The sequence below is a fragment of the Achroia grisella genome, unplaced genomic scaffold (assembly GCF_030625045.1).
Source record: "Achroia grisella isolate CSIRO2021 unplaced genomic scaffold, CSIRO_AGI_Agris_v1 utg853, whole genome shotgun sequence".
In the NCBI taxonomy this organism is placed as follows: Eukaryota; Metazoa; Arthropoda; class Insecta; order Lepidoptera; family Pyralidae; genus Achroia; species Achroia grisella.
This window is the reverse complement of record NW_026713043.1, coordinates 1,800,001-2,830,195: the sequence shown is the minus strand read 5'-3', so window position 1 is coordinate 2,830,195 and position 1,030,195 is coordinate 1,800,001. Positions and strand designations below refer to the sequence as shown.

At 34.4% G+C, this 1,030,195-nt stretch overlaps 18 protein-coding genes and 1 pseudogene across 20 annotated transcripts; 7 read left to right on the top strand and 12 right to left on the bottom strand.

Annotated features, from left to right (window-relative positions):
- The first annotated feature begins 85,580 nt into the window (after positions 1-85,580).
- On the top strand, positions 85,581-87,053 carry LOC131852479 (uncharacterized protein K02A2.6-like). Its single transcript, XM_059203144.1, has one exon. It carries the CDS (start codon positions 85,581-85,583, stop codon positions 87,051-87,053), a length of 1,473 nt encoding a protein of 490 aa, XP_059059127.1.
- A 14-nt stretch (positions 87,054-87,067) lies between these two features.
- LOC131852478 (uncharacterized protein K02A2.6-like) lies at positions 87,068-89,707 on the top strand. Its single transcript, XM_059203143.1, has one exon. It carries the CDS (start codon positions 87,068-87,070, stop codon positions 89,705-89,707), a length of 2,640 nt encoding a protein of 879 aa, XP_059059126.1.
- A 33,288-nt stretch (positions 89,708-122,995) lies between these two features.
- Positions 122,996-148,032, bottom strand: LOC131852534 (uncharacterized). Its single transcript, XM_059203211.1, has 7 exons — positions 147,992-148,032; positions 135,379-135,583; positions 134,138-134,289; positions 130,281-130,326; positions 124,324-124,401; positions 123,790-123,893; positions 122,996-123,503 (listed from the first exon to the last, which is right to left on the bottom strand). Exons 2-7 carry the CDS (start codon positions 135,577-135,579, stop codon positions 122,996-122,998), a joined length of 1,089 nt encoding a protein of 362 aa, XP_059059194.1. The 5' UTR covers positions 135,580-135,583; positions 147,992-148,032.
- A 41,974-nt stretch (positions 148,033-190,006) lies between these two features.
- LOC131852485 (forkhead box protein K1) lies at positions 190,007-272,627 on the bottom strand. Its single transcript, XM_059203149.1, has 11 exons — positions 271,763-272,627; positions 203,911-204,068; positions 200,614-200,753; positions 199,562-199,836; positions 198,836-198,991; positions 196,938-197,049; positions 195,567-195,660; positions 194,442-194,537; positions 193,510-193,612; positions 192,385-192,481; positions 190,007-191,732 (listed from the first exon to the last, which is right to left on the bottom strand). The coding sequence occupies exons 1-11, from the start codon at positions 272,125-272,127 to the stop codon at positions 191,700-191,702; spliced, it is 1,629 nt and encodes a 542-aa protein (XP_059059132.1). The 5' UTR covers positions 272,128-272,627; the 3' UTR covers positions 190,007-191,699.
- An 859-nt stretch (positions 272,628-273,486) lies between these two features.
- Positions 273,487-279,748, top strand: LOC131852524 (GSK3-beta interaction protein-like). 2 transcript variants are annotated; one of them, XM_059203197.1, is made up of 2 exons: positions 273,487-273,569; positions 278,841-279,748. In XM_059203197.1, the coding sequence occupies exon 2, from the start codon at positions 278,848-278,850 to the stop codon at positions 279,202-279,204; it is 357 nt and encodes a 118-aa protein (XP_059059180.1). In that variant the 5' UTR covers positions 273,487-273,569; positions 278,841-278,847; the 3' UTR covers positions 279,205-279,748. The 2 variants fall into 2 exon arrangements, with proteins under 2 accessions (XP_059059180.1, XP_059059181.1); XM_059203198.1 differs by lacking the exon at positions 273,487-273,569 and adding an exon at positions 276,033-276,050.
- Positions 274,165-347,203, bottom strand: LOC131852477 (dynein axonemal heavy chain 3). Its single transcript, XM_059203142.1, has 71 exons — positions 347,029-347,203; positions 345,951-346,064; positions 344,625-344,822; positions 343,825-343,966; positions 342,604-342,742; positions 340,614-340,789; positions 339,550-339,753; positions 338,775-339,011; positions 337,827-337,914; positions 336,852-337,059; positions 335,736-335,950; positions 334,328-334,518; positions 333,535-333,719; positions 332,875-333,137; positions 331,334-331,491; positions 330,339-330,531; positions 329,550-329,776; positions 328,765-328,942; positions 328,085-328,347; positions 327,433-327,634; positions 326,825-326,995; positions 324,653-324,800; positions 323,950-324,148; positions 323,079-323,247; positions 322,489-322,682; positions 321,731-321,859; positions 320,802-321,003; positions 319,927-320,079; positions 318,809-319,032; positions 317,610-317,778; positions 316,349-316,454; positions 314,912-315,081; positions 312,995-313,109; positions 311,456-311,670; positions 310,770-310,976; positions 310,191-310,262; positions 309,435-309,578; positions 308,812-308,997; positions 308,324-308,550; positions 307,374-307,554; positions 305,992-306,139; positions 304,292-304,380; positions 304,024-304,137; positions 302,648-302,773; positions 301,407-301,567; positions 300,744-300,887; positions 299,673-299,792; positions 298,369-298,534; positions 296,964-297,216; positions 296,188-296,314; positions 295,500-295,611; positions 294,773-294,886; positions 294,251-294,428; positions 293,169-293,273; positions 292,347-292,508; positions 291,800-291,986; positions 291,203-291,323; positions 289,983-290,150; positions 289,087-289,322; positions 288,556-288,740; positions 287,758-287,893; positions 287,499-287,636; positions 286,855-287,092; positions 286,036-286,243; positions 284,908-285,158; positions 283,366-283,523; positions 282,333-282,492; positions 281,862-282,056; positions 281,193-281,401; positions 277,846-278,056; positions 274,165-274,679 (listed from the first exon to the last, which is right to left on the bottom strand). The coding sequence occupies exons 1-71, from the start codon at positions 347,201-347,203 to the stop codon at positions 274,383-274,385; spliced, it is 12,354 nt and encodes a 4,117-aa protein (XP_059059125.1). The 3' UTR covers positions 274,165-274,382.
- Positions 347,204-352,762: 5,559 nt separating this feature from the next.
- Positions 352,763-377,319, bottom strand: LOC131852521 (transmembrane channel-like protein 3). The gene is made up of 15 exons (XM_059203194.1): positions 377,026-377,319; positions 375,150-375,285; positions 370,235-370,397; positions 368,086-368,233; positions 367,234-367,476; positions 364,536-364,684; positions 363,351-363,501; positions 362,022-362,260; positions 360,661-360,775; positions 360,042-360,151; positions 358,482-358,674; positions 357,222-357,316; positions 355,833-355,991; positions 354,793-354,926; positions 352,763-353,232 (listed from the first exon to the last, which is right to left on the bottom strand). The coding sequence occupies exons 2-15, from the start codon at positions 375,283-375,285 to the stop codon at positions 352,931-352,933; spliced, it is 2,337 nt and encodes a 778-aa protein (XP_059059177.1). The 5' UTR covers positions 377,026-377,319; the 3' UTR covers positions 352,763-352,930.
- A 196-nt stretch (positions 377,320-377,515) lies between these two features.
- Positions 377,516-385,926, top strand: LOC131852525 (protein C10). 2 transcript variants are annotated; one of them, XM_059203200.1, is made up of 4 exons: positions 377,516-377,890; positions 379,809-380,054; positions 381,549-381,685; positions 385,846-385,926. In XM_059203200.1, exons 2-3 carry the CDS (start codon positions 379,838-379,840, stop codon positions 381,677-381,679), a joined length of 348 nt encoding a protein of 115 aa, XP_059059183.1. In that variant the 5' UTR covers positions 377,516-377,890; positions 379,809-379,837; the 3' UTR covers positions 381,680-381,685; positions 385,846-385,926. The 2 variants fall into 2 exon arrangements, with proteins under 2 accessions (XP_059059183.1, XP_059059182.1); XM_059203199.1 differs by lacking the exon at positions 385,846-385,926 and adding an exon at positions 382,368-382,553 and having other exon boundaries at positions 377,517-377,890.
- Positions 385,858-386,935, top strand: LOC131852523 (beta-1,3-galactosyltransferase brn). Its single transcript, XM_059203196.1, has one exon. It carries the CDS (start codon positions 385,858-385,860, stop codon positions 386,929-386,931), a length of 1,074 nt encoding a protein of 357 aa, XP_059059179.1. The 3' UTR covers positions 386,932-386,935.
- A 5,282-nt stretch (positions 386,936-392,217) lies between these two features.
- LOC131852522 (uncharacterized) lies at positions 392,218-401,199 on the bottom strand. The gene is made up of 7 exons (XM_059203195.1): positions 400,840-401,199; positions 399,549-399,623; positions 395,583-395,749; positions 394,587-394,807; positions 393,705-393,841; positions 393,084-393,232; positions 392,218-392,556 (listed from the first exon to the last, which is right to left on the bottom strand). The coding sequence occupies exons 1-7, from the start codon at positions 401,042-401,044 to the stop codon at positions 392,386-392,388; spliced, it is 1,125 nt and encodes a 374-aa protein (XP_059059178.1). The 5' UTR covers positions 401,045-401,199; the 3' UTR covers positions 392,218-392,385.
- A 1,516-nt stretch (positions 401,200-402,715) lies between these two features.
- LOC131852535 (myosin heavy chain, non-muscle) lies at positions 402,716-512,923 on the top strand. Its single transcript, XM_059203213.1, has 29 exons — positions 402,716-403,531; positions 472,832-472,988; positions 476,562-476,683; positions 484,748-484,771; positions 488,516-488,608; positions 488,688-489,117; positions 489,192-490,531; positions 491,662-491,832; positions 492,250-492,417; positions 492,769-492,915; positions 493,823-493,951; positions 494,626-494,746; positions 495,662-495,895; positions 496,401-496,571; positions 499,926-500,088; positions 500,954-501,092; positions 501,487-501,618; positions 502,341-502,506; positions 502,974-503,077; positions 503,304-503,432; positions 504,250-504,498; positions 504,970-505,140; positions 505,790-505,924; positions 506,654-506,773; positions 508,123-508,242; positions 508,571-508,720; positions 509,329-509,511; positions 510,047-510,210; positions 512,755-512,923. Exons 1-29 carry the CDS (start codon positions 403,187-403,189, stop codon positions 512,888-512,890), a joined length of 5,913 nt encoding a protein of 1,970 aa, XP_059059196.1. The 5' UTR covers positions 402,716-403,186; the 3' UTR covers positions 512,891-512,923.
- Positions 512,924-516,874: 3,951 nt separating this feature from the next.
- Positions 516,875-518,012, top strand: LOC131852507 (inositol monophosphatase 1). The gene has a single exon (XM_059203176.1). It carries the CDS (start codon positions 517,027-517,029, stop codon positions 517,846-517,848), a length of 822 nt encoding a protein of 273 aa, XP_059059159.1. The 5' UTR covers positions 516,875-517,026; the 3' UTR covers positions 517,849-518,012.
- Positions 518,013-525,705: 7,693 nt separating this feature from the next.
- LOC131852476 (uncharacterized) lies at positions 525,706-590,376 on the bottom strand. Its single transcript, XM_059203140.1, has 13 exons — positions 590,336-590,376; positions 588,384-589,393; positions 587,963-588,095; positions 536,783-536,911; positions 535,396-535,735; positions 534,247-534,466; positions 532,876-533,053; positions 532,365-532,492; positions 530,340-530,522; positions 529,003-529,330; positions 528,416-528,547; positions 526,442-528,112; positions 525,706-526,340 (listed from the first exon to the last, which is right to left on the bottom strand). Exons 1-13 carry the CDS (start codon positions 590,374-590,376, stop codon positions 526,187-526,189), a joined length of 4,647 nt encoding a protein of 1,548 aa, XP_059059123.1. The 3' UTR covers positions 525,706-526,186.
- Positions 590,377-600,087: 9,711 nt separating this feature from the next.
- Positions 600,088-655,424, bottom strand: LOC131852538 (uncharacterized). The gene is made up of 4 exons (XM_059203216.1): positions 655,175-655,424; positions 609,218-609,361; positions 601,076-601,187; positions 600,088-600,411 (listed from the first exon to the last, which is right to left on the bottom strand). The coding sequence occupies exons 2-3, from the start codon at positions 609,350-609,352 to the stop codon at positions 601,092-601,094; spliced, it is 231 nt and encodes a 76-aa protein (XP_059059199.1). The 5' UTR covers positions 609,353-609,361; positions 655,175-655,424; the 3' UTR covers positions 600,088-600,411; positions 601,076-601,091.
- Positions 655,425-663,578: 8,154 nt separating this feature from the next.
- LOC131852537 (uncharacterized) lies at positions 663,579-675,606 on the bottom strand. The gene is made up of 5 exons (XM_059203215.1): positions 675,535-675,606; positions 674,796-674,978; positions 672,962-673,081; positions 664,439-664,585; positions 663,579-664,001 (listed from the first exon to the last, which is right to left on the bottom strand). The coding sequence occupies exons 1-5, from the start codon at positions 675,580-675,582 to the stop codon at positions 663,579-663,581; spliced, it is 921 nt and encodes a 306-aa protein (XP_059059198.1). The 5' UTR covers positions 675,583-675,606.
- Positions 675,607-692,242: 16,636 nt separating this feature from the next.
- On the bottom strand, positions 692,243-692,363 carry LOC131852554 (U2 spliceosomal RNA; annotated as a pseudogene).
- A 42,450-nt stretch (positions 692,364-734,813) lies between these two features.
- Positions 734,814-753,660, bottom strand: LOC131852475 (ionotropic receptor 75a-like). Its single transcript, XM_059203139.1, has 15 exons — positions 753,519-753,660; positions 752,736-752,908; positions 751,019-751,175; positions 747,805-747,903; positions 745,661-745,746; positions 744,831-744,958; positions 743,705-743,762; positions 742,959-743,071; positions 741,721-741,929; positions 741,121-741,165; positions 740,347-740,531; positions 739,679-739,814; positions 739,436-739,598; positions 737,233-737,409; positions 734,814-734,886 (listed from the first exon to the last, which is right to left on the bottom strand). The coding sequence occupies exons 1-15, from the start codon at positions 753,658-753,660 to the stop codon at positions 734,814-734,816; spliced, it is 1,944 nt and encodes a 647-aa protein (XP_059059122.1).
- A 147,463-nt stretch (positions 753,661-901,123) lies between these two features.
- LOC131852460 (guanine nucleotide-binding protein subunit gamma-e) lies at positions 901,124-955,529 on the bottom strand. Its single transcript, XM_059203123.1, has 4 exons — positions 955,018-955,529; positions 950,027-950,105; positions 939,673-939,795; positions 901,124-904,139 (listed from the first exon to the last, which is right to left on the bottom strand). The coding sequence occupies exons 3-4, from the start codon at positions 939,783-939,785 to the stop codon at positions 904,034-904,036; spliced, it is 219 nt and encodes a 72-aa protein (XP_059059106.1). The 5' UTR covers positions 939,786-939,795; positions 950,027-950,105; positions 955,018-955,529; the 3' UTR covers positions 901,124-904,033.
- Positions 955,530-970,351: 14,822 nt separating this feature from the next.
- On the bottom strand, positions 970,352-999,862 carry LOC131852473 (androglobin-like). The gene is made up of 28 exons (XM_059203138.1): positions 999,749-999,862; positions 998,905-999,090; positions 997,836-997,964; positions 996,133-996,262; positions 995,474-995,679; positions 992,333-992,465; positions 991,749-991,885; positions 989,830-989,974; positions 988,934-989,091; positions 985,258-985,302; positions 984,565-984,669; positions 983,773-984,158; positions 982,901-983,113; positions 982,413-982,707; positions 981,897-982,148; positions 980,975-981,321; positions 979,378-979,651; positions 978,895-979,062; positions 978,453-978,542; positions 977,935-977,975; positions 977,369-977,489; positions 975,843-976,063; positions 975,061-975,130; positions 974,524-974,563; positions 973,690-973,743; positions 972,935-973,061; positions 971,592-971,752; positions 970,352-970,489 (listed from the first exon to the last, which is right to left on the bottom strand). The coding sequence occupies exons 1-28, from the start codon at positions 999,860-999,862 to the stop codon at positions 970,368-970,370; spliced, it is 4,470 nt and encodes a 1,489-aa protein (XP_059059121.1). The 3' UTR covers positions 970,352-970,367.
- Positions 999,863-1,030,195: the final 30,333 nt, after the last annotated feature.

Genomic DNA, 1,030,195 nt, shown 5'->3' with positions numbered 1-1,030,195 from the left:
GAAAAAAAATTCAAAATATTTTCTTTGTAAAAAAGCTTCTTATAAAATTTAAGAATTTATAAATGATAATAATGTTTTTGTAGAAAATATATCACTTAAAATTCATAGCGCTGACAATGTTATCTGATTGAACAGAGATTAAGTGCGTAGCAGTTTCTATGTTGATTGTCGCATGCCTAATCCTTTTTATTAATTAAATATAAGTAAATCAATATTTATTTAAAAGAGCAACACACAAGTTTCTTGCTTATTCTTCTTGTGATGTCTGCATTCTGAATAAGCGGTAGAATCAAAAACTTGACTATTCAAAAGTGCTTATATTAAGTTTATTTGAATAAAGATTATTTCTATTTCTATATAAACAATACATATACAAGAAGAACGAGCAAAAAACTTGCGTGTTGCGCTTTTAAATAATCGTTGTTACTTTACATTTTTAAGTTAAAATATATGTGAATACAAACTACCAAAAAGCACGAATACATTACTCAAAATATTAAATATGCAGGAATAAAGGAATTGTTATTCCATGTAATTTATTAACAGACCGACATTATAAAGCATTGAAATTTCTTTTATTAGCCCGTAATAACCGCCTTTTGTAATTTTAGAGATGACAGCAATATAATGAAGAAAAGTTGGCCAGTCCTAAAAGCAAGACAATCGTACTTTGCAGATGTAAATCGTGAATAAAGAAAATAGAAAATGATCTTTGTTCACATAAACTTAATATAAGCACTTTTGAATAGTCATATTTTTTTATTCTACCACTCATTCGGAACGTAGACTCATAGCAAGAAGAATCTTATATATAAAATTCTCGTGTCACAGTTTTCGTTCCCATACTCCTCCGAAACGGCTTGACCGATTCTCATGAAATTTTGTGAGCGTATTGAGTAGGTCTGAGAATCGGTCAACATCTATTTTTCATCCCCCTAAATGTTAGGAATAATCCACCCCTAAATTTTTTTTTATTTTTTAGACAAAATTTTTAGTTTCTATTGTTTTATGATACAACATACAAAAATACATACAATCCTAAATTTTCACCCTTCTATCATCAACCCCTATTTTTTATAGCGTTATTAATTTATATGGCAAAACAACGTTTGCCGGGACAGCTAGTAATATATATTTTTAATCAAACACATGGGTACATCCTTGGTACATTTTTTTATATCACGAAGGTCAAAGGTATGTTATCCAATACAAACGGAGATAGAAATTATAACGGCCTGAGCTAAGTCAGGCAAGAGTTGTCCCTTAGCCTTCTGCGGCTTTTGAGTGCCATCTGCAGTCCCGCCCTATCATTCTATATTCGAAAAGAAGGTGGCCATCAAACATATATCCCATCTGATGGTAAATGGTCACCATAGCATATGAACGCCTAAAAAACCAGCGTTGTCACGCGCGTGTTGCGGATCTAAATTATACATTATCTGATTAATCACGAACGTAGTTCTATCTGAAAATCTGCCAAGAAACTCAGGTCTTAATCATTTAAAAAGAGATTGTACATCATTATAATAATAAATATTATGTTTATTTTTTCTTTATTGGAGGTTTGGACTATTTTCAGCGACCCACGGTGATCTATTGTACCCGCCTATTTTAAAATACGCTACTTAGTCTCGCACTTAGGATAAAATTTAAAGATATTCTTAGAAGCTATTATTTTATCTCCTTTTGCTAATATTAAACTTAGGTTTAAAGGGAGATTATAAACTGGTTTTATCCCCTTTTGCATAATGGTTTGCAAATTATATGAAAGTACATATTCGTTTTAGTCAAATATTCCTTTTGTACAATACAATTCCTATTTCCTCTTGTACAATATTATTTCTTGTAACATAAAAATAAATCGTTTTAAAATATAATAATATTAAACTTAGGTTTAAAGAGAGATTATAAGCTGGCAAATTATTGCTGCTAAACAGTAATACTTAAATTATTAGGATATAGTCAGAAAGATTGTGTTCGTACAAAGGAGACGTCAATCAAACAACTTATTGTATGTACATTATACATGTAATACCCTAATTATATGTATAGATATATTTACAAACCTTGTGCTTTGAATTATTTAAACAACTAAGAACATAAAATTTAAAAGCTTAATAAATATAATGTAATAAATAAAATATATTGTTAAAAAGGGGTCCCTTTAGGCAAAGTTCCGAAGATACTGGCAGCGTTCCCTCTTTGAATAGCTAGACTAATTCTTTGTCCAAGGTAGCTGTCAGCTCTTCGGTCTTCTGTGATGTGATCAAACAACTGTGCTGAGCTAGGACTGCTTTATTTCTAATATCATTCTAATTAAGTAATTAAAATAACCCTGGATATCTATGAAGTAGCAATATTCGTCAAATCTAATATAAACTTGTTCAAAAATCTATCCTCGGTCAGAAGTAGAAAATATTTACTAAAAGTAATAATAATAATATTTATTAGAACAAAAGATACATATATATTTTCGTACACTATTTGTTGAACAAAAACTATAAAAAAAAACCTCTTAAACCACGCATAAAATAGCAACAGTTCCCACACTGCGTATTCTGGGCAAAAGGTGCTAACTCAGCTGATGCTGTGAGCGTAACGTTTACACGTACGCTGTATAGAGCTGATTTTCAGTCAGTGTATATTTGTATGCCCCTTGTAATATATACAAAATGTTTATTCTAACACCTTTGTTACCTGTACTTCACAAATAAAAAAAATCAACTTAAATTTGAATATGACAAATTATACAGCGCCATCTAGTCCTAAGCTAAGCTGAGCTTGTGTTATGGGTACTAGACAACTGATATAAATACTTAAATACACTTTTGTAAACATATAATATTACATAGAAACATCGAAATCGACAGAAACAATCATACTCATGAATAGAAATGTTTGCACAGTGCGAGGAATCGCACGTCAGGAATCAAACCAAGAACCTAACGAGGTAACTAACCGTCAAGTCAGTACTGCTTATGATTACCATGATCACAGTTAAGGAAAGCTTCAGAATTGCGACTAACAGCGTACACCTACCAAAATCCCCTAAAATCCCTCGGCAAATAGAAAACTTTATCAAACTATACCTTTTTCCTTTATTTCCCCATTTATATCAGGGGCAAAAGGACAATTGTCAGAATCCCAAAGAGTTTGCTTTGTCCAATAAAAGTCGTTAGCAGAAATGCTATTTCGTACCCGTCCTAATAGAAATAATAGTGTTAGAAAGTTTATAGAACTTACGGTTTTTTCCTAAATCGATTATAAGTTTACAACATTTACGATTTTATGTAATTTATCTATACGTATAAATACAATTGGAGTGTCTGTTTGTAATATTGAAATAACAGTTTTTTACTACATGTATATGAATATAAATACGGTACATACGCCAAAATATCATTTTTTGTCTGTCTGTCTATTTTTCTATTTGTTCCGGCTAATCTATGAAATGGCTGGGCTGATTTTATCGGTACTTTTATTGACAAGTAACTAATGTAATAAGGAGTAACTTAGGCTACTTATATTTTAGAATACTTGCCAAAAAAAGTCCCGTCAAATTAGGTCCAGTCATTTCAAAGATTATCCAGAACAAACAGACAGACAAATTTTGTAAAAAATATTATTTTGGTGTGTAAAAAAAACGATTATTTCAATATTACAAACAGACACTCCAATTTTATTTATATATGTATAGATAAATATATACACTCATATGTACATCTGTATTGTATTTCTGCGTCAGCCAATTAACCTACCAAGAATCGCTCTGTAACATGTGTTTTGGTTGACATCTACATTTCTTTGTGCGGACAAACTATGCTTTTGTATCCTAACAGATTGACAATCAAACAGATTGTGTTTTAATTAAAACATCAAAACAAAATCAATCAACATCAAAGTGAAATAAACAAAGTATCTTATACTAATTGCATTTGTGAGCGATAATGAAAGATTAAAGGAGAATAGAAAACGGTTTTGAACGTGCAACCCTGAACAAGGTAATCTAAATATATTTTTTCTAAACGGTGAATAATTTGACCCTTCTGATCCCCTCCGATCGATCCCCAGTCTAATTCAAACGGGGATCGAAATTACGACCTGAGCCGAGGTTCGAACCTCTAGCGGTGGCATCAGACTAAAGTCATATACATCAGGCGTAAGTTGGCCTTCAGGCAATTCATACATCCTTCCGTGGGTTTGGAGTGCCATCTGCACTCGCCCACTATCGTCCGATGAAGCGGTAAAGGCCAGCTGCGGCCTACAGCATTAGAGCACGAAAAAACCTCTGATAATAAGTGAGAACTGTCACCAAGATATGTTGTCTCATGTACTGTACGTGGTTTCTATTGTAGAATGATATATGATACTTACAAATCACGGTACGGACGTTTTAAAATGAACCATATTCCCGTTGAAATAAGCACATATTGCCATATCAAAAACCCAGTAGATTCTGTCCATCCTTTTTTTCCCTTACTTATGACAGTATGGACTATCCATTCACATACGTACCCTGGTTTAATTAAAATATGAAATGTAAAATGAGTGACGGAACGTGAAAACATCACCTGAACACTGGTACGTGATTAGGAGCTCAGGAAATCTGAAAACATGCAGGTACTTGACTGACCTTTCTTACAACATGCTTCCACATATAGTATTTTTCCTATTTTTTATTGGGGGGTTGGGCTATTGTCAGGTGCTTGGACCTGTAGCACTCCAACTCGCATAGGTCTATTGTACACGCCCTTTTCCAGAGTTCGCAACCTAGACCCGTCGAGGACAAAAATTGAAGGATATTCTTAGGAGTGATGCTTTTTATCTCCTCAGGATGTAGTGTAAACTTTCTAAAGGAGATATTTCGTATATGCATGAGATTATGTAGTGGCATTTCCTTTTATGCTTGGCGATATCTGCAGATTGTTATCCTTACCTCTTGCTTCCACATACAGTATTTTCCCTAACACAAGGCATAATTTTATAGCCCTCTGGAATGGCAACAGTGGAGTCATATGATTTTACTAGCTGTGTCCGCAGTTTCTTCGCATGGAATTTTTAGTCTATGTGTTATTTTGATATATCAGCTACTATATATTATTGTAAAGTTTCCTCAAAATGCATTTCGTACTTTTTACATGAAAGAGTGAAAAAGTTTTTACAGAAACATTTGCCACGTTATGGAAACACCTTCCAGCAATGCTATTTCTGAACCGATATTATATTGAAACCTTCAAGAAAAGACCTTATTCCTTTTTAAAAGGCCGGTAACGCTCTTGCAATTTCCCTGGTGTAGCGGATGCTCTTGGGCGGCGGTGATCACTTACCATCAGGTGAGAGGTAAGTTAGTTTGTCACCTGCGCTAATAAAAACAAAAAAAAAGTGTTTTTTTATAAAATCACACTTATTCCCTAAAGGACAAGACTTAGATCTGAAGAGTTCATGTCAGCTTGTTTGTAATTCCAGTAATAAATCTCTCTGAATTTCAGTACAGGTGGATACAACGAAGATTCCACTATTGCAACAAAGGCTGTCATTTACTAAATCACGTCACTGTCATCCGATCTCTTATCTTCCAGTACCGCATTCCTTTGATGTCAGTATCCTACGGGCATTCTGAGTATCTACACATTTCCGAAAAATTCTACTGCTCGGATTGGCGTATTGGTTGTTATACCCCGCCCTCTTTGTAGAGAGGCCAATCAAAAAGCGTCAACCGTACGGGCATTCCCTTGACCCTGATAATGTGAGCCCGGATTAATTTCCATATATAGAAATAGAAATAAACTTTACTGAGTAAATTTAATATAAGCATTTTTCATTTTTTTTGTTCTACTACTCATTTGGAACGCAGACTCATCACTAGAAGAATTAACAACTAGCTTGCGATTGCCCTTTTAAATAAATGTTCAGTATTTGCTAAAAATTACCATTTGCCTCCAGATTGACAATAGTGGAGCTCTATGATTTTACTAGCTACCCACCCCGGCTTCACACGAGCGTACATGTATTATACATATAAACCTACCTCTTGAATTACTATATCTACTGCAAAAAACTTCAATAAAATCCGTTGCGTAGTTTAAAAGATCTAAGTAAACAGACAGCAAAAGCGCTCTCATTTTATGCTATGTAAAGATTTTTATGTTTTATTGTGATCTTTAGTTGTATGTGTTAAAATAAATTATTTTATATATTTATATACTCTACAGTACACCAGATCATATTAGAGAAATCAAAATTAACAAAGTAATAGGGTATAAAAGGCACCCTTAGCATAACATAGCCCTTATGAAATGTCTTCCAAACAACCCTTAGGTAGATATTAATATACAACACTAGCTTTTGCCCGCGGTTTCGCTCGCGTTAATTTATCTCCTTAGGGGTGGAATTTATCAAAATCCTTTCTTAGGGAATGCCTACGTTATAGTTTAGTTATAGCTTTATGCATGCAAAATCTCAGCCCGATCGGTTTAAAATTGACAAAGTTTCATCCCCTATTTTATACCCTTGGGGGTAGAATAAATAAAACTCCTACGTCATAACATCTACCTGCATGCCAAATTTTAGCCCGATCCGTCCAGTGGTTTGGGCTGTGCGTTGATAGATCACTATATCAGTCAATCACCTTTGAATTATATATATTTAGAATTATTTGAAAACATATCATAAGAGTCTGTAATAGACCTACATGAATAAAGATATTTTGAATTTGAATTTAGAATTAATTATCTATCTAAAGTGTAATATTAAAAAAAAATACTAATTCTACTTATAGGTGTGTAATTGTTTATAATTTGTAATAACTAACTCGTCAACTCAAGTCAACCCACACAAGTTTCTTGCTCATTCTCTTGTGATGAATCTGCATTCCTAATGAGTGGTAGAATCAAAATATAACTATTCAAAAGTGCTTGTAATGAGTTTATTTGAATAAAGATTATTTCTATTTCTAACTTTCTATTTACTGTCCTTCTATTAGTAAAATCATTAGCAAATTATTAGCAAATTATTCATAAGTAAAACTAATTTACTGTTTATACAAAACTGCATGCTGTATACTATGAATATTAATAAATTCGTCGTGATCAAACAAGCCCAATTAATTCGTAAACAAAAATGACTTGTTTACACGTCATAAGTGCTCGTATGACGTCACGTTCGGACGCCATGTTTATCGTAACGAGTAGGGTAGCCAAACGTCTGCCTCAACTTTAGGACACAAAATCAAGGGACAGATCCGGCCGCATATGGAATACTGTTCTCATTTCATAGCGGGAGCACTACAATATTAGATACTTCCATTTGACTGCATACAGAACTGAGCAGCCAGAATTATTGGCAATCAACGTCGGACAGACTCGAATTTGGCTTTGTGGTGAGACATTGCATCTCTGTACTTTTATACCGCATATATTACAAGAGTGTTTTAAACAATTGTTCAGATTAATATCTGCATAATTCCACTATAGCACTATCTGCCAGGATTTGACCGTATATATAAATTAGGAGCCACATTTATTGATAATCAACGTCTTTGTGACAGACAGACAGGCTTTGCAGACAGACATTACATTTCTGTGCATTTTCTACCGCATATACCATGGGAACGATCTTAATTATTCGGATTATAATTTGGAACTTTTTAGTTCCAAATTATAATCCGAATAATTAAGATCGTTCCTGATCATTTAGAAGAATGGCGGTCCTTCGTGCGCTTTTCCAGAAACTTTTTGCCGCATAACCATATTACGGAATCATCTATCCAGCAATTGTATATCTGAACCAATACGATATAGTAACCTTCAAGAAAAACCTAGGCCGGCAACACACTTGCGATTCCTCGAGTGTAGCACATGGACAGTGGTTATCTCTAACTATCAAGTGAGCCGTAAACTCGTCTAGAGTGAGCATAGGAAATGCTATAATAAAAACATGTCCCAGTGGGACATTGATATAAGAAATACGAGACGTCCTATAAAACACGGTACGCCTGGTAACACTAGCAGCGTCCAGTGAACGACGCGGATTATTCTGGGAGTCACAAAACTGAAATGGTTACAATAATATTAGCATTCCTTTCGTTTAGTGTAATCGATTTAGTTCATATCTGTTTTGATTCACTGTGAAAGTGACCGTGAATTTTGCAAATTATTATAACAATAGAATAGAATACAAATAGAAAATACTTTATTCAAATAAACCTAATTTAAGAACTTTTGAATAGTCATCACAAATTATTTAATCTACCGCTCATTTTTTTATTATGTACTATAGGTACGATGGGATTGTCATATTCACATTTAGTGTATAAAAATCCAAAACAAAAATAAAGAATAAAAAAATAAAGTAGGACTTTTTAGTCGTTTATACTTCTTCTTCTTCTTCTTCATGTGCTGTCTCCTACTGGAGGTTGGCGATCATCCTGGCGATCTTAATGTTATCCACCGCTGTTCTGAACAAGGATCTGGTGCTAATCCTGAATTACTGTCTTAAATTCTTTAGCCATAAGTGTGGCGCCTGCCCGGTCTTCGGTCTTCGGGGGCCTTGCATTTCTCTTCTTCGATCTTTAGCAGCCCTGGATTTCTATGAATTATTGATTGTAAAAGGCCATATTTATAATATGCGGGAAGGGATTTGTTACTAATGTGGTGTATCATGTCAGGTTGGTTTTCCCTGGAAACCATCATGATTAATTTATTTGTCACAATAAGCTGACTGACCTGATCATGCTCATCTTATCCTCCACTGATGCCCCACCAGCGTAAACCGTTAGCGCAGCCGGGTGCACCATTCCATTATCAACCATAAAAAAATAATATTTATAATATTAAATTTTGAATAATAATATTTATAAAAAATGGACTATCAAACAATATTATTATTATATTATATATCTAAATATATAAAATAATCACAACTTATCTCAGTATTGAGATATTTAATTTCCTTCATACATTTGTTAAATTCCACTCGCCCGCCTCTACTAAAGCGATGTAAATCGTACTTTAAATACGTGAGATACACACACAATATCCGTTAGCAACAAAGTTAGATTAATTTCGTAATTTGCATGCCTGTAACTTTAGTAATGTAAACAAACGGAAGCAGCAAACACCGGCCGCGAGCAAAACATCTCCGGTGCATTTAACTTGAAACTTGTTCACAAAACAAAATTCAGACAACTACGTAAAGATGGTGAGTGGTAAAGATTTTATTAAATTTATAAAAGAGAGATTGTAAGATTTCGCTACTTAATGGATTTATATATATATATTTTTTATTTATTTAGATCAACAAACAGTTACACATTATACATATGGCTATTTACTAATAAATTTTAACAAATGTGTCACCCAAAGTTAACTACTGATTACTATAATTATACAATACTGCCTAAGGCATATCACAGAGATTATGTTACTTATTAATTAACTACCACTACCAACTCTAACAAAACTATTTTATATAAACAATACAAAGAAAACTAAAAATTTTATGATGAATACACTGTAGACTACAATATTACAAATAATTATTATGTTAGTTACGAAATATGATATTTATGCCTCAGTTCATTAGTTATTTAGTTTTTGAAAGAAGAGAATAAATCTATTTCATTTATATTATTTTGTTTAATTCCGCTACAATTAGCATGTGTGACACCACATATATTCAGTGTGGTAACCTGACTACCGTTACGACCTTCTCTATTTAGAATAGAATAGAAAATCATTTATTCAAATAAACTTAATTTAAACACTTTTGAATAGTCATAACAATGTTTTTTTTAATCTACCGCTCATTCGGAAAGCTTTCTCATAACAAGAAGAACGAGCAAGAAACTTGTGTGTTGCTCTTTTAAACAATCCTTGTAAGTTCACATTATATAATTCGAAACGTGTGAATACAAATACCAACCAGCACTAATTTATTAGGCTTAAATATAAATACACAATACGATTAAATCAGTCGTAGTGATAAGAGCAGACCAGTCCCTATAAGCAGCACTCGTTCACGAATATGACGGATGAGCCAGCCACTGCGCTCGACCATATTTTAGGGAGTTCAATAATCCGATCAAATATTTATTTATTTATTTATTTATTTATTAAAACTTTAATGCACATAATTGAAAGTACATATGGCGGACTTAACACCATGCGGCATTATCTACCAGTCAACCATGGGTGGTGCAGAGAATAATTGTTGGCGGTGCAAATATAAAAAATATATTAAACGATACACATAAAAATATATATGAATAAATAACTACATATATATATATATATATATACATATATACATTCATAAACCATACATAAATACATATTTAATAATCTGACAATGAAATATCATGTACTGCCACAATAATGGAAATAAATAAAAAAAAAACGTATACGTAAAAATAAAAAACAATAACACGTAAAAATATTGTTGACCAAACCCATATTGCGACACGTGTCTCACCTCTGAACGAGGTATCATTGGACACTGCATATAGTTCGGATGTAACTTGGAAGCCTAGTCTTGACTGGAAGCGGTTTGGTCGCCCTACACTAGGCGATGGCCATAGTTTCAATATCTATTCTCACCTTAAAATGAATTTGATTTTAAAAAGCAAGTGAAATAGGTGTGAATATTTTGACGGGCTCGGTGGTCTAGCGGTCTAGCACACCGCTTTACGTCCGATGGTCGCGGGTTCGATTCCTCGCACGGCACAAACATTTGTATTCATGAGTATGATTGTTTGTGTCGGTCTGTGTGTTTTCTATGTATAATATGTATGTATTTACGAAAAAAAAATATCTATATATTTGTATCAGTTGTCTAGTACCCATAACACAAGCTTTAGTTAGCTTAACTTGGGTCTAGATGGCGCTGTGTGAATTGTCCTGAGATTATTATTATTATTTAATTTTCATTCCAAAAATTCTCTTATTATTATTATTATTATTATTGTTATTCTCTTATTATTATTATGTGTGTGTACTTATTGTGTGCCTGGTGTGACTGGTGTATTATTATTATTATTATTATTATTGTTGGCCGCAGCTTACCTTTACAATTTCACCAGACGGTAGGGAGCGAATGCCGATGGCACTCCAAAGCCCCGGAAGTACTTATGGAGCGAGGACTTTAGACCGAGGGCATTGCAAGGGTTCAATTCCGGCCGTCATTATTTCAATACCCTAACGGGCAATTGAACGGGAGATCTATCGGAGGTAAATACTGTATAAGAGGCATGACATCTTAGTTCTTAGGCAACGCATAAGTATATGAGTATAGGCAATATTCACCTCTTCAGCCGGAAAGCCGTTAGCTTGTCTGCCATTCCAAATACATCAAGAAATGAGACAGTTCGAAGCTTACTTTTAGGTTAATAAAGTTATTAGTACCTTCTTTTCATGAAGATTTATCAGCCTTACACAGCCTTACAAAGTATATGAATAGTTTATTAAAAAACTTCATTATCACAGAGCATGAATAAAGTCGAGAGTGGACACTACTAAGTAATATAAATGAATATTTATGTGCGAGTTTAAAATATTATTTCTTAAGCAAAACAAATAGCGCAAAAACTCGGCGAAATGAATTTAAAATACATTAAGTTGTTATTTATGATCGTTGAAGAGTTTTTAACGAGGCTATGAAATATAAGAAATACCTTTTTCATTTTTCTATTAAATATTCATAACATTGTTTTCTGTTAAGGTAGAAAATAATTTAATTATAACAAATATAATATTATTAATTGTTTCATTAAATAAACACATTTTGGGAGATCGAAAAATGTGTGTATAATACATAACCAAATGTGTATTAAATGTAAAATCACAGACTGTCAGAGTAATCTGTGGTAAAACACTTAAAACTAAAACTATTCCCATACGTACACTTACGAGCCCGATCGGTTTAAAATGGAGAAAGTTTCATATAAACTTTCTTCCCCTATTTTAACCCCTTGGGGTTAGAATTAATCAAAATCCTTTCTTAGCGTATGCCTATGTCATAACATCTACCTGCATGCCAAATTTCACCCCGATCCGTCCTGTGGTTTAGGCTGTGCGTTGATAGATCACTATGTCAGTCACCTTTGAATTATATATATTTAGATACATGTAATTATACATCCTTGCAAAGCCAGGGCGTATAGCTAATATTGATATAAAACAACTTGATTCAAAATATATTTATTTCTTTTGGGTAGTATTCCGTCTTGATCTTTCTCTTGCTCTTGGTTAACGTAATATTTCAGACTAGAACATACGTGGGCGAAATGTACAATATCTGATAGATTTATTATTATTGATTAGGAAGTATTGGAGAAATTGAGATCTGATTCACAACGTTATACGTGTTTATAAGTTTATGAAGCGATGGATTTATTTGCGATATTGGATTAGTTTTTTTATGACGATGGTAGAAAATATATGGTGTTTTCCTAACTATATCAGATTATAATTTAAATATATCCTCACGGCTGGAATGTAAGAGATGGTACATAGAGACACATAACCGATACGATATTGAAACCTTCAAGAAAAGAGCTTATTCCTTTTTAAAAGGCCGACAACGTACTTGCAATTCCCCTGGTATTGCGGGTGCTCATGGGCGACAGTAATCACTTACCATCAGGTGAACCTCATATTATATTCGTATTTACAAAAAATAATATTTGAGTATATATATTATGTATAGCTTGAGACTAGATGGCGCTTTTTTAATTACTGTTAAATGAATGGTGCATCGGCCTGGACTAGCTGTTTATGCTAGCGGGGCTCTAGTGGAGCTTCATAATAGAATAGAATAGAATAGAAAATCATTTATTCAAATAAACTTAATTTAAGCACTTTTGAATAGTCATAACAATTTGTTTTTTATCTACCACTCGTTCGGAAAGCTGTCTCATCACAAGAAGAACGAGCAAGAAACTTGTGTGTTGCTCTTTTAAATAATCCTTGCAAGTTTACATTTACAAGTCGAAACGTGTGAATACAAACTACCAACAAGCACTAATTTTTGGGTCAAATATAATCATGCAATAAGATTAAATCAGTCGTAGTGATAAGAGCAGACCAGTCCCTACAAGCAGCACTCGTTCACGAGTATGACGGATGAGCCAGCCATCACTGCGCTCGACCATATTTTAGGGAGCCCATTGACCCGGCCCACCACGCCGCCACATGTCTGGACATTTTAGTGAGCATGACTACTCATTCCACACGACCACGTCACAGCTACAAAAATTACTATATGGATACATAAGATAAACATGTGCCCAATGTGATAATTTCACCAGGAATTTATCACGATTATCTACGGGTATCTTCGCTTTTACTGAGATAAGACCCTAACTATGGAACGTTTAAAGGTCACATTACAAGTGGCAATAAACGAACACCCATAAACATAATGAACGAGCCTTGAATGCTTTGAACTCCGATATTTTCAGTCCAAAGTCTAAAGCCACTAATTTGATTGAAATATTCTAATTTTACTTATCCGTAAAATATTATAATTTCGGATAAAATCGTCACGATTCATACGGTCTCGGTGGTCTAGCGGTTTAAGACACCAGATCTAACACTTTACTTCTGATAGTCTCGGGTTCGATTCCTCTCACAGTATAAATAATTGTATTCATGAGTATGATTATTTGTGAATGCCTAGATTATGGTTGTTAATAGAATTATACATCCGCCTGCGCTAACGGTTGGCGCTGTCAGGGCAACAGTGGAGGATGACAAGAGTAGCATGAAGTCAAGTCAGTTAACCCATTTTGACAAATGGCAATTTACCACAATGATTTTTCTGTCTAAGACGTTAGGTGTTGTTACTTATAAATGTATGCAACCTCATTTTGCTACATTATAAAAAAAAGTTTGATTTTTTAAAAAAAAGACAACAGAACATTCTATTTTTAAATTTGATATTCTGAGCTAAATCATTGGAGGGAAAATACAAAATCCTTTACATTAGTACAAAATATTTGTTTTATTTTCACAAGAACTAAAGGCTAGTAAATTTCCAAAAGGAACCGCATGGAGGTCAACCTAAGATGGTACATTGCTAGCAATAGGGTTGTTAGTCCACATCACTAACAATCCCACTCTCCCCTATCGATGTATATTATGTATGCATTTAAATATACGAACAAGAATGGAATAGAAACGAATAGAAAATCATTTATTAAAATAAACTTACATTGAAGCACTTTTAAATAGTCATAACATTTATCTACCGCTCATTCGGAATGCTGTCTCATCACAAGAAGAACAAGCAAGAAACTTGCGTGTTGCTCTTTTAAATAATTTATTCTTACTTACAATTTAAGTTTAAGTGTGTGAATACAAACCACCGATTAGCACTAATTCAATGAAGTAATAAAATAAAAAAACATTCAATACACAACAACTGGTTAAACAATTAATAAGAGAAAATAAGTCATCTGAACGTCCCTGATTATTTATATCAATCGTCTAGTACCCATAACACTAGCTCTGCTTAGCTTGGAACCAGATGACGCTGTTCAAGAGTATGATTGTTTGTATTGGTCTGGGTGTTTTCCATATCTTCTTCATCCTCGCCTCTTCCCGTTACTCGGATCGGCTTTTCTAATCCTGGGGCGGCATACATTTCGCTGGTAAGCATCTTCATTTGACAGGCCCAACTCCTTCATGTCCCTATGGACATTTATCAACCAGGTAGTTGGTGGCCTGCCTCGTCCTCTTTTTGTTGTAGCCATGGAAACTGCACTTTCTCAAAGTGGATGGGTGTTTTTTATGTGTTTAAAAAAAAGTATATATATGCATATGTATTTATAACAGTTGTCTAGTACCCATAACATATACTCTGCTTAGGTTGCTACTAGATGGCGCTGTGTGAATCGCCCTGTGATATTCTTATACATCCAAAAGGTCATGAGTTTCAGTCAAACAACTGTATAAAAGTTACCTCTTCAAAACACGAAGACGCCATCTTTTAACGTTATGCAAACCAGTCTATAGGAGCTGATATTTTAATTAAATATTATTTAAATACTTGCCAGATTAATTAAGATACACAAAAGACAGGCCGGATATGTAGGAATGTCTTAAACGTTTGTCACTAGCACGCTTTTCGAGTTATATTTATATTATACCAACGACTCGTTCCAGCTTCGCACGGGTGTACATATATTATATATATAAACCTTCCTCTTGAATTACTCTATCTATTAAAAAACAGCTTCAAAATCAGTTGCGTAATTTTAAAGATTTAAGCATACATAGGGACGGACAGACAGCAACAGCGACTTTGTTTTATACAACGTAAAGATTATACTAACTACTCGCCCTGGCTTCGCATGGGTGTACATGTATTATATATATTTATAATCCTTCCTCTTGAATTACTCTATCTATTAAAAAACAGCTTCAAAATCAGTTGCGTAATTTTAAAGATTTAAGCATACATAGGGACGGACAGACAGCAACAGCGACTTTGTTTTATACAACGTAAAGATTATACTAGCTACTCGCCCCGGCTTCGCATGGGTGTACATGTATTATATATATATATATAATCCTTCCTCTTGATTCACTCTATCTATTAAAAAAAACGCCTCAAAATCCGTTGCGCAGTTTTAAAGAGCTTTATATAAATTTGCTAAACAAAAAGCGGTCTCATCGCTTAACTCAATCTCTTACAGGTAATCTTTATGGTCAAAAGTTGACTCGCATAACACGCGCTGTTGTCCATTCAATTTATATCCGTGTCTATGGAAAATACCATAACGTACGGCGTCGAATGGCCACATCATTGTAATTGGTCCCGTAGGGTCAATATAGACCACTTTGGGAATCACTATGCTAAACAAAAGTCCGCCTTATAACCTAAAAAAAATCTCTTATAGACAATCTTTATGGTCAAAAGTTGACTCGCAACGCACGCGCTGTTGTCCATCGATTATTATTATTGCCCTGAGATTATTATAAAGGCATTGTTATATTGAACGCGAAGAGCATTGTAGGTTTTTTGAGTATATTTGACCTAAAAAAAATTTTCTCTTACAGACAATCTTTATGGTCAAAAGTTGACTCGCAACGCACGCGCTGTTGTTCATTCAATTTATATCCGTGTCTATGGAAAATACCGTACGGCGACGAATGGCCACATCATTGTAATTGGTTCCGTATACTATTATATACTGATTGACTGATGTTGTGGGCTTTCTTTATGTGATTGCTTTTCGTACACCTATACTAACAAAAGGGACTGTTTGAACGCTTTAGTAAGTAGTTTAAGTCTTTGTAAGTCGGATTGATCAAATCTTTTCTCACTCGATAGCAAAATCTTAAGTAAGATTATTGGGTATTTTTTTTATTTCTAGTTATATATTTTTGTATTGAATATTTATGTGTATAAATATATATATTATTAGTATATAAATATATCTTATATATAAAATTCTCGTGTCACAGTTTTCGTTCCCATACTCCTCCGAAACGGCTTGAGCGATTCTCATGAAATTTTGTGAGCGTATTGAATAGGCCAACATCTATTTTTCATCCCCCTAAATGATAGGGGTAGTCCACCCCTATTTTTTATTTTTATTTTAATGCAAAACAACGTTTGTTGGTTTAGCTAGTAATTTATAATTTAAAATTAATATCTTAAGCACTATTAAAAATATATATTAACAGAAACAATTATACAATACTAGCTCGCCCCGGCTTCGCACGAGTGTACATGTATTATATATATAAACATTCCTCTTGAATTACTCTATCTATTAAAAAAACTGCTTCAAAATCCGTTGCGTAGTTTTAAAGATTTAAGCATATATAGGGACAGACAGCGACAGCATCTTTGTACTATGTAATGATAATTTTAATATTCCCTGATGATTCTAGGTAGCGAACTGTAAAAAAGGGCAAGCACAATAGATCTATGAAGGTCGCAGTGCTGCAGGTGTTACAGGCACTTGACAATAACCCAATAAAAAAAATAAAAAATCATTCCAATCGTTATGTCGGTGAACGGTCTTATCCCAACCAGTCTGGAGCAACATCTCAGACGGTTGGGATTCCGAGGTGGCTCACTCAAAGATGCAGAAAGCGGTGCTCTTAGATTCTGCCCGCATTGTACGCCGGTTTCTCTCCCTGGGGCCCTGAACCCCGGCCGACTGTGCTTCTGCCGGGGGTAAGTTGCCATCTCCTCTCCTTAAGAGGGGAGGTGAGATTTTTTTTTGAAGTTTAAGAAATAATAATTAAAAAAATGATAACATTAGTAAAGTAAAATTTCTATGGTATTTTCCATTAGCGGCACAGAAACGTCAATCAGAAACGCTAATTTCTTTCCGACGTTATCTTGTCGGGCTGTGATTTGTCACTTTGTACATTAGGGTTTATCAAATTCGTGATCAATCATTGTGTATATCAAGTGTCATTCGAAATAAAAGCCTATTGAATTATAAAGGGTGTTATATAAAGGCGCGTCCTCATATGTGACACCCTTTATACAATGAAATGAGATTATCTACACATATTAATAAAATTGGAGTGTCTGTTTGTAATATTGTACTAACCGTTTTTTATTACATGCATATGAATATAAATACGGTACATACACCAAATTATTATTTTTACAATTTTTGTCTGTCTGTCTGTCTGTTCCGGCTAATCTCTGAAATGGCTGGACCGATTTTAATGGGACTTTTATTGGTAGGTCGCTGGTGTAATAAGGAGTAACTTAGGCTACTTTTATTTCAGAAAAATAAAGTTAAATTCCACGCGGAGGAAGTCGCGGGAACCACTAGTTCGAAATACAAGCCTATTGAATTATAGAGGGTGTTATATAAAAGCGCGTCCTCATATGTGACATCCTTTACACAATGAAATATGATTATCTACACATATTAATAAAATTGGAGTGTCTGTTTGTGATATATTAAGGTTTCTTAAGGGTCGACAACGCGCAAGTGACACCCCTGGTGCTTCAGACGTCCATAGGCTACGGTAACCGTTTACCATCAGACGGGCCGTATGCTTGTTTGCCATTACAGTAGTATAATTTTTTTTTATTGAAATAACCGTTTTTTACAACATGCATATGTATATATAAAATGGTACATACACCAAATTACTATTTTTTACAATTTTTGTTTATCTGTTCCGGCTAATCTCTGAAATGGCTGGACCGACTTTAACGGGACTTTTTTTGGCAAGTATCTAATGTAATAGGGAGTAACTTAGGCTACTTTTATTTTAGAAAATATATGTTATTAAAAAAATAAAGTTAAATTCCACGCAGACGAAATCGTGGGGACATCTAGTATTGATAATAAGATTGTATAATGAATCGAGGATGAACATACACTCTACCACTTACCATCAATGGCAGTCAGCTTGTTTGCCATACGAATTAAAAAAATATGCAAACATAATCGAGATACAAAACAATCGATTTACATTTACCTTTACAATCGATTTCGTTTAATCGAATAGCTTCACTTTATTAGGCAAACGCATGCGAGATTCCATTCGATTTGACGACAGATCGATTACATCTAGTCACGAACTTACAACGAATGTAAATGTACAGACAATATTAATATTAATAACATAACCAGTGGTTCTCAAACCGCGGTCAGGGTAACAAAAGTTTTAGCTAAATTAATAACATCTTAAGTTAATTCACACAGCGCCATCTAGGCGCAAAGTAAGCAGAAATCGTGTTATTGCTACCTAATAACAGATGTAAATATGTATTTAATTATTTAATTCAAATATATGGATAATATATATAGAAAACAAATCAAACTGGTCATACACATGAATATAAATGTTTGTGCCGAGGAATCGAACCCGCGACCATCGGGACTACGAGTAAAGCGTCAATTTCCATAAGATCCATTTAACCGTTTAGTTGTGAAAAGGACATACAGACCGGACAGATAGACATACTTTTATTACTTTTCGTTGTGGTATAGTAGTTTAGCATACCGCTTTACTTCCGATGGTCGCAGGTTCGATTACTCGCACAGTATTTGTATTCATGAGTATGATTGTTTGTATCAAATTGTTTTCTATGTATATTAAATACTAGCTGAGTCACTGGCTTCATCCGCATGAAATTTATACCCTATGTGTTATTCAGATGTATGAGCTATATTATTGTGAAGTTTCATAAAAATCCGTTTAGTAGTTTTTGCGTGAAAGACTAACAAACATCCATCCACAAATACTCATAAACTTTCGCGTTTATAGTATTACTAAGACGTATTGAATGAATACAAATGTTTGTACCGTGCGAGGAATCGAATCCACGACCATCTAAATATATATAACTCAAAGGTGACTGAAATAGAGATCTATCAACGCACAGCCCAAACCACTGGACGGATCGGGCTGAAATTTGGCATGCAGGTAGATGTTATGACGTAGACATCCGCTAAGAAACGATTTTGATTAATTCTATCTCCAAGGGGATAAAATAGGGGATGAAAGTTTATATGACACTTTGTCAATTTTAAACCGATCGGGCTGAAACTTTGCATGCATAAAGTTACTATGAGGCATCCCCTAAGAAAGGATTTTGATAAATTCCACCCCTAAGTGGATAAAGTAACGCGAGCGAAGCCGCGGGCAAAAGCTAGTCGGGAATAAGACGGTGTATTAGATCACCAAGACCGTCAAATCTGTGAGATGAAATCGCAGACAGTGTCGGGAGATGTAGCTAGTATCCTCATAAGTATGCAGTAATGACTCGACAGTAGAGTGGTAGCTTTTATAGGTGACGTATGGTTAAACATATTACAAAGAGCTCCGTAACGACTTTTGTCATTACTGACTTGCTCGATCGTAAAAAGAGAAGTACGGGAAATCGATTTTTTCGTACTAAAAGTTTAGAACGTAGTCAAAGTAACTCATTTATTTGTTTGACCGCCTCGGTGGTATAGTGGTTTAGCACACTGCTTTACTTCCGATGGTCGGGGGTTCGATTCCTCGCACGGTACCTACATTATTAGTACACATTACTAAGAACCTATTTCCCATTGGAGAGGTGGATTCGGGTGAAATGAAGTGGTTTAGCACACTGCTTTACTTCCGATGGTCGGGGGTTCAATTCCTCTCACGGTACCTACATTATTAGTCCACATAACTAAGAACTCACTTCCCATTAGAGAGGTGGATTCGGGTGAAATGGAGTGGTTTAGCACACTGCTTTACTTCCGATGGTCGGGGGTTCGATTCCTCTCATGGTACCTACATTATTAGTCCACATAACTAAGAACCCACTTCCCATTAGAGAGCTGGATTCGGGTGAAATGGATATGCAAAGGCAGAAAGGTAAACAGTTCCTTCTGTTCTCTTCTCCAGCACACCCCGTGCTGCAGGACAGAAAGAAGATAAAGGAAGGAATAAGTCATACAAGACGTATGACTTATACCTTCCTTTATTAGTAAATGTGAAAGTTCTTCTATGTGTCCCACACAGGTAAGAACAACCTCCACATGAACATGATAACACGAACTATGTGAAAAAATTGAGATTCATAAATTAGCTAATTTTACCTAAATGCCGTCTGCACAAAATTAGTAATTCATTCTATGGTAATTGCGTAAGATTTTATAATAAACTGCCAGAATCTGCATTAAATCTGACAGAGAGGCAATTCAAATCTTATATTAAACAATTTTTATGTAAAAAAGCCTATTACAGGATAGACGAATTCATAGATGACAACATATCAAGTAAATAATTAGTTTATTAGCATACAACGTTATAATTTAATTTTCTCATTGCTTTCTTGATTTAATTGATTTATTTTAGAAATATGAAAGCGTAGCGGTTTTTGTATTGATTGCCGCATGCATTCTTATGTAAAATGTGAATACTATAACTATCAGATGGCAATTGTAAGTAGCTTTGACGTAGTCTAGTGTTTTGAGTAGTCATGCTCACTAAAATGTCCAGACTTGTGGCGGCGTGGTGGGCCGGGTCATTGGGCTCCCTAAAATATGGTCGAGCGCAGTGATGGCTGGCTCATCCGTCATACTCGTGAACGGGTGCTGCTTGTAGGGACTGGTCTGCTCTAATCACTACGACTGATTTCCTCTTATTAATTGTTTAAGCAGTGGGTTATATATTCAATATTTTTTTTTCTATTTGAGTATTTAATAGAATTAGTGCTAATTGGTGGTTTGTATTCACACACTTAAACTTAAAAATGTAAAGTAATAATAAAATTATTTAAAAGAGCAACACGCAAGTTTCTTGCTCGTTCTTCTTGTGATGAGACAGCTTTCCGATCGAGCGGTAGATTAAAAAATGTAATGACTATTCAAAAGTGTAATTCAATGTAAGTTTATTTGAATAAATGATTTTCTATTCTATTCTATTCTAACAAATTTGATATGAAAATATTTACTGTCTCATCACAAGAAGAACGAGCAAGAAACTTGTGGGTTGCTCTTCTAAATAATCCGAAGCCGGGGTGAGTAGATAGTTAATGATAAGGTTAATATTAAGCCAAAATAGACCTTTTAGTAACCTCAATCGGTTTAATATTCCACTTGTATACATCATCAAAGCAATCAGATAATCGTATTAAAACAAATTACAGATCCGCACAAGTTATTACATCCGTAATTATTAGTCAAATTCACAAAGAGACCCTGTATATAACTACTAACTTTGTAATGTACCCGCTAATCCAAAAGAGAACAAACAGACAAAATTATTAATACTTTGTTACTAGTCGGTTCGATTCCTCGCACGGTACAAATATTTGTATTCATGAGTATGATTGTTTGTATCGGTCTGGGTGTTTTCTTGTATGTATGTAAAAAAATCTAAGTATATATATATAGCAGTTGTCGAGTACTTATAACACAAGTTATGGTTATAGCCCTAAGTGTTAGGGTTGTCAACACCTAACATTTATTTTTATTATTTGGACATTTTTTTTTTATATTTTTATAATGTGGCATTAAAAAATACATACAACCCTAAATATTCACCCTTCACACACCCTTATCACGACATGCCTAAACGGGTTTTTTTCGGACTACTCTAATGCTGTTGGCCGCAGCTGGACTTTACAGCTTCACCGGACGATAGGCGAGTGCAGATGGCACTCCAAACCCGCGGGAGGATCTATAGAACGGCTGAAATCGGAGGGCACCGGTAGGGGTTCGAACCTCGGCTCAGGCCGTTGTAATTTCGATCCCCGTTTGAACCGTAATACGCCGTCAATAAAATAAATAAATATACAACCCTGGACAATTAACACAGCGCCATCTAGTCTCACGGTAAGCAGAGCTTGTGTTATAGGTACTAGACCACTAATATAAATACTTAGATACTTTTTTTAGTAAATACATAGATATGGAAACATAAAAATGAAAATGTTTGCTCTGTGCGAGGAATCGAACCCGCAACCATCGTAAATCAATGTGTTAAACCGCTAGATCACCGAAACCCTCATTATTACGCTATAGTTACTGTTCATTGTAGACTGAATAATCACATTCCAAATGTTTCAACCATCAACTGCATCTGGTACGAGTCATGCAATCCATTCAGTTGGTTATATCATAAAATTTTATAGAGATAAAGCACGATGTATCTGCTATTTGTATTCACAGCGTTTCGCGAAGTTGGTAACACTGGTGAGTGTTGCCAGATGACACTCACGATTTCTCCTAAATTGTGTACGAAATCTGCCCAAAAATGTTGCTTTAAAAGAAAAAATACACGGAGTTATGAAGTCTGTAAGTACATTATCTGTTGTATACCAAAATTTCTTTTAAAAGAGAAAATACACGCAGTTAAGAGTACATTATCTGCTTTGTCTTATTGTTCGGGTTTTCTTTTGTACATTGCTGGGTATGACATATTTTTAAGACTGTATTGTCTACAACAGTCATTATTTTTTGTACCTTTCTGTTGGTATGAACATATTCAAGACCACAAAATATACTATAATATATTTTCTTTTTGTACTTCGATGCGAGTCTGATATTTTTTTATTATTTTTAAAGTTTTACGGCTCTGGATACAATGACTTTCTAGGTATATACATTAACCTGCCATAAAACTCCCACATTTGTTTTGTAGAGAAATTCTATAAAAATTATCTATGTATTTAAACCTATAATGTTTCCAGCCAAAATAGTTGTGTATCATTTTTAATAACCGTTTTTTTTTTTGGTATATATGAAGATCTATATTTTTATATTGAAATTTATGCCAAATCATATATAGCATTTCTTATTTCTTGTTTCCAGTTTATTTTCTTTACCAGATATTTTATTTTAATACATGTTTTAAGTAGTGTGCTCATTTTTTTCTTTAACACAGGGGACAAACGAGCATGCGGCTCACCTAATGGTAAGTGATTACCGCCGCCCGCAACACCAGGGGAATTGCAAGTACGTTGTCGGCCATTTAAAAAGGAATAAGCTCTTTTCTTGAAGGTTTTTTGTTCTGGTACCACTGTAAACCAGCGGCATGTTCACATAGGAAGTGGAGCCATTTTTTATATGTAAAAATTATGATTTTCTTATTTATTTTCAATATATATATTTAGGTATATATATTTTTTGTTCGTATTTATTGTTATAAGCAATAAATAGATATTTTTTCTTCCTTTCTCCAAATTTCATCCCATCATCCTTAAAGTACCCTTAAATTCAGGAGAAACCCCCAATCTGGCATCCCTGTTAGACGCATTCAAACTACTTCAAACATTACTAGAGCTTGTTGGAATAGCGGAATCTCTTTAATGTGATATTTTCTAGCGTGTGTTATTTTTACGACTAGTGTCTTTTAACTACTTCAAAAAAGGAGGAGGTTCTATGTACAAATGTATTTTTACACTGACAATTAACACACACGTGACCTATAATTAATTAATTGTACAGAGAAAGTCGTGGTCCAGTTATTTACAAACGAATTTCACATCAATTGTTTTATTATTGCAGTCACACTAACGTTATTTGTAATTATAAATCTGCCTGAAAAGGATTTAAATGTCAAATAAAACAGTTCCTTTGCAAAAAAGCTTACTATAAAATTTAAGAATTCGTTAACGATAATAATGTTTTTATAGAAAAACTTAAAATCCATAGCACTGACAATATTATCTGATTACACTAATAATGAGTGCGTAGCGATTTCTATGTTGATTATCGCATGCCTCTTATTTTTTATACTGTAATTATTTATATAAAAAAACATCTATTCAAAAGAGCAACACACAAGTTTCTTGCTCATTCTTCTTATGATGAATCTGCATTCCGAATGAGTGGTAGAATCAAATATGACTATTCAAAAGTGCTTGTAGTTTATTTGAATAAAGATTATTTCTATTTCGAACCGCGACCGTCCAACGTAACGCCATGTGCTAAACCGCAAAGCCACCAAAGCCGTCAAATATACTAGTCTTATCAAATATAGCATATATATAATATATAACACTATTATATTACTGTATCTATGTCTATCTAAATATATATAACTATACTAAAAGGTGACTGACATAGTGATCTATCAACGCACAGCCCAAACTACTGGACGGATCGGGCTGAAATTTGGCATGCAGGTAGATGTTATGACGTAGGTATCCACTAAGAAAGGATGTAAATTCATTCTACCCCCAAGGGGATAAAATAGGGGATGAAAGTTTGTATGAAACTTTCTCCATTTTAAACCGATCGGGCTCGTAAGTGTACGTATGAGAATAGTTTTAGTTTTAAGTGTCTTACCAGATTACTGTATGAAACTTAACTTTGTCAATTTTAAACCGATCGGGCTGAGACTTTGCATACATAAAGCTACTATAACTTAGGCATCCGCTAAGAAAGGATTTTAATTAATTCTACCCCCTAGGGGATAAAATAGGGGATGACAGTTTGTATGAAACTTAACTTTATCAATTTTAAACCGATCGGGCTGAGACTTTGCATACATAAAGCTACTATGACTTAGGCATCCAATAAGAAAGGATTTTGATAAATGGGTGGTATTTATCAAAATCCTAAGAGCATAAAATAGGCGATGAAAGTAGTGTAAAGCCGCAAAAACTATACCTAATAATAATACTTCTTAACGCGAGCAAAGCCGCGCGCAAAAGCTAGTCAGAAACATATGTCAAGAATGAAAGTGGATCCCATTAGTCAATCTTATCTCGCTGGTCGAATGTATTCAGTTTGAAACAATACATATATCAAAATACCACACGTATTACTCAGAATACTGACATTTATAGCCTAGTATTCATGACCCGGGTCGACGGGAGACTGTGACCAACAATTATATTGTACAAAACCCTATCTTATTAATATTATTAGCTACTCGCCCCGGCTTCGCACGGGTGTACATGTATTATACATATAAACCTTCCTCTTGAATCACTCTATCTATTAAAATCCGTTGCGTAGTTTTAAAGATTTAAGCATACATAGGGACAGACAGCGACAGCGACTTTGTTTTATACTATTAAATGATGATGATCAATGAGAAAGTTAGTATGGATAGGTGTTTGTTACTTTCGAGCAAAAACTACTGAACGGATTTTGATGAAACTTTACAGTAATATAGCTTACGCATCATGTTTAAACAAGCCATTATATGGCACTTTATTGTTTTTATTGTTGCTTAGTTACCGTTGCTAGGCAACCGTTGTTGATTTAGTGTCGTGAAAATGCAACCAAATATTGTACATTTCAATTGAAATAAAATTATTTTTTTAATATGAATAGTGTTTAATCACATCAGAAACATAGGCTATACTTTTTATTGGAATTTAACGGAAGCGGGTGAAACCGCAGGAAGGTGTAGTAAATATATAAAAAAAATCACACGGATTTTTTGTTAAGCATTTCTAAAAACACCATTGTTATTCTTTGCTGCGAACTATGGGATGGGGTGGACTAGAAACGGAATTATATTACCATAAGCAAGCACTCCAATACATTAGCATAATACATCATAACGAGGTTTCCATGGTGGTTTAATATTGAAGAGATTTTGTTTTCCTGCCGTATGATAATTCTAACTAAGTCTAACTAAAGCCTGGACTTACACAAATATTTTTGTATTAACTAAGTAAAGATATACATAAAATATATGTACATCATATTTGACGACCTCGGAGTTCTAGCGGTCTAGCACACCGCTTTACGACCGATGATCGCGGGTTCGATTCCTGGCACGGCACAAACATTTGTATTCATGAGTATGATTGTTTGTATCGGTCTGGGTGTTTTCTATGTATAATATATAAGTATTTATAAAAGAATAATATCTATGTATATATATTAGTTATCTAGTACCCATAACACAAGCTTTAGCTAGCTTAACTTGGGTCTAGATGGCGCTATGTGAATTGTCCTCAAATTATTATTATTTTTATGTATCTCTTCTGTTCTATTTTTTTATCTACTTTAATAAACTACATGAAGTATACATAACAATATATATCTAATATATAAATTTTTCGTGACAGTGTTTGTTACCATACGCCAAAATGGCTTAACCGATTTTGATAAAATTCTATATGTATTCTCGGTATGTCTTTGGCCAAGCAGCTTTCAAAATTACAGGATCAGAAGAGTTACATTTTCATCCTCTGTTCTCTAGTTATTATATCACTATTTGTATTAGTTAGTTTTTTTTATATAAATCAAATATACTATTAAAAAATAGGGATTTGTGATAGGAGGGTAAAAATTTTGCGTTGTATGTATATTTTAATGCCACATTATAAAAAATATTGTTCAAAAAAATATGTTAAGGAAGAACTACCCTTATCACTTAGGGGTATGAAAAATAGATAGTCTGATTCTCAGATCTACGGAACATGCTTATAAAATTTCATAAAAATCGGTCATACCGTTTCGGAGGAGTATGGTAACTGACATTGTGACACGAGAATTTTATATGTAAGGTGTATTTTTAAAAATATATTTTAGAATCTATACATATCATCAGCAGGACCGATCGTCGTGGAGATCTTTGGGGGAGGCCTATGTCCAGCAGTGGACGTCTTCCCGGCTGCAACGATGATGATGTTCATACATCAGTTATTTAGTACTCATACTTTTTTCCGGACTACTCTAATGCTGTTGGCCGCAGCTGGCCTTTACAGCTTCACCGGACGTTATGGGGCGAGTGCAGATGGCACTCCAAACCCGCGGAAGGACTTATGGAGCGGCTGAAGGCCAACTCCTGCCCGACGGATACGACTTTAGTCTGAGGGCACCACTAGGGGTTCGAACCTCGGCTCAGGCCGTCGTAATTTCGATCGCCGTTTGAATTGGACGGGGGATCGATCAGAGGGGAGTACTCATAGTATGAGCTCAGGCTGGTTTAGGATAAAATGGTGCTGTGGGTGAATCTGGATTATTATAAAACAACACTATTAGAGAAAAAGAGCATTTACCTAGAATAATGCCATAGTAATATATTCTTGTTTATGTATTGTCTTACCATATAAAGGGCATAAAGCTTTTAGCTGATGAGATTCCATCCCAGAATGTAGAGAAGTCAAGTGGGAGCACTTAGTAACAATAAAAGTGAAGCCTCACCAAGATTTTACGACTAAAATCATGACCATACAGTTTCTATTTAAAATTAACGATTGTTTACATTTATTTAAATTAAAATCTCAAATTAAAAATTAGTAGTTTTTTTTCGGACTACTCTAATGCTGACTGCAGCTGGCCTTTACAGTTTCACCGGACGATACCGGGTGAATGCAGATGGCACTTCAAACCAAAGGAAGGACTTAGGGATGGTTGAAGGCGAACTCCCACCTGACAGATACGACTTTAGTCTGTGGGCGCCGCTAGGGATTCGAACCTCGGTTCAGGCAGTCGCAATTTCGATCCCCTTTTGAATTGGACGGGAGATCGATCCGAGGAGCGAGCAGGGCACCGGTGTGGAGTGCACGAGCGCGCGCAGGCCTGGTTGATTGCGCGGTATGGTGTGTTTGAGGTCGTCGTCTTCGGCAGTGAGGACGGTGTCGTGTGTGTGAGTAAAAATGAGGTCGGGACGGAACGGGTGGATTCTTAGGGAGGTTTTCTATCGTTATGGGATCGTCGGGATAATTGGGGTCGGCATGATATGTTTTTCTCTTCCATTCAACCCTGTTCGCAGTCATATCGGTATTTACTCCCTTTCTTCTCATCTTTCACACAGTCCATCCATCTCTTTTTCGGCCTTCCTCTGCCCTTATAACCATCCACATTCATATGTAACGCCTTCCTTAAAATATTATCTTCATTCCTACGTATTACATGCCCATCCATGATTTAAACATGACAGTATTTCCATACAAACTTTAATCTCCTCTTTCAACCTCTTAATACCCTTTTTCGCAATGAAATGAAATTGAGTAAATTAATTAAAGAAATTTATAACAAAAAAGTATAAATATACAACAAAATATTAACAGTATAAGATATACAAAACAAATAAAAACAGGAAACAAAAATAAGAAAATATCCTATTAATGTTTGACTTCCTTTCAATTTGTACAAAACTCCAATATCAAATTCAACAGTTAAATTCTTCGGAGTATTGTTTCGGGATTAACCGATATCGCTGGAAGGCGAAAATTTAACTTAATGGACAATTTGTTGTTAAACTTTTCTAGAAAGGACAACACCAGAGCAGGCTGGAGGCAGTTGCGATAACGGATTCACGATCCAATTGTACTTGAAACTCAGCTAATGTGTTTAGAAGATGAAATTAAAACAGACAAGGAAATTTCAACGGTTGAAGACTTCTGAAAATACAAGCGATTTCCAATTCTACAATATAGATTTCTCATATACATAACACTAGCTGTTCCCGCGACTTCGTCTGCGTGGAATTTAACATTATTTTTCTGAAATAAAAGTAGCCTAAGTTACTCCTTATTACATTAGTCAAAATCGGGTCAGCCATTTAAATGATTAGCCGGAACAGACAGACAGACAGACAAAAATTGTAATAACATTAAATCATTCGTAGTGATTAGAGTAGACCAGTCCCAACAAGCAGCACGCGTGGGCGGCCTTATTGCTAAAAAGTGATTTCTTCCAGTTTTTAGTGAGTACTCATCCATTGGGAGAAGGGGACAGTTAGTAATGTGGACTGTTGACCCCATTGCTAGTGACCTCCACGCGGTCCCCACTGGAAATCATCATGATAAATTCTTGATGAATTTTCACGATGAGCTAACACTAACCTGACCTCATGCTCATCTTATCATCCTCCACTGGTGCTCCGTCAGCGTCTTTTTTATACCGCGTAAGTGGCAAACAAGCATACGGCCCATCTGATGGTAAACGGTTACCGAAGCCTATGGACGCCTGAAACACCAGGAGTGTCTTCTCTTCGTCTTAAGACCCTTCTTGAAAAACCCCATGCTGTAGTCTCTCGAGAAAACCTCAGCAGGTAGTGCATTCCACAATCTAAGTGTACGCGGGAGAAAGCTCCTCTGAAACCGCACTGTCCGAGACCACTTGAGTTCCAGCGTGTGGGGATCAATTCCCTTTCGATGGCGAGCAGTGAGATGGTAAACCGTTAGCGCAGGCACCATTCCTTTATCATCCTATAAAAAAGTACTCGTCCGTTCAACGACTGTGATGAACAGATCGTCGTCGTCGTCAGAACGGACGAGTACTTTTTTTATAGGATGATAAAGGAATGGTGCATGAGGGATTTTCCCAACGACATAAAGGGTCATATCAAACATGTATATATTTACAAAATAAAATTGCTTAGTTAGGGACTAAACTGAGCTTGTACGAGAGTGACATAAGCACATTATATTGTACCAATATTTACAAGTGTCCTTTTGGGATCTAAGTCGGAGTAACACAGCCCTAGGCGACGCTCCACTAATTAATTATATATATATATAAGAATAATCGGCAGTATTGTAACTAACATTTTGACACGAGAATTATATGTGTACATACGAATAATCGGATTCATATTATATTGTAGTACAATAACAGTTAATTAATATGTTGTTTCTTAAAGTCATATATATGTATCATTTGTTCAGTTATAATTGAAATAATTGTTAGACAATATTAGTCTCTATTGTATTGGCTCGAGAATTAATTACACAAATGAATATTGTGCTTAGCAAACAAAGCTTTTCTATTTTATATCCTGTGTCTGACACTTTACAGTCTATTATAATAATTTGTGACAATTAAGCGAAATAGTTCTCTTCATATGACGCAATTTATAGCTAACAAGCTGTTAGCCGCGACGTTGTTTGTATTTTTACATAAAACATAGAATACGCTATCATACTATATCCGTTATCTGATTGCATTAGGAATGAGTGCGTAGCGGTTTCTATGTTGATTATCGCATGCCTCTTACTTATTGTTTTTTTTTTTTTATACTACTATGGTGGCAAACAAGCACACGGCCCATCTGATGGTAAATGGTTACCGTAGCCTATAGACGCCTGAAGCACCAGGGGTTTCACGTGCGCGTTGCCGACCCTTAAGAAACCTTAATATACCCTTCTTGAAAAACCCCATGCTGTAGTCTCGTGAGAAAACCTCGGCAGGTAGTTCATTCCACAATCTAAGTGTACGCGGGAGGAAGCTCCTCTGAAACCGCACTGTCCGAGACCACTTAGGTTCCAGCGTGTGGGAATGAATTCCCTGTTATGTTATTATATACTGATTTAAATTTGATACCGTCATATTTGTATATATAATTAGTAAAAATGTTATGTCTGCCCATAAAAAGTATTTATTTACCATCTGCTGCTCTTCAGTTTACCCGAGATCATGACGGTTGAAACACTGCAAAAATATCGGGAACCCAATAAAAACAAAACGTGGGAGGATCCCGTGATTTTTACTAATTATTGTGTAATTATTTATTTAAAATAACATTTATTGAAAGAGCAACACACGAGTTTATTGCTCATTCTTCTTGTGATGAGTCTGCGTTCCAAATGAGCGGTAGAATAAAGAAATATGACTATCCAAAGTGCTTGAGTATTGATTTTATTTGAAGAAAGAATATTTCTATTTCTTTTTTCTTGATATTTTTTTATTTTAATATACATTCAGACATTTAGAAGAAATAGACTGTACAGAGTCGTCTGCGTGTGTACCTCAGTCCCAGATACAGATAATTATACTCATGAATGTAAAATGAACTGATGCTGAGCGGAGACCTATTTGGTAGCACCGGCCAGTGGCGTAGTTGGGTTACAAAGGGCCCTGGGGCAAATCCAAAAATGTTTTATTAAAACGCACATATCGCTATCCGTCAAATTGACAACACTGCCAACACACAGAAAGAACTTAGAGGAATACCAAAGTTATAACTTTCGGATTTCTCTCAACTGAGTTGCCATGATTAAAGTCGGTTTCAACTTGTATTTATTTTGAAAATGGGAGAAATTTTCAAAACTTCAGCTTGATGGAGATTTTCTGGTAAGGGTTCGAGGGTTCCCTGAGCTTGAGGGCCCCGAGGCACTGCCCCGCCTAGCCCCTAGATAGCTACGTCACTGACTACATAGCTGATCCAATTGTGTTTAATAATCATTTTTGTTGTTCTGTGTATCGAACAAATGTACTTCCCTTCTTTCTTTCTATATTAATAGTATACCAGATGGATTACTGTGTTGTTCCTGAGTCAAAACAAGCAACATTGCCTGTACAAATATTTATTATAATATTGTCCATTTATAAATGAAATAATTGTCTGACGGTTTTAGTCTTTCTTCTATTAGCTGAGATATTATTAATATAAATGAACATTGTACTTCATAACAAAAGATTTTCTATTTTATGCGCTGTGTCTGACACTTTTCAATCTAGCAAATTAATTTGTGACTAAATTTTCGGCTAATCTACACTCGTACTGAAGTCTACTCTGTGCAAGTGACGTAGACAGGTTGGTTTAATTGACTGTTAGACAGATAGTTGTTAAAATACAATTATTAGAGTTTGTTATTAAAAAAACAAACAAAAACACAAGAAAACAGTCCCCAAATATGTTTATATATACGGTTTTATGATTTTATTATATTAAAAGCATTCTATGGTAATAAAATCTTGAAATACAAGAAGCTTTATAACATAATTCTCTATTAATGCAAATTATTATTGTATAGTGTCATTTTGTGTGTGTAAAAATTAAGTTATGCATGCTGTATCTATATCTAGTAGGATGTATTACTTAAATAGTTTGTTTTATATATATTAAGTTATGTACTATGTAAGACATCCAGTTTTGTAGACAAAGTAAATAACAAAAAGGTAAGTGAATTTTGAGTTAATGCGTTTAAAACAAAAATTTAATTTGAGGTTCTTATCGGTTTAACGGTTTAGCTTAACTCTTTACTTCCGGTGATATCAGCATCCAGTATCCATAACACAAGCTCTGCTTAGCTTGGGACTAGATGGCGCTGTGCGAATTGTAAAACAAAATTAGAAAATCTTATTTCTCACATAGGGACTGACATTTTTTTTATTTAAAATTTCCGGTCAAATGCGAATACAGGACTATATATACACTACTTGTTCCCGCGGTTTTACACGCATAAAATTTATAGCCTACATTATTCTGATGTATATACTATAAGGCTTCATCAAAATCCGTTCAGTAATTTTTGCCTGAAAGATTAACAAACATCCATACTTACAAATTTTCGCATTTATAAGATTAATTTCTAAAAAAATCAGTTTAAAATGTTTTTTAATTTAATACTGTAATATATATAATTAGATTCTTGCTTCTTTATTCAGCACTTCAGACCTTTTGGGACATATTGTCAGGTCCGGGTTTAGGGTTAAGGCCTAACGGGTGACAGTCACTTTAAATCGTAGTTAACTTATATGGGACGGGTTTTAACGACAAAATAAATTGTCTTGTATCCTGCCATTTATAATAGTCTACTGACTATATAATGCCTTGGGAGACTTAAATAGTATATTTGCGTAATAAAATACCCAATTTGTCGGGTCAATTTGTAGGGTTGAAACAGTGTCTTCTATCACATAATTGTATAAAACATTTTGTATTTTATCACGTTTTTAATTATTAAATTTGTAATCATCATTTGCTTCTTCTTTATCCCATTTATTTGGATTGGCGTAATATGCTTTTCTCTTCCATTCATCCCGGTTCGCAGTCATCTCGTTATTTACTCCCTTTCTTACCATATCGCCTGGGGGAATTGGATTGTTAGTAATGTGAATTGATGGCCCCATTGCTAGCAATGTACCATGTCAGGTCGACCTCCACGCGGTTCCCCCTGGAAACAATCGTGTTAAATTCCTGATGAATTTGCACGATGAGCTGACTGAACTCACCGCATGCTCATCTTGTCATCCTCCACTGGTGCCCCGCCAGCGTAAACCGTTAGCGCAGGCGGGTGCACCATTCCATTATCAACCCTCAAAAAAACCATGTCGTCTTTCACACAGTCCATCCATCTCTTTTTTGGTCTTCCTCTGCCCTTATAACCATCCACATTTATATGTATTACCTTCCTAAAAATATTATATATTAAATAATATTTTTTTACTGGGAAAAATTAATTAAGATAATCCTGGTTTGTATAAACTTAAACTTATTTATTCTCATACAACCTTTCGGCCTCTTGTCATGTCATATTTTTTATTATTATCCTTACTGTTCGACTATATACTTAAATTGAGAAGAACTCACAAGAAATTCAATAAATATGTACATTTTAAGCGACAAACTACATATATATGACTGTACCCGCGAATTCGTCCAGTTGGAACAGTGATCTTGAACCAATAAAGAAAGAATGTTTAATCCAAAATTCCAAAGAAAAATGATGAATCTTTTAAAGATCCATTGACTTTTTCTAAATTTAATAATCTAATCCAAACTTCTAAAAAAGGATGAAACTTTAAAAGATCCATTGACTTTTTCTAAATTTAATAATCTAATCCAAAATTCTAAAAAAGGATGAAACTTTAAAAGATCCATTGACTTTCCTAAATTTAATAATCTAATCCAAAATTTTAAAGAAAAAGGATGAAACTTAGAAGATCCATTGACTTTTCTAAATTTAATAATCTAATCCAAAATTTTAAAGAAAAAGGATGAAACTTAGAAGATCCATTGACTTTTCTAAATTTAATAATCTAATCCAAAATTTTAAAGAAAAAGGATGAAACTTTAAAAGATCCATTGACTTTTTCTAAACTTACTAATCTAATCCAAAATTCTAAAGAAAAAGGATAAAACTTTAAATGATCCATTGACTTTTTCTAAATTTAATAAACTAATCCAAAATTCTAAAGAAAAAGGATGAAACTTTAAAAGATCACTTGTCTTTTTCTAAATTTAATAATCTAATCCAAAATTCTAAAGAAAAAGGATAAAACTTTGAAAGATCACTTGTCTTTTTCTAAATTTTATAATCTAATCCAAAATTCTAAAGAAAAAGTATGAAACTTTAAAAGATCCATTGACTTTTTCTAAACTATACTTAGTAACAGCAAGTTTGTCTTTAAATCTAGTATTACTGTTACGAATATGGTTGGTTGAAAATAAGTGACGATTTTTGCGTACATATAGAATGTTTGAGCATATATATATGTGGGAATAAGGATTCGCAAATAATAGGTTGATGATTTTAACGAGACTCCTTTTATTTAATTAAGAAAATCGAACACACAATAATATATAAGAACTCACACACATATATTTTTACACACATATCCACATATACAAACTCAACAACTGTATATTTTGTATACTAAGATTTATATCCTTTCAACAAGTTTTGTAATAATTACTTATTTGTTTAGTTTAAGTTTCGGCACTGTTTGGTCTTTTCTATCGACATATTGTTATATTATATTACTTGTATATGTATTGACTGCTATGTGCCAAAATAAAATAAAAAAAAAAGTAAATTTACTACAAAGATGAAATGACCTAATTATATGGCAGTGTACGAAGAAGAGAGCGATTCCCATTCCTGTTTCTCAATCATTCCTTTCTTCATCCAATCTTTCGTTTCTATCCATTCACTCTTCCATTCCCATTCATTCATACCGCCAAGTTTAAAATCCTATATATATTTGGAGGCACTGGTAAGAATAGAATAGAAGGAATTGAAAATCATTTATTCAAATAAACTTAATTTAAGCACTTTTGAATAGTCAACAATTTTTTTTTAATCTACCGCTTATTCGGAAAGCTGTTTCATCACAAGAAGAATAAGCATGAAACTTATGTGTTGCTCTTTTAAACAATCCTTGTAAGTTCACATGTTACATGTCGAAACGTGTGAATACAATCTACCAATCAGCACAAATTTATTTAGGCTGAAATATAAAAACATAGTAAGATTAAATCAGTCGTAGTGATAAGAGCAGCCCAGTCCCTACAAGCAGCGCTCGTTCACGAGTAAGACGGATGAGCCAGCCATCACTGCGCTCGACTATATTTTAGGAAGCCCAATGACCCGGACTGAAGCGAATATTTGTAGTCACGATTTCACGTACAGTAATATATTATATTACCTACCTATTATTTTTATTAAAGCCGCAAATGCTACAATGTCCCGCAGTACTATTCGTATGCAAGCCTCCTCACCGAATTAATGTTTACTAGCTTCCCACATATAACCATAACAACCACCTTTCTCGCACGTACTAGTTTAATTGCACGATCTCTTATTTTCATCCCTCATACACATAAAATCATAAACATCTAAATGAACATTAAAAAAGTAAAGTCTAACTTTATTACCCATTTTTGGATTTGCATTCTAAATCCAAATATGTAATAGTCACTTTAAATAAGACCACTCAAAAAGTAAAATGTGTACCACCAGTGTTCATTGCCTATTCTTGGTTGGATGCATTCTTAATCCAAATATCTCAGAGTCACTTTAAATAAGAATCCAAAATTCGAGCACATCACGAGATCCCGAAACCGAGCTGCCTTCATGGGGCGACTACACTTCTCAGATTTGTGACTTTCTTCTTTCTTCTAGAAATTTGTAGTACACATCTCATTGTCTAATAAAGGTCTGCTGATCTAAAAAATATTGAATATTATACAAAATAGACGAAGAAAAATGTTAGGACACTTGATACGGCCATGTTGAATTCATGAAAATTGAAGAAAAAATAGAAGGAAAGAGGCGGAGAAGAAGACCAAGGCATAGCTACATCAAGCAAATTAAAGACAGAATTGGAGTCGTGTCGTATCGACATTTAAAGAGCATGATGGAAAATTGTGGAAAGTTACGAGAGCTCCACCGACAAGAGTGTGTCTATATTATGAAATGAGTATGATAAATGATTATTTCTCTTTCCCAACTGGTCTATTTCATCTATTTTTCAAAGTCGTATCGTATCAACATTTTTTATTATAGCCCTTTATTCAGACTTTTTTATTGAAGTTTTTTTTTCTTGCTTTTTATACTATTATATATCTTGTTCTTGGACGTCTGCTCGCTTCCAAGCAAAGGCCTCCTCTAATCTTTTGCACTCTGTTCTGTCTTGTGTGATCCTGGTCCATAGCTTCCCTGCTGTTCTATTTCATCCTTCCATCTTCTATTATATCCCATATCAACATTAAAAAAACAATGAAACATCGTGGAAAGTGGCAAGAGCTCCACCGACAAGAGTGTGTCTCTTAAATGACGAAATGAATATGATAAATGATAATTTCTCTTTCACAACTGGTCCATTTCAATAATTCTATTAATTGAATCCTGAAATAATTGTTGTAATACTAACTAATAATAAAAACAATAAGCACGTCCATCTTTCGATCTTTTTATCCAATAACGAAATACTTTTCGTAATCAATACTCGTTTATATAAATCTTATCAGGGAGTTCCTAAGCTCCGAAGTTGAATAAATCACTGATTGGAATTGGAAATGAGCGGAGAAATAGAAAACGGAACGGAATCAATGTTATTTTGAATATTTACAGCGAAAGTAGAAAGTCGGGTGTGTTCTGGTAACTTTTTTTTAGTGTCATAGCAAAGAATATGTTTTAAACAGCCTACATGGTGTAAAAGAAACTTTTTTTTTTAGTGTCATGGCAAAGAACCTTATTGAAATGGCCTATTGTGCAAAGTGGTAGCTTGTAACGGCAAACAGACATTTTTTAACAGCCTACATGGTAGAAATTGGTAGCTATCGCATTTCAGGTGTCCATAGACTGCAGTAACCGTCTACCATTAAATGGTACCTGGTATATGGCTGTTTGCACCATCGTAGCATAAAAAAAAAGTGCATGAACAGAGGCGCATATATCTAATATATAACATATTTAAAAAAATTGGAAAATCCACTCTAAAATATTAACATTAAATTCTGATATTAAAAATGTTTTTTTTTTTCGGCTACGGTGGTCTAGCGGTATAGCATAAGGCTTTACTTAAGATTGCGAGGAATCGATCCTTACAAACATTTATATTCATGTATATGAGTGTTTGTTTGGTCTGAGTGTTTTCTATGTATATTATGTATGTTTTTACAAACAGAAATCTATGTATTTACATATATCAGTTGTCTAGTATCCATAAAATAAGTTCTGCTTACCGTGGCTCTATATTATATTATTTTCCAAGTATTGCACTGGGTTCTATATGACTGTGTGTATGTTTTTATGTTTGTTACTTCATAACTCTGTCATTTGAATTTATATTTTTTTATTTTTAGATTATGACGTTGATCTTTTTTTCTAAAATTATTATGATAAAAAGTATCTTACGGCCGTTCTCGTAATAATATCTATCTTCACATCAAATTTCATCAAAATCCGTTAGGCCATTTAGATGTTTTTGTAATATTGGTATAAATTCAAACTTTCAAATTAAATAAAATCGTATGTGAATATTTCCTACTAGTATAATAAATGCGAAAGTATGTCTGTATATCTGTTCATTTCTCTATTTGTTACCTTTGTTACGAGGACAGACATAGGCAATATTTTATAACAAAAAAAGCAGGCGAGGTCGCAGGTAAGAGTTAGTAAATCAATAATCTTGAACATTGTATACCTACAACGCCATCTACTGTTATTAGTATTAAACAATTTATATTTTTTAAATACATGTTTTTGAAAATATATACACTAGATATGTACATATAAATCATTTAGATTAAATGCAATCAGTCATAATCACGAATTCAAAATATTTGTAATATATGGGAATCGAACTCGCGACCATCAGAGTGTGTCACAGCGCTACGCGATCAAAGTTATACAAATAATATATTTTTTAAATACGTCCAATTACATATAACCTTAAATGCTCTTGCCACTTCATTTTATACCCACGCTAAAAGCATTGACTAAAGAAAAAGTAAATAGGTTTTGACAAGCAGCAATTTACTCACATTACAACGATGTCAAGTTGCCGCCATTAACTCCTCCAATGGGCAGCCATCTCGCAAAATAAAAAAAAAGATACTTTTTTGTCTTACAAAGTCAATAAAAGTCACAACACCGTTATTACACTTCCCAAGTAGTCCATATATTTCGATTTTTAAAAACAAAATTAAACAGACCGTTCGATTTTTAAAAAATCGGAACACAAAATTTATAAATCACTCAAACCGAATTTTTAAAAAAATATATTTTAATAACAACGATGTTTTAATGATAACGATATTTTTAAATTTCGAATGTACCGATACTTGGCAATAGTTCCGAGTCGTTGACGGTTCAATGCCAGTAAAGTTAGGAGCAGTGTCGGACGCGAGCGCTCTTCTTGAAATCCCGGCAATAACTGAAATTCAGCTTCGCTCCTTCCATACAGTTCGCTGGAGAAAACCGGCGCGGCGCGCCGGGAGACGAACGAAATCATGGACACTGGCGACAAATATTTGAGGCAGTGTATCGCTAATGAAATATTGTTTACCGGTCAGGAAAAACGATAAAATACCAAAACCGGTGTCGAATGACAACGGAATTCACTGAGTCGATTATTGCACGGATTTTTACAGAAATCCGGTCTTTATTTGACGACCTCGGTGGTCTAGCGTTGGTGGTAGTCGCGGGTTCGATTCCTCGCACGGCACAAACATCTGTATTCATGAGTATTCATGTTTGTATCGGTCTGGGTGATTTCTATGTATAATATGTATGTATTTACGAAAAAAAATTATCTATGTATTTGTATCAGTTATCTAGTACCCGTAACAGAAGCTAAAACTTAACAGATAGCTTAACTTGGGACTAGATGGCGCTGTGTGAATTGTCCTGAGATTATTGTTATTAGTATCATTAAACACTAGCTGTATCCGCGACTTCGCCCGCGTGGAATAGTTAGAATATATAATACCTTAACTAAATAAAGAAAAAATATTTAATTATCTAACCCAAATAACCGAAAGAAAAAAGTTTAATAAATCTAGCTTAAATAATGACGAATTTCCATACAAACTTTAATCCCCTATTTTATTTTACCTCCTTTATATATAACATTTGTTACAAAGTTTGAATGTCATATTTATTTGTATTTAATTAACAACCAACTAATGCAGCAGTGGATGTCTTCCGGGCTCCGATGATGATGGTGATGATGAATCAACAACCTAAAAAATAAGTTTCAAGCTTCTAGATTTAAATATAGTTCCGTACAACCTTTAATCTCCTATTTCAACCCCTTAAAACCCTTTTTTGCACAAAAAAGTAGCTTATTCCTTCTCAGGGTCTATACCAGTGATTCCCAAAGTAGCCTATATCGACCCAAAGGGGTCTACAAACTGCAAGGGGTCATCTCGTTGTTTTACTTTATATTTTTAACACTAAACTTTACTACAGTTAGAAATTTACAAAAAACAATACCAGGTAAGAATGGGGGGTCTACCCAAAACCGAAAAATGGCAAGGGGTCTACGATAAAAAAGTTTGGGAACCTCTATTCTAGACTATCTGTGTAGCATTACATTTAGATATTATAGATTCAGTAGGTTTGGCGTTAAAGGGTTCTATAATTCTGGCGTCAGAGTGCGACAGACAGACAGTTACTTTTGTATTTATAATATTAGTGTTACTGGAGCGGGAACACAACTAATATTTTAATAAAATCCAAATACTAGTAAAAATGTGTATTATTCCCAAAAGGGCTCACAGCGAGAAGTAACAAAACAATATAGAATTAGTCAAAAGTGACGTATAAAAAATATAAAATTTATAAAAAGAATGGTAGACAAGTTGCCAGTAACAATTAGTAAGGTTTATGTTTTTTTTATCTTTGTTTTTTTTTATTTATAACACAGGGGACAAACGAGCATGCGGCTCACCAGATGGAGCACCCGCAACACCAGGAGAATTGCAAGTACGTTGTCGGCCTTTTAAAAAGGAATGAGCTCTTTTCTTGAAGGTTTCAATATCGTGTCGGTTATATGGCGCATGGTAGGAGATTTTGTTAATGATTTGCGGCTGGTTTATATGGAATCCATTTACGTTGAGGCTTTGTTAATTTGATAGATTGTTCACGTACAAGACGGACTGAAAGACCGATGGTTTTATTTATGTAACGTGGGTAGTTGTAATTCTTTATTATATACTAGCTGTGCCCGCGGTTTTACGCGCGTTAAATTTTAATCATCGTTACATAGTATAATACAAAGTCGCTGTCGCTGTCTGTCCGTACCTATGTATGCTTATCTTTAAAACTACGCAACGGATTTTGAAGCGGTTTTTTTAATATATAGAGTGATTCAAGAGGGAAGTTTATATATATAATATATGTAAACCCGTGCGAATCCAGGGCGTGTAGCTAGTTACATAGAATAAAATAAAGTCACTATCGCTGTCTGTCCGTCCCTATACATATATGCTTAAATCTTTAAAACTACGCAACGGATTTTGAAGCGGCTTTTTTTAGGGACGGACAGCGATAGTGACTTTATTTTATACTATATAATGAAGATCTATATACTGAACGGTCGGAAAATAATTATAATATAAAAAAATTGAATTTTGAATTTGAAGATTATTATTAGAAAATATGTTAGAGTATGAAAATTTGAAAATTTTATTTACTTTATTTTATTTTCATATGTTAGAGTAACAATCAAACATTGCAGGTCTACGTCACCTGCCTTAAAAATAGTGTAACCATTTCCAGCTGTCCATTCACGTAACAGTTTCTGTTTGAACATTGAACACGTTGAACTGATTCAACTGAACGTGTCCGAACGTGTTTGTTTGGACTCAAACTTTGAATTGAAAAATAAACGGTATACCTACCGTCATTTTTCCAAACAAAAATTCACAACTACCGGTAGCCTGGTTTCCGTACTGATTTTTGGTCTCGTACATGCTAATGTTGGCACATGAAACAAAATGTAAATCCATTAAGTATAAGAGAATCAATTCCAGGTACTGATAGATGTATTTTATTTATTTACACTTTAATGCACCAGAAAGACAAACAATTAAACAAAGAACAAACAAGTAATAAGTAATAAGGTACAAAAGGCGGTCTTATCGCTTAAGCAATCTCTTCCAGACAACCTTTGGGTAGAGGAGAGAAGACAGAAAGTGGTAGATGGCGCAAGAATGGATGTATGTATGTTCAAAATCTACCCTGTAACATCGTAAGCACAGATTATTATATTAGAGTCCGTTAGTTTGTGTTCCCGCGGTTTCCTTCCCCTCCATTACCTAGTAACAAACGGACCGTACAGCGGGCTTGACGCGCGCGCGCATGTGTTGTGAATTAAAATAAATTAGAACTGTGAAACCTACTGTGAAACTGGAAAGCTAGCGAAGATACCTTCGAGACCCTGAAGCCCAAGAAATCCGCAGAACCATACAGGTACGTGACTGACGTTTCCCTAACATTTTGGTAGCAGAGTAGTTTCCCAAACAATGTATATTATCACTTATCAATTCTATTACAATTCAGATTGATCAATCATCAATTATTTTTAAAACACAACCGGCAGGTTCCGCGTTCATTAACCGAATGCCGTGGCTTACAAAAACTCCCTCCCTTCACACAGTCTACACACTAGTTTGAAGATATCAAGTAATAATGAAACTACCTTCTATAAGAATCACTAATTAAGTTAACAACTTAGGCTTTGAAGCTGGCTACCGGACGAGAAACCCCAAATAGCGCCCGTGACTTGTGATACGGGTGTAGGTTTAAAAGGCCCTCTTAGAATGCGTTAACACTCACCTTCACTACTTGCAGCTTCCCCCCAGACCCAACTAAGACCGGGATAAACCCGTCTCTAATACAATTCACTTTAATATATCCGAAATACAACCGACACGCTCTGCGCTCGTCGACTGAATGCCGCGGCTCACCCAACGAAAGAGGATTATTCAACTACCGACCTCCGTATTTATAGACTGAAGTCAGTGTAGTAGGGAGAGAAGGGGGGGGTAACGGTTATCTTATGACAAACAACTTAGTTCGGTCTATAAATACTATATAGATGGCGCTATTTACAATATTTGTAATAATACACAGACTACCTTCTTTTAATATTTTTAAAATAAAAATAGAATTTTCTACAATATTGATGTGAACCCTAACACTTCTTTCAATATTTTTAATTATCGGATTTTTCTCAGCATCGATGTGAACCCCAATTTTTAAAATATCGGATTTTTCTCCAACTTCGATGTGTACCCTAACATAAGTATCTAAATTTGTTTTGTTACGAGGTCTGATTCCCTCTATAGAGTTACCAATTGTTCTGTTTCCTAGAACATGTCCTAGTTTTTGTAGGACATGTTATATTTGGTTCTGAATAGGCTTTTAGCGGTATTCTGGGTCTTTTAATTTAAAGATTTACGCGCCTATTTTACTACTCTTTTACTCGTAAAAAATTATGTTTATTTTAATTATTTAGATTTCATTTCACTATTGCAACTCTATTACTGCGTTCTGTTTTTAGACTGAATTGTCCTGGTTTTACCAACCTCAAATTTGACACCAACTTTATACACTTAACTTCATGCCACCAAATTTGATAACCAAGGGTTTATCAAATTTGGTGCTGGGATCCCTACTTTATGGTCTTTATAAACTGACCTCGAGAGGTGTTTATTGTTGAAATTGTCATGAATGAACCTACAATATGCCAGTTATTACCAATTGCTATGAGAGACATCTGAGATGATGACGAATACCTTTGTCCTGTGAATGGACATGTACGGACATGGGTCTTGATCAAAATAACACTATGTAAATTCTTTACAACTGTTCCCATATTGACGACTGGTGGTGTAGCGGTTTAGTCTTAATCTTAATAATATAAACGCGTAAGTTTAATAAAAATCAATTGAGGGCCTCTGTGGTCCAGCGGTTTAGCCCACCGCTTTACTTCCGATAGTCGCGGGTTCGATTCCTCGCACGACACAAACATTTGTATTCACGATTACGATTGTTTATGGGCCTTTTCTATGTATATTATGTATTTACAAAAAAATCTGAGTATTTATATCAGTTGTCTAGTACCCATAATACAAGCTCTGCTTACCTTGGTACTAGATGGCGCTATGTCAATTGTTCAGGGTTATTTATTTATTTAAACATTTGTACCACGCGAGGTATCAAACCCGCGACCCTTTACCACAAACCATGTTTTTGTATTTTTAATGGAAGATAATGAGATAATGCACCTGCCCATCCTACCGGTAACAATATGATCACTGGCTTCCATTGCTAACAACACTCGCCCCCCAAACCTATATATATTGATGATCAATATAAGACAATACGAACGTGTCTCAAAAATACAGATAGAGACAAGAAACGAATGCGACAGAAAGAACCAATCAATCACACGGGTAATACAAATAAGACCGGCATATTGCGAGACGAACATACACCGTGGGTTCCGGATAAAATTATATCCATACCTAAGTATACTTTACCTACGAAAAACTCAATATGACACAACTCAACATAATCAGCTCTCTCAATCTCAGGATAATTCACACAGCGACACAAATTTTCCTGGTATGCACTATTACACACACGCGCACGACACGTCCGTTCCGTTCACGAGCTGCTCGCAGGATGACCTTTTGTCCGAGTCACTGTTCATAGGCCGCCATATTGTGCTGCTAAAAAATCGGAAGTGATAACAACACCAGCTGAAACCAAATACTAATTAAGCAACAGAAATATTGTACAAGAAATAATTTATGTCGTAAAGAAAATTGACCGTTAGCCATTTCTTTAATTCCAATTCACTAATGTTATAAACGCGAAAGTTTATGGATATGGATGCATAGATTGATGTATGGATGTTTGTTACTCTTTCACGCAAAAACTGCTGAATGGATTTTAATGAAATTTTACAATAACATATATCCGGTATATCTTTTCGTCCAAATTTCCGCAGTGTCTCAAGACGAAGGTTTACGACCAATGTGTGTTGCCAGTGATGACTTACGGCACAGAGACGTGGTCGCTAACTATGGGCCTCATGAACAAGCTCAGATTCACTCAGAGAGCAAAGGAGAGGGCTGTGCTCGGAGTTACTCTACGCGATCGAATCAGAAATGAGGAGATCCGCATAGCCCGAAAACATGAGTGACCGACATAGCCCGAAGAATTGCGACTCTGAAGTGGCAATGGGCAGGGCACATAACTCGTACAACAGATGGCCATTGGGGCAGTAAAGTCGTCGAGTGGCGACCACGGACCGGAAGACGCAGCGTGGGAAGGCCTCCAGCAAGATGGGCCGAAGATCTAGTCAAGATCGCTGGAAGGCTTTGGATGCGAGCAGCGCAGGACCGATCGTCGTGGAGATCTTTGGATCAAGGCCTATGTCCAGCAGTGGACGTCTTCCGGGCTGCGATGATGATATTGATTACAATAATATAGGAAATACATGAGAATAAGACATAGGCTATAAATTTAAAGCTGCTAAAACCACGGCTAGTATCAATTTAAAATTATCGAACGGTAAGTCTGGTATCATTTTTAATATTGCCAGTTAAAAATAGGGCACAGAACAATGAAATCGTAGTCCTCCGAAATGGCAACACTACAGACGTCTCGCTTGCCACATAGGACTCGTTAAAATCAAAAGGATTCTAAATCCCACTTTACCTGGAAACATTACTGGCAACACTCGGTATGAATTATAGGGCAGACAGACACAGAAGAATGAAATCATAGTCCTCCGAAATGGCGATACTACAGACGTCTAGCTTGCCACATACGATTCGTTAAAATCAAAAGGATTCTAAATCCCACTTTACCAGGAAACATTACTGGCAACACTCGGTATGAATTATAGGGCAGACAGACACAGAAGAATGAAATCATAGTCCTCCGAAATGGCGATACTACAGACGTCTAGCTTGCCACATACGACTCGTTAAAATCAAAAGGATTCTAAATCCCACTTTACCAGGAAACATTACTGGCAACACTCGGTATGAATTATAGGGCAGACAGACAGAAGCATGATATTATGATTACGCTATTTGCATTTGCAATAGCATACGCTGGTGGTCACTATTCTCCTAAATTTGAATTTAAAAATGAATCTGTTTTATTGTAAACATGTACAACAATTATTTGAAAAGAATACGAGCTGAGTTTCTTATCAGTTCTTCTCATCTCGAAATCAGGAAAAGGAATCTCGAAAAAGATTCTAAATCTCACTTTACCTGAAAAAAATATTGGCAACACTTTATAATAACCTGTCAATGGTACATCAGGTAGTCTTTTAACTAACTTGCTTCCAGTTTCATAAAAGAAAATAGTTAATTGTTATAATTAGGTGTATAATGTTAATCTTGAATAGATACAATAAATAAATTGGAGTGTTGAAATAACCGTATTTTACTACATGCATACCAAAATATGTACCGTACATACACCAAATTTTTTTTTTTAATTTTTGTCTGTCTGTTTCTTCCGGTTAATCTCTGGAATATCTTGACCAATTCTGACGGTCTTTTTTGGCAGATAGCTGATATAATAAGGAGCAACTTTTATTTTAGTTACTTTAAATATAGTTAACCACGCGGACGAAGTCGCGGGTACAGAGCTAGTAAATAGTCATAAAAAAAATATATAAAAACCATTTTACCTTTTCGACTCGGAACCCTATACCGCATAAACTCTAACACCTACACAATACTGGAACAGGGGATCATGTGTTACAGACGGCTCAAACAAGATTGATCGTTGATGGATTTTGAGAGGAAATGGGACGAGCAAAGATAAGCCTCCTCAGGACTGCAGTACTTATAGATCTGCGGATTTGCACTGTGATGGGTGACAAGCTGTTGAAACTATACTAATATTACAGATAACATAATATGTCACAGATAACTTAATATATGTCACAGGTAAATTAATATATGTCACAGATAACTTAATATGTGTCACAGATAACATAATATATGTCACAGATAACTTAATATATGTCACAGATAACCTATTATATGTCACAGATAACTTAATATATGTCACAGATAACATATTACATACTAATATTATAAACGCAAAAGTTTATAATGTATAGACAGATTTTTTGTTTATTTTCTGGACAAATAACACAGCGCCATCTAGACCCACTGTAAGAATAAGCAGAGTTTGTGTTATAGGTACTGGACAACTGATATAGATACTTAGATTTTTTTGTAAATACATACATAATATACATAGAAAATACCCAGACTGATACAAACAATCATACTCATGAATACAAATATTTGTACCGTGCGAGGAATCGAACCCGCGACCATCAGAAGTAAAGCGGTATGCGAGATCACCAATGCCGTCAAAGATGAATCGATGGATGTTTATGAAAAAGTAACACTTTCACGCAAAAACTACTGAACAGATTTTGATGAAACTGTAAAATAATATTGCTTATACATTAGAATAGGACGTAGGCTATAAATTTCATGCGGGTGAAACAATATTTAATAGTCCTATTAATACACTCTAGCACTAAGCAAAATTTATTACATAAGGAAGTCAACGATAAATGTGTTCAAAAAATATTAAAAAAGATGGCTGATAGAAAAATGTTTTTATATATTCTTTTTAAGTATGTTTTAATTCATTAAGTAAGCCAAGTAATTCGACCAGGAATTTTATAATAAAGAAAATGCAAATGAAGCTGAGCAATATATATTCTATTATAACATAAACAAGGGAACAATATTAATTTTTCATGTCAGATTCTAGTGAAAAGTGTGATTTCTCTGTATTTATATTATATATAATTATATTCATACTACTGAAATGAATAAAATAAACTGAAAGGATATTTATTCAGTAGAAGAAAAAACTAAAACACACATTAAACAAAAGGAAACAAATTACATAACACTCATTAAGCAAATAAAAAAAACATTAAAAACAATTACAAACATTACATTACATAATATTACATTACATTAAACAAACATTAAACAAATAAAAAAAAGAAACAGTGCGACAATTACAAAATAAAAAGTACACAAATTACGTGTGTGAGCGTGTGAGTATGTGTATGTTCGTCGAAGCATCTACTGAATAGGTCCGTGCTCAGCATAATGCTGCAGCGGCTGGAGCGCTGCAACGCTGTTTTTCAGCACAAGACCTGGGGTGGTGTATTGCCGTGTTGTACAAGATTTATGATATGATATACTACATATATAATATATTAATATACATAAATATAATATTAAATAACTGATATTATGTCCTATCGATCCCCCGTCAAATTCAAACGGGGATCGAAATTACAACGACCTGAGCCGAGGTTCGAACCCTTAACGATGCACTCAGACTATAGTCGTAACCGTCAGGCGGGAGTTGGCCTTCAACCGCTCCATACGTCCTTCCGCGGGTTAGGAGTGCCATCTGCACTCGCTCCCTATCGTCCGGTGAAGCTGTAATCAACCGCTCCATACGTCCTTCCGCGGGTTAGGAGTGCCATCTGCACTCGCTCCCTATCGTCCGGTGAAGCTGTAATCAACCGCTCCATACGTCCTTCCGCGGGTTTGGAGTGCCATCTGCACTCGCTCCCTATCGTCCGGTGAAGCTGTAATCAACTGCTCCATACGTCCTTCCGCGGGTTAGGAGTGTCATCTGCACTCGCTCCCTATCGTCCGGTGAAGCTGTAATCAACCGCTCCATACGTCCTTCCGCGGGTTAGGAGTGTCATCTGCACTCGCTCCCTATCGTCCGGTGAAGCTGTAATCAACCGCTCCATACGTCCTTCCGCGGGTTAGGAGTGTCATCTGCACTCGCTCCCTATCGTCCGGTGAAACTGTAATCAACCGCTCCATACGTCCTTCCGCGGGTTAGGAGTGTCATCTGCACTCGCTCCCTATCGTCCGGTGAAGCTGTAATCAACCGCTCCATACGTCCTTCCGCGGGATAAGATTGCCATCTGCACTCGCTCCCTATCGTCCGGTAAAGCTGTAATCAACCGCTCCATACGTCCTTCCGCGGGATAAGATTGCCATCTGCACTCGCTCCCTATCGTCCGGTGAAGCTGTAATCAACCGCTCCATACGTACTTCCGCGGGTTACGAGTGCCATCTGCACTCGCTCCCTATCGTCCGGTGAAGCTGTAAAGGCCAGCTATGGCCGGCCGGCTAGTCCGAAAAAAAGCTAACATAAACGCGAAAATTTGTGAGTGCGGCTGGACAAATATTTGTTACATTTTCTCTTGAAGTAAATAGTATTTTATTTCTCCTGATGTAAAGTCTATTTTTGAACCTATGGAGTACGTATATCATTCTTCATTATGCGAAAGAATCACTCAGGGCCGACTATACCCGGGTATTCAAGGGGTGCAGCCAAGTGATAGAAATCAGGTTTTATTAACCTCTAAACTGAATCAATGTTAACGTGATTGCATCGTCATAATAGTATAATCTCGCTCTCGCTGTCTGTCCGTCCCTATGTATGCCTAAATCATTAAAACTACGCAACGGATTTTGAAGCGGTTTTTTTAAATAGGTAGAGTGATTCAAGAGGAAGTTTTATATATATAATACATGTACACCGTGCGAAGCCGGGGCGAGTAGCTAGTTAAATACTTTGTTACGTTTTTCATGCATTTAGCATGAAAAAAAATTCAAGTAGATACCTATTAAATAATAATATAAAAAATTTATATATATATATATACATATATATATATATATATATATATATATATATATATAGAGAGAGAGAGAAAAAAAATCTTTCATATATATGTACGTGAAAGATTTTTTTCTTTTAATAACGGCGCCGAATTCTTATTAATATTATAAATGCGAAAGTAACTCTGTCTATCTGTCTGTCCCGCTTTCACGCCAAAACTTCCGAACTAATTCAAATGAAATTTGGTGCACAGATAGTCCAGATCCTGAATAAGGACATAGGCTCTTTAATGTGAAAAAGGGTTCTAAAGGATTTAAAGAGAAGATGAAAGGTTATATGGAAGTATCATCATTTTTAATGCAAGAGTAATTAATTTTTGGACTGTTGATTTAATATTAAAGTAAAAAGGGTCGTAGAGAATTGAAAAGGGAGTTTAGAGTGTACGGAAGTATATATTGTTATTTTTAAAGGTTTTTAGCACGAAACTTACTTTTTACGCTGTTAATTTATTAATACGTATGAAATTAAAAGTTTGGAGAAATGTTACCTATAATGGGGTTCAATGAAATTAGGGGATGAAAGTTTTAATGGAAATTAGACATTTTTGAAGCTAGAAGGATGAAACGTTTTACTTTGTAATAGTTAATTTTAAACTTTCGTGTTTAATATACATTATTTAAATTATTAACCGGGTCTTAACACGAATAATTTTATGGCAAATAAAGATATTTACCTCTCTCGACGTTTCGACTAGGTTGCACTAGCCGTGGTCACGAGCTGACTGGAGTAACAGCGATGTCAATGTAGATATGTGACAGCAGTTTTTTCATCTACCGTCACTAGATAAGTTATATTTTTGAACCTACAGAGTACATCTTTTTTTATTATACGAAACAAACGCTTTTTAATATACTAGCTGCACCCGCGACCTCGTCCGCGTGAAACTTTATCTTCCTAAAATAAAAGTAGCCTAAGTTACTCCTTGTTACATCAGCTACTTGCCAAAAAAAGTCCCATCAAAATCGGTCCAGCCATTTCAGAAATTAGCCGGAACAAACAGACAGACAGACGAAAAATGTTATTTTGGTGTTTGTACCGTATTTATATGCATGTAGTAAAAAACGGTTATTTCATTATTACAAACAGACACTCCAATTTTATATATATGTATATATTGAGGGCTATTAATACTCGAACATTCCTCGAATGTTATTACAATTCTTTTAATATATACATTATCAAGAGAACAGGAAATTGCTACATCTTTTTGTCGATACTTTATTGAAACAGCCAGTCGTAATATACAAATGGTATTATGTAATTTAATACTGTTTTTTTTATTCCAACATATTGACATTCGTCTGTCCTTACTAATATTATAAAAGCGAAAGTAACTTTGTCTGTCTGTCTCGCTTTCACGCCAAAACTACTGAAATTTCATTTAATTCGATTCAGTTCGGTTTCAGTTCAGTTCGATTCAGTTTCAGACTATCTAGTCTAGAACCTGAGAAAGGACATAAGCTACTTTTTAATCCGAAAAAGGGTTGTAACGGGTTGAAAGGAGACATGAAAGGTTATATGGAAGTATCGACAATTTACGCGGACGAAGTCGTACACCTGCCTGCGCTAACAGTTTACACTGGCAGGGCACTAGTGAAGGATGATAAGATAAAATACCAGTCTGTTATAAATCTGCCAGAAAAATGATTTAAATGTCAAATAAAATAGTTCCTTTGCAAAAAAGCTTACTATAAAATTGAAGAATTCGTTAACGATAATAATATTTTTATAGAAAAACTTTAAATCCATAGCACTGACAATATTATCTGATTACACTAATAATGAGTGCGTAGCGATTTCTATGTTGATTATCGGATGCCTCTTACTTGTTATACTGTAATTATTTATATAAAAAAACATATATTAAAAAGAGCAACACACAAGTTTCTTGCTCATTCTTCGTGTGATAAATCTGCATTCCGAATGAGTGGTAGAATCAAAATATGACTATTCAAAAGTGCTTGTAATGAGTTTATTTGAATAAAGATTATTTCTATTTCTATTACTATAAGATGAGCATGAAGTTAGGTCAGTTAGCACGTCGTGATAAATTCAGCTGTAATTTATCCCGGTAACCGTGTAACATAAACAGTCAGCTAAAACTCGAGAACGGCTGGATCAATTTGGATAAATTTGCTTTTAAAATATTTCTAGAATTCCAAGAAAGGTTTAAGTAGTGAAAATATATGAATAAATTGTATGGAAAATAGTGAAATCTACAATTTTATTTTCCCCTACAAACTGTTCAAGTACGTACAGTTTGTATTACAGTACAGTCAAACAGCGTGTGTTCAAAAATTTGTTGCGTAACTAAACTTCAAAAAAACCTTTGACATATTATCTAATTCTGAGGTAGAATGGAGTTTGTGGGGTCAGCTAGTATATAATAATTCAAATTTAATATATAATAATCATGTACTACACATATATCCGAGTATGACGGTCACGTGACGGTCACACAATTCTTTTTCCGCATCCTGAAAGTAGACAACGTGACTAAAAAAGTTTTTACTTCCCAAATATATGACTGGGTCGTATTTTTAGAAAAACTATATAACAAATATATTAGGGGAGGCTTTTGGGGGAGGCTTTTGTTCAGCAGTGGACATCTTTCAGGCTGAGATGATGATGATGTAACGAATTGGCAAACAAACATATTTATATGGAAATCTTATTAATATTATAAACACGAAAGTTTGTGAGTATGGATGTTTTTTACTCTTTCGTGCAAAAACTGCTGAATGGATTTTGATGAAACTTTATAGTAATATAGCTTATACATCAGAATAACACATACGCTATATTTTATATTAAAATTTATACCACGAAAACGCGAAAGTTTATGAGTAAGGATGTTTTTTACTCTTTCGCGCAAAAATTGCTGAACGGATTTTGATGAAACTTTACAGTAATATAGCTTATACATCAGAATAACACATACGCTATATTTTATATTAAAATTTATACCACGAACACAGCTAGTGAATATTATAAACACGATAGTTTGTGAGTATACATGGATATTTGTTACTCTTTTGATGAAACTTTACAATAATATAGCTTATGTATTAGACTAATACAAAGGCTATATTTTATATTGAAGTTTAACGCGTGTGAAACCGAGGGTACAGCTAGTATATAAAAAGTAATAATTTTATTTTTCATCAAATCCAATATTCACAATTTTAAATTGTTCCCTGGTACCCAAAACTAAGCAGAATCCTGTATTTTAGGTACCAGTTCCCTCCTCATACAATTTACAATTATTGTAATTACAATTGGCCGAAAACATAACAATAAGAAAATCAAAATGTAGTTTCTATCAACCTAGGTAACCGACAACATAAAAAGAATCGCGCAGCTAAAGTGGCGTTGGGCTGGTATGTATGCCGAAGCAAAGACAACAGATGGACATACAGATCCTTAATCTGGCGACCTAGGATGGGAAGCAGAAGCATAGGCAGACCAACTGCCAGATGGTCCGATGATATCAGGCAGTACCGACCTGGACAATACACGCCACAGACTGGAGTGGAAAATTATACAAGAGGCATATGTCCAGCATTGGACAAATATATGCTGAAAGAAGAAGAAGAAAACATCAAAATGTAGTTTCTATCAACCCTATACAGGTTTTCAGTCGTGAATATAACAATCCCTGCAAAAGATAATGTTTGGTCTGACAACATGCTTGAACCTGCAATATTAATGTGGAATTATGTTAATCCATATCTATTAATTACTAGACTAGCAAGTTTACGAGTTACAACGTACATGTACGCAAAACATTGACTGGAGTAGGTAGTTTATGTACATGTCCATTGTGAATAGGAGACAGCGAGAACGGCTTTTTTTTAATCATTACATAGTATAAAATAAAGTCGCTGTCGCTGTCTGTCCGTCCCTATGTATGCTTAAATCTTTAAAACTTCGCAACGGATTTTGAAGCGTTTTTTTTATAGATAGAGTGATTAAAGAGAAAGGTAAAGTCGGGGTGGGTAGCTAGTCTATACTAGTATTACAATGCTGAAGAGTTTGTTTGTTTGTTTGAACTCACTAATGGAACTACTGGTTTGAATTGAATTTTTGTATTGGATAGTCCATTTGTTGAGGAAGGCTTTAAGGTATATCATTACGCTACGACCTATAGGAGCGTAGCTGCAACGAAAAATATTGCAAAACGTGGGGAAATGAAACGCAGACGAAGTTGCGCGGGTCAGCTAGTGTAATGAAGGTTGGACTCCATTTTCCGCAATTGGCCTCTCATCTGGACCGTTGTGCGTGTAGAGCCAGGCAACTAAAGTAGTCAGCCAAACTTCTCCCAGAAGCACAGAAGTCTCCTGGTATCTTCGCAGGCTTCACGGAGCGACCTCACCGTTCCGAGGATTTGATTACGTTGTTGGGTCAGCTAGTGTATGATAATGGATTAATTTACCCGCCAGCACGGTTTACGCTGACGGGGAACTAGTGGAGATTGATAGGATGAGCAGGTCAGGTCAGTTAGCCGATCGTGGTAAGTTCACCAGGCATTTATCATGTTGGTTTCCAGGGGTTACGTAGGTACACTCCAGAATTACGTGAGCGGCCGTTTCTTCGGCTTCAAAGCAGCCCCGGCAAAAGAGACTGTCTGTAGCACCTATTGTGTACAAGTGTTTTGTAAGATATTATCTGTCTATTAGTTTAAAGTAAATTTAGCAATAGGTGATGTAGATCTCTCCATTTATAGTACCAAATTTACTTTAGTTTATTATGAAATTAATAGGAACAAAATGAAACGCAATGAATCGAAATGAAACTAAATGAAACGAAGTGAAACAAAATGAAAAGAAATGAAACGGAACGAAACAAAATGAAACGAAATAAAATGAAATGGTATTTATTCGGTAGATATTTAAACACATGACATTCATAATTACAATAAACTTAATATTATCAAAGTACTTGATTAAATGATAAAAAAATATATTAGTAACCATATCCGCTATCTGTTTATTACTGTAGTCGGACCCATTATGCGTAGGTAGATAATGTTTGTTGTATGGATAACTCATCAATATTTAGTATTGAATATATTTTGATCAAGCAAAATCGGTTATATATAGTTTTGAGGCATAAGATATTGGGATTCAGGTGAGCGACCTCCTTTCGTACAGAAAGAAAGAAAAATATTTTATTCAGTGCAATGTAAAAAATACAATATAAACAACAAACGAAAAAAAAAGAGCAAATAAAATGTACATATAATTAAACTTAATTTACCATAATTACACTACACGTAAACTACACTTTATTAATAGTACTTTTTTTAAATACTTGTGTGTTAGGTACACACAAGTATTTCTTCTGAATTAAATATAATAATATAATGACCAGACAGCTTTCCGAATTAGCACTAATTAAAAAAAAATTGTTATTATTGTTCAAAAGTGCTTAAATTCAATTTATTTGAATAAGTAGGATATTTTAGCCGCTTATGAACGTCAAATTTTTTACATTATAATTTTAATTTCTTCCCTACCGTCCGATCAGTATAAAGATCCAATTGAGAAGAACTGGCAAGAAACTCAATTGAATTACTTTTTTTTAAAAGCTAGTTTATTTACAACGTATATTTATATAGATGTCTATGTCTAACATTAAATGAAAATCCCGTGCATGAACAACTATTGCCATGCACGCTCGTCATTCAGGTAATCGTTTAGTGAGTAATAGGCTTTGTTCAGTAAATATGATTTAACAGATGTTTTGAATTTATTTAAGGGTAATTCCAATATATCATTTGTTATCTTATTGTATCTTTTGGTATCTCATCGTATAACTCTTCTGATTGGAACTTAAGTAGCTGTATTTATAAAAATTAAACTAGAATATTGTAAGCAAAAACCTTATGAAATATGGTTTCATGAAGTTGTGAAGCCTATAGTGGAAATCAGATTTCGACCCGTGTCGTCTGGAGTGTGACTCGCATAACAAGGAAGAATCGGCCCCGGCTCTCTCAGGGGAACATCCGTCGATCTGGCTATACGTAAGTAGTGCTTGGTATCTTTTTGCAAAGACTGACGTGTGTAATCGTTCTATGTAGGCTAGATCTTTCAGACTGTGATCAATTCTCCCAAAGTGACGGCCTTGGATCTTCTTTTTTTGAGGCGGGTAATAATCTTAAAATACCAAATTCAAATTTAAAATATCTTTATTCATTCAGGTCTATAACAGACTCTTATGATATGTCAAATCTACAGTCAGTACAATGATTTCGAGATGAGAAGAACTGACAAGAAACTCAGCTCATATTCTTTTCAAGTTAATATTATACATGTTTACAATAATACAGATTAAGTTTTAAACTCAAACTTGGGAGAATAGAGTGACCAAAATACCTTCAGTGGCATAGCGGTATAGCACAGCGCTTTTCCGTTGTTCGCGGGTTCGATTCCTCGCACGGTACAAACATTTGTAATCATGAGTATGATTGTTTATATTGGTCTGTGTTTTTTATATGTATTACACTTCCAAAAATATGTGTATAAGTTATTATATCGGTTGTATAGTACCAATAATATATTATTTTTTATATATAGCATTATTATTTTTTTTTTTTTCCAAATATTCTCTTTTCCCCTCTTAAGGAGAGGAGATGGCAACATACCCCCGGTAGAAGCACAGTCGGCCGGGGTTCAGGGCCCCAGGGAGAGAAACCGTATTATTATTATTATTATTATTATTCAGTGACGTAATTTTGGTTGTACGTGAGCTTCCAGTCAAAAGAAGCGTGGGGTAAACTATACATAAGAGAATATAGAGATAAAATCAAATCAAATCAAATTTCTTATTACTCAGTTTTGTTTGACGAAAGTTAGTAATTCGTTTTATGGAAATTGCGTAAGGTCTTACAACAAACTGCCAGAGTCTGTACTCAATTTGCCAGAAAAAATGTGTTACAAAATATTTTCTTTGTAAAAATTTATTTATGTTTTATAAAATTGAAGAATTTATGTTTTTGTAACTTAAAATTCATAGCGCTGGCAATGTTATCTGATAGAACAGAGATTAAGTGCGTAGCGGTTTCTATGTTGAGTGTCGCATGCCTAATCCTTGTTAATGTAAATATAATTAAATCAATATTTATTTAAAAGAGCAACACACAAGTTTCTTACTCATTCTTCTTGTGATGAGTCTGCATTCCGAATAAGCGGTAGAATCAAAAAACTTGACTATTCAAAAGTGCTTATATTAAGTTTATTTGAATAAAGATTATTTCTATTTCTATTTGAAACAAAGACTTTCAAAGCAAACTGAATCATATAGAATCCACTTATGTTATCTTTTTAAATATTAATAAGCAATATATATAAACTAACTCTGCCCCGCAGTTTCTATTGAATGAGTTTAATTTAAATGAAAGGGCGGCCTCCTTCGTTTTCCGTCCCACCACATAGCATATCACTCGACTGCTATTTCCTTCAGCATTTCTTCATTATCTTAAAGCTGTTTTCCCAAAGATTATACCGTGAAATTAAATAACATATACTTTTATTAGAATAGAATAGAATAGAAAATCATTTATTCAAATAAACTTAATTTAAGCACTTTTGAATAGTCATAACAATTTGTTTACTACCACTCGTTCGGAAAGCTGTCTCATCACAAGAAGAACGAGCAAGAAACTTGTGTGTTGCTCTTTTAAATAATCCTTGTAAGTTTACATTTACAAGTCGAAACGTGTGAATACAAACTACCAACAAGCACTAATTTTTGGGTCAAATATAAATATGCAATAAGATTAAATCAGTCGTAGTGATAAGAGCAGACCAGTTTTCAATTATGAATTTAAAAGTGTGTATGATTGTCTGTTCGTTACCTTCACACATTAGCTTTTCAACACGGTTAGAGCAATCTAGTCGAAACGTCGAGAGAGATTATCTTTACATAGTACAAAACAAAGTCGCTGTCGCTGTCTGTCCGTCCCTATGTATGCTTAAATCTTTAAAACCTCGCTACGGATTTTGAAGCGGTTTTTTTAAATAGATAGAGTGATTCAAGAGGAAGGTTTATATGTATAATACATATACACCCGTGCGAAGCCGGGGTGAGTAGCTAGTTTATTATAAACTGATTCGTATTAAAACCGATTACGTAGCTTTTCACGATTAAACGGCTGAACCGATCTTGACATAATTTGACGTTAAGATTGTTTTAGAATGTCAGACATAAGCTATATTTTATCTATATCCTATTGTAAAGAGGTAAAGTTTATAAGATTGTAGTTATCTCTGGATCCCCTGAACCAAATTTGAAAATCATTTTAGTGTTGGATAGCCCAGATTAACGAAGACATTTAAAGTTTTATAACATCACGCTACAACCAATAGGACCGGAGCAGTAACGAAAAATGTTACAAAAACAGGGAAAATGTGACGCAAACGAAAATCCGCGAAACACTTAGTCTCGAAATAAACAGACAAAGCCACGGTTAACTCGTAGTATATCTACAAAATGTAAAAGGAATTTTAAAAAACCGGCTAATGCTTTTAGAGATTAACGCGTTCAAACAAACAAACCGTTCGGCATTATATATTAATACATAGATATTTTCTTTTTAATAACAAATATTGTATCTCGTTTTGCAACGAAATTATATTTATAAATCCTTCAGAGCCTCGAGCTTATGTATTTATTTCACAACAAAAAAAAACGTAAAGACACAATCAAGGTTTTATCCAACTGGTATCTTTCATTAATATATTTCATCTATACATATAAATAAAATTGGAGTGTCTATTTGTAATATTGAAATAAACGTTTTTTACTACATGCATATGGTACACCAATGTAACATTTTAAAAAATTTTTGTCTGTCTGTCTGTTTATTCCGGCTAATCTCTAAAATGGCTGGACCGATCTTGACGAGACTTTTATTGGCATATAGCTGAAGTAATATGGAGTAAATTAGGCTATTTAAATTTTTAGGAAAAAAAAAATTTGAAAAATAAAGTCAAATTCCATACGGACGAAATCGCGGCTGCAGGTAGTTATTAATATTAATAAAAATAATACTTAGATAGAATAAAAAGATGACAATTAAAATTAACATATATTTATTACCGTGCAAAGTCCCATTTGCAACACAGCTTCATCTGCTCAGGAACACAGATACCGGGCACAGAAGAGAAACAACTAAGCACTTTATTACTCTGTAATCTACCGAACTACGTTCTCATTATCTCACTCCAACTATACAATAGTTTCGAAACACAGTTACTGACTAATTTCTGGACTATTACAAACTACAACCGAACTTCAACTACCTTCATTACGTTACACGAGAACAAGTCATGTAAGTTCTAAAAGAAACCCCATTAGTGAGAACCCCGTTTCCCTTCAGGGTTACATGTAAAAACTCATACAAGGAGATAAGAAAATAGTTGTTTTTAACCTTATATTGACCAAACAAAGCGATCAATAGCTGAAAGGGTCAAAGAGCAAATCGCAGCTGTTAAAAATCGACAACCACACAAATCAGTGATTGCCGATCATCTACTGAACGCTGGAACAACTACATGCGCCTAAGGTTCTCTCTACTGATATCCATGAATGGTCCGGGAGGCGATTGAAATTAAAAAACATCCCAATTTCAACAGAGAGGATGGCTAAAAATTATCATCTGCGTGGAATCCAGTCATAAATAAATTCAAGCAAAGTTCAGTAGCATAAATAGTCAATAAGTGTACGGATACCGTGAGTGCTGTGTGTCGCGAACTTTCGTTGAACAATCTAGTGACGGTAGATGAAAAAACTGCTGTCACCTATCTACATTGACATCGCTGTTACTTCAGTCAGCTCGTGACCACGGCTAGTGCAACCTAGTCGAAACGTCAAGAGGTAAATACCTTTATTTGCCATAAAATTAGTTCGTGTTAAGACCCGGTTAATAATATAAATAAGATAAGAAAATGTTTCATTTGAATGTCAGTACATTTTTTTTATAATAACGCTTACTTACTTGATACTAAGTTTTTTTTCGGACTACTCTAATGCTGTTGGCCGCAGCTGGCCTTTACAGCTTCACCAGACGATAGGGGAGAGTACAGGCACTTCAAATCCGCGGAAGGACTTATAAGCTGAAAGGTTCTCACCTGACGGATACGACTTTAGTGTGAGGACACCGCTAGGGGTTCGAACCTCGGCTCAGGTCGTTGTAATTTCGATCCCCGTTTGAATTGGACGGGGGATCGATCGGAGGGGATTTGACGGTAAGTGGCAACCGTCGCTAATATAAGCAAATTAAATCAAAACAAAAATCATTTGACATACATAAGCGGGTAAAGTGTCTTACATGAATATAATATTTTACCCTGTTATTTCAATTTTTTGTAATAATTTTTCACCCCCTTTTAGTTCAGTATATAGATTCAAATGAGAACTAACTAGAATTTCAAAAGATTTTTTTTTTTAAAAGCCTATTTGATTATATTATTTATTGGTATTTATTTGTTTTCTATATATACTATATATGTATTTACAAAAAAAGTATCTATGTATTTATATCAGTTATCTAGTACCCATAACACAAGCTCTGCTTAACTTAGAACTAGATGGCACTGTGTGAATTGTCCGAAGATATTATTATCTATATATATATATAACTCAAAGGACTGGCATAGTGATCTATCAACACACAGCCCAAACCACTAGACGGATCGGGCTGAAATTTTGCATGCAGGTAGATGTTATGACATAGGCATCCGCTAAGAAAGGATTTTGTATAATTCTACCCCCAAGGGGATAAAATAGGGGATGAAAGTTTGTATGAAACTTTGTAAATTTTAAACCAATCGGTCTGAGACTTTGCATGCATAAAGCTACTATGACGTAGGCTAAAAGAGGATTTTGATAAATTCCACCCCTAAAGGGATAAATTAGCGTGAGCGAAGCCGCGAGCAAAAGCTAGTCATTGATAAAATAATACTGAACTAAAAGACTATTAGAGTAATATATACATAAGTAAATAAATAAGAGAATCAAACGCAAAACTTTATTTGGGAATTTTCCACAATACTTGATAGATGGGAAGCTTACTAAACAAATCACTGAGCCTCAAAACATGAAGACCAAATAGGTTTCGGTTTCAGGGAAATATGAAAGCTGAATGTTGATAACTGAACGGACCCAAAAGTTCGAGAATTAATTTTACATCAAACATAACCCTATGTTTGTTACAACTTTGCCTGCGTTACTTTTTTTTTAGAAAAGCTTATAAAAAATCCATGAAAAACATTTGGCTATTATATATACTCGTACATGTTTCTTTTATTGGTTTACTAGCTGACTCCCGCAACTTTGTCTGCATGCATCACATTTTTTTATAAATATGCCTTAGAGGCGTGGCCCCAGCCATCACCCCTCTAGGGAGATGCAGAAGACCAGTGTCAGTCAGGCACATAAATACATGTTAAACTTACAACACCCCTCTTTTTGCACCGGGGCAAAGGGCCTCGCCTTGGAGCCGTGGCCCCAGCCTTCACCCCTCTAGGGAGATGCAGAAGACCAGTGTCAGTCAAGCACATAAATACATGTTAAACTTACAACACCCCTCTTTTTGCATCGGACTTTAATTATACAAGATCGGCAAATAATTACAGAGAGACACACAACTTCATAAGAAACCGCTTCAATATTCGTTTTGGTTTTACAATGCAACAGAGAGACACACAAATATACAAACACTTTATACACTTATAAACACTCTATTACCTTTTTATTTATACACAGTATTATCTTTTTGCACCGGGGCAAAGGGCCTCGCCTTGGAGCCGTGGCCCCAGCCTTCACCCCCCTAGGGAGATGCAGAAGACCAGTGTCAGTCAGGCACATAAATACCCAGACATATTAAACTTACAACACCCCTCTTTTTGCATCGGACTTTAATTATACAAGATCGGCAAATAATTACAAGGTTCTATAAGCAGATTTACAAATATTCAATATTCAACTTGAATTGAAACTCGTCAAAATTTCAATTTCACAAATAGATAATTAAATTATACGTACTCCAATTTAAGTTTACAAATTGGAGTGATTTATTTGTTTATTTATAAGTTTGTAGGTCCCTCAATTATGAGGGCTCAATTATAGAACGCAATCTATATCGTTAAATAGTATAAAACAAAGTCGCTGTCGCTGTCTGTCCCTATGTATACATCTTTAAAATTATGCAACGGATTTGAAACAGTTTATTTTAATAGATAGAATGATTCTAGAGGAAGGTTTATATGTATACTAATACATGTACACCCGTATGAAACCGGGGCGAGTAGCTAGTCATTACATAGTATAAAATAAAGTCGCTGTCGCTGTCTATCCGTCCCTATGTATGTTTAAATCTTTAAAACTACGCAACGGATTTTGAAGCGGTTTTTTAAATAGATAGAGTAGTCACTCTATCTATTTAAAAAACCGCTAGAGTAGAGGAAGGTTTAAATATATAATACATGTACACCCGTGCGAACCCGGGGCGATTAGCTAGTCAATATATAAAACTGAAGAATAGAATAGAATAGAATAGAAAATCATTTATTCAAACAAACTTAATTTAAGCACTTTTGAATAGTCAAATTTTTTTTAAATCTACCGCTTATTTGGAAAACTGTCTCATCACAAGAAGAATAAGCAAGAAACTTGTGTGTTGCTCTTTTAAACAATCCTTGTAATTTTACATTTTACAAGTCGAAACGTGTGAATACAAACTACCAACCAGCACTAATTTATTTAGGCTCAAATATAAGAACACAATAAGATTAAATCAGTCGTAGTGATAAGAGCAGACCAGTCTCTACAAGCAGCACTCGTTCACGAGTATGACGGATGAGCCAGCCATCACTGCGCTCGACCACATTTTGGGGAGCCCAATGAGCATGACTACTCATTCCACTCGACCACGTCACAGCTACAACAGCTACTGAAGGGTTTGTTTGAACGTTTTTATCTTTAAAATTAATAGTTTCATTTTTATATTTCTATATTTTATAGCTCAGTGAGTTTACAGATTCTACAGCCTATACTGTAAATACTATAAATGACGTAGTGGAGGAACTTGAAACAGTCATGCTAGTTAAAAAGTTCAAACTTGTGGCGGCGTGGTGGGCCGAGTCGATGTGGTCCCTCTAACATGGTTGAATGTAATGATGGCTGGCTCATCCGTCATACTCATGAACGGCTACTTGTAGGGACTGGTATGTTTGTACCGTCCGGGGAATCGAAGCCGCAACCGGAAGTAATGTGATGTCGGCTAAGTGGGCAAATTGTGAAACAAATGGCTGCCATTTCTTTTAAATTAAACTACGAGCGAAACCACGATACACGACTACCTTATATTTGTTACAAAAGCGAAGTTTTTGACGTTGAAAAATATGTCAATTTCATTTATAGAGCGCTGTTGTTTTCGGAAGTTAAGCTTCGAAATGAATGACAGGATTTTCACCAATAAATGTCGCTCAAGGCGGTTGATTAGAGAAAATCTATATCGTAAATTGGACTTTAAACCAATTTTCATCTGTTAATTTTTATTGAAATGGCAAACAATCTAACGGGTAACTAAATGTGATAAAGATATCACGGTATCATGTGACCCCCCGTGATACCTCCTATGCTATCCTATAATTTCAGTCTCATCTCACGCTTAAACCAAAACTAAATTGATGGTAACTGGTAAAGATATCACGTTATCATATGACCCTGTGATACCTCCTATGCTATCGTGTAATTTCACTGCCTTATCACACCCTTAAACCGAAACTTGATTGATGGTAAGTTGTAAAGATATCACGTTATGATATGACCCCCGTGATACCTCCTATGCTGTCCTGTAATTTCACTGCCTTATATCACCCTTAAACCGAATCTTAATTGATGGTAAGTGATAAAGATATCACGTTATCATGTGACCCCGTGATACCTCCTATGCTATCGTGTAATTTCACTGCCTTATCACACCCTTAAACCGAAACTAAATTAATGGCAAGTAATAAAGATATCACGTTATCATGTGACCCCCGTGATACTTCCTATGCTATCCTGCAATTTCACTGCCTTATCACACCCTTAAACCGAAACTTAATTGATGGTAAGTGGTAAAGATATCACGTTATCATGTGACCCCGTGATACCTCCTATGCTATCCTGCAATTTCACTGCCTTATCTCACCCTTAAACCGAAACTTAATTGATGGTAAGTTATAAAGATATCACGTTATCATGTGACCCCGTGATACCTCCTATGCTATCCTGTAATTTCACTGCCTCATCTCACCCTTAAACCAAAACTTAATTGATGGTAAGTGGTAAAGATATCACGTTATCATATGACCCCCGTGATACCTCCTATGCTATCCTGTAATTTCACTGCCTTATCTCACCCTTAAACCGAAACTTGATTGATGGTAAGTGGTAAAGATATCACGTTATCATGTGACCCGGTGATACCTCATATGCTATCATGCAATTTCACTGCCTTATCACACCCTTAAACCAAAACTAAATTGATGGTAAGTGGTAAAGATATCACGTTATCATATGACCCCCGTGATACCTCCTATGCTATCCTGTAATTTCACTGCCTCATCTCACCCTTAAACCAAAACTTAATTGATGGTAAGTGGTAAAGATATCACGTTATCATATGACCCCCGCAATACCTCCTATGCTATCCTGTAAATTCACTTCCTCATCTCACCCTTAAACCAAAACTTAATTGATGGTAAGTGGTAAAGATATCACGTTATCATATGACCCCCGTGATACTTCCTATGCTATCCTGTAATTTCAGTCTCATCTCACGCTTAAACCAAAACTAAATTGATGGTAAGTGATAAAGATATCACGTTATCATATGACCCCCGTGATACCTCCTATGCTATTCTGCAATTTCACTGCCTTATCTCACCCTTAAACCGAAACTTAATTGATGATAAGTGATAAAGATATCACGTCATCATGTGACCCCGTGATACCTCCTATGCTATCCTGTAATTTCACATTCTTATATCATCCTTAACCCGAAACTTGATTGATGGTAAGTGGTAAAGATATCACGTTATCATGTGACCCCGTGATACCTTCTCTCCTATCACAAAAATTCAAACAAAGTTCAGTAGCATCAACAGCTAATAAGTATACGGATACCGTGAGTGCTGTGTGTCGCGAACTTTCGTTAAACAATCTAGTGACGGTAGATGAAGAAAAAACTGCTGTCACCTATCTACATTGACATCGCTGTTACTTCAGTCAGCTCGTGACCACGGCTAGTGCAATGTAGTTGAAACGCCGAGAGAGGTAAATACCTTTATCTAAACATCTATACATATAAATAAAATTGGAGTGTCTGCTTCTAATATTGAAATAACCGTTCTTTTACTACTTGCATATGAATAAAAATATGGTAGTTAATTTTAAACTTTCGTGTTTAATATACATTATTTAAATTATTAACCGGGACTTAACACGAATAATTTTATGGCAAATATCTATAAGAGGTAAATACCTTTATTTGGACCCGGTTAATAATTTAAATAAAAAATATGGTACATGCACCAAAGTAACATTTTTTACAATTTTTATCTGTCTATCTGTCTGTTTGTTCCGGCTAATCTCCGAAATGGCTAGACCGATTTTGACGGGTTATTTTTGCCAGGTAATTATTTATATTAAGACCCGGTTAATAATATAAATAATGTTGGTGTTAATTTCTTACATTAAGTATAAAATCTCGTGCACGAACTATTATTGCCATGCGCGCTCGTCATCCAAGTAATGCTTTAGTGAGTAATGCAGCTTTTTATAAAACTAGCTTTTGCCCGCGGCTTCGCTCGCGTTAATTTATCCCCTTATGGGTGGTATTTATCAAAATCCTTTCTTAGCGGATGCCTACGTCATAACATCTACCTGCATGCCAAATGTCTGCCCGATCCGTCCAGTGGTTTGGGTTGTGCGTTGATAGATCACTATGTTAGTTACTTTTGAGTTATATATATTTAGATATAAATAGTCTAAAATATGTAATAAATAGTCTTTGCTCAATAAATATGATTTAACAGATGTTTTGAATTTATTTAAATGTAATTGCAATGTATCTTTCGGTATCTTTTTATATCCATAATTATAGTAGACCCATTGACTTTTCTAAACGATACTTTCTTTTAAAAGAACGAAAAGGTTTGCTTTCAAGAGGCAATGTCGCTGAGCATCTATTGCGCCCGTAGTGAGCACAGTGATGAACAAAAAGACAAATCTATAGTGAGTACAGATTCGTGACGAACAAAAAGACAAATTTTATTGAGCACTTTTAACGTAAAAGTGCATTTCAATTAGAATACGATGGAGTCGATTTTATTGAAATCTACATTGATATTGCTTTACTCCATTTGACGGCCTCGGTGACCTAGTGGTGTTGCATACCGCTTTACAATGGTCGCTGGTTTGATTCCTCGCACTTTCCAAAATATTTGCATTTAAGATTATACTAATAATAATAATATTAAACTCTTTATTGTGCACATAGAATACTTAAAGAAAACAGTAAATAAAAAAAAATAACAAAAGGCGATCTTATCGCTATAGGCAATTTCTTACAGACAACCTGCTAACAAGCAATAGGACTAACATACATAGAAGAGGTAGATGGCACCACAAGACACCATGATTATGATTGTTTATATCTGCGTATTTACTATGTACAAAAAAAATGTACCTAAGTATTATATATCTATATATATATACATAGAAAATACCGAGACCTATACAAACAATCTCACTCATGTTTGTACCGTGCGAGGAATCGAACCCGCTACCTTCGGAAGTAACGCGGTGTGCTAATGTCTATTTTTCTTTTTGTATATGTAATTGGTTTGTATTTTTAGTTGTAATTTTGTTTAAAATATTTTCATTAATATTTTAAATATTGCCCTCTCTCTCTCCCCTTTTTTTTATATATTTTTTTTTGGTGCTACTGAAAACCAGCTGTATGCTCACATAGGACATACAATAAAACTGACTGGAACCATTTCATTACCTATATGTGTATTTAAAAAATTATTATTTTATGTTTATTTTTAATTATCTACATGTTAAATTAAGTTTAATTATATAGACATTATATTTTTTTTTTCGTTTGGTTTTTTATACTGTGACATTGTTGAAAAGCACTGAATAAATATTATTTCTTTCTTTCTTTCTTTCTTTCTTTCTTTCTTTCTTTCTTTCTTTCTTTCTTTCTTTCTTTCTTTCTTTCTTTCTTTCTTTCTTTCTTTCTTTCTTTCTTTTCTTTCTTTCTTTCTTTCTTTCTTTCTAAACCACTACACCCGAGGCCGTCACTCGAGTAGTATGTTGTGTGCCACAACTCTCTCAGCACATACTTTAATATATAACATTATATTTATTTTAAAAACAGCAAAGTATGGACTGGTTTTCTTCATAATTTCTCTAGCGTCATAAAAGATAGCGTCATAAATGCATTTCCGTCGCTTCCTCTGATATTATATTTGTCCTTTGAGAGCCCACTCGACATTCTCATATAAGTTTCTTATTTATTACGCTCTGATATTTGTATTTATAAACAACTTGATAAGTAGAACTACATGATAGGTACTTTTTAGATGCTATTTTATATTTCAACTAACTACTCGCCCCGACTTCGCACGGGTGTACACGTATTATACATATAAACCTTCCTCTTGAATTACTCTATCTTAAAAAAACCGCTTGAAAATCCGTTGCGTAGTTTTAAAGATTTAAGCATACATAGGGACAGACAGCGACAGCGACTTTGTTTTATACTATTCAAATTCTAATTGCGAAATGAAACGTAGGTAGTTCCGAAATCATTCCAAACTTACGGTATATTTGACATATCATAAGAATCTGTAATTGACCTACATGAATAAAGATATTTTGAATTTGAGGTTCATGTAACAATTTCTATAATGTGTACAATAAATAAATAAACATTAACAATTATATAACACACATTTCACTTAAATTTCAAAATCATGCATAAGTCGAAATAATGACGTTGATTAAATATAAACCTGTCATTTTTCTAAATTAGAAGCTCTAATTGCCTTCTTTTATATAAGTCAATTAAATTAACCACGCCGTCTTAATCATTATCTAAATATATATATATAACTCAAAGGTGACTGACATAGTGATCTATCAACACACAGCCCAAACTACTGGACGGATCGGGCTGAAATTTGGCATGCAGGTAGATGTTATGACGTAGGCATCCGCTAAGAAAGGATTTTGATTTATTCTACCTCCAAAGGTATAAAATTGGGGATGAAAGTTTATATGAAACTTTGTAAATTTTGAACCGATCGGGCTGAGACTTTGCATGCATAAAGCTACTATGACGTAGGCATCTCCTAAGAAAGGATTTTGATAAATTCCAGTCCCTAAGGGGATAAATTAAAACGAGCGAAGCCGCGAGTAGAAGCTAGTCATTGATAAAATAATACTGAACTAAAAGTTTCTGTGTAAATTTAAAACTTTAATTTAAATAAATTATAAAAAAACTTTAAATGTTTGCCTTGTTAAAAAATGTACCATTTTTCTATTTAACCGAATATGGACCCTGAGTCCCATAAAAAACCCACTGACTTTTTATAATTTAATTTAAGTTACGAATATGACTGTCTTTTTTGGAAATAAATTTTTTGAGAATATATATGTATATAGAATATAATCTATACATATGAATAAAATTGGAGTGTCTGTTTGTAATATTAAAATAACCGTTTTTTACTACATGCATACGAATATAAATACGGTACATACACCAAAATAACATTTTTTTATAATTTTGTCTGTCTGTTTGTTCCGGCTAATCTCTGAAAGGGCTGGACCGATTTTGACGGAACTTTTTTGGCAGGTAGCTGATGTAATAAGGAGTAAATTAGGCTACGTTTATTTTAGAAAAATAAAGTTAAATTCCAAGCGGACGAAGTCGCGGGTACAGCTAGTAATAAATAAATAAATAACCCTGGACAATTACCACACCGCCAACTAGTCCCACGGTAAGTAGAGCTAGTGTTATGAGTTAGTACCCATAACTTGTCTAGTAGTATAAATACTTAGATATATATAATTATATATATATACATACATAATATACATAGAAAACACCTAGACCGATACAAAAAATCATACTCATGAATACAAATATTTGCGCCGTGCGAGGAATCGAACCTGCGACCATCGAAAGTAAAGCGCTTTGCTAAACCACTATACCAACAAGGTCGTCAAATATGTTGAGAAGCAACTGTGAGAATATTTGTCTCTTTGAATTTCTTTCTTAATGAATCACGATTCCCTATTGAAAATCGCTCGAATGTCACGTTTTTGTAATGTGAATATATTTTTAATTTTAAAAGTAAAGACAGCTATTATCTAGCACCGCGGTTTCACTCGCATGAACTTTATAACCTACTAGCGTTTTACACGCGGCTTCGCTCGCATTGAATTATACATAATTGATTTATAACTTCATTACTGGCTTCTAGATGGCGCTGAAGCAGCAAAATGTTGATGTTTTGTTTTTGTTTTTTTATAATAAACAGACAGACAAACCCAAAAATTGTAAAAAATGTTGTTTTGATGTATTTATATTCATATGCATGTAGTAAAAAACGGTTACATCAAACTTACAAACAGACATTCCAATTTTATTTAGTTAATCTATATATATATAATTTTATTTATATATATAGATTAACTAGCTACTCACCCCGGCGCGGGTGTACATGTATTCTATAAACCTTCCTCTTGAATCACTCTATCTATTAAAAAAACCGCTTCAAAATCCGTTGCGTAGTTTTAAAGATTTAAGCATACATAGGGACGGACAGACAGAAACAGCGACCATATTTTATACTATGTAATGATATATAAACGTCATTAATGAATTTCAACCCTCATCTGTTAGTCGAATAAAAAGATAAGGGTTGATATTTGTTGTACGCATCCCTCACTATCATATATAGAGCCTAAAATATCGTACACAGGGGCGTATCTACAGCCGTATCTGGCATATCTATTATAGGGGGCCCGGTCCACGGGGCCCCAACGTGCGTAAGCAAAAATGAACTTACCAATTATTTTTTTTATTTCACAGATGACAAAAATAAAAAAAACGATTTCTTTTTCACCCGCATGAGCAATAATTGATTTAATAAATCTGTTTTCCGAAAAAAAGGCAAGGAGAGTGTTGAGGGCGCCGCTATATCTACTATATATTAATTACAAATATAATATCTGTATAATTAAATATTACTTTTAGTATAAAAATAAAATAGGTTATATATTCCACAATGATTGTCCGTAAAATGCAAATGTTGTTTAAGTAATTAAGTTCCTAAATGATGACTAGATGGCGATGTTAGATTTCTAAAACTCGATATTGTTTCGTTTTCATCGATTGGTATATATGATTGTAAAATTGCAGTCGTCCGGTGAAGCTGTAAATGACACTTGCGCCGAACAGGATTAGAGTAGTCCGAAAAAAAAAGAGTATTATTCACTCCTTCCGTTCGATCCCCCGTCCAATTCAACGAGGATCGATGTTACGACGGCCTGAGCCGAGGTTCGAACCCCTAGTGGTGCCCTCAGACTAAAGTCGTATCCGTCAGGTGGGATTTGACCTTCAGCCGCTCCATAAGTCCTTCCGTAGATTTGGAGTACAATCAGCACTCGCCCCCTATCGTCCAGTGATGCTGTAACGGCCAGCTGTGGCCAACAGCATTAGAGTAGTCCGAAAAAAAATGTATTATTCACCCCCTCCGTTCGATCCCCCGTCCAATTCAACGAGGATCGATGTTACGACGGCCTGAGCCCGAGGTCCGAACCCCTAGCGGTGCCCTCGGACTAATGTCGTAACCGTCAGGTGGGATTTGACCTTCAGCCGCTCCATAAGACCTTCCGCAGATTAGGAGTGCCGTCTTCACTCGCCCTCTGTCGTCCGGTGAAGCTGTAAAGGCCACTTGCGGCCAACAGGATTAGAGTAGTCCGAAAAAAAAAGAGTATTATTCACTCCTTCCGTTCGATCCCCCGTCCAATTCAACGAGGATCGATGTTACGACGGCCTGAGCCGAGGTTCGAACCCCTAGTGGTGCCCTCAGACTAAAGTCGTATCCGTCAGGTGGGATTTGACCTTCAGCCGCTCCATAAGTCCTTCCGTAGATTTGGAGTACAATCAGCACTCGCCCCCCACCGTCCAGTGATGCTGTAACGGCCAGCTGTGGCCAACAGCATTAGAGTAGTCCGAAAAAAAATGTATTATTCACCCCCTCCGTTCGATCCCCCGTCCAATTCAACGAGGATCGATGTTACGACGGCCTGAGCCGAGGTTCGAACCCCTAGTGGTGCCCTCAGACTAAAGTCGTATCCGTCTGGTGGGATTTGACCTTCAGCCGCTCCATAAGTCCTTCCGTAGATTTGGAGTACAATCAGCACTCGCCCCACATCGTCCAGTGATGCTGTAACGGCCAGCTGTGGCCAACAGCATTAGAGTAGTCCGAAAAAAAATGTATTATTCACCCCCTCCGTTCGATCCCCCGTCCAATTCAACGAGGATCGATGTTACGACGGCCTGAGCCCGAGGTCCGAACCCCTAGCGGTGCCCTCGGACTAATGTCGTAACCGTCAGGTGGGATTTGACCTTCAGCCGCTCCATAAGTCCTTCCGCAGATTTGGAGTGTCGTCTGCACTCGCCTTCTGTCGTCCGGTGAAGCTGTAAAGGCCAGCTGCGGCCAACAGCATCAGATTAGATTAGATAGATAGTCCGAAAAAAAAAGTAGTATTTTGTAACACGATTTCTTTATATCATTATACTCATTCTCTCTTACTCTTACTCATTCTCTCTTATGCGGTGTTTCATTTCCAGGTTTTTGAGCTGTCAGCGACTGTCTGAATATCGCGGGGCGGATGTCTCCAAGTCGTGTATATTTAATTTGATTTGTTTGTAAAACTTTGGAAAATTGACAGATTTTTTTTTATACCACTTAGGTGGCAGACAAGCATACGGCCCATCTGATGGTAAACGATTACCGTAGCCTATAGACGCCTGAAACACCAGGGGTGTCACATGCGCGTTGCCGACCCTTAAGAAACCTTAATATACCCTAATAACAGATAGATAATTATGATGAATAAATGAATATTATTATATTCATTTTTTTTCTTTTGTGAGAAATCTTTACCTTCAATAAGGGCCACCAAACAAATTTTTATACGGGGCCCCGCGAAGGCACGCTCCGCTTCTGATCGTACCCACAAAATATTCATGCTGCTGGCAACCCTAACACTACCTATAACTGTTAAACAAGTGGCCTGGGATATGAATTCCCTAGTTACAAAATTAACACGTGAACAGTGAAACGTAGGTAACGTAGGGTTACTTGTATTATTGTAACATAATTTGTGATACTCACATCGGGGTTATGTTAATAGATACAAATTAACCCGCGCTTATAAATTCTAATTTACAGGAAATTTATGGAATACACTTAAATGCGTATATATTGCCAACCGTCCTGTTTTCCCAGGACATGTCCTAGTTTTTGAAGCGTCCTGGAAAGTCCTGCATAGTTATTTGTCAGCGTCCTGAGTTTTTATCTTTTTTTTTGTCAATTCACACAGCGCCATCTAGACCTAAGTTAAGCTAACTAAAGCTTGTGTTATGGGTACTAGATAACTGATACAAAACATAGTGTTAGATATATCAACTCTATGTACTAGTAAAAGTATGTATTATAATAAAATAACAACTACATAACATTAATTTAACTATGTCTCTAACACAATTTACTTTAGCAATTAAAATACAACCAGCACATTCTGTGCACAAAGACCGAATGCCGCGGCCTTTTATTTTTTTTTTGGACTACTCTAATGCTGTTGGCCGTAGCTGGCCTTTACAGCTTCACCGGACGTCCTACAAAAACCCTCCCTTTTATACAGAGAAGATATGAGTGGGTGTTATATGCAACTAGTTTAACGATACCGAGTAATAATGAAACTACCTTCTTTTAATATAAAATATCAGATTATTCGACAATATCGATGTGAACCCTAACAGTAGATAATTTTTTTTTTCGTAAATGCATACATATTGTACATAGAAAACACCCAGACCGATGCAAACAATCATATTCATGAATACATGCGAGGAATCGAACCTGCGCCCGTCGGTCGTAAACGTCAATGTGCGCACCTCTTAACTACTGATTTTCAACAGTATAATTTTATCAAATACTTTTTATAAAATACCTGTATATATTAATCACTTGAATTTTACTATACATTAATATACCTATTGCAACACTATTACTGTGTTCTGTTTTTAAACTGGATAGTCCTGGTTATTTGAACTTTAAATCCTAGTTTTTTTAATTTAGGCTTGGCAACCCTAGTATACCATATCTAAATGTAGTAGAAACTAGCTATGCCTGTAAACGTTGTTTCGCCATATAAATTAATATTCCAATAAAAAATAGGGGTTAATGTTAGAAGGGTGGAAATTTGAAGTTGTATGTATTTTCAATGCTAAATTATAATAAAATAAAAATGTATATGTCAAATAATTTAAAAAAAAATTGTGACAACCTTTATCATTAAGAGATATGTAAAATATATAGTAGCCGATTCTCAGACCTACTGAACATGCATATAAAATTTCATAAAAGTCGGTCAAGCCGTTTCGAAGGACGATAATGGTAACAAAAATTAATTTATATTATTGTAAACATGTATAATATTAATTTACAAAGAATACGAGCTGAATTTCTTGTCAGTTCTTCTCATCTCGATATCATTCCGAACTGACGGTAGACTTGCTATATCATAAGAGTCTGTAATAGACCTACATGAATAAAGATATTTTGAATTTGAATTGCGACTCGAGAATTTATGTGATTACTGTTTATTAATATTATTGTGACTGGCTGCTGGCTGCTGAATTTTGTATTTTTTTTAAGATTATAAAATTAATTTATTATGCTAATAGAACTATGATATTGATATTTTAAATTATTGAAAAGAAAGTAGGCTACGTGACGTCGAATCGGATTGTCGAATCGGACTGACTCCACGGTCACCCATCTTCACACACCCACCACACACTTCCTTTATAAAACAGCTTACTATAAAATTTAAGAATTCATTAACGACAATAATGGTTTTATAGAAAAACTTAGAATCCATAGCAATGACAATATTATCTGATTACATTAATAATGAGTGCGTAGCGATTTCTATGTTGATTATCGCAAGACATTCTGACTGTCTAAATGGCTGGACCGATTTTGATGGGACTCTCTTTGGCAGGTAGCAGACGTAATAGAATAGAATAGAATAGAAAATCATGTATTCAAATAAACTTAATTTAAGCACTTTTGAATAGTCAACATTTTTTTTAAATCTACCGCTTATTCGGAAAGCTGTCTCATCACGAGAAGAATAAGCAAGAAACTAGTGTGTAGCTCTTTTAAACAATCCTTGTAAGTTCACATTTTACAAGTCGAAACGTGTGAATACAAACTACCAACCAGCACCAATTTATTTAGGCTCAAATATAAAAACACAATCAGATTAAATCAGTCGTAGTGATAAGAGCAGATCAGTCCCTAAATAAAAAGTAACTTAGACTCCTTTTATTTTATATACAATACATATAGGTAGGCACGTGGAATCAAACGCGGCAGAACAATTTACAGGAGATTCAATTTTGCATGGAGTTGCGACTGTGGATTAATTACATAGAATAATTAATTACTGTAACAGTCGTGTCACTGATGGTAATTAAGACAAGCTTGCTCCGTTTCGCAGTTGAACTTACTGTGGAACAGTTACCTACTTAGTAGATGAATGTATGTATATATGTAACAAATTATCTCCATTCTATCTCTAGCTGCAGATCGTAGTGTAATCTATAACTTGTGACAGCCTTGGTGGTTTAGTGGTTTAGCATAGCGCTTTACTATACGATGGTCGCGGGTTCGATTCCTCGCACAGTACAAACATTTATGAGTATTATTTGTATCGCTCTGGCTGTTTTCTATGTATAATATGTAGTTATTTACAAAAAAATGTACCCATAACACAAGCTCTGCTTAGCTTGGGACTAGATGATGTTGTGTGAATTGTCTTGTTATATAAAAAAGAAAAAAAAGCACTTGAAAATAGTCTACAAGCACTTGGCTAAGTCCCGTGTACCCACACGGGACTTACCTTTTTTAAACTGATAAAAGAAGAGACAAGAAAGGATAAAAATAATAATAATAATGGTCTATTACTAGAAAGAAAATATCGGACTACTCTAATGCTGTTGGTCGTAGCTGACTTTTGCAGCATCACCGGACGATAGGGGGCGAGAGCAGATGGTACTCCAAACCAAAGGAAATACTTATGAAGATAGAGGGCGGATAGCAGATAGCACTCACTAGAAGGACTTATGAAGGAGCTGAAGATCAACTCCTGCCTGACGGATACGACTTTACTGCAATGGAGACGTTAGAAACTGTTTTGGAATATATAGCAATTACTGGTAACGACTGGATTGGATTTGCAAAGTTATTTTTAGCTTTATACAGCCCAAATTGGGTTTAATTTTAAATAACAAGCAACGGAATTGGATGGTCGAGTGTTTAAATTTACGTATATTGGAATGCCTTTTTAATTAAAATGTACAAATTGATTTATTTTAAGAGAAATATGTACAATAAAATTATGACTAAGCCAAAGATTGATCCTTGGTGTAAACTGAGCTTTCCAATTACGTGTAATTCTATAATTAACTTATTTAAGGAAAATTCGACTAGTGTGAAACGTAGATATTAGTTTTTTATGGATGATAATGGAATGGTGCACCCGCCTGCGCTGACGCTTTACGCTGGCGGGACTCCAGTGGAGGATGACAAGACGAGCATGAGGTCAAGTCAGTTAGGCGATCGTGATAAATTCACCGGGAATAAATCACGATGGTTTCCAGGGAGAACCGCGTGAAGGCAACCTGACATGGTACATTGTTAGCAATGGGATCATCAGTCCACATCCCCTTACCTTTCGCCAACCCCAAATTAAGGAAAAAGCAGATGTTGATAATCATTTCCTAAATGATGTCGAGTGTAAACTTTAGTTTATCCAGTATAAGGAACCGGGCTAGTAAACTAAACTGGGTACTAAGGAATTGATAGATTTTTTTTCTTAAATACATCTTTATCTCTACATATAACGAAGTTGTAAAATAATATCGAAGGGAAATCTGAGAATGAAGGTCAACTTGATATCATTCCGTACATTGCTAACAATAAGATCATCAGTCCATAGTACTAACGATTCCCTTTCCTCCCGTATCTACGGGAGAAATATCTATAAGTTGCTCTTCTATGGAGAGAATTTCATTGTGTTTAATGAGTTAGTGTAAAAAAATCTCATAGTAAAACGTTATATATGGAGGCGAGTAAGGGACGCGCAGTCTTAAAATTGTTAAAATTAAGTTTTTACATTTCTAAGAGCAAATTGTATTCTTCTGGGATGAAACTACATTAGGAAATGATGTTTGATTTGAGTTAACATATATGTTTGTAAGAGATTTATAGAAGTAAAGATACGTTATTGATTTCTCTTTCTATCTTTTTGTATTAATGATACTGCTTGCATTCTAAGATAAAATATGAGTACCATACAGCTTCTCTTCTTACGGCTTTCTTAAAATATGAAAGCGTAACGGTTTTTGTATGATTACCTAATGAATTCTTGTGTAAAGTGAGAATATTACAGTAGAGGAATAGAATAGAATAGAATATAAAATCATTTATTCAAATAAACTTAATTTAAGCACTTTTGAATAGTCATAACAATTTTTTTTTCTACCGCTCGTTCGGAAAGCTGTCTCATCACAAGAAGAACGAGCAAGAAACTTGTGTGTTGCTCTTTCAAATGATCCTTGTAAGTTTACATTTACAAATCGAAACGTGTGAATACAAACACAAATTTTTTGGGTCAAATATATATATATATATATATATATATATATACAATAAGATTAAATCAGTCGTAGTGATAAGAGCAGACCAGTCCCTACAAGCAGCACTCGTTCACGAGTATGACGGATGAGGAAAGCATACACTCTTTCCTGAGGAGATAAATCACTCCGAAGAATATCCTTCAATTCGTATGCCTCATGGGTCTAGGTAGAGAACTTTGAACGTTGAAACAGCCCCTAACAATAGCTCTAAACCCCCAATAAAAAAAACAACATGGTAATTTCTAGATCACCGAAAATTATTATTTTCTATATTACTTTCACATCCCTCTCTTTTTTAAATAACTGTCGTCACAAAGTAACAAATATGAAAAAACCTGAAGCAAATAATTATATAATGTAACTTCAAAGGTAGTCTGTAGGGACTAACAATCATGAAACATTACTGAGGCTGACATATCCTTTCGTTGTTATACGTCCAATATATGAGAAGTCCACGCTTCCGTCCACCGTCCCGGTAATTTGCCTTTCAAATCGTAAAACGGTCGAGCATCGATTTAGTGATGTTATCCTGTCGATGATTAATTGTCGATAATACTTTATTTTATATTAGCTGTACCCGAAACTTCGTTCGTGTGGAATTTAACTTTATTTTCTAAAATAAAAGTAGCCTAAGTTATTATTACATCAGTTACCTGCCAAAAAAACTCCCGTCAAAATCGGCCCAGCTATTTCAGAGATTAGCCGGAACAAACAGACGTGCAGACAAAAATGATAAAAAATGTTATTTCGGTGTATGTACCGTATTTATATTCATATGCATATAGTAAAAAACGGTTATTTCAATATTACAAACACACACACCAATTTTATTTATATGTATTGATAATAATTAGCAGACCCGGCCACGCGTTGCTGTGGTTAAGGTTTTTGAATAAAATAATAATAATATGCTATAAATTGAGATGCAAGCTATCCTATCTTTCAATTGGATCAAATTGCACACAATGTGCAAATCGAATTTGCAATCGGTTTAGTAGTTTAGGAGTCCATAGCGGACAAACAACGTGACAAGTAATTTTTATATATAAAGATATGTAAATCAAATTTAGTTAATGCAAGCTACTAATAGCCATTATTATAAATACCTTATAGACTAACATACATATGAAATAGTAAAAAAATATAAAGTCTCTGTTGTCACGGCACTGACGACGGCAATCTACCACTGTAGCGCAGATACATCACTCTCTTCGGCCAGAAGTCCTCCTTCACGAAGGTGGACAGCATTTTAGTGGATATATTTTTTTGTGAATACATACATAATATACATAGAACACACCCAGACTGATACAAACAATCATACTCATAAATACAAATTTTTGCACTGTCGAGGAATCGAACCCGGGACCATCAGAAGTAAAGCGGTGTGCTAAATCGCTAAACCACCGAACCGAAGAAACCTAAGTAACAACTTCATTGTAAAATTGTTGTAGATTAAATGTTTATTCATATCTACTGATACAAGAAAATTTATTTTCTTGTTATGTTTGTTATAACAAAATTTGTTATAACTATCCCATGAATGAGATAGTTAGAAACGTGGTCGCTAACTACCTCATAAATGAGTTCAGAGTCACTTAGAGGGCAATGGAGAGGGCTATGCTCGGAGTTTCTCTGAGGAGATCCGCAGAAGAACCAGAGTGACCGACATAGCCCGAAGAATTGCGTAATTGAAGTGGCAATGGGCAGGACACATAACTTGTAGGACAGATGGCCATTAGGGCTGTAATGTCCTCGAGTAGATAATAGTAAGCAGTAAGCCATGAAGCGTGGTAAGACCTCCAGCAAGGCTGGCCGCCGATCTGCTCAAGATCGCTGAAAGGCGTTGGATGCGTGCAGCGCAGGACTTTTCTTCTTTGAGGAAGGCCTTTGTTCAGCAGTACACGTCTTCCAGACTGAAATGATGATGATGATGATCCCATGAATTATAAGACATACGTCAATTATGTGCACACAGAGATACGATGTTATAAAAAGGAAATAGTATTTCTATATTTGTCTACAAATAACTATTAGTGCACTCCAAAAATACTTGACGAATTATAAAAATAAGGTAGAGTATTCGAGCTACCAAAACACTTCAAACTTTATATTTTGTTGCCACTTCTCCGGGTTCAGTATACGAAGAATACAATAAACGTTTTTTTTCGTTCATTCGTTTCACGCTTCAATCGATTTACTGACTGATTTATGATACGCAACGAATAGAAAATAGTTATTTTTTTAGGCCAGATATGATAGATTTATTGTTGTTAGTGCAGAATCTGTATTCATGGAAAATGCACATAGAGCTATTCTGTAAGCTTCACTTAACGAATTCGAAAGCGGAATCAAACGGTGAGATTGTACATTGCTCGATAGCGACTGCAGCGCTACAGGCTCGAGAGCGGGATGAGGTAAAACAGGTACTAGTGATTATTTTAGAAATATAAGCAAGCTTGATAGCTCAATACTAAAATATAAAGTTATATATTTTTTAATGGATGATTATGGTATAGTGCACCCTCCTATGCTAATGGTTTACGCTAGAGGCGCACCAGTGGAGGATGATAAAATGAACATGAGGTCAGATCAGTTAGCCCAGGAATTTATCCCGATGGTTTTCATGGGAACCACGTGGAGGTTAACCTGACACGATACATTGATGGCAATGAGGTCGTCAGTCCACATTAATAACAATCGATCCCCTTTGAACTTTATATTTGACAAGTGTGTATGAGTGCCTTGAGTGAAGTGATGAGTGAAATGGGTTGTTAAAACACGCTTCTTACAGTTCTTACAGAATACCAGTACAGATATTAATAAAAAGATAGACAAATCAAATTTTATTTTTGTTCATCTAAACTAATATTATAGAGAGAAGAGATTTTAATTATTTGATTGAAATAAACTTTCAGTATGTTAAATTAAATTGTGAATAAATTTACTTTAAATATCATATATATTTATGTAACTGGTGGATTCTTTTAAAGAATAGATCAATGCAGGCATTTAACAAAAAATAAAAAATAATATATTATAACAAAATGGCGTCCATTGAAATTAATTGTTTTTCGTCTATTTTGATTGAATAACCAGGAATCAACTACGATGATTTCCAGCGGGTATCGCATGGAGATCGACCTAATGTCTACATTAGGTTAGCAATACAGATATTAAACTCCATTTCCAACAATCCTCTTTCCCTCAATTAGTAATATTACGATGAATATTCTGCATATATTGTTTCAAATAATCAATACATACAAATTACTACCTCCACACCAAATACAGTTAAATCGCTTTGATGTAACACAGTGTAATAATTATATTGACTATTATTAATGGATTACTTCATTTTTATGCATTATTTATGTAATAGCCGAAGTTTTTCGATTGTAACATCATTTGTAACTGACTTGTTTAATATTAATGATATTCAGGTACAGAATAAGGCCATATTTCAGACTTCTATACTCTTATCCATGAAAACGCCTAATTTTTTTCATGTACTTGGAATGGCAAATAATTTGGGTACACGAATAGCACTACGGACATTACATTGTGATGTGATACCCATAGTGCCATTCATGTATTGCTAATCCTCCAGATTTAGATGCCTCCGTAATTATTCACTGCCGTATCTCACCCTTCAGCGAAACAGCTTACAAAGCATGCTGCAGCTCGAATAGGCGAGCTTCTGAAGGCCAACTCTCACCTGACGGATGCGACTTTAGTCTGAGGGCACCGCTAGGGTTCAAACCTTGGCTCCGACCGTCGTAATTTCGATCTCCGTTTGAATTAGACGGGAGAGCGATCAGAGGGGTGGAATGAAAGGGAGAACATCGGAAGAGACGCGGTGTCTGAAGCGTTAGAACACCGAGACAGTCAAAGTTATCGATATCGATAGTCTACCGAGAACATCCCTAAGAACACTTATCAAATCAATTTGCGACAATCGGAAGTGACGCGGTATATGAGGTGTTAGTCCACCGATGCTGTTAAATTTATCGATATCGATAGTCGACCGAGAACATCCCTAAGAACACTTATCAAATGAAACCGCGGCCATCGGAAGTAATGCGGTATCTAAAGCGTTATTCCACCGAGGCAGTCAAATTTATCGATATCGATAGTCGACCGAGAACGTCCCTAAGAACACTTTCCGTTTAGAGTTGCTCCACATAAAACGTACATGGACACATCTCACACTCTATTAATGTCGATACAATTTCCTTGTTTCACCAAGTCCCACTTACATTGAATTCCCATTACCTATATAACATGAATCTTTCATATTATGTTGGCATTACAGAATAGAATAGAAAATCATTTATTCAAATAATCTTACATTGAAGCACTTTTGAACAGTCATAACATTTTTTTTTAGTCTACCGCTCATTCGGAATGCTGTCTCATCACAAGAAGAGCATGCAAGAAACTTGTGTGTTGCTATTTTAAATAATTTATTCTTACTTACAATTTAAGTTTAAGTGTGTGAATACAAACCACCGATTAGCACTAATTCAATGAAATAATAAAATAGAAAAAATATTCAATATCAGATATACAAGATACTAGCTCTGCCCGCGATTTCGTCCGCGTGGAATATAATAATAATAATAACGATTATTATTGGGATTCCGAGGCGGCTCACTCCGGGAAAGATGCAGAAAGCGGTGCTCTTAGATTCTGCCCGCATTGTACGCCGGTTTCTCTCCCTGGGGCCGTGAACCCCGGCCGACTGTGCTTCTGCCGGGAGTAATGCCATCTTCTCTCCTTAAGAGGGGAGATGAGAATTTTTGTAAAATAATTATAATAATCATTTATTCAGCATCACAGTACAGAGTAAAAATATAGAAATCTTAAAAACTAATATTTCGCTATGTGCTGGAAGGGCTTCCAGTCAGCTGGTGCCGCAGCGTGTCACTACAGCGCTGATTTTCAGTGTAGCCACTTGAAAAAAAAAGTAATAGCATTATTGATGACTTTTAAATGTATAAAATAAAAAGAGAGTTAAATGGATGAATTATAAGTATGTGTAATGAATGGAAGAAAAATATATAAGGATAAAATCTCGTTGAAAGACTTTCTTGTGTAATATAGCTTGAATACAAGTAACATATTTATTCAATATATATGTATACTAGCTGACCCCGCGTCTTCGTCCGCGTATTATAGTGACCTTGACCAAATATAGAAAAAATATGTAATAATCTAACACAAAAAAGCAAGAAAAAAGATTGCTCGTTATAGTTTAAAAATAGACGATTTTTTATACAAACTTTCATCCCCTATTTTTACCCCCTTAAGGGTAACAATTTTCAAACTTAGTCATATTTAATTATAGTATTTAATGAACAGCCTAAAAGTAAGTTTCAAAATTCTAGTTTTATAAAATGACGATACTTCCATACTACCCTTCATCTCTCTTTTCAACCCCTTACAACCCTTTATTCGCGTTAAAAACTAGCCTATGTCTTTTCTCAGCGTTTAGACTATCTGTGTACTAAATTTCATTTAAATCGGTTCATTAGTTTTGGCGTCAAAGCGAGAGAGACAGACAGATAGAGTTACTTTCGCATAAATAATATTAGTTAGGATTAGGATATAAGGATATGATTACTGTATTTATCTGCCACATATAAGATATTGGGACGTGAATAGTGACGTGGCACAAATAAAAAAAAATTCAGCGTTGTAGCTTCAAAATAAGGTATTTCCACACAAACTTTCATCCCCTATTTTATTTTACCCTCTTACGGTGTTTTCTTTAAACTTTATATGTCATATTTAGTTATAATTAATTAACATCTTAAAAAATAAGTTTCAAGCTTCTAGCTTTAAAAATAACGATTCTTCCATAGAACCTTGCAACCCCATAATCTTTTTCCCCATTTTCGCATTAACCTATGTGTTTAGACTATTTGTGTACCAAATTTTATTAAAATGGGTTGAGTAGTGAAAGCGAGACAGACAGAGGTACTTTTGCATTTATAATATTAGTAAGATTTTTGTCTCGATGTATTCATGGCCAACATGACTATGAATAAATCGAGAAAAAATATCTATATTGCATTGACGACCGCGTTAATTTAACGGTTTAGCACATCGCTTCACTTCTACGGTCACGGGATCGATTCAAACACGGAAACATTTGTATTAATGAGTATGAATGTTTACATTATTATTACATTACATTATCCCAAATTTCTTTAATAGTATTCAACCAAACTTCTATTGAGATATGATGATGATATGAATATTTATTATATGTAGTTTAAATTTATATTTTATTTATATGTAATCCATAAACTTATATATTTTATATTGGTATATTAGTATTTTTATATATTTGCATCTGTATATATGTACTATTTTTTTAAATAAATCCGCAGATTTATCATTAAAAATGATTTCGCTCCATTCAACATGGCCTAAATAAACCTGCAGATTTATCATTAAAAATGATTTCGCTCCATTCAACATGGCCTAAATAAACCCGCGGATTTATCATTAAAAATGATTTCGCTCCATTCAACATGGTCTAAATATACCTGTGGATTTATCATTAAAAGCGATTTCTCTCCATTCAACATGGCCTAAATAAACCTGCAGATTTATCATTGAAAATAATTCGCTCCATTCAACATGGTCCAAATAAACCCGCAGATTTATTATTAAAGCGATTTCGCTCCATTCAACATGTCCTAAATAAAACAGTGACATTTTCGTTCAACAATAGCTACCACAATTTTTATTATTCAACATTTAGATAATACACCTCCTTCTCAAGTATCCCGTAGACCCGACGCTGTACCACGAACAATTCTTGACCCAGCATACATAATTATCAATAGCCCGGACGCTTTTAATTCTACGGTAACAACAGGAAATCTATACATATAAATAAAACTGGAGTGTCTGTTTGTAATATTGAAATAACCGATTTTTACTACATGCATATAAATACGGTACATATACCAAGAACCGATTTTTACTACATGCATATGAGTATAAATACGGTACATATACTAAAATAACATTTTTCAACAGGAGTAATATGCCTATGTTACTTCTTATTACATCAGCTACCTTCCAATAAAAGTCCCGTCAAAATAGGTCCAACCATTTCAGAGATTAGCCGGAACAAACAGACAAGCAGACAGACAGAAAAATATTGTAAATTACAAAATACTTTTATTTCAGATAAGTAAAGTTAAATTCCACGCGGACGAAGTCGCGTGTCCAGCTAGTCATGAATTATATGAATTCGCATTTACATCCCATTTTTAAATGTACTTTTGAAATATGATTGAATTTACACAGGACAGGAAAATCTGCGAAACCTTTACGAATTTATATACATTAAAATTGGGATAATTCATAATTTTCCTCAAATGGAAAAATCTTTTGTTTTTAATATTAATGTAGGCCAAGGTATTGAGTATTTTAAAGAATGGTTAATTGCAATAATTGTTTATTTAGGGTCACGTGGACCCTAAATAAACATTATCGATAATAAAATATTACCAATAAGAGTCGCACGATCCGTGCTGACAAACTGTTCGATTGGCGCATTGGTTACTGTATAGTAACCAATGCGCCAAAACAGGTAACGTATAGTGGCACGTACCGTCCGGAATAAAACTAAGTGAATCCAGATTTATTAGTCACATTACTAAACGTATTCATATTATATTACCGCAGCATACAATTGCAAATATACTCCTATTGTATTATTGGACATTGGTTTAATTGTAGTTGAAGATACAAATAAAAATCTTATGCAACATTTTTTTGTTTTAACCAGGACAATCACACATTGCTATCTAGTCCCAAGCTAAGCTGTGCTTGTGTTATGGGTACTTGACAACTGTTATTAATAGATAGACAAGTTAGCCCATCGTGGAAAAAAATTTTATCAACACAATCCCCATTCCCCTCTAATAATTCCATTCCTAACAATGTACCATCACAGGTTGACGGCCATGCGGTTCTATTATACACATTGATTTAGAAAGAAAAAGTATAATCTATCACATTTAAAATAAGTATTGTTGCTAAGTAACAGTTTATATGTAACGTGCAACTGTGATCGGAACGAAAGTAAATTACATTTACTGCTATATATGTAATCCACTCAATATCTCCATTATGTTGGCGACCGGACTCGGCAACCTCTTTTGATACTTTTATTATTTTTAAATCTATATTTTTAGAACAGTTCTTTTTATACGTCATGTTTTTTGATACATTTCAATTATTCTATTATTGTCTTTCGTATAATTCGCAAGTATATTCTAATATATATTATTATCATACAAAGTACGTGTTTTCATCATTTAGACACCCATACAGTCCACCGATCCATTACATTTTGATCCTTTCGTCGCCGTTATATTAAAATTTCATAATTTTGTGGAGATAGGTTAACAACAGTTAGGCCAACATTTTAACAGATTTAATTTTGGATATGTTTTTTGCTACTATTGTTCTGTTGTTTACTCTTCTGTATATTGTTTTATATTATATATTTTATTTAAATGTAGAGATGTAGAGTGTCTTAAATGTAATGGATTAACCGTATTAGGCACATTGATTTAAAAAGGAAAAGTGTAATCCATCACATTTAAAATAAGTATTGTTGCTAAGTAACAGTTTGTATGTAACGTGCAACTGTGATCGGAACAAAAGTAAATTATATTTACTGCTATATATGTAATCCACTCAATATCTCCATCAGGTTCCCCCTGGAAACTATCGTGATAAATTCTTAGAGAATTTGTCACGATGGGCTAACTGACCTGACCTCATGCTCATCTTATCATCCTCCACTGGTGCCCTTTTATTATCATCCATAAAAAATGGGATCATTAGTCCACATTACTGACAGTTCCTTTTCCCTACATTCTCCTATTGTAGCAGGTGCAAATATAATAATAAAACCAATTGTAAACACTATATTTTGTTCTATTATGATCGATAGATCAGTCTGTGGAAGGATAAATTCATAAATCACATCTGTCAACTGCCGTTTGCGATGGAAAGTTCCTACGTCTGTTTATTGTTTGTCTTGTTAATCTATATCCTAAATAAACATAATATTGAGACTGACTATAACATCCGTTCTTTGTATAACTAAATTTCCGTAGATTGTTTTAGAATCTACTGGCAGAAGTATTATTTCTTTTAATGTTAGAAATAAAATATCTTGTGGTATAATAGATACTTTTTATAGACCAACGTCATATTTATAATTTATCTAGCTGTTGATTGACATTGTAGAAAAAACACGAAACTATGTCACTATATTCGTAACATATTAAATATATTCCTCAATTACTATATTTTAATACAACATAAATTTGGCGACGAGATGTCGTTGGAACGTTTTAATTTTAATATATTTGACAACAATACAGAAGACTGGGATTACTATATACAAAGATTTGAGATCGAGTTACAACTTCATGGGCTTGACGGAACAACATCAGATAGTAATAATAAGAGAAAACAATTACTTCTCTCCCGAATCGGTCCAACATCATTCAAGGTACTTGTGGATTATTTTCGACCGACTCCCGTGACATCGAAAACTTACGAGGAACTTATTAAAGTACTACATGAATATTATGGCAAGAAGACCTACGTTCTCTCCGAACGGTTATCTTTTGCTACAAGATATAGAAACGAAAATGAGACAATTTCACAATTTATACTACAACTTCGTTCACTCGCTGGATACTGTGAATTCGGAAATACACTAGAAGAACGAATTCGAGATCAACTAGTAATCGGCATTAATAACATTACATGGCAACAGGAACTCATCAAAGAACATCCAACGAATGATTCGAAACTTGCTGATATTATCGCTACACTGAACAAACTGGAACAAGCAGAAATACAGAGTCAACGTTTAACAAACAACAATTATACTACTATGGAAACTACTAATGAATCACCGCAAGCTGTAAACAAACTTAACATCAACAACAATAGAAAACCCGGAAAGAAAACAAACATTCCCTCAAAAAAATGTATATTTTGTGGAGGAAAATACCACCAAAATTTGAACGACTGTCCTGCAAAGGGGAAAAGATGCAATGCTTGCAATAAAATGAACCATTTCTCGAGCGTTTGTATAGGTAGTGGTCATTTAAAAATAAACAAGTATAATACAAGACAAGTTTCAATAAAGAAACATCGTACTGATAGCGAAAATGAAGATTCTGATGCTGAGAGCACACACACTCGTGCGGTTGGTTTTCGTAATCCTGCCAGCAAAATTATGATATCGACGAAACTTAACAGTATAGAAGTTGATATGTTATATGACCCTGGGGCAGTACACTCAGTTATTGGCAAATTGTTATGGAAAGCAATTGGTCGACCAACACTAAAAAAATGTAAGAATCTTGTTGCCTACACAGACGTCAAGATCGAGACTCTGGGAATCTGCGACATAACCGTAATGGCCTTTAATAGTGTGAAGATATTATCAGCCTATGTAACAAAACATAATGACTTACCTTTATTTGGATTAAATTGGTGTTTACAATTCAACCTACCTATGCCACCGGGGGCTCGGCTCTGTAACATAAAAGAACCCATAACAAAAACAATTCCCCCTATAACAGGACAACATAATAAGGATGAGGTTGAATGTTTACTAAAGGACTTTAAAACACTATTTGATGGGAAATTAGGTACAATTAACTGTCATACTGCCAAGATCCATATTCCTAACAATGTACGTCCTAAGGCTTTCAGACCACGACCAGTTCCATTGGCCCTACAGGACCAAGTCAACGACGAATTACAGCGTTTAGTAAGAGAGGGGTTCTAGAACATATTGATACAATGGTAACGCCGATTGAGTGGGCATCACCTATAGTCATTGCAATTAAATCTAATGGAAACGTACGTATTTGTGCTGATTTCAAAGTAACGATCAACCAGCATGTACAAGTTGATGACTACCCCTTACCAAGGTTTGAGGAAATTACATCCAAATTAGCTGGAGGTCAATTGTTTACAAAAATAGACCTTAAAGACGCCTACCTTCAATTATTGGTACACCCGGACTCCAGGAAGTACTTAACGATCTCAACACACAAGGGTTACTTCCAGTATAAAAGATTACCCTTTGGTATATCTTTTGCACCAGCAGTTTTTCAAAGAACCATGCATCAAATCCTAAGTGGGCTGGATGGTGTTGTATGTTACCTCGATGACATTTTGATAACGGCGGAAAACCGACATGAGCACATAAAACGAGTCAGAACAGTCTTACAAAGGCTACAAGAAGCAGGTATTAAAAGTCAGATAACTAAATGTTTCTGGTTACAGGAGAGTGTAACTTTCCTTGGTCATAAGATTGATAAAAACGGTTTACACCCAACATCGGAACGAGTTGAAGCTATCAAAAAAATGCCAACTCCAATGAACGTGGCCGAATTACGATCCTTTTTGGGTTCCATTACATACTATGGTAGATTTATAGACAATTTACATGTTAGATGTGCACCGTTGTATCGTCATTTGAAGAAGAACCAAAAATGGGATTGGACCAGCGAGGATACCCAAATAACAAACGATCTGAAAAACATTTTAACATCGAACGAAACACTTGTCCACTATGATGAGAAACAGCCTATCTACGTTAGTAGCGATGCCTCTGATAAAGGAATTGGAGCAGTGTTATTTCATAAAATGAATAACATCATGCGTCCAGTCGCATTCGCCTCCAGAACTCTTTCCGAAACAGAACGTCGATACTCAACAATCGACAAAGAGGCATTAGGGATTGTTTATTCAGTAACAAAGTTCCATCAATACCTTTATGGACGAAAATTTACTTTGCTAACAGATCATAAGCCTCTTGAACGTATTTTTAGTCAAGAAAGAGAAACACCCAAAGTCGCAAGCAACCGATTACTTAGATGGGCCATGATCTTAAACAGTTACGAGTACACCATAAATTACCACACGGCTAAGGAGAATACTCCAGCAGATGCACTTTCAAGATTACCGCTGCCAAACTCTGATTTAACTATAGAAGAACGAACAGGGTTACCCCAATTTGCCCATCTCTTACATCTTAGACTGAGTAATATACCCGTAACAAAACAAAAACTTAGAAAAGAGACACTTAACGATATAAACCTTAACAAAATCAAAAACTTCATAACAAATTATTGGCCGGAAAAAAAAGAACTACCGATAGAAATGCATACTTACTTCGAGAAACGAGAACAATTGTCATTTGAAGATGGAATTATCCTGTGGAACGGAAGACTATGTATACCAAAAAAATTACAATCAGCCATACTAGAAATGTTACATGACGGACATAATGGGGTAAATGCTATGCAGTCACTGGCAAGATTGCATGTGTACTGGTCAAACATAGACAAAGATATTCAAAATTTTTCGAAACATTGCAAATTATGCCAATCTTCAAAAACCAACACTAACTCTGCACCGGTGTATCCTTGGGGAGTACCGCCGGAACCATGGCATAGATTACATATAGATTTTGCGGGACCATTTCTCGGGTACATGTGGCTTATAGCAATAGATGCTTATACAAAATGGCTGGAAGTTATACCAATGAAATCAACAACATCAAGAGCAACAATAAGTCGTCTAGACAACATATTCGCCACATTCGGTATTCCGAAATATATAGTTACAGATAATGGCCCTCAATTCATATCAAGCGAATTTAGAAGCTACTGTCAGAGTATTGGCACAACACACATAAAAACAACACCATATCACCCTAGAACTAATGGGTTAGCTGAACGTGCTGTCCGAACATTCAAAGAACGTATGCTTGCCTCGGATAAGAATATTGACATACATGGACGCCTTAACAGAATTCTTCAGGCATACCGGAACACAACCCGACGTTCAACGAACAGAACCCCTTACGAAGCGATGTTTGGAAGAATAATGCGTACTACCTTCGATTTATTGAAACCTAACATCCGAGACGATCTAGAAAGAACGCGATTATATAAGGAGTTGAGACCAACAAACAAAGAAGTTGTCCCACCAACATATAAACTTGGAGATAAGGTTTGGGTAAATAAGCCCTTGACAAAGGGATCAGATCCTGCAATAATAACGAAATGTAATGGACCATACTCTTACGAGGTGGAGTTTTCAAATGGAGTTCGTAGCCGTAAGCATTCCGATCAATTACGTCCAAGATTGAGCGGCAGTCAGGATGATGACCCTACAAGTGCTTACACCCACTACTATAAACGTATAGACACAGAGGATCAATTACAACATGGTGATTATAGAAACCAGTTATCACCGATACCCTCTACGAGCGCGCAACATCCTGAGGGTCCAATAGTGTTTCAAGATGAGGATGCAACTTTTCCGTCGACATCACGTGGCGCCACTGCCACTACCACAACACCGCAGCTGCAAGTGCCACGTCGTTCGCAACGCCAGCGGAAACTACCAGCACGATTAGGTTTATAGAGACTAGAAGCTTTGTTTTCCATTGGGAGGGAGTAATGTGGTATAATAGATACTTTTTATAGACCAACGTCATATTTATAATTTATCTAGCTGTTGATTGACATTGTAGAAAAAACACGAAACTATGTCACTATATTCGTAACATATTAAATATATTCCTCAATTACTATATTTTAATACAACATATCTTTATTGAAACAAACTTCAAATAATCACTTTTGAAGAGTCATATTTTTTTATTCTATTACTCATTCGGAATCTCATAACAAGTGTAATGACAAAGAAATGCGTTTTGCTCCTTTAAATGAATGTTGTTCGAAGTAAATACATATTAACAAGTAGAAGATAAGGCAATCAAAATAGAAACCGCTTAACACAATTTTTTTATGTAATCACATATTATTAATAATAATCTATGAATTAATGAAAACTTATTACTGTCAACCACATATAACCTGTACAGGTTTTTTTAAATCGATGATAATAGAATGGTGGACCTATCAGCACTAACGTTACACGCTGGCGGGGCACCAGTGGAGAATGATAAGATAAACATGACGTCAGGTCAGTTAGCATAGCAAATTCACCAGGAATTTATCACGATGATTTCCAGGGGGAACCGCATGGAGTTCAACCTGATGTTACATTGCTAATAATCGTCGATAAACCTTACTAACAATCTCCATCCCCCCAAACCACGTCTCCAATTCCGAAAGTGAGACGTGTGCAGAGAATCAATCATTCAACCAATGTATTGAAGTTGATGATGAAAACAGTTGTAATAATACAAGTAACCTTTGGTTATTCACGTTTTTTAAAAATCTACCACAATAGGTAGATTTTTTCTTATTTCATTTATGAAGTTTGCCGTACCGTCTGTAATCAGTATTGCCATAGGACTTTCTGGAATTCTCCAAAATATTCTGAATCTCCCCAAAATTCAGGTTTCTTTTATTATATATTTTTTAAATCAGCCCATAAAGAAGCACTCCTTTGCAACCCCTTAGGGCCCCTTTTTGTGTCCCTTGTTCCATAGTTTTTGTTCATTTTATTCAATATTAAAAATATTTTCTTATTTATTTTCTACCTACATGAACATTCCGTCCATTTTTTCTATTCCCTTGGCTTCAATATTTTTCGCTCCAAAATTTTGTTTCTTCAAAGTTACTCGCGTCCTGTTCCGTTTTTTTTTTTTGGGAGAGAAAACTCCTATTGAAATTAGCTATATCGTCTGTTTTGCCAGAGGCCTGCTTGGTTGCCCCCCAAATGTTGTCCAGAATACAGGTTGTTAAGAAAACTCGTCCAATAAAAAAGCAGTTCATTCACAACTCTTACTGATCCACAGTTCTTATTTATTTGAGCCCTTAAAATATTCTTAATTATTTTTTACCTACATGAACATCCTACAAAGCAAGTTTTATTTTTTTTCATCCATCACCTTCAACATCTTTATCTCTCCACAATTTTGTTCTTAAAAATTACTCGCCTCGACATAACTTCCGTCTTTTTTGGGAGAGAAATTCCTAAACTAGTATCCCTGTCGGTAATGAAATTCGTATGGGACATGGCCAGTTTCCGGCTCATTTGCATAGAATAAAATTGAGATCTTCAAATTGTGACTACTGTACAGCAGAAAATGCGGATCTACAACATATTATAATGGAATGTCCAGCATTTGGTTTGCAGAGACTTATTTTGATAGATGGCTTAATAAGTTTATATAATAAAAAAGAAAGTTACAAAATACAGAAAGTTATCCATTTTTATACGACTTCATACACAATACTATAAGAACGCTATAGATGTAATTAATAGTTGATTTATATTTGTAGAATGTAATTGTTTGGCTGAAAGGAGATTTCCAGGGCCGTAAAATACTTAATTAAAAAAAATATATGAACTTTACCCCAGACAGTGTCAACTATAGGCCTGCACATTTCCGTGGCTGGTGTACCTGATAACAGCTGAGATGATCGGCTTAACGTGCCTCGAGACGCGCGGGCTGGCTCACGTTGAATGTTTGCAAATTAATAGGAGTATTTACCTATTTTCTTATGCCAGATAACGTTTAGTTAGATAATAGATACTGGAAAGAATATAATAAACGTACTTTCCGAATTACTTAAATATTGCTTAAATCTCAATAGATTATTGATTAAAAAATGCTATTATACAATATAGAATATAAAAATGACCTATTGAATTAAATATTAAACAATTTTAATAATTAAATATATACAGTTTCAATTTATTAATTATTATTATTATTATTCTTTTATTCCTTTTTTTTCTCTTCTTTTATAGATTTACATGGGCCTTAGCCAAGTGTAGGAGAGGTTGTGCTGGGTGAAGATGAGGAGGTTAAGAATTTTCAGGTTATGCGACAGGTGTTTAATATTGTGGCTTTCTGTAAGAGATATGTTTTGGATGGATGCATATTTAATGTTTGCAGACTATTTTGAAGTGTTTTGGGTACAATACTCGTAGAAGAAAGTACAATAGGTACAGTATGTACAGTATCAGCTCGCCATTGTGTTCTTACCTCTATTGCAAGATCCTGATATTTTGAAACTTTATCTGAAATGGTAGTTTGTATATTGTCTATCTTGTTATTATTATTTTTTTTTTTTTTAAATTCTCATCTCCCCTCTTAAGGAGAGGAGATGGCAACATACCCCCGGCAGAAGCACAGTCGGCCGGGGTTCAGGGCCCGGAAAGAATATAATAGAAGTATTTACCGATTTTCTTATGATAGATTGTAGTTAAATATTTTGTTAGATAGTGAGTAATGAATAGAATTGACTTCGTAAATAGTAATATATACATATGTACAAATCATATTTAAGTGTATGTTTGTAAACAAATTAAAAGCTTTTCACTTATCAAAAATAATTTGAAAATAATGTTTTCTGCCTGTTTGTTTTTGCTAATCTCTGATACGTCTACACCGATTTTGACGGGACTCTCATTCCCAGATAGCTAATGTTTTTTTTTATGGATCATAATGGAATAGTGCACTCGCCTGCGCTAACGGTTTACACTGGCGGGGCACCAGTAGAGGTTGATTAGATGAGCATGAGGTCAGGTCAGTTAGCCCATCGTGACAAATTCACTAGGAATTTATCACGATGGTTTTCGGGGGGAACCGCGTGGAGGTCAACCTGACATGGTACATTGCTAGTGGAATCATGACCCCATTGGTCATGATTCCACATTACTGACAATCCCCTTATGTTAGAAGGAGTAATTTAAAAAAAATGGGATAAGGAAAAAGCAGATGATCATTTCTTTCTGGTTCTGGTTTATTGTTTTTTGTTATTGTTTTATTTTACTAAATAACGTTTGTGGAGTCAGCTAGTATTTATATATATATATTAAATACTGCTTTATTAAATAGTACTTCAATTATTATTTTTTATTAAAGGATTGTCTATTCTATTCTATTGTTACCCTAGTATTTATTATATTAATCATGTCATGCAATTCCCGTAGCGCCATAGTCAGAGGACATTGTCCCTTTTTATTGATACTCTTCTTTTATTGTCCAATAAATTTGATGGGATCTAAGATTATTATGGATGCTGTATTCCTTAATCTTGGGATGGGGTATAATGATATGTCTGTCATATAAGAAGAGGTATTTAAGATGTAACGAGGATAAGATTTCATATATAGTAAACTAGGTATGCACGTGGTTTTGCACGAGGTTCAACTAAATTATTTAAAAGAGCAACACACAAGTTTCTTGCTTGTTCTTCTTGTGATGAGACAGCATTCCAAATGAGCGGTAGATTAAAAAAAAAATGTTATGACTATTCAAAAGTGCTTCAATGTAAGTTTATTTGAATAAATGATTTTCTATTCTATTCTATTCTATTCTACATACAATGGACTGACACAGTTTGTGTAATAAAGCGGCCTGCAAACGATCAATATGTAGTCTGTAAAGTTTGGCTGCGAAACTCTTTCATCAAACGTGATTCCATTTTTTGAAAACGATTTAGAAAAACATTTTTCGACTACGACACTTGCTACGTCAGTTTTTAAAAACGTTTTTGGTAATCTTTCTTTTCTTTATTCATTTGGGGAGTCTCGTCCATTTTACTACGTCAGTTTTTAAACTTTAAATTAATTTAGGGATGTTTTTTTATCGTTTTTACTACGTCAGTTTTTAAAACGTTTTTGATAATCTTGTTTTTCTTTATCATTTTACGTTTGAGACTTAATTAATTTAGGATTTTCTCAGGAGTATTTATTTCTTAGGAGTCTCAGACGAGAGTTTCGCTATCTCGAAGCGAGCGAAACTCTCTCTCTCTCTCTCTCTCGCTGCCATCAGGTAGGCTGATGCCCCACCTGATGGCATACTTGCAGTTTATATAGAGGAGTGCAGAATACTTACAAATATTTTTTAAAATTAATTATGCATAAAAAATACAACTCACAATAACATACATATTTTTTTCGGTCCAGCCATTTCAGAGATTAGCCGGAACAAACAGACCGACAGACAGGCAAAAACTGTAAAAAATGTTATTTTGGTGTATATACCGTATTTATATTCATATGCATGTAGTAAAAAACGGTTATTTCAATACTACAAACAGATACTCCAATTTTATTTATATGCATAGATGAGGTGAAATAAATAAATAAAAATATTTTTCTGTTATAAGATTTTACTTCATTAACAATATATAATTTATATTTATATAAAATTTAAACATTTTAAAAATCGAACGTCGAGCATACAAAGGCTGCATTTATTTATTTCTTTTTTTTTTTAATTATACACTTTCTTCTCGTACATTCCACAGATTCACCAATAACAACTTAAAGTACTATAATTTTTTTTTATTACAATTAAAACATACAATATTTCCTCACTTATCAGTATGTAATACTTAATAATTAACAATATAGTCTATTAATTGGCACTTATTTATAATATTATTGTCATTTTGTCGATTCCGTACAAGTGGAAAACATCAAGCGTTATATATTTTGCTTTATAAAATACCCGAATTTAAAAAACATAGATAACAGATTTATATTTTTTAATAATGTATTTAATTAGTAAGGCAAAGGTATCTTATTTCTAGAAATAGTATTTTAAATAGGCAAACGTGCTTAAAACTTCGAAGTCAGTATGAATATACAGTTTTATTATTTAATATTAACAAGAAACCAGCAAGTATAAATTTCTATACTGAGCAATTTAATTTTCAGTACTTTTTATGGATTAATTACTTATAATAAGTAAATAGATTTAGAGCTTATGTAATCATCATCATCGCAGCCCGGAAGACGTCCACTGCTGGACATAGACCTAGCCCAAAGATCTCCACGACGATCGATCCTGTGCTGCTCTCATCCATCGCCTTCCAGCGATCTTGAACAGATCGTCGGTCCACCTTGCTGGAGGCCTTCCCACGCTGCGACTTCCATATAATATAATATTTAACATAAATTATTTCTATTCAGCCTATAAGTAACGCACTTAGTTCCATCTAAAAAGGTGTACAGATGTTACAATTTGTCTCCCAATCGGTCGGTTAGAATGGTGGAGTGGATCTAATCTGAATCTGAAGTGGCCAAATTTCATTATCAGCTTATGTTCAAGAATGTCTGACGCCTGAAACAGCAGGGGAAGAAACCTTAATATAATCTTCTCGAAACACCCCATGCTGTAGTCTCGTGAGAAAACGTCAGCAGGTAGTACATTCCACAATCTCAGTGTACGTGGAAACTACTCTAAAACAGCACTGTCTGAGACCACTTAGGTTCCAGTTGAATTCCCTATCGATGGTGAAGATTTTCTCCAAGTAAAAAAAGAGTAAACCAATTGGCCAATTGCCAAGTTGTACACCGACAGATTGTCTCTACGTATCGTACCGACTGATCGGTTATCAATTTTTGTCATTCGTGGCTTATCTCCTACTCAAAAAAGACTAAACCAATTGACCAATTGCCGAGTCATGATTCAACAGATTGTCTCTACATATCGTACCGACTGATCGGTTATCAACTTTTGTCATTCGTGGCTCATCTCCAACTCAAAAAAGACTAAACCAATTAGCCTTTTGCCATGTTGTAATCCGACAGATTGTCTCTACATATCGTACCAACTGATCAGGCGTGTCATTCAATGTCTCCATGAGAATTTTCTCCAAATAAAAAAACCATTTGACCAATTGCTATGTCTTCCTCCGACAAATTGTCTCTACAGATCGTACAACTGATCGGGGACCAACATATGTCATTCGTAAAAAAAGACTATACCATTTGACCAATTGGCAAGTTGTGGTCCGACAGATTGTCTACAGATTGTCAATTGCCGAGTCATGGTTCGATAGATTGTCTCTACATATCGTACCGACTGATCGGCGGAGAAATGCCGCGAATGACATAAATTGCTACCCGCAACTTATGTCATTGGCGGCAATTCTCCATGAGGATTTTCTCCAAGAAAAAAAACACTAAACCTATTGACCAATTGCCTAGTTGTGATCCGACAGATTGTCTCTACACATAGTACCGACTGATTGGGTACCAACTTATGTCATTCGCGGCATTTGTCCATAAGGATTTTCTCCAAGAAAAAAAACACTAAACCAATTGACCAATTGCCGAGTCATGATCCGACAGATTGTCTCTACATATCGTACCGACTGATCGGTTATCAACTTTTATCATTCGTGGCTCATCTCCAACTCAAATAAGACTAAACCAATTAGCCTTTTGCCATGTTGTAATCCGACAGATTGTCTCTACATATCGTACCGACTGATCGGGTAAAAACTTATGTCTTTCGGGGCATTTCTACAAGAGGATTTTCTCCGAGTCAATAAAAGGTTGAACTAATTGACCAATTGCCAAGTTGTGATCTGACACATTGTCTCTACAGATCGTACCGACTGATCAGGTACCTACTAATGTCATTCGTGGCTCATCTCCAACTCAAAAAAGACTAAACCAATAGACCAATTGCCATGTCATACTCCGACAGATTGTCTCTACATATCGTACCGACTGATCGGTTAGCAACTTATGTCATTCACGACATTTCTCCATGAGGATTTGCTCCAAGTCAAAAAAGACTAAACCATTTGACCAATTGCCATGTCTTACTCCGACAAATTGCCGAGTCATGATCCGACAGATTGTCTCTACATATTGTACCGACTAATCGGGTACCGGCTTATGTCTTTTGTGGAATTTCTCCATGAGGATTCTCTCCAAGTAAAAAAAAAGTTTAAACCAATTGATCAATTGAGTCATGATCCGACATATTGTCTCTACATATCGTACCGACTTAGGTCATTCGCGGCATTTCTCCATGAGGATTTTCTCCAAATTAAAAAAAAGACTAAATCGTTTGGTCAATTGCCATGTCATACACCGACAGATTGTCTCTACGTATCGTAATGATTGATCGGGTGTGTCATTCGTGGAATGTCTCCATGAGGATTTTCTCCAAGTAAAAAAAGTTTAAACCATTGGTCAATTGCTATGTTGTAATCCGACAGATTGTCTCTACAGATCGTACCGACTGATCGGGTAGCAACTTATGTTATTCACGACATTTCTCCATGAGGATCTTCTCCAAGTAAAAAAAAAAGACTGATAGATTTGGCCAATTGCCATGTCATACTCCGACAAATTGTTTCTACAGATCGGGTGTGTCATTCGTGGCATGTCTCCATGAGGATTTGCTCCAAGTCAATAAAAGGCTGAACTAATTGCCCCATTTCCAAGTCATGATCCGACAGATTGTCTCTACATATCATACCGACTGATCGGGTATCGGCTTATGTCATTTGTGGAATTTCTCCATGAGGATTTTCTCCAAGTAAAAAAAGACTAAACCAATTGGCCAATTGCTAAGTCATGATCCGACAGATTGTCTCTACAGATAATACCGACTGATCGTGTAACAACTTATGTCATTCGCGGCATTTCTCCATCAGGATTTTCTCCAAATAAAAAAAGACTAAACCAATTGGTCAATTGCCATGTCTTGCTCCGACAAATTGTCTCTACATATCGTACCGACTGATCGGGTGCGTCAACTTGTCATTCGTGGCTTACCTCCAAGTCAAAAAAGGCTAAACCATTTGACCAATTGCCATGTCATACTCCGACAAATTGCCTCTACAGATTGTACCTTCTAATCGGGTACAAATTCAACTCATTCGTGTCGTTTAATATTTAGAAATCATTATTACAACACGTTCTTCTCATGGGCGTGTCCTCTCTCACCTCCGTGGAAGTAGAAATTTCTGGGTTGTTCTTCTTGTAATAGCATATTAGAACCATTGCGCAGATCATGCATAGTAGTATGAAGAAAATCAGCATGAAGATCAGATATAGCTGAAAAATTTAATAAATTATTGTTAGAAAAAAAATTTCACCCAAAAATTTTCATTCATTCCTTATTTTAGGAAGTCTTTATTAAAATAATTTCCTATGTTTCAAACAGGCTACTGAAACAGGAGAAATCCTATACCGAATCGGTGTATGACATGGCTATTTCTAACCGTGACACCTGTAAGTGGCCGTTCTGATTTAATTATGTTTATAACTAAGTGTGTAAATAGCCTTGGTTTTCCGAAAATAAATAATTTCCTAAAATAAGTATTTCTACTATTTCAGTACGTATTCTCATTAAAAAAAAAATCAGTCCATATTACTCGTTGATAATGCAAATAATATCTCAGGACAATTCACATAGCGCCATCTAATCTCAAGCTATAATTGTTAGAAAAAAAAATATAGGCCTCGGTATAGGATTTCTCCTGTTTCAGTAGATTGTTTGAAGTAAATAGATAAGTCTGTATATTGTAAATACTTCCAATCTGTATCTCGGGCCTTATTTATCGACTTGTAGATTATATGTAGATGTACAAATAACCTTATTTCCTAAAATAAATATTTCTACTATTTCAGTACGGTCGGATTCTCATTAAAAAAAAATCAGTCCATTTTACTCGTTGATAATGCAAATAATATCTCAGGACAATTCACTTAGCGCCATCTAGTCCTAAGCTATAATTGTTAGAAAAAAAAATATAGGCCTCGGTATAGGATTTCCCCTGTTTCAGTAGGATCGGATTCTCATTAAAAAAAAATCAGTCTATATTACTCGTTGATAATGCAAATAATATCTCAGGACAATTCACTTAGCGCCATCTAGTCCTAAGCTATAATTGTTAGAAAAAAAAATATAGGCCTCTGTATAGGATTTCCCCTGTTTCAGTAGGGTTGGGTTCTCATTAAAAAAAATCAGTCCATGTTACTCGTTGATAATGCAATTAATATCCCTGGACAATTACCACAGCGCCATCTAGTCCCAAGCAAGCAGAGCTCGTCTTATGGGTACTAGTCAACTCATAGATATACTTAGATACATTTTTTTGTAAATACACAAATAAGAAACACCCAGGCCGATATAAACAATTGTAATCATGAATACATATGTTTGTGTCGTGCGAGGAATCGAACCCGCGACCATCGGAAATAGAGCGGTGCGCTAAAACGCTAAGCTATGAGGCCGTCAAAAATGTAGGTATTTATAAATTAAAATGTTTTCTCTATAAATATATGAATCATAATGAAAATGTTTTGTCTTGTATTATGTATACATGTAACCGTGTGAAGCCAGGGCTTGTAGCTAGTATAAAAAATCCTAAATTTCAAACAACTTTCTAGAATATACACAAATAATAGTCTAATCTGTGCGTTGATTGCAAATCAGTCTACATGAGAAATATAAAAAACTGGCTGTCCCCGCGGTTTCACCCGTATGTATAAGCTACATTAATGTAAAGATTCATCAAAATCCATTCAGTAGTTTTTGCGTGAAAGAGTAACAAACATTCATACTCACAAACATTTGCGTTCATAAGATTACTAGCTGACCTGCACAACTTCGTCTGATCACACTTGCTTATCATTATATATTGCCCAATTTACATAATATCTTAATAAATTATAGCCTATATTATAGCTATAATTTTGAAAAATTTCATCAAAATCCGTTAAGTAGTTTTTGCGTGAAAGAGTAACAAACATCCATTCATCTCTTCATCCATACAAAATTTCGCGTTTATAATGTTAGTAAGATGCACAGAGATCTGGAAACGTGCACTAATTAAAAGAAGGGACAGAACAAGAAAAGCACGTACTCGACAGTCAGACCAAACAACCACTGACCTACTTTATCTGTAACTAAACATCTATGGAAAAACATGACGTCACGGCGGGAAAAAAATAACGTAACTGCGCATGCGTTTTGTTAAACAAATTCGAAATAATCGAACAGCACGTAAAAAACTAAATATTATTGTCTATAATTATAAGAAAAAAATTCAAAAATGGAACGTTACTGACAATTATAATCTGTAGTTTAGAAAAAAAGATATTTCAAAAAAAGAACGTCACTTACTCCGAAGTAAGCCAAGCCAGTCGTGTAAGGAGACATGGTGCTCATGTTGTCTCCAATGGGATACTGGCGGGTGGGTGGCAAAGGAAACGCGGCATTCTGCCAACTATTTTGTTCTTACGTAAATATTAATCTAATCAAACTTACGAATAACAGCTAGAGTTATCCATAAAGGGAAATAAGAATGTGTTAACAATGTTAATTTGTAATATACTAGCTGTTGTGTTATTCTGATGTACAAGCTACTGTACAGTTTCATCACAATCCGTTTAGTACCTTTTGCGTGAAAGAGTAACAAACATCCATCCGTACTAACAAACTTTCGCATTTATAATATTAATAACACATGCTGTCCCGGAAAGGGTTGTTTTGCCATATTTTAAGAGCTAATATCACTATTAAAAAATAGGGGTTGATAGTAGAAGGGTAACCATTTAGAGGTGTATGTATATTTTAGTACCGCATTGGAAAAATAATTGTTAAAAAAACAAAATAGAAATAGAAATAATCTTTATTCTAATAAACTCATTACAAGCACTTTTGAATAGTTATATTTTGATTCTACCACTCATTCGGAATGCAGATTCATCACAAGAAGAATGAGCTAGAAACTTGTGTGTTGCTCTTTCTGATAGATGTTTTTTTATATAAATAATTACAGTATAACAAGTAAGAGGCATGCGGTAATCAACATAGAAATGGCTGCGCACTCATTATTAGTGTAACCAGATTATATTGTCAGTGCTATGGATTTAAAATTTAAGTTAAGTTAAGGGACGAGAAATCTTATCCCTTCGGAGTATGAAAAATAGATAGTAGCCGATTCTCAGACCTACTGAATATGCGAATTTGATCACGGGTGTCATAGGAATATCATTTTTCCTATTTATTTTTATTTTTACACACGTACCTAATTACTATCTTATAATTATTACCTAAATGTACAATACGCCTACATGTTCAGGTTAATTACTTCATATGGAAAAATAACATGGTTTTTATATTCCATTCCATAACATGACCATTCGTGGAAAACATTTTCCCATGGGTAAATAGTACAGCGCCCCCGTCATATCTATTTTTATTTTTAATTTCATCTTTTTGAATTTATTCTAGAATAATAATATAATATAACAATATCTCAGGACAATTCACACAGCGCCATCTAGTCCCAAGCTAAGCAGAGCTTGTGTTATGGGTACTAGACAACTGATATAAATACACGGATATTTTTTTTTAAATAAACACATATTATACATACACCCAGATCGATACAAACAATCATACTCATGAATACAAATGTTTGTACCGTGCGAGGAATCGAACCCGCGACCATCAGATCGTAAAGCGCTATGCTATATATGCAATAACCACTACACCACCGAGGCTGTCAGTATAAGAATATATCTTTAATATCTTTAAATAGTATAAAATAAAGTCGTTGAGTCTGTTCGCTTATATCTTTTAAACTACGCAACAGATTTTAATGCAGTTTTTAGCAATAGATAGAGCGATTGAAGAAGAAGGTTTATATGTATAATACATGTACACACTTGCGAAGCCGGGACTGGTACTCGTCTTATTAATATTATAAACGCGAAAGTTTGCGAGTGATGGATGATTGTTACCCTTTCACGCAAAAACTACTGAACGGATTTTAATAAAACTTTACAATAACATAGAATATTATACATCAGAATAACATATAGACCATAAATTTGACGCAAGTGAAACTACGGGAACAGCTAATCTTGTTAATATCATAAACGCAAGTTTGTGAGTATGATCCAGCGTTGGCGCCAGGAGGTCATATTGTCATGATCAAGTCAAGAACTTATAATTTAATTTTGATAACAATAGATACAAGTAAAAATTATGTATTTTAATAATGTACAAAGTTATTATATTATATTTGTTAAAATAAAGGCCAGTTTATTGTACAATCACTTTATTGCAACAACTAAACTTATTAACATTTTTTTTGGACAATTCACACAGCGCCATCTAGACCCAAGTTAAGCTAGCTAAAGCTTGTGTTATGGGTCCTAGACAACTGATACAAATATATAGATAATTTTTTTTTTCGTAAATACATACATATTATACATAGAAAATACCCAGACCGATACAAACAATCATACTCATGAATACAAATGTTTGTGCCGTGCGAAGAATCGAACCCGCGACCATCGGTCGTAAAGCGGTGTGCTTGACCGCTAGACCACCGAACTTATAAAGGCAAAGGCAGTAATATTATAGTTATTTCCGTAGACTTTCATTTACACATCATGGAGAATGAAACACACAGTACTCGTTAGTACTCGTTATACACACAAGCCATTTTTTTTTTTTTTGTTTTATTTATCCGTTTCTTTTGTACAACACTCTATTGACAATTACTTTGACAATGACATATGTTTGAGTACGATCATAGACTACATTATATTTCAACAATATTAAATTAATTACATATTGAATGTATGTTGTGTAGGACTGTGTATAGGGCGCTGGGGTCGGTGCAGCCAACGATGGTGGTAATTAAAGATGCAATATGTAAAAGGATAGTATATTATAAAAATATATGTCGTAACAAACTATATGAAAGCAAGAGCAATACAAGGAATGGTAAAAAGGGAATAACAAAACCATAGCAACCGATATAAAATATAAATATTTAAAAATAAGGAATAGTCGTACCAGCCAGCGGCCCAAATGTAAGGAGTCCTGTACATATGTAGTTACATGAAATCTGTATGGTGTCAAAATATATAATAAAATCATTATATTCAATTAGTGGTCCAGCTAAGTCCTGGAACCAGCTCAGGGGGGGTTATGACATGTTTGTTACTCTTTCCCGCAAAAACTACCGAACGGATTTTGATGAAACTTTACAATAACATAGCTTATACATCAGAATAAGATATACCACAGCCACAGCTAATATAGCATATGCATTTAACCTCCCACAATTAACCTCAACACAAATTATTTCCAACCTCTTTTAATATTACTGTATAATTTCTCACGTAACTCCAATTCTTGTATTCCGAGACGATATAATAGAGTTACAATTAAGTTATACAGTAATTAACGTTGATAATTTACGTGCTCCTTTAAAATTCAAATGAGCCCACCTCTTCCGGATGTATTAGGAGTTTATTCAAAGTCCCCAAATAGATTGCACAGTTTAGTACATTAATTAACACACTTCAAGATTATTCTGACTGGAATAAATCTATTGATAATAATGTGCCTACACTTGTAATATTTCTGTCGACACTTGCGACCCTTCCGTTAGTTTACGTCTCCACTAACAGATTTAAGTTAAGTGTAAAATCAGTCTACGTCCCGACTCCGCGTCGACTGTACGAGTTAGCTATGTTGCAACTACCAATAAACTTAATAATGTCTAATAAATAGTACAATCATTTTACCCGTATACAGTGAGTATACCGGTAAAATCTCTCTTTCTTCTTCTCTTATCCTCTCCCTCTCTCTCTCTCTCTCACACACACACACACATACACATACACTTTGCAAGTAAATAATGATAAGCTTGTGTTATTACCTTATTTAATTGTCTTTTTATAAATTGTAATTCCAAACATTGTGAATTGTAAGAGAAGGGAACTGGTACCTAAAATACAAGTTTCTACTTAGTTTAGGTACCAGGGAACAATTTAAATTGTAAATATTGGATGCAAAATAAAATTATTATTATTTTTTTTTTTTTATATTATTTTTTCTCGACTTTCGCCGGTAATCTTGGTATGTACGGGCCTAAGCCAAGTACATAACAATGTCTATATCAGGTGGATTTACCATAATACAAATGTAGGCCTAATCTGTCTGTAGAAACTTTCTAACAATCCGGCATGTATTTAGAACTACAGCCTTCTGTAGTTGGCAGTATATATTAGGGGGCAAGTTCAGGGTATTTAGTGACTGATGCATGTGTTTCGGTATGACACCTGTAGTTGAGAGGACGATTGGGACTATTGTTATTTTTGTAAGTGCCAGAGTCGGGTTATTTCTGTTTGTAATTCTTTATATTTTGTTATTTTTTCGGCTATCGTGTTTTGCAGGTTGTGTGTGTTGGGGACAGCGATATCAATCAGGTATCCAGTTTTGTTGGTTTTGTTTATTAGTGTAATGTCTGGCCTATTGTAATGTGTAGTTCGATCTGTGAGAATAGCACGATCAAAGTATATTATTATTATTATTAAAATAATTGCCTACATACTACAATAAATAATATATTATGTACCGCCACCTCATCACAACATATATATATAACGGAAGGGTATTGTTGGTAATATGGACTCATAACCCATGACCATAAAACTAGCAATGTAAAACTAGTAATGTGCTCCCTGGAAACCATCATGATAAATTCCTGGTGAATTTGTCACAATGGGCTAACTGACCTGACCTCATGTTCATCTTATCATCCTCCACTGGTGCCCCGCCAGTGTAAACCGTCAGCGCAGATGGGTGCACCATTCCATTATCATCTATAAAAAAAACATATAACGCTACAGTGATGAGGATAATCACCGCGCTATAATAATAATAATAATAATAATACTTTTTGACTTCCTCAATAATAACATCTTCACACATCACAACCTCACCCACACTTGGCTAAGGCCCAGGTGAGTATTACCTTTTTAGAACTAGATAAAAGAAGATAAAAGAAAAGTAACACTGAGTATTACTTTTTTTAAAAGTAGATAAAAGAATAGAACAGTAAAGATTCATAAAAATAATAATAATTTGAGGACAATTCACACAGCGCCATCTAGACCCAAGTTAAGCTAGCTAAAGCTTGTGTTATGGGTACTAGATAACTAATACAAATACATAGATATATATCTTTCGTAAATACATATATATTATACATAGAACACCCAGACCGATACAAGCAATCATACTCATGAATGCAAGTGTTTGTGCCGTGCAATTGAACCCGAGACCATCGGAAGTAAGGCGGTGTGCTAAACCGCTTGACCAACGAGGCCGTCACATATATATATATATACTAGCTGTCCCGGCAAACGTTGTTTTGCCTTAAAATAAAAAAAAATTAGGGGTGGACTACCCCTAACATTTAGGGGGATGAAAAATAAATGTTGGCCGATTCTCAGACCTACTCAATACGCTCACACAATTCCATGAGAATCGGTCATGCCGTTTCGGAGGAGTATGGGAACGAAAACTGTGACACGAGAATTTTATATATAAGATATAATAATATTCTACCTTCCTAAATCTCTCAAATTATATAGCAATCACTCAAAACGATGAATCACCGAAATTAATTACATAATTAATTAGTCTAAAACAATTATGAAAAAGTTTTATAACAAACTCAAAGCCGACATTAAATGCTTTTAAATTGTAACAGCTCTGAAGTGGGAACTCAACACAGAGTGAATCGTCCAGTTTTTAATTAACTCTGCTCAATTGTATATGTTAATTTAATTAAACAACTAACTAAATATATACTTCTGTTTAACTTAACCAATAAAGTTAGTAAAATTGACGGTCCCAGACCTTGTCATAGCTACTTAAATTTATTATATGGTAGTTACAGTATTCGCACATTGTGATGACAACCTTTGATGACTGTCAGAATTAGTCGTTTATCAGGTATATAATTTTCTGACTATAATAAATGAAATATTAATAAAATCTTTCAATTCTTTTTTAGACTCCAGCGATGCAAGTTCGCCTAGTGCGGGGTACAATGAGTATCAGCTGTACTGTACTTTATTCAAATGAAAATTATTCCTATTCAATTCTAAGAAGATTGTTTTTTAATTGTGCAGAAAAGTAAAACAGAATGCACTTACTGTAAACACCGAGGTAGGTATTATACAAAGGCTTTGGTACGTCTGTCCCATTTATTCTAAATTAGACGCTAAATCTTGCTTTGTATTGTGTTCCAATTGGAGTCTGAGATATAGTGAAATTACAGGATACGAAAGTATTATATAGTTCTCAAGAATAGCAACTCACGATTAGTGCGACGGTCGTGATATGATAACGTGATATCGTGATACTGTTCTTGTATATAGGCGACAATCATCATCATTTGAGCTGTCAGCTTTACTATTCCAGTTTTAATAAAAGAAAGTATACTATTGCAGTTTGGATGCCGAACAGTCAAGACTAGGCTTCCAAGTTATATCCAAACTCTATTCAATGCCTGATGATACCTCGTAAAATCATATAGAAATAGAAATAATCATTATTCAAATAAACTTAATATAAGCACTTTCGAATAGTCATTAATTTGTTCTACCGCTCATTCGGAATGCAGACTTATCACAAGAAGAATGAGCAAGAAACTTGTGTGTTGCTCTTTTAAATAGATATTATTTTAAATAGGTATTTACCTCTCGATGATTCGACTAGGTAGCACTAGACGTCGACGTCAAGAGAGGTAAATACCTTTATTTGCCATAAAATTATTCGTGTTAAGACCCGGTTAATAATTTAAATAATGTATAACGGAATTTAAATGTTTACAAAAACGTTAATCTAAAGAAGAATATAAGTGGCACGATAATGAGGTACTCCATTCGAGATTTATCAAGTAAGGCACTCTGCCACGAGTAGCGTATTTATAAAACCTACAAACCATTTCATGTTTCCTGTAAAGTTTACCTGTAAAGGATTTACGACACTAATATTATACGTATTGAGTAGAAATTCTGTTTATGTGGTAGAGTTTGAAAATGTATTTAACGATTACTACTTGTAAGGTACATTACTATATTTAAAAACAAACTTGTGTAAGATATATCAACTCTATGTACTAGTCAAAGTATGTATTATAATAAATAACAACTATATAACATAAATTTAACTATGTCTCTAACATAATTCACTTTAGCATTTAAAATACAACCAGCACATCCTGTGCTCAAAGACCGAATGCCGTGGCTTTTTTTTTCGGACTACTCTAATGCTGTTGGCCGCAGCTGGCTTTTGGCGAGTGCAGATGGCACTCTAAACCAAGGAAGGACTTATGGAGCGGCTGAAGGTCACCTCTGCCTGACGGATACGACTTTAGTCTGAGGGCACCACTAGGGGTTCGAACCACGGCTCAGGCCGTCGTAATTTCGATCCCGGTTTGAATTGGGTACCGTGGCTTCCTTCCTTAACCCAACCTTCCCTTTTATACAGAGAAGATATAAGTGGGGGTTATACGCAACTAGTTTAACGATACCGAGTAATAATGAAACTACCTTCTTTTAATATTAAATATCAGATTTTTCGACAATATCGATGTGAACCCTAACACTTGCTGTCCCGAAGTATCGTTTAGAAAAAGTCAATAGGTCTTTTATGGGAATAGGTATAAAAAGTTACAACAATATACCAAAGGATATACTGGAATTATCTAAATATATATAACTCAAAGGTGACTGACATAGTGATCTAGCAACGCACAGCCCAAACCACTGGACGGATCGGGCTGAAATTTGGCATGTAGGTAGATGTTATGACGTAGACATCCGCTAAGAAAGGATTTTGATTAATTCTACCCCCACGGGGATAAAAGAGGGGATGAAAGTTTATATGAAACTTTATCAATTTTAAACCGATCGGGCTGAGACTTTGCATGCATAAAGCTACTATGACGTAGGCATTCCCTAAGAAAGGATTTTGATAAATTCCACCCCTAAAGGGATAAATTAACGCAAAAGTTAGTCCTTCAATAAATTTGTAATTATGGATGGATGGATGTTTGTTACTCTTTCACACAAAAATTACTGAACGAATTTTGATGGAAATTTACTGTAATATAGTTTATACACCGGCTAGTTAGGACATGAAAGAAGAATATACATACTATTAGTCCGAGATATTATTATTATATAATACTAGCTGTCCCGGCATACGTTTTGCCTTAAAAATAAAAAAAAAAATTAGGGGTGGACTACCCCTAACATTTAGGAGGATGAAATAGATGTTGGCCGATTCTCGGACCTACTCAATACGCTCACAAAATTTCATGAGAATCGGTCAAGCCGTTTCGGAGGAGTATGGGAACGAAAACTGTGACACGAGAATTTTATATATAAGATTAAACCATACTCGTTTTCAGTAACTACATAGAAATTGCGGTTTGTAAATATGCGGTCACGACCGTTAGCGAAACGGAAATGAAGGGCAGGTCCTGGCTACATCCGCCGGCCATGTTGCCGCACTGTAACTGGAACCAAGAGAACTGAAATGACGGACATACTGAATGTACTAAACAGCTATATATGTATATACTACTTATTGTACATTACATCGTTTGTATATATCTATACTATATCATTATCATCACTACATAGTATAAAACAAACTTTTTTCGTTTGTTGTTTATATTGTATTTTTTACATTGCACTGAATAAAATATTTTCCTTTTTTTCTTTCTTTCAAACTCGCTGTCTGTCTGTCCGGTGTGCTGGACCACTAGACCTCTAAAGTCGCATTTTATTTAATACTGCCATAAACATAACAATATATGTAATTACATTAATTTTGAACTTACAAAATCATTACATAGTATAAAACAAACTCGCTGTCTGTCTGTCCGTCCCTATGTATGCTTAAATCTTTAAAACGCAACCGATTTTGATGCGGTCTTTTTTAATAGATAGAGTAATTCAAGAGGAAGGTTTATATATATAATACATGTATACACGGTCAAAGCCAGGGCGAGTAGCTAGTAATATTATAAAGCTGAAGAGGTTGTTTGTTTGAACGCGCTAATCACAGGAACTACTGGTTCGAATTGAAAAATTCTTTTTGTGTTGGATAGTCCATTTGTCGAGGAAGATTTTAAGCTATATAACATTACGCTACGACCAATAGGAGCGGAGCAATGAAAAATATTGTAAAAGGTGGAGAAATGAAACGCAGACGAAGTTGCTCGGGTCAGCTAGTTATTAATATAGATATATAATATATAAATTAAACGGAATGTAAGAGGTTGAAAGTGGAAATTAAGGGTTGTATATATCCTCATTTTCGATTGATTTGGTACACCAATAGTCTGGACCCTGAGAAAGGACATATGCTACTTTTTAATGCGAAAAAGGAGTTGTAAGTGGTTGAAAGGAAAGATGAAAGAGTATTGTCATTTTAAAAGCTAGAAGCTAGAAACTCTATTTTTTAGGCTATTGATTAAATAGAAATAAAATAAAAGGGGTGGCTGTAAGAGGTTAAAAGGAGAGATAAAGGGTTGTATATAATATTCTAAAGTGTCAAATATTCTAAAAAATGACAATAGTTCCAACTATTGTCATTTTTAAAGCTAGAATATTATTTTTTAGGTACCTAGTTAATAGAATATAAATAAATATGACATTCAAAGTTTGTAAAAGTTTTACCCATAAGGGAATAAAATAAAATAGAGGATGAAATTTTGTATAGAAATTCGTTATTTTTATAGCTAGAACGAAAAATTAGCCTATATAATTAAAATCGGTATCCAAGGTCACTATTCCACGCAGCGGGCACAGCTAGTATGTATATATTGTTAATATAGTTAATCGGGTTTTCAAACGAATAATTTTGTTGTAAATAAATAAAATAAAATAAAAATAAATAATTTAAGTAATTTACATCTCGACTAAGAAATATGTTTTTTTATTGGAGGGTCTGGGCTATTGTCAGGTGCTAAGACTACTACACTGCGACCTGTATAGATCGATCTATTGTACTCGCCCTTATTCAAAGTTCCCTAATAGACCTGTTTGGGATAAGAATTGAGGGATATTCTTAGGCGATGGTTTTTATATCCTCAGGATAGAGTGTAAACGTTTCAAAGGAGATGTTTCGTTTATGCATGAGGGGGAGATATTAGTTTAAATTCTAGCATATATTAGTGATATATATAATCACCCTAAATGAATCTGTACTTTTGTAGCCTCAAAAAATCTTGGTGTGCTCAGTAGAGTGAGACGGTATTTCACGGCGGCCCATCGCTTGCAATTATACAAGGCGCAGATCCGGCCGCACATGGAATACTGTTCTCATCTCTGGGCGGGAGCACCACAATACCAGCTACTTCCATTTGACTGCATTCAGAACCGAGCAGCAGAACCATTGGTAATCAACGTCTATGTGACAGACTCGACCCATTGGCTTTGCAGCGATATATTGCGTCTCTGTGCATTTTCTACCGCATATATCACGGGGAGTGTTCTGAGGGATTGTTCGGATTAATACCAGCTGCTGAGTTTCACCACCGTACCACCCGCCAGAAACTGAAATACCATCCTGATCATCTGGATGAATGGCGGTCTTCCACAGTGCGGTTTTCTAGAAACTTTTTGCCTCGCACAACCACCTTCCAGCAATGGTATTTCCGAACCGATACGATATTGAAATCTTCAAGAAAAGAGCTTATACCTTTTTAAAAGGCCGACAACGTACTTGCAATTTTCCTGGTGTTGCGGGTGCTCATGGGCGGCGGTAATCACTTACCATCAGGCGAGCCGCGTGCTCGTTTGTCCCCTGTGTTATAAAAAAAAAAGAAGCAATTATTCTTAGCTGGAAAGCATTACGACCTGGCGGTAGATTTGACATATCATAAGAGTAAGGATCTATATACCGAACTGGACGGTAGGGAAAAAAATAAAACTATAATGTAAAAATTTGACGTTCATAAGCGGCTAAAATGTCCTACATGAATAAATGATTTTTGAATTTGAATTTTTTTAAGTAATAGAGCTATAGGAATAAAAATATTTTGATATGATTCAAGCATTAGCGAAGCAAACTCATAGCCGTAACATACTTATCCCGTCCTATTCTATTTCCGGCATCTGTAATTTCTTTCTCACTGACTTTCTTGTCATTTATACCTAAATAACATCGCCCACATGACTCCTCCACGACACGAATATATAAGGTAGTTCTACCCATACGAATAAAGCCATAAAGCGCATAAAGCGGTGTTGCCAATGCTAGCGATACGCGATTTGTAATAAATAAGGTTAAATTTTATTTATATTCTATTTACCTATCCGCTACTCTTATGTGTACCCGTAATCATCTGCCCATGCGAATAACATATAAATCAGTGTTGCCAATGGTAGCGGAACGCGTATCGTAAAAAATAAATTTAACTTTTATTTATATTTTTAGCATAATCTCTTAACGCTACTCTTTTGTTTACACGTAATCATGGTGCTTGTAACGCTATTATAAATACGAAAGTAACTCTGTCTGTCTGTCGTGCTTTAACCCCAAAATTACTGAGCGGATTTAAATGAAATTTGGTCTCTCTATTTATACCTAAATAACATCGCCCACACGACTCCTCCACGACACGAATATATAAGATAGTTCTACCCATGCGAATAACACATAAAGCTGCGTTTCCAATGCCAGCGGAATGCGGTTCGTTAAAATTAGGTTCACTTTCATTTATATTTTACTTACCTATACGCTACTCTTCTGTTTACCTGTAATCATGGCGCCTGTAACACTTTTATAAATGCGAAAGTAACTCTGTCTGTCTGTCGTACTTTAACGCCAAAATTACTGATCCCATTTAAATGAAATTTGGTACACTGATAGTCCTGAGAAATGATATAGGCTATTTTTAATGCATAAAAGAGTTGGAAGGAGTTGATAAGGGAGATAAAAGTTTGTGTGGATGTAGCGTCATTTTAAAGCCAGAATCTTGAAACTTATCTTTTGGGCTGTTGAATTATTAAATATAAATAAATATGTCATTAATAGTTTGTAAAAATGTTACCCTTAAGGGTGTAAAATTTGCATTTTAGGGATGAAACTTTGTATGCCATATCGACATTTTTGAAGCTAGAACGATGACCTTTTTTCTTTCCATTTTTTGGGTATAGATTATTGAATATATTTTCTTTATTTGATCAAGGTATAGTACCATTGAGTATTCAATATAAACATGCGGTCAAAGTCGCAGGCACAGCTAAACGTGATAAGATCCCGTGATTCTCTTTAGAATTTAATTTATTTGACTTAATGTAGTCTATGAAACTCAAAACCAATTTAAACCAGTTCAGTCCAATCAGCTTAGTCATTGTTCTTCCATTACTCTCTCTCGCTAGAAAGTCAGCTTAGTTTATTCTGTTTTCACAAAAAAACTTTCTACGATAAGAAAATCATGGGACTATAAAAAAAGTTCGATTACAAAATGAAGCATCACTTACACATAATATAATAATATCTCAGGACAATTCACACAGCGCCATCTAGTCCCAAGCTAAGCAGAGCTGTTATGAGTACTAGACAACTGATATAAATACATGGATACATTTTTTTTGTAAATAAATACATATTATACATAGAAAACACCCAGACCGATACAAACAATCATACTCATGAATACATAATTTTTCCGTGTGAGGAAAAGAACTCGCGACCATCAGAAGTAAGGCGCTGTGCTAAACCGGTGGACCACCGAGGCCGATTTCGTTTAAAATTAAAATTTAACAATAATTGCATGTAAAAATCAAGCTTTTTTAAATTATGTATATTATACTATTATATGTTGTTAAACTCTATGTGAAATGTAAATAAAATCGAATATCAAAAATTATTGGTCAAATAAAGTCGTCAATCAAAAAAATTCTTTGCACAAATAAGTCTTATTTACCTTCTGTTAGAAGTAACAAACAAAGAAATAAGATTTTTAAGAAGAATTTTAAAATGCTGATAAATATTTATGAAATTATTTTAATAAAAATAATTATTGTACATTAAAAATAATAAGACAAGCTGTTTTATTCTTGTACTCAAAAATCCTGACTATGTTTGGCTTTATCCGGAGTCCTAGCAACACTAACTAGAGATATCGTATCGTATAATAGTAACTTCGCTACTTTTCAATCCATCTATTGCACAGTTTGTTAACCATGAACAAGAGCTATTGTGTTGTAACGTAATTTCACCCGGGACTTTGAATGAAGCCGATTCTTTGGACCTTTTTGCGTGCCCTAATAAATCCCTTGTAAAAGATAATACCGAGCCCTACTTGACTATACATTTAGCTGGTTACAAATTATTTCGCCCTCTGTGGTTTAGCGGTTTCGCACAGCGCCATACTACCGATGGTCGCGGGTGCGATTCCTCGCACGATGCAAACATTTAATAATAATAATTATACTATTTTTTTTAATTACGCCACACAGCAGCGTGCTGATTAAAAAAAAACGGCGGGAAAGCAGCAGTGTGCAGCACATTTTAATAATAATAATAATAGTCTCAGGACAATTCACACAGTGCCACCTAGACCCAAGTTAGGCTAGCTAAAGCTTGTGTTATAGGTACTAGATAACTGATACATATACATAGATTTTTTTATAAATACATACATATTACACATAATAAACACCTAGACCGATACAAACAATCATACTCATAAATACAAATGTTTGTGCCGTGCGAGAAATCGAACCCGCAACCATCGGTCGTAAAGCGGTGTGCTAGACCGCTAGACTACCGAGGTCGTCAATTATATTCATGAGTAGACTTGCCAGATTTTTTTTCAGCCTATAAGGGGCAACCGCTTAAGTAGGTAAACAAAACGGGACTATAGTCTTTTACCCGGGACAAATTATCAAGCGTAGATCGATCGACTTAATAATAAAAATCGGAGCATGATTCCAGTACGGGACAGAGACAGTCCCGCCGAGATATTTCAAACTAAGCTTAAAATACGGGACGTCCCGGGAAATACGGGACGTCTTGCAACGCTATTCATGAATATGATTGTTTTAAAAAAAATATATTTAAGTATTTATATCAGTTGTCTAGTTAACATAAGCTATGCTTAGCTTTTGGCTGTTGCAACGTATGAATGGTCCTGGGTATTTATTTTAACTAATCACAAAATAAAAAGAATAAAATTTGGCATTATATTATGATTTTTATAGCTTTTACCCGCGGCTTCGCTCGTATTATTTATTATTAATTATGTGTAGTTTTTGCGGCTTTACTTTCGTTTAGCGTGTGTAAAAAATTAGGACCTACAAAATCTAAGATTTATATAAACTTTCATCTCCTATTTTATCTCCTTAGGGGTGGAATTTATCAAAATCCTTTCTTAGGGGATGCTTACGTCATAGTAGCTTTATGCATGAAAAGTCTCAGCCCGATCGGTTTAAAATTGACAACGTTTCATACAAACTTTTATCTAAGTTACTACTTAACTTAGTAAGTACATATTGAACTAAGCCAATTTAGTCTAAATCTAACTAATAATAATACTCGGCATGTATATATATATATTATACTATATATAAAGTTAATTGTGAGAAAGTCCCTATCTCATTGATATGGCAAACTACGCAGTTCACAATATATTGAATATCTTATGTAACTGAAACCTTAATAATATTGTAAACACGTAAGTTTGTGAGTATGTATGGATGAAATAGAAATATAAATAGAAATAGAAAATCATTTATTCAAATAAACTTAATTTAAGCGCTTTTGAATAGTCAACATGTTTTTAAATCTACCGCTTATTCGGAAAGCTGTCTCATCACAAGAAGAATAAGCAAGAAACTTGTGTGTTGCTCTTTTAAACAATCCTTGTAAGTTCACATTTTACAAGTCGAAACGTGTGAATACAAACTACCAACCAGCATTAATTTATTTAGGCTCAAATATAAAAACACAATAAGATTAAATCAGTCTAGTGATAAGAGCAGACCAGTAACAAGCAGCACTCGTTCACGAGTATGACGGATGAGCCAGCCATCACTGCGCTCAACCATATTTTAAAGCCCAATGACCCGGCCCACAACGCCGCCACATGTCTGGACATTTTAGTGAGCATGACTACTCATTCCACTCGACCACGTCACAGCAACATGAATGAATGTTTGTTACTCTTTCACTCAAAAACTACTAAACGGATTTTGATGGAACTTTAAGTAATATACATCAGAATAACACATATGCCACAAATTTCATGTCGGTGAGAACACGGGCACAGCTAGTATGCTATTTTTTATTACAGCTCCGCTCCTATTAGTCGTAGCGTGATGTTATATAGCCTATAGCCTTCCTCAATAAATGGGCTATCCAACATTATAAGAATTTTCAAAATCGGTACAGTAGATCCATTACCTCCTACAACATAAACTTTGCCTCTTGCTCTTTGCTCATTCTTCTTGTTATGAGTCTGTGTTCCGAATGAGTACAATAAAAAATATATGACCATTCAAAAGTGCCTATATTAAGTTAATTTGAATAAAGATTACTTCTATTGCTATTTATGTTCGATATTAATTAAACAACAATCGTAAACAAACTATTAGTTCATTGTGCATATACATAATCAATAAACACTTCTATTTCTATCATTTCTATTACTATATAATATATGATCATTCAAAGTTGCCTATATCACAGATAATATAATATTACATACCTATATTAAGTTTATTTGAATAAAGATTATTTCTATTTCTATATATGTTCAATATTAATTAAGCAACAATCGTAAACAAACTATTGATTTATTGTGCATATACATAATCAATAAACACTTCTATTTCTATAATTTCTATTACTATATAATATATGATCATTCAAAGTTGCCTATATTAAGTTTATTTGAATAAAGATTATTTCTATTCCTATATATGTTCAACAATAATTAATCAGCAATGGTAAGTAAACTATTTTATATTTATTTCTAGGTTTATGCCCAATAAACCTAGAAATAAATAGTTCAATAAACAGTTCTATTTCTATTATTTATATTTCCATTATTTATATTTCTATATATGTTTAATATTAATTACATTACGTACAACAATCGTAAACAAACTATTGGTTTATGCATATACATGTTCAATAAACAGTACAGTACTGTATTGTAACGGATTCAATCACGATCTATTTAATATAGCCCACAAATATTGACTCGCGCGTCTGTTGACGGCTGAGTTTAATATGTAGGTACCTAATTAGTGAAATCTGTCTCAAGGGGGTTGTTGGGGGTAGTATCAACGGAAAATTGCGGCGAATAATTGAAACTCTTTACCTATTAACACTGACTTCACATGTTCATTAACTTAAAACAATCTGTTTATGTGTTTAGGGCAACAACGTACTTGCAATTCCCCTGGTGTTGCGGGTGCTCATGGGCGGCGGTAATCACTTACCATCAGGTGAGCCGCAAGCTCGTTTGTCCCCTGTGTTATAAAAAATAAAAAAACAAATTACTTAAAGAAGAAATTAGTAAATTTTCATTGTACAGTAGAAGATAAGATTAGTAATAAGATATGATAGGAGTGGCATTATCATATTATGATAAAGGTCCCTAAAGAAATGTAAGAATAAAAAAATAGTTAAGGAACTGTTTTTTTACATAGTAAAGTATTTATGTAACTCGCTACTAGCACTGACTTCGCTCGGGTGTACATGTATGAAATAGAAATAGAAATAGAAATAATCTTTATTCAAATAAACTCATTACAAGCACTTTTGAATAGTCATATTTTGATTCTACCACTCATTCGAAATGCAGATTCATCACAAGAAGAATGAGCAAGAAACTTGTGTGTTGCTCTTTTTAATAGATGTTTTTTTTTATATATATAAATAATTACAGTATAACAAGTAAGAGGCATGCGATAATCAACATAGAAGTCGCTACGCACTCATTATTAATGTAGATAATCAGATAATATTGTCAGTGCTATAGATTTAAAGTTTTTCTATAAAAACATTATTATCGTTAACGAATTCTTCAATTTTATTCTTAAATTTATGATACATAAATATCCAGTTTTTTTAAATAATAAAGTATGTATGTAACATTCGCTTCTCGTACCGACTTCGCTCGTGTGTACATGTATGATACATAAAATACTTCTTGAATCACTCTACCTATTGCTAAAAACTGTATAAAAATCCGCTGCGTAGTTTAAAAGATCTTAACGAACAGACAGCGGAAGCGATTTTGATTTTTCTTCGGCTGTTACAATACAATATATAATAAAGTTATTTCAATAACAAACTAATTACGTGATATATTATTAAAAAATATTATTTAATTACTATTATTTGATAATAATAATATCAAGCAATAGTAATTAAGTAAAGTTTCATTAAAATCCATTCAGTAGCTTTTGCGTGAAAGAGTAACAAACATCCATATACACAAACATCCGCGTTTATTACATTAGTAAGATTATATAAAATTTAATAATAAAATTCATTTTTAACTCCATACAAGAATGGATCAATGTTATGTATTTAACATCCCTATCTGTGTATCTGTCTGTCTATGATATCATAACTCTAAAACGATTAGTCCGACTTTGATAGTTTTTGTTAAATTTAAGTTACTAACTCCTTTTTAACTGACGAAGCGACTTTACCAAGGTTTTTTAATCGAACGCTTGTATCTATTTATGTATCTGTCTGTCTATGGTATCAGAGCTCCAAAACGTTTAGTCTGATTTTAAATTTTTTTTTAAGCTCTAGTTATCAGCGATTGTCAACTCGTTTTTAACTGACGAAGCGATTTTACCAAGGTTTTTAATTGAATCATATCTGCCATGAAAAGGGTGGCAAAAATTTACCTAATCTTGACGTCTACCCAAAACCACTTCTAAACTCAGAACGTCGTAAGCGACAATGACGTCATACGTCGGTTACTTTGCAAATATTGGATATGGCGGCGCATTCTCTAGTGAAGGGTTGGTCCGTTTATTTGATACCTATTTCATTTGGGGGATATTTATAGGGGTAAGGCAAGCTGCCCCGGTTGATCAAACACATTGGTACTCTAATTTTTAGCCGATAGCCAACAAAATCATTGTCACTGAAGTGAAATTCCAATAGAAATAGAAATAGAAATAATCTTTATTCAAATAAATTCATTACAAGCACTTTTGAATAGTCATATTTTGATTCTACCACTCATTCGGAATGCAGATTCATCACAAGAAGAATGAGCAAGAAACTTGTGTGTTGCTCTTTTTATGTGTATGTTTAGTATTATTCATTTTATTAGATACTATTTTTTTTTTATTGAGGGATTTGGGCTATTGTCAGGTGCTTAGACCTGTAGCAGTGTGACCTACATAGATCTTTTATGCTCGTCCTGTCCCGTCAGGGACAAGAATTAAAGGATATTCTTAGGAGCGATGGTTTTTATCTCCTCAGGATGGAATATGAACTTTCCAAAGGAGATATTACGTTTAAGCATAAGTGGACTACAACCACATAGGATGTGTAGTGGCGTTTCCTCTTCAGTTTGGCAAATTGAAGAGGAAATAATAAAAGTATTAGATACTAGCTATGCCCGCGATTTCATTCGCGTGGAATAGTGACCTTGACAAAAAAAATTACTTAATAATTTAACCCAAAAATCCAAAGAAAAATAGTTCATCGTTTCAGCTTCAAAAATGACGAATTTCCATAAAAACTTCATCCCCTTATTTTAATTTAGCCCTCTTAAAGGTAACAGTTTTATAAACTTTGAATGTCATATTTATTTATATTTAAATAACAAGCTAAAAAATAGGTTTCAATTTTCTAGCTTTAAAAATGACGATACTTCCTCATAACCTTTCATCTCCACTTTCAACCCCTAACAACCCTTTTTTTCGCAATAAAAAGTAGCCTATGTAGAGTCTAGACTATCAGTGTACCAAATTTCAATTAAATCGGTTAAATAATTTTGGACTGAAAGCAAGACAGACAGACAGACAGACAGAGTGACTTTCGCATTTATAATATTAGTAAGGAAGTAAGGATTATTATTAGATAATACTCATTTTTATTCTGAACTTTAAAGTTATATCGCATAAGGGCTATTTTGATCGAAAAACATTGTATATTCAGGAGGTGCCTACTCCTCAACCCACTCTTGGAGCCACACGTGATGTTACTAAGCTTCATAAAACAGAAGTTTACAACCGGGACGAAATTGATGTAATTGGCCTGTTGCAGCCTCACCGGCCGCTATTTTCGTCGGCGCGATATAAACTATCTTCATGTTAAATTTCATTGAGATTGGTTTTGCCGTTTACCCGTGAATAGTAACTGTTCAGGTGCGGTTGTACTATATTTGGCCCAATATATTATTTTAATATAGCAACCCTGGATCGATGAACGTCGGTATTTCAGCGGGCCAGAGACAATACGCGAACCGTTACAAGTTCATATTCGATCATATTATTATACGCATTATCATACGCAACCATTGTAAACCACTATCAAGTTAATTAAAAATCTAGCCAGGAAGCTCCGAGTTTGATTACACTATCAGGACCCTCTTCTCACTAAAAGGCGCAAACAGTAACAAACAAACAGACTTTCACATTTGTAATGTTAGTATTACTCTAACATTTCTTATTTTACCACTGGATAATTCACTCAACGTCATCTAGTCCCAAGGTAAGCAGATAATTTATTGGTACTAGATAACTGATATAGATACTGAGATATTTTTTTTATATTTACATACATAACATCCATAAAAAGCATCCAGACCAATACAATCATCAATCCAATGTTTGTACTGTGCGAGGAATCGAACCCGCAACCATCGCAAGTAAGGCGGCGTCTTAACCTCTAGACCACCGAGACCGTCAAAACAGTAACATTTCTTCTACCCTATACAATTGTATTTTGCAAAAGAGGGCCATCCGCTCCATTTACGGTATGGGTTCCAGGTAGTCTCTGCGTAAATGTTTTAAAGAATGAAATATCCTCACCGTTGCTTCTCAATACATCTACGAAAATATTACGTATGCTAGGAAAAACATTAACAGTTTTAAAAAAGTAGGTGATTACACTAATAAAAGCTTACGTAATGTCAACAAACTAGTTTTACCTAAGTGCCGTTTGACGAAAGTTAGTAATTCTCTTTATGGAAATTGCGTAAGGTTTTACAACTCCCAGAGTCTCAATTTGCCAGAAAAAAAATTCAAATGTGTCATAAAATATTTTCTTTGTTAAAAAGCTTATTATAAAATTGAAGAATTTATAATAAATGATAATAATGATTTAGTAGAAAATATCTAACATAAAATTTATAGCGCTGACAATGTTATCTGATTGAACAGAGATTAAGTGCGTAGCGACTTCTATGTTGATGGTCGCATGCCTAATCCTTGTTGTTAATTAAATATAAGTAAATCAATATTTATTTAAAAGAGCAACACACAAGTTTCTTTCTTATTCTATTTGTGATAAGTCTGCATTCCGAATAAGCGGTAGAATAAAAAAACTTGACTATTCAAAAGTGCTTATATTAAGTTTATTTGAATAAAGATTATTCCTATTTCTATTTCTATTTCATACACAAATTTCCTGTATCACTCTACATATGTATATAAATCTTAATAGTATATACCTATCTCACTCTAAACGTGAATTCCTTGAATATGTCTGGTATTTTGACCCGTAACTAATTGCGTGGTTCGCTTAGTAATAAGCTCGCCTATCTCTCGGAATCTAGGTTAGAGTGGTAGTAACTATTAAGGGTAGGTATTGCATTCTAATCCACGACATAGCAATGCACTGACAATAACCCAGAATAAGAATTTAATAATTTAATTCATAATCTATTGTAATTATATATGCCAATAATTCCAATGAGATGTTTATTTTAATTTAATTACTAATTGTTTAACCAGTTGGTTAAATATTCAATATTTTTTCTATTTAAGTATTTAATTGAATTAGTGCTAATTGGTGGTTTGTATTCACACACTTAAACTTAAAAATGTAAAGTAATAATAAAATTATTTAAAAGAGCAACACGCAAGTTTCTTGCTCGTTCTTCTTGTGATGAGACAGCTTTCCGAATGAGCGGTAGGTTAAAAAAATGTAGTGACTATTCAAAAGTGCTTCAATGTAAGTTTATTTTAATAAATGATTTTCTATTCTATTCTATTCTTTTTCTACTATGATAATCAGAATGACAGAAATGTATTAATATATAAAAAATACAAAAATTTGCACGCCTGTATGCAGGCTGAATACACTGGTCATTATATTTAATATTGTATACACCTGTTCAGTGAATAAATGATTTGATTTGATTTGATTGATTGATTGATAGATATAAATGCAATTCCAATGCAATTTAGATCGCTATTAATAAAAAAAATCTGCTCACAAAATGCGTATTAAATCGTTTGCTTCTAATATATCTATAGCATTGTGTATTTCCATATAAGTGCGTTATAATGGTTATAACACACGAGGCAAAATTTGCGCCCGCGGCGAAGGCGAGAGCGTAATAGAGCCGAGTGTGTTACATACGCACGTACTCGTATTTCCTACGACGTTCTTCAACACACTTGATTTTAATAAACTCAACCATTAGTGACGACCTCGGTGGTCTAGCGGTCAAGCACACCGCTTTACGTCCGATGGTCGCGGGTTCGATTCCTCGCACGGCACAAACATATATATTCATGACTATTGTTTTTGATAGTCATGAATACATATGTTTGTTTTGTTGATTGATTGTTTGTATCGGTCTGCAACACAACAGCCCAAATGATAGGCCGGTTGCGGAAAATGGAGTCCAACTTACATTACATTACATAGCCTGGCTCTACACGCACAACAGCCCAAATGATAGGCCGGTTGCGGAAAATGGAGTCCAACTTACATTACATTACATAGCCTGGCTCTACACGCACAACAGCCCAAATGATAGGCTGGTTGCGGAAAATGGAGTCCAACTTACATTACATTACATAGCCTGGCTCTACACGCACAACAGCCCAAATGATAGGCCGGTTGCGGAAAATGGAGTCCAACTTACATTACATTACATTACTTCCAGACATATATAAGTTTAAAACCTAAAACCTAAATCGTTAAACTACTGGGACCGTCCATTTTACTAACTTTATTGGTTAAGTTAAACTGAAGCATATATTTAGTTAGTTGTTTAATTAAATTAACATATACAATTGAGCAGAGTTAATTAAAAACTGGACGATTTACTCTGTGTTGAGTTCCCACTTCAGAGCTGTTACAATTTAAAAGCATTTAAGTGTCGGCTTTGAGTTTGTTATAAAACTTTTCCATAATTGTTTTAGACTAATTAATTATGTAATTAATTTCGGTGATTCATCGTTTTGAGTGATTGCTATATAATTTGAGAGATATAGGAATGTAGTTATAGATTTATGTAATAATTAGCTGTACACGCGACTTCGTCCGCGTGGAAAATAACTTTATTTCTCTAAAATAAATTATTTTTTTAAATAAAAATAGCCCCGTCAAAATCGGTTCACCCATTTCAGAGATTAGCCGGAACAATCAGATAGTCAGACAGACATAAAATGTAAAAAAAATATTTTGGTGTATGTACCGTATTCATGTGCACATGCATGTGTAATATTGAAATAATAGTTTTTAAAAAACGATTATTTCAATATTATATACAGACACTCCAATTTTATTTATATATATAGATGTATACATAACAATAATCCTGCACAATTCACACAGAGTAGTCTAGTCTTAAGCTAAAATAATTTACAACGATAATATTTTTATATAAAAATATATTTTGGTTTCATTTCTGCAATATATAGAATGTTACATTAAAACAAAATTTATAAGAAATATACAGAATCTACATAACACATTTGTTGGATGTACTAAGAAAATAGCAATCTTTTTCTATCCCAACTTATTTATATTTATAACAATACAGTTAGAAAAATAAATGTTCATTTAATTACACTATTATTGTATATATTTCTTCATTAAACATAATTTAACTAAAATATACCCCTTTTAAACTATCACAATTAATATTTATCACATTTTGAGGAATTATTTTATTAAATTTATCTTTCAACCGCATCACCGTTACTATGTTCCTCACTATCACTGAAGATTGCATCTAAAACTTCATCCTCGACATTATCATTACCTTCGGTTCCATTTAATATATCATCAATAACTTGGTCGTCGTTTGATGAAACATGTTCATTATTCAATGATGATTCATCGACATCAGCATTAAGTGATTCCACTATCGATATCGATTCATCATCTTTAGAATCCGTTTCACCATTTTTACCTATGTCATCTACTTCTTCCTCTTCAGATATTTCTCCTAAAGAACCATTTACACCATTACTATTGACACCATTTACTAAATGTTGTTTGTTACTATTAAAATCAGCAGGAACTGTTGTTGATTGTTGATTCTTTACTTCTTTTTTATCTTGTTTACCATTTTCGCTGAAATATTCTTGAATTTCTACACGTTTATTCTCTTTTCTAGGGTTAGCAGCGTCAAATACAACACTGTCGTCCATTCTTACAGATGACTGCTCCGGGAATTTATCTCTGAAAATGAACGTGATGTATTTAAACATAGAAAATATATAAGACAGCTCTTTGTACTTGTAAAACAAAGCCCAAATTATCATCTTGAGTCCAAATTAAATTTGGACTCAAGATGATTTATCGTTAAGCTGAAAATTATATAAAAGTCCGTTGATTCATTTAGAAGTAAGAGGAGAAACAGACAAATGAAAACAGCGACGGCTTTTAGCTATTTATAAATTTTTTCAACATCGTGATAACCTGATTATTAATTTATTTATGTGTTTATATGGTAATAGTTTTTTACTTATGTTTATCCTCGTATTTGCTGGGCACCATGAAGCAGTTCGACTCTCGATATATAACTCTTCTTTTACTGACCCATGGCCACTGCAGGCTCCAGTAGGAATTCTGAAATTCAACAGAAGAGAATTAAGAAAAATCTCAACCTATTTAAAAGCAGTATTATTTTTTTATTTAACACAAACGATAAATAGACTGATGCCACTTTGAGTGGTCTCATATTATCAAGTACTGATCTGACGGTCTGTGCTGATGACACAGTTTAATCAGAACACGTCTATACAGGGCGGGACATAGCAATTAATGAGACATTTGAACATGACAATGTGAAACAATAAACCATCGCCTATATACATGTACAACAGCATGAATATGACGTTGTATGTATTTGAATCTAACGAAGAAGGTTAAGCCAACCGGCTGAACAGACATCACTAAAATTTGACTTGAGTATAGATTGCACCTGGAAAACGGTCACAGGCTTACTTTTGTCAGAAAAAAGGCTGAAAACATCAAATATAAATAAAAGTACACTTACAACTTTAGCGTGAACTTGTCTCTTCAGGGCCTTCTCCTCTTCAAGTCGTCTTTCCTCGTCACTGTCATATGCCTCATCCTATAAAAAAATACCATTCAATTATTATTACTATTATTTTAGCCCTATTTAATTCCTTAATTGCATTTAAGGACTTCTCAATTAATAAAGGCTTCCTCCAATTTGCTTCAATGATTTCTTCAATTGCTTCTGCTATCCAGTCCTCACCAGATATTTTACGAATCTCGTCTAACCAGAGGTGATTTGGCCTTTCAATAAAGATAGATAATGCAGATAGATAATTTACAACCCCAGATCCGGAGAGCAGTCGTTTGTCTTGGCATATAATGTCTAGGAATGAAGAAAACTAAAAAATAAATGTTGTATAGGAGTTGTTATAAGGGTGATAAATGCCAAAAACGAAATGGACTGTGTGAAAGATGATACAAGAAAGAATCAATAACAAGATAACAGCAAACGAATGAATGGAATATGAAAATATATTACGTCGACTCTAATTGATGTGGGAAAACGTAAGGCAAATAATGTTAGATTATATTCCATACTTAGTCCAAGATAACTTTATGTATCGTCACCTTCTAGTCCTTGTCGAAGAGTATGGACTAGATTGTTCATAAACACATAAAGGAAAACCACTACCTGGTAATATTAAACATCAATGTCTTAATAATGTCTAGAGATGCTATATCATGAGGAGTTGCGAAGGTAAATAATTATATTTATTAACTTTAAGGAACCCTAGAAATCCTAGGAAAAAAAGAAAGGATACCCTATGCTATTTTGGACTAAATATTTGATATAATCAAGATCGACTTCACTTATTTAGATAAGTTCGTTTAACGTTATAATAATATACTAAATTTACACAAAGAGTACTTTTCCAAATTCACGTCAGCAATGACTCGAAATGGATATATCGAGATGCATATCAAGTTTCATTTTATCGAAATGAAGCATATCATTACTCATTTTACATAGCATAAAACAAAGTCACTGTCGCTGTCTGTCCGTCCCTATGTATGCTTAAATTTTTAAAACTACGCAACTGATTTTGAAACCGTTATTTTTAATAAATAGAGTTATTCAAGAGGAAGGTTTATATATATAATACATGTACACCTGTGCGAAGCCAGGTCGAGTAGCTAGTATCATATAAATTTAAAAAAAGATCCTAATTCAATTTACAACGTAATAGTCTCAGTTAAAGCGATGCAGTCTGAAAGATTAATAAATTGAAGTGCCAATGGGACGCCAAATGGCCCGAGGAGTCTATAACCTTTAGGGAAATTACCTGAGTGGAGACCGAGTAATGACAGAAGCTTGCAAGCTATCAATTTCAAGTGTCTGCAGATCGTTTCTTCTGATATACGAGACTATCTATACACTGTGGCCTTACTCGGCGTACATTTATTGTCTAGAACAATGCGTACAAGATAATCTATCATAGGAATGAAGAGAATATTTTAAAGAAAGATGTAAATTTGAATTTGGATAATTATAAGGGCAGGAGAAGAGCAGGAGAGATGGGTGCATTATGTGAAAGTGGATATGGTAAGAATAGAATAGAATAGAAAATCATTTATTCAAATAAACTTACATTGAAGCACTTTTGAATAGACATCACATTTTTTTAAATCTATCGCTCATTCGGAAAGCTGTCTCATCATAAGAAGAACGAGTAAGAAACTTGCGTGTTGCTCTTTTAAATAATTTTATTCTTTACATTTTTAAGTTTAAGTATGTGAATACAAACTACCAATTAGCAAAAGAAAATATTGAATATACAACCAACTGGTTAAACAATTAATAAGAGGAAATCAGTCGTAGTGATTAGAGCAGACCAGTCCCTACAAGCAGCACCCCTTCACGAGTACAACGAGAGTATAAAGGAAGTAAATGGAACAGAAAAACATATTATACCGACCCCAATTTTTTTTAAGTGGATGATAATAAAATGATGCACCCGCCTGCGCTAACGGTTTACGCTGGCAGGGCACCAGTGGAGGATGATATGGTGAACATGAAATCAGGTCAGTTAGCCCATCGTGATAAGTTCACCGGGAATATATCACGATGGTTTCCAGGGGGAGCCGCGTGGAGGCAATCTGACATGGTACATTGTTAGCAATGGGATCATCAGTCCACATTACTAACAATGCCCTTCCCTTTCGCCAACCCCAAATTAAGGAAGAAGCAAATGATGATAATCATTTCCTAAATGATGTCGAGTGTAAACTTTAGTTTATCCAGTATAAGGAACCGGGCTAGTAAACTAAACTGGGTACTAAGGAATTGATAGATTTTTTTTCTTAAATACATCTTTATCTCTACATATAACGAAGTTGTAAAATAATATCGAAGGGAAATCTGTCTGTTTATCGGTTTGTGACCTAAAATTTCGTGTAAAAGCTGATGCTGGATTATGAGTCAACAGTCTATGGAAAGTTGAGGAGTTAAAATTTTAAGTCTTAGTGCTCTAGCTGTTTGGCTTACTTTCCTATGGTTACGAGATTAAAAAACTTCCAGACAATGCATCAGAACTGCAAGTTTGCACTTATATCCGGAATCCGCTAATGGCGTAACTTTGCTAGCGTCGTTTGTTTAAGTTAAGTTCAATCTTTCTAATATCTTTACTTAGTGGATGCTTACGTAATACTTGTAACATATTAGCCTTGGTGGTCTAGCTTAGCAGTTTAGCATACTGCCCACAAGTAGGGCAGTATGCTAAACTGGGTTATTTTGATTAAATGTATTTAGGTATTTGTATTACTTGTCTAGTACCTATAACACAAGCTCTGTTTAGCTTGGGAATAGATGGCGCTGTGTAAATTGTCCTGGGTTATTATTATTAATTATGTATATAAGTACAAATACATAGACACATTTAATAAGGCACCTAGTGATATTTCTTACATCTCTTTGGCGTGTTTTAAAAATAATCCGAGGAACTGATAGATTCGCAAACATTGTATAGCTTTTATTTTTAAATCTTTTAAAATTTAAAGACTTTTGTACAATCTAAAAGGACATGCCAGTCCCATTGTAACCCTAAAATTAATTACTCTATTACCTCGACAGTGAACAAATTGGCTTAACCGCACTATCTGAAGGATCGACTAAAACAGTTTGTATCGCACCAAGATCTAATATATTTGTTCTATGGTCTGACGTTATTGTATGTCGTAGATTCTCGTTCCTGACACACTCCATCAGTAAATGATATACATCCTTTATTGTACCACATACTTCACAGTTTTGTGAATTGCTTTTTTTCATCAGGTATGCAAATTTTGCTGATGGATGATATCCAGAATAAGATAATAATAATAATAAAAAAAAAACCATAGAAAGCTGAGTGAAAATAAAAAAAAAAAAATAATAATTTCAGGACAATTAACACAGCGCCCAGACCCAAGTTAAGCTAGCTAAAGCTTGTGTTATGGGTACTAGAAAACTGATATAAATACTTAGATAAATTTTTTTTTCATAATAAGGAGTAACTTAGGCTACTTTTATTTTATAAAAATAAATTTAAATTCCACGCGGACGAAGTCGCGGGTCCAGCTAGTTTAATATAGAGCAGCGTAGTATTATTTAGTACCTAGCATTAGAATAGAATAGAAAATCATTTATTCAAATAAACGTACATTGAAGCACTTTTGAATAGTCATAACATTTTTTTTTAATCTACCGCTCATTCGGAATGCTGTCTCATCACAAGATGAACAAGCAAGAAACTTGTGTGTTGCTCTTTTAAATAATTTATTCTTCTTTCAATTTAAGTTTAAGTGTGTGAATACAAATTTCATAATTTACCTTCGGCATTTAAATAACTAGGACCATTTTACTGGTTATGCCGTTTATAAACGGACGAATTATACAAAATGGCCGCAACGTACTGCCAACAGTAAGGTTAACTCAAGTCGCAACCGAGAAAATTATGTTATTATAATTTTTTTTGTATTTTCTCTTCTGGTAACGTCTTTGTGTGTATTTTGATTAAAATTTGGAGTTACAGCTTTACTTACTACGAAATTCGGTGGCTATATGACCCGCGATATTTCGTCTGCATCACACTTACTTGACATTTATCGTTATATTTCACCCAATATACATAATATCTTTTAAAATTATAGCCTATGTATTATTCTGATGTATAAGCTATTTTACTGTAAAGTTTCATCACAATCTATTCAGTAGTTTGAACGTGAAAGAGTAACAAACATCCATCCAAACTTTTGCGTTTATAATATTACTTGCTACTCGCCCCGGCTTCGCACGGGTGTACATGTATTATATATATAAACCTTCCTCTTGAATCACTCTATCTACTTAAAGAAACCGCTTCAAAATCTGTTGCGTAGTTTTAAAGATATAAGCATGCGGACGGACAGACAGCAAAAGTGTCTTTGTTTTATACTATGTAATTATTGTTTTACAGAGAAAGTGTTTTATATGACATTTTAAAACTTTTTTCAGAAAGATTTAGAACAGACTCTGGTAGTTTGTTTTGAATCCTTACACAACCTCCTTGTCGCGTACCAAGCAGTAACAAAACGCAACACAAAAGGAGCGTTTTGATTGGACCGCACACCCATCCAATTTAAATACGCAATGTAACGAACTTTGTTACAGTAAAAGTAACAGACTTAAAATATCAACCGACCGATCTAACGTACTTTTGTTCACTCCACCAAAATTGTAATTTATCACATATTAGCTATTAAATTGAAGACTATAAGCAAATCTATCATTTCTAAAACCCTGTAATCTCCTGATATATAACCTCAACTAACATCTGACATTCGAGCCGCATCATCACGTACCAATTACCATAAAACGAATTACTAATAATAATAATAATTGTTCAAAATCTACCCTGTATCATCGTAAGCACAGATATTATATTATATTAGAGTCCCCAGTTTTCTGTGAAAGCGCGTCAATTTTAAACCGATCGGGCTCTTCCCCTCCCTAACTAGTAACAAACGGACTATACAGCTACTATGACGCGCGCGCATTGTGTTGTGAATTAAAATAAATTAGAACTGTGTTAACCTACTGTGAAACCTACTGTGAAGCTCTAAAGCTAGCGCAGATACCTTCGAGACCCTGAAGCCCAAGAAATCCGCAGAACCATAAAGGTAAATGACTGACGCTTCCCTAACATTTTGTAACAACAGTAGTTTCCCAAACAATAATAATAAATTTATTTTATTAACATAGATGTTTTACAATTTTTTTTTATATATCAACAATCACATATTCTTATATTTCTTATATATTTCCTTAAGTCCGTTGGGATCTCCTTAAAGCATAATTAAATACTTGTGATAGGAGTTCACGCTCTTCTAGGGATTTATTATTATATTAAAATTTTTTTATTGTACACAAGACTGTGTGTGTGTGTGTGTGTGTATGTATGTATGTAAGTGTGGAAGGGTGTTGGGTGCAAATGTATGTTTATTAAAATATTAAAATTACTAACTTTAGCTAAATGACATTTACGTAAAACCAATTTATTATTATTATATAAGCTTTTACTAATGTAATCTAACTAACTAACTCTTTTGAAATTATCTATTTTTTATATATTTAGCATACATTTTTTTGATATTTTCGTAAATTAATAATAATCTAAATATATTATTCAATACAACATAGTGATCTATCGACAATATATTTCGAAAATTTGTGTTTGAAAAATGACGTAGGCATTTGTTAAGAAAGGATTTTGATTAATTCTAAATGGGGATAAAATAGAATGAAAGTTTGTATGAAACTTTGTCAATTTTAAACCGATCGGGCTCAGACTTTGCATGCATAAAGCTACTATGACATAGGCATGCCCTAAGAAAGGATTTTGATGAATTCCACCCCTAAGGGGATAATAACGCGAGCGAAGCTGCGGGCAAAAGCTAGTCTAAAATAATACTCACTAGAGGGTCCTCGTAACAACAGTAGCTGTCCTCTTCATCTTCAGGTCTGAAAATTGGAAGCAATATTATATTATATAGAACTAGGTCTTATATTATAGAGGTCCGTTTCATTGCTTAATAGATTTGTAATATTTTGTTTAATTAACCAACTAACGGTCGCTGTACGGAATTGAGTATAGGCAAAATTTTTTTTATTTGTACACACATACTCGGTATTCTAATTGTAGGTTATTATTTTTTTAAAGACAGTCATTCATTCTATGAGTAAAAAAAAAGTAAGCTGAGGGTACTTTCGAAAAAGTTAACTTTACGAGTTGTCAAAGTTTTGAATTTTTAAAGTCACTACGGGTAAGTTTTCACATTGTTATTTTTTTTATATTTAGATCTATTTTTTTGTTTTTCGGTTATAATTCTAAGTAAATAAATATGATTTATTTCTTTGAATACAAGAAATGACGTCGAAATATATTTTGAAAAGTCTTGTTTTGAAAAATTTCACCTTTAAGTGGCCAGTATACTCATTTGAGTATACCCCTGTAAAGTGCTAAAAATTAGAACATTTTTTTTCTCTTATTTTATGTCCGTATATACTTTGTAGTTATGATTGCAATAAAGCGAAACCTGAAAAAAACCTTGTAGTTTTTGTTTGGCCATTAATGGGTTAAAGAAAGAAGAAAGAGAATGAAAGAAAATTGTTTATTTGGTACATAGCAATACTGAAAATAATTTTTAAACTTTAATTTACATTTTATCGGTTTATATTAATTTTATAGTACCAAATAGCATATGTCGTGACGGGGTGCCACGACACTGATATTCTGCGGATACCTTCATTGATAATAAATATAATAATACACCTACAGACAAAAATCTAGGCGGATAACATAGAGTAAACATTTACGACATACTACCATATATAACTACTACCATTAGCATGTGTGAGACCACGAATATCCAGTGCGGAAACTTGATCAAATCCACTGGAAGGATGGCCTTACGGCCTCCCCATTAGTGATAAAACTCCTCATTCATTCATTGATTTAAGAGCTACGCTCTTGTCAGTGGAGCCTTTGCCACTTTCCGCGTTCTTCCATCATGCTCTTTAAACGTTGATACGACACGACTCCCATTTTGTCTTCAATTTGTTTTATGTACCTGTGCCTTGATCAAACTCCTACCGTTAGCGAATCTAGGAACCCTAGTGATGACTATTGTGCATCGTAGCCTTGTCCCGAATAATCAACACTAGGCTTCCAAGCTATATCTGAACTCTAATCATTACCTAATTATGCCTCGTTTAGATGCGTAACACGTATAATACACTGATAATAAACGGATTTTGTTGAAACTTTACAGTGATATAGCTAACATCAGAATATCATGTAGCATATAAAATTCACTCGGATGAAACCGCGAGCACAGGTAGTGTATAATATAAATATTCAATGGATTTTATAATAAAATGTCACAGGAATAATACACGAATAACTGCGAGAAATGCCTCGAATATCCAACTATACAACAAAACCACAATCCAATTGAAGCGAGTCGTTCGTAAATGCACGCTCGCCCGACTCACATCATGTCCTTCACCTTTTATGTTCCATTTAACCACATAATACGTTAGGAATGTGAATAATAATTGATTACAGGATAAAAAGATTCATAATAATATTCAATAAATAATAAATAAATAACCCTGGATAATAAACACAGCGGCATCCAGTCCCAAGCTACGCAGAGCTTGTGTTATGGGTACTCTATTTACAAAAAAATATCTAAGTAAATACTTAGATATTTTTTTGTAAATAGAAACATAATAGAAATTTAAAACACTCAGACAAATCAAACCAAACTAGACCACAGAGTATTATAATAGAACTAGCTAATCGGCTCGGCTTCGCACGGGTGTTCATACATTATATATATAAACCTTCCTCTTGAATCGCTCTATCTATTAAAAACCGCTTCAAAATCCGTTGCGTAGTTTTAAATATTTAAGCATACATAGGTACAGCAGCGACAGCGACTTTATATTAAGTAATGAAGCTAACTCATCAAGGGTAGTCATCTAGGCCCGATATTATTTGTCATCTTCATAAACGACCTAATCGATGTTCTATTCTGTCCTTGTCTACTTTATGCAGATGACCTTAAGATATTTTCAACAGTGAACAATAGTACTGACGCTCACAGATTGCAATCGGATTTAAATTCACTTTCCGATTGGTGTGATCGTAATTTCATGCAGCTCAAATGTTTCGTTATAACTTTTACTAAAAAAACAAATAAACTCGTATTTGACTATATCCTTAGGGATAAAATTCTTGAACGTAAACGTGTCGCAAAAGATCCGGGCGTGCTTTTTGATGACAAACTAACATTTCGAGACCTCTATGATAATATTGTTGACCGTATCTACCGTCTTCTTGGGTTCATTACAAGATCAACTAAAAATTTTCGACAGAGTAGAAGCTTAATTAGTATCTATTACTCACTCGTACGTAGTATGTTAGAATATAACTCGGCTATCTGGTCTCCCTTCTATAGACTACATAGCAACCGAATTGAAAGTATTCAAAGACGTTATTTAAAGATACTTAGCTATAGATGCGGCTTAGGTCGTAAACTTGCATCGTACAGTGAACGTCTGAAATACTTTAATCTGGACCCTTTATATATAAGACGACAAAATAATGACCTAACCTTGTTATATAAAATTATTCATCAACAGTTGGACCCGTCCACTCTTCTTTCTCTATTAAACTTTAATACGAGAGTTAGATCACGCAACCGTAATTATAACACCTTCTATCTTCATGTTTACTCAAATAATACTTCTTATTATAATCCAATAGATCGAATGTGTCGCCAATACAATGAAATTCTTGTCTCGAATAGCAATGTAGATATTTTTCATTTAGCACTGGTCCAGTTCTGGAGACAATTAAATTTCCACCGTAAAGAGACAAATTATATTTAATATTGTACCAATTTTTTTTTTCTTTAATATAAATAAAATTCTGTTAACATGATAATTCATTGCATTACGTAGTTATATATTATTTTCTGTTTAGTTTACTTTTCATTATATAACCTTATCTAGCTATCTAGTGTATATTGAATGCGTCTATATAATTTAGCTTTTAGGCATACATAGTGTTGGATTACAATTTTTTTTATACCACTTAGGTGGCAAACATGCATACGGCCCATCTGATGGTAAACGGTTACCGTAGCCTATGGACGCCTGAAACACCAGGGGTGTCACATACGCGTTGCCGACCCTTAAGAAACCTTAATATACCCTTCTTGAAAAACTCCACGCTGTAGTCTCTCGAGAATACCTCAGCAGGTAGTTCATTCCACAATCTAAGTGTAGGCGGGAGGAAGCTCCTGTGAAACCGCACTGTCCGAGACCACTTAGGTTCCAGCGTGTGGGGATGAATTCCCTGTCGATGGCGAGCGGTGCGATGGTAAAAGGTAGCCTTAAGCATCATGTCAAACAATTCATCAGAACACAGTCCATTGTATATTCGGTAGAACACACAAAGCGATTCGATCGAGCGAGCGATCACGAACCGTTTGAGAGATTGGGATCATCGTCAATTCTCATAGCACGTCTCTGAACCGAGTCAAAAGGACCGAGCTGGTATGCAAGTGCTCCTGCCCAAAGATGAGAACAGTACTCCATGGGCGGCGGAACTTGCTACTTATACAATAGAAGTCTCTGGTTCGCAGTGAAGTACCGCCTCGCTCTGTTCAGCAGTTTTGTACCGACCTACATGCACCTAATTATATTATTATATTGATTGTAATCTGTTTTGTAAGCTAATAAATAAATAAATAATGCTTACGCAGTAACAGCCAGCTTGAGGTGTATTCCAGATTCAATGATAATTTTGTGCGCCTCCTGTATGGTGAGTGTTGATGTGTCTATGTCATTGATGCGGATCAGCTTGTCTCCAGGTCTTATTCCTGCTTTCTGTGCTCTGCTATCAGGTTTCACCTGCAATTTAACAGTATTTCTTTTTGTCTGAGCGTTGTAATAGTAATAATTGCTTTACTTGTTAACAATTTTGGATCCAGTACCAGATGTTAATAAAGACAAGGCTCTTACAAAATCTGTTTAAATGAAGCGTACAAGTATACATTGAGTATTAAACTATATTCACTGTTTTTGATGTTAATTAATAATATATTCGTGGCCTACTCACTCTCTGAATTATTTAGTATCACATATGACTGTAAAAACATGTGCCAATTAATGATTGACTCTCCGGTATAAACGCTGATATTGAAAATTAGTCTGAGAAATCGGGATACACTCGCACCCTGACATGTTGTATTCAAAATGTACCAAGCGAAATGTGGACATGTCAGGTGTTGTTTTCTCCTCAACATCAAGAACTCCTCTGGCGAGTGACTGAGTGAGTCAGAAGTGTTGTTGGGGAGTTAGAGGAGTTGTTGGAGAGTCAGAGAAGTTGTTGGGGAGTCAGAGGAGTTGTTGGGGAGTAAGAGGAGTTGGTGGGGGAGTCAGACAAGTTGTTGGGGTGTCAGAGGAGTTTTGAGGAGTCAAAGGAGTTGCTGGGGAATCAGAGGAGGTGTTGGGGGGTCAGTGGAGTTGTTGGGGAGTCAGAGGAGTTGTTAGGGAGTCAGAGGAGTTGTTGGGGAGTCAGAGGAGTTGTTGGGGGGTCAGAGGAATTGTTCGGGAGTCATAGGAGTTGTTGGGGAGTCTGAGGAGTTGTTAGGAAGTCAGAGGAGTTGTTGAGGAGTCGGAGGAGTTGTTGGGAAGTCAGAGGAGTTGTTGGAGAGTCTGAGGAGTTGTTGGGGAGTCAGAGGAGTTGTTGGGGAGTCAGAGGAGTTGTTGGGGAGTCAGAGGAGTTGTTGGGGAGTCAGAGGGGTTGTTGGGAAGTCAGAAGAGTTGTTGGGGAGTCAGAGGAGTTGTTGGGCCGTAAATTTATAAACCATGATTGCTATTCCAGATATCCCCATCTGGAATAGCAATTATGGTCTATAAATTTACGGCCCATATATTGCATTTAACTTTTAGTCCTTTAGCTTACGATCCTACACAGTTTGTGGATTCCATACTTACATAAGTTACGCGTAATGGTGTTTTATAAAACGCGCCGCCGGCTAGATCGAAGCCCCATATGGCGTCTTCGAAGCTGACCCTCTCATGGATACCCTCGTTCCTGGACTCCCAGGAAGGCTTGGAGAGCTCGCCAGCTAGCAGAGCCGCTTCCTCCGCCTTCAGCTTCGTGTGCCTCATTGAAATCGACATGTCTGGGGGCATCACCCTGAAGTAATATAATTACAAAATCAATTTCTTGGTAGTGATTGATGATAACATCATCATGGATATATAGGATATTCCGTTGGCTCCTATAATTATATTCTATTTTACAGGTATACAAGCTCAAAATAATAGGACCTGAGTTTCATCTCACTTGTTCTTAGCTCGAAATCATTTCGAACGGTCCGTAGATTTGACATATCATAAGAGTCTGTAATAGACCTACATGAATGAAGATATTTTGATTTGATTTGATACACTTTCGAATTACAGAGCGGTATCACTACTTACTGAAATTACTCTTTCTACGAGGAACAAAAAAAAACTGTATGCTCCAAATGTAGTTTTACGGAAAGTTAATATATATTTCGATGGAGTCTAACGAAATGCTAGTATGTGTTACGATTTCTCCAACCCAGATGCCACCCTTACATTGAGAAATACGTCTGCAGCTAATATTTGGTGGCACCTCAGCACTATTTATTGTTTCTACGCACATCTGGCACATCTGTTCTTTAATATTGGACCTTATTTCAACAGGCTAGTGTATAAATCTAAATATATACAATATACAGTGTACCTTTACGACCGTATCCCAGTTGAGGTAGAGAAGTGTGTTCATTGAAAAAAATAGAAAATAGAATGGTGTCTGTTCTAATGGTATACGGCGGGGCACCAGAGGTGGATGATAGGTTCAGGATAAACCCAGGTCAGTCTATCGTGTGGATTAGAAAAAAATGAAGCACTTTATATATGTATATAGAGAGAAACAAAGAAAATATATTTATACACAATGCAATACTAAAAATGATAAAAAGATTATCAAACACAATTATATCCCAAATATATGGTATTGAAAAGGTTTCTTAGAATCATATAAGTATTATAGTAGTAAATAAATATATATATATAATCCTTACTTCCTTATTAATATAATAAATGCGAAAGTAACTGTATCTGTCTCGCTTTCACGCAACAACTAAACCAATTTAAATGAAATTTGGTACACAGATAGTCTAAACCCTGAGAATAGACACTACTTCCTAATGTACAATCCCCGTAAGGGGGTTGAAAAATGAGAGATTGTATGGAAATATCGTCATTTTTAAAGCTAGAAGCTTGAAATTTATTTTTCAGACTGTTGATTAAATATTACAGTTAGTATATAAATATATATAACAATAAAAACAGCAAATATATATAAACTACAATAAACATGTAAAACACTAAAATCGATTATCCGAAGTGTGACCCAGAATTTGTTCAGGTGCATCTAAAAGGAGTAAACCGATACAAACCCGTCCTTGCTATCAGCAAGATTCGAATTCACAACCGTTGAAACGTAACTCGGATACTAAACCACTACACAACGAAGCTAAACATAAACATGGAACGATAAAATCCATACACATTTCACGTGGTATTTTTATGGTCACATAAAATTACAGAAATTATCACATACTTAAGGATATATAAGCTCGATATACAAGTATATCCGATAAGCTTCGCATAAAGCTTCATCGTTACGATCCGTATTACATCCCGTCATCCGGCTCGACATATACCAAGTTGAAAAATGGCCAATAATTTCGATCATAAACAATTGTTGGATCTAAGAAAGAATAGAATCTAGCTTTATTTACTTATATACTCTTTATTTCAACAGGAAAATTACATTCGCTTATGCAATCTCTTCCAGGCAATCTTTGGGTGGAGGAGAAAAGACAAAAAGTGGGAGGTGGCACTAGAATAGAAGAGAAAAAAACATAATAATAATGACAAATTAATAATAATGAATAACATAACATATATAAACTGTATATACTATTTATTTTTTTTAATAGTTCAGGACAATTTATATAAAGTCATCTAATCCCAAGCTAAGCAGAGCTAGTGTTATGGGTACTAGACAAATAAAATAAATACATATTATACATAGAAAACACCCAGACCGATACAAATAATCATACTCATTAACACAAATGTTTGTACCGTGCGAGGAATCGAACCCACGAACATCGGATAGTAAAGCGGTGTGCTAAACCACTAGACCACCGAGGCTGTCAAATATAAATATTATATCTTATATATAAAATTCTCGTGTCACAGTTTTCGTTCCTATACTCCTCCGATGATGTTATGTATGTATGTACATATATACTAGCTGTCCAAGCAAACGTTGTTTTGCCTTAAAATAAAAAAAAATGTAGGGGTGGACTATCCCTAACATTTAGGGGTATGAAAAATATGTGTTGGCCGATTCTCAGACCTACTCAATACGCTCACAAAATTTCATGAGAATCGTTCAAGCCGTTTCGGAGGAGTATGGGAACAGGTGCTAGGTGCAAACGGGATTGTTAGTAATGTGGTCTGATAATCTTATAGCTAGCAATGGACCATGTCAGGTTGACCTCCACGCAGTTCCCCTGGACACCATCATGATAAAGTCTTGCTAAATTTGTCACGATAGACTTACAAATCTGCTCATCTTATCACTGGTGCCCCACTAGATCTTCGAACATCAACTCAGCCATCATAATTTCGATCCCCGTTTGAATTGGACGGGGGGTGATCAGGGGATTGAGGGGGACGGAGGGGGTTTATTATTAGTTAGATAGCCTATGAAAATTTACCATAAGATAAGCCGTATGCTGACTGCCGTGGTAGGTATTATTTGTATTGCTAGTATTGTACAGAATAGTGTTAGCTATACGAAAACCAAGGTAATTTAATTGCTTTCGTTAATGGGAAACAATGTTAAAGATAACAATCAAGCCACATGTAAGACTTTGCGACCATTAGACGCCGTTGTGAGGAAGTGCCAGTCATTAGTGTGGGTATTAAGCCGACATGAGCACGGTAGTGTAGTGTAGTGTAGTGTAGTGTAGTTAGATATGGAAGATTGCATTCTGACGACATATGAGAATTGGCACTTAAATGCTAAGGTATTCAAAGAGATAACAATAATAATAATAATAATCTCAGGACAATTCACACATTGCCGTCTAGACTCATGTTAAGTTAGCGAAAGCTTGTGTTATGGGTACTAGATAACTGATACAAATACATACAGATACCATTCAATTTATCCATTTATATTGTATGTAAATAAATTAAACATCTACTGTATCAGTGTGTTTGAAATATTAATATTTTTATTTCAATTGGAATTAGCTTGTATGTTATCAAGGTTCCTTTACAACAAGTGACTTTAATTATTCAAATATTTAGATAATAATTTACTGATACAAAAAATACATAAATATATTTTATTTCGTAAATAGTTTTACTAACATGTATTATAAATGCGAAAGTTTGTGAGTATATATGGATTTATTACTCTTTCAGACAGAAACTACTGAACCGATTTTGGTGAAACTATACAGTAATATAGCTTATAACTCAGAATAAAATATGGGCTATGATTTAAAAAGATAATATGATGATAATAAACGACGTGGGTCAGTCATAATATACATAGAAAACACCCAGACCGATAGTAACAATCATACTCATGAATACAAATATTTGCAGCGAGGAAGCGAACCCGCAACCATAGGAAGTAAAGCGGTGAGCTAAAACGTTAAATCCCCGAGGCCGTCACTATAGAAGTTAAGAATGTTTACATAATTTTTTTTTTTTTGGGCTCTTCAGGTTACGACAATTTTGCTTCCTTCCGTCGATATGCCAAACTATATTGGAACCAAAGTACTATACAGCTATAAAATTGTCTGTAACATGTAATGACTCGTCAAAACTGTAACGTCACGACCCTGTTAGGACATGTCCTCGTTGATTTGTAAGGGTCATCGGTAGGTCCGTTTATTTTCCCTACAACCATTAGTGAAGTTCAAGAGTCCGGCCCTTAGGCGCTGAACAAATAAAGACCCGGCCGGGCCATAAAATCGCCGTCCGCTCCGCTTGTGGTACGCGCGGAGCGTGACAGAAAATCGCCTATAGTTAAGAGAATGTAGCATGTTTATACAACTTACGCATCATGGAATCAACAAAAAATAACATATGTATCATTACTAGGGCCTTCGCAGGACACTGTAAATTGAACAAACTTATGGTAAACCTGTGCCTGTACACAAAAAAATCTGCAGATTTTGCCAAACTGAAGAAGAAACACCACTACACATCCTAGGTTGTAGCCCAATCATGCATAACGTATATCTCCTTTGGAACAGGTCCGTGAGGAATGTTTGGTTCTGGTGTGCCCCGGGCGGTAATGCCTTCGGGTTATCATGACAGTAGCTGATATTCCGACGAGAGGGGCGGCGCAGGACGGGCCTAACCAGAAGTCCCAAGACTGCTGGTTAGGCCCGTCCTGTGTGAAACGTGCGGAGCCGGCACTGGTCTGTGTGACAGGCAGTCTAAGGGGTTCAACTCTGCCGTCCGAAGGCGCATCCTGTATTCCGGTGCGTCTCCTCCACGGTGAGCGGAGACGGGGAACTGGGAATCCTGCCATGACTCTGTTGAGAGACACGTGCGGAGCCGGCACTGGTCTGTGTGACAGGCAGTCTAAGGGGTTCAACTCTGCCGTCCGAAGGCGCATCCTGCTTTCCGGTGCGTCTCCTCCACGTTGAGCGGAGACGGGAAGAGTTGGAACTAGGAAGAGTTCCCTCCAAGCATTAAGGAGAGCCTGCTTGCGGGTAACCTCCGCTAGGGTCGCAGTCGTTTGCGAACACAGTCGAACGATCCCGGCACTATGTCGTGGAGAAGGAATGCCGTGAGATTTTTAGTGAATAGAAATCTCAAAGTAGCCGTACGACCAACCCCTGAAACGGGCCGGTCTCCATGAGGGATTTTCCCCTCATAAATTCAAGTAAACAATGCTCTAACTAGCTACTACAAGGTCGTCGTTTCAAATGAACAAAAACAATTTTTTTTTATTTTAAATCGCCACTTATGACTAAATCTCTCATTTCGGAGCCCAAGTTTAAGCTAACACAATACATATAACATGAGGTACGGTAGGTATGTTTATATATATGAGATGAATAGTGACAATGAGCCTACGGCCGGCCGTCACAGGGTTGTCACATTCTAATTTAATAAACCCTATTTAAAGTTACAATATCTCCTAAAATGATGTATATACGTTTTGCGGTATAGCACTATGCCATATTTCCGATCATTGCGGGTTCGATTCCTTACACAGTACAAATTATGATTGTCTGGATTTTTTCTATATATATCTATGATGTATGTTACGGAAGGAAGGATGGACTGTATTAAGGCTGGTTAAAAATGAGACAGGTTCCTAGGTGAGGTAAAATAGATGTAATCAGCTCGCTAGCAAAAATATAAAGACAATATGGCATAAGAAAACAAACGGTATATAAAAACAGAACGTCAAAATATAAAATTCAAATATATATAAAAAAACATAAAAATTATCAAAAAGGTTGCCATCGGCAACAATGTATGTATTTAGAAATAAAGATATTTATATGTTTATATATTAATTATGTATTTGTTGTATGAAATAAAAAAAATGTTATACGACTATTTAAAAGTACTTTTATTAAGTTTATTAGAATAAAGATTATTTCTATTTCAATATCAGTTGTCTAGTACCTATATCGCAGTTTCTCTCTATCTCTGCTTCTTTTGGGACTAGATGGCGCTGTGTGAGTTGTCCTGAGTTACCATTATATTAATACGTGAAACAATAACTTTGTGCCTCTTTTATAAAAAAATGTACGGACCAAGGAATATGAAATTTCGCACACTTATAGTTTATATAGTGAAAGAGAGAAGAATGCTATTTTTTTTTTAATTATGCAAGAAAATACATTAAAGCAATAAAATAACATTACTCACTCTACATTAGGCACATTGATTTTAGAAGGAAAACTCTAATCCATCACATTTAAAATAAGTAATCATGATGCTAAGTAACAGCTGATATGTAATGTGCAACTATGATCGGAACGAGAATCAATTATATTTACTGCTGTATATGTGTAATCCACTGAATATCTCCATCAGGTTATGGGCCCAGTATAGGTCCAACCATAATTAGTGATTAGTATTATAACAGATTTAATTTTGGATATGTTGTTTGCTACTATTGTTCTATTGTTTACTCTTCTGTATATTGTTTTATATTATGTATGTTATTTAAATGTAGAGATGTAGAGTGTCTTAAATGTAATGGATTAAGAGACCGTATTACGCACATTGATTTTAGAAGAAAAAATATAATCCATCACATTTAAAATAAGTAATCATGTTGCTAAGTAACAGTTGATATGTAACGTGCAACTGATCGGAACGAGAGTAAATGATATTTGCTACTGTATATGTGTAATCCACTGAATATCTCCATCACGCACACGCATGTACAATTTTGATCACTGGCCGACCACCAGTAATTATTATTAAATGAAGTGTAAAAACAATTCGACAACCCTACCCTGATTCTAACCACGCTGATGAAATATCTACAGGTAAAATCCACATCTTTCAGCTAAGTGCGGACAAAAGAGTGCCTTATATTATATTACAAGGCGAGTCTTTGATACTTGAATACCAGATACACGCTCCTATAGATACCACAACGAAAATTTTAACCCCTAACGTTATACTTTAAAATGAAACCGTTTTGTTTGAAAAACATGGCCAAACCTGGGTTAACCTCTGGAGGTTCCCAAACTTTTTTGTAGATCCCTTACCATATTTTTCGGTTTCGAGTAGACACCCATTCTTACCTGGTATTGATTTTTTTGTAAATTTCTAACTGTAGTCTTGACTGTTTAAAACATAAAGTAAAAACAGCAAGATGACGGCTGTCGTAGACTCGGGTACAGCTCGGAAGCCTAGTGTTGACTCATCGGCGACCAAACCGCGATATGTGTGTAGATTCAATAACGGTCGGAATTTGATCACCACTGGAGAAGGTCGTAGCGCTATAGATTATATCTAATCTAAATATATATAACTCAAAGGTGACTGACAGTGATCTATCGACGCACAGCCCAAGCCACTGGACGGATCCGGCTGAAATTTGGCATGCAGGTAGATGTTATAACGTAGGTATCCGCTAAGAAAGGATTTTGATTAATTCTACCCCCAAAGAGATAAAATAGGGAATGAAAGTTTGTATGAAACTTTGTCAATTTTAAACCGATCGGGCTGAGACTTTGTATGCATAAAGCTACTATGACGTCCCCTAAGAAAGGATTTTGACAAATTCCACCCCTAAGGGTATAAATTAACGCGAGCGAAGCCGAGCAAAAACTAGTTATTACTATAAGATGATCCATCCGCTTGTATGCCAGTTACGTAAAAAAAAAACATAAATTGCACCCCAAAATATTAAATACAAAACCTGAAGCCATATTGCAACGTTTCGCGATTTACAGTGAAACATTTTCAATACAATCAATTACGAATTTCCATTTCGAATTCTGAACTCCTATCGATATTTATCTGTGGGGCCACAATAAACCAATCTGTCGTTAATTAATTTCGATCGGATCCTCGTAATGGAAATAAATACGCACTCATTTGGCAATAATGTCGGGAAAGAGGAGCCCCGAATGGCAAATGAAATGTGATCTGAATGAACTATTGAATCTTCGGCTGTCGACGCTGGTTTTGTTAATTTGTATTGTAAATAATCATTACATGGTATAAAATAAAGTCGCTGTCGCTGTCTGCCCCTATGTATACTTAAATCTTTGAAACTACGCAACGGATTTTGACGCTGTTTTTTTTTAATAGATAGAGTGATTCCAGAGGGAAGCTTATATATATAATGTACACCCGGGCGAGTAGCTAGTTACATAGTATAAAATAAAGTCGCTGTCGCTGTCTGTCCCTATATATACTTAAATCTTTGAAACTACGCAACGAATTTTGACGCGGTTTTTTTAATAGATAGAGTGATTCAAGAGGAAGGTTTATATGTATAATAATACATGTACACCCGGGCAAGTAGCTAATTACATAGTATAAAATAAAGTCGCTGTCGCTGTCTGTCCCTATGCATGCTTGAATCTTTAAAACTACGCAATGGATTTTGACAGTTTTTTTTTAATAGATGGAGTGATTCTAGAATACGCTTCAAAATCCGTTACGTAGTTTTAAAAATTTAAGCATACATAGGGACGGACAGACAGCGACAGCAACTTTCTTTTATACTTTGTAATAATAATAATGATCTAGTACCCATAACATAATCTGTTTATCTTAGGACTAGATAGCGCTCTGTGAACTGTCGACGGATATTATATTATATATTTTATGCCTCTTTCCGTAGGAGTAGGAAACCACTATTAACTTGCTCCTTTATTTCCCAAATTGAAATTTTCTATGTAGAGACAAAACGTTTTGGTGTAAGGGCGGCGCGGCGCGAGATGTTTTATGGTACATTGAGTTTAATTTGGCTATAAAGGTGAGAGCATTTAATCTTGTTGTGGAGTATGTCATGTATGAAATGTAATTGGTGACAGTTCGTCGGCTTCACGAGAAATTCATTAAAAAAACGATAGTCTAGATCATTGTTTCCTAAACTTTTAGAAGAAGGGACCCCATTTTTTTAATTATTGAAAATCACGAGAAATTAAAAAAAAAAGCGATAGTCTACAGCAAGTTTTCCTAAACTTTTACAGGAAGGGACCCGATTTTTTTAATTATTGAAAATCACGAGAAATTCATTAAAAAAACGATAGTCTAGATCAGTGTTTCCAAAACTTTTTACAGCGGTGTTTCCTAAACTTTTACAGGAAGGGACCCCATTTTTTTAATTATTGAAAATCACGAGAAATTCATTAAAAAAAGCGATAGTCTATATCTGTGTTTCCTAAACTTTTACAGGAAGGGACCCCATTTTTATAATTATTGAAAATCACGAGAAATTCATTAAAAAAAGCGATAGTCTACAGCAAGTTTTTCCTAAACTTTTACAGGAAGGGACCCCATTTTTTTAATTATTGAAAATCACGAGAAATTAAAAAAAAAAGCGATAGTCTACAGTAAGTTTTTCCTAAACTTTTACAGGAAGGGACCCCATTTTTTTAATTATTGAAAATTATTGTTGCTGGCGTCTTGTCTACAATTATTTTTATAAATATTGTATTTTTGATATCTGATTATTTTTATATGTCATTTTGACTACATCTTCGCTGTGAGCCCATTCGGGAAATATTTAGTTATTTAATTATTCTTTACTGCACTTTTAAAAATTGTACAAATTGGCGAGCTTAATGCCATACGGCATTCTCTACCAGCTAATCAATAGGTAAGAACAGAAAACGGTTGATGAGCAGTCGTGGGAAAGGACTAACCTATAATATTACCTAACATAGGTAAATAGGTCTTTAAGAATACTTACAAATATATATACATAAATATAAATATATACCTACTATAATACATAATAATATATAAATATATTTGACGACCTCGGTGGTCTAGCGGTCTGACATATCGCTTTACGGCCGATGGTCGCGGGTTCGATTCCTCGCACGGCACAAACATTTGTATATATGAGTATGATTGTTTGTATCGGTCTGGGTATTTTCTATGTATAATATGTATATATTTACAAAAAAAAAATATCTATGTATTTGTATCAGTTATCTAGTACCCATAACACAAGCTTTAGCTAGCTTAATTTGGGCCTAGATGGCGCTGTGTGAATTGTCCTGAGATTATTATTATTATTATTATTATTATTATTATTATTATTATATATACATATCGCGAGTGAGACATGAAGAGAAGTCTTATAATATTTAATTATTTATTTGCGTCTTAAAATCGTATTTACATCCTCTTACGTCGTTCTGTCAACTCTCTCAAGATTTTTTTTTAAATAAAACTATGATAAAAAAAAAATTCATTATCCTTCCACTCATATATTTATATATATATATTAAAATTATTCTGATTTTTAATACAATAGTCGTCCACTGTTACACAAATGTTGCCACCATTACAAGTCATGCACACACAAACACACGCACACACATACACACACATACACTCATATACACGCACATATACATACGCACGCACACACACGTACGTACGTAACCTTTTCATACGCTCCAACTTTTTTTTTAAATTCTTTATTAAGTTTTAAGTTTTTTGCTTTTGTATTGTGTGTCTTTTACTGTTTAAGTTCATTTTATATTAAGTTGATTGTAATTATCAGAGTTCTTGTGCATGTTTAAGTATCTACCTAATAAATAACATTTCATTTAATTTCAATTGTGAATGCCTCTATATACCCCATCTGGTCAAAGTGTCGTGAAGGTGCTATAAAAATCAATGTACAAATAACAAAAATATTATTAAAACAAAAATACAATCTTGAATTTATCGTAACAATTCAATTAATTATCGTTTTATTTTTTAATCAACTGTGTCAATTAGCTTTAATTCATTTACTTTGACTGTAGGATAAATTGAGGCTTTTGTTTAACTCAGTTTAATTAAATCTATACATTTATATAATAGCTAGCTGCACCCGCAACTTCGTCTGCGTGGAATTTAACTTTACTTTTATAAAATAAAAGTAGTCTAAGTCACTCCTTATTACATCAGCTACCTGCCAAAAAAAGTCCCATTAAAATCGGTCCAGCCATTTCAGAGATTAGCCGGAACAAACAGACCGACAGACAGACAGACAAAAATTGTAAAAAGTAGTTTTTTGGTGTAAGTACCGTATTTATATTCATATGCATGTAGTAAAAAACGGTTTTTTCAATATTACAAACAGACACTCCAATTTTATTTTTATGTATAGATTAATTAATTTAAGATAAAAATACCTAATTAAATAAATACGTCAATTATAAAAATATTTCTAAATGGAATCATATTATTGCACACAGTTTTTTTTATAATTAAATATAATTAATTATTACGTGTTTATAAAATAAAATTAATATAGTTTACCCCTAATCATGGTGGCTGAACATTGCTCAAATATCGGGAGCTCAGCAAATAAATATGAAACGTGGTAAGATCCCGTGATTCCGAAAGCCGTCTCAGATGGTATGGCCATGTAATGCGCAGTGACGAGGATTACGTGGTCAAAGAAGCCTTAAAACTACCCGAACGCAAAAGAGGTAGAGGACGTCCTCCAGCCACCTGGTGGACCAGTATCAACAAGCTTGTCGCCGCGGAAAATTGCCCGACCCCACAACCTGTTGTCCTGGCGCCGAATAATTAGGAGAGCCGACACCGCATAAAGTGGGACAGAGCTAAGAGGAAGAAGAAGGTAAGATCCCGTGATTTTTACTAATTATACGTATAATAATATTTCTATTACTTGCTTAATATTCATAGTATAATCACTAATAAGAATGGGGATGTACATATTATCCTAAATTATTGATATATAGTTCATATAATCAACGTTTTCCTTCTGACAAAATTTCATATAATAATAATAATAATAATAATAATAATAATAATAATTTATTTATTTGCCTGCTACATGGTAATTTTGATCTTACAATATAATAGGTATAAGTACACGACATGCAGCACCCCGTAGAGGTATGCAAATATTGAAAATGATATCATAATTACAATATGTCATTAAATTTAATTAAAACATTATAATAATAAATAAAATAATAAATGTCATATTCCTACAAGAATCAGTAAATTGTATGTATTCCTATAAGAATCAGTAAAGCCATTTCGGAAATGTTTTTCTATTTATAATAATATCTATTCCCGGATATCGAATTCTAGGTTTGTTACCTTAATTTACTTATACACCACACTACTTCTTTACTATAGAATTGATTTTTTTTTAATTTATTAAAAAAAATTAAAAAATACCGAAATACTTTAAAACTAGAGACACCACACTACTTATTTACTATAGAAATGGTTTTCTTTAATAAAAAAATAAAATAAATACAGGAATACTTTAAAACTAGAGATTATACTTTTTATATAGGATTATACAAAGTTATGTTTTATTTTATTTTTACATTGTAACGGATATCATAAAAATCAAGCCGTTTAGGAAGAGTTTTGTTGCAAGCACTGTGACACGAGAACTTTATATATATATTAGCATATTTAAATATAATTATTACACCCGGCTATGGATTGATCAATAACGATTGATGAATAAGTAAATGAAATGCGTTTTTAATTCGCAATTAAAATTATAATTGTAATTCTATGTATACCCATCTGTGGATTGATCAATAATAATTTATGAATGAGTACATCAAATGCGTTTTTGAATTTACAATTAAAATTACAATTACTATCATATGTATATTTAGCTGTAGATTGATCAATGATTGATGAATAAGTACATCAAATGCATTTTTATTTCGCAATCAAACTATTTGAACCGCTCTGGGTTATGACCACGGTTTCTAGTTTAACCCAATTTAAACCGAAGTTAATGAAGACTACCGACCTTCGTATTTGGTATTCAGGTGAGTCCAAACTCCGCCGCAGTCCACACCGGTCACCAGTTGCACCAATGTGAAGAACACAATACGACTGCTCTAATTAATATGTGATTTGTACGTGGGCGATTATATGTCGATGACGGCCAGTTGCACAGCGGTAAACCGCGATTAATGATAAACGACACAAAGCATCTTGCATTTGAAGACTCTCTGATCTAGTGGTTTAGCACACAGTTTTAGAATAGAATAGAATAGAATAGAAAATCATTTATTCAAATAAACTTACATTGAAGCACTTTTGAATAGTCATTACATTTTTTTTAATCTACCGCTCGTTCGGAAAGCTGTCTCATCACAAGAAGAACGAGCAAGAAACTTGCGTGTTACTCTTTTAAATAATTTTATTATTACTTTACATTTTTAAGTTTAAGTGTATGAATACAAACCACCAATTAGCACTAATTCAATTAAATACTCAAAAAGAAAAAATATTGAATACATAACCAACTGGTTAAACAATTAATAAGAGGAAATCAGTCATAGTGATTAGAGCAGACCAGTCCCTACAAGCAGCACCCGTTCACGAGTATGACGGATGAGCCAGCCATCACTGCGCTCGACCATATTTTAGGGAGCCCAATGACCCGGCCCACCACGCCGCCACAAGTCTGGACATTTTAGTGAGCATGACTACTCAAAACACTAGACCAAGTCAAAGCTACTCACAATTGCCATCTGATAGTTATAGTATTCACATTTTACATAAGAATGCATGCGGCAATTAATACAAAAACCGCTACGCTTTCATATTTCTAAAATCAATCAATTAAATCAAGAAAGCAATGAGAAAATAAAATTTTTTAGTTTCGATAGTCGCGAGTTCGATACCTTTAACTCTGACTGACATTGTTGGATTTGACGGTCTCGGTGGTCTAGCGGTTTAGCACAGTCTTAGTTTCGATAGTCACGGGTTCGATACCTTGTACGGCACAAAAATTTTTATTCATGAGTATTATTGTTTGTATCTAGTACTGTTGGAAACTATTTTATACCTTTTTTATTATCTATGTTTCTTATAATATTATATTGTTTTTATATAACTTAAGTCATTATTACACAATATTTTACGATTGTTCGTGTCGATCTGGGTGTTTACTATGTATAATATTAATATAATAATATAAACATTTGTGGATAACGAAAAACGACAGTCAGCAACAGGCGGACCGCAGCCAAACATGTGAACCATCTTTCTCAAAGAGACATCTGTTAAATCATATTTACTGAGCAAGGCCTATTACTCACTAAACGATTACTTGAATGACGAGTGTGCATGGCAATAGTTGTTCATGCACTGAATTTTCATTTAATGTTAGACATAGACACCTATATAAAAAAGCATTGTAAATAAACTGGCTTTAAAAAAAAAAGTGATTCAATTGAGTTTCTTGCCAGTTCTTCTCAATTGGATCTATATACCGAACTGGACGGTAGGGAAAAAATAAAATTATAATGTAAAAATTTTGACGTTCATAAGCGGCTAAAATGTTCTACATGAATAAATTATTTTAAACTTAGATTTTTTTTTTTAATACAAACGTTCCTAATTTCAGACGCCCGCTTAGAAGACACTTCGAATTTGCTGTTCCTCTCGAGTATCAAACTACATATAAATTACTGGTTCAAGACCATCAGTGTAATTTTCACATTAATTTCAGGTCTTATGTTTTATAATTCAGAATTTGATTTTTAACCAAAATAATAAATATATAACACTTAATTATTATCAGTTGTCTTTTTCAGCACCTCGTCAAAATTCTTGCATGCATTTGACGGGCCAGGTGGTCTAGCGGTTTAGCACACAGTTTTAGTTTCGATGGTCACAGGTTCGATACCTCGTACGATGCAAACATTTGTATTCATGAGTATGATTACTTTTATCGGTCTAGCTGTTTTCTTAATATGTATGTATTTCCAAAAAATATATATCACATAACATTAGTTTTACTTAGCTTAACTTGGAACTATGTAGGTGACACTGTGTGAATTGTCCTGAGATATTATTATTATTACTACAAAGTTATTTTTTTTGTACCGAATCTGAACAGATGTACAGAGATGGTCTCTACCCTGTCAGGTTCGAAACAATTATAATCTAGTAAGTTTGTCACCATGAGCTAACTGACCTGACCTCATGTTCATCGTACATCCTCCATTGTCCACCAGTGTATCCATTCCACTATTATCCATAAATAAAAAGATGTGCCGAAATTCAGAAAAATTATTAAAAAGTATTTATTCTTATGTAAACTTAATTAAATTTTATAAGTTAATTAAAACTTTATACATTAATGATGCCTAGTAAATGCCATAAACTTTAATAGAACCTCAAATGGTTTCATAAAAGCGGACATTACAAAAATTAACTTATAATGATCACATCTGGCATACTTGGGAACAGCCGCCTCATTATTTAATGCAGTTGCTAACATTTAACATTTGAAACAAAATGAATCTGACAAGTTTGCGAAGAGAATAAAATAGAAAAATAATTTAAAGAAAGAAACAAAGAAAGAAAAATATTTTATTCAGTGCAATGTAAAAAATACAATATAAACAACAAACGAAAATAAAAAGAGCAAATAAAATGTACATATAATTAAACTTAATTTACCATGTAATAATTAATCATAAAATTTATTCAAATAATCTAACATTGAAGCACTTTTGAATAGTCATCACATTTTTTTTCAATTGTGAAAGCTGTTGTGTAGGTACAAGAAGAATGAGAAAGAAACTTGTGTGTTGCCCTTTTAAATAATTTTGTTCTTACTTTACATTTTTAACTTTAAGTGAAATAATACTTAAACATACAAACTACTTACTTAGCACTAATTCAATTAAATACTCAAATAGAGAAAATATTAAATATACAACCAACTGGTTGAGTAATTAAATAATAGTAAACCAGTCGTAGTTATTGAGCATACCAGCCCCTACAAGCAGCACTCATTCCCGAGTATGACGGATGAGCCAGCCATCTCTGCGCTGGACCATATTTTAGGGAGCCCAATGACGCGATTACGTATAAATTATTAGACAGTTGCTGTAATGAAATCATCTGGCATGAGAGCAGCCGATTTATAACGTTACACAGTTCCTAAAAATTACTTTAGAAGCAAATTGAAATTGACAGTTTTGCCAATACACTCATTGATTCTTTCATAATTTAAGAGCTACGCTCTTGTCGGTGGAGCTCTTGCCACTTTCCGCGATCTTCCATTACACTCATATGGTACAAATAATGACTAATGAGTGTCTGCGCACCCAACGCACCGCTCCGCGGGCTGCGAGGCCGGTGCTGCGCATCGGCTACTGCGGCCGGTGTCGAACACCGGGACTTCTTGTCCGACCGACACCTACACTTATAAATAATAATAATAATAATCTCAGGACAATTCACACAGCGCCATCTAGACCCAAGTTAAGCTAGCTAAAGCTTGTGTTATGGGTACTACACAACTGATACAAATACATAGATATTTTTTTTTCGTAAATACATACATATTATACATAGAAAATACCCAGACCGATACAAACAATCATACTCATGAATACAAATGTTTGTGCCGTGCGAGGAATCGAACCCGCGACCATCGGACGTAAAGTGGTGTGCTAGACCGCTAGACCACCGAGGCCGTCTTATAAATAATTCCACCTTTCTTAGTTTAACATACACCTGTCTATCTTTCAAAACTGTTTTCATATTAATAGTAATAATAATAATAAAGACATTTATTCAGCATTACAGTATTCTTAGATGCTATCTATCTTATATACTATACAACTTAAAAGCTAAAAGCTATTACATATATTAATAACAGTCCACTAGTTTTATTGGCTATCCAGGACTTAACAATGAGGGGAACAATACTAAAATCATACCAACAAACAATATATCTCCGATCAATTTTCAAATTCAAATTCAAATTCAAAAATCATTTATTCATGTAGGACATTTTAGCCGCTTATGAACGTCTAATTTTTACATTATAATTTTATTTTTTTACCTACCGTCCAGTTCCCTACCGTCCAATCCCCCGTCCAATTCAAACAGGCATCAAAACTACTACAGCTTGAACAGACGTTATAAGCTCTAGCGGTGCCCTCAGACTAAAGTCGTATGTGTCAGCAGGAGTTGGCCTAAGCAGTTCCATAAGTCGTTCCGCGGGATTATGATGCCATCTGCACTCGTCGCCCCTATCGTTTTTTTTTATATAACACAGGGGACAAACGAGCATGCGGCTCACCTGATAGTAAGTGATTACCGCCGCCCATGAGCACCCGCAACACCAGAGGAATTGCAAGTACTTTATCGGCCTTTTAAAAAGGAATAAGCTCTTTTCTTGAAGGTTTCAATATCGTATCGGTTCGGAAATACCATTGCTGGAAGGTGATTCCATTATGTGGTTGTGCGAGGCAAAAAGTTTCTAGAAAACCGCACTGTGGAAGACCGCCATTCATCCAGATGATCAGGATGGTACGTTCGGAGCTGTATAGGCCAGCTGCGGCCAACAGCATTAGACTATTGTAATAGTATTAGCCTCAACAAAAAAAATACGTGAATAAGATATTTTTTAATTCATATTATTATTTATTAGCACATAGCTCGTAGGAAAGATGGCCGTTGGGGCAATGAAGTCCTCGAGTAACGACCACGGATCGCTGGAAGGCGATGGATGCGAGCAGCGCAGGACCGATCGTCGGTGACCGCGGACCGGAAGATGCAGCAAGGCTTCCAGCAAGGTGGACCGACGATCTGGTCCAGATCGCTGAAAGGCGAGCAGCGCAGGACCGAACATCGTGGAGATCTTTAGGGTAGGTCTTTGTTCAGCAGTGGACGTGTTGATGGTGATGATGATGATGATTATTATTATTTAACTACACTGCATTACTTATAGTGATTATTTTTTAATTATAAAACATTCAATTTTACTTACTGATAATATACCTATATTAAATACTTTCTATAAATGAAAAAGAAAGAATTAAGCGTGTTTAGAGTTTATCCGTGTATAAAAAGTCAAAACATCGCTCTCCGGATATTTTTTATCCTCTCCGGATATTTTTTATCTCAGACTAAAAATAGACAATCTAATCAACATTGTTGCCTCTTTCCCTTGCTCTTTGTTGTATGTTCATACATATTAATATTATATATTAATATTTGTACATCAGTATGTGTAAATATTTGCTTATTTTACTGTGAGTGGAATGATAAAGAATTTTCATTTAATTTCAATATTCGTGTACTATATATCATTTTTATAGCATAAAATACGTTCCAGGAAAGTTGTGGCGATAAAACTATAGTAACAATATTATCCAGTGACCAACATCGGAAGTTGCAGTTCCGTTAGTATTAACTGTATCATGGACCGAACTTCCCCGTCATAGCCCCAAGCCCAACGATAGAAATTTGAACGTATGCCGGAATATTGCAAGCTGGCTCGCGTTTTATGCACATAATGGCTTTGTGGATTTTCTAACTTTTAAAGTTTATTTAACGTTCGGTACAGTGGATGTTCGTTCGATACTGATCAAGGAATCTGTTGGGTCTTGTTATAATACAAAAGAATATAAACTTACTCTAACCTTAACTTCTAACCCTTTCTTTAAATTGGTTGGTTAATAAATAAATAATACAGTTCAATAGATACAACAATACAGGTTTATTATGATTCTTCTGGTTCTAGGTCGTATTTATTTAAATCAATATTTATTAAAAAAAGCAACACGCATTATTCTTGCTCATTCTTCTTTATTGCAAACACACATAGTAAATAAAATTATATACAATAAATGTAATGTACAAGGGCGGACTTATCTCTTAAAAGAGATTTCTTCCAGAAAACCTAGAAATGTTATAGGATAGTGTATTAAATAGAATAGTCATACATACGTGTACGAAAAGAGGAGATATTAAAATATTGTTCTAATGATAAGTATCAATCAAACTATAAGTATCAATAGACATACATAAATAGTACATAAATAAATTATAAGACATAAGGAAATGTAACTATAACATATGACATAAATATATAAATATAAAAATACGTCAGCATTGCGAAAGATAATACGTTTTTAATCGGCTTTTAAATATTCCAATACTAGAGCTGGCACGTAGTTCGTGAGGTAAAGAGTTCCACAATCGACAATAGCCGTCACTACAAAAGAATTAGAATATGCCTGTCCAGAGCGTACTGGAGTCTGTAAGAGTAATTTATTTTGAGATCGAGTGTTCATTTCTGTCGGATGGAGAAAATTAAAACGATCTTGGAGATAGGAAGGTGCAGAAGGATTATGCAAAAATAAGTGATAGAATAAAAAAATATTAATATTCCAAGGGGCTTATGTTAAGTTTATTTGAAGAAGTTTATTTCTATGTCGCATTCACACCTGCTAAAACTAAGTTTATTGGACCGGTTGCACTCCCAAACCCTATATTACATCCTCGGTTCCAATTCAACAGAAACTACGGCTCTGTTTGCTGTGAAGTGTGACAACTTGATTCTATATAGTTCACGTTCACAGTTCAAATACAATTGTTTGACTTTGAACCTATGTACAATAGAATAGATGACAAATTAAATTAAATTTATGTGCAGTGAAAGTGACAATTGCAATGTCGACCAGTAGACTGTAAAAGGTCGTCTTTTTGGGTATCTTTATGTAATATTATCTTATCTGTGGTTTCATCTGTTTCATCAAACTGCTTGTAAGATGAATTGATTGTTGGGTGCGGCAGTGAAACTATAGAATAAGAGGCATCACATTGTAGTCCTCTATAGCAACGCATGAGTAGTATCACATGATAACGTGTAAGAAGCACTAATTAATGATGACGATTTAGGCTTTGAAGCCGGCTTCCGCAAGGGAAACCCCAAGTAGCGCCCGTGACTTGTGACACGGATGTAGGTTTAAAAGGCCCTTTTAGAATGCATTAACACTCACCTTCACTACTTGTAGCTTCCCCCCAGGCCCGACTAAGACCGGGATAAACCCCTTTCTAATACAATTCACTTTAGTATCCAAAACACAACCGGCACGCTCTGCGCTCGTCGACTGAATGCCGCGGCTCACCCAACAAAAGAGGATTATTCAACTACCGACCTCCATATTTAGAGACCGAAGTCAGTGTAGTAGTTCGGTCTATAAATACTAGATGGCGCTATTTACAATTTTGTAATAATCTTTACATTGGGTACTTCATTAGTACTAAACACAAACTACCTTCTTTTTAAAATATCGGTTTTTTTCTACAATATTGATGTGAACAATCGTGATATCCATAATACTGGTAATAATATAGTATCATGAACAGTCGAACAGTATTATGAATATTATATATAGTATAGGCGATGAATACTTCTTACCATCAGATGTGTTTTGATTGCAGACTGATATAAAGTTAGTGTCTAAAATAGTAGGTTGGTTTAAGCATTACCTGTAACATTACGACTTGCGGAGATCTTATTGTGCTCGCCCTGTTGCAGAGTCCGCTGCCTAGGCTCATTAGGGACAGGAATTGTAGGATATTCTTAAAAGCGATGGATCTCCTTAGAGACGAGTGAAATGCACGAGATTACCACTGCCATCACACGAATACATAATGTAGTGCTTTACATATACATTATGATGGCTTGGTGGTCACTTTATTTCCAATAGTTCGATTCCTCGCACTGTACAAACATTTGTATTCATGAGTATCATTATTTGTATTGGTCTGGATGTTTCATATATATGTATTATGCACGTATTTACCAAATATCAGTTATCTGGTACTCAACACAAGCTCTGGTTAGCTTTGGACTAGATGATGCTGTGCAAATTGTCCAAGCATATAATTATATATTTTTTTATTAGGTTATTTACCGACAGGTTTCTTTTTCTTTTAATTTAAATGGCTTCCACCAAACGTTGTCGGTGATTTTGCCAACGTCGTGGTTTGGGAGACACAGTGGTGTGGTTAACGGTTTTCTTGACTGTGTTCGTAGAAAGGACTATTTCAGTTGGCTGAGAATGCTAAAAAATAAGGACAACACAACATATGTTAGCTTACAATTAAAATAGTAGTTAAATACATGTATAATAAAATGTATATAACAAGTGGACAGTACCGATAAGTTTACCATTTTAGTGGCAGAAAAAATCTATTCTTTTTATTAATGTACAAAACTATTATACAACAATGAGTGATTGAGCTTACAATCCCTGAATTATAAATAATCCAGCGGCAGAATTTATTACTCAAAACTTCCGAAGCAACTTTGAGATTTAGAAAACAGAAGCACCATCTTTTCGTGTTTCAAGTTTTAAACTTGACAACTTACGAGTCAAGGCAAGCCAATGTATTTGCGAGTTATGAATTTCTATATGTACACTTTATATAAAGTTATCATAAACAAAATTCCCTTTGACATTCTTGGTGGTTATACGATATTCTGAAAATTGGGTGATGAGCAGACGAAGTTGTGCGACTCGTCTAGTATATATTTTTATCAGTTAGTTATTAAATAAAAGAAGAATTTGTTCTCAGAACTCAAGTAAACCTACAGAGCAATATAAAAATATAGAAAACTTTAATCACAATAATCGGTTACTTTAACAATCATTACATCTCATTACATCAATCATTTAATATAAAATAGAGTCGCTGTCCCTGTCTGTCCCTATGTATGCATAAATCTTTAAAACTACGCAACGGATTTTGAAGCGGTTGATTTTTAATAGATAAAGTGATTCAAGAGGAAGGTTTATATTTATAATAAATGTACACCCGCGCGAAGCCGGGGTGGGTTAGCTAGTTTAATATAAAAGGTTCAGAAATAACGTACTTTCAATGGAGAAACCACTCAGGTTTTCTAAAAGTGATTGAAAAAATTTACTCACAGGCTTTACATGGAAATAATATAGCGTTGAATTTGAATAGCAAAATATACAAAAACCTATTTCTAATAGGTGCCATATTGTGATTTCTTTGCCATTCACGGCAAGACAGATTGTTTCACCTTTTATAGAACACAATGACGTGCTCCAACCCGAATGAGTAATCGATACCCATTAATCGGAAAGCTAACAATCGATTAATGTAGTTGTCGAGCCGGCCCCATCTCAACATGAATGGATGTGACAATGGGAATACGATTATAACATCGGCCGGACGGGGGCGGACAGGGGCGGACAGGGGCGGACAGGAGCGGACACTATTGGCAGTAGATGCTTTCAAATAGGGTTAATAAACATGTTGATGGTGCCTTTACTAATATTTCTTAACAAACTGATAGTCAGTTTACAGTTAAATAGATTTCATATTAATAATAATAGCCCAGGGAAACTAACAGCGCCTAATTCATAATATAAATATCTAAACCCTTTTTTTTGTAAATACATATATAACCAAAAAATAATACTAATGAATACAAATGTTTGTATCGCGCGGGAATCGAACCCGCGAACATCATAAATGTACTCAACCGCTATACCACCGAGGCCGTCAGTTTCATAGAAATAAAAATAGAAATAGAAATAATCTTTATTCAAATAAACTTAATATAAACACTTTTGAATAGTCAAGTTTTTTTTATTCTACCGCTTATTCGAAATGCAGATTCATCACAAGAAGAATAAGCAAGAAACTTGTGTGTATAATAATGTACAATATCCTTTCTCCTATGGATACAAGTATTACCTCCTGATGTAGTTAGTAATATTAATATAATTTTGTAATATAATAGTGAACAGAGTTCCTTAGCGTTTATTATTGTCTACAGGGAGTTCAGTCTCTTGTAGACAATACCGTGTATATGACGCTGTAATTGCGTTATGTGAAGGCTACATTTTATGTACACCCTGTAGATAAACCTGGCTTTTAATATAGCGCAGCATATCACCTCATCACTGTATCGTTATGTATGATGTGATGAGGTGTCGCTATATAATTTATTATTTTATTGTAGTATTTATGACGGCCTCGGTGCTATAATAGTTTAGCATACCGCCTTCCTTCCGATGGTCGCGGGTTCTACATAGCTTATTAGTAACGCGTACACTCAACGCGAAGTCAGAACGTGGACTGACTTTACACTCAACTTAAACCTAAGTTTCTGGAGAGGTACTAATGGAAGGGTCTCAAATCTTGACAGAAATATTACTGTTGTAGTTTTATTTATAATTCGGAAAGTATTAACAACAGTTTATTATAATATTTAAAACAGTACAATAGAAGTTGGGTATATCTTCATATGCGTGCCACAACAATACAAAATAACTCATCGCTAACGTACACCGTAATTTTATTGTATGGACACATTCCTTATATATATATATACTAGCACTACATATATATAATAGCACTACATTCTACGACAAATCGTTTAGTGTGCTAGCTGTTCGTCTTTGGAACGAACTGCCCACATCTGTTCGAAGACTAAAATCACTGCAGAGCTTCAAATTAGGTATCAAAACCACTATTTACGTAAGTTGTCGTAATAGTAGTATTACGGTCATATGTATGTGTAATTGTATATATATTCATATTTATATATGCGTATGTAAGTTTATTATATTATTTTGTATTGTATTATGTTATATGTATATTTATAACTTTTCTTCCAATATTGTTACCGTCATTACACCTCTACCAGACGCAAATCTAATCACTTCTCTCCATCCTAAGGTTGGCTGGAAGAGATCGCTTTTTAGCGATAAGGCCGCCCATTGTTACCTCTTTGTCTTGTTTATTGTATTATATATATTTTTTTATCATTTTGTACATAATTGTATATGTAATTGTATTTTCTGTGAGAGGAACAATAAAGAGTTTCATTCATTCATTCATTCCTCTTAATGTTAATAGATTTTACGTTTACAAGGGTTGTGGGTTGTAATTGTAAAGAAACAAATCCGGGGTGTGCTGTGTTTTGTGATTAAACAATGGTTGAATGTTGCGTAGCTGAAAATACCTTCTAAAGTAAATGTTTTCTTTCCTTCATATGTTTGCACCGAAACTTCATATATAATTAAGAAAGTTTTTGAGAAGTTTCCTATTGAAATATGCGATTATAAATTTTCAACAATAACTCCAAAACGTTAATGTTAGACAGCGTCGTGGCGTAGTGGTTAACTGTACGGAATTACGCCCATTAGGTCGTAAGTTCACATCTATTCTATTTCTAACTTACTCTCCGTCGAAGGTAACTCCGATATTAAACCTCAATAATTGAAGAGAGGGCGATATTCTTATTAGGCACATTGATTGTGAAATCTATACATATAAATAAAATTGGAGTGTCTGTTTGTAATATTGAAATAACCGTTTTTTACTACATGCATATGAATATAAATACCGGACATACACCAAAATAACATTATATAAAATTTTTGTCTGCCTGTCTGTCTGTTTGTTCCGGCTAATCTCTAAAATGACTGGACAGATTTTGACGGGATTTTTATTGGCAGGTAGCTGATATAATGAGTATTTTAGGCTACTTTAATTTTAGAAAAATCTTTCATTTTAGGAAAATAAAGTTAAATTCCATGCGGACGAAGTCGCCGGAATAACTAGTAAATAGTATAATCGATCACATTTAAAATAAGTATTCTTGTTGCTGAGTAACAGTTTAGTCTTGCATGCTATTACTACTAAAATTATATCTATGTATTTGTATCAGTTGTCTAGTACCCATAACACAAGCTTTAGCTAGCTTAACTTGGGTCTAGATGGCGCTGTGTGAATTGTCCTGAGATCTGTTATTTTCACTGTTATCCTATGATGATGATTTTTTACGCTTCATGGCGTACCTATACCTTTATTATTATTATTTTTATCTTTTCTCTTTCTTTCTCTTCCTTTACAAGTTTAAAAGAAGGTAATACTCACCTACACGGGCCTTAGCCAAATGTGGGAGAGGTTGTGCTGTGTGAAGATCTTGTTGAGGAGGTTAAGAATTTTCAGGTTATACGACAGGTGTTTAATATTGTGGCTTTCTGTAAGAGATATGTTTTTGAAGTGCATATTTAATGTTCGCCGACTATTTTCAAGTGTTTTGAGTACAATACCCGTAGAAGAAAGTACAATAGGTACAGTATGTACAGCTCGCCATTGTGTTTTTAGCTCTATTGCATGATCCTGATATTTTAAAAGTTTATTATTATTATTATTCATGTTGTTAATATTATTATTATATTTATCTTCAAACAAGACGTTTCTACATCATCAAAGAAGTTTAATGAATCACATGTCTATAAAAATATCACCACCCACTTAACGATTTGTAGCAATAAAACAACAATATGCCAATCACGAGCATCGATTCACCGCTCAGGAACTCGGCTCGGTGCGCGCGCGCATCCGCATAACAAGACCCGTTGCAACGCCCAATTTGTAACACAAAATGGCAGAAATAAACCACGATCCCGACTACATTGACCAACATTAACGTAGATTTTTCCGAGATTTAACGAGAAATTAACCGACATAAAAAATCTTCTCATTAACAGCCTCTTTTCCGAGATTTTTTGTATTAAAAATGGGACTCATAAAAAAAATTCAACCAACATTGGCCAAGATGAAGGAATATTTCTCCGATATTTGATATATTACAAAAGGACACATCAAAAACATTTACCAAAATAAAAAACTCATTTTTCCGAGATTTATTGTATTAAAAAAGGGACACATAAAAAAATATTCATAAAAAAGTCATCCCATTAACTTTACACGTACAGTCTTTCTCGCGGGAAAGAATTAGCAGGTAAATGTAGACAAAGAGAACGAGAGAGTCACGCGCGCAAACAGTGAGTGTATTCCCGCGTTCTTTAGCGCCATTTTGTAATAAATAATTATCGTTACAAAATGGCGGACAACTGACGATGGATGGATATATGGATTATAGGCCCGGAAGACGTCCAATGCTGGACATAGGCCTCCCCCAAAGATCTCCACGACGATCGGTCCTGCGCTGCTCACATCCAATGCCTTCCAGCGATCTTGACCAGATCGTCCACCTTGCTGGAGGCCTTCCCACGCTGCGTCTTCCGGTCCGTGGTCGCCACTCGAGGACTTTACTGCCCCAACGGCCATCTGTCCTACGAGCTATATGCCCTGCCCATTGCCACTTCAGAGTCGCAATTCTTCGGGCTATGTCGGTCACTCTGGTTTTTCTGCGGATCTCATTTCTGATTAGATCACGCTGCGATGGTGATGATGATGAGGTAGCTAGGAGCTATGGGGAAAATCACCTGGGACCCCACTGTTGAGCAGTGGCGGCCCTACATTACAGTTCTATTAAAACGCACATATCGCTATCCGCAACAAACGCACACATAACAACACTGCCAATCCACAGAAAGACTTTAGAGAAATTCCGACTATAACTTTCCAATTGGATAGCAAAGGAAGTGTTTTATATGACATTTAAATCTTTTTTCAGACAGATTTATAACAGACTCAGGTATTTTATTGTGAAACCTTACGCAATTGCCATAAAACAAAACTGACTTTAGTTAAACGACATTTAGGTAAAATCAGTTTGTTATTGTTACGTAAGCTTTTATTAGTGTAATCACTAACAAAACTCAACTGCATACCTAATATACATAAAAGAAGAAAGAGAGAACACCTAACGACAACCTCTAACCTAAAAACACCTCACAGAAACAATCATTCTCATGAATATAAACGTTTGTACCGTGCGAGGAATCGAACAGCGGCTATGAGGATAAAGCGGTGTACTAAATTGCTGGATCATCAAGCCTATCAAAAGTTTATCTTTGTTATATAATCTATCGTATCTTCGCTTCAAATTTCATCATCATTCTGTAGTCGTTATACAAACAGACAGACAAACTTTCGCTGTCATAATACCTGTCCCTTTCAAATTTAAATATGAAAATTTGAATATTTATTCTCCGGCCAAGAGTCCTCCGTCAAGACGCAGAATACAGTTATATATATTATAGTTGGTAACCCTAATCCGAAATCAGTAGTTTCTTTTCGGACTACTCCAATGCTGTTGGCCGCAGCTGGCCTTTACAGCTTCACCGGACGATAGGGAGCGAGTGATGATGGCACTCCAAACCTGCAGAAGGGCTTATGGAGTGACTGATGGCCAACTCCCGCCTGACGGATACGACTTTAGTCAGAGGGCACCGTTAGGGGTTCGAACCTCGGCTTAGGCCGTCGTAATTTCGATCCCCGTTTGAATTGGACGGGGGGTCGATTGAAGGGGCAGATCAATAGTATACTTGTATAATCTATCTGTCGATATTTTAGTTAATATTAATTAACTAGCAGTGCCCACGACTTTGTTCGGGTATAATAATGAGCTTAACCAAATAAAGAAAAATTTTTTAATAATGTAACCCAAAAATCTAAAGAAAAAAGTTAGTAAGTACAAACTATCATCCCCTAATTAATTTAACCCCCTTTTTGGATTAAAAAGTAGTCTATGTCCGTTTCTCAGGGTCTAGACTGTCTGTGTGCCAAATTTCATTTAAATCGGTTCATATCAGTTTTGGCGTGAAAGCGAGATAGACAGACCGACAGAGTTACTTTTGCATTTATAATATTAATAAGGACAATAGTATCTAAGGATTTGTATGTATGATTTATACATATATAATCCTTTCAAGCCCTTACGGGTTCAAAGGATTATATATGTACAAAAAATGTATCTAGATATGTATTTATATCAATTGTCTAGTACCCATAATATAAGGTCAACTTAGATTGAGACTAGATGGCGCTGTATGAATTGTCCAGGGTTATACTATATTTATACTATACTAGCTACCCGCCCTGGCTTCGCGCGGGTGTACGTTTTATATGTAAGTATTACACACCTTCCTCTAGAATCACTCTATCTATTTAAAAAATCCGCGTCAAACTCCGTTGCGTAGTTTTAAAGATTTAAGCTTACATAGGGACGGACAGACAGCGACCGCGACTTTGTTTTATACTATGTATGTAATGATAGTATATGTATATAGTAGAATATTAATAATTATTTAAAATTTTATCTGTTAAGAGACATTTGCGACGGAAATGTGTTTAGAATTTCGTAGCTGCCGTCTCTAAGCAAACTTGTTTCAATGTTCAAATGTTCATGCTTGAAATAATGTTATTTATTCGAAATTCATGGAACAGTCGACGCGACGTCTAACTTTGTGTTCTGTGAACGCGAAGTGTCGTAACTTTCAGATTGATTTACAGCACAAGAACTGAAATTAAAAAATAATAAAGTACACAAAAGTTGAAATTTTATAATTACAAATTGGTATCGCAATGTAAGAGCTTTCGCCCGGTATACTTTTTAAAGTATCTACTATAATAATCATCGGCATTATTCATCATCATCATCATCGCAGCCCGGAAGACGTCCACTGCTGGACATAGGGCTCCCCCAAAGATCTCCACGACGATCGGTCCTGCGCTGCTCGCATCCGATGCCTTCCAGCGATCTTGACCAGATCGTCGGTCCACCTTGCTGGAAGCCTTCCCACGCTGCGTCTTCCGGTCCGTGGTCGCCACTCGAGGACTTTACTGCCCCAACGGCCATCTGTCCTACGAGTTATGTGCCCTGCCCATTGCCACTTCAAAGTCGCAATTCTTCGGGCTATGTCGGTCACTCTGGTTCTTCTGCGGATCTCCTCATTTCTGATTCGATCACGCAGAGTATGCTCGATGCTCGGAGTGAGCATAGCCCTCTCCATTGCCCTCTGAGTGACTCTGACTCTCGGCATTATTACATAGTATATATTAGGCACATTGATTTTAGAAGAAATAATAGTATTATATTATTTATTTACCAAAATTGTTTTAATACAATCACAATAGCATTGATTCCTACACTAGGCTGGGCCTGTCCTGTAGGAACCAGAATACGAATTATCTTATAATAATTTTAAGTCTTAAAGTACAGACAAATGTTTCGTATTATAATTTTTACTCTACCGTACCTGCAATATTATAAATGCGAAAGTTTGTGAGTATGGATGTATGTTTGTTACTGTTTTACGCAAAAACTACTCAACTGATTTTGATTAATATTTACAGTAATATAACTTATATGACAAAATAACACATAGGTTAAATTTCATGCGAGTCATACCGCGGGCACGGCTAGTTTCAGTAACGTATAGATTGGTAGCTGTCCCAGTAAACGTTGTTTTGCCATATAGTGCCAATAGTTATTACAAAAAAATTGTTAAAACTCGAACGAAACGTGTCTAAATGGTCGAGGTTTAAACCATTCCTAAAGTTAATACTTGGAATAAACCTAACATTATTATGAATCCAGATCTAACAGTACTACTTAGTACTACAGTTAAATCGTTCATATTCATATTCATATTTCGTTTATTAACCAATGTAAAAAACTTCTTTACATATATGGCAAGTCATAAGATACAGTAATTCATATTTATAAAAAGTTCATTATATATTCCCCACAGATAATATACAGAAATCAGTCACTCATTTCTGTCAGCGTACAATTGCGTTCCGTTTTACCAGAAAACTGAAATAATCAAAAATAATATTACTTCAAAGATAGAGAAGTATAAAGATAAAGAAGTATAAAGTAAAAATAATTTTATTTGTATTTGTCTATGTCTTCATTATAACTATTTTATTAATATAATAATATTTATTAATGTACTATACCATCCTGATCATCTGTATGAATGGCGGTCTTCCACAGTACGGTTTTCTAGAAACTTTTTGCCTCGCACAACCACATTGCGGAATCACCTTCCAGCAGTGGTATTTCCGAACCGATACGATATTGAAACCTTCAAGAAAAAAGCTTATTCCTTTTTAAAAGGCCGACAACGTACTTGCAATTCCCCTGGTGTTGCGGGTGCTCATGGGCGGCGGTAATCACTTGCCATCAGGTGAGCCGCATGCTCGTTTGTCCCCTGTGTTATAAAAAAAAACTATTAGGTTGAAAATCCGTTTTAAATTAGAAATGCACGGAAAAAACGAACGGCGGTATATTATTATTGTATCGATCCAATGGTGACAATTTCAAAGTCAAAAGAGTGAAAAAAATAACAAATAACATCTTTTATATATTTTTTTTTATTGTAAAATTAGCTTTAAATATTTTTAGTTCATGCATTATAATTTAGTTAAGATATTTTTCAAAAAACAACAACTTACAATACAATTTTTAAAATGGAGTTTGACTTTTTGCATTTAGACCACTGTTAAACTAGGAGCATCGCAGGTCTAACTTTAGACCATAGACGAATCACGGTTTAGAGATAAACTTCTTTTGGTAATGAGGAATACTTTTGTCAATGGTTTAATACTAGTGCTAAACCTGGTTTATCTTTTTGTAATAAGACAGTGTCGGTTTTAATACAGATTAACTTGGGACTAGATGGCGCTGTGTAAATTGTCCTCATTATTATTATTATTATTATAAGGAGGTCAAAACCCTGTCGGTTTTACTACGGATTATCTAAATAAAGATCACAGGTAACCAATGATCAGCATGCGTTAGTGTTAACCAAGTGCCAACTCCGAACAGGAATCCCAGATCTCCACACCCACTTGTCTGCGTGACATATTGCCATAATAAATACATCACTGTCACATCAATACGTAAAACAATTAATTTGTAATAATTCACGTATAAAATAGACTGATATTTCGTATATGATGCGTAGAAATTAAAAGTAACTTTCATTACACCTTTGTCGATCTCTTTGTTTTGAAAGTTATGGCGTTATATGTTTGACGGCCTCGATGGTCTAGTGGTTTAGCACACCGCGTTAGTTCCGATGATCGCGGGTTCGATTCCTCATACGGTACAAACATTTGTATTTATTAGTATGGTTTACTGTATCGGTCTGGGTGCTAAATGTATATATTTCTAAAAAAATATATATCTATGTCTGCATTTGTATCAGTATATATGTATATATATAAGCATTGGCTAGCTTAATTTGGGTCTATTTCTTTTTTTTTGGGTTGTCTGGGCTATTGTCAGATGTTTGTAGCACCTGTAGCACTGCGACCTACATATATCTATTGTGCTCGCCCTTTTTCAAAGTTCGCTACCTAGACCCGTCAGGGACAAGAATTGAAGGATATTCTTAGGAGCGATGGTATTTATCTCCTCGGGAAAGAATGTAAACTTTCCAAAGGAGATATTTATTTATGCATGAGTGAGCTACAACCACATAGGATGTGAAGCGGCGTTTCCTCTTCAGTTTGACAGAATCTGCAGATTCTGCCAAACTGAAGACGATTTGGGTCTAGATGACGCTGTGTGAATTGTAAAAACAAACGTTATATTAAAGTCATTGTCTACCTATACCTATAGTGAAGAGAATATTTTAAAAAAAGAATTACATGTGAAAACAAAAGGAGCAGTCTCTAATAAGGAGATGAATCATGAAGATGGATGAATGGAAGGGAAAACATATTACGTCGATTACAAATGAATAAGAAAAGGAAGAAGCAGATGATGACGACCTAAGGTATAACTTGTCTAACCTAAGGGATGCAGTGCACAGCCATATCCAAAACTGCTGAAGAGCAGAACTTGCACGCGCCAAAAAGGAACGAGGCCGCAACGTCACAATTTCAATATAGTAGTTGGACAGTTTTAATTGGAATATTGTTAATTTCATATTTTTCCGTGAAAGAGTAAGAAACATGCTTCTATCCATTTATCCACCCACTAAACTACAAACTGCTCGTTATTCTGCTGTTCTCCTTCTTTCTCCTTGCTGAGTTACAAATAGCAATGAAGAAGAACATAATTGAACTGCCAAAGGACAATCAGGCAAGTATCTGCGTACCATAATCCTTAGTAATATTACAGATAATATAATATTAATAAATGCGAAAGAAACTCTGTCTGTCTGTCTGTCTCCGTTTCACGCCAAAACTATTGAACCGATTTAAATGAAATTTGATACACAGATAGTCTAGATGCTGAGAAAGGACATAGGCTACTTTTTAACGCGAATAAAGGATTGTAAGGGGTTGAAAACAGAGATGAAGGGTAGTATGGAAGTATCGTCATTTTATAAAGCTAGAATTTTGAAACTTACTTTTAGGCTGTTCATTAAATACTATAAATAAATATGACTAAGTTTGTAAAATTGTTACCCTTAAGGGGGTAAAAATAGGGGATAAAAGTTTGTATAAAAAATCGTCATTTTTTAAACTATAACGAGCCATCTTTTTTCTTTGCCTTTTTTGTGTTAGATTATTAAATATTTTTTTCTATATTTGGTCAAGGTCACTATAACACTCGGACGAAGTCGCGGGGTCAGCTAGTAATAAATATTAAAAAGATGGTATGCATGTAGATCTATTACAGACTCTTATGATATGTCAAATCTACCGCCAGTTCGGAATGATTTCGAGGTGAGAATCGACAAGAAACTCAGCTCGCTCTTTTCAAATAAATGTTGTACATGTTTACAATAATACAGATTCATTTTTAAATTCAAATTTGGAAGAATAGAGTGACCACCAGCATATGCTATTGCAAAAGCAAATAGTCTAATCAGTGTTCGTAACTCGAACAGACCAGTCCCCATAAACAGCACCCAGTCACGAGTGTGACAGATAAATTTACAGATCATGTAACAGCTAAAGAATATTGTCACCTACCTACAATTACACCCATCTATATATAACACAAGATACCTCAAGTCAATCAAGAGTAATACGGACTTTCAGTCACGAATATTTTGTTGACATATCAGGATGTAGAAATTGTCACACCGTGCCAAGACTTTCATCGCCAAAACTTCAAATGTATCCGGTCTCAGTTTGGGTGAGTCTTGTTTTTATTATTCTATTTCTATTAGTCATACTCAATCTGCAATAGAATAGAATAGAAAATCATTTATTAAAATAAACTTAATTTAAGCACTTTTGTCATAGTCATAACAATTCTTTTTATCTACCGCTCGTTCGGAAAGCTGTCTCATCACAAGAAGAACGAGCAAGAAACTTGTGTGTTGCTCTTTTAAATAATCCTTATAAGTTTACATTTACAAGTCGAAACGTGTGAATACAAACTACCAACCAGCACTAATTTATTAGGGTCAAATATAAATATACAATAACATTAATTCAGTCATAGTGATTAGAGCAGACCCGCCCTACAAGCAGCACTCGTTCACGAGTATGACGTATAAGCCAGCCATGACTGCGATGGACCATATTTTAGGGAGCCCAATGACCCAGTCAGGCAAAAATGTAAATTGAGTCAAACTTTTTTTTTGTGTAGGTCAGATTCGAACTCGCGTCTTATTCTATTTGAGTCGATGCACCTACTAAACTATTAAACCACGACGCTCTCACATCAAACAATAATACTGACTAATATTATAAACTTGAAAATTTGTGAGTATGTAAATACATACATATGTATGGATGTAACACTATTACGCAAAAACTACTGAACAGATTTTCATAAAACTTTACAGTGGTATACTTTATAATAATAATAATAATAATCATCTCAGGACAATTCACACAGCGCCATCTAGACCCAAGTTAAGCTAGCTAAAGCTTGTGTTATGGGTCCTAGACAACTGATACAAATACATAGATTTTTTTTTTTCGTAAATACATACATATTATACATAGAAAATACCCAGACCGATACAAACAATCATACTCATGAATACAAATGTTTGTGCCGTACGAGGAATCGAACCCGCGACCATCGGTCGTAAAGCGGTATGCTAGACCGCTAGACCACCGAGGTCGTCATACATCAGAATAACATATAGGTTATAATTTAAAAAGATATTATGGAAATTGGGCGAAATATAATGGCAAATATCAGGTATGTACTTCGGGAAAAACCTGCCATTTTGCGGGCCATTCTGGCGCGCACTGCAAACACTGTTAATAAGATTTTAATATCAAAATTCCAACACTAAATATTATATTAGAACTAATTAATTGTAAATTATCCAATTATTAATTATTAATCACTATCAGAGTTTATAATTATACTTGTTGGCGATACCTATCTATATGTTTGCGATTGAATGACTTCTGGATGTACGCCAGCCAATAAAAAAAATATATAGCCCCGCCCATTTTATGCATCGCTTATTCGTGCTTCGTGAATGTATATCTATACATATTATAAAACAAAGTCGCTGTCGCTGTCTGTCCGTCCCTATGTTGCTTAAATCTTTAAAACTACGCAACAGATTTTGAAGCTGTTTTTTGTAATAGATAGAGTGAGTCAAGAGGAAGGTTTATATGTATAATATATGTACACCTAGGCGGAGGCGGGGCGAGTAGCTAGTCTATACATATAAATAAAATTGGAGTGTCTGTTTGTAATATTGAAATAACCGTCTTTTACTACATGCGTAAATATGGTACATACACCAAAATATTTTTTTATACAATTTGTCTCTGTCTGTCAGTTTGTTTCGGCTAATCTCTGAAATGGCTGGACCGATTTTGATAGGACTTTTATTGGCAGGTACCTGATGTAATAAGGTGTAACTTAGGCTACTTTTATTTCAGAACAATTCTTTTATTTTAGAAAAATAAAATGAAATTCCACGCGGCCGAAGTCGCGAGTACAGCTAGTTATTAATAATAATAAACATGGACGATTCACACAGCACCATCTAGTTCCAAGCTAAGCACAGGGTGTATTCTATGTAGTAAAAGACTGACCAAACAAAGACGAAGGAACAAACAGACAGACAGATAAAAATTGTAAAAAATGTTATTTTGGTATATGTACCGTATTTATTCACATGCATGTGAAACGAAAACGATTATTTCAATATTACAAACAGACACTCCAATTTTATTTATATGTATAGATGTATAGATATTAGAAAATATAGCGTTGTTTTTTTTATTATAATCATGTATACATACATAAATATACACAAACAAGTGACACAAAATGAAAAGATAACATGCTTGGTCTCAGCAGCAGGAAAATAAAATATTTTCATTCAATACAATTTCACGTTACGTTGAGTTTAGTCTTTGCAAGATTATTTTTACAGTGAAAATCTAGCGACATCTAGCGGCTACGGCGGCGAAATAAAATAGCCCGAAGAATAGCCCGAGTTAGGAAGGAACCATTTTCTTGTATGGGATGGGGTATCTTTATGTAATATTACGTTATCTGTGCTGAGATGGACTTAAAAAAATGACGCGTAGAGAGCATTATGGCCAATGGTTTACTACCTCAACTTTGACCTAAAAGTCGTAAGTTCAAATATAACATAAGCAAAAATAAAATTAATTTATATTTCTCACTCGTTCAACGGTGAAGATCGATCCCCGTCCAATTCAAACGGGGATCGAAATCACGACGGCCTGAGCCGAGGTTCGAACCCCAAGCGGTGCAATCAGACTAAAGACGTATCCGTCAGGCGGGAGTTGGCCTTCAGCCACTGCATATGTCCTTCCACGGGTTTGGAGTGCAGTGAATATTATAAATGCGAAAGTTTGTCTGTCTGTCTGTCTGGCTCGCTTTCATGCCACTACTGAAACAATTAAAACGAAACTTGGTACACAGATAATTTGGACCCTGAGAAAGGATATAAGATACTTTTTAATGCGAAAAAAGGGTCGTAAGGGGTTAAAAGGGGACATGAAAGTTGTATGGAATTTCGTCACTTAAAGCTAGAAGCTTGAAACAAGAAAATAATTTAGGCTGTTTTTTATTAAATACTAGCTGTGCCCGCGACTTCGTCCGCTTGTGTGTACAACACACAATGTGTTGTAACGGATGGTATAACAACAAAATAAACAAAAAACGGAAACGGATGTTTATGTTTTTTGTTTATTTTGTTGTTATACCTTGTGTTTAAGATAGTTTCAAATGTATAATATTAGTTCACTCCGTGCAAACTAGATGGCGCCACAGGTAAATGTAGATGGCGCTATTAAGATTTTTTTTGTTTTAATGACCTCCCTATAGTATTTTTTTTTTAATAAATTCCTATCATCCCTATTGAATGGTAGTTTCAATTGGAACCCTCAATAGCAGCTTTTTGACCGCACGGTACCTATTTGTTCACCTTGTCCAGCTACCTAGCAGATAAGTTTCATCCTTTAGAAATAGAAATAATCGTGGTAGCACAGGACCGGCCCGAGCTCGAGCTGAAGAAGAACCAGTTAATCGTCGAGGGGGCGAACAACAAACGGACGCTCAAAGAGATCGAGGACAAGATTTTAGAGGTATCGTATTTATTTATTTATTAAAACTTTAATACACAAATAGAAATAGAAATAGAAATAATCTTTATTCAAATAAACTCATTACGAGCACTTTTGAATAGTCATATTTTGATTCTACCACTCATTGGGAATGTAGATTCATCACAAGAAGAATGAGCAAGAAACTTGTGTGTTGCTGTTTTGAATAGATTTTTTTTATATAATAATTACAGTATAACAAGTAAGAGGCATGCGATAATCAACATAGAAATCGCTACGCACACATCATGTTTGATCTTGATATTCAAAGTTTGTACAACGTTGCCCTTAATTGGGTCCAATAAATAGAGCATTTTTAATTTTTTTTTTATATTTAGTTTTATTAAAACTGTTTTCTTCGGCTTGTTCTGGTATAATTAAATATATTTTCCTTATTAGGTAAAATCACCACTCAACGCTGACGCGCCTTCGTCCGCGTAGACACAGCTAATATATACATATAGGGGGAAGGGGATTGTTAGTAATGTGGATTAATGACCCCATTGCTAGCAATGTACCATGTCAGGTTGACCTCCACGCGGTTTCCCCTGGAAACCATCATGATAAATTCTTGGTGAATTTGTCACGATGGGCTAACTGACCTGACCTCATGCTCATCTTATCATCCTCCACTGGTGCCCCGCCAGCGTAAACCGTTAGCGCAGGCGGGTGCACCATTCCATTATCATCCATAAAAAAAAATATATATACATAATATAGCTATATCGCTATCACAATGAAATAATAATAATTATTTATCTAATAAAGTCTGTTTATTTTGCTCATCGTTTCCACAGTGGAATTGTTCCGTATTTAATAAATAACCGCAGCGTCCTCAATTTATAAATATGAATGATGCATGAAAAAATTTAACCCTTGTCCGCTTTGACTAATCCATATTATCATCTCAATCGATTAACCCTTTTGCCGGGGGCTATTAAAAACATCCCTTCTTGCATGTCGATAACATCCATATCAAAAATATTCACCCTGATGTTATTACGATAAAATCACTGAGAAAAATCCTTTCACTAAACAATAAGGATGAACTGTTTATAGACGCCAAATATTATATATAATACATAATTGTAGGTACTCTGTTGGAATTGTTTTGGGTGAATAGAATAGAAAATAATTTATTCAAATAAACTTAATTTAAGCACTTTTGAATAGTCATAACAATTTGTTTTTTATCTACCACTCGTTCGGAAAGCTGTCTCATCACAAGAAGAACGAGCAAGAAACTTGTGTGTTGCTCTTTTAAATAATCCTTGTAAGTTTACATTTACAAGTCGAAACTTGTGAATACAAACTACCAACAAGCACTAATTTTTTGGGTCAAATATAAATATGCAATAAGAATATAATAATAATATCTCAGGACAATTCACACAGCGCCATCTAGGCCACAGCTAAGCAGAGCTTGTGTTATGGGTACTAGACAACTGATATAAAAACATGGATAGATTTTTTTTGTAAATAAATACATATTATACATAGAAAACACCCAGACCGATATAAACAATCATACTCATGAACACAAATGTTTGTACCGTGCGAGGAATCGAACCCACGACCATCGGATAGTAAAGCGGTGTGCTAAACCACTAGACCACCGAGGCTGTCAAGAATATTAATAAGAATAGAATAGAAATAATCTTTATACAAGTGCTACCCACCCCGACTTCGCTCGGATGTACATGTATTATACATATAAACCTTCCTCTTGAATCACTCTATCTAATAAAAAAACCGCTTCAAAATCCGTTGCGTAGTTTTAAAGATTTAAGCATACATAGGGACAGACAGCGACAGCGACTTTGTTCTATACTATGTCATAATTCCTTCCACAAAGCTTTAAGGATGAACTTTGTAGACACCAAATATTGTAAAAATAAATTTTAAGTGTTTTGTTGGAATTGTTCTGGATGAATAGAATAAAATAGAAATAGGCTTTATTCAAATAAACTTAATATAAGCATTTTTGAGAATAGTCATATTGTTTATTCTTTTTTTTCAATTCAATTCAAAAATCATTTATTCATGTAGGACATTTTAGCCGCATATAAACGTCAAAGTTTTTATATTATAATTTTTCCTACCGTTTTTTAACAAGTAACACAGCACCATCTAGTTCTAAGTTAAGCTAACTAAAGCTTGTGTTATGGGTACTAGATAACTGATACAAATACATAGATTTTTTTTCGTAAATACATAATATATGTCGCCGCAGCTACATTATAACCCACAAAATAAAAATAAGGAGATGAATGACGCATCTGCTGTTGATTTACCATATTGATTATCAACATTAATAGAAACTGAATCACATTCATTACATCTTTAATATAAGGACGATAGATGGAGCTACCATGCGGCTTAATATCAACGCATAATCGCTTCAATTAATGCCGCTAGATGGCGTCATTATCAGTCCTTTTTAATAACTTGTTTGTTATTTAAAATTACTAAATGTAGTAAAAACTAAATTAAATGTTAAAATTTATTATGAATTAAGCAATTGTTATGTGAATTGTAAATAAATTTATCTATGTCGAGCGAATGTCGGATGTTGCGTAACGTCCGCCATTTGCGTGCGGATTTCCTTCACAATAATTAAAACTTTGATAAAATCTTGTAACCATTTTTAAAAGAAAATAATGCAATCATCTTGATTTAAATTTAAATACCAAAAAGTTATTTTTAACAATAATGTAACGTTCAATTATTTTGCATTTAAGTTGTTAACTAAAATCAACATGAAAAACATCCGGATGATTCGGTTAATAGTGTAAGTCAAATTTATTAATATTACAAGTTTATGGCTTTATTTAATTGCTAATATTATTAGAATAACTAGACGGTAATTTAAGTAATTATGCCGCTTTATTATTGTTTAATTATAAGCCTTAGGCAAAAATGGTATTTTACTTCCGGCACTGTGGCGATCGACACCTTCCGACTTGAGCGCGCGTTCAAGTTGGAGGGAACACGTTTTTGACCACATGGCTGGTCTTGTGAATAAGATGCATTCTGTGTTCGGTGCTCGAGCGGCGTGGAAGTAAGTTAAAAACTCTTGTTACTTTAGTAGAATCGATTTGTAATTATAATCACATTAGAAAAGTATTGTGTTATAAAATAAAATGAAAGATAGACTATAATCATATTTAGAGATTATTATTATAATAATAAACTAATCTAATTTCGCTTGTTCTTTTATTATTTTAATGTAATGTTAAACTACTACCACTAGTAGAACCGATGATCCTATTATAGGTCAACGGTTCTGCAGCTTTTTAAAAAGTATTCCTGCTTTCCTACTCCGACATATACATAGAAAACACCCAGACTGGTACAAACAATCATACTCATAAATACAAAATGTTTACACCGTACGAGTAATCGAACTCGCAACCATCGCAAGTAAAGCGATGTGCTAAACCGCTATACCACTGAGGCCGTCTCTCCCGGAACCACTTATTCGTTACACTGACTCATTACGAGAAGAATGAGCAAGAAACATGTATGGTTTTTATTTTCAGGAATGATAATAGAATGGTGCACCCGCCTGCGCTTGTGGTACACGCTGACGGGGCACCAGTGGAGGATGACAGGATGAGCATGAGTCAGGTCAGTTTGCCCATAGTGGCCAATTTGCCAGAAATTGACCACAGTGGTTTTCTGGAGGTAATGCGAGGACCTTATTACCTATTACACTTATTATTTACTATTATTATTATTATCACAATCTGCTCTTCCTCCATATTATACATTTGATAGTTAATATATGTTTATATATTTTTTTTTTCTTAAGTATTTTACGGCCCTGGAAATTTCCTTTCAGCCAAACAATTACATTGAACAAATACAAATCAGCTATTAATATATCTTTACATAATAACTAGTGTTGCCAGAAATATTATTAGATACAAGGAAAAATCGTGATTTTTTCTATTGCAACATTTCTATTATAATATTTATTACTGTAGTTTTTTTTTATACTACTATGGTGGCAAGCAAGCATACGGCCCATCTGATGGTAAATGGTTATCGTAGCCTATGGACGCCTGAAACACCAGGGGTGTCACGTGCGTTTTGCCGACCCTTAAGAAACCTTAATATACCCTTCTTGAAAAACCCCATGCAGTAGTCATGTGAGAAAACCTCGGCAGGAATTTAATTCCACAACATAAGTGTAGGAAGCTCCTCTGAAACCGCACTGTTCGAGACCACTTAAGTTCCAGCGTGTGGGAATGAATTCCCTGTCGATGGCGAGCAGTGCGATGGTAAAAGGTGGCCGTAGGCATCATGTCGAACAATTCCTCAGAACACAGTCCATTGTATAATCGGTAGAACACACAAAGCGAAGCGAAGTCTCGCCTCAAACTAAGTGGTTCGATACCGCTAGAGAGATTGGGATCATCGACAATTATGTACTGTTAGATTAAACATTGACAGATTCCAAATTCAAATGTAGGTAATATTTTGTTTTTTTTTTTAATTGGATCAGTAGATATTTATGGCCAAACTATATAGCCATACAGCCATACGGCAAACCCGGGACAAGACACTAATATATTTTAAAGTTAAACAATACCGACATGTAGGGGTATAAATATTGTTAGTAATGTGAACTAATTACTCCATTGCTAGCAATGTATCATGGCAGGTTGACCTCCACGCGGTTCCCCTGGAAACCACCGTGATAAATTCCTGGTGAATTTGTCATGATGTGCTAACTGATCTGACCTCTTCATCTTATCATCGTCCACTGGTGCTCCGCCAGCGTAAACCGTTATCGCAGACGGGTGCACCATTCCATTATCATCCATAAAAAAAAGTACCCACGTGTATCTACAATTTTTAATAAACTTGTGAACATATTATTCGTCTACTGATGTGAACGCGAAACTCGTAGCTTTTGAAATTTTTGCTTTATATAACTGAAATTCCGTGACATTTTTGTGCTGGAAACATTTAAAATATGTTTTTTGAGAAATGACTATATCACAGATTTTGTAGTTTTATTTTATACTAGCTATTCCCGCTACTACGTCTATTTTTCTAAAATAAAAGTAGCCCAAGTTACTCCTTATTACATAAGCTACCTTCCAAAAAATTCCCGTTAAAATCGGTCCAGCCATTTCAGAGATTAGCCGGAACAAACAGACAGACAGACAAAAATTGTAAATAATGTTATATTGGTGTATATACCGTATTTATATTCATATGTATGTAGAAAAAAACGGTTATTCAATATTACAAACAGACACACCAATTTTATTTATATGTATAGATGTATATAGGTAAAACGAAAACTATAGAGGAAGACTTGAAATATGGTGATACATTATTAGGCAACTATTGACTGTTAGACTTAGTTTTATACTTCATCCTGTTAGAATAAAGTATAAAACTAGAATGTAGATAATATAAAAAAAAACGATTAATTTAAATATCTATTTAGAATAAAAAATACCTTTCTAATTAGCCAGATGTTATTGTATCTGTCTAATTAGAAAGGTATTTTTTATTCTAAATAGATATTTAAATTTATAGTTTTTTTTTATATACTATATTTATTGTTTTTCTATTATTTTTTGGCTTTTGTATATTTTTTTGTTGTTGTTTTTGGATTGTATTGTATTACTATGTAAATAATGTATTAACATTATCGTTGTATAGAAATAGAAATAATGATAAAGATAGCGAAGATACAGCAAACAATTAAATCTTTAATTTATTAGAATTACTTGTATTTTTTTTATGGATGATAATGGAATGGTGCACCCACCTGTGCTAACGGTTTACGCTGGCGGGACACCAGTGGAAGATGATAAGATGAGCATGAGGTCAGGTCAGTTAGCACATCGTGACAAATACACCAAGAATTTATCACGATGGTTTCCAGGGGGAACCGCGTGGAGATCAACCTGACATAGTACATTGCTAGCAATAACATCGTCATTCCATATTACTAACAATCTCTTTCCCCCCAATTACTTGTATTATGAGTGTATGACCCGTAACTCTACCTTATAATAACCATACAATTTCAAGAATATAAATATATTTTCAGCCTTCTAGCTAAGGGTAAAATTTCTAGAAACTTTCTTCTCCACCTGAAATCATTTTCCTCATTACACCGTGACAACCGCGCCGAATTACTTTCTCTCTGACTACATCCCTCCATCTATGTCGGTCTTATGTCGTTTCCTAATTACGTATCTATTCTTCTTAGTTTGAATGTCATATATAATCAACAGCTTAAAAAAAATATTTAAAGCTTCTGCTATTAAACTTGACGATACTTCCATATAACCTTTCATCTCCCCTTTAAACTCCTTACAATCCTTTTTTGCATTAAAAAGTAGTCTATGTCCTATCTCAATCTAGACTATCTGTTCACTTAATATCATTTAAATCGTTAATTTTAAACTTTCGTGTTTAATAATGAGTGCGTAGCGATTTCTACATTATTTATATAAAAAAAAAACATCTATTAAAAGAGCAACACACAAGTTTCTTGCTCATTCTTCTTGTGATGAATCTGCAAGAATTATTCTCGGGTCTTAACACGAATAATTTTAAGGTAATGAGTATTTGAATAAAGTATTTCTATTTCTATTTCTCTCTCGACGTTTCGATCAGGTTGCACTAGCCGTGGTCACGAGCTGACTGGAGTAACAGCGATGTCAATGTAGATAGGGGACAGCAGTTTTTTCTTCATCTACCGTCACTAGATTGTTTAATGAAAGTTCGCGACACACAGCACTCACGGTATCCGCACACTTATTGACTATTGATGCTACTGAACTTTGCTTGAATTTATTTATGACTGGATTCCACGCAGATAATTTTAAGCCATCCTCTTTGTTGAAATTGGGATGTGTGCAACAAGTGCAACTTTAATTCTAGTGTAACCTAGTCGAAACGTTGAGAAAGGTAAATATCTTTATTTGCCATAAAATTATTCGTGTTAAGACCCGGTTAATAATTTAAATAATGTATCATTTAAATCGGTTCAGTAATCTCCGCTTCTATTATATCACGTCGCAGAAAAGTTATTTTCAGTCTAGTCTAATACTCAGTTGATACAGTATATTATATTAATTTTTGTATTAATTGCCGCATGCATTCTTATGTAAAATGTGAATACTATAACTAGCAGATGGCAATTGTGATAAATATTGATGTGGTCTAGTGTTTTGATAGTCATGCTCACTTAAAATGTCCAGAACTTGTGGCTGCGTGGTGGTCTGTCCGGGTCATTGGGCTTCCTGAAAATATGGTCGAGCACAGTGATGGCTGGCTCATCTTTTTATACTCGAAAAAAAGGGTTGCTTGTAGGGACTGGTCTGCTTAATCACTATGACTGAATTCACACTTATTAATTGTTTAACCAGTTGGTTATGTTTCAATATTTTTTCTTTTTAGAGTATTTAATTGAATTAGTGCTAATTGGTGGTCTGTATTCACACACTTAAACTTAAAAATGTAAAGTAATAATATATTATTTAAAAGAGCAACGCGCAAGTTTCTTGTCTCCGTTCTTCTTATGATGAGACAGCATTCCGAACGAGCGGTAGATTAAAAAAAAATGTAATGACTATTCAAAAGTGCTTCAATGTAAGTTTATTTGAATAAATGATTTTCTATTCTATTCTATAAATATTATATTTATATAAATATAGTATATTTCAATAAATTTCCTTTAACATTGGTACCTAAGCATGTCCAAGTCGATTCTTGCGACTTCATTTTGCGGAGTCAATACTCATACTCAATATTAATAAATATTGAGTATTGATATTCCATAATATTACAATAAAAGATGTTCATAATTGGTCAAAATTGATCTCTCACAAAACCATGACTTCTCATGTTGTTATTTGCCTTTGCTCACCATAATGGGATACGTTCTTTAACTGAACTAACAGTGTGCAAATATTAACATACAAAAAGATTTGCCCTCTTCTTCCCAATACGTACCTTCGTTTTTTTTAGCAATAAATGAGAAAATGCCTGTGGATTTCAATTGTCTGCGCCTTCATAGATAAAGAAAGAAGGAAGGAAGGGAAAGTCAGAATGTAAGATTCAAGTTTCAGAGTTTTGTATGATATATATACATACATATATATTCATTATGTCTGGGAATACTGGATCAAAACTAACAAATGATATGTCGTTCTCAGTCTTTGTCTAAGGTCAACATGAGTTTACTCAAGTAGATTGTGTACTAAGCTGTATAAGTTATATAGATTTTTATAGAGATTTATATAAAAAAAAATATTCTACGGCAACTCTTTAATTTTCTGTTAAAGATGTTGACCCGAGATGTAAGCGACTTCCATGCATTTTCATTTAAATCTGTCCAACAGATTCGAAGAACCCAGTTGTCCAGTAGGTTCCAATAGTTTAGAATAGAATAGAATAGAATAGAAAATCATTTATTCAAATAAACTTAATTTAAGCACTAATGAACTGTCATAACTTTTTTTTTTAATCTACCGCTCATTCGGAAATCTGTCTCATCACAAAAACGAGCAAGAAACTTGTGTGTTGCTCTTTTATATAATCCTTGTAAGTTCACATTTTACAAGTCGAAACGTGTGAATACAAACTACCAACTAGCACTCATTTATTAGGGTCAAATATAAATACACAATAAGATTAAATCAGTCCTAGTGATAATCAGCCTGTATAAACCAGACTGTGTCACGATGGGCTTACTGACCTGACCTCCTGCTCATCTTATCATCCTCCACTGGTCTCCAGCGTATACCATTAGCACAGACGGGTGCTTCATTCCATTATCATTCATAAATAACATCATAAGAGTCTGTAATTGACCGACATGAATAAAGATATTTTGATTTGGGAACAGAAATGCAAAATAAATAAATATCCCTAGACAATTAATATATTTTTTGTAAATACCTACATAGAAAACACCCAGACCGATATAAACAATCATACTTATTTTTGCACTGTGGGAGGTATCGAACCCGCGACTATAGGAAGTAAAGCGGTGTGCAAAACCGCTAGACCACTGAGGTCTTCAAAATAAACTTAACCTAACTTAAGAAGTAATACCACACTCGGGGACTAATTTAATACTTATTAATTTAAAGTTTTTTTTTTTAATTATTTAAAATTTTTTTGTCCTTTAAATTTACACCGATGTATTATTGTATATATCATTTTAAAAGTATTTAGATAATGAATCACTCTATCTATTAAAAAACCGCTACAAAATCCGTTGCGTAGTTTTAAAGATTTAAACGAACATAGGTACAGACAGCGAGAGCGACTTTATTTTATACTATGTAATGATTTTGTGAAATGAAACCTCATGAGAATCTTAAATCGTACCTTAAATAGGGACTAATTTAATAATTTATCTTTTATATTTTTAGGAATCTTAAGTAGTGCTATACTTGGGGACTAATGTAATACTTTCTTCTTTATATTTTTAGAAATGAAACCACATGAGAATCTTAAGTGTACCTTATTTAGGGACTAATTTAATAAATTATGTTTGATATTTTTAGGAATCTTAAGTAGTGCTATACTTGGGGACTAATGTAATACGTTCTGTTTTATATTTTTAGAAATGAAACCACATGAGAATCTTAAATCGTACCTTAATTAGGGACTAATTTAATAATTTAACTTTGATATTTTTAGGAATCTTAAGTAGTGCTATACTTGGGGACTAATGTGATACCGTTCTCTTTTATATTTTTAGAAATGAAACCACATGAGAATCTTAAATCGTACCTTAATTAGGGACTGATTTAATAATTTATCTTTGATATTTTTAGGAATCTTCAGTAGTGCTATACTTGGGGACTAATGTAATACGTTCTTTATATTTTTAGAAATGAAACCACATGAGAATCTTAAATGGTACCTTAATTAGGGACTTATTTAATAATTTAACTTTGATATTTTTAGGAATCTTAAGTAGTGCTATACTTGGGGACTAATGTAATACGTTCTTTATATTTTTAGAAATGAAACCACATGAGAATCTCAAATGGTACCTTAATTAGGGACTAATTTAATAATTTATCTTTGATATTTTTAGGAATCTTAAGTAGTGCTATACTTGGGGACTAATGTAATACGTTCTTTATATTTTTAGAAATGAAACCACATGAGAATCTTAAATCGTACCTTAATTAGGGACTAATTTAATAATTTATCTTTGATATTTTTAGGAATCTTAAGTAGTGCTATACTTGGGGACTAATGTTATACGTTCTTCTTTATATTTTTAGAAATGAAACCACATGAGAAAGGAGATAAAATACGTTTATTTCTTAAAATTGTCAATGACGACAGGTGTGACAATTTTGGTACAACCAGTACCTAGCGAGGGACATCTCCCGATCATATCATGTATAAACACTCAACAAAATTATATATATAACTGTGCCCGCGGTTTCAGCCGCATCAAACATATAACCTATTATTCTGATAAGTGTCATCAAAATCTGTTCAGTTGTTTTTGCGTGAGAGTAACAAACATCCATCCGTGCATACTCACAAACTTTCTCGTTTAATATTAGTAAGATATATATATTTATATCTGCCACTAGTACACATTGAGAGGACCTATCAGCATTACATGCCCTACAATTATAGAAACTCAATTTAAACTAAACCTTACTTAGCTTTATACATTATCTCGCATTCCTTCAATAAAATACAATAATATCAATTACGTCTTTGAAATCAATTATGAACTATAACATACGTCTCCAATTGTTTACATTTCATCAAGACAATAAATTAATATATTCCATACACATCCGGATTACGGATATATTTTAAAATATAGTATTCCCCCTATAACATGGTAGATTGGTTGCGCGTTATAGAAAAACGCGTTGTAGTATTCCCGTATAACGCGTTACGTATAAATGAAAGTTTATTTTTTCTCGCTAAAGGTCTTTTAAATCGAGTATTAAGAAGAAAACCAACCAACAAGAAAGATGTATGTTTCAATAAAATCAAACTAAACTAAGAACATTTTAAACAAAAAACTTATGCATATGAATTAAATTAACTAATTATGAACTGTACAAAGCGTTATAAATTTCACAGTACAGAAATATAACGTGGGAAGCCCACGTGTTGTGTGGCGTCCCCTCCGACCGATCCCCCGTCCGAACCCCCAGCGGTGCCCTCAGACTAAAGTCGTATCCGTCAGGCGGGAGTTGGCCTTCAGCCGCTCCATAAGTCCTTCCGCGGGTTTGGAGTGCCATCTGCACTCGCCCCCTATCGTCCGGTGAAGCTGTAAAGGCCAGCTGCGGCCAACAGCATTAGAGTAATCGGAAAAAAAATGTATGGCGAATGCCCATATTATATGGGGGATTGAAAATATGTTATAAGAGTACCGAGCTATAGGATAGGTTTACTGTAAAATACAACCACACTCGCTGATTATATACTATTTTATAAATAAAACCTTATTTTTTAATCTGTTAAATAAATTTATGTATTACAAATAAAAATGTAACTTTACCTCTTACTAAAATATGTAAGTGTACAGTCAAATTCATATAATTATACCGTAAATTATTAAATTGATTGTTCGAGTTCAATATATAAATTTGGTGATATGGTATTTTAATATATTATAGACTGTATCGTACATAAATTACATAGATACAGCTATTGAAATAAATGCAATCTAAGTACCTTTTAATAACTAGTATCATTTTATGTTATACATATCACACACTTATTATAATACTGGCTTAACTCAAAAATTACAAATTTTGAAAAGTACACTTTATAACTTTGGTATTAAAGTAAAATTTAAAACATTAAAAATTTCTGAATTACACCTGTATTGTGAAATTTATATTTATATATGAGTGTGATACTCAGGTTTATTAACAAAAAAGAAATAAACACATAAGCATTTCCAATATTGTTTGGTTAAAATAACATAAGTCACAGTAGAAACAGAAGTTATAATCGACCTTATCCACCACTAATAAAGTTCATAATTGATTTCACATACAGCTTTACAGTTCTTAAAAGATACGGATTATTTGTCCCTTGTATATCATTCTCAACACCGTGTCGGAGCTGTGTTGCAAGTATATATATTAAAATAACTGTCAACAATTTGTGGAAATTCGAAGTCGTTACATTCACTGGAAATAGTACTCTATGGGTATTGTATTAAAGGCGTTCACACCGATATCTCGCAACTTTTGCATAATCAATTTTCAAAAACAATATTATAACACTGGTAATTACAAACCTAGCCATCAAGTTCCAAACCATTGTGGACGAGTGCAGATGGCACTCCAAACCCTTAGGGAGCCATTTCACACCATTGGGGAGCGAGTGCAGATGGCACTCCAAACCCTTAGGGAGACATTTGAAACCATTGGGGGGCGAGTGCAGATGGCACTCCAAACCCTTAGGGAGCCTTTTCAAACCATTGGGGAGAGAGTGCAGATGGCACTCCAATCCTTTAGGGAGCCATTTCAAACCATTGGGGAGAGAGTGCAGATGGCACTCCAATCCTTTAGGGAGCCATTTCAAACCATTGGGGGGAGAGTGCAGATGGCACTCCAATCCTTTAGGGAGCCATTTCAAACCATTGGGGGGCGAGTGCAGATGGCACACCAAACCTTTAGGGAGCCATTTCTAACCATTGGGGGTCGAGTGCAGATGGCACTCCAAACCCTTAGGGAGCCATTTTACACCATTGGGGGGCGAGTGCAGATGGCACTCAAAACCCTTAGGGAGCCATTTCAAACCATTGGGGGGCGAGTGCAGATGGCACTCCAAACCCTTAGAACTTATGAAGCGACTGAAGGCCGTAGAAACAGAAAAAAATCTAAATAAAAACTAGATTTCCATAAAAGAGAATGACCCCTATATAAATAAATTCCTGAAAATTGACAATGCATTACAATTCTGTAGTGAAATATTTAAACAATTAATTCGACCATATCTCTATATAACTAATGTTTTCTGTATATATACACATATATTTATTTATTTATATCCACGATAATACCATCACTATTAGTATAAAGTTCTTTTCGACTAAGGACTTCGAATTCCCAACGCTGTTCGTATAGCAAGAGCCTCAGCCACCAAACTCATGCTCCAAAAACTCAAACGATTCATTTGAAAGCCTCTCGCTAAATATAATTCACAATTATAATCTTTAAATGCTAAATAATTATTATACTTCATGGATATTCAACGCCTTAACACTATTGTATGCTATACTATACTTTATATATATAAATGTATCTTTAACTAACATTAGTTCAGTTTTAGCTTTCTTTTAACCTGGTCTAATATTATATATTATACACCTAAACCAAGTAAGATTACATTAAGAGAAAAGACGCATCTAAACTAAATCACAAAAATTTAAAAATCTAAGTTACGCCGGTTTACCAAACATGTTAAATCATTATATTTAAAGTACACTAATATATAATGTTTATTCCATTTTATTTTTATTAGAAAAATAAATAATAACCAACTTAAAAAAAAATTATGTAACTAAACCAATATATAAGTAATGTTTATCATTTAAACTAATATAATTTACACGAGTTACAATCCCACAATGCCTTCAACATTGAACGGTTAAAAAAAAAAGTAAAAGCAACTCAAATCTGTTGATCACACAACCCGGAACGGCCAGAAACGTCTACATTCAAAATTGACATCAAAATATATTGAAATAAGGTTTATTACACATTTAAACTTTATGGCACTTTCGTCCCGTTGGATTCAAATATACCTCGAAATGTCAAGTCTCAGATGACTACCATAGTCATAATGGTAAGTTAGAGTATTATTTCATAATAAAGAACATTAAATGTTAAAATAAACCTTATTTCAACAAATTACAGCACTGTTTTGAGTACAAAGTAATCACAACTAGAAACCTAGGTCTATGTAAAGAAGACTTCAGTTTTTGAATGTGAAAAACCAACAAGGTCTGTTTGGGAGAGCATTATTATATGAATAGTATACAATCGTTATTTGAAACAGATTGAAACTGAATGTTTTGTGATTATGTATGAACCACGACGGTTGCAGTTGCGAACTACTAAAATTGTATATGCAAAAACAAAACTTTTTATTTCAATCTGTTCTAAGAAACGTTTGCAACATGCTTATATAATTGGAACCCTGTTTAACAGTTTTAATAATCTCTACAGTTTCCATATACTTATATATGATATAAATATTAAAAGTTGCATTGTGTGTACGCTTCTTTACATAATATAAAAGTCGCTTGCGTTGTCTGTTCCACAGATCTTTTAAACTACGCTACAGATTATAATGCAGTTTTTAGCAGTAGTGTATCAAGAAGGTTTATATGTACAATACATGTACACCCGTGCGAAGCCAGGGCGGGTATCTAGTTCATTATAAATTAAATGCATCCTATTACTACAAACTTAATGTCCGACCGAAATCCGATTTAGTTTCGGTTCATGCATAAAATCGAACGAAACTGTGGCCGAAATCGAAACTGCGTTTTGTAAGTAGTCATTACTTAAATTGTGATACTCTAATTAACCCATGATTATCCCGTTGGGCATGGGTTCTTCCCTATAAGAGGATTTAGCATGCTATTAGCATGCTAACAAGGATGAAGCATCCGTGTATAGTTCTATTTCATGTTTTTTCTTAAATAGTAAACTAGCTGATATATATAAACAGCAACAGGGATAAACGAATACCCTTGATATTCTCTAGCACTGTCTTTCCAGAGAACTAAGGCATGATGCCTTTATATCCTGATAGTTTACTGACATGTTACCTTCAAATAATTTATAAAGCTTCTTGCCGACTGAAATATATGAGACAGAGAAGAAAAGACTTTGTATAAAGTGAACCCAAATTTCTGTTTGCATTTATTCTCTTATTGAGGTGCGAAATATCTTATTATATAAATATATATTAAAAATCTTATTTGAGCAACATAACTATTACTTTATCAAATTATAACTTACACGTATAAAAAACCGTATATTTACAACTATTTAAAAATAACAGGAACTTCTAAATTGTACAAAATACCCACTTAAAAAGAGTTTCGGTTGCGACCGAAAAACAAACCGAAATTGAGGTTCTGTCTCGGTCAGACAACGATAATTTCGGTCGAACACTAATCGTTTACTACTTGATTATGTAAACCTGTTTCTATCCTTATGATTAACATCTGACAGTTACAGTTACAATGGCAATTGCAACTGGCAAACAAAACACACATAATCGCATTTAGGATGATTGAAACAGCGTTACATAATCAGTTTCTTAAATAATATCAGTGACATTATATAATAAGTTTCTCAATTGACCGGAAACGAATTAAAACTGGATACGTCACTTATACGGATAAAGTTGAGTCAATAAGTATGTAATAAACATTATACTTATAATCGCGTCGCATATTTGGTAAGCCAGCCGTTTTGATCGATTAAATTCCATAAATAAAGCATAAGATTCATATAACTAACTAATATTCACAACTGCGATGTAACATGAGTAAACACGAGTGCAGAGACGAAGTTAATTCACAAATTCCAATATATATATATATATATATATAGTTGTTATTTCTGGTATCTTCACAGTTGTTATCCAAAATGGAGTAGCCAGAAGCTTGTCCACTGACAACGATATGGTCATATACCCACATTTCGAAAAAGATTGAGTGCGTAGCAGTTTCTATGTTGATTGTCGCAAGCCTAATCCTTGTTAATATGTATTTACTTAGAATAACATTCATCTATCTATCAATTACATACATACAGACTGTTACGCCAGATGGGATCAGGTCGCTCAGGTTTTTTTTTTGAACAGTCAGATTTGAACTCCCGTCCTCTTCGATGTCATTCAACGTAGTAAACCACTAGACCATGACGTTATATCTATAATAAATCTACCAATTAGTAATTTAATTATATTTACTGGACAACGGCGTAGCAAGGTCATAACTCATCGCTTACTACCGTTATAATGTAATGTTTCGTATATTGGATATGACCACTGACAATTTCAGATGAAAATATGTCTTGTTTCTTACACATTAAGGCGCGTTTTTCAGTAATCATTTTATTCTTTTTTTATCATATAATGGATAATTGTTTTTGCAACGTTTCCTTTCTAGCTTACGCATCGTCGTGTGAATAGAGCCTTATTTTGTTCATACAGTTTGGTACAACGTATATATTCTTTGCTGTTAAAATGACATTAAAACCCTAACTGTGAGATCAATTACAGGACTTCTCACAGATGGGGCTATAGTGTCCGAGTACAATAATTGGCTCCTTCGCAGATGACAGGATAAACATACATATCTGTATATATATATATATTATATATATTTGACGACCTCGGTGGTCTGGCGGTCAAGCACACCGCTTTACGACCGATGGTCGCAGGTTCGATTCCTCGCACGGCACAAAAATTTGTATTGATTAGTATGATTGTTTGTATCGGTTTGGGTGTTTTCTATGTATAATATGTATGTATTTACAAAAAAAAAATCTATGTATATGTATCAGTTATCTAGTACCCATAACACAAGCTTTAGCTAGCTTAACTTGGGTCTAGATGGCTCTGTGTGAATTGTCCTGAGATTATTATTATTATTATTTGAAATACATATGTATGCTGCTGTGGTACACTCATGCAAGTTTACTCATATTGTATGATATTGTTTGAATCACAGACCAAAAATTTTTTGTTCTGTGGTAAAAATAGTCTATATTGTATACTATTTGTAATAAAGCTTAGTGTGTAGTAAAATACAAATATATTTTTTATCTATCTATAAACTTCATTATCACTTAGTTCTGCACTCGTATTCACTCGCATTCTGTAACTAGAGGCGTCAATGGGTCACAGGTAAGTGGGATTTATGATTGCTACATTACGTTGTTACCAAATCGTATATTTTATCATATCATACAAAAATCGTGATTGTATTCATCAACATATCATTTTATCACATTACGTTATTATGCACTTTACAATCATACTTTATAATCCCAAATATAGTTACTACTCAAGTATGCAGACCAAACTGGAGGCATCATAGACTTCTGGGGATACTACGAAAGTCCACGTTGTCATAAAAGCAGGATTACGTTAGTAAATTACAGTTTTCTAATGCCTCTACCCACACCCGGGGATGCATCGGATTCTATTGTCATACCACTGTCAAATTGTACCTACTTCTTGATTTCACAACTATGATTCATAGACAAATACGACTATTTCCAATATTGTCAAATTGCATTCTGGGCACGTTATATCTACCAATATACGTTACTTGTTATATATATATATATATTTATGTATAAAAATTACGTGTCACGTTGTTTGCCCGCAATGGACTCTTATACTACTGAACCGATTGCAAATTTGATTTGCACTTGTGCGCAATTTGATCCAACTTGAAAGATAGGATAGCTTACATCTCAATTTATAGTTGCAATATTATTTTATTGCAAATTCTTTTTATGTATAAAGAGACTGTTAGCCACAATAACGCGTGGCCGAGTCTGCTGGTATATGTATATAACAAGCCGTCGTTTTGTGATTGTTCCAATGAAAATAAATTATTAATCAATAATACCTCGTTCTTTAAATTCCTTATCAGTATTTAATATTTAAAATAAAAATAATATCGTGACGAATTTGTTACAGAATATATATTTAAAAAATAATCATGAACATCTGTTTACAATTGGTGACAATGTTGAATAACGTACAAACATAAATACAGTTATATTATTAAACCTTTAGCTTTGAAAGTTGTAACACTTTAATGAGGATATAATGTAAGACGTCCTTTAAGTAGATTAAAAAAAACTGCTACAGAAGCAAAATAATGTGGCCACAGGTAATATAACAAACGTTGCCAGGCTCGTCTGTTCCATAGACAAACGCCATCAAGTCAGTTATTTGGATGTCGAATCATTGCTGGCCGATTGTAAAATTATTAAATAAAAAAAATCATATTTGTCTGTGATTTTGGTTAACTTTTTCATGTATCATTTTCGTTATATTTTCTCATATTTAAGGAGAATCTTTTCAAAAATATTCACGTTAAATATTAGCTGTATATTTTTTATTTGCCATTTATGAAAAATATTACTTTAGTGGAAATTTTATAAAATATGGCAACACATGTACAATATTGTAGTTGTATGCCTATAAACAAAGTCTACGTTATATATATATTTAAAATACACAAATATTACATTTTTTTAATGCAAAAGGTATTTTGGTGTCATTCCGCTAAATATAGAAAGCTAAAATTGTCAAAAATTGTTATAAACGCGTCTCAACAAGGAGATATATTTATTTTATTGTAAATTTTACTAGAAATTTCGAAGTTTAGGTATTTTTTTGTACTCCGATTGTTATTAATTCGGTTATATTATGTACCCATTCGCAAAATCACCTCACAATGTTGTCTTATTCATTATATATTTATATATTAGATCAGTGCAGTTATCTACTAAACCAGTCATTGTTATAATTGTGTAAGTAACTTTGTCTAAAACAATTTTGCTTAAAAAATTCAGCCTTAGTTAATTTTTGTTACACTTTAGTAATATTACATATATAATTTAGATTTTTTATCTCGAAAATAACACTAGAATTGGTCGAATATATTTCGACCAATTCTAGTTTTTTCTAGTTCTAGTTCTTTCTAGGCTTTAAAAGTTTGTATGCAGAATCATAAGATTCTTAAGTAAATATATAGTAGCGATATTAAGCAGATATCGCAGACAAAGTCGCGGGCTACGAACTAGCGAACTTGCGAACTAGATAACTGTACTGATACTATTATGAAATGTATGCGTGACAAATAACATAGTACCTCTAAACAACCGCCAAATCTTTGTTCTATAATTCATAATGTGATGTTCATACATACAATACATTCACATCAATATATTGTAACTCAATGAGAATTGTTATAAATAGAGAAAAAAATTGAAATTTAATTTCAATCTCGCCTCTACAATTTTAAATCGGCTAAAATAATTCCTATACTTTATTAGTATGAGTTTATTTAACAATTTTTTTTTATGTAGAATTCCAGTAACTCTCACAGATAATATATATATCTGGTATCTATTGTGAATTCACAACACAATGCCGTCCCAACATGCCTGCAACTCGCAAACAATCCTATACATTTAAGTATTCATTTTAGTACTGTATACTAACATTTACCATGCTCTTTTAACTAAAATTAAAAAAAAAAGTTAAAATTTCCATTGCACTCAATATTCACGTAACATTGCCAGCTTCAGAATCACTTTACTACCATTAAACAATAAAAAAATACGGTTGCATTTCTCTTGTCATTAGTAAAAAAAAACAAACGCCTTTTTTAAAACAATTTTGAAACTGGCCACACAAGTTAAAGCGACGTTTGCCACGTCAAAGAGCGGGTCCAGAGCCCTAGAGTCCGAAAAAAATACATGCTACTTAGCATAAAACTTAAAATGTACCGCCGAAACTTGAATCTTAGCACTTAAAATCCAACGTACCAAACACATTACTTAACCAACTGCATTGTCTTTTGTTGTCCATTATATAATCACCCATGTTGAATTATTGCTAAGATTAATTACACTTTCAAACAACCCTTTCTTTAGGGTAGATGTGGAATATCCTGGTATTTTGGCGCCATTTCTCCCAATAATTGTATAGTGGAAGAAAGATATAAATTCCATATTGTCAGGTAACCAAACTGGCCTATATGATATCTTTAACATCTCAATATTCCGTAAGGAAATTTAATTTATCACAATCAATCCGATTTTTCTTTATAATTATACATTTGTATATAAATTGTAATATTATTCACAATTATCATTGTTTTTAATCTTAAAGTATAAATAATAATATTTAAATTATTATATATTTATAATTAAGATTTTTATTGGATGACAAAATATCGTAACTTCTTTTAATGTTTGATCAATCAAACAATTGACAAATCTACATGAATCATTTTTTAACGATCCGTGAATCAAATTCGTGATCACAATATTTATAAACCAAATTCCTCAGGATTCCACTCTACCCTGGAGGGTATAACAGCGTATGCATTATGTGCGCTATAATATTGCGCTATATATATAATAGACCGCACTCGTAGCTGCGCTAATGCGGTACTAGTGCGACGCTAGTGCAATGCTAGTGCAGCGCTAGTGCGACGCTATTCCGATGCTAGTGCAGCGCTAGTGCGACGCTATTCCGACGCTAGTGCGGCGCTAGTGCAGCGTTGGTGCGGCGCTAGTGCGGCACTAGTGCGACGCTAGTGCGGCGTTAGTGCGGCGCGATATAGCGCGCACTGACGCGAGCTTCGCGGGCCGTCAATATGCGCGGCGGTCTTCTATGTCCGACATCTGAAAGAATTAATGTAATAATAAATAATATTACAATGTACTCTAGTAAAAAAAAACTTAGTTGCGAGTCGCTAGAGAGGTCCTAAATTTAGTAATCCCACGCCAATTGTTCTTTAGGGTCAACGTAATGCGTGCGAGCGGGACACCTTACGATTTATGCAGTGTGAAAAAATACAGTACTTGGCGCCTCGCAACTAAGTTTATTTTTGCAAATTTTTAATAATACCATAGATAGTTATTCCTCATCGGATAGCTGATGAAACGTAGATATTTTTAAGCACATCTGCGGAACAGGCACAATAATATTTGTTTCAGATAACCATTAAAAGATAAAACTTTTTTTTTTAATCGTCTACAACGACTTACTCAATCATTTTACATATAATATTGGTTATTAAGGTGATAGATCTTATTTTACAAGTAAATATCAAATACTAGTAATAATAAGACTCACACATTTTAAAGCTAACATCCGAAAATTGAGAATTTTTTATAAAAAAAAAAAACAATTACATTCAATAATTTGGAAACGATTAGATTTAGGATAGGGTGTCTCATAGTGAAATCTGTCAAAAATTAAACCTTAATGGGAATAGGTCCACTTAACCAGTAAGCCTGTATATATAAAAACGAAAGGTGTTGGTGTACGTACGTTGTGGTGTCGGGGACGCTTGTGCGGCGGCTCGGGCGCGTCCTCCACGACCAGCTCTCCGCCCACGCACGACTCCTCCGCGCCGCCGTAGCTCCCCCTGCAACACACACACATAACTCAAACTCTCTCTTGTACTACTCGCCCAGGAAGTGCACTGACCTTACTCACATTCAAAGCCTATTGTTCACTAAACGATTACTTGAATGACGACCGTGCAATAGTTGTTCATGCACTGGATTTTCATTTAACGTTAGACATAGACACCTATATAAATATGCAGTGTAAATAAACTGGCTTTTAACAAAAAAAAAAAGTAATTCAATTGAGTTTCTTGCCAGTTCTTCTCAATTGGATCTATATACCGAACTGGATGGTAAGGAAAGAATTAAAATCTTATATATAAAATTCTCGTGTCACAGTTTTCGTTCCCATATTCCTCCGAAACGGCTTGACCGATTCTCATGAAATTTTGTGAGCGTATTGAGTAGGTCTGAGAATCGGCCAACATCTATTTTTCATCCCCCTAAATGTTAGGGGTAGTCCACACCTATTTTTTTTTTATTTTAAGGCAAAACAACGTTTGCCGGAACAGCTAGTTATAATATAAAAATTTGTCGTTCATAAGCGGCTAAAATGTCCTACATGAATAAATTATTTTTTAATTTAAAACTCTCCCGGTACTCGCTCTACATACCAGATTATATCTTCTAAAGTTACGTTTAACATATATATATTTTTAAAATCACTAGTATCCTGACGACTTAGGCGTAATGCCGGTTAGTCAGGGAGAGAAACACCTCAATTCCTACAATATTCACAATTACCTATCTCTTATTATTTTTATAATAATATAAACACTTTCGCTCCAAAACTCCCGCTGCCTACGTTCAATCATCCGTCATCCACTTGTCAATGTCACATAGATTACTTTGGCTCTGGCCTCTGACGTTCCGTTTCAGGTTACATGATTATTGACTTTACTATTTTTAATTAATGGTGCGTCACACGATAGTTAACAATATATTGTTTCTAAAGATAAATATAGCTAATCTAAATTTTTATTTAATTTTATAGTTCTTTGATTGTACATTCTTGTTATACATCTTTGTTTTTAATAATACTCACGCGTAATACGGCGAATGCTGATGTATAACGACGTTGGCGGGGACCTCCTCCTCCTGGATGGAGACCAGGTTCCCCACAGAACTGGTTCCCACCACATACTTCTCTGTAACGTTAATATACAAAATAGTTAGATCCCTGGACAATTCACACAACGCCATATAGTCCCAAGCTAATGTTATTAGCAACTAATGTTAGATACACATTTTTGTAAATATAAAACGTTTACGTTTGTACTATGCGAGGAATCGAACCTGCGACCATCGAAAGTAAACCTGTGTGCTAAACCGCTAGATCACTAAGGCCGACAAGTAGCCAAATCAAATATCCTCGAAGGTATGTGTGTTTACCCACTGCCAAAGAGTGGAACACACTTACAGCTTTCGTGTTCCCGTAGAAATACAACCCCGATTTCTTGAAGACTGTAATCAATAGATTTCTTCAGGGTAAGAGCGCTACATCCTAGATATTGCATCTCTGTGCTTTTCCTACCGCTTATATCACGGTGAGTGTTCTGAAGAATTGTTCAGATTAATACCAGCCACTGAGTTTCACCACCGTACCACCCGTCAGAAACTAAAATTCCATCCTGATCATCTGGATGAATGGCGGTCCTCCACAGTGCGGTTTTCTAGAAACTTTGCCACGCATCCCCAATGTGGTTGTTCGTAGCAAAAAGTGGCAAATCACCTTCCAGCAATAGTATTTCCGAACAGATACGATATTGAAACCTTCAAGAAAAGAGCTTATTCCCTTTTAAAAGGCCGACAATATACTTGCAATTCCTCTGTTGTTGCGGGTGCTCATGGGCGGAGGTCATCACTTATCATCAGGTGAGCCGCATGCTAGTTTGTCCCCTGTGTTGTAAGCGCAATTTTCTATTGCCGTTAGAGTTGCAAGTAAAAAGTGATAGAATCGAAACTGATGGTACATACCTTCCCGCTCCCCGCCTGCTCCATTGGTCACGACAGTGATCTGGTGTCCGGCCATCACAAGGCCGCTACCGCCAGAGTTGTACGCCAACCCGTGACCTGAGGGGTGAAAGGGGATTGTTAGTAATGTGGATTGATAACTCCATTGCTAGCAATGTACCATCAGGTCGACCTCCACGCGGTTCCCCCTGGAAACCATCGTGTTAAATTCCTGATGAATTTGCACGATGGGCTAACTGACCTGACCTCATGCACATCTTATCATCCCCCACTGGTGCCCCGCCAGCGTAAACCGTTAGCGCAGGCGGGTGCACCATTCCATTATCAACCCTAAAAAAAAAACCCGTGACCTGAGGGGTGAAAGGGGATTGTTAGTAATGTGGATGATCTTGTTGCTAGCAATGTACCATGGCAGATTACCTTCCACGAGTTCCCCCTGGAAACCATCGTGATAAATTCTTGGTGAATTTGTCACGATGGGCTAACTGACCTGACCTCATGCTCTTCTTACCACCCTCCACTAATATATGAAGGTATACATTTATTAGTAGCATACAAAATTAAGGTTTTAGATATTTATAAATTAGTGTTTAATCTACTCGCTGTCAATTGTTTAACAGTTACGATGCCACATATACATACACAGAGACGTATAACTTATATAATACTTCTCTTTTTCTCTCTCTCTATCTTCTCTTTTCGGAGTTTAATAAAATAACTAGCAAGAAAAAGGAGCTGGTATATAATTTGTGAAGGTCACCATTGTCTTCATCCCTTTTTTTAGGGTCGGCGCTGATGTCTATCTTCCACTTCTACCGATCATCATACACATCATCTTTCATACAACCCATCCATGTTTCTTTAGGTCGTACTCCCCTATAAAGGTCTGAAGGTTACTATAACAGTACCCCCTTTTGTTGTAGTTGCCTAAGTTGAGGTTCGATCCCCTAGCGGTGCCCTCAGACTAAAGTCGTATCCGTCAGGCGGGAGTTGGCCTTCAGCCGCTCCATAAGTAATTCCGCTGGTTTGGAGTACCATCTGCACTCGCCTCCTATCATCCGGTGAAGCTGTAAAGGCCAGCTGCGGCCAACAGCAGCAGTCCGAAAAATAACAACAACATAACAGTACCAGGTGATCCGGGCGCGCTCTGACTGATGCCGCTGCGCTGCGGGAACAGATACTGCGTCGACTGACTGTTGCTGTTCAGCCGCTGCTGACTTGCCTGCAAACATTACACTCCACATAAGTTAAGCTAAGTTGAGAATATTATAAAATAAAAATATTATGGGTAGTTAAGCATGTTGAGGATAAACGAAATATCCCCAACTTAGCTCAACTTATGGGGATAATCATTATGGGTGTTCCGTATTCCGAACCTACTTAGTCTAAGCTGGTTGTATCACCGGCTTGCTTACTGGAGCAAAGGGCGCTCGGTACTGGCCACATATAAAAACATGTGGCCACTTAAATTTCAAAAAAAGAATAAAAAAACAATTGAAAATAAGAACTGGAATTAAAAGGACGCTCCGTATTTTTATCTATATAAAACAAGATAATTAAGGAATTATTTAACACAATATAATTGTTTTTGATGAAAATATACACTGTAGAGTGCGTGGCCACTAAACAGTACTACACATCGGGACGTTCCTGAGCAAAGGTGAGTAAGTTTGGTGTTACATTGCTTACTTCGGGGTGTTCGGAGTGTGGAAGACGTTCTTCCAGGTCGAAATCGTATTTTTACTTCTTTTTCCATTAATTATTTTCTTTTCAATAAATACAGTCCACTCTCTCTTTTATATATTAATTTATAAGGATTCGTAATCCAACAATGGGGATTCATTATTCTTACTAATATTATACCCAAAGTGGACAGGGCAGGAGGCATTTTCCATACGAATAACACAGTACAATTAGTTTAATATATACCAAAGCGTTTAGGTTTATAAAAAATATATTAGAACAAACAAAACTTATTAATATTATAAACACGAAAGTTTGTATGTGAGTATGGATGTATGTTACTCTTTCGCTCAAAACTACTGAACGAATTTTAATTAAATTTTACAATAATATAGCTCTAACATGTATAGCATCTGACGACCTCGGTGGTCTAGCGGTCTAGCACACCGCTTTACATCCGATGGTCGCGGGTTCGATTCCTCGCACGGCACAAACATTTGTATTCATGAGTATGATTGTTTGTGTCGGTCTGGGTGTTTTCTATATACATTATGTATGTATTTAGAAAAAAAAATATCTATGTACTTGTATCAGTTATCTAGTACCCATAACACAAGCTTTAGCTAGTTTAACTTGGGTCTAGATAGTTCTGTGTGAATTGTCCTGAGATTATTATTATTATTAGCTATATAACACTACTGAATAGTAGTTTCCGTGAAAGAGTAACAAGAAATATCCATCCATTCATACTCACAAACTTTCGCGACTATAGCATTAGTAAGAAGCTGGTCCTCATTGAGGAGTGGTAGCACTAACCTGGTGGTCATGCTCCTCGCCGGAGAGCAGGTCGGGTGTGGGCTCCCTCGACAGCTCCTCAGGGGTCACCAGCCCCGACACGCCCACCTGCGACGGGGACGTCGGCGCGCTCCTATAGAACATAACCATAATAATAATTAATATTATTAATAATAACGCTGATAATATTTTAGGAAAGTGTTACATATGTGCCACCGCTGTGGCACTACAATCACTTACCATCAGGTGAGCCGCATGCTCGTTTGTCCCCTGTGTTATAAAAAAAAGGCACACGTCTCTATAGCGAATACAAAACTCGCTCAACCGGGTCAGGAAATCGCCCAAATCGTGCATATCCCACATGTAACCCTAAAACTCCTATCGATCTGCACAACTGCTCCCAGTTATCAGGTAAATTTTAACCTTATCGTTATAACCGATAAAAGAAACGACCATATGGTAAAACAAACGAAATGCGGCATAATGTTTAATTAGCATTGGACTGAAGTTCTCAAAAATATCATGATAACGTGATAGTATTACAACCGATAAAAGATCATTCTAAGGGCATTTGGAACAAGACAATACAGGAAGAACCTCCCCGGGTGCCTTGGTGCAATTATGTGAAGGGCACACGTTCTTACATTGTAAAAATGCATAGACTCCGTTCTGGATATTATCCATCGGCAAAGTTTGCATACCTGATGAAAAAAGCAATTCACATTCGCGGGCACAGCTAGTAAATAATGAAGATTTATTGGTAACTAACGACTTGTTCCGGCACGTATACATTACAAATCTTTGCATTTCTTAGAGTAGGATGGTGAAACAACGGCCTCTAAAGTACTCAACTTTATTATTAACTACTCGTCCCGGCTTCCCACTGTTGTACATATATTATCCATATAAAACTTCCTCTTGAATCACTCCATCTATTGCTAAAAACTGTACACCCGTGCGAAGCCGGGGCGAGTAGCTAGTAATAACATATTATGACGACCTCGGTGGTTTAGCGGTCAAGCACACCGCTTTACGACCGATGGTCGCGGGTTCGATTCCTCGCACGGCACAAACATTTGTATACATGAGTGTGATTGTTTGTATCGGTCTGGGTGTTTTCTATGTATAATATGTATGTATTTACAAAAAAAAAAATATCTATGTATATGTATCAGTTACCTAGTACCCATAACACAAGCTCTAGCTAGATTAACTTGGGTCTAGATGACTCTGTGTGAATTGTCCTGAGATTATTATTATTATTATTATTATTATATTATCAATACGCAAACGTATTTCTAATACAAATCCTGAATGAATGACCTTATTATGTCATAGTACGAGATTATATTCAGCGTGCCACCGCGCACGTCCATTGATACACTCAATACAAGATAGCAGATCACTTGTGTATAAACATATATTGTTATATACAAGTATTTGTACATATGTTTGATTTTGTTATGTCAGGGCTGTCCAAACAAGTTCTGATAATGGGCTAATACAAATCACAAAGCAGATAGCACACTTAGAAATAGAAATAATCTTTATTCAAATAAACTCATTACAAGCACTTTTGAATAGTCATATTTTGATTCTACCACTCATACGGAATGCAGATTCACTCATATCTGCAGATCACAAGAAGAATGAGCAACTAATTAGAGAAAAACCTAAGTATTACTATTTTTTTTTTTATTTAAACTCTTTATTGCACGAGACTAAGAAAACACATAAAATGATATATTACATAAACTGATACAAAAGGTCTTATCGCTAAGCAATCTCTTCCAGACTACCAGCAGAGAAAGTAACATTAAGATAAGAAAGTGGTAGGTGGTGAGCGTAATGAACATAAATATATACATATATGTCACATATATGTATATAAAATATTCTAGTACTAGAAATAATAGTACCTGGACGTGAGGCCGAAGGGTGCTCGGAACTGCACGCCCCTCGGCCGCCTCGGCCTGAACGCCAGCTCGATGAGTTTCCCCTCACTCTGCTGGTCGATGCGCCAGAAGCTGCCCTTGCCGGGCTCCTCTTGACTGCGCGGCACTTTTATAAAGTATCTGGAAACATTCAATAGTTTTTAATCATTCACCATTATCAGTATCATCAGCAGACTTTCCACAAAACGTTGATGGAATGATAAGTACTCTTTAAAAATTGGAAATAATAAGTACTTACCATACAATCAATAAATAAACTTAATAATATTATAAACGCGTAAGTTTAAGTATGGATATTTGTTACTTTCTTTTCTTTCACGCAAAAACTACTGAACGGATTTTGATGAAACTACAGTAATATAGCTTATGCATCAGAATAATATACAGGCTATATTTTTATTGAAATTTAACGCAGGTGAAAAAGCGGGTACAAGGATGGATTCCCACTGGAAACCATCATGATAAATTCCTGGTGATTTTGTCACGATTGGCTAACTAATCTCATCATCTGTCATCATCTCATCCTCATCTTATCATACTTTACTACTGCCCTGGTGCACCCACCAGTGCGCTGGCAGAGCATCCATTATCATCCATTAAAATATATACATCAGCGCCCTCTGGTTTCGAATGGCAAAGTTAAGTTGTGTTTCTGGAATGTTTTATATATAAGAAAATTCCAAGACCCACCTATTGAGCGATAAATTGTGACGTATAGAGTTCTGCCAGCCCTTGTCCGCTGTGCGATAGTAGGGGTAGTGCTTCGTGATGTAACTATAGATGCCGCTGAGAGTAAGCTGCTTGTCTATGGCTGAAGCCACCGCTTGTACGATCAGCTGGGCGTAACTGTATGGTGGCTTGGCATCGTCGCGAGCCTCCCGGCCCTCGCGGGACTCCCGAGCCTCTCGACCTTCTCTCACATCCCTGGTGCTGCTGTACCCGGAGTCCGACGTTGTGGACGACACCTGAGAAGGAAATATTGTTTTATGTAACTGGGTAACTTGAATAGCTAATTTATGACCAATCAGATTAAAGGTGAAAAATCACAGGACACTGCGAATTAATCTAGGCCTAAGCACAACAAAAATCTGCAGAGTTTGCCAAACTGAAGAGGAAACGCCACTACACTTCCTAAGTGGTTGTAGCCCACCCATGCATAAACGAAATATCTCCTTCGGAAAGTTTACACTCTTTCCTGAGGAGACAAAAACCATCGCTCCTACGAATATCTTTCAATTCTGTCCCTGCCGGGTAGGTAGCGAACTTTGGAAAGGGCGAGCACAATAAATCTATCTAGGTCGCAGTGCTACCTACAGATCCATGCAGCAGACAATAGCCCTAACACAATAAAAAAATTTTTAAAAAAACAAACCGTCGTTTACATAATAGTTCATCACCACAGAATTAGAAGTAGAGATAGAAATAGCTGCAATTCTGCAATTAACCAAACAAGGAAAAATCCATGCCGAAGACCAGGCAGGCACCAGGCAGTGGTTTAGGGTGATGATGACACTTGGCATTTCGAGGCGGGGCAATAACTAAAATGTCACCCATATAAGATCTTGCCCCACCTCGACCCGTGGCTTGTTCTTGGTAGTCGCAATTTGATCGCAGTATAGTCAATATTAGTCTTCCAAGCCTATCTCACGTAAGAGGCGGCAGACAAGCAGTAGGAATATGGATTATGGATTATGATCCCTCCGTTCCACTATTTCTTAGGGATATATTTGTCATATACATACGGCGGTGCCATTCGAGGACGGCCGCTGGTGGTCTGCCAGCGCGGCGTAGTGCGCCACCAGGCCGAGGTCCGCGTGGCGGCGGCCCGACGAGCCGGCGCCGCGAGGCGATGTGGGGCAACTGTTGGCCGCACTTATCGTTCCTGGAACAAAACATTACATACGTTCATTATCAGATGTAAAAGATAAAAATAAATTATTAATACTAAAAGAGCATTTTAAACATAATAAATTTAGAAATCATATTATTCATAAAATTACACGTAAAGTTGAAAATAAAGAATATATTCTACCTGTAATCTCTAATTATTACGGATCTAGAAAATATTTAGTTCCAAAATATTACAATACATATATACTAGCTATGTCCGCGATTTCACACACATGAAATTTATAGCCTATGTTATTGTGATGTGATGCGAAAAACATATTACGCCGACGCCAAATAAATGGGATAAGGAAGAAGCAGATGATGATGTTATTGTGATGTATAAGCTATATTACTGTAAAGTAACAAACATCCATACTTATCCTTAGACTTAGACTTAGACGACCTCGGTGGTCCAGCGGTCTAGTACACCGCTTTACGACCGATGGTCGCGGGTTCGATTCCTCGCACGGCACAAACATTTGTATTCATGAGTATGATTGTTTGTATCGGTCTGGGTGTTTTCTACGTATAATATGTATGTATTTACAAAAAAAAATAATCTATGTATTTGTATCAGTTGTCTATTACCCATAACACAAGCTTTAGCTAGCTTAACTTGGGTCTAGATGGCGCTGTGTGAATTGTCTTAAGATTATTATTATTATTATCCATACATATCCATACTTATAAAATATTATTGAGATTAAGATTAGACTTTCAAGTCAATATAAACTGCAATTTTTTTTTTTGTTTCGGCCGGTTGTGATGTTAGTCTGAAATATAGTTTGTTTTTATAACATCTCAGGACACTCGACGCCATCTAGTACTAAGCTAAGCAGAGCTATGTTATGGATAGACAACTGATACTGATAAAAACACTAAAACAAACACTCATACGCATGAATACAAATGTTAGTACCGCGCGAGGAGTCTTACCCGCGACCAGAGGAAGTAAGACGGTCTGCTAAATCGCTAGACCATTGAGGCCGTCGTCAATTTACCAAATTGACATACATAGTTTTTTTTATATCTGCCGGATTTGAACTTACGACTACTACGCTCTCCACACTTAGTACATTCAAAGACATTGCAAGATAGCGTGGAAAATTTTATATATTTATATACACACTAGCCGTTCCGTCCGCGCATAGCAGCCAGCTGAGTAGTAATATTGAGGTCAATAAAAAACTGTACACTTTTAAATTGAATCAAATTGCACACAGTGAGCCAAGTTTTATAAAAATTGGTTAAGTAGTTTCAGAAGTTTATGTTCGTAGTGCATATTTTTATATTTTTATTTATTTATTTAAAACTTCATCGGTGTACAGTTTGTTATTTTTATATTTTTATTTATTTATTTAAAACTTCATCGGTGTACAGTATGTAGCAGTTTTATTACCTTTTTACCTTTTATTATCTTTTTAACGCTAGTCTGGGAGCCTGACTCCCGGACTGAAAAGATTCTGTCAAATCATTATTTATCTTTTTTTAGTACCCTACCACATTGTAATGTATAATGTTACTTACATCAAATAAAAAAAAATTAAAGAAATGTGTATGTAAGTCTGTCTGTGTTTTCTTACGTATCTCTGAAATTACTTTATATTAAAGATGAGTTGGCAATCTTGAAACGCTGTACTTATCTAAAAGAATCACTTTATACGCAAATGTTACTTGAGGCCATGGAACTAACTTTATGCAAACTAAGTTACAGTACAGTTTACTAATTGATTTGAGTTACAGATTGAGTAAATTCATATTACTCAGATATAATAATTATACGTGAATATTCTTTTATATCATTTTATACCTTTAGATATTACTAGCTGTACCGGCAAACGTTATTTTGCCATATAAATTAATAACGCTATAAAAAAATAGGGGTTGATGATAGAAGGGTGAAAATATAGGATTGTATGTATTTTTGTATGTTGTATCATAAAAAAATACAAACTAAAAATTCTCTAAATCTTAAAAATAAAATTTAGGGGTGGACTACCCCTAACATTTAGGGGGATGAAAAATAGATGTTGGCCGATTCTCAGACCTACTCAATACCCTCACAAAATTTCATGAGAATCGGTAAAGCCGTTGCGGAAAAGTATGGGAACGAAAACTGTGACACGAGAATTTTATATATAAGATTTTAAGGAATGTGTTACATAAGATTGTATATAAGGGCAGTTATAAGGGCAGAGGAAGGCCGAAAAAGAGATGGATGGACTGTGAGTAAAAGTAAGGTAGTAAAACAATTGTTTTGATTCCTCGCACGGCACAAACATTTGTATTCAGAATTGTTTGTATCGGTATGTTCAGTAAGGATTGTTTGTATCAGTCTGGGTGTTTTCTATGTACATATATTATGTATGTATTTACATAAAAAAAATAATCTATGTATTTATATCAATTGTCTAGTCCATAACACAAGCAATGCTTATCTGGAAATCTCTCTTAAATATTGCATGCCTAATGAGGCAAAACGTAATGGGACATTATATTCTACAATGACATACCTATACTTATCTATACATATAAATAAAATTGAAGTGTCTGTTTGTAATATTGAAATAACAGTTTTTTACTACATGCATATGAATATAAATACGGTACATACACCAGAACATTTTTTACAATTATAGTCTGTCTGTCTGTTTGTTCCGGCTAATCTTTGATATAGCTGGACCGATTTTAACGGGACTTTTATTGGCAGGTAGCTGATTTAATAAGGAGTAACTTAGGCTACCTTTATTTTAGAAAAATAATGTTAAATTCCACGCGAACAAAGTCGCGTGTACAGTTAACGCAAACAAATTTGTTTTGAATTGATTTGGGACTAGATGTCGTTGTTCGTCTCATCAACAAAGAGAACTTCTTCACTGCTTGATGTATTTATATTATTTTGTTTAATTCCTCTACAATTAGCATGTGAAACCACATATATTCGGTGTGGAAACTTGACTACCATTACGACCTTCTCTAATGGCGATCAAATTCCAACCGTCACTGAGTCCACATCCATATCGCGACACGTGTTTCGCCTCTGAACGAGGCATCATCAGGCGGTCGAGTCAAATAATACAAATCCATCGAGTAGACATGGACTTCCGTAAAATAACACCTAATTCGATTAAATAAACTTCTTCACTGACCTGTCGGCGAAGGTGCGGGACTCCGGCCGTCGTTTTCCACCGGTATGGTGATGCGGAGAGGCGGCAGCGGAGGCCCCGTGCTGGCTCCCGCTCCACTCTCCTCCACCAGCGACTGGAACTCCAGGCGGATGTTTGTGGAAGGGAAACGTAATGTGCATCTGAAAATTAAAAAAATATAAATTATTTTTGTATTATTTATTGTATTATTCTTTGCTATAGGAAACCCTGAGCTATACTATACTATAGAAATATTGTAACATTTTATAAAACCAACAAAGCCATTGGCAGGCTTTCACAAATAGCAAGAGAATAATACTGTAAAATTAGACATTACAATAAAAACTATATACTAAATAACAAAAAAAAAAACGAGATTACAGTAACATATGATCGATCCCCCGTCAAATTCAAACGGGGATCGAAATTACAATAGCCTGAGCCGAAGTTCGAACCCCTAGCGGTGCCATCAGACTAAACTCATATCCGTTAGGCAGAAGTTGGCCTTCAGCCGCTCCATAAGCTTTTCCGCGGGTTTGGAGTGCCATCTGCACTCGCCCCCTATCGTCCGATGAAGCTAAAAGACCAGCTACCGCAGCTGGTCTTTTAGCAACAGCATTAGAAAAGTTCGAGCAAAAAAAACAAAGAGCACTTTCCATTAGTAAAATTAAATTATATATAATGTAAATGTGTCATTTATATATATAAATAACTACACAGAACCTCGAACTTTATTTATATACAGTAAAGTGTCTTTATTTGATAAGATTGCGGTGTGGATGTCTAGCATATGTGGTTGAGTACGCCTTTTCAGTTTGTACGTACAAACTGAAAACCACGTTGGATGCCCCTCAGTCCAGCCATAGCTGAGCTTGTACCTATTCTCAATCATTATAAATATTCTGAATACATAATTGTGTAACTGTATCACTGTACTATTATAAATAATAAATATATTTTTTATTATTAGTAATGTGTCTCTCAGCGTAAGAGGAAGAGACTCACTCACTAATGGCAGGCACAGAATACCAGCGTCGTGTTAGTTAGCTGAGTAAATCACGGCAAATACTCAGTGTCAGCCATTTTCCCAACCATTGTATATAAATATTACAGATGTTCTTTTTGTAATTGTTCTATGTGTGTATGTACATAGGTGTATGTATTGTAAACATGTACAACATTTATTTGCACTGCCTTTTATTTTCAAATTTAAATTCAAAATATCTTTATTCATGTAGGTCTATTACAGATTCTTATGATATATCAATGTGTAGCGTATATATATGTGGGTGTATGTGTGCATACATATATATATATGTAAAATGTACCTATATCAAATGGGTAAATATATATTTATATCAATGACTAGCTACTCGCCCCGGCTTCGCCCGGGTGTACATATATTATACATATAAACCTTCCTCTTGAATCACTCTATCTATAAAAAGAAATCGCTTCAAAATCCGTCGCGTAGTTTTAAAGATTTAAGCTTACATAGGGACGGACAGACAGCGACAGCGACTTTGTTTTATACTATGTAATGATGGTTGTCAATAAATCTTTTTCTTTTTTTTTAGACTAGCTAATACTGTGATAGCCTGATGGCCATACAACATTATAATAGTTCGAAAAACAAAACGATTAAAAAAAGTAGAACAGTGATCGTGTCGATAGCTCAGTAGTTGTTATTAAGTGAAAAACGTTTTACATTTTTCTAGGAATGCATATAATCATGAATTACTTAATGGCTATAGGCTGACTGGCGCCCAACGTGGGACAGAGGTGGGTGGATTTTCCGTACGAACCATACAGTAAAGTTAGCTTAATATATATATTACCGCTTTACGACCGATGGTCGCGGGTTCGATTCCTCGCACGGCACAAACATTTGTATTCATGAGTATGATTGTTTGTATCGGTCTGGGTATTTCTATGTATAATATATGTATTTACGAAAAAAAAAATTATCTATGTATTTGTATCAGTTGTCTAGGACCCATAACACAAGCTTTAGCTAGCTTAACTTGGGTCTAGATGGCGCTGTGTGAATTGTCCTGAGATTATTATTATTATTATTATATACCACACACATTTAGGTAAATCAAAAGTATATATTAAAAGACAAATAAATATGCTTTTTTACATTCACATTTTTTTATAAATAAATGGAAGTTTATATTCATCTTTACATAAAACAAAGTCGCCGACGCTGTTTGTTCGCTTATATCTTTTAAACTACGCAACGGATTTTAATGCAGTTTTCAGCCATAGATAGAGTGATTCGGAAGGAAGTTTTACCAGCTTTAGCTCAACCGATCATAATAAAATTTTGTACACATGTTCAGAATAGAAAATCATTTATTCTAACAAACTTAATTTAAGCACTTTTGACTGTTCAATCTACCGCTTATTCGGAAGGCTGTTTCATCACAAGAAGAACGGACAAGAAACTTGTGTGTTGCAGACCAGTCCCTACAAGCAGCACTCGTTCATGATATGACGTTCTTGGAGATATTAGAATGAACGATAAGATACTTTTTATTAAAAATATTTTTATTTATTCAATACGAGCGAAGACGCGGGTAAAATCTAGTATGTAAATAAATATAAAATATATACATGCAATAAGAGAGGTATTCATAACTCAATGATCACGACCCGCTACCTGCAGTGCAGTGGATTCATTGAACAAGCGAATATAATACAATACTGTGCTACCGGACAAGTGGCATAATACTGGCTGGTTGCCATGGCAACGCTCTTGCATCCTCATTATAAGTTTAGTCGTCTTTGGGCACTGACGTATACGTAATAATACGTATGTGCAGGTCAACGACCGCGGTTCTTGTGTTTTCTATCAAACTTAAATTAATATATATAACATGATTTCACGACTGTTATACTACATGAGAGTAGTTAGAAGCTAGAAGTAGTTTTAATATGTGATAATGGAACGGTGCACCGCCTGCGCTAACAGTTTACGCTGACCGGGCACCAGTGTAGAATGATAAGGTGAACATGAGATCAGGTCGGTTAACCCATCGTGGTAAATTCACTTGAAATTTATGACGATGATTTCCAAGGGAACGGGAACCGCGTGGAGGTCAACCTGACGTAGGACTTTAGCAATGGAGTTGTTAGTCTACATTACTAAAATCTCCTTCCGCCAAGTCAGAAGCTGTTCAACTTGACGTTCTGTTCCCATATCATCCTCCACCGGTGCCCCGCCAGCTTTACTGTGCACATTCCATTATCAATCATTAAAAGAACTATATTTTATTTCCAAAGTGGCATGAAGTAAATCTCTTTTTTTAATATAGATTATTATTGGTATTTCCATTACAAGGGAGTCAGAAACATCAATGGATTAAAATACTCACAACATTCAATGTTTAAGTCCAAAACAACAATAAACAAAAGAGTATATATGCGTGTGTCAAATACAACATTTTATGTATTTTTATGCATAATTTAAAAAAAATATTAGCATTCTGCACTCTTTCTCTATATAAACTATAAGTGTGCGAAATTTCATAAAAAAGGATACAGAGTTTTTGCTTCAAGTATATATATATATATATATAGATATATATATATATATATATATAGATTACTGGCTACTTGCCCCGGCTTAGCCCGGCTGTAAATGTATTATACATATAAGCCTTCCTCTTGAATCACTCTATCTATTAAAAAAAACTGCTTCAAAATCCGTTGCGTAGTTTTAAAGATTTAAGCACACATAGGAACGGACGGACAGCGACAGCGACTTAATTTTATACTATGTAATGAATGATGATTAAAACTTACAAACTCCTTTTTTATCCGTTTCCCGCGTGGAATAATAAAACGTAAGCATGGCTATACAACACTTTATACGACTCGGATACGCTTTTATAAAATGAACAAACACTAATTGTAATGTACATAAAACATTTGATATGTAAGCGAGTTTCAAATAAAACCACCGACGTAATCTACCTGTATTTCTAGAACTGGGGTAAATCAATACTAGGCTATTCATTGTAAGTGCTGTCTGGCCTCAGTTCAACTATACATATACCAACACTAGCTGAGCCCTGCTACTTCGTCTGCAAAATTAAAGTATCTTATCATATTCTTTGACGACCTCGGTGGTCTAGCGGTCAAGCACACCGCTTTCCTAACGATGGTCGCGGGTTCGATTCCTCGCACGGCACAAACATTTTGTATTCATGAGTATGATTGTTTGTATCGGTCTGGGTGTTTTCTATGTATAATATGTGTGTATTTACAAAAAAAAAATATCTATGTATATGTATCAGTTATCTAGTACCCATAACACAAGCTCTAGCTAGCTTAACTTGGGTCTAGATGGCGCTGTGTGAATTGTCCTGAGTTTATTATTTATTATTATTATTATATTCAGGAAGGAAGAAGTAACGCGTATTAGTAACCTAAAAACACCATCGCTAACAATGTACCATGTTAGGTTGACCTCCACGCGGTTCTCCCTGGAAACCATCATGATAAATTCCTGGTGATTTTGTCACGATTGGCTAACTGCTCACATCATCTGTTATCTTATCATTTGACTAGTGCCAGCACACTGGTGGGTGCACCAATAGGCTGGCATCCATTATCATCCATTAAAAATACATATACATCAGCGCCCTCTGGTTTCGAATGGCAAAGTTAAGTTGTGTTTCTGGAATCTATATATATATATATATATAACTCAAAGGTGACTGACATAGTGATCTATCAACACACAGCCCAAACCACTGGACGGATCGGACTGAAATTTGGCATGCAGGTAGATGTTATAACGTAGGCATCCGCTAAGAAAGGATTTTGATTAATTCTACCCCCAAGAGAATAAAATAGTAATGAAATTTTGTATGAAACTTTGTCAATTTCAAACCGATCGGGATGAGACTTTGCATGCATAAAGCTACTATGACGTAGGCATCCTTTAAGAAAGGATTTTGATTAATTCTACCCCTAAGAGAATAAATTAACGCGAGCGAAGGCGCGGGCCAAAGCTAGTCTTATATATAAAATTCTCGTGTCACAGTTTTCGTTCCCATACTCCTCCGAAACGGCTTGACCGATTCTCATGAAATTTGTGAGCGTATTTAGTAGGTCTGAGAATCGGCCAACATCTATTTTTCATCCCCCTAAATGTAAGGGGTAGTCCACCCCTAAATTTTTTATTTTATTTTAAGGCAAAACAACGTTTGACATGACAGCTGGTATTCTATAAATATACCAAAATTCCAAGAAGGAGATTATTAGTAACGTGGACTAATAATACTACTGCTCGCAATGTACCATGTCAGCTGTCACCTCGGAAACCATCGTGATAAATTCCTGGTGAATTTGTCACGAAGGTCTATCTGATCTGAGCTCATTCAAATTCAAAAATCATATCTCTATTCTCATCCTATCATCCTCTAGTGGTTCCCCGCGAGCCAAAACCGTTAACGCATACACCAATCCTAATGGATTTTTTTTTTCGGACTACTCTAATGCTGTTGGCCGCAGCTGGCCTTTACAGTTTCACAGACGATAGCGAGTGCAGATGGCACTTCAAACCCGTGGAAGGACTTATGGAGCGGCTGAAGGCCAACTCTGACTTTAGTCTGAGGGCACCACTAGGGGTTCGAACCTCGGCTCAGGCCGTCGTAATTTCGATCCCCGTTTGAATCGCACGGGGGATCGATCTGAGTGGACCTCCACAACATTTGAAATAAAATGACTCAAACGAAGTAGAGCGGCGCAGCTGCTCATAGAAGCAGAATGAATATCCTAATAAACTACCCACGCCCATATCATACCATCCTCCCGAGGATGAATATCAAATTATATTATATTAACCCAGCGGGCAAAACTTAATGCTAATCAAATAAGATAAATACAGGCTCTCCCTAGAGATTTTCCTTGAAACGTAGGTAAATACGCACAATTATTCTATTTAAAAATATTTCTTAGTAACAAGTTCTCGTTATCATATTCTATACACATCTATACTTATGAATAAAATTGGAGTGTCTGTTTGTAATATTGAAATAACTGTTTTTTACTACATGCATATGAATATAAATACGGTACATACAGCAAAATAAATTTTTTTTTTTCAATATTTGTCTCTCTGTCTGTCTATTTGTTCCGGCTAATCTCTGAAATGGCTAGACCGATTCTGACAGGACTATTTTTGGCAGGTAGCTGCTGTAATAAGGAATAACTTAGACTACTTATATTTAAGAAAAATAAAGTTAAAAACCACGCGGACGATTTTGTCTGTAGAGCTAATGTATAATAAAAAAAATGGGAAAATTCGCTGTCTGTTCATGGAAGGTATATGAGAAAAACTGTTATTGGGACACTTTTCCTTTAATTTATTATTTTAAAAAACTCTTATAGCAAGTACCTTTATGATATATCTGTGCAATGTCGGTAGAGTTAGTCATCAATTAAAGAAATGGAATCGCGGGCTATAGTTAGTATGTATCACATTTATAACACATACTAGCTATTTTCCATTACTTCGTCCGTGTCATTTAAACCGCTTTTTTTATTATCAAAAATTCAAAAATATAAATAACCTACTCATTACAACATTAGCTATGAGAGTGAAAGTACCGTCAAAATCGAGCTAGACATTTCAGTTGAATATATAGACGGCCTCGCGGTGGTCTAGCGGTTTAGCACACCGCCTTACTTGGAATGGTCGCGGGTTCTAATCCTCGCACGGCAAACATTTGTATTCAAGAGTATGATTGTTTGATTGCGAGCTCGATCTCGCGACCCTGGCACTATGGCTGCCAGGAGGAATATCGTGGGGTTTTTGGTGAGTAGGAGTCTCACAGTACCCATCCGTCCAACCCCTGAGACGGCCAGATCTCTATGAGGGATTTTCCCCACGTAAAAAAAAGGTCTAAATGGCACTGAATTGTCTTGAGATTATTGCCTAAACTGGCTAACTACGAAAAACCAATAACATAGGTACTCATAACACTTGAAACAATATAACATTGGTGCTGTATTATAGTAAACAAATATTTGTTATCACCGTACTACAAATACCCGCTGCTCCGCCTTGTTTTTCCCAATACTCACCGAGGTAACTGAATCATAGATAACATGATACAATATTCACATACAAAACACACTCATGCTAACAGGGCCGCCACTTGCTCATTATCTTCTAAATACACAAATAGAAATAGAAATAGAAATAATCTTTATTCAAATAAACTCATTACAAGCACTTTTGAATAGTCATATTTTGATTCTACCATCAGATTCATAAAGAAGAATGAGCAAGAAACTTGTGTGTTGCTCTTTTTAATAGATATATAATTACAGTTAACAAGTTACAATCAACATAGAAATCGCTACGCACTCATTATTAGTGTAATCAGATAATATTGTCGTAGTACCAAAAACATTATTATCGTTAACGAATTCTTCAATTTTATGTTTTTTTGACGATCAGACTCTGCTGCAATTGCCATAAAACCTCCACATTTATTATTTGTTATTGTATTATTTACACAATTATATTATTATTATTAATCCCCCGGTTCTGCTTTGCGTAGTACCAGAAGCCTGATCCAAGTATTCCAACTCCTTCACTGTCCAAGTCATTCGCCTCTGGAACTCTTTACCACTCTCCATTCGATCAGCTCAAACACATGCATCATTTAAAAATAGACTAAGATCTCATTCTCTCTCTTCATAGTACATGTTTTTATTTTTTTTTTTCTCATTTCTTCCAATATGTAGTATATATGTAGGTTTATATATTTATCCCTAATGTAAGTATGTATATCTAGTAGTATAATAAATAGTGTCTTATGTGTGCCACCTACCCTATTCTATGTACATAAGTCCTCTCTTCTAGGTTGTCAGTAAGAGATTGCATTTAGCGATAAGACCGCCTTTTGTTATTATTTTACTATTTACTGTATTTTCTTATTATTTTATGTGTACACAATAAAGAATTTTATTATTATTATTATATATATATTTATTATATCTCCCTTTTTCCGGGGTAATATATTCAAACACGCGGGCCTTAGCCAAGCATGGATGAGTTATGTGACGAAGAAAGAAATTTTCTGACTATTCGGCATGTGTTTAGTATGACGGCTTTTATTATTATTATTTTCCAAATATTCTCATCTCCCCTCTTAAGGAGAGGAGATGGCAACATACCCCCGGCAGAAGCACAGTAGAGATTGACACAAGAGAGAGACACAATAAAGAGTTATTTAAAATAAAATATAGGGTTAATTAAAAGTTGTCATCTTTTTCTCGATCCAACCATCTGAACAATTTTAACTCCAAAATAAATAAGACCGTTCCATATAACAATTGGTTATTATTATTATTATTATTCAAAGTCAACTCACTAAATATATTAAAAAATATGTACAAACAGCTGTCACTAAATTAATTTTAATATATATTATTATTAGTATCATTATCTTAATTTATGTAAACGACTGTAGCGCCATCTATTATCGCAGTGAATTTAACTCACAGATATGTATGTCTCAGAATGTTATAGGGTTGACTTAAAATTATTATTTAAAATAAAATATAAGGTTAATTAAAAGTTTTTTTTTCCGTGTGTAATTTACCTTTTAACTATACAAAATAAATAAAATTTACATCCATTTGTAATTTGAAGTCAAAGTCAACTCACTAAATATATTAAAAAATATGTACAAACAGCTTTCACTAAATTAATTTTAATATATATTATACAAAAAAAATTATGTCTGTTTGTTCTTGCTAATCTCTGAAACGACTGGACGGATCTAGACAAGACTAACTCACAGATATGATAAACATAATGTTATAAGGACAAAACTTAAATCTATTTAAGTCGCAGAAAATAAAGGTTTTTTTCTTACATTTGTTTTTCAATCGCAATAAAAAAAAAATTACCTTCTCTTTTCGTAAACCGTCAACTCAAGCATGTCATATCATTATCATCCATTAAGTAAAATCATTGTTATTTTAATTTTTTATTCTAATTCTCTGACATCGATTACTGACAGCCCTAGTGGGACACGTCACACGAAATTCGAAACATCCACAAACGAATATGCGGCGATCGATAACAGTCTGTTTACAACGTAACGTGACATCACTACAGATACAACACTTTACTGTTTACGATAATATTACAAATAACAATGCATTATCTACTTTAATCATATTGCACTACAACACAGAATACTATGGCAGCGCGTCAGTAGGAGTACGCGAAAACAAAGTTGTAACGGAGGTACAAAGTTTAAAAGTAAATAGAGTAATTGCGACCTTAAATGTAAACAATTAAGGTGACAATCAGAAGTGAAGGTAGACGGATATATTTTACTAGCTACTCGCCTCGGCTTCGCACAGGTGTACATGTATTATTATAAACCTTCCTCTAGAGTCACTCTATCTATTAAAAAAACTCTTGAAAATCTGTTGCGTAGATTTAAGCATACATAGGGACGGACAGACAGCGACCGCGACTTATTTTTATACTATGTAATGATATATAAGTGAAATCCATACAGCCAGGAATAGTTTCAACTTGCACTGTAAGTCCAACCACTGATTTTGAGTGCCTTCTGCACTAGCACCCATTTTTATTCAGTGAAGTTGTTAAGGACAAGTCATAAATGTAAGTTATAAATATTTAAAAAAAATCCTTGTTTACAATTTCTTTTACAACTACAATGATCCACAAAAACAATTGATTAGGAAACGTCCTTAATTAACGGTTAAGATCTCCAATTTCCAACTTCAAAATCTCATCTTTCATGTATACAAGATGTAACCATTTTGAATATTTTCTGCGTATATTATTAGAAAGAATAAAAAATTTACAAAAAAATATATATATGTATTTATATCAGTCGTTAGTCTACACATAACACAAGCTCTGCTTAGCTTGGGACTAGATGACGCTGTATGTCTTGATATATTATTATTAATATTTTACTCCCTTATAGTATGAATTTTCATATATTTCTGCTTATCTACCACAGTCTTTTTCACAATCAATCTAATCTGCTTTGGCGAAATGTCAATTAGAATCAGTACCTCTTTATAATATTAGTCATTTTTTTTAACTCTTAATACTTAAAATTATCATCTGCGTGGGATCCAGTCATAAATAAATTCAAGCAAAGTTCAGTAGCATCAATAGTCAATAAGTGTACGGATACCGTGAGTGCTGTGTGTCGCGAACTTTCGTTGAACAATCTAGTGACGGTAGATGAAAAAACTGCTGTCACCTATCTACATTGACATCGCTGTTACTCCAGTCAGCTCGTGACCACGGCTAGTGCAACCTAGTCGAAACGTCGAGAGAGGTAAATACCTTTATTTGCCATAAAATTAGTTCATGTTAAGACCCGGTTAATAATATAAATAAAATAATATTAGTCTCTACAGATTTGTGGAATAATATTTCGATGTAAACAATACCCATTTTTTTTAAACTAAACTGATAAACATTATAGTTGTTATTAGTTAGGTGTGGCGTATATAACCTTAGATACCCGACAGATAACAGCAGATAACACACCTGTATGTGTGCTATATACATGTCTGTTTTTGTAAATATAATGACCTTTTGAACTTGACCGATGATTTCAAATATAGCAAAGACTATAGTTGTTTTTTTAAATTATTATAATGATACACGCTAACTGATTACGTTATGGGGTGGAAAGGTGATTGTTAGTAATGTGGACTGATGATCTTATTGCTAGCAATGTACCGTGTCAGTTTGACCAACACGCGGTTCCCCCTGAAAACTATAAAAGCTTATGCATCAGAATAACATATGGCTATACTTTATATTGAAATTTAACGCGAGTGAAACCGCGAGCACAGCTAGTACAGGTATAAAGTATAATCTAATTTTATTCTAGAAAAGTCAAGGTCTCACTAGATGCTTTTATTTTAGAAATAACGCGTTTGTCGACAAAATAAATACAGATCTTACTCAGATCTTACTACACCCCTCTCACCCCTTGTGATATTTCGGGATTTTTGCTGACCCCCCTGCATCTTACGCCTCTTGCGATCGTCACGTGATTCATGGGCGGCACAGGGTAAAGGAGATTACTAGTAATGGAAACTGCTAATTCCCATTGCTAACAATGTACCATGTTAGGTCGACCTCTACGCGGTTCCTCCCGGAAACCATCGTGATAAATTCCTAGTGATCTCATATCCATCTTATCATTTTCCACTGGTGCCCCGCCATCGTAAATCGTTAGCGCAGGCGGGTGCACCATTTCATTACAAAAAAAAAAATTTGGGCGGCACACAATCTAATCTAGACAGTATCTAGCATATTCTGGAAACTGTTTCCATGTCATCTGATATAAATACACTCCACCTGGTAGCGGCCGACCAACAGGTCATCGCGACAAAATTGGACAATACAACTCTGACTTTGAGCGTATATATATAAAGTCTATATTTGCGCACATTTGTACAAGAGGGTAGTATCGATCGCGGAGAGCTCGCCGGCGTCCTTCACCTATTGCCCTTTCGTGGGGTTGTTTTACAAAACACACCACAACTTGAGTGACGAACGCCGGCATCCGTCACCAATACTAGTGCCCTTTGTTTTTACCAACGTGTTTTTAGATACTAACCAAATCTGTCGCTATGAAATGAAATGAAAATTCTTTATTTATTCTCCTCACAGAATATAAACAATTTATATACACTACTAGCTACTCACCCCGGCTTTGCACGGGTGTACATGTATTATACATATAAACCTTCCTCTTGAATCACTCTAACTAATAAAAACCGCTTCAAAATCCGTTGCATAATTTTAAAGATTTAAGCACACATAGGGACGGACAGACAGCGACAGCCACTTTGTTTCATACTATATAATGATTAATACCTATATTAAATATGTATAAGCATATAACATGGACAAAATAAAAAGGGAACAATGGGCGGCCTTATCGCTGAAAAGCGATTTCTTCCAGGCAACCGTAGGATGGAGAGGAGCTATTAGACTTGAGTCTGGTCGAGGTGTTACAATAATATATAGTGAGAAGTTATATTAATTATTAAGGGATGTTAACATTTATAAGACCTAACTCTTGACAGAGTTTCTAACTTATGTTTTCAATTCTAAATTCTGAGTTTCTTGTCAGTTATCAGTTTACAAGTAAAACATATCTAAGTAGTTAATAGAAATAAAAATAGAAATAATCTTTATTCAAATAAACTTAATATAAGCACTTTTGAATAGTCAAGTTTTTTTTTTATTCTACCGCTTCTTTGGAATGCAGATTCATCACAAGAAGAATAAGCAGGAAACTTGTGTGCTGCTCTTTTAAATAAATTTATATTAGTTATATTTACCAGTTGTCTAGTACCCATAGCACAAGCTCTATTTAGCTAAATAGACATCAGAGTCAACAAAAATAGCATTTTTTTCGTACTATATTAATACCGTCGCTAGCCTTTAAAGCTTCACCGAATTATACTTGACCGAGTGCAGAACTCGGCCCCGAGTTCTGCACTCGCCCCCTATAATTCGGTTGTGGCACTCCAGACCCGCGGAAGGACTTATAGAGCAGCTAAACCCCAACTCCTGGCTGACGAATACGACTTTAGTCTGAGGGCACCGCTAGGTTCGAACCTCGGAACAGGGGGGAAAGGGGACTGTTAGTAATGTGGACTGATGATCTCATTGCCAGCAATGTACCATGTCAGGTCCACCTCCACGCGGTTCCCCTGGAAACCATCGTGATACATTCTTGGTGAATTTTACCTGACCTCATGCTCATCTTATCATCCTCCACTGGTGCCCCGCCAGCGTAAACCGTTAGCGGCGGGTGCACCATTCCATTATCATCCATAAAAAAACCTCAGCTCATGCCGTCGTAATTTCGATCCCCGTTTGAATTGAACAGGGTATCGTTCGAAGAGTAAAAATGGGAACGCATGTAGAGTATACAGGCATCATTACTACTTTCCATCCAGTGGGTTTCCATCCGGTTACACAGAACCCCTTGTTCTAAAAATGAGCTTATAACTAAGCTATCTATAATACATTATCGTAATCACATGAATTGTAAGCACCATCTCTTTCGCACGCCATGAATTTGCTGAATGCGAAAGAGACAGACTCCGCACCACCCGTTCAATGGAAACTCGTGTTTTGAACGGGATCTGTAAACAGCGGGGTGGGTTGGTACCGTTGAGTACAATGTGGGTGATTATTGAATTTTAGATCAAAACAAGACTGACGTCACTGTATATATATACATATATACATATGTTTAATAATTTTACAGAGAATACGAATTTCGTTTTTATTGGATGCTTTTGTCATTTTTATTATATTACATCGACTTGGTGTTCTAGCGGTTTTCTTTATTTTTTTTATTTTTAAATACAATTTTCCACAGACATATTCGTCCGTGCCTTTTTTAATTTACTTTAATATTATAATATTTATTTAATTTCCACTTTTGTACAACTCCAGCCGAGATGTTACAATTTGCCTAACAGTTGCCACTGTTATTTTAGACCTTATCCGTCTGGCCCAGAACCACCGCTGGCCGGCCGGGTGAGTTGACAACATGCAGTGTCACCCATCTTTATTAGGAGGATTAGATTTACCAATATGCATATACAATTATATAAATCTTACACTACTACTAATTTCACAGTGTTCTAGCGGTTTAGCTCACCGCCTTACTGTCGACGGTCGCGGGTTCTAATCCTCGCACGGCAATATTCATGAGTATGATTGTTTGTACGGTCTGGGTGTTTTCTATGTACAATATGTATGTATTTAAGAAAAAAATATCTATGTGTTTGTACCAGTTATCTAGTACCCATAATATAAGCTTTAGCTAGCTTAACTTGGGTCTAGATGGTGCTGTGTGAAATGTCAAAAAAAAAACCGCCACACTTCCGATGCTCGTTCAAACATATGTTTTTTGTATATATTATATATTTACAAAAAAATGTATCTATAATAATCACAATTTTTAAATTCCTACAACAAATCTAGTCCCACAATAAAAAGAGCTTGTGTTATGGGTACTAGACAACTTATATAAACACTTAGATATTTTTTTGCAAATACATTCATCTTATACATAGCTAACATGCAGACTGGTACAATCTTTTCATTAATACATGGTACATTTGTACTAATGAAAAGATTTTTGCGATGAAACAAACTCGCGAACGGAAGTAAATCGGTACAGCCGCGATAATAAATGTCCACCTTTCACCAATTTTACGGGAAAACCGATGATAAAAACCGGAGCCAAAATGTCTCCAATACAAACGACTAATCACGACCCTTATTTGATATGACGAATGAGGAAAATCCCAGAGACAATAATTTCTGAATAAGGCGCCTTCCCGGCCGGACCTCATTTTCGCTTCAATACAGGGGGACATGTGCGCAGTTGATAAAAACATATCGAAGCGACTAGAAACTCTCACATAATATCTTTGTATTTGTTCTCTACATGCAATAAAGTTATTATTTTTATATTATGATATGATAACGGTTTAACACACAGCTCAAACACAAACTCTTCGGAAACGGCTTCACCGATTTTAATGAAATTTTATATGTATATTCTAGGTCTGAGACTATTCTCACCCTTAAACCTATATTTATAACTATTTTTTATACCCCTATATGATGAGGGTGGCTCACTACAAATATTTTAATTCATTTTTCAACAAAAAAGTGTATGTTTTTATTATGTGGCCTTAAAAATACATATAACTCTAAATTTTCTTCTATCACCAACCCCTATTTTTAAATAGCTATTTTAATTTATATGAAAAACAACGTTTGCCGGGACAGCTACTTATCATATATTAAATAAACCGTAGATGCTGTAAATGTAGTACACAATATTATTACTACACAATAATACCTCAATTTAGGCACATAAGTAGCTTTCGACGATCTTTCGCATGATAAAATTTAATAAGGTCATAGCTACACCCTGGGGAATTAGGGGAGGCTTTTGATTCACCGAGTTAATTATATATAAAAACATTTTGTCCTGCGTTTTACAACAACCGAAGTAGACTACGAACAAAGTCGGTTGCGTAGACACCTGTGTCTCACTATGTCAGCCAGATAGAGACCAAATGGCTGCAGTTTCTATGGACATTTGGACAGAATATTGAATTTGTATTCTGTAGTCTGTAGTTTTTTTTTATACTACGTTGGCGGCAAACAAATGGTAAATGGTTGCAGTAGCCTATGGACGTCTGAAACACCAGAGGCGTCACGTGCACGTTGCCGACCCTTAAGAAACCTTAAGATACTCTTCTTAAAAACCCCCACGCTATACTAGCTTATTTGAAAAGAATAAGAGTTGAGTTTCTTGTCAATACTTCTTGGTTCGATGGTACTCCAAAACGATATTTGATACATCATAAGGGTATGTAATAGACATACATGAATAAAAATATTTTGAATTCATTTAATTTACTTATATGATGCTCGTGATACCATTTAAACGTTGCCATTCCAGAATACAAAGATGTCATGGCTCTTACCCTGTAATTCCACTGCCGCATCCATACAACCTAACCATAATTTAGAAAACAAACTTGGCGACTAAATATACAAGACTGAAGTACCCACGCAGATGACTTTGTACAAAGTCAAATAAATTAATTAATTAATAATCCTGGACAATTAACACAGCGCCATCTAGTTCGGTGCAACAGTACAAAATATTTAAATATATAGATATATATAAATCTAATTTACATATAAACCAGCCAGATCGATACAAAAACTCAAACACATAAATATGTAATCATTTTGATAACCAAAAAAAATTGCAGCAACATTTTCGTACTAAACAATTTTTCGTAAAGTTTCTTATTGAATAACATATTTCTGTGACAGCAAAACAATACACAGAGACAATATCTGACATGGCAACCCATTGCGGATGTAGCCGAAACTTGGGCTGCCAGGGGTGGCGTCGGCCGACAACAGCAGATGACGTCATACGTCGACAAAGTCAACGAAGAAATTAACAACATTAAGCGGCATGCGACCACCCTTGTAGCAATGTTTTTATCAAAGGAAATAATACTGTAATGACGCCCTGTGGTCTAGCAATTTAGCATACCGCTTTATTTTCAATGGTCGCAGGTTTGATTTTTCGCACGGTATATAAATTTTTAATTTTTTAATTTATGTTTATATGATGGTTTGTCTGATACAACAAACATACTAATGACTTCACACAGCGCCAAGTCTCAAGCTAAGCAGAGCTCGTATTATGGGTACTAAAACTACTAAACCACTTATAGAAATACTTAAATACTTTTTTTAATACATCTCAATAATATTTGTGAAGGAACGAGCAAAAAGTAAAACGGCACCGTTGTAGTTGATAGAATATTTTTGTATTAAATTGACTTATGTCATATAAAAACAATATAATATTATAAAAAATATAGACAATAAAAAGGTATATAAAATAGTTTCCAACATAGTCCCACCCGTGTAGCAATTTGCTACACAATTATGTCCTCATGGAGTAAGCACTTTCTTATCAGCTGCACAAGTCCATCGTTGCCCGGGAAAAACAATGTATTTCTACGTATCTATGAGGGCATAGGCCATATGTCAAGCGGCAAAATCGGGTGGTACAAATTTCCAGTCATAGTGCATAGCATCAGCGAAATCTCTCACGAACTGGTAATGGAACACGGCTAACTTCAGGCTTTCACTATCGAACCGTCTCAATTTTGGTATGCTTCTGTCTAATATAAAGCCTCGTAAATTTTTTATTCTGCAATCAGTTGAAGAATTTTCGACGATTTGTAGAGATGTTTCATAGGTCTTCATGCACATGAATAAACGAAAATGTGACATTCTGTGTGACACCGTCTTTGAAACATCCATTTTATTTTCTAAGTTCTTAGGCAATGTATTTGAAAACTCTTTGTTATCGTTCAATGTAGGTTGTCTAGAGAAACGAACATTATTTGACGTTGACCGAAATAAATTATTATTAGTCGATTTTGATGTAATTTGACATGTCAAAGGTTGTTCATTGTCAACATATTGCAAATATTCATGTTTTTTAGCATTATCAGAAGAAAATATAGTCGGAATATTACGGTTGATAGGTTCCGAAATATGATGAGATGAATTACTCACATAATTCTGATCGACATAAGGCTCCGGAATTGAACCTGAAAAAATGAGCGTTATCTTTTTGTTTAGGATTCATTACCTTGATGTCTATATTTGGACAATGTTTTTATCAACGCAGGAAATAATGGACTAACCAAACGAGTGAGGGCGCTCTGATTCCTGAGCCGCTAGGTTTGCTTCCATCTCCAGTTCTTCTGCTTGTTTCGCCTGTTGAATGAGCTTACGTTCATGTTCAAACCTTTTCTGGGCCAGCTGCATGGCGAGCTCTTGTTCACGTTCGTGCTCACGCTGTTCCATACTTTGTCGCAATTGTGCGTCAACCTACGTGCCCTATGGACGATGACTGCAGATTTTTAATTTCGTACGTTCGGTGCTAACTGTGGGATACTGACTAGATTATAGGGTGATGCCAACGTTTCGTCTACGATGTGGTCAATTACAACAAACATCTGCGACAGGCATATCCGACCCTGAATATACACACAGCTTGGATCTCCATGGTTATAGCAAATACTAAAACGGCAACGAAGGACCAAATGTGAAGGATGGAGATCAAGATGACGAGCAAAAAGTAAAACGGCACCGTTGTAGTTGATAGAATATTTTTGTATTAAATTGACTTATGTCATATAAAAACAATATAATATTATAAAAAATATAGACAATAAAAAGGTATATAAAATAGTTTCCAACAATATTATAAACACGAAAGTTTGTAAGTATGGATGTTTGTTACTCTTTCACGCAAAAACTACTGAACGGATTTTGATGAAACTACAGTCGTATGCATCAGAATAACAGAAGCTATATTTTATACTGAATTTAGCTACTCGCCCCGGATTCGCACGGTTGTACATATATATTATATATATAAACCTTCCTCTTGAATAACTCTATCTATTTAAAAAAACCGTTTCAAAATCCGTTGCGCAATTTTAAAGATTTAAGCATACATAGGGACAAATAGCGACAGTGACTTTGTTTTATACTATGCAATGATTTAACGCGTATGAACAGACAGGTACAGGTACAGTTAGTATCTAATATATATAGAAAACGCTCCAGACGGTACAAACAATCATACTCATGAGTACAAATGTTTGGTCCGTGTGAGGAATAGAACCCGCGACCATTGACAAGTGAGGCGGTGTGCTAAACCGTTAAACCACTGAGGCCGTCAGTGAGAATTACTTTATATTAATTGAGAATTCTCATTGAATGAGTGATATATATATTTATATATATACATATATATGTGTGTGTATATAAGATGCCTATAGCCAACATTAATTCAGCTTTATACACAATACAATGTCAATATTGACGAAAGCTTCGGATTTAATGATGAGAAACCCGAGATTCTCCAACACATCACGGAAACCGAGCCGTTATTTGTATACCTATAGTATTTATGTATACATATAAATAAAATTGGAGTGTCTGTTTGTAATATTGAAATAACCATTTCTTACTACATGCATATGAATATAAATATGGTACATACACCAAAATAACATTTTTTAAAATTTTTGTCTGTCTGTCTGTTTGTTCCGGCTAATCTCTGAAATGGCTGGACCTATTTTGACAGGACAGGATTTAGCAGGTAGCTGATGTAATAATGAGTAACTTAGGCTTCTTTTATTTTAGTAAAATAAAGTTAAATTCCACGCGGACGAAGTCGCGGGTACAGCTAGTGAACAATACAAACACACTTCCTTTCATATACAAACAAAACACATCATTATTTATCATCTTGTAGTTTACAAACAGTTCTTTATATTACGTCTGTTAAGTTTAGTCACCGGAACCTAACTTGCTACCTTTAAATGAGCCAGTGTGCAATAGCAACATTAGGGGAATTACCCCCATGACTGCAAGAAGTTTTATATTTTTTATTAATAATATACAGCTCCACTCTTTAGCTATATTTTACCTAAATATCGTTTAACTAAAGTTATTTGTGGTAATTGCGTAAGATTTTACAACAAACTTCCAGTCTTTTCTAAATCTACCTGAAAAAAGATTCAAATTTCGTATAAAACACTTCCTTTGTAAAAAAAGGCTACTATAAAAGTGTAGAGTAAACGATAGTAATGTTTTCTGTTGAAAAAACTTAAAATCCATAGCGCTGACAATATTATTTGATTGCACTAAGAATGAGTGCGTAGCGGTTTCTATGTTGATTATCGCATGCCTCTTACCTGTTACTACTCTTTACTGTGTAATTATCTATTTAAAAAAACATTTATCCAAAAAAGCAAGACTCAAGTTTCTTGCTCATTCTTATTGTGATGAATCTGCGTTCCGAATGAGTGGTAGAATAAAGAAATATGACAATTCAAAAGTGCTTGCATTCAGTTTTAATTGTAAACTGATAACTGACAAGAAACTCAGAAATTAAAATTGAAAACACAAGTTAGAAACTCTGTCAAGAGTTAGGTCTTATAAATGTTAACATCCCTTAATAATTAATATAACTTCTCACTATATATTATTGTAACACCTCGAGCAGACTCAAGTCTAATAGCTCCTCTCCATCCTAAGGTTGCCTGGAAGAAAGCGCTTTTCAGCGATAAGGCCGCCCATTGTTCCCTTTTTACTTTGTCAATGATAAAGATTATCAAAAATATCAGTTAAGTATCAATTAATCAATTCATTCGCTTTTAGGGGGAGGGGGTTTATCATGGTCATCCTCCAGTAATACCCTGCCAGCATAGCACCATTCTATAAAAAAAACTACAGTATCTACAGACATATGCTGGAGTAGCGCCAGTGTAGCACTTTATGCACTAAATATTTGCAACATTCCGTTAGTAATATCATATCAATGATCACCAAGTTGTATGCATACCAACACAATTGTAGGCGCACTTAGTTATTGCTTAGTTCTATGTACAACTATCACAAATTTTAATTACTGGTACTTTTTAAAACAATTTTTCCATAAAAGCAAACTTTATAAACTACGTTTTATTGACACCCATCTTTTGCCAAAATGCATTATGTTTGAAATAGAGACAGAGTTACTTTCACATTTATAATGTTAGTATCTAACCAAAAAAAGCCAAAGAAAAAAGATTTTTCTTATTAAAATATCTGTGTGTGTAACAAATTTCACTTAAATCGGTAGTAGTTTGGCGTCAAAGTTCGCATATATAATATTAGTAAGGAAATAAGGATTAAATTATCTTTTCACTGCTGCTTTAAACGGCCGAACTCATCATCATCATCATCATCATCAACTATTAATTAAAGATAGACTAATACTCTGTCTTTTGACTAAAAAAAACAGATGACGTTGCGGTTTAACAGCTAGTTTCCTATATACACGTACAGCATCTTCGCGAGGATCGAACCACGACTATTGTGAGGCAGATCAACCTCTAAACTACAAAGGTCGTCGAATGCATACATCTTAGTTTGACATCTCAATACACAGACAGATACTAATATATCTACATAAATATGCTTTCCGCGCTGACTGTACGTGGAATATAGATCTCAGCGCCGGTGTATATTTACGAGTACAGCAGACATTTCTATTATTGAATTTTCGTCTAAAAATTCTTACAATCCCTTAACATAGGTCCATTAATAATTTACCGGATAGAAACTTTGTGAAGATTCGTCTGTGTCGGTGAGGTACCCTATTTCTGCCGCGACCAGCTATCAAGTTATCCGGCTTGAAGGGTGAGATTTGGCAGTCAATTTCATGTCTACTACTCAAACACAACAAGTAACTGAAAGTTTGTTAAGTTTAAGTTTAATACCTATTTTGATTATCTTCTTGTTTTCGGTCAGTAGTAATTTTAATTTGTAAATTGTAAAAAAAAGGGAACTGGTAACTAAAATAATGGTTTCTACTTAGTTTAGGTACCAGGGAACAGTGTAAAATATGTATTGTTAACTTAAAATTCTGTACAATATGTCACAAAGATAAGGTGTCTTTTATACATTTCATTTTTTTTTCTATTAAATAATATATGAATTTCTCTTTTTTTCTATTCCTTTATGTACACAACTACCTGCAAATATACCTGAAATGTTTACAGTATGTCGGAGGGAGCTGGCTTTCGTGGCACAGGTTTACCTATATCGAAAGCCAGGGCTATGTATATATATCAGTTGTCTAGTATTGAATTGTATTATATATTTATGAAAAGAGTACTAATGGATGAAAAATAAATGACTATTATTATTTCCCCCAAGCTTTTGACGCTGGTGATTAGTACCAAAGATGGGTCATATGGAAAGTCTCTCATTACCTTATTTTGCGTGTGAGCATTTTTATTTTTATTATTATATCCTTTCTTTTTCACAGCGAAGTTTATGACTAGTACCGAAGACAACCCATACCAACCAACTCAAACCAACTAAATCTACGTTACTATTAATATAAAATTCTCGTGTCACAATGTTAGTTACCATACTCCTCCGAGACGGTTTAAGCGATTTTTATGAAATTTTATATGCATATTCAGTAGGTCTGAGAATCGGCCACTATCTATTTTTTATACCTCTAAGTGATAAGAGCCTTAACATTTTTTTTTTATAATGAGGCATTAAAAAATACATACTACCCTAATTTTTCACCCTTCTACCACCAACCCTTCATTTTTAATAGCATTATTGGTACTTAAATGCATACGCCAAAACAACGTTTCCGGGGTCAGCTAGTTTTCAAATAAAGACTTGTAATTTATTTATAATTTTGCACACAAAATTATATACGTGGCAGACTTAATGCCTGATGGCATTCTCTACCAGTCAACAGTCGCACCGATCAGAGACAATAAGGGGGTGCAATGCTACGCTTCGTTCACCACGTAATATTTTTTATCTGTTTTGATAATAACACTCTCAGGACAATTCACACAACGCCATCTAGAGCCAAGTTAAGTTAGCTACAGCTTGTTGTTGCTGGCAGCTTGTGTACCATTCTTTTTATACACTGTACTTTTTATGTCACTTTTGACTTCTTTATATGTTGTTGTTGCCTCTGGTAATATACTATATACACATTTATTACTATTATTCTGATTTTTAATAAAATAGTCGTATTCCCGCTCCAGTCACACTGATACAAATACATAGACATGTTTTTTTCATAAATACATACATATTATACATAGAAAACGCCCAGAACAATACAAACAATCATACTCATAAATACAAATGTTTGTAGCGTGCGAGGAATCGAATCCGACCATACCGTAAAGCGGTATGCTAAACCACTAGACCACCGAGGTGTAAACCTATTTTCGATCGTACACTATTAGTAACATAATCAATTTGTTATCACTATCGCATTTAATTAACAAAAGTTATATTTATCATTATATAGTTATATTTATATTAATCATATAATTATCAAGGTACAATTTATCGGTACAATCCAGTTGACAAATCCCAATGACGCATCTCAACTGTGCGGACGTCATATTTATTTTTAAAATTGATCGCCGCCGATACCTATGACGTCACTAGACGCACGATGGCGTCATGTTGCTCTAACTGATCGATCGTGATTGAGATCTAACTTGTAGTAAATATTTAGAACATAAAAGCATCTACACATTATCATTATGCTCACTATATTTATGTCAATTCTGAACACAACTCCTTTACCCAAAATAGAATAGAATATAAAATCATTTGTTCAAATAAACTTACATTGAAGCACTTTTGAATAGTCATTACATTTTTTTTAATCTACCGCTCGTTCGGAAAGCTGTCTCATCACAAGAAGAACGAGCAAGAAACTTGCGTGTTGCTCTTTAAATAATTTTATTATTACTTTACATTTTTAAGTTTAAGTGTGTGAATACAAACCACCAATTAGCACTAATTCAATTAAATACTCAAATAGAAAAAATATTGAATATATAACCAACTGGTTAAACAATTAATAAGAGGAAATCAGTCATAGTTATTAGAGCAGACCAGTCCCTACAAGCAGCACCCGTTCACGAGTATGACGGATGAGCCAGCCATCACTGCGCTCGACCATATTTTAGGGAGCCCAATGACCCGGCCCACCACGCCGCCACAAGTCTGGACATTTTAGTGAGCATGACTACTCAAAACACTAGACTACGTCAAAGCTACTTACAATTGCCATCTGATAGTTATATCTATAGTTATATACCAAAATCCCATTTTTCCCCCATTTAAGTTCAGACACCAATAATAAAAAAAAGTATTAACGGATATTAAAAATGATGACATCTCATAAAAGCTGAAGTTTCAAGCTTTCAAATGACATATCATTTTTATTAAAATCTTGTATACTTTCACTTAAAACAGTGTTTGAATGTAGAGGTAGCGCTTGAGTCGATTTGGTTGCTCGCGAGTGTAGTACCTATTTAGAACATAAAGGAACCTACACATTATCATGATGCTCACTAAAATGTCCAGACATTTAGCGGCATGGTGCACCGGGTCATTGGGCTCTCTAAAATATGATCTAACAACTTATATTAACTATTTAGAACATAAAGGAACCTACACATTATTATGAAAATGTCCAGACATCATTGAACATAAAGGAACTACACATTCTAAAACTAAAATGATCTAACAATTGGGCATAAAATATGTAACTATTTAGAACATAAAGGAACCTACACATTATTATGAAAATGTCCAGACATGTGGCGGCGTGCTGAGCCGGGTCATTGGGCTACCCTAAAATATGATCTAACTATTTAGAACATAAAGGAACCTACACATTCTAATGATGTTCACTAAAATGTCCAGACATGTGGCGGCGTGCTGAGCCGGGTCATTGGGCTACCCTAAAATATGATCTAACTATTTAGAACATAAAGGAACCTACACATTCTAATGATGTTCACTAAAATGTCCAGACATGTGGCGGCATGGTGGACCGGGTCATTGGGCTCCCTAAAATATGGTCGAACGAACATAAAGGAACCTACACATTATTATGAAAATGTCCAGACATGTGGCGGCGTGCTGAGCCGGGTCATTGGGCTACCCTAAAATATGATCTAACTATTTAGAACGAATACACATTCTAATGATGTTCACTAAAATGTCCAGACATGTGGCGTCTGAGATTGGGCTAAAAATATGATCTAACTATTTAGAACATAAAGGAACCTACACATTCTAATGATGTTCACTAAAATGTCCAGACATGTGGCGGCGTGCTGAGCCGGGTCATTGTATTATGATCTAACTATTATAAACCTACACATTCTAATGATGTTCACTAAAATGTCCAGACATGTGGCGGCATGGTGGACCGGGTCATTGGGCTCCCTAAAATATGGTCGAACGCAGTGATGGCAGGCTCATCCGTCATACTCGTGAACGAATGCTGCTTGTAGGGACTCGTCCGATCTAAACACTCTGATGTACAAACAGGAATGAATCATGAATCATATTTGTAATATATGTACCGTTCAAGAATTCGAACCCGCAACCATCGGAGGTAAGGCGGTGTGCTAAACAGCTAGACCACAAGGCTATAGTTTAAAAAAATCACGAATTGTAACTAGTTTTCAAGTTATGAGGTCATATACCAACCGGTATTGCTCGTGACGTAATCCTCGTCTAGATCGAGAGTAAATATGAATAAGGATGCTGTTCTCATTTGCAAAGGTACCAACAGTTCACAATGATACTACAAGAAAATCAAATCAAAATATCACTTGCGTCTGCTACATTAGAATAGAATAGAAGAGAATAGAAAATCATTTATTCAAATAAACTTACATTGAAGCACTTTTGAATAGTCATAACATTTTTTTTTAATCTACTGCTCATTCAGAATGCTGTCTCATCACAAGAAGAACAAGCAATAAACTTGTGTGTTGCTCTTTTAAATAATTTATTCTTACTTACAATTTAAGTTTAAGTGTGTGAATACAAACCACCGATTAGCACTAATTCAATGAAATAATAAAATAGAAAAAACATTCAATACACAACAACTGATTAAACAATTAATAAGAGAAAATAAGTCATAGTGATTAGAGCAGATCAGACCACACAAGCAGCACCCGTTCACCAGTATGACGGATGAGCCAGCCACCACTGCGCTCGACCATATTTTAGGGAGCCCAATGACCCGGCCCACCACTCCGCCACAAGTCTGGACATTTTAGTGAGCATGACTACTCAAAACACCAGACCACGTCATAGCTACTCACAACTGCCATCTGATGGTTATAGTATTCACATTTCACATAAGAATGCATGCGGCAATCAATACAAAAACCGCTACGCTTTCATATTTCTAAAATAATTGAATCAAGAAAGCAATGAGATAAACAAATTATAACGTTGTATGCTAATAAACTAATTATTTACTTTTTAGGCGGGCCGCATGCCTATTAGACGCTTACGATGAACTGTGAATCCTATAAGAAAATAGCAATAAATGCTGCTTATACGTTCTCCAAGAAATTCCAAGCTTCACCTACAATATCTTATACATGTAACTTCTAAAAAACGGATATCAAATTTCGCGTGGTATAGGAGGCAAACACGCTTGTAGCACACCCGATGGGGGTGATTGGTGCCCTCTTTGGCACACGTAAAATCAGAGAAATTTCAGACGTCTTTATTCATGTAGGTCTATTACAGACTCTTATGAATAGAATAGAATAGAATAGAAATCAAATCTACCGTCACTTCGGAGTGATTTCGAGATGAGAAGAACTGAGAAGAATACTAGCTGTATCTCACGACGTTAACCATAAATTCGGTTAAACAGTTTCAATATTATAAACACGAAAGTTTGTGAGTATGGATGGATGTTTGTTATTCTTTCACGCAAAAACTACTGAATGGATTTTGTTGAAACGTTACAGTAATATAGCTTATACATCAGAATAATGTGAAATAGTCTGGTGAAACCGCGGGTACAGCTAGTTATATGTGTAGGAATCGAACCCACGTCCATCGGACGTAAAGCGGTATGTTAAACCGCTAGACCACCAGGGTCACTCGGCCACTGTAAGAATGCAAGTAGGTAACGTCGAAAATAAAAAATAATGGAATAGTACAGCATCCGATGCCTTGCTTGACGACAGCAATAACAACAAAACTGAAAGAGAACAGGTTATATATATGTCTCTTTCTATCAACACTGAAAAGCGAAATACTTCCAAACCGTTACCAAGTTAACACGATTAAACATCAAAAGTGCAAACTGTCGCTACGTGAGTCCAAACACTAAGGCTGAAACTCTACTGCGATGAATATGCTATGCTAACTTTCGTAAGCGAACAAATAGTATAGACAATTTTCTTTAAAACTTTAATGCATATATCTATATAAGAAATATAAATAGACTAGTTGTACCCGCGACTACGTCCGCGTGGAATTATACTTTATTTTTCTAAAATAAAAGTAGTCTAAGTTACTCCTTATTACATCAGCTACCTGCCAAAAAAAAAAGTCCCGTCAAAATCGGTCCAGCCATTTTAGATATTAGCCGGAACAAACAAACCGACAGACAGACAGATAAAAATTATAAAAATGTTATTTTGGTATATGTACCGTATTTATATTCATATGCATGTACTATAGTAAAAAACGGTTATTTCAATATTACAAACAGACACTCCTATTTTAATTATATGTATAGATACAATCTTTATTGAAATAAACATAATACAAGCTCTTTTGAATGGTCATATTTTTTATTCTACCACTCATTCGGAACGCAGATTCGTCCCGAGAAGAATGAGCAAGAATTTTGTGTGTTATCAATAAACTAGTGTGTTGCTGTTTTGAATAGATTTTTTTACTTTACACATATAATAGATACGTAATATTTATTACATACTAACTGTACCCACGGTTTCACCCGCTTTAAATTTCAATATATAATATTCATAAAAAATATAGCCTACGTGTTATTCTGATATATAAGCTATATTATTGTAAAGTTTCATCAAAATCCGTTCAGTAGTTTTTGCGTGAAAGCGTAACAAACATCCCTTCATACTCACAGAGTTTAGCGTTTATAAGATACTATTAGATATAGCTCTCGCAGTCGCATCGCATATCCTGCAGTAGTGTAGTCTCAGCCTAAGAAAACCCGGCCTACAGTCATGCTCTCGGACCCAGACGGTCCATGATTGATAACACGATCTGTTGCTAACCAAACGAGCACACCTTATTACCAACTTTAAGTACTCAACCATAACACACAAATTTGGTTAACAATGCAACAGGCGTTTGCGTTTCCTTATTACTATTTCTTGGTTGCCATAGCAAAAGCAACTTTAAAATGCTGTCATAAAGTATATATTCCTGTGTATCGTATTGTTCCACTTTGTATATACCAGTTGATTGAGCGACAACTGCCAGGATGTCTCACAAATGTATGGGGTTCGTTTAAATAACACCCTTAACAAGTTGCCAATTTCCTCTACAATAGATCTCATATAAAAATAACAAATAAACTAGTAATAATACTGACTAATATTATAAATGTGAAAATAAATGGCTGTCTGTCTGTCTGTCTCGCTTTCATATCAAAACTACTGAACCGATTTAAATGAAATTTAGTACATAGTCTAGACCCTGAGAAAGGCCACAGGCTACTTTTGAATGCGAAAAAGGGTTGTAAGGGGTTGAAAGGGGAGATGAAAGATTATATGGAAGTAATGTCATTTTACGCGAACGAAGTCGCGGGCACAACTAGTATATAATAGTATTACACGAAAAGAGCAACACACAAGTTTCTTGCTCATTCTTGTGATGAATCTGCGTTCCGAATGAGTGGCAGAATCAACAATATGACTATTCAAAAGTGCTTGTAATGAGTTTATTTGAATAAAGATTACTTCTATTTCTAGATGTAATAATTTTAGATATGAGACTAACATTACATACGTTTCCGTTAAAAATATTGTATTCTAAACGTAACAATTTCTCAAAATGGACGATGGCGCATTTACCTAATGAAGATTTTCGGAGAAGGGCTGGGGGAAGCTTATCTGTGACTCCGAGAAAGTTAAAATAAGCCAACCTAGGACAAACTGAATAGCTCTAGATGTTAAGCGCCCGACTTGTATCTAGGACTAAGCTGTAATTCTTTTTAAGGGGAAGAGAAACTTTTAGCTAGTTGGAATATTACTGCACTTAGCCAAAGCGCCAAATTAGGAACCCTCGTTGTGGTAGCTGAGTAAAACAATATTTTACTAATACATATTTCACAGTCTGATGACAGGATCTTTTAAAGAGGATGAAAACTAAAAGACACTAAAAATATTTGGACAATGGACATTGATGAAGATCAATGAAGATTGAGAATCTATGGTGTATGTCCTTAGGTATTTCTTACTACACATACTAGTATAAATATGTTTCTTACGTGATGTATTCCATGGCAAACTATATAACTGCATGGTGATTTAGATTTCAATGCTCGAAATTTCCAGAATTTTCCAAAATTTCCAAAATTAATAATAATTAAATCTATCCTATTTATTAATCTATACTCTATTATAGTTGCATAGTTTAGGTAGATTATCCTAAGGTAGAGTAACCCGTTCATTAAGATGGAGTCGGAGCTGCGGAAGAATGCTCGTGCATACCCGTAGCTACAGCAATAGGTGGTATAGGTAGACCTTGGGATTTTAGCCGTAATAATCTGGCAGTACCACTTTGTCCACCTCCGGAGTGGGCGACTCTCCATTAAGGATTTCCCAAAGTAAAAAAAAGACAACCGAACGTAATCCTACGAAAGTCCCTTGTAACGCATGACGTCGACAAAACTAACGAATGGATTTCGTTCTGTTTTAATTAAATTTCTGCGGTTTCCTGCTTTCAAGTTTTGCTTGATGTTATCGAACGGATATAGGACTAAATATAAAATAGGTCTTGAATGAAACCTTTCATTTCCCATTTAAACCCTATTTTGACATTAAAAAATGGCATATTTCCTTTCTCAGAGTACACTATCAGTGTTCCAAATTTTATTTATATCGGTTCTGTTCTTTTGGCATAAAAGCGCGACAGACAGAGAGTTACTTTCGCATTTATAATATTAATAAGGACAACCCTTCTGCGATAAATCCGCTACCAAACATAATTTTCAAAATCATATTAGAAGTACCAAATATTGCTCCAAACATCCAAAATAACACTAATAAAACTTCACCTATTTATAATATTAGTATAGAGTATAGATGATTTCTTACAACAAACTATCTGAATTCAAATGTCTTGTCTAAAATATTTTCTTTGCAAACAAACTTATTATAAAATTGAAGAATTTATAAATGATAATAATGTTTTTGTAGAAAATATGTAACTTAAAATTCATAGCGCTCACAATGTTATCTGATTGAACAGAGATTAAGTGCGTAGCGGTTTCTATGTTGATTGTCACATGTCTAATCCTTGTTAATGTAAATCTAATTAAAACAATATTTATTTAAAAGATCAACACACCAGTTTCTTGCTCATTTTTCTTGTAATGAGTCTGCATTCCGAATGAGCGGTAGAATAAAAAAAAATTGACTATTGAAAAATGCTTATATTAAATTTATTTGAATAAAGATTATTTCTATTAAGGAATACTGCGTATGGCAACAGCGAAAGTTATCACAGGTATGCAGTGGCATGGTCCCATGTCGGGACAGTGTGGAGGTGGTACTGGCGTCTTACAGTCTCGTGGGATCACTGACCTCGTTCGCAGACACCATCACTGGTTAGGGTTGGCAGCCGATTACAAAATGTATAACTAACTCTTAACCGTGGCTTCGCTCGATTTATTGCTGATTTAGTCAATTATTAATTGCTAGCTGATACCTTCGTCTTAAAGACGTCTTCGTCTTCGTCGTTGTGTCGTATCAACGTTTAAAGAGATGATGGAAGATCGCGGAAAGTGGCTAGAGCTCCACCGAGAAGAGCGTAGCTCTTAAATTATGAACGAATGATGACATTCGTCTACACAAACTTTCATCCCTTATTTCAACCCTATATACATTATTTTTGACCTGCTAAGAAAAGTAGCGCCAGCTCTCCAGTTTCTGTTTCTGTCTGTGTCTCCAAACCATCCAGAAACTAATTGAAAAGTGCACACAAAATTTTAGTTTTCCATACCTATCCAAAACGGCCTAATCAATTTTAATGAAATTTTATATCTATACTTGGTAAATCTGAGACAATTTTATAAAAAGTGTGATGAGAAATTTTTTATGTTGTGTCATTAAAAATACACACACCCCTAAATTTTTACGCTTCTACCACCAACCCTTACTTTTTATAGTAGCAATATTAATTTATATGGCAAAACAACGTTTGCCGTATCAGCTATATCTTTATACATAAAAATTACGTGTCACGTTGTTTGTCCGTGTTACTCCTAAACTACTGAGCTGATTGCAAACTTGATGTGTACATCGTGTGCAATTCGATCCAACTTATAATATAGGAGAGCTTACATCTCAATTTATAGTCACAATATTATTTTATGACAAATTATTTTTATATAAAAAGAAATTGTTAGCCACAGCAACGGATAGCCGTATCTGCTATTACGAATATATATTACTAGCCGTTCCCCGCGACTTCACTCGCGTGCAATTTTCAAAAATAAAAGTAACCTAAGTTACTCCTTATTACATTAGCTACCTGACAATAAAAGTCTCGTCAAAATCGATGCAGCCATTTCAAATATTAGCCTGAACAAACAAACAGACAAAAATGGTAAAAATGTGATTTTGGTGTTTGTACCGTATTTATATTCATATACATGTAGTAAAAAACAGTTACTTCAATATTACAAACAGACACACCAATTTTATTTATATGTATAGATGCTGATGATAGATAAGCACCAACTACCAACAAAATACCTTTAATAGCGCTGCTCGAAAACGTAACACGCTATTACCTGTAACAAAATAATGGACGGTTAGTAAAATGACAAGCTGAAAAGAAAATTATCATCATTACCAACCGGCGATGGACAAATGACAAATAATAACAGGCCTTCTAAATATACTAGGCCTAGTACGACCTCGGTAGTACTGTGATTAGGATATCCGCTTAGTTCCTATGACCGTGAGTTCCATTCTCGCACGTAACAAATATTTGTATTCATGATTGTTTGTATCGGTCTGGGTGTTTTCTATGTAATATTATGCATGAATTTACAAAAAAAATGTACTTTAGTATTTATTTCTATCAGTTGTCGCAGAAACTTTGGGAACGCATTCGTCCATGGCCATAGCATGTTTCCCAACTGTGTAAAATAAAAAAAAAATTGTATTTCTATCAATTGTCGCAGAAACTTTGGGAACTCATTCGTCCAAGGCCATAACATGTTTCCCATCTGTTTAAAATCTACCATATACCCATTATAAGCACAGATTATTATATTAGAGCCCATTAGTTTCTGTCCCCCTCTTTTTTATGTAAGTACTATATGTGGAAGCGAGCAAGGGAAAACGAGGGGGTTTTTATAACCTTGCCTATGACAGCCGGACCACCTTCTCGCTTCCATATATAGTACTTTCCCTAACACTATCTTTTCGTTTTTTCTTCCCAACGTTTCTTTAGACCTCATGCCTAATTTACACTCAGCCCGAGTGGGCAGGGAAGTGAGCAGCGCGAGAGTGTAAACACTTCCCATGCCATTGGCGCTGCCACTCGCGTTGCCCGACGCTCCCTCGATTGTCGGTTTTTCGTGCGCGAGTCAAAGGACTGGCAGCGCGAGTGGCAGCGTGTTTTTACATTCAGCCCTCTCGCTCAGTTGTCGCCCGGCAATATTTCCGGGAGCGAGTGGCAGGGGAAGCAGCTGAATGTAAACGTAGCATCACATTAGACGTGGAATAACCTCTGCACGCCACCAGCAGTATACTGATCTGACTCGTGTGTCCATCAAATCGTAGGCAACCCTATACATCCGGCTCAAATATTGACATGTCCACATAAAATTGTCATACTGGTTGGATGACACCGAACTAACCAGCTTGCGTTAGTAGTTTTAATTAGTAGTCACCGACAGGAACGGGAGAGGAAGATATTTTTTTTAATGGATGATATTACGCCGACCCCAAATAAATGGGATAAGGAAGAAGCAGATGATGATGATGATGATGATGATGATGATGATGATAATGAAATGGTGCTTTGCTTTCGCATGCGCTAATAGTTTGTAGAGGTGAACATGAGGTCAGGTCAGTTAGCCCTACGTGACAAATTCAACAGGAATTTATCCCGATGGTTTCCAAGGGAAACCGCGTGAAGGTCAACCTAACATGATACATTGCTAGCAATGGTTATCAGTCCACATTAATAACAAGCTCCTCAATAATAATTATTAATTCCTAACTAAACATGATACTTTTCCACAGAATTCACTTAGCAAGGCCGTAGGAAACCAGTAAAGAATAAAGTTATAGTAGAATTAAAAACTTTTCTATAGTCAGTCAAAGATGTGAAGTAATACTTCTTCAGTATCGACCCAGCTCAGCGTCATAAAGATGTGTGCAGCTTATTCAGCGAATAAACAGCTGCCAAAAATACGGTCGACCGGCACCGAAATTATTTCTGTGCAAACTGCGACGCCCAACCGTTTCTTTATGACGGAATCACAAAACCGCTACGAGCGATACAATACCTGCATATACATATGTATAGTTACAACTAGCATTACCGCGCGATTTCACTTGCTGTCTACTTTAAAAGAAATGACGGGCGTCGAATTAAAACTAATGAAGCTCCAATTCGCCCGGACGTGCATTATTTCGTTTTCGTTTAGCATTTCTTCTATCTTTTGTTTCTGCTAGATTCCCATAGGTTATAGCGTGATGTTAAATAGGTTATGATCTTTGTTGGCGACAGACCTCTTTTTATAGATATTTCTATTTTTAAACCATATATTTTTTATATACAATTTTTGACATATATTTTTTATTATATTGTTTTGCTACATCCAGCCGTAATAATCTTCAACAGACATTTGGAATATTACCCTTTTAACCCAATAATAAATATTATCTTTTCATATTGCATTACAAGTTTTATTATTTAAATTTAAATAATATTTATTCAATAATAAATTTTTTTGTATTTAATAAAATATAGTTTTATTATTTAAATTTCTGAAAAATATTTATTTAATAAATATTATCCTGTTCTTATTAATAAATAAGTATTATCCAGAAAAAGTTTTATTATTTAAATTTCTTGTCTCTGGCGAATATTTATTCAATAATAAATATTATCCAGTGGATTTTATTTTTTTTCTGATAATATAATAGGCACATTGATTTAAGAAGAAAAAGTATAATCCATCACATTTAAAATAAGTAATCATGTTTATATGTAAGTAACAGTTGATATGTAACGTGCAACTGTGATCGGAACGAGAATAAATTATATTTGCTGCTGTATATGTGTAATCCACTGAATATCTCCATCAGAATAAAGTCCAGTCAAGTAGCACTACAGTACACTAGCAAATTATAACGATAACTTCCAGAGGGAACAGCTGATATAGATTATTTCCCCTTGAAAGGGATTGTTGACAAAAAGTTTTATTATGGCAATAAGAATTCAAATCAAATACAGAATTTCCTTGCATTTTCAGACGGCATATGCAGAAAATGTGCAAGACAGAATTCCGCACGACCTGAACCCGTGACGACAATTGGAGACACCAGCCGACCGACCCGTCGAGTGCTGCGCGGGAGTTTATAAATAAAAACCATCCCAGTCTTCACAGTTTCAGACGATTACCGACTGGCACGTGTAAATTGTGATCGGTAAATAAATAAACACAGGCGCATACGCAGCTTTTCCGAGTAACGGCGTATTAATATTTATTCTGCTGTAGCGAGAAATGACGGGACTAAAGAGGAAAACGGAAAAACTGGGCAGGATTGCGTTTTCGTAAGGCGCATGACGTTTCCGTATACATTATGTAGTTACAATGAAAATTCATGTAAGTAAAGTATAAATATACATATTGACTTCTACGTATTTTTGCTATAGTAAATCGTATTTACACTAAATCTTTAAATGTTGTATAAAATATCTTTAAAAGAACAGCACCCAGATATGTCCATTCGTCTTGACTGATTGCATTCCTTTACGGCCTCGTTGGTTACGGCTTCGATTCCTCGTTTCGTACAAACCTTTGTATTTATGAGTGTGATAGTTTGTCTTGGTCTGACTATTTTATATGTATGTTTTTATTTTAAACAATGTATTTCTGTCAGTTGTCTAGTACACATAATACAAGCTCTGCTTAGTTTGGGAGTAGATGACGCTGTGTGAATTATTTAGGGTTATTATTAATATTATTATTCCTAATATGTCGGTAGAAACAAAAATGACTATTCAAACTTTGGACTAGGTGGCCCTGTATGAATTGTCCAGTGTTGTTATATTACTGTTAATATATAATTATTTGTTAATATTTTACATGCTAACAGCAAAGCAGCAGAGAACACAGCACTCGCTTTAGCTAGTTGAATAAAATTATTTATATTCGCAAAAGAAACCAAACAAACACCTAATATATAACAATTTTATAAAAAGAGAGAGGATTCTGTTTTGATGATGATGCAAGATTTGTTTCGGGAGGAGTGTTAAAGCAATGAAATTACATGAAAGAATAAGAATAGGAATTCCTTTATTCAAATAAACTTAAATACGAATATAAGCACTTTTAAATAGTCATACTTATATTTTTAATTTACCGCTCATTCGGAAAGAATAAAAACATCACAAAAAGAACAATCAAATGAAATGAAATGAATATTTATTGCTCTCTCATCACACATTTTGTCAAATGAACAGACAAACATATGTGAATTTTGGTTATTATACTCAAGAAAATTGAGTGTTGCTCTTTTATATAATCGTTACAGCTTTACATTTTTATATGTGAATACAAACTACCATATAACATTAATTATTTGAGTCAAAATATTAAACACACATAAGATTAAATCAGTCGCAGTGATTAGAGCAACCCAGTCGTTATAAGCAGCAAACATTCTCAAATATGACTGAGAAGGAGGACTGACATGGTCAACGCATTAGTATTGCCACGGATTTGTTTGGTTACTTGATGACGAAAATGTCCGTGGTACTTGTGAATGTAATGAACTCTATTCTATGCACCTAGCCTCTCATCTGGACCGTTGTGTGTGTACGGTCGAGACTACTAAAATAGCCAGGCAAGCTCCTGCCAGAAGCGCAGAAGCCTTCTGGTGTCTTCACAGGCATCACTGAGCGCCCTCAAGGTTCCGAGAATTATTCATTGTGTGCCCCCTGCTACTCACTACAGGATTACGTGAGTAGCCGTTTCTTCGGCTTCAAAGCAGCCCTGACGAAGGGGACTGCCTGTAGCACTTGTTGTGTGTGTGTTTAATAGAGAGTGACTCGCTATTGTCCTTATAATTATTTGTTTTGTTAATCGTTGGTTTAGTACTAGAATTGTCCGTGTCAGTGGTACGATGGTATCATTCCATGATAACAGAGACTGTTTCAACTTATCAATGTCTTAGCTTATTACCAATTGCATCAAAAAATAGTAACACAGTACACCGTCCACAATCTGTATCCGCCCAAACATTGCGTGTGATGTACCGTTACATTGCTCCGATTTTCGTTCACGGCTCGGTTTCCTATTTGATCACGTTATTAATTGTAAGAAATGCGCGTTCTTTATAAAATTCCGCGAGATCAACAATTGCATCTGAATTTATAGATACGCATACAAATGGTACAGTGCTAATAGCCGTCTCTTCAACAACTATTATACATTGCTGTTAGTGTTTAGTCACATTCTCTTATAAGCAGATATTGATCCGTGTCTGTACATCTTTACAAATAACATTTGCATTCATGATATGATTGTTTGTATCTGTCTGGTTATTTATGTATATATATTAGCTATATAGTATTCATAATACAAGCTCTACTTACCTTTGGACTAGATGGCGCTGTGTGAGTTGTTCAGAGATATTAAAGTATTAAATAAAAACTACACAAGGTAATCTCTAACATATAATATTTTTAGTTATTATAACGCAATGGTTTTTATTTAAGGAAATCAATTTCTTCAAGTGTTTCATTGTTTTATTCTACTTGATAAAACATATAGTACGCTATATCAAGCAGAATACAAAAAAAAAACAATTGCCGGGTGAAAAAATAAAAATTGTGGTAAAGACAATTAATTTTAGAATAGAATAGTTTATATGATTACTCGGTAGACACATTTACTGCATGGATAAATTATTCTCGGCTTACAGTGTTATTTGTTAGTTCATTGTTACTAAAAATATATCCACTATTACCGAATGCAAATAGAAATACTTATAACGCGCGCATTCCTGTTATTCATACAAAAAAATACTATCACGACTATATTTTCCAATAGGGTAGTCAGAAGCTTGTTAAGTCGTTGATAATTAAAAATGGATCTGACGGTGTTTACGTATTCAATCAATTTTTTTTTTATAACACAGGGTACAAACCAGCATGCGGCTCACCTGATGGTAAGTAATTACCGCCGCCCATGAGCACCCGCAACACCAGGGGAATTACAAGTACGTTGTCGGCCTTTTAAAAAGGAATAAGCTCTTTTCTTGAAGGTTTCAATATCGTATCGGTTCGGAAATACCATTGCTGGAAGGTGATTCCACAATGTGGTTGTGCGGGGCAAAAAGTTTCTAGAAAACGTACTGTGGAAGACCGCCATTCATCCAGATGATCAGGATGGTATTTCAGTTTCTGGCGGGTGGTACGGTGTTGAAATTCAGCAGCTGGTATTAATACGAACAATTCCTCAGAACACTCCCCGTGATACAATACAATCATCTCGCCGAATATGAGAAATTATAACCTATTTCTTGGACTACTCTGTGTTCGCCGCAGCGGGTCTTTACAGCTTCACCGGACGATTCACCGGCCGTCGAGTGCAGATGGCACTCCAAACCAAAGGATGGGCTTATGCAGCGGCTCCCGACGAAAGCCAACTCCCGCCTGACGTATACGACTTAGACTGCACACCTCTCTAGGAGCACAAGCATATGGCCCATCTAATGGCAATCTGTTACCGGAGCTAATGGACGCCTAAGACACCAGGGGCGTCACGTTGCCGTAACATCTTGTAACGTACCCAAAATCCTTCACAAATGAATTATTATTACAAGACACTCATTCTTAGACAATACAATTATATTTATTATAGCATAAGCTTCTACAAACGAAGTGGCAGGAAACAGTTAGCGTACTATAAACCCCACGCCAAATAGGCCAGCCGCACACGTCCATCATTATGTTAAATAAATCCGGGCAGGAATCTGTGACGAACATGTTTTCACACGTAATCTCTGTTTATGTACGCTATCGACAAATTCAAACAATGAATATCTTACTCTGTTCAGATGTGGGTCGAGATAACGCTATTTTAGCTGCCACTAGTGTACTTAGCAACTGGTATCGTACTACTTTAATATCTAATCAACTGTAATTTATATACAAACTTGCTGTGCTCGCAACTACGAACGCGTGGGTAACGACCTTGGATAGCATTAAATATTTCATAATGTAACCGAAAAAGTAAAAATTCAAAATTTAAAAATCATTTATTCATGTAGGACATTTTAGCCGCTTATGAACGCCATATTATATTTTCCCCTAACGTCCTGTTCAGTATATAAATCCAATTGAGAAGAACTAGCAAGAAACTCAATTATCTTTCTTTTTTTTATAAGTCAGTTTAATTACAATGTATATTTATATAGATGTCTATGTCTAACATTAAATGAAAATCTCGTGCATGAACAACTATTGCCATGCACGCTCGTCATTCATGTAATCGTTTAGTGAGTAATAGGCTTGGCTTAGTAAAAACGATTTAAGAAATGTTTTGAATTTATTTAAGGGTAATTCCAGTATATTCTTTGTTATCTTATTGTAAATTTTTGTACCTATTCCCATAAAAGACCTTTTCTAAACGATTCTTGGGGACAGCAAATTTGTCGATAAATCTAGTATAAATATTATGAATACTGCTGTTTTTTAGAAATAAGTGTAGTTTTTTGTTTCACTGGTCTAGGTTCAAAAATATAAAATCCATACAATAAGTTAAGTTAAGTGAGCACCCGCAACGCCAGGGGAATTGCAAGTACGTTGTCGGCCGTTTGTATGGATTTTGCTCTATTTTATTTTACCCATTAAGCACAAAATTTTTACTTTTGATGGCATATTTATTTATCAACAACCTAAAAATAAGTTTCAAGCTTCTGACTTTAAAAATGGCAATTCTCCCATACAATTCCTTTCTCCCCATTCAACCTCTCTCCCTTTTTTAAGCGAGTACTGTGAAACTCCTACTCACTAAAAACTACAAAGTATCCCGACGAAGCGTCTATTGGCAAAGTTGACGGCATCTGTCCATGTTTAGGGTCTAGACTAACTGTTTACCAAATTTCATTTAAATCGATTCAATAGTTTTGACAGAGAAAATAAGATCAGGATAAACGCTAACCGCAAACAAATAGTATCGTTAACGTGTAATGAAATGCAAAGAAAAAGAGCCTGAGACAAGGAACAATCCATGTCTCAGGCCCTTTGTATGTTATGAGAACCATGTCATTCAAATCAAACTGCAGATGAAACCGCCAGGCACGACTAGTAACATTTATTCTGATGCGAGTTGGCAGCACACTGATATTGTAATGTGGGCAGCGCTGCATGCGCTTACGCAAATAAACGTCATCGCATTGTCTATGGGCAGACAGAAAATATCCACTGACATTTCAGGACAATGAAATCAGGATTTAAAAATAAACAATATTGTGTATCTTTATTTTCGGAATGGTGGCAACAATGTATGCTAGTACCGAAGTTAAAGATGCTAGGCGAGTGGCGAGCAGCGGGGAGGCGCCAGGGCTACCAACCGTACTGATACCGGATTCTTGGTCTTCGGTACGAGGAACAAACACATCAAAATCTTTGTTCAATTTTGATGAGTTGTACGAAGATTTTGATATGTTGACACAAAAGATATTAAAGTTGCCAACCCCTTTTTTATATCAGGAACATCTTCATTAGAGGCCCACCGGCTTCCGCTGACCGGGCAGCGTTGGCCCCTATAGATGGTATTTTTTTTCGAACTATTCTAATGCTGTTAGCCGTAGTTGGCCTTTACAGTTTCACTGTACGATAAGGGGCGACTGCAGATGGCACTACAAATCTACGGAAGGACTTATAGAGCGGCTGAAGGCCAACTCCTGCCAAAGGGATACGATTTTAATCTGAAGGCCCCGCTACACGTTTGAATCTCGGCTTAGGCCGTCGTAATTTCGATCCCCGATTAAATTGGACGGGAGATCGATCGGAGGGGGTTAGATGGTGTAAGGCAAGTCCTATCAGAGAGGGGAAGGGGATTGTTAGTAATATGGACTGATGACCCCATTCCTAACAATATACTACGTCAGGTTGACCTCCACGCGGTTCCCCCTGGAAACCATTGTAATAAATTCCTGGTGAATTTCTTACTATGAGCTAACTGACCTGACCTCATGCTCATTTTATCATCCCCTACTGGTGCCCCGCCAGCGTAAACCGTTAGCGCAGGCGGGGACTCCATTCTATTATCATCCATAAAAAAAATTCTATCAGAGTATATTCATCTATTGGCAACCCTGGCATGCGCATGCGCACGGCCAGAGCGGCTAACAAACGACATTCTACAAGGTTGCAGGTTACGGTGCATCGCACTGTGCAGTTCTGTTTACATACATTAGATGCGTGGCCGGGACAAAGTTATCTCGGATCGCTCTTCAAATCTCAATAGACAACAGCCTTAGAGTTATTACATACATACTAATATTAGAAATTTTTGTCGTCCCCGGTACACCGCTTTACTTTTGACGGTCGCGGGTTCGATTCTTACACAACAATACAAACATTTGTATTCATAAGTATTGGTCTGGCTGTTTTATATTTATATGTATTTACCTACTTCAAAAAAAAAATCTATCAGTTGTCTAGTAAACAAGTGATAAAAATATTTATATACATATTTTCAATACAAGTATAAATATTAGCTATGAATACGAAATCGAATCTGCTACCATTGAAAGTAAGGCTGCTAGACCCCTAGACCATCGGCACCATAATTTGTAATAGTACCTTTAAGACTATTACACAACACAACACTACCTACAAAAATAGGTCAGACATATATGAGCATAATGCCGTCTATCGAATTAACTTAGTTTGTTACGGGTATTCCCCATCAACAGAAGAGTCAGTTAGAAACATACAAATAAACCCGTGATATATCGCAGTCACCAGCCACGTATCATCATAGACACATCACATTCCTTACTAGGTCGAGAAACCGGTAGCAAATATCATTGAATCAAATTACCAGCGTAAACCGATCCGTATCTTTATACTCGTATATTCGTTTCCAGAGCTCAGGTTTAGCTGGCGGCGAGTCAATTCAGTGACCTTCGAATTGCGAGCCGTCAAAACAAATGGGGACTTTTGTGAATAACATAACATCTCTGTACACGTGTTCGTTGATCAATAAGAATATCTTGTCTAGACGACGGTTACCACTTACCGTCAGATGGACCGACAGCTTGTTTACCATGTCTGTTATATAAAAAAAGCTATTATCGTTCATTGTTGTTCAACGGACTGAAAATTCGTTTCAAAAATTTTATACATAAATTTTTACTTCGAAATTAAAATAAAAGAACACATTCCTTTTTTTTTATCTCTGGACAATTCACACAGCGCCATCTAGTCTCAGGGTAAGTAGAACTTGTGTTACGGGTACTGGACAACTGATATACTTAGAATTTTTTTTAAATACATACATGATATAAACAGAAAACATCAAGACTAATACAAACAATCATACTAATGAATACTAATGTTCGTACCGTGCGAAGAATCGAACCCGTGGCCTTCGGAAATAAAGCACTGAGCTAAACCGCTAGACCACCGAGGCCGTCAACTCTGAATAGGTATGTTTTGTATAAACATTATTGTTATATAAATGTAGATAATAATTGTGAAATAACTATAATCACTGATAATGACATAAACAAATAAATTTCAAGGTAAAGTATTATTGGTATAAACTCGTAAAAGTTTGCTCTCTCAGCTATTTTTGCCGCCAAGCAGCTCGTTTGGTTTAGAGCAGTGATTCCCAAAGTGGTCTATATCAACCCCCAGGGGTCTATGACAAACTGCAAGGGGTCTACAACAGCGGTCATCTTGTTATTTTTACTTTATGCTTCTACACTAAACTTTACTACAGTTAGAAATTTACAAAAAATCAATACCAGGTAAGAAGATCTACCGAAAAGCGAAAAATATGGCAAGGGGTCTACGACACAAGAAAGTCTGGGAACCTCTGGATTAGAGGATGTGATATCACAAAGAAGTTAAAAAAAGGGGTAGGAACTGTCGCGTTTGATCTCTGAAATAGCAATGCATGAGCAGAACCTATTAGAGGTCCTGGGAACATTAGGATAATAGCGCCTCTCTGATCATAGTCATAAAGCACTATTTTGTTAGAACAGACAGTCACTTTTGAACATAACTCTTTAGAGATGTATATGAGGATGCCCTACCTTCAAAAAAACACCAGGCAAAAATTATTTTAAAAAGTCGTTATGCGATGAGAGATACAAGTTCTTGCTAGATATTTATAAAAAAATTAACAAAAACGAACAAATTGATCATAGTCGGTAAGCATTTGTTAAGACTAATTACAACTATTAAAACAGACAAGAGCAGTGTAGCTATCGGTTATTGTTTGGTAATGGAATAGGGACTAGACTAGACTAGACTAGGGGGCCCCAATCCATGGTGGACCTCTGGGCCCGTGCCCAGTGTGCCTAGTGGAGAAGAGGGGCCTGTGCATGAGGCATGATACCTTAAACGTCCGATATAGCATGTGGGATACAAGTGATACAACGTGTGCCACCCAGAATTTACACTACACTTTGTAAAAACCTGCCTCAGTCTCAACTATTTCAGCCGCCAAACACCTTGTTTTGTGAGCTGTTTTTTTTACACTACGATGTTGGTAAACTAACTTACGGCCCATCTGATGGAAAACGTAGCCTATGGACGCGTAAAACACCAGGATTTTCACGTGCGTGTTGCCGACCCTTAAGAATGCCTTCATATGCCTTCTTGAAAACCCCATGCTGTAGTCTCTCGAAAAAAAAATATCAGGTAGTTCATTCCACAATCTACGTGTAGGCAAGAGGATCCCTGTGTGCCTTTTCAAACATGAGCGTGGCCGCGTAAAAATGGCCGTGTAAAAACGTTGGGGACCTCTTTGTTTTAGCTAAAGCAGGCCGACGCCGACGGAGTCGCGGTAAACTATCACTGCGATCCCATGACTTCGGGCATAGACGAGTCGTCGGGATACCTTGGACTTTTTAAGGAGTATAGGAGTTTCACAGTACGCCCGTCCCGGAAGAGGTGAACCTCTTCCGGGGCGGGCAAATCATCATGAGGGATTTTCTCCAAGACAAAAAAGGCAGCAAAATAACAGGATATAAGGCAATCATAGTCCTTTGGATTAACACTTGAAGAGTATCACGAGATATATGTATGATTATTCAGCTCGTTTGCAATAGCAGTCACAAAAAGATCGCCATGTCCAATCGTCCACTTGTTGACCAGACAGGATCGTCCCAATTACAGGCCGTATGGCACGCAATAGACGCATGCGCGCCGGTGCACCGCCAGCCAAGTCAGTTACGCAATGACACGCGTATTTGTAAACAAACGTCATTGAATACCAGCGCTAATATGGTTTTAATAGACTGTAATAGCAGTGCATTAAGGCTGCATATCACAGGCCACTCTCCATACATAATAATAATAAAATCAGGACATTTGACGACGACCTCGGTGGTCTGGCGGTCAAGCACACCGCGTTACGACCGATGGTCGCGGGTTCGATGCGATACATAGAAAACACCCAGACCGACACAAACAATCATACTCATGAATACAAATGTTTGGGCCGTGCTAGGAACCCGCGACCATCGAACATAAAGCAGTGTGTTAAACCGCTAGACAGGTTTTGTTTAATTATTGATTGTTTATAACAAATAGTGAACTTTGAAAATAGTGTTAAAATAAGATTTCATATAATTGTATATGCATATTGGTAAATCTAATCCTCCTAATAAAGATGGGTGACACTGCATGTTGTCAACTCACCCGGTGTGGATGTTTGTTACACTTTCACGCAAAAACTACTGAACTGATTTTGTTGAAACTTTACAGTAATATAGCTTATGCATCAGAAATAAAAATAATCTTTATTCAAATAAACTTAATAAGTACTTTTGAATAATCAATTTTTTATATTCTACCGCTCATTCAGAATGCAACACATCACAGAATAACACATAGGCATTTTTCATTTTTTAATGAAATTTAACGCGGCTGAAAGCTAGTATTCAATAAAACAAACAAACATCAATTAAAACACGATGATACACCAAACGATGATGACACCAGTCTAAGTATATATTCCATTCTCGTGTTCCGCCCGTCACATAGTATGACGGTTGTTTACGTACGCCGTCATTACGCAAACACCGTCCGTAGCACTGCATCGCGATCACCGTAGATTGCATATGAATACACGTAATAGTATTCGGAACGTTTCCGCTTTAGTGGAATTAAACAAAACAATATCTTTTCTTTTCTTTTCTTATTATTATTAATATTATAAATGCGAAAGTTTGTAAGTATGGATGGATGTTTGTTACTCTTTCATGCAGAAACTACTGAACGGATTTTCTTTTAACTTTACAGTGATATAGCTTATACACCAGAATAACACATAGGCTATAAATTACACCTGAGTGATACCGCGGGAAAATCTAGTATATATATATATATATATATATACATCTGTAAGTGTTAAGGTTTCATGTAAAAACAACTGGGGGTAGATTTGGGATGAAGTTGGTATGAAAAATGCAACGAGATGTTTACTGAGACCGATACAAACAATCATACCCAATAGAAACACTTAAATCGTGCGAAAAATTGAACCAGCAAGCATCGAAAGTAAAGCGGTGTGCACAACCGCTAGACCACCGAGCCCGTCATATAACTGTCGTCTAACCAATTCTGTGTTTAATTTCTTATCCTCGATTAGTACAATTATTCTACAGTATTGTAACATAACAGGTCGACAATTTACTAAACGTAAATACAAAACTGGGTCGTGGCAGCGTATATCTTCGGGGGAAAGGGATTGTTGGTAATATGGTTTGATAATACCATTGCTAGCAATGCACCATGTCAGGTTGACCACCACGCGGTTTCCCCTGGAAACCATCGTGATAAATTCTTAGTGAATTTCTCACGATGGGCTAACTGACCTGACCTCATGCTCATCTTATCATCCTCCACTGGTACCCCGCCAGCGTAAACCGTTAGCGTAGGCGGGTAAACCATTCCATAATTATCCATAAAAAAAAAGCGCATACCTTCGCCCCGTATGTTTCGTAGTTACGTAACGTAGACGCACAAACAAACAATCCGTCACGCCAGCGATGTAAACATAGCATTATCAGCACATAATTACATATAGATGCACTTGTATGCATTGCATTACAGTGTAACTGTATTAAGCTTCTGTGTAATAAACACGGTGCACTGGACTGGTACGAGATATTATTGTTTACTTGTTTACAAAGCTATTACAGGTTAGTTCTGTTATATATATAATGGATTATAACTTTATTTCTCTAAAATAAAAGTAGCCTAAGTTACTTCTTATTACTTCAGCTACCTGCCAAAAAAGTCCCGTCAAAATCGGTCCAGCCATATCAGAGATTAGCCGGAACAGACAGACAGACAAAAAAAGAAAAAAAAATTATTTATATTCATATGCATGTAGTAAAAAACGGTGATTTCAATATTACAAACAGGCACACCAATTTTATTTATATGTATAGATTAATATTATAAACGCGAAAGTTTGTGAGAATTGATAGATATTTGTTACTCTCTCACGCAAAAAATATAGTTTAATCATCAGAATAAATAATTATTATAATAAATAATTTACATATCTTTTTAAATTATAGCCTATGTGGATATAATTTAAAAAGATATGTAAATTATGCGAAATAAGAACGAGGATAATATTTTAAGAATGACGTTACAAATGAATGTGGATGGTTACATATAAGGGCAGAGGAAGGCCGAAAAAGAGATGGATGGACTGTGTGAAAGATGATATGGTAAGAAAGGAAGTAAATAACGCGATGACTGACTGACAACCGTTTGTTGTTTATATTGTATTTTTTACATTGCACTGAATAAAATATTTTTCTTTCTTTCTTTCTTTCTGACTGCGAACAGGGATGAATGGAAGCGAAAAACATATTACGCCGACCACAAATAAATGGGATAAGGAAGAAGCAGATGATGATGATGTAAATTATGCGAAATATAAATATCAAGTAAGATGATGGTCAGACGAAGTTAGAATAAAATTCTTATTATATTAAGTCTTTATGGTCAATCTATACCTCAGTACAGGGGCTTTTTGGGCTGCACCCAGGGCCCCGAGGATACAAAGGGTCCCCAGTCCCTTAAACTTATCATAAGGTTGGCCACCCTGAGATCAATCAACCCATGCAAGTGCGCGTCTATCGAAAGGAACGGGGAATTTCTGGTCGCTTGTTTTTGGTCGGTGTATTTTTTAAGTAGTAAGTTTTAGCCCAGAGCCCCTCAATTCCACGATCCGCCCCTGTCTCAGTACTATTTGATGATTGAAACATCGATAACAAACTAATTAAAACAAAGGTTGGCTATAGGCGCGCCTGTTGCAACATTCATAACAAACCAGCTTTCGGTTCGCTTTATGTTAAGTGATTACCGCCGCCCAGGAGCACCCGCAACACCAGGGGAATTGCAAGTACGTTGTCGGCCTTTTTTAAGAAGCATAAAGCTCCTTTCTTGAAGTTTTCAATATCTTATCGGTTCGAAAATACCATTGCTGGAAGGTGATTCCACAACGTCCTCGTGTATGCCAAAAATTGAGAATGCATTGTAAAATGCTGGCAGCATTTTAATAATGGAGTAAGTTCGTGTCTTGAAGGTTTCAAATAACGTATCGGTTCGGAAATACCATTGCTGGAAGGTGATTCCACAACGTCCTCGTGTATGCCAAAAATTGAGAATGCATTGTAAAATGCTGGCAGCATTTTAAAAAGGAGTAAGTTCTTGTCTTGAAGGTTTTAAATAACGTATCGGTACGTATATTATTGCGGTAAGGTGATTCCAAAGTGTACTTGTGCGTGGCAAAAATAGTGGAGAATGCATTGCAACCAACTTCAAAAAAGAGATTGCTAAGTGGAATCGAACAGGAAACCCGCGTCCACCGCTCGCTGAACACGTACACTTTCACTGTTTTCATGGAACACAGACACACCGACACCTGCATCGCATTCTAACGTCGCCCGTCTCATTGGCACAATTCGTGGACAGTTGTTCGTGTATACATAAATAACTGTATTACCCGCCCAAATACAACAAACGATACTATATACATACTGGCGGTATATACAGATAACATCTTAATTTATAGAGGTTATATTTAAATATTCCGAGCGCACATTGCGTATTGTGCCGGTCCAATCATAAAACTATGATATGCAAAGGAAAACACGGAAAATTCCTATACAACAACATTACCTGCGGTTTCTCCTTGATTTTAGGGTTTCCGTGGATGTATAGCCGTTAAAAATGTTATCTGTATGTTCGTCAAGTGGCTTCAATTTCTAAACAAAACAAGGTAAGAAATTTTACTAGTATACTATCAGTGATGTGTAAAAAAGAGTTTATCAAAAGTAAAAAAAAAAGTAACATATAAAATATATTACTCTTTTACTACAAAAACAAAATATTATACCAACAACAAAATTATTAAAATTAATGAAAATTCTTTATTTCGTCCTCACAGTATACAATCATTTAATATATTAGGTTTCGCCGGTTCGCATCAACCAATGCCTTTATCAGCTTCAACCGGCCTTCCCGAGGGTGGTGCATCTTTGACATCAAAATTTCCGGATCGAAATTTAGCGAACCAGTTTTGGCACTGGCGTACTGTTAACACACCTTCTCCACACACATCGGTCAATTTCTTTCTGGCTTGAACAGCATTTTTGCCCTTTCTGTAGTAAAACAGTAAGATATGTCGAAAATGCTGCTTATTCCTCTCCACGTTTAAAAGGGCACCAACCAAAAACTACTGCGTAGAATTCATTGTAATTTTTCACACACAACCCTTGCTATATGAGCTCTCAAAGCATATAAAAATTATATGGCTTAAGTGTGAAGTTGAGTGCAAAAAATACAATTAACTCCTATGTTAGGAAAAAACGAAATTACTTTCCGAACTACCTAATATAAACATAAACATACAACATTGACAAAGAAAAGGGGCAACAATGGGCGGCCTTATCGCTGAAAAGCAATTTCTTCCAGGCAACCTTAGGCTGAAAAGGAGCGAATAAACTGATTATTATACAATAATAACATATAAAGACCACTTACACAACGCCATCTAGTCCTAAACTGAGTTTTTTGTTTTATGGATACTAGACAACTGATATATAAAAGGGAAAGCACGCAGACCGATACAAACATATTAATTACAAATCTATATTAATAATTTCGTCAAGGGGTACGGTAGACTCGAACGAAACCTTATGTGAATAACAGAACATAAAAATAAATCTGAAGAATATAAAATACAAAAATTATGAAGACAACGGCTGTATGAGCTTAGACCCTTTGCCTTTCCTATAAGGATAAATAAAACTAAAATAAAAATACAAGCATGTGCAAATATTATACCGACATTAAATACAGTGGAACTGTGACCAACCTACGTCGTAAGTTAATTATGAGCTGCGAGCAAAACGCATGAGTGTCCTAGATAAGACACAAATGGTCATAAAGTTCTTTAGCATTGTCGCAATGAATTCTAATATAATCATAGACCAAGCTAAGGCCAGAAGGTACAAGGGCTTAATTATTTAATATTGTTGCTACAGTTTTATTTACTACCTGTATTTCATAACAAATTAACTTGTTGGCCGGCGCAATTTCGTCTATATCACGTTTACTTGAAATTTATCATTATATTTCGCCCAATTTACATAATATCTTTTTAAATTATAGCCTGTATGTTATTCTGATGTATAGGCTATATTACTGTTGTAAAGATATATCAAAATTCAGTAGTTTTTTCGTGAAAAAGAAACAGACATCCATCTATACTCAAACTTTCACATTTTTTTTTTTAATTTCTTTTTAAATTTAGGGACTTTTAACACTAGTAATTATAATAGTAACATTAGTAATAAAGTTGGTAAGTAAAAAAATCTACAGAACAATAACATTTACAAAAGACGGTCTTATCCCTAAGCAACCTCTTTCAGACACCCTTTGATTAGAAGAGAGAACACTCTTCTCCCGGGTAGAAGAGGAAAGAGAACCTTTGGATGATTGTAGAAGAGAGAAGAAACTAATAGTCGAATAAAAATGTTAGAATAATTAGACGCTAATATATATACTACATATCTATATAAATACTATAAGTACACAGTTTCTTATTGTAACACATTAAAGTTGACCAAGGTAGAGTGAATTTGAGCGACTATTAAGTCCGATTGGTCTACGCACACATAACATCTTTATCTAAACTAACAGCAGCAGAATATAATGGTCTCGAGCAACTCGCCTCCCGCAATCCCCCAATGGCAACTGTGGGCAAATTAAGTACTTTATCTATGTACTATCAATTGATTGTCGCTACTGTACAGATTTCAGTGATACAAGGCCTTTGGGAGCACGGTGTGGCACATGACATAGATATCATGTGCTCGCTAAACACAATACATGTAGACCACATTAAATAAATACTCTTTATTAGAATAGAATAGAATAGAAAATCCTTTATTCTAATTCAAATTTAAGCAATTTTAATAGTTTATTTTAATCTACCACTAATTGAAAAAGCTGTCTCATCATAAGAAGAACGAATAAAAACTTGCGTGTTGCTCTTTTCATTAAATATTGTAATATTACACTTTTAAGTTGAAATGTGTGAATACAAAATACTATAGTACAATACAAAGCACTAAAGTATTACAGTTAAAATATTAAATACATAATCAGTTGTAGTAATTAGAGCAGAGTCCAGTCCAGTCCCTATAAGCAGCACTCGGAGAGAATCAATTACAGAGAACTCAGAGAGAAATAAATACGCACTTGCACTTGTAACTTTAAATAGAACACGAATATTAAAAATAATGTGAGCAAGGGTGGGCTTATCACTGAAAGAGATCAACAGAATCGACCAAGTTATAGAACTTAGGGTTGCATGTCCCCGACCCTTCAACCAAAGCATACTACTATGAAAATTTTCTACAATAAATAAACTCGATGAAAATTTGTCTTAGGCAACTAATGTCAACGTTTCACATTAGTCAGATTATGCTCAAGTTTGTTTTAGACTTAGACGTAACTGAAAAACTCGATTTACAAAAAAGGATCTAGCTACAGCTCATGCGTATGAAAAATCCAAGACAATTGAGAAAAATGTGCAAGACATTGGAAATATAATGAACTTTCAGAATTATGATAAAAATACATTTTTTTTTTTTAATTTATTTGTTTCTCGACTGTTTTTTTATTGTCCCATTTTTTTTTTGTATTATAAATATATTATGTAGTACTTCAGCCGCGATTTGATACGGCCAAAGTTTTAATTGTATAATGTGTTCCTCTGGAGGGGATGTTAAATTATAGAAATAAATACATATATATTATAGTTATATACATATATGTTATAGTTATATACTTAAAAATACATTAGATATACCTTTTCTAACAATAGAGCAAGCCAAATAGAGCTAAAAGTAAATATTATATTACCGCATGGTGTTAAGTCCACCAAATGTACTTTACTATATTTCGTATTATGTGTATTGAAGTTAAATAAATAAATATTTACGGTAAAATTTCGATTGACAGTATTGCCATCGCACTTGGATGAGGGGAGATGGAAGGTCTCTGAATAGAGATAGAACGAATGCTGATAGTAACGCTATCAGCATTTGTTCTATCTCTATAGAGTAGGTTTTCACTTCGTATTTAAATATAGTGAAAATATTTATTGTAAACCCTAGAAAGTCCTGCTGAATTAATGTCTTTGATTCTTTACTAGTTGCACTTGCGACTTCGTCCGCGTAGAATTTAACATTAAAATTTTTATTAAACTAAATAAAAATTGCTAAAGTAAGCGATTCTAAAATTACTAAAGAAAACTAGCTAATAATTTACTACTCATAACATTACTTATCTGTCCACCCGGTTCAGAGATAATTTTTATTATTTTTGACTATAATTATGTAGATAGAGCTAATTTTTATTACAGGTAGATAAATATTTTTGTCTTAATAGTTATGTTAAATCATCATCATTATATAGTATATAACAAAATCGCTGTGGCTGTCTGTCCGTCCCAATTAGGGTTCATTCCCGGGAAATCAAGCTCGAGAAAAGTCGAGAACTCGAGAAATCAGGTACCTATATAGAAATTAAATTGACGTTTGTTGTATTGCGTGGCGGCACAATAATACAAGATATTAAGGTTTTCTTTCATGTATATTGACGCGATATTTTAAGTTTTCTATTTTGTAAGCTGAGTGACCCAAAGAAAAAACCAAGTACATGTATTACGGTTTTCGAAAAACAAATGCATGAGTGAATAGCCGTATAAATTTGAAATTGAAATTTCTAACCAAAGAGGAGATATTTAAGATCAAAGTGGCCAGTACGACGAAACGCTAATTTCATATTTAAGAACCTAATATATTTCAGTATTTAAAAAAAATGGCTTCTTCATAATATGTATAATGTTTTTAAATATACCTACTCAATAAAAGTTTTATAATTAATTTTATAGTTAAATTTTATAATTAATATTTAACAAAAAATGCAGTGGTGTTCGTCTCAAATGAAACCACAAAGTTTTTTGACGTTATTGGAACAAAAAATAAACCAAACGTACGTAAATGTAAATTTCTCGACAACCCGAGAAGACCCGAGAAATTGAAAAGCTCGAGAAATCATATACATTGGGACTAGGGTTCATACCCTAGTCCCAATGTATGCTTAAATCTTTAGAACTACGCAACGGATTTTGGAGCGGTTTATTTTAAGTGATAGTGTGATTGAAGAGGAAGGTTTATATATATATTATATACATACACCCTTGCAAAACCGGGGCGAGTAGCTAGAAATGTATATTTTAATACAATGATTAATGGCTTATTACACAAGGCCAGATCATTAGTGGATGAACAAAGATATATTGACTGCCTTATCCCATTATATCATTAACCTCTCACACAGCAGATTGTAAACAAAGCAACTGATATAATAAATTTATGCTAATATCAGTTGGACCAGACAGCGCACAATATGACCTCATGACAAAATATCAAGATTGTGAAATCTTAATTAATTCCAATTTTGCGGTTTTGTTTATTAAATACTTGTGCATGCGTCATTTATCCATTTTTTTTGTACTACTCTAAAGCTGTTAGCTGCAGCTGGTCTTTACAGCTTCACCTGACGATAGGGGGCGAGTGCAGGTGGCACTCCAACTTATGGAGCGTATGAAGACCAACTCCCGGCTGACGGATAAGACTTTAGTCTGAGGGCATCGCTAGGGATACGAACTTCAGCTCAGGCCATCGTTATTACGATCCTCGTTTGAATTGGACGGATCTATCAGAGGGGACCGTTGATCTGTCATGTGTCGGTCATTCTTTTATTTTTTCAAAGAAATTTAACAAATTCCTTATCTTATTTAGTTACTTAATCAGTTGATTGTGTATTTAATATTTTAACTCTAATTAATTAGTTCTACTTGGTGGTTATTATTCACACATTTCAACTCAAAAATGTAAACAATTATTTAAAAGAGCAACACGCGCATTTCTTGTATTTTCTTCTTGTGATGAGACAGCAATCCGAATGAGCGGTAGATTAAAAAAATATGACTATTCAAAAGTGCTTAAATTTTAGTTTATTCCAATAAAGATTTTTCTATTCTATTCTATTTCTGTTAACAAAGATATACTGTACTATATATTAGTACCCTAGGAGACCTAGGAGATCTTTGGGGGAGGTCTATGTCCAGTAGTGGACGTCTAAATACATACATATTATACATAGAAAACACCCAGACCGATACAAACAATCATACTCATGAATACAAATGTTTGTGGCGTGCGAGGAATCGAACCCGCGACCATCGGCCGTAAAGCGGTGTGCTTGACCGCTAGACCACCGAGGTCGTTATAATATTTGCAAATAATTTATTTATCTATCTTATCTAATACTAGCATGTGTGTGATTTCTATAAATAATATAAGACCTCCAAGTGTAGCCATTGAGTTGTAAATTACCTTATCATTATATAATAAACAATCTAATGGTCATAAATCTCCACGTTATCATTAAAGGTCATTCAACTATTGTCTAGTGTAATTAGCAATACTAGTAAATCTAGATCACGGTTCTATATTACAAATACAAATTCAAATATCATTTATGGGTGACCAAACTTTATGTAGGTACTTACTTAATCTAAATTTTGTATTTTTTATTATTCTTTTTTACATAATAAATATTATTGTCTAGTGTAATTAGCAATACTAGTAAATCTAGATCACCGTTCTATATTACAAATACGAATTCAAAAATCATTTATGGGTGACCAAACTTTATGTAGGTACTTACTTAATCTAAATTTTGTATTTTTTATTATTCTTTTTTACATAATAAATACTATTGTCTAGTGTAATTAGCAATACTAGTAAATCTAGATCACGGTTCTATATTTCAAATACAAATTCAAATATCATTTATGGGTGACCAAACTTTATGTAGGTACTTAATTAATCTAAATTTTGTTTTTTTATTCTTTTTTACATAATATTTTTATTACTACTATTATTATTATTACTATTGGCTAGCGTAATTAACAATACTAGTAAATCTAGACTGGCGTTTTATATTTCAAATACAAATTCAAAAATCATTTATACATGTAGGACATTTTAGCCGCTTATGAACGTCAGTTTTTTTATATTGTAATTTGTCCCCTACCGTCCAGTTCAGTATACAGATCCAATTGAGAAGAACTGGTAAGAAACTCAATTGATTTGTTTTTAAAAGCATTCCAAATGTATATTTATATAGATATCTATGTCTAACGTTAAATAAAATCCCGTGCATGAACAACTATTGTCATGCACGCTCGTCATTCAAGTAATCGTTTAGTGAGTAGGCTTTGCTCAGTAAATATGATTTAACAGATGTTTTGATGTTTTTGTACAGCCTATATATAATATGACATATGTATTGTCTATTGAGTTCCAGAACCAGAGAGAGAGAACCAGGCTTCTGCGCTTCTGGGAGGAGCTTGGCTGGCTTCTTTAATAGTCTCGGCCCTACACATACAACGGTCCAGATGAGAGACTGAATGAGGAGAACAAAGACCGTATTACATTACTTTACATTTGTCTATTATTATTGTACACTAGCTGTTCCCGCGGCTTCGTCTGCGTGGAATTTAACTTTATTTTTCTAAAATAAGTGACCTAAGTTAAGTACTTCTTATTACATCAGCTACCTGTCAAAAAATGCCCCGTGAAAATCGGTCCAGGCATTTTAGAGATTAGCCGGAACAAACAGACCGACAGACAGAGAGACAAAAATGTTATTTTGGTGTATGTACCGTATTTATATGCATGTACTATAAAACAGTTAATTCAATATTACAAACAGACACTCCAATTTTATTTATATGTGTAGATTATTACAGATCTTTAGGTGAGGCCTTGTTCAGCAGTAGACGTCTTCCAGGCTGATGATTGTACATTTGTTTTTGCGATCTATTCTAATGCTGTTGGCCATGACTGGCCTTTACAGGTTCAACGTAAATTTAGTGCAATTATTATGTTACTAAAAACGTCGGAAATCCGTTATTTTCCCAACTACATAAAAAGATGTTATCAATTACATACGAAGAGCCGTGCCAATAAACGTTGTGTTGCCATAAAAAATTTGGACTGCTTAATTTCTTAGTTTGCCTGTGGTTGATTGGTAGAGAAAGTTTTTAGGTGTTAAGTTCGCCATATGTATATTTATATATTATATTTGTGCATTAAAGCTTAAATAAAGAAATATCGCTATTAAAAAATGGGGTTGAAGGTGAAAATTTAGGGTGAATGTATTTTTTTAATGATGTATCTTAAAAAAAAATATGTCAGAAAAATAAAATATAATTTTATGGGGTGGGCCACCCTTATAAAAATAGATAACAACCTATGTACAGACCTACCGAGTATACATATAAAATTTCATCAAAATCGGTTCAGTAGTTTACAATTCCATCGGGGACAAACAACATCACATGTACTTTTTGTATTCTAAGGTTTTTCTTTTTATTAATAATGGGATTGCACTTGGTCTTAACCTCATCTAATGGTAAATGATGATAATAATAATTTCATTTTACTTGACATTAAGATTTTATTTACCACCCGCTGCTCTTCAGTTTACCCGTGAACATGGAGGTTGTAACACTGCCGAAATATCGTGAACTCAATCAAAATAAACGTGGTAAGATCCCGTAATTTTTCCTAACTATACTGCTTTAGGTGAATTTATATATTCTAAATTGGAACAAAAATAATATTTTCATTTGTAATACTGTTCATAAACTCATTACGAGATTACTCTTAATTAACTAGCAAATACTTTTCCTCTATAATTATTTAACAAATACAATTTGAACTACGTATATATGAACCATATAGGCTTCCTATAGCCACTCCAATAGATTAACTCAAATTAGGATCGAAAAGCCGTGTTCCAAACCACTAACAGTGAGGGGGAAAGGGGATTGTTAGTAATGTGAACTTTATAACCCATTACTAGCAATGTACCATGTCAGGTTAACCTCCACGCGGTTCCCCCTGGAAACCATCGTGATAAATTCCTGGTGAATTTGTCACGATAGGCTAACTGACCTGACCTCATGTTCATCTTATCATCCTCCACTGGTGCCCCGCCAGCGTAAACCGTTAGCGCAGGCGGATGCCCATTCCATTATCATCCACAAAAAAAAAACCACTAACAGTGGCCTCAGACTATAATCATATCTGTCAGGCGGGAGTTGGCCTTCAGCCGCTCCATAAGTCCTTCCGCGGGTTTGGAGTGCCATCTGCACTCGGCCCCTATCGTTAGATGAAGCTGTAAAGGCCAGCTGCGGCCAACAGCATTAGAATAGTTCGAGCAAAAAAAACAAAAGAACTTTTCATTGGTAGGAGGAAGATACTAGCTAATACAGAGATGGCCAGGAGTTGGTATAGTAATTGATTTAAAGCTTTATTCCCTTACAATTGTGGTGTATTATGCAGAATTACTCCAGCCGCCTCTTATGACATGTTCAAATTACGTACACAACCAACAAAACAAAAATACAAATAATGGAGCCACTATCAACAATGATCTCACACATACCTTGACTGCATGTACATACATTTAATCTTTAACATATATATATATATATATATTTATGAAATACCTAAAACTTTATTTTTCTACAATAAAAGTAGCCTAAGTTACTCCTTATTACATCAGCTACCTGCCAATAAAAGTCCCGTCAAAATCGGTCCAACCATTTCAGAGATTAGCCGGAACAGCCAAACATACAGACAGACAAAAATTGTAAAAAATGTTATTTTGCTGTATGTACCGTATTTATTTTCATATGAATGTAGTAAAAAATGGTTATTTCAATATTACAAACAGACACTCCAATTTTATTTATATGTGTATATTCACTTCACATTTCATTCATATATTAAACACTGCTATATATTGATTACTATTTATATCACTTTTAATAATTATATCATTTAAATTAAACCATTGTAATTTAATTAAAATCAAAACAATGACTTAGCATTACAAGATTAATGAATTTTTCTCTTATTGCATCATCCACATATTTTGTATTAATAAAGTTTTTATCATCTGTAAGAGTAATAATATAAACAATGATTATAATTATGATAATAGCTCAAAATGTTTATAGGATGAGACTAATAAACTGTAAGTTTACTTTGTAAGAAAATAATATCTCAGAACAATTCACACAGCGCCATCTAGTGTCAAGTCAAGCAGAGCTTGTGTTATGTTTATACGTTATATGTTTTGACGGCCTAGGTGGTCAAGCGGTCTAGCACACCGCTGTACGTCCGATGGTCGCGGGTTCGATTCCACGCACGGGACAAACATTTGTATTCATAAGTATAAGTGATTGTTTGTATCGGTCTGGGTATTTTCTATGTATAATATGTATATATTTATGAAAAAAAACTATGTATTTGCATCAGTTATCTAGTACCCATAACACAAGCTTCAGATAGCTTAACTTGGGTCTAGATGGCGCTGTGTGAATTGTCTTGAGATTATTATTATGTATACTATATTACTCATATAAATACAGAGATATTTGTTTTTGCAAATACATATACAATAAACATAGAAAACACCCAGACTGTGATGGAAGGACTGTATTTTAGACTGGTTTAAAATGATACATGTTCCAAGGTGAGGTAAAAAAAAGTGTATTCAGTCGCTAGGAAAAACGTAAAAAGCAAAGAATATAGCATAAACACCATAATCCTTAGGAATGGGACCTAGAATATATAATAATCTTCCAAGGGCATTAAACAGCCTCCTAAACACCATATCCAATGTTGGATTGTCAACTCCAGAGGCACTGAATATTGCTGCGGACACAGGGCTTCTGGATGTGGAAATAGGCATAAATATATGAATTAAATTAATAAAATTGTAATTTACTAACATAATAGGGTTACATATTCGAATAAAATAAAAAATATATCAAAACAAATAGTATATAAAAACAGAACATCCAAATATACAATTAAAAATATATGAAATGCTTATAAAAATTATAAAAAAGCTTGCCTTCGGCAACACACACATGTTGATTAATACAAATATTTGTACTGTGAGTGGAATCTAATCCATCACCATTGGAAACAAAGCAATGTGCCAAACTGTTGTTAATGATTAGTGGAATACATAAATAGTGATTTAATTCAATTATTGAATGACCAATGATTACCTACTCTTGCATGGAAGTTAAATATAACCTGGTCTGTAAACAACACAGGTAACATATAATATATAATTATATGGGCCTTTCTCCACTAACAGGAAAATCATGGTCCAAGCATTTTTTTTTAATTTGCCTATATTAATGCATAGTTTTATTTATTAAAACACATAATATATAACCTGTTATTTAAGGAGCCAAGCTTAATCAATATTTAGAATCATAATTATTTCATAAAATTGGTCTGAAAGTCACTAAAAACAGTCCTCTGTTATGTCCTAATTCCGGATCGAGTATGATTCGGTTCGGTTTTTATTAGTTGTATTTAAAAATGTAAAATCTTATAAGTCTATGAATATAAAGAATATTGAATGCATGTGAACAAAAAACAATTATAATTTTAGAGATTTTTTTTTTACGAAAAGTTAGTGTTCGAATTTTGTCCGATACATTTGTGAACAGTCCACTGTCACAATTTGAATATCGCGCCACAAAAATATTAAACACTATTATGGGTATATTTCGCGTGAAATGGAACATTAACAGTGTGAAGTTTACTCGGTCGTCATGCTGAACAAGTCTCCAAGATTTTGCGCAGTGACAACTTCTCGTCTGTGTAGGAGCCACGTCTCTGTAATGTTGAGTGAACATTCCTCTGGTAAGTCTATTTTACAGTGTTTTATGTGTTATAATTATATTTATTTAACAAAAAAATTGCTCAGTGTGATAATTTAGACCTGTTTCTATATTGTGAAATAATATTTAAACTGATACGTGGTATGACATTTTTACGTAAAAATAACAGTCCTCTGTACAACAGTCCTCTGGAAATTTATAATACAGAGGACTGTTTAATGGGACAGAGGACTGTTTTATTTGACGTCCGTGTACTTTATTAATAGTCTTTATAGTCTGCACTAACCTACTGCTTGCCAATAGCGTCTTTCTTTCTTACATTAGCCTGTTCCGCTAATTCAGGTCTTTTTTTCTATTATTATGGATTTTAGAATATAAAATAAAATACGTACCTAGTAACTAAACCATTACGGTTTTTTTATATATTGAAAGTATGTTTTATTGTTTAAGAATTGCCGCAATGTCACCAAAGAAGAAACCTAAAACCAAAGAAGAAATAGAAGAGCAGAAACGAATTGCAGGAAGATTAAGACATCAACGGCTAAAAAATGACCCAGTAAAAAGAGAGCAATTGAAGGAAAACGTACGTCGGAACTACCAATGAAAGAGGGAAAAAGGTACAAGAAAGTCAGTTCATGATATAAGTCGACGTAAACACAAAACTGTGACTAAAGAATAGAGAAAGCACTGTGCTATCTATCGCGCAAGCAAAAAAAAGCTTTGAAAGAAATTACAAACAATTTTGTACGAGAAAATACCATATGACCACTCCGCGAAGTGATGCAAGTAATGCGAGAAATCGTAATGCTAGAAAGAAACGTTGAAACAAAATTGTAAAGGATAAAGACAAAAAGTTAGTAGTGAGTATTACAGAAAAAAATCCGAGAAATATAGGAAGAGATTAGAACGTTTGGAAAAAGCTAGGACAAAGGAAAATGTAGACACACCTAACACTAAAGTTTAGTGTTAGGTTTTACCCAAATGCGTGATTCGCCAGAAGCTCGCATAGAAGCAGTCAAAAACTTGGCATTGGAGAGACCTGCAAGAGAACAGCTGATGTCGTCGTCACTACAGGAGGTGATATTGAGACATTAGTATAGAGGCTATTCAACGAAGATGTTCCGCAATTAACTTGTTCACGATCGATGATAAAGCCATCCAAGAATTGACAGACGACATTCAAAATGAAACAGCTAATTTAAAAAACTTTAATGGCTCTATAAAAATACATCAAGTTAAGGCTGAAATATTAAGAAGTCCTCTGGAATTAGCTCCAAGTACCGCGAAACTCATAATGAAAAGTTTAAGTTGCACTTGTGAAGATGAGTGCCAGCATTTCAATTTAGGAGTGTTAGAGTACAAAAACAAGACAAAACTTAACGTAGATGATATTTACACAGACTCTGAAAGTGAAAACATGGACAACTCACAGGATTCCACAATGGAGACCCACAACGACGTTGTACTGGCTGGACCTAGTTCAATCAACCAACAGAATTCCACTATCACATCTTGATTGCATGATTGGTGATTACATCGTGGTTAAATTTCTAGTAAGAAACACTGAATATGCTGATACATAGAAACGGAAGAAGGCGAACTAACAGTAACCTTCTTAAAAATTTGTGATGCTAAAGGAAACACATTCAGAGGCGATTAAAACGAAAATTTCTATATGTGATACAGTATTAAATAAAGAAGAAAATTTATTTGATTGCAATTAATAATTAATATTGTGTTTTTCTTCAAATAAACATTGATATAAACTGTCCTCAGGGTGGAAAAAAACAGTATTCTGGGTGGCAAAACAGTCCTCTGCCGCATTTTTTTACAAATTTGCCTATAATTCGAAAAATAAGGGAAAATTACAATGGTTTCTTGTTCATATGCATTTATATTATAACTATCTATCGATTTAACATATTATATTTTTAATTTTGTTGAAAAATAGGTTGGGACAAATTTCAATAGACAAGTTTCCAGTTAGTAGAGAAAGGCCCATATATTACATTAGCTGTATCCGTGACTAAGTCTGCGTGGAATGAAACTTTATTTTTCGAAAATAAAGTAGCCTAAGTTACTCATTATTACATTAGCTACCTGCCAGTAAAAGTCTCTCAAAATCGGTGTAGCCTTTCAGAGATTAGCCGGAACAAAGAAACAGACAGACAAAAACTGTAAAAAATGTTATTTTGGTGCATGTATCATATTTATATTCATATGCATGTAATAAAAAACGGTTATTCCAATATTACAAAGACACATTCCTATTTTAGTTATATGTATAGATGTACAGATAATTATAATATAAAAAATTTTACATCAATAAGTGGCTAAAATATCTTACATTAATAAATGATTTTTGAATTTGAATAGCAAACCTCAGTAAATATTGAAGTAATAGAAAAAGGTATAAATTAATTCATTGATACAAATCTGATTACCAGTAAGTATATTACAATATATCAACATATATACATATATAACTCAAAGGTAACTGACATAGTGATCTATCAGCAGGTAGATGTTATGACGTAGGCATCCGCTAAGAAAGGATTTTGATTAATTCTACCCCAAGGGGATAAAATAGGGCATGAAAATTTGTATGAAACTTTGTCAATTTCAAACCGATTGGGGTGAGACTTTGCATGCATAAAGCTACTGTGACGTAGGCATCCCCTAAGAAAGGATTTTGATGAATTCCACCCCTAAGAGGATAAATTAACGCGAGCGAAGCCGCGGGCGAAAGCTAGTCAACATATAATATGAATAAAAATAATATAATAATATAGAATTATAAATAAATATATTAGTAAGCCAAATCTAGGTTCTGAGGAAAACCTACCACTGCAAATAGTAGTCTTATGATAAAATATATAAACTATTGCATCATCATGACAATTAAACTAACATACCAAAACAACCTGTTACTATATATGGACATTATGTGCATAGGAGTGAGAAGCATAAATATTTTTTTTAATACTAGTTGTGCCCACAACTTTGCCCCCTTAGTATAGTGACCTTGATCAAATAAAGAAAACATATTTAATAAATCTAATAATCTAGCCAAAGAAAGAGATTCATCATACTATCTTCAAAAATTACCAATTTAGATACTTTCATTATATTCATATGTAATCAACAGCCTAAAAAGTGTATTATAATATATAAGATTCTAACTTTAAAATGCCTTTTTAACTTTAAAAACCTTTTTTATCGTCTTTGGACCCTTTTATCGTTGTGAATGAAGGACTGTAGCTGGTAGATATAATTATGCAAACAGGGGTTTTAGGAAGCAATAATATAGTATTATGTACAAAAGTATAATAGTTAGCAGAATAATAATGGCAATGACATATATATATATATTTTTCTAAATGGTTACCATAGCCTATGGACGCCTGAAGCACCGGGGGTGCCACGTGCGCGGTGCCGACCCTTAAGAAACCTTAATATACCCTTCTTGAAAAACCCCATGCTGTAGTCTCGTGAGAAAACCTCGGCAGGAAATTCATTCCACAATCTAAGTGTATGCGGAGGAAGCTCCTCTGAAACCGCACTGTCCGAGACCACTTAGGTTCCAGCATGAAAATTTTTCTATATAAAATAATGGACAAAATACATAAATAATATAAAAAGAGGTGGGTCTTGTACAATCGTATTAATAAGTAGCTTATGTCCTTTCTCAGACTCTAGACTATCTGCTTAACAAATATCATTGAAATTGGTTCTGTTGTTTTGGCGTAAATGCAACAGACAGTAAGAGTAAGCTCAGATATAATAATAATAAATAATTTATTATAGATACAGAAGAAACATAATCAGAAAAAGTGTAAATAGAAAATTAATAACTGAAGCAGTCCTATCACTTGCAATTTCTTACAGACAATCCGAAAGATTTTTTTAAATGGTGCATAGACCTGAAGTAACAGTTAATGCTGGCGGAGCACCAGTGGAGGATGATAAAATGAGCTCAGATCAGTTAGCCCAATGTGAGTAATTCAACAGGAACTTATAATGACGATTTCCAGGGGATCTTTCCCCTTGGAAAACATCATTATAAAATCCCTAGAGATTTATAGAGTACACTCTGATATGGTTACAAAGAATCATTAGTCCACATTATTAACAGTCCCGTCCCCCCCATCTCCGAAGAGAGGACTAGAATAGGTAGGTGGCATGACAGTTAATAGGGACCTGTGAAAGATAACACACTACTGTTTCCAAATAAATTCAAGGCAATGATGATAGCATCATCAGATCAGAGAACTGATTATTAAAATTCCACTACATATAGTTCTGACATTATGATAGTATAATACAACACTACTACTATACTAATTGATGATAAGACAGGATCTGATAGCTTACTATCAATAAGAACTTTATTCCGAGTGTGTAAGCTGTATTTCGAGTTACTTTTACATTGATATTATTTAACAGACTTCTAAATAGGAGAAAGAGGTTCAATTTGGCTATTTTTTAATATTTCTTACTATATAAACTCCATCAATTATAAAAAGAATATTTTTTTTTTTTGTGTATACAATATATATGTTTTTTTTTTTTTTTTTCTCCGAGTACATTTGCGATCAGTCCCAGGACTATAAGCGAATATGTTCTGTGATGCTATCATGTAGAGCGGCTTCCCATTGGAAACCTTACTCATCTGCATCCCAGAGCTACTGCCGATCTTCTAGCTCCAGGATATGATGGCGTTTTAGTCGTCTCACATGCTGTACTATGGTGAGTTGTCGAGCAAGTTTGTTGGGGTGATGAATCAACCGTTCTTTATATTTGGCTGCCAAATTCCGAATTTCCTCCTTCACTGTTCTTATTTGAAGGTGATCATGGACTTCAGTGTTGGTTATGTACCATGGTATTTGTGCAATGGTTCTTAAGATTTTGTTTTGTTGGCGCTGGAGAATATTTATGTTGGTATCACTTGCGCTGCCCCATAGTTGCAGACCATACGTCCAAACAGGTTTCAAAATAACTTTATAAATGAGGAGTTTGTTGTCCATGGACAGTCTAGAGTTCCTTCCTAGCATCCAATATAGACTATTGTACTTTAGCTGTAGCTCTTGCTTTTTGCGATTGATGTGATATCTCCAGGTTAGTCTACGATCAATGTGGAAGCCAAGGTATCTTACATGGTCACTGTGAGGTAGAGTAGATTGGCCTAACATAACAGGTGGGCAGTCTTCTTTTTTGAGAGTGAATGTCACCTGGACAGACTTTGCAGCGCTAACCCTTATTTTCCATTTTTGGAGCCATTCATTCAACTTATTGAGGCCTTTCTGGAGGTTCTCCGATGCCAGTCTGGGATCTTTATTACTTGCCAGTATGGCGGTATCGTCTGCAAATGTAGCCGTGATTGTCCCAGGAGTAAGTGGTAGATCAGCAGTGTACAAAGTATAGAGCATTGGCCCAAGAACAGATCCTTGTGGTACCCCAGCATTGAGTTCTTTAAAATTAGAAGTGGCGTCACCTTCTTTCACATAAAATATTCGATCTTCTAGGTAAGATTTTAATAATGAGAAGTATGAGTGGGAAATACTCTGCTTGATCTTACATAGCAGGCCTTTGTGCCAGACCTTGTCAAACGCCTGCTGGATATCTAAGAACGCTGACGAACAGTATTCTCTTTGTTCAAGAGATGTTCTTATGGCGTCGCATACTCTGTGGGCTTGTTCTACTGTGCCATGCCGCTCTCTGAAGCCAAATTGGTGGTCTGGTATCACTTTGCCTTCTAAGAGGCTTGGCATAATTCTCCGTAGTAACATTTTCTCCAGTATCTTGGATAGTGTAGGTAACAGGCTGATAGGTCGGTATGATGTTTTGTCAGTTACTGGTTTTCCGGCCTTATAAATCATGATTACCTCCGAGACCTTCCACGCGCTTGGGAAATACCCTATTCGCAGCATAGAGTTAAAGATGGTAGTAATAAAAACAATAGCTTTTCTCGGTAGTTCTGATAGCACTTCTTTAGTGATGAGGTCGTATCCTGGTGCCTTTTTACTGTCTAGCCGGCTGATGGTTTTTATGACCTCGGCGGGCGATATAGGTCTAGGGGGCAAGTCCAATTGAAGGTCTTGTTTCAGGATTGCGTCAACGTATTCTTCTGAAGTGTTGTCGGATGTTTCATTTGGTTTAAAGACGCTTGTTAGATGGTCTGCAAATAAATCCGCTTTATCTTGGCTTGTTCTGGCCCAGTCTACGTCCTTTTTTATTGGGAATTTTGGTACGTTAGGTCTGTCGCAGCATCGGGTGGCCTTCCAGAGCGAATAGTTTGTAGCTTTAGTGGCAGTTAGAGACTCCAACTTTGCTTGCAGTGTAAGATCATTGACATTCTTTATGGCTTCCTTTAATTCAACGATGGCTTTGTTAAGGATGGCCTTATCTTGTGGATGACGGCTCAGCTGCCAATTTCTTCGTAGTCTGCGTTTCTCTTGAATCATGATCTTTATATCCAATTGCACATTAGTAGGTTGATACCTACGTTCGGTAGAAGGTGTGCATTTCCATGCAGCAACTTGGATGAGATTGGTAAATTGTATTACTGCTGATTCAATTTCCTCCGCTTCTTTGAGTCTAACATTTACATTGAGGTGTTCTTCTATGTATTCTCTGAAGGAGGACCAATCAGTACATTGATTGTACAATCTTGCAGGTGTCTCAAATTCAATAATAGTTGAGCTGATGGTTAGTAAGACCGGAGTATGGTCAGATGATCCATCAATACACGACTCAACTTTCATGTATTCTTTGGAGAGTCCTTTTGTTATGAAAAAGTCGAGTATGTCCGGGATCCGATTGTGATCAACAGGCCAGTAGGTTGGTTCTAGTGGTAAAATTGAGCTTAGCTTATTTTTGTCCATACACAGCTTTAATTGTCTCCCTCTAGTCGTTATTAGTCTGGAGCCCCAATGAACATGTTTAGAGTTCCAATCACCTCCTGCTATAAAACGATTTCCTAGACTTGAGAAGAAGCGAGAGAACAAGTCGGTGTCCATACGATGTTTTGGTGGACAGTATACAGCAGAGACATTAAGGTATCCACATCTGTCCTGTATTGCGACTGTAGTAGCCTGGATCTGTTCAGTTTTATATTCAGGTAGTAGATCATGCTTTATAGTATTCCGAATAATTATAGCTGATCCTGCATGTCCCGTACCATCTGGGTGGTTTGTAGTATATATCTGGAAACCTTTGATTTTGACGTTAGTTTTGTCTGTGCAGTGTGCTTCAGATATTAGGACAGCATCTAGTTTGTGCTCGGCCATTAGTATCTCGAGCTCATCTTTATTTGGTGAAAGTCCGTTTATGTTCCAAGTCGCTAATCTTAGTCCAAGGCCTGTTACCCTTGTAGTTTGGTTATGAGTGTGGTCATGAGACTCATTAGAGTACCCATTTGTTGTAAGATTAAGTCGAATTTCTCGTTTTGTTTGGTGAGTAAAGTTTCTAGTACAGTTAGGTTTTTGTTTACATTAGGTGTGCTATTTTCTTTGGTCGCTGAAATCGGTTTCTGTTTATCTGATACGTTTCTAGTAGCTTGGGCGTAGGAGAGTGGTTCATTTTCTTTCTGCGTAGATGAAGATTGTTGGGCAGTATTTTTACAAGAATTTTGATCTTGGATCGCGAGACTTCTAACAGCTCTTCTGTGACCGTACTTGTTAGTTTTTCTGGCAAGTATTTCCTTGTACACCTCACAACCTTTGTAGTTTGCGGGATGGGACCCTTGGCACAGCGCACATTCGGCTGGTGTGTTTCTATCGCGTTTTGGACAGTCTGAGGTTTTATGCGCCTGTGCACATTTTACACAACGGTAAGGTCTCATGCAGTAATTCTTTGTGTGCCCATATTGCTGGCATCGTTGACACTGTACAATTGAACTTTTCTTCCTGGGATCCTCAATGATTACAGACTGGTGGTAGATATACTTGATTTCTTTAGCGGCTTTGTTGTTTACACTAGGCAAGAGATTCACAAAGAATGTTGACGTAGGTTTCTTCTCTGGACCATATCTGGAGTTAATGATTTCCCCAACAACACTGTTTCCAGTTTTTTCAATTTCTTCCTTTATCTCACTTTTGGGTGTTGTGTGATGAAGATTCCGAATGACAATACGACAGAGCCGTTCTTCCTTTTTGTTAAATGTATGACCAATTAGACCATTTTCACGAAATTTACTGATGATTTTTTTGTAAGCTTCCATATCCAGGGTGTTAATTCTTAGTTGGTTTCTGTTTGAAATCCGATATGTGAATGCATTTTTATTAGCAACAGATTCCACGAGTTCAGTTAATTTATTGACATCTTCTATACCATACAGTATTATCGGAGGAGGCTTGCTAGATTTTGTTTTTGCGGGTTTCTCAATTGTAATGGGTTCTTCTGTTAAGTCGATTGGTAATTGGCTGAACATGTTGCTGGTGGCTAAGCTCTCTGGGGAATCACTGATTTTTTTCCGTTTCAGATTTCTAGTACCTGGTACTCTTTGCCATGAAGGTGGGCCTCGAGGGCTTGGCGATTCTCTTGGTGGTTCTTCCACGGTGTGTGAACATTCTGGAGATTTGCTTCCCAAAGAATGACTTCTAGGTCTGGTGATAAACAGACTGCGGTGAAAGGCCTGCTGAATAAGTTTTTTGCTGCCAGTAGTATTCACTGTAATGGAAGCCTGGTCGCCTACTTCCATTAAGTCTTCGGTAACTAATTTCACACCCTCCGGCCCGGGTACCGGAGAGCGCCGGGGTTATCGCATGACGTACAATTGCTCTCATTATTTGACATTTCCATTTAAGAGGGGGGTTGGGAGAAGACACTCATACTACTTTCCCAGGGTAGTATTGCAGCTATTTTTAGGGGGCATTTAACTCCCCTAGGTCCGCTGTTGCCACAATATATATGTGAATACTTTCACATTCAGTACATGGATTTCATGGTGGCGATTTAAAAAAAAATACTGGTCAAAAATTATTACACAGCTACATAATAGATACTTGAATTATTGTAAAAATTTTTGGTGTTATAATGTTTACTATATTTTTACTAATACTGGTATTTAAGATAATAGTGCCTTTGCCAACGTCGACCCTTGAAAAGTACCATATCTATAGATTAAGATAATCATTACATTATGCAATAATAATAGTATCTAAATAGGTACTAAAGCCAGACAACACAATATTATCATAGAGAATAAACAAATATAACAAAAATTCATGCAAATTAGTGAGTGCATAAAATATTTGTCTAAATCACAGTTTCAAAATGGTGTGGACATATTGTAAATAAACATGTATTGACACAGAGCAGCTATGTGTGGCAGATATTTATTGATCAAAATGCTACATCATTGTTGACACAGATAATTAATAAATATATCAAAAATTATCAACTCTGATTGTTGTTTTAATATTATATTACTAATGTTCATAGATTATTATTTATACACAATATTCAACAATTACCGCTGTATTTATGTATTGTTAGCCATGAAACATATGGAAACAGCCATTGTTTACAGTATCCAATAATAGCACAACAAACACATGTTAACAGACATAAAATTCACTTTTAGAGCAATATAATTTTAATAAACAACAGGTGGGTAGCTGATAAACAAATATGTTTGTTTACAAACAAAAAACTAATGACTGCAATGTAAATAACATCTGAGTAAGGCCTCTTTATCAGTGATGACACATGCTCGACGCGGCACTTACCTTTTGGGTAGCAGCATCGCGGGCGAGCCCTTCCGCTGGAACACGCCGTCCACTAGCACGCCGTTCTTGCTATTGCACGTCAAGTAGAAATCCGGGTGTTCGTACAGCAGCTCCAGGTGCCGCCTGGATATAAAACTAGAATGTCCCATATTCACGTCCACCTGACCGCGGCTCGAGTTCCGTCCTATCACAACACGGTTCTGTCGGATCACATACTCGAAGTCCCGGCCGTCGAGCCGCGCGATAGCAATAGGCGCCGGCTCCTGAGCCCACTGTACTTTGGACGGCGACGGCGGCGCCGACTTTAGGGACAGAAGCGCCCATGCGTCGCTCTCCGAGCTCCGCGTGAACTGAGTCTGGGCCATGTCAGGCGCGCGGACCGTATCACCAACGCTGTTCACTCGCGGGGCGTGAACGCCTTACACGATGGCACATCACAAACCAGCCGCAAGAACCACCGCCTCCGCGTCGCGACCCGGATATCCGGAACCTGCCGAATCCGTGCCTACTCTACAATTTGAGGTTACTGACGGGACGCACATGCGCAAAGTTTCGACTTGTGCGGTAAACAAGAATTATATAAACCACCACACCACCACGTGATAAAACTGTATACATATAACTAGTCCGGAACTACGGATCGATAGCGTTCTGTCCGGCAACACAGTTTACAAACGAAATATTAACCCTTATAGTATTGCACAACTGAATTTTCGCAATTGGACCAAAATTAGACACTAAAGTAAACACGAGGCGAGAACAAAAATAACCAAAAACGTCAGATCGGCATACGCAGTTTACAAGATCGATGCGCCATCTATGCAAGCAAATAACAAATCGAAACTCTCATGCGTTTTCGTTTTACGCAGAATTCTGCAACGTGATTAAGTACATTTTATAAATTAATATGTAATAAATTGTTTTTAAATTACAATTTTATATTTCTTTAACTTTTTTTAATTTATGTATTCATAAGTATATTTGTATGTATTTAAATACAATATACTGAATTCTTTTATTTTAATTTATTGTTACAGAACAATTGTACGTATTTATAAAATTCTAGATATTTAAAGGCCCGTGGTATATAGATATTCGTAACAAATTAATTGAGTACTGAACCATTTTCATAAGATTTCTTAGTTCAGTCCATAATAGTTTATTATTTCTGACTGCTTACCAATATTTTACTATAATTTTGATAAAGGAATGCTTAACAAATTAAAAAAATATATAATAAAATTCTATTAAAGTATAAATTTTCGTCAAAATTGTGTCATTTCATCAAATAATTTACACTTGAATAATCCTGGCAACATTGTAGTTGAATATCCAAAGTCGTAAAGATTGTTAAATAATGCTTACTTTCTGGTCGTTGTGAATATGACATTGACATTTCATAATTTTATTCGATTACATTTCAAAATTCGGCTTTTCTATTGGATAACAAAATTAATAATAAAATATAGTCGTCTCTTTCTACTTTATATTATTTTTGTACATTTACATTTCTTCTCATAATTTTACTGTACAATTCCTCATTCGTAAAATATTACTGCTGTTATCAATAATGAATAACTAAAGAAATATCAATAAACAGGTTTATTTATTGAAAATTTAGACATATTTACAAATATTTTAACCATTTACAAGACAAAAAACTCTTGAGCTGCATTGTCAAGTGAGTACGAACTATATTTTGCCACTTTTTTCTACATTTCAAACTTTAAATAAATTTAGTACAAAAAATATCATGTTTTAAATATAATAAATAATAACAATTTATATAGCTCCATCTAGTTCCAAGGTAAGCATAGCTGTGTTATGGATATTAAACTGATATACTCGAAATACTTTTTTATTGTATTATATTTTATTATACAATTATGCTCATGAATGCAAATGTTTCATGTAATTAATCGAACCCGCGACCATCGGCAGGAAAGCGATGTGCTAAATCGCTAAATAACCGTGACCCTATATGTTAAAACGGTTTAAGTCTTATTTGAGATATTTACTTTATTAATTCAATAAAAAACAAAGTTTGTTCAGAAAATTATATTTCGTTTGTCTTTGTAGTGACTAGAAAATAACACATTTACATATTATTTAAATAATTATAGAAATAGTCATATAATTGTTTTTAATATAAATCTTATCCAGAATATGATATGATTGATGATGAGAATCTAATATGATTTTACACAATTTTATAATTTTGTTACAAAAAGGCTTCAGTCTTGATCTTCAGTATGCATCTTGAAAGTGCATCTAGAGCTTGAAATACACGATGGAATTTTCTATCATTTAAAAATTTTGTTACCATATTTTTTGAGCTTCTATTTGTATCAATCTATTACATACACATTGTCAACCAATAGAATGTTAAACTAGATCTGTAACTCAGTAGATCTGAGAATAGGTTATCTCAAGTTCATAACTTATATTTTTTATGATTTGCCATTAAGAAATACATTAACCCTAAATTTTTACTCTTTTACCACCAACCTCTATTTTGTAATAGAAATATTAATCTATATGGCAAAACAATGTTTGCCGGGACAGGTAGTCAGTCTATATCATATTTATGGGAACCCGAAGTCTTGAATCTTTCTTAAACCTAATCATCTAGCTGTGTCAAGCTTGCAACCCCTCTATTGATCCAATGCTTTTGTGGTATATCTGACAGAAGTGTTATATACATAACAAAATTACTTGAATGGCCCGTAGTGGCCAGAACGCCTTTTCTTTCACTTGTTTTATAAATCGGACAGAAGTAGCAGGGTGGGGGGTTGAAGTTAGCTATGAGGGCAGGTTTAAACCATATAATAGGGATGGTGTCAAATAATATTTTTGGGTATGATTCGTCCAGTTGCATTTTATCACGATTCCATCTTGCACCTTCTAGAAACAAGCCCTGTTGAGAAATAAAAACAAATTTACTTAGTAATACAAATTAAACAATTTAGTCACAAACAGTTGCATGTATAGGTTTCTACATATTATATAAAAGAGAATATTCATATTTCACACGTTGTTACTAACATCCTATGGGGAAAAAACCATCTCTCCTAGGGATATCCTTTAATTCTTACCCTTGAAGGGCCTAGCGAGCAGCATAGTCTTAAAAAAAGGAGCAAGCATAATAGATCTATGCAGGTCGCAGTACTACAAGGTCTAAAACACCAAGTGATAGTCCAAACCCCTCAATAAAAAATATATAATACTTAACATCTGGTTACGGGTTGAATGCCTCGAAATATCGGGAGCTCTTTTACTATTATCATTGTGAATATCTCGTTTATATAATGTGTAGGTACGATAGTAAATAAACCGTGAAAATAGAAAAATTAATAATTTTTTTTTATACAAATCATTAATATTGCATAATAATAAAATATATATAATACATAAAACACTAACGTTAGTGATAATATCTTACGACTTATGAGGCGTATGTACATATATCGACAGTCAGAGAGAAAGGTCTGAATACTGGTTCAAAGACCTCAAAGATTTTGCCCATCAAGTTTAGAATAATAAAATGAAGACACGCAGTAACAAGCGAGAATCTTAACAATTCGTTTCATTTAAATGTACCTTATGACTAACCATTGAAAAGAGCTTAAAAGTAAGCTTATTTAATTTAATTATATTATTTTATGCATCATCTCTAGCAATAATTCTAGAAAATTCTTTCTCAGATATTTAAAATCAATGTAAATAATAATATGTGCATTTAAAATATCTACATGTGCTATCTATCTCTATCTATATATAAACTGTGATAAACACATAAAAAAAATTCAAAACTGTATCATTACACAAAAATAGCAAATATGTAATGTTGATCAACATTTATTTAAAAGAGCATCACGCAAATTTCCTTGTTCGTTTTGTGTTGAGACTGCTTTCCGTATGAGCGATAAAATAAAAAAAAAACTATATGACTATTCAAAAGCGCTTATATTAAATTTATTTGAATAGTAATGTTGAACAACATTTATTTAAAAGAGCAACACGCAAATTTCCTGCTCGATGATGACTCTGCTTTCCGATTGAGCGGTGGAATAAAAAAAATATTATATGACTATTGAAAAGTTCCATTTGAATAAAGATTATTTCTATTTCTACCAAACAGCATGCAGTGTTTATACCTAAACTGGCCTTGACTATTCACAACTGCGGTGACGACTTACCCAAACAAACATACTGTGTTCCTGACCTTGGTTATCCACTGCTTGAGTTTGCTGCTTGCGTACATCAAATAAATTGTCATATTCATATGGTACATGTTTATGAGCTTATTATTTTGTATCAGTAAATAAGTTTTCCGTTTATCCAATATTGAGATTGTACTCCTAGAATAGACTGGGAGTGCAATCTTATTTTAGACTAGCTCGCTTTTTCGCTCGCGTTAATTTATCCCTTTAGGGGTGAAATTTATCAAAATACTTTCTTAGGGGATGCCTACGTCATAGTAGCTTTATGCAAGCAAAGTCTCAGCCCGATCTGTTTAAAATTGTCGGAGTTTCATATAAACTTTCATCCCCTATTTTATCACCTTGGGGGTAGAATTAATCAAAATCCTTTCTTAGCGGATGCCTACGTCATAACATCTACCTGCAAGCCAAATTTCATCCCAATCCGTCCAGTGGTTTGGGCTGTGCGTTCATAGATCATTATGTCAGTCACCTTTGAGTTATATATATTTAGATTTCAATCCATTCAATTTATGTAGTATTATTTTGAAACTTACTCAACCTATGGTCTAATCTAAACACGTGCTAATGGTAACGGATAGAACAAAATATAAATCCTATAAGTAATAAATATATATAGTAATAAATCGTTAACAATGTGGGTTAGTTTTTGCATTATATTTATTCAGTTTTCTATTATGTTTCAAAAGAACAAGAAACAAAATTGGATCGCTTTATTACTTAATGGATTTATTACTACCATTATCATTATTGTGATCAAAAATATTCAGTGCGGAAATCTGACTACCGCTACTGGAAGCATTATGACCTTGTCTATTAATTATCAAATTCCGACAGTTATTGAATCTATATCCAATCAGAGTATATCTGGATTGGATTGAAATCGATATTGAGATTAGACTTCCGAGAAGACCAGTCAGGAAGGCACCTTAGGGGTTAAAATAATCTTGACCTATTAACGACTCCATATGGGGATAACCATATTACAGATTAACGGATAGGGACTCTTTCATAAGAGCATATTAGCCTGCTATATATATAAACTAGCTTTAGCCCGCGGCTTCTGTCGCGTTAATTTTTGCCCTTAGGGGTGGAATATTTTAAAATCTTTTCTTAGGGGATGCCTATGTCATAGTAGCTTTATGCATGCAAAGTCTCAGCCCGATCGGTTTAAAATTGACAAAGTTTCATATAAACTTTCATCCCCTATTTTATCCCTTTGGGGGTAGAATTAATCAAATTCCTTTCTTAGCGGATGCCTACGTCATAACATCTACCTGCATGCCAAATTTCAGCCCGATCCGTCCAATGGTTTGGGCTGTGCGTTGATAGATCACTACGTCAGTCACCTTTGAGTTATATATATTTAGATTTTAAAATAATTAAGTGCAAATGTGTACACCGAAAATGATTTCTGCTCACCTATGAAGGTGTAATGTTCGTCCTACAGTTCACATATCATCATCTGCTTATTCCTTATCCCATTTATTTGGGGTCGGCGTAATATGTTTTTCGCTTCCATTCATCCCTGTTCGCAGTCATCGCGTTATTTACTTCCTTTCTTACCATATCATCTTTCACGCAGTCCATCCATCTCTTTTTCGGTCTTCCTCTGCCCTTATAACCATCCACATTCATATGTAACACCTTTCTTAAAATATTATCCTTATCCCTACGCATTACATGTCCGACAGTTCACATATAATTTGATTGAAGTAAGACATGATTGCAACTGGATTATATTATCAATATCTTGGTATAAGGTTATATTTCATGATTTTCTTTTCTTGTACTGGGTGTTGTACTTTATCCTGGTCTTAAATACGTATGAATAGGAATGGTGACAATTTTTCATCTCACCTTACAATATACCCCAAAGGTAGGATCCTCTTCGCAGTCTGCCTCCATACTGGTGATTTCGAACTCGAACTGCACCTGATCTATTGGAATCTTGTTGTGCCGCGAATAATTCTGCAGCACCCCGGTTAAGAACGACTGGGTGAAGTAGAATCCTGATATCCAAAACACTACCGGCGGTCCTTCATCTATCCAATCTTGTAGGAACTTTAGTCTGGGAATAACATTTGTTAATTAGTATTTATAATAAATAGGTTTATTCTGGCTGACTCTGACATTATATTATGTCAGGTTAACCTCCACGCGGTTCCCCCTGGAAACCATCGTGATGAATTCTTAGTGAATTTGTCACGATGGGCTAACTGACTTGACCTCATGCTCATCTTATCATCCTCCACTGGTGCCCCGCCAGCGTAAACCGTTAGCGCAGGCGGGTGCACCATTTCATTATCATCCACAAAAAAAAAACCCTGTAGCTGGGGGGGAAAGGTGATTGTTAGTAATGTGGATTGATAACCCCATTGCTAGCAATGTACCATGTCAGGTTGACCTTCACGCGGTTCCCCCTGGAAACCATCGTGATAAATTACTGATGAATTTGTCACGATGGGCTAACTGACATAACCTCATGCTCATCTTATCATCTTACACTAGTGCCCCGCCAGCGTAAACCGTTAGCGCAGACGGGTACACCAATCCATTATCATAAAAAAAACCCTGTAGCTGGGGTAAGAGACTTGATTGAAAGTCATTAGACTTGATCAAAATTCCAAGTTTCTTCAAAGAAACTAACAAAGCCTCTGACTATCCCTTTTGGGATAATAATCGTGATAGTATATTATTATTACTAAGAAGTTTATGTATTTATTACGAAAGGATTTCTCGTTTCTAAATACATGAACTTTGTTAACATGTCAATGTAAATGGTCATTCCTCCTTTTGTATACAAGGACTATTAACCAAAATTTAGAAATTTATGAAGACATTGCTATTTTCAGATCAACAATGTCGGAACAGGTCCTCGATAAGGAGACCTGGCCGCAAGAAGCTGAAGCAGCTATAAATGACATCAGAAAACACGTCAAAACTGCTAACATATCGCCGCTGTTGAAGAGCAACAATCAACGCATTTATATCAACCTGACCACACTGGAAAGCACCAATTACTGTATAGAAATGTCCGCATCAGGTTTCAGGGTCGTAGGAAGAAAGTACAACGACACGAGCTTAGCAACCATAGAGAATATGAACTACGAAACGCCATACGCTTTACTGAATAGCATAAGCCAAAAATACAGGGAGTCTTTCGGTGGAGAACTTATGAACAAACTGTTGGACTTGGCCAAGAGTACTGAAGGTTGAATGAGAATATCAATTCTTTGAACTTATAACGTAGGCAAATTCGCCTAGGGAGTGATTTTGTAGCCATATATTTAACATGTCAGTATTTCGAGTGCTATAAACATAAATTTAAGAGAAATTATATCAGGCGACGCCTTTTCTGCATTTATTTGTGTCGCTGTGTAGCCGGCACATTTCTTGGAACTTTAAAGAGTGGCCTAATTGGTTGTGTCAATTCATTGGGACCTGTAGGTCCCACTAGATAAGCCTAAGTAGATACTTGATAAAATGTATAATAAAACTATATTCTAAATAAAACGTAGGGATCCAATAAACGTATGCAGATTCATGCATACATAAAAGGCAGAAATTGAACAATATACTATAGGTAGTGGATGAAGTGTCATAGATTGTTATTCGCATTACTCTGTGGTTGCGCAAAGTAGATTTGGACAACAATGATATAAAGTACGCTACAGTACAACAACAGACTGAATACAAATATGTATATTTAATTACACATAACGTAGTTAATGTGATGTGATAGTAAATTGTAATTATTTGATTGTCATGTTTTATTTCAATAAGTATTAAGTTCCTTTTATAAACTTCTAGAAGCCTTAATACAGTAAAAATTAACTTGTAACTTTGCCGTAGAACAAGTATCGTGCGATTTTTAAATGTAATTCGATGGCAAACATTCTGACGACCAAATCATTATAAATGTTGTGGACGCCATGGTTTCACGTTTTTATCTATATGTGTCTGTTTGTAATATTGAAATAACGATTTTTTACTACATGCATATAAATATAAATGCATAATATACACCAAAATAACATTTTTTACAATTTTTGTCTGTCTGTTTGTTCCGGCTAATCTCTGAAATGACTGGCCGATTTTGACGGAACTTTTTTTGGCAGGTAGCTGATGTAATTAGAAGTAACTTAGGCTACCTTAATTTTAGAAAAAATATTTAAATTTAGAAAAATAAAGTAAATTCCACGCAGACGAAGTCGCGGGAACAGCAAGACTAAATATATATGTAATTTGAACAGTCCTTTTGTGTCATATGAAAAATATATCATTTTATTTATTATATTTATATGGATTTATTTCACATAGTTTACGAGTAGATGCAATAAACACTATAGCATAATGCATTATAATTAAAAAGTGATACCTGTTTTCATACAAGAGCAGCAAAGAACGTCACAGAATATAAAAAAGTCACAGTATATTGCAATAAAAAATGTCTCATTTAATTGCTGAGGACTACGTTCTCTCCGTAGTCAAATGTCGCAGTTTTACAATTTTCATTGGAAAGTCTTGCAGTATATAACATACTAGCTTTTGCCGGCGGCTTCGCTCGCGTTAATATATCGCCTTAGGAGTGGAATTTATCAAAATTCTTTCTTAGAGGATGCCCACGTCATAGTAGCTTTATGCATGCAAAGTCTCAGCCCGATCGGTTTAAAATTGACAAAGTTTCATACAAACTTTTATCCCCTTGGGGGTAGAATTAATCAAAATGCTTTCTTAGCGGATGCCTACGTCATAACATCTGCCTGCATGCCAAATTTCAGCCCGATCCGTCCAGTGGTTTGGGCTGTGTGTTGATAGATCACTATGACAGTCACACAAATTTGGCATGCAGGTAGATGTTATGACGTAGGCATCCGCTAAGAAAGGATTTTGATAGATTCCACCCCTAAGGGGATAAATTAAAGCGAAGCCGCGGGCAAAAGCTAGTATGTAATATACAAAAAGACATCCTCAGCGGTCTAGACAGTGTTATAAGTACATCGATTTTTTGTAATTATATAATAATACACAATATACACCCAGACAGACAGAAACAATCATAGTCATGACTACAAATGTTAGTGCCGTGCGAACACTCGAACCTGCTACCTCTGCAATAAAGCTGTATGCTAAACCGCTAGATCATCGAAGCCGTCAAAACATCTGCTGAAGTTTTCTAACTTCTGCAGAGGAAGAATCTTTACCTGGACAATAAATCAGCTACATACGACCCTAGCGGCTTCATTGATGGATATGACTTGGACATCCACACTCCAGGGACTATGCCCTTGACGAAGGCGTTGTTGCACTGCTCCAGTTCCGCGCTCATGATGGCCAGCCCCTGAGCAGCCATGTGGACCCCGTGCAGGGTCCTCTTTACTACCGCTATCAGCCGATTGTAGCGGATCAACTCCTGTCACAATTTATCAGAAATAAAAATTAGCTTATTGGTATTTTCTATATATAACATTCTTATTTTCGGACTACTGTAATGCTGTTTGCCGCAGCTGGCCTTTACAGCTTCATCGCACGATAGGGGGCGCGTGCAGATGGCACTCCAAACCCGTGGTAGGTCTTATGGAGCGGCTGAAGGCCAACTTCCGCCTGACGGATACGACTTTAGTCTGAGAGCACCGCTAGGGGTTCGTACCTCGGCTCAGGTCGTCGTAATTTCGGTGCCCGTTTGAATTGTTGACTCCTATACTGCCAATCCATAGACTAGAAAGTTCGTATCAACAAGTAGGCTAAGAGTTTTAGGATCAGTAATGCACACGTGACACCTCTGGTGTTTCAGGCGTGCACAAGCTACGGTAACCGTTTACCATCAGATGGGCCGTATGCTTGTTTACCACCACGTGGTATAAAAAAACAACCTGTTTGAGAACGGTGTTCATGCTGTTGTAGTACTGCACGGGGTATCGTTGTGACACCTGCACCACGTCGAACAGCGACGGCAGCCGGCCGGACATTTCCCGCGTTAATTCCACCACGCCACCACCCTCGCCACGGTCGGCACCACCGCCACCGCTCACGATCGACGTTTGTGTCAGCAGACACCCAAACAGTAACTGCAGGATGGGTGGTAAGCGTTACTCGGAGGATATAATATAATAATATTACCTTCATTATCCTTATTATTACTTAGTATAAAACAAAGTCGCAAATGTTTTCTTCGTAAATACATACGTATTATACATAGATAACACCCAGACCGATACAAACAATCATATTCATGAATACAAATGTCTGCGGCGTGCGAGGATTCGAACCCGCGACCATCGGAAGTAAAGCGATGTGCTAAACCGCTAGACCACCGAGGCCGGCAAATAAGTGAAAAGCCTTACGGCCGCAGTCTCCTTGTTATCTTTGGTGATGTCAGCGTTGTCGTGGAGTCCAAACACCTCCGGTTTGGCGATCATTGGCAGCGCTCGGATGTGCTCCAGTACGGAGTTGTAGTCCATGCTGGATGGCATATGGTAGTCGCCGCTCGGGGAGAAAGAGTAACTGGGGAACAATATTATTCTGCAATAGCATATGCTGGTGGTCACTCTATTCTCCCAAATTTGAATTTATAATGAATCTGTATTATTGTAAACATACACTAATTATTTAAAAAGAATACGAGCTGAGTTTCTCGTCAGTTCTCATCTCGATATCATTCCAAACTGACACTAGATGTAACATATCATAAGTCTGTAATAGACCTACATGAATAAAGATATTTAGAATATGAACTTGAATTTAATAATAATTATTGAACTCTTTATTGTGCACACTTTGGTTTTTGATGTGTGGTACCGCCGCTACTTCTTCAAATGAGGCTATACCGTCAGCCCGTTAGCTTAAATTAATAATAATCATAAACCTAAATCTTAGGTTTATGATTATTATTAATTTTTGGAAGCGGTCTTCAAAGTTTTACAAATCGAGAGCAAAAAAAATTTTTTTCTGTACAGCGGGCCGCACCACAGGTTCTTTTATAAGGATTTAATTTATTTTATATTAAAGATACTCTTTATTACTTTATTGTTGTCGTTACTGAGAGTGGGCCTATGATGTTGGCGGGCCGCAGAAAACATATCGGCGGGCTGCAAGTGGCCCGCGGGCCGCGGGTTGAAGACCCTACACCTAAGACAATTCACACAGCACCATATACATCCAAGCTAAGCAAAGCTGGTGTTATAGATAGTACATAACTGCTATAAATACTTATGTACATTTTTTTATATATACATAAATAAATTATATATATCAGGAAAAGAGGATTTTTAGAGGAGTTTTAGCAATGTACCATCATTTTTGCTAAAACTCCTCTAAAAATCCTCAGTCAGGGTGCTCTCCAAGTGGTTAGTAAAATGTAATGAATGACCAACTCACTCTGGATGGGCGGTGACATCCTCGTTGTAGAACATGGACAGCAGCGACAGTATGAGCCGACGGTCCTTGTCGTCGGTGACGCGGCCGCCGTAGTTACACTCCCCTGCGAGGTAGTTGAGCGCGTCCAGAGGAGTCTCCGAGTACTCCGTCAGGAACATCTAGCATACCATCCAATAGCTGTAACATCCAGTGTTACTTGGGCCTATTTGTTACTCTTTGCTTCAGAGTAACAAAAAGCCGTCGCAGTTACACTCCCCTGCGAGGTAGTTGAGCGCGTCCAGAGGAGTCTCCGAGTATTCCGTCAGGAACATCTAGCATACCATCCAATAGCTGTAACATCCAGTGTTACTTGGGCCTATTTGTTACTCTCTGCTTCAGAGTAACAAAAAGCCGTCGCAGTTATACTCCCCTGCGAGATAGTTCAACGCATCCAGAGGAGTCTCCGAGTACTCCGTCAGGAACATCTAGCATACCATCCAATAGCTGTAACATCCAGTGTTACTTGGGCCTATTTGTTACTCTCTGCTTCAGAGTAACAAAGAGCCGTCGCAGTTACACTCCCCTGCGAGGTAGTTCAGCGCATCCAGAGGAGTCTCCGAGTACTCCGTCAGGAACATCTAACATACCAGCCAATAACTTCAGTATCCAATTACTCGGGCCTTCTTGTTACTCTTTGCTTCAGAGTAACAAAGTTTATATCTACCTTACCAGCCAATAGCTTCAACGTCCAGTGTTAATCGCATCTATTGTTACTCTGAAGCAAAGAGTAACAAAAAGTTTACATCTACCATACCAGCCAATAGCTTCAACATTCAGTGTCAATCGGGTCTATTTGTTACTCTTTGCTTCAGAGTCACAAAAAATTTACATTTACCAAACCAGCCAATATCTTCCACGTCCATTGTTACTCGAGCCTATTTGTTACTCTTTGCTTCAAAGCAACAAAAAATTTACATCTACCATACCAACCAATAGCTTCCACATCCATTGTTACTCGAGCCTATTTGTTACTCTTTGCTTCAAAGCAACAAAAAATTTACATCTACCATACCAGCCAATAGCTTCCACATCCAGTGTTACTTGAGCCTATTTGTTACTCTTTGCTTCAAAGTAACAAAAAATTTACATCTACCATACCAGCCAATATCTTCCACGTCCATTGTTACTCGAGCCTATTTGTTACTCTTTGCTTCAAAGCAACAAAAAATTTACATCTACCATACCAACCAATAGCTTCCACATCCCGTGTTACTCGAACCTATTTGTTACCCTTTGCTTTAGAGTAACAAAAAGTCTGCTTGTAACTACAATAATTGCCTTTAACCGACACGTTATTTCACATTACAGATTATTTAACTCTAATATATTCAAATTATGCATGCCAATAATTTGGGGCCCTAAACTAGTCGATAGAAAACCAAATACCTGCATCTACAATTTATTTCTTCTGCACCTCATATATGCTATGTATTTGTAGGTGAAAAAAAATCTATCTATATATCTACCTGCTAATAGTCTGAACCCTCGATAATAACTAAATACCTGCAATTGCATGATGCAGATCCTCAGGTCGCTCTCATTAAACTCATACTGAATGTTCCAGCCGAGGGGTCCAAAGGCTCGCCGCTCTTGCACGACGGCATGAAAGAAGCACAGCGAGAACAGCAATCGCCGCCACTCCTCAGTGCGGGGACACGAGATGTAGAACTCCGGGTCGCAGATTGGATCTGATATGTACGACCGGTAGATATTGTTCTTGAGACCTTTTGGCGCTTCGTTTGTCATTTTAACACCTATATAGGGATGAAACATTTTTTAAAAAGAAACTGTTGAGAACTCATTTAATATTCATACATTTATAGTTTTTTTTTTATACTACATGGGTGGCAAACAAGCATGCGGCATCTCTGATGGTAAACGGTTACTGCAGCCTATGGACGTCTGAAAAACCAGGGGTGTCTCGTGCGCGTTGCCGACTCCCAAGTCCTATTTATTCTGTTATCGAAATTATAAAAAAAATATATTTATGCTCATACGTCATCTTAGTGTAAATTGTTTTATAACAAAAATAGTGTACCAAAAGTGCGTCTGGTATTTTGAAGGTTAGTTAGATAATTAGAGGTATTTTCAATCATCAATATCATGCTGAATGCAACACTTGGCATCCCCACATTTCATGTATATTTGAATCCAACGTGTCAGAGTAAGAGCCTATAACAGTATTTCAAATTAATTATTAAAGTTTAGAATGATAAAATGAATACGACGTCGAGTCAGCTCATCTTGGCAAGTGTCAAAAGGAAATGGCATATATTTATGGGACGGTTTCCAGGGGGAATCTCATGGAAGTCATTCTGACAAGGTACAATGTTAGCAATAGGGTTATTAGACCAAATTACTAAGAAATCCCTTCTCCCAGGAGGGAGGGAATTTTATCTATAAATCAGTTCGACCCCATACGGCTTTTCTGGAAATTATTTTGGTTAATTCCTGGTGAATTGGACATAATTGACTAATGAACCCGAATATATTTCTCATCTTATCATTCAGCAATACCCTCCATTATCGCAGACATAGCTAGTATCCATAACATAAGCTCTGTTCAGCTTGGGACTACATGGCGCTGTCTGAATTGTTCTGGGTTATTATTATTAAGAAATATATACTCACCATTCTGCAATACGGTGACTGGGAAAGCTCTACTCGGATATGACGTGAGCCAACATCGGAAATTCGGGTGTGTGACTTGAGGTACGATCACCTCAGCGCAAATCCTCTCCAACTCTCCCATCCAGGAATCCATTACGTGGCAGTTTTGCAGCACCACCCAGCCACCGGTCACGATCGCTTGGTTTATCATGTTCGTTGCTATTGGACCCTATGTAGAAGAAGCACTCATAGAGCCCATACCAGATCTCGACAAGTTTTTTTATACTACGATGGTGGGAAACAGGCATACGGGCCGTCTGATGGTAAACAGTTTCCGTAGTCTATAGATGGCTATTTGTCGCCTATGCTTCGAATAAAAAATATCAGTGTTCATAAATATTTAACTGGTCAGTCAGAATTATAGGTCTCCATTTAGACCGGATATCACGGATTATATTTAGAGAAAAGTAACATTATACTTATAAAATATAGATATAATCTTTATTCAGATATTTAATACACTTATAATTGTATCATTACTCAGACAACCATTATTGAAATTACATACGCGCATGGTAATAGTTGTTCCTGCACGGGATTTTCATTTAATATTAGATATAGACCTACATAAGAATGCAAATAAACCGGCTCATAAAAAGAAAAAATCCGTTGAGTTTCTTGCCAGTTCTTCCCAATTGACTTTGTATACTAAACTGGGCGGCTGGGAAAATAAGAATCCAAAAATGTCCTTTAAATCAAAGATTCTTAATTTATTTCATTAAAATCCCGGTATATTCACCCTTTTCTTGTAAATTATAATATCTACAATCTAACACAAACCTGGCCCTGACCCAGAGATATAGTTTCAAAGCTGACGACCTTCTTCTCCGTTGAGAACTTAACCAGCCCCGACATCGGATCCAAGCCGGCGGACAGTATGAAGATGAGGGGCGAGCAACAGTTGCTGTCATTGTAAGACTTCTCCAGGTCGAACGGCGGAGGCTCGATGTACGTACGACCCATCTCTTGAACCACGTACTGCTGCACTAGGGGAATCAGCTTATCGGGGCGAATGCACCTTCACGAGAAAGATACTGTATTAGGATATAGTCTTTTCTGAGTCACTCTAATGTTGTAAGGAATGATCACTGATCATTTATCTTTAAGTACAGGATTTTTACTTATTTAAGGAGCAGGGATTCATATTATATCGTCATCATCTGCTTCGGCGACCAAACTGCGACGCCGAACAGTCAACACTAGGCTATGTTAATGGTAGCGATAAACAAAATAACATAAACCATTGTTCACCTATTTTTACCATAAAGCAGCAATCGATGAGCAGGATGAGATATGGTACTCAAATTACAGGACAAGGAGTCTTGACATCATAATTTTAAAATGAGAACTTTCATTACCGGTTTTAGCATAATTATCATTCTAAATATTAGAATTATAAGAAACAAGTCTAAAACTTTGCTTACCTGAAAAGGATCAGTTTTGGTATACCCTTAATATCTTCATAGGGCGCTGGTAGAGGATTCTCATGCGGTGCGGACAGGTCGTAGAAATCTTTCCATGCCTTCAGGTTCTTCTCGAAGTTTTCTTTGAAGCCTCGCAAACTGTTGTATAAATAGTCAATATGTATATATTAGGTGTTACCCTTGACTTTGCCAGTATCTTTGTCAGCTTATTTAGCATTTTAATTACATAAAAAAACACGGCTGTATAAACGGAACTCACCCGTTGAGATTGCTGGACCTCACGATTTCCGACCAAGATTTCTCCGAGAGCCAGCCGGGGGCCGGGTTCTCGTAGGGGTTCTCCAAGGCCACCCCGCCCGTGAGGAGGAAGGCCACCAGTTCGTCATCTATTCTACAGTACGCTTATGATGTGGGCTTCATTCATTCATTCATAATTTAAGAGCTACGCTCTTGTCTCCATTGTCTTGATCTTCTATCATGCTCTTTAATTCTTGATACGACACGACTCCCATTTTGTCCTCAATTTGTTTGATGTAGCTATTCCTTGGTGTTGGCCGCCCCCTCTGTTCCTTCATTTTTCCTCGTCTATTTTCTATAGTGTTCAATATTTGTCTTTTTTCTTTTACCCTGTGTAGTACTTAGTAGATGTGGGCTATTGTAATGCATTTAGATGTTAGATTAGATTAGATTTAAAGTCGTCCATAAGGCTTTAGATACCCTCTCGGTGTTCGGCCTATTATCTTTGGTTGAGGTCCAAGTAACTACGCGTATCTATAATTATTTATAAAGCCTAGACACGGTTTGGTTGCCGAACAGTCAACACTAGGCTTCCAAGTTATATCCAAACTCTATACAATGCCTGATGATGCCTCGTTCAGAGGCGAAACACGTGTCGCAATATGGGTCTGGACTCAGTAAGGGTTGGAATTTGATCACCATTGGAGAAGGTCGTAACGGTAGTCAAGTTTCTGCACTGAATACTCGTGATCTCACATACTAATTGTACGGAATTAAACAAAATAATACAAATCCATTAAGTAGTATTATTACTATCTTACCTGAGGTCTCAATATCCCGAGTGTGAGAACGAGCGAGAAGATAAGCTTGTCTTTCTCGTACAGACTTCTGCATACGTTCTCGTATATGCTTTTTGTGAAATAATCATTTAAGCCGGATAGACGGACATCCAGATCATCGCTTTTGGGTGAGGTTTGGATCGCCTGATTGTACAGGTTTATAAACCTGTAAAGTATATCGATTAGTTATTATTTGACGGTACTGTTGGTTGAGTAGTTTAGTACACCGCCTTACATTCGTTGGTCAAGAGTTCAATTCCTCGCGCGGTACAAATATTTGTATTCATAAGTATGATTGTTTGTATCGGTCTGGGTATTTTCTATGTATGTATTTACAAAAAAAAGTATTTTTATCAGTTGTCAATAGTACCCATAACTCTGCTTAACTTGGGAATAGGTGGCGCTGTGTGAATTGTCCTGAGATATTATTATAAATACACAATAAGAGTCGTCGTGATTAGAGCAGTTCGGTCTCTACAAGCAGCACTCGTTCACAAATATTGGTCACTTACCAATTAAGCGAATACTGGTACATAGGATCAATATTAGCCAGGTCTGATATGCAGAAGAACAGCACGGAGCTATGCTTCGACACTGGGACGTACAACAGCCTCGCTTCATCTATCTCCTTCTCTGTGACAGCTGCGGTTGCTTGTTTAGCTTCGATTTCTAATGATAGAACTTTGGACGAGGACAGAATCTGATTGGCCGATTCATCTTCTAGAATGTTCCCGGCCGACGATAGTACCTAAGAATTTGAAATTATAAGACTGTTAGTTGTTATATATTTAATCGAATTGGGTGTTATTATGCGGAAATCCATTTCACTACTTGATGTATTTATATTATTTTGTTTAATTTCGCTACAATTAGCATATGTGAGACCACAAATATTCAGTGGAGAAATTACGGTGCCATTAGAGAAGGTCGTAACGGTAGTCAAGTTTCCACACCGAATATTGGTGGTCTCACACATGCTAATTGCAGCAGAATTAAACAAGATAATATAAATCCAAAATGGACTTCCTAGAAGCAGCCTAAGTTACTTTCTATAACATAAGCTAGTTCTTCTTAACTTAAGTAGCCATCAGAACTGGATGGTAGGGATAATAAGAAAAATATCATGAAACACACTCAAGCTGCTAAAACATCCTATGTTAGTAAAGAATTTTGCGTTTGAGTTTATGAAAAAAAGAACCATAATATAATTAGGTAATAATAGTGTATTTAAAAAACAACTTCTTTTTTAATGCATGCCGACATAAATCTCTGCTTGCATTTTTGCATTTTCTCCCAGTCAACTCTATGGTTGGCAGAAGAAAATGCAAATATACATATGCAATAGACAGTCCGCCATATTCATCTATATTTGTGTATTAAAGTTTTAATAAATAAATAAATAGGACACCTCTAAAATCTTGTCCTCGATCTCTTTGAGCGTCCGTTTGTTGTTCGCCCCCTCGACGATTAACTGGTTCTTCTTCAGCTCGAGCTCGGGCCGGTCCTGTGCTACCACGATACCCAGGAGCTGGTCTTGCAACCCTTGTGGGGTTATCATGAAGTTCAGCATCGTTACCTAAGCGTAACAAATTAACTTACAAAGAATTACTTAAATAGTTGCCTTGTAAACAGACACGTTCTTTACGTAGTTACGCCACCATATAATAATTTTAAATAGCTATGACTTGGTCGAGTGGAATGAGTAGTCATGCTCACTGAAGTGTCCAGACATGTGACTGCGTGGTGGGCCGGGTCATTGGGCTACCTAAAATATGGTCGAGCGCAGTGATGGCTGGCACATACATCATACTCGTGTACGAGTGCTGCTTGTGGGAACTAGTCTGCTCTTATCACTACGACTGATTTAATCCTATTGTGTATTTATATTTGACCCTAAAAATTAGAGCTATTTGGTAGTTTGTATTGACACGTTTCGAAAAATGTAAACTTACAAGAATTATTTGAAAGGGCAACACGCAAGTTTCTTGCTCGTTCTTCTTGTAATGAGACAGCTTTCCTAATGAGCGGTGGATTAAAAAAATCTTATGACTATTCAAAACAGCTTAAATTATGAATAAAGGATTGTCTATTCTATTCTATTTTAGTGTTGATCGCGCAAAATGGAGTGATTGCTTTTTACTATTTTTGTATTCACTCTTTCGCACGTGATAGTGAGTTCCATGTCATTTCACTTTCTTTTATAGTCAGCCGCCATTCAATCTTTAGCTTATCCATTCTTGGCACACTACACATCCATCTCAACATTAGCACTCTGTTGCATGCAGTCGTCTTTCACCCGTCCTTTACGGGCCACCACTCTGATTCATACAAAATATCGAGCCGGATCATGGTCTCGTAAGTTTTTCTCTTAACCCTTCTAAAGTTTTGACACAGATCTGCGCACCCCTCTTAAACCGTATTACCGTCTTGTCACAGATCTGTGTCCGCAAAACCGTGAATTCTTTTTAACAAATTTTATCCTTATTTAAAACAACATAAGATTGAAACGCATTTCGAAAAATGCAGCTAGCGCGCGTATACCGCCTCTTCACTTTCGTTCGCTAGGACGGACGACGGATATTCGAAAGGTTAAGTTTAAAGGGAGAAGTGAGTCACGCGTATACTTACTTTAACAGCAATCTCTGGTAAATAGTGTGGGTTGCTCAGTCTTGTTGTGATATAGAATCTGAAGTTGTTATTGTACTCCAAAATGTTGTCGCCAAGCTTCAAACAATCAATGCCACCCGACCTGACCAAGACAGTTAAAGTCAACAGTTATACATCGAAGGTCGAGGTCAATCATTGTACATAAGAGAGAACGAGGGAGAAGATAAGTTTGTCTTTCTCGAATATTCTTCTGCACACGTTCTCGTATATGCTTTTTGTGAAATATGCATTTAAACCCGATAGACGGACATCCAAATTATCAATCGCTTTTGTGCGAGTGTATATTGTACAGTTTTTGATAAATATAGTTATTTTTTGTTGGCCTTGTTGGTTTAATGGTTTAACACAGCGGCTTTACTTCTGTTGGTTGCGGGTTCGATGCCTCACACGGTACATATAATTGTAGTTTTATTTATGAGTAAAATTGTATCAGTCTACAATCTACATCTAAAAATCTACCTGTGTATTTGTATCAGTTATTTAGTATCCATAACAGAAGTTCTAGGTTCTAGATGGCGTTACTTAAATTGTCCTGAGATTATATTATACATTACTTACCTGAAAACATTTCTCAAGAGCACTGGCTCGAGAACAGCGTCGAGTTGTTCCCGTATATTCTCGAGTATGACGGGCAGTCCCATCTGTATCGCGTTCTCCAGTGTCCGCACATAGTTGGAGTCGCTCAACTTTATAACTTTCAGTTGGTTTTCACGTTCCATATTTTTTACCCATTTATTCGCTTGTTCTATATGGTGGAGAGAATACAAAATCATTTATTCAAACTTACACTGAAGCACTTTTGAATAGTCATCACATTATTTTCTTCTACCGCTCATTTAGAAAGTTGTCTCGTCACAAGAAGAATGAGCAAGAAACTTGTGTGTTGCAATTTTAAATAATCGTTTACATTTTTAAGTTAATATGAATACAAACTGCCAAATAGCACTAATTTGTTAGGGTCAAATAAGATTGAATCAGTCGTAGTGATTGGAACACAGAAGTCCCTACAAGCATTAGTCCCCTTGCGCTATATTAAAGGGGTTGTTTTGGGGTATTACCTTAAGTTATAATATTTTTGCATCTGAGGTCAGATGAAATATTTTACCTTGTGGATCGATCATCAGGGGCCATCGTCGCGATTTCTCCACTATTATCCCGTTCTCGATGGAGAAAGCGTCGACCGGGAGACCAGCGATGTTCCACGCGCGGATCACCACCGGCTCGCCAAGGGTCGACACCAGGGAGAACATCTCCGAGCATGGAATATCTGGAAGCGTTAAGCGTTCAGCGTTAGTATACCCGTCCCAAGGACAAGAACCAAGACCATATGCAAAAATAAGGCCCCAAATTTGGGAGATAAAGACACAAAAACATTAATGGAATATCTGAATACAACATTCAGCAATGGTATCTTGCACCTAAACACCTGAACGAAGGACACCTACCAAAGACAAGACCACAAATTTGGGAGATAGCATTAGTTTCCCACACCTAAACACCTGAACGAAGAACACCTACCAAAGACAAGACCACAAATTTGGGACATAGCATTAGTTTCCCACACCTAAACACCTGAACGAAGAACACCTACCAAAGACAAGACCACAAATTTGACAAGACCACAAATTTGGGAGATAATGCTAAACACCTCGAAGAACACCTACAAAGACAAGACCACAAATTTGGGACATAGCATTAGTTTCCCACACCTAAAAAACAAGAACTATTTGGGAGATAGAGAAAACACCTGAACGTAAGATTAAATTGATGGAATATCTGAATGTGTCTGATGTCTGATCGATGATCTTAACTCCCTCGGTAATGTAATGGTTTATAACTTATCTTTTTTGCGAATAATTTATTGGTATACTTAAATTCTTCTTCCGTAACAATATAAACTATTTTAAATAGCTGAAAATGAACTCACTAAGTTCCCGGGCGCGTGTGTTCCACATTTGTACAATTTCTCTTCTGTAGTTAACTGTGTAAGGTCCCAAGTAAGCAATGAAGCCGGCTGACAACAAAACATCGCCTGAAATGAAGAAAGAAAAATATTAATATTTGTGTCTACAGATTTCTCGCGTCTGCGGCAATGGTGCTCATAGGTACAGCATGTGGTTTTTTAGTGTGTAAGAATCCCAGATACCCCCTCGTCACCCGTCCAGCTGTGGGACGGTCTTTAGAAGAATAGAATAGAAATCATTTATTCGAATAAACTTACATTGAAGCACTTTTGAATAGTCATTACATTTTTTAATCTACCGCTCGTTCGGAAAGCTGTCTCATCACAAGAAGAACGAGCAAGAAACTTGCGTGTTACTCTTTTAAATAATTTTATTATTACTTTACATTTTTAAGTTCAAGTGTGTGAATACAAACCACCAATTAACACTAATTCAATTAAATACTCAAATAGAAAAAATATTGAATATATAACCAACTGGTTAAACAATTAATAAGAGGAAATCAGTCATAGTGATTAGAGCAGACCAGTCCCTACAAGCAGCACCCGTTCACGAGTATGACGGATGAGCCAGCCATCACTGTGCTCGACCATATTTTAGGGAGCCCAATGATCCGGCCCACCACGCCGCCACAAGTCTGGACATTTTAGTGAGCATGACTACTCAAAACACTAGACTACGTCAAAGCTACTTACAATTGCCATCTGATAGTTATCTAGAAGATTTTTGTCTGATGATGATGACGAAGATTTTTATCTATGAAGATTTTTCTAGACGAATAAAATGGTAGAGAAAATAGATTGTAGGGAATTTTATAACTAACTTTAGTAAACTAAATTAACACCTTAGTTTTAAGAAATAACAATACAAGAAAGGTACCACTTGCATCACATCATCACATGACCTCGTTGATATCTTTTGTTCTATTGTAGTTATATAAATAATAATAATAATGACTAAATGGCGCTGTGTGAATTGTTCTGAGATTATTATTATTATTATTATATAATGGCAAAATCATCAGCGGCTTACAAAAAGCCTTTACCTATAATGTTGTCCAGTAGGTCCTGCAACTGCCGCGCGAGTTCAGTCCAGCGCGCCTTCTCACCTCCCAGTCCGCCGATAAGCTGTTCAGCTCGAGACAGCTTCGTCGAGCACAGCTCGATCTCGTCTTCTAGACCCTTCTTCTTTCGCGTCATTTCCGCAAACTCATCGTTTAATGCCTGGTATAAAGAACGTAATAAATGAACATGGATAATAGAAAACTTTTCGGCTATTTCCATAGATAGATAATTTCTTTATCCAATTATAGACCAAAAATTGCATAGAGTAGATCCGTGCCAGATTAAGCCAAATGACTTTATCTGATAGAAAATTACCAGGTCCTACAGCAAATTCTTTCAAGAGCGTTTTTTTCTTGATTTCGAATTTGACATTAAATTTTATTATCGCCTAGCGTCGGGAAGGGCAGAGGTACAACTAGTTCTAGTTCTTCTTTGTGAGAGTGTGAGATTTCTTTTAAGAGGTCACTCTTGCTAGGTTAATTCGGAACTGTCAAAGATCGGACCTGCAATTTGTCGAGCACACCCTGCAGTTGCGCTCGCTTCTCGTTGAGGGTGTTCATTTGCATCTGCAACTCGGCCTCGGCCTCCGCTAGCGCTGCTTTCTTCGGAGCTACTACCTATGGACAAACGATTTGTATTTGATAAAATAATAAAGGTTTAAATTTCACTTAAAGTGGTACTTAAGAACTATGGTAAAAGGGTGCGACTTTTTTCACATAATCTATGTATGGGTACCATTACTTAATTGGACTTCATTACTAAACAGCGACTCAATGTGTCGCAGTTTGTTTGTGTCACCAAACAGTCAACACTAAGCTTCCAAGCTATACGCGAACTCTATTCATTGTCTGATGATATGTCGTTCAGAGGCAAATGGGTATAGACTCAATAACGGTCGGAATTTGATCACCAATAGAGACGGTCCTAACAATTCCAATAACAGAACAGATTTCTTGCCCGTTTATAGTCTCACAAATGTTAATGGTAGCAAAACAAAATATCATAAATCATCACCATTTCATTATTTAATAATGAAATGGTGATGAAAGGTGCATCAGAGGATAAGAGAGGGAGAAAAGAAACAATCCAATAAAATATCCTATATGTTCTTTAAGGCAAGGTATAGGCGGGGTGCTGCCTTAAGGTAGACACCACGTATATAAGCTGACCATAGAAGACAGAGAAGGTAAGAAACAATGTATACTACCAATTCATAATGATATAACTTACTTTAATCACACGGTCGTACACGTCCATAGCTCTAACCCAGCGGCAGAGACCCTCGCAGGCGGATGAAACCTTGGCTATCACCACAGGATCAAATTCCCGGTCGGGAATGTATCTGTGGATGTCCAAATATATTTAAATACACTTGTTGGTAGTATAAATGAAACCCATAATCACTATCGATGTTCTGTTTTGACGGAAACAATAATATCTCATTTCAAACAGCGCTATCTAGTCCAAACACCCAGACCAATACAGATATCACACTCATGTATACAAATGCGAGGAATCGAACCTGCAACCATCGGAAGTTAGAGTGCCAAAGCGTTAGACCATTCCGTATCGACATTCTTCTTATTATGAAAGCGTTAGACAAAGCAGTCAAATAGAGCTTATACACGTGGTTCCGTCTCCACATTCGCTTCTTATTAAGAAAAATAATAAATAATGATATACAATGATAATAGAATATAACACTTATTTATACAGTATAAAATAAAGTCGCTGTCGCTGTCTGTCCGTCCCTATGTATGCTTAAATCTTTAAAACTACGCAACGGATTTTGCAGCGATTTTTTTTAACAGATAGAGTGATTCAAGAGGAAGGTTTATATGTATAATACATGCACACCCGTGCGAAGCCGGGGCGAGTGGCTAGTAGTAGTATATAACGACAAATAATATTATCCTACTTGTCTCTGATCTTCTTCATGATGGCTGGCGCTATGTTGTCCTTGTCATAGTTCTTCAGACTCTCCAAGAACTTCATGTCTCCGAGCATCTTCTGCGAAGGTCCCCAAAAGTCCTCGTATGGTTTACCTTCACAATATATATTTCTCTTAACACACTCGATTGTGAAACGTTTTGATATATACATACATAATAAGTAACGGTAGTTAATTAATAATTAATAAGTAACATATAATCTCTGAAACATGCCTTAGGCAGCATTATATAAGTATAGTAATCAGTAGTTAACGTAGTGGGTGACACAATTATTAAAAATTATTAGAAAATAGCCACTCCTGTGAATTTGGCACACGATATTCAAAAAACGATTTTTTTTTAAAGTTTTGACATCCTTTTGAATAGTTCTAGAGTTCTTTATAATCATTTTAAATATGATTATAAAGAAAAAAAAACAAAAGGATGTCAAAAAAAAAAAAAGTCAAATCACGAAAATCACAAATTTCTTCTGAGTTCTAGCTTGCTTTACAATAGTTCTACAGTTCTCTATCAGTTATATCAATAGTTCTAGCGATTAATCGCTAGAAACTTTATCTGACAACATGTACCACAACCTATATGACACACTTTATTTTATTTAACAAATGCTATGTTATAACAATTTGTATTTTAGTATTGTTATAAAAATTATTAGAATTCTCATGAGAACAACTAAAACATTATTCTCATGGCTCTGCACTAATTTCTTAACTATTACAGTAATATTCCTTAATTAATATACCATTAGCATCCATCTTCCTATCACCCTTGATTCCCTTCATCACGCACACCGCTTCCATGACCAGCTTCACGCCAGCTGGCGGGTTCTTCATCGACTTGACCAGGGTGATATCAGCTGGCTTCAGCGTGTTGAGTGCATCCAAGGCCGCTTGCAAAGCTGGCACTGCTTCCGCCAGATCCGACTCGCAGTCATCTTTGATGGCTTGCGCTGCTGCCGCTGCTTCGTTGGCTAGAGCTTCATCTGCACCAACAATCTAAAAGAGAAACAGGATATATTATTTTCTATTACGATTAGTTAATTGATAAACTGCGGAAAGTCATAATACATATTTTCGTGAAGCAAGAAAAGCGAGGTAAAATAAAGAATGGACTAAAAAATAAAACGCAAGAAAAGGTCCTTCAGTCTATGGAAAATAAGGGTGAAACTAAAATATATATATATACTTTAAAACCATGCAATAAAAACAATTTATTTAATTCTATTCTATTCTATTCTATTGGGATTTATGCGGTCGAAGTGGGAGCGAGAGGTATACCACTATTTATGTAGTATAGTAGTTTAAGTAGTTTAATAACACTTTATTTACAGTTTATTGATACTTTATATATTTTGATAAAGAGTTCGAAGTTTTATATTTATGTAATTTTTTTAGTAATAAGTATAGTACAATTAAGGTAAGGCAGGTAGTATAAGTAAGGAGCCAACAGAATATCAGCACTGCAGAGTTATCTGTAGCATTATGCTGAGTTGGCTGCCTTTTCACCTTTGCGGCACCTAAAGTCACTTTTGAATTAGAACGATTTTATCTATTACACGGTACAATGTTTTTGTCAATTTAATCAGTGATCTGTTTTGAACAATTAATTTGTTTTAAAGATGCATTATTCCCGTGTTTTTATTTCTTTATTAATTTAGTTTTTGTCCATTCTTCGTCTGTATCTCATATATGTTATATATCAAACATCCGTAATTGTCTCGTTTATAATATTATTAAGATATTAACGTATTATTTCCTTCGTGTATTTTCTGTATCTCATGTATGTTATATGTCTATAATTGTGAATAAAGAATTTATCTATCTATCTAAAATCTCTCCATAATTTTCTAAAAAATCTTAGCCTTATCTAGAACTACAGTAAGTTCTATACTAAAACTGCACCTTTCATCAATAATCTTAACTTCCATAACTTCCTAGTAGAAGTTATTAGTGATTCATTCACAGATATATGTATTTCAAAGTATAAAAGCACTAAATCTTTCTTGAAATTCGTATTTATTTATTTGCCCGTCCTGTTTACCATCTGTTGTAACTGGCATATTGGATCCAAAGAACCCATTGTCCAAAAAAAAAATAACAGACTTACTAGTTTGTTATTTTTTTTTTTGGACAGATATTAGAACTCACCTCTTTTTGTTTTTCAACCACAACCGTGTCCTGTTCGATCTTGATCATCAGTTTCTCGGTCTTGTCAGATGTCTCTACGAGCTGCGGCTGCAGGTCTATCAGGTTCTGCTGCATAACTGCCACCTGCCCCGCCGCGAAGTCCAGCTGTTCCAGGCCTGTTTCGTATCTGGAAAGGTCCAGCCGTGTTATTATAATAATACTAACTGCATCTGCGACTTCGGCACCGTGGAATTTAACCGTTAGGTAACTTTATTTTCCTAAAAATTAATAGTAGCCTACGTTACTCCTAATTACATCAGCTACCTGTCAAAAAGTCCCGTCAAAATTGGTCCAGCCATTTCAGAGATTAGCCGGAACAAACAGACAGACAGACAAATATTGTAAAACATGTTATTTTGGTGTATGTGTGGGGGTCGGTAACAATAAATATATAAATAAAATAGACCCTCAACTAATAATTGGTATATTGAAAAGAATAATATTAACAATTGATTATCTTAAAGAAAAAAAAAATATATGGAACAGAGCTGTATAAGCTCTGTTCCATACATATATTTTTTATATACCACCACCACTAGGGGTTCGAACCTCGGCTCAGGCCGTCGTAATTTCGATCCCCGTTTGAATTGGACGGGGTATCGGTCGGAGGGGGATATTACAAACGCGGAAGTTTGTGAGTATGGATGGATGAATGGATGTTTGTTACTCTTTCAGGCAAAGACTACTGAATGAATATTCATAACTTTACAATAATCATTACATAGTATGAAACAAAGTCGCTGTCGCTGTCTGTCCATCCTATGTATGCTTAAATCTTTAAAACTACGCGACGGATTTTGAAGCGTTTTTTTAAATAGATAGAGTGATTCAAGAGGAAGACTTATATATAATACATGTACACCCGTGCGAAGCCGGGGCGAGTACCTAGTATATTATATAAAGCTAATACATCAGATTAACAAATGTCGCGCGGGTGAAATCGCGCACAGCTAGCATTCTATATATATTAATTGTTATATAAAAAGCTACCTCGGTGGTCTAGCAGTTTAGCCACCTTACTCCTACTCGTCACTGGTTCAATTCCACACACGATACATTTGTATTCATAACTATGACTGTTGTTATCGGATTGCGCATTTCCTATGAATATTACATACGTGTTTACAAAAAAAATATCTGCTGTCTAGTACCAATAAGCTTTGCTAAGCTTGGGACTAGATGGCGCTGTGTGAATTGTCCTGGGTTATATCTACAAGATCTGCTCAGCTTGGGCTTATTATTATTATTACTCTACAACCACTCACCGGATCCTGGCTTTGGTGATCTGCTCCACCTTGAGGGTGTACAGAATCTGGAATGCTTTGATCAACTCGAGGTAACTGGTCGGTGTTACATACACCTTACGTTTTTGATCAGAATAAAACCTATAGAATAAATTGAATTATTAACATTTTAAATATTAGTATTTTTAAATAAAATGCATATTTTAGTATAGAATATAAATAATCTTTAGTCAAATAAACTTAATATAAGCACTTTTGAGGAGTCACATTTTTTTATTCTACCACTCATTCGGAACGCAGACACATCACAAGAGAATAGATGTTGTTCTAAGGAAATACACATTAACAAGGATTAGGCATGCGAAAATCAACATTGAAACCGCTACGCACTCACTCTTTATCTAAATATATATAACTCAAAGTTGACTGACATAGTGATCTATCAACGCACAGCCCAAACCACTGGACGGATCGGGCTGAAATTTCGCATGCAGGTAGATGTTATGACGTAGGCATCCGCTAAGAAAGCATTTGATTAATTCTACCCCCAAAGGGATAAAATAGGGGATGAAAGTTTATATGAAACTTTGTCAATTTTAAACCGGGCTGAGACTTTGCATGCATAAAGCTACTATGACGTAGGCATCCCCTAGGAAAGATTTTGACAAATTCCACCCCCAAGGCGATAAATTAACGCGAGCGAAGCCGCGGGCAATAGCTAGTCTTTCTTATATAAAATCTCGAATCGTCAGAATGTTAGTTACCATACTCCATCGATTTTTATGAAATTTTATGTGCATATTCAGTAGGCCTGAGAATCGGCTACTGTCTATTTTTCATACCCCTAAGTGATAAGGGTTGTCCACCCCTAAAATTTTTTTTTATTTTTTAGACAAAATTTTTTTTAACTTTTTATAATGTGGCATTAAAAATTACAAAATAACAACTCTAAATTTTCACCCTTCCACCACCAACCCCTATTCTTTAATACCGATATTAGTACTTCAATTTATGGCAAAACAACGTTTGCCGAGACAGCTAGTTTATTTATAAATAAATAGCTGTGCATAGCATATGTGCGTATATAGCTACCTGTCGCTAAGCTGTACGACAGTCATGTGGAACAGCTGACACATCTCCACGCAGGCGGTGCACAGCTCCTCGTCGACGCTCTCGATCCTGGAGATGAACATCGACGCAACACGCTCTAAAGCCTCCGGGGGCCACGCTGTGAACCTGCACATCATATTATTTGCGTGTTGCTATTTTAAATAATTTAGTAGCAAAGATCTGTTAATTTTGATGGAACGTAATTACAGTGCATCTAAAAGATGCATCTATTTCATTCAAGTTCTGAAGTTAAATAGTTGTGTTCCATAGAATATTGGCAGAGCCAACTTTGGATGCAGCCAAGTTATGGTGGTGGTATGATGGTTCTGGCTGGCAGCACATTACATTGATTGTTATTTAATTTGTTATTTATGATATTAACGATGGGATTGTCATCGTCACATTTTGTTATTTATGACAAAAAATATTTTTCAACATCTATACGATAAATAAAATTGGAGTGTCTGTTTGTAATATAGAAATAACCATTTTTTACGTGCATATGAATATAAATACGGTACATACACCTAAATAACATGTTTTAGAATTTTTGTCTGTCTGTCTGTTTGTTCCAAAAAAAAAATAAAGAATAAAAAATATTTTTTGTAGCTTTACATTTTTAATAACTTAATAATGCGGACTCACCAATCTATCGTACAACAGTTGATAAGAGAAGGGAACATTCTGAGTCGGTTCCTGAACGAGTCACCAATGGGCGACATGGCCATCACGATGCGAAGGTTGGCTTTCACACGCTCCACGTAGTATCCGAACATCGCTAGTGGAGTTGTCTCTATTTTCTTGCCCTAATAAAAAAAATGTGTGAGCATCCACTCACCACAATAAAAAATATTGCACAGGGTGAACGAAAAAGGCAAATATTGAATACTATAGGGAATAGACGAGGAAAAATGTTAGAACACTTGATGCGGCACGATGAACTTATGAAAGTTATTATTGAGGGAAAGATAGAAGGAAAGAGGGGAGAGAAATATACAGCTACATCAAGCAAATGAAAGACAGAATTGGAGTCGTGTCGTATCAAGGCTTAAAGAGTATGATGGAAGATCGTGGAAAGCGTCACGTCGCTCTTAAATTATGAATGATGATCCACTCTATTCTTTGTGCCCATCATCCAAAAAAGACCTAATAGCTAAAGTCGTCATAACATTCTGGGGGAAATACATTTAATTGTCATTGAAAGGAAAGAAGAAGTGACTGAAGGGGGTTAGTAGCGATTAATAAAATAAAAAATAGCTTAATTTAAACGTTAATTAATTAATTTAACCCCAAAAGGGTTAACAACAAAAATCTATTTCCAAATAAAACAAAAATGTCGATGTTCTGAGTATGAGATGAGATGAGATGACCTTCTGAGAGAGAAAATTATTGATTTGCCACAAATAAATGATTTTGTTACAAGAGATAGACTGTAAAAAGAATTCAGCGTAGGTACTTAATTTTCACCAATTTCATGCAGCTTGCTATGTATGACGTTTAGGACGATTAAGCAGGGAATTTCAGGATTCCAGATTCCAGAGGACTAAGAGACTATGCATCTTGCATAGTCTCTTAGTCCTCTGGAATGGTAACGGATCGAATATCATTTCTGGTATACTTGATGGTAAGTGATTACCGCCCATGAGCACCACAACACCAGGGGAATTGCAAGTGCGTTGCCAGCCTTTTAAAAAGGAATAAGCTTTGTAAATCGCACTATAGGGGAGCGCCATTCATCCAGATGATCAGGATGGTATTTTAGTTTCTGGCGGAAGGTACGATGGTGAAACTCAGCAGCTGGTATTAATCCGAACAATTCGTACGCTATAGTTGATAGTTACCGCTTACGGCTGATTTGCTATTGGAATTATAAAAAAACTACTTACCGACTCGCGGACAGCTACTTGCATCTTGTCGAGAATCTCCACCTTCTCATCCATTCCATACAAGTTTGGGATGTCTCCAGTGTTTAGGAGCATGTTTATGTCTTCTACCATGCCCTCGTACATTATCTGTGGAAAATGCCCTCGTACATTATCTGTGGAAAACAAAGATCTTTGGGTCATTGGGCTCCCTAAAATATGGTCGATCGCAGTGAGAGCTGGCTCATCCGTCATATTCGTCCGTCGAGCTACTGGTTCGAATTGAAATATTATTTTTGTGTTGGATAATCCATTTGTCGAGGAAGGTTTTGAGCTATGTAACATTAAGCTTTGAAAACAAGCTAAGCATCATCCTGAAAAATATTGGAAAAACAGGGGAAAAATCGCGATAATATAATAATTGATGGAACTTTTTTTTGCAGGTAACCGATATAATAAGGAGTAACTTAGGCTGAATTTTAGAAAAATAAAGTTAAATTTCACGCAGAAGAAGTCGCGGGTACATCATATAGTGGACCCGCGAAAATATTGGAAAAATCAGGCCCCCCTTGTAAAATTGTCTATTATTTGTTATTGAATATTACTTTGACAATATACTTCAGAGTGTCATATACATATAATATATAAATAGAATCTAATATTGAAATAACCATTTTTTACTACATGTATATATGCATATAAACATAAATAGGGTACATACACCAAAGTACCATTTTTTACAATTTTTGTCTGTTTGTTGGTTCCGGCTAATCTATAAAATGGCTGGACCGATTTTGATGGAACTTTTTTTTGCAGGTAACCGATATAATAAGGAGTAACTTAGGCTGAATTTTAGAAAAATAAAGTTAAATTTCACGCAGAAGAAGTCGCGGGTACAGCTAGTACAGTGGACCCGCGGTAATCCGGCCCCTGTCTAATCCGGCCCCCCTTGTAATCCGACATTGTCTATTATTTGTTATTGAATATTACTTTGACAATATACTTCAGAATGCATATACATGCATACATATATAACATAGAATCTTATCACTGGATCTGTAATTTGTCGGATTACAAGATACTCTTTTGTAAAAAATTCCGGACTATAAGCAGAAGACCCTTAAGCAGCACTCTATAATCCGACAAATACGATGGTCCGACACTGCCCTGCAAAACGTTTGTCGGACTACCGGGGGTCCACTGTATGTATATAATATAAGGAATCATCATTGGATCTATAATTTGTCGGATTACAAGGTACTCTTTTGTAAAAAAATTCGGACTATAAGGGGTCTTAGGCAGTACCCTATAATCCGACAAATTCGATAGTCCGACACTGCCCTGCAAAATGATTGTCGGACTACCGGGGGTCCACTGTATAACATAAATGATTACTTCACCTGATTGTCAGCGAAGAGGAATACGATGGGTTTCCCTACGATACCGGCTTTCATCAGCATCTTCCTGATATCATCCCGCCACTCGTTCTGACCGTACACGCGGGATATCTCGATCTATAATACATTTATATATTACTTTAACTGCCACCGGGGCAATACACAGCTTTACAGTCGCGAGTTCAATTCCTCGTACAGCACAAACATTCATAGGGACAGACAGAGCGACAGGGACTTTGTTTTATACTATATAATAATGATGATAGTACACCTGTATAACATTCATCTCCAGTATGCTGGCAGCCAGCTTTACAGCACTGCTTCTACCGCTGCCGCCGACACCGACCAGTAGCAAATTACCTGCACAGATGAAAAATCAGAAGATGAAATACAAAGAAGAGAACTCCAATTGGAATTTCATACACATATTTATTTCTTTTTATTAGAACCATAAACATATTTATAAATATTGCTAACAATCGTGAACGATATCAAAATTCATGTAATCATAGATAAAATAATAATATAAAATTCTCGTGTCACTGTTTTCGTTCCCATACTCCTCCGAAACGGCTTGACCGATTCTCATGAAATTTTGTGAGTGTATTGAGTAGGTCTGAGAATCGGCCAATAGGGTAGGGTAATCCACCCCTAATTTTTTTTTTATTTTTAGTCAAATTTTATATTTATATATATAAATTTATCACACAATATAAACATTTTAAACATTCAAGATACTTTTAAATGGCTTTTGTGATTTTTGGTAAGTAACAATCTAAACTATAAATATTGTAACGTTATCTATGAATAACGTAAATACAGAATATTCGAAAACTGTTACAATTTTACAATAACCAACTACATGTCGTTACAATAGCTGCATTTACACGACATGTTCTTTCACGCGCGATCTGGAGCGCGTTTTTCGTTCCCATATTCCTCCGAAACGGCTTGACCGATTCTCATAAAATTTTGTGAACGTATTGAGTAGGTCTGAGAATCGGCCAACATCTATTTTTCATCCCCCTAAATGTTAGGGGTAGTCCACCCCTAATTTTATTTTTTTGACAAAATTTTATATATATATATATATATATATAAATTTATCACACAATATAAACATTTTAAACATTCAAGATACTTTTAAATGGCTTTTGTGATTTTTGGTAAGTAACAATCAAAACTATAAATATTGTAACGTTATCTATGAATAACGTAAATACGGAATATTTGAAAACTGTTACAATTTTACAATAACCAACTACATGTCGTTACAATAGCTGCATTTACACGACATGTTCTTTCACGCCCGATCTGGACCGGCGTGGAAAGGCGACGTGAGATATTGTTTTATAATCATATTGTATGTTTACTCTATCGCGCGAGTTTACACGTATGTCACTCACATACCTATTCGCTTTTTTAAACAATATATTTTATATTACATTGATCAATCTATTAACAATATTGACAATGACGTTTTGTTATCAGTCGTGTAATATAATGGTAATGCGTGTAATGTTTTATTTTTTTAATGTATTTGTATAAAATATTATAGAATATACTAACTACTCGCCCGGCTTCTCACGGGTGCACATGTATTATATATATAAACCTTCCTCTTGAATCACTCTATCTGTTATAATAAATCGCTTCAAAATCCGTTGCGGGGTTTTGAAGATTTAAGCATACATAGGGACGGACAGACAGCGACAACGACTTTGTTTTATACTATGTAATGATATATAATTTTAAAATATATTAGGATTTATATAGACGGTATCATATGAGTATAGACTATAGGGAAAAGTGATAATACAAAAAACTTGATAAATGTCAAATTAATACATATACAAATAATTTTTAATTTCATTTGGTTTGTATTCATTGAAAAAGGACTGCATCCTGTATAAATTATAGGTGTGCTAAATTTGCTTCACGTATGCATATTATGATAAAATATATACTAACCATTGTCCTGCAGTAAAACACGCGTGCACCTGGATATGTGATCGAGAGCATACCGGAACATGACCAAGGACATCGGTGATGAGGACACCACGTTGTACTCCTCCAAATAGTACTCCATCTTTACCGCCATATCGTCCAAGTCCGTCACCTAATTAGTACATATTGTAAGCGACATGTTTCATAATACGAATTAAAAAAATATCGTTTTAAAATTGTCTATTGCTTGTATAGACAAATGCGTGCGGTGTTAATTTGTACGTAACGGATACCACGAGCCCTTCGATCGATCCCCTGACTAATTCAAACGGGGATCGATATTACGACGGCCTGTGTTGAGGTTCGAACCCCCAGCGGTGCCCTCAGACTAAAGTCGTATCCGTCAGGCGGGAGTTGGCCTTCAGCCGCTCCATAAGTCCTTCCGCGGGTTTGGACTGCCATGTGCACTCGCCCCCTATCGTCCGGTGAAGCTGTAAAGGCCAGCTGCGGCCAACAGCATTAGAGTAGTCCGAAAAAAAAATGCTACGAGCCCAGTCTGCACCTAGATGTAAGCGACAACTTCGCTGTAATTGTAAAATTAAAAAAGTGTGTAGAAATTAAATCCAATTTTAGTAAAAAGCCAGTATTATGAGTAAATGACTATGACTTTAAATAACAAAGTTTGTTTTACGTATTATGATTACATTAATCTATACATATAAATAAAATGAAAGTGGCACCGGTGTCAGAGAGGTTGAAGAGTAATCGTCTATCATGGTATGGACATGTAATGCGTAGGAACGAGGATAATATTTTAAGAAAGGTGTTACATATGAATGTGGATGGTTATAAGGGCAGAGGAAGGCCGAAAAAGAGATGGATGGACTGTGTGAAAGATGATATGGTAAGAAAGGAAGTAAATAACGCGATGACTGCGAACAGGGATGAATGGAAGCGAAAAACATATTACGCCGACACCAAATAAATGGGATAAGGAAGAAACAGATGATGATGATGATGATGATGATGATAAATAAAATTCGAGTGTTTGTTTGTAATATGGAAATAACCGTTTTTTACTACATGCATATGAATATAAATACGGTACATATACCAAAAAAAAACACTTACAATTTTTGTCTGTCTGTCTGTCGGTCTGTTTGTTCCGGCTAATCTCTGAAATGGCTGGACCGATTTTGACGGGACTTTTATTGGCAGGTAGCTGATGTAATAAGGAGTAACTTACGCTACTTCTATCTATACTTCTAAAAATTTTTTTATTTTTGAAAAATATAGTTAAATTCCACGCGGACGAAGTCGGATGTACACCCGACTTCGTCCGCGTGGAATTTAAGCTAGTATACAATAAAATTAATCGAATTAAGCTATAATATACATCTTGGTACCTGATCATATATCTTAGGATCTGCATCAGGCTCCATGTAATTACCGAAGAATATGTTAGCGGCGTGCTTGTTGGCGAGCTTGTCACCCTCGGGAACGTACCCGAGTTCCGTCATCACCTGGTCCATGTGAACGCGGAAGTGGCCGTACACCGCTTTGTACACCACGTCGAACAATTTGAGTCTGTAAAATGTTCCAAGTACAGTTAGGCCGCTGATATACAGAAGTACAGGAACACGTCTATTTTATTAAAGATGTATTGTGTATTTTTTTATTATACATATAATATAAACTCGTATCGGATTTGGAAGTAGACATTATAGCAAAAGAAAATATCAAACTTGACTAAATCAAAGAAAAATCACAGGGATACAAAATTAACATCTTACTAATATTTCTGATGAAACTTTTTAATAATAATAATAATAACTTTATTGTGAAAAAAAAAAAACAAATACAAAACGGACTTAACAAAGGTTATATATCTATATTAATTCATATATATACAATAGTTCTTAAAACTATTTAATATCAAGTCCGTGCAGTAGTTTGGGCTGGCCTAGCCTGTATCTCAGACACCATTGCCCACCTAAAGATAACATGCTATACGATTTTATATATATATAAGACAAATGTAGTGTGTATACTTATAAATAATATAAATCGTGTCGTTGAGACAATGATAGCAAAAGAAAATGTCACATCGTCAAAGGTCCATCACAAGATCAAAATTAACATAAATATTTCTGATGAAACTTTCCAATAATATAGCTTACATATCAAAATAACGCATATGCTATAAATTTTACGCAGGAGAAACCGCGGGCTCAGCTAGTATTGTATAAAATATTCAAATTATATATTCCTTGAATTCATTATATTTATTACATTATCTCTAAAAAATATACGATATCGCTGATAAAACTAATGATGTTTATTAACCTAACTGTACCTGTCAGCGTCGTCTACAAGCCGATCGTAGAACACCCTGTATGTTTCATGCACCCACAGAGCCACCAGCTTGTTCATCTCCTTCATGTGTGTGGACGGCACCAGCAGTATACCCTTGATGACCCTCGCGAAGTCGCGCAAGTTGAACAGGTAGTGGCACTTGCTTGGTGTTGGCAGGAATTGAACGGTAACCGTCTTGTACACTTCCATTGTAGCTGACACCACCGCCTGTGACAAGTTCATCACAGAATAGAATAGAACAGAGTAGAGAGTGAAATGTTAATTTAGCATTCACTTATGATTACGCGTGTTCTTGATAGCGCGTGAAAGAACGTATCATGTAAAGGCACCTAATATTTAAAAGAGCAACATGCAAGTTCATTGCTCGTTCTTCTTGGGTTGAGACAGCTTTCCGAACGAGCGGTAGATTAAAAAAATGTAATGACTATTCAAAAGTGCTTCATGATTTTCTATTCTATTCTAATATACCTTGGTCTGTCTCATAAGGATATCAGTAAAACCCTTAGCGAAGTGCCAGTCCATGATGGTGCCGAATATCTTGTTCAGTGTGTTGTCTTCGAAGGAATCCAGCGTGATGAGGAGCATGTGACGAGTCAGCCGGGATGAGATCACGTTAGAACCACCGCCAGGAGGCAGCATCGCCGACACTAATAACTTGAATAAAATTATAATTTTATTTCATAAAACAAATCTGAATATACTCTGAAATGGGATAATCAACTGTAGACATCATAGTTCTATTTGCATACACAAAACAAACAGTAAACCTAAATAATAATATAACAGTTTCATTTGTGTCTCCACACCTTAAAACTTAACCAAATTAAAAAAAATATTTAAAATTTAAGCATAATTTGTATTTAACCTACGTACCTACAAATGTTTAACAATGATTAGAAACAGCTTTAATTTACTTATAAATTGACGCCTTACTAAATTTATATAACACAACACTAAGACACGATCACCAGTCCAAACTTTGATTGAATATATCTTTATTCATGCAAGTCTATACATCACATAAGTCAAAGTGAAACTGCCGCCGGTTCGGAATGCACTTTGAACCGAAAACAGATAGTTATACCACATACCACATCGACTACTTCCTGGCGCACCATCTCCTTGAGGTCGTACCAGTGTCCGTGGTCGATCCACTGCCGCAGCAGCTCCAGCGGAGGCTGCGCACCCCACTGCTCCTTCTGAGGCATGCTCAAGTCATCCACAAACAGCACACACTGCAACAACATATAATTCTCATAAAACCTCTTCGACGCAAAAGGTATAACGAATTAATTTTTAGAAATAGCAACGTAATATATTCTATAACCTTTGTTAGACCTACAATTAGAGTCACTGGTACTTTTTATATTCGTTTATCCATATGTAAAATATGAGTGATTCTTTTTATACATTTAGATTTATATTACTTGTGTCACTGCGCTCTGCTATAATAAACGTTTCTACCAGCACCTCTATTATTTTCATTCATTATTACTACCTTGAATCTACCGAAGTACACTTTGTACAAAGTCTTTTGTGAGAACACCTATTTCAGCCATCATGTACCTGGCTTAGTTTCAGTACGAAGGTGAGAGAAGCCAGTGAAATTACATAGTATGGAGACATAACATCTTAGTCCCTAGAAATGGCAACGAATTAGTGGTTCTACAGATATTACATGATTATGTAACATTGGTGCATTTCATGCATATAAGCAAAGATTGTCATTGGTGCATTTCAGGAATATTAGCGACATTATCTTTTGTTTAAAAAAGAAAAAGTATCATAATCCTAATCCAGAAACCAACTAAATTATCAAGGTAGGAATGGTCATTGATGCTCGATACCTTCTTTCCCATCGACGGTCCAAAGACGCCTTTCCTTCTCTTATCAACTTTAGACATGATTATATCTTGGGTCTGCAAAAAATACATTTAAAACCATCGTCAGCGAGGAGGGTAATCAATATAAGTTGCAGGAGTTTCGCAAGAGGTAGTGGAACTCTGAGAGTGAGGTTCGAATTTTTAAAATAGTTCAAAGATAAGTTAGTTTTAAGATGTTATTTGAAACGGAAGTATTATCAAACAAGTGCAGAAGATACGGCAAAAATATCATAAATTAAGGCTAGGTAAGTCTGGAAACCTTCGTGATAAATCCAAGCATATGAGGTATTCGTTACGATGGGCTAACTGATCTAACTTCAACTTTACCTCATCCATTAAAAAAATCCATACACTAAAATTAGTAATGCCAAATGTATCAGCCTGTCTGTTATCTTTTCATAATTAATAGGTTAAACCGATTTTAATGGAATTTAATATGAAGGAATATGATCATTTACACTATCTATTATCTCAAATAGTAATGTGTAGAAGTGGCCGGTAACAAATAGTAAAGTATGTATATACGTGTAGTAAATATTTCACCTGGTTAGCGGTGGTCCTGGCAGAGAAATTGATGTTATTCGTGATGTACTTATCCTTGGGCAGTGTCAGCAAGAAATTGAGCACTAACGAGGACTTCCCGGTGCCGGTGGGACCCACCAGGAGGATGGGGATCTTGGACTTCACCATCTTCGCCACAAAGAAGCGGAGGCATGCGTTCTCGTTTGTCAGGATAATAAGGTCGTTTACCTGGAAATAATGGAACAGCTTAGAATTTTTTTTTATACTATGTTTGTGGCAATTAAGCATACGGCTCGTCTGATGCTAAACGTTTACCCTAGCCTATGGACGTTTGAAAAACCAGCGAAGTCACGTGCGCGTTGCCGACTCTTAAGAAACCTTGACTAAACTACCTTGAAACATACATTTCATTTTAAATATTTTCTGCAAAATTTGGACATTGCTTCACCACAATGCCGACAGTGAGGTCATTTTATATCTGGACTTATCTATCGAGTCGTGTATAAAAGATACACACAATCATATTCGTCAATACAAATATTTGTACCGTGCGAGGAATCGTACCCGTGATCATCGGAAACAAAGCTAGTCCACAGACTAACGGCTTTATTTCCGATGATCACGGGACGAGATGTTACATAAACAGTATTTAGTTATCTAAATTAATATAAATAAAGAATATAATAACCAGACGTGACAAAGAATACCTTAGCGTTAGCAGGCAGCGGCACTTCCTTCTCCAATTCCATCCAAGGTATCCAGGTGCCGTTGTTTCTCTTATCATAAACGAAATCGAACACCGTATCCTTATCCTGGAACAGCTGGTTCTTGGTGAGCTTGAACGACTTCGGTTTCGGGTACGCTGAGTTGTTCCCGTCGAGTAACTTACGGAAGAACGTGTCGAATTGTTTGCGACTGTCACCTGAATAGAAATTTTTCGAATTCTATTGAAAAAAAATCCAATTTTTAGAATCGAAATGAAATTAAATAATTTATTTGCGAAATATTGGTACAGTAGAAATAATCATCATCATCATCATCGCAGCCCGGAAGACGTCCACTGCTGGACATAGGCCTCCCACAAAGATCTCCACGACGATCGGTCCTGCGCTGCTCGCATCCAATGCCTTCCAGCGATCTTGACCAGATCGTCGGTCCACCTTGCTGGAGGCCTTCCCACGCTGCGTCTTCCGGTCCGTTGAAGTAGAAATAATGTTACATGAAATATTATTGATCAGCAATATTTATCATATAGGGATGCAAATTATATGAAAGTATTCGTTTTACTCAAATGTTCTTGGATACTGTAGAAATTGGAACTTGGTCTCGGACAGTGAGGTTTCAGAGGAGCTTCCTCCCGCGTACTAACTGTGGAATGAACTATCTACCGAGGTTTTCTCAAGAGACTACAATATGAGGTTTTTCAAGAAGGGTATATTAAGGTTTCTTAAAGGTCGGCAACACGGGTATTTCAGGCATCCACAGGCTACGGTAACAGTTTATCATCAGATAGGATGCTTGTCTACCACCTATGTGGTATAAAAAAAAATACCAAGTGACAGTCAATTTTTTAGTGCGTTTAAATCGAATCCCACCGAATTACGTGAGAAGTGTCACCAGTCGTCGTGTCCGACTGTTTGCAACCGCGTCGGTACACAAGCCACGCTAGCAATTCTCCCACTATGAGAGCATTGCAATTATTAAATTTATTTTTAGGTAAGGTCCAAGATGCTGACGTTTATACAGAAGCCTTGCCTTCTATAATTACTAAAATAAGAATATTTTTATCATCGTATAATTTTAAGTAGTATAAATAGTTTTAAAATATAAACGTGTTGGCAATTAGCTGTAAGTTTATATTGTCTTAATTAAATAAATAAATAAACAATATACGAGATCTCAATTCTCTAATCTCCTTTGGAAGATTGTTGAACAATTTAATTACCATACACTATACATTTCTTTTAATTATTTTATATGTTCACTCACTTGCGCGGACACTGACGCGTATGATTCATGCATACATTGCAATTTCTATTAATATTATTTTTTTATTTCATAAATTTTATTTCCCAAAGAACGTGTCCTTGGGAAATAAAATTTGCGTGAGTGAACATATAAAATAAAAAAATTAAAAGAAATTTAGATTTATTCAAAGGATAACATTGTGTAGAAATCTAACTCACGACCTTCAGACTGTAAGGCAGCTTGCTAACCACTAGACCAAGATCAAATTCTATAATTACCATTGATGGTCGCGCAGAGGCCCCAGAGGAGAGCGAATACGAAGGTACACTGCAACCACACCGTGCTGAACTGCGACTCGCCTTCCAGCAGGCACGTGAACAGACGAGTGAACGACTGTGGTGATATGAAACTTTGTGATCAAAATGGTACATATATGTTTTTTTTGTTGACAGTTTTGTTAAACGTTTCTTACGGATACAAACCCCCTATGTCCATACAACTACCTACTTGTTACACAATCAGTCACTCAGTCAATATAGTTAGATTTAGGTTAGATTAGATTGTTCTTGAAAATATGTGCCAATACTTTCCAACAGTTGATGACTCAAAAGAACGGTATCCAAGAAGTACGAGAACAAAGGAAGGCACGGTCACTCTAGATTTAGTCGCGAAATCGAATAGGTTAATTTAGTTATAAGTCGAATCAATCGAGATTATTAATTGTAATTTAGATTTAAATAAATAACGTGACTGAACATTCTTTGGCTTTTAAAAATTCAAAAATCATTTATTCATGTAGGACATTTTAGCCGCTTATGAACGTCAAATTTTTACATTATAATTTTATTTTTTCCCTACCGTCCAGTTCGGTATATAGATCCAATTGAGAAGAACTGGCAAGAAACTCAATTGAATTCATTTTTGTTTTAAAGTCAGTTTATTTACAATGTATTTTTATATAGGTGTCTGTGTCTAACATTAAATGAAAATTCAGTGCATGAACAACTATTGCCATGCACACTCGTCATTCAAGTAATCGTTTAGTGTGTAATAGGACTTGCTCAGTAAATATGATTTAACAGATGTTTTGAATTTATTTAAGGGTAATTCCAACATATCCTTTGGTATCTTATTGTAAATTTTTATACCTATTCCCATAAAAGATCTATTAACTTTTTCTAAACGATACTCGGGGACAGCAAGTTTGTATTGAAATCTAGTATTAATATTATGAATATTGCTGTTTTTTGGAAGTGGTTTTTAAAAAATCCATCACCGACCGTCTGAACGTAATTCGTTATTAAACATTAATTCATATCATCAGCAATATTCGCCTCTAAGGTGTTGGTCTCTCCTAAACCACAGATAAGATAATAGATACGATATTAAATGATATCGAGTAAGCTAGTATAATACAAAACTAAAGATATATCTAAACATCTCACCTAGTATGATGTAAATAAATAAATAAAATTATTACCATAAGATAATAAATTAATAATGAGTGCGTAGCGACTTCTATGTTGATTATCGCATGCCTCTTACTTGTTATACTGTAATTATTTATATAAAAAAAAACATCTATTAAAAAGAGCAACACACAAGTTTCTTGCTCATTCTTCTTGTGATGAATCTGCATTCCGAATGAGTGGTAGAATCAAAATATGACTATTCAAAAGTGCTTGTAATGAGTTTATTTGAATAAAGATTATTTCTATTTCTATTTCTATTTCTATTACTTGAATGACGAGCGTGCATGGCAATAGTTTTCATGTTCGGGATTTTCATTTAATGTTAGACATAGACACCTATATAAATACCTATGCATTGTAAATAAACTGGATTTAAAAAAAAAGTAATTCAATTGAGTTTCTTGCCAGTTCTTCTCAATTGGATCTGTATACCGAACTGGACGGTAGGGAAAAAAATTATAATGTAAAACTTGACGTTCATAAGCGGCTAAAATGTCCTACATGAATAAATGATTTTTGAATTTGAATTTGAATTTGAATTTCATATCCTCAGCAATAGTCGCCTCTAAGGGGTCCCCTAAACTAATAAATATTCTTGTCAGTTCTTTTCATGTCGAAATCATTCCGAACTGACGGTAGATTTGACATATCATAAGAGTCTGTAATAGACCTACATGAATAAAGATATTTTGAATTTGAATTTGTACTACTCATGATACTCACGTAAAACTGGTGTATCTCTCCAACATGAACGAAATGCTGACACCGCAGCTGCAGGAACTCGAAGATCGGTGGCACCAGCCAATCGATCAGCTCTTGGATGAGCTCGAACTGCTCAGGAATCAGCTTCTTGCTCAAATGCGCGTTGTACGACGCGAGAAAGGCGCGCCAACCTTTTTGTTTGAATATAACGTCTAATATATATATAGCACATATATATATATATATATATATATATATATATATAGTAGAACTAGCTGTTCCCGCGTATTCGTCCACGCGAACGAATTTAACTTTATATTTCTAAAACAAAAGTAGCTTAAGTTACTCCTTATTACGTCAGCTACCTGCCAAAAAAGTCCCGTCAAAATCGGTGCAGCTATTTCAGAGATTAGCCTGAACAAACAGACCGACAGACATACAGACAAAAATTGTAAAAAATGTTAATTTGGTGTATGTACCGTATTTATATTCATATGCTTTTAGTAAAAAACGGTTAAAATATTACGAATAGTTTTTATTTATATGTATAGATATATAATATGTTCCTCTTGTTTATATTAAACTCTAAAAACACTTGGACTATTAGTGTTTTGTCGCATTTTTCAAATTAAAGAAACAATTAGAAAGGAAGAGACTGTATATTCAAAATAAGTATAGTTACATTAAATTTCAGTATTTTCTTCTTATTTATAAAAACTAAAATTTATATAAAAAAACAGACTTTATCTATTAATATTTTGTCACAATCTTTCAAATTAGGCAAATATATATAATAGCTAGAAACGAAGAGAAAGAAAAAGAATACACAATGAATTGTAAAATAAGTTGTATGTTAACAATATTTTAAAACATGCACAATTATTACTTATTAAAATAATCTCAGGACAATTAACAGAGCGCCATCTAGACCCAAGTTAAGCTAGCTAAAGCTTGTGTTATGGGTACTAGATAACTGATACATATCCATAGATATTTTTTTGTAAATGTATAAATATTATACACAGAAAACACCCAGACAGATACAAACAATTATACTCATGAATATAAATATTTGTGCATGCGAGGAATCGAACCCGCGATGATCGGAAGTAAAGCGGTGTATTAAGCCGTTAGACCACCGAGGAAATATTATTAAATTTATAAAAATATTTTTTGCTAAGATGTATATCTATATATTTATCAGTTATCTAGTACACAAGCTTTAGCAAGCTTAACTTGTATCTAGATGGCGCTGTTTGAATTGTCCTGAGATTTTTTTTACTGTTTTAATTACAGTATGTAGGTATGCTTCATTCATTTCTATATTTTCAAAAATAACGCATTCAATTCGTGGTACAAATTGAGTTATATACATATTCCTGTATATGGCCTTAATAATATACATATATGGTGTCCAGGACTCTACTAATTGTCATATAAAAGCAGCTAATGACTTACCTAGTTGTTCCGGCTCCATATATATCATGCCGCAGCGCGATACCGTCGCCGGAGACGCGAACTCCAAGTCTGCCGGCTCGAAGATTAAGTTCATTTTATTTGTCATCTGTAATTAAACATATTCCAGTCAAAGTCAAAATTCTAGGTGTTTTCTAGGGGCCTAAAAAGTAGGTACCAATTCTTTGTGTACCTACTTTTTAGGCCCCTTATATTTCCGGGCAGATAAGAGTAATTAAATATCAGAAACATTACAAATATTACTTATAAAGGGAGGGGACGTCCTAAGAAAAGATGGATGGATTGTGTGAAAGATGATATGAATAAAAGAAGAGTATGTTTAGATATGACGACTGATAGAGATCAGTGGAAGAGAATGACATACTGCGCCGACCCCAAATAATGGGATAAAGGCAAGGCAATGATGATGATGATTACAAATATTACTTATTTATTTTAGTAATCTACATATATAAAAATGAAATGCTGTTCGTTAGTATCGCTAAAACTCAAGAACGGCTGAACCGATTTGGCTAATTTTAGTTTTGATTTATTCGTGGAAGTCCAGGAAAGGTTTAAACGATTATCAAATATAAAGAAATTGCATAGAAAATAATATAAACAATTTTATTTTCCCATGCAAACTGTTCGTATCTGTCAAACAGGGTTCGTTCAGAAATTTATTGCGTTACTAAACTTCAATTTTAATTCTGAGGCGGAACGGAGTCAGCTAGTAGAATTAAATAAATAAGTAATAGTTGTAAAACTAATATAAGCACTTCTAAACCGTCATGATATGTTTTAATCTGTCTGTAACACAATTCAAGAAGAATGAGCAAAAAACTTGTGTGTTGCTCAGACCTCGTTCAAAGTTGTCTGCTACCATACCTCTTATTACTAAATAAAAATATATCATTTTTTTACATTTGTAATGAGAAAGCTTTCCGAATGAGGATTAGATTAAAAAAATAAGCATGACTTTTCAAAAGTTCTTAAATTTAACTTTATTTGAATAAATGCAATACAACAGAAAATTTATGTTATATTGCATTCTACTCTACTACTATAATTCAAATGAAAAATTCAATCTCTACCTACCCCCACTCTACCCTACTGTACTGTACACTACTCTACTCTACCTTATTCTACTCTATCTTACTTTATTCTACTCTACTCTACCCTACTTTACTGTAATCTATTTTTCTTTATTCTACCCTACTCTACCGTACCCTACTCTACTCTGGGGTGTGTATGACTGTCTCGCCTGTATGATCTCCCCGCTCATGAGGCACAGCTTCTTGTTGTCGTCGAGTACGGTGTTCATGTTCTCTATCCACACCGCGTCCACGGGCCCGTCGAACAGGATCCACTTGCGATCACGAGTCATCGACATCGCGTACTCGCGGAACGCGATCGCCAGAACGCCGTCCGACCTGCCCCAGTCGCAAATGTTAGTAAATGTTGTGTCTCATGTGACTTTGAATTATGAGTCTCGGTAGTCTAGTGGTTTAGCACACCGCTATGCTTCTGATGGTCGAGGGTTCGATATAATAATATTAACCCTGGACAACTTCACTACTTAAACGCGCTTTATTTAAAGAACCAGTCTTTAAATTTTTGTGAAACAAGTGGAAACGACTTTAATTAAAAATCATTAGGTCTAATTAGGTCAGTTAGCCCATCCAAATTCAACAGAATTTTTTCACGGTGGTTTCCAGGGGATCCTCGTACACACATTGTTGATAATCGTAAACCGTAACGCCATAATTCTTATCTATTTTTGAAAACTGATGATAATGGAATGGTGCACCCACCTGCGCTAATGGTATATGCTGGAGGGGCACCAGTGGAGGGTGATAAGATGAGTATGAGGTCAAGTCAGTCAGCCCATCGTGACAAATTCACCACGCATTTAACATTATAGTACAGGTAGTCCGTATGAAGATTAACCTGTCATGGTAAATTGTTAGATATGGGGTGATTAATTCACATAAAACAATCACCTTCCACCCAATTCTTAGGTATTTTTTTTTGTCTATAAAAAAATATGGTCCACCCGCTTGCGGTAACGGTTTGCGCTGGCGGAGCACCAGTGGAAGGTGATAAAATGAGCATGAAGTCAGTGAGTTACCTTAACTTGGCAAATGGCAATTTACCATGATGTTTCCAGGTGCCCATAATTCTTATATTTCTTTATGGATAATAAATGGAATGGTGCACCCGCCTGCGCTAAACGTTTACGTTGGCTGGGCCCCAGTGGAGGATAATAAGATGAATATGAGGTCAGGTCAGTTAGCCCATCGTGACAAATTCACCAGGAACGTTTATCACGATTGTTTCCAGGGGAAACCGCGTGGAGGTCCATCTGACATGGTACATTGCTAGTAATGGAGTCATGAGTATAATGCCCCATAATGCCCTTTCCCCCAATTCTTATGTACTGAGTATAGAGTTTTTGCTCACCATTCATGAGAGGCCGGATCGAAGCACCCGTACAGTTGACCCATAGTGATTGCCTTCGGGTTCAAGATCCTGTACACGGCTCCGAACTCCTTATGCCTTGGAGGAGGTTTCATGAGCTGCAGCGCGCGCAGGGAGTCCGCCAGCGACTGGTAGGCCTGGGTCTTGCCTCCCATGGGTGGACCCACGACCATGAACCCATGACGGACCAACATCATTTCATAGATCTGGCAGGGTTACAATAATAACATTTTTTTAAATCTTTATTTTTGTTGCCTTTATATCAGGCATTAAAACAATTAATTTGTTGTTATTTGTTTTTAATTAACTAATTTGGTGTTATTTGCCTGTCAGTGGCTTTATATCTATATATATAAAAACTAGCTGTCCCGGCAAACGTTGTTTTGCCTTAAAATAAAATAAAAAATTAGGGGTGGACTACCCCTAACATTTAGGGGGACAAAAAATAGATGTTGGCCGATTCTCAGACCTACTCAATACGCTCACAAAATTTCATGAGAATCGGTCAAGCCGTTTCGGAGGAGTATGGGAACGAAAACTGTGACACGAGAATTTTATATATAAGATGAATTGCTGTTCGTTAGTCTCGCTAAAACTCGAGAACGGCTGAACCGATTTAACTATATTAAAACACCTAGACAGATTATCTTGTACTTACTGAAGTCGAGGGTAATACCACAGATAATATAATATTACATAGTAATACGTAATGATCTATATAGTTTGAGCACCGCTTTACTTCCGATGATCGTGGTTTTGGTTCCTCGCACGGTACTAAGATTTCAGTATAATCATATTGGTTTGTGTTATTTTATATATGTTTGTATTTACAAAAACAGACAGCTGATATATAAATACATATATTATATATTTATATCAGCTGTCTAATACCCATATAACACAAGTGAATTGTCTAGGGATCAAATCAAATCAAACAAATTTCTTTAGTCATGTAGGTCTATTACAGACTCTTATGATGTGTCAAATCGGAATTCGGAATAATTTCAAGCTAAGAAAAATTAACAAGCAACTCAGCTCTTATTCTTTTCAAACGAGCCTGTATTATTGGATATTATATATGTATATAATTATCATCTAACTTGTATGATCTTCTCGAGGTACCACTCCGTGGGCTGGAGGTTCCGTTTCTCCAGATCCTTGACTATGCAGCGCAGCAGCTCGGCCCGATCCGGCTGGGGGATCTCCACGCCGGGAAACAAGTCCGAGTAGATACCCGCGAACAGAGGCACATCCTGGACGAGAAAAAAATTATCGTCCTGTTTGAATAGATAGATAAAAATTTATTCACGTTAAAGGCACACATACTGTGGCACTGTAATATTAAGAACAAATATAAAAACAGATATACAATTACATTAGTCAAGTAAAATACAATACACAACAAATATATTTTATTCTTTAATGCACAATATAACTTATACAAAGGCGAGCTTAATGCCGTATGCCATACTCCACCAGCTAACCTTTAGGTATACAGAAAGCGTTGTGGGGTAGTTATGTCAAAAAGCAATCACAAAGTTACTAATAAATATTATATAATATATATGAAATAAATATATAATATATAATATATATAATACATATAGTATATGATATTATATAATGTCATACATTAATTCTAAATATAGATAAATATGCAATGCAATACAGTTATAACTCATTTTATTTAATAATAAACGGTGGTAAAGCACGTCCTTTACCACCGTTTATTATTAAATTCTCGATAGGATAGGACTATATAGATGTATATCATATATATCATAGATGATAGGACGCCTACGTAGGCGTCCTATCTGATGGTAAACGGTTATCGTAGCCTATGGACGCCTGAAAGAAACACCAGGTGTGTCACGTACGCGTTGCCTTTCCTTAAGAAACTTTAATATACCATGAAAAGGCCATGCTGTAATCTCTTCAGTACGTTGCGTTCAATAAACAAATATAGCGTTCAGACCTGGGAAAGGAACTTGGGCATGTTGACGTCAATGATGGCCCGTAGCACGAGCTGAGCCTCGTCCTTCTCCGGATAGTTCTTCTTTAGGGCTCCGGAGGCGAGTAGGACAGACTTCACCGCGCGCATCCCGTAGTCATAATGATTCTGCGACGACAGCTGCTCCGAGCACAGCTTGTATGCTTGCACTATCTTACGCGCCAGTCTATGTTCCCGGTTAAGAAATAAAACATATATCTTTATTTTTATTTCATAGATTTAATAATCATCGAACCAAAGACTTTGTTTGTCAATTATTTTCTTGCGATCGAAAACTTCTAAGATCCTTGAGAAAAATGGAGTTTAAAATTTAGTGGAAGTCAGCTGGGGTTCGGAGGTTGGGTTGAAGATTTGCTAACCTTTGCTAACATGTAAAAAAAATCTGCCATTTCGTGCCGGTTCAAATTGCTATCAAATCGTAGTCAAACATATATATTGGACATAAAAAATAGGCAGCTGACTATAGCACGCTAGAACAAATAATACAATTCAAACGGTAATCGAAATTACGAGGGCCTGAGCCAAGGTTCGAACTTCTAGCGGTGCCCTCAGACTAAAGTCAAACCGTCAGGCAAGAATTGGCCTTCAGCCGCCCCATAAGTCCTCCACCTATCGTTTGGTGAAGCTGTAAAGGCCAGCTGCAACTCACAGCATATATATGTTCTTTATTGCATAGATAATACATACATATATATATACATATTATTATAATTTAGAGACAATGTGAGCAAAGCTGAACTTATCCCTAGAAGAGATCTCTTTCAGTCAACCCAAAAGAGGTATAGGTGGTATTGAGTGGGTAATATTGGTGTTTAACATAGTATAAAGAAAAGTGCTTATATTAAGTTATTTTTGTATAAATATTATTTCTATTTCTATTATAGTATACTCACGGTCCAGCGCTGACGAACCCGTTGGAGTAAAGCGTGATCTCGCCAATCATCGCGTAGTCAGGCACCATCATAGCGACAGTACGGAACAGTACCTTTAGGTTGTCAGGCAATTCGGTACGGCCTGCGTATCTGGTTTAAAGAAATATGGTGTTAAGGTTGTATAACTTTTATATATATATATATTTATATATATATATAATTACTAGCTGACCGACCAAACGTTACGGGAAATATAAAGATGATACGACTAATAACCCTCCAATATGACTTTTACCAGCTTCTTCCAAACTTTTAGAACGCATCTTCTAGAAGCGGTTAGTTAAATTCCTCAATCAAAACGAATTCTAAATGACAAACAGTTTGGATTTAAATTTTGTTGCCTAAATCTTCTAATTGCGTATGCAGCAGAACTGAGTCTATTGGCTAATTTAGAAATATGGGGCTCCCATTGTAACTTCAAGTCTACGAGTTTTTCGAAAAACTCGAGACTCGAAACTTCGACGACTAAAATATGACCGAGATTTGTTATTTCAAGATTTAACTAAAAGTTTAATTAAGAAGTTGATTTCGATATGATTTACTGTCTTTTTGTTACCACTTTCTATTACCAATACATTCCAGGGATTAATTGTAGATAATCCCGAAATCCCGGGATTAGAAAAATCGACCGGGATCCTCTAATAACAACCCAAAAAATATGTATGATTAATAAAATTTACTATATCATTATTAAGAAATAAGTGCCAATCCTCCCTCACCCTGGATTCATTGTGATGAAGACGGAACAGGTCGGGTTGAGGCTGATCTCCGTGCCTTCGAACACGAACCGCTTTTCCCGGCGGAGTATCGCCAGTTGGATGGAGAGGATCTGCTGGGCCACCACCGAGAGAACTTCCAGGTCTATCCGGTTGAACTCGTCAAAGCATGCCCATGCCCCAGATTGAGCCAAACCCTGTAATATCATTGTTTCATTACTGCATTACCGATTTGACCTCTGCGTGGGTACCTCGAATAATAATAATAATATTTCACGCCACTGCTACAAAAACAATATGTTTCCATGAATTTATTATATTATGGAATGGAAGCCACGTACAGGGACTGATGACATCGAGGTGGCCGGGAATGGATGGATGCAGAAGGCGGAAATACACATAGCAGAAGGCATTGGGAATCGCCATGTCCATCATTGTATAGATACAGGCTTAAATGATGATGATGGTGACTGTGGCGATGGTGATGATGATGGTTATGATGATAATGGTGGTGATGGCGATAGTGATGGTGGTGGTCGTGGTGATGGTGATAATGATGATTAAGATATATACCTATTTCATAAAGTATATACCTTGAAAAATTTCCCAAGCGCTTTGTAATCCAACCCGTCTGAACAATTGAAGACCACACACTTCTTAGCGACCGCTTTCGCGAGGTCTTTAGTGGTTTCCGTTTTACCGGTGCCGGCTGGACCTTCCGGCGCACCGCCCAAATTCAGCTTTAAGGCACTCATGAGGGTCCTAAAGGAGTGGCAGAGTTAAAGTGAAAATAAAGAACTACAGTATATTCATGCACGTGATTTCATCATTGACATTTTTACTATCAAAAGATAATCAATCAATAAAGCGGAAGCGTTACGACTTTCTTCTTCGCAATATAGGTACGTGTAGACTCAATAACGGTTGGAATTTGATACCAATAGAGAATGTCGTAACGTTTCCAGTAGGTCAGGTTATGGCATGGCATTTTGGCATACTAATAGTAGTGGAATTAAACAAAACTAGTGGCCACCCAGAGGTCCAAATTCGACCATAATTAAAAATCTAAAAGAGTTTTGAACCAGGAATAACAAAAGTGTATATGCGTGTGTGTGTCAAATATATGTTAGTATGTGTAATGTTTCTTTTATTGATTTAATGTATTTTTCACTTAAAAATCGTTAGTTTCTGAGCTTTCATATAAAATGTTTTGAAATTATGCAATTGGTTGGTCTATATATATTAAAAATCAGTTAAAATACAACCGTGAAGACACATATTTTATTTAATTATAATTTGTATACATAGAATAATGATAGTATTTATAATATTTTTGTAAAAAAAGTACAAAGTTTTTGCTTAACGTATTATTATGTAGATACATAATATAAATCCATTATGTAATTTAAAGTAATCTCTCGGACGATGACGTTTAAAGTGTGTTACAGTAAATAGTAATGAGACCTGAAACATCTGTCAGTGAGCGGCGTGGCTACAAGTCGGCCGGTGTTGCCCAGGTACTCGAACCCGTAGTCCACGTCTGTAGTGATCATTGAACAGACGATGCGGTCGCCGCGCAGGTAGTACCGCAGCTGCGATATCCAGTTGAAGTCCGTAATATCGGACACGTGTTTGTTGGCCATCTCTTCCAATATTGATCGACCTATGAAAGTACTCGAAATTATTAGATGTACGCCCTCTCGTCCGATCAATCCCCGAGGTTCGAACACCTAGCGGTGAACTTCAGACTAACGTTGTATCCGTCAGGCGGAAGTAGGCCTTCAGCCGCTCCATAAGTCCTTCCGCGGGTTTGGAGAGCCATCTGCACTCGTCTATCGTTCGGTGAAGCTGCAAAGACCAGCAGTATAGTGCGTGAAAAAGAAACATGTATACGTGCGAGAGGGAAAAAGAGAGAGAAATAAAGCGGGAAAAACAAAGGAGGAAATAAAATGAAAAAAATAGAATACAATGGCTTAATAAATAGAAGCTTGCAGATAGAAGTAAAAGCTATTACTTGCTCTCACTAAATCTCATAATTATATTAGTTGTCTAGTACCCATAACAGGCTCTGCTTAGATTGTGACTAGATGGTGTTGTGTGAATTGTCCAAGAATATTATTATTATTATTAAATTTATATGCCCTTTCCAGTCCCTGCGAGAGTTTACCGTGTACGTCCAAAACAATGAGAGCTTCGATCGTGATCCTATTGCCAGGGTCCAGTTCGCCCTGCACCAGGTACACCAGCCCCGTTATCTGCTTCGTGCTGCGCTCCACCAGAGCAGGCAGACTGTTCGTTTCGATCGCTTCTATAGCCTTAAAATATATGTCAATAAAAATCATTCGCTCCCTGCCAATAAATGCTTTAAATTTCAACGTGTTTAACGTTTTTGTTTAAGGTAAGGTTAGCCTATGTTCACCATTAACTGCCTTTACAAGTACTCTCTTTCAGGGGCGAATAGAATTTCACGCAGGAAAAAATGTGCATGTAAATGAAGAACCAATAGAACGAGAAAGACCGCGCAGGCCGACAGTGAACGCATTCCCGCGTTCATCAATCGTGCGTGCTTTATCGCTTTTTAGTAATAATGAATTATCATTACAAAATTGCGGACAACTGACTATGGAGCAAAAATATAATTACAGAGTTATTGATAATTTATAAATATTAAACTTATATTTGGAAAATAAAATCTGTGAAATAATAAATACAACTTTAAAAGAAAGTGAAGTAAATTGAAACGTATGCGAATATTACGCGCGAAAGAGTGATCACAAAAAATCGTTAAATGCAATCACGATCGCGCGCTCTCCTGGTTGCGCGTGAAAGAATGTATTGGTAAAGGCAGCTAAAAAACAATATTTATTTTGCGCGCGCTGGCTATCCCGCTCTAAAAAACACGCTCTCCTTGTCACACGTGAAAGAATCTTCGTATAAAGGCAGCTAAAAGACAATATTTATTTTGCGCGCGCTGGCTATCCCGCTCTAAAAAACACGCCCTCCTTGTCACACGTGAAAGAATCTTCGTATAAAGGCAGCTAAAAGACAATATTTATTTTGCGCGCGCTGGCTATCCCGCTCTAAAAAACACGCTTTCCTTGTCACACGTGAAAGAATCTTCGTATAAAGGCAGCTAAAAGACAATTTTTATTTTGCGCGCGCTGGCTATCCCGCTCTAAAAAACACGCTCTCCTTGTCTCACGTGAAAGAATCTTCGTATAAAGGCAGCTAAAAAACAATATTTATTTTGCGCGCGCTGGCTATCCCGCTCTAAAAAACACGCTTTCCTTGTCACACGTGAAAGAATCTTCGTATAAAGGCAGCTAAAAGACAATATTTAGTTTGCGCGCGCTGGCTATCCCGCTCTAAAAAACACGCTCTCCTTGTCTCACGTGAAAGAATTTTCGTATAAAGGCAGCTAAAAAACAATATTTATTTTGCGCGCGCTGGCTATCCCGCTCTAAAAAACACGCCCTCCTTGTCACACGTGAAAGAATCTTCGTATAAAGGCAGCTAAAAGACAATATTTATTTTGCGCGCGCTGGCTATCCCGCTCTAAAAAAACACGCTCTCCTTGTCACACGTGAAAGAATCTTCGTATAAAGGCAGCTAAAAGACAATATTTATTTTGCGCGCGCTGGCTATCCCGCTCTAAAAAACACGCTCTCCTTGTCACACGTGAAAGAATCTTCGTATAAAGGCAGCTAAAAGACAATATTTATTTTGCGCGCGCTGGCTATCCCGCTCTAAAAAAACACGCTCTCCTTGTCACACGTGAAAGAATCTTCGTATAAAGGCAGCTAAAAGACAATATTTAGTTTGCGCGCGCTGGCTATCCCGCTCTAAAAAACACGCCCTCCTTGTCACACGTGAAAGAATCTATAAAGACAACTAATAGACAATATTTATTTTGCGCGCGCTGGCTATCCCGCTCTAAAAAACACGCTTTCCTTGTCACACGTGAAAGAATCTTCGTATAAAGGCAGCTAATAGACAATATTTAGTTTGCGTGCGCTAACTTTCCCGCGCTAAATAACTTGTCGTGCGAGAAAGAATGTGTCGTGTAAGGGCAGTTAATATATAAGTAATTTACTAGTTTAGTTAGGCAGTTATTTACTAGCCTTAATTAATTGCAAATATAGCTGATACAATTATCTTAATAATAATAATAATAATCATTTATTCAGCATAAAAAAGAGTACAGAGTAAAAAAGAAAACTTAAATACTAACAATCGTCTATGCTGAAAAGGCTTCCACTCAGCTGGTGCCGCAGTGTGTCACTACAGCGCTGATTTTCAGTATTGGAGTATCCAGGTAACTGTGTCCCATAATACGTACTTCTGCTGTATACTGCACGCACGAGCCGGCCTGCACGACCTGCCCAGGCCAGATAAGGACCCACTCCTCGCGTTTGCTGCTCGGATATGCACCAACTGCCTCCGTAGCCACATCTCGCAGACTCACAATCATCTGCTGTTCCAATTGCTGTAGCCACCGTTCCACCATGCCCTGGGCCATAAATATCGAAGTTGAGAACCTTTATATGTATTATAAATTAAAAGCATTGGTGGATTAGCATTTAAGCACCCCGCATTACTTTCGATGGTCGCGGGTTCGATTCCACACACGGTACAAACATTTGTATTCATGAGTATGTTTGTTTGTATCGGTCTGGGTGTTTTCTATGTATATTATGTATGTGTTTACAAAATAAAACTATCTATATATTTATTTCAGATGTTCAGTTTTCATAACTTAAACAAACATTAGCACTTAATTTAAATGCACCATGCGAGGAATCGAATCCTCGACCATCGGAAGTAAAGCGGTGTGCTAATCCGCTAAACCACCAAAGCCGTCAATATATATATAGACCAATTGATGTTTCCTCTATGCGTTATGCGTGTAATTGCCTTACCTTAGCCTTATCTTAGCATCTGCCTTACCTTAGCATCAGCCGGCTGTATGGTGCTGGACAGTTTGATGACTTCGCCCTCAGCGGAAGCCATTCCCACGATTTCCTTCGCAGCATTGAACTCCAGCGTGTAAATTCCTTCAAAGCACTTCTTTAGATGTGGCTGTACACGCATCGGGTCTTTCGTCTCAGAGAGAATCTCAAGAAGTTCATCATTGGATAAGAAGAAGAATCTAATAAATGATGAAAATAATTGTTGTATTATTATATCAGCAACAGCTAAGGCAGTTCCGATCGCCAAATTTGTATGTTTTTGTATTATTTTGTGTATCTGGAATCTGGCGATAAAGGTTTTATTTGTCATCTATCTGTCTACTAAGGAAATTTGACAATTTATACGCGTGTATGTCTAATTTTTACCTACGGAAGATATTACTTTAAATAATGCTCATCTCTCGTATTACCTACTAATAGTTAAGTTTTATTATATTCACACAGGAAAAGAACCCAACTCAATATTATTTGCAATTGTTCAATTCAGGGCTGTACCGAATTCATTCATGTATAGCAATTTACATAGTATCTCCATCTAGGATATTCTACATTTCAATATGTAAAGGAAATTTTCAGAAAGGTGCAGGTTCTATAATTATTATAAGTATAGGTTGAATAACTTGACTAACCTCGGGAAGAACAACCTCTTCTTCTCCAAATAGTCATTCAATCCTCTCTGTATATCATCCAGCAATGCGTTGCTGTACTTCAGCTTCTTTAGCAGCCCCGGAAAGTCTGTGGCCCTCAGCACCATCGGGTCCTTCTGGGTAGCCGTCATGATGGTCCGCCATTCCTTGTCCACATCCCGGAAGTTCCTCGCTTCCGTTGGCATTTGACGCATTATATCTTCCGATGAGAATATCGGCTCCAGATACATCCATGTTGCTTGGCACTAAAATAAATTATATTATAGAAGAAAATTTCGCGACGTCATTTTTAGTCAATATAATAATGGACTGAATAATTAACATTGATCAAAATGTTATATAGGGTCATTACACTAATTATAACTTAAAAAAACTTTTTGAAAAGTTTTAGGACCAAAGGGTTTTTAAGGGATCTGTAAAGAAACCAAACCCTTTAAAATGAGTTTTTAAAACCCTAAAGCTTCTTAAACAATAAAACTGTTTCACATTAAACTTTAAGATTGTTATGATGATCCTGCATACATATATAAAAGTAATGTAAGATCGTGATGGATCCTCCACCCACTAAGGAACATATATGCCTCAGGAAGTGGTTTTCCATTGAGTCGATTAAAAAAGTGTAACTAAAATGCTGTCAACAATGAATAGCTAAGATCACAAACTTGAAGCCACTGGTCGAGTATATCTTGCATGCTGATTAATTTCTCCTCCCAGGCGGCCATATCCGTCTCAAACGCCTTCACGTACGGCGAGCCTCGCATCGTCTGCGACTTGAGGATGTGGTCGTCCAGCTGCTGTTGAACCTCATCCAAACCAGTCAGGATGCCCACACCGGTGTCTCTGCAAACTCATCATATGTACACACATACAACCAGTAATTACTTTCATGTTGAATCCTGTTGTAATTCAAATAAGTTCGCGCAAAAACGAAATTCATCCACACATTGTTGGTGCTGGGTCATAAATGAACTCGTATCTAGTTATTATTATATCAGTCCTGAAATTTAATGACAAAACAAATAAAGTATTTACGACCCTTACTTTAAGTCCAGATAATGATAGGAAATATTTAAAAATCAACTTAAACCAGGAAACACTTATTCTAAATGTTCTCAGCGAAATGTGGGCATAACAAGTATTACGATCACTATCACCGATCACCAAACGTGGAGCTTTAATAATATATTTAACATCCAAAATTTTAAGTTTATCTTACAAAACTACGTTAGTGCAGATCGGCCAAACCGCAGGTAAATCGGTTAAGCAATTTCTGACACAAGCGCTAAGAAACTCACAGAGCCTACGAGACAGACAGAAATTGTAACAATTATTGTTTATGACACCATTACGTTGATAAATCTCCCAAAAATAGATTTTCCTACATATCTTCCGACTATCTGTACAGACAGCGACCAGTAACATTTTTGGATATGTAAGTCTACGTTACCTGTAGGCTACCACTTCGAATTTGATTCCGACCCACTCGTCCTTCATCTTGTTGAGCGACTTCTCTAGCGCGTACTCCTTGGAGGCGTACTGCTCGATCTCCTCCAGCTGCGCGCCGTACACATGGACGCCCTGCTCCACCATGTCGGCCAGTGTCGTCTCCGGGCCGTGCACCACCTCAACTCCTACTAGTTCGCTGATCTGCGCCCAGTGACGGTCGCGCATACCCTGTACAGTTACTGTAGTATTAGCATATAATTCCAAGATTACTTTGAATCCTGCATATCTAGGATAGGTACTAGACATACTACTACTACTAGTACTAGTTCTGACAACATAATTAGGTTTTAATAAAAGAATATATCATTTTAAGACTATAATATTTTGAACACGGCCGGTTGCGTGGAAAAAAAAACTAAATTTTCCCGTATATTTTTAAGCAGTAGCCATTCTTCCCACCGCATACAAATCTCTGTATTGCTTACTATATATTGCTAAATTGAATTATTTCAATTGTCCAAATATATTTTGTGTTGGCACCTATTTAATTGCCTTAATGCGTATTTTGAAGCGGTTTTTTTAATAGATAGAGTGATTCAAGAGAAAGATTTATATATAATACGTACACCCGTGCGAAGCCAGGGCGAGTAGCTAGTTGCTTTATATAGCGTATGTGGCCTAATTTTCTCCTAACGGCAAGTCATCCGGTACAGCTATACACAAACATGTAATAAACAGAATCAAAGATAATATAAAAGACATGTTAAAAAAGCATTTCCTAGTCACATACCTTATTGCATATGGCGCAGAGTACTGGCAGCAGAACCTTGAACTTCTCCACCTTGTTCCGCACCATGTCGGCGATGCGCTTCGCTCCAGGATACTCGTACAGCTGCTTGCCGAGCTTGTACAGCAACTTCCACCACGCTTCCACATCCTCTGCTATTTGCTCCGCATCCAATCCAAGAAACGGACCGTGGTACCTTGATAAACATGACAATAATAAATTAACTTTTCAATTTATCTAAAACTAGCTTTTGCCCGCGGCTTCGCTCGCGTTAATTTATCCCCTTAGCGGTGGAATTTATCAAAATCCTTTCTTAGGGAATGCCTACGTCATAGTAGCTTTATACATGCAAAGTCTTAGCCCGATCGGTTTAAAATTGACAAAGTTTCATACAAACTTCCATCCCCTATTTTATCCCCTTGGGGGTAGAATTAATCAAAATCCTTTCTTAGCGGATGCCTACGTCATTACATCTACCTGCATGCCAAATTTCAGCTCGATCCGTCCAGTGGTTTGGGCTGTGCATTGATAGATCACTATGTCAGACACCTTTGAGTTATATATATTTAGATAATCGAAATTCAGATTCAATAGAATGCTGTTAATTACCAGGCTTTTGATTAGATAATATTGATGTAAAGATACAGTTGGTAATTGCAGTTATAAATGGTTCTTACATATGTAGTTGGTAAACTCTAATATTTTTTTCGGCATAAGAAACAGCAATTCTTATATTATACCGATAAAATGGGCAACTATTATAAAATCAAACCCAAAATAACCCTTTTAATTGATAGCTTCGGTAGTTCTGAGTGGTTTAGCGCACCCTTATACCCGATGGGTATTGTTTCGCTTCCTCGTTATGTCCAACGTATCGACGTGAAAAAACTACTGTTCGTATTATAGTACATGATGTACATGATGATTATAATTTTAATAATTAATTATCTTGCTTTATGAAGGTATATTCTTAGCATTAAGAAACATAAAATCGAGACCATTTTTCGTATCCGTCATAAAAGTCGAAGGCGCTGTGCCAGAGCTTGTGGAATGGGTCAACGCTGGCCAGCATGGTCTGCAGGCTGAAGTACACTGACACCTCCTGGTCTAGTAGAGTCTCTTCGTTTATTATATCTTCCGCTTCGTGCTTGTCCTCCTGCCATTCAAACCGAGCAATTGATTGGTAGTGAAACAAAACCCTAATATATTTATTTATTTTTATGGATTACCAACATAAGATACATCAACAAAAAACTGTCGTAATTTTATACAATTCTAAAGGTCTTATACTAACTGTTCTCATATTTATAGGTTTCGTTAATCGTTCAAGTTTTACGTAGGCAGATTTATTACAATTGTTTACCCCGACATCCCCCTTGTCAGCAAAAGTAAGCAAAGCTCTACTACCCCCTTCCCTCATGATTACGTAATCATTTTTTTATTAATGTATTGTTTTTTTAGCAAAACAATGTGAGGGTTGCCATCGTGTAAAAAAGTATATAACTACCGATGACGTATTCATAATCTAGACTCCCCTACCCCTCATGTCACCCAAAATAAGCAAAGCAAAGTGTTAGACCTACAATAAGAGTCACTGGCAGTTTTTACATATTCTTTTATCGATATTCAAAATATGATGTTCTTTATATAATTTTTATTTTATATTCTGGCTGCTCGGTTCTGATAAATGGAAGTAGCTTCTGTCACTGCGCTCTGCAATAAAGCGATGGGCCGCCGTGAGACGTCTGTTCAAACATCTAACTATTTATATCCATTAATTTTTCACATCAAAGAGTGTCGTATTCATAATCTAGACTCTCCTACCCCTCATGTCACCTAAAATAAGCAAAGCAAAGACTCTCCCATAGTACTTACTTAATACTTGAACGGTCCCTAACCACAGCATGTTTTGAGTTACAAGATTATATTGCTACTATTACTATTATTTCACATGTCAATAATATTAACTAAAGTTTTAAGCTACAATAATATTTGGAGCTAAAACATAAGTAATTACAGTTTTTTCCAATTTTGCTGCATGTGCTGCTGGTTGCTTACCATCAGGCAGACTGTATATTTAATTGTCATTTTTATTGTCATAGTATGAATGATATAACAAGACAATGGAGGCAAAACTTTGTGCCCAAACTGTTAATTTTACTTAGACTTTAGAAGGAATTAATAAAAATCACGGGATCTTACCACGTTTTATACTTATTGAGTTCCCGATATTTCGGTAGGTTTCAACCGCCACGATCACGGGTAAACTGAAGAGCAGCGGGTAGATGATAAATAAAATCTGGTAAGATCCCGTCATTTTTACTAATTATTATACGTATAAATATTGATCGCGTTAATTTAAAACAGTATTAAAAGGAATTAATTAATTTATCAATTGAAAAAGATCTACCATATACCACGTTCAACGTAATTTCTAATGAAGAAATTATTTTGAAATATATAACATTAGGCAAATTACAAGAAAAAAAGAAAATACACTATTTCAGTCTAAAGAAAACTAACCAATCATTGTACTAACCGTCAAATTGTGGAAAATCTCGTCCACCTTCCCTACAACTTCCTTCAACAGATCTAAGTTCAGCAACGGGGGATCAAACCTCCGGAACACCTCCAATTCCTTCTCGTGACGCTTCAATTTCTCTTCGAAGATTGTCTTGCGGCTGCGTAATTTGTCTTCGGCCATAGTCTTCTTAGTGTTTAGAGTTTTTAACGTGAGGTCAATTGTTTCCTCCATATCCAAAGGCCAGAGGAACACGCGAGTGTTCAAATTTATGTCTTCGACTGTGATAAGTAGATTTATATTTTATTAATATTGTATTGTGCGTCTAAAGATTAATACACGGTGATGTTCTTAAGAGCGCCTTTACCGTATATTCTAGGTTGTCTACTGAAAACTAGTGGTTTGTATAATTTGTATTCGTGTCTCACTGCTGGACCAAGACCTTCCCTTACGCTTACAAACATCTCTATACTATAACCTCTAAATCATCTAAATATATTCTAAAACCAAGTCTCTCGCTAAATCTTTCTGTATATTTGCGATAATCTCAATACTACTGAATGTATATTCACATGGTTTTCATAAAACGACAAAGTTATTTCTGATAAAAGTTTAGTATATAATTCGTTAACTTTTTTGTGAAAATTAAGTGGTCTACACATTAAAAAAAATACTTACAATTAAGATGCGCGTGCTGCATGAGGAAGAGGACGTACTCGGCGGTGGTCCTGGTCTTCTCTCGCAGGTCGAACATGGCGCAGTCGCGGCAGTCCGAGATGTATCCCAGCAGCTCTACCAGCTGCGCCGTCGTCTCCGGACTTTCTGATGCGCGCGCGGCCATCTCCTCATACACGTTGCAGATGCTGGAATCACCCTTCATATGACAACTTCGCTAGCCATTGTCTTCCAATCATTGTCAGTATTATAACAAATTATTGTTTGGGTGTTTTACATATAGGTTATGAATGTATTTAAATATTAAAAAGTATATCTATCTGTTAATAACTTTGGACAATTTACACAGCCTATTCTAGTCCCAAGCTAAACAAAGTTTGTGTTATGGATACTAGATAACTGAGAAATACTTAAATTCCTTTTTTTTTCTAAATACATAGAAAACATCCTCAACTAATGAATACCAATTTTTGCATCTATCCATAGGTAGTAAATAATGATAATAATAATAATGATGTTTATTTTGGTATTAATAGACCATTTGTTAATTATTTTTTCTAATCTAATGTTAGTAAAGTTCTTAAAAATCTACATACTATTACAGTTCCAGTCGTTACAAATTGTAAGACCTCTGTGATCATCAATGTGTTCAATATTTTGTTGAATCTGCAACGCATTTTGATGAATAGAGATGCAATTTTTTTTCTAATCATGGCATAAAAGTAATGATGTGGAAATGATGCTAAATCGCTAGACCACGAAGGCTTCAGTTAAAGAAATAAGAATCTATACTAACGCTCTGTTCCATTTCCTGTTGATCCCAATAAAGTGATCGACGATGTGCTGCCGCAGACCGTCCACTATGGTCCACATGGCGTCGTTGATGGGGGCGCAGTCCAGCATCACCATGTTGAGGGGGATGTCGCGGCGGAGGAAAAGCACCTCGTCACGAAGGTTCTCATACGTGGAAATGCGGGATGAAAAATCCTGCGAAATCATACATTTTAGCTGGAAACTAACAGTATATCCCCACCACACAAATATGAAAATAAACAACGTAAAGTTATGTTGTGTATTTAAGCTAAATATCTTACTAATATTATGAACGCGAAAGATTATGAACATGTATGGAGAGATGAATGTTTGTTATTCTTTCACGCAAAGACTACTAAACGAATTTTAATTAAACTTTACGTCAGAATAACACATAGGCTATTTTTACGTGGATGATACCCCGAGCACAGCCAGTACTTATATAATACGAGTAACACTTATTTATAAAGATTAATCATTTATATATTGGGTATTCTGACACTTTCTCTTAAACAAAATACTACCAAATAAATGACAAAACAGCTCTATAGCTATAAGCTGTGTAGATGATTAAGAGGACGAGTGAATAGTGTTAGATATATCAACTCTATGTACTAGTAAAAGTATGTATTATAATAAAATAACAACTATATAACATTAATTTAACTATGTCTCTAACACAATCACTTTAGCAATTAAAATACAACCAGCACATCCTGTGCACAAAGACCGAATGCCGCGGCCTACAAAAACCCTCCCTTTTATACAGAGAAGATATGAGTGGGGGTTATATGTAACTAGTTTAACGATACCGAGTAATAATGAAACTATCTTCTTTTAATATAAAATATCAGATTTTTCGACAATATCGATGTGAACCCTAACAATAGAGTGAAGTTTAGTCTTGAATTTGAGAATGTAATATCAAAGAAGATAATATGGAAGAAGAAAATATCTTACGCGCCTGGATAACAGTATTCGTTATCCAGTATACGAGTAAACAGTGTACTCTATAATTGAAAGTAAAGTTTAGAATAGAATAGAAAATTCTTTATGCAAACTTACAATTAAACACTCTTGAATAGTCTTACTCATTCGGTTATATGACCACAAGGAGTTGCTCTTTTAAATAATTTAGTAGTATTTTTACATTTTTAAGTTGAAACTACCAACTAGCAATAACTCATTAGTGTCAAAGTATAAAATACTCTAAGGACTATATACTGTAAGGACTTTTTTCAAGGACTCTCGTATTCAACTGAGCTTCTTCTACATACATTTACAAAGGCACTCTGACCAAACAATCATTGTTTGGTCAGGATTATTGCTGTATTACGTTGGCAGAAACCCTTTCTATTAGGGTTTATAAGTAATCCTAATTATAATCTTACCTTAAGGTAAGGCGGTGGTTCTTCAGCGAAGAACTGCATCAGCTGCTGGTGAGCGGTACCGTCCAGGATGTAGTAGTACTGCTCGTAGCTGGTAAGGAAGCTGGTGGGCCCCGGCCTGTTGGCGCTGAAGTGCTCGATGCTCCGATTTATTATATCCATCATGTACTGCTCGTCTGGATACACCGTCATGAGGTACGGCCTAGGCCGGGATACACCTTGAAAGTGCATGTTTACTTAATATAAATTTAACAGGTCTAAATTTCATTTTTATATTAAATTCAAATGAATTCAGCGTAGATTTAATGCTATTAACCTATGGTAATATTTCTTATTCTCTTTCAGTCCACGTACTTCTAGAAAATCAAGCACAATTTCACGGACCCCTTTACAATGAAAACGAGAAAAATATTTATTAAATTAATGTAACTGAAAACTTTATTTTAAATTTAAACAAATCGTTTTTAATTAATATGAGACATGGCAGTAATGAAATATTTTAAGAAAGATGTTACAAATGAATGTGGATGGTTATAAGGGCAGAGGAAGGCCAAAAAAGAGATGGATGGACTGTGTGAAAGATGATATGGTAAGAAAGGAAGTAAATAACGCGATGACTGCGAACAGGGATGAATGGAAACGAAAAACATATTACGCCGACCCCAAATAAATGGGATAAGGATGAAGCAGATGATGATGGCAGTAATGAAATATGTAGAGAGGCAGTCCGCGTTTACATAATAGAAGAATATATAGGTTAATAGTAGAACATAATGTCCATGACCACCTTTTACCATCGTACCGTTCGCTATCGACAGGGAATTCAACCCCACACGCTGGAACCGAAGTGGTGTTGGACAGTGCGGTTTCGAAGGAGTTTCCTCCCTCGCATATTTTGATTCGGGAATGAACTATCCGCTGAGATTTTCTCGAGAGACTATAGACTGGAGTTTTCCAAGAAAGGTATATTAAGGTATGTTAAGGGGTGGCAACGTGCACGGACCTCCCCTGGTGTTTCTGGCGTCAATAGGCTACAGTAACCGTTCACCATCAAAAGGGCCATATGCATGTTTGACAACGTCGTATTAAGAAACAGAATTTAATATCACACAATCCTACCTGGATACATGATGCTGTCCACACTTGGCAGTTGATAGTTCACATTGATGATTGTGTGAAACCACTTCACTATTTGGATCTTCATTTGGTCCAGGGTCGGCTCGAAGGTGATATTAGTCGAGCCTGGTTTTCCAGACACTTTTATGCGGAGTAATGGACGCTTGATGAATAGGTAGTCCTGGTATGCACCATCGTACGTGTTACCATCCTGAAAACAAGAGACTACGATAGATATACATATACTAGCGTTGATACACGCTACTACTATTTCCCTTGAAACTCACTCACTCTCCTATACTTGTGTTACAGTTTGAAAATGAGTTAGAAACACACACACTCACAGCCACACATACAAAACGCACTCACACGTGCGCCACACACTGATGCGCGCGCACACACACACGTGTGCAAACACACACACACGCGCGCACACACACACACATACACCCATAGGTTCACCACTCCCACTTGCATACTGTCATTCTCTTCACTATCATGTATTTTTAACCGTTTTAATTTTTAATACTGGTTACTTTTGTTTATCTCTAAACATTCTATGATTTTAAATTATTTGGGCATCAAATATTACATGTACATTCGGCTAGAGGTCTTTTTAAAACACATTTTATTATAACCTGTGTATCCTTTGTGATCTATAGCCCATTTACTGAGGAACATTATAGGTTATATCATTATCCACATCACGCTACGACCAATAGTATTGGGACATATATTTTTTTTTATTTAATTTAGACGATGTCCTGCTCCTTGGTGTCATAATGTAGGCGGGACAGCTACAATGCCATGGTTGACGTAGCACCACGCAAGAGAAAGTTGGGCCAGTGGGTGCAGTGCCACAATGTTTCTGATTAGCTCTCTTTGCTCTCTCTGTGTGCCTCTTCTTGCTATTCGGTTTGTTCTTTTATGTAAACTAAGCATTTATTAATATTACAATAGATAGATTCAACAGGTTACCCAGTAATAAGCAAAGTACTCTGCAAAATGGTTGATACTTCTTTCAACTAAATCTCGAACTTGTCTCGACATCAGGGCGTGGATGCACCTAAACAAATCAGATAAATATTACAAATCAACGTGATTCATTTGTACTAGGCACAATCTTATAAGATAAATAAAATAATATTCAAAGAACTATATCTTTAATCGAATTAGGTTTTACTTAGCGGAAGTCTATTTCTAGCGGCTTCCAAACTCTATGGCTAATGATGCTTTTTTCAGGGCGAAACACGTGTAGGCGTAGACTCAATAACGGTCGGTGTTTGATCACCAATAGAGAAAGTTCAACGCTTCCAATAGCGGTGGTCAGGTTTCCGCAATGAATATTTGTGGGCTGTTCGGGCGGGTTACGGACACTTATTAATCATCATCGGAAGACGTCCACTGCTGGACATTAAAGATCTCCACGACGATCGGTCCTGCGCTGCTCGCATCCAATGCCTTCCATCTTGACAAAATAACATATTTCCATTAGACAAAATAACATATGCTGGACGTCATTCTATTCTCCCAAATTTGAATTTAAAAATGCATCTGTATTTTTATATACATGTATAAGCTCATTTGAAGAATAAGAGCTGAGTTTCTTGTCAGTTCTTCTCATCTGGAAATGAATCTTAACTGACGGTAGATTTGACATATCATAAGAGTCTGTAATAGACCTACATGAATAAAGATTTCTCCCAAAGAAGTCCAAAATGAATCTATATTTTTGTAAACATATATAAGCTCATTTGAAGAATAAGAGCTCTTGTCAGTTCTTCTGAGCTCGAAAGCACTCCGAACTGACAGTAGATTTAACATATCAGAAGACTCTGTAATACATGAATAAAGATATTTTGATTTTTCTAATTGATTTGCTAATAGTAGTGGAATTAAACAAAATAATATAAATCTGTTATGTACCCGAAGAACTGCTCCACTTGAAACGTTGACTCCCTCTTTCTCTTAGCGACGTAGATCTGCCAGTGGCTCCTCATCTTGATCATGGTATCAGCCACATCGATGAGCCAGTTGTCCATTAGTTCGGCGCGCATCGCTGCACACAGCTTCGTCAACCGCTCCGTGAATTCGTTGGGATACTGCGGGAACTCTAGGTCCTCTTGCATTTTGTTCATATCACAGATGAAAACGTTTTGATACCTGAAGGGAGCAAATCATTTGACACAATCCATTCTTCTATTCTATAATATTGTTAAGTTTCATTACGATTTGTTCAGCCATTTAGGTGTGATAATATAAAAATCAGGCAGACAGCGATATTTTGGAATGAATAATATCAAAATGGATAAATATTTATTAGTATATTCGGAAAGGGACAACGTCATCAAAAGTCTGTGGTCTAGCGGTTTAGCAAACCTTACTTCCTATAATCCACTGGTTCGATTACTCGCACGATGCAAACATTTATACTCATGAGTATGATTGTTCTGGGAGTTATCTATGTATATTATGTATGAATTTAAAAACAATATTTACATGTTTCTTTCAGTTGTCATGTCATATATATCACAACACAAGCTGTTTAACTTGGGTTTCCATCGCGCCGTGTGAATTGTAACACATTACGTGATGATGATGAAGATGATGTGATGATAAGAGGATCGTCTCATCGCCATCGTCATCACTTTTCATCAGATGTGTAGTCTTTCTTTCTCTTCCAAATAAATTACATAATTACCTCTCATGCCACAATCTTCTCAACTCAATAAGCACCGGGTTCCCTTGGTAGTGGCGGTAGGACATGGCCTGCTTCGACCTGACGAAGGCAGTATGCCAGGGTACCGGCGCGCGGACCACCATAGCCGGCCACAGTGGGGGAAGGAACGCGATGCGAAGCCTTTCACGTTCAGCAGGATCTTCAAGGATGTACGCCAGGAGACATCTGAAAAATGTAATATACAAAACAAGCTGTTACTCGCGGCTTCACAACTATTTTGAGATGTTATTTTGCGGAAGTCCATTTCATTGCTTGATAGATTTGTATTATTTTCTTGAATTCCTTGACGGCCTCAGTAGTCTAGTGTCTTTTTGGCACACAGCTTTACTACCGATAGTCGTAGGTTCAATTCGTCGCACGGTACCAAATATATTCATGAGTATGATTGTTTTGTATTAGTCTGGATGTTTTCTATGTATATTGCCGCGACTTCCGCGATATGTATGTATGTATTTACGAAAAAAATGTAAGTTTGTATTCTATTTATTTTAGGTGTTTAATACCCATAACACAAGCTCTGCTTAGCTTGGGACTGGATGGCGCTGTGTGAATTGTCCAGGGTAAAAAAACCGCTACTATTAGCATGTGTGAGACCACAAATGAAATGGACTTCCGCAGAATTACACCTAATTCTACTAAAAAGTCTCCTGTACCTTTTATAACCGCTACTATTAGCATGTGTGAGACCAGAAATGAAATTGACTTTCGCAGAATAACATCTAATTCTAGTAACGAGTGTCCTATACTTTTTATAACCGCTACTATTAGCATGTGTGAGACCAGAAATGAAATGGACTTTCGCAGAATAACATCTAATTCTAGTAACGAGTCTCCTATACTTTTTATAACCGCTACTATTAGCATGTGTGAGACCACAAATGAAATGGACTTTCGCAGAATAACATCTAATTCTAGTAACGAGTCTCCTGTACTTTTTATAACCGCTACTATTAGCATATGTGAGACCACAAATGAAATGGACTTCCGCAGAATAACACCTAATTCTACTAACTCATCTCTTGTACCTTTTCATGGCTATAATGAAGAACTGCCTGATGTCAGCTTCGCTTTGCCGCACGCACGCCTGGTACGTGAGGGTCAGCAGTCTCTTCTTGATTGCTGCCGTCTGCTTCTCCACCCGCTGCCTCGCTCGCTTGTACAACTCTTGAGGATAATCCGGCAAATGGTTGTCAACTAAGGACTGACATAGATTTTCGAGTTTTAATAGAAATAATTAAATATAGACTAATATTATTAAAGAGAATATTTTTACTTATATATTTAAATATATTTACTTTTTATAAATATAAATGACCATACTATCGTTAAGTGATAAAAATTATATTATATAAGGTATATATTTATTTTTATGTATGTATATTTGTTAGTATTTTTAAAGACATATTTAACTATATTAGGTAAAATTATAGGTTAGTCCTTTCCCACCACTGCCCATCAACCGCTTTTGTTCTTACCTAATGGTTCGCTGGTAGAGAATTCCATATGGCATTAAGCCCGCCAAATTGTACAATTTTTAAAAGTGCAATAAAGAATAAATAAGAAAAAAATGTCGCATTTAGTGAAAATTACTAACATTTATTCGACGGTGTCGATGATCTAGCGATTCAGCTCACTACTTTACTTTTGATAGTTCGATTCCTCGCACGATATGGAGGGATCAGACTCCTACTGCCACTCTGCCGCCGCCTGAGATAAGCTTGGAAGCCTAATATTTACTATTCGGCGACCAAATTACGACTGTCACGGCAAACTCAGCCCCGGATCTTTTCTTTATTGCCGTATTTTGCCGTATGATATCTTTCGAGGCGGACCATAAATAAAAGGGAACCATTTTAGGACTTCCCCTGGGTCTCCCCCCGTCCTCCCCCTCCAACCAACACTACTACCATACAATTTATCCAATTAATATAGAAAGAAAGAAAGAAAGAAAATTGTTTATTTGGTACACTGAAAATAATTTTTAAAATTTAATTTACATTTTATATTAATAATTACAGTACCAAATAGGTCTCCGCTCAGCATATGTCGTGACGGGGTGCCACGACGCTGGTTTTCAGCGGACACCTTATATACAATAAATATAATAAAATAATAATAATAATACACATACATACATAAATCCAGGCGGACAACACAAAGCAAACATTTACGACATATGCTTATATTCCACATATTTTCATATACATTGAGCACAAACAATTTACTTAACGTCTTAATGATAGATGTGTGTGATATATATATGCATTTCAGTATGTGGGATAGCAGATTGTGCCAGTGAACGTTAGATAAATCATTTTATCTAACGTCACGTAAGTCATGTAGTGTTTAATATAATTAGTCTAAGGTAGAGTAATTCAAAATATAATCTAATACACAAGTTCCAAAACTACTGTGTGTTTACTCTCACCAACGCTCCTGCCATTACATGTGTATTCTTCTACCAAGTTCGAATTTGCCACCCCCAGAACTTGCTCGGGGCTTACCCTTGGTCTAGACGCAGCACTTGATACGCGAGAATTCGGGTATATCTGAAACTAAATTTCCAGACCCGCTGGGGGAACTTAACAAACCAAATCAATCCGAGATCCGGTCCCAAATTTAGTTTCAGATATACCCAAATTCTCGCGTATCAAGTGCTGCGTCTACCACAAAATTGACCTTACAAAATGTCCTACATATATATATCTCAGGACAATTTACACAGCGCCATCTAGTCCCAAGTTAAGCTAGCTAAAGCTTGTGTTATGGGTATTATATAACTCACATTATACATAGATATTTTTTTTGTGAATACATACATATTATACATAGAAAACACCCACATCGATACAAACAATCATACTCATGAATACAAATCTTTGTACCGTGCGAGGAATCGAACCCGCGACCATCGGTTGCAAAGCGGTATGCTAGACCGCTAGACCACCGAGGTCGTCTACATGAATAAAAGATTTTTGATTTGTTTTGATTTGTAATATTAAAATTTGAACTTACAACAGTTAAATAGTAGTGTATCCTCTCCAAGTCCTTGGGATGTATATATTTGTAGTGCTCCTTTTCTGTCTGTTTGATCATTTCCTCCTTCTGCTGATCGGGGTCGCGTGGCAGTTCGAATTCCAATCGCGCTAAATGTCTGCCAAACATTGAACATATTCAAATCAAATCAAATCAAAACCAGGAATAATTTATTATGGTAGAACATTTTAGCCGCTTATAAACCGCATGTTTTTTGTATTAATATACTAGCTGTGCCCGCAATTTCGTCCGCGTGGAATTTAACTTGATTTTTCAAAATAAAAGTAGCTTAAGTTACTCCTTATTACATCAGCTACCTGCTAAAAAAAAGGCCCGTCAAAATCGGTGCAGCCATTTCAGAGATTAGCCTGAACAAACAGACAGACAAAAATTGTAGAAAATATTATTTTGGTGTAATAATAATAATAAAGCCTTTTATTTCCATAACCATCCAGAAGTTTGTACAAATAAAAAAAAAAGAAATTGTTAGTGGATTTTTGTTTTTTTTTTCTATTTGTTTTGTTAGTATTACAATTATAATTATATTATTTGTGGATATGGACCCCTCTTTGGGTGAAGGCCTCCTCCATCTTTTTCCAATATTCTCTCGTCTCGTTTTTTCCTATAGCTAACCAGTCTTTTCCTATATAGTCCACTATATCATCAGCCCACCGTCTTATTTTGGTGTATATACCGTAATTATATTCATATGCACGTAGTAAGAATTCGATTGAGAAGAACTATTAAGAAACTCAACTAAACATGTTTTTGTTTAAAAAGCCAGTTTGTTTACAAATCGTATACCCGGCAAATGTTGCATTGCCATATAAATAAATCGCTATTACATAATATCTAGAGGTTGATGGTAGGTGAATGAATATTCAGGGTTGTGTATTTTAAAACAGAATCGTAAAGAAATTAATATATTTTTTTAGATTGGATCATTTAACGTACTTTTCTTAGACCTACTGAATATACACACAAAATTTCATGAGAAAGCCGTTTCGGAGTGGATTTTTTATAAACACTGTGTGTGTATGTGTGTGTGAATTGTCCATAGATATTATATTATTATTATATAAAATTGAGTAGGTATTTGTTTTATTCCAGTCTGTTTACAAACTGTTATAAACAATTATTGTTCTAAATACTACATGACGAACTATTTAATAAATATTTATATACATATATAGTATTTACTTCTTGAGCGCTTCTTGGGCGGCACGTTCTGCTTCTTCTTTCTCACGTTTCCTCTTCTCTATCCTCTGCCGTTTCGCCTCTGCTGCCGCCGCTTTTCTTCTTTCATATGCACCCGACACTAAGTCTTCTAGAAGAACCAGTCCTAAAATACCGAGAAATTTACATCTTACTAATATTAAAATTGCAAAATTTTGTGAGTATAGTTGAGTAAGATGGATGGATGTTTGTTACTCTTTCAAGCAAAATCTGCTGAACGGATTTTGATGAAACTTGACAGTAATATAGCACATACATAAGAATATATATACATAGGCTATAATTTAAAAATATTATGTAAATTGGGCGAAATATAATGATAAATGTCAAGTAAGTGTGATGCAGACGAAGATAGGGTCAGCTAGCTTGTACTAACACTAACTGTGCCCGCGACTTCGTTCACGTGGAATAGTGACCTTCTACAGTATTTTTAATTATTTAGGCTAATTATAAAGAGCCAAAGAAAATAGTTTCATCTTTCTGCAGCATCAAAAATGACGAAATAAAAATGCATATGAAACTTGATTCCCTATTTTATATTACCCTTAAGAATGAGATTTTTACGAACTATGAAAGTCAGATTTTTTTATATTCAATCAATAGCCACTTTTAACGCTAGATGCTATATAGTAGATATAGAGTTTCTTTCGCATTTACATATAATATTAGTAAGGATTATCTATTCCATTACAAACAAACATAACAAAATAAATTTCTTTATTTTTATAATAAACAATAATAATAATACACAATATTCTTCCTACCCTTCGGCAATTTCTTCTTCTCCTGTTCTAGTCTCAATTTCTCCACACGTTCCTGTTCTCTCTCCGCCCACGGCTTCAGCGGTGGGAACTGCAGCTCACCGTTGGGACCGATGGGTCCGTACAGCTCCGGCTTGGGACGTCTCTTCGGAGGCATATTGAGGACTCGCATTGTCTTTGTTGCAGGTGTATAGCAGTTCCCTGATATATTGAAAAAGTGTCAATCTCTCTTAAAAAACACGATCGTTGAGGGTAAAATATTTTACTATGTTTGTAATCTATGTAACTTACTATGTTTTCATCTTTCGCGACATTTATTTGCCTTTGTATGTGCTCTTTTAAACGCAAAAAGGCTTTCACGCAGGAAATAATGTGCATGTAAATGTAGATAAATGAACGAGAAAGACAGCGCGCGTCGCCAACTCACGCGCTCCTGCGTCCTTAGTCATGAGTACCTTAGCGGCTTTTTGAAATAGTTAATAATTATTGCATTTTGGCGGACATCTGACTATGGAGAAAAGACAATAATTATAGAGTTATTGTTAATTGGGGTACTCTTTTACGCACAAATAGGCTTTCACGCAGGATCGAATATGCATGTAAATGTAGATAGATGAGACGAGAAAGAGCGCGCGTAACGCCAGCTCCCGCACTCCCGCGTCCTTTAGTCGTGCTTAAGTAATAATTAATTATCACTGAAAAATGGCGGACATCTGTCTGAAGCAAAGATATAATTGTAGAGTTAATATTAATTGAATCTTAAACATGTCTTTGGAAAATAAAATACATATGTGGAATTAAAATATTTTTTTAAAAGAAACTGAAACGATATGAAGCATTTGTGTAATCACGCACGATAGAGAGAACACAAAAAAAAATGCGATCACTCACGTATAAAGGCAGCTATTAATGAAGAAGATGAAAACATAGTAAGCTCATTGAATTCCAGTACGAAGTTACAAAATATTAGAACAAAATTAATATACGTTTTAAAAATAATAAACATTTTGACAGTATTTGACACCAAATAAGCACTCCTCTGTCCTGATGGAGATAGCAGTGTACATGTTTGTATGTAAACAGCGATTCTTTATTATTTTATGTATGATTTCTTCCGTCCATTGGACTAATTATATTTCAGCCGTCAAGCAGTTTATTGTGTAAATAGTGTTTTAGCTGAAGGGATAGAGAGATACAGAGGCAGGAAGAAGATATGGCAATGAAATTACAAGATACAGAGGCAGGAAGAAGATATGGCAATGAAATTACAAGATACAGAGGCAGGAAGAAGATATGGCAATGAAATTACAGGATACGGAGGCATAACACCTGTGGAATCTGCAGGTTTCGCGTGATTAAAACCGTCGCGGTATGGAACTCCTCTCGTCCAAGATCTCCGCTGCATCAGCGGTGGAAACTCACTGCATCCGCCCTCGCCTTCGCCTAAATACAGAGAAAAGAATGTAGAGTCTTGTACAACCCCAAGGTTCGTAAGTTCGAATCTGGCCGTGGCAATTTATATGCCAGTTTAGGAAAAACAGGTATTACAAAATTCGAGGGATGGCGGTAGTCTGCTATGGTCATATTCAATTCATTGTTTTCAATGTGCAATGGCAAATTTCTTAGCATTCAGGGTCCATCGCGTGGCAGAAAGGCAAACTCCGAACAGTTCCCGGGACTTGTGACCAGGGTATAGGTTTAAGGGGCCCCTTGCTGATGTACATCAACACTACCTTTCACCGCTATTGTTTCTCTCCCTGCCCAGCTAAATCTGATAGAATCCTGCTAGTGCAGGTTTAGATATACGTTCTAATATAGAAGTTAGCAGTTTTAGATAGGCAAAGATCTTTTAGACGATTGTGGGAGATTACGCTAGTATAGATCTAGTTCCCACTACAAGCGTATTTAATTTAACCACATAGTCATTTTCCTTGAATTCGTTTATTGGTTCCTAATATTTATTTTTATTGGATGGTCTTTTAAATAAACATTTTTTTAGGAAATAGGATATATGAATTGCTCACAATAGCTTTAATCAGCTTTATGCATATCTTTCATATTTAAAAATAACCTCACCGAATCTCGAACTTTATTTATGTATAGTAAAATTATATAATGTGATGATGGATGTCCATCACATGTGGTTAGGTATGCCCACGTAGGTACAAACTTAAAAATAGCGTTGGGTGCACATCAGTCCAGCAAAATCTGAGTTTGTACCTAGTGCCAATCATTATAAATACTTTTTATAATTGTGTAACTGTATCACTGTACTATTGTTATCAATAAATAGATTTATTATCATTATAAACCCCCAGTGGTGTCGCGGCAGCGTAGGTAAGCCGTTACGGGCCACCATTCTCAAGTACAACATTTCCCCCTCATTGAAAATATTATTAATACTAGCCTTCCGGGTAGTAGCTTCTAGAAGCCCGGAGCAAGATGCTGTCCCGGTCAAGTTCGTGGTCGTGGCCAGCCCGAGCTAGACTTGGCAGTGCAGGCTGCCTGCGTGGAGCCCCCGTGAATCGAGTCGGACACCGAGTTGCATGTTCTGCGGGACGCTTGCGATCACCGCTCGCCATCTACAATTGGCGATTGTTCCCGCTAATTTATTCTCCGATATTGTTTTCAAAAGAATATAAAAAACGAACTATTCCCATCGATTCACCCGTATTAAATTTCAAAATATAAATATCAATAAAAAATATAGCCTATGTTTTATTCTGATGTATAACCTATATTACTGTAAAGTTTCATCAAAATTCATTCAGTAGTTTTTACATAAAAGAGTAACAAACATCCATACTTACAAACTTTCGCATTTATAATATTGTTAAGATAAATAAATAAATAACCCTGAACAATTAACACAGCGCCATCTAGTACACGGTAAGCAAGGCTTGTGTTGTGGTTAGGTACTAGACAACTGATATAAATAATTAGATATTTTTTTATTTTAATACATACCTACGTTATTACGTAGGTATGTATTAAAATAAATAAACATAGTAAACATCCAGACCGATACAAACAATCACTCATGAATACAAATGTTTGCACTGTGCGAACCCGCGACCTTCGGAAGTAAAGCGGTGTACTAAACCTTTAAACCACCGAAGCCATCAAATAACCCCATCGCTAGCAATGTTATAAATCTTTTTTAAGATAATAATAATTTAAGGACAATTTACACAGCGCCATCTAAACCCAAATTAAGCTAGCTAAAGCTTATGTTATGTGTACTAGATAACCGATACAAATACCTAGATTTTTTTTCGTAAATACATACATATTATACATAGAAAACACCCAGACAAATGTTTGTGCCGTGCGAGGAATAGAACCCGCGACCATCGGACGTAAAGCGGTGTACTAAACCGTTAGACCACCGAGGCCGTCAATATATAGTCAATATCTTGATAAATTCCTCGTGAATTTGTCACTATAGACTGGCTAACTCACCTCATACTATACTATCATCATCCAGTGGTGCCTCGCCAGCGTATACCGTTAGCTCAAGCGGGTGCACCATTACTTTATCATGCATAAAAAAAATACTAGTATATTTCTATACATTGAGGCATTTAAACCTAATTAATAAGTCTATCTGCTCTGTAATTGCAACCATACAAAATATACTTATAATAAAGTCTATGTTAACATATCTATAGAAACACTCACCTGTTTAACTTTACTATATGTTACCAATTTTGTTTTTATTATTTACTTCATTTACGATTCTATAATGTATAATATATATTTTGTTTTATTATTTTGATTGATTTACAAATCTGCACACTTGTTGATAACAAACTTGTCAAAGATTCGTTGCTTGGCAACGGACATTTGTTACCTAGTTGGAAATTATCAGTATCATCCGAGTCAATAACAGTAATAGTAAAGACATTACTTACGTTTATTTTTGCGTAATGTTAATAGAATTAGCTGTACCCGCGTTACTGTAACGTTTAATCAAAATCAGTAGTTTTTGAGCGAATGAGTAACAAATATTCATCCATTTATACTCACAAACTTTCTCGTTTATAACATTAGTAAGATGGCAGAAAATGACATTACCTGATGGTAAACGATGACCGTCCCCTACAGGGGAATGGAATTTTTAGTAATGTAGACTTATCGACCCCACTAGCAATCATGCCAGGTTGACCTACACGCAGTTCCCACTCGAAACCATCGTGATAAATTGAAATTTGAGTATAGATGGGCTAACTGACCTGACCTCATGCTCATCTTATCATCTGCCACTGGCGCTCCGTCGTAGGAGCAGGCGAGTGAACCATTCCTTTATCATCCATAAAAATACCCGTTGCCTACATCTCGTTATCATGTGACACCCGTGATATCACTCATGCGTCGCCATTCTAGAAGACTAATATGTCATGTCACTCTTAACCTATAATTTCACTGCCTACTCTATACCCTACAACTAAAACATAGCTTACAAAGCAAGCTGTTTAGCAGCTGAAACAGAAACCGATGCAATGGTATGGTCAATGTGGAGAAAGTTGGGGTAACATGTCAAATAAAAAAAAAACAGAAATCATTTACTCATATAGAATAGAACATTTTAGCCGCTTATGAACGTCAAGTTTTTTGTAGTAATATACCGTCAGTTCAAAAAAGGTATGGAACCGTCCAGTTCAGTATACAGATTCAATTGAGAAGAACTGGCAAAGAACTCGACTGAATTTCTTTTTTTTTAAGGTAATTGAGTTTCTTATAGAATAATACGAAACATATTTCATAATAATATATTTAATTGCATTATAATACAACATCGAGATACAAATATAGTAATATATAAATCTATTATTATATATTATTACCATCATATATTATAAAAAATATATTACATATACAACAGTCTTGTAGAGAAGAGGAATTGTCATACAACCAGAAAAGCAGTACAATAATTATGTCACTATAGTGTTAATTGTACAGAGCAATAAATTACTGACAATGCCTCGCGGTGACCCACGTTTTTATTTTTATTGACGGATTTGGGTACTCGGTGTTTTAGATTTAACTTATTGTGCTTGCCATTTTTTTAGAGATCGCTGCCGAGGTCCGTGTGGGACAAGAATTGAAGGATATTCTTAGGAGCGATGGTTTTTATTTATGGAAAATTAGTATATATTATTAATGGATGCGCTAGCTTTCCTGAGGAAATTGGGCTCTAAAACAAAACTATTTCCTGTGCTAACTTAGCCTAATTTCGTCAATCATTAACTCTCGGCAGAAAACTCCTAAAATTGTTAAGATAATTTTATTATGCTGCCAAGTGAAAGTTAGCTAGGTTCCGATGGGTGTGTTGAGGACCCATGCAAACATTTTTTTATAAAAATAGACCTTATGCACTATACCTTTAAAGTTTCTAACCGACAAGTGAAATGACCCAGGAAAATGTCGACACAGATCAAGTTTTTCCATTTTTTTAGATCACATTTTTGGAAATCATCCTTACGGATCATCTGATGGTGAACGGGAACCGTAGTCTATAGACGCCTGAAAGACCAGGGTTGTCACGTGCGCGTTGCCGACCCTTAAGTACCTTTATATACCCTTCTTGAAAAATTCCATACTGTAGTCTTTAAAGAAAACTCAGAGAAAGTAATTCATTCTAAAAATCTGCGCGGGAAATTAACATCCCAATAATTTGGCTAGTTTTTTTTATTAAAAATTCATTTTTACGTAATAGGGTTTAAACAATTTAATTAGTGTATTGTACAACTAACTCTGAATAAATATAGCACCGTTTTATAATTATTATATGTCATCATTATAAAAAAACCTATTACAATATTGTCATACAAAACATACTCATTATTATATTTAATATATAGGAAAGTCTTACAATAGGATTCATATCAGATCTTCCCAGATCATAAATTTCATATAAAAATAAAGGAAGACATAGCTTCGTAAATATAGATTATTATTTAGACTAAATATAAAAGTATATTTTGCTATAATTGATTTAAAATGTATAATTTATTAATAAGAACACTTATGTCATAATAAATTAACCACATATTCATAATAATGTAAAACTATTTTGTCACTTTCTTGTTAATGAAGAATAGAGCTTGCAAGAAGAGGACAAAACAATTTAATAGCTATCTTTACACGTACGCTCTAATCAAAACGCGAATCAGCTTTCGGGAAAGAGTGTGCATGTAAATGTAGACAAAGAGAACGAGAGAGAGCGCGCGCGCAAACAGTGAGCGTATTCCCACGTCCAAACGTGCGAGTTTTCGCGCGTTTTTGTAATTAATAACACAAAATGGCGGATATCTGACTATAGAGCAAAGACAAAATTATAGAGTTATTGGTAATTTATAAATCCGAAATATGGCTAATGAAAATAAATGTGTTATTAACAAAAAAATATTAAATAAAGTCAAATGACTTGAACCACACTGGTAATCACTATTAAAATATACAAAAAAATTGTTCAAATCAAATAAAAATCATGAAATGGCTAAGGAAATCTATTATTAAAATAAGATTATAAAAGAAAGTGAAATGATGGAAATGGCTAAACGCGAAAGAGCGAACACAAAACATAGTACAAATCAAATCAAAAATCAATTATTCAAATGTCCTACATGATTTTTAATTTGTTTTAGCCGCTTATGAATGTTAAGTTTTTTAAATTAAGTTTTGTAACTTAGATGCAATCACTCACGATTGCGCGCGCTCTTTCTCGCGCTAAAACACGAGCGTGAAAGAACGTGTAAAGGCATCTAATAGCTAAATCAATTTCATTGGCCATTTTACCATTTTACTAAAAAAATAGTTGAATACGTATAATTAGTAAATATTTTTTTTATTAATTAATATTTTACGGCTCTGAATACAAGTCCTTTTTAGCACAACATAAAGAATCACAGAATATTACCAGGTTTTACTTTTATTGATTATTTGCTTTGCTTACTTTTGGATGACATGACTTTACTGTATTACTGAGTTGTGACATTTTGAAGTACTTTAGTTTAAAATTATAATCACAATTTGTGACAACACGTATATAATTATTGTCTAAAACTTAATTTAATATTATGTAATTTATATATACAGTGAAACGTGGTTAAATGCGACCTGGATAAGTGAGAAACCTCTATTATTAAGAATTGCAATGTAGTCCCGGCACTTTTTCATTGAATTACCTCTATTAATAGGATTTTTCGAACCTAGTTAAATGAGATTTGAATACTAAGATCTTTTCGATGTTTACATCTATAATTGGGACTCTGTAGCTCAATTTCCTGTATAAGTGAGACAAATTAATTAGATTGGGACATGTTTTGACACGTTCGTTTACAAATATTTGAATATCTTTTGCGCATGCTTTGTTAGTCAGAAATATTTCAGGTCTTTCCACCTCTAAAAATTAAATACATTTAGGTACATTTCGACCTCTACAAGCGGGGTACTCTGTAAATGAGCCAACTATAATTTTAAATCTACATAATGGAAACTCTTCATTATTAGTGCATAATTTTTGGTCTATTGAGATCCCAATTGACCAGGTTTCACTGTATATTATAATATAATTCACTATATAATATACAGAAACGGTTATACCATAGATAAATATCCATAAATAATAGATATTTATCTATTCATGACCTTAGAAAACACTATCGCTTTGGCACTGGTTTTATATTGTATATTTTCAACATCCATAAAATTAATTATAAATTATTTTATTAATAATAAAATTTAATTCGATTACAATGTTAATAACACAAAAGTATTAAAATATAAAAAAAAATATATGCACAGGATTTCTACAACAATAAAATACAGTTATTACTTCATCATTCCCATACAAAGGTATTCCTTATAATAATAAAGATCTTATAATTTTTTTTATGCAACTAGAATGGTGAACAAGCTGACTGCCCTGACCTGATGGAAAGTGGTAAACATTAATAATACCACAGACATTTCCTTTTATACTTCAATTATGGTAATCAAGCATACGGCCCAACTGATGGTTAACGGATACCGTAGCCTATTGATACCTGAAACACCAGGGGTGACACTGACAAGTGATATACATAAATAAATTCATTTTATAGATAGAAAACCCCCAAATCATACATACAAAACAATCATACATATGAATACAAATATTTGTACCGTGCGAGGAATTGAATCAGCGACCATCGGTAGTAAAGCTGTGTGCTAAACCGTTAGACCACCAGGACCGTTGTATACAGGTGATGGATCTCACTTATCATCAGTTGGAGCATCTTCGTGATTACATAAAAATTCTCTACTTAAAGCCACTTTGTTTCAGCTCTCTCAAAATCGTTTTTTTTATTCAAACAGTTAGTAGAACCTTTCCAACTGAAGGAGCTATCAGTATCGCCGTCATCTTGAGATTTTGACCTCTCGAAGTAGTGTGAATTAGGTCGGTTTTCCTTTACGTACGAACGAGGTCTGGAGTCAGCTAAGGAGTGGTTCAGCCGGGAGACGTCAAAGTGGAAGTCAGAGTTTGAGGGTTTGCGCACCTCGCGGAGGTATTTCCAGGTGTGGCTGTCGGGACCCTCGCCGTCCACCCTAGGACTGTAGTACCACTCTGAAAAAAGGAACATTTTTCGTTACAAAACAGATTTTACCAAAGTGCAGTTTGATTCTCTCTCTGTCCAACCAGATAGGTTATCTTGGGTCGCGTCGCCTGTGCATCTGCGTCAGAGATCTCTGTTCTGGGTTATCTGTATAGTAACGATGTCCTGTGCCGTTTGATAAAAGTTAGTAATTCGTTTTATGGAAACTGCTTAATCTAAATATATAACTCAAGGGTGACTGACGTAGTGATCTATCAACGCACAGCCCAAACCACTGGACGGATCGGGTTGAAATTTGGCATGCAGGTAGATGTTCTGACGTAGGCATCCGCTAAGAAAGGATTTTGATTAATTACCTATCTACCCCCAAGGGTATAAAATAGGGGGTGAAATATTTGTATGAAAGTCTGTCAATTTTATACCGATCGGGCTGAGACTTTGCATGCATAAAGTTACTTATGACGTAGGCATCCGCTAAGAAAGGATTTTGATAAATTTCACCCCTAAGGGGATAAATTAAAGCGAGCGAAACCGCGAGCAAAAGCTAGTGTTTTATAAGCAACAGCCATCGTCTGTCCTCAATCTGCCAGAAATAGAAGCAGTGTCTTATAAAACACTTTCTTTGTAAAAAATCTTATTACATATGTTTTTATTTTATTCTATTTTGGTACAAACAGTCATTACTGTTATAATTACATGTAAATATATGATAATTAATTAAATATTGTAAATATATACATAGTAGATAGACAACGAGTACCGAAAAGTATTGTTGGTACTTCCGTTCCGTTCCGAATGAGTGGTAGAATAAAAAATGTGACTATTCAAAAGTGCTTATATTAAGTTTATTTGAATAAAGATTATTTCTACATCTATTACAAACGTATGCGACCACCGGAAGTAAAGCAGTGTGCTAAACCGCTAGACGACCCAGACCGTCAATGATAGAGTTCCTACTCTCTCTACTACTCTACTTAGGAGTAGAGATCGTCAATGATAGAGTTCCTACTCTCTCTACTGCTCTACTTAGGAGTAGAGACCGTCAATGATAGAGTTCCTACTCTCTCTACTACTCTACTTAGGAGTAGAGACCGTCAATGATAGAGTTCCTACTCTCTCTACTACTCTACTTAGGAGTAGAGACCGTCAATGATAGAGTTCCTACTCTCTCTACTACTCTACTTAGGAGTAGAGATCGTCAATGATAGAGTTCCTACTCTCTCTACTGCTCTACTTAGGAGTAGAGATCGTCAATGATAGAGTTCCTACTCTCTCTACTGCTCTACTTAGGAGTAGAGATCGTCAATGATAGAGTTCCTACTCTCTCTACTACTCTACTTAGGAGTAGAGATCGTCAATGATAGAGTTCCTACTCTCTCTACTGCTCTACTTAGGAGTAGAGACCGTCAATGATAGAGTTCCTACTCTCTCTACTACTCTACTTAGGAGTAGAGACCGTCAATGATAGAGTTCCTACTCTCTCTACTGCTCTACTTAGGAGTAGAGACCGTCAATGATAGAGTTCCTACTCTCTCTACTACTCTACTTAGGAGTAGAGAGTGAGACCTTACCTCCATTGGACACTTTGCTGATGGCGTTCAGCAGGAAGTCCTTATCCTTGGCCTGCAGCAGAAGCATCTGCCGCAGTATGCCCACCATCGACGCCTGCGCATTAGCTTCGGCGCGCTTGTAGTAAACGTACACGCTGGAAATTAAGTGAAGGGGATTTTATTTATTTACTAGCTACTCGCCCCGACTCCGCACGGGTGTACATGTATTATATATATGAACCTTCCTGTTGAATCAGTCTATCTATTGAAAAAACCGCTTCAAAATCCGTTGAGTAGTTTTAAAGGTTTAAGGTTACATAGGGACGGACAGACAGCGATAGCGACTTTGTTTTATACTATGTAATGATGATTTACTCTTTACTGGATCAGAAATATATTACAAAGAACATAAACAGATTATCAATTATAAAAATAAGCAATTTCTTCCAGACAACTTTGGGTAGAGAAGAGAAGGCAGAAAGACTGGGATTTTTAGCAATGAGGTCTAGTGACCCCATTGCTAGCAATGTACCATGTTAGGTCGACCTCCACGTGATTCCCCCTGGAAACCATCGTGGTAAATTACCATTTGCCAAGATGGGCTAACTGACCTGACCTCATGTTCATTATCATCCTCCACTGGTGCCCCGCTGACACCGTTAGCGCATGCGGGTGCATCATTCCATTATCTTACTAATATTATAAAAGTTTGTGACTATAGATGGTTTGTTACTCTTTCACGCAAAAACTACTGAACGGATTTTCATGAAACTTTACACTAATATAGCTGATACATCAGAATAACATATTTTACTTACTGCTCACAAGGAAACTTACAATGTTGAACAAAAAAACAAAGATATACATTTAAACTTACAAGTTATTCCTTGTGGGAGTCTGGAGTCTGAACTAAGTCGAAACCTGTACCACAGATCTCCAGGCTCTCTTCGAGGACTTACTTTGCTATTTAATAAATCATTAAAAATTTTGGGATTACAAAGATATTATATAAAGTGCGATGCATATGAAGTTGCGTAAGCTTGTAATCCATAAAAACTAACCATAGGAAGAGAAGAAGGAACCCAATGACTCCGGGACGCGTGATGAAGCCCAGCACCGCGGAGGCTGTCGGCCGGTGTTTCAGATGAAGTAGACCCTCGGTTACCAGCTCCACCACGCGCGTGTACTGCTGCAGCGGACCGCACTTTTGCGACGGCATACTGGTGTTACAACAAAAAAACATCATTATAGGACGATACAGAACACTATCAGACCTCATTTAAGGAGATATATCAATGTCTATGCACTTAAAAAAAATATTTGTTTTATTTTTTGTTTTATAGTCAACTAGCTACCCATCGGCTTCGCACTAGTGTACATGTATTATACATATAAACCTTCCTATTGAATTACTATCAATTACTGAAAAATGCATTAAAATTCGTTGCACAGTTTAAAAGATTTAAGCATACATAGAGACAGACAGCGACAGCGACTTTGTTTTATACTATACTAGCTACCCGCCCCAATTCGCACGGGTGTACATGTATTATACATGTAAACCTTCCTCTAGAATCACTCTATCTATTAAAAAAATCGCTTCAAAATCCGTTGCGTAGTTTTATGATAATGAAGTAAGTAAATGAGTATCAAATTCAAATTCAAAATATCTTTATTTGTATAGGTCTATTATAAACTATTATATGTTAAATCTACCGTAAGTTCGGAGTGCTTTCGGGCTGAGAAGGACAGACAAGAAACTAAGCTCGTATTCTTTTGATCCGTTAGACGGTCGCAATTATATATTGCGAGTAAATAAACAGCAGAAGCGTGTTCATATTATATATGTAAATCACACGTTTCATATCATAGTTAATTACTAAAAAAATCGCTTAAACACGCACAACTGAAGTACGCAGGAATGCGCGAGCGTACGGCACGCACGCACTTTTTAACGTTCTCTTTTTGTCTCGCTCCATCCTGCGTAAAAGTCTATTTGCGCGTGAAAGAGCGTACGCGTTAAGGCAGTTGTAAATATAAGTTGGACTGCATTTTCCGTAATGAACCTCTCATCTGGACCGTTGTACGTGTAGAGCCGAGACTACTAAAGTATCCACCCAAACTCCTCCCATAAGCACAAGTGTCCTGGCTTCACGGAGCGACCTCAGCGTTCCGAAGATTTGTGTTCGTTGTGTCCACTGCACTCCAGGATTACGTGAGCGGCCGTTGTTTGCCCCGACAAAGGGGACTGTCTGTAGCACCTATTGTGTACAGGTGTTTGTTTTGGGGACTGTGGCCCGTTATTATCCCAATCATTATTTTTAGGATTTGCCTATTTAGTTTCAGTAGGCGTTTTGTTAATCGTTGGTTGGTTGGGAATTGCCACTTTTGATTGTTTGCAATCAGTGGTTTGTTTTCATCTAAATGACAGTTATTATTTATACAATTACCTCATAAACAATGATCCAATGGCAAACAACGTGACGAATAGTGAGAGCGTCACAAGAATGTATAGTACAGTTTGCGTCTGAGCTGCGCGCCATACCTGCAACAAACATTACGTGTAGCGCACATGTTGAAAAGAAAAAATCAAAATACAAAACATTTATTCGTATAGGTCCATCACAGACACTTATGACAAGTCAAATTAATGTACTATATGATAGATTGTCTAATAATTACAAAAGGAAAATCCGTTATGGAGACCCCGTCGCCATAGGGGCGAATAGGTACTGCCGGACTCTCACCGGCTAAAAACCTGATGGTATACCTCTCTGCTCGTGGCGGGCGAGGTCGCGGGAACAACATTCTTCCGCTTCCCCGCCCTGAGCTCGGATGGACACTCCCAGAAGGCGCCGCGTTGTATACGCCGGGCGTGTCCGCTCGGTCCACTGACTATGGAGCTTTGGCTGGACTTATTGGATACCCTAACATAATACATCCAGTATCAATTCTTAAAACCACTCTTCATTCATTCATAATTTAAGAGCTACGCTCTTGTCGGTGGAGCTCTTGCCACTTTCCGCGATCTTTCATCATGCTCTTTAATTCTTGATACGACACGACTCCCATTTTGTCCTCAATTTGTTTGATGTAGCTATTCCTTGGTCTTCCCCTCCCCCTCTTTCCTTCTATTTTCCCCTCAATAATAATTTTCATGAAATCATCGGCCGTATCAAGTGTCCTAACATTTTTCCTCGTCTAACAACTACTCTTATATGACAAAAAATATTATACAAAATAAATAAAATGGTGGCAGTATGTACAATAAACAAATAAATTACTAACAATGATAAATACAGGTAATTATAACTTTTTGAATGTCAATAAATTCTGTAGTGAGAATCATAGTTGTGAATTTGGGAATAATCAATATATTTAATATATTAAATTCTTGTGTCACAATGTTAGTTACCATACTCCCCGAAACGGCAAGATCGATTTTTATATGCATATTCTGTAGGTCTGAGAATCGGCTACTATCTATTTTTCTCCTCTAAATAATAATGGTTGTCTATATTTTATTTTTTTTATAATGTCTCACTAAAAATTATGTCTGTATTTTACTGCCACATTATAAAAAAATTTTTGATAAATAAAATTAAAAAGAAAAACCCCTCTTTTTTAACAGTCACTTATTTATATGGCAAAACAACATTTGCGGGGTCAGCTAGTATATATATATCAACATACAACTGTTAGAGACTGACCTTCCTGGCTGGCTGGCAGGCCCTCATGATGCACTCCCGCTTCACATAGAACAGGACCAGGAGTTTAACAGCAACAGCAACCACCAAAAGGGGGGAGAAAGCCACTCCGAACCACATCACCGCTTGGTTGTAAATCAGGGTCAGGGAGTTATATGCTATGTTGAATTCTGGCGGACTCGCGTTGACACTCAAACTGGGGAAAGAGTGGGGAAGTAATAATTAATTGTGACTCTAACTCATTGTATATAAGGAAATGAGTAGTCATGCTCACTAGAATGTCCAGACATGTGGCGGCGTGGTGGGTCGGGTCATTGGGCTCCCTAAAATATTGTCGAGCGCAGTGATGGCTGGCGAGCAAGTGTTGCTTGTAGGGACTGGTCTGCTCTTATCACTACGAATGATTTAATCTTATTGTACATTTATATTTGACCCAAAAAAATTGTGCTGGTTGGTAGTTTGTATTCACACGTTTCGACTTGTAAATGTAAACTCACAAGGATTATTTAAAAGAGCAACACACAAGTTTCTTGCTCGTTCTTTTTGTGATGAGACAGCTTTCCAAATGAGCGGTAGATTAAAAAAATGTTAGGACTATTCATAAATTAAAATAAATTGAATAAAGGATTATTTATTCTATACTATTCTATTCTTTTGAACAACCCCGTTTCCATAACGCCGTGAGTTTTTAACATAATATATACAGTGAACACACTGTCCAGAGTAACAACTCTGGAATAATGTAACTTCGAAACTGTGAAAAGTCTCTAATCAGTTTTTTTTCGGACTACTCTAATGCTGTTGTCCGCAGCTGGCCTTTACAGCTTCACCGGACGTTATGAGGCGAGTGCAGATGGCACTCCAAACCCGCGGAAGCACTTATGGAGCAGCTGAAGGCCAACTCCCGCCTGATGGATTCGATTTTGTCTGACAATAAGAAAAAGTCTAAGGGCACCGCTAAGGGTTCGGACCTCGGCTCAGGCCGTCGTAATTGCCATCCCCGTTTGAATTACACACGGGATCGATTTGAATGCAAACTCTCTAATCAGTACAATGAATTAAGTTTATTTTCGTATAAACAAATTTTGGTTCTTATATATATACATATATATTTCGAGTATCGTCCATATAAAGAATAAAGAACATCGTGGCTTGTAATTTATTAGAATTTGGACTCGAATTATACTGAAATCGATATCGACGCCCCAAAAAAACGTGACACGTTTTTGTCAAGTTTGCAAAGGATTGAAAATATTTCATTATTTCATGAGCAAGCAAAAGAGAAGTAAAATTAAAAATAAAAGTGCATATGCTGTATATTTCACATTTAGAAGATACAATTTTCCAGACAGACATATACTGTATAATATATACACTATATAATGCATATTGTATAAACTAGGTGAAGTCTACTGAGACCTGAATGAAAGAAAAAGAAAAATAGACAAAAATGAAAGAAATTATTTACATAAATGCGAAAAAAATGTCCAGGCTACACCAATAACCAAATAGCTTTTAATAAATAAATCCAAAAAAAAACAAAAAATTAAAAACACAACTCACTTATAAAAGAGGGCTCTAATAAACTCAATAGCTGGCAACACAAACAAAGAAATGAAAGCGTCGAGCAACACCAGCCGGTACATCTCCTGACCGAAACTCGTCTCCCAGCACTGTGGAAGCAGTCGATTAAAAAATATTACAGCGACAGTGCCAAAGTGTACAAAAAAAATAATAATAATAAAAAAAAACTTGTAAAAAAAGTTATTCGATGTTTTATATTTTTTATTCTTCAATACCTATAAAAATATTTCGTAATTAATAATAATAATATAATAATAATCTCAGGACAATTCACACAGCGCCATCTAGACCCAAGTTAAGAAGTGTGCCCTTCTTTAAATAACAATTAATTATTATTGAAGATCATGTATGTGTATACATTTGTATAAATTCACTATTTCTTACTGTACTCTTGTTAATTAATTTCATATTCTCTATTAACTTTATAATGTGTTGTTGCCTTTATACATAGTGATGTCAATTTTTTAGAATTAGTCTGTTGTTATTTGTAAAAGCCCATCAGTGGCTTAGTATGACGTTTATATTGATTTTATTTAAGTATAGTCAGCCTTGGTTTTCCTTTAATAAATAAATTAATTAAAATTACAATTATACTCACATGTTTTTCAGGGTTCGCCCAAAACCAAAACAACAATACTAGTGTGATCATATCCAGGAACCAGGTTCTTGCGAGAGTTACATATAACGCAGTACGCGGATTATAATATTCCAATCTGTAGAGACAATAAAAATTTATAATAAAATATCAGATGATAATAATAATAATAATCTAAGGACAATTCACGCAGCGCCATCTAGACCCGAGTTATGCTAGCTAAAGCTTGTGTTATGGGTACTAGATAACTGATTATTTTTTGTAAATACATACATATTATACATAGAAAACACCCAGACCGGAACAAACAATCATACTCATGAATACAAATGTTTGTGCCGTGCGAGGAATCGAACCCGCGGCCATGGGTCGTAAAGCGGTGTGCTTGATTTGATTTGAATAAATAAATACAATTATAGAAATAGAAATAGAAATAATCTTTATTCACTCATATCTAATCGAAGAAGGTGTTATTTTGTAGAAGTCAATTTGACTACTCGATGTATTTATATTATTTTGTTTAATTCCGCTACAATTAGCAGGTAGCTGATGTAATAAGGTCTAGTCAAGTGTATGTTACAATTTATACATGTAAATAAAATTGGAGTGTCTGTTTGTGATATTGAAAAAACATTTTTTTACTACATGCATATAACACTACATAAATATAAATATGGTACATACATCAAAATATTTTTTTTTTACAATTTTTGTCCGTCTGTTTATTCCCGCTAATCTATCGCTAATAATGATATGGCTGGACCGATTTTGACGGGACTTTTATTGGCAGGTAGCTGATGTAATAAGGGCTAGTCAAGTTTAGTATGGTAGTCAAGTTTCCACAGCGAATATTTGTGGTGAGACCACAACGAAATATTCGGTGAATATTTTTGGTCTCACCACAAATATTCGGTGTGGAAACTTGACTACCGTACTAAACTTGACTAGCCCTTATTACATCAGATACATGCCAATAAAAGTCCCGTCAAAATCGGTCCAGCCATATCAGAGATTAGCGGGAATAAACAGATGGACCAAACATGTAAATAATGTCATTTTGATGTATGTACCGTATTTATATTCATATGCATGTAATAAAAAACGGTTATTTCAATATTACAATCAGACACTCCAATTTTATTTACATGTATAAATTGTAACATATATAATATAGTAAGTTTTCTATAAACACCCAGAACTATACAAACAATCATACTAATGATTTTATATACATCTGTTAATGAATACAAATATACAATATATGTATTCATTAACAAATATTCGTATCGCGCGGGAATCGAACCCGCGACGATCGCAAATGCAAACCTCTAGACCATCGAGGCCATAATATCGATTCCACGAACCTGGCAACAAAAGTGAAGACCACCGGACACAAACTGACCATGAGGGTCACAATCAGGGAGACCAGGATCTCCCAGTGCGCCACATGAGTCTGGTGCTCCAGAAGTTTCCAGAAGCCGTATTGGAGGCCCCCTATCACGGTTAATACTACACTAGTGACTAGCGTGTTGACTAGATATCGCCACAGTATCACACAACGCGACATTTGAACTTGTTTCTTGTTCCGCTCGTTCAGGAGTTCCTGTTGGAGATAATGTACTTACTAGCTGAGTATAATCTGTGGTATCCGGTTGTAGGGGTTTAATGCGCAGCGGCAATAAATATAGCGGAATATAAAAGTAAAATATGTATATAATTGGTAAAAGTAAAAAGGTTCAGGTTCAGAGATTCAATCTTTATATTAGAGTTCGCCATAGCTGCTTTACAACGGAAGTACAAATTTATCAAAAATCACTCATTTCACCTATATTCCACATTTATTTATGCACTCCCTGGGCTGGTCTGAGCCCATAATCATTGTAGAGGTTTAATGCGCAGCGGCAATAAATATAGCGAAATATAAAAGTAAAATCTATTTATATATATATAACTCAAAGGTGACTGACATAGTGATTTATCAACGCACAGCCCAAACCACTGGACGGATCGGGCTGAAATTTGGCATACAGGTAGATGTTATGACGTAGGCATCCGCTAAGAAAGGATTTTGATTAATTCTACCCCCAAGGGAATAAAATAGGGGATCAAAGTTTGTCAATTTTAAACCGATCGGGCTGAGACTTTGCATGCATAACTATGACGTAGGCATCCCCTAAGAAAGAATTTTGATTAATTCTACCCCCAAGGGGATAAATTAACGCGAGCGAAGCCGCGGGAAAACGCTAGTTAATAGTATATTTACCCAATAAATTCAAGATAGTAAGCGAAATCTATCATTTCTACAACCCGTAAGCTGCTGATGCCATCACCAAGTATCAGCTGTTAATTCGAGCCGTAGGGGGAAAGGGGATTGTTAGTAATGTGGATTGATGATCTTATTGCTAGCAATGTACCACGTCAGGTTGACCTCCACGCGGTTTCCCCTGGAAATCATCGTGATAAATTCTTGGTGAATTTGTCACGATGGGCTAACTGACCTGACCTCATGTTCATCTTATCATCCTCCACTGGTGCCCCGCCAGCGTAAACCGTTAGCGCAGGCGGGTGCATCATTCCATTATAATCCACTAAAAAAAAAATTCGAGCCGTATCACCCTAAAAGTGTTTCACCCTTTTAGGGTTTGCTACAAAATATGAATAACCCTAGAGGAGTGAATGCGTGGAAGGCGTACCTTGAACTCGAGGCAGAGGCTGGCTGCGTGCAGGGCGGCTGCTCGCGCGGAGACGACGCCGCAGTCCCACCCGCAGAACACCTTGCTGGAGAACACCAGCCGCTGCGCGCCGCCCGCCCAGATGAAGTTGCGTCGGTACGACTCCGCTGTCCTACATCGTTACGGGAATTACTGATTGGAACGACTGAATTCATCGGCTATCGACCTCATATCAGGTTCATTTACGTTCAGTTTTGCGGCCATTTGGAGGACGAGGCTAAAATAGCCTCAAAAAAGTTAGGTGTTCTCAGTAGAGTGAGACGGTATTTCACGATGGCCCATCGCTTGCAATTATACAAGACGCAAATCCAGCCGCATATGGAATACTGTTTTCATCTCTGGGCGGGAGCACCACAATACCAGTTACTTCCATTTGACCGCATTCAGAACCGAGCAGCCGGAATCATTGGTAATCAACGTCTATGTGACAGACTCGACCCATTGTCTCTGAGGCGAGATATTGCATCTCTGTGCATTTTGTACCGCATATATCACGGGGAGTATTCTCAGAACTTGTTCGGATTAATACCAACTACTGAGTTTACCACCGTACCACCCGCCAGAAACTAAAATAGCATCCTGATCATCTGGATGAATTGCGGTCCTCCACAGTGCGGTTTTTGCCACGAACGACATTGTGGAACCTTCATCTTGGATATTAAAAACGCGAAAGTTTATGAGTATGGATGGATGTTTAATACTCATGACGACGTGGTCGAGTGGAATGAGTAGTCATGCTCACTAAAATGTCCAGACATGTGGCGGCGTGGTGGTATTTGGGCTCCCTAAAATATGGTCGAGCGCAGTGATGGCTGGCTCATCCGTCATACTCGTGAAACGAGTGCTGCTTGTAGGGACTGGTCTGCTCTTATCACTACGACTGATTTAATCTTATTGCATATTTATATTTGACCCAAAAATTTGTGCTTGTTGGTAGTTTGTATTCACACGTTTCGACTTGTAAATGTATACTTACAACGATTATTTAAAAGTGCAACACACAAGTTTCTTGCTTGTTTTTCTTGTGATGAGACAGCTTTCCGAACGAGTGGTAGATAAAAAACAAATTGTTATGACTATTCAAAAGTGCTTAAATTAAGTTTATTTGAATAAATGATTTTCTATTCATGGCACAATAATACTCACCTGTAACAGAGTATGGTGAATATCAGCAGATACACGGCCAGCATTGTGAAGAAGTAAGCGAACGACATGTCGTAAGGCAGCGGGCCGCCGGCAGCCAGCACGCCCGTGTGGTAGTGGCCGTAAAACAGCAGCGTATGTTCCAACATGCCCTGTAAATAATCAATTTTATTATACAGTTTTTTTATTGAGAGGTTTCAGCTATTTTTTTTTTTTGTGGAAGATAATGAATGACAGGTTTACGCTAGCGGAGCACCAGTGGAAGATATGAATATGAGGTCAGGACAGTTAGCCCATCGTGACAAATTCACTAGGAAATTATCATGATGGTTTTCAGGAAGAACCGCGTGGAGGTCGACCTAACATGGTACATTGGGGATTACTAGTCCCCATTACTAACAATCCCCTTCCCTCAGATTTTGGCTATTGACTGCTTTAGGGCTGTAGCACTGCGACCTACAGAGATCTACTGTGCTCGCCCTTTTTCAATGTTCGCTACATAGACCCGTCAGGTACATGAGTTGAGGGACATTCTTAGGAGCGATGGTTTTTATCTCTTCAGGATAGTGTACACTCTCCAAGGGAACCTAAGTGGTCTCGGACAGTGCGGTTTCAGAGGAGCTTCCCCTTGATTTGAGATTGTGGAATGAACTACCTGTCGAGGTTTTCTCGAGAGACTACAGCATGGGGTTTTTCAAGAAGGGTATATTAAGGTCGGCAATGCGCATGTGACTCCTCTGGTGTTTCAGGCGTCCATAGGCTACGGTAACCGTTTACCATCAGATGGGCCGTATGCTTGATTGCAACCTACGTGGTATAAAAAAAAAGGGAGATATTTCGTTTATGCCTACTTATGCATACAGTCACAAGGGATGTGTAGCCATTTTTTTATAACACAGTGTTATTTAGTGCTAAAAGCGTTTCTATCTATCTAAAAGGTACTACGAGTACGAGCCACCTAATACTAAGCAGGAACCGTTGTCTATATATATGATGATGTGATATTTATTTATTTATTTATAAAATTACATGCTCTCAGTGAGTATTACAGTACAATACCAATGCACTCACCAAGGGATAAAACGTATGCAATACGTATATTAATATTAATACTAGTGATGACAATAAGGTCATAAAAAAAGAAAAAAAAAATTAAAAATAATGAAATATAAAAAATAAAAACAGCAACTAATTACAATAATATCAATAATCTAGAAATATACTAATACTGAGACTCCACAAAATTTGTTACCGCTCTGTGAAACTCTGTGGCAGTACAATTAAATATGTCAAGTGGAAAAAATATATATAACTCATTAAGCAGACGGAGTGCTCTTGAGAGTGGTGCATGATCAGCATTTAAGGTTCTACACAGGGGCAGGGCAAATAAATTGTAGTTACGATTACGCTTTCCAAGTTCTGGGACGTGAAAGCTGATCAGGCCCAATATAGTTGGATTATATCTTATTCCTCTGATAATTTTGAATACGAACTCCAGGAGTGATATATTTCGTCTCACTTCGAGGGCTCTATATCCCACCATACCTAACAAGAAAGTGCTCGGATATATATGTGGATAACCTACTCGATAACCGTATTGTTTATAGTATAACCATCTTATAAACTTTTTTTGCAATTTTTCAATCATCATTGAATATTTTGTCTCGTGTGGATTCCATACAATAGCGTTACTTTCTAAAATACTCCTAACGTAAGCATTATACAAAATTTTGATAGCTTCAACACTATTCAGATGTTGGGCCTGCCTCAGCACAAATCCTAGAGATCTGTATGATCTGCGACATATCCCTACGATATGTTCACGAAAAGATAAATCCTCACTCATATATATACTATGCACGACAAGTATCTGCAGATTCTGCCAAACTGAAGAGGAAACGCCGCTTCACATCCTATGTGGTTGTAGCCCACTCATGCATAAACGAAATATCTCCTTTGGAAAGTTTACACACTTTCCCGAGGAGATAAAAACCATCGCTCCTAAGAATATGCTTCAATTCTTGTCCCTGACGAGTCTAAGTAGCGAACTCTGAAAAAGGGCGAGCACAATAGACCTATGTAGGTCGCAGTGCTACAGGTGCTACAGGCACCTGACAATAGCCCAAACAACCCAATAAAAAAAATAGATGTGATATCACATCATTACATTACGCATAAAAAATGGCAATGCAGTGTGCATTGCCATTTTTTTATATAACATAGGGGACAAACGAGCTATGCGGTGTTAGTGCTAAAAGCACTACAGAACAGGAAATCGACCAACAGATTAATAATCGAATATCACAATATCATGGATAAAGTTGCAGAGCACAACGGTGTAACCATCCAGTGGATAAAAGGGCACAGTGGATCATATGGGAATGATGCCGCGGATGAGTTGGCGAGAAGTGGATCAGGCATGGAGGTAGCAGGCCCCCTCCCGCTCTTGACATTACCTTTCTCACAATTTCGATACTGGATTCGCCAAAGATCCATTGAGATACTTATGTCTGCCTGTCTGTTTGTTCGGGCTAATCTCTGAAATGGCTGGACCGATTTTGACGGGACTTTTTTTGGCAGGTAGCTAATGTAATAAGGAGTAACTTAGGCTACTTTTGTTTTAGAAAAATTAAGTTAAATTCCACGCGGACGAAGTCGCGGGAACAGCTAGTTTTTTAACATTATTATGAATTTATCTTACCTTTCCACTGATAAAGTCCAAGCTATCCTTTACTATAGTAGTATTAGCGTGTCGATCGTGAAGAGATTGAGGGATCACCACAAACGCGAGCACCAGCAGCATCATGAGCACGTTCAAGACAAACAGGGCGCGGAGGAAATAGAAATATGTGCCGACTGCGGACCCGAAGTGACCCTCGATGTTCCTGATGGCTTTGTACCACAGCCCGATGTAGAACACCAGGTTTCGCAGACGTTCGCGGAGCTGTGGGTAATTTTTTTAACATAATAAATAAAATAATGTAATCTATACATATAAATAAAACTGGAGTGTCCGTTTGTAATATTGAAATAACCGTTTTTTACTACATGATATTCATATATAAATACGGTACATACATCATAATAACAATTTTTTACCATTAATGTCTGTCTGTCTGTTTGTTCCGGCTAATCTCTGAAATGGCTTTATCTCTTTTGACGGGACTTTTATTGGCAGGTAGCTGATGTAATAAGGAGTAAGTTATGCTACCGTAATTATAGAAAAATAAACTTATATTCCACGCGGACGAAGCCGCGTGTACATCTAGTTGTGAATAAAATTATATAATTAAAGAGTTTAGTATGATTTGTGTCTTCTTTGTTACATAAGTTTCCTTCTTTGGAAGTGTTTTTTAATATCAGAATTATTTTAACTAGGCTATCAGAATCATTTTAGCTGGAACTATTTCAGAGTTTAGCCGGAACAAACAGACAGACAGACAAAAAATTTTAAAAACGGTTATTTCAACATTACAAACAGACACTCCAAATTTATTTATATGTATATATGTATAGATTGTTAAAAACCTTACTGAAAATACGTAATACTGACCTTCTTGAAAGCAAAACTTGTTCTATACTTGAGCCGCTTAAAAAACGAAATGGGCCGAGTTTGAGAACGCATGCTGACTGAAGCGGACAGTTTGGCTCGGACATGTCGCTTCATTGTCAGACCTTGGGGCAGATCACGCAGTGCCTCCCTGAAAGATGTACCAAAAAATGTTACACCACACAACTCCTATTTTACAACTGACAACTCCTATTTTACAACTGACAACTCCTATTTTACAACTGACAACTCCTATTTTAAAACTGACAACTCCTATTTTACAACTGACAACTCCTATTTTACAACTGACAACTCCTATTTTACAACTGACAACTCCTATTTTACGACAAAACTGTTCACTTAGAAAGGTTTGTACAAAAGTCCCTAAATTAAAAAAAAAAGTTAGGATTGATCATCAATATCACCTACTTTTGCCACCAATCAGAGGATTGCTTTGTAAGCTAAGTTTTAGTATAACAGAGAGTAAACACATTAAAGATATATATAGTTATTTATTCACGTTTGATTTTAATTCTAAAAGTTTCTAATGTAAATATTAATAAATTTAGGTATAATTATTATATTTAATTATCTAGTTTTTTAATCATATTCATTAAACAATTATAAGGATATGTTGTATCTATAGAAACTTGTCTGTAATAATTATATCTTAATACCAATCTTCGAATATAATGCAACAAACTTGGAGTCTACTGTTAAACCTTTCTCTTCAACGATTTTAAAAATAGGTAAAGTAGTATTAGTGGGGACGAGTGCGCCGCTAGCGACATCTAGTTTCACAATATTACAACTGCGGGTAATTTTAATAATTAATACTGCTTTGGCGTTGGTGCTTGCTTCCAGCGCCATCTATATTCGGAGCTAGCGATAACAAGTACATAGAAGGTAAGATATGACAGTGAATTTACAGTGCACTCCATGTGAAAATCGTAGTCTTCCGGGATGATAACGCACTAGTGTTATCAATAAGCGCCTCACTTGTGTTAGAGTTCACACAAATCTGATATTTCAAAAGATATTAGAAGGTAGTTTGCGTTTAGTACAAATATTGTAAATAGCGCCATCTAGTATTTATAGACCGAACTAAGTTGTTTGTCATACGATATGTGTTACCCCCGCTTCTATCCCTACTACACGGACTTCGGTCTATAAATACGGAGGTCGGTAGTTGAATAAACCTCTTTCGTTGGGTGAGCCGCGGCATTCAGTCAATAAGCGCAGAGCGTGCCGGTTGTGTTTTGGATACTAAAGTGAATTGAATTAGAAATAGGTTTATCCCGGTCTTAGTTGGGCCTGGGGGGAAGCTGCAAGTAGTGAAGGTTAGTGTTAATGCATTCTAAAGGGGCCTTTTAAACCTACACCCGTGTCACAAGTCACGGGCGCCATTTGGGGTTTCTCATCCGGTAGCTGGCATCAAAGCCTAAGTCTGTATCATAATTAGTGCTTCTTACACTTGATACCGTGGTTTCCGCTGGTGCTGTTCGTGTACATTAAGGAACCATTCAAGTGTTTCCCATCCGACTTTATACATCAACACCGGTATGATAATAATAGTAATAAATAAATAACCCTGGACAATTAACACAGCGCCATATTATATATAACAACAGATAGAATACACCCAGATCGATACAAACGGTTAAAGTCATGAATACAAATGTTTGCATCGTGCGAGGAATCGAACCTGCGACCATCGGAAGTAAAGCGGTGTGCTAAACCGCTAGACCACCGAGGCCGTCAAATGTGATGAGATATCTACAGGCTATAGTTATTTTTATTAAATAAGCCGACACTTACCTGAAGGAATCTGGTAACTATGTTAAAAACCGGAACTTTCCTGCTCAGAATACCAAAATAATATCTTTCTTACACGCTTGACAGCCTCGGTGGTCTAGTGGTATAGCATACCGCTTTACTAACCGATGGTCGCGGGTTCGATTCCTCGCACGGTACAAACATTTGTATTCATGAATATGATTGATATTTATTTACAAAAATGTATCCATGTATTTATATCAGTTGTTTAGTACCCATAACACGAGCTCTGCTTAGCTTGGTACTAGATGGCGCTGTGTGAATTGTCCTGAGATATTATTATTATGCTCTACTCTAAGAGTTAAGGAAATCTTACCTACGCAACTCCTCGGAGAAAGGATTGTTTTGCATAAGACGGTGATGCTGTTCCATCTCATGGACGATGATGTCGACCTGCTGGTCAGCTGGGTCAGCCGTGACACTGACATCTTCGAGAAGAGCATTGCGTTCGGAATTTGATCTTCTTTGCCGCACTGTGCCTAAAATATACACATTATTCTTTATAGAACTGGAATAATACAGGCTGAGGGGCCACCTCATGGAAACTGGCTACAGTCATTTATATACATGTATATATATATGTATATGCATGTACAATCTGATGTTCGTGATATATGACCATTCATGTATCACGAACATCAGATCTTTTAAAATAGAAATTAATGTGGTGTCTTCTTACTGCTAAAGACACCATGATAAGATAATCATCCTGATCATCTATATGAATGGCGGTCCTCCACAGTGCAGTTTTCTAGAAACTTTTTGCCTCGCACAACCACATTGTGGAATCACCTTCCAGCAATGGTATTTCCGAACCGATACGATATTGGAACCTTCAAGAGCTTATTCCTTTTTAAAAGGCCGACAACGCACTTGCAATTTCCCTGGTGTTGCGGGTGCTCATGGGCGGCGGTATTCACTTACCATCTGGTGAGCCGCATGCTCGTTTGTCCCCTGTGTTATAAAAAAAATACTAATAAACAAAACTACATTTAAACTACTTAATGATTCATGCACGCGAGCCATTACTAATAACTACATTTCTAAAAATGTATTCCAAAAACACATATAAAACGAAACTCTTTCATATTCTTAATCTTAATCACAACCTATAGTTAACTTCATACACTTTAATTATACACATGCACACACATTCTTTCTTACAGATACACACACACACACACAAGTGACTTCTAATTCAGATAATATTATAATATTTGTAATTCTTATTCTTTGTAGTTATTCTTAAAATTGTTCTATTAGTGTTATATATTGTGAAATTTATAATATTTGATTTGTACTTTTAAATTACTCCTTATTCTGTTTGCCACGTTCTGTTTTATTTTCTTTTGCTAAATCACTGAAAACCTGTTATTGGATTTCTCTAGGTATGTACTGTTGATTAATGTATTAGATTGTAAGCTGTTGGTTTTCTAATAAATAAATAAAATAAATACATACGAACAGATTTTTGAGGACATATGTAAATGTAAAAAGCGAAAAATTTATTATCCAAAGTACTACATGTAGTTCCCAATGTGCCGTTGTACGATGTTTGTGATGAGAAATAAATAAATTGTGAGGAGGTAATGTACGATTCTAAATCGTACACGTCCGTTTTTTTTTTTATTTATTTTTTTTACTTATGTGGTTATATATTGGATCTCCTTTCAATACAGCGGTTGCGCTATCGGTGTACGCTCGCTAGTATTAGAAGTGAAACTCAAAATTAATAATTTTGTTACATTTTTACTGGGCCGACGGCATGCAGCACAATTATAGTTAGTCAGTATAAAAGTACTACCATCCACCGACCATCAGTCATTCAAAGTTGGTTTATGTCTGATTAAATTTTTTTAATTCGCTGATGATATATTGTATATGATAAAATCCAAACATACCTTTTATTAGGTTTCGGACATAAAGAATTGAATCCATTATATATATGTCTCGTAGAAGCAGCAGCAGTAGTTGGTATACAATAAATTGCAGAGTCGAAAAATATTTGTCAACCGATGTGTGATAAGTTGCTTATCTATATACAGTGTAATCTTATACACTATCTTGACACTATATAAAACATCTACAAATAGCGTACTAGGTACTAAAACAAGATCTGTTACGTTACTAATAAAAAGTAAATCTAAGTAACTACATAAATTCCGAAGTAAGTACCTCGGTATAGGTACCTACTACTAGTACTAGTTACTCGGCACTCAGTAAACGATCAGAAGCACGATAAATCTGGGTATAAGTACCGTACTAGTTACTCGGCACTCGGTAAACGATCGGAAGCACGATATATCTCGGTATAGGTAACGTACTAGTTACTCGGCACTCGGTAAACGATCAGAAGCACGATATATCTCGGTATAGGTAACGTACTAGTTACTCGGCACTCGGTAAACGATCAGAAGCACGATATATCTCGGTATAGGTAACGTACTAGTTACTCGGCACTCTGTAAACGATCGGAAGTGCATTACCTCTGTAGGTGATACACTAGTTACTCTATAGCATTCAGTAAACGATTACAATAATCTCTTATACGATTTACAGTTTACGAAAAAGTAAACTGTAAATCAGAGTCAAGGACGTTAATCATTACGTAGTATAAAAAAAAGTCACTGTCGCTGTCTGTCCGTCCCTATGTATGCTTAAATCTTTAAAACTACGCAACAGATTCTGAAGAAGTTTTTTAATAGATAGAGTGACTCAAGATGAAGGTTTATATATATAATATATATACAGCAGTGCGAAGCCGGGGCGAGTACCTAGTAACTTATAAAATAAGAGTTAATTATAAAGTTAACTATAAATCGGAGTCAAGGACGGTAATAATAAAGAATATTATTTTTTATTATAAACTACAAACTATAACAATGGACAGCACCGATCCATTTTCATAATGAGTAGTATATTACACATACCACTTCGACTCAGATACTTGTTATACGGCTTAAAGGAAAAAGTTATTTGACGGTGAAAAATTGATTCCGTTTGTATTCAATCGGGATCATGAACTAGATGCATATAATTATGTCATGACAATACAATTACAAACACTGACGGCCTCAGCGGTCCAGTGGTTAAACCTTACTTCCGATGGTGCGAGTTCAGTCCCTTTTTTAGTATTAAAGAAAATAGGCTTCTTTATAACGTTCTATTAAAAAATATATATATGTTGATATTTTTTTAATATTAGATATATATGCGCTGTCTATCAAACAATACACACTATATGATTCTTAAGGGATAGATAGATAGATAGAGAAAAAAAGATTTAATAATTAAAAATATTGGAAGAGACAATTAATATTACTACCGAGCCATGAAAACGTGCATTTGGTCTTGTGCTGAAAAACAGCGTTGCAGCGCTCCAGCCGCTGCAGCATTATGCTGAGCATGGACCTATTCGATAGATGCTTCCACAAACATACGTATGCACGCACACACATAATTTGTAATTTTATAACAATAAATGGTAAATGTACTTCTTTTCTGTAATTGTTGCAATGAGTTTTGTTTGTTTAATGCGTTTTAGTTTTTTAACATCTACAGAATAAATATCATTTCATTTCAAAACCTTGAAAATCCTAAGTGCCAATTCTGCCGCGTAAGGTTATTTCGAGAATTTTCTCCACAGTACATAATGCTATTATTTTCTAAACATATTTTCTTCCAGGGATTGAGAAGGACTGTCGAATCCTTGGGAATATTCGAGAACTATAAAAGCATCCACAATTATTCTGTACACTAATAAAATACTTTCCGATTTATTTTTTAAACCATCAAAACCCCTTATTTTGCTATTCAACTAATCATCGGATGATAATATCAAAAACTATTCTTTATTGGGTTTATATAGGCTTTAGTTTTCTTCAAAAAGGGTTATAGCTTGAACACTATTTACATAGGTTTTTCTGTTTTTATTGTCACATTCAATTCACAACGCACGTTTACTGTTAACAACCGTTTAAAATGCACTGGCAGTTTATTCACGGCAGATAATTAAAACTGAGTAATACTAATGCAATTAGAGTCTGTTTCATATTGGTACATTTGATTAGAACAGATAATATGGTAAATATTTTATAGTGTTTGGGAAACTACTCTGCTACCAAAATGTTAGGGAATTTACTCTCTGTATATATATAGTGAAAAATGAGTGGAAGCGTCAGTCTCGTACCTGTATGGTTCTGCGGATTTCTTGGGCTTCAGGGTCTCGAAGATATCTTCGCTAGCTTTCCAGTTTCACAGTAGGTTTCACAGTTCTAATTTATTTTAATTCACAACACAATGCGCGCGCGTCATGGCCGCCGTACAGTCGGTTCAGTACTAGTTAAGGGAGGGGAGGCAAAGGCGCGGGAACAGAAAACTAACGGACTCTAATATAATAATCTGTGCTTACGATGTTACAGGGTAGATTTTGAACATATAGTTAGATACAAACAGACCAAATACGAAACAAATTATTATATACCTACTAGCCACTCGCCCCGGCTTCGCACGGGTGTACACGTATTATACATATAAACCTTCCTCTTGAATCACACTATCTATTAAAAACCGCTTCAAAATCCGTTGCGTAGTTTTAAATATTTAAGCATACATAGGGACGGACAGACAGCGACAGCGACTTGGTTTTATACTATGTAATGATTATGATACTGGTAGATCTAACTACAATGGGAAACAAATATACCTAAAGATTATATGAAAATAAATATTCCGAAATAATAAACAAAATGGCTGTGGTTAATTTAATTGCAGTCGAAGTGGGAGCGAGAGGTATACCATCGAATTCTCTACAATCTTCTAAAAAGATCTTGTGTGTATATATACATATATACTATACTAGAACGTGTATCTAAAGCTGTACTAGCAGGCTCCTATCAGATTTGTCTGGGCAGGGAGTGGAAAGTGCAAATGGGCCCCTTAAACCTACACCTAGATCACAAATTCCGGAAACTGCTAGGAGTTTCCCATGCTGCCACACGATGGTGGAAAAATAACATTTTTTACAATTTTTGTCTGTAGCCAAAACAACCAGACAGACATCTGTTAGTTTCGACTAATCTCTTAAAAAGGCTGGACCGATTTTGACGGGACTTTTATTGGCAAGTAGCTGATGTAATAAGCAGTAACTTAGGCTACTTTTATTTTAAAAAAATAAAGTTAATTTCCACGCGGACGAAGTCGCAGGAACAGCTAGTTATAAATAAGCTCACCATGAGGTAGTTGACGTGACGGCATAAAGTTGACGGCCAGTTGGCGCGCCGTGTTGCTCCGCTGGGTCATAGTACGCCTGATGGTCGCGCCTGCTGGACCAGCTGGTTCCATTTCTATATCCTCCATCTTCTCCATCTGTAAATAGATTGCCATGTAACAATTTATAAATATGATTTTTCAGACCCTAATGCCATTGGTTGTTTGTCGACTGTGGGCACAAAATGTTTTTAACTACCTACTGAATCGCCAGAATGAGCTATAACTGTTTGGCGTTGAGAGGGGAAGGGAATTGTTAGTAATGTGGACTGATGACCCCATTGCTAGCAATGTACTACATCAGGTTGACCTTCACGCGGTTCCCCCTGGAAACCATCGTGATAAATTCCTGGTGAATTTGTTACGCTGGACTAACTGGCCTGACCTCATGCTCATCTTATCATCCCCCACTGGTGCCCCGCCAGCGTAAACCGTTAGCGCAGGCGGGTGTACCATTCCATTATCATCCATAAAAAAACTGTTTCGTGTTGAATTAAGAGTATTTATATTCATATATGTATATTTATATATATGTACATTATATATCACATTTATATCTATTGTGTATATATTATTTTATTCTGTGTATTTTTTTAATCTATATCATACATATTATTTTTATTTATTTATGTATAATTTATTTGTATAATATATTTATATATCTATTATAGGTTTTGTTGTCACAGTTTTTCGTCACTACTGTCCTACAACGCTTTCTATTTGTACCTAAAGGTTAGCTGGTACAGAATGCCCTGTAGCATTAAGCTCACCTTTTGTACATCTGTTTTTGTACAATAAAGAATAGAAAAAAAATTGTACAAGAGTTGCACAGGATAGGAATCAATGGAAGGTTAGGATCGCTGGAGGAGGCATATGCCAAAAGGCACACTGAACTGAGAGATATATTACAAAAACAAAATAAAAACAATTTGTATATTATACTGGAAATATTTGTACATTTTAGAATAAAGGGCTTTTTTATTATTAATATAATGCTGTTGGCCGCAGCTGGCCTTTACAACTTCACCGGACGATAGGGGGCGAGTGCAGATGGCACTCCAAACCCGCGAAAGGACGGCCTGACGGTTACGAGTTTAGTCTGAGGGCACCGCTAGGGGGTTCGAACCTCGGCTCAGGCAGTCGTAATTTCGATCCAAATAAAAAAATAATACTAACTTCCATAGAAAAAAATCTATAAATATTGATAAAAATAAAGTTAAACTTAGAATTTATTGACTCTATCGAATTTTTTTAATATTTTACAGTTACAATATTGAATTTATTCCACAAAAAAATAAAATCATTCTATACCTTTATTCAGTTAATTGCAAGTCCTATCAAGTTTAGTATTTTATATATGGAAGTAAAATTCAAGACAACCATATACCAAAAAATAAAACTTTCTAAAGTTTATCATAAAATCAGAAATTAATTTTTGAAGTGTTGCTATTTAATTTACAAAATATACAGAAAAAAATATATAATTTAAAATCTACAAACAATAGATAGTAACTACCTAAAGGCAGCCCTTCCTTGAAACCATAGTGGTTAAATACCTACCTGGTGAAACAGTGTCAAACAATAAAAGTGACTTAATTAAATTTTATTTTTTCCTATTATCTTTGACTCATGTCCCTACAACTTACACCATTAACACATACGTAAACACAATATCATTATCAGTAATAAAAAATATAATTCCTTTGGCATTTCATAGTTTACTGCCTGTTCATAATGTACTCATTTTCGGGCATAATTATTAGTAAATAAGGTGTATATTTAAATAAAAATGATTCCAAATTATATATGTACTAAAGTAAAAAAGAAAAATGTAAATACCTCAACGCTGAAATGTCCGTCGTACTTAACAATAACAACAAATATTTTCCTATAAAAGTGATAACAGCTCAGCTGGAATAAGGAGAATCCAAAAATAGAATCAACGGGTTAACAAATAAACTTCTCAACTACTAAAAACTATCACAATCATTGTAAAATAATAATTATGAAATACTTTCTCGAAAATATAACGTTACATTTAGATTTTTTGTTTCATTTGAGCACAATATCGATTTTTTTTAAAGTAAATAAACAAATTAATTAAACACAGGTGAGTTTACGATTTAAACACAAGTTCCTCTTTTCACCTCGGACTGTTGACATTATTAACTTCAATAAGTCAGTTTTGACAATAACAAAGTGACACAAGCTGCACATGCAGACTCAAATCAAAAACCTCAGAACAAGAACGGCATAGATATCGAACCAAAGAGTAAAGTAAATATACTCGAACTATAAGTGGGACTAAACTGACTGATATATATTTGTCACGTTTTAACTTATGAACTTACTAATAAGTTAGACATTTGCTAATAAATTGAGAATATGTTTCGAAAAAAATAATACACAAATACACAGAGGCCAAATTAGTTTTTCTGATCTGTACGCATTGTAGTTGAAAATTAATATTGCTTATTTTTTTAACTATTTTTATAATTCTTGTGTGTTCCTTTTTTGTTTTGTACACAGGCTTAATGCATATAACTTGTGTTAATAATAAAACAAACAATAATTTTGTCTACTTAAACTAAATACCTAACCTATTATATTAAAAAAACATTCCTTGTTGGTACGGTTTCATTTTCTGCTGTAGAGTTAGTCATTATTTGAGATGACTGTTACGAAGATGAACTAAATACGTTAGGTAAGTAGTCTAGTTAATTTAACCTTAAAATATAGCATGGGAGAAAAGATACGATGTCCTACTTTACTTTAATATAAAATAGGTATACTTCCACAAACTAACCATGTATGGTAGCAATCATGATGACCTCCATGCGGTTCTACCGGAAACTTGTGATGACTCTTTTGGTGAATTTACAGTGATGAGCTAACTGATCTGACTACATCTTCATCAGATCATGTTTTACTGGTGCCCCGCTAGTGTATACCTTATTTATGTGTGTAGTCAAAATCTATTAAAAGCTACATTTGTCACTTCAATACAAGGCTATTTCTGACATATCAACAATCATTGTATACATACAATTGCTTTTAATTAAAATGATTGTACGAGTTAGCAGTGTATTGACTCAGAGCATATTTTTGATTCTGTCTACTCTATTTAAAATTACACCACAGGTATTGTAATTTATTTGCATTGATCCAAATTTATTGTTAAGAGGAAAGTTTTGTTTTTTATTTATTATAAATATATTAAAAAAATATTGATTGATTAATATATACTATACTATAGCTAAAACATACATGTGTAACATTCATACAGGAGTGAGTCATGTGTACTATATATAATACTGTAACATGGACCTGTTACAATAGAATTGAATAAAAAGGTAAATATAGTGATCATTAACCTGACCATAGATAACATAAAGATGACGAAAAGTTATATTATTTATTATAATAATTTTCTAATAATAATTAATTATTTTCTTTAATACATTCACTTTGGGTATGCAAGATGCACCTTATAAATTTTATTCATAACAAATTAAAAAATGAAATCCAACTCAAAATATTCTGAAAATGAAGGTCAACATTTATCATTAGGAAAGATAGGGTTAGCCTGTCTCAAAAATTAAATGTCATTAATTGTTACTAATCATTGATTAAGAGATGCTGAGCTGTACATTTCTAAATATGCAATAAAGAATTGCCTAAGTATGCATTAGACCATTTGTGAGTGTGGTGAGAGGGAATGTGTATATAATTTTATTTTAGAACATATTACGCTGATTTAAATTATTAACCGGGTCTTAACACAAATATTTTATGGCAAATATGCACTAGCCGTGGTCACGAGCTGACATGGTCAGTCAGTCCTTTATTCGCCATAAAATATTCGTGTTAAGAAACGGTTAATAATTTAAATAATGTATATTAAACACAAAAGTTTAAAAGTAAATATTACGCTGACCCAAAATGAATGGGATAAAGAAGAAACAAATAATAATTTTAACCTTAATAAGAAATGTGCCAATGAACCTCATTATGGCATAAGAGATGCATATTAATATAATTGTAAACAAAACTATGATTTCATAGAAACATACTCCACCATCTGTAGTCCTCTTTCTCTATCGGATCTATCTGATATGCTGCTTTTATTATTATCTTACACAATTTCTTTTCTAATTAATCTATCTACCTTACTGCCTCACTTGTCTGTAATAAAAACTAAGAGATGAGTTTATTGTCAGTTATATTTAGCTTGAAAGCACTTTGAATTAATGGTAATTTAGTTCATAAGAGTCTATAATAGACCTACATGAATAGATATTTTAATTAGTATTATTACTGTATCTAAGGGTTTCATCTGTACTAATATTATAAAGCTAAAGAGTATGTTTGTTTGAACGCGCTAATCTCAGCAACTATTGGTTTGAATTGAAAAATTCTTATTGTGTTGGATAGTCTATTGGTCGAGGAAGGCTTTAAGCTATATAGCATTATGCTACGGCCAATAGGAGCGGAGCTGCAATTAAAGATATTGCAAAAGGTGAGGAAATCAAACGCAGACAAAATTGTGGGGGTCGGCTAGTAAATAATATACATACATTATATTTTTAGATCCTTAAGAATACGTATACTTTAAATTTCAGGTTCTAAATGCATTATCCAACTTAATGCAATGGCTTCACCTCAAAATGTGACAGTAGATCAGATACGTAAAATCCTCACGGAAGTGGTAGAAGCATTGGAGTCTGCCGACTATGCTCCGAAGCTGGATGAAGCAAAGGAAACAGCTGGCAATGAGATGTTGAAGATGATGCAGATTGTTTTCCCCATGGTTGTCCAGGTTGAAATGGAGACTATCAAGAGGCATGGTTTCAGCAACTCTAGAGAAGGTATTATGATGATGATGACAACACTGATGATGTGTCTTTTAATGTACTGTGATGGTGACAAACAAACATACAGCTAAACTGTAAATGGTTACTGTTATAGTTTTATTTTATTCATGTATATAGATAAAAGGAAAAAGATTTGGTATATAGAGAAAATATATATTCCAATAGCATTGACATAACAGAATGAAAAAAGTGATGTAGCAAACAAGAATGTGAAATTAAACAACTATAAATTCAAATACAAATTTAGAATAAAAAATCCATTTCTGATTAGCCAGTTACAACAGTTACCATAGCCTATAGACACTTGAAAAACCACCCCTCCGATCGATTCCCCGTCCAATTCAAACTGGGATCGAAATTACGACGGCCCAAGCCGAGGTCGAAACCCTAGTGGTGCCCTCAGACTAAAGTCGTATCCGTCAGGTAGGAGTTGGCCTTCGGCCGCTCCATAAGTGCTTCCGCGGGTTTGGAGTGCCATCTGCACTCGCCCTCTAACGTCCGGTGAAGCTGTAAAGGCCAGCTGTGGCCACAGCATTAGAATAGTCCGAAAAAACCGGAAACACCAAAGGTGTTAGGCGCATTGACAAGCCTTAAAAAACCTTAATATACCCATTTTGGAAAACCCCATACTGTAATCACTAGAGAAAACCTCGGCAGGTAGATGATTCTACAATATAAATGTACTAGATGAAAACCCAGCTTCGCTCGGGTGAAATGTGGATAGATATTTCTGTAGTATATATATATCGGTTCTCATGGAATATTAAAAGAAAGCATAGATTTGTAAAGCTTCGTTCATTGTGTTTAATAAATATAGTAAATAAAAAGTGCAAAAGTTTTTATACAAATTTTTCAGTGTACCAAATAAATAATTTTCTTTCTTTCTTTCTTTCTTTCTTTCAAATAATTTTTATTTTTTTGTAAAACTTCAAGTTATGGTAAAATTGGCTTGTATCCAGATCGTTAAACAGATTATTAAAAAAAAATGACAAATTTGTCTCGCAATCGGCCAATTTCAGGTTTAAAGAAAAAACACATACTCTTTTATCATAAAAAAGTGTCAAAAACAATATTTACGCGAAACGTCAACGACCGACGAAAATGCTAGTGAAATGAAAAGATGGCGACTGCGGTTTGTTGGTCAGTGTCATTAGAATTTAACGTAATACTCCATAATCCGAATTTTGCGGATATATGTTGTCGACTCGAAATCAATATTTTTTTATGTTTTCATTATTCACATAAGGTTTCGTCGAGTCTACCGTACCTATTAATATAGAAGAAGAAGATACAAAGGAAGCTCCTCTGAAATGGCACAGTCCGAGACCACTTAGGTTCCAGCGTGTGAGGATGAATTCCCTGTCGATGGTAACAGGAGACAAATATTTGGTTCATGGATACATACATTTGCTATAGGTTGTTACATACATTTTTTGTATGTACTATTTGTCTTAACTGTGTATTTTAATTTCAATCTTTAAATTTCAGGAATTGTGCAATTCACACAGATGGTTCGCGACATGGAGAGTGATAGTGAAGTAGCCCGACTCCACTCGAGAATCCGAAGCCATTATCTACCTCCTGTGTCCATCAGCTCCAATGTAGACACATCTTTATAAATATTGGTAAGTTACATCAATGTCTTCTGTCAATATTAATATACGTAAATGGATTTTAACATGAATAATTTTATGGTAAACTATCATCATCATCATCATCATCGTCCACTCGCGCGACTTCGTCCGCGTGGAACCAGATCGTCGGTTTAACTTTCGTTTTCTAAAATAAAAGTCGCAGCCGGTCACTCTGGTTCTTCTGCGGATTTCCTCAGATCACGCAGAGAAACTACTCCTTATTACATCAGCTACCTGCCAAAAAAAGTCTCATCAAAATCGGTCCAGCCATTTCAGAGATTAGCCTAAACAAACAGACAGACAAAAATTGTAAAAAATGTTATTATGTATATGTACCGTATTTATATTCATATGCATGTAGTAAAAAACGGTTATTTCATTATTACAAACACACTCCAATTTTATTTATATGTATATATAAAGGTATTTTTTTTTACTTCGGTCAGCATGACCACGACTATTGGTTGTAGTTGAAACGTTGAGAGACTGGGGGTTATGTACTATTATATATTAATAATGTGTATTAATTTAAAAATAAAATTTAAAAATAAATAATATTGTCCGACTGTACTAACAAGTTTTAAATTTCGCGCGTTTATTATCGGGAATAAATATGCCTTTGCTTTTGTTTGTTGTCCTGGAAGTGACGTACTAAGTTTAGACTTTGTTTTAGGGGCCCTGTATCTGAGTCATCGCTCACCAGGCAAAGGAGCGGCAGACAAGATCAAAGGCATATTAAAACCTAGGTGTTTTACCTACTTATCTATATTCCGAGCATGCAGTATTACCTATATTTAATGTTTATTCTACATTTTCTAACTATTTATATTAATCTATGAATATATTATTCAACTGAGTATATTTTGTATTATTATTTATCAGTTTAATTAATAATAATAATAAGATAATATAAAGAATTACAAACTAAAATGACCCGACTCTGGCACTTAGAAAAAGCACAGATAATATAATATTTGGAAAAAGTAACAATAGTCCCAATCATCCTCTCAACGACAGGTGTGATACCGAAACAGATGCACCAGTCAATAAATACCCTGAACTTGCCCTCTAATATATACTGCCAACTACAGAAGGCTGAAATCTAAACACATGCCGCAATGTCAGAAAACTTTTCCAAACCGATTAGACCGATATTTATATATTTATAGTACATATATTCACCTCAAAATATATATCTTCTTATATATAAAATTCTCGTGTCACAGTTTTCGTTCCCATACTCCTCCGAAACGGCTTGACCGATTCTGATGAAATTTTGTGAGCGTATTGAGTAGGTCTGAGAATCGGCCAACATCTATTTTTCATCCCCCTAAATGTTAGGGGTAGTACACCCCTAATTTTTTATTTTAAGACAAAACAACGTTTGCCGGTACAGCTAGTATATATATAATATAATCTCAGGACAATTCACACAGCGCCATCTAGACCCAAGTTAAGCTAGCTAAAGCTTGTGTTATGAGTACTAGATGACTGATACAAATACATAAATAATTTTTTCGTAAATGCATATTATACATAGAAAATACCCAGACCGATTCAAACAATCATACTCATGAATACAAATGTTTGTGCAGTGCGAGGAATCGAACCCGCGGTCATCGGACGTAAAGCGGTGTGCTAGACCACTAGACCACCGAGGTCGTCAATATAACATCAAGTCAATACTATGTGAAAGCCGAGAAAAAAATTAATAAATATAATAATATTCCTGGAAAATTCTATCTAATCTCTAAGCATATTGTGGGTACTACCTAACTAATGTAAATATAGTATAGTTTAGCATTTTATATAGTTATAGCATTTTTTTTAAATACAATTAAATACATACATAATATACATAGGAAACATCAATACTATCATAGTCAATATCAATAAATTACGTGTGTATTTCAAAAATACCTAAATTTTTAAATACATACATACATGAGTATACATGTACTACATAGGTACTAGCTGACTCCGCAAACGTTTAGCCATATAAATTAAAATCGCTATTAAAAAATAGCTATAAAAAATAACGATAGGTAAAGCTGATCCCATTATAAAAAATATGCAAACGTTTAGCCATATAAATTAAAATCGCTATTAAAAAATAGCAGTTGGTGATAGAAGGGTGAAAATTTAGCGACGTATGTACTTTTTAATGCCACATTATTAAAAAATGTCTAAAAATAAAGAAGTGTTAGGGGTGGACAACCCTTATCACTTAAGGTACGAAATAAATAGTAACCGATTCTCAGACCTACTGAATATGCATATAAAATTTTATAAAAATCGATCAAGCCGTTTCGAAGGAGTATGGTAACTAACATTGTGACACGAGAAATTTATATATAAGATTTATATCAGTCTAGGATCCACAACACAAGCTCTGCTTAGCTTAGGACTAGATGGCGCTAATAATAATCATAATTCACAATTATTCAGGGATATTATTATTACAATGGATCGGTGGACTGTATGGGTGTCTACCTATTTATTTTTAGGGGATCCACAACCATTATAATCATTTATTTGTCATGATGAAAACACGTATCTTTGCAATAATAATATATTAATATCTAATCGAACAATTGCTATATATAATCTTTAAGAACTATACGAAAGACAATGATAGAATAATTGAAATGTATCAAAAAACATGACGTATAAAAAGAACTGTTCTAAAAATATAGATTTAAAAATAATAAAAGTATCAAAAGAGGTTGCGGCGGCCGGTCGCCAACAATTATTATTATTAAATCGACAATATATCTCGGCATCGACTGCACCAACACTTGATCTACCAATGAGCTCAGATTGTGATCTCATTCATATATAGTTGAGTGTACATAACTATATAATTATGTTTACAATCCAGAGATAAGATAACTCATGATTTAGTCATTCATTGTAGGCTGTAGACTACTAGTCTTTATAAGGTTGTAAAGATGAATATCACAATAATTTTATTTTATTAATTCGACATAATATTTCTAGAAGTATTGTCCCTTTATTTGAAATTCTTCTGTTGAGAAAAAATGTAAATAATTATGAGGGTAAGTGAACACATCTTATTAATACGTGATGCAAAAACTTTTTATCCCTTTTATATATGTACTAGCTTTAGCCCGCGGCTTGGCTCGCGTTAATTTATCCCCTTAGTGGTGGAATATATCAAAATCCTTTCTTAGGGGATGCCCACGTCATAGTAGCTTTATGCATGCAAAGTCTCAGCCCGATCGGTTTAATATTGACAAAGTTTCATACAAACTTTCATCCCCTATTTTATCCCCTTGCCGGTAAAATTATCAATCAAAATCCTTTTTTAGCGGATGCCTACGTCATAACATCTACCTGCATGCGAAATTTCAGCCCAATCCGTCCAGTGGTTCGGGCTGTGCGTTGATAGATCACTATGTCAGTCAGTCACCTTAGAGTTATATATATTGAGATAAAGGTATCAGCAGAATACAATATCCAAGTTGTATTTAAAAATTCTTTTTGTTGTTGAATATTTAAATATAATTTGGATCATTACAATATCAAATACGTCTGCGCTCAGCATATGCTAACGGGGTGCCACATCATCGCTGGTATTTTATGTGTATCAAATCAACGAATTTTCTTTCTTTCTTACACATTTTTTATGAATAATAATGGAATGGTGACCCGCCTGCGCTAACGGTTTACGCTAGGCACCAGTGAAAGATAATAAGATGAGCATGAGGTCAGGTCAGTTGGCCCATCGTGACAAATTCACCAAGAATTTATCACGTTCCAGGAGGAACTGCGTGGAGGTCAACTTGACATTGCTAGTAATATGATCATCAGTTCACATTACTGACAATCCCCTTTCCCCCTTTCTTTGCTAATCACACATTTGCTAATCCCCTCCGATCGATCCCCCGTCCAGTTCAAACGGGGTTCGAAATTACGACGGCCTGAGCTAAGATTCGAATCCCCAACGGTGCCCTCACACTACAGTCGTATCCGTCAGGCCGGAGTTGGCCTTTAGCCACTCCATCAGTCCTCCATCTGCACTCGCCCCCTATCGTTCGATGAAGCTGTAAAGGCCAGCTGTGGCTAGCATAGCATTAGAGTAGTCATCAAATATAATATATTTGCTAATACGTGTATTTTTTTTATAGGTCCCGCCTAATATGAAGAATCTCATGAACTATAATAATACCGCGATGAGACTTAGAAAATATAGAGTGTTTGTGTGTGCTTGTATAGTTATTTGTGTGTACTACTTCTTCGGTGTAGGCGATTATTTGTACTCGAAGAGTTTCGAGGAAGAATTTGATTACCCACTAAATGTCGACCTAAAACCTATAGTCGACGAGGTACTATCAGGAAAGAAACCTAGACTCTCCCCTATTAACTACTACCCATATAGATTTCTCAGCAATTCGGGAAAATGCAACACAATAGAAAAGTTAGATCTGTTTATTATAGTTAAGTCTGCTATGCAGCAATTTGGTCACCGGTCAGCTATTAGGCAGACGTATGGCCAGGAGAACCTTATACCAGGCAGGATAATCAAGACCCTATTCTTCCTAGGCATAAACAATAACCCAAAATCAGATATACAGAAACGTATAGATGAAGAGATGGCTCAGTATAAGGATATAATCCAAATAGATTTCCATGACAATTATTATAACAATACAATAAAAACAATGATGTCATTCCGTTGGCTGTACGAGCATTGCTCCACGGCTGACTTCTACTTATTCACAGATGATGATATGTACATATCTGTTAATAATTTACTAGACTATGTCCACGATCAAACTGCAATGCAGCAGATTACAGAAAGAGACAACGATGTGTCAACGAGAAAGGAAGATAGAGATAACCATCTATTTGCCGGTTACGTCTTCAAGTCGACGCCGCAGAGGTTTAAGACGAGTAAATGGAGAGTTTCTTTGGAAGAGTATCCTTGGAATAAATGGCCGCCGTATATAACTGCTGGGGCTTACGTCGTGTCCAATCGGTCAATGAAAGTTTTATACGTGGCAAGTTTGTTTGTAAAGCACTTTAGATTTGACGATATATATCTAGGCATTGTTGCTAAGAAAGTGGGCATAAAACCGAAGCACTGTAACCAGTTTCACTTCTATAAGAAGAAGTACAGCAAAGCAGCGTACGCTGATGTTATAGCGTCTCACGGATATGATGACCATGATGAACTGATAAGAGTTTGGACTGAGCAGAATAAAATAGTTTGATTTAGATTTAAGAGTCTTTACCTCGTACAATGTTGGTAATTAAAGGCTAGTGTAAACAGGCACATATTACAATGATTGCAGACAGTGGCGTAGCTACCTAGGGACTAGGCGGGGCAGTGCCCCGGGGCCCAGCTTTGGTTGCCCTCAAACCCCTATCAGAAAATCTCTATCGAACTGAACTTTTGAAAATTTCTCCCATTTTCAAATTAAATATGACAGTTTGCAACCCGCCTTTAATCATGGCAACTCAGTGGAGAGAAATTCGAAAGTTATACCTTCTGAATTCCCCTAAATTCTTTCTGTGGGTTGCCAGTGTTGTCTATTTGACGAATAGCGATATGTGCATTTAATAATACTGTAATGGGGCCCCATTTTTTATTAGCCCCAGGGCCCTTGGTTACCTAACTACGCTACTGATTGCAGATAGTTGTCTGTGGTCAACCCTAGTCCTATTAGTTATATCTATTAATAGTACCAAAGACATTTTTCCTTCTATTAGTGGAATTTACGCTTGTGCATGAAGAATATTTGCGTTAATAATAATGGATGTAAACGACATTACTAGTCCACACAGATGATTCCTTTGTGGTTCTTCATTGACGGGGACCACAATGATTAAGAAAATAAAAATTTTAAATAAGAAATATATGATACTCTAAAGTCGATGACCTACATTTCCCCCAGCTTAGTACTTGGCACAAACTCGGGTAGTTTAATACTACCAGAATAAAAATTTATTTGCCTTTACTGCGCCAGTAGCAAACTTGACTGGCTGATAATCACCCTTTTTTGTACCATGTGGTTTTCCATTTTAATTTAAGAAGTTGTGTATAGAAAAATGTAAATATTAATTCAATGTAGTAATTATTTCACCTTTTCAACACACTTGGTCGTAAAGTGCATCAAATTTCAATACTTTTCGGTATATAAAGCTCGTAAAATAAATAGTTATAAATGCAAATAGTAAAGCTATATTCTATAACTGCTCTATTTGATATTTATTTTTAAACGAAATGACCTCCACGCAGCGCCAGCCAGTAGGTAGGGCGCTGGTTTTAAAAAATGAAAACGCCGCAAAATCCTAGTCTGCATTACAATTTTATGGTTGAGTTTATTTAAAATCAAGTGCGTTGAAAAATGTCGTAAGATATACGTGCGTATTAAACATACTCGGCTTTATTACGCCCTCGCATTCGGTTCGGGCTGAAATTCTTACTAGTGTGTTATATCCATCATAACGCACTTATATCGTAATAACTATAGTAATTTTCTCATTAAAATTTGTTGAGTATTGTGAAATAATTACCAGATTATTTTTATATAATTGAAGGCTGGACCGTTTTTAATACGATAATACTCTAATCACCATTGATTGTTTGAGGAGATTGATTTTGGTAGTGTTTAAGTTAATTAGGTTTTTGTACTAAAAGCTGGAAACATTAATATGTGTATTACCTAAGAAGGTTCAGTCGGTTTTAGTAACTGACCAACGTAATCTGACCTTGTATTAAGTCGAATGTTTTGGTATAGTAATAGAATGGTGCACCCGTTTGTCCTGATGTTTTGTAATGACTATGCACCAGTGGAGGGTGATAAGATGAGCATGAGATCAGAACAGTTAGGCCATCGTGAGAAATCCAGCAGGAATTTATCACATTGTTTTCCATTGCGGGACAACCGCATGCGGTAAAGGTGATATGGTACATTGCTGGCTATGGGATCGTTAGTCCACATTATTAACAATCCCCATCAACAATTAGGTTCTTTAAGGGATGATAATGGAATGGTCCACTCACTTAACCTAATGGATTACGCTGGCGGGACACCAGTGGAAGATGAGTATGAAGTCAGATCAGTTAGCCTACCGTGACAAATTCACCAGAAATTTAACATAATGTTTTCCAGTGCAACGGTCAAACTGACAACTCAGTGGACTGATGATTCCATTACTAAAAATCCATTCCCTAAGCATGAGGTTAGGTCAGATAGCCCATTGTGGCAAATTCAACAGAAATTTATCACAATGGATGCTAAAAGGAACTGCAGTCACGCCAAGCTGGTCAAGGTGACGTGGTACATTTGCAATAGGGTATTAGATCAGATTGCTATTATACAAGGTCATTATTTTATCTCTACTGCTCAAAAGTATACGTGTTTGTTTATAACTATTTTATACTTTAAGCCATTCTCATAGGGTAGTTTATGTGTTGCAGGTGAATTGTTTTATACAAGTTATAATTATTATTAGATCTTAATTTGATTCTGTAATATATTTTTATGTAAGAGTATATTCTTTCAAACTACACATTTCCTAGTATTAGTATTAAACAAATAGGCTAAGATATGATAATGAGTTTAATGGAGATATATATATATATACATATATATATATATATATATATAGAGAGAGAGAGGAAAATATATATCGTCGGTTAAATAGAAAAATGGCAGTGTTCAGAATGTACATTTATTACAAGAAAGCATTTAAAGTTTTTAAATTTATTTAAATTATTTTCTCCTTTAATATTTTAAATTTACACAGAAGTGTTTTATCATTTTAAAAGTATTTAGATAATGATTAAGACGGTGTGGTTAATTTATTTATATAAAAAGAGGCAATTCTAGCTTCTAATTTTGAAAATTTCATTTTCTATTTAATCGACGATATATACATCTTGTAACTGCAACTCTCAATTGGTTCACCAAATCGCTGTAGATTTGAATCGGTTTCAAATGAGAATTGATAGTACAAGTTTATATCAGATTTTAAAACGAAATTAAGGAACGAGTTGGTTTTATTATTTTTAATTCTCTAATTGTAATAATTAAGTTTATTTTTTTTAAGAGACATTAACGGAATTGTATATCCGCCTGCGCTAACGGTATACTCTGACTGGTGCCCCAGTGATGGATGTTAAGATGAACATGAAGTCAGGTCAGTTAACTTGTGGTAAATTCACCAGGGATTTAACATGGTGGTTTCCAGGGGGAACATCGTGGAGGTCGACCTGACATGGTACATTGCTAGCAATGGGGTTATTAATCCACATTGCTAATAATCCCCTTCCCCCTAATTAAGTGTATTAAAATGTATGATGATTAAAATGGTTTTAAATGTAGGTTAATGTGCAAAGCAGACTCATAACTATCGGGTTTTGTTGCTTATACATGTATTATATTAAAGCAAATACATATAACATTTCTATTCAGTAATTGTTAAATTCGAGTAAATAAATTTAATAAAACAAGAACTGAAAATAAAAATTAACTTTATTACAACAACAAACTTGTGTAAAATACATAAACATTATCAACAATGATATTTGTAGCTTATAATTAATTCATACAATATTTTTTTGCCAAAAGTTTTGTATTATTTTTATATTATTACAAAGAATTGTAAATGGAAGAATTCCTACATCGCTTTTGTTAGTAAATAAAAAACTTGTCAGTTGTATGACAAATGTGAACAATATATTTTTTTATTTAAATCATACACATTGTTAATTTGGCACATTTAAATGTTTTATAGAAACATCTCTACAAATTTTATACACGATGATTTCTAAAAATTCTACAATTAAAAAATAATCTACTCATATATTGACACCACCCCTTTAAACTAATAATTAGATAAGACAGAGTCCCGTCGCCCAATGAGAGAGAGAGAGAGAGAGCAGAAAAAAGGAGAGGGAATATGAGCGCACTTCTTTATTTTAAAGAGATTGAAGCTATAAATTATTTATAGTGGTCACATAGGCTGTAAATTTTACTCGAGTGAAATCGCGTGCATAACTAGTGTATTTATATAAAAAAGCAATATGTTTAAAACAAGAACCGATAGCAAATGCCTTACAGAACAAAGCCAGGGCTAATATTTAACCCTATAGTGGATTTGGTGCAATTGGTTCCAAAATTAAGGAAGGTAGGCAATCATAAATATTACTGAGAATAGGCGGGGAAAAATGTTGAAGCACTTGATATGACACGACGAACATTATCAAAGGAAAAATATACGGAAAGAAAGGAAGGGGAAAACCAAGACAAAGCTATATCAAGCAGGTTAAGGAAAACGTTGGAGTCGTGTCGTATCAACAACTAAAAAGATTGATAGAGGATTGTGGAAGGTGGATTGGAAGGGAGCTCCACCGACAAGAGCGCAGCTCTTAAATTATGAATGAAGATAGCCCTTTGGTCCTTGTTACCTTACTCTATTTTAATATTTTCATATCCCGGCTATAAACTAAAATACATAATGTATTCCATACCAACTTATAAACTAAATATATATAACTTTTTATTGATTACATGCAGTGGTAACTTTACAATAATTACTAATATTTCATATATTAGTATTGAGTATAATTTTAGTTTAACTTAAAAACTATATAATTCGAGCTTGGCGTCATGGGAGACTCGTATTCAGGTTCAACAGTGTTATAATTCACTATCATCGTCATAGTCGGGAACGCGCGACTAACAGTACATTTGTATATTGTACACAATCAAAATTGAATGTCAAAAATGAGTACATTATATCTACCCTGGTAACTTTACAAAATACCTTTCAAAATTGTAACTTATCACAATGAAATAAAGTTAAAATTAGATATATATTTAAATAAATAATAAATAATCTCAGGACAATTCACACAGTGCCATCTAGACCCAAATTAAGCTACCTAAAGCTTGTGTTATGGATACTAGACAACAGATACAAATACATAGATGTTTTTTTTCGTAAATACATACATATTATACATAGAAAATACCCAGACCGATACAAACAATCATACTCATGAATACAAATGTTTGTGCCGTGCGAGGAATCGAACCCGCGACCATCGGAAGTAAGGCGGTGTGTTAAACCGCTAGACCACCGAGGCCGTCAAAATATTTACTTTTATATCTTGTAAATAACATCCTACAAAATGGCGTCCATAACAGTCCATAACGCCTAAAATCTACAAATGCATTTTCATTCATTAGAGTGTTTGTCTTTTTTTTCAATTTAATAAAACACAATTTAAACGTTTAAAATACAAATAGAAATATTTATTCCTACTTTCATCGTATTAATAATAATAATAATAATAATAATGTGACTTGGTGATATAAGCCCGTCCTTGTGATCACTATAAAATAACCGATATTTATATTGTGAAATGGTCGAAATAATAATAATAAATTTATTTCATAAACATAAATGTTTTACAAATTTTCATCGTATTATAAATTAGATTATTAATCTTTAGACTGCCACGCTTTTCATCAAGCTAACCTAGCTAGCTAAAAAACTCTTATTCTTCTCAAACAAGCAAATTTATCTGTATGTCTACAAGAATACAGACTAATTTTTAAATTCAATTAGAGAGAATAGTCTAATCTGTGGCCGTAACCTGAACACACCAGTCCCCGTTCACGAGTATGACGTTACTATAAAGTATGTGTACATTACTTATTGACACTTGCGTCCAGCTCCTTGAAGACATACGTGATCTTCATGATGGCGAGCCACAGGTCCTCGTCGGTGATCTCCCGGTGCAATGTAAACCTGATCGTCTTACTGTTGAATTGAACGCCTTTAACAATCACACCTTCGTCGTTTGGAGTCTTGCAGTCACCCTGGTAGGAAAATATTCGTTTTAGATAGATTTTTTATTAAAAACTAGCGGCTTCGCTCGTGTGTACATGTATTATACTTGTATTTGGTGGTTACATCTTGATTACTCTATCTTACACTAGTTATTAAGACTTTATTAAATACTAATTATACACTCGACTTCGTCGTCGTGGAATTTAACTTTAAGTTTCTAAAATAAAAGTATCCTAAGTTACTCCTTATTACATCAGGTACCTGCCAAAAAGGTCCCGTCAAAATCGGTCCAGCCATTTCAGAGATTAGCCGGAACAAACAGACAGACAGACAAAAATTCTAAAAAATGTTATTTTGGTGTATGTACTATATTTCTATTCATATGCATGTTAACAAATTGAATGCAAATGCAATATTACACAACATACACTCCAATTTTATTTATATGTATAGATTTTTGGATGCAAAATAAATAATAATACACACAATTTCAAACTGAAATCGTTTTGCCAGAATTATACTTTCAACAGTTGGTTTGAAGTAGCACTTTGCTTACCTGGGTCTCCGCGAGGCAGACCTGAGCGAGCCTTTGCAGCACCTGATCAGCGGTGATGGGACTCTCCGGCCGTATCTTCACCAGCACTATATTCGTGTGCTGATTCTCCACGTCAACGCTGAATGACTTCAGAAACAGACCGTGAATTACTAAAACAATATAAAACTATTATAACCAGTTAATAATAATCTTAGGACAATTCACACAGCGCAATCTGACCCAAGTTAGCTAGCTAGAGCTTGTGTTATGGTTACTAGACAACTGATACATATACATAGATATATTTTTATCGTAGATACATACATATTATACATAGAAAACACCCAGACCGATACAGACAATCATACTCATTAATACAAATGTTTGTGCCGTGCAAGGTATCGAACCCGCGACCATCGGAAGTAAAGCGGTGTGCTAAACCGCTAGATCTTGGAAAACAGTTTCACCCTGGTTTATTCGTAACTCGGACGTTCATCAGTACCTACAGTCCGGTCGCTCAGAGTTTGCGTTTCGGACAGGTTCAGATCGAATGGAATGTAACTTGAACTGGAGTATATAAATATTTCTTATTTGACTTTTATTTCCTCACAGAAAGGGAAATAGAAAAAAATTGTTACATACCTAAGCCAAGTCTATGAGCGCGTTTGTGGTCGAAGGAAAGCAGCGGCACGACCTCGTCAAGCGCTACAATGGCTGCGGCGGCCAACACGCCCGCCTGCCGCATGCCACCGCCCAGCATCTTGCGGCAACGACGAGCCCTGACAAGTTACAATCCATTTTACCTTTTTTTACATCAGGAATCCATCATGGAGAGCCATTCGCTTAGGGACGAATGGATACTACCGGACTTCTACCTGCTAAAAACCTGACTATTCCTCTTCAACATATCGCCGTGGGCATGGGATCGCATTAGGCATTCGCCAAGACCACCGGCATGGTTCCCATCGAAGGAACCTTTCATCTAGGTGTAAGGCGTGCAGGAAATAGTATCTGCACCCCACCTCCAGACTCTAAGGGGCCGTTCAAGTATTACGTAAGCAGATTCATTACAATTATTTACCTCCCCCCCCCCCCATCCCCCTTGTCAACAAAAGTAAGCAAAGCTCTTACCCCCTCCCCTCACGCTTAAGAAAACATTTTTTAATTAATGTATTGTTTAGCAAAGACGATGTGAGGGTTGCTATTTGCGTAAAAAAGTAAATAACTACCGATGACGTAATCATGTAGACTCCCCTACCTCCACGTGGTCCAAAATAAGCAAAAATAAACAATGCCTCCACGGTAAGCTTCGGATGGCCCTAAACGTCCACCCTAACAATCTATCTACATTCAATCTACAGACCTTGAAGGTCATCCAGATATTGCTAACTATAGCCCCTAGTTTCCATTACTATAAACCCCATCTCCCAAACAACTACTAGATACATAACAAACTATACTAACTTTAGAAAAAAACTAATAAATGTGATCTCAGTAAAATATCAAGTAATCTTAAAAACTTACTGTTCTATAAAATGGTATGACCCAACGAGCACTGAGCCGACAGGGGCCGACAGTCCTTTGCTGAAGCACACGGAGACACTAGCACAATCCCTCACAATCCTGGCGGGCGACTGCTTGCTGTACTCGCAAGCGTTGAACAGCCTCGCACCGTCCATGTGGATTGGTATTGAATGCTTCTTGCATAGGACTGCTAGTTCATCCAGCCAACTTAATGGCAACACCTGAAATTAAACAATCTATACTAACATAAATGCGAAAGTAACTCTGTTTGTCTGTATGTAGCGATTAACTTATTGGAAAGTCATGAGGACATTACATTGTACCCTCTGATGGATCCCCCGTCCAATTCAGATGGGGATCGAAATTACGACGGCCTGAGCCGAGGTTTGGACCCCTAGCGGTGCCCTTAGACAAAACCCGTATCCGTCAGGCGGGAGTTGGCCTTCAGCCGCTCCATAACTCCTACCGCGGGGTTGGAGTAATGGGATAACTGACTTCATCTTATCTTCAACTGGTGCCCTGGAAGGGGATTGTTAGTAATGTGGACTATTGACCCCATTGCTAGCAACGTATAATGTCAGGTTAACCTCCTCGCGGTTCATCGTGGCAAACTGCCATTTGCCAAGATGGGCTAATGGACCTGGCATCATGCCCACTTTATCATCCTCCATTGTTGGCCCGCCATCGTAAACGGTTAGAGTAGGCATCATTCCATTATCATCCATAGAAAAACCGGTGCCCTGTCGGGGGGCATGAGGATTTTTAGTAATGTGGACTACCTACCTACTTGCTACTATTGCTAGCTACCATATCAGGTTCACCGTCGCGGGGTTGCCCCTGGAAACCATCGTAAAGCATTTGTGGTGAATTTACCACAATGGGCTAATAGACCTGACCTCATTCTCTTGTTATCTTCCTCCACTGGTGCCCCGCCAGTGTATACTGGCTGGTGCACCACATCATTATCATTAATTAAAAAAACCCTACACTATGTACCTTTCCACCACAATAGTTCTGTGTGTTCTCCACAGCTACAAGAGAAGTGATAGGTTCGTGAATATCAGACCCTCGGATGCTCTGCTCCACCCGCTGCAGGTCGAAGGTGCCATCAGGTTTGTTCGGCAGGGTGGTCAGCAGGACGTTAGCGAGGTGTGCTGAGCCACCTGTATAGAACAACAAATAAGTATTATTATGCAGGTGGAACATACATTTTTTATAGCAAAAGGAAGAAACGACTTTGCAGTTCACCAGATGGTAAGTGATTACCAACGTCTATAATCACCCACAATACCAGAGGAATTGCAAGTACGTTGCCGGCCTTTTAGGAAGGAATAAGCTCTTTTCTTGAAGGTTTCAATATCGTAGCGGTTCGGAAATACCATTGCTGGATGGTTATTCTACAATGTGGGTGTGCGTGGCGAAAATTTTCTAGAAAAACGAACGGTGGAGGACCGCCATTCATCCAGATGATGAGGATGGTATTTTAGTTTCTGGCAGGTAGTACGATGGTGAAATTCAGCAGCTGGTTTTATCCGAACATTTCTTCAGAACACTCACCGTGATATATTCGTGACATATAGTTTTTTTTATGGATAATAATGGAATGGTGCACTCACCTGCGCTAATCGTTTACGCTAGCGGGGCACCAGTGGAGGATGATAAGATTAGCATGAGGTCAGATCAGTTAGCACATCGTGAGAAAAGCAACAAGAATTTATGACGATGGTTTCCAAGGGGGACCGCGTGGAGGTCAACTTAATATGATACATTGCTAGCAATAAGATCATCAATAAACATTAAAGGACCTCTTTCCCCCTAACATATAGATTTGACATACCATCCTTTCTAATATTATAAATGTGAAAGTAGAAATAGAAATAGAAATAATCTTTATTCAAATAAACTTAATATAAGCACTATTGAAGTAGGGATGTTTGTTACAATGTATTTCATAAATATACTGAGATACCGTCCCAGCCACAAGCTGGTGTATTTTTTAGTGATAGTATTTACTTCCGATCAACACTAAATTTTGTACACATTTTCTTGTAGGTATTATAATGAACATGGAACACTTTTTTTTTTTCTTTTATAAAAAAGAAGAATGAAGATATAAATCCGTACTAATATAATAAATGTGAAAGTAGATATATTTAATGGATTCAATGCGAGCGAAGCCGCGGGTAAAAGCTAGTAAGTAATAATATAATGTATACCTAGTTACACAATTATCTTACGTCCATCATTTATATGACTATTATCTTATTAAAACATAATGGCTTTCAACAATTTAATTGAAAAATAATTATTAAGAAGCTTATTTATTGTTAATCAATAATGTAACTTTATATTAATGAATAATTAGATAAAACCACACACAATAGATAGTTATGTTACGTAGATAAGTGCCCTAGTTATTCTATCTATCATCATCATCATCATTTCAGCCCGGAAGACGTTCACGATTCTATCTTTACCCAGTATAATAATCCGGATAAGTGATAGAATAAAATAGAAAATCATTTATTCAAATAAACTTAATTTAAGCACTTTTGAATAGTATTTTGAATAGTAATTAGTAACAATTTTTTTCGTTCGGAAAGCCGTCTCTTCACAAGAAGAACGAGCAAGAAACTTGTGTGTTGCTCTTTAAATAATCCTTGTAAGTTTACATTTACAAGTCGAAACGTGTGAATACAAACTACCAACCAGCACTATTTTTTTGGGTTAAATATAAATATACAATAAGATTAAATCAGTTGTAGTGCAGAGCAGCAGACCAGATAAGCAGCACTCGTTCACAAGTATGACGGATGAGCCAGTCATTACTGCGCTCGACCATATTTTAGGGAGCCCAATGACCCGGCCCACCACGCCGCCACATGTCTGAACATTCTAGTGAGCATGACTACTCATTTCCTTATATACAATGAGTTAGGGTCACAATTAATTATTACTTCCCCACTATTTCTCCAGTTTGAGTGTCAACGCCATGGCAGTGCCAGCCCAATAAAAAAAATATGACTATTCAAAAGTGCTTGAGTTTATTTGAATAAAGGTTATTTCTATAAAAAGTCGCTTCGCTTAGATGTTTTATACTACGCAACATATACCATAACCATAGATATAGTGATATATAGAGATATAGTGATATAAATAAACGAGTAAGGTTTAGATGTATAATAATACAAGTACACACGTGCGAAGCCAGAACTCTTAGTTAAGTATTTATATTTTATTATAGGTAATATTACATTATAAACCAGTATGATGAAATGCAAAACAAAGTTGTGATTTGCAATTACAGATAAATAATTATACAACAAAAGAAATCAACAATACATAATTATAATAAGTATCATAGGTTATCATAATAATTATATATTATATATATCTATTTATTATATAGCTGCGCCCGCGACTTCGTCCGCGTGGAATTTAACATTATTTTTATAAATTAAAGTAGCCTTATTACATCAGCTACCTACCATAAAAGTCCCGTCAAAATCGGTCCAGCCATTTCAGAGATTAGCCGGAACAAACAGACAGACAAAAAATGCAATGGCATATAGTAAAAAACGGTTATTTCAATATTACAAACAGACACTCCAATTTTATTTATATGTATAGATGGGATATAAATTCATTATTTTGTAAGCTCTCTGTATACTGCAAAAAACAGTTTTACTATAATACTGGCAATCAAGCTTACGGCTCACCTTATGGTAAACAGTTACCTAGCTTATGAACGCCTGAAAGAAACCTCCAAATACCCTTCTTGAACAACCTCATACTGTAGTCTCTCAAGAAAACCTCGGCAGGTAATTAATTGCACAATCTAAGTCTACGCGGGAGGAAGTTTCTCTGAAACTCACATAGGTTCCAGCATGAATTCCCTGTCGATGGCAAGGATGGTGCGATAGTAAAGGGTAGCCATAGGCATCATGTCGAACAATTCTTCGAAACACAGTCTGCTTGTATTTTGGACGATATGGCGATCAAACTTAGTATATTGATAGCAGAGTGTTCACATTTCTAACAATCCCCATCCCTCAACATAATTGTTTTTTTTATGGATGATAAAATGGTACCCTCTTGAGCTACACTGATGGGGCGCTAGCGGAGGATAATAAAGTCAGTTAGCCTAGTTGAAAATTTTACTGTAAACAACAAGTCGCCAATGGAATCTCCTTTCTCTTACAAGTGGCATCTACCAGCTCTATATAGGCCAAAGGCTGTTGCCTAAATAATAGTGAGTGTAACCAAAAAACAAAGTGGCACCTACTAAGGCTTTAATATCATCAGTATATATTATATATGTGTACTACAAAGCATGTGAGGGAAAAGGGGATTGTTAGTAATGTGGACTAGTGACCCCTTGCGCTAGCATGGTACATTGCTAAATGTACCATGTCAAGTTTACCTCCACGCGGTTCCTCCTGGAAACCATCTTGATAATTTCTTGAACAATTTACCACAATGGGCTAACTGACCTGACCTCATGCTCATCTTATCATCTTCTACTGGTGCCCCATCAGCATAAACTGTTAGCGTAGGTGAAAGCTCCATTATCAAATTCAAAATATCTTTATTCATGTAGATCTATTACAGACTCTTATGATATGTCAAATCTACCATCAGTTCGGAATGATTTCGAGATGAGAAGAACTGAAAAGAAACTCAGCTTGTATTCTTTTCGAATAAATGTTGTACATGTTTACAATAATACAAATTCATTTAAATTCAAATTTGAGAGAATAGAGTGACCACCAGCATATGCCATTGCAAAAACAAAAAATCTAAACAGTGTTTGTAACCTGAGCAGACCAGTCCCCAAGAACCCAGAACAAGAAGCACCCAATCTTGAGTATGACTGATGAGCCAGCTATTATTGCACTCAACCATATTAGAGGGAGCACATCGGCCCGGCCCACTATTGAGTAAAATAAAAAAATTACATACCCTGTTCATATCTAAAGATGTGTGATGTTTCACCAACCAGTGCCTCTGAACCTCTCTTGCTGCAATGCACCATAACTGAAAATTAACATTAATTAGAAATGCCACAGAGATGTTTAAAGTGACAGCAAAATGGTAGGTTTTGCTATTGTAATATTGGATGCAAATTAAAGACATATTAGCTTCTATCCTTACACACAATTAGGGCTTCATTTGCCTTTACAATGTATGTGATGGTTAGACATCAGTTCTGGAGACACTATACTTCTCCATCAACCATCAAAATTAATTTGATATAAAAATAAGCTCCAAATATAGTATATATGGAATGAGAATAGTCAGAGAAAAAATAGAACACAGAACAAGAGCATATAGAGATTGTATAGGGGTATATACTACAGGGGCGGATCGTCAATTTGTGGGGCCTTGGGCTAAATCTACTTAGGGATCTACCTAATTATATTACTCAACTAAAAAATACATTGACCAAAAACAAGTGACCAGAAATTCCCCATTCCTTTCTATACATGCACACTTGCATGGGTTGATTGATCTCAGGTTTGCCTAACTTATGATAGGTTTTTTAACATTCTAGATATTTTTTTATATACTAAATATTGTTTCAATGGGGACTGGGCCCTTTGTATCCTCGAGGCCCTGGGCTGCGCAAGCCCAAAAAGCCCTAATGTATATCTGCCCCTGATATACTAATATCCATGAAACAGCACTATGTGACCCATTGAAATACAGAAGACTTAAAAGACATCATGCATGGAATTTTATTCACTAATGAGAGAAAAAAATAGTAAAGTAAAATGAGACAGTTTCCTCACTAGAGGTACAGTTCTTTCCAGTCAATAGATTCTCACAACAAATCTGCTTGGTGAGTTGATTGTGCATATGTCGAAACCACTAATTGGCAAAGGTCTCCTCTAACATTTTCCATTTGCTAAGGCTTGTATGTTATCAACCCACCTTTTAAAGGTCATGATGCTAGGTTAAGTTAATTATAATAATTTTAAAAGGAAGGCAACCCACCGTGAAAGTATATATGACCCATGATTTGAAATAGATGCCAGGTTAACTCTAAAACTTCCAACTAAACCCTCCTAGGAAGGAGAAGAGAACCCAGATCATCATCAGGCCTTTAGAATATCAATTGGAAACACTTTGTGTCCATTCAACAGTTGTACATAAACTAAGTACGGAAACGGTTGGCGCTTTTCATTAGAACAGTCTCCATGTTTGTAATTTATTATATATGTAAATACATAAAATAGATTTAAATTATTACCTGCAATAAGATTACTCATAGTGCCAGAGGGAACGAACAATGCTGCCTGTTTACCCAACATAGTTGATATTTTGTTTTCTAAAGCTATTACTGTCGGATCTTCGGAAAGCACGTCGTCGCCTAAAGCCGAGTTGACCATAGCATGCTTCATAGATTCAGTAGGCTTAGTCACTGTGTCTGAACGCAAATCCACTATATAAGCCATTATTTTAATTTATAAAAAGTTGAGATAAGTTTTAATATAACCTACTGAACATGAATAAAACTCAAAAAATGTTGAATTTAATTTTGATTCGACAATAACTATAGTCACTCTAAGAAATCTAGACCCACTTTCGATATTATAGTTAATATTTTTAAATAATAAATAAAGTAAGAAAACTACAGAAAAAGTTTCGAAGACTGTAAAACGTCAATTGGAATTTGAAGTTATATTAACTTGTGAATTAGGGAGGTGATCTGACAACAACTAATCAGAAAAATCGACTGATCAGATATATAGATTTTAATCGATTCATAGCACTGAACGAAACTTAGCATTATTCGACGAATCAATATTTTTCCTTAAAAAATTGAGGATCTGTTATTTTGTGTCAATAAGTTCTATAAAATTAGAATTATTTTAATAAAATTACTTACAAACTCATGAGGTGGCTCTGTTTTCTTTACCTCTTCTTCATAAATAAACAAAATAATAATAGTAATCTCTCTTATTATATATAACCGGTTTTATGCTTTACTGTATTTTTTGATATTATTAATTACTCTCTTTCCATATTTTGTGCTAATAATAAAATTGAAATCGATTTTCTACAATTCTATTTATATTTAAACTACAAAAACTCTGAAATATCTATTTTTCCAAAGTCCATCTTTTGTTCTTCGAAGTTTTATGTGAATCAATTTATCAAACTTGATACGAATCAATGAAAAATAAATATTTTTCGGATGAAGTCGCCATCCCTACCATGAATGAATTACTTATAATCTGCTGATTTGAATGCAGTGTATGATAAATGTTTTATTAAATGGTTTTTACAAACATTATATTTTTTTTATTTCCTAAATAATTCTTGATTATTTTATATACATATATGACGATGATATTTTCGTTAGGAGTTGTCTATTATGTGCTATACTAAGGCACAATATGAATAAAAAATTTTGGTGTAATAAAAAACTGCATATAATACTGCAATAAATTTAAATTTTGGGTAAATTTATTTAACACCTTACCTACCACACCTTTATTTTACAAATTCATTTGATAAATAAACAAAATCAGTTTTGTAAGTGATACCGATTATATTGTAAATTTGAAGTGAAACCATATAATAAAATAAATTTTAAATTGCGATCAATAATAATAATAATTTTTGACTACGATTTCTTATGACTACGATATATTTTAGATTTAATATCACATAACAGTCATGCTCATCCCATGCCTACAGTTAATTGCTGAATATAATATGACAGTTTTGAATATCTACATAACAATATGTAGATATTCAAAACTGTCAAAATAATTCATAACATAATAATAATTGCAGTTAATAAAATTATGTAATAAGTTTTCATTGTGTTATGTCGTACCGATCGTAAATAATGTTCGTGGTAAAAGACAAATTATGTTATAGTACTTAGGTAGGACGAGATACAAAGTTGGAATATTGAGTCTCTTTCAGATAATTATTTTCTTAGTACAAACTATATTTATTTGGTATATGAATATAAACTTTATGCCTGATCAGTAAGGTAGAATATTTTTAGATATTTATATAAAACTTGTGCACTTTCAAAATTGACAACTTTCGGATTGTCAACTTAAGTCGTCACTGTCAAATGTCAAGATAGATCAAAGCGACTTAAAGCAACTCCATTCACGAGTCAGGAATAAATAAAATTGAATTATCGACAATTCTTAAATCTCAATGATCGTTTTCTTGCTTTAATATTTCCTTACTTTGTAATTTATCTCTTGAACTTTGATTGTATGAACTAAGCCACAAAATTGACACTTCCAAAAGGACATTTTCGGACGAATATTAAACAAACATCGTGAATTCGACTCGGGCGTCGACCGGTTCATCCCTCCTACCCGTAATAACCGTTGCTGTTCTGTCAGTCACTGGCATCGCTATCGTCAATTCGTCATTCATTTTGTGCGTACGATCGTCGTGTCCAGTCACGACTAACGCGTGGTAAAAGTATAACGCGGCGTGAATATTGTAACGAGCCTAGTGTTGTGAGGTGCAGTGCCGGTCTCCGCGACCGTTTAATGTGGTATACAGTGCCCTTGTTAGGTTATAGCAGGTCGGGCCGCGCGGCGTGATTAGGCGGCACGATGGTGGACATGGATAGAAACGATCCGGAACTCCGGTACTTGTCCGTTGATAGAAATAGTTTCAATGACCCGGCGACGCAGGCGGAATGGACGCAAAAGCGGCTGGTGTGGGTGCCCCACGAGACCCAGGGCTTCGTGGCGGCCGGGATCAAGGGGGATAGGGGAGATGAAGTGGAAGTCGAGATTGCTGAGTCTGGGAAGAGGATGTTAGTTCCTATAGACGACATCCAGAAGATGAATCCGCCCAAGTTTGATAAAGTGGAGGATATGGCAGAACTGACTTGTCTCAATGAGGCTTCGGTGCTGCATAACATCAAGGACAGATATTACTCCGGCTTAATTTATGTAAGTACTAAAAATATATAGCTTCTAAAATTCGACACAGAGTTACAATTAGAGAACAGTAACATGTACTACATACCTGTTCTTTGTAGATTAATAAAAACTTTTATCATATCTGGTCTTTGCCTGATTGCAAGATGGACACAGAAAAAAAATCATTAATTTTACTGATAGTGGCAAACCAGCTGGCAGTTTACAAGATTGATGTGATATAGTTACTTATCTTGGTATATTCTCTATTCTGGGTATTATTATGTTTTTTTTATTACTATTATTCTGTTCATTATATGATACATAATTAAAAGTGATGGTCTATAGACTTTTTTATTTTTATAATCTATCTCATATTTATTAAAACTATTAGTGAGTTAATGGTTTTAATACATTTAAAAAATGAACACAACTCATGTTGTAATTTGGACATTTTCAGAATATTTTAAAAAGTAATTATAATTAAAGTTATAATATTAAATAAAACAATTATTATATTAAAGTTTTGATACATTTAAAAAAAGAACACTACTCATTTTGAATTCTGATCAAATTCATAGTGTTTTAAAAATACTATATTATAATGAATGTTAAAATCTAAGTCTTTAAGTGTAAATCTTTAAGTTTTTAACTATTTATTTTACATTTTATAATACTTGCAACATTACTATAACAATATAAATCTCATTAGTACACCATATTGTCATCATAATTGTGTAAGTCATTAAGTACATTCCATACAGGTACATAATGAGGCATTCTGACCGAAATGTAGTATGTGAAGGTAGTGATGACTCATAGCCAAACATGGAGTCATACTATGTTTACTGTCCAAAATATACATTACCTTTGTCTTGAAGCTCTGCTTAAGTACTCATTATATGTATATTATTGTTGAGTTAAAATACCTTTATTTTTATTACAGCATTATGATTATAATAGAAATTTATCAATATTATTATTGAAGAATGTGCTTTTTTTACTTGAATTGATGATAATGCAATGGTGCTCCTACTTGCTGATGGTTTATGCTGGCAGGGCAGTGTAGTGCAGGATGATTAGATGAACATGAGGTCCGGTCAGTTAGCCCATTATGGGAAATAAAAAAAGTTTCAAAACAGGAAACAAATTTTTAGGGGTAAAATAGATAGCTGGCCATTGACCTACCCAGTTGCACACAAAACTTCATAAACAAACAGAGCAACATGAGAATTTTATATATTTATATTTGTTGTTTCATTAAAAATAAATAGATATAATCTTTATTCAAATAAACTTAATGTAAGCACTTTTGAATAGTCATATTTTTTATTCTACTGCTCATTCTGAATGTAGACTTATCACAAGAAGAATAAGATAGAAACTTGTGTGTTGCTTTAATTGCAATAAATATAATTTTATTTTCAATAGAATTAGAGAATGATTATTTCAACTTTAAAATATCCATAATAAATATAAAATATTTGTTCTCCATTTAACTTTGGTATATACTTACCTATATATAAACATTTTATACATATTACAACATGGCTTAGGGAAAAATATAACATATTTGATTTGGTATGTTTAAAATGTAATTTACCTGAAATAATTTGTAAACATGTTAATCATAGTTCTACTTATAAATTTATCATTTATTTTTCTTGCCTATACAAACATAGTGGGCTGTGTGACACATTATAGTGATAAATATTACTGTAGTTACATAAGCTGTCAGCCCAGCTCATGGAAAGTGGTAATAGTAGACAAGTCTGACAGTTCTATAGCATAGAATAGAAAATCGTTTATTCAAATAAACTTGTATTCAAGCACTTTTGTATAGTCATCACATTTTTTTTCAATCTACCACTCATTCTGAATGCTGTCTCATCAGAAGAAGAATGAGCAGGAAATTTGCGTCTTGCTCTAAAATGAATTGTTGTAACTTTACATTTTTAAGTTGAAGTGTGTGAACAAACTATGCAACCAACTGGTTGAGTAATTAAATAAGAGTAAATCAGTCCTAATGATTAGAGTAGACAATTCCTTACAAGCAGCTCTTATTCACAAATATGATGGATGAGCCAGCCAACACAGCGCTCTACCATATTTTAGCCCAATGACCCTCTCTCCCCCTCCAGGCTACCATAATTCTGGACATTTTTGTGAGCATCACTACTCAAGACACTTGATCACGTCATAGCTATTTGTAAACAATATTTTTCCTTTATTTTAGTATTAGTGTTTTCTAGATTAAATGAGTTAGCCCATATGTGCCTTGGTTTGCAAAAACATCTCTGGTTCATGAGTATCTCAATGCAAACACAGTAGCCAAAGAGATAAAGCATTGCTGCTTGAAACAAAAGAAACAGCTAGTAATACATCTGATAGTCACGACAACATATGTCACCTTATAAGGCGTAGATTACTAGAACTTACTGACTAATCAAGACCATCTAAAGAGACAACGATGCTACTGTGAATTTCCCTCTTTGACCTTAAACCAACAACCAGTTCAAAAATCTCAACAACTGCTCAAAGTTTCCTTTTGCCACACAATGGATCCAGCTCCTGAATGGTGAATCCATGGAATGTTAAATAGGTTCCTCACATAAATGGTTACCGTAGCCTATGGAAGCACAACAGGTGTTACGTGCGCGTTGCCGATCCTTAAAAAACCTTGAAATACTCCATCCTGTAATTTCTAGAGAAAACCTCGGGAGGTAGTTCATTCCACAATCTACGTGTACGCGGGAGGAAGCTCCTCTGAAACAGCACTGTCCGAGACTACTTAAGCTCCAGCGAGTTTCAAACAATTTACAATCACGATTAAGTAGAAGCATGACCTCTAATTCAGATATGCGAATTTTTCCTCAAAGCTATGGTACACGGCCCATTCCATGAATTTCCCCTTTATGACTCACCATGCACACAATGGATGCTTTGAACACCTTTTTTTCATTGTCCCGTTTCGTTATTCCATTGTATTTAATGAGTTAAGCAAATAAGTACTTAAGATTACATAAATAATAGAGATTTTTTAAAAAATGTGCAGATAGATAATCTATCGTCACCGGACGACCTCAGCATTTACCACACCGCCTAGCTTCCGGTATTGATATTTGTGGGTTCAATTCTTCGATACTTGTATTCATGAGTATCATTGTTGTATTGGTCTGGATGCTTTTTACTTTTATTATTTACGTGTTTACCAAAAAAATGTATTTAGGTATTTCTATCACTTGTTTAGTACCCATAACACAAGCTCTGCTTAGCTTGGGACAAGACAGCGCTGTGTGAATTGTTTAGGGTTATTATTTTTCCCATTATCAATTTTTTGAGTCTGCAATAGTCTTCCTTTAGCAATACAACTATCCGAGTGAGATTTTGGTCTCTTCATGGACACTTTTATACATGAATAATTTCGTTTTACTTCATTGTACCGTCACCATCTATGGTAACCAAGATATTCACAGTTCCGGTTTGAATGGCCAATGATAGTGATATTGGTCGGTATAGAAACAACAATTTTGTTTTCTATAATGCTAGATCATGAGGTATATCAGAGATATAAGCTGTAATCTTGGATATTTTATACGCGGGTTACAACTGCCCATTAGATTTTTATTTCAGTTCTAATTACACATTTTTTTATACCACTAGTTCTTGTTATTAAAAGCGTGATATTATCGAATCAAATCATTTATTTATGTAGGAGATTTTAGCCCTACCGTCCAGTTCAGTATAAAGATCTCTCGGTACACAGAACTTCTGTGTTGCTATCTTACATTACTTTCCTTGATGCTTATGGTGATATATTGTCAATACGTGAAGGTTGCTATTTACCATCAGGTAGACCGTTAGCTTGTTTGTTTTCAGTTTGAGTTATACAAAAAAAATTGCCATTATTTGATTATTCTGTGTCGCAATATTCACAAACAACTCCGTATGGTACGGTACGGTGTATTGACCTCTCGGTTTAAAAGCCGACAGATTTTTTTACTTCGACTAATCTCGTACAAGTTCTTTAATGACGTAGTATACGAGATTAATACTGGTCTGCTGATTATAACTTTTTTAAAAATAGCTTGCTTAGTGTCATTATCAGTATATTGCTCAACTCTTATCGCAGGCAAACCTTTAGAATGTACTATGCAAAAATATTGATAAGATCTGTTATCAATGGAAAGATATTTGATAATGATACTTTGTACTAACGAATATTAAGTACTCAATATACTAGGCGGTCATAAACGTTGAGAAGTCTTCGAAACATGAATTCCTAGAATTGTTATCACGCAGGGGGTACGTAAAAGTGGATTGTTTCCGAAATTGTTCGGGTTAATTCAAACGTTTGGCCAAAGCGTTGTCGTGCTCGAGATGAATGTCAAGGTGAGGCGCTCCGCCGCCCGAAACGGCCGTAGCAGTCGTTGACCCGACCAGACTGGGAGGGGAGGGCAGCCCACGCGAATATGTACGCTATGTGCGGCGAACCTCCACCGATATTCTGATATCCTGGTACTTGTGGAAAACTTGGCTCTTACTCTCGTTAGCTTTTTTGTTTGTAATTCCATCTCGAATTAACTTGAGCAGTTTATACTTATTTTTTTCTACATTTACATTCTGTCTATTGTCTACAGATGTTAATATTTAGGCTTAAGTTTAAGAATCATCCCAAATCCGCGTCTGTTATTTATTACGGCTTTAACTGTCATTTAGATATTTTTAACGGAATGTTTGCAGCATACTAATCCTAAATAATGTATAGTATCTACTATCTACGTATGTAGCATACAATAAAAAATACACATCTCTCTGTCTGTACATGGAAAAGGTACAAGGAAAAACTATTACTATGAGACTTTAGCAACACAATAGAAGTCAGTTATTGTTACAATTTTTGTCTGCTTATTTGTTTGTCTGTGCGCGCTAATCTTAGTAACACCTTAATCGATGTGGTTGTGAATTGATTTGATTGTGGATTATTGAATTGAAATTGAAGCTTCAAATAATTTGATTCGATTTTTTAATTGCGATATATTATTCAATATTCTCTAGTGAAAAGCTCTATCTAGACTTCTAATGAAAAGCATATATATTATTTAATTTGCTTATTTGTAAAGCTAAAATAAAAATCAAATTTGCTTCATAACACTTGGTATCTTAGTCATAGGTAACAATTAAATAAAATTCAATAACTGTAAAATGAATATATATATATATAAAACAAAGTCGCCTCCGCTGTTTGTTTGCTTATATCTTTTAAACTACGCAACGGATTTTAATGCAATTTACAGCAATAGATAGAGCGATTCAAGAGGAAGGTTTATATGTATAATACATGCGTGTTATAGTATACAACAAGCCGAGAAATTCAATGATTTGTAATGCATCCGTCCGGACAGGTCGCTAAAAACAAAATAAAAAAAAACAAATTGCAGAAACATGTCCCAAAAATATTTTCCTCTGATATTTTTAGCAGTGGTTATATATCCGGACTGGTTAAAGTCATAACCTACATTTTTTTCGGACTACTCTAATGCTGTTGGCCGCAGCTGGCCTTTACAGCTTCACCGGACGACAGGAGGCGAATGCAGATGGCACTCCAAACCCGCGGAAGGACTTATGGAACGGCTGAAGGCCAACTCCCGCCTGACGGATACGACTTTAGTCGGAAGGTACTGTTAGGGGTTCGGAGCTCGGCTCAGGCCGTCGTAATTTTGATCCCCGTTTGAATTGGTCGTGAGATCGATCGGAGGGTATAATCTACTACGACTGATTTAATCTTATTGCATATTTATATTTGACCCAAAAATTTGTGCTCGTTGGTAGTTTGTATTCACACGTTTCGACTTGTTGTCACGGTTAGTGTGTCCTAATAATAATATTTTTTTAATAAAATAAGTCTACACATACATCTATAATAATCATTATATATACATATATATACAACAACAAATGCAAACAATTTTATTCAACCTCAATTTAAAATTATAAATTAATTAACATACTATTATTACGACTTTGTTATTAGTTTAAATGAATAAAATCTGTTTCAATTTAACTTATTCATCATAATAAAACGCAACTTCGTAAACGTAATGCAAACCGACAAATAAATCTCAAGATCTACCCACGGAGAAGGAACATTACGTACGGTCGAGCGAGTTGACGTTCGCACATACATTTTATATTATATTGATAAATCCTAAGTTCTTTTCAAAATCATATTTTAAAACAAACTAATTATAATTTGTTTGTGATTACATCCCCATAATTGGGTAAGTTGTGCACTTATCGTATTTATTAGTTTAAGTAGTAGTTGTAAGTAGAAATGCATATTGCTTTGCTTTATTTGTCATTTTCTTGTAATATTTTCTTGTCATTCACATCATCCGTTAAATCTTTATTACATATATATAATTTCTAAATATTGATTTATTATAATATTCCATTGTAATGGTTATTGAGATAATACTATTATCATTACCTACTTTAGCTAGAAATCATTGTTAATTCACCTAATGATATTATAAAATTAGATTTAAGTAACCGTCCTTCTGCTTTTGTTATAAACCTTGACTGCCTCATCAAGATATCTAGATATGTTGGTCGTTTACATCACGCTTTGCCTTACCCCGCTGTTTGGGATCACAGTAGATGTTGCAGTCAGGGTGAAGAATTACATTTTAGTAATTGTCTGTTTAATGGTAATTTTTAAATATATACTGGATTTGGAACATAGCAAGATATTCCAAATATATCGTTGGACAATCGCGTGAGCATAATAACACCGTACTGCTATTACTACCGCTACACCTGCCGTCACGTCGTTTGCACTTCATCTCTGCTCCAGTTACCCATCAACTCATAAAATCGTGATTAAACGTTCCAACTACAGAGACCTTTAGATTCAGAACCAAACCACAGCCCTGAGACTACATTAAAGAAAATATACATATTTGTTGTTATTTTAAATTCTATATTCTAATAAAGATTTTCTTTATATTCAACTATATAGTATTTAAAACAAATGTAAACTTACAAGGATTATTTAAAAGAGCAACACACAAGTTTCTTGCTCGTTCTTTTGTGATGAATATATGAAAAAAATTGTTATGACTATTCAAAAGTGCTTAAATTAAGTTTATTTGAATAAATGATTTTCTATTCTATTCTATTCTACAGTTATGCTCCGCCCAACAGCTTTCGTGAAAAACAAGTGAGAATCCTGTAATAAAATACAAATATCATTTTACAAAAATTCTTTCAAAAAACTTCTGTCACCTATCTACATTGACATCGCTGTTACTCCAGTCAGCTGGTGACCACGGCGAGTGCAGCCTAGTCGAACCGTCGAGAGAACATTCCTTTATTTGCCATAAAATTAGTTCGTATTAAGACCCGGTTAATAATATAAATAATTTATAAAAATCGTCTAAAAAGATTGTCTGATTAATAATACATGTTTAATCATTAGGTATTATGTTAAAAAATAAATTCATAAAACGATATTTATTGTTACAACACTACCGGTTTTACAACTTAATCGATTCAAATGGGGTTCATAGACACAATCATGGTCTAGTGAGCATTAATAAAAGATTAATGAGAATATACTTATTGAATAACAATTGTTTTTTTTATAAGCTTTTTACATATATACTAACTAGCTGTATTCGCGACTTCATCCGCGTGGAATTTAACTTTATTTTTCTAAAATAAAAGTAGCCTTAGTTACTCTTTATTATATCATCTACCAAAAATGTCCCGTCAAAATCGGTCCAGCCATTTCAGAGATTAGCTGGAACAAACAGACAGACAGACAAAAATTTTAAAAATGTTATTTTGGTGTATGTACTGTATTTATATTCATATGCATGTAAAAAAACGGTTATTTCAATATTACAAACATACACTCCAATTTTATTTATATGTGTAGGTAAATCGTTGTTGAAGAGTAAACGAGACGGCAATATGAGGTTTTAGGTTATAGAGAGCGAGAGATCCGGTTGGATCATCTCTAAGATTGTTCATTACTGAATTCTCAGAAACCTAAAGTATATTTATATATTTTGTATTATTTAGTTATTCACGGCCTCGGTGGTTGGGTGGTTTCGATCTCCTTATGATGAGTCTGCGTACTGAATAAGTGGTAGAATAAAAAAATGTGACTATTCAAAAGTGCTTACATTAAGTTTATTTGAATAAAAATTATTTCTATAACATTTGGGTCGTGAAGTTAATAGTAAGGTATCCACCATTTTAAGTTAGCAGTTCTTAAACTGTTATCACTACACTTGACTCGCTTATTGACTTTAGCCGGTTGATTATCTTGTGTGCTGATTCAATTTCAAATTGTGAAAAGTGAAACGCCTTTATCTGTTCGCAACCAATTAAATTTATATCAGTTTGTACTGTATGACTTAGTAAAACAGTTTTTTATATATTACAACCAGCTACTCGCCCCGGCTTCGCCCGGTTGTACATGTATTATACATATAACAGCACATGTATAATACGACAGCCTCGGTGGTCTAGTGGTTTAGCACACCGCTTTACTATCTGATGGTCGTGGGTTCGATTCCTCGCACGGTACAAACATTTGTATTCATGAGTATGATCCTTTTTATCGGTCTGGGTATTTTCTATATATAATATGTATTACAAAAAAAAATGTATCCATGTATTTATATCAGTTGTCTAGTATCCATAACACAAGCTCTGCTTAGCTTGGGACTAGATGGCGCTGTGTATTACAAATTATACAAATCTTCCTCTAGAATCACTCTACCTATTAAAAAAAACCGCTTCAAAATCCGTTGCGTAGTTTTAAAGATTTAAGCATACATAGGGACGGACAGACAGCGACAGCGACTTTGTTTTATACTATGTAATGATACTGACAAACAACAACAACCATATACCATCAGATACACTGTAGGTATGCCTACAGTGTATCTGATGGTATATGGTTGTTGTAGCCTCTATAACTGGGGGTAACAAGTACGTTGCCGACCAATAAGAAATACTAATATTTGTCTTGTATTTTTTATGTATTTAAAAAAAATGCTATGAAATAGGTTTTATAATGAATAGAATAAAATAGATTTTTTTGTCCAAATAAACATTTATTAAAGTAATTTTGAACAGTCATACGTATTTTTAAATCTATCGTTTCTTCGGAAAGCTATCTCATCACTAGAAGAACGAGCTAGCAACTTCAGTGTTGCTCTTTTAAATAATTGTTGTTCTTACATTCTTTTAAGTTGAAATGTGTGAACAAATGTTAGAAAATGGCATTAATTATAGTCAAAATATTAAATACACAATTATCTGTTTGATTAATTAAATAAAAATAAATTATATCTTTCGTGATTACGAAGATACGACTAATTTACTTTAAGTATATATAATTATATAAGTATAAATTAGTGTTTTTTAAAAAATCTGTTTTTGAAATTTCTATGCTTTAAAAAATCGTAGACATGTGGCTTGTATTAAAAAATTAGTGTTTCAAGGTGTGAATAACACCAATAACTTTAAAGGTATACATCTATGCATAGAAATAAAATTGGAGCGTCTGTTTCTAATATTGAAATACCCGTTTTTACTACATGCATATGAATATAAATACGGTACGTATACCAAAATAACATTTTTACAATTTTTGTCTGTCTGTCTGTTTGTTCCGGCTAATCTCTGAAATGGCTGGACCGATTTTGACGGGACTTTTATTGGCAGGTAGATGATTTAATAAGGAGTAACTTAGGCTACTTTTATTTTAGAAAATTAAAGTTAAATTTCACGCGGACGAAGTCGCGAGTACAGCTAGTAATATTAATAAAATTTCACGACTGTTATCCTAAATATAGTGGTTAGAGGCAATGTCGACTGCCGACCTCGTGGTAAAACCAACACTTGATGATATCCACAGTTCAGAAGATATATTAGAATGAAAACTTATGTTCTGAAGTTTCAAAAGCAATATGCTTAATTAACAATTGAAGCCTGACTGTACACAATACAACCCCTCAGACAACCCCTCAAAGGGGTGGAAAGGCCGGATAGGGCGCAGACGGGGTTATGAAACTTTCAGTCAGCGGATAAATTAAGGACACGTGTAGTGCGATTTTTAAACAATGTTTTCTTTAAAACTTCCTTTCTTAGAGTTCCTTCGATAGAAAAAAAAAATAAAATTAGAATGTTAAAATTTGACGTTCATAAGCGGCTAAAATGTCCTACATGAATAAATGATTTTTGAATTTGAATTAAAGGTACCTTACAGACGATTCTACTATATTTTACAGTTAGAATGGTATTTTGATTGAAGAAATGGTATTTGTTTTGGCAAGGGCTACATCGTACTAATGTGTTGAAACATTATAGGTACAACTTTGACGGTCTTGCTGGTGTAGCGCTTTAATATAGCGCTTTACTTCCGACGGTCGTGGGTTTGATATTTCGCACCGTATAAACATTTGTTTTCATGAGTATGATTGTTTGTATCGGTCTGAGTGTTATCTATGTATATTCTGTTTACAAAAAAAAATATCTAAAGACCTGTCAGTTATTTAGTACCCGTAAAACAAGCTCTACTTAGTTTGTGACTAGATGGCGCTGTATGAATTATCCAGTGATATTTTAACTAGCAGTTGGGACTTATCTTGACTTGACTTGACTGGATATATCGATCTGTAACAGCAACTAGATAACCACGACTACGCCTAACGATATTTATTATCAACTAAATTACATTAGAGGAAGTATGAAAGTGGCACCGGTGTCAGAGAGGTTGAAGAGTAATCGTCTATCATGGTATAGGCATGTAATGCTTAGGAATGAAGGTCATATCTTAAGAAAGGTGTTAGGTATGAATGTGGATAGTTATAAAGGCAGAGGAAGACCGAAAAAGAGATGGATGGACTGTGTGAAAGATGATATGGTAAGAAAGGAAGTAAATAACGCGATGACTGCGAACAGGGATGAATGGAAGAGAAAAACATATTACGCCGACACCAAATAAATGGGATAAGGAAGAGGCAGATGATGATGATGATGATTTAAAAAGTTCGTAAAATTTCTATGGTTAACTGATCTAATCTGAACCCAACCCATCAATGGGATATTGATGGATTGGGGTTCTTGGCGTCTCATTCCTAACATGCTGACAATACCCGAAATTCCTCAGGTTTTACAAATGGTTATAGATTGTGGTAATCACTACCAAAGTACAACTTCATTTCAAACTATATACTATAAAAAACTACATAGATCCGTTTTTTTTTATTGTGGGGCTATTGTCAGGTGCTTACACCTGTAGCACTGCTATCTACATAGATATAATGTGCTCGCCTTTTTTCAGAGTTCGCTACGTAGACCCGTTAGGGACAAGAATTGAAGGATATTCGTATCCACCTACATATTGATTTCTTGTATTATTAACCACAGGATATAAAATAGTACAAAACGTATACATTTTGTATGCTTTTAGCGTATTTCTGTGCGGGGATTTGTTAAAAATTTAAACGATACCCAACTGCAGTGTACGCAATGCGGTGTCACTTCAGTCTGTATTGTACAAACGGATATCTTAAACTAAATATTTTTATATACTGTTTTAAACTTGACGCGGTCATTATTTATACGTATAATTAGTAAAAATCACGGGATCTTACCATGTTTTATATTTATTTGCTGAGTTCCCGATATTTCGGCAGTGTTTCAACTACCATGGTCATGGTGGTAAGATCCCGTGATTTTTACTAATTATACGCATCTATATTTTTTATGTTATACGATTGATATCTTCTCAATTATAAGTAATTGAATAATAGTTTAATGATGTAGTTAAAGAAACATTATAATACTGTAACAAGGGCGGTATTTTATTAAAAAAAACTTTTCTACAATTACGCCTACTTATAGGAAATGGGCATTTTTGAATAATGGGACTATTGATCTTATTTATTTAAAATTTTGACGACCTCGGTGGTCTATCTGTTCAGCACACCGCCTTACTGCTGATGGACGCGGTTAATAGATAACCTGTTCTTAGACTTGTTGAGTATACATATAAAATTACATCAAAATCGGTCCATTTCGTATAAGGCAGTTAACACTGTGAGACGAGAATTTTATGTATGTATAGAAAATATGTATTCTTACTAATAGTTGTGGAATAAAGTCGTATATTTTTATATATAATAAATTGCCATCATTACATAGTGTAAAATAAAGTCGCTGTCGCTGTCTGTCCGTCACTATGTATGCTTAAATCTTTAAAACTACGCAACGGATTGTGACTCAAGAGGAAGGTATATGTATAATACATTTACACCCGTGCGAAGCCGGGGTGAGTAGCTAGTTATAAACAAAAAAAGAAAAGAAATTAAGTATTACCTTAAACTGTTGAAATTACAATTTCATAATAAAACATATTACACAATGAAAGAATATCTGAAAGATACTATACTGTGAACTTCTACCTCTCGTTTAAATTGCCATGCCCGAAAAGGTACATGTGTAAGTTATATTTACGTATAGGTAATACTAGCACTTTAATACAATGTAGATGGTGATAAGGACAGAGGAAGACCGAAAAATAGATGGATGGACTGTGTGAAGGATATGGATGATATTTTGCTTTTATATATCTTTTTTGGACATTTCTCATTTATATTAGTGCACCGCCAACAATCTTTCTCTGCACCACTCATGATTGCCTGGTAGATAACGCCGCAAGGTAATAAGTCCGCCATATGTACACATTGTATTAAAGTTAAATAAATAAAATAAATATAGTAAGAAAGGGAATAAATAACGACATGACTGCGAACAGGGATGAATGGATGAGAAAAGCATTTCGCCGACAACAAATAAATAGGATAAGGAAGAAGCAGATGATGACTAGCATTTTAATGCAATAAATAAATATTTCAATATAGTTTACAATTAAACTAGTGCGTGTTACGAGTACAAACCCCCTAAGTCCATATAACTATCTACCTATAGTTACACAATCAGCATGGATACAGCGATTGTTCTTGGAAAGTATGTCCCAATACTTTCCAACAGTTGCTGACTCAAATGAGCGGCACCCAAGAAGTACGAGAACAAAGGAAGGCAGGTGGACGGTCACTCTAGTTTTAGTCGCGAACGCGAATAGGTTATTTTAGTATAAGACGAATCAATCGCGATTCCTAAATTGAAAGTTAGAATTAAATAAATTAATTAAATGAACTTTCTTTGCTTTTAAAAAACCCATCACCGACCGTTAGAACGTAATTTGCGTATTATCTCAGACCCACCGCAGTTGTGTGTAAACATTATAAATATGTCATAACTGCAAATAGAGAGACCAAACAATACATATTAAATCATACACTACGGTACGGTCGGCGTCATACGTAAAAATGCATATTACGTCAGACAATGTTCTCAAAATAATGTATCTCTTGGACGAGACTATTCCTATGTACATCAAACCATTTTGACGGGGCGGAAAGGGAATTGTTAGTAAATAATAAATTGTCTCTGTGGTCACGGCAATCTGCCACGGTAGCGCTGATAAACCACCCTCTTCGGTCAGTAGTCCTCCTACATGAAAGTGGGCAGCATGTTGATATTTCTGTACTGCTGGTTGTTATGTTGATATTGTTGGGCTGCAAATACTAAGAAAAAAGAAAGGTGATTGTTATTGAATGAATGTGGATTCATGACCCCATTGCTAGCAATGTACCATGTCAGGTCCACGCAGTTTCTCCTGGAAACTATCGTGATAACTTCCTGGTAAATTTGCCACGATGGCCTAACTGACCTGATCTCATTCTCATCTTAACATCCTCCACTGGAGCCCCGCCAGCGTAAACCGTTAGCGCAGGCGGGTGCACCATTCCATTATCATCCATAAAAAAAAACCATTTTGACATTATGTGCTGTTCAATTTGTTGAAAGGGCAGAGGAAGGTCGAAATAGAGATAGAATATATTTTATTTGTAACATACAGTAATAAAAATGCATAAATTATTAAAGGACATATGTATAGTTAACAACAATCTTTTCAAGGCAACCCTAGGGAAACAGATTAAATTATTGAACAGGTAGGTAATTTGCAAAAAGGTAGTAACTTAGGTAGTAAGTAATTAGTAAGGCTACTTTTATTTTAGAAAAAATATTTATTTCAATAAACAAAAATGCTATAATTAACGCGGACGAAGTCGTGGATGTTAGACAGTTTATCATATGTGTTTGTAATAGATCTATATAAATTTTAATTTCAATTGCAATAGGTGATTTGGTCTGTATGTAATCGCAAAATGTCAATTGACAATTGATAGCAACGGACTTACATAATTAATCTCCGGATCTAAAAACAAGAGAGAAATGGTGAAATAATTTGAGATTGTCAAGTTTACCTACTGAACGATAAAAAACAAGAGAGAAATGTTAAAAAAAAATTAGATTGTTTACCTACTGAAGGATAGTTGTTCCGTTCTTACATCAAAGCTACCCCAACGTGGCTCGTATAATGTTTTGTTTCGCGACCCCATGTCAACTGTTATTCTTTATGATGTCTAGACGAGTTGTAAAATGTAGACAACACAAACTACAGCGGTTTAGCCTCCAGGCTTTTAGCATATTTTCATGGCACGCCTATTTTCCATTGGGGAAGTGGACTTATATATGTATAGGTATGTACTTAACATATAATCACTAGCTGACTGGGGAAACGTTGGCCATATTAATTACTAGCTGTTCCCGCGACTTCGTCCGTAGAATTTAACTTTATTTGTCTAAAATAAAAGTAGCCTAAGTTACTCCCTATTACATCAGCTACATGCCAAAAAAAGTCCCGTTAAAATCGGTCCAGCCATTTCATAGATTAGCCGGAACAAACAGACTGACAGACAGACAGACAAAAATTTTAAAGAGTGGGTTTTTGGTATATGTACCGTATTATATTGATATGCATGTAGTAAAAATAGGTTATTTCAATATTACAAACAGACACTCCAATTTTATTTATATGTATAGATTATTGCTATTAAAAAATAGGGGTTGATGGTAGAACGATGAATATTTAGGGTTGTATGTATTTCTTAGTGCCGAATCATAAATTAATATAAAAAGACTCGGTGACAAACCTTTTCGGTGGAGTTTTGTTGCAAACATTGCGACACGAGAATTTTATGTATATTAGATTATATATATATGTATCAACGTTGTTGTTAATGCAAAGTTTTATAGAATATTTGTGAAATTTGAAAGTATTAAAATACATTGATTGAGTTTCCATTACGAACGTTACCGTAGAATAAACAGCTATTTGTGCTTAAACTTAATTAACTTGTAAATTAAGTGTAATGTGTATAACTTAGAGTAGTAAGCCACTAATTCTCGCACTCAGAGTCCTCTAATGATTATTTGAGCCACACCTTAGTGCAGATTTAAAAAATGTTCTTGTCAGAATCAGATAATGAACAGTTTTTGCATACATATCAAAGGCAGGCGGAGGCACTATTTGTTTTGTTTTTTGTTTTCAACTTTATTGTCCTCTTTGTTTTTGGTAAATATCAATTTTATTAAAAAGTTTCGTAAATTTTATTAGACTAACATAATGTTAAACGTCATAAATTGTATATTTTGGAATTATATATTCTCGATGGAAGGCGTCTATATTGACAACACAGTTTTATACTTCTGTGAATATTATCGTTTCTTCAGTAATTTTACATATACGTTTCTGTTTTAAATAATAATAGATTTATGTAAAAAATTAAGTTTGTCAATTAATTTTAACGATTGCCCAACGCTTACTTCATCAGGTTATTTTGAATTGGCTTTCGTCCTTTACTTTGTGTTGGCTCGCTATTCATAAAAATGATTGATGAATTTGAATATAGTTGCTTTAGAAATTATGACAATGTTTTAATATAATTACTCTCAGTTTAACTCGGTACTTCAGTGACACTCGCAACTAGCATTATTAGTACGAATGTAACCTCATGCAAATGTGATGCGATGCGGGAGTCTGGCCATCACATGTTCTTCTTGACCTGACTGCCATCGTCACGGCAAATTCTACCTTATCATAAGCTGCAGTAAGATGCATGTCACATACACCGATCGTGAACAAAGATGCACTTAACATAATCAGTACTTGTCTGTGTCCAACGGTACTAAACATGTTAATTATAATCTTTTATTGGGAGAGCGGGGTAGCTAATTTGCATCGTTTCAATGTTGTGATGTTTTATTAACAATAATTACCAATTAAAACTCATATTTAATACTGTGCTCTGCTGTTTTCTGCTCTATGAAAGAAACTAATGTCCATGTGCTTCTTAATTTGCCTATTTTGACCTTTTCCATTTTGTCCGGCTCCTAAGGACCGTACCGTCATCTTTAAGAATCTAATTTTTCTCAAGAATTGAACTATCGAATGCAAAGATATATTTTCGAATTTGACTGATAGTTCTGTTGTTATATTAGTGCGATAAAATCCAATGTTTAGCTTTATGTATTGGCATTTATCTAATGCTGATCAGCACAATTTCGTCTGCATCACATTTTTCCCGTTTTTGCAGTACTTATAATTGTAGCTCCAATCCTATTCGATATATTGGTCGTAGCGTGATGTTACGTACCCAATTGTTTTTTTTTTCATACTTCTAAGAGACAAATTTGGTCCACCCCAAACAAAATGTTTTGGGTATAATTTTTTCTTTTAAGATTCTTATGTTTCAGCATTGTGAAATACATATAACCCTAAATTTTCACCCTGCTACCATCAAAACCTATTTTGCAATTGAGATATTAATTTATATGCCAAAACAACGTAGCAACGTGCCGTGTTAGCTAGTATTAGTATATCTGAAATAAATAGTTCATTTACGTATTTGATTAACTGTACTACACATAAACAAGATAACAATAACAATTTCATTCAGTCCAGTTTTAAAATTACATAAACATTGACGAAATTTGCTAAAAATATATTTACACATACATCGAAAGTTATAAATGTTGACGTATAAATAAATATGTTTTTGGCAGACGCTGTAAAAGAAAACGTAGCTGAATCTGTTAATGTCAAAATTTGTAAAGCTTCGTTTAACATGATGAACACATTTCTCGCAAAAATTGAATTTGGTCCCCCGTATCCAGGAATTGTAAAATTAGGAACTGTGTGAGAGTTCCTTACATAGTTTTGTTTTGACAAACCAAAAATCAGGGATGTTAGGGAGCTCCGTAACCGTAACCGAAACTATCGGATATCCGATATAAAAAATTTTCGTAACCGTAACCGAATCCGAAATAAAAGTTACGGATAATATCGGACAGGGACGGAGCCTAATTGGGACACGTTATGTAACCATTGTATTAGCTATTTGCATTTTACTTTTGAAATTCCTTCTAAAAATATTATCGTAACCGAAATGATCCGAAACTAACGGATAATCCGAATAAACAAATAATCATATCCATATCCGGTATAATAATCATTCCTATATCCGAAACCTATCCGTATCTGAAATTTCATATCCATTACATCCCTGCCAAAAATCTCATCGTGGAGGTTCAGTAAAGTTAAGGCACCATTTATTACCCGTTCCCATGATTTTGTATTTGTTTAATGGAAACTTCCTTTATAAAGTAAAAATATGTTCAATATCAGATTTCTAGATTCAGTAGTTTTGGCTCTACTTCAATAGTCAATAAACAATTTGATAAGTAGAGATTACTTGTTCTGTTTATCTCTTGTAGCTTTACTGTGCAGAGTTTCAAACACGTTATTGAAAATATTTTTTTTGGTTAAGATGACAAATGTTCCGCATTCTGCAAAGACAGATTTTCTGTGTGTTTATTTGTCTGTAGTCACAACTAAATGGTTGTATGGATCTTAATTAAATTTGACGTAAAAATATATTGTATCACGACGTAGGCTATGTTTTGATCAAAAAAGCAAACAAAGTCGCGAGAAACAACTAATTTTAACTATAAATGAAGTAAATGCGTTAGTGTAGGTAAATTACTGTACTGTAAGGTTGATTCAACGATACTCGTCGCAGTCAATCACGCTTCCATCGAAACGATGACTCAAACACCACAAATAGCAATACAAGTGCTTCTATTTCCAAGTTAAACGTTCCCTTTTGTCGCCGTGTCACGGAGCGCCATTTTTCAAAATTTCAACACAATGTGGTTTCAACACTAAATTGTCCAGTTGGTTACTTATGGCCGACATCTATCACGGCGTACCTCGTATGTCTAGCCTTAAAAGGCCATGTTTTAGTCGCCATATGCTCGTTGGGAAACTTGGCACAACTGTCCATTACAGATGGTGCGGCATTGATTAAAGTTTAAACGGCTTTGGACCACAATCGATGTTTATTTCCATTGCTTCATAATGTTTATGTGTAGATTTCTTCGCACTGAATTTATTATTAAAACATATGGCAACGGGAAAATCTCTGAAATTCGCGATACCGCATTAAATAAAGTGTCTTGTATTTTCTGTATTATTGCAAATATATAATTGTTTTTGTTGGTTATGTATTGTGTGATTTAATAATAAATTCAGACACGTCATACCTTACTTCTTTTTGCGACGGGGATTAAAAAGATATTAATATATAATATATTAACTTACAGAATATCGTAGTTTTCAAACAATTATATAATTTTCCAAATCGATGCAGTGATACGGGAGTTTTTACCCAATAAAAATCGCTGTTAATTGTATTAGTATAGAGTGTAGAGTAGGGATAGATAATCTTTACTAGTGGTAAAACGTAATCCGTATATCGGCAGATTCAGTTCGCACAAGCTTGCGTAACCGCTCGCCCTTAAATGGTATAAGTCAGGCCGACGGACCTTCGGAAAGTGTGTCGCCGTAATGCCATCTGGTCGGACGAGACAGGACACGATCAGGGTTGCCAACCTAAAAACACTTAGCCTTATTTTTATATAGCATATGGAATAAATGATCATTGGCTTCACCTGATGGCAAATTATTGCAGACGCGTATGAGCAACCGCAACACTGACGGGGATTGTTAGTAATGACTGATGAGCCCATTGCTAGCTATATAGCATATCAGGTTGCCTTTTGTTCTGTTTTCCCAAGAAACCATGATACATTCCTGGTCATTTTTTAACGCAGGGCTAACTGATCTGACATGTTCATCTTTCACCTCCACTAGTGCCGCGCCAGTGTAAACCGTTAGCGCAGGCGGGTGCACCATTCCATTATCATCAAACAGCAGTGTTTTTTTTAATGTTCCAATATCGTTCGAAAATGTATCGTAGAAATAAACAATCTGATAATACAAACTTATACAAACATGTATGAGTTATTTGCACGAGGATTCTCGTACGCTTGACATCCTTACAGACGACGTAACGAAGTGGTGTAATCGAGTAACGGGACCCAAGAATGTAGCTTGGGGCGGTAGTACGCGAATACTTTTGAAACTGCCACCAACCAAATTGGGATTTAATTATTGCTTTACTTTTTCATCTTGTTATATGTCTTTGACTTGACACGCGAAGCGACAACTTGGTAATGTGAAGATAGATGATGAGAGATAAATCAGCTGTGTTTAATTAATAAGAGTAACATAACCTTACGACTGTTATCAAAGATCTGATCTGTGATCAGAGGTGTTATAGACCATTTGACGACCTCGGTGGTCTAGCGGTCTAGCACACCGCTTTACATCCGATGGTCGCGGGTTTAATTCCTCGCACGGCACAAACATTTGTATTCATGAGTATGATTGTTTGTGTCGGTCTGGGTATTTTCTATGTATAATATGTATGTATTTACGAAAAAAAAAATATCTATGTATTTGTATCAGTTGTCTAGTACCCATAACACAAGCTTTAGCTAGCTTAACTTGGGTCTAGATGGCGCTGTGTGAATTGTCCTGAGCTAGTTTCTTGTCAGTTCTTCTCATCTCGTAAGCACTCCGAACTGATGCTTGATTTGACATATCATAAGAGTCTGTAATAGACCTACATGAATAAAGATTTTTTAAATTTGAATTTCGATTTGAAAATTTGATGATTGTAACTTTTGACCGCCACATTTTGCGGAGTATAACCAATTGAACGTGATAGCAGACAAGCTTAGCTAGTCGTAACTCTGATTAATTTAACTTGTTATCGATATTTCCATCATCTGAGAGCCAGTCCATACTAATATTATAAAATAGAGTACAGAAATATTTTTATCGAATAATTTATATACCTATTGGAGTTATTACTATTGTTTCTAAAGACAATCTTTTTTTTTCCATAAATCTTCTATATATTTTTATTGTATTTTATACGATCTGTTCCTTTTTTGATAGTGATTATTTTTTATAAGGCCAGTACTACATTTTTCTCTTGAATCTGACCTAAATACATACATTTAGCATACCTAAGGAACCTGTATCATTTCAGCCACTTATTACAGTCGTCCGTCATAACTATGATTCCCCGTACAATGAATAACATAATGTTTACGAATACAAATCAGTGCGTTCACTGAACAGATGCGTTTTCCCATATACACTATAATAGTGAATATTGTATCCAATGACATCATATTACGTGTGAATTCTCACCCACCGCTCGTCGTGTGGTGTGAGAATGTGTGTTGTTTGATTTACTATCACCTTTTTATTGCACATTTCCGTATCATATATGACAATAGTTAAGCTCGGAACCAACGTCAGATGGCAGAAATTTAGAACAGAGTCAAAATATGTCTTCAGGAATGGCAATCCATGTGAGATACTACAGAAGTATGAGATATTTACCAATGCCCCTTGGTCCAATTCAAAAATATATTGTACCATATGATATTACATTACGTGTGAATTCTCACCCACAGCTCGTCGTGTGGTGTGAGAATGTGTGTTGTTTGATTTACTATCACCTTTTTATTGCACGTTTCCGTATCTTATACGACAGTAGTTAAACTCCGCGGATCTCCCTACAGACCGCAGAAATTCAGAACGGATGGAGAATAAGTCTTCATGAATGGCAATCCATGTGAGATACCACAGAAGTATATGTATTTGCCAATGCCCCGTGGTCCAACTCAAGAGTGTAGTATATCATATAACTACACATTACTTGTGAATTCTCACCCGCCGGTCATCGTGTGATGTGAGAATGTATGATGTTTGATTTACTATCACCTTTTAATTGCACGTTTCCGTATCTTATACGACACTAGTTAAACTCCGCATAAACTAAACATCCTCAGATTAGAGATCAGAATGTAGGCAGAATAAGTCCTCACGAATGGCAATCTATGCGAGATACCACAGAAGTCTGATGTATTTGCTAATGCCTTGGTCCAACTCAAGAATATAGTGTATCATATGACATCACATTATGTGTGTGAATTCTCACTCATCGCTCATGATAAGATGAGCATGACTTCAAGTCATTAAGCAGCACATCGTGGTAAATTAATAAATATATAAACTTATCACAATGGTTTCCAGGCGTTTAATCAGACAAATAAAGTTTTGAACTTTATAATATTAGTATAAATATAAAATGATTCAGAATGTGTAATATAGTAAACATAATGTAAATATATGGTATACTCCGAAGTTGCTCAATATTTTCCTTAATATAATAATTACTCTATTAAGTTTAACAACAAGTTTACTAACAAGTTAAGAAGTAATAACGATAGAACATTTTAATGGAATTACAGAATTGATTAAACTTGAGCATTCACATTCAACGAATTAATGATATCATCATCATTACATAGTATAAAACAAAGTCGCTGTCGCTGTCTGTCCGTCCTATGTATGCTTAAATCTTTAAAACTACGCAACGGATTTTGAAACGGTTTTTTTTAAATAGATAGAGTGATTCAAGAGGAAGGTTTATATATATATAATACATGTACACCCGTGAGAAGCCGGGGCGAGTAGCTAGTTACAGATAAATAAAAAAACATCATATATATTGTTTGATATTACTTCGTACTGCAGAGTTGACATGAGAAGTAACATAGTTTAATTACACAGGACCACAAAAAAAAAAATGTTGGGAGAGGATATAAAAAGACCCTTGTTACGGGTGGTGGGGATTCCATTCGCAGACGATTTCCGAGGGTTCTATATAGTTAAGTAATAACGGGATTAACCCACACGAATTACAAAGAGGATGAGAAGGGCTGAAGATCGTGCCCAGTGGCGTGCCTTGGGAGAGGCTTATGTCCAGCAGTGGGCTGCAGTGGGCTGATGATGATGATGATGATGATGATGATGATGAATTACAAAAAAATACACATTTTGGCAATTTGAGGATATCTTAAAAACCTGACGTGATAGGTGAAATCGAATGACGGATTTGTTTTTTGCGGCCAAAAATCTATAATCCACTACTTACTTTTGATTAAAGTGATCTTCTAACAATTTATATATATATATATAGATATATAAATTATGTAATTCCATTTTTAATATGTTTATTTTTTTATACATTATAGTGGAATGATGCTCCCGTCTACACTAACGATTTCTTTATTCCTATACCTGGATTGGACAATGAGTTTCCTACACGTGAATGTTGAACAATACATACACAGCTGCGTATAATCCCAAACTAACTATACACATATAAGTACAGTCTGTACTATACATATAAGCTCTAAATGATAGAATTATACATTGGTATTGTTTTAATTGCAACCAATAATGTTAAATATTTAATTGACATATTTTATTTTTGTTTCAGGTAAGTTGCTGACTGTACTGATGATATTCTGTAATTTTTTTTTAATATCGTAACCTGATAAGTATATAATGGTAAATATATATTTTATATTTTTTTATTCCTACATAACTAACCTGTTGCTATAAGGGAATAATTTTTGTATTATGTACAATTATTTAAAGTATTCCTGAACGGCTAATTGGGTGGATTTTGTATTTAGATAAAAAATGCATATTTTAAACAGTTTTAAATAATAGTTAACAACGTGCGAGGAATCGAACCCGCAACCAGCGGAAGTAAAGCGGTATACCGCTAAACCAATGAGGTCGTCTAAAGGATAAAAATGAAATACCTAATACACAAAAAAAATACATATATTATGTTTATTTTTGAGGTCTGCGATTGGATTGTTGCTGTTGCTGAGCGAAGCTCGGTCGCCCAGATACTATTGCTTAATAAACAAGTCTTCTTTCACACTTGTAGGAATTTTATGAATGCGCAAAGACCACAACCGGATTTTAATGTAGACATGCCCAGAAAAATAACTTAAAATTAATCAGTAGGGACAAGTAATATTTAGTTATTTAAACACATTTATAACACTACTAGTTTATGTGCATATTTCTTATTTTTATGCTGGGCAATGATAATCATGCAATTCATATGATTGCCAGATACAAAAATACCATTAACCATTTATCATTGACATTTGACGACCTCGGTGGTCTAGCGGTCTAGCACACCGCTTTACGTCCGATGGTCGCGGGTTCGATTCCGCGCACGGCACAAACATTTGTATTCATGAGTATAATTGTTTTTATCGGTCTGGGTGTTTTCTCTTGTATAATATGTATGTATTTACGAAAAAAAAATTATTTATGTATCTGTATCAGTTATCTAGTATATCCATAACACAAGTTTTAGCTAGCTTAACTTGGGACTAGATGGCGCGGTGTGAATTGTCCTGAGATTATATTATTATCATCAGATGGGCCGTATGCTAGATTGCCACCATCGTGGTATGAAATAAGCGATGGGTGTTAAATACTATTAGGTGGGTCGCGAGCTTGTTTGCCATTCGAGTATAAAAAAATTAATGTACTTAGGTACGTTTCGGAATAGCTATTGTGTAATGATCAGTACATATTTTAAACTGTCATATAATAAAATCAATAAAATCGACTATTATTACGTTATATATTTAAGTTCCTAATAATAATAATATAATAATACGGACAATACATACAGCGCCATCTAGTTCCAAGCTAAGAGCTTGTATGATGTATACTAGACAACTGATATAAATACATTGATATATTTTGTAAATACATGAGCAACACACAAGTTTCTGGCTTATTCTTCTTGTGATGAGACAGCTTTCGGAATAAGCGGTAGATTTAAAAAAAATGTTGACTATTCAAAAGTGCTTAAATTAAGTTTATTTGAATAAATGATTTTCTATTCTATTCTATTCTATTCTACATACTTAATATACATAGAAAACAAGCAGACCTATACAAACAATCATACTTATGAATACAAATGTTTGTATCAAACGAGGAATCGAAGAACAAGTAAATAAATAAACCGCTAAACCACCGAGGTCATCTAAGTGGGATATTACAGTTTTAGATTGGATATTAGATTAACTCACCCGCGCAAATTCGTCTGCATGCATATATTTCGCCCAATATACATAATATCTCTATAAATTATAGCCTATATGTTATTCTGATGTATAAACTACATTACTGAAAAGTTTCATCAAAATCCGTTCCGTAGATTTTGCGTAAAGAGTAACAAACATCCATCCATTCTTCTATCCATATTCAGAATGTTAACTATCGTGTGACGCACCATTAATTAAAAATGGTAAAGTCAATAATCATGTAACCTGAAACGGAACGTCAGAGGCCAGAGCCAAAGTAATCTATGTGACATTGACAAGTGGATGACGGATGATTGAACGTAGGCAGCGGGAGTTTTGGGGCGAAAGTGTTGATATTATTATAAAAACATATAAGAGATAGGTAATTGTGAATATTGTAGGCATTGAGGTGTTTCTCTCCCTGACTAACCGGCATTACGCCTAAGTCGTCAGGATACTAGTGATTTTAAAAAGAAACTTTCGCGTTTTTAATATTACTAAAATATTACCTGTTATCTGCTATTGATACAATTTATTTAATACTAACTGTGCTCGCGGTTTCACCCGTATGAAATTTATAGCCTATATGTTATTCTGATGTATAAGCTGTATTACTGTAAAGTTTCATCGAAATCCGTTCAGTAGTTTTTGCGTGAAAGAGTAACAAACATCCATCCGTAAACACAAACTTATAATAATAACTAGATGAAATCCCGGCTTCGCTCGGGTAGATATTTCTGTAGTCATCGGTTCTCAAAGAACATTAAAGATAAGCAAGCCATAGATACGTAAAGCTTAGTTCATTGTGTTATAAATACTATAGTAAATAATACGTGCAAAAGTATTTATACAAATAATTTTTATTTTAAATCAACATTCAAAATAAATTATTTGTTATAACTTGTGCAGTCACAATTTCGTTTCCAAACTATAACGCATGAAATCTCATCTGAACGGACGATGCTACGGAATACGAAACCGGTTGGTGCCGTTGCCCGTGGCATTTGGATTATGGGTCACAGGTTCCACGCCGGTAGCCGTCCGATTCGTAATTTAATATACCCTATTTGACCGTCCTACAATTACCTTTGTAATAAGTAGATTGACCCCCGTAACATAGTTGTAAGGCAAGGTGCCTTTGCGTCTTTAAGAACGCACTGTATGAAATTTGTTTTCAATTAAATTATATATAGTTCAATAGCGTTAGTTATTTTATTTTTTTTGGAATTTTCCTGATATGTAAATTGACCCCCGTAACATATTTGTAAGGCAAGGTGCCTTTGCGTCTTTAAGAACGCACTGTATGAAATTTGTTTTCATTTTAATTACATATAGTTCAATACCGTTAGTTATTTTATTTTTTTTGGAATTTTGCTGATAAGTAGATTGACCCCCGTAACATAGTTGTAAGGCAAGGTGCCTTTGCGTCTTTAAGAACGCACTGTATGAAATTTGTTTTCATTTAAATTACATATAGTTCAATAGCGTTAGTTAATTTTTTTTTTTGGAAATTTGCTATCTTCTAGCTGTACGGATACTATAAGCAGGTGAGTTGGTGGATATTGTCGAAGAAGGATCTCTATCCATCGACATATTTCAGCTAGGTAGAAACTTTCATCCAGCTCCAGGATATTTCTCTTTTTGGTCTCTTTGCTGGGTTATTATCTAGAATCTAGAAGCTTCTGAGCCAATTCGTTCGGGTGAATAGCAAGGCCTTATATTTGTAATTGTGATTGTTTTCCCAATTTCTTCTCTAATTGAAAAAAATAACTTTTATCTTTATCAACTGTCCAAGAATTGATAATATCCAACCAACCAAAATACAGTTTTTTTCTAGATTGTTCTCCACAGTGATCTTTTACAATAAACAACTTTATGGTGCAAAGCATCCTAAGAAATGAATGCGTGGATTTATCGACCGCCATTATACTAATAAGAGATGGATCTTCCAGTCAACTTTTTTTTTAATTTGTTATGGTTTAGGGTTCGTGTCTGCCAGTGTCAATGTGTGTGCCATGTGTAGGTGAAGCAATATTAAACCGCTACACAAATCAAATCCAGTTTTAGAAGCAATTGTTTAATTAATGATGTCGGTATATGTGTTTAGAATATGTTGTATACCAGTGGTTCCCAATTAGTTTTTGCTGCGTACCACTTCAAAAAAGCAATCACACTTATCGTATATTAATATTATAAATGTAAAAGTTTGCGAGTGTGTGTGTGTATGTTTGATTTACTGATAGCCGCATGTACCCCTTGATGCAACTTCACGTACCCCTGGGGTACGCGTACCACTAATTGGCAAACACAGTTGTAGATGATGGAAATGTTTTTAGTTGATAGAGCGATCAGTTAACTACAAAACTGCAATTAGATTTCTTCTCCACCGTAAGGCCTTATCATGATTCGTAGTTAGCGTGAAGTGGTTACGATTATTTTAATGAATCTCTCAAAAGTATTAAGGTATACTGAAGACTAAGGTGTCATGCCCCTTTACCAAATGTCACCAATCCGTCACGTTAGCACTCACCTCCTATTGTCGGGTGAAGCTGTAAATATCAGCTACGGCCGACAGCATTAGTATAGTCCAAAAAAATAAAAAAACTCTCGTATCTTTCGTCTTAATAATAAGATGTTATTACTAAATATATTTAATACTAGCTGTTCTCGCGACCTCGTCCGCGTGGAATTTAACTTTATTGTCTAAAATAAAAATAGCCTAAGTTACTCCTTATTACATCAGCTTCCTGCCAAAAAAATCCCGTCAAAATCGGTCCAGCCATTTCACGAGATTAGCCGGAACAGACAGACAGACAAAAATTGTAAAAAAAGTTATTTTGGTGTATGTACCGTATTTATATTCATATCCATGTAGTAAAAAACGGTTATTTCAATATTACAAACAGACACTCCAATTTTATTTATATGTATAGATATTGAAGATGTGTTTACCATTTTGAGAAGTCGTACCTTAATTTATTTATTAAAACTTCCATACACAAATAAAGGTTTACATAGCGAACTTAACATTATGAGGCATCTCCCAGTCAGCCATGAGGCAAACAAACATTCATGTGGGCGGTGCATTATCAAAATGAACGTAGTAAAACAAAAGATACTTTGAATCTGATTAATTATACGACAATACTTATATACATATTAGCTTTTGCCCGCGGCTTCGCTCGCGTTAATTTATCCCCTTAGTTGTGGAATTTATCAAAATCCTTTCTTAGGGGATGCCTACGTCATAGTAACTTTATGCATGCAAAGTCTCAGCCCGATCGGTTTAAAATTGACAAAGTTTCATATAAACTTTCATCCCCTATTTTATTCCCTTGGGGGTAGAATTAATCAAAATCCTTTCTTAGCGGATGCCTACGTCGTAACATCTACCTGCATGCCAAATTTCAGCCCGATCCGTCTAGTGGTTTGGGCTGTGCGGTGATAGATCACTACGTCAGTCACCTTTGAGTTATATATATTTAGATTTTATCGTAGTACCATAGTGATACTACAATCAGCGCAGGCTTCAATTGAATACGAAGCTATTGAGCTTATCGATTAAAATACCATATCCATGACTGATTGGGAGATCGTGATAAATTAAGCTGGCGAAAAACACGTTCTTAAAATGATAGTCATAATCGAAGCGGAAGCTGTCCGTGATGACTATAATTATCACTAATATTTTGAACTAGCTGTGCTCGCGGTTTCATCCTCATTTAATTTATAGCCTATGTATTATTCTGATGTTGAAGATATATTATTGCTGTGTCATCAAAATCCGTTCAGCAGTTTTTGCGTGAAAAAGCAACAAATATCCATCCATACTCATAAACTTTCGTGTTTATAATATGAGTAAGATGCCAAAGTGTGTATGCCTGTTTTGTTACTTTTTCATGAATACACAGCTGAAAGGATCTTAATCTTAGACGTAAACTTTCACGTTTGACGTGCTCAATGGATGAATATGGAATTGTGCAACCAAATTCATAAACGAACGTTCAATTCTACGATTAAATTAACCGAATTTGGCAGTTTGAATTGGTAATAATAGCGAACGAAAACGTATTATGTCATTCTAGAATGGCTAAACGAATTTTTTAATCACATGTTTATATTATATAATAATAAGCTCCTGCCTTTTTTGGATCTGATACACGTCAAATCCTAACTTGCGTGTTCTTTATTTTATAGTTTATAGTCTTTATTTGTTCAAATTGCTTTATACTCAAATAAATTAAATCTAGCATTATCATTTACAAATTGAGATGAAGGGTCAAGAAACCTTAATGTCTGCATCATTTAATAGGCATTAAGATAATTATAGTATCAATAATGCCTTCTAATGTGGAGGGTACTAATTCTTCTTACGATGCAATGGTAACTATAGTAATTTGCCCAGAAGTTGCGACGATTCTAGCTCATTCAGTCGCATATTTTGGTCTTCCTTTGTGCACACATAAAGGACAGGAGAGTAGCGGAGCCTGAGTCTGGGATGATGCTCCACAGTCAGCTTCCCTTGAAGTGACACCCAATTTTACCAGGATGACTAATAATGGGACTACTGACTCCATTCTTAGCATTATACCATGTCAGGTCGACGTTTGGAAACCCTCCCTGGAAACCGTCGTTAAATGCTTTGGAATTTCTAATAACTGACCTAGCTCCATCCTTATCTTATTATAGTCCACTAGTTTGCCGCCAGTGTGTACCGTTAGTGCAGACGGGAGCACCTTTTCATTATCATCCTGTAAAAAAATTATTGCTAATACTTTTTTTATCAATTTTGTAATCATCTGTATTGCACCGTAGTGGGTTGGATTATTGAGTTAAAATAAGACTGTCAGCTTCGTCATACTAGTGATCAGACAATACTTGCAAGGATTGCTCTAGTTGCTACTATTATTTTATTACTTAATTAAATTTAGTTTAATGTATTAATTTTATTATTTTGTGTATTGTTTTGATGAGTCTTAGTTCTTTGATGTGGCCACACATGAGGGTGTCACAAGACGCTGTTTTGTCGGTGGTTGCTATGCTTGTCGGTTCATTAGTTGGACCGTCAACTTGTTTGTCATATCTTTTATAAGGCTAATAAGGTTTTGTTTTTAACGTTGATCCGTATTGTGCAGTTATATTTTGCTAACTCGATGATCAGCGCTCGGTTTGTTTGTAACATTTCAGGTTACGTCCGTTCACGTCGAATCTAAGCGTCGACTGTTCTTTTGTAACGCTTATAATTGCGTTCCGTTATTGCTCTCGGTCATTGTCGTCCGGTCGGCTTTCGAAACGGAACGGGTTCCCGCCCTCTTTGCGTTTCAATCTTTTTTTCTTCTTAATTCAATCCTTCCACATTTCTATATTTATGTTTTTTTCTTTCAATGTCGGGCGTGGTTGGAATTATTATTATTGTACTTGCAGTAATCTATAATTTATGAGGTGATTATAAATAATGCTCCTATTGAGTTTTATTAATACTTCATCTAGAGTTTCGTTTAGTCTATTATATTTTCTTTTTATTTTTATATTGACAAATTTAAAACTATGTATTTCTACATTTGGCAGGAGACAAATCGCAAAAACAGTCGTCGAAGTTATACATATGAGCAAGTCTTGAATTTTAGTTGTAGTTTAGTTGTTTTTTCAAAATAAATACGGATTACGGATTTGTTAGAATTTTCAAATTACAAGTATAGGTTTTTAGTTAATAGTTATTCTTTCTTTCCTCTATAAATTAACTTTTTAGAATCGCTTTCTTTTCTGATGTTGTGGACATATCATGGCATGGATTTTGATGCAGCTTATAAGGTTGTTAAGTACGTATATCAAAGTAAACTACAATAGTATTACCTCGTCTTTATTAGCGAACATGTTTGACTATGCCAAACCCACTCATTTGGAATTCTAATGTATACGGGCCAAATAAAATGGCGTCGTCCCATTGGATTTTGCACCTAACGACGACGGCACGAGGACCTTGTTTCCTTGAACGAAGTGGAAAATGTATCAAGGTGCGCCAAGGACATAACGTAATGTACGTCTAGTTGTTTCAACGTTTTTTCGACCAGTTCGTGACCGGTGGAGTCCTGCGCACCCCCCACTCTCCCTCGCGTAATGTCCTCCCCGGAGACTTGCGCGTGCGCAGCTCTGAATGACAATATGGCTTTTGTTACCGGATGTCTTTGTACAATCGAATGTGATTTTTTTAATATGTATGAGGTACTTTTGGTAGTTCTGATTTATGTTTTTTTTGCGAAATACCATGGTAGTTTAAACTACAAATATATATTTAAATATTGTGGTATTAATATAGATTATTATTCAAAGAAAATTATAGACAAATAATTTGATATTAGCAGACACATACCCAGTAAATACTGTAATATGTTTTTAAATCTCATTAATGGATGGATTGCTTCTTTTCTGTCTACTTTGAACCATCTACAATAAGATAACACTAGATAGTCTAGTCTAGATATATGACGGCATCGGTTGTCTAGTCGTCTAGACACTGCCTCACTTCCGATTGTCGCCAGTTCGATTTTTCGTACAGTATACGCATTGCGCTGTGTGGATTATTCTAGTTTATTTATTATTATTATATATAATTTTTATCAGATGATCACCCGATTTGTCTTGCATTTCACTCTGACTTGATTGAAAAGCTTCGATATAGAAAAATGAAATTATTTTCCAACCCAATTCACCTTTTAAGGGATTTAAGGGAGTCTAATTAAATATGCTGTTACATTGGATACTTTTATGTTTTCCCAATCCAAATAGATTTAGTCTGGCTTTTCATAATCTCTACTAATGCAGACAGCGGCGACGAATTGAATTGGATTAGGTATATAGATAGATATTTACTTTATTCACATCATCAAATTCAAATATCTTTATCGTGGCTCATACTATAATATGTAAATATATTGCAAAGTGTCTCCGTGTCATCCGCAAGAGCAGATGTGTATCTGCTAAAATATGTATGTGTGTATATACCTACAGATTTTCGTCCATTTCAAACGGGGACCGAAATTACGGCCTGAGCCTAGGTTCGAACTCTTAGCGGCGCCCTCAGACGTATCTGTCATATCTATCAGGCGGGAGTGTCATCTGCAAACACCCCCTATCGTTCGGTGATACTGTAAAGGCCAACAGCATTAGAGTAGTCCGATCGATCGGAGACTTTTTACAAAAGAAATCTATCTATGTTTATATGAGTTATCTACCATAGTACCCATAACAAGTTTGGGCCTAGATGGCGCTGTGTGAAATGTGCAGGAATATTATTATTATCATCGTGCCTCTGTCCTGTAATTTCACTCGTACATATTTAGAAATAACTATTGTGTTATGTTTTAGTTTTATTAGTGGCTGGCTGTTACCCATGACTTAATTTGCGTCTATTTTTGTGTCAAATTTCATTAAACTCCGTTAAACTTTTAATTGTGATAAGTGAAATAACGGAGAGTGACAGTTGAACAATTTTAGTTGAATTAGTATTTATGGATATTGATTTAATTTTAAATATACTTCAAGGCAATAGGCTAAGAGATCAGACAAATGTCTAGGTCCATAACCTGTTAAATGAACGTCCAGAACCTATTAAAGGTTATGGGCCTAGACATTTGTCTGATCTCTTAGTCTAGCTACTTGTAGATACGTACCTACAGCTTACACGCGCCGTTAATGTAAAATAACGTCTAAAATGTAACGTAATGGTTGCACTCGTTAACTGGTCAGTGACTACATTTTATCTTGCGCTAATTAAAATGCCGTATTGTATTTCATTACCGCTACTTCGTAGAACTATTATTTAATCTGTGCCACTGCGGTAATTGGACGACTCAGCTTCCCTTAGTAGTAGGGATGTAATTGATACAGAGGGTAAATGTGCTCTCACCAAGTAAGAAGAGTCACTTTATCATAGTATCGAGTGTTTGGTTTACTGAATTGATTACAAAATGAATTAATATCATTCTTAGTTTATTTCGCTTAGAATGCCCGGCCTAATCGCACGGGCTTCCCACGGGTGCAATTATAAAAGATTGTCTAATTCTTTTTTTAACATTACAAGTTCTGATATTTTAATATTGCTTAAGTATTTTTAAGCGTATTACAAATTAAGAAATTAGTTGTTTGTAATATTAATTTAGAATAATTGGAAAATACATTCGAATTTGGAACCCCTACTTCTTTGAAGATTGTAAATTTGTATTACTATCAATAGAATAGAATAGAAGATTCTTTATTTAAATAAACTTAAATTTAATTTATCTTTTATATAATCATAAAAAAATTTTAACCTACCGTTAATTCGGAATGCTGTGTCATCACAATAAGAAAGAGCAAGATACTAGCGTATTGCGCTTTTAAATGATTGTTGTAACTTTACATTTTACTACATACAGCACTAATATATTAAAGTCAAAATATTAAATACACAATCAGTCGTAGTGATTAGAGCACAAGGTTTGAAGATTGAAGATTGTAGGTCACAAGCAGTCAATTTAATTATTGTAATGATGTCATTATTCATAATAATTATAATTAGCAAGACCCAAACATGCTTACTTATATCTGTTTACTTGCTTTGCTTTGTTTAGTTGTACAATCTTGCAATTATCCTGTTATGTCGTGCTATGTTGAGTGCAAATCCTGTATTCAATAAGCAGTGTTGCCAGCTGACTATTTTGTTTTACACTCAAATTCGTTTTATGCCAATATTTAGGGAAGAAATATTTCTTCCAATAAGGAAATCTATACCCTGATGGCTGTCTTTCGGTTGCCGTATAGCAGTTCAACAGTAATTGTTTTTTTTTTTATTGTTTTGTGTTTTTGATTTTGGTGATTTATTTGGGCCGTCTGTTCCAAAATTACTGTTAGTGTTTAAATCCTGGTGACCTTGTTTTATTACGCCTACATAGATTTGTAAAATCCTCCAATAACTTCTAATTTCCACCCAACTCATTTGTTTCTAAAATTGCCTCCAAGATTTCTTTAAAATTCTCTGTATCGACAAAAATTTCAAATTCTTTTTTTCCATACATTTTTCTCCTAAAATCTCCGTCGACACCAAATATACAAATTCCTCTTTCCACACATTTCCCCCCCAAATTCTCTTCATAAACATAAATGTTTATGGATCCTCAAATTTTTTCTTCCACACATTTTCCCCAAATTCTTTTCAGGGATACAAAATCCCTAAAATTTGAGTAGACACTCTCAATCAGGCATCACCGTTTGTGTCCTCTATTCAACAATGGCATTGACTACACTCAACATATTGGGCCGGCTGTTGAACCCGTACACCGGGTGGTCCCGGGTTGTAATCTAGTTTGATGTAAGTGTGAATTCGTAATCGCTTTATCGATAATAAATACTTATAACTGCTTTATAAATATTTTTCTATATTTCCTGTAATGTTTATTTTTATATTTGGTATTGGATGACTGTAATATCGGAATGTTTACTTCGCAAATCAGGATAATATACTTTAAAGATTTAGTTTTATATGGTTAATTTTGGTTTAGAACGCTCTAAATGAAGGAATTTATTTATTTACTAGCTGTACCCGCGACTTCGTTCGTGTGGTTATTTAAGTCACGTTAAAATCGGTCCAGCCATTTCAGAGATTAACCGGAACAAACAGACAAAAGTAGTAAAAAATGTTATTTTGGTGTATATTCATATGCATGTAGTAACAAACGGCTGTTTCAATATTACAAACAGACACTCTAATTTTATTTATATGTATATATTAGCACTCAAAGCAGATCATAATCAGTACAAACATTTGCTCAGAAGCGTGCAATTGGTACAATATTAGATTGTCATCCAGTACTATGTATTCCTAGAATCTAGATTATAAAAATGCATGCAATAGCGTATATTGCCTTGATAAGGCTGCATATTAAAAAATATTTATTTATTAAATCTTTATTGCATCAGAAATAAATAAGAAACGTAAATTAAAGCTATAAGGTATAAAATGCAGTGAATCTTTTTGAGATAACTTTAGGTAAAAGAGAGAAGACAGAAAGTGGTAGGTTATATAGCGGTAAATAAAATTAAATTTCACGCGGACGAAGTCGCGGGGGCCAGCTAGTATTGAATATAAATAATAATGATTAAGACATACTACTTACATATATAGACGATACAATAGATATAGTATATTAGGCTGAAAGTAATATAGTACTATATATTTCTCAGGAATGGTATTACTAATTTTTGGATATATTTTCTACATTAAACAACATATATTGATTATTTATTATTTACTATAACGAGATGACTGCGAACAGGGATGAATGGAAGAGAAAAACATATTACGCCGATCCCAAATAAATGGGATAATGAAGAAGCAGATGATGTATACTAATGATTTATTATTTACTTATTTATTACGTAAATAAGAGATGACTGCGAACAGGGATGAATGGAAGAGAAAAACATATTACGCCGATCCCAAATAAATGGGATAATGAAGAAGCAGATGATGTATACTAATGATTTATTATTTACTTATTTATTACGTAAATAAGAGATGACTGCGAACAGGGATGAATGGAAGAGAAAAACATATTACGCCGACCACAAATAAATGGGATAAGGAAGAATCAGATGATGTATACTGATGGTTTATTTTTGCAACTGAAAATGTTTATTTCTGTACATTACTAATTTATAAGGATTCTAAAATGATAACAATCAGTTGGGTTTTATGATTTTTTTAATTCTCCTCATTATTCATTAGCATGCGAAAAATTACAGTTCCGTTTGACTCAGTACAGTACAATGTGGATGTAAATTGGGAACTAAAGTTTTTAACATCTTTGACTAAGCTTTCATACCACGTGCTTTATCATTTCATTGTTACGTCTCATCCTTTAAATGTACTGCTCTCAAAACAAGCTGCTTAATGTATGTCCCCATTGCCATGTACCATGTCAGATTAACCTCCTTGCGGTTCCTCATGGAAACCTTCGATATTAGTTCCTGGTGAATTGACTATGGGCTTGTTACGATGAGCTAACTGACCTGACCTCTTGTTCATCTTATCATCCTCCACTGGTGCCCCGTCAGCGTAAACCGCTAGCGCAATCGGGTGCACCATTCCATTGTAATCCTTAAAATATGCCCGTAATAAGGTAAGAACCTACCCAAAGGACTTTAATACAAATGAAGCCGAGGTATATGATGTATCTGATGAGTGAGAGGTATTTGAGGAAAAATGTAGGGACACTAGGTTTGTGCTCTGTTTCTGTCCAAGTCATTAATAGAAGTGATAATAAAAAGAACCGCTTCGCCGCAAGACACGGGGTCAATCGCCATTTTCGATTTCGAATTTCAAACAGCCGTCTGTTTGTAATATAATAGTAAGTAATATTGAGAAAATATTACAGTATTTGTCGATATTCCTTTACCAGATTTTGTCAGTACTGGCACGGTACACTCGATGGAAAGTTATTTGTCCACGATATTGCTTTGTTTTCTGTCTTCTATTTATTCCTATAAGATTGCTTTTGTAGACATATACCAATTAAAATTATATTCAACTTAGATGCTGTTTTACCCAAAAACCCTCACAAATTTTCTATTAAAATTAATAGTTTTAGTTTAAACCGTCCCGGCTTCGCTCGTATGCATTACAAATCTTTGACTTTCTCGGCCTGTTTGATACTATAAGACGCATATATTATACATATAACGGCCATTCGACGACCTCGGTGGTCTAGCGATTTAGCACATCGTTTTACGTCCTTTTTTTTCGGACTACCCTAATCCAGTTTGTCTTTAAAGCTTCACCGGACGATGTCCGTCCGATGGTCGCGGGTTCGATTCCTTGCAAGGGACAAACATTTGCATTCATGAGTATGATTGTTTGTATCGGTCTAGGTGTTTTCTATGTTTAATACGTATGTGTAACACAAGCTTTAGCTAGCTTAACTTGGGACTAGATAGCGCTATGTAAATTGTCCTGAGATTATTGTTATTATTATATTAATCTTTCTCTAGAATCACTCTATCTATTGCTGAAAACTGCATTAAACTTCGTTGCGTAATTTAAGAGATATCAGCGAACAGACAACGGCGACGAATTTGTTTTTATACTATGTATAGATTAGCGATATAGATTATACAGTTCCAGGATACTGTTTATTTTTGTATTTATACTCTGCGCCCAAAATAGACTAAATTATTTTTATATGTATAAATTTGCGGTATCTGCGATACTGTTGTATTTTTTTGCACTCTGCGCCCTATATAAGGTTATTAGTAATATTTATATATTATGTTTGTTTAAAAACGTCGTGGCCGAGTTACCACCAGACTTACACCCAAGAGGTCGTGAGTTCAGATGCAACTCTAGAAAAATACCTCTGACTTCTCCATCATGACGATAAGTTTGTTTCTTTTTATTAGAGACTATTAATAATATGACCTCTTGATATTATTCAATATTTGTTTTAGTTTTTTTTTTCGGACTACTCTAATACTGTTAGCCGCAGCTGGCCTTTACAGCTTCACTGGACGTTAGGGGGCGAGTGCAGATGGCACTCCAAACCCGCGGAAGGACTTATGGAGCGGCTGAAGGCCAACTCCTGCCTGACGGATACGACTTTAGTCTGAGGGCACCACTAGGGGTTCGAACCTCGGCTCAGGCCGTCGTAATTTCGATCCCCCGTCCAATTCAAACGGGGATCGATCGGAGGGGAGCGGAGAGAGAGATTTGTTTTAGTAAGCACATTAATAAATTTTTATTGTATAATTTCAAAACAAATCAATATAATTTTATTATTACCTATTACAGACCTTATGATATGTCAAATCTACCGTCAGTTCGGAATGAATAAAAAAAATATATTTATTAGTATTTCATGTACGGTGATTTTTCACCACATCGTAATGCAAACGTACGTTTGTGAGACATTTATGATAGCAATAAATAGAGTTAAGTAGATACTTTAATCGCACATGGACAGTATGGCAACACGCCAGACGTGTGGTATGCGACTATGTAGCTACAATCCGTAATTCCATTTATTGATGTTTGTTATTTCGTTAGTCACAATATTTGAATATGAATTATTATTAATGTAAAAATAATTCTTTCGGGTTTTTCAAGGGTATATTAAGGTTTCTTAAGGGTCGGCAACGCGCAAAACGCATGTGACACCCCTGGTGTTTCAGGCGTCCATAGACATCGGTAACCGTTTACAATCAGATGGGCCGTATGATTGTTTGTCACCTAAGTAGTATATCTTTGGGGTTTCTGAAGAAGATTTTGTATTAAGGTTTCTTAAGGGTCGGCAACGCGCAAAACGCATGTGACACCCCTGGTGTTTCAGGCGTCCATAGACATCGGTCAGTTTGATTGTTTGTCGTCTTTATCTTTGGGGTTTTTTTTTGTATTTTAATGGAATGGTAACCGTTTACAATCATGATGGATCATCGTGACAAATGAATTTATCACGATTTATCTTGACATGGTACATTGCTAGCAATGAGATCAGCAGTCCACATTATCTTTGGGGTTTCTGAAGAAGGTTTTGTATTAAGGTTTCTTAAGGGTCGGCAATGAGGATGTGACACCCCTGGTGTTTCAGGCGTCTTTAGGCTAGAGTAACCGTTTACAATCAGATGGATCGTATGATTGTTTGTCACCTAAGTAGTATATCTTTGGGGTTTCTGAAGATGGTTTTGTATTAAGGTTTCTTAAGAGTCGGCAATGAGCATGTGACACCCCTGGTGTTTCAGGCGTCCATAGGCTACGGCAACCATTTACTATCAGATGGGCCGTATGGCTTGTTTGTCACCTAAGTAGTATAATAAAAAATAACCTAGGATAATTCACACAGCGCCATCTAGTCTCAAGCTAAACAAAGCTGTTATATAGGTACTAGTCTACTGATAGGATACTTAAATTACTTTTTTCTTGTACATACGTAATAGGAAACATCTACAAATACAGTCATATACAAGAAAAAATATGAACGTTTGTACTGCCCAAGGAATTAAACCCGCGATCGTCAGAACTAAAGCCGTGTGCTAGAATATTGAGCCCGTCAGATAAGGGTCATGTCTATTCATCATCATCACTGATTTATTCAATTTGTTTGAATAAAGAATTTTCTGTTCTATTCTATTTGTATCCCCCAATTGTTCGACAGCATCATTACATAGTATAAAACAAAGTCGCTGTCGCTGTCTGTCCCTATGTATGCTTAAATCTTTAAAACTACGCAACGGATTTTGAAGTGTTTTTTTTAATAGATACAGTGATTCAAGAGGAAGGTTTATATATACATCTATACATATAAATGAAAGTGGAATGTCTGTTTATAATATTGAAATAACTGTTTTTTTACTACACGCCTATGAATATAAATACGGTACATACACTAAAATAACTATTACAATTTTTATCTGTCTGTCTTTCTCTTCCGGCTAATCTGTGGCTAATGTTAATAATGGCTGGACCGATTTTAACGGGACTTTGTTTGAGTAACTTATGCTACTTTTATTTTAGAAAAATAAAATTTCCACGCGGATGTAGTTGCGAGTACAGCTAGTATATAATACACGTACCCGTGCGAAGCCGGGGCGACTAGCTAGTTAAGTATTGTTTAATGTAATAAATCTACCTCACCTAGAGATGTTAGTGGCGGTTGGTTTCAGTGAGTCATACTAACGGTTATCATGTTTTTATATAGTTATACCAACTGCCTTAGTGGACATGTGCGAATTACGACAGCGTACATCATTATGAATCGTTCTTTGTCCACTCCACGTTTTTATTGTCTCCACTTGTAGTCGTGGTTATTGACGTGTTGCGTCCAAAAATTCAGGTGTTATTAAAGACAAAATGTTTTGGGAATGCGGAATTTTTTGACGATTATGAAAAGATGCACCAGGAATAAAGATGTGACTAGAGCGGGATACAATTAAAAAAAATCAGGAGTAATCAAAAGTATATATAATTCGCAAGACATTCGAAAGTGACAGATAAAAAAATAGTGTCAAGATAACATAAGTATTTGTAAAACGAATGGTGGATAAGCCAGCAACAGATGATAGAAGGAGAATGGAGTCAGGTCAGTCAGCACTCAGCACATTGTGACGAATTCATTAGTTAGGGAATCTACGACGGTTTCCAGAGGGTGTATATCATAGTTAAGTTGTAGAGATAAATAAAACACCATGATGGTATTTTCACAACTGTCGATTTTAATTTATTTGTAAAACAAATGAATGAATGACGAAGAAATTCGAAATTCAAAATACAAAGGAGTTTTTATGTCTCGTACAGTGAGAATTATCTCGACCTAACAGGATACATTGTTTACAATGATACTGAGGTAGCGTATCTAGAGCTTGATAGTTTTTTTAATGGATGATAAATTTAATTTAAAAAAACCAACATATTTGGTAAGTCCAGTTTGCGTAGGTGTGCTGAACTAGAACGGACTGATAACCACTGATGTAACGTGGGTTATCGTTTAATTTTTAATAACATATAATTTGATGTGTGTAGCTAAAACGGAAAATGAGTCACGTTACACGTATTATCGCATGCGAATATATTTTTATCGGCGGCCTGTGTTTTGTATTGTTTCACATTAACAGACGCAAACATCGAAGTCAATGTACCCCGCTGCCGTCATTCTTAGGGATGTCAACTGAATGACAGTGGCTTATTTTAAAATTGGCCCAACTTACAATAACAACTATGATATATCGGTAGGTATAGCTGTACTAGAAGTTATTCCAAGTATAGCGGAAATAAAAAAGTTTTTAATTAAATCTTAAAATGGCACTAACTTGGATAAATCACCTTTTCTAACTGCACTGCTTTCGACAGGGAAATTATCCTTAGGCTTCAAAACTTAAGTGGTAACTGACCGTTCGGTTTCAGAGGACTTTTCTTCCGCGGACACTGAGATTGTGAGATGAACTACCGGACGAAGTTTTCGAACTACCGTAGGGTACCATGGGTCTGGAGACTACAGCGTAGGGTTCTTCAAGAATATTATTAGTATATTAAGTTTTCTTAACGGTCGGCAAGGTGCACGTGACTCTCCTGCTGTTTCTGGCATCTATTAATATTATGGTAATTTAAACCATTTGCCATCATATATGTAGGTTCTATTCTAGTTTGCCCCAACTGTCTATAAAAATAGAGTTAAGGTTAAATTTATTGCGTTTTATTTGCCATCATATATGTAGGTTCAAATCACGTTTTTAGTTTCTGTAGGTGTTCAGGACTCACTAAGGAGATGACAATTGCTAATAATAATTGAGCTTTATTGTTACGAATCATGCATTGCATGAATCACAATCGCATTGTCCTGTGTTGTTTTCTTTGCATTTTTAGGTTTTAAATTAGCAAGAATTTCTTGAGCCGATACATTGTCCTCAATTAGCACATCAAACTGAAGTAGTTTATTGCGTTAGCACTATGTACTTTATTGCGTTAGTATTTAAGTTTATTGTTTTTGGCAACCCTGGGGTCGTTTCGTCGAGTCGAAACGTAAACGCGCTACCCTGGCCCTGGTCAATGTACTTTGTGTGCAATGCCAAAATGAAGCGCTGTTAGCAGAGAGTAGAGCTAGTGATGCGCAAATGCAAATGTACGGTGAACTAGTAAAATATCAGGTGAATTTAACGATTCAACGACTGATGTAGATGACGGTACTCTTATTGTTAGAAATGTTGAGAATATTTTATCGGTTGACAAAAAAAAACTAGCATTTAAATTGCTCAATGTACTTTATGTGCAATGCCAAAATAAAGCGCTGTTAACAGAGAGTAGAGCTAGTGATGCGCAAATGCAAATGTACGGTGAACTAGTAAAATATCAGGTGAATTTAACGATTCAACGACTGATGTAGATGACGATACTCTTATTGTAAGAAATGTTGAGAATATTTTATCGGTTGACAAAAAAAAACTAGCATTTAAATTGGTCAATGTACTTTATGTGCAATGCCAAAATAAAGCTCTGTTAACAGAGAGTAGAGCTAGTGATGCGCAAATACAAATGTACGGTGAACTAGTAAAATATCAGGTGAATTTAACGATTCAACGACTGATGTAGATGACGGTACTCTTATTGTTAGAAATGTTGAGAATATTTTATCGGTTGACAAAAAAAAACTAGCATTTAAATTGGTCAATGTACTTTATGTGCAATGCCAAAATAAAGCTCTGTTAACAGAGAGTAGAGCTAGTGATGCGCAAATACAAATGTACGGTGAACCGGTGAAATGTAAAGTGAATTTAACGATTCAACGATTGACACTGTAGATGACGCGTATTGTTAGGTGATATTTTGGTGATATTTTTACGAAAAAATATATAATTATCCAATATTTCAAGTTTAACTAATGATCATTTTTAAAATATGTACTAGTATTATTAATGAAAAGAAAATTAACAAGGATTTAAATTTTAATGAATGATGATAGAGTAATGTAATGAAATATTGTAAATATGATTCAAAAGATACATCTTTTTTCTTCAATCAATTAAATAACTTACAGGTTTAGATGATTTTAAAATTAATTTCACCAAAAATTTTAAAGGAATATGCACTTCGATTTGAATTCTTAGTACTATATGGTTTAAGTTTTTTTTATACCACGTAGGTGGCAAACAAGCATATGGCCCATCTGATGGTAAGTTAATATTATTATATTGTTATATTGACTTATCGATATATTTATAACATTGAACGTCACTAGATGTATTTACGTTCTGTTGCGGCTATGTTAAATATAAACAGATTTATTTGCAGGCCACTTGCACTATTATTTGGGAAGGAGGAATGAGAGGGTGGGGAGAGGTCACGTTATAGTATTGTTTTGTATCGATAAAGAGAATTATAATACGCTGTTCTGCCTTAAATATAGTTTTTTTAATGGATGACTTTGCAGTGATCAATCACAAGAAGAACGAGCAAAAAACTTATGTTTGTGTTGCTATTTTTAAATAGACGTAAGTTTATGTTTTTAAGTCGAAACGTGTGAATACGAACTACCAACTAGCACTAACTTTTTAGGGTCAAATATAAAAACACAATAAGATTAAATCAGTCGCAGTGATAAGAGCAGACTAGTCCCTACAAGCAGCACTTGTTCACGAGTATGACGTATGAGCCAGCCATCACTGCGCTCGATTTTAGGGAGCCCAATAGGACCACTGGCCTCCATTATTAACTCATCACCTTCCCCATTACGGGACCCCATATAGTAACGGGATCGATTCCTGTGCATGCGCTCGTAATCGTATTAAAAACTAGCTGTACTCGCGTCTTGTTCCGCGTGGAATATAACTTTACTTTTTTTAAATCAAAGATTTTTTCTAAAATAAATGTAGTCTAAGTTACTCCTTATTACATCAGCTACCTGCCAAAAAAATTCCGTCAAAATCGGTCCAGACAGACAAAAATTGTAAAAAAATGTGATGTTGGTGCATATACAGTATTTATATTCATATGCATGCAGTAAAAACCGGATATTTCAATATTACAAACAGATATTCCAATTTTATTTATATGCATAGGTGTATAGATATAATTTTTCCTTATATTTTTATGTATGTTATATGATCTGTCAGATACATAAGTGATATCATAATACATCATTGACTCATTTCTGATTACAAAATTATTCATCCAGCCATCCCATACTTGGGGAAATGGGATTGTTAGTAATGTGGACTGATGACCCTATTACTAACAATGTACCATGTTAGGTTGACCTCCACGAGGTTTCCCCTGGCAACAGTGAAACTTTCATATTAATAATATTGGCATGTAATTTTTCACGCTTTGCAATAATAAATTAATTACTAGTGCCAGGCTTTGCACGGGTGAAACTATATACAGGTTCTCTGTTTATTTAATATTAACTATTACCCTAGATTTGGTCTCTAGTTTTGGAATTTATTAATATATATAAAATTTTGAAAAAAATTACCAAGTTTCTGATATTGACAGCTGTCTGCGAGTGAAGGTCCCATCAAAACCGGTGTAGTCATTTCAGATAAGTTTTTTTAATTATTTTTTTAATCTAAGTACAGTATATACTTTTATTTGCATTTAGTGAAGAATTAATACATACTATCTTCCTTTGTTAGTGTTCTATAGGTTAAATAGATTTAGAATACATCATTACATAGTATAAAACAAAGTCGCTGTCGCTGTCTATCCGTCCCTATGTGTGCTTAAATCTTTAAAACTACGCAACGGATTTTGAAACGGTTTTTTTAATAGATAGAGTGATTCAAGAGGAAGGTTTATATGTATAATACATGTACACCCGTGCGAAGCTGGGGCCAGTAAAAAATAAGAACTAATTCTTTCGTCTATACTATATCACTTCAAATATATAATAGTATAAATACTATATCTTACTAATATTATAAACGCGAAAGTTTGTGAGTATGGATGTTCGTTTGTTCTTTCACACAAGAACTACTTAACGGATTTTGATAAAACTTTACAGTAATATAACTTATACATCAGAATAGCACATAGCAAATTTAATAGAAGTGAAACCACGGGCACAGCTAGTATATATATATATATATTCTTTACCATAAATAATTGTTTACGTGAATAATTATATTTGACCTAGTTAGTAGGTATGTATGTGTATATGATTCTACTTAACCGCTCGGTAAATATAATGATTTGACGCAACCTTTTATAGAATCACTTATTTGGATAAATGACTAACATATAAATTGCGTACAATACTGATTCAATGTGCTTACTAAGTAATTTATAAGAATTTTTTAATATGAATAAGTGTGATAAATATATGTAATTCTTAACTATATATAATGTAATTCTTCGGCTTAAACGATTTTGATAAATTCAAATTGAAAATATCTTTATTCATGTAGGTCTATTACTGACTCTTATGATATATCAAATCTACCGTCAGTTCGAAATGATTTCGAGATGAGAAGAACTGACAAGAAACTCAGCTCGTATTCTTTTTAAATAAATGTTGTACATGTTTACAATAATACAGATTCATTTTTAAATTCAAACTTATAATATTTTATTATTAATACTTATAATATGTTACCTCGAGAACATAACTTTGAAGGTGTTTTACTGAATATACCAATTATGTTACTGATAACATTATTTTTATTATGATTACCTAATCTGTACATTCATCACATCGTTTATTGCACCTACATTATTAAAACACGTACAGGAATATCTATGTAGTACATACGGACTGTCCAAGTCGAGATAAGAAGACAAATCAGCTATCAAGAATAGAAATATCAACTTTTTCAGAGAATTTGGCGGTGGAGTGTACCAACATAGATATGATACTATGATACCGATTGATATCACTATATTGCTACCGTTTTACACATACTATGTGGTCGTAGCCAACTTATACATAAGCGAAATATCTCCTTTGGAAAGTATACATTATACCCTGAGAAGATAAAAACCATCGCTTCTAAGAATATCCTTCAATTCTTGTCCCTGACGGGTCTAGGTAGCGTAATTACCTAGAGCCGTGAGGGACAAGAATTGAATTGGTAATTCCATGTCAAAGATTAGTATATTCAAAAGCCCTAATAATGGGCTATTGCGTGAAAACAATGTATACACCATGACTTTGGCCATTAGAGCCCTTACTGAACACTGCAAATTGAATAAACAAACAAACTTAGGTTTACCCCACTCACGCATAAAGGAAATATCTCCTTTGGAAAGTATACACTATATGCTGAGGAGATAAAACCATCGCTCCTAGTCTACTACTAAATATATTACAGTACAGGGTTACACTATTAATAGTACTAGGCCTATGCACGACAAAAATCTGCAGATTCTGCCAAACTGAAGAGGAAACGTAGGACGTGTAGTGGACACATCCTATGTGGTTGTAGCCCACTCATGCATAAACGAAATATCTCCAATTTGGAAAGTTTACACTCTTTCCCGAGGAGATAAAAACCATCGCTCCTAAGAATATCCTTCAATATCTTGTCCCTGACGTGTCTAGGTAAAAAAGAACTTTGAAAAAGGGCGAGCACAATAGATCTATGTAGGTCGCAGTGCTACAGGTGCTACACATCTGACAATAGCCCAAATAACCCAATAAAAAAAAAAACCCTGTTTTTTAAGGACGACAAAAATCTGCAGATTCTGCCAAACTGAAGAGTTTTGAAACGCCACTACACATTCTGTGTGGTTGTAGCCCACTCATGCATAAACGAAATATCTCCTTTGGAAAGTTTACACTCTTTCCCGAGGAGATAAAAACCATCGCTCCTAAGAATATCCTTCAATTCTTGTCCCTGACGTGTCTAGGTAGCGAACTTTGAAAAAGGGCGAGCACAATAGATCTATGCAGGTCGCAGTGCAGGTCTTACCACCTGACAAGAGCCTAAAACCGTCAATAAAAAATATTACCATTTTTGTGTGTATTGTTCTTTACATTTATAATTTATTATAGCGACCCGCTAGTAATACTACAGAATGTCCTTATAAACAACGTTTACAGTTTTTTTGTCATCTTATATATAAAATTCTCGTGTCACAGTTTTCGTTCCCATACTCCTACGAAACGGCTTGACCGATTCTCATGAAATTTTGTGAGCGTATTGAGTAGGTCTGAGAATCGGCCAACATCTATTTTTCATCCCCCTAAATGTTAGGGGTAGTCCAACGTTTGCCGAGACAGCTAGTTAGACAATATAAACATGTTTTGTTTAACGCCACCGGCCGGGCCGGTACATTTATCAGTGTTTCTTTACAATATTCTTTATGTATCATACATATAAACATTCCTCTTGAATTACTCTAACTATTAAAAATAAATGCTTCATAATCCGTTGCGTAGTTTTAAAGATTTAAGCATATATAGCAACTTTGTTTTATACTACGTAGTGAAGTCAGTAAAATACCGAGCATAGTGTCTCTTAAATTTGAGATATATTACTTAAAAAAGTTACCAATAAAAAATTACAATCTAAGGTATATTCTCTATATATATACATTTGACACTGACTACCATTTCTTCAGTTATAATGGGGATAATTAGTGAAAGTAAAATATTCAGACAGGTCATATCGGAGTATCCGCTGTGACTCAATTGGACCATGTGACTCATGTCGTTATACCGTTATCAAATATTCCATGTTACCACATGTTGTTAGCAAGTTCTTTGCTTTATTATTTTTTACTAAAATAATAAATTATATAAGTTTATCTAGAAGAGAATTAGGTTATATAATTTTAGAGATCAACCCCATTTTGTCAAAGTAAGAAGTGTTTGTGTTGATTAATATTAAAATCATTTTGTGTTTTTGATGGCCTCGGTGGTCTAGCGGTTTAGCGCACAGCTTTATTTCGGATGGTCGTGGGTTCGATTCGTCGCACGTACACCGTGCGAGGAATCAAACATTTGTTTTTATGAGTATGATTGTTTGTATCGGTCTGAGTGTTTTCTATGTATATATTTTGACAGCCTCGGTGGTCTAGTGGCCGCTTTACTATCCGATGGTCGTGGGTTCGATTCCTCGCACGGTACAAACATTTGTATTCATGAGTATGATTGTTTGTATCTGTCTGGGTGTTTTTTATGTATATATATTTATTTACAAAAAAAAACTATCCATGTATTTATATCAGTTGTCTTAACCCTTAACCCTTAACACACGCTCAGCTTACTGTGGATGCAGATTACTCTATGCTCATTGTTTAGGGGTATTTATTTCTATTTAGATATTAATCCGATTTTATGAAAGTAAGAGGTGTTCGGGTTGATTAATATTAATATATTTATTGTTATTATTTTAAAGTCTATAAAAACTAAATTAGCTTATTTAATATTTGACTTCACTGCCAGTGCACTTTTATTTTAAGGGGTTATGCCTCAAAGAATTTTAGAAATCCTTAGGAGCATGGCATTAAATGGCTGGGTAACTGTGATTTAATTTGTTCAACATTTAAAGAGATATGTTGATAGGAACAACAAGGAGTTTAAATCAAGATAATTGGCGTGCTCCCTAATCGTATACTAGGTCAGCTTGATATAACGATAAACAAATCAGTGCAAGCACGTAAACATAGGGTCAAGTAGTAATTGACATTGGCCGTCCAACTTGGGTGGCCGCAAACTATGCAGAAGTTTCCAGTGATAACCCTATTAGATGTATAATTAATAAAAAATTATATCTAAAATTAATTAATGCTAATAATATTTAGAATATTTTTACTGGCAATAATATTAAGAATGAATTATCACATTTTCCTTTAAACTGTTCTTTCACCCTCGAAGACGTAGCTGAAAATCAGCGACTTGCTCCTTTAATGATTCTCCACTGACCTAGTACCCATTTTGTATTACTTTGGCATACACATGCATGTTTACCCATATTGTATTGTATTAATTAATATAAGCATTTATTTAAATATGTACATAATATTTAAATAAATGCTTAATTCTCATCAATACTTGTAATTAAACCTATCATCATCATCATCATCGTCTCAGCCCGGAAGACGTCCACTGCTAGACATAGGCCTCTCCAAAGATCTCCACGACGATCGGTCCTGCGCTTCTCGTATCCAATGCCTTCCTGCGATCTTGACCAGATCGTCGGTCCACCTTGCTAGAGGGATTCCCACGCTGCGTCTTCCGGTCCGTGGTCGCCACTCAAGGACTTTACTGCCCCAACGGCCATCTGTCCTGCGATTATCTCCCATTGCCACTGTCGCACTTCGGGCTATGTTGGTCACTCTGGTTCTTCTGCGAGATCTCCTCATTTGATTCGATGTAGAAACTTTGAGCCAGCCCTCTCCATTGCCCTCTGAGTGACTCTGAGCTTGTTCATTGAGGCCCATAGTTAGCGATCACGTCTCTGTGCCGTAAGTCATCACTGGCAACACACATTGGTCGTAAACCTTCGTCTTGAATTATTTTAAAAATTAAACCTATATGTAATTTTTATATATGAACCAAATTTGACAGGTTTATGTGAAAGAGTTTTTGAGTTATGAGGGGGTCAAAAGTGGCTCCAAATGACGAAATATACACACGGTATTCTCTTATAGATGATTGACACGCTACCGCGTGTCTAGATTATTATTTATCTTAATGTACACTGTATCTTAGTGTAAAATAAAAATTACGTTTATTACAGCTTAATTTTATTAATGAATCAGTTTCTTTCTCTTAAGGATTTCAAAAATAGGTATTTCCAAAAGCTGTACGTACTATGTGATTCACTGTACACCGGTGCTGTTGTAAGGAAACCGCAGATATCTCGTGACTCATGTCAGTTCCGGAGAGATTTGTGTGTAACTTGGTCATCTCACTTGAACTCAACCTATATATTTGTATGTGAAAGGACTGTATTATTGAGATGGTAAATATTATAATGGAAAGACGCTGGTTTTTGGGAAGAAATGGTATTTGAAAATGTACAGAAAGAATGCCTGATTAAAATTCATAGATTGACAGAATACAATATTTAAATTTTCTATATAAAAGTCAGAAAACTATACAACTAAATGAAATTGAGGTGTCTGTTTGTAATTTAAAATTAACATCTTATCACTAAATGCAAATGGATGTATATACGGTAGTTAGTTCTATCAACAAATTATAATTTTGTTTATCTGTTTGGACTTGCTAATCTCTGAAACACCTGGACCAATTTTGACGGGATTTTCACTAGCAGATAGCTAATTTTCAAAGGACTAATTTTGGCTACTTTTATGTTAGAAAGTTTATTTATTTTAATAAAAAAGAAAATTATATCCCACGCGGTTAATTCGAAGTCGCGAGTAAAGTCTAGTCCAAAATAAGTTGATTACATCTTTCGTTTCAGTATTATTAATAGACCATACTTAATGCTGGTTTCCTTTAAATTACATGAAACAGTTGTATTGGAGCATGCTAGTAGGCTTCTGGTCACGACTGTGCGGTCAGTGGTAGCTGCCGTTACTTTGTGGTCGGTTCAGAAATGAATATAGCTGGCATGGTAACTGCGTTCAGTACTGAAGTTAAAAATAGATATTTTTCAACATATACTTTGAATTTATGTTATGTATGACTGTTTGTATTTAGAGTGATAAAAGTACATGTTTTCGTAAAAAAAAATTGTATGTTCATCTGTGCGTGTTTATCTCAGAAACTTAACCCATTTGGGTGAAGTTTTCAATAATATGTTGTAGCTTTGCTTAAAAGTTTGTTTATTATTGCAATATATAGTTTTAGAAATAAAAATAATACATATACAATATAGTAAGCAGACTACGGCGCACGAGCATTAAGTTACCGGCTCAGCTAGTACATAAATCATATGATTTTTTAAATTCACCTGTAATAGATAGACAGACAAAGTTCCACAAAGCGTGCATTTTAGGCTAATATTGTAGTTGTTTTCGGTGACTTGCAGGAACGGTAATTCGGTAACTGCAAATGACTGATATTGTGGTAACTGCAAATTACTGATATTCTAAATACCTTATAGAACTACTGGCTGAAGGGTGTGGTGTATCGACCCTATCATGGCAGATTGCCGTCATCAGTGCCGTGAGCACACAGACAATTTATATTTTATGTATATGTCATATCTATGTTAGTCTGTAAGGTATTTATAATATGGTTCATTAGTAGCCTGAGTTAAATACATAAATAAATAAAATTAATTACATCCACTACAAAATACCACTAAGGATATAAAGACAGACTAGACGTCTTAGGCGTCAGACCGGAAAATTGGCGACGTAACGCCCAATAGGCGACGCATTTCATTATGTTCTCATATATGACAAGTTTACATATCTTTATGGTGTTCCCACTCCATTGTTACAATTATATATTCTTTATTATTGCTATTATCTTATATATAAAATTCTCGTGTCACAGTTTTCATTCCCATACTCCTCCGAAACGGCTTGACCGATTCTCATGACATTTTGTGAGCATATTGAGTAGGTTTGACAGTCGGCCAACATCTATTTTTCATCCCCCTAAATGTTAGGGGTAGTCCACCCCAAATTTTTATTTTTATTTTTAGGACAAAATTTTTAGTTTCTATTTTTTTATGATACAACATACAAAAATACATACAATCCTAAATTTTCACCCTTCTATCATCAACCCCTATTTTTTTATAGCGTTATTAATTTATATGGCAAAACAACGTTTGCCGGGACAGCTAGTATATATATATAATTCTTAGTTGCAACATTAAAAATACAACATTACCGACCTTAATGCTACATGACATTCTCTATCAGTTAAACAAACTGTTATGTTAAAAATAGAGAATTCTTTATTCAAATAAATTCAAATTTAAGTACTTTAAATAATTATGATTATTATTATTAACTTAATCATTTTTTTTATAAATTCAATATCTACTATGATTTGACAAAAAATAAATTTCATTATACTAACATAATGTAAGTAACGTAATAGTATGCATTTTTTGTAATTATATAAACTCGAGGGAGAAATATATGCAGAAACATATGTTTCAAATAAATAAAAATAAAATATATTTTATAACCCTAAAGGCTTTGATAGCAATTATTACAGCAAGCGTTAAAAATGTAATTGTACATTTAGAATTGTTTAGTGGTGTAGCTGTACTTGACGTACCCATATATGGTCAGTTCACTACTCGCCCACCCTTGGCCTAAATGCGAGCTTAAAACTGCACATTTCATGCTTCTTTTAGTATATCGCAAATGGTCATTATTTAGACACATAAATAAAGTTGTAATGTCTGTTTGTAACTCATAAATGCATATATAAGTATATACGATAGAGACTTTCATCAAAAATTAATTAAAAAATTTTGTTTGTCTGTTTGTTCTTGCTAATCTCTGAAACGGTTGGACCGATTTGGACGGGAGTTTCTCTCGCAGATAGCTAATTTTATTATGAGTAACTTAGCCTACTTTTGTTATAGAATTTTTATTTATTTTAATCATAAAAGAAGTTTAATTCCACGCTTTCACTCGCAGATAGCTAGAATTATGAGTAACTTAGACTACTTTTATTATAGATACTTTTTTTATTTATTTTAATCATAAAATAAATCAGATTTGACGCGGACGATGCCGCGAGTAACAGCAAGTTGTGAATAACATTACAGTAATCGCTTGCAATCATCTCGTTTATGATTTTAATATATAATTCGTAGTTTAGCGATAAATATTAAGTACAACTTAAATATAGTGACCTCGATCTGACAAACAGACAGAAATGACTGATAGACAAAATCCTATTGTGTAGATAGTTGCGGCTTCTATCTAGTCTATGTATGTACTTACGAAAAAAATCTGTGTATTTGTATCAGTTATCTAGTACCTATAGCACAAGATTTAGGTAGCTTGACTTGGGTCTAGGTGGCGCTGTGTGAATTGTCCTGAGATCATTATTATTAATATATAGATGTCTGTCTGGATATATACAAGTTTCTAAAATATGGTTAAAAATTTTAAGCAATTGTTGATTTTTGCTAATTTACTAATTTTAAGGATAACATTTCTGCATACTTTGTATGTTTTATTTTTTTATATTTAATCAGCAGCCTAAAAGTAAGTTTCAAGCTTCTAGCTTTAAAAATGAAGATACTTCCATACAAACTTTTCATCTCCCCTTTGAACCACCTTACAACCCAGGGGTTGGTTTTTCGCATTAAAATGTCCTTTATCAGGGTCTATACTATCTGTGTACCAAATTTCTTTTATAGCGATTCAGGAGTTTTAGCTTGACAGACAGACAAATATACAGAGTTACTTTCGCATTTATAAGATTAGTAAGAATATACCTGCGTAGGTTATTTATGTTGTAATCCTTAACCAAATCTCTAACATGTTACGAACTAAGTGGAACTGGATCATGTGTTTAATAGAACGATACAATGTCTCCATAATTTATACAAAACACAGGCCCCTCTCAAAAACAGGTGCCTGGTCGCCGGCCCTCCCCCTCGGCAGGTGCAACGCCCTCCGGACTCCGGACCCTGTTAAAACACGAGACACCAACTGTAGAAAGTTTCGATTACCGAGTTTAAAGTTCACCCGATGAATAGCCCGTTGTCCGTACGAGTTTTTATCGAATCGCTTTATGTGACCATTGGTTACGATGTACTTATTATTAATTAATACCTAATAGTGTTAAGATTAGAAGTGACCGGTTTCAGAAATGAGTTTTTAGAATTAATTAACACAGCATGTTAGATAGAATATGCATTATTTGCATTAGACAATGGTAGAAGATGGGTACAATTAATTAGTAAACTAAACATAAAAACTACAAAACGATCTTATTACTGGAAGCATTTTTTTCAAAACATCCTTAGGATAACAGATACAATTGCAGGAAATAGTGGGGAACAAGCAAATGGGAATAATAAGTAAAAAAAACAGAAAAAAGATACAAATAACAAGGAAAATAATGTTATTTATAATAATAATAATGTAAACATAAACAATACATACGTATATAATATAGATATGTATAAAAAAAACTAATTTTGTACTTACAAAGTCGTCTGCGTGCGTACCTTATTCTCTCCTCTTTCAGCAGATGATCAGTTTATTTTACAAGCTGCAGTTTTGTTTCTTTGTTCTACTCATGACAGTAGAATTGCAATACTCCGAGGCGTACGTGTTAGACCTCTGGAAGGGCATCGTAGAAGTGATACCATGATGATGGGTCTTAAACGATGAATGATCTGTGGTGGTGTTAATGTATTTATGTGACGGTTACCACTTTCCACCGAGTGAGCAATCAAGTAGTCTTTCCAGATACATAAACGAACAAAATGAACAATAAGAGAGGTAAGATCCGACACGATCCCAACGTTCCGTCTTGACTGTTTCCTCTAAATTCTATAGAATAATTCAGCGTGGCGATGAATGTGCTTGGAGCAATTTATCGGCTATATATTCGTATCTCCAATCTATACCATGACGTCACCAGGCATGTGTTCCGCGATTATGTGTTTACGTCACCACATCGAAACGCAGGGCTGTCCCATTATGGAACTTGGAATGTTAAATTTCTATAAATTGTAATGCATTTTCTTTTACAATTATTTAAAAGAGCAACACGCAAGTTTTCTTGATCGATTTTCTAGCGATGAGGCAGTTGTTCGAATGTGCGATTATTAAAAACAATAACTGTGACTATTAAAATTTCTTAAATTTAAGTTTATTTGAATAAATAATTTTCTATTGTACTCTATCGAATTGAAACAAACTTGGTCAAAATCACAAGTGTGCCCAACAGCCTACCAAATAAATTTTACGTTAAGCTAGCAACTCTTAACAATAATTTCTAACAATTGCATAAACAATCTTCGGAATTATTTGGGCAAGATGTTGCATTAAATTAAACAATTTTAATTCTCCAGTTTTTTGGACCGAATAACTTAAAGCAGCTAAAATAATACCGTCTCCCGTCAGAGTTGTAAATTTGCTCCTTTTTAGCACACGATTGATTTACATCGTTACATTAGACATTTGGGTAACATTTTTTGTTCCAATCCTTGGTGAATTTTTGACAACTTCTGAAAAACCAAACAAATCTATTGACAATATGTTTTGTCAACCCTATAGAGCTACTCTGTTCAGGGTACGTGAGCCAGGGCTTAGGGCGTCAAACGGTTGAGTCCTTGAGTTTGACCGGATGGTGTCTTAAATTGACTTTAGTTTTGTTTGTACCTCGTACTAGGTGTAACCACAGATAAAATAATAGTCTTATAGCGAATGAAAATCCGGCATTATTTAGACTAAGACTAAACAGTTTTTGCCATGGAACATTGCCCGAAATAATGCAAACAAAAAGTCGAAAACTGTTTTCATAAATGTGTTCATATCTCTGTATAGACGGTGGTTTCCATTATCCAAGATGGCCGTCAGTTCGTTTGCCTTACCAGCTTGAAAAAAAACTGTTCTATCAATATTTTTCCTCCATCTATTCTACATTCAGCATCACTATATAATTCATAGTATATTCAAACATACTTTTGACAATTCACACAGCGCAATCAAGTCCGAAACTAAACAGAACTTGTGTTATGGGTACTAGACAACTGATATAATAACATAGAAAACACTCTGGACGATACAAACACTTATGAATACAAATGTTTGTACTGTTCCAGAATCGAACACGCAATTATTGGAGTAAGGCGGTGTGCTAAACTGTCGACCCATCACTAAGACCGTCATTAATTAATACTTAATCTTCATAATATATTACAAATATACTGATATAGTGTTAGTATGTATATCGTCGCGGTTTCTTAACCTGCTAGAACCCAAAATGAGAATTCTTAGAATTTATGTTTGTTTATCTGTGCCTTTGTGTGCACTAAAATTAGAAACTACTTAACTGATTTAACCCCGCTTTGTAGTAAGATTCACTTAAAATTTGTTGTTTTTCGTTTCAAATTGATTGTACAAAGCAATTTACATACAAAATAGTATTAAACTATTATAATTTCGAATACCACAGTTGCAAAGTAGCAGGCTCACTTAGTATCAATAACTACAGTTGGAGTACATATAAGTGCTTTGGGCGTGTCTCAGAGATATACATAAGATTGCGGAGTTTTTAATGATTCATTGTTTAGACTAGTTTTAAGTGTACAAGACATTTGGCGTACTATCGTATACGGATGGTGTATGATACATGAAGCCTATAATATCCTGCGCGCGCGCAGTTGAACGACCCGCGCGGAAGTACTTCCATAGTGATGCGATAATGTAGTAATTATCAACACTAATTGTTAAAAATAATTTAGAGTTTCAATTTCTTGCATACATTGGTAATATTCTTTATGTTGCTTTGGATATTATTTTTCCTGATATCTTCTAGGTAGATAGAGATCAAGGAAGCGAGTGGTAGAATTGTACCTACTGGTTTTTTATAGTGTAAACTTTCTAAAGATTCTAATAGCATTATGTCGTTGCTCGCAAACAATTTTGCATTTACGATGTTCTTTAGTAATATTAATTGCTTTGTTTTTTTTTTTAGAAATATTACTGATTTCATGATTTTTAGCTATTGTTTTGTGCTCTTTGTTAGTTTTCATCGTTTCTAACTTCAGTATTTATTTTAGGCACATTTTTGTTAATATTTTGCTTCGTGGCTTATCTTTTCACGGTCATGCTCTTAAACTTCAAACAAGATTTTGTTATATATCGTGAAGGATGATTGCGGAAAGGAGTAAATTTGAACTTTTGTCAGTTGGTTGGGACAAAAGAAACAAACAAAGAAGGTATTGCTGTCAAAGAGAAGGAATTAGGAGTTTACCGTGGTATGGGCTGTCTTCCACTTTGAGATGCAAAGTGGAAGACTTCCTCTTTAAATTCTGGCCTTTCCCACACTTAACGGGTCAAAGATTTCTAATTAGTTGTGCTCTGTTTCTAGAATATTATCTAGATAGATTTTTGATTAGTCACAAGAATTGAAACTGATTTATGATGATTCATTTAATCCCCACGATGGTACGGTGAACACTTATCACTCATCTGTAACCCCATTTAAAGGACAATACATATCTCAATCATGTACTGATTAGGTCTATTGCAGTCGTGACTATAAAAATAAATCATGTTGTCGGTCTGTTTGCGTTACCCGTTCGGGAGGTGCGTGGGCGATAACTGTTGGCGTTTGTAATTTGACGGTGCTATGATAATATTGCCATTGCGAATTAAATGTCTTCAACTCATTACAAATGGTTCACTTGATGTTAAAAGGAATTTAGTGAACAATCGTACCCATACAGTATCTTTAGAAGATTATTTGACACAGCAGCTGACTGTAGCATACCTTTTGCCGTGCCAATCACTAAAGACACTGCGGAAGATACTTAAGAAATTTAGCAAAAATAAGTCGTACTGCTTTGTCTGCAATCTATAATATATATATTAAATATTAAAGATATACCAAAATCTGGCCCCTTCATATTTTTCATCAAATAGACTAGATGTAATTTTTAAGAAGCTATTGTAGCCAAGTAATTCTTGCACATTAAATTCCAACATTTCAGTTGCATTTCTATCAGCAGCAATCATTCTCGTATAATTTAAGTTATTCTATAAAGAAAACGGATTTATATTTAATTGTATATGCAGCTATTTTAATAATACGTAAATGTAGGCTTGTATTTTGATGGGCATACGTTATAAGTATTACTTAAAATGTGATTCTATAATGTTTCCAAATATAACAAAAATGAATTAAGATTTTTCAACCATTTAATGTTTTGCTTTTGAAACTTTAAAATAGAGTTTATTAATAATATTATTGATATAATAATAAAGAGATAAATCAGCGTTTTAGTTGGTTCTTAAAGAATTTTTTGAATATTCACTAATGACCTTTATCTTACAGTATTTGATGATGGTAAGGTAGGATCGATATTTACTGCAAATAAGTCACATTCTACAAACAAATCCACATATCATTAAGATTCTCATCATTCTGTGTGAGTATTCTATTACAACCTGCCTAATAAGTACACCTCAGATTTTATCAAAACGGTCAATACCCATATAGGGTTATTAGATCTTATAGTGTGAACGTACGTACCTTTGCCCATAAATGCTAGATAGCTCTGACTCACATATATGCTATTTGATACTAGGAAAAATATCTTTATTGCATTGTATTAAAACTTACACAAATTTTTACGTGTGGGTGATAGTGTTTGTTTTAAGCACGATGCTCTATTTATTTTAATTTGTTGCATTTGGTTTTGCCTTTTTACCTACAAGGTAATTGTCTTTTTTGTAATCATTATTATCTTCCTACTTTTATTCTGAATTAGACTGCTAAAAGCATTACCTTTTTCATAAGACATTGTTATTTTAGTATCATCAATTTTGAATTGATGCCTATTACGCTTCAATGATGGCATTGTAATGGAAGAAGTTTCTAATCTAATATGTTTAAGCATTAATTTTTTTCTCAGGATGTCTATTGTCTTGGGTATTGAACCTAAAATAGGTTTCCTTCTACGTCACGCATGTGCGTCAGTACGGTAATGAATTTCAACCAATCGTAATATGATGATTGTGTGATCTTTGGCATAATAATCGATATCTAATCTTTCTTTGCAAGTATCATCAAGAATTGTACAGACTTCAATACAACTATTAATGCCTTCATTTCATGTTGCAATGAAATCATATTAACAATGTTTCTTGTTTCACGTATTACATAAAGGACCTGTTGATCATGGAGCAGTGCTTGCCCTGGCCTAGGTCTGACTAGAAAAAAGATGGTGGTATTTAGTGCTGCATTAATTAAGTGGCGGCCTCGGTCGGCCTTGGCCACCGTTTGCACAGATGCGCGGGCGCCGCCACGCTCGCGCGTGACTCACTGCACGATATGGCGGGAAAAAATGTTTGCATATGCTATGAAGCATGCTGAAAACACGTTAATTAATACTGAATAGAGGTCTTGGTAGTGCATAGCGATAATGAGTATCCTCATATTATATGATAGTAATAAATGTGTTGGACTATATACGTGCATGATTTGAAATAATATGTCCTAAAACGTAGATCTAATATTTTATGGACTCAATACTACGAGATTTGGAAATTTGTACAAAATTGATAAATGCCTTAAGAGCATCAAATTCAAATTCAAATTCAAAAATCATTTATTCATGTAGGACAATTTAGCCGCTTATGAACGTCATATTTTTACATTATAATTTTATTTTTTCCCTACCGTCCAGTTCGGTATATAGATCCAATTGAGAAGAACTGGCAAGAAACTCAATTGAATTACTTTTTTTTAAAGCCAGTTTATTTACAATGTATTTTTATATAGGTGTCTATGTCTAACATTAAATGAAAATTTAGTGCATGAACAACTATTGCCATGCACACTCGTCATTCAAGTAATCGTTTAGTGAGTAATAGGCTTTGCTCAGTAAATATGATTTAACAGATGTTTTGAATTTATTTAAGGGTAATTCCAACATATCCTTTGGTATCTTATTGTAAATTTTTATACCTATTCCCATAAAAGACATATTAACTTTTTCTAAACGATACTTGGGGACAGCAAGTTTTTCTTTAAATCTAGTATTAATATTATGAATATTGCTGTTTTTTGGAAATAAGTCAAGATTTTTATGAACATATAGGATATTTGAATATATAAATTGAGAAGCAACGGTGAGAATATTTGCCTCTCTATCTATTATAAAAGTAACTGTAGAAAAGACTAGAAGGGTCTATATTATAAGTATGCCGCCTGTTTTGGAAGTTTGGAAGTTTTATTCCGGTTTACAACCGGAAGATATTATGTAAATTTATACCGAAATATATACCGACGGCGAAATTATAGCAAGATTTTAGAATCGTTGGAATAAAAGCAATTCTTATGAACTACCACAATTCTACTATTAATGTAATTATTTTTCACTTCACAGAATAATTACAGCTACAATTGCGACATCATTGTATTTGCGGTCTGCGTTACTATGTTTAATAAAGTCTTTAGGTACATTGCTATGGACCCATATCGTTTGTCATCGTCTATTAAAAGAGTGTTTTGGCCTTCGTGATGTTTATACTCATTTTTTGCTTCATTTTTTGTCTGGAAGCTCTCATCTTCATAGCATTACGTTAACGGATTAGACTTGTTGTTTTTTTGTGCATAATTTTATTAGTACGTGCTGTTTGTTCTAGGAAGACTGTATTAAATAGTGTATAATTATCTGTATTTAGAGGAAAATTGGTACGAGTTATGGAGATATGTCTTCGGGCAATAGTTTGTCGACGTCTTTTATTAGTATGAATGTACATCTTATTTATACTATACGTAGCGCTCTATTGGTTTAGGGAATTTAGTCAACGCCAGCAAGAACTATGGATATATTGCAATGGTCTCAAGTAAGACTTTAAGCTTCGGTAATGCTGTCCTTTGTTGAACTTTATTTTAATTCTGGTTGAATTCCTCTTGGTTTTGTAGTTTACACTTAAATTTGTAATAGTTTTCAGCATACCCTGAAAAGATTTTTTGTCTTCAATGTTTGAAGTTTATTCGCTTCATTAAATATAAAAATTAAGTTATGCTATTTACTTGCATCTCCTTTAAATATTGTATAAATAAAACAAGCTCACTTTAAATGTAGGAACCACAAATAACTTAAGTTCACATAAAATCGGCCATAAAATATCATGAGCGGGGCATTTCTCGAACGTGAAATACTGATGATGTGAATCACCGCGTGCCTGTAGTTCTGACACTGCTTTCTTTGTGACCACACGTCTGATACATACCTACTGTCCGGTTCTTGACAGTGTGACATCGATCGACAGTATACGGCCGGTCGCATTATGAAATAATTATATGCTAGAAGATTTCAAGCGAATTTGACGCTAGCGTCGAAATATAATAATGATATTTTAGGAAAATTCATCCAGCTCCATATAATCTTTTGGGATTAGATTAGTTATGGGTACTAGACAACTAATGTAAATACTTAGATACATTTTTGTAAAGGTATAAAGAAAAACACAGACCATTGATATTTGTACTATGCGAGGAATCAAATCCGCGACCATCGGTAGTAAGGCAGTGTAAACCTCTAGACCACCAAAGCCGTTATATAATAGTTATGCTAGTCTGAATCTCATGTTATTAAGCTTGCTGGTGTATAACTGTATATTAGGCCCTGGAGACAGATATATCAAATTCTGCTTTTCTTGTAAAGACATGATCATAATTCAATATTTTTCAACAGTAGCTTTTGTTGAATATAAATACTACAATATTCATACATATTCGTTTCACTTATAATATTTTTCTTTTATTCATCACTTCTTCATTTAGAAGAAAACTCAAGTACGCATCATCCCGTTTCCCATATTTGTGCGACGTCTTTAAAATCTTACTTTTTTTCTAGTTCGACTTCGATTCGATCGATCGATCGATTTATAATTCGATTATTTTTTTCAAAAATATATTCGACCCTATGCTTTTCTATTATATATGTTAGTGTTATAAATATATGTTGAGTGACTATTAATACTGATTTCATTATTAGTAAAATAAAATAAACAGAGAAGTATGTATACACATATATAAACTTCTGTAAATATTTACGCATGTCGTGGCAACCAGTAATTAAGTCAACACTATATACCTGAACTTTTGCAAGTGATAATAATTGTAACCTCATAGTGTAAGTCTTGTTGGTCGCTCAAATAAATAATGAAATATATAAATTAGCTTACTAGTAATTTGTTGTTAAGCAACAAATCCATAATCCTGAATTCGTAATGTGAAATACTTTTAGGTCAATCGAATTCTAGTTAAATAGAAATGTATGTACAACAGATGGTTGCATTACTAGTGACACCTGTAAAAAAATAAGCTGTGAACCATGCAACAGCTGAGGAATAGGGTTGTCAAAATCAGAATTAGTATTTTTATTAATATTTAATATATTTTGTCATTGCAGGTCGAAATCATTATTGTATTTATGTTATTTTACTTGATTTTACGGTTACCACCTCGGGACGGTAAATTGTATTACATCACTAGTACTTATCTATATATCATCATCATCATCAGTCCACTGCAGTCCACTGCTGGACAAAGGCCTATTTATTCCAAAAAAATTAGATCAATGTAAAAACATTCATTCGCGTACTTGTAGACTATAATAATAATAATTACACAGCTACATGTGGTCCCAAGATAAGAAATTTTGTTACGGGTGCTAGAGAATAGAATACTTAAATACATTTTTTTATAAATACATACATAATATACGTAGAAAACCGCAGAGCAATACAAACAATTATAGTCATGTTTGTACCATGTGAGGAATCGAATCCGCGACCATTGGAAATAAGTCGATTTGCTAAACCGATAAACCATTGCTTTATTGTAAAATTTGTGTGGTTACAACCCTGGTTGTGAAATATGTTTCATACAAGAGTGTCGTTCAAACCTCATATTAGTCAACTAATGCCAAGTTTCTTATATGGCAGTGGATTGATACGACCATATAAGGTAGGCCCCTCGTGGAAACCGTGTCGCATAACTTCTTGTGCCTTTCGTGGCCGGTCGATTGCGACATTGTTCATTTTGATCGCAATGAACTTTTGTATGGAAAAAATTAGGGAATTGGTGACTGTAATGATAAAGATGTGTAGAGTCATTAAATTACAATAGGGTTATTGTAATGTTCAATGGTAAGAGTATACTGTATGGTCTCATACAAGTGGTTATGGTTTTTTATTTGCTCAACAATTACTTGAATGACGAGAGTGCATGGCAATAGTTGTTCATGCACGGGATTTTCATTTAATGTTAAACATAGACACCTATATAAATAAACTGGCATTTAAAAAAAAATAAGAAATTCAATTGAGTTTCCTGCCAGTTCTTCTTCAATCGATTCGGTATACTGGACGGTAGGGAAAAAAATATTAATATAAAATCTTGACGTACATAAGCGGCTAAAATGACCTACCTAAATGAATGATTTTTGAATTTGAATTTGAATGATTTGCAAGATGTAAAAATAAAATTATCCTTGAACAATTTACATTACGCGTAGTCCCAAGCCAAACTTGTGTTATCAGTCTTAAACACATGATATTAAAGAATTAATTAAAGAATTTATTTAAACCAAAAACAAAGTTATACCAATAACATATTAAACGTAAACAACTACATTAGTTTACAAAAAAAACTGTGTTGCAGTTATTTGCGCCCATCTCCAGAGCATTGTATATAAGTACATACATACATTTTGTTTTCTAAATCTATACATAATATACATAGAAACACCCAGACCTGATGGTAAGGGGTAACAGTGGCCTATATATATGAACAGCACTACAGACATCACGTTATCACGTGACATCCGTGATACAACTCATGCGTTGTCATTCCAGAGGACGAAGATATCATGTATTTTCCTGTAATTTCACTGCCTAATCTGGACCCTACAATCGAAACAGCTCGCAAATCAAGCTACTTGGCGACTGAAATAGGTGAGATTGTGGTCTTTTTAAAGCATAGGAGACAAACGAGCGTGCAGCTCAACTGATGGTACGTGATTACCGCCGCCCATGAGCACCCGTAACATTAGGGGAATTGCAAGTACGTTGACGATCTCTTAAGAAGGAATAAGCACATTTCTTGATTTCAGTATGTGGTCTTTTTAAAGCATAGGAGACAAACGAGCTTGCAGCTCAACTGATGGTACGTGATTACCGCTGCCCATGAGCACCCGTAACGTTAGGGGAATTGCAAGTACGTTGACGATCTCTTAAGAAGGAATAAGCACATTTCTTGATTTCAGTATGTGGTCTTTTTAAAGCATAGGAGACAAACGAGCGTGCAGCTCAACTGATGGTACGTGATTACCGCTGCCCATGAGCACCCGTAACATTAGGGGAATTGCAAGTACGTTGACGACCTCTTAAGAAGGAATAAGCACATTTCTTGATTTCAGTATGTGGTCTTTTTAAAGCATAGGAGACAAACGAGCGTGCAGCTCAACTGATGGTACGTGATTACCGCCGCCCATGAGCACCCGTAACATCAGGGGAATTGTAAGTGCATTGCCGACCATTTGAGAAGGAATAAGCTCATTTCTTGATTTCAATATCGTATCGGTTTGGAAATACCATTGCTGGAAGGTGATAATATGGTAGTGCGTGGCAAAAAGTATCCGAAAAAATGCACGGTAGAGAACGTGCTATCAGAGGAATGCGCAATACTTTCTTTTCTTTTTTTTGTTATTTATTTATCTTGTGTCTTTGTTATGTAAAGATATAATAGCGTAGGTATTAATTAAGCGATAAACGATTAAGACGGTTAAAACATTAGCAACGTTAATTTGACTATTGGAAATGGGTAAAACAATTTGGTTATCTCTCGGTTTCCGGTTATATGAAGATAGAGGTTGCATTCGTGTTCCAAATAGTTGAAATGTTTAATATATTTACGTGGTTTTAGTATTTTTGTGTTTTAGTAGAGGTAAATTAAAGTATGTATGTACAATAGTGTTTTATTTGTTTTTACATTTCAACGAGCTGTCTATGTTAATGTATGTGTTGCAATATTTCGAGACCTCTATGATAATATTGTATATCGTAGCTACCGTCCTCTTGGGTTCATTACAAGATCAACTAAAAACTTTCGGCAGAGTAGAAGCTTCATTAGTATCTATTACTCACTCGTACGTAGTATTTTTGAATAGTATAATATAATAATAATATAATAATCTCAAGATGTCACACAGTCTAGACCCAGTGTTTTATTTGTGTTATAGGTACTAGATAACTGATACATATACATATATATATTATTTTTGTGAAATACATAAATATTATACATAGAAAACACCCAGACCGATACAAACAATCATACTCATGTATACAAATGTTTGTGCCGTGCGAGATCGAACCCGCGACCATCGGTCGTACAGCGGTAGCAGCTTAATTAGCTAAACCACCGTACGTCGTCAAAATAAATCTAAAGTCTAAAAAAATATAACTCGGCTATCTGGTCTCCCTTCTATAGACTACATAGCAACCGAATTGAAAGTATTCAAAGACGTTATTTAAAGATACTTAGCTATAGATCCGGCTTAGGTCGTAAACTTGCATCTTACAGTGAACGTCTGAAATACTTTAATCTGGACCCTTTATATATAAGACGACAAAATAATGACCTAACCTTGTTATATAAAATTATTCATCAACAGTTGGACCCGTCCACTCTTCTTTCTCCATTAAACTTTAATACGAGATTTATATCACGCAACCGTAATTATAACACCTTCTATCTTCAGGTTTACTCAAATAATACTTCTTATTAAAATCCAATAGTTCGAATGTTTCGCCAATACAATGAAATTCTTGTCTCGAATAGAAATATAGATATTTTCCATTCAACGCTGGTCCAGTTCCGGAGACAATTAAATTTCCACCGTAAAGAGACAAATTATATTTAACATTGTACCAATTTTCTTTTCTTTAATATAAATAAAATTCTGTTAACATGATAATTCATTGCATTACGTAGTTATATATTATTTTCTATTTAGTTTACTTTTCATTATATATCCTTATCTAGCGTATATTGAATGCGTCTATATAATTTAGCTCTTAGGCATACATAGTGTTGGATTACAATCCAGTTTTGTACCGAACTACACGCTCCTATTATATTATTATATTGACTGTAATCTGTTTTGTATGCTAATAAATAAATAAATAAATATATATATACTTATTCATTTAAAGGCCAGAACTATATTATAGCTGTATAATATTATTTGCATGCCTACTGTAAAAAGGCATATTACACCGCTGCCTGCTGATATCATTACTGTGGCTTAATTGTTTACTATCTTGTCTGGTTTTTTTTTCGGACTACTCTAATGCTGTTGGCCGCAGCTGGCCTTTACAGCTTCACCGGACGTTAGGGGGCGAGTGCAGATGGCACTCCAAACCCGCGGAAGGACTTATGGAGCGGCTGAAGGCCAACTCCTGCCTGACGGATACAACTGAGGGCACCACTAGGGGTTTGAACCTCGGCTCAGGCCGTCGTAATATCGATCCCCGTTTGAATTGGACGGTGGATCGATCGAAGGAATGCAAATAAACGATTTACTTATGTACTTAAATTATTTCATACTAAATCATCTACTTAATTAAACTTTTCTATTTAACATACTATTTGATGTTAACCCTAACTTCGTCAGTATTGAATAGTTACATTTTATATTTTTTATTAAAATAACTAAAATAAAATCAGCTTAAATTACTCCTTATAATAATAGTTATACGCGACTGAAAGTGACGTCACAACTGTTCCACCCGTTTCTGAGATCAGCAAGACCAGTCCATCTCGTCTGTTTTTGCTGATCTCAGGAGCTAACATTTTTTTTATTAATTTTGTCTAAGTACTGTGTTTAACTTGTTTGTAAATATATTTATTTTTTGTGCATGTGAACAGCTATTAAATTGAAATTACAAACAGACAATTCAATTTTTGTTTATTTGTATGGATCAATCAATATTCTCCGTTAGGACTAAGCTGTATACTCGATAGAAATTTTCAATTGAAACAATTTCAAAATTCATCGTTCCAATTAGTAAATATGTATATAAATCTTTGAATACGACGTAGTTTTGCAATTAAATGTCTCTACATTATATATAATTAATAATTAGATGTTCTTTGTGCAATCGTAAACAAGAGGTCAGATCGCAAATTGATTCGTTTCGATGCCCTGTGCTCGGCGCCTATCAGTAGTATGTGCCGTTTGATGTAGCCGCTACTAGACCACATAAATTGGCTTATTGATAACGCAGATGAAGTCATCTAAGTTATCTGCTGTTTCTAAGATTCTAAAGGCATGTGTATAATAGAATTAATTGGCTCCTACACAACAATAATGATAGACAACAACAATTGTAGTCCACGTTGACTCTTGTTTTGTAATATGTCTCTAATGCTGTTGGCCGCAGCTGGCCTTTACAGCTTCACCGGACGATAGGGGACGAGTGCAGATGTGAGTGTGCGAGTGAAGCCTGTGAAAACACCAGGCTTCTGCGCGTCTGGGAGGTGCTTGGCTAGCTACTCTAGTAGTCTCGGCTCTACATGCACAACGGCTCAGATGAGGGGGTAAATGATAAGAATAGGGTCCATATACGGTCGGAGTAAACTGCTTAGGATTGTGAATATCAACATATGTATTGTGATACTATTTAAAGGACTATTGGCACTTTCCATCAGATCCCCAAATTGTTCTAGTTAAAAATTAATAGTTAATGGTGGAAGTAAATTCTAAGGTGTTACATAATAATAATAATAATAACCTCAGGACAATTCACATAGCGCCATCTAGACCCAAGTTAAGGCTTGTGTTATGGGTACTATACAACTGAGATAAATAGATTAGTAATACATACATATTATACATAGAAAACACTCAGACCGATACAAACAATCATACTCATGAATACAAATGTTTGTGCCGTGCGAGGAATCGAACCCGCGACCATCGGTAGTAAGGCGGTGTGCTAAACCGCTAGACCACCGAGGCCGTCGGATATGAATGTGGATGGTTATAAGGGTAGAGGAAGACCGAAACAGAGATGGATGGACTGTGTAAAAGATGATATGGTGAGAAAGGGAGTAAATAACGGGATGACTGCGAACAGAGATGAATGGAAGAGAAAAACATATTACGCCGACCACAAATAAATGGGATAAGGAAGAAGCAGATGATGATGATGGTGGAAGTAAATTAACAGCAGATTCAAACTCCATGCCCATTTCGTTATTAGTACGATTCGACCACAAACGGTATTGTATTCTAGGAAAAATGCAGTGCTAATGAATTCAAATAGTCATTGTATGACACGAACACACGACTCGGCATTAGTGTGTACAATACGTCCCAATTAGAAGAAACTAATAATTCTCTTGTTAATTGGTTGTTTGCGCTCTGATTTTAAAGCTGACTCTATGATCTTTACTTGACCTGGTTTGTTATTTTGACGTTTCGTTTATGATTTATTTGACATTTTTTATACATAGAATAATTCATATATTGTTTAGATATATAGATAGATAAATTTCAACATTTAACATTTACAAACACATAATACATGAGATATATTTTATAAATGATTTAGTTCCAAGCTAAACAAAGTACTAGGTAACTGATATAAACACATAGATTCTTTTTTGGAAATACGTCCGTAATATCTCATATGTCCAGCAATGGAATGCTGATGATGATGATTATAATAAACATAGAAAACACCCAGACTGATACAAACAATCATACTCATAAATACAAAAGTTTGTACCGTGCGAGGAATCGAACTCGCAACCATGAGACGTAAAGCGGTGTACTACACCACAAGACAACCGAGACTGACTTTAATTATTCTAGAAGCACTAGAATAATTAAAGATATCCTCGGTGGACCATTGGTTTAGCCATACAATATCTATAATATTCAACACGGACGAAGTCGAGTCAAACCACTAGAGCATGATCACGGCATCTTACAAGTTCCTATTTCCTTGAACTGTTAAGTAATATGCACTTCCGTTTGTGAGCATGTCACGTCTGTATATTGATTGAGTAACCGTGTACAGTGTAACCCCACGAGAAGAAAGGCTTCAGAAAACAATGACGATATCCGTATCCGCTCAAGAAGTGAATCACACGGATGATCTCGCGCATCCGCGTCTGTATTGGAATTGATTGAGAGATATTGTTTATATTACAATATCATATTAAGTACGAATACATACGATATTTATTTATTTACTATCTTTACTACACAACTTTGTGTGCACACTTAACTTACTTTTATAATCATTTCCCAATTTACAAAATTTCTTTTTAAATTATAGTCTATGTGTTATTCTGAAATACTGTCAAGTTTCTTAAAAATTCGATCAGTAGTTTTTGCGTGAAAGAGTAACAAACCACCATCCATACATTCGTACTTACAAACTTTGGGTATATACATATTATCAGTAAGACTAAGTCTTTAGTGCAATAGGAAGGTATTACAACGAACAGAATTGAAAAAATAATAGGGTAAGAAGATACAAATAATGCTCTTATAGTTAAGTAATCTCTTTGGGATAACCTTTGGGTAGAGGACGTTCTTGAAACAATAGAATAGAATATAAATAATCTTTATTCAAATAAACTCAATATAAGCACTTTTGTGAACAAAAAATATTCATAACCACTCATTTGGAATGCTGGTTCATCACAAGAAGAACGAGCAAGAAACCGACGTGGTAATGTTGTAATTCCAAGCGGCAATACGACATCAAATTTACTAGAGGGAAGGGGATTGTTAGTGATGTGGATTGATGACACTCATTGCTAGCAATACCATGTCAGGTTGACCACGCGGTTCCTCCTGGAAATATTTGTTACGATGGGCTAACTGACCTGATCTCAAGCACATATTATCATCCCCCTCGGACGCATAACGTAAACCGTTAACGCAGACGGGTGCACCATTACATTATCATCCATTAAAAAAACATCGAATTTACTCACTCGATAATGTACGTACATTCTGTATTGCCTACCATCTTGTTGCTCGTTAAGTGGATATTTACTGTCTCATACTCCTTAACACCCAATGATGAGATGTTAACATAGTCCGTATCAAATTTCCATCAACCGCTCGTTGTCCAAACAATCAAGTGTCATTGAATGTGACGAAATTCTAATTTAAAACGCATCCCAAGCAAACTGGACCGTATGCCCTTGCAATAGAGACGTGCGAGTTGGTCCACCAAGAATGATGATGTTGTATGGTTATGGGATAATTGTTTATCGATCGTTGAGTACTAAAGATATATTGGTTCAACAAATCAACACTAATACTTAAGTTACAAGTATAAAGCCACTTTCTGAAGTGAATTTATTGATTAAAATAGATATTTTTTTAAAATAAAAGTAGCCGAAGTTAATCCTTAAAACATTAGTATTATGTGACTGAAAGTTCCGTCAAAATCAGTCCAACCGTTTCAAAGATTAGCAAGAACAGCAGACAAACAGATAAAATTTAACGTATTAAAATATTTTTTGATGTAAACACCGTACTACCGTAATATACATTCAAATGCATTTAGTAGCTTTTCAAATATATATTTTTTCAAGATAGTTTGAAAATTAATAATTACAAACAGACTCTTTAATTATCTTATTTACTTGTATAGATATCCTCAGTATTTTTTTTTATAGTTTAAGTCAAATATAATTGCGAATGTCGTGTTACAGAGCGTCTACAGAAGAAATACCACTTCAATACTTATTGCATGGTTAGCAAAAACGCGTGTCCTAACCTATATTATTTGTTCTTTCGCAGACATACTCCGGTCTCTTCTGCGTGGTAGTGAATCCATACAAGAGGCTGCCGATATATACAGAGAAGATCATGGAGAGGTATAAGGGCATCAAACGACACGAGGTGCCGCCACATGTATTCGCCATCACAGATACAGCCTACCGTTCTATGTTACAAGGTTAGTGCACATCATAACCCAATAGTCCTCCCCTACGACAAATCCCTCGTCCAATTGAAACGGGGATCAAAATTACGACAGCCTGAGCTGAGATTCAAACCCCTAGTGGTGCCCTCAGACTAAAGTCGTATCCATCAGGCATTCAGAGTCAAAGGCATCAGAGTTGACTTTCAGCCGCTCCATAAGTTCTTCTGCGAATTTGGAGTTACCGTAGCCTATGGATGCCTGAAATACCAGCGGTGCGCATTGCCGTTAACTATAATACTAAAAGTCTTTAATAATTATATTTATAAGTATGCCTTTTGTGTCCAGCGTCTTGTACGAAAGAAGACCTGAACAATGCGGCTGATTGTGCCATTGAAGTTGCCAAATTCTGGTCTAAACATGTTTAGGTATACCACTGACACAAAAGAAGAAGAATGTTCTTAACTTGTCCAAACAAAAGAATTGTATATTTATAACCCATTATAGTTATTTTCATTTGAGTAATTAATTACTCCTTTGGCCTCACTTGGTCTGGCTCTTCTAATTAATTGTTAATAAACGAAATATTCCGATACGATATCCAATATCTGTTTAAATAATACATTATACATAAAATTGGTGGTACCAACGATCGTTTTGAGTTTTATCGCTGGATAGTTACGTGTTCGTATTGCGTCGCGAGCTCCAACATTCGTATCTGAGACGAGTTTTAAAGGGCCCATATCTCGTCTCGGGCCATTAGTGAACAATTAGACAAATGGGCTAGAAACCAGTCGGTTATCTGAACACCGCGCCCGATACTAAAGCAACGCGATCACAAAGACCCTTTGTTACAGTTTTGTACGAATATGAATGTAGATTAGGTAGAAAACGAACACGAACATGGATTTCAAGTTATTTTATTTTATATGCTAACTATACTCCTCGGCGTTGAACGAGTTTGAAATATAGCAATTTTACTAGCTAAAAGTGTAGTCATTTTGGTTTAACTGCATGTCCAAAAGCATGGACCAATTTCATCGAGTTTAATTAGTTATTCTAGAAAATTTTCATAGTAGCATATTTTGCATGGATAGGTAAGGGACATGTAGCCTTAAAATATTTGCTTTATTATATTTTCGAAGATTCGTTCATCAGTGTGTCACAACGAAGGTGAACTAGAGACTCTTAGTAACAAAACGCGTCATCTTCCCAAGTTTAGAAGTAACATAGAGAGATAACAGACAGACGCCCACAAACTGTTTATATTATATAGTAAACAATGAGTAGTTTAAACAATTACTATCAGCACGATTACTCCGAGTATTGCAAACAAAACACTAACAAAGAACATTGTCTATTGCTTATTTGTACGATGATTTTTGAAGACGTTAATAGAGACGGGGGTTGTTTTGTGAAAATGAATAATATTAGCGATGGTTTACTATTAGTTTATATCTAAGACCCTACTCAAAATGTATTGATACATCAAGTTGCCTAGATCAGGTATCTCCAGATCAGTGACTGATACTTTATGTTCCAAGTTGGGGAAAAAAATACATCCGTTGCGTTAAAACTTTATGGGGTTTACTTACGGAAGGTAAATTTCTAGGCCTCCTTCAGCTTAGCGTGTTGCTGGCACACCCAGATACTTAGGACGATACCACCCATCTAAGGAATGCTGCTATCTATTGTCAGGGTTATAGCAATAAAAATTACCAAGAACAATATGTTATGAAGTAGTATCATAAGTATGAGATGAAACAACATAAGTAGAGAATTTAGAGAGGGGTATATTAAGGTTTCTTAAAGATGAGTAACACGTGTGACAGTGACTATATGTAACACCAGGGGTGTTTCAGGCGTCCATAGGCTACGGTAACCGTATATCATTAGATGGACAGCATGCTTATTTGCCATCGTAGTAGGTATAAATAAAATGAATCCTTCAAAATAGTCGAAATTTACGAAAAATCAAATGTAGAACACAAAATTCCCAACATACAACGAAGAGTCGCCTAATGAGTTGCAAGTACAAGTGATACGCCCACACTTGTCCGTAGATAGAATGGTGACAGAAAACAGTAGAAAGTGTACCCTTTACATTATAGTGAAGTGCACAGAGTAATTATTTTCGGTACTGCTACGATTGTTGCTTCTTCATTTGTCTGAGCGTTCGCCAGATAGCCTAACACACTGTTTTTGAGTAGGTATAAGATGTTTTGAAGTTGATTTGTCGAGTCTTCTAACATCGATGTCCTATTGTACCCTATAGTAAAATGTGGGCTGACATTTAAAAATTTTGTTAAGGTTTAGTGTCGATTTTTACTCATTAAGGATGATTTTTGCTTGGCAACAAATAAAATCGTCAAGTTTATCCGTAGTTTGGCTAATCACTTCGTATTCTATTTTTATCAATGTGTTACTGATAACAAATTGCATAATATGCTTATGTGAAGAATAACAGTCTGCTGCACGTCATACAATCCATCACTTTTATTTTCAGAAATTCAGAAACAATATACATTATACTTTACAAGTGTTTGAAATTGGAGATTATTATGTTACACAATTTTTGCTGGTTGTCATCAATATTTAGAAAATTCTCTTCCAATAGAAGACTTTGAAAATTCTCCAATTGGGTATTGTTTTATACTGTATTGCGTAACTAGTTCAAAAGCTTCACTGCTTGGAAACCTCCACTGTGCTTCCCAATATTTAGGGTAGGTTTTATTTATTTATTTATTTATTTATAATGCTACGGTGGTCCATTCTGTCGGTACTTTCTCATACGTCTCGGTTTTCACTTGTTTCATTATCAAGACTACAAAATCAGTTAATAGCACTGATATGATGTATAGATATGGTAAAGTCAATCTTCTATAATCCGTTCAATCAATGTGACAATATATGTATATTTTTTTAAATTAATAGTGTATTTTTTTTTTATTGGGTTGTTTGGGCTATTGTCAGATGTATAGCACTGCAACCTACATAGATCTATCGTGCTCGCCCTTTTACAAAGTTCGCTGCCTAGACCCGTCAGGGACAAGAATTGAAGGATATTCTTAAGAGCGATGGTTATTATCTCCTCGGGAAAGAGTGTAAACTTTCCAAAGGAGATATTTCGTTTATGTATGAGTGAGCTACAACCACATAGAATGTGTAGTGGCTTTTCCTCTTCAGTTTGGCAGAATCTGCAGATTTTTGTCGTGCATAGCCCTAGTACTATTAATAGTGTAACCCTGTACTGTAATATATTTAGTAGTAGACTAGTACTTAATTGTAAGATCTGAACGTACCTAGGTTTAATGGGATTATACTGTACCTATTATCATTAATATCGATGATAATAGATGACAATACTATGGTGCACCCGTCTGCGCTAACTGTTTACACTGGCGGGACACCAGTGGAGGATGATGAGATGAACACGAGGTCAGGGCAGTGAGCCCATCGTGACAAATTCACCAGGAGTTTATTATGATGGTTTCCAAGGGGAACTGCATGGAGGTAAACTTGATGGTACAATGGGGACATCAGTCCTGATCCTCAATCCCTATGCTGTATCTATTGCATATAAAATTTATGATAAAAAATTACTTCCAGATCGCGAAGATCAGTCAATTCTGTGTACGGGCGAGTCAGGTGCGGGCAAAACAGAGAACACCAAAAAGGTGATACAGTACCTCGCGTACGTCGCCGCTTCAAAACCCAAAGGATCCGGAGCGGTAAGATCTCTTCTTATATACACCTTATAAGTAATAATAATAGTAAGTAATGGTAGACGTGTAGACGAATTGAACTGTTTTGAAAATCATAAAGCTATAACGGGTAAGGTAACTTTAATTGAAAATTAAAGGATATATTTATTACACTATCATCTATTATGTAACGCCATATACCTTTTATATGATATGAAAATAAAAAAATACATAAATTAATCGTAACTTCTACAAGTAATATAAAATTATTTATTATTGAAAAAGTAAACTTAACAGTTTCTATATTGATAGATTGAGTATGTTGATAATAGTTTGATAGTGTAATGAGCCCTTTGTCCACAGTTTGTGGCATTACATTCAGTATGCCTGTGAGAACGCTTGTATTGAAATGTTTAGTATGGATGTCTTTGCCTGAATGATGGTTACTGAAAAAATATAAAAAATGGAACGATATTTTTTAAAAAAAAATGAAACGTATGTTTTTTTTTTATCAGGACATAATTATTTTAGAATTGTTGTTAACATGTATTGTAGTTATAGGTATTGTAAATTGTTATTGTTTTTTTTTTTTAATTGGAAGAGACAAAATCATTTTGCGGATAATTTGGCAGCTGTGTGGTAACTGTAAATAAAACATATAAATATTAGGTTTTATTGTGTCCCCAATTTGGTTTACGTTTATAGTACACTTGACCTGAAATCTGATGGCTTTATTTGGTAGTAGTAATTTATGTGGCTGCCAATTAATGCTGGTGTTTTGCAAAACTCGTGTTGTACAGATAAACATGTCACGTTCTCGACGATTTTTAATCTGTTTAAATGGTGTCACATACAATTTATACTTACCTTTTACTTGTACAGTAATTAGTGTATTACGCCAGAGCAATATTTCAGCTCCGGTTTTGTTATCATCGGTTTTTCAAAAAAAGAAAAAAAAATTTTTTTAAAAGGAATAATAGTAATAATACCTAAAAGTATACTCTATTCCTTTTTTTATTGGCGCCAAATAATAATCTTGTATTATGGGTACTAGACAACTGATATAAATTCATAATATATATAGAAAACACCCAGACCAATGCAAACAATCATACTCATGAATACAAATGTTTGAATCGTACTAGGAATTGAACCCGCGACTATCAATAGTAAAGCGGCGTCCTAAACAGTTAGACCACAGAAGCCTTCAAAAGCTACATTAACTTTTAACAAGTACTTTATCCCAATCTGTGATTCAAAGTTGGTCAGATTGCACATTAAACCTTCGCTAGGCGCCATGTTATATAATTTAAAAAAAATAAGTGCGAACACTTGCGCGGGCGCACCTAATTGCAATGTTTGCTTCGCTAATGCGAGCCCGTTTAACTAATTACCTCAGTGTCCATATACGGAACCGTGTGGCCACATAATGATTATTTTTATCGAGCAACACCGTAAATTTTACCTAAATGACAATCTTTTAAGATATGCCTCAACTATAATATGACTGCAATATGATATTGTCTCTTGCTGTTTTAAGGTTGTATTGAATTTTAGTATTTATAGCAATATTACTTACGGTATATTTTTGTACCCTTGTCCTTCTCTCTGAAAAAATGGGAAGTGAATAAACTTTTATAGTAGTTGTAATTAGGGGCGTAGCCTAGAAGTCAGCGTTGGAAAATTTCTTGGATACTTTTGTAACCCCTGCCCTTCCTTTTAAAAAGACGCAGTGAATAAACCGGTAAATATTGAAAATAAAAACAATGTTTTTTTTTCATACTTTTTACGGTGTTATGTTGCGGAAGTCCATTGAATTACTTAATGGATATTATTTTGTTTAATTCTGCTACCATTGGCATGTGAGACCATAACACTGTGTTGACTGAACAGTCAACATTATACTTCCAAGCTGTATGTGAGCACTATTCACTGTCTGATGATGCCTCGTTCAGAGGTGAAACAAGTGTCATATGGGTGTAGATACAATAACGGTCGGAATTTGATCACCAATAGAGAAGGTCGTAGCGCTTCCAGTAGCGGTGGTCAGGTTTTTTTTTTTTGTATGTGATAATGGAATGGTGCATCCGCCTGCGCTAACGGTATACGCTGGCGGGCCACCAGTGGAGGATAAGATGAGCATGAGGTCAGGTCAGTTAGCCCATCGTGACAAATTCACCAGGAATTTAACACGATGGTTTCCAGGGGGAACCGCGTGGAGGTCAACCTGACATGTTACATTGCTAGTAATGGGTTCATTAGTCCGCACTGAATGTTTGTGGTCTCACATGCTAATGGGCGGAATTAAACAAAATAATATAAATCCTATAAGTACAATGTTGGTTAAAATATTTACTCTTCCATTGTGGAGCTCTGGAATTAAAATATATATATTTTAGTTAATTTTTTTTTTTGGAATTAAATATATATAATATTTTACAAAGTAGGGTAGTGTAACGATAATAGCCACATTAGTAAGTAATACTGTGTCGTGGTCGTCAACGCCCTCCTCCTTAAGAGAGAGGCGTTAGGCGTTCCAGTAGCAAATACAATAAATTTATATAATAAAAAATAAAAAGCAAAGCAAAGGCATGCATCATTACGTTTACAACATAACTGTTAGGAAGATAAATAAGTTAAATTAAATACAAAATTCTTCTCCAATATTCACTAATTAGGTTTCCTGTATGTAAAAATATTACAATGAAAAAACTTAAGTTAAGAAAAAAATAATTACAATTTTGGACAAAAATTAAAAATTTTTGACCTATATGAATTATAATTCGACAATAATGGAGGGAAAGATAGGGGTGGATACTCGTTGTATTCGTACTACGCCTAAGGTACTATATGTACATTTTAATAGTTTGTACTATATGTCGAGAGTCCATATTTTTAAAATGACAATTTTTGTGTAGTTTAAATGAGTTTTGTTTTATATAAGATTCTTGTTCGTGTGTTTATTTAATTGTTATCTCCACATTTAGCGATCGCATGTTTATTGGTTCGACTACCGCACTCGGGTAAGGTTTTAAAATGAATGGTAACATGTTTACCATTCACGGTATATAAATAATGCTAGATGTTTCATATACTTTTCGATAACCTATTAAATTTATTAATTTTATTTATTTATTACCAGTCGCATACAGTTTTATTTATATAGGTGGTAACTGTAACAAAAATAGGGTTTCTGATAACGATGATGTGCATACACCGATGGTATCAATGAAGCATCATGAGTATGATTCATCTCATGCCACTACACATCCTATGTGGCTGAAGCCCGCTCATGCAAAAACGAAATATCTTCTTTGGAATGTACATACTCTATCCTAAGGAGATAAAAAACAACGCTCCTAAGAATATCCTTCAATTCTTGTCCCTCACGGGCCTGGCTAGCGAACTTTGAATAAGGGCGAGCACAGTAGATCTATACAGGTCGCAGTGTTACAAGTTTTAGCTTCTAGCCCAAATTCGTCAATAAAAAAAAAAGGTTTATCTCGGCCTTGGTATGATCCAGATACACCACGAACCTTATGTAAGACTGATTCAATGATATATTAACTTAGTACGACTGAAATTTATAATTTACACGATTATGTATGAATTAATTGACAATTGAAATTGCTAACAGTATAATTTAGTGTAGATTTGCAACAGTTCATTAATTTATATTTAATTTTAACACTTTTAATTTCCATGTTTTGTACCATTTGAAACGATTGCAGCAGCATCATTACATATATATAAAACAAAGTCGCTGTCGTTGTCTGTCAGTCCCTATGTATGCATATCTTTAAAACTACGCAACGGATTTTGAAGCGTTTTTTTTTAATAGATAGAGTGATTGAAGAGGAAGGTTTATATACATAATACATTTACATCTGTGCGAAGCCGGGCGTGTAGCAAGTATTTTATATAGAACGATTAAATATAAATACTCAGTTATTAAAATAATAATATTTTATAAATAAATATATACAAAGATGGCCGGGATCTTTGTATATCGTATCGTATCGTGATTGTAATGATCAAGTGTGGTTTTAATATTATGCTGTACATATATCAGCGGTAAAACCCGTAGATGTACTAAAACCGTTTTAGAATATTTAATATGGTTTAATAATAGACAATGATATGACAATAGGTTCCATAACAAATATATAGTTTAGTTTTAAACGCGATTTTCTTGGTATGAGATTGAGCTATGAGCGGTAGATTAAAGTAAATAAATATGACTATTCAAAAATGCTTAAGTTTAAGTTTATTTGATAATTAATGGTATACAAAAACCGTTTTAGAATATTTTATAAGGTCCTACAATAAATCAAATTATTCAGGACAATTCACACAGCGCCAGCTATTCCCAAGCTAAGCAGAGCTTGTGTTAGATACTAGACTACTGATACAAATACATAGTTTTTTTTGTAAATGCATACATAATATACATATAAAACAAACAATCATACTCATGAAATTTTTGTGCCGTGCGAGGATACGAACCCGCGACCATCGGATGTAGAGCGGTGTATTAAACCGCTGGATATTCTTCGATTTCCAGCACCACTATGACCTACTAAGAGCTGTTTTGATTAATATTATAGCAGGATAGTAATTCGTATGCCCGGACACACGCGGTAATATGTTTTGAATTCATAATATGGTATGATAACACTTGTATTCCTAGAACTATGAAGTATATATTTGAAAGTAATAGCGCATTGTCATTTAGTAACTTGTCGATACAAGTATTAAACATTTGCCATTATCTTAGACTAGGATGGCGAAACAACGGCATGCGTGCCATCTAAAGTACTCAAGTTTATTATTAACTAACTACTCGCCCCGGCTTCGCACGGTTGTACATGTATTATATATATATAAACCTTCCTCTTGAATCATTCTATCTATTTAAAAAAAAACCGCTTCAAAATCCGTTGCGTAGTTTTAAAGATTTAAGTACATATAGGAATGGACAGACAGCGACAGCTACATACTTTAATAATAATAATAATCTCGGGAATCGAACCCGCGACCATCGGATGTAAAGCGGTGTGCTAGACCGCTATACCATCGAGGTCGACTTTGTTTTATATTATTTTTTATTTATTTATGATGATAGTAACTAAACAGTTTGGAGTTTATAGTATTTCATTTTTTTTTTCGAATAATCAGGCTATTGTTTCATTAAATATTTCTTTTAAACAATGCCACGACTTGACCCATAAGGACTCGCTACAATTTCGTAGACCTGTAGAGTCTCACACTTCCGCACTATCTATGATTTTCAAAATCAAAACAATTTCGATAAAAATAATGTACAGTCGCGTCTGATACTGTTAGATGGGCTTTGTAAAGAGAAATAGAAATAATATTTATTCCAAACTCTATATCATCATAACTTTATAATAAGCACTTTTGAATAGTCATATTTTTATTCTATCACAAGAAGAATGAGTATGAAAATTGCGTGTTGCTCTTTTAAATAAATGTTGTTCAGCATTACATGTTTTTATGAAATTAGATTTTGAGTAAATAGAAATTGTCAATCAGCAAGTTTGACGAATGAAGAAATAACTTTAAGTATAATCATTTACGACTCATCCTGAGTATAACCATTTACGACTCATCCTGTATATAAATAATCTTAAAGGGATATAACTCAAGATCCGTGTCATGGTAAAATGGAATTGATACCTATGCGGTTAGGGCAATGAAATCTGCACTAGCACGTTTTTTTTTAATTATAAATGGGTTGGCGCTTGATCTTCCCTCATCTGGTGGAAAATTATGACTAGATCTAGGATGTAGCGCGGTCACCCAGAAGAAATCTATTCATCATAGACTTGAAGAGTCCCGAGTTGTATTGTTTATTTATTTCATTTCTATTACTTTGGTACTTGCGACTGGTCTGTTCGAGTAACGGTCGCTGATTAGACTATTTGCGTGTGACAAAATTGCAATAGCATATTCTTGTGGTTTTTTTTTATTGGGTTGTTTGGGCTATTGCCAGATGTTTGTAGCACCTGTAGCACTGCGACCTACATAGATCTATTGTGCTCGCCCTTTTTCAAAGTTCGCTACCTATACCCGTCAGGGACAAGAATTGAGGGATATTCTTAGGAGCGATGGTTTTTATCTCCTCGGGAAAGAGTGTAAATTTTCCAAATGAGATATGAGTGGGCTATAACCTCATAGGATGTGAAGCGGCGTTTCCTCTTCTTGTGGTTACTCTATTCTCTCTAATCTGAATTTAAAAATGAATCTGTTATTTTGTAAACATGTACAAGCTCATTTGAAAAGAATAAGAACCGAGTTTATGTCAGTTCTTCGCAACTCGAAAGCAATCCAAACTGACGTTAGATTTGACATATCATAAGAGTCTGTAATAGACCTACATGAATAATGATACTTTGACTTTATATAGTGTTTTAGGAATACTTCATGTGGAGTAGGTATTGTATAATTTTTTAGTATTTATTTAAAGTTTTAATTTTTAAATTAATAATTTATGTGTGGGTTATCGAAATGTATATGTATAAGAAATTATCACGGTTTTTCTTTTTAATTTATTTCACGGTAGTGCTAGATTATTTGTAAGGTTTTGGATAGGACATTTAATACTTGTAAAGATATTCAAAAGATTGTAATCTCATATATGTGAGACAAAGGCTGTGACATTCAATATTCGTTTGATATGTGGAGTAGAGTATTGGTAGTTTTTTTTGGTATTGGCTGTAGTCAGAAATATTCTATCTGTTGGTCCAAGATGCAAGCAGTGGCGGAATCGAACTTCGAGAACAAGATAAACCCAACGAATTTAATTGCCTACATCCGTTCAGTCCGCAAAAATGAATAATTCTTAGATTATATATATACCTTTAAGATTTATGACAACTATTAGGATAATGATGTAATTTAAAGGTGTTTTTTTGTAGTATTTTAAAGAGTTAATCCTTAATTTTAAACTGTTGTGCATACTGCCACTGTATGCAAATCCTACATGTAGTATTAAATGTATTTATAATATGTGTGTACAGTTCTGTACGTATTGTAATTATTATGAAAATTAAAATAATATTAAAGGTTTATTACATTACTAAATATATCAGCTCAAAAGTCGATTATTTTGTCATTTTTTTTAAGAGAATATAATGTTGTAATAATTCAGAGAGACGAGTTTCGAATATTTGATATTGTAATATTCCCTTTATCTATGATCTACAGTCGATATTTGGAATGATAAGGAGATGGCATGTGAAATATTATGTACAGCACTGTTTTACTTATTGACCTATTACACCTTTCGATACTATATTGTATCTATGACAGTAAATGAATCATTTGTTCCCTAAAGTTGTGTGTTCTCCAAGTAGGATTCAGTTGATGCTCAAAAAACCTTATTACACTATCACATATCACATTATTTCTTAATGAAAATAAGTTATAGATGTACTTTCGATATACATAGATAAAAAGCTTATAAGTTCTTGTATACACAAGGAATGATAAGATATATTTCCACGAGTAGTAAAAATATATAGTCAGTAAAAACGCTACCTCTTGTAACATGAAAATGGTTCATTTAGTTTAATGTGTGAATGCACATAGATGCTTTTATAAATTTATGAATTTCTAATTGTTATTATGTAACGTAACTGCTAATAATTTTTAAATGTGACAGAATGAAATCGATATGTTTGCGATTTTATACGAGTCATTTGACAGTTGCAATTACAAGCTAATTTCATTTCTCAATTGCAAATGTTAAATGGTCCATAAAAAGGGATGAATGGAAGAGAAAAATTACGCCCACCCCAAATAAATGGGATAAGGAAGAAGTAGATAATGATGAAATGGTCTATATAAAAGTGTAGTTTTGGACCTGTTTCAAATGAGAATTGTTAGCAATTATGTTGTATAATTGAATGAATGAAATTGTTGGTATAAATATGGTGTAATGGGGCATAAGGCTACCTAAATGAGCGTGTGGGTCAATATATCTACCATATCTACGATAGTGTATAACTATCATACTCATGTATATTTTTTCTTTCTTTCCCCCCGACCACGTGGCGACTACAACAGGGACCGTCGCCGCAGTTGATAATAGTAAGTGAAGGAACGGTTGTTGAACGCTTCTACGGGATGCTGGTATATTGTCCTTATTATGTTCTTTTTAATTTGGAAAAGAATGATCTTGAGACATTCGGTCTCGACCGCACCATTCTTTCGGTCAACAGGTCGGTATTTGGGATTTGTACCCTATAAAATTGTACAACGCCTCTGAGCAGTACTACACAATACTGCTCATAAGTGTTGTAGATGAGCAGTATTTTGTAATACTGCTCAGAAGCGTTGCAGATGACCAATACTGTCTAATACCTACTGCTCAAAAGTGTTCTAAATGAGCAGTATTGTGTAATGCTGTTCATAAGCGTTGTAGATGAACTGTATTGTATAATATTGCTCAGAAGCGTTGTAGATGAGCAGTATTGTGTAATTTTGCTCAAAAGCGTTGTAGATTTTTAGAGGGTACAAAAGTTATGGAGTTCGGTTGCATTCTACCGTAACTCCAACGATGGTATTATGGAAGTAGACAGATATATGCGCTTTCCTTTTCTTATTTCGATTGTTCTCAACATTGTACATGATAATCGCTTGATTATTCTAAATGGTAAGTTCGTTTATTTTAATGATAATGGAATGGTGCACCCGCCTGCGCTGATGGTATACGCTGGTGGGGCACCATGCGGCATTATCTACCAGTCAACCATGTCGAGATGAGTATAAGTATATTAGTCACATAAAAATATATATGCATATATATATATACATCAGAAATTTATAATCATGATGGATTCCAAAAATGGGGATCAGCAAGTTTAAATAATGTTCCCGTAATTTACGTTTGAGTCAAGCTGATATGGTATATTGCTAGCAACGGGTTTATTAGTCCACATACTACTACTACTAATAACTGCCTTCCTCCCTTCGTCATATTATAAATAATATATTTGTAAGTGTATTGTTTTGAAACTGGTATGTAAGCTTATTTCGCATTCCTGTAGTATTGTTGACGAAATTTCATTTGGGTCCGTTAAGCTATATAACAGTAAATACATAGACAGACAGACACTTTTATATTTATTATGTAAGTATATCTATATCTATTCACAATGAAATTCTAATATATCACTTAATAAAGTAATTTCATAATTTGTGACCTACATACGAAAGCATGAGTCAGTTTTACATACTTGATGTTTTGATGAACGAACGGGCATTTTAATAATAAATTACTAGATGTTTAAAAGTACAAAGTTAGGTTCTCTAATAATAGGTTTATAGTAATTATATATTTATATTTATATACATACATCTTGACCAAGTGACCGAGGTATAAATGAAGATAGTATAAATAAAAATGTATGTAGGTATTTATGATTTTTTATGATGTACAATTTTTCTATTTTTTACATATATGTATTATATATATATATATACGTGCCCCTGGTTTCTGGTTTCAAGATGATCTTAAAAATCATTGTAACATCGTTTTATACGTAGTTCCCAAGCTAAGCTGGGCTTGATTTATGGTTAAACAACTGATACAAACACTTATATAGATTTTTAATGTAAATACATACATAATATACATAAAAAATAAGAAATACACATATTCGGTTGTGCGAGAAATCGAACCCGCGACCAATTTGGTAGTTTTTGTTTATAATATTCTAATGTCGTTGCCTGCAGTTGGACTTTAAGACTTAATCGGGTAAGAATAGAGTCGAGTCTCGTGTAAAATTCTTATACGACACTAGAATACTGTCGACTCAATTTTTTTCTCCTTTAATCTCATTAAAACATTTCATTGAAACCATTCATGTTTTATTTTCGAGACAGTAAATTAATCTATCTATGCCCTGATAGAAATTATCTTCACATGAAGTTTCGTTAAGTTTGCCCAAGGAGGGTTGACGCCTGAGAGTTGACGCTTGGTCATAAAACTAACGCTAAAACCAATCTCTCCTAATAAGTTTAGTAGTGAAAAAGTGACAAATAGACAGACAAATTATCACATTCACAATATTAGTATGGATAAAAGTGCTAGGTATTTAAATTTGTCGTATTTTGTATGCGTTGCTGTGACCTCATTTTGTCAATACGCTTGCAATGATAGCACCGAGGTTGCAAGTGAAACTGTCGGCGTCGTTACCACATGCAACTGTTATATCGTTTAATGACATAAATTATATCATTACAGTAATATGTGAACGAGTTTATTGCATATAAATTGAGTTATAAAGACATATAAAGTCAATTTTAAGTACTAAACCTATAAATGCGCGCACTTAAAGTCACTACGCGTTATGTGCACTGACTATGTTTTTTCTTAATACTTTTGTGTTATATGAGACACAGTTACCTACATACATCAGTTACCTAGATATATCAATATAATAATTGCAATTAATTATGGCTATTCAGACAAATTTAATATTGTCAACTAAGCATTGCCGTGTCTAAACCGTGTCACCACACCTTACATTATTTAGTATGTATGTATATATATATTGTTATTTAGTATATAAGATAAATATTTTTATGTACATTTATCAGTCCGTTAACATCTATAATATACATCGTCTCAACCGACAACATCGTATTATTACTCAGCAACAGGTTTTATTTATCCATATCAGTTCAGAAATTAAAAGAAATATCGCGGACTGCGGTGGTAAACACGTACCATCAGGTGAGCCGCGAGCTCGTTTGTCGTTTGTCTCCTATGCTATAAAAGAAATACTGTCAAGTCCAGGTTAATGTGTATGAGGAAAGCGCATATATCTTGTGTTTATATATAAGATTGATAAGGAGGACAATTTACCAGAGTCCACCAACTGCTTTTGGTTCCTTTTGGTTCTTGGACTTAATTTTCAGCATGTTTGCATGATGAGGGACGTAACAGGATATGCAGAATACACATATAGCTTTTTTTCTATTGTTATCTAAAAATATAGTAATACATACAATTAGGAAAAATCACAGGATCTTACCACGTTTTATTCAGTTTTATTATCTTCCAATAAAACGAGGTAAGATCCAGTGATTTTTCTTAATTGTACATATAAATATTGACTGCGTCAAATTTAAAACAGTATATATTTTAATACGATTGCAATAATCTTTCAATATATATAATTTATGATTCTATATACTTTCAGGAGTTTTTTTATGCACTGTATTATATTTTATACTAAAATTTTGTTTTATAGTCGGTAGTCATTTAACGTACTCGTACATTAATTTTGCAGTCGCTTCTACTAACTACATTTTATAAAAAAAAAATAGAATTAGATTAGATCTAAAAATGCTACTAGGTGTTTTCCAAATAATTATTCAACATAATAATTAATACTTCTAAAAAAATAGGGTATAAATTGAACAGCTATTGTCGCTAACAAATTCATTTTTGTAGTTGTGTAATATGCAATGTGAATAACGCTTGTCTTCCTGTATGTGCACTATACTCATATATTCATGTAATTGTAAATTTTCACGCTATCCGTCTCGTAGACAAATGGACCTACATTCGAGGTAATGCTAAAACTTCATCTGTGACGTCATTTTAATCATTAGCAACGTCATCAGCCACTCTGTTAGATATATGACAGTAGTGATCATGATTACCAATATCATATATAGAATTTTTATAATATACTAACATATAATATAACGGAGTCGGTAAATTTTTATTGCCGTATCTTCATTGCATTAATTTTTAGGTGGAAAGTAAATGGATGCTTTTAAGTGGGAATTGTGAATTAATATTAGCATCTTCATTTCTAGGGCGAGTTGGAACAACAACTGTTGCAGGCTAATCCAATTTTGGAAGCATTTGGAAATGCAAAAACTGTCAAAAACGACAACTCCTCAAGATTTGTAAGTATAGAACCATTACTATATAATCAGGCATTCGTTTTAGATTATGTCGTGTAATACAATAAAATTGCTATTTCAGGGCAAATTTATTCGAATAAACTTCGACGCGTCCGGTTTCATTGCTGGCGCGAATATCGAAACGTACTTATTAGAAAAGTCAAGGGCTATAAGGCAAGCAAAAGATGAAAGGACATTCCATATCTTCTACCAGCTTCTAGTCGGTGCAACAGCTCAGCAGAAGGCCGAGTATATTCTAGAAGATCCCAAAAGTTACCCGTTCTTGTCAAATGCAGCGTTACCCGTACCAGGGATCGATGATGTTGCAGAATTCCAAGCTACGATCAAATCAATGAATATTATGGGGATGAATATGGAAGATTTCAATTCCATATTCAGAATTGTTTCGTCCGTTCTTCTGTTCGGATCTATGCAGTTCAAACAGGAAAGAAACTCTGATCAGGCAACACTGCCTGATAATACTGTTGCTCAAAAAATCGCACATTTGCTAGGTAAGACGCGTTTTTTTGCAGGTATTATTAATTAAATAATAGAATGTTTTTCTCACAGCTTTTGGTACTTGCAGGTCTTTCGGTGACGGAAATGACAAAAGCTTTCCTGAAGCCAAGAATCAAAGTGGGCCGTGACTTTGTTACCAAAGCCCAAACAAAGGAACAAGTAGAGTTCTCAGTAGAGGCCATTGGTAAAGCATGCTACGAGCGTCTGTTCAGATGGCTCGTAAACAGAATCAACAGATCCTTAGACAGAACAAAGAGACAAGGAGCCTCATTCATCGGCATTCTCGATATGGCTGGTTTCGAAATCTTCGACCTGAACTCATTCGAGCAACTCTGTATTAATTATACAAACGAGAAGCTCCAGCAACTCTTTAACCACACGATGTTTATCTTGGAGCAGGAAGAGTACCAGCGAGAAGGAATTGAGTGGAAGTTCATCGATTTTGGACTCGATTTGCAGCCGACTATCGACCTCATCGATAAGCCCATGGGTATCATGGCGTTGCTGGACGAGGAATGTTGGTTCCCCAAGGCTACTGACAAATCCTTCGTAGAGAAATTGGTTTCTGCTCACTCAGTCCATCCTAAATTCATGAAGACTGACTTCCGTGGTGTAGCCGATTTCGCTATTATCCATTATGCGGGTAAAGTCGATTATTCCGCGGCACAGTGGCTCATGAAGAATATGGACCCTCTGAACGAAAATGTAGTATCACTCCTGCAGAACTCCCAGGATCCTTTCGTGTGCCATATCTGGAAGGATGCTGAGATCGTCGGCATGGCGCAACAAGCGATGACTGACACACAATTCGGAGCCCGAACGCGAAAGGGCATGTTCAGAACAGTGTCACAGTTGTACAAAGAACAGTTGACAAAGTTGATGGCAACTCTAAGAAATACGAACCCCAACTTTGTGAGATGTATTATACCTAACCACGAGAAGAAGGCGGGCAAAATTGAGGCGCCTCTGGTGTTGGACCAGCTGAGATGCAATGGTGTACTCGAGGGAATTAGGATTTGTAGGCAAGGGTTCCCTAACCGTATTCCATTCCAGGAGTTTAGGCAGCGCTACGAGTTGCTGACACCCAACATCATACCCAAAGGCTTCATGGATGGAAAGAAAGCTTGCGAACAAATGATCGAGGCTTTGGAACTGGATCATAACCTCTATCGCGTGGGACAGTCGAAGATCTTCTTCAGAGCTGGAGTACTTGCACACCTGGAAGAAGAGAGGGACTACAAGATTACAGACTTGATAGTGAACTTCCAGGCGTTCTGCCGAGGTTTCCTCGCCAGGAGGAACTACCAGAAGAGATTACAGCAGTTGAACGCCATCAGGATCATCCAAAGGAATTGCGCCGCTTACTTGAAGTTGAGGAATTGGCAGTGGTGGAGATTGTACATCAAGGTGCGTATGTTTGGAACTTCGATTGTTATTTCCTTGTTTGCTTCAATCCTTGGTCTAATCATAATAGTGCTCATTAACATACGATGTCTCGATTGTGTTAGGATGACACGTAAATTATGGCATGAACTTCCTGCCGAGGTTTTCTCATGAGACTACAGCATGGTGTTTTTTAAGAAGGGTATATTAAGGTTTCTTAAGTGTCGGCAACGCGCACGTGATACCCTTCAGGCGTTCATAGGCTACGGTAGCCATTTACCATCAGATGGGCCGTATGCTTATATAAAAAAAATCTCTGAGTAGATTAATAACCAAACTGGATGGATATGTTGGTATTTTGTTTCATTCAGTTTTAATTTATCGTTACAAGTTTATGCTTATTTATTTCATCTATATTGTTTTACGACTATTCATTACGATCTGTGCCGGCGGTTACACACGCATCAAATTATATTATATAAGCTATATTGCAGTAAAGTTTCATCAAAATCAGTACAATAGTTTTTGTGTGAATGAATAACAAACATCCATCCTATCTATCTATCTATCTCTCTCTATCTATCTATCTATCCATGCGCACTCATAAACTTTCTGTTTTATAATATTAGTAACATAGTTTTTTTCTATTAGGTAAATAGAGGTACGTGTGGATTTCATAGTGAAAGCCAATAGTGGATGTGTTTTGAAAACATGTCTGCTTCCCTGATTGTTAACGTTACGTGAACACCTCATACCCACGTGTTCAATGATGTTATTATATTTGAATTGTCATCACAAAAGTAGCAATTCAATAATACAATCAATTGTTACAAGTCGTGTTAACACAAATTTGTTTATATTACAAAGGTATTAGATTATATATTAGCTGTTCTCACAACTTCGCCCGCGTGGAATTTAACTTTATCTTTTCTAAAATAAAATATTTTTTCTGAAATAGAAGGAGCCTAAGTTACTCCTTATTACATCAGCTACCTGCCAGTTAGTCAAGCTAAGCAGAGCTTGGGGTATGACCATTACATATTATACAGAATGTATATAGATGGTTGTAGCGTCCGAGGAATCGAACACGCGACCAAGAAAGAAAGAATGATATTTTTATATAATTTACGTATTAAGTCTGATTACAATTATAGGTGAAACCACTGTTGGAAGTGACAAAACAAGAGGAGAAGCTGACACAAAAGGAGGATGAGCTGCGTCAGATTCGGGACAAGCTGGAGACGCAGATGAAAAACTGCCAGGAGTACGAGCAGAAGTACCAGCAGGCTAACGCAGAGAAGACGCAGCTGGCCGAGCAGTTACAGGTGTGTGGAACAATCTAGATTTATATAATATATAGTACATGTATAATGTATATACATATAAACCTTCCTTTTAAATCACTCTTATATACTACTAAAGAGTGCATTGAAATCTGTTACGTAGTTTAAAAGATCTAAGTGAACAAACGGTCCAAAAAAACTGGGCGGGACCACTTTCATTTCTTGAAAAATAGTTTACGTCCTATGATCAGTACTAATGTACACATAAAATTTCATAAGAAACGGTCAAGCCGTATCGGTTTTGATATTATCTTCCTTTTTTAGTTTATGCAATATTGATAGTTCTTTAGTATTTGCGTAACATACACCCAAAAATTATAAATTTTCTACAATATATTATTGTAACAATAAAATTTATTTGAGGATCAAAATCATAAAGGCGATCATTATGTTTTCCAGGCTGAGTTGGAGCTGTGCGCGGAGGCTGAGGAGAGTCGAGCTCGTGCTGCAGCTCGCAAGCAGGAGCTGGAGGAACTGCTGCACGACCTGGAGGGTCGCATCGAAGAGGAGGAAGAAAGGTGCAACGGACTGCATCAGGAGAAGAAGCGTCTCCAGCTCAATATACAGGTCAGTCAGAGACCCTTTATATTTTTAAAGAATGAAACTGGCTATAGTCCATATATATAGGTCATACATTTATTAATACCTATACTTTATTAATTTTGTGACAGTGACAAATTTTAAATTATTTTAATCCCATCTGATAGAATTTTTAAATTATTTCCCATCTAAATTCACATGATTACTGGTTAATTTATTATTCTAAGCAATTTATTATTGTAACTAATATAATGTGTGTTGAATATTATTTTAAAGCCTACCTAATGGAAGTTATGTTCTATTTCCCATCACTATCATAACTGCTTAGTTGACTCATTTATTATTTGAATATAATGTGTATAAATTTGTGTACTCCAGGATCTAGAGGAGCAGCTGGAGGAAGAGGAAGCTGCCCGGCAGAAACTGCAGCTGGAGCGCGTGCAGTGCGACTCCAAGCTCAAGAAGCTGGAAGAGGATCTGGCGCTCAGTGACGACACCAACCAGAAACTTATCAAGGAAAAGAAGGTATGTTGACCAGGTTACCTCGTGTCTTTTATTGTACTTATTCTATCTGTGAAGGATGGAGACCAAGATGACGAGCAAAAAGTAAAACGGCACAGTTGTAGTTGTAGAATATTTTTGTATTATATTGACTTATGTCATATAAAAACAATATAATATTATAAAAAATATAGACAATAAAAAGGTATATAAAATAGTTTCCAACACTATCATTATATTATATAGGGGAAACAAGGAGTGTCTAACTGGGAAGGTATGTGATTTCACATACCTTCCCAGACAGACAGATTGAATATGATTTTGTACTAGTTTACCACGTACTTTTATAGTTCGTCTATTGTATTTTTGATTATTAAGAATCTGATTATATACTAGCTGACCCGCATCTTAGTCTGCGTTTCACTTCCCCACCTTTTGCAATATTTTTTATTACTGATTCGCTCCTATTGTTCCTAGCGTAATGTCCTGCCTTCCTCGACAAATGGACAATTCAACACAAAAATAATTTTTCAATTCGAACCAGTAGTTCCTGAGATTTGTTGAAAGCTGAAGAGTTTGTTTGTTTGTTTGTTCAAACAAACAAACAAACAAACAAACTCTTCAGCTTTATAATATTAGTAGATATTTTTGTATATGTTCTATGTTCTGTACATTAGTGTCTAATAAAGAATTATGACAGACAACAAGCGTAGTAAAATTCTTTACTCCTTGCCATTTTCAATTATATATGCTCAATCCCATTTATTTTCAAAAAATTTTCTATGTATATTACGCATAAATTTACAAAAAAAATATTGTTTAAAAATGTTTTGTATAAGTTGTCTAGTACCCATAACACAAGCTTTGCTTACATTGAAACTAAATAGCGCTTTGTGAATTGTCCAGTTTCTTATTATTATTATATTTACAGATCTTGGAAGAGAGAGCAAACGATCTTTCACAAGCATTAGCTGAAGAGGAAGAGAAAGCTAAGCATCTGAGCAAATTGAAGGCCAAACAGGAGTCCGCCATCGCTGAGTTAGAAGAGAAGTTGCTCAAGGTAAGAGGGAAGAATTAGTAAGAATTACCTCTTTCTAAAGTTATTTACAAGTGAGCGTATACATGTAAATTCTTGTAATCTTGTAAATTGTGTTATATTTATTACTATTAGTAGGTAGCATAGTACTCGAAATTTGACTATAATTAATTTTAATTATAAGTTTGAACATTATTAAGGTTCTATTCTCAAAGACTTAGAAAATAAGTATAATTAGTAAATCACGGGATCTTACCACGTTTTATTTTGTTGAGTTCCCAATATTTCGGCATAATGAATTATAAAACTGAAGAGCAGCGGGTAGAAGGTAAATAAATCTTTTATGGTCAGACATATTCGACTACCTTTCCGTGATTTACTAATTAAACTTATAAATAATGACGGCGTCAAACTTAAAACTTAGAAAATACTTGTATAGTTACAAGCACTGGCAGTCGCACAGGCAATAAACAAAAAAGTATGTGACTTGAGTATCTAAATTACATGTTTTAGGATATTTATTATGCAAAATTATAAAATTATCAGTATTCTGCACTCCTTCTTTATATAAGCTAAAAGTGTGCGAAATTTCATACTTCTCCGTTAGCGTATTTTCGGAAAAAGGGGTACAAAGTTTTTGCTTAACGTATTAATTTGACTTTTTGACTTGACGTATATATACTGTATCTAATGAACAGGATCACCAACTGCGCCAAGAAGTGGATAGAGCGAAGAGGAAAGTGGAGACAGAGTTGCAAGATGTGAAGGAACAGCTCGGTGAAAGGAAGGCTCAGCTCGAGGAGCTGCAGATTGTCCTCAGTGAGTTTTAATAATGATAGACTAAGATTATACAAGATCGTCGATAGTATAGTCTGATACATGTTCTTTGTACAGGATTATAACTTTCATAATAATGTCCTGTTTGTTCATTTGTTTATAGCAATTTATTGCATAGTAAAAAATACTTAATAAAAAGGATACAACGATCTTGAGATATAAATTGTGGCAGATTAATGCCAATTGAGGAAATTCTTCTAGTTAATCTTTGAATAATTGAGAGGAATTGTGGAGTATTGGGAACTGTGAGCTTTATTTAACACAAACATCTATAAATATGACATAATAATAAACAATATTAATAAAAAAAATGTTGTTAATAGGATATTTTGCTGTAATTAATTTAATTTCAATTTTGAATACATATTTGTATTTTCCTAGTAAATTCAGTTTTACTAGTCAATAAAGTACTGAAGCTTCTCTATTTAATGTATATATATTCTTATAGAAATAATTTATTATATATTAATAATTTTTATTCAAATAAACTCACTCACAAGCACTTTTGAATAGTCATATTTTGATTCTACCACTCATTCGGAATGCAGATTCATCACAATAAGAATGAGCAAGAAACTTGTGTGTTGCTCTTTTTAATGGATGTTTTTTATATAAATAATTACTGTAGTCATATCAAGTAAGAGGCATGCGATATTTGACATAGAAATCGCTACGCAGTCATTATTAGTGTAATAATATAATTATAATATGTATTTTATATAGAGAAATAGTATGAATGGACTTCGTACAAAATTACAGTTCTGTTCACTGTAAATATCACTCTGGACCTGAACCGTAACTGTGATAGTACACTGTAGAGTGAGCAGTGGGCGAGAGGGTGTGTGTGTATGACGAGTGTGACGAGTGTGACGAGTGTGACGGGTGTGACTGCGGCAGGCAAGCGCGAGGAGGAGCTGGCGGCGGCGGCGGCGCGCGCGGACGAGGAGGGGGCGCTGCGGGCGGCCGCGCAGAAGGCGGCGCGGGAGGCCGAGTCGGCGCTGGCCGACGCGCACGAGGACCTGGAGGCCGAGCGCGCCGCCCGCACCAAGGCCGAGAAGCTGCGCCGCGACCTCAACGAGGAGCTGGAGGCGCTCAAGTCGGAGCTGCTGGACTCGCTCGACACCACCGCCGGTACGTATCCCGCCCGGGACCTGGATTACGACTGGTATTGGTCTGGGTGTCTTATGTATATATTATGTACCTATGTATTAAAGAAAAGTGTAGGTGTTTATATCAGTTGTCGAGTACCCGTAACATAATCTCTGCTTAGCTTGGGACTAGATGGCGCTGTATGAATTATCCTGAGATGTTATTGCTATATTACTAATATCATAAACTTGAAAGTTTGTAAGTATGTATATTTGTTACTTTTTGACGCAAAAACTACTGAATTGATTTTAATGAATCTTTACAATAATATAGCTCATATATCAGAATAACACATAGACTGTGAATGTCACGATGGTGAAACCGCAAACAATGCTAATATTATTATAAAAGAATAAAGTGCTGATATTATCTGCATCTTTACTATAATATATTATTACTTAAATTGAATTGGTGTTCTATAACTACAACTCCCATTGAAATAATTTCCTTTATTTTCTCTAATTAAAAAATATGGATCTACTTACAGCACAACAAGAGCTCAGATCGAAACGAGAACAAGAGGTGGCGGTGCTCAAGCGCAGTTTAGAGGAGGAGGCGGCTTCACACGAGGCCACGCTGGCAGACCAGCGACACAAGCACTCCCAAGAGCTGCAGCAGCTCAACGAGCAGCACGAACAGATCAAGAAGGCCAAAGCAGGTCAGTCCACTTACGCTTTACAGATTTTATTAAGCTACTAGCTGATCGCCAACGTTGTTTTGCCGTTAAATTAAAAGCGCTATTATAAAATAGAAGTTGATGGCAGAAGGATGAAAATATAGGGTTGTATGTATTTTTTAATGCCACATTATAAATTAAAAATAAAAAAAAAATATTAATAGTGGACAACCCTTATCACTTAAGGGTATGGATGATTAGCTGATTCTTAGACCTACTGAATATATATATAAAATTTCATAAAAATCGATTTTGCCGTTTATACTGTAAACCCATTTATTTTATAACATTCCTCTTGAATCACTCTATAATTCAGAAAGAGAATTCAAAACTTCTGAAGGAAAAATTACAAAAGATTTGGCGGTATGATCTTGTACTTTTGCCTTACTATTTCTAGATAAAATATACTACTGAATTTCTCCTCCATCTTTGGCTTTGCCTTCGCTTTTAGCCATTATCAATACAAACTTATTTTGACAAACTATAAACTAAAAAATAAAATCCGCCAACAATTATTCAAAAATAGAATACATCATTCAAACGTCAAATCTTTCGGAATATCTACATTGTATAATTTTTAGTTCATTTTTCGTGATTTTTAAAAATAATTTTACTATGTATTAAACGGTGTACACATCATGAATTGCGTGAAAGAGCGTAGACAGAAAAATGTAAAGTCCGACAATCATTTTGCAGGGCAGTGTCGGACTGTTGATCGAATATTCCGAGTCGATTTTAATGGATATATAAAATACGAACATGATGTAAAACGTAACTTTTAATCTATCAATATATTTTTTTAACAATGACAGAATTTTTTCAAATACAATTATGTATATTAACCTTATGTTCATTCAACATGCCAAATTAATTTAACATGTATTTAAGAACTAAGTAATTAAGAACACCATGATTTTAAGATTCTTTAAAAAAAATATTATATACATATTCAGTGGACTATAACTATTACTAAACAAATAAAAAAAAACGTCTTAAAATAAAATAAAATTACTTGTATAGTTGCCACAAACGTTTTATAAACTAAGAAATAATATAGGACAAATAAGAAAATTTTACATTTCCAAGACCATCGTATTTGTCGGATTTTTATTTTTAAAAGTCCTTCACTGAGTTTTTCTGCTATAATGATATCTGACATCGATGTGCCTTCTGTTCATAGTCCGTTGTTAATTAAATGAATTTTTTGACAAATAAAGCGTTGCATCTTGTAATCCGACAAATTTTTTACAGATCCAGTGATATATTCGATTCTGATGTTATATATGTATGTATGAAAGATTATATAGCCTGTTGTGCTCTTTCTTGTATGTATCATTGTCAAATCAGCATAATATTCAAATGTAGATTAAATAATTTAATACCTGATGATGTCCGGATTTAATATTCGTTTTCCATTAATGACATCTTGCTTTGTTGGTTTTTCCACTCGTCTACTAAAAAAATTGACCGCAAATGCTATATCAGGACGAGTTTTATTAGCAACATATAATAGCGACCCTATAAGTTCTCTGTAAGGAAAATACGAATTATTAAAATCAATTTCTTCATCTTCTGTCTCTATTTTGTTTGCTCCGATGCACATTGGTATTGGAGTACTTTTAGCATCTTTCATTTCAAATTTATTTATTATTTTGTTAATGTAATTTTCTTGTGTTAATGTAATATGATTATTTTCATTTTTATTAATTTCTATCTAAACTAGGTTCTGTATTCAACGTCATTTCAAATTCATTTTCCATTCTCCATTTCTTTTTTATCTTTTCCCACCATCAAAATACCCAATATAAGCGATTCATTTTTAAATAAACATGGGACTAGATGGCGCTATTTTTTAAATATGATAAATCTCTCGTTCCATTTTAATGGTGCTTGTTTTAAGCCATATTTTATTATTATATTTTTCGTCATAACCCTCTGGAAATATATATCTTCTTGATATTTGTGTCAAATTGCATAATATGTGCATATGATGCTGTATTTATTTATTCATTTATTACTGGACTGTACGTTTCCGTATAGTCGATTCCTTCTTTTTGTTGACAACCTTTTACTACTAATCTAGCCTTATAGCGACCACTTTCCTTAATTGTAAATACATTTTGCCGTTAATATTTTTCAATCTATTATATTCTCACGATTATTCCTAATGATTGCATTTCATCTGTAACAGCTTTTTTCCATTTATTATACATATAAAGCTTCCTCTTTTTCCTCTACCTAGAATCATCTTCTCTATAATTCATTATTGAAAACATGGAATTCAAAAAATTTGTTTGTATGTCTTGAAGGAAAAATTACAAAAAAGATTTGGCATTGTCATTTGATCCGTTGTATTATTATGCCTTACTATTTCTAGATAAAATATACTACTGAAAAATTCTCTCTCTACATATCTTTGGCTTTGACCTTCGCATTCCAACCATTATTAATTTTTTGCTTCTATTATCAAATACAAACTTATTTTGACAAACTATAAACTAAAAAATAAAATCCGCCAACAATTATTCAAAAATAGAATACATCATTCAAACGTCAAATCTTTCGGAATATCTACATTGTATAATTTTTAGTTCATTTTTCGTGATTTTTAAAAATAATTTTACTATGTATTAAACGGTGTACACATCATGAATTAAATGAAAATCATCGTAGACAGAAAAACGTAATCCCAAGTTCATCTTCGATACGACACACATCACGACAACTTTCTAGAGGAATAAAATGGAGGTTTCGCGTAGTTGGAATAATTTTTCATCTATGTTTATACCAGTTGCCAATTTTGATAATTTTAACAAAGATTCATTTGACCTGCGTTCCATTCCGCGCGCGACTACTGGCAGCACGTGTGCCGCGGTAGTGCAGTCACCACCAGGGACGCCTCGTTGCTCTGTTAGTAGAGTTCGAGGATAGTTTGATTTGGAAATCGATTGAGAGAATAACAGAAATGGAATAGGTATAAAGGTTCTCAGGATTTTGAATATGTCCTCTCGCTATAAACAGAGTTTTATTTATCAATTTGAATTAGTTTATCGAGTCGAGTTATGAACACTGATATTTGCTTTTACAATAGAATATACTGGTGGTGACTCTATTCATCCAAATTTGGATTTAAAAATGAATCTGTAATATTGTGAACATGTACAACATTCATTTGAAAAGAATACGAGCTGAGCTTACCCGTATGAAATCGCGCGTGATCCTGATCGCGAGCCAAAGGGCGTACGTGTTAAGGCAAATTGGGTGTGCAGCACTGGAGAAGGCGAAGGTCGTGTGAAGGCAGCCAATGCTAATGTGTGTGTGTGTGTATGTGTGCAGCGCTGGAGAAGGCGAAAGCGACGCTGGAGGCGGAGAACGCGGATCTGGCGACAGAACTGAAGACAGCTGGAGCGGCGCGGGCGGACGGCGAGCGGCGCCGCAAGCAGGCCGAGGCGCAGCTCGCGGACCTCGCCGCCAAGCTGCAGGACGTGGACCGCGCCAGGTGACTCGCGGCGGCTCTAGTTCTCTAGTTCTCTAGTTCACGGACGGCGAGCGGCGCCGCAAGCAGGCCGAGGCGCAGCTCGCGGACCTCGCCGCCAAGCTGCAGGACGTGGACCGCGCCAGGTGACTCGCGGCGGCTCTAGTTCTCTAGTTCTCTAGTTCACGGACGGCGAGCGGCGCCGCAAGCAGGCCGAGGCGCAGCTCGCGGACCTCGCCGCCAAGCTGCAGGACGTGGACCGCGCCAGGTGACTCGCGGCGGCTCTAGTTCTCTAGTTCTCTAGTTCACGGACGGCGAGCGGCGCCGCAAGCAGAGACGCAACTCGCCGTCATCTTTGGTTCCGCTCCTAGTACGCGAGCCAGTCTTTCGTTCTCTCAGCTGAAAACTAAAATAGTTTAGGTAGTTGTATTATGAAGCTTAATGAGTCACCTGCGATTCCGCGCCAGGTACTGCCGCCCACCAAAATCTTTTGTATCACTCACAATCGGCGAGCTTAATAGATGCCCAACGGATATCACATGATAAAGTGATATCCGTAGTGCTGTTCATGTAACCATCATGTGCCTGGACTGTCGGTGATAACCGTCTCCTATATGGAGTCTCCTATATCATCGACTGTCCAGGGATTTTCAACTTGTTTACAATTTCAAATACAAAAAAAAACTAGGTAACTTTCTAAATCGACGACGTGAGCGCGCAGTTTTATTAAAGGTTATAAAAAATATTTTAAATTATCCTTTACTTTTTGGGAACATGTATTTATTTTTATGAATACTAACATACTGCCATTCGGCTTGATATATTGTTTACAACTACAACTGTACTTACTATCTTTTACGTATTACTTATTATGTATGTAATTCCTTAGAACGGAAGTACAAGAGAAGTGCGCGAGACTTCAGAACGAAGCGGAACAGGCGCTGGCTCAGTTGGAGCAGGCGGAATTGAAGGCGTCCGCCGCCCACAAGCAGGCGGCCACCATCGGCGCACAGCATACGGAGACCCAGGTAACTATAGAACAAGCAACCAACCGGCATCGCACGGATGCATTACAAATCTTTGAATTTCTCGGCTTATTGTATACTATAACACGCATGTATTATACATATAAACCTTCCTCTTGAATCACTCTATCTATTGCTGAAAACTGCATTAAAATCCGTTGCGTAATTTAAAAGATATGAACAGACAGCGGTGGCAACTTTATTTATTTATTTATGTTTTATTGCATTTAATATGAGAATAAAAAAAGAGATACAAAAGTAATTATTTTCAACAACCTAAATGTTGAAATAGAATGGAAGAATATATATATAAAGGTAATAATAGGGATAACCTTTTGTAATGAATTATTTTCAATAAATGTTGAACCTTTTGTAATGACATTGGCATTTTACCCAGGCTCTTCTTGAAGAGGAGACGAAGCAGAAGTTGTCTCTGCAGACGAAGCTTCGCAACGTGGAACAGCAGCTGGAACAGGCGCGTGACCAGCTCGAGGAGGTGGAGGAGTCCAAGCGGAACCTCGACAAACAGGTATGGTGGGGATTTACTCTCTACTCTATATTCTGAGAAGCGGTTTAGATTGATACTAGCTCCTGACTTCTAACGTCTCTATTAAAACCACTTAGTAATTAAAATGAAATTCTTTTTTTATAAGGCAGTCATTCAATTTGCGTTTTTCTATAATGTTTTTGATAAATACAACCACACCGAGGTACACTTTTGTATGGCAGTCATCCAATGCGCCTTTTATACGCTCACATGTTCTTGTTCTTGTATATAGATGACGGTTATCAATCAATAGATAGATAGATAAAACTTTTGTTAAAAGGCTCACACATAAGTTAGTAATATAAAGACAAAAAATGCACAGTATATACACAACTTATATATAGAAAAATGAATGGATCTATGGTTGAATGACGGTCTTTCACGGTGTGTTTTTATAGAAATATTTTCCCACGCAGAACCACATTAATTATCACCGTCCAGCAATGGTATTTCCGAATCGATATTGAAATCTTTAAGAGCTCCTTTTTAAAAGTGACAACGCACATTGCAATTACCATGCTGTTGCAGCTGCTCATAGACGGCGGTAATCACTTACATTTACACTTATATTGGTCCCCTATGCTAGAAAATGGAATTAGTTAAAAAAACATTTGAGTAATGTAGTGTATGTGTATCGGCCATACGTTAAAAAGGCAGCACCTCAGTGTATTGTTTGCTCTCTTACATAAAATCTTAATTAATAGGTTGTAGCGTTGACACAACAAGTGGCAGATGCAAAGAAGAAGGCAGAAGAAGAAGCGGAGGTGACCGCCGCTCTCGAAGAACAGCGCAAGAAGTTGAGCAAAGATGTGGAGGCGTTGTACCGGCAGATCGATGAACTGCAGCAGGCCAACGACAAACTTGACAAAAGTAAGGACTCTTGACTATATTGTGGTGTCTAAGTTGGTACTTGTATGTTATGTGTGCTTTGGATGATGAAGTGAAGTTAGATTTCAATGTTAATTAATTACTTAGGGCTTTAGCACAACGCTTTACTTTCGATGGTCGCGGGTTCGATTCCTCGCACGGTATAAAATTTGTATTCATGAGTATGATTGTCTATACCGATCTGGGTGTTATCAATGAATATTATGTATTAACAAAACAAAAAATGTATCTATGTATTGGTATCAGTTGTCTAGTACCCATAACACAGGCTGTGCTTGAGACCAATTGGCGCTGTGTGAATTTTCCTAGGTTATTATAATAATTAATTGGATATTACTAAATATACATAACAACTGCATTCAAACTTTGTAAAATTCTCTGTACAATTAAAAAAAATGTACTATATATTTTTTTAATACCGCTTTTCATAATTCTATCGTTTGTATCAGGCAAAAAGAAGATTCAGGCTGAACTCGAGGATGCCAACATCGACTTGGAAGCTCAACGCGCCAAGGTTATGGAACTGGAGAAGAAGCAGAAGAGCTTCGATAAGGTAATTCAATATTATATTCATATTTTAGTTAATTAACTATTTTTTATTTCAAACGTATTGTATTAGGTTTTCCTTTACTGTTTAAATTAAACAGTAATGAAATAATGGAATTATCCACGAATTAATTTTTGCGTCAAACGTTCGCATGCGTGCGCGTGCGTTCGAATACGAGCGCGCGCGTTCTCCCGCGAATAGTCGCTAAATAAAGTTGTTGTATTGGTTGTAGGTGGTGTCAGAGGAGCGCGCAGTAGCGGAGCGGTACGCGGCCGAGCGTGACGCCGCCGAGCGTGACGCGCGGGACAAGGAGACGCGCGTCCTCTCGCTCACACGAGACCTCGACGAAGCGGCGGAGAAGGTAACCTTATACGCCATTATATTGTACGAGTATAACTAGCTACTCGCACGGGTGTACATGTATTATATATATGTATATAAACCTTCTAGAAACACTATCTATTAAAAAAACCGCTTCAAAATTCGTTTGCATAGTTTTAAAGATTTAAGCATACATAGGGACAGACAGACAGCGACAGCGACTTTGTTTTATACTATGTAATAGTGATGATAAACACAGCTTTTTATAAATTTTCTAATGTTTAAGATGAAATTTGAGTAAATTAATATTTTTTTACAACTTTTATACCGATGATATTGATTATGTTTTCTATATTTTTTAATAATAAATGTCTTCAATGTTAGTAACACTTTTGTGTATGGAGGAATATAATGGTAGAGTGTTAGTAATAGGATAAGCAAGCATGATTGTACAACGCAGATATTGCTATAGTAACTATAGCCCCTAGTTTCCATTACTATAAATCTTCTCTACCAAATAACTGCTAGATAAATAAGAAACTATATTAACACTATAAAAAAACTAAGAACTGTGGCATAATAAACATTTATTATAATTACTCGCTGACCCACAACTTCGTCCGCATTTAATTCCATCTTTTGCAATATTTTTTATTGCTGCTTCGCTCCTATCGGTCATAGCGTAATGTTATATAGCTTAAAAGCCTTCCTCGACAAATGGACAATCCAACACAAAAATAATTTTTCAATTCAAATCAGTAGTACCTGAGATTAGCGCGTTCAAACAAACAAACTCTTAAGCTTTATAATATTATTATATATAAATTTATTGGTACATGCACAATTTTTATGACCAGGTTGAGGAGTTGGAGCGCACGAAGCGTCTCCTCCAATCGGAGCTGGATGAGCTTGCCAACACGCAAGGAACAGCCGACAAGAATGTCCACGAGCTGGAGAAGGCCAAACGAGCGTTGGAGTCACAGCTTGCAGAACTTAAAGCACAGAACGAGGAGATAGAAGACGACCTGCAGCTGACAGAAGATGCCAAGTTGAGGCTTGAGGTCAATATGCAGGCGATGCGCGCGCAGTTCGAACGGGACCTGCAGGTATTGTATTTGAATAGTTTTGAACGAATGTGTTTTTTTAATTATTGTAATATGATATGGGACGATTTTATTATGACCATAAAGTAGGGAAGTAAAATGTGAACATTTTTTTTAGTTTTTATCGATTTCCATCTCTTTTTTCCTCTCTATCGAGAATCGCTTAGTTATCGCTCAAAAAATGAAAAAACAATTTCAAAATTCACATATTTCTAATAACAAGATTTTTGAGTTTATTAGTCTATGGTTTTCTCTATCGTTATGGTTATATCATAAAAGTTTGCAATCGTTACTACATATAACGTGCTAGCTATTTATTACCCAGACTTTGCATGTTTTTTTAAGATAAAATGTAGCCTTTGATTACTTTGTGATATAAATTTATATTTATTCAAAATCTATGAAACCAGTTCATTGTATTTAATTAAATGCATAGTTGATATTATTATCATGGTTCGGTTTGTGCTCATTCAGGCCAAGGAGGAACAGGGAGAGGAGAAACGGCGCGGCATCGTGAAGCAGCTGCGGGACCTGGAGGCAGAGCTGGAGGAGGAACGCAAGCAGCGCGCCGCCGCCCTCGCGCAGCGGAAGAAGCTGGAGGCAGACCTCAAGGACGCCGAGCAGGCGCTGCACCTCGCCAACAAGGTATCATGCTCGTCGACGAGGTATTATCCTCGCCAACAAAGTACCGTCCTCACCAAAAAAGTACCGTCCTTACCAGTGAGGTATCATCTTCGTCAACGAAGTACTATCCTCGCCATCAAAGTAGAGTTCTCGCCAGCGAAGTAGGGTTCTGCACAGTGAGTTACCGATCGCTTCGACGAGGTACCGTTCTCGCTAACAAAGCAGAAATCTCGTCAGTGAGGCACCGTCCTCGTCAACGAGATACTGTCCTCACCGACGAGGTACCGTCCTCGCCGGTGAGGTGCCGTCCTCGCCAACGAGGTACCGTCCTCGCCGACGAGGTACCGTCCTCGCCGGTGAGGTACCGTCCTCGCCAACGAAGTAGAGTTCTCGTCAATGAGATACTGTCCTCACCGACGAGGTCCTCGTCAACACCGTTCTCGTCAATGAGATACTGTCCTCACCGACGAGGTACCGTCCTTGCCGGTGAGGTGCCGTTCTCGCAATGAGATACTGCCGTCTAGTGAGATACCGTCCTCGTCGACGAGGTACCGTCCTCGCCGACGAGGTACCGTCCTCGCCGCCGTCTACTGTGCGCGTACTACATTTTAAAGCGAAATAATGATACGAGTAGTGAAAATAACATATCGGTTTGCGTGTGGGCGTGCAGGTGAAGGAGGACAGCACGAAGCAGGTGAAGAAGCTGCAGCAGCAGCTCAAGGAGGCGCTGCGCGAGGCCGAGGAGGCGCGCGCCGGCCGCGAGGAGGCCGCCGCCGCCGCGCGCGACGCCGACAGGCGCCTCAAGGTGACGCCGCACACACACACACACACACACACATGTCACACATATATTACATTCGCATTGTCACACACACATTCGCACATGTCACATATATATTACCATTGTCATATACACGTTTACAGTGTCGCATGTGGATTAGCATTGTCACACACACATTCGCACATGTCACATATATATTACCATTGTCATATACACGTTTACAGTGTCGCATGTGGATTAGCATTGTCACACACGCATTCGCACATGTCACATATATATATATTAGCATTGTCATATACACGTTTACAGTGTCGCATGTGCATTAGCATTGTCACACGCGCATTCACGTCGTTACACATGTAGTCTTAATGTCATATGTGCATTAGTATTGTCAAACATGCGTTCTCAAAATCACATTTGTACTACACATGCGTTTCGATTGTCACACACATTTGTACTGTTACTTACGTACTCTAACTGTCATATACGCATTCTGATCATCACGTCATTACTGATATGTTTAAATTAAATTGTTTGTGATAATTTGTGTAATTTAATGAATTACAATATAATATAATTCATAGAATACTATAAGATATACATTATATAATTGAAATTAAATATCAAATACATTTATTTCACTACAATTTTGGAATGAAACACATTTATATACTTGACTTACGAGTATTAAACTAAACCGAGTGATTATGTTGATAATGAATGTGATGTAATGGTGTGTTTGTCCGTCTGCAGGCGCTGGAGGCGGAGGCGCTGCAGCACGCGGAGGAGGTGGCGGCCGCGGAGCGCGCGCGGCGACAGGCCGAGGCCGAGCGGGACGACCTCCTCGACGAACTCAACAACGCCGCCGCCAAGGTACACATACTTTTATCTTATTACAATGACAACAACTCAATCCTGTGTTACATCAAATTCAAATTCAATTTCAAAATATCTTGGTTCAAATTATCGTGCTGGGCCGGGTCATTGGGCTCCCTAAAATATGGTCGAGCGCAGTGATGGCTGGCTCATCCGTCATACTCGTGAACGGGTGCTGCTTGTAGGGACTGGTCTGCTCTAATCACTATGACTGATTTCCTCTTATTAATTGTTTAACCAGTTGGTTATATATTCAATATTTTTTCTATTTGAGTATTTAATTGAATTAGTGCTAATTGGTGGTTTGTATTCACACACTTAAACTTAAAAATGTAAAGTAATAATAAAATTATTTAAAAGAGCAACACGCAAGTTTCTTGCTCGTTCTTCTTATGATGAGACAGCTTTCCGAACGAGCGGTAGATTAAAAAATGTAATGACTATTCAAAAGTGCTTCAATGTAAGTTTATTTGAATAAATGATTTTCTATTCTTTTCTATTCTATTCTTTATTCATGTAGGTCTATTACAGACTCTTATGATATGTCAAATCTACCGTCAGTTCGGAGTGATTTGTAGAAGACAAGAACTGATAAGAAACTCAGCTCGTATTCTTTTGAAATAAATGTTGTACATGTTTACAATAATACAGATTCATTTTGAAATTCAGTTTGGGATCTGAGTGACCGTCAGCATATGCTATTGCAAACACAAAAAATCTGATCAGTGTTCGCCACCTGAACAGATTTATGTTAGGTTTATGAGCTGTTCGCCTAGCAATTTAGTACACCGCTTTACTTCTGATGGTCATAGATACGATACTTTGCTCCGGACTAATTAAGTATGATTGTTTGTATCGGTCTGACTATCTAAATATATATAACTCAAAGGTGACTGACATAGTGATCTATCAACGCACAGCCCAAACCACTGGACAGATCGGGCTGAAATTTGGCATGCAGGTAGATGTTATGACGTAGGCATCCGTTAAGAAAAGGATTTTGATTAATTCTATTTACCAACCTACCACGGGGATAAAATAGGGAATGAAACTTTGTATGAAACTTTGTCAATTTTAAACCGATCGGGCTGAGACTTTGCATGCATAAAGCTACTATGACGTAGGCATCCCCTAAGAAAGGATTTTGATAAATTCCACACCTAAGGGGATTAGCCTCGCCAACACAAGCGAAGCCGCGGGCAAAAGCTAGTTTTCTATATATTTCATACATGCAATTACAAAAAAATATCAACATAGCTCTGATTAGCTTGTAACTAGGAATTTTATTATTTTTAGTATATTATTATTAGTATAGATAATTTAAATAATATGATTGTCTATGACAGGGCACACTTCTCGTGGACGAGAAGAAACGCCTGGAGGCGAGGATAGCGGCGCTCGAGGAGGACCTGGACGAGGAACAGTCCAACAACGAGATCAACAGCGACAGACTCAGGAAAGCGCAGGTAAGGAGTTTTTTAAAAGTTCTAAATCGAAAAATCATTTATCCATGTAGGACATTTTAGCCGCTTATGAACGTTAAGTTTTTTGTATTCATATTTTTCCCTACCATTCAGTTCAGTATATAGATTCAATTGAGAAGAACTCGACTGAAGTTTTATTGTAATCCAGTTTTTTACATTATGTACTTAGGTGTCACTTCCTATACATGAACTATTATTGCCATGTCGAGTTTTTTTTTAAATTTCCCCTAAAAATAAAATTGTTCACCTGTGGGGCGGGGTCTCCACGTCTGATAACACTGCTATAGATTACTTCATTGTTGGTAAACAGATGCAGATCGACCAAGTGACAATAGAGCTGGGCACAGAGAAGTCTGCGACACAGAAACTGGAGAGCAGCAAGCTGGTGCTGGAGCGGCAGAACAAGGAGCTGAAGGCCAAGCTCGCCGAGCTGGAGACGGCGGCGCGCACCAAGACCAAGGTCAGCCTCCGCCACCTGACATATCTTTTTTTATTGAGGGATTTGAGCTATTGTCAGATGCTTTGGACCTGTAGCACTGCGACCTACATAGATCTATTGTGCTCGACCTTTTCAAAGTTCGCTACCTAGACCCATCAGGGACAAGAATTGAAAGATATTCTTAGGAACGATGGTTTTTATTTCCTTAAGGAGATATTTCCTTTGTGCATGAGTGGGCTAAGCCTAAGTTTGTTTGTTTATTCAATTTGCAGTGTTCAGTAAGGGCTCTAATGACCAAAGTCATGGTGCATATATTGTTTTCACTCAATAGCCCATTATTAGGGCTTTTGAATGTACTAATCTTTGACATGGAATTTTCTTAGAGTGATTCAGTGTTTGCTATTTGGTTATTAGTTTGAGATTTTAAGCAATGGATTCAGGGCCCTGTCGGATAGTTTTTGCCCCTAACTTTGTTATTTTCATTGCCGTCAATGTTGTAATATCTTACTTTCTCTTCACTTATTTAATTACTTAACCAGATGTTAGTGTATTTAGTACTTTGACTCTAATGAATTAGTGCTCGTTGTATGAATAAATGATGTGACGATGTTTTAATCTGTGACTTCCAGGGCGTGATCACATCTCTAGAGCTGAAGGTGGCGAACTTGGAGGAGCAGCTCGAGGCGGAGTCTCGCGAGCGTCTCGCGCAGCAGAAGGCGTCGCGGAAACTCGACAAGAAGATGAAGGAGCTCGCCCTCCAGCTGGATGAAGAACGTCGCCATGCTGACCAGTACAAGGAGCAGATTGAAAAGGTAGTTAGCATATTACTAGCAATCCTCTTCGTCTTCTTCGTATTAGAATATAGAAGAGAATATAATTTTACTGACTTGTTTTACACAATAATGACATAAGAAATACAAGCAACAATTTACACATTAAAAAACAGAGTCAATGTGGATCACAACTCAGCATAATGCTGGGAATATAGTTTCTAGCGCTGATTTTCAGTATTTTTTTTTTATCATAATGGAATGGTGCACCCGCCTGCGCTAACGGTTTACGCTGGCGGGGCACCAGTGGAAGATGATAAGATGAGCATGAGGTCAGGTCAGTTAGCCCATCGTGACAACTCACCAGGAATTTGTCACGATGGTTTCCAGGGGGAACCGCGTGGATGTCATCCTGACATGGTACATTGTTAGCAATGGGGTTATCAATCCACATTAATACCAATCCCCTTTCCACCCTGATTTTCAGTATTAACAGTTTCCGTTTACAGAAATGTACATTTCTAGATCTGTTTTACCAATTGCAATTATACAAACGGGATTTGAACGTGTGGTACAGATGAACGTGCGCGTCAAGGCGCTGAAGCGTCAACTGGACGAGTCTGAAGAGGAGGTCCAGCGAGAGAAGGTCGGCAAGAGGAAGGCTCAACGCGAGCTGGAGGACCTCATCGAGACGCACGAGACGCTCACGCGCGAGTGCAACAACCTAAGGAACAAGCTCAGGTAAGCAATACGCTTCAACATACGCACACACACTGCCTCCCACTTCACCACGTCTCAGTTCATTCTGCCATAGACGGTTTCGGCTAGCGGTTTAGCACTTTCAATAGTGGGTTTGATTGCTCCTCATTTCGATTGTTTGTTTCGGTCTGGGCGTTTTCTATGTATATTATGTATATATTTACAAAAAATATTGAACTTGTTTTAATTAGGCTAAATTTAATAATCTTAATTTGTGTAAAGGAAACACGTAGCGCCATCTATTATCGCTTTGTGAATAACTCAACGAACACCATACTGTATTCCTCTCTGATTTGTCATCTGGCCCTTGCGTTGACTGCTAAAATATGTATTTAAAATAAAATATAAGGTTAATTAAAAGTTGGCGTCTTTTTCTCGATCCATCTCAATAGAACTATTTATATTAGATGTCTAGTACCCATAACACAAGCTCTGCTTAGCTTGGAACTAGATGGCGCTGTGTATATTGTCCAGGGGTATTATTTATTGTTATTATTATACCTTGTATCTGGTACTACCAAGTATATATAGAAAATATATAGGTGATGTATATAACATACATGAAAATATGTATTACTATCAAAAACAATTTGTTTATACAGTATTGGGATGTCCTAGTAAGCATAGCAATGCCTGTATCACGTACATCCCGCTCTTCCATATTCATTACCATATATCTGATTTTAAAAAGAAACATTTGAAACATTAACAACCAAATATAAGTAAAAAAAAAATGATGGTAAAACAAAGATTATAAAAAAGATAATCATTAGGAGGTTTTAGGGTCGGCAACGCGCATGTATCATATATCATCAGTCGAGTTTCAAGCTGTGTTCATTTTTTAACGTGTGGTAAATCTTCAAAAGATCTACTATAAACCACAGAATATATCTGCAACCGTCTATGTTGGAGCTGGGGGTTTTGCATGTGCAATCTACTCTGGCTCCGAGGGAAGCGTCCATAGGGTACGGTAACCGTTTACCATCAGACGGACCGTTTGTATAAATACATACATAGTATAAAAAATATAGTCCTATTATACATAATTATATATATATTTATTTGTTATTGTGTCCGGTAAGATGTAACAACAGTATATTCTGTTGCCAGTAGGCCGACAATATCAGATTGGGAGGATAGTGACTAGAAGACACGTGGTCCGAGCGAGGTAACGTTAGCAGCTGGCTCGCTCTGTCTCTGTCACTCTGTGTTCATTTGATTGCGACATTCATGCGATTGATACAAAATAATTGGCATCTCGCACGGTTAATTACAAACTGTATTAACTCGAAAATAAATGTTGGGAAAGTCTACTTTAATGGTTTGTTTTAAGGTCGATTTTTCATATTTTTTTGTTTGTGACTTAATGCTGTTTATTATTAAGCGCGCGCGATTTGTTTCAGATCGGCATTTCAAACGTTTAATTACAAACTGTATTAACTCGAATATAACAAAATTTGAAAATCGACTTTAATTTGTTTCTTTTAAGTTCGACTTTTCTTTTTTTTTATATACGAGCTAATGCTGTTTATTATTAAACGCGCGATTTATTTTAGATCGGCATTTCGAACGTTTAATTACAAACTGTATTAAATCGAAAATAAATGTTGGGAATGTCGACTTTAATGGTTTGTCTTAAAGTCGCATTTACTTTTTCTAATATGTGAGTTAATGCTGTTTATTAAGCGGGCGATTTGTTTGAGACTATCTTACGCTCTCCATTCAACTAACATATCATGAGAATAGTCTGTGAAAGAACTTTTAATGAGTATACATCTGTCTTTTTGTGGTGTTGTTTTAAGTTTTCAGCTTCGACTAATATTGTGATGTCACTTGTGTAGAATATTAATATACGTGCCTTTATCAGCTGTAATGATGCCAGGTACAGCATAGGAAGGAACAGGTAGGAAGGAAGCGGGAATAATATAGTCGAAGATAATAATATTCGGATGTACTTGTAGAAACGTCAAATGATACTCCATGGAAGCTAGTAGGATTTTCTTTCCCACTTTGAATGATTCTTTTCAAATTTCTTACATGTTTGCCTCTTTTTAATCAACTCCAAAAAAGAGGAAATGGATAACGATGGGTGCTGTATTAAAAAAATATCCTCCGCCATTAATAAATCGATTTGACAAAACTTTTATTTTAAAGATTATATCTATATTTTATTTGGCTTTTGAAGTTTTTTAAAGAATTCTAATAGTCGTATGATGTTTAACTAGAAAAATATTCTTAAAAATGTAAAGAAACTATATAACTGTAACAACTTTTATTTAAAAGAGCAACATGCAAAGTTTCTAGTTCATTCTTTCTTCCTGTCTGCGTTACGAATAAGTGATAGGTGTCATTCTTTTGGTGGATTCAAAAGAATGACTATTTGAAATTGCTTATATTAAGTTTATTTGAATTTAGATAATTTCTATTCGTATACTTTTTTTTAACTTTATACTTAAAATATAAAGTAAAAATATATAAATTTCTATATTTGTATTAGTATTAATATATATATAATGGTGTGTACAGACGACAAGGCGGGCCGATCGGTCTGTCGAGCGGTTCGTCCTCGTCGCGCATGAAGCGGACCAGCCTCGCCCCCGGCGGCGGCTCCGGGGACGAGTCCTTCGACGACGTCAACGACACCACCAACAGCGTCGAGTGAACACCACCCCCGCACCCCCGCACCCCCACACCCCACACACCCCACATATACCCCCGCACCCTCAGTGGCCCGCCTCGTGTGGACGGAGAAGCTCGCTTACATGGTGACAGTTGGTCAGAACGGTAAAACTCTCGGTATATATATGAGATTAGAAGAACACATTTGAATTCAGTTTTATGTATGTATATAAAATTAATAATAAGTTTATTGTGCAAAAAACAGTTACAAAATGGACTTAACTATGTTTCTATATTTATTTCCATTCCATCCTTTATATCAGAATCAATCAAATTAATATATCTAAGAATTTTATTATTATCATAAAAAGAGACATTCAAATATGAATTTTAACTGATCTTTATATAATCATCATCATATATATATTATAGATATAGTATCTATAATATATAAAGCTGCATATATATAGAGACCTTTGAATTTCACATTTATTTACATTACACACTTTAAGCTAATGAATATTTCTTATAATGTAATTAAATCTATTCTCATACAATATAAAAAAAATATTTTTAAGAACATTTCTAAATGAAATTCTTAATAAATCCTTATAATGTAAAATTGTATGGACTCTTTTCTTAACAGTTAACCGCTATGTGTCAACACTAGCAATGTATATATATATATATTTCACGTCTAAAAGAGTCACCGGGACTTGTAGGTCCCGGAACTGTCACCTGTACAACTGTCAACTGTATAACCGGCTCGAAATCTAAATTGGCAGAGTGTCATAGTACATTTAGATGTAAATCGAAAAAATATTCTAAGACATAAAATTGAAGTGATACTTAATAATTATGTATTTTAGTTACGTTTAGCATGCTTATAAAATCATGTATTTTAATTATTATTTTTTTACATTGAATTTTGACAGTCATACTTGTAAAAAGATGAAACAAACTTATTTGATTAGTGTTTTGTCGCTCTCTTCCAATTAAAGATTCTAGTTTGTGTGAGAGAGAGGTAAAACAAATAGAATTAAAATTCGTTTAATACATGTTTTATTATTTTATGAGTATGGCTTTAAAATTTATAGATTATAATTTTTTAATATTCATATGTGTAGCTAAAAAAGAATATAATCTCGTCCACCAAAGGTGAGTCCAGAGCCCAAACAATTTCCCTATAAATTACATGTTCTAGAACTGTTGTTACACATTTATATTAACAACATTTGGCAGAAATATTTAATTACACAGTACTAACAGTACAGTTGTTATTGAGCAGTCTGTGGTATACGTCAAATCTTAAAAGGTATATTACACTATTAAATATATGAGATCGTATCTAGACTAATTTGCTTCTGTTGTTAATATTCTAGTTTTACAACGTCTTGTATTAAGTATAATACAATGAGAATAGTTTTTGTATTACTATAAAATATATAAATGATATTTTTGATAGTGTAATAACTCCTCATGGGTAAAATTCATTCTGTATACGAAACACTCAATTTATATTGTACCTCAGGCCTGTTCTGTAAGACCGCTCGTTTTATATAGGATACTACATATAAATAAACTAGTATTGAAACCGGCTTTGTTCATATTTTACATAAGTACATGTTGGCGTATGCTCAAACGTTTTTGAAAGCATTTAACAGTCTCATTGAATCTCTGGAATCAATTGGAGCAGTATTAATAACAAGACATTCCTGACAATCGAGAGTTTTCGATTTTACCAAGACTTGGTCGTAACCGGTAAATTGTTAAATTACTCATTGGGTGATAATGATGATTTTTTTAATGGGCTATTGAAATAATGGCGGCAGTAAATTTGTTTTTGCATTTAACGCGACTGAATAGGGAAGACTGTTGCGATAATACTGGAGAACTGGTATCCTCCGCTCACAGCGTGCTCTACGCATCGCGGAGCATGCTTGGCCCCTTTCGCCGAGCATGCTTCCTGCCTTGCTATTAGCATGCTCACACACGCCTTCTATACAAACATGTAAATAATATCAGTGCGTGACACTGAGTGCTTAGTTGCCATACAATTTAATGATAGTTCATAAGTATGTCATGTACGCATTTGTTTTAGAGACGTGTCGTCGTATTACATCGGTTCTCATTTTATATTCACGCCTCCATTCGGTGGTTATTCCGGCTGTATTTACAATTGAAAGGACAAACTGCTCGGTACAGATTTTTTGTAACTGTTGTTTTATGATTGATAAATACGTCGACACGTCTCTGTAGATGTTGTAACAGATTTTTATTTCCTTACCATTTTTGTACTCTAATATTTTAACATCTTACAATGTAAATACACCAGTACGGTGGCAAGTGTAAATTAGTTTCCATATGGAACGGTATTATTGAAGTTCGCGCTAGTGTAATGGCTTGCTTATTCTAGACTTAGATAAGATTCATAATAATAAATTGTGGCCTTAAGTTTTTTATTATGGACTATACGTAAATAGGCTCGTGTCGACATCGGAGGCACGACGTCCTGTTATATAAACTGTCATTGTCTCGCTCGCATTTTTACGATTCATTTACTGAATAATAATTGTAGTGAACCATTTTTATTATACAGCTCTGAATAATAAATGTTAAAATTTAAATGTAAGTAAACAATTCAGAAGCATACTTATTATATTACATATATATTTTATTTAATTATTAACAATATTGATAATTGTACAATTGGCCATAGGTTGTAACAAGTGGTAATGCCAATTAAACAATTTTTCATGATTTTTTATACTTTGTTTTATTTATATGTTCCTCATTCATTGAAATAAATTTATATTCGTTGTTCCTCCTATTCCTTTTTCTTTTAAATATACTGAATACATAATTTACAGTGGTATAACTACTGGCTGAGTTTTATATACTACGATAGTGGCAAACAAGCATATGCCCCATCTGATGGTAAATGAGTTGATTATATCTTATATATAAAATTCTCGTGTCACAGTTTTCGTTCTCATACTCCTCCGAAACAGCTTGACCGATTCTCATGAAATTTTGTGAGCCTATTGAGTAGGTCTGAGAATCGGCCAACATCTATTTTTCATCCCCCTAAATGTGGGGTAGTCTAACCCTAATTTTTTTTTTAGTTTTGTATTTGTATATTTCTTTTATTTTCCAAAACAACGTTTGTCGGGACAGCTAGTAATATATACGGGGCCAGTTTTTTTAAAACTAATATGGTGGCAAACGAGCATACAGCGCATCTGATGGTAAATAAGTCGATTATATGTAATGGGTTTAATCTGTGAATAAGTTGGGTTCTAAGGATTAGAATTATTTAGTTAAGCTATGTATAATGGTATGTATGGTACTTCACTAAACTACTTTTGGCCTATAGCCGCATAGTTCATAGCATGCCATGAACAAAATAATGTTAAATAGAAACGGAGACAAACTAAAGAATTATACCAATTTAAACTATAGGCAGGGATTAATTTGTATACGCAGAATAATATTTTTTAGCGTTCTCTAAAACTTTAAAATGACAAACTGGGTTTATATTTCAATTATTAGGATTACATAAACTAATGAAGGTAATTCAAGTATAATATAAATTTATGTTAAGTATGGCTGGCTTCTGCAGTTTTATGCTTTTTGCCTCTAATTAAAAAAACCTCGTTCATCTGTCTTGTCAGTTTCACATAAAAGAGGTTTCAAGTGGTTCAAATTAATAATAATATTTTTGATGTTTGGTAGTATAACAAAAAACAATTCTAATAATAAAAACTCCATAAATATATATATTACAAAAGTATGGGGTTTGTTTTGATGCTATTTTAATTATATTAACGTATTTCTTCTTCTTAGCTCGCTATCCGCTGTAAAAAACATAAAAATTAAAAAAGTGCTCTGTACTTTCTGTGAACCAATTCTGTAGAAGATAATGTCCTGAATGTCAATGTCACTTTGACTCGTTGTCAAATCTGTCAAATTGGCGGAATATTTTGAGTTTGGATGTGACCTTGTTTTGTTCGCTTATTCATTGATTTACATTTAGTAATTATAAGGTTTCTTCTCAACACTCATACTTATAAATAGTGTATAAAACTTACCTTTAAAATTACATTAACTTATGTTTGCAAGAATTTCATTAGCAACAGCTGCATTTATAAAACTGTAATTCGTAAGTTTTCATTCATAATGTCCGATTCTATTGATGAATATTTCGATGCGGCTCTATCTTTGGTGAAAAGTGCTGGAAACCTCATAACAGAGCATACGGCAGGTTGTAAACTGTTCGAATTGAAGTCTTCCGATATTGACTTGGTCACGGAAATTGATAAAAAGGTTGAAGAAACTCTTATAGGTGGTCTCTCAGAAAAATTCCCCGATCACAAGTTTATTGGCGAGGAAACCGTTTCTGATGGAGGCAAGTGCGAATTAACTGATGCTCCGACGTGGGTGATCGACCCAATTGATGGCACGATGAATTTCATCCACGGGTTCCCTCATAGTTGTATATCAGTTGGTTTAATGATAAATAAAGTGGGTGTTGCTGGTATCGTTTACAACCCGATTCTACAACAACTATTTACGGCGAAGAAAGGTCAAGGTGCCTTTTTAAACGACAAACAAATCCATGTATCTCAAGTGAATGAATTAAAGAAAGCTCTGATCACATTTGAGACAGGTACGAGCAGAGATGTAGAAAGGTATAAGGCGATGTTGCAGAACTTTCAATTAATCGTCAGTAAGGGGCATGGAGTCAGATCGTTGGGGTCTGCAGCTTTGAACATGTGCATGGTGGCTTTGGGAGGAGCGGATGCGTATTTCGAGTTTGGTATTCATGCATGGGACATAGCTGCTGGTGCCGTGATAGTTAGAGAGGCTGGTGGAGTGTGTATAGATCCAGCGGGGGAGCCACTCGACGTGCTATCGCGTCGAGTGCTCTGTGCCAGCAATGTAGAACTAGCACAGGAGTTGACTCAGAACTTAGTACAATTTTACCCAGAACGTGATTAGACTTGTTGATCTGTTATTGATGTTGTAAAGATTATTCCTATATTGTATAACTATTGTCTTTATAAATATAAATGAATCTCTGTAATGAAATTATGGAGGTTTGTCAGTGTTAAATCACAATTTATGTATATTAATATATTGCATTTATTTGCGGTTTGGTTGTAAAAAATTTGTAAAAAATAATTTTAAATCATTTGATTAATTTTTACAATTAAATTATACAATGTGACTATGACTATCAATTTTCACCTATTGATAGTCACATTATCAAATAGTAATTAATATAGGCAGTGCCAGAGGATAAAACTAGTAATGTATAATTTAAACATTGACACATTTCCTTGGCTAGACATATTCTCAATTAATCATAAACATATTATAATTCTAATTTAAATTATTCTCATCTGTTTTAATTTAATTTAATTGAGTTTAAATTAGTTCAAATAACCACAACTGAAATAGATGTATTCTGTCCTAACAGTCAGTCTTCACTATATTATTGCATAGAAGGGCTTAAAATCAAAATTAAATATTATGTATAAACCATTTTTCAGTAACAGATTCAAACATGATTTGTCACTTTATTAATTTAGGTATTGAATAGTTTATTTTAAACAATGAAATTATTGAAACAGAGTTACATAATCAAATCCATAGTGTCAAAATAATTTGTATGTACTTATATTGATAATATGTTAAATAAGGTCATTGTTTGTATGACTGTACGTATTTTTTATTATAATTATGAATAATTGTGACATTCATTATTTATATCAGAGTGGATCTCAAATAGTGGGTTTATTGTTACTTATCTAAGACTTATATAAAAGATAACATTATGTTACTCCTTATATAATGAGTGTATAGATTAAAAATAATCTGTACAGAGATATATTGAAATAGCAGTGATTAAATCTTAATGAAGAATGTGTTCTGTATTAAGAATATATAATAATTTAAAATGTATGATATGAATAATTTCTGAAATATGTGTACACTAAAAAAATATACATGTCTTGATAACAGTGATGATTGTTGATCATGATGCAGTGGTACTTTGCTCATATAAGAGTCAAGGTTCAATTCCCAGTTAGGTATAGTTATGTATATGACAGTAAGATCATACCCGCCTCTCATGAGGAGATAGCTATGTTTAATAGTAAAGTTTATTATAATATTATTTACTATTAAACATTTATTATTAATAATAAAGTTTATTTATTCCGTAACTGTCAAATTCAAGATAATTTATTCATATATATGACATTTTTTGTCTCTTATACACAATCATTAAAATAACTAAAAATGTTTATAATCTATTTTTAATTATGTATAGAAACTCGTAAGCCAAAGACGTGCAGTATTATATCTGAAATTATGATCTGAAAGCAAACAAGTTAATCGCAATCCATTTTAAATATTCTTTCCGTAAGAAATAACTATGTACCAGAATGAAATTAATACTCAAGGAATACTGCTGAAATAATTAGTATCTCATATCGATTACCGATTAAGAACAAAGATGTATTAGAATCGATTCAAAATTAGCAAAGATATTGTGTAAAAAACACTCATTTTTCGAGTTGGTTGGTTGTTGATGAGTCATCAAAAATCAACTGAATCAAAATCAATGATAACATGACGGTAGAGGATTGTCTGATGAGTCATCAACAATTAACTGATTCTAAAATGATAACATGATGGTAGAGGATTATCTGATGAGTCATCTACAATTAACTGATTCTAAAATGATAACATGATGGTAGAGGATTGTCTGATGAGTCATCAACAATTAACTGATTCTAAAATGATAACATGATGGTAGAGGATTGTCTGATGAGTCATCAACAATTAACTGATTCTAAAATGATAACATGATGGTAGAGGATTGTCTGATGAGTCATCAACAATTAACTGATTCTATAATGATAACATGATGGTAGAGGGATTGTCAGCTGTCCACGTCATAGTGATTTATACTTTATTTTATTTTGCTCATTATTATTTATATTTTTATTTTTGTTTGTGTAATTCTGTGTATTTCGTAAAATTAGCTCTAAGAAAATTGTAAAACTAACAAAATATGCAAAAAACCCTGAAAATATAATAATAATAATAATATTATAGGGAACACAACACTTGACATGCCCACAATTTGCTGACTATATTGGAATCTAACATATGTATACTCGTATATAATAATTTTGTTTTATACCTACAATATTTTATATATATATATATATATATATAGATAGGTAACAAAATATAACGAATATTATATTTGATTTTGATTACCTTCATTATGAAATGAAACTCATGTATAATTATGTATTTATTTATTTATTTTGTTAATTAAAACTAAATACTTAAATACTTTTCATGTAAATTACTTGGTACAAATTGTTGCTATGTGATTTCAAAATATATCGTTAAAGAAATGAATTGTGTTTTATTATTGTATGTTGAATTGTCGACCCTAAGTCAATGGAATAAGATAATGTTTACCTTCATTATATGTACGATTTACAATATTGCCATATTCAGTACTTTGAACTGGATGGGTCAGTTTATCTGTCGGATGCAGAGAAATTGGGAAGTGAGTTGGTCAGTTGGTTGACCAACCTGTTGGTCTTGCGTTAACCCAATAACTCTAGAAATTGACTCAACAAATTTACACGTCAATAGCGCGGTATTATTTTTTTAATGATAATGGGATGATGCACTCCTCTGCGCGGGGGGAAGAGGATTGTTAGTAATGTGGATTGATAACCCCATTGCTAGCAATGTATCATGTCAGGTTGACCTCCACGCGGTTCCCCCTGGAAACCATCGTGATAAATTCCTGGTGATTTTGTCACGATGGGCTAACTGATCTGACCTCATATTCATCCTATCATCCTCCACTGGTGCCCCGCCAGCGTAAACCGTTAGCGCAGGCGGGTGCACCATTCCATTATCATCCATAAAAAAAAACTCCCCTGCGCTAACGGCTTACGGTAGCGCGGTATTTACATTCATTATAGTAGCACAACTGAACTCAAGTTTCCTGGAAACCAACCTGACTTGACCTCATGCTCATCTTATCATCCTCCACTCGTGCCCTGCCAGCGTAACCCGTTAGGCAGGCCGGTATCCAATTTCATTATCGTCTATTAAAAAAAACTGAAGTTGCGTGGCAAAGTTTATGTGAAGAATAGCCGAGGTCAACCCGACAGATTGACCCGATCTATCGTTTGACAAATTGTATTGTCAGCAGCTTACATTTGAAAATAAAGTCATGCTGTATTAGGCTGTGTTATTTATAAAAGCTAAGAATTTCGGTGGTAAGCTTCATTAAATTTAGAATTATGAGACAATCACAAGCACCACCTTAGAGTAAAGGAACCGGTTAGACTAAGTCTAATCTGGTTTTATTTTTACAAATGCAATACTATAACAATAAACATTTTAAATATAGGTAGTACCTACTAAATGAAAATAAAAAACTGATTCTTTCTTTAAAAACAATTTGATTGCAATAATACAGTGTTAGGATGACCTAGTAAGCATAGCAATGCCTATAGGTCATCTAGGTACATCCAGCTCTTCATGGGTTTATAAATAAAAGAATTTCCTAAAAAAAATGTTGGACGTTAAATAAAAATTAATTAATAACATTTCATGTATTTTCAAATATAGCTACGTTTAAAATATTTCACGTTGACTGTATTTATAAATAATATATTTTTCAATAATACAGAAATGCATAATTCATCATATGAGAGTTGGTTTACACAGTTGATCAGTCATCAGGTTGCCCTAATGCCACTAATGTTCTGATGAACTCCATTCAGTTGCTGTGCTTCCCTCTCTTTTACCTTACTAATCATAATATAATAGAAAATCATTTATTCAAATAACCTTAATTCTAAGCATTTTGAATAGTCAGTTATTATTCTTTTAATCTACCGCTCATTCGGGAAGCTGTCTCATCACAAGAAAGAGCAAGAAAATTACGAATTGCTCTTTTAAATAATCATTGTCACTTTACATTTCCATCTCATCATTTTAATCTCTTACTCGTTTATGTTTGGAGTCCATATGACATTATGTCAATGTGATGATTGATAAACTGTATGCCTTAGTTCTAATAATTACACAATAGTTAGGAAAATGTAAATAAATAAATATTCTTTGTACCACGTCATGAATTCATCTACAATCAATAATTAAATATTTCATATATATATATATATTAAGTACTTCTGTCAGTCTTTGTTAAATTTAGTAGTCTTATCTCAGAGATTTTACGCACTACACGATACCCATACACATATCAAATCAAATCAAATCAAAATATATTTATTCATGTAGGTCTATTATAGACTCTTATGATATGTCAAATCTACCGTCAGTTCAGAGTGCTTTCGAGCTGAGAGCAACTGACAAGAAACTCAGTTCATTCTTTTGAAATGCTCGTACATGTTTAAAAACTACAGATTCATTATATAGTGTCGTCGTTATTAACTAAAGGTCATGTCGTCAATCTTACTTAACTTGCGTAAGTATTACTTATTCTCATGCAATATCTAATTAACGTTAAGTAAAAAAACTAGGTGGATAGTCTAATGTATATATGTTAATTTATATTTGTACCCTGGTATGTAGGTTTTTGTTGCTTTTTAAGGTCTGTCAATTATCAAATTAATCATCAATATATCATAAGTTAAAATAATTTCATGTCGTTAGTACTTAATACTTTGAGTTAATTGTGTTGTGTGTGAGTGAGTTGTTTATACTTCATTAAATTCTCAAATAAAACGAGTTGCCTATCTTTATGTTATGTAGTCACTAGTCAGTCTTATATATTTCAGTAATTATTGTCATTTTAGTCTTTCATTGTCGTGCTTTAAGTTTGTATTAAGTTATGTGATAACTTAATGTTAAGTTATCATGTGGGGATCGTTAGTTGTATATATACCAAAGCTGTCCCAACTGAAGACGGTTAAGTTATCGAGAACTAAGTATCTATATTTATTTTTAAATAATTACTTAGTGATCGAGATTTGAATAGCATATAGTACTAAGTTATTAAGTTATAAGTAAATTCTTGTCATGTTTTGTTAAACTTTCATAATATTGTTCTAAGTTACAAAGTTATAATCATTATGTCATGTCATGAGTCTTACAATATTGGTGTAAGTCGTTTTTATTTTAGTGTGTTCTGGTTATGTCGTAATTGCAACTAGTTACAGTCAGGTCTTGTCTTGTCTACAATTTTATATATAAGTTATTCACTGAAATTGTACCTATTGCAGATTTATTTCTTAGTAGAATGTCAAGTATTGTGTCAAGTTCTATATATTGGACCGATCCTATATATGTTACTGTCTTCTACATGTTCTTCAAAATGTTACATGTTTTATATAATCATTTTTTTAAATGGAAACAATAGTATAATAGTCGGGTAATAAAGTGTCTTAGTCGTATCGATTGTCTAAGTTATTTGTCATAAGTCACAGTTTGGATTAGTACATTTTGTCCGTAACGTGTCAATTGTCATAGTCATATAATAGTGTCTTTATCAGTCTGCATCGTATATTTTTATTAGTCAGCGTCAGAATCCAGTGTCAAAGCTCAACCAGAGGTAGGGGCAGGCCACGCGCCACTTGGTGATATTACGAATATTAAGAAGGAGATTGACCAGGACAATCTTACTATACAGACAACCCAGAACAGAGTTCTCTGGCGCATGAAGACCCGACCCCAGATAAACTGGGAACATGGGTTGGACAAAGAAGAAGCCAGAATTCAGTGTCTATATTACTATACTTTATTATAATGTACAGCGAGGATCGATGAAGTAATTTGTCATAAACTAAGGGTTTATATCAATATCATTATGTCCACATCATGCTGATTGTCAAAGTCATTTGTCATAATCATATAATATAGTCTCTGTATCCATTTGTATGCTGCCTGCAGTGTGTCGATTGTTATTAGTCATTATTTTATGTCTGTATTACATTTACAAATAAATAAATAAATAATTTATTTGGAAATGTGAATTTTCTACTGTGATGATTGCTTGTCATTTGTTACTGTCATAAAGTAAGGGTTTTTATCAATATAAATTATGTCCACATCATGTCGATTGTCTAAGTCAATTTGTCGTAGTCGTATAATAAAGTGTCTGTGATATACAAACTGTCTGAGTCGTGTCCATTGTCATGATAGTCAAAATTTTGTGTCTGTATTACCACAGATGAGATAATAGTATTTAGTATTACTATTCTGTACAGTGACGATCGATGAAGTAATTTGTTACCGTCATTGACTAAGAGTTTATATAAATATGCATTATGTCCAGATTATGTCCACATTATGTCGATTGTCGAAGTCACTTGTCGTAGTCGTATAAAAAAGTGTCTATGATATGTAAACTGTCTAAGTCATATCGGTTGAAGTAATTGGTCATAGTCATAATTTAGGTTGTGTGTTATTATATATTTTGTACTTATCGTTATGTCGTAGTCATTAATATGGGCTTATCTCAATACATTCAGTTCGTGAAGTAAATTTGTCTTAGTAAGTAATTTGTCATAGTTATATCTAAGAGTCGGTCATAACACGGATTCTGGACATGCCGTATCGATTGTTGAAATTATTTAACACAATCACAGTCAAGTTGAAGTGTCTGTATACATATGTATCTACTATCTGAGTTTTGTCGATTGTTGAAGTTATATGTCGTAATTGTGTATCAAAACATATATGTCAATATGTATTCTGTCTGTTTATAGTCTGTTTGTTTGTTTATAGTTGATGTTATCTGTAGCAGTCATAATTAAGAATCTGTGTCAATGTTACATTCTGTTCGAGTCGTGTAAGTCATTCGTAATAGTCATAACTAAGGACCTGTATTAATGTTACGTTCTGTCCGAGTCGTGTAAGTTATGTCATAGTTATAACTAAAAAGGCCTGTGTCAATATTACATTCTGTCGGATTCGTGTAAGTCATCTGTAATAGTCATAACTAAGGGCCAGTGTTAATGTTACATTCTGTTCGAGTCGTGTAAGTTATCTGTCATAGTCATAACTAAGGGTTTGTGTCAATATTACATTCTGTCGGAGTCGTGTAAGTTATCTGTCATAGTCATAACTTAAGGTTTGTGTCAATGTTACATTTTGTCCAAGTCGTGTAAGTCATCTGTAATAGTCCTAACTAAGGGCCTGTGTTAATGTTACATTTTCTTCGAGTCGTGTAAGTTATCTATCATAGTCATAACTAAGGGTTGTTAATGTTACATTCTGTCCGAGTCGTGTAAGTTATCTGTCTTAGTCATAACTAAGAGTCTGTGTCAATGTTACGTTCTGTCCGAGTCGTGTAAGTTATTTGTCATAGTAATAACAAAAGGTCTTTGTCAATATTACATTCTGTCTGAGTCATGTTGATTGTCGAAGTTATCTGTCATAGTCATAACTAAGGGTCTGTATCAATATTACATTCTGTCTGAGTCATGTTAATTGTTGAAACTAACAGTCGTAGTCATAAATAAAGGGTTTGTTTCAATGTTACATTCTGTACGAGTCATGTTGATCGTAGAAGCTATTTGTTATAGTCATAACGAAGCGCATGCATACCACAATCTCCATATCATATCATCATATCATAATCACCACAACTTGGACAGTGTCCAAGTTGTGGTGATTGTTGAAATTATCAGTCATAGTCATAACTAAGAGGCCGAGTTAATATTACATTCTGTACGAGTCGTGTTGATTGTTGAAGTTATTCGTCTTAGTCATAACTAAAGGTATGTGTCAATATTACATTCTGTCCGAGTTATGTTGTTTGTCTAAGTTATTAGTCATTATCATAACTAAGGGTCTGTGTCTATATTACATTCTGTCTAAGTCATGTTGATTGTCGAAGTTATCTGTCATTGTCATAACAAAGGTTTGCGTCAATATCCGTTCGAGTCATGTTGTTCGTCGAAGTTATTTGTCACTATCAGAACTAAGGGTATGTGTCAATGTTACGTTCTGCCCTAATCATGTTGGTCATCGTAAGTTATTTGTCTTAGTCATAACTAGGGGTCTGTGTCAATATTACATTCTGTCCGAGTCATAGAGAAAACCTTCATTTTGTTGAAACAAATATGTAAGTTATCAGTCCCTTATTTATTTACATTTCTTGTTCATCTCGTTTAATGAAATAATTGTAGCAATTAACTTATTTATAGAACCTCATACGTTATTTTGTTCTTTCGTATGTCTTATGTTAATTAACTAGTTATATATAGAGATCTAACAGTTGCCAATGAACAACATGTACAAAAATACTTTGGGTCTAACATTAGAACATTCCTGGTCTTCTCCTCAAACTTTTTAAGTTCATAGGTCTCGGTATTTCTTTTAGAGCATGCGGGTCGGTTTTTATTGGTGGCATTCGATGTGGCAGGTCCTCTGGAAGTTCCGCATTTTCCTCATAAACAGCCCATTGCATAGGACTGAAATGAAATTGACATTTTAAGAACCAATGTTTGATATGAGAAGTAAATGCTGTATAGAAAGCGAAATATTATATAATACTTTAGAAAAAATAATTCACCTGTTTTCACTTGGTATAACTTGAAATGCAACAGATGGTGTCTTTGCTGGACTTGAAGGCTTCTTTATCTTCAGTCTTTGTCTTTCAGAGCTTGTTGATTTTGATTCAATTTCGTGTAATAACGCTAATTTATTGGCCGATGATCTCTCTTCTATGTCTTCTCCAACTCTTGAGTGATTATAGTTTTCTTTTCGATTGTTTGTTTTGACCCCAGTCGTATTAGATTCAGGATATTTATGTAAAACATTCTGAATATAATAATATTTGTTTTTAGTCTGAGTCGGAATATTTTCGTCATGTCGTCTTGTCGGTCTGTGTAAATTGGTGTAAGGTTTCGTCGCTGTTTCGTATAAGAAAAACGTAGAAAGTCTCATATTTGTCTTGTCATTATCATAAATAATTTCTGGTTTCTTAGTCACATAAGTAGAAAAGTCTTTACTTATTACATCATGTTTTGTTTCTTTTTTGTCAGAATTCACGATATTAGTATCACGTTTTGTATTAACGTTACCCTTGTAATTGCCTACATATCCAAAAGTTACTAATTTATATAAATTTTCTGTTGTGCTTTTAACATCTGAGGTATCAAAGTTGTCAGTAGTCGTACTTTTGGCAGTAGTCCGTATGGTTTCTTCATTGGATCGAGCAGATGAATGTAAATTTTCCCTATCGTGAGTTCTATGTAGATTTGTTTTGTGCTTAGCATGGTCATAATAATAATTGTCCGCTATATCATCTCGTCTATTGTAATAATAAGGTTTGTTTGGTCGTCTGTACGTGTCGTCATATGTCTGATATGTCACTTTTACCACGTCTCTATCATAATTCTTTTTTGTAGTCCTTCGCCAGGATTCGGTTGGTCTAGGAACATAGTTAATGAGGTAAGTATATTTGTTAACGTTCTCAGTAACAGTTATAATAGGTCTGTTGTATGGACGTTTGTGTGGTAAGTTGTTAATAACAACAGATTGTACATTCTCTATATCATGGTCCCTTTCTTCATCATAATCATAATCATTAAATTTCTTTGATGGTTTGTTAGGTCTCATGTCATGTCTTAAGTGAATTGTATCATCGTAACGTCGGCTTTTGTTTTTAAAGTCCAGTTTATCATCTATTTTCTGGGCTGTCAGGTTAGTTTTCGTGCTGGTTTCATCTACTGTCAAAGTAGCATTGTTAATACCTTTGTCTTTTGTCTTTGTTCTATTTAATTTGTCAGTCAGTTTGCTATTTGTCACATTTTGTGTTTTATTAGTGCTCGACGAAGTATGGGGTGGTACTTTATGTGAAACGTGTACAGATGCGGCACTTGATACTTTTTGTTCATTTCTTTTTGGATGAGTCGAAGTCGTTTTAGACTTTTCCGTAGTAGTCGAAGTAGTGGTAGGCTTTGTCCGTTTAGGTTTCTGCGTGCTTGGTTCGTCTTCCGATTTTTTAATGTCATTAGAGTCCGAATTTAGCTCTACCCAAGCCGATAAGTCAAAGTTGTTAAGAACACCATTGTGGCATAATATTCTGTCATTGTCAGGACTGTCCGGTGATAGAAAAACAAACGGTTGGATATTGTCAATGTTGTCTAGAGTATGACAGAGAACTTGTGCGAATGAGATTCTTCGTATTTGTTGTAATTGTGCTGGGGTAAACGAGGATTCAAAACCACCGTTCTCGTACCTGAAAGTCAAAATTACCATTAGCAAATAGTCATTAACTAAAAGCAGCAGTATTTTACTTAGAAGCGCATTTTGTACAGCGTCGTCTGTACAAGGATAACTTGCTTGAGAGGATATGATTGATAAAATTAGGGTCTGGCTATCACAGTGTATGGAGACTCCTCAGGTAAGGCATGAACGATACTACGGAAATATTTATACTTTGAGACAACTGCAGTGTTTTACATGTCTATAGGCCATGTGACTTTCCATCAGATGTACTGTAAACTTAAGAGCCAGTCCAGGTACATAAAAAAATAGTTACCAAAATCGGTCCCCTTTTCTAAGATTAGAGAACTGCTGAGCGATGATACAAGCAAATGTTGGTCCAACAAGTCCTCCTACGACTGGTCTTTCCGACATACCACCAGTGAATAGATCTATATCATCCACATGTCTGAAAAAATACATATTAACATTTTTATTATGATCAAGTATTAGTAATAGAAATAAATACTAAGTATATACATGGTCAGTTCACTTTAGGTTCTACTTGTTTAGGACTAATATTAAAAATACATTTTTTATTCTACGACTGATTCTATGCAGATTCATCACAAGATGAATGAGCAAGAAACTCTTGCTGTTCTCTTTTGAATCTTGTGTTGCTCTTTTGAATAGATGTTTTTTTAATATAAATAATTACACAATTAGTAAGTGGCATGCGATAATCAACATAGAAACCGCTACGCACTCTTAGTGCAATCAAATAATATTGTCAGCTCTATAAATTCTAAGATTATCCACAAAAACATTATTATCGTTAACGAACTCTTCAATTTTATAATATGCTTTTTTACAAAAGAACTGTTTTATACGACATTAAATAGACTTAATAATATTCCATTTTACCTGTATAAACTCTCCAACTTTCTCACGGTCCTAACTGGCATCACTCTAAACAGATCTTCAAACTCCAGTATTGCTGACAATCCACACGGTTCTCTCCAAGAAGTATAAGGTGCTACTCCATGATCTCTTCCTCTTTGTATATTGATGGCAGCCAAATCCATTCCGAAGTCAAATTGGGGCGTTTGAAATAGATGATTGGTTAGTTCTTCAGTGATGAATTCATCACGCTTTTGTATTGGTTGGTTGACCATGCCCAATACAAGACGATCTACAGCGCCCATGCTCCAAATATTTGATGGATTTGTTACTTCATTGTGAAGGCTGACGTCTGTAATAGATATTTTTGCATTAGTGATTCAATTTTCATTATCATTTGAGAGGTCTTTGCACAAAATCGTGAATAGGTTTCGCTACCTCACCTATTTCTTCTGCTAATCAGTTTGTGTTGTAAGAACTGATGTTTCTGATTTGATGTTTGTATTAAAATAAACTAAGAAATATTATAATCGTTTTGAACGCAGACTCATTATAAGAGGATTGAGCATGATACCTACTGCTTACAGCAGAATTGCTACTACTGTTTTAACATCGATTGCTGCTATTAATTACTCTTTTAAAGCCCTATTTTCTGAACCCTTTGGCCTGTGGCTAACGTCGATTTTTAGGACAAGTCGATAAAAAATCGATTGAAAGAAGACATCTGGGTAAAATAATCGATTAATTCCATAATCGATTAGTTTTATTACTAGGAGAGATATGGCAATGAAAATGAAATTACATAGTATGTAGATATGATATCATAGTCATCAGGTAATGGCATGTATGCCATGTGTAATGATGATGTGATGCCTCCAGTTCTATATCCTATTGAGGCAAAACATAATAGGACGTATTCTACAATTACAACCAATGTATACCTATGTTGATCGCAAATAAACTTGATTTGATCTGGTCATGTTTATTTGTTTGCCATTCCAGTTACATAAACGGGTGCTGCGGTATTCGGTTTAGCACACCGTCTTACTTCCGATGATCGCGGGTTCGATTCCACGCAGGGTACATGAACATATTTCTATTCATGAGTATGATTATTTCTATTGGTGTGGGTGTTTTCTATGTATATTATGTATTTACAAAATAAAATATATTTAAGTATTTGTATCAGTTGTCTTGTACCAATAACACAAGCTCAGCTTAGCTCGGGACTAGATAACCCTGTGTGAATTGACCCGTCTTTTTTTTTATATTTTCCGCTTCCTTCGTGGCGACATCCTTTTGGACTATTTATTGTCCAGAGTTATTGTTATTATTATTAAGTAATCTGAAGGTCTACTCACTGTTGTTCATAGGTCTGTGGAACCTATCATACCGCACCATTGAGGATTGAACTAAGCTGTGACCGAATCGAAATGCGGCAGATGAGAACGAACTCGCTGGACTTGCGTTAGTTTTAGGGCTGTACTCTTTATAGTAACCCTTTTTCAGGAGTTCCAGGTCAAACAAACGCACCACCTCCGTACCTGAATATAAGAAACAATGGGATAAAGACATCTGTGGGCGATAAAGGAAACCAGAGAAGTGTCGTAATATGTATATCATTACATAGTATAAAACAAAGTGGCTATCACTGTTTGTCCGTCCCTATGTACATATGTTTCAATCTTTAAAACTACGCAACGGACTTTGGAGAGGTTTTTTTTAATAGATAGAGTGATTCAAGATTAAGGATGTTTATAATACATGTACACCCGGGCGAAGCCGGGGCGAGTAGCTAGTATTGTATATAATAATATATTATACAAAGAAACATAACTAACTAGGGCCAGGAAGGGAAACCGAAGGGAACAATATAAACCAGTGATAATTTAGAACAGAATTTGGTATTTGAAATATAATTTTTTTTAAATAGACCATAGGCCAAGTAAGTGGCCTGCATCGAAGTATTTATCAAAAGTTTATAAAGAAGAAAGACTTGATTCATGGTTTATAATGATTAAACTCAATAAATATTAAATCGAATTTAAAAATTTAATCGATTTTAGATATTCTTTTGACAGCTACGTTATCGAAAAAATTCCAGATATTACAATTATTTTACCCTCGTTTCGGATCCCTAGTGCAAAACAACTTCGTATACGAAAAGAATGGGCCGCGAGCAAGGATCCTACTTTTTGGTGGTTGTCCTTCAATCTACATTCGGAACCGCAACTGATTTTCACTTGGCTTCATAATACAAATTTGGTATCAGCGCTCCCTATGATCTCATCGCTCTCATAAAAAAGTCAGAAGCTCTGAATTCGTATAATTTATTTGCTAAACATATTGTAAATAACCTCAAAAAGATCAACAAAACATAATAATTTGCAAAATCACAACATTACTATATTTGAATTAAAAAGAAATATATATTTATTCATTTACGTATGTATATAACTATAATATATATGTATTTATTTCGATAATTTAACATGCCCTCCAGAGGAACACATTATACAATTAAAACTTTGGCCGTATCAAATCGCGGCAGAAGTACTACATAATATATTTATAATACAAAAAAAAAATGGGATAATAAAAACAGTAGAGAAACAAGTAAATTTAATAAAAAAAAAAAATATATACAACTATTATCTGACCTAGTCAAGAACTGCTCTGGTCTTAACTCGTATCCGGTCTGAATGTTTTAACCATTTAGAAGTTTTCATCCGAGAGGAAATTATTGACGAAATTAGGATCTTGCTCGCGGATTTGTTTTTCATTTTCGTTTGAAATTTCATAACAAATAATGTATGGTAATTGGATAAAAATGTTACATCATTGGATCATAATACAGTATCATCAACAGTATCATCATATTTTCCCTTATAACCATCATTGCAGGAATCAACAGTGAGAGATAAAAACAAGAAACTAAAATACCATCATCATCTGGATGAATAGCGGTCCTTCACCGTGCATTTTACAAAAAATTTTTGCCACGCACAACCACATTGTGGAATCAACTTCTAGCAATAGTAGAAATAGAAATATAAGTAATCTTTATTCAAATAGACTCATTACAAGCACTTTTGAATAGTCATATTTTGATTCTACCACTCATTCGGAATGCAGATTCATCACAAGAAGAATGAGCAAGAAATTTGTGAGCAAGAAACTAGTATTTCCGAACCAATACGATATTGAAACCTTCAAAAGCTTATTCCTTCTTAAAATACCAGCAACGTATTTGCAATTTCCCTGGTGTTGCGGGTGCTCACAGACGGCGGTAATCTTTTACCATCCGGTGAGCTGCAAGCACATTTGTGGCCTATGCTATAAAAAATTAAAATCAAAATGCCATAAAATAATAAAAATATGATTACCTAAAATAATGGGCAGGAACTCCCTATATGTGATATGTTGGATCATGGCGCCCACTATTTTCCGCGTCTCCTGGTAGATCTTTTCGTCACTCCAATGAGGGTTGAGATGGGCCAGTTCTTGAGCCATTCTAAGAAACAAAAAAAATAACCCTGGACAATTAACACAGCGCCATCTAGTCCAACGATAAGCAGAGCTTGTGGTACTAATTAACTGATATAAATAATTAGATTTTTTTATATACATACATAACACACATAGTAAACACCCAGGCCGATACAAACAATCATACTCATGAATACAAATGTTTGTACCGTGCGAGGAATCGAACCCGCGACCATCTGACCTTTACAGCTTCACCGGACTATAGGGGGCAAGTGCAGATGGCACTCCAAACCCGCGGAAGGACTTATGGAGCAGCTGAAGGCCAACTCCCTCCTGACGGTTATGGAAACTGAGGTAGACCAGACCAGTTTATACAAACTCCACCAAGATAACCTAACTTGTCCTAACCTGTTGTGCTGTCTCAGCCATACAATATGAGCAGCGACCAGCCCCGGTTGCTCATTAACCCTCGCATCACCAGACTTGAAACAGTCCGTAGAGACTGCTCCTCCACGGCAGAGCTCGTCGTGCCGTTCGGGGGGCAGCAGGGGCCTCCGCTGCTGCACCCGGCCGTATTGGAGCATTCCTGTAGGTTGATTTGTTATCAGATTTTCGTATATACCTAACTGGAGAGATAAAGCATATCTCCACTTTAGGAAATCGGCATATTAATAATAATCTCAGGATAATTCACACGTCCAAACTAAGCAGAGCTTGTGTTATGGGTATTAAACAAGTGATGAATAAACACATCCATTTTTTTAGTAATTAAATACATAGTATATCCTAAAAAAATTAGGATAAGCAGTAACTCAGGATACTTTTATTTTAGATTTATTTTTTAATAATTAATATAAATTCCACACGGACGTATTCGCAAGTAGTAGGTAGGAGGAAATAAAAAAAGAACCCTGGACAACTGAAGGCGTCATCTAATATGAAACTAAACTGAATACAAAAGAAATCTCTATAAAATCAATATACACTGATGTAGTGTTTTTAATAGATATATATAATTATGTAAGCACGTATAAAAAAATATCTTGAATACAAATATTAATATTGAGCGGGACTCGAACCCGTAGCTAACTAAAATTGTGGGACTGTACTTAATGGATTTATATGTATTATTTATTTATATATTCGACGACCTCAGTGGTCTAGTACACCGCTTTACGACCGATGGTCGCGGGTTCGATTCCTCGCACGGCACAAACAATTGTATTCATGAGTATGATTGTTTGTATCGGTCTGGGTGTTTTCTATGTATATATGTATGTATTTACAAAAAAAAAATCTATGTATATGTATCAGTTGTCTAGTACCCATAACACAAGCTCTGCTTACCGTGAGACTAGATGGCGCTGTGTTAATTGTTTAGTACACATCCTATGTGGTTGTAGCCCACACATGCATAAAAGTAATATCTCCTTTGGAAAGTATACACTCTATCCAAAGGAGATAGAAACAAGTTTCATCTCCTTTGGAATAATACAAGCTTTAGCTAGCTTAACTTGGGTCTAGGTGGCGCTGTGTGAATTGTCCTGAGATTATTATTAATATATGTATGTAAATGTGTGAGACTACAAATATTGTAAGACCACAAATTTTCAGTGCGGAAACCTGACCACCGCTACTGGCAGGTTTGCGACCTTCTCTATTACCGATCAGTTTCCGACCATTATTCAATCTAGAATATTTTCAAACTTTCTTCATACTAATTCAAAACCACCAGAGAAAGAGCTGTCAGAGTTAGATAGAATAAAACTTGTTGCTTACCATTCCTAAATAGCCTTAATTTGTCAGACTGTCTTGCTGAGCTGGCATACAATGGTGATCCATCTATATAAGCTGAGACTTGGTTCATTTGTTCCCGCCAACCCAGAGAGCAGTCATCCCGAGGGGCTGGAGATGACCTGACGAAGTCCAAGCACCTTACTCCGCGAGGACCATAAAATGGATCAGATGGTGGCACCTCGATAGGGAAACATTCTGGGTGCTGAAATAACATAATTTTTTTTATAACACAGATCTTACGCATGATTTGAATTCTAGATTTTATTACACCATTTATTATAGAAGACGCTTTTCTAAAGATTTATGAAAACTAAGGACTTATATTATACTAGCCACTCGCCCTGGCTTCGCACGGGTGTACATGTATTATACATATAAACCTTACTCTTGAATAACTCTATTGCTAAAAATTTCATTAAAATCCGTTGCGTAGTTTGAAAGATCTAAGTGAACAAGCGGAAGCGACTTCATTTAACTATAGCTATTTGCCCCGGCTTCGCACGGGTGTACATGTACAGGTTATATATATAAACCTTCCTCTAGAATCACTCTATCTATTTAAAAAACCGCTTCAAAATCTGTTGCGTAGTTTTAAAGATTTAAGCATACATAGGGACGGACAGACAGCGACCGCGACTTTGTTTTATACTATGTAATGATTTTTTTATTAATAATGTTGAAGATGTTTTTAATGGATTACTAAACTGAAGGGATGTTAAACAGAAATACTACACATACAATAAGGTTCTATAATGAAGGGTTGACATATCTCTAACATAAACTAACATAAATGGTTCTTGTCGCTTAATCAAACCATAAGCTATATTTGATAATAAAAAAAATTTTCGAAAGTTTCAACATTGTTTACCTGTGCCCGCTACCTCACTTGAAATTTATAGCTTAAGTGCTATTCTGATGTATAAGCTTTATTACTGTAAAGTTTCATCAAAATCCGTTCAGTAGTTTTTGCGTGAAAGAGTAACAAACATCTATCCATCCAAACTTACTAACTTTTGCGTTTATAATATTAGTAAGAAGTAACATATTTGACTATATATATCTGATTTGTTATAAATAGGATTCATTTCCAGTACGAATTAAAAAAAAATATGGTTCAGTTGAAGTACTCACCAGTAACTCTTTGGGGACAATGCCTCTTCCACCATTTTTGCAGCACCTCGGTACAGACCCGTTAAAACCTCTCGTCTGCGATGATGACGTGATATCATGATCAACAAACTGTCCCCATTGCATCAACAAGTGTGTTATGCCGGGAGATTCCACGTTTTTGCTCTCATGGATACGGGAGCTGATCTCGCGAGCTGACGGGAGTTTGCCGCCGAATATTGATCTCCTGGGAGCTTGGAGGCTGTCTGAGTAGGAAGGGGCCAAGAACCGTTGAACTGGGGTCATCGTAGAACCCCATCGGGGTCTATTAAGGTTGTTGCATGTGCCGTCATGAGTTCGATATCTATTCAGAAACAAAAGAACATCATAGTGTTATCTATTTTATTACACTGGCCAACAAAAAAATAAAAACTGTTTATTCCTACGATTTTTTTCCGTTTCTACCTCGAATTACCACCTTTTTCTCTCAAAGCTTTTGTTTTTGAGTTACAGCAACTTCCCTCATTCACTATGTTCAACTTAGATTTACATTTTTTTAATGGACACTGAAATATATTTTGCTGCCGTTTTCGATATGGTTTCGTCAATAGGATGTTGTGTAATATATCATGACTGTTTTTGCTATAGTTATAGCGAATATCTATATGTAAAATATCGAAAACCTATATAGAACTCGATATTTTTTCGTCAAAATGATAAAACTGTGCATATAAAAACTTGAAGCTATTAGCAATCTTCCAGTATTATCTTCATGCTCGGAGCAATAAAAATACTCAAAAACAGAAAAAAATTAAGGAAACCTAAATTGTGTTGACCAATTTGTTGTTGTAATAGAGAGGGAAGGGTATTGTTAGCAATGGGGACTGGGAACCTATTGCTAGCAATCATCTATCTGAAGGAAATATAGTTTTCAGTTAGTCTCGCACCAACCTTTGAAAGTGTTAGAGTTTCTCAAGCAAAATCTAGTTCATTATTTATGTATTTTTTAATGTATACTAGTAATAAAACTAATAGTAATATTGCCTCTTGAAAACAGCAAACTATTAGTCTATTGTTTGATTTCTTTTCTTGGGCATTATTTATTGTCGAATATATGATAAAACTAGCTGTACTCGCGACTTCGTCCGCGTGGAATTTAACTTTGAAATAAAAGTAGCCTAAATTACTCCTTATTCTATGAGCTACCTGCCAAAAAAAGTCCCGTCAAAATCGGTTCAGTCATTTCAGAGATTAGCCAGGACAAACAGACAGACAAAAATTGTAAAAAAAAGTGTTATTTTGGTTTATGTACCGCAATTATATTCGTATGTAGTAAAAAACTATTGTTTCAATATTACAAACAGACACTCCAATTTTATTTATATGTATAGATTGCGAAAGGAAGAATTACCTTTTGGAAGCGGGCGGACATTTTGGCGCTCGGAGAGGACAGTGCCGCAAGAGTGGAGACTGGCGCAGTGCGCTTGCGCTGGGAAACTGCGCCTCCTCCGTACGACCTTCGAGAGCATCCTCACCAGTACTGTAATAGAAAAACATTTTTTTTTAATTATTTGGCATAGGAAATAATTTGTAATTATCGCATATAAGAATGACCCAGAATAATTTAAGCGCCAACTAGTCCCAAGCTAAGCAGAGCTTGGTTTTTTTAATAGATGATAATGGAATGTACCTTTCATATACCCACGCATACTCGCCTGCGCTAGCGTCCTCCACGCGGTTCCCCCAGGAAACCATCGTGATAAATTCCTGGTAAATTTGTCACGATGGGCTAACTAACCTGACCTCATGCTCATCTTATCATCTTCCACTGGTGCCCCGCCAGCGTAAACCGTTAGCGAAGCCGGGTAAATTATTCCATTATCATACATAACAAAAAAAAAAACGGTATACGCTGGCGGGGCACCATCGTGGCGATTTTACCATTAGTTGACCAGAATGTTTTTAGGGATATATTGCTAAGAAATGGATTACTATCCTTACTAGCATATAATAGCAAAGTTAAATAGAAATAATTTTTATTCAAATAAACTCAATACAAGTTCTTTTGAACATATTTTTTTTATTCTACCACTCATTCGGAATGCAGCCTCAATATATGAGGAATGAGCAAGAAACGTGCGTGTTGCTCTTTTGAATAAATGTTATTTTAAATAAATAAATAATTAGTAATAGAATGACATACTGCGCCGACCCCAAATAATGGGATAAAGGCAAGGCAATGATGATGAAATAATTAGTAATAATTAGAAAATAACAAGAGGCATGCTATGATAATCAACATAGAAACCGCTACGCACTCATTCTTAGTGCAATCAGATAATATTGTCAGTGCTATGAATTTTTAGTACCTTTCTTCTACAAAATAGGGTTGTAATAGCCAGTATTATACCTATTTTTCTACCCTGTTTCAGTACACCTACTGTCTGGTTTCACCCACCTCATAATATCACTTTATACGTATAATCTTAATCTTAATAATAGAATCTGAATAATATAAACGCGAAAGTTGTAAGCATGGATGTTTGTTACTCTTTCACGCAAAAACTACTGAACGGATTTTGATGAAACTTTACAGTATTATAGCTTATTAAAGAACGGATCATTTGATGAATACTTTTTTTTTAATCTAGTATTAATGCTGTCTCATCACAAGAAGAACAAGTAAGAAACTTGTATGCATTAAACTTAACAAATTTAGTGTGTGAATACAAACCACCGATATATTATTATATACGCAGATGAATAACCAACTGGTTAAACAATTAATAAGCGGACACAGGTAGTATATATTAAATAAAATTTAGGTGTCTGTTATATAATAAACAGGTGTATATAATTAAAATTTAGGTTAAATGATTTCCACGAAATGCATATGAAATTAAATACTGTATAACATCAAAACATTAATTTAAAAAAAATGTCTGTATGTTCTTGCTAGTCTCTGAAACGGCTGTACCGATTTTGACGGGACTTTCACTCGCAGATAATAAATGTTGTGAGGAGTAACTTAGCATACATTTCATTTCAGATTTTTTTATTTCAATGAAATAAATCCACGCGGATGTAGTGAGAGGTAACGGTTTTATGTAATATTAATAATAAAGTTTATTATTATGTTATAGTAGCTGTTCCCCGCGACTTCGTCCGCATGGAACTTAACTTTATTTATCCAAAAAAAATAGTTTTTTTCTAAAATAAAAGTAGCCTATGTTGCTCCTTATTACATCAGCTACCTGCCAAAAAAAGTCCCGTCAAAATAGGTCTAGCAATTAAGAGATTAGCCGGAACAAAGAGACACAGACAAAAAATATAAAAAATGTTATTTTGGTGTACGTACCGTATTTATATTCATATGCATGTAGTAAAAAGTGGTTATTTCAATATTACAAACAGACACTCCAATTTTATTTATACTAGTATGTATAGTTTATGCATAATCTTATCTGTGGTATTTGTTTTAACATAAATTCCCATTTTTATAGTTACCAATTTTATATTTATAACATTTTATGTAAAATTAACTTTCGATTCTGTTATCGATGAAGCGATCGGAATTATTTTACATAAACAGGTGGGCGGTGCTGTAGAGAAAGTGAAAATGTTTCTGTTATAAACAGAGCGGACTTTTGATTACAGTTTCGGCTAGTTTCGTCACCAAAAATTTTTTTTTTTCAGTTTAAAAGAGGAAAAAACTAAAAAAAAAACAAAAAAAAGCAAATGTTTAAATAGGCAAAAAAGTACAGAAATTTAGTTTCTTACCCGGGACAAATAAAATTATTATAGTGACATTTTATATGTTATTCTGATGTATTAGCTATATTACTGTAACATTTCATCAAAATCCGGTCAGTAGTTTTTGCGTGAAAGAGTGAAAAACATCCATACATACTCACAAACTTTTGCGTTTATAATGTAAATAAGATTATTATAAATGGGATAAGGAAGAAGCAGAAGATGTTATCATCGTTACATAGTATAAAACAAAGTCGCTATCGCTGTCTGTCCGTCCCTATGTATGCTTAAATCTTTAAAACTACGCAACGGATTTTGAAGCGGCTTTTTTTAATAGATAGAGTGATTCAAGAGGAAGGTATATATAATACATGTACACCTGTGCGAAGCCGGGGCGAGTAGCTAGTCATTTATGAATAAATTTAGCAACAACATTACATAATCAAGCTAAAGTACATCCAATTAGAAAATTACGTACTTAATCCCACAAAATCTTAAGTAATGTATTGCACCGACTTGCATTAAGTAACTCTAAGTATCTGCGAGTACATTTAATTTACAGAACTGTGTAAATCCAAGAGTCACGATCGTGAATAATCAATTTCACGATCTTAATTCCACGTCGGTCCAGCTCGACGTTCTAATTACTGTTTCTTCATAAAGTCACGGTGAAATATCATACGCTACTTGTATTAGAGAGATGAACTTCTTTTTAATGGATAATAATGAACATTGCCGACCTCGGTGGTCTAGTGGTTTAAGTCCGATGGTTGCGGGTTCGATTCTTCGAACAACATTCATTCATGAGTATGATTGTTTGTATCGGTCTGGTCTGGGTGTTTTTTATGTATCATATTATTATATAAAGTCGCTGTTGGTGTCTGTCCCTATATATGCTTAAATCTTTAAAACTGCACAACGGATTTTGAAGCGGTTTTTTTTAATATATAGAGTGATTTTATAGGAAGGTTTATATATATAATACATGTCCACCCGTGTGAAGACGGGGCGGGTAGTTAGTGATATATATGTATTTACGAAAAAAAATCTATGTATTTGTATCAGTTATCTAGTACCTATAACACAAGCTTTAACTAGCTTAACTTGATCTAGATGGCGTGTTGTGAATTGTCTTAAGATTAATATTATTATTGCTTGCCTGCGCTAACGTTTTACGCTGGCGGGGCACCAGTGGAGGATAAGATGAGCATGAGGTCAGGTCAGTTAGTCCATCGTGGTAAAATCACTAGGAATTTATCAAGATGGTTTCCTTGGGGAACTACGTAGTCAACCTGATATGACATTGCTAGCAATAGGATTATTAGTCCACATTACTAAAAATCCCATTTCCCCAAGACAGACAAACTTGTAATTCCGTGGATTCACCGTGCGGGTGCCGACTCCATCGTGTGGCAGAGAGGGAGACTCCGAGCAGTTCCCGGGCTTGTTTTTTTTTTTTTTTTCTTCCCAGGATCTTCTGCAATCTTGTTGTTTGGGAGCCGAAGGGCATCGCTATTGGGATACAATGCACAGCGGTGTATATATATGGTAAGGTAATTTGGTTTTGATTGATATATTTGATTTTTGTTTGAATGTTAGTTTGTAATATTTGTTATTTATTTTGTATTTGCATTATTTATTTATTATATGTAGAATTTTGTTCTTATTTTATTTATGTATTTATTATTATTATTTTGTTGGGCTTGTTACCCGGGTGGTGGTTTAAGAGGGTCCTTCCCGACATACGTCTACACTCATCTTCACTGCTCGTGTTTCTCTCCCTGCCGCAGTGCAGCTTCAAATATAGGTTCTAGTACAGAACACAGCGTTCTAGACAGGCCAAGATCTTTTAGAAGATTCTAGAGAGATCGTTGGTATACCTCTCGCTACCACAAAGTTGGTCTATAAATTAACCATATAGCTATTTTACATTAATTTGTTTATTAGTTTGTAATATTTATTTGTTTTTATTGCATGGTCTTTATATATATATTTGTTTCCCATGGAGCCAGTTACCAGCTGGCTCTACCAGTATGTAACGTTGAGTTTTTTTCGAATATTGGAATGGTCTGGTCTGGATGAAGAAACTCCTACATCCTCTGGTGATTTACAATGTTTTGAATACGTTTCAATTAAAATAGTCTAGTCAGTTGCAATGCCTAGGATTGAGAAGAGTCAAATATCAAATTAAATTGTCATAAATTTTACATGTCTATTTTCAATTTAGAAATATTTTTTATTCGAATATATAGTTAACATTATAACCAAACAGTTATGAGTACAGTAATAAAATAAAACTTTAATAATAATAAATCAAGAAGTAGAGATAAAAAAAATTGCATTTTATTAACACTATAACTTTGTAATGCAAAAGCAAGAAATAAAAACGTTTTTTTTTTATTATTTATTTTATTTATTACTTATTATTATTATTCTTACAACATAAACAGACAGTTACGCTTACAACTTATTTATGTGTATAAACGTTTAATTATTTATTTGTTTGTAGAATCCAGTATTACAAGTAGGTCTTGTAATATTAAATTTTGTTTGTTTATTTGTAAAACTTTATTATACAGTAAATACATTTAAATTAACTAAGGATGCAACGATCATAAAAAATATTATGTTCAATGTATTTAACCTGCATATAGGTGTGCATAATTTATATAACAATAATTATTAATAATGTAATTGTTTCAATACAATCACAATAGCATCCATTCCTGCACTAGGCTAGGCCTGTCCTGTAGGAACCAGAATACGAATTATCTTGTAAAAAAAAATTATTACGTATAATTGAATTAAAATTTACAAATATTATATATTGTAAGCAGCAACCTCCAGCGAAAGCTCACACTTTCCCCGGGGTCAGCTGTAATTATCATATCTATGCATGACTTTTATGCATACACAACCAATTCTCACCTCGTAGAAGAGAAATCAACAAATTGTTGAACAAATCACACGCCATTCACTTTCGTTTGTATGTTTAATTAATTGATTAGTTCTAACATTAAATATATAATAAATAAATAACCCTGAATAATTTTTTTATTGGGTTTTTTGTATTGTCAGGTGTATGAACTTACACTGCGACCTGCATAGATCTATTGTGCTTGCCCTTTTTCAGAGTTCGCTACCTAGACCCGTCAGGGACAAGAATTGAAGGATATTCTTAGGAGCGATGGTTTTTATCTCCTTTGGATAGAGTGTATACTTTCCAAAGGAGATATGGCATGTGTGGGCAACACACAACCACATAGGATGTGTACTAAACAATTCACACAGCGCCATCTAGTCTCACGGTAAGCAGAGCTTGTGTTATGGGTACTAGACTACTGATATAAATATTTAGATATTTTTTTTGTAAGTACATGTATAGTATATATAGAATACACCCAGACCGATACAAATAATCATGCTCATGAAAACAAATTTTGCACCGCCCGAGGAATCGAAACCGCGACCATCAAGAATGAAGCGGTGTGCTAAACCGCTGGACCACCGAGACCGTCGACTCGAATATTATTTTAAAGTTTTTTATGCATCGACTTGCATCAGAGAGTAATAAAATCGACGAAACTTAAATAAAAACCACGGCTAGAGGTTCGAATTTCGGCTCAGGTCGTCATAATTTCGATTCCCGTTTGATTTGACGGGGAATCGATCGGAGAGTGGATAAACTTACTAATGTACAATAAATAGTACAATAAAATCACCGGTATAGTAACTACCTACATACTACAATAAAATAGCGACACCTCATCACATCATTTATAACGCTACATTGGTGAGTTGATAACCACCACGCTACAATGTGAACAAAGTAAATACATATCTATCTATATATATGTCTAAAAATTAATATATATTTACGTGATTTTGTAAAGTTACATCAGTATCGACATTTAGTTTAGTTATGCTATTTAATATTGGGGCCAATTATGAAATTTTACTTTCATTTCAAAACAGATTCTCTCGTTTAATAATCGGAAGACTAGTAAATTTTTAAATATTAAGCTAAGTTTAAAATATAACATATTGGAATCAATAATATTAGTAAGTAAACGCAGTATATCACGATTGATTCCACTTGAGGAGTACAGATTATTAAACTTTGAAAAATTTTCCCGCCTATGAATAAATCTTGTCTTTAACATTTGTATACTGCGAATCTGCAAGCGTTTTTTTTCAAATCCATATTTTTACGCGAGATTAAATTAAGGACGTTGCACTAACAAAACGCAGTATTGATTTCGTCTATATTTGTACTTTAAATTAAAAAGTTTACGTTGTTGTTTTTATAACAAATATTTTTTTATAAATTCATTTCGGACAGGCAAAGAGAATGGTCCATACTTCCTTGTCATAGTTTTATAAATCTCTAGTGGGTGCAATTAATTTCTTTCATAGAATATGCGTAATATATTTAAGAGCATTAATCAACTTATTTCTTCCGTGTATGTAGTAAGCTATATTTAAATAATAAATTTAGTTTATTTTATTTGCATTAATTATTTTAGTTAATTTATAGCCTACTCTTATTTTTAAATTTAGAATTATTTACGATTCTATATAGAAGACATTTAGTATGTGAAAATGGAACACAGGCTAGTGATGTACAAACAAAGAATGACATGTTTTATAGTCTAGTTTGGCGCCAAGGAAAAACGTCAAATCGAAACTGGATTTTAACTTATGATTTTATTTTTAACACTTTAATGACATTTAGGCTATTATGCCAATGCCACATAATAATATATTTTGAAATCATATATTATTGTCTTCCTTTCACGAGAAGACGCCAAGTGGAATAATATATGTATAACGGCCTCGGATCCGGTAATTAGATGGTAGTGCGAATTAAATAATAATTTATATAATAATGTTGTGAAATATGATTGTGTGATAGTGCGGTATTACTCATATAGACGGATTAATATGCAAGTCGGAGTCTTAATTGTAGAATTATTAAAAATTCTCCATTAGAGAATTAATATAAGTGACATTTAAAAAAAGTTTCGAGTCATATTTTCAACATGTAATAACGTCATGAAAAGTATCATTAAAATTTCGAAGGTATAGCACAATAACTCAAAAACATTGTGAACTTTTTGGAGTTTGGTAGAAAATTCTCTATTAAAGAAATTTCTTTAGGTTAAAACATGAATTGTTATTATTAATTAAATCAGTAATTAGATGTTACTCGTCACTTCGTCCGTGGGAATTTTTTTATTATATATAGAAAATTTTATCAAAATCGCTCCAGCCATTTCAGAGACTAGCAAGAAGAAAAAGGCAGATAAACAGACAATTGTATTTAAAAGAGCAACAAGTTTCTTGCTCATTCTTCTTGTGATGAGTCTGTGTTCCGAATGATTGGTAGAATCAAAAAAATGTGACCATTCAAAAGTGCTTATATTAAGTTTATTTGAATAAAGATTATTTATATTTCCATAACGCTAGGATAGTAGTTTTTCAGCGCTGAATTACTAGAGAAATCCTTTAAGAAAGATACCATCCAGAACGGAGTTATTACCTCGGATGATCTGGATCGCAGATTATGACACTTAATAATAATAATCTCAGAACAATTCACGCAGCGCCATCTAGACCCAAGTTAAGTTAGCTAAAGCTTGTGTTATGAGTACTAGACAACTGATATAAATACTGTTTTTTTATTTGTATTAATGTTATAAATATTAGTGAATCAGTCTGTCTGTTTGTTATACCTGAAGAGTTAACTGTTATGATTTTTGCTATAAATTCATATAGAGTGGACTTTTAATCATTCGAATTTAATCTCCTCTTATTGGACATATGCGAGGGGATGAGATTCGAAGGGGTGAAATTAGGGATGGATGAATTCACACGCACAGATTTTTGATATAGGTTTCTATAAGATAAGTCCATTTTTGCTGATGGTTTTGATGAATCTTTACAGTAACATAGTTTATACATCGGAATAACATATAGGCTATAATTTAATAACATATTATGTAAATTCAGCGAAATATAATAACAAATGTCAAGTGTGATGCAGATATGGTCGCGCGGGTCGGCTAATCTATACATATAAATAAAACTGGAGTGTATGTTTGTAATATTGAAATAATCGTTTTTTACTACATACATATGGATATAAATACGGTACTTACACCAAAATAACATTTTTTACAATTTTTATCTGTCTGTCTGTCGGTCTGTCTGTTCCGGGTAATCTCTGAAATGGCTGGACCGATTTTGACGGGAGTTGTTCCGGCAGGTAGCTGATGTAATAATGAGTAACTTAGGCTACTTTTATTTTAGAAAAATAAAGTTAAATAACCACGCGGACGAAGTCGCGGGAACAGCTAGTAAAATATAAAAACAAATATATGTATATACAAACCTGGATGCACCGCTCCTGGACTATAAAGTCAGTCAATCCATTATTAAGTCAAGTCACGTCACTGTCATTTTGTCATACACTGTCACTAGTTATGTCACTGGTCAGTCATAAAAATTGGTGGTACATGTCATAATCAGTCTTGCGAAATTAAAAAATAATAAATATTTGAATTTGGAATGACTAGAACGCGAATTTGAATTTGGCTCGTGTTGGCGCCAGTGCGCGTCGGGCCGCCATCGCGTCCGCGCTGTACTGTCGTGGGGGGAGTGATACGCGCGTTCAAATACTACCACTTCTTCTCCACGACATGTCGCAATGAAAGGTCTGTTGACAAACACCAGGTGCTACGGAAGGCTAAGCAGTGACTTGAGCTTGTATACCGGCCGATTTGTCTCGGTACAGATCGATTCGTTGCATTAAAGGGTTGCGTATTTTTTTACTTTTGATTGCAATATCAAGTACTGCACAATCTATTAGTGAACAAATAGGTTATGTTTACCAATATAGCTGTTATTTTCTATGGGCTTTTTCGATTTTTGGTAATTCTCCCTATACCCGAGATGAAATCGGGCTGAAAGTCTTGGTTATATCAGTTACTGTACCCGAGGTTTCACTCGCGTTAAATTTATATCCTATTCTAATGTATAGCTATATTACTGGAAAGTTTCATAAAAATCTGTTCTGTAATTTTTGCGTGAAAGACTAACAAACATTATCCATCCATCTATAATCACAAACTTTCGGTTGACCTCCTGGTTCCTCCTGGACTATTATGTTAAATTCCTATTGAATTTGCCACGATGGTCTAACTGGCTTGACCTTATGCTCATCTTATAAATATCCTAATTTAGCATCCCCTCCAGAGGAACACATTAAGCAATTAAAACTTTGGCTGTATCAAATCGAGGCAGAAGTACTAGATAATATATTTATAATAAAAAAAAAATGTGATAATAAAAACAGTAGAAAAAAAATATCCACTGGTACCCAGCAAGCGTAAATCCTTAGAGCAGACGTAGTCGCCAATTAAATGATAATGGAGACATAGTTGTCTCCATCATTGCATTACAATTCATAAAAAAAATCCTTAACGATACAATTGACAGATGGGACTCTACTCTGAAAGAATAGGGGGTTCGAATCTCAGGCCAGGTTGTTGTATTAGACTATTAATACCACGCTTAAATTCTCAGACAATAAACCTGAATAAGTATAAGCGAAACATTGTGTAATATTGTATCTAAACAATAATATAATGTTAATATCTCCGCATCTCAATACTACAATAGATAATTAATTATTTGTAAAAAAAATGGTTTAAATAATGCGTTTGACCTGAATAAATGGTCACGATGTATATGTTCATGCTTGTGCTGAGGTATTTTCGAAGAGTAAAAAAAAAAGTTTGTTCTATTTTCGATTGTTTGTCGCAGACCTATTAGTTGACGTAAAATTACGCGGGTCACTCGTCCGTTGACGTTTCAAAATTATGGAACGCTAAAATGGCCGCCATTATTGATAAATCGATCAAAATATATGATAAAATGGAGAATCCGCGCTCCATCCAGAATCTATTAAAAAACCTAGAAACTTAATCAATTTTTAATTACGTCATATCAATATTTTAAGATAAATAACTTGTGAAGACAATTATTTGAAGGAAATAAAATATGAAAACACTACCGAAGACAATGGCTGTATAGGCTGAATCCTTTTGCCTTTCCCTGAAACCGGAAAATCCGAACAAAAAAAAATGTCCGCCATTGTAAATTATCGATTATTTAAAAAGACAAGATTCCGATTATTTAAAAAATATACTTATAAATGTAAGTTTTGACTGCAATTTCTAATAATTCCTTAGCCTAGTCTACGTTTAAACTTCTTCATGTCTATCAAATATATGGTAGTGTGTGTAATATTTATTTATTGATTTAATATATTTTTTATGCATAATTAAAAAAAAATATCAACTTCCTGCTATCGTTCTCTTTTTAAACTCTCCTCTGTTCGCGCAAATTTCCGTAAAAAGGTGTACAAACTTTTTACTCCACGTATTAATGTAATGATTATAGTTATTACCACAGATAATATAATATGGTTATTACCAACTAATAACTTTCTGGAAAACGCTGGACGAGGCCTTTGTGTCTAAAGGACACGTTGACTCGGAGACTGATGTGCAGAATTAAAAGTAACATATACATATATATAAGAAATATTTCTTTTATATTTTAAACTTTTAAATAAATATTTTTGTTAGATTGTATAAGTTTGTGTCAATTAATAAAGGCTTTGATTTTCCTATAATAAGTAAAAATAAGATCTATGTGTTTGACGAACTTACTTCCAATGGTCACGGATGGCGGTGGTATGATTGTTCGTATTCTATGTATAATTGGTATGTATTCTATGTACAATTTTTATGTATTTACGATAAAAATTATGTATTTGTATAAATTGTCTAGTATTCATAATGATTATAGTCATTATTGTCCTCCATTAAAGTTATGTTTCAATTACTTTCCGCAGTAGTTTTAGGCTGTGGCTTCATAATAGTTGTTACTGCAGTGAAATAGAGTGCAACTGTGGTCAATTGCCGGCTGTTGCGCGTTTACCTTTTACCTAATTCAATGAAAACAACGTAATTCATGGTACAATAACAATGTCAATGGAAAATTCTCTGTTAACAATTTACGTTAAATATTTACAACTGGCAACGAAACTGCTTATAGTTATTTTTCGGAGTACTCTAATGCCCGAGAGTGACGAGTAGCTGCTCGGTTTTATAATAACTGACGTGTTTAACTAATCGCTTCTGTGTTTACATTAATTGTCATAAATCTCTAAAGAACATTATGTGAATATATGTATCGAAGTATTAGTTCAGTATAAATATAAAAAAAAATAGTTATAGTATAAAATTAAAATAATAAGTTCGACAATTTAAAAAAATGAAAATGTCAAAAATAATTAAGACTAAACATAAACATATAATGTCCAAAATACAGATACTAATACAATATACATAAAGATAAAAAAAATTAATATATAATATGTACTTGAATACCTAAACAAAAAAAAATTACATTTATAATAAATATATACTAAATCATAAATATATACTAAATCAATCATAATTAAGAAAATACATATAATGGCGAAGTGCAATGCGTGTGGAAAGTTTATGTCGATAATGAAAGCAACAAACATTTGTACTAGTTACAATATGTTGCACCTGGCGTGCGTATACCAAAGGGCGTACAGGTGGTGTACTCACAGATTTTCGAGTGTAATTTAGTAAGATTGAGGAAGATGTCTATCGGTGTTACACAAAATTCCTTCAGTTTCCTAAAATAAAATCCCCTAATTTTATGTACATAATTGAAAAAATATATCCCCTATATATTTACGTAAAGCAATGTCGGCGCGGCTGTATGTTCACTTATATCTTTTAAATTACCTAGCTGATTTTAATACCGTTTTCAGCAATAGATAGAGCGATTCAAGAGGAAAGGTTTTTGTGTATGATAATGGAATGGTGCACCCGCCTGCGCTCACGGTTTACGCTGGCACTTGGAGGGCCCCTTGTCAGAGGAGCATCGTCTTTCTATAGCTATGAGCAGACGGATGTTGAAGTCGGTTTTTTTTATTATAAAAGTGTTTGAAAGAAAGAAGAAAGAAAAATATATTTATTTGGCGCATACAAAACAATCATACAATATTTTACAAAAATTATAACAAATTAGTTTTAGTTTAGTTTGCGCTTGGTGTTACGTCATCTGATGGTAAATGATGACAAGACTTAGGATGTAGGGCGCTTAGTCAGAAGATATCTATTCACCATAGATTTGAAGAATCCGAGCTTGTTATTCTCCGGGAACACGAAAGCTGGAAGTGTGTTCCACTATTTGGTATTAGTAGTTAGTAAATAGTAGTAGTAATTTAGTTTGGCGTATTAGTGATATTGTTATTATTATATAAATTTTCATAATGATTGGTTATATTGTTAAGGTGTGAAAGCGTAACAAACAAACACTCACTTTCCCATCTATATAAATAAATAAAATCGAAATGTCTGTTTGTTTTTTATTATTTTAAATTAACAGCTTTTGACTAAATGCATATGAAAGTATTCATAAGATGTAATTTAAAATATATAAGCGAACAGACAACGGCTGTGACTCTGTTTTATACTATACTAGGTAATCGCCCCGGCTTCGTCCGGGTGTACATGTATTATATATGTAAACCTTCGTCTTGAATAACTCTATTTATTAAAAAACCCGCATTAAAATCCGTTGCGTAGTTTTAAAGATTTAAGCATACATAGGGACGGACAGACAGCGGCAGCGACTATATTTTATACTATGTAATGATGATAAAGATATGTTAAATGAAATTTAAACAACTACTAACTGCCTACAAAATTATGGAGTGCAATGCTTAAATAAGTAAAAATAGGATGTATTTGTTTGATGACCTCGGTGGTCTAGCGGTTTAGCACATCGCCTTACTTCCAATGGTCGTAGGTTCGTTTCCTCGCTCGCACGGTACAAACATTTGTATTCATGAGTATGATTGTATGTTTTGGTTTGGATGTTTTCTATGTATAATATGTATGTAATTTACGATAAAAATGCCTACATATACCTATGTATTTGTATCACTAATCTAGTACGTAACACAAGCCTTAGCCAGCTTAACTTGGGCCTAGATGGCGTTGTGTGAATTGTCCTGAGGTTATTTTTATTATTTGTAGAGATACATAAATCGGTCTGTGTGTTTTCTATGTATAATATGTATGTATTTGCGATAAAAATATCTATGTATTTATATCAATTGTCTAGTACCCATAACACTAGTCTAGATGGCGCTGTGTGAATTATCCTGAGACTATTATTATTTGTAGAGATACATAAATCGGTCTGTATGTTTTCTATGTATAATATGTATGTATTTACAATAAAAAATACCTATGTATTTATATCAATTGTCTAGTACCCATAACACTAGTCTAGATGGCGCTGTGTGAATTGTCCTGAGACTATTATTATTTGAAGAGATACATAAATCGGTCTGTGTGTTTTCTATGTATAATATGTTTGTATTTGCGATAAAAATATCTATGTATTTATATCAATTGTCTAGTACCCATAACACTAGTCTAGATGGCGCTGTGTGAATTGTCCTAGGATTATTATTATTTGTATAGATATGTAATTTGAAAGAGATAATTTCTTCATATCATTGTATGGTAGCGTGAAAGTTATCCATACACGAGTTCTAATACAATGTAACTACAATAGCTGACTCTCGAATCATCCAATTTACTGAGCGAATTTGAAAGCTGCTGCATCCGCGAGATGAAGTTTTGCATTGCCTTTACTTATTGCCATAAGAGAAAATGAAACTCATGACATTTAATTGGCAATTTCGCATTTTGCTCTTGGTATTTCTATATTCAATTATTCTATACTAACTACCCGCCCCAGCTTTGCACGAGTGTATGTATTATATGTATATATAAAACTTCCTGTTGAATTACTCTATCTACTAAAAAAACCGCTTCAAAATCCGAATTAAGCTTACATAGGGACGGTCAGATAGCGACAGCGATTTTGTTTTATACTATGTAACTATAGATGAATAAAAAAATATATAAATAAAATATGAGATGTTGTAAGATATATTCCCCGTCAAATTCTAACTAGGATTGTCGGCCTGAGCCGAGGTTCGAATCTGTAGCAGTACCTTCAGACTATAGTCGTATCCGTCAGGCGGGAGTTGGTGTTTAGTCGCTCCATAAGTCCTTCCGCAGGTTTGGAGTGCCATCTGCACTCGCTCCCTATCATCCGGTGAAGTTGTAAAGACCAGCTGTGGCCTAGCAATAGAGTAATCCGAAAAAAAATTTAAAATATCTTTATTCATGTAGGTCTATTACAAACTCTTATGATATGTCAAATCTACCGTCAGTTCGGAATGATTTCGAGATGAGAAGAACTGACAAGAAACTCAGCTCGTATTCTTTTCAAATTAATATTATACATGTTTACAATAATACAGATTAATTTTTAAATTCAAATTTGAGAGTATGCTATTAATAATAATAATAATAATAATAATAATAATAATCTCAGGACAATTCACACAGAGCCATCTAGACCCAAGTTAAGCTAGCTAGAGCTTGTGTTATGGGTACTAGATAACTGATACATATACATAGATATATTTTTTTTGTAAATACATACATATTATACATAGAAAACACCCAGACCGATACAAACAATCATACAAATGTTTGTGCCGTGCGAGGAATCGAACCCGCGACCATCGGTCGTAAAGCGGTGTACTTAACCGCTAGACCACCGAGATCGTCAATTATACAATTATATTGTAAAAGCCATTTGCTTTTGCAATAGCATTCTCCAAAATCTAAATCTAATCAGTGTTCGTAGCCCAAACAGACCAGTCATCAAAAAGAAGCAGCACCCGTTCACGAGTATGACGGATGAGCCAGCCATCATTGCACTCAACCATATTAGAGGGAGCACATCGACCCGGCCCACCACGCCGCCACAAGTTTGAACTTTATAGCGAGCATGACTATTTCAAGTTACTCCACTACGTCATTTATATTACTTACAGCATAAACTGTAACACAGACAGTTTTCCCCCATTACAATATTTGATTTACGTTATTTAAATACAACGTGTCATATTAAAAAAGTATAATTTGTATAATTCAATAATAATAATAATAATAATAATAATATTAATCTCAGGACAATTCACACAGCGCCATCTAGTCCCAAGTTAAGCTAGCTAAAGCTTGTGTTATGGGTACTAAATAACTGATATAAATACATAGATTTTTTTTTCGTAAATACATACATATTATACATAGAAAATACCCAGACCGATACAAACAATCATACTCGTGAATACAAATGTTTGTGCCGTGCGAGGAATCGAACCCGCGACCATTGGACATAAAGCGGTGTGCTGGACCGCTATACCACCAAGGTCGTAATACATCAATCGTTGGTTGTTATGCGCTGGAGGTACCTACAGCTACTTTCTATCAGCGCCCGCGCAGTCCCAATCGCTACATATATATTGATCTATAACTTTTTTATGTAACTCGACGGCGTCGGTGGTCTAGCCGTTTAGCATACTGCTTTACTTCCGATGTCGCTGGTTCGGTTCCTCGCACGGTACGAATAATTGTATTCATGAGTATGATTGTTTTCGGTGGTCTACCGGTTTTGCACATTGCTTTACTTTCGATGGTCGCAAGTTCAATATCTCGCTCGGTGAAAACAATTGTATTCATGAGTATGATTGTTTGTATCGTTCTGGATATTTTCTATGTATATTATGTATTGTGTGTGTATTATTATGGAATGATTTTTACGGGACTTTTACTCGCAGATTACTAATGTTATAAGTTTGTACTCAAACTTAGACCACTTTTAGTTAAGAAATTATTTTAATTAGGCGCGTAAATCACAGATAGCTAATTTTATAAGGAGTAACTTAGGCTACTTTTTACTTTAGAAATTTATTTATTTTAGTTCCATGCAGACAGAGCTGGTAATAGCTAGTTTATAATAATTTTGAGAAATTAACATAAATATGAAATTTTATAAGATTCATTTCTTCTTAAATATTTTAACATTTTTAAAGTTAGCAACCCTGGTTTATTGTAGTATTGCAACCCTGATAAGTGTAGTATTTAAAAAAACTAAACAGGTACAGATAATTGTATAAAAAAATCCATAGAATTGGGTCGACGATTCATAGAGTTGGCTAACCGACGAAAGTGAAATGCAAAGATCCAGTGGCATCCAAGGCTAGCGTGTGTTGTATGTATGTATGTATGTATGTACTTCCTCCACGAACACCTAAACTCATTGAGAGTATAGCCACGTTGTAATATCTTATTAATATTACTAGATGTTCCCGTCTTCGTCCGCGTGAAATTTAACTTTATTTTTCCACCCCTAAGGGGATAAATTAACGCGAGCGAAGCGTGGGCAAAAGCTAGTAGGCTATAAATTACACGCGTGTGAAACCGCGAGCGCAGCTAGTATAATAATATTTCATGACAATTTACACAACGCCAATTAGTTATTGTTATAATATAATAATATTTAGAACAATTCACATAGGATTATCCATTATAAAGATAAACCGAGCTGTGTTATGGATACTAGAAAACTGATAGTTTTTTGTAATTACATAACATACATAAAAAACACACAGACCGATACAAACAATCATACTCATGATAAATGTTTGTACCATTCGACGAATCGAACCCGCGACCATAAAATAAACGCTCAACCGCCAGACTACCGAGGCCGTCATTTTGATTTCAAACAGGTTGTAAGGCTAAAAATTTACCTATTGATATAATTAAAGTATATATCTAATGTTAATGTATGTATAATATGCCAAGGCAGTTGTTTCGACTGCGACTGGCCCATCTAGATTGGTTTATGTCAAGGCGACTTGGATGAGACTCGAGCAAATGTACATCACCACTACATAGTATAAAACAAAATCGCTGTCGCCGTCTGTCCGTCCCTATGTATGCTTAAATCTTTTAAAACTACGCAACAGATTTTGAAGCGGTTTATTTTAAGAGCTATCTATTAAAATAAACCGCTTCAAAATCCGATAAAATTCAAGAGGATTGTTTATATGTATAATACATGCACAATATTGTAGAGAAACTGATAAATTTAGAGGTTTCTAATTTGATGTCGTAAAGAAACACATTTGTAACTTACATTGCAAATGCTGGCTGAACCCCACGAGATAAATCATAATAATGTACTGCAGTATTGTACACATTAAAAAGGTCAATAAAAAAGTCGGCGATGGTATATATATATCTCTTAAGGATAACCCACAACAACCATTTTTTATCCTTTACATATTACGGGAAAAAATTGATTATTTACGAAGTGATTTTAATCAATATAGTATTAAATTTTATCCAATAAAGTACCTTAAACACATTGTCCATTTAATATACATCAATATGGCCATTTACAGCATGTAATTTCAATGATTATTTCCGAAGATATTACAGATTTAAAATGCAGGGACATAGCGATGACTGCGATGCGATATATTATGAATATTAAACAAACAGAAATATTTTGCATCATCATAATTTGACGATATTATTATATGTAAAGATTATATAACACTACACTTTGTAGTATATAAAACACTATAAAGTGTAGTGTATGTAATAATAACATAGCTTTCTCTATTCTCTGTCAACGTTTTTAATATAATAATGTGTAACTGCTTACGTTGTTGCAAACTTATAAAGAAACGCAGTGATCGTTAAATTGAATAGTCACTTGTGTATTTTGTTTCAACCAGAAAGCAGTTTCAGTTAAAAAAAATAAATAAGTAATACTAAAGTCTTAACAGTAATACTTGACTATTTATAATTATTTGTAACACAAATCTGATAATTTTGCCAAACTGAAGATGACACGCCACTATACATCTTATGTGGTTGTAGCCAACTCATGCATAAACGAAATATTTCCTTTGGAAAGTATACACGCTATCCCGGGGACATATAAACCATCCTTCAATTCTTGAGGGATTACGGGTCTTGGTAGTGAACTCTGAAAACGGGCGGACACAATAAATCTATGCAGGTGGGGGGAAGGATTGTTAGTAATGTGGATTGATAACCCCATTGCTAGCAATGTACCATGTCAGGTCGACCTCCACGCGGTTCCCCCTGGAAACCATCGTGATAAATTCCTGGTGAATTTGTCACGATGGACTAACTGACCTGACCTCATGCTCATCTTATCATCCTCCACTGGTGCCCTGCCAGCGTAAACCGTTAGCGCAGGCGGGTGCACCATGCCATTATCATCCACAAAACAAAAATCTATGCAGGTCGCAGTGCTCAGATTTAAGTACCTGACAATAGCCTAAAACCTTCAATAAAAAAAAATAAACGATACATTAGATTTATGTGTTAATTGCAAAATAAAGAATTAACTTAATAATAAATATGATATGTCATAACTAAACTAATGATATATTTTGTCGTAATATTATAACTTTTTGGCCTTTACAGCTTCACTCAACGATAGAGGGCGAATGTAGATGACACTCCAAACTTGCGGAAGGGCTTATGGAGCGGCTGTAGGCCAACTCCCGCCTGATGGATACGACTTTAGTCTTAGAGCTTAGAGTCTTGCCTATGACTGTCAATTTTGAGCTCTCTTTGAATTGGATATTGATCAGAGGGGAAAAATTATAAAGAGATAGCGAGGGAGAGAGCTGATTTTGTTATTAGGATCGAAAACTCCAGAAAAACTACGGCGATTTGAGAAATTTTTTCACTGTTTACTGTACTGTACCTTAACATTGGTCTAGAGAGACATAGACTCTATCTGTCCTCACGCCAGTTCTCTTACGTGGTAGGCAGAGAGAATTTTATGCTTACCTCTGTAGGCTACCAACATTCTTACATAAACTTCTTTACTCTCATTCCTGTTTCAACACGCCAATCATACCATACGTCTATCCTTACAAACAATTCTTGTTCATTCACACTCGTAACTCTCTTAAACATACACACTGATTCTCAAGACTCGTGACTCCCTCATCAGACATATACTATAACCCTATGTATCCTAAAACTCACACAGCCTAAAAAATAAAACTGATTATATAGTGGCGCAGTTAATATTCACTCAATCATTTGTATACTGAATTAAAAAGGTCAAAATATGAATTACAAACGTTATTGAAATATATCTTCCGTGTATTTTGTTGGTTGTTTAGTATTCTAAGAGATTTGATGACACTAAGTGTTTTAATCTGTACATACTCGTATCATAAAAACGTTACTCATGAGGTGTGAGGCGAAACATTTTATTCCAATTTAAAATTCAATAATCGAAATACAAAATTAAAAATGTAAATTCTAAATGTGAAATAGGAAATTGGGAATTCATAATTTGAAATTGGTAATTGGAAGTTGGAAATTTGAAATTTGAAATTGGAATCTCAAAATTTGAAATTCGAATTTAGAAATTCGAAATTCAATGTTACAAATCGAAATTCAAAATTTATAATTCCAAATTCAAAATTTTAATACTTCATTTGGGTAACACTTTCACTTAGTTCAATATAGTTTTTAAGCATAAAAATGCCTTTATTCTACATATATTCGGATTCGTGCTACAAAACTTAATTACTAAAAACACAAATGTTTCAATAAATTTTGACATCGTAACGCTATGAGAGAACAAGTCATCCAGGGACATTATCAACTTAATAGAACCAAAAAAACGAATGTTTGAATATTTGTCTGTTTACATTTATCGTTTAATCACAGATGTATGCGGTTAACAAATGTATTATGGCACTGTTCACTTAAAATTTTGTGTTTTTACACACATATTGTGTTATTTACAAAAGTTGCACTAAAAATAAGTGCGTAGCGGTTTCTATGTTGATTATCACATGCCTCTTACTTTTTATACTTTAATTCTTTATATATATAAAACATCTCATCAAACATCAAAAGAATAACACGCAAATTTCTTGCTCATTCAAAATTCAAAATACAATTATTAATGTAGAACATTTTAGCCGCTTAGTTCATAAGCGGCTAAAATGCGGCGTCAAATTTTTTACATTATAATTTTAATTTTTTACCTACCGTCCAGTTCGGTTCTTGGCAGTTCAGAACTGCTAAGAAACTCAATTGAATTACTTTATTTTTAAATGCCAGTTTATTTACAATGTATAATTATAGGTGTCTATGTCTAATATTAAATGAAAATCTAGTGCAGGAACAACTATTGCCATTCTTCTTGTGATGAATCTACATTCCGAATGAGTGGTAGAATTAAGAATACGACTATTCAAAAGTGCTTGTAATGAGTTTATTTGAGTAAAGATTATTTCTATTTCTATTTTCAATTAATGACCATATAAGATCTCTGTAATACGTAATTTGTTTAAATTTGATTAAACATATATTTTATGATCTAGTAACCTTTTTTGGAGGTTGACAAGTCTTAATTTATTTTCGTATTGTATTAATTACGTAACGAATAGACGGATGTGAACTTCCTATGTTTAATATGTAATAAATAAATAAATAACCCTGAACAATTAACACTGCGCCATGTAGTCGCACGGAGAGCTTGTGTTATGGGTACTAGACAACTGATATAAATACTTAGATATTTTTGCACCATCTAGTCCCACGGTAGAGCTTGTGTTGTGGATACTAAACAACAATACTTGGATTTATTTTGTAAATACAACTTTCTTACTAATATTATAAAAGCGAAAATTTGTGAGTATGGATGGATGTTTATTACTCCATGCACAAACTACGGAACACGTTTTGATGAAACTTTACAGTAATATAGCTTATACATCACAATAACGTATAGGCTACAAATTAAACGTGGGTGAAACCGCGGGCAGTGCAAGTACATAATATACAAAGAATACACCCAGATTGATAGAAACAATCACACTCAATAATACAAATGTTTGCACTGTGCGACGAATCGAACCCGCGACCATCAGAATAAAGCGGTGTGCTAAACCGACAGGCCATTGATGCCGTAATGTATGAAAATAATCCTTGTTAATGTAAATCTACTTACAACAACATTTATTCAAGAGCAACATACAAGTTTCTCGCTCATTCTTCTTGTGATGAGTCTGCATTGCGAAAGAGCGGTAGAATAAGAAATATGACTATTCAAAAGTGTTTATATTTAGTTTATTTTAATAAAGATTATTTCTATTTCTAATAAATAATATAGATATGATTCCTATTCCCATCTTTGACTGACGGTTTTCTGTTTTTACCCAATATAATTAGTCGATGGTGCTATCAAATTCGCGTATTATTTTAAAATAAAAATATGTATAAAAGAAACAAAATATTCTTATTTCTTATTACATTATATTACGAACAATGATATTAATTTCATATTACGTTCTATTCATCTTATTAACTTCATATTATAAACAATGAATACAAATATTTGTACAACGCGAGAGTCGAACCCGCGACCATAGAAAGCGGTGAGCTTACCATAGAATACATCATAACTGGTATTGCACAAAAACCGGTAAACGTTATGGGAGAAAGCCGGTGCTTGTCTACTATAAACTTGGAGATCTTAGTTTTACTATGTAATATTATGTTATCTGTGGTTTTACAGTTTCCAGTAGCTATTATATATCTGACGGCCTCAGTGGTTCAGCGGTTTAAAACACCGCCTTACGTCTGATGGTCGCGGGTTCGATTCCTCGCACGGTACAAATATTTGTGTTCATGAGTATGATTGTTTGGATCAGTCTGGAGGATTTCTATGTATATTGTGTATGTATTTACAAAAAAAATATCTATGTATTTGTATTATTAACTTGGGTCTAGATGGCGCTGTTTTTGGCTGTGTTAAGTTTTGGCATGAAAGCGCGACAAACACACAGATAGACTGTCGGACAGAGTTACTTTCGCATTTATAATCTGCACTCTTTCTCTATATCCTTACTTCTTTACATTTGCACTCTTTCTCTATATCCATACTTCTTTACTAATGAAAGAGTGCAGAATGCTAATATATTTTAAAAAAACATCTATATACTAGCTCTCCGCCCGCGGCTTCGCCTGCAAGGACTATAGGTTATACTGATCAGTAGTGGGATGTTATATATAGTAGTTATATAAATAATATTAAATTGCCTACTGCAAATAAATAAATAAAAACATCACACACACTATATATATATATACTATGCATTTGTTACACAAGTATAGTCTGTAACAATAGAATCTTAATAATTGTTCAAACTTATAATTTAAATTAACTATGGTCACATTTCGACCACTGGGCGACCACTAGTGTCAATAAACCCATAATAATGTTCAAAATAATTTAAATTACTTATGGTCGTAATCCGACCACTAGTGGGCCACTAGTAATAATAAATGAGTGCACTTCTGGTAGCGAAAGTGTATGAAAGCGGTGCAGTTAGACTGCAATCAAGTGAGAGTCACACACCCTACAGTACACATACATACTCGTACATACAAATAAAAAAGTCTATACTTTCTAGCAGTAGCTTTCTAGGGTTTTAATTGATTATACACATTTTCAATTGGTGAAACTTGAAACGTGAAAATCCGCTTTTCCACAATATTCTATCACAATTTATCGTATCATATTTTTGACGATTTGACGACCTCTGTGGTCTAGCGGTCTAGCGGTCTAACACAGCGTTTACGTCCGATCGCGGGTTCGATTCCTCGCACGGCATAAACATTTGTATTCATGAGTATGATTATTTGTATCGGTCTGGGTATTTTCTATGTATAATAATGTATGTATTTACGAAAAAAAATTATCTATATATTTGTATCAGTTATCTAGTACCCATAACACAAGCTTTAGCTAGCTTAACTTGGGTTTAGATAGCGCTGTGTAAATTGTCCTGAGATTATTGTTGTTATTTATATATTTAATTCAGGTTACATAGCATATATTATAAATACCTTATAGACTGGCATACATAAGAATTAATATCATAAAACTAATATATTGATAAAGTCTGTGTGGTCACGGCGCTGACGACGGCAATCTGCCACGGTAGCGCCGATACACCAGCCCCATCGGCCAGTAGTCCTCCTTCATGAAGGTGGGCAGCATGTTGGTGGGGACCCGGGCCACGAACGCTTTGAAGTTCGCGTTGTGACTCGATTCCAACTGCGTCACCTTCAATGTCAGGTTACTTTTGGTCTGGATATACTGTACAAAGACCTGTTTCTTGCGAGGAATCGAACCCGCGACCATCGGAATGCGGTGTGCTAAACTACTACACTACTGAGAACGTAATTGGTCAACAACCATAAGTACCTATATGGTCACCAGAGAAATTGTCAGGCCTTTACTTTCTTAAAATCTTCGACCTATTACGAAACCAGTTAGGAAATGGTTAAGTATAATAGGTTTTACATTTCATACATACGTGTATGAGCTTTTGTTTGCAGACTAATGACTTACAGTTGACAGTTATGATCGTTGTATACTAAGAATAATATATATAATAGTAAATTGATTGTTTTTATGTATTGAAATTCATGTATTCATTATTAAACGCACGGTATGGCCAATAACAATCTTATAAAATGGTTATTCACATTAGATTATGAACAAACAGAATTATAGATACGGTAATACCACTTCTACGAGCGTTCTAGACTACTACCAATATCACACAATACACATAAGGTCTTACACACCCTATAATACACGCACACTCGTCATATATATAAACACATACATTTACCCACTCACACACACACCCATAATCACACACACAGACACCTTCCTTCTTTTTTTTACGTGGGGAAAATCCCGCCCGTCTCAGGGGTTGGACGGACGGGTACTGTGAGACTCCTAATCACCAAAAACCCCACGATATCCCTCCTCGCTGCCATAGTGCCAGAGTCCCGAGATCGAGCTCGCAATCAACCGCGACCCCAGCGGCGGTTGCCCGCAAGCGGGTCCCTTCTCCGTCCAACGTGGGGAAGACGCACTGGAATACGGGATGCGCCTCCCCCCATCTCGGCTTCTGTTGTGTGGATGGCAGACTTGAAGTACACCTTACTACGATTACATTTACCTATTTAAATCGTAAAATATCCTGACAAATTCACTTCTAAGTACACCACAATATGGAAGAGGACAGTGACTTCTGAAACACAGGTATTTTCTATATCTACATATATACAGCTAGTATGTATGTAACCAGAGTGACCGACATAGCCCGAAGAATTGCGACTCTGAAGTGGCAATGGGCGGGGCAAATAGCTCGTAGGACAGATGGCCGTTGGGGCAGTAAAGTCCTCGAGTGGCGACCACGGACCGGAAGACGCAGCGTGGGAAGGCCAGCAAGGTGGACCGACGATCTGGTCAAGATCGCTGGAAGGCATTGGATGCGAGCAGCGCAGGACCGATCGTCGTGGAGATCTTTGGGGGAGGCCTATGTCCAGCAGTGGACTTCTTCCGGGCTGCGATGATGATGATGATGATGTATGTAATTTTTTTCTAACTTTCGTTGTGCTGCAAATAGTACATAACAGCAAACATATTGTTTTGTTGTCATATGCGTTTGGTTCCGTTATTGGTGTATTACACAACGATAGCGCGTGCTAGCGACGTGGGCCCAACATCTTGCTATAATCATTGCATGACGGATTGACTTATTACGTTTTTTTGATCCGGTTAAGTTTTATGGGTTCGTTGACATGCGTTATCTCATATATAAAAATGGATTGTCATTTTTTTTTGTTTGAGCATATTTTATAACTCTTTTAGCTTCTGCGTCTTTGCTTTTGGGTTACGCTCGCTTTAGCAGAGTATGTTGTACGTTTTTGAAGTTTTTTGTTTGTTTAGTTTATATATAGATTTGTTAATACTAATAGTTATGTTATTATTTGTAGTTTAGATGTTTACATATGTTCAAACTAGTTTTTGCCCGCGCCTTCGCTCGCGTTAATTTATCGCGTTATTTATTTATCCTCTTAGGGGTGGAATTTATCAAAATCCTTTCTTAGCGGATGCCTACGTCATAATAGCTTTATACATGCAAAGTCGCAGCCCGATCGGTTTAAATTTGACAAAGTTTCATACAAACTTTCATCCCCTATTTTATCCCCTTGCAGGTAGAATTAATCAAAATCCTTTCTAAGCGGATGCCTACGTTATAATAGCTTTATACATGCAAAGTCTCAGCCCGATCGGTTTAAAATTGACAAAGTTTCATACAAACTTTCATCCCCTATTTTATCCCCTTGGGGGTAGAATTAATCAAAATCCTTTCTTAGCGGATGCCTACGTTATAGCATCTACCTGCATGCTAAATTTCAGCCCGATCCGTTCAGTGGTTTGGGCTGTTCCATTGATCGATCACTGCGTCAGTCACCTTTGAGTTATATATACTTAAATTCAAATTCAAAATATCTTTATTCATATATGTATGTTACTATATTGATAGTTTAAATGTTATTTATATGCGTGTGTTATTTTTTTATTTTATACATGCTAATATAGTAACGCCACATATAACAAAATATTACATAGTAACGCTAAAACTCGAGAACTGCTAGACCGATTTGGCTACTTTTAGTTTTGAAATATTTTTAAAACTCCAAGGAAGGTTTAAGTTGTGGGTAAATATTTATGAAGATCTTATATATAAAAATGAAATGAAGTTTGTTAGTCACGCTAAAACTTGAGAATTGCTCGATCTGTTTGGCTAATTTTAGTTCTGAAATATCTGTACCACTCCAAAGAAGGTTTAATGTCAATGGACGATCTTACTTCTCCATTCATTATCTCCCATACATTTATCCATAAATTTTCTCCCATGCTTTTATTTCACATAGGAAGGAAACACTTGCTTCCTCGATCTCACATCTGGGAAATTGTTGTAACTCATAATAAGAGAAATGGTTGCACTCATTTTATGCATCATGCCTTATTGTCAAGGTATAAGGTTTAAAATGACTATTATTTTAACGGAATTGCAATATGCATGTTGAATTCACGCGTGTCATCACGCTATCAAATGATGTAACGTGCGTGTATTAATGAAAAAGAATTAATTAAATATCAATAAATTAATTAACTATAACATAGATATATAACGATTATAATAATGTAGTTATTACTCATTGCATAATAAAAATGATAATAATCTCAGGACAATTCACACAGCGCCATCTAGTTCCAAGTTAAGCTAACTAAAGCTTGTGTTATGGGTACTAGATAACTGATATTTTTTGGTAAATACGTATATATATTATATATAGGAAACACCGAAATCTATACAAATAATCATACTCATGAATACAAATGTTTGTGCCGTGCGAGGAATCGAACCCGCGACCCACGAAAAAAAGGCGGTGTACTAAAGCGCAAGACCAAGACCATGAAATTGCAGATGTCAAAGTCATTAGTCATTACATGTTCTTCATCATCTGCTTCTTCCTTAATTCCAAATTCATCAATGTTCGTTTTTTTTCCTTTCTTACCATATCATCTTTGACACAGTGAATAAACATCCACGCACAAAATATTATCCTCGTCAGTCATTAGTCGATTGCTCTTCAACCTCTCTAACACCGTCCTTCAATTAAAAATCTTATCCATTCTTATATATAACATTCGCATTTCAGGCATGCAGTCGTCTTTCATAACGCCTTTACATTACATGTCCTTCAACATATAAGGCAGTATAACACAGGACAAAGTGTTGGAAACTGCAACAAAAATAGGTATTGAAATCTCCTCAATTATTCATTCCATAATATTTAAATATAGTACGCTGTGTTGTAATGATTACGATTGTCATTTGTTTTTTATGTTCTTCAATATTTTTGTTATACCGCTAATTATATCGACATTTTAATAAATATATATAATTCTACTGTATGAAGAGTCGTGACTCATTAAGAGAGAAATTCAAAGAGGCAAATATTCTCACCGTTGCTTCTAAATTTATATATTCAAATATGCTATATGTTCATAAAAATCTTGGCTTATTTCCAAAAAACAGCAATATTCATGATAATACTAGATTTAAAGATAAGATTTTTTTTTAGAAAAAGTTAATAGGTCTTTTATGGGAATATATAAAAGACCTATTAACTTAATAAAAATTTACAATAAGATACCAAAGGATATATTGGAATTACCCTTAAATAAATTCAAAACATCTGTTAAATCATATTTACTGAGCAAAGCCTATTACTCACTAAACGATTACTTGAATGACCAGCGTGAATGGCAATAGTTGTTCATGCACGGGATATACATTTAATGTTAGATATAGACACATTGTAAAAAAACTGGCTTTTAAAAAAAAGGAATTCAACTGAGTTTCCTGCCAGTTCTTCTCAATTGGATCCATATACCGAACTGGACGGTAGGGAAAAAAAAAATTATAATGTAAAACTTGACGTTCATTAGAGACTAAAATGTCTTACATGAATAAATTATTTTTGAATTTGAATTACGATTTAATTTATAATTTGGTGTTTTTATAATTATTTTCAACTAATACATCCACGCACCTCGTTGAGATTCACACACACATAGTATTGTAATTTGACTGCCTTATCTCAGGTTTCAATCGAAATACATCTTACAAAGTAAACTGCTTGCAGTCTAAAATAGATGGGACAGAACTCACGCTTACGAGTTTGTATAGTCTGATACAGATACAATCTGACATCAAGTCTGATACAATTACAAAGCTAATATTATAAATGCGGAAGTAATTCTGTCTGTCTGTCTGTCTCGCTTTCACGTCAAAACTACTGAACCGATTTAAATGAAATTTGGTACACAGATAGTCTAGACCAGGGTCTGAAAAGTAACCTATGTCCTTTCTCAGGAGAAAGGACATAGGCTACTTTTTAATGCGGAAGCCGTATAAGGGGTTGAAAGAGGGGATGAAAGGTTGTATGGAAGAATCGTCATTTGTCGAAGTCGCGGCATCAGCTAGTAGACTATAAACTTCTTGAGAGTGACACCGAGGGTACAGATAGTATTTTCTAAATAAACATTCATTAATTCATTCACCATTACGATTACATAAAAAAAAATGTTTCACGCCGCTTTCTTTCACGTGTTTATAAAGTTTCACATAATTCCTGAGAGCGACATATCGACGTTTCCAATTCCCACTATTGTACGACTAAAAACGTAACTAGGCTGTGTTTTTGCATACAGAAACTAGATACGTTCGGTTTCTATGTGAGAGACAATCACATTTACTCGTCCTTCAGTCATAATAATGAAAAGTCAACAAAAACATTTGGGAAATATGGTAGAATGGCAAAGCAGGTATGTGGTAACTTTGAACCAATTATATTAACCTTTTTTTCGCATTATAAAGTATAGTGTAGCCTATATCGTTTCTTTCTATGTACTTTCTGTGTACCAAACTTCATTTAAATCGGTTCAGTTTCGGCGTGAAAGCAAGACAGACAGACAGATAGTTACTTTCGCATTTATAATATAAGTAAGAAAAGTAAGGATATGTTATGATGTATAAGCTATATTACTGTAAAGTTTCATCATAATCTGTTCATTTGTTTTTGTGTGAAAGATTAATAAACATAAATACTTACAAAAGATTAAGATTGGTATTTGCACAAAACGGATCTTATATAATAACTAGCTGATCAGGCAAAAGTTGTTTTGCCATATAAATTAAAATTGTTATTAAAAAATAAGAGTCGATGGACCTTCTTCTTCAGTCGTTCACGTTTGGCAGAGTGGTCGTGGCTTTCATGATGGTATATGTTGTGGTATGGTATCGTTGTGGTTCTTGGCGAAAGAGCTCCTTACAATTTGCCTCCATCTGGTACCGTTTTTGGCTGCACGAGAACATTGTACCATGTTCTGCTGTGTAGCCGAGTCGATGGTAGAAGAATGAAATTTAGGGTTATATATTTTTTTTAATGCACATTACGCTCACTAATCTCTGTTTGCCCTATGGTCGACTGGGAGAAAATGCCTAATGGTGTTAAGTCCGTATATGCACCTTTATTTTTTTTGTATTTGTGCATTAAGTTTTTATAATTTAAAAAAAAAAATAAAAAAATATATAAACATGGTGTTGGTCAGGCTATCGAACGTTTTTCTCAGAGTGTTTAATTAAATATCTAATTTAGATCTAATTTATCGTTGTATTCATCTGATATTGTATTACTAGAAACTGCGTTTAATGTAGATTAATAATCGTAAATCTAATAAACAGAGGCTTTCGCCAACAGTCTGTATTGTTCTCGCAACAATAGAGAGAGTGCACAGCGAACTATTGTCATTATTTCAGTTTATCTATACATATAAATAAAATTGGAGTGTCTGTTTGTAATATTGAAATAACCGGTTTTTACCACATGCATATGAATATAAATACGGTATATACACCAAAATATATTTTTTTCAATTTTTGTCTGTCCGTCTGTTTATTCCTGCTAATCTCTGAAATGGCTGGTCCGATTTTGACGGGACTTTTATTGACAGGTAGCTGATGTAATAAAGCGTAACTTAGGCTATTTTTATTTTAGAAAGAAAAGTAAAAATAATTAACCTTTTTGTTAAATCCCACGCAGACTAAGTCGCGGGTACAGCTAATATCATATAAAAATGTTATGTGAATCGCTGGCGACAATACGAGTAGAAAATTAAAGTATATGAATAAACACAATGACTTTTAGATATTTTTATATCTACCTACATTGCAGGACCATGAACCTCTATTTTTAAAAGTGAAAATTTTGGATAAAAAGTAAATTTAGGCATTAAAATTATATGCATATAATATTTTACGTCAAATTATAACAAAAATATCTATAATAATAATAATCTCAGGACAATTCACACAGCGCCATCTAGACCCAAGTTAAGCTAGCTAAAGCTTGTGTTACGGGTACTAGATAACTGATACATATACATTTGTATGTACATTTTTTGTAAATACATACATATTATACATAGAAAACACCCAGACCGATATAAAAAATCATACTCATGAATACAAATGTTTGTGCCATGCGAGGAATCGAACCCGCGACCATCGGACGTGAAGCGGTGTGCTAGACCACTAGACCACCGAGGTCGTCAATCTAAAATTAAGGATATGTTTTTTGTCAATATATTATAATTTGGGTCTATATATGCCTTTTGTATCGCTCAGGGATTGAACTCACAACAATTGAAAGGCAAGGCATGTGTTAAACCACTAAACCGCCAAGGTCGTCATGGTAACAGCTTATTTTACCAAAAATACTTGTTTGAAATCTAAATTACATGTGCATACATTAGATGCCTCTCAGACTGTCCTCTGAATATCACAGTTGAAGGTCGCGGTTAACCGTTTTAAAACTAATAGGAGCAAATTTATCAGTTTGCGTTCATTAATTTATTCATTACTAGCTGTACCCGCGACTTCGTCCGTGTGGAATACAACTTTATTTTTCTAAAATAAAAGTAGCCTAAGTTACTCCTTATTACATCAGCTGTCTACCAAAAAAAGTCCCGTCAAAATCGGTCCAGCCATTTCAGAGATTAGCCGGAACAAACAGACAGATAGACAAAAATTGACAAAAATGTTATTTTGTACATACACCAATTTATATTCATATGCATGTAGTAAAAAACGGTTATTTCAATATTACAAACACACACTCTAATTTTATTTATATGTATAGATTTGCTTTTTTGTGTGTTGTATCCGTAAGCTATTTAAATATAATTCTATCTTATAATTAGTTGTGGTCGGCCAATGGTCGAAATTCCATAAAATTTAAATAATTATGGTCTTTCGGCTACTAATTAATTTAAATTATAAGTTTAGTTGTTTGATCTTTTGTCAAATACTATATTTCTAAGCGTGTGTGTCAAATAAGTGGTTGTATGCAAAATTAAAAAAAATAATAATTTATAAAAATATATCTAAATATATATATAACTCAAAGGTGACTGACGTAGTGATCTATCAACGCACAGCCCAAACCACTGGACGGATCGGGCTGAAATTTGGGATGCAGGTAGATGTTATGACGTAGGCATCCGCTAAGAAAAGATTTTGATTAATTGTACCCTCAAGGGGATAAAATAGGGATGAAAGTTTGTATGAAACTTTGTCAATTTTAAACCGATCGTGCTGAGACTTTGCATGCATAAAGCTACTATGCCGTAGGCATCCCCTAAGAAAGGATTTTGATAAATTGCACCCCTAAGGGGATAAATTAACGCGAGCGAAGCCGCGGGCAAAAGCTAGTAATGTATAAGTGTGCGAAATTTCATACTCCTACTTTTGCGCAATTTTCGTTTTTATCTCGGACTATTCTAATGTTGGCCGCAGCTGGCCTTCAGCTTCACCGGACGATAGGGGGCGAGTGTAGATGGCATTATAAACCAAAAGGCCTGACGGATACGACTTTAGTCTGAGGGTACCGCTAGGGGTTCGAACCTCGGCTCAGGCCGTCGTAATTTCGATCCCCGTTTGAATTGGACGGGGGATCAATCGGAAGGGGAGTTTTTGTTTCACGTAGTATATATATATATAATGAGTAGAATATACTTGATTTGCACACAGTAAATAAAAAGGCATAAACAATATATTAAAGGACAAAAAGTATCGATACAATAAGGCGTCACAATATATATATATATATATATATATATCTGAGAGACAACATTGAGGAATCAACATTGTCTATTAAATAATACATATATTGAATATTACTTTATCGATATACATTATCAGGAAGGCAGCACGCGTACGATGTATGTATAAAATTGAAAGTGCACACAGCTGCGCGGGCGCCGGCCAACGGCAGTGAAAGTCGTACCTTGCACTTGAAAGCGAAAGTATGCTCAGATACGTATATCGAACTTATTATAGTTATTAATTTGCGGATTGTTTACGTTGAGAGCCTTCGCTGCTGCCAGTTTCGTAACGACCGCATTTCTTTTTTATATATATGACCATTATGTATAAGGGGACTGGAAATATGTCTTATCCGTAAAAATAAAAAAAATAAAACAAATTTTGACGGATCTTATAGAGATTTTTAGATATATATCTGAGAGACTATTATGTATAGCAATACAAATATACGTTGCCATGCCGTAAAAATAAAAAAAGTAATAAAAAAAATAAAACTAATATTGACAGAGCTTATAGAGATTTTTAGAGAGCATGTACTTACTTGGATGACTATTATGTATAGCAGCCTACAAATATGTGCGTTGCCATGCCGTAAAAAAAAAAAAATCTAATTAAAAAAATAAAACTAACATTGACAGAGCTTATAGAGATTTTTAGAGAGCATGTTCTTTTTTATATATATGACCATTATGTATAGCAGCCTACAAATATGTGCGTTGCCATGCCGTAAAAATAAAAAAAAAGTAATAAAAAAAATAAAACTAAAATTGACAGATCTTTTAGAGATCTTTAGAGAGCATGTACGTACTTGGATGACTATTATGTACAGCAGCCTACAAATATGTGCGTTGCCATGCCGTAAAAATAAAAAAACAAAATTAAAATTGACAGAGCTTATAGAGATTTTTAGAGAGCATGTTCCTACTTGGATGACTATTATGTATAGCCTACATATATGTGCGTTGCCATACCGTAAAAATAAAAAACTAAAACTAAAATTGACAGATCTTATAGAGATTTTTAGAGAATGTACGGACTTGGATGATTATTACGTATAGCAGTTTACAAATACGTCCGTTGCCATGCGATGAAAATAAAGAAAAAAAAACTAAAATCGATCGAACTAAAAAAACTATGATCGAGCTTATAAAAATTTTTAGAACGCATGTACGGACTTGGATGATTATTACGTATAGCAGGTTGCAATGACGTGCGTTGCCAAGCTGTAAAAAAAAATATATAGGTTATAGAGACTACATTTTTATTGACTAAAATTAATTATAAACCAAGCAACCAATCCGCAAATCCTCGTCTAATCTATGGTGCATGTAGGCCTAAATACGTATAACATTGTAGACATCACGTTATCATGTGACTCCTGTGATACTACTCATTCGTTGTCATTCCGAAGGACTGAGATGTCATCCTGTAATTTTATTGTAATCTGCACCTTATAACCATAACATAGCGTACAAAGTAATCTGCTTGGCGGCTGAAGTAGGTGAGTGAGTATAGTAGAGAATACGTAGACAATTTTTTACAGTCTCTCTAAGTACATTTTCTTATATCTTCTTTAGATAAATTAATTATTTATTAAATTTCGACTACTAGGTGACCACTAGTTTTGTTTATTTAGTGTCAGTATATGGTTTAAAGAAAGTTACTTAAAATATTAGGGAAAAATAATTAATATTATGAATATTTTTAAATACTCGATGTACTAGATGAGAGGTTTCCTGAACGACGACCTCGGTGGTCTAGCGGTCTAGCACACCGCTTTACGTCCGATGGTCGCGGGTTCGATTCCTCGCACGGCACAAACATTTGTATTCATTAGTATGATTGTTTGTGTCGGTCTGGGTGTTTTCTATGTATAATATGTATGTATTCACTCTCTCTCTCTCACACACACACACACTCATACGATTACACCAACCTACTTAAACTGTAATATATCATAACCAACTCACTTAAAGTACACCTCAATATGGAAGAGGACACTGAATGACTTCTGAAACACAGGTATTTTCTATACCTACCTCAGAATTCAGGGACTTCTTAATTATTTGCATTTGTAAAAAAAAAATATTAGACAATAAAGATATTATTATTATTATTATGATTATTAACGAAAAATAAATTATCTATGTATCAGTTATCTAGTACCCGTAACACAAGCTTTAAATAGCTCAACTTGGGTCTAGATGGCGCTGTATGAATAGTCCGGAGATTATTATTATTATTATTATTATTATATATTCCCAAACTTTTTTGTGTCGTAGACCCCTTGCCATATTTTTCGGTTTTGGCTAGACCCCCCATTCTTACCTGGTATAGATTTTTTGTAAATTTCTAACTGTAGTAAAGTTTAGTGTTAAAACGTAAAGTAAAAACAACAAGATGACCGTTGTCGTAGATCCCTTGCAGTTTGTCTTAGACCCCTGGGGGTCGATATAGACCACTTTGGGAATCACTGTACTAGATTAATCGTTATCTTTAAATAGTACAAAACAAAATCGACGACGCTGTCTGTTCGCTTATATCTTTTAAATTACGCAACGGATTTTAATGCAGTTTTCAGCAATAGATAGAGTGATTCAAGAGGAAGGTTTATATGTATAATACATGCGTATTATAGTACAGAATATGCTGAGAAATTTAAAGTTTTGTAGTGCATCTGTGCGAAGTCGGAACAGATCGCTGGTAATACCTACATAAACATTTCGTGGAATCCTAAACTACTGAACCGAATTTGATGAAATTTTATATGTATACTCGTTAGTTCTGAGGATAGGTTGTTATCTATTTATTATACCCATAATTGATAAGAATAGCGCACCCCAAAAAAGTCTTAATTTTTGTCATATTTATTTATGATTAGCTGTTCCCGCGACTTCATCCGCGTGGAATAAATTTTATTTTTCTAAAATAAAAGAACTTTTCTAAAATAATAGTAGCCTTAGTTACTCCTTATTACATCAGCTACCTACCAAAATAGTCCCGTCAAAATCGGTCCAGCCATTTCAGAGATTAGCCGGAGCAAACAGATCGACAGACAGACAAAAATTGTAAAAACTGTTATTTTGGTGTATGTACCGTATTTACACTCATATTCATATAGTAAAAAACAGTTATTTCAATATTACAAACAGACACACCAATTTTATTTATATGTATAGATTCGACATTAAAAAATTTCCAACCCCTATTTGCTAATAGCGATATCAATTTATATGGCAAAATTATATTTACCGGGACATCTAGTTACCTATTTATAAAACCTATAATATATAAGGGTAGCATATTTATTTATGATTCAACATTAAAAAACACGTACAACCCTAAATTTTTACCTATCTAACACCAACCCCTATTTTCCATTACCGATATTAATTTATATGGCAACTACACTTGTCGGGACATCTAGTTGTATATAAGGTTTAAGTTAAATAAAGTTGTTAAGTTGACATCTCGTGTATGGTGTAACACAGGTTTTTGTCGCTGATAAACCGGTCGTAATATCTCCACCTGCTTTCTACCATTCAGCTTTCCATTCCACTTCCATACAGATAAAGGACGTTTCCATTATGAGGTACTTTCATTCGTTTGTTGTTATTATCTGAATTAATATTATAAAAGAATGATTAAATTTCTCTTTGAATAAATCTATATAATATAGTAAGTAACACGTTAAACATTGTTGTGCCTTATAAATTAAAATAGTTATTGCAAAAAGAGGTTGGTGATGGGGTGAAAACTTAGGGTTCTACATATTTAAATGCTAAATTATAATAAAACAAAAATAAATAATTTAATCGAAAAAAATAAATGTGTTGAGCCACCCTTAACACTTAGGTATATAAAAATAAGTTATAAACCTGTTCTCAGACACGAATATATTTCAAAAACTTAATCCGTTTCGGAGGTATAAATTTTTTTGAGAATTTTATATATTTTGTAGTAGGCATTTCACAAAAGTATTATTTATATATATAAAACTTATCCTCGAAACTTGAATCATTCTTAAAAATAAATATTTAAAAATGGTGGATGGTAGTTTTTCCAGATTTGGCGCGAATAACAAAATTTTCCATACAAAATTATCACAATAACATGTTAAACGTAAACAACAATGTAGGTAACATTAGTTTATAAAAAAAATGTGTTGCAATTATTTGCGCATTAATTAATGTGAATTAATCAATGTCCTTGGCATTAGTACAGAAAAATAGCAATATAATACAGCAGGAAGAAAACTGTTCGATTGTTAAATAAAATTTAAAAAAGGTATGAAAGTTTTTATTATAAAAAAAATTTTTTTTTATCACAATAAATGTTAAATTAAACAACAATGTAGGTAACATTAGTTTATAAAAAAAATGTATTGCAATTATTTGCGCATTAATTAATGTGAATTAATCAATGTCCTTGGCATTAGTACCTAAAAAGCCATATGAAGTGAAGAAATGTTAACTTTTTATATGTAATTTAATACTACCAAGATATGAAACTTCTTTATTATAAAAAAAAATTTTTTTGGTAGAACTAAATTAACATTATAATAATTAAAATTAAATATAATGACAAGTTGAAAGTGGTAAGCAGGTCCAGCACACCGCTTTATATCCAATGAATCGCAATGACTGACAAAAACATTTGTATAAACGAGTATGATTGTTTGTATCGGTCTTTATTTGTTGGTATTATATATGTATGTATTTATAAAAAAAAAATATCTATGTATTTGTATCAGTTATCTAGTCTATATATTAATTTACGTGATGCAAAAACTAGATGGCGCTGTTTGAATTGTCCTGGGATTATTATTATTATAATAATTAGTAGGCAATTCAGAGAAATATGGAAACGTCTTATTATGCAAAGCAGGCTCGGAACTTGTTCGATTTTTAAAAATAGATATCGAAAAATGGCTTATGGTAGTTTTTTGCAGTTTTAGCGCGAATTGACTAAACTAATAAATAGTTTATATATTAGATTCTGTGTCAAGTTGAAAGTGCAAGCAGGTGGGAAGTGCTGTCACCACATGAATGGCAATGACTGACAAAAACACTTCCTTAGACATAAAGGACGTTTAAGTACATTATGAGGTACTTTCATTTGTTTGTTATTATATATACTAATATTATAAAAGAAAGATTAAATTTCCTCTTAGTAATAAATAAGTCTATATATTAATACGTGATGCAAAAACTTTGTACCTTTTTTGGTAGCATTAAATTCTCATTATATTTTAAAGTAGGCAATTCAGAGAAATATGGTAATATTTTATTAAGCCGATCGGATTCGGACCTCGTTCGATTTTTAAAAATAGAGAATGTCAAATGGCGGATGGTAGTTTTTTGCAGTTTTGGCGCGAATTAACTAAATTAATAAATAGTTTATATATTAGATTCGGTATCAAGTTGAAAGTGCAAGCAGGTGTGAAGTGCTGTCACCACATGGTAATGACTGACAAAAAACACTTCCATAGAGATAAAGGACGTTTACAGTATGAGTTACTTTCATTTGTTTGTTGTCATTGTTTGCAGTAATATTCTAAAAAAAAGATTAAATTTCTCTCCTCTTAGTAATAAATAGAGTAGAGAATGCTATTAGCATTAAGCCCGCCTATTGTACAAAATCAATAAAGTTTTAAGTAAATAAAAATAAATAAGTCTATATATTAATACGTGATGCAAAAACTTTGTACCTTTTTTGGTAGCATTAAATTCTCATTATATTTTATAGTAGGCAATTCAGAGAAATATGGTAGCATCCTATTAATCGAAACAGATTCGGAACTTGTTCGATTTTTAAAAATAGACAATGTAAAATGGCGGATCGTAGTTTCTTGCAGTTTTGGCGCGAATTAACTAAATTAATAAATAATTAATATATTAGATTCGGTATCAAGTTGAAAGTGCAAGCAGGTGGGAAGTGCTGTCACCACATGAATAGTAATGACTGTGTATGACAAAACGCAGTGACATTGTTAGTAAGCAAGTGTAGCGACGTTCAATGTCGAGTTGCGTAAATCCGACAATCAATTTAGCGTGAGTACTTTCAAATTGTATAGTCAAGACAGTTTATATTGTAGACACCAAAACATGAACTTTGCGAAGAGCTAAGTAGTTCAATAAAGGATCATAAGTGTTGATGCTATGAGTGTTGGTGTCGATACCGCCGCAGTCCTGGACAGATTGAAGTGTGCCAAAGACTCAGAACATCATCAATTAACAGTGTATAAGGTTTTTTTTCGGACTACTTTAATGCTGGCCGCAGCTGGCCTTTACAGTTTCACCGGACGATAGGGGCGAGTGCAGATGGCACTCCAAAACCGCGGAAGGACTTATGGAGCGGCTGAAGGCCAACTCCCGAGCAGTGTATAAGGGAAGAGAAGAAACAAACACTACCATATACATACTTAATACAATATTTTCGTGTAGAAGGTGAAAGGAAGAAGAAAAAAAATTCTAAAACTAAACGCATGGTCTATGGAAAGTAAGAGCGTAATATATACATAAAAGTAGTCCAATAACCGTATTGTATTAATACTATAAGTATGAATGTATACATGAATTTATGTAATAAAATAATAGAAATAGAAACAATTTTTATTCAAATAAACTTAATATAAGCATTTTATTCTATTCTATTCTTTTGTAATAGTCATATTTTTTATTCTACCACTCATTCGGAACGCAGACTCATCATAGGAAGAATTAGCATGAAACTTGCGTGTTGCTCTTTTAAATAAAAATAGTTCTATCTAAATACACATTAACAAGGATTAGGCATGCGACAATCAACATATAAACTGCTACGCACTCAATCTTTGTTCAATAATAAGTAATTTGGCATATAAACACTTAATTACCTAAATTAACACTTAGAATACTATTTTCCGTAAAGATATCACTTTTTATGGAATGTTACAAAACAAACCACAGTTGGTCATTCTGACAAAGACGCCAGTTAGTATTGAACATAGCTTCTTAAAAGTAAAAATAATGAAACTAATACCTTTTCTGAGACTTAAAAATAGAAATCGGAAAACAAATTTTGAAATTTTCAGCACAATTTGTATGAATAATATAAGGAGTTTTTGTTCAATTCTCGACTTTACTTGTTTGGGAAAGTTATTCAGTTTCATGAATACTATATTCATACAAATAGCTCAGTGATGAATTTTCATTGGATTCAATTAATTGGATTGGATTTCAATTTAGTATGTTTTTTTATACTAAGGGGTAGTATGTTTGGGTATGTAATATTACGTTATCTGTGTTTAGTAAAATAATAATAATAACATACTAGCTGTTCCGGCAAACGTTGTTTTGCAATATAAATTGAAATCGCTATTAAAAAATAGGGGTTGGTGGTAGAAGGATGAAAATTTAAGGCTACATGTATTTTTTAAATGCCACATAAATAAAAAAAAAGTAAATAAAATGAAAAAAAAATTTTTGGTGTGAGACGCCCGTAACACTTAAGGGTATAAAAATTAATTATGAACCTATTCTCAGACCTACTGAATATTCATATAAAATTTCATCAAAAACCCGAGACCTGCGAGACGAAAATTTTATATATTACATATACCTATATACATATGTGTATATACATATAGTCTATGACAATGCCTATTGACCGGACTATATTCAGCTACTTTAACAATATGCACATTTGGCGAGCGAACCAAGGGCAACCCACGGTGCTCTGTTCTCACTATTATGACAAACTGACAGCTTATTTAGTTTAATTTCATTATGTTGTCATTTAAACTAACGCATGTTCATTATAAATATCATAATATGTCATATCATAATAATAATAGGTATAATATTTTTATGTTTTGCTAAAACTTATTTAAATTAAAATATATCTGAGAAAAAATTAAAATATCTATTTATACTTCGAAATATAAATAGAAATGTTCAAATAAATTAATAATGTTACGGAAGGATTGTATTAAGGCTGGTTTAAAATGAGACACGTTCCTAGGTGAGGTAAAATGTGTGTAATCAGCTCGCTAGCAAAAACGTAAAGGCAAGGAATATGGCATAAGAAAAAAAAACAGAACGTCAAAATATAAAATTCAAAAATATAAAAAAAACTTATAAAAACTATCAAAAAGGTTGCCTTCGACAAATAATAAGCATTTTTGAATAATTATTCTTTATTCTACCATTCGTACGGTATGTCGGTCAGATTCAGCAAAAAACGAGCAAGTAACTTGTCTGATGCTCTTATAAATGTTAAACTTGTGCCTGCACTTGTAATATTTCTGTCGACACTTGAGACCCTTCTATCAGTTTACGTCTCCACTAACATAGATTTAAGTTAAGTGTAAAATCAGTCTACGTCCCGACTCCGCGTCGACTGGATGCGTTATTAATAAACCATGTAGCAACTACCAATAAACTTAATAATGTTTAATAAATAGTGCAATCATTTCACCGGTATACTCACTACCTACATACTTATACTACAATAAATAATATATTATGTAGCCACCTCATCACAACATATAATTTATAACGCTACAATGATGAGGATAACCACCGCGCTAGAACTATTCCATTTTAAGACTGTGTGAATATTAAATACCAAATATCACTAATTCACAATAGTAAAACATAACAAATGTTTACAAAATAATGGAGAATAAAAAAAATCATTTAAAAAAGGTGGACGTAAAAGCAAAGGAATTAATTAACATATATTTAACATTTCATTTCACAACATCGTTTAACATTTGTTATTCGGAAATTTGCACATTTTTGATATTCTAAAAATAAAATGTACTAAAATTTTTTAATATAAATATAAGATTAGCTGCCAGTACGTCAGGAACATTATTGCTATGATGATAATCATACATATGAATATAATTATGAAATATAAATAACAAATAAGATAATTTATGAACAAAGAATATGAAGAAGTAATAGAATCGGTTTCCTTGAAACTTTTTAATAATTAGTTAATAGCTGTATATAACTGTATATTGATGTAAAAAATAAAAGACTTACCTTAAAGACGTATGAGCTTTATTCTCTTTGCCTTCTTTTTATTGAAGGTATACAGATACATTATTATATTATAATATTATGTTATCTGTGATTATATTAATAAGCTAATGAACTGAATATTACTGGATTTATATATACATATATATTATTTAATTAGAAATTAAACGTATTTAGCACGTAGCAAATTTTTTAGCACATAATTATAATTATTTAACAAACATTTAACCATATAATAAAATAAAAAATAGTTGATTATTAAAGATTTAAAATTAAATGATTTTTTATTTTACATTGAATATTAGCATTATTTTATAACAATTAGCATAATTTTGACAAAACTTTAGCAGCAGTTTATCAAATTTTGTGCACCTAGCACCTGACAATAGCCCAAAACCGTCGTTAAAAAAAATACAAAATTTTAACAGCAGTTTATCAAATTTTGTCTTAGTCGTGTTGGCAACACTGACAGGACTTAGTACCTGACAATAGCCTATACAAAAACACATATTAGTGTGGGAGTATGTAGATTTGGCTTAATTTTAGTAAATTTGTAGTTGGAGTACGTAGGTTGTTAATCCTTGACAGTCGGTTTGTTTAGAATATAAGCGGATTAGCTGTATACAAAATGTTACCATTTATTCTTCGTCTCAAAACGGGACATCTGTTTATTTAGTTCAATTATTAGATAGTCAATAAAAAAAATCTTTTTTTAAATTATCTATAATAATAATAGAAAAAAATATTATAATTAAAAAATAATTATTTATTAAATATTAAAAGTTACGTATTAAAAAAATATACAAGATAAATATAATTAAACATTTTGTTTAGTAATATTTATATTTATATGATAAAAATAAAACGTTTAGCTTTATTTTTATTAGCTATATTTATATATTAGCTGTACTGTACGGAATTTAACTTTATATTTCCAAAATGAAAGTAGCTTAAGTTACACCTTATTACATCAGTTACCCGCCAATAAAAGTCCCGTCAAAATCGGTCCAGCCATTCTCTGAAATTAGCCGGAACAAACAAACAGACAGACAAAAATAGTAATAAATGATATTTTCGTGTATGTATTTATATTCATATGTATGTAGTAAAAAACGGTTACTTCAATATTACAATTTTTATTTATTGAGTGATTAAAAATTTAAAACTAAAACTAATTTTATTACTAAGACTACCTCAATAAAGCAAATAGTTACTTAAAATAAATATTTTTTTCACCCAGATTTTTTTAATTTTATTGAAGTAATTAATATAATCAGTTTTTTAATAAAAAGTATTTGGTAAAATTATACTGTCGAAAATCAGTAATTAAGAGGCGCGCATATTTTAAAAACCCAGGACACTGACAAATAATTATTCAGGACTTCCCAGGACACTTCAGAAACTAGGACATGTCCTGGGAAAACGGAACGGTTGGTAACTCTAGCGTAGGTGGTATTTAAGTGATGAGATTGTATTTCAAAGTAAATAATACAATTACCGGACTATATAGGCCATGGAAAGTTTAATATTATTATTTTTTTATAGGTTTACACTTACACAATTACATTATATACTAGCTATACCCGCGATTTCGTCCGCGTGGAATTTAACTTTATTTTTCTAAAATAAAAATAGCATAATTTATTCCTCATTACATCAGCTACCTGCCCAAAAAAAGTTCCGTCAAAATCGGTCCAGCCATTTCAGAGATTAGCCGGAACAAACAGACAGACAGACAAAAATTGTAAAAATGATATTTTGATATATGTACCGTATTTATTCATATTCATGTAGTAAAAAGGGTTATTTAAATATTACCACAGATCATATAATATTACATATATTGAATCATTAAACAGACACTTCAATTTATATATTATATTGTTATATTAGATATATATACCTATATTAATTGATAACAAAATAAATAAATATATATCAAATATGTACAATATCTTAATATTATATATACGAAAAAAATTTGTAATTATGGATGTTTGTTACTCTTTCACGCAAAAACTACTGAACGGATTTTGATGAAACTTCACAGAATCAGTATAACACATAGGTTATATTTTATACTGAAATTTAACGCGGATGACGCCGCGGACACAGCTAGTATTTAATACACTAAGTGCAATCTTTATTTAATTTAAACAAAAATATGCTTACTATTAACAAAACATATGACTTTGTGTGAGTACACATATTATTATTTATATACTTTTTCTCTTGATATTATTATTTTTATTTTAATTGTATAATATCTGATTTATTAAGGTATACGTATTTTTTAATTGGCGCAGAAAATGAAATGTTGTGTGAAATGATTATTCTTGGTTATTATTATTATAAAAAACATGCAAAAAATATGTTAATAAATGCCACAACATCTCTACATACCGAGTATGTCATATGCTTTTAATTTTATCACATTCTGCATAAAATCTAGGAGTATTTTGCATCCATTTCCCAATAGGTTAGAAGCTTTGACATTTAATTAGAAGATGTTTAAATAAGATATAGAATTTGCAGTGCGACGGCTGTATAAATACATTTCCTTTGCCACTGACCTTTTAAAGAAGTAAAATATATTTTTTTGAGGCTTGATAATGGAATGGTGCACCCGCCTGCGCTAACGGTTTACGCCTGCGGGGCACCAGAGAAGGATGATATGATGAGCATGACGTCAGCTCAGTTAGCCCATCGTGACAGATTAATCAGGAATTTATCACGGTGGTTTCCGCGTGGAGGTCAACCTCACATGGTACATTGCTAGCAATGGGGTCAACACTCCACATTATAAACAATCCCCTTCACCCCTAGTAAAATATATTATTGTTGTGTGTAGGGGAGTATTATTAATCTATATACATCTATACATATAAATAAAATTGGAGTGTCTGTTTGTAATATTGGAATAACCGTTTTTTACTATATGCATATAAATTTAAATACGGTACATACACCATAATAACATTTTTTACAATTTTGTCTGTCTGTCTGTCTGTCTGTCGGTCTGTTTCTTCCGGCTAATCTCTGAAACCGCTGGACCGATTTTAACGGGACTGTTTTTGCAGGTAGCTGAAAATAAGGAGTAACTTAGGCTACTTTTATTTTAGAAAAATAAAATAAAATTCCACGCGGACGAAGCCCCGGGAACAGCTAGTTAATTATAAAACTACGTAATCGTGGATAAATGATAATAATTTGCTTCCGTATACAGTTCCGGAACTTCATTTTTTTCGTCGGCATAAACGGAAAAATGTCGCCCCTCCGAACACTCCACCCCGCGTTCCCTTCCGCCTAACATTTTTATAATACACATATTAACATACTATATGTTGAATTATATTATGCTGTGGTACAATCTCGGTTACGATAAAGCATTAAATTTTGGGGAAATAATATACAAATACAATACAAACAGAGCATTCCTCGCACAAAAAAGAGCGATTACAGCCATAGTTTGCATTGCACCCTGGGAATCATGTAACAGACCATTTTAAAAGACTAAAAATTTTTCCACATAAACGTATCTCAGTCTTTATATACAGGTTTTTTTGACTGACTTAATCAAAAACAAACATCTGTATGAATCTGAAGAGAAATGAAACATATTGTTTAATAACAAGGAGAATGAATATACAGAAGGTAATAATTCCTACACTAAACGTAGAATCACACTGCCCAAGAAATCAAGCGGTGATACTTTATAATAAGTTACCGAAGGATCTTAAATTATTGAATAATTTGAGTTGCTTTACAAAAAAATTGAAGTCACTACTAATAGATAAATGCCTGTATACAATTGACGATTTTAGATGTTTTTTTTTGTTATTAATGACATTCTGTAAAATGACAAGATGTAAATTTATTAATTTTATCAACATTCAAATACAATGTACATTGTTCATGGATAAATATATAAAATAAATATTGCTGTTGATTTATATTGTTTAATGTTAATAAACCATAATTTGAAAAAAGTGGTCAAAGGCGTGTCAAAATAAGTTGTATATTCTTCTTCAGGACAATTCACACAGCGCCATCTAGACCCCAGTAAAGCTAGCTAAAGCACATGTGGGTAGGTTCTAGATAACTGGTCCAAATACATAGATATATATTTTTTCCTAAATTCATACATCTAAATATATAAGTCAAAGGTGACTGACGTAGTAATCTATCAACGCACAGCCCTGGACCCAAACTACTGGATGGATATTATGACGTAGGCATCCGTTAAAAATTTAGCATTCATCTCTATAGGTAGATGTTTGTATGACGTGAGACATCCTATGACGTAATCCGAAGAAAGGATTTTGATAAATTCCACCACTAAGGGGACAAATTAACGCGAGCGAAGCCGTGGGCAAAAGCTAGTATTGTATAAATCTGGATGAATTTATTATTTATTATATAAATAATTAGGAATTAAAAACATTATTCTCATTCATAAACACTTCAATGCCAGTTCCATAGTATATTATTATTATCTATATTCTATTCTATTTCTATTCTATTCTAATCTTGTCTTCTATACAATGAAAATAAAGCAGAATTCTAATTTCTAACTCTGTTTCTATATATCATTTCATAACATGATTATATTACAATCATTAAATATATTGCAAAAATCATTACCCAGTTATACAAGTCGATTTATCACAAATGATCGACGTGGGAATGCAATTAATATTTGTTCACTCGTAAATAATAATCACTGGAAATTAATATAAAAGAGTTTGGCTTAAGCGTCTAAACCAGGTGTTCTTTTGCCTCGGTGATCTAGCGGTTGTGCACACCGATTTACTTCCGATGGTCGCGGGTTGAGGCCTTGCGCGGCACAAATTTGTATTCATGAGTATGATTCGTTGTACCATATGGCTGTACTCTATGTGTACTGTATATGTATTTACAAAAAAAATCTAAAGATTTATATCAGTTGTCTAGTACTCATAACACAAGCTCTGCTTACCGTGGGACTAGATGGCGCTGTGTTAATTGCGAAAAAAATGGCAAATCATGAATATCACGGCCGTCACATGATTACGTGATGGCTGTTTTTCTATCATGTGTATAGGCGAAGTTTTGACTTACCATCAGGTTGGCCGTTAGCTTATTTGGCATTCTATGCTTCCAATTACATAAAAAACATCATTAATCAAGCATCTAAACTTGTTAAATGCATGTAGAAACTAGTAATGTGTAGGTATACTTACAGGCATGTTACAAGATATAAAAGATAGAAACCGGTTAGAAAATGATGAGCATCAAAAGCGGTTTACAGTTCCCTGCTTAGATAGATTCAAGAAATAGAAATTAGCTCGCAAAATAAGGCAACGAGAGACTTGGCATGTCCTAGGAACTAATCACCAGCTTAACTGTAAAAAAAAAATAGTCTAATCTATATTCAATAGTCTCCTCTCACCTAACAACCAATAGCGGATCCAGGGAGGGGGTCATGGGGGTCATGGGGGTCATGACCCCCTGAGCCCAAGTCTTAGATGAACCACTAATTGAACATAATGATTTTATTTATATATTTTGTCACCATACAAATTTTATTAATATTACAGTACTTACGTACATTAATAAAATACCTACTTTTTACTTGTATTCATTGTTATCAAAATTAAATTATTAAGTTCTTGACTTGACCACGACTATGTCACCCCCTCCTGGCGCCAAAGTTGGATCCGCCCTTGCTAATAATAATAATCTCAGGACAAATCACACAGCGCCATCTAGACCCAAGTTAAGCTAGCTAAAGTTCGTGTTATGGATACTAGATAACTGATACAAATACATAGATATTTTTTTCGTAAATACATACATATTATACATAGAAAATACCCAGACTGATACAAACAATCGTACTCATGAATATAAATGTTTGTGCCGTGCGAGGAATCGAACCCGCAACCATCAGGAGCAAGGAGGCGTGCTAAACCGCTATACCACCGAGGCCGTCATAATAACTACCTATATTTCCAAAATGCCGCATAATGCCGCTAGTTTTTAAATAAAAAACATAGATATATGCTTTAATTTGCATCTCAAATCTATAAGATTTCTTCAGACTTCTTACAATGCGCAGGCGTTTGCAAGGTTCTTCGGATCACATCCGATAGTTTTGATTTTGTCCTCTGATCTCAATTAACCAAAATATTACATCGAATATATGCAACATTCACTTATAATCAAGGTTGTTTGGTTTTGAGAAAAATAAATATGTTACGAAACATTTTTTAAATTGTTTGTACTTCTAATTCTTCTAATGCTATTTATTTATTTATTTCAGTAAACTAGGCCCATATTATAAATACCTTATAGACTAACATACATATAATATAATATTTAAAAACTAATACTTACTTAACCTACGGCTTTATTTTTCGAAAACTGAACCTGTAACGCCTGATAGGTATCCTAGTCTAGGCAGGAGTTTTTAATAGCATAGGGAAAAACGTGACAACAATTTTAAAAACTCGTATTATTTTTTTAATTGTTTGTACTTATAACTCTTCCAAACGAAAGCTTTAGGAAAGACTTTAGTGGCTTTAGTTTTAATTGATAGTAGCCCTACTTAAAAAAAAATTAAAAATATTTCGTATTTTATAAATAAAATACGAAATATTTTTATTTTTTTTTTACTTCTAACTCTTCCAATTATAAAACTAAAGGTAGATTAAAAAAAATTGATTGATACAAAAGTGCTTTGTAAGTTTATTTGAATAAATGTTTTATCAGTCATTCTAAGAGTATTTTTATAACATAGGGAAAAAACAAGACAACAATTTTAAAAATACGAAATATTTCTAAAACTGTTTTTACCTCTAACTCTTCCAATGCTAAAACTAAAGCCTTAGGTATGGCTTTAGGTTTGATTGATACAGCTTTGGTTTTTCAAATAGTTTGTTCTTCTAATTCTAATACTGTTGGCCGCAACTAGCCTTTACTGCTTCACCGAACCAACATGGCCGATGAGTGCAGAAGGCACCTCAAATTTAACGAAGAAGTTATGGCTGAAGGCCAACTCCCGCCCGACGGATACGACTTTAGTCTTAGAGCATAGAGTCTTGCCTGTGACCGTCATAATTTTGAGCTCCGTTTGAATTGGATATTGATCAGAGGGGAAAAAATATAAAGAGAGTGCAAGAGAGAGAGCTGATTTTGTTATTAGGATCGAAAACTCTAGAACTACTGCGCCGATTTGAGAAATTCTTTCACTGTTTGAAAGGTAGACTTTTTTTTTATAATACAGGGGAAAACGAGCATGCGGTTCACTTGATGGTAAATGATTACCGCCGCCCATGAGCACCCGCAACACCAGGGTGATGGCTAATGGGCGATGGTAATCACTTACCATCAGGTGAGCAGTAAGCTCGTTTCTTCCCCATAGCATAAAAAAACTCCTGCCTGACTGATGCGGCTTTAGTTATCACAATAAAATTTTAATTCATGTTATTTTTGTACGTACATGTAATAAAATGTTAAATAATCAAATGACAATATTTTTTTTATATTTCAATTGTGATTGGGCCACAATCTTTATTTTAAACGTACAGATTGACATAAGGAAAGTCCAATGACATTTTTCTAGTTGGATTTCATAAAAAAATTCTGGTATTAATAGCTCCAAAAGATAATTACATTAATTATATGAGTTACTTTAGCTTTGGACTAAACGAGTTTTAAGAAATGCAACTATTTAATAAAATGTTCGAGTATTTTATTATATGACCAATTTGTTTAAAATATTCTATACTAGCGAACTATATCGACTTTGCACGGATGAATTACAAATCTTTGAATTTCTCGACTTGTTCTATACTATAACACGCATGTATTATACATATGAACGTTCCTCTTGAATCACTCTATCTATTGCTGAAAACAGCATTAAAATCCGTTTCGCAATTTAAAAGATATAAGCGAACAGACAACGGCGTCTATTTTGTTTTATATTATGTAAAGATAACGATGGATCAATAGTACATGGAGTATTGAAAAATATTCACAATATTAATTATGTTACCCTAATATTTTAAATAAATTTCTAACCTCTATTTAAATTATATGCTGACAGATATTTACCTTCCTCTTGAATCACTCTATCTATTGCTGAAAATTGCATTAAAATCGTGTTGCGTTATTTAAATCATATAAACTAACAGACAGCTGCGGCAACTTTGTTTTATACTATGTATGTAAATATAATATTACTGAATAATAATAATATTGTATTATTATAATATATTCTACTTTCACAAGAATTTTATTTTATTATCCCTGACCGCGTTATTGTAGTTTTACTGTTCTGTTTCATTGTGTAATATTTAAAATATTCTTCAGTGAAAGTCTCATCGTAAAATGATTTAGCAATTTACAAATCGCTCGAAATTTCGAAATATACCTACTCATCATTGTTATAGAACGGATGCTTGTCATCATTTTTACAATTTTTGTCTATCTGTCGTTTGTTCCGGCTAATCTCTGAAATGGGTGGACCGAGTTTGACGGGACTTTTATTGGCAGGTAGCTTATATAATAAGGAGTAACTTAGGCTTCTTTATTTTAGAAAAATAAAGTTAAGTTCCACGCGAACGAAGTCGCGCGTACAGCTATTATTACATAAGGTTGTAGCCCTAGAATGACTTCCAATAAAGTTGGTAACCGCCAAATACCTATGTACATACGAGTAGTCACAAGCCTGAGTGACAGGATGTACATCATCAATAAACTTGTTTTGCACGTATGGTTAGAAGCAACTGTTTAACAGGAACTTAGAACTACCGATTACATCCATATTAATTCGTGCTAAGACTATAAATAGGAAAACGTGTTTGTCTGTTTGTTGGATCCCTTTACAGCTGAATGGATCTTAACATTAGAAGTACGTATACAACATCTCCTTTGCAAAAAAGCTTAATATAAAAATGTTAATAATGTAATTGCGTAAGGTTTCACAACAAACTACCAGAGTCTGTTCTAGATCTGCCTGAAAAAATAAACTTAAAATTCTTAAAATTAACTGATTGCACTAAGAAGGAGTGCGTAGCGGTTTCTATGTTGATTATCGCATGCCTCTTAACTGTTATTGTGTAATTATTTATTGAAAAAAATATCTATTCAAAAGAGCACTACGCTAGTTTCTTGCTCATTCTTCTTGTGATGAGGCTGCGTTCCGAATGAGTGATGGATTAAAAAAATATGACTATTCAAAAGTGTTTGTATTGTGTTTATATGAATAACGATTATTTCTATTTCTAATGGCATTTGAACCATCATGTTATCATATGACTCCCGTGATGCATTGCTATTCTAGAGGATTATGATTTCATAACTCTTACCCTGCAATTTCACTGTCTTATCTCATGAAAATACAGCTTGCGGCTGAAATAGGTAAGAAAGAGGTACTCAAGCAGACGACTTAGTCGAACGTCTAGATCTCTACTAGTATTTATGAAATCCATGCAATCTATTAAGCAGACATGATAAAATAAATTTCCCAAATATAAACTTTAAAGTTATAGTTGCATAAGATCTATTTTTATATAAAAAATATTTACGAGGGTTATGTACTCCTCAATCTCCTCTCGGAACCACAGCTGACTTTCTTCACATCTTAAGAATCTTAACCATTTTAGAAGTTTCCGACCAACAGGAAATTATTGACGAAATTAGGCTCTGGCTCGCGGAGTAGAAGATAGCGTGAGAGGATACACGCAGACGATTACACAATTGTACAATGTCTTAATCAGGGTCTCTTTCAATGTACTATTTAGATTTTTTTATCTATATTGAGAGGTTTTGACTGTATTCTCACCTGATGTTAAGGGATGATGCGGTCTAAGCTGTTACACGCAAGCTCAAATAGTGCCTATTCACTTTTGACTTGAAAGACCTAACGTTGTAAGAGGCAGGTAACATAGACGCTGGGAGAGAGTTCCATACCTTAGCTGCTCGCATAAGAGCAGATGATGCAAATCAATTGGTACAGGGCAGCAGGCTTATCAATAGTATATAGGTGGAGCTACTTTCTACGTCTTGTTGTACGGTGGTGGAACGGTGCTGGAGGAATGAGGTTATGGAGTTCCTGAGCACATTCGCAGAAATAACTAACCTGGTAAGTTGTTTTAGACGCTGCGCAGCTTGCAACGAGGCGTATCCGTAACGGGAGAACTTTGCAGCATCTTCGGTTGGTGCATTGAACGCTGCTACGTATCGGGCAGGATTACTCTCATCCAACCATAGACCTGAAGGCGTCAATAGAATAAAATATTAATAATCTGTATTCAAATAAACTTCATTTTCAGCACTTACATAAATACTATGGTCGCCCAGTGGTCAAAATTCGACCATACTTAATGTAACATTCAGTAAGACTATACACAAATAATATTAAAGACAAACAATATTAATCTATTCTGAATTTGACCACAGTCTTTAACAATAAACAACTCTTTTGTTTATTGTTAAAGTCTGTGTTCAAATATATATGCCTGTGGGTATCAAATACATGTTATATTACTTTAAAAACTTACCCATAGAATACAGCTTTGGTTCCAAAACACTATACAACTCATGCATCTTTTGCATTCCATATTCAGCAGCTTCCAATATATCTCTTTTTACTTCGTTCGTTACATTCACAGGCTTCTCAAAGTCATCCTCTTCGTCACTGGTGTCTTCTTCTATATTGTCTTCGAGATAATAATCTTTTTCATCATCTAAAGGGACTTTCAAATCAGTTTCTAGTCCATCATCAGTTTCATCACCAGTTATATTAGCTTTTGTCAGATTTTCTTTATCACAATAAGTTACGACGATAGTAGATACATTTTTAGTTGCAGTAAACGAATGGTTTCTGTTATGGTTTCTCTCTATGATGGTGATGTTATGTAGTTCTTTTGTTAATGTACTATTAAACATAGGCATTAAATGTTTGAGAACTTCAATTATGTTATGAGATGTATTATGGTTATTGGTATTGTTAGGTTCTATAGTTAAAATTTCTACGTAGTTAGTTTTTTCTGTTGTTATATTAGATACTTCATTACTCATATTAGTCACATTGTTACCTTTTGAAGTATTGTTTAATGACATTATATCAAATTTATCTTCAATACCACTTTTTATTTGGGTAACACCATTAACGGAATTTTCTGTAGACGTCTTAACATCATTTTTATTATAATCGGAAATATTTAGAATTATAGCTTGGTTCAATTTAGTATCATTTACAGATGATATGTTATTTTTTATTCTGTTTATTGATGCTATAATGTTGTTAACTAGAGTTTCCTGATCAGTATCATTCGTGTTATCATTTGCTGTTACGTTAGCTATGGTACTAAGGAACAGTTTAGCGCGTTCACTATTTTTAATATAAATACCAGCATCTGAAGTTTTATTATGTATCCTAAATATATCTTCAATAATTTTAGAAAAAGGACAATTATTATGTTCGTCTGATGTTATATTGCCTTCTGTCTGTTCATCACTGACGATTGTGTTTAACATGCAAAGTATGTTTATAAAGATGTATTTGTATCTGTAAAAGAAAACCATATAATTAAACAGTTATTTATGCTACATCCGTTTAGTGTAAACAAGTTTTAACTGCAAAAAAGGAATGTGTTGCAAAATTTAGTTAGTGAAATCATCTCGCTCTGTCGATTATCGGTTGCGGTTACTTTACAGAGTAATTAAATTGCCAAATACAAATTGTTTTTCACTATTCAACAAATACTGCTAGATTTGTGTAAATACTACGACTATTGCTTGATTTATTTTGTAATCTGATGTTGAGCGAATTTATTTATGTATCGTATTACAGTCATCGTGGTTTAGTGGTTTACTACCCCGAATTATGCTCAAGAGGTTGTTAGTTCAAATTGTGTATTGATTTATATTACTGACTGAATCTCCGGTAAAAGAAAAGATCACAATAAATTATAAGTGGCAGTATGCCTGCTCCCTACTACGTTAGATTACCCAGCGAATTGTTGTACCCATGTCAAATGTTGCATTTACCATACAGTTGACAATAATTGTAAATAAATATTAATATAGTTATATACACTTTTATAAATAAACTATGCAAGCCTCTTGGCACAGAAATTTTCATGCTTAAAAGGAGGTTCCTACAATTAATTAAAAACTAGAATTAAATAAAAATTGTGTTACTTAAATGAAGAATTTTGATGTTTTTATAGCATCGGGAACAAACGAGCTTTTTGCTCAATTCGCAACACCAGGAGATTTCCAGTGCGTTACCAACCTTTTCAGATGGAATCTCGCTCTTTTCTTGACCGTTTCAATATCGTATCAAATATATGCTTGTTTTATATATTTGTACATCTAATACTGAAGTGTTGGTACATAGTTTCGTAACTTACATATCTATGTTTGTTTCTATCGCTGTTTCTCTATGCCACCTTTTTCGTGTAAACATTACATCAATAAGACGTTAGGTAATCACATTATCGCTTACGTTTTGCAGTTTTCGAGATCCAAGTGACATATGTGTTTCATTGCATAAGTGATTATATACATCCGTGATTATATTGCGAACAGGACAGAAATTACTTATATTTAACGGTGACACGGATTGGCTTTTCTTTTTCTCTTTAATTTGTTTTCGTTTTGATACTGTTATTGTAACTGATTTTGGTTTTTATGAGCATTGAATATTGTAATTCATTTTATATATATATATATTTGTGTATCCTAGATCTTATTTAATGTATTTTATCTTTTTGTTATATTAAATTTATATGTATCTGTATATAGTATAATAATACCCGCATCTTAGTTTTTTTTTAATGAGTAATGGGGGCTGCCTGAAAACCTGCGCTGTATAGGTGCACCTCATTAATGTTGTGCTTATATCAGCAACAGCTGAGGCAGCTCCTATTGACAACTTTCTGTGTTATTATTTATTTCTCATTTTGTGTCTTATTGTAAATTGTATTATTTGGGTTATGTTGGCAATAAATCAATTAACTATCTATTTGATTTCAAAGTATTTTTATGTTATTTTAAGTAATATCTGTCGCTTTCTTTGTGACGACATCCTTGTGGCCTATGTCTTATTATTATGATCCTGTATATGTACTCCTAAGGTTTTTTTTAAATAATTTTAAGCATTATTATTGACTAGACAAGGATAATAATAATAATAATATCCCTGGACATACTAGACAACTCATATAGCGCTATTTAGTCTCAAGCTAAGCAGAACATTTTTATGGGTTTTTTTTCAGAAGACTTTTATTTATTTATTCAGGATACAAACACTTTTACAATATTTTTAGTATTTAAGTACAGAAATCTGAATTTATACTAGCAAAACCAAAACAGATCTAATATCTTATACTTATGTTACTCTGATTTATATATATATAATATTTATTTAATAGTTTTTTATTTATTATACCTAGTATAAGTATTCTTAAATTTAAATATTTGTTGTCAAATACAATAACATTCACAGCTGTACATCCGATAGATCTTAGATACAAATTTTGTGAGATACATAGATAACACCCAGACGAATACAAATAATCATAGTAATGATTATAAATGGTGGACCGTCCGAGGTATCGAACCCGTGAGCATCAGAAGTAAAGCGCTGTGGTAAACCGCTAGATCACAGAGAACTTCATACAATAAGAAAAAAGTTCAACTCACCAGCATAATAAATAGATTTGTTTATATTTTTCTATTTTTTAACGGTACAGAAGTAATAATTTATAAGCTACCTTATATATATTTTATTATGCTAGTGGTCACTCTACATTCTCCCTAATTGAATTTATTAATGAATCTGTAGTTTTGTAAACATATACAAGTTCATTTGAAAAGAATAAGAGCTGAGTTTCTTGTCAATTTTTGAAAGTGCTCCGAACTGACCGTAGTTTTGACATATCATAAGAGTCTGTAATAGACCTACATGAATAAAGATATTTTGATTTGATTAAGGTAAACTGGTGCTCAGTAACTGGTCGATTTAGCGTTGCTACTACGACCATCTAAATTATTATAAATATCATCAAAAATATATAAATATAAAAAAAACTAGCTGTCCCGGCAAACGTTGTTTTGCCATATAAATTAATAACGCTATAAAAAAATAGGGGTTGATGATAGAAGGGTGAAAATTTAGGATTGTATGTATTTTTGTATGTTATATTTATGTATCATAAAAAAATTGAAACTAAAAATTCTGTCTAAAAAATAAAAAAAGATCAAGGGTGGACTACCCCTAACATTTAGGGTGATGAAAAATAGATGTTGGCCGATTCTCAGACCTACTCAATACGCTCACAAAATTTCATGAGAATCGGTCAAGCCGTTTCGGAGGAGTATGGGAACGAAAACTGTGTCACGAGATATAGTTTTAGTTTTACTACTATTAGGTATCTATTCCAGAAATTCATCAAATGCTAGCTTCATAGGAATAATTTCATAGAGAAATAGATTCATTGACATAGGACTTTTAACATAGAAAAAACCGTGTCCTTAGTTTAAATATACATCAACTAGCTACTGGCCACGGCTTTGCACGGGTGTACCTACATATGAACCTTCCTCTTGAATGACTCTATCTATTCCTAAAAACTGCATCAAAATCTGTTGCCTACTTTTAAAGATATAAAAGTAAACATATAAAAGCTATAAATCTATATGATAAACACAATTAACCGGGGGAAAAGAGATTGTTAGTAATGTGGACTGATAATCCAATTAGCAATGTACCATCTCAGGTTGACCTCCACGCGGTTCCCATTGGAAGCCATCGTGATAAAATCTTGGTGAATTTGTCACGATGGGCTAACTGACCTGACTTCATGTTCATCTTATTTTCCAATACTGGTGCCCCGCCAGCGTAAACCGTTAGCGCAGGCGGGTGCACCATTCCATTATCAACCATAAAAAGAACAACACAACCAACCTTAATATTTCCATCTTTGAAATCAAACTACATCAACATCAGTCATACCACACTAATTCCTTTGTCCCATTAAATTAAAAAAAAAACCGTACACAACGCGTTCAAAATTAGGCCAAGCACACACTAATAACGTGTAACATATCCCGTAGTAGGTATGCGAGAGATCACGCCCACGTCTGTCTCATAACATTAAAAATCCGTACAGAACACGTTAAAAATTAGGCCAAGCACACACTAATATCGTTTAAAGAATCCAGTAGGTATACAAGATGTCCCGGCCGCGTCTTCGTGATCGGCCAATCGTTTGAGGACTAAGTTACATAATGTTGGGAGGCTGCCGTGATTATAGTACAGTTATAAGGCCTCGCGCGAGCGATGATCTTTCGTTTGCGTGCTTGTTTTGCAGCGAAATGAGCTTTTTTTGACATTCATCACACCGAACTCAAAAATCGATTTCTAACTTCATATTTACGTGTGCTAGCTGTGCCTGCGGTTATACACGCGTTAAATTTCAATAAAAAATATAACCTATGTGTTATTCTGATGAATAAGCTATATTATTGTAAAGTTTCATCAAAATCCGTTCAGTAGTTTTTGCGTGAAAGAGTAACAAACATCCATACTTACAAACTTTCGCATTTATAATATAGTATTAATAAGTTTAAGATGTGTTATTCTGATGTATAAGCTATAATACTGTAAGTTTCATCAAATTAGTTTTTGTCGTGAATGAGCTATAAACATCCATACAGCCCTACTTACAAGCTTTCGCGATTATAATATTAGTAAGATTGTATGTAGATTAAAGAGATTTTTTAATTACTTAATGTATTTATATTATTTTGTTTAATTCCACTACATTTAGTATGTGCAGTTTGTAGGGACTGGTCCGCTCTAATCACTACGACTGATTTAATCTTATTGTATATTTAATATTTGACTCTAATAAAGTAGTACTGGTTGGTAGTTTGTATTCACACGTTTCGACTTAAAAATGTAAAGTTACAACGATTATTTAAAAGAGCAACACGCGTGTTTCTTGCTCATTCTTCTAGTGATGAAACATCTTTCCGAATTATTCAAAAGCGCTTAAATTAAGTTTATTTGAATAAAGGATTTTCAATTCTATTCTATGAGTGAGAGCACAAATATTTAGCGGGACCTGACCACCGCAACTCAAAGCATTGCGACCTTCTCTAATGGTGATCAAATTCCGACAGTTATTGAGTCTACATCCATATTGCGACACGTGTTTCGTCTCGGAACGAAGCATCATCAGGCATTGAATAGAGTTCAGATATATCTTGGAAGCCTAGTGTTGACAGTTCAGCAACCAAAGAACTGAATATCCGATTACCAAAATACATTAAGTAATGAAATGAAGACTAGTAAGCTTTGAATGAGTTCTTTATGTTATCTTTGAAATGAATTGAAATGAAATGAAATTTATTACTTAAATGTGGTTTTACATTGATGGTTTAACATAATTAACATCAATTCAATACATTAGTCATTACTGACATGCAATAGACAACATATGCCATTCATCAGTAGTAATTTTATATATATACTAGCTTTTGCCCGCGGCTTCGCTCGCGTACATTTATCCCCTAAGGGGTGGAATTTATCAAAATCCTTTCCTAGGGGATGCCTACGTCATAGTAGCTTTATGCATGCAAAGTCTCAGCCCCATCGGTTTAATATTGATAAAGATTCATACAAACTTTCATCCCCTATTTTATCCTCTTGGGAGTAGAATTAATCAAAATCCTTTCTTAGCGGATACCTACGTCATAACATCTACCTGCATGCCAAATTTCAGCCCGATCCGTCCAGTGGTTTGGGCTGTGCGTTGATAGATCACTATGTCAGTCACCTTTGAGTTATATACATATATTTAGATAATAGTATTCATATTTTCAATTTTTAATCAATATATCCTCAATAATTAATCAATTTTGCGTAGTATAAAACAAAAACCCCACCTTTGTCTATTCGCTTGTATCTTTTAAACTACGCCATAGATTTTGATGCAGTTTTCATCAATAGATAGAGTTATTCAAGACAAATATTTACATGTATAATACATGCCTGTCTAGAACAAGCCAGTAATTCACTCAGTTCGGTCACTCTATTTTCCCAAATTTGAATTTAAAAATGAGTCTGTATTATTGTAAAATTTACAACAAATGTTGTAAATGTTTATGTATTTGTTTCCAAATAAATGTTGAACAACATGTACAACATTTATTTGGAAAGAATACTAGCTGAGTTTCTTGTCAGTTCTTCTCGAAAATCATTCCGAACTGACGGTATATTTGACATATCATAAGAGTCCGTAATAGATCTATATGAATAAAGATAATTTGAATTTTATTGAATTCAAAGATTGTAAATACATCCGTGCGAAGCCGGGTTGTTGTTATAAATAAAACATTCGTTTAATTTACAATTGGCGTCTGTGTAACACACAGCCACAGCGCCTAAGGCGAAAATCATTAAATATCGCCTAACACCGGACATGAGCGATTTGTGGCGCACGGTTAAAGACCTTTCGATAAAAACCGTCACTGCCATTGTCATTCTATACCTACTATAATAAGTTTCAACAGAGGAACGACCGCTGCAGTCGTATGCTACAGGACTCCTTGATCGAACGTTTCAATTAGCTTTTTTTTCTCTCTTCTTTTGGCTCCGGAATTTGCTTTTTAATGAATTTAACTGTTCCATAATAAGATACGATTCAGAGAGATCGATTGCCCGCCATTCTAATTTTGAATGTTGTTTTATAATTCGTGTAATTCAGACAGGCGAAGGTAATAAGCCATACTGCCTAGTTCCTTACTAGTTGTTTAGCGCCTTTTTGTGAAAATGTGGATCTTGGTATGAAATTAAAAATCGAAATACTCCTGGCCAGTTTTTTATTTACTTGATAATGGTAGAATTTATGCCTATGATTGTTAATTTTTTTTTAATTTGAAACGTATAATGGTAACTTTTTGTCTCTGGTCCACTGTCACCACGTTTCAATGTTACTAAATAGAATTTTGGTTACACATTCGTAATGGGTGATCCTTTGCTAGCAATGTGTCAGGTCGATCTCCACGCGGTTCCTCCGGGAAACTATCATAGTTAATTCCTGTAATTTCATCACGATGCTGTCTGATTAAACTGATTCTGAGCTTATCATCCTCTACTGGTGCCCTGCCAGCGTATGCCGTTAGCGCAAGTCAGTGCACCATTAAAAGAAATAGGGATAATTTGATGGTAGTTACTGTTTTTCGTTTAAAACTAAATTAACATAACAGATACGGTTTAAACCGCGAGATGCTCTTAGTAGAATAAAATAATAATCTTATACAATTCACACAGCGCCATCTAGTCCCAAGCTAAGAAGAGGTTGTGTTATGGGTACTGAACAACTGTTTTTTTTTTGGTTGTTTGGGCTATTGTCAGATGTTAACAACAATTTTTTTTTTAACATTTAACTTCATATTTTTAAATATATAGGGACATAGAAAACGCACAGATCAATACAAACAATCTTACATATGAATACAAACACAAATACTAGGCTTCCAAGCTTATTTGAACTCTATTCAAAGTCTGATGATGCCCCGTTCAGAGGCGAAACACGTGTCGCGATATGGGTGTAGACTCAATAACGGTTGGAATTTGATCACCATTAGAGAAGGTCGTAACGGTAGTCAGGTTTCCGCATTGAATAATTGTGATCAAAATATATTTATTCATGTAGGTCTATTACAGACACTTATGATATGTCAAATCTACCGTCAGTTCGGAGTGCTTTCGAGCTAAGAACTGACTAGAAACTCAGCTTGTATTCTTTTCAAATATTGTTTACAATAATACAGATTCATTTTTAAATTCAAAGAGATGATAGAGTGACCACCAGCATGTGCTATTACAATTTAGTCAAAAGCAAATAACCCAAACAGACCAGTCTCCACAAGCAGAACTCGTTCACGACCCCAGCCATCATCACTCAACTATATTAGATTATAAGACACATTGACTCAAGTCACCACGCCGCCACAAGTTTGAACTTTATAGCAAGCATGACTATTTCAAGTAACTCCACTACGTCATTTATATTACTTACAGCATAGGCTGTAACAATCAGTTTTCACCCATTACAATATTTAAGTTTATACAAGCAAGCAAACGCGAAAGTATGTGAATATGGATGGATGTTTGTTACTCTTTCACGCAAAAACTACGGAACGAATTTTGTTGAAATTTTACAGAAATACAGCTTATCGCAATGACACATAGGCTATAAATTTCACACGAGTGAAACCGCGGGCGCAACTAGTATAATATGAATCGAATATGTAGTATAATATGAATCGAATATGTAGCATATAGTATGCAGATATCGCAACTTAAGTAGTCCCAAATGGATTGGTGGCAACAGTAGCAATAGTGGACGGTAATAATCACCTCACGTTTTAAGTAGCTGATGCAACAAGCCTTGACATCCTCATTGCATGCCCATCATGTTCATGTGACCAGATTGTAGAATCATAATAATCGGTCGATTACACACGGACCAGGAGGAACCTGACATTGAGGGTGACGCAGCTGGAATCGAGTTATGCGTGGCCCGGGTCCCCATCATCATGCTGTCTACCTTCATGAAGGAGCAGCGGCGGATGTACCTAAGGGCTTTTTGGGCTGCAGCCCAGGGCCCCGAGGATACAAAGGGCCCCCAGACCCCACTGAAATGATATTTAGAATAAGACGCAGCGTGGGAAGGCTTCCAGCAAGGTGGACCGACGATTTGGTTAAGATCGCTGGAAGGCATTGGATGCGAGCAGCGCAGAACCGATCGTCGTGGAGATCTTTGGGGGAGGCCTATGTCCAGCAGTGGACGTCTTCCGGGCTGAGATGATGATGATGTAATGGAAAAAAAAACAATAAAGGAATTTTTGCAAAATTGGGTTTTTTAATTCCTCTTTCTTCCGTCTTTCTTTCACTTTCTTCCCTTAAAAGTTTGTAGGTAAAATACAACGAAATAAATAGTCATTTGTTAAGTAAACATACTTTAATATAGTAAAATATAATTCTTATGATAAAATAAACATTTAAAAAAATAATCTCTTCCCCGTGCCAAGATGCGGCATTAGCGAATATATATTATTAAGATAAACATTACAATATTGTACGAGACGTAAAAACTTTTTATAATTTTAATTTTCATTTGTTTTATAAATGCATTTTATTACTGACATGTGAAAATAGCATAATGGCGTTTCAGTGTGTTATGTCTAGTGAGTTATCTCCTCAATTTAACTATAATTTATACATAGTTTTGGTCCTTCGAGTCGGATATATATATATATAAGATTTATACAATATTTTATATTCGTATTGTTTCAATGACTTATTCATCATATAACTTACATATAATATGCTGACTTTGTATACAAAATTATAATAAATATACACGTATATAGTTTTGATATATATATATTATATATATATATTTACTGATTTATGACTTTTGGTCCTTCGAGCCGGATATATATTTATAAAAAAAAAATATATTTGTATTGTTTCAATGACTCCTTATTCATCATATAACTTACATATAATATGCCGAGTTTGTATATCAAATTAAAATAAATACATAGTTATAGTATATAGTTTTGAGATATATATCGAGAGAATGAAAAATATTATTTAAAATGTTTGACTATTCGTGTGTTTGCGTATTCACTCTTTATCTTTATTGAATGATTTTCAATTCCCTTTATTATGATATAGTTTTATAAAATAGAAGACTTATATTCTGAATTTTGATTGTACGTTGATAGTTTGTAAGGATAATTGATTCTCTAAGTATATATTAGTGTAAATATTATAATGTTTATCTTAAATAACACATTTCATTACAATATTATAATTATATTCTTATCACAATCCAAATGTACTTCTTTCTAAAACATTTTCTCTCAAATAGTGTTGGCCCATTCGTTTCTTCGTAAAAGTGGTTCTTTTTCGAATTATTCTAATGCTGTTGGTCGCAGCTGGCCTTTACAGCTTCACCGGACGATAGGGGGCGAGTGCAGATGGCACTCCAAACGCGCGGAAGGACTTATGGAGCGGCTGAAGGCCAACTCCCGCCTGACGGATATGATTTTAGTCTGAGGCACCGCTAGGGGTTCGAACCTCGGTTAATGCCGTCGTGATTTCTATCCCAGTTTGTATTGGACGGGGAATCGATCGGAGGAGGAAGGAACGGTAATTACCATCTGGCAGGCCGTAAGCTTCTTTGCCATTTAACACAAATTACTTTTCGCTACGCACAACCACATTTTGGAATCACCTTCCAACATTGGTACTTTCGAACCGATACGACATTGAAACCTTCAAAGAAAGAGTTTATTCCTTCTTAAAAGGTCGACAACTCACTTGGAATTCCCCTGGTGTTGCGGGTGCTCATGGGCGGCGGTAATCACTTACCATCAGGCGAGCCGCAAGCTCGTTTATCTATGCTATTATAACTTGAAAACGAAGCTGCTTGGTGGCGAGTAAATAATATATTTTCATTTCATACCATAGAGTTATAATTTTGTAATATTATAAGAAAGACTATTTAATTCAATTAGCCGGATTTCTGGCATCTAACGTAGCAAAACTGGTATCAATCTCACAATTAGGTATCACTGATACCAATTAACATACAAAAGTATATATATCTAATTAAATTACTATATACTATGTGCGCTGTAGTATGGTGCGGGTGACAGTTTCAATAACGTTTCGTTTCACTCTGGAAAGTTGCCGTGATTTACAAACTATGACTTAGTATTTCAGCTGTACTACATTCGTAATATATTAAATCATTTATAAGATACTAGAACTTAATTTTAGCAATTGTTAAATGTAGCAATTTAAATTAAAAAATCATTTATTCATGCAGGACATTTTAGCCGTTTAGGGACGTCAAAATTTTTATATTACAATTTTTTTATCTACCGTCCAGTTCGGTATATAGATCGAATTGAGAACTGGCAAGAAACTCAATTGAATTACTTTTTTTTTAAATGCCAGTTTATTTACAATGTATATTTATATAGGTGTCTATGTCTAACATTAAATGAAAATCCCGTGCATGAACAACTATTGCCATGCACGCTCGTCATTCAAGTAATCGTTTAGTGAGTAAGCTTTCCTCAGTAAATATGATTTAACAGATGTTTTAAATTCATTTAAGGGTAATTCCAATTTATCCTTTGGTATCTTATTGTAATTTTTTATACCTATTACCATAAAATACCTATTGACTTTTTTTAAATGATACTTGGGGACAGCAAGTTTGTCTTTAAATCTAGTATTAATGTTATGAATATTGCTGTTTTTCGGAAATCAGTGAAGATTTTTTTAAATTGTTAAAAACAACTGTCACCCGCACCATGCTACAGCGCACGCAGTATAATACATTAACATATAATAGACATATGGGTATATCAATAACTATAATATATTGTATAAAATATAGCTAACTTCATTATTAGATACGGTAATAAAATTCTGTATTCCGAGATCACTTCCTTAGCTTCCATATTTTCGTATCACAACAGCATCTGAAAATAACAAAAAATATTAATTATCATAATTTCCTTTATAATTGTCATAATTTGGTGATTTTCATCCGTAAAGACAAGTCTATCACTCCACCAAACAGACCCTTCCGATCGAGCCCCGTCCAAGTCATTTCGGCCTGAGCCGAGGTTCGAATCCCTAGTGGTGCCCCTCAGAACAAAGTCGTATCCTTCAGGCTGGATTTGGCATTCAGCCGCTCCATAAGTCCTTCCGCGGGTTTGGAGTGCCATCTGCACTCGCCCCCTATCCACCACACTACACCACCACATAACCCAATAGCATTAGAGTAAAACCAGAGAGAATATTAAAAAACAAAACAATAATAAACGCCCTCTATTGATTATTTTTCGAATTAAAAATATTAAAGGCTTAAACGCATTGTAGATGGCGCTATAAAATTTGTAAAAAGTTTGATTTACATTTCATATGTATTTATAGGTATAAGTAATAGAAGTAATTATATATTACAATTAGATATTATAAGTTGCGTAAATACATCGACGGTTTATTCACTTGATATATTAAAATTTTAATATTCAATGAATCAGCGCCATCTAACGGACAAAAGAGGTACTACTAATTTACAAGTTACTTGCTTTCCGTACACATGCTTTCGAAATTCAAATGACTGACAAGTTTGGATACCTTTCGATAGATGTCGCTAGTGCGCCCGCCGCACTTCGCGCTCGTTGTTCTCCTGCCGTTTGAGGTCATTGATCGCCGTCACGCTGCCGAACAATACTTTCGCCGTCACTTGCTGCAAAACAAAACAAATGACTATTACGTCACTGATATGTCGTGCAATTAGAAAAAAAAACACAATAATTAATACGAAGTTTCATAGGTTCGTGGGAAGGCAATGTTACCTACTATGTATTTCTATATTTTTGGCTTATTTTTTAATGTCCCGGCGGGACTGACTGTCCCGTGTTCGAATCGTGCTCCGTTTTTTATTATTAAATACATCTACGCTAGTCAATTTGTCATTTTATAATTTGTCCCGGGTAAAAAACTAAATTCCCGTATTTTTTTGCCTATTTAAGCGCTTGCCCCTTATAGGTTGAAACAAAATCTGGCTACTCTACGTACATACTAAACTAGTATATATTCTCTAGTCTCTTAAACAGATAATACTCATAGCAGGAAGAATGTGGATTGTTAGTCATCATCATCATCATCGCAGCCCGGAAGACGTCCACTGCTGGACATAGGCCTCCCCCAAAGATCTCCACGACGATCGGTCCTGCGCTGCTCGCATCCAATGCCTTCCAGCGATCTTTACCAGATCGTCGGTCCAACTTGCTGGAGGCCTTCCCACGCTGCGTCTTCCGGTCCGTGGTCGCCACTCGAGGACTTTACTGCCCCAACGGCCATCTGTCCTACGAGCTATGTGCCCTGCCCATTGCCACTTCAAAGTCGCAATTCTTCGGGCTATGTCGGTCACTCTGGTTCTTGTTGTTTTACTGGATTGTTAGTAATATTGACTAATAACCCCATTGAATTACAATATGTAATTTAAAAAAAACACATATAAGATCATAACAAAAGACAGGTCAAAAGGATGTCGTCACAAAGGAAGCGACATATATTGCTCTAATTAAAAAAAAAAATAACCCATTGCTAGCAATGTACCATGTCAGGTTGACCTCAATAACCCCATTGAATTACAATATGTAATTTAAAAAAAACTTAAGAATACACATATAGGATCATAACAAAAGACAGGTCAAAAGGATGTCGCCACTAAGGAAGCGACATATATTGCTCTAATTAAAAAAAAAAATAACCCATTGCTAGCAATGTACCATGTCAGGTTGACCTCAATAACCCCATTGAATTACAATATGTAATTTAAAAAAAACTTAAGAATACATTGTCTGTTGCATGTCAGAAATGACTAAATGTGCGAACAATATAATATTCAAAATACCACATCCAATGTACCACATTCTATGCGATAAAATTTCATTTCATTTCATTTCATTTCATTTCATTTCATTTCATTACACATATAGGATCATAACAAAAGACAGGTCAAAAGGATGTCGCCACTAAGGAAGCGACATATATTGCTCTAATTAAAAAAAATACCCCATTACTAGCAATGTACCATGTAAGGTGGACCTCAACGTGGTTCCCCTGGAAACCATCGTGATAAATTCATGGTGGATTTAGTACGATGACCTGACCTGACCTCAAGCTCATCTTATCATCCGCCACTGGTGCCCCGCCAGTGTAATCCATTAGCGCAGGCTGGGGCATCATTCTGTTATCATCCATAAAAAAAAAATGACAGGACATTTCTGATTGAATGAATTATTTTTAATTTGATTTGTACTTACAAAGATACTGTAGGTACATAAAGAATTGTTTTATTAATAATAACATCTATAAAAAAAAGAAATGTCCCGTTTGAATGAATTATTTTTAATTTGATTTGTATTTACAAAAAAAATTGTTTTATTAATAATAATAATGATAATATTAATAAAAATTATTTATTCCATTCCATTATAAGTATTCACAAAATTATTTTAACAACGAACATCTTGTAATATAAGAAACGGCATCTGTGCTAGGAAAACCTGAATAGAATAGAATAGAAAATCATTTATTCAAATAAACTTAATTTAAGCACTTTTGAATAGTCATAACAAGTGTGTTACAGAATTCTTATTTTATTTCACGTTGATCTGAAATATAATTGATTTACAGTGTAGTATTCCTATTCGCTACTCTATAGCATCGCGATTTTAGAGTTATTTAAAAAAAAAATAATGCGAATTTATCTCTGTGATGAGGCAACCCCATGGATCACTTTTCTTTTCGCGCTTGAAACGGCATCGTCGTCATTAAAACAATTTATGAAGTTTTGGCTTTTAAAAATGGCAAGTTGCAATAAATTAGTCCAATTATCAATTATATTATATTACTAGCTGACCCCAGCGACTTCGTCCGCGAGGAAATTAACTATATTTTTCTAAAATAAAAGTAGCCTAAGTTACTCCTTATTACATCAGCTACCTGCCAAAAAAAGTCCCGTCAAAATCGGTCCAGCCATTTCAGAGATTAGCCGGAACAAACAGACTGACAGACCTTTGTCTGAGACAAAAATTATAAAAAATGTTATTTTGGTATATGTACCGTATATATATTCATATGCATGTAGTAAAAAACGGTTATTTCAATATTACAAGCAGACACTCCAATTTTATTTATATATATAAATTATTACTAGCTGTCCCGGCAAACGTTGTTTTGCCTTAAAATAAAAATAAAAAATTAGGGGTTAACTACCCCTTACATTTAGGGGGATGAAAAATAGATGTTGGCCGATTCTCAGACCCACTCAATACGCTCACAACATTTCATGAGAATCGGTCAAGCCGTTTCGGAGGTGTATAGGAACGAAAACTGTGACACGAGAATTTTATATATAAGATATAATATTGAATTAATGATTGAAATAATTGAATAAATACAAAAAGAGATGTCTTATAACAAAACCCGGAAGAGGAAGCTGGATAAAAAAAATCATAGAGAATAATAATATATGTACATTGCTAGTAATCGGGACAACAGTCAAAATTACTAACAATCCTGTAGGACATTTTAGCCGCTTATGTTCTTTGCGATAGCATATGCTGGTGGTCACTCTATTCTCCCAAATTTGAATTTTAAAAACTATATTTATTATAAACATGTTCCACTATTATTTGAAAAAAATACGAGCTGAGTTTCTTGTCAGTTCTTCTCATCTCGATATCATTCCGAACTGACGGTAGATTTGACATATCATAAGAGTCTGTAATAGACCTACATGAATAAAGATATTTTGAATTTGAATTTGAATTATGCACTTACATTTTTTTTGTATCAATATTTTTTCACTACAGTCCAGTTCATTATACAGATTCAATTGAGAAGAACTGGCTTTTTTTTTCGGACTACTCTAATGCTGTTGGCCGCAGCTGGCCTTTACAGCTTCACCGGACGTTACCAGAAGAACTGGCAAGTAACTTGACTGTATTTCTTTTTTTTTAAACTCAATTGAATTTCTTCTTATCCACGCAAAATAAATAGTACAAAATTTACTTTGATTGTACTTCGAACGTGTTTAATTATTACAAATAAATAATTAGTGGGATATATATGTATTCCAATTAAATTATAGGCACTGACATTTATTTGATGGGTGTTTTATATGAGGTAATTATAATAAAAAAAAACAGGTAAAGTGTGAGTCTGATTTATAAACAGAGGGTTCCGTATCATTGAAGAAAATGTTGATTATTTTTGATACGATTCTGTATTTTAAATATATTTCTTCATAATGTATAGTGTTTATCTCTATATAGTATAAAATGTAGTCGCTTCTGCAGTCTGTTTGCGTATATCTATTCAGCAGTAGATAGAGTGAATCAAGAGGTTTATATCTATAATACATGAGTACATATTATAGAACAAGCCGTGGAATTCAATGATAATTAAGGCGTGCGAAGCCGGGACTGGTCGCTAGTTAAATATATTAAAAAATAATTAATATTATACATGAAACAATTTTGTTATATAGACCTCTTTGATCTAGCGGTTTAGCACACCGTTTTACTTTCGATAGTGGGTTCGATTCCTCGCATGGTACCGATATTTCTATTTAAAAGTATGATTGTTTGTATCGGTCTGGTGTTCTGTGTATATATATTATATATGTATTTAAAAAAAAGTATTTATGTATTTATAGCAGTTGTCTAGTACCCATAAAACAAGCTCTGCTTAATTTGGGACTAGATGGCGCTGTATGAATGGTTTTTTTTTTATAACACAGGGGACAAACGAGCATGCGGCTCACCTGATGGTAAGTGATTACCGCCGCCCATGAGCACCCGCAACACCAGGGGAAATGCAAGTACGTTGTCGTCCTTTTAAAAAGGAATAAGCTCTTTTTTTGAAGGTTTCAATATCATATATACGATACCTTCCAGGTGATTCCATAATGTGGTTGTGGGAGGCAAAAAGTAGTCCAGAGTGGTCCAGAGATATTATTATATTTAGATGTGGAGCCCCAAAAAATCCTTGTAACGAACCGATATTTTATTGTTTGTAATTAACGTTATGCAAATGAGTTCAGAAGGGTCCGCTCGATTTACAAGAGAAACAGCTTTTATGAGAGAACACGTAACGCGAGATAACTTGTGGAATCTGGAGCGGCGCCGGTGATGGTTACGATTTAAAGAAAGCTCCTTAAGGGGACGTTAACAGAGCACGTTTTTATATATAAATACCTGAAGCAAAAACTTTGTATAAGGGATACAAAGTTTTACGAAAATTTACCGGACGGATGTGTAAGAAATTACAGTTTACTAGAATTTACGCGCGGTTTCGCTCGCATGTTTTTTTTTAAATAAAACGTATCCTATGTTCTTTCTAATAACACTAAAAATATGTGTATAAAATTTCATGATGTTCAGTAGTTTTTGCGTGAAAGCGTAACAAACATACCTACTTTCACATTTGTAATATTAGTAAGGATGTAGAGAAGGAGTGCAGACAGCAATACCTATTTTTTTTAATTATGCATGAAAAATACATTTAATTAATAAACAACATACATACTTATAATATACATATATATGTGTATAGAGAATGTATGAACTATAACTATAATGCCAAAGACACATCCTTCAAATCAAAACACAGCTAAGGTCTTCAATTCCTTATTCTTGTCCCTGACAGGCGTAAGCAGCGTCAGGGACAAAAATTGCAGAACTCTAAAAAAAGAGCCAGGACAATAGATCTACAAAAGCTGGAGAACTCTTAAAAAAGGGCCAGCACAATAGATAGTAGTGTTACGAGTCTACAGTATCGAGTGACAGCCCAAACTCCTTAATAAAAGAAAGAAAAAATTCCTCCCACCCAAGAAGTGCGCCGTCCAAAATCAAATATGAACATGTGCATTGCAACTTAACATACCTTTCTCGATAAATGATAATAGCATACCTAATTGGGGTGGGCCTGTTTATTTCGCCAGTGGACCAATTTCCCGATATGTAGCAGGTTGCGCAACCAGAGCAAATTGTGCTCTCGTTTTGTGGAATACTGTTAACTTATTGCACTCTATATGGCATTGTTTTAATATCGTCCAGTAATGGTCCGAGTATTGAAATTCTCACATTTTTAAACGATTTGGAATACCAAATATTTTAGCTTGATTGAATGTGATAAACATCCTTAAAGGACATTGTAAGGATCTTGTAATAGATGCCAATGGTTTAATAGATGATAATGGAATGATGCACCCGTCTGCGCTAACGGCTTACGCTGTCGAGGCACCAGTAGAGGATGATAAGATCAACATGAGGTTAGATCAGTTAGCCCATCGTGATAAATTCCTGATTGATTTAGCTTGGAATGAAGATTTAAGTCTTATTAGAGATTGGCGTCTTTTGTAATTAGAGGCCATTCTAATTACAATAAACAGTAGGTTTGTGTGCCAACAGAAACCGACTGTTTCCTGTCGGACTATCTTATAGTAAGCGGCAACCGTACCCTATATGTATGCATGAACAGCACTACGGACATCATGTGACACCATTACTATTCCGGAGCACTAAAATGTCACCTCGTCTCTTGTAATTGCATCTTCTTATCGCTACCCTATAATCGAAAGACAGCTTAGAAAGCAAGTAGATGACTTTTTACACTCTTCCGCTTCTAGCGTTATATTGTACTTCATAATGTTCGAGTTTCTGTTCATTCATATGAGACAAACATTTTCCACTTTCAATCGGGTAAGCTCTTTTTGTATTTTTCTATTGTTTGTCATTTCAGTCACATGCGAACGATTTTATACAATGCCTCCCTCTCAGGTAGAAATGTGCAGAAATTTCTCGAAGTTTGTCGGCCAGTTAGTTGAAAACTGTGAGCAATTTCTAATCAGACGCTGGAACGATCGGAACGGAGCATACATTGCTAGAGTGCAGGAAGTTAAATTAAATTGCTGTGTCTAAAACTATATTTTAATCATTTAATACAAACTCTTACGGTATGACAAATCTACCGTCAGTCTGGAGTGCTTTCGAGCTAAGAAGAACTGACAAGCAACTCAGCTGTTAATCTTTTCAAATATGATTGTATAAGATTAAAAAATCAATTAATACAAACTCTTATGATATTCAAATCTTATTTTTATTCAAATACGTATTGTTCCTGACAAAAAATTAGGATTCGTTTCTAAATTAAATTAGGGAGAAGTGTGACCACCTTGTAGTGACCACCTCATGCTACTGTATTTTTGTCAAAAGGATAGTGGACTTTGGAACTCAACTCAAAGACCCTAATGGGCCGGTTACCGACATATCATATAGGGCCTATGGGACCGACCGTACAGGATTAAATATTTCGGATTCGTTTTTAAAGAAAATTAGGGAGAATATAGTAACCACATTATACTATTACATTTTTGTCAAAAGGATAGTGGTCTTTGGCACTCAACTAAGAACCTGAAGGGCCGGATACCGACTTATCTTATAGAGCATATAAGACTGATGATGTGCATCTGTAAGCATCACAACAGCCCCTACACATTGTAGAATGCAGGTAGGGTTCATGTTAGCATTTATTTTATGACAAGTATTATTTGTTATGTAAATAATATTACCGAACCGCCCCGCTTCGGATGCAGGCGCTATAAATCTTTGAATTTCTCGCAACTTCTTTACTGTAATATGCATGTATTACATACACATATAAGTCTTGACTCACTTTATGTGTTGCTGAAAACTGCAGTAAAACCCATTGCGTAATATAAAGACTGAAAGCATTTTATATTATGTATATATATCGATGTCCGTCTAAATGATTGAGCTTTGAAACTTCAAAGAAAGTTATCTCTGTAAAATATTGTTTATGTATTGAAAGATTAACATTGTTCATCTATTACTACAAAGTAAAGCGGATTTTTTAATGAAAAAAATAAACGCCGATCGAAAAACATTTTAATGTTTGAAAGGAACTCTATTCCAAAGTACTTAAATTTACAAAAGTAATTCTAAGAATGAAATGGCCAACCACTTTAGTTTAAAATATTTTCTTAAAAATCTAATTTTCATTTCTTAGATTATTTTTCTCTTTACCATTCAAACTTAACTTAAACCCATGAAAACGAAGATTCTTATCGAGTTGGTAAAAAGGTTCTTCCTGGTACCTCCACATAAACCCTCCAATAAACTACCGTAAGGGTTTCTAAAGAATTCGTAAAGGGTAGAATTTATTGTATGTACTCTAATACCTGATAGTTACCTAACCAACAATTTACAAAACGTCTACTAACCCTAAATAGGAAAAACCTAATAATAATGATAAGGATAATAATGGGTCGCTTAAACAAACACCTGTATATAATAGTGCTACAGATAGCCCTCTTTGTCGAGCTCTTTACTCACGTATTCCTGGAGTACTTGCAGTGGGCACACAACAAACACAATAATAACCAAAATTGACATCTGTTTTGTCTGTTGCATGTCAGAAATGACAAAATGTGTGAAACTAGTTCTAAAGACCTTAAAAACCACATATGTACCACATTTTAAGCAATAAATATTCATTTCATTTCATTTCATTTCAAATCCTCGGAACGGTGAGGTCGCTCAGTGCTGCCTGTGAAGACACTAGGAGACTTCTGCGCATTTGAGCAGCTTGGTTGGCTACTCTAGTACCTCCCAGATGGTTGGCCTCCCAGATGGCTAAATGCGGGGAATAGAGTTCATGTTACAATTACATTTATAGTACCTGATAGTTTCCATTGCTGCTCGGCGGGTTGTACCCCCTGCCGCCATATTGCACTGCACCCCCGTGGTACAGGGTGTTGTTGTTCGCATCCCGTGTGGTCGCAGCGGAATATGTGGATTTACAGTTTTGGGACATCCTGTGCTCCTGGAATTTCATACGTTTACAATTAATATTGATTAGTTTACAAAATATGAGTGAGAATATATAATATATGAGAATATATATAACACACAACTCTCACGGTGCTAAGTTATTAACTTAAACGGGACTCGTACTGTAGGTTCTAGACATACATACAAAACATACTACATTTATAAATATATAAATTCGAAAATGCATCTATCCGTTTCTTGCTTTTTCAAGGTTGAACGGCTGAATATATGTTAATGAAATTTAGTACAAAAATAGATTGTATCGTGAGGGCGAGCACTCGTAATCTAAAAAAACTGACGAAGTCGCAGTTTAAAGCTAGTTCTATACAGTCCAATTCATAGACAATTGGAAACCTATGAATAGTTATTAATAATAATATTTTGCTGATGTCGAACCGGTAATAGAAATTAACGTAGTGTGCTCTACAACCGCTATACCTATATTTATTATTAAGTACAAACAACTACGTAATAATTACTACAACATTGTCATGAAGCAAAAAAATGCATTCTGATGTAGAGATACGGTAACTATATACAAAACGTCACCTCGTCCGCGTGTACAAAAATGAATAACCCGTTTAATTTATATCGCCCATAAAAACTGTCTCACTTGCACGTATCTCCTGACCTCGTAAATAAACAAGTTTATAGAACGCCAGCTTATTGTAGATATATATAGGAATTTGTTGGTATTCTGTATGTTCGTTGCAGTAATTAGTAAAATCTGTCTCACCTACATGAACCGCTAAGTACTTTATTTCGTGAGATATCTGGTTGAAGGGATGAGATATAAGGGGAAAAGAGGGGAGAGCGAATTGTAGTAATGAAACTAGTGGGCCCATTGGATGATTTTATCATCACCATTATCAACATCTCAGTCCGGAAGACTGTCATTGCTGGACATAGGCCTCCCCAATTAAGCACAACGTCTCAAACGAGTAGCTAAGTCCAGGAATGAAGTCCCACTTACACGACACATTGTAGGGAATTAGGGGGTCAATGATTGACTAAATGTTCATCCTATCATTTTCCAATTCTACACTAATGCCCAACTAGCATTCTCCACTGATGCCCAACTAGCATTCTCCACTGAGGCCCAACTAGCATTCTCCACTGAGGCCCGACTAGCATTCTCCACTGAGGCCCGACTAGCATTCTCCACTGAGGCCCGACTAGCATTCTCCACTGAGGCCCGACTAGCATTCTCCACTGAGGCCCGACTAGCATTCTCCACTGAGGCCCAACTAGCATTCTCCACAGAGGCCCAACTATCATTCTCCACTGATACCCAACTAGCATTCTCCACTGATACCCAACTAGCATTCTCCACTGATACCCAACTAGCATTCTCCACTGATACCCAACTAGTATTCTCCACTGATACCCAACTAGCATTCTCCACTGAGGCCCAACTAGCATTCTCCACTGATACCCAACTAGCATTCTCCACTGATACCCAACTGGCATTCTCCACTGATGCCCAACTAGCATTCTCCACTGAGGCCCAACTAGCATTCTCCACTGAGGCCCAACTAGCATTCTCCACTGAGGCTCAACTAGCATTCTCTACTGAGGCCCAACTAGCATTCTCCACTGAGGCCCAACTAGCATTCTCCACTGAGGCTCAACTAGCATTCTCTACTGAGGCTCAACTAGCATTCTCCACTGAGGCCCAACTAGCATTCTCCACTGAGGCCCAACTAGCATTCTCCACTGAGGCCCAACTAGCATTCTCCACTGAGGCCCGACTAGCATTCTCCACTGAGGCCCGACTAGCATTCTCCACTGAGGCCCGACTAGCATTCTCCACTGAGGCCCGACTAGCATTCTCCACTGAGGCCCAACTAGCATTCTCCACTGAGGCTCAACTAGCATTCTCCACTGAGGCCCATTAACGCACTATTCCATTATCTGTCGCCTTATTGTAACTATATATGTGTTCTTTAATGTTTATGAGCTGATCCCGCAAACTCCGTTCCGCCTCAGAATTAAATAATATGTCAAAGATTTTCAGAAGTTTAGTTACGCAATAAATTTCTAAACTGTTTGTCAGATACGAACAGTTTGTATGGTAAAATAAAATGTGCATGGAATTTCTTCATGTTCTCTCATCGCTTCAAAAGAGCTTATATTAAGTATATATGAATAAATAATTTTCTATTCTACTTAAACCTTCCTTGGAGTTCTACAAATATTTCTAAACCAAAATTGCTAAATCGGTCCGTCCATTCTCGAGTTTCAGCGATTAACAAACGTCAGTTCATTTTTATATATAGATATACATCTTATATCATCATTACATAGTATAAAATAAAGTCGCAGTCGCTGTCTGTCCGTCCCTATGTATGCTTAAATCTTTAAAGCTACGTAACGGATTTTGAAGAAGTTTTTTTAATAGATAGAGTGATTCTAGAGGAAGGTTTATAAATATAACTAGCTGTATCCACGACTTAGTCCGCATGGAATTTAACTTCATTTTTCTAAAATAGTAAGTAACAGTAGCCTACAAAAGTCTTTATTACATTAGCTACCTGCAAATAAAACTCCTGTCAAAATCGGTACAACCATTTCAGAGATTAGATGGAACAAACAGACAGACAGACAAAAATTGTAAAAAATGTTATTTTGATGTATGTACCGTATTTATATTCATATGCACATGCATACTACATAGTAAAAACGGTTATTTCAATATTACAAACAGACACTCCAATTTTATTTCTATGTGTAGCTAATACATGTACACCCATGCGAAGCCAGGGCGAGTAGCTAATTCTATATAAAAGTTAATTAATAATTCTTCTGCAAAACACTTTATTTGTAATATATAAAAAAAAGTGTTTTCCATCTATATTCTATCTATCTATCTATGATGAGTAACAAAAACAGTTCGAACGATATGTAAATCCGCGCTCGCAAGTTAGTTTCGGGCCGGCCGTCACAATCACGCGGTGGCAGTCCGTGATGGTAATTAAAAAAACCGGCCCGTCCCAAACTGTATTGGTACAGTTAGCAACAGTAATGGTAACACGACACCGACGGTGCAGCCCGCCGTCCGCCGTCAGCCGCCAGCCGGATGCATTTGGTTTTTTTGACTTTACTTTTATTTCACCTATACATATAAATAAAATTGGAGTGTCTGTTTGTGATATTGAAATAACCGTTTTTTACATGCATATGAATGTAAATACGGTACATAATAATATGTCTGTCGGTCTACAGATAGACCGGCTAATCTCTGAAATGGCTAGACCGATTTTGACGGGACTTTTTTTGGCAGGTAGTTGATGTAATAAGGTGTAGCTCAGGCTAATTGTATTGGCAATTGTACAGGCAATTTGTGCATATCAAAAAAATAAAGGTACATTTAATAGCTCCATTGGAGCGGTAATAAAATTATATTTATTACTATTTTAATTTGTATTACAGGATTGGTACATTCACAAGCCCTAATATCGGGCTACTCGAATAAATATTCAAATAAACTATTGTTACTGAGTATAAACAACATAATATGTTGTTTAAATAGAAAAATGACATTTTTTAATTAGAAGCTACAATTGCCTATTTTTATATAAGTCAATTAAATTAACCACGCCGTCTAAATCATTATCTGAATACTTTTAAAATGATATATACCACTTCTATGTAAATTTAAAACTTTAAAGGAAAATATAATTTAAATAAATTTAAAAACTTTGAATGCCTGTCGTGAAAAAAAAAACATTTTGAATAGTGCCATGTTTCTATTTTCTAACCGACGATATGCATGATGACTAGGGCCCTCACAGGTCACTGCAAATTGAACTAACATATCGCAAAACTAGGTCTATGCACAGAAATCTGCAGATTTTGCCGGGCTGAAGTCCAAACGCCGCTACACATCCTATGTGGTTGTAGCCTACTCATGCACAAACTAAATATCTCCTTTAGAAAGTTTACACTATATCCTGAGGAGATAGTAACCATTGCTCCATTCCTTCAATTCTTGTCCCTAACGCATCTAGGTTGCGAACTCTGAAATAGAGCGAGCACAATAGATCTATGTAGGTCGCAGTGCTACAGGTCCAAGCACCTGACAATGGCCGAAACCCCTCAATAATAATAAAAAATGTGTTATAAGGATACAGGAAGGCTGAAGAAGAGATGGATTAGATGAATGTACTGTGAAAGATGATATGGCCAGAGTAAATAACGAGATCACTGCGAACAGGGATGAATGGAAGAGAAAAACATACATTACGACGACCACAAATAAATTGGATAAGGAAGAAGCAGATGATGCAGTGCTGTGAATACGTTGTACGGTGGATAGGTGATTGTGATTTCACTTCTGTTCCCAGTCAGGGTAGTAAGTATTGAAAAAAAAAAATTATTTATAATATTAATAGCTACTCGCGCCGGCTTCGCACGGGTGTACATGTATTATATACTAGCTTTTGCCCACGGCTTCGCTCGCGTTAATTTATCCGCTCAGGGGTGAAATTTATCAGAATCCTTTCTTAGGGGATGCCTACGTCATAGTAGCTTTATGCATGCAAAGTCTCAGCCCGATCGGTTTAAAATTCTCAAAGTTTCATACAAACTTTTATCCCTTATTTTATCACCTTGTGGGTAGAATTAATCAAACTCCTTTCTTAGCAGATGCCTACGTCATAACATCTACCTGCATGCCAAATTTCAGCCCGATCCGTCCAGTGGTTTGGGCTGTGCGTTGATAGATCACTATGTCAGTCACCTTTGAGTTATATATATATATATAGATATAAACCTTCCTCTTGAATCACTATCTATTAAAGAAACCGCTTCAAAATCCGTTGCGTAGTTTTAAAGATTTAAGCATACATAGGGACGGACAGACAGCGACAGCGACTTTGTTTTATACTATGTAATTATATTTTTTCTAACCTTGGACAGTTCACATAGCCCCATAAAGAACTATAGTTAACAGAGCTTGCGTTATTTGTACTAGACAACTGATGTGGGGGTTTAAACTCACAGTTCAGTGATAATGATATTGGTTGATCTGATTGATTCCATGATTGATTGATTGATGAGAGGTTTTTGCTAAATAAAACCGCATTAGTTAGCTATTCGAACACTGATTTTGATACTAAAATAAATGAAATGAGGTGAAATGCATTTTGGGGTGAAATTGCACGTGTCGACAATAATTGTGTATTGCAAGAGCAGGCATATGCGGTTATCCGTACTATTGATATAAACACTTAGATAATATTTTTTTATAAACACATACATAAGATACATAATAAACACCAGTTTAATACTAACAATTATACTCATGAATACAAATGTTTGTACTGTACGTGAAATCGAACCCTTGACCATGTGAAAGTAAGGTTGTGTGCTGAACCGTTAGACCACCGAAACTGTACTTGCAAGGGATTAATCTTAATTTCTAGCTTATAATATATATATAATATAAAATGGCTGGTTTTGTCTGTCTGATTCACGATTTACTTACCTTAAACCACGTTCTAAATTTGTTACTCAGTGAATTCGTTAATTTAATACGAGTTTCGCTATAACTAGAAGAATTTCTTCCCGAAGATTTATAACAATATAGAGAAAGTCACGGAATCTTATAACGTTTTATTTCAATAGTATGTAATTAATATTTTCAATAATAGTTACAAACGAGGACGTAGGAAGGTAGATGGATATGTCTACCCATAATTATCCCATCTACCAGCTGCTCTTCACACATGATCATGGTATAACATTGCTCAAATCCTTACTAATGTGAAAGTAACTCTATCTGTCCCGCTTTTACGCCAAAACTACTGAACCGATCTGCATGAAATTTGGTACACAGATTGTCTAGACCCCGACAAAGGACATATGCTACTTTTTCATGCGATAACAGGGTTGTAAGAGCTTGAAAGGGGAGATGTAAGTTTGTAACGTCATTTTTAATGCTAGAAGCTTGAAACTTATATTTAAGCTGTTGATTAAATATATATGTATATATAAATATAAATATGACATTCAAAGTTTGTAAAAAAATTAACTTTAAGAGGGTACAATTAAGTAGGGATGAAAGTTTGTATGAAAAATCGTCATTTATGAAGCTAGGACAATGAAACTTTTTTCTTTGGCTTTAGATTATTGACTATTTTTTCAAAGCTCTAACACAAAAATTACAGCTCTCTCTCTCTCAATAAAAAAACAAATAAAACGTGGCAAGAGACCGTGATTTTCTTTACTTATAAATAATGACCTCGTCAAATTTAAAAGTTTATAATAATACTTACTAACCCGGCCAACTTCCTACCGCCGGACAGTCTAATGCCTTGCGTCATAAATACTAACAAGATGACTGATAGACTGACTGATCCGGAACAATCTGGAATGTTCGAGACCAATCGATTTGATACTGACAGTCATTTGATAGTTTTCTTTGAGTCATGCGATAGTTTTTTTTCATAAGGTTACATTTCTTATCGAGTATTTTTATATACTTCTAATATAGTTCTTAATTTTTCAAATATTTGAATACTTATTCTACAATTCTGGACAGAGACAAGTGCAACAAATCAGAAATCATTAAAATAGGTATAGCCGTTTTTCTTTACATACTGTAATATAAAATCGGCGCCGTGTCTGTACGTTTATATCCTTTAAACTAGGCAATATATTTTAATATCGTTTTAGCAATAGATAGAGTGATGTAAGAGGAATGTTTATATATAACATATGCCTATTATAGTATAGAAAAGTAGAGAAAATAAACAAATCTGTGCGAAGCTAGAGTCGCTAGTGATGTATACCATACTCTACATACATATATATATGTATAATATAAACAAAGTAGTATATATACATTCTTAGACGGCCTCTGTTATATACATTGAATATCTAGGCAAAACCGAGGTGGGTCACTAGTCCATAAGTATTACAAAACAAGGTGTATTGCTACTGCAACCGCGACAGTCGAATTATTTAATTATGCTAAATAGAAACAATTAACATCATACTGTATAAATAATTTATGACAGTCACAAAACTGATCTATAATTGTTCCACATTTAGAAGAAACTTGTTTTTATGCTAAACTGCACTTTTAATCTGCGATAGAAATAAACTAGACAATACTGAGTTGATTTTTACACAGAGTGTTCCGAATATATATTTTTTCGGACTACTCTAATGCTGTTGGCTACAGTTGGCCTATACAGCTTCACCGGACGATAGGATGCGAGTGCAGATGGCACTCCAAACCCGCGGAAGGACTTATGGAGCGGCTGAAGGCCAACTCCCGCTTGACGAATACGACCTTAATCTGGGGTACCACTAGGGGTTCGAACCTCGGCTCAGGCCGTCGTAACATCGATCCCCGTCCAATTCAATCGGAGGGAGTCTAACCCGCGGTAGGACTTATATAGCGGATGAAGGCCAACTCCCGCCTGACGGATACGACTTTTTTTTTTTTTATACTACTATGGTGGCAATCAAGCATACGGCCCATCTGATGGTAAATGGTTACCGTAGCCTATGAACGCCTGAAACACCAGGGTATCACTTGCACGTTGCCGACCCTTAAGAAACCTTAATATACCCTTCTTGAAAAACCCCATGCTGTAGTCTCGTGGGAAAACCTCGGCAGGAAGTTCATTCCACAATCTAAGTGTACGCGGGAGGAAACTCCTCTGAAACCGCACTGTTCGGGACCACTTAGGTTCCAGTGTGTGGGGATGAATTCCCTATCGATGGCGAGCGGTGCGGTGGTAAAAGGTGGCTGTCGGCATCATGTCGAACAATTCCTCAGAACACAGTCCGTTGTATAATCGGTAGAACACACAAAGCGAGGCGAAGTCTCGCCTCAAGCTGAGTGGCTCGATACCGCGAGAGAGATTGGGATCATCGACAATTCTCATAGCACGTCTCTGAACCGAGTCAAAAGGACCGAGCTGGTATCCAGGTGCTCCCGCCCAAAGATGAGAGCAGTACTCCATATGCGGCCGAACCTGTGACTTATATAAGAGAAGTCTCTGGTCCGCAGTGAAGTACCGCCTCGCTCTATTGAGCACACCGAGCTTCTTGGACGCCAGCTTTACCTTTTTAATCTGAGGGCACCGCTAGGGGTTTGAATCTCGGCTTCGGTCGTCGTAATTTCGATCCCCGTTTGAATTGGACGATGTATCAATTGGAGGGCACGTAATTTCGTTTGAATAGGATATCGAAAATAAATATTGAGACGAACTTCATAGCAAGTGTGTAACTGAGAAGGAAACTACAAGCAGCTCCCGGAACATGCGACCCGGGGTATTAACTAATGTTTTGTAAAGATCATCCATCTCCGATGTTGAGACAAGGCATGTATATTCTGTGCTAAGTGGATCGCCGACTGCATATTTCTCTTGAAGGTATCCTGATCGGAATTAGTCCATCGGGCAGGTGCCTACCTCTGCCCCTACCTCCGTCCACTTCACTGATAAAAATATTGAAATTTCACGCAAAATGCATGAAGACTTTAAAGTTGTGTATTTAGGTAAAACAGTCTATTTTTTTCAGCCAACCTGTTGTATACTGTACTGGCTAATAAGAAATGTATGTATTATTATAAATTTCTATTTAAATATTATAGTTCTTTTATCAATCGTCAATTGTCAATCGATTCCTAATTTTTACCTATATATATCTATAAATATAAATAAAATTGGAGCGTCTGTTTGTAATATTGAAATAACCGTTTTTTACTACATGCATATGAATATAAATATGGTACATACACCAAAATAACATTTTTTACAATTTTTTTCTGCCTATCAGTTTGTTCCGGCTAATCTCTTAAATGGCTGGACCATATTTGACGGGATTTTTATTGGCAGGTAGCTGATGTAATAAAGAGTAACGCAGGCTACTTTTATTTTAGAAAATTAAAGTTAAATTCCACGCGGACGAAGTCGCGGATACAGCTAGTATGAAAAATGCAACACAACCGAAATAAAGCTTACAATCTTCTTGCTTTGTAGGTTGTATTTCGATTGTAGGATGTATTAGGCGGAGAAATTATAAGATTAGAGGTTGTCGCCGTCCCCTGGTATGGCGGTCCATGAGTAGTATCACGGATGTCACATGATAACGTGATATCGGTAGTCCTATGGCTATAGACAACGCTTGTTCTTTGCCATCGGGCGGGCCGTCACCACATTTACAATTCCAATTGCATAAAAAAATATGCCAAATAATCGACTCGCGAATATAGTGAAACCATTCGAATCTGTGAATTACCTTGGAATACTTTGCATACTGTCAAGTACCGGTTATTTTATAAAAAATTAATAAAATTTCCAGAACATTCCTTTCATCAATTAATAAGTACAATCAACATTGTATCCATCTAAAGGATACTTTATACAAAATTACTCGTAAGCAACTCCATTCTCTACCAATTCTGCCGTCAGTAGCTTAATCTGCATCGAGATACATTTTACATTTACTATTTTATTAATAAACTAGTGGTACCGGCTTCGCTATATCTTTTCAGCCAAATTTCCGCAGTGTCTCAAGACGAAGGTTTACGACCAATGAGTGTTGCCAGTGATGACTTACGGAACAGAGACGTGGTCGCTAACTATGGGCCCCATCAACAAGCTCAGAGTCACTCAGAGGGCAATGGAGAGGGCTATGCTCGGAGTTACTCTGCGTGATCGAATCAGAAATGAGGAGATCCTTAGAAGAACCAGAGTGACCGACATAGCCCGAAGAATTGCGACTCTGAACTGGCAATGGGCAGGGTACATAGCTCGTAGGACAGATGGCCGTTGGGGCAGTAAAGACCTCGAGTGGCGACCGCGGACCGGAAGACGCAGCGTGGCCTCCAGCAAGGTGGACCGACGATCTGGTCAAGATCGCTGGAAGGCATTGGATGCGAGCAGCCGATCCGATCCACGGCCGATCGTCGTGGAGATCTTTGGGGAGGCCTATGTCCAGCAGTGGACGTCTTCCGGGCTGCGATGATGATGGTGATCACCAGCTTCGCGCAGATGCAGTACAAATCTTTAAATTTCCCAGTTTATTCTATACTATAATACTCATGTATTATACATATAAACCTTCTGTGAAAACATTACAGCTACTTTTTACGTGAAACTTTAAAATACAATTACAAAATAGATTAGAGACATTATTTTTTTGTATGTACAGATATATAGATATATTGAAGATAAGACGGTATCACTATTGCTATTTATTCATCTGTTCGTCTGTCCCTTGTTAGCTTGTTACAGACTCGTATGATGTTCCCTCAACCGGCGTCGAATGCCATTGTGCTTGCTAGCGAGGCTTAGGACAGGGCTGCCAACCCTAGGTACATTGATTTTAGAAGAGAAAGTGATAAAATCCATCACACTTATAATTATAATAGTATTCAGGTCCCTAAGTTACAGTGTAACGTTCAAATGAGAAGAAAACCATATTAAATTGTATTTGCTGCTATAATCCACTGAATATCTCCATCAAACACAGTTTAGCCTCGTACGGGGAATAAAAAATCGTATAGAATCTCGAACTTCACTTTGATAGTCCAACTTCTTACATCCTAGTATTTAAACCTATTGTCGAAGGTAAGAATAATAATAAATAAATAAATAAAATAATAAATGAAGATTGTTAGTGATGTGGACTATTAAATGAAATTAGAAAATAATTTATTCAAATAAACTTAATTTAAGCACTTTTGAATAGTCATAACAAATTTTTATTTTATCTACCGCTCGTTCGGAAATCTGTCTCATCACAAGAAGAACGAGCAAGAAACTTGTGTGTTGCTCTTTTAAATAATCCTTGTAAGTTTACATTTACAAGCCGAAACGTGTGAATACAAACTACCAACTAGCACTAATTTTTTGGGTCAAATATAAATATACAATAAGATTAAATCACTCGTAGTGATAAGAGCAGACCAGTCCCTACAATCAGCACTCGTTCACGAGTATGACGGCTGGCTGATCACTGCGCTCGACTATATTTTAGGGAGCCCAATGACCCGGGCCACCACACCGCCACATGTCTGGACATTTTAGTGGGCATGACTACTCATTCCACTCGACCACGTCGACCTATTTTCTAGTAATATACCATGTCAGGTTGACCTCCACGTGGTTCCTCCTGGAAACCATCGTAGTAAATTGTCATTTGGGACTATTGACCCTATTGCTAGCAATGTACTCTGTCAGTTTGGCCTCCAACGTCCCCCTGGAGCGAATCGAACCCGTACCATGGTTAGTAAACCGCCATGCTATTCCGTCAAATAGATGTACATCTATCTATTTGACGAAAAAGCATAGCGGTTTACTACCGATGGTCGAATAATAATAATAATAATAATAATAATAATCTCAGGACAATTCACACAGCGCCATCTAGACCCAAGTTAAGCTAGCTAAAGCTTGTGTTATGGGTACTAGATAACTGATATATATTTATATATATCAATATATATATATAACATATATATATATATATTTATATCGTAAATACATACATATTATACACAGAAAATACCCAGACCGATACAAACACTCATACTCATGAATACAAATGTTTGTGCCGTGCGAGGAATCGAACCCGCGACCATCGGACGTAAAGCGGTGTGCTAGACCGCTAGACCACCGAGGTCGTCGAATAAAAAATACTTTTAAGGGGACCTGCTACAGTTGGCATCCCTGGCGCGGAGCGTGCAACATCCGTGTACCATACCATGATAGGTCAAGATCTCGTCTAGTACTCGACCGGTTGTACCTACTGTCCGTATTGCGTATCAATGGGTCAGCTCGCAGTCCCGTTATGTTGCCGAACAATCGTGTGTACAAAATGAAATCACTCCTCTATCTGTAGTTAGATTTTCCTGTACTTATATTTTGTCATAGTAGCTTATGTAAAAAAACGTTTGTGTGTTCTACATCTCACCTTTTTTTTTACGTCAGGAAAATCCCTCACGGAGAACCATCCGCTTAGGGACGAATGGATACTGCCGGACTCCTACCTGCTAAAAACCTGACGACTGTTCCTCCTCGACATAATCGCCGTGGGCATGGGATACGCATTCACCAAGACCACCGGCATGGCTCCCATCGAAGGGACCTTTCCATCTAGGCGTGCAGGGAACAGTGTCTGCACGCCACCTCCAGACCCTAATGCTTCCCCGGTGAGCTCCGGATTGCTCTACATCTCACCTATTATTAGGCTTACCAACTTTCTTTACATGAAATAAAGTATATTCAGCTAAAGGAATAGAATTTTATTTATTATCTTCTGGGTAAGCGCGACATCCTAGGTCTCGCCATCATTTCCCATCAGATGAGGTAAGACCAAGCGTAAACCCATTCATTATAATAATAAAAAAATATATATTGTTTGAAATACATATTTTTTTAGAGCTTCGCACAACTTACTAATTTACAATCTTTATTAAAAACTTCATACGCCTCACAACAATTATAATTGAAATTAAAATAAACGAGGAGCTCATTTTTCATTAAATCAATAGCTGCTCTATTTCTATCATCCCGCCACTTAGCATTCATTACTGAAATAACACTTTCAGTAAATGCTGAGGTTTTGATTCTGAAAATTTTGTATACTTCATTTTTGTTCAACAGAAAAAAGTATAATTTAGTGAAACACAGTATAATACTGTTTAAAACGGTATAACTGGCAACCCTACCTATTACAGCAGCTTGAAAATGGTGAGATAAGGTTTTTTTATAGTATAGGGGATAAACGAGCACTTGATAGTAGGTGATTACCGCCGCCCATGAGCACCCGCAACACCAGGGGGATTGCAAGTTCGTTCCCGGCCTTTTAAGAAGGAATAAGATCTTCTTTTAAAGTTTCAATATCGTATCTGTTCGAAATTACCATTGCTGGAGGGTAATTCCACAATGTAGAAAGGTAATTTTGTTTTGAACTATTCTAATGTTGTTTGCCGCAGCTGGTCTTTACAGCTTCACCGAATCATAGGACGCGAGTGCAGATGGCACTCCAAATACGCGAGGACTTATAGAGCGGCTGCAGGAAAACTTCTGCCTGACAAATACAACTTTATTTTGAGGGCACCGTTAGGGTTCCGGAACTCAAGTGAGGGCGCCGCAATTTCGGTCCCCGTTTGAATTCTATGGGGGATCGATAGGATAGGATAAGTGTGATATTAGTGAGTGGTAATAAGTCATATAATAACGTGATACCCGTTGTGGGCCATCAGCTTGTTTTCCATAACAATTATATAAAAAAATGCCAATATTTTGAGAACTTTCCTGAAATAATAGTAATAATAATATCTCAGGACAATTCCCGCAGCGACATCTAGTTCCAAGCTAAGTAGAGCTTATGTTGTAGAGTACTAGATCACTGATACAAATACATAGATACATTTTTTGTAAATACATACATAATATACACAGAAAACTAGATCGATGCAATCATACTCTGAAACTGCGACTATCGGAAGTAAGAGCTATGCTAAAACGCGACATAACCGAGGTCGTCAAATATACACATAGAAAGCATTACGGATGTCACAAAGTTTATATCACGCGTGTTACTTAAACATCGACGTGGCATTTATATTGCTCGCTTAAAATCATTAACTATAAGTATTTATTGTGCTTTGAACTGTGTTACCCAATCGGAAGGCCATTTCAATAAATGTCAGCTTATCCTTTCTCATAGGATATATTTTAGCGCTTCAGAAACGGGATTGCCCTTTTAAATGTGAGGGTTTTATTTGGTTTTTTATTAAGAGAAAGAACTAGCAACCTACGCTTAAATACTTTTTTTTATATAAGACTCATCACAAGAAGAACTAACACGATACAGTTTTCAAGTAAGGACAATGAAGACAGAGATAAAGAAGATAATCTATATATAATATTAATACGTGAAGGAAAACCTTTGTACCTATTGTTCGCGCTGGTCTTTGCCTCATACTGGGAGTCTATAGCCGTGCACTTAAAAAAAAAAAAAAGAAAGGCGGGTTACTTGTTCGCATTGCCGCCATTGTCGCAAGGTCGCATCAAATCATTAATTCAATATTAAAATAATTCTGTTATAATTTTCAAATAAAATACAACAAAACAAGAAAAGACTGTACGTGTATCATAATGAGTTCATGAAAAGCAGTGCAGTGTGGTAATTCTGCCGAAAGTTCCCGGGAACGAAGATTGTGCAAGTTTGGCGACAAGGTCAGTGTGCATTTTTGAATCCCAGTACCTATTATTGGAAGTTAATGTTAAAAATATATCATTATTCGAACACCTATGATTGCTTGAATTGACTTTGAACGCTTGAATTTTCGCACATTTTTATAGTTTATATTGAGAAGGCGTGTAGGATTCTAATATGTTTTTAATTAGAAATATATAATATAGAAAATTATTTAATCACTAATAAACATTACACAGACTAACATGTATTTGATACATACACGCATATATACTCATTTGTTTAATTGTTATTAGTTTAAAGATCTGAGCGACCACTAGTTAAAATAAAAAGAATAGAATAGAAAATTCTTTATTCAAATAAATTTTACTATGACTATTCAAAAGTGTTAATCACTTTTGAATAGTCATAGTTTTTTTAAATGTACCAATCAATAGAAAAGCTGTGCCATCACAAGTAGAGCGAGCAAGAAACTTGCGTGTTGCTTTTTTAAATATATGTAACTTTATATTTTTAAGTTGAAAAGTTCATATACAAACTATTAATAATTAAAAAATGAGAATATACTTATAAAAACATATGTCAACGTTCTAACGAGCAAGAAACTTGCGTGTTGCTCTTTTAAATAATTGTAACTCTACATTTTTAAGTCGAAAAGTGTATATACAAACTTTTAATAATTAAAATCTGAGAAGATTGTTATTAAAACATGTGGCAAACTTCGAACGAGCAAGAAACTAGCGTGTTGCTCTTTTAAATAATTGTAACTCAACATTTTTAAGTCGAAATGTGTGAATAAAACCTTTTAATAATTAAAATCTGAGAAGATTGTTATTAAAACATGTAAAAAACTTCGAACGAGCAAGAAACTTGCATATTGTTCTTTTAAATAATCATTGTAACTTTACATTTTTAAGTAGAAATGTGTGAATAAAAACTTTTAATAATTAAAAAGTGAGAAGATTGTTATGAATAGACGTGACAAAGTTCGAACGAGCAAGAAACTTGCGTGTTGTTCTTTTAAATAATTGTAACTCAACATTTTTAAGTCGAAATGTGTGAATAAAACTTTTAATAATTAAAAAGTGAGAAGAACGAAAGAAAAGAAAGTGTTATGAAAAGACGTGACAAAGTTCGAACGAGCAAGACACTTTTAAATAATCGTTGTAACTTTACATTTTTAAGTCGAAATGTGTGTATACAAACTTTTAATAATTGAGAAAAATTTTAATAATTAAAAAATGAGAAGTGTATTATAAAGACATGTAAACAAAGCCGCGGCAATCAGTCAGTAAGGTAATAATATTAGACAATCAATCTGTGTATCGTTTCTTAGAAATCTGCAATAAAGATTATCTAAGTATTTCGATTAATTAATTCATTAGTCAACCCGGGTACTCTATATTGTATCCGTCGTACCGGATGCATATAATAGGATCAGATTTTAGTCAATCAATTATTGATTGCTGATAGTCAGTGGCAACTTCCATCATAGGAATTAATAGAATAATATATTCCATATATTAGGAAATAACATCTGTAACACAGGGATGTTACGGCCTATAAATTAGTGACATTGTGTAATAATGAATAAATATATTGTTATTTTTTTTTATTCTCAGCTTTTGCTGGTTTTCTCCACACTTACGGGCCGAAACCAAGTAAGTGCAGAGTGTGTGTATGTGTGTGTGCGCGTGTGTGTATGTGTGAGTGTGTGTGTACTTATTGTGTGCCTGGTGTGACTGGTGTTATATCCTTTTCATCTATTTCGAGAAATTATGGACTGTACGGTATTTAAGATGGCAGCCTTTTGAAGGGTGATGTAAAGTGTTTTTTGTATATTTAATTGTTTCAGGCTGTGATGTAGGTGATTAGGTATGATACCTGTAGATGAGAGGACTATGGGTATTATATAAACTTTTTCCTGTTTCCAAATTCTTGTTACTTCTTCCTTTAGCTCTGCATATTTGTTTATTTTTTATTATTATTATTATTATCATTGCTCCGACATTTCAACATTCTGACGCCGATCAAATCTTCTATTTAGGTAGCTATTATGCATATAATAATTATTTTTATTAGCTGTGCTGTAATTTATAGCCTATATGTTATTCTGGTGTATAAGCTACATTACTGTAAAGTTTCATTAAAATCCATTTAGTAGTTTTTGCGTGAAAAATTAACAAACATGCATCGTTACTCACAAGCTTTTGCGTTTATAATATTATTAAGATGTATATCAAAAATTGGGAATTCTTCGTCTGTTATGAATGTTAGAAATTACATAATGTGTGAAATACATAATATGATTTAAAATACTACATACAATGTACCATTACAATTTAAGCAATAAATATTAATTTCGTCTCATCTCATTTCGTCTCATCTAATCTCATTGAATAAACTACTAATATTAACTATTCACTGTAAATGTTCAAGGAAATAAATTATCTAGCTATAAATTTACTAGTATGCGACTCAAAGTTAGGTACATTTCGAACCGTGACTGAATTTCTCAAATCGGTGCTGAGGTCCAAGTTTACGTTCCTCATTACAAAATCCTCTCTATCACATTCTTTTAATGGCAATTCACACAGCACTATCTAGTCTCAATGCTCATAGTAATTTTGAACATTTATTTAAAAGAGCAACACGCCAGTTTTGTTCTTGTTCTTCTTGTAATTAGTCTGCATTCCCAATAAAAAAAGAAAAGTTGTAGAAAAAGAAAAGGGCTACTCGGAAGTGCCTATATTAACTTTATTTGAATAAAGATTTTTTTTTTCTATACCACTTTTTATACAATTTCACTAACACAATATGGTGCAGACACAATTGGCAGTTTGTATTCATACAAATCCTTGAAAACGTAATTCCGAACAATTATTTAAAAGAGAAACATGCCAATTTCTGTTTCATTCTTCTTGTGATGAGTCCGCGTTCTAATTGAGAAGTAGAATAAAAAATGTGACTATTCAACAGTGCTTACATTAAGCTTATTTGAATAAAGATTATTTCTATAACACTTTTTACAGAATTTCACGTACATAGAGATACAGTGGCAATTTGTTATCACACAAAATGATTATATATCAACCTTTATTTCTTTTAAATAAACGCAACACGGCAATTTCTTTCTCATTCTTCTTATAATGAGTCGAATGAGTGGTAGAATCCAAATATATGACTAATCAAAAGTTCTTATATTAAATTTATTAAAATATTTCTATTTATATTTCAATAACATCATCTGCTTCTTCCTTATCCCATTTATTTGGGGTCAGCGTAATATGTTTTTCTCTTCCATTCATCCCTGTTCGCAGTCATCGCGTTATTTACTTCCTTTCTTACCATATCATCTTTCACACAGTCCATACATCTCTTTTTCGGCCTTCCTCTGCCCTTATAACCATCCACATTCATATGTAACACCTTTCTTAAAATTTATTAAATTAAATTTATATTTCAATAACATACATATATAATGGTAGAAAATAGAAAAATTGACTATTCAAAAGTGCCTTCATTATATTACTTATTAGTTGATTTAAATAAAGATTATTGCTATTTCAATATATACAGCGCATTAAAAAAGTAATTACACCTATATGAAGCTACTTTATCAGCTACTGACTAAATATTTTATTTAAAAAATATACAAGTAGAGAGATCTCTGCAATAATTTCGTAGGCGTAGTGAGTGGGACGTCAGCAATTAATATAATCATACTGAAAACCGACAAGTACATTGTAATCTGCTTAATAATTTCGACAGGCATCTGTATATGAGGGGAATATAGAAAACACGAAATTCTATGTACTCGTATGTATTTTACTTGATTCAGATCGTTGATGTATCAAAGGATTTCGAATGCTTTGATGTAGTGTCGGATAGAATGCTCGAAGCAGCTAGCTTTTTACGTTTCCACAAAGCTAGTGTTTGTCCTGAATGCAACGGTTGATGATCGATTTATTAATATTTATGTTGATGGTATTAGAGATGTTATCAGTCGTAACATTTCTGCTTTATGACAGGAATTCACAGAAATAGAAATCTATATTGTAATATACGTAATTTAAGACTTACAAAGTTGTCTGTGTAGCTACCACTGTTAAAATAGAATTGAATAGAATTTATTACAACACATTACTTTATTACAACACATAATAATAGCAAACGTGGACGTATGTAAAGGGAGAGCACGCCCTAAAAAAAGATAGATGGATTGTGTGAAAGATGATATGAATAAAAGGAGAGTAAGTTCAGATATGACGGCTGATAAAGATAAGTGGAAGAGAATGAGAATGCGCCGACCACAAATAATGGGATAAAGGCAAGGCAATAATGATTATAATAATAGCAAAGCAACATAATTCTACAAACATTTTAAATAGAAATCTATTTTGTAATATACGTAATTTAAGACTTACAAAGTTGTCTGTGTAGCTACCACTGTTAAAATAGAATTGAATAGAATTTATTACAACACATTACAATAGCAAACGTGGACGTATGTAAAGGGAGAGCACGCCCTAAAAAAAGATAGATGGATTGTGTGAAAGATGATATGAATAAAAGGAGAGTAAGTTCAGATATGACGGCTGATAAAGATAAGTGGAAGAGAATGAGAATGCGCCGACCACAAATAATGGGATAAAGGCAAGGCAATAATGATTATAATAATAGCGAAGCAACATAATTCTACAAACATTTTAAATTAAGCGATATTTTTCTATAATAGCGAAGTAACATTATCGTAGTAGCGTTTTTTAAATGAATTTAATTAAGTGTTATTTTGTAGACGTTTATTTCAGTGGAGAGTATTACGGATTTCTCAGTTTATTATTTCGGTGATTTAAATAAAGTTAAGCAATTGTGTATAAATGGAAGTAATTTGCTTTCGTCTATTATGAATAGATCAATTACAATGAAAAAACAAAAGAAGAACACTTACCGGAACATTTAAAAATACTAGTGGTCGACCAACGATCGAAATTCGATCATATATGATAGCGCAAACTCAATACAATGACTATTTTCATTGTTAATTGATTAATTTAATTATATTCGACCTGTATTGATCAAATCACTGTTATTTAATATTTAACATAATGATATTAAAGTTAATTATTATAAATATTGTAAATAGCGCCATCTAGTACTTATAGACCGAACTAAGTTGTTTGTCATAAGATAATCGTTACGCCTGCTTCTCTCCCTACTACACTGAATTCGGTCTATAAATACGGAGGTCGGTAATTGAATAACTCTCTTTCTGTGTGTAACCGTTGCACCGAATACATCTCTGGAATTTGATAAAAGTGTTTATTATTTAATTATCGTAACGATGAGTTGTCTGGTATCAATCCCCGCTCTAACATCAGAAGAGAGGGATGATCATCACGCCCAAGAAACTAATAACAATCTAATAAACCATCGTGTCATTCACTGACATTGAGAATAACAAATCATTTATTTAAATAAACCTACATTGAAGCACTATCTACCGCCCATTCGGAAATTTGTCTTATGAAAAATGAGCAGAAAACTTGCGTGTTACTCTTTTGAATAATTTAGTTGTAATTTTACATTTTTAAGCTGGACGATAAGAATACAAACTACCACCAGCACCAATTCAATAGACTCACAATAAGAAATACACAACTGGTTGAATAACTAAATAAAAGTAAATCAGTCGTAGTGGTTAGAGCAGACTAATGTCTACTCAAACATAATTTAGAGAGCTGATTCGTCTCACCATTCCGCCACGTGTCTCGACATGTTAGTGAGCATGACTATGACGCTCAACCACGTCATAACTATTTAGAACTATTATGTGATAGTTATTCATAACATTAAGGATAAGAACATCTTCTTTAAAGTATTGACCGCGTCATAGCAACAACGAATTTAATATTCTACAAAAACAAATAGAACTATATAAACGGAAACTTAATGAAGTATATTTATCGGATTTCAATCCTGATAATCGTAGGCTTACAATAGTAAAATGGTGCCAGCAAGTAGAATCATTGATTGAATTGTGAGGTCGTTCTACAACCGAGTATAACTACTATGATGATAATAATTTAATTACTTTAGATAAAAAAAAAAGGGTATGAATAATTAAATTTTATAAAATACAGCTTTCAATTTTGAATTACTAAATAAAATATAAAATTAATTATACAAAGTCCAAAATAACGGGCTACTCCCTTTTATAGCTATAATAACAATAAAAGGTTCTTCATTCTTCTACCATTGAAAAAATAAAATACAACCAAAAAAATATTTCAGTCAGAATAACCGAACAAGCTTCAAAAAATAAAAACAGATTTGACATTAGATATGGCAATGGTACCCCCTACAAACTTAACGATTTCGTTTTCCGTAAGGATACCCAACGATTACAAAAAAAAAAATAATAATAAAAGACAAATATAAAGAAATTTAAACAATATTAGAAACCTGTTCACAACTCGTCTGGTCGGCTCGCGTGCTGCTCGTATAATGCCTTTTTTTAATCAGTCTGTGACGAAAGTGGCGGCGCCACTGTCAGTATAAACTTTACGCTCTGCTTAATAAATTACATTAACGTAATAAAATATTACAAAAATGTTTTTATGTTAAAAAATAAGTAACTAATATTATGTGCCAGTATTAGTGATAGTTTCTACATTTTGTGATAAATACGTTTTGTAAAAAATCCAAGGACTGATACTGTTTTGTGTTAAAATCGTATGTGTAATCAAGTTAAATTGAAATCACAACCGTACAATAGTTAAAACAAACAAAATAAATACTAGGCCATTATAATACATAATCTTCACTAACAGGCAAGACATTACGAACATTTAATTACAATAATCACTTTAATGTGGGTGTGTGGATAATTGTTATCAATTCAAATATCCACTATTGTAAGGTACTGACATAAACCGTTATAGCACTTGAAATGAATTCGTAAATTAGTACAAAATATTGCAGTAGATCTGGTTCAATGGCAACGAGTCTGAATTTAAATATAAATTCGCAGGATCTAATCCTAACAACTCATCTCACGTTTTGTGAAGCCAAAACAATTTATCTACAATATTGTGTGCATTGTTATTATTCTGTATAGTATTTGGGCTGCTTATTACAATATTATTAACATATTACGAAGCTAGATTCAGTGTAGTCTTACCTTCAAAGTTTAAAGATGTAGACTAACTAAATTGACAACATTTTAAATAATTACCAAATGAAATTTATGACTACAGTCCCAGCCTACAAGAAAGATATGAAGGGAAAATTAAAATATATACCGTCTTATGAAAAAAAAAAAACTGGTTTAGCACTTAATAAACCATTGACCAAAGTATTATTATTAATACATAAAGAAGTTTATCTCTAAACTGTGATTCGCCTATGGTCTAAAGTTAGACCTGCGATGCCCCTAGTTTAACTGTAGTACTGAGAAGTTCTCTGTTAGATCTGGATTCGTAATAATGTTACGTTTATTCCAAGTATTAACTTCAGGGATGGTTTAAACCAATTATTTAGACAAAGAATTTTAACAGATTTTTTGTAATAAGATAATGTCATTATGTAATAATTAGCGGAGTCTGGTTATTGTGAAAGAATTTGTTTAGAAAAAAGGGATACAAGATGGATTGTGTGAAACATTGAACGAATATCTTTCCTAGAAAATAAATTGAGTGAAGCTCAAGCTCAAATTTCTTTTCTCATATCGTAGAAACAAGTTCTTTTTCAGAAAAATACATGCCATTTATATAGTGAACGATTACTTGCAACAACATCGCGATCTGAAAAAGATAAGGCGATAGATTTAAGCCAGAATTCGATCTAGAAATTTTATGGGTAGTAATCAAACAAATAAATATGTCAAGTTAAACAAATAAATAAAAAAAAAAACGCAAATTTATTCAAGACACATGAAGTAAAATTAAAATCTATATCGCTCAAAATGAAATAAAAGAGATTTATTAGCTATAGAACATTTAGTTGGGTTAAGCCTTAAATAACTTATATCGTATAATCATTACACAACATTTTAATGGGACTAGAGAGTCAATCTATGACATTTGTACAGGATACTTTATACCAATATTTGAAACTGTCAACTAACTAGTTCTTTTAAAACGTATATCTCTCTGTATACATATGTAAAATATTACAAAACTGAAAGTATTTAAAGTAAATGAAATGAAAGTACTGCTTCCCGGGTTTTTTATTACAACAATAAATGAAAAGAATACAGTAATAGTATTATTATACGTTTTGGCAATTCGTGGAATGTAAATAAACAGGATTATAGATTGTATACACGCACTCGCAAATATTATTGAACAGGGTGTAGGTAGACTAATAATATCATCTTGCTAATAAATGCATTGCATCAGTAAAATGATAAAATATTGAAACTTGTGTGGCACAATTTGTCAGTGCATAGTGAAAAACTGATACAAATAAAATAGTTAATAATTGTTATGACAGAGTAAATACGTTTGTAAACAAAAGTTGGCCTATACTAAATTACTAGTATATAATTTATTTAAGATAAATTAAATGTAGTTTAACGAAGAGAATAAAACGGATAAACATAGATTGTACTAAATAGTATAAATAAATGAATGTATTGTATAAACTGTTTATTTTGCATATAATGATTATAATAAAATTATTTAATTTCTATTGACTAGAAGTACCTGTAAGGGCCTACTTATAAAAATAAATATTTCAATTTGTGTCACCGTTCATAGGCCGCCATCTTATGACAATACTTATCAACTACAAAAGTGACAACATCAAAAACAATAAGAGTAGTGACTAGTGGCACATGAAACATTAAGTCGATATTTTTCCATGATAACCGTGATAGCTGTACTGAAGAAAATTAGCATTAATTTGTCTGTACGGGTGGAAACACTTAGTCTTTTTTAAATGAATTTAATTAAAACTCAGTGACAACTTATTTTTTGCAATTATTATTACAAAGATTGAAAGCCACTATTGTCAAACACTGGACAACTGGGCTTAATTTTTTGCTATTATCATTACAATTATAAGGATTTCTCGAGTAAACAACTATTTTCTATTAAGTTTTTCTTTAATAATAGATTATAACATTATTTCTGTTAAGATTAATTCGCATGCTCAGAGCATCATCAGGATGTGATAGAAACTCAATACAATGACTATTTTCATTGTTAATTGATTAATTTAATTATATTCGGCCTATATTGATTAAATCACTGTTATTTAATATTTAACATAATGAAGTATGAATAAGGATTATTATAAATATTGTAAATAGCATCTATTATAGACAATGAAAAAACGTTAACTACACTGAATTCGGTCTATAAATACAGTTAATTGAATATCTCTAAAAATACATCTCTGGAATTTGATAAAAGTGTTTATTATTTAATTATCGTAACGATGAGTTGTCTGGTATCAATCCGAACATATATATTTGAAATTATAAGTTTTAACATTATAATATTAATAATAATAAGTTTCTTGTAAAAAAACAGTTACAAGATGGACATAACTAAGTTACTATATCTATTTCTATATATAATGCATGTAGTTATTAAAAACTACTATATTAGGTATGTATTATGAAGATATTACAATTCTGCACTACTCTATATAAACTATAAGGCTGCGAAATTTCGTACTCTTCCGATCGCGCAATTTCATAAAATCAAGGTACAAAGCTTTTGCTTCACGTATTCAGATATAAATATATGGCTACAAAAAAGTATAAAGAAAGAGGTTCAATGTTCAACAGAAAACATAATCATAGAGAAGGAATTAAACAAAATTGATCAATCTATTAGTATAAACAAATGTTTCAGGTAATTCAGTTGTTAAGCTACTCGCATTGTACATCGGTTTCCACTGTGAGGGGCGAGTTTTTTTTTTAATTAACTCAATACCAAGAAGGTGCAAAATTTCATATGAATTAAAAAGTCCTACATGAAAAAATTATTTTGGTTTTGATTAAAATAATAATTCTATAGATATAGCTGCCTCGCGCAACTTTTGTATCACACTGTCTTGACATTTATCTTTATATTTCACCTAATTTACATAAAATCCTTTTAAATATATTATTCTGATGTATAAGCTATATTACTGTAAAGTTTCATCAAAATCCTTTTTTGTAATTTTTGCGTTAAAGAGTAACCAACTTCCATCCACACTCACAAACTTACAAACTTTCACGTTCTTAATATGAATAAAATATGACCTTATTGATCCAGATGTCAATGATGAAGTCGGAGAAAATTTATCACCACACTTTTCACCGAGAATACAAGGAAACACCATAAAACATGTAAACACGTGTTGTACGGCACTCACTCCTTTATATCTATCGGCAATGAGTCTCAATGAAAAAGTATAACTGTATGTAACCACATCCGGGTTGTATTTGGTACAGCCGCTAGTTTGGGGAAACCCCATTTATAGCTATTACCACTGTAATGAATATCATATGCGTGATAACGGTGTCTGGAATCCGTTAAGAGTGTTCATCATCCAATGTTTCGGAGCGTTTGCATTAACTGCCGATTAATTCTATCCAATGATAGCCGCTCTATAAACATCCTCATGCAAATATAATGTAGCTTTTGATAAGATGAGAATGCATTCCCATAGCCTGTCCAGCGAGAGCCGCAATAAAAAAATATTTTTATGCAAATATAATATAGCATTTGGTAGGATAAGAATGCATTACCATAGGCTATCTCTCCAGCAATAACTCATTAAAAAGTCTCTTTATGCAAATATAATATAGGTCTTGGTAGGATGAGTGATAGTTGCATTAAAAAAATCCTTATGCAAATATAAGATAGAGCTATATGTCTTGGTAGGATAAGAATGCATTACCATAGCCTGTATGACCAGCGATAGCTGCATTAAAAAATTATCCTTATATAAATATAAGATAGAGCCATAGCTCTTGGTAGGATGAGAATGCATTCTCACAGTCCATTTATCCACCGATAGAAACATTAAAAAGTATCCTTATATAAATATAAGATAGAGCTATATCTCTTGTAGGATGAGAATGCATTCCCATAGCCTGCGAATTCGGCGATTTTGATTTGGAGAAATAACCATAAGGCTTCGAGGTGGTTTAAAATAAACGCGTAATACAGAAATGTAAAAATATTCTTATGTTAATCTCAGAGCTTTTGGTAGACTGAGAATGCATTCCAACAGCCTGCGATTTTGATATGGTGGAATAACCATAAGTTTCGGGTGGCTTTTAAACAAATTGCGTATCACAGAAATCTTGGATGGTCATTAAGTGAAACTTTACAGATTTACAACTAGCTAGAGTCCGCGACTTTTACTACGGCTACCCTAGTTCTACGGTATTCGGAATAATAATAGTTTATAACTTTTTTATATCTACTTTCATTTTAGGAGAAGAGAATTGTTAGTAAAAGGGACTTGTGACCCCATTGTCCAATTTGTCATTCCCTATTTAAAAATAATTTGATTAATCATAGCAATGGGTCACAATTCTAGTAATGTACTATGTCAGGTAGACCACAAAGCGGTTCGCCCTGGAAACCTAGTCAGTTCCTGGTTAGTTAATCATAATGGACAAAATGATTGGACCTCATACTCATCTTATCATCCTCACTGGTCCCGTCATCACATACCGTTCCATTATCATCAATTAAAAGACTTAGTGTCGTCGATATATTTGTATTTATCAATATGACGGATATTTCCATATCCATTTTTGGACTGCCTTTGGTATTTCCAAGTGTGTCGATTTCTAGGAGTAAATGGACGTTTATTATATACATATAGTCTATTAAGCTTACCTAATGAATGCCAAATTTGTATGAAAGACAGGAATGTAAGTAAAAAGTTCGGGTTACGGCTAAATATTCAATTATTTCCTTTTGTCAAAAATGCAATAGCATATGCTGGTGGTCACTACATTCTGCCTAATTGAAGTCAAAACGTATCTGTATTTTTATAAATATATTCAGTTCAGAGTGTTTTCGAGCTAAGAAAAACTGACAAGAATCTCAGCTCTTATTCTTTCTAATTGACAAGTTCATTGGAAAATAATAAGAGCTGAGTTTCTTGTTAGTTTTCTTAACTCGAAAAGTCTTCGAACTGACGGTAGAGTTGACATATCATAAGAGTCTGTAATAGACCTACATGAATAAAGATATTTTGATTTTGATCCACATAATACAGTCGAGAAAGTAAGATATAAACAAACACACTTTCACACATTTAAAACATTAGTATGAATTACGAATAGCATAAAAGTATAGTTAAGAGCATGGAGAAGTTGGAAATAGAATAGAATAGAAAATGTCTTTATTCAAATAAACTTATATTTAATCACTTTTGAATAGTCATATTTATTGCTTTTAATCTACCGCTCATACCGCTCTCTCATACAAGAAGGACGAACAAACGTGCGTGTTGCTCTTTTAAATAATTATTTTATCTTGACCGAATGAAGAAAAAATATTCCATAATCTAACCCAAAAAGATAAAGAAAAAAATTTCGTCGTTCTAGCTTTCATCCCCTATTTTATTTAGGGTAATATTTATACAAATTTTGAATGTCATATTTATTTATACTTAATCAACAGCTTAAAAAATAACTTTCAACCTTCTAGCTTTAAAAATAACAATATTTCCATACAAAATTTCATCTTACTTTTCAACTCCTTACAACCCTTTTTTCGCATTAAAAAGTAGCCTATGTCCTTTCATAGGATCCAGACTATCTGTGTACCAAATTTCATTTAAATCGCTTCAGTAGTTTTGGCGCGAAAGCGAGACAGACAGACAGATAGACAGATTACATTCGCTTATAATATTAGTAAAGATTTACATTTTTAATTTAAAATGTGTGAATACAAACTACCAACTAGCACTAAGAGTCTTCAGTATATAGCTCACTAGCTTTGGCCCGCTTCGCTCGCGTTAATTTATCCCTTTAGGGGTGGAATTTATCAAATTAATTTCTTAGGGGATGCCTACGTCTTAGTAGCTTTATGTATGCAAAGTCTCAGCCCGATCGGTTTAAAATTGACAAAGTTTCATACAAACTTTCATCCCCTATTTTATCCTCTTGGGGGTAGAATTAATCAAAATCCTTTCTTAGTGGATGCCTACGTCATAACATCTACCTGCATGGCAAATTTCAACCCGATCCGTCCAGTGCTTTGGGCTGTGCGTTGATAGATCACTATGTCAGTCACCTTTGAGTTATATATATTTAAATTTCATACAACAAACATTTTCGCTATGTCCTCAAAGTGGAACATCCCCACATTGAGAAACCATTTTCAGATTATCTGTAAAATAGGATGCAGGTTTCCGTTTAGCGGCAATGATTATGTGAAATCGATAGATTGTGCCTCCGATTTCATTCAAGATAACCGGGGCTGCGACTTAGTTAACTAGTGGTTGTTTCTGTATATACTCGTAGGTAATCGCTTACGGCAGTTATCTACGAAGAATAATGGTTCAGATTGTTAAGTGAATAGTGGTGTATAACACACTTATAGCAACTAGAGTATAGCTGAACACTTATAGGATAAGAATGAAATTATTGATCATATTTATTTAACAGCTTTGATAGCGTCGGTGGTCCAGCGGTTTATCGCATCGCTTTACTTCTGATGGTCGCGGGTTCGATTCGCACGGTATAGACATTTGTATTCATGATTATGATTGTTTGTATAGGCTTTGCTGTTTTGTACGTATATGTAATGAATTGAGAAACATATTGAAGTGGTCTATCACTTGTCTGATAGTAGTAGAAGCTAAGCAGAGCTTGTGTTATGGGCAGTAGGTATACTGACAGAAATGCATAGTGTTCAAAATCTACCCTGTACCATCGTAAGCACAGATTATTATATTAGAGTCCGTTAGTTTGTGTTCCCGCGGTTTCTGTTCCCCTCCCTTACCTACAGTACTGAACTGACCGTACAGCGGCCATGACGCGCGCGCATTTGTTGTGAATTAAAATAAATTAGAACTGTGTTAAACCTACTGTGAAACCTACTGTAAAACTGGAAAGCTAGCGAAGATATCCCAGAGATCTTGAAGCCCAAAAAATCCGCAGAACCATACAGGTACGTGACAGACGCTTCCACATATTTTTCCCTATATATATACATAGTAAATTCCCTAACATTTTGGTAGCAGAGAGTAGTTTCCCTAACACATAGATTTTTTTTGGGAATACATACTTAATTTTAAGTCAATACAATAATAATGGTGCATATGGTGGACTTAACACCATAAGGCATTTTCTTCCATTCAACCATACGGCAAAAAGAGTTAACAGATAGAAAACACTCACACCAATACGAACAATCATACTCATGAATACAAATATTTGTACCGTGTGAGGAATCGAAGCCGCAACCATCGGAAGTAAAGCCGTGTGCTAAACCGCTAGATCACCGAGACTGTCTATTTCTATCTACCCGCCTATGTCGATTTATATTTATAGATATAGTACTGTTGTAGTATTTGTTATTTTCTTTCTGTTGAAAGAAGATATAATTTTTTTTTTGTAACCATTGAATGTTAAGAAAGAAAGAAAGAAAGAAAGAAAGAAAGAAAGAAAGAAAGAAAGAAGGAAAGAAAGAAAGAAGGAAAGAAAGAAAGAAAGAAAGAAAGAAAGAAAGAAAGAAAGAAAGAAAGAAAGAAAGAAAGAAAGAAAGAAAGAAAGAAAAATATATTTATTTGGCGCATACAAAACAATCATACAACATTTTACAAAAATTAGAACAAATTATTTTAAAAATATAGCTGCGACCAAATTCGTTTCTGATTTTCAGTGGAACCTTGTAGAAATTAAACGGCATCGGTTCATCTCAATTTGATGTGATGCATCATTTTCAAGCACGATGCATCAAGTAAAGCCGAGTGCTAAACTGCTAGACCAGTAAGACCTAACAGGTATATATATGTATGAATATTATCATATAAGTTATGGGTTAGCGTATCCTTACGGACTAACCTCGTATGTATATATATGTGCTGTGAAATAAATTTCACCACAATAAGAATGATAACGGCGTATAGAAAGATGTAGTGAGTGGGATAAAAAGAGGGATTTTCCGGTGGTTTGGGCATGTAGAAAAATGAATAATGGTACGTTTACATATACAAAATGTTTGGAAAATATACGAGAAAGTTGATAGATGCTGCGAGGTAATCTTCAATCTATTATAAAATAGCATTTCCCGCGACTTCGTCCGCTTGGAATTTAACTTTATTTTTCTAAAATAAAACTAGCCTAAGTTACTCCTTATTACATCAGCTATCTGCCAAAAAAAGTCCCGTTAAAATAGGTTCAGCCATTTCAGAGATTAGCCGGAACAAACAGACAGACCGACAAAAATTGTGAAAATGTTATTTTGGTGTATGTACCGTATTTATATTTATATGCATGTAGTAAAAAAAGGTTATTCCAATATTACAGACACTCCAATTTTATTTATATGTAAATATTGTAGAGACTTCGTATAAAAAGTTAACGGCCCACAGAATAGAAAGACCGTTCTATTAGAACTATTTTTTTAAAGATGATTTTTTTTTTATTATTTCGGCAACTAGACCCATATATATATAAATACCTTATAGACTAACATATGGCAATAGACAGAGCACATAGCTCGTAGAACAGATGCCCGTTGGAGCAATAAAGTCCTCGAGTGGCGACCGCGGACTGGAAGACGTAGCGTGGGAAGGCTTCCAGCAAGGTGGAACGACGATCTGGTTAAGATCGCTGGAAGGCATTGGATGCGAGCAGCGCAGAACCGATCATCGTGGAGATCTTTGGGGGAGGCCTTTGTTCAGCAGTGGACATCTTTCTGGCTGAGATGATGATGATGAGACTAACATAGTTATGTGGTCACGGCACTGATGACGGCAATCTGCCACGGTAGCGCTGATATACCACAGCCTTCGTCTAGTTGTCCTCCTTCACGAAGATGGGCAGCATGCTGGTGGGGACCCGGGCCACAAACGCCTTGAAACTCGCGTTGTGATTCGACTCCAGTTGCGTCACCCTTAATGTCATCAGGTTCTTTATTTGATTATCATTTCCATTATGGAATGTTGCAAACTCTGAGCAGCTCCCGGGACTTGTGAACTGGGTGTAGGTCTACAGGGCACGTCAACACTTACCTTCACCGCTCGTGTTTCTCTCCCTGCCCAGATAAATCTGGTAGGAGCCTGATAATGCAGATTTTTTTTTCATTTGTTCTTATGGATGATAATGGAATGGTGCATCCGCCTGCAGTAACGGTTTACGCTGGTGGGGCATCAGTGGAGGATGATAAGATGAACGTGAGGTTAGATCAGTTAGCCCATCGTGACAAATTCACCAGGAATTTATTACGATGCTTTCCAGGGAGAACCGCGTGGAGGTTAGCCTGACTTGGTATCAAAGCTAGTACAGCATTGGACCACAGACTATAATAAACCCAAATACGAATATATAGAGTATATATGCGTTTGCGTTTCAATTAGTATTCTGGACTCTTTCTCTATATAAACTAGAAGTGTGCGAAATTCATATTCCTGAAATTTCTCGGGGCAATTTTCGTAAAATGGAGTACAAGGTTTTTACTTCACATCTATATATATAAAAATGAATTGTTGTTCGTTAGTCTCGCTTAAACTCGATTCGGTTAATTTTAGTATTGAAATATCCGTGGAAGTCCAAGCAAGGATTAAACGGTGATAAAATATGGAAAAATTGCAAGGAAAATAGTAAAAATAACAATTTTATTTTGCCATACAAACTGCTCGTACCTTCAAATAGGTTGCGTTCAGAAATTCATTGTGTAACTAAATTTCAAAAAACCTTTGACTAGTTATTTAATACTGAGGCGGAACGGAGTTTGATCAGCTTGTATGAATATAAAGATAAAGAATTTTCTATTCTATTCATTACAATGTAGAGATCGTTATCAGAACATTTCATCTCGTCATGAATATAACTGACTCTAGTTGAGATCATTTCTGCTATCTTGCAGTCGTAACATGGGCGCTAATGGGCACTTTAATATATCTGCGATATCACTTTATTATCCATGAAGGAAGTAGAGTTACACGTTATTATGTTACTATAAAATTCGTAATATAAAATATTAATGCTTACCCGCAAATTTCTATGTGATGAGCCGATTTTCCAATATTATTTTATTACCACTTTTCTTATTTGAAAACTACAGGGTTTTTTTCGAACTACTCTAGTGCTATTGGCCGCAGCTGGCCATTACAGCTACCGTATGATAGGGGGCGAGTGCAGACGGCACTCCAAATCCGCTGAAGGTCTGACAGCAAGTCTTGAAGCTGAAGGCCAAATTCTGCATGATAGAGCACTGTCAGGTGTTCGAACCTCGGCTCAGGTCGTCATAATTTTGATCCCCTTTCGAATTTGGACCTATTATATATATTTTGAAAACTAGCAATTTTTTTTGGTTCTTCGGTTTTGTTGTAGGTGACCTGCTAATATTACTTAAGGCGATTCCAAATTTTAAATGGATAATACTAGTAGTTTCTTAAATATAATTCTCTGACAGTCGAACATACATTATTATACATGTATCCGTCATATATGAACATATATACATATATGTATATTTAGTATTCATATAATATCTAACTTTTTATAGTGCGCCACCTACCTTTCCCTTACCCAATGCTTCTGTCTCCCAGGTTGTCTGTAAGAGATTGCTTTAAGCGATAAGGCCGCCTTTTGTTTGCATATCCTTCTTTTTTTCTTTATTTCCTTTTTGTAATTATTTGTTTCTTTTATGCACAATAAAGAGTTTTATTATTATTATTATTATTATTATATTTATTATTTATTTATTTCACATTATTTCATTCAGTTCATTTTAGTTTATAAATAAATTAAATGTACATAAACCACCCTCGAGGACATAGCTGGAAATCAGTGTTTTGCTCCTTGAGTGATTCTCCACACTGAGCTATAGTATGTACCAGTTTTGTATTGTTATAGTACACACATGCAGGTTTACCCTTCTTGAATTTTTATATTATACTTGTCATGTAATGTTATAATTAAGCCTATATGTGTGTACTAAGATACAAATAAAAACTATTATCTATCTATCTACTCGTATATCGAAAAATATCTATCTTTTTAAATCGTAGTAAATTTTTTATAACCATAACAATAAGCAAAAGAATTTTAGTCCAGAAAAAAAAATTCTATATACTCACTCTAGGAATACGTGTGGACAAAAATTCTATTGTTTCTATTTTTTATTTTATCTGTCATGCTAGAATTAATTTATATGGCAACACGTTTGCCGGGTCAGCTAGTATAGCTATAGTAATATTTATACGATGGTTGACATCGTGGGAATGTACTTACTATACAGACCTAGAGACGAGAGAAAGTCTGGAGTCAAGGCTCGCAGAAAGCTGTTCTTAGTAATAGAAAATTAATTATAGCATCGCTAGAACCGCTGTTTGCAGCCGCTACATTCTACATGATAATATCGCAAGGTCGAAGAAAACGGCTGCAAATTGTGTACTGGAATTTTGTCATTTAACTGTTGTAGGATTCTCGGCATAACTATGTATAACATAAGGTCCTAAGTTTATAACAATATCTTAGGACAATTCACACAACGCCATCTATTCCCAAGCTATGTTATGGGTACTAGATAACTAATATAAATGATTTCTTTTATAAATACATATTTAATATGTATACAAAACACACAGACTGATACAAACCATCAGACTAATAAAGACAAACGTTTGTACCATACTAGGAATCGAACCCGCGATCATTGGAAGTAAAGCTGTGTGCTAAACCGGTGGGCCATTGAGGCTATCAAAGTTGCTAAATAAATAAGATCAACAGTCCTATTATTAACATGTAGGTAACAATATTATAAAGAGGTAAAGTTTGTATGTTTGGTTGTTCGGGGCACTCTCCGGTTCTACTGATCCGAATTAGAAATTCTTTGTATAGTCTATATATCCTCACGCTACGACCAATAGGAGCGGAGCAGCAATGAAAAATGAGGCATAAAATATTCATTTGGAGTGCTTCTGCTGCGTGCTCTGCGTAAACGGTTAAAGGTTTTTTTTGGATTACTCTAATGCTGTTGGCCGCAGCTATCCTTTACAGCTTCACCAGACGATAGGGGGCGAGTGCAGATACCACATCAAACCCGCGGAAGGACTTATGGAGCGGCTGAAGGCCAACTGCCGCCTGACGGATACGACTTTAGTCTGAGGGCACCGCTAGGGGTTCGAACTTCGGCTCAGGCCGTCGTAATTTCGGTTGCCGTTTGAATTGGACGGGGATCGATCGGAGGGGTCGGTTATGTATGTTCTAAGAAAACCTTTTTTATGGTAATCAAATTTCATCTAAAATAATACATTTAATTGCATAGGTCTTTTTAAAAACTTTACATTAATTCTTATCCTAATAAATTCATTTGTGTCCCAGTTATTCAAAATTTAAACAAATATTGCGCCCGTGCAAAGCCGGGGCATATCGTATACTTTATTTACCGATCAATCGACACGTAGGCGTTAAATTTACAACATCGTAAACATACGAGATTTAAAAAAAAACATACGTAAAATGTTTTAATTATTTCACTACTATAGTGTTTCATTTATCGAGCCTTTCAAGGTTGCAAAATTACCGTCTTAATGTTTGTATGCTTTTAAAATAATTTTAATTTTAAAATTAATGATCTTCAAGTAAGTAGTAAGTAATATCCGTTATGGCGTAGTGGTTCACTACCAGATTAAATCGTGAGGTCGTGGGTTTGAATCTGTCCGATATATTAATAATATTGTGTGTCAAATTAATTTTATTACCAATTCATTTCAAACCTCACCTCTCTCTCTGTCTCTATATCTCTATATATGTATATAAATCTGATCTTAATATTTTCTCATTTGTTATATTTGTCTCCATACGGATAGCAGAAAACAGTAAAGATATCTATCTCTCTCTATAATATGCGTGGTACTGACAACAGAACTGTCAGTCAATCTTGATAATTCTATATTGATTGACCATCAATAGTCCAGTTATTTAAGTCGTGAAACACATTTATTGATTATCAGACTAGGCGCTGTGAAGTTTACCAGAAGAATAAATTCCAACTAAAAAGAAAATTAAAAAGAAAAATAATTCAAATCTCGAATTATGCAGAATTAAATTAAAAAATATCCCCAAGTGTAATATATACTTGAGTTAGTTTAATTGTACAATCTTGTAAGTATTGTCCCTAGTTTAAATTAGTTTTAAATAACATGCCCTAAGAGGCGTATCATCCAGCTGTTTCCGGGGTATTGTTGCTTCCGGAGTTGATATCGGGGCAAGGGTTCTGCTGAGACCCTGACCTTCATCCCTCCTAGAGGAGTGCGGATGACTAGTTTCAGCCAGAAAAATAAATATTAAAAAAATCGCCAAATATATCGCTTGTGGAAGTTACATTAAGTTATCTATACATATAAATAAAATTGGAGTGTCTGTTTTGTAATATTGAAATAACTGTTTTTTACTACAGCCATATGAAAATACGGTACATACACCAAAATAATTTTTTTTACAATTTTTGTCTGTCTGTATGTTGACCGATTTTGATGGGACTTTTTTTGGCAGGTAGCTGATGTAATAAAGAGTAACTTAGGCAACTTTTATTTTATTTTAGAAAAAAAATAAATTTAAATTCCACGCGGACGATGTCGCGGGAACAGCTAGTACGTAATATAATTCTTCATCATGTAATTCTCATTGCCAAGATAACTCTCTGTCTTGAATGTAAATTATATTTTAATGTAAATAAATTAATTATATTAATTTATATTTTAATTTAATTTAATATTAATTATTTATTTTAATAGTAATTTGTGTCTGTACTTACTAACATTAATTATAAGAAATCTGAAATACTAACGAAATGGGTAATTAAGTCTGATAATAAATAAATAATAATAATTATTATTATATTTTCTGCCAGTAAGGCTTCAATCCAGTTTCTCGGGCGGTCCCATCACACTAGGCCCGAAGAAGTCCCCGCGCGCCTTCCCCAGGGAAGACAGGGGAAGTGGTGGGTTCCAAAGGGAACCCGCAGAGATGGGGCCCGCTGTAGACTGGGCCACCGCCGTCGGAGTCGCGGTTGACTGTTATCGATCCCGCGACTCCGGCATATGGCGTTGGGTGAGGGACATCTTGGAGTTTTTAGTGAGTAGGAGTCTCACAGTACCCGCGGGCTTCCCCCGGGGCCGGGGGGTCTCCATGTGGTATTTTCTCCATGTAAAAAAAAAAAAAAGTCTAAGGACGCTTGAAACACCAGCGGTGTCACGTGCACGTTACCGACCTTCAGAAACGTTAATTTGTGCAGACGATGTCACGTGTAACAGCCAGGCACGTATATTTATTGATAGTGTACATCCGAAATTGATGTAAAATTAAAACCCATATTGCCGGCCGTAACTCATAACCGACGTACAGGATATACGAGTACATAAAGAAAGTCACTTTATTGCCCACTAAATCTCCACAAAAATTTCGTTATAACTTCCATGACAGCCTCGGTGGTCTAGCGGTTAAGCAGACGCCTCTACTTCCGATGGTCGGTTCGATTTCTCGTATAGTTCAAACATTTGTATTTATATGTATTATTGTTTGTATCGGTCTAGGTGTTTTCTATGTATATGAATGTAGGTATTTAGAAAAAAAAATGTATCCAAGTATATCTATCAGTTATCCGGTACCCATAACACGAGCTCTGTTTAGCTTGGAACTAGATGGCGCTTTGTGAATTGTTCCGAAATATTATATTAATATTGCCTACAAAATCTCCACATAAATTTAGTTACAACTTCTTTTAATTTGTACCTTATTCCTTTTTAATAACAACTAAATTACCATTAACTGTATACTAGTTAACAACGATAAGATACATATTGTATAAATAGCTAGAGAGCTGGTATTAAAATTTTATTACACTTTTTTTAAGTGTATCTTTTTTTAGAGATACTATAGAAAGATGATTTTCTTTTTAATAGTATTGGTAAACTCAAGATGGTAAAATATTAAGCACTACGTACATCACGTTATCATGTTCCACCAGTGATACCACATGCGCTGGCATTACAGAGGACTAAGATGTCATGCCTCTTATCCTGTGTATATATCTCTTATTTATAATACTATTACTCTGACCGACCGAAGAAGATCAAAACCAAGAATATGAATTAAAAAATGAATCTATATTCTTGTAAATAAGTGCAAGCTTATTTGAAAAGAATAAGAGATGAGTTTCTTGTCAGTTCTCAGCTCGATAGCACTCCGAACTGACGGTAGATTTGATATATAAAAGAATCTGTAATAAATCTACATGATTAGAGATATTTAGATTTTGATATTTGAATTTTTGATATAAAAAAATTGTTAAGATATGGTCTCTCCGGGATATTTATTTATTTATTTGCATACAATATTTTGTTTTACTAATATTATATACTTGAAAGTTTGTCAGTCCATACTCATGGACAGATGGATGTTTGTTTCTATTTTACACAAAACATTCTGAACAGATTGTGATGAAACTTTACAGTAATATATCTTTTACATCAACATAACAGATATGCTATAATTTAATAATAATAATATTTATTTATTGCCAGAACAAACGATACATGCATAAATTTGAATTAGTACTTGTAATAAATGAAACACGTCCGTAACCAGTGATATCTTATTTTAATGATAGCGTCACACAAATATTTAGTTACAAAAAGGAATCACAATTACCTACATTACAGTACTTTTGTTAAAAAAAACTATAAAGTAATGTGAGTCTTAAACTACATATAAAATGTTAACAGTAGTACTTCACACTGCAGATTCTACGCAAAAGAGTCTGACTCACATGATGCTGTGAGCCTAACTTACACGTACGCTGCACAGCGATTTACAAAGATATGATGTAAATTATTCGAAACATATTGATAAATGTCAAGTAAGTCTGATGCAGCATAAATTATAAATAACATTGCGGATCGTGATACTGTCTCTCTGCCTAAGAGATGTGTTGTTTACAAGTGAATCAGTGAATTGTATTTTTATTGAATACAAGCACGCCTGTCCTAGATTTCGGCGGCTTCTGTGAGTCGGGTTTTACAGTCTGTTTCGTCCGTTGCGATATACATTGTCTAATAGAAACGATAAAATGCTAATAACAAACATTACAGTCTGCGGCAATTTTGTGGAATATTGTCGGAGTATTGGAGATGGGTCGGAACGAAGTTTATTTCGGCGACATTGTATTGGTACTTACCCCTCTTTTATATTTGACGGCCTCGGTGGTCTAGAGGTTACACCGCCTTATTTCCGGTGATCGCGGGATCGTATCCTCGTGTGACATAAATATTTATATTCATTAATATGAGTGTCTGTATTGACCTGGGTGTATTCTATTTATATTGCGTATCAGAAGTTTAGTACACATAACACAAGTTCTGCATAGCTAGGGATTATATTGCACTGTGTGAATTGTCTAGGGTTATTGTCATAATTATTTAATTATTGTTATTGCGTAATTATTTATTAAAAATATTCAGAAGAGCAACACATAAGTTTCTCGCTCATTCTTCTTGTGAAAAAATATGACTATTCAAAAGTGCTTGTATTCTGTTTATTTATTATTTTAATAAATTATTTGAATGAATTTGATGTAATGGTGATACCATGTTATGTTATTCGCTAGGCACCAATGAAAGATTGTATGATGTCCACTGTGGTCTAGCGGGTTAGCACAGCGCTTTACTTCTGATAGTCGCTTGTTCGACGCCTCACACTATACAAAGATTGTATCATGTATTCATGAGTATGATTGTTTGTTGGGCTGGCTGTTTCCTATGTATATTCTATATGTATTTTCAAAGATATTAGGCATTTACAAAGAAAATAAGCAATACAAGATCTGCTTAGCTTGGGACTAGATGGCACTGTGTTAATTGTCCTGAATTAATATTTATTAACAAATAATAAATCTAGAAACTGTTATTAAACTAAACTTTGGAATAACGTAACTAAAACCGAATATTTCTAGCGAAACGTTAATTTTGCAATACTCATCTTAAAGTTACAGTGTGCCTACACTATAAAATTACGATATAGGTATTTTTCATAAATTATTCTGGATTAATGTTTATTAACAAATAATAAATCTGGGAAGCGTTATTTATTACTTCTGTAGCAACTTCCGAATAACGTAACTACAACCGATTATTTCTAGCGAAACGTTTCGTTTTGCAATACTTCTCTTAATGTAACAGTGTGCCTACATTATAAATTTTCGATATAGATATTCTTCAGTATTTTTTCCACCTTTATTGTTACGGGATGGCAGCAGCAACGAGAGACTATTAATTTCTTTTTCCATTTATATATACTTTCCACTTCGAGCGTTTAAACATAACTGCTCTGTGCATACAATATGGTGGTTCTTTTTAAAGTCAGTAGGTAGTTGGGACTGTTATGGTCAAATCAGAACTTATATCTTGTACTCAATAATAAACATGATTATATCAAACTTCTTGAACATACATTTTATGTCATAACTAGCTTTTGCCCGCGGCTTCGCTCGCGTTAATTTATCTTCTTAGGGGTGGAATTCATCAAAATCCTTTCTTAGGGGATGCCTATGTCATAGTAGCTTTATGCATGCAAAGTCTCAGCCCGATCGGTTTAAAATTGACAAAGTTTCATACAAATTTTCATCCCCTATTTTATCCCCTTGAGGGTAGAATTAATCAAAATTATTTCTTAGCGTATGTCTACGTCATAACATCTACCTGCATGCCCAATATCAGCCCGATCTGTCCAGAGGTTTGGGCTGTGCGTTGATAGATAACTATGTCAGTCAGTCAGTCACCTTTAAGTTACATATATTTAGATGAATTTGTAGAAAAAACGAAAAATATACCTCTATATTAGAGTAGGCTGAGTAGAACGGAACGTAAATATTTAAGCTACTTATAATATAAGTCTTGCACACTTTTTAATATTTTTATACTGTATTAAATTCTTCATGGGAATGAGCAAAAGATAGGTCCTTTTTTGGTGATAATCGAGTTTTTAGTTACGTGTAATTCTAGAACACACTTGTTTAGAGAAAATCTGACTGGTGTAAAACGTTGATATTAGTTGCATAAGGCAGTTTGTAGATCGCCATCTTGTATCACTGATGAAGAACCACTTCCGCTTCTTAACATAACACTATCGAAAGAAAACCGATTTTTAAAATGTTTTAAGTCATTTATAGATCGATTAAATTAAACAATTTCTCCTAATATAATTATTTACAGCTACTAAGAATAATTAAATATTATAATATATATTATTAAATAGTATATTAATATATACCAGCTTATATTAATATGGACCCTGCGCCGCGTGGAACTTAACTCTATTTATTTTAAACAAAAATAGCGTAAGTTACTCTTTATTACTACATCAGCTATCTGCCAAAAAAAGTCCCGTCAAAATCAGTCCAGCCATTTCAGAGATTAGCCGGAACAAACAGACAGACAGACAAAAATTGTAAAACATGTTATTTTGATGCATGTACCGTATTTATTTTCATATACTTGCAGTAAAAGACGGTTATATCAATATTACAAACAGACACTCCAATTTTATATGTATAGATAGTGTATTTTATGCAGATTGACACATTCCAATGCCACATGGCGAATGAAAAAGCGGTTGTCAATTATTAAACCGTAAATAATCTATACGTTTGTTGGATTTGCATAATGTTACTTTTAATATAACATCTGATATGTGAGATGTAGGTATTTGAATAATTAATAAAGGACGGTTGTCACTTTTCCTTTGTACAAACTCGTTTGTTCTGTCTACAATAAAACTAATAATCGACCAACTGCCTTTAATAAAATTTATTTTTTTATTAAGAGAAAGAACTAGTAACCCATGTTTATATATATTTATAAAAGACTCAACAACTACAACAACGCACATTTATATATGTATATATTTTTTTATAAAAGACTCATCACAAGAACAGGTTAGAACACAACAAGGTTTTCAATAAAAGATAATAATAATAATACGAAGAAAACAAAGTCGCTGTCGCTGTCTGTCCGTCCCTATGTATGCTTAAATCTTTAAAACTACGCAACGGATTTTGAAGCAGTTTTTTTCTAATAGTTAGAGTGATTCAAGAGGAAGGTTTATGTATATAATACATGTACATCCGTGCGAAATCGGGGCGGGTGTGAAGAATGAAATGAAAGAAAGGAGTGAAGAATGGTAAAAAATGGTAACATTTTTAAAAGTCATGCATAAAAAATACATTAATTCAATAAAAAAAAACTATTACACACCATCATGTATTTGACACACACACATATATATTTCTTTTATTTATTGTTATAATCTGTGGTCAATTAAGACTATATTTATCTACTAGCTGCACCCGCGACTCTGTCCGCGTGGAATTTAACATTATTTTTTTTAAATAAAATAGCCTAAGTTACTGTTTGTTACATCAGCTACCTGCCAAAAAAATCCCGTCAAAATCGGGCCAGCCATTGAAGAGATAAGCCAGAACAAACAGACAGACAGATAGACAGACAAAAATTGGAAAAAATGATATTTTCGTGTACCTATGTACCGTATTTATATTCATATGCATATAGTAAAAAACGGTTATTTCAGACACCAGACACTCCAATTTTATTTATATGTATTATTAAAAATTATTTAATTTAAAATTGTCACTTCTATCTACTGTTCCCCTCGGTTTCCCTTCCTGGCCCTAGTTAGTAGTGTTTCCTTGTTAGTCGTGTTTTGTTTCGTTTAGTATTTTTATAATATAATATCATCCGTCATACTCGTGAACGGGTGCTGCTTGTGGGGACTGGTCTGTTCGGGTTACGAACACTGATTAGACTATTTGCTTTAGCAATAGCATATGCTGGTGGTCGCTCTCCCAAATTTGAATTTAAAAATGAATCTGTATTATTGTAAACATGTACAACATTTATTTGAAAAGAATACGAGCTGAGTTTCTTGTCAGTTCTCCTCATCTCGAAATCATTCCGAACTGACGGTAGATTTGACATATCATAAGAGTCTATAATAGACCTACATGAATAAAGATATTTGAATATACATATTAGGACAATTCCCTGGTTTTCTTGATCGCTCACAAGGATATATAGAAAAGATATATAGGAACATCCAGACCGATACAAACAATCATACCCATGAATACAAATGTTTGTGCCGTGTCGAGCAATCGAACCCGCGACCATCGGACTTAAGCCGGTGTGCTAAACCGCTATACAACCGAGGCTGTCAAATTACTGTATTCATAACATTCAAGTCTATTTTTTTTCTAATATAATCAATCTAAATATATATAACTTAAAGGTGGCTGACGTAGTGATCTATCAACGAACAGCCCAAACTACTGGACGGATCGGGTTGAAATTTGGCATGCGGGTAGATGTTATGACGTAGGCATCCGCTAAGAAAGGATTGTGATTAATTCTACCCCCAAGGGTATAAAATAGGGGATGAAAGTTTGTAAGAAACTTTGTCAATTTTAAACCGATCGGGTTGAGGCTTTGCATGCATAAAGCTACTATGACGTAGGCATCCCCTAAGAAAGGATTTTGATAAATTCCACCTCTAAGGGGATAAATTAACGCGAGCGAAGCCGCGGGCAAAAGCTAGTGCATGTATAAGATTAAATATCAATTCGTTGATATTTATAACACAACGAATTCCTTAAACATAATGCAATAAATAATGATATCTAATTCACTTTTTAATGAGTTTATTATTCAAAATCAATATGGACCAGTTTTAAAATTTCCAAAACGGTAAACCGTTTGGTCTGAAAAAACAAAATCCTATACATATTCATTGCACTACTGCTATTGACAGCTGTAATTTGTTTTACGTTTTTTTTTAAGTAGACACAAAAACGTAGAAATATATTTGTGCCTTTTTAAATATTGTTCATTCTGTTGATATTTTGCAAAGGTTAACATAAAACATAATATATTTATTATTTGCGGATATACTTATTATTTTAGATTGAAATATATTTTTGTTGTAATTTATTTATTTATTTATATAACTTCAATGCACAAAATACCAAGGTAAAAGTACATATGGCGGACTTAACGCCTTACGGCATTTTCTACCAGTCAACCACAGGTTGTGCAGAGAAACTGTAGGCGGTGCAAATTTAATCAATAAGTAAATAATAAATAAATAATATGTAATAATTCATTATTAAATAATAATAAATAACCCTGGATAATTAAATCTAGTACTACTGTTACTGGAGCGGGAACAAAGCTACTATTTTAATAAAAACTAAATACTAGTAAAAAATGTGTATTTTTCCCAGCGAGAATGTAACAAAACAATATTAGTCAAAGTGACATATAAAAAATAGATATAAAAAATAAAAAGTTTATAAAAAGAATGGTAGACAAGCTGCCAGTAACATTGAGTCCTTTTGGGAAAAATACACATTTTTTACTAGTATTTAGTTTTATTAAAATAGTAGTTGTGTCCTCCAGTAACAACTACTATTAGACAACTTCTAGGGTTCAGTTTTTAGTAACTGATATAAATACTGAGATTTCTTTTTCTATATACACACATAGATACAAATAATCATACTCATGAATACAAATGTTTGCACCGTGCGAGGAATCGAACCTGCGACCACCGGAAGAAAAGCGGTGTGCTAAACCATTAGTCCACCGAGGTCGTCATTGATATGTTTACTATTTAAGAAATTAATATATGTTTTGTTGTGATTACATTATTATCTTTGAATTTATATACAAATATGTGAAATTGTCTTTATCTTCATACTAGCGTATAAACAAAGATTTTATTGTGTTATTGCATTAATTGAAGTACAACGAACGGTCTCGTCTAGCGGTTTATCACACTGTTTTACTTCCGATAGTCGCAGATTCGATTCCTCGCACCTCGCTGGCGGGAGGACGGTCTTTCGCACATTTTTCCACAGAATAAAAAAATATGAGCCGTCAAATGGGCAAGAAATATTCACTCTCAGCGGTTTATCACACCGTTTTACTTCCACTAGTCGCAGGTTCGATTCCTCGCACCCCTCTGGCGGGAGGACGGCCTTTCGAAGATTTTTTCCACATGATAAAAAAAATTCCACAGAATAAAAAAAGAAAAACGAGGAAAAATGTTAGAACACTTGCTACGGTACGGTGATTTCATGAAAATTATTATTGAGGGGAAAATAGAAGGAAAGAGGGGGAGGGGAAGACCAAGGAATAGCTACATCAAACAAATTGAGGACAAAATGGGAGTCGTGTCGTATCAAGAATTAAAGAGCATGATGGAAGATCGCGGAAAGTGGCAAGAGCTCCACCGACAAGAGCGTAGCTCTTAAATTATGAATGAATGAATGAAAAAAAGATGAGCCGTCATATGGGCAAGAGATATTCAATCTTCATACATTTTTACTTACCTACATTTGTATGAGTTAGGTAGCTGTGCATTTTAGTCGTTTAATCGTCTAATCCTCATTATGAGACGGTGTTTCTTAATGTGTACATCGATTTAAAATAATATACTCAGGTCACCATTTTATGGCTAATAATTGTATGGTAGGCAGTTATGACGGTCATTCGTTTAGGGACCTACTACACTTGTATATTTTATAGCTGTACCCGTAATATATATTATATATGTATATATATACTAGAAGAGAGAATAAAGAGGTAGTATATATACTATATATGATATATACCTATACCTATACCTATAGGTAGTACTAAAATGCACAGCTACCTAACTCATACAAATGTAGGTAAGGTAAAAATGTATGAAGAATGAATATTTTTTGTCCATATGACGGCTCATCTTTTTTTATTCTGTGGAAAATTTTTTATCATGTGGAAAAAATCTTCGAAAGGCCGTCCTCCCGCCAGACGTGTGCGAGGTATCGAACCTGCGACTATCGGAAGTAAAACAGTGTGATAAACCGCTAGACGATGCCGTTCGTTGTACTTCAATTAATGGAATAACACAATAAAGTTTTTGTTTATACGCTAATATGAAGATAAAGATAATTTCACATATTTGTATATAAATTCAAAGATAATAATGTAATCACAACAAAACATATATTAATTTCTTAAATAGTAAACATATCAACGACGACCTCGGTGGCTTAATGGTTTAGCACACCGCTATTCTTCCGATGGTCGCCGGTTCGATTCCACGCACGGTGCAAACATTTGTATTTAATCATTATCTTAATCATTATCATATATCATAATATATGATAATGATTAAGACGGCGCGGTTAATTTAATTGACTTATATAAAATTCTATTTAATCAACGATATATTATTTATTGCACTTAAATACATTTTAGGTATATTAATTAGGAATAATGTTAATAAGGATTTATCTCTAAAAGAGATCTCTTCCAGTCAAGAAGTCATGGGAAGTGTTGAGTGGGTGAAATTGCGCAAATAATACTTTAATAAAAATTGTTATAAATAAATAGGTTATGAGTATATCCAGAGATTACACCTTACAAGCACAAAAACTTTACCTCTTTATAATATTAATATATATAATAAACTTATAAATAATGGTATTCCATTAATATAGGGTTGCCTATACCCAAATTAAAAAAACCAGGGTTGAAAGTTAAAAATACGAGGTCTATCCAGTTTACAAACAGAACGCAGTAATAGTGTTGCAATAGTTATATTAATATATAGTCAAATACATATCAATAATATAATCAGGTTTTTAATAAACAGTATTTGATAAAATTATACTGTTATACATCATATTTAAAAACCCAGGACGCTGACAAATAATTATTCAGGACTTCCCAGGACACTTCAGAAACTAGGACATGTCCTGCGGAAACAGAATGGTTGGCAACTCTACTTTAATATGATGCTTCGTGTAAAGTGTAAAAGAAAATATATATTAATCCAAATGTTACAAAAGATACTCATTACTACATACATTTGTTCTAACTTAATTATTATTACACAAGCTACCCGCGAGGTTTTGTAATCTATGTGTTAATATGACGTATTGGTTATCAAAATCCGTTTAGTAGTTTTTGCGTGAAAGAGTAACAAACACCCATCCACACTTACAAACTTCCACGTTTATAATACTAGCATGAGTACTTCAAGTACAACGGGTAAATAAAGTCCCTACGTAAGGTAGTAATGTATAACTTTTCTTAAAAACTGCGCGAAAATAATTGCAGTGTAAATAAGATATAGATAAATAGGTGCTAAGTTTACCTAATGAGTAATCTATTTTAGATTTAATTCCGTGACAAAAAAGTTTAAATTGTAGTATTTAAAAAACGAGTACTTAATTAGTTATAATTACTTACTTTTTACGTTTAAAGCTTATTATAACAAAATTTTACATGTTTGAGTCATTTGTAGGTATTTTGTTGCGAAACATTTGAAACATAAATAAACATAACTCACCTTCGTTTCCTCCGGAACAGACCTACAGATCAACCGGTGTGCATTCACAGAAATAAAACTAGCACAGATAAAACACAATCGGAAAAAATGGCGCGCAAATCTGACAGCCGGGCGGACAGAAATGTATGTAGAGTAGAGGCACGGGAATCTCGCGCGGGCGCCGTATAAAAAGTAAAACGATTTCAAATTTCAAATTTGGAATGGCTAGTGTCGCGAGTGCATCGCATCGGTTAAGGCAGTGCGGTGCGGCGTAATGAATGGACCGTAGTGAGGTGCTGTTGAACGGCTTTGTCGGTAAATGTGTTGGTTAAATTATGCCGCGGACGATGTTGCTTGATACTTTTTAATTACTTTAACAATCTCCATATTATGTTGTCAGGCAATGCGGCGCTGATATGAAATAAAAATAAGAGTACGCTATATTAGGTTAATTACTTTGTATTTTAAAAAGCATGCTGTTTTTTCGTACGTTGTTTAAAATTTTGTTTTAATTTTTTCAACTTAAACAACTTACTTTAGAGTATTAGTTACTTATTAGGATTAGTATTATTTTGTTGAATTTAATAAGAAAAGGAATAATTAACCATTTTTTAACAAATTATGATATGAAACTTTTTGCAATTGTAAACCGTCGCGTCGCAATGGCACAAATTTTAATTATCTGCATTAAAGTGTAAGGTCAACAGTAAGTCGGAAAGTTAAAATTCTATATTCGTGACCTTTAATTATTTCTCGTTTTTAGTTAATTTACGATATAAAATAAATCTATAAAAGTGCAAATAACATTTTATCACCATAATTACTTCATTTATTCAAGTTTTAAGAATAAAAAAACAATTAAAGTCGAAACAAATAAGAAATTTAACAGGCATATGCCTGGGGCAAAATCTATGACATGTTAGTGGCCAAATGGACATTTCCAGGAATTAAGTGTGTAATGTATGCATATATGTATGCAAATAATAAAAAATTGCGGTGTGTAAAATTACATTAAGTCTAATCAACAATCATATTTTGGATAAGTTATTCTCGGATATTTTAGCCGCTTATGAACGTAAATTTTTTTCTATTAGTATGATTTTAATGTCTAGGTCTTTTGCATCATGAACTTGTTTTTTTGTCAGCATTTTTGTATGTAACTGGAATGTTAAACAAACTGAGAGCCCACCTGATGGTAAGTGGTAAACATTCTACATACAGGTATCACGTTATCATGTCACATACGTGGTACTGCGTTGCCATTCTAAATGACTATGATATCTTGCCTCCGTGCCTCACTGCCTTATACGAGTTTTTATATAAAGTAAGATCCTTGGTGATTGAAATAAGTAAGACAGAGGTGCCCACGTAGATGACTTTGTACAAAGTCAGTAAATAAGGCTACCAAGCTCCGAACATTGGAGTTCGGAACGGTGCCTCGTTCAGAGGTGAAACACATATCACAATCACAATCACAATAAGACTAGGGTAGACTCAATAACGTTCAAATTTGATCACCACTAGATAAGTTCGTAACAATAGTCATTTCCGCATTGAATTTTTGCGATGTCACACATGGAAATTATAGCAGTATCAAACAAACTAATATGAATCTATTAAGTAGTAAAATTACTATACAATAAGATCTATGCATGTCGTAGTGTTACAGGACTTAGTATTTTACAATAGCCCAAAACCCTCAATAAAAAATAGTGAAATGAACTTCAGCAAAATAACACCAGCTCATTCTTCTTGTGATGAGCCAGATTTCCGAATGAGCGGTAGATTGAAAAAATGTGATGACTTTTCAAAAGTGCATCAATGTAAGTTTTTTCGAATAAATGATTTTCTGTTCTATTCTATTCTATAATGGAATAATAATTAAAAAGCCCTAAACAAATATCAAAACTATTTGGTCACGCTGCAATCGTATAGCGGTGCACAGATTCGCGCCAAATCAACTTGGCATTCTGGCTGACAAATGTTTGCGTGGCTTCAGCGCGTCTCTATGGAAGAGTTTGATTTATTAATTGTAAACTCCTTATTTGCATACTCGGGGTATGGGAAAGGTCACGCGTATGACGAGGAAGTGGTAAGATGCAACTGCATCTAAGTTTCAACTTAAGTACTAGGTATTAGAACCCAATTTAATTTGTCGGTTGTTTTCAGTAGTGCTGTGAAATAGAAGTTTTAAATCGATTATAGTTAATTATAAATTTATATGATTAAATTATATACATAAATATAAATACTTAATTACTACGTAGATAATGAGAGGGTCTAGCGTAGTACTAGACTACTAAGATCATCTTTACATATAAAAAAATACTGATCGCTGTCTGTATATTAAAGATATATGAGAAAAACATATATATAAAATAAATATATATAAATTCTCCAATTAATTAATTGGTTGATTCCGCTTAGCGCTAATAACTTACCGTTGCTAGGTTCACGGGTCATAGAGCTTCGACGTAAGTTTATCGAAGTCTCTTATAGTGCCATCACGGTATCTTATGCAAAACTTAATCAGAATAACGTATTTATAGATAGATAGATATCGACCTCGGTGGTCTAGCGGTCTAGCACACCGCTTTACGACCGATGGCGCGGGTTCGATTCTTCGCACGGCACAAACATTTGTATTCATGAGTATGATTGTTTGTATCGGTCTGGGTGTTTTCTATGTATAATATGTATGTATTTACAAAAAAAATATCTATGTATATGTATCAGTTATCTAGTACTCATAATACAAGCTTTAGCTAGCTTCACTTGGGTCTAGATGGCGCTGTGTGAATTGTAATGATATATAAAAAAAAAGATATCATATATTTAGTTTTCATATACAATTAATTAAAAAGTATACATGTATAATTACTATAGAATTAGATATAAACTCAATATAAGCACTTTTGAATAGTTATATTTTTTATTCTAACACTTATTCGGAACACAGACTCATCACAAGAGGAACGAGAAACTTTTGTGTTGCTCTTTTGAATTGTCACTTTAAATAAATAAATATACAATAACAAGAAAGAAGTAGGTATACGATAATCATGGCAATACGGCCTTGTAGCTGAAAGGAAGGTAACCTTAAGTTACTCCTCCGATCGATTCCCCATTCAATTTCAAAAGGGGGTCGAAATTACGACGGCCTGAGCAGATCGAACCCCTAGCCCCTCAGACTAAAGTCAAATCCGTCAGGCGGGAGAGATCCGGTCAGGTCCTTCCTTTGGTTTGGAGTGCCATCTGCACTCGCCCCCTATCGTCCGGTGAAACTGTAAAGGCCAGCTACGGCCAACAGCATTAGAGTAGTCCGAAAAAGAGCAACCTTGTAGAATTTAATTATCAAACAGGTAGGTTAGGTAATATGGAAAAGGAGAAAATAAAATAATTACAAACATACAATGATGAAGGAAAATGATGAAGTGTTTACATCACCGAAAAGTTAATCAAAAATATTTTGACACAAACTCTTTTTAAGTAGCCGTTTAGAGACTAAATGGGGTAGTAAACCGCGTCGCTCCCTTAAAAATAAAAGTTCTTTTACAATAATCCCAACAAATGTTGCGGACCACTGTAAATAATAGCGGGTTTTTAACACTAATTCACAAGATATATATTCATTGAAGACATTGGCCGGTCGAGATTTTGGGAGCCAGTTGTCGCGAACCTAAGTGATTTAGTGACAGAGATCGCTACCATATATTTTTTTTGTACATTTCTAATAGGCTACCTTACCATCTATAATTAAAGGACAATTAACTTTAGTTTATGTAGAAGAAATGTAAATAAAAAAGTTTTTTATGGACGATAATGGATTGATGCCTCCGTGGCTGTCCGTGTCTGTGGCAAAACTTGTGTGTTACTCTTTTAAATAATTTTATTGTTACTTTACATTTTTAAGTTGAAGTGTGTAAATACTCAAATAGAGAAAATATTGAATATACAACCAACTGGTTGAGCAACTAAATAAGAGTAAAGCAGTTGTAGCGATTAGAGCAGACCAGCCCCTACAGAAGTTTGGTGAGATCAAAATTTCAGGTCGACCTTCGGGCCTCCATTGTTTACCACTCAAAACAATTCCGATCGGTCAAGATCTTTTTAGAATAAATGCGATTCGCTCAACATATGACCTGGTGTGTAAACAACACACCGGTAAGAAACCTAGTTCTTTTTATTTATAACTAGCTTTTGCCCGCGGCTTCGCTCGCGTTAATTTATCCCCTTAGGGGTGGAAGTTATTAAAATCCTTTCTTAGGGTATGCCTACGTCATAGTAGATTTATGTATGCAAAGTCTCAGCCCGATCGTTTTCAAATTGACAAAGTTTCATACAAATTTTCATCCCCTATTTTATGCCCTTGGGGGTAGAATTAATCAAAATCCTTTCTTAGCGGATGCCTGCGTCATAACATCTACCTGCATGCCAAGTTTCAGCCCGATCCGTCCAGTAGTTTGGTCTGTGCGTTGATAGATCACTACGTCAGTCACCTTTGAGTTATATATATTTAGATAATGGAATGGTGCACCCGCCTGCGCTAACGGTATACGCCGGCCGGGCACCAGTGGAGAATGATCAGATGTACATGAGATCAGATCAGCTAGCTTATCTTGACAAATTCTCCAAGAATTTGTTCTGACGGTTTCCAAGAAGAACCGCGTGGAGGTAATTTGCTAGAAATGGGATCAACAGAACATATTACTAATAATATACTTTCCTCCTACTATCTAGTAGTACTAGGTCTATCTCCACGCGGTTCCCCCTGGAAACCATCGTGTTAAATTCGTGGTGAATTTGTCGCGATGGGCTAACTGACCTGACCTCATGTTTATCTTATCATCCTCCACCGGTGCCCGGCCAGCGTATACCGTTAGCGCATGTGGGTGCACCATTCCATTATCAACCCTCAAAAAAAAAACAACCTCATAGCTAGCAATGACGTCAACAGCCCACATTACTAACGATCCCCTTTACCCCACTTCCCTGATATTATATCTCATAGTATCTGCTTAGTTTGGTATTAAATGTCGTCCGTCGGTCGTGGGTTCGATTCCTCGCACGGCGCAAACATTTGTATTCATGAATATGATTGTTTGGGTGTTTTCTATGTACAATATGTATGTACATATTTACGACAAAAAAATCTATGTATTTGTATCAGTTATCCAGTACCCATAACACAAGCTTTAGCTAGTTTAACTCGGGTCTAGATGGCGCTGTGTGAATTGTCCTGAGATTATTATTATTATTACTATGATCGTTTCTATATTTCAGTCTTAACTTTTTTTTATACTACGTAGGTGGCAAACAAGCATACTGCCCATCTGACGGTAAACGGTTACTGTAATATTATGTTATCTGTGCCGTAGCTTATTGATTCTTGTTTTAATCGATCGATTCAAGAAAACTATTTAACATTTATTCTATGTGATTTCAAATCAATCGCTGCAAAGGTCAAAAAAATAACGCTTGTGGCATAAATTGGTGTTTTCCTATCGAATGTTAGGGTTCAGATTTAAAAAAGTTGAATAAGAACCCTTATTGTGTGACATTGCCAGCCCGTTCATCTGTCAAACGGCAAAGTTTGTTTTATATAAATAAATATACCACTAAATATTAGAGCTTCATGGTAGAAAGAGTGGAAATTTGAAATTGTATTTACTTTTAAATGCTAAAACTGACTAAATTAAAAAAAAAGTAAAATAATAAAAAAAAAAAAATTGTAGTGGGTCATCCTTATCATTGAGTGGTATTAAAAATAGACCGAGATATATTCGCAGACCTACTCGATGTACATACAAAATTTAATAAAAATCGGTGAAGCCATCCCGGAGGAGTTTGGTAACAATCACCGTGGCACGAGAATATTATATATTGAACTAGCTTTTCCACGCGGCTTCTCTCGCGTTAATTTATCCCTTTAGGGGTGGAATTCATCAAAATCCTTTCTTAGGGGATGCCTACGTCATAGTAGCTTTATGCATGCAAAGTCTCAGCCCGATCGGTTTAAAATTAACAAATTTTCATATAAACTTTCGTCCCCTATTTTATTCCCTTGGGCGTATAATTAATCAAAATCCTTTCTTAGCGGATGCCTACGTCATAACATCTACCTGCATGCCAAATTTCAGCCCAATCTGTCCAGCAGTTTGGGCTGTGCGTTGATAGGTCACTATGTAAATCACCTTTGAGTTATATATATTTAGATATATATTTAAATATATAATATATACCTATGTACATTAATTGTACGGAACCGTCGGTGTGCGAAGCCAATTCGCAATTTACCGGTTTTATTTTTCTTGAAGCAGGTATGTAACAAACAATTGAAGAACTATATGCGTTTATAGATAGATTCCCACGCGCCGAATCGCACCAAACTCTGATGCAATTCTAATGTCAGAGGTTTTTGTTTTTTACACCGTTAGCCCTGCACTAATGTTGTGTGGTACAAGTTGAAAGCGATCAGCCTTATTACAATAATTAGTTTATCTTATCATGCTCGTAAAGAAATATTTTTGACGGCCTCGGTGATCTAGGAGTAATTACAATAATTAATTTACCTTGTCTTGATTGTAAAATGATTTCACGACCACGGTAGTCTAGCGGTTTAATTATCGCTTTAGTTCCTATGGTCGCGGATTCCATTCCTCGCACGGTGCAAACATTTGTATTCATGAGTATGATGTTTACAAAAAAATATATGTAAGTATTTATGTAAATAGATAGTCCAGGGTATTTATTTTAGCGTGTAATATAGCGTTCTATTTAGTTGTTAGGAAAACAAAAAAAATTACAGAAGACATATTTATATTTATTTTTAAAAACAAGGACCGTTTTTAGCTGCTAAAGCCCTCTCCAAAAGCTTCGAAGAGTCTCTGTCTCTTGCTTCATACTTTGTTCTTTGTTTGTGCAATATCGTTTCTCGAAATGTAAATTTTAGAAAACTTTATGATTATTTTAACGTGAAGTTAAAATAATCATAAAGTTTTCTAAAATTTCATAAAGTATATTCATATATTCATAAAGTATCATAATCATAAACTTTTCTAAAATCGTTTGATAGTGCGCATTCATTAAAGCGTCACGGGTAAGTTAGAAAACAAAAGCGTACAATATGGTGTTGATATCATCTAATAAAAAAGCAATGCTTGAATCAGTTCAGCATCCCGCTCTTTATATTTCATTACAAAAAATAAGCAATAATTATTCAATGGGTATAAATCAAAAATATTATAGTCGTCCGCTCATCGCGTATTCATTGAGCCATACAACAAGTCTGCCAGGCTTAGTAGAGATTTCGCGATAACTCCGGTTTTGTGCCATTCAGGGACAAAGGTCTAGCGGACTAACATCTGCGATTGTTTCGGACGTGAATACCTCTGGGAAGATGACTGAATTAGATTTTGATAACTGTACGCGACGCCATCTTTGTGTTCCATTTGCGAAATGTTAATTACATTTTATTATTTACTTGCTGTATACCTTGACTCTTCATGTGTACAGGATTTTAAGATACAAGACAAGTATTATTTGATCTATTACATGGAAATAAATCATTATAATTATTTTTTTTGTACATCGTACTTTATGCTAATTTCTGATATATACTTGTAATATTTTTAATTATAAAGGCAGTAATGAGTGTACAGTATAATTAATGTTAATATAACTATTAACTCATAATTTATAAGACAATAATGTTTCTGAAATACTCCACCAACATCCAAAATCATTCTCATATGAGTTAACGAAGTCATCACTAGTGGGTACAGCGTCAATCGACTCGTAATTAGAGAATCGAATCGAATTTGTCAGCCAAAAATGTATCGGCCTCACAAGTCGTACTCCTTTCAGTAGAGAAAAGCTAGATTTTAGACGTTTTGTCTGTTTTAAAATCCATAGTTCAGAAGTAAGTGTAGAAAAAGATAGCCTAAAACTGCGACATTCAGATATTTTCAGATATATACTTGAAATACTTTATAATATATTTGCTGATATAACTATTAAATTATAATTTATAAGAAACTATAATTTCTCAAATATTACACCAACTGCCGTAACCACTCTCATATGAGTTAACGAAGTCATCACTAGTGAGTACCCCGTCAACTGACTCGTAATTGGAGAGATCGAATTTGTCAGCCAAAAATGTATTCGGTCCATAAGTCGTACTCCTTTTGGTAGAGAAAAAGCTATTTATTTTAGATGTTGTCCTTATTAAAATCTATTGCGTGTTTTAGAAGTAAGTGGAGAAACAGACAGATGTAAATGGCGACTTTATGTTATTTTCAGATATCTACATGAATCATTTATATATTATTAATTAAAAATTCAATGAAATGTGTACAATATTTTTATTATTGATATCATTATTAAATTATAATTTATAAGAAATTATTGTGTCTCAAATACTTCACCAGCTGCCGAAACCACTCTCATATGAGTTAACGAAGTCATCACTAGTGGGTACCTCGTCCACCGACTCGTAGTTTGAGAGATCGAATTTGTCAGCTAAAAATGTATCGGCTTCATAAGTCGTACTTCTTTCTGTAGAGAAAAAGCTATCTACTCTAGACAATGCTTCTTCTTCTGTAGTAGTCTCCGCTTTAACTGTGGCAGGTTCTTCTGTGATCTTCTCGATGGGTGGTTGGGAACGGCAGAACCCCTCCCAGAAGAACCAGCCGTTGGGGCAGAGGAATATCTGCGGGTATATACGGCCATGTTTCGATAGGCAAACGTAGTAATGGTTGGGGCTGTACCGAATAGCACCTGTTTGGCCGATTCTCTTGCATTCCGGCACGGGAGTTTCTGTACATTGGCCTTTGGGTAGTTTTACCTGTAAGTTGCAGGAGTTTTGTAAATTAGTATTATATAATACTAGCTGTGCCCCAGGTTTCACTCGCGTGAAATTATACACTATGTGTTATTCAGATGTATAAGCTATATCACTGTACAGTTTGAACAAAATCCGTTTAGTAGTTTCTGCGTGAAAGATTATCAAACATTCATACTCACAAACTTTCGGGTACATAATATAAATAAGATAAAATTATAATAAAATTATGATAAGAGATGAGACATCTCTTATCATAATTTTATCTTGCTGGAGCGCTGCAACGCTGTTTTTCAGCACAAGACCTGGGGTGCTATTGCCGTCACTATCAATTATCATTATCAACAAGTGTAGGAACAACTCCTACAGTTTTTATTATAGTAGACTACTTGCTTTCAAAGGTCACATGATCAGGAAAGAAAGAAATAAACGACTCTTACCGAACACTGTGCTGTGTATGGATTGTAGGCGTAATGTCGTGGACAAAATGCAGTTCTCCTTTCAGCGTGCCTTCCATCAGGTAGTCCTTCTGGTGGTGAGCAGAGGTGGAACTTCCTGCAGTCGAATGCATCAGGGAATATGCCAACCTGTTCAAGAGATAGTTTTATGATTTAATAATACCTACTATTAATAACAGTCTCAGGACAATTCACACAGCGCCATCTAGACCCAAGTTAAGCTAGCTAAAGCTTGTCATGGGTACTAGATAACTGATACATAGATTTTGTTTGTAATTACATAAATATTACACATAGAAAACACCCAGACCGATACAAACAATCATACTAATGAATACAAATGTTTGTGCCGTGCGAGGAATCGAACCCGCGACCATCGGAAGTAAGGCGGTGTGCTAAACCGCTTGACCACCAAGGTTAACTATTCAAGCGGTTTGACGCATTATATTTGCATTCTAGTTAGTATGCGCTTAAAAACGGCCTCCGATCGATCCCCCGTCCAGTTCAAACGTGGATCGCAATTACGACGTGGGGGAAAAGGAGATTGTTCAAATTCGAATTCAAAATATCTTTATTCATGTAGGTCTATTACAGACTCTTATGATATGTCAAATCTACCGTCAGTTCGGTATGATTTCGAGATGAGAAGAATTGACAAGAAACTCAGCTCGTTTTTTTTTTAATGTTGTACATATTTACAATAATACTATTTTATTTAAATTCAAATTTGGGAGAATAGAGTGACCACCAGCATACGCTATATAAAAAAAATCAAAAAATCTAATCAGTGTTCGCAACCTGAACAGACCAGTACCCACTAGCAGCACCCGTTCACGAGTATGACGGATGAGCCAGCCATCATTGCACTCAACCATATTAGAGGGAGCACATCGACCCGGCCCACCACGCCGCCACAAGTTTGAACTTTATAGCGAGCATGACTGTTTCAAGTTACTCCACTACGTCATTTATATTATTTACAGCATAAACTGTACCAATCACAGTTTTCACACATTACAATATTTAATTTAGTTTATTTAAATTACAATATGTCATTACTAAATTTAGAATAAGTTTCTTTAGTGTTAATATTCTTTCTTTAGTGTTATATAAATAAATAGTGTTACTTTTGTTTTAGTAATGTGGATGAACTTATTTCTAGCAAAGTACCATGTCTATCTCCACGCAGTTCCCTCTGGATACCATCTTGATAAATTCCTGGTGTTTTTGTCAAGATGGGCTAACTGACCTGACCTCGTGATCATCTTATCAGCCTTCACTGGTGCCCCGCCAGCGAAGGCCGTTAGCGCATGTGAGTGCATTATTCCATTAACATCCATTAAAAGTAACCCCTAGCGGTGCCCTCAGATTAAAGTCATATCCGTCATGAAGGAGTTGGCCTTCAGCCGCTCCATAAGTCCTCCTTCGCGTTTGGAGTGCCATCTGCACTCGCCCCCTATCGTCCGGTGAAGCTGTAAAGGCTAGCTGCAGACAATAACATATATTTATATATCTGTTATCGAAATTATAATGCTTCATATATGCATCATATAATGAATTATTTCTACATTTTTGTAGAATATGTCAATTTTATATCTCAGGATTTTTTCTTATGCCGTAAACATTATCATCACTACATAGTATAAAACAAAGTCGCTATCGCTGTCTGTCCGTCCCTACGTATGATTAAATCTTTAAAACTATGCAACGGATTTCTTTAATAGATAGAATGATTCAAGAGAAAGGTTTATATGTATAATACATGTACACCCGTGCGAAGCCGGGGCGAGTAGCTAGTAAATCAATAAATTTTAATAATCACTTTTATACAGTCTACAATAAGGGAAACCTACCCTTATTGTGGATAGCATAATAGTGATTTTAAATTAAAACTCTCTGCAGCATTGTCCTTTTTAATATAGAGTGATTCAAGAGGAAGGTTTATATATATAATACATGTACACCCGTGCGAAGCCGGGGCGAGTAGCGGTTTTAATATATTTGTATATTTTATTTAAAGTCGAATTCTCCTATTTCCAATAATTTATTTATTTATTTATTTACATCGTACTAAGTGAGCTTTATAGTCTCCCAATATGCCCACTTAAGAAGATAATATACAAATACACACAATTATAAACACTAATTACACAAGAAAACAAATGAGAAAAAAAAACAATAATAATAATAATACCTAATCTCCATTTTACATACTACCTAAATAATCTACTGCCATCCTACGAAACTCCAGCAAATTACAAGTAAATATGTCTAGATCTGGAAAGCGACTAATATCTATATGTATGTATATATATGTACACACATATTAAAGTATAGCTGTTTGTATGTATAGGTACGGATTCTGCTATATAGCCTAAATGTTAGGAGGTCCTGTCTAAATTACGCAGTTTTGCAACACGTGTAGGCATAATAACGATCCCAAGGATTGACCCAGTTAGCCGCAAAGTCCTGAAATTGGCTAATTATAGTTTTTATAGGGGAATCGCCAACTTGGCGCGACCTTGGGTCCCCTTGGGTCGCGCCAAGTTGGCGATTAGCAGAGAATTAAATATAATTTCTACGTCATTTATTTTTATTTATTACATAACTAACTGACGCGTGCAACTTCGTCTGCATTTAGAGTTGCCAGATTTTTTTCAGCCTATAAATGGCAAACGTTTAATAATACGGGAATTTAGTTTTATACCCGGACAAATGAAATTATATAGTGACATACTTTATTTTTTTTATATATTTTTCTGAGAACATAGTTATAACATATTATTATTGGTTTTTAAATATTTATAAAAATCAATAATCGTAATTAAAAAACGCATATCAACTTGCTTTTTATTAAATTACAGATTCGAATACGGGACAGAGTTAGTCCCGCCGGGACATTTTAAACTAAGTCTAAAATACGGGACGTCCCGGGAAATACGGGACGTGTGGCAATGCTACCTGCATTACACTTACTTGACATTTATCATTCTTTCTCGACCAATTTACTTATTTTTACTTATTAATTTACATCATATATTTTTATATTATAGTGTATATGTTATTTTGATGTATAAGCATACATGTGTATACTGTAAACATATATGTGTATTACTGTAAAGTTTCGTGAAAATCCCTTCAGTAATTTTTGCGTGAAAACTGATTTTGTTTGTTGGTACATTTCAATGTAGATTATTTTTGTCAAACAGACTAAATCAAGCAAAGCTTGTGTTATGTATACAAGACAATTGTTAGAAAATACATAGACAATACCAACAATCGTACCTATGAATACAAAGGTTTGCACATGCGAATCAAACCCATGAATCGGAAGTAAGGCGGTGTGCTAAACCGCTAGACCACAAACATTTAAATCGGTTCAGTAGTTCTCGCGTGAAAGCCAGACAGATAGACAGACAGTCACTTTCACATATATAATATTAGTAAGGGGGAGGGGAAATTGATTATTAGTAATGTGGACTCATGACTCCATTACTAGCAATGCACCATGTCAGGATGAGCTCCACGCAGTTACCCCTGGAAACCATCGTGATAAATTCCTGATGAATTTGTCACGATGCGCTAACTGTCCTGACCTCATGTTCATCTAATCATCCTCCACTGATGATCCGCCAGCGCAAACCGTTAGTGCAGGCGGGGGCACCATTCCATTATTATAAATAAAAAAAACTAGGTTTGTTACCAGTGTGTTGTTTACACACCAGGTCATATGTTGAGCGAAGCGCGTTTATTCTAAAAAGATCTTGACCGATCGGAATTGTTTGAGTGGTAAACGATGAAGGCCCGAAGGTCGACCTTCGATGAAATTTTGATCTCACCAAACTTCTGTAGGGGCTGGTCTGCTCTAATCGCTACAACTGCTTTACTCTTATTTAGTTGCTCAACCAGTTGGTTGTATATTCAATATTTTCTCTATTTGAGTATTTACACACTTCAACTTAAAAATGTAAAGTAACAATAAAATTATTTAAAAGAGTAACACGCAAGTTTCTTTCTCGTTCTTCTTGTGATGAGACAGCATACTGATTGAGCAGTAGATTAAAAAATTCATGGTCATTAATGTTTGGCGAGATACAAATTTCATCTAAGTTCGACCTTGGATGAAATTTTTATCTAGCCAAACTTTTGTAGGGGCTGATCTGCTCTAATCACTACGACTGCTTTACTCTTATTTAGTCGCTCAACCAGTTGGTTGTATATCCATTAAAAAAAATTTTAATGATTTAACAAGACAAAAAGCGTATAAAATCCACATTCAGATATTATTAGAGTTAACCGGAAACGCAAGGTTTTACACCCTTGACATTTCATATCACTTTACACTGCTATCTGACTGTACCATCAGTATGATTGTACCAATTGATTGTCATTCCTGTCAGTTTGCACCGTCATCCACTATCGGAAATGTGCAAGTAATGATTTGTTTACAATCATCATGATTATAGAATTTTTTCTTCAGCGCGCAGCTCGTAGCAATCTTTGAGATCAGATTTGCACTCTTTGTAACGGCTTGACCAAAAGAGCTGACAAAAAGAATAGAATAGAATAGAAAATCATTTATTCAAATAAACTTACATTGAATCACTTTTGAACAGTCATCACATTATTTTTTTAATCTACCGCTCATTCAGAAGGCTGTCTCTTCACAAGGAGAACGAGAAAGAAACTTGCGCGTCGCTCTTTTAAATAATTTTATTGTTACTTTACATTTTTTAGTTGAAGTGTGTAAATACTTAAATAGAGAAAATATTGAATATATAACCAACTGGTTGAGCATCTAAATAAGAGTAAAGTAGTTGTAGCGATTAGAGTAGACCAGCCCCTACAATAGTTTGGGGAGACCAAAATTTCATCGAAGGTCGACCTTCGGGCTTCCATTGTTTACTACTCAAAGCAATTACGATCGGTCAAGGTCTTTTTAAGACTAAACGTGCTCCACTCAACATTTGACCTGGTGTGTAAACAACACACCGGTAAGAAACCTAGTATTTTTTATTTATAATAATGGAATGGTGAACCCGCCTGCGCTAACGGTTTATGCTGGTGGGGCACCAGTAGAAGACGATAATATGTGCATGAGGTCAACTCAGTTAGCCCATCGTGACAAATTCACCGAGAATTTATTACGTTGGTTTACAGGGGGAATCTTGTGGAGGTCAATCTGACATGGTACATTGGTAGCAATAAGATCATCAGTCCACATTACTAACAATTCCCTTTTTCCCCAACATACCTGGTATACTACGGCGGTGGTAAACAAGTATACGACCTATATGATGGTAAACTGTCACCGTAGCCTATGGACACCTGAAACACCAGGGGTATCACGTGCGCGTTTACAACCCTTAAGAAACCCTTATTATGAGGTAAAGTTTCTAAGGTTGTAACGAGTAATCTCTGAATCACTGAATTTACTGAACCGATTTTGAATTCTTTCAGTGTTGGATAGCCCATTCGTTAAGGAAGGCCATATGCTATATAACATCTCGCTACGATTAATAGGAGCTATAATGAAAAATGTAGCAAAAATGAAAGAAATCTGACACACACAAAGTTGCGAGGGACAGCTAAATAATAATATTAAGTAGTAGTATTAGTAATTAAAAACTAAGTATAAGTATCTGTTTGTAATTTCAAATTCCAAAAAACAGCAATATTCATAATATTAATACTAGATTTAAAGACAAACTTGCTGTCCCCAAGTATCGTTTAGAAAAAGTTAATAGGTCTTTTATGGGATTAGGTATAAAAATTTACAATAAGATACCAAAGGATATGTTGGAATTACCCTTAAATAAATTCAAAACATCTGTTAAATCATATTTACTGAGCAAAGCCTATTACTCACTAAACGATTACTTGAATGACGAGTGTGCATGGCAATAGTTGTTCATGCACTGAATTTTCATTTAATGTTAGACACATAATGTTAGACACCTATATAAAATACATTGTAAATAAACTGGCTTTAAAAAAAAAAGTAATTCAATTGAGTTTCTTGCCAGTTCTTCTCAATTGGATCTATATACCGAACTGGACGGTAGGGAAAAAATAAAATTATAATGTAAAAATTTGACGTTCATAAGCGGCTAAAAAGTCCTACATGAATAAATGATTTTTGAATTTGAATTTGAAAAATTATTTGCTTTTTATTAAACGCATATGAAAGTAACTTAAAACTACCATTAAATTAAAAGAAAAGTCATTCAGTAAAATAACTATTTCTGTCTGTCGCCACGTCCAGGCCAAAACTACTGATTAAAATGAAATTTAGTAGGCAGATATGATAAAGCCTGAAAAAGGACATAGGCTACTTTTAAAGCAAAGAAAGGGTTGAAAGAGGAGATGAAAAGTTGTATCGTCATTTTTAAAGCTAGGAGCTTGAAACTTATTTTTTAGGATGTTGAGTAAATAAGTAAATAATATAAATAAAAAAGGGGAAGGGGAGATCAACGTTTGTATCGTCCTGTTTAAAGTTAGAAGCTCGAACCTATTTTTTAAGCAGTTTATTAAATACTAGCTACTCGGCCCGGCTTCACACGGGTATTATATAAACCTTCCTCTTGAATCACTCTATCAAAACACCGCTTCAAAATCCGTTGCGTAGTTTTAAAGATTTAAACATACATAGGGACGGACAGACAGTGACAGCGACGTTGTTTTATACTATGTAATGATAATGATAAATGAATATAACATTCAAAATTTCTAAAAAAAATATTATAAGGGGGGTATAATAAAAGGTAAAATGCAAGTATCAAAAAAGCCATAGAAAAGTTTCATCATTATAGGGTCATTTTTGAAGCTGGAACGATGTATATTCTATGGCCCTTTTTGGATTAGATTATTGAGTATTTTTTTTTATTTTAGTGAAGGTCACTATTCCACGAGTACGAAATTGCAGGCACAGTTAGTTTTATTATAAGTGCACGTTTAGCACGTGCCACGTGCTAAATACGTGCCGCAAAACCGACCACGGCAATGTACCTGTCCCGCCTACACTACGCCATCAAGGAACAGGACATTGTTGACTACATCCGGTTGAAAAATAACCTGACATTGAGGGTGACGCAGCTGAAATCGAGTCACAACGCGAGCTTCAAAGCGTTCGTGGCCCGGGTCCCCACCAACATGCTGCCCACCTTCATGAAGGAGGACTAGCCCCATCTATCGACGCCACCGTGGCAGATTGCCGTCGTCAGTGCCGTGACCATAGAGACAAATTTATTTACATTCATTCATTCATAATTTAAGAGCTGTGCTCTTGTCGGTGGAGCTCCCGCCACCTTCCACGATCTTCTATCAGTCCCTTTAGCTGTTGATACGACACGACTCCAACTTTTTCTTTAACTTGCTTGATATAGCTGTGTCTTGGTCTTCCCATTTCTCTCTTTCCATCTATTTTTCTTTCAATAATGTTATTAATTAGTTCGTCGTGTCGTATCAAGTGCCTCAACATTTTTCCCCGCCTATTCTCAATAATATCTATGATCTGTCTCTTTTATTTACATATTCTGTTACAATTTATTATATATCTATAATAGATATATGTATGTATAAGATATAGTGAATTAAATAAATATATAAAATGAATAAAAGACAATAATAATAATTATTATTTTAATGTGTAAAGTGTAATTTGTATACAATTCATAAATGAGTTTTGCCTTTGTTTTATGAAGCTACGAAATGTCAAGGAAGACATTAACCTCTATCCATTAGTGATCTGAAGTATAACAAACGAAACAATAGGTATATATACGTGAATAATAGATTACACTAAGTAATCCGCTCGTTGATACACAGACAGATCTTTTGTCTCTATCTCACACTGGCTCAATCAGATAGCGCTGTCTGCATCGGACACGGTTAGTTGCTGATAATTTTTTTAATTTATTTATTACTTTGAAAGACGTTGGTCTAGTGGTTTAGCACAACGCTTTACTTACGATGGTCGCGGGTTCGAATTGGACGGTGCAAATATTTGTAATCATGAGTATGATTGTTTGTATCGGTCTAGATTCAATATCCATAATAGAAGCGTTGCTGAGATTGAGACTAGATGGCGCTGTGTATAATTCTGAGACATATAATAAAATCTTTCTGAAATTAAATACATATATCTCGCAATCTCATACAGATAATATTTGAAAGAGGAGAAATGGCAGAAGGTGGTAGATAACGCATTAATGGACTGAAAGAAAGGATAGTTATAATAATAACTAGTAGACCCGCCCACGCGCTGCTGTGGCTAAGGTTCTTGTAAATGATATTGCGACTATAAATTGAGATGTAACCTATCCTATCTTTCAAGTTGGATCAAATTGCACACAACGTGCAAATCAAATTTGCAATCGGTTCAGTAGTTTAGGAGTCCATCGCGGACAAGCAACGTGACACGTAATTTTTATATATAAATATATATACACATAGTAACCTACAACTCTCGTGCGATAATTTAGTGATAAAGAAAAATATGCTTACCTGTTCACATATATGTTCGTATGTCCTCAGCCTGGTGTTGCATTCAGGCACGTGGTCCGTGGAACAGAGCCCAAGTTTAGCATTACACGTGGTGCCATTCCTACACTGCATCAACGGTAACTGTAAACATTAAAAAAAAGGTATAACTGAGAAGGAAGGAAAGAATTAGGGATGTGATTATGTACGAAAATCCAATGTTTTCCATAGAATAATAATCGATAATAAGTATATTATTTATATACGATTTATTTTACATAATCGATATTTTTCCACTGCACTATTTTTGATACTACTGGTGTTCTGTTTTTTCTTTTAATTTTTTTGTTACAATGAAATTTTTGAACTACTTGGTTTAAAAAATCACTAGACAAAATATGTCTGTAAAAAATATAATATTCGCTTTATAATACTGAAATCCTTTGCAGAATAATTGAGTCATTTTTATATTTTATATATTAAAATGTAATTTTATTATATAACACGTATAATTTTAAAATAACCTTAATAACAATCAAACGTAATGTTACGTTGTTATATTAAATATATAAACAAAATTGTGATTAATAATTTATAACTGTAAAGTCGAAGTGGTTATGGCACCATAGATCACATCCACACAGTACGGCAGATTATACAGAAAACAGAAGAGTATAATCAACCACTGTGTCTAGCTTTTGTTGAATACGAGAAAGCCTTTGACTCTATCGAGACCTGGTCTGTTCTGGAGTCTCTGCAGCGATGCCAAGTCGACTGGCGATACATCGAAGTGCTGAGATGTCTCTATAACGCTGCCACAATGACCGTCCGAGTACAAAACCTGCAGACTAAGCATATCCACCTGAAGCGTGGTGTAAGACAGGGGGATGTTATATCCCCTAAGTTATTTACAACCGCGTTGGAGGATATGTTTGGAATGCTGGACTGGAAAAATTACGGCATAAATATTAACGCTGATTTAAAGCTGATAAATATTAGCTGGAAGGATAAAGTAAGAAACGAAGAAGTACTTGAACACAACAGAAAATAGACGAGGAAAATGTTAGGACACTTGATACGGCACGATGATTTCATGAAAATTATTATTGAGGGGAAAATAGAAGGAAAGAGGGGGAGGGGAAGACCAAGGAATAGCTACATCAAACAAATTGAGGACAAAATGGGAGTCGTGTCGTATCAAGAATTAAAGAGCATGATGGAAGATCACGGAAAGTGGCAAGAGCTCCACCGACAAGAGCGTAGCTCTTAAATTATGAATGAATGAAATATTAACGGCGAGTACAAAGCAATATGTTGATATTTTATTTTTTGTTTTTATAAAAAATATTTATTTTTTTTAAATAAAAAGTATGTCCTATGTTATTTCTAATACTCCCAAGAACATGTGTACAAAATTTCATTATGATCGGTTTAATAGTTTTTGCGTGAAAGCGTAACAAACATTCCAACTTTCACATTTATTACTTTAGTAAGGATATTTTGTCTAACTTTTTTAAAAGTCTATCATTGTTTCAAATTTGCTATTATTACAGGATTATTATAGAGGCAACTATAATAATAATAATAATCTCAGGACAATTCACACAGCGCCATCTAGACCCAAGTTAAGCTAGCTAAAGCTTGTGTCATGGGTACTAGACAACTGATACATATACATAGATATATATATATTTTTCGTAAATACATACATACATAGAAAACACCCAGACCGACACAAACAATCATACTCATGAATACAAATGTTTGCGCCGTACGAGGAATCAAACCCGCGACCATCGGACGCAAAACGGTGTGTTAAAATACTAGACCACCAAGGTCGTCAGACATAACTACATACCTTCAACCACCCTACTGGTAAGGGTACACAAGTGACAGCGTGTGTGCAGTTCTGACAAGTGATACCGGCTTCTGAGCATATGCCCTCCACGTCCAGCTCGCCGTCACCAAGCGAGTAGCCAAGAGGCACTCCAGCCATTCGATTACCGGACAAAACACCTCCAAGGTCGAAGGAAGTGGTTAGCTGGAAATGAAGTTTAAAATTCTCGTGTCACAATGTTAGTTACCTTACTCCTCCGAAACGGCTTGACCGATTTTAATGTAATTTTATATGCATATTCAGTAGGTCTGAGAATTGGCTACTATCTATTTTTATACCCCTAAGTGATACGGGTTGTCCACCCCTAACAGTTTATTTTTTAGATATTTAAAAAACATATATATATATTTTTATAACACAGGGGACAAACGAGCATGCGGCTCACCTGATGGTAAGTGTTTACCGCCGCCTATGAGCACCCGCAACACCAGAGGAATTGCTAGTATATTGTCGTCCTTTTAAAACGGAATAACCTCTGATGTTGAAGGTTTCATTATCGTACAAAATACATACAATACGAAATTTTCGGATTCCCTTCCATTTCGAAGGGGGATCGAGGTGAACCGAGCATCACCATCATCATCATCATCATCATCGTCTGCATCCGTCCCCTATCGTCCGGAGAAGCTGTAAAGGCCAACTGCGGCGAACAGCATTAGAACGAACGAAAAAAAAAATGAAAAACTACACATATACTCACAGATTTTGTGAATCCATAGGTGCACAATAAAAATATCTGCTTCCACATTTTGCGTGTTCATATGAATATAAATTTTAAGAGTGACAGATATAAAAGATTGTTGTAAGTACAATATTTGGCAGAACGGGATCTTTGACCTTTCTATCAATGTGGCATATTGATAAGAAGTGTTTTGTTTATTGATACACCATCACTAGTGAATGCTCGATGGATTCACATAAAATTATCTAAAAGGAGATCCAGTCTTTGTAAAAAGTCGTCTGGGTATCTCTCGCCACTTCTGTCTATACCAGCTGTCACGCGGCTCGCTTTGTAAGTGAGTTTCAGTAGAAGAACGAAGGTGTTGAAACAAATGGTCGTTCCCTACTTTCCCTTTTTCAAAAATGAATAATTAAAAGCGTTAAAAAACATTAAAAAACTGCCTTTACACTATACGTCCTTTCACGCGCGATCAGAACCGCACGCGATGGTGCGCGGGAAAGCAGCGCGCGTAATCGCGATTGATTGCTTTTATCATTTTTGAGTACACTCTATCGCCAGTGATTGCGTGTGAGTTTGTCATTTCACATTATTTTAAAAAGTTATTTTATATTCCACATACTTTTTTCCTAGTGTAGAGTATGAATGTTTGTTACCTTTTCACACAAAAACTACTGAATGGATTATGATGAAACTTTACATTAATATAGTTTATACATGACAATAACACATAGGTTATAAATTTCATACAGGAGAAATCGCGGACACAGCTAGTATATCTATAATTATGATTTTGCTGCGTAGTCCGCTGTCCGCCATTTTGCAATGTTAATTATTACAAAAAGGCGCGAAAGCACGCACGAATCGCGATTGAAAGACGCGGGAATGCATCTAACGGCGAATGCACGCTCTTTCTCGTTCTTTTTCTCTGACTTTAGATACGCGTACTCTTTTTTCCGCGTGTAAAACAATTCGCGCGTGAAAGGGCGTACGTGTAAAGGCAGCTAAAGACACACAAAAAGAACAACAAATACATATATAAAACTACAGAGTCACAAGCTATCACTAAAGGTCAATTTGCGTATTCCGGATGAGTTAGTTATTTGTCGAGTTGTAACATTGTTCCACATATGGATCTATCGTGTGCTTTGAACATTGTTTTGATTAAAAATAAAAATGTGAATTCGACTCTATTCATTTACACATAAAGTTGATTACCAAAAATGTATATATTGCGGCAGTTTATTATTAAATCTTATGATATCTTATTAATATTAAACTATATTTTATGACAAACAAGATTACTACCAAACAAGAGTTTTGGAGAAAAACAAGTGCATAGTAATCTACATTTGGGGTAGATAAATATTTGTTCCGTGAACTCTTCTTGTTGATGTATGTAACCCATATTTTTCTGATATGGGTGTATTTCATTTGTCATACCTTAAATTTTAGAAAACCCTATTAAAAATATTAATCAGTAAGTGGTAAAAATATAAAAATAATAATAGGATATCAGATACAGATGTTGGTTTTGCTATGTTTAAGTCACGTTAATTTAGCTACTACAGCTTTGTTTGTATCCCAAATAAACAAACTCTTCTTCTATGTGCCTACAACTATACCATTTAATTTTGTTTGTCTTTCTTTTTTCCCCAATTGGATTAGTCTAATATGTTTTTCGATTTCATTTATCCCCGTATGTAGATATGTTAGTTTTCCCTCTTTTTTAATTAAAGTCGAAATTGTTTCATAATAATTTACATTGCATTACTAGCTTAGTAAATATTAAATGTAAAGTAAGTTTTACTCATGTTATATTTAAAGCGCCTTAGAAAATATTATAGCAATGCAGTAGACTAGTGTTTTTGACTTACACTTTGGAGAGGTGTAAGTAGTGAAATGGATTTTCTAGGCGCATTTTCTCAGTAATACTTAAAATTTGTATAATATAAATTATCACATTTCTTTACTTAATGTATTTATATTGTATTGTTTAATTCCGACTCATTACGACTACGACAGGTCAATAAGAGCACCTCTCAGCTTAGCTAAACAGCCAACTCTAGGCTTATTATATAGTTGATCTCTATTCTATGCCTGACGGTGTATGGTGAATGTGTGTAAAATAATCATCAGAATTTGATCACCAGTAGACAAGGTCGTATTTCCAGTAGTCGTAGTCAGGTTTTAGCGTTGAATATTTGTGGTCTCACACAAGCTAATGGTAGCGTATATAAACAAAATTATATAAATACGTTAAGTAATGAAATGGACTGTTACGAGATAATATCTAATTGTATAAAAGATATCATACTTTTTTTTACATTCACACTGCCATCTAGTCTCAAGCTAAGCAGAGTTTGTGATATGGGTACTAGACAACTGATACAAGTACATTGATACTTTTTTCGTAAGAACATACATAATATACAGTTATACATAAAGAACACCCAGACTGATCATCATCGTACAAATGAATACAAATGTTTGTAGCGTGCGAGGAATAGAACCCGCGACCTTCGGAAATAAAGCGATGTGTTAAACCGCTAAACTATCGAGACCGACTATTTCTATCTATCCGTCTATGTGGATTTATATTTATACATATACTACTATTGTAGTATTTGATATTTTCTTTTCTAAATCGTACGTTAAGAAACGTCATCGGTTCATCACAATTCGATGTGATGCATCGTTATCATAATATTCAATTCAAAATTGAATTTCTCATTCGATATTCTCATAATACAGAGTGGAATATCTGAGAAAATCTACTTGCAACCTCATCTACGTTTCATTCTCTGCACATTACTAACTGAACCGTTGCGACGTGGCTTATCAATTCCTATCACATTCAGAATGTAATTTTCTTCTGTTAGAATCCAGACACTAACTTAAGAATGCATTATTTTATTCATGTAGTACATATTAGTTGTTATTTATGCACTTTTTCTGTATGAACTTTATAGTCTACTAGCTGTACATGCGGCTTCGTCCGCGTGGAATTTAACTTTATTTTTCTAAAATAAAAGTAGCCTAAGTTACTCCTTATTACATCAGCTACCTGCCAAAGAAAGTTCCGTCAAAATCGGTCCAGTCAGTTCAGAGATTAGACAAATAGACAAAAATTGTAAAAAATGGTATTTTGGCGTATGTACCGTATTTACATTCATATGCATGTAATAAAAATCGGTTATTTCAATATTACAAACAGACACTTAAATTTTATATATATGTTATTCTGATGTATAAACAATATTACTGTAAAGTTTAATAAAAAACTGTTCAGTAGTTTTAACATGAAAGAGTAACAAACATCCATGCATACTCACAAACTTTAGCGTTTATAATATTAATAGGATACTTTTTACCGCCCAGGAACACTGTGTATCAGGCTCAACCAGATCCGTGAATGTGATCTTTGAAAACCATTAAAAAACACCAAATTGTTAGTTAAATTGTAATTATATTTTTTTTTTTTTTATATCATAATTTGAGCGCGTTTGACCGCAATATAATATTATATATAATATTAATAATATATAATATTTTATATATTTTTATAATGATTTAAATATAATCAACTTAGCTCACAACCATAAGAATTTTCAATTATTGTTTTTTTTTAAATTATTTTTTTCAAAATTGATTCACATCTATTTTTTTATTTCACAGACGAAAAATAAAATAATTCATTGTTATAGATTATCTGTACACAAATCTATATATACAAAAAAATTAACTCATAGGTGACTGACATAGTGATCTATCAACGCACAGCCCAAACCACTGGAAGAATCGTGCTGAAATTTGGCATGCAGGTAGATGTTATGACGTAGGCATCCGCTAAGAAAGGATTTTGATTAATTCTACCCCCAAGGGGATAAAATAGGGGATGAAAATTTGTATGAAACTTTGTCAATTTTAAACCGATCTACTATGACGTAGGCATCCCCTAAGAAAGGATTTTAATAAATTCCACCCCTAAGGGGATAAATTAATGCGAGCGAAGCCGCGAGCAAAAGCTAGTACATAATATTTTCATAGAAACAATTTTGATAAAACCAAAACAACGACACCGATACTCGTTAATAGAATTACAAAGTGAAATATAAGTAAGAACAAATTTATATTCCATTTCAATGGCATTAATTCGGCCCTTTTTAATAAATCAATATTCGATACTTCCTTAACCATTGGGACGTGAAACGAAACATCAGCAAACACTAATAATAAATAACATCTAAAATGTCGCAGAAATTGCGCGCCGAGAATAAATTATCAACAGCGCCGAGAATAAATAATCAACAGCGCCGAGAATAAATTATCAACAGCCATTGATTCGGGAAGGACACTTCAATCCTATGACGTTCTTTGTGCGGAACCCTGTCCTAACGATACGACGTGCAGGCACGGGGTTAAGGCAACTCTATATAGTGAGCCGTTTTGAGGGTACTGCTGCTGAGAACACCGAGGATTTTAGTGAGGAAGAACCCCACAGTAACCCTCAGCAACTTTATATAAAGACGGGCGCTTCTGTACAACTCTATGTACTGAGCCCGTTTTGATTTTTAGGGTACCTTTTTTAGGGTCTCCTTGAGACAATGGCAGATGGTGCGGAACATCGAGGGTTTTAGTGGGTAAGAATTCCATGGTAACCTTCCAAAAAAGCGCTACCCTTTTTTAACGAGGTGAAATGTTCGTACAGAATCGCAGGCTTTATGAAGGGTTGTGGAAACTAAACTACACTAAAACCCTCCATTTGATCCCCTGTTCCATTCTAACAAGTTACGACAGATTTAGTCGAGGTAGGGATTCGAAACTCCTAGCAGTGCCCTCAGACTGAACTCATATCCATCAGGCAGGAGTTCCTAAGCGGACGCTCGAACCCCGAGCTGTGCCCTCAGACTAAATCATATCCGTCAGGCAACAGTTGGTGTTCAGCTCCATAAGTCCTTCCGCGAGTTTGGAGTGCCATCTGCACTCGCCCCCTATCGCCAGGTGGAGCAGTAAAGGCCAGCTGCGGCCAACAGCATTAGAGAAGTCCGTAAAAAAGACGAATATACAAATGACACATTGCTACAGATGATAAGATTTACACACGTCCCGTCAGAGTTAACGAACTATAGCAGATCTCATTACAGATACCGTCAGTCATGCTTCTGTTGAGGAAAAAGTATACCAACATATATGTACATTTACGCGGTCTCTCGTTTAGCGTCAAGAGAACTTAACACACGCGTCATAAAACATTAAGTTACAAAAAAAAATATGATTTTTGCAAGATACACTTGAGTTTTAGTAATATTAATAGATATAAATTTAGAATATGTATTTTTTTAATCTTATAAAATACTAGTTGTGCCATTCGTTGTGAGAGACTTTGATCAAATGAAGAAAAAATATTTAATAATCTAACCCAAAAATAAAGTTTGTATGGTAAAAACATTTACATTCATGAGTATGATTGTTTGTCCTATATTATTTATTTCTAGCTAAGCTAAGCAGTGTTGTGGGCCCTATATAACTGATATATAGGGCCCACAACACAAGCTCTGCTTAGCTTAGCTTGGGACTAGATGGCGCTGTGTAAATTGTCCTGAAATATTATTATTATTATTATTATGTCATATTTCTCCCGTTTAAGTTACATTTTTCACTGCAGCTATGCTCTTTTTGTCTTATCGTAGTGTTATAAACTTATAAGATGAGTCTTTTGAGATAAATCGGCCATCCAACAGTATAGAAAGAGTTTTCGAAATCTGTTCTATAGATCCAGAGGTCTTACAACACGTTGTTAGGATTTTAAAATTCACAAACTTTACCTCTTTATACAATAAAATCAAAATCATATCTTTATTCATGTAGGTCTATTACAGATATGTCAAGTCTACCGCCAGTTCGGAGTGCTTTCGAGCTATGAAGAACTGACAAGAAACTCAGCTCTTCTTCTTTTTAAATGTGCTCATACATAATTAGAAAAAAAAAACAGATTCAATTTTAAATTAAATTTAGGGAGAATGTAGTGACCACCAGCATATGCTATTCCATTCTTGTCAAAAGTAAATAATGTTAGTATTGACAATAATTTGTATTTATATATGTGTTACAATAAATTTCTATTCTATTCTATTTTTTAATCCAATAAATATTTATTTCATAAATATATAATGTACCTTTTTATGCTTTTGCCCGCAATTTAACTCGCATTGAATCCACTACATAAAAAATATTTGTTTTTTTTTTAATAAAAAGTTCTCATAAAATTCTATGTTCATTCTGATAACTCCACGAACAGGTGTACAAAATTTCATGATGTACGGTTCAGTAGATTTCGCGTGAAAACGTGACAAACATCCCAATTTTCACATTTATCATATTTGCATTATGTAATTGTTTTAATAATTTAATTTGCTGTTCCCTAACATTTTGTTTTAATCGACCGTATATCTACTCGATTTAATTTCAATTCAATTGCGTGAAAAGTTACACTGCACATTGCAAGATCATAGGAATCTCTAGTTGCAGTATCTAGAAAATAGTTGCATTTATCTATTTCTTATAATTGAAACAGAAACTTCTAGAATGCCGGCAGAACGTAGCTGGTCAGACGTGGAAGTGTGTTTGTACAAATTTCCTTTGTTATTACAAATTCTTTTTCAGAAAATAGACGCTGTTTTTATTAATGTTTTTGTAGAAATAACTTATACTCATATTTGTATTCATAGTGCAGGTAGTACTATTTGATTGCACAAAGAATGGGTGCGAGCGATCTCTATTTTGATTGCATGCAAGGATGAGGTCCTTGTCAATGTATATTTATTTAAAGTAGCGGCACTATAAAGTATTTATATCAGTTGTATAGTATTCATAACACAAGCTCTGTTCAGCTTGGGATTAGATGGCGCTATATGTTTGGCGTTATTAATTATTATTCCTTCAAGTTTTTACGAGAATGTTTTAAGGAATCAAATATCCTCACCGTTGCTTCTCAATACATTTATGTAAATATCATTTATGCCAGGAAGAATATAGACAGTTTCAAAAGAGTTAGTGATTACACTAATAAAAGCTTACGTAACAATAACAAACTGATTTTACCTAAATGTCGTTTAACTAAAGTTAGTAATTCAAAGTAAGGTTTTACAACAAAATACCAGTCTGTTATAAATTTGCCTGAAAAAAGATTTAAATGTCATATAAAATACTTCCTTTGCAATAAAGCTTACTATAAAATTGAAGAATTCGTTAACGACAATAATGTTTTTATAGAAAAACTTAAAATCCATAGCACTGACAATATTATCTGATTACACTAATAATGAGTGCGTAGCGATTTCTATGTTGATTATCGCATGCCTCTTACTTGTTATACTGTAATTATTATATAAAAAAACATCTATTCAAAAGAGCAACACACAAGTTTCTTGCTCATTCTTTTTGTGTTGAGTCTGCATTAGAATCAAAATATGACTATTCAAAAGTGCTTGTAATGAGTTTATTTGAATAAAGATTATTTCTAATTCTATTTCTATTTCATAACTACCTTTACTAAAACCGTATAAAAATTGGGAATAGATGGCGCTATGTGAATTGTCCGGGTATATTATTACTATTATTCATTCAGGTTTCATAACTAAACGAAAACCGTATAAAAATGTATACACACGACTTTTCATTTTTTACTCTTTTTAATCTGATTTGTTTGTTTATCGTATTAAAAAAACATCATTGACCGAATGCAGTTAATCTTGCAGCGTCATTCAACCACCGTTTTCCGCTTCCGGTTTCCGTCAATCATAGCTGTAACTGTGGCAAAACGGACACATCATCTAATGGGACCTTAAAAGCTGGTATTTTTTTTATACACGCCTATTTCCTGCCGCGTCACATTTTTACGTCATATATGTTTCTATATCATAACTTGTGGCCATATTTCCCGGCTTATTTCACTCGTGTCGATCTATATGACAACGGAAGAAACAGCCGACGAAAGTAACGAGAAACCGTTTGATCGATGATGCTCTAGGCTGAGGTTTAAGTTATGAGAGGGGGCGGAAGCGATTTTTAAATTGATGGCTATTTTTATACTACGATGGTCGTAAACAAGGATGGTATACCGTTACCGTAACTTATGAATGCCTGAAATAGGTGGATATGGCAGGGGGTACACATGTGCTCTACCGACCCTGAAGAAAGCTTAATATACCCCTCTCGAAAAACCCTATGCTGTAGTTATTCGAGAGAACCTCGGCCCACCCTTGAGACTTTCACCACCACCTTCGAGAGGCACCCTCGACGATCTTCATTCCACAATCTAAGTGTACATGGGAGGAAGCGCATCTGAAACCGCACCGTAGGGTCCAGCGTATGGGGATGAATACCCGATGGAGAGCGGTGTGACGGTAAAAGGTAGCAGTGGGTATTAAAAATTTTTTAAGATATTCGGTAGAACACACGATGCGATACGAATTGCTTTATGTAATAAGGCCGCCTCTTGCTAAGCACATGTATGCACAGTGTCCTTTTCAACTTATGAGTATAAGTTGAAAAGGACACTGTGAGAAAGAGAGTTCTTTCTCCTGTGCAATAGAGTTGTTATTACTATCATAAAAAGCATTTAATACCACTAACTATAATAATAATAATATTCTTGGACAATTAACACAGCGCCATCTAGTCCCAAGTAAAGTAGAGCTTGTTGTCGGCCCTAGACAACTAGTATAAATACATAGATCTATACTTTTTTTTTGTACACAGTTATCATGTATATAGAATACACCCAGACAGATAGAAACATTAATATTCATGAATACAAATGTTAGTATCGTCCGAGGAATCGAACCCGCTACAATAGTAAGTAAACCGGTGTGTTAAACTACTAGACCATCGAGGCCGTCTACTATCAATGTCCACTATCAACTATCACTGTTAATTATCAATTTCGGTCCCGAATGAATTGTCAGTTATTATCTTAGTTATCTTTTATCAAATCAAATCAAAATATATTTATTCATGTAGGTCTATTACATACACTATTGATATGTCAAATCTACCGTCAGTTCGGAGTGCTTTCGAGATGAAAAGAACTGACAAGAAACTCAGCTTTATTTCTATCTTTTATCTTTCCTTGCCATTACTTAATATATAAAAAAACTTTATTATTCAACGTTGCAATTACTAATGTAAAAGTTAATGAATATATTTAGACAAAATACTTTAAATCGAATAGAGAGACGGTATTTCTTGGGTTTGAAATGTATTTACCACCTTCAAGAATGAGTAATAAGACGCGACAGAAGACACGAGCGAATGTACACAGAAATAGTGCGATGGAAATTACCTTCTGTGGTATAAGTCATGAGAGGCAGCGGTTTGCTTTTTTGATCGGGTGATTGTTTTTTTTAAAAGAACTCTTTATTGAAGAACTAGATACTTGCTCCGGCTTCGCACGGGTGTACATGTATTATATATATATAAACCTTCCTCTTGAATCACTCTATCTGTTAAAAAAACCACCTTCAAAATCCATTGCGTAGTTTTAAAGATTTAAGCATATATAGGAACGGACAGACAGCGACAGCGACTTTGTTTTATATTATGTAACGATGATATATATTGACATTAAAAATAAAAAAGGTAACAGTATGTTACTACAATCAGAAGTTCAATGAGGTATAACAATATGCAGCTAAATAGCAATTTCTTTCAAACAAAGTATTGTAATAATAATATAGTAACTAGAACAAAAGTCGGTGTATTTCTTAGTTTTAAATACTGAATTTATGTTCATGACGATTGCTCGAGCTAAATAAGTTGATTGATGATTGAGTGATTGAACATATTGATTGATAGTTAAGTAGTTAAGGACTGATAACAAGTATACAAGTCCAGCAAAGTGGACCGACGATCTGGTCAAGATCGCTGGAAGGCATTGGATGCGAGCAGCGTAGGACCGATCGTCGTGGAGATCTTTGGGGGAGGATGTCCAGCAGTGGACGTCCGAGCTGAGATGATGATGATGATGAACAAGTATAGGGAGTTACTAATACATCTGTAACGCTAGTAAAGATTGCATAAATCAATCGGCAATAAGTATAATTAGTAAAAATCACGAGATCATTCCACATTTTATTTTTATTGAGTTCCCGATATTTCGGCAGTGTTTTAAACCGGCGTGATCGGGTAAACTGAATAGCAAAGAAATTCAGTTGATGAAATTCAACTGAATTTCTTGTTCTCTGTATACTGAACTGGATGGCATGGAAAGGATATAAATACAAAAAAATTGACGTTCATAAGCGGTCCACCCCGATCACACTTTTACACACACATACGACACCGTCCTCGCCGGCGAAGACGACGACCTCAAACACAATATCTCGCATTTAACCGGGCGCCTGCGCAGGTTGCTCCACACCGGCGCCGCCGGCCGCCCCTCCGATCGATCCCCCGTCCAATTCAAACGGGGATCGAAATTACGACGGCCTGAGCCGAGGGAAACCCCTAGTGGTGCCCTCAGACTAAAGTCGTATCCGTCAGGCAGGAGTTGGCCTTCAGCCGTTCCGCGGGGTTGGAGTGCCATCTGCAGTCGCCCCCTAAAGTCCGGTGAAGCTGTAAAGGCCAGCTGCGGCTAACAGCATTAGAGTAGTGCGAAAAAAAAAAAGTTCATAAGCGGCTAAAATGTCCTACATGAATAAATTATTTTCGATTTGATAGAACTTTAATAAACATAATTTTCCGCAATAAACCATTTCGCTTTTAACTTGAACCGCTCCAGTGCCACGCTAGAAGCGATCGTTCACTCATTCGATCTGTCGAACCTTTTAACTTTTTCACAGCTTTTTTGGTTTGAAATATGTTAGCTTTGAAAGTTTTTTGCACAATTTACTCTTACGGTTAATTCACGCATCGCTGGGATATGTGTCTACACTAGCTTTTGCTCGCGGTTTCGCTCGCGTTATGAAGTATTATTATTAGGTATAGTTTATGGGGCTTTACAGTATTTTCATACAAACTTCATCACCTATTTTAACCCCTTAGGGATGGAATTTATCAAAATCCTACTTAGCGGATGCCTACGTCATAACATCTACCTGCATGCCAAATTTCAGCCTGATCCGTCCAGTGGTTTGGGCTGTGCGTTGATAGATCACTACGTCAGTCACCTTTGAGTTATATATATTTAGATTGGCGAATGTATGGATTCACAGTAAGACCGTTAAATATTATATACTAGCTATGCCCGCGGTTTTAGCTGCGTGAAATTAATAGGCTATATATTATTCTGATGTATTTTTATGAAACTTTAAAGTAACATAAGAAATATATATATATTTAACGTGAGTAACACTGCGGGCACGGCTAGTCAATAACATATAAAATTTCTAGATTCAGTGGTCGAAAACGGATGTAAGAATCATTTCTGTTGACACATTACCTTATGAATTTCAGTGTTTTCACATTATGCTGCAGGTTCATTTTAAAATCTGACCAGTTTTTGGCAGCCGTGCAGCGTTCAGGTACCGCAGGCGCTGTTCGCTGCCAAGTGCGGGCACTGCAGCTGTATTAAATGAGATTCTATCGTTTGTTGAAACGCTATGTTGCAAACAGAATAATTGGCAAAAGGTATTAAAGTAACTATTCTTATATGTAACTACCTGTACCCGCGACTTAGTCCGCGTAAAATTTTACTTTCTTTATCTAAAATAAAAGTAGCCTAAGTTAAAGTTCCGTCAAAGTCGGTCGAGCCATTTCAGAGATTAGCCAGAATAAACAGACCGACAGACAGACGGACAAAAATTGTAAAAAATGTTATTTAGGTGTATGTACCTTATTTATATACAATAATATACATATATATGCATGAAGTAAAAAACTGTTATTTCTATATTACAAACAGACATTCCAATTTTATCTTATAAATATAAAATTCTCGTGTCACAATGTTAGTTGCCATACTCCTCTGAAACGGCGTGACCGATTTTTATGAAATTTTATATGCAGATTTATTAGGTCTGAAAATCGGCTACTATCTATTTTTCATACCCCTAAGTGATAAGGGTTGTCCACCTCAATTATTTTTATTATTTGGACAATTTTTTTAAATTTATTACAATGGGGCAATAAAAAATACACACAACCCTAAATATTCACCCTTCCATCACCAACCCCTATTTTTTAAAAGCGATATTAGTAATTTTGTTTGGCATAACAACGTTTGTCGGGACAGTTAGTTTCATTATTTTTTTTTAATTATTCATTTATTAAAAGTTTATATGTATATATATGGAAAACGAATATAAAAACTGCCAGCGATTCTCGTTATGGTCTAACACAGACAGGAAAAACAATTGATTATGTACACATATGTACACATAAAAGTCTATATATACAAACAAGATACAGTTAATTGTAGAAGATTAAAAATACAGTCGTCGGTTAAATAGAAAAAATGGCAGTTTTCAAAATGTACATTTATTATAAGACAAGCATTGAAAGTTTTTTTAAAAATTTATTTAAATTATTTTTTTCCTTTAATGTTTTAAATTTACACAGAAGTGTTATATATCATTTTAAAAGTATTCAGATAATGATTAAGACGGCGTGGTTAATTTAATTGACTTATATAAAAGGAGTCAATACTAGCTTATAATTTTGAATAATGTAATTTTTCTATTTAATCGACGAAATATTAAATAGCGATTAATCTAGAATATGACATAATTAATAAGTATATGTAGTAAATCACGGGATCTTACCACGTTTTTTTTTGTTGAGTTCCCGATATTTCGGCAGTGTTTCAACGGCCATATTTCTTTTCGTAACCTAATATCTCCTAATATATAAAATTGTCATGTCACAGTATTTATAACAAAACCGCAGGTTGCACAGTTGCTGAGGTATACCATCAGGTTTTTAGCCGGTAGGAGTCCGGCAGTACCCTCCCTATAGCGAATGGGTCTCCATGACGGATTTTCCTGATGTAAAAAAAAAAAAAGGTTGCACAGTTGCTAGAGATGTGGTTGACTCCGTGGCGGCATGTAGGCCGTGAGACATCGTGACGAATCGCTGCGACTCGATGCGACACTGAAGAGACCGTGGTCGCAGTGAGGGCGACCACGGTCTAGAGAAAGAAGAGAGCTATTTTTTATAATTATCTATGGTATGTTCTGCACGACATATAGCGTTTATAGTTACTAATTAATAATCTAGTTATATAAGTAAAAGAGTTGTGAAAACCCGTCAACTTTTTATAAAATTTAAACATGCGAACCGAATATTTGTTTTTATAGATTCTAATATCTCTTAACATATAAAATTATAATATCACAGTATTTGTAACAAAACCGCAGGTTGCACAGTTGCCAGAGATGCGGTTAACTCCGTGGCTGTAGGCCGTGAGACATCGTGACGAATCGCTGCGACTCGATGCGACACTGAAGAGACCGTGGTCGCAGTGAGGGCGACCACGGTCTAGAGAAAGAAGAGAGCTATTTTTTATAATTATCTATGGTATGTTCTGCACGACATATAGCGTTTATAGTTACTAATTAATAATCTAGTTATATAAGTAAAAGAGTTGTGAAAACCCGTCAACTTTTTATAAAATTTAAACATGCAAACCGATTATATGTTTTTATAATCTAAGATCTCTTAATATATAAAATTGTCCTGTCACAGTACAGTGGACCCGCGGTAATCCGGCCCCCTTGTAATCCGACATTGTCTATTATTTATTATTGAATATTACTTTGATAAAATACCTCAGAGTACATATACATACATACATATATAACAGATTCTTATCACTGGATCTGTAATTTGTCGGATTACAAGATACTCTTTTGTAAAAAATTCTGGACTATAGGGACCCTTAAGCAGCACTACAACAACACATATACAACAACACTATAATCCGACAAATACGATGGTCCGACACTGCCCTGCAAAACGTTTGTCGAATAACCACAGTAGTTGTAACAAAACCGCCGGGTGCATACTTGCCAGAGCAGCGGTTGACCCCTTAGCGTTGTGTGAGTCATGCGACATCGTGACGTATCGTTGCGACTCGATGCGATACTAAATGTACTTGCGGTGCTCGACAGCGTGGTCGCAGTGAGAGCGGACGTTGCACCTAGAAGTTTTTATTGATAATTAGCTATGTCCTGATTGAAATACAGCAAATATGGTAACTAGTTAATTATTAACTCTTTCTTGCACCAAACATTTAATACAAGAGGTATAGAGACAAGAGATTTTTATGCTTAAAAGGCGGGATTATCGCACAAGCAGTCTCTTCCAGAAAACCTTTAAACAAAGAAAACACGACACAAAAACTTGGGTTGAACATGAATAGCATAATAAAATATAATAAACTACATGCTATATACACATTTATGGACAAATAAATATAATTTAGTTGTCTGTAAGTGAAAGAACATAGTCAAGTTTTTTTTTGTTTTACCATCATAAACAAGCAAACCAAACATTTGTTTTTATAAATAGGAACTACCCATCTAATGGTAAGTTGTAAGCTTTAACGATGTACAGGCAGTCCTTGACTGACGTCGTTTCGATTTACGTCGTTCCAGGATACGTCGAACAATATTTTGACACTATTTCTCAAAGATACGTCAATTGTTTCGATTTCCGACATAGGAGAATTCACTTGTCGCGAGGTCATTGTTCTTGGGGCCAGCAGGGCGCGGTGGCGGTGAGTGGGGATTACCCCGCACATACTTGTTTAGTTAGTCCTTTCGGTTAGTTTTGATCCTAACCCTTGAGTTTTACATGTAAACATATGTCTCGACTTACGTCGTTTCGATTTACGTCGCATATTCCGAGAACCGAGTGGGGGAAAGGGGATTGTTAGTAATGTGGACTGATGATCTTATTGCTAGTAATGTACCATGTTAGGTTGACCTCCACGCGGTTCCACCTGGAAACCATCGTGATAAATTCCTGGTGAATTTGTTTATGGGCTAACTGACCTAACCTCATGCTCATCGTATCGTCCTCCACTGATGCCCCACCAGCGTAAACCGTTACTGCAGGTGGATGCACCATTCCATTAACATCCATAAGACCATATGAAAAAAAAATCTGGATTATCAGGCTCCTACCAGATTTATCTGGGCAGGGAGAGAAACACGAGCGCTGAAGGTAAGTAAGTTGACATGCGTAGGCCCTGTAAACCTACACCCAGGTCACAAGTCCCGGGATCTGCTCAGAGTATGCATCATTCCATAATGGAAATGATAATCAAATAAAGAACCTGATGACATTAAGGGTGACGCAACTGGAGTCGAGTCACAACGCGAGTTTCAAGGCGTTTGTGGCCCGGGTCCACCAACATTGTTTGTCATTTGTTATGATGGGCTAACTGACCTGATCTCATGCTCATCTTATCCTCCACCACTGGTGCCCCTCTAGCGTAAATTGTTAGCGCAGGCGGGTGCACCATTCCATTATCATCCATTAAAAAAACATGCCGTAAGTACATGGACTGCTTGTATTGTATAACGGAAATCACTTCAGCATAGTAGTGTAAACCACTAGGTGTACAGTTGCCAGAGCTGCGGTTGAGCGTCAGTGCGATCATAGCGGAATGCGAGCCATGCGCCGTGGTAACGTATCGTTGCGGCAGGATGCGATACTGAACTGACCGCAACGTGGCTTCAGTGACAGCGGATTGAGTAACTTATTATAATTATTATTAAGTATTATTAATTATTATTTTAAGTAATTTTATTGTCATGGTCACATTATATAATACTGGCTGACGCTTAGTTTTGCCATATAAATTAATACGCTATTAAAAAATAGGGATTGATGGTAGCAGTGTGAAGATTCTATGTATTTTTAGTGCAGAATCATAAAAAAAAAACAAAATAATAAAGAAAAATATAAGTACATTTTATCACAATCTGTTCAATAGTTTACACGGACAAACAACATGACATCAAATTGTTATATATTAGGATATAAAAATTTCGTCGACTCCTTATGCATGTCATATTCTTTTGTCGTTGAAAAAAACTGACAAGAAATTCAAATGGTATTATTTTCTGTTATCACAATTTTTTTATTTACTGAGGACTGAAGGGCTGAAGATCATGCCCAGCGGTGTGTCTTGAGAGGTCTATGTCCAGTAGTGGACTAGTGGTGGCTAGTGATGATGACTGTCTTTTTAAATAAAATTTTAAACAAAATATTGTAACTTTGAAAACACTGGTCCGCTCTAATCACTACGACTGATTTAATCTTATTTGCTTACTTTAACCAGTTGACTGTGTATTTAATATTTTGACTCTAATTTATATGTGCTTTTTTAATAATTTGTATTCACACATTTCAACTTAAAAATGTAATGCTCGTTCTTCTTGTGATGAGAGAGCTTTCCGAATGTGCGGTAGTTTAAAAAATGTGACTAATATGTGTGCAAATGAAATTTAAGTTTATTTAGAAAAAAAGTGTTTTCTATTCAGACGATCTCAGTGGTCTAGCGGTCTAGCACACCGTTTTACACCCGATGGTCGCGGGTTCGATTCCTCGCACGGCACAAACATCTGTATTCATGAGTATGATTGTCTGGGTGTTTTCTATGTATAATATGTATGTATTTCCAAAAAAAAAAACGATGTATATGTATCAGTTATCTAGTACCCATAAACAAGCTTTAGCTAGCTTAACTTGGATCTAAATGGCGTTGTGTGAATTGTCCTGAGATTATTATTATTATTATTATTCAATTCTACTGATCTCTCAGTGAGGGAACTTTTAGTCATTAATCTGAAAGGAACTGATACTACATTTTGATCTCAACCAAAACGTCTAGAAGCGATAAATAACTGTTGTACGAGGAAGTAACTGTAGTTGTTACATAAGATTATAATCGCGTACACTCGCACCCTACACAGTGCACTATATTTCAACTATGGCAACATTACCCCAATACCAAAATGGAATTGACATGCGAAATATTTGCATATCAATTTATGTTTGTTGTACCTGTTATCCTGTTCAATAATTCATACAAATGCAGCTACAACGATCCAATAGTACACGTTGTTTGTAAACTAAAGCTACGTTGTATTACCGTTGTATATTAGACTAGCTTTAGCTCGCGGCTACGCTCTCGTTAATTTATACCCTTAGGGGTGGAATTTATCAAAATCCTTTCTTAGGGGATGGCTACGTTATAGTAGCTTTATGCAAGCAAAGTCTCAGCCCGATTGGTTTAAAATTGACAAAGTTTCATACAAACTTTCATCCCCTATTTTATCCCCTTGGGGGTAGAATTAATCAAAATCCTTTCTTAGCGGATGCATACGTAATAACATCTACCTGCATGCCAAATTTCAGCCCGATCCGTCCAGTGGTTTGGGATGTGCTTTGATAGATCACTATGTCAGTCACCTTTGAGTTATATATATTTAGATTTAATATTCTTAGTAACATTTGATGACTTATGAATCTAGGGTCGTAAAATTCAAATCCATTGATATCTATGGCTGTCTGGAAGATATTGCTTCTTGCGATAAGACCGCCTTTTGTACATATATATATCTTTTCTGTAATTATTTAATTTTTGTGTAAAATGCTTGGTGAAATAAAGAGTTTAATAATAAATAAATAAATCTATTTCGACGGCCTTAGAGATCTATTGCAGCTCTATTTAGCACACTGTTTTAGTTCCGATGGTCGCGGATTCGATTCCTCACATGATACAAACATTTGTATTCATTATTATGAATGTTTGTAACGGTCTGGGTGTTTTCTATATATATTATGTACGTATTTACAAAAAAAGTTAAGTATTTATATAGGTCTAGTACCCATAACACAAGCTCTTCTTACCGTGGGACTAGATGGCGCTGTGTTAATTGTTTAGGGTTATTTATTATTATAATTACATATTATAACCTCAACTGTTAACTGTCAAAATGACATTAAGGCCCCACGTGATACCAATTACAGGACTTCTCACAGATGGAGCTATAGTGTCCCGAGTCTAATAATTGGCTACTTCGCAGATGAGAGAATAAACAATTACATCTATTTACACAAAAAAATCTACAAATCTGCAAGTTGAAGTGGCAGTGGGTTTTTTTTTTTTTTAGTGAATGATAATGGAATGATGCTTCCACCTGCGCTAACGGTTTACGCTGGCGGGGCACCAGTGGAGGATGATAAGATGAACATGAAGTCAGGTCAGTTAGCCCATCGTGATAAATTCACCGGGAATTTATCACGATGGTTTCCAGGGGGAACCGCGTGGAGGTCAACCTGACATGGTACATTGTTAGCAATGGGATCATCAGTCCACATTACTAACAATCCCCTTCCCCCAGTGGCAGTGGGTTGTCATATCATCGTAGAACCGATGGCCGTTGGAGTAGACGTGTTCTAGAGTGAAGAGCACGAACCGGCAAATGTAGTGCAGGACGCTCTGCGAGGATCTACATACGTAGGGTTGTGGACGAGAAGGGCTGAAGATAGTGGCCAGTGGCGTACCTAGGGAAAGGTCTATGCTCAGCAATAGACCACAGTGGGCTGATGATGATGATGATGTTGACGATGATGGTGACGACGGTGATGATGATGACAACGATAATGATGATGATGATTACATAAAAAAAATCAGTGCAATCTAAAACGGCACATTACAACAGTGTACCCAAGATACTGGCAGCGTTAACTCTTTAAATAGTCATACTAGACTAAAAAGATCTATTAATAAAAAAAACTCTTATTTGGAATTGTAGGAATGTGTAGATAACTAAAATTAGGGGTAGGTAAAAGGAAAACATTTTGATGCCTTTAATATTACATTTGGGAGTTTAAGAATATTTAAAGTGTACGATTTTTAAGAACAAAGTAATTCATAATAAATACTGGTGTACTAAAAAGCTTCGGAATGTATGAGGCATCATTTAGAGTAAGTAATGTATATCAAAAGGAAGATGTACAAATTTGCTTTGGAGTTCTTGTACGAATTCGCTTCACGTTAATTGGTATTGGAATGATAACTGAATAATTCAATTATGTCTATGATTTCCAAATGTAAATATGTTCTAATATTATAAATGCGATAGTCTGTCTGTCCATTACTTTCACAATTAAACAGATCTTAATTAAACTATCAGTGATGACAGATTGCACAACAAGAATGGATATAAGCTACATTTTATCTAAAAACAAAAACAGAAGAAGTGACAAACTATAGGCAATCATTTACCTTAAAAAAGCAGACGAAATTTCGGGTTATTATTTATCACGAGAGACTACAGCATGAGATTTTTCAAGAATACATATTATATATATAATGATATTTTCAGGATTTCTTTATAAAATAAACTAAAATTTGTTTCTCTGTCCACAAAGAAATGTTTTATTTAATTAGAATAGAATAGAAAAGAAAATCATTTATTCAAATAAACTTAATTTAGGCACTTTTGAATAGTCAACATTTTTTAAATCTACCGCTTATTCGGAAATCTGTCTCATCACAACAAGAATAAGCAAGAAACTTGTGTGTTGCTCTTTTAAACAATCCTTGTAAGTTCACATTTTACAAGTCGAAACGTGTGAATACAAACTACCAACCAGCACTAATTTATATAGGCTCAAATATAAAAACACAATAAGATTAAATCAGTCGTAGTGATAAGAGCAGACCAGTCCCTACAAGCAGCACTCGTTCACGAGTATGACGGATGAGCCAGCCATCACTGCGCTCGATTTTAAAACACTACAATTATTTAACACTGAAATAATGAATCACACTTATATCTCACCTGTAAACAAAGAAACGACATTTATAGTTTATTACAATTACCGTCTTTTTATAATATATTTTATATAACTTTATTCACGCACACTTGTTTTTGCACGGTCCATTTTTATTTTATTTCTATTGACAGCTCCCTTTGACACATCTTGCAATTAACAGCGCCAAATTTTTAATTGTTGAAATATTTAATTATATTATTATAAAGATTTTATTTATGCATAATATATAAACCTTCCTCTTAAATCACTCTATCTATTAAAAAATCGCTGCAAAATCCGTTGTGTAGTTTTAAAGATTTAAGCATACATAGGGACGGACAGACAGCGACAGCGACTTTGTTTTATACTATGTAGTGATGATTAAGGTTCCTTAAGGGTGGGCAATGCGCACGTGACACTCCTTGTTTTTCAGTCGTCCATATGCTAAGATAAGTTTACCATCAGATGGGCTGAATGTTAGTTTGCCACAGTCGTAGTATAAAAAAAAATATATATGGTACTGTTAATCGGATCGTGGTCGTGTCGGTTGGTTAGAAAGGACTTGAGAAACTTTTGGGTCGGCCATACAAGAGTTAGTACATTTAGCCTCCGAATGTTAGTTTTACGTGCACTTTACACGAGTCTCATGCGTATTATTATAATTTATTAAGAACTTAGCTTTATAAAATATAACACTCACATAGGTAGAAGAAAAAACAAGTAAAGAAATCTATATATTAACTAGTTTCTCGCCCCCGTTTCGCAGGGGTGTATGTTTATATATATATATACTAGCTGTCCCGGCAAACGTTGTTTTGCCTTAAAATAAAAAAAAAAAATGTAGGGGTGGACCACCTCTCACCTGTGGGGGGATGAAAAATAGATGTTGGCCGATTCTCAGACCTACTCAATAGGCTGACAAAATTTCATGAGAATCGGTCAAGCCGTTTCGGAGGAGTATGGGAACAAAAACTGTGATACGAGAATTTTATGTATTAATATGTATACACATATATAAATCTTACTCTTGAATCACTTCATCTATTGATAAAACTGCATTAAAATCTGTTGCGTAGTTTAAAAGGTCTATGCGAACAGACAGCGAAAGCGACTTCATTTTATATAGTAATATATATATTGAAACAGAAATATTGCACATCATTCTTCGTTTCATTGTGAACACAGATATAGTTTTAGTTTATATACGAGTAGAGTCGTAATGCAGAAAGCTAATATTTCATTTTATAATAATACTTACAAAAAAGTTACATTAATTAAAACAAAACTTACACCTTACAATGTATTTGACAAACAAACTTGTACATATAAAATATACAAGTATATATGACACCTCCGGTGATTTAGCACTTCACTTCCGATGGTCGCGGGTTCAATTCCTCACACGGTACAATTTTTTTGTATTCATGCGTATTATTGTTTATATCCGTCTGGATGTTTTATATATGTATTATGCAAGTATTAAAAAAAATGGATCTATGGATTACTATTTTGACTAGTACCCATAACATAAGCTCTGCTTAACTTGTGACTAGATTAAAAAAAAGTGTACATTTTATCTTCTCTATCCTATTATACAAATCACAATTGGAACAGACTGAAATCAGAAGCTTGTTAAAATTAGTGCTTCAAAATGTTATATAAACCATTTGAGAGCTCCACATGCAAGTAAAGTTATATTCGTTGTTATTTGTTTTTGTCGTATAGTTCCGCATTTGCAACTTTGAAACGGTCCGGACATAATTGCAAAAGTGTAGATTATTATCTGTTGCAAATTATAATTCCTAATTATGTAATTACACGGCTTTAGTTATGTAACTAACAAATCTAGTTTGGCTAAACTCAATAAAAACAAATGACTGTTTAAAAATAGGGCGCTGTTATACAAAAAAGACTGTTGGAAGTGATAATTCTTAATTAAAAAAATACAGGACTTTAATTACGTAACAAACAAATCAAGTTTGCCTAAACCAAAATAAAAAAATTACTGCTTACAAAACGGACCGTTGAAATAAATATTTTAAATTACATAATTACAGTACTATAATTCTGTAACTAACAAATCTTATTTGCCTAAACCCAAAATAAAAAATGGCTGTTTAATAAGCGTTGATATTATACAAAAGATAGTTACAGGTTAATTCTTAATTACATAATTATAGGACTTTTATACTGTAACTAACAAATCTAGTTTGCCTATACCCGAAAAAACAAATGTCTGTATTAAGAAAGGCGATACTATATGAAAAAAACTGTTCCAAATGACATAATTATACTATCATAATTCCATATTTAAAGAACTTTAATTCTGTAACTAACAAATTAAGTTTGCCTATAACCCTGAAGAAACAAATGACTGTTAAATAAACGTTGATATTATATGAAAAAGACTGTTGCAAATTACAGTTCCTAATTACATAATTCATCATCATCATCATCATCGCAGCCCGGAAGACGTCCACTGCTTGACATAGGCCTCCCCCAAAGATCTCCACGACGATCGGTCCTGCGCTGCTCGTATCCAATGCAATTACATAATTAAATAACTTCAATTCTGTAACTAATAAATCAAGTTTGCCTAAACCCAAATAAACAAATTACTGTTTAAAAAAGGTGATATTGTATAATAATAATAATAATAATAAATCGAAATCATTCCAATCGTTATATCGGAGAACGGTCTTATCCCAACCAGTCTGGAACAACATCTCAGACGGTTGGGATTCCGAGGCGGCTCACTCCCGGGAAAGATGCAGAAAGCGGTGCTCTTAGATTCTGCCCGCATTGTACGCCGGTTTCTCTCCCTGGGGCCCTGAACCCCGGCCGACTGTGCTTCTGCCGGGGGTATGTTGCCATCTCCTCTCCTTAAGAGGGGAGATGAGAATTTTTGGATAAAAATAATAATAATAAATAAAAAAGTCCGTAAATTTTTGTCTTCCGCTTAAAAAATCGCCAACCTCATCCTTTATACTGTCATTGTTTGGTGATTTTTACCCGAAATGATAAGTCTATTATCCCATCAAAGGGAGATATATATATAATAATAAGAAAAAAACCAGCAAAAGCTGAAAGAATGAGACGATAGAGAGAAGAATAACAATAATAATATTAATAATAATCTCAGGACAATTCACACAGCGCCATCTAGACCCAATTTAAGCTAGCTAAAGCTTGTGTTATGGGTACTAAACAACTGATACAAATACATAGATATTTTTTTTGTAAATACATACATATTATACATGTAAAACACTCAGACCGATACAAACAATCATACCTACTCTTGAATACAAATATTTGTCCCGTGCAAGGAATCGAACCCGCGACCATCGGACGTAAAGCGGTATGCTAGACCGTTAGACCACCGAGGCTGTCAAATTATGAATTATATGAATAGACTGTCGCAAACAACAATTGTTAATTAGATGATTATAGAACTTTAATTATGTAACTAACAAATCAAGTTTAATTAAACCGGAATAAACAAACGACTGTTTAAAAATGGCGATATTATACGAAAAAGAAATTTTCTGTACGTAAATTACTGCTCATGGAATTTTCATGAGCGAGTTTAAATTAACATGGGCGAGTCATCAAAAATCCATTGATTGCTGTCGAATGCGGCTTGTTTATCACTTGGGCGTAGATTGCCATTACCACAATATGGCGCTAGGTGCTTTGGTGGCCAACGTGTGTTTACTATATGTTCTAGAACGTTTTTCACGAATAATTTTATCGTAAATACCTCGACGCTTCGACTAGGCTGCTCTAGCTGTAGTCATAAACTAACTGGTGTGTAGCGGTTTTGAAACTCCAAGTGAGGTGTACACAAACAAATAAAATTGAAATGAATGTTTGTAATTTCAAATTAACAACTATTCACTATGTATGTATATGAAAGTATATGGCGGTACTTACATAAAAAATATTTTTGTCTGTCTGTCTGTTTGTTCTTGCTAACCTCTAAAAAGGCTGGACTAATTTTGACGGGACTTTAACTCGCAGAGAGTTAATATAAGGAGTAACTTAAGCTACTTTTATTTTACAAATTGTATTTATTTTGTTTCAATGCGTACGAAGTCGCAGGCAACCACTAGTTAACAATAAAATTAATAGTTAAGATCTGATAAACCATAATATATTAAATTAATAATATGTACTAAGCGCGAAAGTTTAAAATATAAGAATTCTTAATGTTTATTTTTTATTAAATCTACCAGAATTGTACGATGTTGGTATATACCTACGACCTAAATCAGTGGAAGATGAATTTAACTTAATTAGTAGGTCATGTCAATTTGTCTGCATGGATTATCTGGCATTATTAGCCATAAAGCGGACTACCAAAAATCAGCACTATAGCTCTACTCCAAATGTGATGAACCGATTCGAAAAGCTGTTTGATATAGGTTTAAAAACAACAGCTCCCTTCCTGAAAATCATTAATTTCTGATGAATTTGTCTTGACTCATATTCATCATGAAGTACTCTAAATGAAGGATGACTAAAAAATTAAATGAAGCAAAATATCATTAAAATAAAAAATAAAAAAAAACATCAATATCATAAAAATGCGAAAAAAAAACGATCGAGAACCGTTGGTAGTGACAACAAAAATTGGCCGTCAGCAACTCAGATGCGATTGTCGCTAACGACTCAGCCGATTTATATCGTGATCGCAGCCGATAATTAATCGGAGGCAAACGTCGCGTCGCCCTGATTTATAGACATTACGTTTCATGGCAATAAACTTAATTGGTTACAGTTTTGCAGGTGACATGTTAAAAATATAATAATCTTATTCAGCTTATTAGTGTAACAACTTAACGGGAGCAGCAATTTTATTTTATTTATTTTTTCAAAATCTACCCTGTATCATCGTAAGCACAGATATTATATTATATTAGAGTCCGTTAGTTTTCTGTTCCCGCGCGTTCCCTTCCCCTCCCTAACTAGTAACAAACGGACTGTACAGCGGCCTTGACGCGCGCGCGCATTGTGTTGTGAATTAAAATAAATTAGAACTGTAAAACCTACTGTGAAAGTGTGTGAAAGCTAGCGAAGATATCTTCGAGACCTTGAAGCCCAAGAAATCCGCAGAACCATACAGGTACGTGACCTACCGTTTTTCCTAACATTTTGGTAGCAGAGTAGTTTCCCAAACATATTTCATTCAGGCTACTTACGGCCCCTATTATTATTATTATTTCATTTATTTATTTATTTATTTATTCTTTTGCACACAAAATTGTATACATGGCGGACTTAATGCCTGATGGCATTCTCTACCAGTCAACCGACGCGTTGATCAGAGATAGTATGGCGGTGCAATTTTACAAGTATTAAATAGATTAATACAGAAAATATAGGTCTGTGTATATATATATATAAACGTACCAATATACTACTATTTATTTCGGATATGTATCCATATTATGGTAGTAAACAACTTATAAACTATGTTAGTAAATTACAATTTTATACATTTAATTCATATATTTATGTCTTTGTCCACGTCCAGAAGCCCTGGGTCCGCAGCAATGCAGCGATATCCAGTGCCCCTGAAGTGGACAATCCGACATATTGGATATGGTGTTTAGGAGGCTGTTTGCGCTCCCCCGAATTCTACACATCAGTGATGCAGTTCTATTTCGCATTATGGCTTCAAAACCATCTATCCGCGCTGCTGCAAACGTATCTGATGCACTACAGAATCGAGGGAGCCCAAACAACATCCTAAACCCGTTAAATAAATAATAAATTGTACCTACCCCTATTGTAAATATCTTATAGATTATCATACCTTACTTTACTATAATAATATAATTCATATGAATATAAATGATATTATAATTAATCATATCATCATCACCATGATTTTTTTAACATATAGAGTGATTCATGACAAAGGTTTATATATATATAACATGTACATCCTTGCGACGCCGGGATGAGTAGCTAGTATATGATATGGGTAAGTTTATATATATATAAAAATAGATAGTAGTTACTTAGCATTTCATATGAACATACCCTAATTCTCGTCGGTTTATGTACCGTGACGAACTTACCCATGTTTTTCCTGCAGCGGCCAACAGTTGTAACTTCGGGGTCTGGAGCAATTATCTGCAGGTCAAGTCATTACTTATAACTGGCGTTTGGCCTGAAAAAGTTATTATAGGCGCCTTGACCCTAATGATATCGAGTCACAGAATTAAAGTAGATGTCACATTTAGGTGGAAGAACTTATATATTGTATTTTGTAATATGTTAGAGTCTGTAATACTTATATATTACAACTATTGTAATATACTTCCAACTATTGCAAATATATCTGATTATCTGCTTCAGATGCACTGGATATGGTTGCATTGTGGACCCAGTGCTTCTGAATGTGGACACAAATATATGACTTAAGTGTATATGTATATATGTATATCTGTATATTATAACTTAGTATCATAGTTTATAAGTCGTTTACTAACATAATATGGATGTAATCCCTTAATAAATAAATAATTAATATTTCATTACCACTACAGGTAGAATAACTTAAGTATTGTATTTTCTACTTTTTTAGAGTCTAAAATACATACTTACATTACTATTACAGGTAGAATAACTTAAATATTGTATTTTCTACTTTGTTAGAGTCTAAAATACATACTTACATTACCACTACAGGTAGAATAACTTAAGTATTGTATTTTCTACTTTTTTAGAGTCTAAAATACATACTTACATTACTATTACAGGTAGAATAACTTAAGTATTGCATTCCCTAGTTTGTTAGAGTCCATATTGCTTTTCAGTTTTTTTAAATATTATTTTCGAACTACTCAAATGCTGTTGACTGCTTTTAAAGTTTTACGAACGATAGGGATCGAGTGAAGGTAGACCCTAAACCTATGGAAGGCCTTATGGAGCGGTTGAAGGCCAACTCCTTCTTGAAGGATACGAGTTTAGTCTGAGGACATCGCTTGAGGTTCGAACCTAGGTTCAGACCGACGTAATTTCAATGGCGGAACGGGATGTGGGATCGATCGGAGGGCCTTTTTAGTGGATGTAAATGGAATGATGCAATCGTCTGCGCTAACAGTATATGCTGGTGGGGCACCAGTAGAGGGTGGTAAGATGAAAATGAAGTCAGGATGGTAAGATGAAAATGAAGTCAGTTAGCACATCATCTTCGCAAATTATCGGTTAGCACATCTTCAGAAATTCATTAGAAATTAACCAGGATGGTTTCCAGCAGAGGTTATAGGGAGGTCGAAGTGATATGGTAGAATGTTAGGAATGCAGTCCCTTGTTAGCAACAACATCTTCATTCACAAACATCCACGTTTATAATTTTAGTAAGATTATTATCTACTCAAATGATATCGCCTTCTTCAATTAATTTTAAAGTCTTGCGTATAAAAATATTTATAATAATTTAAATAGACAGTTTCGTAGTCTAAATTACAATATTGATGGTTGCACAAAATCTGTTTGTGTGGTGTAGACTCAGCGCTGCAGCGCTGCAGCGGTCTAATCCAAATGGACTGACATAATGCTCAATTAATCCTGTTAGGTCGACGAGTCCACGCGTGCTTGAAATAGCTGAAATAATTGAATAGGCGATGGTCACCACTTACCATCAGGCGGACCGCGCCTGATGGTAAGTGGTGACCATCGCCTTTAAGGGGGAGGGTGTTGTTAGTTATGTGGATTAATAGCCCAATTGCTAGCAATGTTAGATTTACCTCCGTGGGTCGGGAATTTCGAAGTCGCGACCATCAGACTAAAAGCGGTGTGTTAAACTGCTAGATCGAGGCCTTCAAAAATTACGTTGATCTTGTTCTAAAGTCAGTAAAAAAGCAACCTTTCATTTAATGGGATGAATTATGGCATTAGTAAGTTTGTTATATTACTGTATTGTATTGTATTGAACTGTATACCAAGATTTTGAGACCCGATCACAATTAGACGATAGTACATTAAATTCAAATTCAAATTATCTTTATTCATGTAGGTCTATTACAGACTCTTATAACATGTCAAATCTATCATCAATTCGGAATTATTTCGAGATGAGAAGAACTGACAAGAAACTCAACTCGTATTCTTTTCAAATAAATGTTGTACATGTTTACAATAATACAGATTCATTTTTAAATTCAAATTTGGGAGAATAGTGTGACTACCAACATATGCTATTGCAAAAGCAAATAGTCTAATCAGTGTTCGTAACCCGAACAGACCAGTCCCCATAAGCAGCACCCGGTCTCGAGTATGACGGATTAATATATTGTATTGGACTGTATACCAAGATTTTGAGACCTGATCATAATCAGGCTATAGTACATTAATATTGTTTTGGAGTGTATACCAAGATTTTGAGACCTGATCATAATCAGGCGTTAGTACATTAATATCGTATTATATTGGCGCATATACCAAGATTTTAAGACCTTGATCATAATCAGGCAATAGTACATTAATATTACATGTCGACGCGTTCCCTTGTAACTTGCAACTCAATTGAATTCCAAGGGGTCTCCGTTACGAGAGCCATAAATTTTTGTTCCTCTTGTCTACCGAGGATTTATGCGTTTGAAGATACGAGACCAGTGGAAATTGGTATGCCATTATGCGCCATACATCGAGGGCATACAAGGTTGATGAGGAAATACTGGTTTGGATATTATGTCATAGTCAAAACTCTATCGACCTACATAACCAGTGTTTTATAATAATAATAAAGACATTTATTCAGCATTACAGTATTCTTAGATGCTATTTATCTTATATACTATACAACTTAAAAGCTAAAAGCTAAAACTAGTAACGCTGAATGTGACTCCCACTCAGCATTTATACTGCAGTATACATATACCACAGTGCTGATTTTCAGTGGGGCCACCACACACGAGAGAGCGTACGTAAATATTACTAAAGAAAATAAAACGTTAAAATTAAGAGCATATAATAAATAGGTATGAAAATGTATGTAAAGATAAATGCAATTTTAATTAATGTATGTATTTAGTAAATTTTGTATATTATTTAAGTAGGTATATTGTTATGTAATGAGATATTTATTATAATAAAATTTATTAATAATATTTAAATATATAACGTACATAAATGGTGTAGTTGGTACATGTTTTAGATGCTTATTATATTATATGTGTTCCCTGCTACAATGATTTTTGTTCTTTAAAGAGGTGAGTGAATAATTTATGTTTGAAAGAACTAACTGTCACTGAATTAAGGATAAATATAAATAAAATAGGTTTTAAATAAAGCAAATTTATTTACGACTACCCCGACTACATTCTTGTGAAATTTTCGTTTTATTGTTAGAAGAAATAAAAATATTATAGCCTAAGTTAGGTACTCGTTATAACATTACCTATCTGCGAGTGAAAGTACCGTCAAAATCAGTTGAACGTTTCAGAAATCAGTAAGAATTTTCAAAATTCAATTTTGATGAGGGATTTACAAGAACAAACATACTGAGTGATTTTTTTATGTAAGGACTATATATGCTTTCATAATATGTACTTATTGAAAAGCTGTTAATTAAAAAATACAAACAGACACTTCAATTTTGTTTATTTGTATAGACTATTATCTCGCAAAGAGTACTCAGATCTTCTTAAGAGCTTTACAATATATTTTCTGCTTTATACATAGAAAGTATATTGGAAAGCTTTATACTGTAGCTTCACGACTGTAATCGAAGACAGCATAGACAGAAATATTGACTGATATTGACGTAAAAATCTTGACTGGCTCACATTTCGGTAGTTTACATTTAACTAGCTATGCCCCTGATATCACACGGATGAAATGTATAGCCTACTTGTTATTTTGAAATATAAAGTTACATAAAAATCTGTTGAGTAGTTTTTGCGTGAAAGAATAACAAACATTCATCCATCCTTCCATCCTCACTCACCAACCTCCATGTTTACAATACTTTGCGTGAAATTTTTAGTCGATGTGTTATTCTGTATTATACTGTTAAGCTATAATACTGTAAAGTTTCATAAAAACCTGTTCAGTAGTTTTTGCAAACATCTATCAAATATATGAATAATCATTATCATCTTCTTCTTCTGCTTCTTACTTATCCCATTCATTTGTCGGCATAATATATTTTTCTCATCCATTCATCCCTGTTCGCAGTCATCTCGTTATTTCCACCCTTTCTTACCGTATCATCTTTCACAGAGTCCATCCACCTCATTTTCGGTCTTCCTCTGCCCTTATAACCATCCACATTCATATGTAACACCTTCCTTAAGATATGATCTTCATTCCTACGCATTACATGCCATCTATCTATCCATACTCACAAACTATTGCATTTATAATATTAGTAAAATTGTTCCAATCAGTTTTCAATAAAATAATGCATTTAATAAGACTAGTTATAGATAAATAGGTATAGGTACCTCGTATGCAAAACCTACCGCAGATGAAAGAAATGAAAAAGGTGAATTTTGCGGTTGATTCCACCATTTAAACCGCATAATGCGGAATAATCCGCTTAGGATCCGGTCTTTACTTGATTTTAAACCTCGCCACAATAAAACCTTTACCTCGAGACGAACTTTGTTTGTACTTTATCTAAAATGTAGACAAATTAATACCGAGGTGGACTTTGTATAGAGTCGTTAGCGTGCGTATTTCTATCTACCCATTTCAGCTGCCAAGCAGCAAAATTTAAATATATTTTTCTATCACCGTACTATCTGATTCAGGTTTGATTTTGACTTTTTTTTTTTATTCTAATGCTTTTGCCTCTACAGTTTCACCGGACGATAAGGGGCGATAAAGTGCAGATGGCACTCCAAACCCGCGGAAGGACTTATGGAGCGGCTGAAGGCCAACTCCCACCTGACGGATACGACTTTAGCCTGAGGACTCCGCTAGGGGTTTGAACCTCGGCTCACGCCGTAATTTCGATCTCCGATTGAAAAGAATAGTCACTGCGAATCTGTTTTATACTTGGTTTTCCGATTGTTAGCCCTCTATTATTACTATTTTTCTCTGTATCACCATCTACCGCTATCCGATTATTGATTATTTGGATCAATGGCGGTCTTCCACCGTGATTTTTCCAGAAACTTTTTGCCATGCAAAGCACACTGTGGAATCACTTTCCAGCAATGGTGTTTCCGAACTGATACGACATTGAAACGTTTAACATAAGGACATACCTTCTTAACTAATATACCATCCTTATATGAATGGCGATCCTCCAGCCTGCGTTCCGGAATTCCAGATTTTTTTTGGCACGTGCAACTACAATTTGAAATCACCTTATAGAAATGATATCTCCGAACCGATACGATATTGAAATCATCAAGAAAAGAGTATATTCCTTCTTAAAAGGACACGCAACGCACTTGCAATTCCCCTGATGTTGCGGGTGCTTATTAGCAACGGTCAGCAATTACACTTACCACCAAGTGATCCGCAAGCTTGTTTGTCCGCTATGCCATAAAAAAATAATTACAGCATAAAAGTAAAATAAACCTTTAATTATATAGACATAGGATTTTTATTTAAATAATGCGTTAGGATATAACGTAACAGCGGGTGTTTTAGCACGTACAATTTTGGAGTGAAACTGTTATGTCACATATATTGCGATTATCACAAACCCTCGACTCGCCGACGTGACTCAAAGTATGCTTTGTTGCGAAATTTCATGTAACATATACGCAGATATACTGTATCTCCATATAACACATTAACTTAGGGGGATAGGGAATTGTTAGTATTCACCTCATAGCTAGCAGTGTACCATATCACGTTGACCTTCACGCGTCTTCTGCTGAAACCATCGTTATAAATTCCTCATAATTTTGTTACGATGGGCTAAAAATTTAAAATATCATTATTCATGTAGGTCTATTACAGACTCTTATGATATGTCAAATCTACCGTCAGTTTGGATTGATATCGAGATGAGAAGAACTGACAAAAAACTCAGCTCGTATTCTTTTGAAATAAATGTTGTATATGTTTACAATAATATAGATTAATTTTTAAATTCAAATTTGGGAGAATAGAGTGACCACCAGAATATGCTATTGCAAAAGCAAATAGTTCCTTCAAGCACAGATAATATAATATTACATACTTCAAGCAGCAAACAGCAGCTGACTAACTAACTTTCCAAGTGAAACCGTTGTGATAAAATACTGGTGAATTGTCACGATGGGCTAACTGATCTGACAGCTCAGCTGACATGTTAGCTCAAGCAGGTGAACCATTATTGAACATACCGCATATTATAAAGGTGAGAAAGATCTGAACCAAAACTAAAAATTAAGCGTTAGTAATTTAGTTAATTAATAAATAACATAATCTCTGTAACATGCCTTAGGCAGTATATATAATAGTGATATATATCGTATATATATAACTAGCTGTCCCGGCAAACGTTGCTTTGCCTTAAAATAAAATAAAAAATTTAGGGGTGGACTACCCCTAACATTTAGGGGGATGAAAAATAGATGTTGGCCGATTCTCAGACCTACTCAATACGCTCACAAAATTTCATGAGAATCGATCAAGCCGTTTCGGAGGAGTATGGGAACGAAAACTGTGACACGAGAATTTTATATATAAGATTATATTAATAAGTGGTTATTGTAGTGGGTGATACATTTGTTAAAATTTATTAGTAAATAGTCTTAAGCCATATATATAATGTGTAATATATAGTGTGTAACAGTTTGTTGATATAAATAAAAAAAAAAAACCACAGAACATTATTATTTGTATCTATGAGGGCATTATAATGAGATACTTATATGTTTTGTGGAATAAATACTTAAAAGGTACACGTTTCAAGATCTTATTATAAAGGTTCATTATATTGTTACGAAGCCTTTGACCTACGAATAGGAAAAAAGATTATTTGGTACAAAGATTGTTTGGTTAGCGTTACTTGGGTGCTCTTAAGTTTTACATTTTGGTATATACTGTATGTATTGTTACCAACCAAACTGCTAAACGTAATTTATGTATATATAACTTAAAAGTGACTGAGTGACATAGTGATCTATCAACGCACAGCCCAAATCACTGGACGGATCGGGCTGAAATTTGGCATGCAGGTAGATGTTATGACGTAGGCATCTGCTAAGTAGGATTTTGATAAATTCCACCCCTAAGGGGATAAATTAACGCGAGCGAAGCCGCGGGCAAAAGCTAGTTTTGGTATATAATGAATGTATTGTTACCAACCGAAGTGCTAAATATAATTTATACCTATGTAACTCAAAGGTGAAAGACTGACTGACATAGTGATCTATCAACGCACAGCCCAAACTACTAGACGGATCGGGCTGAAATTTAGCATGCAGGTAGATGTTATGATGTAGGCATCCGCTAAGAAAGGATTTTGATTAATTCTACCCCCAAGGGGATAAAATAGGGAATGAAACTTTGTATGAAACTTTGACAGTTTTAAACCGATCGGGCTGAGAGTTTGCATGCATAAAACTCCTATGACGTAGGCATCCCCTAAGAAAGGATTTTGATAAATTTCACCCCTAAGGGGATAAATTAACGCGATCGAAGCCGTGGGCAAAAGTAGTACTAGTCGATACATATAAATAAAATTGGAGTGAATATTACAATTGAAATAACCACTTTTTACTACATGCATATGAAGATAAATACGGCACATACCTACACCAAAATACTCGTAACATTTTTACAATTTTTGTCTGTTTGTGTGTCTGTTTGTTCCGGCTAATCTCTGAAATGGCTGGACCGATTTTGACGGGACTTTTTTTGGCAGGTGGACAGGGAGGGTACTTTTATTTTAGAAAAATAAAGTTAAATTCCACGCGGACGAAGTCGCGGGAACAGCTAGTATATTATATTAATGTACTCACTGTGCCCGCAGTTTGAAATTGATAGCTTACGTGTTATTCTGATGTATATGCTATATTACTGTAAAATTTCATTAAAATCCGTTCAACATTTTTTGCTTGAAATATTACGCATCCATACTCACAAACTATATCATTTATAATATTAATGAGATGTACCTATACTATATATATATAGAAAGTAATACCCCTTAGACAATTCACACAACGCCATCTAGTGCCAAGGTAAGCAGCATCTGTGTTGGACAACTCATATAAATTATTAAATATATTGCTTTGTAAATATATCAATATTCCTTACTAAGAATATCTTTAAAATATATTTATATTAAACTAACTGTCCCGGCAAACGTTGTTTTGCCTTAAAATAAAAAAATAAATTTAGGGGTGTACTACCCCTACATTTAGGTGAATGTAAGATAGATGTTGGCTGATTCTCAGACCTACTCAATACGCTCATAAAATTTCATGAGAATCGGTCAAGCGGTTTCGGAGGAGTATGGGAACGAAAACTGTGACACGAGAATTTTATATATAATAATAATAATATATAATAATATAATAATAATAATTTATATATAATAATATAATAATAATCTCAGGACAATTCACACAGCGCCATATAGACCCAAGTTAAGCTAGCTAAAGCTTGTGTTATGGGTACTAGACAACTGATATAAATACATAGATATTTTTTTTTTGTAAATACATATATATATTATATATAGAAAACACCCAGACCGATACAAACAATCACACTCATGAATACAAATGTTAGTGCCGTGCGAGGAAGCGAACCCGCGACCATCGGTCGTAAAGCGGTGTGCTAGACCGCTAGACCACCGAGGTCGATATAAGATTATTAGATTGAATTCAAGACATTCAAACAAAGTTCATCCGAGAACCGAGGCTTAATTTAAACGAGAAACACACTTAAGGTGTATGTTCCATTTGACATGGTTGGTTTTGAAGTCAAATACGGGTTTGTATAAATCGCGAGCTGGAAACTTAGCAAGTTCTTGTGGTAGCTTTGGGAGTGCTTGTAATAATACATTAACTACTGTAGAGTTTAGTTCAGTTCTTACTCGCGTACATATAAGTTCATTTACATATAAATGAAGTAAGAACAGTAGAGTGGAGTTGTGAAGTGTCTAACAAGTTATTTTCTTACTAAAAGTGGTATAAAAGGATTTAATGTAATTAAATTTGCTGCCATTCATCATTTTGGATGTACTATTTTTTTTTCGGACTACTCTAATGCTGTTGGCCGCAGCTGGCCTTTACAGCTTCACCGGACGATAGGGGGCGAGTGCAGATGGCACTCCAAAACCGCGGAAGGACTTATGGAGCGGCTGAAGGCCAACTCCCGCCTGACGGATACGAGTTTAGTCTGAGTGCACCGCTAGGGGTTCGAACCTCGGCTCAGGCCGTCGTAACATCGGTCCCCGTTTGAATTGGATGGGGTTCGATCGGAGGGGATGTACTATTATGCTAGTAGCTAGATTTATATACTAGCTAGTATTAGATAAAGCTCTGTTTTTTTTTATATTTTTTGTGAATGGTAAATTAGTTGTTGAGTCATCACTAACTGAATAACTTCATGACGACCTCGGTGGTCTAGAGCTTAGTACACCGCTTTATTTCCGATGATGGCGGGTTCGATTCCTCACACTGTGAAAAAATTTCTATTCATGAATATGATTGTTTGTAACGATCTGGGTATTTTCTAGGTACATTATGTTTACAAAAAAAGTATTTATATGAGTTGTCTAGTACCCATTACACAAGCTGTGCTTACCGTGGGACTAGATGGCGCTGTGTAAATTGTCCAGGGTTATAAAATGTACTTTCATATGTTACTTGATGGCGTCGATGGTATAGTGATTTAGCATACCACTTTACTTCCGATGGTCGAGGGTTCAATCCTTCGCACAGTGAAAAACATTTGTATTCATAAGTACGATTGTTTGTATCACTCTGGGTATTTTCTATGTACATTATGCATACAAAAAAAAGTATTTATATCAGTTGTCTAGTACCCATAACACAAGCTCTGATTACCCTGGGACTAGATGGCGCTGTGTTAATTGCCCAGGGTTATAAAATGTAGTTTTTTCTTTGTTATTAGACGAAAAATCATCTTTGTTATTTCGTCTAATAACAAAGAAAAAACTAGTTACGTAGATTTATTGAACTGGGTACTCTGATCGGCTTTATATAGTTAACTTTTTGGTTTATATCTCGAACTGGAAAGGTTCTAGGATAGACCCAGGGGGCTATTATTCCAACAGCTACAACTTGTTGAGTATTCGGGCCATTTCCAGTGGGAAATCGTTGACTAACTCACAGATATAACGACTCTGATCCTATCTATATAGATACACTAGCAACTCACCCAGACTTCACACAAAATATTGTTTTGTTTTTAAAATTACATTGGGAAATCGTTGACTAACTCACAGATATAACGACTCTGATCCTATCTATATAGATACACTAGCAACTCACCCAGACTTTACACGAAAATATTGTTTATTTTTAATTTCATTGAGAAATCGTTGACTAACTCACAGATATGACGACTATTATACTATCTATATAGATACACTAGCAACTCACCCAGACTTTACACTAAAATATTTTTTATTTTTAATTTCATTGAGAAATCGTTGACTAACTCACATATATAACGACTCTGATCCTATCTATATAGATACACTAGCAACTCACCCAGACTTTACACGAAAATATTGTTTATTTTTAATTTCATTGAGAAATCGTTGACTAACTCACAGATATAACGACTCTGATCCTATCTATATAGATACACTAGCAACTCACGCAGACTTCACACGAAAATATTGTTTATTTTTAATTTCATTGAGAAATCGTTGACTAACTCACAGATATAACGACTCTGATCCTATCTATATAGATACACTAGCAACTCACCCAGACTTCACACAAAATATTGTTTTGTTTTTAAAATTACATTGGGAAATCGTTGACTAACTCACAGATATAACGACTCTGATCCTATCTATATAGATACACTAGCAACTCACCCAGACTTCACACGGAAATATTGTTTTGTTTTAAAATTTCATTGCACAGTAATACATTTAAAAAGTGAGAATACGATTTATTTACATTTTACATATTTATATATCCAAATTCACATCTTTAAGAATATTATGTATGCAAAAGTAATTCTGTCTGTCTGACGAGAAACTTCCCTTTCAACCCCGAGTTGTAAGGGGCGTAATATGATAACGCGATGTTCGCAGTGCTATTCAAGTATATATATAGGCATTTTACCATTATGGATAGTCAGCTTGTTTACCATTCAACATTTAATATAAATATAGAGATATTGCCATCAAGGGGATGTTTGGCTTGTTTACCATTCCTTATTCAATATATATATTGGGACATTACCATCAAGTCGATGGTTAGCTTGTTTACCATTCCTTATTCAATATAATATATATTGGGACATTACCATCAAGTGGATGGTTAGCTTGTTTACCATTCCTTATTCAATATACATATTGGGACATTACCATCAAGTGGATCGTTAGCTTGTTTATCATTCCTTATTCAATATACATATTGGGACATTACCATCAAGTGGATGGTTAGCTTGTTTACCATTCCTTATTCAATATACATATTGGGACATTACCATCAAGTGGATGGTTAACTTGTTTACCATTCCTTATTCAATATACATATTGGGACATTACCATCAAGTGGATGGTTAGCTTGTTTACCATTCCTTATTCAATATACATATTGGGACATTACCATCAAGTGGATGGTTAACTTGTTTACCATTCCTTATTCAATATACATATTGGGACATTACCATCAAATCGATGTTTAGCTTGTTTACCATACCATATTTTATATACATATAGGGATAATACTATAAAGTGGGTGGTCAGTTTGTTTACCATTCTACTGACATAAAAAATATCCATATCTAACAAATGACAGAAGCGTAACAGTAATATGAAAAATATTGCCATGTTATAGCTCGCATAAACTTGAAGCCCGGCCAATGGTCTTTATTTATAATTTACAAACATACCCAAATCCTTACTTAACTAAGTTTCAAAGCTTACAGCTTTTTTGTTGCAGTTCGACTTGGCAACATAATGTTTCATTGAATATAAATGAAGCGAGTTTGTATAACGCCGGCCCGGACGAATAAATTGTAATAAAAATAACAATTTTGGGACTGATATTATTTTCATGTACGGGTTTTATATCGTTTTGCCTTACTGCTGCCCCTTTTCCCAACACTAAAGCAGAGAAAGCTTATGTAAGAGAAATAATGTTATAAAGTATAGTATAGTTTGTAAATGACATATACTTTAGTTTGTTTTTTTTTTCTGGACAGTTCATACAACACCATCTAGTCTCAAGTTCATTCTCAATATCTGTGTAGTATAATGGATATTGGACAGTTGTCCAGTATCAGTTAATAGAAAGACTTCAATTAATTTTTAGTTGTACATACTTCTATAAAACACCAATACTGTTTGTATTATATATCATACTCATAAATATTCTATCGTGAGAGGAATCGAATCTGTAACTAGGAAGGAAAGCGGTTTGTCAAACCGCTAGGTCTTGACGCGGTCAGTTCATTTTAATAATATTATAAATGCGAAAGTTTGTGAGTATGGATGTATGTTTGTTACTCCTTCACGCAGCGACTACTGTATAGATTTAGTTGAAATTTCACAGTGAGATAGCTTATACATCAGAATATCATATAGGCTGTAAATTTCACGCAGGTTAAACCGCGGGCAGAGCTAGTAACGAAATGAAAATAGTATACGAAGTTACAATACAACCGTGTGGCTACATAACAAACTGTACCTCATCGTAACAAAGTTAACCAGTTTCAGATAGCGCTCTCGCGAATTAATGTTTGAATTTTTCATGTGAAGCGAAAAACTTAATGCGATTACAGTTCCAAGCTTTTCTGCAGCGTATATTATCTGTTAGTGCGGAGTTTTTTTTTAAACTGTGCTCTGAAAAGTGTTTTCAATGGCAAACCAACTGACGGTCCACTCGACATCAAAGATATCACAGAAACATTGGTTGCACATTTTAGGTATAATGTTTAATTTTCACATAGTGATAATTTACTTGACTGACAGCCTTTATTGATATTAATAAAAAAAATATTATAAAACAAAAATGTAATTAGTCTGTAGTCTGTAAATCGTGTAATCTGTAGAAGTATATCGTTGAGTTAATGAAACAAAAACTTGTCGAAGAGAATAAAAATGTGTTATGATATTTAATGGATGTGTTTTTGAGAAAGAATCTGTTAATTTGTTTTTTGGTAAGGAACAGTGTTTTTAAATGAAACTAAAGGTGGTAAAGGTAAAAGGTGTGACCTCTTCTCATGAAGCGTTTACTGCAACAATTTAAACATTTTAAAATTACATAGGGGTGGAGTATCCACCCTTTTTATTGGTCCTCATATATATCGCGTGATGAGCGGTGCTTCTCACTGGTCGATTGTGTGATGCCGTCATCGACGCAACGTTTGACGTCGACGTGGTGGTTCAGGATGGCGCCTATGGTATTGAGCTCACAGCAGATTTGCTAGTACTGTTTTAACAGAATCCTTCCTGAGATACCTATAATATCTATCAGTCACTTATTGGCGAAATTCCTGTCGAGATACGCATTAAAGTTCTGAAATATCTGAAATATAACTGGCCACTAATAAAGTGAACATTATTTTGAATAAATTATATCTTTTTATTTTATTTGAATTTTCTATGTTTTATTTGTAAAAAATGGTAAAAATTATCAATTCTTGGACTGTTAAGCAGCTCGCATAATTTTATATTTCGTTAAATGAGAGGGACTGACTGAAAATTAGCGCTGTGTGGTGTAAACGTTACGCTTACAGCATCAGCTGAGTCAACACCTTTTGTCGAGAATATGCAGTATGAGGTACTACTGTTGCTATTTTATACGTAGTTTAAGAGGTTCCTTTTTCTTCAACTTAGATTTTGTTCAACAAACAGTGTACAAATTCAAATTTATATCTATCTTTTGTTTTGGCGGTAAATAAATATTATTATTAACAATAATCCTGTAATAATATCTCAGGACAATTCACACAATCTAGTCCTAAGCTAAGCAGAGCTTGTGTTATGGGTACTAGACAACTGATATAAATACATGGATACATTTTTTTTATAAATAAATACATATTATACATAGAAAACACCCAGACCGATACAAACAATCATACTCATGAATACAAATGTTTGTACCGTGCGAGGAATCGAACCCACGACCATCAGATAGTAAAGCGGTGTGCTAAACCACTAGACCACCGAGGCTGTGCTTTTATTATTATTATTATAAAAAAGAAGGAAATAAGAGAATATACGTGCTCCGTTTTTTATTATTGTTAATAAAAAAATATATAAGAATTATCATATCGTGCTCTTTTAAAACATTTTACGTGAAATAATTATTTATACCAACACGTATCATAGAACAGTTCTAGAAAATTACGCCTTCAGGAAGATACAGTCTATGTTTACTATTAATACAATAAAACAAACAGTTTCGCAAATGACGTTCAGTATATGCCGCTAGAAACTGTCTTCGATTTCCTGTCACCTTATAAGTAATTACTACCGCCTATGAGTACCGCAAAACTAGGTGAAAGGCCTGCAGCTTTTTAAGAAGGAATGAGTTCTCTACCTGAAGGTTTCAATATCGTATAATGATTTATAGTTCAAACTTGTGGCGGCGTGGTGGGCCAGGTCGATATGCTCCCTCTATATGGTTGAGTGCAATGATGGCTGGCTCATCCGTCATACTCGTGAACGGGTACTGTTTGTGGGGACTGGTCTGTTCAGGTTACGAATACTGATTAGATTTTTTGTTTTTTTGCAATAGCATATGCTGGTCACTCTATTCTCCCAAATTTGAAATTTTAATTACTGTGTATTATTGTTAACATTAGGTCGCAGTGCTACAGTTACTACAAACATCTGACAATAGCCCAAATAACCCAATAAAAATATATTGTTAACGTATACAGATTTTTTTTTTTGAAAAGAATACGAGCTGAGTTTCTCGTCAGTTCTTCTCAACTCGAAATCACTCCGAACTGACGGTAGATTTGATATGTCAAATCAAATGTCAAGACTCTTATGATATGTGATAAGAGTCTGTAATAGACCTACATGAATAAAGATATCTTGAATTTTGATAATTTTTTAATTTTGTATCGATTCGGAAATACCATTGCTGGAAGGTGATTCCACAATGTGGTTGTGGGTGGCAGAATGTTTATAGAAAAAGGAAATGTGACCGCTATTAATCCAGATGATTAAGATGGTATTATAGTTTTTTTTAATACTGCGACTTCGGTAAATAAGCATACGACCCATCTGATGGTAAACATTTATATATCACTTAGTATTAATAGATGTAGTAACTATTGATTTGCAAGAACATAGCTTTGACTTTGCTTAGTTTGTGTACCTATATGTTTGTTTTGGTCAATATACTTGAGAAATCTATTATACTATTCCACAACTTTGATACAGAATATTCCGATACAAAACTAATAACAAGTAATTTTGATATAGGGCCAAGAAACTTTTACATACAGAAAGGCTCTTAGGAGAGAGGATAAATGGATGTGGATATATATGATTATCATTATTCAATATGTCTAATTTTCATCCATACTAATACCTTAAGAAATGATGCTGCAATATTTTTTTTAAACTTTTGTTTTTAATATATATTATTTATATTATTAACCGTAACAATCTGGACATATGGGATACAACTATGGGGCTCTGCTAGTGACTCCAACATAATGACAATACAACGAGTTCAAAACTATATATTGAAACAACTTTCGGATGCACCATGGTTTATAAAAACAACTGAGATCCACAAACTACTTGATATCCCCATGGTTAAGGATGTAATTGATGACTACAGCAACAAATACAAATCACGACTACACAGGCACCCAAATAAATTCGCTGGGCAACTTACAATACCTGAAAACTTGCGCCGATTAAAGAAAAGGCGTGATATATTTGACCAAGATAGTCAGACAGGACTGACTTTTTAAGAGCGAGGAGCTGTTCTACTGAGAGCGGCACTCTACCTGTTACAGACGGAACACCACATCTGCTTATAGTCCATGTGACTGATTGCAAGATCTAAAAAAAAAAAATTTATTAACCGGATCTTAACATGAATAATTTTATGGTAATAATTATTTATCTCTCTCGACGTTTCGACTAAGTTGCCAATTTTAAGCGAGAGGATGGCTTAAAATTATCTACTACAGTCTACTGTTGGACATAGACTTCTCCCAAGGCACGCTACCGAGCACGATCGTCTACCCTTCTCTTTCAGTTGTTACCTGCAACCCTACGTATATTGTCGCTCCCGGTAAAAATTTAAATAATGAAGAAAGAAGAAAAGAAGACCATTGATTGTAAGTGGTAACCCTAGTTTATATACATGATTTTTTTTTTCGGACTACACTAATGCTGTTGGCCGTAGCTGGCCTTTACAGCTTCACCGGACGTTATGGGGCGAGTGCAGATGGCACTCCAAACCCGCGGAAGGACTTATGGAGCGGCTGAAGGACAACTCCTGCCCGACGGATACGACTTTAGTCTGAGGGCACCACTAGGGGTTCGAACCTCGGCTCAGGCCGTCGTAATTTCGATCCCCGTTTGAATTGGACGGGGGATCGATCGGAAGGGAATACATGAATAGCAGTACGTAATGTGACATCGCTCATGCGTTCCCCTTCTAGAAGACTAAAATGCCATGCCTCGTCAGCTGTAATATCTTCTCTTCTCTTCAATCGATAAACTGTTTGACTTCTGAAATATTTTTTTTTGGAACCTACCTCGGGCCTATAGGTTCGACTGCTAATTTATCACTATCAACATATAAGTCTGATTCTGAATTGTCTTTTTTTCGGTCTATTCTAACGCCACAGCTGGCCTTTACAACTTCACCAAACGATATAGGGGGCGAGTGCAGATGGCGCTCCAAACCCGCGTAAGGTCTTATGAAGCGGCTGAAGGCCAATTCCTACCTGATGGATACGACTTTAGTCTGAGTGCATCGTTAAGGGTTCGATCGAGGCTCATGCCGTCGTAATTTCGATCCCTGTTTCAATTGGACCGGGGATCGATCGGAGGGGAAAATTGTGTTGTGCGTAGATCCTTTCAGGATACTTTCCTTTACAGTATACCTACTTTGTCCCCACTTCCCTAGTGGTTTTATGGATACACAATGTATCCATTTGGTACCCATGAAACCACCTTTTATATCGGATATTTAATTTTACTGGGTCCAAACCGTAATTTTCAGATCATAAAAACGTCATTTAGATCCATCATCAATTATTATTTTCTCAATTATCATTGCGTCTATTATTATCAATTTTACATATATCACGTGTATATTCACTGTTTTCATATTCAGTTGTAATTAATAAATGATCAGAGTGAATGTACTGACGCTCCGAGGGTGTATTCTGAAATTACAATTTCGAGTAATTGGAGTCGAACGATATACGATAGTAATTTATAGTACTAGTGACTTGCATCCTACGAATATTATAGCGAAAGTTTGTGAGTATGGATGTATGTTTGTTACCCTTACACGTAAAAACTACTGAACGGATTTTGACGAAACTTTACAGTAATATAGCTATAATACATATATAAATATAACAACCGAATAACACATAGGTTACAATTTAAAAAGATATTATGTAAATTGAGCAATTTATATTGATAATTATTATCTTTATATTAATATTGATAAATTAAGTAAGTGTGATGCAGACGATGTTGCGCGGATCAGGTAATTATTTATTAAAATAACATTAGTACAATATTATGTTATCTGTGGTACAATCATTTGGTAGTTTTACCTGGAAAGTTTTCCGGGAGTTTTGAAAATTGGTGAATTTATAGATTTGGGTATGCTCTTTTCGAATTTCAACTTTGCCACCTCGTACAACCGCCGCTCGCGCCGCCATATTGAAAAAATGGCGCCTAAAAACGGTTTTTTTGACAATATCTCCTTTACGACTCATTTTACGATTAATATAGCTATATAATGAATTAAACTAGAGAAAATTTCCTATAATTTATGTCATAACCTTATTTCTTGTAATATTATTAGTTTTAGTGTACGGGCGCCGCAAAGTCTACTTCAACATACGTTGTGGCCAAAAACTCATTTCGTATGTAATGACTCACATTTTTCCGAAGCAGATGTATGTTTTATGAAAATATTATAATATTGTTTGCACCGCCAACAACTTAGGTTGACTGGTAGAAAATGCTATTAGGTGTCAGCCATTTGTACTTTTTACCTATGTATGACATGCATTAAAGTTAGTTAAATAAAAAAAAATAGAGTAGTCCGAAAGAAAGGGAACGGCCTTCTTTCCGTTCGATGCAACCGAGACTACCAGACGTGGAATACAGTGATACAATTTATGTGGAGTGTAATTTGACAGCGAAATAAAAATCAAAATCATATTTACTGAGCAAAGCCTATTACTCACTAAACGATTACTTGAATGACGAGCGTGCATGGTAATAGTTGTTCATGCACGGGATTTTCATTTAATGTTAGACATAGACACCTATATAAACACCGATACATTGTACATAAACTGGCTTTTAAAAAAAAAAGTAATTCAATTGAGTTTCTTGCCAGTTCTTCTCAATTGGATCTATATACCGAACTAGACGGTAGGGAAAAAATTATAATGTAAAAATTTGACATTCATAAGCGGCTAAAATGTCCTACATGAATAATTTTTTTTTGATATTTTGAATTTGAATTTGAAGTACCTCTGCATCGACGTATCATTTCTGAAACTTCCCAATAGTATGTACTATAACCACAGAGTAGGCCGACTCGTGTAGTTTCGTAAACGAATATCGTTCGCAATTTAATATTTGTAGTATAGTAATAGACCCCTGGTTATAAAATATCAGCATGACTGCAGATTAATAATTTAATTGATGATCTTCCTGGCTCTATAGATAAATACTTTGTTGTGTGTAAGGGCTCCCGCGCTGGGGCTAATGGAATCTATTTATACAAATAAACTTTACTCAATCCGTCATAGTTTATTATTGTCTAAATAGTCCAATGTGATAATAGCTACCAACATGTATATCTATACATATAATTAAAATTGGAGTGTGTTTTTAATATTGAAATAACCGTTTTTTACTACTTGCATATGACTATTATATTTCTATTACATTTTTTACAATTTTTGTCTGTCTGTCTGTTTGTTTGTTCCGGCTAATCTCTGAAACGGCTGGACCGATTTTGCCAGGACATTTATTGGGAGGTAGCTGATGTAATACGGAGTAACTTGGCTACTTTTATTTTAGAAAAATAAAGTTAAACTCCACGCGAACGAAGTCGCGGGAACAGCTAATACACAATATAACTTGGACAAAGGCGAGCTTAATGCCGTATGGCAATCTCCACCAGCTAACCTTTAGGTATACAGAAAGCGTTGTGGGACAGTTACGACGAAAAACAATCACAAAGTTACTAATAAACGTTACATAATATATATTGAATGCAAATAAATATATACATATAAATATATATGGAGTACCTAATATTATATGTATAAATACTTAGTATATTATAACTATATAATATCATAGTGAATAAATAAATACATTTATGCTAAACTAGCTTTTGCCCGCGGCTTTGCTCGCGTTAATTTATCCCCATAGGGGTGGAATTTTTTCAAAATCCTTTTTGGGGGATGCTTACGTCATAGTAGCTTAATGCATGCAAAGTCTCAGCCCGATCGGTTTAAAATTGACAAAGTTTCATACAAATTTTCATCCCATATTTTATCCCCTTGGGGGTAGAATTAATCAAAATCCTTTCTTAGCGGATGCCTACGTCATAACATCTACCTGCATGCCAAATTTCAGCCCGATCCGTCCAGTAGTTTGGGCTGTGCGTTGATAGATCACTACGTCAGTCAGTCAGTCACCTTTGAGTTATATATATTTAGATATAAATAAATATAATACTAATACAATGCAATATAGATATAACTCATTTTAGTATGGATGTATTGTATGGATGTATTGTATTTTCCATTAAAAAAACAATACCTTCCTAAACGTTTTCAATACACGCTCGTACTAAATTTGAAATGTACTAGCCTTGTCGAACTATAATTCCATTTGCAGTGCAGCGGCCGCTGTTGTTTTGTTAAATTCCCGGATTCGATTCTCGACGGAGCCAAATTACGAAACGAACTTTTAAAATTGAAATATATCGTAGCTTTTTCACTCCACCTTCTTTTAAATTCTCGCTTCGAAGCCAATTTTATTTTCCAATTAGTACGGATGCACCGAGCCGGTACTAACGTCAGTTAGCCGCCTGGAATGAAATATTTTTATTGAGCGTTAAACAAACTGAGTTACGGTTGAATTTTGCGTTAATTCCACCACATTGTTTTTCAATTTTATGGTAATACTAGCTTTTGCCCGCGGCTTCACTCGTGTTACTTTATCCTCTTAGGGGTGGAATTTATCGAAATCTTTTCTTAGGGGATGCCTACATCGTAGTAGCTTTATACATGCAAAGTTTCAGCCCGATCGGTTCAAAGTTGACAAAGTTTCATACAAACTTTCATCCCCTATTTTATCCCTTTGGGGGTAGAAATAATCAAAATCCTTTCTTAGCGGATGCCTACGTCATAACATCTACCTGCATGCCAAATTTCAGCCCGATCCGTCCAGTGGTTTGGGCTATGCGTTGATAGATCACTATGTCAGTCACCTTTGAGTTATATATATTTAGATACTGGAAAATTGAGCAACTGAGGAACTGGGTTGAGGAAGTTGTAGCCTCATTGAGGAAGTTGTGTTGTCGCTTGTCGTTGTTGTGGATAAATATTGAAGCGGAGATATCTGATGTAGCTGATGAGTGAGAGGTATTGAGGATGTTATGAGGAAAAATATGGAGATAAAAGAAAAACTGTACGACAGCGATATATAACAGAATGTTACAATGAGAATTTATATCAATTGTTAGGGTTCACATCGATATTGTCGAAAAAACTGATATTTAATATTAAAAGAACGTAGTTTCATTATTACTCGGTACCGTTAAACTAGTTGCGTATAACCCCCACTCATATCTTCTCTGTATAAAAGGGAGGGTTTTTGTAAGCCGCATCTCCCCTCCGATCGATCCCCCGTCCAATTCAAACGGGGATCGAAATTACGACGGCCTGAGCCGAGGTTCGAACCCCTAGTGGTGCCCTCAGACTAATGTCGTATCCGTCAGGCAGGAGTTGGCCCTCAGCCGCTTCATAAGTCCTTCTGCGGGTTTGGAGTGCCATCTGCACTCGCCCCCTAACTTCCGGTGAAGCTGTAAAGGCCAGCTGCGGCCAACAGCATTAGAGGTTTACAATAATACAGATTGATTTAAATTCAAATTTGGGAGAATAGAGTGACCATCAGCATATGCTATTGCAAAAGCAAATAGTCTAATCAGAGTTCTTAACACAAACGTCTTTGTCTTATTATTATGATGTATGTGTATTTCAAAGTTTTTTTTTGTAAAGGCAGCTATAGGTGCATGGGATTGTTTATTGTCCGAAAATGACAACATGACAAGTGGGTTAGCTCGTAACTCAGACCCATCGTGTACGCAATGACTTCGTGGCTGGGATTACAATGAAAATTCGGGTCGCGCTATTCAATATTGAATAAGGCTACATTGCCAATATTGCTGTTGGCAATCCACTAAGGTCGATATTCCCGTAACGAAATTATTATCCAATCCACATGCGGTGCGTGACGCGGCCTCGGAACCCGCAAGGGAAATCAACACCTGTTACGCAGCGCCGTCCGAGATGCTAGCGACATTTTAGAAATGGATTTCAAGGAAACATACAGATGTTTATGGGTTCTTACTTGATTGAGAAGTAAAAAAATATTCGTAGTTTTCTCGCCCTGAAAAGTGATGGTGAATTAAATACGGAGAGATTAGGATAGATTGTTTGCTATTCCAATTAAAAATAAAGATCGGCCATCTCGAATTAATTTTTAATTTGAGATTGATAACTTTTTTTAATAGTATGTAATATAACATTCATCATCATCATCATCATCGCAGCCCGGAAGACGTCCACTGCTGGACATAGGCCTCCCCCAAAGATCTAAATATTATATTATCTGTGGTAAAATAGTAATTTTAGCTGACACCTCAAACGTTGTTTTACCACATAAATTAAAATTGCTATTAAAAAATAGGGGTTGATGGTAGAAGTGTGAAAATTATTATTGCAGAAGAATTTTTTAATGTCGCATCAAAAAAAAATTATAATATGCGATTATAGACTTATATAAAACTTTTTGAAACCTTAAAGAAAAAAGCAAAGCCGGTAACGCACTTGCAATAGCTCTGTTTCGGGTGCTCATGGGTGGCGGTAATTACTTACCATCAGTTAAACCGCAAGCTTGTTTGTCCCCTATGCTACAAAGAAAATATATATAACTAGCTGTCCCGGCAAACGTTGTTTTGCTATATAAATTAATAACGCCATAAAAAAATAGGGGTTGATGATAGAAGGGTGAAAATTTAGGATTGTATGTATTTTTGTATGTTGTATCATAAAAAAATAAAAACTAATAAAATTTTGTCTAAAAAATAAAAAAAAATTTAGGGATGGACTACCCCTAACATTTAGGGGGACGAAAAATAGATGTCAGATCTACTCAATATGCTCACAAAATTTCATTAGAATCGGTCAAGCCGTTTCGGAGGAGTATGGGAACGAAAACTGTGACACGAGAATTTTATATATAAGATAGATTTTTTGACCTTCTGAAGATACACTTTGGAGTATACACTCCAAATAATATTTTTCTTTACGAATTATTTTGTATTTATTCAATAAATTAATCATATTAGCCTTGGACAGCTATGTCATAGAGTTAGCAGGAATGACGGATGAGCCAGCCATTATGCTGTGGGACCAAAGGACCAATCAATTCATTACTTATACTTATTCTCAATACCATTATATACTTTTCATTAATTCGCTAGGGGATAGTATATAGTCTGACAGTCTATTACATAGAATGAGAGGGAAAAATGAACGCAGAGGTTCATTTTTATGTCGACTCGGGCTCATGGCTAGTTTAGCTTTTTTTTCTTTAGTGTTTAGTTAGTCATGTTACTCCTAATAAACAATGAAACAATTTCAATAATATTTTTTTATAATGATTACATGTAATTTATTATATTTTTTCCTTTCTCATGCGACGTTTAAACATTTTCTTTAAAACATCATTTTCATAAAAACCGGGTGGTTTTGTTGTTAATTATAAAAATAAATACTCACTAAACGATTACTTGAATGACAATCGTGCATGGCAATACTTGTTCATGCACGGCATTTTCATTTAATGTTAGATATATACCTATATAAATATACATTGTAAATAAACTGGCTTTTAAAAAAAAAGTAATTCAATTGAGTTTATTGCCAGTTCTTCTCGATTGGATATATATACCGAATTGGACGGTAGAGAAAAAATAAATAAAATTATAATCTAAAACTTGACGTTCATAAGTGGCTAAAATGTCGTATATGAATAAATGATTTTTGAATTTGCACTTGAATATATTCAAAGTTTTCTTGTATTCTTTAATCAAAATTATATAATATGTCACTTCACTGTCTACTGTGTATTAACACGTTAGGGTTATACAAGATAAGACCAGAGTTTCTGGTTCTTCTTGGCTCGAAAGAACTCTAAACTGACGGTTAATTTAGTTATTCCAGTGATTTGTTCCAGGGTTCAGTAGACGAATAATCACTGGATTGAACTACATGCGCCTAAGGTCCTCTCTACTGATCGCCACTATTACCCACGAATGGTCCGGGAGGCGATTGAAATTAAAAAACATCCCAATTTCAACAGAGAGGATGGCTTAAAATTATCATCTGCGTGGAATCCAGTCATAAATATATTCAAGCAAAGTTCAGTAGCATCAATAGTCAATAAGTGTGCGGATACCGTGAGTACTGTGTGTCGAGAACTTTCGCTGAACAATCTAGTGACGGTAGATGAATATACTGCTGTCACCTAAGATGTATTGACATCTTACCATAAAAACATTTTGTCCAGTTATAAATAGTTTAATTACACATTTCTACAACATATATATATATATATATTTATATTAATATCTACTAACAACAAGCAACTCCAGCAGATGTAATGTTTTGCATAAACGACGCCCGGTTTTGTTTCTCGCCAGGAAATTTAGTAACGGGTGCAAATTGAATTGTAGGATAGTACAAAGTGATGTAAATTAATGTTGCTGTGACGGGACTGACTTGACAATTTAGACTCACTGTCATGTCCGGACTGACAGCGACGAGCATCTGTACCGACAAGGCCATTTTTTAAACATCCTGTTATACATATAGTTATTTATTTACAAAATATGTTTTTAAAACTGTGCTTTATTTTATCTTATGGAATATAATTATTACTATAATCTATCATAGATCGTGATGCCTGTTCATTTACTACCTTAAAATTTTTCTAATCTTTGAAAAGCATCTAACATCCTTTTGGAACACCTGACCAAAGCAGACGTCACAAATATAAATTGTTAAGATCTGAGTAATTATCATTACATGGTATAAAACAAAGTCGCTGTCGCTGTATGTCGGTACCTATGTATGCTTAAATCTTTAAAACTACGCAACGGATTTTGAATAGGTAGAGTGCTTCTAGAGGAATGTTTATATATATATTTTAATTAATGTACACCCGTGAAGCCGGGGTAAGTAGCTAGTTGATAAATGTAATAAATGAACCTTTAGAAATAAGAAATAAAAATAATCTTTATTCAAATAAACTCATTACAAGCACTTTTCGTTAACGAATTCTTCAATTTTATTTTATTATAGTAAGGAAGTGTTTTATATGACATTTAAATCTTTTTTTAGGCAGATTTAGACTGTGGTATTTTGTTGTAAAACCTTACACAATTACCGAATTGCGAATTACTAACTTTAGTTAAACGACATTTAGGTAAAATCAGTTTGTTATTGTTACGTAAGCTTTTATTAGTGTAATCACTAACTCCTTTGAAATTGTCTATATTCTTCCTAGCATACATGATATTTTCATTGTTATCTGATTGAACAGAGATTAAGTGCGTAGCGGTTTCCATGTTAATTGTCGCATGCCTAATCCTTGTTGTTTATTAAATATAAGCAAATCAATATTTATTTAAAAGAGCAACGCACAAGTTTCTTGCTCATTCTTCTTGTGATGAGTCTGCATTCCGAATGAGCGGTAGAATCAAAAACTTGACAATTCAAAAGTGCTTGTATTAAGTTTATTTGAATAAAGATTATTTCTATTTCTATTTCATAAATGTATTGAGAAGTAACGGTTTACATAAATTTATGTTAATATCAATCAGTAAATAGTACTAGGTAAGCGTTTATTTTAATAACTATATAATTTATGGCAGCCAGCCAGCAAACTGATTGGATTCGTTTGAACAAATCCCGGATTAGGGATTGTTTTCTATAAAAGGAAAGTTGAGTGATTACTCGTGCCAAAAATGTTCACTACAGTGATAATTATTACGAAGCGATAGTCTAGTATCTATAATATGCACACTGCATACATTGTATGGACAAATTACCGGCATCAGTGTGTAGTATATATTATATGGAGATGTATAGCTTCCACACTCATTCATTCAATCATTTATTTAATTCATTTTTTTTTATGTGTTCAGTTTATTTCGTTGTTTTCCTATTTTGTTATTTTGTTTTAGCGCAAGCCAATACTACATACTTTGTGTTAATTAAGTCACAGATAATATAATATTACATACAGATACCCCATCCCATACAAGAAAATGGTTCCTTCCTAACTCGGGCTATTCTTCGGGCTATTTTATTTCGCCACCGTAGGCGCTAGATGTCGCTATATCGGATTACTAGTGGGTGATTAGTAATAAAGCATGAAAATAGATGGCAGAGAATTCGGTCTACATGACATCTGTTTTGCAAAGATACGTACATAATAGATATATAACTGTATCGAACTCCTGATTGGGTACAATCGAAAATTCAATGTAGGTATAATATTGTTCGCTGACAGTCTACAGACACGGCTAATGTACCTATGTATCTATGTACTATGTTACAGTTACTTTTTTACATTAGGCATGTGTGGCTTTTTTCTCCCGACGAAGATATGTCGTAACGCGTCTGCACTAAAATCGGGCTATCGGTTAAGGAGCAATAGCTCCTTAACGAATAGCCCGATTTTAATACGGTTTTTTTTATTTAAATTGTTATGTGATAGTGATAGATTTTAGCTATAATCAATTGATGTGCATATGGGTACCTCATATAATTTTCAGTGTATAATTATTTCTCAATATGTAGTTAATTATGGTAAACTGGCAATTTGTAAAACTGAAAATAATATCTGCAAACCATCAATCTGTTATATGTAGGTTCTTTCAGGGATACTACATCGGTGCTAATGACATGTAGGTTATTTTGATGTTATACCTATTTGTAGAACCTTCGATATCTACAAACTACGCCTTTACTGCTAGTTTTTTGGTATTCATGTAAGTTGTTATTCAGTTAAAATTAAGCTGCGAAATTACAGGATATTTGGACATAACATCTATGTTCTCCGGAATGATAACGTATGCGGGATATAGCGGGCACGACATGATGACGTAATGCTGTTTAATAATATATGTGTATGTATGTACGTCGGATAGCGTCGTAGTTGGATGGATCGTCAGCTTATTTACCATTTCAGTTAATAATAGTAGGTAGTAACTTTTGACAATATGGATGAAGGAGGGTAACGGTGATGATGATGAGATCAATAATGACTGTTGACTATAGTGACGGTGGTATATATTTATGACCACCATAAAATTCATCATTGGCAGTATTCTCAACATTATCATCATTGTTCATCATTGTGATGATTGAGATCAAATTAATTAATTGATTAAAAAAGTAGCAAGTATTAGGTAGGTACTAAGTCCTTATATGACTTAAATACAAGGTTCTGGGATGCTGTGATATACTACAGTCTCTAGATTTTGTTTCTTATTAGTATTCCACGACCAAAGTCTATAGACAGAGAAATATAGATTTACACAAAGTTTTTTGATGTAAATGGGAATTATTATACACATTGCATTAAAAAATATATATGATTACCATCTAATACAAAATCATTATGTAGTAAATAATTCCTGACATTTTAAATCGAATGAGGTGAAACTAACATTGCATGAACACAACACTTGAAGATCATAACATTTTTATTTCAGGTAATAAAACACTTTTTAATAATTTATTAATCACAGAATAAACAATTGTTAATAATTTACAATAATATTTCTTTCACTGCTTGTCTGTTATACCACTAAAACTTCAAACACTTCTGTTATTTTTATATTATATTCCAAATAAATCAATATCAAGACATAATATTTCATCAAAATCATTTCATAATTAATTCCTGGTACACATAATATTTCTGGATTTGTTGATGAAGCAATATAATAATAATCATGAGCTTAAATCATAAACTTATTTGCAGTCGGTTACACATAATATAATTACTTGGAATTTCTTCTCATCACTAGTCCGTTGCTTTCTTACTTATTTAATTATATTATTAATTGCATTGTGATTAATAATTTACAGATTTTTCTTCTGCTTTTTTCTCTTATTTTTACTTGCATTATTATTTTATACAGTAAAATGTTCATATATATATATATATATATATTTCTTATTCTTTTGAACTCCTGTTCTTCACAGTAAAAATGTTATTTATCTTCATCTGAATGACTAGGAGATTTAGAATATCATCTCTTATTTGTTTAAACTTTGTTCAGTATTAAGTTGTTGATGTCAGGAAAATCTGAAAACAATATCATATACCATGTTACATTTTCATGAACTTACATGAAAGTAACTAAACTAACCTTATTAGCACAATAAACATATTATTCATACATCATATTCATTCAGTTCTAATAAAATATAAAAATAATACTACTGTTTAGTACTTTATTTTGATAATAATTTTCAGTATTTTCTCAATCAATCAAAAATTATAAAATCAAAAATTATAAAATCAGTGTTAGTTTTTTGAAGTTACATTCATAACAATAATAAAAACATAATAATACCACATTAAAGCGGTCACCAAGTACCTATGTTTATTATATTTTAATATGAAAGATACACACGCATACATATGCAAGTTTTTAACAACTTATAGTTATACCTGGTATGAGATAATCCTCAAAGACACGATAGTTTACTAAATATTTGTAGTAGTCCTTAGACACATTTAAATTATTGAGTTTGACAAAAAAATAAGAAGTTCAATGAACTCTGAACAGGAACAATTCAAAAGTTGAAGTACCTACTTAACTTAAATGATGAAAAAAGAGAAAAAATCCAATGCTAGTGAAAATATGTTTTAAGCATTTGACTTAAAGTCGTTTATCCTATTCTTTTATTCCTATATTTTATATTTTTAATATTTCATGTATGTTGCCAGTACTCGTTGTCATTTCGATATAATAAAAAAATATGGACCAACCTACGATTTAAAATCGATATTTTTATTTGTGATGAAATCTAATAATATAAATTATGAATAACCTACCCTCGAATGGAGATATTAAAAAACTAATTATCATGAATAGTAGGTACTAGGATCAGTAATATATCATAGTATTATGAATGATTATCGTTTCAAAACCTTGTACAATTTAGTAAGGTTGAAAATATCCTTCTACAAAAGCAAAATTCGAGTATTTGTAAAGTTTCTTATGAGTATTTTAAAAAATTCGAGGATCCTCATATTTAGCTATCAATGTCAGTAATTTAGATACCATATAACACTTGTTTATTGAGGTTTCATAAAGGTATAGCTGACCTTATATACTCTATACCACATTCAATTCTCATTCATTAAATTACAATAAGTAGGTATTTTTTTTTAATAGAAGAACTATGTCACTAATGTCATTAATTGCTATAATTACCAGGGTGACCGCGTGGAGGTTGATATAATAGAGTACACTTATATCAGATCAATCTAATTAATATTTCCCTCTTCAAGTTTCGAAGTTATGAGCGAACAGATAAATATATAGTACTTGCATACCTGTCAAAATCTCTCTATTTTACCGTCGTCGAGTAAAAATTATGCATTGCAATTCGTTCCAAATAAGAGTATAATACAAAATGATGAAATTTTACTGTTTGCAAAGACTAATTAAAAGCACCATCGAATAATGCGTTGTAATATCCTGTTATCGATTATTCGAAAAAATCGATAAATCTATGCATTTATTTTTAATATGGCAACACTTTCTAAATAAGTATTACTGGAATAATATGGTTTTCTTGTTTAGCTGTTTTATATTTACTTAAACTTTTTTTATGTTTAATTTATCATAATAATATAGTAAGTACTTATTATTTGAAAATATAAAATAAACATTTAAAATACGGTGAAACAAATGAAAACAGCGCCATCTATGAAAGTATTTTGGAAACAATAAGCCCCAATTAGCAATGATTAAATTGTAAACAAATACAGGGCAACAACAAAATGAGTAAATATATGAAAATTACTTTTCGAAACGCATTATTTCATTTTAACATCTATATATGACTTTTTAAAAATAGATTAAACCTTTTTAAAAACATAGTTTTGGGTTTTAAACGATTACAAAACAATGTTGAATTCCATTCGATACCAATGACGCCATCTAAATCCGTTTTTCGAACTAAAAATGGCTACTACGCCATTGATCCCCACTGATTAAGTGAAACCTATAGTAGCTTTAATTTTACAACATACGTTAATGTAAATGAAATTGTAACGCTGTTGGTTTCTAATAAATAATAAATAAAAAAAAAAACACATTGATTGAAGTAGAAAAAGTATAATCCATCACATTTAAAATAAGTATTGTTGCTAAGTAACAGTTTGTATGTAACGTGCAACTGCAATCGGAACGAAAGTAAATTATATTTACTACTATATATGTAATCCACTCAATATCTCTATCAGGGGCGGTATAGGTCTAACAGAAATTATTAGTATTTTAACAGATTTAATTTTGGATATGTTTTTTGCTAGTAGTTCTATTGTTTACTCTTCTGTATATTGTTTTATATTATGTATGTTATTTAATAATACATACTGTTTTCTTGATATATGATAGCGTAACGGCTTTTGTATTGATTGCCGCATGCATCCTTATGTAAAGTGCGAATACTGTAACTACCATATAGTAATTTTTGTAGCTGTGACGTGGTCGTGTGGAATGAGTAGTCATGCTCACTAAAATGTCCAGACATGTGGCGGCGTGGTGGGCCGGGTCAATAGGCTCCCTAAAATATGGTCGAGCGCAGTGATGGCTGGCTCATCCGTCATACTCGTGAACGAGTGCTGCTTGTAGGGACTGGTCTGCTCTTATCACTACGACTGATTTAATCTTATTGCATGATTATATTTGACCCAAAAAATTAGTGCTTGTTGGTAGTTTGTATTCACACGTTTCGACTTGTAAATGTAAACTTACAAGGATTATTTAAAAGAGCAACACACAAGTTTCTTGCTCGTTCTTCTTGTGATGAGACAGCTTTCCGAACGAGTGGTAGATAAAAAACAAATTGTTATGACTATTCAAAAGTGCTTAAATTAAGTTTATTTGAATTAATGATTTTCTATTCTATTCTATATTCTATTCTTAAATGTAGAGATGTTGAATGTCTTAAATGTAATGGATTAAGGGACCGTATTAGGCACATTGATTGAAGTAGAAAAAGTATCCATCACATTTAAAATAAGTGTTGTTGCTAAGTAACAGTTTGTATGTAACGTGCAACTGCGATCAGAACGAAGTAAATTATATTTACTACTATATATGTAATCCACTCAATATTTCTATCAATAATGTAATAAATAGCAGAAATGAGTTGCTATGAATTGAGGACGTGATTTGAAAATTATAGTTGTTTGTTTAAATTTGTCGTCATTTGGAGAACACCATATTGAGCTAGTACCAAGCTAAGCAGAGCTTGAGTTACGGATATTATACTGACATAAATACTGAGATACATTTTTTTTTGTAAATAAATATTATATATTGAAACCAACTGCACTAATACAAAATAATATTCTCGAGTTTGTACGATGCGAAGAATCAAACCCACAACCGTCAGAAGTAAGGCAGTATACTAAACCATTACACCACCAATGCTTTTGCCAGATATACTCAAATATAGAAATAAATCAAATAATAATAATAATCTTAGGACAATTCACACAGCGCCATCTAGACCCAAGTTAAGCTAGATAAAGCTTATGTTATGGATACTAGATAACTAATACATATATATAGATATTTTGTTTGTAAATACATACATATTATACATAGAAGACACCCAGACCGATACAAACAATCATACTCATGAATACAAATGTTTGTGCCGTGCGAGGAATCGAACCCGCGACCATCGGTTGTAAAGCGGTGTGTTAGACCGCTAGACCACCGAGGTCGTCGTACTTATAATTACTCAATATATACAGCTTTTCACATGTCCGTCCATGCGAGAAGCAATTACGAAACTATATTATAACCGCTCGCGCTGATACAATACTGGGGTTAACTCTTTGATATGTAAATTTATATTGAAAATATATTTGTTTGTATCATGAATAGAACTGAACCAAAACCAAACTGCCTTTTCAGGATTTTTCATTATATTGTAAAGGGTTAATTATTACTTAGGGTTAATTATGACGACCTCGGTGGTCTAGCGGTCTAGCACACCGCTTTACGATCGATGGTCGCGGGTTCGATTCCTCGCACGGCACAAACATTTGTATTCATGAGTATGATTGTTTGTATCGGTCTGGGTATTTTCTATGTATAATATGTATGTATTTACTAAAAAAAAACAAAATTATCTATGTATTTGTATCAGTTATCTAGGACCCATAACACAAGCTTTAGCTAGCTTAACTTGGGTCTAGATGGCGCTGTGTGAATTGTCCTAAGATTATTATTATATTATTATTATTATTATTACTACAATTTTTTATTGAAATATACATAAAACTGTAAATAGTAACTCTATGGTATAGACTACATATAGCTCTTTTGTTAGGTTGTATTTTGTTATATATATATATATATATATATGTTTTGATAACGGGAGGATATGTTGAGAAACTCTTTTGATATTAATCTATATTAATAATTTCGTCAAGTCGTACGGTAGACTCGATCGAAATCTTATATAAATAACAAAACATAAAAAAATATTCAATTCGAGTCGACAACATATATCCGCAAAATTCGGATTATGGAGTATTTCGTTAAATTCCAATAACAATGACAAACAAACCGCAGTCGCCATCTTTTCATTTCACTATCTAACGTTCTATTTCATATTAGCTCTTAGATACGCCTCGCCAATCAACAGATCGCGTTCGTTCGCGCCAAAAAATCCATCACAAAGATCTGTGACTTATGTAATAATAAGAAATATCTACCCACATTTCACTCGAGCGAAGCCGGGTTTTCATCTAGTATAATTAAAGTTTTCTTGTATTTTTTAATCAAAACTATAAAAACAAAATTATATAATTGTCACTTCACTCTCTACCATCTTAGCATTAAATACATTTTTCCAGTCATAAATAGTTTTACTACATATTTCTACAACATCTTTATTGAGTGTGTGCTCTCTTATGTTAGTTGAGGATCTTGGATCATTCCTAAGCCCCGATGGTCGTAGGTTCGATTCCTCGCACGGTGCAAACATTTGTATTCCTGAGTATTATTGTTTGTATCGGTCTGGGTGTTTTCTAAGTATATTGTATATGTATTTTAAGTACTTTGTATGTGTAGTTACAGGAAAAACATTATAGTTTTTATATCATATGTATAGTACCTATAACACAAGCTTTGCTTATCGTGGCACTATAGATGGCACTGTGTTAACTGTCCAGGGTAATTTATTTATTTATTTAATGATATGGACGTCCTCAAATTAACATCTAATTCCATAAAATATACAACTCAACTAAGTCAGTTGAATTAATCTAGAAATAAACAAATTTTAGTGATAAATTACAATGTTTTAGTTACATTAACAATATTTAACTACAAATATATTTGCTAAAAAAATTAACTATTAAACTTTATAATTTTATACAATTAAAAATAAATTTTAAACTACTTTACTTGCAACTCGTTTATACATCACTATTTTAATAAATATTTTATTGTTTATTAACTACACTTTGGTTGTCATTTATTCGAATTTTTTTTCGAGTGTTCTTCTACATTATTGTAAATATTTTATATATTAGATTAATTTTCCTAATTTAGTAGTAAATATTATGTATATTAATAACATTTTCTCTTTTCACCATTTAACCATTTCCCAACCTCCACTCGTTCCTTTGTTCTTTGTACAAGCCTGTAAATATAACAACAGTATTGTCAATTAGGAAGAGACCTTATTAAATTGTATTTGAAATAATTTTCAATAGCAAAGCGCTGTAGAATTTCTAGTCCTTTCTACTTGGTTGAATTTACTATTTAATTGTTTATATAGATTAACATTTACATATTTAGTATAATACAATATTTTATTTATATTATCTGTAGTCCCCAAACTAGGTCAGATCTGTATCTTGGGGGCTGGGAGCGTGGAAACCAAAAAGATACTGTATAAGCTATACATCTATACATATAAATAACCGTTTTATACTACATGCATATGAATATAAATACGGTACATACACCAAAATATTTTTTTTACAATTTTTGTTTGTCTGTCTGTTTGTTCCGACTAATCTTTGAAATGGCTGGACCGATTTTAACTGCACTTTTGTTGGCAGGTAGCTAATGTAATAAAGAATAACTTAGGCTACTTTTATTTTAGAAAAATAAAATAAAATTCCTTGCGGAAGAAGTCGCGGGTACAGCTAGTTATATATATAAACCTTCCTCTAGAATTACTTTATCTACTAAAAAAACCGCCTATCAAAATCCGTTGCGTAGTTTTAAGCATACATAGAGACGGACAGATAGAAACCGCGACTTCATTTTCTACTATGTAATGATGATATAAGATGTCCTATATATAAAAATGTCTGCTTGTTCAGGGTAATCTTTGAAATGGCTGGACCGATTAGACGGGAATTTTTTTGGCAGGTAGCTGATGTAATAAGGAGTAACTTAGGCTACTTTTATTTTAGAAAATGAAAGTTAAATTCCACGCGGATGACGTCGCGGCGAACAGCAAGTCGAAAATAATTTTCATGCGGAATATTACTTTTCAGTGATTCCTGTATTTAATTTTCAGGAACGACCAATAAATTATGTCCTGTAAATTGATTTATGTCATTCGTATGTGGACGACGGATAGTGTTATTGGCAATGTTGCTTTTGATATTTTGTGATAAATTGCGGTCCGGCTTTTGGTGATGGGGTATACCCTAAATGTTAGGGTATACCCCAATAGGGTATTAGTTAGGACCATTGTTGACTATTGACGGATAATTGAATAGAAAAACCTTTATTCAAATAAACTTTTAAATAGTCTTCATGTCCTCAATAGTCGATAATAGCCCTAACTACCCTATTGGGGTATACACTAAAATTTAGACTAATATCCTATTTAGACTAATATTATATTATCCTATCCCATCCACTAACATTTAGAGTCTAAATAGGGTATTAATCTAAATTTTAGTGTCATGAATGCAATATTTACATACCCTCATTTTGCTGGATACCTAGTGTTCATATTCATTAGTTCATATACAATCTTTACATAATATAAAAAAAGTCAGCTGTCTGTTCGCTTAGATCTTTTAAACTACGTAACAGATTTTAATTCAGCAATATAGCCGGGCCGGTTAGCTAGAGTGTTAAGCAAGAAAAAAATATTTTTTAATAATAATTCGTTATATATTTATTTTATCTGTATATTGGTAAATAGAAAATATATAAAAATACATATTATACGGAGGATAACATATATTAGGAACGATTCAAGACATTGTTGAAGTATAAACTAAATGTACAATGAAAGATAAATATAAATTATTATTTAGTGGTCGTTCCCGAAAATTCGGGTGATAAGAGCAGACCAGTCCCTACGGACTGGTCTGCTCTTATCACTACGTCTGATTCAATCTTATTGTATCTTTATATTTGACCCAAACAAATTAGTGCTGGTTGGTAATTCGTATTCACACGTTTCGACTTGTAAATGTAAACTTACAAGGATTATTTAAAAGAGCAACACACAAGTTTCTTGCTCGTTCTTCTTGTGATGAGACAGCTTCCGAACGAGCGGTAGATAAAAACAAATTGTTATGACTATTCAAAAGTGCTTAAATTAAGTTTATTTGAATAAATTATATTCTATTCTATTCTATTTTATTCTATTTAGAATATAAAATACACTTCTGCTTAGCCAGTATAGTATACAACAATTTTTACATTGTAATAGCTCAGGATAACATACTAGAAACTCCTTTATTCAAATACTTTTGAATAGTCATAATTATTTTTAATTTACCGCTCATTCCGTAGATGTACAAATTTTTTATAATTTTTTCGCCTTTTAATATCCTATATTACATTGTATATGTACTATCTTAGTCATGTATATATATATATATATATATAAATATATATATAGTAGTTTATTTCAAAATCGAGCACCGCGCTCCGCACACCTCATGCACCTCGATAGTATTACGTGTTACCGATCGACCGCCAGCGTTTGTTAACTTTCCACGTTACATACCTTTCTAGCAACATTATTACAGTAGCTAGCAAGTATCCAAAGGCCAGTAATAAGAAAGCAGGAGCAGCTCCACCCAATGCCAAGGCTCTGGGTGAACTACCCTCACATTTCACCTCTTGAGAACGAGTGCGCCGTTGTATGCATGAAACTATCCCGCGTTCTAACAATCTAGCGACACTGAAATCATGTTATAAACAGGAATATTTATACACTTTATTAAAAAAAAAAACCAGCTAAAAGCGAGAGAATATATAAAAATAATAATAATAATAATCTCAGGACAATTCACACAGCGCCATCTAGACCCAACTTAAGCTAGCTAAAGCTTGTGTTATGCATACTAGATAACTGATACATATACATAGATTTTTTGTAAATACATACATATTATACATAGAAAAAACGCAGACCGATACAAACAATCATATTCATGAATACAAATGGTTGGGCCGTGCGGGGAATCGAACCCGCGACCTTCGGCCGTAAAGCGGTGTGCTAGCCCGCTAGACCGCCGAGGTCGTCAATATCATAAACGCGGAAGTTTGGATAGATGCATGGATGTTTGTCACTCTTACACGCAAAAACTTCTTGGATTTTAACAGAATAATACATAAGTTGTAAATTTCATCCAAAATCCATCCATACGATGGATGGATGTTTGATACTCTGTCATGTAAAACTACTGAACGAATTTTGGTATCGTCCGGTCAAGCTGTAAAGGCCAACAGGACTAGAGTAGTAAAAAAAAAAAAGATTTTGATGAAATTTTACAATAATATAGCTTATACATCAGAAGAACAATACATATAATCATATTTTTTATCTATATACTTACTATATCTCATAATATGTGATTATATTGAATTAGTTACACAATTTCCACACTTTTACGTGAATCTCCTATCATTTTACTAATATTATAAACGCGGAAGTGTGGATGGGGGATGGATGTTTATTACTCTTTTACGCTAAAACTACTGAATGCGTTTTAATGAAACTTTACAATAATATAGCTTATATATCAGCATACTTAATCTTTAAATTTTATGCACGAAACAATGGACACAGCCAGTTTTTTTCTCAGGGTTTACGGAAAATAAAGCATTCTGAACTGACGGTATATTTGACATAACATAAGAGTCTGTCCAGCAGTGGACGTCTTCCGGGCTGCGATGATGATGATGATGATGAAGAGTCTGTAATAGCTATACCTACATGAATAAAGATATTATCATTTTATTTTTTTTGCTGTCTCTATCAATTATTGTAGACATAATAAACCAGTAATTAAGTCAACACTATATACCTGAACTCTTCGCAAGTTATAATAATTGTAACCTCATAGTGTATGTCTTGTTGGTAGCTCAAATAAATAAATAAAAAAAATAAAAATAATTCTAGAATGATCAAAGAATGGACACGAAATTTTTAATAGATAGCTACATGACCCGGCTTTCCCCGGGTGTACATATAAACATTCCTCTTGAATCACTCTATCTATTTAAAAAAATCGCTTCAAAATCCGTTACGTAATTTTAAAGATTTAAGCATACATAGGGCCGGACAGACAGCGACAGCGACTTTGTTTTTTACTATGTAATGATGAAAAACGTCTACAAATTCATACAAAAACCTAATGCTAGTATGATAGACTTCTGTAGTCATAAATTACTTGAATGTAATAAATTTGCTTTACTAAAATTTTTGCTTTGCTACTTATTTTTCGCTATTAATGAAATGATGTGAATAATATTAAATTCTTGTAATTTATTAATTTATTCTCATTGGATGGCATAATGCGATTTTTTTTGAAATCGTTGAAGTTTGAACCAAATAAGAGTCTAACTTAGCATTCCTTGGATTCTCCGTGCGGGTGCCGGGTCGTATGTCTTGTGTATGGCAGAGAGAGAAACTCCAAGTAAGGAAACTTCCCGAGACTTGTGATCCGGGTGTAGGTTTAAGGGGCTCCTTGCTGAGGTAGGCCAACAGTCACCCTCACCACTCGTATTTTTCTCCCTGCCCAGCTAAATCTGATAGGAGCCTACTAGTGCAGCTTTAGATACACATTCTAGTATAGAACTTACTGCAGTTCTAGATAGGCCAAGATTTTTTGGAAGATTGTAGAGAGATTATGTCTCTCGTTGCCACTTCGACCGCATATATATTAACCAGAGAGTCATAATAATCATTTATTTTTAATTACCTCCATGCAAAGAATTCTTTGTAGGGGCTGTCTTTCTGCAAACAGGCGTATAAATTGGTTTTATCCATAGACTGCAAGGAGCCAAGTTCGCACAATTCCGTTTGAGTAAAAGATTTAGAGATCAATCTATTGGCATTATCCACTTCCATATGGTAAGCGTAACCTAATGAAATAATTAATTTACATATACATTCTTATGTTTAAGGTTATAAGATGCATTATCCAGTATCGTGGTTTACTTACCTCCAGATTTGACCATTGCTATTCCTTTTTCAACCGGTTCCAACAGTGGGGAACTTTGCTTTTTGTTTAATACTTTCTTCTTGCGTAATAGATCTTCTACTTTTTCGTTCCGTTTATTGCAGTAATATGAAGGAGTCTGTAAGTGTAATATAATAAGTCAGTGCAGGATATGATTTGTATCTTACTTCGATTGAGCTATTGGTATGAGATGAGTTCATTCATACGCATAGAAATTACAATCACATAAACTGTCTACCGAATTAAGATTTCTCTTATAATAATCCATAAAATGGCAACGTTTTGGAAGTGCTCATTTATTAAGGCGATATCTAAAGTCAAAGTGCCTTGATTCAATACCATACGCATGGACTAATCACTAATTTTACCTATAGTTCTGCTAGTGTTAATACAATTTAATAGTTATTTTGTGCTGATTTGTTTAATTGAGGATCTCGGTGGTCTTATGTTTAAGCACACTGCCTTAGCTTTACCCCTAGCTTTAGCGTACTCTTGAATACAACTGTTGATACTATGCGAAGTATTGAACCTGCGACTATCGGAGGAAATGTGGTGTACTACACTGTTAGACCACCTAAACCGTCAAAAGACTCCATACTTTAGATATTGTTAACGATGCTAATTTATTACTTTTTAGTTAGTGACTTTACCTGCAACCAAGATCTTGTATAGCCAATATCCTCAAAGATCAGCTCCAGAGGACTCTCCAACAGTTCCTCCAGCGAAGTAATTGAAGGCGGTGGAGCATTTAGCAGCCAGCTGACTACGCTGCTCGTGTAGTAGTTATAAATGAGGACGCAGAAGATACCAGTTATAAATATTGTAACTTCGCGAGCTGTAATTACGAATGGTTTATAGAAATAATTCAAAATTAGAAATGAAGAGGCAATTCACTTAGAGGTAATTCATTTCGTGAGATCATTTATCGTAAATTAAAAGAGTGATGCAGTCATTTTTATGTTTCTAGTACATTCCATATCGAAGACTAATGTAGAATTCAGATGTTGAAAGAAAGTATGTTTATCATATTGCAATAAAATATTTATGTCATAAGGTTAATAAATTGTTCAGCTTGATATCAACTAAGCATATATTATATATTCCAATTTTAATCATATCATCTGAATTAAGATATAATTTATCAAATACGTAACATGTGAAAGGTTTCCAAAAACAAATTACATTTTTGATTTTATTAATCTACCATCTGTTCTGCGCAACTTAGCAAGACTTTCCACGTTTTTGCAATAATTTTCATTGCAGCTCCGATTCTGTTAGTCATTTTATATAGCTTATTACATACTCACAAAGTACATGGCTTTCTATTACACAAAGAAATTTCTAAATCGGTTTAGTAAATCCAGAGATTACGCCCACAACCTTACAAACTTAACCTCTCTGTAACGTGATATAGTTATTCTTACCGAATGATGATCTCCTTCTTGTATTAACGTCATTATCTTCGAAATCTGTAGAAAAAATGTTTTAATATATATCCTGGATACGACTATGATATATAAGTATATAAATACAATCTGACTGTCGTTGTTTTGCCATATAAATTAAAATCGCTATTAAAAACTTGGGGTTGGTGATAGAAGGGTGAAAATTTAGGATTGTATGTATTTTTAAATGCTATATAAAAAAATCGAAAAATAAAACAAAATGTTAGTGGACAACCCTTATCACTTAGAAGTACGAAAATTCGTTAGTAGCCGATTCTCAGACCTATAATATCATATCAGAATACGCATATAAAAATCGGTCAAGCCATTTCGAGGGAGTATGGTAACTAACATTGTGATACGAGAATTTTCTTATATCTCTCTCTCTCTCTCTCTTCCTGGCTATATATCCCACATGGTGGTGGGGTCAGCTTTCCCTATCTTTGTCCGCCACTTTATCCTGTCCCGGACATCGTCTTCAGAGACCTCACACTATATCATGTCCCTAGCAACAACATCTTCCCATCCCTTCCTTGGTTTGCCTCGAGAATTTTCTTATATATAAGTTGAAATACATACATTGCTGACAAATCGACGCAATAACCGAAAATACTGCATATTGCCCTGAGAATGATCGTTGTTCCAAAATAGCCGAGAGTAGCAACAAAATTGAGCATAATGTCACAACAAGTAACACACTCAACCACGCTCCCGCACTAAGTGGCCTCAAGAATTGGTTTTGGAGTTTGCCAACGCCATATGTTGGTATTCTATAGTAATATCTTGTTCTGAAATAAAAGTTACATGAATCTTACATGTGACGACGTTCTTAGAGAATCTGTTACAAGGATAAACATATGTACGATTGTTCAAATTAATTTTTCCGAATATAAATATTTTTATTGTTATTATTTCATTTATTTCGGATATGTATCCATATTAATATTAGTAAATAACTTATAAACTATGTTAGTAAATTACAATTTTATATATTTAATTCATATATTTATATTTATGTCTATGTCCACGTCCGGAAGCCCTGGGTCCGCACCCGGAAGCCCTGGGTGGGATATCGCTGCATTACAGCGATATCCAGTGCCTCTGAAGTGGACAATCTGACATATTGGTGTATATGTATGTGGTGTTTACGAGGCTCTTTGTGCTCCCACGAATTCTACACATCAGTGATGCAGTTATATTTCGTATTATGGCTTCAAAACCATCTATCCACGCTGCTGCAAACATAATATGTGTATCAATAGACTCTAAAGAACTACTTAGACTAGACTCAAAAGATTATTTAATCCAGAGCATACCACCATACCATAAGGCGTATACATATATATTAGCATTTTAAGTTAAGTTGTTTGAACTATTTAAGTTTAGATTTATAAAAATTATAATTTAATAATAGTTTTAGGTACGAGATGGCTGATGGTTACATCGGTTAAATCAAAAAGGTTAAGCATCGGCCATTGCTGATTTTCGTAAATTTTATAATTGGTCTCAGTAATAAGATGTACTGTGAGAATTCACATTCCCGAACGATAGTTTTTTGTGAGTTTTTCTTCTTGTTTATCCGATGCAGGATTAAATTATTTTGTTTTAAAAATAGGTATAATTTTTATGTTTTTTTTTAATTGGACGACTGACCAACTGTAAAATCGTGACGTCTATTACACAATCTACACAAATACAAGCTTTAAGATAACAGGACTTATTATTCAATTCAATATAGTTTGCGTATTGGCTTTACTATTTAACAGTGGTATGCCTCCATAAATTATGGCCAGAGCTCCAATAACTTCATAACTTACTCTATGGAAGTCAAAGGAGGGTGTATAATGTCAATCCTCTTCAGAGTTTCGTTAATAAACCTGATCACTGGAGAGATGTCTTGGGTTCGGAAGTACAGAGAGCTCGCAACTACCTGCGAACAAAGTTTCTCAAGCATTATTGGAACTGTAAAGTTTCGGACCCAAAACTATACGTGAATTAGTGTTGATGAATAATAGTTAGTAATATTAGGTCTTGTGAAGCTAGACGATTAGAGTTTTAATTATTTGCAGCGATGTGTATGGAGAGATGAGTGCGCAATAGTGGGATGATGTTGAGTCGTTCTAATCAGGGGCGGATTGTGAATTTGTTAAAACTAGTTACGGGCCTACCTAATAATTTTTTTCTTTATTTAACTTTAATGCACACATATATAGTAAAGTATATTTGGCGGACTTAACACCATGTGGCAATTACATTACTCAACTAAAAAAAAAACAATAACCAAAAACAAACGACTGGGAATTCTCCGTTCTATAGACGTGAACTTGCCTGAGTAGATTGATCTCAGGGTCGCCAATGTTATGATAGATTTTTTTAATATTTCAGATTATTTTTAATTCAAAATATCGGATATTATTTACAGTGGGGCCTGAGGGTCCCTTGTATCCACAAAGCCGTAAGGCCTTAGATAGATCCGCCCCTGGTTATAATATGATTATAATGATAAATCTATTAACAAATTGCTAACTAGTGTAGTTGCTTATTGAAATTTGTTTCTTAATACCTTAGAGCTGTTTCTGCTAAAATCACCAAGCCACCTGTCGGTTATTGTGTATATAAATCTGGAAATAAAATACATTGTTACTATTAATACTGGATGCAGGTGAAAACCGCATGGTTGATAGAATTAAATTTTTACGGTTATATGTATGGTTTAGATAAGTAATAAGGAGCTGGACATGGTCGACTAAAATAATACTCCTATTCTATTTTGAGGGTGATGCAGTCGATTCCACAACTCGAGTTTCAAAGTATATGTAACCCGGGTCCCCAGCAACATGCTGTCCAGATTCATGAAGGAGGATTACTGTCTGAAGGGGGTGATGTATCGGTGCACCGTGGTGTCCGTTGTCAATGCCGTGACTACAGAGATAATTGATATTTATATTATTATTTCATATATATGTTAGTCTATATAGGCATAATAGTGGTCTACAATCTTTTGCGAAAAGGATTTTCTAAATTCGACTGGTAGCCCGATATTAGAGACAAATAAGTCAGGAAGAATATAGACAGTTTCAAAAGAGTTAGTGATTCCACCAATAAAAGCTTACGTAACAATAACAAATTGATTTTACCTAAATATCGTTTGGCTAAAGTTAGTAATTCGTTTTATGGCAATTGCGTAAGGTTTTACAATAAAATACCAGAGTCTGTTATAAATCTGCCAGAAAAAAGATTTAAATGTCAAATAAAACAGTTCCTTTGCAAAAAAGCTTACTATAAAATTGAAGAATTCGTTAACGATAATAATGTTTTTATAGAAAAACTTAAAATCCACAGCACTGACAATATTATCTGATTACACTAATAATGAGTGCGTATCGATTTCTATGTTGATTATCGCATGCCTCTCACTTGTTTTACTGTAATTATTTATATAAAAAACATCTATTAAAAAGAGCAACACACAAGTTTCTTGCTCATTCTTCTTGTGATGAATCTGCATTCCAAATGAGTGGTAGAATCAAAATATGACTATTCAAAATGCTTGTAATGAGTTTATTTGAATAAAGATTATATGTATTTCTAAATAACATACTTAACAACTTTATGCTTTAGTAGATATTGTAAAACTAATAGGAATGAATCAATTGATTAAAAATAATAACAATGATAACTTTACGTACCTGAAATTGTGTATTTCAGCTATAACATTCAGAATTATGTTACCAGTTATCGTAATAACTGGTATGTTTGCGTTTGGTTTTGTGTCTGCTATTATTTTGGGATCAAACTCTTTTGGAGGTTTGGACATCTAAAATGGATGAATGATGAAATGTTTAATAATAAGAAATTTTTTAATTATCACACTAATAACCGGCGTCCGGCAAGGTGGACCGACGATTTGGTCAAGATCGCTGGAAGGCTGGATGCGAGCAGCGCATGACCGATCATCGTGGAGATCTTTGAGGGAGGCCTTCGTTCAGCAGCACGTCTTTCAGGCTGAGATGATAATGATGATGATGATGATGATGATAGTAATAACATCTTCACTTAGAACAACCTCTTCGACATCCACTACGTATGCATAAAATATATTTGTTACTTTTTAAAATATAATCATTTAAAATTGGAGTCAGATTATTATTCATATCCACCCTGGAACTTCCACCATCACTTGGCTGATGATGGAAGGAAATAAAATTGGAGTGTCTGTTTGTAATATTGAAATAACCGTTTTTTACTACATGCATATGAATATAAAAACGGTACATACACCAAAGTAATATTTTTTACTATTTTTGTCTGTCCTGTTCGTTACGGCTAATCTCGGAAATGGCCGGACGAATTTTGACGGGACTTTTTTGGCAGGTAGCTGATTTAATAAGGAGTAACTTAGGCCACTTTTATTTTAGAAAAATACAGTTAAATTCCACGCGGACGGAGTCGCGGGAACAGTTAGTCATCCATAAAACTACTAATACCATACATAATATAATTACATGCAAACACTGACCACTGTTATTAATTTCAAAGGTATTTGTTGGAAATTCCATCGGCGATAGTACTTATAGTCGTTTATTTTTAATTTGTCATCAACTCCTGAAATAAAGTTTATATTATTATCTACTAGCTAAAAAGTACATAAATAAAGCTTCGCCCGAGTGTACATGTATCATATATGTATATCTTTCATGTTACAGTTTCGTTAGACACACACACGCATGGCACGCTGTCGATGCGAAACTATTTAGTTAATAGAAGTGGAAGATAGCGCATGAGGAGCCCCACCCGTGAACCACGCTGATATAAACATATCCAGTTAAAACCATTCATTGGGTGCACGGAAAGAACTGATGGGACGTTGTTGAACGGAAACCGCGCTGTAAGAGTACCGCGTTATAGGAGGGCTGTCGCAATTTCAGCTCCACGTTATATGGAAACCGCGTTCTGAGAGTACCGCGTTATAGGAGGGTTGGCTGTATATAAACCTTCTTCATGAATCACTCTATCTATTAAAAAAACAGCTTCAAAATTCGTTGTGTGGTTTTAAAGATTTAACCATACGGACAAATAGCGACAGCGACTTTGTTTTATATTATGTAATGATTTATTTAGCTATATTAAAAGTAGCATGCTTAAGGAAGAGAACCGTGCTGGTTTCCTTGCCGATCTATCCGTACTCCTTTGAAAGAAACTATGATCAAGAATCATCTGTATGTAAGTATGTATTTAATTACAGAAGCCAACAGAATATCAGCGCTGCAGACTTATCTGTAGCTTCATGCTGAGTTGCCTCTTCATCATTGCGACACATAAAGCCACCTCCATTTTTATTTTATTTTGTAATATTATATTTCAGTATTGTTGAATTTGTAAACTTTATTTCTATTTATAAAATGTATCTCATGTATGCTATGGGTTTGTAATTGTTGAATAAAGAACTTATCTATCTATCTATCTATCAAGTTTTTATTATTAATTTAACTATACTAAAATAAATAAATATAATATCTATACATACAAAACAAAGTCCACCGCTCCATCTATTTGTAATAATGTCAAAACTACTGAGAGAATTTTCATGCAGCTTTTATCCAGCAACAGAGTAACCTTTGAGAAAGGTGTATAATTCATTAGGGTTGTGTACATTAAATGTGCACATGCCTCACGGCGGCAGACGTGGGGCCGTCTGCCGTCACCTAAGAAGGGTGAGGCCGGGAGTAGCCGCGCGTGGTGTCAGCGCACGTCCTAGACGAGGAGGAGGAGGCTGCAGAGTCTGCGCTGCCGGGGTCACGGTGGACTGTTATGTCGATCCCGTGACCCTGGCGCTAACAGATAGCGGAGGACACCAAGGGGTTTTAGCCGGTAGGAGACCGGCAGTACCAGTATATCTCCCCTGGGGCGTGCGGGACTCCATAACGTATTTCCCCTTGTTAAAAAAAAAGGGTTGTATAATGAAATACCCGAGCAAAAATGGGGGGGTTCTTAATTGTTAATAAAGCAACATAGTAATGTTACAAATTTTTCTCATTTCTACAAAATCTACAATAAAAAAACTATACCAAGCCACCTGGCCGCCGCGGTAATTATCTAATTTAAAGTCAGTAATAATGACTTATAGTTAGGTAAGTAGCTTAATAAAAGGATTACATATAAATGTACAGTCGGCTACCGTAACAGTTTTTTCTGTCTGCATAACACCTAATATTTTGGGCACATATAAATTAAAATCACGGGATCTTACCAGGTTTTATATTTATTTGCTGAGTTCCCGATATTTCGGTAGTGTTTCAACCACCATGATCACGGGTAAACTGACCAGTTTCAACTCAGCAAATAAATACCTATAAAATGAACTCTGTGAGTGATTTTTATTAATTATACGTATAAATAATGACCGCGTCAAGTTTAAAACAGTATATATATAAATAAATATTGCATATAGACTGAAATAATGTTTTATTAAGGAGTTTGGCTTTACTTGTTGCTTAAACCTGCAGCACTGCGTCCTGTATAGATCAATTGTGTCGCCCTTTTTTTAGAGTTCGCTGCCTAGGTCCATCAGGGACAAGAATTGAAGGATATTCTTAGGAGTGATGGTTTTATCTCCTTATGATAGAGTGTGTACTTTCCAAAGGATATATTTCGTTTATATACCTGAATATATGTACCAGGTTCCAAGCTCGTCTGCTATTAACTCACCGCCTTGCAGTTTTCCGAAATTATAAATATCATAGAGTTTGTACACGGTAGATCCTAAAACAAAGTTCCATTAAATTTATTTACATAAAATAATACCATTAATATTATAATATAGTACATAAAATAAATACCACAATAAGTTATATTAATAATATACCTGAACAATTCACACAGCGTCATCAATATTACAATGAATGATGAATAATTCACACAGCGTCATCTAGTCCCAAGCAAAGAAGAGGTTGTTTTATGAATACTAGACAACTGATACAAATATTTTTTCTACATTTTACATTTTTTTCTGTAAATGCATACATATTATACATAAAATATTTGTAACTTTAAAATCCACTGCGTGGGTATATCTGCCTACCTACTTAAGCCGTCAAGAGGCTTTGAATGCTGATTCGATCGAATCTATACTAATATTAAAAAGCTGAAGAGTTTGTTTGTTTGAACGCGCTAATCTCAAGAACTGCTAGCTCGAATTGAATTTTTTGTGTGTTGGATAGTCCATTTGTCAAGAAACGTTTCAATCTATATAATATTACGCTACGACTACTAGAAGCGAAGAATCTGTGAAATAAGTTGCAAAAACGGGGAAAGTTATTTATATTTGAGGGCTTCCAAAGATAATCGCGATAGTGTTTTTGATAACCACGCGAACGAAGTCGCGGGCACAGCTAGTAGTGAGGTAAAGCAGTTAAATTACAGGGTAAGGACATAAAATCTTATTCCCCCGGAATAACAAAACACGAAAGGTAATAAGGACGTCACATGTTTTTTTTTCGGACTACTCTAATACTGTTGGACGAGTGCAGATGGCACTCCAAACGCGCGGAAGGACTTATGGAGCAGTTGAAGGCGAACTCCCGCCTGACGGATGCGGCGATCTGAGGGCACTCCTAGTTTGAATCTCGGCTCAGAACATCGTAATTTCGATCCCCGTTTTTATTGGACGGGGATCGATCGGAGGGTACGTCATACGATATTTTTCAAGCTTATACGCGACGTTTACCAATTACCATCAGATGGATGTCGGATTGTTTACCATTCCTTGTATATGCCAAATCGAGCCATCTTTTGACAGTTTCCAAATTCGACTTCAATTTCTTTTGAAGCGTACACTTTCCACTGTTTTTCTTACGGTACAGGGATTTTTTCGCTTCATCGGTTTTTTTGCGAGGTTCTTTGTTGATAATCAAGCGGAGATACGGTGGAAGCGATTTTTAATCAATACGCGTAGGTATTTTATTAAAAGGTAGTTACCTATATAATATATTGCTATATTTTATTATATTTAATATTAATATTTCTCTTATACTTATTATGTTTACTAAGCCTTCCTTATCGTACATGGATCTACCATATTTAAGTAAATATTTTGCAAAATTCCACCCGTGGTTTTAGCGGTAAGTAGACAGATATGTTATTTTGTCTTACTATTACTTAATGTATTTGTATTATTTTGTTACTTTTAGATGCTGTACGAAGAATTTTGCAGGTTGCGCCAGTTGCGAGGTAACAGATTGAGCTGGTATTGGCATGTTATGCGAGGATCATGTCTTAAGGAAAGTGTATAATATGAACGTGGATGGATGGAAAGGGAGAGGACCCCCTAAAAAAGATGGATGGATTGTGTGAAAGATGATATGAAAGAGAGTATGCTCAGATATGACGGCCGATAGAGATTAGTTGAAGAGAATGACATACTGCACCGACCACAAATAATGGGATAAAGGCAAGGCAATGACGAAACGTATAGCTTTTAAGTCATTACGATTTTTTTATAGTACACGGGACAAACAAACTTGCGGCCTACCTGATGGTAAATGTTTATCGCCGCCCATGAGCACCCGTAATACCAGGCGAAGTTGTCGGTCTTTTAAGAAGGAATAAGATCTTTTGTTGAAGGTTTTAATATCGTATTCTTTACGTAATGGAGGATGATACAATATGGTTGTGTAATTTTACAATATTATTATATGTAATGAAATATGAAGATAAAGAAAGGAAGATAAGGAAATAAAGAAAATATTATTTCCATTATATAATTTGAGTATAGCAATGTAGCAAAGGTCTCAGTAGTATTCAATAATTCAAGACATTGACGGGATCACAAGGAGTTATTATATTAAAAGAAAATGTACGAATATTATTGTAATTTCTATATTTTAATATTCTATTACCGTTGTAATATGATTGCTTATGACTTATTCGTACAATCTATATTTTATGGACTATTCAATTCAAATAGATTAATTTTAGATGTTACTAGTTGACCTGACCGTGCCACATTTTATATTGGGCTAACTGACCTGACCTTATTCATCTTATTATTCTCCACTGGTGCTCAGCCAGCGTATACCGTTAGCGCAGGTGGATGCACCATTCTATTATCACCCCCGCGAACTCAGGTACACTTTAGAATTAAATAATATGTTGTTGCAGGTGAATGATACGATGTTGTTGGTCGAGACGATGTATATTACAGATGATAATAAACTGACAATGTGTACACAGAAATAATGATCTTATATACTAAATAACAATAGGAAAATGTAAGGTGGGGTGACACAGTTTAGACACAGCAGTGATTAGTAGACAATATTGAATTTGTCTTACTAGACATTATTAAATGCAATTATTATTTTGATCTATCTAGGTGACTGTGTCCCATATATGTCAAAGAGTTTTTGAAATTTATTTACGCAATAAATTTCTGAACGGATCCTGTTTGGCAGGTATGAACAGTTTATATAGGAAAATAAGATTGTTGTTTTTAATATTTCCCATGCAATTTCTAAATGCTTACTCACTTTAAGTGGTGAGTAAATATTTAGAAATTGCATTGCATTGCCTGCTTTAGAGTTATACATTTCAGATTATATATTTCAAAACCAAAATTTGCAAAAATTGTCTAGCCGTGTTGAGTTTTAGCGAGACTAACAAACGTCATTTCATTTTATATAATACATAATATAAAATGAAATGACGAATATTTTATAGATAATAATAATATAATAAATAAATAATAAAATGAACTATAATTATAATAATAATGTTATTATTAACAATGCTAATATGTAGTGCAATTTATTATAAAATATAGGTAATATATCAACATCATTCATCAAATATGAAGGCGCTATTAAAAAAACTATGTTACCCATAGATTTTCCAATTACAATATCAGCATTCAGGCTTAAATTCAGATGATTAAGAGCTTCCAGAATATCGTCATTTATTTCTAAACTGGAACTATTCTTGTTATGATCAATTAAAAGCCATTTGTGTCGCGAGTCGAAACGTGTATTTTCAGATGCCTGAAAAATTAAGTTTATGAACTTTGCTATTTCATTTATTTATATTATAACTAGCTACCCGCTACTGCATCACTCGGGTGTTCACGTATTATACATATAAACCTTCCTCTAGAATCTCTCTTTCTTTTGCTAAAAACTGCATTAAAATTCGTTGTGTAAGGTCTAAACGAACAGACAGGAAGTGACTTTATTTTATGCTATGTAAAGATAATAATTCAAATAATTGTTGTAATCAATTAGTAAATACATATAAAACACCCAGACCGATACACACAAACTCATAAGTACAAATATTTGCATCGTGCATGGAATGAAACTTGCGACTATCGAAAGTAAACCGGTGTACTAATCAACTAGACCACCGAGGCTGTCAATTCTACTAAGCATAACTGTATTATATTTTCAGCTAACTTACATAGACAAGTAAATTTTCATAGAGCGCACAACTCGTGTCTATGAACACTCCAATCGAAGGCAGCCTTTGTTCTAAGCAAACATCTACAAAGCCGTAATTCAATGTTTTGTCTGTTTGTACTTTAATAATATCTCAGGACAATTCACAGAACACCATCTAGTTGCTAACTAAGCAGAGCTTTTATTATGAGTATCTGATTACTTAAATACATTTACTCGTACAAATACATATACGAGTAGTATTTATACCATGCGAAGAATCGAACTTTAGAACATCGAAAGTAAAGCGGTATGCTAATCCACTAGACCATCGAGTCTCGAATATACTAGATATATTTTCAGCTAACTTACATAGACAAGTATGTTTTCATAGAGCGCACAACTCGTGTCTATGAACACTCCAATCGAAGGCAGCCTTTGTTCTAAGCAAACATCTATAAAGCCGTAATTCAATATTTTGTCTGTTTGTACTTTAATAATATCTCAGGACAATTCACACAGCGCCATCTAGTTGCTAACTAAGCAGAGCTTTTATTATGAGTACTAGACATCTGATTACTTAAATACATTTACTCGTAAATACATATAAGAGAGAAAACATCTAGAATGATACAAACAATTATAGTTATAAATACAAGTATTTATACCATGCGAAGAATCGAACTTTAGAACATCGAAAGTAAAGCGGTATGCTAATCCACTAGACTATCGAGTCTCGAATATACTAGATATATTTTCCACTAACTTACATAGACAAGTATGTTTTCATAGAGCGCACAACTCGTGTCTATGAACACTCCAATCGAAGGCAGCCTTTGTTCTAAGCAAACATCTACAAAGCCGTAATTCAATGTTTTGTCTATTTGTATTTTAATAATATCTCAAGACAATTTACACAGCGCCATCTAGTCCCAAGCTAAGCAGAGCTTTTATTATGGGTACTAGATAACTAACTACTGAAATATATTTACTTGTAAATACTTAGAAAACACCCAGAATGATACAAATAATCATACTCATAAATACAAATATTTATACCGTGTGAAAAATCGAACTTTAGAACATGGGGACTAAAACAATGTACTAATGCACTAGACCATCGAGTCACGAATATATTCCTACTAAATATATTTTCAACTAACTTACATAGACAAGTATGTTTTCATAGAGTGCACAATTCGTGTCTATGAACACTCCAATCGAAGGCAGCCTTTGTTCTAAGCAAACATCTATAAAGCCGTAATTCAATGTTTTGCCTATTTGTACATTCAATACTGAAATCATCTGTGCGTTAGCATATTTCGTCAATTTCTTGCTCCCTGAAACAGAAGGTAATTTGTTTATATTTGACGGTCCTACTACTGATGGTCGTAAGTTCGAGTCCTCGTACGCGACAGCCATTTATATTCATGAGTATTGTTTCAAATTATCACTCTATTCTCCCAAGTTTGAATTTAAAAATTAATCTGTATTATAGTAAACATATATAATATTAATTTGAAAAGAATACGAGCTGAGTTTCTTGTCAGTTCTTCTCATCTCGAAATCATTCCGAACTGATTGGTAGATTTGACATTTCATAAGAGTCTGTAATAGACCTACATGAATAAAGATATTTTGAATATATAATGAATATTTTGAATATTATTTGAAAATTTTATTCTGCAATTTCAACTGACTGTGTAAATTTTTTTAAAAGATTTCGAATGTTGTTTATTTTGCATATCCGAAACAGAAAATCCAAAGAGCAGAACACACTTCTAACTTTTGTGTTTCCAGAGAAATTCGACCCCGGATTTTTCAAGTGTATAGTGAATAAATTTCTTATGGGTAAGCGCCGCTACATCTTAGGTCTTGCCATCATTTACCATCAGATGAAGTAAGACCAAGTCTCATTAATATAAAAAAATAATAATATGAAGATCTTACATGTATTGTTTTTGCAATCCAATAGACATAATGTTTTGATATATCTCATTTTGAAATAGTTTACAGTAAACTTCATGTCCATGTCATCCAGACTTAGGACAATTGGTAGAAATAGGAATATTAATCCAATCGTGCACTTCATACTGCAAGCAATATTGACTCGAAATGAATGGAGCAGTTTTGCACTACATTTTTATATTTGTGCGGAATTGTACGCAGTTGTACGGTCAGAATATTTGTTTGCAAAATTTCCATGGATAGTTTTTACACCGTATCAGAAGTATCACCAGCAGCGCATGTTCACGCAGGCAACGGTAAACAATTTATATATTTTAAATCTAAATATATATAACTCAAAGGTGACTGACTGACACAGTGATCTATCAACGCACAGCCCAAACCATTGGATGGATCGGGCTGAAATTTGGCAGGTAAGTATTAAAGCTAAGAAAGTATTTTGATTAATTCTACCCCCGAGGGGATAAAATAGGGGATCAAAGTTTGTATGGAACTTTGTCAATTTTAAACCGATCGGGCTGAGACTTTGCATGCATAAAGCTACTATAACGTAGGCATCCCCTAAGAAAGGATTTTGATAAATTCCACAATTGGATAAATTAACGCGAGAGATGCCGCGGGCAAAAGTTAGTTAATTAATAAATGGTTCCACTGAAAATTAGTGTTTGGGTATTACAGCCTAGACATAAAGCTGCGTACCAGTTTGGTCGCAGCTGTATTTTTTTAAATAATAATTAATTTTGTTTTGAAATATATTCATTATTTTACTTGTTATAAGTTTTGATATAAATATTTTGTATGCGCCAAATTAATATATTTATCTCTTTTCTTTCTTTCTTTTTTGTTTTGCTTTGCACAACCACATTGTGGAATCACCTTCCAGCAATAGTATTTCTGAACCGATACCTTCAAGAAAATATGTTATTCCTTCTTAAATGGTCGGCAAAGCACTTGCCCTGGTGTTGCGGTTGCTCATAGGCGATAACAATCACTTACCATCAGATAATCTGCTGACTTGTTTGTCCCCTGTGCTATAAAAAAAAGCAGACTCAGTCGGCTCGTGACCACGGTTAGTGCAGCTTAGTCTAAATATCAAGAGAGGTAAAAACCTCAATTTACCATAAAATTATTCGTGTTAAACAAAAGTCGGACTGATTGCGAAAATTTAGAAATAAAAAAAAAGGTTAGAGAATATTATATTACTGAAATTCTTCTTCTTCTCATTCGATCGTGGTCATTATGTAGTGGGATGGGTGGGCTGATATCATCCGCCGCAAGACTGCTCGCCATTTGTGTCTACTGTCTGCCATTCTGGTACACTCGTGGAGTGGACCGCCTATTGCTGCTTTGATTTGGTCGGTCCATCGCATGGGTGATCGTCCAAGGGGTCTAGTACCATCAACTCTACCCTGTATGACAAGTCGCTCTATGGATACTGAAATAATGAACGAGAAATATTAGAAATTAAAAAAAAATGTAATGTTACTCTGCTTACATCATGAGTAACAACCATCCAACATTATACATAACCTAAAAAAATTACATGTAAAAAATTATTACAATGTCAACGAATATTTGACAGATAAATTATAAAGTCAGGTCATGTATACAGATCGATCAGAAAAATAATATATAAAATAATTAAAATCTGTTAACGCCACTGTATCTCATTGTAGCTTGCTGCGCCCATCAGGGTCCATTGTGCTCTGATGAATGAATGAAGGAATGAATGAATGAAAGCATGATGGATGAATGAATAAATGAATAAATGATGTATGAATGATGAATGAATAAATGAATGAATGAATGAATGAATGAATGAATGAATGAATGAATACATAAATAAATAAACATCCATCCATACTCACAAACTTTCATGTTTATAATATTAGTAAGTTTATACCTCTTATTGTTTTACTGACCGTACATAGTTCTAATTGGATTGAGTGTATTTGACTGAAGTTCTAATATCATAAATTGTTTCTTTGTGGCTGTAATTTTCTTGTCGCCCTGCACAATACAATGTTTTCATATCACTCCTAAATTGATATTGCAATCTTTTGTCGTTTATTCTATTAAGGGCACTCTTCTATTCTATTATGAAATTTAAACTATATTACAATGTAATTTATTTATTTAGCTATATTTATTTATTTATAATGCTGTATTGCACCAATATTTATAATAGACAATAAAAAATATGAAAAAATCAGGTATAATAGGCGGTTGTATGGCTAATGGAATCATTTCCAGACAAGTTTAGGAAAGAGAAGTTACTGAAAATAATTAAAATTATTTAAACAAACTTTCAATATACAACTTTTTTATTGCATATTTGACCCAAAAAAATAGTGTTGGTTGGTACACACAAATGTAAACTTACAAGGATTATTTAAAAGCTCGTTCTGCTTGTGATGAGACAGCTTTCCGAACGAGTGGTAGATAAAAAACAAATTGTTATGACTATTGCTTAAACAAAATGCTTAAATTAAGTTTATTTGAATAAATGATCTTCTATTCTATTCTATTCTATTCTTTTCTCTGAGAACATTTGCGATCAGTCCCAGGACTCTAAGCGAATATATTCTGTGATGCTGTCATGTAGAGCGGCCTCCTATTGGAAACCTTATTCATCTGCATCCCAGAGATACTGCCTATCTCCTAACTCCAGGATATGATGGCGTAATATACAACTAAATATAAATGTTAATTAATAAAATATAATTTTACATTTTAATATTAACAATCACTGAGCAAGTAATCACAAGTATTAAAATATTTAACAATTACCGCTAAACTTAAAATACAATTTGAGTGTTTCACGATTATGTTCGAAATTCAAATTTTCTAAAACGTGGGAATACTATCTTTTTATAATACGACCATATTTATGGCCAGAATGTTTATTCTATACAATGCTAGATAATATAACCAAATGATTCATTATTATGCATAATAAACATTAGTTATTTAAAAATAGAATGTCTTTTGAAATTATAATGAACAAAATTACATTAATATTTTGAACTAAGAAATTATACAAATTTTGAATTTGGAATATGTACTATTCACTTAATTTCAATTTCATTCCAATTTCAAAGTTATTCATTTAATTTCATTCTTAAGCAGACTTACGTCACTAGTATGAGAATAATTTTCATTTTAATCTGCGAAACATCTTCCTAACCAATTCCAACTCTCCTGGATCCTGTAATCCTGTACTTACTTTTTTAATACGCCTTGATTTTTCCGCTTTATATAAGAAAAAACTAGTAAATACCAACACTAATCACCGGAGCCAGTTGAAAAAGAATGCGTGAAACATTTTCTTGTATATGGCATATTTACAAGTATGTTTGCGTACATTTTAAAAGTTTTGTATACAACCTTAATTAATACAAAACATTTTTGTGCAAACATTGTTTAAATATTTCTTGTAGAAAAGACTACTAAGAAGCATTTTCTTAAATAGATTCAATTTTCGTAATGGCGATGCCAACTCTTATAAAACGTAGTCTTAATTTGTGTGTGCTCAGAAAAAAAGAAAATTGACTCAATAACGGTTCATTTATCATGTTGTTCTAAAACAAACTGAATAGATTTAAAAATGGAACAGCTTTTGTTTTTTTTCCGTTTCGGGGAAAGGCAAAAGGACTCGGCCTGTACAGCCATTGTCTTCGGTAGTGTTTACATATTAGATTTTTTTTTTTCAAATATATAATTGTCGTCACAGCTTTTGAAATTAGAATATACAGTTTATATAATGGCATTAGCAAATTGACCCTATGCCCGTTAATTTATCATTTTGATGCAAAACAAACACCGCTAGCAGTCTGCTCCGACCCTAAGCGTATCCATGGCAGGTGAAACGTGCCTATGCATATAGGCCACGCGGTTTTATGAAGCATTTTATGAAATATTATATAGGACTAAGGGCTCCCGTACGCTTCTGTCTCTAATAAAATTCTATAACTAACACAATTCAACTTAACGATTACTTAAATAACAGACTTGTAGTATTTTAAATTTTAAATACAAGCATAATTCTTTAACAACAGAAATCTGATTATAGAGGTTAACTCTTGCATATGTACACATCTTATGAGTATACATATATATATACATACTGCAGAATCAATAATTTATTTACAAACAAAATTTAACAGAACGCATTTATATATTCAATTTCATTAACTGACGGCCTCGGTAGTATAGCAGTTTAGCACTCCGCTTTGCTTACGGTCTCGGGTTCGAATCCTCATATCAACAATCATATTGATGAATACAAATTAATAAGTATGATTGTTTGTATCGGTCTAGGTATTTTCTATCTATATTATGTACGTATTTATAAAAAAATGTATCTAAATATTTATCAGTTGTCTAGTACCTATATCACAAGCTCTGCTTAGCTTGGGACTAGATGGCGCTGTGTGAATTAACTTAAGACAGGATATTCAAATTCAAAATATCTTTATTCACGTAGATCTATTACAGACTCTTATGATACGTCAAATCTACCATCAGTTCGGAGTATTTCGAGATGAGAAGAACTGACGAGAAACTCAGCTTATTATAGCATATAACTAGCTACTCGCCCCGGCTCCGCATGGGTGTACATGTATTATACATATAAACCTCCTCTTGAATCATTCTATTTACTAAAAACACCGCTTCAAAATCCGTTGCGTAGTTTTAAAGATTTAAACATACATAGAGACGGACAGACAGCGACAGCGACTTTGTTTTATACTATGTAATGATATCATAGAGCTGAGTTTCTTGTCAGTAGTCATCATATCGTATCATATTGTATATCATATCTTCTATATAATCATATATATATATATGTAGAGAGGTCAATTCTGTACATTAAATATATTTTCAAAATAACTATCAGGAGGTGTGTGATCGATACTGATGCCAAAAATGCAATCAGTAAAATTTTTGTCTGTCTGTATGTTCGTTATAGAAACAAAAAATTGTACCAAGTTAACGAAACTTGGTACAAATATTCTACATAGTCCTGGGCAGGTTATAGTATACTTTTCATCACGCTACGATCAATAGGAGCAGAGCAGTGAAGGGAAATGTTAGGGAAACCCATCAAAACCACTGAACCGTGAGGAAGTATATAGACTATTTATTTTACGAAAAACGCCGGAAACGCAGACGAAGTCGCAGGCAACAGCTAGTTATGAATAAATATATGAGACTTACCCTACTGGATAATGATCAGGTACATAAATATGACACTCAGTATAAATTCACAAAATTACACGAATGTTTTCACAAGTAACTAGTTCCAGTTAAATCGAGTCGGAGCGTACAATTGTTGCAAACGAATTGAATAGTTTTCAAAATATCGATTCATTGCTGAACACATTGTTGCGATTGAAGTGTAGGGTGACCACATGTTGTTGTTTGGCTTCGGATAAATTACATTTACACTATCTATTCCATCACCCCAATGTACGAGTACATACTACAGTGTGTACGTTGCGGTGAATCTACACAATAATACAATATACAGTATAATCTAGTATATATATCTAGTATATATGTATAATATAGTCGCTAACTATGGGCCCCATCAACAAGCTCAGAGTCACTTAGAGGGCAATGGAGAGGGCTATGCTCGGAGTTACTCTGCGTGATCGAATCAGAAATGAGGAGATCCGCAGAAGAACCAGAGTGACCGACATAGCCCGAAGAATTGCGACTTTGAAGTGGCAATGGGCAGGGCACATAGCCCGTAGGAGAGATGGCCGTTGGGGCAGTAAAGTCCTCGAGTGGCGACCACGGACCGGAAGACGCAGCGTGGGAAGGCCTCCAGCAAGGTGGACCGACCAACTGGTCAAGATCGCTGGAAGGCATTGGATGCGAGCAGCGCAGGACCGATCGTCGTGGAGATCTTTGGGGGAGGCCTATGTCCAGCAGTGGACGTCTTCCGGGCTGCGATGATGGTGATGATGACAGTATAATATAATCAGGTAGTATTTTTTTATTTTTTATTACTTCATAATTCCATCATTCATAAATCGATTTGAGAGAACATTTTTTATTCCGTAGGTAGTATACTCTACTTACAACGGACTGTGTTCTGAGGAATTGTTCGACATGATGCCTACGGCCACCTTTTACAGTCGCACCGCTGGCCATCGACAGGGAATTCATTCCTACAGACTGGAACCTAAGTGGTCTCGGACAGTGCGGTTTCAGTGGAGCTTCCTCCCACGTACACTTAGATTGTGGAATGAACTTGCCGAGTTTTTCTCACGAGACTACAGCGTCGGGTTTTTCAAGAGGGGTATATTAAGGTTTCTTAAGGGTCGGCACCGCGCACCTGACACCCCTGGTATTTCAGGCGTCCATAGGCTACGGTAACCATTTACCATCAGATGGCTCGTATAATAGGTCGGTCGGAGTCAGTCGGTTTTTTGTTAATTTTCACAGAATTTGTTTGAATACTTTCAATATGCTACTGCAATTATTTTAGTTTATTAATAAAATCGTAAATAGCGCTATGCACATGTTTTATTTGTTGTTGTTATTTGATTTAACACTAATATGTGTGTAGAAAAGAAGCGAATATTTTAAAGAAATTATTACATATGAATGTGGATGATTATAAGTGTAGAGGAAGGCCGAAAAAGAGATGGATGGACAGTATGAAAAATGATATGGTAAGAAAGGGAATACTAATGAGTTGACTGCGAACAGGGATGAATGGAAGCGAAAAACATGTTACGTCGACCCCAAATGAATGGGATAAAGAGGAAGCAGATAATAATGATGATGATAATGATGGTGATGGTGATGATGATAATGATAGGAAGAAGCAGACAACGATGACAATGATAATGATAATAATGAGGCATTGTTACACGAAACAGTCCGTCAAGTTGAAATCGTGTGGTGTACCGATAGAGAACACGGCATTACAGCCGTTATTCGCAGTCGACATTCCGTATCTAATTGGATGAGTTTCGGCACAAATTCCCCCGCTCCCAGTCCACGCCAAACATCATTACCGAGTTCTTTCTGCAGTTAACGAGAATGAGATGCCACCAACTTAAAACTCATATCGACTCTATAATTGGTTTTCTACGAATATGGTGACTATAAGGGTAGACGAAGATCGAAAAAGAGATAAATGGACTGTGTGAAAGATGATAAGTCAAGAGAGGAAGTACATAACGAGATGACTGCGAACAGGGATGAAGAGAAAAAAAACTTAATACGCCGACCCCAAATGCCAGAGGATATGTCAAGAAAGGGAGTACATAATGAGATGACTACGAACAGGGATGAATGGAAGAGAAAAACATGTTACGCCAACCCCAAATGAATGGGATAAGGAATAAGTAGATAATAATGACGATAATGATGATGGTGATGGTGATAATGATGGGAAGAAGCAGATAATGATAATGATGAAGCGTTATTACAAGAAACAGTCTGTCAATTTAAAATCGTATGGTGTACCGATAGAGAACACGGCATTACAGCCGTTATTCGCAGTCGACATTCCGTATCTAATTGGATGAGTTTCGGCACAAATTCCCCCGCTCCCAGTCCACGCCAAACATCATTACCGAGTTCTTTCTGCAGTTAACGAGAATGAGATGCCACCAACTTAAAACTTATGTAGACTCGATAATTGGTTCTCTACGAATATGGTGATTATAAGGGTAGATGAAGGTCGAAAAAGAGATAAATGGACTGTGTGAAAGACGATAAGTCAAGAAAGGAAGTACATAACGAGATGACTGCGAACAGGGATGAAGAGAAAAAAAACTTAATACGCCGACCCCAAATGCCAGAGGATATGTCAAGAAATAATGAGATGACTACAAACAGGGATGAATGGAAGAGAAAAACATGTTACGCCAACCCCAAATGAATGGGATAAGGAATAAGTAGATAATAATGTCGATAATGATGATGGTGATGGTGATAATGATGGGAAGAAGCAGATAATGATAATGATGAAACGTTATTACAAGAAACAGTCCGTCAATTTAAAATCGTGTGGTGTACCGATAGAGAACACGGCATTACAGCCGTTATTCGCAGTCGACATTCCGTATCTAATTGGATGAGTTTCGGCACAAATTCCCCCGCTCCCAGTCCACGCCAAACAACATTACCGAGTTCTTTCTGCAGTTAACGAGAATGAGATGCCACCAACTTAAAACTCATATCGACTCGATAATTGGTTCTCGCTTCGGTTTTTCAGGTGAGACTCGTAAACATGTTGTTGATATGTTAATTTATCTGTATATATAAAAATAAATTGCTGTTCGTTAGTCTCGCTAATTATGAAGTAATAAAAATTAAATATAAATATAACCCGGTTGTATATATTTATTTTTTATTACTTCATAATTCCATGATTTATAAATCGATTTGAGAGAACATTTTTTATTCCGTAGGTAGTATAATGAGATGACAACGGACTGTGTTCTGATGAATGGAAGATGAAAACGGCCATGTTACGCCAACCCCAAATGAATCGACAAGGAATTCATTAGATAATAATGGTCTCGACAATGATGATGGTGATGCGTACACTTGATTGTGGAATGAACTTGCCGAGTTTTTGATAAGACTGACAGCGTCGGGTTTTTCAAGAAGAATTAAGTCCGTCAATTTAAAAACGTGACACCCTTGGTGTTTCAGGCGTCCATAGGCTACGGTAACCATTTACCATCAGATGACTCGTATAATTGGTCGGTTGCAGTCAGTCGGTTTTTTGTTAATTTTCACAGAATATGTTATGAATACTTTCAATATGCTACTGCAATTATTTTAGTTTATTAATAAAATCGTAAATACTCATGTCGACATGTTTTATTTGTTGTTCTTACGATTTAACACTAATATGTGTGTGAAATGATGATATTTTAAGAGAGGAAGTACATAAATGAGATGATTATAACAGGGATGAAGAGAAAAAAAAGAGATGGATGGGTAAATGCCAAGATATGTCAAGAAGAGGAATAATAACGATATGACTACGAACAGGGATGAATGGAAGAGAAAAACATGTTACGCCAACCCCAAATGAATGGGATAAGGAATAAGTAGATAATAATGACGATAATGATGATGGTGATGGTGATAATGATGGGAAGAAGCAGATAATGATAATGATGAAGCGTTATTACAAGAAACAGTCCGTCAATTTAAAATCGTGTGGTGTACCGATAGAGAACACGGCATTACAGCCGTTATTCGCAGTCGAAATTCCGTATCTAATTGGATGAGTTTCGGCACAAATTCCCCCGCTCCCAGTCCACGCCAAACATCATTACCGAGTTCTTTCTGCAGTTAACGAGAATGAGATGCCGCCAACTTAAAACTCATATCGACTCGATAATTGGTTCTCTACGAAAATTGTGTGAAAGATGATAAGTCAAGAGAGGAAACATAACGAGTTGATATCTTAATTTATCTGTGAAGAAAAAAAAAATACGCCGAACAAATGGACTAAATATTAATACATAATGAGATGACTAAACAGGGATGAATGGAAGAGAAAACATAAACCCCATAACAGAAATAATACAAGAATAAAAGATAATAAATGTCGATAATGATGATGATACATTTAAATATTTAAGAAGCAGATTGATTAATGATGACTCAGATGTACAAGAAGGACATTAATATCAGAATACCGATAGAGAAAAGAGCATTTAATGATAAAAACATTCCGTATCTAATTGGATGAGTTTCGGCCAAGACACAGCTATATCAAACATCATTAAAGAAAAGTTCTTTCTGCAGTTAACGAGAATGAGATGCCACCAACTTAAAACTCATATCGACTCGATAATTGGTTCTCGCTTCGGTTTTTCAGGTGAGAATCGTAAACATGTTGTTGATATCTTAATTTATCTGTATAGGTATTATTTGAGCTTGCGTGTAACAGCTTAGACCACATCATCACTTAACATCAGGTGAGATTGCGGTCAAACGCGCACAAATTATGATATAAAAAAAAATATATATATAAAAATAAATTGCTGTTCGTTAGTCTCGCTATAACTCGAGAACGGTTAAATCGTTTTTGCTAATTTTAGTCTTTAAATATTCGTGGAAGTCCAGAGAAGGGTTAAACGGTTATAAAATATGAAGAAATTGGATGTACAATAGTAATAGTACAATCTTATCATCCTCCACTGGTGCCTCGCCAGTGTAAACTGCTATCGCAGGCGGGTGCATCATTCCATTATCATACATAAAAAAAATTACACAGCATACATACATCCATACGGATTTTGTCACTATGGATTTCTTTGTGGAGTAAATTCTTAAATTATTCAGTAACCGAGAAGAAATAAATTTGTGTGTTTGTATAAATTACGGGGCGTGTGATCCGTGGTTGATATTCCATTAATAATAAACGCGGTTGGTTGTGCGTTTTTTTATTCCGCCATATCTCAGGAACGTGACAGTGTGAATAATTCACGGCCCGTATAAACAACTTGTGCTTATGTTTTCTTCAATTTATCATTTTTGTTATTTACTAGATTTAACTCGCGGCTTCGCCCCATTTTAATTTCTTTAATATCGATTTTACCGCCTTAATATAATATAACAAAGATTTGACTCACGGCTTCGCCCCATTTTAATTTCTTTAATATCGATTTTTCCGCCTTAATATAATATAACAATAATAATCTTAGGACAATTCACATAACACAAGCTTAACTTGGATCCATCTAGATCCAAGTTAAGCTTGTGTTATGGGTACTAGATAACTGATACAAATACATAGATTTTTTTTCATAAATACACACAAATACATAATATACATAGAAAACGCCGACACCGATACAAACAATTATACTCATGAATACAAATGTTTGTGCCGTGAGAGGAATCGAACCCACAACCATCAGAAGTATGGCGGTGTGCTAAACCATTAGACCACCGAGGCCGTCATGGTTGCAATTATATTTGTCACTATATGTACTTATTACACATGATAAAATGATGGGTGTGGTCAAATTTATGTTTATATGAGACTTTTTTATTATTATTTACTAGCCACTCGCCCCGGTTTCGCACGGGTGTACATGTAATATATATAAACCTTCCTCTTGAATCCGTCTATCTATTAAAAAAAAACCGCTGCAAAATCCGTTGTGTAGTTTTAAAGATTTAAGCATACATAGGGACAGACAGACAGCGACAGCGACAGCGACTTTGTTTTATACTATGTAATGAATGATGATATACATTTATTTCTCTTAGATATGACTTTTTTTTATTTGTATAATATTTGTTTCATAAATTGTGCTCCACATTTACTCTGTTCTTAATGTGTAAATTGTTCCGTGTATTTCTTATGTCATTATTGTATAAAAGAAGTTAATAAAATTCTATTGTATTCTATTTTTCATTTAAATTTATCTAAACAAAGTGCTAATTTAGAACTCAGTAATACTTAGTATCTATGTATCTATTGTCAAACTTCGGTTTCTAGAATTCTCTGCGCTGATAAACAAACTTGAGTGTCAGTTGACGGTTCATAAAACTTTATCTTAACAAATAATTAATCAGTTCTCAATTCAGAGAGCTTTTTGAGTGCTTATACTTGTAAATATTATTTATTTACGGTTTATTTTTTAATTATTTTTTATAAAGACACAGAGCTACATCGCAATCTTCTATGAATATCATATTCATTTAGTTTCGGAAAAATATAAACAGTTTCATAAGAGTTGGTGATTATACAAATTAAAGATTACATAGTAATAACAAACTAAACTAAAGTTAGTAATTCGTTTTATGGCAATTGAGCAAGGTTTTGCAACGACTACCAGTCTTTTCTAAATGTGTTTGAACAAAGATTCGTATAAAGACACTTTCTTTGTAAAAATAAGCTTATTATAAAATTGAATGTGTTGTAAATGATAATAATGTTTTTGTAGAAAATAACTTAAAATTCATAGCGCTGACATAATTATCTGATTGCACTAAGAATGAATGCGTAGCGATTTCTAAGATGATTTTCGCATGCATCTTACTTGTTATTATATTTATTTATTCAAAGTAATATTTAGTCATAAGAGCAACACACTGAAGTAATACATTTTCATAACAGTGCTTATCTATGACGTAGTGTGGTTATCACCAACAAAAAAAGTAATTTTGAAATAAATCTACTTAACCTACCCACAAAACGCAGCTGACTTTCATTAACCTTCATAATAAAATTTTCTTAATCATCTTAGACTTTACGACCTTTTCAATAATTGACGAAAAAAAGCCTCTGGCTCGCGGACTATAAATACAAAGGTATCCACGCGGAAGACTTTGTTCAAAGTCTACCGGTGAAAAAATATAAAAATACAACATGTATTTTTCACCGGTAGACTTTGAACAAAGTCTTAATACCCATTTAACTCCAAATATATGTTTTAACTGTGTGCACTCACATATAAAATTTGCACTCGTAGCTTAAAGAGTCCGCCTCATTACCGTTTCCACGATTAACCGTTTCAGCTTACAAGGCGACCAGAAAAATACATTTGCACATAAAAACGGCAGATCTAAGTGGCTTTTTAATTATGATAATATATTCTTTATTGCACTTTTAAATAGAGTAGAAAACTTAATAATTACACAGTATAAAATAAAGACGCTGTCGCTGTCTGTCTGTCGCTATGTATGCTTAAATCTTTAAAACTACGCAACGAATTTTGAAGCGGTTTTTTTTAATAGATAGAGTGATTCAAGGGGAAGGTTTATATGTATACTACATGTTGACCAGTGCGAAGCCAGGGCGAGTAGCTAGTTATATACAAAAGCGGGCAAAGGTGGAGTTATCTCTAAAAGAGATCTCTACCAGTCGATCGAGTCACTAGTGAAATTAATAATATAATGTTGAAGTGTCCAAAATTAAAAAAAAAACATTTAAAATTCAACAAATTAAATAATGTTCTAATTACATTATTACATAATATAAAATAAAGTCGCTGTCGCTGTCTGTCCGTCATATGTATGCTTATATATTTAAAATGACGCAACTGATATTGAAGCGGTTTCTTTTAATAGATAGTAATTCAAGAGGAAAGTTTATATGTATAATACATGTACTCCCGTGCGAAGCCGGGCGAGTAGCTAGTTATTATAATACACAATAATACATACATATATACATAATTAAGACCATTACGGGAAATTAACACTTTAGTGCATGAAAAACGGTAGTAAGTGTCCTATTCACATTCTTCGCTTGAAGTTATTGTACATAAACATAAGAAATAATACATTTATTGCAATGATGGCTCGCTCATCCGTCATACTCGTGAACGAATGCTGCTTGTGAGGACTGGTCTGTTTTGATTACAGTCATTGATTAGACTATTTCCTTTTGATAAAATTACAATAGCATATGCTGGTGATCACTCTAATCTCACTAATTTGATTCTCAAAATGAATCTGTATTTTTGTAAATTTGAAGACCATTTGAAAAGCCTAGCTAGGTTGACCTCCACGCGGTTTCTTCTGTAAAACATCGTGATAAATTCCTGGTGAATCTGTCACAATTGGGCAATTGACCGGAACCCATGCTCATCATATCATCCTCCCCTGGTAGAAACCACTGACCAGGATAAACCTATGAATAACCTATTTGAATAGTCTAGTCAGGTTGACCTCCACGCATTTCCTCTTGTAAAACATCGTGATAAATTCCTGATGAAATGAATGGCTGAAATGAGTGAAACAGGGCATCCCACACTAACGACTTTGTGTAAAGTCACAGTTAATAAATTAACATATATCTATATTCGTATCACTACTACTGATTTCATCTTATTGTGTGTTTATATTTGACCCTAATAAATTAGTGATAGTTGGACTTTTGTATTTACATACATTTTGTGTTGTAAATGTAAACTTACAAGGATTATTTAAAAGAGCAACACACAAGTTTCTTGCTCGTTCTTCTTGTGATGAGATAGCTTTCCGAATGAGCGATAGATTAAAAAAAATGTTATGCCTATTCAAAAGTGCTAAGTTTATTTGAATGGATTTTCTATTCTATTCTATTCTATATCTTCGAAATTCAAACCAGCGGTACTGTAGAGCGACAAACGATCCTGACAAATTATAAATGCCTCATATACTATGAAACATTACTGCTATTCGCTTAATAACGTTGTCAAAGGCTTTGAACGTACATATTTGCTTTCATGTACAATACCCCTTAACTTTGAGGTTTTAATAACTAAAGAGGGACTTAATATTGCACCTATATACTGCCGCTAGATTTAGCGGTCGAATGAACGCGACTGAGTCGAGCTCGAATATTGCATTTACTATTGTGAGGTTTACCACAGTCTACCAGCGAGACCACAAACTAGATAGACTCCAGCGTGCCACAAATGGATTTAAATAGAAGTAGCATTTTTCATGTCTGACTCCCACATATTTATTAGAGCCGTAGCATCAGTGAATTTATGAAGCAAAAAACTTATTATTTTTGTTTAAAATATTCTTGAACAGTAAATAGAAGTAGCATTTCATATGGATTCAAATGAATACTCGCATTTTTCATGTCTGACTCCCACATATTTATTAGAGCCGTAGCATCAGTGAATTTATGAAGCAAAAAACTTATTATTTTTGTTTAAAATATTCTTGAACAGTAAATAGAAGTAGCATTTCATATGGATTTAAATGAATACTCGTATTTTTCATATCTTCCTTGTACATACTTATTATTAGAGCCGTAGCATCAGTGAATTTATAGTGTAAAAATCCTTTTTATTTTTGTTTAAAAATATTCTATATATATTATGACCTATCTACATGTATTAGAAATTAGAGATTAGTGAATTTATAAAGCATTTATTTTTGTTCAAAAATCTTCTATATATATTGTGAAGAAATATTTTTAAACAACGTGCACAGATGTGTTTAAATATAATTAGAATTTATCATATGGATTTAAACGAATACTGACATTTTTCATGTCTTACTTCTAAATACATATCATTAGAGCCGTAGAATCAGTGAATTTTTGAAGCGAAAACTCTTTCTATTTTTGTTTAGTATATCTATATATATAGTCTTTCCTATATATATAAATAATATGTATTGTATATTACATATAATATTATATATTATATAGATACTAAGACTTGGTCTTCCCTAAGACCGTAAGGTTAACGTAAAAGCTGGAGCTCGTCTCAGCAACAAAAGAGATTGAGAGAAAATGGCAAGAGCTGCACCTATAAGAGCGCAGTTCTTAAATTATGAATGAATGAATGAAGTAGATAAATAGTAATAGTGGATGAGTTATATAACATTTCGTAAGGAATTACTCTGTTGATAGATGATAATCGCTTAAAAAATCATTTAGTACTTTTTCAGAGTATATACAATGTCTATAATCTACATATGTTTGTCGTATACGAACGTGTAAATGAAATTTAAATTATTAGAATTATTTTCCCGCTCTTTTTAACGTTCCATTTTCGAATTCGCAACATTCGTTGTCCGAAAAAAAAGTTTGGCGTTTAGTTTTAATTGAATTTTTGAGGGAACAAAGGAACAAACTAAAAGAGGCGTAACGTTAGTGTGAATAAGATTCATCGCCCGCAACTATTTCCAACAGTTTAAACTTTTTTAATCATTTTCCCCTGGCCAAGTTTGCACTGGCAGTTCAACAGTGTAATGAAGTTTGTGACATTTTCAAGTTGCTGTGGATTAGTGGCGCTATTATAAAATGTAACGTTTGCCACTTTAAGTGGGCGCATAACAATTATGTGTACTTTGAAGCATTTCTAAAGTACTTCATTAAAACTTATATATTAAACTAGTAACCGGCTCTGACTTTATACGGATATTGCAAATAACTGTAATTGAAACGTTCAAGAAAAGAGCTTATTCCTTCTTAAAAGGATGGCAACGCACTTGCAATTCCCTGGCGATACGGATGCTCATGGGCGGCGGTAATTACTTACCATCAGGTCTTCTTCTTCGTTTCAACGGCAACCAAATACATATATTTAAATATATTTTCCCCAGAACGCTGCGACAACCCTTGCGCACTCCGTCGCATCCCTTAGGTCCCCCCTTGTGCAGACTGCTGGGCACAAAGGACAAGCCAGCAGGTGTGCCATAGTCTGGGATGGCGCTCCGCAGTCACAAGCCTCCCCTAAAGCGGCACCTTTTTAACCTAGCCTGCTTTCGGCTGGAGAGGACCACAAAATCCGCTCCTCCAAAGTTGCCGGTCCCAAGCCCGGATAAATAGCGAGGGTCTTTGTATACAGTATATGTATGTATATTATAAAATAACTTACAAGTAGTATATTTATATTAATATATCCTTCTTCTCTTTCAAACTATCATACTTATTTCAATCAGCTGCACCTAGTAGGTGAGTCTGCAGCACATATGTATATATATTGTATCAATAGTGTATTTATAAATAAAATGTGCCTGGGCAAGCACCAGAACTAATTATAGCCTTCTTATATATACTTACCTATATACTATTAAATTTAAATAGCTTCCTGCACCTACCTGCGCTAAGGCCTGCGCAGTTGAGCGCCGTAAGCGGGGAAGACGGGATCCTGGGAGGTTGAGTCAATCGGAGGTCGGAGCAGTTACCTCCGGGCGACAACACGCCTCCTTTGGCCCATATTTCTGGCGAAACGGTCGCCTGAGCAGCCAGCCACTGCTCGGGAAATGGTCCAGTGCTTTACCGTCACAGGAGCACGGCGAGGAGTGGGAAGGTCTCTTCGGAGAAGGTAGTCGGCCATGCTGACGGGGTAAGGCACTGTGGAAGTTCTCTAGCCGCAGTTGTCCGAACTCCCGATGTCGCGCAAAGACGCCACCTTTCTGCTCCTAGATCCACTCGAGAAGATCCTGGTGCCATTGCGGCATCCCCATTTGCGGGCTCCGAGGAGGGTGGGACATCGAGTGGACGACTTTTAAATATTCTCACAATATGGACATCATCGATGACATTGAGAAACTGCTTGAAGGAAGTACCTTGGACGAAAATGAACGCCAAGAACTTTCATCCGATGACGGAAACTGTTTGGAGATGGTTGTTGAGCCTACAGGGACGGATGACCTAGGTCTAACGCCCAAAAAGGACTCAAAGCCAAAACCAAAACGAAGGAGGTTAACAGGAGCAGCGCGGAAACGCCTAAAACTGTTAATAGCCGCCAACATCAAGGCTGATGAAGCTTTAGAACTCTGCCGGAAGCCAATGCGAGACCAGCCCTCAGAGGTAAGATATCAAGCGCCCACGGTCAGAGGAGGTGTCCCCAAAGGAGCATACGCACAAAGCGCCTCGCGTGGCGCAGCCGACGCCCACCGGGAAAGGTACCCAGGCAGCGGAGACTGCAAAGTCACCAGCGCCTACTGTACCTCAGACACCTAGAGTCACATACCAGGCACTTGCGACACCAGGTGGCTCTTCAAGCCCAATGGTGTTTGCACCAACAAGTGTCACTAGTAGCTCAACTAAGCGCTCTACGAATACGGCCCACCAGTTGCGAACGCCTGCACCCAAGCAGCGCGTAACGACTACAGGGACGAACGTAAACGCAAAGGAGGAAACTGCAACCTATAAGGATGCTCTCAAATCGTTCCGAGTGGGGATCCGACACACGGCCCCAATGACGGACGAAATGATGAGCATGGTGCGCTCCTCAGTTCTCCGGGAAGTTGGCAAGATCACGGAAGCTGGGAAGGGCCCTCGATTTGTAGGTTGCAGTTTCAAACCTGGTTGGCTGCTAATCACTTGCCAGAATGAGCCGACCAAAATATGGCTGGAGAGCATAACGCCCTCCCTAAAACCCTGGGCCGACGCAGAACTCTCTGTGTTGGACGAGAGAGCGATGCCCAAACCAGCCATTGGAACGGCCTTCATCCCCAGTTCGGAGACAAGGTCGGTCGATGAGGCACTCAGAATGCTGAAGTCCCAAAATGACTGCCTAAATTCCGAACTGTGGAAAATACTCAACCGTAAGGCTGAAGAGAACGGTACAGTCCTGACCGTATCTCTGGACGAGCCTTCGGTTGACTTCCTCAGAACACAGGACTATAAAGTCAACCTTGGCTTTAAAAAGGTCCTGTTCCGGGTCAAGGGATCTCCACGCCTACACAGCAGCCTACTTCGGACGGTAATGGAAGATCTGCCACAGGAATACCCACACCATCCGAAGCGGCGAAGGGCGTAGACACCAACGCCAAACCCGCCAGAGGCAGCTTTCCCCAGCCAAAGGGGACCTCGCAGACGAGGATCCCCAGTTTTAAGACGGGACGGAAAGATCGCGGCAGGAGCGCCACAGCTTCCAATCGCAACCCAAAGGGACGCCCACGTCCCACAGGGAAGGCGAAAGGAAGCTGCTAACACGCCCACACGCAAGCAATGTATCAGAGCCAACATTGTCCAGGTCAACTTACATCATGCTATGGCAGCAACAGCGGTCATAGAAAACCTCTTCCGCAAAAACGACCTGGACCTTGCTCTGATACAAGAGCCATGGCTCAACAAAGCCACGCCTTTAGGCCTCAATGCCTCAGGTAATATTCTTTTTAATACCACTGGCACTAAACCTAGAGCATGCATTCTTTTTAATAAGAAACTAGATTTTCTGACTGTTCCAGAACTATGTACAGATGACCTAGTGACAGCCTTCGTCAATTTCCCTGGATGCACAGGGTCAAAAGTACTGGTCTGCTCTGCATACCTACCTGGACATGATGAAAACAACAAAATCATCAAAGACCCGACAACCGGCCTACAGCCTGTGGTGGAATACGCCCGTAAGCACAAGGCCGAACTCCTCGTGGGCTGCGATGCAAACGCCCATCACACAAACTGGGGAAGCTCTGACATCAACACCAGAGGTAAGTCACTTGATGATTTTATACTAACCAACTGTCTTCAAATCCTAAATACAGGGTGCACACCGACGTTCGTCACTGCCACAAGACAAGAGGTACTAGATATAACACTCGCGACCGACAAACTGGCCGAATATATCACTCATTGGCATGTCAGCAATGAGAACTCCATGTCTGATCACAAGCACATCAGATTCACAATTGAGGCTGCAACAGACTCAAACCCCATACTCTACAGAAACCCAAAGGCTACAGATTGGCCTAAATACAGAGACAGTCTTACAAGCCTAATTGCGGACCTTCCGAAGAGTATCAAATCTCCTCTAGAACTAGAACTCGCTGTGGACATACTTCTAAGTGGCATAATAAGTGCCTACCAGAACAACTGTCCCATCAAAACCAAAACCGCCAAATGTAAAACACCCTGGTGGAATAAGAGTCTAGAAAAGCTGAGGAAGAAAACTCGCAAATTATCCAACAGGGCTAAAAAGGGACCTTTCGAATGGGCCCAATATAGTAAAGCCCAAACGGAATACTACTGCGAAATTAGGAAAGCCAAAAGAGCATCATGGCGTGCTTTCTGCGAGGAGATAACTCAGACTCCCCAAGGATCCAGATTACACAAAATGCTTGCCAAGGCGCCAAATAACCAAATTGGACTTATGAAAAGGCCCAATGGTACCTATACGACATCAGAGGAAGAAACTCTACAGCTGCTATCTACAACCCACTTCCCTGGCTCGGTTCATATCTCAAGAGATAAGGAGAACCCTCCAAGCTCACATCTACAAAAGCCCAACCATGAGGCGTGGAACAGAGCTGCGAGGATTTTTCGACCAAAACAAATTATATGGGCTATAAAATCTTTCAAGCCATATAAATCATCGGGAGAAGATGGAATTTTCCCGGCCCTGTTACAACAAGGGCTTGACATCCTATCTCCCTATCTGGTAAGAATATTTAGAGCCAGCTTTGCCTGGGGTTTTATACCAGAACCATTAACGAAGGTCAAAGTTACCTACGTACCGAAAACCGGTCGAGCAAGAGACTACTCGCAGCCAAAGTCTCACAGACCTATAAGCCTAACCTCTTTCATAATAAAAACCATGGAAAAGGTTCTGGACCAACACATTAGAGCTACAATCCTCGAAAATGCTCCCCTGCACAGGAATCAACATGCCTACCGCAAGGGACATTCCACAGAGACCGCCTTGCTCGAACTCACCGACAAGGTCGAGAAGGCCTTTGAGGACAAACAAATAGCTCTATGTGCATTTCTCGATATTGAGGGTGCTTTTGATAACACGCCCATAGAGACCATCTCACAGGGACTCATCCGCAAGAAAGTGGATGAAACCACCACTCAATGGATCAAAGCAATGCTCTCAAATCGAACCATTAAAACTACTCTTCACAACAGTACGTTAGAAATCCGACCTACCAAAGGATGCCCTCAAGGAGGCGTTTTATCGCCACTGCTGTGGCTACTAACGGTAGACCAGCTCTTAGATGTTATGACCAAAAACCAATTTGAGGTACAAGGCTACGCAGACGATTTAGTAGTCATGGTCAGAGGGTTCTGTGCAACAACAATATCAGACCGCATCCAAAGAGCACTAAACATCATAGTTAAATGGTGTAAGGAAAATGAATTATCAGTAAATCCTGATAAAACAGTAATTGTTCCGTTTACAAAAAGGAAGAAACTTGACAAACTTGTCATGCCTAAAGTAAATGGAAGAATATTAGAGTGCTCCAAAGAAGTCAAGTACCTGGGCGTAACCTTCGACCAAAAACTGACATGGAACACACACATAGACAACATAACTCAAAAGGCGAAAACATCCCTAGGTATAAGCCGACGGGTAGCGGGGCCCAGATGGGGAATCAACCCCAAAATTGCCCTATGGCTTTATACAGCAGTGGTGAGACCGCTTACCACCTATGCCTGCGCAATCTGGTGGAGGAAAACCCTCCAATCCACAGCTGCCACCAAGCTAAACAGCCTACAGAGAATTGCTTGTCTGAGATTATTACAGGAGCCATGAGCACCACGCCGGGAGCAGCTCTAGACGCATTATTGGACTTGACGCCCCTTCCTCTATTCATACAGGAAAAGGCGAAAGCCAATATGCTCAGAATAAGTTCCCAAAGGAGGATATCTTGGCATTCCCTGGCCATAAAAACTATACAAGACTCGATTATGAGTGATCCTATTCTGGGAATGCCTGAAGACAACATGGCACCAGAGTGTAACTTTGTACAATATTACAAAATCGAAATATCTGGAAGAGACGAATGGCAAAATAACCATACACCGTCTCACTCAGAGCATGACCTAGTCTGGTTTACAGACGGGTCCAAAATAGGAGATGATGTAGGATGTGGAATATGTGGTGTAAAACCCAAAATCTGCAACTATATAGGCTTAGGAAAATACGCCTCAATCTTTCAGGCAGAGACTTACGCCTTAATTAGATGTCTGGAAGTAATCCTAAGCCTCAACTACATCAATCAGAACATATACATTTATTCGGACAGTCAAGCTGCTCTACTAGCACTTAACTCGTACGAAATCCGTTCTAAACTTATTAGAAACTGTATCCTGCTACTAAATGAAGTAGGAAGCAGAAATAATATTATACTGAGATGGGTCCCCGGGCATTCAAATATTGAAGGCAATGAGAATGCCGACCATCTGGCAAAGTTAGGGGCAAAAACCGTCCAACTGGGCCCCGAACCCTTCTGTGGTGTGCCTCGTTGCCTAAAACTGGGACATCTCAAATTAATAACCAAACGAGAAGCACTGAATCACTGGCAAGAAATGCCAGGATTAATACATTCAAAAGACCTTATATCGGGCTTCTCGACCAAATACTCCAATAGATTACTGCAATTGAGTAAAAACAACATATGCATGATGACTAGGGCCCTCACAGGACACTGCAAATTGAACAAGCATATGGCTAAGCTAGGCCTATGCACGACAAGTATCTGCAGATTCTGCCAAACTGAAGAGGAAACGCCGCTTCACATCCTATGTGGTTGTAGCCCACTCATGCATAAACGAAATATCTCCTTTGGAAAGTTTACACTCTTTCCCGAGGAGATAAAAACGATCGCTCCTAAGAATATCCTTCAATTCTTGTCCCTGACGGGTCTAGGTAGCGAACTCTGAAAAGGGCGAGCACAATAGATCTATGTAGGTCGCAGTGCTACAGGTGCTACACATCTGACAATAGCCCAAACAACCCAATAAAAAAAAAAAAAAAAAAAAAATAAAGCAGGACCCCACTTTACGAAGTTGTACCTGCAGCGGCCTATCTGGGTTCGTAGTCTATTGAGCGATTTCTAAATGGGCCATTGCAGGTCGCTACCTGATGGCAGGTGTTCGGCTGGCTGAATAAAGTCCAAAGGAGCAGGATGATTTAACTTCCATAAGTCTACTTTGGCTTTATGTGGGTCCCTCTTAAAAAACTCTTCCTCCTTTTTAAGCGGACATTGGGAATAGTGTGGTTATGAAGTGGGTGGCGGGAATCGGTTTCTTGTCTCCTTTTTTCCATCTCGCACAACACCTGTCGTCGAACATCTGGTGGAGCAATTCCTGTGAGTGGATACAGCATATTTAGGGGTGTTGGTTGGAGGCAGCCCGTTATAATACGACATGTCTCATTGAGAGCATTGTCGACCTCTTTCGCGTGGGTGGACCGATGCCACACTGGCCATGCATATTCACCCATGGAGAAAGCCAATGCCAGGCCAGACATACGTAGGACATGCGGCGCCGCGCCCCAGGACGTGGATGTTAAACACCGCAATAGATTGTTCCGTACCATACCATCAGGTGAGCTGCACTGACATATTGTACATCTCATCATCAGAAATCACTCTGTTGTGAAATTAAAATCAAATGAATATCCATAATAAAAATCAGTTTAGTAGTTTTAGAGATTATGTCAAATATACAGATAGATGCAACGGTGGACTTTAATTTATGACATGTATAGGTATAAGATATTAACAATGTATAATGTATGTAACATGTGGAGGTTACTCTATTCTCCCTAATTTGAATTTGAAAATGAAATTTTTAGACATGTACTCGTACGTACAAGCTCATTGAAAAGAATAAGAGCTAAGTTTCTTGTCAGTTCTTCTCATCTCGAAATCATTCCGAACTGACCGCAGATTTGACATATCATATGAGTCTGTAATAGATCTACATGAATAAAGATATTTTAATGTTGTTTTTTTTTTAATTTGATAATATTATAGTATAGGCGGTAAGTGTACTTGTCAAATTTTTATTTAGGTATATATTTTAGTGTCTTCAATAAATATATACACATGTATGAATATTGTTATATCTTATATATAAAAATCTCGTGTCACAGTTTTCGTTCCCATACTCCTCCGAAACGGCTTGACCGATTCTCATGAAATTTTGTGAGCGTCTGTGAATTGAGTAGGTCTGAGAATCGGCCAACATCTATTTTTCAACCTGATAGAGATATTCAGTGGATTACGTATACAGTTGTAAATATAATTTACTTCGTTCCGATTGCAGTTGCACGTTACATACAAACTGTTACTTAGCAACAATACTTATTTTAAATGTGATGGATTATACTTTTTCTACTTCAATCAATGTGCCTAATACAACCCCCTAAATGTTAGGGGTAACCCACCCTTAAATTTTTTTTTTATTTTAAGGCAAAACAACGTTTGCCGGGACAGCTAGTATATATATACATGTATATATATATTGTTATATACAAAAAAAATCAATTTAAAATATAATGCTTTCATTGTATTACAAATTCCCGCTAAAATGTAATGTTTAATTAAGCCCATCCTTATGGCTGGCCAAGGAAACTCCCCATAAAGCCACCTCCATCACTTTTTATACGTTTTTACGAGTCGAGCTTTCGGAGTTTTTGAAACACTGAACTGAATAAAGTTAATACGGTTTTCGAAGGATTTATTATTAAGAATTTCTTTTATCTGACAATAAAAGAAAGTAATTGTACGTTGTATTTTCATATTTGTACGTAAACATATAATTAAAAATTACAATATTTATAATACTGGCCATCACAACTTTTGAATTTAGAATGTGTCATTTTTTTTATTTATATACATTTAGTTTTGACCGAAGACAATACCTGAATGGGCCGTGTCCATTGTATATTGTCAAGCACAATGTACAGATTTTGAATTTATTATATGTAATTTTTTATAACAATAACTGTTGTTTTCTAAAGTCGTGTAAAATTACCGAGCAAGTATTCACTACGTTTAGCAACTGTATACATATGACGGTTATATGTGAAGTATATTGAGTGGTATATAATTACACCTACAATTATTATTATTATTATTACGTTAATGATATTCTGCTATAATATGACAGGATAATTATCATATCATTATATAGTATAAAACAAAGTCGCTACTGCTGTCTGTCCGTCCCTATGTATGCTTAATTCTTTAAAACTATGCAACGGAATTTGAAGCGTTTTTTTTAATAGTGATTCAAGAGGAAGCTTTAAATATATAATACATGTACACCCGAGCGACATCGGGGCGAGTAGCTAGTAATAAATATATTAGGAGCTTTTATCATTTATCATATGATAAAAGCTCCTAATATAAATGTGTCTAAAATGTATCAAAACTTCTCTGACATGAGTTATACGTAGATGTGATCACGAAACTCCCTGTTGCAACTTCCCAGCACTTTTTTCGTTTAAACTTACAATAGGCTAAGGAAACTTTGCACGCAGTCAATATCGATTAGGTAATTCTGAGTCCATTTTGTTTTTCCGAAGTTGCAAACAAAAAATTAACTTTGGTCTACTTTAGTAGTTTCCTTTGATGGAATAATAATAAGATATATTGTGTTATATAAGTGAGGAAATTTCCAATACTGATATACAATATTTGCTCATATATAGATTTACTAGAGTTTGATAAGAAATGGAAATAATCTTTATTAAAATAAACTCAATACAAACACTTTTGAATAGTCATATTTTTTATTCTACCACTCATCCGGAACGCAGACTCATCACAAGAAGAATGTGCAAGAAACTTGTATGTTGCTTTTTTGAATAAATGTTTGTTTTATATAAGTAATTATATAATAACAAGTTAGAGGCATACGATAATCGAAATAGCTACACACTCATTTTTAGTGCAATCAGATAATATTGTCAGCGCTATGAATTTTAGAGTTTTAGGTACTTATGTATCGTATTACAAATCTTTGTTGTCTAGTAGTTTACTATCCTGAATTACGTCGAAGAGGTCGTGAGTTAAAATCTGGTTATCATATAAAATAAAATCATTCTGTGTAATCTTTTTTTATTTAAATTTTTTGGTTTACCAAAAATTATAAAATTCATAGCGCTATGAATTTTAGAGTTTTAGGTACTTATTGTATCGTATTACAAACCTTTGTGGTCTAGTAGTTTACTATCCTGAATTACGTCGAAGAGGTCGTGGGTTCAAATCTGGTTATCATATAAAATAAAATCATTCTGTGTAAACTTTTTTACTTGACTTTTTTAGTTTAGATTATTAAATATTTTGACTTTATTCACTTAAAGTCACTATTCCACGCGGACAAAGTCGCGAGCAAAGCTAGTCCATATATAATGTATAAAGTCATAAATATATATACATATATATGTATTATATGTTTATATAGTGTCCGCTTCATAAGAATTGTGCGCAACGAAGGCAGTGAAATTGCGGTGCGTGGGTGTTGCGAAATTACACTGCTTTTTAATGCGAAAAAAGGGTTGTAAGGGGTTGGAAAGGAGATAAAAGGTTGTATGGAAGTGTAGTAATTTATATATAACTTTTAATGTTATAAACGATGTAAGTTTAGATAGGGTAAGGGGAGAGGGGTGCATAGGAATAGGAAACACTAGGTTAGATTATTAATTTTTTCACTATTTTACGTGGTCGAAGTCACGGGAAAAGCTAGTAGTAACTGTACATATTCCATATATAATGTATAAGTCATTGGCATAAGTACATAAATATAGATATAGATATAGATATAGATATAGATATAGATATAGATATAGATATAGATATAGATGTAGATGTAGATATAGATATAGATATAGATATAGATATAGATATAGATATAGATATAGATATAGATATAGATATAGATATAGATATAGATATAGATATAGATATAGATATAGATATAGATATAGATATAGATATAGATATAGATATAGATATAGATATAGATATAGATATAGATATAGATATAGATATAGATATAGATATAGATATAGATATAGATATAGATATAGATATAGATATAGTTATAAATATAGACATAGATCTATATCTATATATAGATATAAATATGTTTACATACTGTCCGCTTCATAAGAATTGTGCACAATGAAGGGAAGAAATTGCGGTGCGTGGGTGTTGCGAATTTATATTGCGTTTTATTACTCCTGTGAACATAAATTCGATAATTTTGCAGCCCTCGTGCTCAAATGAATTTTCTGCGCCGCTCCTTTGCCGGATTATTGTAAAGTAGAAAAATACGACTTCACAACACCGTAACGGCAATAATTTTATCACGTTCACATCATTAATTTTGTTATATTTTTCAACGGCTTATGTGCTCCTTATATACTTAGTTATACTTGTGAAAGGTTGGTGATAAATTCAACCCCTAAGGGGATAAATTTACGCGAGCGAAGCCGCGGGCAAAAGCTAGTTATGACATAAAATGTATGTTGCAGAAGTTTGATATAATCATGTTTATTATTGAGTACAAGATATAAGTTCTGATTTGACCATAACAGTCCCTACTATCTACTGACTTTAAAAAGAACTATATTTTTTAACATTATTGTCTGTCTATCTGTTTGTTCCGGCTAATCTTTGAAATGTCTGGACCGATTTTGATTGGACTCTTTTTGGCAGGTAGCTGATGTAATAAGGAGTAACTTAGGTTAGTTTTACTATAGAAAAAATTATTTTAGTTAAATTCCACGCGGACGAAGTCTAAATAATAAATCTAAACTCTTGCCAGTACTATGAAATAATTTGGGGAACTATTTACAAGTTATTGAATCAATGTACACTCGGGGTAGCGACTTATTTAATATCCGTCGGCCATTTGTCAACCCTTCCTGTTTGCCGCAGACGAGGGCTCGTAATATTTGTGGATAGTTGTCAAATCTGAGTTAGATCCATGTCCTTTTGCACAATCGCAATGTAACGATAGCTACGCATTGAATAATATGTTGACAGCTCTATTTATTTAATTTAGACCGCACCGGTGGTCTAGTGGTAAGCACACCGCCTTTAAAGTCGCGGATTCGATTCCCAGCACTGTACAAACATTTGTATTCATGAGTATGATATATATGCGTATGTGTATATCTTATTAATATTATAAACGCGAAAGTTTGTGATGGATGGATGTTTGTTACTCTTTCACGCGAAAACTAATGGACCGATTTCGATGAAACTTTACAGTAATATAGATTATACATAGGAATAAGACATAGGCTATAAATTTCTGTATGTATATTGTTTATATATAAATATGTGTATGTTTGTCAATAATGGTCGATATTAAATGTTTTTCTTTCTTCTTTTTTTTCTATGATTGTTTGTATCGGTGTTTGTATTTTCTATGTATATTATGTATATCTATACAAAAGAAGTATCTATTTCTGTCAGTTGTCCAGTACCCGTCTGCTTAGTTTGTGACTAGATGGCGCTCTGTGAATTGTACTGAGGTATATACGAAATTGGCGTTTTGTAAGGGAGTAACCTGAAGTATTTTTTTTCAAAATATAATAATGTAAAATATGTACCATTGCTATATATATGCACTTTTGCCATCTCATAGGTATTTCATTGATCCCTTTACTAAAAAAAACCATTTGGACGGGAATTAATAAAATCTTTGAAGGCAGTTTGAACTCTGCCCCACCGGAGTTGAGTTTTTTCCCAATCAGTTTTCAGTACAAATTTAGAAAAAAAAAGGTAATCTGTTGGAGCAAGGTCCGGGGGTACGGTAGACATTTTAATTGAAGCTCTTCTAATTTGGTAACTGTCTGTTGTGCAGTGTGTGGTCTAGCGTTATCCTGAAGCAGCAGTGGCCTACGGTGATTGACCAGCCTCGGTTGTTTAGCAGATATCTTTTCCATCATGGTTTGCAATTGCTGATAATACACATCTGTTGTAATCGTCTGCCCAGATTTAAGAAAGATGAAGTGAACAACACCGGCACTAGTCCACCAAACGCTCACAAGTAATTTTTTTGAGTCAATTTTCGCTTGAGGCAGGATTTGGTTGGTTCGCCAGGGTTCAGTCACTGCGATGAGCGTTTCCGATTATCGTACAAGATCCACATTTCATCAAAGGTCTTTCTATTTGTACGGTTAGCTGGTAGAGAATGCCATATGGCATTAAGCTCGCCTTTTGTACACGTGTTTTTGTACAATAAAGAATAAAAAAAAAAAGGTAATAATTCGATTTAAAATCCCTTAATTATTATGCCGGTTGACTAATGTAACGCAGCAGTCTACGCGCGTTTGTCAATTTGCTCCACTCAATTCACGAGGGGCCCACCTTTCAAGCTTTTTTACCTTCCCAATTTACTTCGTGGATTAAAACAGTTTTGTCACTAACACTGCAGCCTGCAGCTAACTCGGACGTAGTTTGCGAAGGATTCGCTTCCACAACAGCCTTCAACTCTTCATTATCAACCTTGGACTTTGACCGCCCACGGGGCTTGTTTTGCAGCTCGAAATTTCCAGAACGAAAACGTTAGAACCAAAAACGCACTGTGTTTACCTTTGTGACACCACTGCCATATAAGTCAATAATCCTTCGAGTCATTTCTGCAGTACTGGTCCCACGGCGGAACTCGTACTCATAAATAACGCGATATTTTAAGTTTTCCATTTTGTAAACTGAGTGACGCAAAGAAAAAACCAAAGACGGAATAAAACATGTGGATTACGGTTTTCAAAAAACGAATGCATGAGTAAATAGCTGTATAAATTTGAAATTAGAATTCTTAACAAAGAGGAAATATTTGAGATCAAAGTGGCCAGTACGACAAAACACCAATTTTATATGTAAGGACGTAATGTATATGTATATTATAGATATATATTTATACTGTATTCCTCAATAAAACTTGAACAAGAAGCGAGCTTAATGCCGTATGATGAAATTACAGAATTACTTCTACTTTAATGGTTACGGTTTCGATACATGTATAATAATAAACGCTTTCAACATTGGGTTTTTATCGACTTTATTACTGGCTGTTTTTATGTATTTCTTCTACTTGTAATCTTAATAATATTATAAACGCGAAAGTTTGTCAGTATAGATGTTTGTTACTCTTTCACGCTATTGAACGGATTTTCATGAAACTTTACAGTCATATAGCTGTACAATTCTATATAAAAAGTAAATGTAACTGGCAGCCTACAAATACATGCGTTGCCATGTCCGCAAAAAATAATAAAAAAAAAAAGTTGAAAAAAAGAATAAAATTCAAATTAAGAGACATTATCGAAACATTGCATTTTTGTTTTATACATATACTAACTACTCGCCCCGGCTTCGCCCGGGTGTACATGTATACATATAAACCCTCCTCTTGAATCCATTAAAAAAAATCATTTCAAAATCCGTTGCGTAGTTTTAACGACGGACGAACAGACAGCGACAGCGACTTTGTTTTATACTATGTAATGATTTAATTCTACAATCATCCCTCAAATACTCAACTGGGCTTAAACAAATATACATCAGAATAATATATAGACTATAAATTTCATGCGAGTGAAACCGAGGGCACAGCTAATATGTGTATATTAACGCACGTATAATAGTCTGATATTTTGTATTTTATACAATTATGATGGCATAGAAGGCCTATGAAAGCCTGAAATGGCATCATAGTTGTATAAAATACAAATTAATTTTTGAAGGGTTAACTCACATATAACACCCCTTTTTTGCTTTTTTTTTTCACGTCAGGAAAATCCCTCATGGAGAACCAACCGCTTAGGGATGAATGGATACTGCCGGACTCCTACTTAAAACCTGACGACTGTTCCTCCTCGACATAATCGCCGTGGCCATGGGATACGCATTCACCAAGACCACCGGCATGGTTCCCATCGAAGGGACCTCCATCTGGGCATGCAGGGAACAGTGTCTGCACGCCATCAGACCCTAAAACCTCCCCGGCGAGCTTCGGACTGACATATAACACCCCTGGTTAAATGCGAATTAACCCTTAAAAACCTTACAAATATTAAAAATACACCCTTCTTGAAAACCCCATGTTGAAGTCACCAGCGAAAACCTGACAGGTTGTTCATTCCACAAAAATGTACGCGGAAAGAAGCTCCTCTGAAACCGCACTGTCCGAGATCACTTATTTTATTTTTTATTTTTTTTTATTTTATTTATTTAAGCTTTGCATTCCATAATTTTACAGTAAATAGATAGACAGGTACATTTCAAAGTAGGTTAATTATGGACCCTGTTGGGCACTGCAAGCGGAAGAGAAGAGAGGAGGACGAGTTATTTTTTATATAATATATAATAATAATAAAAAAATAGTAATAATAATTAATAATTTGAAACTTATGTTCCAGTGTGTGAGGATGAATTTCCTGTTGATGGCGAGCGGTGCGATAGTAAAAGGCAGCTGTAGTCATCGATCTGCATAACACAATATGATGTTAATTTCTCTTATAATTAAAATATCAGGTACTAGTTGACCCGCGCAATTTTGTCTGCGTTTCATTCCACCACATTTTGCAATATTTGTCATTGCTGCTCCGCTCCTATTGGTCGTAGCGTAATGTCATATAGCTTAAAGCCTTCCTCGACAAATGGACTATCCAACACAAAATATGAATACGAGCTGAGTTTCTTGTCAGTTCTTCTCATCTCGAAATCATTCCGAACTGACGGTAGAATTGACATATCATAAGACTCTGTAATAGACCTACATGAATATGAATATTTTGAATTTTCATTAAAAAAAAATATTTATTCAATTCGAACTAGTAGTTCCTGAGATTTGCGCGTTCAAACAAACAAACAAAAATTTTCTTTAATTCTAACTAGTAGTTAATGAGATTAGCGCGTTCAAACAAACAAATTTATACGTATAATTAGTAAAATTTGCTATATTTATTTGCTGAGTTCCCGATATTTCGGTAGTGTTTCAACCACCATCCTATATCACTGTAAAACTGAGTTTACCCGTGATCATAGCAAATAAATATAAAACGTGGTAAGATCCCGTGATTTTTACTAATTATACGTATAAAACCGCGTCAAGTTTAAAACAGTATAAAACAAAAAAACTCTTCAGCTTTATAATATTAGTATAGATTTAATGTAGAGGTCTGTAACATCGGATCTTGTTACCGTCCAAACATTGTTCCAGACCCCTGGTCCCAGTAAACATAGTCTAAATATCCCCTGTAGCTCGTCCAATTTGCATTTCCCCATCTTTATTAACTATTCGTAGATACTATATTACATTTCATAATTCCTGTGTTCATTTTAGCGATCTACTGTATGAAGAGTCGTGACTCATTAAGAGAGAAATTCAAAGAGGCAAGTATTCTCACCGTTGCTTCTCAATTTATATATTCAAATATCCTATATGTTCATAAAAATCTTGACTTATTTCCAAAAAACAGCAATATTCATAATATTAATACTAGATTTAAAGACAAACTTGCTGTCCCCAAGTATCGTTTAGAAAAAGTTAATAGGTCTTTTATGGGAATAGGTATAAAAATTTACAATAAGATACCAAAGGATATGTTGGAATTACCCTTAAATAAATTCAAAACATCTGTTAAATCATATTTACTGAGCAAAGCCTATTACTCACTAAACGATTACTTGAAAGACGAGTGTGCATGGCAATAGTTGTTCATGCACTGAATTTTCATTTAATGTTAGACATAAACTGGCTTTAAAAAAAAGTAATTCAATTGAGTTTCTTGCCAGTTCTTCTCAATTGGATCTATATACCGAACTGGACGGTAGGGAAAAAAAAATAAAATTGGAATGTAAAAATTTGACGTTCATAAGCGGCTAAAATGTCCTACATGAATAAATGATTTTTTAATTTGAATTTGAATTTGAATTTAACCGACTTTAAAAATGATAAGCGTTTCAACAAGACGGTATTAATTTTTATATACGAGTATGTCACGGAATATCTTCGCTGTAATGAATATTCATCTCGAATTCATTGTATAATATAATAAAAAAATTCCGTTAAGACCGTATAATGTTTATATTTATATAGGTAAATAACAATATAAGAAAAATACTTAGTGAATGGAAATTTATGAAAAGTGATCAGCAGACACTGCTCTTGTTATAATGATATGTTGTACTATTATTCATATATTTATAGTAATAATAATAATAATCTACATTCCACTACAAAAGGCTGGTATCTTAGATACATGTGCAATAGTCCGTCGCTTCTTAAATGCCACAGAATGAAACATCCAGCAGAATAAAGTAACGAGAGACTTGGCATGTCCCGTCCTCGGTACTAGTCACCAGCTTAGGCTACGAAAAAGAGAAAAATAATAATAATAACAAAGCGTAAAAATCCAGCAAAAGCTATGAAAATAAACCATACAAATAATAATAATAGTAAGTAGAAAATTAATTACAAAAGGAGGTCTTATCGCTATAAGCAATTTCTTACAGACAACCTGGAATATAGGACTAATGTACACAGAAATGGTAAGAGGCACATACAAAACACTATAATTATTATATAAATATAAATGGACATAGGGGCAAGTGGGGCAGATTGATGTACAAAAATTCAAAGCCATTTTTTATATACTAAAAACATCACATTTCAACTTTTTTTTCCGTGTGCATTGGTAAAAATTCAGTTTTATGTTTTGGTACAAAATAACCGGTTAATTATATTCGATATAACAATGTATTGATTTCCGTAAAAATCAGTTTTGCATCATTCTGCCCCATCTACGGGGTACTTTGATACATGCATTGAGGCACTTTGATACAGAGTGGAAATTGTATGAATCTGATTTAAATAATAACACTTTCATGTAAAATAATACATTTATTGTGAAATAATTCATTTTCAATCAGTTTTACATTTTAACAAAATATAACCACTTGTTTCTTAACTTAACTAATAATTCAGAATATCACCATTATTCAAAACAGGATTGCTAAATAAAAACAAATTATACTTGACTCATTTATTCAAAAATAGATATAATAATCTAATTGGTTAACATAAATTATAAAACTAAACTTTTCCATACGATTTTGTAGAGTTTCAGTTTGATACTTGTCATCTGATAATTCACACAGATACAAATTAAGCTAGCCAAAACTTGTGTTATGGATACTAGATAGCTGATACAAATACACAGATATTGTTTTTTCATAAATACCGGCCATCCGAGTTTTAAATATTACATACGAATATTAATTAATATATATATGAAATATGTTTGAAATCTTACTAATAGCACAGATAATATAATATTACATACTAATAGAAATGCGGAAGTTCGGATAGGTGGATGAAAGTTTGCTACACTTTCACGCAAAAACTACTAAATGGATTTTAATGAAACTTTGCAATGATATAGCTTATACATTAGAATAATATAGGCTATAAGTTTGATGCAAGCGAAACCGCAAGCACAGCTAGTATAATATACCTTATCTGATCAACTAACACTATACATGTTTACAGAATTATAACTTTATTTAAGAAGTCTTTCTTAATATTTTTTTTTGAACTCATATCCTTCGAGTATATAAGTCGACCAGTTAACTTCTAGATCGCTACGTTCCCTCATACGATTTATTACAACTATAAATGTAGTTAATATGATAAAATAAATTCCCAAGATTCAGACCGAGGACCACTCCATCACGGAAATCTCACATTATCTGGTCTGCATTCAAAACGGTTGGGTAGAATAAATTAAATGAATTTTCCTCCCCGTTCTGAACTGGGAACATTATTCAGCCCAGATCCAGGGATTTAACGGGACTGTCCGCGGATCTACTTACATAGCCGACGAATTGTTTTTTACGACGAAAAAACTGCATAGGGAAATGATTCTTTAGGGTAATGTATTTAGTGAAGTGATTACTATATATTTTAGTTATTTTATTATATTATTTATATTATATTATTATTACATTATATATATATTATTTTATTTACACTATTTTATTTATTTTTTCGCTACTTATTAGCATTGCCCCGCGATTTTTTTAGGAAATTTAGGAAAGCGAAATTTTAGGTATTATTCTGATGTATAAGCTAAATTACTGGAAAATTTCATCGAAATCCGTTCAGTAGTTTTTGCGTGAAAGACTAACAAACATCCATCGATTCATACTACAAACTTTCATGTTTATAATATTACAAAGAGGACTTTACCAATACCGCGGTGTTGAATGCCATGTAACAAAGTAGTTAACCATTGGGTAATAACCGCTTTCGGTTGAAGGGTAATAATTAGAAAATGCATGCTTTTGGTATTTACCAAAATATTTATCAATATATTTAATAGTAAGTTTATACCAAACTTTACCTTGAAACACCCAATGGCTTAAACACCAATAAAAATTAAATTATTCCCCAATACGGTAGTAGGTTCAAACCCTTTTGGCGATGTAAACAGTACACTATCTCTGCCTTTACCATGTTTCATGACAGTCGAGATGTTTTTATAAATTAAATATTTCATAAGTAGCACGTACTAAGTGAAATTATATCAAAATTTATCAAAATCTGTTCAATTTTAGTCGTGAAATGGCAATAGCCAGATAGAAAAAGTAAAAATAGCACCTACTAACTATGGTAAGTGAAATTACATCAAATTTTATCAAAATCTGTTCAATTTTAATCATGAAATGGCTATGACTGGCTTTAGCCAGATAGAAAAAGTGAGTATCTTTGCATTTATAATAACGAGAACTTCAAAGCGTTTGTGACTTGGGTCTCCATCTACATGTGGTTCACCTTCATGAAGGAAGACTACTGGCCGAAAAGAGTGGTGTACCGGAGCTGCCTGTGGCACAAGATTTTCGTTATTATTTCATATGAATGGGTGTGAAAACTGACCACAAGGCCAATAGTATGAATATGTCATGTTGTCCCTCTAATATGGTTGAGTGATGATGGCTCGCTCATCTGTCATACTCGTGAATGGGTGCTGCTTGTGGGGAATGGTCTGTTCAGATTACTAATCCTGATTGCAATTGCAATAATATTATTTGCTTTTGATTTATAAAATTGCAATAGCATATACTGGTGGTCAATCTATTCTCCCAAATATAAATTTAAAAATGACTGTGAATTATTGTAAACATGTACAACATTTATTTGAAAAGAATACGAGCTGAGTTTCTTGGCAGTTCTTCTAAGCTCTAAAGCATTTCGAACTGACGGTAGATTTTATATATCATAAGTCTGTAATAGACCTACATGAATAAAGATATTTTGATTTTGATTGATGTTAGTCTATAAGGTATTTATAATCTGGGCTAATAATAGCCTGAAATAAATAAATATATAATATTAGTATTTTTTTTAGAAGTGTCTACAATCTGCAATAGAGTTTGTACTCTAAGCTAAAGTCCTAAATTATAAAGTCGTTCGACTGGAGTCATATAAAGTGCAGGCGCTCGGAAGCCCATGATTTATAACTACGACTGAAGCTAAGTCCCCTGCAACGGGCACTTCTCAGGTGATTTTAAAATTGCATTGTGGAGATAAATGTTAGGTGTGAACACCGTTGGGTATGGTCTCATTTCCAGCGGGTGATTTATGATATACTATTTTAACATTATTTATTTTAATAAATTGTCGAAAAAATAAGAAAAACTAGCTGTTTTCAACTACGTCATTTGCATTTTATATCTGTTTGACTATTTCTACCGGTGTCTTCGTGAAATTTAAATAAATGAAATTTCTAATTAATAAAGTAACCCCGGCTACTCCTTAGTGTATTGAAAGTCTCGTTAAAATCCGTCCAGACGCCGAGGCGCTTCATGATAAATAATATGATTAGAGTAATCTTTGTATTAAATCATGCATGAGTACATCTGTATATTATATCATATTTCAGACACCATGCATCTTGCTGTGTTTCGGTTGAAAGGTAAGAAATGTCAGTGAAATTACAGGGTAAGAAGACAACATTTTAGTCTTCAGCGCCGTTTCTTTATCATTACAGTTGCATACAAAAAAGAAAGGAACCAAAAATAAAATTATAATAAATATTTTAAACGTAACATCATTTCGCATCAGCAACATTTCATTTATAATTAAACTTAAAATTACTTGATAATGTCACTCTTCGATTTGTTAACATATTTCGGTAAATGTATGAGGCTTAAATTTGGTATATTGGTACATAATACATATATATTTTATTAGCTGTAGATCACCTGAATAAATAAAGTTAAAATCAGACTAAGACTTATTTATTTCATTTGTTGTCTTAAGTTATTGTCCGCTGTAATTGGGACCATACCATAACTTGGGACGGTTTAAGTGAGGTTGGATTACTGCCAGATTTTAACACCTAACAGGACTTTGTTACGAATTAAGCAATGATATACACTATAGTTGTGGTTATTATTATATCATTTACAAAGAAAATCATTTATTGAAATAAACATGCATTGAAGCACTTTGGAACAATCATCACTTTTATTTTATATACAGCTCATTTTGAAAGCTAGTAAAACAAAACAGCTTCTAAAGCAAGCTGCTTGGCAGCTGTAATCGATAAGACTGAGATACGTAGAAGTTGTTATATAAGGCCTACGTTGGTAAAAACTGTTTTCACTGTTTCCTTTGAATTTCCCGAATCATGGTTAGACGCATTTGTGCTTCCTCTTCCTAAAGTTACATCCCCGGAACGTTCCAAGGACTTTAGATACATTTCTATCCTACCCTTCCTCTCTAAAATACTAGAAGCTGTAGTCCACAGACAGTTATCTGGGTTTGTTTTTAAAAACAAACTGTTAAGCCCTTTTCAATTTGGTTTTCGCCCTGAACATAGCACTACTACTGTCCTGCTTAAAATCACTGAGGATGTGGGTGAGGTAATGGAAATATTCAAGCTAACGGTTCTTGTTGTAGTTGATTTCTCCAACGCGTTCAACACCGTCGGTCACGATATATTTACTCGCCATCCTTTTACATTTTGGCTTTTACCTCTTCAGTTATTAGATGGTTTTCATCTTATCTTCGCGGTCGTCAGCAGGCAATTCGTGTCAATCAGTCTTTGTCGGTTTGGCGCGAACTTGTCGCTGGCGTTCCTCAAGGCGGTATATTGTCTCCCTTACTTTACTCCAACTTTATTGATTTTGTCACTACTAGTCTTGCATACAATCTTCAGGTTAACTCTCAAGTTTTGGCTTTCGAGCTTCCATCGACCAACTGAACATTGATCTCGATTACATACTCAAATTGTCCAACAAGTTTCGAGTATCCGTTAATCTTACCAAGTTCCAGGCAATGATATTTGGTAGCAAACAACACCTTGGCAAAATTCATTATAGCAATTTACCTCCAGTTCTGTTCTATTCCTTACAGTTCATCGGTGAAAAATAATGGTTTACTGATAGACAATCTTGTTTCTTTTATGATTATTTTTGCACCGCCATCAATTATTCTCTGCATTAGCTATGGTTGACCGGAAGAAAATACCGCATGATGTTAAGTCCGCCAAATGTACTGTTACTTTTTGTACTGTGTGCATTAAGTTTATATAAATAAATAACAACCGTAACCACAAGAACAAGCACGTATAAACCCGCATCCACTACTCAATCTCATCAGCATCCGCATCTCAATAACATCCGCATCCTGTACTTGTTTCACATCCGAAACAAAGGCAATCCCGCTAAAATATGGCGCACGTACACCCAAATATAACGAATGTTGCCAGCGACAACGGAACAAGACAAACTATCCACATTAACATTCTAATCTCGGGGAACGAATCGAATGGCGCGCAGCCAAGTGCTGTGCTACTCATATTGTTGCAACTTGCGGCATTCTTGACGTGTAGCCAGTCCTGTTTCACACAGCGCATGATAGGCGATAAATATTTAGGCACTGGCAACACAAAACAGTTGACTATTTATTTAGGCACTGGCAACACAGAACAACTGATTATTTATTTAGACACTGGCAATACAAAATAACTGATTATTGATTTAAGCACTGGCAACCCAAAACAACTGACTATTTATTTAGGCACTGGCAACACAAAACAGCTGACTATTTATTTAAGCACTGGCAACATAAAACAACTGACTTATACTGTGGAAAAAAATATTAATGGCTTATTCCTGAAATTGTAAAGTTGTAATGTGTAAGCTTATATAATAGTTTATTTCTGAGTTTGTTTAAATTTTTATGTTATTTGTTTGATCAAATATCTAAATTACAATAAATGTTTTATCGCTAACGGCTCTGGAACAAACACCTTAATCGCTTTTATGTGTAAGTTAGCTTAGGGACGATAAATTTCGGGTTTTGTCAAAAGATGAGTAAACTTGTTTTTGTTTATGTGTTTGGCACCAATTCTTAAGACCTGGATCTCGGATGCTGTTATTTTTCCCTGCAATCTTATCGATTACTGTCGACTGTTCGCGTTAAGGTCACGCATACTGAAAAATTCTGAAATGAAAATCTTTTTTAATAACGTTTTGAATTTTGGTATAGTATAGTGCGGACCTAGCTTTTTTAGAGCTTCGTATTTTGTTTCCAAACTATTAATATTATTGTTCAAGAAATAGGATAATCTTAATTTTGTAAATGAGTGTGCATTAACTTATTAATTACTACTTTGGTAGGGAAATTACCGGGAATAGAAAATCATTTATTCAAATAAACTTACATTGAAGCACTTTTGAATAGTCATTACATTTTTTTAATCTACCTCTCATTCGGAAAGCTGTCTCATCACAAGAAGAACGAGAGAGAAACATGCGTGTTGCTCTTTTAAATAATTTTATTATTACTTTACATTTTTAAGTTTAAGTGTATCAATACAAACCACCGATTAGCACTAATTCAATTAAATACTCAAATAGAAAAAATTTTGAATATATAACCAAATGGTTAAACAGTTAATAAGAGGAAATTAGTCATAGTGATTAGAGCAGACCAGTCCCTACAAGCGGCACCCGTTCAGGAGTATGACAGATGAGCCAGCCATCACTGCGCTCGACCATATGGGAGCCCAATGACCCGGCCCACAGCGCCGCCACATGTCTGGACATTTTAGTGAGCATGACTACTCAAAACATCAGACCACGTCAAAGCTACTTACAATTGTGATTTAATAGAGATGAAAATTGACACAGCGCCATCTAGTCCCACTCAAAGCAGAGGTAGATAGATAGATCATTTATTTGCTTCAACATTTACAGGTAGTAAAGCTATGGGTACTAGACAATTGATATAAATACTCAGATATGTATTTTCTTGTAAATACATACGTAATATACATAGAAAACAAAAATACACCTAGCACGAACAATCATACTTATGAATATAAATGTTTGCATCGTACGAGGAATCGAACGTGCGAACATCGAGAGTAAATCGGTTTCCTAATTCACCAGACCATGGAGACATAACATAATAGTCTTGCAATGCTTGAACTGCATCACAGTCGTCATATTATGATAACATGATACCAGTTCTAAGAGCTGTTCATAGCCAATTGCCATTTACCGTCAGGTTACCCATGCCTCTTATCCTGTAATTCGAACCGTAATACCACGATGTAATAAGGTTTTTATTTCATTAACACCACATGGAGCGCCCTGGCGTTAATAAAACAAAATACTCGACTATCCATCCTATATATGTATTTATATATATAACTCAAAGGTGACTGACATAGTGATCTATCAACGCACAGCCCAAACCCCTGGACAGATCGGGCTGAAATTTGGCATGCAGGCTAATGTTATGACGCAGGCATCCGCTAAGAAAGGATTTTGATTAATTCTATCCCCAAGGGGATAAAATAGGGGATGAAAGTTTGTATGAAACATTGTCAATTTTAAACCGATCGAGCTGAGACTTCGCATGCATAAACCTACTATGACGTATACATCCCCTAATAAAGGATTTTGAATTCCAACCCTAAGAGGATAAATTAACGCTAGCGAAGCCGCGGGCAAAAGCTAGTTCTCAAATATAATTTCACACGAAACGTGCCGACGCAAACACTGCAGGAGTTGTAGATAATTCGATCGGGCCGGACTGAACTTTTAATGAATTCCCATGCAATTTGAAATGCAAACTAATAACACTTAGCTTACGCTAGTGAAATTGATATGTAAGTAGATATTAGCAAACTCCGACTGTCGCTGCTGCAAACCGATTGCATCGAAGTGGATTTTTGTTACGTCAGTCTCACCTATAGCTGTAAAATACCCGTTAGCTACCGTTATTTAACCAAATTTATGGTTAGCTATTAATAAAATGCGGTTATTAACGGTTACTTATTCAACTGTGAAAAATAAGAGTATAGAAGAATAGGAAATCATTTATTGAAATAAACTTACATTGAAGCATTTTTGAATAGTCATCACATTTTTTTTCAATCTATCACAATAGTAGTAACATCTTACATTGTGTAGTTTTTTTTCCAATATAAGAATATATTTGGTTTTGGTTTCCATTAAAATAGTCCAGTCAAGTGTACCTATAATTGAGAAGATCTTGTTTTTGGTAGAAAATCCAAATTTTTTTGGTTATATAGAAAGCCTTCTTTTATAGAGTTAATTTGTCTTTTGTTTGTGGTCAATCCTTTATGGGCTTTAGCTACTGAAAGGACCAAGCATAAATGCGGTTAATTAACCGTTAATAACTAAAAAATGCGTTAATAACCGGCTTCGTATCTATTGTATATATATATCACTGATTTTAGACGGCAAGAAAATTGATTTGTCAGCTGTTTTTCGGTTGTAGAGTGCAGTTTAGGCAGTGAAATTGGTACTAGTACACTTTTATACTTGCTTCATCACATATTATTATTCTTTGTATTTAGTTAAAATCTCTAGAAAGGTCCCAATGAACTATTTAATAGTAGATGTGCCCGCGATTTTGTCTGCGTAAATTGTCGATACTTCCATAAGGGGAAATGAAAGGTTATTTCATCCCCCTTTCAAACCCTTACAACCCTTTTTTCGGATTAAAAAGTAGCCTTCCTTTCTCAGATTCTAGACTATATGTGTATCAAATTTCATTTAAAGTGGTTCAGTAGTTTTGGCGTGAAAGCGAGACAGACTGACAGAGTTGCTTTCGCATTTATAATACTAGTTAGGAATTTGGGTACCAAATGAATTATCATAAACCCATATCTTGCGGCCATTTCAGTCATAGTATAAATATTACAAAATGTTTTTTTAAATACCTTATGTCACAGTTAAGTCGCTATGAGGTCCGGGTCCAGTTATTAAAATAAATTCCTGACACTGTACACGGTTTCTCACTCACTAGATAAATTTGAAATTCAAACCAATGTTGGCAATACCCGGCATCAGCATAGTTTTGCTTTTTCTATAGAGTAACTTTGATATATTGTTTATGTAAATGAAAATATGAAAAAAGGAAAACTATGTTGACCTCAACTTTCCAACTTCTATATATTTTCATACCTTCAGTATGTAATATTATGTTATATGTGCCTTCAAAGTTAGTAGTGACAGTAACCTGATAACTGGTAATGAAATCAAATAACATCATTTAGGATCTAAGCCGGCCAGGGGCGGCAGCCGTGGGGGCGGCAGCCGTGGGGGCGGCTGTTTCCCCGTCGGTATCGCAGCCTTAAGAAGGTGCGTGTACCCACGCTACTTGAAGAAGAGTAGTGACCCGTCTACTGAGATCCCCGCCGTCGGAGCTGCGGAAGAATGGTCTCGCACACCCGGAGCTCCGGCAATAAGCAGTAGACGTACACCTTGGGGTTTTAGCCGGTAGGAGTCCGGCAGTACCCGCTTGTTGCCCCTGAAGCGGGGAGGTCTCCATGACCGATTTCCCTAAGAAAAATAAAAAAGGATATTTAAGCCAGTTATGGACGTATTTTTTTTTTACTACCATCCAGTTCAGTATATAGATTCAATTGAGAATAACTGGCAAGAAATTTGACTGATTTCTGATATCGTCCCTTGTATACATAAGTATTGATAGGTAGATATTACGTCGTTATGTATTTAATTGAGATAGGTATGTCCTTAAAACTGATAAGTATCTTAAAAATATGTAATACAAATATTGCCCCCTCCAATCGAACCCCAGTCCAATTCAAATGGGGATCATAAAGTCAATCATCATCAAATTCAAATTCAAAATATCTTTATTCATGTAGGTCTATTACAGACTCTTATCATATGTCAAATCTACCGTCAGTTCGGAATGACAAAGCGAAGAACTGACAAGAAACTCAGCTCGTATTTTTTTCAAATAATAGTGGAACATGTTTATAATAATATACAGTCATTAAAATTCAAATTTGGGAGAATAGAGTGACCACCAGCATATGCTATCGCAAAGAACAAAAAATTTAATCAGTGTTCACAACCTGAACAGACCAGTTCACCCCACACACCCCACAAGCAGCACTCGTTCACGAGTATGACGTATGAGCCAGCCATCATTGTACTCAACCATATTTGAGGAAGCACATCGACCCGGCCCACCACGCCGCCACAAGTTTGAACTTTATAGCGACATCACTACATAGTATATAACAAAGTCGCTGTGGATGTCTGTAAACGTTGTTTATAAGGACATTCTGTAGTAGGTAAGTATATATCGTCATATAAAAGTATCAGCATTGCACCCGTGCAAAGCCAGGGCGAGTCGCTAGTCTATGTATAATTTTACTTATAAAGATATCTAACGGTATCTGTTTACAAATAGGATACATTTAGGTCTGGCTAGATATGGTGTGATAGACACCCTGAAAGAAGGAAAGTAATTTAATCTCAGAACAAAATTAAACAATGTGTAAGCAAAAACCAACGAAAACGTGTAATTAACAGGGACTGTGTGTCGGCCAACTTAAGAACCGTATTAACTAGTTCTCACTTGGAGTAATTTGTGTAGTACAAGTCACAAGAGTACGCTTACGGCGGTCAGAGCTATCTGAAATGTTGTTATCTAAGATATTGTTTTACATTGTCCTTACACTAAGAAACCGGATGTCGTGTGATATTTTAAGGGTATTAAAATGTTATATAATTCTTATAATATTAATAATCTCAGGACAATTCACACAGCGCCATCTAGACCCAAGTTAAGCTAGCTAAAGCTCGAGTAATGGATACTAGACAACTGATACAAGTACATAGTGTAATATGTGTATGTTTTTTTTAAAACACACATGATACCATTTAGTTGCCATTTCAGAGAACTAAGGTACCTTTATATGGTATGCTTTTTACCCTGTAATTTCACTGCCATATCTCACCCTACAACCAAAACACAGCATACAAAGCACTCTCCTTAGACATATTTACCATATAAACAATTTTGTACTAAATCAGTGAATTTTATCTAGACTCTCGTTGACAGTATGAACTAGGATTAGAAGCTATATTAAATAATTAAAAGCCAACCCATTTCTGTGTACTTTCATTGATAGCTGTTTTATTTATATTTTTTTTATATTTATTTGTTTATACATCAAGAATAATAATATATTATAGATTTACATTTACATGTTTACAATATAATACAATTTTTTATATATTTCTATTATCTGTAGTCCCCAAACTAGGTCAGGCCTGTATCTTGGGGGCTGGGAGCGCGGATACCAAAAATATGCAGTATATGTACACTTTAATTGACTATTTTACAATTAGGTTAATTATTGAATTATTTTACAATTATATATACATGCAATAAATACCAGAACGTGTTTCCCAATATCTAATTAATGTGTGTGTTGTGTGTATGTGCGTGAGTATATTACGTACAGAAGAAAAAAAAAAAAGAGTGAAAAATAATGATAATATATATATAAAATAAAGTTCATTACTTTATATTATTACTTACTTTATATTATATTATATATATGTTTATTTTTATTTTATTTACATTCAAGTTACTTTTCGAACTAATTTTCTTACTATTTTATCTATTTTATTTACTATACTTTTTTGTAAATACTCTCTTTTCAAAGGTTGTCCGGAAGAGATTGCATTAGCGATAAGACCACTTTTAGTGCTTAGTTTTATTTTCAGCTAGCTGTGCCGCAGTGTTACCTACATTAAAATTTAATACAAAATATAGTTTACTAGCTTTTGCCGGCGGCTTCGCTCGCGTTAATTTATCCCCTTAGGGGTGGAATTTATCAAAATCCTTTATTAGGGGATGCCTACGTCATAGAAGCTTTATGCATGCAAAGTCTCAGCCCGATCAGTTTAAAATTGACAAACTTTCATACGAACTTTCATTCCCTATTGTATCCCCTTGGGAGTAGAATTAATCAAAATCCATTCTTAGGGGATACCTACGTTATAGTAGCTTTATGCAAGCAAAGTCTCAGCCTGATCGGTTTAAAATTGACAAAATTTCATACAAACTTTCATCCCCAATTTTATACCCTTGGGAGTAGAATTTATCAAAATCCTTTCTAAGGGGATGCCTACGTCATAGTAGCTTTATGCAAGCAAAGTCTCAGCCCGATCGGTTTAAAATTGATAAAGTTTCATACAAACTTTCATCCCCAATTTTATCCCCTTGGGAGTAGAATTAATCAAAATCCTTTCTTAGCGGATGCCTACGTCATAACATCTACCTGCATGCCAAATTTCAGCCCGATCTGTCCAGTGGTTTGGGCTGTGCGTTGATAGATCACTATGTCAGTCACCTTTGAGTTATATATATTTAGAAGATATGTTATTCTGATGCATAAGCTATATTACTGTAAAGTTTCAACAAAATCCGTTCTGTGGTTAATGCGTAAAAATGTAACAGACATCCGTACTCACAAACTTTCGCGTTTATAATATTATTAAGATGTTTAAATTTTGTTCTTGTCTTCTATGTTGCAATAAAGCGTTGACGCTCTTTATAATAAAAAAGTAACTCACTCAAAGAATGAAAGTGACTCAAGCAAAGAAATGCACATAAAACCCTCACAACTCCCGTGAAATGTGGACCATTTGGAGCAATAAAGTAAAAAAGGTCCCGTCGATAATGTAACTCATACGACCTTTCCCTTGTAAATTCATTTGCAGATCTGAAGGTCGTGGACTACATCTTTTTAATATTTAATTTTGAAATATTAGTTTTGTAACCTTTCCCGAAGATGAACAAAGAAACATAAATTATTCCTTTACCATATAGTTTATAACTATTTTTATTGTTTTGTTTGTGTATCCTGTATATTTATGTAAGTAACATGGGGTTCTTCAAGTATTACAGATTTTTTAAGGGTCGGCAACGCGCACGTGACACCACTGGTGTTTCAGGCGTTTATAGGTTATCGGTAACCGTTTACCATCAGATGGGCCGTATGGTTGTTTGCCACTGTCGTTAGTATAAAAAAACCCAGTGTGTTGACTATTGAAATAGTTGCAGCTGTATTTTTTTTTTTAATAATTACTGCTTTAAGGGGCACACCTAGTGTGAAATTTTCAAAGAATCATACTAAAATTACAATAACATACTAAATTTTTAAATCGATATCTTAAATGAGGGTCGATCATCTCGAAGAAGAGATTCTTCAGCTCAACAAGCACTTTTTGAGGAAGAGGAAGGTGAATTATATGGGCCTGGAATAGCAGATTAGCTGTAAGTATGATTTTAATTTATTTATAGAAATAGAAATAGAAATAGAAATAGAAATAATCTTTATTCAAATAAACTCATTACAAGCACTTTTGAATAGTCATATTTTGATTCTACCACTCATTCGGAATGCAGATTCATCACAAGAAGAATGAGCAAGAAACTTGTGTGTTGCTCTTTTTAATAGATGTTTTTTTTTATATAAATAATTACAGTATAACAAGTAAGAGGCATGCGATAATCAACATAGAAGTCGCTACGCACTCATTATTAATGTAATCAGATAATATTGTCAGTGCTATGGATTTAAAGTTTTTCTATAAAAACATTATTATCGTTAACGAATTCTTCAATTTTATAGTAAGCTTTTTTGCAAAGGAACTGTTTTATTTGACATTTAAATCTTTTTCTGGTAGATTTATAACATACTCTGGTATTTTGATGAAAAACCTTACGCAATTGCCATAAAACGAATTACTAACTTTAGCCAAACGACATTTAGGTAAAATCAGTTTGTTTTTGTTACGTAAGCTTTTATTAGTGCAATCACTAACTCTTTTGAAACTGTCTATATTCTTCCTGGCATACATGATATTTTCATAAATATATTGAGAAGCAACGGTGAGGATATTTGATTCCTTAAAGCACTCTCGCAAAGACTCCCTGGAACCCATGCTATAAATGGAGCGAATGGCCCTCTTTTGTAAAATAAATATTGTATTTATATCAGCTGCTTTGCCCCATAACAAAATACCATACGACATAATGCTATGGAAATAGCTAAAGTACACAAGTTTAGCCGTTGCCACGTCTGTTAATTGTCTAATTCTTCTTACCGCATAAGCGGCAGAACTAAGTCGACTCGCCAATTTAGTAATATGAGCACCCCATTGCAACTTGGAAACTAATGTGATACCTAGAAATACAGTATCGTCAACAAAATTAATAGATTTATTGTCCAATACGATTTTTGAATCTACCGGCCTTACATTGGGGAGAGTAAATTTGATACATTTAGTTTTATTTGCATTTAGTAGCATATTATTTGCTGTAAACCATTTTAAAACATAAGAGAGAGAACCGTTTACTTCGTCCATATCATCAATATGTCGATTGACTTTGAATACTAATGAAGTATCATCAGCAAACAGAACTATGTCAGCTATCTTTTCTACCATATAAGGAAGATCGTTTATGTAAACTAAAAATAAGAAAGGACCCAGAATAGAGCCCTGAGGAACACCCATTTTAATACTAGTTCCCTCAGACTTTACACCATTTATTTCAACAACTTGCATTCTATTATTTAGATAGGATTTCATCATGCATAGTGCTTCATATCTAATACCGTAATATTCTAATTTGAGTAAGAGTGTTTCATGATCAACGCAATCAAATGCTTTTGAGAGGTCACAGAATACACCGATAGCATCCTGAGACCTCTCCCAACAGTCAAAAATGTGTTTCATTAAAGCTACACCAGCGTCAGTAGTTGATTTACCGGCTGTGAAACCAAATTGCCGACTGTGAAGCAGTCTATTTATTTTAAAGTGTTGAAGCATCTGATTGAGCATAATTTTTTCAAACACTTTACTTAGTACTGGTAAGATAGAAATGGGCCTATAATTACCTACTTCAGTTTTATCCCCTAACTTAAAAAGTGGAGTTATTTTGCTATGTTTCATTAAATTGGGAAAAACACCGTCAAAAATACATTTATTGAAGATAGTAACTAAATATGGAGCAATAACATCTATAGCGGTGTTAATAACTTTAACAGACATGCCCCAATGGTCTTCAGTATTTTTTAAATTTAATTGTTTAAATGTTTTCGTAATTGTAGCAATGTCAATAAATGTAAATTTAAATGTAACCGAACACGAAGCAACATTGTCAATAAGGAATGATTTAGCTGTACTTGGAGAAGAGTCTAAAGAGGACGTAATATCAGTTGGAATACTAACAAAAAATTTTTCAAAAATATTGACTATTTCTTTCGTGGACGTTACTAGTTTATCATTATAATTTAACGTAAAATCATTATATGGACTTTTAACTTTGCCAGTTTCTTTATTAATAATATTCCACACTGTCCTAATCTTATCCTTGGATTCTTTAATTTTTTTATTTAGATAATTAGACTATGCTATTACATACCTTTTTAAGTTTTTGAGTATCTTTTTACATAATTTACGAATGTACTATCGAAACGGTATTTTTTTTGATCATATAAATCAAATAATATATTTCTACTTTTATGAATTCCCTTTGTAGCCCATTCTGAAAATTTTGTTTTGTTACTAATACTGATAGTTTTTTTGTTAAAAACCTTATTATATTCGTAAGAAACAATATTGAAGAAATCTGTATAAAGTTTGTTGGGTTCATCAGATTGAGGACAAAAATCTAATTTACTACGAACTGATATTTTAAATTTATTTATCTTATAACCAGTCAAGTCTCTTTTTAATAAATTAATTTTCCTAGTTTTGTTTACGAGATTTGGAAAAATTGCTATTTGACCACAGTAATCAGAAGGAAGGTTGTTTATTATTATTTTATCTAAATATTCACTGTTGCTAAATATGTTATCCAAACAAGTAGCAGACGTGGCTGTGATACGAGTGGGTTCGTGGAAGACATTACTCAAGTCAAAAGATTGAAATAAACTCATTAATTTAGTTTTTGTGGTGTTATGTGATAAAATGTCAACATTGAAATCACCACACACTATAATTTTTTTGTTAATATTAAATACTCTTTTTAAAATATCCTCCATTACCTCTTCAAATAAATTATAATCACTATTTGGAGGTCTATATACACACATAACTATATAATTTTCTAGTTCCACACAGGAAATTTCAATACAACACTCAACGGAAAGATTGCCAATATCACTACGTTCTTTTACTTTTATATTAATTTTCACCAATATCATGGAACCTCCTCTATTTACTATTTTTCTATTAAAGCAGCTGACAATATTATAATTATTTAGGCTTAACATCATATTGCTCACTTTGAGCCAATGTTCAGTTAAACATAGAACATCTATATTATTTTTTTCTAAAAACAATTGAATAATTAATTATAACAGTGAAAACGATAATTTTATCTTTAAACGCGTTTTTCTCGAAACAGCATTTTTCGAATTTGCTGGAGTGATTACTCGGAGACAAATGATCCGATCGCTATCAAATTTTTTTTGCATCTCCTCTATATAGTTCTCCATACGATGACCCTCCAGTTTTTTGATCTGATCCAAAATCAAATGTTGGCAGGCCAAAAACGACCAAAATTTTGGGAAAAATTTAACTTTTTTTTTTAACATGCCGCCATTTTGTCAGTTTTTTATTTTTTTGTTCGCCCGAGGGTCATCGTACAGACAACATGTGTTAGCTTAACGAGAATTTTTTTTTTAGGTTTTATCAACGGAGAAGGCTGCAATCACTCCAGCAGTGAAGGACCATTTTTTTTTGGCGCCGCCGGAGATCGCGTGTCATGTCAAAAATATTTAATATTTTATTTCAAAAATTTTACTGTGTATTCTCAAAACATGTATAAATATACCCTCAAAATTTTAAATAGACGGATTCACTAGTTTTTTTTTTAATTTCCAAAATGGCCTTTTTATGTTGTCACACTAGGTGTGCCCCTTCATACTCTTTAAAACTCCTAATACATATCATAAAGACTTTTTTTTTAAAGTTACTGTAATTAAAATTGTTTTATTATAATAAGTAAGAACATACAAATATTCATTGCGTGATCTTATCTTATATTAAACTAGCTGACCCGGCAAACGTTGTTTTGCCATATAAATTAAAATCGCTATTAAAAAATTGGTGTTGATGCTAGAAGGGTGAAAATTTAGGGTTGTATGTATTTATCTCAATCCTAAATAATAATAAAATATTATGTCGAAAAAATGAAAAAAAAATTGTTGGTGTGAGTCACCCTTATCACTGAAGGGTATGAAAAATAGATAGCAGCCGATTCTCAGGCCTACTGAATATACATATAAAATTTCATCAAAATAGGTCTATCTGTTTTGGAGGAGTATGGTAACTATTATTGTGATACGAGAATTTTATATATAAGATATATTATATTATAACAAAACAAACGAATTTACTGAACTGAACTTAACTAATTATTATAAATTACTTAACTATAGTTATAAAACCGTCTGTACTAAACCGTACATGTGAATATGATATGATGGTTTATTTAATAAATCAAACAAAACTCAAGCAATGACAGGCGGAAATTAAACCTATCAAACTTTATCAAATATAATATATTTCATTGTGTCAAAATCTACATTTAATTTCATGCAGTTTGTTTGTTTGTAAAACTTTCTTTTATACTGTAAAACTTAGGGTAAAATAATACAAACTTATTAAAATATTACTAATATTACAAAAGTAAAAGTTTGTGAGTATAGATGTATAGATATTTGTTAATCTTTCACACAAAAACTACTGAACGGATTTTGATGAAACTTTACAATAATATAGCTCATATTTTAAAATAACATGTAGGCTACAAATTAAAAAGATATTATGTAAATTGGGCGAAATATGATGATAAATGTCAAGTAAGTGTGATACGTTACTACAATAAACATAACATAAGAAAATATATACATATAAATAAAATTTGAGTGTTTGTTTATAATATTGAAATAACGATTTTTTACTACATGCATATGAATATAAATACAGTACATTTGGTGCATCAAAATATTTTTTTTTACATTTTTTGTCTGTCTGTCTGTTTGTTCCGGCTATTCTCTGAAACGGCTGGATCGATTTTGATGGGACTTTCATTGGCAGGTAGCTGATGTAATAAGGAGTAACTTAGGCTACCTTTATTTTAGAAAATTCTTTTACTTTAGAAGAATAAAGTTAAATTCCACGCGGACGAAGTCGCGGCTACAACTAATCTGACAATATTTTATAATAATCTGAGATTAATTGGTTTCCGCTACATCTCGTCACTCACGCCAACGCCCAAGGGATATAAAGGGTTTTGATGTTGTTAATCGTATCGTGTTCATCCCATTAATGTAAGCTAGGTGCTGTAACTAAACGTATGCAATATGAGACCACAGATCGACGTCTGCTGGCAAGTAAGTGATTGAACATAATGTATTTATAGATGACGAGCTTTTACTCGCGGCTTCGCTCGCATTGAATCCATTAAATAACATTACTGGCTGCTAGATGGCGCTGAAGCAAAATTTTGATTTTGATTTTTTTTTCTTTTTATTAAAAAACATTATTATATTCTTTATTGCACTTTTAAATATAGTTCTAAACTTAAACATATAAAAAGTGAGAATATGAACATATGTTTTTTAATAAAAAGTATTCTATATTCATTCTAATATCTCCAGAACATGTGTACAAAATTTCTTGATGATAAGTTCAGTAGATTTTGCGTGAAAGCGTAACAAACATCCCTAATTTCACATTTATAATATTAGTAAGGAGTATACTAGGTGACTCGCGCAACTTCGTCTGCATCAGACTAAAATGACATTTATCATTATATTTCGCCCAATTTACTTTTTGAAACTTTTTTTTTAATAGATAGAGTGATTCTAGAGGAATTTTTATATGTATAAAAAACAACAACAAACATACCCCACTTCGTTACATCGTATAAAACAAAGTCGCAGTCGCTGTCTATTCGTTCCTATGTATGCTTAAATCTTTAAACTACACAACGGATTGTGAAGTGATTTTTTTAATAGATAGAGTGATTCTAGAGGAAGGTTTATATATTCAAACTCAAATTCTAATTAAAAAATCATTTATTCATGTAGGACATTTTAGCCGCTTATGAACGTCAAATTTTTACATTCTAATTTTATTTTTTTCCCTACCGTCCAGTTCGGTATATAGATCCAATTGAGAAGAACTGGCAAGAAACTCAATTGAATTACTTTTTTTTTTTAAAGCCAGTTTATTTACAATGTATAGGTGTCTATGTCTAACATTAAATGAAATTTCAGTGCATGAACAACTATTGCCATGCACACTCGTCATTCAAGTAATCGTTTAGTGAGTAATAGGCTTTGCTCAGTAAATATGATTTAATAGATGTTTTGAATTTATTTAAGGGTAATTCCAACATATAAAGTTTATAGATGTATAATACGTATACACGTATTATATATATAAACCTTCCTCTAAATCGGGTGTGCATCCGTGCTATATAGAGAAGTGGGAAAATGCGGAAATGTTAATAGTTACCATAAAACTACATAAGTTTTTTATTCCATTAACGGCAACTCCTGTGCCAGACGTTACGAAGTTGCCAGTTTCGCTGCTGTTTTTGCCAATCATCCAAACTCTTTCGACATCAATTTTATGCATAAAGTCCGTGTGGAAATTTAGCCAGTATAATTTTAGTTTACGCAAAAAACTAATGCAAAGTAAATGCAGTTATACGTAATTAAAAGCATAGGATTTTCGATTCAACATATTGATATTTAATGTTAGCATTAATTACAGGTAGAATTCATTTTTATATATATTTTATATCTTCTATATATAAAAATGAATTGCTGTTCGTTGTCTCGCTACAACTCGAGAATGGCTGCAACGATTTGGCTAAATTTAGTCTTGAAATATTCGTGGAAATCCAGGGATGGTTTAAACAGTGAGAAAATATGAAGAAATTGCATGTAAAATAGTAAAAACAACAATTTTATGTTCCCATACAAACTGCTGATACCTGTCAAACAGGCCTTCAGAAATTTATTGCGTAACTAAACATCACAAACACTTTTGACATATTTAATTTTGAGGTGGAACAGAGTTTGCGGGTCAGCTATTAAAATCTAAATATATCAGACATCAAAAATAGAATAGAATAGAAAATTATTTATTCAAATAAACTTCCGTTGAAGCACTTTTGAATAGTCATTACTCATTTTTTTCACTCGCTCATTCCGAATGCTGTCTCATCACGAGAAGAACGAGCAAGAAACTTGCGTGTTGCTCTTTTGCTTATATAGGATTACCACTACGTAATTAGCTGCTTATTCGTAAAGAAACGTAATTTAAATAACCCTCTTTATTTACTGGACTGTTTCATACTTTTTCTTGAATTTTTCTGTTCTTACAACATAATAATAATAATAATAATAATAATAATCTCAATTCACACAGCGCCATCTAGACCCAAGTTAAGCTAGCTAAAGCTTGTGTTATGAGTACTAGATAACTGATACATATACATAGATATTTTTTTTTATAAATACATACATATTATGTATAGAAAACACCCAGACCGATACAAACAATCGCACTCATGAATACAATTATTTGTGCCGTGCGAGGAATCGAACCCGCGACCATCGGTCGTAAAGCGGTGTGCTAGACCGCTAGACCACCGAGATCGTCGAAATACTTCAATAAAAAGGATTTGTCAGTCTGTATAAATAATGGAGTAAATTTACGATGCTGTCTTTTAAAGTGGATATAATATTCCAGATTCTGTTCAATTCCATAAATCAACGAATAAATCTTCAACCTTCTTATTAAGGGAAAGGGTGTTACATCCTTACTAATATTATAAATAGAGATGTTAGAGATGTTTCTTACGCTTTCACGCTAGAACTACTGAACATCCTGAAATTTTCCGATGAATCCGAACATCATAAAATTTTGTACACATATTCCTGGAAGTATTATAATGAACGTGGAATACTTTTTATTAATAAAAAACTAATATTTTTTTATAAAAAACTAAAAAATAAAATAATAACATTTTGCTATTTAAGCGCCATCTAGCAGCTAGGAATGAAGTTATTCGAGTGAAGCCGCGGGTAAAAGCTAGTAGAAAATATATGAAACATTATTGGGTATTCCAACATTCTCTTTCCACAACCGTGTACTCTCTACTTTATTAATTTGCCTACTATTTTTTTCGTTTTTTTTTTCTTACATCTCTAAACGTTGTATAGTTATAATTTATTTAGTGTAGTATAAGCATCATAATTTGGTTAACTTATATCAATTTTCACGTTGGGATGTTTGGTGATCTGTATTACAGGTTATGCCTATCTCAGACACCAGATCTTCACAGCAAATCGATTAAAATAATAAATTTAAGTATTTTACTATAAAAAATACTACATGTATTGTTGCCATCATGTTTGTGAGGAGAAATAAATAAATCATATTATTATTATATTATATATTTATGTGCATATAATCCTAATGGAGACGTAAAATTTTATTTTCTCAGCTACGGTAAAGCCTTCAACAGAACACGTAACCGTTTCAGCATTGTAGTGGGTGTAAATTATATTTGACCCAAAAATTAGTGCTGGTTGGTAGTTTGTATTCACACGTTTCGACTTGTAAATGTAAACTTACAAGGATTATTTAAAAGAGCAACACACAAGTTTCTTGCTCGTTCTTCTTGTGATGAGACAGCTTTCCGAACAGAGATAAAAAACAAATTGTTATGACTATTCAAAAGTGCTTAAATTAAGTTTATTTGAATAAATGATTTTCTATTCTATTCTATTTACGATGGCTGTAAACCCGGACATCCGGTGAATAGGATATTGGCGGACATTCCGCGTGTAGAATGTTTTGGACGGTATCACTATCAAAATGTCAATGAATCGTTTTAATCTTAATAATGTTATAAACACGAAAGTTTGTGAGTTTTGATGTTTGTTATTCTTTCAATGTTTGAAATTTAATAAGGGCAAATATAGTACTTAATAGTTTTTGTGTAATTTTGTTCTTAATTCGGCTAACATTAGCATGTGTGAGATCACAAATATTCAGCTGTAGAATATTAGATTGGATGGTATATATATCAAATATGTGAATGAATCTTTTGATTACTTAATAGTTTTTGTATTTTTTTATTTAATTCCGCTAACATTAGCATGTGAGTTTTAGTACACCGCCTTACTTCCGATAACAACCCTCTCTCGAATAGGGGTTGCGATACACCGTGTTAAGTTGATTATGCATTTTTTACGTTTTGTTCGTAATTATACTTTTTCGTTTCGTTTCGTTAAAAATTTGTGTTATATGTTATTTGACGGTCTCGATGGTCTAGCGGGTTAGCACATCGTTTTACTTCCGTTGGTTGTGGGTTCGATTCCTCGAACGGCACAAACATTTCTATTCATGAGTGTGATTGTGTGTATCGGTCTGGGTATTTTCTATGTACAATATCTATATACAAAAAAAATCTATGTATTTGTATCAGTTGTCTAGTACCCATAACATAAGCTTTAGTTCGCTTAACTTGGGTCTAGATGGCGCTGTGTGAATTGTCCTGAGATTATTATTATTAATTGGTTGATTGGTGATGTGTTACTGATAAGACGTATTTTCATTACCTACCTATACCGATTATTCAACATATTTTCATTTATATAGAGCAACTTATGTACTGTACTTATGTTTTGAATTTGAAAAGATACTTTTCATAAAGCATACTATCACATTTTGTAAATTGGGGAAAGAGGCCTATACCTTTGTCAATAATATTGAAGGGTCGCTTCAAAACAAATTGAATAGAGTCCCCACTGTAATAAAGGGTAGAATTAACCCTTATTGATACAGTTTACTACCAAACGTGGAAATTGTGTATTATGAAGTAAAAGAGTTGAGAGGTTGATTTTGTTTAATAAACTTGATACTATGTATAACTATTTTTCATTTAATATGTTTCGAATTTTTCATTTAAAACTTTATTTCATTTTTTAATTTAATTTTTTTTTGTTATATTCTCTTCCTTTTCCAATAAGTTTCGTTCTACTATTTTTTTTTGTATTTTTAAAGTTTTCTGCACAACTATTTTTCATTTAATATGTTTCGAATTTTTCATTTAAAACTTTATTTCATTTTTTAATTTAATTTTTTTTTTGTTATATTCTCTTCCTTTTCAATAAGTTTCGTTCTACTATTTATTTTTTTGTATTTTTAAAGTTTTCTGCACAACTATATTTCATTTAAGATGTTTCGAATTTTTCATTTAAAACTTTATTTCATTTTTTAATTTAATTTTTTTTTTGTTATATCTCTTCCTTTTCCAATGAGTCTCGTTCATTTTTTTTTATTTTTAAAGTTTTCTGCACAGGACTATATATAATAATATATGGAGATAATAATCTTATAAACTTTATAAACGTGGAAGATTGTGAATGAAGATGTTGTTGGTAACAAGGGACTCCATTGGTAACAATCTACCATATTACTTCGACCTCCCTATAGCCTCCCCTGGAAACCATCCTTCACAATACATCCAGCGTTATTTAGTCCCAAGCTAAGCAGAGCTTGTGATATGGGTACTATACAATTAACATTTTTTTTAAATACATACATAGAAAATACCCAGACCAATACATACAATCAGCAAATCTTACTCATTCATCATTAATGCAAATGTTTATACCGTGCGAGTAATCGAACCTGCGATCGTCTAATTAAAGCCGTGTGCTAAACCGCTTGTCCACCGAGGTTGTCAAATATGTACATTTTGTACATTTGGCATAATAATGAGAATACGTTTCATTAATATTTATTGACCGCGTTATAGTATAATTGTCAAAAACTGTCTAAATACGGGAGAAATGAACACATAAAGGATCCTATATGAAAGCTGGTAAACAGATCTATATGTTTATCAAATTTCATTTAAATCCACGAAGTAGTTTGATTGTGAAAGAGTAGCAAACACTTTTTTATGTAAATGAAATGCAAAAAAGCTTGGAATATAAAAAATCGCAATTCCTATTTTCTATTTTCTTCTCTGTTATTTATCTCTTCGGTTAAAACCACATTTTTCAAAAATTCTAACTTGAAATAATTTTTAAAACTTGATATATATACTCGTTCTTCTATAGCTTTCCGAAAAAAATATATTATGACTATTCGAAAGTGCTTCAATTAGATTTATTTGAATAGAATAGAATAGAAAATCATTTATTCAAATAAACTTACATTGAAGCACTTGAATAGTCATTACATTTTTTAATCTACCGCTATAGAAAATCATTTATTCAATTTTATGAATAAATGATTTTCTATATTCTATTCAACCGATACAAAAATTAATAAATTTTCTGTTAAACTGTTTACGAAATACGAGTAAATCCGAGCCCCACCTAACTACATATTAATTTGATCATAAAAAAATACTGCATCTCACCACAATTTTACTAGCCCAGTTATCGCGTTTATAGACATGTAAACATAAAGTTTTATGATGTATGAATATAGATATTTTATTGCTGCATAAAAACATCTAGACGATTTTCTATAACAGTACAAAATATATAAATAGCTTGCTACGCTACTTTAGGAACTCTATGGGTTACACTAGTTGACACGCGCAACTTCGTTTGCATCACCCTTAGGCTGGATTTCACCAATGACGGCCTCGGTGGTCTAGCGGTTTAGCACACCGCCTTACTACCGATGGTCGCGGGTTCGATTCCTCGCACGGCACAAACATTTGTATTTATGAGTATGATTGTTTGTATCGGTCTGGGTGTTTTCTATTTATAATATGTATGTATTTACGAAAAAAAAATCTATGTATTTGTATCAGTTGTCTAGTACCCATAACACAAGCTTTAGCTAGCTTAACTTGGGTCCAGATGGCGCTGTGTGAATTGTCAAAAAAAAAAATATAGTATAAACACGTTCAAGGAAACGAAGTTTAGCGTAAACTCGAAAAAATACTACGTTGATCTCGTTTTACTTTAAATGGAATTCACCAACGTTATATAGATCGCGTTTACCAAAATGAAGTTTATATTTTCATTCGTTCACAGTGTTACACGCTCATAAAATAATATTTGATGTAATGGGTAATTTAACTAAAATAATTTTAAGAAATATTTGTAATTCAATCATATGATAATTAGGATAAGTTTTTTAGCTTTTAATTTAATAAGTACCGTCGACTACAAAATATATAACAAGAAACTTTACCTATAAACAAAGTCAAACATTATTTTATTGAGGATTTTTTTTACACTACTGTCAATTTTTTTTTTCCCCATACTATATTGTCAAAAATTTTATTGATGACTGTTTTACAAATGACAGGTGCTTTACATACGTTTAAAGAGTTAACCGAAGGAAATCGGGCGTTCAGAATTTATAAACGTGTTTAGCGAAGTTTATAGTGATGAAATGCAAAATGAGCTTTGAACATGTTTAAATGTTTTAACAGCGTTCAGTTCGAACTAAATGCGATCAGTTTCTTTGGTGACATTTATCTTACGCCCAATTTACATAATATCTTTTTAAGTTATTCTGATATCCTATGTGTTATTCTGATGTACAAGTTATATTCGTTATTTTTAAATTTTTCGTATTTAATATAATAATAATAATAAACTCAGGACAATTCACACAGCGCCATCTAGACCCAAGTTAAGCTAGCTAAAGCTTGTGTTATGGGTACTAGATAACTGATACATATACGTACATATTTTTTTTTGTAAATACATACATATTATACATAGAAAACACCCAGACCGCTACAAACAATCATACTCATGAATACAAATACTTGTGCCGTGTGAGGAATCGAACCCGCGACCATCGGTCGTAAAGCGGTGTATTAGACCACTAGACCACCGAGGTCGTCAATATACATTATTTATATTATTAACCGGGTCTTAAGTTAAGCTATATTACTGTAAAGTTTCAAATTCAGCATTGAAGTAGTTCGAAAAAAGAATTTGTTAACGCTAGAAATGTAAAGTATCTACATGTATGTAAGTAAAAGAAGAAATTGATAGTTTTATTTTCTGCTCACATTCTCCGTCTATACTTTATATATATAGACAAGATAAAGAATGAATACATCAGAGGAAGTATGAAAGTGGCACCGATGTCAGAGAGGTTAAAGAGTAATCGTCTATCGTGGTATGGGCATGTAATGCGTAGGAATGAAGATTATATCCTAAGGACGGTGTTACATATGAATGTGGATGGTTATAAGGGTAGAGGAAGACCGAAAAAGAGATGGATGGACTGTGTGAAAGATGATATGGTGAGAAAGGGAGTAAATAACGGGATGACTGCGAACAGAGATGAATGGAAGAGAAAAACATATTACTCCGACCCCAAATAAATGGGATAAGGAAGAAGCAGATGATGATTCTCCGCCTATACTTTAACAGCGTCAAATTGTATATTCTCTCGTATAATTTTTGTCAAAAGAATTATAAAATTTCGCTTCAAGCATTAATATTGGAATTATATATAAAACTTGGCAGGAATTCTCTGAAGGTTTTAAACATATTTTTAAAAGCTGGCAAAGGTTTGCGAACACTTAGATAGTCAAGAAGTCTAGATATTTCCATCTTTGCGAAATACCTTGTGAATTTTACATGAATATTCAAACTTAAATTTCAGCATAAAACGAATAGATCAGAGGACTTATTTTCTCATTCATCTTGCGTAAAAACATATAAAAACACGAGCCCTCAGTGTAAGTCTCCAGTGAATATTAGATAATAATTGCGTGACACATATGACAAACTGTCTGATGGATCGATGGCATCAGACAATCCATCATATGTTATTGCTATATGTGTCATCGCTTCTGCCACCAAACATTTGTTATAAATGAGCTGGGGTCTAACTGTTAGCGTATTTCTATACTATACCTCAATTTTTGAAGACAAGCTGACCTCTGCAACTGCATCTGCACTTATCATTATATATCGCACAATTTGTATAATATCTTTTTAAATTATAGCCTAGGTATTATTCTGATGTATAAGTTATGTTACTGTAAAGTTTCATCAACATCCGTTCAGTAGTTTTTGCGTGAAGGAGTATCAAACATCCATCCATACGCACAAATTTTTGATTTTATAATATTAGTAAGATAATAATAAAGCAAAGCAGAGCAGAGCCGAATTGAATCCAAACAAACAGAATAAAATAGTATTTATCAATTCTTCCAAAACAGAGGGGAAAGTCATTGTTAGTAATCTGGGCTGGTGAGCTTATAGCAATATACCATATCAGGTTGAACTCCACGTAGAAACCATCCCTGGAAACAATCGTGACAAATTGCTAGTGAATTTGTCACGATGGACTGATACACCTGTCTTCATGCTCATCTTATCATCCTCCACTAGTGGCCCGGTGCACGAAGACTATGAACTTCTGCTTTTACTTATATCATAGATAACATAATATTACATACTTATATGCTTAAGACATTTTGCACTTCAACCGTTAAAACCAAACTAAACTATACACACATTATCGTAGTTTTATTTAAAGATAGTAGGTAGGTAGGGCCGATATAGTCAAATCAGTATTCACATATATATATATATAGTCACATACATATATAGTCACAGAACTAACTACTTGTATGATAAACAGCAATTTACACACACTACAAGACAGAGTCAATGTGGACCACAACTCAACAAAGTTTTCAGCGTTAAATTTAAATTGAGCCCGCAGTACGTACGGGCAAAACTTACACGCAAATTACAAATAAAAAAATAATTAATATATAAGATAGTTATCTAATCTTATCTTAATAATATTATAAACGCAAAAGTTTGTGAGTATGGATGTTTGTTATTCTTTCACGCAAAAACTACTGAATGGTGTTTGATGAAACTTTACAGTAATACAGCTTAAACATCAGAATAACATATAGGCTATATTTTTTGTTGAAGTTTACAAATCTAGTTAATAATAAGAATATAAATTAGTTACTAGTGTGTAAAATACAATACAAATACATAAAAACAAAAAAAAAATACTAAATATATCATAATGCAATTTTACATTTCGTAGCAACAAGGAAATAATTTTTATTAGATAATTAGTATTTAAAAATAACAGCAGAAAAATTAAATTGAAAAAATACCAGTACAGGTACATACGGGTGCTTTTTATATCAGTTATCAATAGTGATAACATAAAATACTAAAGAATCACGAATCCTTCCCGTCTCTTGAGAAACTTTAATATGTCCTTTTAGAAAATCCCATGCTTTACTCCCTCGAGAATACCTCGGTAGGAAATTCATTTCACAATCTGAGCGCTCAAGGAAATAATTTTCTCTGAAACTGCACTATATACGTGACCATTTAGATGGAGGCTGTAGAGATGAATTTTCAGGTGTTGTGATAGAAGATTATTGTGGACGTAGTAGCAAATTATTAACGCTTAGAAATATATGAAATGATAACAAAAGAAACATATTTATTAACTGCCAGTCACAACCTCATTAAAAATTATAGAATAGAATAGAATAGAAAATCATTTATTCAAATAAACTTACATTGAAGCACTTTTGAATAGTCATAATATTTTTTTTTTTAATCTTCCGCTCTTTCGGAAAGTCTCATCACAAGAAGAACGAGCAAGAAACTTGTGTGTTGCTCTTTTAAATAATTTATTCTTACTTACAATTTAAGTTTAAGTGTGATTAGCACTAATTCAATGAAATAATAAAAAAAAAAAACATTCAATACACAACAACTGGTTAAACAATTAATAAGAGGAAATAAGTCATAGTGATTAGAGCAGACCAGTCCACACAAGCAGCACCCGTTCACGAGTATGACGGATGAGCCAGCTACCACTGCGCTCGACCATATTTTAGGGAGCCCACTGACCCGGCCCACCACACCGCCACAAGTATGGACATTTATTATAAATTGTACATTTTGTTGGCAGTCAATTAAAATAAGTTAATCACTTAATTTTGAGTGAGGCTTTGGCGAAAAACGCACCCAATTTAGTTAAGAAGTTTCTGAGATAGTGCACAGACAACTAGACAAAATCTAACAATTGTTTTGAATTCATTGCGTTCATAGACTTTGACCCTTTTTCATATATACCTTCTATGAACAAATAGCGATTATTTGTAATTATTATATATATGGATTACTCATTACACTGGATTATTTTTAATAATATAATCTTATATTATGACGATTCTTTCAAAATGACAATTGTTCTATACTACCAAACCCTACAGATCCCCTTTTAGTCTCTATTCGCTTTAAAAAGTAGTCTATGTCCTTTCTCGGGGTATTATAGACTATCTGTGTACTAAATTTCATAAAAACGGTGCAGTAGGTTTCGAGTGAAAGCGAGACAGACAGACAGAGTTACTTTCGCATTTACAATATCAGTAAGAATTAAATGAGTAATTAAAGTTAGCGTTAAGTTTTAGTCATATCCCATGAATATTCAGATCAATCTTAATAACTAGGATCGAAGGTATGTCTGTATTTATGAAGATAAATTTACATAGTGATAGATACCTATTTCACATAAATACCACAAAGAGGTTTTATGGTTTTACTAGCTGTGCCCGCGGGTTCACTCGCGTGAAAATTATAGCCTATGTGTTATTCTGATATATAAGTTATATTACTGTAAAGTTTCTTCAAAATCGAACTAGGGGAAAGGCAGTCGCAAAACTGATGTTGCGGGTGCTCATGGGTGGCGGTAATCACTTAGAATCAGGTGAGTCGCAAGCTCGTTTGTCCCCTGTGCTATAAAAAAACCGTTCAGTAGTTTTTGCATGAAAGACCAACAAACATTTATTAATATTAGTAATATTATATTAATTAGGTTAGGATATGTTAGACATATGTAGATATCTATATAAGAAAATATTGTAAATAAACTGATTTAAAAAAAAAAGAAAATCAATTGAGTTTCTTGCCAGTTCTTCTCAGTTGAATCTGTATACTGAACTGGATGGTAGGAGAAAACTTATAATATATGGGACACAGTTACCTAGACACATCAAAATAATAATTGCATTTAATAATGGCTAGTAAGACAAATTCAATATTGTTTACTAAGCACTGCCGTGTGTTATAGTAGATACCTAGCAAGTATTACGACACATCCTCAACGGCGATCGGATCGGACCACCAAGCATGACGCAAGAAGGTGCGCTACCGAGAAAACCACCTGCGTCGAATCAGCATTTTAGTCCCCACAGCAATAATACCCATTTCCCTGATTTTTAATTTTATATAATTGCACTTACGGATCACACATCGATCCGAAGACACCTATATAATTGTAATAATTAATTTTTAGAATTAAATTTAGTTTACTTATAAAAATTGGTTTTTTTTGGGTCTTCCGCCAGCGACTTCAATAACTGGCGCAGTCGGTAGGATACTCGAGACGTATCGAGAATAGAAATAGGGTATATCTCACATCGATTACCGTGTCGTCTATGATCGCTATCGTCGTCGCGAGCGATTCGCGTCCACGAGTATCCAGAAAGAAGAACCTGAAGTTTCCTGGCTGGAAGAGAAATCAAGACATCGATCCTAGAACTACCAATATGCAGCGCATGTGAGTACACTATACATTTTTCCTGTAAAGTTGCTCTCAAGGTGTAAAATTTAGTGAATAGTTATATAGTTTAGTTGCAACCATTTTCCACCCTAGGAAAATCACCCCTAGAGGGCCTGCGCGCGATAGACTATCCCGTAGGCTCAATTTAGATAGAAATAGAGATTTAACTTTAGAATCAGTGTCCGAGGAGTCGGAATATAGTAATATGGGTGACGTAGATAATATTCTGAAGGCCATGCGCCTAGTACCAGAATTTGATGGTAATCCTCACGTCCTACCTAGATTTATCCGTCTTTGTGACCAATTTGTTAATGAGTATTGTATTAAGGAAAATCCTGGCAACGAGTTTGTTAATTTATGTATTGTAAATGCTATTTTAAATAAAATAACTGGACCAGCCGCGCGCATAGTAAATTCTAACGGATTATCTGAGAATTGGGATAGCATTAAAAAAGATTTAATTAATAATTTTTCGGATCAAAGAGACGAGACCGCTCTTTACAATGATCTTATGTTAGCTACACAAGGAAATAGGTCTCCACAGGAATTTTATGACCATTGCGTTAACATGTTCAGCGCTATAATGACTTATGTGACTTTGCACGAAACTATTAGCACTACTGTCGAGGCGAAACGTATTTTATATAGGAAACTAACTAAAGATGCATTTGTTCGAGGCTTAAAAGAGCCATTAGGTTCTAGAATACGTTGCATGCGTCCTGATAATGTCGAGAAAGCTCTCGAGTTTGTACAAGAGGAATTGAACGTCATTTATTTGCAAGGCCGTAATGAAAATAATGATAAAAAGGCACATATGCATAATCCACTACCTAAACCGTCTTCTTTGGCCTTACCATCTAGTACTATGCCTATTTATAAGCCGATCAATTCCTTAGTACGACCACCTCTTTTGCATCAGTGGCAATCACCGCCCATGCAACAACCATGGAAAGCTAGTTATCCGCCTAACCAGCCTGTACAATACAGACCTCCAGGTATACCTTCACGCACACAACAGATATTTAGGTCAACACCCCCAAATTATAACCCTCAATTTAATAAATTTCAATTACCTTCAAGGCAAGCTCCGCAAACTCAAGGGCCTAAACCCATGAGTGGTGTAAGCCATTATGTCGCTAGGGAAAGACCTATACAGGGTCAATTAACTGGACATGATTGGCATAGACATGGAAATCCGCCTCCATCGAACTATTTTAAGACTAGGGATATGAATATGAATGAATGTTCTGACTATAATTATAATGATTATTATTACTATACCGATTTTTCTCCATACTACGATTATGATAACTATTATTTCGAACATAATTATGATTTAGAAAATAAGACGGATTACTTTAATTATAACGACCAAGATTTTAATAACTTGAATGAGGATCATACTTACTCTGCGGATCCTCAACCTTCAACAAGTTCTATTGAGGAGCAGGATTTTCCCAAGCGGAGGAAATCAGAAAAATCAAAATAGAAATTAATATGCACACTCAAAGGCAATTACCATTTATACAAATTTCAAATCCACCTATGAAATTCCTTATAGACACTGGAGTGAATCAATCATTCATATCTCCAGAAGCTGTAGACCGATTTTTCTATAATGTTCACTTAAACTATGAACCGTTTGAAGTAACGAATGCCCATACTACGTCTAGACATAATTATTCTATTACTATTCCTTACTTTAAAGAGTTTAGGGAGCCAGATGGAATGAAATTATTCATTTATAAATTTCACAAAACTTTTGATGGTTTAATTGGATATGATTTACTGGAACAACTAGAATCAAATATTGATATTAAAAATAAATTACTTAAAACCCGTAATAGTAGTATCCCCATTAATTTATATAATTCTTGTAACGTTAATTTATACGAGGATGTTATTCCTGCTTATTCAAAGAAATTGCTAAGACTTCCAATTAATTTACAAGACGGTGAAGCTTTTATTAAGCAACAATTTTTTTCTAATTGTATCGTTAGTGACTGTGTAACTATGGTAAAAAATAGTCGCGGATTTGTTGAAATTGCAAACCCAACAAATCATGATATAATATTTTCCATGGATCGTGCTATTCAAGCTGAAACATATAACATGGAATCATTCCGTACTAAGCAGTTACCCTCGCGAGTACAAGAAGTCCTCTCACGACTACGCACAGATCATTTAAATCCGGAGGAACGCGCTAACTTAGAAACATTATGTACTAAATATGCGGATGTGTTTTATATTGACGGAGAATCATTAACTTTTACGAATAAAGTTAAACATAAAATTAGGACTACGGACGAAATACCAGTGCACGGAAAGAATTACCGGTACCCACACGTACATAGGGATGAAGTTAGAGATCAGATAGGCAAGATGTTAGATCAGGGTATTATCCAACCATCAGAATCTGCATGGAGCTCACCTATTTGGGTCGTACCAAAAAAGGCTGACGCTTCGGGTAAAACTAAATGGCGATTAGTAGTAGACTTCAGAAAATTAAACGAAAAAACATATGACGATAAGTACCCTATTCCTAATATTACAGATGTTCTAGATAAACTCGGAAACTGTCAATACTTCTCTACTTTAGATCTTGCCAGTGGGTTTTATCAGGTCGAGATGGAACCCAGTGATATTGCTAAAACAGCATTCAACGTTGAGAACGGACATTATGAATTTTTACGCATGCCCATGGGTTTAAAAAATTCCATCTACTTTCCAACGGGTAATGGACAATGTTCTTAAGGACCTTCAAAACGTTGTATGCTTAGTATATTTAGACGATATCATTGTATTCAGTACCTCTCTCCAGGAACACATGATCAATCTTGAGAAGGTATTTCAAAAACTACGAGAATCGAATTTTAAAATCCAGATGGATAAATCCGAATTTCTCAAGCTTGAAACCGCTTACTTAGGGCATATAATCACCAAGGATGGAATTAAACCAAACCCCGACAAAATTACAGCTATTCAGAACTATCCTCTTCCAAAAACACCGAAAGAAATCAAACAATTTCTTGGTTTGGTTGGATATTACAGAAAGTTTATTCCCGATTTCGCTACTATTACTAAACCATTAACGACATGTCTGAAAAAAGGTAGGAAGGTAACAGTTAATTCAGAATATGTTAGTTGTTTCGAGAAGTGTAAAACTCTCTTAACTAACGATCCGATTTTACAGTACCCGGATTTTGCAAGAGACTTCATTTTAACGACTGATGCATCTAATGTAGCTTTAGGCGCGATATTGTCCCAGGGTACATTAGGTTCAGACAAACCCATTTGCTTTGCATCGCGTACCCTTAATGACAGTGAAGCCAACTATAGTACGATTGAAAAGGAGCTTCTTGCTATTGTCTGGGCGACTAAATATTTTAGGCCGTATCTATTTGGTCGTAAATTCAAAATTGTCACGGACCATAAACCCCTCCAATGGGTAATGAGTTTGAAGGAACCGAACTCGAGAATAATTCGTTGGAAGCTAAAATTATCCGAGTTCGATTTTTCAGTAGTTTACAAAAAGGGACGAAATAATACTAACGCCGACGCCCTTTCTCGTATTGAAATTCACAACGAGGAAGCTAATTCACTGGTTGTCAACCCATCTGAACGCCCTCTTTCAAATTCATCCACTCTATCTGCTCATACTAGTAGAGAAAACCCAATATTAGAGATTCCAATAGTTGACCAACCACTGAATAAATTTCATAGACAGCTCGTTATTACCGTAGTTAGTGACATCAGAAAGCGTGCTACCACATCGAAGCCTTTTGAAACACACACAAGGATATCTGCTCAAGTATCCGAGACAAATTTAGAAAGCGATATCGTAGAAATTATGAAAGAATATGTTAATCCTAAAATTAAAACCGCACTATTTATTAACCCACGGTTAGCAATGTATGATATAGTACCAATTATTCAAAATAAGTTTAAAAGCTCTGCGATGCAACTTGTATTGACTACGTCTGAAGTTGAGAATGTAAAAGAATACTTAAGACAACAGGATATAATTAAAAATTATCATGAAGGGAAAACTAATCACCGCGGCATTAATGAGTGCTACTTAGCTCTATCAAGACGTTACTATTGGCCTAAAATGAAGGACCAAGTAACAAAAATAATTAATGATTGTGCCATTTGTGGTCAAGCCAAATACGATCGTAATCCTATACGACCACAATTCCGTATAGTTCCACCTGCTACAAAGCCCTTTGAAGTAGTACATATAGACCTATTCACCATACATCATGAAAAATATTTAACTATCGTAGATGTGTTTTCTAAATATGCACAGGCATACCACATACGGGATAGCACAGCTATTAGTATATTACAAGCCCTTTTAAAATTCTGCACACACCATGGTCTACCGTTATCGATAGTATCTGATAACGGCACAGAATTTACAAATATGTTATTTAATGAATTTACTGTTTTGCATAAAATAAATCATCATAAGATTTTACCGCATTCCCCAAATGATAATGGAATAGTAGAGAGATTCCATAGTACTTTATTAGAACATTTACGTATCCTCAAATTAAAACATAACGACGAGGACGTAGTTAATCTAGTTCCGTATGCTATTTTAGCCTATAATAGTTCTATACATTCTTTTACAAAATGCAGACCTTATGATATTATAACAGGCCATTTAGATCCCCGAGATCCTCTCGACATGGATATAAGTAGGCACCTATTTCAACAGTATATACAAAATCATAGAGAAAGAATGCAGTTAGTTTACGACACAATAGGAGAGGCATCGCTGGAAAGCCGCACCCGTATAATGGAAAATCGTAATAAAAATAGAGAGCCAGAATTTGAATATCAACCTCAACAAACTGTATATATTAGTAACCCATTAGCTAGCCGTCAGAAAATAGCCCCTAGATATAGTCAGGATACAGTTCTTGCCGATCTTCCTATACATATATATACCTCAAGGAAAAAGGGACCCGTCGCAAAACGCAGATTAAAGAGAATCCCTAAAAGTGCCCAATTGTTACTGGGTGCTTCTGATCCTGGTTGCTCCTTTGATAACTCCTCAAGAGATCAATCAGGAGATAACACTTGAGAGTCTCGATGATGGTCCTGGACTGCTACCATTCCGACTTGGAACAACAAGGCTTATAACCCATTACCATACCTTTCTACAGCACGTACAATTAGATAATATTAGTAATACGTTAGAATTAGTACAGAACCAGCTATTAGATTATAAAATTATGTTAACTAATGATACATACATACTATACGAACTTCAAATAGAATATTTATCTAATAAATTATGTAAGGTTAAAGATCAGTTAGATACATTACAGCCAAAGCGTGTACGGAGAGGTCTCGTCGATGGTATAGGCTCTATAATAAAAAGTATCACGGGAAACCTAGATCAATCTGACGCTATTAAGTATGACAATGCTATCAAAATTCTCCAAAGTAATGACATAAAAGTAAATCATGAGCTTGAAAGTCATATCAGCCTCAGTAAGGAGTGGATGGCTCAACATACGGATATAGTTAATAAATTAGTTGAAAATCAGGTAAAAATTAACGAGACTTTGCAGCTGTTATACGATAACGATGCTCACTCAGATAACGACCTAATAAAATACGCTAAATTCGCTCAATACTTAGCAATTATAACTGAAAATATAGACGACGTATTAAATGAACTATTTAGAATCGAAAATATATTAGCTTTCATTCGCGCTTCTTCTATGCATCATTCTATGATTAAAATCGATACTTTAAACAAAATGGTCCAGAAGTTAGTTAAGATTTATGGTAAGGATAGAATATTAAACTTAGAACTTAGGGTATACTACGATATAATTAAGCCAGGTTTCTATTATTCAGATAATCAGATAGTTATTAGTTTTAAAATACCCATATTTTCCTCAGATAGTTACGATTTATACAAGTTGGCTGTAGCTCCCAATAAATATAAGCAGGTCCTCATTCCTCCTTATCCATTGATTGCAACTAACAGGAAAGGTTATGTGTACATAGAGGCAGAATGCCCGAAGTATGAAAATTGGTATGTCTGCGGAGATAAGATGGATCATCAACTTCGACAGCATCCTGACTGCATACAGAATCTTATATTCAAGCAATCTATCGACCCAGTCTGCGAAGTAGCAACAGTTAACCTATCTAAAGTGGCTATGGAAGAGCTAGATGAGAGACACTATATAATATCATTCCCCAATGCTACTACAATTCATACACTATGTGGAAAAGAAACTTACAGTATTCTGAATGGAAGTTATCTCGCAACAATCCCAGTAAACTGCTTTCTTTATACCCCGGAATTCACCATAACTAACATTAATAATAGAGTGGAAGGACAACCTATGAAGATACTGCAATTCTCCCAGAATATGCAACTCCATGACCATAAAATACCTCATGTAAATCTTAAATCAATAGACCTTACAAGACTTCATGAAATTCAGCACAAGGTGATCTTGCAGCATCCTACACACGAGCAAACCTCAAAATCGTTCCTATTTCATACTACGATTCCACTTTACATCATTATATTGGGCTGTCTTATAATAATTACAGTATGGAAATATAAGACTAATCAAGGTACACCTGAAGAACTGCCCCCTGAAACTGAAACCCCTACCAGTATCGAGATGCCACAGTCCGCAATATTCTCTCAGCTGAAGCTTCAAAAATAATTGCTAATCTGAACGGGGAGGTGTTATAGTAGATACCTAGCAAGTATTACGACACATCCTCAACGGCGATCGGATCGGACCACCAAGCATGACGCAAGAAGGTGCGCTACCGAGAAAACCACCTGCGTCGAATCAGCATTTTAGTCCCCACAGCAATAATACCCATTTCCCTGATTTTTAATTTTATATAATTGCACTTACGGATCACACATCGATCCGAAGACACCTATATAATTGTAATAATTAATTTTTAGAATTAAATTTCAGTTACTTATAAAAATTGTTTTTTTTTTGGTCTTCCGCCAGCGACTTCAATAACTCGTGTCTAAACTGTGTCACCCCACCTTACGTTTTCCTATTGTCATTTAGTATATAAGATCAATATTTTTATGTATAACGTCTCAACTAACATCATATTATTATGCCGCAACATAATACAAAAAAAAATATTTTCTTCATAAGGGGCTAACATTAAATGAAAATTCCATGCATAAACAACTATTGCCATATACGTTTGACATTTAAGTAATCGTTTAGTGTGTAATAAGTATTCTTTAGGCGTTGCTCAATGTGACGGCGTGGTGGGCCGGGATATTGGGCTCCCTAAAATATGGTCGAGCGCAGTGATGGCTGGCTCATCCGTCATACTCGTAAATGAATGCTGCTTGTAGGGACTGGTCTGCTCTTATCACTACGACTGATTTAATCTTATTGTATATTTATATTTGACCCAAATAAATTAGTGCTGGTTGGTAGTTTGTATTCACACGTTTCGACTTGTAAATGTAAACTTACTAGGAGTATTTAAAAGAGCAACACACAAGTTTCTTGCTCGTTCTTCTTGTGACGAGACAGCTTTCCGAATGAGCGGTAGATAATAAAAATTGTTACGACTATTCAAAAGTGCTTAAATTAAGTTTATTTGAATAAATGATTTTGTATTCTATTCTAAATATGATTTAACAGATATTTTAAATTCATTTAAAGGTAATTCCAGTATATACTTTGGTATCTTTTCGCTAATTTGTCAGGATCCAACATATCGGGCTGACTGATTGGTTTCTAAATCGTGTCGTGCGTAGATCCTTTATATGGGATAGCTACTTTGTCCCTTACATTATGATGTAAGTTAAGAAAGAATAGCGTTTTGTAAAAATTTGTATCATTACTTTTTAAAAAGGTTGTTGTTATATATTTTATACATAGATAGATGAACGAAATGAAATGAAATTTATTAGTATCTTCAATACACATATAATAGCAAAACAACCCAGAACAAAAATAAATAAAAACACAGAAACTAAACTGAAATCACGTGGGCACTGAGCAACATAAAATTGTATCATATTGTTTCGCCCTGATACTGCTATTCTGGCATAGCCAACAAGAAAGTAGGCGCAAAATTGCTATATAAATTATATATAAATGTACGTAAATATAATATATACGGGATATATAACTATATTGGCTAACTAAAAAAATTATAGAAATTTCAGAAAGGCTAAAATGGGGTATGACTCTAAGAAGGTCTGAAAAATACTGGTCTAAACTAATTTTAAAATAAATGTATACACAAAAGGAACGTGTTTTTTTTTTCGAATTCATAACATCATGGCCACTAGTTTCTAACTATAACACAATGTGCCAATTGCTGGCAACACTTACTTTGGACCATAGGGCATCCCATGGTGAAGAGATGTGTGGAAAGCTATATGAAACCCACGGGAGACGCGAAATGAGCATACGCCCTCACTCGCCATTGACATGCTGCGGCACAGACCGACAGCAAAATAATTTCAATATATATAAGGATTTTATGTACCTCGTCTCGAGAAATTATAGGAGAAATTAGATATTTTTTTGTTAATCCATACATAATATTTCTTTATTTAACTTCAATGCACAAAAACTATGTGTATGGCGGACTTAACACCTTGCGGCGTTATCTACCAGGCAACCATGAGTAGAATAGAATAGAATAGAAAATCATTTAATCAAATAAACTTAATTAAGCACCTTCAATAGTCAACAATTTTTCTTTAATCTACCGTTTATTCGGAAAGCTGTCTCATCACAAGAAGAATGAGCAAGAAACTTGTGTGTTGCTCTTTTAAACAATCCTTGTAAGTTCACATTTTACAAGTCGAAACGTGTGAATACAAACTACCAACCTGCACTAATTTATTTAGGCTCAAATATAAAAGCACAATAATATTAAATCAGTCGTAGTGATAAGAGCAGACCAGTCCCTACAAGCAGCACTTGTTCACGAGTATGACGGATGAGTGAGTGATGATGAGTGGTGCAGAGCAGGATTATTGGCGGTACATTAGTATAAATAATATAATAATATACGTAGAAAACATCCAGTATGATAAAAGCTTACCATACTCATTAATACAAATGCATACACCGTGATAAGAATCGAACCTGCGATCGTTGGAAGTAAAGCGGTGTCGTCACGGAGCCCTTCAAACCTATAGAACCTTACATCGAATAAAGTAACGAAATAATTTAATGATTTCCATCTGAATCTAATTGCTTTTATATACCTACTAGCTGTCCTGGTCAACGTCGTTTTGCCATATAAATTAAAATCGCTATTAAAAAATAGGGGTTGGTGATAGAAGGGTGAAAATTTAAGGTTGTATTTCATTGTATTTTATTAAAAAAAAACTATATTAAAAAAAAATTAGGGGTGGACAAGCCTTATCACTTAGGGGTATGAAAGTGATAGTAGCCGATTCACAGACCTACTGAATATATATACATATATATATATAATTACATAAAAATCGGTCAAGCTTCTATTCTATTCTATTCATGTAAGACTAGCTGTGCCCCGGTTTTACCCGCGTGAAAATTATAGCCTATATGTTATTCTAATGTCTAAATTACTGTAAAGTTTCATTAAAATCCGTTCAGTAGTTTTAGCGTGACAGAGTAATCCATCCATACTCACAAACTTTCGTGTTTATAATATTAATAAGATGAAGAAACATTTTCTAGACACAATTTTAAAATTGAATATTATAAAAAGGTAAATGTAAAATACTTGTTTCTTTCAAGTTGTACACTAAGATCTTATTTTTCAGCGAAAATGTGGGGGAGCACATAAAACCAAGTGATAAGCCGTGTCAACGCAAACAGAAGGTAATCTTGTTTTTGACTGAAATATTTTTATCCGTTTATTAGAAAACGAGGGTCTGTGTGTTGTTGAAATTTTATGAGATAAATAACTGTCAGAAACGTAATCAGATCAAGAAAAATATGATGGAATAATATTTCACCCACTTAAAAAGAGAAATCTCTAGAAATCTTTTTATCATTAACATTACATAGTATAAGACAAAGTCTCTATGTATGCTTAAATCTTTAAAACTACGCAACGGATTGTGAAGTAATTTTTATTAATAGATAGAGGGATTCAAGAGGAAGGTTTGTATGTATTGTATTGTATGGTATGTATAATACATGTACATCCGTGCGAAGCCGGGGTGGATAGCTAGTAATATTATAAACGCGAAAGTTTGTAAGTATGGATGTTTGTTACACTTTCATGCAAAATCTACTGAATGGATTTTGATTAAACTTTACAGTAATATAGCTTATACATCAGAATAATATATAGGCTATAAATTTGACAAACCGTGGGTACAGCTAGTTATGATATATTTTTAAGAATATTTTTTGTTATACAATACAATTCCCTAATTATGAATTTTATTTTAATTGTTGTTCGGTATACAAAAATATATAATAACATTCAATATAAGAAAATACAATGTAAATATTAAAATATAAAACGATATTGGCCTGTGCGAGAGGCCTAGAGTAGAGTAGGAAAGTAGAGAGAGTAGAGTAGGAAACAAGATGGCGGCCTATGAACAGTGACTCAGCAAAAATGGCATTATATGAGCAGACAGCAGACAGAACGGACAAGTTCTGCGTATGTTCCTAATACGCATTAAACATATCTTGTGTTATGGATATTTAACAAGTAATATTATATAAATACTTAAATGCATTTTTTTCAAATATAAACCTAGTATACATTAAACTTATTAATACAAATGTTTGTTCTGAGCTAGAAACCGAACCCGCGACTGGAAGTGAGGCGATGTACTAAACTGCATAACCACCAGGGCCTCCGAATATAAGTATCGAAAAATGTATACAAAAATAGTTTAATACGAAAAGATCTTTTGTTAAAAAGTAAGGAGTTGATATTGCTGACCGTACTATTCAAGTTCATCAACCCCTCGATGACGTCAATGTCAGGCGGAGTGGCAGCCTCAGTGTAAGACACTATGCATAGTAAATGGAACCCTGTATGTACTGTCTGGAGAACAAATGCGGCGGGTTTTGTGTGGCCACAGAGCAACACACGTTCAAAACGACGTAAAAAAAAAATTGCAAATCTTTCCGCAATGAGGAAAACGCAGTACTATGGTAAAAATGATCAAATATTTTTTTTTATTAACTTAAATGACTAATAATTGACGGTCCACTTCGTGGTATGGTTTTTTTATGGATCATAATGGATTTACGCTCGCCGGGCCACAGTGGAAGATAATAAGATGAGTATTTTTTTTTATATAACACAGGGGACAAACGAGCATGCGGCTCACGCAACACCAGGGGAATGATGTTGTCGGCCTTTTAAAAAGGAATAAGCTCTTTTCTTGAAGGTTTCAATATCATCTGCCAAAGGTGATTCAAATTTAAAAAGTTTCCACACATTCATCGAGATGATCAGGATGGTATTTATTATTATATTTGGAGTATGATGCCAGGTCAGTTAATTCATCTGCCAAATGGCAATTTACCACAATGATTTCCAGAGAAAACCTGATATAGTATATAATATAGATAACGGAATGGTGCGTAATACGCTGGCGGAGCACCAGTTGAGGATGGGGTCAGGTCAGTTAGTCCATCGTGATAACTTCACATGTTTTTCAAGCGTATAGCCTACAGTTGTCAGTCACCAGGGAGACTGGATTAATAATCCCATATCTAGCTAGATATGGGATTATTAATGAATAATAATTTTAGGGAAAAACATGTGAAGTTATCACGATGGACTAACTGACCTGACCCCATCCTCAACTGGTGCTCCTCCAGCGTATTACGCACCATTCCGTTATCATCCCTTAAAAATACATAGATACACCAGACCGATGCAAACAATCATACTAATGAATACAAATGTTTGTACCGCATGAAGAACCGAACTCGCGACCATCACAATAATAATCATTAATAGATTTTTACTAAATAAGTTCTCGTAATCTATCTAAATATATATAACTCAAAGGTGATTGACTGACATAGTGATCTATCAACGCACAGCCCAAACCACTGGACGGATCGTGCTGAAATTTGGCATGCAGATAGATGTTATGACGTAGGCATCCGCTAAGAAAGCATTTTGATTAATTCTATCCCCATGGGGATAAAATAGGGGATGAAAATTTGTATGAAACTTTGTCAATTTTAAACCGATCGAGCAGAGACTTTGCATGCATAAAGCTACTATGACGTAGGCATCCCTTAAGAAAGGATATTGATAAATTCCACCCTTAAGGGGATAAAAGTTTGTATAAATCTTCTTAGATTTTCGACTGATTGAACTGAAATTAAAGATTGGAGGAGCTACTATGATGAAGACGTTTCCTTAAATAGGATAGAAGATAGAAGCTACTATGATGAAAGGATTTTGATAAATTCCACCCCTAAGGGGATAAATTAACGCGAGCGAAGCCGTGGGCAAAAGCTAGTACAGTAAATTTGGTCTAGCGGTTTAGCCTTATTTCGCGGTTCCGATGGCCGCAGGTTCGATTTTAAATAGTAAATAAAATTAAAGCGATATCGTTTGTATTTTTAGAGTGTAAAGAGTATATATCCACACTAATGTGACAAATGTTTCTACCGTGCGAGGAATCAAACGACCAACCAGCGGAAGTAAAGCAATGAGTTCAACCGCTATACTAAAGTTTGTACCGTCCATGGCATTGAACTTGCGACCATCGGAAGTAAAACAGTGAGTTCAACCGCTATATAACAGTTTGTACCGTCCATGGCATTGAACTTGCGACCATCGGAAGAAAAGCAGTGAGTTCAACCGCTATATAACAGTTTGTACCGTCCATGGCATTGAACTTGCGACCATCGGAAGTAAAGCAGTGAGTTCAACCACTATATAACAGTTTGTACCGTCCATGGCATTGAACTTGTGACCATCGGAAGTAAAGCAGTGAGTTCAACCACTATATAACAGTTTGTACCGTCCATGGCATTGAACTTGTGACCATCGGAAGTAAAGCAGTGAGTTCAACCGCTATATAACAGTTTGTAATGGCATTGAACTTGCGAATCGGAAGAAAAGCAGTGAGTTCAACCGCTATATAACAGTTTGTACCGTCCATGGCATTGAACTTGTGACCATCGGAAGAAAAGCAGTGAGTTCAACCGCTATATAACAGTTTGTACCGTCCATGGCATTGAACTTGCGACCATCGGAAGTAAAGCAATGAGTTCAACCGCTATATAACAGTTTGTACCGTCCATGGCATTGAACTTGCGACCATCGGAAGAAAAGCAGTGAGTTCAACCGCTATATAACAGTTTGTACCGTCCATGGCATTGAACTTGCGACCATCGGAAGAAAAGCAGTGAGTTCAACCGCTATATAACAGTTTGTACCGTCCATGGCATTGAACTTGCGACCATCGGAAGAAAAGCAGTGAGTTCAACCGCTATATAACAGTTTGTACCGTCCATGGCATTGAACTTGTGACCATCGGAAGAAAAGCAGTGAGTTCAACCGCTATGTAACAGTTTGTACCGTCCATGGCATTGAACTTGCGACCATCGGAAGAAAAGCAGTGAGTTCAACCGCTATATAACAGTTTGTACCGTCCATGGCATTGAACTTGCGACCATCGGAAGAAAAGCAGTGAGTTCAACCGCTATATAACAGTTTGTACCGTCCATGGCATTGAACTTGTGACCATCGGAAGTAAAGCAGTGAGTTCAACCGCTATATAACAGTTTGTACCGTCCATGGCATTGAACTTGCGACCATCGGAAGTAAAACAGTGAGTTCAACCGCTATATAAAAAGGAGTAGATATCACACATGCTATTTCCAAAAGCAGTAACATAACCTCATTCAAATTCAACGCAGTCAGTTCAGCACAGTGTAATACATATTCATGTCCTATTACTAGGCGCAGCCGGCCTCCAAAAGTTTCAAGAAAACTTTTTCCATTAGGGTGCTGTTACACTGTCGATTGACAGTCGCAAGATAAACAGCGAAGCGCCAGCAGGCCTAAGAAAAATACTCAATAAGTTAGATTAAAGATAAAATTAAGTATTATGAAAAATAATGTCTTCCATATGGCGATAATAAAATATTATAAAAGAAATTTTAATATAATATTATGAACGCGGAATTTTGTGAGTGGGATAAAAGGATGTTTGTTACTCTTTCACGCAAAAACTACTGAATGGATTTTAATGAAACTTTACAATAATATAGCATATATATCAGAATAACACAGGATATAAATTGTTCTTGTGATGAGTCTGCGTTCCGAATGAATGGCAGAATAAAAAAAATATGACTATTCAAAAGCGCTTGTAATGAGTTTATTTGATTATAATTATTTATATTTGTTATTTTTATAATTAAAATGAATTAAAAATATGAACTTCAAATAATACTTTTATTGAGAAACTATCTCTTGCCTGCGGCTTCGCTCGCGTTAATGTATCCCCTTAGGGGTGGAATTTATCTCAACACAAAAGAACCCCACCATAACAGTAGCTTTATGCATGCAATGTTTCAGCCCTATCGGCTTAAAATTGACAAAGTTTCATCCCCTATTTCATCATAACATCTACCTGCATGCCAAATTTTAGCCCGATCCGTCCAGTGGTTTAGGCTGTGCGTTGATAGATCACTACGTCAGTCACCTTTGAGTTATATATATTTACATTACCACAGAGTAGACTTGTAACAAAAAAGTGTCTGTATTAAAAAATATACATTGACAGGAACTGGAAGAAAGGATCGATTATACAATACTCTCACCAGATTGTGACCTTTCTTAATTTATTGAGATGTATACTAAGAGCATAAGAACAACAGGTGTACCTACAACATACAGTTATCACATAATGAATTCTTAACATGACAAGATTATATTTTTCCATGTGCCTTGTACACTTGCATATGGTAATATGTACTAATTAATCTTATACTTTACTAAAATAAAAGTTAGAGATAAAAAAAATATCAATAAATTGGCAAGTCTAATCGAGACTATGCCAATTCTTTTACCCATAACACAAGCTCTGCTTGTATGATCTCTATAATTATATTTAGTTCTATAAAAACGTTATATGTAGAGCAGCATCCTGAGAAGATCTGTTTCTAAAGTAAGTTGCCTAGAAGAATCAGGATGCGACAGTTGAGTTCTTGAAAGACCAGGTTTCAAAGAGGCCCAGTATGTTAACACCTCACCGTAATTTATACATATAAATAAAATTGGAGTGTCTGTTTGTAATATTGAAATAACAATTTTTACTACATGCATATGAATATAAATACGGTACATACACCAAAATAACATTTTTTACAATTTTTGTCTGTCTGTTCCGGCTAATCTCGGTAATGGCTGGACTGATTTTGACGGGACTTTTTTGGGCAGATAGCTGATGTATTTTAGAAAAATAAAGTTAAAATCCACGCGGACGAAGTCGCAACAGCTAGTACAATATAAATAATAACTGATTTCTGATGCGGTGAGGCGGGAAGCGGGGCGAGCGTCGTTTACTTTCTATGTTATATGCATATTGCGATCTCTGTTAATTGCATCCATCATTCATTTCATTACACACATCTCTACAAAGCGCTGTATTATATTTTCGTTCCGATATCATCTTTAACAAAATAGATGATTCATCTTTGACTGTCAGATTCATATAATTTGGTGTCTGCGATCCTTGTAATCTGTTACACACTAACAATTGTTCAAAGTCGGTGTGCAGTCAGTACTTAGTGGTAATAAATGACCAGCTGAGCGTAATAAAAGGATGAAAGCTCTGCACCCACCGGCCGGTACGTCGGTACACTTCAAAGAGCATCGACACGTACACGGAGGGTCGTTTGTACTTCAGTTCAGTTGAGGAATAAAGATGTTGATAAATTAAATTTGCCTTGTAATTTCAAGGATCATGTTAATTCTTTTGTTTATGTTCAAACAATGAGATTTTAAATTCAAGTTTTCTTAAATTATGTAGATTTATTATATATATATAAACCTTCCTCTAGATTCACTCTATTTAAAAAAAACAGTTTCAAAATCTGTTGCGTAGTTTTAAAGATTTAAGCATAAATAGGGATGGACAGACAGCGATTCTCGAACATTCCGTGGCGTCACTATTAAAATCAACGTACAATACAATCTAAATATTCTTTTTATTTAAATTTAAAGCATATCAACCACTGCAATATTCCTCCAGCAAACACCCATCAAAGGACAATATTGTCTGTACATAAGAATAGTAGAGCTTTGTATATATCCACAGCTCTCCTAAACAATGTAGGCATCTTTTCATTTCAAACAAACAAACAAACAGCCGGTGAATTAGTTCAAATGCCTTGTCTTTTGTTTTTAAACAATAGAATATGCGATGTTGTAGCGTGTGTTAGAGAGATACTGTTGCTTAAAGGAGTGACTAAACTTGTGTTCAGTGTTACCAATACTGTTTAGCATTTCCTCTAATTTTAATAATATAGTTGTATGGGTCAATTATAGACGGTATGGCCGTGGTTGCGAACTTTTTTTGTCTTGGAGTAAATCTCTCATGTAGACCAGCCCGCACCAGATGGTGCAAGTGGATACTTTTAGACTCCTATTCACTAATAACTCCAAAATTTCTCTCGTCCAACGCCATATGTTGGAATTGCCGGATCGAGCCCAGTCCACAGCGACCCCTACGGCGGTGGCCTACTGTAGTCGAAATGTCCAGAAAGGGTCTTTGTTAAGATACCTTTATTTGCTATAAAATTATTCTTAAATACATATATATGCGACTAATAAACTTGAAAGGTTAAACATAAGCATAGAGAACTCCCAAATTTTGTATAAAATATCGGTTTTAAAGAAAAATGGCAGTAAAGAAGTTGACGACCGGATAAGGACGCTGCTTCTATAACAGTATATACTTCAGATTTTTTTTATACTTCCATCTGTTTATGAAACTGGCAACTCTTTTAGAGACCTCCTGTTTCATATTTTAGCTTCGTTTTAGGTAGAAGGATTCGGTTTTTGTTTTTTCAAATCTACAAGGATATACTACTACTTCACTGCTTCATCCCCAACATTGTCAAGATTGTGAGAAGATTAACGAAATTTTGGGGAACGAATATTTCAGATACATTTGTTCCCCTCAAATTTCGTACGTCGCCACAAAACTCCCTAATTTTGGGTTAAATTGGGAGGATTATAGGGAGATTAACGAAATTTTAAGGAACAAATATTTTCGAATATATTCTTTCCCCCTAAATTCGGTACGTCGCCACAAAATCACCTAAATTTGGGGGAAATTCCCCAATCTGACATCACTGCTTGTACGTAAGTAGTGGGGTGCGCTATCTGTTAGTTGTGTGCAGGATTAGTCTTCCTTTCAGGAGAAATCTCGTAGAAACTGACTTAGAATAACAAAATACTGTTTTACTTCAAGTCTTTTTATTTTTATCTGTAATGATTTATTTAATGGATAATATAATATATTTTTTTATTTATACTCTTTATTGCACCAATTACAGAACAAAAACAAAAAAACAATTAAAATAGAAAATATACACTGACACAAAAGACTACCTTTAGGTGGTAAATTATACATTTCCTTAACGATGCTCTGCTACCAAAATGCTAGGGAAAAAAGTGGAAGCGTGTGAGGTTACATTTGACAATCGTACCTTTCGATGCTCCGAGGGCTTCAATGTTTTCCAGCACATATCAGGGACCCAGGCTATGTATTAGTGTTATGTTACTGGTTAAACAGTTTCACCACTCGTTTTTAATTATATGTTAGGAACGTTGTGCGCGCGTTCGAGCTGTAAGGTGTGGTTTTTGCAACAGTCAACGTCATGGTAGGGAAAAAGAGGAAAAAGAGGGTATGCAAAAAATGCCTACACATATATAAAATAAAAAAACAGTTCTATAAACATTTCCACATGCCGTGGCTACCAGTAATTAAGTCAACACCATACACATGAACGTCTTGCAAATAATAATAATTGTAACTTCAATGTGTATGTATGTCTTCTTATTCACTCAAATTAAATTCGTATAAAAAAATAAGGCACACCTGCTAACACCACCAGTATAAGAGTAAGACCATAGTGTGTCTTGTTGGTCGCTCAAATAAATATAATAAAAAAAAAAGTGGACTCGTCGTCATAGGGAATGACGCTAACAGTATAAGGTAGTGGGACACCAGGAGAGGATGTTAGGATGATCATCAGTCAGTCTATCTTGATGAATTTGCCATTAATTATTCATAATGATTCAACTGCAAGCAACGGCTTTGTCACGACTATGTATATTCACTAAATAACCCTGGACAATTAGAACGAGGATCAGGAAATTACGTCAGCCTGAGACGAGTTTCGAACCCCTAGCGGTGCCCTCAGACTAAAGTCCCATCCGTCAGACGGGAGTTGGCCTTCAGCCGCTCCATAAGTCCTTCCGCGAGTTTGGAGTGCCACCTGCACTTGCCCCCTATCGTCCGGTGAAGCTATAAAGACCAGCTGCGGCCGACAGCATTAGAGTAGTCTGTAAAAAAACAGTATTAATGGATTTTCATACGTATCTGTGTACTTGGTAGGCACTTTGACATAATTACCCTTTGTACCAATAACAGTATAATCTCCTAAACATTGTTAGACATAACTTGCTTAACGCAATTTCCTAAATATATTATAACAATATTAAAGTACGCCGTTCAGTGGCTTATTGTTTGATGTCAATTAACTAGATTAAGCAACGTTGAGTATGCTCATAACTCAAATGAGTCTTTAACATTATCCAGATTTCAATTCCAGAAATAAATTACAGACTATAAATGGGATGATATCTTATGGGTATAATTAGGGTTGCCATCAAATATGGAAACCAGGAAAGACGCGTGCAAGCCCTGGATTATAGAGTCCAGAACCCGGACATGTCAACAGGTTTTTTTAAGCAGTTAATTTAAAACAGTTAAAAATGTCTTTCAGATCATCTTTTTGTTTATTTTCAGACCTTAAAATTAAATGTAGTAATTTTTTATCATTATTTTAAATGTACCTAACAGAATCTTATTACAGTTTGTTACAAATTGTCTTCATATAATATTCAGTTAGATTTTCTATTTTTAAAATAAAACACAAATTTAATATACTTTAATATACACCTAAAAAAAATACATTACCCCGTACGCTCCCCGGATGCCCTCAAAACTAGGATAAATCCGCGGAAACCCGAACGGATGGCAATCGTAGGTAATAATAATGTTGAATCACGACTTCGTACAAAGAAGAAATAAAAATAAATAGTGGAGTGTGTTTTAGAAAAGAAAATAATTAATAGAAAAGGAAGGTGAATTACGATTTCGCCAAGGAAGTACGTCTTCCACTCTTCGAACACTCCAAAGTAAGCAAAGTAACACCAAACTTACTTGTACTAACGTACCTGGAACGTGTGTAGTATACAGTTTTATGGCTACGATATAGAGTGTGTATTTTTGTTAAAAACAATAAAAAAAATAACTATTTTACAAATTAATTATTATTTCTATACACTATTTTGAAAATTATTGAATCAATCTGAAAATTATCGGAACGTACTTTTCCTTCCAGTTCTTTTTTCAATTGAATATTTTTATTTTCGAAATTTAAATGGCCACATGTTTTATTTGTGGCCAGATGTTTTATTTGTGGTGATACAATCTGCGTGTTCCATTCCTCGTACGATGCAAATATTTGTATTCATGAGTATGATTGTTTTTATTGGTCTGGATATGTTCTATGTATATTATAACAATAATAAATAATTTCTAGCAAAATAAACTTAATATAAGCACCAATGGACAGTCGTATTTTTTTATTTACAACTAAATTTCTAATACCCATAACACAAGCTAAGTTTAACTTGAGACTAGATGAATTCGAGCTACAGGGTTACAATTATTATAACACAAAGGACACTTATGTTATTTGTTACACAAAACCTTGAATCAACGTTAGGAACCAACAATTCAACAAAAGCCTCGGTAGTTTCCACTTTATCCGTTTTTATCAACAAAATATGGATAAGTTTGTGAACGTATCTAATCATACGGAAAATTGCTTGTCTGATGGGACCATGCGCCGACATCGATCGTAAAGGAAACGGCTTGTTAAAGGGTTTTAGTACCTATATAAATAGACATATATTACATTTTTCTTTAGCAACTCGTGAAGTTTAAAAATTTGTTTAGGAGAACTACGAGTTTTAAATGCAGATAAGCTGACAACAGTCAGGTCAGGTCAGTCAGGTCACTGAATTGAAAGTGGCAACTATAAATTACATAGTTATATACAACGGAAATCTAAATATATATAACTCAAACGTGACTGAATTAGTGATCTATCAAAGCACAGCCCAAACAACTGGACGGATCGGGCTGAAATCGGGCTGGCTTTTTCGGATTTGGGTAGACCCCCCATTCTTATCTGTATTGCTTTTTGGAAATTTCTAACTGTAGTAAAGTTTAGTGTTAAAAACATAAAGTAAAAACAACAAATGACCTTGCAGTTGGTCATAGACCCCTGGGGGTCGATATAGACCATTTTGGGAATCACTGATCATCTATCTGTTTATAAGGCAGACAGTAAAATTATAGTGTATTGCAGCTTGTCTTTAAAAATGGTAAATATATCATTGACGTCATATGATATGACTAGCTTTTGTCCGCGGCTTCGCTCGCGTTAATTTATCCCCTTATGGGTGGAATTTATCAAAATCCTTTCTTAGCGGATGCCTACGTCATAACATCTACCTGCATGCCAAATTTCAGCCCGATCCGTCCAGTGGTTTGGGCTGTGCGTTGATAGATCACTATGTCAGTCACCTTTAAGTTATGTATATTTAGATTGTATTTAATTAATATTCATTGCCTTGCTTTTATCCCATTATTTGGGGTCGGCGCAGTATGTCATTCTCTTCCACTGATCTCTATCAGTCGTCATATCTAAACATACTCTTCTTTTATTCATATCATCTTTCACACAATCCATCCATCTTTTCTTAGGGCGTCCCCTCCCTTTACATCCATCCACATTCATATTATACACTTTTAATTATATTATAAACACTATATATTATAAATTAATATTATAAACGCGAAAGTTTGTGAGTATGGATGGATGTTTGTTACTCTTTCACGCAAAAACTACTCAACGGATTTTGATGAAACTTTACAATAATATAGCTTACAGTTCGGAATAACATATAGGCTATAAATTTAAAGCGAGTGAAACAGCGGGTACAGCTAGTTATTCATAAAGTCGAAAATCCAATATCAAAGTAAGTTTTTAATTCACTACTCCAGTAATACACTGTCACATCGATATCTCTATCAAAAGGGAATACCTACAAACAAAATTGAACCTAAAGTCTTTGACTTTAACAAATGTCTTGTGGACACGCAGATTCGTGACAGATGCACGTAAAATTTTTTTATTGCCTCATGTTTGGCAGACTGTCTGTATCAAACTGATAGTATTATTTCGAAATAATGAATTGATATTATAGAAAAAACTAGTTCTTTTCCGTGACTTTGTTTGTACTAAATTTCATCTATTATTTAGTCCCTTTCAAATTATTTTAAAATTTCATAAATATGCTTTCAATCATAATCACTTAATCTTTGTTCAATCAAATAACATTGTCAGCGATATGAATTTTAAGTTAGATATTTTCTACAAAAACATTATTATCTTATATATAAAATTCTCGTGTCACAGTTTTCGTTCCCATACTCGTCCGAAACGGCTTGACCGATTCTCATGAAATTTTGTGAGCGTATTGAGTAGGTCTGAGAATCGGTCAACATCTATTTTTCATCCCCCTAAATATTAGGGGTAGTCCACCCCAAAATTTTTTTTTTATTTTAAGGCAAAACAACGTTTGCCGGGACAGCTAGTCATTTATCAATTCTTCAATTTTATAATAAGCTTTTTTACAAAGAAAATATTTTATGATATGTTTATAATTTTTTTCTGGCAATTTGACTACAGAACACATAAAATATCAAATTATTAATCAATTATTATATAATTTCTTACCAAGCTATGTAAACATTTCTGATCTAGAGAACATACTGGCTGGTTGTAAAAACAAATCGAGTATCATTTGTTTTTTTCACATATTTCACAATACTTACTCGTAATTATTGTTAATTAAGTTTTATTACAAAAAAAAACAATTGTTGTCTAATATCAAAAAAGCATCATTACATAGTATAAAATAAAGTCACTGTCGCTGTCTGTCCGTCCCTATGTATGCTTAAATCTTTAAAACCACGCAAAGGATTAGAAGCGGTTTTTTTAATAGATAGAGTGATTCAAAAGGAAGGTTTATATGTATAATACATGTACATCCGTGCGAAGCTGGAGTGAGTAGTTAGTTATTTAATATACTGAGGCGGGTCAGCTAGTTTTTTTATATAAATTGCTAAGTCAACAGGTTCTCAATAAATTTAGACTTTTAATATCAAAGCAGTGACTAAAGTTTATTGCCGGTCAACCCTTGACAGTTGTTTACGAAAATACATCGTCACGGGGTAGGTAAGCGACTGAAAGGTCAGGGTTGGTTGTTTTGGGGACAAAAAGTCGTCGCTTTATTATGTCAGGTACTTCAGTACATTAGGTACTTTGCGAAAGGGGTTACATCAAAACAACCCTCTCTCGAATAGGGGTTGCGATACACCGTGTTAAGTTGGTTATGCATTTTTTTACGCTTTGTTCGTAATTATACTTTTTCGTTTTAAAAATTAATGTTATATGTTATTTGATGGTTGCGGGTTCGATTCCTCGCACGGCACAAACGTTTGTATTCATTAGTATGATTGTTTGTATCGGTCTGGGTGTTTTCTATGTGTATTATGTATGTATTTAAGAAAAAAATATGTATCTATGTATATGTATCAGTTATCTAGTACCCATGACAAAAGCTTTAGCTAGCTTAACTTGGGTCTAGATGGCGCTGTGTGAATTGTCCTGAGATTATTATTATTATTATTCTGTTTAATATGGGTGAACAATAGGCTACAGATGGCTTTGAGTCTACACCTGGATATAGCTTGGAAGCCTAGTGTTAAATGTTTGTCGAGCAAAATGCGACTCGCCGAACATTAGGCTTCCAACTCAAGCTATATCCGATCTCTATTCAAATTGAATCAGTCATCGTCCTGAGATTATTATAATGACATGAATTAACGCAGTCATATTCAGAGGGTACAAAACAAGCAAATGATTTTTAAATTACATTTAATCTTTATATAGTATGTACTTGCTTCAGCTGTCTGTTCACTTATATCTTTTAAACTATGCCAACTGATTTAATCTTATTGCATATTTATATTTGACCCAAAAATTAGTGCTTGTTGGTAGTTTGTATTCACACGTTTCGACTTGTAAATGTAAACTTACAAGGATTATTTAAAAGAGCAACACACAAGTTTCTTGCTCGTTCTTCTTGTGATGAGACAGCTTTCCGAACGAGTGGTAGATAAAAAACAAATTGTTATGACTATTCAAAAGTGCTTAAATTAAGTTTATTTGAATAAATGATTTTCTATTCTATTCTATGCAACGGATTTTAATGCAGTTTTTAGCAATAGATAGAGTGATTCAAGAGAAATGTTGATATGTATAATACATGTACACCCGTGCAAAGTCGGAGTGGGTAGCTAATTTAATTATATACTGTACAAACAGACAAACAGACAACCAATAAATTTGAAAAAAATCTAAATCTAAATTTCACTTCTAACATTCCTCTGACTCGGTTGTTGGCGTCTTTTTCCTATGTACAGACATTCGACGTTTTATTATAGCTAGAGACTAGCTGTACCCGCGACTTCGTCCGCGTGGAATTTAACTTTATTTGTTTAAATTAAAAGATTTTTCTAAAATAAAAGTAGCCTAAGTTACTCCTTATAGGTAGCGGATGTACCGCTACCTGCCATAAAAAGTCCCGTCAAAATCGGTCCAGCCATTTCAGAGATTAGCCGGAACAAACAAACAGACAGACAAAAATTGTAAAAAAATATTTTGGTGTATGTACCGTATTTATATGCATGTAGTAAAAACGGTTATTTCAATACTACAAACAGACACTCCAATGTTATTTATGTGTATAGAACAAACAGACAAACAATAAATTCGAAAAAAACCCAAATGTGTTGTAATTCACTTCTAACATCCCTCTGATTCTTTTTTGGCGTTTTTCTGATTGATGATTAAAATGTATTATGATATTGTTATATATTAAAATGGATGTAATGATAAATAATAAAAAAAAATATTTTTATAGTAATAATAATAATAATAATAATAATTTCAGGACAATTCACACAGCACCATCTAGACCCAAGTTAAGCTAGCTAAAGCTTGTGTTATTGGTACTAGATAACTGATACATATATATAGATATTTTTTTTCGTAAATACATACATTATTATACATAGAAAACACCCAGACCGATACAAACAATCATACTCATGAATACAAATATTTGTGCCTTGCGAGGAATCGAACCCGCGATCATCGGTCGTAAAGCGGTGTGCTAGACTGCTTGACCATCGAGGTCATCAATAGTGATTTATAATTTTCATTGTTTAAAAAAATTATACCCTTTTAAGCTTGCTTGTTCTTCCAGTTACATAAAAAAAACCTAATAACTTACGAATACGAACTTTTATCTATCAACCATTAGATCCAAGTTTCCATGAATCTTTGTTCATTTCGTTCTAGAAAGAACAAGTGAACACCGTTATGGTTTCGGGCAAGAATACTAAACTCACTCATAAACTCACTACTAATGTTGGTCGACTTTCAGGACATACGGTGGCGTAAGTGATAAGATGTAGCGTTAGTTATTTTTAAACCTTTTTAATATAAATTATTTATATTATTAACCGGGTCTTAACACGAACTTATTTTATGGCAAATAAAGGTATTAACCTCTCGAGATGTTTCGACTAGGTTGCACTAGTCGTGGTCACGAGCTGACTGGAGTAACAGCGATGTCAATGTAGATAGGTGGCAGCAGTTTTTTCATCTACCGTAAATAGAAGTAAATACCTTTATTTGCTATAAAATTAGTTCGTGTTAAGACCCGGTTAATAATATGAATAATGTATATTAAACACGAAAGTTTAAAAATAACTAACGCTACATCTTATCACTTACGACACCGTAAGTACTGAAAGTCGACCAATATTAGTAGTGAGTTTATGAGTGAGTTATTTATTATATTATTTGCCATAAAATTAGTTCGTGTTACACGTAGCGTCTTTTCTTACATTTCCAAATAAAGCTGGAAAACAATTTGAAACTGTTACTTATGTTGTAGATTAGATTCATCGCCTTACTAATGTAGAATACAATAAGAATAGAATAGAATGTCCTTTATTGAAATAAACTTCATTTAAGCACTTTCGAATAGTCATCACAATTTTTTTAGTCTACCGTTAATTCGGAAAGCTGTCCCATCACAAGAAGAACGAGCAAGAAACTTGTGTGTTGCTCTTTTAAATAATCCTTGTAAATTTACATTTTTAAGTCGAAACGTGTGAATACAAATTACTAACTAGCACTAATTTATTAGGGTCAAATAAAAATCATTACACAGTATGAAACAAAGTCGCTGTCGCTGTCTGTCCGTCCCTTTGTATGCTTAAATCTTTAAAACTACGCAACGGATTTTGAAGCGTTTTTTTTAATAGATAGAGTGTTTCTAGAGGAAGGTTTATGTATATGTATAATACATGTACACCCGTGCAAAGCCGGGGTGTGTAGCTAGTATACAACATAAACAGAGTTTGTAAAAGTCGTCTACGTGGGTAGCTTCGTTTGAAATATTTTAGGCGGCAAGTAGCATTTGCTTTTGATGTGTTTCGGTTATGTTATTATCCTATCTGTGATATCTGATACTTTTTTTATTAGGGATTTTGGGCTATTGTCAGATGCTGTAATACTATTTTGTCAGACCTGTAACATTGGGACCTCTGTATATCAATTATGCTCGCCCTTTTCAAAGTTCGCTATCTAGACTCGTGAGGGACAAGAATTGAAGGATATTCTTAGGAGCGATGGTTCTTATATCAACAGGATAGAGTGTCATTATCATCTGCTTTTTCCTTATCCCATTTATTTGGGGTCGGCGTAATATGTTTTTCTCTTCCATTCATCTCTGTTCGCAGTCATTCTGTTATTTACTCCCTTTCTCACCATATCATCTTTCACACAGTCCATCCATCTCTTTTTCGGTCTTCCTCTACCCTTATAACCATTCACATTCATATGTAACACTTTCCTTAAGATATGATCTTCATTCCTACGCATTACATGCCCATACCATGATAGACGATTACTCTTTAACCTCTCTGACATCGGTGCCACTTTCATACTTCCTCTGATGTATTCATTCTTTATCTTGTCTATCCTCGTCACACCACACATCCATCCATTCAACCAACCAACAGGATAGAGTGTATACTTTCTAAAGGAGATATTTCGTTTATGCGTGCACTACAACGACATAGAATGTGTAGTGGCGTTTCCTCTTCTGCTTGGCAAAATCTGCAGATTGTTGTTAAGCTAAGGCCTAATTTCGTCATGTGTTTATTCAAATTAGTGTCAAGTGAGGACCCTAATCATGATGCATATATTCTTTTTACACAATAGTAGTCTATTAGAGTATTGATGTGAGTAGCCCGTTATTAGGGATTTTGCATTTTATACTTATCACAACTGTAGTGCAATGATTTATACGTTTTTAAAAAACAAAATTTTACTCTTTCACTAACCAGTAGTCAAGAACTTATATCGAAAGAATAAGCGTAATCAGTCATTTTTCTTCTCTTTCTTCTTTGTTCCCCTTTCATCATCATCATCTGCTTCTTCCTTATCCCATTTATTTGGGGTCGGCGTAATATGTTTTTCTCTTCCATTCATCCCTGTTCGCAGTCATCTCGTTTAATAGGATTATGCATTGATTAAACATCCTGTTAGGTAGGACAACATTTCGCATAAATAGAGAAGAGTTGAATTTGTATTTGTTGATTGAAATAATTTAAAAACCATCTTATTAATATTATAAACGCGAAAGTTTGTGAGTATATATGGATTTTTTTTAATTTTAAAAAAAAAAAATAAAAAAAAAAAATGGTTGGATATTTCATAAATAACCGTGGACAATTAACACAGCTCCATCTAGTCCCACGGTAAGCAGAGCTTGTGTTATGGGTACTAGACAACTCATATAAATATTTTTTAGTCTTTTTGTAAACACATATAATATACATAGAATATACCCAGACCGATACAAACAATCATACTTATGAATACAAATTGCAGCGTGTGTGATATCGAACCCGCTACCATCGGAAGTAAATCGGTATGCTATACCGCTAGATCACCGTGGCCGTTTATTACTTTTTCACGCAAGAACTACTGAACGGATTTTGATGAAATTTTACATAGCTTTATATAGTTTATACATTAGAATAATACATAGGCTATAAATTTCATATGGATGAAGCCACGGGCACACCTAGTAACATATATATTACTAGTAAAATTATTCACAGTATCTTTACCATCGCAGTCAAACTAAAAGAACCGTATCAAATAGCACTCGCGTCATCTTATGAATTGGACCACCTGAATCTCCCGTAACTTGCTTCGGTTTCCGGTTGCTTGTCATTAATTAGGACGGCGTGTAAATTTGCTCGAGTGATCCCGCCAAATGATTAACTAGTCACAGGCTGGAGAAACTTAAAGAATTAGGACGTGATAGACTTAATTTCTTAGAGCTGGCTGAAACTGAAGTTCCTCATCTATTATGCTAAAATGAACACAAAGTTTGAAGGTTATTGTTTGTGTGGGTTATATAATAAATATTCTTTATTGCACATATACAGTAAGAAAAGCTGGTCTTATCTCTAGAAGAGATTCCTTCCAGTCAACCCAAAATAATGGTATAATTGGTAGTGAACGTTTTTGTAGTTTAAGTGATTCTGTAATTATTATTTGCTGACTACTCACTAAACGATTACTTGAATGACGAGCGTGCATGACAATGTTCATGTACGGGATTTTCATTTAATGTTAGTCATAGACACCTATATAAATACCTATACATTGTAAGTAAACTGGCTTTTAAAAAAAAGTAATTAAATTGAGTTTCTTGACAGTTCTTCTCAATTGGATATATATACCGAAAATACGAACTGGACGGTAGGCAAAAAAAATAAAATTATAATGTAAGAACTTGACGTTCATAAGTGGCTAAAATGTCCTACATGAATAAATTATTTTTGAATTTGAATTTGTATTTGTAACTTTTCAAACAAGCATTTAGAAAAGTATATTATGCATTCGTAATAAAAACCTTTTAAATTACTTATCTTATAGTTTAACACTAACAATTTATTTCTCTACACAAATAAAACCTCACGATTTGAATTTTTTTATGCGTTACAATTACATACAATTTGAAACTCATCTTACTTATGTTGATCTCTACTGAAGTTACAAGCAAACAAATATAAACTTTCAAACTCGATATAAAAATAATATTCCAGATTACTTTATAAGCTAGGAAAATATAAAGTCAGTGATTCGTTACTAACTAGTAAACAGAAGCTTTAACTTACGGGTAAATGCATCAGAGTGCCAGCTGAACTATTGTGAGAGCGCTCTGGTCGCCGGAACGTGATGCTGTCAACTCTACCATGGATGGATTGCACACGTTTAAAACAATAATTTGTTTTTATTTTTTACCTGTTCTTATAAATGTTACCTTTTCAAACAAACTCGGAAATGAATTATCCATTCAATAAATAATTCGTTTCCTTCGTATCAAAGGTAAACCTAAAGTCAAGTCTTGCGCTGAAAAACAGCGCTGCAACGTGTACACACACTATTCGAGTTCGATATTGTTTCATACTAGAGGAACTAGATGGCGCTGAATTTTTTCATATAAATTTCTAAAACGCGCTATTAAGATGTTTTTGTTATACCTTATAGAGTATTTTTTTTATTTATTCGCTTAGATTAGCATATGGTTGTAACTTCATAAATATGTGTCATTCAATTCTCTCCTCTCCAAAAGGTGTTTAGTCAGTGATTCGTTGCTAAGTAGTAAACAGAAGCTTCCACTTACGGCTAAATGCATCAGAATGCCAGCTCAACTATTGTGAGAGCGCTCTGATCGCCGGAACGTGATACTGTCAACTTTATCATGGATGGATTATACACGCTTGAAATCATAATTTGTTTTTATTTATTATCTGTTCTTATAAATATTGAACAATAAAATCATGAATATAAATGTTTGTGCCGTATGAGGAATCGAACCCGCGACCATTGGAAGTAAGGCGGTGTTTAGCACACCACTTTACCACCGAGGTCGTCAAATCTCAAAAAGAGTTTTTAATTCAATTAATTAAAATTAAAAAGAATATTTATTCTAACTAGTGGTCGTTAGAACATAATTAATTTAACATGCAGTAAGACTATAGACAAATAATATTATAGATAAACAATATTAACTTAATCTGAATTTGACCACAGACTTTATAAACAAAAGAGTTTATGTGTGTGTGCGCGATTACACATGGTACTGTGTGTAATGTTTTTTTTTTAAAGCATTTATGTATTTTTATGCATAATTTTTAGAAAAATATTAGCGTTTCATTCTCCACTGTCTGCTCAATTTTCAACAAAAAATATTTGAACTGTCATAATACTAGACTGTTATTTTTTTTAAAGATTAACATTCGAGTTTTACGTCATTTCTTCAAAAAGACTTACTTCTTTCACTTTAATTTCGTAGTAGAAAATAACTTGTAGGAATCTTAGATATTTATACAATGTCTACTTACTTTTTTCATAGTTTTTAAAAAATACTTGCAGTAATCTTGGATATAGATGTAATGTATACTGATTTGTGTTTTATAATAAGCCTTTTATCGCAACACACTCTCGCAGTATTCTCATGAATAATTTAGAAGTAGGACAACCCAAGCCTTACCTACGTAGAGGACTAACTTTTGACGCACTGATATTTATGGTCGCACACACAGAATGGAATTTTAAATGCTAGCCGTGGGACCTTATTTTTGACATGATTTACTGTACCAAAGGGATAGGCTTCTTTATGACTATTTATTTATCTTTTCTGTATAAGTTCTAGCTTCTTCTGTGCCTCCTATATTCACCGTTTACCCGCTAGTTTCAACCACTTTCAAACACTTGGTCGTTGGGAATGACTTACAGAACTAGTTAAAAATTTCCTGTATAGAACTTTGTTTTTTTTTTTCAGTAACGTTTTATTTTACGTATATTTTTTAGACTAGTGCTTACCCATTTTTATTTATTGCAAGTTTTGGCATATTGTCAGGTCCTAAGATCTGTGATATTGCGACCCGTATAGATATATTGTGCTCGACCTTTTTCAAAGTTCGCTACCTAGAATTGAAGGATATTCTTAGGAGCGATGGTTTTTATCTCCTCAGGATAGAGTGTATGCTTTCCAACGGATATTTCATTTATGCATGAGTGGGCTATAGAGCATAAAAAATAGTATTGTACCATCTATTTTTTAAGTAAAATTCAAAAATGGTATAATATAGTATAATATATATAATATATTAGATATATTCGCTATAATAATAAGGTTAATGTTTATACGCGGATATGAATGAACGGATATGTATTTTCGTATATTTACGGGGTATAATTGTCTTTTTTTGTGTTATTTTCTATATTTTCTTGTAACTAAGGTTTTAACTCTGGAGAGTCCAACGTAAACCTGCCCTTTATTAAATATAGAGGAGCCTATGTTGAGAAGAGGACTGTCAAAACTAAGGCCTTGTGATTTGTGGATAGCATATGTTAAGCAAATACGGAATTGTTCTCTGTCAACATATACATTATTTAATATCTGAAACTTGGTATTGACACGTTATAGTTCGTAAAGGCAATTTTGAAACAAATTGAATCTTAACGAAGGTATTCTCAAGAAAACAATTTGTTACCAATGAGTTCTCATTCTCGAGTTAACATTCCTACTTATAACTATACTAAAATTATTATTAATTTTTGGTTTAAACTATTGTCTATACCATACGTATTTACTAAAATAATGTAATAATAATATAATCACAAATATATAAGTATAATTTAAGAAAACAATGAATTTCGTAGCATAAATACCAACCGAATGAATGATGAATGAATGATGAATGAATGATGAATGAATGATGAATGAATGATGACTGAATGATGAATGAATGATGAATGAATGATGAATGAATGATGAATGAATGATGAATGAATGATGAATGAATGATGAATGAATGATGAATGAATGATGAATGAATGATGAATGATGAATGAATGATGAATGACGAATGATGAATGAATGATGAATGAAGAAAGAATGATGAAGGAAGGTAGAATGATGAATGAGAATAAAAATGAAGAATGAATATTGATATTGATGATGATGATGATTAAAGGTTATTATACTATATTATACCATTTTTGAATTTTATATATTGTACCATCTATTTTTTAAGTAAAATTCAAAAATGGTATAATATAGTATAATATATATAATATATTAGATATATTCGTTATAATAATAAGGTTAATGTTTATACGCGGATATGAATGAACGGATATGTATTTTCGTATATTTACGGGGTATAATTGTCTTTTTTTGTGTTATTTTCTATATTTTCTTGTAACTAAGGTTTTAACTCTGGAGAGTCCAACGTAAACCTGCCCTTTATTAAATATAGAGGAGCCTATGTTTAGAAGAGGACTGTCAAAACTAAGGCCTTGTGATTTGTGGATAGCATATGTTAAGCAAATACGGAATTGTTCTCTGTCAACATATACATTATTTAATATCTGAAACTTGGTATTGACACGTTATAGTTCGTAAAGACGATTATGTAACAAATTGACAGTTATCTACTGAATTCTCAAGAAAACAATATGTTACCAATGAGTTCTCATTCTCGAGTTAACATTCCTACTTATAACTATACTAAAATTATTATTAATTTTTGGAATAAACTATCGACAATACCATACGTATTTACTAAAATAATGTAATAATAATATAATCACAAATATATAAGTATAATTTAAGAAAACAATGAATTTCGTAGCATAAATACCAACCGAATGAATGATGAATGAATGATGAATGAATGATGAATGAATGATGAATGATGAATGAATGATGAATGAATGATGAATGAATGATGAATGAATGATGAATGAATGATGAATGAATGATGAATGAATGATGAATGAATGATGAATGAATGATGAATGAATGATGAATGAATGATGAATGAATGATGAATGAATGATGAATGAATGATGAATGAATGATGAATGAATGATGAATGAATGATGAATGATGAATGACGAATGATTGATGAATGATGAATGAATGATGAATGAATGATGAAAGAATGAATGATGAATGATGAATGATGAATGAATGATGAATGATGAAAGAATGAATGATGAATGATGAATGAATGATGAATGAATGATGAATGAATGATGAATGAATGATGAATGAATGATGAATGAATGATGAATGAATGATGAATGAATGATGAATGAATGATGAATGATGAATGACGAATGATGAATGAATGATGAATGATGAATGATGAATGATGAATGATGAATGATGAATGATGAATGATGAATGATGAATTATGAATGATGAATGATGAATGATGAATGATGAATGATGAATGATGAATGATGAATGATGAATGATGAAAGAATGATGAAAGAATGAATGATGATTGATGAATGAATGATGAATGATGAATGAAGAATGAATGATGGATGATGAATGAATGATGACTGAAGAATGAATGATGAAGGAAGGTAGAATGATGACTGAGAATAAAAATAGAATAGAATAGAATGAATGAAAATCATTTATTCAAATAAACTTACATTGATTTTGAATGTCATAACATTTTTTTTTTTTTTTAATCTACCGCCCATTCGGAATGCTGTCTCATCACAAGAAGAACAAGATTGTGTGTTGCTCTTTTAAATAATTTATTCTTACTTACAATTTAAGTTTAAGTGTGTGAATACAAACCACCGATTAGCACTAATTCAATTAAATACTCAAAAAGAAAAAAATATTGAATACATAACCAACTGGTTAAACAATTAATAAGAAAATCAGAAGTGATTAGAGATCCCTACAAGCAGCACCCGTTCACGAGTATGACGGATGAGCCAGCCATCACTGCGCTCGACCATATTTTAGAGCCCAATGACCCGGCCCACCACGCCGCCACAAGTGACATTTTAGTGAGCATGACTACTCAAAACACCAGACCACGTCATAGCTACTCACAATTGCCATCTGATGTTTATAGTATTCACATTTCACATAAGAATGCATGAATTAATACAAAACCCGCTACGCTTTCATATTTCTAAAATAATTGAATCAAGAAAGCAATGAGATAAACAAATTATAACGTTGTATGCTAATAAACTAATTATTTACTTGATATGTTGTCTTCTATGAATTCGTCTATCCTGTAATAGGCTTTCTTACATAAAAATTGTTTAATATAAGATTTGAATTGAATGAAAAATGAAGAATGAATATTGATAATGATGATGATGACGATTAAAGGTAATTATACTGGTCTGCATTACAAATACTTAAAAAATAGTATTGTACCATCTATTTTTTAAGTAAAATTCAAAAATGGTATAATATATATATTATATATAATATTAGATATATTAGTTATAATAATAAGTTATTAATGTTTATACGCGGATATGAATGAACGGATATGTATTTTCGTATATTTACGGGGTATAATTGTCTTTTTTTGTGTTATTTTCTATATTTTATTGTAACTAAGGTTTTAACTCTGGAGAGTCCAACGTAAACCTGCCCTTTATTAAATATAGAGGAGGATATGTTGAGAAGAGGACTGCCAAAACTAAGGCCTTGTGATTTGTTACATAATCGTCTTTACGAACTATAACGTGTCAATACCAAGTTTCAGATATTAAATAATGTATATGTTGACAGAGAACAATTCCGTATTTGCTTAACATATGCTATCCACAAATCACAAGGCCTTAGTTTTGACAGTCCTCTTCTAAACATAGGCTCCTCTATATTTAATAAAGGGCAGGTTTACGTTGGACTCTCCAGAGTTAAAACCTTAGTTACAAGAAAATATAGAAAATAACACAAAAAAAAGACAATTATACCCCGTAAATATACGAAAATACATATCCGTTCATTCATATCCGCGTATAAACATTAACCTTATTATTATAACTAATAATAATAATATGTTATATATATTATACTATATTATACCATTTTTGAATTTTACTTAAAAAATAGATGGTACAATATATAAAGTATTTGTAATGCAAACCAGTATAATAACCTTTAATCATCATCATCATCATTATCAATATTCATTCTTCATTTTTATTCTCATTCATCATTCTACCTTCCTTCATCATTCATCATTCATCATTCATTCATCATTCGTCATTCATCATTCATTCATCATTCATTCATCATTCATTCATCATTCATTCATCATTCATTCATCATTCATCATCATTCATTCATCATTCATTCATCATTCATTCATCATTCATTCATCATTCATTCATCATTCATTCATCATTCATTCGGTTGGTATTTATGCTACGAAATTCATTGTTTTCTTAAATTATACTTATATATTTGTGATTATATTATTATTACATTATTGTAGTAAATACGTATGGTATAGACAATAGTTTCCACCAAAAATTTATAATAATTTTAGTATAGTTATAAGTAGGAATGTTAACTCGAGAATGAGAACTCATTGGTAACATATTGTTTTCTTGAGAATTCAGTAGATAACAGTCAATTTGTTACATAATCGTCTTTACGAACTATAACGTGTCAATACCAAGTTTCAGATATTAAATAATGTATATGTTGACAGAGAACAATTCCGTATTTGCTTAACATATGCTATCCACAAATCACAAGGCCTTAGTTTTGACAGTCCTCTTCTCAACATAGGCTCCTCTATATTTAATAAAGGGCAGGTTTACGTTGGACTCTCCAGAGTTAAAACCTTAGTTACAAGAAAATATAGAAAATAACACAAAAAAAGACAATTATACCCCGTAAATATACGAAAATACATATCCGTTCATTCATATCCGCGTATAAACATTAACCTTATTATTATAACTAATATATCTAATATATTATATATATTATACTATATTATACCATTTTTGAATTTTACTTAAAAAATAGATGGTACAATACTATTTTTTAAGTATTTGTAATGCAAACCAGTATAATAACCTTTAATCATCATCATCATCATTATCAATATTCATTCTTCATTTTTATTCTCATTCATCATTCATTCATCATTCATCATTCATCATTCATTCAAAAAAGACAATTATACCCCGTAAATATACGAAAATACATATCCGTTCATTCATATCCGCGTATAAACATTAACCTTATTATTATAACTAATATATCTAATATATTATATATATTATACTATATTATACCATTTTTGAATTTTACTTAAAAAATAGATGGTACAATATATAAAATTCAAAATTTGTAATGCAAACCAGTATAATAACCTTTAATCATCATCATCATCATTATCAATATTCATTCTTCATGTTTATTCTCATTCATCATTCTACCTTCCTTCATCATTCATTCTTCAATCATCATTCATTCATCATTCATCATTCATTCTTCATTCATCATTCATCATTCATTCATCAATCATCATTCATTCATCAATCATCATTCATTCTTTCATCATTTATTCATCATTCATCAATCATCATTCATCATTCATCATTCATTCATCATTCCTTCATCATTCATTCATCGTTCATTCATCATTCTTTCATCATTCATTCATCTTTCATCATTCATCATTCATTCATCATTCGTTCATCATTCATCATTCATCATCATCATCATTCATCATTCATCATTCATCATTAATTCATCATTCATCATTCATCATTCATCATTCATTCATTCAATCATTCATCATTCAATCATAATTAATTCTTAATTCATTCATCATTCATTCATTCTCATCATTCATCATCATCATTCAGTCATTCATTCCATTCATTCATTCATCATTCATTCATCATTCATTCATCATTCATTCATCATTCATTCATCATTCATTCATCATTCATTTATCATTCATTCATCATTCATTCATCATTCTTTCATCATTCATTCATCATTCATTCATCATTCATTCATCATTCATTCATCATTCATTCATCATTCATTCGGTTGGTATTTATGCTACGAAATTCATTGTTTTCTTAAATTATACTTATATATTTGTGATTATATCTAGACACGCGGCAGCGTGTCAAGCCGAGTTTCAAGTAAACTGGCTTGCAGCACCGTGTGTATATTTACACGAACCATTTGGAGCCACTTTTGACCCCCTCATAACTCAAAAACTCTTTCACACAAACCTGTCAAATTTGGTTCATATATTGAGACTTGCGAGATAAATATGTGTTCCAAATTTCATAAACATATCTCAAACGGTTATTTAGATATTAATGTCCAAAAATCGTCATTTTTATCACTGATCAACTATAGATCAAAATTATAACCCACTTCCAGATGACCTAGGAAGTTCAAATTTGGTATGCAGATAGGTAATTAGGTGAATATAAAGGAAAAAATCTGAAACTGGTAAATTGTTATCATTTTACTACAATTTTTCACTTTAATTGATTCTATTTCAACTTATACTGGACGAATACTAAAATTCTATGAAAACGTCGATAGCCACCAATTGACATTGATCCCTGGCGAAATATCTCATCTTGTACTGGACCGAAAGTAATATTGTATGCAAACGTCGATCATTACCAATTTACGTTGACCCCTTCACATCAGTGTCGATAACTAGCAAACTTCAAATATTGCATTGAGCGGTAAACACTAGTTGCTATAATTTAGATTCTGTCTAAAATATACTCGTACTTATAACTAGGAGTATAGTCGAATTTCGTATTTATTATGTTATTAACTGATATTTGGTATTAATTATTGTTTCAATATTTAGCGCACATCGATAGTGTAAAATCATTATTTTTATAAATAATTATTAAATAATAGGCATTTCGGTATAGGGCGCCGCGGTGGCGCCGTGTGGGAGCGGTGCGATAAAACTCAATGTTTTGTTTCTGGATATCTAACCTATAAGGTTGCGATTTATGCTACGAAATTTATAGCTTTCTTAAATTATACTTATATATTTGTGATTATATTATTATTACATTATTTTAGTAAATACGTATGGTATAGACAATAGTTTAAACTAAAAATTAATAATAATTTTGGTACAGTTATAAGTAGGAACGTACAGTTAACTCGAGAATGAGAACTCATTGGTAACAAATTGTTTTCTTGAGAATTCAATAGATAACAGTCAATTTGTTACATAATCGTCTTTACGAACTATAACGTGTCAATACGAAGTTTCAGATATTAAATAATGTATATGTTGATAGAGAACAATTCCGTATTTGCTTAACATGTGCTATTACTATCCACAAATCACAAGGCCTTAGTTTTGCCAGTCCTCTTCTCAACATTGCCTCCTATATATTTAATAAAGGGCAGGTTTACGTTGGACTCTTCAGAGTTAAAACCTTAGATGGAGTACGTCTTAACAATTTTGATCCAAGTCACGAGAGCTCTATTGTAGAGTACAACCATCTGTGGACGTTATACCGCCCCGATTTGCCCAAAAATTCCTGATACTGAATTGGCATTGCACTTGAACATTTAAAAGTTACAAGAAAATATAGAAAATAACACAAAAAAAAGACAATTATACCCCGTAAATATACGAAAATACAGTAATTTATCAAAAATAATTTGGTATTAATTTAGTCATAAATAAGTACCTCGTATAATTTATGTACAAAAAGTAATGATATCCCATCAAAAACATAAATGTGAAATGATAGCCGAGTTTAATATTATGATATATGGCTTGATTGTTGACTTCTACGACAAAAGAGATGAGATCTAAATGGGTGCCAAGTTCAATGGTCTGTCCTGAAATGTATTTATAACAATATAAAATATCATTTCTTCTTATAACTTAGGATAATATACTGTAGCCTAAGGTCTAACTTGGCTAGTTTTCATATACGAAATATACTGTAGCCTTCGCAAGTTCTAAACATGTTACTTGTCGGTTCCTATTTTAATATTAATAGTAACTAGCAATCGAAAGTAATAATTGGTATATGAGAACTGGCCAAGTTAGACCTTAGGCTACAGTATATTATGCTAAGTTATAAGAAGAAATGATATTTCATATTGTTATAAATAAATTTCAGGACAGACCATTGAACTTGGCACCCATTTAGATCTCATCTCTTTTGTCGTAGAAGTCAACAATCAAGCCATATATCATAATATTAAACTCGGCTATCATTTCACATTTATGTTTTTGATGGGATTATTATTACATTATTTTAGTAAATACGTATGGTATAGACAATAGTTTAAACCAAAAATTAATAATAATTTTAGTATAGTTATAAGTAGGAATGTTAACTCGAGAATGAGAACTCATTGGTAACATATTGTTTTCTTGAGAATTCAGTAGATAACAGTCAATTTGTTACATAATCGTCTTTACGAACTATAACGTGTCAATACCAAGTTTCAGATATTAAATAATGTATATGTTGACAGAGAACAATTCCGTATTTGCTTAACATATGCTATCCACAAATCACAAGGCCTTAGTTTTGACAGTCCTCTTCTCAACATAGGCTCCTCTATATTTAATAAAGGGCAGGTTTACGTTGGACTCTCCAGAGTTAAAACCTTAGTTACAAGAAAATATAGAAAATAACACAAAAAAAGACAATTATACCCCGTAAATATACGAAAATACATATCCGTTCATTCATATCCGCGTATAAACATTAACCTTATTATTATAACTAATATATCTAATATTATACTGGTTTGCATTACAAATACTTAAAAAATAGATGGTACAATATATAAAATTCAAAAATGGTATAATAACCTTTAATCATCATCATCATCATTATCAATATTCATTCTTCATTTTTATTCTCATTCATCATTCTACCTTCCTTCATCATTCATCATTCATCATTCATCATTCATCATTCATCATTCATCATTCATCACTCATCATTCATCATTCATCATTCATCATTCATCATTCATCATTCATCATTCATTCATCATTCGTCATTCATTCATCATTCATTCATCATTCATCATTCATTCATCATTCATTCATCATCATTTATCATTCATCATTCATCATTCATCATTCATCATTCATTCTACCTTCCTTCATCATTCATTCATCATTCATCATTCATTCATCATTCTTTCATCATTCATTCATCATTCATTCATCATTCATTCATCATTCATTCATCATTCATTCATCATTCATTCATCATTCATTCATCATTCAGTCATCATTCATTCATCATTCATTCATCATTCATTCATCATTCATTCATCATTCATTCATCATTCATTCATCATTCATTCATCATTCATTCATCATTCATTCGGTTGGTATTTATGCTACGAAATTCAGTTTTCTTAAATTATACTTATATATTTGTGATTATATTATTATTTCATTATTTTAGTAAATACAATATGGTATAGACAATAGTTTAAACCAAAAATTAATAATAATTTTAGTATAGTTATAAGTAGGAATGTTAACTCGAGAATGAGAACTCATTGGTAACATATTGTTTTCTTGAGAATTCAGTAGATAACAGTCAATTTGTTACATAATCGTCTTTACGAACTATAACGTGTCAATACCAAGTTTCAGATATTAAATAATGTATATGTTGACAGAGAACAATTCCGTATTTGCTTAACATATGCTATCCACAAATCACAAGGCCTTAGTTTTGACAGTCCTCTTCTCAACATAGGCTCCTCTATATTTAATAAAGGGCAGGTTTACGTTGGACTCTCCAGAGTTAAAACCTTAGTTACAAGAAAATATAGAAAATAACACAAAAAAAGACAATTATACCCCGTAAATATACGAAAATACATATCCGTTCATTCATATCCGCGTATAAACATTAACCTTATTATTATAACTAATATATCTAATATATTATATATATTACACTATATTATACCATTTTTGAATTTTACTTAAAAAATAGATGGTACAATACTATTTTTTAAGTATTTGTAATGCAAACCAGTATAACCTTTAATCATCATCATCATCATTATCAATATTCATTCTTCATTTTTATTCTCAGTCATCATTCTACCTTCCTTCATCATTCATTCTTCAGTCATCATTCATTCATCATCCATCATTCATTCTTCATTCATCATTCATCATTCATTCATCAATCATCATTCATTCTTGCATTATTTATTCATCATTCATCATTCATCAATCATCATTCATTCTTTCATCATTCATACATCATTCATTCATTCATCATTCATCATTCATCATTCATCATTCATCATTCATCATTCATTCTTTCATCATTAATCATTCATTCATCATTCATTCATCATTCATTCATCATTCATTCATCATTCATTCATCATTCTTTCATCATTCATTCATCATTCATTCATCATTCATTCATCATTCATCATTCATCATTCATCATTCATCATTCATAATTCATCATTCCTCATTCATCATTCATCATTCATCATTCATCATTCATTCTTTCATCATTCATCATTCATCATTCATTCATCATTCATTCATCATTCATTCATCATTCATTCATCATTCATTCATCATTCATTCATCATTCATTCATCATTCATTCATCATTCATTCATCATTCATTCATCATTCATTCATCATTCATCCATCATTCATTCATCATTCATTTATCATTCATTCATCATTCATTCATCATTCATTCATCATTCATTCATCATTCATTCATCATTCATTCATCATTCTTTCATCATTCATCATTCATCATTCATAATTCATCATTCATCATTCATCATTCATAATTCATCATTCATCATTCATCATTCATCATTCGTCATTCATCATTCATTCATCAGTCATTCATCATTCATTCATCAATCATTCATCATTCATTCATCATTCATTCATCATTCATTCATCATTCATTCATCATTCATTCATCATTCATTCATCATTCATTCATCATTCATTCATCATTCATTCATCATTCATTCATCATTCATTCATCATTCATTCATCATTCATTCATCATTCATTCATCATTCATTCGGTTGGTATTTATGCTACGAAATTCAGTTTTCTTAAATTATACTTATATATTTGTGATTATATTATTATTACATTATTTTAGTAAATACGTATGGTATAGACAATAGCTTAAACCAAAAATTAATAATAATTTTAGTATAGTTATAAGTAGGAATGTTAACTCGAGAATGAGAACTCATTGGTAACATATTGTTTTCTTGAGAATTCAGTAGATAACAGTCAATTTGTTACATAATCGTCTTTACGAACTATAACGTGTCAATACCAAGTTTCAGATATTAAATAATGTATATGTTGACAGAGAACAATTCCGTATTTGCTTAACATATGCTATCCACAAATCACAAGGCCTTAGTTTTGACAGTCCTCTTCTAAACATAGGCTCCTCTATATTTAATAAAGGGCAGGTTTACGTTGGACTCTCCAGAGTTAAAACCTTAGTTACAAGAAAATATAGAAAATAACACAAAAAAAGACAATTATACCCCGTAAATATACGAAAATACATATCCGTTCATTCATATCCGCGTAAAAACATTAACCTTATTATTATAACTAATATATCTAATATATTATATATATTATACTATATTATACCATTTTTGAATTTTACTTAAAAAATAGATGGTACAATACTATTTTTTAAGTATTTGTAATGCAAACCAGTATAATAACCTTTAATCATCATCATCATCATTATCAATATTCATTCTTCATTTTTATTCTCATTCATCATTCTACCTTCCTTCATCATTCATCATTCATCATTCATCATTCATTCATCATTCATTCATCATTCATTCATCATTCGTCATTCATCATTCATCATTCATTCATCATTCATTCATCATTCATTCATCATTCATTCATCATTCATTCATCATTCATTCATCATTCATTCATCATTCATTCATCATTCATTCATCATTCATTCATCATTCATTCATCATTCATTCATCATTCATTCATCATTCATCATTCATTCATTCATCATTCATTCATCATATACATTCATCATTCATCATTCATTCTTTCATCATTCATTCATCATTCATTCATTCATCATTCATTCATCATTCATCATTCATCATTCATTCATCATTCATCATTCATCCATCATTCATTCTTCATTCATCATTCATTCATCATTCATCATTCATTCATACATAATCGTCTTTACGAACTATAACGTGTCAATACCAAGTTTCAGATATTAAATAATGTATATGTTGACAGAGAACAATTCCGTATTTGCTTAACAATATTTTAACTCCTCTATATTTAATAAAGGGCAGGTTTACGTTGGACTCTCCAGAGTTAAAACCTTAGTTACAAGAAAATATAGAAAATAACACAAAAAAAGACAATTATACCCCGTAAATATACGAAAATACATATCCGTTCATTCATATCCGCGTATAAACATTAACCTTATTATTATAACTAATATATCTAATATATTATATATATTACACTATATTATACCATTTTTGAATTTTACTTAAAAAATAGATGGTACAATTCTATTTTTTAAGTATTTGTAATGCAAACCAGTATAATAACCTTTAATCATCATCATCATCATTATCAATATTCATTCTTCATGTTTATTCTCATTCATCATTCTACCTTCCTTCATCATTCATTCTTCAGTCATCATTCATTCATCATCCATCATTCATTCTTCATTCATCATTCATTCTTTCCTTCATCATTCATATTTTCATCATTTATTCATCATTCATCATTCATCAATCATCATTCATCATTCATCATTCATCATTCATTCTTTCATCATTCATTCATCATTCATCATTCATCATTCATCATTCATTCATCATTCATTCATCATTCATTCATCATTCATTCATCATTCATTCATCATTCATTCATCATTCATTCATCATTCATTCATCATTCATTCATCATTCATTCATCATTCATTCATCATTCATTCATCATTCATTTATCATTCATTCATCATTCATTCATCATTCATTATTCATTCATTCATCATTCATCATTCATCATTCATAATTCTTCATTCATTCATCATTCATCATTCATTCTTTCATCTTTCATCATTCATCATTCATCATCAATTATTCATCATTCATTCATCATTCATTCATCATTCATTCATCATTCATTCATCATTCATTCATCATTCATTCATCATTCATTCATCATTCATTCATCATTCATTCATCATTCATTCGGTTGGTATTTATGCTACGAAATTCATTGTTTTCTTAAATTATACTTATATATTTGTGATTATATTATTATTACATTATTTTAGTAAATACGTATGGTATAGACAATAGCTTAAACCAAAAATTAATAATAATTTTAGTATAGTTATAAGTAGGAATGTTAACTCGAGAGTGAGAACTCATTGGTAACATATTGTTTTCTTGAGAATTCAGTAGATAACAGTCAATTTGTTACATAATCGTCTTTACGAACTATAACGTGTCAATACCAAGTTTCAGATATTAAATAATGTATATGTTGACAGAGAACAATTCCGTATTTGCTTAACATATGCTATCCACAAATCACAAGGCCTTAGTTTTGACAGTCCTCTTCTAAACATAGGCTCCTCTATATTTAATAAAGGGCAGGTTTACGTTGGACTCTCCAGAGTTAAAACCTTAGTTACAAGAAAATATAGAAAATAACACAAAAAAAGACAATTATACCCCGTAAATATACGAAAATACATATCCGTTCATTCATATCCGCGTATAAACATTAACCTTATTATTATAACTAATATATCTAATATATTATATATATTATACTATATTATACCATTTTTGAATTTTACTTAAAAAATAGATGGTACAATACTATTTTTTAAGTATTTGTAATGCAAACCTTTAATCATCATCATCATCATTATCAATTCTTCATTTTTATTCTCAGTCATCATTCTACCTTCCTTCATCATTCATTCATCATTCATCATTCATTCATCATTCATTCATCATTCATTCATCATTCATTCATCATTCATTCATCATTCATTCATCATTCATTGACCATTCATTCATCATTCATTCATCATTCATTCATCATTCATTCATCATTCATTCATCATTCATTCATCATTCATTCATCATTCATTCATCATTCATTCATCATTCATTCATCATTCATTCATCATTCATAATTCATTCATCATTCATTCATAATTCATTCATCATTCATTCATCATTCATTCATCATTCATTCATCATTCATTCATCATTCATTCATCATTCATTCATCATTCATTCATCATTCATTCATCATTCATTCATCATTCATTCATCATTCATTCATCATTCATTCATCATTCATTCATCATTTATTCATCATTCATTCATCATTCATTCATCAATCATTCATCATTCATTCATCATTCATTCATCATTCATTCATCATTCATTCATCATTCATTCATCATTCATTCATCATTCATTCGTTTGGTATTTATGCTACGAAATTCATAGTTTTCTTAAATTATACTTATATATTTGTGGTTATATTATTATTACATTATTTTAGTAAATACGTATGGTATAGACAATAGTTTAAACCAAAAATTAATAATAATTTTAGTATAGTTATAAGTAGGAATGTTAACTCGAGAATGAGAACTCATTGGTAACATATTGTTTTCTTGAGAATTCAGTAGATAACAGTCAATTTGTTACATAATCGTCTTTACGAACTATAACGTGTCAATACCAAGTTTCAGATATTAAATAATGTATATGTTGACAGAGAACAATTCCGTATTTGCTTAACATATGCTATCCACAAATCACAAGGCCTTAGTTTTGACAGTCCTCTTCTCAACATAGGCTCCTCTATATTTAATAAAGGGCAGGTTTACGTTGGACTCTCCAGAGTTAAAACCTTAGTTACAAGAAAATATAGAAAATAACACAAAAAAAGACAATTATACCCCGTAAATATACGAAAATACATATCCGTTCATTCATATCCGCGTATAAACATTAACCTTATTGTACACGACGGAATCAATTAGATATAATTAGTATAAGCAAAATTTGTAAGATCATTTTTGTTAATAAAAATAAATCACGCAACGTACAGTTGCAGTAGGGAAGGCCACCCGTCGGGTGTTCTTCCAGTTCCTGGAAAAAAAAGTGTCCCGGCATCTTAAATGCTTTTATAGCATTCAAAGCCGCCAAGCCCGTCCACTTAGTGTACAGCTCGCCCCCCGCGTCCCCAATGATGACTCACACTGACGAACCGAACACTGACACTGACGAATTCGAGGACGACTCGCAACGGCTCCCGCCGCTTCCCCCGACCCAAGCCGACCAGGCCGAACCCGCCTCGCCCGCCATGGAGCAGGACGACTCCGTCGCGGAGCTTGACGCTCCTAGTATGGAGCTCGACGCCATCCGCGACGGCGACGTCCCCTCTCCCATCCCCCCGGTCTCCTATAAGCGAGCGAGACCGATTCTCGCGGTGGCTGCCGCTCAAATATGGACGCGTGCTACAAAGCTTGTCATCTCTGTCGACCTCAAAAAATAACAGACGAGGACGATTTTATTCTTGTTGGCAACAAGCGTGCCAAGAAGACCCAGGGCTCCCAGCCAGCCAAAACAAAGCGTGCCCATGACGGCACCGCTAAAACCGCCCCCGGTCCGAGTGCACGCAAGTCGCACCCCGAGACCAAAGCCCCGCCCCCCGTCATCATCCAGGACAAAAGTGCCTGGAACACCGTATCCAATATGCTTAAAAACAAGCATATCAATTTCAGCCATGCTAAGGCTACCTCAATAGGGATCAAAGTATCAGTCCCATCATCTGACGACCATCGTCGTCTCACCACCTTCCTGCGGGAGAAAAACATAGGTTATCACACCTATGCTCTCGAGGAAGAGAAAAAGCTCCGCGTTGTAATACGCGGCTTACCCAAGGAGCTCTCAACAGACTCCATCCTTGAGGACCTTCAGTCCCAGAATTACCCAGCGCACGAGGTACATCGTATGTACCAGTCGCGCTCACGCAACAAGGCCGCTATCGACCTTCTTCTAGTCGTATTAGATTTATCCCCAGAAGGCAAATCGATCTTTGATATAAAGAGCGTTTGCCAACTATCCTCGCTCTCCGTAGAGGCGCCTCGCAAGCGTACCTACCCCGGACAATGCCACCGTTGTCAGAACTACGGGCACTCTGCCCGTAATTGTTTCGCTCGCCCACGGTGCGTCAAGTGCCTAGGCGATCACGCCACCGCAGATTGCGGCCGTAGGCCCAACACCCCCACGCCCCCCAGTTGCACCCTCTGCCTCACAGAGGGTCACACCGCGAATTACCGCGGTTGTTCACGCGCCCCACGTCCCGCCAAAAAGGCCACCCACACCCAGGGCAACCGTGCTCCGGCACGTGCCCCCGCCAAGGCTCAAACACAACCCGAGCCACTCGTACCCGCCCCTCTGCCTGCTAACAATGCCTGGATTAAACCCCCGGCAATTGTAAGCAAGGTAGCACCCAACCCCCCAGAAAGCCCCGCCCGCCCAGTCGGCCCCGCCCGCCCAATCGGCCCCGCCCATGCCCATACACAAACCCGTCCCCAAAACACTGCCCGCGGCCCCCAAGGCCAACGGCAGCTCCCTCGCGCAGGACTTCGCATTGGTCGCTCGCTTAGCCAGCACCATCGACCCTAACGAGATTGCCCTTCTGGCCTCCAAGCTCCGCCTGTATAAGGAGTCGCCCCAAAATAGGCTCGCAGCCGTCTGCGAGCACATCGGCGTACTTACCGCCATCCTCAATTTTAACCTGTAATTATGGGTACTCGAGCTCAGAGAGAAAAGCCTCGGTCCGTTCGAATAGCGTTTTTTAACGCGTTCGGATTAAAAAAACAAAAGGAGGAAATCGCCTCCTTTCTCACTGACCACCAAGTCGATATTCTCCTCGTGCAGGAGACCCTACTGAAACGTTCAGTCCGCGATCCTAGAATCGCCAATTACAACTTAGTTAGGAACGACCGCACCGCCTGTAGAGGCGGCGGTACGCTCATATACTATAAACGGTCCCTACATTGTATACCGCTACAAACACCGCCTCTCACTCATATGGAGGCCTCCGTCTGTCTTCTCGGCATGACCGGCCACCGACCGCTCGCCGTGGCATCCGTATATCAGCCTCCCGGCAAACTACTGCTGGAAAGCGACCTACGCGCCCTCCTAGATATCAACAGCGCCACCATTCTGGCTGGCGATTTGAATTGTAAACACACCCGCTGGAACTGCCACGTGTCCACGACAAACGGCCACAAACTAGACAGACTAGCCGACTCGCTCGAATTCGAGATAATCGCCCCGCTCCGCCCTACTCATTATCCCCATAACGTGAACCACCGACCCGACATACTGGACATGGCACTGCTGAGGAACGTAACCCTACGGGTGAGCTCCCCAGAAGTCCATGCCGAGCTTAACTCGGACCATCGACCGGTAACCCTCCTTCTGGGCCCTCCGCCCGACACGCCACTACCAACCAAAACAATAACAGACTGGCAACGACTCGAGAAATCTCTCGAATCGACCGACACACCGATACTCAACCGTATTCCCGACGTCATAGAGTCCACCGAGGACACTCTCATTGCGATCGACTCGCTTACTAACCACCTGCAGTCGGCAGTCAAGGACTGCTCCAGGGAGGTACCGGCGACGGACGACCGTCGCTGGCAGCTCCCCGATGACGTAAGGAGGTTAATAAGCGATAAGAACGCAGCCACTAGAGCGTACGATCGCTACCCCTCCGAACCGAACCGGGTGCGCCTGCGAGCCTTACAGCGTAGCGTTAAGGAGCGCATCGCGCAGATCCGGGACGGCCGGTGGGGCAAGCTCCTAGAAGAGATAACGCCATGCCACACCGCGTACTGGCGCATAGCGAAATCTCTCAAAACCGACCAACAGACAAACGATATGCCCCCGCTAGTCCGACCCGACAACACTATAGCCTTCTTCGACGAAGACAAGGCTGAGTGTCTAGCGTCCAACTTAGAAGCCCAATGCTCCCCCAGCACGCTCCCAGTCGAGGCAGGTCATCTCGAGAAGATAGACACCGAAGTCGAACGCATCGCGTCCACCCCGCCCACCGAATCCCTCTCACCAGTCACGCTTGATGAGGTCAAAACGCTAGTTAAACAACTACCTATCAAAAAATCACCCGGCTCAGACGGCATATCGAATAGATTAGTCAAAAGTCTGCCATCCCAACTTTTGTTATTACTCGTCGCTATTTTTAACGCGGCGCTGTCCAACGCTATATTTCCAGACAGCTGGAAAGAAGCCGTGGTCATTGGCATCCCCAAGCCCGGTAAAAATAAATCCGACCCGTCCAGTTATCGTCCTATCAGCCTCCTCAAGGCTATAGGCAAGCTGTACGAGCGAATCCTCCTCGCCCGCCTAAAGGAGTTTATATACTCCAAAGGCCTGCTCATCAATGAGCAGTTTGGCTTCCGAGCCAAACACTCATGCGTCCATCAAGAGCACCGCATCACGGAGCACATTCACAAAAACACTCTGTACTTCGCCACCAAGTCCCCCAAAGGCGGTACAGGCGTCCTATTTTTCGATGTGGCTAAGGCTTTCGATAAAGTCTGGCACAACGGCTTGATTTACAAGCTTCATCAGTTAGGTGTCCCCGACAGGCTAGTACTCATTGTACGAGATTTCCTGTCGAATCGCTCTTATCGCTACCGTATAAACGGAGCGTTATCCGACCCGCACCCCATACGAGCCGGCGTCCCTCAGGGCGCCGTCCTCTCTCCGATGCTCTACTCGTTGTACACCAACGACATCCCCAAATTCTCCGACTTAAAAGTCGAAATATCGCTGTTTGCCGATGACACGGCTCTCTTTACATCCGCCAAGTCCCGTGCGACAATAGCCAGACGGCTTCAGAAAGCCGTAACGATACTGGGCGAATGGTTCCGTCGGTGGCGCATAGAAGTCAATCCCGAAAAAAGTGCAGCAGTGTACTTTAGCAGGGAATTCGACTCTATGAATCACCCGATCGAACTATTCGGCCAAAACATCCCGTGGGTTTCGAAAACGAAATATCTCGGCGTCACCCTAGATAGGAAACTAACGTTTCGTCCTCACATCAAGCGTGTCCGCGACCGAGCCGCCTTTATACTAGGGCGACTCTATCCTTTTATTAACAAGCACAGTAAAATGTCGCTTCGCAACAAGCTGACATTATACAAGGCTTGCATCCGTCCCATCATGACCTACGCTAGTCCCGTATTCGCCCACATACCCTACTGCTTAATCAACAGACTGCAGGTCATTCAGAATAGGTTTCTGCGTCGAGCCACCGGTGCGCCGTGGTTCGTTCGCAGCGTAGATCTCCACCGCGATCTTAATCTGCCCTCCATCAAGCAGTTTATGAAGGAAGCGTCTCGACGCTACTTCGACTCTGCCCAATCCCACCCTAATCCGCTTATAGTCAGTGCGGTCGACTACGCACCGAGGAGTAATATCCGACATACGCGACAACGTCGCCCGAGGCACGTTCTCATTGACCCCGACGACCCCATAACGGCAGGTAACCTCCCCACGGGCCCACCCGTTCCACCCCGACCACACTTTTACACACACACACGACACCGTCCTCGCCGGCGAAGACGACGACCTCAAACACACAATATCGCGCATTCAACCGGGCGCCTGCGCGCGCCCGGGCGCTCCACGCCGGCGCCCCCGGGCGCCCCTCCGATCGATCCCCCGTCCAATTCAAACGGGGATCGAAATTACGACGGCCTGAGCCGAGGTTCGAACCCCTAGTGGTGCCCTCAGACTAAAGTCGTATCCGTCGGGCAGGAGTTGGCCTTCAGCCGCTCCATAAGTCCTTCCGCGGGTTTGGAGTGCCATCTGCACTCGCCCCATAACGTCCGGTGAAGCTGTAAAGGCCAGCTACGGCCAACAGCATTAGAGTAGTCCGAAAAAAAAAAAAAAAAAAAAACAGCGGTCCGCATTCACCGGCGAGACAGCGACCCGATAGGTGCCTTCCTACTAAGTACAAGATAACAACCGAGCATTTTTATTTCGCCGCCCGACCATACGACCAGGGGATCCTAGTATATAGTCCTATCAGCAACACTTATTATTATAACTAATATATCTAATATATTATATATATTATACTATATTATACCATTTTTGAATTTTACTTAAAAAATAGATGGTACAATACTATTTTTTAAGTATTTGTAATGCAAACCAGTATAATAACCTTTAATCATCATCATCATCATTATCAATATTCATTCTTCATTTTTATTCTCATTCATCATTCTACCTTCCTTCATCATTCATTCTTCAGTCATCATTCATTCATCATCCATCATTCATTCTTCATTCATCATTCATCATCATTCTTTCATCAATCAGTCATTCATCAATCATCATTCATCATTCATCATTCATCATTCATCATTCGTCATTCGTCATTCATTCATCATTCATTCATCATTCATTCATCATTCATTCATCATTCATTCATCATTCATTCATCATTCATTCATCATTCATTCATCATTCATTCATCATTCATTCATCATTCATTCATCATTCATTCATCATTCATTCATCATTCATTCTTTCATCATTCAATCATTCATCATTCTTCATTCATCATTCATCATTCATCATTCATCATTCATTCTTTCATCATTCATTCGGTTGTTATTTATGCTACGAAATTCATAGTTTTCTTAAATTATACTTATATATTTGTGGTTATATTATTATTACATTATTTTAGTAAATACGTATGGTATAGACAATAGTTTAAACCAAAAATTAATAATAATTTTAGTATAGTTATAAGTAGGAATGTTAACTCGAGAATGAGAACTCATTGGTAACATATTGTTTTCTTGAGAATTCAGTAGATAACAGTCAATTTGTTACATAATCGTCTTTACGAACTATAACGTGTCAATACCAAGTTTCAGATATTAAATAATGTATATGTTGACAGAGAACAATTCCGTATTTGCTTAACATATGCTATCCACAAATCACAAGGCCTTAGTTTTGACAGTCCTCTTCTCAACATAGGCTCCTCTATATTTAATAAAGGGCAGGTTTACGTTGGACTCTCCAGAGTTAAAACCTTAGTTACAAGAAAATATAGAAAATAACACAAAAAAAGACAATTATACCCCGTAAATATACGAAAATACATATCCGTTCATTCATATCCGCGTATAAACATTAACCTTATTATTATAACTAATATATCTAATATATTATATATATTATACTATATTATACCATTTTTGAATTTTACTTAAAAAATAGATGGTACAATACTATTTTTTAAGTATTTGTAATGCAAACCAGTATAATAACCTTTAATCATCATCATCATCATTATCAATATTCATTCTTCATTTTTATTCTCATTCATCATTCTACCTTCCTTCATCATTCATCATTCATTCATCATTCATCATTCATTCATCATTCATTCATCACTTATCATTCATTCATCATTCATTCATCATTCATTCATCTTTCATCATTCATTCATCATTCATTCATCATTCATTCATCATTCATTCATCATTCATTCATCATTCATTCATCATTCATTCATCATTCATTCATCATTCATTCATCATTCATTCATCATTCATTCATCATTCATTCATCATTCATTCATCATTCATTCATCATTCATTCATCATTCATTCATCATTCATTCATCATTCATTCATCATTCATTCATCATTCATTCATCATTCATTCATCATTCATCATTCATCATTCATCATTCATTCATCATTCATTCATCATTCATTCATCATTCATTCATCATTCATTCATCATTCATTCATCATTCATTCATCATTCATTCATCATTCATTCATCATTCATTCATCATTCATTCATCATTCATTCATCATTCATTCATCATTCATTCATCATTCATTCATCATTCATTCGTTTGGTATTTATGCTACGAAATTCATTGTTTTCTTAAATTATACTTATATATTTGTGATTATATTATTATTACATTATTTTAGTAAATACGTATGGTATAGACAATAGCTTAAACCAAAAATTAATAATAATTTTAGTATAGTTATAAGTAGGAATGTTAACTCGAGAATGAGAACTCATTGGTAACATATTGTTTTCTTGAGAATTCAGTAGATAACAGTCAATTTGTTACATAATCGTCTTTACGAACTATAACGTGTCAATACCAAGTTTCAGATATTAAATAATGTATATGTTGACAGAGAACAATTCCGTATTTGCTTAACATATGCTATCCACAAATCACAAGGCCTTAGTTTTGACAGTCCTCTTCTCAACATAGGCTCCTCTATATTTAATAAAGGGCAGGTTTACGTTGGACTCTCCAGAGTTAAAACCTTAGTTACAAGAAAATATAGAAAATAACACAAAAAAAGACAATTATACCCCGTAAATATACGGAAATACATATCCGTTCATTCATATCCGCGTATAAACATTAACCTTATTATTATAACTAATATATCTAATATATTATATATATTATACTATATTATACCATTTTTGAATTTTACTTAAAAAATAGATGGTACAATACTATTTTTTAAGTATTTGTAATGCAAACCAGTATAATAACCTTTAATCATCATCATCATCATTATCAATATTCATTCTTCATTTTTATTCTCATTCATCATTCTACCTTCCTTCATCATTCATCATTCATCATTCATCATTCATTCATCATTCGTCATTCATCATTCATCATTCATTCATCATTCATTCATCATTCATTCATCATTCATTCATCATTCATTCATCATTCATTCATCATTCATTCATCATTCATTCATCATTCATTCATCATTCATTCATCATTCATCAATCATTCATACATCATTCATCATTCATTCATCATTCATTCATCATTCATTCATCATTCATTCATCATTCATTCATCATTCATTCATCATTCATCATTCTTTCATCATTCATTCATCATTCATTCATCATTCATTCATCATTCATTCATCATTCATTCATCATTCATTCATCATTCATTCATCATTCATTCATCATTCATTCATCATTCATTCATCATTCATTCATCATTCATTCATCATTCATTCATCATTCATTCATCATTCATTCATCATTCATTCGGTTGGTATTTATGCTACGAAATTCATTGTTTTCTTAAATTATACTTATATATTTGTGGTTATATTATTATTACATTATTTTAGTAAATACGTATGATATAGACAATAGTTTAAACCAAAAATTAATAATAATTTTAGTATAGTTATAAGTAGGAATGTTAACTCGAGAATGAGAACTCATTGGTAACATATTGTTTTCTTGAGAATTCAGTAGATAACAGTCAATTTGTTACATAATCGTCTTTACGAACTATAACGTGTCAATACCAAGTTTCAGATATTAAATAATGTATATGTTGACAGAGAACAATTCCGTATTTGCTTAACATATGCTATCCACAAATCACAAGGCCTTAGTTTTGACAGTCCTCTTCTCAACATAGGCTCCTCTATATTTAATAAAGGGCAGGTTTACGTTGGACTCTCCAGAGTTAAAACCTTAGTTACAAGAAAATATAGAAAATAACACAAAAAAAGACAATTATACCCCGTAAATATACGAAAATACATATCCGTTCATTCATATCCGCGTATAAACATTAACCTTATTATTATAACTAATATATCTAATATATTATATATATTATATTATACCATTTTTGAATTATACTTAAAAAATAGATGGTACAATACTATTTTTTAAGTATTTGTAATGCAAACCAGTATAATAACCTTTAATCATCATCATCATTATCAATATTCATTCTTCATTTTTATTCTCATTCATCATTCTACCTTCCTTCATCATTCATTCTTCAGTCATCATTCATTCATCATCCATCATTCATTCTTCATTCATCATTCATCATTCATTCATCAATCATCATTCATTCTTTCATCATTCATCATTCAACATTCATCATTCATCATTCATCATTCATCATTCATCATTCATCATTCATCATTCATCATTCATCATTCATCATTCATCATTCATCATTCATCAATCATCATTCATTCTTTCATCAATCATTCATCATTCATCATTCATCATTCATCATTCATCATCATTCATCATTCTTTCATCATTCATTCATCATTCATTCATCATTCATTCATCATTCATTCATCATTCATTCATCTTTCATTCATCATTCATTCATCATTCATTCATCATTCATTCTTCATTCATTCATCATTCATTCATTCATTCATCATTCATCATTCATTCATCATTCATTCATCATTCATTCATCATTCATCATTCATTCTTTCATCATTCATCATTCATTCATCATTCATTCTTTCATCATTCATCATTCATTCTTTCATCATTCATCATTCATTCTTTCATAATTCATTCATTCATCAGTCATTCATCATTCATTCATCATTCATTCATCATTCATTCATCATTCATTCATCATTCATTCATCATTCATTCATCATTCATTCATCATTCATTCATCATTCATTCATCATTCATTCATCATTCATTCATCATTCATTCATCATTCATTCATCATTCATTCATCATTCATTCGGTTGGTATTTATGCTACGAAATTCATTGTTTTCTTAAATTATACTTATATATTTGTGATTATATTATTATTACATTATTTTAGTAAATACGTATGGTATAGACAATAGCTTAAACCAAAAATTAATAATAATTTTAGTATAGTTATAAGTAGGAATGTTAACTCGAGAATGAGAACTCATTGGTAACATATTGTTTTCTTGAGAATTCAGTAGATAACAGTCAATTTGTTACATAATCGTCTTTACGAACTATAACGTGTCAATACCAAGTTTCAGATATTAAATAATGTATATGTTGACAGAGAACAATTCCGTATTTGCTTAACATATGCTATCCACAAATCACAAGGCCTTAGTTTTAACAGTCCTCTTCTCAACATTTAATAACGGCTCCTCTATATTTAATAAAGGGCAGGTTTACGTTGGACTCTCCAGAGTTAAAACCTTAGTTACAAGAAAATATAGAAAATAACACAAAAAAAGACAATTATACCACGTAAATATACGAAAATACATATCCGTTCATTCATATCCGCGTATAAACATTAACCTTATTATTATAACTAATATATCTAATATATTATATATATTATACTATATTATACCATTTTTGAATTTTACTTAAAAAATAGATGGTACAATACTATTTTTTAAGTATTTGTAATGCAAACCAGTATAATAACCTTTAATCATCATCATCATCATTATCAATATTCATTCTTCATTTTTATTCTCATTCATCATTCTACCTTCCTTCATCATTCATCATTCATCATTTCATCATTCATCATTCATCATTCATTCTTTCATCATTCATCATTCATCATTCATTCATCATTCGTCATTCATCATTCATTCATCATTCATTCATCATTCATTCATCATTCATTCATCATTCGTCATTCATCATTCATCATTCATTCATCATTCATTCATCATTCATTCATCATTCATTCATCATTCATTCATCATTCATTCATCATTCATTCATCATTCATTCATCATTCATTCATCATTCATTCATCATTCATTCATCATTCAGTCATCATTCATTCATCATTCATTCATCATTCATTCATCATTCATTCATCATTCATTCATCATTCATTCATCATTCATTCATCATTCATTCATCATTCATTCATCATTCATTCATCATTCATTCATCATTCATTCATCATTCATTCGGTTGGTATTTATGCTACGAAATTCATTGTTTTCTTAAATTATACTTATATATTTGTGATTATATTATTATTACATTATTTTAGTAAATACGTATGGTATAGACAATAGTTTAAACCAAAAATTAATAATAATTTTAGTATAGTTATAAGTAGGAATGTTAACTCGAGAATGAGAACTCATTGGTAACATATTGTTTTCTTGAGAATTCAGTAGATAACAGTCAATTTGTTACATAATCGTCTTTACGAACTATAACGTGTCAATACCAAGTTTCAGATATTAAATAATGTATATGTTGACAGAGAACAATTCCGTATTTGCTTAACATATGCTATCCACAAATCACAAGGCCTTAGTTTTGACAGTCCTCTTCTCAACATAGGCTCCTCTATATTTAATAAAGGGCAGGTTTACGTTGGACTCTCCAGAGTTAAAACCTTAGTTACAAGAAAATATAGAAAATAACACAAAAAAAGACAATTATACCCCGTAAATATACGAAAATACATATCCGTTCATTCATATCCGCGTATAAACATTAACCTTATTATTATAACTAATATATCTAATATATTATATATATTATACTATATTATACCATTTTTGAATTATACTTAAAAAATAGATGGTACAATACTATTTTTTAAGTATTTGTAATGCAAACCAGTATAATAACCTTTAATCATCATAATCATCATTATCAATATTCATTCATGTTTATTCTCATTCATCATTCTACCTTCCTTCATCATTCATTCTTCAATCATCATTCATTCATCATTCATTCTTCATTCATCATTCATCAATCATCATTCATTCTTTCATCATTTATTCATCATTCATCATTCATCATTCATCATTCATCAATCATCATTCATCATTCATCATTCATCATTCATCATTCATCATTCATCATTCATCATTCATCATTCATCATTCATCATTCATCATTCATTCATCATTCATCATTCATCATTCATCATTCATCATTCATCATTCATCATTTATCATTCGTCATTCATCATTCATCATTCATCATTCATTCTACCTTCCTTCATCATTCATTCATCATTCATCATTCATCATTCATCATTCATCATTCATCATTCATCATTCATTCATCATTCATCATTCATCATTCATTCATCATTCATTCATCATTCATTCATCATTCATTCATCATTCATCATTCATCATTCATCATTCATCATTCATCATTCATCATCATCATCATTCATTCTTTCATCATTCATACATCATCATTCATTCAACATTCATCAGTCATTCATCATTTATTCATCATTCATTCATCATTCATTCATCATTCATTCATCATTCATTCATCATTCATTCATCATTCATTCATCATTCATTCATCATTCATTCATCATTCATTCATCATTCATTCATCATTCATTCATCATTCATTCATCATTCATTCGGTTGGTATTTATGCTACGAAATTCAGTTTTCTTAAATTATACTTATATATTTGTGATTATATTATTATTACATTATTTTAGTAAATACGTATGGTATAGACAATAGCTTAAACCAAAAATTAATAATAATTTTAGTATAGTTATAAGTAGGAATGTTAACTCGAGAATGAGAACTCATTGGTAACATATTGTTTTCTTGAGAATTCAGTAGATAACAGTCAATTTGTTACATAATCGTCTTTACGAACTATAACGTGTCAATACCAAGTTTCAGATATTAAATAATGTATATGTTGACAGAGAACAATTCCGTATTTGCTTAACATATGCTATCCACAAATCACAAGGCCTTAGTTTTGACAGTCCTCTTCTAAACATAGGCTCCTCTATATTTAATAAAGGGCAGGTTTACGTTGGACTCTCCAGAGTTAAAACCTTAGTTACAAGAAAATATAGAAAATAACACAAAAAAAGACAATTATACCCCGTAAATATACGAAAATACATATCCGTTCATTCATATCCGCGTATAAACATTAACCTTATTATTATAACTAATATATCTAATATATTATATATATTATACTATATTATACCATTTTTGAATTTTACTTAAAAAATAGATGGTACAATACTATTTTTTAAGTATTTGTAATGCAAACCAGTATAATAACCTTTAATCATCATCATCATCATTATCAATATTCATTCTTCATTTTTATTCTCATTCATCATTCTACCTTCCTTCATCATTCATTCTTCAGTCATCATTCATTCATCATCCATCATTCATTCTTCATTCATCATTTCAGTCTTCATTCATAAATCATCATTCATTCTTTCATCAATCATTCATCATTCATCATTCATCATTCATCATTCATCATTCATCATTCATCATTCATTCATCATTCATTCATCATTCAATCATCATTCATTCTTTCATCAATCATTCATCATTCATCATTCATCATTCATTAATCATTCATTCATCATTCATTAATCATTCATCATTCATTCATCATTCATTCATCATTCATCATTCATTCATCATGCATCATTCATTCATCATTCATTCATCTTTCATTCATCATTCATTCATCATTCATTCATTCATCATTCATCATTCATTCATCATTCATGCTTCATTCATCATTCATTCATCATTCATTCATCATTCATTCATCATTCATTCATCATTCATTCATCATTCGTCATTCATCATTCATCATTCATTCATCATTCATTCATGATTCATTCATCATTCATTCATCATTCATCATTCATTCTTTCATCATTCATCATTCATTCATCATTCATCATTAATTCATCATTCATCATTTATTCATCATTCATTCATCATTCATTCATCATTCATTCATCATTCATTCATCATTCATTCATCATTCATTCATCATTCATTCATCATTCATTCATCATTCATTCATCATTCATTCATCATCCATCAGTCATTCATCAGTCATTCATCATTCATTCGGTTGGTATTTATGCTACGAAATTCATTGTTTTCTTAAATTATACTTATATATTTGTGATTATATTATTATTACATTATTTTAGTAAATACGTATGGTATAGACAATAGCTTAAACCAAAAATTAATAATAATTTTAGTATAGTTATAAGTAGGAATGTTAACTCGAGAATGAGAACTCATTGGTAACATATTGTTTACTTGAGAATTCAGTAGATAACATTCAATTTGTTACATAATCGTCTTTACGAACTATAACGTGTCAATACCAAGTTTCAGATATTAAATAATGTATATGTTGACAGAGAACAATTCCGTATTTGCTTAACATATGCTATCCACAAATCACAAGGCCTTAGTTTTGACAGTCCTCTTCTAAACATAGGCTCCTCTATATTTAATAAAGGGCAGGTTTACGTTGGACTCTCCAGAGTTAAAACCTTAGTTACAAGAAAATATAGAAAATAACACAAAAAAAGACAATTATACCCCGTAAATATACGAAAATACATATCCGTTCATTCATATCCGCGTATAAACATTAACCTTATTATTATAACTAATATATCTAATATATTATATATATTATACTATATTATACCATTTTTGAATTTTACTTAAAAAATAGATGGTACAATACTATTTTTTAAGTATTTGTAATGCAAACCAGTATAATAACCTTTAATCATCATCATCATCATTATCAATATTCATTCTTCATTTTTATTCTCATTCATCATTCATCATTCATTCTTTCATCATTCTTTCATCATTCATCATTCATCATTCATCATTCATCATTCATCATTCATTCATCATTCATCATTCATCATTCATTCATCATTCATCATTCATCATTCATTCATCATTCATTCATCATTCATTCATCATTCATTCATCATTCATTCATCATTCATTCATCATTCATTCATCATTCAGTCATCATTCATTCGGTTGGTATTTATGCTACGAAATTCATTGTTTTCTTAAATTATACTTATATATTTGTGATTATATTATTATTACATTATTTTAGTAAATACGTATGGTATAGACAATAGTTTAAACCAAAAATTAATAATAATTTTAGTATAGTTATAAGTAGGAATGTTAACTCGAGAATGAGAACTCATTGGTAACATATTGTTTTCTTGAGAATTCAGTAGATAACAGTCAATTTGTTACATAATCGTCTTTACGAACTATAACGTGTCAATACCAAGTTTCAGATATTAAATAATGTATATGTTGACAGAGAACAATTCCGTATTTGCTTAACATATGCTATCCACAAATCACAAGGCCTTAGTTTTGACAGTCCTCTTCTCAACATAGGCTCCTCTATATTTAATAAAGGGCAGGTTTACGTTGGACTCTCCAGAGTTAAAACCTTAGTTACAAGAAAATATAGAAAATAACACAAAAAAAGACAATTATACCCCGTAAATATACGAAAATACATATCCGTTCATTCATATCCGCGTATAAACATTAACCTTATTATTATAACTAATATATCTAATATATTATATATATTATACTATATTATACCATTTTTGAATTATACTTAAAAAATAGATGGTACAATACTATTTTTTAAGTATTTGTAATGCAAACCAGTATAATAACCTTTAATCATCATAATCATCATTATCAATATTCATTCATGTTTATTCTCATTCATCATTCTACCTTCCATCATCATTCATCATCATTCATTCATCATTCATCATTCATTCATCATTCATTCATCATTCATTCATCATTCATTCATCATTCATTCATCATTCATTCATCATTCATTCTTGCATTATTTATTCATCATTCATCATTCATCAATCATCATTCATCATTCATCATTCATCATTCATCATTCATCATTCATCATTCATCATTCATCATTCATCATTCATCATTCATCATTCATCATTCAACATTCATCATTCATCATTCATCATTCATTCTTTCATCATTCATTCATCATTCATTCATCATTCATTCATCATTTATTCATCATTCATTCATCATTCATTCATCTTTCATTCATCATTCATTCATTATTCATTCATTCATCATTCATTCATTCATCATTCATTCATTATTCATTCATCATTCATTCATCATTCATCATTCATCATTCATCATTCATCATTCATCATTCATCATTCATCATTCATTCTTTCATCATTCATCATTCATTCATCATTCGTCTTTTATCAATCATCATTCATTCATCATTCATTCATCATTCATTATTCATTCATCATTCATTCATCATTCATTCATCATTCATTCATCGTTCATTCATCATTCATTCATCATTCATTCATCATTCATTCATCATTCATTCATCATTCATTCGGTTGGTATTTATGCTACGAAATTCATAGTTTTCTTCAATTATACTTATATATTTGTGGTTATATTATTATTACATTATTTTAGTAAATACGTATGGTATAGACAATAGCTTAAACCAAAAATTAATAATAATTTTAGTATAGTTATAAGTAGGAATGTTAACTCGAGAATGAGAACTCATTGGTAACATATTGTTTTCTTGAGAATTCAGTAGATAACAGTCAATTTGTTACATAATCGTCTTTACGAACTATAACGTGTCAATACCAAGTTTCAGATATTAAATAATGTATATGTTGACAGAGAACAATTCCGTATTTGCTTAACATATGCTATCCACAAATCACAAGGCCTTAGTTTTGGCAGTCCTCTTCTCAATATAGGCTCCTCTATATTTAATAAAGGGCAGGTGGACTCTCCAGAGTTAAAACCTTAGTTACAAGAAAATATAGAAAATAACACTAAAAAAGACAATTATACCCCGTAAATATACGAAAATACATATCCGTTCATTCATATCCGCGTATAAACATTAACCTTATTATTATAACTAATAATAATAATATGTTATATATATTATACTATATTATACCATTTTTGAATTTTACTTAAAAAATAGATGGTACAATACTATTTTTTAAGTATTTGTAATGCAAACCAGTATAATAACCTTTAATCATCATCATCATCATTATCAATATTCATTCTTCATTTTTATTCTCATTCATCATTCTTTCTTCATTCATCATTCATCATTCATCATTTATCATTCATCATTCATCATTCATTCTTTCATCATTCATCATTCATCATTCATCATTCGTCATTCATCATTCATCATTCATTCATTCATCATTCATTCATCATTCATTCATCATTCATTCATCATTCATTCATCATTCATTCATAATTCATTCATCATTCGTCATTCATCATTCATCATTCATCATTCATCATTATCATTCATTCTACCTTCCTTCATCATTCATTCATCATTCTACCTTCCTTCATCATTCATTCATCATTCATTCTTCATTCATCATTCATTCATCATTCATTCATCATTCATTCATCATTCATTCATCATTCATTCATCATTCAGTCATCATTCATTCATCATTCATTCATCATTCATTCATCATTCATTCATCATTCATTCATCATTCATTCATCATTCATTCATCATTCATTCATCATTCATTCGTTTGGTATTTATGCTACGAAATTCATAGTTTTCTTAAATTATACTTATATATTTGTGATTATATTATTATTACATTATTTTAGTAAATACGTATGATATAGACAATAGTTTAAACCAAAAATTAATAATAATTTTAGTATAGTTATAAGTAGGAATGTTAACTCGAGAATGAGAACTCATTGGTAACATATTGTTTTCTTGAGAATTCAGTAGATAACAGTCAATTTGTTACATAATCGTCTTTACGAACTATAACGTGTCAATACCAAGTTTCAGATATTAAATAATGTATATGTTGACAGAGAACAATTCCGTATTTGCTTAACATATGCTATCCACAAATCACAAGGCCTTAGTTTTGACAGTCCTCTTCTCAACATAGGCTCCTCTATATTTAATAAAGGGCAGGTTTACGTTGGACTCTCCAGAGTTAAAACCTTAGTTACAAGAAAATATAGAAAATAACACAAAAAAAGACAATTATACCCCGTAAATATACGAAAATACATATCCGTTCATTCATATCCGCGTATAAACATTAACCTTATTATTATAACTAATATATCTAATATATTATATATATTATACTATATTATACCATTTTTGAATTTTACTTAAAAAATAGATGGTACAATACTATTTTTTAAGTATTTGTAATGCAAACCAGTATAATAACCTTTAATCATCATCATCATCATTATCAATATTCATTCTTCATTTTTATTCTCATTCATCATTCTACCTTCCTTCATCATTCATCATTCATCATTCATCATTCATTCATCATTCGTCATTCATCATTCATCATTCATTCATCATTCATTCATCATTCATTCATCATTCATTCATCATTCATTCATCATTCATTCATCATTCATTCATCATTCATTCATCATTCATTCATTATTCATTCATCATTCATTCATCATTCATTCATCATTCATTCATCATTCATTCATCATTCATTCATCATTCATTCATCATTCATTCATCATTCATTTATCATTCATTCATCATTCATTCATCATTCATTCATCATTCATTCGGTTGGTATTTATGCTACGAAATTCATAGTTTTCTTAAATTATACTTATATATTTGTGATTATATTATTATTACATTATTTTAGTAAATACGTATGGTATAGACAATAGCTTAAACCAAAAATTAATAATAATTTTAGTATAGTTATAAGTAGGAATGTTAACTCGAGAATGAGAACTCATTGGTAACATATTGTTTTTTTGAGAATTCAGTAGATAACAGTCAATTTGTTACATAATCGTCTTTACGAACTATAACGTGTCAATACCAAGTTTCAGATATTAAATAATGTATATGTTGACAGAGAACAATTCCGTATTTGCTTAACATATGCTATCCACAAATCACAAGGCCTTAGTTTTGACAGTCCTCTTCTCAACATAGGCTCCTCTATATTTAATAAAGGGCAGGTTTACGTTGGACTCTCCAGAGTTAAAACCTTAGTTACAAGAAAATATAGAAAATAACACAAAAAAAGACAATTATACCCCGTAAATATACGAAAATACATATCCGTTCATTCATATCCGCGTATAAACATTAACCTTATTATTATAACTAATATATCTAATATATTATATATATTATACTATATTATACCATTTTTGAATTTTACTTAAAAAATAGATGGTACAATACTATTTTTTAAGTATTTGTAATGCAAACCAGTATAATAACCTTTAATCATCATCATCATCATTATCAATATTCATTCTTCATTTTTATTCTCATTCATCATTCATCAATCATTCATCATTCATCATTCATTCAAAAAAGACAATTATACCCCGTAAATATACGAAAATACATATCCGTTCATTCATATCCGCGTATAAACATTAACCTTATTATTATAACGAATATATCTAATATATTATATATATTATACTATATTATACCATTTTTGAATTTTATATATTGTACCATCTATTTTTTAAGTATTTGTAATGCAAACCAGTATAATAACCTTTAATCATCATCATCATCATTATCAATATTCATTCTTCATTTTTATTCTCATTCATCATTCTACCTTCCTTCATCATTCATTCTTCAGTCATCATTCATTCATCATCCATCATTCATTCTTCATTCATCATTCATCATTCATTCATCAATCATCATTCATTCTTTCATCATTTATTCATCATTCATCATTCATCAATCATCATTCATCATTCATCATTCATCATTCATCATTCATCAATCATCATTCATTCTTTCATCAATCATTCATCATTCATCATTCATCATTCATCATTCATCATTCATCATTCATCATTCATCATTCATCATTCATCATTCATCATTCATCATTCATCATTCATCATTCATCATTCATCATTCATCATTCATCATTCATCATTCATCATTCATCATTCATTCATCATTCGTCATTGATTCATCATTCATCCATTCATCATTCATTCATCATTCATTCATCATTCATTCATCATTCATTCGTCATTCATTCATCATTCATTCATCATTCATTCGGTTGGTATTTATGCTACGAAATTCATAGTTTTCTTAAATTATACTTATATATTTGTGGTTATATTATTATTACATTATTTTAGTAAATACGTATGGTATAGACAATAGTTTAAACCAAAAATTAATAATAATTTTAGTATAGTTATAAGTAGGAATGTTAATTCGAGAATGAGCACTCATTGGTAACATATTGTTTTCTTGAGAATTCAGTAGATAACAGTCAATTTGTTACATAATCGTCTTTACGAACTATAACGTGTCAATACCAAGTTTCAGATATTAAATAATGTATATGTTGACAGAGAACAATTCCGTATTTGCTTAACATATGCTATCCACAAATCACAAGGCCTTAGTTTTGACAGTCCTCTTCTCAACATAGGCTCCTCTATATTTAATAAAGGGCAGGTTTACGTTGGACTCTCCAGAGTTAAAACCTTAGATGGAGTACGTCTTAACAATTTAGATCCAAGTCACGAGAGCTCTATTGTAGAGTACAACCATCTGTGGACGTTATACCACCCCGATTTGCCCAAAAATTCCTGATACTGAATTGGCATTACACTTGAACATTTAAAAGTTACAAGAAAATATAGAAAATAACACAAAAAAAAGACAATTATACCCCGTAAATATACGAAAATACAGTAATTTATCAAAAATAATTTGGTATTAATTTAGTTATAAATAAGTACCTCGTATAATTTATGTACAAAAAGTAATGATATCCCATCAAAAACATAAATGTGAAATTATAGCCGAGTTTAATATTATGATATATGCCTTGATTGTTGACTTCTACGACAAAAGAGATGAGATCTAAATTATTACTTTCGATTGCTAGTTACTACTAATATTAAAATAGGAACCGACAAGTAACATGTTTAGAACTTGCGAAGAAGTCAACAATCAAGGCATATATCATAATATTAAACTCGGCTATCATTTCACATTTATGTTTTTGATGTGATAGAATATACTTTGTTTGTTTGTACAGTAAAGTAAAACTTTAAACGATGTTGTAGAGGTTTAAGCTCACAGTTCCGCGATGATATTAGTTGATATATTGCTTGATAAGAGGATTTTTCCAAATAAAACGGCCTTGGTTGAATGCTGCTCCAACACTGATTTTCTTACTAAAATAAATGTAATGAGGTGAAATGCATTATGAGGTGAAATTGCACGTGTCAGCAATTAAGTATTACACAGTAAGCAGGCATGCGCGATTACCCGTACAAATGTATTAAAGAACATGTATAGTTACAATAAGAGACCTTATTGCTAAAAGCAATCTTTTCAGTTTAGATTGTTAGTTTATCCTAAGACAATTTAGTAATAATACATTGCTGTTTAATGAACAGTTTGGTGTTTATTTACAATTTTTATACTAAAATGTGTAACTATATGAGACAAAAATAACTAAATTATAAAATAATACACATTGTATTGACGTCATCAATAGTCTAGTGATTTAGCACACCGCCTCACACCTCATGGCCACAGGTTCGATTCCTCGCACAGTGCAGACATTCCAGAGTATATCTAAAAACATTTTATAAACTAACAGTTTTCACTAAACAACATTTCAGCCAACTTACTATATATTCGACCTTCCAAACTGTATTTACTAGCTCCATATCAAATTACAGGATAAAGCTCTCGCTTGGCTCATACGATCTTATCGCGAATAGTGATTCTTATTCGATTTAATACCCTATTTTCACAGCTGTAAAGTAGATTGTTACGTAGTGGGTGTGCTACGAGTGTAGAATAGATAATGGTGCTGTAAAAATTGCAAGGCGATGGGCTTGATTCGGTTAGAAGACGTTAAGGTGATGACGCGAGTGGAGTACAGTATCTATATGTACAGCCATTGTTTTTGCATTTTCCCAAAATAAATCACTCGGGAATAGAACACGTAACAATTTACAGGGGCTTCTGTATTCTGCTCTCCTTATTTTCTTTCGCTTTCTCGAGGTAAACCTGCTCGTATGCGCCATTTAATTCTGCAGTATAGTGTTAAATTTTATTGTGATTACAAGTGGAAAAAACAGCCGTACCGTTTCGTTTTTTGACAGTAATTTGAAATAGATTATAGGTGTTAAAATATTCTCAATTTATTTTATGCATGATGATGGATGGTGTTTCCTGGAGGAAGTAGAAGGAGGATGTGCATGCTGGAGTTTGCGCAAACGGTTTACGCTGGCAAGGCACCAGTGCATAATGATAGGATGAGAATGAAGTCAGGTCATCATGGTGAACCTAACGATGATGCTTTTCAGGGAGACCGGCTCTATGCTGGTCGATCTGATATTGCTAATAATGAAATCAATAATACCAATTAGTAATTCTATCCTAATATTTTTAATTTGTAAACCCTTTTAAACTTGAAGTAAGACCAAGCGCAATCCCATTATTAATAAAAAAAAACTTCTTAACAGTAAGTATAATAATAATAATAAAAAAAAACAAACAAACTAAACACATGCCGAATAGAAAGAAAATTTCTTTCTTCATCACATAATTCATCCATGCTTGGCTAAGGCCCGCGTGTTTGAATATATTACTCCCGTAAAAAGGGAGATATATGTAATAATAATAAACTCTTTATTGTGCACATAGAAATACAATAAGAAAAAACAGTAAATAGAAAGTCAAGAACAAAAGGCGGTCTTATTACTATAAGCAATTTCATACAGACAACCTGCAAGATAGGACTAACGTACATAAAAGAGGTAGATGGCACATACAAGACACTATAATTATTAAACGAATAGATATACATACATATATACAACATATTGGAGTAAGTATATACAGTATTATATATAAATGAATAGTGAATGTCCTTTTATAGTCTGTCTGATAATCTCTGAAACGAGTGGTTTCAGAGATTAGTAAGAATAAAAGTAAAACAGACAACATTTTTGTTGTAAATACCTTTCATATAATGGATTTTCAATTACTTCAATCCAATTATAAAGAGACACAATTTTAAATCCTTACTTTGTCCGATGCAGTCTGTCATGACAGTCACGTCGAAAGAATTCATTGACAGTGTCTCAAGACCTGGGATGTAAAATACATTTGTATATAGCATAGGTATATAGCACTATTTATCATTATTGGGAAATGGGTAAGTCATTATGATCATCACATGGTATAAAACAAAATTGCTGTCGTTGTCTGTCCGTCCCTATCTATGCTTAATGTTTAGAATAGAATAAATAGTAAATCAAATAAAATAGAAAATCATTTATCTAAATTAAGTTTATTTGAATAAATGATTTTCTATTTTATTCTATTCTATTGTGAAAAAAAATATGGTTTAAATATAGAAATAGCTATAAAAAGAGGTCTGTTGCCAACAAATAGAATAGAATAGAAATCATTTATTCAAATAAACTTAATTTAAGCACTTTTGAATAGTCAACAATTTTTTTTAAACCTCGCAACGGATTTTGTGCCGGTTTTTTTTTAATAGATAGAGTGATTCTAGAGGAAGGTTTATATATATAAAACATGTACAACCGGGCGAAGCCGGGGCGAGTAGGTAGTAATATATAAAATAACGACATTGCCATAATGGCGATCTGTTTAAGAAATATACGAATTTATCACCAACTTAACGACTTCTACTCAGGCCATTTGCTAATCCTTGAACTAGTAACGTATACAACGGTATACTAGGTTACAGCAGTTACAGCTGCTTTTATCCGGTTTCATCCAGTTTTACGGTATCCGGAGTGCATTCTCTACTCACTTCCTGAAATGGCATACTTAATGTGCATTACTTACTTCGGTCTCTGTTTTTCAGGAGAGATAATCTGTGCTCGTAAAACCTTTAAAATATGGATTTATATATTCAGTGCGGAAGAAAACAAAATAATACAAATACATTAAGTGATAAAGTGGACTGCCGCAAAATAACACCTAATTCTGTAAAATGTACTTTCAAATATAGTTGAAAATTTATATGAAATGAAATGACGGCCTCGGTGGTCTAGCGGTCTAGCATACCGCTTTACGACCGATGCCCGCGGGTTTAATTCCTCGCACGGCACAAACATTTGTATTCATGAGTATGATTGTTTGTATCGGTCTGGGTGTTTTCTATGTATAATATATATGTAATTACAAAAAAAAATTATCTATGTATCTGTATCAGTTGTCTAGTACCCATAACACAAGCTTTAGCTAGCTTAACTTGGGTCTAGATGGCGCTGTGTGAATTGTCAAAAAAAAATGTATGTTTATTTACAAAATAAACTTGTGCAGATCTTACATAATTAATAAAGTGTTCAGCAATATTCACTATTCACGGTGTGTAAATTGTACATGTCTTACATTTGTATTACATACATATAACTTATTTTCTTTTTTTAATGACTTATTTTCTCTTATTAATTGTTTAACCAGTTGTTGTATATTGAATGTTTTTTCTATTTTATTACTTCATTGAATTAGTGCTAATCGGTGGTTTGTATTCACACACTTAAACTTAAATTGTAAGTAAGAATAAATTATTTAAAAGAGCAACACACAAGTTTCTTGCTTGTTCTTATGAGGAGAAAGCTTTCCGAATGAGCGGTAGATTAAAAAAAATTGTTTATGACTATTCAAAAGTGCTTAAATAAAGTTTATTTGAATAAATGATTTTCTATTTCTATTTCTATTTATAAAACCATAAAATGATTTAAACTATTATAATATATATTCCTTTCTCATTTTTAGATTTTAATTTAATTAGATTACATTATGTATACTACAACAGCATCAAAGATAACGTAATCCTTTATAGATGATAATGGAACGATCCATCCGCCTGCACTAACAGTTTACGCTGGCTGGGCACTAGTGAAGAATGCTAAGGTGAGGATGAACTCTGATTACTTAATCCATCATGGAAAATTCACCAGGAAGTTATCACATATCGGTTCCTGCGGGTAACCTGTAAAGGTTCTTTTCTGAAATACCATCCTGAACAGCTGGATGAATGGTGGTCTTCCATAGTGCGGTTTTCTAGAAACTTTTTGCCACGCACAACCACATTGTGGAATCACCTTCAAGCAATGGTATTTCCGAACCGATACGATATTGAAACCTTCGAGAAAAGAGCTTATTCCTTTTTAAAAGGCCGACAACGTACTTGCAATTCCCCTGGTGTTGCGGGTGCTCATGGGCGGCGGTAATCACTTACCATCGGGTGAGCCGCGTGATCGTTTGTCCCTTGTGTTATAAAAAAAAAGGTCGACCTAACATCGTACGTTGCTAGTAATATGGTCTAGTTCAGATTAGCAATAATCCTTTTCCTTTCGAAATCACATAGGCATATGGCAGTACCCCCTACCATGGCTGTTCTGGAGGACTAAGATGTAAGACCACTGCATCCGATATTTTTGATACAGTAACCTAACAGATTAGATTGGGGGAAAGGAGATTGTTGATAAAGGAAATTACGAGTCATTGTTTATATATTACTACCTTGTTTCCTCCTCTAGTTCTCTGCCAACGTAGTCTGTTACCATTTCTTCCACAGGTTCCTTACAGGTTCCCTCAGACTAAAGTCGTATCCGACAGGCGGGAGTTGGCCTTCAGCCACTCCATAAGTCCTTCCGTGGGTTTGGAGTGCCATCTGCACTTGTCTCCTATCGTCCGGTGAGACTGTAAAGGCCAGCTGAGGCCAACGGCATCAGAGTAGTCCGAAAAAAAACATAATCTTACATAACAAAGACAATGAACAAAACAAATAAAATAAACAATAAATAAAAAGTATAAGCCCAGCCCTATGCCTGAATTATGTAATGCACTAGTATTCAATATTAATTTGAAACAGGTTGTAATTGATAGTTATGGGATTATGTATAATGCATTTGACAATTGCGCACCGTATAACTCGGTTAGACATCTGTCACAATCGAATGATGCATATTCGGCATCAATTTCAATATCGTTGTAATGAAACATCATTGTAAGTGCGTTTCATAATCAGGCTCTTAGGCATTAGAGTAGTCCGAAAAAAGCATTACATCGTTATGTATCAAAACATTCAAACACTACCTGTTCAGGCACATGGCTCAAAATATTATTTTACTATAGCAACACTGCAATATGGGGTTTTTAGCGGGTTAGAGACAACTAACTGTTACAGTTCATAATCGAAATTCGCTAAAGATCGCATACGCATTAGCGTATCTTTAGCGGGTTACAATGTGGTTACAAGATGGTTTACAATGTGGTTGCTAATACCACCACCACCACAAAAATAAAAACCACATTGTAAACTATTTTCATTAAATTAGAAAACTAGCAAGGAATCTCAGATTTTTATTACACTATCAAGACCCTCTTCTCACTAAAAGGCGTAAACACTACCTTGCACACGAATAGAACTAGTATCGTACTATTACTATTATATTGACACAATACAGACAAACCCCAATATTGTTATTGTTGTACAACGTCGGGTTTTAATTGCTCACTCGCCTTTAATGTTTCCAGCTACACGTTTTAATTTCAAAAAGTATACATAAAACAGTCTACACACGACTCTAAATTGAGGGGGCAATATAGCAGTGGTGTTAAAACCCGGTGATGAATATACTAAAACTACCAACACACGATACAGAAATCAGGGCAAAATCGAAGCAATTATAGATTGCACTCAAAAGCATGACATAAAACTACCTTTTGAATACAGTAGAACATTTATTTGAATAAATATAAACGGTTTACACACGACCCTAAAATCATTGTTAATATCATATAATATCATGAGCAATGATGGGTAGTGCATTGGAGCGCTTCCTAGATCACATTGTGTGTAACGAATTTGACAACAGCGTGCTCCTGTCGATTTTAGCGCCACCGGCACTGCAATTTTATTATCAATTCAATTTTATAAACAATTTTATTATCGTGTATAGGCCCTTTCTTGAGAATTTTCTGTTTTAAATTTGACGCGATCCTAAATTATGTACCACTACCTATGCCCGCGGTGACACACGTATTTTTATAGACTATGTGTTGTTCTGATGTATAAGCTATATTATTGTAAAGTTTTACCAAAATCCATTTGATATCTTTATTGAGTTCCCGATATTTGGGCAGTGTTTCATTACCTTGAGAAATCGGCACCGATTTAAACTAGAAACATCGCTTCTTATATTTTCTGTATAGGAAGCGATACGATATAACTACTTCCTATCTTGCTCTGATATTGCCAATGATTTTGGGGTCGTGTGTAGTTCATTACCTTTATTGACAAATCGGCCCCGATTTGAAGGAGGCACTAGATCGAAGTAACAATTCAAATGTTGGAGCGATGTTAGGGAGTGGCCCTATTGCTCCGACATTGCCAATGATTTTAGAGTCGTGTGTAGATCGTTTTATACAAATAAATGTACTGTTGTATTCAATAGGTAGGTTTATAGGATGCTCTCGAACGCCGACGTTTTATGGTCGTGAATTATAAATACAATGTTAATGCGTTTTTCAACTGGATCTACAAGAGATGTTTAGAATTTGACCGTATTTTTTTGAGAAATCGACTTAATTTTTTTTTTGTAATGCTGATTTCGTCAATATTTACCCAAGTAAAATCTTGCCACACCTGTAGAAGTTAAGAAAGCGTCAATCTCGGCCTCTTTGTTCGTGTATCGGATGGGCCCGAATTGGGCCTCGGTGATATCATATAGTCAGTTTGGAGTAAATTGAGGCAATCAAAAATTTCTCAAAAAGTTTTGTCTGTCTGTCTACCTTGCTTGTCTCTGTAAAAGTTATACCGATTTTGACGGAACTTTCTTTCGCAGATAACGTTATAAGGTAACTTTATCTAATTAATTTCGATTCTGTCTAGTTAAAGTTGATACGGAGAAAGTTGCAGACAACAATAAAATCCAGCCAGTGTAATATATTAAAATCTCTTTGCAACATTAGTTTTAGATATAATGGAATATTAAATTAATTCTCATATTCAGATAAGTACTGAAAGTTAACTGACGTAGCCTAATAGCGAATACAGTAATAGAAATAGAAATAGAAATAGAAATAGAAATAATCTTTATTAAAATAAACCCGACACAAGCACTTTTGAAGAGTCACATTCTTTTTTAATCTACCACTCATTTGGAACGCAGACTCATCACAAGAATGAGCAACAACCTAGTGTGTTGCTCTCATCACAAGAAGAACGAGCAAGAAACTTGTGTGTTGCTCATAGTTGACAACCTTTTTTTTTTTTTTCTTGGGGAAATCCGTCATGGAGGCCCGCCCTCTCCAGGGGTAACGAGCGGGTACTGCCGGACTCCTACCGGCTAAAACCCCAAGGTGTACCTCTACTGCTTATTGCCGGAGCTCCGGGTGTGCGCGAGCATTCTTCCGCAGCTCCGACGGCGGGAACCCATCTCAGTAGACGGGTGACTACTCTTCTTCAGAAGAAGTGCGGGTTGACAACCTATCTTAACTTTACGTCCAATATTCTAGAGCAGTACTCCATTTAGGGCCGATGGAAATACAAATTCGCTACTTTATGGATCTTAAAATAAATCCGGTCATCGTTTATTTAAACCCTTGTAAGTTGGTGATTACAATTACAAAATTAACGAGCTCAGCCATTATAACGGACAGATAAATGGGCCATCTTTATTTTACATCGACGATAATTAAATAAATAACCGTGGACAATTAACACAGCGCCATCTAGTCCCACGGTAAGCAGAGCTTGTGGTATGGGTACTAGACAACTGATATTAAAACTTAGATTTTTTTTGGAAATAATTACTTATTATACATAGATAACACCAAGGCCGATGCAAAACAATACAAATCTTTGTGCCGTGCGAGCAATCGAACTCACGACCCGGCCTCGGTGGTCTAGCGGTTTAGCATACCGTCTTACTTCTGACGGACGAGAATTCGATTCCTCGCTACAAACATTTGTATTCATGAGTATGATTGTTTGTATCGGTCTGGGTATTTTCTATATTTGTATTTACAAAAAAAAATGTATGTATGTCAGTTGTCTAGTACCCATAACACAAGTCCGGTTTATCTTTGGGACTGGATGGCGATATATGTCCAGGATTCTTGTTATTAGTTTTGTACATTTATACATATAAATAAAATTAGAGTGTCTGTTTGTTATATTGAAATAACTGTTTTTTAGTACATGCCTATGAATATAAATACGGTACATGTCTGTTTGTTCCGGCTAATATCTGAAATGGCTGGACCGATTTTGACGGGACTTTTTTGGCAGGTAGGTGATGTAATAAGGAGAAACTTAGCCTACTTTTATTTTAGAAAAATAAAGTTAAATTCCACGCGGACGAAGTCGCGGTAACAGCTAGTATTGTAATAAATTGGATATTAAATTTTGCCATTCAGTTATTGTACCCTCAACACAAGTCATTCTTATTTTGGGCCATTATCTCTAAATTTTCTTTTGTTATATTATAGACATTTTTATACCTCAATTGTAGGCTTGGATATAATATCCCGAGGACTTTCATCTACCAACGTTGTGAGTTACAAGAAATAACAAAGTAACATCGTAATTTTCTTATGATAATGTTAAAACTTCTCCGATATGTTATAATAAGGAAAGAAAGGCTCCGGCTTGTTACCTTCGTCTTGTACAGCTGAATTCCTTTATTATAAACTGTGGTACGGTATACGTCAGGTGACCATCCGTTTCACTTTGGGCGGACAGTCCTGCGTTTAAGGTATGACACCTGTCCCAAAGCATAGATTTTGGACACATACATCTTGTAGTAAGTCGAAGGATTCCACGCCATCCATTTCACTTTAAACAGGACAGTCCTGTTTAACTTGCTGTCCAGTCCAGCAGGGACTTCAGACATACTTCTTGTGGTAAGTCGAAGGATTTCATACTAAAACAAGTACAATTAAATTTATTAAAAACATATTAAAAGTTGGTGACATCCTCCTGTCAATTTGTTAGTTAGGTTTAAAAGAAAAAAAAATCCCTCATTACACTCACAAACACAATTCGGATGTGAAAGTAAAAAAAAACACACTTTTGGAATTATTGCATACAAAAGAATCTCGATATATAATTGTATGTAATTGTAATAAATACAAACATAACAAAACTACTTGTAAAAGTTTTACAAATAACAAAGTGTTCCATATTCCGAGCGTACGTTGTCTAAGTAGGTTGTATCACTGACTTGCTTATTGGAGCAAAATGCGCTTGGTAATACTGGCCATAAATAAAAAAAAAACCACCTAAATTTCGAATATAGATATTATAATCTTTCATAGAGTGGTAAAAATAAAAACAAAAAATTAAAAAAAAAAGTCAATAGTTGCAGATGCTTGGCTGCAAAACATAAATAATTTTATACCCACAATTTTGATGTTAAACTTCAATCATATGATTAAAGTTTAAATAGAGATGATGTAACAGCGGAGAGATGTCACACAGCGTGACGACGCCGACGCTTGAAGTAGCGTCCCTGTATCAGCAACTGTTTAATCAGCAATGTTGACACAACACATTACAATTTTTACATCACAAACAAAAGAACAACAATACTAGAGGGACGATCCTTCTTGTATTGGTATCTATAAAAAAAAAATACAATAGTGGACGCTTGAAGTCGCGATATGTCCCCACATCAAAAATTGATAGGAAATGCATTTTACTTTATTATTATTATTTAGTATTGGTTTATTATTTATTTGTTTGTTACTACTTTGTTCTTTTTTTTTTGTATATAATGATTTCATTTCTAATTTAATTAATTGTTTTTTTATTTACGTATATCTTATATAATAATTTATATGCAGCTATCAGCATCGTTTTTATTGTGTTGTGATGTGTGATGTAATAAATGTTATTCTATTCTATTCTATAGTCTCAACACTACAATTTTTGCATCACAAACAAAACTACAATATAAGAGGGAATATCCCTCTTGTATTCTTGTCTATGTCTCGTATCTATGAGAAAAAAAAACAATAGTGAACATTAAGAAAGAACATTAATCTGAAGAGTCCCTCTTTGTCCACGTAATTTTTTTTATTTATTCAGTTAATTCAGACCACATGACCTATATTATAAATACATTATAGACCAGGATAGGCGAACCTTTATGCATTAACGTGCCATTTCTTCCAAAATATGTTTAAAAGGGTCATTGATGTGCCATCAAATAATTTTTACTTTCTGATTATTAATAAAATAATAATAATAAATACTATCAAAACTCTCTATGAAATAAACTAAACAAAAGAGGTACATTTTGGATTGTTTTCATTACACGCATAAATTAAATTACTGTAAAATTAGTGTGACTTCTGTTGCTGCAGGTTAGATGACAAATAATTTATGTCAGGCTTGTACGATGTTACTTTTAGAAAAATGCATACTGAACTGGATTCATCTGTCAGACGGTTTCTAACTGTGTATTTAATGTTATTCATCTCTGAAAATAATGACTCGCAGGCATAGGTAGGTGAAAACAGAGTTAAGTACAAATAGCATGAGCCAGCCTCTTCAAACAGTTTTATGATCGAGGATGCCCAAAATATTGTTTCGCGTGCCATCAATGGCACGCGTGCCATTGGTTCACCTACCCTGTTATGGACTAACATACATAAGAAATAATAATAAAAAGTAAATAATTGTCTGTATAGTCACGGCACTGACGACGGCAATCTGCCACGGTAATTAGGAAGGGGATTGTTAGTAATGTGGATTGATAACCCCATTGCTAGCAATGTACCATGTCAGGTCGACCTCCACGCGGTTCCCTCTGGAAACCATCGTGTTAAATTCCTGGTGAATTTGTCACGATAGGCCAACTGACCTGACCTCATGCTCATCTTATCATCCTCCACTGGTGCCCCGCCAGCGTAAACCGTTAGCGCAGGCGGGTGCACCAGTCCATTATCATTCACAAAAAAAAAAAAATCTGCCACGGTAGCGCCGATAGATCACCCCCTTAGGATAGATGAATTTATAGATGATAGCAGTATCTAGCAAGAATAAGTTTATTTGCGGACAACCTTATAATTCGTTTTTCATACTGCTTTCTTGATATATGATAGCGTAGCGGCTTTTGTATTGATTGCCGCATGCATCCTCATGTAAAGTGCGAATACTGTAACTACCATATAGTAATTTTAAGTAGCTGTGACGTGGTCGTGTGGAATGAGTAGTCATGCTCACTAAAATGTCCAGACATGTGGCGGCGTGGTGGGCCGGGTCATTGGGCTCTCTAAAATATGGTCGAGCGCAGTGATGGCTGGCTCATCCGTCATACTCGTGAACGAATGCTGTTTGTATGGGACTGGTCTGCTCTTATCACTACGACTGATTTAATCTTATTCTATATTTATATTTGACCCAAATAAATTAGTGTTGGTTGGTAGTTTGTATTCACACGTTTCGAATTGTAAATGTAAACTTACAAGGATTATTTAAAAGAGCAACACACAAGTTTCTTGCTCGTTCTTCTTGTGATGAAACAGCTTTCCGAATGAGCGGTAGATAAAAAAAAATGTTATGACTATTCAAAACTGCTTAAATGAAGTTGAATTTCTATTCTATTCATTCGGCCAGTAGTCCTCCTTCCTGAAGGTAATATATGGTCACAATAGGTACGTACACAGTAAATCATAGGAGCCAAATTAAATAATGCCGAGAGGAAATTACAAGTTCCCGATTAAAGTACAAGAAGTGAATGTGTGGATTTAATGAAATTCCCCGTGTATACGTAAGTTTATCTCGTTAATTAGAAATAATTAAGCACACGAGAATGAAATTTGAGGAGAATACGCGTACTCGTGTAGCTAGCTGTTATTCGTGACTTCGTTTGCGCAAATCTTCATATCCTATTTCATCCAGTTCCCTTGTGAAAGGGGAAAAAAAATATCTATCTATATATATAAATATATATCATCACGGAACTGTGGGCTTAAATCTCTACAACATCGGTTAAAGTTTTCTTTACTGTACGTTACAAAGTATATTTTATCTATCTAACCAAACAGATCAAGTAATTATAATAATAATATTAATAACAATCTCAGGACAATTCACACAGCGCCATCTAGACCCAAGTTAAGCTAGCTAAAGCTTGTGTTATGGGCACTAGACAACTGCTACAAATACATACACATTATACATAGCAAACACCCAGACCGATACAAACAATCATACTCATGAATACAAATGTTTGTGCCGTGCCAGGAATCGAACCCGCGAACATCGGACATAAAGCGGTGCGCTAGGCCGCTAGACCACCGAGGTCGTCAATGATATATAGATATATAGATAGATAGACAGATAGATAGTTAGATAGATAAAGTCTTTATTCAACAATTACAGACACATAACATACATGAGATACAGAAAAAACATGTATTAATAAAATAAATGTAGGTGACTTTATGTGCCGCAAAAGTGGAAAGGTATATATATATACTAGCAGTCCCGGCAAACGTTGTTTTTCCTTAAAATAAAAATAAATTAGGGGTGGACCACCCCTAACATTTAGGGGGATGAAAAATAGATGTTGGGCGATTCTCAGACGTACTCAATACACAAAATTTCATGAGAATCGGTCAAGCCGTTTCGGAGGAGAATGGGAACGAAAACTGTTACACGAGAATTTTATATATAAGATATATACGTATAATACCTAAAACAGTTTTAGAAAATAATTTAATTAATTAGCATTTCCTTGTTGTACTTTGTATTATTAATACATTTTTATAATATAAATAAAATTATGAAATAAACACGAATATCTCTAATTTAACTGATTGTAAGATAACGCTCTATAGTCAGTACGATACTTGAATAGTTCCCTATTTAATAATTTCATAAAGATAATATATAGACATAAATTATTTCTTGCTGCTTTCTGCTGCTGGGTCTGCTCTTATCACTACGACTGATTTAATTTTATTGTATATTTATATTTGACTCAAAAAAATTAGTGCTGATTGGTAGTTTGTATTCACACGTTTCGACTTGTAAATGTAAACTTACAAGGATTATTTAAAATAGCAACACACAAGTTTCTTGCTCGTTCTTCTTGTGATGATACAGCTTTCCGAACGAGCGGTAAAAAAAAATTGTTATGACTATTCAAAAGTGCTTAAATTAAGTTTATTTGAATAAATGATTTTCTATTCTATTCTATTTGATTCTTACAGAAGCAGCATTACGTCAAGTCAGGTCAGATCGTGCTAAATTTATCACGAATTTATTACGGTTTCCAGGAAGTATCAAGTGGAGGTGAAACTAACATAGTAGGTACATTGTTAGCTGGAGTCATGTGGACTGGACTACAATACTTAACAATCCTCTTTCTTATAATATAAACGCGAAAGTTTGTAAGTAAAGGTAGATAGATAAATATCTACTTTTATTGTTACTGTTTCACGCAAGACCTACTGAATGGATTTTAATGAAACTTTCCAATAATATAGCGTATACATCAGAACTACACAGAGACTATGAATTTCACGCGGGTAAACCGCTTTAGTTAGTATGAATTAAGTAATCATTTAGAAGCAATTATTAAAATACTCTCAATTGAAATTACGCCACGGATGTTGATTTTGAAACAAAATATAATAAACTAGCTTTTGCCCGCGGCTTCGCTCGCGTTTATTTATCCCCTTAGGGGGGAATTTATCAAAATCCCTTCTTAGGGGATGCCTACGCTATAGTAGCTATATGCATGCAAAGTCTCAGCCCGATCGGTTTAAAATTGAGAAAGTTTCATACAAACTTTCTAATCCTATTTTTTCCCTCAGGGGTAGAATTAATCAAATCCTTTCTTAGCGGATGCTTTCGTCATAACTTCTACCTGCATGCCAAATTTCAGCTCGATCCGTCCAGTGGTTTGGGCTGTGCGTTGATAGATCACTATGTCAGTCACCTTTGAGTTATATTTAATTATTTAGATACAATATAGTAAGCGCCTACAAAACAGTTATAGCAATAATACAATACGGCAACTACATCCAGTAGGATGTAGTTGCCGTATTGTATTATTTTGCTATGCAAATTCCCTGGTTATATTTACTAAATTTTCTTAGTTTTTAACTATTCATAAGAACGTCGAAAGCCTTATAAACCTTTTTCAGTTACTGTTACTGTATTGTACTGGTACTGTACACTCTTTTGTCCTATTCCTACGATTATATTTTTTAGATTAAGAGAAAGAGACAAAATATTGTAATTACTTAATCATTGTTATTGAAGACATAATGGTCCATAATGTATTTGGAAAAAAAATTCTATAAGTAATATAATAATAAAATGGACAGCCTCTTCTCTTTGTAATCTATACATATAAATAAAATTGGAGTGTCTGTTTGTCGTATTAAAATAACCGTTCTTTACTACATGCATATAAATACAAATATGGTACATACACGAAAATATCTTTTTTTACAATTTTTGTCTGTCTGTCTGTTTGTTCCGGTTAATCTCTGAAATAGCTGGACCGATTTTGACGGGACTTTTTTGGCAGGTAGCTGAAGTAATAAGCAGTAACTTGGCTACTTTTGTTTTAGAAAAATAAAGATAATTCCACGCAGATGAAGTTACGTGTACTGTTAGTAGTTAAATATGTTTACAAGACTTTGGTTTTTAGTTATTACAAATATGGAAGTAAGGCTTTCATCATCAAGACCTTATTCATCATCATTAACGAGGTGTACAAATGGATTTTATGTCAGAGATATGATTACAGATTTTAATTTAATTTTTGTAACAGCTAGAACACTTTGATACTGCTATAAAAGAGAAAAAAAACATTTCATTGGATCTCGCTTCAGTCTCGTCAAAAGTAAGCCCGCAGATTTTATCTTCACGTCCATTTATTAACAAATCATACCCAAATTCTAATAGAATAGAATAGAATAGAAAATCATTTATTCAAATAAACTTAATTTAAGCACTTTTGAATAGTCATAACAATTTGTTTTTTATCTACCACTCGTTCGGAAAGCTGTCTCATCACAAGAAGAACGAGCAAGAAACTTGCGTGTTGCTCTTTTAAATAATCCTTGTAAGTTTACATTTACAAGTCGATACGTGGGACTGCACAATTTCTTTGGGTCAAATATAAATATGCAATAAGATTAAATCAATCGCAGTGATAAGAGCAGACCAGTCCCTACAAGCAGCACTCGTTCACGAGTATGACGGATGAGCCAGCCATCACTGCACTCGACCATATTTTAGGGTGCCCAATGACCCGGCCCACCACGCCGCCACATGTCTGGACATTTTAGTGAGCATGACTACTCATTCCACACGACCACGTCACAGCTACAAAAATTACTATATGGTAGTTACAGTATTCGCACTTTACATAAGGATGCATGAGGCAATCAATACAAAAGCCGCTACGCTATCATATATCAAGAAAGCAGTATGAAAATTAAAATTATAACGTTGTCCGCAAATAAACTTAATATATTGGTACAATGTATTTTATATAATACTTGTAATTAATATCGGTGGCAAGATCAAACTGCTTATTTATCTCCATAACCCTGGATAATTCACATAGCGTCATGTAGTTCCAATTTAAGTAGAGGTTGTGTTGTTATAATCTATACTAAACAAAATTCAAAATTCAAAATTCAAAAATCAGTTACTCTCGACATTTTTTTCAGACATTTTAGCCGCTTATGAACGTCAAGTTTATACATTATAATTTTTTTCCCTACCGTCCAGTTCGGTATATAGATCCAATTGAAAAGAACTGGCAAGAAACTCAATTGAATTACTTTTTTTTACAAGCCAGTTTATTTACAATGTATAGGTATTTATATAGGTGTCTATGTCTAACGTTAAATGAAAATCCCGTACATGCACGCTCGTTGTTTCAAGTAATCTTTATAGGCTTTGCTTCAAACATCAATCAATTATACTCATGAATACAAATGTTTGTACCGTGATCGAACAATCGAGTAATCGAACCAGCCACCATCGTAAGCAAAGCGCTGTGCTAACCGATAGAACACCGAGGCCGATGATGTTGATTTTTGGATGTAGACAAATCACATCTAAGACACTTAGTGTCTCCAATAGCCTGATTGATTTCCAAGATTTGTTAAGTTCGAGCTTGAGAATAATGACGAGGTACTTCAAACTTCGTTCGATATCATATTTTACATTGGTTTATGTCCTAGTAATAATTTAAATGTGACAGACTTCCCAACGATTTGGTATTTGAATGAATTGATTGTAATTTATTGAAGAAAAAATCTTTTTTATGAAGTTGGATTAAAAAATACTGATGATTCATTTTATTGTAACTGGCTATTTTCAACTGTATACTCACATGTATATAGCACATATGTTAGATTTTTTTTTTTAAATATATTTTTTTTTTTCATTTTTCTTTCAATTCGCTAGCAATTTACCATGTCAGCTTAACCTCCACGCCTGGTGAGTTTGTTTGATGGACCCACCTGACTAATGTTCATTGTATCATCCTTCACTGGTGCCCCGCCAGGGTAAACCTTTAGCGCAGGCGAATGCACCATTCCATTTTCATCCATTAAAAAAAACGTTATGGTGTTAATAGTCTAAATTCTCCTCTCAAGAAACAGGATATGTACCCAACAGGCGGATAAAATGGTTTTTTTATAGCATAAGGGACAAATATATTTGCCTCTCACCTTATGGTAAGTGATTACCGCCGCCATTGAACACCCGCAACACCAGGGTAGATGCAAGTGAGTTGCCGGCCTTTTAAGAGGGAATAAGCTCTTTTCTTGAAGGTTTCAATATCGTATAGGTTTGTTTTATGAGGACTAATGTATAACGTATACATCTTACTAATATTAAAGCGCGAAGGTTTAAGTACGAATAGTTGGACGGATGTTTACTCTGTTACTTTTTCATGCATAATCTATAATAATAATATAAAAAAAAAATTATTTCATCTCCACAAATTACATAATTCCAGTTTTATTACATAAATGCCAAGAATAAAAATCACAAATATAATTTGTGGGAAATCTAGAGCCCAAACTAAGCCATAGCCTGTACCTTAGACACCAGGTCTCCCCTTCATATAAATTAGCTATACATCTAGTTTTAAGTTAAACTTGGAGTGCATTGAGCATGTGTGTGTGCGTGTGTCTGTGTGTGTATGTGTGCGTCTGCGTGTGTGTGTACGTGTGTGTGAGTGTATGTGTGTGTGTATGTGTGCGTATGTGTGTATGTATGTGCCTAATCTATGGAACGGACTTTGATGAAACTTTACATACAGTAAAATAGCTGTCACATCAGAATGACGTGACATCACGTGACCCCCTCGTGTTTCAGGCATCCATAGGCTGAGGTAACCGTTTATCTTCAGATTGGCCGTTTGTTTCTCACCATCATAGAGTTTAAAAATAATCACGTCATCATGTAACACGGGTGTTCACATCACACACACAAACACCCTTGGATATTTTTTCTTGCAAAAGTAGGATCGAAAGGGATTTTTGACATTTCATTTGTACTGGTTTATTTAAAGTCTATACCAATTATCAGCTCTATGCAAATTTTGGCTAAGTTATTATTTTTTTTGGTCTATTTTGACTGGATTATCTGCCATTTCAGAAAATTAAGATGTTATGCCTCTTACACTGTCATTTTACGAACTATTCGCACCATATAACCCAAACGCAGGTTATAAAGAAAACTGCTTAGCGGCAAAAGTTAGTGATACTGAGGATCATCCACGTAGTTGCCTTTATTTTTATTTATTTATTTACTAGCCACTAGCCCTGGCTTCGCCCGGGTGTAAATGTGTTACACATATAAACCTTCCTCTATCTGTAAAAAAAACCGCTTCAAAATCCGTTGCGTAGTTTCAAAGATTTAAGCATACATAGGGTCGGACAGACAGCGACAGGGACTTAGTTTTATACTATGTAATGATTTGCTTCAGTACTATACCATACTGTATACTCTTTGTAAATTCTGGTAGATAATAAAATCAATGAAACTACATGTATTACAGATTTTCATTTATTTCAGTGATTACTGCATTACATAATTAATAATAACATACGATACCTTAGCCTATTGATTCTAAAAAAATCATTTCCAATATCACCCTTACCTAGTTATTAAATTTTGGATTAATCCATTAAAAATGACAAGTTTAACCTTAGCTTACTATAAAACACAAAAGTTGAATGAAACAGAGTGTTATATAAACGCTAGGTATTAAAACGTTAAATATTAAACTATGTTTCTTTCAACTTATTCATCCACGAAATAAATTCATTTCAGCGAGAACAATACTCATATGACAAGGAAATCTTTGGTTTCATATAACTTAACATAAAAATGGAACAAATATAGATAATAATAATAATAATAATAGAAAACTTAATGAATTAAGGGCCAACAAAGGAATGCCTTGAAAATTGCCCGAAACTTAGATTAAAACTTTTACGGTTAAGAGAAAAACTTCGCCGTTCAAAAAACTCGCAAGTACAATATCTTATATTATTTACTAAACCATTTTTAAATAAACCATTACCTTCCGTTTTATATATATCTAAGGTTAATTCTCTGAATTGCAATTTTATTATATAGATTAACAATCAACTTTGATTCTTGTTTTCTTATTAAGTAATTCTACTCATTATTAACTATGTTCTATTAATATAACTATTTACTCCTAGAGAGGGTAGACGAAATGAAGAAATTAGAGGTGTAGGAAGATATGAGTTAAATTATAATACTATGATAGATATAGATAGATGAGATGAAGATTCTAATGATGATAAAGATGTAGATAATATTATAAAAGTACGTATAATAAATTGACGTGAATTCTCTTGTTATATATTTAGTTAGGTGGTTCGTAAAAGCTGCTGGTACGCTTACATTGATCCTGTATAAGTAGTAATTATTGTCGCCTTTAACATTGTTTAATTATACGAGAATGATGCTCAGCAATTTCCGACTAACGACAATGAGTGAAGCATCTAAATAAACTGGAAGTATTCACAGCCAGAATGATTTTCCATACTTCATGTCTAGATATGGTAAGGGGAAGGTATTTATTAAAGATTTAGAGATTTTAGTTTAAAGTTAGCTTTTAAATTTAATCTATAATTATCTACAGTGCATAAGTTTTAACATTTCTATTTTAATCAAAATTAGGATTAAAGGCAATCCTTTTAAATGGAATGTTAGATTAATAGAACTACTCGGCTGAACATACAAAAACTTTTCCAAGTTCAATCATTAGATTAGAAAATCGAACGATTTCAGAAAGTATTACCTTCGAATACGAGAAAAAGTTTCTGTGTTCCAGACCTAGAAATCTTAGATATAATTTAGAAGAAGTTTATTTGGAAACTACGATAGGTCGCGTTAATAAGTAAACTTTGAAAGTCTTAGGTATTTTTTTTTTCAATTTATATTTGAATTATACTAAGCTAATCAAGTGCTAAATTTAAAGTCGTAGTTGATAGATTCTAATTAATATATTATTTATGTTTAAGCCAAGATTAAAAAAGAGTAAAACAAGATTATTTAGGTACAAATGGAATCTGCTATATGGGAAATAAATGTGTAAATTACTTGGTTTCAACGGATAGTGACAAAATTATGATATTAAAACTGGCTTATAGAAGGGAAATCGCTAAAGAGTTACTTTATATAGAAGCATTACTAGATAATGGCACTGCGGAATGTACCTGTGTTTATAAAAAAGTATCCTAAATCAGCTTAACAATTACGTTTGTTTCGAACAAGATTATGTCGCATTTAATCTTTTAAGTTACCTTACATTTATACTTCTTTGTTACTATGTTTAACACCATCTCCTTATATACCTCACACCTCACCTCAACTCCTTTTATTGCCAAATTTATTCTCCTCGAACATTCTAACTCCGTGATCCAGCAAATACATGTTAAGTTGTGATTAGCAATTTACCCTATAGTTTAAATTATCTTTAGTTAAATACGAAGATTCGTGAGCTCAAGGAATCTCCACATTTAATATTATCGTTACCATTTTACCTTCTAGACTAGATTTCGCCAGCGAAGTTGATCTCTTACAAAGTTTTTATATCAAAACAAAAACTACATAATACTGTTTAAAAGTTCACACCAAACCAACCAAGTTAGCTTCACTTGATCGAGCACAAATCAGTTGGTTTACCCAAGAATCCACTTCAACTCCATACAAAAAGATGGAAGAGGAAGTTGCTTTGATTTGTATGGAACTGTATGGGTTCTTCCGCACACGATACACTCTTAAATTTTATGTTTTAAACGGTAATTTTCAAGGCATCACTTTCACCATGCAACATATATTAATATTTCTTAAGTAAAACAAATAATATATTTAGGTTGTCAACATACGTTTTTGAAATTAGATTAATTTACACTGTTTTTTTATTTTACCGCGTTCGCTAATTACTTTCCCAGTTACCTCTACCGATAGATTCATGACCGAACGTTTCTATTACTAGAAATACAAAATTTAACGTATTTACAACCATTTTTTTACCTTTTAACAGAACATTCATAAGTACATCCTTGCGTCGCGCACAGTCAAAATGTACATTTCTTTACAATGTTATAGAATTATAAGGACTAGATTTATTTTGTTTGGGAACGAATACTACATAACATAAATAAACTAAACGATTAAGAACTTAAGCTTGGCGTTACTACATTTTAACTTCTTGATGGAGTATTAATATGTTCTTTATAGTCTGGCAGTAACATTTCATTATATAACTCGTCCAAATCATTGTTTTCCTATGCATCCTTTATCGATATATCTTGAGCATTACCAATTGTTTCTTCTCTAATAATTTCAACCAGACACACACCCATCCCTTTAATGGAATCATGTATTTTAGAATTTGGTGATATTTTATGTTTACTTATTTTAAATGATTACATGATGATGCATTTCCCCTTTTCAGCCCATGGATTATTTTTCTTGTCTGGGGCGTGTATGAGTGGATCGTTTTTCTCATTTTCCTCTACATACTCCCGCATCCTGAAACAACAAGGTTCAATTATTATTAAAGGACAACATTTTGCTGTACATATTTCCGTCCTGGTTGTTATTGAATTTCTAAGGAGGTCGGTCTTTTTGACTTAATATAAAAAAATAGTAACATAAAAGTTGGTGCTTTTTCTCACGTCATGAAGTTATGTTTAAATAACGATAAATATATGATTTAAATAAAATACTATAATTAAACATGTAACAGAATAATAGATGATAAAATATATAGTCATTATAGAAAAGGAAACGGATCTCATAATAACGGATATAATATTCGTAAACCACACAAGATATTATAAAATTTTAAAATATAGGTACTAAATAAAACATAATTTCTTGATCTCTGATCCATTACTCCAAAATTTTACAATTTCATTAAACGTTAATATGGAATTAATGACTTAATTTTTTATGTCATGATTTAAATTCCCAATACCTTACGCTTCAACCTTTGAACTTTGCTTCTTTTTATAATTTGAGTAAATTATTTGCAGGTATAACAAAAAGCATTAAAACAAAGTTACTGCGAGTTGGATACGGAGAGAAAATCCAAACAATAAAACTGTGTGGAAAGTTTTGAATCGAATCAATTAAAGCGCGGAGTTGTTTAAAATTATTAGTCACGCTTGAAAAGTTTCAACGGCCACCTGCTAATATATCGCTCTCGCGATATTGGAAGCCAGCCTTTTTGTTAGTGATGTGCTGGATATTCGTATCCGAATCCGCAAATATCCGCGAAATAAGAGGTCTGTATTCTTATAAGTTGCTTTTGGCGCACTTTAAATATATCTTGACATTATTACTAGCTGACCCGGGCCACCGTTATCACTTATATATAAAATAGATAACATCATATTCTCAGATCTATTGAATATAGATATAAGATTTGATCAAAATTGATAATCAAGCTGTTTCGCACTTATGGCAGCTAACACTGTGACACGAGAATTTATATATTAGATATATCCCAGATATGTCAGTTGACAATTATCAAATGTACTACGCCATATAAGACTAAGAATACGAACATTTCACTGGTTGTTATGTAATAGCAAGCGATGAGTATCAATAGATCTATGTAGGTCGCAGTACTACCGGTCTAAGCACTTGACAAGAATCCAAACCCCCCAGTAAAAAAAAATTAAGCGACAAACATACCGTCAGTACCGTCGGCCAGTACGCTTAAATAGTATACATTAAATACACATGTTCATATTGCAGAAATTACTAGTTTAGTGGTATTATTAGTATACCAGTAATTGAGATGAGATTTTTTGTAATACATCAAATGACAAAATACACATCCATAATACCAATTCAGTAAAAAGGTAAAATTCCGTAACCGTACTAATGGATTTCATGATTAGTGCTAGAAAAAATACTGAAAAAGAGATTTTAAAACATTTGCATGCATAAGTAAAAGGGTCCTCGTGTGAATCTCAGAAAGCATGAATCAATAATAAAACAATTTTTCGTGTCGTATCCATATCCGTGGATATTCATTTTGAACAACCCTCGCCATCACTACTTTGGATATAAATTACATTCCATATGAGTTTTCGCTCTATAAATTTGGTACAGTACCATTGAGTTTCCTTGAATAAACGATGGGGCTGACATTTACGCTATTAAAGAGTTCCCTTCGAATGGATTTGAAGTTAACTTTATATTAAATCCCATAGATATTATCTTACTAGTATTACTTTTTACTAAATTTACTAATATTATAAATATTATAAATGTTTTTTACTCTTTCACCCAAAAAACTGCTAAACGAAACTTTACAGTAATATAGCTTATATATCAGCATAACACATAGGCTATAATTTTAAAAAATATTATATAAATTGAGCGAAATGTAATGATAAACATAAAGTAAGTGTGACGCAAACGAAGTTGTGTGTGTCAGCTAGTCTACTTTATTACTATAATATATGCAGTGATCAAATTCCGACTGATATCTTGTTCATCTTTTGAATGAAATAAATTTAATAACAGACTTCAAATGCGTCTAAGATATACAATCATAATAGTTTAGTGTTTATAAAATAATGGTGTTTGAAGTACAATTTAATTTAAAAATATTCAGTAACAATTAATTAATAGTCAAAATGATTAATTAATGGCTATTTGAGTAAACATATAATTAAATCCTGTAATATATTTCAGTTTAATAATTGAATAAAATGAATTTAATAAAAGATATCAGACGCGTTCAGTGTATTGATTAATTAAACGCCATTTCATAAGATATATAATTAAATGCAGTAATATATTTTAGCATAATAATTAAATGATATAAATCTAATAAAAGATATCAACCGCGTTCAGCGTTTTGATTAAGTAATTGACATTACAGTAGATAAATAATTAAGTGCAGTAACATATTTCTTTATTATAATTTAATAAATTAAATCTAATATTGATTAATTAATTGCTAATTAAGTAGATAAATAATTAAATGCAGTAACATATTTTACTATAATAATTGAATGAAATAAATCCAATAAAAGATATCAGACGCGTTCAGCGTATTGATTAATTAATTGACATTTCAGTAGATAAATAATTAAATGCGTTCAGTGTAATAATTGAATAAAATACATTCAATTAACGTATTGAATTAAATGCTATTTCATAACATATATAATTAAATGCCAACATATTTTAGCATAATAATTAAATGATATAAATCCAATAAAAGATAAATAATTAATTAATTAATTGCCATTTCAGTAGATATATAATTAAATGCAGTACTGCATATTCATATAATAATAAAATAAAATAAATTCAATAAAAGATATCAGACGAGTAATAATAAAATTGCCATTTCAAATATATAATTAAATGCCAATAAAATAATTGAATAAAATAAATCAGATATCGACGTTCAGCGTATTGATTAATTAATTGACATTTAAGTAGATAAATAATTAAATGCAGTAACATATTTCAGCATAATAATAAAATAAAATAAATCCAATAAAAGATATCAGACGCGTTCAGCGTATTGATTAATTAATTGCATTTCAATATAATTAAATGCAGTAGATAAATAATAATAAAATAAAATAAATTCAATAAAAGATATCAGACAAGTTCAGCGTATTGATTAATTAATTGACATTTCAGTAGATAAATAATTAAATGCAGTAACATAATAAATAAAATAAAATAAATCCAATAAAAGATATCAGACGCGTTCAGCGTATTGATTAATTAATTGCATTTAAGTAGATAAATAATTAAATGCAGTAACATATTTCAGCATAATAATAAAATAAAATAAATCCAATAAAAGATATCAGACGAGTTCAGCGTATTGATTAATTAATTGACATTTCAGTAGATAAATAATTAAATGCAGTAACATATTTCAGCATAATAATAAAATAAAATAAATCCAATAAAAGATATCAGACGAGTTCAGCGTATTGATTAATTAATTGACATTTCAGTAGATAAATAATTATATGCAGTAACATATTTTACTATAATAATTGAATAAAATAAATCCAATAAAAGATATCAGACGCGTTCAGCGTATTGATTAATTAATTGACATTTAAGTAGATAAATAATTAAATGCAGTAACATATTTCAGCATAATAATAAAATAAAATAAATCCAATAAAAGATATCAGACGCGTTCAGCGTATTGATTAATTAATTGCCATTTAAGTAGATAAATAATTAAATGCAGTAACATATTTTACTATAATAATTGAATAAAATAAATCCAATAAAAGATATCAGACGCGTTCAGCGTATTGATTAATTAATTGCCATTTCGTCAGATATATTGATGCGTTCTGTGAAATAAAGAATCCAGTACCCATCTGTTCGAACGGAATTGATACGTGAAAAAATTATGCGCGCTTTATTCATTTCGATGTACCTTTTATGTGTTGAAGGATGCTTGGGGATGTCACGACAGGGTGTAATAAAAAGTAAATAGCGTTTAGAGGTGCTCTTATATAGAATAAGTTGTTTCAGTATATTTCTATGCCACGTACAATAGATAAGATTATAGTAATAGAGGAGGATGAAATATTATTTTTGTATACGCCGTGGCCTTGTGGTACACCCTGATTTACATCTAAGAGGTCGTAAGTTCGATTCTGGCCGACTTCAAAGAAAAAACTGTTTGACAAACAGTTTTTTATAGATGTATATCTAATTAATACTCCGTTTAATCTAAAATTAAATAAAATTAATCCGAGAAGTGGCGGTAGGCTTAGTAACTGCCACATTCAAATATACCCAGCAAAATCTGGGCATGTCAAGTTTTACAATAGAAATAGCAATGATCTTTATACAAATAAACTTAATATAAGTATTTTTGAATAATCATATTTTTTATTCCACTCAATCGGAACTACATCATCAGAAGAACTGGCAAGAAATTCTCACCACAACATCGACAGTTAACAATGGTACCATCTACCTCACCTGGGGTAACAGCCGTGATGGTATGTTGTAATATAAAATGGGGCAATGGAGTCTAACCACTTAATATGTTGAATGTATTTTATATTTTTTTTTTATAGTTACGCCATTATTTCCATAGACTGAAGGTCCATGCCCTTTTTTGCAATTTTTTTTTATAATATGTTTTTCTATTATTTTTTTTCCACGCCTTAATTGCTCCGCGAATAATATACATTGTGGCTTCCCGCAGTTAACATTTTTTTTTGTTTTTTTTTATACTTTTCTTTTTTTGTGTTAAATATAATGTATTTTATATTTATGTATCGGAATTTAATAAGCCATGTTGTTTTGATATATATATTTTCATTATTATTGCGAACTGCGCCGACCCCAATAATGAAATAAATATATTCTTCCGTACGTCCGTTTGTCACCTAACTCCTACTTAAAAAAGGACGTAAAAGAATAAGTATTGTTTTGTTTAATTCTTTACAATACAAAGCAGAAATTCTGTTTATTATATTAATTTAAACAGTCATGAAATTGTATAGGTACATAAATATTTATCACATACTAACACCAACGGCCCTTATTATGTTAAGAACAGCATAAATGAGAAAGATAAGCGATAAAAGATATATTAAATTTTCGCCACAATATCCCATTATCGCAGTTAAGCTTGGTTTGATAAAAGACGATAAAATGACTGATTTAGCACGTTTTTATTACATTTTTATGTAACTAGAATTGCAACTAAGCTAATGACCACCTGATGGTAAGTAGTTACCGTCATAATTATCTCCTTGACTATCTTGACTACTCTGTACTTCACCATAAGTGTCGACATTGTAGTGAACTCGGCACTAAACATGTCCATATTAATCTCTTTGCCTACTCCATACTTCATTGTCAATTGTCCATATAATGGTGAACTCGACAAGTGACATGTATGCATTACTTCAACTACTTTATACTTCTTTGTCAACTGTCCACGTCGTAGTGAACTCGACACTGGACATGTCCACATTAATCCCTTGGGCTACTTCATATTTCATTGTCAACTGTCCACGTCATAGTGAAGTTGACACTAGACATACCCTCATTAATCCTTGACTACCTTGACTACTCTGTACTTCACCGTAAGTGTCGACATTGTAGTGAACTCGACACTGGACATGTCCATATTAATCCCTTTGGCTACTTCATATTTCATTGTCAACTGTCCACGTCATAGTGAAGTTGACACTAGCAATACCCTCATTAATCCTTGACTACCTTGACTACTTTGTACTTCACCATAAGTGTCGACATTGTAGTGAACTCGGCACTAAACATGTCCATATTGATTCCTTTGACTACTCCATACTTCATCAAGCATTTACATCGGGGTGAACTAGTTATTTCAATGACTACTAATATTTCAATGACAACTGTCCATCTTATGGTGCACTTGGCACTTAACATGTCCATATTAATCACTTTGACTTCATTGTCAATTGTCCATATAATGGTGAACTCGACAAGTGACACGTACACATTGATCCCTTCAACTACTGTATACTTCTTTGTCAACTGTCCACGTCGTAGTGAACTCCATACTGTACATGCTCACATTAATCCGTTTGACTACTCGATAGTACATTGTCAATTGTCCACATAATGGTGAACTCGACAATTGCCATGTCCACATAAATCCCTTCAACTACTCATTTGTCAACTGTCATAGTGAACTCGATACTGGACATGCCCACATTAATCCATTTGACTACTTCATAATTCATAGCCAACTATCTACGTCATAGTGAAGTTAAAACTAGACATACCTCATTAATTCCTTTGACTACATCATATTTCATATATTTCATTGTCGAGTATCCGCATCGTGGTGAACTGAACAATTGACATGTCCATATGAATCCCTTTGACTACTTTATACTTGTCGACTATCCACTTAGTGGTCACCACTTGACATTCATTTACATTTCGTGCTGTATATATTTATTTACTTATTCGTTTATATGATCATGTACATTATATATGTTACAAATTTAATTGTATCATAATAAAGGCGAGTACTTAAACATCGTTACGGCGTGGCATGATTTTTGTCTCTTTTATCTATTGATTTTAAAATTTCGATATTTCAATCCAATGAGCAAGGGGCGAGTCTACTGCCATCTCTTGCATCTAGTTTGATTTATTATCGGTGGTTACATCACTGGTGAATAATTCAGAAATATAAATTCTCTTTTTGCAAAGATTTTACTTTATTATCGTCAGATTCGAAATATAAATTAACACTTAAAGATATTTTTGGTGCAGCTACATTTGAAATCTCGACATGAGTTTCGTCGAAACATTTATAATTTCTCAACAAACCATTTATAATAGATAAAATTGAATAGCGTCATTAAATTAAAACAATGCCATTACCGAGTTTATTACCGATCGCGATAACCGAGTGAATTTGTCCGAATTGTAAATCGATTGCGATTCAAGCCGAGCCATTCACAACTGATTGCAATCGTACACTAATTGCTGCATTAATCAGAAATTACTGTCTACTAATTCACTGTTTAGTCATACAACTGATTAAAATCTAATCAAATCTAATTATCTTTATGCATCTATTACAGACTCATGATCTATGAAATGTACCGTCAGTTCTGAGTGCGTTCGAGCTAAGAAGAACTGACAAGACTCGGGTTATATTCTTTTCAAATGAGCCGGTATATGTTTACAAAAATACAGACTAGACATAAGCAACACTCGTTCATATATGAAATACATATTGATATTGTATGTATCTGTTTATAGCGCTTAACTAAACGGTTGAATGAATCTTAAAGAATGAATAAAGTGAAGATTGTATCCCAGGATGGATGTAGATTTTATGTCAAATATAGAATAGGCTGAATATCTGTTCATTTTTGTTTTGATCTGTAAATGAAGACGAATAAAGGAGATGAAGACGCGGATGTTTATTGTTTTTGTCATGTAAGATTAGAATTTGTTCCTGGATGTATAAGCTATTACGCGAAGATGTCTTTTAAGTAATAGAGTAATTATTACATTATCATATATATACACCGTAGATAAATTATAATTAGTAATTACACTTGTTAGAAGTGTCTGTAATGGTCCTACATGTATAAAGATAATTTTAAATTGAATTTAAAAAAAATCATACAGCGCTATAGACCCAAGCTAAGCAAAACTTGTGTTATGGGTAAAAGATTTATTTAGATACATTTTTTATCTAAATACATATAAAACACACAGATCGGTGTTTTAACATAACACAAGTTTTGTTACTTGTGTTACTTGTGTAAAAATCATACTATATACATATATAATATGTATGATTTTTACAAACAATAATACTCATGGATACAAACGTTTGTATCGTGCGAGGAATCGAACCTACAACCATCGGAAACAAATCGGTGAGTTAAACCGCTATACCACCGAGGCGAATATCACTTTGCACTAAAATATAATATTAGTTTAAAATCTAAGAAGTAAATCAGGAGGAAGAAATGAAGGATGCGTACACAAAATATGCCGTAGAATCAATATTTAGTAAAGGACGTCCAGATTTGTATAATATCAATGTTTTGGCAATACAGGCTCGGCTACCGTTGAATTATTTATATTCCAACTCGAGGAAGTCTCCTTGATAAGGTTATAGAAAACTGTCGAGGTTGTTTTGTTTATTGTTTTGCTTTTCGTTTCGAAGTGAAAATCTATAGATACCTACAGATTGTGTAGAACGACCTGCGAGGGTACCGTAATCTCATCTATTCATATTTATATAAGACTAACTGACCCCGCGAACTCCATTCCGTCTCAGAATTAAATAATATATCAAAGGTTTTTGAAGTTTAGCAATATGTAAATAATATATAAATTTATAAATGTAAGGACGTAATTTTATGTTAATGCATATAACATATATAATTTATAACATTAAAAAAATGAATTCAACAACTTATTTTTAAGAAACTTAAATAATAAGTTTTAGGAAGGCGATACCTTGTAGATAATTATTCAAAATTACATGTAATTAAAAATTGAAATTTACATTCCATATAGTTTTAATAGAGTCCATTTAAGAATTGCCCCCCTTAACTATCAAATTGCCCCCTGTGAATAAAATAAGAATAGAAAATTCTTTATTCAAATAAACTTAATTTAAGCACTTTTGAATAGTCATAACGTTTTTTTTAATCTACCGCTCATTCGGAAAGATGTCTCATCACAAGAAGAACGATCAAGAAACTTGTGTGTTGCTCTTTTAAATAATCCTGGCTTACATTTACAAATCGAAACGTGTGAATACAAACCACCAACTATCACTAATTTGTTAGGGTCATACATAAAATAAACAATAAGAATAAATCATTCGTAGTTCACGAGTATGACGGATGAGCCAGTCACTGCGCTCGACCATATTTTAGGGAGCCCAATGGCCCGGCCCATCACGCCGCCACATGTCTGGACATTTTAGTGAGCATGACTACACATTCCACTCGACCACGTCGTACGTGGACCCCACGTTGGGTAACACTGGTTTAGAGACATGACAACTTACTCTACAATAACAACGTATAAGGAGTAACACGAGTAGCATAATGTAGATATTTTATGACCTCCGTAATACTGCTATATGTATGGGTGACGCAGATAATTTTCTTTGTAACATATGTTTTGGTTGAAGCTTATTATTAGGTAGTGAAATTACAGGATAAAATTCATGACCTATGAGTCAATGGATCGATGACGTATGAGTGATATCACAGGCGTCGCATGATAACGTGATGTTAGTAGTACTGATCACGTATATAGGCAATGCTTACCTCTTTACATCAGATAGGGTTTTAGATTATACTATTAACTAGCTAGCGAGACTTCGTCCGGGTGGAATTTTATTTTATTTTTCTAAAATAAAAGTAGCCTAAATTACTCCATTTTACATCAGCTACCTGCGAAAAACAGTCCCGTCAAAATCGGTCCGGTCATTTCATTTTTATTCATATGCATGTAGTAAAAAACGGTTATTTTAATATTACAAACAGACACTCCAATTTTATTTGTATGTATAGACTGTTCCACGCGATTTCGTACGCGTTGAATTTAAGCCTCTTTATAAAAATAAAAATAAATAAAATTCCTAAATAAAAAGTACATTTAAGTTACTGTTACTAATGTTAGCTAAGTGCGACTGAAAGTCATGTTCAAATCGGTCCAGTTGTTTCAGAGAAGACACAGGCAAATTTATTTTTAAATAATATTTTTGATGTAAGTATTTTATATATTGTACTTTCATATGAATTAAGTGTAAAGCTATTAATTTGAAATTGCAAATAGATACTTCAATTTTATTTATTTTATACCAGCATAGTATGTAGATATAGTCACATAAGAAAAAAAATATTTTACTTCTTTAGATATATATATCTACGTATATCTAAGACAAAATGAGAGCGAGTGCAGAGAGCACTCCAAACCCGCGGAAGGACTTATGTCACTACTAAAGACAAACATAACGAGTACGTTAGTCTGTCTGAGGATACCGGTTTTCGAGTTTCTACTCAAATCGTTATAATTTCTATCCTGTTGGAATGGTGATGAATTTCAATAGATTGTTTGGACTGAAGACCCTTGGGGGGCCCGTTAAATTTTAGTGAAAAAAAAGTAGGTAATTCAAATAAAATAAAAAAATTATTTATTTATATAGGACACTTCTGGCTGCTTATAGATATGTGAGTATTTTTCTACAGTTTTATATACAGTCCACTACGGCTAGAACTGCTCTACGGCTTCATTTGAGAAGAACTAGCAAGGAACTGGAATTCAGCTGGTACGTTTATTAAGTTTTTTTTAATCAGTTCAAGAAAATATACCTGAATCTTTCAGTACTAACTAAATTCTTATAACCAAGCACAGGAGTGAAAGAATAAAGTTTGACGGGACGTAAAAGTTTCTAAGTGCCTGTACTTAGTAACTTTACAAAAGTTTTCATGTTACATACTTTCTTATTCGTTACGATATTGCATTTTTAGACATCTGAAACACCAAGTGCCTGAAACATCGCGTGTAAAAGTGTAAATTAGTTACAATTTTAATTTAATGTAACAATTAATAACAATCTGCAATACCAAGCGATGCCACCTACCCCATTCGGTACGTGACTTTCCTCAAGATTAGGGCAGATTAGCTTAGCATAGCCTGGAAAAACGGTGCCGCTTTCATAATACCAATAAAGGTGCGTGTGTTTGAGAAAATTAAAGGGAACTCGGCAGAACAATTTACAAGGAAAATAGGTAGAATGTATACACAGGTATACTCAAACGTAGAATATTTTTTTTTACGGCCTCGATGGTCTAGCGGTTCACACCGCTTTACTTCTGACGGTCGCGGGTTCGGTTCCTTGCACGGTGCAAACATTTGTATTCATGAGATTGTTTGTATCGGTCTGGGTGTTTTCTATGTATATTATGTATGTATTTACGAAAAATAAATTATCTATGTACTTGTAACAGTCATCTAGTTTACCCGTAACATAAGCTTTAGCTAGCTTAACTTGGGACTAGATGGCGCTGTGTGAATTGTCTTGAGATTATATATTATTATTAATAAATAAAGAAAAGGTATATTAAAAAAACACAAATGAATAAATCGAACCTACGACCATTGATAAATAAGAGTGTAAAACCAACACACCGCGACGAATCATCGAACAAATGAACGCAACGTACTCGTACCGTAAGTTTTAATTTAGGAGACAGCCCCATCACATAAAGTCGAACATAAAGTTCGTCACAGCTTCAAGACAATACATAATTATTAGGAAAGTACACTCCATACAACCCCCACTCATTGCCGAAACTCCCCCTCTTGTCACTTGCCAAGGGAGGCCCTTGTTTTTGGGTCAGTTATTCTGGGTAAGTAGCTCGTTCGGCTACTGTACAAACATAAACTTATAGCGATTAGCGATTCTAAATTTATTTATTTTAATTAATCAACTTTATACAGAATATATTGTTTTACATAATTAGTAAAGGCAATAATAAATATCTCATTAATTGATCTTCAATATTAAATTTATATTTATGTTGATTATTTAAAAACGATACAGTTAAATAGGCCAGAGCCACAGGATAGGGTGAATATAACTAGTAAATTACGTTACAATATAATATATTACATATTGTAATATATTATATTATTATATTATAGCTTGCGTGTGACAGCTTATACCACATCATCACTTAACATCAGGTGAGATTGCGGTCAAACACGCTCAAATCTTAATATAAAAAAAAAACATAAAAGTCATACGTACATATATATATAATTTATTTATTATAACCGACGTTAACAAATAATATTATTATTCATTAATTATTGTTCAGGTTTAGTCTAGTTTTTATTAAAATATCTTTATAATTTGTTTATTAAAGTATATCTATCAGTGGTCTAACATCCATAAATGCTTTAGGCCATATTGCCAACTAGGAATTTATATATGTATTGTAATTTATTTTTGTATAATTGACGCTGTTGTCTATATTATTGTGTTTATGTATGTGTGTATGTGTATATGCATGTATGTGTACACAGATTCCAAATATGTATAATAGTTTAGTAAAATGAAATGTAAACATTAACAAATAAAAAGTAATATTTTTCTTCCATTATAAATATACAATTCTATATAAAAATAAAATTAGAACTGGCAGCCTATAAATATGCCGTCAAAACACAATAAAAAGAAATTAAAAAAAGAACAAATTAAAAGTAACAGACATTATCGAGACAATGCATTTTTATTTCATAAAATTAATTTTAAATCTATCAACCACACTCAGACCAAAAAATCATAAAATGAAAAGAATAAACTAAATATATTAGCATCGCTAGTCGCTTGTAATTAAGACACAGGCTTACATTGATGACGTTTTATTTTGATTATATTCCGTACGTTTTCGTCGAGTATGTTACAGTGAAAATATCTTTCGCCAAGGTTCTCCCCCGGACAAGGAACGAATATAAAAGGGGTGGGCGTATTCCTTCATGTGATATTATTAAACAAATGACTAGGAATATGTTAGTGGAGTACGTTCAGCGGTACGCAAGAGAAATGCTGACTGTACATTATGATTGGCAGACATTGATAGACTTGATTGGCACGAAAGTAATACGCTTCTATATTTTCACTGAGAGACGGAACGGTTTATTATTAGAACCGCTTTACATGTTGATAGTGATGAAATGGTTATTTCGCTTGCATTAATGGAATTGGCTGTTAGAGTGCGAAGGATGAAACGAGGTCAGTTGGCCCGTTTTGAATGCGGGCAAATCCGAATGTAATAATAATATAAACGAGGACAATTCACATAGTGTCATCTAGTGCCAAGCTAAATAATAATAATAAATTTTATTAAGCCACAATCATGTACAGGTATAAATTCATTTTTTATAAACAATATGTTGTGATTGTATGAGCCTGGGAACTGAACTAGGCACGAGGCCTGTATCTCAGTAGACCAGTACTCACCCCTCGGTTGTGCGGTTCTACTTAGATTTACACAGTAAGATTATGGCAATATCTAGTTATCTGTAGTGTCTAACATATTAGGTAAGTATAGTAAATATATATATATATATGTGTAGTAATGTTGTGAGTGTATGAGAGTATGTGTGCATGTGTATGTGTTTGTGTGTGTGTGTGTGTGTGTGCGTGTACGTGTGCGGGTTTGGTTTGTGTGTGAACCTGTAATGATATGTAGTAAGTATGTTTATGCAAGTAATAGTTTCTCTGTGTCTTGGTAAGATTAAAATAGTGATTGAGTTTGGGTTTAGATAACACTTTTAACACGTAAATAGCCATAATCATATATTTACAAATGTTTGGAATATACAAGAATTTTTCAGTGGAATTTCAAATAAAAATTATCTTTTAAATACATACATTTACCACGTAAGTATTGTTAAACAATAATGCGCCGCTAACTAACTTCTCAGTTTGCCTTATGGTTGACTGGTATAGAACACCCTTAGGTGTTAAGTTTGTCATATATACTTTTTAAATATTGCATTAAAATTTGATTAAATAAATAATAATAATAAAAGAAAAATCAGCAAATGCTGAGAGAATATAAAAAATAATAATAATCTCAGGACAATTCACACAGCGCCATCTAGTCCCAAGTTAAACTAGCTAAATCTTGTGTTATGGGTACTAGATAACTGATACATATACATAGTTTTTTTTAATACATACATATTACACAGAGAAAACACCCAGACCGATACAATCATACTCATGAAAACAAATGTTTCCTCCGTGCGAGGAATCGAACCCGCGACCATCTGTCGTAAAGCGGTGTGCTAGACTGCCAGACCACCGAGGTCGTCGTAAATACATAACATACCACAAAAACATTCAAACCGATACAAACAATCATACTTATGTATACAAATATTTGTACGTAATCGAATTCGCGACCATAGGATAAATCGATGTGCTAAACCGCTAGACATAGAGCATGTCTGATTTAATATATAGATAATTTAGAGGCTATACTTATAATTTGATTATCAGATCATTATGTATTTATTTATATATAATATTTATATATTTATGTTTATATTTATATTTAAAATATTTTGCTTTATATTTTATATCTTTTTTGACATTTCTCATTTATATTAGTGCACCGCCAACAATCTTTCTCTGCACCACTCATGGTTGACTGGTAGATAACGCCGCAAGGTGTTAAGTCCGCCATATGTACCTACACATTGCTTTGTGCATTGAAGTTAAATAAATAAATAAGTTCTTTCATATAATAATTATTTCATCATCATCATCATCTCAGCCCGGAAGACGTCTGAACAAAGGCCTTCCCCAAATATCTCCACGCCGATCGGTCCTGCGCTACTCGCATCCATCGCCTTCCAGCGATCTCGACCAGATCTGGTCCGGCCCACCTTGCGCGAGGCCTACTCACGCTGCGTCTTCCGGTCCGCGGTCGCCACTCGAGGACTTTATTGCTTAATTATTTAATTTATATAAACTAAGATAACTTTTAATACCGTGATATATACACATAATATCTGGTATTCCAAAGGGATCTCTTGAATTAATAAATAATTATAACTTTATATACTTTAAAGTCTAGACTGAATTTACAAACATCGCTCGACGCAAAGATACATCCGTTGGGAATATTTTATTTCTAATTGCTTTCCCAAAAACATTAAACTTTATGAACTCTTCTGATTAAGTCGCTAAAATTTATTAAATCGCATACTGTAACCGTTGAATAGGTATTAAAGTATTGTCATTTTAATATAAACTAGCTTATATATATATGTATTATATATACATAATATAAACCTTCCTCTAGATTCATTCTATCTATTTAAAAAAACCGCTTCAAAATCTGTTACGTAGTTTTAAAGATTTAAGCATACATAGAATAGACAGCGACAGCGACTTTATTTTATACTATGTAATGATGTATGAAACTAGCTGTGCCTGTGACTTCGTCCGCTTGTGATAGTGATCTTGACGAAATAATGAACTAACATAAAAATAATAACATAATATCATAAAACATAGAAAAAAAATTTTGACGTCCTAGCTTCCATGAATGACGATTTTCCATACAAAATTTCATACATATAAATATATATACATATATATGTATATAGTTGACCCCGCAAATGTTGTTTTACATATAAATTTAAGTCGCTATTAAAAAATAAAGATTGGTCATAGAAGGGTGAATACTAAAAAGGTATTTTAGAAAAATTTTTTCCAAAAAATAAAAAATAATGTTAGGTTAGACATTATTATAAAGATTCTAAGATTTATTGAATATAAAATTTCATAAAAATAGGTGAAGTCGTTTCATTGGAGTATACGTTCGGTAACTAACATTATGACACGAGAATTTTATATATAAGATAGATATAATTTCTTAAATTCTTACACAGCATTAGGTATACTTGCATAATTTACATCTAGAGCGAATATTTGAAAACTTGGAATCGTTGAAGATAGCTCTTAAACGTTAAATTATTCAAACTAATTTTTAAGAATTCCAAACGCTGGGTAAACACTTAAAAAGTTTTCAGACGAAATCTCTATTTGCTTGAACACGATAATATATTTTTAAAAGGTCGAAAGGTGATTTTTTTGTATTTTTATCCATACTACTAATATTAGTGGTAGATAAAAAACAAATTGTTATGACTATTCAAAAGTGCTTAAATTAAGTTTATTTGAATAAATGATTTTCGCAAACGTAATTCTGTCTATCTCTCTTTCACGCAAAACTAGTGGAGTGATTTAAATGAAATTTGGTGCACAGATAGTCTACAGAAAGGATATAGGCTACTTTTTAATGCGATAAAAGGGTTGTAAGGGGTTGAAAGTGGAGATAAAATGTTGTATGGAAGATCGTCATTTTTAATGTTAGCTAGAAACTTATTTTAACTTATCTATACATCTATACATATAAATAAAATTGGAGTGTCTGTTTGTAATATTGAAATAACCGTTTTTTACTACATGCATATGAATATAAATACGGTACATATACCAAAAAATAACTTTTTAACATTTTTGTCTGTCTGTCTGTCGGTCTGTTTGTTCTGGTTAATCTCTGAAATGGCTGGACCGATTTTAACGGGACTTTTTTTGGCAGGTAGCTGATGAAATAGGGAGTAAATTAGGCTACTTTTATTTTAGAAATTTAAAGTTAACTTTTTATTCCACTAATTTTAACAATATATTTTACATATGTTATTATCTAATATATAATGAAAAAAAATACAGATTATAGACCACAGAGTAATTACATTTTTAGATTGTAATATATTTGTTTTTTTTTTTTTAATCAACTTCAACACAAACCAATGATTTTTAGAAGGATTATTTTATTTTATTTTTAACAAATATAAACTTAAGCTATTTGGGAGCGATTTTCTCTTATATAACTGTATTAGGAGTACGTAATAAATTTCAAATAGAACGTATAAGTGACAGACAGACGGATAATTTAGGTAGGAAATATTTGTTTATCAAATTGCTACAGCTTTTAAACTGGGTATAATAATAATAATAGGCTACCTAGTCCCAAACTAAGCAGATATTGTGTTATGGGACAACTAATATAAATACATAAATATATTTTTATCAAAATACATTCATAATATACATATAAAACACCCAGACCAATAAAAACAGTCATACTCATGAATACAAATGTTTGTAACATACGAACCCGAGACCATCGGAAATTAAAACGGTGTGCTAAACCGCTAGACCACCAAGGCAAGATTTAACATTTATGTGCAATCTTATAAACGCGAATAGATGGATGGATGGATTCTGAGTATGGATGTTTGTTACTCTTTCACGCAAAAACTACTGAACGAATTTTGATGAACCTTTTCAGTAATATAGGTTATGCATATGAATAACACATAAGCTACATTTTATATTGAAATTTAATGAAATAGAATAGTATAAAACAAAGTCGCTGTCGCTGTCTGTCCGTCCCTATGTATGCTCGAATCTTTGAAACTACGCAACGGATTTTCAAGCAGTTTTCTTAAATAGAGAAAGTGATTCTAAACGATTGTTTATATATATATAATACATGTACAGCCGAAGCGAGCGAAGCCGGGACAAGTAGCTAGTTATAAATAGACAAGTAAATACTTCAAAACCAGTAGGTAATTCTGCGTGTGATGAGATATTAAAAGCTTTTAGCACTTAATCGTATCTCCCAACTCTATATCGAAACTTCTCAAATTAGATACATATTAATAATAAATATAATAACCTCAAAAACGTCAAATCACTTTTACTATTCATCGTCCACATTAGAGCAGTTAGTAAAACAAACGAAACCCCACGAGAACGGATTATGGGTTATATTGAGGAACCCTTTGTAAACAGAATTATTAAGGAAGGATAATTAAATTAACTGTGATCAGTTAAAATATAACCCGCGTTACGTTACAACTATTGAAGTTTGCGTATATTAAATCCGTTTTAATAAATATAGAATAGAAATTTCTTTATTCTATTTTTTTAAATATTCATTCATTCAAAATGAATGAATGAATGATGAATACATCAGAGGAAGTAAAGTAGCGCCGGTGTCGGAGAGGTTGAAGAGTAATCGTCTATCGTGGTATGGGCATGTAATGCGTAGGAATGAAGGCTGGTTATAAGGGTAGAGGAAGACCGAAAAATAGATGGATAGACTGTGTGAAAGATGATATGGTGAGAAAGGGAGTAAATAGCGAGATGACTGCGCACAGAGATGAATGGAAGTGAAATACATATTACGGCGACCACAAATAAATGGGATAACGAAAAAGCAGATGACGATTGATTAATTCAAAATTTAAAAAAACTTATATTAAAGCACTTTTGAACCCATATATTCTTAATAATTTTTAATTAAAAAAAATATTTCATTTTGTCAGTTCACACAGCGCTATCTAGTCCCAAGACAAACAGCTTCAGTTATGGTTTCTAGACAAATGATAAAAATATGTGGACATTTTATTTTGCAAATGCCGTATATAATATATATAATAAGGAAATAGCCAATTATACTCGTGAATACAAATATTTACACAAAGCGAGGAATCGAACCTGCGACCATTAAGTAAGGTGATATGCTAAACCACTAGACTACCGGAGCTATCAAATTATTAAGGATATATATTATTAGGAATTTACTTATTATAAATTTAAATCATTTTTTTTTATTTACCTATATACAGGTCAAAAGATTATAACAATGTCACTATGTCACTATTATCCAGTTCAGCTAGCTAGATACAACGGTTGAGAAGAACTGGCAAGAAACACTACTAGTATATATATATATAATTTTTCTCTGTACTGCCTATGGTTGACTGGTAGAAAATACCGCATGGTGTTAAATCCGCCAAATGTACTGTTACTTTTGTATTGTGTGCATTAAAGTTATATAAATAAACTAACTGTCCCGGTAAACGTTGTTTTGCCTTAAAATGAAAAAAAAAAAAGTTAGGGGTGGACTACCCCTAACATTTAGGGGGATGAAAAATAGATGTTGGCCGATTCTCAGACCTACTCAATACGCTGACAAAAATTCATGAGAATCGGAGTTTCGGAGGAGTATGGGAACGAAAACTGTAACACGAGAATTTTATATATAAGATAAATAAATAGTATATATTTTTTACATAGTATAAGAATAGAATTATGTTTCTTTTTATTTTTTTTATGGATGATAATAGTATCTATAGTAAAGTAGTTATAGTATGGTATATATAGTTCATCCGACTGCGCTAACGTTTTACGCTGGCAGGGAATTTAGTACAGGATGATAAGATGAGCATGAGATCAGATCAGTTAGTCCGTCGTAAAAAAATACCATGAATTTATCACTTTGGTGTGCAGGAAGAACCGTGTGGCGGTCAACCTGACATGGGGTTATCAGTCCACATTACTAACAATTCCCTATCCCCCGACCTAAAGAAGTATATTATATACATCATAATTAACGTAACAATACAACAAAAATGTTTAAATAATTTCAGCTCAATCAGTGGACAATAACTGCTTTAAGAGCCAATTACAAGTAACTCAAATAAATACCAAAACATTTAAGTTAAAAGCTTCTAATACCCGATATGCAGGCAATTAATCGATCGCAGCCTGAAGGCCTAGTTTGCTAACTTGCCTCGTTTAGAGGCGAAACACGTGTCGCAATAAGGGTATGGACTTAATTACAGTCGGGGATTGATCGCTAATGAAGAAGGTGAACCTCACCTAACTGTAGCATTGCCTCCACAAATATCTTACCACCGATCTAATCAAATCTAAAGTAGAAAAAATTACAATTATATAAAATATAAATATTTTCATTATACTTTGAGAGTCTTGGTGGCCTAGCGGTTAACGACACGATTTTACTTGTTATGCTGGTAGGTTCGATTCTCAGTACAGTATAATTATTTGTATTTGTGATTGGTTGTGTCGGTCTGAGGGTTTTATATGTATATTATGTATGTATTTAAATAAATATTAGTATTAGTATTCGTTATTATTATACTTAAAAAATATATTTAAGTATTTATATCAGTTGTCTAGCCATAACACAAGCTCTGCTTACAGTACGACTAGATGGCGCTGTATTAATTGTCCAGGATTATTTGTTTACCTGTCTGGGTGTTTTCTGTATATATCATATCAAAGATTTAAAATTATTTATGTCTATTGTCTAGTACACATAACATAAGCTCTGCTTCACTCGGTACTACTTTGCACTGTGCGAGGAATTGAACGGGCGACCATCGGAAGAGGCGACAATACAGAGGCATTTAGTATTATTATTTCAGTATTCATCAAGTTATGACACTATGTGAGAGGAGATGAAAATAAAGTACAATAAATTGGTCTAGTTTAAAAATTGATTAATTCAAATAACCTTTATTATTGGATATACTGTATTGAAACTGGTTTTCATATATCGAATGAAATCATTACACTACTTAATGGATTAAATCAATATAATTTTGTTTAATTCCGTTACAAAACCGCGACCGTTGAACAGTCAACGCTAGGCTTCCAAGCTATATTCGAACTCTATTTAAAGTCTGATGATGCCTTGTTCAGAGACGAAACACGTGTCGCAGTACAAGTGTAGACTCAAGAATGATTGGAATTTGATCACCATTGGAGAAGGTCGTAACGGTAGTGAAGTTTCCGCAATATTTGTGATCTCATACATGCTAATTGTAGCGCAATTAAACAAAATAATATAAATCAACTAGCTGTCCCGGCAAACATTGTTTTGCCATATAAAATAAAATAGCTTTTAAAAAGTAGAATAGAAAGAAAAATGAAGTGAAAATTTAGGCTCTTATGTAAAGTACATATGAGCCTAAATTTAGCCTCAATTTGAATGCCACATAATAAATAATAAAAATAAAAATATATGTTGAAAATATGAAAAAATAAATGTTGAGGGCCACCACACACTTAGGGGTATAAAAATTATTCAAAAACCTACTGAATATACATATAAAATTTCATCAAAATCAGTCAAGCCTGTTCGGTGGAATATAAACACGAAACATGCGACACGAGAATTTTATATGTTCGATTAAGTAGTGAAATAGACTTCCGCAAAATAACATCTAATCCAATTGAATATACGAAATCATTACGTACTATATTATATATTTTCATTTATATCTCGTATAGTGTTTCAATAAAAGATTTTATGTTCACTAAATCTTAAATATATAGGCGTTAGGTAATATGACAATGGCATTCATATAATTAAAACTATAAAAGTCAACATTATTCTTTTCTATTATACCCGTATGTGGGATTCGTTTTGGTAGAAATTTATACATGGTCGTAGGGCACTGTGCCAAATGTCACCAACTCAACAAGATACACAGAAATGCAAACGGAAGCGAAAAAAGGACGTCTGAAAACGATTTCCAAGCTTTCACATTTTCCATTGAGGTTGGGTCAGACTGTCATACTTTTTGGCTGTTCAAATATTTAGTTTGTATAATGTAATGGAAGGAGTTTAGAAAAAGGAGAAATGTTTATTGGACTAGAAAATGCTACTCATAAAGTATACCTATTATATAAATAGGACTTTTTTATGGATGATAATGGAATGGTACACCCGCCTGCGCTGACGGTTTACGCTGGCGGAGCACCAGTGGAGGATGATAGCATGAGCATGATGAGAAGTCAGTCGGTTAGTCGTGAAAATTTACTAGAATTAATCACGATGATTTCCAGAGAGAATCGTATAGACGTCAAATTGACTTGGTACATTGCTAGTGATGCAGCGATTATTTATGATAATAATTTTTTTTTTCGAACTATTCCAATGTTGTTTTCCGCAACTGGTTTTTACAGCTTCACTAAACGACAGAAAGCGAGTGCAGATGGCACTTCAATCCCTCCTTCCTTATGGAGTGGTTGAAGACCAACCGCCTGACGGATACGACTTTAGTCTGAGGGCACCGGTAGGGTTCGAATATCGGCTCAAGCCGTCGTAATATCGATCTTCGTTTGAATTGGACGGGGGAATGATCGGAGGATAATATGATAATATTATTTAAGAGCTCTCAATATATTAAAATCTTCCCCGATAAATATCTTGTTTGTATACCTAATTGTAAAAAACCGTGAAAAAAAATTTAAATCACATAAAATGTTAAGTAGTACTGGTAACAAAATGAATATAACTACATTTTAAGGGACCTAAAACTTACATTATTATTTTTATTCATATCTGGTTCCATTACAGGTTCAGGTTCCAAACTTACAAAGCACAACTTACCGTGCTTGCTTAGCGGCCCACATAGGTAAACAATCTCTTTGTCACCTTCAGATGTCTGTGTGGGTATATATGTATGTATATTGCAGTAAGTCGACATTGAATAAAATGTGAAAATCTAAACACTAGCTTCATTAATAGTAAAGATATTTAAGATATTAAAAAAAGAGAAAAAATATTCAGTGTTTATATAATAATAATAATAATAACCTCAGGACAATTCACACAGCCCCATCTAGACCCAAGTTAAGCTAGCTAAAGCTTGTGTTATGGGTACTAGACAACTGATACAAATACATAGATATATTTTTTTCGTAAATACATACATATTACACCTAGAAAACACCCAGACCGATACAAACAATCATACTCATGAATACAACTGTTTGTGCCGTGCGAGGAATCGAACCCGCCACCATCGGTAGTAAGGCGGTGTGCTAAACCGCTAGACCACCGAGGAATATAGAATTAACAAAATAAAATACTTATATAAGGTACCAAAATGGCACCACTCAACATTATGGCAAGTTCTACGCGATAATGCCGCTGATTTTATTGTACCAGTATATACAAAAGAGGACAGCACTTATGCTAAAATAATAAATAAATACGATTGTTAAACAGCCATGATTTTTTAATATCTCTTGTATAAATCTAACAGATATATAATGGACGTGCTAGATAGAGGAGAATTCTGGCAATGCTCTGTTTATCCAGATATATATAGCACGCTTTGAATACAGGTAGATGAAATGATAAATTGTATTATAGAACAAAATATTTATTGAACATACATCTATCTTTTACGTAGCAGTGCGAAGTACTGAAATAGATGCGACGGTATCTTAAGTTCGGGAACGTAGAGGCGTATTCTCAGATCAAACAATATGTTTTAACAGCTGGCACTTCCCTTATTTTTTGTCGTTTGAATGACGAACATACTTGCTAAATACATGAGCAAACGCTGTGGAAATACTAATGCTTCATTGGTCAGATAGACTTAGGGATAGAGTCCGAAACATCAGGGGCAGCTTCGGAGTGACCTATCATCGGAGAGGTAAAAAAATATAGATTTTCCGAAATTAGAAAACCATAAACTCAGTTCAAAGACTACGTTTAAACAGCTGGCACTCTATACATGCGCAAACGCTACACACTGTTGAAATGCTTATGCTTCGTTGAGCGGAGTTGGGGTGTCTAACTCCACCGGCTCAACAAAGCATTTGAGATAAAGTTCGAAACAAGTTTCAAGTCAAAGGCTTTAGAGTGATATCTATTATCGAAGAGCTCAAAGAATGAAGATTTTACGATATGTATGAACTAAAGAATGAATGAATAAATGTATTGAACGAAAACCACATAGTCGAGAAATGTCTTTTCATGTATGCACTGACTGCCACGTCTCTTTCCATTGTAGAATGGACTCCTCCGATCGATCCCTTCAAACCCTATTCAAACGGGGATCGAAATTACGACGGCCTGAGCCGAGGTTCGAACCCCTAGTAGTGTCCTCAGACTAAAGTCGTATCCATCAGGCAGGAGCTGGCCTACAGCCGCTCCATAAGTCGTTCCGTTTGGAATGCCATCTGCACTCGCCCCCTAACGTGCGGTGAAGCTGTAAAGGCCAGCTGCGGCCAAAAGCATTAGAGTAGTCCGAAAAAAAAATGTAGAATGAAGAGAGGACTAGATAGTCTACTAAATACTTGGCCGACGAATGTCCTAAACAAAAATTGAGGATACAAAGGAGGCATATCAAATAATGATACTTATTATAACACAATATTTATTACTTAAAAGAGCAACACCTACATTTCTTGCTCATTCTTCTGATCATCATCAGAAGAATGAGCAAGAAATTCAAGAGCAACCACTCATTAGACTGATGAGTCTGCGTTCCTAATGAGTGGTTGAAGCATAAAAATATGACTATTCTATAGTACTTACATTTAGTTTATTTGAATAAATTATTTCTATTTCTATTACAAGCAAACAAAGAATCGTGTAACACATAGTCAGTTTAAATAACCAGTGTAATAACTCAATGGCTATATTAAATCTTGTTTAAGTATTCTAAATCATATTAGAAAGGTCCTTTCATAAAATTATTTTTGGTCGAAGGAAATCAATGGATTAATCTAATAACGTAGGTCATTATAATTTATGAGGTTAAGTGACAGTTCAAATGGAATTTCTTTGACCTTTCCACCTACGATTAACTTCCATCCAGCCATTTGGCTGCCGACCTCAGTAGTCCAGTGGTTTACTACACCGCTTCACTTCCAATGGTCATGGCTTCGATTCCTCAAACAGTACAATTGTCAATCACGAATACTTTTATTCGTAAGTATGGTTGTTTGTCTTGATCTAAGTATTTTCTATGTATACTATGTCCGCATTTACAAAATATGTACATATTTAAGTATTTGTGTCCCTTACCTATAACACAAGCTCTGGTTTTTATAGAAAACTTGCCTGGTAAGGTATAGATTGTGGTATTACCCATTCTAGGGTAGGCTTTATTTCGTTCAATTGATTTATTATAAAAGGTCTAACATATAAACCTACAGTGTCTCGCTACCTCTGCTTCCCTTAAGGGCGTTCACTACCGAAATACTCGCCACGTTTACATTATCAGAATAATTTACAAAACAATATAAAAGGCTCTCAATATTTGTAAATGATTGCTTAATAAATGTTCAGTGAAAAATAAAGGTTATTTGAGGACAACAGTAATAAAATATACTGTAAAGAAATATTGTAAAGTGCTTTCGTAGTGTGTTAAAATGTAAATTACGCTAAAGGTTTCTCATTAAGTAACAATAGAAAATAGAATAAGCAAAATATTGAAATGTTAATATTTCAGTACATTTTTGTATAATTATTCCTAAAAGTTACGTTTTAGTAAAAACTTGAAGTAGGCGTTAATATTTTAATTATAAATTTATATCGTTATAGAATTAAACAAGAATTCTGAATTACTTAAAATTAATTAAATAATGTAAAATTAACACTAAAAGCAGACGTTATAAAATTTTAATATTTGCTACCACGTATTAAATGTATTAAGTATTTAAATGGATTTTCAATAAATAATAGAATTTGACGGCTTCAGTGGTCGAGCGGAGATAAACCGTAGCGTACCACGCTTTATCTACCGACGGTCATGGGGTCGAATCATCGCACGGTACAAACATTTGTATATAAATGTGTGTATTGGTCTGGGTATTTTCTATATACATTATATATGTATTTAAATAAAAAGGATATGTGTTCAAAATCTACCCTGTACCATCGTAAGCACAGATTATTATATTAGAGTCCGTTAGTTTGTGTTCCCGCGGTTTCTGCCTTCCCCTCCCTTACCTAGTACTGAACTGACCGTATAGCGGCCTTGACGCGCGCGCGCATGTGTTGTGAATTAAAATAAATTAGAACTGTGAAACCTACTGTGAAACTGGAAAGCTAGCGAAGATATCTTCGAGACCCTGAAGCCCAAGAAGCCCGCAGGACCATACAGGTAAGTGACTGACGCTTCCACCTATATAGATACATAGTAAATTCCCTAACATTTTGGTAGCAGAGAGTAGTTTCCCAAACAATATGTATGTATTTATATCAGTTGCCTAGTAGTCATAACACAAGCTCGGCTTAGCTTCGAACTATATGGCGCTGTTGAATTGTCCAGAGACATTATTACTATTTATATATGATGCTAGCTACGAATCTTCGCTGTCAGATTTCAAATTAATACTCTAAGTTGGTTTAGCAACTGTTATCTCAGGATAACAAACAAAAGGATGGCTTAAAATGTCTCCAATTTAATGGCAGGCATTCCCAGTAGAATATTATGCTATTAATTAGCTTACGAAAGTATCAAAATAACGTTTATTAGCGCCTCGCTGAGTTGTGATTATAGTGGTGTTTTCTGTCAACCTTCACGACAGATCCTTTATGGGGTAGGCAGAGAGGAACAAGTGACTTTGATTTCTGTCTATGAATTTTGGCTTCATTTATATTCATTATTCGCCTCATGCACGAAATCTCTGACGAAGAGTCACGAAAACTCTTGACTCTCTATCAGAGATTTTTAATTATTTTTAAATAAAAAATATTACATATTAGTCACTTATATGTAACGTATTAAAAAAAATCCAAATTTAGTACAGTATTCTAGTAGTAAAAAGGGAGTTTTTGCTTCGATTAGGATTTTGTTTTGATTAGGATTTTGCTCATTTGGGGTAAATCTAAACGATCACATGGCAACACTGTACCTGTCTAGACTCGTCGACTCAACTATTTGAGAGTGACATGTCTCTATTTGACTTGGTTATGAACGAGGTGGCACCAGTAAATGAAATATCACATGAGCTTGTTTACAGGGTATGTAGTAGTAGATTTTTTTTTTAAAACGTTTAAAATTGCCTATATTCCCTTTACATCCATTAATGGGAAGTAATTATATAAATCCTTTACATAATTACTTCCTTTGGATTTTTTCTTATTATTTATGTCCGGCCACATAAAGAATAAGATATACGCTACTACAGAGTTTTATATTTCTTTTTACCTTGCTCATTTTGCCAATTATCTTTTTATTATTATATTATGATAGTTTTTTAAATGTATTTAAAAGAAATCTCATGCTATGGATTACTTCGAACAATTAATTAAATTACCGCATCCTATCTTATCGCAGCGCATCGTAACGCAACTTACAGACATTTTATACATCGAGAATCGTACAATGGTATGGTACTGGTAAATCGTACAATTACCGCACCGCATCGATCCGCATCGCACCGCATCGCACCGCATCGCACCGCATCGTACCGCAACATTGATATACTTTATATACAGAGAACGCTCTTAACATAACATTAAGCGTAATGTAATCTATCAGATGAAATTACAAATTCACCGATAGCGAATAACAAGTAGCACGAGACGCTGTCAAATGTCAAACCCGTGTCACGTCGAAATGACAACATTGAACGCTTTTTCAACGTCCACTCGGAGTTAATAAATTAATCAGCTTCATGTTGAAAGTGTAATAAGGGCAGAAGGGCGAGGATCGTTACGGAGATTTAATATGAAACTTATGGGTACGACTAAAATGTGTTGTTAAAAATTACATTGAGCCATATAATAATCTACGACGTGTACAGCGCCATCTAGTCTCATATAAACAAGGGTTGGTACTAAATTTAGTTACCCTTCCGATCGATGCCCCGTCCAATTCAAACGGGGATCGAAATTACGTCAGCCTGAGTTGAGGTTCGAACCCCTAGCGGTACCCTCAGACTACAGTCGTATTCGTCAGGCAGGAGTTGCCCTTCATCCGCTCTATAAGTCCTTCCGCGGGTTTGGAGTGCCATCTGCACTCGACCCCTATCGTCCGGTGAATCTGTTAAGGCCAGCTGCGGCCAATAGCATTAAATTAGTCCGAAAAAAAACTACATTTAGTACTATAACTACTAAATGACGGATGAAAGAAATACTCAGATATTTCTTTTATAACAAACACAAAAATACACGCAAATCTCGAGAATGGCTGGACCTATTTAGTATTTTCTTTAAAAAGGACAATTTATCTCTTCTAAAAGTGTTTAAGAGCTTTGCAAATATTGAGTACCCGCTTTTAGGCGTTTTAAAACCTTCTTCCACTTATAAGGGTATTGCAAACATTTCTATCAGGTATTATATTATCAGGTATATAAATATATACATGTATATATAAACAGAACCTTTTTTTTGTAACTCGAATGTCACAAAAATTGACGGCCTACTTGATAAAAAATTACGTTCTTTTTTTATTTGATGGTAATGGAATGGAGTACCCGCTACGCTAAAGGTTTACTCTGGCGGGGTACCAGTGAAGCATAAGATGAGCATGAGCTCAGGTCAGTTAGCCTGCCGTGACAAATTCACCAGGGCAAAACATTGTCTATACATATGAACAGCACCATTGAACCTTAGTAATGTGGACTTATGACCCCATTACTAGCAATGTATCATGTCAGGGTGACCTCCACGCAGTTCCCTCTGGAAATCATCTTGATATCTGGTGAATTTGTCATGATGGGATAACTGACCTGACCTCATGGTCATCTTATCATCCTCCACTGGTGCCCCGTCAGCGTAAACCGTTAGCGCAGGCGGGTGCACCATTCCATTATACATAAAAAAAAACCACCACCGTCGTCATGTCACACTCTAGGTTTTCATATGATATGCCTGTGGACTAAGATGTCCGAAGATACTGGCAGCGTTCTCTCTTTGAAAAGCTAGACTAATTCTTTGTCCAAGGTAGCTGCCAGCTCTTCGGTCTTCTGTGATGATAATTTTTCAAATTAATTATACGTGTTTACAATTTTTAAATTCAAACTTGGGAGAATAGAGTGACCACCAGCATATGCTATTGCAAACGCAAATAGTCTAATCAGTGTTCGCAACACAATTTGTGCAACTTTCGCAACTTGCGAGTTGCTCTTTTAAATAATATAAAATTATTTAAAAGAGCAACGTTGCGAGTTTCTTGCTCGTTCTTCTTGTGATGAGACAGCTTTCCGAATGAGCGGTAGATTAAAAAATGTGATGACTATTCAAAAGTGCTTCAATGTAAGTTTATTTCAATAAATGATTTTCTAGTCTATTCTATTCTTTAACCTGTATTACTTATGGTAACAGTACACCTGTGTATAATAAGATTTACCTCCTCGTGATTGCCCTTGGAAAATATTGTGATCAAAATTTTCCATAACCAAACTCCAATAGTCAAAAATACACATTTTTATCAATGCCGAATAAATAAAATCAATGCTAGGAAAATTAAAAAATACAGTGTGGTGCTTCTCATTTGTGGACTGATCCTTTGAAAGCGGATTCCATTCAGACCATAAAGGGAATTTCGTGGAAAGCGTAATTAAAATTTTTTGCAACATTTTTTCCTATTTGATTCATTTCGTTTCGGTTACCAAATAAATACACAAATAACCATCGGTATTGGGAAATTAGCTAAAAACCCTTTTATGTGGTACAGGCCCACCCACCTCGGCTTCTAACGACAGTGGATATGATGGATGTCTTGTAACTACATACGTATACACATATATTAGAAAAATATAACTGATCTCTGTCTGTACATGGCAGTTATACGAGCACGAAAAACTATTATTGGGGAGCTTTGTCTGTTATTCTGTTTGTGCGCGCTTAACTCACAAATGGTAAATTTTTATTTCAGTAACACATGTTTTACTTTATTATTATATATCGAGTTATTGAATCCTCCTTTTAAGCATAAAACTGACTGTGCCAGGAAGTTTACTCTTCCATAGCTTAATAATATAAGTTTTTTAATAAAGTAATGTAATAATTCATTTTCTTTATTAATATTAAATGTATACTTATTATCGGAGTATGACAGATAATATGCGAGAGTTAAAATAAGTGTATTATAAACTTAAAATACTACAATCTACTGTTATTCTGATGGAAACCTGGTACCCGGCACATGGGTAATCGTGGGGTCGTCTGTCCCGACTTCGTACTTGCACAAACGAATAATTAGTAAGAAATTCAAGATACAGTGAAAAGCGTATCAAAATCCGTTGCCTAGTTTAGAAGGACTAACTTTGAAACAGACAGACAGAACTAGCGACTTTGAATCCGCATAATTAAAGTATTTTAGCCACCAAATACAGGAGAAAGTGAAATGCGTATAAAAATCCTTTGCCTAGTTTAGAAGGACTAAATTTGAAACAGACAGACAGAACTAGCGACTTTGAATCCGCATAATTAAAGTATTTTAGCCACCAAATATAGGAGAAAGTGAAAAGCGTATAAAAATCCGTTGACTAGTTTAGAAGGACTAACTTTGAAACAGACAGACAAAACTAGCGAATTTGAATCCACATAAGTAAAGTATTTTAGCCACCAAATATAGGAGAAACTGAAAAGCGTATAAAAATCCGTTGACTAGTTTAGAAGGACTAACTTTGAAACAGACAGACAAAACTAGCGTCTTTGAATCCGCATAAGTAAAGTATTTTAGCCACCAAATATAGGAGAAAGTGAAGAGCGTATAAAAATCCGTTGACTAGTTTAGAAGGACTAACTTTGAAACAGACAGACAAAACTAGCGACATTGTCTTTACTAGTTTAGAAGGGACTAACTTTGAAACAGACAGACAAAACTAGCGTCTTTGAATCCACATAATTAAAGTATTTTAGCCACCAAATACAGGAGAAAGTGAAAAGCGTATCAAAATCCGTTGTCTAGTTTAGAAGGACTAACTTTGAAACAGACAGACAAAACTGGAGACATTGAATCCGCGACTTTGAATTTAGAAGGACTAACTTTGAAACAGACAGACAAAACTAACATTGAATAAAGTATTTTTAGCCACCAAATACAGGAGAAAGTGAAGAGCGTATAAAATATCCGTTGACTAGTTTAGAAGGACTAACTTTGAAACAGACAGACAAAACTAGTGACTGCATTGAGCCGTTTGTATCGCTAAGCAGCATATTTGGTATGTTATGTTTCAGTTGTAAGGTACAGATTATGAGAAATTACAGGTCATCTTGTCCTGTAATTACACTTGTAACACACTCACCCCCTTCCGATCGATCGACCCCCCGTACAATTCAAACGGGGATCGAAGTTACGACGGCCTGAGCCGAGGTTCGAAACCCTAGTGGTGGTTTCAGACTAAAGTCGTATCCGCCAGGCGGGAGTTGGCTTTCAGCCGCTCCATAAGTCCTTCCGCGGGTTAGGAGTGCCATCTGCACTCGCCCCCTATCGTCTGGTGAAGCTGTAAAGGCCAGCTGCGGCCAACAGCATTAGAGTAGTCCGAAAAAAAAGGGATAAGACCTATGATATTTTAGTCTACTGGAATGGCAACGCATGAGTGTTACTGAGAGTCATATGATAACGTGATATCCGTAGCGCTGTTCATATATATAGACTATCAGATAGGTTACCATTATAATTACATAAAAAGATATCATTGCATAGTATAAAACAAAATTGCTGTCGCTGTCTGTCCGTCCCTATGTATGCTTAAATCTTTAAAACTACGCAACGGACTTTGAAGCGATTTTTTTTAATAGATAGAGTGATTCAAGAGGAAGTTTTATATGTATAGCCGGGAGCAGCTGGGGCGAGTAGGTAGTTATAGATAATTTAACCCTTACAGCATATCTACGGACGTTATAGTGACGTAGTTCATTGAATATTTTACGGTAAGTGACGAAATATGATGTCGTAATGACAAATAATTACTGCTAGCTGGGAAATTTGAAGGGTTTTTAACAGATTTGATATGTTATAACCGTTATATGTAACCTGGATGTCTTTAGTTAGTTAGTTTTTTTCTATAGGAACATAATTATATAATACTAGCTGCTCCCGTGGTTGCACCCGCGTTAAATTACAATAAACTATAGCCTATATGTTATTCTGATGCATAAGATACACATATCATATATACAGTGCGGTGTCATCAAAATTCGTTCAGTAGTTTTTGCGTGAAAGAGTAACAAACAGTAATACTTACAAATTTTCGCGTTTATTAAGATTAAGATTATAGTCTTATTTTTTTTATTATTTTTTACCCTTGTCTACTTTATAAGTGTAAGTATACTTAATTGTTTTAATAAAAAACAACTAAAAAGTAATTTTTTTTAGTTCAATAGTTATGTGTCTGTGGTGAAATATATTATAGGTTTTTTTTTCGGACTACTCTGATGCTGTTGGCCGCAGCTGGCCTTTACAGCTTCACCGGACGTTAGAAGGCTAGTGCAGATGGCACGCCAAACCCGCGGAAGGACTTATGGAGCGGCTGAAGGCCATCTCCTGCCTGACGGATACGACTTTAGTCTGAGGGCACCACTACGGTTTCGAACCTCGGCTCAGGCCATCGTAATTTCGATCCCCGTTTGAATTAGACGGGAGATCGATCGGAGGGGATCTAAGATTTGTTCCTGGATGTATAAGTTATTATATTAAGATGTTCTCTAAGTAATCGTGTAATTGTTACACTATCTCGTATATCTCGTATATAGAATATAGATTGATTATAATTAGACTTGTCATAAGTGTTTGTTATGAACCTACATGAATAAATATTTTTTGAATTTTTTTTTTAAGTTTTATGAGTAACTAGCTGTAACCCGTGATTTCGTCTGCATTTTTTTATATAAAGAAAATAGCCGTATGTCCGTCATGTTCTGTCTTTACGTTACATAGTTATTAGTCCTGAAAAAGTAACTAATGGATATTTTTTTTTACATTTATAGTAAAATGATATTCCTGGACAATTTACATAGCGTCATCTCGTTTCTAGCTAAGCAGAGCTTGTGTTATTAGTACTAAGTAAGTGATATACCTATAGTGAATTTTAAAATATTTTTTAAACATATATAACGTATAGAAAATCGCCAGACCATATATCCATGAATACATATGGTTGTACTATGCAAGGAATTAAACCCGCTACCTTCGGTAATTTGGCTGTGTGCTAAACCACTAGACTACCGACGCCGTCGTTACTTCTACGTTACGTCTATAGAATAGACTAGAAAATTATTTATTCAAATAAACTTAAATTAAGTTGCACTTTTGAATAGTCCTAACAATTTGTTTTTTATCTACTACTCGTTCGGAAAGTCTCATGATAAGAAGAACGAGCAAGAAACTTGTGTGTTGCTCTTTTAAATACTCCTTGTAAGTTTACATTTACAAGTCGAAACGTGTGAATACAAACTATCAACCAGCACTAATTTTTTTTGGTCAAATATAAATATACAATAAGATTATATCAGTCGTAGTGATAAGAGCAGACCAGTCCCTACAAGCAGCACTCGTTCATTCGTTCGTTCGAGTATGAAGGATGAGCCAGCTCTTATATAATACAAAAGACAGACGATGTCGTGAGTAACAACTATGTTAACAAACATTTAGTTTTTTTAGATTAAGGATAACACGTGTCTCTCCTCATAATACAATCTGTCTTCATATTAAACATTAAGATGAGTTCTGTCATATCGTCTTTAACAGCAACAGACAGACAGACAGACGCATTTTCGGATTTATAATCTTATTTTTAATATTAGAACGCGAAAGTTTGTGAGTATTGATGGATGTGTGTTACTCTTTCACGCAAAAACTACTGAATGGATTTTGATGAAACTTTACAGAAATATAGCTTATATGTCAGAATAATATATAGGCTATAAACTTCACGCAGGTGAATCCGCGGGCACAGCTAGTATCTTAATGTGCAAATCAAATTTGCATTCGGTTCAGTAGTTTAGGAGTCCGTCACGGATAAACAAAGTGACACGTACTTTTTATATATAAAGATATATATATGTATATATATATATTATGTGATATCAATAAGGCGGTTAGCTAACCGCTAAACCACAGATGCCATGTTACAATGTACTGCAAATATACGTCGGTTAAATAAAAAAAAATGTATTCCAAGTGTACATCCATTTTTTACAAGATAAGCTGTTAATGTTTTTTTTTATTCATTTAAATTATTTTTTCAAAAAACCTTATTCTTAAGGTTATACTTTATTGTTAGGTTTTTAATTTGTTTTAGTGCATATGAAACTATTTATATATATTAATTTCTTATTTTCCAGAATTTAATATATACATATTTATTTATTTATTTTTTGACGACCTCGGTGGTCTAGCGGTCTAGTACACCGCTTTACGACCGATGGTCGCGGGTTCAATTCCTCGCACGGCACAAACAATTGTATTCATGAGTATGATTGTTTGTATCGGTCTGGGTGTTTTGTATGTATAATATGTATGTATTTACAAAAAAAATCTATGTATATGTATCAGTTGTCTAGTACCCATAGCACAAGCTTTAGCTAGCTTAACGTGGGTCTAGATGGCGCTGTGTGAATTGTCCTGAGATTATTATTATTATTATTTATTTATTTGCTTTATTGACCACTATAAAAGGTACAAACGATGGACTTAATGCTGTAGCATTCTCTCCAAGTCAACCATTGAGATGTGCAGAGATACTTGAATGCGGCTAATAGAATTATAATAAAAAAACATATATACCAAGCCACGTGGCCGACATGATTATAAAAGTCTAAATCCCTTTATATGGAGCGATATCACATACAGTAAGTAGTGGGACGATAATGGATTATCACAATTGATATCTGACTTATCAGTATTACTTGACCGACTTCAAAAAAATATAATTCAGTTACTTTTTTTTTATATCATATGAAAGGGAGAGTAGGTACGCACTAAAAAAGATGGATTGTATCAAACATGATATGAATAAAAGAAGAGTATCATGGCGTGTCTTGGGAGAGGCCTATGTCCAGCAGTGGGATGCAGTGTGCTGTTGATGATGGAGTGGAAGAGAATGACATACTGTACCGACTACAAATAATGGGATAAGGGCAAAACAAGGGGTTGAATGTATCTTTTACAACCCGTTTCTAAAATTTTTTTTTTAGTAAAGCATTATTTGTTTAGTTCAATACATATATTAACAGAATCGGTTCAGTACTTACATAGTTTGGTTTTTACACCAAAATAAGACATGTAACTAAATCTTACACTTTACATTAAACTTTGTTAACGATTTAAGTCAGTTTTTTTAGTAAGTAATAATAATTAATAACAATGGACATCTCACACAGTGCCATCTAGTCCCAAGCTAAGCAGTATTGTTTTATGGGTACTAGACAACTGATATAAATACTTAAATACATTTTTTTAATATACATAACACCCATATGGTAACAATCATGCTTATGAATACAATTTTTTGTACGAGGAATGCAACCTGTGACCTTCAGAAGAAATGCAATGTGCTAAACCACTACACCATCGAGGATATCTACTACTAAAAAATACTTGTGAATAATTATTATCAGTTTAGTTAACTAGTTAGTTTCTTTGTTATAAGTAACCATTGTATTCTTACTGGTGTATGGGTACATACATACATACTTAATAAATTAAATATCCTTTGAATTTAATAAACACAAATGACATAAAACATGAATAATAAGGAAAATATTGTAATGATTAAGCGGTACCTATATATTCTTAAATAAATTAATTACCTATTTAGTTAAACAGGCGTACAATAGTTTTACTTTAACTATAAAAATAATGTATTTGTGTAAAAATAAAAAAAAACGGTGCAGTTAAAAAAGAATCTCAATATAAAAAAATTAAAACATGGTTGGCATATCTATCTATGTATAAAAGAAATTAAAAATAACAGAAATGGCTTTTATTGACGGTTCTATCCTAAAAATGTAATGGTAACACATTTATATAGCTTAATAAATATTTTTTTGTAATCTACGATCGGATTTATGGCCAGTGTTTAATCTGAACAGGAAAATACATTATTGAACTGGAAAGATACCAAAATAGGGCGTGTTTTTTTAAACAATGATTAGCAATCGCACAAAAAGTAATATAGCAAAAAACGACGACAAACGCCTACCCATCTCGGTCGGTTTGTACATGCAATTATATACCTCAATCCGCATAGAAAAAGCACCAAAATTGTATAGCACTCCACAGGAATAACCACTCCCGGGCAAACGGCCTAATTCACTTCACGAATGACGTTTCACTACACGTTCCTTTTTTAAATTTAAGAATGGAATGTTTTACTCACGCTGCAATGCTTTTAGACAGCGGCCAGCGTTCCATGGACGCTTGGTACTTCATATTTTCGATCTGCTTTTTCAGTGCCTCTTTGTCCATGGCTGCGAGAATACTGGGGTCCATCGCGCAGAATCTGTGGTATAAAACACGCACACATTTGTAAGTGTTATCGTATACGGGCACTGCATAGGCACTTGTGTTTGTAGGGACGATACGATGTACAGTTCATTACAGAAGTTACAAACGAAACGTGCACTTACAACAGAATATTTGTGTTCTAATTTTAAAATTCAAAAGCAACGACGAAGACTGGCCACAACAAAACACATTTAAAAATGAATAATTAATTTAAAAATAGAACTATTTACAAGGATAGTGTCAACAGATATGAAAAATTGTTTTTGTAAATGAATGTACTCTGTTGCTATCTCGCTCGTACGTTATGGGGAGAATCATGGGGGAGTGTGAGTAAGTGTTATTTATATGTGTGGGTGATGCGCGCGCAGTACTTACAGTTTCTATGACAACCCCTTTTGGAACATTGAAGTTAGCTTGCGCAAAGTTGGTAAAAATGTACGCCATTGTAATTTAAACTTTAAAATTATCGTAATATGTGCAATAATGAATTGACGTATGAGTTTAAAATTAATGAATTAAGGCGTAATGACCGGTAGTTCTACTCGGTTTGCATTATTCTTTGTTTCACACTCATAACCCGTAGAGGGCACTATATGAGAGTATGTAAGTGCACTTTTTTTTTTTAAAAACATTGGGTTACGGGTTAGCATAGAGCTATTGTCTCTGGATATTCACTAATTCCTGAACTGCTAAATAAAATCAAATACAGTAAAAGTGTGTAAAAATAAAATAAATAAAAAAGCCTTTATTGCTATACTAATATTTTTACATTTGCTTAATAATATTATCGATAAACGGTACAGCTTGTCTTCCGACATAGGCCTCCTCTAAAGATTTCCATTCTGTCCTGTCCTTTGCTTTACGAGTCCATATATATATATCGTCTTCCCATCTTACTTTCTGTCTACCTCTATTTCTTTTACCGTCTCGTGGATACCATTCTGTTGTTATTCTTGTCCATTTCTCTTCCTTTTCTCTTATCATGTGACCTATCCATCTCCACTTTAGCTGTTTATAAGTTTTATATGCATTTTTGAAATTTGTTTTATGTTTAATTGTTTTTAGTTTTACGCGGTCTTTTCTTTTTACCCCTATTATACTTCTCTCCATATTATTTTGACAAATGTTTATCTTATTTGATAATTTTTCTGTCAACGCCCAGGTTTGACATCCGTATAGTAAACATGGTAGAATACACATGTTATATACTTTTCTCTTTGCCTTCATAGGCATTTCTTTGTTCTTCATGATTTCACTCAGTGACCAATAACGTTTCCAACTATTTGCTATTCTTCTTTCAATTTCTTTTTGCATACATTCTTCAGTAGATATTAGCTGTCCTAAGTACACATATTCAGATACATATTCAATCCTCTCATTATTTATTTTTATGATGTTTCTTTGTGGGGAATTTGACATTATTTTTGTTTTTGTTAAATTCATTGATAGACCCGCCTTATCACTTTCCTCCGCTAGCTGTTGTAGCATTGTTTGTAAGCTTTCCGGATTGTCTGAAAATAGAATTAAGTCATCTGCAAAACGCAGGTGGCTGAGATACTTCCCATTTATTTTTAGTCCCTTGTTTGTCCATTCCAAGTTTCTGAATATCATTTCTATTACGGCCGAAAATAATTTAGGTGAGATAGGATCGCCTTGTCGTACACCCCTTTTAATAGTAAATTCTTCACCTGTTAATTCTAATTTCACTTGGGCAGTGCTCTTTGTGTATATATTTTTAATAATTCGTATATATTTTGCTTGTACACCTTGTGTTCTCAATGCTTCCCAGATAAAATCATGTTCTAGTGTATCGAATGCCTTGTTAAAATCAACAAACCCTAGGTAGTAAGTCTTATTATATTCTTTATATTTCTGTAGTATTTGTCTGAGGGTATGAATGTGGTCTATAGTTGAAAAATTTCTACGAAATCCGGCTTGCTCAATAGGCTGATTTTCATCCAATGTATTAGTTATTCGAGATAATATAATTTTTGAAAATATCTTGTAAATATTAGACATTAAGCTAATAGGTCTATAATTTGCTATATCTCCTTTGTCACCTTTTTTATGTAGTAATATAATTGTAGATTTCGTCCAATCCGCAGGTATCTTTTCTGTCTTAATAATTTCGTTAAATATATTTGTAAGCTTTGGAGCAATTATTGGTAATGTAATTTTTAGTAATTCATTTGTAACAAGATCAGATCCCGGTGCTTTATCAAACTTTTGTGTTCTAATAGATTTTACTGTCTCTTCTTTTACTATGTCAAGGATTGCGTCGTAATCTGGTAATGTACATATTGTACTCATTTGTACATTGCGTGAGAAACTTTGATATAAATTTCGGTAGTGATCAAATTTTTATGATCTCCTCTCTTTTACCTGTATTTTTACCGTCTTTATTTTTCATATTTGGTATCCATTTTTTTCTATTATTTAGTTTTCAATGCCTTTTTTATTCCTCCTGATACAAATTTTCAACGTTTTTTTTTCTGTCTTTCCTAAGCTGTTCGTTAATCTTTTTACTTATATATGATATTCTTATTATCTTTACTTTTCGTTTTTGATAAGAGGTCCTCATACATTGCAATTTGCTTACGAGACTTTTAACAATTTTATGTTTTGTGTTTGTTTTTCTGGTTACAGATTTTATTTGATTTATTAAGTTGTTATATTTTTCTTGTGTTGATATATCTTCTTTTTCTATAAGTTCACTGTCGTCTATTGAAGTTTGGAGGTTTTGAAGCAGTATTTCTGGGTCATCTCTGTATTGAATAGCTGAATATTTATTATGAAATTTTCTTGATTGCTTGAGGCGTGTTGTTGTCAGTGTCACCCGAATCATTCTATGGTCCGTATTAAAATTCAAGTTGTTTATGATAGATATGTCTTTAAATACTTTTCTATTGTTTGACATAATATAGTCTATCTCATTCTTATACAGTCCATTGGGTGAGATCCATGTCCATTTTTTCGATGTTTTCTTTTTATAGAAGCTATTAAGGATACTTAATCTGTTTTCTAATGCGAAGTTTACTAATCTTGTGCCATTTTGGCTTCTTTATTATTATACTTTCCTACAGTATATTCCTCTCCGTTATTTTGTGTTCCAATTTGTCCATTAAAATCGCCCATCACAATGATGTTTTTATGTGCGTCCTCAATAGTATTTTGGAGGTCTTCATAGAATTTCTCGATTTTTATTATGTCTTCTGATTCCGTTGGTGCATACGCCTGTATAATGGACCACTCTTCTTCCTTTACTCCATTTACAGGTAGTTTTATATTAAGCATTGTAATGCGTTCCGAGATTCCTTTGAGTTCTTCTATATAATTTATAAGATTTCTTTTAATCATGAAACCCACTCCATACAGTCCAGGCGTCTCCCCTTTATAGTATAATATATATTTTTTGTATTCCTTTATACTTTCTCCAAATCTTCTCATTTCACTGATGCCAATAATATCCCATTTTATTTCTTCTATTGCCAGTTCTAATTCTAATAATTTCTGAGAACAGTTGATAGTTGCTATTTGAAAATCATTTAATTTTTCTTTCATGCAAGTATTATTTCTTTTTATTTTTTTCTTTAGAGGGTTGTGGTCATTTTCCCCCACGAGGACCAGTCGGCTTGGGGGAGTGTAGTTTGTATTGTCAAGTGTGTATTGTCTATTAAATAAAAAAAATACATGAAAATAGTGATTATTTTTGTTTAGCTTTATATATATAAAAATTACGCGTTACGTTGTTTGTCCGCGATGGACTCCTAAACTACTAAACCGATTGCAAATTTGATTTACACATTGTGTGCAATTTGATCCAACTTGAAAGATAGGATAGGTACATCTCAATTTATAGTCGCAATAAAAAACCTTAGCCACAGCAACGCAGATTTATGTATAACGGTGCATAAAAATGACAATAAGATCAGCATGAGGTCTGCTCATATTAGATTCCTGGTGAATTCATTGTTAACCCAGATGGTTTCGCACAGTATAGTTAATTAGAAGAAAATCACTGCTATTAACCCTTTAAAATTAAATTATATAATTAATATTAAATTTACCAGTTGTGTTTCTTGCCAATTCTTCTCTACCGAGGTAGCTATCTGGTGGAGATGGTATGACATGACATCCCGATAATGTTCTACATAAATACATATTTTTTTAATTCGATTTTTAACTATAGTAGGCAAAGTTGTAGTGGTATACAGCTATTTTTTTTGTGAATGATTTATAGTAGTTGTGTTATGAGAATAATAGGGTAATTATTCACTTTCACACAAAATAATTTTTATTTTTCCCACAATATATGAAAATTTAGGTAAGTCTGTATCGGCTAGTTAATAATTGGGTTCCGTACTTCAAGATTGCAAGTAGTCATATCGTTATTGACTTGAAAAACAATTAAGTATTTATAATTATACATTTATGAAAGTGAACAACTTGTCAAATATTTTTTAAAAACTTCATATAAACTGCGCGGTCACGTGATCAAATTAGTAGTATTTTATTTTATTTTTAATTTTGATTTTATTTAATTTTACACGATGAAAGTTTTTAATTCTCATTATCATATTTAATAGTTTCAAAATATATATATCCTATATACTCATGTCAGGTACAATTACAAACAGTTATAAAAATTTAGGATCATACATAAAGTACTCGTCAATGTTTTTTTTTTATGTCAGCTGTTTAGTACCCATAACACACGCATGCCTAACTAGGGACTAGATGGCGCTGTGTGAATCGTCCTGCGACATTATTATTAGTGTTTTCTATGTATATTATGTATTTAAAAAAAAAGTATCTAAGTATTTATGTCAGTTATAAGCCACGGTAAGCACATCTTGTGTTGTGGGTACTAGTACGCATAACACAAGATGTGCTAGAGACTAGATGGCGCTGTGTTAATTGTTCAGGGTTATTTATTATTATTATTTATATTCTTATTATGTATGCATTTACAAAAAAGAACTATCTAAGTATTTATATAATTTGTCTAGTACCCATTACACAATCTGCTTAGCTTGTGACTAGATGGCGCTGTATGAATTGTCCTGCGTCATTACTATTAGTGTTTTCTATGTATATTATTACAAAACAACTACCTATTATATATTTATATCAGTTATCTAGTACCCCTAACACACTTTGCTTATCTTGGGACTAGATGTCGCTGTGTTAATTGTCCATGGTTATTATTAGTACCATGCCTCAGAAATCCTAATAATTTGGAAGTTTCTCATTATTTATTACAAGAGTAATCCTAATTAACATCACGCCTTTAATCGGACAATGGTATCATTTACCATCATTCCACTCGTTTATAGTCGCTTCTATGGGAATATCTCAATAGCCTATTGTAGTTTATTATAATTATATACATTCTCGTGTCTACTTTGAGAATTTCACACAACAACAAAAAATTAACAACTTTTAAAACAGATTTATGTATAACGGTATAAAAATATAACATCACGGCTGTTATCATTGACGGGGTAGTCAGCTTCATTGTTAACCCACATTTCGCTCAGTATAGTTAATTAGATGAAAATACTCTCAAATAATATAATATCTTATATATAAAATTCTAGGGTCACAATGTTAGTTACCATACTCCTACGAAACGGTAAGACCGATTTTTATGAAATTTTATATGCATATTCAGTAGGTCAAGAATCGGCTGCTATATATGTTTGATACCTCTAAGTGATAAGGGTTGTCCACCCCTAAGATTTATTTTTTTAACAAAATTTATTATGTAATGTTTGCAATTTTTTTGTGTATGTATTTTTAATGCATGTGGCATTAAAATATATACACAAAAAATTTACATTACATAATTATTACACAATAATTTATAACGAAATTCATATTCAAATTCAAATTATATACAATACTCATGTAGGTCTATTGCAAGATTCGCATTGCAGAGATCGACTGCACCGATTTTGACAGAACTTCGAAACTTTCAGTCGCAGACTGTTATAATAAGTATTTTAGACTATTTACTTTAAAAAAAATTATTTATTTCAAAATTAAAAAAAAAATACGCTGTTAGTTATCTGTCTATACATTTATACATATAAATAAAATTGAAGGTTCTGATTGTAATATTGAAATAACCGTTCTTTACTACATGCATAGGAATATATATACCAAAATAACATTTTTTTAACAATTTTTGTCTGTCTGTCTGTTTGTTCCGGCTAATCTCTGTAATGGCTGGACCAATTTTGACGGGACTTTTATTGGCAGGTAGCTGATGTAATAAGGAGTAACTTAATCTACCTTTATTTTAGAAATATAAAGTTAAATTCCATACGAAGTCGCTGTACAGATAGTAAGTATATATAACCCTAACAAAGATGTCAGTCATCTCGTCCCATCTCCTTTAAATTAAACTAAACAGCATCCATAGCGGGTGACATAATACAATTCCTCTGCAGAGATGATGGTATAATCCAATTTATTAGTTCTCTGCTGTCCATAGCACAAAATTATGTTCAATTAATAATTTACACTTTGGATTCCTTGCATTATATTAGGGATTGTTATTTATTATTATTATTATTTATTACTATTATTATTATGATTATGAAATAATGACGAGCGTGCATGGCAATAGTTGGCAATGCACGGGATTTTCATTTAATGTTAGACATAGACATCTATATAAATAACCATCGTAAAATAACCTGGTTTAAAAAAAAAGGAAATTTAATTGCCTTTTTTGCGAGTTCTTCTCAATTGGATTTATATACCGAACTGGACGGTAGGGAAAAAAATTAAAATTTTAATGTAAAATCTTTACGTACATACGCGTCTAAAATGTCCTACATGAATAAATGGTTTTTTAATTTAATAATAGAAAATCCTCTACAATAGAACTATTACAAAAAGCCGTCATTCTCAACACATACCGTATTGTAAGGAAATTTCTTTCTTCATCTCATGCATCATTCTCATATAACTTTTAGAGTCATCCCCGCTTGGCTAAGGCCCGAGTGTTTAAACGTATTATCCCACATAAAAAGGGAGACATATAAAACATATTTAAAATAATAATAATGTCAGAATAATTCATATAGCGCCATCTAGACCCAAGTTAAGCTAGCTAAAGCTTATGTTATGAGTAGTAGATAACTGATACAAACACGTAGATTTTTTTTTTAATGCATAAGTGTCTTATTTATATTATAAATGCTAAAGTTTGTAAAATGCATCCTCATGTAAAGTGCGAATAATGTAACTACCATATAGTATTTTTTGTAACTGTGACGTGCTCGTGTGGAATGAGTATGACTACTCATTCCACTAAAATGTCCAGACATGTGGCGGCGTGGTGGGCCGGGTCATTGGGCTCCCTAAAATATGGTCAGAGATGGCTGGCTCATCCGTCATACTCGTGAACGAGTGCTGCTTGTAGGGACTGGTCTGCTCTTATTACTACGACTGATTTAATCTTATTGTATATTTATATTTGACCCAAAAAATTAGTGCTTGTTGGTAGTTTTAATTCACACGTTTCGACTTGTAAATGTAAACTTACAAGGAATATTTAAAAGAGTAACACACAAGTCCTACTTGCTCGTTCTTCTTGTGATGAGACAGCTTTCCGAACGAGTGGTACAAATTGTTATGATTATTCAAAAGTGCTTAAATTAAGTTTATTTGAATAAATGATTTTCTATTATTATCTATTCTATTATCTATTGTGAGTATGGATATTTATTACTCTTTCATGCAAAAAACTACTGAACGAATGAAACTTTACAGTAATATAGTTTATACATCAGAATAACACTAACAACTATTTATAACTAACACTTATTTGTTTAGTTTAAGTTTCGGCACTGTTTGGGATTTTCTATCAACATATTGTTATATTATATTACTTGTATATGTATTGACTGTTATGTGCCAAAATAAAATAAAAAAATAACAATAATAATAACATATAGGCTATAAATTTCACGCGAGCGAAGTCGCGGGCACAGTTACATTAAATAAATATAGTTTCTATTTCTATTTCACTTATTAAAAAATATTTAAAAATCTTTTAAGACGTCAAGAAGGATTTTAATATCATTAGAGCAACTCAAATTGTATATTGCGGACAGCAGTGACCTGACAAATTGAATTACCCGACTGGAGACGGTGAGTTGTACCGTCAGATACAGTTGCTGTCCTGTTTTATATCTTTAGGTGGCATTTAATGCTTTTATATTAGTGCGAGACACACAGACGACTGAACTTAATTTATTATATAGAGACTGTTGCAAATTCTTTACACATTTTTATATATTCTCTATCAATTTTGAATGTATTTTCTTTATAGAATTGTCATATATTTTTATTGCCTCTGTCTTACAACCGTTTGTATATGTATCTTCATTATAATTATTTACCATTATGTATCCATTGTTTGATTTATATCACGGATACAGTCCATTCATTCCATCACCCATTACATCATCATCAGGGATCAACCAATTTTCGAAAGTAACGATTTTTTTTTGTTTAATGGATGTAATGGAATGGTGCACCCACCTGCGCTAACGGTAAACCGCTGGCGGGGCGCCAGTAGATAGGTGATAAGATGAGCATGAGGTCAGGTCAATTATCAAATCATTGCAAATTCAGTATCGCAATAGTTTCCAAGGACTGGACAATTCACACAACGCCATCTAGTCCCAAGGTAAGCAGAGCTTGTGTGCGTAGCATCGAACCCGCGATTATTGGAGTGCTAAACCGCTAGACCGTCGGCCGTCGAGAGATAGAATTTGCGCTTGTTAATTCCAGCGGTTGAAATTACTCGGCTATTATTAATCGCTATTTATATTGAGTCATTTAGCAAATTGCTGCGCTCCAAATTGGGTTGCCATCTTAGCTTAATTGGTTAATTAAAATCGATGGCGCAACATCCATGTTTCTGTTATATTTATATTTTACAAAATTACCATGAACGGGGTGCAAACGCGGGTAAAGCCTTCGTGAGTTATGGCGAACATGTTAGGGGAGACTGAGGAGAGTCGTGACAATCTCAATAAAAGTGTATACTGGCCAGCGCAACTGCGTCTGCAACATTTATCATTATATTTCGCTCAATTTGTATAATATGCTTTTATATATCATAGCCTATATGTTGTTCTGATGTATAAGCTATATTACTCTAAAGTTTCATCAAAATCAGTTCAATAGTTTTTACTTGAAAGAGTAACAATTATTCAACCATCTATCCATCCATACCCACAAACATTGGCGTTTATAATATTATAAAAATTAATATGATATCTACGTAAGTACTGTTTTAAGAATAAAAAATTGAAACACTACTGAATGAAGGGTAATTGTATTTAAGACGTTTGTTCAATAAACTTATTTTAGATTACATTTACACATAAAGTGAATAAATAGAACGTAGTAGTGGTCTAGCGCCATCTAACGTGAAAAGGGTGAATTAATCCCGACACACGATTATGAACTCTATGCCTCAAGTACAATCCTTGCTCTTTTAAAATTAGTCATCAAAGTCAATTAAAGATATAAGATTTCTGAGTAAATCTACGAAAACCGAAACTACTCCCTTTGTCACAACTCTCCAAACACCAAGGGAAGTTGTGACAGAAAACAAGGCAAGTTAAGACGAGTTTTAAGTAAGTTATACATTGTGGACCAGTGGTTTACAACTCAACTCGACTGCTAAGGTCGAGAGGTTGAATCTGGTCGACACCAAAATATTCGTTTGTAAATATATATTATGTATGACAACAGTGAAACGTAACTTGCCCACGTAAACACTTTTTTAGACACCTAAAATGGGTCCACCCAAAATTTTTGTTTGACAAAATTTTACATCAAAATTTTTTACTATTTGGTTTTAAAAATACATACAACCCAAAATTTTCACCCCTCTGCCATTATCCCCTATCTTTAATAGCGGTACTAATGTATATTGCAACCCAACATTTACCGGGTCACCTAGTCCAATAGAAGGTCAATTAGGATCTACTAATTAGCATAAAGTTTTACGGTATCAGCCCAGTTCCAATTCAAAACTTATTTGTCTATTGGAGTAAAAACTACTAATCCACTACACTACAAAACCTCCCTCCGGTAAATTAATAATAACATTAAAATAATTAAAAACGCAGTTAGCGTTACAAACAGTGCCTTAATTTGACGAAGCAAATTAAAAACAAGATAAGTGTACTTACGTTAATTGCTCGCTTTTTAATTTCTGTGTTGGTTTTCGAGCTCTCCGCTTCTCTTGCTCGAAAAGAAAAATGAGATGCCCTGTAACAAGTTTAAAATTAAATTAAGAGAAGTGTAAATAAACGGAAAAGTGATCCAGTCGGTGTACTGTGGAAAACAATTCCGATTCAATGACATTGGATTGTACACATATTATTATTATTTATTATTATAACCTTTATTCAGATCAAGCTATACATTATTTTAAAACATACGTAAAACTTTAAAAACTTAAAAACAAAATAGAAATTCTAATATTTGGATCTTTTTTTAATTTCTGCAGATCTGTTTGCCTATCGGCAAAGTCCTCCTCCACTCGTTTCCATTCTTCTTTCTTGAGCCACTCTGTTCTGACTGACTCCTGCCACTTCCCTAATATCATCATCCAATCTTGTGCCTCTTTTGCTTCTTCCTTCCTTGGGATACCATCTTGTCACTTTCTTACTCCATTCATCATATCCTCTTATTATGTGACCAGTCCATCTCCATTTGGGTATTATATAGAGAGATAAATTTAATTTTCAAATTTATCTCTCGAGTATTAAACTCGGATCGGAGAATATACGGGGCTTTCCTTTATAAATCATCTGTTAAATAATATTTACTTAGCAAAGCCTTACTCAGTAAACAATTATGGCAAAAGTTATTCATGCACGGGATTTTCACTTAATGTTACACATAGACACACAGACAATAAACATTGTTAACGGTCCAGCCAAACCAATGGTCTAGCTGTTTAATACACTGCCTTCATTTTAATTCTAATTCGCCTTTATAATACAAACCTTTGTATAAATGAGTATGATTGTTTATCTGGGTGTTTTCAATTTCAAATTCAATTATGTATGTAGTTACAAAATATATATATCTGCATATTTATATCAGTTGAACCCATTTTTTTATTGGTTTGTTTAGGCTATTGTAAGGTGCATCGACCTGTGGTACTGCGACCTAGGTAGATCTATTGTGCTCGCCCTTTTCAAAGTTCGCTACTAGATACTACAGATATTCTTAGGAGCGATGGTTTTTATCTCCTCGGGAAAAAGTGTAAACTTTCCAAAGGAGATATTTGGTTTATGCATGAGTGGGCTACACCCACATAGGATATGTGGTGGCGTTTCCTCACACATCCTATATCCATTCCTTACTCAAGATCTGCTTAGATAGGAACCAGATGGCGCTGTGTGAATTGTCCTGAGATATTATTAGTTTATAAAATTGGTTGTAGAATAACTTCAAGGTTATTACAAATCCATGTGACAAACAATTAGACAATCATCATGTTATTGTTTGTCATTGTTTAAGACAGACAGACTGAAGTCATCCTTGATCTATGAATGAACGGTCGGTCATTACTCCTCGGTCCACGGTCAACGTGTTATGTTTAACATCGTTTGATGCGCACCGATGACGTGCAAGTGTAAACGAGTCGTTTTACAGCATCTTAAATATGCATTTAAATTTAGCCCTATGACGTCATAGTCATTACTTCGATTAACAATGTTACTAGATAACCGGTTAGTGCATCAAACCGACCGCATAACACCTCACTGGTCGATTGAGTTCTTATTTAGATTCAGCTTTCTTTAATTCGTCATAAATTCCAAATTCAAAAACAATTTCTCAAGTACTGGCGGATCATGTGTTGAATCAACCATATTATAGTACATTTTCAATTTTGTTTGAATGTTATCCAGGTTCTATTATAAAACACTAAATATATATAAGAAACATTAAACGTACACAATTGTGCGTGTGTGTAATGTTTCTTTATTTACTTTAATACAGTTTTTCAGAATTATTATGAATATTAAAATAGATAGACAGAATATGCTTTTAATTGCATTGTAGATTAAAAGAGAATAGCAATTAAACAATTTTATTTAATTTTTATCAATATTTAATATTTATACATACATATTTAATATAATATTAGCAGAGAAGAAATTACATTCTGTTATGCATTAGATCATAATCTATTCTAGATTGTATTATTCATCAATGATTATAACAGCTGTATTGGTAAGAGTTATGTAGTGACTCTTACTTAACCTACCGAAAGATTATTACGAAAGAAAATCCAACAGAATTCTTGAAAATGTTTCTAATAGTCCTCAAAATTAAATAATATGTCCAAGCGTCTTTTTTCTTTTTTTTTATATAATTGAAATGGCAAACGAGTTAATCGCCCAGCTACGGCATATAACATGAAGAAGTGGTACCACTATGAAAACCTTGTGGTACTATTTATGCGTCGTTATTCCCGGAAACTAATTACGTACCTCATTATCATTTCTTTTTCGAACTATTCTGTAAAGGCTCTGTATTCAATTCTATAGCTTCACCAAACAATAGGGAGCGAGTTGCAGATGGCATTTTAAACCGCGGAAGGACTTATGGATCGGCTGAAGGCCAACTCCGGCCTGATAGGTACGACTTTAGTATGAGGGCACCGTTAAGGTTTCAAACCTCGGCTCAGGCCATAATTTAATTTCCAGGTTTAATTGGACGAGGGATCGATCAGAGATATATATCCCTGCCATGTCCCTTTAAATATAAACACAGTTTACCTTCTTCTTGATGACAGAAATATGTGAAAGTGAAGTATCCATTTAGGTCTCCCTTTACGGGCCTTCTCTATTAATTCCTATTAATGAGACGTTTAAATAATAATATAATAAAAAATACTAGTAAATTGCTTAAGAGGAGTGTGTCAACGCAATGAAACACGCAATGAAAAATTTTGTATAACATCATATATGTATGTGCCCAAAATCTATTACAAATAAATTTATTATTATTATTGGTATGTTTTGTTTATACATCACTTACGGGCCAAAACCTAGTAAGTGCAGTGTGTGTGTGTGTGTATGCGCGTTTGCGTGTGTAGGTATGTATTATTATTATTATTATTATTAACTATAATGTAGTATTCTTCAGTATTCGTTCTATCTCTATTCGAAGACCTTGCGTCTCCCTACACCTAAGCGGGACAGCAATACTTTCAATTGAAATTTTGCTGTAGATATTTACATTCTGCTCTACTCAGCTTACTGTATTGCTACAGTAAATTTAAAGGGATTTTTTTCATTATTCTGAAAATTCATTATAATAACAATGTCTTGTACAGTTTTCAAATATTTATACAGTCTTGGATTGTTTATACGAATGAGCTAAAGATAGGTCCTTCTTTTAGTGAAAATCCGTTTGTTAGTTGCGTATAAATTCACTAAAACAAAAGTTGTTTAAAGAAAATCTAACTAATGTGGAACGCTATATAAGTTATCAAATCCTATTGACAAAATTTCTTCGAGTTTAATTAGTTTCTGTACAAAAAAATTCAGAGAACGTTTAGTAAGGAGAGGAATCAAGGAGATGCAGCCTTAAGAAGTTGACATTAACAAATTGGGAGTTTGTCCCGTCCCCCGTCACATCTGCTTCAAGGCGACAGAAGTTATAAGCTCCTAAGAGGGTTGTCAACTATAAAACACTTAGACTTAAACGAAAATATAAACACTGCGACTAAATCTGGTATATAAGCTCGATTAACTCTATCCTCGTACATCATAGTGTTTGGATCCATTTTCAATCGACAGACGAACTGGGAGACTTATTAGGGACGAATCATTTGAGGCTAAAAGGCTTCGAAGTCTTAGCTACCGACGTAAAGTAGCTTGTTTATCGGTGTTCTATATGGTGCATTTCGGTGAATGTGCTCAGGAACTCCATAGCCTTATAGGCTTAAGGCCAGGACCTTTCCAGCACCGTATAACAAGACGTCATCGTCAAGAAAAGAGCGGCTCCATACAATGTTGAGATCCTTGCTGTTCGTACCAACCGATTTGCGTCTTCTTTCCTTATTCGAGCTAAGGAGTGGAACTATTGCCCAGTGGCACTGTTTCCTGCCTCTTATAATATTGGGTGTTTCAAGTCAAAACTGAATTGGCACTATTTGAGCTTGCAGCTTAATCCGTATCATCACTTAACATAAAGTGAAATTGCGGTCAAAATTTGTAAGAAAATAAGGTCAAATTCTCATATATAACTGTACAAGGTTAAAAAGTCCTTATACCGACGGAAGTAAAATTTCATATTGTTGGCATCCTTGGTTTCAAAGAGGATAATTGATAAAGTGAACGGGCAGCGGGGTCGATTCCAGTTTATCAATGTAACTAAATAGATATATTTATATCAGATCCAAAACTCACCGATTCTATCTAGTATATAAACCGTTTTATTTATATTAATATTATAAATACGACTATTTCAATGATATTTCACGAGAAGAAAGTTTGTATTACAAATACAAACATACATTATCTTCTATCTCAATAAGCAGATGAAATCGCGGATAATAGCTAGCTATTTAAATCTGTACCTCATATTTTTTTTTATAAAAAAATGTACGTAATATGATGTTAATCAGAAAAGTATCCCTTGGATATCTTCTAATTATATTATTAGTAATTACGGTAATCCAGTCATACAAATAGATAAAAATATTACAATTCTCTGTATGAACGTATATTTCAAATGAATTACAATAAAAAAATTGTTCACAATCATATCATAAATAAGAAATTTTAATTATAAAGTGGAACACATCCCGATTTAAATAATATAAGCTTCTACGCATTTCATGTAATTGAACATACATATTCAATTCAATATTGATTATAATCTGTATATACTTCTTTAATTTATAGACAAAAAATAGATAAAGTTTTTAACATAATAGAGGAACTAATGTTTGAAAGAGTAATAAATATTATATACACAAATAAACCTGACATACATTTAAACTATAAATTAATTAAAAGATATACGAACTGCGCTTTAACGAAGTGTCTAAAATATTATAGAAGATTTGGGCTGTATGGTATTGGATCTTTGCTTTGCCACATACGAAAAAAATATTACTACTGTTACAAAATTCATTAAAATTAATTCTTACTTCAATCTGGACTAATCAACTCAATAAGTTGTTTTACTTGATAAATCACAAATTCAAAACACTGATTTAATGATTGCACTATTCACACAGTCAAAACAAAACGAAACTGAAACAAAGAAAACAGAAGGCCAATATCATAATGTCCTCAATAATAACCTATTTGTTTATACGGACGAGATCTACCACGGCGCTCGCCGTACTAATTTAATTACGGCTAATTCGATTACAACAATAAGCTGATGACTGCACACACACACAATAACCGACACAACGCACACCTAACATGATACCAACTTAATTTGCCTGATTAATGGTCTAATATTGTCTAGACATGTTATAATTAAAAACATATAACCAACATCTGGCCATTCCCGCCCCGTATCTATAAATCTGTGGAATTTGACGTAGCAAATTCGCGCCTAAATGTTTGACAGTGACGTTTTTAAATTAAGTTTTTCGTACCGCAATTTTGTAGGCAAACGTCGCGTGGCGTACAGCCTAATGAAAGAGCAACCGTCTGTCTATGTTGAGTGCCAGTTCCACTGTAATACAAACCCAGTATAGGCTGGCTGCCGCATTCTACGCTCCATTTGAGTAAGATTGTATCATGCAACAGACAATTAATTACATACATACACTATGCACTGTATAAAAAACGTGATAATACAATTTTAGTTCTTATTGCAGTCACTATTTTGCGTGTAAGAATATTAATGGAATTTAGAAAACTGTTCATTCTTCGTACATAATTTCTTACTTTGTGTGTCAGATTTTTAAGAAATTAATAAGAAACAATATTATTTATATACTATATCTATATTATACATAAATGTACAAAATATCTATTTCATTATTAAACATAATCATTATTTAAATTGTATTGTACTATTTGATAGTCTATAAATAATGTACTACCACAGATTAGTAATATACAGAGTACGCTATAATTTAGTACTCTATACAATGGACTAGTATAGTCTATACATTTATATTTTTTTTACTATACTTAAGTAATATGAACAAGGACAAATATCATGTACCGTGTCATCTGCTGTTAATATACCATGAAGGTCGTTTGTCTGTAACTTTTGTTTTGTATTGGTGTCTCAAATATGGTAGATATATATAATTTAAAAGCGTCTGTATTAATTATAATACTCTTAATAAAATGAACCATTAGGTTTACGAAGTTTAGTATTTATTTATTATATAGAATTATATAACTTTCTTTAGAGGGTAGGCAAAATTTAACAGATTATTGAAGTGAGTAAAAAGTAAAGATTTCTACTATTTCTTTTCTGAGGTGTTTCTTTTTTTAAAATTATTAACTAATTTGCGATGTTTCTAGTATTTTTTTTTATGAGAAGTTTCTTTTTTTAAAATGCTAATAAATTTGCAACTTTTATGCATGAAATAATTTGTTCATAACAATATTATGGAAATTAAATTGCAACGAAGAACTCGATCGTGTTATCGTATAGCGGTTTAGCATACTCACCGTTCGATGGTCGCGGGTTCGATCACCGTAATATGCAAACATTTATATTCATGAGTATGAATGTTTCTATTTGTCTGAGTGTTTTTCTATGTATATTATTTATGCATTTCCAATTATAATTTTATTTAAGTGTGTTCAACCGTTGTTTAGAATCTTACTTAGTTTGGAACTAGGTAAAAATATTATTGTGCAAATTAATATATTAGTAAAATAATTATTGTCATTAATGAAACTGACCTCAGGTACTGACATAACACAAAGCTGTCAATATTGACATTTTAGTCACTATTGCAAGTAATTTTTTTTTCGTAATAGATTAACTTACTTTAGTACTTATTATATTATTACTATTAAGATTTTAGTCTGAAATTGAACCTCTTAGTATCGTACATATATATAATAAATAAAGTTCTAAATTATCTATACGTACTTAAAATCTAAGTTAAATCTGGATGGTATAGTAAAGATATCCCATATTATAGTCAAAATGTATATGTAATTATGTATACAATATGTATGATATGCCTTGTAATCAAATTGAAGACTATCTATTCAAAGTAATAGTAGGTTCTATAATTGCTTCGTGTAACGAATAAACATGTTTTCTCTATTTTCCACTTTTGTTAGAATAATGTTACTACTAAATAGTTAAAAGGAAAATATTAAAAATACCCCACTATTTAAACTACAATATTTTTAAAAATAAAATTACAACAAAATTTTATATTTCTAGAAAAAAAAGATAATGTAATAAAAAATTATCACATTCATTCTTAATCTTATATTTCTAGAAAAAAAAACCAAATAAATTAATAAAAAAATATCACATACATTCTTCTGTGACGCGACCGTCAGACAACACTCTCGCACACATACAAAACTAATACTCACACATACATACATGGTGTTTGTGTCGATACACGTGCATAGGTGGTAGTGGATGCATATTGACCGTTTAATACTATGAGCTAGGTGAGCTTGATGGGTGTCCATTGTCGCACGGCATTTTATAGACGACTTCAAAAAGGAGTTAAATGTACGTAATTTTTAAATTAAAAAAAATGTCCATTGTCATTTGTCACACGGCATTTTATAGATGACTTCAAAAAGGAGTTAAATGTACTTAATTTTTAAATTAAAAAAGAATGTCCATTGTCGCACGGCATTTTATAGACGACTTCAAAAAGGAGTTCAATGTACGTAATTTTTAAATTTAAAAAAAATGTCCATTGTCGCACGGCATTTTATAGACGACTTCAAAAAGGAGTTAAATGTATGTAATTTTTAAATTAAAAAAGAATGTCCATTGTCGCACGGCATTTTATAGACGACTTCAAAAAGGAGTTAAATGTACGTAATTTTTAAATACAAACATGTCCATTGTCGCACGGCATTTTATAGACGACTTCAAAAAGGTGTTAAATGTACGTAATTTTTAAATTAAAAAAGAATGTCCATTGTCACACGGCATTTTATAGACGACTTAAAAAAGGAGTTAAATGTACGTAATTTTTAAATACAAAAAATGTCCATTGTCGCACGGCATTTTATAGACGACTTCAAAAAGGAGTTAAATGTACGTAATTTTTAAATACAAACATGTCCATTGTCGCACGGCATTTTATAGACGACTTCAAAAAGGAGTTCAATGTACGTAATTTTTAAATACAAAAAAATGTCCATTGTCGCACGACATTTTTAGACGACTTTAAAAAGAAGCTCAATTGATGTAATTTTTAATTAAAAAAAAAATGCATGGCTACTTAGAAATGGCCTATTATAGCGCCGCACCTCGTCGTCTGCTAGTATCACTATAGCTTAATTTTATATATAAAATTCTCGTATCACAATGTTAGTTAACATACTCCTCCCAAACGTGTTACCCAATTTTTTTTAATATTCAGCAGGTCTGAAAATAGGCTACTATCTATTTTTCATACCCCTAAGTGATAAGGATAAATTTAAGTCCAAAAAAATGTTACGGTTTTTTTATTTTTTATAATATGGCATTAAAAATACATACAACCTTAAAATAACATAATTAATCATCTAGATTTGAACTCACGACCTCTTAGTTAGGTCATAGTAAACCACTATCCCACGATGTATCTTTTAACATTAGCTTAATCATAATTATATACCTGATAGGACATGAGATAAATTTAGAGAAAAAATAATAATACGAATTAATCTCGCTGGGACAATGAACAATGGAAATGCGCTCAACCCACAACGTAGAAATACTACACCCACATATTAGCTGAGTATATATATATATGTATATTTGCAGGTGCCATTATGCCCTATATATAATAATAGCGGTGGATTAAAAAAAATATAATGACTATTCAAAAGTGCTTCAATGTAAGTTTATTTGAATAAATGATTTCTAATCGTATTCTTAAAAAAAAAAATAATAAAAAAAATAATAATAATAATAATAAACTTTATTCATAAATGCACGGTACAATTAAATATAGTTAGACCTGGCTTCCGATTTAGGTGAACCTGTGCCACGAAAGCCAGATCTCTCCAACATTCTGTAAATATTTTTGGTACATCTGCAGTTCTGTACATAAAGAAATGAGAAAAAAAAACTTAAATAGTTTTGAATACAATAAATATGTATAAAAGGGACTCTATTCTTTTTGACATACTATATATATATGTATTTATATATTAAAAATAATTATTTAACATACAAAAATATAATACGTAATGACGACCTCGGTGGTCTAGCGGCCTAGCACACTGTTTTACGACCGATGGTCGCGGGTTCGATTCCTCGCACGGCACAAACATTTGTATTCATGAGTATGATTGTTTGTATCGGTCTGGGTGTTTTGTATAGTATGTATATATTTATTAAAAAATATATATCTATGTATTTGTATCAGTTGTCTAGTACCTATAATACAAGCTTTAGCTAGCTTAACTTGGGTCTAGATGGCGCTCTATAAATTGACCTCAGATTATTATTTAAAAAAAAATGACGTTTTATTTATAGCACCTTACTTTCGATGGTCGCGGATTCGATTCCTTGCAAGGTACAAGCATTTGTATCTGTTAGTATGATTATATCGATCTGGGTTATATTTTAGTACACGTATTAGATACTAGCTACTCGCCCCGGCTAGCTTCACACGGGTGTACATGTATCATACATATAAACCTTCCTCTAGAATCACTCTATCTATTAAAAAAAACCGCTTCAAAATCCATTCAACTCCGCCATGTGTATATATATATGTATTTGTGCATTAAAGTTTTAATAAATAAAAAATAAATATATGTTACTTAAATGATTCAATTTTTGATAAAATCACATAAGGGTAATGTCAATTCTTTGAAACATTGTGATAATTGCTGTATGGTTATTACGTTAAACACCTTACATTCGGAAGGTAGAATTTTTTTTTGTTTAATATTTTACGGCTCTGGATAATGAAGTAGTAGGGATGCCAGATGTAGATTTTACCTTAATTTTATGAAAAAATATATTTAAGATATATATGTCAGGCGTAGGCAGGTAGCTTCATAAGTACTTCCGCGGATTTGGAGCACCATCTGCACTCGCCCTATCGTCCAGTGAAGCTGTAGAGACAGCCAACAGCATTAGATTATTCAGAAAAAAAAATTGATAATGGTAAAAATATGTTGGGTTTTTTTTTATAACACAGGGGACAAACGAGCATGCGGCTCACCTGATGGTAAGTGATTACCGCCGCCCATGAGCACCCGCAACACCAGGGAAATTGCAAGTACGTTGTCGGCCTTTTAAAAAGGAATAAGCTCTTTTCTTGAAGGTTTCAATATCGTATCGGTTCGGAAATATCATTGCTGAAAGGTGATTTCACAATGTGGTTGTGCGGGGCAAAAAGTTAGTTAGTCTAGAAAACCTCAATGTGGAGGACCGCCATTCATCCAGATGATCAGGATGGTATTTTAGTTTCTGGCGGGTGGTACGGTGGTGATACTCAGCAGCTGGTATTAATCTGGTAGATAAAAAAATTGTTAAGACTATTCAAAAGTGCTAAGTAAGTGTAAGTTAAATTAAGTTTATTTAGATAAATGATTTTCTATTCTAAATCCAAACAATTCCTCAGAAAGTTGAACAAAAGTCGGGGTAAAGCAAGACGATTATGTAGCAACACTGCGTGTATCTGGGAAGAAATTATATATTTTTTTTAAAGTTTTTGTATTTTATGTTGGGCTAAAAAGGACTTGTATCCAGAGCCGTAAAATAATAAATAAAAAAAAATCGCTAAGTGAGTACACCTCTCATATAAATAATTGTGTTCCATTTATAAACTTCAAACCACAATATATAGTACATTGCTGCGTCAAAACAAACATATGATGGATATAATCAATTTTAACGGAGAATGAATTTAATTATAATTAAATAGAAGTACCCGTTCACGTCATAAATCAGATATACGAGTATGGCGGGAAAATGTTATTCAGTACATACCCTAACTGATTCAAACGTTGACAATAATTGTTCAGCTGTCAACAGCGACATGGGTGTAACACAATGTGCCCGCCACGTCATATAGAACCGTGTCGTTGTATTGATTTAGCGAGCCTGTAGCCTCAACTTGTATGGACTTTTAGTGTTCTCTATTTGAATTTCATTACTTATCTGTTTCGTTCTATTTTTGTATTTACATAATGCCGTTAAACGTAATGCGCTAAAATAGTGTGAGTGCTATTAAATGAAAATTCAATGAAAACCAGTGGTTTGTATCATACAACAAACAATACACTGAGCTACTACTTTTTTAAATCACTGTGGTACACTTATAAGAAAAGAGAACCCTATATGAAATTTTATATATATAATAATAATAATAATCTCAGGACAATTCACACAGCGCCATCTAGACACAAGTTAAGGTAGCTTGTGTTATGGGCACTAGACAAAATACATAGATTTTATTTTTCGTAAATACATACATATTATACATAGTAAACACCTAGACCGATACATCATACTCATGAATACAAATGTTTGTGGCGTACGAGGAATCGAAGCCGCGACCATCGGACGTAAAGCGGTGTGCTAGACCGCTAGACCACCGAGGTCGTCGTATATATTTGTTTCTTCTTTTGTTATATACCCTATATCATACCGATTATCCAATTTGACCCACTTAGCGGATCGATTGAAACAGGTCAACTACTTTTCTAGCATAATGAACCTATTACTAACCTAATGCATGTTATTATAGGGAGTAATAATGGCACATGTTTTGAGCCGATGTATTATTTGCCAGTCTACTATGGTGTGATATTTAAAACAAAATAGAAGCTTCTAAATTTGAATTTTCTATTTTTCGCGGTTATTTTTCTTTTATTTAGCACATTACGAAATAAGTGCGTTATGATAGCGGCGAGAGCATAATACAGCCGAGTGTGTTAAATACAGTATATCGTACGATTTTGTTCAACACACTTGAGCGGAAACTGAAATAAATATCATGATATTACTTTTTATCTATTTTTAATTATTAAAACAATTATTACAGTGATGCTTAGTTGTTGTTGGCTTTTGTATTATGTTTATATTATTATTGTTATTAATTAAGTAAATCATAAAACTGTAATACACACTGTTATCTTCCCGCCTTTTTAATTTTTTAAAACAGCACGCTGCCTACTGGCTGGTGGCGCGCGGCAAACAGTTCGAAATTTGAAAAATTGCAAATAGTGCAGTTATGGAATATAACTTCACTATTTGCATTTATAACGGTCGCATGTTTTGTGAACTGCTTATATCGAAATTCGATGAAGTTAAATCCACTTTACGAGCAAGTGTGTTGAAAATAATAATTATAATTCTGACAAACAAAACACAACTGTAATGAAGAATCTGTTAATTGCATAAGACAGTATGTATGTTAATAACACTTGAATTTAATTACTATTATTAATAAAATATACTCATAAAACCTTGATGCACACTGTTGTTTTCCCACCGTTTTACATTTTTAAATCAGCACCGTGCGAACTGGCCGCCGAAGCACGTAGTTCGAAATTTGAAAAATTGCAAATAGTGCGGTTATGGAATATAACTTAATTCACCATTTAAAAAAAAGAACTTTTCTAAAATAAAAGTAGCCTAAGTTACTCCTTATTACATCAGCTACCCGCACATAAAATTCCCGGCAAAATCGGTACAGCCATTTCAGAGATTAGCCGGAACAAACAGACAGACAGACTGACAAAAATTGCAAAAAATATTATTTCGGTGTATGTACCATATTTACATTCATATACATACAGTAAAAAACGGTTATTTCAATATTACAAACAGACACTTCATAGAGTGTGTGTTTTGTTTGTCACAATTATCTATTGTGACAAACAAAACACAACTGTAATGAAGAATCTGTTAATTGCATAAGACAGTATGTTAATAACATTTCAATTTAATCGTACAATATGTTTGGTATGGCTACAACATGTCTCGTATGACGTCAAATCAATTAAGTCTGTCTGCTCTCGGGAGACGGGGCCCATTCTCGACTTCTGCGTGTTTGCGACACATCCACAGTGGGGTCACGGCTTCTGATTAATTAATAATAATTACACTAGACAATTCACACGGGTCCATCTGCTCCCAAGTAGAGATTGTGTTGTGTGTACTAGACAAGTGATAGAAATATATAGATACATTTTTTTTGTATATATGTTTACACCAAATGTATATGAAAGTATATAGAGTACCTACTTACAAGAGAAAAAAAAATGTCTGTCTGTCAATCTGTCTGTTCTTGCTAATCTCAGCTCTCGGAAACGGCACGACCTATTTAGACGGGACTTTCACTCGGGGATATCAAATGTCATATTAGGAGTTATATATACTTATATTTTTCAAATAAAAAAATAAATTACACGCGGACAAAATTGCAGGAATCAGCTAGTCTTGAATAAGTCGCATTCCTTGAAAACATGTAATTTTTAATATATAAGAAATTCATAAGAAAATCAATCTCAATATGGAACAATTTATTATAATAAACAAAAAATACATTATATAATATATTCCATTACGGCAACAGCTAGTCTTAAAAATGATTGTATACACAAAAAAAGACATATAAACATGCAAACTTTAATATATAAGAAACTAGCTGTACCCGCGACTTCGTCTGCGTAAATAATGAAAAAATATTTAATGAGCTAATCCAATGAAAAACAAATAAAAAAGTTTCATCGTTTTAGTTTCAAGAATGACGATACAAAATTCTATACAATTCATTCAGCCTCAAAAATAGGTTTCAAGCTTCTAGCTTCAAAAATGACTTCCATACAATCTTTCATACCCCTTACAACCCTTTTGTCGTACTATGTCCTTTTTTAGGCTCTAGGCTATCCGTGTACCAAATATCATTTAAACCGGTTCAGTTTTGACGTGAAAGCGAGACAGACACAGAGACAGACAGAGTTACTTTCGCATTTATAATATTAGTACGGATTCATAAGAAAATGGAGTCAATATAGAACGGCCCTCAGTCACTAACGTTGTTTTAAATGGTTTTGTTTTTAATCAAACGCTGGGGTTGCCAGCACGATCCCATATTGGCAACGACGGATCGATCAGACTGCTATGTAAATGTAATATATATGCAGCTATCGGATGCTACAGATGTCTAGCGAAGCATAGAGAAAATGTGTTTTTTTTTATCGGACTTGCAAACGAGGTACACCTGTTTCGCCATAGATTCGCGCTCGCGCTGGTGAAATTACTGAAGGAATAACTAAAATTAAAATATATATATATCTCTGGACAATTTAGTATGTCTAGGTACCAACACTATATGTATTTGTTGGTTTGTGAGTACACCTCAAAAATTGATATGTGTATGTACCAGACAGATGAGGCTGCGGAGGTAGACCCCGACGCAATCCACACAAGCAGAGTCAGGCGGCATCCATGTAGTGGCATCTAGTACCAAGCTAAACAGAGCTTGTGTAATGAGTACCAGATAACTGACTATTATACTTATATTTTATATATATATTTTTCATAAATTCTAAATATCTTTATTCATGTAGAGTCCAGTATAGTAACACCCAGACCAATACATAGAATCATACTTTTGAATATAAATATTTGTGCCATGTGAGGAATCGAACCCGCGACCAAAAGAATCAAAGATGTATGGTAAACTGCTAGACCACCGAGGGGAATGCCAAGGCAGCAAGCAGGTTTTTTTATACTACGTAAGTGTCAATCTAAATATATATAACTCAAAGGTGACTGACATAGTGATCTATCAACGCACAGCACAAACCACTGGACGGATCGGGCTGAAATTTAGCATGCAAGTAGATGTTATGACGTAGGCATCCGCTAAGAAAGGATTTTGATTAATTCTACCCCCAAGGGTATAAAATAGGGGATGAAAGTCTGTATGAAACTTTGTCAATTTTAAATCGATCGGGCTTAGACTTTGCATGCATAAAGCTACTATGACCTAGGCATCCCCTAAGAAAGGATTTGATAAATTCCACCCCTAAGGGGATAAATTAACACGAGCGAAGCCGCGGCCAAAAGCTAGTGAGTTGATAAAACGCTTACAGAATGCCAATACAGGTGTAAATTAATTGAAATACCCGTGCGAAGCCGCGGCGCGAAGCTAGTATTTGATGGACAGTGTATAATAGTTCATATGATTAAGATAAGGTTCATCAACATTAACGAAGTGGGTGGAGTAATCCAATTACTTGAACGCGACACGCAACCTTGAACCCGGAATTAGTGAAATATGTCGTGTGGTGGACTGTGTTATTATGTTCTTTTGCTGACGTTAACGATGTTTCCACTCAGAGGGGATAAGTCACTCACTATAGGTCGGCGGTTCGAGCCCTCGCACGAGCAATCATTTGTATTCATGAGTATGATTGTTTGTATCCGTCTGGGTGTTTTCTATGTATAATATGTATGTATTTAAAAAAAAAGTATTTCTATCAGTTCTCGAATCCCTATAACACTAGCTTTGTTTAGCTTGGGATTAGCTTGATTTCGCTGTATTAATTGTCCAGGGTTATTTCTTATTAATATTATCTATAGCCGCGACTTCGTCCGCGTGGAGTTTATCTTTATTTTTCTAAAATAAAAGTAGCCTAAGTCACTCCTTATTACATTAGCTACCTGCCAATAAAAGTCCCATCAAAATCGGTCCAGCCGTCTCAGAGATTAGCCGGAACAGACAGACAGACAGAGTGATAAAAATTGTAAAAAATTTTATTATGGTGTACCTACCGTTTTGATATTCATATGCATGTAGTAAAAAACGGTTATTTCAATATTACAAACAGACACTCGAATTTTATATATATATATGTATAGATAACACAATTGCATATTTTTGGTTTCAGTGCTCCCAGCCCTCAAAATACAGGTATGACCTAATTTGGGGACTACAGATAATAGAAACAAAAAAAAATATTGTAGTAAATATATATAAATATATTTTTTTTTCATAAATCTTCAACAATTCATCATTCATATAAATTACGAAATTAAAAAAAATCAAAAATCATTTATTCATGTATGTTATTTTAGCCGCTTATGAACGTCAAGTTTTTACATTATATTTTTTCCCCACCGTCCAGTTCGGTATATAGATCCAATTGAGAAGAACTGGCAAGAAACTCAATTGAATTACTTTTTTTTTAAAGCCAGTTTATTTACAATATATAGGTGTCTGTCTAACATTAAATGAAAATCCGGTACATGAACCGGAACAACTATTGCCATGCACGCTCATCATTCAAGTAATCGTTTAGTGAGTAATAGGCTTTGCTAAAACGACGAAATAATACTCAAAATCGGTTGTCAAATAAAAACACTGCAGACCAGTAAAAAAATCGAGAATACCTTTCTTGATATTATCGTTTAAAAATGGACACTCATTTGCAGTTCAATTTGCCGATAGGACAAAAATGGCGCCCCAACTGGCCCCACTATTTAAGTTAGGGGTGACTGTTTATGAATCCATTAGGCAAATTATTGGTCCCATAAAATATCACTTAGTACCTGACAGTTGACACTGGAGAACGCTATCAGGGCTTATGGGCTGTACTTAGCAGAGTTCCCAAGTAACTTTCATGTTACGACAATAACCAAATTTTCAAACGTACAAGCAACAAGGCTTCATTTACATTAAAAAGTAGAGATGTAGTTCATAAATCGTTACAATGGATGTAATTGCAATCTACAACTACTAACAAAAATCATTTATTCATGTAGGACATTTTAGCCGCTTATGAACATCAAGTTTTTACATTACGTCCAGTTCGGTATATAGATCCAATTGAGAAGAACTGGCAAGAAACTCAATTGAATTACTTTTTTTTTAAATCCGGTTTATTTACAATGCATAGGTATTTATATAGGTGTCTATGTCTAACATTAAATGAAGCAATAACAAGCTGGCGGCCTGATGGTAAACGGTAACCGTCGCCTATATGAACAGTACACCCGTGATACCATTTATCTCTTGTCCATGTATCATTATTATAAAAATCATTTATAATAATAATAATAATAATCTCAGGACAATTCACACAGCGCCATCTAGACCCAAGTTAAGCTAGCTAAAGCTTGTGTTATGGGTACTAGATATACACAGAACATTGACATGAACAGGACTGGTGAAGAAGGTAATCATGAAAGGTATAAAATTAATATAAGCACTTTTGAATAGTCATATTCTTTTGATTCTACCACTTATTCGGAATGCAGACTCATCAACAGAAGAATGAAAAAGAAACTTGCATGTTGCTCTTATAAATAAATGTTGATCACACAGACTCATCAAAAGAAGAATGAAAAAGAAACTTGCGTGTTGCTCTTTTAAATGAATGTTGTTTACACAGACTCATAACGAGAAGAATAAAAAAGAAACTTGCGTGTTGCTCTTATAAATAAATGTTGATCACACAGACTCATCACAAGAAGAACGAACAAGACCAAGCGTTCTTCAAAGTAGATGTTGTTCAGATTTTTTAAGAATTTTGTGTGAATACAAACTGCTAAATACCAACGTTGACATAGATATAGTCACTTGAGTAACAATATAAATCACTAGATTAAAGATAATACTATGGAGACAGATGTGAGTTTATGTTTGCCTTCTGCGACCATTGTATTCTATCATAATCCTTAGTCTCGCAAAATCTACACGGATCACTAGTGTTATTGGATTTCTGACTCACTCCATTCCATTTCGGCGGCCGAAACGTTTTTATTACTGTTTGCTGCAGCACTATGTTTTGCATAACTTCCAATTTTACATATGCTTGTATAATAATATTTACTGATTTTATGAATAAAATGACAGATTTGACATAGAGAGCATGTGATCTAGTGTTTACTAAGTGGACTTGGAGAAAGGTCGTGAGTTCGAATTTACCAGAGGTAGCCTGTACAAAGTCATCTACGATTACCTTTGTCTCATCTTTCACCCACATTTCAGCTTCTTTTGTAAGATATGTTTCGGCTGTAGGGTCAGGTATGATAGTAAAATTATACTGATCCAAAACATCTTAGTCCCTTATTGTGAACGCATAAGTTACCTAAGGATGCCACATAATGACTCTCGTTTCGCTGAAGATATTTAAATGTAACGTGGCAGCGTACTGCTCTCGGTTTTTTTTGTTTGTTATCGGTGTTTTCTTCATTGGGGATTCAGAAATATAAATTGATATATAAAATATTTTTTTTTGCTAGGCAATATTTTATTTATGTAATTCAAATGGTAAACAAACTAACTACCCACATGATAGTGAGTGGCAAATATCGCTTAAGTATACATAATCTTATATGTACAGCACTATAAATTGCACATTGTATTAACAAAGTAATGTCAAAACATTACACATAATAAACTACCCAAAAAAAAACAAGAATTCATCAATCATATTTCACATTCAAGGAACTAACAATGCTTATATTTTACAGGGATCGAACTTGTGACCATCAAAAGTTGACTCAAACCGCTACTCCATCCAGATCATCATCCTGTTATATTTGAGGTTACGTAATACTGTAACTATTCCCAACTTATCTCCGCTTTTGACACTTTGAATGTTAGTTAGACAGACTTTGGTACCTTCATAATTTACTGTATATTGATTTCTGGTTAGTGAGTAGTTAATTTAGAGATGATTTTCAGGTTACATGTTTAAGATCCTTACTTATAGTTATTAAATAAATTTTCTCTCCTCTTTACATTTGAGAGCATGGTAGCATAGTAGCTAACTACACTTACTTATAAACTCCGATAGGGAGTTCAAATCTGGCGAACACCAAAACCAGGACGAATGTCAATTTATACTTCAGACTGAATCTTATTACCTTTATTATTTATGTTATAAACTGGTTCTTAACATGAAAAATACGCTAAATAAAGATATTTATCTCTCTCGACATTTCGATTAGGTTGCACTAACCGTGGTCACGAATTAAAGCTCGTTTAACTATACTTATAACTAGTACCCACGACTACGTCCGCATGGAATTTAACTTTATTATTCTAAAAGAATTTTTCTAAAATAAAAGTAGCCTAAGTTACTCCGTATTACATCAGCTACCTGCCAATAAAAGACCCGTCAAAATCGGTCCAGCCGTCTCAGCGATTAGCCGGAACAGACAGACAGACAAAAAATGTTATTTTGGTATATGTACCGTATTTATATTCATATGCATGTAGTAAAAAACGGTTATTTCAATATTACAAACAGACACTTCATAGAGTGTGTGTTTTGTTTGTCACAATAGATAAATGTGACAAACAAAACATAACTGTAATGAAGAATCCCGCCATTTCAGAGATTAGCCGACAGACAGATAGACAGACAAAAATTGTAAAAATTGTTATTTTGGTGTATGTATTGTATTTGTATTCATATGCATGTAGTAAGAACGGTTATTTCAATATTACAAACAGACACTCCAATTTTATTTATATATGTAGATATACGGTCAGGTGTTAATGTCGGTAGCTGCCAGGAACTTTTAACATTAAATTTTTTTGCCCAACGAAATATCACATTCAGGCTTTTCGTTGGGCATTCTAGTGATGGTACTAGAAAAAACTCGTATCTGTACAATTACTGATTGTAGCTACTGAACTTTGAACTTATTATCACCACACAGATGATACATTTAAGCCATCCTCTCGGTGAAAATTTCCATTTATATTGTATATATTAAAGTTAAATAAATGAATAATATTTTAATGTAATGTGCATTAAAATATTGTCACAAAAATTCGGTATGTCCATAATTGTGATCTATATAGCAACGTTTATAGAAGCAGACATGTTTTTTATTGAAACATTAATTTACTTTAGGAAAATTTTCGTTATGTGTAAATAATTGAAAAGCCTTTTAAATAGTTTTATTTATATTTATAATAATAACCCCGGACAATTATTATACAATAATAACATATAAAGACCACTTACACAACGCCATCTAGTCCCAAACTGAGTAGAGCTTGTTATGGGTACTAGATAACTGACATACATATTGTTATATTTTTGTAAATGTCATAATATACATAGAAAAAACCCAGACCTATACCAATAATTATATTCACAAAGAGAAATGTTTGCATCGTAGGAGGAATCGAACCCGCGAACATCGGAAGTAAAGATAAAGTGTGCTAAACCGCTAGACCATCGAAGCTGTTAACCTAAGGAGTGTGTTGAAATTTTTGAATTTTAATAAATTAATAAAATTGAATATGTTGAAAATTTAATTAATAATCATAATAACACTTTCTAAATAAACAATATTCTTAAAACAAATCCTAATATTTGCAACTTTATTTTACTTCTTCTTTCCCTCTTGTTTTTTCTTAGTAGCTGATAGTGTCCCGTTGAGAGTTTCTCTAACAATAGCCTCGTCTCTTTCGTCTAGAACGTCAGCTAATTCTGGATTCCATTGCGAATCTGTAGTTCATAACAATAATAGTAATAACCCAGGACAATTCACAAAGCGCCATCAGGTCCTAAGCTAAGCAAAGCTTGTACTATAGACACTAAACTATTGATAGAAATATTAAATATACACTATGGTTCTATTATTTTATAGAAATATGAGTTTTATTGCGGATCATCCAATTTATAGTTTAATTATAGATTTATTTGTTTAATTCTATTATCATTAGCATGTGTGAGATCACAAATATTCACTGCGCAAACCTGACCACGGCTATTGGAAGCATTCTGACCTATTAGTATCTTATTATATTTTTTTATACTTTTTTTTTAATAATAATAATAAATCCATTTATTGCCAACATCAGCACAGTTACACAGTTACACATTTATACATATTTAACATGATTGGCAATAGGTACAAACTGAAAACCAGCGCTGGACGCCCATCAGTCCAGCAATAGCTGAGTTTGTACCTACGCAGGCGTACCTAATCACACGTGCTAGATAACAATACCACAACATAATGAAATAAAAATTTAACAAATTAATACATAAATAATAATAATATCCATACGGATTCACACGTGACATGCATGCAATTGCATTTTTTATTATTTTTTTTTTTATTTTATTGTTTTTTATTTTGATACTGTTATTGTAACTGATTTCGGTTTTTGTGAGCATTGAATATTGTAATACATTCTATATATATTTATATTTGTGTATCCTAGATCTTATTTAATATATTTTTTTTTTTGTGTTTAAATTATATGTATCTGTATGTAGTAAAAAACCCGCATCTTAGTTTTTTTTTTTTATGAGTAATGGGGGCTGCCTGAAAACCAGCGCTGTATAGGTGCACCTCACTAAGGTTGTGCTTATATCAGCAACAGCTGAGGCAGCTCCTATTGCCAACTTCCATGTTATTATTTATTTCTTGTTTTGTGTCTTATTGTAAATTGTATTATTTGTGTTATGTTGGCAATAAATCAATTATCTATCTATCTATCTATCAATGCATGATACTTATTCCCATAAAAGACCCTTGACCCATCAAGTAGGCCTGGGGTGCAGTTGTTTGCCATTCGTGCGCCATAAAAAAGAAACTCACCAACAAATAATTTCTCAAGGAGATGACATCTTCTCTTCTGCCGGCCCAATACATACAGTTCGTTATACATTTGTAATTCTTTCATGCGGTCTAGAGCGGCTTCTATACGTGCATGTCGGTCTTTCTTGGCTGCTTCACACATATCTGGTGTTAATATTACACTAAAATATGAAGAAGAGGTTATTAAACGATGGTGTATTGAAAACCACCCCACTGGACTAACGAAATATTAATAACGTGGATTGATGACCTTATAGCTAGCAATGTACCATGTTAGGTTGATCACGCCATTCGCCCTGGATACCATCGTGATAAATTCCTTATGAATTTGCTACGATAGGCTATCTACCTTCATACTCACCTAATCATCTCTCCATTGGTTCTCCGTGGAAGAATTTATGAAGAGAATGAAGGCCAACTCCAGCCAGACGGATACGACTTTGAGTCTTTGAGTCATCGTCATAGATTCGGTTAGGTTAGGAACCGACTCGACCGAACGACCGAACAACCTCGACTTAGGCCGTCGTAATTTTGATCTCCGTTTAAATTGGACGGAGGATCAATCGGATCGTGGTATTTTGTTTGAAAATTAATAGGCGAAGCAAAAACTCAGTTTAAGAACATTGGGCGGACGGAGCAGTATGAGTATGAAATTTCGCACACTTATAGTTTATATAGAGAAAGAGTTTTTAAGACCTGCATTTGGTGTATAGCTTTGTATGCATCTAACGTTCACATTAGCTGAAAAAGGAAGGGACAAACTGGAAGCATATAAAATGCCGTGTTAGAGAAGGATAGAAACAATTAGCTGGAAAAATAAAGTAAGAAATGATGAAGTATTACGCCAAAACAAAACATTACAAACACTAGCATGTATTTTACACACCCACGCATATATACTTTGGTTTATTTGTTACTAGCTACTATGTCCGTCCATATGTAAGCTTAAATCTTTAAAACTTCGCAACGGATTTTGGAGCAGTTTTTTTTATAGATAGAGTCATTCTAGAGGAATGCTGTCTACGCATCTATCAATCGAACGTTAATTAATCGGCCAATCGCGGGTAACCTGCGAATGAGCATATATAATTCCTGTGGAACACCTGACCAGAGCAAACATCACATACAAAAGTTTATAAATATATATAACAGATGTACACACGGGCAAAGCCGGGGTGAGTAGCTAGTTTTAATAATAAAAAACTTTATTAAAGTCAACAAAACAGAAAAGAAGTCAAGAAAAGATATTTCATACTATACAGATAAATTTAAATGATTATACAGCAAATCTACTTCTGTCGCTGTTATTATGATGATTCTTTATTACTTTTAATAAATCTTACCTGTTGTCTTCTATTTTCTCTTTAGTGCAAAATGGTAAGAAATGTAATGGTATGAATTTGTCTCTCAATTGCTCGGGCATGAGTATGTATTTTGCCTCTTTTTCACTCTCGACTGTCATCTCAAGTACTGGAAATTAAAGAAATATTTCATTGTGGACTGTTTTCTTTTTTAAAATAATAATAACTTTATTGTGCAAAAAAAAAACAAATTCAAAAGGGACTTAACTAAGGTTATATATCTATATTAATTCATATATATACAATAGTTCTTAAAACTATTTAAATATGACTAGCTGGTCCCGCGACTTCGTACGCTTTATGTTTCTAAAATAAAACATATTTTCTAAAGTAAAAGTAGGCTATGTTACCCTTTATCACATCAGCTACCTGCCAAGAAATATCCCGGCAAAATCGGTCCAGCCATTTCAGAGATTAACCGGAACAGACAGACAGACAGATAGACAAAAATTTTTAAAAATGTTATTTTTATGTATATACCGTATTTATATATGCATGTTGTTTCAATATTATAAACAGACACTCCAATTTTATTTATATATGTAGATAAACAAATATATATAAACAAAATAATACCATTCGAAATACTCATTGTCCAAAAATAGTACTTACTAATAATGCGAAAGTAACTCTTCCAATTTTATTTATATGTATAATTTCAAGTATTGCTGATACAATTATTTTATACAATCTAGGCAATTGTTGTCCCATAATATAAAATAAAAAAAAACACTTACGTGCACTCTCAGAGACCGGTGTGGGGCCTTGCTGGGCTTGTTGCTGGAGATCCTCTGACATAAATACAGATAAAAAATATTTATTTTCTGTTAAAATGTAATATAAATCCAGATATTTACACAATTCAAGCGGCCATACTTTACTATAAAAAGTCGTCTGCGTGGGTGCCTCAGTCTCAGATATTTCAGCTCTTGTTGGCCTACTCATGAATACAAATATTTCTGCCGTGCGAGGAATCGAACCCGCAACTGTCAGAAGTAAGATGCTCAACTGTTAGATCACCGAGGGCGTCATTAAGTTAAGACATGTATAGACAGATAAATAATAAATGCTTTATTTACTGACTAGCTACTTGCCCCGGCTTCGCACGGGTGTACATGTATTATATATATAAACCTTCCTCTTGAATCACTCTATATATTAAAAAGGACAATGTTGCAGGGAGTTTTATTTTAAAATCACTATTATGTTATCCACAATAAAGGTAGGTTTCCCTTATTGTAGACTGTATAAAAGTGATTATTAAAATTTATTGATTTACTAGTTACTCGCCCCAGTTATACATGTATTATACCCATAAACCTTCCTCTTGAATCACTCTATCTATTAAAAAAAGCCTCTACAAAATCCGTTGCGTAGTTTTAAAGATTTAAGCATACATAAGGACGGAGAGACAGCGACAGCGACTTGGTTTTATATTATGTAATGATTACAAACACAGCATGAGATATATAAATATAAACTATATCTATTAAAAATGGAGATGGCTTTATATGTCGCAGATGAAGAGGTAACCAACCAACCAATTAATCATTAAATTAAGAGCAACTTACTTCTTTCTTCCCCCTCTCCATATTCTTCACCAAACATTTCCTGCAATTTATTTATTATATACCATTATAAAGCACCAGTAGCTTCACTGTCGGTAATATAAATTTTGCCAATTAATTTTGGTTGACTGACTGTAGTATATGAGGGAAAGAGAAGGAAGCATTATGTCGTCTCTAGCGCACACTGCTGGCGTCATGAGAGCATTAAGCTGTGAACGGCGAGTGAGAACAGAGGTGTTTGAGAGCCCATAATTAAAAAGACAAATAGTACACTGTGCAGCATATGTGCATTAATGATATATTTCACATAATATACATACATATATCTCCATGATACATATAATGTTAAAAACATCGAGACCGATACAAACAATCATACTCAGGAATACAAATGTTTGCACCGTGCGAGGAATCGTACCGGCTACCTTCGGAAGTAAACCGGTGTAACCGGTAGACCACCGAGGCCGTCAAGAAAGAATAAATTTATCATCACATCATCAGAATGTATCATTTCATAAAGACGGAATGAATTTAAGTTACCTCTATTGTATATACGCTTTCAGAGGGCGGCGGTGGTAGGGCTTCTAGAAACTCGGAGCGGAATTCTTTCCTGTTCAAAATAAAATAGATGTTTTATCTATATAGTACTGTTCAAAATCTACCCTATACCCGTTGTAAGCATAAATTATTATATATATTAGAGCCTGTAAGTTTTTGTCCAACCACTTTCGTCCCTTATAACAATACGGACCGCCTTGCGTCCGCACGTTACCTACTTATAATAAAATTGATTACAAACACAGTGCAACAGTGTGTGAAAACTAGTGAAAATATTACCTGGACGCTGGCCCGTGTTAAGAAACCCAAGAAACCATATCAAGGGTATACAGGTAAGACAGACGCTTCCACATATAGTATTTTCCCTAACAAGCACTAATATTATAAAGAGGTAAAGTTTGTGAGGATGTAGGGGTTAGCCCTTCTTTGGATCTACTGAACTAATTTTAAAAATTGTTTTAGAATCACATAGCCCATTTATCAAAGAACGTTACAGGCTATATATCATCACGCTGCGATCAATATAAATCGAGCTCCAATGAAAAATATTGAAAAAATCTTATCATTAACAATTGATTTGACTTCTTAGCCATGTTTCCGTCACCGGAAAGTCACTCATATATATAAATTAACACACAACGTTTTGATGTCGACCAGATATGAAGTCACGATTTTTCCATCTCTGACTGGGTAGCTGCGGTACCTAGTAATACACCAGTTCAAGATTAAGCTCTCCTATGTTATATAGTAAATTAAGAAATTACCTTATCTGAGCACCTCTCTGATTTCTTCCAGGTTCCTTTGCATCCCAAGCTCGTCTTGCTGCTGCAAATTCCAGATCCCTCTCATCATCACGCCTGCAGTACGCTCCTCCGCTAACGGCTACAGAACACTCCAATTCAGTATATGCATCGCCTGGTTGTGGTTGATAGACTGGTGGTACTGAATAAGGTTTATCTTTATCCTTATCTTTAGCTGAACCTGGCTGTAATCAGTTTATTTGAGTTATTGAGTTATTCCCAAGCTAAGCCGAGCTTGCGAGTACTATACAACTGATGCTTAAATACTATTTTTTTGTAAATAGAACTTAATAATTAAACTTGTTTGATGTTCCATGGAAAAGAACAGAGCTGGCCAAACAGGCTCCTAATTCTCTGGCATTGAGTCTACTCCAAGGTGTAGTTAGTCGCTTTCCAGATCTAGACATATTTACTTGTAATTTGCTGGAGTTTCGTAGAATGGCAGTAGGTTATTTAGGTAGTATGTTAAATTAAGATTAGATATATATATTTTTTTTCATTTGTTTCCTTGTGTAATTAGTGTATTTTATCTTCCTAAGTAGGCATATTGGTAGACTGTAAAGCTCACTTAGTATGACATAAATAAATAAATTAATGTACATAAAAACACCCAGACCGTACAAACAATCGTACTAAAAATTAGGAAAATTTATGTAATCTCAATCTCAATCTTATGTTTTGTTTATTTTTATTGAGTTCTTGATATTTCGCCAGTGTTTCCAATTGTTTTCCGCCAAGTAAAACGTGGTAAAAACCCCAGATTTTTTCTAATTTTACATATAAGTCATACAAAAATACGGATATTTGAACCGTGCGAAGTTTCGAACCCACGTTCATTTGAAGTAAAGTAGTAAGCTAAACCGTTAGACCACCGAGGCATTTGAAATATAATTATAATAATAAAAAAAGGTAAAGAATTTATTATAATTAATGCGTTTGTCACTACTGGTTGTAGCCCACTCAAGCATAAACGAAATATCTCCTTTGGAAAGTTTACACTCTATCCTGAGGAGATAAAAACCATCACTCCTAAGAATATCCTTCAATTCTTGTCCCTGACGGGTCTAGGTAGCGAACTCTGAACAGGGCGAGCACAATAGATTTATAGGTCGCAGTACTACATTCCAAGCACCTGATAATGGCCCAAACCTTTTAATATAAAAAAAATAGTATTAGGTAACAATAATTGAAATAGAAATAGAAATAATCTTTATTCAAATAAACTCATTACAAGCACTTTTAAATAGTCATATTTTGATTCTACCACTCATTCGGAATGCAGATTCATCACAAGAAGAATGAGCAACAAACTTGTGTGTTGCTCTTTTTAATAGATGTATTTTTATATAAATAATTACAGTATAACAAAAAAGAGGCATGGGATAATCAACATAGAAATCGCTACGCACTCATTATTAGTGTAATCAGATAATATTGTCAGTGCTATGGATTTAAAGTTTTTCTATAAAAACTTTTAATAAGCAACCAACCTTTTCTTTCATTGACTTTTTGATAGGTGCATCCAATTTACACAATTCGAGCGAGTTCCGTACTTCGTCCACTCTTTTCCACTGTGCTAGTGTTAAAGGCCAGCCGTTTGTCGCAATCACTCTAACAGACATTATTACATGTTTAATGGCCAGTGGTCGAAATTAGACCACAACAAATTTAAATTATAACTTTTAACATTATTAAGGTTCTATTGTCAAAATACTATTTCTCAATTTGTCCACAGACTTTAACAATAGACAAAAGAGTATATATGTGTGTATTTCAAATATATGGTCATGTTTTAATGCATTATAAAAAAAAATAGCAATCTGCACTTCTTATAATATGTAAACAATTGTGCGAAAAATAAATACCCAAAGTAATATAAACAGATAGGTATAATCAATAATAGAAATATGTATATTTTACGGGTAATAAAGTCGATAATATCAAAAGGCAAAAACACAGCTTATAAAGTAATTCGCTTGGCGGCGAAATAGATGAGACTGATGTACCCACGCAGATAAAAATTAAATATAAGAGAAAAATAATAAATATCACTTACTCGATATAATATTGTTTTGGTTCAGGTGGAGCCATTTTCATCTAAAATTATAATTTATTTATCACTATTAGAAATATACAATTTAAAGTAATAATTGTTATCAAACTACTAGCGGACTAGAAAAGTAGAGCCACTTACGTGGTCCATTTGTATTATTAAAATATCCCGGAGCTCATTAAATCTTAAAAAATAATTTAAAAAGGATAAAAACCCTAGTAGAACCGAGTTCCTCTGGGGTTGTTACTCCCGGAGTTGATACCGGGCTAAAGGTACTAGCCCTGAGGCTCTAATCACTTCTAGCAGAGTGTGGAGGACCCTGTTAGGAACACATTGAAATATACACACATAATTATATCCCAATCAGTCCAGATGTTTATTAAGAATCAGGGGACAAACTCATGTACAGAAGAATTATATATATAAAGATTACAACCATTATTCGTTATATTTATAATAATACATACCTATTGTTACGCAACTAAACCTATGATAAACTATATTATATATGAATAAGTTACCTTAGTTGTTGATCTATTCCTCCCAGATGATTTTCCTAATTTTGCAGGCTTCAGTGAACGGGCACTTAAAAATGCCGAGTCTCGATTAACCTAAAATATACAAAATAAATAAATTTAAGTCAGCTATATGCTCGGGATTCAAATTATGAATAGTTCAAATGGAGTTAGTCAGAGACATTTTACCAAATTAAAAGTATATATGTAACGGATTTAACACCTTACTGCATTTTTTACCAAGGAACCCATAGGTTGTGCTGAGATAAAATAGAGAATGAGAAAACAATGCCATAAAAAGTATCATTATCAACTGTCGATGTTACGGTGAACGCACTATATAACAGGCCTATCTTATATCCATTAAAATACTCTGACTACCCCCTGCGGGGATTTACTTATACTGGTCATTATAATTATTAATATTGTATAAAGAAGATCAATTAACCGAGCCCAAATTAGCATGAGACGCAGAGTGTCTTTTAGTCGTCATGAGTGGCGGTGGTGATGGATCCAAGCGTATGTATGGCCAGTAGACTTCACCTTTTCCTGAATACCTGGCCAGTTCTTCCACGACTCCTTCAGTTTTGGTACGTAGTACAACTTCCATTTCTAGCTGCAAAAAATAAAGATACAAGAACTTCTTAAGAGGTTGCATTAATTTAATTTCTGTAGCTAGAATGGCAAAAAAACTGAGAGCATACATAAGGGAAAGATGTAACCGCAAAAGACTATGAACGACATATGACAAGCATTTTAAACACCAGACAGGTTAATATAGAATCATATTTGAAGTCTGTTTCAAAATACGAACATATTTCTTTTACACCAAGCTAAATAAAGTTGTAAGCTGTAAAGTTAAAAGTTGTAAAGTTGTATTACTTAACAATTGATATAAAGACATTTAATAATGATTTTAAAATATACTAACATCAGGCGATGTGGCCGCAGCTCTGAAACTAACAGCTTCATACTTCGTTACAGATATTTGGATACCACCGAGAATATTTCTTCTATTAGGAATAAATATTTCATCGACATGCAGTTTGCTGGCAGATGGTAGTGCTACTTCTTTGCAGAAATCTAATTCGTTATCACAAACGTGGAATAATCCATCGGTACTACTTAGTACTGTCAACTGCCAATGTACATCGTGATTATACCGAACTGGTCGGCCAACTATTCCATGGCCTATAACTGTGTAACTAAAGAGGAAATAAATTTTAGTTTTAAAAGATCCATTATAAGTATAAACAATATTACTGACATGACCAAGACCAATACTGATCAGTTCGGGTTACGGCTCCTGATTAAATAATTTGCATTTAATGAAAACCAATAGCATACGCTGGTGATCACTAGGATATACCTTATAGAATTAAAAAATTAATATGTATGTCTTGAGGACTTATAAGCCCATTTGAAGAGAACAACAACTGAGTTAAGATTGAAAGCACTTCGAACTGACAATAGATTTGACATATCATAAGAGTCTGTAATATACCTACATGAATAAAGGTATTTTTATTTGATTTGTTTGATAGGGATAAAATTAGTCTATGCTTTTTTTCTCCAAATGTATTTTTAAACATCTATTTTGTCAAAAACCAAAGTGATAATGGTCAATATGTGACAGTGTGACAAACAAACAAACCTCCTTTTGTATTTACAATATTACCAGCTATTTTCCGCGAGTTCATCAGCTTGTTTTAAATTCAGTAAACGTCTTTGTGATACAGTATATCATCGTATCAATCATAAAGATCCGTGTAGCCGTTTAGTTGTGAATATAGTAATCAGATAAAAGCGAGACAGACACATTTTCGTATTTATAATACCAGTGTGGACCAAAATTAGAATATCTTTCTGGTTCCAAAAATATTTTTTCAATACTTCCTCGATGACTACTGAATGCACTTGAAAGATGCAATTAGAAGTCTCATTAATTTAGTTCAACCATTCCATCAAAGCTCTCTTAGGTACTGGTACTCTCAATGATTTTCTATATGACCAGATCCTTATCAAAACACTTTTACGACTAGGCATGTGGCTAAAAATGGGAAGCGTACATACTTGAATGTTTTAGACATGTGTGGGCGAAGAATGAGTTCTTCAAATATACGTAACTTTCTATCCAAGTAAGTTTAAATTTTTATAGGCTTCCTTAATTCCGTATTAGTAAAAATCATCAGTACATTTAAATGAGTTGATAGGATTATATAGATTGATGCTTGAAGTGAAACATTGCGTGAAAGGGAAACATAAATGTTTGCGAGAGAGAGAGAGAGAAAACATGCGGGAACAACAAAAGCAATAAGTGAAATAGAAATGGATAAATAAATGGAATGTTGGAGACATAATTAAAAATTATTATTTGCAATTTAACAGTATTGAGGAGTAAAATAAATGTTCAATTTAATTTTAATAGGTGATATACTATGTAGTCAGTTCTATAATTTCTGTTAATTCCTAACACAATAATATAAACGCATTGATATATTTAAAACAAATTGTAAATCAATACTTACCCATGAGCATTAGGTTGGAAATCAAAAGTAATATGAGAATTGAAGGCTTGAGGCATTTGAATACCAGTATCATTATTGTATACCTCCATGGTACAATAATGTTGGTAAGAACTTTGAACATCAAAATGAACCTTCACAGGTCCATGACAGAAGAAGACCCCTTGAAAGTACGGTATCCACTTGCAGTTAGGAGTAACAGGACAAGTTCCGCTATATTGATGTAATCCATATTTTCCACTTAATGCTGATGCGATAGAATATGCATATTTTGCTCCAGGATATAAACTGAAGAACTCATTCATTAAAGCTGATAATGATTCTAAATTTCCAAATGCATTATCCATAACCTTGAATAGATGTTATAAATATTAATTTCACATTACTTTAGATTTTTCTATCTAACTGGTATGGCATTATTTTAACAGATATTACGAGTATATAGCTATACAATATAAAGATTGACCAGATTAACTAATGGACTGATGATGATGATTGGACTGAGGGAAAGAGTCGCAATCGTAATCGATATAGAATAAGTGCCGCATGGTGGTAAGCCCACCAAAGGCACTATAACAAAAGATATTGCGTCCATTAAAGTTAAATAAACAAATAAGTAGTCATCATTTGGCCTCCGTAGTGCGCGTACTGAGTTGTCATTTCTGAGAACATGATGTCACATATCCTAACGTAACAATACATTGAATATATCATTGCTTGTATATCATATTGTCTCGTAATATTAACCTTACAACTGTTAGCTGTCAAAATTACATTAATGCCACATCTGTGAGACCAATTACAGGACTTCTCACAGATACTATAGTCCCTATGGTGTCCGAGTCCAATAATTGGCTCCTTCATAGATGAGAGGATAATAAGATCTAACCTTAGTAAACGACATATAGTATTACCAAATACTAACAGTTCTCAACACTTCAGGTGTGAATATCACGTGTGCACTGAGACATTTTCTAGCCCATGTTCCTCTCCAGTGCGCTTGCAATACAGTTGCAGCTTCGTGTCGTCTTATTACCTTCTCTCTTTCTTCTTTCAATAAACCGCATGGTAGTTCTTCATTAGCGAACTCGCATACTTGAGAAGTTACTGGATTTACTGGTGATGTGAGTAGTTTTGTCATTGTTTCTGGATCAACTAAAGGTTTTTCTTCCATTACCTGATTATTATTAAAAAATATACCAAACTATTTCGTTTTATAATATTATTTAGTTACTTTACTGACTTTCAGGCGAAAGAAATATTGATAACCAAACAATTTATTCCAAAATATATGGAAAGAAATGTAAATATATTAAGCGTTGTATTCACAATTCTGTCGACAATTCAATGCCTGTGACCACTACTATTATTTATATCTGTCTGTGTACTTTACTATTATTTATCATTACTTTACTACTCAATAATATTAGCCTAAATGTACCTGTTCTTCTAATTGCTCATCTATAACTTCAATTTCTTCAGATTCGGGCATAAGACAATCACATGGATCAACTTGAACAATTTCTCTTAAGGATTTTGGTGGTAGCGGCTTTGGCGGTAGACCAAAGTCAGGATCGTACATGTATCGTCTTAGCACCATACATACTGCTCGGAATTCTGCATTCTGTAGCCTTTTCCTGAGCAATGATTGAAGAGCCTGTCTGAACATCCAGTGCAGCTGAGATTTGTCATAACCAACGACTTGTGGATCCCATGTAAGATCTGGTTGATACGATCTAAAATAACATATTAGTTTTCAGCAAACGTTTCATAATTTATATCTAAATCTACTCACGATTAATATCAATCTCAAGTTTCAATTAAGGAAAATCGCATGAAATCACTTTGTTTGGGAGATATAGGTAAACTTATAAGTTCATCTTATTATGTCTAGTACAATCTAATATAAATGTAATAAAACGAACTTACTTGTAAAATTCTCTATTAGCTCCTAAAATATTTAAAACAGATCTATTAACACGAATCCAGTTAGTAAACGCTGTAGACAAGTTGAATAGGAATCGAGATGCCCAGGAACATTCGCGAACTGCAGCGCACTGAATTATATCTCGGGAGCCAAGAAGCAAAGTAGATTCACTGAGCAGCATTAAGTGCCAATTCATGCGCGAGTGTACCCATAATCTAAAAGATACGATGCTTTACTTTATTTTAGAGGGTCGTCACTTAGTGATTTACAATCCTACTCAGAACCTAAGTTCGAAGCTGGGTGCAACAAACAAATTGTTGCGTTACATAAATCATAACATAACAATTTATTTGTTGTAATCCAGATTAAATCTTTCTACTCATAGGTATTGTTAGCAATGGGAATAAATGGCTACAGATTGACTTAGTCGCAGTTTTCTTGGAAACTATCATCGTTTATTCCTGATGACCACCACCTAGAGCTAATGAACCGACTTCATTCTCATCCAATCATCCTCCACTGTTGCTCCGCAAAAGTATACAGTAAAAGCAGAAGTGAGTCATTCCATCATCACTCCTTTAAAAATTTGACGGAAACATTGATGATAAACTAAATAAATCCGTAAAAAAGTGGTAGGCCGGATTCCGCATTGAAATTATTTCACAAATTGAAACAGTATAGTGAAGTGTTCACAACTTACTGTTTATAACACTTTTGAGTATACCATCTGTTGTCCTAGTAAGAAAATCTTAGATAATAAACTAAACATCACTAGTCGCCTATACAATTACTCCTCTACTCTCGCATTCCCTCTGGATTTACATAAATAGAAAATTAAATATGCAAATAGATTTGTTGCAATAAATAGTCTTACCTGCAAAAATGTCTGCCCGGTTGAAGTCTAATTTCAACGGAATCATATCCTCGTGTCTGTATAAATGCTTTTGCCTTTGCAACCTCACAATCAACGAACCATTCAAACCTCTCAACGATCAAGTACGCCGGCTCGATATAATCCACTATCGGCACTCCTGAATTAAACAAAACCCTCGGATGGAGCATGCTCAGTGAAATTCGGAGAACTATTTCGTCGGGCCCATCGATTTGAAGGTAAAGTGGTGCTGATTTCGGGGCAGGTACATCGAGAGGTTTATTGACATTGCCTTTGGTGATTCGTGTCAGAGGATTACTTCCGGCGGATGTGAATTGGTACATTGAAGGATAATATAGTATATGGGTCTCCTTCACTAACTCTTGTAGCTGAAAACAACAAATTTTTTAAGTAAATTAAAGAATAATAAATAACCTGGACAATTAACACAGCGTCATCTAATCCATATTCCATATCCAATAAATTGGAGTGCCTGTTTGTAATACTGCAATAACTGTTTTTTACTACGTGCATATAATAAAATATAAATACGGTACATACAACAAAATAACATTTTTTACAATTTAGTCTGTCTGTCTGTTCCGGCTAATCTCTGAAATGGCTGAACCGATTTTAACGGGACCTTTATTGGCAGATAGCTTATGTAATAAGGGGTAACTTAGGCTACTTTTATTTTAGAAAAATAAAGTTAAATTACACGCGGACGAAGTCGCGTTTACAGATAGTCATACATAAAAAGGCTAAATTGTGAGTAATCAATTTATATAAGCTCACCGAATTGTATTGTATCCATTCACGTAATTCTTCTTTGATTTGCTGCGCCATGGAAGAGTTGACCGTGTTAGATCGGTTCACATATTTTCCGTCTCCTTTCTTTATCTAATTGGATTAATGACGTTAAAAATATAATATGCTACAAATTAATTAAACATTACATTAAATTTAATTAGAATTTCAATACTAGTTCTACTTTATTTAATTTTAAAATTAAGTAGTTATAATTAATTTTTTTAGATATTAAAATAATTCATATTTCTTGTTTCTAAAGATCAGAGTTTTTGTCACACTGTTAGATAATAAATAAATTGTATTAATTTAATTAAATAATGTAATAAAAAATCTGTTCTTTAGAACCAACAAAGTAAAATAAAAAAATCGTTATTTTTTTATTAGATTATTACAGTTTTTTTCATTGTAATTTTAATTACAATGTATCTATAACTAAAAAAACTGTAATAATTACCAAATAATTACCAAGAATGTAAAATAATAAAATTGTTATTTTATTTCCTTGATTCTAAAGATCTTACAATTACAATGTATCTAAAAAAACTGTAATAATTACCAACAAAGTAAAATAATAAAATTGTTATATTATTTCCTTGATTCTAAAGATCCGATTATTACAGTTTTTTTAGACACATTGTAATTTTAATTAATTGTTTATTAAATAAATATATATATAACAACCGCAGCAGTTCTATCCTGTTCTTCTCGGAAACCAAATGTAATCTGAAATTATAAAAAAAATGAAAACGAAATTATAACAAAATGAAACATTCTATTACAAAAGCTCGACATTAGACAGGCTTGTTTCGTAGAAACATTTAAACACAATACAATAAGAATAGAATAATTTTATTTATCGGAAAAATTAACCTAAGCTACTTTGTATCTATGATGAATGAATTTTTGTATGGTATAGTCAAAGTAATGGAAATTAACGTTGGTACGCCGAATAGAGTAAAATACATAAATATAATTGAAGTATTTTTTTGTAACTTCTAATGGACAGTTTTTCATTAAACGCATATGGAAGTATGCGTAAGGTACTAACAAAAAAATTTTTTGTTTTTGTTTTTATATTAAATATTGTCTGTTTATTGCTTATATATTATTAACTTGCTTATCTCTGAAGTGACCGGTTCGATTTTGACGGAACTTTTACAGATAGCCAATGTTATAAAGAGCAACGTAGGTAGTACTTTTATTTCAGAAATTGCATTATATTAGTAAAAAAAAGTTACGGTTATCTCAATCACACCAATTTCAGCCACCGAGCATAAACGTGACACAATACTCCCACAACACTCATCTTCAATATTTCACAAAACTCCCCAGACATAACGTCACCATGAATATAAAATGTTCCCGATTTTTTGGGTAAATTCTGTAATCTGGCAACACTGTAGGTAAGTCCATACCACAAAACTCCCCACATATTACGTCCCTATGAATAAAAATCTTTACGAATTCGGAGGTAAAATCTCTAATCTGGCAGCACTGTACGTAAGTTTGAGAGATCAGGTACTGTGAGAACAGGTACGTGGTAGAACTGCAAAAAGCATTGTTTCGCCTATTATGTACATGCGAATGCACGCCATGTTTATTAATTAACCACCATCATACTAATTTCTAATTACCCACCGTTACTTTTCAAAGCTTCAATTAACACACACACACACACACACACACACAAACATAGAGAGACATGCTCTAATGCTCATAAATTATAAATAATAATTGTTTTATTTTATATAGATTGTCTTTCTCAAAATAATAATAATAATAAAACTGTTTATTCTCTTTATATCTAATAATCAGAAAATACAGTAAATAGTAAAATAATTACAAAAGGCGGTCTTATCGCTAAAAGCAATCTCTTACTGACAACCTAGAAGAGAGGACTTATGTACATAGAATAGGGTAGGTGGCACACATAATACACTATTCATACTATATATTATATACTACTAAGTATACATACTTACATTAGGGATAAATATATAAACCTACATATATACTATATATTGGAAGAAATAAATTAATATTGGATATTGGAAAATAAGCATTACAACGTTATAATTTAATTTTCTCATTGCTTTCTTGATTTAATTGATTGATTTTAGAAATATGAAAGCGTAGCGGTTTTTGTATTGATTGCCGCATGCATTCTTATGTAAAATGTGAATACTATAACTATCAGATGGCAATTGTAAGTAGCTTAGCTTAGTTTAGACGTAGTCTAGTGTTTTGAGTAGTCATGCTCACTAAAATGTCCAGACTTGTGGCGATGTGGTGGGCCGGGTCATTGGGCTCCCTAAAATATGGTCGAGCGCAGTGATGGCTGGCTCATCCATCATACTCGTGAACGGGTGCTGCTTGTAGGGACTGGTCTGCTCTAATCACTATGACTGATTTCCTCTTATTAATTGTTTAACCAGTTGGTTATATATTCAATATTTTTTCTATTTGAGTATTTAATTGAATTAGTGCTAATTGGTGGTTTATATTCACACACTTAAACTTAAAAATGTAAAGTAATAATAAAATTATTTAAAAGAGCAACACGCAAGTTTCTTGCTCGTTCTTCTTGTGATGAGACAGCTTTCCGAACGAGCTATTCAAAAGTAGATTAAAAAATGATTTTCTATTCTTATTCTATTCTAAGTTCTTAAGACTATTCAAAGAAAGATTTACTAATCTGTAACTTCAATCTCTCTGTAAGTTTATTTGAATAAATGATTTAAAATAATTAGAACAAGTTAATCTTTATTATATATTAATTCTATTCTAAGTTCAAACTTATGGTTAGTACTAATTATTATTATAAGTACTAATTTTATGGTTAATGGCAACACAAATCGCCGGAGCCGAAAAAAAAGTAGAGGAAAAAAGTACTAATTTCCATTCGTTTTTATTTAAATTGTATATAATGCTCTGTAGATGGGCCCAAATAACTGCAGCACAGTCTCAACAAACTTGTAGGCTACCAACCTCCTTGCATTAACTAGCCATAACACAGATACATTTACTAAATTACATTGTCAAAATGTCAAATAGTTTCGCTTGCTAATGATTGATTTAAAAAGTTGTTACGTTAATTATTAATTGTTATTTTTATTCTATATATATTATTCTGATATTATATACCTCGTCATTTATAAAATCTTTCATTATTCACTCCTGTTATCAACACGCCAACCAAACCACAAACTAATATAGTTGTTTACGTTTAAAATGTTATTGTATTAATTTTTGTTTTGATTTCATTACATTCTTCAATTCTTTAACATTTCTTCCAAGGTTTATTAACGTGTATCCACGCTTTAAAATTACGATAATAATAATAATATAACATAGAAAGGGAGAGGACGATCAAAAGATGGATGGATTGTGTAAAAGATATGAATAAAAGGAGAGTATGATCAGATATGTCGGCGGATAGGGATCAGTGGAAGACGATGATGTACTGCGCCGACCACATAGAACTCCTTATTTGTGGTATAAAGGCAAGGCAATGATAAATCTTATATATAAAATTCTCGTGTCACAATGTTAATTACCATACTCCTCCCAAACGGCTTGATCGATTTTTATGAAATTTTATATGCATATTCAGTAGGTCTGAGAATCGGCTACTATCTATTTTTTATACCCCTACCTAGTGGTAAGAGATATCCAATCCTAAATATATATATATTATTTATTATATTTTAGACGGTAGGGAAAAAAATTGAAAAAAAACTATAATATATAAGCAGCTAAAATGTCCTACATGAATAAATGATTTTAGAATTTGAATTGAAAAATATAACATAGATAACCCTAAATTTTCTCCCTTCTGGCATCAACCCCTATTTTTTAATAGCGATTTTAATGTATATAGCAAAACAAAGTTTGCCGGGACAGCTAGTAATGACATACTATCCTCTTATGCCGTAACGTCTCCTACACTTGGCTAAGGCCCGGTAATACTCACCGTTCTATTATATAACATAAAAGAAGAGAAAAAAGAGAAACAATAATAATAATCCTGGACAATTCACACAGCGCCATCTAGTCCCAAGGTAAGCAGAGCTTGTGATATGGTTAGGATACTGATATAATTACTTAATTTTTTTTAAACACACATAATATACATAAAGCTCACGCAGACTGATACAAACATTAATAGTCATGAAGGAATAATTTTAATCCAAAGTAGTTTGGAAAATATTATGTGCACTTTTTTCTAACGCACAAAAAGTTATCAGATATAAGATTTTATTTTATGTAATTGGAATGGAAAACATGTTGACGGCCCGCCTGATGGTAAGCGGTAAGCACTAACGATAATGCTGTGAGTCTCCTATGAACTTACAGACTCGGTGCTTTGGACATCAAGCAAGTGGGGAGCGTAGGACATTTTGAGAAGACCAGTGACTTTGAGGAATCTCGTCCGTGGACAGTCGTAGGCCTCGTACAGACCATGGTGACGAGCCCAGTCCACCCAGCGATACTGCTTCCATGATGCCACTTCTAATATACAAAAAAGAAGGGAAGGTGATTTGGACTAATAACCCCATTGCTATCAATGTACCCTATGAGGTTGACCTCCACGCGGTTCCCCCTGGAAACCATCGTGATACGTTCCTGGTGAATTTACCACGACGGGCTAACAGACCTGGCCTCATACTCATCTTATCATCCTCCACTGGTGCCCCACCAGCGTAAACCGTTAGCGTAGGCGGGTGCACCATTCCATTATCATCCATAAAAAAAATGTATAACAAAAGTACTGTGCTCAGTGTATTAATACTATTTTGTTTAATTCCACTACCAAAAAATGCGTTTTTAGTCAGAGTTGTTGTGCCCTTTTTATATATATTTTTTTATCGAATTAGTTGTTATTTTGCGGAATATATAAATTACATAAAAATATAGTGGGGTCTGTTTGGGTTGTGAACACTGATTAGTCTATTTGCTTTTGCAATAGCATATGCTGATGGTCACTCTATTTTCCCAAGTTTGAATTTAAAAATTAATCTGTATTATTGTAAACATGTATAATATTAATTTGACAAGACTCAGCTCGTATTCTTTATACGAGCTGAGTCTTGTTAGTTCTTCTCATCTCGAAATCATTCCGAACTGACGGTAGATTTGACATATCATAAGAGTCTGTAATAGACCTACATGAATAAAGATATTTTGAATTTGAATTGAAATAAAAAAATGCGGTGACCCGACGTGAGGTGAAAATGAAAGATTACATACCTGGTTCAGGCAGAGGTTTCTTCATGGGCAGATCTCGTGCCATCGTGATGAGGAGATCCATTTCATGTCCAGGAGTGATGCCGGGCAATGAATACGGAGGGCAGTTCTTGGTATCTTCTATAATGAGTGACGTCATTGATCCACGCTGTAAGAGTTGTGTTTATAATACTTGATGTGCCCGCGGTTTTACCCACATGAAATTTATAGCCTATCTTCTATTCTGATGTATAAGCTATATTACTGTAAAGTTTTATCAAAATCCGTTCAGTAATTTTTGCGTGAAAAAGGGTGTATTAAGGTTTCTTACTGGGCGGCAACGCGCACGTGACTTGTGTTTCAGGCGTCCACAATCGTTTATCAGGTGGGCCGTATGCTTATTGACCAACATTGTAGTATAAAAAGACACTTCTTTTGTTCTTTCATTCTTTAAGTGAGTGTGAATGGATAGATGTTTATTAGTCTTTGACGCAAAAGCTACTGAACGGATTTTGATGAAATTTTGCAGACATATTGCTTATATATCAAAATAACATATAGGCTTTAGTTTAAAAAGATATTATGTAAATTGTGTAAGTGTGATGCAGACGAAGTTATCCGAGTTAGCTAGTTCTAGTGCTTTCAATATACGTACATATAAACGCAAAAGTTTGTGAGTGTCATTGGATGTTTGTTAATCTTTCACGCAAAAACTACTGAATAAATTTTAATGAAACTTTACGATAATGTAGCTTATACATCAGAATAACATATAGGCTAACTTCACGCAGGTGAAGACGCGTGCACAGCCAGTAAATAATTCTTAATTATGAACGTTGTTTAATGTCCCACTAACTTTTGTTACTTTATTTATTTCTACACTTATAACTATTTCTACAGGTCTTAACCTAAAACTATAGGGCCGTGTTTCCCAATTAGTGGTCCGCGTACCCCCAGGGGTACGTGAAGTTGCATCAAGGGGTACGTGCGGCTATCAGTAAAACAAATATACACACGATCGCAAACTTTCATGATGAGTAGTCATGCTCACTAAAATGTCCAGACATGTGGCGGCGTGGTCAATGGGCATTTATAATATTAGTGTGAACGAGTGATGGTCTGCTCTTATCACTACGACTGATTTAATCTTATTGCATGATTATATTTGACCCAAAAAATTAGTGCTTATTGGTAGTTTGTATTCACACGTTTCGACTTGTAAATGTAAACTAACAATGATTATTTAAAAGAGCAACACACAAGTTTCTTGCTCGTTCTTCTTGTGCTGAGACAGCTTACCGAACGAGTGGTAGATAAAAAACAAATTGTTATGACTATTCAAAAGTGCTTAAATTAAGTTTATTTGAATAAATGATTTTCTATTCTATTCTATTCTTTCACATTTATAATATAAGTGTGATTGCTGCAATAAGGGGTACGCAAGGTTTGAGGTCTTTTTTGAAGTGGTACACAGTAAAAACTAATTGGGAACCAATGCTGTACTACACTAGCTGTACTCGTGACTTCGTCCGCGTGGAATGTAACTCTATTTTTCTAAAATAAAAGTAGCCTACGGGTTTTGTGAACTGCTTATATCGAAATTCGATGAAATTAAATCCACAAACGTAATTATAACTATCTGCACCCATGACTTCGTCCGCGTGCAAATTATCTTTATTCTTCAAAAACAAAAGAATTTTTCTAAAATAAAAGTAGCCTAAATTACTCCTTATTACATCAACTAGCCAAAAAAACCCGTCAAAACCCGTTCAGCCATTTCAGAGATTAGCCGGAACAAACAGACAGACAGACAGACAAAAGTTGTAAAAAATGTTATTTTGGTGTATGTACCGTATTTGTATTCATATGCATGTAGTAAAAAACGGTTATTTCAATATTACAAACAGAGACTCCATTTTTATTTATATGTATAATTAACTCACCCTAACAACGGCAATCTCTTTAGCTGTAAGTTTCTTTGTACTCTTGGATTTGACCGTACTCGTCAAGGTGTCGTCATCTTCATCCCAGGAGAATACCGGCACTTCATTACATATCACAGTCCACAATTCTTCAGCATCTATTATTTATAAAGGAAGAAGTTCTTCATCATGGATACACTGGACGGGTGCCAGGTCCATCGTGTAGCAGAGAGGGAAACTCCGAGTTCCCGGGACTTGTGACCCAGGTGTAGGTTTAAGCGGCCCTTTCGCCGATATTAGTAATATTCTCTAAGTAATTTTTCTTATAGGGATTGGTTTGCTCTGATAACTATAACTGATTTATTTTGATACTCTAGTAATTTATATAATAATGTCACAGAATTTTGTGAAAAAAATCTTAAAAGTTACATCCTGAACAACATTTATGTAAAAAAGCAACATACAACTTTCTCGCTCATTCCTCTTGTGATAAGTCTGCGTTCAGAATGAGTGGAAAATAAAAAATGTAACTATTCAAAAGTGCTTATACTAAGTTTATTTGAATAAAGATTATTTCTATATTTACAAGCAAATCACAATATTACCAGTAATGTGGTAGGTCATGTCCATCGCCCCAGTTAGACAGTGCATGATGTTGAATTCCTTGAATAGCTCGTCCTCTAAGTAGTCGACGGTATCATCCGAATTCATATCAGGAGCAGCCAACTTGAGTAGCGCCTGTTAAATTTTGATTAGCAATTAAGCACTGCCGTGATAAGAATTGCTATGAGATATCTCTTGGTGTTTGTTTAAGAGATATTAAATTTATGTGATTTTATTTATTACATACTTAAAATTATTAGCATATAAAGCTTATAATGGCCTGGAAAGTATCCATTACGTTATCTAATGACTGTTATATCTAATAAAGTAAATACTAACCCTGTAAACGCGAAAAAATACGTAATAGTATGTAATATTATGTTATCTGTGGTAATAGTAACATAAATACCTATTATTTATAGAGATATACTTTGTACAAATTACTTTAAAGTGGTAACTCTGTATAGTATAATATACTGTATAGTTTAATCAAATTCAAATTCAAAAATCATTTATTCATGTAGGACATTTTGGCCGCTTATGAACGTCAAATTTTTACATTCATCAAAAATCGTTCAGTAATTTTTGCGTGAAAGAATAACAAACATCGATCCATCCATCGATTATCCATACTCTCAAACTTTCGCATTTATGATATTAGTAGCTAAGATATCATCTTACTAATATTATAAATGTGATATATATATATATATATTTATATACTACTCCGAAACGTATTCAGTAGGTCTGAGAATCAGCTACTCTCTATATTTTTATATTCCTAAGTGATAAAGGTTGTCCACCACAATTTATTTTTTTTACTTTTTGAACAATTTATTTATAACTAGCTACGCGCCTCGGCTTTGCACGGGTGTACATGTATTATATATATAAACCTTCCTCTTGAATCACTCTGTGAAGGATGGAGATCAAGATGACGAGCAAAAAGTAAAACGGCACCGTTGTAGTTGTAGAATATTTTTTGTATTAAATTGACTTATGTTATATAAAAACAATATAATATTTATAAAAATATAGACACTAAAAAAGGTATATAAAATAGTTTCCAACACACTCTATTTATTAAAAAATACCACTTCAAAATCCGTTGCGTACTTTTAAAGATTTAAGCATTCATAGGGACGGACAGACAGCGACATCGACTTTGTTTTATACTAACTAGTGATGTGGCATTAAAATACATACAACCCTAAATTTTCACTACCACCAACCACTATTTTTTAATAGCGATTTTAATTAATATGGCAAAACAACGTTTGCGGGATCAGCTGGTAACTTTATCATTTCATTAAGGTATTAAAAAGAACCCGAGTGTACTGTTATGATAAAATTACTTCCATAGTTATTGGTAATTTACGAGTGTACACAGTTTAAGAATTCCGCACGACCGCAAAACTCAATTTTGTTTAAGCCCCTTGGTAACGAGGAGGAAATCTTCAATTTATTTCACAATAAACAACAATTAGGCATCGTAATCCCTCTGTGTTTATGTTACTATAAAATTACACAATAGATTGGCAAATTGTATAAATAAAACTTGGTATCTCTAAACCATAGTATCTCTCGGTTCTTATCACTTTTTAAAGAGTTTCTGCATAGATAAATAACAGTGATTCCCATCCTTTTAGAACCATGTCCATGGCCCCACCTTGGCCTTTCTAAAATTCTCAGTCATTTTTCAGGAGTTTTGTGTAGATTCAATCGAAAAACGAAATTAATTTCTCCTCTAGAACAGTATTTCCCAATTATTTTAAGGCGTGGCCCACTTTGGTTTTTCTAAAATACTCAGTCACTGTCATTTTTAAGGAGTTTTGTGTAGATTTAAACGCAAAACAAAATCTCTTCTCTAAAACATCGTTTCCCATCCTTTTAATATAATACCATGCTCCACCTTGTCATTTTTAAGGAGTTTTGTGTATATTCAATAGAAAAATAAAATTAATTTCTTCTCTAAAACAGTGATTCCCAACCTATTTAGTCTCAACAATTTCTTCTCTAGAACAGTGTTTCCCATCCTTTTCAATACCATGCTCATATACATAATTTATAACATAGAAAATTGAATTATTCACTTAAGAAACTTGTTAATGAAACAGTAAGTAAATCTTCAAAACATATAATGAAAAAATGAAGTTCACATTCTATATTGTTTTGATAAAGAGTCCAATTTTCAAATTGTTCGTCTAAACAATTAAATTACTCTGTGGGGCATGGGCCCCATATTGGGAAACACTGGTCTAGAATGTTTATGTTAGGTACTATAAAAGTGTACAATAGATTGGCAAATTGTATAAATAAAACAGAATCTTTCATCTTCATCTTTATCTATCGCTTTTTAAAAAGCTTTGTGTAGATTCAATCGATAAAACAAATTATTTGATTTGAAAACAAAATCAATTCTTAAACGACTAGTTCGTTTAAGAAATTGTAATATAAAATTGACGATCTCGGTGGTATAGCGATTCAGTTTACTGCTTTACTTCCGGCGGGTTCGATTCCTCGCTCAGACAATGTATATTATATAATTAATAATATAAGCAGGATTGTTTGTCCGTCTGGGTGTTATAATATAATAATATAAGCTCAGGACAATTCACACAGCACCATCTAGACCCAAGTTATGCTAGCTAATGCTTGTGTTATGGGTACTAGACAACTGATACAAATATATGGTTTTTTTTTCGTAAATACATACATATTATACGTAGAAAACACCCAGACCGATACAAACAATCATACTCATAAATACAAATGTTTGTGCCGTGCGAGGAATCGAACCCGCGACCATCGATCGTAAAGCGGTGTGCTAGACCGCTAGACCACCGAGGTCGTCAACATGAATATTATATATACTATATTATGAATGGATTTCCAAAAAAATGTATCTACATTAGTTGTTTAGTACCCACAACACAAGCTCTGCTAAGTAAGGGACTAGTTGGCGCTATGTAAGTTGTCCTGAGATTATTTATTAAGAGATTATTCTTTGAAAAAAAAATGGGAGTAGATGGCCCTGTGTAAATTGTCCAGGGTTATAATTATTTATTACGTCTGGTGAATACCATATGCTTGTCCACCCATCACTGTAGTATCAAAAGAATGCTAGGGTTGTAACAACTTACCTTGCAAAGCAATAATGGCCATAAATGTACCACAGGTGAGGTGACAGTAGTGGGAGCTTGTTTCAACCCTGGCTTAGCTGTAGGGGTGTGGCTCAGTAGAGGGGAGAAAGGAAGTAGAGGGGAGTCAGTTGCATCCACGGGTACTTGATCACTGACCCAGACGCATCTCCACGCTCCGAGGTAGAAAAGACGAACGAGATAACAACCTGTAATTTTTTTTATTTACTAGAATTGATGGCCTCGGTGGTCTAGCGGTTTAGCACACGGCCTTACTTCCGATGGTAGCGGGTTCGATTCTTCGCACGGCACAAACAGTTGTATTCATTCAGAGTATGATTGTTTGTATCAGTCTGGGTGTTTTCAATGTTTAATATGTATGTATTTACGAAAAAAAATATCTATGTATATGTATCATACAATCAATAATACTCATGAATACAAATGTTTATGCTGTGCGCGGAATCGAACCCGGTGTTACATCGCTGGACCAGTGAGGCCGTCAAAAATGTATTTAAAAACGAATTATTTATATTACACAAACTATGTTTAGTCTGTGGCTGCAAGTCGCTATGTGGATTGTTCTACATTATTATTATTATTATTATATAATATTATTATATACTTATATACCTAAAAGTAATGAGAAGTAAAGCACTAACCATTTCTGGATAATCCAGGTCTATGCTGCGATCCACCGCCAGGTTTTGTACCTGGTGCGTAGATATGATACCTGCCCCTCCAACCTTCAGGTCCCACGTTGAAAACGAAGTTCTCCCATTGGTGTTCCACCTGGAATCGAGAAATCATATTTTTTTATTCTACCACTCATTAGGATCACATACTAGTCAGTCAGAACAAAGTACATATATATTTATTTATTTATTTATTTGCTTTGAATAGGTTACATTGTTCTTACAAATTAATTTGCAGTTCCATATTCAGCTGCATTTTGAGCATGCAAATTTAAATTCATGTTAATATAACTTGTTAAATGTTAACAACGAATGTCATAATTATTTATATTGTTAAATGTCCAAAATTAAGTAATAATAAGTATGTCCAAAATTAAAATTAAATGTAATAATAACAATTTATATAATTTATAGGAAATAATCCGTGTTTGAAGTTGAGCTTCTTGTATATAATGTTGCATATTCATGTATTGGCAATGATAAATAAACAAACATCCCACCTGAGGGGAGAAAGGGGATTGTTAGTAATGTTGACTGATGATTTTATTGCTAGCAATGTCAGTCACCGTGTCAGTTTGACCTTCGCGCGGTTGTCCCTCTAAACCATCGTGATAAATCCTTAGTGAATTTGTCACGATGGCCTAATTGACTTGACCTCATGCTCATCTTATCATGCTCCACTGGTGCCCCACCAGCGTGATCCGTTAGCGCAGGCGGGTATTCCATTCCATTATCATCCATTAAATAAAATCCCACCTGATAATGGTAGCCACCAGATGATAATCTGATAACGTGTACTTCACACACGTTACCGTTACCACTACTAACTATGATAAGACAGATGATAATCTGTTGGCCGTGGTATCTCTAATACGCTACCAATCCAGAATACCATATATTTTTATTGTTTCAATTCTGCACATGTTCATTCTATGTTAGTGCAAGAAAGCGTTATAAATACATATATAATTAAACTATTTTCGATTCGCTACCTTTTTATCTAAATATATATAACTCAAAGGTGACTGACATAGTGATCTATCAACGCACAGCCCAAACCACTAGACGGATCGGACTGAAATTTGGCATGCAGGTAGATGTTATGACGTAGGCATCCGCTAAGAAAGGATTTTGAATAATTATAGCCTCAAGGGGATAAAAGATGAAGGGATGAAATTTTATATGAAACTTTGCCAATTTTAAACCGATCGGGCTGAGACTTTGCATGCATAAAGTTACTATGACTTAGGCATTTCCTAAGAAAGGATTTTGATAAATTCAACACCTAAGGGGATAAAATAGGGGATGAAAGTTTGTATAAATATTCTTAGATTATCGACTGATTGAACTGAAATAAAAAATTGGAGCTACTATGATGAAAACGTTCGCTTAATTAGGATTTTGATAAATTCAACCCCCAAGGGGATAAAATAAGGGATGATGCAGGATGTAAATGTATTAGTTTGAACCTATCAGTACCTATTAGAACGAATAAATTAAGACGAACAAAACAATTTTTGCTCTTTAGGCTACTTTTATTTTAGAAAAATAAAGTTAAATTCCACGCGGACGAAGTTGCGGGAACAACTAGTTATTTATATGGGTTATATGGGTATTGTATAATAAAAATATGACTCATGAAGTTATTTGATAAATGTTTCATGACTTACCACAAACCCGTCCACTCTTTCCAATATAAAACACGCGGATAACACTCGTCTGCAGAATGAGGATCTGAGCAGAACTTGAGGATGACTCAGCTGAATATCCGCGATTGACATCTTCCCTCCATCATTGTCCTAAGAACAACAATTTACCTAACAAGCTCTAGCCAGACCTGATGCTATGTGGTCTTCGTCTATATACATGAACAGCATCATGGACATCACGTCATCATCATTACATAGTATAAAACAAAGTCGCTGTCGGTGTGTCAATTTAAAACTACGCAACGGATTTTGAAGCGGTTTTTTTTTTATTAAATCGTTTGATTCTAGAGCCTTTATACATATTATACATGTAGACCCGGGCGATGCCGGGGTGAGTAGCTAGTAATGTTATAAACGCGAAATTTTGTGAGTATGGATGGATGGATGTTACACGCAAAAATTACTGAACGGATTTTGATGAGACTTTTAAGTAATAACACTTAACAAACTTAAACATTAGAATAACATTAACAGCTAGTATTTTCATGTATTCATTGTATAAAAACATATTTTATTGTCGTGGAATGTAATACGTAATGAAGATAATATTTTAAGGACAGTTACATATGAATGTGGGTAGTTATAAGGGCAGAGGAAGGCCGAGAAAGAGATGGATAGACTGTGTGAAAGTTGATATGGTAAGAAAGGAAGTAAATAACGGGACGACTACGTACAGGGATGAATGGAAGAGAAAAACATATTACGCCGCCCCAAATGAATAGGATACGGAAGAAGCAGAAGATGCAAATGACTTTTTTTCCCTTTTCTCTTTCCATCTGCCATCAGCCTTATGGCTATAATCAGACATATTGTAATTTTCTTTCATTATTTGGTCAAGGTCACTATTTTACGTGGACGAAGTCGCGGGTACAGCTAGTATTAAATAGATGTAATTTATTATTAATTTGATGGAAATGATGATTTCATATGTGTGTTCATATCTTGTTTCATCTCTGGCGAAACCAAGTTCGGAAGGTAATGGTAGAAGCGGGACGTTAAGAAACCTAAATACGTTAAATTAAAGTCAAACCTCAAAGACCACAGTTTCCGCCCCCCATCTGTTCATCGCCAGGTCTTCAGCTCGCACCCAACTGTGAAGATACCGTCGCACAGACCTGGGGAGGGGCTGAGTTTGCTCATCCACCCAGATGTGGTCTGCTGGTGGCTTTACAGCGGTCTTGTTTAGAAGCATAGCAGCACGAAAAGCCGCTGGACCCTAGTCAGTATAGATTTGTTAAATAGCGTAATTTGTGTTACACAGCTAGTCAAAAGTATTCGCGTTTCCAGATGTCTCTAACTAACATTTTGCAGTCACGGCTATTAAAATTTTAAATTGTATTACAAACATTCAAAATATCTTTATTCATGTAGGTCTATTACAGACTCTTATGATATTTCAAATCTACTGTGAGTTCGGAATGATTTCGAGATGAGAAGAACTGACAAGAAAGTCAGCTCGTATTCTTTTCAAATTAATATTATACATGTTTACAATAATGCAGATTATTTTTTAAACTCAAACTTGGGAGAATAGAGCGACCATCAGCATATGCTATTGCAAACGCAAATAGTCCAATCATTGTTCACAACCCAAACAGACCAGTCCTCACAAGCAGCACCCGTTCACGAGTATGACTCTTTTATATTATTTAAAAGAGCAACTCGCAAGTTTCTTTCGCATTCTTCTTGTGATAGGACAGCTTTCCGAATGAGCGGTAGATTAAAAAATTGATGACTATTCAAAAGTCTATCAATGTAAGTTTATTTGAATAAATCATTTTCTATTCTATTCTATTTAGAATACCAAATATATATTTCGTATACGTGTATATAGACTGTTTATAAATGCATTAAAGAGCTAATGTAGTACATACCAGTCCCCAGAATTCCGATTGGAGCTCGTTATCTCGGAACTCTCTGAAGGGACATTCTGTTGGATCTATTTCGAAGACTAGCGCGCTTTTAGCTTGGTCCACTTTTTTAGACATTACCACGTTTTATTAAATGTACAATAGCACTAATTGGTAATTTATTATTGATCAATGCACAGAGTAAATTCACACTATAAATCACAGAGCATTTAACGCTTGAAGTCCGCACTAGCCTCATGAGAGTTTATCTACCTCATCTATGTAACATCAAATAGTTTTAAAATTGTAAAGGCAAAATCACACAAAAAAATGTTGTTTTCATTGACATGGACTTGCATATGAGAACAAAGCCTTCCAAATGTATCTATGCAAAATTTAATCTATGTAAACCATATTGTGTTGAAATCAAAAATATTTTGTTCTCAGTGTCGCGTGAATGGATTAAGATCAGAGTGGATAAGTATTATGTCATTTTGACATGCATATTTTTTTTTTTGTTAATCTTGTGAGTAAAGGAAATTACATTGCAACCAACATATAATGTCAGTTTTTTTTTTAATGTAGATTATGTACCTACTTACTCATGAATTTCAATATGGTTAAGCTGTTTCAGATAATTGCGCACGCAAACAGACAGACATTCTAACTATCACCAAACATTTCTTTTTTTTGGAATTAGTTTTTACTGCTGTATTGTGTTTTTTTAATTAAAATTTAGTATTTGATTTATTGATATAGCTTATATAACTTCATATTTGCTCCATGTATAGATAGCGTAATATTTTATGTTTCAGTATATTTTGTAAAATAACTTATCTGCCAGATAATTTAAAGGAATAAGAAAATTGTAAATATAATAAATGTTGGAGCCAGTGGCCTCGAAAGAGGCAGCGCCTCAAATAAATGACCTCGGAGACGTGCGCGTGCACATGCTTCCGGAGATAGGTCGCCCTAACAACGAGATGGGGCCTGCCCTGCACCATCTACGTGCTAAGTGCTAACGCGACTCCGGCCATGGCGCTCCCTAATACACCGTGTGGTTTTTTAGTGGGTAAGAATAAACATAGAGGGGTGACGAGGGGCGTCACCCCTCTGACGGGGGGGACGGTCTTTTGAAAAATTTACCACAGGATAAAAAAAATATAATAAATGTAGATTTCGAATGATATCATTCGTTTAGTATTAGTCTATAGGAATATTTTGTACCTACCAAATTCCGCTAACTATGATCTTATTCGTAGAAACGCAATATGACTAAGTTTTCCTTTCCTTCAAATCTCCAGAAAGTAGCGAGTATTTCTTAGAGATTAGTCAACTCGAGTTAACTCGAGTTGAATTCTGCCAACTCGAGTTGGAAGAATTCAATTGGTAAATGAATGAATCAAGTGAGAACATGATTCTGTCATCGAACTGACAATGACATGAAATTTTCCGATCATTTCATATCATACAATTTTCACTCGTCACAAATATTTCAATATTGATTTGAGTTTGGTTGTTATAATTTTTTTTTCGCATATTCGTCCGATTATGTTATTAATAAAATGATTATGCATTCCATTAGTCCTTCCCGGCTATAAAGTGCCATTTCTACACGCCCCCTAAAGTTCGGTGAAGCTTTCAAGTCTAGCTACGCCCAAAAACATTAGAATTGTTGGAAAAAATAAAAATAACTTTTTATTCCAGGTAAATGAGTCAACTCGAGTTAACTCGAGGTACCTGAATTTTAACTCGATTTAACACGAGTCATGTTTATTACTAGTTAGCACATCTCTAATATTTCTCATGGATTTCCTCCATATACAGCATGGTGTACATATAAGGATTTAGGCTTGAAGCCTAATTAATGGTGATAATTATATAGTAATTACGAGGTAATGATGTTAGAATGATTTTCTTATATGTAGACATTATTTTGATGAGAAAATTGTAACTGTGACAAAAAATCTCATATGTAAAAATCTTGTAGCCGTTCTGAATACGAATATTATATCTGTAGTTTATTTAAATTATTATCGACATCATCCAAAGAATCGCGCAGCTAAAGTGGCGTTGGGCTGGTCAGGTATGCCGAAGCAAAGACAACAGATGGACATACAGATCCTTAATGTGGCGACCTAGGACGGGAAGCAGAAGCGTAGGCAGACCAACTGCCAGATGGTCTGATGATATCAGGAAGACGGCAGGACCGACGACTGAAGTGGAAAATTATGCAAGAGGCATACGTCCAGCAGTGGACAAATATATGCTGAAAGAAGAAAAAGAAAGATTTAAATTATTAATCGTTTCTTAACACGAATAATTTTATGGCAACTAAAAGTATTTACCTCTCTCGACGTTTCGACTAGGTTGCACTAGCCGTGGTCACGAGCTGACTGGAGTAACAGCGATGTCAATGTAGATAGGTGACAGCAGTTTTTTCATCTACCGTCACAAGATTGTTCAACGAAAGTTCGCGACACACAGCACTCACGGTATCCGTACACTTATCGACTGTTGATGTTACAGAACTTTGCTTGAATTTATTTATGATAATTTTAGGCCATCCTCTCTGTTGAAATTGGGATGTTTTTTAATTTCAATCGCCTTCCGGACCATTTGTGGGTAATAGTGGCGATCAGTAGACCCGGTTAATAATTTAAATAATGTATATTAACCCATTCCTTCCCGCTGGCCTATTTTTAGGACACTACATTTAATTTTTTTTTCAACAAACTATGTATTTATACTATAGCTACTAATAAAATTTGTATTTTAAAATTATTTTTGTATTAAAATATGTTTTTTGGTAGTAATACATATTTACGTCATTTTAATACATATTATAACTTTTTTTTTAATGTATTAAGACCTTAATCCTATTAAATCGATGCTTGGGAAGTAATGGGTTAAACACGAAAGTTTGAAAATAACTATATCTGTAGTTGTTTTTATTTCCTCGACGGCTCCGGTGGTCTAGCGGTTTAGCTCACCGCTTTACCTCCGATGGTCGCAGGTTTGATTCATCGCACGGTACAAATATTTGTATTCATGAGTATAATTGATTGTATCGGTCTGGGTGTTTTCTATGTATATTATGTATGTAAATATAATGTATTTACATCAGTTGTCTAGTCACTTGGGACTAGATGGCACTGTGTGAATTGTCCAGGGATATTTTCTTTTTATTATTATTGATATAAAAACATATTTTGTTCTAGAAACAGATGCTTATTTTCTTGTATTTTAAGTACAATTTTAATTTAATTTAATATTACTAACTGATACGTAGAAAATATTAAATAATTATCATTAGGTATAATTATTTGTAAACATGAAACGAACTCTACTTCCTGCATGCATATTACAACAAACAATATAATATATATGTAATACCTATATTTAAGCAACATAATAATATATCTATCAATATATAATCACGATATTTTAATAAAAAAAAACACATCTATTAATTTTCATGCCAGTTCTTCTTAACTGAAGCAACCATTTAAAATAGTAAAAACGACTAAATGGTAAGGTTAAAATAGTTATAAAAAATTACGTACATAACTGTACATATATACATATATGTATGATAATTGCTATGTGAATGATTGCTTTAAACTTCGGTTCTGATTTCAATATACACTAGCAGTTTCCCACGACTTTGTCTGCATTTCTAAAAAAAAAAGAAAGATATCATTCTGTATATATATATATATACTTCTAGATATAAACATATAAATAAAATGAAAGTGTCTATTTGTAATTTTAAGTTAATAGTTTATCACTAAATGAATATAAAAGTATACAAAGTACATATATAAAAAAAAGAAATATATTATTTTATTTGTCTGTATGTCTATTTTTGGTAATTTCTAAAACGGCTACACAGGTTCCGACGGGACTTTCACTCGCATATAGCTAACGTTATGAGGAGTAGGCTATTATTATTTTGAAATTTATTTTACTTAAACAAAGTTATGTTGAAATATAGTTGCTATCTATTTAATTTCATTCCATGCGAACGAGTTCGGGCGTTACAACTAGTATCATCATCATCATCTGCTTCTTCCTTATCCCATTTATTTGGGGTCGGCGTAATATGTTTTTCTCTTCCATTCATCCCTGTTCGTAGTCATCGCGTTATTTACTTCCGTTACAACTAGTATACTATATAAACATGCAATTATTATGAAAAGAAATTTCACTCGAACTCTAAAAAAAAGTATTGTAGCAATTTGTCGTTATAATTCGCGATTATATAATATAATTATGCAATAACATAAAACACGATTATGTCTTTTATTAGTCAACTTTGGTAAGTACGAGTAGAAAATGTTCTTAATGGACATATTAGGATCGACTCACATTGAAACAGAATCGAAGCGAAGCACCGCGTAATGTTTTTAGATTTTAACATTTTTCAATTATATTGTGCCTTCCATTAATAATTGAATTAAAGAAATTATGCCCGCGAAGAAGCTGCGCCCGCATGAAATTTATAGCCTATATGTTATTTTGATATGTAAGCTATATACTGTAAAGTTTCATCAAAATCCGTTCAGTAGTTTTTGCGTGAAAGAGCAACAAACATCTATCCATACTCACAAACTTTCGCGTTTATAAGATTAATAAATTTTCTAATGCAAATATTAGGACTGATGTCGATTATCACTAAGAATTGAACAGTTTTATATAATACAAATTTGTACTCTTTTTAATGGAGATAGAGGTCAAATTTATTTACCTAATGAACTTGATGGCCTCGGATATCTAGAGGTCTCAACACTATACCTTACTTCCGATTGTCGTAATTGCGATCCACATACAATACAAATCTTTGTATTCATGAGCATATCTGTATGTAAAGTTTTCGATGTTTTTCAACATACTTATTTACAATATTGTGTATTTATTTACAAAAACACATACATTCAAATATTTTTATCAACTGTCTAATATCGATAGTGTAATCTCTACTTATTTTGGGACTAATAGAGGTAAATTATTTCGGTTTAATTATTTTACCTAATATAATTAAACAATAAAATACGATGCTTCGCTTCGCTTCGACCATGCGTCAATATGCGACGAGCCTTAATTGAGCGCCATAGATAAAATTGAAAGGTGTCAGAGTCAAAGTGCATAAATTACGTAGCTTTAATGTACTTCCCTTCTTTCTGGTCGACATAATGAGTTTTTACGTCAAATTTTATATATATCGAGGAATGAAATAATAGGAATAGGAAATCGCCTTTAAGTTTAATGTGGTAAAGTTCATTTCATAATTTTAATATTTTGAGTTAGTACATTTTGTTATCGTGCGTCCTAATAGCTCCCGATATAGTCGACGTAAGATTGCAGTGGATGTAAACAACATGGATGTAATCTGTCTACCAGCTTTATTTAACTTTTTCTAAGTCTAATTTGATTTGTTATTGTTTTTTTTTGGTGGATGATAATGGAATGGTGCACCCGCCTGCGCTAACGGTTTACGCTGACGGGGCACCAGTGGAGGATGATAAGATGAACATGAGGTCAGGTCAGTTAGCCCATCGTGACAAATTCACCAGGAATTTAACACGATGGTTTCCAGGGGGAACCGCGTGGAGGTCGACCTGACATGGTACATTGCTAGCAATGGGGTCATTAATCCCCCTTCCCCCCGATTTGTTATTGTTAGGTATGTTACTAGGGGCTATATTTATATACAGCTTTGTTGTGTATAGGTATTTTATTACAATAAAAGTAATTTGCAAACATAAATAGTATAAAATAATTAATAATGAAGAGCACAACAGTTAATCAGTATGTCTGTAGAAGAAGCCATTTTGTAGTTTATTTTCCCGCGCAAACATAATGCACCACAGATTCACAATGTTGCACGGCGCGCAGCCGCAGTAGGATGACGAGCACGTTATAGCTGTATGCGATGTTAACACTAGCATGAGAATCTATTTAAACATTATCTAAGATTAAATATAATTGTTATTGATGTATCTATCATCGCAGAGTAAGTCAGAAATTTTAACACAAACTTTCCAAGTCGCTATAGGTAAAAATAAAATTTAAAATGTCTGGTAATTCACTATTAGGTCAGGACGTTTTTTTATGTAATCAGGTGATGGTAAGTGGTAACTGTATCGTCTATATACATGAAATTTAAAGTGTCTGGTAATTCACCATAAGGCCAGGACGTTTTTTTATGTGATTAAAATGGTAATCAGGTGATGGTAAGTGGTAACTGTATCGACTATATACATGAACTGGTCTACGGGCATCACGTTATCATGTGACACCCGTGATTCCTCATCTGTTGCCATTCGAGAGGACTAAGATGTCATGCTGGTTGTTCAGTGATTTAACTGTTTTATCTCACGCTTCAGTCGACATATGTAAGCAGCTTGATAGCTGAAATTAGTGAGACATAACTACAAATGCAGACGACTTTGTCCAAGTCAGAGACAATCATTATCATTACTTAGTATAAAATAAAGTCGCTGTCGCTGTCTGTCCGTCTCTATGTATACTTTATCTTTAAAACTACGCAACGAATTGAAGCGGTTTTTTTTAACAGAAGGGTGATTCAAGAGGAAGATTTATATATACTATATATAATTTATCCCCTTAGGGGTGGAATTTATCAAAATTATTGGTCAAATGGTTTAGCACAACGCTTTATTCTTAACTAGATTGCCCGCGGCTTTGCTCGCGTCAATTTATCCCCTTAAGGGTAATTTATCAAAATCCTTTCTTAGATTTATAGTAGCTTTATGCAAAGTCTCAGCCCAATCGGTTTAAAATTGATAAAGTTTCATATAAACTTTCATCCCTATTTTATCCCCTTGGAGGTAGAATTAATCAAAATCCTTTCTTAGCGAGTGCCTACATCCTAACATCTACCTGCATGCCAAATTTCAGCACGATCCGTCCAGTGGTTTAGGCTATACGTTGATTGATCACTATGTCAGTCACCTTTGAGTTATATATATTTAGTTACTTGTACACCCATGCGAAACCGGGGCGAGTAGTATACTCCTCCGAAACGGCTCTACCGCTTTTTATTAAATTTTATATGAAATTCCGAAGGTCAGAGATTCGGCTACTATTTTTTATATCCCTGATTGATAAGTGTTGTCGACCGCTAACATTGTTCTTTTTATAACAATTTTATTTATTTTGATTTCTATAATGTGGCATTTAAAAATACATACTACCCTAAATTTTCTACCGTCAACCCCTATTATTTAATAACAATTTTAATTTATATGAAAAACAACAGTTGCGGAGTCAGCTAGTGCTAATATAATAAATACAGTAAAGTAATAATGAGTGGGCGTTCAGATATTTTTTTTCAATTTGTCTTCAATAGGTTCATAATAAGAGAGGGGCGCTTTTGTCAACGTCTTGAGATGCTGACTGGCGGATAAAATTCAATAGGTCCTTGTACTGAGATATAAAATTGCCCTCTAAGCTTCCCTGCCTAATGGAGCGAGTCTAAATTCTATACTAAAAATAATAACATCCACATGACTTAGACCAGACATATAGATAAAGTCGCTTCAAACCAATGGCTTAAGAATGGCAATTTATTTCCAGAAACCGAAGGATTCCTAATAGCTATACAAGATCAAGTAATAGAGAACAAAAATTATAGAATGTTTATAATCAAAGACCCAACGATAGCCAATGATAAATGCCGCTAATGTCACATACGACACATAGCAGGAGCATGCACAACCCTGACTATACACACAGCACCAACATAACCAGTACCAGATAACCAACGTTATTCAACAAAATTTAGCACATAAATACAAAATACTAAAACGTATTCACAAATATATACATAAACTGCAAATTAATACTGTTTATAAAAATGTTAGAAAATGCATCGCATAAACTACATATATTACGATAAGACTATACATACTAATAAGACTATTCATTACAATAGACCAGACGTACTACAAGATAAAGTAAATAAAAAAACTTACCTGATAGACATTGCAGTTCCTAATACCCACAATCTCTTCCACTTCCTAATACATATTTATTATTGGTAACATTTAGATTAGAATATACTTTATTTGCAACATACAGTAAAGAAGAAGCACAAACAATATAACAAAGGACACATGTATAGTTACAATAAGGCGGCCTTATTGCTGAAAGCAATCTTTTCAGGGCAACCTTAGGGAAAATTTACCAGGTCAGCTAGCTATTATATATTCTCTTTTCTGTACTCTTTTAAAAAAAAACTACAGAATTTAATACCTATGTTATAAAATTCATTCAGTTGATATATATGTATTTTTTTATTCAACAAACTCGGAGTCAGGTAGCTCGCCCCCGGGATTACACGGGTTTTTCTGCACAAAGCCGGTACAGACTGTCAGTGGAACCAGCTTTTTATATCCACTGTATTGAGAATACAAAATTTCCGCAATCGTTTTTTATACAGGTACGTGAGTAATCTGAAAAGTATCCAACCTATCGATAAAGCAAAAACTTTTCTTAAATTTTTTATTTTCTTTCATTTCCATGTGATTTTACATACTTCTCTTAACAATGCTTCCATCTCTCTAACACGTCCAAATATAATAATAATAATCTCAGGACAATTCATACAGTGCCATCTAGACCCAAGTTAGGTTAGTATAACTGTACAAATACATAGATATATTTTTTTTTCGTAAATACATATTATATGTAGAAAACACCCAGATCGATACAAACAATCATACTCATGAATACAAATGTTTGTACCGTGCGAGGAATCGAATCCACGACCATCGGATAGTAAAGTGGTGTGCTAAATTACTAGACCACCGAGGCTGCCAAATGTGGCAAACAATCATACGTCCCATCTGATGGTAAACGGTTATCGTAGGCTATGGACGCCTGAAACACCAGGGTTGTCACATGCGTGTTGTCGACCCTTAAGAAACCTTAATATACCCTTCTTGAAAAACCACATGCAGTAGTCTCTCGAGAAAACCTCGGCAGGTAATTCATTCCAAAAATAATTTGATTTGACTTGATTGATGTGAAGGTATATTATACATTTGTCCAGTGGGCGAATGTAGTCAGAATTTATTACAGGAAGTGCTGCAGTCAGTGACCGGTTCTCCGTGAAAGCCTGAGGCAAGGTTCGATTGCGAAATGCTGCATCGTAGACCTACACTTAGGAGTGGATACAACAAGTGATGAATGAATGAATGAAAAACTTTATTGTTCCTCTCACAGAAAGAAATAATAATTATATAAATTACGTACGTCGAATATAAAAAAATAACATAATTACAATATAGACCAACCACCAATCACTGTATTCGCACAATCAGAAAATTTTTACTTCATATCCCGGCTCATTTGTCCGGTTTTGTCCACTATTAGAGAGAGCAACACACAAGTTTCTTGCTTGTTCTTCTTGTGATGAGACAGCTTTCCGAATGAGCGGTAGATTAAAAAAAAATGTTATGACTATTCAAAAGTGCTTCAATGTAAGTTTATTTGAATAAATGATTTTCTATTCTATTCTATTCTATTCTTTCGCCATTCAGGCAATCAAACTTTGGAATGACTTACCTCTTGATATCAAAACTGCTACGAATATTATCTGAATTTATAACTTTCTCTCTTCTCTGAGTTCTCTTCTTTTTCCATTTAACTCTCTTTAGTTCTGTGACTGTCAGACTATTTGGTATATATTTAAGTTTATTGCATATATATGTATATATAGGTATCATATTTGTATATGTACTGTACTATATATTATATTGTGTGCATTAAAGTTAAATAAATAAATATAGACGTAATAATGGCGGCCTTATCGCTGAATAGCGATTACTTCCAGGCAACCTTAGGATGGAGAGGAGTGATTAGATTGTGGTCAAGGCATAACAACTAGTTATTGGAAGTGTTGTTAAATAAGTGATAAGTGATCATGATGCCCAAAACATCTATAGATAGTAAGTGATATTAACTTTATTTATTTACTACCCACCCCGGCTCCGCACGAGTATACATGTATTATACATATAAACCTTCCTCTTGAATCACTCTCCGCTTCAAAATCCATTGCGTAGTTTTAAACATTTAAGCATACATAGGGACGGACAGACAGCGACAGCTACTTTCTTTTATACTATGTAATGAACCTTTGCATTCCTTATTATTACAAGAAGCAGTTTTTTCACTTACTTTTTGGTACTGATTTACCTTCAATTATGAAAAGTTTGAAGGAAAGAAAGGGATTACAAAAAAAGGAAAAATAGAAGTATTTGTTAAAAAAAATAGAGGAAAAATAGAGTTATTTGAGTAGTAAAATAAATCAGCCATTATAAATTAGTAAAAATAAATGAATAAACTGCTTTTTGGTAGCTACCAAAATGTAGTTATATGATAATAATTATTTAATTTAACTAACTTATAGTAAGATACGGTAGTTATAGAATAATAATTATTATTTGATTTAATATCTATAATATTAATAACATTACGCTACTACCAGTAGAAGCGGAGCTGCAATGTAAAATTGCAAATGGTGCGAAAATGAAACGCAGACGAAGTTGCACGGGTCAGCTAGTAATGTATATAAAAGAAGTAGCCATAATAATAACTCTGATAAGTTTAAACTAGATGGCGCTGTGTGTACTATCATGGGTTATTATCACTATATATAAACAAAGTCGCTGTCGCTGTCAGTTCATCCTAAGTATGCTTAAATCTTTAAAACTACGCAACGGATTTTGAAGCGGTTTATTTTAATAGATAGAGTGATTCAAGAGGAAAGTTTATATGTATAATACATGTACATCCGTGCGAAGCCGGGGGGGCTAGTTATTATGTAAAAGACCTAAAAGATTCTTAAGAGGCCACATGTATGCTCTTGAGGCACTAGCCAGACCTGTACCTAATAAGATTGATACGAGTACCCTTTGTTATCTGCGCCACAAGGTCACGTTTCTTGTCTGAGAACTGGTGTACTTCCGCATGGATAACTTGACGTGTCCTTACATTATATCTGGGCATGCGTGTTTTAAAACAATTCGTTATGAGCTTTCTATCATTTGATACTCCCAGCTCTCTAACATGTACAAATCTATACATATAAATAAAATTGGAGTGTCTGTTTGTAATATTGAAATAACTGTTTTTTGCTACATGCATATGAATATACGGTACATATACCAAAGTAACATTTTTTACAATTTTTGTCTATCTGTCTGTTTGTTTCGGCTAATCTCTGAAATGGCTGGACCGATTTTGACGGGATATTTTTAGGCAGGCAGGTAGTTGATGTAATAAGGAGTAACTTAGGCTACTTATATTTACACGCGGACGAAGTCGCGGCAACAGCTAGTATAATAATAAGAATCTCAGCACAAATTACATTGCGCCATCTAGACCCAAGTTGAGCTAGCTAAAGCTTGTGTTATGGGTACTAGATTGATACAAATACATAGATATTTTTTTCTCGTGAATACATACCTATTACACATAGAAAATACCTAGACCGATACAAATAATCATACTGAATACAAATGTATGTGCCGTGCAAGGAATCGAACCTGCGACCATCGGAAGTAAGGCGGTGTGCTAAACCGCTAGACCACCGAGGCCGTCAAAATATAATGAGAAATAAACATAACAGTACAGAAACAAATTATATATAACTAGTAGATCCGGCCACGCGTTGCTGTGGCTAAGGTTCTTGAATAAAATAATATTGCGACTACAAATTGAGATGTAAGCTATCCTATCTTTCAAGTTGGATCAAATTGCACACAATGTGCAAATCAAATTTGCAATCGGTTCAGTAGTTTAGGTGTCCATCGCGGACAAACAACGTGACGCGTAATTTTCATATATAACTAGCTACTCGTCCCGGCTTTGCACGGGTGTACATGTATTATACATATAAACCTTCCTCTAGAATCACTCTATCCATTAAAAGAAACCGCTTCAAAATCCGTTGCGTAGTTTTAAAGATTTAAGCATATATAGGGACAGAAAGCAACAGTGACTTTATTTTATACTTTACTAGCTACTCGCCCCAGTTTCGCATGGATGTACATGTATTATATATATAAACCTTCCTCTTGAATCACTCTATCTATTAAAAAAAAACCGCTTCAAAATCCGTTGCGTAGGTTTAAAGTTTTAAGCATATATAAGGACGGACAGACAGCGACAGCGACTTTATTTTATACTACGTAATGAAGATACATATAAATCTTAAGATGAAGGCGTCATTACAAGATCTCTCTGAGAAGAAGGCTATCCACAAAGTGAGCACGCAATCTTATATCAAAATGTTAGTCATTGACAAAATGTCATAGTGAACCAAATGTTTTTTTAATGCGCCAACAAGCACGCTAACATTCTCAAGGCAAACCACAATATATCGAGCGGTTGAGGATTACATGAGATTTAAATACATTCGACTTAAAACTGAGAAATTCGATTTAAAACTGTGAATTATATAAATCTTACACTACTACTAATAGTGTAAGATTTATATAATTGTATATGCATATTTTTTTTATCTATGATAATGGAATGGAGCACCCGCCTGCGCTAACGGTTTACGCTGGCGGGGCATCAGTGTAGGATGATAAGATGCGCATGAGGTCAGTTCAGTTAGCCCATCGTGATAAACTCACCAAGAATTTATCACGATGGTTTCCAGGGGGAACCACGGGGAGGTCGACCTGACATGGTACATTGCTAGCAATGTGAGTTCATCATCAGCCCACTGCAGTCCACTGCTGGACATAAGTCTCTCTCAAGACATGCGACTGGGCACGATCATCTGCCCTTCTTTCCAATCTTTACCCGCAACCCTACGTATGTCGTTACTCCACCTTCCTGCGGGGCGTCCTACAGTACGTTTGCCAATTCGCGGTCTCCACTCTACAACACGCCTACTCCAGCGAGCATCGGTTCTACGACAGATATGACCAGCCCACTGCCACTTCAACTTGCAAATACGAAGAGCTATGTCGGTGACCCTAGTTCTCTGGCGAATTACTTCGTTACGGATTTGATCCCTCAGAGAAACTCCAAGCATAGCCCTTTCCATAGCTCGTTGAGCGACTTTGAGTTGGTGGACCAGTCGTATCGTCAGTGTCCACGTTTCGGCACCGTATGTCATAACGGGTAGGACGCACTGGTTATAAACCTTGGTCTTAAGGCTTTGTGGTAGCGACGACGAGAAGACTTGACGAAGTTTCCCAAATGCAGCCCAGCCTAGCTGTATACGTCTCTTGGCCTCCCTCTCAAAGTTGTTTTTACCTAGTTGGAGCGTTTGCCCTAGATAAATATACTCCTGAACAACTTCGAGAGGAACTCCATTTATGGCAACCGGTTCCGGACGAATGCGATCATTGAACATGATCTTGGTTTTGTCCAAATTCATCCGAAGACCGATGCGTTGAGACGACTCAGCCAGGCCATTCAGCATCTGCTGTAAGTCCTGCAACGATTCAGCCATGATGACAATGTCGTCAGCAAATCGTAAGTGAGAGATGTTCTCGCCGTTAACATTAATGCCGTAATTTTTCCAGTCCAGCATTCTAAACATATCCTCCAACGCAGTTGTAAACAACTTCGGGGATATGACATCCCCCTGTCTTACACCACGTTTCAGGTGGATATGCTTAGTCTGCTGGTTTTGTACTTGGACGGTCATTGTTGCAGCGTTATAGAGACATCTCAGCACTTCGATGTATCGCCAGTCGACTTGGCATCGCTGCAGAGACTCCAGAACAGACCAGGTCTCGATAGAGACAAAGGCCTTCTCATAGTCAACAAAGGCTAGACACAGAGGTTGATTATACTCTTCGGTTTTCTGTATAATCTGCCTAACTGTGTGAATGTGATCTATGGTGCCATAACCACTTCGAAACCCGGCCTGTTCCGGGGGTTGAAACTCGTCAAGCCTTCGCGCAAGTCGATTCGTGATGACTCTCGAAAACAGCTTGTATATATGGCTTAGCAATGAGATGGGCCGATAGTTCTTGAGTAGGGTTTTGTCTCCTTTTTGAAGAACAAAATAACAGTGGCCCTACTCCATGCCTGTGGAGTTCTCCCAGTGAAGAGAACCGAGTTGAAGAGTTCCTGAAGTACTGCAAGTACAGGAGTACCTCCAGCCTTCAGGAGCTCAGTGGTTATTCCATCTTCACCTGGGGCTTTTCCATTTTTGAGCTGTTTAAGAGCCATCACGATCTCGTCACGACTAATTTCGGGCATCTCCTCAGTGTAATGGCGAGTCAGAGGAGCCCTGGGATCTCCTGCAAGTGATTCAGGCCGACATACGTGTGAGGCGTACAGTTCGCCGAAGAAGTCCTCGACTTCCGAGAGAATCTCTGGCTTAGAAGCGGTAACAGTACCTGTCGCTGTGGTTACCTTTGACAAGTGGCGTCTTTCTACTTGTTGGACGAACACTTTTGATCCCCGATTCTGCTCAATAGCTTTTTCAATGTAAAGTGTATTCGATGATCGGAGATCACGTCGTACCAACTTCGAAATTTTCTTATTTAGTGCCCGGTGCTCTGGCGAAGTAAGCGATAAGGACTTATCGCGTCGGTCTTGAATAAGCTGCAGAGTCTCTCCCGAAAGTCCAGTCCTTTTGCATGTATGCCTCTTCTCGCAATATTTCGTGCCTTCATCCTTGAGGACATCTATTATAGTGTCGAGTTTTTGGTCAATAGCGTCTGTGGTTTCCAAAACAGCAAACCGATTTTCCAGTTGTAATTGGAATGCTTCAGAACCAACGATGGTTTGGAGCATATTCGGCCGGAGTGTTGACTTCATCAGACGTAGTCTTTCCAGCTTCAAATTAATATTCAGAGAGCCTCGTACTAATCTGTGATCGCTTCCGGTTTTAAACCTACTGATCACAGAGACATCTCTGAATATGCGCTTCTTGTCCGTCATAATGAAGTCTATCTCATTTTTTGTCATAGAATCAGGGCTCTGCCAAGTCCACTTTCGTTGAGGCTGTTTCTTGAAGAAAGTATTCATCAAGTACAACCCCTCTTTCTCCAGAAAGTTGACGAGCATTTGCCCCCTATGATTTATATACCAAAACCATGTGGTCCTACAGCTAACGATTCGCTGGTTCGGATTCCCACTTTAGCATTAAAATCCCCCATGACAACATTGTAGAATGCCTTTGAGGTGTTATGTAGGGCCTTAGATATGTCTTCATACATACTTTCTACTTCCTCGTCCGAGTGTGCCGATGTCGGTACGTAAACTTGTACAACTTTAAGGCTATACCTCTCAGTTAGCTTTAATACAAGATACGCAACCCTATTCGACACACTGGAGATTTCTACAACATTGCCTACTAGGGTCTTATGGACCAAAAACCCGACACCGCCTTGGGAAGGTTGTTCTCCCTCTCTAAAATACATAAGATGGCCGGATTCCAGAGTCATGGTGTCCTCCCCTCTCTTCGGACTTCGCAAAGACCTAGGATATGCCATCTTATGTATTTCAGTTCTTCTTCCAGTTGCGCAAGGTGTTCGTCCAGTCGCAGTGTGCGTCCATTATACGTAGCCAGGGTCAGTGGGTGTTGGCGGCCTACCGTAGCCCGGGGATTCTTAGCACCCCTTGCTCTGCCGTTACCATGACCGCCGCCTTGGCCATATAGCAGAGCGGCCGGGAACTAGGGGCCGTGGTTGTGTTGGACTTGTCATGGGAGGAATATGCCTATAATCGCCACGCTGGGCATGCGGGTTGGCGATCGCAGTACACAGTTTCTCGAACCGATGACGCTGCTGCCCATCATCAGTCTATGGAATTTGAAAACTGTGTGTGGATAGAATGGTTATACCGCCATTTATCGGTCGTCAGAGCCTCGTCCGTTGTTTAGCAGGATGTGCCGCGAGCAGGTGAGGTTGACTTAGAGCACTGGGTTGGTGTTTGGGCTCCCATTACATCCCTGCAGCAATGTGAGTTACTAGTTTCCATTGCTAACAATCTCCTTTCCCCGATGTATATGCATATTGGTAAATGTAACTGGCTCCTAATAAAGATAGGTGACACTGCATGTTGTCAACTCACCCGGCCGGCCAGCGGTGGTTCTGGGCCAGACGGATAAGGTCTGCCTCGGTGCCACTGTTAGGCAAATTGTAACATCTCGGCTGGAGTTGTACAAAAGTGGAAATTAAATAAATATAATAATATTAAAGTAAATTAAAAAAGGCACGGACGAAAATGACTATGGAAAATTGTATTTAAAAATAAAAAAAAATACATTCGACTTGTCAATGGATTGAAATTTTTTTTATAAAAAAATTTATTATACTAATTATATCTCGGGACAATTCATAGAGCGCCATCTAGTCAAGCAAAACGGCTCTTGTGTTATAGGTACTAGAATAGAATAGAATAGAAAATCATTTATTCAAATAAACTTAATTTAAGAATAGTCAATATTTTTTTTTTAAATCTACAGCTCATTCGGGAAGCTGTCTCATCATAAGAAGAAACTTGTGTGTTGCTCTTTTAAACAATCCTTGTAAGTTCACATTTTACAAACAAACTACCAACCAGCACTAATTTATTTAGGCTCAAATATAAAAACACAATAAGATTAAATCAGTCGTAGTGATAGGAGCAGACTAGTCCCAACAACAATAGACAACTGATATAACTATACAGCCTCGGTGATCTAGTGGATCAGCACACCGCTTTACTATCCGATGGTCGTGGGTTCGATTCCTCGCACGGTACAAACATTTGTATTCATGAGTATGATTGTTTGTATCGGTCTGGGTGTTTTCTATGTATTTATTTACAAAAAAAATGTATCCATATATTTATATCAGTTGACTAGTACCTATAACACAAGCTCTGCTTAGCTTGGGACTAGATGGCGCTGTGTGAATTGTCCTGTGATATTTTTATTATTATATTATATATAAATACTTTTTTGTAATAATAATCAGCGCCATTTAGTCCCAAGTTAAGCAAAGCTTGTGTTATAGGTACTAGACAACTGATATAAATATATTTTTACATTTTTGTATAGTTTATTATTATTTATATTAAGTTAATAATTAGTTAATTATTTTTTTAATATAATATATTTATATTAAAAAATTATTACATACACATATGTAATAATTTTTTACTGATTAACTATATATAATATTATTATGCATAATTAAAAAAATTATGAGCATTCTGTAATCGAGCATATAAATTGTATAATTAATATAATAATAATACTCTTTATTGTGCATAAAAATAAAAAAAAAATATTTACATAAAATAACTTAATATAAAAGTACGCTAACATAAGGCAGCCTTATAACATAAATTATCTTTTACAAACAACCTGGATACATAGATAACACTCAGACCAATACAAGCAGTCATACTCAAGAATTAAACATGTTTATATAGTGCGAGGAATCAAACCCTTGACCATTGGAAGTAAGTTGGTATGCTAATCCGCCAGATAACCGACGATGTCTATGATGATCAAGTATATATTGATTAGTATATTTATATTATGTAGTCGGCAATTACCATTTACCATCAGGCGGGACGTAAGTAAGTAACATAAGGTTTACCATTTAATTTTTTTTAATTTTTACCGTTTCAGAAGTCAAATTTATCAGGTAACAGAGCCATGCGACATCTATGACGTTCGACAATATCTTTATTATACAGTCCGCAGTTACCGCTCACCATCAGGCGGGCCGTAAGCCTATTTACCATTCCATTTTTTCTATTTTTTCGTTTCAGAAGCCAAATTCGTCACGTAACAGAGTCATGCGACTGCGACAGTTACCGATAACCATCAGGCGGGCCGTAAGCCTATTTGTCATTCCATTTTTTTTACTTTATAAACCAAATCCATCACGTAACAGAACCATGCATTTCAGTTGCACTACAATTATTGTCTCAATGCATTGCAAACTTTATATTAAGGCCAGTTGCAAAACGCTCAGTGAAAGTAGTTCTAGCAGCCAGTTACCTAGATCCCTTTCCCCCCTCGCGGTGTTACACAACAGCGGTGTTGTAGAAGGAGCCGTATGGTATAACAGGGGTCTGGTTGTTATGGCTATTGGTCGGCTCGGATAGCTTTGTGAAGACTTGTTCTGCAAATGTTACAATAGTTGATAAATGATACGGTAATCTCGTCTGTAATGGTTTCGAATGTGTTTTAGGGCGATGTTACAGCAGTGAGAGTTCGTGTAACCATTATAATTAAGCATACGACCCGCCTTATGGTAGTAACCTCTTAAGTATAATAATTCACACAGCGCCATCCAGTCCTAAGCTGTAGATAGAGTGAGTCGAGAGTAACGTTTATGTATATAATATATGCGTGTTACATATTACTAACTACTCGCCCCGGCTTCTCCTGGGTGTACATGTATTATAAATATAAACCTTCCTCTTCTATTAAAAAAAACCGCTTCCTAATCCGTTGCGTAGTTTTAAAGATTTAAGCATATATAGTGACGGACAGACAGCGACAGCGACGAAAAATCTATTAGGAATAAAATGAGGTAAGTTCTTTACGTATATAATATTGTGAATGTTCGAAAAGTGAATTTCTGATTAGGAAAGATCTGTTTTAGGTTTTTCTTGGAGAGTATTTTTTTTTTTCGGACTACTCTAATGCTGTTGGCCGTAGCTGGCCTTTACAGCTTCACCGGACGATAGGGGGCGAGTGCAGATGGCACTCCAAACCCGCGGAAGAACTTATGGAGCGGTTGAAGGCCAACTCCTGCCTGACGGATACGACATTAGTCTGAGGGCACCACTAGGGGTTCAGAACCTCGGCTCAGGCCATCGTAATTTCGATCCCCGTTTGAATTGGACGGGGGATCGATCGGAGGGAAAACAGCGACAGCAACTTTGTTTTTATTGATAGAATAAGCCGAGGATTTCAAAGATTCGTAATATATGTAAATATTATAAATAACTTTAAACAATTCATTATTACACACCAATAAATATATTTAAATAATACATCAATCCTTGTGGAAACTGTATAATACATAAATACAATTTAAACAAATTCCAAGGAGAGGTGTTTTATATAATTAAAAAAATCTAGTTTTACAGTTGTCGAAATAAGTTATTGAAATTAATTATAACATTTATATTAAATTAATTATACATTATAATAATATTTATTATAAACTTTGAGCCTATACATTATATTTTGCGCAAACCGTGTCTACCCAGAATCGTTTTATTTTATTTTTTTAATTAATTAACACAATATAAACTTACAGCTAATTGCTAAGACGTTTATATTTTAAAACTATTTAAACTATACAATGATAAAAATATTCTTATGTTATTTATTATGGTAGGCAAGGCTTCTGTGTATATGTGAGCATCTTGGACCTTACCTAAAAATAAATTTAATAATTGCAATGCTCTCATAGTGGGAGAATTGCTATCGTGGATTGTGCGTTTAAATTAAACTCAACATTGGTTTCTTCATCATTGGTTCTTTACTTGCTTCTCTATAGAGGGAAGGAGTTTGTTAGTAGTGTGGATTAATAACCTTATTGCTAGCAATGTACCTTGTCAGTTTGACCTCCACGAGGTTCCCCTATATCACTATAAATTCCTGGTGAATTTGCCTAACTAACTGACCTGACCTTATCGTCATCTTATCATCCTCCACTGGTGCCCCGCCGGCGTATACCGTTAGCGCAGGCGGGTGCATCATTCCATTATCATGATCATCATCATTCTTCTTCTTCTGCTTCTTCTTTACCCCAATTATTTGGGGTCGGCGTAATATGTTTTTCTTTTCCATTATATGTACGTGCATCATTTCGTTATCATCCCTTAAAAAGTACTTATTTATTAAGGGGTATATTTATACTGATATTATAAAACTGGAGAGTTTATTTGTTTGTTTGGTTGCACGCACTAATCTCAGGAACTACTATTTCAAATTATTTTAGTCTTGGAGAGAAGGCTTCATAACATTATGCTATAACCAATAGGAGCGGAGCAACAACGAAAAATGTTGTACAAACTAATATAATTGACGACCTCTGGTCTAGAGGTTTAGCACACCACCTCAATTCCGATGGTCGCGGGTTCGATTCCTCGCACGGCACAAATATTTGTATTCATGAGTATTATTGTCTGTATCGGTCTGGATGTTTTCTATGTTCGTATTTACATCAGTTGTGTAGTACCATAACACAGCTTTACTTAGTATTGGACTAGATGGCATCTGTGACTTGTCCTGATATATTAATAAGATTATTATTATTAATTTATTACTTTTGAGAGTAGAGTCATATGAGCGGGGCGGACATAATTTAAAATAATTAATTAAATATTTATATTATGTGCTGTTTAACCTTGATATTTTGATTCTGTGACGGAATTAGATAAGTAGGCACCTGAATTGATTTCAAATCTGGTTAACGACGAAAACTTTGTGTTAGTTTAAACTACTTTAAACCAAATAACTCTGAGGTAATGGAAATCTTCATCAAATACATTTAAGAGAAATTTTAGAGATCAGAATCTTCATGATGATGTATATTTCTGTCGCTAACTGTACTTATTCTATCACTTAACTAGCTACTTGCGACGGCTTCGCACGGAAGTACATGTCTTATATATATAAATCTTCCATGTTAGGTCGACCTCCACGCGGTTCCCTCCGGAAACCATTGTGATAAATTCTTGGTAAATTTGCCACAAATACATGTATTATATATAAAAACCTTCTAGAATTACTCTATCTAATAAAATAACCGCTTCAAAATCCGTTGCGCAGTTTTAAAGATTTAAGCATACATAGGGACAGACAGCGACTATATTTTATACTATGTAATGATAACATTAACTTAATAGTATTATTTTGATTGAAAAAACTTTGAAAAGTTGTCTGTCATGGTATGGACATGTAATGCGTAGGAATGAAGATATATATTTTAAAGAAAGTGTTACATATGAATGTGGATGGTTATAAGGGTAGAGGAAGACCGAAAAAGAGATGGATGGACTGTATGAAAGATGATATGATAAGAAAGGGAGTAAATAACGAGATGACTGCGAACAGGGATGAATGAATGAGAAAACAAATTACGCCGACCACAAATGATCTTTCAACAAATGAAGAAGTAGATGATAAGGAAGAAGTAGGTGATGATGATATTGTTTTATTTAATTACGCTACCATTAGCATGTGTGAGACCACAAATGTTTAGAGCGGTAACGTGACCACTGCTACTGGAAGCGTTACGACCTTCTCTATTGGTGATGAAACTCCGACCGTTATTGAGTCTACATCCCCATATTGCGACAGTAAAGTCCTCGAGTGGCGACCGCGGACCGAAGATGCAGCGTGGAAAGGCCTCCAACAAGGTGGACCAACGATCTGGTCAAGATCGCTGGAAGGCATGCGAGCAGCGCAGGACCGATCGTTGTGGAGATCTTTAGAGGAGGCCTATGTCCAGCAGTGGACGTCTTCCGGGCTGCGATGATGATAGATATTGCGACAGGTGCTTCGCCTCTGAATGAGGCGTTATCAGACTTTGAATATATATAATAATATCTTTATTGTCTAATATTTTTTACAAATACAAATAATTTATGAAGTCCCTGAATTCTGAGGTAGGTATAGAAAATACATGTGTTTCAGAAGTCAGTCAGTGTCCTCTTCCATATTGAGGTGTACTTTAAGTGAGTTTGTTATGATATATTAAACTATTACTTAAATTTATATTATATATGAATTTAAGTAGGTTGGTGTAATCGTAGGAGTGTGTGTGTGTGTGTGTGTGTGTGTGTGTGTGTGTGTGTGTGTGTGTGTGTGTGTGTGTGTGTGTGTGTGTGTGTGTGTGAGTGTGTGTGTGTGTGTCTTGAGAAATTGGTAATAATCTTGAAACGCCTATAGAAATGCTATTACCGTATCAATAATTCTGTCTGTTCATAATCTAATGTTAATAACCATTTCTTAAGGTTGCTTTTAGCTATATGGTGTGTTTGACAATGAAAATTTATTTTTTTGCACATGAATAATTGTTGGCGTCTTGCAAAGGCTGTACAACATTTGATAGGAACGCAAATATTAGTTACAGTGAGTTTTTTTTGTTTTCATTTGTATTGTATAGAGTTATGTTATACTGTTTAAAGTCAAATGAGATATATATAGTTGTCTAATTGTTAGTATCTGACATTTTTCGTATAAGATATATATATATAGAAGCTTTAGTCTAATTACTAGATGGAGCTGTGTTATCTCGATATGGTTTTTGTATTACTGTGTATATATGTACGCCATTTTGTAAAAATGAACTCCATTTTAAGTTCAACAATCCAACATGGCTGGTTGTTTTATTTATTATCACCAGTGTAGTAGTCCAGAGTTTAGTGTTGGGTTGTACAAGGCCGTTTAGAATCTATAGTGACTGAAAGTCATTGTCTTTAGAAGAGATCTTTGAGCTCGCTCTAATGATATCATATGCGTTTTACAAGTTCCACCCCAGACTGTAATATAGTAACCGAATACTGACTGAGCCAGGGAGTAATATATTGTTCGCAATAGATTGAAATCTGTCACATTTCTCAACTTTTTGAAGGTCCATATGAGTTTCCTAATGCGCGAAGTTATAAGGTCAATATGTAGTCGCCAGTTTATATTACTATCCAGTATCACACCCAGGTAGCGTATCTGGGATGTCTCAGTGATAGCTAGACATGAGCAGTTTTTTTGGGATGCGATTAAGTCGCAAAAGTGAATCTTTAGATCTATGTTAGTTTGCATGGACTTAATAATAGAAAATGGCAAGTATTTCGTTTTCGATATATTTAGCGTAAGATAATTTGCTTTCAGCCAAAGAGCAACCCTATGGAGCCCCATTTCGGCATGCTGTTTACCTTCTTCCCACGTATCTCCATAGAATAGAGATCGGATATAGCTTGAATTGGAAGCCTAATGTTCGGCGTGTCGCATTTTGCTAGACAAACATTTAACACTAGGCTTCCAAGCTATATCCAGGTGTAGAGTCAAAGCCATCTGTAGCCTATTGTTCACCCATATTAAACAGAATAATAATAATAATAATAATAATCTCAGGACAACTCACACAGCGCCATCTAGACCCAAGTTAAGCTAGCTAAAGCTTTTGTCATGGGCACTAGATAACTGATACATATACAAACGTATTTTTTTTTCATAAATACATAAATATCATACTCATGAATACAAATGTTTGTGCCGTGCGACGAATCGAACCCGCGACCATCGGAAGTAAGACGGTGTGCTAAACCACTAGACCACCGACGCCGTCATCTGATAACGTGATACATGTATTGCTGTTAATGTATATAGCAGACAGTTACCACTTACCATCAGGTGGGCCGAGCGACGCTGGTACGGGTCGTTAGTTTAATATATAACAAACATTAAAAGTGAAAGTCTTCCGACAAGGAATCGAACATCAAAGTGACGTAAATAACGCTTAAGTTATAACTTATGAACATAAACTCACTTTACGGTAGCTAATTCTATATAATTGCCGCTACAAAGTTAGTTGTGCCTACGGGTATTTTTTTATAACACAGGGAACAAACGAGCTTGCGGCGCACCTGATGGTAAGATTACCCCCGCCCATGAGCACCGGCTACATCAGAGGAATTGCAAGTTTTTTTTGGACTATTCTAACGCTGTTGGCCGCAGCTGGCCTTTACAGCTTCACCGGACGATAGGGGGCGAGTGCAGATGGCACTCCAAACGCGCGGAAGGACTTATGGAGCGGCTGAAGGCCAACTCCCGCCTGACGGATACGACTTTAGTCTGAGGGCACCGCTAGGGGTTCGAACCTCGGCTCAGGCCGTCGTAACATCGGTCCCCGTTAACCGGAACAGCTGATGCATCGTCGGGGCGCTTGGACTGGAAAGGCCGGAACATGCTCGCTAAAAGTATAATAAAAAAAAAATAATAAAAAGGGAAAGAAAAAAAAAAAAAAAAAAAAAAAAAAGGGGAAGGGGAAAACGAAAAAAAAAATTGCCGAATTACGACAAAAAGTGAACTGTGAAATTAAACAATCAATAATTAAACAAAACCTGGACTATAACAAATAGTGAACTTTGAAAATAGTGTTAAAATAAGATTTCATTACATTGTGCAATGTAAGAATTCATAATGTAACAATACACATTATGAATTCTTACATTGCACAATGTAATGAAAACTGTGAATATTAAAGTAAATTAAAAAAGGCAGGGACGAATATGTCTGTGGAAAAATGTATTTAAATATAAAAAAAAAAAACATCGGTCCCCGTTTGACTTGGACGGGGGATCGATTGGAGGGGAGGAATTGCAAGTGTATTGCCAACCTTTTAAGAAGGAATAAGTTCTTGTCTGGGGCTTTCAAGGTTTTGAAAACAATAAACGAAATATCTAAACAGCGCCATCTATAATTTTGTTAGTGAAATAAATTATAAATATATATAAATTGAGATATGCCTTATTAAAAATACAAACAAAACTAATTATTTCATCCCTTCTGTATCTTAGTTAGACTTCTTCAGTCCTTTTTACATGTATATTAAATACTAGCTACCCACCCCGGCTTTACACGGGTGTGCACGTATTATACATATAAACCTTCCACTTGAATCATTCTATCTATTGCTAAAACTCCATTAAAATCCATTGCGTAGTTTAAAAGATCAAAGTGTACAGGCTTCTTTTTATACTATGTAAAGATAAACATAAAATCAAATCCTTTCTCTATATAACGAATCTATACATATAAATAAAATTGGAGTGTCTGTTTGTAATATTGAAATAACCTTTTTTTACTACATGCATATGAATATAAATACGGTACATACACCAAAATAACATTTTTTACAATTTCTCTCTGTCTGTCTGTTAGTTCCGGCTAATTTCTGAAATGGCTGGACCGATTTTGACGGGACTTTTTTGGCAGGTAGCTGATGTAATAAGGAGTAACTTAGGCTACTTTTATTTTAGAAAAATAAAGTTAAATTCCACACGGACTTAGTTGCGAGTACAGGTAGTATATTATATTATTCTAGATTGTGTTTGATTATTTTGCAAATGTTTGTACACTGTAATTTTCAGTTTATATTTTATAATCGGCGCCTATCCCCCGGGGGGTAGACAGTGTTATTAAATATTTATGATTTACGAAACTAATATATCATATCGACTTATAAATTATTTTTGAACTAAATTTATATAATCATATTACATCGGTACCTAATAGTATTATCATTACATAGTATAAAACAAAGTCACTCTCGCTGTCTGTCCGTCTCTATGTATGCTTAAATCTTTAAAACTACGCAACGGATTTTGAAGCGGTTTTTTTAATAGATAGTGTGAGTCAAGAGGCAGGTTTATATATATAATACATGTACACCCGGGCGAAGCCGGGGTGAGTAGCTAATCTAATAATATATTTTATAAACTAGTTTTAACCGGCCTCGGTCAATTAGTGGTTCAGCACACTGCTTTACTTCCAATGTCGCGGATTCGATTCCTCGCACGATGCAAACATAATAATAATAATAATAATAATAATCTCAGGACAATTCACAGCTTGTGTTATGGGTACTAGATAACTGATACAAATACACAGATATTTTTTTTTCGTAAATACATACTTAATATACATAGAAAACACCCAGACCGACACAAACAATCATACTCATGAATACAAATGTTTGTGCCGTGCGAGGAATCGAACCCGCGACCATCGGACGTAAAGCGGTGTGTTAGACCGCTAGACCACCGAGGTCGTCAAAATACTCTTTGATGAAATAAACATCAAATGTTTATTTCATCTAAGAGTATGATTGTATTGTTTTGGGTGTTTTCTATGTATACTATGTGACAAATTACTAGTGAATTTGTCACGATGGTCTAACTGACCTGACCTCATGCTCTTATCATCCTCCACTGGTGCCCCGCCAGCGTATACCGTCAGCGCCGGCTGGTGCCCCATTCCATTATCATCTATTAAACGTGGTAAATAATTATTTACATTTGAATCCTGATGTATCAGAATCTGGCTTGAAGATCCTTTACAGAATCAATGTTAAATAACTAGCTTTACCCGCGACTTTTGAAAATCCTTTACAGAATCAATGTTAAATAACTAGCTGTGGCCGCGACTTTTGAAAATCCTTTACAGAATCAATGTTAAATATATTTACTAGCTTTACCCGCGACTTTTGAAAATCCTTTACAGAATCAATGTTAAATAACTAGCTGTACCCGCGACTTTTGAAAATCCTTTACAGAATCAATGTTAAATAACTAGCTGTGGCCGCGACTTTTGAAAATCCTTTACAGAATCAATGTTAAATAACTAGCTGTACCCGCGACTTTTGAAAATCCTTTACAGAATCAATGTTAAATAACTAGCTGTACCCGCGACTTTTGAAAATCCTTTACAGAATCAATGTTAAATAACTAGCTGTACCCGCGACTTTTGAAAATCCTTTACAGAATCAATGTTAAATAACTAGCTGTAGCCGCGACTTTTGAAAATCCTTTACAGAATCAATGTTAAATAACTAGCTGTACCCGCGACTTTTGAAAATCCTTTACAGAATCAATGTTAAATAACTAGCTGTACCCGCGACTTTTGAAAATCCTTTACAGAATCAATGTTAAATAACTAGCTGTGGCCGCGACTTTTGAAAATCCTTTACAGAATCAATGTTAAATAACTAGCTGTGGCCGCGACTTTTGAAAATCCTTTACAGAATCAATGTTAAATAACTAGCTGTGGCCGCGACTTTTGAAAATCCTTTACAGAATCAATGTTAAATAACTAGCTGTGGCCGCGACTTTTGAAGATCCTTTACAGAATCAATGTTAAATAACTAGCTTTACCCGCGACTTCGTCCGCATGGAATAGTGAATGTTGGATAACATTTTTAATTAGGCAAATTGAAAAGACAAAGAAAAGATATCTATACAAACTTTCATCCCCTATTTTATTTTATTCCATTAAGAGTAATTTGTTTGCAAATTTTGAATGTCATGTTTATTTATATTTAAACAACAACCTAAAACACATGTTTCATGCTTGTAGTTTTAAAATTGATGATACTTCCATACAACCTTTTAACTCCCCTTTCAACCCCTTACAACCCTTTTTTCGTATTAAAAAGTAGCATATCTCTTCTCACGTTTTCATGCCAAAACTGCTGAATCGATTTAAATGGAGTTTGGTACACATATAAACTAGACACTGAGAAAGGACCTAGGTTGTAAGGGATGAAAGGGGAGATGAAAGGTTGTATGGAAATAATGTATATAACATATTATTATAATTTTGTAGTGACGGGGTTGCAAGACTTTTTACTGATGACCTTAGTTGTCTTGCGGTTTAGCAGACCAACTAACTCCGGATGGTCGCGGGTTCGAATCCTCGCCGGGAAGAAATATATGTATTCACGAGTATGATTGTTGTGCCGGTCTGGGTGTTTTCTATCTAGTACCCATAATACAAGCTTAGCTTGGGTCTAAATCGCACTGTGTGAATTGTCTAGAGCAGCGGTTCCCAAACTTTCATGTGTCGTAGACCCCTTGCCATATTATTCGGTTTTGGGTAGACCCTAAAGTTTAGTGTTTCATTTTCTTTCATTTCATTAATTTTATTTGTTCATAACAATTTATATTGTGTTGAATTTTATAACATATCATAATTTTAATTAATTAATTATATACCTAAAATAAATACATGTCTAATAAACATTATGTTAAAAACGTAAAGTAAAAACAACAAGATAACCGCTATCGTAGACGCCTTGCAGTTTATCATAGACCCCTGGGGGTCGATATAAACCACTTTGGGAATCACTGGTCTAGAGATTACTATTACTTAACTTTTTGTCATTTTCCTGCATCGCCACATAAAAGTGCTGTAGTAACAATGTGATAGACTAATACATAAATATTTTAATCAGAACAAGTACATATTATATATTAATATGTATATTTTTTTTTATCTTTATGTGTATTGTATTAGTATCTGTATTTTGGACATTATATTTTTATGTTTAGTTTTAATTATTTTGACATTTTCATAAAAAATATAATTTGCACATTTTAACCCATTAACATTTGCCACGCTCTATTGGGTTGACAAGAGATCATCTTTTAAGTCCTAACATTAGCTGTAATTAATATACTCAAATGTATTTAAGTGCAATAAAGAATATTTATTTATTATTTAACATATTTCTAGTAAATAATCTCTATCAATTATTTTTCAATTATAAACATCAATATTTTTCAAAGTCGAAGTTGAAAAAGTAAATGATGTCGCGTGCGGAGACTAGTTATTTGTCAATATGATTGGAATTCAAGCTTAGCTAAGCTATGCGAGAGATACGTCTTCTTAACAAATTTATTGCCACTCGTTCTTGACATTTTTATATTAATAGTGTGTTTCTCAATTGAGGACGAATTAAAAAAAGATAAGTTACTACCTATAGAAAAAAATTGTTTATTTTTGTGTTCCTTTAAACATTATGGATGGTTTTCTTTTGGACAGATATCTGTCGAAATTTTTAATAGATAATTCATTTTGCGATGAATTAAAAACTACTTGAGAGGTATTTGAAAAAAAAAAAGATACTTTTGTGTTCATTTCAAAAATATGTTTTTCTTTTGTAATGATTGAAAAAAAAATCTTAAAGACTTCATATGGATGATTATTTTTATGCTCGTTAAAAAACTCTGAAAAAATGTTGATGATTCATTTTGTAATATGTTTAGAAAATATTTGTAACAATATCTATAATGTTGGTTCTATAGTTATATCTTTCTGACAGTACAGGGTTTTAATGTTTTTTTATTTAACTTTCTTTTTTATTCTTTTTCTATTCTATATTATTATTCTTTATGTGTGCACAATAAAGAGTTAGAAGTATTATTATATATATGTATATATATATATTTATTTATTTATTATATCTCCCTTTTTACGGGGGTAATATATTCAAACACGCGGGCCTTAGCAAAGCATGGATGAATTATGTGATGAAGAAAGAAATTTTCTTACTATTCGCCATGAGTTTAGTATAAAGGCTTTTTTATTATTATTATTACTAGTTTTATCCAAAAATTCTCATTTTTTTTTGGCAACATATTATTATTATTATTATTATTACTAGGCTTTATTTTCATAGTTTATTATTATCATTATGTTATTATATATTAATTAGTTTTTAATGAAATTATACAAACTGGTAACTATATATTTTTTATATATTTTGACATACGTTGGGGGTGAAAGGAAACAAGCTATGTTTGACTTTAAATGACTTTTAACGCTAATGAGGTAAACCATCTTGATACTTTATTAATTTCTTATCATAGACAATAATTCTTACAAATATTATAAATGCGAAAGTAACTCTATCTGTCTGTCTGTCTGTCTCGCTTGCACACCGAAACCACTGAACCGATTTAAATGAAATTTGGTACACAGATAGTCTAGACCCTGACAAAGGACAATGCAAAAAAAGAGTTGCAAGGGGTTGAAAAGGGATATGAAAGGTTAGACGAAGTCGCGGGCGCAGCTAGTAACTTATATATAAGTACTGTGCCTGCGGTTTCACCCCCCTGAAATTTGTAGCCTAAATTTTTTTTTATATATGAGCTATATTATTGTAAACACTATTCAGTAGTTTTTGTGTGAAAGAGTAACAAACATCCATTCATAAACTTCTGCATTTATATACTAATATAGTAAGATATATAAAAAAATTACATTACTGTGTATTTTAACGAACTTATCCGAAACGGTTGGATCGATTTTCAAGAAATTTGTTGTAAATTTGGTAGTCCTGAGAATAGGTAGTAGACTATTTTTATACCCTTAAGATTACCAAGTAGTAGCTAGCTAGTAATAAAAAGTTAAGGGTAGCCATATACAGCTAAAAAAATACTGCACCAACACCACGTTATACCACGATTACCCTGTCATTTTGTTATACCACAGATAACATAATATTATTATGCACACTCCGAATATTTTTGTAAATAAGTTTATATTGTAAAAGTTTATACTTTTAATTTTAAATAAAATTAACATTATTTATAACAATAATTTATACGTGCATAAAACACAGTTAAGTAGAAATTGTATACTTATAGTATAAATTGTTGATAATAATCGTAATTGATAAGCAGATGCTCTACTCAAATATTCGATAAGACTCTATAATTAAACTAAAGAAATAAATACAATAACTCTGTAAAACTATCGTAGAACATAGTTTTTTAAAAAAATATAGTATATTTTCTTATATTCACCACATAAATGATATAAAGTCTATTGGTAAAATCGCCGTTACCATATAATAAAATCTTATTAATGTGATAAACGCGAAGTTTGTGAGTATGAATGGATGGATGTTTGTTACACTTTCACGCAATAACTACTGA

Excerpts from the sequence above, each read along its gene's own strand:
- LOC131852479 (XM_059203144.1), top strand. The coding sequence starts at position 85,581 with ATGTCGTTGGAACGTTTTAATTTTAATATATTTGACAACAATACAGAA.
- LOC131852478 (XM_059203143.1), top strand. The coding sequence starts at position 87,068 with ATGGTAACGCCGATTGAGTGGGCATCACCTATAGTCATTGCAATTAAA.
- LOC131852534 (XM_059203211.1), bottom strand. The coding sequence starts at position 135,579 with ATGCCCCCAGACATGTCGATTTCAATGAGGCACACGAAGCTGAAGGCG. Across the intron at positions 124,402-130,280 it reads GTTGTTACGAGGACCCTCTA|GATGAGGCATATGACAGTGA; the intron begins GTGAGTATTATT and ends ATTTTTTTATAG. Across the intron at positions 123,504-123,789 it reads AAATACGAGGATAAACATAA|AGATAAATTCCCGGAGCAGT; the intron begins GTAAAAAACTAT and ends GTTCATTTTCAG.
- LOC131852485 (XM_059203149.1), bottom strand. The coding sequence starts at position 272,127 with ATGGCCCAGACTCAGTTCACGCGGAGCTCGGAGAGCGACGCATGGGCG. Across the intron at positions 204,069-271,762 it reads GCGATGCTGCTACCCAAAAG|ATGCACATTACGTTTCCCTT; the intron begins GTAAGTGCCGCG and ends TTTAATTTTCAG. Across the intron at positions 198,992-199,561 it reads CACAATTTATCGCTCAATAG|ATACTTTATAAAAGTGCCGC; the intron begins GTGGGTCTTGGA and ends GAATGTTTCCAG.
- LOC131852524 (XM_059203197.1), top strand. The coding sequence starts at position 278,848 with ATGTCGGAACAGGTCCTCGATAAGGAGACCTGGCCGCAAGAAGCTGAA.
- LOC131852477 (XM_059203142.1), bottom strand. The coding sequence starts at position 347,203 with ATGGCGAGCGGTGATCGCAAGCGTCCCGCAGAACATGCAACTCGGTGT. Across the intron at positions 339,754-340,613 it reads TTCATTATAGCCATGAAAAG|ATGTCTCCTGGCGTACATCC; the intron begins GTACAAGAGATG and ends TACATTTTTCAG. Across the intron at positions 297,217-298,368 it reads TGGTTGAAAAACAAAAAGAG|ATTGTTGGTGCAGATGAAGC; the intron begins GTGAGTTCTAAT and ends TTTCTCTTTTAG.
- LOC131852521 (XM_059203194.1), bottom strand. The coding sequence starts at position 375,285 with ATGGAGAAGATGGAGGATATAGAAATGGAACCAGCTGGTCCAGCAGGC. Across the intron at positions 360,776-362,021 it reads GTCTTCACTTTTGTTGCCAG|ATTGGAATATTATAATCCGC; the intron begins GTTCGTGGAATC and ends TTGTCTCTACAG. Across the intron at positions 360,152-360,660 it reads GGGCGAACCCTGAAAAACAT|TGCTGGGAGACGAGTTTCGG; the intron begins GTGAGTATAATT and ends CTGCTTCCACAG.
- LOC131852525 (XM_059203200.1), top strand. The coding sequence starts at position 379,838 with ATGGCTTCACCTCAAAATGTGACAGTAGATCAGATACGTAAAATCCTC. Across the intron at positions 380,055-381,548 it reads TTTCAGCAACTCTAGAGAAG|GAATTGTGCAATTCACACAG; the intron begins GTATTATGATGA and ends TTTAAATTTCAG.
- LOC131852523 (XM_059203196.1), top strand. The coding sequence starts at position 385,858 with ATGAAGAATCTCATGAACTATAATAATACCGCGATGAGACTTAGAAAA.
- LOC131852522 (XM_059203195.1), bottom strand. The coding sequence starts at position 401,044 with ATGGCTTATATAGTGGATTTGCGTTCAGACACAGTGACTAAGCCTACT. Across the intron at positions 394,808-395,582 it reads AGAACTATTGTGGTGGAAAG|GTGTTGCCATTAAGTTGGCT; the intron begins GTACATAGTGTA and ends GTTTAATTTCAG. Across the intron at positions 392,557-393,083 it reads TCTGCCTCGCGGAGACCCAG|GGTGACTGCAAGACTCCAAA; the intron begins GTAAGCAAAGTG and ends TTTTCCTACCAG.
- LOC131852535 (XM_059203213.1), top strand. The coding sequence starts at position 403,187 with ATGGTGGACATGGATAGAAACGATCCGGAACTCCGGTACTTGTCCGTT. Across the intron at positions 506,774-508,122 it reads TCAACAACGCCGCCGCCAAG|GGCACACTTCTCGTGGACGA; the intron begins GTACACATACTT and ends TGTCTATGACAG. Across the intron at positions 509,512-510,046 it reads ACAAGGAGCAGATTGAAAAG|ATGAACGTGCGCGTCAAGGC; the intron begins GTAGTTAGCATA and ends CGTGTGGTACAG.
- LOC131852507 (XM_059203176.1), top strand. The coding sequence starts at position 517,027 with ATGTCCGATTCTATTGATGAATATTTCGATGCGGCTCTATCTTTGGTG.
- LOC131852476 (XM_059203140.1), bottom strand. The coding sequence starts at position 590,376 with ATGAAACACATATGTCACTTGGATCTCGAAAACTGCAAAAC. Across the intron at positions 529,331-530,339 it reads CCACAGACCTATGAACAACA|ACGTCAGCCTTCACAATGAA; the intron begins GTGAGTAGACCT and ends TATCTATTACAG. Across the intron at positions 526,341-526,441 it reads GTTATACCAAGTGAAAACAG|TCCTATGCAATGGGCTGTTT; the intron begins GTGAATTATTTT and ends ATTTCATTTCAG.
- LOC131852538 (XM_059203216.1), bottom strand. The coding sequence starts at position 609,352 with ATGTCCCAAAACTGTAAATCCACATATTCCGCTGCGACCACACGGGAT. Across the intron at positions 601,188-609,217 it reads GCAGCAATGGAAACTATCAG|CAAGTGACGGCGAAAGTATT; the intron begins GTACTATAAATG and ends TTTGTTTTGCAG.
- LOC131852537 (XM_059203215.1), bottom strand. The coding sequence starts at position 675,582 with ATGTGGAAGCAGATATTTTTATTGTGCACCTATGGATTCACAAAATCT. Across the intron at positions 664,586-672,961 it reads ACGAACATATATGTGAACAG|GTTGGCATATTCCCTGATGC; the intron begins GTAAGCATATTT and ends TCTCTTGAACAG. Across the intron at positions 664,002-664,438 it reads CATACACAGCACAGTGTTCG|GTAAAACTACCCAAAGGCCA; the intron begins GTAAGAGTCGTT and ends TGCAACTTACAG.
- LOC131852475 (XM_059203139.1), bottom strand. The coding sequence starts at position 753,660 with ATGAAGTGCACGATTGGATTAATATTCCTATTTCTACCAATTGTCCTA. Across the intron at positions 747,904-751,018 it reads TGTAATTGGAAAATCTATGG|GATCTACCGTGTACAAACTC; the intron begins GTAACATAGTTT and ends ACTTTGTTTTAG. Across the intron at positions 743,072-743,704 it reads TTAGCAGAAACAGCTCTAAG|GTAGTTGCGAGCTCTCTGTA; the intron begins GTATTAAGAAAC and ends CTTTGTTCGCAG.
- LOC131852460 (XM_059203123.1), bottom strand. The coding sequence starts at position 939,785 with ATGGACCCCAGTATTCTCGCAGCCATGGACAAAGAGGCACTGAAAAAG. Across the intron at positions 904,140-939,672 it reads CTGTCTAAAAGCATTGCAGC|GATGCGGGAGTATGTAGAGG; the intron begins GTGAGTAAAACA and ends TTGTTGTTTCAG.
- LOC131852473 (XM_059203138.1), bottom strand. The coding sequence starts at position 999,862 with ATGTCTAAAAAAGTGGACCAAGCTAAAAGCGCGCTAGTCTTCGAAATA. Across the intron at positions 979,063-979,377 it reads CTGCGGCCACATCGCCTGAT|CTAGAAATGGAAGTTGTACT; the intron begins GTTAGTATATTT and ends TATTTTTTGCAG. Across the intron at positions 970,490-971,591 it reads CCTTGAGAAATTATTTGTTG|ATTCGCAATGGAATCCAGAA; the intron begins GTGAGTTTCTTT and ends TATGAACTACAG.